Raw genomic sequence first — 1,153,433 nt, 5'->3', positions numbered from 1 at the left:
TTCACATCTGGGCACAAAACGGTGGTTTGAGTCTACTTTTCCCAACAGTCTGAGATGCTCCTGCACCAGTTCTAGAGGAAAACCTCCAAATGGCTAAGGATGTCCAGAACCTGCTATGCTCAGGAATAAAACGTGCTCTCCCCAAGGCTTCCCCAGAGTTAGTGCAATGTGGGAGGGAGGGCAGGCAAAGGTGGAGTTTCAAGTTCCCAGTCTCTTACGAGGTGGTCCCCTGGGGAGACTTACTTTAACTGGAGTCTGGACCTCTGTTTCCTTCTCTCTAAAATTGAATTTACCTCCTGGGTTGTTGTGATGATTAAGTTAATATCTGTGAGGCATTTATCAAGCATGTGGGCACATAGGAGGTGCTCAATACATGCTGATTTTATTCCTTTTTTCCTTCAGTTGAGTCAAAAACACACTCTGCAGCCACTGATCCAGAAAGAGTCAACAGTCAGTGGTGGCTGTGGGGTTGTAGCCATGAAACCAAGCAGGGCTATATGAAGAGGTTCAGAGCATGGACTCTGGCACCAGAAAGCCTGAGTTTTAATCCTGGCTCTACTACTTACTAGCTATGTGGCTTAGTGAAGGTCAGCTTACCTCTCTGAGCCTCAATTTTCTCATTTTAATGACAGGAATGACAATAGTATTTCAGAGTCAGGTGTGTCTTTGCTTGCTGTCTCTCTGATACTTACATATGAAGGTTCCAGCTTCCTGCTCATGATGACCGAGCCTTCCAATCTTTTGCCTTCCCCACCTCTGTGATGCGCTCTTTGCACTCCTCTCCTGAGATGACTGGACTGTGGCCAGGTTGAGATGGTGACCACGAGCTCCCTTCACTGTGGCACAGTTACCCATCCTGTACATTCTGTGGTGGTTGTCAGCATGGGATCTGGGTCAGTTACACCTCCAAGAAGTCTGGGCTATCATTTACAGCTGGTGACCTTGGTAAATGATATTATCTCTAAATCCTCATTTTCTCATCTATAAAAAGGGAATAATAATATGTAATACTTGCTTCATGGGCTTGTGGTGAGCTTTAATATTGGAAAATATTTATTGAGCATTTAATCTGTGCTTGGCATTATGTTATGTGCTTTACGGGAATTTCTTCATTGGATTCTCACACCAACTCTATGAGATTGATACTAATATTATGATTTTCATTATACAGATGAGGAAACTGATGCTCCAAAGTCACATAGTTATTATATGACACCCACATCTTTCTGGATCCAGAGGTAGCCTCTTAGCCCTGTAATGAGAAGATACATGCAAGCACTAAGAACAAAGTAAACACTCATGATAAGCTATTACCTATGATAAATATAATACATGGAGTGTGGTAGGATTGATACTTCTTCAGCTTTGGGGGATAACCAAATGCCCTGAGGATGGAAGCCAGAGACTGCCTCAGTCCTTCCCACTCTCTCTTGCTGAATATGCTCTCCTAGTGATCATCCTACACTCCTCGGATAGTCACCAAGGAAGAAGGCCACCCTGTAGCCATATAGCTGCTTTTTCGTAAGGAACATACCTGGCTAGCTCCCTGAGGGCTGAATAAAGGAAGCAAATGAGTAAAGCAAAATGGTCAGTTAATTGGGCTCTATTCAAGAGAGGTAATTGTATGAGAATGAACTGGAAGAGATAGAGATAGAGACCAGTTTATGGCCAATGTTGGATTTTCTACCCACTGACTGTCGAATGGGTTGAGCCTAATGAGTGTTTGCAAAGATTCTTTGAAATCCCTGAGACAAAAGGCTATGCTCTATTTCTTAAGGAGTTTTACTAGTTCTCATTGATCTGTTTGTCTGCTATTGGAGATGGAGGGCAATTAAATAATTTGTGCACATCAGACATGCAATACACCTCTTTGTATCCTCACTGCCTAATTCAGTGTTCCCTCTGTATAATGGAGCCCTATAAATGTCTGTTTTCATCAATGAAGGTGAGGAGGGCTCTGATCTGGTTTTCCTTATTGGCTCTGATGTTCTTCATTCAGACAATCCCTTCTTCTAACTACTGGATATGTAATTATGAAGTGCCATGCATGTTTACATGGGGAGTGGTGGGGGGATGGAGGTGGTGAAATGGAGAGGAATGAAGTACTCTTCTTTTACTTCTTTTGCATGTCAGTCAGAGTGTATAAGGGTCAATGCGTAGGAGCTCCTAGCATTAAGGATATGAGTGTATGTATTGGTGAAAGTGTAATGAATACCAAATGTAGAGCAACAACAAAATGTCCACCTCTAAGAAAATCAGAATTTATTGCTACAGTGAAAGTTATCCGGGAGGGCCAGTAAAGTTTAGCTAGGCGATTGGGCCAGTGTTTTATTCTCAAGAAACCACGTCTGGGAATGGTTACTGCACATCTGAGGCAATGCCTAGAGGCTTGTATGCGTCTCTCAGAAGTCATGGTGCTTGCTCACCCAAGACTTGCCTCAGGTTAGACCAATTATAATTTTTTTTTTCTGTTTCCACTGGCCGAGAAATGTCATTGTTGATAGAAAAACCCCTGTATGTTCCAGGCCATCATTTCTGGCAGTTCTCGGGTTTTCTTGGTGAAAGAGTCATGAACATGGTGAATCTCTCCATTGTCCTTAGTTTGCACATTGAGTTGCCAGACTGCCCCAGCATTTCCTCCTTGGAGCATTTCAGATAAGGGGCTATCTGTGTTCCCTCAGCTGAGGTGGCTAAGATGGTTTGATGTAATGATGTGGGGCTAAAGGTGATCTGTCTGCCTGCTTGGGGAGAGTATGAAATAGTTTCTGAATTTTTCCCAGAAGGTCTATAGCACAAGCCATTTTGATAAGCTAATTCATACAAGGTCAGCCCAGTGTAATGGGTAGAGCCTTGGATTTTGAATCGGAAGATTTGGATTTGACTGCTTGCTTATATGTGATTACATACAAAACTGTGAATCGACTGACAACCTCTCTGAGTCCTGCCTTTTTTGCTTAGTGACATGAGTACATTGATATCTCACTATTTCTACATGAGTTGTTTTGGGGATCAGTTGGATAATGAATGTGAATGGTAGGGGGCCATATGGAGGAAGGGATTTATAAAAAGTGCTGGCAGAGAGTTAGAGGTCTAACCAACATGCCAGGTAATGTCTGCATTTTAATTAAGCTTTCTGAAGACCATACTCTTCCTTTATTGTCATGCTCAGATGAAACTCCATTTCAGGTCACTCTCAAATAACATAGCTAAGAATTCAGGGCCTAAAATAACATGTGGCATAGAATAAGCACTCGAACATTGGTTGACTGGATGACAGAATGATTGGGTGTGTAATGGAATGTGATAAGTATATACCTACTGGATATTGTGGGGAGGATTTATTTACTGGGCATAAAAAGGATACTGATAGATACAGAATTTGGATGCCATAAAGAATAAACAAAGGAAGCTCTAGGTTGCTCAATAGAGAATTTTTTAAAATGCTGCATTGCTTATTACAGATTATAAACTCAGTATTGTCTCTAGTAATTTCAAAATAATTGAGTGTGTCAATTATTAAACTCTTGGTTCCCAGCTTCAATGATTAAACTCTTGGTTCCCAGCTTTCTTTCTTTCTTTCTTTTCTTTTTTTTTGAGACAGAGTCTCACTGTGTTGCTCAGGCTGGAGTGCAGTGGCGCAATCTCGGCTCACTGCAACCTCCGCCTCCTGGGTTCAAGCGATTCTCATGCCTCAGCCTCCCCAGTAGCTGGGACTACAGGCATGTGCCACCACACCTGGCTAATTTTTTGTATTTTTAGTAGAGACGGGGTTTCACTGTGTTAGCCAGGATGGTCTCGATTTCCTGATCTTGTGATCCACCCGCCTCGGCCTCCCAAAGTGCTGGGTTCTCAGCTTTCTATACTTGGGCTTTGGGGCTGGGACGCTGCAAATCACCTTTTTCCTTTACCAACTGCTCACTCGTTGACTCTGCCAGTAGAGGGTGTTAGAGGAAGGCTGGAGGAAGAGAAAGAAACATGGCTCTTCTCATTGGCTTATTGTGCCTCTCAGATACCCCAGCAATGCTTCTTCACCTTGGCAGGGCCAGTTTGTTTCAGTGGCATCAGCTGAATCCAGTTAGTGGTTTCCCCAACAATTGCAGAATCAGCCTCACAGCAATGTTGCTCTCTGCCTAACCTGGGCCACCAGCTCCAGTGGCCAGTGCCTCTTTTTCAGAGGTGCCCTTCCTCAGAAGGGTCCTAGGCCCCACAAAATCTCTCCTCTGAGGTTCTGGGTTTCAATAATTCCAGCCTCTTCCCTTTGTTTCCCCAGTCCTAGGGATGGGAACTACATCCTGCACTTGTTACCTTTGTAATAAATCTCAGTGTTCTCCTTTTGCTGTTTCAGTTCCTCCAAATCTACTAACCATTCTTTATATGAAATTCTCTCTGTTAAAATAGCTGGCGTGGAGACTTATGATTTCTGGTTTGGCATGTTAGAATCCTAGAAGTCACACTCCATCCTAACAAGTAAAAAGCTGAGCAAACTAAAAAAAAATTAACTCTTCTTAGATCCACAAGAGAAGTGAGGTCACTGGGAAAATTGTGCTTCCCAAACTGGAGACAGACAGGCAAATACACAGAATCACAACTTATAGGAGCAGAAACCCACTAGCAGAAACCTCTGTGGAACCACTGCCAATGTAGGAAAACTTGAATCATAATTGACCAATTGCTGGAGGCTTAGTGTGGACAAGCCTGATAGATAAAAACTCCAGGGACCAAGTTAGCAGGGTCCCTCATGCTTTTTTGAGTTTTGCTTCTTGGAGCTCTACCAGGTTCTCTCAGTGAATATGGGAGAAAAATCCCCTTTGGCTTCCAGCAGGGAGAGGAAAAAAAGAATCATTTGAAATATACCAGAGCCTTCCATTCTTCTTAACAAGGTCTGCTTTCAGGAGAAACTATTTAATCAGGTAAAATATTTACCTGCTGTTTTTGTTGTTGTTGTTTTTTGTTTTTTGTTTTTTCAGCACCTTACTGACCTAGGGGAAGGGAAACATCCAACTCTAACTGCTTCTGGCCTTCCACATGGGAGAAGGGAAATATCCAACTCCAGTTCACTCTAGCCATCCTGTTCCACATAAAGGGGAGAGAAGAATGCAGAAGCATGTGTGAAGTTCATAGTCCAGAGGCACAGGCTCACTAAATGACTGAACCTAGTCACAGAACTATAGCATGCTTCCCTTTCGCCCACACAATACTACCACATTGCTAAAGGCCTATTTACAGCAGTTCCTTTTACTTAGAACGTCATGTCTGCCTACCAAGAAAAAATTACAAGGCAAACAACACAGTTTAAAGAGACAGAGCAAGCATCAAAACCAGACTCGGATATGGCAGGGATGTCGGAATTATCAGACCAGAATTTAAAAACTATGGTTAGTATGCTAAAAGCTCTAATGGATAAAGTAGACACCATGCAAGAACAGATGGGCAATGTAAGCAGAGAGATGGAAATGTCAAGGCAGAACCAAAGAGAAATGCTAGAGATGAAAAACATTGTAACAGAAATGAAGAATGTTTTTGATAGGCGTATTAGTATACTGTACACAACTAAGGAAAGAATCTCTGAGCTTGAAGATCAAAGAGATCTAAACTCAAACTCAAACTAGAAATCAAAAGGAAAGAAGACAAAAAAATCCCCAGTATATCCAATAACTGTGGGAAAATTACAAAAGGTGTGACATACATGTAATGAAAATACCAGAAGGAAAATAGAGAAAGGAATAGAAAGAAATATTTGGAATGGTGATGATTGAGAATTTTTCCAAAATTAATGCCAGACACCAAACTACAGATCTAGGAAGCTTAGAGAACACAGAGCAGAATAAGTGCAAAACAAAACAAAAACAAAAATCCTCAAACAATTCAACAACAACAACAAAAACCCCCCAAAACTATGCCTAGGCATATCAAACTACAAAAAATCAAAGATAAAGAAAGAATCCTGAAAGAAGCCAGAGGCAAAAAAAAAAACAACTTACCTATAAAGGAACAAAGATAAGAATTACATACAACTTCTCCTCAGAAACCATGCAAGCAAGAAGAGAGTAAAGTGAAATATTTAAAGTTTTGAGAGAGAACTCCCCCCCAACCTGTAATTCTGTACTCTGTAAAATTATACTTCAAAGGTGAAGGAGAAATAAATAATTTTTCAGACAAAAAAAATTGAGGGCATTTGTTTCTAGTAGACTTGCCTTATAAGAAATGTTAAAGAAGTTCATTAGAGGGAAGGAAAACGATATGGGTCAAAAACTCAGATATACATAAAGAAAGGAGTCACATCAGAGAAAAAAACTAAAATAAAAGCTTTTTTTTAAATTCTTAGCGGTTCTAACAGATAATAGTTCATTCAAAGTAATAATAGCAACAATATATTCAATTATAAATACCTACTTATCTTTCTTTTTTTGAGACAGAGTGTCTGTCTGTCTCCCAGGCTGGAGTGCAGTGGTGCAATCTCAGCTTGCTACAACCTGTGCCTTCCAGGCTCAAGTGATTCTCGTGCCTCAGCCTCCTGAGTAGTTGAGATTACAGGCATGCACCACCACACCCAGCTAATTTTTGTATTTTTTGGTAAAAATGAGGTTTCACCATGTTGGCCAGGCTGGTCTTGAACTCCTGGCCTCAAGTGATCTACTCGTCTTGGCCTCCCAAAGTGCTGGGATTACAGGAGTGAGCCACTGTGCCCAGCCCCTATCTCTCATCTACAAAGAGAGTATATTCTTATGAAGGTTTATGTAAAAATGAAATGAATGACACCAATAATACTAAGCACAGGAGGAAGGAATTAGGATTACTTTGTTATTATAAGATATTCACATTACCCGTGAAGTAGTATTGTGTTATTTGAAAGTGGGACTTGTATTAGTTGAAAATGTATATTGTATTAGTTGAAGTGTATATTGTAAATTTAGGGCCACCACTAAAAAAAAATTATAACTGATATATTAGGAAAGGACATAAAATGGAATAATAAAATACCCAACTAAAACTACTGAAGGTTTGGACAAAAAGTCGTGGTTAAAAAAAATAAAAACAAAAACCATGGAAGGCAGAAAAAGCATGAAAGGAAAAAATAAGCACAAGAAACAAGGGCAACAACATGGAAAATAGTATAAATATGGTAGATATTAATTCAATGATATCAATAATCACTTTGAACATTAATGGTCCAAATGTACCAATTAAAGACAGAGGTTTTCAGAGTGGATCAAAAAGCGAGACTCAACTGTATTGTTGTATACAAAAAACCCCAAACCCACTTTGAATATAAAGAAACATATAGATTAAAAGTAAATGGCATGAAAGAAATATAGCATAAAAGATCATGCTAACACTAATCAAAAGAAAGTCGGAGTAAATATATTAATTTCAGACAGAGCAGACTTCAGAGCAGGAAAATTATCAAATATAAAGGGGGCACTGCATAATGATAAAGGAATCAATTCTCCAAGACAATTTAACAGTCTTTAAAATGTATGTACCTAACAACAGAATGTCAACATACATGAGGCAAAACTGATAGAACTGCAAGGAGAAACATGATTCCACTATTATAATTGAAGACTTTGACACTCCTCTATTAGAAATGAACAGATTGAGTAGGCAGCAAATCAGTGAATACATAGCTGACCTCAATGACATCATCAATCAACTGGATATAAATAAAATCTTCAGACTACTTCATCCAATAACAGCAGAATATACATTCTTTTCAAATTCACATGTAATATCACCAAAATAGACCACATTCTGGGCCATAAAACACACCTTGACAAATGTAAAAGTATATCAGTTGTACAATATTTGGTCTCAGAACACAATGGAATTAAACCAGAAATCAATAACAGAAAGATAGCTGGAAAAATCTCAAAATACTTGGAGATCAAACAACACACTTTTAAATAACACATAGGCCAGAGAAAAAAAATCTCAAGATAAATTTAAAAACATTTTGAACTAAATGAAAATGAAAATTCAACTTATCAAAATTTGTAAGATGCAGTCCTTAGAGGAAAATTTATAGTATTGAATACATATATTAGAAAATAAGAAAGATCTAAAATCAATCATTTAAGTTTCCACCATAGGAAAAGAGAAAAACAAGAGCAAATTAAATCCAAAAATTAAAAACAAAAGCAATAAAGAAAATAAATGAAACCAAAAGTTGGTTCTTTGAAAATATCAATAAAATTGATAAGCCTCTAGCTAGAATGAATGAGAGAGGTGAGTGAGAGAGAGAGACAGAGACACTAATTACTAATAACAGAAATGAAAGAGAGAAAATTGCTACAGATCCCATGAATGTTAAAAGACCCAAATGTCCAACAATGATAGACTGGATTAAGAAAATGTGGCACATATACACTGTGGAATACTATGCAGCCATAAAAAATGATAAGTTCATGTCCTTTGTGGGGACATGGATGAAGCTGGAAACCATCATTCTCAGCAAACTATCGCAAGGACAAAAAACCAAACACCGCATGTTCTCACTCATAGGTGGGAACTGAACAATGCGAACACATGGACACAGGAAGGGGAACATCACACACTGGGGCCTGTTGTGGGGTGGGTAGAGGGGAGAGGGATAGCATCAGGAGATATACCTAATGTAAATGATGAGTTAATGGGTGGAGCACACCAACATGGCACATGTATACACATGTAACAAACCTGCACGTTGTGCACATGTACCCTAGAACTTAAAGTATAATAAAAACATATAAACAAAAAAGAATAATCAGGCTGGGCACTGTGGCTCACACCTGTAATCCTCGCACTTTGGGAGGCCGAGACAGGCAGATCACTTGAGGCCAGGAGTTTGAAACCAGCCTGGCCAACATGGTGAAACTCCATCTCTACCAAAAATACAAAAATTAGCTGGGCATGGTGGTGCACACCTGTAATTGCATCTACTCAGGAGGCTGAAGCACGAGAATCACTTGAACCCAGGAGATGGAGGTTGCAGTGAGCCGATATTGCACCCCTGCACTCCACCCTGAGTGATAGAGGGAGACTCTGTCTCAAAAATATAAAAAAAAAATAATCAGTGAATCCTATCAACAGCTCTGTGGCCACAAATTTGATAACCTAGATGAAATGGACCAATTCCTTGAAAGATACAACCTGCCAAAACTGAAAAAGAAGAAACAGACAATTCAAACTGGTCTTTATCTATTAAAAAATTGAATAAATAATTAATAACCTTCTCAAACAGAAAGCACCAGGCCCAGATGGGTTCACTGGTGAATTCTACCAAAAATTTAAGTAAGAAATTATGCCAATTCTCTATCATCTCTTTCAGAAGATAGAAAAAGAGAAAATACTTCCTCACTCATTCTGTGAAGCTAGCATTTCTATGATATGAAAACAGTCAAGGATATTACAAGAACAGAAAACTACAGACCAATATCTCTCATAAGTCTGGATGCAAAAATCCTCAACATAATATTAGCAAATCAAATCCATCAATATATAAAAAGAGTTATATATCACCACCAAATGGGATTTATCCTACTTATGCAAGGCTGGTTCAAAATGTCAAAATTAATTGATATAATTTATCATATCAACAGGCTAAAGAAGGAGAATTCCATGATCATATCAATAGATGCAGAAGAAGTACTGGACAAAATCCAACACTCATTTATAATAAAAATTCTCAGTAAACTAGCAATTGAGGGGAACTTCCTCAACTTGATCAATAATATCTAAGAAAAACCCTACAGCTAATATCATCCTTAATGGTAACAACCTACTAAAAACTTTCCCACTAAGTTCAGGAGCAGGCAAACATATCCCCTCTCACTACTCCTTTTCAACATCATACTGGAAGTCCTAGCTAATGCAGTAAGACAAGAAAAGAAAATAAAAGTTACACTGAATAAGATGGAAGAAATAAAAGTATCTCTGTTTGCAAATGACAATCCTCTGTGTAAGTAATCATAAAGAACTGACATAACAAAAACAAAAAACAACTTCTGAAACTAGTAAATTATTATAGCATGGCTGCAAAATGCAAGGTTAACATATAAGAGTCAATTGGTTTCCTACATATAGCAAGGCTGCAGGATACATGATTAATATGCAAAGTCAATTGCTTTCATATATACTGGCAATGAAAAAGTAAAATTTGAAATTAAAAACACAATGCCTTTAAATTAGCTCACACACAAATGAAATACTTAGGCATAAATCTAACAAAATATGAATAATATCTATATAAGGACAACTACAAAATTATGATGAAAGATATCAAAGAAGAACTAAATAAATGGAGAGATATCCCAGTCCATGGATAGGAAGACCCAATTTTGACAAGATGTCAGTTCTTTCCAACTTGATCTATTATGATTTTTTTTCTTTTTCTTCTTTAATTTTTTTTTACTTTAATAGCTTTTGGGATACAAGTGTTTTTTTGTTACATGGATGAATTATATAGCAGTGAATTCTGAGATTTTAGTGCACCCATCAGCAAAGTGTGTGTTGTACCCAATATTTCGTTTTTTATTTTATATCCCCCTTCTGCTGTCCCCCTTCTGAGTCTCCAAAGTTATATCACTCTGTATGCCTCTGCATACTCATAGCTTAGCTCCCACTTATAAGTGAGAATATATGGTATCATTCCTGAATTACTTCACTTAGAATAATGGCCCCCAGCTCTATCGAGTTGCTGCAAAAGACATTAGTTTTTTGCTTTTTATGGTGAGTAGTATTCCACGTTGTATATATACCAAGTTTTCCTTATCCAGTCATTGGTCGATGGACACTTAGGTTGGTTTCATATTTTTTGTAATTGTGAATTGTGCTGCAATAAATTTACATGCATGTGTCTTTTTCATACAGTGACTGCTTTTCCTCTGAGTAGATATCCAGTTAGTAAGATTGCTAGATCAAATGGTAGACCTACTTTTAGTTCTTTAAGGAATCTCCATACTGTTTTTTTTTAGTAGAGGTTGTACTAATTTACATTCCCACCAGCAGTGTATAAACCTTTCCCTTTTACCACATTCATTTCAACATCTATTGTTCTTTGACTTCTGCAAGAATGGCCATTCTTGCAGGAGTAAGGTGATATCTCATTGTGATTTTAGTTTGCATTTTCCTGATGATTAGCAATGTTGAGCATTTTTTCACATGCTTGTGGGCCATTTGTATATCTTCTTTTGAGAAGTGTGTATTCATGTTACTTGCCTACTTTTTGATGGGGTTATTATTTTTTTTCTTGCTCATTTATTTGAGTTCCTTGTAGATTCTGGATAATAGTCATTTGTCACAAGCATAGTTTGCAAATGTTTTATCCTATTCTGTGGGTTGTTTGTTTACTCTGATGATTATTTCTTTTGCTCTGCAGAAGCGTTTTAGTTTTATTAGTTCCCATTTATTTTTGTTTTAGTTGCATTTGCTTTTGGGGTCCTAGTCATGAATTATTTGCCTAAGCCAATGTCCAGAAATGTTTTCCCAAGGTATTCTTCAGAATTTTTTATGGTTTCAAGCCTCAGATTTAAGTCTTTGATCCATCTTGATTTGATTTTTGTATAAGGTGAGAGATAGGGATCCAATTTCATTCTTCTGCATGTGGCTAGCTGGTTTTCCCAGCACCATTTATTAAGTAGGATGTCCTTTCCCCAATTTATGTTTTTGTATGCTTTGTTGAAGATCAGTTGGTTGTACATATCTGGCTTTATTTCTGTGTTTTATATTCTGTTCCATTGGTCTATGTGCCTGCTTTTATACCAGTACCATGTTGTTCTGGTAACTATAGCCTTGTGGCATAACTTGAGGTCCAGTAATGTGATGTCTCCAGATTTGTTCTTTTTGCTTAGGATTGCTTTGTCCATTCAGGCTCTTTTTTGTTTTGTATTAATTTTAGGAATTTTTTCCAATTCTGTGAAAAATGTTGTTGGTATTTTTATGTGAATTGCATTGAATCCGTAGAGTGCTTTGGGCAATTAGGTCATTTTTACAATATCGATTCTGCTAATCAATGAGCTTGGAGTGTGTTTCTATTTGTGTCATCTATGATTTCTTTCAGCACCAACTTTAGCCATTATAGATTCAATCACAACACAATTCTATTGCATCTATTGATGAAATCCTAATCAAAATGCCAGATTTTGTGGATATTGACAAACCAATTCTAAAGTTTATACGTAAATGCAAAAAAACCCCGAATAGCCAACTCAACACTGAAGGAGAGAAACAAATTTGGAAGATTGACAATATCTGACTTTAAGACTACTGTAAAGCTACAGTGGTCAAGACAGTGTGATACTGTCAAAAGAATAGACAAATAGTTCAGTGGAACAAAATAGAGAGCCCAGAAATAGATCCACATAAATACAGTAAGCTATAACTCTCTGACAAAGGAGCAAAGGCAATAAAATGGAGCAAAGATAGCTCATTCAACAAATGGGGCTGGAACAACATCCACATACAAAAAAGTAAATCTAGACACAGATCTTATACCCTTTATGGAAATTAACTAAAAACGGATCACAGACCTAGATGTAAAGTGCAAAATCATAAAACTCACAGAAAATGGCATAGGAGAAAATCTAGATGACATTGGTTATAGCAATGACCTTTAGATAAAACACCAAAGGCGGCCGGGCGCTGTGGCTCACACCTGTAATCCCAGCACTTTGGGAGGCCGAGGCGGACAGATCATGAGGTCAGGAGATCGAGACCATCTTGGCTAACACGGTGAAACCCCATCTGTACTAGAAATTAAAAAAAAAAAAATTAGCCAGGCGTGGTGGTGGGCGCCTGTAGTCCCAGCTACTCGGGAGGCTGAGGCAGGAGAATGGCATGAACCCAGGAGGTGGAGCTTGCAGTGAGCTGAGATCATGCCACTGCACTCCAGCCTGGGCGATGGAGCGAGACTCCGTCTCAAAAATTAAAATAAAAAATAAAAAAAATAAAAAAATAAAAAAAGACACCAAAGGCATGATCCTTGAAAGAAAGAATTGATAAGCTAGGCTTCATTAAAACTAAGAACTTCTGCTCTGTGAAAGACAATGTCAGAAGAATGAGAAGACAAGCTACAGGGCAGGAAAAAATATTTACAAAAGATATATCTGATAAAATACTGTTATTTAAAGTATACAAGAAATTCTTAAAGCTCAATAATAAGAAAACAACCAATTAAAAAATGGGCCAAAGATGTAACATATACCTCATCAAAGAAGAGGTATAGATAGCAATAAGCATATGAAAAGATGCTCCACATCATGTCATCAGAGAAATACAAGTTAAAAAACAATGAGATACCACCACACACCCTATTTAAGTGGCCAAAATCCAGAATACTTACAAGACCAAATGCAGGCAAGTACGTGGAGAAATAGGAATTCTCATTCATTGTTGTTGGGAATGCAAAATGGTACAGTCAATTTGGAAGATATGTTTGGCAGTTTTTTTACAGAACTAAATATATCCCTACCAAAGAATCCAGCAATTATACTCCTTGGGATTTACACAAAGAGTTAAAAACTATGTCCAAATAAAAACCTGCACATGGATGTTTATCATAGCTCTGTTAATAATTGCCCAAACTTGGAAGAAACCAAGATGTTTTTCAGTGTTAATGGATAAATAAACTGTGATATATCCAGATGGTGGAATATTTTTCAGTGCTAAAAAGGAATGAGCTGGGCTGGGCGCGGTGGCTCATGCCTGTAATCCCAGCACTTTGGGAGGCCGAGGCGGGCAGATCACGAGGTCAGGAGATCGAGACCATTCTGGCTAACACGATGAAACCTTGTCTCTACTAAAAATACAAAAAATTAGCCAGGTGAGGTGGCGGGCACCTGTAGTCCCAGCTACTCTGGAGGCTGAGGCAGGAGAATGGTGTGAACTCGGGAGGCAGAGCTTGCAGTGAGCCGAGATCGTGCCACTGCACTCCAGCCTGGGCGACAGAGTGAGACTCTGCCTCAAAAAAAAAAAGAAATGATCTACCAAACCACAAAAAGACATACAGGAAATGTAAATGCACATTAATAAATGAAGGAAGCCAATTTGAAAAGTCTACATACATACTGTATGATTCTCATTGTATGGCATTCTAGAAAAGGCAAAACTATGGAAACAGGAAAATAATCAGTGGTTGCAAGGGGTTTAATAGGTGGAGCACAGGGGACTTTCAGGGCAATGAAGCTATTCTGTGTGGTACTATAATGAATATATGTCCTAATGCATTTGTTTAAATTCATAGAATGTACAACACCAAGAGTGAACCCTAATGTAAACTATGGGCTTTGGATGATAATTATGTGTCATTAATTGTAACAAATGTGGCACTCTGGCAGGGGAAGTTGATAATAGGGGAGGCTGTATATATATAGGGGCAGGGGGCATATAGGAAATCTCTGTATCTTCTGCTTTATTTTGCTATGAATGTAAATGTGTATTAAGGATAATGTCTATTAAAAAAACTCTGATGTGGTAGTTGGTGTGGCATAGATGATTGCACTCTGACTGATACCCTGAGTCTTAGAAAATCCTGAGAGCTCTAATAACAAGTCACTCCCTTTTTAGAAGCTGGTGGCTCCTCTCTAGGTGTCCACATTTCTGGAAGGAAGGCACAGGTTGCATGGAGCAGATAGGTATTTGAAGAGGCACTGCTTGTTCTAGAATATTTGGAGAGATCTCATAGGTAAATTAGGGGGAGGAGCTTTCAGTGGAGGATGGAATTAGAAAATATCTCTTTTCTAATCTTTCAAATGGTTTCTCCAAGGTTTTTAGGATAAAAAACTGGAAGAAACTTCAAAGCCCATTTCATTCAATCTCTTCATTTTACAAGGGAAAAAACCAAAGTTCAGGGAGGTCAGTGTTTGCTTGAGTTCAAACAGTTAGTTGAAGTCATTATCTGGACTGGAACTCACATCCCTTGATGCTTGTTTCTGTGCATTTGTCACCTCAACACACTGTACTTTAGTTGTAAATTCACCTTGGCTCTGCATGGGTTGTTTTCAAATCAGATCTCAGACACAATCTTATCTTCAGGCGACACTGGCCATGAGGGGGTGGTTGTACTTTCTGGGCTTACTAAGCATAGGATATGGCTCTTCAGGGCTGGATTGTGATGTGTATCTTGTATTTTTTCCCAGAAACCTCACGTCTTAGACGCTGCTGAGAAATGATGTTATGACTCTGTGGAGAATATATAAATTTGCTTTGCTTGGCTTCTTGCCTTCTGATATGGTTTGGCTGTATCCCCACCCAAATCTCATCTTGAATTGTAGCTCCCACAGTTCCCACATGTTGTGGGAGAGACCCAGTGGGAGGTAATTGAATCATGGGAATGGGTCTTTCTCATGCTATTCTCATGATAGTGAGTAAGTCTCATGAGATCTGATGGTTTTATTAACAGGAGTTTCCCTGCACAAGTTCTTTTCTTGTCTCTGCTGCCATGTCAGATGTGCCTTTCACCTTCCACCATAATTGTGAGGCCTCCCCAGCCATGTGGAACTGTGAGTCCATTAAACCTCTTTCTTTTGTAAATTGCCCAGTCTCGGGTATGTCTTTATCAACAGCGTGAAAATGGACGAATACACCTTCTAAATGTTGAAGTCACCCAAGCCTTAGGCCTTGAACATTTTCTGTCCATTTACAGTCACTCACCAGGTGATCTCATCTAGTTCTGACTTTAAATTTATTCTATAATCCAGATTTACATTTCCAATCCCAACCTTTCCCCTACTTTCCAGAAACACATAACCAACTGCCTATGTATCATTTCTCCACAGATGCAATAGGATCTCAGACTTGACATTCCTGAAACCCAACTTTTCATCACTCTCCCAATCCCTAAGCCTGCTTCTCCTCCACAATCCTCCATCTCTTTAAATGATGCCACAATTCGTCTAGATGCCCATGTCAAAAAGCCTCAGAATCATCCTTGACCTTCACCTCTCACATCTAAATAATCTGTAAACCCTACGGGTTCTACCTTCAAAGTATATCCAGAACCTAACGTCTTCTCACCTCCTCCATTGCTCCACCCTACCTTACCTGGATTACTTTAGTAGTGTCCAACTGGTCTTGTGTTTCCACTCTTGGCATCCTTCATTCTATTCTCCACAGAACAGCCAGACTGGGCTTTTAAAACTATAAATCAGAGAAGTAGAAACAAACATAGTGAACCCTATGGTTACCCCGATTGCTGCCTGGGAGCACTTTCTGAACTATAGCATGGGAAGGGAGAATCCCAGGAGTTTTGCTGAACTGAGGAGAGATTGAAGTTTGAAGAGGCTGAAGCAGCTACAATTTGCAAGGCAGACTAATGAGGAGGAGAATTAAGCCACACAGAGCAAGAAATTGCATAGTGGTCTCCTTGAGTCTGTTGCTGAATACCAAACTATGCCCTCACAGAGTATAATTCCAAGAGGCCAGGCAAAGAATGACTGGAGTCCTGGAATTTGAATAATTTCCAGAGCTTACATAGGTCTAGAAGATGGTTGTGTTCTAATCAGCCAGGGGCAAGTACTATTGAATTCTTGGTGCATTCAGTGAAGACTTCAAAAGGGCAATGCCTTAGTTGTGGGGCTATCCCAGCCCTAGAGTATAAGTTCCTTTCAACCCCCCTAAAAAAACTTAACAACAAGACTCAAAAGGATCAGGCTGGACTTCACGTGACTTGCCTACCTGCCAGGAAAATAATGACTCTTTTTATAGAGCAAAATTCAACACTCAACAATCCAGCTTCCAGATGAAAATTACTAGATATGCCAAAAATAGGAAAACGTGAACCAGAGCTCTTTTAAGGCCTTTGTATTTGCTCTTCTCTCAGCTGAGAACTCTCTTCCCTCAGATGTTTGTCTGTACAACACCTCATTTCATTTAAGTATCTGTTCAAATATTTTCCTTAGAGAAGCCTTCTCTGATATATAAACTTATCACCATCTGTCAATCTTAATTCCCTCCTGGCATTTTTTCTTATTCATAGTATTTAGTCATTAGATTGTAAATCTTTTTGATATGTATTTGTTTGACATATACTGTATGTAATGTGCACTCAGAAACACTTATTGCATGATTGAATGAATATAAAACAATATTTAGTTTTCTTTGGGTAAGGCTAAACATTTACATTACCTAAATTTCGAGTAAATGCCACCAGAATTTTTTTTTTTTTTTTGTGTGTGTGTGTGTGTAGTAGCCTGGCTTTACCTAGTTATCACATTAAATTTATACAACCTTATGAAGTTGGTATTATTATCTTCACTTATAGATTCCATTTATTTATTCAGGAGACATTTATTGAACACCTACTATATGATATATATAAAGGTAGATATAAATAGTCTCTGTCAGCAAAATACGCACAGTGTGGCAAGCCAACCTTGCCTTTGTGTAAGTAAATGGCTTGTTTAACTGTGGTGTTGCAAGATATTATGAACCCAACATCCAGGCATTAGAACCAGTGATGGGATCTTATACAACTCTTAGCCTGGTCCTCAAATTGTATGAAAGGCAGAAAGCCCTCACTTCTGGGTTTTCTAGACCTGGCAAGTTCCTTCCTCCCTGCAGTCTGCTGAGACCCCTGAACTTTGGAACTTTGGGCATTCTCTGTGGGAACCAGGGAGGGCACTGTCCAATTGCATTATTATGTACCCTTGATTTTGTGTGTGTGTGTGTGTGTGTGTGTGTGTGTGTGTGTGTTTTAAAACTGAATTTATTTCCTTCTCCTAGACTTCTACTCTTTCCGGGTTACCTGTATTAGTAGCATCTCCAGCCAACTCCTTCTTTATCTTGCTTTCCAGTCAGCCATCACCCTTGCCAGTTCTGCTTCTGTAAGATCTCTCAATCTCTCCAAAACCAACCACTTTACTTCCCTACTTACAACTATTGCCTCTTCACAATGAAGTCTGACATCCTTAACATCACAAGCATAGGATGGCATGGCTTTGCATGTATTCTGTGTATTGCTAGCTGGCTGAGGTGATGGAAAAACAGAGTAAAGGCATCCCATCGACTGTGGGTTGTCATTTTCTCTTGTCCTTTGGCCTCACTCTTATGGTTAAACTGAACATTCTATAAAGGAAGAAATCCAGGCTAACAATGACAGTACAATGTACCAAGTGCCACCATAAAGTCAATACTGAATGTTCCACAGAAAGCAAAGAAAAAGATGCTTGACTATGATTGGCAGGGAGAGGTTGGAGGAAATGATGCTCAAGGCAAATCTTAAGGGATGAGCAGGAGCTTAGCAGGTGGTCAAGGTGAGAAACTGGCATTCTGGGCTGAACAAACAGCATAGTGCAGGTATACAGAGGTGTCAGATGACAAAGGGTATTATATACCCTGCAGGTGAATCTAGATATATTCTGAGGGCAGTGAGGAATCACTGCAGGATTTTGGAATCAGACTTATGTTCTTAAAGAATACTTTGGCAACAATTTTTTGGATGGCTTTGGTGGGGGGGACTGGAGGTAGAAAACCATTAGGAGACCACTGCAATAGTCCAGGCAAGAGACAAAGGGCAGAAATAATACCACTAGCTAACACTGATTTTGAGCTATGTGCCAGGCACATAGTAGGTTCTCATTTTGTTTAATTTCATTTTATCCTAACCTTCCTATGTGGTGGAGAAACTGAGCAGTTTGCCCACAGTCACACAGTGAGTGGTGAAGCTGAGTCAGAAATTCAGGTAATGACCCCAGAACTTGTGGTCCAAACAGCATAGAGGATGGATTTTAGAGTGTTTAGGGACATTAAGTAATTAAGGGATAAGATCTCATTTCCCTCCCAGAACAGTCCAGCTCAGAGTCCTTAGTTTGGCTTGTGGGAGATGCATTAGGGGCCAACCCACCTTCCCTGGGGATAGAGCACATGAGTCAGGCCATGAGGGCTGTGGCTGGGCTGGTTTGAGTTTCCTCTGAGCTCTGCTTGCTTTGCTCTGCCTTGTCACACAACGTGGCTGGATTTGAATTATGAGAGTGACTGGCAGGCTGATGCCAGCATGATGCGTGAAAAACTCTCCAAATTGGAAAGAATTTTCCTTCTGGGCTAAGCTGAGAGCACATGTTGCTCATTGGCAGATCCTGAAAATCCCAGCATTCAGAGATTTACCAGCGTTCTCTGTAAAGCAAAGCAGATGCCTCTGTGTCTGTCCTGTGAAGGGCTACATGAGAGGAAAATGAGTTCCCATGCCTTACCTGCTCACCAACAATGTAGGTTTTGAAAGCCAAAGGAACAAAAAGAGTTCAAGTTTGTATCTCCCAGATCATTTCTACCTAATAGAAATGTGAGTTAATTGTAAGCTTTAAACTCAGACACACTCACTGCCTATTAGGGGTGACTATTTTATTACACATTGTTTGTCAAAAGAGATGCATTTCTATTCCTTTTGCAGTCGAATGAGGCAGGAGCAAGGCAAGCAGGTAACCTTGCTCTTTGAGGATTCCTGCAACTGTATGAGAAAGCTTTGGCAGCTCTGGTGTGCACGCGACTGACATGCAGGTCTCTTGAGCGTGATGACATTCTTGGGACCTACCTTCTAGAACCTACTGGACTTGCTGTGTCTTGCAGCATAAATTCACTGCCTTTCTAACTAAATAAACAAACGTTAAATAAATAGTTAAAATTTAAAACTTGACAGGGTGCAGTGGCTCATGCTTGTAATCCCAGCACTTTGGGAGGCTGAGGCGGGAGGATTGCTTGAGCTTAGGAGTTTGAGACCAGCCTGGGCAACACAGAGAGACCCCATGTCTACAAAAAGTAAAAAGAAAAAAAATTAGCTGGGCATGATGGTGTGCACCTGTGGTCCCAGCTACTTGGGAAGCTGAGGTGGGAGAATCGCTTGAGATCGAGAGGTGGAGGTTGCAGTGAGCCAATATCGTGCCACTGCACTCTAGCCTGGGTGAGAGTGAGACCCTGTCTCAAAAAATAACAAATTAAAATTAAAATTAAAAAAATTAAAACTTACAAAAAGTTTCATTGATGGCATTTTTATCATGTTTAAACTTCCGGATCTCAAAGAACTTAGGTGTCTGATCAAAGCCACCTTATTTGAGAGGTCTTCCTGACCACTGAACACAAGCACCAATATTCCTTGGGCCTTCCCACACAAGTACTCTTTAACTCAGTTGTCCTGATTGATTTTTCTTCAGGACACTTATCAGTACCTGAAAAATATGTTGTTTGTCATCCAATTCTCCTTATAAATAAAAACTCCATGGGGGCAGGGACTTGATTTTGTTCACTGCTCTATGCTCAGTATCTAGAATGGTTCTTGGCACATAGTAGATGCTCAACAAATATTTATGGAATTATTGAATAAGTAAACTCCTAGCCTATTTCTAACAATAGTCTAATGTGTATTTAGAGTTCATGCTGATCCTCAAGTTGCATACTCAAAATCTTTGCATTTTACGCATCTCTTTCTCATATCTAGCTGACTGCTATACATTGCAGTTATAGCACTCCTCACATGTGGCAGAATTTTCTTTGATTTTGAGAATCAGTTGTATTGTCAAATGCCTCAGACATTAGGATGTATAGTATTTGTTCTTTCCTTATCACTTTCAACCTCATTTTTAATGGCTGCTTTTGTTTCCATTGTAAGGATGCTCTTCTTCTTAATTGTTGTAGTAGCATTTTGGGAGGCCGAGGCAGAGGATCACTTGAGCCCAGGAGTTCGAGACCAGCCTGGGCAACATAGTCAGACCTCATCTCTGCTAAAAATTAAAAAAATTAGCTGGTCATGGTGGTGCATTTCTGTAGTCCCAGTTACTAGGTGGCTGAGGCAGGAGGAGCGCTTGAGTCTGGGAGGTCAAGGCTACAGTGAGCCATGGTTGTGCCGCTGCACTCCAGCCTGGGTGACAGAGCAAGACCCTGTCTCAGGGAAAAAAAATTAGTTATGGTAAATCCTTACAACCATCCTAGCATAGGGAAAGTGCCCTTACAATATGGCAGAGGGCAAAAGGATGCTCATACCATGTTTGGGTCAAGGGCACTTTGGCACCAGGGTTCAGCTTCGCTTTGTGTGAGTGTCCATCCATTGAAATCCACAGGTAGAAGGGCTTCTCTACTCCCAGGTCTGCCTGTGTTATCCCACTGTCCCAGTCACTGGCCCCCTTAGGGTGCCTCTCAGAGGCCTTGCCAGCTCCTGCTTCCTCCCTTTGCCCCTGCTGTTCCTTCTTCCTGGACAACCTCTCTTTCCCACTTATCCAGCTCAAGTCCCTGTTGTCCAAAGCCCTCCACTTACTGCTCCAACCACATCACGGTACCCTCGAGTTCCTTTCTCTCTACTGGTCTTTCTCTCTTCATCTAGGTGATGAGGAGTGAAATTCCATAGAAGAAACCTTTGACTTGGAGTCAAAAGTTCAGATTTGAGCCTCATATCTGCCTCATATCAGACAGCCATCTCTGAGCCTCAATTTCCTCCTCAGTAAATTCTGATAACTATTTGTACTTGGAAGACATGACAAGGCTGTTTCAGGGTCAGGTATGATCATGTAGGAAATAAGCTTTGGAGATGATTCAGCATATGCAAATATCCCAGACATAATCATTATAGGATTTTTTATGCTTCATCTAGAACAGCGTGGCCCTTACTAAGAACATATAAATCCCAGTGATGCTGGCGGCAAGTGACAGAGTACATTTTAACTACAGTTGCAAAATGAAATCCTGCTCAGAACTGGCTTTGTTCCCTTTTGGGATTTCCACATTTGGGAAAGGGCGATCAAAGAGAGGAAGAGAAAAAGAAGGAAGCTGACGTTTTACGGAGCTGTGCACTCAGTTTGTGTAAGCTACTTTGGATAATCACATTTCCTGATTGCCTTTGCAGGTTTGGAACATTCAGTCATTTGTTCTTACGTTTAGTCATCCACTGAACATTTATTGAGAGCTTATTATGCCCTGGGTACTGTGGATACAGAGAAGAATAAGGCACATGCTTGCAACACAGCGAGGTTGAGGGAGCTGGCATGTGACCAGCAAGATGGATGCAGCAATTAAGATATGTCTAGGGAACAGAAGGGGCACCTAGCTCAAACCAGGGACCAGCAATTATTCTCAGGGCATTGTTTGCATGGAAGGTAAGACAGCATACGCTGGGCATATGACTGCATGTGGTAGGGTAAGAAAACATCCAATACAAAGGAATCCATTAGACGACATGGCTGTATTCCTGAACTCATGTTCTCAGTCACTCTACAGCCAAATGTTAGCCTGTCAGGGGTCCGATGGCGTGGTGTGTTTCCATGACATAACTTCTTTAGACCCACTCTCAGCATACTGCCTTGGAGGAAGGGGCCAAATCAGTGTCCCTCACATTAAGGGCCCTGTGTTTCTCCACTGTGTTTTGCTCACTCTAGCCATCTGTGGGTAGGGCCACTGCTCAGACAGTGATACTCAGACACAGGAAGACTTGGTTGAGTCTCTCTCTATTTTTGAATGATTTCAGGTTTCCTAGACTTCTGCTTGAGTAGACTGGGAAACTCAAAGCCTTAGTCAAGGAAACCCATTTTTTTCTTTTTCTTTTTTAATTAGCTTTTTATTTTAGAATTACAAAAATTTTGCAAAGATAGCACAGGGAGTTTCCATATACCCCTCACCCAGTTTTCCCTTACTGTGAGCATCGGACATTACCACTTATCACAGCTAAGAAATCAGTGTTGGGATATTTCTATTACCTGAACTCCACATTTTATTCACATTTCACCACTTTTCCCACTAATGTTCTTTCCTGTTCCAGGATCCCATCTAGGATATCACATTATGTTTAATTGTCATGTCTCCTTAGGGTCCTTTAGGCTATGACAGTTTCCTAGATTGTCCTTGTTTTTGATGACCTTGACAGTTTTGAGGAGTGCTGGTGAGATATTTTGTAGAATGTCCCTCCATTGGGTTTGTCTGATGTTTTTCTCATAGCTAGACTGGGGTTATGGGTTTTGGGAGGAAGACCACAGAGGTGAAGCTAACATAGCTGTATTCCATTCGTATCATTTCAGTGGTACATGCTATCAACATGGCATCGCTACTGATGTTAATCTTTATCACCTGGCCTAGTTTCTAGTTTTTGTCACTGTAAAATGACTTTCCTCCCACTTTCTGTACTCTCTTTCTTTAGAAGTAAGTCATTAGGTGCAGTCCATACTCAAAGGAATGGGGGGATTAAATTCTATTTCCTAGGAATCTACATAAATTATTTGGAATTCTTCTGTGAGGAAGATTAGCCTTCCAATTTATTTATTATTTATGTAATTATGTACTTATATCAGTATGCAGTTATAAATATTTATTTTATATTTATTTACACACAGCATTGCTTTATTTGTTTTGTTGCTCAAATGGTTTCTGCTTTGGCCATGGGGAGCTACTTTAGGTTGACCTCCGTTTCTTTGTCCTTTTGGCATGCCCCCACCCTTTTGGTTTTTGAGCACTTCCTTACTTTCAGGCACAAGATGCTTCAGGCTCATCTTGTATTTTTCATCCCCATCTACAAAGATCTGTTTTTCACTCCCATGACACTTCTGACACCAACTGTGTGTTTTTTTCTTCCCTACTCTAACCAGTTCTCTAACACTAGCAAAGGTGCCCTACAATTCAGTTCAGTTCTGACACTATCTACTTGGAGTTAGAGTCAGACTCTGAAGGTTCAAGGCTCAGTCCCACAAGGCTTCCTCCACTTCAAACACCAATTGCAAGTCCAGGCCTCCTGTACTTCTGACTAACCTGCTATAAATTGGGGGTTCCCACCACTCTCTCCTCTGAGCCACCTTTGTGGCTTGCCTCATCAAGCTTCTGAGGGCCTCCTGAGGAATCCAGCTGAATAGCGTTCAGCTTTTTGGTTATTATTTGCTACTTAGCAGTTTTTAAGATCAGAGATATGATCTAGTACCACCACAGGAGATTTGCTTTGGGAAACAGTCTATGAGATGTAGCTGTGGCTGGTGAAAAAGCACTGGCCAAGTCTAGAACTATATAAAAAGGGTTATATACCATAACCAAATGGAACTTATACCTGGACAGACCTCAGGGAAGACAGTTTACTCACTATTGTCAGTTTATTATAAAGGCTACAACTCAGGAAGAGCAGCATAGATGCAGAAGGCAAGGCATGAAGGTGGGAGTGCGAGGCTTCCATGCACTACCCGAGCTGCACCTTGATGTGTTCACCAGCCCAGGAGCTCTCTGAACCCAGTTGTTGAGGGTTTTTCGGCAGTCTCTATTTTGTAGGCATGATTTATTACATCATTGGTCACTGGTGATTAATCAATCTCCAGCCCTTCTTCCCGCCCTGGAGGTCAGAGGGTGGGGCTGAAAATTTCAACCATCTAATCACTGGCTGATCTTCTGGTAACCAGTTCCCATCCTGAAGCTATGTATGGGCCCACCAAGAGACACTTCATCAGCATAAACTCAAGTATGGTTAAAAGGGGCTTCTGAGGAAAAGTAAATGATGCTCCTCTCACTCCTGTCACTCATGAAATTCCAAGGGTTTTAGACTCCCTTGTGTCAGGAACCAGGAACAAATACCAAATATTATAACAAAAGGCACACTCCTCTCACTCCATCACTCAGGAAACTTTAAGGGTTTAGGAGCTCTGTGATAGGAACCTGGGATGAAGGCCAAATATGTATGTCTTATTATGTCACAATATTACACCATCCCTAGAATCAATATTGTATTCTTCAAGGAGTCCTGGTTGTTTTTGTTTTTGTTTGGAGAATGGCAGTAGAGTTCAAGATTTTGGCTCTGGGTATGCTCATTGCTACTGAGGTATAACTATTTCCAGTTTTTGCAGCAGACAGAGCTAGGAAATATAGGTATGTATGTATAATCATGCATACACACATATATACATATTTCTATATCTATCCATCTGTATCTATGTTAAGCTAAGTGTGAGTTTAGATTGATGTCTCTGACTCTTATCTATCACCACATGGACTCCTTCTAGCCTTCTCTCTGCTTATCTGTAACTTCTTCCTCTAACAGTGAGAACACTGGCTCTCACCATCCATCATTCAACCCTAGTATATGTGCATAGCAATTTCATAATTCTTAACTTATACCCCTGTGAGAAGCAACTTTAAAGTACAATGTTTATATACAATTTCTTTTGTTTCTAGCCTTACAGTTTCCAACATTTTCCAAATTTTCAAAGCCAAAACATAATTTTCCAAATTTTCTAAAGCTACTTATATTAGCTTTATTTTCCCCCCCACTCCCTACTGTGCATCTGCCTCTTTTAAAATTATTTTCTATCCATTTGGCTTGAAAGAAATATTGTATGTTGGTTTGTCAATGAGCCTTTGCACCATGATATTTCCCTCAAGTCAGTGTCAGGACTGTAAGAGCATTTCACCAGGCTTGGCAGACAGATGAATCTTTTAGATAATTTTAAGTAATTAGAAAAATCATTTTTTTCCACATATGTTTATAAAAGTCATTTTTGCTTGTTCTAGACAACATGGGAATTTTTATACTATGCACACAGTGTATAGGGTAAAATGGAAGATTTTTCAAATTCACTGATGAAAGATATATTCTTAACACTTCCAATAGCATGTGTATCACATTATATGCACATTGTTGTATCCTGATGGAACAATTGTTATAAACTTACAGAATGAGAGTTGGAAAACAGTATCATTCAACTCTTGTGTGGAAAACATGTGGTTTCTTTTGAGTGTTAAACTCAATTTGACCTGAGGATGTCTCCATACAGGAGTCTTCACATAACAAACTGCAGCCTAACTTAATACATAAACTAACTGGAAGACTAATTTAGGAATATACTTTTGTAACAGATAGCTGAGTCTCAGCCAATCATAGCGGCTGAGCTTCATTCAATCACAGGCAGCCAAATTGTTCAGACCAAGTTCAAATAAGGCAAACCCCAAGCAGTAACCAATCAGGCTGTCTCTATGCCTCACTTCCATTTCTGTACCTCATTTGTGTTTTCTGTTCATCAGTGCTGTCTGACCACATGGCTGGTTGGAGTCCTTTGAACTTTTTCTGGTTCTGAGAGCTGCCCAATTCTAGAATGATGAATTAAGATCTTTAAATTTTGTCTTTTTAATGAGAGTAAGGAATTTTAAAAGATGAGATATGCTTAAAGACACAGAGATTGAAGTGGAAATTCCACCTCCTCCATTTCTGCCTTATGTCTGGTGTTGTGTTCTGAGACTTTTCACTCCACTTAAACTCTTTTTTTTTTTATAACTGAGAGCCCCTTGATCCCTCCTTTCTCCAGACACTTTTGCTTTGCAAATAGTAGGAACTCAGGAAACAATTGTGTTGTTGTTTGTTTTTGTTGTTGTTGTTTGTTTTACTTTTTGTTTTTTCTTGAGACAGGATCTCACTCTGTCACCCAGACTGGAGTGCAGTGGTGCAATCACAGCTCGCTGTAGCCTCAACCTCTGGGGCTCAAGTGATCCTCTCGCCTCAGCCTCCTGAGTAGCTGGGACCACAGGCACAAGACACTTGCTAGGCTAATTTTTAAATTTTTCATGGAGATGGGGTCTCACTAGGTTGCCCAGGCTGGTCTCGAACTTTTCGCCTCTTGCCTCAGCCTCCAAAGTGCTGGGATTACAGGCGCGAGCCACTGCACGTGGCTAGGATATAATCGTTGAGTAGCTGAACAGAAGACCTAAGTCAGCCTTGAAAATCACCTGTTCCTGCTTATTTTCAGGGATCTCTTTTCTATTCGCCAATAAACACATTTTAGTGGACTAATCATGAATCGTTTTATGGTTGGCCTCACACTTAAAATGTTGGTAGTGCTCCTCCCGCCCTCCAAAGCCCTTTATGGAGCACATTAACAGAGCCCTGCCAGCGTTACAAGCTGGGCCCCGCCTGAGGTTGTCTCCATTGCCCCCTCCACCCGCTTTACTGGCCACAGAATATTTGTGCTTTGGTGTTTTCATCAGTTGAGTTCCTTTTGCTCACCAAAGAAACACCACAAGAGACACTTTTGCCAGAAAACCTTTCTCCTCCCTTGCTTCAAATCCATCACTTTACAAAGAGTGTTTTAATTAAAATAGCTTATAAAAGTTTATGCTTTGGATTTTTTTCCTCCCAGGGAAACAGTATTCAGGCTGCATAGAGTCATTCTACTTGGTGGGATGACTGTCCTAACGATGTCCTTTCCCTAAGCCCAATTTCCCCACCAGGGAGAAGAGCCCCCCAGGGTTGTTAGGGCCGAGAAGATGATCTCAGGTGCAGCAGCATGCTGGGCCCATTGCAGAGTGCTCAGTTCATCTTCTAGGTAGTCTGTGTCTGGTTTCATGCCAGAGGGAGAGCTAAAGGGAAGCTACAGAAGCATCCAGTGTTGGCAGGACTGTTGGGCATTTGCGGCTTCAGCAGGGTCACCCTGTTTGGTTGAGCAGGTTGTTTCTGTACAAGGCAGTGAGCATCCAGGGCCTGAGTCAGGGGCTGAGATCCAGACTGTGCCAGGCTTGACCTATGCCTGCCATGGGGCTGGGTATTAGTTTCCTGTGGCTACTGGGATGAACTGTCACCAACTGGGTGCCTTAAAACAACACATTTATTCTCTCACAGTTTTGGAGACCAGAAGTCTGAAATCAAGGTGTCATCTGGGTTCTGGAGGCTCAGAGGGAGAATCTGTTCTTAGCTTCTGGTGGCTACCAGAAATCTGTAGCATTCCTTGGTTGTGGCAGCATCACTTTAATCTCTGCCTTTGTTTTCACAGGACCTTCTTTTGTGCCTGTGTGTATTTCTTTTCCTCTTCTTATAACAATGCCAGTCATATTAGATTTGGGGCCATCCCTAATCCAGAATGATTTCATTTTAACTAATTACCTCCACAAAGATCTGATTTCCAAACAAGGTCACATTCCAAGGTTCTGTTTGAACAGAATTTTTAGGGGACACTCCTCAACCCGGTATGGGCTGCATCAGCCTGAAGGAAAAGGCACCTTTAAAAAGTTGCCGGTCGTTCTGTCTGCTTGCCAAGCTGTGTTCTCCACATTTATTTTCCTCCAATTTGAACAAAGGTGCTATTTTGGCTAGCAGAAGCCCTAGATTTTGCTTTGGAAGCAGTCAGCACTGCAAGATATATTAGTTTACAAGCTTCTTGAAGCAGGGACCTTGTCTGGTAACTCTTTAAGAACTGCCATAGCTTCTACCCATCCATTAAATTCTCAAAAATGTTTGTTGCAATCATGGCAAATAATTATGACAAAAATCTGGAAAGGCCTTTCTGATTCCAGCTATTACAGCAAAGCTTTTTTATTTTTTAACAAACATAGATGAGTAGCTTTAAACATGTTTTATCCCATGATTCTCTGCTTCTTTGGTGGTTTAAAAAAGCTTGTTAGATTCTTAAGGGTTAAATGCAGTAGGTTCTACCCCATTACTGTGAGTCATGCAATATTTCTCAAAGTGCGCCCATGGGATGTTAGCCCCATAAAAACTGTCCCAGGAGAACATGGTTTTTGTGGTTAAACAAGACTGGGGAATTGTGCATTTGCTTTTCTTTTCCTGGAGATTAGTAATGTATATGCTTTGTAAAAGTTCCCGAGTCTCACAGTAGAGAAACCTATAAACTTTGTTTTAATCCAGTGACCCCAAATTTATTTGGCTAAAGCCTCCCCTCCTTTTTTCTTTGATAAATGAGTAACATCTATTATTAGGTTTGTGCCCCAATCCCTGTGTTGTTCAAGGATCAGCTGCCATCCTAAACATGCCTTCCAGCTCTAAAGTGAGAGCTACATGAATTTGGGCCGCCACTCAGTCTCTCTGGGTTTTTCTTTTCTTGTTTGTCAAATGGGAGATACATTTCTAAAGTTCGTGGTGACATTTCCACAGGTTTCCTCTAGTAGTACCAGGTGGGAGAAAGAGCAGCAGCATGATAGGCCCAGTAGCATGATGGACTGCCGGGATAGGTAGGTGTCCCTGCTTTGTTTCCCAAGTAGACAAAAAATGGGGCACTAGAGCTGAGAAACCCTCTGTCTCGGTTGTATTTCAGTTCATCCTTGCTTCATAGGATGAATTGAAATACAATTCATAGAACTAGTGTCTAAGCAATAAACTTTGAGAACCACTGGAGAGTGGTCAAGAATATAAATGCCAGAATCAGGCTCAAGACTTAGATTTGTTGACTTTGGATAAGTAACTAAGCCTCTCTGAGCCTGAATTTCCTCATCTGTGAGATAGCAATATAATGCTACTTGCTTCAGAGGATTAACTGAAATACTATAGATAAAGTGTTTAGCACAGAGCGTGGGATATAGTAACAACTCAATAAATGTGAGTGTCTATCATTATCATCATCATAATTATTATTTTAATTATCATAAAGCCAATGACTTCTTATATCATTTTTAGAGATCATTTGGGGGGAATGATGATCTTGAGTCTAACAAAGAAGATGAAGTTTTCAAAGCTGTTGACCTTTATAAAAATCAGCCCTGGTAAGAAATTTGATTTTTTTCTCAGCTTCTAAGAACTCTGGGAATTGACATTTACTAAATCCAGTTATTCTGAACCATGGGAAACTGTTTTGCATCTGTCAATAAGTTGTGATTTCTTCAGGCTGGCCATAAGCTATTATGTTTACCCAATAAAGCCAAAAGTGGCCAGTGAAATTCTCCATTTCAAAAGACATTTCACAGTTACTGGCTTACCTCTGGGAGTGTGGAGTTAGGGCAGCAGAGAGACAGCAATGGATAGGTCAAGGGGAAATGATGGGAAATTCCCGAGAAGCACCAATGTGTCCTTTTTGGATGCATGTACCACAGAAGAGTCTGCAGTGGCTGCAGAGTCCACTGACAACTTGGCTAAGGCAAAGCACAGCTTCCACAGCACCAGTCCTCAGGAGGATGGAAAGTAAGACCGCGTTCCAGAGAACGATATGCACAGACTCTTGGTGATTGCCCAGGTGGGTTGGTTGAATAAATAGTTGTCCCTGCTAGTACAAGGGAGAAAATTCAGAACATGGAATAGGTTTTCAGGCCATATTTCATAGGGCTGTATATTAGAGAACTTCCAAATAGTTATTTGAAAATTCAAATATGATTTCAGGCCATATTTCATAGGGGTCTATTATTATTTGTTACTGTAACAAAGACAGTAAAGGGAGGGAGCTGCCATTTACAAGCATCAGAAAAGCACTAGTCTAGTACAGGGGGTTACAGATCTATGGGTCTTCATTGCTCTCACCTTCATAGAGACAGCAGACCTATTATATGTCCATCGGAGAGAGGGCTGAACAGACATCTTTCCCTCTAACAGCACAACATCTCAGCAAGGCATTGCAAATACAGACATAGCCACTCAACAGGGCATAGGAGGAGATAGAAAGGCATGTGATACAAGTGAGGTGTGGTAAAGAGCAATGACTGTGAAGTCCCACAGACCCAGGTCTTGATTCCAGCTCTCTCGCTAAGAAGTTCGATTAAATAGATAAGTTTCCTAAATGTTTCTGCACCTCAGATTCTTTACGCCTAAAATGGGGTTAAAACAGCATCAACGGCATAGAATGGTTGTGAGGATTAGGTAAGATAATAATTAGCACAGGGTCTGTCATGGAGTAGGCATCTATTTCAGTTATGTCATAATTATTAACATAGAATAAGGAAAGGTCTGAGAGGCCTAGAGTAGCTGGAGAAAGCTTCATGGGGAAAGGTGGGGTTCCCTGGCCTTGAAAGGGGCTGGCAGCAGAGAAACAGCGTGGAAGTAAAAACCCTAAGGGATGCAGAGTCAGAGTACACTAGTTGGACAAAGAGAATATGAAATAGGTTTTCAGGCCATATTTCATAGGCCTCTATATCTTTTGATATCTCTGTCTCTATCTCTACCTTCACTGCTGTCCATATCTGTACCTACTGAATTCCAAGTGAGATTGTAAGTTCCTTAAATTAAAGACTTCTGGGGCTCACCAGCACCTTTACATTTTACGAAAATCTCTTTGGCTATCTATGGCCAAAGGATTGAAGAGCAAAATGAGACTGAGATATTTGGAGGGCTGTTGTAGGGGCAGAGGCGAAGGGTGATGGACATTTAGAAGAAAGCGACAACAGACTGGGTGGGAGCAGTGGTCAGATTCAAGATGTATTGTGGAGGTAGAATCCACAGGGGATTGAACGTGGGAAGTGAGAAGAGAGAAGACTCAAAGATGACTCACAGGTTTTAGATGCCATCTAGAGAATGGACTGAAGGGATTTGGGGTGAACATCAAGGATTTGGGGCATATTCATATTGAAATGCTGTGAGACATTCAAGAGGAAACTTCAGAGAGGCAATTAGTTATTTGGCTCAGAAATGTAGAATAAATATCTGGGCTGGAGAGAGACACTTGAGGAATATTCATAGTTGTGATTATACATAAATGGATGGATGGCTCTGAAAGCCATGGGGATAATGAGATCTGCAAGGCAGAGAACATGAAATGACAAGAGAAGCAGAGTCTTTTTAAATCAACTGCTGCTGGGTTTCTTCCTGCACTCCTTTAGGAAAATAAATGTGTATCACAGGGTCCAGCCACTTCAGAATATTTGTGCAACCCCAAATTTAGTAGTTAAATCTCCCCAGTTAGATTGTGTGCTTCTTGCAAACAGGTAAAATTGTCTTATCCTTCTTTTGTACCCCTTCTCTTCCCACAGCACCTAGCCATGCCCTCGACACCTACTTGGTAGAGTTCATAAATTGGAGCTAATGAAGCCAAGGTATTGGGTTGAATACCTTGGGTGGACTGCTTAATCCATGGGCCCATGCAGTGCTGCTTCCTAGGCCAATCATCTCTCAGACATTGTTGATTTGGGAGAAAGTGGGGAGAGAGGAACAAGATAGGAGGTATGAATCGAAGTACCTGGCCCCATTACTGGACAGTCAATACCAAGAGAATATGCTCTTTGTGGTCATCAGCTGTATCCTCTTCAGATGTGAGACACTGCTCCAAGACTGTGAATGCTACTCACTCCAGAGTGTCCTTCCTGAAAGGGGATAGTTTCCACTGTCTGTGTCACAGAAGGGGCCACTGAGCAAACCCAGTGAAGAAATGGCCACACAGTACATGCCCCCATAGTGCCCTGTGTGTCCTAAAGTACATGGAACAGCATCAGAAATGGGAAAGAGCCAGAAATTCAGTGCAACAATGGTGAGGGAGGTGATGGGAACTTACCTTTTTAAAGATCCATCCACTGAGTTTTCTGGTAAATTAAAGAGGGCCCAAATCTTCTCTTCCAGGTGCTGGACTAGGTAGGTGTCCTTGTTTTGTTCCCTAAGTAGATAAAAATGGGGCACTAGAGCTGAGAAACCCTCTGTCCCAGTTGCAATTTGAAAGAATGAAATCATCTGCTACAAAATTGCGAGCAGGAAGTGAAACTTATCCATGGTTGGACTCCTGGGGCCTGTGAGCCACCTGGCACATAGAAGTAACTGTGCTGCCAGTCCCCTCATCCGCACTCACGATAGACATCAGTAATGGATTCCTGCACTCTTACCCATCAAGCCTGAACAAGGCCTCACAGTTCTCAAAACAGAGTGGCCAATCGGTTGGTACTGGAGCTCTAAATGAAGCCTATTTGCCATCCTGGCGGTGGGTGTTCAGTAAATGTTGTATGATTGGGTGAGTAAATGAATAATTACTTACCTTACTTACCTAATGCCTGAGTCAGTGACCAAAACAGGGCCTGTATAGTGTACAAACTCCATAAATACTTGCTGACTGGATGGGTGAGTATGACGGTGAGGCCACGGGAAGACCAGTGACCCTTCCTGCATATTAGTGCATTGCTGAAGTGGGGCAAAGCTGAAGGACGCGTTTGCTTCAAAGCATGAACTTTGATTCCTGACACATCCATGCTGTGTCTTTCTCACCACAGGGAGGGTTGGGGGAGCTGAATGGAATGACTCAGGCAGCTCCTTAGAGATGGCTCTAGGTGATGTGGAGTCTAAGGTCTCTGGGGAGGCTCTGATTAGGGGCTGCAAGGGTTGGGGCACAGAATCTTTGGAGCAGGATGATTTCTGACTATTTGAGTTTTTTCTGTTTTTTAAGGGAGGAAAAATGTGTATGAACAAAAACTGTCAGAATTGTGATCACAGACATGGGCGGTTTTATGTGCAGGAAAGAGCATGATGCTGGGAGTCAAGAGATCTAGACTGAGTCCCAGCCCTGCCAGCCACACCCTTATTCAGGGTGTCCTTATCATCTCTGGACCTCCCAGGCTCTCCACTGTTTGTCAGGATCTGTGGAGGGTCTGGGGGGTCCAGAGATGATAAGATTGTCCCCAGGCAAGGAGCGTTGTAATCTACCTGGGGATGAGTAAATGCAGTTGACCAACAAGGATTTGAAATGCGTGGGTCCACTTATATGTGAATTTTCTTCTGCCTCTGTCATCCTTGAGACAGCAAGACCAAACCCTCCTCTTCCTCCTCCCCCTCAGCCTACTTGATGTGAAGACAAGGATGAAGACCTTTATGATGATCTATGTCCACTTAATGAATAGTAAACATATTTCCTCTTCCTCATGATTCTTAATAGCATTTTCTTTCTCTAGTTTATTGTATGTTATGTGTGTTATACGCTGTATTCATACAATAAACTAGAGAAAACTAGTACAATAAACTAGTTTTCTCTAGTTTATTATATGATGTGTGTACTATATACTGTATTCTAATTGTACTTATACTGTATTCTTACAATAAGAATACAATATATAATACAACATACAAAATATGTGTTAATTGACGATATTTTTTATCGGTAACGCTTCTGGTCAACAGTAGGCTATTAGTAGTTAAATTTGGGGGGAGTCAAAAGTTACAGGCAAATTTCTGACTGTAGGGAGGGTAGGTGCCCCAATCCCTGTGTTGTTCAAGGGTCAGCTGTCATCCTAAACATGCCTTCCAGCTCTAAAATGAGAGCTATGTGAATTTGGGCAGCCACTCAGTCTCTCAGGGTTTTTCCTTTCTTGTTTGTCAAATGTGGGATACATTCATAGAGTTTGTGGTGACATTTCCACAGGTTTCCTCTAGCAGTACCAGGTAGGAGGAAGAGCAGTAGCATGATAGGGCCGTGGGCTGGAAATGAGAAATAAATACATCATGGACGAACCTTTTTTATTTTTCTCTTTGTTCTTCGTGGGCCCTTGAGAGGGACCATCTGTGAAAGTTTTTGACTGTACAATCTCCAATGTTCCTTCTTGCTGGAATACCAGTTTTATGATGTGTTATCTCACTGGTTACTGAGGAAATAAAGCCAAGGGAGGAGAAGGTTCTAGACGTCTCCACAGACAATAGAAGCACAAACAAACAACAAGACCTCAGCAGGCTGGCCTCCCAGCACTGATAGGTGTTTGGGTCCACTGCAATGACTCTCTTCGAAGCCTCCTTTCAGGCTCATTTTTCCTGGTGCCTTGTGGAGCAGTGCCTATCTCAGTTGGTTAGAACCCTGCATACACCCCTGTGCTTTAAAAGGAAGGAATTACAGGTACTAGGAGATGGTCAATAGTCTACCCCTCAAAACAGGGAAAGCCCACAGCCTAGGAAATAAAGCCTTTTGGGGTAGATCTTGGGAGTGGTTAACAATTCTGTAGACCCCACAGTACTTAGCGCACATCTGTGAAAACAGTAGCCCTCTCTACCTCCTCTCAAAAACATTAGGGAGGGCAACATTAATGTGGTCACGAAAATGCTCTCATAATGAAGGAGATGTGAGCTTTTTGGAGCAAAGTTTGTATTGTTTGTCTTCCTATTTAAAAATGTCTAATGGTTCCTCAGTGCTTATGGGATAAACTCAGGCCCTGGACATGGTACATGAGCCCTCGTGCCCTGGTCTTGCCCTGCTGTCAGAGTTTTACTTCTCCTTCATTGAGACCTCCTGACACACCAGCTTGTGGGCTCCCAGGATGGCCCAGGACTTTCCTGCCCCTGTGCCTTTGAATACGCTCTTCATCCTTTGCCATCAGGCAAACTGCTGTTCACTCTAAAAGGGCCCCATTGAGGGTGATAGTATCTCCTGTGATAGTTTGAAAAAACGCACTCTCCTCTAAAGATATAGTCATTTCCTAATCCTTGGAACTTGAGAATATTACTTTATAGGGCAAAAGGTAGGATTAGGTTAGAGATCTTGAGAGGAGTTGCTTGTCTTGGGTTTATCTGGATGGGTCCTAAATGCAATGACCTGTGTCCTTACGAGTGAGGCATAAGGAGTTGTGAGGGCAGATGGAGAATGTCATGGAAAGATGGAGGCAGAGACTGGAGTGATGTGGCCACAAGCCAAGAAATGCCAGCGGCCATGAGAAGCTGGAAAGGACGAGGAATGAATTTTCCCCAGAGCTCCAGAGGGAGTGTGGCCCTGCTGACACCTTGAGTTTGGACTGCTGGCCCCCAGAATCATGAGAGAATAAATTTCTGGTGTTTTAAGCCACCAGCTTTATGATAATTGGTTAGAGAAGCAATAGAAAACAAATGCAAGTCCTCTCTGTAGCTTTCAGTGACCCCTGCCAGGCAAAACAATTAGTTCCTTCCTTCAGGTTAACCTCAACTATTGCACTGAGCACATGACATTCGCCTTTGCTCAGGTGGGCTTTGAACTCTGTGGGCCAGCAGATTTTACCACAGTGCCTGACACAGAATCAGAAGCCAATGATGAGGTGATAACATTTGTGCTCACATTTCCACAGGTTTCTTCTAGCAGTGAGGTAGGAGAAAGAGCAGGACAATAGGGCCACAGGTGAGGAACAAGAAGTAACTACAATGGATGAATTGGCTTCATGAAAAAAATCACTTCCCCCGTGTGATGGTTGGTAAATGTGTTTGCCGATGTGAACATCTGGGAAACCCCCAGTTCTCATGATGGTGATGAAGACATATCCTTGGGCATGTATGATTGATGTGTGACTGGTGCTAAAGATGGCTGTTACCTACTCAGGTGTGTTATTCCACCTGATAGACATTGTGCCAAACAAACTTGGACCAACTCTTAGCTGGCTGGAGAGCCCTCCTAAGCACTCCACATGCTATTTTGCAGAGCTGTGGATGTGAAGCAGGGCCTCTGCTGGCATGAACTTCATGCATGCCATCTTTCCCTGTGTCTTATGTGAATGCATGGGTCAAATAGTGGAGAAATGGAGAGACCACAGGCTTCAGAGTCAGATGGGTGTCTGAGTCTCAGTTCTGTCCTGCACCAGCTGTGTGGCCATAGTCTAACGACTTAATCTGCCTGGGCCTCATTTCCACACCCATAAGATGGAGATAATGATACCCACTTCACCAAATTGTTGTGAGAAGGAAATAAATGATTTGTGTGCAAGATTTAATACAGTCCAAACCTTTGTGAAAAGGCCTGCTACAATTATTATTAAAGGGCAGTAACTGTGAATTCTGGTTTTATTCTGTCAATCCTTAAACCATGTTAAGCATAAAGCTGATGCTAAATAAATGGCTGTGCCTGTTTTTGTCTTCAGAGTGTCCCTTGTGGCTTTTGAGATCTTGTTCTAGCTTTCCTTATATTATAAAGGGCAGCTCAATCTCCTGCCCCTTCTTCCTCCATTCAGAGTTGAGCCGCTGGGGAGATTAGTGCTGTACCAGGCCCCTAGTGCCTCACCTCCATTCATTCCTCAGTCCTTTGCAATCTTGTTTCCAGCCACTCCCCCAGGACTGCTCCAGCCCAGATCCACTGGACACCTTGCTGTGCACTGGATGCTTTTCAGGGCCCAGCTTATGTTCCCCCTGTTGCAATTGACATTGCAGTTTCTCACTCCTTGAAACTTTCTCCTTCCTCAGCTTTCCTAATTTTCCTCTTTTCTGCTTTGCCTTTGACTTTCTGGTTATTTTTCAGTCTTCTTCACAGGCTTCTCTTCCTCTGTATACCTCAGTTTCTGGTGCTTCCTAAGGTTTTAACTTGAGTTCTTTTCTCCTCTCATTCTATGCACCAGCCCCAGACACACCTTCTGCTATGGAGTCTCCCGCATCACCTCTCTGCAGTGCCTCTTAATCTCATCTGTTTCCTGGTCTTCAGTCCCAGCCCAACCATCCTCTGATCCCTTGGTGTAGATATAAACTAGAGCAAATTAGGGTCCTCTGCCCTCCCTTCAAGCTCACCCCTGAGGTCCCTGCCTCGGAGAAAGCTACCATGATTTCCCCTAGCACCCAGGCCAGAATGCCAGAGCCAACCTGGACTGCTCCCCATCCCCACACCCCATACGTCTTCAAGTCCTGCCAATCTGATCTTTTAACATTGCTCAAATATACCCTCCCCTCTCCACCTCCGTGGCCACTGCCTTAGTTTGCTTTAGCTGGGTGCCTGTCAAGGTATAGAGTGTATACTAATGACTGAATGAACTAAGAAAGGAAGAAAAAAGAGAGAGAAGGAGGAAAAGAGAAAGAGAGACTGGCTTGGTTTGTTGGATTTTATGTTATTGAACTTCATGGCCTGGTTGGGTCCTATTTGCATTATTCCCATGTCACTCTCTGGGAGAGCTGGGGGAGGTTTTGCTGGAAAGCTGGAGTAAGAGCTGGACAAGCCAGTTGGTATTAAGGGATGCTGTGGAGACACAGTGTCTGGTCCATGAGTGAGCCAGGCTGTACTCTGCATCCCTCTGGACCACAGAATATTTTTCTATGGGTCACTCTTTTTTAGTAAACACTCTGGGATTCTGCTATTAGGAAACCTATGTGACTTCAAGCTGTTTGCACTGTATTTGTTCATTTGCATATTGAAAGAAGTTGGGTGGCGATGTTCCTGTAGATTCTCCAAATGATGAGAATGAGGCTTAGGAGGATTTGTGTAATTTGCTTGGCAGTGGAGCTGAGAAATGCAAATCTGTCCTTCAAAAATAGGGTGGATCAGAAGCAGGAGAGAGGTGCTTGGCTGGATCCCCAGAGGAGGTGGTAGAGCTGGTCATCTGGGCCAGGAAAGGGGACCGATGCATGTTTACTGGCTACTGTGTATGTACCAGGCACTTTATGTATGTTATTTCATTCAGTGTCCTCCACCTAGTTGTAAGATAGTTTGATTCTTTTTACTGAAGCACAGGGAAGTTGCAGAGCAGGCCAGATGCAGACTCATGATTTGAGCAGTGTCTGTTGGACTCCTAGGTCTGTGCTGCCTGTGAGGATGGGCTCTGAGCTGAGACACAGACAGTTTTTCCCGAAGTTTTGCTGATTTAGATGAACTCTTGCACAGGAAGCCCCAGCCTCTGCCATGTGGGGGAGGGGCTGGTGGTCACTGGATGCAACTCGCAACATCACTGTGCCTACTAGTATGAAGAAAAACCCAGAGGGGAGGTGGTCACCTTGTTTTTGAGAGAATTCCTTATGCCCCATCCATTTATTCACCCATTTGCTGAGCACTCAGTGCTTGGCACTGGGATTTCACACAAATAAATTGTCTTTTTGTAAGTGACCACTGGATACCTTGAAGAGGAGGAGCCAAATGAAAACAAAGGTAGAAAGGAAGGAAAACACCCCATGCCCGTCTCAGTGGGCAGCAAACTATGGGCTGTGGACCACCTCTGGCAGGTCGCCTGTTTTTATAACTAAAGCTTTGTTGGAACATAGTCATGCTCATCTGCTTATATATTTTCTGTGGCTGCTTTTGCCCTGCTATGGCAAAGTTGAGCAGTTAAAAAAACAGACCACATAGTCCACCAAAATCGATATATTTACTGTCTTACCTTTTACAGAAAAGATTTGCTAACCCCTTACTTATACCTAGGAAAGCCTTGATGGTAGCTACATAACTTTTTAAAGATGGTCATCTTTGATGAACCTGACAAATATCCTATTATTGTGCTTTTGATTAAAGTGTATCTTTCATGCAGTTAACAATTTATTTATTGAGCTCTAATCTAAGCCAGGCACTTTGCTAGGCAGGCACTTAGAGGGCAAAGGTGAAAGATACTTGGGCTCTGTTCTTATGGAGCTCACAGCCTAATGGGGGAGCACACAAATAAACAGATGCTTGCAATACAGTGTGCCAGGTGCCAGTGTGGAGTGTGTTTATTTATAGCATGTTGTGGGATACAGAGGAAGAGCAGCCGGCCATGCTCTGGGGGCACAGGTAAGGTGGCCCCCAGATGAGATTATTGCTTTGTGACTGGACAAGTCCTTAGGGACACACTTCATCTGAGGGAGGAGAAATAGATAAATCTCATTCTTACCAAGAGTCCAGCTCCAATAAAGCCATGGAAAACCCAGACCAAGTCTGTGTTTTGGAGACACAGCCTGTGGAGCTTGGCAGGCTCCAGCACCCGCCCACTGGGAAAGTATAGCAGGAGGTTGGCAATGATGGCTGCGGTAGCCAAGGCCAAGCTCAGTATGCCCACACACCTGGAGCCATTTTCAGAGCACATGCGAATCCTCCCTGGAAGAGAAAGAGAAAACAGCTGATACCAGGAAGCTGCCCCACTCCAGCCAATGCAGAATCAGGAGAGAGTGCTCCACCTCACACCTGCAAGAGCAATGCATCAAGCCCAGCTGTGCCACTGGTAGGCAGGATGACCTGGGAAGCCACTTTCCTCTCTGAGCCTCAGTTTCTTCTATCATGCAGAGAAAATATTGACCTCATAGACAGTGGTGCATGGACTAAAGAAGTCTAATAAATATGGAAGCACCTGGCTTATAGTAGCTATCTCTTTAAAAGATTATGGGGAATCTTTTAAAGGGAGTCTACTGAACATCTACTACAGGGGGAGCTGAGGTAACGTTTAGGAAATCACTGTTATTCTGGTTCTTTTTTTTTTTTTTTTTCTGAGCTGGAGTTTTGCTCTGTGAAGTGCAGTGCAACCTCTGCCTCCCAGGTTCAAGTGATTCTCATGCCTCAGCCACCCGAGTAGCTGGGATTACAGGTGCCCACCATCACGCCTGGCTAATTTTTGTATTTTTAGTAGAGATGGGGTTTCACCATGTTGGCCAGGCTGGTTTCAAACTCCTGACCTCAAATGATCCTCTAGCCTCGGCTTCCAAAAGCGCTGGAATTACAAGCGTGAGCCACTGCACCCAGCCTATTCTGGTTCTTTCCCAGAGCAATTCCCATAGTGATTATGAACTTGGCCCTGGATCACCCAAACCTGGGTGCAAACCCTGCCTCCATGCGTGAGCTTGGGCAAGTTATTTAACTTCTTTCACTTTAATTTCCTCATCTGCAAAATGGGGTTTACCATGGCACCCACCTATGGGATTGTTTAGAGGGGGAAAATAAGAGAATGTATTAAAAAGGCTCTCAATGCTTGGTAGCTGGAGAAATAAAGAACCAAGGGAATCTGAATCATCTTGTCCTCTCATCTTATTCATGTGGAAAATTTCCTTTCTCACCCTCTTCATCAATTGAGTGTACTGAGCCTGGAGATTTCAGAGAAGCCAGAACGGAGGCACTTGGAGAGAAGGGAAGATTTCATATCTCGCTTTCTTCTCTGTACTTGCTCTTTCTGAACTTAAGTCAAATTGGAGTAAACTCAGTACTGCATTTGCTGAATGGAGGCTGCCATGGGAGCATGAGGTGCTGGTGCTCCCTGCAAGGCCCCGGGGTCCCAGAACGTGCCTCTGAGACCCAGTAGGAGTTCCTGTTTCAGATTAGGTGGTGCTCGTGCTAACACCCCTTTGTGCCCATTCTCGATTCAGCTTCATGCCGGGTTGCTGATTGGCTCATGAATAGCTGCCCATTCATGACTCAGGTCCCTAGACATGGAGGCCTGGTGCAGTGAATGGCCCTTCCCACAGGGGAAACCTGCAGTCATTTGAAGAGCCAGGAACCTCTCTCTCTTTGGGAATAAAATGGAAAAATGTCCAGCATCAGCTTTTTACGCTCACAGAAGATTTAAAGTTTTTCATGAACAGTGGCTTAAGCAGGATGATAATGCCTGGGGTCTTATTTCTATCTAATATCCAAAGTCAGGGCTGCAGAAAGTGGATGCCTGAATGGAGTGCTGCCTGCCTCTGACTTCTTTGGATGAAGGAGGTTGAAACTAGTGACATCATTCCCCATTATGATCACTAACAGTAGTGACAAGGAAAATTTAACACTTAATGGGGCCCAGGCACAGTGACTCATGCCTGTAATCCCAGCACTTTGGGAGGCTGAGGCAGGTGGATCACTTGAGGTCAGGAATTCAAGACCAACCTGGCCAACATGGTGAAACCCCATCTCTACTAAAAATACAAAAAATTAGCTGGACGTGGCAGTGTGCACCTGTAATTCCAGCTACTCGGGAGGCTGAGGCAGGAGAATCACTTGAATCTGGGAGGCAGAGGTTGCAGTGAGACGAGATTACACCACTGCGCTCTAGCCTGGGGGACAGGGTGTGACTCCTTTTCAAACAAAACAAAACAAAACAAAACAAAAACAAAACAACAACACTTAATGGGGAATAACACTTTATGATGTGCAAAAACACATAAAATTATTGCTACTTGCTCCAGGCACATTATAACATTATTTCATTTAATCCTCAGAGCAACCCAATGAGGTGATAGCTCCATAGCTTTATGAGCAAACAAGTTTATAGAAATTAAATAAGATCCCAGGGTCTCCCAGCTGATTAATGACAGAACTGACACTCAAATGTAGGTCTGCTCATTTCCACCTCCAATTATGCCCAGTTAGGGCTTGTGATTAGAAACTGGAAGCACTGAGAATCCAGGGCTGTGGAACCTCCCAGTCTGTGAAAGGGGCTTTTCCCCCCATTCTCAGGGTTGTGCCTGGAGAGCACTTGCAAAACCAGCAGCCTTCTATTGCTTCCTAGATGTTCTGACTACTGCTGCAATGAATACAGCATGCTCACTTCACTACAGGAAAACTATAGATCTTTTCAAGAGGAAAGAGGGGATGGGTAGAGACTGGGGCCACTTTTGGAAAGGGGGACCATGCAGCCCTGAAATTTGGCGCTTAATAAAACTATGGGAAGGCAATTACTCTCATGGGTGATGGTCAAGAATGTTAAGAGCTGTGAAGGAATCTGGGAAATCTAATTCCTTCATTTTCTAGGAAACATAGCCCCAAAGAGTTGAAATTATTTGTTCAAGGTTCTCTGGCTAGATATTTAGAAATAACAGCAAAAATAGTAACAATCATGCTCGCGGGTATTATCTTCTTTGGTTCCTCAATAGTCTAGTGACAGAGACATCATTATTACACCTATTTTATGCATCTGCTGAGGAGCATTCTGAGGCTCAGAGAGTCTAAGGAACTTGCCTGAGGTCACATAGCTTGCAATGGGGCAGCTTTCTTTGGAGTCTGTCCAGGTCCCACATCTTTTGGCCTCAACATGCTCCACAGGCAGGATAATCACAAGCCCCTCAGTTCTTTAATTATAGACTTCCTTTCACATAATCTGCTCAGTGCTCCCCATAAAATCATCTTCATATTCATTAGGCTATTCTACTCTCAGTTTGAGTTTGGACAGCATGGTCACTACATTAAGGTTTTAGACCAGCTGGGAAAGTACCGGTACCCAGTACCCGGACAGTGGGGCCTGCAGGCACAGGCACACTGGGCAGCCTCCCTTGGGCAAAGTGCCCCAGGCAGATAGCCCAGAGGCCGTGGAGGGGACCCTGCAGGCTGGGGTGTAGTCCCAGAGAATGCATCAGCCATCTTGGGGGTTCTGGGCAGACTCTGGTTCCTCCTATCTTTCAGAAGGCAAGAGGCAACCACTTGAAAGACTAACAACAGTAAGTTCAACAACAGTAAGTTGCAGGCACCCACCTTACAGGACAGTTTAAGCAACTAACCACAGCTATTTAGTCTTCCCCAAAGCCCCCTTGGGGAGGAGGCCCCTTGTCTCTTTAGAGGCTGAAACCTGAGGTCTTTCCAGGTTCCTCTGTGGCCCCTCAGTGCAAAGATTTGCCTGGGTTCTGGAGCACGGGGTTCCCTCTTCCTCTCTGGCTCTGACCTCCCTCCTGTTCTTCCCAGTGTGGAAAAAGTGGCTCAGATTCCTTCAGCAAGAGCCAACACTGTCTCCTCTGCCAGGTGTCCCAGGGCAGGGGGTCCAGCCAACTCAGCTACAGAGGTGCTGTGTTTACTCTGGGTCACTGGGTCTCTGGGTCACTCCTGATAACCTCAGAGAAGTTCTCCCGGTGGATGAGTTTCCACTGTGTCTGCTCCAGATGTTGGCGGCCGGGTGGGTCCCCAGCTCTGTGCAAATGTCTGTGTAAACTGCCCACATGATTGGCTTGAGAGGGCTGGAGCATCACCTTGTCATCTTTCATCTTGTCATCTTGCAGTTCCCCTGCTCAGGGTCTGGGACTGTTGACGAGTGTACTTCACAACGCTGTGGGCAGTGGGGCCTCCTGGCTGGGCTTTGGTTTTCCTGTTGCATTTGGTCTCTCAACCAGCCAAGGAAGAAAAATAGACTGTCCACGGAACCTTCTCTCCCATATCACCTGTCCCGCTGCCCCCTGAAGCTGTGATACTAGTATTGAGTGATGGATAGAAAGCAGCCACAGTGAGCCCTTTGCCAGGAGTCTGGCCACCCAATCATCCAGGGGGATGAGCCTCCGTGACTCTGCTCCCTCCTCTATCTTGGTGGCTGTGAGACAATGCCTCCTTTGTCTTCGGTCTTGCAGCAATCCTTTCCTACCCCAGAGAACATATTTTCCTTTAATCTACCAAGTTGAATGTTTTCTATGCACTGACAATGAGTATATTGCTAAAACCTTTGAGAAAATGGAACCATGTGATTCTATAATCAGATATGTAGCTCCAGAGGCCTGGCTGTATCATATATATATAGATTTTTTTGAGATGGAGTTTAGCTCTTATTGTCCAGGCTGAGGTATGATGATGCGATCTCAGCTCACTGCAACCTTCGCCTCCCGGGTTCAAGCAATTCTTCTGCCTCAGCCTCCTGAGTAGCTGGGATTACAGGCATGCGTCACCATGCCTGGCTAATTTTTGTGGTTTTGGTAGAGATGGGATTTCTTCATGTTGGCCAGGCTAGTCTTGAACTCCTGACCTCAGGTAACCCACCCACCTCAGCCTCCCAAAGTGCTGGGATTACAGGCGTGAGCCACCGCACCTGGCCTTGTATCATAATTTTAAACTTCCTTTTTTACTGAAGTTGCTTTCCTCTGCAAGAGGTTAATGGTGTAAATCACTTCTTTACTTTTTCCATTTTGATGCCTATTCGTCAATGCAGCTCACCCAGGGTGAGCATATATTTTCTTCTTCATTCCTTTTCCTTCAGATTCCTTTATTTTTTAATTTTTTTTGAGATGGAGTCTTGTTCTGTGGCCCAGACTGGAGTGCAGTGGCACGATCTCAGTTCACTGCAGGCTCCGCGTCCTGGGTTCACGCCATTCTCCTGCCTCAGCCTCCTGAGTAGCTGGGACTACAGGTGCCCGCCACCACGCCTGGCTAATTTTTTTGTATTTTTAGTAGAGATGAGGTTTCACCATGTTAGCCAGGGTGGTCTCAATCTCCTGACCTTGTGATCCGCCCGCCTCGGTCTCCCAAAGTCCTGGGATTATAGGCGTGAACCACCGTTCCTGGCCCAAGATTCCTTTATTTTTGGCCATCCTTCCCCAACGTCCTCCCAGGGCCCTGTGCCTCTCAGTCAATGGTTCCATTCATTTTGTTCACTGATGAAGCCTTGGACCAGTGGCAGCAACCAAGTGGACAGGGTGGGCAGCGATGCTGATGATGAGAACAACTCTTAAGTCCTTTGATCTCTGTAGTTGAGATCGCTAATATTGGGCGCCTCTGCATGGTGTATCTGGGCATGATTTTGCCAACAGAATCTCAGACTGTCTTTTCAATCTTGCCAAAGACCCTTTCTCTCACAGTGTCATTTGTTGAGCTGTGATTATTTGCCAAAGAAATAATTGGCACACCTGCCAATGTAGAGGCCCTGTGCTAGGTGCTTTATCTGTGTGATTGAGGGTAAATTCTTGAACTTCTTCTGGTTGCAGTTTCTTTGTCTATAAAGTAGTAATAACAACACTTTATCTAATAGTGAACACATATTTTAGAGGACACTGGTTATTTGCTCCGTCAAGCCCTCAATGTGTCTATGTAGGTCCTTGGTTGGGAGGCATGTGCCCCTGAGCTGGTCTGTGCTCCCCACCTGTGCTAAGGGTTCTGGCCCTGCAGCCTCTCTTTCCCTGCAAGTGATTTTGAGTGGAGCTACAGAACCAGCTGTAATTTCGAGGCCTTTTCCCCCATCGTGGAACAGTAGACTGTGAACCCAGCAGATAAGTAGAACCACTGCCTGCACATCTTTGGTTGCTGGCCCTTTGAATGAGTTTATTTGGTGGCTTTAAAACCGGGTCCCCCAGCTGAGACTCTGGGATTTATTCTGTGGTGCCTGATGTGTCAAATATCTCTTTATACTGTTTGATGGTTCTCCTCAAGAGTGCACAGTTCCTCAGGATCAAAAATAGTGCAAGCCTTCTTCAAATAGTAGCATTAACATCATTCCCCAATGAATGTGCTTCTAGGAGCAGAAAAGGCATATTAGGCCATTTTTGCATTGCTTTAAATAAATACCTGAGGTTGATATTTATAAAGAAAAGAGGTTTTATTTTGGCTCACCAGTCTGCAGGCTGTACAGGAAGTGTGGTGCCATCATCTGCTTCTGGTGAAGGTCTCAGGAAGCATGCAATCGTGGCGGAAGGTGACGGGGAGCCAGCATGTCACATGGAGAGAGTGGGAGCAAGAGACTCGGAGAAAGAGGAGGTCCCAGACTTTTAAACAACCAAAGTTCTTGTGAACTAACTGAGCAAGAACTCACTTATCACCAAGGGGATCCTGCTAAACCATTCATGAGGGATCAGCCCCCATGATCAAATCACCTCCCACCAGGACCCACCTCCAACACTGAGGATTTCATTTATTTTTTAAAAAACTTTTATTTCAAGTTCAAAGGTATATGCATGCAGATTTGTTATATAGGTAAACTTGTGCCATGCGGGTTTGTTGAACAGATTATTTCATCACTAGATACTAAGCCTACTACCCAATAGTTATTTTTTGTGTTCCTCTCTCTCCTCTCATCCTCCACCCTCGAGTAGGCCCCAGTGTCTGCTGTTCCCCTCTTTGCGTCCATGTGTTCTTGTCATTTAGTTCCCACTTATAAGTGAGAACATGTGGCATTTCATTTTCTTTTCCTGCATTAGTTTGCTAAGGATAATGGGGGATTACATTTCAACATGAGATTTGAAAGGGACAAACATCCAAACCATATCACAAGGAGAGATAGAGAAGTCTTACTGGTGTTTGTAAAACCATGGACAGAAGTAACAAGATGAAATTTCAAGCAGGCCATTAAAGTAGGCATTTTAGCCAGGTGTGGTGGTTCACACTTACAATTCCAGCGCTTTGGGAAGCTGAGGCGGAGGATTGCTTGAGCCCAGGAGGTTGAGGTTGCAGTGATTGCACCACTGCACTCCAGCCTGGTGACAGAGCAAGACCCTGTCTCAAAAAAAGGATGGATTTTATACACGGATCCATACACATATAATAACATACATGCTTGAATCAAGTTTTTTGATTTATAGAGATTTTAGTTACATTTAATACAGCAATCTGGTAAGTTATTCTTTTATAGAGGGGAAACCTGAGCTTCAGATGGAATAATTTGCACTAGATCTTATAATTAATAGACGAAAGATGTGGAACTTTAACCCAGTTGTGGATATGTTTGTTTCACTCACATACAAGTGTTGTACACATAATTACACATTCATGTGTACTCATGATTATACATGTTGGCATATGAAACACAAAGAACACCCATAAACATCTGACTTGTTAAAACATCACTGGGGGTGATAGGCTTATCAGGTCTGCTTCTCTCTGACTTCAATGGTCCAGGTCCTCCCTCTCCAGACATTGATCCCAATATCAGGAGGCATTTTATAGACATAACAGAAAGATTTAGCTGGTATAATTATTTGCATAAACACAAAATATGTGCATAACTAGACCTGAGTTCCATATAGACTTCTATATTTCCAGTTCCATCTCACTCAAGAAGTAGCACAGGCCAGGTGTGGTGGCTCAGACCTGTAATCCCAGCACTTTAGGAAGCCAAGGCGGGTAGATTGCTTGAGCCTGGGGCCAATGTGGTGAAACCCTATCTCTTCAAAAAATACAAAAATTAGCCTGGTGTGGTGGTGCATGCCTGTAGTCCCAGCAACTCAGGAGACTGAGACGGGAGGATCACTTAAGCTGGGGAGGCAGAGGTTGCAGTGAGCTGACATTATGCCACTGCATTCCAGCCTGGGTGACAGAGCCAGACCCTGTCTCAAAACAAAATAAAACAAAACAACAACTGAAAAAACATAAACTCATAGCTAGGGACATTTCCCTGGGGTCCAGTCTGAGTTCCCCTTCTCCCAGGCCCCCTTGATCCTTTTCTACACTTTCCACACAGCTCATGTTTTTTGCTGCTGAACAGCAAGAAGTCTTTGGACAGGCCGGGCACAGTGGCTCACATCTGTAATCCCAACACTTGGGAGGCCGAAGCAGGTGGATCACCTGAGGTCAGGAGTTCGAGACCAGCCTGGCCAACATGATGAAGCCCTGTCTCTACTAAAAATACAAAATTTAGCTGGGCATGGTGGCGGGCGCCTGTAATCCCAGCCACTTGGGAGGCTGAGACAGGAGAATTGCTTGAACCCAGGAGGCGGAGGTTGCAGTGAGCTGAGATTGCACCATTTGCACTCCAGCCTTGGCAACAAGAGTGAAACTCTGTCTCAAAAAAAAAAAAAAAAGAAGTCTTTGGACATGAGTGGCCTTGCTCTGCCACTTACCAGCTGTATGTCTTTGGGTGAGTTACTTAACTTCTCGGTCCCCAGTGTCCTTATCTCTAAAGTAGGGACCATCATAATAGCAGGATTATTTCATAGCCCATAGGATTGTGGTGAGGATTAAAGGTTCCTGGTACATGCAAGTCATGTTTATCAACAGAAAGGTGCTAGTCACAAACTATCATGAAAAGGTCTCAGGTGGTTAAATGCTCAATAACTGCTACCCACTCATATCACGCTAAAAAGAGCTGACTCCTGAGCCCTTAATGTTGCTCTCAGAGCAAATGATTATGATTGCCTCTGCCCAGGGCATTGCCACGTGGCCGGCTTTCCTTCAGTGTGCCCTGAGCCATGCCAGAGCCTGAATACGGCCCCACAAACGTAGCTCTTTAGTCTGAGTGATTGGCATCATGGTTGCATTCGCTGCTGCTCTATTGTGGGAGAAGAACCTCCTGACCAAGGCCCAAGCTGAAAATGGTCTTGCACTGTAAGGAGCCATGAATACCAGGACAACTCCTGATCCTGACAGGCACATTAAACACCTGCTTTCAACTTGGGAAATTCCTATTGATCTTGTATAGAGTCAGTTTGGAGTAGAAGAATTTAGGTTAAAAGCGTGGACTCGAACTGGATTGGCTGATTTCTCGTCTCAGCTCTGCTGCTGAATTGTTAAGTGATCAGGGCCAGTTGTGCAGCCTCGATGGGCCTCAGTTTTCTCATCTGTAAAATGGGGATGAGGACAATAATATCTCCTTCACAGGGTTGTTGGGAGGATTAAATGAGTTTGTGTACATAGCGTACTTAAAACCATGCCTGGCACAGAGTAAACATTATACAATATTATTGTTCAGCACACAAAGCAACCTCTCAGAGGTATTATGGTTTATGACTCAGTATTCAGTGAGCACCCCATAACAGAGCACAGAGAAGATATAAGTGATATGAAAGTGGTATGTTCCTTGTTTGAACTTTATCATTTGCTCTAGCAATTATAATTAGCCTGTGGCAGAAACTGGTACATGATTACCAAAACCTATTTCCTTTTCGTTCTGGACACAGAGCTAGACCACCTTTCCCAGCTTCCCTTGGAGGTAAGTGTGGCCACGTGATTAAATTCTGGCCGGTAGAGTATAGGCTGATGTGATGTGTGCTACTTCTTGGCCCATAGCAATTTCTCATGTGTGATTCTACACCCTCTTTTTTTTGGTCTGCTGGCTGGATGCAGATGTCCTAGTCGATGCTGGAGTCACAAGATGTTTTCAGCTCTGTCCTTCACTCCCACCTTACAAATTAGTTCTAGTTCCTAAGCCTTTCCAGACTGTGTGTCTGGACTCCATGGAGTCACATTGGTGTCTGCAGGTGTTCAGAGCTCACCTTTCCCCTTCTAAGTTAGGTAGCAGACTTTCATTTACTTTTCATCTTCCCCAAATACGTTGACATCTTCCTACTCTGTGATCTCATTTTCCCTCCTCTTGCCTTTTTAAATTAATTTACTTTGTTTTTGGGGGAAACTTCCAGAAACAAGCAGAGACAAACACGTGGACAGTCTCTTATGTTTTAAACGGCAGTCCTGTTGGATCATTTTCAGGATTGACACTGAAGATGCAGTCTGGAAAGTAACTTCAGAAATAGTGATTTTGCTTTTATTAGTTACAGTTTTGCTGCATATGTGTAATTTGCTTGCCTTTAATAAATTAGATAACTAAATAGAAAATTAAGAATATATAAAATACTTTAAAAAGAGAAAGAATAGATAGAAATGACCTTCCTCTCCAGTTTTGCCCCAAGCACAGTTGGCTTGTTTGCTGTCTTCTTCGACTGGGGAGGTGGCATGCTCCCCGGTGGATGTGGTAGATGGAACAGAAGATGAAGTGGGCGGATGAATTAGATGGACTGTGGGTCCTCTCCCACCCCTGCTATCCCAAGGCTCTAGTGATCTGTCTCATGTTAAGTTATGATTTCATTGCTCTTCTGGATCAAGCATGAAAATCTCATCACCTCGACCTCTTGTTTAAAAGTTGTTTAAAAACAATTTTTTTTAAAGTTTCACGTTTTAAAAACTTTCACGTTTTTAAAATTTTTAAATTTTCACTCCTTTTCCAAAGATTCAAGAGGAATTTGGGTTGAGTTTTACCTTTTCAGGTTCTAGTTCCCTCTAATAAGAGGAGGCACCGCTCTGATAGACCACACCCTGTTCATGGCTACTAAATGCCCCACGAGGGGCAGATCAGATCCGATTTCTGGGTGAACTTGAGGAACTTCTTTGTAACCAAATATGACCCTTAGAGGGAGCCTAGACCTTGTAAGAACTTAAAACCCTGGCGAAGTAAGAACTGGATGAAAAGAGCAGCAAGACATAGATTTATGGTTTCTAATTTTATTACTTAAGACAACATTATGCCTGAGAAACAACATTTTGATTTCCTGAGGGCTCAGGGACACATGCATTAACTCTACAAGGATTGTTATGAAACAATCAAATTTACTACCATTAGTAATGACTACAATATAAGTATGATTTTGATAATATCAGTTACAACTAATAAAATATTTATTGATAATAACCTATTTACTATGAGTAGTAACATCAATCATCTATTTCTAGGAGAGCAGAGAGTCATGTAACAAGCTACCACTGGGGACACTAGAAGAATCAGGATATATCTTGCAGTAAAGACAAGAGGTGGCCCTGAGGAGCCAACCTCAGCACAGCTGCCCCGCTGGGGTCTGGTGTCAGGTCTGCGGTGGTGTGTGGCTGGGCTCCAGCACTCGGCACAGCTCTGCACAGACTGGGGATCTGCTTCTGTTTACGTAGTCAGCCCTGTCTTGAGTAATGAGGAGAGCATACCTGAGTTTGGATCTTTAGCATGAATGAATGGGCAAGGAACGGGCAGAATAAGGGAGTAGAGGGAGGGCATTGAGAAGCTGGGGATGTCAAAGGCTTTCAGGACCAGGCCAGCATGTAGAAACCACTGAGTTATGCTGCCAGGTGCCACCTGTTCTTGTTCTGGGAAAAGAGAGACTGGGGGCCCATTTCTTTTGCCATGTGGAGAATGTAGTTGCAGCTGATGACAGGAATTACTCTGTGTGATTTCTTTTCCTCTGGCCTGGAGTCCTGGTCATAGGCAGGTGAAGAGTATTCCTGCTTAGCAATCAAGCCGAGTTGCTGTCCCGACCCTCTGATTCCTGGCCTCCATCACGGGCACCAAGGGGTCTGGGAGTGCTGCACACTCCTTCCTTGGTGAAACCCAAGGCCACGTGGACTTTTGCTATCCTGGGTCATCTGGGTAGTTGGACAGCTCTATTGCCTAATTTAACTGGAGTTTCACCTGGAGTCCCTCTGTTGATTTGCAAGTAAGCCCTTGACCTGACATCGTGTCCCTTGTCATATCTAAGATGTAACTTTGTCGTGATAGAATTAGTTTGTGGGCAATGAAGTCACACACAAATGAAAATATTCTTAATAAGGAATACTGTTTTTAAACAAATGACCAAAAAAATGGAAAGACTGGCAGATTTTTTAGGTAATAGACATTCTCTTGATGCTACTGTCAAAAGTCAGAAAGAGAAAGATAGAAAAGGAAAGTGGAAAGAAAATATGGAGGAAATGGAGGAGGAGTGCTTTCCTTAACTTCAATTAGGCAAAAACAGTATTAGTGAAGGGAAGAGTCCTGGCCCAGGAGAAGCATCTGGGTGACCTCAGAAAAGTATTTTTAAATTGAGCCCAAGCCCTCCTTCCTTCTTGGAGTTCTTTTTTCTGCTACCCTCCCCTATATCTGCAGCCCCCTCCTTCTGCTCAGAGCTCTCTTTTGACTTCACAGGCACAATATCCATTCTCTAGTTAGGCTCCATTTATAGAGGTTACTTGCTCTGGGAGGTTTTCCAGGCCACCCCGTCCTGCTGCACTATTTCTCTCAGCTAGGTTGGCCTATGAGCCCATGGGAACAGGGACTGAGTGTCAAATCTGCAGCCTCTAACACCACACCCAGCGACTGTGGGTGCTCAGTGAAGAAACGTAGGTAGAAAAAGTGTCCGTTGAAGCCCTTGCTCACCTTACTTTCCCCTAGGATCTTATTACACTGACTGTTCTGTTTCTACCTCCCAGCATTAGTTTTCATCTTGTTCAATGTATGTATTTCTTGTGATCCAAGGAAATTGTAAGCTACTGACAAAATGGCCCTCATTCTACGCTCCTTCCTTGTATTCTCCCTGGCACCAGGCATGGAACTGAAAGCCTAAGAGAGGGCTTCGTAAATAATTTCTGATCAATTTAGTGAGTGAGTAAGACACAGTCCACAATTAACTAGGCCTTTCTTTCTCACTTCTCCGATCGTCACTCACTCTCTGGGACTTACTTCCCTTTTCCCATGGCTTCACCCTGGCCCCTGGATCATTCAACTAAAAGAAGGAGAAGATGAAGCCCATAGTTAAGCCGACTCACACACGTCTTCAGAAAGAATCATTTGCAGGGCTTAAAAAACCAGGTTAAGTCTTCCAGAATCCTTAAGGCTCAGCAGTTATCCCCTTAATTCTGAGTAATAGAACCAACCTACTAGATTGGTTATAAGAGCTCTTTGTCTCAGTTTTCCCATATGTATCATAGGGTTAATCGCACCTGTCTTCTACCTTCCCCACAGGAACAGAATGTCATGCCCTGCACTGTAGTCTTCAGATGAAAGGTACCATATAAATACCACATTTCATTAAAGGCCCTTGACCCATGGAAGATCATGGAAACATCAGTGCTTATGGGGTTCACAACAAGGTAGATAAAAAGGTGGTAGATAAAAAGAAGTCCTTGTGCCCAAGGACTTCTTGGTGTTGGGATCTGGAAGTTTCCCATGAGAACTGGAATCTGTACGTGAAACAAGGGCCAAAGGAAATGTGTCAGTGATCCCAGAGACAACTTAAAAATCCACTAAAATTAAAAAAAATAAATTTATAAAATAACTTATCCTGGTTAACAAGTCAAAATACTGTAGAACTTTTGTGATACAAAGCCACAGTTTCTTGCCTCACTCTTTCCTAACTCCTGTCCTTTTCCCTGGGGTAGTCACTTTTAATCTTTTTACTATTTATTTTGGTGTTAATTTCTATATCTCTGAATAAGATGTTTCCATTTCTGTTTTTTGATTGATCAATTTTAGATATTAGTTATTGAATTTCTGCCATTGATCTAAGATTTTACCATCCTACATCCCTCTTCCCTCAACCTTTTCATGCAGTTATATCATGCTTTCATTTTAAAAATCAGTATCATTTGAAACTCTAAGTCATAAACTTGCCACTTTATTTCTTGTTCAATAATAGTATTTTTTCACTCTCCCCCTTGCAAGATGGGAACATTTGCACTTCTGTCCTTCCTTTTAGCTCTCCTTCCTGCCTTCCACTTCCCAATTTCTATCATTTGAACTTTTATGTTGTTAAGATTGATAATATTTACATTCTGTTCTGAAACCATAACTCTCTTCTGTGCTTTGTCTATGGCAGGGGTCCCCAGTCCCTGGGCTGTGGACCAGTACAAGTCCATGGCCTGTTAGGAACCCAGCTGCACAGCAGGAGGTGAGTGGCTGTGAGCATTACCACCTGAGCTCCACCTCCTGTCAGATCAGTGGCAGCATTAGATTCTCATAGGAGCACAAACCCTATTGTTAACTGCTCATGTGAGAGATCTAGGTTGCATCCTCCTTATGAGACTTAAACTAATGCCACCCCCATCTTCCTGCCCTAGTTATGGAAAAATTGTCTTACATGAAACTGGTCCCTGGTGCCAAAAGGTTGGGAACCGCTGTTCTATGGGGTTAGTCTAAGAGCTGAAAATTATTTTAACTTGTAGGAGTTTGGTCAGGGTGGTGGGAAAAATTATAAAAATTGTAGAAAGAAGCAAACCTTCTTGGAAGGCCGGGAGGTCTTGCAAAAGCTTTGAAAGATAATTTGGCTGAAGGGCACCACCATGTTAATTACCCATAAGTAGTGTTGACTCAAAGCCTTTGTCATTAAATCTATACTAAATAAATACAAACATCACTGGCTTATTGGGGCTTCACTCTCGGCTGCTAGACTCTCATCTGCGGTGCTGAGTGGTGAAGTCCCCTAGTCACGCTGTCAGGCAAAGTACCTGTGTCAGCATACATTTTTTCATCCATCGTTTGGCCAGGGTCTGTGCAGTGGGATAATTTAGGAATCAGAGAGACTGAGGGGTTGAGGAGGATTTATTATTATTATGGTTATTTAGTGCGCCAGCCCAGTCAGATTAACATCCAAAAAGACTGAGCCTTGAACAAAGAGTCAGGTTACCTTTTAAGCATTTTGTGGGGTGGAGGGAGATCTGTGCAGGAGGAAGCATATTACAGAAGTGAGAAACAAAGACAGTTATTCAATTGAGATATGCATTACATCATTTCTTACTTTTCAAGGAAAAACATGTTTTATGACTTGAGTTTATCTGCCTAGTGACCTTGCAGCTGCACAGTTAGAGAAACAGGGTCTTCACAATGCCTGGGAAAGGGAGAGATAAGGCTCACTAGCCAGACAGAAAAACAGGCAGTTAATTTTTAAAGGACTCCACCTCTTTTTCCTCCTCAGGGGGAATTGGGTTTTCTTACTTACAACTGAGTTTTTGCTTACACATTCTTTTTTTTTTTTATTATTATACTTTAGGTTTTAGGGTACATGTGCACAATGTGCAGGTTTGTTACATATGTATCCATGTGCCATATTGTTTTGCTGCACCCATTAACTTGTCATTTAGCATTAGGTATATCTCCTAATGCTGTCCCTCCCCCCTCCCCCCACCCCACAACAGTCCCCGGAGTGTGATGTTCCCCTTCCTGTGTCCATGAGTTCTCATTGTTCAATTCCCACCTATGAGTGAGAACATGCGGTGTTTGGTTTTTTGTCCTTGCGATAGTTTACTGAGAATGATGTTTTCCAGTTTCATCCATGTCCCTACAAAGGACATGAACTCATCATTTTTTATGGCTGCATAGTATTCCATGGTGTATATGTGCCACATTTTCTTAATCCAGTCTATGGTTGTTGGACATTTGGGTTGGTTCCAAGTCTTTGCTATTGTGAATAGTGCCACAATAAACATACGTGTGCATGTGTCTTTACAGCAGCATGATTTATAGTCCTTTGGGTATATACCCAGTAATGGGATGGCTGGGTCAAATGGTATTTCTAGTTCGAGATCCCTGAGGAATCGCCACACTGACTTCCACAATGGTTGAACTAGTTTACAGTCCCACCGACAGTATAAAAGTGTTCCTATTTCTCCATATCCTCTCCAGCACCTGTTGTTTCCTGACATTTTAATGATGGCCATTCTAACTGGTGTGAGATGGTATCTCACTGTGGTTTTGATTTGCATTTCTCTGATGGCCAGTGATGATGAGCATTTTTTCATGTGTTTTTTGGCTGCTTAAATGTCTTCTTTTGAGAAGTGTCTGTTCATGTCCTTTGCCCACTTTTTGATGGGGTTGTTTGTTTTTTTCTTGTAAATTTGTTTGAGTTCATTGTAGATTCTGGATATTAGCCCTTTGTCAGATGAGTAGGTTGCAAAAATTTTCTCCCATTCTGTAGGTTGCCTGTTCACTCTGATGATAGTTTCTTTTGCTGTGCAGAAGCTCTTTAGTTTAATGAGTTCCCATTTGTCAATTTTGGCTTTTGTTGCCATTGCTTTTGGTGTTTTAGACATGAAGTCCTTGCCCACGCCTATGTCCTGAATGGTATTGCCTAGGTTACACATTCTTTAATTTCTTTTAATTCCTGTTTCATCTGTGGGTCAGACCCAGCATTAACTGTTTTGTGCAGAGCCTGATTTTATACTATGATTATATTTTCTCTCTTGTAAAACTTTTAAGTTTTTCTTTTGGTCTCAAATTCCTTTTTTATTCTGGTGGTGTTTGCTTTTATTACATCCTTAACTTTTTTTTCAAATACTTGGTTGAAATAGGCATTCTATTAAATACCCTCCCTCCATTTCCCTCAGATCCCTCTCTCCTGGAGCTGTGCATCCTCTGAACAACTGCTGTCCACAGGCTGCACAGTAATCATTCTGGGCCTTCCTCACTGCTTTCGATTTTTGGGAGCTGCATCTTCCTTGTTATTGCTTTACTCCTTTGATTTGCTAGGCACATCTTCAATTGCTTTCCCACCAAAAATGTTTATTAAAAATAAATTCTGGGCCAGTTGTGGTGGCTCATGCCTGTGATCCTAGCACTTTTGTAGGCCAAGGAAGGCAGATTGCTTGAGCTGAGGAGTTTAAGACCAGGCTGGGAAACATGGAGAAACTCTGTTTCTAGAAAAAATACAAAAATTACCTGGGCATGGTGGCACATGCCTGTGGTCCCAGCTACTCAGGAGGCTGAGGTGGGAGGATCACTTAAGCCTGGGGAGGTCAAGGCTGCAGTGAGTTGTGATCATACCACTGCACTCTTGCCTGGGCAACAGAGTGAGACCCTGTCTCAAAAATAAATTAATAAATAGATAAATAAATTCTGTGTTTTGAATGCCCAGAAATATTTTTAAACCATCCTCAATTTAAGTGGAAATTTGTCTAATTAGAGAATTTATAGTTCAAAATATCTTTTTTTCTGTTTCTAGAACTTTGAAGGCATTATTCCACTGTCTTCTAGCTTCCAGTGTTGCTGGTGAGAAGTCTGGTGTTAGTCTGATTATTATTTCTTGTGGGTAACATGGTTTTTCCACTTTAAATTGTTCAGGGTTTTCTTCTTTTTATTATTATTTTGAAACTTCATAATGGCGTGTCCAGATGAGGTTCTATTTTATTGTTTTACAGACTTGGTGGGACCTTTAAATTTAGAAATGTATATCTTTTGTCCCTGGTGAATACTTTCATATAGCTTCTTTGATTATTTTCTTCCGTTCGTTTTTCTGAGCTAAACTTTTAAATCTTACTGGTTATTATGGGATGAATGTGTCCTCTCTGGAACCCCAAATTCATTTGTTGAAGCCCTAACCTCGGTATGTGACTGTATTTGGAGACAGAGCCTTAAAAGAGGTGATTAAGTTAAAATGAGGCCATTAGGGTGAGACCTAATCCAATTTGATTGGTATCTTTATAAGAGGAAATTTGGACACACAAAGAGAGACACCAGGGGCGCGCGCACGCGCACACACACACACACGACCAGGAACACACACACACACCCACACAACCAAGGGCACACACACACAACCAGGGGCCCACACACACACACACACACACACACGGACACAAAGAAAAGCACTTGGTTGGCTCAAAGAAAAACATTTGTGTGATTATTTAAGCTTCAAGTCAAATGAGCTACTTTGGTTTATGAAATACTTTTTATTTAAAAGAATTATTGGCAAAGTATAATTATGCTGACTTGGAGACTTAGCAGGCATTTTTCTTAAAAATGAACAAAGTGAGCACTTCAAGGAAAATAACATTATTATTTTTGCCAATGATAAAATTAAGCTGTCAAGTGAAAATTAGAATTTTGGAAAATTGGTATTCACCATCATAAACTTGACAGCTTTTCAATAATTAAAGGCTTTTCTGGTGAGATGAATCATGGTATTAGCAAATGTATTTTTGATATTGTATTATGAAATATGTGAATATTTGGAATATCTTCACAACTGAGTGAACTGGTATTTTCCAAATGATTAATGTGATATTAGAAAATCATGCATAGGCAAAAGGTCCATCTAAAGTAAGAGGTAGATTAACGAATTTTAATATAACAGAGTATGAAAAGTTCACTAATATGGTTTCAGATTCCACATTGAAATTTACCTTTAAGAAACGTTTAAAATTCATATGGGACCAAAAAGAACCTGAATAGCCAAGGCAATCAAAAAGAGAAAGGCTGGAGGCATCACATTACCTGACTTCAAACTATACTACAAGGCTACAGAAACCAAAACAGCATGGTACTGGTACCAAAACAGACACATAGCCCAATGGAACAGAATAGAGAGCTCATAAATATGCCTGACACCTACAACCACCTGATCTTTGACAAAATTGACAAACGCAATGGGGAAAGCACTCTCTATTCAATAAATGGTGCTGGGATAACTGGCTAGCCACATGCAGAAAACTGAAACTGGATCCCCTCCTTACACCTTATATATAAATTAACTCAAGATGGATTAAAGACCTAAATGTAAGACCTAAAACCATAAAAGCCCTAGAAGAAAACCTAGGCAATACCATTCAAGACATAGGCATAGGCAAAGTCTTTGTGATTAAAACACCAAAAGCAATGGCAACAAAAGCCAAAATTGACATATAGGATCTAATTAAACTAAAGAGCTTCTGCACAGCAAAAGAAACTATCATTAGAGTGAACAGGCAACCTACAGAATGGGAGAAAATTTTTGCAATCTATCCATCTGACAAAGGACTAATATCCAGAATCTACATAGAACTTAAACAAATTTACAAGAAAAAAACAAACAACCCCATCAAAAAGTGGGTGAAGGATATGAACAAACACTTCTTAAAAGAAGACATATATGTGGCCAGCTCTCCAACTCTCCAGACACCAACTGAGTGTCCTGCATCCAATTCAACTGTGACACTAACTACCCAGCATTCATGTCAGACTTGGGTGGTGAGTGTCAGACTCCATAGGTTTGAGGGCTCAGTCCCACAAGACTGCCCTCACTTCAGATGCTAGTCATGAGGATTGGTGCCTGGGTTACTTACACTTTTGTCTGACTTGGCTAGAGATTTGGGTTCCCACAACCCCCACCTCAGGTTTGATAATTTGCTAGAATGGCTCATAAAACCCAAGAAAGAACTTGACATATTGTTACCAGTTTATTATGAAGTTTACACAACTTAGAAATAGCTGAGCGGAAGAGATGTATGGGACATGGTGGAGGAAAGGTCACACACAGCGTCTATGCCCTCTCCAGGCACACCACCCTCCTAGCAGTTTGATGTGTTCACCACCCCTGAGGCTGTCCAAACCCCTTCATTTAGGGGTTTTTATGAAGATTTCCTCACATAGATATGATTCAGTGAATGATTGGCCATTGGTGATTAACTCAATCTCCAGCCCCTGTCCCCTTTCCAGGGGTTGGAGTGTGGTAGTGAAAGTTCCAACCCTCTAATTATCCTTGGTCTTTCTGGTGATGAGCCCCCATCCTAAAACTCTTCAGGGTCCCCCAGCTACCAGTCATCTCATTAGCATATAAAAGGCACTTATCACTTCAGAGATTCCAAGAGTTTTAGGAGCTGTGTGCCAGGAACTGGGGGGACAAAGACCAAATATTTTTTTACTATTTTTTAAAATTTATTTTTATTTTATTTTATTATTTATTTATTTATTTATTTATTTATTTTACTGAGACTGAATCTTGTTCTGTTGCCCAGGCTGGAATGCAGTAGCACAATCTTGGCTCATTGCAAACTTTTCCTCCCAGGTTCAAGTGATTCTCCTGCCTCAGCCTCCTGAGTAGCTGAGATTACAGGTGTGTGCCAGCATACCTGGATGATTTTTGTATTTTTAGTAGAATTGGGGTTTCACCATGTTGGCCAGCCTGGTCTCGAACTCCTGACCACAAGTGATCTACCCACTTCAGTCTCCAAAGTGCTGGGATTACAGGCGTGAACCGCCATGCCTAGCCAAATATTTATTTACTATTGTTCCACACACAACAAATTGAATGTAGAAGCAGATATGAGAATCCACATATCATATATTTAAGCCAGACATTAAAAAGATTCATAAAAATACGAAATGCTAACCTTTTCACTAATTGTTTTGTTTGGAAATCATGGTTATTTTCTTAAACATGTGCTATCTATATTGACGTTTATGGATTTACTTATTTTTAAATGAATTAATAATATCTTCAAAAGTATCAGTTTTAATTTTTAATAGGTCAATATTAAAAATTATTAAATAGATTAAAACCACATAAAGAAGAGCCCTTTGGAGTCATCAATACTTTTTGAGTGTGAAGGGATCCTGAGACCAAAATGTTGAATGACTTTTGCTTTCTGGGATGGTTCTTGCATGTAGGGGTTTTTCTGATGGATGCCCTAGGTGGTGACAAAAGATTATTAAGGTCATCACTGGTATCACCAGAACACTGAGCATCCTACATACTCCAACTGCTTGCCTTTTCCTCTCTCTGTTTCATCCTTAGACTGGTAAAACTTCTCTCTGCTAAGCCTGGTGTAGTCTTGCTCTTCTCATGCCCAAGATGGGGCAGTTTGTAAAACAAAGTTTTTGCCATTCAAGGGGTTAAAAATCCTTTGAATAGAATTTAGAGGGGTTCTACCTTCATTCAACTTCTGGATCCTAGGGTTTGTTTTGTAGTGGGTCTTCAGGATGAGTATCATGATGTGTCCTGGGGTGTGAGGAAAATTTTCTTGCACTAAGCTGCCTGATACCAGGAAATAATCCAGTAACACCATGCTTGAGGTCCTGTGTCTTTGTTCATGAGGCCTCCTTACCACTTAGTATCCCTTATTTCCATTAACATTGTTCTTATCAAGCTGAGTTGTGATAAGAGCTGGTTCCTGCTCAATTTCTTTATTCTCCACTAGACTGAGGGCTCTGTGGGAAGAGAGGTCACATCAGTTTTCCTCCTTGCTGTATCATCTGTCACTAGAACAGAACCTGACACATTGATGAGACTCAATACCTCTTTCTTGAATAAATGAATAAAGAAGAATGCCTTTGAACTGCAATTTATAAGGATTTTTTCTTCTAACACCATATTAACCCAGTACTTCCATTAAAAAGCAAATTACAAAGAATAATTCCAATGGTAAAAACTAATAATTTTGGGAAATTGCTAATGCTATGTAGTAAAGGGTTGCTTTTGACATGGAGAAATGCTAAGTAATCTTTTAGACAGAATGCTAACAGCTCTGTCTGTACAAATGGCTTCTTCAAAACCAAGAGGACTTTATTGTAAAATGCTTTGGGCAAATGAACACTTTGATGAAGGTGTGTCCCTTCCACAAATGATGTGAAAGATGACATGCCAGATGAGATCTCAGACCACATGAAAAACATGTGTAGGAAGAAGTATCCACATGTGAAAACTCTGTTCTCTGTCTATATGCCTCTTTCATTAGGGTTTATTGTGGTATTGACAGTTTATTCACAGGCATTTATTAAGCACTGCAGAGGTGTTGCTGGGGGATATAAAACATTGAGCAGGCATGACACCTGTTCTGCAGGAGCCTGCTGGAGAGTTGGGGACACAAGTCCTGGGCACAGGGCAGCTCACACACAAATGATTGCACAGGAGTTGACACATTGACAAGAGCAATATTCTATGGAAAAAATTGAGGGCCAAGTAATTTGGGATCTGGAAAAAGGGAGGCAGAGCTGATATTATGGGAAATATTTGTAGAAGAGCTGGATTTAGATATATTCCTTGAAAAAGGTGGAAGATGCAGAGAAGAAAAATGATGGAATTTGAGGAAACTCTGTTGGGGAAAGGAACAGAAGTATAGAATACTAATATGGAACTGACAAAACATCTGTTTGCCTAGAACATAGGCAGCATGGTAGGAAATAGATATGAGATTACAGAGGTGTGGGCTGTGCAGAGGTATGGCCTGCATAGTTGGAGAGTCTTGACTACAAACTGAGAAGCTTAGATGGGTTACAACAGGTAACTGGGAGGCACTGTGTGGAAAACTGCCATGTGAAAAATAGAGGTCAAGAAGGATCTTCCTGGCACAGAAAGAAAAAAGAGCAAAGCTTCGGAATACTGGAGTTTGGAGACCAATTTGGAAGTTGTGATCATTTTAGAGCAGTGCTGTCCAGTAGAAATATAATGCAGGCTACATGTATAATTGTAGATTTTCTTATAGTAAAAGTTGAAATAGTCAAAGAGAAAAAATGAAGTTCATTTAAATAACATATTTGTTATCATATCCCAGTTTTATCCCAATGTTTAAAAATAAAAGTTAAACATGTAATCAATATACAAATTATTAATAAAATATTTAACATGATTTCATAGGAATTCTTTGAATTCCAGTGTGTATTTATACTTACAACACATCTCAACTTGGATTTTAAATTTTTGATGGAAATGCTTGATCTGTGTTTAGATAAAATTTATAAAATTTACAGTTGAAAAAGCAGATTCACATACTTAGGTTGTATCAAACATACCAGAACATTTCCCAATAACTGAATCGAGTATCAGTTATTAAATTTAAATTAATTAGAGATGAAAATTCAGCTTCTCCATTATACTAGCCATATTTTAAGAGCTCATCTAGCCTCATGTGGCCAGTGGTCACCATACTGAACACTCAGATTTAGAAGCTTGTTTTGGGGTGTTAGCCAGGAATAAGTGCTTAAGTGGAGGAAGTTTCCAATCAGAATTTTGCCTATCTTGATGCACTCAAGAGCAGAGGGAGTAAATTCAGTCAGAGAAAGAATAAAGACAGTGTCTTTGTGTCTTAAAAGGTTATATCGTAAGTTTCCTGAAGAGACCGACACAGAGTTCTGCTCACACTGTTTTAATCTTTACCCAGCACAGCACTTGAAATGCTTGTAAGATACTAACTAACCTAAGGAAACCATTTCAACTTAACTCTTGAATTCTTTTCAGCGTTCTCAGAACACAGTAGTTTGTTTATATGTGTCTGAATTTACAAATCCATGTTTATCTTCTAGTCATTGTCAGCATCTGATTGCAGAAAAGGTATGAAAGTATATTTGATTTCAGAGTTTCTGCCTGACTCTGAAGGGCCCTAAATTAGAGAACGTTGAGCAGAGTTTCAGAAAAGCAGGCCCAATGGAGCTTGAGTTGTATGTTCTCTCCTTTTTGCCTCTTCTAGTCCTTCTTACATTCCTACCCTGTGTCTTCCTCCTTTGTATTATAATTAATTTCTGCAATAAATGCATAAAATTGTCTCACAGCTTTATAGAAATCTGAGAACTTCTGATCTTATCCTATTATTTCTGCAGACAGCCTTGACCACTGCTCTATGAGAGGACAACAGTAAGATCCTGACCCTGCAGAAGGTCCCTCTAACTCCTTTCTCAGTGTATTTGTCGGGGTTCTTTTGAGGGACAGAGCTAATGATCTAGACTGTAAGTTCTGGAAAGTTCTAGTTGTCACCTCTCAGCACTTACCAAGGGGATTGGAACATAGTAGGTTTCTACTCTCTTCTGATTGATTTAAGATACAGTGTCCCCTCGGAAATGTTAGTAGTTATTTCCATAACCAGTTTTCTCCTGGAGTCCTAGAATCTCTTCTACCACTTTGCTGATGGGTCTTTATCCCTTATGTCTTGATTTTTTTTAATGAGTCTCTAACAAGAGGTGTGTAGTTTATATGTTCATAAATCATAATATTGTGGATCAAATAATTCCTTCATTTGTTCATACATTGTCCCTCCCTCCCTCTGACAGTTTCTTAGTATTGGCTTTTTGCTGTGTGCAGAGCTGGGTAGCAGAGAGGCAAAAAGCAGCCCCAGACTTTAGGGAGGTCAGAAATGAGTGTGAATACCAGACAGAATAAATAACAGCTGTAACACAATGTGGTAGGTGCTATAATAAGGCTCATGTACCAGGTAATAGAATCATAAATCCAAAATCATAAGGCTGTCAGTCATTTATTTAACAAGTATTAATATTTAGTAGGTACCTGTTGAATGCCAGGCACTATGCTGGGTGTTGGGAATATGATGGTGGGGCAAGATAGATCTTAAAGAGCTTTCAAGCCTAGCTTATATGTCTTGTAAATTATTTAGGAGGAATTTTTGAGGCTGTCTGTGGCAATTTTCTTATCTGTTGAAAAAATTCTTGCTACAATTCCCTTGGCAAGTGTCATTTACATTAATGTGGTCTGTGACCAGTGATATGAAACTCACGGATGAATTTATGTCTAATGTTGAACATTTGTAAATGTTGGTTATTTTGTTGTATTTTGAGTGAAACTGAAGTAAAAATTATGTATTTCAGGGTTGAAAAGTGCCTGAAAACTTCAGCTCATTTTTTTTTCATGTGACCAAAAGATACATTAACATTCACTAAAATATAAGCTTCAGGAGGATGAGATTTTGTCTTTTGTTCATGACTTTACTCACAATATCTACCCTAGACTAGAGCTAGGCACATATATTAGGATTAGTTTCTGAAATGAACATAGGAAGCTTTTTTTATATATATAGAGACAGGGTCTCATTGTGTTGCCTAGGCTGCCTCTGACTCCTGGGCTAAAGAAATCCTCCCACCCCAGCCTCCCAAAATGCTGGGATTACAGGTGTAAGCTACTGCACCTGGTTGAGGGCTTTAAAAAAAACATCTAGGCAAATCAGCAGAGAGCCAGATATTGTAGTTTATTATTTCTATTAATAAATAATGAAGTACATGCATGTGTGTGTGAATGAGTGAATAATAATAATCATCATATATTGTGTATAGAGTATGCATTAGATTCTTTACATAATTTATCTCATTTTCTTCTCACAATAATATGGGAGTATTTGTTAAGCCCCATTCTACTGGAGGGTTGACTGCTATTTAAATAACTTGCTGAGGCTAACATATTTGTCAAGTATTAAAGCTTAGGCTAAAGCATTCTTTGCACCTTCTTGTGGCCAATTATTTTTGCCTGTATGCTGGAGATTTTAGGGTGTATGGGCATTCCACAGGTTTGCTTCCATTGGCACAGGAGGGTAACTGGTCAAGCACAGACAAAGGTACACTGAGGAAATAGCCAAGCAAAAGTTGAACAATCTTTGTGGCACTATTGAGCCAGGTGTCAATCCAGGGGGCCAATTGTAAGCATGCCGCATATATTATTATAATAAGAATAGTAACACTGTTGTGGTAACAGGCTGTAGAGATGAATTCTTTGTTCACTTTACCATACTTTACCTTCCCCTTGCCCTTTTACGTATCATAGAGAACTACATTTCCCCAAATATCTTGTCAACTGGCTTCTGGGTGGCGAGCCCAGTAGGATGCATTGGCCAAGATATTTCTGCCTCTCCTGATTAGCTTTGGGTGGCACTCCTGGCAGTGGATGTCTCCTCTGGGCCCCAACTTCTGCAAGATTGCCTCTCACTTTGTGATCCCAACTCTGACTGGCAGCTCCCACTATGGTTGTAGCTCCAGCCAGACCATGCTAGTGTTTTAGTTCTGACAACATCACCTTCTCTTGTTGTCTATCAGGGTGTAGGGAGGGAACAGTATTCTGTTGCTAATCGCAGGGCTGCCTCAACCATCTCACGGTTGGTTTCCAAGCTCTTTCATCTTTTGTATAACCAATTCCTTGTATTAAATCCCTCTGTTGAAAGACTTAGAGTTGCTTCTCTTTCCTGGTTAGATTGACCTGACTAATATAAATTAAGTACCCAAGTTTCAAGGGCTTAGTACAATACAGGTTTGTTTTTTGTGTTCATTGGGCAGCCCTCTACATGGTTCAGGGCCCATGATCCTTGTTATTGTGACTCTGCTTCTCTTTAGGGCCTTGGAACTCTCTCTTTTGCTCTGATAACAGAGGAGAGAGTGTAACAATCTCACTAGGGAGGGTTTTATAGGCCAATCCTGGAAATGGTGATAATGATTCTGTTCAGATTCTGTTGGCCAGAGCTTTGAGGGAGGCTGATACATGTAATCTTGCTGTGGGTCCAGGAGGAGAAGGAGACAGGTAGGGTGTAAGGGACAGTGAGTTTGTATTTACTGCATTGGGATGCTGAGAAGACTGTCTGAGTATCTGGTCGAGTTGGCCTGTGGATGTGTAGATTGCTCTCTACTCCTTGTCCCTCCTTTTTCCTTTCTCATCTTGCTTTGTTCATACATAGCACAGTTGAAATACACTGATCGAAATCTAGTACAGAGTGATGCCTACTCTCTGGGGGTAGGGATAAGTGTATATGGGTATGTCCTAAACCAATAAGTCAGACCAAAACATGTCTCCCAAGGTCTAAGAAATTGGTACTTGATTAATAATATCTAGAATATCCTTTCATATGCTCCACCAACGAGTGTAAGAAATACTCCTCCATACCTTAGTGTGGTGTATGCTTTGCTACTCAGAGTGAATTCCATCAGTCAGCAACATCTGGAAGCTTTCTAGAAAGGCAGAATTTCAGGCTCCAGTCCAGCTTCCCTGAATCAGAACCTGCAATTTAACAAGATCCCTGTGTGATTTGCATGCATGTTAAAGTTTGAAAAGCATTAGCGTAATTCATAAAGTTAAGGCTTTGCTCAGCTAGTGTCACAAGCTTTACATGAGACACACTGTGCTATTTCCTGATTTAGGAAAATTTTGTCTGAGTTCCCATGGTATAAGCTCATCCTGCTCTCTCTCTTTCTCTCTCTCTCTCTCTCTCTCTGAGACAGGATCTTGCTCTGTCACTCAGGCTGGAGTACAGTGGCAAAATCATGGCTCACTGCAGCCTTGATCTCCCAGGCTCAAGTGATCCTCACACCTCAGCCTCCCAAGTAGCAGCTGGGATGACTAATTTTTAATTTTTTTGTAGAGAATAGTCTCACCATTTTCTCAGGCTGGTCTCAAACTCCTGGGCTCAAGCAATTTTCACGCCTCAGCCTCCCCAAAGTGCTGGGGTTACAGGCATGAGCCACTGTGACTGCCTGCTTTATCTCTTTAACAAGCTAAGAAATTGGACAACTGGAACATGCTTTTGGTATTTGTAATAACAGAAAGATGCAAGAAAGCAAAAGAAAAGGAGAGAGAGAGACAGACAAAAGAAAAAGAAAGAAAGAAGAGAAGGAAGCAGGCAGGCTTGCCAAGTTCATCTAGCCAGAGTGGGACCTAGGCCAGAAATTCCCAAACTGTCCAGAGATGGAACTCACTGGGCAGTTGCCCTGCTCTGAGGCCAACCGTTTGCATAAAGCTAGTGCAGATCTGGGCTCTATGCTTAACTAACTTCAAACTGCATATCTCTTGCTGCCAGATTTGGGCTGTGGGCAATGGGCCAATTCTTGCCCATCTCTGAAACTGTCAAAAATTCTGATTTTAATTTCTTCCTGCCTTCTATCCCTGCATGCAAAGTTCTATTTGTCTTTAAACTCAACCTAAAAGCCAACTCTCTTGTGAGTCCCTGAATCCAAACTCACCCCAGGCCTTCAGTACCCTTCTAAGCTGACTTTCCAGGGCATGAACTTCTGATCGGTCTTGCACTGCTAGTCTCCTCTGCTCCTTCTAATAATCCAGGCTGGCCTCTCATTCTCTCCCCTCTTTGCAGGGAGAAAGTTTCCAGCCAGAATTCACCAGATGAATACATCGCTGTTAGGTGCTGTGTAGACAGCATAAAAGAGGGTTTGAATAAGAATACAGGTGTTTTATTAGAGGCTTTTTGGAACTCTTAATGAAGTCCAGTAAGTACTTCAAGGAAGGCTTCTGTACAAGTAGAGAGAAGCAGTGGGCAACGAAGCAAATAATTCCATTCTTGTGCTGCTAGGCAGCCATATTCTCTGCCTGTGTGCAGTGCTTTGTTATATGTAAGATTAATTTGGCAAAGACAGGATTCTTTCCTAGCCTGGGTCTCCCGCAGGTGGCATGGGGCAATAATACATTTATCCTATGGCTGTGTACATGAAAGATAAGGAAGAACTCTAAAAATTGTAGCTGTCAATTCAGGGGATGGGGTGGGGGGTAAGGCAGCTGTGTGTGTGTGTGTGTGTGTGTGTGTGTCTGTGCATGTGCGCACGCGTGCATTATATTTCAAGAAAGATTCCTTTGTGTTTCTATTTCATTTGCCTGCTGATTACTGTCTTAAAATATAATAAAATCAGTTTCATTCATTCATTAAAACATTCATTTACACAGCAAATGTATTATGACATCCTGCACACATAGAGATTAATAAAACAGTTCCTATCCTGCTTATTGACCTCACAGTCCTGCTTGCTTCAGCCTTACTCATTTATGAATTTGTCCAATTCTTGTCTGTCCTGCCTCCATGCCACTCCTACCCTGTGAGGACTCTGCAGCCCCCTTTTTCCCTTAAATTAATAGACTTTATTTTTTATTTTTTGGAGAAGTTTTAGGTTCACAGAAAAATTGAGCAGAAAGAATAGAGAGTTCCCATATTCTCCTTCACTCTCTATTCAGCTTCTCCTATTATTAACATCTTGCATTAGTGGTGGCACATTTGTTGCAAGTGATGAGTCAATATTGATGCATTATTATTAACTAAAGTCCATAGTTCACATTTGCATTCTTTGTGTTGTACATTCTGAGGATTTTGACAAATATATAATGTATCCACCATTATAGTAGCATATAGAACTTCTCGCTGCCCTAAAAATTGGTCTGCAGCCCTTTTGTTGTCTTGCCCTGTCTCCATGCCTCCCCTGCCCACGCAATAATAAAGGAAGGTTACACTCACTTGGATTGAAATCAAAGTCTAGCATATATTTAGGTTACCTTGCCCCACCCCAGGACCCTGGCTGACTTATCACCCAGACACCACTACATCTTCACCAAACTTGACAGGAAATCTACTCTGCCTCTCCAGTAGAAAGACCCGGAAGGAGATGAGAAGCTATGTCTCTAGGTTCAGAAAGTTACAAAGAATTCAACTCACTAACAGGGCAATTTAATTTCCTGCTGAGCTGCCCCAGGGAATTCAGGATTTTAGAAATGGCCTTTCTTTAATCTTCATGACTCATTCCTCCTGAACAAACCTAAGTTCTTTAATGGAGCGTTTTGTGTACATAGTTTTAGTGGTGCTACAATATGTCTAATGAAGTGATAATTTGTGGATGTACAAGGTATATGAGGCAACAGCAGGGGCCAGTTTGGCAAGCACTGAAGCCAAGCCAGACATTGACCTGATTTAGAAACTGCACATTTCCCAGGCCTGGCTCAGCTAACTGCTGCACGCTGGGCACTGGGAAACCTGTGGTTGGTTGGGAAAAGCCCTAATGATACATTTTATTTCCTTTTTAAAAAATCTTTAAAATCATTGTTCCAGGAATGTCATAGTAATCATTCCAGCTTGCCAAATTGTATCTGAATTTGCTGACAACAGGTACTTCTGTGGTTAGGAGTGGTGAAGCCCTTCAGTAGAAGGGCATTGGTCTTTGGAAGAAAATGATAAAGCAAGATTCCCCATGGTCTGCAGGGCCGCCCCTGGTGACTGTCAAGGAGGCCAAGACTGTCCTTTGTTCTCATCCAAGAGCTCCTCTGATGAGAATCCCCATTCCAGATTCTAGTGAGCCACCATCTGATCCCTTCTCCGTGTCTCCCCTACATGCCCCTGGCAGTAGGTACTCCCCCCATCATGGAGCTTATTGTACTGATTGCAACTGTCTCCTCACTTGTTCATCATCCCCACTGCACTGTAAGTTCCTTACTTACTCACTGAGTTCTTGTCAGTCCCTACATCAAGACCAGGCAAAGTATACAGATTAATTGAATAAATGAATGGACTGAATGGTTGTGGTTGCTCTTTATCTCCATCAATGGCACCCCTTGTGAAACAGAAGTCTCAATGCTATTCTTACTTCTTCCCTCTTCTGCACGTGCTCATTCTAGTCACCAAGTCCTATCTATTCTAATCCTGAAACGTGTGGAATTCTCATTTTTTTTTTTTTGTCCCTTCCTATGTTGAGACTCTGGGCATCTCTTGTTAGGGTTGTCAAATAAAATACAAGATGCCTAGTTACATGTTAATTTCAGAAAAACAAATAATTTTTTAGTATATGTCCCAAATATTGTATGGGACATTCTTATGCCAAAAATTATTTGTTGCTTATTTGAATTTCAAATGTAATTGAATAGTTTTGTATTAAATTTTTTCATTATGATAAAATATTCATAAAATAAAAATTGACCATTTTAACCATCTTTAAGTATACAATTCAGAATTCAGTGGCATTAAATATATTCACAATATTGTACAACAATCACCAATATCCTTTTCCAGAACTTCTTTTTTATTATCCCAAATAGAAACCCTGTGCTCTTTAAAAATAATTCCTCACTCTTCCCTATACATATCCTCTAGTAACAGCTATTATCTTTTCTGTCTCTATGAATATGTCTATTCTGATACCAGTAAGGTATTCTTAATAGGAATCTTTGATGTCATTTAATTTGGCAAAAAGAAATCTCTTCTCAAGGGAACTTTAATAGTATTTTAATATTATTTTCCATGGATTTTATTTTCACAAATACCAAATTATAGAAATTTGCCAGCAAATAACTTTCATCACAGGAAATAACTTTCATTATATGAGAATATTGGCCTGGGAATATCAAAATCTATGCATGGCCACTATAAGAAAACTCTAAAATGAATTATATGTAAAATGACATTATATGAAATAAAATAAGCCGGCCACAGAAGGACAAATACTACATGAGCCCACTTACATAAGGTATCAAAATAGATTCATAGACACAGAGCAGAATCATGGTTGCCAGGGGCTGGGGGCAGGAGAAAATGGGAAGTTGCTATTCAGCAGGCAAAAGGTTTCAAACAGACAAGATTATTGAATAAGTTCTGGAGATCTGCTCTACAACATTATGCCTATGGTTAATAGTACTGCATTTTGTGCTTACAAACTTAAGAGAGTAGATCTCACGTTGTGTTATTATCACAATTTTTAAAAATGACCAAGAGGATTTTAGAAAGAATATATTCCTCCTCTGAGTAGACTATGGCTAGATGAGAGGCATGTAGGTAGAACTGTAGACAGTAACATAAAAATTGTATAAGGTGGGGAAAAAAGACAAAAGAGAGCTCCTCCCATCACTCCCACCCCATTTTGTGGATGGGAGAATAAGGAAAAGGGACTCCTGTTGTGCTGGGTTGGTCAAATGTTTAAGCAGAGGCCAAACAGCCATCTATCAGAGATACTGGAGCAGGTTTACTGCACGGGGTAAAATGATGAAAAGGTCCTATCAGCCTGGATGGATCCTGGCAGAGGGTTTGCATGCAGAGACTTTAATGAAAGGACTACTTAAAACAGCATGGCAAGATAAGGAACAAACTAGAGAAGTTGAGGCACCAAAGACTAGCAACGTGAGAAGCAGTTACCTCTGTCAGAGCCAAAGAGATGGTAGAAAAAAATAATTACTGGAGCCCAGGAAGAGCTGGGACTGAGTATGAAGAGTGGAGAATGAATTTGGCATGGGCAAGCAGAGAATAACAGCCTCAACTTCTAGGAGTCTAACTCTTACGTTTTAAGGACTCCACATTCCAAGGCAAATAATTTATCCTTAGCTTTCAAGCTTAAAATGGGGCCAGGAATATTTTGTGAACCATATTAGAGTGTGACAAAAGTTATAACCATAGATTTAGCGTTATTTTGTGGGTTAACCTCATTCCTGTCTGTAAGCATATGATAAAGTCACAATTTCAAATCTCAGAAGGAATGGAGGCTCTAAAACCACAAATGTCAGCCACGTATGTAAAAGTTTAGTAGTCACATTAAAAAAGTAAAAAGGAACAAAGTTAATTTTACTAGTATGTGTTCTTTAACATAATATAGCTAAAATATTATCATTTCAATATGTAACCAATGTAAAATTATCAAGATTTTTAAAAAATCATTTTTATTATTTTAAAAAATTTTCAGCACACCAGGGTTGCAAAGTAGATATTTTATATTCTTTTTTCATACTGAGCCTTTACATTTTATACTTACAGCACATCTCAGTTCAGACTAGGTACATTTCCAGTGCTCTAAACCACATGTGGCCAGTGGCTACCATACTGGACAGAGAAGCTCTAGATCCTGCCTTCTCTAGATTTCACAGAGAAGCTATGAGCAGGATTCTAGGAAGTTAGAGCTCAGACCTCAGACATTTGCTAGTGATTCTATTGATTTGTTTTAATAAAGTTTTTACTGACGTATAACATGCATGCAGAGAACAGCACAAACCATGAGTGTGCAACTTGAATTTTCACAAACACACCTGTGTAATCAGCTGTAAGATGAAGAAACAGAAAATTACCCACAGCCCAGAAGATTCCCTCATGTTTATTACTGGTCACTTCTCAGGTCACTTCTCACCCACTTCCACCAGGATAAGCACCACTCTGACTTCCGACACTATATATTTGTTTAGACTGTTTTTTCTATTCATGTGTAATGGAAACTGAACATTGTTTCTGGCTTTTTTGTACTCAACAATACACTTGTTGTTGTGTACGTTCTATTGCTGTGTCACGTTTCATTGTACAACTCTACCTCCATGTTTTTACCCATTGTATAAAGAGCATTTGGGTTGTTTCTGGTACTGCCATGAGCGTTCTTTCATATGACTTTTGGGAAACATAGGTAGATCCTGACTGCTTTCCTGTTACAAGAAATGGAGCCTTACCATTGTCCGCTCTTCTGTCTTTTCTCTTAGCGTTTAAAACTGCAGTTAGTATTTATTAAGGTAATGGCAGCAATACTTGTTTTTGAAGAAAGTGACTGTGTCTCTCATGTTGTATATATTTTCTTTCTTTTTTAGGTGGTAATTTTTTGGAATTTATTAATTTGTGTTTAAAAAGAACTGCTGAGGGAGTCAGAATAAGTTTTAGTATATTTTATAGGCAACTTTCAGAAAAATAAATAAATGAAATGAACTGCAGGAAAAGGTTCACAGTAATAATCTGAACAGGTGGGAAAATACAGTTGACACTACTGAAACACTACCAAAATAATTCCAGGACATATGTTTACTCCACAAAGCAAAACCTCTTAGATGCTGTCATTGATGTGAACACTTAACTATTCTTACTTTTCTAAACACGTGGTGTTATAATTAATGATATTTAATCACTTCTGTTCTTTCATATATATAAATATATATATAAGATACCATTAAAAACTAATATATCTTCTCCTTAAATGTTTCTCACAGATACAACTTTAATATTTTCATTCAATAGTAGTGTAGTTTAAGGGATTTTTTTCATTCACAAGTTAAATGACAATCCACCCAAAGGAAATGATAAGTGATAGACTCGTGGTGCAAGTAAAGCGTCTGGGAATGCAGCAATGGACATTTTTAAAACACAAAAAAATATAAAATTCTTAGGAGGTACAACAAAAGCTTTACGAAGCAGATAGACACAGAACTAGAATGTTTGATAATTTTACTGGTGATATCAATGGGACTCTAGATGTTTTCAAACTGAATTTGAACTTTCATTTTAGGCTTTGTATTCTGCTTTTTCTATTTCATTAATGACACAAACATGATTCAAATCCCTGAAATATTCATTATAGTGATAACCTACAGATCACACTTAAAACACTTCCAAATTTACTGCTGGGGAAGGTCTTATGATTCATGGCTTACATCCTGGCCCCAGGTAAAATATCTTATAATTTTCTCAAACTGTTGATGTACTAATTAATACATAACCTACTGACATGGAAAAGGACACTTACTTGTTTCTAAATCATGAAGTTTTACTGAGTGTAAACTTCATGATTCTATGTGAATGTCCTCCATTCCACATAGAACATTTTAGCCTATGTGTTGTCATCTGTAACCAATGAACGTAACCTCTGAATTATACCTTCCAATGAAAAAGGACAACTCTGATATGAGGAGACCCCTTCTCCTAAACTTTCTTATTAAAACATTTCAAGTTGTTGGGCTGGGTGCTGTGGCTCATGCCTGTAATGCCAGCATTTTGGAAGGCTGAGGCGGGCAGATAGCTTGAGGTCAGGAGTTCAAGACAAGACTGGCCAACATGGTGAAACCCCATCACCACTAAATACAAAAGTTAGCTGGGCATTAGCCAGGTGTGGTGGTGTGTACCTGTAATCCCAGCTACTCAGGAGGCTGAGGCACGAGAATTGCTTGAACCCGGGAGGTGAAGGTTGCAGTGAGCCAAGATCACACCACTGTACTCCAGCCTGGGTAACAGAGCAAGACCTCTTCCAAAAAAAAAAAAAAAAAAAAAAAAAAGCCAAGTTGTAACAGACTTCAGAGCGTCCTTAACTTTGTTGTTGTGACTTCCTGGGTTGATCTACACATTTGGCTTCCAATAAACCTTAATCATATTATTTCTGCCTTAACAGCCTGAATTTTGGTCAACAAAATGGTGTCATGGGCAGGATTTTGGAATGACCTCCCTGGACCACCCAGCCAATTTCCAACCTTTGTGCAGATAACAGAAATGAACTCATTGCATTTCCAAACTTGGATTCCCTTGCTGGATGCTACAGATGAGTTCTTCCCAAAATTAATGAATGTCCTGTCTTAGCCAAAGCCCTGGTTTATTGAAGCTAGTCTCCTGTTTGGCTAGGAAGTACAATGACTCTCCTGGAATGAGAGTTACTGCTACGAATTCAACCTAAGGGTTTTTGTTGAATTCTAAGACAGGCTAAAATAGTCTGCAAATTGTTTTCCAGGAGGCTTGGGGCAAGATACCTTTTCCTTAATGGTCATATGAGGATACTTTTGCTCCACTATATAGCTTGTCTCACTCAAAATAACCAAAATGGAAAATGGGTCATCTAAGACTGAGGATGCACCGGCTGGGTTTGCATAAAATATATACGGTCCTTCTACTTGAATAAGTGGACTAACCTAACCTGGGATGGTTATAAGCAATAATAGCCAGACTGGGGATCTTTTAGACATGCCTAAAACAACTTCTTTACATACAAAATTGAAAAAAAAAATTGGTTTTAGAACAACACAAATTAAATGCGAAACTTATTTCCAATAGCACCCAAAAGCCTCTAAACTTCCAACTGTTCCCCCTCCTTCTACCTATTAGCTAAACTCATTCCTTTCTGCTTATTCCCTTGGCTCCTATACACCTCTTAGGCAGAAACTTTGAAATTTCACAATGCACACATTTTCTTCTCTGAAAACGGCAAAGCACATTTAAATTTAAAACAAAATGAACAAAGAGAACAAAAAACTCTTGTCAAATTGTAACTGCTAGTGTTGGAAAAATGGCCTGGTGGGAGATGATTGGATCGTGGGGGTGGACTTTCTCCTTGCTGTTCTCATGATAGTGAGTGAGTTCTCACAATATCTGGTTGTTTAAAAGTGTGTAGTACCTCTTCCTTCTTTTTCTTCCTCCTGCTCCGGCTATGTAAGATGTGCCTCCCTCCTTTTCCCTGTTTGCGTGATTGTAAGTTTCCCGAGGTCTTCCCAGCCAAGCTTCCTGTAAAGCTTGTGAAACTGTGAGTCAATTAAACCTCTTTTCTTTATAAATTACCCAATCTCAAGTAGTTCTTTATAGCAATGCAAGAATGGACTAATACAATATGCATTATGTTATATGTCATGTCTATATGGTACCAAGTTGACTAGGTTCATATTATAATCCCAGCACTTTGGGAGGCCAAATGGGAGAATCACTTCAGCCCAAGAGTTTGACCCTAGCCTAGGCAAGATGGTGAGACCCTGTATCTACAAAATATTTAAAACTTAGGTGTGGGTGGTAGTGTGCAACTGTAGTGTCAGCTACTTAGGAGGCTAAGGTAGGTAGATCTCTTGAGCCCAGGAGCTCAAATCTGCATTGAGCTATGATCACACCACTGCATTCCAGCCTGGGTGACAAAGCAAGACCCTGCCTCTAAAAACAATAATACTAATTAAATGAATTAATGAATAAATAAATGCTCAGAAACTAGTAAGCCCAAATATTTTCCAGGTTCACATGACTTAAATCTTTACTAAACTAATTATAATACTTTTGGTAAAATAAAAATATCTTTAAAATTGTTAACCTATATTTTTGCCTGGATTTATTAGTCAGACAGTTTTATATTTGTCTCAATAGATATTTTAAGGTGTCAGGGTTTAACATAAAAGTTACAAAATCATAAACCCAGAAAAAAACAAAATAATCTTTGTGTAATTTTTTGGTAATAAGACTTATTTAGTATTGTTGGTTTAATAAAAACAGCTGTATTTTCTAAGTCATTGACAACATGCCTGCATATTTAAAGTTCTTACTTAAGTAAACACCTGATATTTACAGGCTATAAAATTGGTTAACAGAAAAACAAAATAATGACTAACTTTGTCTAATACTTCAGTTCTTGTAAGTAATCTAGTTAAATTATTAAATAAATTGGGTAAATATAAATGGAGCAAATGTTTATAAACTTTTAATGTAATTTTAAATCTTAGAGTTAAGTTAAATAAGATACTCATTAAATGTCTGGGTCATTTCCAATTAAAAATTATGTTATAAGGAAATGTGTTTCTAAAAATTACAAAATGGTTCTCATGTATAAATACCAGTATGTGATAGAGAAGTCAAGATTTCTTGCTTCCCAGGTTTTCATTAAAATTTAAATTCTAATTGATATATATATAATTTTTTATATAAAGTATACCAAAAATAGGATATGTTTTAAATTAAAAAGTATACAAAATACATAGAAATGTGCTTTTTATTAAAAATAATTTTATCTACTTCAGGGGTTATGTAAAAGTTATTTATAAAACAAGATAGAACTAAACCAGTAAGTAGGAGAGAGAGAGATATAGAAAAGTTACGGATATAAAGATACATTTTTAAATAAAAATAGTTTAAAAAAGAGAATAATATTGTATGAAAAATATTATATGGTAAGTTTTTGTTCTAAAATAAAACCACTGTTTATTTTAAAAAGTATAGGACAAAACAAAAAGTCCAAAAATGTGGTAAATAGTCTGTGTAAGCCACAACAATATGGCTCATAAAAAAGGAATTTAAGAAAGAAATTTTGTACATGATTAAGTTGACTATATAAAATAAATTACTTAACAGTCTTTCTAAATATCAAATAAACTTTGATATTAAAAATACACTAATACAAAGCTGAAAATCTTAGTCTTCTATGTTAGAACAACAAGATTTTCTCAAAGTTTTGATTTACTCTTAATAAAATTACAAAGAGTTTTTTTTTTTTTTTTTTTGGAGACGGAGTCTTGCTCTGTCACCCAGGCTGGAGTGCAGTGGCGCGATCTCGGCTCACTGCAAGCTCCACCTCCCGGGTTCCCGCCATTCTCCTGCCTCAGCTCTCTGAGTAGCTGGGACTACAGGTGCCCGCCACCACGCCCGGCTAATTTTTTGAATTTTTAGTAGAGACGGGGTTTCACCGTGGTCTCGATCTCCTGACCTCGTGATCCACCTGCCTTGGCCTCCCAAGATTTTTTTATTTTTTTAAGACAGGGTCTCGCTCTGTTACCCAGCCTGGAGTGCAGTGGTGCAATCTCAGCCCACTGCAACCTCCACTTCCTGGGCTCAAGCTATCCTCCCAACTCCTGAGTAGCTGAGACCACAGTTCTAACCCACCACATGTGGCTAATTTGTAAATTTTTTGTAGAGATGGGGTTTTACCATGTCACCACAGCTGGTCTCAAACTCCTGGTTCAAGTGATCTGCCTGCCTCAGCCTCCCAAATTGCTGGGATTATAGGTGTGAGCCCCCATGCCTGTCCATTCACTTTTTAATTCTACATATATCATTGCCTTCTGTTTCTTTTTCCTGTAAAAAGGTTTATCTTTTTATTGGATGAAATGATAACTCTCTTCTTCAAACGTTTTGTAAACTCCTGTAATGCTTTCTCTGGTTCTAACTTTACTATCATGGCCCGACACTAAATGTTTTATTTTAAAGCTCTAAAAAACAATGTTTTCCTTTAGCATAACTTGATTCTGTACCTTTGGCTTTTCTTGATATGTCTAAATAGTTCAATGTAATAAGGAAATCTCCTATGTTGTTACTAAGAGCCATGCATTTTCCTGCTCAAGGTACCAGGTTTGTTATTTTCATTCCTCTATAATACAGTGTTCACTCATAACCCTGGACATACTTTTTCTGTGTCTGATTAAATTCAAGTACCCTTTTCATCATATTTGACTTCCAGATTATCTAAATGCACTTCTCAGAAGGAAAAACAATCACAGTACAGGAAGTTTTTCTTTACCTTTTGGTAACTGGCCTAAAAAACAAAGATTTGGTGTTTTCTCAAGATAATTCCTGTGCTGTTTTTTTGAAAGATTTTTGAATCCTTAAGAAAACTGAGTCTTAAAAGAGTGAAAGTTTTTGCATACATGTAATTTTCTATATTACTTTTAAGGTCCGTTTGACTGTTACTCTCATCAAATCAGTAACTATCATTTTACAATGACCTGTGATTCTGTTTTAAACAAATGGTTTAAACATTTGAACATCTTTGACGGTTTTCCCCAGGATCCAAATCCTAAATTAAGTCTTCTTGGCCTAAAATTAACTTTGAGATTTTCTAGTTGGGCCCCTGGAAAGCCTCAAAAAATTTCTCATCTTGTAAAAATATTAAATGGTTAGATTTGGTTAAATTGTATGGGAGACATTGTCAAATGCTAAATGATACCAGAACGAATTTCAGTTACATTTATGGGTATGTTATTGATGTAAATATTCCAAAAATTATATAAGTTCATAAAAATATAATGTGTCATTAGTCATAATTTCAATTGTTATGTTAACTCTTTTCTAAAGTTATATTTATATGGATCTGTTACTAATGTGAATATTCTAAAGATAATATAAAATTTGTAAAAGTCTGGTGATTCTGATGTGACACTGTCAGTAATAATTCTGGTTATAATCTTAAAATGCTACATGTAATAAAAATAACTAAATTTTCTTGTCAGTTGGAAACTTTTATCATGTTTTATCATGACTCTTCTAAGTTTTTGTCATTTACAGTTATTGTTATAAATTTTTCTCTAAAAATTTATAATTAATTATAATCTAAAACTGCTTTCCATGGGAAAAACTCTAATAAATACTGTTAAACACAGATTTCTAATAATTTTAAGATAAATGGACTAAATAAATACTTCCATAACTCTAATAAAAACTGATACATAAAGATTACCAACACAGGCGAGGCACAGTGGCTCACACTTGTAATCCCAGCACTTCGGGAGGCCAAGGTGGGTAGATCACTTGAGGTTAGGAGTTTGAGACCATCCTGGCCACCATGGCAAAACCCTGTTTCTACTAAAAGTACAAAAATTAGCTGGGTGTGGTGGCACATGCCTGTAATCCCAGCTACTCAGGAGGCTAAGGCATGAGAATCACTTGAACCCGGGAGGCAGAGGTTGCAGAGAGCCGAGATCCTGCCACTGTACTACAGCCTGCGCAACAGAGTGAGACTCTGCCAAAAAAAAATTTAAAAATTCCAACACAGCATTAAGCAGAGCAAAAATTACATGGGACTCAATTAATGGAGAACTAAAATCATTTTTATTACTTTTGTTGAAAACATTGCTAATTATTTTTATATTCTGTTTTCCAAAGTAAAAAAAAATTCTTCTCCTTTATACTATTTATATCTTAGAACAATTGAGTGAAGTATACATTTATAAACAAAAATAACATTTACCGTTCTCTTAAGCTAACTAACTGTTTCAGAATTTAAAAACTTTTCTTCAGTGGCTAAGGCCAAAATAATGGTCACCCAATGTATTAGTCCATTCTCCCACTGCTATAAATATGCCACCCAAGACTGGGTAATTTATAAATAAAGGAGGTTTAATTGACTCACAGTTCTGGTTGGCTGGGGAGGCCTCAGGAAACTTACAATCATGGCAGAAGGGAAAGCAGGCACATCTTACATGGCAGCAGGTGAGAGTGAGCATGTGACCGAAGCAAAGGGGGAAGAGCCCCTTATAAAACCATCAGATCTTGTGGGAGCTCACTCACTATCATAAGAGCCGTATGGGGGAAACAACCTCCGTGATTTAATCACCTTCTGTCAGGCCTCTCCCTTGACACCTAAGGATTATAATTCAGGATGAGATTTGGGTGGGGACAGAAACCTAATCATATCACCCAGTGACTGGAGATGATTCATTATCCAGAAAAACAACATATTTTTCTCATATTATGACCTACCAAATGCTGCTAACAATGTGGTCCACCTATAATAATAAGTTCTCTTCCTTCACTGAGAGACATGACTTCCTGGAAATGAGCCTTTTCAGCACTGGGGGATAAAGAATGTCTATCACTCTAAATAGAGACTAATCTTCCATGTTTTCGTGTATCAAAAGGGGGAAATGATAACCTACAGATCACAAATTAACAGCCTGGGGAAGGTCTAACGCTTCATTGCTTACATCGTGTCCCTAAGTAAAAAAGTCTTATTGTGAGTCATTCAAATCTTATCACGAGTTCCTCAAACTGTCCATGTACTGACTAATATGTACAGGACTACTGATAATAAGGGGACACTGATTTGTTTCAAAATCATGAAGTTATATTGATTGACTTACACATAGAACATTTATTCCTTTATGTTGTAACGTGTAGCCAATGATTGAAACCTCTGTATTGTATCCTCCAGTCAAAAAAGACAATTCTAATGTGAGGAGTCCCCTTCCCTTCTCCTAAACTTTCTTACAGAAGCATTCTAACTTGTAAACAAACTTTGGAATATGCCCAACTTTTTCGGTGTATCTTCCCGGGTTGATCCTCACATTTGGCTTCCAATAAACCTTAATCAAATTATTTCTGCCTCGACAGCCTTAATTTTGGTTGACAATAGAAAAGGTTATATCCTGCAACAAGTTTATCTGGAATTTCAAATCCAACAAAGTCTGGCCTATTTCTAACACTCTGAGGGGTGCTTTCTCACTAGCAAGCTTGCAAACCTTGACCATTTTTAGATTATACTACTTGACCCAGAAGGTAAGGTTTGCATTGTTTTGCCAGTGTCAATTACATCTTCAAAAATCAAGACATTCTTTCTAGTTAAAGATCATTGCCACCAATTACCTTTATGTCCCCTGTTGACTGGTCATTACAGTAGCTCCGTGCTCTTTATTGGCTCTATCATAGGAATGGCTCTGTGACTATTTCTATTCAGGTACTTTGATATATCTAGTAGGTCAGCAAAAAACGTACAGCCCCCCTTGAACAAACAGAAGGCTACAATGTGAGAGGCTCCTATCTCCTTCATCACATCTCAGGCAAGTCGTTTGGTCCTGTTCACAATCAGTCCATGAGGAATAAAACCTTTTGCAAATCCTCAGTGTAATGATGAGGTATACGATATAAATCTAGGTTCATCATCACTAATCATGATGCTGGGGCTGTGGGTAACAATAATGGACTTTATTTCTTATTTTTGTCTAATATCTATTGACCGTTTTTATAATGCTTCATGTAATAGGACTGCTAATAATAGGTTAGTTCAATTCAGTATATTATAAATCTTAAAATGCTTTCTTCATTAAGTAAAATAAAGATTTCTCTATATATGTATTATTTATTTGACCCAAAACATTTTAGCAGCATTGCCTTAGGATATGAGGTAAATCTTGGCTTCCTGGGCATCATTTAAAATAGATATAGATGGATAGAGCTTAATATCTGTTGATAATTCTAGTGACCGGGCTCTACTTATAATTTAGAAAGCAGAGCATTTTTACAACTTAGATCCTCATTTGACAATGAGTTCTTCTATCTGAACAGAAGACATAGCTACTGGAGCCAGGAGGACTAAATACAGGTGAATATAGGGTGAGCAGGCATTATTTAACAAGTGTATTAGTTAATTAAGGCCAAGTTAAAGCAGAAACCAGTTTATCATGAGAACTGTCATGGCTAGCAATTCAATAGACTCTGTAACAGATCCTTGACCAATGACAAGGGACTGGCCACAAGAATTTGGGCAGGTGTTTGGGGTATGGCGACCTTGAGTGTGGGCCCTTTTAAAGTGGGACTTGAGGTCCTTATATGTACAGTTTGGCCCCTGAGCACTTGACATGCGTATATCCATATTCTTAACATTCTTTTTTTTTCTTTTTTTTTTTTTTTACAAAAAATCATTTTGAAAGTAGAGATGATGCTACTGGTGATAGTTATTCCAACAGATTTTAGCCAATATTTAGTGAGTCCCTGCTGTGTACTAGGCACTGTGCAATGGGTGAGAGTGAAAATATCACCAAGATCCATCCACTGCCTTCAGAGAACCCAAAGTTATCATTGTTCGGCAGGGGCGAGTAGAGAAAGACAGGAAATTTGTTGGAGTAAAACATTTCTCCCAGTGGGCAATGGTTATAGGTTAGCTCATGTAATCCTTTCAACAACCTGATGAGATATGATATTATTCCAATTTTACAACTAAGGAAGCATTAAGACACACTATGCCAGGGGTTGCAAGCTCAAATAAATCCAGGTATCAGGCAGGTAACCAAACTGAGATAAGCAGGCCAAGTGTAAGATCACAGAAATTGGTAGGGATTGTAGAAAGCTGCAGCAGGCATGTTTTACCCAAAGACATTCAAAGTCAAAGCAAACCAAAATAATAGCAGCTGTGTAGGACAAACAGAACAAGACTGTAAGCCAGATCGGGCAGCCAGCTTCTGATGTCTGCTCCGTACCATCACAGCCTTCCTAATTCTTAGGATGGGAAGGAAGATTAAAGTTCCCTAACTTCTCCAGATCTCAGTTCTCACTTCTTCACCCTTGAAGGATGAAATGGGGGAAATAAACATTGAAACTAAAACCATTTTAGATTAGTAGTAATGCCCCTTTCACTGTAAACAGACTGCAAAGCATGATAAAAAGTAACTGTGGTCAAAAATCAAATGGCTTGAAATTTAAAAGATTCATCAGTGCACTAGAACAGAAATGATGGAAATTCCAAATTGTGTAAGAACTTTATAACATTCTAGAAATAGCATCACAATAGGGAAAAGAATGACTGACTATTCAATCAGCATTTTGAAGAAATTGGGTATCACTAGGGAAAATAATGAACTTGGAGCTGTACACTAGAATAGATTCATGGTGAGTCAAGGGATGAACTACTTAAAAACAATCTGCCAAAAATAAGCTCGAAATACACAAATTAGCATAATCAGATACTACTGAGGACCGTCATATGGCAGCTTGAATGTCTGGGTTTCTGTGTTGCATGACTCCAAGGGTACTACTACTCATGAATAGAAATCAATGGGAGTAGAAAATGCTGTAAGATACATAGTAAAGAGAAAGGGGAAAGATTGGGGAAATTTTATATCTAAAGAAGTGTAAAGGCTTGATGGAAATATATAATGTTACTATTTGTTTTCCACTTTGAATGTAGTAAAAAATGAATGGGTGTCTTGTTGCTGATGGGAAAAAACAAAGTACCACATCACATGATAAAATGTCCACCCTTGCTACTAATTTAAAAAGGCAAATAACTCAGAAGTACCATTGTATCTCCATTAAGGTAACCAAATAGTGATAACATCCAATGATGACAAGTCTGTGAAGAAATAGGTTCATGAGAAATCGTGTATCAGCCTAGTCTCTTTGGAGGTCAATGTAATGATCTCTTTCAAGGTGTTTATATATTTTGACCAAACCATTCTTGCTGCCATAAGGAAACATTTTATGTGTGTATGTATGCATGTATTTGAGATGAAGTCTTGCTCTGTAGCCCAGGTTGGAGTGCAGTGGCGCAATCTCACCTCACTGCAACCTCCATCTCCCAGGTTCAAGCAATTCTCCTGCCTCAGCCTCCTGAGTAGCTAGGACTACAGGCACATGACACCACGCTTGGCTAATTTTTTGTATTTTTAGTAGAGATGGGGTTTCACCATGTTGGCCAGGCACGTCTTGAAGTCCTGACCTCAAGTGATCCACCTGCCTCAGCCTCCCAAAGGAAACATTTATTTATTAATGCCGAATATGTTTATAATACAACCAATTGTAAAAATATAAAGAAAAAATAAACATGTATATAGCTGCTAAAAATAACAAGTGTTGTTGATGTAAAGTAAAATCAAAATGTGGAATAGTGTTCTCTGGTGACTACTATGATATAAATCTATGCATGTACATTAATAGACAATAGAATTCTGAATGATATAAAGCATTAGTTCAGTTTACAGAGCTCTTGCTAGTAGCCAGGAGGTCTGGTAGTTTCTTAGAAACAGAAAAATGACATAGTCATATACTGTGATAAGAGCACAGGCATTTTCAATGTGGTAAGTGCTACCAAAATAAATATAAGAGCTAGAAATGTAGGGTGTGATTAATATATAACAAACACTATCCTAAGCACTTTGCATATATCTTGAGTAATTATCCTGATAACCTTGTGTAGCTGAGACTATTATTATTCCATTCTACAGATGAGGAAACTAAGATATGCAAGGTCAGGTTCTGCGCAGGGTCAAGTGGCTATGATAGAGATAAGCCAAAGGTCCTGTGGGAGCTCCAAGGTGGAACAGCTAATCCAAGCTCAGAAGGATTGGAGGTGTTTCCAGAGAAGGTGACACCTGCTCTGAGTCAGGCAGGATGGGAAGGAGTCAGATGAGCTAAGAGCATTCCCAGCAGGGAAATCAGATGAGTAAAGGCAAATAAATGAGAAACAGCATAAAACCATGTATCCAAGAACTACTGGCAGATTATATTGCTGCAGTGTAAAGTTTCACAGAGAGAGTTGCAGATTTCAGATGTGGGCAGGGATCAAATCTGCAGGGACTTGCTTGCCATGCTGAAAGCTCTAGGCTTAGTCTTGCTGAATTTATCTTTAATGGTAGAAGGAAGAAGGACAGCATTTATTGTTCACTACCATGAGACACATCCTGATTTAGGTGCTTGACATGGTTTATTTCAATATATTTTCTTCTTTCTGTAAAGTTTCCTCTACTAATAAAAAATAAGGATCACAGTCTATTTTAATCAGGCAAAGACCCTATGGACAACCTATCCTATTTTATATTGACACTACAAAGAAGATGCTGCCAGAATTAATGTTATAAAGAAGTACAATTTTTAGTGAGAAAGTGATGAGAATAATATTCATGCATTATTTATACCAGATAAAAGCTTTATAAATATTGTATTGTTAATCTTAAAATGACAGAACCAATGAACCACATACCAATTTATTAGAACCACAAATTATCTCAATCTTGTCCTATAATTCAATTTTTAAGAAAAATAAGAAAAAGATAAGAAAACAGTTGATATTAGAGATACAGTAGGAGAGAAATAACTTCTAGGTCAAGAACTGAGCTCAATGAACATTCATCCTAGTCCTCATCTCTACCCTACAGAGCATACTATAAGGCCTGGTCCTAGAATGAAACCATTCGTCCTTTAGGACGGTGATTATTGGTTAAGTTCATTATGTGAGGACAGTTAACAGACACCACAAATGATTTTTCTTTGTTCAAATGAGGGATTCATTTATTTACTTAAAAAATATTTATTGTGTGCTTAACTCTGTACCTGGCCTTTCTAGGAGTTGAGGTTTCCTTCAGAAGAAGAAAGTTTTTGTTTTGAGACAAAGTATGGAGTTTATCAGATAGACAAGTGGAAGGAAATGCATTCCAGGCTGGGGGATCTTCAACCCCCATGTTGAAAAGCCCCTAAGCCCCACTGTACATGGTGGGTTTGGAAACATACAAAGAGCGCTTCGTGGTGGAGGATAAAGTTGGAGAGGTGTGAGGCTGGTTAGGTCCTCAGGGGCTGGATTAGGAAGGGTCATTTATGGCACAAAGAAGGCTGAGGGAGGTGGATCATCACCAGATTTGTGTAAGAGAAAGATTACTCAGGAGCAGCATGGAGCCATGGTGGAGGGGACTGGAGGGGCCATGAGACCAGTAAAGACCTGGGGGCCATCTCCACACATGAGATAATGGCTGTCCTGATCAGCGGCTGTTGCAGTAAAGAGGAATGGGGGTAGAGCTGTCAAAGGAGCTAGCAACGGTGAATCTGGCAGAAATTAAGGGGAGGGCATGTAAGAGGAAGCCAGGTTTCCAGCCTAGGCTCCTGGCGGTGGTACCCATCACTAAGATGGACACAGGAGGAGCAGGTTTGGGAACTGAGATACTAATTTAGGTAACGTGAGCCTCAATGTCACTCTTTGATAACCCCAGTCCTAGTGTTACTCATGCCAGTCTTTGGTGGTGGAACAATTCAAGTCAGACCAATCCTTGATGCGATATGCAGGAGTCACATCTCAAGGCCCCACTTTCCAATTTTTTCTAATGAGTAAAAATGGTGCCCATTCACTTTTTTCTTTCTTAATTACACAACTTATACATGACTATATGCTTGTTGGAAAAATTCAAGTAATATAATTTATCCTTGCTTGGTTTATTAAATTAGAAATTCTCAAACTTTTGAACTCAGGACCTCTTTATACACTTAAAAATTACTGAAGACCCCAAAGAACTTTAGTTTATATACAGCTATTGATATTTACCACATTAGAAGTTAAAATTGAGAAATTTAAAAAATACTTATTAATTAATTTTAAAAGAAGAATAATGTTAACATAAAACCCATTAAATGTTAACATAACTAACATCTTTTATTTTATTTTTATTTTTTCCTTTTTTTTATTATACTTTAAATTCTGGGGTACATGTGCAGAACGTGCAGTTGTGTTACATATGTATACACGTGTGATGGTGGTTTGCTGTACCCATCAACTGATCACCTACATTAGATACTTTTCCTAATATTATCCCTCCCCTAGCCCTCCACCCCCCAACAGGCCCCAGTGTGTGATGTTTCCCTCCCTGTGTCCATGTGTTCTCATTGTTCAGTTCCCACTTATGAGTGAGAACATACAGTGTTTGGTTTTCTGTTCCTGTGATAGTTTGCTGAGAATGATGGTTTTCAGCTTCATCCATGTTCCTGCAAAGGACATGAACTCATCCTCTTTTATGGCTGTGTAGCATTCCATGGTGTATATGTGCCACATTTTCTTTATCCAGTCTATCATTGATGGGCATTTGGGTTGGTTCCAAGTCTTTGCTATTCTGAACAGTGCTGCAATAAACATATGTGTGCATGTGTCTTTACAGTAGAATGACTTATAATCCTTTGGGTATATACCCAGTAATGAGATTGCTGGGTCAAATGGTATTTCTGGTTCTAGATCCTTGAGAAATCACCACACTGTATTCCTCAATGGTTGAACTAATTTACACTCCCACCAACAGGGTAAAAGCATTCCTATTTGTCCACATCCTCTCCAGCATCTCTTTCCTGACTTTTTAATGATCGCCATTCTAACTGGTGTGAGATGGTATCTCATTGTAGTTGTGATTTGCATTTCTCTAATGACCAGTGATGATGAGCATTTTTTCATGTGTCTGTGGGCTGCATAAATGTCTTCTTTTGAGAAGTGTCTGTTCATATCCTTTGCCCACTTGTTGAAGGGGTTATTTTTTTTTTATTTTCTTGTAAATTTGTTGAAGTTCTTTATAGATTCTGGATATTAGCCCTTTGGAAGATGGATAGATTGCAAAAATTTTCTCCCATTCTGTAGGTTGCCTGTTCACTCTGATGCTAGTTTCTTTTGCTGTGCAGAAGATCTTTAGTTTAATTACATCCCATTTGTCAATTTTGGCTTGTGTTGCCATTGCTTTTTGTGTTTTAGACATGAAGTCTTTGCCCATGTCTATGTCCTGAACGGTATTGCCCAGGTTTTCTTCTAGGATTGTTATGGTCCTAGGTCTTATGTTTAAGTCTTTAATCCATCTTGAGTTAACTGTTGTATAAGGTGTTAGGAAGGGGTCTAGTGTCAGTTTTCTGCATATGGCTAGCCAGTTTTCCCAACACCATTTATTAAACAGGGAATCATTTCCCCATTGCTTGTTTGTGTCAGGTTTGTCAAAGATCAGATGGTTGTACATGTGTGGTGTTATTTCTGAGGCCTCTGTTCTGTTCTGTTCCATTGGTCTATATATCTGTTTTGGTACCAGTACCATGCTGTTTTGGTTACTGTAGCCTTGTAGTATAAATTGAAGTCAGGTAGTGTGATGCCTCCAGCTTTGTTCTTCTTGCCCAGGATTGTCTTGGATATGCGGGCTCTTTTTTGGTTCCATATGAAGTTTAAAGTAGTTTTTCCCAATACTGTGAAGAAAGTCAGTGGTAGCTTGATGGGGATAGCATTGAATCTATAAATTACTTTGGGCAGTATGGCCATTTTCACGATATTGATTCTTCCTATCCATGAGCATGGAATGTTTTTCCATTTGTTTGTGTCCTCTCTTATTTCCTTGAGCAGTGGTTTGTAGTTCTCTTTGAAGAGATCCTTTGAAGAGATACCCTTTTAAGCTGTATTCCCTGTTTGAAGAAGACATGATTGTATATTTAGATTGTATCTATAGTATATATATATATATATATATATATATATATATATATATACACACACACACACAAAATATATATACAATTTGACTTCCTCTCTTCCTATTTGAATACTCTTTATTTCTTTCTCTTGCCTGATTGCCCTGGCCAGAACTGCCAATACTATGTTGAATAGGAGTGGTGAGAGAGGGTATCCTTGTCTTGTGACAGTTTTCAAAGGGAATGCTTCCAGCTTTTGCCCATTCAGTATGATATGGCTGTGGGTTTGTTATAAATAGCCCTTATTATTCTGAGATACGTTCCGTCAATACCTAGTTCATTGAGAGTTTTTAGCATGAAGGGGTGTTGAATTTTGTTAAAGGCCTTTTCTGCATCTATGGAGATAATCATGTGGGTTTTGTTGGTTCTGTTTATGTGATGGATTACATTTATTGATTTGCATAAGTTGAACCAGCCTTGCATCCCAGGTATAAAGCCGACTTTATCATGGTGGATAAGCTTTTTGATGTGCTGCTGGATTCAGTTTGCCAGTATTTTATTAAGGATTTTCGCATCAATGTTCATCAGGGATATTGGTCTGAAATTTTCTTTTTTTTGTTGTGTCACTGACAGGCTTTGGTATCAGCATGATGCTGGCCTCATAAAATTAGTTAGGGAGGAGTCTTTCTTTTCCTAGTGTTTGGAAAAGTTTCAGAAGGAATGGTACCAGCTCCTCTTTGTACCTCTGGTAGAATTCGGCTGTGAATTTGTCTGGTTGTGGACTTTTTTTGTTGGTAGGCTATTAATTACTGCCTCAATTTCAGAACTTTTTATTTGTTTATTCAGGGATTCGACTTCTTCCTGGTTTAGACTTGGGAGGGTGTATGCGTACAGGAATTTATCCATTTCTTCTATATTTTCTAGTTTATTTATGTAGAGGTGTTTATTGTATTCTCTAATGGTAGTTTGTATTTCTGTGGGATCAGTGGTGATAGCCCCATATCATTTTTTATTATGTCTATTTGATTCTTCTTTCTTTTCTTCTTTATTAGTCTGGCTAGCAGTCTATCTGTTTTGTTGATCTTTTCAAAAAACCAGCTCCTGGATTCATTGATTTTTTTTTTGTAGTGATTTCACTGTAATTCTGTTCATGTACAGGAGGACACAAGAGTGAATGGGTGATGAGTGAGGAGATACAGAGACCAGCTGGCAAGCTGGATAGAAGAAGCTAGATTCATTGATTTTTTGAAGGGCTTCTCGTGTCTCTATCTCCTTCGGTTCCTCTCTGATCTTAGTAATTTCTTGTCTTCTGCTAGATTTTGAATTTGTTTGCTGCTGCTTCTCTAGTTCTTTTAATATTAGGGTGCCAATTTTAGATCTTTCCTTCTTTCTCTTGTGGGCATTTAGTGCTATAAATTTCCCTCTACACACTGCTTTAAATGTGTCCCAGAGATTTCTAGTATGTTGTGTCTTCATTCTCATTGGTTTCAAAGAACATCTTTGTTTCTGCCTTCATTTTGTTATTTACTCAGTAGTCATTCAGGAGCAGGTCAGACTAGAACATCTCCAAGCTCTCTTCCTGCTCTAAAATTCTGTGCACTTATGAGCCTGCTTGTAGTACCTGTTCAGCACATATTTTTTGAATGAATGTATGAATAAATAAAGAATACATAATGTTGTTGAAAGGGCTTTTGCATTTAATGGAAAACTGGACTAGAATGCAGAGGTCAACAACTCACATACCTGCAGGCCGGGTGCCCTGAACAAATGAAGCAGACTGATGTGAGACTGTGGACTGATAGGGTCTGCGATGAACTGGAGGGATCATAGTCTTATTAAGGAAATCAAATTCAGATTTTTTTAATTAGATACTACTTTAGATCAACAAAACAGGCTACAGTTGGCCTGTGGGGTGTAAATTGGAACTTCTGAACTAGGTGGTTGCTTGGATTCCCTCTGACTTGTAGCAGAGTCTTACTGGTACCTCTTCCTGGAAGACCAGGTGCCTCATGCTCCCTCTGTTCCTCCTTCCAATCTTCACCTATTCATGGGAAAACACCTAATAAACTCATCCACTGAAGGCAGCTGCAACCGATGAGACCGATGCCATGAGATACTTGCATTTTTACAGGGTTAGTCTTAAGCCAAAATTAGGAAGCTCTGACAGCAGAATTCAGGCATCAGGGATCAGGTCAGAGCAAGGAGCCTTGGCCATGCTCCAAAATCCATACTACATATGTACGTGCCCAAACCTGGGAGCTGAAGCCCTACCTATAAAGCTCTTCTCTGTAGCATGGCTGCGTGCTTTGATCGTCAGAAGCATTGCTTCTGGGAATCTATGTCCCAGGGAAGTCTCACCTAAGCAGCTCCCACCTGGATCCAGAGACCTCATTTCTAACAGGAATTCACCTCCTGCAGCTACCCACACCCAGAAATTTGCTACAGTTAATCAGCATCATTGATGCCATATAACAAGATTTCCCAAAGAGCTCTGCTCCTCAGGGTGGGATGTTTTAAAAAGTGCTGGTGAGCAACCTGGTACCTTCCCAGAAAACAGGTTGGGAGTCTGTAAACTCCTTCCTGGGTGCCCTGTCCAGCTCGTCTGCATCCTGCCAGCCTAGGTCACTGAGGTATACTAAGGACAGCCCTATTGAGCCATTAGTAAAAGAACCACAGAAGGGTGGGAGAAAGAAGAGGGGCTCTTTCATCTTCAAAGGAGGGATGATCTAGAGTTTGGATTGACCTTCAACCAACCAGTTCTAGAGAGTGCCCTGATTTGCCAAATGCCTCCACACAGACATCACGCTGAAACCTGCAGACCTCAAACAACTCACTTTGTCTTTAAGACTTTTTCTCTGGTCACTAATGATAAGCAGAAATGGAGATGTCTCTACTAGTACAAATGACTGTGATTACAACCAAGGTCAATACAAAACGAGCTTCAAGGATCAGGGAAGACCCACCTATTTTAATAGAGTATTGGATACACACAAAAAATTCTAGGTTCAACAAAAGAATTCTGAGAGTTCTAATGCAATGGAATTTGACTTGTACTGATCACCCACGTAGTTGTCAGCCCATTGCCATTGCCTTCTTTGTTTCTGATAGGAAGTCTTGGGAGCAGTTTTTTTTTTTTTTTTTTTTTTTTTTTTTTTAAATAGGGGTCTCCAACTCCTGGCCTCAAGTGGTTCCTGTCTCAGCATCCCAAAGTGCTGGGATGACAGGCATGAGCCACCACTCCTGGTCATCTCGAAAACTTTTGGTGACTGGACTTAGGAGAAGTTATGACCATATGTCATGTACCCAAGTAACAACACAGCTGGTTGTGAGGTTTGAGCACGGAGGGTAGCAGGGCATATTTAGGGTATGAGGGGGATTGTGAAGGGGATCCTTGTCCTGTGGATGAGTGAATGAATGCCTGACCCTTTAGTTATGGAAAGAGGCAGGTGTGAGTCTCTGGGATCTTTCCTGCTCTTTGCTCTGGTTTCTCTTTTTGAATGAGAAACACAGAGTGCCATCCTAAAGCGTCCCGAAGTGTCACCCATGAAATGCTATGGGAAAATCCTATGTCTCGACCGCAGTGGCCAGATTGTGCCCACTTCTCCTGTTTCTCCCCCAATAAAACCCCCAAACACTGGAGCCAAGAGGAGAGCTAGATGCCTGTACCCAGTATGGTCCTTAGACCCGGGCGATAGGGCCCCTGTGCCAAGCCACAGCCTTCAGACCGTCTTTTGTTTAAAGTGCTGCCCTGAAAGATGGTTTCCCTCTGGGCCCTGGGACTGTCTGGGCTCCTCTGGGCAGGTTACTGTGAGACCAGACAGCAACTTTCCTAGGCCTTTGAAGATCTCCAGTCCCATTTTCCCCCTTTGGGGTGCTCTCTAACCCTCTAGCTTGTGCATGGGGAGGTGGTCATCCAGATGTCCTAGGAGTTCTAGGACTTGAGTTATGGGGTTGTTCAAGGGCCCTTTGGCAGCCCCAGTTCCGGGATGGTGGCCTTGTTGGCATACTATCCTACTGGCAGGCATGATATTTCTTTTTAAGATTGGGCTACCAGAACTGTGCTCAGGTGGTTTATATTCACCTACCACTCCTAGAGGTGGCTCCAAGATCAAGATCCACAGATCAAAGAGCACTGGGGGTTTGAATCACCTCCTGGGCTGGGAAGGGAGGGGAAGACAGAGGAGCTTGAGGAGAGAGTGGAGGGAAGCCAATTTCCTCTGTTCTTCTTTTCACTGTATTCATGATTGAAGGCTGGCTTTTCTGAGTCTCTGACACCAGAGTTTGCCTCAGGCTTGTGGGAGGTGAGGCATCATCAGGTACTTTCCAAGTGGAGGAAAAAAATGAATGCCTGAGATTGGATGTACCCACTGGGCAGGGACGTGGCTTCTTAACTTTCCTCAGAGAACTCAACCAAAGTGTGTTTCAGGGCCACCCTGAGTTGTCCTGTTTTTTGTTGTTGCTGTTGATGATGTTGGGTGAAGTTTCTAGGGATGGGACTTCTATACGCTCTATTTCACCCTGTAAACTATAAGCATGCTTCAGAACAGGCTGCTGGGCCACCTCCCCAGACACCTCCTGGGTGCGGTCTTGAGGTTCTCCCCACACCATTCACCTTTGAACTTTGGTGCACTCATCACAACATTTAATTAATCTAGAAAACGTATTTGTGGTTTACAATTTATGTTCTTCACTAGATTATGAACTCTTCAAGGACAGGGACTGTCTGTCTCATTCCCAGTTGACTAGAACAGTGTTTGGCACAAGGCAGATGCTTGGTAAATATTCTCAAACAATTAAATAAATTATTTCATCATAGCACTTTTATTTGTTGGGGTGTTTGCCCATGTGCAGTCTCTATGCTATGCCTTTACAATTCTTAGGTCCTGGTTATGTTGGAGGAAACCTCTCGTATGATGCTAATGTTTCCATCCTGGAAAGGGTCTCCTGAGCTGGCATTGGCTTTCCGGTTAGCACAGTTCCACTAATACCCACAGAGTGTGGAGCTCTGGTTTGTAGACTTTGGAGTCAGAAAGACCTGGGTTTGAATCCTGGCCTGGCCATTTTCTAGCTGTGTGACTTCAGGCAAGTTATTAACCTTCCCAAACCTTAGTTTCCTCATCTGTAAAACAAGGGCAATAACATCTACCTCATAGGGTATTCTGGTTGCACAGAGTAAAAGTGATACTATGTGTAAAACATCATACTGGCTGACACACTGTAAATGCTACAGTTGTTAATATTATTTCCTCAGGGCCTGCTGAGCACCTGGTTCTATAATAACCACTACACAAAGAAGAACAAGATAATCCCCTGATCTAGATAAGAAATGGCTTAAGCACCAGACCTGGGTGTGAGGGTGAGGCAGCCTGGCCTTCAGACCTCAAATCTTGGAGCAGAGGCTCTTGGTAAGAGCAAAAGTCTAAAATCTGGGGATCCAGGCTACAGGCAGTGGAGGCTGGAGCAGCCCCTGAGCTGCAGATTTTTAAATAAATTCTTGAGACAGATATAGTTGGAGGGCGGTGTGGAGACCTGGTCAGATGCTATTCTCAAGGAGTTCAGGATCTTTCAAAGGAGACTAACATGTAAGCAAACAATAACGTAAACAGGGATAGGCGTGTGGGCAGAGTACAGAGGAAGCACAGAGAAGAGAATGATTAATTGCCAGGGGCTGGGTGGAGGGTGTGGTAGGTGTGGAGGAACCAAGGAAAGCTTTAGAGAGGAAAAGCCCAGGATGATTTGGGAGGATGAGAAGGAATTTAGTGGAGGTGGAGACTGGGAGACAGGTGAGGTGGGGGTGGAGGGTTGGGACATAAAATGAAGAAATGAAACAGAATGGTATGTTTGGGTGTCTTTAAGATTCTGTAATGATTAGGGTTTTATCTGGACTGTCTGGGGGATGGGCTAAGCTGGAAGGGCATTTTGGAATCCTCCCCCAGTGGACCAGTCCTTCAACAACCCTGGCCCATATTTCTTTGCAGAGCATTGGTCCCACTCTGCAGCATGAAGCAGGCGACCATGGTCTCTGGGCCCCCCACCACTCCCCATTCTCCTTGTCTGGATGGGCTTTGTAGGGATGCTGGTTTTGGAGTCTTCCAGACCTCCACTATTTGCCAGTTGTGGGGCACTGAGAAAATAATCTGAATTTTCTAAATCTCAGCTTCCTCATTTGTAAAGCAGGGGTAAAACTTGTGCACACCCTGAAAGGGCTGTTGTAATAAGGAAATTAAATAATTCATATAAAAGACCTAGTGCAGAGACTGCTACATAACATAGAGCCAGTGGACATTTGCAAGCATCTCTTATTCATTTGTTCATTCAGTCATTCATTCGCACATGCCTTAGTTCGCCATTTCTCCAGTGCCTATGATGTGTCAGACCTTGGGGACACAGGGGTGAACAAGACCCAGCCCCCATCCATGAGAAGCCTGTGTTGAGTGTGTAGGGGAGAGCAGATGAAGAGGTGGTCACTGTACTGTGTGACAGGCTATGGCAGAGGCATGCACAGCATTGGTGGGAGCTCAGAGGAAGGGCACAACCATGATGATGACTAAATGTTGAGGAGTGACCCCAGTTCCCAGAAGTCAAATCAGGACCAGCTCTAAAAGTCAAGTCAAGACCATTAGTCCTTACCCTAAAGGCCATAGAAAACTATTGAAAACTCTCAAGCAGTGGAGAGACCTGGTCCTGTCTGCAATCAGTAAGGTCATTCTAGCACCAGTCAGAGCAGTAGAGAAGCCACAGGGCTCCAGGTGGGGAATAACAAGGTACTATCAAGGGACTAGGGGCCCCATTGAGATTTGAGAGCCGTGATTTACTGTAGCAGGGCAGGGAGAGTCCTGGGCTGACGGAAGCTTGCAGTCACGGTTTGGGATATCAGAAGTCTTTTAAGAAGAATTCAATGTATCTCTCAAAAAAGGAAAAAGTTAAAGAATGGGAGAATCAATTTTGTCTCTCCCATTTTACTTATTTTTAAAAATGATACTTTAGCTAAGACTAGGTAGAATATTATTCATCTGAATTGACTTCTCCCAGATCTAGCTAAGATAATTTTTTATTTAAATAGCCTGTATATAAATAAATTGGGGAAATGACACCTATCCATTAAATGCTGCTGGGAAAACTGGTAAGCCACATGTAGAAAATGAAACTGGATCTTCATCTCTCACTTTATATAAAAATCAACTCAAGATGGATCAAAGACTTAAATCTAAGACCTGAAACCATAAAAATTCTAGAAGATAACATTGGAAAAACTCTTCTAGACATTGGCTTAGGCAAATAATTCATGAATAAGACCCCAAAAGCAAAAGCAACAAAACCAAAAATAAACAAATGGGACTTAATGAAACTAAAAAACTTCTGCACAAAAAAATAAATAATCAGCAGAATAAACACAACCCACAGAATGGGAGAAAATATTTTTAATCTATGCATCTGACAGAAGACTAATGTCTAGAATCTACAAGGAACTCAAACAAATCAGCAAGGTAAAACCAAATAATCCTATCAAAAAGAGGGCAAAGGACATGAATAGATAATTCTGAAAAGAAGATATACAGACAGCCAACAAACATATGAAAAAGTGTCCTACCTCACTAATTACCAGGGAAATGCAAATTAAAACCACAATGAGATACCACCTTACTCCTGCAAGAATGGCCATAATTAAAAAGTTAAAAAAAAAAGATACTGGTGTGAATGTGGTAAAAGAACATTTATACACCACTGATGGGAATGTAAATTAGTACAACCTCTATGGAAAATAGAAAGGAAATCCCTTAAAGAACAAAAAGCAGAGCTACCATTTGATCCAGCAATCTCACTACTGGGTATCTACTCAGAGGAAAAGAAATCATTATGTGAAAAAGACACAGGCATATGCATATTTATAGCAATGCAATTCACAATTGCAAAGATATGGAACCAACCTAAGTGTGCATCAACTGAGTGGATAAAGAAAGTGTGGTGTATATACACCATGGAATACAACTCAGCCATAAAAAGGAATGAAATAATGTCCTTTGCAACAACTTGAATGGAGCTGGAGGCCATTATTCCAAGTGAAGTAACTCAGGAATGGAAAACCAAATACAGTGTGTTCTCACTTATAAGTGGGAGCTAGGCGATGAGGATGCAAAAACATAAGAATGACATAATGGACTTAGGGAATTGGGGCCAGAAGTTTGGGAGGAAGGTAAGGAATAAAAGACTGCATATTCAGTACAGTGTGCACTGCTTGGGTGATGGGTGCGGTAAAATCTCAGAAATCACCACTAAAAACATATCCATATAACCAAAAAACACCTGTACCCCCAAAACTGTTGAAATAAAAATAGAAGTTAATTAAAAAATATAGCCCATACAGGCCCACCTTGTCCTATTGCCCTTCATGTCATTACGCTTCACAGATATTGTGTCTTTTGCAAATTGAAGGTTTGAGGCAACCCTGCGTCAAGTGTGAGCTGACAGAAGTTTGTAGTCAGAGTTGGGGATCTCTCAAAATGTATTTCTCAGTCTATTTGTGCCATATTTCCAAAAGCATGTGCTTACTTCATATCTCTGTGTTACATTTTGGTAATTCTCATAATATTTTAAACTTTTCATTACTATTATATCTGTTATGGTGATCTGTGATCAGTAATCTTTGATGTTACCACTGTAATTGTTTGGGGGCACCACAAGCCGTGCTCATATACAACAGCAAACTTAATCGATAAATGCGTGTGTGATGACTGCTCCACTATTGGGAACAGGCCCCCAAATCTGGCCATAAACTGGCCCCAAAACTGGCCATAAACAAAATCTTTGCAGCACTGTGACATGTTTGTGATGGCCATGATGCCCATGCTGGAAGGTTGTGGGTTTACCAGAATGAGGGCGAGGAACACCTGACCCACCCAGGGCAGAAAACTGCTTAAAGGCGTTCTTAAACCACAAACAATAGCATGAGCGATCTGTGCCTTAAGGACATGCTCCTGCTGCAGATAACTAGCCAGACCCATCCCTTTACTTCGGCCCATCCCTCTATTTCCCATAAGGAATACTTTTAGTTAATCTGTAATCTATAGAAACAATGCTTATCACTGGCTAGCTGTCAATAAATATGTGGGTAAATCTCTGTTCAAGGCTCTCAGCTCTGAAAGCTATGAGACTCCATGACCAAGCTGGTCTCGGCACTCCACTGACTGCCATTCTCCCATCACTCTCTCTCCTTGGGTGTCTCTATTCCCTGAGACACAACAATGTCGAAATTAGGCCAATTTAATAACTCTACAAAGGCCTCTACGTGTTCAAGTGAAAGAGTCACACATCTCTTACTTTAAATCAAAAGCTAGAAATGATTAAACATAGTGAGAAAGTCATGGTGAAAGTTGAGACAGGCTGAAAGCTAGGCCTCTTGTGCCCAACAGTTAGCAAAGTTGCAAATGCAAGAAATGTTCCTGAAGGAAATTAAAAGTGCTACTTCAGTGAACACATGAATGCTAAGAAAGTGAAATAGCCTTATTGGTGATATGGAGAAAGTTTTAGCGATCTGGGTAGAAGACCAAATCAGCCACAATATTCCTTTAAGCCAAAATCCAATTCAGAGTGAGGCCCTAACTCTTTTCAATTCTTTGAAGGCTGAGAGAGATGAAGAAGTAGTAGAAGAAAAGTCTGAAGCTAGCAGAGGTTGATTCATGAGGGTTAAGGAAAGAAGCCATCTCCATAACACAAAAGTGAAGATGAGGCAGTGAGTGCTGATGGAGAAGCTGCAGTAAGTTTTCTGGAAGGTCTAGCTAAGATAACTGATGAAGGTGGCTACACTAAACAATACAATTTTTTTTCTTTCTTTTCTTTTCTTTTTTTTTTTTTTTTTCTTTGAGACAGGGTCTCACTCTGCCTCCCAGGCTGGGTGCAGTGGCAGGATCTCAGCTTACTGCAATCTCAGCCTCCTGGGTTCAAGTGACTCTCCCAGCTCAGCCTCTGGAGTAGCTGAGATTATAAGCGTGTGCCACCATGCTTGGTGAATTTTTGTATTTTTTGGTAGAGATGGGTTTTACTATGTTGGCCAGGCTGGTCTCAAACTCCTGACTTCAAGTGATCTGCCCACCTTGGCTTCCCAAAGTGCTGGGATTACAGGCATTAGCCACCATACTAGGCCAATACATTTTCAATGTAGACCAAACATCCTTATAGTAGAAAAGGACAAGTCGATGCCTGGCGTTAAAACTTCAAAGGATAGGCTCACTCTCGTTTTTGTTTGTTTTTACAGGACGGGGTCTTGCTGTCTTACCCAGGCTGGTCTCAAACTCCTGCACTCAAGTGATCCTCCCACCTCAGCCTCCCAAGAAGCTGGGATTAGAGGCATAAGCCATTGTGCCTGGCCCAAGGATAGGCTAACTATCCTAGCAGGTGCTAATGCAGCTGGTGACTTTAAGTTGAAGCCAGTGCTCATTTACCATTCCAAAGATCCCAGGACCCTTAAGAATTATGCACAATATACTCTGTCTATACTCCCTAGATGGAATAATAATGTCTGGACAACAGTACATCTGTTTGCAGCATGGTTTACTGAATATTTTAAGCCCAGGGCTGAGACTTACTGCTATGAAAAAAAAAATCCTTTCAAAATATTACTGCTCATTAACAACGCACCTAGTGACCCAAGAGTTCTGATGGAAATGTATAATGAAATGAATGTTGTTTTCATGTCTGCTAACACAACATCCATTCTGTATCTCATAGATCAAGGAGTAATTTTGAATTTCAATCTTATTACTTAAGAAATACCTTTCTTAAGGCTATAGGTGCCATAGATAGTGATTCCTCTGATGAATCTGGGCAAAGTAAATTGAAAACCTTCTGGAAAGAACTCACCATTCTAAATGCTGTTAAGAATATTTGTGATTCATGAGAGAAGGTCAAAATATCAACATTAACAGGAGTTTGGAAGAAGTTGATTCAAACCCTCATGGATGACTTTGAGAGGTTCAGGACTTCAATGGAGGAAGTAACTGCAGATGTGGTGGAAATACCAAGTGAACTACAATTAGAAGTGGAGCCTGAAGATGTGACTGAATTGTTGCAATCTCATAATAAAATTTACCTGAATAAGGTGTTGCTTCTTATGGATGAACAAAGCAAGTGGTTTCTTGAAATGGAATTTACTGGTGAAGATGCTGTGAATATTGTAGAAATGACAACAAAGGATTCAGCCTATTACATAAACTTAGTTGATAAAGCAGGAGCAGGGTTGGGAAAATTTATTCCAATTTTGAAAGAAGTTCTTTTATTGGTAAAATACTATTAAACAGCATCATGGGTTATAGAGTAATCTTTCATGAAAGGAAACCAATTGATGTGTCACACTATTGTTCTTATTTTAAGAAATTGCCACAGCCACCTCAACCTTCAGTGACCACCATCGTGATTAGTCAGCAGCCATCCACATTGAGGCAAGACCCTCCACAGCAAAAAGATTGACTCACTGAAGACTCAGATGATTGTTAGCATTTTTAAACAATAAGGTATTTTTAAATTAAGGTGTGTACATTTTTTAGACATAATGCGATTGCACACACACTAGACTATAATACTGTGTAAACATAACTTTTTTTTTTTTTTAGATAGGGTCTCCATCTGTTGCTCAGGCTGGAATGCAGTGGCGTGATCTTGACATACTACAGCCTCGACCTCCTGGGCTCAAATGATCCCCCCACCTCAGCCTCCTGAGTAGCTGGGACTATAGGTGCACCCCACCATGCTTGGCTAATTTTTTTTTTTTTTTTTTTTTTTATTATACTTTAGGGTTTTAGGGTACATGTGCACAATGTGCAGGTTTGTTACATATGTATCTATGTGCCATGTTGATTTCCTGCACCCATTAACTCGTCATTTAGCATTAGGTGTATCTCCTAATGCTGTCCCTCCCCCCTCCCCCCACCCCACAACAGTCCCCGGAGTGTGATGTTCCCCTTCCTGTGTCCATGAGTTCTCATTGTTCAATTCCCACCTATGAGTGAGAACATGCGGTGTTTGGTTTTTTGTCCTTGCGATAGTTTACTGAGAATGATGTTTTCCAGTTTCATCCATGTCCCTACAAAGGACACGAACTCATCATTTTTTATGGCTGCATAGTATTCCATGGTGTATATGTGCCACATTTTCTTAATCCAGTCTATCGTTGTTGGACATTTGGGTTGGTTCCAACTCTTTGCTATTGTGAATAGTGCCGCAATAAACATACGTGTGCATGTGTCTTTATAGCAGCATGATTTATAGTCCTTTGGGTATATACCCAGTAATGGGATGGCTGGGTCAAATGGTATTTCTAGTTCGAGATCCCTGAGGAATCGCCACACTGACTTCCACAATGGTTGAACTAGTTTACAGTCCCACCAACAGTGTAAAAGTGTTCCTATTTCTCCACATCCTCTCCAGCACCTGTTGTTTCCTGATTTTTTAATGATGGCCATTCTAACTGGTGTGAGATGTTATCTCACTGTGGTTTTGATTTGCATTTCTCTGATGGCCAGTGATGATGAGCATTTCTTCATGTGTTTTCTGGCTGCATAAATGTCTTCTTTTGAGAAGTGTCTGTTCATGTCCTCTGCCCACTTTTTGATGGGGTTGTTTGTTTTTTTCTTGTAAATTTGTTTGAGTTCATTATAGATTCTGGATATTAGCCCTTTGTCAGATGAGTAGGTTGCAAAAATTTTCTCCCATTCTGTAGGTTGCCTGTTAATTCTGATGATAGTTTCTTTTGCTGTGCAGAAGCTCTTTAGTTTAATGAGATCCCATTTGTCGATTTTGGCTTTTGTTGCCATTGCTTTTGGTGTTTTAGACATGAAGTCCTTGCCCACGCCTATGTCCTGAATGGTATTGCCTAGGTTTTCTTGTAGGATTTTAATGGTTTTAGGTCTAACATATAAGTCTTTAATCCATCTTGAATTAATTTTTGTATAAGGTGTAAGGAAGGGATCCAGTTGCAGCTTTCTCCATATGGCTAGCCAGTTTTCCCAGCACCATTTATTAAATAGGGAATCCTTTCCCCATTTCTTGTTTTTGTCAGGTTTGTCAAAGATCAGATAGTTGTAGCTATGCAGCATCATTTCTGAGGGCTCTGTTCTGTTCCATTGATCTATGTCTCTGTTGTGGTACCAGTACCATGCTGTTTTGGTTACTGTAGCCTTGTAGTATAGTTTAAAGTCAGGTAGCGTGATGCCTCCAGCTTTGTTCTTTTGGCTTAGGATTGACTTGGCGATGCGGGCTCTTTTTTGGTTCCATATGAACTTTAAAGTAGTTTTTTCCAATTCTGTGAAGAAAGTCATTGGTAGCTTGATGGGGATGGCAATGAATCTATAAATTACCTTGGGCAGTATGGCCATTTTCACGATATTGATTCTTCCAACCCATGAGCATGGAATGTTCTTCCATTTGTTTGTATCCTCTTTTATTTCATTGAGCAGTGGTTTGTAGTTCTCCTTGAAGAGGTCCTTCACATCCCTTGTAAGTTGGATTCCTAGGTATTTTATTCTCTTTGAAGCAATTGTGAATGGGAGTTCACTCATGATTTGGCTCTCTGTTTGTCTGTGATTGGTGTACAAGAATGCTTGTGATTTTTGTACATTAATTTTGTATCCTGAGACTTCGCTGAAGTTGCTAATCAGCTTAAGGAGATTTTGGGCTGAGACAATGGGGTTTTCTAGATATACAGTCATGTCATCTGCAAACAGGGACAATTTGACTTCCTCTTTTCCTAATTGAATACCTTTTATTTCCTTCTCCTGCCTGATTGCTCTGGCCAGAACTTCCAGCACTATGTTGAACAGGAGCGGTGAGAGAGGGCATCCCTGTCTTGTGCCAGTTTTCAGAGGGAATGCTTCCAGTTTTTGCCCATTCAGTATGATATTGGCTGTGGGTTTGTCATAGATAGCTCTTATTATTTTGAGATACGTCCCATCAATACCTAATTTATTGAGAGTTTTTAGCATGAAGGGTTGTTGAATTTTGTCAAAGGCCTTTTCTGCATCTATTGAGATAATCATGTGGTTTTTGTCTTTGGTTCTGTTTATATGTTGGATTACATTTATTGATTTGCGTATGTTGAACCAGCCTTGCATCCCAGGGATGAAGCCCACTTGATCATGGTGGATAAGCTTTTTGATGTGCTGCTGGATTCGGTTTGCCAGTATTTTATTGAGGATTTTTGCATCAATGTTCATCAAGGATATTGGTCTGAAATTCTCTTTTTTGGTTATGTCTCTGCCAGGTTTTGGTATCAGGACGATGCTGGTTTCATAAAATGTGTTAGGGAGGATTCCCTCTTTTTCTATCGATTGGAATAGTTTCAGAAGGAATGGTACCAGTTCCTCCTTGTACCTCTGGTAGAATTCGGCTGTGAATCCATCAGGTCCTGGACTCTTTTTGGTTGGTAAGCTATTGATTATTGCCACAATTTCAGAACCTGTTATTGGTCTATTCAGAGATTCAACTTCTTCCTGGTTTAGTCTTGGGAGGGTGTATTTGTCGAGGAATTTATCCATTTCTTCTAGATTTTCTAGTTTATTTGCATAGAGGTGTTTGTAGTATTCTCTGATGGTAGATTGTATTTCTGTGGGATCGGTGGTGATATCCCCTTTTTCGTTTTTTATTGCATCTATTTGATTCTTCTCTCTTTTCTTCTTTATTAGTCTTGCTAGCGGTCCATCAATTTTGTTGATCTTTTCAAAAAACCAGCTCCTGGATTCATTAATTTTTTGAAGGGTTTTTTGTGTCTCTATTTCCTTCAGTTCTGCTCTGATTTTAGTTATTTCTAGCCTTCTGCTAGCTTTTGAATGTGTTTGCTCTTGCTTTTCTAGTTCTTTTAATTGTGATGTTAGGGAGTCAATTTTGGATCTTTCCTGCTTTCTCTTGTGGGCATTTAGTGCTATAAATTTCCCTCTACACACTGCTTTGAATGTGTCCCAGAGATTCTGGTATGTTGTGTCTTTGTTCTCGTTGGTTTCAAAGAACATCTTTATTTCTGCCTTCATTTCATTATGTACCCAATAGTCATTCAGGAGCAGGTTGTTCAGTTTCCATGTAGTTGAGCGGTTTTGAGTGAGTTTCTTAATCCTGAGTTCTAGTTTGATTGCACTGTGGTCTGAGAGACAGTTTGTTATAATTTCTGTTCTTTTACATTTGCTGAGGAGAGCTTTACTTCCAACTATGTGGTCAATTTTGGAATAGGTGTGGTGTGGTGCTGAAAAAAATGTATATTCTGTTGACTTGGGGTGGAGAGTTCTGTAGATGTCTATTAGGTCCACTTTATGTAGAGCTGAGTTCAATTCCTGGATATCCTTGTTAACTTTCTGTCTCGTTGATCTGTCTAATGCTGACAGTGGGGTGTTAAAATCTCCCATTATTATTGTGTGGGAGTTTAAGTCCCTTTGTAGGTCACTCAGGACTTGCTTTATGAATCTGGGTGCTCCTGTGTTGGGTGCATATATATTTAGGATAGTTAGCTCTTCTTGATGAATTGATCCCTTTACCATTATGTAATGGCCTTCTTTGTCTCTTTTGATCTTTGTTGGTTTAAAGTCTATTTTATCAGAGACTAGGATTGCAACCCCTGCCTTTTTTTGTTTTCCAGTTGCTTGATAGATCTTCCTCCATCCCTTTATTTTGAGTCTATGTGTGTCTCTGCACGTGAGATGGGTTTCCTGAATACAGCACACTGATGGGTCCTGACTCCTTATCCAGTTTGCCAGTCTGTGTCTTTTAATTGGAGCATTTAGCCCATTTACATTTAATGTTAATATTGTTATGTGTGAATCTGATCCTGTCATTATGATGTTAGTTGGTTATTTTGCTCGTTAGTTGCTATAGTTTCTTCCTAGTCTCGATGTTCTTTACAATTTGGCATGTTTTTGCAGTGGCTGGTACCGGTTGTTCCTTTCCATGTTTAGTGCTTCCTTCAGGAGCTCTTTTAGGGCAGGCCTGGTGGTGACAAAATCACTCAGCATTTGCTTGTCTGTAAAGTGTTTTATTTCTCCTTCACTTATGAAGCTTAGTTTGGCGGGATAGGAGATTCTGGGTTGAAAATTCTTTTCTTTAAGAATGTTGAATATCGGCCCCCACTCTCTTCTGGCTTGTAGAGTTTCTGCTGAGAGATCAGCTGTTAGTCTGATGGGCTTCCCTTTGTGGGTAACCCGACCTTTCTCTCTGGCTGCCCTTAACATTTTTTCTTTCATTTCAACTTTGGTGAATCTGACAATAATGTGTCTTGGAGTTGCCCTTCTCGAGGAGTATCTTTGTGGCGTTCTCTGTATTTCCTGAATCTGAATGCTGGCCTACCTTGCTAGATTGGGGAAGTTCTCCTGGATAATATCTTGCAGAGTGTTTTCCAACTTGGTTCCATTCTCCCCATCATTTTCAGGTACACCAATCAGACGTAGGTTTGGTCTTTTCACATAGTCCCAAATTTCTTGGAGGCTTTGTTCATTTCTTTTTATCCTTTTTTCTCTAAACTTCCCTTCTCTCTTCATTTCATTCATTTCATCTTCCATCAGCGATACCCTTTCTTCCCGTTGATCGCATCTGCTACTGAGGCTTCTGCAATCTTCGCGTAGTTCTCGAAACTTGGCTTTCAGTTCCATCGGCTCCTTGAAGCCCTTCTCTCCATTGGTTATTCTAGTTATCCATTCTTCTAATTTTTTTTCAAAGTTTTTAACTTCTTTGCTGTTGTTTTGAATTTCCTCTCGTAGCTCAGAGTAGTTTGATCGTCTGAAGCCTTCTTCTCTCAACTCATCAAAGTCATCCTCCATCCAGCTTTGTTCCGTTGCTGGTGAGGAACTGCGTTCCTTTGGAGGAGGAGAGGTGCTCTGTTTTTTAGAGTTTCCAGTTTTTTTGGTCTGTTTTTTCCCCATCTTTGTGGTTTTATCTACTTTTTGTCTTTGATGATGGTGATGTACAGATGGGTTTTTGGTGTGGATGTCCTTTCTGTTTGTTAGTTTTCCTTCTACCAGACAGGACCCTCAGCTGCAGGTCTGTTGGAGTTTACTAGAGGTGCACTCCAGAGCCTGTTTGGCTGGGTGTCAGCAGCGGTGGCTGCAGAACAGCGGATTTTCGTGAGACCACAAATTCAGCTGTCTGATAGTTCCTCTGAAAGTTTTGTCTCAGAGAAGTACCGGGTTGAATGAGGTGTCAGTCTGTCCCTACTGGGGGGGTGCCTCCCAGTTAGGCTGCTCAGGGGTGAGGGACCCACTTTAGGAGGCAGTCTGACCGTTCTCAGATCTCCAGCTGCGTGCTGGGAGAACCACTACTCTCTTCAAAGCTGTCAGTCAGACAGGGACATTTAAGTCTGTGGAAGTTCTTGCAGAGTTTTTGTTTGTCTGTGCCCTGCCCCCAGAGGTGGAGCCTACAGAGGCAGGTAAGCCTCCTTGAGCTGTGGTGGGCTCCACCCAGTTCGAGCTTCCTGGCTGCTTTGTTTACCTAAGCAAGCCTGGGCAATGGCGGGCGCCCCTCCCCCAGCCACGCTGCCGCCTCGCAGCTTGATCTCAGACTGCTGTGCTAGCAATTAGCGAGACTCCGTGGGCATAGGACCCTCTGAGCCAGGTGCGGGACACAATCTCCTAGTGTGCCGTTTTCCAGGCCCGTTGGAAAAGCGCAGTTAGGGTGGGACTGACCCGATATTCCAGGTGCCGTCTGCTTCCCCTTTCTTTGACTAGGAAAGGGAACTCCCTGACCCCTTGCGCTTCCCGAGTGAGTCAATGTCTCGCCCTGCTTCGGCTCGCGCACAGTGCGCTTCACCGACTGTCCTGCACCCACTGTTAGGCACTCCCTAGTGAGATGAAACCAGTACCTCAAGCAGAAATGCAGAAATCACCCGTCTTCTGTGTCGCTGGGGCTGGGAGCTGGAGACCGGAGCTGTTCCTATTCGGCCATCTTGGCTCCACCGCTTGGCTAATTTTTTTATAATTTTTATTGTGACAAGGTTTTGCCATGTTGCCCAGGCTGGTTTTAAACTTCTGGCCTGAAGTGATCCTCCCACCTCGGCCTCCCAAAATGCTGGGATTACAGGTGTGAGCCACTGTACATGGCCTAAGCATAAGTTTTATATGCACTGGAAAACTAAAAAATCCATGATTTGCTTTATTTTGATATTCACTTTATCGTGGTGGTCTGGAACCACACCTGCAATATCTTCAAGGTACACCTGTACCATAATTTCAATTAAATATGATTTAACCCAGGATTATCTTTCTCTGCTATTGATGCATGATGTCAAATTTACCATATCTGAAACCTGGTGAATGTTTTGAGGAATGGAGTGAATATTTAGAACTAGCCATCTCACATAATAAATGCTTGATAAATGGGTTTCTTGACTTTAAAAAAAATGTCTGACTAGTGTTCAATGGAGTTGGAAGTATTTGTTAACATTATTACTTACACAGGTTACTTAATCAAATTTTAGACATTGTCAAACATATATGTAACTGTGGGTTTTCAAAAATGACTGTTGATATTATAATTCACAGGTTTCCTAATAAAATTTAGACACTGTCAAACACATTGGGCATGGAACTGTGGATTTTCCGAAATGAGTGTTACAGGAACACTGCGCTGTCTCTTACCAGTTTCTTTTCTTTAGCTCCTATGGCATTCAAATGCTCTTTGAGTAACACCTTTATTGTCCTAGGATAAGGAAGATTTAAGAGAGCTTTCCAGAACCCTATTTCATTGTTTTTAACAAATTCTTTCCCGCTTTCGGCCCTCTATAAGCAAGTTCTCTGCTACAAACAGATTAAATGCGTTGACTTCATCTGCTATAGTGACTCAGATTTCTTGACCTGATCTATTCTGCAGATCTAGTTTTTGAATCAGAAGTTAGGTAATGCCTTCTCCTGGGTTTTAATTATATGCATTTGGTATCTTGGGTAGGAAAGTTAACTCTTTTGTCTTTTTGAGCTGTATCACTTACACCTTTTTTTTTCTCCTGTCCAAAAAAGGGGGAATATGTCCTAATAACGTTTTTGATAGGCCCAAAATAGCCAGCTTCTCTGGGATATAAGCAACAAGATATTTGGTTTGGGACATTTCCAAATTCCTCAAACTTATTTCCTTTTTTTTTTTTTTGTGAGACAGAGTCTCGTTCTGTCATCCAGGCTAGAGTGCAGTTGTGTGATCTTGGCTCACGGCAACCTTCGCCTCCGGGGTTCAAGAGATTCTCCTGCCTCAGCCTCCCTAGTAGCTGGGACTACAGGCGTGCACCAACACGTCCGGGTAATTTTTATATTTTTAGTGGAGACAGGGTTTCACCATGTTCGGCAGGCTGGTCTCGAACTCCTGACCTCAGGTGATCCACCCGCCTTGGCCTCCCAAAGTGCTGGGATTACAGGCATGAGCCACTGCAGCTGGCCAGATTCCCCAAACTTCGAACGCCCTACTTCTTCTGAGGCCAACCTCAGGCCTACCACATAAGTCCTTCTTTATAGTGTCCGTTGAAGTGCCAGACTCATACAGAGCTCCCAAACTCACGTTGAAGAGGAGATTTAAGCCAAATGGAAATGTGCTATGGCAATTGTTCTACCAGTGTCCTTGATACAACAAACAAATCAGTAAATCAAAGATGTTAAGAGCCTGGTTATGAAACAGGATACTTAGTATGTATTTTATCATTTATTTATTTATTTATTTATTTAGAGAAGGAATCTCGCTCTTGTCACCCAGGCTGGAGTGCAGTGGTACCTTCTTGGCTCACTGCAACCTCTACCTCTCAGATTCAAGCGATTCTTCTGCCTCAGCCTCCCATGTAACTGGGATTACAGGTGCCTGCCACTACATCCGGCTAATTTTTGTATTTTTAGTAGAGACAGGGTTTCACCATATTGGCCAGGCTGGTCTCGAACTCGTGATCACAGGTGATCTGACTGCCTTGGCCTCCCAAAGTGCTGGGATTAGAGGCCTGAGCCACCGTGCCTGGCCTATTAATAATTAAGATGAATGTTAATACAAACGGTGCTATGGGACATTTATAGGGTAGCTGCCATTTAAAGAAAAAGAATTCTCTTACTTGAGACTGGTGGAAGGCATGGCAGATAGGACTTTGGCAAAGAATAGTGGAAAGAAAGTCGAAGACTGCGGGGAAATGCAAGTCTGTGGATACACAGGTTGATACAGTCTCTCTTAGAGGGCATGAATGGGCAGGAAGGACTTTAACACTTACTTAGTACCTACCCTATGCTAGGAGCTGGGGTAGGCATTTTGCAGACATCATCTTTTAAAAAGTTCCTTAAGAATCCCTCAATCCTTCTTCTACAGTCTCCAGCTCAATGATGTTAAGTGATTCCTCCATGCCACTAAATTAGAAAGTGGTGGGAACTCACATTCAAACCCAGGTCTGACCAACTTCAAAGGCCAGGAGGCTGTTTCCTTCATTCCATGGCTGCTCCCTCAAGAGTAACTCTGCATGGGGATAAGAGTAACTCTCTTCTAAGGTTGATCAAGGTCTCTTTCAATACTGAGGTTCTGGGACACAGATTAGAAGACACAGAAGAATTGCCCAGCCTTTTCCGCCCAAAGACCTGTTACTGAATTTTGTCTCCATGTGTCTGAAGGGTACTCCCCCATCATCATTTTCATTCATCCTGAGAAAGTCATCTCCCTGTGTGGAGGTGGTGGCCTTTTGGCTGAACTCAGCAGTCAACCTTCTCATTTTTGCTGGAAGGATTTGAGAGAATATGGGGGAGATGGTACACGAGCCAGTGGAGGATTAGTGGGGTTTTATGTTGTTGTGATGAACTTTATGATGTTAGTTTGTGGTTTCATGTAGCCTCATAAAGCAAGCTGGATGGTGATTATGTCACTTCCTCTGCCCTCCCGACAGAGAGAAGGCCTTCTTTAGTGCCTGGAGTATTTCCTGATGCTCCACTCAGGCCAGCTCACTTTTCAGATTTTAATGTGTTAATGTAAGAGGTGTGGAGAAGAAAAGAGGAAGAAGGGGTGGGGGAAAGCCATCAGCCCAAGTTGTCACACTGTCATCCTGGCTGACAAATGACTGATGTAAGAGCATGGTACCGAAACGTATAGAAACAGGCCTGTTGGCTTGGGCAGTACATAAATAAGCCAGTCACACATTTCTCGGATGGCTGGCAAAAGTTTTGTTGTCAAAGCAATGCCCCAGTCGAGCTTGCTTTGCTTACGCAAGGCCTCAGCCTCTGCCTCTGCCTCTTCCCCAAACCCAAGCTACCTGAGGAGGAGGAGCTGAGTGAGGGGGAGGGACCAACAGATTTGTCCCCTGTGCAGGCTGCCTGCCTGCTTGAGTTACATCCACAAATGCCTCGGAAGCAGCCAGCTGGCTGCATCTTTCTCCTCACATTCCTGGGTCTGTCTGGACTGGTTGGCACAGTTACCAGAACATACTACATTGGGATTGTGGAAGAATACTGGAACTATGTACCCCAAGGGAAGAATGTTATTACTGGGAAAAGTTTCACAGAAGACAAGTGAGTGAACTTAGGGTCCTCATTGACTCCCAGGTTTGGCCTCTTTTTGACTTTGTGTGGGGAAAGTTGTATTTCTTGGGTACTTACAATGGGGGTGAGTTGATCTAGACCAAGAGAAGGTGTTTTGTTTTTTGCTTGAAGAGCCCTATGTATGGATGGGTGTGTAATCTGGAAGAGATATTCATAGCTCCATGTATTTGTTGAGCCACCTATTAACAGCCTTGCCTGTGAAGAGACATACACACAACCAGGTGTTTGACAGTTTTCACCAGGCACTACTAGTAACTTCTGGGGGATTCTGTTTGTTTGTTTTTAAATGACAACACTTGGGATGAAGATTTGAGAAATTTCAAGAATTCCTTATTGTTAAAACACAGTGTTTTCTTAGTTTGTATTTTTGGAATGAAACATCATAATGGGAGATAAATATGCTAAGTCATGTTTTTCAACGTTTAAAAGAGGAGGAAGTCACAGGAGATTTGCCTGCTATTTTCAGAGTTTCCTTGAGTCTACTTAGAAATAGCTCTTTAACTGGTAAAAAGTTTATTCCAGCTCCAAGTCATTCATGCTGAGGGCAATATCTTATCCCAGAACACATAGCATAGCTAGGTGAGATGGCGCCATGGTGTTCTATGTTCCTGATTTTTAATTTGGGACAGAAAATAACCCTTGCTCCCTGCCCCCTCCAGGGCCTAGTATCTTAACTATCTAATTTGTTTCATGGATCTCCCTCCGAAGTCACCTCCTGACACCAGAAGCTGTCATGCTATTTTCAACTTTGTGGTTATTAGAACATCTTTTCAGATGTTTTGGCAACCTCTGTTGGATATTTGAATGCTTGCTTCTTTTCTGACAGGCAGAACCAGTTGCATTCCGCATCCATGTTCCATTTCCTAAAGATGAGTTTAGTTGATAAAATTCAGGAACAGCACAGGGCCTACCAACAAGTCTTTAAGAGCCAGGGCCCCTTGTCTTTGAGGAAAGACCAAAGATCCAGTTGGCTTGGAAATACAGCTTCCAAGTTTTCTAACAAAACAAAGGTGGTATAGTCATGTTTTGTTTACCAAAGATGAAGCCTGTGCCAGACAAGCTGCCAAGGCAGACTTTTCCTTAAGCTTTGTACCTGGAAATATAATGTCTGTAGGGCTATTTCCAAAGGAAACTCTTGATTGCTTTCAATCCCACATCTGCTGATCATTGGTGGTGGTGTCTTTACTGTGATGAATAGCTATGGGATTGAAAGGGTACCCAAAATGCCAGATGCCTTCTCTACAAATAGAGCTCTGCTATTCTCAGAGAGGGCTCAGTAGGAAACAGTCAATGTGAGCAGCTACTGGGGATAAGAATGTTGAAAATGTGTACACTGAGTGTAATGAATATAGCGTTTAAGCTAAATGTGATACTGGATTGCCTTTCCATAAGATTAACACCCACAGAAATTCTGTCTTCTTCCTAAAATGCCCACATCACTATAGCTGTGTATGGGCATTTATTCTGACCCAAAAATTCTATGAGGGACTTTTCAATTCATTACTGCTTGCAGATATTATTATTCTCATTTTATGAACCAGGAACCAAGGCTCTGAGGTTAAATACTTGCCGGAGTTTGTAAGTAAATGGTAGCACCAAACTCACATTGCTTTGGTTCCACAGCCCATATTTCTTTTCACTACACAATCTGTTTCTTGGTAAAGGTGATCCCTCCCCAGTGAATTAAAGCAACTTTGAGGGAAGCCAGGGATCAGAGTAATAAGAACTTTCTAGAAAGTCCTAATTTTGCCAAAGGCACGTTTAGTCTCTTTTGTCACTCTTCCTAGAAGCATGTTGAAAGGGATCACTGGTGGTCAGTGACCAAACAAGTTATATGGGTTAATTCAAAACCCCAAAGAATCATAAATACTCAAATACTACCATGCTGTTTTCACAAAGTGGGGTGCTGGAAGAAGTTGGGGTCTCTTGATCATTTCGACCAGAAGATGGTGCTTTGATGAAAGTGCAATAAAACATATAAAAACTGCTATGGTGGAAAAGAAAATAGGCATGATGAAAACAGTTGGTTTGGCATCAGATTTGAGTGAGATGGTTTCAAAATGCATGGTCCCATATGATAGTGCATTTGTTCTTAGAAGCAGCTGGCATGCTAAGGTGTCATACCTAGAACGCCAAGGTCCCCAAATATTTCTTTCTGGTATGCAAAGGGACAGAGTTTGTGTCAGACTGACTGCTACTTCTTGGAAGGGAAATCCAGGTGAGTATGCAGTGGATATTGGCTTTTATCAGTGATCCCATCAGGATACTGGTTTTTATCAGTGATCCCATCAGTGTTAGTGGTTGTGGTAGGTGGCTCAGACAAGTTCCTAAAAAGGTAGGACTGTTGTAGGTGGCTGACATTGCTTGTGGACCACAAGATACGCATCCTGGGTGTATGTGAAGATGCTGTGACTGGGACATAAGTGGAGTTCAGTGTGTGTACTCTGTGTTGTGCCATTTCCCCAGGAGCAGGAAGGAGTCATCATGGATGATGTAATCATGCCCCTCACTCAGCCTCCTGGAGGGTGGATAGGCTGCCTTTCTGAGGTCAGTCTGTTGTTTTGGATATTCACACTTGGACAAATGTCTGATATTTAAAGGATCAGGAGAGCCACGTGCTCAGAATTCCACCATGAGTGGAAAGAACCTGAAATAGAAATCCAGACACCTAACTTCTAGTGCTTGTTCTGCCCAACTTGTTGTGTAATCTTGAACATGTCATATAATCTCTCTGAATATCACTTTCCTCAATTTGTGTAAGAAGGGAGTTGAAATGTAATCCCTAGAGTCACTTGAGAAGTGTAATGCCAAAGCATTAGAAATAATTTTGAAACTGAATGAAAAATATCTTACCTGACTTGCCAGTTCTAGGAAGATTTTTGCAATGGTGAATGAAAGGAGAGAGATGATTTGCAAATTTTCAGTCCTAGAAATTAGAGTTGGAGAAGACCTGGGACTGATCATGGACATATGTGACAACTTTTGAAGTAGTCTGTATTTTTCTTTCTCCATTTTTTCCCCTGTCCTTTAAGAATTATCTCCAATTCCTCACCTCATATGTGAAGCTTTCCCCCATGAGCCTGGCTTGTACTGATCTGTTTCCTTCCTAACCACTCATGGAGCTTGGGGTCTTTATCATGAACTTGGACACTGCATTTTCTTCCCTCTCCATTGCCCTCTAATTGCTTGATGTACATCAGTCATGTCTGCAACTGCAGTAAAACACCATGATGATAGATAAGAAGTTTTGGCATATATTTAATAATCCCCCTTCCCTACATGGAACTTTGTCATTGACAGTATCCCATGGAGGATACAGTACAGGGCAGGCATTCAAAATCGTTGAAGTAAAAGCTAATCACCTTATCAATTGAGTTGTTCTGGTTGTTTTATCTTTGAATAAGGGGAATGGGCAAAAATCTGGGGCACAAGATGGTGGGTGCCAAAGTTTCAGTAATGTGAAAACATTTGGAAACCAAAGTTAGGCACATCCTTATGCACAAGGATGAGATTGGAAATGAATTGAAATCATTTCGCTGAGACTCTATAGCCCTCAGATGGTGCGATTTAACTTTTCTGCTTGGTACCTATGCTTGATTATAGGGTTCAAAAATATAATTGAGTCTATAATCACTAATGTTTCCTAAAAAGTATAGGATTTAGGAGTTAGATTCTATTTAGAAATATTTTCTCCAGATAAATATACTTCTCCTCCTCCTTGGAGTAAATGGGGACACTGGGCTCCTTTGAGTTGCCTGGGGATGGTGTCAGTATTTTGATCTATTTATACCAGTCCTGCTCAGGCTCATAAAGTGCTTAATTAAGGTGTGCGTTTGGTGGTAAAGGCTGATCTTTAATGGAAGTAGAGTGTGGTCATCTTATTTAAAGCCACAGTTCTCACCATAGACCTCATTAGGCCATCAACACACATTCAGCCTTTTTCTTCCCAGTGAAATGCAGGGTTTTCATGGATGCTAACTCATGGGTGGAACTGCACTTGAACATAAGTGAGGCTAACCGCTGCTCAAACCCCATTTTTGTAGAGTCTGTTAGTTGACCCAGCTACATCACTGCATCAGCCCAATGTATGGCAAGGGGCTTTGAGTATTCTAAGAAGCAGGCCCTAGAACGGGTGTGAGAGAGAACTCACACATCTATCTGAAAGAAGGACCAACTGAGGGGAAGCAGGGAGGAGACAGAGGTTTTTGTGAGCTTTGAAATAAAGGAAAGAATATCATCTGGTTAGTGCATGGTCTAAACAAATGGTAATTTTCAAACCTCAACTTCTGTCTTATCAGCACCAAAAATATTTTGTTTGGACTGATGCCATGTGAATCTCTTGGAGCTGCTGTTATATGCTATATCAGTAAGTGATTGTTTCTGGCTGCCGCTAGAGACTGGAGTATAATGTCTTCCACAAATTAGGATTTTGTATTCATTTGTAGAAGAATCTGGAAGTGGGCAGTCCAAGGCTGGTGGGATAGATGTTATAACAGGATCTCAGGGGCTTTCTGTATTTCTGATCCACCATCCTTAGCCTATGTGCTTTAAACCCTTTGTGGTTTCCCTCCTCAAGCACATTCATGGTCACAAGATTGCTGCTGGATCTCCAGCCATCGTGTCTATATTCCAGGAAGAAAGAAAGAAAGGCAAAAGGTAGAAGCAGAACAATTTTTGCTGCATCAGCCTTTTAAAGGGTTCTCATTGAAACCCTACCCAACCGATTTTACTTATATCTCATTGGATACTCATAGCCACAAAGAGGACTTGAAAAAATATAACCTTTCAGCTGTGTGCTTTTCTGCCTGAATAAAGATAGAATTTGCCTCTGACACTAAGAAAGAAGGGGAGCATGAATATTGCAAGGCAGCTGGCAGTCCCTGCTACCCTCCCCTACCTCAGTTCTCCCCTGTTTTCCATGATTCACAGGCATCCTCTTAGTCCCTGTCTTCCTTTTCCCACCTCCATATGATGGGCCCCCAAGGCCTGGTTAGCAGGATCTGAAAGATAACTCATTGACAGTATAGTAAGTTAGCTAAGTGTCACTGAGTATTTACTATGCTCCAGGCATTGCTTTAAAGGTTAGCACACCATGAAGTGGGGTGACCAATCTTCTGTCCCTGGGAGGGAGATCAGGGGGCATAGGGAGGATATCCCCAGCCAAGTGTAGCCCAGCCTTGGTCTAAGGGAGATGCCAAGGCAGTCCAGTTTGCTGGCAAAGTATGGGGCTCTGGCATCAACTGTCACATTTAGAATTCTTGCCCCACTTTATGGGCGAGTAATTCAATCTCTCTTTGCCTCAGTTTTCTCATCAGTAAAATAGGGATAGTGATAGTACTTGCTTTGAGGGTGTTTTAGTTTCCTGTGGCTGCTGTAACAAATTACCACAAACTGGGTGGCTTCAAACAATGGCAATTTATTCTCCCCCAGTTTTGGAGGCCAGACGTCTGAACTGGCCTGAGTGTCTTGGCAGGGCCACACTTCCTCTGGAGGTTCTAAGGGTGGGGCCATTCCTCGACTCTTCCAGGTTCTGGTATCTGCCAGCATTCCTTGGCTGTGGCTGCATCACTCTGATCTCTGCGTCCATTTTCATATTGTCTTCTTCTCTGTGTGTGTCTGGCCTGTGTTTGCCTCTTATAAGGACACTTTTGATGGCATTTAGGGCCCACCCAGCTAATCCAGGATAATCTCCCCATCTTAAGATCCTTAACTTAATCACATCTGCAAAGACCCATTTTTCCAATAAGTTTCTGCAGATGAGGACTGCAGAGTTATCTTTGGGACTTAGGATCTGCACATACTCAGACACAGTGCCTGCCACTTGAGAGCACTTGATCAGCTCCCGTGGTAGCTCTGCTGTCTCACAGGGTTCTCTGGAGAGCAGGAGCCTTGGGGGAAAGACCTTGGCTGGTCACATTTTCCTCTTTTCTAACAAAGCTTTATGCTTTACCAGAAATAATCATAACCGTCATTGATTCAGCACCACTCTCCCAGTTGCTGCGTGTGGGGCTCCACACCTCTTCTCATTGAATCCTTATGATAGCTCTACCATGGTCACCAGTTTACAGCAGAGGAAACTGCGTTCAGAGAGGTTAAGTCTCTTCCCCATTTCACAACCAGCAAGTGAGAGAGTTGGGATTCAAGCTCATTTTCCTTCTCCCTCATCATGCCATTTGTTTTGAATACGCCTCGTGTATGAAGGGCTTCTGTGGAAATGAAGCGTGAAAAGGAAGGACCCAAGACATAGGTGGTGCCAGGGGACCCAGAGTGAAAGAATATGTATAGAAGCACATCATCCAGATGGTATTAAAAATTATTAATCTAATAGGGAGGGTGCAGCTTCACCAAATTGAATGTGCAATCTCTGTCTCCACCCTTTCTTTTGCCAAGTGGCACTTGTCTCAATCTCATCTTTTTTTCTCCTTGGTGAAGAATGTTCCTTCTCAAGCTCAAACAGTATTTCTTGTCCTTATCGTGACTCTTATGATCTCACATGTTGGCTCTGACCACACTCTCTGCTAATGTTATTTTGCAGTTTATCTTCATCCTATATTTCCCTGCCCTCTCCACAGACAGGTGGGGCTCTGGACAGTAGAGTTGGCAGTTAACATTGTAAAACTGTGTGTTTATTGTCAAATGCATATGTTTTGTTTCCCAACTAGATGGTAAAACTCTCGCATGCAGGGACTGAGATTAATACAGCTTGGCCCCAGCTTTTAGTTTTATGTCCCAGACATAGTAGATGATCAACAATTGCTCCAACGAAGCCATCAGAAAACATCCCTCTAAAAGATGCAGAGGTCATGGGATTGCTGGTGTGGTTTACACCCCTGCAAGCTACAAAATCCTGAGAATCTAACCTGGAAGTCCAACTCTGTACTGTGTAGAGGATTCCCAAGAGCAGGTTTGTTCTGATAATGGTTAATCTCCTCTGCTTTTGGAAGATATCTCCCTCCACAGGATTGGCCCCAGGCATTGGCAATGTAATGTTCCAAGTCCCCAACTTGTCTTTAAGGCAGTTGCTAATGTTAACCTTCCTGGCCCCACTGGATTCCTTTGCAGCAGGAAGTAGACACCTCCTTAGCTTGAGTCAAGATATTAGAATGCAGATTGAAAATGTTCTTGAGGGATAGTGATTGCTCAGCCCCTCGCCATGGCTACGCGATAAACAACAGACGGCTCACCAATGCGATATTCTAACAAATATACTCCATTTAAATTGGAGACTGCTTCATGGGGATGGCTCCCTTGAAGTTACTTCCTTACTTTGTTTCTTGGGCAAATTTGCATTTTATAGAACTCAAAGTAGCTGGAGTTTCTGTTCTACTATTACAAATGCATAATATGTTCTCAATGGGTGGTTTGCTGTGTAGACGCCAAAACAAATACTTTATCTTTCTCTTATTTCTATCCCTTCCCACTTCTTTTTTTTTTTTACTTTCAAGTTTTTTTTTCCTATTAGTTAAAAAAGTATAGGATCTCACTGTATTGCCCAGGCTGGTCTTAAACTCCTAGCCTCAAGTGATCCTCCTGCCTTGGCCTCCCAAAGTGCTGGGATTAGGCGTGAGCCACCACACCCAGCCTCAACAAATTTTTATCAAATAGTTACTATAGTTTTTGTTTTGTGTTAAGTATCTCCCTAGGGCACCCTGATGGGTCAACACTGTCCTACTCTTGATGTGGAGTCAGTGCAGGGGAAGAAGTCCTGAGACAAGGAGGAAGCTATGGGTTCTCTTCACTGTCTGAGCAGGAGGCTCCTCCTGCAGCAGAGGAGGAGAGGGTCTTGCAATAATAATTAAATGCCCCCACCCAGAAGTGACACATGGCATTTCCACTCACAGCCCATTTGCCAGAACACTATGGCCCATCTAACTTGCAAAAGCAGAATCACTGTGGTCTTCTTTGGTTAGGAGGAAAGAAAAATTAGAATAGGCAAGCCCTAAAAAGCTCTACTACAGGAATCATTTGGTGATCTTAGGAAAAATACAGATGCCATGGTCTTGCCAGTAGAAAGTCTGATTCCATCGCCCTGAAGTGGGGCCTGAGAATAAAAATTTGGCAAATGTTCCAAATGATTCTAATGCAAGTGGTACATGGGTGGACATTTGGGAACCACTGCTTTAGAAAACCCAATCCCCCCTTGGGGTGACTATTGGCTGTATAGGTGATAAGACTGATACATGTCCAGGAATATGAAAAACAGTCAATGTATAACTCAGTGCCAAAATATGAAGCATATATAAGTGCTGCAGTCCCTACAGGGACTCAGCAAACACTTCACTGCCCCTCCTGATACTTACTTTGCCTCTTATTTGGGTGCCTTTGCCAGACAACTCATGGTAAGACCTGGTCTTGTGGAGGTGATGGAGAAAGGTCTTGGGCAGAGGTGGGGTCAGGACCTTTTAGCAGATTAAAAGCAGCAGTACATATGTGAAGAAGTGAGCATGTGTGCTCCACATGCATTTGCATGTGTGTATACTTTTGTGTCTTCATGTGTGCGGTGGAAGAACAGGGTAGAGAAGTAGAGTCCAATGTCCATCCTTCCCTGCAGGGCCTGTTGGAATGATAAGGTCCTATGAATAATAGTTTTGTATTATAGATTTTTACCCGTCAGGCTGAACTCAGAGAGCACACCAGTGATTCTGAATCTAATCCTTGCTGTGTCACCTTACTGGGTGACCCATTGTCAGCTATAAAACTGGGCAACTCTGAGGCTTATTAGCAAGCTTGGGGATGACTCAGTTCTTCCTCTGCCTCTTCCTCTTCCTTCTCCTTTTGAGCAGCCTGTTCAATCAGGAGTTGTATTCAGCTACTCGTTAACTGAGTCCTGAAAAACAGAAGTGGTTTAAATCGATTAAAGATGTATTATTATTGCTTACATAAAAGAGAGCCAGAGATTGGCAATCATCTGGGTTCCAGGTTCCTTTTGGCTTTCACTTGACCATCTCTAGGGTGTGACCCTCTTCCTCATTATCTCAAGATGGCTGCTGGAGCGCCAGTCATCATGTCTACATTTCAGGCATGAATAAAGGGAAGAGAAGAGGATAAAAAGGGTGTCTTCCAGCTACACCTGGAGAAGTATCATTGAGTGACTTCCGCTTACATCTGATTGGCTAGAATTATGTCACATGACTACTCCAAGTTGCAAGCAAGGCTGAGAAATGTAACAGCCTCTATTATAAAGGTCCAGGGTCAGGCATCTCAACTTTTATATCCCATTCTCTTGCACAGGGAAATGTAAGTCTTTGCCTTATAGAGTGGGAGAGGCCTAACTCTTGCTCCTGGGTAGACACTTGCAGGCTTAGTGGATGCTTGGATACAAGAGACCCAGAATGTTCATAGACGGGCCCAAGACTTCAGCCTCAATGCCTGAGAGGAGAGTTGGCAAGCCAGAGGTTGAGCAGGGATAGTGAGCAGATGCCATGCTCTCTGCTCCAGAGGCCAATCCCCTTGCAGAGCAGAACTCAATTCAACAACACCCTTTGTTGTGGCAGCTTTGTTTTTAGAAATAGAAGGCATGCAAGAGAATTTTGGTCCCTTGGCGGCCAAACAGCCTGGGTCTTCTTTTTTTTTCAATAAAATGTGAGCTTGTTTTTAGTATTGAATTTGTAGGTACAGAGTAACCGCCCCATCCCCCTACAACAGTATAAAAGAGGATGAGTGAAAGTAAACTTCTCATCCATCCTCCCTCCCACCTGTGGCTTCAGTCTCATAGTCTGGAGGCTACACTTTGTTTCCCTGGTCACTTTCCAGATGTATTCTTTGCATATAGGTAAATGTGCATTGTTAAACACACACACACACACACACACACACACACACAAATGGGATAATATTTTACATACGGCTCTGCAATTGGCTTTTTTTTTTATTAGTATCTTGGTGATCATGCCATATCAGCACCTGTAGACCATCTTATTCTTTTCTTATGGGTGTGTGGCATGAATGCCATCATTTATTTACCCAGCTGCCAGGTGAAGAACATTTTGGTCTTTCCAGGCTTTTGCTATCAAAATCATTCTCTAATTTTTTAAACAGGATTCCTGTCTTGATCACATTGTTTGGATTGGAAGCTGAACCTAGTAATTGGGGGACAGAGAACATTGCTGCCTCTGGGAGGTCTTGCCCTGTGATTCCTGGGGTTCTTCTCTAGTCAGGCCCATCTCTGGCTTCTCCATCGGGGTCTAAATTCATGGGTTCCTTCTTGTCCCAGGACCTCCTCCCTACCACGGACTCCACATCAAGGGTGGGATAGGGTTAACCCTGGGAAGGTTAATAATAGGGTGCTCTGGGCAGATAAATAGCATGGATCTCCTTCATCTATAGGAGAGGCTGAGTACTGAGGAGAGGAGAAAGTGGTCTGGTGATGGCCGTTCTTACCTCTCTTTGGCTGCAAGCCAAAAGCAGTCCACTCTACAGTTCACTGGACCAATTCTCCTTGGAATAGATTTTTGTGGCCACCTGTTAGTATTCGAGCATAATCTTTGTGGTCTCTTCACCCACCTCCCAAACCCCATCTCAAACAGCTAATCAAAGCCTCTTTTCCAATGACATACAGTGCTTACCCCACAGAAGTTCCACAGGTTGCAATTTTCTCCACCTTCAATGTCATTTCCAGTGAATTTTATCCACGCTGAAATGCTTCCAGCTCCCCAGTGATGTTCCAGTGCCCTTTAGATCTGAGACCCAGCTGCTCTACCCCTTAATCTGGCTCAGCTGAAAACCCTGGAGGATTCTCCAGCCTCTGAGGCCAAGGTCTGCTTCACTAAAAGAGGCTTTGTTGCTGGTGGGTTTGACCTGGCTTATGATTTTATTATGTGGTCTGGGGCAGGCTGTATACCTCAGCTGGTTAGAGAGTGGGAGTGATAATCACTTTTTAGCTTGACTTTTAAATCTTGCTGTGCTCTCTTTATTTTCTTTTAAATTTTGCTATGCTGTAAGCTTCAGTTTACAAATTAGAAAATGTCAAGGTGGCTGTAAACCCCATTTGTTAGCAGGTCCCAACAGTCTTTGAGAGGCATACCCAGCAAACTGAAGCCTATAAGGTTGTTATATTAGGTAGCTAGTCAGGCATGAGCAGGGCAGGAGAGGGGTCCACCTGACCAAGAATGTCAGGTAACCATCAGGTGATGGTCAGGCAGTTGTTAACTGTCTCTCTAAAGTAATAATTGGTCACAGACAGTGCCAGGGAAAGGCAATCTCCCTATAGATAGAAAAAACCTGAAACTGGTGATCAGCCACTTCCTGATAAGATCTCAGGAGTTGGGCAAATGGGTTCAAGCAAGTGTATTGAGGGGCAAAATGGCGGAGTTTAACTGGTATATGACCTTCCAGGGACATTCCGCCACTAAGGGAAGAATGCCTCACGTGAGCATGCGTACAGCTCCAGTAAACACACTGCACATGCTCATCTCCCAGGCCACTGCACATATGGACAACCCGTGCCAAGGGAAGAATCAGGGGAGAAGGGACACAAGAGCCCAGAAGTATGCCAGTGTATAGAACCCCAAGTCAAAAGGTCAAACTGCGCACCTGTTTTTCAAGTCGCCTGCTTGGCCCTCTTCCAAGGGTACTTTCCTTCCTTTTGTTCCTACTCTAAAGCCTTTTAATAAACTTTCATTCCTGCTCTAAAACTTGCCTCAGTCTCTCCTTCTGCCTTATGCCCCTTAGTTGAATTGAATTCTTTCTTCTGAGGAGGCAGGAATTGAGGTTGCTGCAGGCCCATATGAATTTGCTGCTGGTAACAAGGTCATATGGTGAATTTCTGAGAGCAGCTGGGTCTCAGATCTAAACAACTCAGTGTGTTTTCTCCCAGTAGTAAGATGTGATGTCATCCAGGTGTAGAGAGGACCCGAAGACTCTGGAGTACTGTGTGGCCTGGCCATTTGTGTAGGGTAAGAAGAGCAACTATGTGCTTGGAGTGCCCCCACCCTCATGTCCACAGCGGACATCTAGTGTGGATCATGGCATTCTTCTCTCATTGAACTCAACCTCAACTTGTTTTCTAAGCAATTGCCACCAATCAGATTTGGTGCACAAGATAAAATCTATTGGCTATCCTGGACCTAGAGGGTATTCAAATATGGCAACCTATGCTTTTCAGCAAATAGAGTTTGCAACACCATCCCAGCTTTAGCTTGCCAAGATGGGGACAAACTCACATTTGTTTGTTTGTTTTTAAGTGCCAAAGCCATTAAACACCAACTCTGCCAGGCAAGTTGCTGGGGCTTAGGAATAAAAAGGATGTTTAAAGGGGTATTGTCTTCAATGAGCTCACAAACCAGAGATGTGCATATCTCATTGTAACACGCTTTGGTGAGTACCATTATTAGCACAAGAACAGAGCACTGTGTATGTAGAGAGGAGGAAAAGAAGAAGAGTGTGAACCTACCTCAAAGGGTGCTTGGCAGGTAGAGAATGAGGAAGACCATTGAGGCCCAGGAAAAAGAATGTGCAGAAGTCTTAAAATGCTGAAAGGACATGGTGTGTACCAAGAAGAGAGTGTCTGATCTGGCAGGAGCATGGGGACCTGGGAGTTGGGGCAAAGAGGGAGGAAATGAGGTTGGAGAGAAAAGCTGTTTCTTCAAAGAGGACTTTTTCTGCTTTGATTTGAACCTGTGGATCCTTCTCCCCAGCTTGACTCAGATGTCCTTTCCTCCATCTGCCTAAGTGATTCTTCTACCTTCTAGGGTGGTTCCCATCTTCTGCTCCATGCAGGGATGGATTCCAGGCTGCTCAATATGTTGATCTCTAGCTCCATCATCCTGAAAAGTCTTCGGGGTGGGCAAAGACACCATTTATTATTAAGACTGCTTAGGAGCTTTGAAGTAGGAGCTGCTTTGAAGTAGGAGTGCCTGAGTCACTGTATACTAACGTGATCATGTCTTTGAGGAAATGAAGATGAAGCCCTGAAAATATCTCTTTATCTTTTTGATCTATAGTGTTTTTCCCAACCTTAATGAAGCTAACAAAGATTCATTATTTAATACAAAGGCTATCAGACCTGGTGTGATTCCATCAACAAAGGAATGTGGCTGTAAACCCTATTTGTCAGCAAGTCTGCCCCTTGTCAGAAAGAAGGGAGAGCAATGCAGAAAAGATGACATTTAAGTAAAGAAAGATAATAAAACTTCACAAAGAAAGTCCCAGACTAGATAGGCAAGCAGATGCCACCCTGAGTCACTGGGAGTAGGAGGCCCAGCTGAATCAGATACCAAGGAATAACATCCCCCAAATCAGGCATGAAGTTAAATAGAGCCCTGGTGAACATACAGATGTAATGACTCAATGTTCAGAGGTGGAAGGTAAGGAAGGGGCTTGATCCAGTGAGCAGAAGCAGATGAGAAAAATCATGTGGGCAGGTATGATGAAGAGGAATCAGATACGGGATCCTTCCAAAATTGTCTTCCCAAGACACAGATCTGGTTAAATATATCTGTTTAAGAATCTTCAGTGGCTCTTATTTGAAGATATAATTACATCTAAATGCCTTAGCCAAGCACTCAAATTTCTCCACAGTTTCCCTCTTATCAAATTTTCTGGTCCTATGAAGCTGCCTGTGATTTCCTGAACTGACTTCTAATTCTCTCACCTGGACACCTTTCTCAAGCTCTTCCTTCTACTTGAGCAAGGTATTGAGGTATCTCTCCCTCTGTCCTAAATTCCCATAACATGTTCTTTTCCTACAATTCTTAGCAGTTTCCTTTGTGCAGGTAACAATGGCTTTGTTCCATCCTCTTGACTACAAACGTACTTATTTAGAGATTGTAACTTTTTCATTATTGTACTCAAAACAACATCTAGCCCAGTACTTTGCATGCTATAAATCCTTAATCTGTACTTGTTGAAAGTCAGCAGAATGGCTTTCAAGCTTACCCAAGACTGAAACAGAGGCGATGCCCATGGGATCTTCTGGGAGAGTTCCTTTTTTTTTAAATTTTTTATTATACTTTAAGTTCTAGGGTACATGTGCACAACGTGCAGGTTTGTTACATATGTATACATGTGCCATGTTGGTGTGCTGCACCCATTAACTCATCATTTACATTAGGTATATCCTGGGAGAGTTCTTAAAGGGGTCATGCGGGGTGATAGGGGCAGCCAGAGCCTATGACAAAGGCAGGCAGAGCATTCCTGTTGGTCCCCCTCCAGAGTGGTCATGAAAGTCTCTTTTAAATTTAATTTTATTTATTGCTTTTCTTTTATACCACCACTGAAATGCCTGAAGTTCATGGAAGCCCTTAAGGGCTTATTTCATTAGGGTGACACAGTCATACATGGGTATAAACTTTATATATTCTGGTCCAGGAAATATGTCCACCTCAGAAAGAGCACTGTCCCTGGGTCTGTCTCTGGACAGAATAGGAATTCAAATGAGGTACAGTTAAAGGCTGAACCCCAAGAGTCTATGAGTTTATAGCTCCACCTGCTGATATCTGAGGCTGGGGTTTGGGACTAGACAAGGGTGCCTGTCCAAGGTATCTGCCTAGGATTCTGACTTGGAGAAGGGAGAGAAGAATCAAAGAGGATCATTGTGCCCTATGCTGAGAGGGGTGAGGGATGGGAATAGTTGGTGCAGGACACTCTAGAGGAATTTGTGAGACTTGAGTCATCTCACAACTTTTCAGGCTCCAGTGCCATAGAACAGAGCTTCTAGAGTCTTCTAGATCCAACTGGTCTACCCATCTTAGAATTACCCTGACACTCACTGTGGACCTGGAATGAACAAAACTGCATGACTTGCTCATTCTGGCCCAGAGTGGGTGGACTAAATACTCTGTTAGACATTAATTCCTTTGGAAAAGGCTGGGATAGGTTTCCTTTGGAAACGATTGGGAAAGAAAAGAAAAACAGAAAAAAATTATTAGGGCCACAGAAAAGTAGAAAAGAGAAGTGCTCCATGATACATGATACATGCTTAATACATTTTTTTGAATAAATTATATGAATGATTGAATTCTTGGAACTGAGTAAAAGCATAGAAAGTACAATAAAATAAAAACAGAAAAAATGAAAAGAAATAGTCATACGATGATGAAAACAAGTAGGAGTTGATTAGAGGGGAAAAAGTCAATAGCCAAATTTAAGAGATTAGAGGAATAAACAACTCTCAGACAGACTTCCTCCTATGGTTACCTGAAGCTCCAGACTCATGTCCCAGTTCCAAGTACACAAGAAAGAGATCCTTCACAAGTCCCTAGATTTTCTCAGATTTAACCAATCAGACACTCTGTGACTGTCCCTGAGCTAATCATAGTGGCCCAAAGTAGGCTGGCTGGGGGATGAATGATATCAATTGGCCAGGTCTGGATCACAAGTCCTGCCCTAACAACAGCTTATTAGAGAAACTTGGCATGCTCATAGGCTAGGCTGAGGCACTTGCTCCATTAGTGGGGCTGGGGGATGGAGCCCCATCCGAAGCACAGAGAATGAGAGTGGGAAAGGTGTGCTCTCCCACTCTGGGCACACTCCTCACTCCTCAAAGAGTGGAGTGTGTGTGCCGAGTTGCCAAAACTTTAAAATGTCTTCTACATCAACTTTTTCTATTTTTTTTTTTCTTGAGTAACTCTTCATTGTTTGAGAGTATACTGAAGCATTACTTCCTTAAGGAAACTTCCCCTGACTTATCTTTGACTTCAGATTAGATGCCCCAAAACATAATCTGTGTTCTCACAACTCTCCCTTCCAGAATAGGGGCTTTGTCTTTTTTCCTCCATATCCCTGGTACTGAGGGCAGGGCTTGGTATAATTAATGTTTGTTGGATAACTGAGAGAGAATAAGTGCACGGACACTTGCAGGAGTGTGTCTCAGAGTAAGATGTGGCCTCTTGCCCCCAAAAGGGACACAGCTACATTGGGATGGCTGCACCCAGGAGTGGTGGAGCTTTTGCTCAAGCGGAAGCCAGTATTTATGGAGCTGGAGCTAGGACAGGAGCTCCATGCCAAGCAAATAGACTGAGAGTGGGGAAGGGGGCTTCACTTCTCCAAGAGAAGATTGTTGGGCAACTCCCAAGTGGTGCTGTTGTTTCAGGCTTCCAGACACCAGGGACTGAGTCTGCCCTACATCTAGGTCCCCAGGAGGGCATCTGGTCATCTCAAGTCTTAGGATTCTGTTTTTCTCATGTCCACCCCTTTTCTTCTATTGCACCACCCCATTCTGGTCTCATAACAGTCTCTCTGCCCCTCAACTTTGCTCTGCCTTTACCTCAACTCCTCTAAAACTTGCACACCACTGCCATAGAAAGGTCCTTGAACACATGATTATTATGTCACCCACTTTGTGAAAAACCTCAGTGAGTCTCAGTGCTTCCAAGATAAATTTTAAATTCTCCAACCCAGAATTAAACTTGTCAGTCCATCTCTGGAACGTACCTGCATCCTTATCTCTCACTCCTCACTTCCTAGACCTGTGCACCAGCCTATAACCTGCTCTTCCCATTCCATCTGCACTGCTTCCTCCTCACTGTACATCTGTTGTCCCACTGAGTGTCCTCACTTTTCTCTTTTGTTATCCAATCCTACTTCTCCGTAATTCTTGGAATTGTCTGACCTCTTGTACCCACAGCAATCTTTTCCTTCTCCAAACCATTTTTTTTTTTGAGACAGGATCTTGCTCTGTCATCCAGGCTAGAGTGCAGTGGTGCAATCTTGGCTCACCATAGCCTTAACTTCCCAGGCTCAAGTGATCCTCCCACCTTAGCCTCCCAAAGTGGGATTACAGGCATGAGCCACTGTGCCTGGCTGTTTTTTTTTTTTTTTTTAAGACGGAGTCTTGCTCTGTCACCCAGGCTGGCACGATCATGGCTCACTGCAGCCTTGATTTCCCAGGCTTGAGTGATCCTCCTGCCTCAGCATATCAGGTAGCTGGGACTACAGGCAGCCCACCACCATGCCCGGCTTTTTTGTTTGTTTGCAGAAACAGGGCCTCACTATGTTGCCCAGGCTGGTCTCGAACTCCTAGGCTCAAGACATCTGCCTGCCTTGGCCTCCCATTGCTGGGATTACAGGTGTGGACCACTATGCCTGGCCTCCCTGAACTATTACGTTCCTAGAAATGTTGAGCCTGTATCTGTTGTATCAATCATTCACTTGACACTTAATCATCTAAGCCCATTATTTGATTATAAACTTTTGTACACCATCTAGTCACAGGCTGGGAATGCAGTAAATGTGCAATGAGTGTTAGTTAAATGAAAAAGCAAAGGGGAACATGTTGAGTGGAAAGGGGCACATTTGTAGTGTGGCTTTAGAGTTCTTTGGATTTGTTTTAGTTTGATCGTGAATACTGCTTGTGCCCCTTGGCTTGCCACTTAATTGCTGAATCTCATTTCCACATTAGTAAATTGAGGATAATCTTCCCAGCCCTACAGAGGTCGTAGTTTATAGTGAACACCAAATGAGAGGTCATACATGCAATACTTTATAAACTCCTAATGGTAAGCTATTAGGGCTTCTCTTTTCATTTCGGTTAAAAATGTTTTTCTTCTTACTTTTAGACTTGCAACCTTATTTCTCGAAAGAGGGCCCAACAGGATAGGCAGTATTTACAAAAAGGCTGTTTACAGACACTTCACTGATGGAACCTACTCCATAGAGATCCCCAAACCTCCCTGGCTTGGATTCCTGGGCCCCATCTTGAGGGCTGAAGTGGGTGATGTGATTGTCATTCATTTAAAGAACTTTGCTTCTCGACCTTACTCTCTGCATCCACATGGCGTTTTCTACAACAAAGATTCAGAAGGTAAATATCAATCCTTTATTATTGGGGTCTTGTCTCTATTTCATAAGTAAGGTAACTGTCAGAGTTAAAGAGATTTTAGGAGCACAATGATTACATGGATATATTTATCTTCTCTCTGTCTCCTTCTCCATCCATCTCCATCTATCTATTCTGTCTCTCTCTTCCCTTTCTTGTTTTTTTGTTTGTTTGTTTGTGTGTTTTTGTTTTTTTGTTTTGTTTGTTTTGTTTTGTTGTCCAGGCTGGAGTGCAGTGGCATGATATCAGCTCACTGCAACCTCCATCTCCCTGGTTCAAGATATTCTCCTGCCTCAGCCTCTCTAGTAGCTGGGATTACAGATGTGCACCATCACGCCCTGCTAATTTTTTGTATTTTTAGTAGAGAAAATATGGCTTCACCACATTGGCCAAGCTGGTCTCAAACTCCTGACCTCAAATGATCCGCCCACCTAGGCCTCTCAAAGTGCTGGGATTACAGGTGTGAGCCACCATGCCTGGCTCCCCTTCATGCTTTTTCTTTCCCTTATTTCCTCCCTCTCCTCTTTCTTGCTCTTCTTTATGTTGACACAGAACTCCTCGGTACCTGCTCCACCACGCCCCAGGAGCACACTAGCTTTCTTCCTTGTCACTTAGTTGTGCCTGATTTGCATACTGGATAAAGGGCAACATGCTCCTATCTCCAGTAGCAGCCTTGGCTGTGGGTACATTTTTATCAACAGAAGCTGATCCCCACTCCTTGCTTCAGGCTGCTGTTTTTGGTGCTGCCTTTGTGAAGCAGCCCTGTCTTACTTCTTGTGTGTATGTTAGGAGTTTCATTAGGGCAGTTTCTGGATTCCTCCCTAATTGAAAAATATTAATCAACTTTCTTAGACTTTTGAGACAGAAGTATTTCTCCAACATCAAAAATAATTTTTTTGAATCCTGTATTTCATTCTTGCTCATGACCTGGTGGAATAGGTTGAAAGGTGCTGTACCTGCTAGGTGACTGCTTCTAGGAAATGTGCCAGCACAGTGCCATTAACTCTGATGCAACTCACATTATCATCAAGGAGGAGTTTCTGGGCATTAACAAATATCCCAAGGCAGCCTAACTTGTGAGGCAGCTGCCCCGGCCATGTCTCTATAAGCAGCCAGAGGAGAGAACTCTGATGGTGAACACACAACTAGGATTGCCCTTTGTTCTGGGCTCTTTTCCTCCACCTGGAGTGCAGCCAAGATTTGGTAGTTCTTAGTTGTTGAGGATGAGCACAAAAATTGTGCCAGGTAAATTTTAAGGTGTAACTATGAATGCATTTTCTTTAATATAGTTTTTTTAACTTTTATTTTAAGTTCAGGGATATAAGTGCAGGTTTGTTACATAGGTAAACTTGTGTCATGGGGATTTGTTGTAAAGATTATTTCATCACCCAGGAATTAAGCCTAGTACCCATTAGTTATTTTTCCTGATCCTCTCCCTCCTCCAACCCTCCATCCTCTGCTAGGCCCCAGTGTGTGTTGTTCCCCTCTATGTGTCCATGTGTTCTCATAATTTAGCTCCCACTTGTAAGTCAGAATATGTGATATTTGGTTTTCTCTTCCTGTGTTACTTTGCTAAGGATAATGGCCTCCAGCTTTATCCATGTCCCTGCAAAGGACATCATCTCATTCTTCTTATGGCTGCATAGTATTCCAAGGTGTATATGCATGTCATTTTCTTTATCAAGTTTATCACTGATGGGTGTTCAGTTTGACTCCATGTGTCTTATTTATGCTGCAGGTAGAAAGTAAAGATGTACCAAGATAGCTGTGCCTGCCTTTTCAAATGTGGAGAAAATAGGGGCATCTTTAAGTATAATTTTTGTCTTCATTCCTCCATGTGTTTCTGGAAAGCATGCCTTAATAGAGTTAATGGTGTCCTGAAAAATCATTTAGGCCAGTGATTCTAAAACTTTATAGGGCTACAAATTCTTTTTTCAAAAAAATTGTGGTAAAACATATGAACATAAAATTTACCATCTTAGCCATTTTCAAGTGTTCAATTTGGTGGCATTAATTACATCCACAAGGTTGTACAATCATCACCATTATCTATTTCCACAACCTTTTCATCATCCCAAACCGAAACTATATAGCCATTAATCAATACCTCTCCATTCCTCCCTTTTGCTGCCCCACTGGTAATTTCTACTCTACTTTCTATGTCTATGAATGTGCCTTTTGTGTCTGGCTTAGTTCACTTAGCATAATATTTTCAATGCTTACGCATATTGTAGTATGCATCATAATGTAATTCCTTTTAAGGCTGAATACTATTCAATTGCATGTATATACCACACTTTGTTTATCCATTCATCTGTTGATGAATGCTTTGGTTGTTTCCACATCTTGGCTATTGTGAATAATACTGCTATAAACATTGGTGCACCACAGATCCTTCTGAGCATCTGTGAGAGCCATGAGCCCTTGCACCAGAAAAATATGTATGTGCATAATTTTTTTTGAGATGGGGTCTCACTTTGTCACTCAGGATGGAGTGCAGTAGTGCAATCATGGTTCATTGCAGCCTTGAACTCCTGTGCTCAAGTGATCCTCCTGCCTCACCCTCCCAAGTAGCTGGGACTCTGCCACTACACCTGGCTAATTTTTAAAATTTTTTCATAGAGATAGGATCTTGCTGTGTTGTCCAGGCTGGCCTCAAATTCCTGGCCTCAAGCAGTCCTCCTACCTTGGCCTCTCAAAGTGCAGGGATAACAGTCATGAGCCACTGTGCGCAGCCTGTGGACAAAATTTTGAACCCACTTTTAAGAGGTTCTCAGAGTCCCTGAAAACATTCATAGGTCCTTAAATTAAGAACATTTCAAATGTTGCTTACCCAGGAAACCTTCTCTATCCCGTCTGCAGGACTGTCCCATTTCAGAAGTGTGTTGGTTTATCTCATAACACTTAATACTGGCTGGACATGGTGGCTCATGCCTGTAATCCCAGCACTTTGGGAGGCCGAGGTGGGTGGATCACCTGAGGTCGGGCATTTGAGACCAGCGTGGCCAACAGGCGAAACCCCATCTCTACTAAAAATACAAAAAATTAGCCAGGAGTCGTGGCACATGCCTATAACCCCAGCTACTTGGGAGGCTGAGGCAGGAGAGTCGCTTGAACCTGGGAGGTGGAGGCTGCAGTGAGCCGAGACCATGCCATTGCACTCCAGCCTGGGCAACAGAGGAAGACTCCATCTCAAAAGAAACAAAAAACAAAGCAAAACAAAAACAAAAACAAACCCCACTTAATACTGGTATAGTAGACATACAAATGGCCAATAGGTATATAAAAAGAATGCTCAACATCACTAATCATTGGGGAAATGCAATGAGATCAACATCACTAATCACTGGGGAAATGCAATGAGAACTACAATGAGATCTCATCTTACCCCAGCTAAAATGGCTAGTATCAAAAAGACAAAAAAATACCCCCCCCAAAACCCAAAAAACAAAAACAACCAGATACTGGCAAAGACACAAAGAAAAGACAATACTTATACACTGTGGGTGGCAATGTAAATTAGTACAGCCACTACGGAAAACAGTACGGAGATTCTTCAAAAAATGAAAAATAGAACTACCATATGACCCAGCAGTCCCACTACTGGGCATTTATCCAAAGGAATAAACCTTTCATTGAGCACCCATCAGGTGCCAGACACTGACTCCCAGGTGCCAGACACTGACTCTGGGTCCTGAGAATAAAAGATGAATGAATCGTAGGCTGTAGTAAAAAAAAAAAAAAAAAAATTCAGTGACCGTAACTATAAGGAGTTAATTTCAGTGCTCTTAATTCTGCTCCATTGATCTATATACTTATCCTTGGATCAATGCCACAGTGTCTTGATTACTGTGAAAGTCTAGTAAGTTTTCAAATGGAGTCGCATAAATCCTTCAACTTTGTTATTCTTTTCAAGGCTTTTTGGCTATTTAGGTTCTTTCCCTCCATATATATATTTGATCAGCGTATTAATTTTTACCAAAAAAAATCAGCTAGGATTTTGATAGCAGTTGCTTTGTGTTAATTTGGTTGATAAATGGTAGGGAAATTCCATGTGCATTTAAAAACAAATGGCCATCTTACCAATATTGAGTCTTTCAATCCATGAACATGAAATTTAGGTCTTTAATTTCTCTCAATAATGTTTTAGTTTTTAGTATACAAGATTTGCATTTCTTTTGTTAAATTTATTCCAAAGTGTTTTATTTTTTCTGTTGATGTTATGAATGGAATAGTTTTCTTAATTTCATTTTTGGATTCTTTGGTGCTAGTGCATAGGAATAGAATTAATTTTTGTATGTTGAAGTTATATTCTACTTCCTTGCTAAACTTGTTTGTTAGTAGATGTTTAGTGGATTTCTTGGAATTTTCTATGTACAGACTTAAGCCATTGTGAATGAAGAGAGTTTTAATTCTTCCTTACCAGTCTGTATACCTTTAAGTTTTTTCTTTTTACTTATTACACAGCTATAACCTTTAGGAAAATATGTAATATTAGTAGTGAGACCAGATACTCTTACCTTTTTCCCAATCTTAGGAAGAAAGCATTTTGTCTTCCTCCATTAGACATGAGGCTAGCTGTACATTTTTTCTTTCTTTTTTTTAATTTTGAATTTTTGTGGGAACATAGTATATGTTTATGGATTGCATGAGATATTTTGAGACAAGCATGCAATGCATAATAATAACATCATAGTACATGGAGTATCCATCACCTCAAGCATTTATCCTTTGTGTTTCGGACAATCCAATTATACTCTTTTCATTATTCTAAAATGCACAATTAAATTATTTTTGACTATCGTCACCCTGTTGTGCTAGCAAATAATAGGTCTTATTAATTCTTTCTAACTGTTTTTTGTATCCATTAACCATCCCCACTTCCTCCCACCTTTCCACTACCCTTCCCGGCTTCTGGTATCCATCCTTCTATTCTCTATGAGTTTAATTGTTTTAATTTTTAGTTCCTACAAACAAGTGAGAACATGTGAAGTTTGTCTTTCTGTGCCTGGCTTATTTCACTTAACATAATGACCTCTGATTCCATCCACATTGTTGCAAATTCTTTCTTGTGGCTGAATAGTACTCCATTGTGTATATGTACCACATCTTTATCCATTTGTCTGCTGATAGACACAGTTTTCTTCCAAATCTTGGCCACTGTAAATAGTGCTGCAATAAACATGGGAGTGCAGATATCTGATTTCCTTTTTTGGGGGTACATTAAAATGGGATGTGTACCCATACCAGTGGGATTGCTGGATCATATGATAGCTCTGTTTTTAGTTTTCTGTGGAAATTTCAAACTGCTCTCCATAGTGGTTGTACTAATTTACATTCCCACCAACAGTGTACAAGGGTTCCATTTTCTCCACATCCTCACTAGCATTTTTTATTGCCTGTCTTTTGAATAAAAGTCATTTTAACTGGGTTGGGAGAATATCTCATTGTAGTTCTGATTTACATTTCTCTGATGACCAATAATGTTATTTTTTATTTTTTATTATACTTTAGGGTTTTAGGGTACATGTGCACAATGTGCAGGTTTGTTACATATGTATCCATGTGCCATGTTGATTTCCTGCACCCATTAACTCGTCATTTAGCATTAGGTGTATCTCCTAATGCTGTCCCTCCCCCCTCACCCCACCCCACAACAGTCCCCGGAGTGTGATGATCCCCTTCCTGTGTCCATGAGTTCTCATTGTTCAATTCCCACCTATGAGTGAGAACATGCGGTGTTTGGTTTTTTGTCCTTGCGATAGTTTACTGAGAATGTTTTCCAGTTTCATCCATGTCCCTACAAAGGACATGAACTCATCATTTTTTATGGCTGCATAGTATTCCATGGTGTATATGTGCCACATTTTCTTAATCCAGTCTATCGTTGTTGGACATTTGGGTTGGTTCCAACTCTTTGCTATTGTGAATAGTGCCGCAATAAACATACGTGTGCATGTGTCTTTACAGCAGCATGATTTATAGTCCTTTGGGTATATACCCAGTAATGGGATGGCTGGGTCAAATGGTATTTCTAGTTCTAGATCCCTGAGGAATCGCCACACTGACTTCCACAATGGTTGAACTAGTTTACAGTCCCACCAACAGTGTAAAAGTGTTCCTATTTCTCCACATCCTCTCCAGCACCTGTTGTTTCCTGACTTTTTAATGATGGCCATTCTAACTTGTGTGAGATGGTATCTCACTGTGGTTTTGATTTGCATTTCTCTGATGGCCAGTGATGATGAGCATTTCTTCATGTGTTTTTTGGCTGCATAAATGTCTTCTTTTGAGAAGTGTCTGTTCATGTCCTCTGCCCACTTTTTGATGGGGTTGTTTGTTTTTTTCTTGTAAATTTGTTTGAGTTCATTGTAGATTCTGGATATTAGCCCTCTGTCAGATGAGTAGGTTGCAAAAATTTTCTCCCATTCTGTAGGTTGCCTGTTCACTCTGATGATAGTTTCTTTTGCTGTGCAGAAGCTCTTTAGTTTAATGAGATCCCATTTGTAGATTTTGGCTTTTGTTGCCATTGCTTTTGGTGTTTTAGACATGAAGTCCTTGCCCACGCCTATGTCCTGAATGGTATTGCCTAGGTTTTCTTGTAGGATTTTAATGGTTTTAGGTCTAACATTTAAGTCTTTAATCCATCTTGAATTAATTTTTGTATAAGGTGTAAGGAAGGGATCCAGTCTCAGCTTTCTACATATGGCTAGCCAGTTTTCCCAGCACCATTTATTAAATAGGGAATCCTTTCCCCATTTCTTGTTTTTGTCAGGTTTGTCAAAGATCAGATAGTTGTAGCTATGCGGCATCATTTCTGAGGGCTCTGTTCTGTTCCATTGATCTATATCTCTGTTGTGGTACCAGTACCATGCTGTTTTGGTTACTGTAGCCTTGTAGTATAGTTTAAAGTCAGGTAGCATGATGCCTCCAGCTTTGTTCTTTTGGCTTAGGATTGACTTGGCGATGCGGGCTCTTTTTTGGTTCCATATGAACTTTAAAGTAGTTTTTTCCAATTCTGTGAAGAAAGTCATTGGTAGCTTGATGGGGATGGCATTGAATCTATAAATTACCTTGGGCAGTATGGCCATTTTCACGATATTAATTCTTCCAACGCATGAGCATGGAATGTTCTTCCATTTGTTTGTATCCTCTTTTATTTCATTGAGCAGTGGTTTGTAGTTCTCCTTGAAGAGGTCCTTCACATCCCTTGTAAGTTGGATTCCTAGGTATTTTATTCTCTTTGAAGCAATTGTGAATGGGAGTTCACTCATGATTTGACTCTCTGTCTGTGATTGGTGTACAAGAATGCTTGTGATTTTTGTACATTAATTTTGTATCCTGAGACTTTGCTGAAGTTGCTAATCAGCTTAAGGAGATTTTGGGCTGAGACAATGGGGTTTTCTAGATATACAATCATGTCATCTGCAAACAGGGACAATTTGACTTCCTCTTTTCCTAATTGAATACCCTTTATTTCCTTCTCCTGCCTGATTGCTCTGGCCAGAACTTCCAGCACTATGTTGAATAGGAGCGGTGAGAGAGGGCATCCCTGTCTTGTGCCAGTTTTCAGAGGGAATGTTTCCAGTTTTTGCCCATTCAGTATGATATTGGCTGTGGGTTTGTCATAGATAGCTCTTATTATTTTGAGATACGTCCCATCAATACCTAATTTATTGAGAGTTTTTAGCATGAAGGGTTGTTGAATTTTGTCAAAGGCCTTTTCTGCATCTATTGAGATAATCATGTGGTTTTTGCCTTTGGTTCTGTTTATATGCTGGATTACATTTATTGATTTGCGTATGTTGAACCAGCCTTGCATCCCAGGGATGAAGCCCACTTGATCATCGTGGATAAGCTTTTTGATGCGCTGATGGATTCGGTTTGCCAGTATTTTATTGAGGATTTTTGCATCAATGTTCATCAAGGATATTGGTCTGAAATTCTCTTTTTTGGTTAAGTCTCTGCCAGGTTTTGGTATCAGGATGATGCTGGCTTCGTAAAATGTGTTAGGGAGGATTCCCTCTTTTTCTATCGATTGGAATAGTTTCAGAAGGAATGGTACCAGTTCCTCCTTGTACCTCTGGTAGAATTCAGCTGTGAATCCATCAGGTCCTGGACTCTTTTTGGTTGGTAAGCTATTGATTATTGCCACATTTTCAGAACCTGTTATTGGTCTATTCAGAGATTCAACTTCTTCCTGGTTTAGTCTTGGGAGGGTGTATTTGTCGAGGAATTTATCCATTTCTTCTAGATTTTCTAGTTTATTTGCATAGAGGTGTTTGTAGTATTCTCTGATGGTAGATTGTATTTCTGTGGGATCGGTGGTGATATCCCCTTTTTCGTTTTTTATTGCATCTATTTGAGGCCTTTGATTCTTCTCTCTTTTCTTCTTTATTAGTCTTGCTAGCGGTCCATCAATTTTGTTGATCTTTTCAAAAAACCAGCTCCTGGATTCATTAATTTTTTGAAGGGTTTTTTGTGTCTCTATTTCCTTCAGTTCTGCTTTGATTTTAGTTATTTCTAGCCTTCTGCTAGCTTTTGAATGTGTTTGCTCTTGCTTTTCTAGTTCTTTTAATTGTGATGTTAGGGTGTCAATTTTGGATCTTTCCTGCTTTCTCTTGTGGGCATTTAGTGCTATAAATTTCCCTCTACACACTGCTTTGAACGTGTCCCAGAGATTCTGGTACGTTGTGTCTTTGTTCTCGTTGGTTTCAAAGAACATCTTTATTTCTGCCTTCATTTCATTATGTACCCAATAGTCATTCAGGAGCAGGTTGTTCAGTTTCCATGTAGTTGAGCGGTTTGGAGTGAGTTTCTTAATCCTGAGTTCTAGTTTGATTGCACTGTGGTCTGAGAGACAGTTTGTTATAATTTCTGTTCTTTTACATTTGCTGAGGAGAGCTTTACTTCCAACTATGTGGTCAATTTTGGAATAGGTGTGGTGTGGTGCTGAAAAAAATGTATACTCTGTTGACTTGGGGTGGAGAGTTCTGTAGATGTCTATTAGGTCCACTTTATGTAGAGCTGAGTTCAATTCCTGAATATCCTTGTTAACTTTCTGTCTCGTTGATCTGTCTAATGCTGACAGTGGGGTGTTAAAATCTCCCATTATTATTGTGTGGGAGTTTAAGTCCCTTTGTAGGTCACTGAGGACTTGCTTTATGAATCTGGGTGCTCCTGTGTTGGGTGCATATATATTTAGGATAGTTAGCTCTTCTTGTTGAATTGATCCCTTTACCATTATGTAATGGCCTTCTTTGTCTCTTTTGATCTTTGTTGGTTTAAAGTCTATTTTATCAGAGACTAGGATTGCAACCCCTGCCTTTTTTTGATTTCCAGTTGCTTGATAGATCTTCCTCCATCCCTTTATTTTGAGTCTACGTGTGTCTCTGCACGCGAGATGGGTTTCCTGAATACAGCACACTGATGGGTCCTGACTCCTTATCCAGTTTGCCAGTCTGTGTCTTTTGGTTGGAGCATTTAGCCCATTTACATTTAACGTTAATATTGTTATGTGTGAATCTGATCCTGTCATTATGATGTTAGTTGGTTATTTTGCTCGTTAGTTGCTATAGTTTCTTCCTAGCCTTGATGGTCTTTACAGTTTGGCATGTTTTTGCAGTGGCTGGTGCCGGTCATTCCTTTCCATGTTTAGTGCTTCCTTCAGGAGCTCTTTTAGGGCAGGCCTGGTGGTGACAAAATCACTCAGTGTTTGCTTATCTGTAAAGTATTTTATTTCTCCTTCACTTATGAAGCTTAGTTTGGCGGGATAGGAAATTCTTGGTTGAAAATTCTTTTCTTTAAGAATGTTGAATATCGGCCCCCACTCTCTTCTGGCTTGTAGAGTTTCTGCTGAGAGATCAGCTGTTAGTCTGATGGGCTTCCCTTTGTGGGTAACCCGACCTTTCTCTCTGGCTGCCCTTAACATTTTTTCCTTCATTTCAACTTTGGTGAATCTGACAATTATGTGTCTTGGAGTTGCCCTTCTTGAGGAGTATCTTTGTGGCGTTCTCTGTATTTCCTGAATCTGAATGCTGGCCTGCCTTGCTAGATTGGGGAAGTTCTCCTGGATAATATCTTGCAGAGTGTTTTCCAACTTGGTTCCATTCTCCCCATCATTTTCAGGTACACCAATCAGACGTAGGTTTGGTCTTTTCACATAGTCCCAAATTTCTTGGAGGCTTTGTTCATTTCTTTTAATTCTTTTTTCTCTAAACTTCCCTTCTCTCTTCATTTCATTCCTTTCATCTTCCATCAGCGATACCCTTTCTTCCAGTTGATTGCATCTGCTACTGAGGCTTCTGCAATCTTCGCGTAGTTCTCGAAACTTGGCTTTCAGCTCCATCAGCTCCTTTAAGCCCTTCTCTCCATTGGTTATTCTAGTTATCCATTCTTCTAATTTTTTTTCAAAGTTTTTAACTTCTTTGCTATTGTTTTGAATTTCCTCTCGTAGCTCAGAGTAGTTTGATCGTCTGAAGCCTTCTTCTCTCAACTCATCAAAGTCATCCTCCATCCAGCTTTGTTCCGTTGCTGGTGAGGAACTGCGTTCCTTTGGAGGAGGAGAGGTGCTCTGTTTTTTAGAGTTTCCAGTTTTTGTGCTCTGTTTTTTCCCCATCTTTGTGGTTTTATCTACTTTTTGTTTTTGATGATGGTGATGTACAGATGGGTTTTTGGTGTGGATGTCCTTTCTGTTTGTTAGTTTTCCTTCTACCAGACAGGCCCCTCAGCTGCAGGTCTGTTGGATTTTACTAGAGGTCCACTCCAGACCCTGTTTGGCTGGGTGTCAGCAGCGGTGGCTGCAGAACAGCGGATTTTCGTGAGACCACAAATTCAGCTGTCTGATAGTTACTCTGAAAGTTTTGTCTCAGAGGAGTACCCGGTTGAATGAGGTGTCAGTCTGTCCCTACTGGGGGGGTGCCTCCCAGTTAGGCTGCTCAGGGGTGAGAGACCCACTTTAGGAGGCAGTCTGTCCGTTCTCAGATCTCCAGCTGCGTGCTGGGAGAACCACTACTCTCTTCAAAGCTGTCAGTCAGACAGGGACATTTAAGTCTGTGGAGGTTCTTGCTGAGTTTTTGTTTGTCTGTGCCCTGCCCCCAGAGGTGGAGCCTACAGAGGCAGGCAGGCCTCCTTGAGCTGTGGTGGGCTCCACCCAGTTCGAGCTTCCTGGCTGCTTTGTTTACCTAAGCAAGCCTGGGCAATGGCGGGCGCCCCTCCCCCAGCCTCGCTGCCGCCTTGCAGCTTGATCTCAGACTGCTGTGCTAGCAATCATCGAGACTCCGTGGGCATAGGACCCTCCGAGCCAGGTGCGGGACACAATCTCCTAGTGTGCCGTTTTCCAGGCCCGTTGGAAAAGCGCAGTATTAGGATGGGACTGACCCGATATTCCAGGTGCCGTCTGTTTCCCCTTTCTTTGACTACGAAAGGGAACTCCCTGACCCCTTGTGCTTCCCGAGTGAGGCAATGCCTCGCCCTGCTTCGGCTCGCGCACAGTGCGCTTCACCGACTGTCCTGCACCCACTGTTAGGCACTCCCTAGTGAGATGAAACCGGTACCTCAAGCAGAAATGCAGAAATCACCAGTCTTCTGTGTTGCTGGGGCTGGGAGCTGGAGACCGGAGCTGTTCCTATTCGGCCATCTTGGCTCCACCTCCCATGACCAATAATGTTGAGCACCTTTTCATACACCTGTTTACCATTTGTATGTCTTCTTTTGAGAAATAGCTGTTCAGATCTTTTGCCCATTTTTTAATCTGGTAATTAGATTTTTTCCTATAGCATTCCTTATATATTCTGGTTATTAATCCCAGATAGGTAGTTTGCAAATATTTTCTCCCATCCTATGGATTGTCTCTTCACTTTGTTGATTGTTTCCTTTGCTGTGTAGAAGCGTTTTAACTTAATGTGATCCCATTTGTCCACTTTTGCCTTGGTTGCCTGTGCTTGTGGGGTATTACTCAAGAAATCTGCCCAGACTAATGTCCTGGAGAGTGCCCAGTATTTTCTTGTAGCAGTTTTATAGTTTAAGGTCTTAAAGTTTTTAATCCATTTTGATTTGATTTGATTTTTGTCTATGGTGAGAGATAGGAGTCTAGTTTTATTCTTCTGCATATGGATATCCAGTTTTCCTAGTACCATCTATTGAAGAGACTGTCTTTTCCCCAGTGTGTGTTCTTGGCACCTTTGTCAAAAGTTAGTTCACTGTAGACGTATGGATTTATTTCCAGGTTCTCTATTCTGTTCCATTTGTCTATGTGTCTGTTTTTATGCCAGTACCTTGCCATTTGGGTTACTATAGCTCTGTAGTATAATTTGAAGTCAGGTAATGTGATTCCTCCGGTTTTGTCCTTTTTACTTAGGATGGCTTTGGCTATTCTGGTTTTTTTGTGGTTCCATATAAATTTTAGGAATGTTTTTTCAATTTCTGTGAAGACTGTCATTGGTATTTTGATAGGGATTGCTTTGGGCAGTATGAACATTTTAACAATATTGATTCTTCCAATCCATGAACATGAAATGTTTTTCCATTTTTTTGTCCTCTTCAGTTTCTTTAATCAGTGTTTTATAGTTTTCATTATAAAGATCCTTCATTTCCTTAGTTAAGTTAACTTCTAGGTATTTAATTTTATTTGTAGCTACTGTAAATGGGATTACTTTCTTGATTTCTTTTTCAGATTATTCACTGTTGGCATATCGAAATGCTACTGATTTTGTATGTTGATTTTCTATCCTGCAACTTTACTAAATTTATAAGTTATAATAGTTTTTGGTGGAGTCGTTAGGTTTTTCCAAATGTAAGATTATATATCATCTGCAAATAAGGATAATTTGACTTTTTCCTTTCCAATTTGGATGTCCTTATTTCTTCCTCTTGTCTGATTGCTTTAGCTGGGACTGGAGGAAATTCCTTTGTATTCCTAGTTTGTTGAGAGATTTTCACTAAGTAAGTACTGGATTTTGTTCAATACTTTTCTATATCCATTGAGATGGTCATGTGGCTTTTCTATATCTATTGAGATATATTGATATATTATTACATTAACTAATTTTTGGATGTTAAGCCAACCTGGCAATCATGGGATAAATCCCATTTGGCCATGGCGTACAATCCTTTTTATATGCTGATGGATGCGATTTGCTAATATTTTGTTAAGAATTTTTGTGTCTAAGTCATGAGGGATATTGGTCTGTAGTTTTCTTGTGATGTTTGTATCTGATTTTGTTGTCAAGGTAATACTTGCCTCAGAATGAATTGGAAAGTCTCCACCGTTCTATTTTCTGAAAGATTTTGTAAAGGATTAGCATGGATTTTTCTTAGTATTTGATGGAATTTTTATATAAAACCATCTGAACCTGAATTTACTTTCGGGGAGGATCTTTAGTTACTAATTCAATTTCTTGTTATAGGTATATTCCAATTTTTTATTTTTATGTTTTAGTCAGTTTTGGTAACTTGTGTCTTTCTAGAAATTTGCATGTTTCATCTCAGTTGTCTAATATTTTGGCCTATAATATTTCCTTATGATCCTTTTAATTTCTGTGTGGTCAGTGATGTTGCCTCTTTCATTCCTGACTTTGGCAATTAGTGTTCTCTTTCTCTCTTGGCCAGTCTAAATGAAGTTGTCTCAATCTTGTTGATCTTTTCTAAGTACCAACTTTTGGTTTCATATATTTTGTATTTTTTTTCTGTTTTCTCTTTCATTGATTTCTGTTCCAATCTTTATTTCTTCTTTCTGCTTGCTTTGGGTTTGTTTTTCTCTTCTTTTTCTAGTCTCTTAAGATGAAAGCTTAGGTTATTGATTTCAGAGTTTTTTTTTAATTCTGAGATAGATGATTTAAAATCTAAATTTCCTTTTTAAGCATGGTTTTACCTGTATCTCATAAATTTTGATATTTTTGTCTTCATTTTAATTCAGTTCAAAATATTTTACAATTTCCCTTGTGATTTCTTCTTTGACCTATGGGTTACTTAGAAGAGTATCATTTTATTTCCAAATATTTAGATGATTTCAAAGATTTCTTTCTGTAGATATTTAATTCCATTGTGATTGAAAAATATGCTTTGTATGATAGTAATCCTTTTCAATGTATTGAAACTTATTTTATGCCTAGTATATGCTCCATTCTGGAGAATCATCCACGTGCTCTGTAAAGAAGGTATATTCTACAGTCATTGGGTGAAATGTTCCAGAGACATCATTTAGGTATAATTGGTTCATAGTGTTGTTCAAGTCTCCTATATCCTTGCTGATTTTCTGTTTAGGTGTTCTATCAGTTATTGAGAGTTGAGTATTGAAATCTTCAACAATTAACTGTGGAGTTGTCTATTTGTTCTTTTTTTGGGGGGAAGGTCTGAGTGTCATTTATTAACAACAGTTTATACAGATCTGTTTTCAAAGCACAGGCACAGAGCCCTGGAGAAGAGCAGTCTCTGAACAAGGAAGCCAGGAACACAGGATGTACACATCTTTGGCAAGCATGTTTAGCCCCAGGAGGATTCAATACTTCAAGTTGGAATTCCATTGGATATTTGAGAGGGACCAAAGTTGAGGGTAGAAAGAAGTCTTCAACAGGACTCAGATCTCAGTCTAGGGCTCCTCTTGCACTATCTAAGTCCATCCAAGTATTAGGACCCTGGGGGGCAACAATCAGGCCTAACCATTTCAACAGAAGCAGATTCTTCAATCTGCACTCAATTAGTTCACACTTCTTTCCACTGGTCACACAGTTAAAGAGAATCAGCCTTATAGTAAGAGACAGACCACTTTCTCTCTGACCCTCTCCAGCACCTCTCTTCAGCTGCATCTGTGCAGGAACTGCTGGGAAAATTGAGGCCTACCTTTTCAATTCAGCTGCATGTGCCTTTACCCTCAAATCTTCAATCAATGACAGGATGGAGGCTACATGTGTACTCAGGCTGACAACTGTTCTCCCCAGTCCATCACACACATTGCCCTACCTTAGTTCTGCCAATTGCAGTACCTAGGCTGGAGCTACAGTAGACCTCAAATTGGGACCTAAAGCCAGTCTGCATAGGCACTTGGGAGTTTTCCGTAGGGGAGTGGATAAAAAAGTAGTTGAATGTGCGAAGAAAGAAAGAGCTTCATTTGATAATTAGACATCTGAAGTAATTTTACTTTTATTTTCTTCACTTTAAGCCAATCATGAAATTTCACAGTGATTTCTCAGGTAGGAGCAGAAGGAAGACACTGTTAAGAATCATTGGGGCTGTGGCCCAGTTGGCTTGAGGAAGTACAGGCAGGGTGGGTCCTTACTGGGGCAGTTGGAGGGGCACAGACTGCTCTGCCGGAAGGTAGGTGATGTTATGAGAGCATAAGAACTGGTATGCAATGTCATCTGCAGCTTCCAGCTTGTGTAGCTCAATCTGGCCATCACCTGTGGTGGCCAGTGAATTGGCACTCAGTTCAGCTGCCTTGGAGACTCCCTTGGCAGAGTGATGGCCGCCTTTTTCTGCTGCTCAGATTTTCCACCACGTATCTGGCCCTCTCTGATTCCTGCTGAGCCACCTGTTTCACTCCAAACTTCTGTGAATTCCTTCCCAAAGGTCAGATGTGTCAAGGACACATCATCCAAGATGAGCTCAAAGGTGGCTACTTAGTCTGCAAGGTCGTTGCTAACCTGCCTGGAGACCAGCTCTCTCTGGGTGATCAGTTCTCCAGCATCAAGGTAAGCTATCAGTAACATGAGGATCTTTTCACATCATCCAGGATGAGCTCAAAGGTGGCTGCTTGCTCCGTAAGGTTGTTGTTAACCTGCTTGGAGACCAGCTCTCTCTGGGTGATCAGTTCTCCAGTATCAAAGTAAGCAATCAGTAATGTGAGGATCTCTTAGTGATGTACAGCAGCACACGCTCATCATAGTCCTCTCCAATGCTGTTGAAGACGTGAGGAAGCTGGCTAGTGACAGGCTGGAAGACAATGCGCTCTGTGATCTTGACATTCTGTAAATCTTTGCTACCAGTGATGACTGGTGTGTTATGTGATCAAGAGTAGCAGTCAACGATAATTGGTTTCTGTACCCATAGGATGAGAAAATGAGTTCCTTTCCTTACTGCAATGTCCTGTACTCCATGGAATCTGCCAAAGATTTAGCTCTGTGCTCAGCATCCACATAATATAAGGCAGAGCCTATCATCCCTCCTGTAACAGCTAAGGCCAGGCCAAACTTGCCAATGGACTCTAATACTTTGGCGGCCATGTTTCCTTCTGCTGGACCCTTTCACAGCCAGCTTCCATTCTCCGTTCTTTAAATTAAGTCAGTTTTTCCTTCATGTATTTTGATGCATTTTTGTTAGATACGAATACATTTATAATTGTTATATTTTCCTGATATATTGACCCTTTTATCGCAACAGAATATCTTTGTCTGTAATAACATTTCTTGTCTTAAAATCTATTTTGTCTGTTATTGATATAGCCTTTTACTTTTGCTATTTGAATTATTTTGCTTTCAACCTATTTGTGCCATTGAATGTAAGACACAATACAAACAGCATATAGTTGAATTTTGCTTTTTTTCCCCCAGTGTGACAATCTCTACATTTTGATTGTGGTGTTAGACCATTCACACTTAATGTAATTATTTATTAGTTTGATTTATATTTGTCATTTTGCTAATTATTTTCTATATGTCTTCTGTATTTTTTTGTTCCTCTTGTCCTCTTTTACTGCCTTCTTTTGTGTTAAACAAATATTTCTTAGAATAATATTTTAATTTCTGTTTAGTTTTTAGCCTATATATCATTGAGTTATTTTCTTATTGGTTTGCCTCAGGATTGTAATATGCACCCTAGTTTATCACATTTACCAACTAAATTCTGGTAAAATGTAGAAGCTTTGCTCCATAAAGCTCCATGCTCTCCCCCTCCTTTGTGCTATTATTGATATCTATCTATCTATCTATCTATCTATCTATCTATCTATCTATCTATAATGCCCTTCTCTAAATAAACTCAGCAATACATTGTTATATACTTGGTGCTTTATATTACTTTATGACTTTTAAAAAATAAAGACAATAAAGGAAAATATATTTATAGAACCTTTTATATTAAGTCATATATTTCCCATTTCTGGTGCTTTTCATTTCTTCCTGTGAATTCAAGTTACTCTTTGGTGTCATTTCCATTTATTATGAAGGTTGGTTGTCCTTTAGTATTCCTTGTAAGGCAGTTCTGCTAGTAACAAACTCACTCAGTCTTTATTTATCTAGAATGTCTTGCCTTTAGTTTTGAGGGATAGTTTTGCCGGATATAGCATTCTTGGCTAATATTTCCTCTCTGGCACTTTAGGTATATCATCTCATTGTCTACTGGTTTCGACTGTTCAGATGAGAAGTCAACCATTAATCATGTTGATGCTCCCTTGTATGTGATGAGTTATTTTTCTCTATCTGGTTTCAATATTATCTTTTTGTCTTTCTTTCCTCTTTCCACAGTTTAGCAATGATATATCTATTTGTGGACCTCTTTGTATTTATCAAATTTTGGCTCATTAGGCTTCTTTGATGTGTAGGTTAATGTTTTTCATCAAATTTGGGAAATTTTTGGCCATTATTTCTTCAAATATTTATCCCATGCTTTTTTTGTTGTTGTTCTCACCTCTTTCTGTAGACAACTGTTATACACATGTTAGTAAATACATTGTCCCATTGGTCTCTGAGGTTCTATCCATTTTCTTCTATTTCCCCCACTTCTATTTTTCAGATAGGATAATTTCTATTGATCTATCTTCAAGTTCACTGACACTTTCTTTTGCCTTCCTGAATCTATTGTTGAGCTCCTCTAGTATTTTATTTAATTTACTGTACTTTTCAATGCCAAAATTCCAATTTGATTCTTTTTCATATTTCTATTTGCTTATTAAGATTCTCTATTTGTTGAGTTGTTTTTCCCACTTTTCTTCAACCCTTTACACATGATTCCTTTTAGTTGTTTGAACGTATTTATTATAGCTGCTTTGAAGTCTTTCTCTGCTAAATTCAACCTGTAAGGACATATAGAGAGATAGTTTCCACTGGCTGCCTTTTTTCTCTGACTATTAATCACACTTGCCTGTTTCTTTGTGTTTCTCATATTTTTGTTGTTCTTGAAAACTGGATATTTTTAAGAATGTAGCAACTCTGGATTCTCATTCCTTCATCAACTCTAGGTTATTTTTTTGCTTGCTTCTTTGTTTAGTAACCTGCGGGCTAAATCTGTGGATTATCTTTCCTATGGTGTGTGGCCACTGAGATTTCTGCTTTTTTTATTATTTATTTTTATTTTTAAGTCTGGCTTCTGAGAGGTCATTCCTACATCTGCTTAGCTCAGTGGTCAGCAAATAATTTGAAGAAGTTGTGCCTAAGCATCTTGAGCCAATAAATCTTATATTCTCTGCTAGTGGATCTGTGAGAGGTTAGAAAACCAGTGCTGTGGAATCCTACTCCTCTTAGCTGATGTTCAGCAGTTTCAAGCATAAACATTGCTACATGTTTTTATTCAATTTCTAGATACCAAAATGGTTTGTTATTTTTTAAATCAATTTTGTCTAACTTTATAGTTGCTTTTTTGGGAAGAGAATTTGCTGACTTCTTTGCTCTCCTTTAATAATGTTTTGTCTTTGCTATAGCTGTAAGCTTAAAAGTCTTGAAGTCTCTGCTTAATTCAACTTAGTGTTTGCTGTGAGCCAGACACAATGCTGGGTTGCAAAGAAGAGTAAATATACAGTTGCTGCTTCCAAGATATCATCCAGGGGAGGGGCAGAGAATGGAACTTAGAAGTGGGTTGAGTGGGTGGGGCTAACATTAATTGAGCAGCTATTATATGCTAATGCCTGAACCAGTGCTCTTATATACATTCCTTCATTTAATGATAGAATGAACTAGTGCTTTCTTGACCTATATCTGAAAGATGCTTAAGTATTACGACTATTTAAAAATAAATTTTATTGGTTTTTAAATTTTATTTTTTATTTTATTTGTTTTATTTCTATAGAGATGGGGTCTCGCTATGTTGTCTAGACTAGTCTCAAACTCCTGGCCTCAAGCAATCCTCACACCTTGGCATCTCAAAGTGCTCATATTACAAGTGTGAGCCACTGCCTCACCTGGCCTGGTTTTTGCTTTAATATGAAAAAGTGTAAAGAAGGGGAAAATTGCACACAATCTGATTCTTTACATACTCACTAAATTAGTTCAAAATAGAAAATTAAAGAGAAAGTACCATATGAACATGGTTAGATGTTCTTAAGAGTAAAGAGGTATAAGAAGAAAAGTTAAAGCCCTGCTCACTTGTCTTTCACTCCAAAGGCAATAATCTTAAACAATTTCTATAAATTTTTCACAGACTTTTTTCTATACATATATTAGCATGTATGTATGTGTATATCCTTGCTCATTTGTATAAAAGGGATTATGCTATAATGCTTTCTGTTTTTCACTTTTTACTTTGTCTTGGAGATTTTCTCATATTAGTAGATATAGTGAGACTTGCATTTAACAATTGTGCAATATCCCACCATATGAACATATCAGTTCAGTATTGATAATTATTTAGGTTGCTTCCAGTTCATGTAACTTGAAAAATAGTTTCAAGTATGTTTCTACAATACATTATTACAAATAAAATTGCTGGTTGTATATACTTTCTTTGAATAGGAATTGGCAAGCTGTCTTCTGAAAAATTGCAAATTTTACTCTCTGCCATTTGTTTATGAATGAGCTTAATTCTCCCATGACCCCATCAATCCTCAAAATTCTCAAATCTGATGGGTAAAAAAATTGTGTAAGTTTTAAAAGCTCACACAGCCTAGAACATATGTAAGCAAATAAATAGTGTTTTATACTTTCATATTGTTAATGATACCATTTATCAAAATCCTTAATAAATTCTTTTAAAAATGACTTTCAGAACAACTTAATAAGCTACCTATCTCCAAATCATGTCTTCCTTTATATTTATACCTTATTTTTGATTCTCAGTGATATTCAACTTGAGTGGTGGCACAAAGGCTCTGTTTGGGGATTCTCTCTCCTCATTTCAGTAATAGTCTTCAATAACTCCTAATAATAATAAAAACAAGGCCCATTAAGTAAATTGTGAACATAAGAATTTCAAGAACAATTGTTATTTGTATTGATTTGTATCATATAATCAATTCAAAATAAGTGATCTCAATCGAAACTTCAAGACAAGTCCACTGCTTACCCACTCTCATTCAACTCCTGAACCTCCGTATATAAATCTCTCCATATAGAAAAGAATCGTCCAGGCCACGCATTTTATTCATAGGGCTTTGGACAAAGGCAGTGTAAGGTAATGCCACTCAGTCATGTTTTATTATATATATATATATATATGCACTGGGGTAGATCTTGAAGATACAATCATGAGCAAAAAGAAGCCTGGTATTTGCTTTAATGCAGCTTACAGTCTAACATGAGAAAGAGACATTAATCAAGCAATCATACATACACGCACATGCACACATGATATATATAGTGTGTGTATATGTATACACATATATATACTATATATGTGTGTAAATACATATATATATAGTGTGTGTATATACACATACATATACACACATATAATTAAAAACTTAGGTAAATGCTATAAATAAATAAGATAGTTTACTGAAAGGCTACTATATACCAGGCATTGTGATAAGTGCTTTATAGATATTGTATCCTACAAGTCTCAACAACTCTTAAGAGGTAGGCATTTATGATTATCACCACCTAACAGATAAGAAGCTAAGAGTCATAGAAGAGAAGGAAATTGCCCAAGCTGCATACCTAACAAGTGATGGAGGTAGGATTCCTTTCCAGGCAGTCTAATTTCAGCGGCTGTGAGCTTAACCAGTGGCTCTCCTGCCCTTCTCTCAGTGTGAATGCATTTTAGATAACTGACCCAGTCCAGGGAGTTCAGGATTGCCCGAGCCAGACCATGCTGGACCTTCTAATCTACATTAAACACATTTGACCTTCATCCTAACACTGATGGGAAGCCATGAAATGATTTTAAACAGGGAACAATAGAATTATATTTAAGATTTGAAAAGATCACTCTTGTGGTAGCTTGGAAAATGGATTAGGAAGCCAACTAGGAGGTTACTACAAAGTCCTGGTGAGAGATGATAGTAGTTCCGACTAGGGATGTGATGTTGGAGATCAACATAAATAAATGGATGAATTTGAGAAGAAGTGGAGATAGGACCCTGTGGTATTTTGGAAATGGAAAGAGAGGAAAAGGAAGAAAAATGCTTCCTTTGTTTCTGGCTAGTGGCTGAATATTGGTAGTGCCTTTTACCGGGAGTAGTGGCAGTGTCTGAGGACCAAGCTTGGGAGAGGAGAGCTAATGATCCCTGGAAAAGCTTGCATTTGCAATCTTCTTGAGATTTACAAGTAGGGATGTCAAGCAGACAGTTGAATATCAGTGTAAAGTGCAGAGGTGAGGTCCTGGCTGGAGATAAACATGGGGGTCACTGGTGTGTGGCTGATTGGTGGCACTGTGGGGATGAGCGCTATCAGTTGAGGAGAAAGCACAAGGCATGGAAGGAAGAAGCCAGCATTATACTTTGAGGATTTCTGACAAAAAATGGCAGATACAAGAGAATGAACTGGAAAAGTGAACTGAAAAAGAGTGGTCAAAGAGTATGATGTGATGTCATATGAGTCAAGGAGGGAGGGAGCTGACAGTAGTATCAAATGCTGCTGAGATAAGATAGTTTTTTTTAAATGTCATTTGGATTTAATGGATGAGGGGAAGCTCTCTGGATTTTTTCCTATGTCCTGTTCCTCTATCACATTAGATAAGTATCAAGTGAGAAAGCAGCAAACTACATTAATTTAACTTTGAGTACAAATGGTTCTGTCAAAATACTATTCAGTATTTTATTCTCACTTCATATTGAGATAAAATGTAAGAAATTGTTTTAAAAAGAATGTTTTTGCATCTTTTGGAAAGCATTCTTGAAAACATTGAAGACATAATTCATTACATTACTGAATAATTTATATATAATAATTTTCTTGAAAATATTCTCTCAGAATCTAGTACTAGCAAAAAGTTCCTTTCTCTTAATGAACTAGTAAGTTTCCCTTTACTGGACAATGAAACAGTATAAGCTAATTATATTGACCTAATATATATTAACTCTATATCTAACAATATAACCTAAATATAATCAGGAAATTCAGAGCTACAGTTAATATGAATGGGCTGTAACTAATTATGTAGCATATGGGTTTAATTTGTAAAGTGGCTCATATTCTTTTTAGAATAAAAGTAATTAAAAGTATGTAAAAGAAAATTAAGTGAATAAATAAGTAAAAAATAGTTTGTATATTATATTGCCAGTAACTTTGATGGGAAGTCAGGTATAAATAGATTCAAATTTGACTCAAGAACATGCTAGGAGTGTTACCTTAACTTAATAAACAATGAATATTAATACTTTTCATATGAGATTGCTTTGAAAAGTAACTGTGATAATGTATACAAAGTATCCACTATACTTGGCACATAATAAGGGCTTAACTGTTGTTGCTTTCTCATGACATCTTTCTCCAAACATCAAACCACGCTTTCATGGTAGAATTTGTTAAATGGTAACATTAGATTTTTTAGTTTTATCTTTGCTTTGGTTTGTCTTGGCCACACTGGCTCTTGCTGTGTTATTTGAATTTGTATTCCTAATGCCTAGCACATTGGTAGCATGTGTTCAATATTCAATTCACATTCTTGAATGAGTGTGTAAACGAATGAATGGCAAATGGATGTGGAATGTGTCCACTTCCATCTCCTTCTCTGTCCCTTACCCTCCAGTTTTTTTTTTTTCAGTACCAGTCTAGCTCCTCCCATCCTTTAAGGCCCCTTAAATCTCACCTCTGTTATGAAGCTTCTGATAACTATAATGTGCACAGACTGGTCTCTGTCCTTTTAGCCAGGTGGTTTTTATCCTATTTTTAGCAGTCGGCTTTCCTTAATTGAAAAATCATGTGCCATCTTGGTTTACGAAACAGAGTAAGGGCGGTTCTGCCTCTGCTCACTCTGTGGTAGACTCTCTACCTTGTATAGCACAGGCATCCTCTGGGGTATGCCATATATTTTGACCCAAAAATGACATTCAACACATTCACTTTGCTTTATTCTCCAGTTGTTCCATGTGTTTAATACATATTCTAGTCTGCCCAACAGAACTATACGATCCCTGGAGGCAGGAAGAATGTCTTACACTTCCTTCCTATCTTTCATGAGACCTACACAGGTGGTGAATCTGTAATAAGTCCCCAAGAAGTGTTTATTCATTATTTCTTCTTATGCTTCTCCTTCCCTTCTTGAGTTGATGTCAACTGAGGGGAATTGAAATCTTCCTGGTTGATATGGTAGGCTCATCAGAAAGAGTCCTTATTATGAACATTTATTAAGTTCCTAGTTCTGTTCAAAACACTCTGTATACATTGCCTCATTTAGTTCTTATATCCCTGTAGGATAGATATCAACATTTCAGTTTTACTGATAGAGAACAGAGACATTGAGAATTTAAGTAACTTGCCTCAAGTCCCATAGCAAATTTTAATTCAGTTGTTTGATTCCAAAGCTCTGGCCCTCTCTACTATAGCATGTGATCTCTCTGTTTTAACTATGCTTTATCTTTTTTTATTATTTTTTGGAAGGAGCCCTATACCCAGATGGAACATCTGGAAGGAACAAAAATGATGACATGGTTCCTCCTGGGAAAAACTACACCTACGTCTGGCCGGTGAGAGAAGAATATGCACCTGCTCCAGCTGATGCCAACTGCCTGACCTGGGTGTACCATTCGCACATCGACGCCCCTAAGGACATCTGCTCTGGGCTAATTGGCCCCCTGCTGGTCTGCAAGGAAGGTAAGGAGCTTTGTTTCCAGGTAACTAGGGAGTTGAAATGTGAATAAGATTCAGGTCTTATTTTGCCTACCTCCTTTGCTCCACACAGAATGTGCCTCTTCTTCCAAATTTCTTTAGAAATTCTAGCATGGAAGATCAATCTGACACCATAGCAGAGGGCAATAATTCAGATTTTTGTCTAAGAATCATCACAGCATTCTGAGACTTTATTTTAAGAAAATGATATTTCATAACACAATGTTTAGAAAAGTGAGAAATTTAGCCAAATGACCAGGAATGCCTTTTGCTTCATTATTTCACCCAAATAATCATTTGCTATTTTATCCCTTATTAATTGACTTAGCATGTCTGTACTTTGTCAATAAAATGAACTCCCTTTACAGACAGCCAGCCTTCCAAGTATGTGATTATGAAGATTTCTGTTTTATGACTTTTCTCTTCTATGGCTCTGTCATTTCCATTAAAGCCTTTTGCTGATTTTATATTGTGGGTTATCCTTGTAGGTATAGGTCTTCACCAAACTTCACACTTACCTGACACTATTGGAAGGAAGCAAAGCTCATCTTGATATATTTCTTTCTCTCTACTCTTTTGAATGTGCCTGATAGGTATCCTGAATAGATATTCAGGGACACGGAATGATGTGGATCGAGAGTTTGTTATAATGTTTACTCTTGTGGATGAGAATCAAAGCTGGTACCTCAATGAAAATATCCAACATTTCTGCACCGACCCTGATTCAGTTGACAAGAAAGATGCTGTTTTCCAGAGGAGTAACAAAATGCATGGTGAGTACCTCCCATGTTCCCAAACATATACCAGGCCTTTTATACTATAAGGTACTACAAGGGATAAAAAATACGCAGAAATGTTGATCTGAGTTTGGCATGATTTATAACTCAGTGATAACCATGGTTAGAAAGTGATACAATACATGACACATGTTTGAAACTGAAACAATCTGTGGGGGCCAAAGCAGTGGATATATGCTAAATTGGGCATACAGTGTGGACAAAGCCACAGAGCTTTGGGAAAATGGAGGGATCAATGTTATATTGTAATTGGAAAAGAATTGGTGCCTGAGGTGAGCCCAGAGCATGGGTGGGCTTAGACTGACTGGAAGGAGAAAGGAGAATGAAATCATCATCCTATAATAATCCTGTGTTTTGCAACATTTTGCTTCATCCAGTAACCATTTTCTGAGCCGCTGCTAAATTTTAAGAACTGAGTTATGCATGGGGTTTAAATAAACACTTGTGAATTCATTATATTTCCCAGGCATTCTTTACATCAACAAAATTTACTGAGCATGCACTATACATCAGCCTCTGTATTTGTTCAAAACAGTGAACTTCTATAGTTACTTCATTAGTTGAGATAGGGCACTTACTCATGCCTGTTTTGCAAAGCAGTAGCTTAATGTAGCATTTTAGGATTTTCTTAGAGAGTTCTAGTGAACATAAAGGAAATAGTCAACCTACATATCCCACCTTATTCATTGACATATCTTCTTCTATTGCTTGTCTGTCTCTCAGAATTGTTCTAACCAAGGTATCCTCAATATAGTCATAAAATAATAAGAGAAATAGAAGAAGCTGAAGATCATCTAATGTCTCCATTTTACAGAAGAGAAACTGAGGTCAAGAGACTATCAATGACTTGCCTAAGGTCAAAGTGATAATTAATGCCAGAGAGTTTCCTGAGAGAAGTCCCATAGCAAATAAATGTAAATTTGGCCATGTTTGATTCCTAGGCACATCAAGGCATGATTGTCAGTATGTTGACTATTTCCATTGTATTGCATGCCTTTTCTTTTCCTTCTAGTGGTATTTTGGCAACCTTGTGTGTAGTGATTCTTGGAAAATATTTTAGGAGGAAAGGAAGTAAGGGAGAGAAAGAAAGGGGAAGGCAGGGAGGCAGAGAAAACAATGAAGGATGGAGTCAATGAAGACGTAAATTCAAATCATTGCTGTGACCAGTTGTAATGCATATCCTTTACAAAATAGGAGTGATGATCTCAAATATTGCAGAAAACTACTAATTGTGATTATTTAAGACTTACCTGCCCAAATAATTCCTCTTACTCTGTATTTATTCTTTTGAAGTGAAAATGTCCAACAAAATGAAATGAATTACATAAGCAAACATAGATTACATGTATCATAAAAAGAAGCCTGTTCAGGCACAATGGCTCATGCCTATAATTCCAGCACTTTGAGAAGCAGGTGTGGGAGGATTGCTTGAGGCCAGAAGTTCAAAACCAGCCTGGACAACATAGGGAGATCCGTTCTCTACAAAAAATTCAAACAAACAACAAAAAAAATCAGCTGGGCATAGTGGCACATGCCTGTGGTCCCAGCTACTTGTGATGCTGGGGTCAGAGGATTGCATTAGCCCGGGAGTTTGAGGCTGCAGTGAACTAAGTGCCACTGCACCCCAGCCTGGGTGACAGAGCAAGACCCTGTCTCAAAAAACAAAAACAAAAAACCCTAGCCTGTATGCTGAAGTAGATGTGTGTTTGCAAACAATCCTTCAAGACTGGAAAAGGGTGGGGTATTGTGGCACACACCTGTAATCCCAGCACTTTGGGAGGCCAAGGTGGGAGGATCACTTGAGGCCAGGAGTTCGAGACCAGCCTGGCCAACATGGCAAAACCTCTCTCTACTAAAAATACAAAAATTAGCTGGTCATGGTGGTGGGCACCTGTAATCTCAGCTACTGGGGAGGCTGAGGCATGAGAATCTTTTGAACCCAGGAGGCAGAGGTTGCAGTGAGCTGAGATTGTGCCACTGCACTTCAGCCTGGGTGTGACAGAGCGAGACTCCATCTCAAAAGAAAAAAAAAAGAAAGAGAGAGACTGGAAAAGGAGACCTAATCAAGTAAAGAAAAAAAATTTAATTAAAAAAATCTAGCCTATGGAAGATAATTAATATGTGCAAGATTTATTGATTAATTTATTTAAATTTACTAAAATAATTTAGAATTAATTGTGCTGCCTAAGTCATTAGGCATTTCAGCAACAATTGCTTTTAACTCAGTTTGAACTTAAGAAGGGATGTTGTGACTTTTTAAAGCCCTGAATCAAGTTCTTTTCTGAACTTGGTCAAGTCCCAGCTGCCATTTAGATGGTTTTAAAGTATTTGGTCCTGGACTTATGCCATAAACTTAATAAGATTCTGCCCCAGCAACATGTAGTAAAAACTGTTTTTCTCTTGGCTTTTTAAAGTAAACAAACAAACAGTTCTCATAAATCCCTTTTAATCAGTTCCTTTTCTTTCCATCTTACTACATGCTTTTGTCACTTCATTAAGTAGATACTATGTGCCAGTTTTTCTGCTAGCTCCTGACAACTGTTAAGATGAACAAGACAGGGTTTCTAGTTCCAAGGAGCACAGAATCTGGTGGAGACAGCAGATATGCCAGTGAAGGATTAGGACAGAAGGTGACTGAGCCTTCTGTAAATATGAGCAGCACTCTGTTTTCTCCTCATTATTGCGTTCCCACAGCAGCTCCGAGGCTGTTTTCAGTGTATGCTGATCTTCACTTTTATTGAGTGTTTTCTCTGGAAAAAGACTGACAAAAACATTTCATTTCTCTTTTGGACAATATATATTTCTAAGAGCCAGGTTTTTCTGCACCAAAACCTTACAACCAATGGTCTGCCCTGGTTTTCCAGCCACACTCAAGCCCGTATTACCAACATTTCTGGTCCCGGTCGCCTCTGCAGGGGAGTCTCTTCCACTAGTTTGTTTCTGTTTCCAGCCCTCAATGGATACCTCTTCGGAAACTTCCCTGAGCCTGATATGTGTGTTGGTGAATCTGTGTCCTGGCACCTATTTGGAATGGGGAATGAGATAGACATCCATTCCATCTACTTCTATGGTAACACCTTCATCAGCAGAGGGCATCGGACTGATGTTGTCAACCTGTTCCCAGCCACCTTCCTTACAACAGAAATGATAGCCGAGAATCCTGGGAAGTGGATGATAACCTGCCAGGTCAGCGACCACCTACAAGGTAAAAAGGATAAAGACCAGAGTTGATATGTTTAGAATGGTACAATAAAACCACACAGTCACCAGTGCTCATCCAGTGCCTACTGTTAGATAGAGTCTTGTATGTACTATATTTAATTAGGTAACAAATATACAGGAAAATACAATGCTCATCTCTTTGATATTCTATCAACAGATATTTATTGACCACTTCTGTCTGAAAAAAGTGGGGAAGTGATTAAAAATTGATGAGACCTTCAAGGAACCTATAATCTAGTCATTAGACATAGTTAGACATTCACAAAATGAATACAATTTAAGGCAGAATGAGATAAATGCTCTTTGGGTGTTGCAGTCACTACTCTGGAGCAATCAGAGAGGCTTCCTGAGGAGCTGGCTCCTAATATGAGCCTTGAAATATGAGTAGGAACTGAATAGATGAAGAAGGAAAGAAAGACTTTTGAGGAAGCAGTATGAACTGGGAAAAACACATGTTCTCTTTGAGCAACTGTAAGTAGAGTAATAAAGTTTTAGCACTGGAAAGGACTTTCTGGATAATAAGGACTAATCCCCCCTCGAATTATTTAATTTCGTTTTGAACATCTCTTGTGAGTAGTTATAGCAGCTCATCTGATCTCTGGACTGCTCTATTGGAATGTTCTTCCTCAAATTGAGACAAAACCCATTGACCTATAGCTTCCTTCATGGCCTATGATAGGTGGATGATAAACATTTGTTGGCTTAAATGCCTGATGAATGACTTGGTCCTGGTTTCTTCGGACATCACACACTATGTCCTTTCTTAGCTGGACCATAATGTTCCTTACAGAGAAGTGATGATAGAAGAGCCTGGGGAGGCTCATCAGACCCCTTAGCAAAGCTAAGGAGGTGGGGCTGTGTGATCCTTACCTCTTTAGGTACACTAGTGACATAATCAGTGCAGTTATTTAAGAAGATAAATGTGTGCATGCAAGAAGGACTTGATGGAGGAATTCTGACCACTGGATGCTAGTTAAGAAGCATTCGACAGTATTAGAGGTCTAACACCTAAAGGTCTGCCCTATGATGATGAAACCAAGACAGAAAAAAATATGTTAATGGAATAGACACAGAAGAAATAATGTCTGATATTTGGGCACTAACTTCCCATAGTCACTAATAGGTGCAAAGATCCAGCTGCTCGGGGCTGCCTTGGCAACACATTCTTTTTTCTGTCCACCTTCCACAGTGAATCATACCATTAGTCAACTGCAGTATCCCAATTACATTCAACTGAAAAATTAATCAGTTAATATGTACTAGATGCTCTTCTGGGAAAACAAAGATTAACAAGAGGTTTCTATTCTCAAAGAGTCTTAGTGCTGTTAAATCTGGGAAGAAACTGTAGATTTAAAATCAAGATATTAGCAGCGATTTGAGACTAGTAAGATTGCTAAATTAGCCCAATAGTTGTGGACATAAGCTGGCATTTATACATTCCCTGAAATACAATATTTCTAAATTGTCCATGCCTTCAGAAAAAAGTTATTGTAAAAAATTAGAAAATACATATAATTGGAGGTTTTTTAACAAATAGAGACAGGGTCTTGCCATGTTGCCCAGGCTGGTCTCAAACTCCTGGGCCCAAGCAATCCTCCCACCTTAGCCTTTCAAAGTGCTGGGATTATAGGCATGAGCCACTGGATCTGGCCCCTATAAATTGGTTTTAAAATCAGTAGTTCCATAATAGAAATATTTTATATTCACATTCTGGTGAATATCTTCCTTATTTTCTATTTCTTAATATGTAAATATATATGTATTTTATAAAATGAAATCAGTCTATTAATGCTGTACTGTAGCTAACTTTTCTCGTTTACAAATATATCGGAAACACATTTTCATGTCAGTGAATACAGAGCTTACTTCATCATGGTTAATACTTCCAGTGTCCATTATAAGGAGATTACAACTTGCTTAATCAATACTCTATTGCTTAATGCTTATGTTTCCCACCAATTTTTTTGCTATTATAAACAGTACTGATGACTATTATTTATAGATGTTTGCACTTTTGTCTGAACATTTTCTTAGAAAAACTCCTAGATTTAGAATTTCTGGGTCAAAGAGTTTGATTTTTTTTAAAAAGCTATGGACATACATTGCCACATTCTCTTTTGGAAATCGTTATTCTTCTACCCGAAGTGTATGAGTGTGGCTCTTTCCCCATTCATCTACCGACACTGAGAATTATTAGTCTTTCTAATCTTTACTAATCTGATCAATGAACAATAGTATCATTTGAATACTGTTAAGGTTTGAGTACTATTTGAGTACTGTTAAGGTTGAACCTTTTTTTCATTTGTTTATTGGCCAATATTATTTATTTTGTGAATAAACTATTTCTGTTACTTGCTCATTTTCTATTGGAGATTTACTTGTTTTCATCTTTATCTGTAAAAGTGACTTATGTATTAATCTTTTGTCATATGTGTCACAAATATCCCTCCTGTTGCCACTTATCCTTTTTAAAAAAACTTTATGGTCCAATTTTCTGTACAGAAGTCTAAATGTTCAAAAGTCAAATCTATCAGTCTTTTCCTGTATGATTCCTTCTGTGATCATTTATGCCTCAGCTTGTGGTTTTCCTCTGTTCTGCAGCTGGTATGCTGGGGCAATACAATGTTGATAACTGCAAAAGTGATATTTTCTACCCCAAGATGAAGGGTCAACAGAGGCGCTACTTTATAGCAGCTGAAAAAATTCTTTGGGATTATGCTCCTCAAGGCTATAACAAATTCAGTGGTCTTCCTCTAAATGCCTCTGGCAGGTAAGCACCCTTTGTTGGTGTTTCTAAGCCTCTCGTCAGAGAAGCATGTGTTAGGCATTCTTTGTGATCTAATTTGTATTCCAACCACTGCTCTGATGAGCTTGTACTGCATAGATGGCATAATGTTGCTGCTTAAGGTGTTCTTAATACTGCAAAAACACTGCTGAGAACTGGTAGAATATTTCTTGTTTTGTGACTTGCCAGCTAAATCAAAACACTAGATCATTCATTCATTGATCAAACATTTCCTGAGTAGGTACTATGTGCAAACTATAGTGCAAAGTACCATTAGAAATACTAAGCTGACAAAGAATAGAGTAAGGCCTTTACACATATGGAGCAGACAGTCTTGAAGAGGGAATGACAGGAGATGGAGATGACCTGGCCTAAGAGGGTTACCCTTTTTGGTTCAAGGATATCCTGATTTAAGTTATATCCCCTTTATGTCCTACAAATATTCTTCTCCTTTCTATTCAGTAAAATGCCATTTTTCTTTCAAAGCCTTACTCTAATGTCACCTCTGAAGTGAAACCTTTGACTCCTGATTTAAATGAATTATGTTCTCTCTGTGCTCCCATAGAATATACTACTTAAAAAATTGAATCCAGCAATTTATTAGGTGGATCTGGACTCCTGTGACTTGTTAGTATATAACCATATGCAAAGATGTCTGTGAAGTATTAAAAAATGTACAGCGTGATATCAAGAATACTTTTTTATATTTAAGGGAATGTTTTAAAAATTCTCTGTGATCAATAAAACATCATTTGTTTCTTTAATTGTACATTTTATTCATTCATTCATTTATTCATTCATACATTCACTCATTATTCCACCAAACTGATGCACTTGAACTCTGCCTAAAGAATTTGTGTGAACTATATATGAAAGACTCTGATATCAACATTCTCTATTGACTAGTATTTCTCCATAAACAGAATAATGAGAATTAGCATTCAAAATTGTCTTAGGGGCCTTCTAGAATTCTGAAGTGCCTCCTGAAATAGGAAAGATTAAACTGTATTCAATCAATATTTAATGTGACATATGAAAGCAAAACGTGCAAGATGACATGAGGGATGCAAGGATATCTAAAACAATAAAAAGCAGAGGAAGAAGCTGGGTTCACAAGAGTAGAGAAGTAACTGCAAGTTACAAATAAGAGTGAGGTGAGTTGTCCTGGTAGTGAGTTATCTGGATGTTCAGAGAGCGCTAAGCTAGCCAGGGAACACATTATAGAGGAAGTGAGACTTAAGCAAAATCTTAAGGAGTGATAGAATTTATTTAACTGAATAGGGAAGAGAGGAATTTTAGATGGAGGGGTTGATGCAAAGCACCTATGGCATGGGAGGAATGAACAGATGAGACTGCAGTAACAATTTGCATAGAAGAATGGACATTTGCATAGAGAAATAGAGAATTGGGGTAAACGGGATATCAATTGCAGAGGTCCTTTAATCTTTTTGAACGTTATTTGATTGGCAATTGGAAGCAATTGAAGATTTTGGAGTAGGTAAATAACAATAACAATTACCATTTTGGAGATTAATGTTGTATTAAGTGAAAAAATAAGCACAGTCTTGGCCATTGAAAGTAATTTGTAATCATGGTCTTGGCCATTATGACCATTATGGCTTACTTTTGCACCAATCTAATAGTTGTGTGTCTATGCTGAGAAGAAAAGTGAATGAGCCAGTATCAGACAGAGGATGCAGTTCAGAGATTCATACAATGGGCTCCACCCAGTGTGATTAGGGCATGAACTGGGGTCATGGTAGTGGGAAGAAAGGAAAAGAAAAGATGCACAAGGAGAGTAGAAAAGGAAGAGTGCCAAAAAATTTTACAAAGTAAGGATGAATGAGTTAAGGGAATGAAGCAGAAAAAGAAAATCTACGTGGCTGCAAGAGTGATGGTACCATTGATGGAAATAAGATAGTATACAGACAGTATTAGTCAGAATTTATATTATCATATTCGCGACTTGGAAATTTTGCATTTCATGCATATGGTTTATATGGTAGCTCTCCAATAATTACACTATTTGATTAACTAGACACTCCATTCCTTAATAATGCCAGATATCAAAGAGCTTACTAGATGCAGAGAATATTCATATTAATATCAGCAAGAGTGAGAGGGATGCTTATTCTGCAGAGAAACCAGTTAGCTCTTTGTTACTTTGTAGAACACCATTCTGGAACTCTAATATTGGTAAATAAGGAGTTTACTTGTGCCTGGTTCAGTGCTGGACCTCTCGGGAAGAAAGTACAATGGCTGAGAGAAATGAGCTTGAGTATCATCCAGGCTCTGAAGACTTTTAGGGCTGGTTAACTATTCCTGGGAACTCTGTCGAGGCCTGTGCTGTCTTTTCTGGGGAGATGGGTGGGTGAGTGGACTAAAAGTGATAGAATGAAGTACCGTAATTAAAGTATTTGGTGGATATGTTGAGAAGTGTCCTCAATCAGGTTCCTATGTCTTTTCAGTGACTCTGATCTCTACTTCACACAAGGGGACAACAGAATAGGAGGAAAATACTGGAAGGTTCGGTATACTGAATTTGTTGATGCAACTTTTACTAAAAGAAAGAGATTCTCTGCTGAAGAAGCCCACCTTGGAATTCTTGGTACAGTAAAACCATCCCCCATGCATTGAACCCAGGGAGATGTTTTAGCTGGGCATGTACATCTGCACAGAATGACTCTTCTGCTCTACTTCTTTCTCTCTCTTTTCATTCTCTTCTCTCTCTTCTTCTGGATATTTTTTCAGGCCCGGTCATCAAGGCAGAGGTGGGTGATACCCTGCTAGTGACCTTTGCCAACAAAGCTGACAAGGTCTATAGCATTTTGCCCCATGGCGTGATCTATGACAAGGCATCTGATGCAGCCCCAAACCTAGATGGTAAGTCTCACTCTGGGCTTAGGGAGGAAACAGGAGGGGTGAGCAAAGCACTTAGAAATAAACAGTCCTGGTTCAAATCCTGGTCCCTTCCATTACCTGTCCTGAGAGCTTGGGCAATCACTTAAACTTTCTGAACCTGATTCTCTCCTGTCAAATGCAGATAACAATACTTACCTCGCAGGGCTTTGGAAAGGGAGGGAGAGAATTTCGGACAAGGTCTGGCCCATGGTAGGTTCTTAGGAAATGTTCGTTTCTTTCTTTTTTTCTCAGTAATATGATAAATCTCAAAAGTAAGCTACTTTCACAATCACTTCTTTTTCTCTAAGATAGAGAGCTTTTCAGTTGCAGGTTGCATAGGATTCTGCAGGTGAAGGCTGAAGGGAAAATTTGATTTCTAATGGTTTGTTGACATCAAAATCTTACACATGGTCTTTGCTCTGTATCAAATCAACAAATATATTTATAAAAAACAGTAATATGTGCTCATCATCTGATATGGCCTCTCCCCATCACAGAGTACATGGCACAGGTTCTCTAAATGTAAGAAAGGTAGCTGTTGCCCAGTGGCTGTGGGAACTCTAATCTATTCATAATAGTGCTCTTGGGAAACTTCTAGTTCCTTGGTACTCATCCCTATTACTGTAGCAGACACCCTGGCTTCCTGGGATACTCTTTATACTCGAATGTGATGCCAGGCCCAGTTGAGAATAGGTTTTGTGGTGATGGTGAGGGGACAGAGGAGAAAGGAATGAAAGAGAATTCCCTCTCCCTGGACCCATCCTCACCCTCTCTTGCTGTGGTAACAATTCCTATAACTGTCCTCTCCTCTTTGGTCAAAATACTCAAAATGGCTGGGTGCAGTGGGTCATGACTGTAAGCCCAGCAATTTGGAAGGCTGAGGCAAGAGGATCTCTTGAGCCTGGGAATTCAAGACTGCAGTTATAATCATGCTACTGTACTCCAGCCTGGGTGACAGAGCAAGACCCAAAAAAATGCTCAGAATGACTGTGTGTTTGTGTGTGCAGAAAGAACACTAGAACAGACAAAATGTTTGTTAACTCAGCAAACATATTGGGTACCTTTTTGCAGAGCATTGGATAAAATGCAGAGTGAGCCTCTGGCCTTGTCTAGTAGGAAAGATTCAATGTGTTTTTTAGCAGTATGGTGTAAGGGTTAAGTGCACAGTCTTTGGAATCAGACAAAAACTGAGTTTGAATCCCAGATTTGCTATTTATCAGCTTTGTAACCTTGGGCATTCACTAAACTCCTCTATCTTGTAGTTATTTGGATGATTTCCGAGTTCGGTCTCCTATATTTCAAACTCTTTAAAGATAGATTTCTTGCTTAATTCTTTTGGGTATCTTCTTCAAGACCAAGTATAATATATTCTACATAGAAAGCATTCCAATGATATTTTACGAATTTTCACTTAATTGTTGAATGGGCCACTATCAGTCTTTTGATATTTGCTAAGGCTGGCATTTGAGTAAGAAATTATATGGGATTTATGAGGAAGATAATCCTTTGATTTAAACTTCTATCTCATAAGCCAGCAGATTGTGGCAGTGGCCTCCTCTGGTAGGATACATAAAAGAAAACCACTCTCCTGGAACAAAATTCTTCATCATCAGAGGGACGCACCCAGGGCTGGAAGACCCAGTCTGACCAATGCAATGTTCTTGCCTGTTGCTTTGAATAATTGTTTTGTTTATATCCTCAGGATTTGTGAAGCCAGGGGCGCATGTTAAACCAGGTGAAACCTTCACATACAAGTGGACAGTGCCTGAGAGCGTAAGCCCAACTGCTGATGATCCTCCCTGTCTGACCTATCTTTACTTCTCAGCAGTTGATCCAATTAAGGACACCAGCTCTGGCCTGGTAGGGCCTTTGCTAGTCTGTAAAAAGGGCGTCCTGAATGCTGATGGGACACAGGTAGGCCATTGAGTGTCACCAGTTCTTCTCAGGGTTGTATGTGGGAGAGATCCGCAACAGAGCCAGAGATGAGACAGGAATAGCCAGTTACAAAAAGCGATTTGTCTTTCTTCCTCTTGAAGTAGACTTCTACATAATGGAGATTTTATTTTATTTTCTGGTGAAAATGTAAGATCTAAATTTATAGTTACAAGTGCCCACTCAGGAACCTAGAATCTCTGCTTGTAGTGGTTAGGATTTGGCAGGCCTCTTTTTCTGTGTGCTGCTTTTATTACAGAATCTTTAGAGATCCACATGGAATGCTAATTGGAATTATTCTTCTTGGACAAGGTTTCTCAAATCAAAATTACTTGGGGACCATTTAAACATCCATTATTCAGATACTACAGACTAATTAAATAAGAATCTCCAGATGATTCCAATGTGCAGCCAAGGTTGAGAACCACTGTGACCCACAACTGTAAACTGAAAGTTAATCACTATGGCTGAAGGAACAAGAAAGCATTTAGATAACTTCTTGCAAGTCCCAACTTAGAGATTTGAATTGTTCAACTGATTAGTGTAGCGAAGCATAGCCTTTCAAGCTACGTCTACATGATATTAAACATATTAATTAAAAGAGAAAAATAGTCATTTAACCATCTATTTTACCAATCAGAAATAGCAAGGACATTTATTTAAATGGTATATTTTATAATTTTTGGCATTGTGTGGCTCCACTTCTGGACTCAAAGGAATTTCCAGATTTAGAAAACACAAAATATCTTGATCCTATTTGGATTTTCCTTTCTCTACATGAAGGAACAATCCTGGAAATGTCTATTGCATGTGTTATAAGACTGAATGTTTATGCTGTGCCTCAACAAGCACACAAGGCAAAGCAGAATGATTATCCATATTTTAAAGCTGAAGAAACTAAGGCTCAGAGACATTGAGTGGAATTCCAGGAAATACACCTAGTAAGTAGTGAAAGTTGGCAGTAAAACACAGGACCTTGAACATCCAACTTTGTCCTTTTTCCAATACATCCTCTTGCTTCCTCGCAGCTAAATACCTAAGCCAAGGAGATTAAGTGCCAGAAAATGTTTGAAAGGTAGTTCTAATTTTGCCCCCGCTGTGTCCATTTAATGGTAACTTTGAGGTTTGCTAGAAGCACCTCATAGTCTGTGGGAATTGTTGCCTAAGCCAAATATTATTCATGGTCGGTCCACTTACACAAAATTCATGAAAATAAGTACTCTGAAACATCCTATACCCATAACTTGGCTGAGAGAGAAAACCATTTGGCCAGATGGAAAGGTATGTTCAATTCAAGAGTTACTTATGAAATACCTACTATGTGCCAGGCCCTCTATAAGCAAAATGGTCAGTCCTCTTCTAGGCAGGTGGAGAGATGAAAATGGAAATAAGTGTTTGCATCTCTTTCCAGTAAATTGTCATAAATTCTCCCAGTGGTGAATGGTCAGGTACAGAATGTCATTTACTAACACCCCTGGTCCCCCACAATAACCATTCAGTCAAACTCCCTACTCCCATTCTGTTTCTTTCTTTGAATCCACCTCTCTATAGATCTCACACTTTTCTGGAAATAATCTGACTTATGAAAAAGTAGAAAAAATTTTCAAAGAATCCTCATATACCCTTCACCCAGATTCATCAACATTTGATCTCATTTGCTTTATTATTATCTCTCTTTGTTTTTGTGAGTTTTTTTTCTGAACTGTTTGAGAGTAGGTTGTAGACATAATGTCTTTCAGTGTGTGTTTCCTAAAAACAAGGACCCTCTCTGACATAAACAAAGTAAAATTATCTGAGTCAGAAAATTAACCTTGACATTATCAAATCTACATACATTTTAAAATTTTGCTGATTGTCTCATTGATGTTCTTTATAGCAAAAGAAAAACATGTTTTTCCTGCTCCTGGGTCTGATCTAGGATCAGGCATTGCATTGAGCTGTCTCCTGTTTCCCCCATGATTAATTTCTTTAAATTTTTTTTATTTTTAATTGTTGTGGGTACATAGAACGTGTATATATTTATGGAGTACACGAGATGTTTTGGTACAGGCAGGCAATGCATAATAACCACATCATGGAGAATGGGGTATTCATCCCCTCAAGCATTTATCCTTTGTGTTACAAACAATCCATTTATATTCTTTTAGTTATTTTCAAATGTACAATTAAGGTGATTGTAGTCACCCTCTCCATGATTAATTTTATCACAGGGCACCAGGCATGATTTTTCTAAAGTGCAAATGAGATCAAGTCACTTTCCTGTTCAACACTTCCAGTGGTTTCCTATCACACTTAAAACAAAAATCAACACTATTTAGACATGCCCCAGCCTCTTGTTCCCACAAGTGGGCACCACGCTCCCTCATGCCCACTTATGCTCCATCCGCATTCTGTTCCTCTCACAGGCCAAGCTTGTCTTTGGCTTTGGGCCTCTGTACTAGGCTCCTTATGCCTGGAATGCCATCCCCTGACCTTTGCATGGCTAGTTCTTCTTGTCACTCCTCAGGGAAGCCTTCTCTGATCACCAGACTAAAGTCAATCTCTTTTATATCACTTGATTTTACTATCACTTACCACCATAAGACAGTTTCCTTGTTTATTTATTTGCTTATGTGTATAGTATGTTTCCTCCTACAAGAAGATAAGTGCAATGGAGCAAGGACCTTGCCTATCTTATCTTCCTTTCCTAGAACAATGCATGGCACATTGTTGACATTCAGCAAATATTTCTGGTTGGATAAATGCAATACAGGGTAAGTACTCTTATCCCCAAGGTTAAGAAGTTTAGTTAGCAGAAAATGCCATATTACACAAATCTTAAACATTGTGTGGCCTGCAAACAAACACTGAAAATTCCAGTGCAACCTCATTTACAAAACTCATTTTCCTTATCCACATTTCAATACTCAGAGTTGTGTGATGGGTTATGGTTTAGACCTCTCACCTTTCTTCCCTGCTGCTGTGGGAGCCTACTATGTACTAACATATACTTTTCACAAAATAGCTGTGTGCTGCAGACACCAGCCACTACTCAGATGTTCCATATATATATATGGAGAAAGAGACACACAGAAAGATATTTATTATGAGGAATTGGCTCATATGATTATGGAGACTGGTAAGTCTCAGCACCTGCAGGCTGAGTCAACAGGCAGAAGACCTAGGAGAGCCAACGGGGTGGCTCCAGTTAGAAAGCTGACAGGCTTGAGAACCAGGAAGAGCCAACATTTTAGTTTAAGCATAAAGGCAAAAAGAAGCCAACGTCCTAGTTCAAGGACAGTCGGGTGGGAGAAATTCCCTCTTATTTAGAGGAAGGTGAGCCTTTTGGTTCTTTCTATTCAGGCCTTCAACCAATTGGATGGGGTACACTCATGTTGGGAAGTACAATCAGTTTTATTCAGTCTACTGATTCAGTTGCTAATCTCATCCAAAAACATCCTTCCAGAAACACCCAAGATAATGTGTGAGCAAAAATCTGGGCACACTGTGGCCCAGTTAAGTTATTCATAAATTCACCATCACTCAGGGTTCTGTCATCTTCCTTCTAATGTTTTCTTGGGCTAATTTCCCACCCTCTTTAAACCCAGTTACCCTCCAAATACCTGTCAAGCAATAAGGTTCTTCAATGCAACTCCTTTCAATTGTTCATTCTCGTACTATGGATGATTGCAGTCACACCTAATAATAACAGCACTGAGTACTTAATATTTGTCAGTTGTTGTGTTGAGTGCTTTAGCTAAGTCATCTCATTTAATCTTCACAAAAAAAATGATGTGGGGACTACTATTACCCTCATGTTGCAAATGAGGGAATTAGGGCTTAGAGAGGATAAATCACAGGCTTCACAGTGGGTGAACAGAAGAATAGCATTAGAACCTAGGTTTTTCTGTTCACATAGCCCACAATCTTTTAAAATATATTTTGATCCTTTATGTTCTTCCAATGTTTAATATTTTATTCTGAAAACGTTCAAGTCTTCATTGTTTTCTTCTGTAGCTCATGCTCTTATACCACTGCCTTCTAAAGCATCATGTAATTAAGGAAATAACTATATATAAGGGATAGTAGGAGCAAGGAGTACTCACATCATTGATGAGGAGTTAGGAAAGCATCACAGAAGTGGGCAGCTAAGCAGAACCATGAGGTTGCTTAGCAGTTTGCAAGAGAAAAGAGTGGCGGACTATCAAAGCTGAGGGAATACATGCACGAAGGACAGAGGGATGCAGAACACAGCAAGTGCAGAGGGTGACAAGGAGCTTGGCCTTGCTTCAAAGTGCCAGGAGGAAAGAGTCAAGAGATGAGGCTGAGCAGGTAGGCAGCAAACAGAATACCATGAGATGAGACTGTATTGTCCAACATAAGGAGAAAGATATGGTCAGATAACGTTGCTGAGGGTCCCTCCAGAGCATGCAGCAGGATGAAGGTGGCTTGGGTGGGGAGCATGTTAGAGACAGGAAAGCATTGAGGGATAGAAAGGATGGTCACCTCCATTCTTCACAGAATTAGAAACAACAACTTTAAAATTCATATGAAACCAAAAAGGAGCCCATATAGCCAAGGCAATCCTAAGCAAAAGGAACAAAGCTAGAAGCATCATACTACCTGACTTCAAACTATACAAGTCTACAGTAACCAAAACAGCATTGTACTGATACAAAGTCAGACACATAGAGCAATTGAACAAAATAGAGAACTCAGAAATAAGGCAGCACATCTACAACCATCTGATCTTTGACAAACCTGACAAAAACAAACAATGGGGAAAGGATTCCCTATTTAATAAGTGATGCTGGGAGAACTGGCTAGCCATATGCAGAAAATTGAAACTGGACCCCCTTCCTTACACCTTATACAAAAATTAACTCAAGATGGATTAAAGACATATATGTAAAACCCAAAACTATAAAAACTCTAGAAGAAAATCTGGGCAATACCATTCAGGCCATAGGCACAGGCAGAGATTTCATGATGAAAATGTCAAAAGCAATTGCACGTCTGGGAAGTGGGAGGGGCGTCTGGGAAGTGAGGAGCGCCTCTGCCCGGCCCCCACCGTCTGGGAAGTGAGGAGCGCCTCGCCCCCGTCTGGGAAGTGAGGAGCGCCTCTGCCCGGCCGCCCCGTCCAGGAAGAAGTGAGGAGCACCTCTGCCCGGCTGCCCTGTCCGGGAAGAAGGGAGGAGCCCCTCTGCCCGGCCGCCCCATCCGGGAAGAAGTGAGGGGCCCCTCTGCCCGGCCGCCCCGTCTGGGAAGTGAGGAGCGCCTCTGCCCAGGCACCCATCGTCTGGGAAGTGAGGAGCGCCTCTGCCCGGCCGCCCCGTCTGGGAAGTGAGGAGCGCCTCTGCCCGGCCACCCCGTCTGGGAAGAAGTGAGGAGCGCCTCTGCCCGGCCACCCCGTCTGGGAAGAAGTGAGGAGCGCCTCTGCCCGGCCGCCCTGTCTGGGAAGAAGTGAGGAGCGCCTCTGCCCGGCTGCCCCATCTGGGAAGTGAGGAGCGCCTCTGCCCGGGCGCCCCGTCCGGGAAGAAGTGAGGAGCGCCTCTGCCCGGCTGCCCCATCTGGGAAGTGAGGAGTGCCTCTGCCCGGGTGCCCCGTCCGGGAAGAAGTGAGGAGCACCTCTGCCCGGCCGCCCCGTCTGGGAAGAAGTGAGGAGCGCTTCTGCCTGGCCGCCCCGTCTGGGAAGAGGTGAGGGGTACCTCTGCCCGGCCGCCCCGTCTGGGAAGTGAGGAGCACCTCTGCCCGGCCACCCATCGTCTGGGAAGTGAGGAGCGCCTCTGCCCGGCCGCCCCGCCTGGGAAGTGAGGAGCGCCTCTGCCCGGCCACCCATCTCTGGGAAGTGAGGAGCGCCTCTGCCCGGCCGCCCCGTCTGGGAAGTGAGGAGCGCCTCTGCCCGGCCACCCATCGTCTGGGAAGTGAGGAGCGCCTCTGCCCGGCCGCCCCGTCTGGGAAGTGAGGAGCGCCTCTGCCCGGCCACCCCGTCTGGGAAGTGAGGAGCGCCTCTGCCCGGCCACCCACCGTCTGGGAAGTGAGGAGCGCCTCTGCCCGGCCACCCACCGTCTGGGAAGTGAGGAGCGCCTCTGCCCGGCCACCCACCGTCTGGGAAGTGAGGAGCGCCTCTGCCCGGCCACCCACCGTCTGGGAAGTGAGGAGCGCCTCTGCCCGGCCACCCACCGTCTGGGAAGTGAGGAGCGCCTCTGCCCGGCCACCCCGTCTGGGAAGTGAGGAGCGCCTCTGCCCGGCCGCCCCGTCTGGGAAGTGAGGAGCGCCTCTGCCCGGCCGCCCCGTCTGGGAAGTGAGGAGCGCCTCTGCCCGGCCGCCCCGTCTGGGAAGAAGTGAGGAGCGCCTCTGCCCGGCCGCCCCGTCCGGGAAGAAGTGAGGAGCGCCTCTGCCCGGCCGCCCCGTCTGGGAAGAAGTGAGGAGCGCCTCTGCCCGGCCGCCCCGTCTGGGAAGAAGTGAGGAGCGCCTCTGCCCGGCCGCCCCGTCTGGGAAGAAGTGAGGAGCGCCTCTGCCCGGCCGCCCCGTCCGGGAAGAAGTGAGGAGCGCCTCGCCCGGCCGCCCCGTCTGGGAAGTGAGGAGAGCCTCTGCCCGGCCACCCATTGTCTGGGAAGTGAGGAGCGCCTCTGCCCGGCCACCCATATTCTGGGAAGTGAGGAGCGCCTCTGCCCGGCCACCCATCGTCTGGGAAGTGAGGAGCGCCTCTGCCCGGCCGCCCCATCTGGGAAGTGAGGAGCGCCTCTGCCCGGCCACCCACCGTCTGGGAAGTGAGGACGCCTCTGCCCGGCCACCCACCGTCTGGGAAGTGAGGAACGCCTCTGCCCGCCACCCCGTCAGGGAAGTGAGGAACGCCTCTGCCCGGCCACCCACCGTCTGGGAAGTGAGGAGCGCCTCTGCTCGGCCACCCCGTCTGGGAAGTGAGGAGCGCCTCTGCCCGGCCGCCCCATCTGTGAAATGAGGAGCGCCTCTGCCCGGCCACCTATCGTCTGGGAAGTGAGGAGCGCCTCTGCCCGGCCGCCCCGTCCGGGAAGAAGTGAGGAGTGCCTCTGCCCGGCCGCCCCGTCCGGGAAGAAGTGAGGAGCGCCTCTGCCCGGCCGCCCCGTCCGGGAAGAAGTGAGGAGCGCCTCTGCCCGGCCGCCCGTCTGGGAAGTGAGGAGCGCCTCTGCCCGGCCGCCCCGTCGGGAAGTGAGGAGCGCCTCTGCCCGGCCGCCCCGTCTGGGAAGAAGTGAGGAGCGCCTCTGCCCGGCCGCCCCGTCCGGGAAGAAGTGAGGAGCGCCTCTGCCTGGCCGTCCCATCTGGGAAGTGAGGAGCGCCTCTGCCCGGCCGCCCCGTCCGGGAAGAAGTGAGGAGCGCCTCTGCCCGGCCGCCCCGTCCGGGAAGAAGTGAGGAGCGCCTCTGCCCGGCCGCCCCGTCTGGGAAGTGAGGAGCGCCTTGGCTCGGCCGCCCCGTCTGGGAAGTGAGTAGCGCCTCGGCCCGGCCGCCCTGTCTGGGAAGTGAGGAGCGCCTCTGCCCGGCCGCCCCGTCTGGGAAGTGAGGAGCGTCTCTGCCTGGCCGCCCCGTCTGGGAAGTGAGGAGCGCCTCTGCCCGGCCGCCCCGTGTCTGGGAAGAAGTGAGGAGCGCCTCTGCCCGGCCGCTCCGTCTGGGAGGTCTACCATGGAGGCCAGAAGCAATGTGGGGGCTGGACGTGGTGGCTCACGCCTGTGGTCCCGGCACTCTGGGGGGCGAGGCGGGTTGATCACTTCGGGCTAGGAGTTCAAGACCAGTCTGGCCAACTTGGCGAAACATGAAAAATACAACAGACAAACCAACCAACCAACTCAGTGACAACAAAACAGGTCTACCCTGGAGTCATACTCTAATTTTTTCTATTTTCCTCCCTTTCTGATCCTTTATCCCACTTTCTTTTTCTTCCTCTTCCTTCTCCCTCTTCTTTGTCAAATAGAGGATTGAGTTATTATCACTGATCCACATAAAGTCCCTCTCTACCTTATTTTAACTCCCACCCCCCATTTCTATTCCCCGACTTCCCATGTGTAACCTTCCTAATATGTTTGATACGCATCTTTTTGTTTGTATGTATTTTTAGAAAATGTTTATTGTTTTTGTGTGCAAAAAAAAATTAATTAAAAAAAAAAAGCAATTGCAACAAAAGCAAAGCATGACAAATGGGTTCTAATTAAACTAAAGAGCTTCTGCACAGCAAAATAAACTATCATCAGAGCGAACAGACGACCTGTAGAGTGGGAAGACATCTTTGCAATCTATCCATCTGACGAAGGTCTAATATCCAGAATCTACAAGGAACTTTTAAACAAATTTACAAGAAAAAAAAACCATTAAAAAGTGGGCAAAAGACGTGAACAGACACTTCTCAAAAGAAGACACCTATGCAACCAACAAACCTATGAAAAGAAGCTCAAAATAACTGATCATTAGAGAAATGCAAATGAAAACCACAATGAGATACCATCTCACGCTATTCAGAATGGCAATTATTAAAAAGTCGAGAAATGGCAGATGCTGGCAAGGCTGTGGAGAAATAGGAACTCTTTTACACTGTTGGTGGGAATGTAAATTAGTTTAACCATTGTGGAAGACAGTATTGTGATTCCTCAAAGACCTAGAACCAGAAATACCATTTGACCCAGCAGTTCCATTACTGGGCATACACCAAAAGGAATATAAATCATTCTATTACAAAGATACATGCACGTATGTGTTCATTGCAGCACTATTCACAATAGCAAAGACATGGAATCAACTGAAAAGCCCATGTCTTTTGACAGGCTGGATAAGCAAATTGTGGTATATGTACACCATGGAATACTATGCAGCCATAAAAAGGAATGAGATCTTGTCCCTTGCAGGGACATGGATGGCGCTTGAAGCCATTATCCCCGGCAAACTAATGCAGGAACAGAAAACCAAACAACGCATGTTCTCACTTATAAGTGGGAGCTGAACAATGAGAACACATGGACACAGGGAGAGGAACTACACACACTGGGGCTTGTGGTGGTAGGGGTGGAGGGAGGGAGAGCATCAGGATAAATAGCTAATGCATGCTGTGCTTAATACCTAGGCGATAGGTTGATAGGTGCAGCAAACCACCATGGCACATGTTTACCTATGTAACAAATCTGCACAGCCTGCACCTGTATCCCAAAATTTTAAATTAAATTAAAAAGAAAAGAAAACGTAGTCATCTCTTTGGGTCAGTTCTAAAGGAAAGCATATTGCAGCGATCTGTGATGCTGTGTGATCAGATAGGCTCAAATAGACTGATTAGGAATACATGCTGTGGGAAGTCATATCCACTGTCCCCTCACTGTCCACTCAAGTTAACATAATTTAGCTAAGTCTTGTCAGTTATATGAATTCATTATTTCACTCAAAAATGTATACTCAATGCCTGCTTTTCCAGGCATTTTTCTTGGTGATGCAGGTACAGAGAGGAATCCAAAGTGTTCCTACCCTCATGAAACTCACATTGCAGTAGGAAAAAGTTAAAAAAAAAAAACTTCATAAATAAAATAGTTTCATGTGGAGATAAGTGCTATGAAGAATAAAATAGGGTAAAGTGAGTGAGTTTCTGGGCAAAAGATGGTGATAAGTTTAGAAGGGTGGTTAGGGAAGACCACTCTGAGGAAACGACATGCAGAAAAGTGAATTGAGGAAGGGAGTTCTTCAATTCATGTTCCACAACGCATGGAAAGACCCTGAGGCAGGAATGAGGTTGGTGTGTCCATGGAAGGGCAAAAGGCCAGGGTGCCTGGAGCAAGCTAGGAGGTGAGTACAGGGAAATGAAATCAGAGAGAGAAGCTGGGCCAGAGCTTGGAGATCAGGGTAAGGAGAAAAAGTCCTTGAGGACCAGCCTGGCAACAGAGGCCAAAAGACTAGAAGCCTTCTAAGCAGGGGCTGATTTCCTTGGAGGATGGATGTAATGAGAAAGACAAATTTTCTGGGTGGGGAATAAATTCATCAGAGCAACATTCAGTATTCTTATTTAAAAATGACCTGGGAACTCTAGGGCTGATGTTGATCTGCCCTGACTTATTAATATTTTGTGTGAACTTTGAAAGGAAAGCAATTCTGCGAATTCCTCCAAGCTGTACTTTTTATGTATTCATTTCTTTCTCCTCTGTAGAAAGGAATAGACAAGGAGTTTTACCTACTGTTCACAGTCTTTGATGAGAATCTGAGCAGATATTTTGATGAAAACATTCAGAAGTTTATCTGGCATCCCTTCAGCATTGACAAAGAAGATAAAGAGTTTGTGAAATCCAACCGAATGCATGGTATGACAAATGACATTCCCGCCTGTAAATGAAAGGCTGACTTGCATTTGAAGTGAAAATGATCGGCGTGTTTGAATTATATTAATTTTGGTTTCTTGGATATTGTTCTTGGTCATGAGTAAGTTATTTCATGCCTTCAGCTTTAGATGGTATGGTGAAACCTCCCTATCTCTCAGAGATGTGAAATTTAATATTTCTAGAACACTTTATCAGCCTTAGATGAAGGAACACAAATTTTAAACTAGCGGCCGGGCACGGTGGCTAACACCTGTAATCCCAGCACTTTGGGAGGCCGAGGTGGGCAGATCACCAGGTCAGGAGACCAGCCTGGCCAATATGGTGAAACCCTGTCTCTACTAAAAATACAAAAATTAGCTGGGCATGGTGGTGCGCGCCTATATTCCCAGCTACTCAGGAGGCTGAGGCAGGAGAATTGCTTGAACCCAGAGGCAGAGGTTGCAGTGAGCCAAGATCGTGCCACTGCACAGCCTGGGCGACAGAGTGAGACTCCGTTTAAAAAAAAAAAAAAATTTAAACTAGCCAAGTTCACAGTATATCATAAATGTAGAAAATTACTGACAAACTACTCTCCCTTGGGTTCACAATAACATTAAGTCTGAAAACCAAAGTGACAATAGGAGATAATCATTACATAGCAAAGTGTCTATAATTAAGTAGTATGAATGATTTCATTAAGTAGTATGAGTGACTGGTGAGTGTTAATTTGTGAAACCCTAGCTGCTCCTGTCCCAGATCTTCATTTGAGAGGAATTACTTCTCTCTCCCTGTCTCTTTGTATCAAGTGTTACAATAGCAAACCACCTGCTAATTGCTTGTGAGTAACACAGGATGCTCATTACTCTCAGGCATATTACCTAAGGTAGCAGAGTAATGAGAGTCCAAACTCAATGCCTGCAAGAGTGTGCAGTCAATAAAAGTGCCTGAAGCAAGTAACATAAGACAACAGGTGCTAACCTGCTTGTTTTAGGACCCAGCATAAAATCTATTTACTGCCTTTTAAAGCATTATGGAAGAATAACAAAATAGCCCTTAACCTCCCTTCCTTGTGTGGAAGTAAAAAATAGTCCAAGGTTACAAGGGCCCCATGGCAACCAGATGCTCATTTCCAACAGAGTCCTCTCTTGTGCCAATGGAAAGCATGGAGTAGTGCATTTTCAGTGTCATCTTCTACAAAAGGTTTCACTGTAACTGAATATGAATATTGTTTCCAAACTTCTTAGTAGACAATATAAAGGGGAAATTAAGGTAGAAATAAGGAAATACAGCAGTTTCTTGGTGGAGAAACTCAATTGTAAAAGAAATTTATCATCAAAGAGGTCGGTCTTCATTTAAAAAGATAATAAACTGAATGAACTACATCAAATCCAGCCCCACCCTATTTTGGCAATGTGAAACTACTTTCATATTTAGAAATACAATACATAGTCCAGGCACAGTGGCTCGTGCCTGTAATCCCAGCACTTTGGGAGGTCAAGGTGGGAGGATCACTTGCGTCCAGGAGTTCAAGACCAGCCTGGGCAACATAATGAGACCTCATCTCTACAGAAAACACAAAATTAGCCAGGTGTGGTGGTGTGCACCTGTAGTCCCAGCTGCTACTCAAGAGGCTGAGGTAGGAGGTAGGAGGATCTCTTGAGCCTGGGAGGTTGAGGCTGAAGTAAGCACAATGGCTCCACTGCCGTCCAGCCTGGGCAACAGGGTAAGACCCTCTCTCTCTTTCAATGAATAAATAAATAAATAAATAAATAAATACAGGATATATCATTGTTAAAACAAAGTTCAAGGCAAATAATGCATCTTAATTCAAATGTCACATTAATTATAAACTAGTTCTAGCTTCAGTCTTGCTTGCAGGGAGTGGAAGGAAGAGAGCAACAAAGCCAAAAAGAAAGGGCCTGACATGGTACACAATGCTTTGTGTTGTGTTTATTATATAGTCTGTATTCAAAACATGTTTACTGGAAGAAAGAATGGATGAGTGAATGTTGTAGAAAGAGAGGCTTTAAACAAGCATTCCAAGGCAAGAGAAGATTCTCTACCAGCCAGCCAAGGACTGAATTTATTAGCACCTTGATTTATACTCAGATCTCATTAACATTTGATGGACAAGATTTAGATCATTTATTTGCAAAGACATTATCAAAGATTTTTTTTTCAAAAAATGTGGTGTCCTTCTCAGAAGTGCCAGAATTTCTTGGAATTTCTACTAATAATCCCAGATCTGAGTACAATTACCAAGCACCACTGGTTTTGCAGACACAGAAATATTAGGATAGTACAAAAGTAATTGCGGTTTTTGCAATTACTTTCAATGGCAAAAACTGCAATCACTTTTGCACCAACCTAATAAAAAGTAATTTTATTTGATAATGGGATTATAACAGAGGGTCACTCATGTGCATGATAGTAGTTCCTTCCTACTATAGGCTTCGTAGAGAGCAGGAGGGGGGTAGAAATATTTATTTCTCCAAGAGACATGAAGTATGAGACACAATTATGTGCATTCATCAGTCAGACATTGCTGTTATATCATGGCATTCATCCCCATGGGGTGAGAATGCGGTTTCTAAATTCTTCTCAAGGCACTTTTTCAGATAGCCACTATCAATGGATTGGGGTTGATGTCAAAGATAAAAACAATTTGCCACTCTGGAAGCACAGAGGGTCTTCATATCTAACGAATCATTATTTATTAATAAAGTCCCTCCAGTAATTGTATTAGGGTAAGGAAGTACAAGTTATCATAAAGCAAATTTATTTACTCAAAGACTAACCTCATATAAGCTTAAATACCCCCTAAAATAATTCCTCTCCACTGACTGCATATGCACATATACTGTCAATTGATTAAAAAATCTTTCAAATAATGCTGAATCCATGTAATCAGTAAAAGCATGTCTGATAACTTCTAGAATCAAATGCAAAGCCCACTGGCAAATTAGCGTCTTGTAGAATTCAATGAATTAATAACTAAGGAAGAGACATTTAACAAGGGAGATCATAGGAAAATAACCATAAAAGTAAAAGATTTTCATATTGAGAGCCTTAGAGAAGAGTATGGGGAAATTATTTCATAAACAATCTGATTTATCCCTTAGTCATTCTTAGAATTAGTGTCCTTGCATATGTGTTGTTAAAGATAACATTTAAATAATTTCCTTATATTTTCATTATTCATTGTTAATTTTGGTCTCCATTTTAAGTGGATTCAGCATGTGGCTTTTCCCTGGTACTGTTTATTCTCTGAAAACAAGGATCTTTTGTAAACAGTTTACATATTTGAAGCTCCCCTGCCCCATACACACTGATAATTTTTCACTATCTTTCTTCTTCCATTTAGCTGTTAATGGCTACATGTACGGCAACCAGCCAGGCTTAAACATGTGTAAAAGGGATAGAGTTTCCTGGCATCTGATTGGATTGGGCACTGACACCGACATGCATGGAATTGTTTTTCAAGGGAACACCATCCACCTACGAGGGACTCACCGAGACTCCCTGGCCCTGTTTCCCCACATGGCCACAACAGCATTCATGCAGCCGGACCACGCAGGTAAACTTGCTGGGTCCATCTCAGGTGACCAGATTTCTACCTTCAGGCTCATCCTCTTAGAGTCCTCCCACAGAAGAAATTGGTAGACTTTGTGCACTTCAAGTGGTGTAGAAATAGATACAGTCTTGATTAGAATCAGAGAATCCTGACTTATTAGTCCAAACACATAATGTAAGGGACAGAGGGGAAATATATAAAATAGCATCCACAAAACAGAAGTGGGAGCCCTCTAAAGTCTTTGGTACATAAATCCTAGAAGAATGTTTTTGATTCACAGTCCATAAAAATTCAGCCCTGATAAAGTGGATATGTTTTGCTCTCATTGAGCATGAACATAATTTCAGTTGCTTCTCTGAAGCATCTACCAGGCATGGACATCCCAGTGGATGCTTCCAGATTACAGATGTAGCCATAACTGCAGCCTGGTCTCTCTTCCATAGGTACTGATAACAGCCTTTTGATTGGGGGAATTCTCTGTTTTCATTCTGTTGGGCACCCTTGGTTTCCCAACAGGGCAAGCTGCATTGGATCTGGAATTTATGGAGACCCCTGTATAATGCCAGTACCTGGAACTTCTTCTCTTAGAGATTCCAAGCTAATGAGATAATTGGGGCATTTTCATAAAAGATCTAAAGCAACACATGGTAGCACATGCTAATCACTGCATGAAAAGTGAGGAAAACAAACCCTATAGACATTGAACATGTTTTTCCAAACCAATTTTTTCATCAGTCTTAACAAGAAACCAATATGCTACTTAAGATGAGTACTTGCTGTTTACTAATGGATGTTCTACTTCTTTGCTTTCCACTGGAACTGCAGTTTAGATGTCTCTGTGTCATCAATTAAGAACTTGAGGCTTGGGCTTCAAAATCTTTGCCTAAGGACTGCCTGAGACTAGGAGCTCCATAGTCTTTTCTATGTGAACTTTTCCTAGTGTCCAGTCTCTGTACATTAGTATAGTTGATCAATTATGAATTACTCAAATCAAGGGATGCCTTGGACACAACTTTTTTTTTTCAATACGCTCTTCAAGATCAAAGAGGGGAGGGGATTGGGAAATAGCCAAATCATTTTAATTCATAGAAATAGGGACTCAAATTTAGAGCTGCCCAGAATAATTTTAGAAATGGAGCTACTTATTCTAGTGCTTTGATCATTACTCCACGTGTCCTATACATTTCTAAAGAGCTTCACAACCGTATTTTCCAGTTTATGTTTGGTGAAAAGCATAAATCTGTGACTGCTTAAAAGCTTAGTCATTTCACCAATTCCTGTCCCTTACCTATAAGTCAAGAAGGAGGGTGCTCAAAAGTGGGTAGAGTAAACTATATGCTGCAACTCAAACATTTCCATGTTCTTCTATTATTATTATCATTATTGTTAATTTTTTTTCTCCTTCATGCTACCTTGTCTAAGATCCTCTTTGTTCTTAGAGGAGACAATTCCTCAACTACTGAAGTGCCATGATCAATACACAAACAATAGGCTGCCTGGAAAAAACAAATGCAGGGGACAGTCTTTCCAAGTCTGTCTTCAAAGGTGTCTTCTCTGTGGTTTCATAAAAAGACCCTTCCTCATGTGTCCTCATCAGTGCCTGGGTGTGCTTGGTACCCCTGAGTCAACCCATTGAGTTTTCGCTCATCTAAAAGGAGTAACTTGGTGATGTTTAGACAACAGAGTTACATGTATAGCAAGATAGAGGATACCTTTGTGCATCGTAGAAGGTTAATGAAAGGTACACTCATCCCTCACCTCTAAAAACAGAGGCTACTAGAGAAAGGGGAGGAAGATTTATTGATCCAATATTTTCATTGAGAGTTAATATCTTCAATAATTTTATTTGTCTTATGTGATTTTATGGTGAGTTGAGTTAAGAAATATCTATCTGATGCCAATGCATCTAGAAAATTCAATCTAAAAATTACATAATTTTTGACAGACATGATTGTCAGTATTATGTAGAAAAATCTAATTGATTGTTTTTCTGTTTTCTGTTTCCTTTTCATTTAGCATAATGTAGACCTATCATTGGAAATGAGAAACTTCTTTGCTCAAAGGCTTAATGAAGTAATACATTTGGCTTTAATAATAATAACACATATTTATTGCACTTTAGAATTTATGAAATCCTTTAGGGCAAAATACTCATCAGAAATGTGGCTTAATTTGAACCTTGTCTAGGATAATCATCTTACAGGTAATTAGTTCTTTTTAAACTGGGCTGGGCTAAGACAGTCATTGGTGGTTTTCCAGGAGATACTGTCTTCTAATAGGTGTGTATTATAGGGGAGACCCAGAAAAGTCATTTTTTGGTAGCAATATTGTAAGTTTCTTTTTTTATAACAAATGAATTTTGGACGGTATCTTTCTCTCCACAGAAGTAAATATATTCAAAGTAATCTATTCCCCCTGGGGTCTGATTTTAAACTACTAGACAACTGGTATTTTTAAAATCCACCTAACTGGTTATTTTTGAATAAAATATGCAGGTTTGCTAAAAACAGACCACCACCAACAAAAATACCGAGCACCACACTCAATGCCGAGCCATGTCTCTTGCAGGTATTTTTAGGGTGTTTTGTACCACCATGCACCACCTCCCGAGAGGCATGGGTCAGATCTATGAGGTCAACAGCTGTGACAACAGGGACCCTTCTGAGCAGCCGTACGGGATGATAAGAACTTTTTACATCGCCGCTGAAGAGGTAGAATGGGATTATGCCCCTAACAAAAACTGGGAGTTCGAAAAGCAGCACTTGGACGCAAGAGGGGAAAGGTACCACAGGCGCCGCCACCAGGGCTCCTCGGTGGGATCGCGCATGCTCCGTAGGTCTTTAGCAAGTGTGGCTCCCTGCAAATTCCCAGGTTGTGTCTGCACAGTTCCGGCCGACAGACACTTTTACTTATGTGCACAGAGTAGGGAAGCTGCCCACCTCGGCCTCCGGAAGGCAGCGTGCAGTGTCTTGCAGGCCCTCGGCGGGCTCTGCTGGGTGGCCATGGGATGCAGGGCGTGCCTGGGAGTGAGTGTGCAGGGTGAAAAGGCTCAGGGAAAGAGGCAGATCCCATGGTTATAGTGGGGCTGGGAAGACAAAAAGGGCCAGAGAAGGCAGAGAGGGTGTATGATGCGGGGTGAGAGGATGGGCTGCTGTGGATGCAGGACCTCAGGAAAGGTTGAGGCTGAGCCATTGGCAGAGCGCTTCTCCAAGTGGGGGACCACCAAGGAGGGACAGGGGGCCATTGCCTTGCAAGAGACCTCGGGATCGGGGTAGGAAGAACAGGTTTCTCTACTAGGCCCTGTGTCCAGAAAGTCTGCAAGACTGGCCCTCCCATAACAGTGCTGTTGGCCAGTGGTGCATGCCCAAGACTCAGCAGCTCTCAGGCCGCCAGCAGGCTTGTGAGCATTGCTCCTCCAGGGCGCTAAGCCCAGAGTCCAGGAACCAAGATCCCTAGGGTGCACTGGGATGGAGTTAAACAGGGAAGAAGGCAGGCGCAGACCACAGACCTCCTCCCCCAGGGATAATCCCCTCCCTCCACAGCAACCCACTGCCTGGTATTACTGTTCTGATATGCAGATGAGGAAACTTGGATGCAAAGAGTTAAGGCGCCCAACTAGACATTGGCAGAGTTAGAACTGAACATAGATCTTTTGAAAGACAAATCTGCATTCTCTCCGGCACACTACATTGTCCCTCCTGGCCCAGGTCTTCTTTGTTCTTTATTGCCACCTACCCTCGCCCCCTGCCGCCATACTCCCCTCCCCTCACCTCATAGACATCCTCCGTGGCTGCGAGACAAACACGACATGCTACTGTTCCTATCTTAACACAAGTATTTGTTTTCTTATTTATTGGCCTTTGTTTTGAGGGGCTGTACTTATGGAAAAGAGAGTATAATGGTTCTACCTTCTGGATACATTTTCTTTTTTTAAGATTTCCCTTAAGAACAGGAGAATTTTAAATCCATTCAATTACTCACTAACCTATTTGTTAGGCCAAACACCTCTATTCTGCAAAACTAGTGCTGCCAATACAAGCTGAAGACTGGTGCTGGTACAGTGGAAAATGAAATGAATTCTAATCTGGCCCTTTCTAAAATGATTATTTCATTAAAAGGCTACCATAACTAAAGAAATAATTGTATAATAATTTTGTCATGTGTACAATCTTAGCCCATGAATGTATAAAAATATAGCCTTTATGATGTTCTTACAACTAATATGAACTCCTACTTTAAGTCTCCATCCCACAGGGCTAGCAGAAGGTCTAGCTTCAGTCTTCTGGGACTCCCTCCCAAGTGACATAGAGAGATAAAATGTGCTGGTGGGGAAGGGGGTGCAATGCCATAATTACACCTTCCCCTGTCACTCTGATTCTTGCCCATAGAAAGATGAAAGCAAAGTGAGATAAGGAGAAGTTCACATGTTCAAAGTTTAACAAATGCTATAGATAACAATTCAGTATGGAATTGAAATGGCAGTTCTCTCAGGGCACATCTGAGGCATGTCTGTAGATAAGAGCCCAGTGACACATACCCCTTCTGCACCCTAGTTTCTATGTCTCTGCCCTTTGTCCCATGGCCATGGTAGGAGCCCATCTGGTTTTTGAACCATTTGTGGGTACAGGCTATCCCTGAGACATTTATTATCCTGGTCAGCACAGGCCCTCTGCCCCACCTTGGGACCTAGAAGTCTTTCTTTGGGGCTTCCTAAAACATGCTGGGAAGGCCTCAGCATCCCAGAAAGCCAACAAATGTGACCATCAGTACAATGTCCAGGGGAAGTTTATGCAGTGGGAGGAAATTTGAAAACAGAAGTTAAGTTGCTATGAAAAAATAAAGTTGTATTCCTAGTACTCCTGAGCTTGTAGACTGATACATGTGTGATTTAGTCATCCTGAGATTCTCCACAATAAACCACTGCCTATTGAGCAGCTACTGTGGACCAGGCATTCTGCTAGGGATTTTACAAACCTTATCTGACATAACCCTTACAACACACCTGACCTACTCCATCAGTTTGCTCAGCATCTCTTGCAACATTCTCACAAGACGATGAAAAAGCAAGTGCTTACACAGTGCTGAACATGGGCCTGACATGTGCTTTACAGATACTAACTCACATGACCCTCATATCAACTCCATGAGGTAGAGGAATTATTATCAGCCTGGTTTGCAGTGGAGAAAGCTGGGAAACAGTGGAATGTGGCTACAGGTTCTGCACTGGTCACTACCACATGTAACTGGGACTCCTGAAAAATGAAAGTAGAAAAAATGTTCTCTTCCCTTGGAAATCATACAGTCTAGCATGGAAGTATACATGCATTTATTAAATACCTACTATATGCGAGGCATTGTGCAATGTGCTGGTGAAACAGGATGGAGGATAGACAAGGTCCTTTCCCACACAGAATTCCTGGTCCATGGTAAGACTTTAGAACAAGTATGTTCTATGAGAGGGGAAGCGTAGAGTGCAGCAGGAGATATGGCAGAAGCACACAGCCCTGTCTTGAGGAAAGGTAGGGAGAAGGTTGGTAGTTGGCGAGGGCTTCTGGGAGGAAGTAGTCTTTGAGTTGGAACATGAAGAGTAGTCCACTTGAAGAGGAAGGAAGCATGTTCATGGCAGAGGGAACAACCCGTGTAAAGGCCTGGAGGTGAGGGAGAGCATATCATGTTCAAGAGAGTGAATGTTTAGAATGACCAGAGCATAGAGCCTAGGGGCTAGTGATGGGAAATGAGGCTCAGGAGGTGGCAAAGGCAGAGACTGAGGCTTGAGAGCCAAATTGAGGAGTTTAGCAGTGGGAAATCATAAAAAGGCTTAAAATCAACATGATTAAATGTACAGCTTAGGATCCCTCTGCCTGCAGTGTGTGAATAGAGTGCAAAGAGGAGTACAGGTGGCAGGGAAAATGGTTAGGAACAATTCCACCCAACATAGGTAAGTGATACAAGTGGCTGGGATGAGAATGAAAGCTCCCTCAGTGGAAGGAGATGGAAGGGGTGGGTCTCACTGTATTTTAGAGATAAAATTAATAGATTTAAAAAATCTGTCTTTTGTGATGATCTGCCTTGGTAATAGATGAAATGTACTATACGTGTATGGTACATATACAGTCTATCCTTGTTATTTGTAGATTCTGCTTTTGCAAATTTGCCTAGTTGCTAAAATGTATTTTTAACCCCAAAATCAATTCCTGTGACATTTTTGTGGTCATTTGCATGTACATGTAGAGTGGCAAAAAATTTACATTGCCTGATGCACACATTTTCAGCTGGGGTCAAACAAGGAGTCTCTCTGCCTTCTTGTTTCAGCTCTCATACTGTAAATAAATGTCCTTGTTTTCAGATTATTTAGTGCCATCGTTTTTGCACTTGTGTGCTTTATGTTGGTGCTTTCACTGTTTAAAATGCCCCCTTAAGCAGAGTGCTGAAGCAGTGTCCTGAGTGTAAGAAGCCTCTGATGTGCCTTATACATGTGAGAGGGGCTTTGTTCCCGCATGAGTTACAGTGCTGTTGGCTGTTGACCTCAGTGTTAATGAGCTCAACAGTGTTAATGCTGTTGAGCTCAGCAATATATATTAAATAAAGTGTGTTTAAAAAGAAACAGACATAAAACAAGGTTATATGTTGATCTGTTGATGAAAATATTGTGACCAGAGGTTTGCAGGAACCTAACCCTATATTTCCCCTAGGAACAATGGTTCAGTCTTTATTAGTCCAGTTATCACAATGACTTTCTAGAACATAACTAGGGTGAATAACAAGCATCAACTGTATCTATCTATATTTGTATATGGATGTATACACAATACATGACTATGGTCCTTCTTGAGATCTTTCAAAGTGGAAAAGCATTACCATGTACGGAAAGATACATATGAAATCTGGAGAAACTCAGGGTGGTAGAGGGTGGATGTGTATGTGCGTGTGTGTGTGTGATGATACACACATGCAGATGCAAGTGTGTAAGGTTAGATGGTCCCAGAAGAGAGGTGCAACCTCAAAGGATCCTTAGGAGTCTCTGAGGTTGGCCCTACTCAGTGCTTAGCAGAAGATTACAACAGTGATTTCCAAGGGTGGGCCATGGACTGGTGCTGGGCTGCCCATATCAGAACTCAAGGAGCTTTAAAGTGCAGATTCCTGGCCTCACTCCCAGAAAGTCTGGTGCAAAAGGCCTGCTCCCCAGGGAGCACTTGATCACAGCCAGGTGTGGGGCACACTTCTCCAGATTACCCCTGAATCACTTAGAAGCGCTCAAAGCTTTTCTGCTTTCTGACAACTTTAATTTCTGGTGCTTCTGATTTGCAGACATGGAGATATATTTATGAACCGCACTGAAAATTGGATTGGCTCTCAGTACAAGAAGGTGGTTTACAGGGAATACACGGATGGAGAATTTGTGGAGATCAAAGCCCGACCACCACAAGAGGAGCACTTAGAACTCCTGGGTATGGCACAGATTTCAGGCGTGCCCTGTCAGCCCCAAGCATGTGCATGCATACATACTCATGTGTTCTGTTAGACTCGTGGCTGAGAAAGGATAGAAGAAACAGAGTAGCTTGACTGCATTCCTCCAAGTGTAGTATCTTCCTGCTCTACCATTGTCAAGGAGCGTGCTGAGTGCTCAACTCATACAAAAAATAGTCATAATAAGACTACCAGATAATACACAAATAGGAATCCATGACATCAGGGCAGTCTAACTGGTGTATGATACCATAAAGCTTCTTTCCAACCCCTATACTGAGCCAGGAAATTTTTTTTTAACTCCTCCAGCAGATATATATATATATATATAATATTATATATATAAAATATATAATATATATAAATATATATAATATAATATATAAATATATATAATATATAATATATATATAAATATAGATAAAATACTTTAAGTTCTAGGGTACATGTGCACAATGTGCAGGTTTGTTACGTATGTATACATGTGCCATGTTGGTGCGCTGCACCCATTAACTCATCATTTACATTAGGTATATCTCCTAATGCTATCCCTCCCCCCTGCCCCTACCCCACGACAGGCCCTGGTGTGTGATGTTCTCCTTCCTGTGTCCAAGTGTTCTCATTGTTCAATTCCCGCCTATGAGTGAGAACATGCAGCGTTTGGTTTTTTGTTCTTGTGATACTTTGCTGAGAATGATGGTTTCCAGCTTCATCCATGTCCCTACAAAGGACATGAACTCATCATTTTTTATGGCTGCATAGTATTCCATGGTGTATATGTGCCATATTTTCTTAATCCAGTCTATCATTGATGGACATTTGGGTTGGTTCCAAGTCTTTGCTATTGTGAATAGTGCTGCAATAAACATACGTGTCCATGTGTCTTTATAGCAGCATGATTTATAATCCTTTGGGTATATACCCAGTAATGGGATGGCTGGGTCAAATGGTATTTCTAGTTCTAGATCCTTGAGGAATTGCCACACTGTCTTCCACAATGGTTGAACTAGTTTACAGTCCCACCAGCAGTGTAAAAGTGTTCCTATTTCTCCACATCCTCTCCAGCACCTGTTTCCTGAGTTTTTAATGATTGCCATTCTAACTGGTGTGAGATGGTATCTCATTGTGGTTTTGATTTGCATTTCTCTGATGGCCAGTGATGATGAGCATTTTTTCGTGTGTCTGTTGGCTGCATAAATGTCTTCTTTTGAGAAGTGGCTGTTCATATCTTTTGCCCACTTTTTGATGGGGTTGTTTGTTTTTTTCTTGTAAATTTGTTTGAGTTCTTTGTAGATTCTGGATATTAGCCCTTTGTCAGATGAGTAGATTGCAAAAATTTTCTCCCATTCTGTAGGTTGCCTGTTCACTCTGATGGTAGTTTCTTTTGCTGTGCAGGAGCTCTTTAGTTTAATTAGGTCCCATTTGTCAATTTTGGCTTTTGTTGCCATTGCTTTTGCTGTTTTAGGCATGAAGTCCTTTCCCATGCCTATGTCCTGAATGGTATTGCCTAGGTTTTCTTCTAGGGTTTTTATGGTTTTAGGTCTAACATGTAAGTCTTTAATTCATCTTGAATTAATTTTTGTATAAGGTATAAGGAAGGGATCCAGTTTCAGCTTTCTACATATGGCTAGCCAGTTTTCCCAACACCATTTGTTAGATAGGGAATCCTTTCCCCATTTCTTGTTTTTGTCAGGTTTGTCAAAGATCAGATAGTTGTAGATACGTGGTATTATTTCTGAGGTGAGCCAGGAAATTTTAATTTGAAATAGTTTGATGTGTCAGAACAGCAGGCAGAATGTTACCATAACTTCTTAAGGTTCTAGGTTATCCATGCACAGTGCGATTGCAACACACCATAAAAATATTTATGACAAAAGAGAAGCTCCTATGTGAGATGGGGCCAAGGGAGAAAGGTCTGGCTTTCTCCTTCCTGAAATGTCCCTCTCAGTTCAGGAGGCCCTTATTCATGGCCTTCTCAGAACCTGAGCTTCTGGACTGTCAATGAGATAAGCTCTTCCTGCTTTCCTTCTCCACTTTTCTTCACGGGAAGTCACCAGCTCTGACCCCATCTTGGGGATAAGACCTTAAAGCAGAGGGCAAATCTAAGGGACTTTTGGAAATCCTGCTCCACTTTTGAATGCACAAGGTAACTTATATAAACAGTATGGTCTTACACAGTGTTTTCCAATATTAGAATAAGGCCCTACAACTCCTAGCTTGATAAATTGTTAAATTAAATCCTCCATCCATGTAATAGATGTGGAGGTGTAGTAGACCCCACATTTCCACAGTCTACTAACATTCACAGATAAGCTTGTTTGTCTCATCAAATGAGTGAGTCAGCCCTGATCGAAACATTCATTCATTTGAGCTGTGATGTTGACAGAGCTTTAAAGACAAGGTGCTGGTTCTGCTGAGGGGCTGATTCTGCTGAGGTGCTGGTCCTGCTGAGGGCTTTGAGGTGTGGCTCTAAGGCTCTTTGGTTTGGTTCTTCTCAGCAAAATGACACAAATGCGGTGACTTTATGAGAGGGAAGCCCATCAGCACTTTAGCCAGAGGAATGTGAGGCCCATCTACTCATTTTCTGTGCCTCAGGGAGAAGCTTGGGCTCCTCAAACTGGGCACATGGCAGGCACACTTCAGTTCATTGCTATTCCCTGATAGCGACCTCCCACACTATAAATCAGTACCCAGTTGCTCTTACTCATCAGTAGTCATTTGCTCTTACCAACCAGTAGAGCAAGGCATGTGCAATTTAGGTGGTAATGAGTACAGAAATAGTGATTTTAACATATGCATACCTAGCTACTTGTTTGTAATGATACCCAAATGTAATATTTAAGAACATGCAAAGCATTTTCTTTCTTTTTTTTAGCCCAGCCCACTTGCCTTAGGGTTTTCTTTTCTAATTTTGCCATTAAGGGGGAAAAAAATGAGTGCTATTTAGAACTTCCTGATTCATGTTAAATATTTTAAGAAAATGTTATTTATTTATTTTAATTTAATGTATTTATGTTTTAAGAATTTTTTATTATACTTTAAGTTCTAGGGTATGTGTGCACAATGTACAGGTTTGTTACATATGTATACTTGTGCCATGTTGGTGTGCTGTACCCATTAATGCATCATTTACATTAGGTATATCTCCTAATGCTATCCCTCCCCCCTGCCCCTACCCCACGACGGGCCCTGGTGTGTGATGTTCCCCTTCCTGTGTCCATGTGTTCTCATTGTTCAATTCCCACCTGTGAGTGAGAACATGCGGGGTTTGGTTTTTTTGTCCTTGTGATACTTTGCTGAGAATGATGGTTTCCAGCTTCATCCATGTCCCTACAAAGGACATGAACTCATCTTTTTTATGGCTGCATAGTATTCCATGGTGTATATGTGCCACATTTTCTTAATCCAGTCTATCATTGTTGGACATTTGGGTTGGTTCCAAGTCTTTGCTATTGTGAATAGTGCCGCAATAAACATACGTGTGCATGTGTCTTTATAGCAGCATGATTTATAATCCTTTGGGTATATACCCAGTAATGGGATGGCTGGGTCAAATGGTATTTCTAGTTCTAGATCCTTGAGGAATTGCCACACTGTCTTCCACAATGGTTGAACTAGTTTACAGTCCCACCAACAGTGTAAAAGTGTTCCTATTTCTCCACATCCTCTCCAGCACCTGTTGTTTCCTGACTTTTTAATGATCGCCATTCTAACTGGTGTGAGATGGTATTTCATTGTGGTTTTGATTTGCATTTCTCTGATGGCCAGTGATGATGAGCATTTTTTCATGTGTCTGTTGGCTGCATAAATGTCTTCTTTTGAGAAGTGTCTGTTCATATCCTTTGCCCACTTGTTGATGGAGTTGTTTTTTTCTTGTAAATTTGTTTGAGTTCTTTGTAGATTCTGGATATTAGCCCTTTGTCAGATGAGTAGATTGCAAAAATTTTCTCCCATTCTGTAGGTTGCCTGTTCACTCTGATGGTAGTTTCTTTTGCTGTGCAGGAGCTCTTTAGTTTAATTAGGTCCCATTTGTCAATTTTGGCTTTTGTTGCCATTGCTTTTGGTGTTTTAGACATGAAGTCCTTTCCCATGCCTATGTCCTGAATGGTATTGCCTAGGTTTTCTTGTAGGATTTTAATGGTTTTAGGTCTAACATTTAAGTCTTTAATCCATCTTGAATTAATTTTTGAATAAGGTGTAAGGAAGGGATCCAGTTTCAGCTTTCTACATATGGCTAGCCAGTTTTCCCAGCACCATTTATTAAATAGGGAATCTTTCCTCATTTCTTGTTTTTGTCATGTTTGTCAAAGATCAGATCGTTGTAGATGTGTGATATTATTTCTGAGGGCTCTGTTCTGTTCCATTGGTCTATATCTTTGTTTTGGTACCAGTACTATACTATTTTGGTTACTGTAGCCTTTTAGTATAGTTTGAAGTCAGGTAGCATGATGCCTCCAGCTTTGCTCTTTTGGGTTAGGATTGGCTTGGCAATGCGGGCTCTTTTTTGGTTCCATATGAAGTTTAAAGTAGTTTTTTCCAATTCGGTGAAGAAAGGCATTGGTAGCTTGATGGGGATGGCATTGAATCTATAAATTACCTTGGGCAGTATGGCCATTTTCACAATATTGATTCTTCCTACCCATGAGCATGGAATGTTCTTCCATTTGTTTGTGTCCTCTTTTATTTCGTTGAGCAGTAGTTTGTAGTTCTCCTTGAAGAGGTCCTTCACATCCCTTCTAAGTTGGATTCCTAGGTATTTTATTGTCTTTGAAGCAATTGTGAATGGGAGTTCACTCATGATTTAGCTCTCTGTTTATCTGTTATTGGTGTATAAGAATGCTTGTGATTTTTGCACATTGATTTTGTATCCTGAGACTTTGCTGAAGTTGCTTATCAGCTTAAGGAGATTTTGGGCTAAGACGATGGGGTTTTCTAAATATACAATCATGTCATCTGCAAACAGGGACAATTTGACTTCCTCTTTTCCTAATTGAATACCCTTTATTTCTTTCTCCTGCCTAATTGCCCCGGCCAGAACTTCCAACACTACGTTGAACAGGAGTGGTGAGAGAGGGCATCCCTGTCTTGTGCCAGTTTTCAAAGGGAATGCTTCCAGTTTTTGCCCATTCAGTATGATATTGGCTGTGGGTTTGTCATGGATAGCTCTTATTATTTTGAGATACATCCCATCAATACCTAATTTATTGAGAGTTTTTAGCATGAAGGGCTGTTCAATTTTGTCTAAGGCCTTTTCTGCATCTATTGAGATAATCATGTGGTTTTTGTCTTTGGTTCCGTTTATGTGATGGATTACGTTTATTGATTTGCCTATGTTGAACCAGCCTTGCATCCCAGGGATGAAGCCCACTTGATCATGGTAGATAAGCTTTTTGATGTGCTGCTGGATTCGGTTTGCTAGTATTTTATTGAGGATTTTTGCATTGATGTTCATCAGGGATAGTGGTCTAAAATTCTCTTTTTTTTGTTGTGTCTGCCAGGCTTTGGTATCAGGATGATGCTGGCCTCATAAAATGAGTTAGGGAGGATTCCCTCTTTTTCTGTTGATTGGAATAGTTTCAGATGGAATGATACCAGCTCCTCCTTGTACCTCTGGTAGAATTGGGCTGTGAATCCGTCTGGTCCTGGACTTTTTTTGGTTGGTAGGCTATTAATTATTGCCTCAATTTCAGAGCCCATTATTGGTCTATTCAGTGATTCAACTTCTTCCTGGTTTAGTCTTGGGAAGGTGTATGTGTTGAGGAATTTATCCATTTCTTCTAGATTTTCTAGTTTATTTGCATAGAAGTGTTTATAGTATTCTCTGATGGTAGTTTTTATTTCTTTGGGATCAGTCATGATATCCCCTTTATCATTTTTTATTGTGTCTATTTGATTCTTCTCTCTTCTTTGTGAGTCTTGCTAGCAGTCTGTCAATTTTGTTGATCTTTTCAAAAAACGAGCTCCTGGATTCATTGATTTTTTTGAAGGGTTTTTTGTGTCTCTCTCTCTCCTTCAGTTCTGCTCTGATCTTAGTTATTTCTTGCCTTCTGCTAGCTTTTGAATATGTTTGCTCTTGCTTCTCTAGTTCTTTTTTTTTTATACCCACCACCATTCATTTAATAAACATACTTTTCAATGACATTTGGATGGAGATATATATATATACATATATATATTTTTTGAGTTTTACATTTAATGTGAGTTTTATTATTATTATTATACTTTAGGTTTTAGGGTACATAATTGTGATGTTAGGGTGTCAATTTTAGATCTTTCCTGCTTTCTCTTGTGGGCATTTAGTGCTATAAATTTCCCTCTACACACTGCTTTGAATGTGTCCCAGAGATTGTGGTATGTTGTGTCTTTGTTCTCATTGGTTTCAAAGAACATCTTTATTTCTGCCTTCATTTCGTTATGTACCCAGTAGTCATTCAGGAGCAGGTTGTTCAGTTTCCATGTAGTTGAGCGGTTTTGAGTGAGTTTCTTAATCCTGAGTTCTAGTTTGATTGCACTGTGGTCTGAGAGATAGTTTGTTATAATTTCTGTTCTTTTACATTTGCTCAGTACTGCTTTACTTCCAACTATGTGGTCAGCTTTGGAATAAGTGTGATGTGGTGTTGAGAAGAATGTTTATTCTGTTGATTTGGGGTAGAGAGTTCTGTGGATGTCTATTAGTCTGCTTGGTGCAGCGCTGAGTTCAATTCCTGGATATCCTTGTTAACTTTCTGTCTCATTGATCTGTCTAATGTTGACAGTGGGGTGTTAAAGTCTCCCATTATTATTGTGTGGGAGTCTAAATCTCTTTGTAGGTGTCTAAGGACTTGCCTTATGAATCTGGGTGCTCCTGTATTGGGTGTATATATATTTAGGATAGTTAGCTCTTCTTGTTGAATTGATCCCTTTACCATTATGTAATGGCCTTCCTTGTCTCTTCTGATCTTTGTTGGTTTAAAGTCTGTTTTATCAGAGACTAGGATTGCAACCCCTGCTGTTTTTGTTGTCCATTTGCTTAATAGATCTCCCTCCATCCCTGTATTTTGAGCCTGTGTGTGTCTCTGCATGAGATGGGTCTCCTGAATACAACACAGTGATGGGTCTTGACTCTTGATCCAATCTGCCAGTCTGTGTCTTTTAATTGGAGTATTTCACCCATTTACATTTGAGGTTAATATTGTTATGTGTGAATGTGATCCTATCATTATGATGTTCTCTGGTTATTTTGCTCGTTAGTTGATGGAGTTTCTTCCTAGCCTTGATGGTCTTTACAATTTGGCATGTTTTTGCAGTGGCTGGTACTGATTGTTCCTTTCCATGTTTAGTGCTTCCTTCAGGAGCTCTTGTAAGGCAGGCCTGGTGGTGACAAAATTTCTCAGCATTTGCTTGTCTGTAAAGGATTTTATTTCTCCACTTATGAAGGTTGGTTTTGCTAGATATGAAATTCTGGGTTGAAAATTCTTTTCTTTAAGTATGTTGAATATTGGCCCCCACTCTCTTCTGGCTTGTAGAGTTTCTGCTGAGGGATCAGCTGTTAGTCTGATGGGCTTCCCTTTGTGGGTAACCCGACCTTTCTCTCTGGCCACCCTTAACATTTCTTCCTTCATTTCAGCTTTGGTGAATCTGACAATTATGTGTCTTGGAGTTGCTCTTCTCGAGGATTATCTTTGTGGCATTCTCTGTATTTCCTGAATTTGAATGTTGGCCTGCCTTGCTAGGTTGGGGAAGTTCTCCTGGATAATATCCTGCAGAGTGTTTTCCAACTTGATTCCATTCTCCTTGTCACTTTTGGGTACACCAATCAGATGCAGATTTGGTCTTTTCACATAGTCCCATATTTCTTGGAGGCTTTGTTCATTTCTTTTTACTCTTTTTTCTCTAAACTTCTCTTCTCACTTCATTTCATTCATTTGATCTTCAATCACTGATACTCTTTCTTCCAGTTGATCGAATCGGCTACTGAAGCTTGTGCATTCGTCATGTAGTTCTCATGCCATGGTTTTCAGCTCTATCAGGTCATTTAAGGACTTCTCTACACTGATTATTCTAGTTAGCCATTCATCTAATCTTTTTTCAAGGTTTTTAGCTTCTTTGTGATGGGTTCGAACATCCTCCTTTAGCTTGGAGAAGTCTGATCGTCTGAAGCCTTCTTCTCTCAACTCGTCAAAGTCATTCTCCATCCAGCTTTGTTGTGTTGCTGGCTAGGAGCTGCATTCCTTTGGTGGGGGAGAGGTGCTCTGATTTTTAGAATTTTCAGCTTTTCAGAATTTTCAGCTTTTCTGCTCTGTTTTTTCCCCATCTTTTTGGTTTTATCTACCTTTGGTCTTTGATGATGGTGACGTACAGATGGGGTTTTGGTGTGGATGTGCTTTCCGTTTGTTAGTTTTCCTTCTAACAGTCAGGGCCTTCAGCTGCAGGTCTGTTGGAGTTTGCAAGAGGTCTACTCTGGACCCTGTTTGCCTGGGTATCAGCAGCGGAGGCTGCAGAACAGCGAATATTGCTGAACAGCAAATGTTGCTGCCTGATCGTTCTTCTGGAAGCTTCATCTCAGAGGGGTACCTGGCTGTGTGAGGTGTCAGTCTGCCCCTACTGGAGGGTGCCTCCCAGTTAGGCTACTCGGGGGTCAGTGACCCACTTGAGGAGGCAGTCTGACCATTATCAGATGTCAAACTCTGTACTGGGAGAACCACTACTCTCTTCAAAGCTGTCAGACAGGGACATTTACATCTGCAAAGGTTTCTTCTGCCTTTTGTTCGGCTATGCCCTGCCCCCAGGGGTGGAGTCTACAGAGGTTGGCAGGCCTCCTTGAGCTGCGGTGGGCTCCACCCAGTTCGAGCTTCCCAGCCGCTTTCTTTACCTACTCAAGCCTCAGCAACGGTGGGCGCCCCTCCCCCAGCCTTGCTGCCACCTTGCAGTTTGATCTCAGACTGCTGTGCTAGCAATGAGCGAGGCTCCTTGGGTGTGGGACCATCTGAGCCAGGCACAGGATATAATCTCCTGGTGTGTCATTTGCTAAGACCATTGGAAAAGTGCAGTATTAGGGTAGGAGTGACCCAATTTTCCAGGTGCCATCTGTCACAGCTTCCCTTGGCTAGGAAAGGGAATTCCCTGACCCCTTGTGCTTCCCAGGTAAGGCGATGCCTCTCTCTGCTTTGGCTCACGCTCGGTGGGCTGCACCCACTGTCCTGCACCCAGTGTCTGACAAGCCGCAGTGAGATGAACCCAGTACCTCAGTTGGAAATGCAGAAATCACCTGACTTCTGCATTGCTCACACTGGGAGCTGTAGACTGGAGCTGTTCCTATTCGGCCATCTTGGAACCACCCCCTAAGAAAATTTTAAGAAATTGAGAGAAAATTCAAAATAATAACAGTCCAACAAATTTTAGATTTATATATACCTTTCTCAGAAAAGCAATTAAATACATGGCTTGAATCAGCAAGGAATTGATATGTGTGGCCAGACCACCAACTGTCAGTGTATCTCCCTGTGAATGTAGAATGCACCAAATACCCAAGAGACAGCCATAGGGATCAGGCACTTCTGAAATGGGAGTCTACTCACTATGAAGCAGTGCACAAGTCATGCTGCCACAGGCCCTCTCAGCCAGGTGTGGGCTCATCTCCATTGGCACCCAGCCTGGTTGCTTCCAACAGAAGTGCACACACCAGAGGGGCTGAAGAGTGCTTGTCTCCTTGGGTAAACAAATATTGAGAAACAGAGTTAGATGTGCATTTGTGAAGTCACTATATTAATCATAAATTAATACATAAATGATTTTATTTCACTCTAATCTTTCAAATTCCTTTTACACACATTATTTCATTGGATCTTCATTATTATTGTCATCCATTTACCAGATAATGAATAATTTCAGACTTATCAAAGGTTATACACAGGGGGATTACAACTGAAAATCACCATATCATGTGGATATGGCTTTTCCTGGAGATGATTTCTCTGTAGTAAAAAAGCATTTAGCAAGTACTTATGGTGTATCAGTGCACTGAAGTAAACACTTTTAGATACACTATCTTATTCAACCCTTACTATAATCCCACATGAAAGTTATTACTAAACTGATGTTACAGATGAGGAAACTGAAACTCAGACAGATTACATCACTTACCCAAGGCCCCTCTAATAAATGAAGGAGGCAGAATTTAAACCCATTGCTAAAGACTACATGATATTTAATACTACACAATGTTGCTCTCTAAAGCGAAGTAGAGTTATATATGCCTTTCTCAGAAAAACAATTAAAGCCAAACTATTTTATTTGACTAACTACTGCCTATATTTAAATTACACTAATGTTGAAAGAGCAATAATAATGCACACAGGCCTGTGTTTTGCCTTTAGGCCCAATGATTCATGCTGAGGTGGGCGACACCATCCTGATCATATTTAAGAACAAAGCCAGTAGGCCCTACTCCATCTCAGCCCACGGTGTGGAGGAGATGGATAGTGGAAAGCAATTGCAAGTGCCCATGACAAAACCAGGTAAGTTGTGTCAGAGGTCTGCTCCATCTTGAAGAAGAACACTGGCGTCAACTCTTTTCTGGTCTCAGAGGTGTCTTAAAGAGCTCATCTTAATGTCAGTGTGTTTCGGCCATCATCTAGTCACTCTGGTATGAGATCATCATTCATCCAATGACCAAATGTTTAGGAATTTCTAGGGTTCCATTAGGAACCTCCATTAAGGACCCCATTATCAACATCCCCCACCAGAGTAGTACATTTGTTGTAATTGATGAACCTACATTGATACATCATTATCCCCTAAAGCTCATAATTTACATTAGGGTTCAGTATTGGTGTGTACACTCTAAGGGTTTTGACAAATGCACAACAACATGTATCCACCATTGTAGTCCTATAAAGAATAGTTTCGCTGCCCTAAAAATTCTCAGTGCTCTGGTGTTTATTTTTTCCTCTTCCTTAACCCCTGGCAACCACTGATCTTTTTACTGTCTCCATAGTTGTTCTTACAGTAGCTCCTCCTTATCATGGTTTTGCTTTCCTTGGTTTTAGTTACCTGAATCAATCTTGGTCTGAAAATATTAAGAAATTTTGAGATAACTTCAATTAGAGACAATAAAAAGATATTTTGAGAGTGAGAGAGAGTCTACATTCACATAGCTTTTATTATAGTGTACTGTTATAATTTTCATATTTTATTATTAGTAATTGTCAATCTCTTACTGTGCCTAATTTATAAATTAATTATTGGTATGTGTGTATAGGAAAACACGTAGTATATATAGGTATGGCACTGTCTGTGGTTTCAAGCATCCCCTGGGGGTCTTGGAATGTATCTCTCCTGGACAAAGGGGGACTACTGTAGTAAACATAAAAATTAACACATTAACTGCCTTCAAAATGAAGCATTATCCTGTGTATTTAATTACATTATTTCACTTAATCCTCACAACAATTAGAAAACTATGATGACCAACCCACTTTACAGATAAGGATACTAAAGGTTAGTGACGTTAGGTAGCTTGTCAAATGTGGGATAAATAGGAAGTCATAGGGTTGAGATTTGGAACTAGGTCTCTCTGATTCTGGTTCTCACCAGATCTCACCTGCCTACTTGAGAAGCTTTTAAAAAACACTGGCACCAGAGTCCTAGACCCCAGACTCTCTGATTTTGCTGGTCTGGGGTGAGGCCTGAGCAGCAAGGGCTTACAAAGCTCCCTGGTGACTCCCATAAGAGGCCAAGGCAGAGGTCCTTGATGACTAAGATGTGCTCAAGGACAGCTCTTGGGAAGGAGATACAACATTTAAGGAGGAAAAACAGTGAGGTATAAAATGTTTTTATTTCCTGAATACACACCAGTTGACAATAGAAAAATGCAAAGTAGAGGGAAGGCTGGAGCCTGAAATGAGAAATCTGCCATTTCATTTTGAAATAGTAGAAATCAAGATGGGAGTTTAATAAGAACATTTGTAATGAATAATTCTCTCCGGCAAGAAACATTAATGAAAATATATAAAGACCTGCTTATATTTCTTCAGATAAATCATCTGAAACACAGATAATTCTAATAATTTTTTTCCATTTCATTTATTACAGGAGAAGTAAAAACTTATAGATGGAATATCCCTAAAAGATCCGGTCCAGGGCCTTCTGATCCCAATTGTATTCCATGGGTTTACTATTCAACAGTAAACTTTGTGAAGGTAAGGTGGAGAAAGCAACCAAAAGGCTTAAAATAATCTGGATGAAAGTTGACTACTTGGGTCATCACAACTTGGGTTGGTATATGTGAAAGGGTATAATGATTTAGAGCAAGGGTCTCATACTATGGCCCATTTACAAAAGCTAGCCATGCTGGACGTTTACATTGTCAATGGCTGACTTGAGTAGCTGCAACAGAGACTATATGGCCCACAAAGTCAAAAATATTTACTATCTGGTGACTTTTTTTTCCAAAAAAAAAAAAAAAAAAAAAGTTTGGTGACCCTTGACTTAAAGTATGGGGAATAAAAACAAAATCCCAATGTTTCAATTACCAAATTTAGAACGTAAAAAGATAAAAGGGTTGAAGCAAAAGAGGATATGTAAATATACAACAATAAAATAAATATAACTTAGAATACAATTTATGTATGGTTTTGGATGTGTGAAATCTGTTTATTTTAAATGCATTATCAGGGCTACTAGGGCTCAGGAGAAGAAAGTTCACTCTAAACATAGTAACTGAAACTACAAAATTGTTTGAATGATTAATGATCTAACTTCGAAATAAAAGGCAAAGATTCAACATTGAATTTGAGCCAGGTATGTGTATGTAAAACAACCACAGACTTTAATTACATGCCATAAACCAAAGTCCAATCTAAAGTCGTTATTTGATGTAAAATGTAAGCATTGCCTATTAAAGAAAAAAAGGGAGGGATTATCTTAACCTTTCTCTTAGGTATTAGATGGCATGTCTTAATGTCCTTGAGTTGTACTGGACAGTTCTAGAGTTCAGGAGATAGATATACAAGGCACTTGAATAAATAAATTTAAATATGAGAATTATGGGAAAATCCAAGTTTATTTATTTTATGCATCACAACAAATATTTATTGAGCACTTGTGATGTGCAAATGACCCCACCAAATACTATGAGAGATGCAGATACTCTTGTCTTAAAGAAACTTATAACTTTGTGGGAAAATAATATGTCCACACTTGTAACTGTAATAGAGCTCTGAATCTGGTGAATTCTATCGGAGTGGCAGGCTAACTAAAGTACTATAGAAGGTTTTGGAAGGAGAGTCTAGGAAGAAAGAGCATTATGAGCACAGCTGAAAATAGGGAAGTAGAGGGAGTGTTTGGGACATGTTGGGAGTCCCATTTGGCTATCATATGGGGTCCAGTAGTAAATCAAGAGGTAGCCTAAGCCAGAAAAGTTCATTAGGGGAGCACATGGAGGGCTCACAGACCTGCAAGCGTTTGTATTTAATTCTGCAGTCCATGGAAAATCACTGAAGACTTCTAGATATGGGAGTATAAAGATTACTGTGATGGTGGTCAACAGGATGGGCTGGAGGTGGGGTGAATCAGAGCTGAGAGAAGAATCAATTTCTAGTCCAGGGTGAGGTATTATGACTCTACACTAGAATAGTGGCAGGTGGAATGAAATACCATTAAATTACTTAATGGCTCTTTTAACTCGGTTAATTTTTTCTTCCAGGATACGTATAGTGGTTTGATGGGTCCTCTTATTACATGCCGAAAAGGAGTCTTGAATGAAAAGGGAAGAAGAAGTGACGTTGATTATGAATTTGCTCTCTTGTTTTTGGTATTTAATGAGAATGAATCCTGGTATCTGGATGACAATATTAAGAAGTATCTCAACAAAGATCCACGAGATTTTAAGTGCACTGATGATTTTGAGGAAAGCAACAGAATGCATGGTATGTCCAAAGTTTAAAAAGAAGCCTATGTTGAGATAAGCTCATAGAATTCCTGTAAATGTAGGAGGCTCCCAGCATCCTTCTCTGAGCCTTTCCTCCTTCCCAGGGGCACCTGGACTGAAGAAAGTCCTCTAATGCTTTCCTTCAGACTGAATCAGCCTAGCCACTGATTGGCTGGCAACAAAGTCATTGAGGCTTTGAACCAACTTGTAGGGACATGTATTTCTGAATGCTAGGATCTCTAAGCTCTAAGACTGTGAAGTAATTCTTTAAAAACAAATCATCGTTTATTGTCATAATTTATAAGAATATGCCATAACTTCTATTTGTTTAAATTTAAGGGCCAGGTTTAATTGTCTCTGGGATATGAAACACTACTATCAAATTTCTGTTTTAATGTATCTGTGTTACTTCTATGTAATTTAAGGTAGTTTGTTGGTGGGAGTCATGTGTTCGCATTGACACATCCACAGATTCTCATCAACAGCTATTTTTGACCAAAAGTGCACAAAAAGGCCTTGCCCAAGGTCACAAAGCTACTTGTTGATATAGATTAGAATATAGTAGCCTGATTCCCCGTTCAGCTACTCTTTCCCCTACCAGTTTTGCTTTCTTCTCCTAAAGATTTCTTAGTATGCTCTCCATTTTTAATGAGTGCAGGTCATTTGGTTGCACCACAATGCACAGAATCAAAAGTCAGTAGACAGTGGAGGAGTGGGAGTCACCATCGTGTAAACTCAGTTTGCTTTGGTCATTGTTAGGTCATGAGCTCAGCCTGTGTGAAGCTCTCCTTTATTTTTGGAGATTCAGCCAGGCTTAAACTATTCTCAACAAGTGAAATATTAAGAAAATAGTTTCTAAGCCACTCAATTTTTATTTACATAAACTTGTTTATGCCTTGGTTTGTTCTCTGTAGAGTGGTATAAATCTGGCTACCTCTCCAATGAGCCTGTAATTCCCTTCATAAAGAGATTATGCTGAATAAACAAACAAAACACTGCCACCAAGATATGGCATTAAAACTGCTATTTCTTTGTTCTCGCTCTCTTTGTAGAAGGATTTCTCAGTTATCTGAATTTTGGGTCTAGAATGGTAGGACACTGCTAGGGGTGAGTGAGATTACATGTTTACTAGACAGATGAAAATATCAGTGACCTAAAGATCTTCTGGAAACATTTAAAAAATCAGCTTATCTTTTAACTAACCAAAGGTTATTTTCTTATCACCTTTTTAAAGCCATTAATGGAAAGATTTTTGGGAATCTCCATGGCCTCATAATGAACGAAGATACAATGACAAACTGGTATTTGTTAGGGATAGGAAGTGAAGTGGACATACATACCATCCATTATCATGCTGAGAGCTTTCTTTTCAAAGTAAGTATAAGGAAAGTGCTTTGGGAAAGACATTTTTGAACTAACAAATTCAATGTATTTCCAGTGGAAAATAAGAGTTACTTGGAAATAATGCTCGTGAGGGGAGATGAGAATGGAACAGAATAATGTGATTGTACCATTTCCCTGGTGGATATTTCTTTTTTTTTTTTTTTTTTTTTTTTTTTTTTTTTTTTTGAGATGGAGTCTCGCTCTGTTGCCCAGGGTGGAGTGCAGTGGCACAATCTCAGCTCACTGCAAGCTCCACCTCCCAGGTTCATGCCATTCTCCTGCCTCAGCCTCCCGAGTAGCTGGGACTACAGGTGTGTGCCACCACGCCTTGCTAATTTTTTTCTGTATTTTTTAGTAGAGACGGGGTTTCACCATGTTAGCCAGGATGGTCTCGATCTCCTGACCTTATGATCCGCCCGCCTCGGCCTCCCACAGTGCTGGGATTACAGGCGTGAGCCACTGCGCCCGGCCTGGATATTTCTTAATATGTATATGTATATTATTGTGCTTATAAAAATTTCTCCAAGCCACAGCTGAGAGTTTTCTCATTAGTGATCTGGGGATAACTCTGACCACCCTGGAATATGCTGTTAATATTGTATATGAAAGTACGGACACTGACAGCATTCGTCCCTTTTCCTCACCCTTCCTTTTTTCTTTCTCTTTCCTTCTCCCCACTCTTTTCTTTTTCTGTGTGATTAGCTAACAGAATAGCTCTATCCAGTAAAGGAGCTATTTTGGGCTCTGGCCTAAGCCCTCAAACTTTATGTTGACTTTTGCCCTAGTGAGCTGGGCTGGACCATGTGTGACCTTCTACCCTCTAGCATCAAGCTATACCATATGGGTGGTGCTCACTGTACAGCAGAGCCATCTGGGGAACTATGTAAAAACCCAACTGCCAGGCCCTGACCCAGTCCTGCTGAATCAGAATCGCCATGGATAAGGTCCAAATAGTCTGTCATCTGAAGTTCTCAGTGCTTTCTACAAGGAAGTGGAATAGAAAAGGACAATCACATCCAATGTGTGGAGAAAACTGGAATTGATCTTTTCTAGTTAGACAGGAATAAATGGTAACTTTAATAAAACATTTAATATCCTTTCTCCTCTGTATATTTCAACATTGTTTAGGACACCAAGTATTAGCCTGCTATGATTAGAGTGTCACATATTAAATGGCTATGCTGCTTTCCAGAATTTGGCTTTTTTAAACTCACATTTAAAAAATTATATTACAATGTATAAAATTTAATAAACAAAGTTATAAAAATTTACATATATACTTTAAAAATAAGATATAATTTACATTGAATACAATTCACCATATTTAGTGTACAGTTCTCTTTTGATAAGCACATACAGTAGTGTAACGAACAGCAATCAAAATATAGAATACTTTTATTTCCCCCGCAAATTTTCCCATTGCACCCTCTAGTGTCAACTACTTCCCCATACTTAACACTTGGCAACCACTGTCTCTATAGTTTTGCCTTTTTTGAAAGGTTATATGGAAATCATAGTTTGTAGCATCCTGAATCTGGCTTTTTTGATTTAACATAGGCATTCAAATTGCATCCATCTTGTTATGTGTATCAGTGGTTTGTTTCTTTTGACTGTTGAGTAGTATTCCATTGTAAGGATATAATGCAGTTTGTTCATCTATTCTCCTGTTGAGGAACATTGAGTTATTTCCAAGGTTGTTTATTACAAATCAAGTCATTACAAACATTTATGCACGTTTTTGTGTGAACATATGTTTTTATTTTCCTTGAGAAAATACCTAGAAGTAGGATTGCTAAGCCATGTGATAAGTGTATGTTTGATTTCATAAGAAACCGCCAAACTGTTTTCCAAAAAGGCAGTATCATTTTGCATTTCCAAAGAAATATATGAGAACTCCATATGTTGCACATCCACATATGCAGTTGGTATTTTTAGTTTTTATTTCATTTTTTTCCCTTAGGCATTCCCTCCTTGGGGAGGGGTTATAGTGGTATCTCATTGTTTTTCATTTGCATTTTCCCAGTGGCTAATGATATTGAGCATCTTTTCATGTGTTTGTTTACCATCTGTCATCTGTAAATCTTTGGTGAAGTGTCCAAATTGTAAGCCCATTTAAAAAAATTGGGTTACTTGTTTCCTTATTGCAGAGTTTGAGGGCTTTATATATTCTGGATACAAATCCTTTTTCAGCAATGTGACTCACAAATATTTGCTTCCAGTTTGTGGCTTATCTTTTCATTCTCTTAACAGCTTTCAAATAGAAGTTCTTAATTTTTGATGAAGTACAATGAAGTACAATTTTTCTTTTTTCTCTTTTATAGATCATACTTTTGGTGTCATGCATAAAAAATTTTGGCCTTACTGAAGGTCCCAAAAAAGGTCTTTGTTTTCTTTTAGAAGTGTTATAGTTTTAGATTTTATATTTAGGGCTACGATACATTTTAATTTTCATAAGTGGTTCAAGATATGAAATAAGGTTCATTTTTTTCATATGTATGTCCAAATGTTCCATCACCACTGATTGAAAAGATCATCTTTTTTTCACACAGAATTGACTCTTCACTTTTGTCAAAATCATATTGACCACATATATGTGGGTCTATGTCTGGGCTGTCTCTTCTGTTATACTGGTTTATAGTCTGCCCTTTCTTGAATGCCACAATGTTTTGATTACTTTAGTGTTATAGTAAGTCTCAAAATCAGATGGTGATTGTTTTAGCTATTCTAGATGTTTGCCTTCCCAGATAAACTTTAGAAATAACTTGTTGATTTTGATTTTTAAAATCCTGTTGGGATTTTGATTGGTATTGCATGGAATCTACACAATGGGTTGGACAGAACTGACATAACAATATTGAGGCTTCCAATCCATGAACATGGTATATCTATAATTTAGCTCTTCTTTGATTTCTTTCATCAGCATTTTGTAGTTTTCAGTATAGAGATCTTGCATATATTTTCTTTTATTTATTTATAACTAAGTATATAAAAGGCTTTGGTAATAGTGTAAACGATAGTGTTTTTATTTCAATTTATAGTTGTTTATTGCCAATATTTAGAAATATAATTGATTTTTGCATGTTGACCTTGCATCCTGCATCTTTGTTAAACTCACTTTAGTTCCAATAGTTTTCTTGTAGATTTTAGGGGGATTTTCTATGCAGACAATCATGTTGTCTGCGAATAGACATGGCTTCATTTATTTTCAATCTGTATGTCTTTTATTTCTTTTGTCTTACTGCACTGGCTAGGACTTGTAGTGCAATTTTGAATATGAGTGGTGAAAGTGGACATCCTCACTTTGTTCTTAATCTTACAAGGGGAGAATTTAGTCATTCACCTTTGAATATAAAGTTAGCTGCAGCTTTTTTGTGGATCCCGTTATGAGGTTGAGGAAGTTTCCTTCTAAATTTGCTCAGAGTTTTGATCATCAACAAATGTTAAATTCTATCAAATGGTTTTTCTGCATCTATTGAGATGATCAGATGCTTTTTCTTCTTTAATCCATTGCTGAATTACATTTATTGATTTTGGAGTTTTTAAACACTAAAATTTTCATTCCCAGGATAAACCTTACTTGGTCATGATGTATTATTCCTTTTTGAGGAATTGATTTGCTAGTATTTTGTTATGGATGATGGTATCTATGTTCATGAGGAGTATTGATTGTAGCTTTTTTTCCTCACAAAGCATTTGTTTAGTTTTGGTATCACAGTAATGCTGGCCTCATAAAATGAGTTGGAACTGTTCTTTCCTTTTCTATTTTCCAAAACAGTTTGTTTACAATTGGTATTATTTCTCCTTTAAATGTTTGGTAGAATTTGCCAGTGAAGCCATCTGGAGTTTAATTTGTTGGAATATCTTGAAGCAATTACAGTTTCTTTAATAGATATAGTGCTATTCAGGTTATCAACTTATTCTTGAGTAATCTTCAGGAGTTTGTGTCTTTTAAGGTATTTGTTCATACCATCTAAGTTGTACAATTTATGGATAAGAGGTGTTTGTGCAGTATTTCCTTTTTAATGTTTGTAAGATATCAGTGATGTCCTCACTTTCATTCTCGGTATTTCTAATGTGTCCTTTTCCCTTTTCCCTTCGTTAGTCTGTCCAGAGATTTGTATTAGTTATCTATTGCTGCATAATAAATTACTCTAAACTTAGAGTAATTCTTGGATCAAGAATCTGGGATTAGTTTAACTAGTTGGTTGATTCAGAATCTTTCATGAGGAGGCAATCAAGATGTCAACTGGAGCTGCAGTTTTCAAAGGTCTGACTGGAGCTGGAGGATCCACTTCCAAACTTACTGATATGGTTGTTAACTAGAGGCTTCAGCTCCTCATCATGTGGATAAGACATGAAAAATGGCTTCCTCCAGTGAGTAATCCAAGAGAAGAGGGTGAGAGAGTATCTAAGACAGAAGTAATGATAACCTAATCTTGGAATTGGAATGCCAGCACTTCTTCCACATGCTATTGATTGCACATACCAACCCTTATACAATGTAGGCAGGAACTACAAAGGTTATGAATACCAGGAGGTGGGGATCATTGTGGGCCATCATGGAAGCTGGCTACTACAGAATTTATTGATTTTATTGATCTGTTCTAAGAATCAGTTTTAGATTTCTTTGACTTATCTCTATTGTACTTCTGTTCTTGATTCCTGCTCTTATGTCCTTCCTTTTGCTTACTGTGGGTTTTATTTGTTTTTGCTCTTCTTTCTCTTCTTGCTGTTCTAAGCAAAGAAGGCTACTAGCTGTTGTTTTTTAAAACGTTTTTGCAGATAGATAAATCTTACCGAGAAGATGTGTATGATCTCTTTCCTGGGACATTCCAAACCATTGAACTGTTTGCAGATCACCCAGGGACATGGCTGCTACACTGTCATGTGTCTGACCACATCCATGCTGGCATGGAGACAACCTACACGGTCCTTCGTAACATAGGTACTGTTGTTTGTCAGTGATGCCAGATGATGGCACCAAGCTTCCTGTAGACCCCGAAAACAGGAGGCATGACAAAAACCCAGATATAGCCCTCAACAAGCTCAGAGTCAAGTAAGAGAGACATATATGTAAATATGTAACTATAATCAAGTATGCTATGTGTCATAGCAGAATGCAGAGTACAGGGCTTACTAGCAGCAGTAGGAGGGAATGGGTAACAGTTGGAGGATATGAGCCAAAGTTTCACAGAGGCCATGATGCTCCAGATAGACTCAGTGGGTGAGCAGAAGTGGGAAAGACAGCTGGGGCAGGAAAGCATGTACATGGGAATGAAGTAGCAGAGTAAGAATCCAGAAAAGATTGGCAGATACTGATGGGATAAGTAAGTCCTCTGAAATGAAACGACTTGTGTCATGAAAAGAATCCCCTTCTGTTGTTAATAAAACAATGAACTTGTTTTCTTTGTGCAGACAACAGGATTGCTTACTCCACCACATCTCCTGGAGTGGCATCTCACCCAGCCACAGTGCCATCTAACGGTAATGATACCCTCTCCCCATGTAAATGAGTGAACATTTCACTCCTCAAAAATGTCAGGGGCCTGACAAGTTTATCTTTTTCACAGAACGACCTGGCAAAGAGCAGCTGTATTTCTTTGGCAAGAATCTGGGTCCAACAGGAGCCAAAGCAGCCTTGGTCATCCTTTTCATCATTGGACTCCTCCTTCTAATCACCACGGTGATTCTCTCCCTCAGACTCTGCTCTGCAAAGAAGCAGACAGATTACCAGCAAGTCCAGTCCTGTGCTCTCCCCACGGATGCTCTGTGAACCATCTGGTCTCCCTCAACAGGAAAGGGTGATGTCCCATAGCTGGCCAGATGGCAGCCAACAGGGAAACTGGACCAAGGCATCACTTACCAAGAAGGTTGACACTGTATCCTGGATCAGCCTTTTGATCCTCTCAAACATCATCCAAAGCAATTTGCTTTTATTTATTTATTTTTAAATGGGCTGTGAATAATCCTCAGGTATAAAACACAGAAAAAGGAGAATGGGCATGGCTGAGAATGTCAACTCTTAGTCTATTCTTTGGATGGATTCACTGAATGGGAGACCCTCTGAAAGATATCTTTATATTCCATCTTTTATAATTCTTGGACAGTGCTTTCTTAGCTAACCACCAAAGTTTCTAGGTGAACAGCTTCTAGAAAAAGTTAGAGTGCCTCAGACATTTAACTGGAAGGGCACTACTTTTTCAACATTGTTGCAAAACATGCGTCCCTTGGTTTTTCTGTGGAAAAGATCTTTCTTAGGAGTTCTTGGAAATGTCTAAGTCAGTGTCTGCTGATAGAATTAGACCAAATAAATTTCTTGGAGGCTTTAACCAGCTCTCCTGGCCTTTTCCTCTTTGATATAAATAGCCTGTGCACTGCTTGTTTTAAAAAGCAAAGCTATAAGTTTTTTTTAAAAAATTGCTGCTCTTTTTATTCAAACCTGTAGAAATACTTGAATGTTTACAACTCACTTCATGTTACATATTTTTACAATATGTTTCTGTGGCAATGTTTGTACTTTCAAAAATCAAGCAGAGAAATTGTATTTCTACTTCAGACTGTGGGAGGGCTGAAATCTGTAAAAGAACGTGCTAGGCTCTCCCTTTATGAATCAGGTACTCCCTGAGAGTTTAGAGCAAGCTATCAGGGAGGGAAGCTTTGCAGGAGGCAAGTCTGGGCTTGAATTTGGAGTCTGATTTTTCATTCAGTTAGAGGGAATCTTTCTTTACAAGTCCCCATCTTCTATGAAATTAAATTGTAACATTCTCATTGTATGAGAAACACCAGGAGGAATTTATCAATGTAGGTGACTAGATAGGAGAAGGGACCTCTGAAGATCCTAGATTCCATGACTTTTAAAGACATACCCCTTTATGGAAGGAGAAAAAAAGGAAAAGGAAAGGTGAGAAAAATAATCTTGGTGGCAGATTCTCTTAAACCATTAAACCAGCTTTGAAAATTAATAAATAATTTCCAAGGTTCGAATGCAAAAAAATTATTGAACAACTAAACTCAACCCATTATGAGGCAATCTAAACTTGTCCATACCTATGCTTAGACAGTAGGTTTAAGATTGATAAAAGCAACATTGTTTATTACAAGACTGAGAAATTGCTTTTATCTCTGGGCGAGATGCCCTGAGATGCCAATGCCAATGCTAGATGAGTGATACTGGTATGCCTGCCTTAGCAGTGGGTCATTTGAATGTCAAAGTGAATGACTAGGACCTAAGAAATATTCTGGTGGAGGGACCTTTCATACTGTCTCATCTTCATCTTGATGAGGGGAAATGGGTAATTGGATAGAAGCTGTAGTCTTAACATAAAAGGGGATGCAAATGCTAATAGTTCTGTTCATAGTTTGCTTGAATGTCATATCAAACAGCATACACAAAAGATTTCGAATTTCAGTCTGCTAACCATTGACAGTGTGATTTCATAGTACATGTTCTACAGTTTTCATACATGTGTAGGCTGCATAATTTCATAATAATTATGGTAAATGCCTTATTAATTACCCACCTTAGTAAGACAAGTTATTCAGTTGTTTTTTTCTTTTCAGTTTATTTTTTTAATGAAAACAAAACCACAAAGTAGTTTGATTGCATCATTTATCGTTTTAATAAAGTTTCATATAAGGTGGCTATTTGCATGGTTATTTTCACTTAAAATTATCTATCACTGAACTAGGGGAGGTGGTTAAAGGGGAATTAATTTTTAGATATTTAGGGGCTGTGACTATGCCAATGATACTTGTTAGAGGAAATGAAACAAAATAACGTATCTCCACAAATAATATGACTTCTCAAACACTGTTTCCTCAAACATAACTACACTCCTTGTTCTCAGCCTCACTCTTGAGAAAATCAACTCTGCCTTCACTTACACACATATTTCCTCCTGTTACAATACAAGTGTCCCTGCTCCTAGCAGGACAGTCTCTTCATTTGACTTTGGGCCTCATTGCTTCTTGCTTTCTCAAGACTTCATTCCCTTGGGTATCCATTTTTCCTCCTGCATCTTTCCATAAAACCATCAGCAATGTCCACCGTTAAAAACAGAAAGCAATGAGCTGTCTTATTTACCTCTATAACCCACTCTGACCCAGTTTCTCTCTTCCTTTGATAGCAGAACATAGAGGTATTCACACTTGGTGCCTGTATCACCTCACCCCACGCATTCCTCAGCCCATTCTGATGGCTTTCAATCCAGCGTGCCCAGCCCCCACACCCCAATCTGCTGTGGTAGAGATCACCAATCATAATGCCATTTCCAGTGGCTTCTTCTCCATCTTTATCTTAACCTCTCAGCAACAAGTAACAGCTCCTTCCTTCTGAACACTTGGAGTCTCTAGTCCCTTGGCTCTGCAACATGACTCTCTGCCAGCCTTCCTTCTTCCTCAATGACTATTCCTTCTCAATCTCTTTTTCTAGTTCCTTCTCTTCTGTCTGACCTAAATGTTAGCATGCCTCAGAACTTGACACTGGGTCCTTTTTCTCTTTTCACCCTCTGTGATAGGCTGAATATGGCCCCAAAGATGTCATGTCCTAATCCCTGAACCTGTGAATGTCACCTTATGTGGCAAAAGGGACTTTGCAGGTATGATTACTTTAAGGATCTTGAAGATAGGAAATTTATACTGGATTATCCATATTGGCCCTATATGTAATCACGAGTTTCCTTATGAAAGAAAGGAAATGGGAGATTTGGCTACAGAAGAAGGCAATATGACAACCGAGGCAAGATGCCATGCTGCTGGCTTTGGAGATGGAGGAAGGGGCCATGGGCCAGGGAATGCAAGGAATGCATCTCCAGAAGCTGGGAAAGGTAAGGGAAAGGATTTTCCTCTAGAGCCTCCAGAGGGAGGTTGGCCTTGCAGATATCTTGAAACTGATTTTGGACTTCAGAGGTCCAGAACTGTAAGAGAAGAAATGTATGCCACCAAGTTTGTGGTAATGTGTTACCAGCCATTCCATGGTTTATTTTATCCATCCTTATGATCGGAAAACCATTTTTATACAAATAAATTCAAAATGTATTTCTCTAACCCTGACCTTGGGCTGCAGATTCACACAAATTCTGCTTGAGTAGGGTCACTGCAGCAGTCCCCAAACCAGCCTCTCAATCATCACTACTGCTCCTTTCAACCACTGTCCACACATTGCCTCGTGTTTTTCCAAATTTCATCACTTCCCTGGTTACTACCCTTTACTGTCTTCCCATTTCACTTTTAATAACAGCCAAACTCTTTACCTTGGTCTTTAAGACCCAGCTTGACTTGGCCCATGCCCACTCCTCCAACTTCTTGAACTCTGCTCCAGCTTTCATCCGTTCCTATACTCTGCTAGTTCTTTCTTGCCTCAGGGCCTTTGCACATGATGCTTTCTATGCCTTTAATGCTCTCCCTCCCTAGCTTCCTCATTCTCTCTCTATATTAGTCAGGGTTCTCTTAGAGGGACAGAATATATATATATATATATATGTAAGAGGATAATAATACAGGTCTTGTGCTTTAAGATGATTAATCTGCCAGTCATGTGTAGAATAGATCATTTTATATATATATAATATATAATGATATATAAACTCATTTTATATATATAATGATATAAAAACTCATATGTATGATATAAAACTCATGATTTAAAACTCATGATATAAAACTCATGATTTATATATGATATAAAAACTCATATATAATATATATATAATATATATATGTAAGTTCATTAAGTATTAACTTACATGATCACAGGGTCCCACAATAGGCTATCTGCAAGCTGAGGAGAAAGGAGAGCCAGTCCAAGTCCCAAATCTGGAGATCTTGGAATCTGATGTTTGAGGGCAGGGAGGATCCAGCATGGGAGAAAGATGTAGGCTGAGAGGCTAGGCCCATCTCTCCCTCTCACATTTTTCTGCCTGCTTTATATTCGCTGGCAGCTGATTAAATTGTGACCAATGGATTATGGGTGGATCTGCCTTCCTCAGCCCACTGACTCAAATGTTAATCTCTTTTGGCAACACCCACACAGACACACCCAGGATTAATATTTTGTATCCCTCAATCCAATCAAGTTGACACTCAGTATTCAATATCATACTCTCTTAGCTTTTCTAGTTCACATGTGGGTTCCCCTGACTTCCCTCTCTAAAGTGGGTCCTTTCCCCTGTTATTTACTATCTTCACTGTTTTCCTTTGCAGCACTTATTACAGGACATAATCACTTTATGTCTGTTGGCTTAAGTTTTGTCCGCCTCTTTGGCTGGCATGTAGCTCTGTGGAAGCAAGGACGCCTGACCCGTTTGGCTCACTGTTGCATCCCCAGCAGAGATCATAGTACAAATACATAATAGTTTATCAGCAAATATTTATTGAATGAATGAATGAATATATATATATATATATATATATATATATATAGATTAGGCAGTCTACTGAACTTCACTATTTTGACTTAGACTATTTTGGTTGCAAAACTCTCATATTCAAATATCAACGGTCTCAAACAAGTAAAACAGAGTTCTGAGAGACTGCCTATGAGGTTCACAAACTACCTTGGCTTCTTTTTTGTTTGTTTAAGACAGAGTCTTGCTCTGTTTCCCAGGCTGGAGTGCAATGGCACAATCTTGGCTCACTGCCATCTCCACCTCCTGGTTTCAAGCAATTCTCTTGCCTCGGCCTCCTGTGTAGCTGGGATTACAGGCATGTGCCACCACACCTGGCTAACACCCGGCTAGCTTTTGTATTTTTAGTAGAGACGTGGTCAGCCAGGCTGATCATGTTGGCCAGGCTGGTCTCGAACTCCTAGCTTCAAGTCATCCACTGGCCTTGGCCTCTCAAAGTTTTGGGATTGCAGGCATTAGCCACCACACCTGGCCTCCACCTTGGTTTCCTTCTGACAAATGACACTGGGACAAGGGGAGAGGCAGGTGGACATGGGAGGAGGATGTGTGATTTAATCCCTAAATGTATGTTATAATTATAAAAAAGTGATGTCATCAAAAACAAAGCATGAGAAACAGCCAGGAGCAGCTAAGAAGACATGCTGATGAAAGAAACATACTATGGTATCCTAGATGGGCTCCTGGAACAAAAGGATATTAGGGGGAAACTAAGGAAATCTGAATAAACTACAGACTTTAATTAATGTACTGATATTGTCTCATTTGTTGTAAGAAATACATCATACTAATGTAAGATAATAATAAAAGGGTTCTTGTGCTTTAAGATTATTAATCTGCCAGTCATGTGTAGAATGGATGCAGGAATGGGGTATATGGGAAGTCTCTGAGGGTGTGTGTGTGTGTGTTTGTGTGTGTGTCTGTGTGTGTGTGTACAGAGTCTGGCTCTGTCACTCAACCTGGAGTACAGTGGTGCAATCATAGCTCACTGCAGCCTCAAACTCCTAGGCTCAAGCAATCTTCCTGCCTTATCCTCCAGAGTAGCTAGAACTACAGGCACATACCACTACACCTGGCTATTTTTTAAATAAAACTTCTTGTAGAGATGGAGTCTCTCTATGTTGCCCAGGTTTGTCTTGAACTTCTGGCCTCAAGTGATAAAGTCTATGTTTTAAAAAAACAATGTTATCTACACTCTCATTTGACATCTTAAAGTCCTGTGGTTGGTAATGACAGGTATCAAATGCTAAATGTCACCAATGTGGCAGGCACTGTTACATACATTATCACATTTGATCCTCAGAACAACCCATGAGGTTGGAAGCATTATCCCTATTTGGAGAATAGGGAAATTGAGGCTTAGAGATCTCCAGTGACACAGCCTTAGTCATATATCAAGTAAGTGACAAACCCAGGAGTTGAACCCAGGGTCTTACCTTCTCATTACCCCCAAAGAATGTTGGCATATGTCAGATTGTCTGATTTGATTTTTACAGTAGGAAAAATGGCTCCCTTAGCTACCACACCCTTCTGTGCTACTCATTTCTATCCTCCAGACCACAGCACCAGTTTGGGCCCTTGTTACTTCTCCTTTGCAAAACATTGACAGCCTCTTACCCAGCCTTTCCATCTCCACTGTCTGCATTCCAGTCCACTGTACACATGGCTGGCAGATTAATCATCTTAAAGCACAACATCCTTTATATTCCTCCCCTCCAAAAACCCCCTAATGCCTACTGAAAAAAATCCGAACTACTCCTCTGCCCCAACCTTTCCATCTTTGACTTGGCCCTACACCAGTGTCTGGTTGCTCTACATTCTAATGAGAGGTGAAGCCACCTGGGCTTCTGGGGCAGGTGGGGACTTGGAGAACTTTTCTGTCTAGCTAGAGGATTGTAAACACACCAATCAGCACTCTGTGTCTAGCTAAAGGTTTGCAAATGCACCAATCAGTACTCTGTAAAAATGCACCAATCAGAGCTCTGTGTCTAGCTACAAGTTTGTAAATGCACCAATCAGCACTCTGTAAAAACGGACTAATCAGCACTCTGTAAAACAGGCCAGTCAGCACTCTGTAAAATGGACCAATCAGCAGGATGTGGGTGGGGCCAAATAAGGGAATAAAAGCTGGCCACCTGTCCCAGAAGTGGCAACCCACTCAGGTCCCCTTCCACACTGTGGAAGCTTTGTTCTTTCACTCTTCACAATAAATCTTGCTGCTGCTCACTCTTAGGGTCTGCACTACCTTTAAGAACTGTAACACTCACTGCAAGGGTTGGTGGCTTCATTCTTGAAGTCAGCAAGACCAAGAACCCACTGGAAGGAACCAATTCTGGACACATTTTGGTGACCACGAAGCAACTATTGCCTATTGCCAAGTGGTGAGTACCATCGGACCCCTTTCGCTTGCTATTCTGTCCTATTTTTCCTTAGAATTCAGGGGCTAAATACTGGGCACCTGTTGGCCAGTTAAAAGTGACTAGCAAGGCTGCCGAAATAAAGACACGGGTGTCAGGCTTTCTGGGAAAGGGCTCTCTAACAATCCCCGACTCTTTGGAGTTGGGAGCAGTGGTTTGCCTGGAACCAGCTTCCACTTTTCCTGTACATCTGGGCTGAGCCAAGGGTCAACAGAGAGGAAAGTCATTCAGCTCCGGGGTCCTGACAACAATTTGGTTGCAGCCATGAACAGAACTCTCAAAGTCATGTCACCCAAATGAGACTCGCCCATCTGTCCTATCTATCCTGATCCTTGCCTCCTGGGTCCTAATGCCTATCAGACAAACTTCCTCTTGCCTCTCTTCTCCAAGGCTAGTTCCGCTTCTAAAAACCACTCCCTATCTCTAGTGCTTTTCTAGTTTCTCCTATAAGAATGATTTCTAGTATAAACTTCAGGACTCTATTCCCTTCTTTAGGCACTCAGACTCACCAATCAGAAAGACATAATTTTTGCCCAAAGCCCCATCATAGGGGGGACTACCTGGAATTTTAGGATCCCTCCTCAGACAAGCAGACCTAACAAAAGCTATTCCTCAAGCTAGGATATGGGGAGCTTCAGAAATTGCATCCTTCCTATTCATATAAGTGAGAACAAAAGGCATCACTCTTCCAACTCTGGAGATCCCTTCCCTCCCTTAGGGTATGGCCCTCCACTTCATTTTTGGGGCATAACATCTTTATAGGACATGAGAAAAGTCCCAATACTAACAGGAGAATGCTTAGGACTCTAACAGGTTTTCGAGAATGTGTCAGTAAGGGCTGCTAAATCTGATTTTTCTCAGTCCTCTTTGTGGTCTAGGGGGGCAGACAAGGGTGCAGGTTTTCGAGAATGTGTCAGTAAGTGCCACTAAATCTCACCTTCCTTGGTCCTCCTTGTGGCTTAGGAGGAAAATTAGTGTTTCTGCTGCTGCATCAGTGAGTGCAACTATTCCGATCAGCAGGGTCCAGGGACCGTTGCAGGTTCTTGGGCAGGGGGAGAAACAAACCAACCAAACCCATGGGTGGTTTTTGTCTTTCAGATGGGAAACACTCAGACATCAACATGCTTACCCTTGAAATGCATCCTAAGCTATTGGGACCAATTTGACCTGCAAACCCTGAAAAAGAGGCGGCTCATTTTTTTCTGCACTACGGTCTGGCCCCAGTATTCTCTCTCTGGTGGGGAAAAATGGCCACCTGAGGGAAGTATAAATTATAATACTATTCTGCAGCTTGGCCTTCTGTGTAAGAGGGAAAGCAAATGGAGTAAAATACCTTATGTCCAAGCTTTCTTTTCATTGAAGGAGAATACACAACTATGCAAAGCTTGCAATTTACACCTCACAGGAGGACCTCTCAGCTTACCCCCGTATCCTATCCTCCCTATTGCTCCCCTTCCTATTAACGATAAGCCTCCTCTAATCTCCCCCACCCAGAAGGAAACAAGCAAAGAAATCTCCAAAGGACCACAAAAACCCCTGGGCTATCACTTATGTCCCCTTCAAGCTGTAGAGGGAGGGGAATTTGGCCCAACCCGGGTACATGTCCCCTTCTCTCTCTCTGATTTAAAGCAGATCAAGGCAGACCTGGGGAAGTTCTCAGATGATCCTGATAGGTACACAGACGTCCTACAGGGTTTAGGGCAAACCTTCAATCCCACTTGGAGAGATGTCGTCCTATTGTTAGATCAAACCCTGGCCTTTAATTAAAAGAATGTGGCTTTAGCTGCAGCCCAAGAGTTTGGAGATACCTGGTATCTTAGTCAAGTAAATGATAGAATGACAGCCGAAGAAAGGGACAAATTCTCTACCGGTCAGCAAGCCGTCTCCAGTATGGATCCCCACTGGGATCTTGACTCAGATCAGGGGGACTGGAGTCATAAACATCTGTTGACCTGTGTTCTAGAAGGACTAAGGAGAATTAGGAAAAAGCCCATGAATTATTCAATGATGTCCACCATAACTCAGGGAAAGGAAGAAAATCCTTCTGCCTTCCTCGAGTGGCTACAGGAGGCCTTAAGAAAATATACTCCCCTGTCACCTGACTCACTAGAGGGTCAATTGATCCTAAAAGTTTATTACCCAGTCAGCTGAAGATATCAGGAGAAAGCTCCAAAAGCGAGCCCTGGGCCCTGAACAAAATCTGGAGGCATTATTAAACCTGGCAACCTCAGTGTTCTATAATAGGAACCAAGAGGAACAGGCCCAAAAGGAAAAGCGAGACCAGAGAAAGGATGCAGCCTTAGTCATGGCCATCAGACAAATAAACCTTGGTGGTTCAGAGAGGACAGAAAATGGAGCAGGCCAATCACCCAGTAGGGCTTGTTATCAGTGTGGTTTACAAGAACACTTTTAAAAAGATTGTCCAACAAGAAACAAGCCACCCCCTCATCCATGTCCGCTATGTCGAGGCAATCACTGGAAGGTGCACTGCCCCAGGGTGCAATGGTTCTCTGGGCAAGAAGCCCCCAACCAGATGATCCAACAACAGGACTGACGGTGCCCGGGGCAAGCGCCAGCTCATGTCATCACCCTCACTGAGACCCGGGTATGTTTAACCATTGAGCACCAGGAAATTGACTTCCTCCTGGACACTGGTGCAGCTTTCTCAATGTTAATCTCCTGTCCTGGACGACTGTCTTCAAGGTCCGTTACCATCCGAGGAATCCTGGGACAGTCTATAACCAGGTATTTCTCCCACCACCTCAGTTGTAATTGGGAGACTTTGCTTTTTTCACGTGCCTTTCTTTTTACGCCTGAAAGTCCCACACCCTTATTAGGGAGGGATATATTAGCCAAAGCTGGAGCTATTATCTACATGAATATGGGGAACAAGTTACCCATTTGTTATCCTCTACTTGAGGAGGGAATCAAACCTGAAGTCTGGACATTGGAAGGACAATTTGGAAGGGCAAAAAATGCCTGCCCAGTCCAAATCAGGCTAAAAGATCCCACCACTTTTCCTAATCAAAGGCAATATCCCTTAAAGCCTGAAGCTCATAAAGGATTACAGGATATTGTTAAACATTGAAAAGTTCAAGGCTTAGTAAGGAAATGCAGCAGTCCCTGCAACACCCCAATTCTAGGAGTACAAAAACCGAATGGTCAGTGGAGACTAGTGCAAGATCTTAGACTCATCAATGAGGCAGTAATTCCTCTATACCCAGTTGTACCCAACCCCTATACCCTGCTCGCTCAAATACCAGAGGAAGCAGAATGGTTCACTGTTCTGGACCTCAAGGATGCCTTCTTCTGTATTCCCCTGCACTCTGACTCCCAGTTTCTCTTTGCCTTTGAGGATCCCACAGCCCACACATCCCAACTTACGTGGACTGTCTTGCCCCAAGGGTTTAGGGATAGCCCTCATCTGTTTGGTCAGGCACTGGCCCAAGATCCAGGCCACTTCTCAAGTCCAGGCACTCAGTCCTTCTGTATGTGGATGATTTACTTTTGCCTACCAGTTCAGAAGCCTCATGCCAGCAGGCTACTCTAGATCTCTTGAACTTTCTAGCTAACCAAGGGTAAGAGGCGTTTAGGTCGAAGGCCCAGCTTTGCCTATAGCAGGTCAAATATCTAGGCCTAATCTTAGCCAGAGGAACCCTCAGCAAGGAACGAATACAGCCTATACTGGCTTATCCTTGCCCTAAGACATTAAAAGAGTTGTGGGGGTTCCTTGGAATCACTGGCTTTTGCCGACTATGGATCCCCAGATACAGCGAGATAGCCAGTCCCCTCTATACTCTAATCAAGGAGACCCAGAGGGCAAATATTCATCTAGGAGAATGGGAAGCAGGGGCAGAAACAGACTTCAAAACCTTAAAGCAGGCCCTAGTACAAGCTCCAGCTTTAAGCCTTGCCACAGGACAAAACTTCTCTTTATACATCACAAAGAGAGCAGGGATAGCTCTTGGAGTCCTTACTCAGACTTGTGGGACAACCCCACAACCAGTGGCATACCTAAGTAAGGAAACTGATGTAGTAGCAAAAGACTGGCCTCATCGTTTACAGGTAGTTGTGGCAGTGGCCGTCTTAGTGCCAGAGGCTATCAAAATAATACAAGGAAAGGATCTCACTGTCTGGACTACTCATGATGTAAATGGCATACTAGGTGCCAAAGGAAGTTTATGGCTATCAGACAACCGCTTACTTAGATAACAGCTGCTACTCCTTGAGGGACTGGTGCTTCAAATACATACGTGCATGGCCCTCAACCCTGCCACTTTTCTCCCAGATGATGGGGAACCAATTGAGCATGACTGCCAACAAATTATAGTCCAGACTTATGCCACCCAAGATGATCCCTTAGAAGTCCCCTTAGCTAATCCTGACCTTAACCTATATACCGATGGAAGTTCATTTGTGGAGAATGGGATATGAAGGGCAGGTTATGCCATAGTTAGTGATGTAACCGTACTTCAAAGTAAGCCTCTTCCCCCAGGGACCAGCGCCCAGTTAGCAGAGCTAGTGGCACTTACCCGAGCCTTAGAACTGGGAAAGGGAAAAAGAATAAATGTGTATACAGATACCAAGTATGCTTATCTAATCCTACATGCTCATGCTGCAATATGGAAAGAAAGGGAGTTCCTAACCTCTGGGGGAACTCCCATTAAATACCACAAGGAAATTATGGAGTTATTGCACGCAGTGCAAACACCCAAGGAGGTGGCAGTCTTACATTGCCAAAGCCATCAGAAAGGTGAAGGAGAAAAGGCAGAAGGAAACTGTTGGGCAGATGCTGAGGCCAAAATTGCTGCCAGGCGGAACCTCCCATTCCTGCAAAAAATTGGGTCGTCACCAACTTAACCACCTACATTTTGAAGGAAAAGACCCTTTCCAACTTCTAAATATGCAATCATTAGCTGACTTCCCCATCTCTGATAGGACCAAGAATACCCTAACAGGACATGCAATCCAACTTTTACGTTCTTACATTTCCAACCTCACCTATTACATAAGCAATGAAAAGCCCATACACGGCCCTGTAACTACAAATACCATCTTAACTTTCCAAGCCCCTTTATGCATCCAACGCAACCTGTTATCAGGCCTGCCCCTGGGGCACCTACTACCCCATCAGTGTAATTACACCCTATAACTTCAAGCCCCAACTGATCATAGTAACTTCTGAGTCACTCAAACAGCTCCATTCAGATGGCTTGTCTACTTCTCAGGGCCCCAAAAAATCATCACCTCCTCCCTGCTTAACAAACAGTCCAGGTTTTGTAATGGCAAACATACTCCCTGCATGACCATTCACCCCTGGACCCCCTGCAGCAGCGCCCCCACCACTAGTGAATGCCTTCTCACCCCCTCTTTCAATCGCTCTCTCAAATGGTTCCTAGTAGACACAAAATGGTTTTTCCTCCAGTGGGAAAATAGAGCACAGGGAACCACTCAGTTGGCTCCCAACACCCCTTTCCAGCCACTCACCGAAGCTACCTTGGCAAGTATTCTAGGAGTATGGGAAAATGAAAACAATCAACTCACACACCTTTTTAACATACACAACCAGTTCTGTCTACCCAGCCAAGGTATATTCTTCTTATGTGGAATGTCGAACTATATCTGCCTCCCCACTAGCTGGAAGGCACCTGCACCTTAGTCTTTCTAAGTCCCAACATTAACATTTCCCCAGGAAATGAGACCCTATCAGTACCCCTCAAAGCTCAAGTCTGTTAGTGCAGAGCCATACAACTAATACCCCTACTTATAGGGTTAGGAATGGCTACTGCTACAGGAACCGGAATAGCCAGTTTATCTACTTCATTATCCGACTACCACACACTCTCAAAGGATTTCTCAGACAGTTTGCAAGAGATAACAAAACCTATCCTTACTCTACAATCCCAAATGGACTCTTTAGCAGCAGCGACTCTCCAAAACCGCCGAGGCCTAGACCTCCTCACTGCTGAGAAAGGAGGACTCTGCACCTTCTTAGGGGAAGAGTGTTGTTTTTACACTAACCAGTCAGGAATAGTATGAGATGACGCCCAGCGTTCACAGGAAAAGGCTTCTGAGATCAGACAATGCCTTTCAGACTCTTATACCAACCTCTAGAGTTGGGCAACATGGCTTCTCCCCTTTCTAGGTCCTGTGGCAGCCATCTTGCTATTACTCGCCTTCAGGCCCTGTATTTTTAACCTCCTTGTTAAATTTGTTTCCTCTAGGATTGAGGCCATCAAGCTACAGATGGTCTTACAAATGGAACCCCAAATGAGCTCAACTAACAACTTCTACCGAGGACCCCTGGACCAACCCGCTGGCCCTTTCACTGGCCTAAAGAGTTCCCCCCTGGAGGACACTACAACTGCAGGGCTCCTTCTTTGCCCCTATACAGCAGAAGTAGCTAGACCGGTCATTGACCGATTCCCAACAGCAGTTGGGGTGTCCTGTTTAGAGGGGCGATTGAGGGGTGAAGCCAGCTGGGCTTCTGGGTCAGGTGGGGACTTGGAGAACTTTTCTGTCTAGCTAGAGGATTGTAAACACAACAATCAGCGCTCTGTGTCTAGCTAAAGGTTTGTAAACGTACCAATCAGTACTCTGTAAAAATGCACCAATCAGCGCTCTGTGTCTCGCTAAAGGTTTGTAAATGCACCGATCAGCACTCTGTAAAAATGCACGAATCAGCACTCTGTGTCTAGCTAAAGGTTTGTAAATGCACCAATCAGCACTCTGTAAAAACGGGCCAATCAGCACTCTGTGAAATGGACCAATCAGCACTCTGTCAAATGGACCAATCAGCAAGATGTGGGTGGGGCCAAATAAGTGAATAAAAGCTGGCCACTTGAGCCAGCAGTGGCAATCCACTCAGCTTCCCTTCCACGCTGTGGAAGCTTTGTTCTTTTGTTTTTTACAATAAATCTTGCTGCTGCTCACTCTTTGGGTCCACACTACCTTTAAGAACAGTAACACTCACTACGAGGGCCTGTGGCTTCATTGTTGAAGTCAGCGAGACCAAGAACCCACCAGAAGGAATCAATTCCGGACACACTATTTTCCAACAAGTTCTCCATCTGGCTTCTATTTTAAATTCATTAAAAGTGGAATAACATCATACCGAATGTAAAAAATTGCCAAAACTGAGGGCAATTTCTGCAACTGCTGAGATTGAGTCCAGATCCTCAGAGGAACTTGCTATGTAATGAAAAAAGAGATACACAATCCACCATCCCATCACAGAACGCAAAATGAACTAACTGCTAGGCCAGAGGACAGAGTAACAAGGGAGGGAAGGATTCGTTACAACTGGAGGATCCTGGAAGGCTTCCTAAAAAGGGGCCATTTGAGCCTGTCAGATGATTAGATTTTGGCAAGGAAAGAAGGGAAATGGCACCCATGATTTCCTGACTCCCAGAAAGCCCGTCCCAGCTCTGAATGTCCCAACTGACGCATTCTCTCTGCACCTCCCTCGGTATACCCCACTTTTCACAATAATCACTCTTTCTACCTTGCATTATAGTTAATTGTGTGAATGCCTTATTTCTCTTGCTAAGCCATAAGGTCTTTGAGGAAATGGAATGCATTCACTTCATTTCTGCTTCCCCATCCACTGAGCCCAGAACTGGCCCATCACCAGCCTCTAATATATGCCTGGAATGTATGGATAAATGAGTGTGAACTGGGCCAGTTTTAAAAAGTGTTCAGATTCCTTCAGACATTTATTTAATAACATGAATTAAAACATCAACTCTGTGCGAGGCATTTGTGCTAAGTGTTGAGGATAAAAGTGGTACACATGGGCATGGGCTTACCCTCAAGAAGCTGATCATATAAAGTGGTGGCTAACACTAAATAAATGAATAAATATTTGTTGAGTTGTAATTGTGACTATTTTTAAGAAGGAAAAATAGAGAGCAACAATGACAGATGATATGTACCTAGATTCACAAAGTGCCAGGCACTGGCACTGGGCACTACCCACGTGTTAACTCATTTGGTCCTTACCGCAGTCCTAAGAGGTACAACCTTTTTACAGATGAGAAAACTGAGACACAGGAGAGTCAAAGAACTCCCAAGACTAACAGCTAGTAACTAGTGTGGCAGTATTATGGGAGAATTTCACAAAGGGACCTAATCTAGTCTGTCTACTTAGGGAAGGCTTTCCCAAGGCAGTGACATCAAGCTGAGGCCAGGAGGGTGAAAAAAGGTGGGCCAGGCAAAGAGGCCACTGTGGGGAGTGTTTTGGGTGGGAAGGCCTGGAGGAGGCCAGGGGCTTAGCTAACTTCAAGAACTGAAAGGAAAGCAGTGAAGCTGGTAGTGAGGTAGGCAGAGGCCATGCTAAGAAATTTGTATTTTATGCTAAAAACAAATGTACACTTTAAGTAGAAAAGATGATCCGACTGGAGTTTTGAAAAGCTCATCCTGGCAGCTGTAGAAGAGAATGGAGGGCGACCCTGTCTCATATATTTCCTATATGTGTTTAGGAGACAGGATGGTGAGTTGAATTGGGTATTGGCAGTGCAGGTGGAGGGGTGTCAGATTTGCTATATTTAGGAGAAAGAGGCAAGAGAATTTGAAAATTGGTTATGGCAGCTGTGAGAAATGGATTGTTGAAGATGGTGCTCCAGGATTCCGACTTGGGTGCACGGGTGGCTGGTGGTACATTTAGTAAGATGGGGAAGATGGAGTTCAGGTTTAAGGGGAAGATGAAGACTGAAGTCCTGGCCATTATGAGTTTGAAGCCCTATGAGCCGTCTACGCGGAGAGAGCTGTATAGGCTCTTTGATGTGTGTTTAGAGGCCAGGCTGGGGTGGAGAGGTACACGTGGGAGTTTAGGCTTGTATTTGTGGACCCACAGAGAAGGGAGCCAAGCCCCGCCCCAAGGAGCGAGCCCTCATGTTTGCAGGTCCTGCCTGCTTCAAATGTTGCTGGTGATAACCTACATGTCACATTTGACAGGGCTTCCAAACTAAGCCATCTAAGAAAGGGCTTAGATCCTGTCCCTGAGTAAAAAATCTTACTGTGAGTCCTTCAAATCTTTTTGTCAGTTTCTCGAACTGTTGATGTACTGATTAATATGTAAAATACTGACATTGGAAAGAACACTGACTTGTTTCTGAATCATATAAACTTTCATTTTCTTGTGCACAAAACATTTTAGCCTGTATGTTGTCATCTGCAGCCAGTGACTGTAACCTGTGTTCCGTACCCTCCGATGAAAAAAAACCCAACTCTGATGTGAGGGGTCCTCCTCCCTTTTCCTAAACTTTCTTCTGAAACCCTTCCAACGTGTAACAAATTTTGAAACATGCCCAACTTTGCTGGTAAGCCTTCTTGGGTGGATCCTCACATTTAGCTTCCAATAAATCAAATTATTTCTACTTAGCCTTAATTTCCGTGGACACTGGTCAGAGTATTTCCTCCTGTCTTTCCATCATCCACTTCCTGTGAGCTGTTCAGAAGCAACTCTCTGCAGCCCCAACACCCACCTACCTGCAGGCCCCCCTCTCTGCTGGCTCCCGGAACAGGGCTCTGATTGGGATGGCAGAGGAAAGAGAAATGGGACCAGCAGCGCTACTCAGGCCTCAGACGGGTCATACTCCACACTCACTACCGTTTCCTCGCCACCCTCTCACGCGGAGCTCCTGGAAGGGTCCAGCGCTCCCTCTGCAAGGCAACGTGGGTCTACACCGCTCGATTGGCCTTTTATGGCACTGACTGTTCTTTGAAGCTTTTGCAGCTCCTTCTAACCCGATTTCACCGTGTTGGAAATGTTGGGGGTGGGGCGTAAAGGGGGCCACCCGGTCCACAGAAAGAGTCGCTTGCAGAAATGATTTTAAAAATCCCGGGTGCCAGGACGTGAGGAGAATCCAGCAGGGAGGGACGGGAGAATTTTCAACGGTGCCGCTCAGTGGGAAAATCCCTTTGTCGGAGAGTGGCCCGAGGGGCGCGGGATGCAGCCGCGCCCACCCAGCCCCGCGTCACCGCGTCTTCCGGAAGCTCCACGCCCCTGGGTACTCGGTTTCCCCGGATGGTTCCGGAAGAGCGCGGCGCAGCTGGCTGAGAGCGCAAGGCTGGCCCGGAGGCCGATTCGGCAGCTAGGGCCGCGCGGAGGGGCAGGGGCCAGAGGGAAGCGCTTTGTTCCGCGCGTGGTTCCCTCGCCTAGGGGCGCGCGGGAGAGGCGCGAATCCGAGTGCCGCGCGCGGCCAGGGGACTTGCACGGGCGTGCGGGGTGGGACCGCAGGAACCCGAGCTCTCGGGTCCCCGCCCCTCCGGCGGCGGAGGCAGCGAGCGCGAGAGCCCAGCGGAGTCGCTGGGAGCAGGAGGCACCGAAACACAAAGGCAGGCGGGATGCGGGAGCAGCTAGGGAGCAGGCAAAGGGAAAGCGGAAGCCGCGCGCCCGGCCAGTGATACGGTGAAGGCGCGGCGCAGCTCTCCCGACGCCGGCGGTACCCGGACCTGCCTGGCAGAGCCTGGCGCGCCGCAGCCATGGCCATCGCTCACCTGGCCACGGAATACGTGTTCTCGGATTTCTTGCTGAAGGAGCCCACCGAGCCCAAGTTCAAGGGGCTGCGACTGGAGCTGGCCGTGGACAAGATGGTCACGTGCATTGCCGTGGGGCTGCCCCTGCTGCTCATCTCGCTGGCCTTCGCGCAGGAGATCTCGATTGGTAAGCCTCGCCCAGGACGGAGGGGAGTGGCCGCCCCGGTCTGGCCCGGTGAGCTGCGATTTTACGGCTCACAGGCCCGAGTCTGGGCACGCCCAGCTGTGATGGTCGTGAGCGTCAGGAAGGGCAGTGGCCCCAGTTTTATGGTCCAAAGCGTTCTTTGCCCAGGTGTTTCGTTGGTACCCTGGTCTACTTTGCTCGCATCCCTACTCAGTTCTTTTGTTCCTCATGCCCCTCTGATCGGACTGTGGCTTATAGTTTATGTTCCACCCTTAGAACTGGCACCTTGCCACCAGATTTGCCAAGAATAGCCGTGTCCCCGTTTTTCACCCCTGTCTCCTACATATTTGTCCAGCCGCCTAAAATTTTACACCAGAGAAGTTCCTGAGTGGCTACATGGAGGATGTGAAGACCGGTGCTCCATGAGAAGTGTGTTTTTTCAGTGTCTTACATATAATTGGTATTCGCTGAGATCTTAGCTCTCTAGGGTTGTGAATGATAGGAAATATCCGCACTTGGCAGGCATTAGAGGGATCCTCCACTTGGATGGTCTTACGAGTGTGAGATGAACAAGTCCCCTTCCTGTAAATTATCATTTGAGCTTCATAACAGTTGTGTGAGATTGGAAAGTCTGGTGGTTTGGGCAGGATCACGTGGCTACGTGCTTTATCTTCCTCATCAGCTGTTCTGACTTTCCACACAGGGGAGAGTGTTTATGGACCAACAGGAAGGTAGTGCAGGAGGGTTAAATACAGTTCTGTGGCAGGGGAAGAGAGAGGACCCAGTGCAGCTGGACTTTGGGAAAACTTTTGTCAGAGGGTGGGTGGGATTTAGATAATAAGGAGTAAGACCTTTGTTAAGGTTTTGAGATGGCAGAGAATGTTATATGTTCCTGGAAAGAGAGACACAGTGACTGTCCTAGCCAAGGCAGGAAGATAAGTCAGAGTTCCTGGAGTCTGAGAGTGAATATGGGCCTGGTTCAGCCTGGAACAGAAGAGTGTAGGCTGATGGTTTCAGAACTGTGAAGTTATTGTTTGAGCAGAGGACAGACTGGTTGAAAACAGCGCTAAGTAAATACTAGCCTGATGGTGGCATTTAGGGTCTGGGAAGAAGGTGAGAGGATGGGGCCTGGAGGGCTGGGTGCCAGAGAGCAAGGCATCAGTTGAGGTCTTGTGCACAGACGGTGTGAAGAGTGGAAGCAAATGGGTGGGTGATTGCTGTGAGATCAAGGAGTAATAAGCAGCACTTGAGTACCTAGTTTTTAATAGGCCATGAAGGGCAGTACTGGTCAAACGTGCTGCGGAGGTTGTATGTCTGGGTGAGTGCAGTGTGGTGTTGGTGGTGATGGGAATTGTGAAGTTGAGGGAAGAGCTGATTAGGAAAGAGTGACGATGAGTGTGATTTTGCAATCTGCAGCACTAAGTTGTTTAGTTTGGCAGGAAGTTGCCAAATTGTGGAAAATAAATTTTTAGTTTTCTTGCTCTTTGCATAGGCATAGTCATCGGGATGTTCTTTAACTTTCCATTTGACAGTGAATTGAGGCTTCCCAGCTGAAAGCAAAACCACCAAGTAGCATGAGTCCTGGAGATAATCTCTCCCTTCGGTCAGTTCCTCCTTTAGTACTAGCTGTGTGCTGAACTCGGTGCTGACCCGCCGAGTGGCAAGGAGACTCTTCTGAGTTGTGCCTGGGAGCATTTTGAAGGCTTTTGGACAGTGAGATACTAAGGATTGAATGTAAGAACTGAAATGTGCACCTGTCTGGTTAGGCCTGATAACTTCTACTCAGCCTTTCTAAAATACTGCAGATCTGCCTCCTCTGAGATTCAGCTGGGTAGGGGGAAAATAAATGACACACAGCAAAAGACAGTTTAAATTTAATTGTGAGTTTGGGCTAGAAAGGCTGTGTGGTGGGAGCCAGAGAAGGGAGAATCAGTGGTTTCACCAGCCCTCATTTTTCCTTCCTCTTGCCTTCCATCATGTCTTGCCCTTAACAAGTGCTCCATAGGAATTTAGTGAAGGAAGTGCCAGAGCACACTAGGGAACTCTCCCAGAGTGGCTGTGCTGAGGGAATGGACGGGGTGTTCTGGATAAGGGTCCCAGTTGCTTGGAAGTGCGCCCTCTGAGTGCCATTTAATGATAGAAGTGCTGTCCTGGGTCAGGCCTGTCCTGGCCACCTCCCAGACACCTGCCTGTGATGATAGCAGTAAAGGATGTATGTCATCATGATAGGTAAGTTGTCCCACTTGATTTATAAGCTTAGGTTATATTGCATATGCCTCAGATTCTTTCTTATGTTATTTTTGTGATGAGGAAGAATCTGTTCAGAGTGCAGAATGGCTGTACTGTGGAAGAAGGATGAGTGTGATCTGTGTGGCTTGGGTACCCTGTGGGTGTCACCTTGTGCAAGCTGCTGGGAGACAGTGCCTCGAGGCCCTTCATTTCTAACACATCTACTCTCAGGTGCCTCTAGAGGTGCTGCACATTTCATTGAGGGGGGAGAGGTTTAGGAAATGGCTGGGCGACAGCTTTGTGTAGAATATAAGCATGATTGCATGACGTGACCTTCAAGCTCTGAAATTCTAAGAGTATTTCTCTAAAGTTATGAATTCCCTTAGTGTGCTGCAGTTATGGACTGAATGTTTGTGTCTCCCAACCCCAAAATTCATATGTCGAAGCCCTGATTCCCAATGTGATGCTAATTGGAGATCCCTTTGGGAGGTAATTAGGTTTGGATGAGATTATTAGAGTGGGACCTTCATGATGGGATGCCCTTAGAAAAAGAAGAAATCCCTCTTTCTCTCCCCCCTCCATCTTCTCCCTCTCTCCCTCTTTCCCTCTCTCTCCCACTAGCCCCCTTCCTCTCTTCTTGCCTCTTCCTCTCTCCACAAGTGTGGCCACAAGGAAAGGTGTGTGAGCACACTGGGAGAAGGGGGCCATCTGCAAACGAGGAAAAGAGCTCTCACCAGACACCGAATCTGCTGGTACCTTGATATTGAACTTCCCAGACTGTGAGAAAATAACTGTTGTTTAAGCCACCCAGTCTGTGGGATTTTCTTACAGCAGCCTAGATGAAGACAAAACTGTCAACAGACCAGACTCTGAATGGGATTCATGTTCAAGGGGTTTTTTGACAGGGCCTCCTGTGCCCTGCGCTTAGGGCTGTACAAGGTCTGAGGCTTCAGGGGCTGCTTTGATTCCCTGGTGCCTCATGTGGCACATATCCCCTGGGAAGGAGAGCCCCTGTCTCCTGCCAGGATGTTTCTGGCTGGCTGGACCAGGTGGGGAGCTGGGGCAGCCAGTAGTCCACTAGGGAAAGGGTGTCTGGTCAGCCGGGGACCCTGCCTCCCTCCCCCACTGACCTCCCAGTGGGCAGCCACCATTCTGGGTAGAGAAGGACTTGGTCTTTCTGAGTTAGCACTGCTCTTTTGCTGTCATTACAGGGCAGGCATTGGGCCAGCCCCAGTGAGTCAAAGGATAGATATAACTGCAGCTGCTTCCAATATAGTTTGCTTGGAGTTCCCCTTTCATTTCCTGTAACTGAGTCAGCGGCTGGGTGGCTTAAGTTGTCTGCTCTGTTGTGGCTGAATTTAGACCTGTCTTTGGGAATATCTTCAGGCTGCTTTTTAGCATGTACCAGCTGGCAAAGCAGATCAGTTCTTTTCAGGGTTGCTTATCAGAATAGGCCAATATTTAGGGTCTCATGGCATAGGTCCTATAATAGAACATCTTCAACTCACACTAAACCAAAGAGCCAAGAGAGACTCCTAACCCCTCTAGAAGGATGCATGCTGTCCAGAGAGTCTACTGTTGGATACATGTTTTACTTTGTTAATATGTTTCTTGTACAAGTAGTACCTAAATACATTATCATAGTAAAGGATTCATAAATCTCTTTCACCATGTACCGAAGGTAGGTGGACACTTTGTGCAGCCTTATTGCTGTACTTTGTCTGCATTAACATAACGTGTACACCTTATTTTATTTTTTAAAACAAATGGTGGCAGGCACCTGTAGTCCTAGCTACTCTGAGAGGCTGAGGCAGGAGAATGGCATGAACCCGGGAGGCAGAGCTTGCAGTGAGCCAAGATTGCACCACTGCACTCCAGCCTGGGCGACGGAGCAAGACTCCGTATCAAAAAAAAAAAAAAAAAACTTGATACATAGAAGTATTAGGTGGCTCTCACGTTGCTATGAAGAAATACCAGAGACTGGGTTATTTATAAAGAAAGGTTTATGTGGCTCATGGTTTTGCAGGCTGTACAGGAAACCTAGTGGCTTCTGCTTGGCTTCTGGGGAGGCCTCAGGAAACACAGTCATGGTGGAAGGCAAACACAGAGCAAGCATGTCTTATATGGCAGGAGCAGGAGCAAGAGAGTGGGGGAGGTGCTACACATTTCTAGCGGTCACACCTGTAATCCCAGTACTTTGGGAGGCTGAGGCGGGCAGCTTATGAGGTCAAGAGATCGAGACCATCCTGGCCAACATGGTGAAACCCTGTCTCTATGAAAAATACAAAAAAATTAGCTGGGATTGGTGGCGCGTGCCTGTAGTCCCGGCTACTCGGGAGGCTGAGGCAGGAGAATCGCTTGAACCTGGGAGGCGGAGGTTGCAGTGAGCTGAGATCGTGCCACTGCACTCCAGCCTGGCGACAGGGTGAGACTCCGTCTCAAAAAATATATAGTAATAATAATAGACAAATATATAAAACCTGAAAATAGGTCTTAGGACCTTCATGGACTCTAGGTTTGGATTAGCAACATCCCTTTAAAAAACCATGCAAACACCTTTTTTCTGCAGCGGGTTGCTTCCTTGGATTGCTTCCTTGTCAAACCCCTAACTGAGGCAGTGAGAACTTGGTCCAAAGTGGAGAAAGGGAGGCAGTTTGGGGGCGTTTGCCCTGGCTGAGCTAGGAACTCTGGGCGAGGCAGGCCCCTGCATGCCATGGGGTTTCTGGGGGCAGCAGGGAGACATTAGTTACTTTGGGAGAAGGGGGCCTAAAGAGAATTTGCCATCTGCTTGGTACCAGGCACACCTAGTTCTGTGGGGGGTGAAAGGGATGGTGGGGAGGGGACTCTGTTGTTTTTTTAATAAATTCTCTATAAAGCTTACACTCCTTTTTAAAATATAAATATATATGTATATTATATGATTATAAAGATAAAACTTACTGTAGAAAATATGGAAAATACAGAAGAGAAAATAGCAGTAAATCTATAATACCACCAGGGATAACCACTATTCTATCTTGGTCTGTTTTCCCCCAGAATATATATATACATATATATACACGTATATATATATTCTGGGGGAAAACAGTAACTTTTAAAAAGTTTTGAAAAACCAAACACTAAGTCAAGGCCATATTACCATGTTCTTAAATTGTTGTACATGATTTTTTTGTTGGCAGTGACATGGAATGTTGTGCACATGTGTCAAAATTTAACTGTTTCACAATTTTTGTAATATAAATAGCATTGTGAAGAACACTCCTGTACATAATAAAACACCTCTCTAAACATCTCAGTATTTCAACAGATTGTATAATTCTAATTACAAGGTCAAAGTATGCATAGATTTTTTTTTTTTTTTTTTTTTTTTGAGACGGAGTCTCGCTCTGTCACCCAGGCTGGAGTGCAGTGGCGCAATCTTGGCTCACTGCAAGCTCCGCCTCCCGGGTTCACGCCATTCTCCTGCCTCAGCCTCTCCGAGTAGCTGGGACTACAGGCGCCCGCCACCACGCCCGGCTAATTTTTTTGTATTTTTAGTAGAGACGGGGTTTCACCGTGGTCTCGATCTCCTGACCTCGTGATCCGCCCGCCTCGGCCTCCCAAAATGCTGGGATTACAAGCTTGAGCCACCGCGCCCGGCCGCATAGATATTTTTAAGACTTGACTGGTGTGGTTGGGTTGCCCTCTGGATAGACCCCTAATGGACACTTCTTCCTGCAGCTGAGGGAGTGGCTTTCCCCACAGCTGGCAAAAGTTAGTGGATTATCATCCACAGTTTAATAGGTGAACAAAGGTGTGCCATTGTTTTAAGTTGCATTTATTTAGTTATGGCATTGAATGTTTTTTCATATGTATTTTTTCCATTTATGTAATTCTGTGAATTGTCTGTTCTCATCTTTTGCTTATTTTTCCAAGGGATGTTGGTTTCTCAATGGGTTTTATTAACTATTTCTATGTTTCAAATATTTTCTAGCTAGCCTTTATTGTATTTTCTTTTCCAGTTGTCAATCTTCTTTGAATTCTGTTTATGTTAAGCATTTTTATTTTTTAATTTTTAATTTCTGTGGGTACGTAAAGGTATATATTCATAGGGTATGTGAGATATTTTGACACAGGCATACAATGTGTAATAATCACATCAGGAGAAATTGGGTATCCATCACCTCAAGTATTTATCCTTTGTTACAAACAATCCAGTTATAGTCTTTTAGTTATCTTAAAATGTAAAATTAAATTATTATTGACTACAGTCACCCTGTTGTGCTATCAAATACTGGATCATATTCTTTCTGTTTTTATGCCCATTAACCATCCCCATTTCCCCTGACAGCCGTCCCTCAGTAACCTTTACAGAATAAGTTTTGATAAGCAGAAGTTATTTTAAGATATCAAAACTACCCATCTTTTAATTATTTCTTCAGTTCCGTTATGATTAGACTGTCATAGCCCATCCTTAGGTCTATCAGTTTTTTTAAATGATCTTTAATGATTTTATTTGAACATTTACCTCTACAGTCTGTTTTGTTCTTTTGGTGCTATAAGTCAAGACTCTAGCTGATAATCCCCCCATTGTCATTTATTGAGGAACCTATTCCTTATTCATTGATCTGTGATGATTTCCCAATCATATAGTCAACTCAAGTAAGTGAGCCTATTTTTGGGCTGTTTTTATTGTTCCACTGGTCTATTAATTTTCATGAAACTACCAGACCATCCATTTTGTCACTGCTTTCATACTGGCTTGTTTTTAGATGTGAGTAGATACCTAGGTAAATTAAAGTTATAAAATATTAGAACCATGACAGGGAAACTGAAGCTCAGCAATCTAAGTGAGTGACTTGCTTGGCACCAATTGTCACATCTCCTTGACAGATTAATTTCTCATAACATATCAAATATTTAAAAGGCTCTTGAATTACATGAAGAGCATCATTATCAGCAGGATCCTTGCTGGAAACTTGTCAGGCTATCTCACTATTGGACTTTTTAAAATATTGTAGTTATGAGGAACACTATTTTGATATATAATAAATATTTATTTGGTCTTTGGTTTCCCAGCACTCTGCTGATGAGGTCACTGATGGCAGTGGTCCCCTGGATAGCCCTGTGAGCCAGGCTTGTCGCCAGGGGAACCAACCATGTGATTAGAGGGTTGAGACTCTCAGCCCCAACCCCTGACCTCACGGGAGGGGAGAGGGGCTGAAGCTTGAGTTGATCACTGGTGGCTCATTATCTAATTAACCATGCCTCCATAGAAACCCAGGGAGAGGGTTCAGAGGGCATCCAGGTTACATCCATGCTGGGAGGGTTGTGCATCTCAACTCCACGGGGACAGAAGCTCCTTCACTCAGGACCCTTCTGAACCTCGGTCTGTGTATCTCTTTACCTGTCTGTTCATTTGTATCCTTTAAAAGATCCTTTTTCGTAAATTGCCATTAGTTAGTGAAGGGTTTGCCTTAGTTTGTGAGTCACTCTAGCAAATGAATGAACCCTAGGAAGGGGTTGTGGGAATCCTCAATTTATAACTGGTTGGTCAGAAGTTCTATTACTGCTGTTCTTGTAATTGTGGGAAGCTGTAATAAATAATGGATGGGCTAACTAGAGTAGAAATGCTTTGAAAAAGATTACAACTTCCAGATCGGTTCAGAAAGTGGTGAATATTTCAGTATGAAGGATAAATAGGCTATACATGGACTTGGTGCTTCAGCTAATGAGACAGGCCCATTCATGGGCACCCCATGGCTGTCCTGGGGTGCTCACTGCATCAGCCCCAGCAGGTCCCCTTGTGTCCGGAATTGGTGGGTTCTTGGTCTCACTGACTTCAAGAATGAAGCCGTGGACCCTCACGGTGAGTGTTAACAGCTCTTAAGATGGCGCGTCGGGAGTTTGTTCCTTCTGATGTTCGGATGTGTTTGGAGTTTCTTCCTTCTGGTGGGTTCGTGGTCTCGCTGGCTCAGGAGTGAAGCTGCAGACCTTCGCAGTGAGTGTTACAGCTCATAAAAGCAGTGTGGACCCAAAGAGTGAGCAGTAGCAAGATTTATTGCAAAGAGCGAAAGAACAAAGCTTCCACAGCGTGGAAGGGGACCCAAGCGGGTTGCCACTGCTGACTTGGGCAGCCTGCTTTTGTTCTCTTATCTGGCCCCACCCGTGTCCTGCTGAATGGTAGAGCCCAGTGGTCTGTTTTGACAGGGCGCTGATTGGTGCATTTACAATCCCTGAGCTAGACACAAAGGTTCTCCACGTCCCCACCAGATTAGTTAGATACAGAGTATGGACACAAAGGTTCTCCAAGGCCCCACCAGAGTAGGTAGATACAGAGTGTCGATTGGTGCATTCACAAACCCTGAGCTAGACACAGGGCGCTGATTGGTGTGTTTACAAACCTTGAGCTAGATACAGAGTGCCAATTGGTGTATTTACAATCCCTGAGCTAGACAAAGGTTCTCCACGTCCCACCAGAGTAGCTAGATACAGAGTGTTGATCGGTGCATTCACAAACCCTGAGCTAGACACAGGGTGCTGATTGGTGTGTTTACAAACCTTGAGCTAGATACAGAGTGCTGATTGGTGTATTTACAATCCCTGAGCTAGACATAAAGGTTCTCCAGGTCTCCACCAGACTCAGGAGCCCAGCTGGCTTCACCCAGTGGATCCCACAGCAGGCTGCAGGTGGAGCTGCCTGCCAGTCCTGCGCCGTGCGCTTGCACTCCTCAGCTCTTGGGTGGTCCATGGGACTAGGCACCATGGAGTGGGGGGCGGTGCTCATCCTGGAGGCTTGGGCTGCACAGGAGCCCATGGAGTGGGTGGGAGGCTCAGGCATGGCGGGCTGCAGGTCCCGAGCCCTGTACCGCGGGAAGGCAGCTAAGGCCCGGCGAGAAATCGAGCGCAGCGCCAGTGGGCTGGTACTGCTGGGGGACCCAGTACACCCTCCGCAGCTGCTGGCCCGGGTGCTAAGCCCCTCATTGCCCGGGGCGAGCCGGCTGGCTGCTCCGAGTGTGGGGCCCCCCATGCCCATGCCCACCCGGAACTCCAGCTGTCCCACAAACACCCCGTGCAGTCCCATTTCCCACTTGTGCCTCTCCCTCCACACCTCCCTGCAAGCTGAGGGAGCCGGCTCTGGTCTTGGCCAGCCCAGAAAGGGGCTCCCACGGTGCAGTGGTGGGCTGAAGGGCTCCTCAAGTGCCACCAAAGTGGGAGCCCAGGCAGAGGAGGCGCCGAGAGCAAGCGAGGGCTGTGAGAACTGCCAGCACGCTGTCACCTCTCACCCTCACCTTACTGCTGGTGTGGCAGTGGAGGGAATTTTCCAGGTTAATTTTAATTTGCCAAATGTCTATATATGTCAAAATTCAGACAGTAAGAGGAAAAATTAAAGTCCTGCCCTTTTTTATGGACACACCTCAGTCTCAGTTTCTTCCCCAGAGGTAACTACTGTTCCTGTTTAGTGCATATTCTTTTACAGTGCTCATTTTTTTGCAGTTTGCTCATTTATCTTTAATATGTCCCAGAGATATCTTCATGTTAGTGCATGCAGATCTGCCTCATCTTTTTAAATGTGCCACAATTTTCCATCATGTGACTATACCTCAATTCATTCAACCCTCTGTTTATGGGCTAGTATGTTCATTCCACTTTTTCCTACTACAAACAGTGGTTTAATGAACATCCTTGCATGTGCGTCTTCGTGCAGAATGTGTTTCTCCAGAGCTATGGTTCTCAAACATTTTGGTCTTAGGACCCCTTTACACTCTTAAAATTTCTTGAGAATTCCAAAGAGATTTTGTTGTCTATTGGTATTTATCGTATTAGAAATTAAAACTGACAGATTTAAAAATATTTATTAATTGATTTAAAGTAAACCCATTACATGTTCAGGTATAACATATTTTTATGAAAAATAATTATAAAACAAAAACTTAGTAATAAGAATAGCATTGTTTTCTATTTCTATTTTTGAAAATCTAATATTTCATTTCGTAGATGACTGGATTCTGGATTCTCATTCATTATGTTGTAATATCCCACATCAGTAGCCTCCAAAACTGCACTGCATACACTCATGAGAGAACGAGAGTAGAAAGGCAAGTAACAACGTAGTATCGTGAACATAGTTTTAATGTCATGAACCTCCTGAAAAGGTCTCAGGTTCCAGGGTTTCCAGACCACATTTTGAGAACCATTGTTCTAGTGGGGTTTGAAATCAGAGGGACAAAAGTTGTGCACATTTTAAATTTAAAAGGCACTTTCAACTGCCTTCCAGAATACCAGTTTACACTCCCATCACCAATATAGGCCAAACCCCCTGCCCCGCTCCTTTACCAATGCTTAATACTTTCAGAGTTTTAAATTTGCCAATCTTAATGGTTAAAATGCCATCTCATTGTTTTAGCTTGTAGTTCCCTATTTACACTAGGATTTCATGAGACACACATTTCTGGGCTCACTGTGACACTTGGCGGTGTCTGGTGACTGCTCCCTCCCTTCCCAGTGCCCACCTTTTTCTTTGGCCTGAGATGTTTGATCCTAGAGAGAGTGACAAGTCGCAGCTTGTTTTCCTTGGCTTATGAAATACTCCTTCCTTCTGAAATCCATCTTAACTACTTTTTAATTTTTTTAAGCTAAAATGTTTTTTAAAAAAAACCCTAGTTGTTTCACTTCTGAGCCCTCTGTTTCCTGTTTACATTTAGTCAACTAGCAAATATTATTTATTAGGAAATGTGAATAGTGATTAAGGCAGGAGTTATAAAGCCAGACTTCCTGGGTTCCAATTCTGGCACGGCACACATTGACTGTGAGACCTTGGACAAGTTAGAATTTCTCAGTGCCTAGCCTCCTTGTCAGTAAATGGGGCAGTAATAGAATTCTCACCTGTGTCACAGGGTGAGCATTAAATACATTAGCGCTCGAAGCGCTGGAACGGTGTCTGGTACGTAGGAAGCACTCAGCGCAGCTAAACATCCCCTAATCCTGTTTTGACCCTTTGACAGGTGAGGACCTGGGGCTGCTGGGGTTGGGGAATGTGTCTGGGGCACACAGAGTGGGGCTGGAGTGCATTGCTCTTTCCAGAGCCTGGGTTTTCAGGCACTGCTGTGTGCTCTCTGCCCCTTCCTATCGTGTGTCTGAGGGACACAGGACTGCGTGGGGCAAGCTCACAGCCCAGCTCAGAAGCTGCTGGTTTGTCCTGGGTCTCCGGCTTTGCCGCCCTGGGATTATCTTCCCCACCCCTTGGATTCCTGCTGGGGAGGGTGCCTAGTCTGTTAAGCACCACCACCAATGTCACCCTCAGTTCAGCACCGCAGCCTCAGCTGATCATTAGGAACATGGGTATATGGATTAGAGTACCACTGGGGACTTTAAAACACAAAACACAGCTCCCCACCCTCATCTGCCAAGCCCTCCTTGCCTTTACTCATCAATTTAAGTCTGGACTTCCCAGTCTGTCACACCAGGTTGTCCTTTATCTGACCCCAGCTCGACTGTGTGCTCCAGACACAGTGGTCTGCTTCCTGTCCTAAATGGGCTGTCATGTTTAAAGACTCAGCGTTTTCTTGTGCTGTTTTCCAAGTCTGGGTTCCCTCCTCTCCTCCTTTGAGTTTGAACATTCATCCTGGTTTAGTCATTACCCTTATGTGATTTGTTTTCATCTACAGTAATTGGTGGTTTATATCCTTGGCTGCCTCCACTGGACTGTAAGCCCTTGGAGGGCCGGGACCATGTCTTCTTTATCTTTGAATCCCTTGCATTGCATATGGTACCATGTACGTAATAGGTGCCCAGTGAATGCTTTTTGGGTTAAGCTCCACACAGTTGAGCTGAGTGCCTTAGGGAGAATATCTGTCCCCTGTTGCCCCGTGTAGAAACAGAAGAATGGAGCCCTGGGGAGGGCATGCTGCTGGCACAAAGGCCATGCGGCATTAAATACCCAGCTCTGATGAAAAAGTGTAGATGTCCCTTTTCTTTTTTGAGGTTCCTTGAAAAAGCATTTGCCACTCTAGCATCTGCGTCTGTCATGGGTTTTTGTCTCTTTAGAATGCCCTTGCTTGCAAAGAGGTCTCATGACCAGTTGTCTACATAATAGTAACAGTCATTGTAAGTCCTTTTCATGTTGCCAGTCACTAATCTTTGTTTCAGTACTGAATTTAAACACTCAAGGCCTTGTCCTACACAAAAGGGTTTCTTTGTTGCAAGAACTACAAAACCCAGCTTTTAAAAGGCATCTTTGAGGGAGAGATGATGCAGAAGGACTTAATGAAGTTGGATCTAGTTTCAGGCTGTGGGCCCTTTAAATCTAAGATCCCAGTTATCCAAGGAGGCCTGCTTTCATGATGTGTTTGCTCTAGTATTGTAGAGGATAAGACAGATGGGTAAACAAATAAATATGAAATTCATGATAAGTGCACGGAAGAAAGTAATAGAGAATGCGACAAGGGAGCCCTCCATTCTTCTATCTCCAGTGCTTACCATGTTGCCTGACAAAGAAATAAAAATACTAGTTCCCATTTACTGAATTCTTACTGTGTACTGGTACTATAGCAGAAATTTTATTTAATCCTCAAAGGAATTCTATGAGGTTTTACTAATGAGAAAACCTCAGAGAGGTTAAGTAAATTGCTGGGAAGTAAAAGAGAAAACCAAATGTCTGTTGAATATAATAGAATCTTTTTTAAAGCAACATTCAGGAATAAAGACTCCAGAGAACCTCTATTTATAGAAGACTTACCTAACTTTTCCCCTTTAAGCTAAAAGTCCCTCCTCCATATCTTTTTGAGACAGTCTCTCTATATTGCCCAGACTGGAGTGTAGTGGTGTGAACACGGCTCACTACAGCCTTGACCTCCGGGGCTCAAGTGATCCTCCTGCCTCAGACTCCCATGTAGCTAGGACCACAGGTGCACGCCACCATGCCTAGCTAATTTTTGAATTTTTTGTAGAGACGGGGTCTCACTTTATTGCCCAGACTGATCTCAAACTCCTGGCCTCAAGCAATCCTCCCAAAGTGCTGGGATTATAGGGTGACCCACGGTGCCCAGTCCTCCTCACCCATATCTAACTGGATTTCCACTTATTTCATGCACATTAGGGCTTTGTGTCAGTGAAGACCAGCTGAAGAGTAATTTTGTTCTAACCCTTCTTCTACTTGAAGAAGTCTATTAAAGCTGCCTCTTGGCCTTAAATAGTCTGTTCCTTTAACATTTTTCTGAAGTCAATCCCTCCCCCGTTTTTTTCCAACATTCATTTCTTACAATGCAAAAACCAAGACCAAGCACATTTCCTCTGGTGAATGTGTGAGCATTCTGAGGTTGCTGCAAGGATTCACTTCCCGGCTCTCACATGTCACATTTCTGTTGTGACATTTTTGATGATGTCATTTTTTTTGATCTGGCCCTTTCCTTCCATGGGTCCAGCTTCTGTCTCCACCAGGTGAACTCCGTGCTGCCAGTCCCCTCCACCCTGTCAGCAGTCTTTCTGACTCCACACAGAGTAGCCTTAGGTGCTCTGCGTAGGGTTCTCACACTCCAGCCATTGACTGCAGGTGGCTAGTCTTGTCAGCTCTGTGGTTTTTAATGAACCTGGGCCTAGAGCTCAGGACCATGTTTCTGGGGAGATTGGTGCTGGCCCTTTCTTGCTGCTGCTTGTGTTACAGGCTGGCCTGGCATTCCACAGTGCCCATCCTTCTCCACTCCTCCCAGTCCCCATGGCCTGTCTGCACCTTCTCTCCTCCCTGGCCATTCATCTTCAGGGTGTCATAGCTGTTGGGGAAAGAGTATGACCACACACTCAGGGCTGAATTGCAACTTGACCAAGTATTAGCTGTCTTACTTTACTTAACCTCTCTGAGCCTCTATTTCTCATCTGTAAAATGGGTATGATGATAGCTAGTTCACAGGTTTCTTTTACTAGGTTGAATGAGAGCATCTAATTCCTGTCTTACAGTAGTATTCAGTAAATACCATCTCCTCACCTGACTCTGTGATGGAAAGGAGCTCATATGTGTGATCAGTACATAGGGGAAATGACATCAACATAATATCATATCAGTGTAACTAATCACATTGGTTATATGTGATTTTTTCCAACATGTGAATGATTTGTGCCATCAAGTAACAACATCTAGATGAAGCAAGCTAAAGAGGACTATAGCGTGTACGTGATGCCCCGCTTTCCCCTTGGCTTTGTTTGACCATGTGCTCCATCTTAGAAATGCTATTATACAGTGCTCTCTGCTCTTTGTGCATTTAGTCCTTATGTGTGTAACTCGGCAGCCTCAGCTCTTTATGCATTTAGTCCTTATGTGTGTATCTTGGCAGCCTCAACCTTTCTTTATACACCCCTTAATTATGCAAGTGTGTTTTTATCAGGATTCTAGTGCTCTTGGTTAAAAAAAAAAATTTGCATAGATTTTTGAGTGATCTGCCCCAAACCTATATGCTCCATAAGCACTGTTATTTTCATGACTTTGAAGAACACGTTTGTGAACATATCAATAGTTGTATAGCAGAGATACTCTGTTTTCTTTTCTGCCTTCCATCTAGCTTTTTGCATTCATGTTCATTTCATGGAACCAAAATCTTTGGCCTGTACCAGGCTGGGACCTAGAGGTGATAGAAGAGATTTCTTACAGACATGTGCTGTGACTGTGTCTTCATACCATCTCCTGAGTTATTGCAATAGATTCCTGTCTGGTCTCTGCTTCTGTTCTTGACCCCAGATAGTTATTGACATAGTGTCCAGACTAAACCATTTAAAACAAAAATCAGAGACTACCTTTGCTTTAAGAATTCTGAAATTATTTTGCGTACAGTTCGGGATTGAGTAAATGAATAACTATAGATACTGTTGGGAGCCAGGATTCTCACTGTGAAAGAAGAAACAACAAACATGGGATGGGGGAAGATGAAGAAGAACCCAGTGGTAGTGGATTAGAAGTAAAAGTTTCCATCTCAATTTACAATTTTTTATAAAAGATTTCTTTTCTAGTTTCTGCTGAAGGGCCTAGGAACAATGGCATCTTAGTAACAAGGAGCACATCAAGCCCCCAAATAATGGTTTTAAAATTTCTTTACCCACCAAAAGGAACCCAGAGCTCTTTGCAGAAATGGCCAGTTGTGGAGTGGAAACAGAAAGTACACGACAAGCCCAGAACATTTTGTACCAGGATGCATGGGACTGCTCAGGAACTGAGGGGAACATGTTAAAGGACACAGGAGCTAGTTTAATAGGAACCATTTGAACATCAGAGTGAATAACAGTAATGGATTATAAAATATTGAATAACAAAGGATTACATGAGTCCATATTGATACTAAAAAATCAAGAGAAAGCTCCTCTTAATCCATTGCAATTAATACATGTAGAAGGAACGAATCAAGTTGGAAAAAAATATTTATTTTGCAACCACATTTAAAGTATTTGATTCACCACTGGGTGAAAGTGTGTTCTGGGACACAATATTGACCCTGTCTCTGAGGGTCCCTCCACAGACCATTTATTGCACAGAGGGAAAGGCACTTTTAACGGCAGAAGAGACCTAGCAGACAGCACCTTGACTGAGTGCCCACCATAGCTGACGTCACCCAGTTACGGGGGAAAGGTCATCCGATGCTCCCGGAGTGCTGTCCTGAGGACCTGCAGCCCTTCCGCGGGATTCCGACCAGCAATGCAGAACGTGGATTGGAGTGTGGAGAAACAATCAGACAAACCCAAACTGAGGAGCATTGCATTAAACAGGTGGTGCTCGCCACACACGTTAGGGTCGCAGATGACAGAGAAAGACTGTGGAACCGTTCCAGGATAAGGTGACTACAGAGATAGGGCAACTAATGCAGTGTGTAGGACAGGACTGGATCCTGGCTGGATAAAAACAGTTGCTATAAAGGCTCGTTTGGGAGATCTGACTATAGATAATCGCTTGTATCTGGTATTTTAAGAACTTAGTAATTGCACTAGAGTTTTTATTTTTTTATTTTTTATTTTTATTTTTTTTGAGACGGAGTCTCGCTCTGTCACCCAGGCTGGAGTGCAGTGGCGCAATCTCGGCTCACTGCAAGCTCCGCCTCCCGTGTTCACGCCATTCTCCTGCCTCAGCCTCTCCGAGTAGCTGGGACTACAGGTGCTCGCCACCACGCCCGGCTAATTTTTTTTTGTATTTTTAGTAGAGACGGGGTTTCACCGTGGTCTCGATCTCCTGACCTCGTGATCCGCCCGCCTCAGCCTCCCAAAGTGCTGGGATTACAAGCATGAGCCACCGCGCCCGGCCCTGCACTAGAGTTTTTAAAGAGAACGTCCTTGTTTTAGAAGATACACACTTTTGAGAGTAAAGGGTCATGATCTCTGCAACTAACTCGCAAGTGGTTCAGAAAAGTAAAGGATATATTATATATGCATAGAGAGAGAGGGTGTGTGTGGCAGAGTGTTAACACTGGTTGAATCTAAGTGCTGGGTATATCAGATTTCATTGTAATTGTAATCTTTTGGTAGGTCTGAAAAAATTTTCAAAATAATTTTAAAAAGATGAGGTAAATAGAGCAAAATGTCAGTATTGCTTTAAACTCTTAGGTGTCTGTTACATTATTTTCTGTATGTTTGAAAATCTGTATTTATCATCTGTAATCTGATGACAAAAGTAAAATATATCTATTTAAATACATCCAGTACATTCATCTTAATATACCATTGAGTTCTTCTGATGCCTTTTTTCCCTGGTACCCGGGTCATGAACTTTTTTTCCACCCAACAGTGGTGACATTTACATTGGAATTACATGGGTTTTTTGTGTGGTTTAGACCTTGTGGGTGTGCGAGGGACTGGACTTGCTAACACAGGGAGGAAGCCCCTCAAACTGCTACTTAGTTTTCTTGTCTGTCTATTCTTGTGGGTGTCATCCTGTCTTCGTGGTTGCTTGTGGCTGTCATCTCCAGCCCAGCCTCCTTCTCGTTTCTGTTCCTGCACTTAGCAGGCTGCGTTGTTCACACCATCATTCCTAATTCGATAAGCCTTAGGTTCCCTTCTGAGGCCCAGCAACGTGGTCGTTTGCTCTCTTTGGTTGTGGGGTTGAGTGATCGCACCATGGGCTATGCATTTGGCAGGTACAGACTATTCTTCCCTCCATCTGGTGAGGGCAGTGCTGTCTTGACAGTGCCATGTCTGATCTGTTAGACTCACAGGGGCAAACCATTCATTCTAAAATGCCCCAGAGTTATTTGTTGCTCTATTCAACAGGGATGGGGAGGGAAGTATCTGGGGCTTCTTGTTATTCATTTAAAAGGAAGCATTTGATGATGCCCAGCTTTAGCTAAGGAGTAGGTGTTAGCCCTGATGTGTTCTCTTTAAAAGCCAGGCTTAGCTGTGGGAAAGAAGGACCTGGTGAACCAACGTGGTTTAAAGGAAAAAAAAAGAAGTATTTCAATTCCATTTTTTAGTTTGGGCTGCAGAGGGTACTTATATTTTCTCACTGGTTTAAAACATGCATGTGCCTCAGAGTCAGTTCCCACAGGGGAAAAGTAAAGGCAGTAATGGACAGTTTGGGACATCTGGAATATATTTAATTTCATGTATTTGAGCTAAAGATGGGTTTGGATTGAAGTCTGCTAGAAAGGTGAAAGGAGAGGAATTTGGCTTGTTTTTAGTAAGAGAAGTTATTCTGAGATTCTTGTGACATTGTATTTTATGATAGTTGAGAACTATAAGTATTGGGCAAGAATACCCTTCAGGGCAAACGTCATTTGGTCTTAGTATGTTGGGGTCAGAGGTACTTTAAACAAATTCAGACCTGTTTCATCCTTCTGAGTGCTTGTTGCTGTTCTGTGTTTTCAGAGCTGACCACTGTCCATCTCTTCTCTATACCACACATTCAGGATCCTCTTTGTATGATTGTTCTCACTGAGAATTTATAATAGTTTTCAGATCTTTTGGCAACCTTAAAATAATAGCCAGACCTTTCAAGTTTGGTGCTTTATGAGTTGTAATATAATCTACTTGGATCCCGTATGTATGGGGTATGCGTGTCTATAATTTACATTAAGGTGAATTAAACCAATTTTTTGTTTTGTAAATTAAAATCATTTTGCAGACTTTTAAAATCATGTGCATATGCTAATGATTGTACTTGATATAATCATTATCATATTCTCTGTTTTCCCTTTGAGCCTCCAGAACAACCCCAGGATTTTCTCTCCTGGCTCCTTCCTTCTTATCCCTCCATTGCTGACCTGATTTTCTTTAATGATTTATGCCTTTCACCTCCTCTTTCTTGTGTTTAGAAGGTAGAGAGAGCTGAGTTGATATCCCAGCTTCACAACCCACTAGCCACAAGATCATTGTGCCTCACACTTCACTTTCCTCACCTTTAAAATAGGGGTGAAAGTACACAGCAAGGGTTAGTTCCCTTCTCCTGCCTAGGTGCAGGACCTAACCCTGTGTTAGTAATGCATGAGAATGAAAGAAAGCATATTAAGAGAGAGGAACAAAAAAAAAAAAAGGGGGGGGGCGGGGCGTAGATCACAGCAAAAGTAAGCCAAAGCCCTCCTGCTGAAGTGGAACAAGAATGGAGAGCCATCCCACTGTGGTGTCTTTGAGAAACCTCTGGCTTGCTCACCCCAGCCCCAGTCCTATTTTTCTTTAGGCTATGTTACTCTCTAATCATCTATAGGTACAGGTCTAGGCTACACCAAGAGCCACCTGTGCTGCTGCTCAGGCAGAAGGTGTGACCAGCACCCTATGCTCCAGGTCAAGGCACCTGGAGGAGGGTGGATGGGGAGATGTCTGTGGCATGGATTGCCACAGACTTTATTTAGTGGATGTTGTGGCTGCTTCCTCTGGGCCTTGTGAGCACACGTTTTCTCCTGGTGATCTTTATTTGGCCAGACGCACATAAATGTAAAGCCCACAGCTGCCTCTGCACTCTCAGCCAAGTGGAAATAGTATTCTTTGTTGTTCTTGGCATAAACCTGAAACTCCTTTCTTTATTTCCTGTACAGTAATAAAAGGCAGTGCATGTCTTGTAAAATCTGTTCCCTAGAAATTATAGCACACACTTGTTAAGCTGACACACAGTGGAGCAGAGCATGGGGCTGTGGCTGGGGATCTCATGGGACTCTGTTTTCTCAGCTATCAAGTTGGATGGTGATATCTTTGGGGGATACTTTAACATTAATTGAGATAGTATTTATGATAGTACTTTGAAACTTTCAAAGCACTAGACAGATGTTACTTGGTACACAGTGGTGCATGAAGTTCAGAGACAGAGTATGTCTTGCCTGTAAAACCTTGAGCTAGTACTAGAGGAGATAGGACATATGTGGGTGTCTATGTGACATGGTTCAAAGTGATTTTCTGCACATCTCTGATTTAAAGATGTGCAGAAAAGCACTGTGGGAAGTCAATGGGGAGGAAGCTTTGTGAAGAGGGTGATGCCTGAGCAGGGCTTTGAAAGATGAGCCATTGAGGAAGATGGTGTGTATGGGGCATTGACTTAACAAGCAGGTACTGGTGAGAGGGCCTCCGGGCAGAGGGGATCACGTAAGGCATAGATCTGAGTGCATGTCGGGCCTATACAAGCCACAGCCTTCATTGAGTTGGATTGGAGCATTGATTTGGATTTGTAACCCAGGCAGTAGGGAACCACTGAAAAATGTTGAGCCCCAGGAGTGGCAAGATAGAACTGAGCTCTAGGATGAATAACCTGGCAACAGTTTAAACAGGTGGGGAAGGGAGAGACTGGAAGCCTTCCTGACTCAGAGACTACTTGGAAAACACACAAAGATCTAATGTGTTTACCTCCCAATATTATCTCGAAGAGTAAATGAGATAGAGGATGTGGAAATACATTTGAAAAAATGAATCCGGATGGTCCCTGTCCCAAGCTTCCTGGCCCCCAGCCCCCTGGCAGCAGCTGACCACGCTGACCCCCTGCATTTAGGTGCCTTTAGGCAGCCTGGGTGAAGGTGTGGGCTCAGAGCCCAGCTGTGCTGGTCCCCTATACCCTCCTGCTTTGCCCCCCTCTTCACTCCTGCTCTTCACTCCCCATTTGTTGCCTGCCCCTCCCTGCCTGGCTCTTGACATCCTTGACTTGGTTTCCCATTTCTGGCCTGGGAATACCCAATACCTGGGGATTGATGTGTTTCTTTTTCTAGATATGCCCTTGACCCTTCCCAGGAAGCTCTCCCCTTCCCGGCCACTTGGAGGAACCACCTACTTAGACCACACCCATTCCAACAAAGCCCTGGTCCCCAGGAGCTCCTCCAGGGTGGCCTTGCAGGGGTGACTGGCTTAGAGAGGAGTGCTGAGAGAAACTGGGAGTTGGATACAGATTTAAATGAATGCTGCTACCATTCACTAGCTTGGGTAGGGGATTACTGAACACTTGGAGCTTTGGTTTACTCCAGGAGAAAAGGAAAATAATGATGTGTCTCTCCAATTGGTTGTGAGGCTTAAATGAGGTAATGATTTAAAGGGCTGGTTGGTGTCTAGTGAATATGAGTTGCCCACTGCCTTTTCTTCTGACTTTCCATTCCAGATGAAGACCATTTCTTAAGAGTTTCACGTTTCTGCCCTCCTCTCTTTGTTATATTTTCCTTCTTCCTCTTTTGCAAAAGCTTTGATATAAAAGGTGTAGTTATTTCTGCTCCAGGAGTTTCTACCCCTGCCTTGAGGGGGAGGTCCTCGAGATCCCAAGATAGAGCTTGAAGCACTCTTTCCTATAGAAAGAATGTTAATAAATGTTGGATACTTGCGCAATGAGGACTTTGCCTAAGGAACATTCTGGGCCAGGCAGGCTTTCGTGAAATCATAACAGCATTATTCATTTTCATGAGTAAGTACTTGGACAGATATTCCCAAGCAAGCAGCTTATCAACAACCTTGCCAGAAACCGTCTGATTATTACCTGAGGACTATCTGTGCCCTCGGGTATTTGCTGTTGCCCTCATAAGCCTTGGTAGGTGGTTGGCTTAGGAAGCATTTCACACCGATGCGGGAACCATGTGAGCTTAGCGCCAAGTTCTGTGCTGTTCCGACTACTCATCTTTTTATAAAATCTAAGAACTTAAGTTTAATGGGATAAGACAGAAGGGACCTTGAAATATCTTACCTGTCCCCCATTCATATTTAAGCCATTCTTGAATGGCAAGAACTACCCCATTATAGAACACTTGCTGATGTTTGTGACTTTTCATGATGATTTCCTGCAAAGCCTCTTGCTAAGAAGTCCTTTCTTGATGTCTGTGAGTGCACAGGCCCCTGATGGGGAAGAAGTGCTCAGGGCCTGGCCACATACCACTCCTACCACAAGAATATACTCTCCTGAGAACATGTCCATCACTTCTTTCTTATACCATAAGCATAAAGGCCACCCCCTCCCAAGGTGAAGATGAGTGTTGAAGGCTTTTGTGTGCCAGGGATTAGGGAAGTCCAGCTCGGTAACTTCCCACTGCCCCTATCACTGCTCCATAGGGTGGGAAGGGAGAATGGTAGGCACGTCCCAGTCTTTAAGGCAATACAAGAATCTGCTTGTTACTTCATCTAGGAAAATGTAACACTAATTCAGTAACTTCTGGGAACCAGACACCCTAGCACGTGCTGCAGCAAGTTTTTTTTGTTCTTTTTTTTTTTTAATTTTTGTATTCACCACAACAAATCTGTAATGTGGATACACTATTAATGTCATTCCTATTTTAGAGATCCTAGGCTTTGGGAAGTTAATGACTTACCAGCTGTGACTGCCACCAGAGTGGCAGAGTCAAATTTAAATATGACTCATGTCAGAGCCCAGTCACTGAGCACAGTCCCAGGCTGTGTTGGATGTGGAAGAGAGTGTGGTCATGGAGCCTTAGCTCTGACCCCTATGCCTGTGACACACACACCTTTGAATGTGCCAGGTGGAGACAGGGGATCAGGGCTGGGCCAGGCAAGGCTTAGCGCCAGCCTCTGTGCCACTGGTGGGAAGGGGAAGACACAGCCCTGCCTGAGCCTTACAATCCTATTGGTCAGTTTCACTCCATGGCCTGTGTGTGTCAGGAGCACAAAGAGTCTTCCAGATGGTAGGTTTTACAGACGCGACGGTAGCATCTGCAGAGAGATGTAATCTTCAGTTTGCAGAGGAGAAAACCAAGTCCCAGAGTCCCTTCCCAGAAGAGCGAGTGAATGGCAGAGCCCCAGCAGGACCCAGGTCTTCCCATTCCCTATCTAGCGCCCATCTGCTGTTGGGAGGTTTGCGGTCTTGAGCATTTCCCTTCCAAATGTAAACCACTTGGGCTGCAGTTTGGGCCTGTTTCTTCTTTAGTGTTACAGGAGGTAGAAGACCACTGATTTCCCATCCAGTGTTCTATTACCAATGTTCCCTTCAGCTTTCTCTTCCTCAGGCCAATAGTTCTTTGCTTCTTTGTTCTAAAAGAACTTGTTTTTTAGTCCAATTTTCTGCATTCAGGTGCCTCACTGACCCTCCCACATAACCTTTCCTTTTTCTCAATCCTTACTCCAAACTAAACCAGCTCTCCACGCTTGCCTCGTGCATTTTGGGCTCTGGTTCTTTTCCTGCTTCCTTTTTCTTTGTATGGTAGTTCTACTTCTTTTAAGAATTTTTCCCCAACTGAGGCCAAGCTGCTATCATGACCAGTGTTGGCCAAAACCACTCTGTGATCTTTTGTTTTAATATGAACTTGGGTGTTTGTTTTTAGTTCTGTCCTAATGTCTCCACCTCCTGCCCTGGTGCTCCCTAACTTAGACAAAACTAAAAACATGTGAGATGGGGACAAGGGTCCAGGTAGCTGTGTTTTCATTGGAAACTATCTGTTTTGCTTCTTAGGTACACAGATAAGCTGTTTTTCTCCAAGTTCTTTCTCCTGGCGTCAGGCTGCCTTCGTGGATTCATATTGCTGGGCGGCTGTTCAGCAGAAGAACTCACTGCAGAGCGATTCTGGAAACCTCCCACTGTGGCTGCATAAGGTAAAGGGAGACATTTCCAAACAGAACCTGTTTACTTTATAGATAAGGAAACTAAAGCCCAGGGAGGCTATGCCAAAGACCACACAGATATTATAGCCAACCAGTGCTGTATCTCAGATTATAAAGCTGTAGCACCTTATAGTCAAAAAGAACCTCAGAGATGACTTGGTGTAGGCACTGTCATTTAGCACAATGGGGCAATGGAAGTGTTCTTTGAGTTTTAGCTCTATAACAGCAGGCACCTTTTGTGTCTTGACACCTTTATATCATAATGCCCAGCAGGATGTCTGGCCCATAGTAGGTTCTTAGTACATTTTGAATGTCTGAATGAGCATAGCTAGACAGTGGCAGAGCTAGGATTCATGCATAGCTTCTCAGCTAGCACCTTTTCTCCCACACAGGGTTTCTTGCAGAAAGTAAGGACTGACCTAGAGTTCAGTTGCTTCTAGCTGATATGTTACTGGAGCATCAAAAAGCCTAGTGATGAGGCCCTCTGGGATGTTGGCTGTAGCACTGCTTTTGGAATGGATCCCTTTGCTTTTTGATAGATCCAGATACTGCAGGGAAAGGGAGATACTACACAAGAGACACCAATGTCTAGGTTCCACTTCCCATAGAGAAGAGGTACATTCTGTGGTCAGGGAAGTGGTGGTTTGTGCCTGCAGGTGGCAGGGGATGCAGTGAGGAACTTAGGCAGCAGTTGATAAGTTTGTGCAGAAGAATGTTCTCTGAGTTATGAAGTAACTGCATTAGGTCTTCTCTATGCTTATGAATGTAGGACTTCGTTTCAGTCTGTGATTAATTTCAACCACTGTTTCTTTTGTCCATTGTGAAAACAAATAGAATGTGTATCTTCTGGTATTCTTTTCTGCTGAAGAAAATATAGAATTTTAGCTTTCGAAAACCCAGAAGCCAAAGTTTGACTCTCTTCTGCTTTGACCTGCTTCCAGACACACCATCAGCATCCTTCTTCGTAAAAGGAATGATTTAAGGGAGCTATGACTCAGGTTTGTTTGTTTACAGTTGACCCTTGAACAATGTGGGCATCAGGGGCACTGGTCCTCTGCACAGTCAAAAATTTGTGTGTAACATTTGACTCCCCCAAAACTTAACTACTGATAGCCTACTGTTGACTGGAAGCCTTACCAATGACATAAACAGTCAACACATATTTTATATGTTATATGTATTATATACTGTATTCTTACAATAAGCTAGAGAACAGAAAATGTTATTAAGAATATTATAAGGAAAAGAAAATATATTTACTATTCGGTTTGTGCAAAAGTAATCGTGGGTTTTGCCATTAAAAGTAATTGCAAGGTGGGCGAGGTGGGTGGATCACCTGAAGTCAGGAGTTTGAGACCATCCTGGCCAACATGGTAAAACCCTGTCTCTACTAAAAATACAAAAATTAGCCAGACATGGCTGGGTGCAGTGGCTCATGCCTGTAATCCCAGCACTTTGGGAGGCCAAGGAGGGTGGACCACTTGAGGTCAGGAGTTCGAGACCAGCCTGGCCAACATGGTGAAACCCCGTCTCTACTAAAAATACAAAAATTAGCTGGGCGTGGTACAGGCGCCTGTAATCCCAGCTACTTGGGCGGCTGAGGCAGGAGAATCGCTTGAGCCCAGGAGGTGGAAGTTGCAGTGAGCCGACATTGTGCCATTGCACTCCAGCCTGGGCAACAAGAGTGAAACTCCATTTCAAAAAAACAACAAAAAAAGCAAGGCATGGTGGTGCATGCCTGTAGTCCCAGTTACTCGGGAGGCTGAGGCAGGAGAATCACTTGAATGCGGGAGGTAGAGGTAGAAGAGAGCAGAGATCACGCCACTGCACTCCAGCATGGGTGACAGAGTGAGACTCCAAAAAATAATAATAATAAAATAAATATATAAAAGTAATGGCAAAACCCACAATTACTTTGCTCCAACCTAATATTTATTAAGTGGAAGTAGATCATCATAAAGGTCTTCATCCTCATCGTCTTTATGTTGAGTAGCTGAGGAGGAGGAGGAAGAGGAGAGGTTGTTTATGCTGTATCAGGAGTGGTAGAGGCAGAAGAAAAGCCCCATAAAAGTGGGCCCATGTAGTTCAAATTCATGTTGTTCAAACGTCAACTGTATTGCTTGCCATTTTGCATAGTGGTGCCCTATAGTGACTCTTTTCTTCATTTAGGTTGGGCTTTTCTCTTTATTTTCCGCCATAGGTGGGTTCTCGTCAGCTTTGCATGGTTTAGTAGCCAAGGCAACAAATAATAGGACTTGCAGTGTGAATGGCCACAGTTCTAAAGTTTAACAGCTTGCTTTGTAAATCCAAATTTTTACTGTTGTAGTTTAAGTTCGTTTGTTATAGTGTTCTCATGAAAATGGAGAGTTTTAATGAGTCACTGGGCTGGCTTTGATGGATCCACAGGAGAATTGTCTAATATAAGAGTTGGCAGGGGTGTTAGTAATTATTTTAGAGCAAGAATAAACTAAAAGATTTTTTATCCAGATGTATTTTATATTTAAGGGTAAGGGAACTTTGTGGGATCTAGCCTAAAGGTCATAGGACCAGTTACTGACCAACACACCAGAGCTCAGATCTTCAGACTTCTAGCCCATTGCTCTTCTAGTCAAGGAAAGGGAAATCTGCAAACAGTATAGGTAGCCAAACCTAAGTTACCTGGTATTAATGAGAGATTAAGAATCCCTCTTTCTGGCAGTGGAAGACTGCTTGTTTGAATGGAGGTTCATCTGAGTTTCTCAGCAGAGGTCTTGCCAGATTCACAAGGCTGGGGACAGAAATTGAAGTCAGGACCTGCCGCGTTGGAAGGACCCTTATTAGCACTCCTTGGCATTTGGTTGGGACTCTGAAAGGCTGTTCCTTGAGAATAAGGGGCAATCCAGAATTAATCTAGCTCCCATAGGGACTAGAGTCCTGATTTAAATCATTGCAATATTAGTTGAATAACAGAGATCAGGGATTGCCAGTGTCTGGTCTACTTGCCTGCCAGAAGTAAAAATAAATCCTTTCTGGAGGATTTTCTGGGTGTGATTGTCATCCATCTTTTTTTTTAAAAAAATTATTTTTCTCTTGTTTTTTTAAATTATACTTTAAGTTTTAGGGTACATGTGCACAACGTGCAGGTTACTTACATATGTATACATGTGCCATGTTGGTGTGCTGCACCCATTAACTCATCATTTATTTAGGTTTCTCCTAATGCTATCCCTCCCTGCTGCCCCCACCCAAAAACTGGCCCCAGTGAGTGATGTTCCCCTTCCTGTGTCCATGTGTTCTCATTGTTCAATTCCCACCTATGAGTGAGAACATGCGGTGTCAGGTTTTTTGTCCTTGCAATAGTTTGCTGAGAATGATGGTTTCCAGCTTCATCCATGTCCCTACAAAGGACATGAACTCATCCTTTTTTATGGCTGCATGGTATTCCATGGTATATATGTGCCACATTTTCTTAATCCAGTCTATCATTGTTGGACATTTGGGTTGGTTCCAAGTCTTTGCTATTGTGAATAGTGCTGCAATAAACATATGTGTGGATGTGTCTTTATAGCAGCATGATTTATAATCCTTTGGGTATATACCCAGGAATAGGATGGCTGGGTCAAATGGTATTTCTAGTTCTAGATCCCTGAGGAATCGCCACACTGACTTCCACAGTGGTTGAACTAGTTTACAGTCCCACCAACAGTGTAAAAGTGTTCCTGTTTCTCCACATCCTCTCCAGCACCTGTTGTTTCCTGACTTTTTAATGATGGCCATTCTAACTGGTGTGAGATGGTATCTCATTGTGGTTTTGATTTGCATTTCTCTGATGGCCAGTGATGATGAGCATTTTTTCATGTGTCTTTTGGCTGCATAAATGTCTTCATTTGAGAAGTGTCTGTTCATATCTTTTGCCCACTTTTTGATGGGGTTGTTTGTTTTTTTCTTGTAAATTTGTTTGGGTTCTTTGTAGATTCTGGATATTAGCCCTTTGTCAGATGAGTAGATTGCAAAATTTTTCTCCCATTCTGTAGGTTGCCTATTCACTCTGATGGTAGTTTCTTTTGCTGTGCAGAAAGAAGCTCTTTAGTTTAATTAGATCCCATTTGTCAATTTTGGCTTTTGTAGCCATTGCTTTTGGCATTTTAGACATGAAGTCCTTGCCCATGCCTATGTCCTGAATGGTGATGCCTAGATTTTCTTCTAGGGTTTTTATGGTTTTAGGTCTAACATGTAAGTCTTTAATCCATCTTGAATTAATTTTTGTACAAGGTATAAGGAAGGGATCCAGTTTCAGCTTTCTACATATGGCTAGCCAGTTTTCCCAGCACCATTTATTAAATAGAGAATCCTTTCCCCATTTCTTGTTTCTGTCAGGTTTGTCAAAGATCAGATAGTTGTAGATATGCAGCATCATTTCTGAGGGCTCTGTTCTGTTCCATTGATCTATAGCTCTGTTTTGATAGCAGTACCATGCTGTTTTGGTTTCTGTAGCCTTGTAGTATAGTTTGAAGTCAGGTAGCATGATGCCTCCAGCTTTGTTCTTTTGGCTTAGGATTGACTTGGCAATGTGGGCTCTTTTTTGGTTCCATATGAACTTTAAAGTACATTTTTCCAATTCTGTGAAGAAAGTCATTGGTAGCTTGATGGGGATGGCATTGAATCTATAAATTACCTTGGGCAGTATGGCCATTTTCACGATATTGATTCTTCCTATCCATGAGCATGGAATGTTCTTCCATTTGTTTGTATCCTCTTTTATTTCATTGAGCAGTGGTTTGTAGTTCTCCTTGAAGAGGTCCTTCACATTCCCTTGTAAGTTGGATTCCTAGGTATTTTATTGTCTTTGAAGCAATTGTGAATGGGATTTCACTCATGATTTTGCTCTCTGTCTGTTATTGGTGTATAAGAATGCTTGTGATTTTTGCACATTGATTTTGTATCCTGAGACTTTGCGGAAGTTGCCTATCAGCTTAAGGAGGTTTTGGGCTGAGACAATGGGGTTTTCTAAATATACAATCATGTCATCTGCAAACAGGGACAATTTGACTTCCTCTTTTCCTGATTGAATACCCGTTATTTCCTTCTCCTGCCTGATTGCCCTGGCCAGAACTTCTAACATTATGTTGAATAGAAGTGGTGAGAGAGGGCATCCCTGTCTTGTGCCAGTTTTCAAAGGGAATGCTTCCAGTTTTTGCCCATTCAGTATGATATTGGCTGTGGGTTTGTCATAGATAGCTCTTATTATTTTGAGATACGTCCCATCAATACCTAATTTATTGAGAGATTTTAGCATGAAGCATTGTTGAATTTTGTCAAAGGCCTTTTCTGCATCTGTTGAGAGAATCATATGGTTTTTGTCATTGGTTCTGTTTATATGCTGGAATACATTTACTGATTTGCGTATGTTGAACCAGCCTTGCATCCCAGGGATGAAGCCCACTTGATCATGGTGGATAAGCTTTTTGATGTGCTGTTGGATTCGGTTTGCCAGTATTTTATTGAGGATTTTTGCATCGATGTTCATCAGGGATATTGGTCTAAATTTCTTTTTTTTGTTGTTGAGTCTCTGCCAGGCTTTGGTATCAGGATGATGCTGGCCTCATAAAATGAGTTAGGGAGGATTCCCTCTTTTTCTCTTGATTGGAATAGTTTCAGAAGGCATGGTACCAGCTCCTTCTTGTACCTCTGGTAGAATTCGGCTGTGAATCCATCTGGTCCTGGGCTTTTTTTGGTTGGTAAGCTATTAATTTTTGCCTCAATTTAAGAGCCTGTTATTGGTCTATTCAGAGATTCAACTTCTTCCTGGTTTAGTCTTGGGAGGGTGTATGTGTCGAGGAATTTATCCATTTCTTCGAGGTGTTTATAGTATTCTCTGATGGTAGTTTGTATATCTGTGGGATCAGTGGTGATATCCCGTTTATCGTTTTTTATTGCATCTATTTGATTCTTCTCTCTTTTCTTTATTAATCTTGCTAGCGATCTATCAATTTTGTTGATCTTTTCAAAAAACCAGCTCCTGGATTTATTGATTTTTTTGAAGGGTTTTTTGTGTCTCTTTCCTTCAGTTCTGCTCTGATCTTAGTTATTTCTTGCCTTCTGCTAGCTTTTGAATGTGTTTGCTCTTGCTTTTCTAGTTCTTTTAATTGTGATGTAGGGTTTCAGTTTTGGATCTTTCCTGCTTTCTCTTGTGGGCATTTACTGCTACAAATTTCCATGTACACACTGCTTTGAATGTGTCCCGGAGATTCTGGCATGTTGTGTCTTTGTTCTCATTGGTTTCAAAGAACATCTTATTTCTGCCTTCATTTCGTTATGTACCCAATAGTCATTCAGGAGCAGGTTGTTCAGTTTCCATGTAGTTGAGCGGTTTTGATTGAGTTTCTTAATCCTGAGTTCTAGTTTGATTGCACTGTGGTCCTAGAGACAGTTTGTTATAATATCTGTTCTTTTATATTTGCCGAGTAGTGCTTTACTTCCAACTATGTGGTCAATTTTGGAATAGGTGTGGTGTGGTGCTGAGAAGAATGTATATTCTGTTGATTTGGGGTGGAGAGTTCTACAGATGTCTATTAGGTCCACTTGGTGCAGAGCTGAGTTCAATTCCTGGATATCCTTGTTAACTTTCTGTCTCATTGATCTGTCTAATGTTGACAGTGTGGTGTTAAAGTCTCCCATTATTATTGTGTGGGAGTCTAAGTTTCTTTGTAGGTCTCTAAGGACTTGCTTTATGAATCTGGGTGCTCCTGTATTGGGTGCATATATATTTAGGATAGTTAGCTCTTCTTGTTGAATTGATCCCTTTACCATTATGTAATGGCCTTCTTTGTCTCTTTTGATCTTTGTTGGTTTAGAGTCTGTTTTATCAGAGACTAGGATTGCAACCACTGCCTTTTTTTGTTTTCCATTTTCTTGGTAGATCTTCCTCCATCCCTTTATTTTGAGCCTATGTATGTCTCTGCACGTGAGATGGGTTTCCTGAGTACAGCACTCTGATGGGTCTTGACTCTTGATCCAATTTGCCAGTCTGTGTCTTTTAATTGGAGCATTTAGTCCATTTACATTTAAGGTTAGTATTGTTACGTGTGAATGTGATCCTGTCATTATGATGTTAGCTGGTTATTCTGCTCGTTAGTTGATGCACTTTCTTCCTAGCCTTGATGATCTTTACAATTTGCCATGTTTTTGCAGTGGCTGGTACCAGTTGTTCCTCTCCATGTTTAGTGCTTCCTTCAGGAGCTCTTGTAGGGCAGGCCTGGTGGTGACAAAATCTCTCAGCATTTGCTTTGCTGTAAAGTATTTTATTTCTCCGTCACTTATGAAGCCTAGTTTGGCTGGATATGAAATTCTGGGTTGAAAATTCTTTTCTTTAAATATGTTGAATATCGGCCCCCACTGTCTTCTGGCTTGTAGAGTTTCTGCCGAGAGATCAGCTGTTAGTCTGATGGGCTTCCCTTTATGGGTAACCCGACCTTTCTCTCTGGCTGCCCCTAACATTTTTTCCTTCATTTCAACTTTGGTGAATCTGACAGTTATGTGTCTTGGAGTTGCTCTTCTCGAGGAGTATCTTTGTGGTGTTCTCTGTATTTCCTGAATCTGAATGTTGGCCTGACTTGCTAGATTGGGGAAGTTCTCCTGGATAATATCCTGCAGAGTGTTTTCCCTACTTGGTTCCATTCTCCCCATCACTTTCAGGTACACCAATCAGACGTAGATTTGGTCTTTTCACATAGTCCCATATTTCTTGGAGGTTTGTTCATTTCTTTGTACCCTTTTTTCTCTAAACTTCTCTTCTTCATTTCATTCATTTGATCTTCCATCACTGATACCCTTTCTTCCAGTTGATCGAATCGGCTACTGAGGCTTGTGCATTCATCACGTAGTTCTCGTACCTTGGTTTTCAGCTCTATCAGGTCCTTTAAGGACTTCTCTGCATTGGTTCTTCTAGTTAGCCATTCGTCTAATTTTTTTTCAAGGTTTTTAACTTCTTTGCCATGGGTTTGAACTTCCTCCTTTAGCTTGGAGTAGTTTGATCGTCTGACGCCTTCTTCTCTCAGTTCGTCAAAGTCATTCTCCGTCCAGCTTTGTTCTGTTGCTGGTGAGGAGCTGCGTTCCTTTGGAGGAGGAGAGGCGCTCTGATTTTTAGAATTTTCAGTTTTTCTGCTGTTTTTTCCCCATCTTTGTGGTTTTATCTACCTTTGGTCTTTGATGATGGTGACGTACAGATGGGGTTTTGGTGTGGATGTCCTTTCTGTTTGTTAGGTTTCTTTCTAACAGACAGGACCCTCGGTTGCAGGTCTGTTGGAGTTTGCTGGAGGTCCACTCCAGACCCTGTTTGCCTGGGTATCAGCAGCAGAGGCTGCAGAACAGCGGATACTGGTGAGCAGCAAATGTTGCTGCCTGATCGTTCCCCTGGAAGTTTTGTCTCAGAGGAGTACCCGGCCGTGTGAGGTATCAGTCTGCCCCTACTGGGGGGTGCCTCCCAGTTAGGCTACTCGGGGGTCAGGGACCCACTTTAGGAGGTAGTCTGTCCATCCTCAGATCTCCAACTGCGTGCTGGGAGAACCACTACTCTCTTCAAACCTGTCAGACGGGGACATTTAAGTCTGCAGAGGATTCTGCTGCCTTTTATTTGGCTATTCCCTGCCCCCAGAGGTGGAGTCTACAGAGGCAGGCAGCCCTCCTTGAGCTGCAGTGGGCTCCACCCATTTCGAGCTTCCCGGCCACTTTGTTTACCTACTCAAGCCTCAGCAATGGTGGGCGCTGCTGCCCCAGCCTTGCTGCCACCTTGCAGTTTGATCTCAGACTGCTGTGCTAGCAATGAGCGAGGCTCCGTTGGCGTAGGACCCTCTGAGTCAGGTGCTGGATATAATCTCCTGGTGTGCCATTTGCTAAGACCATTGGAAAAGCGCAGTATTAGGGTGGGAGGGACTCAATTTTCCAGGTGCCATCTGTCACCCCTTTTTTTGAGTAGGAAAGGGAATTCCCTGACCCCTTGTGCTTCCCGGGTGAGGCAATGCCTCGCCCTGCCTCGGCTCATGCTGGCTGCGCTGCACCCACTGTTCTGCACCCAGTTTCTGACACTCCCCGGTACCTCAGTTGGAAATGCAGAAATCACCCATCTTCTGCGTCACTCATGCTGGGAGCTCTAGACTGGAGTTGTTCGTATTCGGCCATCTTGGCTCCACCAATCTCTCTTTCTTTTTTTTTTTTTTTGAGACAGGGTCTCACTTTGTCACTGAGGCCAGAGTGTAGTGGCACAAACATGGCTCACTGCAGCCTCAACCTCCTGGGTATAAGGCAGTCCTCCTGCCACAGCCCTCCAAGTAGCTGGGACTACAGGCATGCACCACCGCACATGGCTAATTTTTGTATTTTTTGTAGAAATGGTCTCAAACTCCTGAGTTCAAGAGATCCACTCATCTTGGCCTTCCAGAGTGTTGGGATTACAGGCGTGAGCCACCACACCTGACTTATTTTTCTTATTTTTAATTTTAATTTTTAAGTTTTATGGTTACGTAATAGTTGTACATATTTGTGGAATACATGTGATATTTTGATATAAGCATACAATGTATAATGAGCAAATTGGGGAATGAAAGTGCTAGAAGTGGGCATCCTTGTTCCATATCTTAGAGGAAAGGCTTTCAGTTTTTCCCCATTCTTTGTGATACTAGCTGTGGGTTTGTTATAAATGGTCTTTGTTATATTGAGTTATGTTCCTTCTGTACTCAGTTTATTGAGGGTTTTTATCATGAAGGGATGTTGACTGTTACTGAATGCTTTTTTGGCATCTATGGAAATGATCATATGCTTTTTCTCCTTCATTCTGTTGATGTGATGTATCAAATTTATTGATTTGCATACGTTGAACTATCCTTGCATCCCTAAGATAAATCCCACTTGGTTGTGATGAATGATCTTTTTAATGTGTTATTGAATCAGTTTGCTAGGATATTATTGAGGATTTTTATATCTATGTTCGTTGGAGGTATTGGCTTATAATTTTACTTGTCTTTGTCTGATTTTGGTATCATGGTAAGACTGGCTTTATAAAATTATTCCCGCCTCTAAGGACGGTTTGGAATTATTCCCTCCTCAGTTTTTTTGAATACTTTTAAGTAGGATTGGTATTAGTTCTTTTTTAAAAGTTTGGTAGAATTTAGCAGTGAAGCCATCAGGTCCTGGGCTTTTCTTTGATGGGAGACTTATTATTACTGCCTCTCCCTTGTTACTTGCTATTGGTCTATTCAGGTTTTGTATTTCTTCATGATCCAATCTTGGTAGGTTTTATGTGTCTAGAAATTTATCAATTTTTTTTTAGGTTTTGCAATTTATTGGCATATAGTTACTCGTAATAGTCTTTAGTGATCCTTTGAATTTCTGTGGTATGAATGATAATGTCCCTTTTTTGTCTCTAATTTTATTTATTTGGTCTTTCTCTTTTTTTTAGTCTGGCTAAAGGTTTGTTGATTTTGTTTATCTTTTCAAAAAACCAACTTTTAAATTTTATTGATGTTTTGTATTTTTTTGTTTCAATTTTATTTATTTCTGCTCTTTAATAGTCTACTGAATTTGTGTTTGGTTTGCTCTTGCTTTTCTAGTTCTTTACGATTTATCATTAAGCTATTTATTTGAAGTCTTTCTACTTTTTTGATGTAGGTATTTATTGCTTTAAACATCCCTGTTAGTACTGCTTTTGCTATATCCAGTAGGTTTTGGTATGTTGTGTTCTCATTTTCATTTGTTTCAAGAAATTTTTAAACTTTATTCTTAATCTCTTCATTGACCCAGTGGTCATTCAGGAGCATATTAATTTCCATTGTTTGTTTAGTTTCCAAAGTTTCTCTTGTCATTGATTTCTGACCTTGTGGTCAGAAAAGATACTTTTATGATTTTAATTATTTTGAATTTTTCGAGACTTGTTTTGTGGGCTAACTTATGGTCTATCTGTGAGAATGTTCCATTTGCTAAAGAGCAGAATGTTCTGCAGCTATTGGATGAAATGTTCTGTAAATGTCTGTTAGGTCTATTTGGCCTACAGTGTAGCTTGAGACTGATTATTTCTTTATTTTCTGTCTAGATGATCTGCTCAATACTGAAAGTCGGGTGTGAAGTTCCCAAATATTATTATATTGGGCTTTATCCCTCTTTAGCTCTAATAATATTTTCCTTATATATCTGAGTGCTCCAGCATTGGGTGCTTACATATTTACAATTGTTAAACCATCTTAGTGAATTGATCCCGTTATCATTATATAATGACTTACTTTTTATCTTTTTACAGTTTCTGTATTGAGATTTATTTTATCTGATATATGCATAGCTATTCCTGCCCTTTTTTGGTTTCTGTTTGCATGGAATATATTTTTTCAGCCCTTCATTTTCAGCCTATATGTGTCTTATAGGTGAAGTGAGTTTCTTGTCAGCAGCGTATGGTTGGGTCTTGGGTTTTTTTTGTTTTTTGTTTTTTGTTTTTCTCATTTAGCAATCAGTATTATTTCTTTTTTTCTTTTCCTCTTTTTTTTTATTATTATACTTTAGGTTTTAGGGTGCAGGTTTGTTACATATGTATCCATGTGCCATGTTGTTTTGCTGCACCCATTAACATGTCATTTAGCATTAGGTATATCTCCTAATGCTGTCCCTCCCCCCTCCCCCCACCCCACAACAGTCCCCGGAGTGTGATGTTCCCCTTCCTGTGTCCATGAGTTCCCATTGTTCAATTCCCACCTATGAGTGAGAACATGGGGTGTTTGGTTTTTTGTCCTTGCAATAGTTTACTAAGAATGATGTTTTCCAGTTTCATCCATGTCCCTACAAAGGATATGAACTCATCATTTTTTATGGCTGCATAGTATTCCATGGTGTATAGGTGCCACATTTTCTTAATCCAGTCTATGGTTGTTGGACATTTGGGTTGGTTCCAAGTCTTTGCTGTTGTGAATAGTGCTGCAATAAACATACGTGTGCATGTGTCTTTATAGCAGCATGATTTATGGTCCTTTGGGTATATACCCAGTAATGGGATGGCTGGGTCAAATGGTATTTCTAGTTCGAGATCCCTGAGGAATCGCCACACTGACTTCCACAATGGTTGAACTAGTCTACAGTCCCACCAACAGTGTAAAAGTGTTCCTATTTCTCCACATCCTCTCCAGCACCTGTTGTTTCCTGACTTTTTAATGATGGCCATTCTAACTGGTGTGAGATGGTATCTCACTGTGGTTTTGATTTGCATTTCTCTGATGGCCAGTGATGATGAGCATTTTTTCATGTGTTTTTTGGCTGCATAAATGTCTTCATTTGAGAAGTGTCTGTTCATGTCCTTCGCCCACTTTTTGATGGGGTTGTTTGTTTGAGTTCATTGTAGATTCTGGATATTAGCCCTTTGTCAGATGAGTAGGTTGCAAAAATTTTCTCCCATTCTGTAGGTTGCCTGTTCACTCTGATGGTAGTTTCTTTTGCTGTCCAGAAGCTCTTTAGTTTAATGAGATCCCTTTTGTCAATTTTGGCTTTTGTTGCCATTGCTTTTGGTGTTTTAGACATGAAGTCCTTGCCCAGGCCTATGTCCTGAATGGTATTGCCTAGGTTTTCTTGTAGGATTTTAATGGTTTTAGGTCTAACATTTAAGTCTTTAATCCATCTTGAATTAATCTTTGTATAAGGTGTAAGGAAGGGGTCCAGTTTCGGCTTTCTACATATGGCTAGCCAGTTTTCCCAGCACCATGTATTAAATAGGGAATCCTTTCCCCATTGCTTGTTTTTGTCAGGTTTGTCAAAGATCAGATAGTTGTAGATATGCGGCATCATTTCTGAGGACTCTGTTCTGTTCCATTGATCTATGTCTCTGTTGTGGTACCAGTACCATGCTGTTTTGGTTACTGTAGCCTTGTAGTATAGCTTGAAGTCAGGTAGCGTGATGCCTCCAGCTTTGTTCTTTTGGCTTAGTATTGACATGGCGATGCGGGCTCTTTTTTGGTTCCATATGAACTTTAAAGTAGTTTTTTCCAATTCTGTGAAGAAAGTCATTGGTAGCTTGATGGGGATGGCAATGAATCTATAAATTACCTTGGGCAGTATGGCCATATTCACGATATTGATTCTTCCAACCCATGAGCATGGAATGTTCTTCCATTTGTTTGTATCCTCTTTTATTTCATTGAGCAGTGGTTTGTAGTTCTTGAAGAGGTCCTTCACATCCCTCGTAAGTTGGATTCCTAGGTATTTTATTCTCTTTGAAGCAATTGTGAATGGGAGTTCACTCATGATTTGGCTCTCTGTTTGTCTGTTATTGGTGTACAAGAATGCTTGTGATTTTTGTACATTGATTTTGTATCCTGAGACTTTGCTGAAGTTGCTAATCAGCTTAAGGAGATTTTGGGCTGAGACAATGGGGTTTTCTAGATATACAATCCTGTCATCTGCAAACAGGGACAATTTGACTTCCTCTTTTCCTAATTGAATACCCTTTATTTCCTTCTCCTGCCTGATTGCTCTGGCCAGAACTTCCAGCACTATGTTGAATAGGAGTGGTGAGAGAGGGCATCCCTGTCTTGTGCCAGTTTTCAAAGGGAATGCTTCCAGTTTTTGCCCATTCAGTATGATATTGGCTGTGGGTTTGTCATGGATAGCTCTTATTATTTTGAGATACGTCCCATCAATACCTAACTTATTGAGAGTTTTTAGCATGAAGGGTTGTTGAATTTTGTCAAAGGCCTTTTCTGCATCTATTGAGATAATCATGTGGTTTTTGTCTTTGGTTCTGTTTATATGCTGGATTACATTTATTGATTTGCGTATGTTGAACCAGCCTTGCATCCCAGGGATGAAGCCCACTTGATCATGGTGTATAAGCTTTTTGATGTGCTGCTGGATTCAGTTTGCCAGTATTTTGTTGAGGATTTTTGCATCAATGTTCATCAAGGATATTGGTCTGAAATTCTCTTTTTTGGTTATGTCTCTGCCAGGCTTTGGTATCAGGATGATGCTGGCTTCATAAAATGTGTTAGGGAGGATTCCCTCTTTTTCTATCAATTGGAATAGTTTCAGAAGGAATGGTACCAGTTCCTCCTTGTACCTCTGGTAGAATTCGGCTGTGAATCCATCAGGTCCTGGACTCTTTTTGGTTGGTAAGCTATTGATTATTGCCACAATTTCAGAACCTGTTATTGGTCTATTCAGAGATTCAACTTCTTCCTGGTTTAGTCTTGGGAGGGTGTATTTGTCGAGGAATTTATCCATTTCTTCTAGATTTTCTAGTTTATTTGCGTAGAGGTGTTTGTAGTATTCTCTGATGGTAGATTGTATTTCTGTGGGATCAGTGGGGATATCCCCTTTTTCATTTTTTATTGCATCTATTTGATTCTTCTCTCTTTTCTTCTTTATTAGTCTTGCTAGTGGTCTATCAATTTTGTTGATCTTTTCAAAAAACCAGCTCCTGGATTCATTAATTTTTTGAAGGGTTTTTTGTGTCTCTATTTCCTTCAGTTCTGCTCTGATTTTAGTTATTTCTAGCCTTCTGCTAGCTTTTGAATGTGTTTGCTCTTGTTTTCTAGTTCTTTTAATTGTGATGTTAGGGTGTCAATTTTGGATCTTTCCTGCTTTCTCTTATGGGCATTTAGTGCTATAAATTTCCCTCTACACACTGCTTTGAATGTGTCCCAGAGATTCTGGTATGTTGCGTCTTTGTTCTCATTGGTTTCAAAGAACATCTTTATTTCTGCCTTCATTTCATTATGTACCCAATAGTCATTCAGGAGCAGGTTGTTCAGTTTCCATGTAGTTGAGCGGTTTTGAGTGAGTTTCTTAATCCTGAGTTCTAGTTTGATTGCACTGTGATCTGAGAGACAGTTTGTTATAATTTCTGTTCTTTTACATTTGCTGAGGAGAGGTTTACTTCCAACCATGTGGTCAATTTTGGAATAGGTGTGGTGTGATGTGCTGAAAAAAATGTATATTCTGTTGATTTGGGGTGGAGAGTTCTGTAGATGTCTATTAGGTCCACTTTGTGCAGAGCTGAGTTCAATTCCTGGATATCCTTGTTAACTTTCTGTCTCGTTGATCTGTCTAATGCTGACAGTGGGGTGTTAAAATCTCCCATTATTACTGTGTGGGAGTTTAAGTCCCTTTGTAGGTCACTCAGGACTTGCTTTATGAATCTGGATGTTCCTGTGTTGGGTGCATATATATTTAGGATAGTTAGCTCTTCTTGTTGAATTGATCCCTTTACCATTATGTAATGGCCTTCTTTGTCTCTTTTGATCTTTGTTGGTTTAAAGTCTATTTTATCAGAGACTAGGATTGCAACCCCTGCCTTTTTTTGTTTTCCATTTGCTTGATAGATCTTCCTCCATCCCTTTATTTTGAGTCTATGTGTGTCTCTGCACGTGAGATGGGTTTCCTGAATACAGCACACTGATGGGTCCTGACTCCTTATCCAGTTTGCCAGTCTGTGTCTTTTAATTGGAGCATTTAGCCCATTTACATTTAAAGTTAATATTGTTATGTGTGAATCTGATCCTGTCATTATGATGTTAGTTGGTTATTTTGCTCGTTAGTTGATGCAGTTTCTTCCTAGCCTCGATGGTCTTTACAATTTGGCATGTTTTTGCAGGGGCTGGTACCGGTTGTTCCTTTCCATGTTTAGTGCTTCCTTCAGGAGCTCTTTTAGGGCAGGCCTGGTGGTGACAAAATCACTCAGCGTTTGCTTGTCTGTAAAGTATTTTATTTCTCTGTCACTTATGAAGCTTAGTTTGGCTGGATATGAAATTCTGGGTTGAAAATTCTTTTCTTTAAGAATGTTGTATATCAGCCCCCACTCTCTTCTGGCTTGTAGAGTTTCTGCTGAGAGATCAGCTGTTAGTCTGATGGGCTTCCCTTTGTGGGTAACCCGACCTTTCTCTCTGGCTGCCCTTAACATTTTTTCCTTCATTTCAACTTTGGTGAATCTGACAATTATGTGTCTTGGAGTTGCTCTTCTCGAGGAGTATCTTTGTGGCGTTCTCTGTATTTCCTGAATCTGAATGTTGGCCTGCCTTGCTAGATTGGGGAAGTTCTCCTGGATAATATCTTGCAGAGTGTTTCCAACTTGGTTCCATTCTCCCCGTCATTTTCAGGTACACCAATCAGACGTAGGTTTGGTCTTTTCACATAGTCCCAAATTTCTTGGAGGTTTTGTTCATTTCTTTTTATTCTTTTTTCTCTAAACTTCCCTTCTGGCTTCATTTTATTCATTTCATCTTCCATCAGCAATACCCTTTCTTCCAGTTGATCGCATCTGCTACCGAGGCTTCTGCAATCTTCACGTAGTTCTCGATACTTGGCTTTCAGCTCCATCAGCTCCTTTAAGTTCTTATCTCCATTGATTATTCTAGTTATCCATTCGTCTAATTTTTTTTTCAAAGTTTTTAACTTCTTTGCTATTGTTTTGAATTTCCTCCCGTAGCTCAGAGTAGTTTGATTGTCTGAAGCCTTCTTCTCTCAACTCGTCAAAGTCATCCTCCATCCAGCTTTGTTCCATTGCTGGTGAGGAACTGTGTTCCTTTGGAGGAGGAGAGGTGCTCTGCTTTTTCAAGTTTCCAGTTTTTCTGCTCTGTTTTTTCCCCATCTTTGTGGTTTTATCTACTTTTGGTCTTTGATGATGGTGATGTACAGATGGGTTTTTGGTGTGGATGTCCTTTCTGTTTGTTAGTTTTCCTTCTACCAGACAGGACCCTCAGCTGCAGGTCTGTTGGAGTTTACTAGAGGTCCACTCCAGACCCTGTTTGGCTGGGTGTCAGCAGCGGTGGCTGCAGAACAGTGGATTTTCGTGAGACCACAAATTCAGCTGTCTGATAGTTCCTCTGGAAGTTTTGTCTCAGAGGAGTACCCGGCCGAGTGAGGTGTCAGTCTGTCCCTTCTAGGGGGGTGCCTCCCAGTTAGGCTGCTCAGGGGTGAGGGACCCACTTTAGGAGAGAGTCTGTCCGTTCTCAGATCTCCAGCTGCGTGCTGGGAGAACCACTACTCTCTTCAAAGCTGTCAGACAGGGACATTTAAGTCTGTGGAGGTTCCTGCTGAGTTTTTGTTTGTCTGTGCCCTGCCCCCAGAGGTGGAGCCTACAGAGGCAGGCAGGCCTCCTTGAGCTATGGTGGGCTCCACCCAGTTCGAGCTTCCTGGCTGCTTTGTTTACCTAAGCAAGCCTGGGCAATGGCAGGCGCCCCTCCCCCAGCCTTGCTGCCGCCTTGCAGCTTGATCTCAGACTGTTGTGTTAGCAATCAGCGAGACTCTGTGGGCATAGGACCCTCCGAGCCAGGTGCGGGACACAATCTCCTAGTGTGCCGTTTTCCAGGCCCGTTGGAAAAGTGCAGTATTAGGGTGGGACTGACCCGATATTGCAGGTGCCATCTGTTACCCCTTTCTTTGACTAGGAAAGGGAACTCCCTGACCCCTTGTGCTTCCCGAGTGAGGCAATGCCTGGCCCTGCTTCGGCTGGCGCACAGCGCGCTTCACCGACTGTCCTGCACCCACTGTTTGGCACTCCCTAGTGAGATGAAACCGGTACCTCAAACAGAAATGCAGAAGTCACCCATCTTCTGTGTCGCTCAGGCTGGGAGCTGTAGACCGGAGCTGTTCCTATTCGGCCATCTTGGCTCCCTTCCCAGCAATCTGGGTCTTGGTTTTTTATCCAGTGAGCCATTCTTTCTCTTGATTGAAGAATTTAGTTCATTTACATTCAATGTTATTATTGATAGGTAAGGACTTACTACTGCAATTTTGTTATTTGTTTTCTGGTTGTTTTGTTAGTGTCTCTTTTTTTCCTTTTCCTCTGTCTTCCCTTGTGTATAAGTGATTTTTTTTGGTAGTATGTTTTAATTTCTTGCTTTTTATTTTTTGTATATCTATTATAGGCTTTTACTTTGTTTGCCATGAGGCTGCACATGAGGCTGTGATTGGAATTGAGTTATCTTCAGTTTAAAATAATTGGTTATGTGGCCAGGTGCAGTGGCTCACGCCTGTAATCCCAGCATTTTGGGAGGCCGAGGCAGGCAGATCATGTGAGGTCGGGAATTCAAGACTAGCCTGACCAACATGGAGAAACCCTGTCCTTACTACAAATACAAAATTAGCCAGGTGTGGTGGTGCATGCCTGTAATCCCAGCTACTGGGGAGGCTGAGGCAGAAGAATCGCTTGTACTTACCAGGAGGCAGAGGTTGTGGTGAGCTGAGATGGCACCATTGCACTCCAGCCTGGGCAACAAGAGTGAAACTCTGTTTCAAATAATATAATAATAATAATAACTATTATTATTATTATTATTGGTTATATTATTAACCAATTATTTTAAATTGGAGATAATTCCAATTACAATGAAAATAAAAAGACAAGCAAAGGGAAAACTTAAAAAATTCTGGACTTTAACCATCCCCCCCTCGCTTTCGACTTCTTGTCAGTTTATATCTTTTTATATTGTCTATCTTCTAACAAATTGTTGTAATTATAATTATTTTTGATAAGTTTACCTTAGGGTCTTCATTTTAAGGTATGAGTGGTTTGCATACCACAATTACAGTGTTAGAGTATTCTGTGTTTGTCTGTGTACTTACTTTTACCAGTGAGTCTGTATTTTTAGATGATTTCTTGTTGCTCATTAGCATCCTTTTCCTTCAGACTGAAGAACTCCCTTTACCATGTCTTGTAAGACAGTTCTAGTGTTGATGAAGTACCTCAGCTTTTGTTTGTCTGGGAAAGTCTTTATTTCACCTTTATGTTTGAAGGTTAACTTTGCTGGTGGTGATATTCTAGGTTGGAAGCTTTTTTCCTTTAGTGCTTCGAATATGTCATCCCACTCCCTCCTGGTCTGTAAGGTTTCCACTGAAAAGTCTGCTGGAACTCTTTTATATGTAATTTGCATCTTTTCACCTGGTGTTTTTGGGATCCTTTCTTTGTCCTTCACCTTTGAAAGTTGGATTATTATATTCCTTGAGGTAGTCTTATTTGGGTTGAGTCTTCTTCGTGTCCTTTAACCTTCTTGTACCTGCATATTATATCAGGCATCTATCTGGTGCTTTATTTTATTGTGACTGAGCCTGATATCTAAGTTGCAAGACACTATCCTCTGTACTCTTTCCTCTCCTTTCCCCGAGTTGAAAGATCACTCCCCAAGCTGCACTGCTTGGAGTTGGGAGAGAGGTGATGCAGGTGTTCCCCTGGCTGGTACAGTTAATGTCGTATTGGGTCACATCTCAAGCCCACTGCTTCTAAGACCAGTGCAGCACCAGGGCTTGTCCAAGGCCTACAGTTACTATGTCCTGATTGGCACTCAGATTTATTTGGGGCCCTAAGTCACTTTAGTCAGTTGGTGGTGAAGCCAGCGGGACTGACTTTTCTCCCACTGGGGCAGAAGATTCCCCTCTGGCCCAGGGCTGGTCTAAATGCTTCTTTTGTGGGACCTGGCAGAAGTCTGCCTGGTGTTGTGTGAGGCTTTGGCAAGGCAGCACTGAGTTCCAATACAAAGTCACATACTCACTTTGTTCTCCCTCCTTCAAGCACATGGATTCTTTCTCCAGACTGTACTGCCTGGGTTTAGGGGAGGGGTGGTGTAAGCAATGCAAGACCATACTTCCTACTCTCTTCAATGCCACTTTCCTTGTTATGTTAAAACCAGGTACAGTCATTGCTCATCTGATTTTTTAATTCTTAGGAGGGTGCTTTCTTGCATGGATACTTTATGTCTTTTTATATTGTCTATCTCCTAACAGGGGGGTCCATCATTGGAGGGTTCAATTCAGCCATCTTGCTCTGCCTCCTCTTATGTGCTGTCAAATTCTTGCTCAGGTTTTTCACATACGATATTCAGCACTCACTAGGAAATAACTAGATGTACAAGAAAACCAAGAGAAAAATCAGAAACAGAAACAAACCTGTTGGAGATCCAGATAGTAGATTGATCAACCATGCATTTTAACTAATCATTAATCATATATTCAAAGAATTATGGTTATATGGAGATTTTTACAGAGAACTGACTGAAAACTGCACCAAAAGAATCAAATAGAAATTCTTTTTTTTATAGGACTAGAAGGAATTTTATTAATTTTTTTTGCACACAAAACAATAAACATTTTCTAAAAATACAAACAAAGATGCATATCAAACATATTAGGAAGGTTGCACATGGGAAGACGGGGAATAGAAATGGGGGGTGGGAATTAAAGAAAGTAAATGAGAGAGGGACTTTGTATGGATCAATGATAATAACTCAATCCTCTATTTGACAAAGAAGAAGGAGAAGGAAGAGGAAGAAAAAGCAAGTGGGATAAAGGATCAGTAAGGGAGGAAAATAGAAAAAATTAGAGTATGACTCCAGGGTACACCTGTTTTATTGTCGCTTGGTTGGTTGGTTGGTTTGTCTGTTGTATTTTTCATATGTTTCGCCATGTTGGCCAGGCTGGTCTCGAACTCCTAGCCTCAAGTGATCAACCCGCCTCGGCCTCCCAGAGTGCTGGGACTATAGGCGTGAGCCACCACGTCCAGCCCCCACATTGCGTCTGGCTTCTGTGGTAGACCTCCCAGACGGGGCAGCCGGGCAGAGGCACTCCCCACATCCCAGACAGGGCGGCCGGGCAGAGGTGCTCCTCACTTCCCAGATGATGGGCGGCCGGGCTGAGGCGCTCCTCACATCCCAGACTATGGGCGGCCGGGCAGAGGCCTCCTCACTTCCCAGACTATGGGCGGCCGGGCAGAGGCGCTCCTCACTTCCCAGACGGGGCCGCCGGGCAGAGGTGCTCCTCACTTCCCAGACGGGGGGCCGGGCAGAAGCGCTCCTCACTTCCTAGATGGGTGGCAGCTGGGCAGAGGCGCTCCTCACTTCCCAGTCGAGGCGGCGGGCAGAGGCGCTCCTCACTTCCCAGACGGGGCGGCCGGGCAGAGGCGCTCCTCACATCCCAGACGATGGGCGGCCGGGCAGAGGCGCTCCTCACTTCCCAGACGGGGCGGCCGGGCAGAGGCACTCCTCACATCCCAGATGGGGCGGCGGGGCGGGGGGGGGCAGAGGCCTCCTCACTCCCAGAGGGGCGGCCGGGCAGAGGCACTCCTCACTTCTTCCCAGGCGGGGCGGCCGGGCAGAGGCGCTCCTCACATCCGACGGGGCGGCCGGGCAGAGGCGCTCCTCACTTCCCAGACGGGGCGGCCGGGCAGAGATGCTCCTCACTTCCTAGACGGGGTGGCGGCCGGGCAGAGGCGCTCCTCACATCCCAGACGATGGGCGGCCAGGCAGAGACGCTCCTCACTTCCTAGACGGGGTGGCGGCTGGGCAGAGGCGCTCCTCACCTCCCAAACGGGGCGGCCGGGCAGAGGCGCTCCTCACATCCCAGACGATGGGCGGCCAGGCAGAGACGCTCCCCACCTCCCAGACGGGGCGGCAGCCGGGCAGAGGCTGCAATCCCAGCACCCTGGGAGGCCAAGGCAGGTGGCTGGGAGGCGGAGGCTGCAGCGAGCCAAGACCACGCCACTGCACTCCAGCCTGGGCAACACCGAGCACCGAGTGAGCGAGACTCCGTCTGCCGTCCCAGCACCTCGGGAGGCCGAGGCGGGCAGACTACTCGAGGTCAGGAGCTGGAGACCAGCCTGGCCAACATGGCAAAACCGCGCCTCCAGCCAAAGAACAAAAACCAGGCAGGGGTGGTGGTGCGCGCCTGCAATCCCAGGCAGCCCGCAGGCCAAGGCAGGAGAATCACGGGAGCCGGAGGCAGGGAGTCTGCAGCGTGCCCACTCTACTCCAGCCCGGGCAACAGAGGGAAGAAAAGAAAGAAAGGAAGAAAAGGAAGGAAGGAAGCCAAATAGAAATTCTTGAGCTGAAAACATTTAGTCACAGTTGATTTCAGCTAACGTTGATTGAGGGCCTACCATATGCTAGAATGTATGTGCTGTGGCAGAAAGCCACAGATGACATGATCCCTTCATCAAGGAGCTTGTTGTTCAGTGGAAAAAATAAACATGGAAGAAGGCAGAGAGAGGGAATAATCAGCTAAATGGTAAAAGGAGAGTGTTTCAGACAGCAGTGAACTCTGTTAAATGCTGCTGCAGAGAAGCCAATGCAGTCTGGGAGAAATACAACTTACTGGATTTAATGAAAACGTTGGGGATCCAGCAGGAATGATTTTAGTGGAGAAGTGGGAGGCAGATGGCTGTGGTGAAGAGTGAATGGGAGGTAAGGAAATGAAGATGATTAGACAATTTCTTCACGATTTTTTTTCCCTTTTCATAAACTCTCTCTTCCTGATAACCAGAAGAGAGAGGAACAAGCTGGGTGACAACTGGAAGGAAAATACAGGCCCAACAAGCACAAAAAAACCACTGTCTGGGAGGGTGGGAAGCATTTTCTGGGAGAGGCATGGCCTGTTGGGGAGCAGTGGGGCCTTGATTAACTATGCAGGGTAGGCTAGGTTACAGGGGACTTTGAAAACTAACCAGATGGATGGGCTAAATGCTGGACAGCGGGAGCCATTGCAAGTATCGGAGCAGGGTGAACTTGGCGGTTCCAAGAGTTAAGCCTCAGTAACGGTGTACAGGAGGGAATAGAGGCAGGGAGAGCCACTTCGTAAGCACAGGCTGAGGGTTCTAATTAGGGAACAGAAAGGAAAGAAGCAGTTATGTCCAAGAAGGTAAAGAGCAAACAAAAAGCAATACTCTATGTCTTATTGCTGATTAGAAGATCACGCAAAAGGATAGTTGAAAGTGACATCAAGGGCCTAGACCAGGGTCAGCAAAATTTTCTGCAGAGGGGCCAGATCATAAAGTTTTTTGTCATTGCAGATCACATGGTCACTGTCGCAGCTACTCAGTTCTGCAGAGTAGACATGATTCCTTGTGGCTAGATTTGGCTCAGGGACAGCAGTTTGCTGATCTTTGGTCTAGAGTGACAGCAGTTGAGATCTAGGGTGACAGCAGCAGAGGTGGGAAGTGCATCTTTTCTAAGGCTCAGGGCATCTTTTCTAAGATACAGAAGTAACAAGATGTGCTGATGGGACATGGGAAGATGAGAGGAAGATCAGGATTAAGGACACGACCAAAGTTTCAGGCACCGGATGGAATGACACCTTCGTGACACTTGAAGAAGCCTGGTGAAGAAGCAGATTTTGGAGGAAAATCAAAGAGTTCTGCTTGAACATGTTGAATCAGGTGCCCCATGGTCCAGAGGATGTGTCAGGTGGGCGGTGAGATATGGTATCTGGAGATTGCAGGCTAGAGTAGAGCTATAAATAAGGCAGATTGTCAGAAAATAGATAGTGTTTAAAGCTATAGGTGTGGATGGGGTTTCTTAGGGGGTGATTATATGTAGACAGGGGAAAGGTCTGAGGGCTGCTCCAACATGAAGAGAGGGTGGGGTATGAGCAGTCAACAGAGGAGACACAGAGAGGTGGGGTGATGAGGAAAGTGTAAACAGTGTGCTGTATGCTTGAAAGGCAGGGTATCTTGTAAAGAAAGATGGTGTCAATGTGATAACCTGTGTCAAATGCTGCCAAGAGTGCAAGTAAGGTGAGGACTGAGACTTAGGCTAACTCTACATTTGGGTGGTATCATGGGTTGAATTGTGTCCCCCAAAAGATATGTCGAAGTTTTAACCCAGTGTGCCCTAAACCGTGACACCTTATTTGGAAATATAATTATTGCAGATGTAATTAGTTAAGATGGGGTCCTGCTGCAGTAGGGTGGGCCTTTAACTCAGTATAACTGCTGTCCTCATAAGAAGAGGGGAATTTGGACACAGACATGCTCAGAGGGAAGACAACATGAAGACACTGAGGGAGAAAACAGCCACATGCCCACAGGGGGCTGGATTGGAGTTATGCTGCCAAGCCAAGGAATGCTGGGGCGACTGGAAGCTGGAAGACGCTGGGAGGATCCGGCCATGGAGACTTGGGAGGGAGCATGGCCCTGCTACCACCTTGATTTTGAACTCCTCTAAAACCTCTAAAACCATGAAAGAAAAAATTTCTGTGGTTTTAAGCCATCAAATTTGTGGGATTTGGTTGGTAATACTGGGAGTTAGAGAGAAATGAAGATTCAGCCTAATTGGAGAAATAAAACCTATACCAGATAGGAATATTAGTTGCGTGGCTTTCTTAGGCCAGATTCAGTAATCGCAGCAGCTTTATTTCTACGTTGATCTCTTTTTCAAGTTTTTCTTTTTCTTTTTTGATAAAATATACATAACATAAAATTTACCTTTCTCTTTGTAGGTGTATAGCCCAGTGGCATTAAGTACATTTACGTTGTCGCGAAACCATCGCCATTATCCATCTCCTGAATTTTTCATCTTCCCAAACTGAGACCTGCACCCATTAAGCAGTAATTTTCCGTTTCCCCATCCCCCCAGCCCCTGGCAACCTCCATTCTGTTTTCTGTCTCTCTGCATTTGCCTATTCTAGATACCTCATATAAGTGAAACCATACAATATTTGTACTTTTGTGTCTGGCTTATCTCACTTAAGAAAATGTTTTCACAGTTCATTCACGTGGTAACATACATCAAAATCTCCTTCCTTTTTAAGACTGAATAACATCCCGTTGTAAATTTGTATAGATTTTGTTCATCCATTCGTCAGTGGATACTTGGGTTGGTTGCACTTCTTGGCTATTGTGAATATTGCTGCTGTGAACATCTGTTCGAGTCCTCACTTTGTTTCTTTTGGATACATACCCCACAGTGGAATTGCTGGATTCTCTTTCAAAGATAAAAAGGTTTTCTTGTGGCTTCTCCACACTGAGCAGACTTGGGACTGTTAAGCTGTTAGGGTCCTCTCATTCAGGCTCCGAGGGCCAGAGCGATCAGTGCCTTTTCTGAGGTCGCACAGCCAGATGGCAGGTGAGCCCACAGCCTCCTTCAGTTTTCAGACATGTTTCCCGTGTGAGAAGGTCCAGTTCTAACTTCTGTGGCTTCAGAATTCTGGACTGTAGCCTGTAGGTGACGGTCACCTGCTGATGAGCTGCAGTTCAACACAAGGAGAGTCTTTCTGGCAGAAGAGCTGTCCAGCAGGGGAGCCCACTGTTGACCCAGTAGGTCCTTAGTTCAGCATGCTCATGGACTTGTGTAGTTTCTTCACATGCCTGTATTCCTTACCTTGCTACTGTTTCTTCATAGAAAATTCAGTTCCTTAGCTGTTCTCGATACTGGCTATGCCTTCCCCGTGCCCTCCTCATTGCTCTCATTCTCCCAGTCACCCCTCATTCATTCAGGACTCAGTCATGCTCATCCTCCTTCATCACCCCAAGGTGACTTCTGTGTCCTCCCGGATGGCACATCTAGCCTCAGTCTCTGTCTCATCTGCAAGAACTTTTACCTCCTTTCCATTTCCAATTTGAGTTCCTGTGGCCACCTCATTCTGAACTTGCTGTCACTTGAAACTAACTTCAGGCATCCCACTCCCTATTTCTGCCTCCTGCCCTCCAAGGCCTTCCCCAATCACTTTCAAATAAAATGGAAGCTTGACATGAAAATGTCTTGCCATAATTCCGCTTAGTTAATTCTTTATCTCTTAAGATTGTAAGCTTTATGCAGGCAGAGACCATGACTATGTCTTGTTTATCCATGTACCCCTGAGACAATGTGTAGTCCATAGTGGGTGCTTGAAGAGTATATATGGAAGGGAGGAGGGCAGTGAGGTAGCTGTGTGTCCTGTTCAGAACCAGACTTGGTTCTCCAGGAGCATCCTGACAAAGGATGGGGGATTAGAGGCACAGGGTTTATTCAGCACTTCTCAATTTAATTCTGATGCTGAAGTTAGGAGAGCTCAATTCCCCCAAAGAAGTTATTCAGTGTAATATTTAAGTCAGCACTGGTATGACACTGGTATGATCAATGGTGTCATTTCTCCCCAACCGACTTTGATTTCTCCGTCTTCCTCCTCCCTTTCTCTCCCACTCCATGCACTACTGATGCTCTCTAAGGACAGACTGTGAGGCCTTTGCTGGAGATGTGGGTACAGTCAGGGGGGCCACCCAGTAGGTGGCGCTCTAACACTGCTTGAGAACTGGCTTTTTTTTTTTCTTTGAGTGTTCTGTTGCCTTTGTTCAAGTTTAGAATGTAGGAGGCAACTATTAGTAAGATTTCTCTCTAAAACAGGAGAGTCCGTTTTTTACTGAAAAAACCAATAAGAAAAACAAGAACAAAATTAAGAGAGTGGGCAAATCTTTATTTCTCTTAAGTAGACTCATAGAAACTTGGAGGAATCCTCTGAGGCTTCCAGACCAGAGGCTTCCAAACCTTAGCATTGCCAGAGTGGCCTTGTGAAAATTCAGGCTCCCAAGGCCATCCAGGCCATTAGGTTGGAGCTTCTGTGGTTAAGGTCAGGAATGTGGTTTTTATCAGCTTCCTAGGAGATTCTGATGTGAGCCCGTCTTGCCGTACAATGTGGGCACCACCCATCTAGACCATTTCTCAAATTCTCTGTGCATGCAGATCACCTGGGGATTTTGTTGAACTTTAGGCTCTGATTCAGCAGGTCTGACAGGGACCTGCAATTCTGCATTTACAACAGACTCCCAAGTGATAACTGAGGTTTGTGGTCTATGGACCACACCACTCTTTGAGAAGCAAGAATCCAGAGCCAGGGTTGGCAAACTAGGGCACACATGCTTGAGCCAAATCAGTCCATACCTGTTTTTGTAAATAAAACTTTATTGGAACACAACTGTGCCCCATTTGTTCACACATTATCTGTGGGCTTTTGCACTATAATGGCAGGGTTGAGCAGCTGCAACAGAGACCATGTGGCTCTCAAACCTGTAATATTTACTCTCTGGCCCTTTACAAGAAAACCCTATGGACCCTTAATCTGGAATACTCAAGCCCTCCCAGATGATCACAAATTGCACTGAAAGGGAGCTCCTTGCCTCATAGGACAATTCACTGCATTTCATAGATCCATGGAAAGGCTGCTCCTTGTCACTTGGTTCTACTTATCTTGGTAGGCATCTTTTCCTCCTTCTGTGAACAGACACTTTGCTCACTGTCTTCTCCAGGGCTCTCCCCATGATGGGTTCCCTCCAGCTGCACTCCAGAATGTCACCCAGTGCAAACCACAGCACCTTGGGTGCCGAATAGAAGCCATGCCATCTGTATTTTCTGCCTTCTGTAAACTTCTCAGGGAGTGCACATTAGCTTTTTGGGGTAGCCATTCACTCTTGACTCCCACTGTCTAGGATTGTCTGTAACCACGGTATTACCTGAACAGCATATAGCCAGAAGAGACATCCTTCATGCATCTTTTTACTCCACTTCCCCAGTGCAGGACGTTCTTGGTTTACCTACTTCCTACTTTCTGACCACTTTTCTCCATTTCTTCCAAGGTTCTCTTTTTGCCCGACTCTTAAGTGTTATAGGGTCTCAGGCCTGTCCATGGTCTTCTGGTCTTCTCCTTCTGCCCATTCTCCTTGGATGATCTTAACCATACGGTTGGCTTTGACCACATGTGTGTTGCCAAATCCTGAATTGTACAGCTAGATTCTTTTCCTTTATTTTCAGTTATCTACTACACACCAGGGCGTTTTGACTGCAGGTATCTCATGTTCAAAATTTCTCATCTTCTCAGGTCTGCCTCCCACCTCACTCCCGTCTGCTCTGAATCTGGGACTCTTCATTTATTTCACCTGATGGTTCCACCCCCCCCCCCGACCCCCATGCCCTTACATGAGCTACACACCCAGCGTGATCCTCAGTTCTTCTCCTTTTCTATCCCCCTCTTCTGTGTGGACACTGAAGTGTGTGTCTCACCGATCTGTTGCTCTCAGATCTGTCTTCTCTTCGTGCCCTCTCTGCCACAGTGACCTCCTGCCTGGTCCCTCTCCTTCCCATGTGTTTCTTCTTTGCCTCTATAGTGGTTTTCTGAAATATATCTGATTTTGCCCTCTACCAGTGGTACCCCATGGTGTATGGTGTGGGAATTTGTGGCCTTCTTAATTCAGTCTCTGCTTACACTTTTTGTGAATTTCCTAGATCTGCTATAACAAATTACAACAGAAATGTATTTCCTCCTAGTTTTGGAGGCCAAAAGTCCACAATCAAGGTGTTGCCAGAATTGGCTCCTTTTGGTGCTTTTGGGGAGAGTCTGTGATGTGCTTTCTTCTAGTTCCTGGTGGCTGCTGGCAGTCTCTGTTTCTAGATGTAGATGCATACTCAGTCTTACTTCTTATCAAGGCTTCTTTCTGTTTGTCTCTGTGTCTTCATTTGGCCTTCTGATAAGGACACAAGTCATTGGATCAGGGCCCACCCTAATTTATCATGACCTTATCTTAACTAATTATATTTGCAAAGACCTATTTCCAAACAGTATCACACTCTGAGGTTCCAGGTGGTCATCAATTAGGGTTGGGGGGCAGTATTCAACCGAGCACACACTTCCAGCCTCTGCTCTGTCTACTTCCTCACTCACAGGCTTGTTCATTTACCTTGGTGCTCTGGATGAGTGAGAATTCAACAGACAAACAGGGAGGAAAGGATTCCAAACAGAGGAAAGAGGATTCCAAAGGGCCACAGAGGTGACATTTGTGCTGTGTCTTAACATAAGGCTTTGTTTTATTTTATTGCCACACTGCACTTTAAGACATAGCTCAGGTGTTACCTCTTTTATGAAGCGTCCCTGACCACCTCCCTAGGGACTTTTCTGTTCCCTCAGTACTTAGTAACTACATGTTTTGATGATTTAATTATCAGCTTGTGTTCCCACCTGTCCTGTGTGATCTTGGGGCAGACTCTGTGCCTAGTCTGTGGGGGCCATGCATCCAGCCCACTGCCTGGCACATAGCGGGTCCCCAGGAGATGTTTTTGAGTGAATTTACCCATCTGCACTTAATCCCCTAAGATGAGGTCACATGCATTTTAGGCGAGGAGTTGTTCAGTCCGAATTGGATGGTTCTTTGCCTTCGATGAGGTAGAAAGGATTTGAATATGGAGGGAAGTTGTACTGCTCACCCTCTTGGTTCCTTCCATCTGGAGGTTTCTGTTGTTTTAACTATAACCCCTTCCAGAAACAGCACATATTTTTAAGGCAGATAGACTGAAAATTGTAGTTGGACAGCTGTTTGGTTCCACGATGATTTGAGAAGTTTCTCTATTCTTGGAAGAGCTCAATACCCACTCGAACATCATGCAAAATAGTGCCATCATGGCTTCAAGAGATGCTGAGCATCCCAGGCCTAATGTGGAGTTGACACAACTTATGAACAAAGCTGTTTCTATCTGCAGATGCACCCTCAAAGCCCTGCAGCTTTTCCATATTTCTTATTTGAAATTAAAGACTGTAATTTTATGTTTTTTTTTGGATTCTTATTTCCTGTTTTACTACATTTTTATAGACTCACTGAAAGTTGCCTTTTTATTTTTGGTGGGAAAAAAATAAAAAGAGGTTTTAGTGTGGAGAAAACCAAGAGATGGGGCATTAAATGATGTTATTATAGTGGTGATCAAGGTACAAGGGTAGTTTAGGGAAATTTACACCCAATATGTAATGTGTTTTTCTAATTACAATGAGCTGTGCTGAACTATTCATTGTACCACTTATTATACCAAATTATTGTACCACTTGGGCATGTTTTAAAATGCCACAGACTATAAATAGTCACTTTTCAATTCAAGGGAACAGTTCGAAGTGAAATGCCATTATTCAAATAGCTTTGAAACAAAAGTGACTTATACAGATGTTTCACAAGCCCATGTTAGAAAAAGTTTTCTCCCTGTGGTTCCCAGATAGAATGCCTGGCTTTCATGGTTATGGAAGCAGCAGAAACTCTGTGTCATGCAGTTATGTTTTTAAACTAATGGGCACCCTTCCGATTGGGCAAGAATTAAACGAACATTCCTTCTCCCCACAGCCAGCTATGAATTATGCAGCCAAAATTCAGCTAATCACAGCCTGCTATGTGTGTCATTGTGTAGCAGCCCTTTGCAAATTGGGTTAATACTTTTGAAACACCTCATCCCGTGCCAGAATGCCAAAGTAATCTAAAGTGTGTTAGATTGGAAAAAGATGTCTCTGGGGTCACAGAGGTTGGCAACATAGTCTGACTCTCACTTACCAGCTTTGTGATCTGGGGCCAGAAACTGCTTCCGGCTCTCTCTTCCCATTTGTGGAATGGAGCCATCTATAGAGTCCCTGCCAGGGTCACTGTGAGGACTGAACATAACGTGTCCACCTAGCTAACCTTTTTGTGGTTACCTGGAGTGTTTGAGTGCCTATTCCATGCCGTGCCCTTTGCTAAGCATTTTCCATCAATTATCTCCTTTAATCTTCATGACACCTCTATTCCATGACCATTTCATAGATAAGGAAACTGAGGGTCAGAGACTCGGTGACCTCACTGCCCAAGGCCACAACGCTGAGCTTCAATTCAGATCTGCACTGACTGCAGTTTACAGTCTTCCTAAGTCTTCTGCTGAGGCTAAGCCACTTCTGACCAACCAGTGGTCCTGGTTACTGGGGTGCTCCTCACCCTCTCTGACGTGCGAATCCCCTCTTGTTTGGTGTGTGTCTGCACCCTGATCTGGACGCTCTCCTCTTGATTACCTTGCCCGTTGTGGATGGCCTCTCTGAGCCCAAGTTTATCCAACTATACAATGAGGGTGTTGGACTGCCTTCAAAGTCTGTTCCACGTTCATTCTGCATTCTGTGAATTCAACTGCTTATTTCAGCTGTCTTATTGGGATGATTACTGAATCACCGAAGTCAAAGCTTTTCTAATTTGTTTTGGGGGAAGTTATATGTTTCTTTGGCATTTTCCCAGATTCCAAAGGAGGGCAAAAATGGAGCCATATGCCTTAGTTGCTTCTTAAAACCACAAAAATTAAACAACAAAAACCCAGCAGAGGCCTTCGTGATAGCTACAGGTTTCTTAACTGGGATTTTGTTCAGGGAATGGGAATAATTTTATTTTTTTATTTTCTTTCTGTGATTAGAACGCACACACCATGTGTCACCATGCAGTTGCTGATTACTTCAAATTAATACCTATGGAAGAAAAAAAATAGGTAGTTACCTGTGTCAGGTATTACCTGGACAGGGGAATTTAGCCATAAGAAGTACTTATTAGGTAATGAGCCCAATTTCCACACTGCACATTTGTCTCAAGATGTGAGAAAATGAGAGCATCACTTGGTGCCATTAGGTTACTGCATGGGGCGGGGGGGTCTGTTAAGCCCACGATTTGTTCTCTTGTTTTTCAGTTTTTCCCCTACATCCTGTTGCTCTTTGCGATCCTCCTGTACCTGCCCCCGCTGTTCTGGCGTTTCGCAGCTGCTCCTCATATTTGCTCAGACTTGAAGTTTATCATGGAAGAACTTGACAAAGTTTACAACCGTGCAATTAAGGCTGCAAAGAGTGCACGTGACCTTGACATGAGAAATGGAGCCTGCTCAGTTCCAGGTGTTACCGACAACTTAGGGCAAAGGTAACTTAGTGCCAGCAGGCAGCTCATCGGGTTTTGTAGGACAAATTCTCTGCCCTTCTACTGCCAGTCTGGGCCCAGAGTTCTCATTGCTAGGAGGCAGGGCAGGAGTGGAGTCGGGGACGTCATGCACCTAGTGACAGCCTGTAGGATCCAGGGATGTCCACTGTCCCCAAATCTCACCCTGACGCATCCCACCCGTTTGTTTGTCCTTCTGTCAAGACTCCTTCCCTTGATGAGTGAAACGTTACCATCTCATTTTAAAAATGCAGTTCTTGTAGGGGTAACAGATTGAGGTGCTATATGAAGCTTGCTTGCATTAATCTATTTAACTCCTTAATGGAGATGCACAGAGGATTTCAAGGTAGCTGAGCAAGGGATGAGAGAGAAATGGGGAACGAGTAGGTCCTGGCTTGCCTTTTCACAATCTTCTTTTGGTTCTTGTTATTGAATAATTGGAATAATAATAGCCATCATTTTTTGAATATTTAATATATCTCACACACCGTATTGAGTTATTTAAGTACATTATCTCCTTTAACCCTCAGAGCAACATTACTAAGTGCATTTGTTAACCTCCCCCTCCACTTTTATTCTGGATAAAAACACTCTTCTGTAGCTGTGAGAGTGCTGGGAACTGAACCATGCCCTTTAGACCCCATAGTTTGTGCCCATACCCGCTGAGTTGTCCCACCCCTCGCCTGTAAGAGGCGTATGTTTACACGTATTTAGGATTTACCAGATGCCAGGCATCATTCTAAAAATTTCCAAATATTAACTCATTTAATTAACTAGGCCTTTTGTTAAATATTAAGGGGAAAAGTATTTTATTCCTTTTCTTCCCTCTTTTAAACGGATTTTATTTTTGACTACTCTACTGAAGTTGTAGGTAAAGAAGTATGAGTGTTTGAAATTTTTAGTGTGACATTGTTGAATGTGTATCTGCCTTTAATATTTGATGGTCTTGATGAGTGCCTAAGTTATTTTTGTTTCCTTTATTTTTTAGTTTGTGGGAGATATCTGAAAGCCACTTCAAGTACCCAATCGTGGAGCAGTACTTGAAGACAAAGAAAAATTCTAATAATTTAATCATCAAGTACATTAGCTGCCGCCTGCTGACACTCATCATTATACTGTTAGCGTGTATCTACCTGGGCTATTACTTCAGCCTTTCCTCACTCTCAGACGAGTTTGTGTGCAGCATCAAATCAGGGATCCTGAGAAATGACAGCACCGTGCCCAATCAGTTTCAGTGCAAACTCATCGCCGTGGGCATCTTCCAGTTGCTCAGTGTCATTAACCTTGTGGTTTATGTCCTGCTGGCCCCCGTGGTTGTCTACACGCTGTTTGTTCCATTCCGACAGAAGACAGATGTTCTCAAAGTGTATGAAATCCTCCCCACTTTTGATGTTCCGCATTTCAGATCTGAAGGATACAACGATTTGAGCCTCTACAATCTCTTCTTGGAGGAAAATATAAGTGAGGTCAAGTCATACAAGTGTCTTAAGGTACTGGAGAATATTAAGAGCAGTGGTCAGGGGATCGACCCAATGCTACTCCTGACAAACCTTGGCATGATCAAGATGGATGTTGTTGATGGCAAAACTCCCGTGTCTGCAGAGACGAGAGAGGAGCCGGGGAACCAAACAGCAAAGCTCCAAGGTAGGGTTTGCTTTTGGCAGAGGCTACGGGAGCCCACCGAGAGCCTTTGTAGCAGCCTTGTGGGAATATTGACAGTCTTTACCCTGCCCATCATTTAAACCATTTCCAAGCATTAAAAACCTTAATACCAAGGTAGGGGGGGATGGGGGGTGGGAACCCCTCAGTATTAGGAGAGAGAGGAAAAGAATTGGTGCTGCTCTACATTTCCAAAGAAGGATAACTTCCGTGCTTTTTCTGGTATTTCCCTCTTCTCTCTCTGTCTCATACTCTCTCTTGCTCAGCACTCTTCCTTGTCTTTCTTGCTTATTTTTGTCTTACCTTACTGGCTTTCCTCTCTGTACCTCTGATCTCCTTCTCTGTTACTCTCTGACTTTCTCTTTCAAAGGGGACTGAAAGTTTATTGATTCATTTAGTTAGGCTAAGAAGCAAAACATGGTATAGACTGTGAGAGGAATTTTTGGCAGAAGAGAAATTGATTAGTATTGGTAATTCCTGCTATATTTCTGTCATAAATATTTGTTTTCAATTTTGACAGCTATGAACATAGACAGTGAAACTAAAGCAAATAATGGAGAGAAGAATGCCCGACAGAGACTTCTGGATTCTTCTTGCTGATGATTTTTTTCCTTGAGCTGTAAATCTGTGACTTATGTGACATGGGATTTAACTTGGCTAAAGCACCCCTGTTGGTTTCACAGCCGGTTTGCAATAAATGGTTCTTGGGGGAGATATTGAGCGTGTCTTATTGAGTCCCTAATGGAAATGGTGATCAACAAAAGGTTATGGAAGAATGGTTTATGAACCTCATAGGAAGCACCTGAGAGATAAGTAAACTGAAGCAAGTAACTATGTTTAAGTCCTCATCAAATGAAAAGCAGAAAGACAAGAATAATTAGTCAAGAACAGTAGCCCTGTCAGAGCCTCGGAGCAATACCTTTCTGTACCTGTGGTGAGACAAGACCCAGAGCTACTGGAAAACAAGCACTTTGGAAGATTTGTTTTGTTTTCATGGAATAATAATATGTCAGGATATAATTTAACGTGAGTTTCTTATGTGCCCTTAAAGACTGTTAGACAAGAAAAGCATGCACTGGCTAATGATCCATAGGTCGACCTATGTCCTAAGTTAGGTGTAAGGTCTGATGCCTTGGCCCACACTCAAGCTCTCTTTACATTGTTAGTTGTCAATCTTGGCTGATGGAAGTCCCATAACCACTATTTGTTGCACTGTGCCTTGAAGGGCCGCAGGCCCAAGTGCTGCTCTGACTGAAAACTGAGTTAACAAGATGAAATCTAAAGGATATTCACAGTGACTTCAAATCAGGAAGAATGCTTCCAAAAGAGCCCAGTGGGGAAATCTGACATCACAGAAGATGTTAATTCAGTCACTTTCAAAGAGTTTGTCTACAGGATGTTTCTCTGTTATCAAAGGCATTTGAAACAGGATTTTACTTAAACAATAATGGAACACAGGAATATTTAAAGTGAAGAACACTTTGCCTGAATGTGATCAGGGCACATAAGTGACATTGGTGTGCTTCATATGGCGTGCTTGGAGCCAGAAAAACTTAGCGGTTTATTTTGTTTATATTTAAGCACAGCTTTAAGAAATTCATTATCATTTATTCAGTGTCCGAATTGAGGCCATTTGGTAAGAAAATTCTAGCACTGGCGGAGAATTATAGAATAAAGATTACAAATGGTTGGATAAGACAAATGTAAGCTTATTTCATAAACATTTAAAGCTGATTCAGAACATGTTAAAAACTGTTCCCAATTCCAACTATGTAAATAGATCCTATGTTCACATTTTACACACACACAAAAAAAACCTTTAACATCTGTGGAACTTCCCAGTTCTAGTCTTAGAAAGTTAGCACGTTCCATAAGTGAGGAACCTCCAAGGTAACTTTTAGCTCTTACAGACAGTTGTTTACATAATCTAATTACTGTTTTCTGAAGAATGGAAGTTATATAAGCTGCTGCCTGCCTTTCAGAATATTCAGAAAAGCAGATTTTATTTGTACTTCTGTGATGTTTTCTGAAATGGAAAGCTGATTATAAATATCAAAGTAGCAATCAGTGCGTTAAATTATTCTGTTACATGATATTTATTACTGTTGAATTATACTGTGACTTAGAAATGGCAGTAACCTAAATAATGGAATTTGCAAAATTATTATATTGCCGTGTCTGAGATGTTCCATCACAAGTTTCTACACTGGTTTCTTTTGAAAATTTAAAAAGATTTATGAGACACATTTTCTAGGATATGATTTTTTTTTTTTACAAAAAGCTTTGTCTTCTGTAGACTATCCTTAATTTGTATTTTGAAATGGTAAAAATTGATAGGAGACCAGGAAGTCTCCAAGCCATTCCCACTCTCTGAACTCCAGTAGGGTCTGTGATGTTCCAGGCACCAGTACCAAGTTGGATGTGCAGATACGCTTAGGCAGGTCCCATCCTTGAGGACTTCAGAGTCCAGTAAAAGGCAGCAGAAACATGGGCTGGTGCCTGAGAGGATAAGGTGTAGCCACAGTAAAGGCTATGCCAGAAAACTCCTAGCAAATGCTCTGTGTTCTTGGGAGAGGCCACATTGTTTTTGTTTTCTCTCCTATGGTTTCTGTAACTGCTGGTTTTGAGGATATAGTTATCATTTTTCCCAGAGGCAGATGACCACCTTAAGGTTCTTTAGCTGCAAATCCTCTAGGTTGAAGTTTGCGTGAAATAGTCACAGTAATTTTGAATAGTAAGGGATCCAAGTTGCCTTTCGAACCTTCCCTCACAGAGATGAGAGAATAAGCGTGTGGAGGATGTGGAGCTACTGGTAAACAACTTTCAGGGCCCCAGAAGGCTGGTGTGGAGGCCTGGGGATACATTTCAGCTTGGAAAAAAAGTATTATTAGGACAGGTAAACTCATCCATCTACTGTGAGCTGCTGGCTTGGAGAACGACTTTTGAGGAGCCAGTTTCCTGAGGAGAAATGCTTTTATAAAGCACTCATTGCTTTGTAAAAGGAGACAAACAGATCCTAAATGACCACTCCAGGGTTGCTGATTTTGTTTCTGGCTCACGTCTGCCTAGTAAACCACCAGCAAGCTGCTGAACCAAGCTGGAAACAACATTCTTGCAGCTGGGAGGGACACAGAGTACTGTGAAGGCAGCGTTCTAACACATCTTCACTTTTACAAAGGGATGGGCAGAGACTTCCAACATAGAGGTTCTTAAACTTCGAGGGGTTACAACCCCCTTCCAAATATTTTTATAGCTATGGACCCTCTCCTCAGATCTACAGCCAACATTTTCAGTGCACCTTAGGAGGTCATTTTAGTCCATGCCTCTGAAAAAGCTGCGCTCCAACGGCTGAAGAGCAAGCCACACGGCAGAGAATGGGGCTCCCTTTGCCTTCATGAAAGCTACTTCCCCCAACACTAAGACTCAGCTGTACGTTGGCTTAGCTCAGTCACATTTACATTCTTCTGGGTGAACTGTACCTTTTGAGTACCTGCCTTCATTTTCTAGAGTCAGACTTAACAAGGTCAGTAGAAGCCTGGGCAGCAGCGGGCCTGGAAAGACCAGACAGCCCGCGTGAACTGCTGTTCTCTCCCTGACCACAAGGTGTTATCTTCCTCCAGGGTCAAGTAATTGTTCCTGTTCCGCCTCACAGGAATGTGGGGAGGAAGGACATATAACACTATAAAATGCTGCGTCCTACCTTACACTTGTACCGTGAGAAAGCTGGAAACTTCCACCTGTACAGTGGGTCTGGTTTGCATGTTTAGTTTCATTTGTGGGAACTGCCTGTCCAAGAGTGAGCTCAGGTCAGGGCAGTTTGTGCCTATGAGAATTAGCTCAGCTATCAGAGGCAGGTTTTTAGACACCTTTTTAAAATGTGTTCGTCTTTGGTTTGTTTTGCTTACTGTCAGTCCTGGGTCAATCAAAGGTTTGTAAGGGTGAGAATTTGTATGCACTGCTGTATCGCAAGTGCTTAAAACAGAGACTGGCCCAGATGAGGCATTTTGTAAAAGGCGAAAGATTTATACGATTTGAAGAGAAACCAGAGTATGCAGATGAGGCATTTTGTAAATGTTTGTTGAAATGAATGGACAAACTCTTAGGATAAATCCTAATTTGTTGGCAACTGTTATTTGATTTTAGAAGGCAAACGTGATTTTATTTTAGAAAGGAGAAGAGCGGGGGAGGCTCATTAGCCTCTTGGTAGAGAGAGGAATATTTCTGCAAATGAATAGGTTTCCACCTTAAGTAGTGATAGTCCTTAACTTCTTATTATGGAGTGAGTCTTGACCACTTTCCAAGTTCAATACAAGTTCAAGATAGCCTCTCAGCGATTAGGGAAATTGAAGCTTTTAAAGCTCCTGGTCTCAGTAATTCCCCAGAATAAACCTCTTTAAAAGGGATATTGATGGATATGTACAATTACCAGTAATTGAGGTTTTATCTGAGGGGATGGAGATGATGAAATGGTTCCTTCTTGGAAGTTGTTGGCATTTTGGCTTTATTTTTCACAAATAAAGTGAAACCATTTAAAACGATTGACAATGATGATATTGTGTCATGTGGAATACAATAGATATTAATTTGTGGTTGGTTTTTCTGCCTGCTTTAAATGAAATGTATTATGTTTCTGGGTTCTTCTTTCAGCTGTAAAAATACTTCATCACTAAAGCATGAAATTTAATCAGCAATTTATCTTCAAGTTCCTGAAAGCTATGGAGGTTTCTCATGAATTGGGTGGTTTTTTCCCTGCCCACCAGAGGAGAAAGCCCTTGCAGAATTCTGCAGTGTTACAAGTGTTCCCTACAAAAACTGAAACCATCAGCTCCTCTTTAACAAGGTGGCTTTTTAAAAGCACGTAATTACAATTTAATGGTATTCTGTAAAGTGGTGCTCTAGGCATAATTTAAATTCTTTTTAATGACTATATTTCTTCAAAACTTTGAAAGAAAAATATGTGTTCTTTTTGCTGCATCCTTTGTAAGAAGACTGCCAACAGATGAAAAAGGACTTTACAAATTAAGACCATCTTGGTTTCATTTCCACAAAGATGAGAACAAATAATGGTGTTAGGAAAGGATCCTTAGAAGAACACAAGAATTTGAAAGCCCTTGGTGGTTATCACTACTATATTTCATATTTCCACAGAAGTCACTTAGCCAAGCTCTGTATTTTGAGCCTGCTGACTTACATTTAAAGAGGAATGAAAGGCTGAAAATCCAGGCTGCTATGTCTGTAGATAAAGGTCAAACTATGTTTGAGTTCTTTACTGTTGTGTCCACCTAAATAAAACTGAGCAAGTAATGAAAAATGTCTTAATATTTCTTGCCTTCCCTTTAGGGAGAGTCATTTCGTGGACGACGTAATGGGAGATGCATTCCAAAATGTCTTGAGGCTCATTCCTCTCTGCTGGAAACATAAAATTCCATAGGCTTCATGCTGCTTGCCAAAATCCAGCTGGCAGTGACTAAAGAAAGAGAGTCCTTGATTAAGGCCCACAGATTCTGGAATTTCTAAGGCACAGATCACTTGCTTTCTGATTGAGGATTGTTTGCCTGGGCTTGGGAAAAAAAGATCAGCAACGATGTGCTGCTAAACATGGGTTCTTCTGCTCATCTCTCACAAAAGGAGGACTCCTTTGTACAATGGTTAATTAGTACAGCTTACTATTGTGGGTAATCAGAGCCATGTGAAATTTTAGTGCCATTCCTGGCATATCACAAATATAGTAAATTCTAAGTGCTAGCTTTGACTGTCTTGCTCACCAGCTGTTCCCAGGGTGGCAACCCCAGGACCCTTGGATGTTGTATTAGTTTTCTATTGCTCCATAACAAATTACTGCAAACTTAGCAGCTTAAAGCAATACACATATATCATCTTGCAGTTTCCTGGGTCAGGAATCTGGACACAGCTCAGCTAGGTCCTGTGCTCAGGGATTCACAGTGCTACAACCCAGTTGTGGAAGGTTGTATTCTCATCTGGAAGCTCAACTGGGGAAAGAGCTGTGTCAAAGCTGCCTCAGGTTGTTGGCAGAATTCATTTTGCCTAACTCAGAATCAACTGATTGGGACCTTAATGACATCTGCTAAAACCCTCCACCTTTGCCATATTATCTTGGCTAGAATCAAGTCACAGGTCCTGCCCACACTCTAAGTGGGAGTCATGGAGCCACATTACACTCTGTCAGCACAGATAACCTAAATCCTACCCTGTCTGTCTCAGAGACCTGTAGCTTTACCCCCTTAACAGTCTTCTGAGGCTGGCCTCTGTTCCCAGTGGTGTCATTCAGGCCCTTGTCTCTCCTGAATTCCTCTGATAGTCTTACTGTATCTAACCCAGCTAACACATTTCCTGTCTGTGGACTTCCTAGAATGCAGCTGTGATCATGAAAACCCTCCCTACCATTTTTAAATGGTTTACTCTTTTAAACCATTTAAAAGTGTACTTTTAAATGTTTAAGAGTAAACATTAAACCATCACCACTTTTAAATCCCTTGGGACTCTGTGGATTTCAGGACAAAGAACAACCTTGTTTCTTAGACCATACATGGCCCCACCTCTTCAAGATCATCACATACCCACTACTCTCCCTCTCATCTCACACAGCCTCGTGCACTGTTTCTTAAAAGCCTCTCTGCTTTCTCGGATGCTGTCTATCCTCATCCGCCTCATACATTCTATTCAGAAGTCACCTCCAGCCTCCCCAGCAGGAAGTATTCATGACCTGCCCCTCCCTTTGTCCTGACTTAGATGCCCTCTGTGCTCGTTATTGCTCCTTGCCTCAGTGCTTAGCACTCTGCACTACCTTGATGGCTTTGTCTGTCTCCCCCTGCCTTGGAGGCCCTTGAGGCTGGGTGGTGCCTTCCACATCCCCTGTGCTCCCAGCACCTGGCACACAGCCTGATGTCCATGTGCTGAGGGATTATTTAGACCCCCATCTGCCCCCATGAATGCCTTCTGAACATGTCCAGAGTGGGTGACAGCATCAGGTTAGAAGTGAATTCTTCCCCCAGGCCTTATCCATCTCTATCACGACTCCTCCTACCTTGCCCAATTTGAAGTGGCCAAGTACAGCTCATCCTGTATTCCCTTCTCCTATTTTAGTAATTGAGGGCTTAACTTGAAGGCTTTCTAAAGCACTTCTAAGAAACTTCTCTTGGTGGTGGTTTCTCCCATCTGCACCCATGCTAATTTATATCTGAGTGGCCTCACTTTCCTAAGAGTTCTAACATTCACCAGCTTATTTGAACTCCACAGTTGGGTGTGCTATTGATCTGAGATACTTAATGCCATTGTAGTAAGAATAGTGGTGGCTTTTCTGTTCATAATTTTTGTCCACCCAGGGAAGATGTTTATGAAGTTTTCCCCCACCCCACATCCCCCTTCTACCACCACCCAGTGCTGAGAGCAGAGGAGGAAGGCTGGAGGCTACCGACCTGTGTCCTTGATAAAACCAAATTACAGTAACTAAACTGCAGATGAGATAATTTGCTTATCAGATCCTACCTCTTCTCCCCTCATATAATGCCAGTGTTCTGAATTCCCCTCTTTGAAAGAGGAGTGGAAAGGAAAGGCCCAAATGCTCCTCTGTGTTACACCAGAGACTGTGGAGACCCCTCGGGAAGGAGAAGCACACCAAGCCCATGAATGAGGAAAAGTCAAAATGGATCTTCCCAAGAGCCCTGTTCCAGTATTGCAATGTACCTTTTCTCGGACACAAGGAAATGGAAACAACTAAAGTGTTACCAAAAAATCACTTCCAAATTCCTAGAAATGAAATTCACATTACCTCAGGAAGCAAAGAATCCAATAATAAAACCCAAGCTTTCATGGAAGATTGAGGAATGTAAAAGGCAATGTTCTCAAGGTAATTTCATAGCTAAAGAGGCTCAAAGAGATTTGTCTCATTTGTTCGTTTGGAATATCAGAACTGTTACAAAGGAAGCATTTTTTTTTTTTTGAATGTTAGAAATTTCCTTATTATTACTTATTAAGCGCCACCGTAATGCAGAAAATTTCAAATCACCCTTGATAACCCACTTTCTTTTCTCCCACCCAAATTCTTGACCAAGAGTTTTTCAAGTAAAGACATGCTCTTCTCTCTTCTGTGTAAAACTTTACGAAATAAAGGCAAAAGATTGTGTACATCTTGATGGAAAATGCTGCCCAGGGCTCTGGAGACGGTGGCTGCCTGGGCTCCCTTCACTGTCCAGGTCCGGAAAGACTCTTGTTCATGAGCTGTCTCTTCACAAAGCAAGTCCACCACTTGCTGGGTTTATCATTCTGAGGGTCGAAAACTTTCTCACAAAGTCTCAATCCAGTCTCTTGCCTTAGCCGTTGTAAATAGGCTGTCATCACTTCATCTTCCTGTTTGTTTGCAGGTTTGGCATAGATTGCGTTAAGTGGAAAACCAGGCTCTCCAGGAATGGGAAAATTAGTGATTCCCAGTGTATACATTTCTTTCTCACCTTGGCTTTTGGAATTGCACTTTTGGAGTTTCTTCAGACATTCAGAAATGTAGAGAGTTATATATATCAAGGTCCTATCAGCTTCATTCTTAATTTCATAGTTTTTGAAGAAGACATTGGCCTTGAAGTAATAGATGCTTCATCCACAATATCTGTATCTTTTATCTCTCTGGGGGCAGGTCCTTTGAATTGACTTCTGATAGTCAACAGTGCCATGTTTCCGATGAGTTTGGTGTCAGGATCCATGAGAGAAGAGTGGTAAGCCGGCATCTTGGCGGTGCCCGGGTCTCAACCCAGAGGAGCAGGATCGGAAGCATTGATAAGTACAGAGGCCTTTGGAGTTCCTTATCATCTTTGTAAGTAACCCATGAGATAAGGGAAGCTTCATTTAAAAGAAATTACCCAAAACTATGGCTGTGGCAAAGAGAGCAGAAAGAAAAAAAAGAGTAAACATTAAAAAAAGAATAAGGGGCCAGGTGCAGTGGCTCATGCCTGTAATCCCAGCACTTTGGGAGGCTGAGGCGGGTGGATCACGAGGTTAGGAGATCGAGACCATCCTGGGTAACAAGGTGAAACCCCGTCTCTACTAAAAATACAAAAAAAATTAGCCAGGCGTGGTGGCACGTGCCTGTAATCCCAGCTACTCAGGAGGCTGAGGCAGGAGAATCGCTTCAACCCAGGAGGCAGAGGTTGCAGTGAGCAGAGATCACACCACTGCACTCCAGCCTAGGAGACAGAGCAAGACTCCGTCTCAAAAAAATAAAAATAATAATACAAGGATGGTCTAGACACTCTGTCCAGTTGAATATGAGAGACGTGTATAAGTAACTTTAAGTTTTCTAATAGCCACATAAATGAGTGAAATTAATGGTTATTTTAACCTAATATATCCAAAAAACTTCAACGTGTAATCAATATAAAAATATTGAGTTTTTTTTATTATACTTTAAGTTCTAGGGTACATGTGCACAATGTGCAGGTTTGTTACATATGTATACATGTGCCATGTTGGTGTGTTGCACCCATTAACTTGTCATTTACATTAGGTATATTTCCTAATGCTATCCCTACCACCTACCCCCACCCCACAACAGGCCCTGGTGTGTGATGTTCCCCTTCCTGTGTCCAAGTGTTCTCATTGTTCAATTCCCACCTATGAGTGAGAACATACAGTGTTTGGTTTTTTGTTCTTGCAATAGTTTGCTGTGAATGATGGTTTCCAGCTTCATCCATGTCCCTACAAAGGACATGAACTCATCATTTTATATGGCTGCATAGTATTCTATGGTGTATATGTGCCACATTTTCTTAATCCAGTCTATCATTGATGGACATTTGGGTTGGTTCCAAGTCTTTGCTATTGTGAATAGTGCCGCAGTAAACATACGTGTTCATGTGTCTTTGTAGCAGCATGATTTCTAATCCTTTGGGCATATACCCAGTAATGGGATGGCTGGGTCAAATGGTATTTCTAGTTCTAGATCCTTGAGGAATCACCATACTGTCTTCCACAGTAGTTGAACTAGTTTACTGTCCCACCAACAATGTAAAAGTGTTCCTATTTCTCCACATCCTCTCCAGCACCTGTTGTTTCCTGACTTTTTAATGATGGCCATTCTAACTGGTATGAGATGGTATCTCATTGTGGTTTTGATTTGCATTTCTCTGATGGCCAGTGATGATGAGCATTTTTTCATGTGTTTTTTGGCTGCATAAATGTCTTCTTTTGAGAAGTGTCTGTTCATCTCCTTCACCCACTTTTTGATGGGGTTGTTTTTTTCTTGTAAATTTGTTTGAGTTCTTTGTAGATTCTGGATATTAGCCCTTCATAAGATGAATAGATTGCAAAAATTTTCTCCGATTCTGTAGGTTGCCTGTTCACTCTGATGGTAGTTTCTTTTGCTGTGCAGAAGCTCTTTAGTTTAATGAGATCCCATTTGTCAATTTTGGCTTTTGTTGCCATTGCTTTTGGTGTTTTAGACATGAAGTCCTTGTCCATGCCTATGTCCTGGGTAGTATTGCCTAAGTTTTCTTCTAGGGTTTTTATGGTTTTAGGTCTAACATTTAAGTCTTTAATCTATCTTGAATTAATTTTTGTATAAGGTGTAAGGAAGGGATCCAGTTTCAGCTTTCTACTTATGGCTAGCCAGTTTTCCCAGCACATTTATTAAATAGGGAATCCTTTCCCCATTGCTTGTTTTTGTCAGGTTTGTAAAAGATCAGATAGTTGTAGATGTGTGGTACTATTTCTGAGGGCTCTGTTCTGTTCCATTGGTCTGTATCTCTGGTACCAGTACCATGCTGTTTTGGTTACTGTAGCCTTGTAGTATAGTTTGAAGTCAGGTAGCGTGATGCCTCCAGCTTTGTTCTTTTGGCTTAGGATTGACTTGGCAATGTGGGCTCTTTTTTGGTTCCATATGAACTTTAAAGTAGTTTTTTCCAATTCTGTGAAGAAAGTCATTAGTAGCTTGATGGGGATGGCATCGAATCTATAAATTACCTTGGGCGGTATGGCCATTTTCATGATACTGATTCTTCCTATCCATGAGCAAGGAATGTTCTTCCATTTATTTGTGTCCTCTTTTATTTCGTTGAGCAGTGGTTTGTAGTTCTCCTTGAAGAGGTCCTTCACATCCCTTGTAAGTTGGATTCGTAGGTATTTTATTGTCTTTGAAGCAATTGTGAATGGGAGTTCACTCATGATTTGGCTGTTTGTCTGTTATTGGTGTATAAGAATGCTTGTGATTTTTAGACCAATAACAGGCTCTGAAATTGAGTCAATAATTAATAGCCTACCAACCAAAGAAAGTCCAAGACCAGAAGGATTCACAGCCATACCAGAGGCACAAGGAGGAACTGGTACCATTCCTTCTGAAACTATTCCAATCAATAGAAAAAGAGGGAATCCTCCCTAACTCATTTTATGAGGCCAGCATCGTCCTGATACCAAAGCCTGGGAGAGACACAACAAAAGAAGAGAATTTTAGACCAAGATCTCTGATGAACATCGATGCAAAAATCCTCAATAAAATACTGGCAAACTGAATCCAGCAGCACACCAAAAAGCTTATCCACCATGATCAAGTGGGCTCTTCATCCCTGGGATGTAAGGCTGGTTCAACATAACGCAAATCAATAAACGTAATCCAGCATATGAACAGAATCAACGACCAAAACCACATGATTATCTCAATAGATGCAGAAAAGGCCTTTGACAAAATTCAACAGCCCTTCATGCTAAAAACTCTCAATAAATTAGCTATTGATGGGACGTATCTCAAAATAATAAGAGCTATCTATGTCAGACCCACAGCCAATATCATACTGAATGGGCAAAAACTGGAAGCATTCCCTTTGAAAAGTGGCACAAGACAGGGATGCCCTGTCTCACCACTCCTATTCAACATAATGTTGGAAGTTCTGGCCAGGGCAATCAGGCAGGAGAAAGAAAGAAAGGGTATTCAATTAGGAAAAGGAAGTCAAAGTGTCCCTGTTTACAGATGACATGATTGTATCTTTAGAAAACCCCATCGTCTCAGCCCAGAATCTCCTTAAGCTGATAAGCAACTTCAGCAAAGTCTCAGGATACAAAGTATTGAGATATTTCACTTTTCATTCTAAGTTTTTTAATTTCAGTGTGTATATTTTACTTAGAGCACATCTCATTTCACACTGGCTTCACACTGGCCTCATTTAAACAGCTCAATAGTCCTATGTAGCTAGTGGCTACCATATTGGACAGAATATGTTGGCCAGACTGTTTTATGCACGTCTGTTCCCACATGATGAAGTGCTTCACTGTCCCTGTGTCCTTGTCAGTGTCTTTCTTTTGGCCTGGGATTCTCTTCCTTTGAGGTCTGTCTCCTTTCTGCAAGATTAAGTTGCCCTCTAAGCAGAATTGGTTAACTGGATGCATATTCTCACCTGCTCACAGTGATGCAAACTAACTACCTCCTCCCTTTGAGGCTTTTTTATCTGAAATAAACTGGTAAGAACTGGGCTGCTTCCCCAGTGCCCACACTATCTTGCCTTAATTGTCATTATTGACGTTTATTTTGTTTTGTTTTGTTGCTAGTCCTTGTTCTCATAAAGGCTACAAGTCTGTTAAATTCAGGCATCTTAGTGCCTTCTTAGTAGTCTTTGTTAAAGAAAAGTTGTTCGATGCACTTGTTAAAGCACGGGACAGCAAACTTTATTCAGGACCATCACAATGGGTATCAGGACCACTGCAATGGGATTTCACAGTGGAAGAGATTGGGCTCAACTTCGAATACAGCATGGGCATGTGGAAATTTATAACCAAGAAGCAGGATGGGGGTCATTGGATGGAAAATTACTAAGAGGAACCATCAGAAGTTAAGGAGATTCTGGCCAACTCAACCTAACAGTAGGAGCAAATAATCTGTCAACCTCCCCACCCCAAGCTCAGTCTAGCAACATGCTGAGCACACAGCAAGCTGAAGGGAGATGGATGGAAGCTGAAAGTCAGTGTGTGGGTGATGCAGTGTTTCACCCCTCTGAGAGCAAACTACGGGTGCTCATTCTTTAACCTGTGAAGTGGAGAAAGCAATTTAATTAAAGAGCACATGGTAGAGTCCCTCCAAAAGTTTTCCCATCAGATGAGCTTTCTAAGTCACACACTCCCACTGCCTAAGTGGAGAAAAATTAATATGCTATTTTCTCCCCGCCTAGTGCTCCCTTCACTATCCTGTGCCTTCCTCCAAGCCTGCAATCTGTGCCAGGTGATTCATCTCCCACTTGGCCCAAGGATGGTCTTTGTGCAGCACATCAACTGAGAAGCTGGGCTCGTATTCAAGCCAGTGAGTCATCCCTGAGCATTGATCAGGTTGGGGCAGGGAGCCAAGGGTTGTTGGCTTTTCTCTAGATAGGAAGCTCTCATGAGGAAATAGCCTTCATGACTTCAGACTCAGTTGCAGAGTGAAGTTGGTATTCATTCATTCATTCAACAAAGGATTTTTCAAACACGTGCTATCTGGTATTGGGCATATTAAGGTGAAAAATCCAGTAAGCCTCTGGGCTCATGGAGTTTGCTGGGAATTATGGTGGCAAAAAGGAAGAGGAAGACCAAGAAAGCCTAAAGCTTTGTTTCCATCTATAATTTCACCTCTCTGAGCCATTTGTCCAGTGAGGGGCTTGGACTGAACAACCTCTAAAATCTATTGGCCTGTGTCTCTGGGGTCTACGTCTTCTTTCATCGTGTCCCACACTAGATCCCTGGGAATCCAGATGGAAAGAAGGAAGGAAATTAGTATTTGTTGAGTGCCTACATGCCAGGCATTAAACAGTGAGTATTAGCTCATTAAATCTCCACAGTCCAGTGAGGATGTTCCTTTAGTTTTGGGGTGAGGGACATTAAGGGAATGGGTTCTCAAGACAAGCTGCCTGAGTTCTGGCCTGAGGTTGCCTGCTGACCTGTGTGACCTGAGTTCTTTACTCCTCTGGGCCTTAGTTCCCTCCTCTATGACAGAAAGTCAGGGGTTTTGATGAGGGCTGAAGTCGATTAAACAAAGGCAGTAAACATAATGCGGGCACATAATAAACACTCAGTCCCTCAATCTTTTTTAAATCTAGCAGCATTTTCTTTATTTACAGCGTAAGCCATGTTTGAAAAACGAGAAAATCCCCAACTATTGGAGCATTACAGAAAGGCGGGTTAGCATATTGAGGAAGCTCAATTTGAGTTTTGACATCAGAAAATCTGGTTTGGAGTCTTAGCTCTAATACTTCCAAGAGGTGACCCAGTGAGTCACTTGAAATGTTTTCTCTGTACCAGTGTCTATTTTCAGGGTTGTTGTGAGGATTCAATGAGAATAATGTACCTGGCACTCTACAAGAGCTCAACAATAGCTATTTATCTTACTTCAAATAGAAACCCATTTACAATAGTTAAGTGAAACGGACGTCATTTCGAGCTGCTGCTCAGAACCCAATGGAGGCGAATTCAGCTAGGAAAGGATACTGGAAAGGCCATTGCTAAGACAGAGAAACTCGACCTCATCCAAGAGCAACAAGACACCCTACCCGCAACCCCCAGGTTTTGTCGCTGGGCCCCGCGTGAGTGGCAGCAAAGATGGCAGAGTTGTGAAGGTGCCGTGGGCATTTTTGGAATGACTCAAGAACATCTTTGACTCAGCACAGGCAGCAGCCAGATGGACCTTGTGGGTGTGAACCTCCTGAGCATTTGGAGCGGAGGCTGGAGAAGCTACCTGGGGAACCCCAGCCCCCAGGCCCATTGTGCAAACCCACGTGGGCACTGCCGGAGACACACGCTCTGCCTGCTTCAGCGCTCCTGTCCCCGGGCCAGGGCTGCCAGCTCATCCTGCCCTGTCTGGCTGGGGTGGCAGAAGGTGAATCCCAAAACAGGCCACTGGCTCCTCCCATTTTCTACTCCTCCTTTCTCTTTTGCCATTTATTAGTTTTAGTTTTAACTTTAAAAGATGATGCAAGCTATTGATGAGTATACATTTATTGCAAAAGAAAATCAGATAATACAGAAATATAGTCATGCATCACTTAACAATGTAGATACTGTCTGAGAAATGCTTCTTTAGGTGATTCTGTCATGTGAACATCGTGGAGAACTTACCCAAACCTAGCTACTATAACCTAGATAGTATAACCATATGATGCAGCCTATTGCTCCTGGGCTACACACCTGTACAGCATGTTACTGTACTGAATTCTGTAACACAGCGTTAAGTATGTGTGTATCTATCAACTCTAAACATAGAAAAGGTATAGAAAAATAAGGTATGTTGTATGTGTAGTCTGTCCTCAACTGAAATGTTATCACTATGCAATGAGTTACTGTCTATGGAGTGAGGGTCCTCCATGCATTGCTGCCTTTCACAAGCCCAGTCTGGGCTGCCCAGCAGAGTCACAGTTATCACCAGAGTGTCCACCTCCTCGCTTGTCTTGAGATCTGATACTCTGCACCAAGCTGGCTTGCTCACCTGTCTAATGATTTTAGGACTGAATTGTTTCAGAAGGGAAAGAGCATCATAATTTTCTGCTACATATTTAAGCATATTTTTCTATCAACATGTAACATTTTGGTCAAGTGCCACTGGTTTGAGGAATTCTTTTTCAACTGGATTTAAAGAGGCTCTGAAGGCCAGCAGATGCAGTTTTGCAGCACAACTTAAAGAACTTCCTTGATCTTCTAACAACACAATATTCAACCAAGAAATAATGATAATATCACTTACTTCAGAAGACTCTTGTGAGGGTTAAAAGAGGGAACAGATGTCAGCAACTACAATGCCTGGCACAGGTGAAGCCTAATATTAGTTCTGGTTATTTTATTAGAATCTGTTGTTGGCCTTACAGTAGAACTCTCAGTAACTTTTTACTGTATTTTCATGTTTTATTTATTTATTTATTTTTTATTTTATTATTATACTTTAGGTTTTAGGGTACATGTGCACAATGTGCAGGTTTGTTACATATATATCCATGTGCCATGTTGTTTTGCTGCACCCATTAACTCGTCATTTAGCATTAGGTATATCTCTTAATGCTGTCCCTCCCCCCTCCCCCCACCCCACAACAGTCCCCGGAGTGTGATGTTCCCCTTCCTGTGTCCATGAGTTCTCATTGTTCAATTCCCACCTATGAGTGAGAACATACAGCGTTTGGTTTTTTGTCCTTGCGATAGTTTACTGAGAATGATGTTTTCCAGTTTCATCCATGTCACTACAAAGGACATGAACTCATCATTTTTTATGGCTGCATAGTATTCCATGGTGTATATGTGCCACATTTTCTTAATCCAGTCTATCGTTGTTGGACGTTTGGGGTGGTTCCAACTCTTTGCTATTGTGAATAGTGTCACAATAAACATACGTGTGCATGTGTCTTTATAGCAGCATGATTTATAGTCCTTTGGGTATATACCCAGTAATGGGATGGCTGGGTCAAATGGTATTTCTAGTTCTAGATCCCTGAGGAATCGCCACACTGACTTCCACAATGGTTGAACTAGTTTACAGTCCCACCAACAGTATAAAAGTGTTCCTATTTCTCCACATCCTCTCCAGCACCTGTTGTTTCCTGACTTTTTAATGATGGCCATTCTAACTGGTGTGAGATGGTATCTCACTGTGGTTTTGATTTGCATTTCTCTGATGGCCAGTGATGATGAGCATTTTTTCATGTGTTTTTTGGCTGCATAAATGTCTTCTTTTGAGAAGTGCCTGTTCATGTCCTTCGCCCACTTTTTGATGGGGTTGTTTGTTTTTTTCTTGTAAATTTGTTTGAGTTCATTATAGATTCTGGATATTAGCCCTTTGTCAGATGAGTAGGTTGCAAAAATTTTCTCCCATTCTGTAGGTTGCCTGTTCACTCTGATGGTAGTTTCTTTTGCTGTGCAGAAGCTCTTTAGTTTAATTAGATCCCATTTGTCAATTTTGGCTTTTGTTGCCATTGCTTTTGGTGTTTTAGACATGAAGTCCTTGCCCACGCCTATGTCCTGAATGGTATTGCCTAGGTTTTCTTGTAGGATTTAAATGGTTTTAGGTCTAACATTTAAGTCTTTAATCCATCTTGAATTAATTTTTGTATAAGGTGTAAGGAAGGGATCCAGTCTCAGCTTTCTACATATGGCTAGCCAGTTTTCCCAGCATCATTTATTAAATAGGGAATCCTTTCCCCATTTCTTGTTTTTGTCAGGTTTGTCAAAGATCAGATAGTTGTAGATATGCGGCATCATTTCTGAGGGCTCTGTTCTGTTCCATTGATCTATATCTCTGTTGTGGTACCAGTACCATGCTATTTTGGTTACTGTAGCCTTGTAGTATAGTTTGAAGTCAGGTAGCGTGATGCCTCCAGCTTTGTTCTTTTGGCTTAGGATTGACTTGGAAATGCGGGCTCTTTTTTGGTTCCATATGAACTTTAAAGTAGTTTTTTCCAATTCTGTAAAGATAGTCATTGGTAGCTTGATGGGGATGGCATTGAATCTATAAATTACCTTGGGCAGTATGGCCATTTTCATGATATATTGATTCTTCAACCCATGAGCATGGAACGTTCTTCCATTTGTTTGTATCCTCTTTTATTTCATTGAGCAGTGGTTTGTAGTTCTCCTTGAAGAGGTCCTTCACATCCCTTGTAAGTTGGATTCCTAGGTATTTTATTGTCTTTGAAGCAATTGTGAATGGGAGTTCACTCATGATTTGGCTCTCTGTTTGTCTGTGATTGGTGTACAAGAATGCTTGTGATTTTTGTACATTGATTTTGTATCCTGAGACTTCGCTGAAGTTGCTAATCAGCTTAAGGAGATTTTGGGCTGAGACAATGGGGTTTTCTAGATATACAATCATGTCATCTGCAAACAGGGACAATTCGACTTCTTCTTTTCCTAATTGAATATCCTTTATTTCCTTCTCCTGCCTGATTGCTCTGGCCAGAACTTCCAGCACTATGTTGAATAGGAGTGGTGAGAGAGGGCATCCCTGTCTTGTGCCAGGTTTCAAAGGGAATGCTTCCAGTTTTTGCCCATTCAGTATGATATTGGCTGTGGGTTTGTCATAGATAGCTCTTATTATTTTGAGATACGTCCCATCAATACCTAATTTATTGAGAGTTTTTAGCATGAAGGGTTGTTGAATTTTGTCAAAGGCCTTTTCTGCATCTATTGAGATAATCATGTGGTTTTTGTCTTTGGTTCTGTTTATATGCTGGATTACGTTTATTGATTTGCATATGTTGAACCAGCCTTGCATCCTAGGGATGAAGCCCACTTGATCATGGTGTATAAGCTTTTTGATGTGCTGCTGGATTCCGTTTGCCAGTATTTTGTTGAGGATTTTTGCATCAATGTTCATCAAGGATATTGGTCTGAAATTCTCTTTTTTGGTTATGTCTCTGCCAGACTTTGGTATCAGGACGATGCTGGCTTCATAAAATGTGTTAGGGAGGATTCCCTCTTTTTCTATCAATTGGAATAGTTTCAGAAGGAATGGTACCAGTTCCTCCTTGTACCTCTGGTAGAATTCAGCTCTGAATCCATCAGGTCCTGGACTCTTTTTGGTTTGTAAGCTATTGATTATTGCCACAATTTCAGAACCTGTTATTGGTCTATTCAGAGATTCAACTTCTTCCTGGTTCAGTCTTGGGCGGGTGTATTTGTCGAGGAATTTATCCATTTCTTCTAGATTTTCTAGTTTATTTGCATAGAGGTGTTTGTAGTATTCTCTGATGGTAGATTGTATTTCTGTGGGATCAGTGGTGATATCCCCTTTTTCATTTTTTATTGCATCTATTTGATTCTTCTCTCTTTTCTTCTTTATTAGTCTTGCTAGCGGTCTATCAATTTTGTTGATCTTTTCAAAAAACCAGCTCCTGGATTCATTAATTTTTTGAAGGGTTTTTTGTGTCTCTATTTCCTTCAGTTCTGCTCTGATTTTAGTTATTTCTAGCCTTCTGCTAGCTTTTGAATGTGTTTGCTCTTGCTTTTCTAGTTCTTTTAATTATGATGTCAGGGTGTCAATTTTAGATCTTTCCTGCTTTCTCTTGTGGGCATTTAGTGCTATAAATTTCCCTCTACACACTGCTTTGAATGTGTCCCAGAGATTCTGGTATGTTGTATCTTTGTTCTCATTGGTTTCAAAGAACATCTTTATTCCTGCCATCATTTCATTATGTACCCAATAGTCATTCAGGAGCAGGTTGTTCAGTTTCCATGTAGTTGAGTGGTTTTGAGTGAGTTTCTTAATCCTGAGTTCTAGTTCGATTGCACTGTGGTCTGAGAGACAGTTTGTTATAATTTCTGTTCTTTTACATTTGCTGTGGAGAGCTGTACTTCCAACTATGTGGTCAATTTTGGAATAGGTGTGGTGTGGTGCTGAAAAAAATGTATATTCTGTTGATTTGGGGTGGAGAGTTCTGTAGATGTCTATTAGGTCCACTTTGTGCAGAGCTGAGGTCAATTCCTGGATATCCTTGTTAACTTTCTGTCTCATTGATCTGTCTAATGTTGACAGTGGGGTGTTAAAATCTCCCATTATTATTGTGTGGGAGTTTAAGTCCCTTTGTAGGTCGCTCAGGACCTGCTTTATGAATCTGGGTGCTCCTGTGTTGGGTGCATATATATTTAGGATAGTTAGTTCTTCTTGTTGAATTGATCCCTTTACCATTATGTAATGGCCTTCTTTGTCTCTTTTGATCTTTGTTGGTTTAAAGTCTATTTTATCAGAGACTAGGATTGCAACCCCTGCCTTTTTTTGTTTTCCATTTGCTTGGTAGATCTTCCTCCATCCCTTTATTTTGAGTCTACGTGTGTCTCTGCACATGAGATGGGTTTCCTGAATACAGCACACTGATGGGTCCTGACTCCTTATCCAATTTGCCAGTCTGTGACTTTTAATTGGAGCATTTAGCCCATTTACATTTAAAGTTAATATTGTTATGTGTGAATCTGATCCTGTCATTATGATGTTAGTTGGTTATTTTGCTCGTTAGTTGATGCAGTTTCTTCCTATCTTCGATGGTCTTTACAATTTGGCATGTTTTTGCAGGGGCTGGTACTGGTTGCTCCTTTCCATGTTTAGTTCTTCCTTCAGGAGTTCTTTTAGGGCTCAGCATTTGCTTGTCTGTAAAGTATTTTATTTCTCCTTCACTTATGAAGCTTAGTTTGGCTGGATATGAGATTCTGGGTTGAAAATTCTTTTCTTTAAGAATGTTGAATATCGGCCCCCACTCTCTTCTGGCTTGTAGAGTTTCTGCCGAGAGGTCAGCTGTTAGTCTGATGGGCTTCCCTTTGTGGGTAACCTGACCTTTCTCTCTGGCTGCCCTTAACATTTTTTCCTTCATTTCAACTTTGGTGAATCTGACAATAATGTGTCTTGGAGTTGCCCTTCTCGAGGAGTATCTTTGTGGTGTTCTCTGTATTTCCTGAATCTAAATGTTGGCCTGCCTTGCTAGATTGGGGAAGTTCTCCTGGATAATATCTTGCAGAGTGTTTTCCAACTTGGTTCCATTCTCCCTGTCATTTTCAGGTACACCAATCAGATGTAGGTTTGGTCTTTTCACATAGTCCCAAATTTCTTGGAGGCTTTGTTCATTTCTTTTTATTCATTTTTCTCTAAACATCCCTTCTCACTTCATTTCATTCATTTCATCTTCCATCACTGATACCCTTTCTTCCAGTTGATCGCATCTGCTACTGAGGCTTCTGCAATCTTCACATAGTTCTCGAAACTTGGCTTTCAGCTCCATCAGCTCCTTTAAGTCCTTCTCTCCATTGGTTATTCTAGTTATCCATTTGTCTAATTTTTTTTTCAAAGTTTTTAACTTCTTTGCTATTGTTTTGAATTTCCTCCCGTAGCTCAGAGTGGTTTGATTGTCTGAAGCCTTCTTCTCTCAACTCGTCAAAGTCATTCTCCATCCAGCTTTGTTCCATTGCTGGTGAGGAACTGCGTTCCTTTGGAGGAGGAGAGGTGCTCTGCTTTTTAGAGTGTCCAGTTTTTCTGCTCTGTTTTTCCCCCATCTTTGTGGTTTTATCTACTTTTGGTCTTTGATGATGGTGATGTACAGATGGGTTTTTGGTGTGGATGTCCTTTCTGTTTGTTAGTTTTCCTTCTACCAGACAGGACCCTCAGCTGCAGGTCTGTTGGAGTTTACTAGAGGTCCACTCCAGACCCTGTTTGGCTGGGTGTCAGCAGCGGTGGCTGCAGAACAGCGGATTTTCGTGAGACCACAAATTCAGCTGTCTGGTAGTTCCTCTGGAAGTTTTGTCTCAGAGGAGTACCCGGCCGAGTGAGGTGTCAGTCTGTCCCTACTAGGGGGTGCCTCCCAGTTAGGCTGCTCGGGGGTCAGGGACCCATTTTGGGAGGCAGTCAGTCCATTCTCAGATCTCCAGCTGCGTGCTGGGAGAACCACTACTCTCTTCAAAGCTGTCAGTCAGACAGGGACATTTAAGTCTGTGGAGGTTCCTGCTGAGGTTTTGTTTGTCTGTGCCCTGCCCCCAGAGGTGGAGCCTACAGAGGCAGGCAGGCCTCCTTGAGCTGTGGTGGGCTCCACCCAGTTCGAGCTTCCTGGCTGCTTTGTTTACCTAAGCAAGCCTGGCCAATGGCGGGCGTCCCTCCCCCAGCCTCGCTGCCGCCTTGCAGTTTGATCTCAGACTGCTGTGCTAGCAATCAGCGAGACTCCGTGGGCATATGACCCTCCAAGCCAGGTGCGGGACACAATCTCCTAGTGTGCCGTTTTTCAGGCCTGTTGGAAAAGCGCAGTATAAGGTGAGACTGACCCGATTTTCCAGGTGCCGTCTGTTACCCCTTTCTTTGACTAAGAAAGGGAACTCCCTGACCCCTTGTGCTTCCGGAGTGAGGCAATGCCTCGCCCTGCCTCGGCTTGCGCACAGTGTGCTTCACCGAGTGTCCTGCACCCACTGTTTGGCACTCCCTAGTGAGATGAAACCGGTACCTCAAACAGAAATGCAGAAATCATCCGTCTTCTGTGTCGCTCAGGCTGGGAGCTGTAGACGGGAGCTGTTCCTAGTCGGCCATCTTGGCTCCACCCTCTATTTATTTATCTTTGAGATGGAGTTTCGCTCTTGTCGTCCAGGCTGAATTGCAGTGGCATGATCTCGGCTCACTGCAACCTCCACCTCACAAGTTCAAGTGATTCTCCCGCCTCAGCCTCCCGGGATTACAGGCGTGTGCCACCACACCATGCTAATTTTTGTATTTTTAGTAGAGTCGGGGTGTTACCATGTTGGCCAGGCTGATTTTGAACACCTGACTTCAGGTGATCCACCAGCCTCAGCCTCCCAAAGTGCTGGGATTACAGGCGTGAACCACCGCGCCTGGCCTGTTTTCATGTTTTTAGTGGTCACCTCACAATAGGAATCTATCCAGTTGACAGTCTCTGAAATGAGCCTGTTGAACTTAGGCTTGTGATAATCCAGAATCCAAGTCCATAGGAGTCAGTTCCAGTGCACAGGACTTAGCAACGGGTACATGCATTTTCCTGGTTAGACTGGTAGTATGCATTCATAGGGGAGAATTTGGAGAGTATACACAAATAATAAAAATCACCTGAAATCTGTATGGCTTGACCAGGCCATTTGACAGGAGTTATGGTGTTGGAATTTTATTAATTGTCAGACACTGTGCCGAATACTTTTTAGACATGGACTCAATTGATATCCATAACCACTGTGTGAAATAGATACTGTCAACCCCAGTTGTACAAACGTGGAAGATGAAATTTGTAGAGATTAATTCAGACCAAAGCAAGCAGCTTTTAAGGGAAGTAGAATTTGGATTCCGAAGCCTGTGCTCTTAACTGTTGTGCCAGGCTGATTCTCTTCTTTGAAATGTGAGGACTCTGAGGTTCTTGTAGCAGAATCAGCTTGGTAGCATCCATTCACTTATTTATTGAACAAACATGTTGTACTTTACCTTTGTAGCCAACACTGTAACAAACACTGGGGATGAATCAGACCCAGTTCCTGCCCTTGAGGGCTCACGGGCACTCTGAACTCTGGCCTGGGAGTAAGGGGATAAAGAGGGAAATCCAATGCAATTTGTTAAGTGCTGTCAAGAGGTATACAAAATATCACTGGAATACTTCTTAGGAACACAGGGGAAGCTTCACAAAAGTGGTTACCTTTGGGTTTAGCCTAGAAACATGGCTTCTAATTTACCAGATTAAGAAGACAAGACAGTGGTGGCATTCCAGGCAGGGGACAGCACAAGCTCAGGTGTGCAAGATGAGTGCATGTGGCCTGTGAGTCAGGGAAGAGTTAGAGGCCTCTTGGTGAAGAGCAGCGAGGGCCAAGGCTAGGTTAGGCCAACTCTATCTCTTCTTAGCTCACCTCCACCCTGGGGTCCCCTCTTTCTTCCTACAGCCCCCAGAACAAGCCGGCAACCAACCTGCCCTCAGATAACTCCCCATCATGTCATCAGAAGAGACATGCACTCAGATGGTGGTGCACAGGCTTAGGGGGCAGGCTGGAAGTCTCCTGGCCCTGGGAAGTTTTGTCCACTAAGCACCTGCTGTGGTAGGTGCTTTGCTAAAGCACACAGTCTAAATGAACTAGTTTACCCCTTACTACGTAATAATGAGTAGGTTGGCACCCTCCCCAGAAGAGTAAACAGAAGCCTAGGAGCCTCCATGACCTGCCCAAACCACACTGCCAGGATCTAATCCTGGGCCAGCCTGACTCGAAAACCCAAGTCACGTCAGTGCTAACTGTGGCCGGAGGGCTCCTCGCATCAGAATATGTGGACATGTTTGTTAAAAAGGCAGATTCCTGGGCCTCTCCACAGACCCAGTGAGTCAGGATCTCTGGGGCAGGGCCTGGGGATGTGCATTTATCACACCTTCCTGGTGACTCTGAAACATACCAACATCTGAGAATCCTTGCTATGTGCTGTACTGCCTGCCTGTGTACTGAACCAGGGGGATCCAGCAGAAGACAGCTGGGAGAAGGGGAAGTTGTTCCAGAAGGATCAGAATCTGTCAACACCTGTTTATTAGGAAGATCTAGTGGAGCTCTTGGGAACCAAAGGAACAGTGAGGGTCCCTGAGGACATCCCCACTATAGGCCATGCTAGAGGCCTGGTGCCCTGCACACATTCCTAGCTCCTTTCACCAATTCCAAGAAAAGACAGTGTTCTGAGAGGGCGCATACATTCACAGAAGCAATGAGGCAGCACCAGCTGTGGCCCACTGGACTATCTTGGCTGCCCACCCTGACTCAAGGGCTGGGCATCCCTGATGGCCCTGTGCACCCCACCCCCATGAGTGTAGCCCACCCTGAACTGGGGCTAAGTGCTGCCAATGTGGTTGGCCCTCTGATAGGGTTTGGCTGTGTCCCTACCCAAATCTCAACTTGAATTGTATCTCCCAGAATTCCCATGTGTTGTGAGAGGGACACAGCAGAGGTAATTGAATCATGGGGGCTGGTCTTTCCCATGCTATTCTCGTGATAGTGAGTAAGTCTCACGAGAACTGATGGGTTTATCAGGGCTTTTTGCTTTTGCTTCTTCCTCATCATCTCTTGCCACTGCCATGTAAGAAGTGCCTTTTGCCCTCTGCCATGATTGTGAGACCTCCCTAGCTATGATGGACTGTAAGTAAAATTAAACCTCCTTTTCTTCCCAGTCTTGGGTATGTATCAGCAGCGTGAAAACGGACTAATACACCATCCTTAGGTGTATTAGTCCCTCTGGAAGGGAGCCAGAGGGGTCAGAAACATCCTTTATGGTGGAGGGGGCACTTTATATTGGTTGTCTAAGTGAGTTTGGGCTGCTAGAACATGAACACCATAGACTGGGTGGCTTAAACAACAGAAATGTATTCCTCACAGTATGAAGGCTGGGAAGTCTAAGATCAAAGTGCTGGCTGATTTGGTTGTTGGTGAGGGCTCACTTCCTGGTTTGGAGGGATGCCTTCTCACAGTATCCTCACATGATTGAGGGAGAGCTAGCTCACTCCCTGGCTGCTTCTTAAAAGACACTCATCCCGGGGTGGAGCCAAGATGGCCGAATAGGAACAGCTCCGGTCTCCAGCTCCCAGCCCCAGCGACACAGAAGACGGGTGATTTCTGCATTTCTGCTTGAGGTACCGGTTTCATCTCACTAGGGAGTGCCTAACAGTGGGTGCAGGACAGTCGGTGAAGCGCACTGTGCGCGAGCCGAAGCAGGGCGAGGCATTGACTCACTCGGGAAGCGCAAGGGGTCAGGGAGTTCCCTTTCCTAGTCAAAGAAAGGGGAAGCAGACGGCACCTGGAATATCGGGTCAGTCCCACCCTAACTGCGCTTTTCCAACGGGCCTGGAAAACGGCACACTAGGAGATTGTGTCCCGCACCTGGCTCAGAGGGTCCTATGCCCACGGAGTCTCGCTAATTGCTAGCACAGCAGTCTGAGATCAAGCTGCGAGGCGGCAGCGAGGCTGGGGGAGGGGCGCCCGCCATTGCCCAGGCTTGCTTAGGTAAACAAAGCAGCCAGGAAGCTCGAACTGGGTGGAGCCCACCACAGCTCAAGGAAGCCTGCCTGCCTCTGTAGGCTCCACCTCTGGGGGCAGGGCACAGACAAACAAAAACTCTGCAAGAACTTCCACAGACTTAAATGTCCCTGTCTGACTGACAGCTTTGAAGAGAGTAGTGGTTCTCCCAGCATGCAGCTGGAGATCTGAGAACAGTCAGACTGCCTCCTAAAGTGGGTCCCTCACCCCTGAGCAGCCTAACTGGGAGGCACCCCCCCAGTAGGGACAGACTGACACCTCATTCAACCCGGTACTTCTCTGAGACAAAACTTTCAGAGGAACTATCAGACAGCTGAATTTGTGGTCTCACGAAAATCTGCTGTTCTGCAGCCACCGCTGCTGACACCCAGCCAAACAGGGTCTGGAGTGCACCTCTAGTAAACTCCAACAGACCTGCAGCTGAGGGTCCTGTCTGGTAGAAGGAAAACTAACAAACAGAAAGGACATCCACACCAAAAACCCATCTGTACATCACCATCATCAAAGACAAAAAGTAGATAAAACCACAAAGATGGGGAAAAAACAGACCAAAAAAACTGGAAACTCTAAAAAACAGAGCACCTCTCCTCCTCCAAAGGAACGCAGTTCCTCACCAGCAACGGAACAAAGCTGGATGGAGGATGACTTTGATGAGTTGAGAGAAGAAGGCTTCAGACGATCAAACTACTCTGAGCTACGAGAGGAAATTCAAAACAACAGCAAAGAGGTTAAAAACTTTGAAAAAAAATTAGAAGAATGGATAACTAGAATAACCAATGGAGAGAAGGGCTTCAAGGAGCCGATGGAGCTGAAAGCCAAGTTTCGAGAACTACGCGAAGATTGCAGAAGCCTCAGTAGCAGATGCGATCAACTGGAAGAAAGGGTATCGCTGATGGAAGATGAAATGAATGAAATGAAAAGAGAAGGGAAGTTTAGAGAAAAAAGGATAAAAAGAAATGAACAAAGCCTCCAAGAAATTTGGGACTATGTGAAAAGACCAAACCTACGTCTGATTGGTGTACCTGAAAATGATGGGGAGAATGGAACCAAGTTGGAAAACACTCTGCAAGATATTATCCAGGAGAACTTCCCCAATCTAGCAAGGCAGGCCAGCATTCAGATTCAGGAAATACAGAGAACGCCACAAAGATACTCCTCGAGAAGGGCAACTCCAAGACACATTATTGTCAGATTCACCAAAGTTGAAATGAAAGAAAAAATGTTAAGGGCAGCCAGAGAGAAAGGTCGGGTTACCCACAAAGGGAAGCCCATCAGACTAACAGCTGATCTCTCAGCAGAAACTCTACAAGCCAGAAGAGAGTGGGGGCCGATATTCAACATTCTTAAAGAAAAGAATTTTCAACCCAGAATCTCCTATCCCGCCAAACTAAGCTTCATAAGTGAAGGAGAAATAAAACACTTTACAGACAAGCAAACGCTGAGTGATTTTGTCACCACCAGGCCTGCCCTAAAAGAGCTCCTGAAGGAAGCACTAAACATGGAAAGGAACAACCGGTACCAGCCAATGCAAAAACATGCCAAATTGTAAAGACCATCGAGACTAGGAAGAAACTATAGCAACTAACGAGCAAAATAACCAACTAACATCATAATGACAGGATCAGATTCACACATAACAATATTAACGTTAAATGTAAATGGGCTAAATGCTCCAATCAAAAGACACAGACTGGCAAACTGGATAAGGAGTCAGGACCCATCAGTGTGCTGTATTCAGGAAACCCATCTCACATGCAGAGACACACATAGACTCAAAATAAAGGGATGGAGGAAGATCTATCAAGCAACTGGAAAACAAAAAAAGGCAGGGGTTGCAATCCTAGTCTCTGATAAAATAGACTTTAAACCAACAAAGATCAAAAGAGACAAAGAAGGCCATTACATAATGGTAAAGGGATCAATTCATCAAGAAGAGCTAACTATCCTAAATATATATGCACCCAACACAGGAGCACCCAGATTCATAAAGCAAGTCCTGAGTGACCTACTAAGGGACTTAAACTCCCACACAATAATAATGGGAGATTTTAACACCCCACTGTCAGCATTAGACAGATCAACGAGACAGAAAGTTAACAAGGATATCCAGGAATTGAACTCAGCTCTACATAAAGTGGACCTAATAGACATCTACAGAACTCTCCACCCCAAGTCAACAGAATATACATTTTTTTCAGCACCACACCACACCTATTCCAAAATTGACCACATAGTTGGAAGTAAAGCTCTCCTCAGCAAATGTAAAAGAACAGAAATTATAACAAACTGTCTCTCAGACCACAGTGCAATCAAACTAGAACTCAGGATTAAGAAACTCACTCAAAACCGCTCTACTACATGGAAACTGAACAACCTGCTCCTGAATGACTATTGGGTACATAATGAAATGAAGGCAGAAATAAAGATGTTCTTTGAAACCAACGAGAACAAAGACACAACATACCAGAATCTCTGGGACACATTCAAAGCAGTGTGTAGAGGGAAATTTATAGCACTAAATGCCCACAAGAGAAAGCAGGAAAGATCCAAAATTGACTCCCTAACATCACAATTAAAAGAACTAGAAAAGCAAGAACAAACACATTCAAAAGCTAGCAGAAGGCTAGAAATAACTAAAATCAGAGCAGAACTGAAGGAAATAGAGACACAAAAAACCCTTCAAAAAATTAATGAATCCAGGAGCTGGTTTTTTGAAAAGATCAACAAAATTGATGGACCGCTAGCAAGACTAATAAAGAAGAAAAGAGAGAAGAATCAAATAGATGCAATAAAAAACGAAAAAGGGGATATCACCACCGATCCCACAGAAATACAATCTACCATCAGAGAATACTACAAACACCTCTATGCAAATAAACTAGAAAATCTAGAAGAAATGGATAAATTCCTCGACAAATACACCCTCCCAAGACTAAACCAGGAAGAAGTTGAATCTCTGAATAGACCAATAACAGGTTCTGAAATTGTGGCAATAATCAATAGCTTACCAACCAAAAAGAGTCCAGGACCTGATGGATTCACAGCCGAATTCTACCAGAGGTACAAGGAGGAACTGGTACCATTCCTTCTGAAACTATTCCAATCGATAGAAAAAGAGGGAATCCTCCCTAACACATTTTATGAAGCCAGCATCGTCCTGATACCAAAACCTGGCAGAGACATAACCAAAAAAGAGAATTTCAGACCAATATCCTTGATGAACATTGATGCAAAAATCCTCAATAAAATACTGGCAAACCGAATCCAGCAGCACATCAAAAAGCTTATCCACCATGATCAAGTGGGCTTCATCCCTGGGATGCAAGGCTGGTTCAACATACGCAAATCAATAAATGTAATCCAACATATAAACAGAACCAAAGACAAAAACCACATGATTATCTCAATAGATGCAGAAAAGGCCTTTGACAAAATTCAACAACCCTTCATGCTAAAAACTCTCAATAAATTAGGTATTGATGGGACGTATCTCAAAATAATAAGAGCTATCTATGACAAACCCACAGCCAATATCATACTGAATGGGCAAAAACTGGAAGCATTCCCTCTGAAAACTGGCACAAGACAGGGATGCCCTCTCTCACCGCTCCTGTTCAACATAGTGCTGGAAGTTCTGGCCAGAGCAATCAGGCAGGAGAAGGAAATAAAAGGTATTCAATTAGGAAAAGAGGAAGTCAAATTGTCCCTGTTTGCAGATGACATGATTGTATATCTAGAAAACCCCATTGTCTCAGCCCAAAATCTCCTTAAGCTGATTAGCAACTTCAGCGAAGTCTCAGGATACAAAATTAATGTACAAATATCACAAGCATTCTTGTACACCAATAACAGACAAACAGAGAGCCAAATCATGAGTGAACTCCCATTCACAATTGCTTCAAAGAGAATAAAATACCTAGGAATCCAACTTACAAGGGATGTGAAGGACCTCTTCAAGGAGAACTACAAACCACTGCTCAATGAAATAAAAGAGGATACAAACAAATGGAAGAACATTCCATGCTCATGGGTTGGAAGAATCAATATCGTGAAAATGGCCATACTGCCCAAGGTAATTTATAGATTCAATGCCATCCCCATCAAGCTACCAATGACTTTCTTCACAGAATTGGAAAAAACTACTTTAAAGTTCATATGGAACCAAAAAAGAGCCCGCATCGCCAAGTCAATCCTAAGCCAAAAGAACAAAGCTGGAGGCATCACGCTACCTGACTTTAAACTATACTACAAGGCTACAGTAACCAAAACAGCATGGTACTGGTACCACAACAGAGACATAGATCAATGGAACAGAACAGAGCCCTCAGAAATGATGCCGCATAGCTACAACTATCTGATCTTTGACAAACCTGACAAAAACAAGAAATGGGGAAAGGATTCCCTATTTAATAAATGGTGCTGGGAAAACTGGCTAGCCATATGTAGAAAGCTGAAACTGGATCCCTTCCTTACACCTTATACAAAAATTAATTCAAGATGGATTAAAGACTTATATGTTAGACCTAAAACCATTAAAATCCTACAAGAAAACCTAGGCAATACCATTCAGGACATAGGCGTGGGCAAGGACTTCATGTCTAAAACACCAAAAGCAATGGCAACAAAAGCCAAAATCGACAAATGGGATCTCATTAAACTAAAGAGCTTCTGCACAGCAAAAGAAACTATCATCAGAATTAACAGGCAACCTACAGAATGGGAGAAAATTTTTGCAACCTACTCATCTGACAAAGGGCTAATATCCAGAATCTATAATGAACTCAAACAAATTTACAAGAAAAAAACAAACAACCCCATCAAAAAGTGGGCAGAGGACATGAACAGACACTTCTCAAAAGAAGACATTTATGCAGCCAGAAAACACATGAAGAAATGCTCATCATCACTGGCCATCAGAGAAATGCAAATCAAAACCACAGTGAGATACCATCTCACACCAGTTAGAATGGCCATCATTCAAAAATCAGGAAACAACAGGTGCTGGAGAGGATGTGGAGAAATAGGAACACTTTTACACTGTTGGTGGGACTGTAAACTAGTTCAACCATTGTGGAAGTCAGTGTGGCGATTCCTCAGGGATCTCGAACTAGAAATACCATTTGACCCAGCCATCCCATTACTGGGTATATACCCAAAGGACTATAAATCATGCTGCTATAAAGACACATGCACACGTATGTTTATTGCGGCACTATTCACAATAGCAAAGAGTTGGAACCAACCCAAATGTCCAACAACGATAGACTGGATTAAGAAAATGTGGCACATATACACCATGGAATACTATGCAGCCATAAAAAATGATGAGTTCATGTCCTTTGTAGGGACATGGATGAAACTGGAAAACATCATTCTCAGTAAACTATCGCAAGGACAAAAAACCAAACACCGCATGTTCTCACTCATAGGTGGGAATTGAACAATGAGAACTCATGGACACAGGAAGGGGAACATCACACTCCGGGGACTGTTGTGGGGTGGGGGGAAGGGGGAGGGACAGCATTAGGAGATACACCTAATGCTAAATGACGAGTTAATGGGTGCAGGAAATCAACATGGCACATGGATACATATGTAACAAACCTGCACATTGTGCACATGTACCCTAAAACCCTAAAGTATAATAAAAAAAAAAAAAAAAAAAAAAAAAAAAGACACTCATCCCATTCATGAGGGCTCTACCCTCATGATCTAATTATCCCCCAAAGGTCCCACCTTTAGACACTATCACATTGGGGATTACAGCTTCAAAACAGAAACTTTGGTGAGACACATACATTTGGTCCATAGCACTGACGTCATCTCATTTTGTACTCCAATAGCAGGAAAAAGAGGGTCAATTATCCCCACTTTATAGGTGAGGAAGATGAGTTCTGAGACAGGGTAGGGAGGTAGAGTAGAGGGGGAAAGAAGCTAGATGAAGGGCGTCATATCCTCTAATTTGTCCTGAGGTAGGGAGGGGGAGAGCTGGTAGCTGTCAACATGAGTGGTCACTGCATGGACAGATAGTGGGGCCCACTTCCAGGGCAGGACTCAGAAGCACCAGTGGAGGGTCCAGTCCAGAGAAGGGACTCCACAAATGATGCCACTGTAATTATTGTCTGTTCATCTATTCATCACACATTTTCTGAGTACATGCTCTGTGGTGAGCACTACTCATATGTTCTTTATCATCCTCACGGACATGACACCCCACGTGGCCTGCGGTGGCTAGAGACCTGGGGAGGAGTCATATCACAACTTTTAGACCCACTCTGACGTCGAGGTTAAATGCAACTTTAGGGCCAGCAAGTACAAGCCTTATTCTGCCACTTACTAGCTGCAGGACCTGGTGTGGCACTTGGCCTCCCAAGGGAAGGTGCGCTTTTCCCCATTTTACAATTGAGAGGACAAGATATGAAAGGTGAAGATACAGACTTCCCTGACTAGAATTCATTCTCCCAACCACCATGCACACTAGTGTTTCCCAGAGGTGGTCCCGCAGGCTTCAGAATCTTGTGGGATGTTTGGAGAGTGATTCCTGACCCCTCCTCTGACTCAGTAAATCTTGACAGTGAGGCCCCGAAATATGAATTCTTCACAAGCTCTGAAGGTGATTCCTGTGTGTGTTGGGGCTTGAGAATTGGCTCTCCTGCCGCCTCATTTCCAGTCTTTAAACAGGGATCTGCACAGCAGCAGGCAGCAGAAGTAGGCAGCGCTCTGGAAATACAGTTGGCAAAGGCTCTCTCCCTTAAAACTAACAAGGAGAGAGCTACCTCCATGACTGGCATGACATCTGTGAACAAAGGAAGTGACAGGGCCACCAAGAACTGCTGTGGGCCAGTGAGAGCAACAGAAGACCGGGTCCTAGCCTTCCCTGCTGAGAACTTTACCCATTGCCTAGTGAGAAGGAACTGGAGATGCCATCAGAGCTGCATCGTAGTTATGCTGGTAGATTTCAATTTTTACAATTTATATTTGTTATGAATGCATTAAATTCACCATTCCTTAGAGTATGTTTAATTATCCTCGGTCTTTGTTCTGCTTTTAAAATCCACATTGAAAAGGCAAAGTAACATGTGCTTAATAGGTCTTAAATAAATACTTTGGTCAAGAACAGGGAAGGGGTAGTTTAATTCCTCCTAATTAGACCCGCCCACCTCCCAGCCATCCGAAATTTAAGTAAAAGTCAGTATGCTTTCTAAATAAATGCAGTTTCACAACAAAACCTTTAGCCCACGCTCAAGCAACTATATGGCTGCCCCTAATTCCTCCTCTATTGACATTCAGGAGCTGCCAGGGTTTCTGTAAAAGTACCTGAACACAGTAGATCAACCAACAGTGGCTCTGGCGTTTAGAGTTTTGAGCAGCAGCTCAGAATGATATCCATCTGCCTTTCTGAATCACAGCCAACTTCTGGCCTCTCTGCACAGATTTGGTGCAGGAAACTAGCCATACCCACCCCCACACCCACAGCTCGCCCCATGCCTCTTCCATCTTCATAATTCTGCTCCCACCCTCTTGCCTCTTCCTTGCCCTTCAGTTGCAACACAGAACTGAGTTTACGGATGATGCTCAACAATTTATTGTTGATTAACTGATTGATTGATTCTGTTGCTATGGAAGCCATCAGATTCTAGTGCAACAGTGGGATTCCTTCCTGACTTTATGCTTGACAAAATGCTGACTCTCTCTGCTTGCTTCTCCCAGCTTGCCATCTCCATCTGGGTCAGGAGGAGCAACTGGAAGCAGAAGCTCCAAGAGAAAGGTGGGAATGTTGGTAAACCCAGGTGAAAAAAAGCAACAAGGAGGGTAAGTGGCCCTGAGATGTGGAAAATTCCATCAGAAGCAGCCTACACAGTGATTGTAAGTGTCAGGGCTTTAAGATCAAGCTATACCTGGGTTCAAATCTCACTTCCTCTACTTATTAGGCTTAAGCTTAATTAAGCCTTTCAGCCTTCATTTCCTCATTTGTTTTAACTGAGATAATACTGCACCTTTAGGTTGCCTGGAGAAATTATGAAATGATACAAGGAAGTTAGAAAGCAGAGTGCCTGGTACCTATGGGAGCCTTGCCCAGGCCAAGAGGGATGCAGACCTCCCATTTTTTAAGGCTTTTAGATAGAAAATAAATAGCATATTCCAGCACTTTGGGAGGCTAAGGTGAGTGCATCACCTGACATCAGGAGTTCGAGACCAGCCTGGCTAACATGGTGAAACCCCGTCTTTACTAAAAATACAAAAAAAATTAGCTGGGTGTGGTGGCGGGCACCTGTAATCCCAGCTACTCGGGAGGCTGAGGTAGGAGAATCACTTGAACCCGGGAGGCGGAAGTTGCAGTGAGCCAAAATCAAGCCATTGCACTCCAGCCTGGGCAACAAGAGCGAAACTCTGTCTAAAAGAAAAAAGAAGAAAAAAAGAAAAAACAGTAATTTTAAGCATCATCATCATGTCTCCAGTGAAGCTGAAACCACCACACATACTGCAGATACACTACACAATGATGAGGACCCCTGGGGCACCTCCAGACAGCACGAAGGTGACTGACCTCCCTGTAGACTGACCTCCTAGACCCTGTGCATCAGTGTGACTAGTGCATGCCTTTCATGACTCAGTTCAAATGGCAGCTCCTCTTTGAACGGGACCCCAGCTCACTCATAGTAATGTGCTTTTGTGTACTCCCAGTGCAGTTTGTTTATACATCTGTTTAATAATCACCAGATGCTTCCAGTGTTCCTTTTGCGCCCTTGGAGTTAAATTCCTCCCAGCCCTTTTGGAGTTAAATATGGCCACATGAATTTGATGAAGCAAACATGAGTGAAAGTGACATGCCCCTTATGAGCTAATGCACAGTGTGCTAGGGTTCCTTTCCCTCTGCCACAGCAACCAGCAACAGCTGCTATGTCAGCCTGAGCCCTAGAGTGAGAATTATATGAGTGGAGGCCATGAACATTTAGGACAAGTTTTGTTGATTAAAAACACTGAAAGTTGTGGATTGTTACTGTAATATTAACTGACCTATACTGATTGATACATTCTGTTTTAGACTGACTATATTGTAAAAATTCTGTTTATATGTTTGTCTGTCCTCATAACCAAGAATTTTTTAAGGGTACAAGCTGTGTCTTACTCATTTCTGATTCTGGAGCTCCCAGTGCCAACGTGCACTCATACATACATAATGGATGCTTATTAATATGTGTTGGCTGGACAAGTAAACTTTAAGTGCGGTCTGTTTGAGATATTGCTACATTCATTGATGGCTTCATGCCATTGCCACATCTATGCTTTTTTGGAATAAGGTCTTCATATTCCATTTCTTTTATTTTTTATTTTTTTTTTTTTTGAGATGGAGTCTCGCTCTGTCGCCCAGGCTGGAGTGCAGTGGCGCAATCTCGGCTCACTGCAAGCTCCGCCTCCCAGGTTCACGCCATTCTCCTGACTCAGCCTCTCCGAGTAGCTGGGACTACAGGCACCCGCCACCACGCCCAGCTAATTTTTTGTATTTTTTAGTAGAGACGGGGTTTCACCGTAGTCTCGATCTCCTGACCTCGTGATCTGCCCGCCTCGGCCTCCCAAAGTGCTGGGATTACAAGCGTGAGCCACCGCGCCCGGCCCATATTCCATTTCTTTATCACTTCTCTTCCTTTAGTATAAGAGGACGTCTACCACCACATCATGGGTTATTCCCACATCTTCAGCAACTCTCCTCATTGTTTCAGACATCCATCCATCCATCCATCCATTCATCCATCCATCCATCCACCCAGTCTTCCATCCATTCCTTTACTCATTTATATGTATATTCATTTATTCACCAAATATTGTCTGAATGTCCACTGTGTGCCAGGGACTGTGCAATAGGCTGGGAATATGGATATGCATAAAATGTATTTATCTCTCTCTCCTCTCCATCTTCCCTTCCCTGTGAAGGGATAGCAAGAAGCTCCAAAAGAAAGGTGGAAATGGTGGTAAATCTGGATGAAAAAAAAGCAATGGAGATGGGAGATGAGGGCACCTGTGATGTGGAAAATTCCATTAGAAGCAGCCAACACAGTGATTATGGGTATTGGTACTTTAGGCTCAATCTAGACCTGGGTTCAAACCTCAGTTATTTCACTTATTAGGCTTATCTTTAGTTAAGCCTTTTACTTTCTATGTCCTCAATTGTAAAACTGGAATAATATCTGTGCCTTTAGGTTGCTAGGAGAACTGAATGAAATGATACAAGTAAGGTAGAAAGCAGAGTGCTTTCTACAAGCCAAGAAGTGGCCCCCCAACAGATACCAAGCTCTGGACCTCCTGGTGCCTTGATTTTGGACTTCCCAGCTTTTTTCAGACTTGTGAGAAAGTAAGTAAGTTTGTTGCTTAAACCACCCAGTTTCTGATATTTTCATTATGGCAACATGAACAGACTAAAGGGAAAAAAAGACAAGCAAACAGATGTGAAAAATGCATTATATAACAAAAAATGTTTATGTCAATGCTAAGTCTAAGCTGTTTTTATGAACAAAACCTTTCAAGTTTGAAAAATGCTTCCCTAGTCTAATCATCTTGTTTTTCAGACAAAGAAACTGAGGATTTGCTGGGCCAGGGAAGCAACCTTTTGCTTAGAACTCTGCTAGGTGGCTTAGGGTGCTTGAGAATCATGAGGGTCTGACCTAACCCAAGAAAGACAAGCAGTTAGGACTAGCTGTCAGCCTAAGCTGGTCAGTCTGGCTTTCCAGAACCACTTCCATGATACACCACTGACAGTTTTTTGTGGAAATTAAAAGTCAGGGGCCAAATTGGTACCATTGAATATGCTAGAGCAACATCTATTAACAGACCACATGCAGGTCTAATGAAACACTCCCGGGGGGTTGTGTTCTCTCTGTGTGTGTATCAGCTAATAGGAGCCCTGACTGTCATAGGGCCAGAATGCATGTGGATGTACCAGCTGCACCTACGTGTGTTGGGGTGGGAGAGGTTTTTAGGGCTCGGTTAAGCTGCATAGGCCGTGACCTTCTTCCCTGTGAGGAAGCCAGAGTGTCCTAGTGGATAGAGTATGGCCCTTATCCTGGACAGATTTGGGTCCAAATGCTGAGTCAGCCACTTAAATATGAGCGTACTGAATTTCCCCATCTGTTAAATGCAGATAACAACGTAAATTTGTTGATAAGCTCCATTGAATAATTTACATAAAGCACAGAGGCTAGCCTATGAAAATCCACACTATATGGCACATGTTATTATTCCCAATGTCATAGTTAAATAAGATAATATATACAAAGTTATCAGGCCAGAGGGTGCTCAAAACAAATTATTATTTTTATTATCAATATTATATACAAAGCATGACATTCTTGATAAACCAGCTTTGGGATGTCAGCAAGTTGACAGAATGGAAGATTTCTACTGTTATTTGCAGAGGCATCAGTTTTGACAAGTACTCATGAATAGTGGGAGTCTGGGAGTCCAGTGGAGAAGTTTTTGTTTTTGTTGTTTTTGAGACGGAGTCTTGCTCTGTCACCCAGGCTGGAGTGTGGTGGCACGATTCCAGTGGATAAGTTCCAGCACACTGTTGGAGAAAAAAATCTGAGAATAGATGCATGAAAAGAGTAAGAAGAACAGTTTTGGCCAGATGCAGTGGCTCATGCCTATAATCCCAGCACTTTGGAAGGTCGAGGTGGGAGGAGCACTTGAGGTCTCAGGAGCTTAAGACCAGCCTTAGAAACACAGTGAAACTCTGTCTCTACAAAAAATGTTAAAAACAAAACAAAACTTAGCCAGGAATGGTGGCATGTGCCTACAGTCCCAGCTACTCAGGAGGCTAGAGCAGGAGGATCACTTGAGCCCAAGAGTTCCAGGTTACAGTGAGCTATGATCACACCACTGTACTCTGGCCTGGGAGACAGAGCAAGACCCTGTCTCTAAAACATAAAATATACAGAAAGAGTTTCACATTATGCACATCACCTCTCCTCTAAGGTGGCATAGCTTGGTGCCAAAAGACACCCCCACCCAGTCCAATTTCTCCCATAGGGGAAAGTAGGAACATAGTGAGTGATCATCCAGCTCTCCCAGTCATGCAAGGTGCTGCCAGCGAGGCCCACCTCTTTCTTACCTCACCTGTATTAGTGAGGTGATCAGCAAAGCTGACAGGTTGGAAGAGTCTGGGAGCAAGGAAGAGATGTTGTGTAGCCTACTAACTGCTCCATAGATTCCATCAGGAAGATTGCCCACGAGCTGTTTGGGACACCTCGTCTATGGACCCCCTCCACACCTGATCCACCAGCAACCCAAATGCTCTGTGTACCTCATCTTCCCTCCCCAGGCCAGCTCCTGCTCAAGCCTGCCCCTATGGATGGTAAGTTCATCCCATGCAGATAGCTGACTTGACTCTGCAGGATTAGGAGAAGGCATACAAAGTTGAGCGTTTCAGGGCACTACCCTGTGGAAAACAAATGAGAGGCTTTCAACACCTGATCTGGCTTGGTGGGATTGAGAGAGGCATACAATCTCAAGAATTCCCTGCCAAAAGGGAACAAGAAGTATGAAACAGGCACATTCATAAAAAGGTTTTGAGAGAGCCTCAGAATCCATAAGCAGGATAACTGGTATAGGCATTTCTTTCCTGAAGCCAGTCAGTAAAGACTGAAAAAAGTAATTGTTTTTTCAAATGTGCAGACAGCAATACAAGACCTCAAGGAACATGAAAAATTAAGGAAACATGACAATACCAAAATAACACAATAATATTTCAGTAACTGATGCCAAAAAACGGTCATCTACAGATTGCCTGACAAAGAATTCAAAGTAATTGTTTTAACCATTGTAGCTCAGAAAGCTACAAGAGAACACAAATAAAAAACTAAATGATATCAAGAAAACAATACATGAACTAAACTAAAAGTTCAGTAAAGAGATAGGAGTCACTTAAAAAGAACCAAACAAAATTCCAGAGATACAGAATATAAGGAATAAAATTTAAAAATGCAATAGAGAGAGTTAACAGCAGACTTGGTCAAACAGAAGAAAGAAACTATGAAATCAAAGACAGCTTACTTGAAAATGTTGAGTCAGAAGAGGAAAAGGGAAAAAAGAATTAAAAAAAGAAGATGAAAGCCTAGAAAATTTATGGGATACCACGGAATTCATTGTCCCTTAATGGATCAATAGATAAAGAAAATTATATATATATATATATACACACACACACAAAATGGAATACTACTGAGCCTTACAAAAATAAGGAAATCCTAACATTTGTTACAATATGGATGAATCTGAAAGACATTATGCTAAGTGAAATAAGCTAGGTACGGAAATATAAATACTATATGATCCCACTTATATGTGTAATTTTTAAAAGACATACTTAGAGAGGCAGAAAGTAGAATGGTGGGGCTAAGAGCAGGTGAGAGTTGGGGAGATGTTTATCAAAGGATGAAAAATTTCAGTTAGGAGGAATAAGTTCCAGAAATCTATTGTAAAATATGGTGACTGCAATTAATGACAGTGTATTACATTCTTGAAAATTGCTCAAGGAAATCAGAGAGGACACAAACAAATGGAAAAATGTTCCATGCTCATGGATAGGAAGAGTCAATATCGTGAAAATGGCCATACTATCAAAAGTAATTTATAGATTCAATGCTATTCCCATTAAACTGTCATTGACATTCTTCACAGAACTAGAATAAACTATTTTAAAATTCATACAGAACCAAGAAAGAGCCCATATAGCCAAGAAAATCCTAAGCAAAAAGAACAAAACTGGAGGCATCATGGTGCCCAACTTCAAACTATACTACAGGCTACAGTAACCAAAACATTATGTAATGGTACAAAAACAGACACATAGACCAGTGGAATAGAATGGAGAACTCAGAAATAAGACTGCGCACCTACAACCATCTGATCTTTGACAAACCTAACAAAAGCAAATGGGGAAAAGATTATTTAATAAATGGTGCTGGGAGAACTGGCTAGCCATATGCAGAAAATTGAAACTGGACCCCTTCCTTATATCTTATACAAAAATTAACTCAAGATGGATTAAAGACTTAAATGTAAAACCCCAAACAAAAGCCCTAGAAGAAAATGTAGGCAGTACCATTCAGGACATAGGCATGGGTAAAGGTTATATGATGAAATGTCAAAAGCAACTAGAACAAAAGCTAAAATTGACAAATGGGATCTATTTAAACTGAAGAGGTTCTGCACAGCAAAAGAAACTATCATCGGAGTGAATAGACAACCTACAGAATGGGAGAACATTTTTGCGATCTACCCATCTGTTGAAGATCTACTATCCAGAGTCTATAAGGAACTTAAACAAATTCATAAGAAAATAAAAAACCCATTAAAAAGTGGGCAAAGACATAAACAGACACTTCTCAAAAGAAGACATTCATGCAGCCAACAAACATATGAAAAGGAGCTCAACATCACTGATCATTAGAGAAATGCAAATCAAAACCATAATGAGATACCATCTCATGCCAGTCAGAATGGTGATAATTAGAAAGTCCAGAAACAACAGATGCTGGTGAGGCTGTGGAGGAAAAGGAATGCTTTTACACTGTTGGTGGGAGTGTAAATTAGTTCAACCATTGTGGAAGACAGTGTGGCAATTCCTTAAGAGATGTAGAGGCAGAAATACTATTTGACCCAGCAATCTCATTACTGGGTATATACCCAAAGGAATATAAATCATTCTGTTATAAAAAATACATGCACGTGATGTTCATTGCAGCACTATTCACAATAGCAAAAACATGGAATCAACCCAAATGCCCATCAATGATAGACTGGATAAAGAAAATGTGGTACATATACACCATGGAATACTATGCAGCCATAAAAAGGAATGAGATCATGTCCTTTGCAGGAACATGGATGGAGCTGGAAGCCATTATCCTCAGCAAACTAATGCAGGAACAGAAAACCAAACACTGTGTGTTCTTATTTATAAGTGGGAGCTGAATGATGAGAACACATGGACGCATGGCAGGGGAACAACACACATTGGGGCCTGTGGGGGATAGGGGTTGAGGGGAGGGAGAGTGTCAGGAAGAATAGCTAAGGGATGCTGGGCTTACTACCTATGTGATATGATGATCTGTGCAGTAAACCACCACGGCACATGTTTACCTATGTAACAAAACTGCACATCCTGCACATGTACCCCAGACCTTAAAATAAAAGTTGAAGGAAGAAAACCAGAAAATCACTAAGACTAGATTTTTAATGTTCTTTCTCACCACAAAAATTATAAGTAGGTGAGGTAATGCATATGTTAATTAGGTCAATGTGGCCATTTCACAATGTATGTATTTCAAAACATGTTGTTACATAATAAATGTATACTTTTTTGTTAGCTACACCTCAGTAAAGCTGAGGAAAACAAGAAACCAACTTTGGATTTGAGTGTGCCCAAACCAGTGGCCAAAACTAGATTTGTGTGTGTGTGGTTAGCTCTATGTACAATTTTTTCTATCCATACAGTTGAAACCACTAGGAAGACAGAGTATTTGCCTCGAAGCTCATTGCAGATTCTAGCAGTTTAATTTGGATGAACTGCTTGGCTTCAGAAAGAGGCATGTATTGCAGTCAGTCACCCCATGTGCACAGTTAAGAGAGCCCACTCAAACAGTGAAACATTAAAATCTAGTGTGAAGGTCCTCTGTGCTTCATCCAGAATTTTATAGGACTGTAAAGCCCAAACTGATCATAGGAATCACTTTTTGTGACCCAAATGTGATCCATCAAAAGGATGTGATGAAGAGAAAATTCAGGCATTTCTGAAACAGAGCCAGAGGAGACTGTGTCAGAAGCTATTTCTCAGCTTTGAAGACATATGTAGCCATAAAATGAACATAACATCCAGAAACAATCTGGCCAGAAGTTGTGAATTATTGGCAAAGGAAAATAACTGGGCATTGTTTGAACAAGCAAAGACATTTGAAATCTCCTGGTTCTCAAAATCACTGTGTTGCCCTAGGGCAGGTCCCAGGCTTCATCATGGCAGGAGCAGGGCAGGTGGAGACTGATGGTAGAGGGGAACTCTGTGTACTCTAGTGCCAACCTCAACCCAGAAGTGACTATCATTTGAAAGTTGAAGGAAAGCTAAGAATCTGCATGGGACATGTATAAGATAATGAGGAGGACCCAAGCTCTCCAAGCGCAGTCAGAATCAAGCATCCACACAAGATGACACAGGCAACTTCTCACATAGAGCCATTTTCCTAGAGCCATTATCTTTCTCTCAGTTCACAAAAACATGTGACTGCCCTCTCAAAATGTCCTGTTATGAATTGAGCACAGTCTCCATTTGTAGTATGAAAGGGCAGAGAGCCAGTGGGGTTAATTCTCATGATCTGAAAACCACTGAGTGCATAGCATTTAAAGCCACTGGGTTTGCTCCATTCTAAATCTTTTCAATAGATTTTAATTTGACACTTAAATTATGCATTCATGAATCCATTCACTTCTCAGCAAATATATATTGCCACTACATGCCTTCCATCTTGAAATGTCATAACCCCAGCTCCCATCCCATATGGGACAGCTTCCTCTTTCACTCTTTGTAATTCCTTCTCCTTTTGCCCAGAAAATTTTCTCATGGTAAGCATTGTGGTATAATTTATGCAATGTCCATAATCTGTGTGATGCACTATGTGTTTTCTTTAACATCTATATTTTCTTCTATGTGATGTATATATAATGAGTATTATATGGAGAAAAAGCCAGAGATTTAAATTTGAAAGTTTGGCGATGCTGCATGCAGAATATAATCAATAGCCTGTTCCCAGAGCCCAGACAATGGATCCTCATTACACCCTTTAAACCGATATTAGAAACATGCTGCTCCTTTGACTACCTCCTCCACCTCAGCCCTCTACCCATGTCTTAATGGGTATCACCTTTCTTGACTGTGTATGATCTTCAATCCATTTTTCACCTGGAGTTCCTGGTGTAAGCCTAACCCTTAACGTCTTTCTGGTGTCTTTCTAAGGGAAGAGGGGAGATGAATGCCTCTTGAATAATCTCTTAAATTTTAATTTAGGCCATCTGACTCACTCTTTTAAGATCATTCAGTAACTTCTTATTACTTTAGAATAAATATAGACATTTTTGCTTGACATTCCAGGAAAACTGGATTCTCCTTATCTCTCCAGCATCCTCTATTGCCCTGAACACACTGTTCATATTCTGTTTTTCTCATTCTGAAAATAGGAAATGCAAACAGTCAAACCAGTACTTCTCAAAGTGTAGTCTGTGGACCAGTAGCCACAGCATTACCTGGGTGCTTGTGAGAAGTGCAAACCCTTGGTCTTTATCCCCCATCTACTGAATTAGAAACTCTGGGGGTGAGGCCACTATCTTGACCAACTATTTTAATCATCCAGATGATCCTGAAGCTTGAGAACAATTAATTTTTATGTGTAATGGGGGCAGGGTCTTGCTCTGTCTCCCAAGCTGGCATGCACTGGTGTGATCACAACTCACTGCAGCCTCAACTCCTGGGCTTAAGCGATCCTCCCACCTAAGCCTCCCAAGTAGCTAGACCTACAGGCATGCACCACCATGCCTTGCTAACTTTTCTTGTGAAGGGAGAGTCTCATTATTTTGCCCAGGCTGGTCTCGAACTCCTGGGCTGAAGCAATCCTCTTGCCTTAGCTTCCCAAAGTGCTGGGATTATAGGCATGAGCCACCACACTGCACCAAGAACAACAGATTTAAACCATTTCACTTGATGGAAGGCACCAATTAAACACATATAAAATGTCTGCTTAGCCTAGTCTAAACTAACAAGGATTGGAAGACTTTAATTTCCTTGGGAGGTCTCCCAGCAGGTTACCGTGGCTTTTATCCTGCCTTCTCACTTTTTGGAAGCTCTCAGAACAGGGAAGTCCTTCAGAGGAGAGAATATCGGTCTCCTTGTCCATGTTCTCATCCCTCCCATTTTCCCATGCCTCTGATTGTGTGCCCTCTGTTCTACCTCCTTGGTGTTCCTACATCCCTGGGAAATAAAAAGTAGTTGCTTCCCATGAAAAGATGAGAATGTTCTTCAAAGTAAAAGTGAAGTCTTTTAAAAGCCTCATTTGAGGTATTGTATTATCATCCCATGGTATGTTAACTGAAGGCAATGGAGAGGAAAGAGGCACCTTCGTTCACAGAGTAAAGTAATTGAAAAGCTTAATATACACCTAACTGTGTCTTTACAGGGTCCACCGCATCTTGGAAGGAAACTTCAAAACTCATTTAAAGTCAGCCCCTCACATAGTCCTGCTGGTCTAACTTTCTTCTGAACGTGATTTCAGAAGTAAAACCAGGCCAGGGGCTGGGACTCAGGTGAGTCTCACTGACCGTGACCTCTGGAGAGTCAACTGAAATGGTAAGCCAGGAAGTCACGGAAATCTTACCTCCCCTGCAGTAACAACGTCTACTCTCAAAGAAATGCCAATGGCACAGAAACCACAGGGGTTGTTTATCTCTTTCTTTTTTCTTTTTAAACATTATAAAAATAACACAGCAATTTCTAAATGTCAGAAGAGAGAGAAATGAAGCTATCCATAATTTCAAAAGCCTCTCCTAGTAACTACTGTAGGTTTTTGCCTGAGCTTTTTAGGCTTGGGTCATTTGTGCCCTGTGCTGATGCGTGCATTGTGTTTTGAAGTTTATCTTTTTTTTAACCTTATCATTCATACATTTTCCCCAGATTGTTGCGACGTAAACCATGCAATCCAGAATTGTGGACTATCAGAGCTATAAGGGGTTTTGGAGATCATTTTCTGAAGCAATTCTTAATTGGCTCTTCAAAGATGAGCTTTTGACAGTTTGTGTCACCCCTGAAATTATTTGTGAAATTCTACACTGAGTATGTGAATCTTTCTACAGATAGTGTTATCCCTGTATTTCATTAGATCTTCTAAGTGGTTTACACGCCCTAAAGGTTGTCTATTCTTCTCATGCAGTTATTCTATGTGCAGTCATTCAAGCTGTGTTTTACTCAACTTGTTGTTGGAGGGAAGGGGGAATAGCACATAGGCTATAACATCCTCTAGAGTTGTGCAGTCACAATTGCACAGCCATGGATGGTGGGCTGACATTCTAATCCTTCCTTATTTTGTGGTTGGCACCACAGAGCTGAGGAGTAATTTGCCCTGTTTCCATAGCTCTCTGCACACATTTCTTTAAACACACTTGCATTATATTGAAATGATTTGAGAGGATCTGTTTAATTCTAGTACTTAGTATTAAGAAACCCACTGTTGCATACACTAATGCCATGTTTTCCAATATCAGCTTTATTACTAACAAAATTTACATTTTATTTTCCCTCTGCTTGACTTCTTTCTATTTTTCAATTGATTCCAAATAGATAGAAAAGAGAGATGCAATTCATTGTCCCTGAAACCTTAAATATGTACATGATGAGTCAATCAATTCATAAAAGAACAAAAAATAGCTGTATACGACAGTGAGGACTAAGAACAAATGAAAAATTAATCTCTTCTCTAGTCCTAACTGCTAGAAATGTTTCCCCTGAGGGTGTTTTTGTACTTCGTCATTTCTCTATTTAGAAACCTCAGCTCCCTCTTCTATTAAATTTTGTAAGAGCTTCTGATAATCTTAACAATTAATAGCTAGTGCTTACAGTTCTCAAAACACTTGCAATTACATTAGCTCATTTGAGTCTCAACAGGAACAGGTGTCATCTCCATTTTACACAAAAAGAAAAAATAACTCAGCAAGATTGAGCGATTTGTCCCTGCAAGTGGCAGGGCTGGGACTCGAACAGGGTATATCTGACCTAAATACATCACACCAAGGCCCAATGCCAATGTGGTAGACCCTGCCAATGGGTGCCAATGTGTGGTTCTTCTCTATGTCCAGATAAATAAGACTGTGCTTCCTTGCCCCCTTAAAGTTGGCTATGTTTGTGTTACCAGATATAGCCAATAAAATGAGAACAAAAGGGATGTGTGTCGCTTTTGGACCAAGTGCTTAAGTCTTAGTGGTCAACTCACCAGTTTTCCCTCTTCCTTTGCTACAGCTTTTAACACATGGAAGCACTTTAAAAAAATTCAACTTTTATTTTAGATTTGGTGGTACCTGTGCAGGTTTGCGTTGTGTGATGCTGAGGTTTGGGGTACAATTAATCCCATCACCCAAGTACTGAGCATAGTACCCAATAGTTAGTTTTTCAGTGGTTCCCTCTCCTTTCCCCTCTAGTTGTCCCCAGTGTCTGCTGTTTTCATCTTTTTGTCTATGAGTACCTAATATTTAGCTCCCACTTATAAGTGAGAACATGTGGTATTTGGTTTTCTGTTCCTGCATTAATTCACTTAGGATAATGGCCTCCAACTGCATCCATGTTGCAAAATACATTATTTCATTCTCTTTTATGGCTGTGTAGTATTCCTTGGTGTATATGTAGCACATTTTCTTTATCTAATCCACCATTGATGGGCACTGGGATTTATTCCATGTCTTTGCTATTGGGAATAGTGCTGCAATGCGTATACATTTGCATGTATCTTTTTGGTAGAATGTTTTGTTTTCCTTTCAGTATATACCCAGTATGGGATTGCAGGGTCAAATGGTAGTTCTGTTTTAAGTTCTTTGAGAAATCTCCAACCTGCTATCCACAGTGACTGAACTAATTTACATTCCCACCAACAATGTGTAGGCACTCCCTTTTCTCTGCAGCCTTGACAGAATCTGCTATGTTTTATGTTTAAAATAATAATCATTCTGACTGGTGTGAGATGGTATCTCATTGTGGTCTTGATTTGCATTTCTCTGATGATTAGTGATGATGAACTTTTTTGCATAGGTTTGTTGGCCACTTGTATATTTTGTTTGAGAAGTGTCTGGTCATGTGTTTTGCCCATTTTTTAATGGGGTAATTTGTTTTTTTTGCTTGTTCAATTGTTTAAGTCCCTTATACATTCTGGATATTAGACCTTTGTTGGATGCATAGATTGCAAATATTTTCTCCCATTCCATAGGTCACAGTTTACTCTGTTAATAGTTTCTTTTGGTGTGCAGAAGCTCTTTTGTTTAATTGGGTCTCACCTGTCAATTTTTTGTTGTTGCAATTGCTTTTGAGAACTTAGTCATAAATTATTTCTCAAGGCCAAAGTCTAGAGTGGTGTTTCATGGGTTTTCTTTTAGGATTCTTACAGTTTACAGCCTAACACTTAAATCTTTAATTCATCCTGAGTTAAAAAAAAAATTTTGTATAAGTGAAAGGTAAGTATCCAATTTCACTCTTCTGCATATAGCTAGACAGCTATCACAGAACCATTTATTAAATAGGGAGTCATTTCCCCACTGCCTATTTTTGTCAACTTTGTTGAAGATGGCTGTAAGTACACAGCTTTATTTCTGGGTTCTCTATTTTGTTCCAGTTGTTTATGTGTCTGTTTTGTACCAGTAGCCTTATAGTTAGTTTGAAGTTGGATAATGTGATGCCTAGGGCTTTGTTCTCTTTGCTTAGGATTGCTTTGGTTATTTGGGCACTATTTTGGGTCCTTATGAATTTTAGAATAGTTTTTTCTAGTTTTGTGAAAAGTGACATTTGTAGTTTGATAGGAATAACGTTAAATCTGTAGATTGCTTTGAGTGGTATGGCCACATTAATGATATTAATTCTTCCAATCCATGAGCATGGAATGTTTTTCCATTTGTTTGTGTCATCTATGATTTCTTTCAGCATTGTTTTATAGTTTTTTCTTGTAGAGATCTTTCACTTCCTTGGTTAGAGGTATTCCTGGGTATTTTATTTTTTGTGTGGCTATTGTAAATGGGATTGTGTTCTTGATTTGGCTCTCAGCTTAAATGTTATTGGCGTATAGAAATGTTCCTGAGTTTGAACATTGGTTTTGTATCCCGAAACTTTACTGAAGTCCTTTATGAGTTCCAAAAGCCTTTTGGCAGAGTCTTTAAGGTTTTCTAGGCATATAATCATATCATCAGTGAAGAGAGATAGTTTCCCTTCTTCTTTTGCTATTTGAATGCTTTTTATTTCTTTCTCTTGCCAGATTGCTCTGGCTAGAACTTCCAGAAGCACTTTTTGATATGGAGATGCTGTAAGATGAAAATAGCCTCGAATCATGAGTCAACATATGGAGGAAATTTTCTCTGGGAAGCTATCTGGTCCTGCAGAAGACTTTGCTTGAGCAAGAACTTAACTTTCACTGTGGTCAGCCAAGAAGATTTTGGGATTGTTTGTTGCCACAGCATAACCTAGCCTACCCTAAATAATACTGGCAGACTATATACATGACTGGGTCTCTCTCCCTTAGAGCCAGACTAGTGTTAAGACAGGCATATTTTGCCATGTACAACTGATCTTCCCTCACACAATTCAGCAATCTCCTTGGCTGTTTTTCCCTTGAATCTTTAGTAACCAAATTTTAAACTATTAATCTGCAGGAGATACGGTCCAGAGGAGGAGAGCTGGGGAGGGGCAGATTCCTGAGTGGCTGAGGGTAGAGAGAACCTCAGATGTGATGAATGTTACTGGCACAGTGGATATTTGGGCTGGGTCACATATGAATTTGCCATGATTGCTTGTAGTGGCCTAATGAGATGATGTCAACATCATTGTTCCAAGATCAGTAAAAATAGAAAAGATCAAAATAGCAGAAGTCAGGGCCAAGTAAGAGAGGAGATGGGCTCAACTTGCTGGGAGCTGATTCAGCCCCACAGACAGATCCCATGGGCCCTCTCCTCTAATGTTTTTTTTCTGGGCAGCTCAGTTTTCTCAGGTTAGCTTTGCTGTTGAAGAGTCCTTTTCAGCCTCCAAATGCCCAGTTCCTCCTAAGTGAGGACTAGTAGTGCTGTAGGCCGGGGAACTTATCTGTATTCATCCAGTACAGTGCTTCCCAACTTATTTTTCTCTATATTATGTTATGCATGAGAATATTTACCTGGCCTCCTGGGATAAATACTTGAAGCCACTTCTGGCTGGAGGTGACAAACCTGTGAGCTCCAGCTATCCTAGGCTCTGCCTGATGGGCTTAGGTAATCAATATACCACACATTTATAACTTGCTCATGAGAGGCTATGTTCCAGTCATCTCTTCCTTACCCTCTGCCCCAGTCAGACCATAAATGACCAGATCATATAGAAGTCAGACCATAGGTCTTATTGGGTGACTTGGAGGCAAAGCTGGGTCTAGGTCTTCCATAACTTGATTTTGGCTCCCTTGGATGCTCTTTCCAAATCTTATGCTGGAAGCCAGGCCAAGGGTGCAGAAGATGAAGGCAAAGCACCTGGGGATGCCCACTCCCTCCTACCACCTTTCATTTGACAAATATTGAGCACTTGCCATGGGCTAAACCTATCCTAGCCTCTGGGAATGCAGTAGGGAACAAGACAAATATGGACCCTGCCCTCATGGAACTGACAGTCCATCAAAGAAGCCCAACAATTAGCCAGCAAGTATTAAAAGGTCTGGTCAGTGTTATGTTGATGATGTACTGGGGTGCTATAGGATTACCTAGCTGGAGAAACTAATGTATTTGGCATGGGAAATGGGGGATGAGTTCAGGGAAGACTTTTGGTAGCTTTAATCCCCTTTTGAACATTCTCTTACTATATGTCTAACTATGTTTAACTGTGGGGAGTTAGGTATCAGGGGAACCAGCCCCCAATATTTCAATGTAGGTTCTTTTCTATTTTCCCTAAGTGTTGGCTGGTCTGAGAAATAAAGAGAAAGGGTACAAAAGAGAGAAATTTTACAGCTGGGTCTCCGGGGGTGACATCACATGTCAGCAGGTTCCGTGATGCCCCCTAAACTGCAAAACCAGCAAGTTTTTATTAGGGATTTTAAAAAGGGAGGGGGTACAAATAGGGAGTGGGTCACAGAGATCATATGCTTCAGAGGGCAATAAAAGGTCACAAGGGTAGAGAGGCAGAGTGAGATCACAAGGCCAGGGTGAAACTAGAATTACTGATGAAGGTCCATGTCTTGCTGGGCACACATTGTCATTGATAAACATCTTAACAGGAAACGGGGTTGGAGAGCAGACAACTGGTCTGACTAGAATTTGCCAGGCTGGAATTTCCTAATCCTAGCAAGCCTGAGGGTGCTGCAGGAGACTAGAGCGTATTTCATCCCTTATCTTCAACTGCATAAGACAGACACTCCCAGAGTGGCCATTTTAGAGACCTCCCCCTGGGAATACATTCTTTTCCTGGGGCTATTCCTTGCTGATAAAAAGAATTCGGTGATATTTCTCCTATTCGCTTTCTGTAAGAAGAGAAATGTGACTGTGTTCTGCCCGGCCCCGCAGGCAGTCAGACCTTATGATTATCTCCCTTGTTCCCTGAAAATCACCATTATCCTGTTCTTTTCAAGGTGCCCGGATTTCTTATTGTTCAAACACACATGCTTTACAAACAATTTGTGCAGATAACGCAATCATCACAGGATCCTGAGGCGACATACATCCTCAGCTTACAAAGATGACAGGATTAAGAGATTAAAGACAAGACAGGAATAGGAAATTATAAGAGTATTGATTGGGGAAGTGATAAATGTCCATGAAATCTTCACAATTTATGTTCAGAGATTGCAGTAAAGACAGGCATGAGAAATTATAAAAATATTAATTTGGGGAACTAATAAATGTCCATGAAATCTTCACAATTTATGTTCTTCTGCCATGGCTTCAGCCAGTCCCTCTGTTCAAGGTCCCTGACTTCCCGCAACAGTTAGGTTCTGACGTGTAGTATAGATTTTCCATGATTTTGAAATTCCACAAACATTTTCCACATACCATTTGGACATTTATCCTTGCATTACCTCCCAATGCCCTTGCAGCAACCCTGGAGTCAGGGTTTTATATTGTTTCATTTTCCTTGCAGGCTCAGAGAGGCCCCATATGCCCTTTGTCCTACCCCTGGGAGTATACCTCTCCAAATTCTCAAAGGCCCTGTTGCCCTCCAGTCTTTTATGTAGAAGCAGTATTAGATCCAGCTTAAATTTATTCAGGATGTTTAGTTGCTTCAAAGAACTGTTCCCTGCACATTTTGGCTGCAGCAGGACTGCCCTCACTGTCCCCTTTTGTCAGAGGGTAGTAAATGTCACTCCACCACATCACAGAGGACGTCTCATCCACCAGATAAAAGGATTCCATCAAACAGAACAGTGATCCTTCAATCCTTAGACCACTCCAGCTAGAGGCCCAGACAATGCCTGAGGCAGAGAAAAATCCCCAGAGACACAGTGCTGACACGTCCTGTTATGGTGAAGGTTTGGCTCTTCCTAATCATGAACACCGGAGAATAGTGAAATTTTGCTTCAGAGCTGGGTGAGTCTAGCTGAGTTGCCAGAGTTCCCAATCGTCCTCTATATTTAACAACTGAAATACCTGTTTACCTCTTTTTTTATATGTTAGTGCACAGCAGTGGTTCTCAAGATAAAGTCAGGGCCCAGCAGGGCCCAGGGGAGCATGCCTTGGTGAGCCTCAGCTAGTTTATTGCTTATACTGTAATGTGAAAAGGTCTGTGCTTTCCTTGTGGCCAGACCTTTCTCTCCTTATCTCAAACAAATCCTGTTTAAGGCCTCTGCTCCCATTGTTTCCTCTTTCAGTGATGGCTTTCTGCTTGCTGACTGCTTGGCCAGTATCCGCACATTTTCCAAATCTCAGCTTTTCTTCTATCCTGAGGCCCTTTCTGACCCTACTCCTCTGCAAGGTAGAATTGACCTGCTTTGTGCCTCTACTGTGCACTACATGCACCTGTTACAGCATTGATCATACACTACATCATATCTCTTGTGCCCCACAAGGTGCAGCATGACACTGCAAATCCTTGTTGAGTGAGCTCGTACATTTGCTATTATGGAAGGAGCACTGTGCTGAGGGCCAGGAGGCCTGGGCATTGGTACCAGCTCTGTCCGTGTGAGCTTGGCCAAGCCATTCCACCACTCTGAGCCTCATTTCTCTCGCCTCTAAACTGTGGAAGTTAGAGTTGATAAGGCCTAAGGTAACTTCCTGCTCTAAATTTATATTTAGAAAGCAAAGTGGGAAGAACTTTGTGATGGTTTTCTGATATGTTAACTTGGCTAGTCTACAGTCCCAGTTATTCCATCAAACACTCATCTAGGTGTTGCTGTGAAGGTATTGTATAGATGTGATTAAGATCCATAATCAGTTGATTATCCTAGATAACCTGGGTGAGCCTGATTCAGTTAAATATTCTTAAGAGCAGAGCTGAGGATTCCTTGAAGAAGAGGACATTCTGCCTGGGATAGCAGCATCGGCCTGTGCCCAAGAGTTCATTCCTGACCTACAGATTTCCAGCTTGTCTTACCAGTCCCCATAATTGCATAACCCAATTGCTTTCATTAACATCTCTCTATATATCTCCCTTTGGTTGAGCTCTGACTCACACAAGCTTTATACTTTGATTCAAGTATATGCTTTATACTTGGTTCAAGCCCTGGCTCTACTACTTATTAGCTGTGTGATCTTAGGAAAGCTGGTGAATGGCTCTGAGCCCCTGCTTTCTTATCTATAAAATTAGGGTAACAATAACTATTCCAGAGTTAATAATAAAAACTATTCTTATTTGTTTTAGAGCACTACTTTTTTGATGTTTTCTACGAACCAGCTTCTGTGCTTATTGCTTTACATCTCATTTACTCTTCTTTAAACCCTTGTAGTACTAAATGACATAATGCATGTGAGTAATGATAAACACCATCGTGCCTGGCATATTGAAGGTGCTTAGTAAGAGCTAATTCTGACTTTTCCTTTCCTTTGCCTCTATAATATTTCTGAATAAGCTATCTTAAGGCAAATTTATTGTAAATAATGGTTTAGACTGTGTATGTGACTTAAAGGAGCCAAGCTATGGGATTACAACACAATTAGTTTAGTTCACTCACTCTTGTCTCCAGGTTTGCATTAAACCAACACTAGATTGCCTTGGAATTCCATAGTACCTTCTGTATGAGGATTTATGGAAATAGTCCATATGAAGCAGAGAAGAACAAGGGCTACTCCTTACTCGATGGAAAAAGTGAAGCAACCAGAAATGTTTTGCCTTCAAGTTGGAAAACATAATTCTCTAAATGTACCAGAGATTTATTTCATACTATAAAAGTCAGATGTGAAAATATTATAGATGAAATATCAACTGAAAGTTTATAGCTTGGATAGGAACTGTGAGGGAATTTAGAAGTCTCTACTTACCAGTAAGTGGTTTACTGACTTCTAGAAACTCAACAGCATTTAAACACAACAAAGACCACTTGTTCATTCTTGAGCAGATATAGGCCTACCCACTGCCTCATGTCTCTGTACTCAAACATTGAGAAAGAGAAGGAAACAGAGTAGTGAATGGGGGATTGGTGAGTGCCACTAGAAGGTTATTGGGTACATAGCTTGGGAAGATAAAGCTTGGGAGTAAGGGTGGTTTGGCAAGTGGATGTGCAGGAAAAAATGTGTGAGCATAGGAGGAAAAGATTAGGCAAGTGACCCCAGGCTGCAAGTTCTATACTTGAGTCCCAACTCCCATGTCAGCCTGGCTCTTTCTCCAGGCTCACGACTTCTCATAGTTGACCTCACCAATGCCTACCCTCCTGCAGCCTCTGGTGTACCCTATTTTCCTAAGCCAATCCTGACTGTGGTGCGAATATAAGTTTTAACTGTTTATGACAAAAATTTAAAACATGTAGAGAAATAGAATGGTATGATGAACCCCTATGTAACCACCCCCCCAGATGCAACAATTCTCATCTCATGGCCAGTCTTGTTTCATTTATACTGCCTCCCACCCCATGGATTATTGTGAAGAAAATTTCAGACATAATTTCATCCATAGGTATTTCAGTATGTCTTTCTAAAAGAAATATAAAAAAGCTATCATGAATTTATTTTACCTAAATGTTAATCATAATTTTTAAATTTAAAATATTCTGTCCATGAATTTTTTTCTTTATATAGATGATAGATAAATGATAGAAGATAGATAGATAGATAGATAGATAGATAGATAGATAGATAGATAGGGCTTGTTTGAATCAGGTTCAATTAAGAGCCATTCATTGTTTTTCATTTCTATGAATAATATGTCTTTTTTACCTAGTAATACACCCTTCATCTGTTTTCCTCTCCTTGCAATTATTTGTTGAAGAAAACAAGTTGTTATTCCTATAGGATTTCCCACAGCCTTGATGTTGCTGACTCATCTTCACGATGCCATTTTTCATTTGTTGTGATGAACATGTTTCACTGTTCTCTATGTTTTTTGCAAATAGGTAGGTAAATCTAGAGACTTAGTCAGATTCACATTTGTGTGTGTGTGTGCGCGCGCGTTCACAGACTATTTCATAAGTGGTGGTGAGTATTTCCTTCAGGAAGCACGTAAGTTCCAACCGTTTCTCGTTCTGTGATGCCAGCAGTTGTTGCTGATCATGACTTAGGTCTGTTAATTCCTTAGGGGTTACAAATGTTGATGCTCTTATTCTATCATTCCTTCTTTGTTTTCATATAGAGAAGCTTCATTTCATTAACTATTTGTTACCCAGAAGAAAAAAGGAAATATGCTTATTTCCTTTTATTTGCCAGTTTTCAAATAATATGTAGGGTTTAAAGCACCCTCCAAAGATGATCAATGACCAATTCTGTATTATTATAAATCATGAATTTAAACATACTTAACATGTTTAAATTCATTTTAGTTTTTATCCTTATTGTTGTTCAAGCTGTTACATCTTTGGCCAGTGGGAGGCTCCTCAACTTAGTTCCTGAATTTTTTTGAAAAGGTCCTACTGGTCTTTGATAGATTCCTTGCTTTCTGGCATGACAAGATGTTTCAGACTCCATGTATTAATTTTATAGGACTGCCATATCAAAGTACCACAAATTGAGTGGCTTAAATTTATTCTATCACAGTTCTGGAGGCTTGAAGTCCAAAATCAAGGTACCAGGGAGGCCATGCTTCCTCTGAGGGCTCTAGAGAAGAATCCTGCTATGCCTCTTCCTAACTTCCGGTGGTCACTGGCAATCCCAGGCATTCCTTGGCTTGCGGCTGCATCATCCCAGTCTCTGCCTCTATTGTCATACAGCCTTATTTCCTGTATTTCTGTTTCTGTTTTTCTTCTTGTAAGAACACCAGCCATTGAATTAGAGCCCACTCTAATCAGGTATGACCTCTTCTTAGTTTAATTACATTTTGCAAAGACCCTATTTCTTAGTAAGGTCACATTCTGAGAATCTAAGTGGATGTGAATTTTGAAGGAAAGGCTACCAATTTTGGTGAGGAGAAGCACACATTGTAAAGTCCCACCATTGAGGTTTGTAGTGAGCAAATGATGACAGAAAAAGAATCAGCAAGAAGAATCAGACTGTCTTCAAAAGGAAACCAAACCAGTAGTTCAAGAGGAGAAACCTTGGTCTGACATTGAGGTCTAACAAGTGTTTCTCTGGATGGGTGGCTACACACACAAAAAATCACACATTTAGGAGCAGTCCATGTTTTCAGCAGTAGGTACAGCACCTTTACAGCTCAGATCTCTCTCTTCCTTATTGTCATAAGGAGGTTTCTTTTTCCATAAGAGTGGAGATTATTCCCCTCTTTGCACAGATGAAGAAGCACAGGAGAAAGAAATGAATAAACTGGCTATAAGTGTGGTGTAGCTTGTAAGAAGGAGGGGAAAAAGGAGGAGAAAGATAAGGAAGACAAACACCGAGAAAAGAGGCTTTCTTGGATAGGGAAATTGAAGAATGAGCCTTGAAAGGCAGAGTTCAAAGAGCATAAAAGTTGGCATCAGAAAGGGCTCTGCTACTCACAAAACCTGTGACTTTGAATATGTTTCATAATTTCTTTGAGATTCAGTTTTTTAACTGAAAATCAGGAATAATAGTATCCATAATAATATGCTTGCATTTATTCATGTTTCTATTGAGCATCTTCTACATGCCAGATACCATTGTAGGTACCAGGGATATTGCAGTGGAAAAACTAGACAGAAATATGTGCCTTATGGCTTCCATTCTAATTCAGGTAATTGTGAGGTATGAATAAAACTGCAGATGTGAACACTGGACAGATAGCAAGTATTCTTAAAGAGTTAGATTCTTTTCACCTGTCCTAATGCTGAGCCACAGATTCAGAGATTAGCAGAGCGCTTAACTTAACAGCAATGTATGTGAGTGAGGACTCTCCTCAAAGAAAGAAACTACGACTCAAAGATCCCATCATGTTCTCAGAGAGTAGGGCAAAAAAAGGCCCACTTGGGATAAATGTCAGTGTTTGTTCTCTGGGAGTAGTTGGGGAGATTTGTTTTAATCTTATGAATTTTTGTTTGTTCTTGTTTTACTGTTCTAGTATGGTTGCTAAGAAGGAGGGCCTTAGGAGGTTCCCTAGTAAGATGCTATTACATTTTTCTCTCTCAAAAATATATTGGCTCCCTATAAGGTGACTGGATATCGGTTATTATCTGGCCTCAAGATCCCCCCTACAAAAGCTGCTGAATCTCCCAGGCCTCTGCCTATGAAGCAGGTGTTTGGAATTGGAGGACAGATTTTGTATTAAGCCCCCACCAGGCAGATACTTGAGTGATCACTGGGGCTGAGGTGGGATTCTTATCTGCACAGCCTTGATGACTGGAAGGATCTTCCAAGAATCTCTTAGGGAAGCATTTATGCTCACTTGGACTGGTGGCACCTTTGCACTGTTTTTGGTGTTGGTTTCCCAAATACTGAGCCCTTTGGAAGGATGCTGGGATAAAACTATAGATCTTAACTTTTTGCTTCTAGTCGGAAATTCACATTTCAGGTACTGCACAGGGCGAAGGAAGGTTCTAATGGAATTTTTTATTTATTTATTTATTTTTATTTTTTGCTTCCCTGGAAGATTGGGTGATTACAGGAAGGTGTATTCACATGTGGAAAAGGTGATGAACTTGTAGCATCAGTACCCTGCAAACTTGAAACCCATCATAAAAAGCATTGATGATGTAGCAGAAGGCACTTTGGTTGACACCAGGAATAGCCTTTGACTCTTAGATCAGATAAAATTCCTAGCATAGCAGAGTTATAGTGGACAACTGCTTTTTTGTCTCTCTTTGAGAATGTTATATATTCTGTTTGATTGCAGCAAAAAACTTACATTTAAAATCAAGAAAGCAGAGTCAGAGACCCAGTTATAACCTCAGGAAACCCAAGAGTTTACTGAAGATACTATTTCTCTGGGAATTTTAAGCCATCTTATGGGAGAAAAAGTTTCTAGAATGGTAGCCCAGTCTACTGTTGGGAAAACCAATAACTGAAAAAACACAATTATTGGGATTCACACTGCTGATATATAGGCATATGCTGTGCTTTCAATCTTTTTCCCCACAGTCTTATCTCTCTGCTTCTGCCTTGAGGAAAGATCAAAGGGGTTGGCAGGACAACTAAGGCCTTTCCCTTGAGAACATTTAAGCAGACAACTCAAAGACTGTCTTTCCTACTAGAGCAAGAAAGAAAACCACAGGAAAGTGGAAAACAGGCTGTAGACAGACCTCTGAATGTGTTTCTAAATATTTCTAAAAATTTATTATTCTAATAAAAAGGCTCAGAGTAAGTTAGAAGAACATGTTCTGCTTGGCTTTGAAGAATAAGCAGTGATTACACTTAATTAATGAAAATTGTAGCAGATGATAATTATGGCATTTATATTTAATTCTTGCTCTAAATTTTGTATCACTTAAAAATATAGTAATTGGTCATGGTGGATACTCATTTACTCAGCACATATTTATTATGTATCTACTACGCTAGCTACTGAGATAACAGTGGTAAACACGCATGGTTCCTGCCCTCATGAGGCTTATAGTCTAGGGATAAAGAAAGTCTTAATAAAATCATCTCACTAAAATATGTAAATTTTCAGCTGAGACAAATGCTGTGAAGGTAGAGTAAGTATATGGTGTTTGAGAACCTGTAACAGTAAGATTGTACCTATCTGGAAGTCCCTGGGGAAGTGATGTTTTTGTAGAGAGCTAATAAATGAGTGGACGATAACAGGGCTTAGAGGAAGGAGAATGGTTCCAGCAGAGGAAACAGTGTCTGCAAAGTCCTGGGCAGGAGGTAGGGGACCCCCCTAGAGAAACTGAAACTACTGTGATGAAAACAGAGCAAAGAGGAGCTTGAATATTAAAAGATAGTAAGTTGGGGAGGAACAGAGACGATGATGCAAAGCACTCAATCTCTCCATGCCCCAATATCTTCATCTACATAATGGGAATAATAGTAATATCTATATTTAGGGCTACTATGAAAATGAGATATTAATATATTAATATGCATAAAGCACATAGTTCCTGTGTACTTTGTGCTAGCTGTTATCATCCTTTTCCATATCCCACTGACAGCATTCTAGCCATGTTATAATCGGAGATCTTGCTTTATTCCAAACAATATTATCAGTTGCTTGAGGTCAGGGATTTTGTCCTATTCATCTTTGGATTGCTTCGGTCTTGAACATAACAATGGCTAAATAAATATTTTCCAAATTATTTTTTTCTGAGACTTACCATATGCAAGGCTATCTAGGCACAGTGAAGCCTCAAGGTCTTTGAGACTTTTGTGGGTTGAGGATACTAATATTAAAAACAATTTCTTGGCCGGGCGCGGTGGCTCACGCCTGTAATCCCAGCACTTTGGGAGGCCAAGGCGGGCAGATCACGAGGTCAGGAGATCGAGACCATCCTGGCTAACACGGTGAAACCCCGTCTCTACTAAAAATACAAAAAATTAGCCGGGCGAGGTGGCAGGCACCTGTAGTCCCAGCTACGCAGGAGGCTGAGGCAGGAGAATGGCGTGAACCCCGGGGGGCAGAGCCTGCAGTGAGCCGAGATCGCGCCACTGCACTCCAGCCTGGGTGAAAGAGTGAGACTCCGTCTCAAAAAAAAAAAAAAAAAAAAAAGAAAAAAACAATTTCTTATCGAAATATACACACAGCAGAAGAAACATAAGTCAAAATTCTAACTTAATATATTTTCACAAACAAATACATTCTTGTAGCCAAGCCAACTGTCAGATGAGGAAACATTATCTGCACTCAGGAAAGCTCTTTTGTCCTATTTTGGCATTATTCACCTCCAAGGGGAGTCACTATTCTGACTCCAACTTGACTGTTTTGTAGTTTATATAGATAGAATAAAACAATATAGACACTTTCCTAACTTCTTTCACTCAGCATTATAGTTGTGAGGTCCATCCACATTGTTGTGTGTAGTCATAGTTTGTTCATTTTTATTGCTGCAGCCCATACTATAATTTATTTGTTCGTTATACTCTTGATGGGCTTTTGGGCAGTGACTAGTCTGTGACTATTATAAATAGTATTGCTTTCAACATTCCAGAACATGTCATTTGGTGAGTAGATTTATGCATTTTTATTGGCTACACACCTAGGAGTGAAACGCTGGGTCACAGGGTATACGTATGTTCAGCTTTAGGAGATATGGCTGAGCTGTTTCCAAAGAGGTTGTACCAATTTATACAGTCACCAGCAGTCGATGAAAGTTGCAGTTCCTTCACATACTCATCAACACTTGGCATTTACTTTTTCTATATTAATTATGCTTAAAATGTATATTTGATCAGCTTCTCACCAGGTTGGAATGTAGAGACTGTGGTACATCTTCATGGCAGGGAAGCCAGTGCTGTGTCATTAATTCAGATGATTCCCTGCCAGAAATCTTTTATTCAATATCAGTGATTAAGAGCCTACTCTGTTCTAGCTGCTGGAGATTCCAGGGGAAAAGAATATGGTCCCAGGTCACGAGCCATCATGGCTCAAGTCAAGAGAAGAGCGATGGAGTTGGATTCTTATATACAAACAAGGTGACACAACAATACAGAGAATGGGATTTTCTGACTACCTGGGGGCCACAGAGAAGGCTCACAAAGGAGAGGACATTTGCGTTCTGAGGTAAGAGGTTACCAAGGCTTAGATGGAGGAGGGTCCTGTACTCTCACGTAGAGGAAATGTACCAAGGCTCAGAAGTATGAAAGGGCATGGCACATAGAACCTCGTGCTTGGATAAGCAGGGGATCCTTCCTCCCACCTAAAGCAGAAATCCCTTCTACAGCACCTTGACTGCAGCTGCTCAATCCCTTCTTGGAACCCTCCAAGACCATCTACTTGCCATCTCTGAGCAGATCCTCTTATTTTCATGGAGAATAATGAATAAAGTTAATAACAACAATCACTCCTGCCCATTGAACACTCATTATATGCTAGGCATATCATGAACAGTTTTGTTTAGATTACTGTCTCTGCTCTTCCCAAGAATCCTATGATGTTGGTACCATTGTTATTTCCATTTGATAGCTGAGGAAACTGAGATAAAGAAATGTGCCCAAATCAGACTGTAGAGATTTCTAGAGCCAGGAACTGAATCTAGATTTTTCTGACCTTTGAACTCATACTCTTTTCCTTATTTTGTGCCAAAACCACATTTTTTCCTTTTGCCTCTTCATCATAATCTATAATCATTTTTCCCACATACAATCACTGTTAAAAAATAATTTAAAAAAATAAAACCATGACTTTATGTGTGAAAGATGTTATTCTATTCATGTTATAACTGGTTCAAATAATAATGTGAAGCACAGATACACTTATAGATCAAAGTAGTTAAATTAATATACAAAGGGAGGCAAACCTGGTTTTTCTACAGGGAGGAGGGAAGTCAACTTGACCTCCTCAGTACAGGCTAGAATTCACATGTATGTAAGAATCATTTTGCGTCATTCTTAGCTGCCTACAACTCATAGAGTTGTAAAATAGCTCAAAGATGATGACAGACTAGAATCAGATAATTTGGAAGGGGTATCTTCTAGACAATAAATAACTTCACCTGATGCACAGTTTTGTTCTACTCTACTCTTCACATATCTGAAGATGGTTATGTTCCTTGGTGTCTTTTCTTTGTAGCATACACAGTCTCAGTTCTCTCTGATGATCCTCGTATGCAAAATTGTCAAGTCTCCTCTCCACCCTGGTTTCTCATTATCTTAGTCTGTGTGGGCTGCTGCAAAAATACCATAAACTAGGTGATATAGTTTGGCTGTGTCCCCACCCAAATCTCATCTTCATCTGTAGTTCCCATAATCCCCACATCATGGGAGGGACCCATGGGAAGTAATTGAATCATGGGGGTGGTTACCTCCATGCTGTCACTGTGATAGTGAGTTCGCAAGAGATCTGATGGTTTTATCAGGGACTTTCCCCCCAATTCCCTCTGCATTTCTTGCTGCTGCCTTGTGAAGAAGGATGTCTTTGCTTCCCCTTCCACCATGACTGTAAGTTTCCTGACACTGCCCCAGTTATGCTGAACTGTCAGTCAAACCTCTTTCCTTTATAAATTACCCAGTCTTGGGTATGTCTTTATTGGCAGTGTGAGAACACACTAATATACTGGCTAATTTATAAACCACAGAAATTTATTTCTTACAGTTCTGGAGATTGGGAAGTCCAACATCAAGGCACTGGCAGATTTAGAGACTGGTGAGGAACTGTTAACTGGTTCATAGATGGTGCCTTATTTCTGTGTCTTCACATGGTGGAAGGGGTTAGCTAACTTTCTGGGGTCTGTTTAATAAGGACACTAATCCCATTGATAAAAGCTCTACTCTCATGATCTAATTACCTCCCAAGGGCTTCACCTCCAATATCATGTCATTAGGATTTAGATTTCAATATTTGAATTTTGGGGGGACACACTGTTCAGATTATGGCACTCATTTTTTGATGCACTCCAGTATTTCAATGTCTCTGTTCGTGTAGCATCTTGAATGGAACAAAATACTCAAGGGTTGTCTTTACCAGCTTGAAATAAATTGAGACAACAGCATTAAAATTCTGAATACTTAATTTATACTAATGCATTTGTATTTCAGTTAGCTTTATGTTTTGACTTGCCGCTTTGTCATATCCAGTCCATTTCCCTTTCCTCCTGGGCACACAACTAGACCTAGTCCACATTTTCCATGTCTCTTGCAATCAGTTGTGGCCATATGACGGAGCCCTGGCCAATGAAACATGGCCAGTAGTAGTAGGTATCATTTCTGGACGGAAGCAGGTGGGTGTATCTTTTTCTTTGTCTCTCTCCTCATTTACCAGTTGAATAGGAAAAACTCTGACCACCATAAGGAAGGCCGAGCCACAGTTGGAAAGAGACTGGGCACCTGAATGTTGATATTGAAGGCTGCTGGGCCATGCCACCACACCGGACTGTGTCCTAGGGAGAGGTACCCGTATTGTGCTAAGTCACAGAGACTGCAAGGTTTAGCATACAGCAGCTAGAGTCACTTTAACTAAAACAGGGTAACAGTGGTCTCCCTTGTCTTGACCTTCTCTTCCACTATTTCCCCTGAAGTACTAACAAGAGATCTGCAATTTCATCTGCAACTTCTCCCAGCACAGTGAGAATTATTCTATCAGGGGAGCCTCAAGGTCACTTAGATGAATTCTGAACTCTCTTATGGTCTTTTTTGCTCCTGGATCTCTATAGGGTCTAGCTAGTATGACCCTGCTTTTTCCAATCTGACAACTATTGATTCTTAACAGAAGAGACAAACTGAGGCAGGATTGGGGCAGTTCTGCATTCTCTCTCTATTGGCAACACTGCAACATCTGAGAGTTGTTATTTCCTTTGACGACAAAACAGAAAGCATGTGTCCTTCCTCCTGCTGAGTGGCAAAACAAGCTGCCCATCCCACACACTGTCCAGAACAGCAGGTCCTCACAGTCTTCTCAGAAAATCCAGGCAGAATGAAGAGAAAAAGGAGGGCCAATGCTAGCCAGTTGCATCTTTCATAGAATAAGTTAAGCATTGGCCTGGCATAAGGTACACAGGCAGGCTGACATGGCTGATGAGCTCCTGATGCCACATCATTAGTACTCTGAATGACTCAGATACTGTTATTTTCTGGCAGGTCATGTTGACTTGAGATCTAGAAGAAACACTGGTCCAGAAGTCATAATGCCTGGGTTTCAATGAATCCAATAATAGCTACCACTTATGGGGTCCTTGCTGTGTTTTAGATCTTCTTGGGCACTTTTTATGCATCATGTCAAGTATCTCTTTTGGAATAAGATATAAATTTCCGTGCCTATAAATTTTATAGATATCTCTATTTTACAGGCAATTTTACAGATATCTCCATTTTACAGATAAAGACATCGAGGCTGTGTCTGCTGTATGCTCAATAGTATGCTAGTCCCTCCTGGAAATAGATTAGGACTCTGACTTCGATGAGTTTAAAATCTCCTTAAGGAAGTGAGACTTTCCTGAAGCAATCTGGGAATCACACCTAATAGCATACAAAGTTAGATGGAGATGGAGTGTCCTGGCTGGAGGGAGTGGGAGTGAGAGTCACACCCAGCCCGAGAGGCCTGGATTTCCAGGTACCAGGCGTTGGGATGGACAGACACCAGGAGCTAAGTGGGAGTACAGCCAGCCTTGAGGTGTATATGGGGAGGCATAGTTGAAACCAGTCTGGGAAACGGGAGACAGGATATTTGGAGTAAGCTCAGGATGGCCTGTTTTTATTCTGTTTGGCAGCTGGACCAGGACTGTGCTTAGAGCAATAATTCTTAACCTTGGCAAGAAATAAAAGATGCTAAGGAAAATTTTTTTTTAATTATACTTTAAGTTTTAGGGTACATGTGCACAACGTGCAGGTTTGTTACATATGTATACATGTGCCATGTTGGTATGCTGCACCCATTAACTCATCATTTAACTTTAGATATATCTCCTAATGCTATCCCTCCCCCCTCCCCCCACAGCACAACAGGCCCTGGTGTGTGATGTTCCCCTTCCTGTGTCCATGTGTTCTCATTGTTCAGTTCCCACCTATGAGTGAGAACATGTGATGTTTAGTTTTTTGTCCTTGTGATAGTTTACTGAGAATGATGTTTTCCAGTTTCATCCATGTCCCTACAAAGGACACAAACCCATCATATTTTATGGCTGCATAGTATTCCATGGTGTATATGTGCCACATTTTCTTAATCCAGTCTATCGTTGTTGGACATTTGGGTTGGTTCCAACTCTTTGCTATTGTGAATAGTGCCACAATAAGCATACATGTGCATGTGTCTTTATAGCAGCATGATTTATAATCCTTTGGGTATATGCCCACTAATGGGATGGCTGGGTCAAATGGTATTTCTAGTTCTAGATCCCTGAGGAATCACCACACTGTCTTCCACAATGGTTGAACTAGTTTACAGCCCCACCAACAGTGTAAAAGTGTTCCTATTTCTCCACATCCTCTCCAGCACCTGTTGTTTCCTGACTTTTTAATAATCACCATTCTAACTGGTGTAAGATGGTATCTCATTGTGGTTTTGATTTGCATTTCTCTGATGGCCAGTGATGATGAGCATTTTTTCATGTGTCTGTTGGCTGCATAAATGTCTTCTTTTGAGAAGTGTCTGTTCATATCCTTTGCCCACTTGTTGATGGGGTTGTTTTTTTCTTGTAAATTTGTGAGTTCATTGTAGATTCTGGATGTTAGCCCTTAGATCAGTAGATTGCAAAAATTTTCTCCCATTCTGTAGGTTGCCTGTTCACTCTGATGGTAGTTTCTTTTGCTGTGCAGAAGCTCTTTAGTTTAATTAGATCCATTTGTCAATTTTGGCTTTTGTTGCCATTGCTTTTGGTGTTTTAGACATGAAGTCCTTGCCCATGCCTATGTCCTGAATGCTATTGCCTAGGTTTTCTTCTAGGGTTTTTATGGTTTTAGGTCTAACATGTAAGTCTTTAATCCATCTTGAATTAATTTTTGTATAAGGTGTAAGGAAGGGATCCAGTTTCAGCTTTCTACATATGGCTAGCCAGTTTTCCCAGCACCATTTATTAAATAGGGAATCCTTTCCCCATTGCTTGTTTTTGTCAGGTTTGTCAAAGATCATAGTTGTAGATATGTGGCATTATTTCTGAGGGCTCTGTTCTGTTCCATTGATCTGTATCTCTGTTTTGGTACCATTACCATGCTGTTTTGGTTACTGTAGCCTTGCAGTGTAGTTTGAAGTCAGGTAGTGTGATGCCTCCAGCTTTGTTCTTTTTGCTTAGGATTGACTTGGTAATGCGGGCTCTTTTTTTGGCCCCATATGAACTTTAAAGTAGTTTTTTCCAATTCTGTGAAGAAAGTCATTGGTAGCTTGATGGGGATGGCAATGAATCTATAAATTACCTTGGGCAGTATGGCCATTTTCATGATATTGATTCTTCTTACCCATGAGCATGGAATGTTCTTCCATTTGTTTGTGTCCTCTTTTATTTCATTGAGCAGTGGTTTGTAGTTCTCCTTGAAGAGGTCCTTCACATCCCTTGTAAGTTGGATTCCTAGGTATTTTATTGTCTTTGAAGCAATTGTGAATGGGAGTTCACTCATGATTTTGCTCTCTGTTTGTCTGTTATTGGTGTATAAGAATGCTTGTGATTTTTGCACATTGATTTTGTATCCTGAGACTTTGCTGAAGTTGTTTATCAGCTTAGGGATGTTTTGGGCTGAGACAATGGGGTTTTCTAAATATACAATCATGTCATCTGCAGACAGGAACAATTTGACTTCCTCTTTTCCTAATTGAATACCCTTTATTTCCTTCTCCTGCCTGATTGCCCTGGCTAGAACTTCCAACACTATGTTGAATAGGAGTGGTGAGAGAGGGCATCCCTGTCTTGTGCCAGTTTTCAAAGGGAATGCTTCCAGTTTTTGCTCATTCAGTATGATATTGGCTGTGGGTTTGTCATAGAAAGCTCTTATTATTTTGAGATACGTCCCATCAATACCTAATTTATTGAGAGTTTTTAGCATGAAGAGTTGTTGAATTTTGTCAAAGGCCTTTTCTGCATCTATTGAGATAATCATGTAGTTTTTGTCATTGGTTCTGTTTATATGCTGGATTATGTTTATTGATTTGCGTATGTTGAACCAGCCTTGCATCCCAGGGATGAAGCCCACTTGATCATGGTAGATAAGCTTTTTGATGTGCTGCTGGATTCAGTTTGCCAGTATTTTATTGAGGATTTTTGCATTGATGTTCATCAGGGATATTGGTCTAAAATTCTCTTTTTTTGTCGTGTCTCTGCCAGGCTTTGGTGTTAGGATGATGCTGGCCTCCTAAAATGAGTTAGGGAGGATTCCCTCTTTTTCTGTTGATTGGAATGGTTTCAGAAGGAATGGTACCAGTTCCTCCTTGTACCTCTGGTAGAATTCGACTGTGAATCCATCTGATCCTGGACTTTTTTTGGTTGGTAAGCTATTAATTATTGCCTCAATTTCAGAGCCTGTTATTGGTCTATTCAGAGATTCAACTTCTTCCTGGTTTAGTCTTGGGAGGGTGTATGTGTTGAGGAATTTATCCATTTCGTCTAGATTTTCTAGTTTATTTGCATAGGGGTGTTTATAGTATTATCTGATGGTAGTTTGTATTTCTGTGGGATCGGTGGTGATATCCCCTTTATCATTTATTGCGTCTATTTGATTCTTCTCTCTTCTTATTAGTCTTGCTAGTGGCCTCTCAATTTTATTGATCTTTTCAAAACACCAGCTCCTGGATTCATTGATTTTTTTGAAGGGTTTTTTGTGTCTCTATTTCCTTCAGTTCTGCTCTGATCTTAGTTATTTCTTGCCTTCTGCTAGCTTTTGAATGTGTTTGCTCTTGCTTCTCTAGTTCTTTTAATTGTGATGTTAGGGTGTCAATTTTAGGTTTTTCCTGCTTTTTTAAAAAAATATGAATGCCTGAGCCTCATCCCCCAAGATTCTGATTTAGTGTGCCTGATTTAATGGGGTTGGGTCTTGGCATTGGGATTTTTCAGAGCTGCCCAGAAGATTCCAAAATGAATTCAAGACTGAGCACCACTGCCTTAAAGGCACCACCAGACACTTACCTATCATTCCTGAGTCATCTCAAATGTGCTTCTCCACTCACTAGTTGTTGGTAACTCTTATAGGTGCGTTCTTGAGAAGGAAACTATCAAAGAACCCTGGAGTTAAGAAGGGCAGTCTCTCTTGAAAAGGTGGGACTGCAGGGAGCCCTTGAAGGACTGAAGTTTCTCTTAGGACGGGAGGGCTGTAAAGCAGTAGAGCCAAAGAGCTGGAGCCCTCACATCCTGTCTGCCAGACAAAATCCTGCTTCCCTGTAAGGGAGGAGGCATGATAAAACAGGAGGAGGCATGATAAAACATTTTGTTTTTCTCTTTCTCTCCCAAAATCTGCTTGTGTAAAAAATAAAAAAGAAACTGCTTTGGGAAAAAAAATTAGGCTTCTAAAGCAATCTATTGCTTGAGAAAATAGTAGCATCTCTATATTTTAAGTGGTGAGTTTATGAGACAAATTCTTTTTTGGAGGACCAATGAAAGAGATTGAAAATATAATTGAAATTCCAAGCAGATTTTGGGAGAGAAAAAGAAAAACAAAACAAAACAACCCTAAAGGCAGGCCTGAGCAAAGTGCTGGCAGACTGAGAAAACAAAGATTTAGATGAATCAGCCTAGAAAGATGGAAGTTCATTCCTTCTGTACTGCCTGAGGATGGTAGGACAAAGGCAGAATGTCCTCTTGTACCTTGTCAGAATTTTTCAAGTTTCTGTGGCATTTACACTCAGCAGAATGAGAAGTAGAACCAGAGGTCCTTCTCCCCACCATACCACACCTGCCTTAGAATCTTGAAAAGGCACATTTGACGTTCCTCCTGTTGAACTGCCATCTTCACTTTGGAATCCCTTCAGGGCAGCCTGTTCTCTCCAGGTCTTCATTTCTGTGACTTTCCTGAAAACAAACGGGAGGCCCAGTCTCCTACTTTCCCTTCTCAAGTCATCCTCAGGGACTTATCCTCAATGATCAGAATGGCTGTGCAAGCTGTGGACCATGGAAATCCAAGCTGGTCATAAGACTGCTACTGCTGGTGGGATTTTCAGGCCCAGTAGGAGCCTCCTTCCTAATCTCTCCAGACCAAGGCCTGGCCCCACCCCACCCCACTTTACCCAGGGTATTCCCATTAAATAAAGAAGGTAGATTTCAAGCTGGCCCTGAAGATTCATCTTTTAGTCTCTAAGTGCCTCAAAATGGCCAACTTTGATTCCAGGGCTTTTACTTCCAGGCCCTGGAAGTTTTTCCTTCAGCATTGGCCATGTTCCCTCTGTCCTGTTGGGTTCCCTGCAGCATGTTTGATGATTGTTAAAGTTGGTTTTACCAGTGAATACAGCTTCCATTCCTGCCTGCTGTTTCTCTCATGCTACTGAATTTTAAGTAGGACAGAGTTACCCAGGATCTTTTTCCTCATGTCTTTGAAAACAACCAAAAAGCTGAATATAAAAATGAAAACAACCAAAAAGCTGAATATAAATATGGACAATGGGCATTTTTAAGTGGATCAGTGTCCATCGCCAGACAAATGGTTAAAGAAAATGTAGTACATATAGACAATGGAGTACTATTCAGCCATAAAAAGAATGAGATCCTGTCATTTGCAACAACATGAATGGAACTGGAAGACATTAAGTGAAACAAGCCAGACGCAGAAAGACAAACTTTGCATGTTCTAATTTATTTGTGAGAGCTAAAATATTAAAACAATTGAACTCATGGAAATAGAGAGTAGAATGATGGATACCAGAGGCCTGGAAGGGTAGTCAGGGAGGTGAGAAGTGGGGATGGTTAATGAGTATAAAAATATAGTTAGAAAGAATGAATAAGATCTAGTATTTGATAGCACAACAGGGTGATTACAGTCCACAATAATTTATTGTATATTTAAAAATAACCAAAAGAGTATAATTGGATTGTTTGTCACATAAAGGATAAATGCTTGAGGTGATGGATATCCATTTACCCTGATGTAATTATTACTCATTGTATGCCTGTATCAAAATATGCCATGAATCCTATAAATATATATACCCACACAAAATATATGTACCCACACAAAAAAAATCAGATTGAAGGATTCCATTTATATAAAGTCCACAGACAGACACAACAGGTCTATGCTGGTGGAAATAAGAAAGTGGTTGGCTCTGTGATGGAGGGGAGGGGTGGTGGGGAGTGAGAAAGGAATGTGTTGAATTGACTGGAAAAGATCATCAGGAAGCTTTCCAGAGGGTCAGAAGTGTTCTAGATCTTATTGAGTGATGGGTACATGACACATACAGTTGTCAAAACTCATTGATCTGAATACCTAAGATCTGTGCATTTTATGATACGTAAATTACACCTTGTGGCAGGCAGCCTCTACGATGATCCCTGATTCCTGGTACTCACACGCTTGTGGAATTCCCTCTCCTGGATTGTGTGCTGAACCTAGTGACTCCCTTTCAACACATAGATACAGCAAAAGTGAGGCATTGTCACTTCTGAGATGAAGTTACAAAAAGGCTGTGGCTTTCAGGTGCTCTCTTGCCCTTCTTGCCTTGCTTGCTCCCTATTGTGAACTGCCGTATGTAGAGGCCCACATGGCAAGGAACTGATGACTCTGACCAACAGCCAGCAAGAACTTGAGACCTGACAGCAGCTACGTGAGTGAGTTTGAAAGCAGCTCTTCCCCCAGCTGAGCCTTGAGAGGAAACCACAGTCCCTCCTGGTATTTTGATTGTAGCCTTGAATGAGACCCTGAGCCAGAGCCACCCAGTTAGGCGATGCCTGGATTCTCAACCCACAGAGACTATGAGATAATAAATAGTTGTTGCTTTAAGCCACTGCATTTTAGGATAATTTACTCTAAGGCAATACATAACTAATGCACCAATGAAATCTAGTCTGTATGTAAAATTGGCAATGCTCATTAAAAAGGAAGTGAAGCACAGTGCCTAGTAGCATATGCTTCTGTTCTTTTCCTTGCCCAGAGGATCTTCTCTGACCATTTGCAACAACATGAGTGGAACTCAGTCGACCCACCCAATTCTTTCCCTGGAAAGCCTTCTTACAGAATAGCAGTTTTACAATATTACAGTGACTAGGACATACTCATAGAAGAGTATGTCTTCTCCAAGGCATGGGAAGAGAGATTCTCCACATTCTCTTATGGGAGCACTCCGAGCTCTGAGCTGCTAGTGGAATTCAAACATCCTGACACCTGGCATGGAGAGAGGTGGTAGGAAGCTCTGTTGGACGGATGGATGGGCTCACTCAGATGGTTGGTCTTTGCCCACAAGTCCTCCCTCATGTCTCCACCTCCCTCAGCTGGTGAAGGTAGAGAGAGATGCAGCCTCCTTGGCCAGCATCACCTTTGCTGGCAGGACAATGCACAGAGTGTGAACTGTGGAACCACATGGACCTGAGTTCAAATCTCAGGTTCACTTTTATGAGTTGGGTGACCTTCAGTGGGTCATGAATCCTCTCTGAGGCTCTTGGGGACCTCATCTATGAAATTAAGAGAACTCTTACCTTGTGGAGTTATTGTAAGAATTAGAGACATGCACCAACATGGATGAGTCTAAAATGCATTATACTAAGGGAAAGAAGCCAGATTCAAAAGGCTACATTGCATGACATTCTGGAAAAGGCAAAACTGTAGTAACAGAAAACAGATCAGTGGATGCCAGAGGTGAGAGGTGGGAAGAGGGGTGGACTACAATGGCCACAAAATAATTTTTAGGGCAATGGAACTGTTCTGTATCTTGATTACAGTGATGGCTACAGAAATGTATGTATTTGTCCAAAAATCACAGAACTATACACTAAAAAGGTTGAATTTTGCAGTTTGTAAATTATACCTCAATAAACCTGCTTTTAAAATTAATGGAAGAATGTAAAAGGTGCAGACTCAATAACTCTCTCAGTCTAGCTCACCAAGACAGCTGTAAAGGCTTAGTCACGGCTCGGAGCTTGCTGAGGTAGTCAAGGTCTTAGTCACACTCTGAGCTCCCTGAGTTAGTGAGGGTCTTATAAGCCAAGATTGTCTTTCCCATAACCCTCCCTCCTCAGCCTCTAAGACTGTCTGCCAACTCCTCCCTGCCTGGGGGGACTTGTTGCTTTAGGGTAAACAGACTCAGCCCTGGGGGCCAGGCTAGGTATATGACCAAGTATAGCATCCAGGCAGCTCAGAGCCACCATGACCATCTACACCTATTGAAACAAAGCTAATGTTCTGTCTATTCTTCAAGATCCCATCAGTTAACAAGGGAACCTTAGGAGTCAGTCATTTTCATCAGCCATCAGCATCTATGCAAATACTATGTTTTTTACTCCAAGCCAGCAAATATGATGTTTGCACAACTGCAGAGCAGTGGCCTGCGAATCAGACGTGAATGTCATATGTAACCTACTAACAAAAAAATTTGTATGTATATTTGTAACAAACATAAGAAAGTTATGTATTCCCCTCTCCCTTGCACCAGGGCGGCAAGGAGCTGGAATTGTGAGTTTTTAATCAAGCAACCAAATGAGAAATACATAGAATATGGCAATGGTGCCTATTAATGACCTTAAAGTTTCCACGGGAATGGGCCCAGCCAGAAGCTTTCATTTCTATGGGAACCACAAAGGCAGTTTGGACAAAAGAAAATGAAACCAGGGCAAGGAAGGGCTGGGTAAGACTGAATTGTAAGGTTGGTCTGATGGAAGGCTTAGGAGTTTTCAAAGCTTGGACAAAGCCTTGTGTCATCCAGCACTGGCAAAGGCATCTCAGCCTGGGCATGGGTGAGTAGCCTAGATGTCCCAACTTCTTTAGGCCTGAGGACTGCTAAGGAAACCCAGGGAGGCTTGTATGAGTAGTATACAGTGAAAGCACAGTAGGAGAAAAGAAAAAATGGCAGGGAAGAATGTGCACCCAATTATGGGTATCAGGAAGTAGTTTCTGATACCCATAATTGGGATGGCACCCCTCCTTTGCAGTCCCAAGGGTGCCCTGCACTTGTCTCCATGGTAACACAGACCACTTTATAGTAATAGCCTGCTTACTTGTCTCTACCACCAGATTCCTCATTAAGAATAGGGTGTACAGAATTCATTATTGTATTAACCAAACCTAGCTCAGGGCTCAGCCTCTATAACAACTACAGTCATGCTTAATGATGGGAACATGTTCTGAGAAATGCACTGTTGGGTGGCTTTGTCATTATGTGAACATCATAGCATGCACTTACCAAACCTAGATGGTATAGCCTACTATTAGGTTGATGCAAAAGTAATTTCGGTTTTTACCATTAAAAGTAATGTATTCCTAGGCTATATGCGATAGCCTATTGCTTCTAGGCTACAAATCTGTACAGCATGTCACTGTACTGAATACTGTAGGCAAGCGTAACACAATGGTAAATATTTGTGTATCTAAACGCATCTAAACATCATAAAAAATGCAGTATAAAAGTACAGTAAAAAATACAGTATAAAAGATTCAAAGTGGCATAGCTGTGTCTATAAAACACTTACCATGAATGAAGCTTGCATGACTAGGTGTTGCTCTGAGTGGGTCAGTGAGTGAGTGGTGACTGAATGTGAAGGCTGTCATTACTGTACACTACTGTAGATTTTATAAACATGGTACACTTAGGCTACACTAAATTTGTTTTTTAAAATTTCTTTCTTTAATAACATATTAACCTTAACTTACTGTAACTTTATTACAAACTTTTAAATTTAAGTTTTAAACATTTTGGCTTTTTTGTAATAACACTTAGCTTAAAACAAAACACACAGTGTAGCTGTACAAAAATATTTTCTTTCTGGCCGAGCACAGTGGCTCATGCCTGTAATCACAACATTTTGGGAGGCTGAGGTGTGTGGATCAATTTGAGGCAGGAGCTCAAGACCAGCCTGGCTAACATAGTAAAACCCCATCTCTATTAAAAATATAGAAAACTAGCCAGGTGTAGTGGCACACATGTGTAATCCCAGCTACTTGAGAGGCTAAGGCTCAAGAATTGCTTGATCCTGGGAGGTGGAGGTTGCAGTGAGCCAAGATTGAGCCACTGCATTCCAGCCTGGGCAACAGAGCAAGACTGTGTCTCAAAAATTTTTTTTTCTTTATTTCCTTATTCTATAAGCTGTTTTCTATTTCAAGTTTTGTGCTTGTTTTTATTTTTTAAACTCTTTTTGTTAAAAACTAGCCCACAGGTTGGGCACAGTGGCTCATGCCTGTAATCTCAACACTTTGGGAGGCCGAGGTGGGTGGATCACAAGGTCAGGAGATCGAGACCATCCTGGCTAACACAGTGAAACCCAGTCTCTACCAAAAAACAAAAAATTAGCCAGGCGTGGTGGTGGGCGCCTGTAATCTCAGCTACTCAGGAGGCTGAGGCAGGAGAATGGCATGAACCCAGGAGGCAGAGGTTGCAGTGAGCTGAGATCATGCCACTGCACTCCAGCCTGGGCAAAAGAGCAAGATTCAGTCCAAAAAAAAAAAAAAACAAACTAGCCCACAAACACACACATTAGCCTAGGCCTACATATCACTGTCATCCACCACCACATCTTGTCCCACTGGAAGTTCTTCAGAGGCAGTAACATGCATGGGTGTGTCATCTCTTATGATAACAATGCCTTCTTCTGGAACATTACCTGAAGGACCTGCCTGAGGTTGTTTTACAGTTAACTTTTTAAATATATATAAGTACAAGGAGTATACTCTAAAATCACAATTAAAAGTTAATACAGAAACCAGTAAGAGGAGGTTCCAAGATGGCTGAATAGGAACAGCTCCAATCTGCAGCTCCCAGCATGAGCGATGCAGATGATGGGTGATTTCTGCATTTCCAACTGAGGTAGCAGCTTCATCTCACTGGGGCTTGTCAGGCAGTGGGTGCAGCCCACAGAGCAGGGTGGGGCATCACCTCGCCTGGGAACCACAAGGGGTCGGGGAATTTGCTTTCCTAGCAAAGAGAAGCCGTGACAGACAGTACCTGGAAAATCAGGACACTCCCACCCTAATACTGTGCTTTTCCAGTGGTCTTAGCAAATGCACACCAGGAGATTATATCCCATGCTTGGCTCAGAGGGTCCCACACCCACGGAGCCTCGCTCACTGCTAGCACAGCAGTCTAAGATCAAACTGCAAGGTGGCAGCGAGGCTGGGGTAGGGGCATCCACCATTGCTGAGGCTTGAGTAGGTAAACGAAGTCGCCAGGAAGCTCGAACTGGGTGAAGCCCACTGCAGCTCAAGGAGGCCTGCCTGCCTACCTCTGTAGACTCCACCTATGGGGGCAGGGCATAGCTGAACAAAAGGCAGCAGAAACTTCTGCAGACTTAAACATCCCTGTCTGATGGCTCTGAAGAGAGTAGTGGTTCTCCCAGCATGGAGTTTGAGATCTGAGTACGGACAGACTGCCTCCTCAAGTGGGTCCCTGACCCCTGAGTAGCCTAGCTGGGAACAACCTCCCAGTAGGGGCTGACTGATACCTCATACAGCTGGGTTCCCCTCTGAGATGAAGCTTTCAGAGGAAGGATCAGGCAGCAACATTTGCTGTTCTGCAATATTTGCTGTTCTGCAGCCTCTGCTAGTGACACCCAGGCAAACAGCGTCTGGAGTGGACCTCCAGCAAACTCCAAGAGACCTGCAGCTGAGGGTCCTGACTGTTAGAAGGAAAACTAGCAAACGGAAAGGACATCCACACCAAAACCTCATCCCTTTGTCACCATCATCAAAGACCAAAGGTAGATAAAACCACAAAGACGGGGAGAAACCAGAGCAGAAAAGCTGAAAATTCTAAAAATTAGATCGCCTCTTCTCCTCCAATGCAACTCCTCACCAGCAACAGAACAAAGCTGGACGGAGAATGACGAGTTGAGAGAAGAAGGCTTGAGACGCTCAGTAATAACAAAGTTCTCCAAGCTAAAGGAGGATGTTCAAACCCATTGCAAAGAAGCTAAAAACCTTGAAAAAAAATTAGATGAACGGCTAACTAGAATAAACAATGTAGAGAAGTCCTTAAATGACCTGATGGAGCTGAAAACCATGGCAGGAGAACTACGTGATGCATGCAGAAGCTTCAGTAGCTGATTTGATCAACTGGAAGAAAGGGTATCAGTGATTGATGATCAAACGAATGAAATGAAGTGAGAAGAGAAGTTTAAGAGAAAAAAGAGTAAAAAGAAACGAACAAAGCCCCCAAGAAATATGGGACTATGTGAAAAGACCAAATCTACGTCTGATTGGTGTATATGAAAATGACGGGGAGAATGGAACCAAGCTAGAAAACACTCTTCAGGATATTATCCAGGAGAACTTCCCCAACCTAGCGAGGCAGGCCAACATTCAAATTCAGGAAATACAGAGAACGCCACAAAGATACTCCTCGAGAAGAGCAACTCCAAGACACATAATTGTCAGATTCACCAAAGTTGAAATGAGGAAAAAAAATGTTAAGGGCAGCCAGAGAGAAAGGTCGGATAACCCACAAAGGGAAGCCCATCAGACTAACAGCGGATCTCTCAGCAGAACCTCTACAAGCCAGAAGAGAGTGGGGGCCAATATTCAACATTCTTAAAGAAAAGAATTTTCAACCCAAAATTTCATATCCAGCCAAACTAAGCTTCATAAGTGAAGGAGAAATAAAATACAGACAAGCAAATGCTGAGAGACTCCCAGGCCTGCCCTACAAGAGCTCCTGAAGGAAGTGCTAAACATGGAAAGGAACAACTGGTACCAGCCAATGCAAAAACATGCCAAATTGTAAAGACCATCAAGGTTAGGAAGAAACTGCATCAACTAACATGCAAAATAACCAGCTAACATCATAATATCAGGATCAAATTCACACATAACAATATTAACCTTAAATGTAAATGGGCCAAACGCTCCAGTTAAAAGACACAGACTGGCAAATTGGATAAGGAGTCAAGACCCATCAGTGTGCTGTATTCAGGAAACCCATCTCACGTGCAGAGACACACATAGGCTCAAATTAAGGGGATGGAGGAAGATCTACCAAGCAAATAGAAAACAAAAAAAGGCAGGGGTTGCAATCCTAGCCTCTGATAAAACAGACTTTAAACCAACAAAGATCAAAAGAGACAAAGAAGGCTATTATATAATGGTAAAGGGATCAATTCAACAAGAAGAGGTAACTATCCTAAATATATATGCACCCAATACAGGAGCACCCAGATTCATTAAGCAAGTCCTTAGAGACCTACAAAGAGACTTAGACTCCCACACAATGATAATGGGAGATTTTAACACCCCACTGTCAACATTAGACAGATCAACGAGACAGAAAGTTAACAAGGATATCCAGGAATTGAACTCAGCTCTGCACCAAGCAGACCTAATAGACATCTACAGAACTCTCCACCCCAAATCAACGGAATATACATTCTTCTCAGCACCACATTGACACTTATTCCAAAACTGACCACATAGTTGGAAGTAAAGCACTCCTCAGCAAATGTAAAAGAACAGAAATTATAACAAACTATCTCTCAGACCATAGTGCAATCAAACTAGAACTCAGGATTAAGAAACTCACTCAAAACCACTCAACTACATGGAAACTGAACAACCTGCTCCTGAATGACTACTGGGTACATAATGAAATGAAGGCAGAAATAAAGATGTTCTTTGAAACCACTGAGAACAAAGACACAACATATCAGAATCTCTGGGACACATTTAAAGCAGTGTGTAGAGGAAAATTTATAGCACTAAATGCCAACAAGAGAAAGCAGAAAAGATCTAAAATTGACACCCTAACATCACAATTAAAAGAACTAGAGAAGCAAGAGCAAACACATTCAAAAGCTAGCAGAAGGCAAGAAATAACTAAGATCAGAGCAGAACTGAAGGAAATAGAGACACAAAAAACCCTTCAAAAAAATCAATGAATCCAGGAGCTGGTGTTTTGAAAAGATCAATAAAATTGAGAGGCCACTAGCAAGACTAATAAGAAGAGAGAAGAATCAAATAGACGCAATAAATGATAAAGGGGATATCACCACCGAGCCCACAGAAATACAAACTACCATCAGATAATACTATAAACACCGCTACACAAAAAAACTAGAAAATCTAGAAGAAATGGATAAATTCCTGGACACATACACCCTCCCAAGACTAAACCAGGAAGAAATTGAATCCCTGAATAGACCAATAACAGGTTCTGAAATTGAGGCAGTAATTAATAGCCTACCAACCAAAAAAAGTCTAGGACCAGATGGATTCACAGCCAAATTCTACCAGAGGTACAAAGAGGAGCTGGTACCATTCCTTCTGAAACTATTCCAATCAATAGAAAAAGAGGGAATCTTCCCTAACTCATTTTAGGAGGCCAACATTATCCTGACACCAAAGCCTGGCAGATACACAACCAAAAAAGAGGATTTTAGACCAATATCCTTGATGAACATTGATGCAAAAATCCTCAATAAAATACTGGCAAACCGAATCCAGCAGCACATCAAAATGCTTATCCACCACGATTAAGTTGGCTTCATTCCTGGGATGCAAGGCTTGTTCAACATACACAAATCAGTAAATGTAATCCATCATATAAACAGAACCAAAGACAAAAACTACATGATTATCTCAATAGATGCAGAAAAGGCCTTTGACAAAATTCAACATCCCTTCATGCTAAAAACTCAATAAACTAGGTATTGATGGGACGTATCTCAAAATAATAAGAGCTATTTATGAGAAACCCACAGCCAGTATCATACTGAATGGGCAAAAACTGGAAGCATTCCCTTTGAAAACTGGCACAAGACAGGGATGCCCTCTCTCGCCACTCCTATTCAACATAGTGTTGGAAGTTCTGACCAGGGCAATCAGGCAGGAGAAAGAAATAAAGGGTATTCAATTAGGAAAAGAGGAAGTCAAATTGTCCCTGTTTGCAGATGACATGATTGTATATCGAGAAAACCGCATCGTCTCAGCCCAAAATCTCCTTAAGCTGATAAGCAACTTCAGCAAATTCTCAGGATACAAAATCAATGTGCAAAAATCACAAGCATTCTTATACACCAATAACAGACAGAGAGCCAAATCGTGAGTGAAATTCCATTCACAATTGCTTCAAAGAGAATAAAATACCTAGGAATCCAACTTACACGGGATATGAAGGACTTCTTCAATGAAATAAAAGAGGACACAAACAAATGGAAGAATGTTCCATGCTCATGGATAGGAAGAATCAATATTGTGAAAATGGCCATACTGCCCAAGGTAATTTATAGATTCAATGCCATCCCCATCAAGCTACCAATGACTTTCTTCACAGAATTGGAAAAAAACTACTTTAAAGTTCATATGGGACCAAAAAAGAGCCCATATTGCCAAGACAATCCTAAGCAAAAAGAACAAAGCTGGAGGCATCATGCTACCTGACTTCAAACTATACTACAAGGCTACAGTAACCAAAACAGCATGGTACTGGTACCAAAACAGAGATATAGACCCATGGAACAGAATAGACACCTCGGAAATAATACTACACATCTACAACCATCTGATCTTTGACAAATCTAACACAAACAAGAAATGGGGAAAGGATTCCCTATTTAATAAATGGTGCTGTGAAAACTGGCTAGCCATAAGTAGAAAGCTGAAACTGGATCCCTTCCTTACACCTTATACAAAAGTTAATTCAAGATGGATTAAAGACTTAAATGTTAGGCCTAAAACCATAAAAACCCTAGAAGTAAAACTAGGCAATACCATTCGGGCTATAAGCATGGGCAAGGACTTCATGACTAAAACACCAAAAGCAATGGCAACAAAAGCCAAAATTGACAAATTGGATCTAATTAAACTAAAGAGCTTCTGCACAGCAAAAGAAACTACCATCAGAGTGAACAGGCAACCTAAAGAATGGGAGAAAATTTTTACAATCTACCCATCTGACAAAGGGCTAATATCCAGAGTCTACGAAGAACTTAAACAAATTTACAAGAAAAAATCAAACAACCCCATCAATATGTGGGCAAAGGATATGAACAGACACTTCTCAAAAGAAGACATTTATGCAGCCAAAAGACACATGAAAAAATGCTCATCATCACTGGTCATCAGAGAAATGCAAATCAAAACCACAATGAGATACCATCTCACACCAGTTAGAATGGTGATTATTAAAAAGTCAGGAAACAACAGGTGCTGGAGAGGATGTGGAGAAAAAGGAACACTTTTACACTATTGGTGGGACTGTAAGCTAGTTCAACCATTGTGGAAGACAGTGTGGTGATTCCTCAAGGATCTAGAACTAGAAATACCGTTTGACCCAGCCATCCCATTAGTGGGCATATACCCAAAGGATTATAAATCATGCTGCTATAAAGACACATGCACACGTATGTTTATTGTGGCACTATTCACAATAGCAAAGACTTGAAACCAACGCAAATGTCCATCAATGATAGACTGGATTAAGAAAATGTGGCATATATACACCATGGAATACTATGCAGCCATAAAAAAGGGTAAGTTCATGTCCTTTGTAGCAACATGGATGAAGCTGGAAACCATCATTCTGAGCAAACTATGGCAAGGACAGAAAACCAAACACTGCATGTTCTTACTCATAGGTAGGAATTGAACAATGAGAACACTTGGACACAGGGTGGGGGACATCACACACTGGGGCCTGTCGTAGAGTGGAGGAAGGGGGGAGGGATAGCGTTAGGAGGCATATCTAATGTAAATGACGTGTTAACAGGTGCAGCACACCAACATGGCACATGTATACATATGTAACAAACCTGCACATTTTGCACATGTACCCTAGAACTTAAAGTATAATTAAAAAAAGAAACCAGTAACATATAGTACATACATAAAGCAGTAACATAGTCATTTATCATTATCAAGTATTATGTGTGTACATAATTGTATGTGCTATACTTTTATATGACTGACAGCACAGATTTGTTTACACCAGGATCACCACAAACACGCAAGTAATGGGTTGCACTACAACATTAAGATGACTATGATGTCAATAGGCATCAGGAATTTTTCAGCCTCATTATAATCTTATGGGACTACTGTCATATATGCAGTCCATTACTGACCGAAACATCCTGTGTGACGTCATGACTGTACTACAACAGGAATAGCTAACCCTTACATAACAGAAACTAATGCATACTGTACCTATAGTGTGTCAGGGACATAAAATGTTTACATATATTACATTTCTAAATTCTCAATGTTAATATTATACATATTTTATAGATGAGGAAACTGAGGCGGAGAGAATTCAAGATGTTTGCCCAAGACCACATTACTAATAAGTGGCAGAGCTAAATATATAATTACTGTAATTTAATTACAGTGAATTACTCACCCTAGCAGTACCCTACTGCCCTATGTATATTCCCCCCACTCCCCGCCACACACAAGGTCCAGAAGTCCCTCCCCTACTGCCTTCTCCCCTGTAGGGTACAGTTGATCTGAAACAGTATGTCCAGCTCCCCACTCTCCTGTCTCTCCATCTCCTAAAAGGCCTCCTAAAACTTCTGCATTAAAAATGAAATCAGATATACAGAACAATTTCACAAGGAAGACAGATTAGCAAAGCCATGATTTTAATTTCCTCTGCCACATAGAACCTTTTCTTAGTTAATTCAAAACAATCCAGTCCTTATTGGCATCTTGTATTTTTAAAAATTGACTATTAGTGCCTCAGGACCCATCGGCTGAAATGATAAAAGCATTTCCAAATAAGATTCAAATTATTAATGCCTAATAGAAAGGTCCCCTGATGCCTAAGCATCAGTGTTAAGTATCACTTTTCTTGTTAGCCTCTCCCACCAGGAGAAAATACTTTTGAGAATAAATGTTAAAGAATCCAGATAAGTGACAGAAACATTCCACTCATCCATGCCTAACCATCGGCTTTTTCCCTAGCATTCCTTGACATAAAAATTTCTGGATTGGGCTCATCCATATTTTGTAAGTCATAAGCCCAAACTACATAAACTCAGAATAGTTTGTTGGTGACTGGCCTGTGTACTTTTCTGGAAGAAAAAAGGTGGCTTACATTTAATGCAGCAAGCTTTCATTGTGAGCCCAGTATAAGCCATGAACAGTACCAGGGGCAGGGGCAGAAAAAAGACAAATTAGCAAAGTTATGATTTTAATTTCCTCTGCCACATAGGACCTTGTCTTAATTCAGAACACCTCCCATGTGCTTTGTCCCATGTGCTTTCTATGTGCCTATGACTTAAAGAGATAGATACACCAAAAGAATAGTAAAACAATACGTGTTAACAGTAAGGACAAAGCAAAGAAATAATTCTGCTCTGGGAAGTACATGGAGACACAGGAGTTTGGGAAATGTTTGTAGCATTAAAATTCCCTGAATTGAGACCTCAAGAGTGAGGATCAGTCCCCTGCAATCATCAAACTGAAAACTTTTTACCAATTGGAGTGGTAAAAATATTATATGGTTGTTTTAAAGTATATTTCTCTGATTATGAACTACTGAAGGTCAACATCTTTTCATGTTTACATGGCCATTTGGTTTTCCTTTGTGAATTCCCCAATTTTCTATTCTATTGAATTTTTAAAAATTATTATTTATTTGAAAGAGTTTGTCAGTAAATGTATTGAAAACAATTACTAGGTTGGTTTTTGAATTTCCTTTTCTTTATAGCACTCTTTGCCACAGAGGTGTTTCAATTTTTTTTTTTTTCTGAGACAGAGTCTTGCTCTGTAGCCCAGGCTGGAGTGCAGTGGTGCGATCTCGACTCACTGCAACCTCTGCCTCTTGGGTTCAAGCGATTCTCCTGCCTCAGCCTCCCAAGCGCCTCCCACAGGCATGCTCCACCGTGCCCAGCTAATTTTTTGTATTTTTGGTAGAGACAGCTTTCACCATGTTAGCCGGGATGGTCTCGATCTCCTGACCTCATGATCCACCCACCTCAGCCTCCCAAAGTGCTGGGATTACAGGTGTGAGCCACCACGCCCAGCCCAGGTGTTTCAATTTTAATGTATCAGATTTAGCAGTTCTTTCTTTTATGGTGTATACTTCTGTGGCTTATCAAAACTCTACTCTGGTGTGATAAAGATGTTCTCCTATATGTTTTTTTGTTACTGCTTCTGAAATTCCATTTTTATTAAGTATAGCAAAACATTATTTGCATAGCTATAAGGTGGAAAATGTTGTCGATCCTACTACTATTCACTGTCCCTTGCACAAATCCTTAAACTTCTTACTTCTCACTGTCTCTTACTCCCTTAGCTAAATCGAAATCTGGTTAAATAAAAATTTTTGCTTCCATGATATCTTCACATGCAAAGTTGACCAATCATGATGACTGGTAACCTCTTAAACCTGAACACTGACTACACGGTTCCATAATATTGTCTTACAATTATACCATAGTCTCTTCCTCCATCCACTCATCTTCTAAAAGACCATTTCTTCTCTCTAATCAAACATTTAACATTGCCTTCCTGTACATCACTTTTTAAAATATGGTTAAGAAACCACGTAACATTAACTTATTATTAACCATTTTTAAATGCACAGCTCACTAGTGTTAAGTATAGTTCTATTGTTGGGCAACAAATCTATGGAAGCTCTTCATCTTGCAACACTAAAATTGCATACCCACTAAACTCTAATTCCTCCTCTCTCCATCCCTTGGTAACCACCTTTCTACTTTCTGGTTCTATGATTTCGACTACTCTATTTTTTAAACATTTTGTTTATAATTGGCATACAATAATTTTACAGGTTTATGGTGTACAGTGTGATGTTTCAATATATGTATATGTTATATAACGGTCAAATTAGGACAGTTAGCATGTCCATCACCTCAAACCTTTATCATTTCCTTGTGGTGATAATTTTCAAGATCCTTTTTCCTAGCTATCTTAAAATATACAATACATTGTTCTTAACTATAGTCATCCTGCTATGTAATGGAACACCAAAATTATTCTTCCTATCTGACTATAGTTTTGTACTCATTGGCTGAGTTTCCCTGTATTCCCCTTATCCCTCACCTCCTCAGTCTCTGATAACTACCATTCTGCTCTATACTTCTATGAGCTCAACTTTCCTAGATTCCACATATAAGTGAGATAATGCAGTATTTGTCTTTCTGCACCTGGCTTATTTTACTTAACATTGTGTCCTCCAGGTTCATTGATTTTGCTGTCATTTGAATGACAGGATTGCATTCCTTTTTATAGCTGAATAGTCTTCCATTGTGTACTTATACTACATTTTCTTTATCTGTTGATGTACACACAGGTTGACTTCATATCTTGGCTGTTGTGAACAGTGTTTAAATAAACATAGGAATGCAGATATCTTTTTAATATACTTATTTAATTCCTTTGGCTATATACGCAGTAGTTGAATTGGTGGGTCTTTTGGAAATTCTATTTCTAGTTTTTTGAGGAATCTTCATACTGTTTTTTTCTTTTCCTTTTTAATAGATAAACTAGTACCACCAGGCAAGAACATACTGTTTTTCATAATGGCTGAACTAATCTACACTACCACGAACAGTGTATGAGTTCCCTTTCTTTGCGTCCTTACCAGCATTTGTTAATTTTTGTCTTTTTGATTATAGCCATTCTAACTGGGGTGAGAGGTCAGATCTCATTGTGGTTTTAATTTGCATTTCTCTGATGATTAGTGATATTGAGAATCTTATTATATACCTGCATGTCTTTTTTTTGATAAATGTTTATTCAGGTCTTTTGCCCATTTAAAAAATTAGACTATGTGTTTTTGTTTTTGCTGTTGAGTTGAGTTCCTTATATATTGTGGATATTAATTTATTGTCTGGTGCATAGTTTGCAAATATTTTCTCCCATTTTCTAGGTGTCTCTTCACTCTGTTGATTGTTTCCTTTGCTGTGCAGAAGTTATGTGATCCCATCCATCCATTTTTGCCTTGGTTGCCTGTGCTTTTAGGGTATTATTCAAGAAACCTTTGTTCAGACCAATGTCCTGGAGAGTTTCCCAGATATTTTCTTATGGTAGTTTCATAATTTGGGGTCTAAGATTTAAGTCTTTTATTCATTTTTATTTTTGTATATGTGAGAGATGGGGTTCTAGTTTCATTCTACTGCATATGGATATCCAGTTTTCCCATCACCATTTATTGAAGATACTGTCCTTTCCCCCAGTGTATGTTCCTGGCACCTTTGTCAAAAATGAGTTCCTTGTAGATGTGTGGATTTATTTCTGGATTTTCTCTTATATTCCGTTGGTCTATGTGTCTGTGTTATGCCAATACCCTGCCATTGTAGTTGCTATAGCTTTGTAGTATAATCTGTTTCTGCCAACTTTGTTCTTTTGCTCAGGATAGCTTTAGCTGTTCTGGGTATTTTGTGGTTCAGTATAAATTTTAGAATTGTTTTTTCTACTTCTGTAAAGAATGTCATTGGAATTTTGATAGGGATTGCATTGAGTCTGCAGATTGCTTTGGATAGTATGGACATTTTAATGATATTAATTATTCCAATTCATGAACATGGGATGTATTTCCATTTTTGTGTGTCTCCTTCAATTTCTTTCATCAGTATTTTGTAGTTTCTATTGAAAATGTATTTCACCTCTTTTGTTAAACTTATTTCTAGGTATTTTTTGTAGCTATTGTAAATGGGATTGCTTTCTTGATTTATTTTTCCTCAAGTTTGTTATTGGCCAATAGAAAGACAGCTAATTATTATATGTTGATTTTGTATCCTGTAGCTTTACTGAATTCATTTATTAGTTCTAATAGTCTTCTGGTGAAGTCTTTGGGATTTTCTATATATATGATCATTTTCTCTGCAAAAAGAAACAATTTGATTTCCTCCTTCCCAATTTGGATGCCCTTTATTTCTTTCTCTTTTCTAATTGCTCTTGCAAAGACTTCTGGTACTATGTTGAATAACAGTGGTAAAACAGGGCATTCTTATTCCAGATCTTAGAGAAAAAGCTTTCAATTTTTCACCATTCAGTATGATGTTAGCTGTGGGTTTGTCATATATGACCTTTATTGTGTTGAGATATGTTATTTCTATACCTAATTTGTTAGAGTTTTTATCATGAAGCAATGTTGAACTCTTTTCTGCATCTATTGAAATGGCAATATAATTTTTGTCCTTCATTCTGTTGATATGATGTACCATGTTTATAGATTTGCATATGTTGAACCATCCTTGCATTCCTGGAATGAATCCCACTTGATTATGATGATCTTTTTAATGTGTCATTGGGTTTTGTTTGCTAGTATTTTGTTGAGAATATGTACATCTATGTTCATCAGGAATATTGGCCTGTTGTTTTCCTTTTTGTGGTGTCCTTGTCTGGTTTTGGTTTCAGGACAATGCTGGCCCTGTATAATGAGTTTGGAAGTATTTCTTCCTCTTCAATTTTTAGAAGAGTTTGAGAAGAATTGGTGTTAGTTCTTCTTTAAGACAGAGTCTCCCTCTGTCACCCAGGCTGGAGTGCAGTGGTGCGATCTCGGCTCACTGCAAGCTCCACCTCCCAGGTTCACGCCATTCTCCTGCCTCGGCCTCCCGAGTAGCTGGGACTACAGGTGCCTACCACTATGCCTGGCTAATTTTGTTTTTGTATTTTTAGTAGAGATGGGGTTTCACCATGTTAGCCAGGATGGTCTTGATCTCCTGACCTTGTGATCCACCCGCCTCAGCCTCCCAAAGTGCTGGTATTACAGGCGTGAGCCACTGCACCCAGCTAGTTCTTCTTTTAAAAGTTTGGTAGAATTCAGCCATGAAGTCATCAGGTCTTGGGCTTTTCTTTGATGAAGGAGTCTTTATTACTGCTCTAATCTTGTTACTCATTATTGGTCCACTCAGATTTTGTATTTCTTCATGGTTCAAACTTAGAGGTTGTATGTGTCCAGGAATATATCCATATCTTAGATTTTTTCAATTTGTTTGTGTATAGTTGTTTATCATAGTCTTATGATCCTTTGCATTTCTGTAGTTTTTGTTGTAATGCCTACTTTTTCATCTCTAATTTTGAGTCTTCTCTCTTTTTTTCTTAGTCTTCCTAAAGGTTTGTTGATTTTTTAATCTTTTCAAAAACCAACTCTTTGTCTTGTTAACCTTTTGTATTGTTCTTTAAATCTCTATTTTATTTCTGCTCTGATCTTTGTTATTTCTTTCTTTCTACTGATTGTTGATTTCATTTATTCATGTTTTTCTAATTCCTTGAAGTGTAGTGAGACATTTCTATTTTTTTGATGTAGGTGTTATTGCTATAAACCTCCCTCATAGCATTGCTTTTGCTGTGTCCCATAGGTTTTGGTATGTTGTGTATGTTTAATTGGAGAATTTAATCCATTTACATTCAAGGTTATTACTGAAAGGTAAGGGTTTACTACTGCCATTTTGTTACTTCTTTTCTGGTTGTTTTGTAGATCCTTTTTTTCTTTTCTCCTCTCTTATTGTCTTCTTTTGTGGTTAAGTGATTTTTCTTTAGTATTATGTTTTGATTTCATGCTATTTATTTTTACTCTATTACAGGGCTTTGATTTATGAGTACTACTAGGCTTATTTTAAAACATCTTATAGTTGTAACAGATTATTTTAAACTGATAACTTAACTTTGATCACAAAAAATTAACAAAAATAAACTATGCTTTAACACCATTCCCACCACACACAAATTTTGACTTTCTGATATTTTGATTTACATCTTTTTGTATTGCCTATCTCTTTACCAATTGTCATGATTATTATTATTGTTTTCTTTAATAGTTTTGTAGTCTTTATACTTAAGATATAAGTAGGTTACATATCACAGTTACAGTATTAGAGTATTCTGAATTTTTCTATATTCTTACTTTTACTGCTGAGTTTTTTATACCTTCAAATGTTTTCTTTTTGCACATTAGCATTATTTTCTTTCAGCTGCAAGCCATATTGGGGCTTCATTTAATATGATATGTTTCTTTTCTCCTGCTGCTTTCAGTTTTCTTTTTTGTCCCAGATTTTTGATAATTTGATTATGATGTGTCTTAAATAATTTCTTTTTGGATTGAATTTGATTGGTGACCTCTGAGATTCCAGTACTTGGATAATGTCTTTCTTCAAATTTGGGAAATTTTCAGCCATTATTTCTATAAATATACTGTCTAGGCCTTTTTCTCTATTGTCTCTTTCAGGAACTCCTGTTAAGCAAAAGTTGGTTCACTTGGTGGTGTCCCATAATTCTTATAGGGCTTCTTCACTCTTTTTTATTCATTTTCTCTTTGCCTCTCTGATTGGTAATTTCATGTTCTGTCTTCAGGCTCACTGATTCTTTCCTCAATATGAACCAGTTCGCTGTTAAAACTTTTTAATGTGTTTTAAAATTCAGTTATTGAATTATTTATTTATAGGATTTCTGTTTATAAAAAACAGAATTTTTGTCAATTTTCTTCCTGGATTGTTTTCCATATTTCATTTAGCTTTTCATTCTATTATCTTGTGAGTCCTTGAACTTCTTTAAGAACAATGTTCTGAATTCTTTGTTAGACACTTCATAGCTCTTCAGTTCTTTTTTGTCTATTACAAGAGCTTTGTTGGTTTCTTTTGGTGGTGTCAGATTTACTTGCGTTTTCACAGTTCTTGCATCTTTACACTGATGCCTATGCACTTGAGGAGACAGCCACCACTTCCAGCTTTTGCAGGTGTTCTCTGGTGGTGTTAGACCTTTACTACTTAATATTGGAACTTAATTGCTAGCCTGCTATTGCTCCTCATTTTAGGAAGGACTTATAATAAGCACTGGAACTAAAACACTGCATTGGAACTAACTCACTGCTTGCCTGGTCTGGGGAAGACTCCCAGTGAGCACCAGAACTTAAGCACCAGAACTACATCACTGCCCTCCCATTGTTTTCTAGTCTCAAGAAGACTTAAATAAGCACCAGAACTTAATTGTTTCCAGGTCAGAAGAAGGCTTCATGAAAGCACCTGGGCTTTGTGGGGAATCTGGCCAGGGATTTGGATCTTCCTGTGGATTGTTTCCCTTATAGTGCTCTGGCAGCAGTCAGTCTCCTCAGCATGGTGTCCCCTTTGATTTAAGCTCAGAGAAGCCACCAAGATTTGCATGCCAGTTGCTGTGATCAGTGCCCCTGCTTTTTGTCCCCAATTCACCCCAGGTGGTTCAGCCTTCCTGGTACTCTCAGTGTTTTCTGTAAGATGACACTGGAATTGGCTTCCCAAGAAGATTCCCAGACTGGTGGGGATATTAACGTCCACCTCCAATTTTCTCCTACCATCTCAGAAACCTTGGGTTTAGGAAAATTTTTCGTGAGTGGTGTTGTGCCAGCTTGGGGTAGGGGTTAGACCAGTCTAAAATGACTGTTCCCCTTACTAGTTGAAGCACTTCTTGATTCTGTGGGTCCAGGTGGCTTTTCCACTCCCCTCCCCAATATATGGTGAATTTAGGGTAGTATTCTTCTCTTTGAGTAGTTTTTAGTTGTACTTTGGTAGGAGAATGATGCTGAAGGATCTTCTACTCTGCCTTCTTGCTGGTGTCACTCTCTCATCTGATTTTTGTCTACTATACTTCATATAAGTGAAATCATACAGTGTTTATTATTTTGTAACTGGCTTCTTTCTCCTAGCATGCCCTAGATGTTCACTCATGTTGTAGTATGTGATAGAATTTCCTTCATTTTTTAGGCTGCATAATATTCCATTGGATATATATACCACATTTTCTTTATCTATGCATTCAGTAGTGGATATTTGGGTTCCTTGCACCTCTTGGCTATTGCAAATAATGCTACAATGAACATGGGTGTGCAAGTATCTCTTTGAGATCCTGCTTTGAATTATTATGGACATATACTAAAAAATGGGATTGCTGGATCATGTGATAATTCTATTTTCAATTTTTGAGGAACCCCCATCCTGTTTATCACAATAGCTGCACCATTTTTCATTCTCACCAACAGTTCACATGGGTTCCAGTCTCTCCACGTCTTCACCAAAAGTTGTCATTTTCTGTTCTTTTGATAGCAGCCATCTTGATGGGTTTGAAGTGATATCTTACTGTGGCTTTTATTTGCATTTTCCTAATTATTAGTGATGCTGAACATTTTTTATGTGCTTATTGGTCATTTGTATATCTTCTTTAGAGAAATGTCTATCCAAGTCCTTTGCCATATTTTAATTCACTTATTTGGCATTTTGTTATCATTATTAAGTTGTAGATGTTCCTTAAATATTTTGAATATTAACACCTTGTCAGCTATGTGATTTGCAATTATTTTCTTCCATTCTCTCATTTTCCCACTGGCATTTCACTCTGCTGATTGTTTCACACTGAGAAGTTTAAAGTTTTGCATAATCTCTTTTTAAAAATTTGTTGTCTATGCTTTTGATGTTACATCCAATAAATTATTGCCAAATCCAACATCCTGAAAATTTTTACCTTTTTTCTCCTAGGAATTTAATAATTCTAAGTATTAAATTTAAATACTTAATCCATTCTTAGTTACTTTTTGTTTATGATGTAAGGATTTGACTTCATTCTTTTGCATGTGAATATTCAGTTTTCCCAACAACATTTGTTGAAGAGATTGTTATTTATCTATTATGTAGTCTTGGCACACTGGTCAAAAATCATTTCGTCATATAACAGCGGTTTATTTATGAGCTACCTATTCTGCTCCATTTATTTATATATCTATCTTTATCCCAATACCACATTGTCTTAATTACTATTGGCTTTGAGGTATGTTTTGAAATAAGGAAGTTTGAAATTTTCAACTTTGTCCTACTTCTTTCAAGTTTATTTTGGCTATTCAGTATTCCTTGAAATTATGTATGAACAGTAGGATTTTTTTCCTATTTCTGAAAATGCCACTGGGATTTTGAAAGGGATTGCAATGACTCTGTAGATTGTTTTGGGTAGTATGGCAATTTTAACAATATTAAGTCTTCCAGTTCATGAACATAGGATTCTTTCCCATTTACTTATGTCTTCTTTAATTTCCTTCAGCAGCATTTTGTAGTTTTCAGTGCACACGTCCTCCATCCCCTCAGTTAAGTTCATTCCTAAGTATTTTTTTATTTTTGATTTATAGTAAATAGGATTGTTTTCTTGATTTCCTTTTCAGATTGATCATTATTCATGCATAAAAATGCAACTAATTTTTGAGTGCTGATTTTGTATTCTGCAACTTCACTAAATTAATTAGTTCTACTGTGTGTGTGTGTGCTCTTTAGGGTTTTTTATATATAAGATTATGTCTTCTTTTACAATTTGTATTCCTTTTATTTTTTTTCTTGTTGAGTTGCTCTACCAGAACATCCAGTACCATGTTGAATAGTAGTGGCAAGAGTAGACATCTTTGTTTTGTTCCTTAACTAGGAGGAAAGCTTTCTCTATTGAGTATCATGTTAGCTGTGGAATTTTTGTATATGACTTTTATTATGTTAAGGTCTTCTTTTTTCCTAAAGAGATAGGGTCCCCCTTTGTCATCCAGGCTGGAGTGCAGTGTCATAATAATAGCTCATTTCAGCCTTGAACTCCTGGGCTCAAGTTGTCCTCTTGCCTTAGCCTTCTTAGTAGCTGGGACTGCAGGCATGCACCCTGTGTCTGGCTACTTAAAAAATTTTTTTGGAGAGACAGTATCTCACTCTCTTACTTAGACTGGTCTTGAACTCCTGGCCTCAAGTGTTCCCCCCACCTTAGCCTCCCAAAGTGCTAGAATTACATGCATGAAACTCCATGACTGGTCCAGAGGTGGATTTTTTTCTATTCCTTGTTGGTTGAGTAGTGTTGTTGTTTTTTATCATGAAAGGGTTTTAGTTTTGTTAAATGCTTTCTCTGTACTGATTGAGATGACCATGTAGTTTTTGTCTTTTATTTTGTTAATGAGGTATAGTACATGTATTGATTTTTGTATACTAAATGATCCTTGCATTCCAGGTATAAATCCACTTAGTCATGGTGTATGATACTTTCAATGAGCTGTTGAATTCAGTTTGCTAATGTTAGGTTTAGCATTATTGCTTTAATATTCATCAGTAATACTGGCCTGTAGGGTTTTTCTTTTTTCTTGCTGTGTCTTTGTCTGGTTTTGGCTATTATGTGCTCTTTTAAAATCTTTAAAGTTTTGATTTTCATATTTAGGTTTTTTGTCTATCTAGTGTTTATTTTATGGGTATGAGATAGAGATTGATATTATCTTTAACTAAATGGTATTACTTATTAAATAATCAAGAAACTCACCTAACACATAAGAACTCACTAAGGTGAATGGATGAGAAAAGATATTTCATGCAAACGGAAACCAAAAGTGAGCAGGAGTAGCTATTCTTATATCAGACAAAACAGACTTTAAAGCAACAACAATTTTAAAAGACAAAGAGGGACAATATATAATGATGAAAAAAATCAGTCCAACAGGAAAATATCATAATTCTAAATATATATGCACCTAACACTGGAGGTCCCAAATTTATAAAACAATTACTGCTAGACCTAAGAGATGAGATAGACAGCAACATAATAATAGTGGGGACTTCAGTACTCCACTGACAGCACTAGATAGGTCATCAAGACAGAAAGTAAATAAGGAAAGAGTGGACTTAAATCATACCCTAGAACAAATGGACTTAACAGATATTTACAGTGCATTCTACCCAATAACTGCAGAATATAGGTTCTTTTCATCAGCACATGGAACATTCTCCAAGATAAACCATATGATAGGCCACAAAACAAGTCTTAATAAATTGAAGAAAATCTAAATTATATCAAGTACCCTCTCAGACCAGAGTGGAATGAAACTGGAAATTAACTCCAAAAGAAACCACCCAAGCTATACAAATGTATGGAAGTTAAATAATCTGCTCCTGAATAGTCTTTGGGTCAACAATGAAATCAAATGGAAATTTAAAAATACTTTGAACTAAATGATAATAGTGACACAACCTATCAAAACCTCTGGAATAAAGCAAAAGCAGTGCTAAGAAGAAAGTTCATAGCATCAATGCCTATATCAAAAAGTCTGAAAGAGCACAAATAGACAATCTAACGTCACACATCAAGGAACTAGAGAAACAAGAACAAACCAAACCCTAACCCACCAGAAGAAAAGAAATTACAAAGATCAGAACAGAATTATATGAAATTGAAATTTAAAAAAATACAACAGACAAATGAAACAAAAAGCCAGTTCTTTGAAAAGATAAACAAAATTGATAAACTATTAGTGAGATTAACCAAGAAAAGAAGAGAGAAGAACACCTAAATAAGCTCAATTAGAAATGAAATGGGAAATATTACAACTGATATGTCGGAAATACAAAAGATCATTCAAGGCTACTATGAACACCATTACACACACACGAACTAGAAAATCTAGAGGAAATGGATAAATTCCTGGAAATATACAACCCTCCTAGATTAAATCAAGAACCAATAGAAACTCTGGACAGACCAATAGCAAGTAGAGATATTGAAACAGTAATAAAATAATTGCCAATAAAAAAAGTCCAGGACCAGATGGATTCATAGCTGAATTCTATCAGGCATTGAAAGAAGAACTGGTACCAATCTTACTGAAACTATTTCAAAAGACAGAAAAAGAGGAAATCCTCCTTAAATCATTCTATGAAGCCAGTATCATCCTAATTTGAAAACCAGAAAAAGACATAACAAAAATAGAAAATTACAGACCAATATCAGTGATGAACACAGATGCTCAATATTTTTTGAGAACAAAATCCTCAACAAAACTCTAGCTAATGAAATCCAACAGCATATCAAAAAGAGAACACACCATGATCAAGTAATTTCATACCAGGGATGAAGGGATGGTTTAACATACCCAAGTGAATAAATGTGATACAGCACATAAACAGAATTAAAAACAAAAATCATATGATCTCAATAGATGCAGAAAAAGCATTTCACAAAATCCAGCATCCTTTTATGATCAAAACCTTCTGCAAAATTGGCATAGAAGGGACATACCTCAAGGTAATAAAACCCATCTATGACAAACCCACAGCCAACATTACACTGAATGGAAAAAAGTTGAAAGCATTCCTTCTGAGAACTGGAACAAGACAAGGATGCCCACTTTCACCACTGCTATTCCACATTATACTGGAAGTCCTAGCCATAACAATCAGACAAGAGAAAGAAATAAAACACATCCAGATCAGTAAAGAGGAAGTCAAACTCTCACTGTTTACCAATGACATGATCACATACCTAGAAAATGCTAAAGATTCATCCAAAAAGTTCACATCAGATAAGTGAATTTTGGTAACGTTTCAAGATACAAAACCAATGTACACAAATCAGTAGCAGTGCTATACACCAACAATGACCAAGCTGAGAATCAAATCAAAATCTCAACCCATTTTACAACAGCTCCATACACACACACACACACACACACACACAAAAAAAAAAAAAAAAAAAAAAAAAAAAAAAAAACACTTTAGGAATATACCTAACCAAGGAGGTGAAAGATCTCTACAAGGAAAACTACTAAACACTGCTTAAAGAAAGCATAGATTACACAAACAAATGGAAGCACATCCCATGCTGATGGATGGGTACAATCAATACTGTGAAAATGACCATACTGCCAAAAGCAATCTACAAATTCAGTGCAATTCCCATCAAAGTACCATCATCATTCTTCACAGAACTAGAAAAAACAATCCTAAAATGTATATGGAACCAAAAAAGAGGCCACATAACAGAAGCAAGACTAAGCAAAAAACAAATCTGGAGGCATTACATTACCTGACCTCAAACTATGCCACAAGGCATGGTAGTGGTATAAAACAGCACGGTACTGGTATAAAAATATACATGTAGCCCAGTGAAACAGAATAGAGAATCCAAAAATCAAGGCAAATGCTTACAACCAATTGATCTTCAACAAAGCAAACAAAAACATAAATTGGGGAAGGAAAATCCTCTTCAACAAATGGTACTGGGATAATTGGCAAGCCACATGTTGGAGAATGAAGCAAGATATTTATCTCTCACCCTATACAAAAATCAACTCAAGATGGATCGAAGACTTAAATCTAAGACCTAAAACCAAAAAATTCTAGAAGATAGCATTGGAAAAACTCTTCTAGACACTGGCTTAGGCAAAGAATTCCTGACCAAGAACCCAAAAGCAAATGCAAAAAATAATAAATAAATAAATAAATAAATAAATAAATAAATGGGACCTAATTAAACTAAAAGGCTTTTCTGCACAGTAAAGGAAACAATTACCAGAGTAAACAGACAATCCACAGAGTGGGAGAAAATTTTCACAAACTATGCATCCAACAAAGGACTAATACCCAGACTCTACAAAGAATGCAAACAAATCAACAAGAAAAAAACATAAACATAATTCTATCAAAAAAATGGGCAAAAGACATAAATAGACAGTTCTCAAAAGGAGATACACAAATGGCCAATAAACATATGAAAAACTGCTCAACATCACTAATTATCAGGCAAATGCAAATCGAAACCACAATGAGGTACCAACTTACTCCTGCAAGAATGGCCATAATTTAAAAATAAAAAATAAACTCTCAGGATACAAAATCAATGTGCAAAATCACACACATTCCTATACACCAATAATAGCCAAATCATGAGTGAACTCCCATTCACAATTGCTACAAAAATAATAAAATACCTAGGAATACAACTTACAAGGGATGTGAAGGACCACTTCAAGAACTACAAACCACTGCTCAAGGAAACAAGAGAAGACACAAACAAATGGAAAAACATTCCATGTTCATGGATAGGAAGAATCAATATTGTGAAAATGGCCATACTGCCCAAAGTAATTTATAAATGCAACGCTATCCCCATCAAGCTACCACTGACTTTCTTCACAGAATTAGAAGAAACTATTTTAAATTTCATATGGAACGAAAAAACAGCCCACATAGCCAAGACAATCCTAAGCAAAAAGAACAAATCTGGAGGCATCACGCTACCTGACTTCAAACTATGCTACAAGCCCACAGTAACCAAAACAGCATGGTACTGGTACCAAAACAGATATATAGACCAATGCAACAGAACAGAGGCTTTAGAAATAATGCCACACATCTACAACCATCTGATCTTTCACAAACCTGACAAAAACAAGCAACAGGGAAATAATTCCCCATTTAATAAATGGTGTTGGGAAAACTGGCTAGCCATATGCAGAAAACTGAAACTGGACCCCTTCCTTACACTTTATGCAAAAATTAACTCAAGATGGGTGTTAAACATAGGACCCAAAACCATAAAAATCCTAGAAGAAAACCTAGCCAATACCATTCAGGACATAGGCATGGGCAAAGGCTTCATGACTAAAACACCAAAAGCAATGGCAACAAAAGCCAAAATTGACAAATGAGATCTAATAAAACTAAAGAGCTTCTGCACAGCAAAAGAAACTATCATCAGAGTGAACAGGCAACCTTCAGAATGGGAGAAAATTTTTGCAATCTATCCATCTTACAAAGGGCTAACATCCAGAATCTACAAGGAGCTTAAACAAATGTACAAGAAAAAAACAAACAACCCCATCAAAAAGTACATGAAGGATATGAACAGACACTTCTCAAAAGAAGACATTTATGCAGCCAGCAAACATATGAAAAAAAGCTCATCATTACTGGTCATTAGAGACATGCAAATCAAAACCACAATGAGATACCATCTGATGCCAGTTAGAATGGCAATCATTAAAAAGTCAGGAAACAATAGATGCTGGAGAGGATGTGGAGAAATAGGAATGCTTTTACACTGTTGGTGGGAGTGTAAATTAGTTCAACCATTGTGGAAGACAGTGTGGCGATTTCTGAAGGATCTAGAACCAGAAATACCATTTGACCCAGCAACCCCATTGCTGGGTAGATACTCTAAGGATTATAAATCATTCTACTATAAAGACACATGCACACATATATTTATTGCAGTACTATTCACAATAGCAAAGACTTGGAACCAACCCAAATGCCCATCAATGATAGACTGGATAAAGAAAACTTGGCACATATACACCATAGAATACTATGTAGCCATAAAAAAGGATGAGTTTATGTCCTTTGCAGGGACATGGAAGAAGCTGGAAACCATCATTCTCAGCAAACTAACACAGGAACAGAAAACCAAACACCACATGTTCTCATTCATAGTAGGAGTTGAACAATAAGAACCCATGGACATGTGTGAGTGGAACATCACACACCATGGTCTGTCAGGGGGTGAGGGGCTGGGGAGGGATAGCATTAGGAGAAATACCTAATGTAGGTGAAGGGTTGATGGGTGCAGCAAACCACCATGGCATGTGTATAACTATGTAACAAACCTGCACATTCTGCACATGTATCCCAGAACTTAAAGTATAATTAAAAAAACTAAAACAAAAACAAACAACAAAAAAAAACAGATGTTGGCATGGATGTGGTGAAAAAGGGAACACTTACACTGCTGGTGGGAGTGTAAACTAGTACAACCACTATGGAAAACAGTATGGAGATTCTTTAAAGAACTAAAGGTAGAACTACCATTTGATCCAGCAATCCCACTACTGGGTATCTACCCCAAGGTAAAGAAGTCATTATATGAAGAAGACCCTTGCCCACGCATGTTTCACAACTGCAAAATTCATAACTGCAATTCACAACTGCAAAAATATGGAACCAACCTAAATGCCTGTCAATTAACAAGTAGATAATGAAAATGTGTATATCTATATACCCATACATACATACCATGGAATACTACTCAGTCGTAAAAAGTAATGAAATAATGGAATTCACAGCAACCTGGATGGAATTGGAGACCATTATTCTAAGTGAAGTAACTCAGGAATGGAAAAGCAAATATCGTCTGTTCTCATTTATAAGTAGGTACTAAGCTATGAGGACGCAAAGGCATAAGAATGATATAATGGAGACTTTGAGGACTTGGAGGGAAGGATGGGAGGGGGTGAGGGATAAAACACTACACGTTGGATACTCTGTACACCACTTAGGTGACAGATGCATCAAAATCTCAGAAATCACCACTAAAGAATTTTTCCATGCAACCAAACACCACCTGTTCCCCCAAAAACTATTGAAATAAAAAAAAATTAATTAGTATACAAGTTCATTGTCAGAGATATATGTATTGTAAATACTTTTTCTTAGTCTATAGGCTTACTTTATATATTTTCTAAATGGTACCTTTCAAAGAGTCAAAATTTTTATTTTGATAAAGTTTAACTTATCAACCTTTTCTTTTATGATCTGCCTACCACAAGGTTGCAAAGATTTTCTCCTATATTTTCCTGTCAGTTTTATAATATGAGCATTTATAGTCTGGTTTGATTCATTTCAAGGTAATTTTTGTGTATGTTGTGAGATAAAGTTCAAAGGTTTTTTTTCAATATGTATATCCAGTCATTTCAACATCATTTGTTGATAAGACTATCCTTTCTCCATTGTAGTACACATCTTTAACTCATCAATGTCTGTCTTCAAGTGATATTATTATGGTATAAGAACCTTCCAAGAGAATACTTCCCTTTTCCCCTTCCCAGCCCTGTGTTATTGTTGTCATATTTTACTTCATCATATGTTACAAACTCCCCAGTGCATTATTTTTGCATAGACAGTTAATGATCTTTTTAACAGTGTTTTTAAAATACATTTGTAGGTTTTTTGTGGAAGTTGATAAAGTCCCTCTCTGATGGCTTTCGATTTCCTCACAGTAGGAATAGAAGTGCTTTTGGGAAGGTGATGAAGCCACTGGTGGGGTTAATAGTTTAATCAGAATGGAACTGTGTGGTATAGCCACTGAAGCCACTAAAATTGTCAGGCCACGATAAGGGGGTCAGTTAATGTGAAATCTCCTGATATTTTTGTAGTAGTATCAGCCTGAATGTACAATTCTGCATCTCTATTTGTAACTTTAGCCTAGTGCTCTAGACTAGTATTATCCAATATAAATATAATGTGAGCCACAAAGGTGAACCACATATGTAATTTTAAATTTTCTAATAGCCACATTAAAAAAGTAAAAGAAACAGATAAAATTAATTTTATTTATTTATTTGTTTTAGAGACAGGGTCTTGCTCTTTTGCCCAAGCTGGAGTGCAGTGGTGTGATCATAGCTCACTGCAGCCTCAAACTCCTGGGCTCAAGTGATCCTCCTGTCTCAGCCTCCCAACTCACTGAGATTACAGGCAGGAGCCACCATGCACCACTGAAATTAATTCTAATATATTTCATTTAATCTAATATATCCAAATTATATCAACATATAATTAATATAAAAATTATTAAATATTTTATATCTTTTTCATACTAAATCTTTGAAATCAAGTGGGTATTTTACACTTACAGAGCATCTCAATTCAGAGGAGTCACATTTCACATTCTCAGTAGCTGCCTATAGATAGTGGCTATGGTTTTGAAAATGTATCTCTAGACAATACTTTCTTGTTTTTAAAAAACTGGGTCTTGCTATGTCATTCAGGTTGAAGTGCAGTCGTGCAATCATAGCTTACAAGCACGGGCAACCACGTGCAGCCTGACAATAATTTTTTACCCATCTAATGGTAATGAGGTTCAGGGAACATTTTCTTAGTTTCATGGTAAGGAGATTAGGTCAAACCAGAACTGGAAGTCAGGCTCTATCATGTGTATCTTTTTTCACTGAGGCATACTGCTGTATAATTAAACATGACTGATACGATGAGACATAATAAATACTTCAGGTTGCCAGGTGAACTGAAAGAATTATAGGAACTGAAAGATAGAATGTTAGTCAAATACAGCAAAATGTGAGTCACACACATAGAAGTTCAGTGAAAGATCTTGTAAATGGAGGCAGGTTAAGCCCCTTCCTCCTTTGAAAGTATTGTTTTGTTTTCATTTCTTTGCTTCTTTTAAAAATTCTTAATAATTCCCCTGGAAACTAAAGGATATGAACATTAATGAAACTGATACATATAATTTCATTTCCTACAAAATACGTATTTTTAGATGTTGGCACTTTGAAAGGGAACATCAGGATGCTAAACCATGACCTATAAATAACAGGCTATATTTTAAAATATAAAACAAACTGATCACAGCTTTTGAGAGGCTTCATCTTCCTGAATCTCCAGTTATCTTCTGGTTCTGTTTCTAAGAGAGTCTTCAAAAGGAAAAAATAATAGCCCCAGGCAAGCATGTATCTATGGAGATAAACAGGCTGATATACATATCAGTCAAGGTACATACTTGTTTTGGGTATTTATTGCTGTATCATGAACTCCAAAACTTAATGGCTTAAAAAATACCATCATTCTAGTTATCTGCTTGTGATTCTGAAATTTGAGCAGAGCTTAGTGGAGTGAACTCATCTCTGCCCTACATTGATTGCATCAACTGGCATGGCTCAACGGGGGCTGGAAGATCAAATCCCAGGACGTTCTCACTCACATGGCAGATAATTGTTGCTGTTTGTTGACTAGGAACACAGCTGCAGCTGTTGGCCAGCAGAACTAAGAATGATAGCAACTGAAAGATAGAATGTTAGTCTATCTTAATGTTAGGCTCTCTAAGGAGAGCCTTAGTTCTCTGTATGGCCTTTTCACGTGACTGGGTTGGACTTTTCACAGGATATTCAGATTTCTGGAATAACAGCTGGCTTCCCTCAGAGCCTGAGCACCGAAGTAGAGCTGCTGGCCTTTAAGGGTTAGTCCTAGACTTTCAGAGTATCACAGTCTCAGCATTTTATTGCTTAAAGCAGGTCACAGGGCCAGGCCAGGTGCAAAGGGAGAAACTTCACAAGAGCATAAATATTGGGAACTGTGGTTCACTGGGGCCCAATATAATAGCATCCACATTAATGAACTTATTAATACAGCCCAGTTCCCCTCTCAATAGATATTGTCAACCTTAAACCTGTTACCCCATTGGAATCAATAATTACCTATACTGATGACAACCATGTTAGGATTTCAGCCTATGGTTCCTGGCCAATACCCAAATTCTGATAACAAAGAGTTTCTTGGATACCCTTATCTGAATATCTTTCTGATACCACTAACTCAACATTTGCAGACTGAGCTCCTGAATTCTTTTCTTTTTTCTTTTGTTTGAAAAGGGTCTCATTCTATCACCCAAGCTGGAGGGCAATGGCACGATCATGGCTCACTGCAGCAGCCTCAACCTCCTGGGCTCAAGCCATCATCTCATCTCAGCTTCCCTAGTAGCTGGGACTACAGGCTCACATAACCATGCCCAGTAAATTTTTTTATTTTTTGTGAAGATGGGATCTTGCTATGTTGCTTAGGCTGGTCTCGAACTCCTGGCCTTAAGTGATCCTCCTGCCTCAGCCTCCCAAAGTGTTGGGATTACATATTAATTGCCTTCTGTCTGTAGTATAGAAGAAACATATGTCTGTTTTCCTTCTACCCTGAGCTTCCTTGGAGTCGATGTAGTGCAGCCTGGGCTTTCAAAACAGACTTAGGCTGGAATTCCAACCCCATCATTTTCTAGCTGTGCATCCTGGAAAGGTTACTTAATGTCCCTGTGGTTCAATTTTTTAAAAATTGACAACCCAAGAATATTAACACAACTGCCTTCCTGGGTTGTAGTAAACAATAAATAAGATACATAAAGTGTCCAATTCAACATTTGGCACATTGTACAGAAGCCTGTTCATTTTTGTTTTCCAGGGCGGTAGACATAGGGTTGAATGAATGTATCATTACCCTTCTTTGGAAAATGCCAGGAGTGCAAGATTCAGTTGTTTTCCATAACCATTAGGCAGACCCAAAGTGTCTTGCCCCTAGATATGCATCCTTGAGTATGTTTTTGAGGCAGATCCTCCCTTCTTTCTGCTTACATGATAAGCATGCTACAAGCGAGTGGCATTCCCTGGCTCCTGTTGCATCTTTTCTGAGTTGCCATGCTTCCTAACTCTGTGCAGGGCACATAGACACATGGCCAATGCCCACTAAGTCAGTATTAAGGCTGAGTCTCTATCTAGCTCCGTGGCTAGCTCTCCAGCATTGCTTCATATTTCCTCACCAAGCCAGCAAAGCCTGCACCCCAAAACCTCAATCCTAGTTGCTGACTCTCTGACCTCACCCCATGTGCGCACCCCCTGTCTCCTTCTGCTGCTAGAGGAACTTCCAAATGTGATACCATGTGGGCACCCCCTGTCTCCTTCTGCTGCTGGAGAAACTTCCAAATGTGATACCAAGTAAGTCTGCAGGACCATTCCAGCCTCTTCCTGGAGATCAGCATTCCAGATTCAAAAAGGCCCAAACTCCACAGCAAAGTCTGTGGGAACTTGCTTTTTCCTCTTTTTCCTCTGCCCTACAGTTTTCTATCTTTTAGAATTCACAGGGTTCAAAAACATACATTAGATTAACAATACTTATAGTTTAAACGCAGCATAGTGGTTGAGAAGATAGGCTTTAAATTTGGATAAAACTAGACTTGAATTTAATACCACAATTTACCACTCGTGTAATGTTGGGCTACTTACTTAAATCTATTTTTCTAGCTAAAAATGAGAATGATAGTATTCTATAACACAGAGTTTGCATCATTTGGTTCCAAGTAAAGCAATATGACTTCAGTGGCTTAAACAGAAAGAAGTATAGTTTCTCTCACTTAACAAGAGCTCTGCAAGTGGTGGCTAACTGTGTTGAATTAGTACCTCAATGCTATCTCCCAGGTCTTTTGGCGTTTGCCTCATTCTTATTGCCTCATGATTGCAAAATGGCTGATGTAGCTCCAGATATCACATTTATATTCAAAGAAACCATATCTTTCCTTTTATCAAGAAAATAGAAGGATTCTCTGTGGTCTCTGTACTAGACTTCCTGTTAGCCAGAAACAGGGCATATGACAATTCTTTAGAAAAGAGCTGGGAGATTGGGGAATTGTTATCATTATTGGTTTAGACCAACCAGAATTCATATCCTGGGTTGGGAACATTGCAGCTCAGAAAAAAAAATCAGGCTTTTGTTACCAAGTAAGAGGTAGGTTATGGCTAAATTGTGAGTAACCAATAGGGGTTTGGTTTGACACAGGGTTGTAGTATTAAATTTAATAATATTTGTAAAGTTCTTAGTACAGTGCTGGACTTGTACATAGTGTTTAATAAACTGTGGCCATTAGTATAAATAAAATTACCAAATTGGTTGGCCATGCTCTAGATGTAGTTATTTTTAAATACAGTATTTATAAAATTATAAAATTCATGAAACTCAGCTCTACTGATTTCTCAGAGAGTGCACTGCATCCTCATTAGCTCAGATTTTGCTTTCTTTTTTTCTTTCATGGCACAAATATTTATTCAGTACCAACTTTGTGCCAGGTGCAAGCACAGGTACGAGTCTAGCCTTCTCCCTGATACTATGGGATCCCCAGGCCTCAAAATTTAATTTCTATGCCATTTATGCCCATGTTTCTCATGCTGGAGCCTCAGGCCCAAGCCCCTGCAGATCCGTGGTGCTTCCTCTTTTTCCACAAAATCAGAAACCAAAAGGATGGTTTTTAACTTGGTTAAGCATAGCACGATAAACTATTGTCAAGCTCACAACTTCATTTTGAGGTTTTGAGATCACTTGAATGTAAATTCAAATGAAGCAGACATCAGCAAAGGTACTAGGGAACTCTTCACAAAGTTCACACTTCTCAGGGATACCAATTCAAAAGCTCTCCAGATTCTGCCATCTCATCATTACTCTCATTAGACATTTGCTGATTACGGGCTATGAGTCAGCTGACCTTCCTGTATTGAACCCAAGAACACTTTACATTTGTAGGGCTATTTCAAATCATGTCCTCATTTTCAGAAGCATTGAGGTCCTCAAGACAGGTTGCGTTATCCTGAATTTATTAATAAAGGTGCTAGGACCCATAAAGGGGTCTGTTCACAGTGCCAGGAAATTTGTACACATTCTCTCATTTAATCCTCACACACTGACAGTTAGGTAATACTATTGCTAATTTACAGATGAGAAGTCTGAGGCCCAGAGAGAGTAAATTACCTGAGGTCACACAGATAGTCAATGGCAAAGCCACAGCTGGAACCCAAGCCTTCAATTTTCAATCCCCCATACTTCCCCCTGTGCCATACAGTGCCTCACTACATGCATTCTTTGGAATAGATATCTATGAACCCTTTTATTTGGTCTGAGTAAAAGTTTTATAGAGAAAAATGTAATTCAAGCTATAGTTGTTTGTGGATTTAAATTGCCTTTATTTTCTATAATTGCACTTACAGAAATTACAAAATTCCATATCTACTATACCTATGCTACAATCCTATTTCCTTTTTTTCTTTCTTCCTGACAACTCACACCCTCACCACTGCCACCATCATCATTTTTTGCTTCTTTTTGCTACAGGAGAGGAAGTTATTAAAGGTAACATTAAAACAAGCTTAACAACCTTATTGCAAGGAATCACTAAAGCAATATTAGCATTAGTCCTAAGGGCTGATTACCTTATCTCAACTTTCTCCCCAAGGAGAGACAAATACCAAGGAGATATCAGGAAGAACATTGTCCCCAGTAAATACCAAGGACACATCAGGAAGAATATTGTGGAGAGAGAGGTAAAGAATCAGGATGGAAATAGAAAATAGGCTGAACAATGGCCAAGCATCAAAATCCTAAGTCAGGTAATTATTAGGGGGAAGTGAAACAAAACACATCCTGAAATGGAGATGAGACAGGCTCCTGCTTCCCTTCACCTTGTCTTTGATATAGAGATTGAAAAACAAGAGTGTGACCTCTCTTGGAACTCCAGAGGCCCTCTGCTTGGGATGTTCTAGAGGATCGCCCAGTGTAGGGTAGAGTGAGGGATGATAAATAATTGACCATTTACTAAAGTTCCAGGCACTTAATAACTGTTAATTTACAGAATCCTTAAATAATTCTTTAAGGCTAGTATAATTGACCAAATATTACAGATGAAGAAACTGAGGCTCATAGAGGTCTAATAGTTTGCTCAATACTATAAGTGGTGGAAGTGAGATTCAAATCCAGATTCGGCCTAAGACAGCTCTCCAAATAGCTGTAATTTGTTGCCTCATTTGTGCAATTGATCTTTGGATCTAAGGATAGGACTTTACATTGATCCCTCTTATGCTATGGGAGTCAGTGTGTCAAAGTAACTTTGACTGGGCTTGTCAGTCACGTAGGTAACCCTACATACTAGATTTTCATCATTTAAAAATTGTATAAATAAAAATAAATGCCATTAAATTAACACAACAGTGAAGCACTCAACAGTTGACATAGCACTTTGATATATAGTTATTGACAACTCCTCTTTTTTCACACCTTGTGCTAAGTTATCACTTCCTCTTTGGCAGCTGAAAGAAATAAGATACTTAAGTATAGCAATAGATTGTTACAACTGCTACAATTTGAATTCACTGTGTTCTATGCTCAGCTGCATTGTTACTGTCTACCTCGATCTGACCAAATTGCAAGCATTGCCCCTTTCCACTTCCAGCGCATTAGGAAAACTTAAAGGAAGCCCCTGTATCAGGTCACTCTGATAGATTTCTGAAATTATATCGTGTACACTGTCTCATCCCACTAGAAAATTGTGCATCATGTCACTGCCATGTTAGAAAAATGGGGCTTACCTTAGTTGAGTCAATACACAAGAGAAATATCCAGCGGATATGCTAACACTCTACAGCCTCACATGGAAATTCTCTCCCTTTTGAAACCTTAGTCCAAGGGTTCTTGCCAGAAAATTCAGGCCTGCTACCCATGAATATCCTAGTCTTCCTGTGACTATGAGTGTCCTCCAGTCTTTCTGAAAAGCAGAGCCACAGAGCCACAAGGCCCTGTGAGAAAACATTTTAAATGGTCCATTTTCAAGGCATGATAAATCTAAGTACTGGCAGCCAGCCTGCAGATGTAACAAACAGCATGCATGCATCTAGAAGGTCACGATATGTAAACAGAATGCAGAGGAGGGGTCAGCCCATAAAAGGGAAGAAAGTTTCATTATTGGGAAATCAAAGCTTAAGTGGGAAAGGGACCAGGGTACAACCTTATAAGGGAGATGATTAAACTTAGGCGACCTCCAGGAAGATTGTAACCCCATAGTACTCGACCAATGAGGAACTGGGGCAGGGATTTGCATGCTAGGAGGTAAATTACCTGCTGTAACTGCCCAGGGTGTACCTGTCTACCAGACACCCGATCTTGCAAGACCACCATCAAAAGTCTCACTTTGGCTACTCTTCGTGTCTCCGAGTCCATTCTTTGGGTTTGGATGGGTGAATATGTGTTTCTCACAGCACTGTCTTTGTTTCTTCCCAGGACAGTGCTAGGACTGCTTTTTTCTATATCAGACACGTGGGCTCCTGCTGTGCCTTCCTGGAAAGCAGAGGCCAAGGATGGAGCAGACCAAGAGGATGCCAGGAAAAATCACAAAGAAGCCCAGAAAGCACAGCTGGAAGCCAAGAACCCTATTTTTGGTTTGCGTGAGTGGAAGATGAGGGACAATATATAGTGACCAATGGGATTCTTCATTTGAAAAAGAATGGAGTACATCAGACCTGTGTATTTAGGTGAAGTATGATAAACATCATCATACTTCAAAGATTATGAACATCAAAGATTATGGAAAGGAACATGACTGCTTAGTTTATTCCATTACCAGTGATCTGCTTATTTGTTCATTTGCTTACCCATCCATTCATTTATTCATTCATTCCTCCATCCATTGTCTTTCACTTATTCTACAATCATGATTGTATGCCTACCATATCGCTAGAGAGAGGGCAGGAAAAGATCCAAGGATGTGAATACAATCTTCCTGCTTCATGATGAGAGCTAAAGGAATCTGTCAAGACTTTGTCTTTTTCATTTTTCTCTCTCCTACATAGACCCTGGCAAATGTTTTATTTCTTATAATTTACCTGAGGTTTACTCATCCACTACCAGAGCTCTGAAAACACTCTTCAGAACACTATTTTAAAATAATGATAATGACAATAATAGATAACATATATTCAGTGTTTTTTGTATGTGAAGCAATGTAATAACCATTTAAAATGATTATAACTATACTTTATAAGAGTATGACAAGACAAGCACTATTAAAATGCTAGTTTTTCACACAACTAATATGGGAGAGAGGTGGGATTTGGATGCAGGCAGTCTAGCTGCAGAGCCTCCATTCATAGCCATTATATGATCTGTCTAATGAATGAAATGTTTGGCCTTAGAGAAAACTTGAAATGCGTAGTTTTCTTTGCTGACTTGAATGATATTAGTTTAAAAATCCGATAGTGGTTGCTAGTTGAAAATTCCTATTCTTTGGGAAACTGTTGAAAGTCTATTTAGTACTAACCCCCGTCATTAATGGCCATTTGCAAAGCCAGGCCAAGTTTAATCTTCTACCAGCACTGAAGAAACACATTTTACCCAGAAGAAATGATGGTGAAATCCTCTGATAACTGGACGATGCTGGATGTTCTGGAAAGAAAAGTAATTTTTTTTTCAATCTCTGGAAATTGCTTTTTTTGTTTTAAGTAAGGGTGGCTCAGTAGATGCTAACGGAGAAGCTGGGATCAGCTAATCTGGAGAAGATTCTGAGAGACTGGTTGGGGAAGTTCAGACTGAGAAAATGAGAAGAAGATTGGTAGGAAGGGGCGGTTTCTTGCTGTGTCCAAGAACAGGAATTGACAAATGGTATTAAGCTGAAGGTGAGAGGGGAACAAAGAAGACTTTCGAAGTTGCATACAGGTTTGAAACAAAGTATACCACAAGGAATGGGAACATGCAGAGCTGTTTTAAAAATGTTTCTGTGTTTGTGTGAGTGTGTGTACTAGTTATATTTTTAAAATGACTTTTCTCAGAAGTACATCATACTTTGAAGATGAGCATAGGAAGTGAAGAAGGAACAAATATTCACTGAGAGCATTCATTAAGGGCCAGGAGCTCCCTGAATACCACATATACCACTGCTCTCTCTTGTGATCCTGAAGGTTTGTGAGGCAGTTATCACTATGTATGGTATATTTTCAAAGAAAGCAAATACAACCCAATGTGACTAAGAAAGATGCTAAAATCATACAGCTAATTAGCTGTGGGTCCAGGATTCAAACCAGTGCACCCAGCACATGGTCTTCAGTAAATATTTATTGAGCAATGAATACATGAATGAATAAATAAGATGAAGCAAGCAAGCAGGTAGGCTTGTCTAACCCAACTGTTCATGTTCTATCCTCTGTACTGGTGATTTGTAAATTGTGTGCCACCAAGGCCTTGGGTAACATGAGGAGGGTTAGTATGAGTGGCTGTCTAGCAGCATGGGGCCCCAGCCTCTCTATCCCTACTCCAACCAGGGCATCTCTGCTTCTGTTTGTGTTAAACATTGGGCTTTTGCCTGAGATTTCATTTAAAGAAGAGGGCCTTCTTCTAGAAAGTGTTTATTACTCCTGCCCCATGCCATGTTCCCTCCTAAGTATGCATTATGAACTGGTTAAGTTTAATAAAGACATATATTAATGTAAAGTTGGAATTTATACCACTGTCTGAATTCCAGTAGCAGCCCCCATATCTTGGTAATCGAAAGCCAACAGTTTCTAATATCCTGCATGCTGCTGAGGCCATTAACAATAGATGAGCCATTTAGGGCATTATGGCTAGCAGCCAGGACTACAACTTCAAGCTGTCTAGGTTCAACTGTGGCTCTGCCATAACCTGGGGAAATCTTAGGTAAATGATTTGACCTCTCCATGCTTTAGCTTCCTCATCTGTGAAATGTGGTAGCTACCTTATACAGCATGGAAACTTTGTGCTCCAGTAATATGAATGGGCTCACTGTAACCAAGTGCACTTAGTGTCCTTGATCTCACGTTTTTGTTTATGCTGGCTCCCAACTTAATGTGGTCTTCTCACTTTTCATCTGACTGTGAAAACTCCAACCAAAGGTACTTATGTTCCTCCCACTCAATAAATATGATGGCCTTGGTGTCAGTAAGGTGACATGTGAAGAGAGATACCAGTCTGGCTTGCCATACGTTACAAGAATTTGCAGGCTTACCCTGACAGTCCTAGTCCATGGGAGTGGGTGATGGGGTACTGTTGTGTCACTGTCCAGGGTCCTGAATAAAGCGCACAGTGGCTTTTACAAGAATACTAAGAATTAGGCTGGGCGCGGTGGCTCACGCTTGTAATCCCAGCACTTTGGGAGGCCGAGGCGGGCGGCTCACGAGGTCGGGAGATCAAGACCATGGTGAAACCCCGTCTCTACTAAAAATACAAAAAAATTAGCCGGGCGTGGTGGCGGGCGCCTGTAGTCCCAGCTACTCGGAGAGGCTGAGGCAGGAGAATGGCGTGAACCCGGGAGGCGGAGCTTGCAGTGAGCCCAGATTGCGCCACTGCACTCCAGCCTGGGCGACAGAGCGAGACTCCGTCTCAAAAAAAAAAAAAAAAAGAATACTAAGAATTATTTATTTGTTAAGGTAACACTATCTGCTGTAGTAGGTAACCCTCTCTACCCCCACATCTGAGTAGCTCACCATATTAGAAGTCTTTTCTTATTCTCATAGGGTTCCATTGGTGCTGGGGGTGAGGAGGGGAGATGGTAAAGGGGTTTGTTCCACACAACCATTCAGAGATTCATATTGATGAAGACTGCCATCTTCAACATATAGTTTCCAGAGTTGTTCTGGGCTCAGTATTTAGACTCCAGGTGGTATATCAGAAGAGAGAAGGAGAGTAGAGAACTGTGTGGCAGATTTTTATGAACCAGATCTAGAAGGGACATTCATCACTGTCACCGGTATGCTGTTAATTAAAACTCAGGCATACAACCATTCCTAAGAACAAAAGAGGCAGTGGGATGTTGCTTATTTGTGTGTTCATTGGAAAATGACTAGCTTGTTTTTGCCACAAAATATTTTTTATGTTGTTACCCAATACCCCCCTCGAGACACACACACACACCCTCAACACAAATACAACTAGAGCAAAAAATTCATTAAATAATCCTCTGTGTGTGGTATAGTATCATAGTTTCTATTCTATTTTATTGTTTTAAAGTGCTGTCATGACCCATTAAACTGTTATTATGGCTGAATGAGTTTTGACTTATGGTTTGGAAAACACTGCCCTAAGGTATAACTGTTTCTCCTAATCTTAGACAGTGAGATATTGCTAATAAGGAGGAAAACTTCTCTTTTAAAATCGTTTTCAAATAATTGCCATTTCTAATAAATAATTCATAATCATCCATGGCTAAAATATTAAAATAAGGGTGGTAATAAATGGAATATTAATTAATAGAAAACCAGGAAGACTTCAGTCCAATATGGACAAGGAAGATCTGCTGGCAAATGAGGAAAATTGTGTAGGGATTTGAGACAGGCCAAATAAATAGCATTACTTTTTTCCCATCTGAGTTTGGAACCACTGAGAAATAGAGAAGAAAAAGCAGATGGGCATTCAAATACTGGCTTTATTACTGATAAAGTTAGTAATGAAAAATATGGCTTCCTAATCCTAAACCTCAAACAGAGCTTACCTGCCCAGCCACAGGCAGTGCTAAGCAACTTTAGGCCTCCTGATTGCAGCCTGCCCCTGAAAAACTTACAGTATGAAGGAGCAAACCATAATGATGAGTAGACCCCCCAAAACAAGAGGCCAGTACTGACCACACTTTGCCAGCCCCTCATCCCATAATCACAATTTAGATCACTCCTCCTCCCCCTAAGGAGTTTGAATGCGAGGGTGGGGAAGTGTGATGGATGCCTCTCACAAGGAAAGGCCAAGAGAGAGAAAGCTCTCCCCCATAAACACCAGGCAGAGACAGCATGACAGCAATGTCATCATCAAATGAAGCCTATCAAAGTGCTATTCACTTTTCTCTGCTGCTGTTTTCTAGAAAGACAATACATTTGCAATGTTTAGACCATCTTAAGCAAATGGAACAATGATTTTTCAAAACTTACATATCTGATTCCATAGGCTTTTATGGTTCTATGCTATTTCCGAGAATGGGACATGTCATTCCTTAAGGAAGATAAGTAGCGTACATGCCACCTTCCCTCCCCTAGCCCAGGTGCTGTATTTATGCCTTTCTTTTTTAGTTAGGGTTTAGGGTTTTTAGTTTAGGGTTTCTCATAATCTACTGGCTTACAATGATATCTCACAACTTCTACTAACCCAAGCAATTCTTACGTTGGTATCTGTGGGCGTCGAGTTTCTTCTTACCTAACTCTCTGCCTCTTAATGTTCCCAGCGCAAGGTTTTGTACATAATAGATTCTGGAACAGTCTTCTCTCAGATTATCACAGAACAGGGTTCCTCTCATCATTAAGCTCAAATATCACCTCCCCAGAGAGGCCTTTCGTGACCACCCAAATGGAAGTAGCTGCAACCCCCAAAATTTTGGCATCAATACTTTTATATGCTCATAGCATATCATAATCTTTTTTCTTTTTACATATTTGCTTGTTTATTTTCTGGCTCTTCCCACTAGAATATACACGCAATGGGAGCAGGTACTTTGCCTGTTAATCCCCTCTTTTACTCTCAGTGCCTACAACAATACCTGGCTCATGGATAAAAATTTATACAATTTTAAAATGAATGAATAAATACATAATAAAATTGAAATTGGCATTTCCCCAACTTTTACTGCCTTCTGGATAGAGAGGGAATGTTAGATGAGGACTCATGAGAGGCTAGTTAGACAGAGGGAGACAAGAAAAACTTGGCAAATGCTGGGTGTTTGCCTCAAAAATCTCTGTTAGTTTTGGCAGCTACTCAAAGAAAGACACAGCACAGTGGCCCTGCAGCACTTGACTTTTCTGTAATAGCTCTTCAGTAATAAGAAGAAAACAACTTGCTTGTTATTTAGCAGGCAATTCTTTAGGTCAGAGAGAAACAACCCTACATCATTCTTATTCCAAAAAGACCTGGCTGGGCAGGAGGAGAGAGGCCCCAAGGTCTGTGGGTTTCTGACAAGCTGCCCTTTTCAAGCGATTTTGCCCGATTCACTATAGGGAGTCCAGTTTATAAAGCTGATGAACGAGGTTTGTTTAAAAAAAGAGTCATGCCCTTATCTATATAGCAGGGAGGCCCATTCCTAATAGACCTGAATTCAGCTTATAAGCTTTCCTGGGCTAGCTTATGTGGCAAGTGATGCAGAAAGAGCTTCAATGATGGAGTATTTGCCACCTCTCCCACACCTCCACCCACTGGGTAAAGTTTTGTTTTGCTGGTTGACCCTGGGACATTATTATTCAGATTAGGATGATGAATAGTGAGAATGACAAGAGAAACTGGATGGACATAATGTATTTACCTCTAAGCTTGCAGAGAGTTATAGGGAAAGGGATAAACAAACAACAATCACCACCAAAAAAAAAAAAAAAAAACCCTGCACAGGTTGTGTTTATGAGTTTGGGAGACTTCAGAATGAGGAAGGAGAGAAAAGAGAAGATGCCATACAGGTTAGAGAGAAAAGGCAAGTTTATAACTTGTTTTCTAAACATTTGTTTCATCAAGATATTGCATAAAGTTTAAACTATTTTAATTCATTTTGGGATTACAGACTCTTGTTTCCTTAAGTGTGACCCCAAGTCAAAAGGAAGCAGTTGAGATACAAAAAAAAAAAAAAAAAAAAATGCTGCAGAGTAAGAAGGATTGCTTATTGCCTGGGATTTTCTCCAGGACAGAGTTCATGATAGTATTCTCTCTCTCTTTTTTTTTTTTTTTTGAGACGGAGTCTCGCTCTGTCGTCCAGGCTGGAGTGCAGCGGTGCAATCTCTGCTCACTGCAAGCTCCGCCTCCCGGGTTCATGTCATTCTCCTGCCCCAGCCTCCTGAGTAGCTGGGACTACAGGCGCCTGCCACCGCACCCGGCTAATTTTTTATATTTTTAGTAGAGACGGGGTTTCACCGTGGGCTCTATCTCCTGACCTCGTGATCCGCCCGCCTCGGCTTCCCAAAGTGCTGGGATTACAGGCTTGAGCCACCGCGCCTGGCCCCGTGATACTATTCTTAATAAATTGTTGTTAAATGAAATCTTATTCTAGCTGGAAATTATATTTTGAGCACAGATGATCTCCATCTCTTTCTCTTCATTTGAAGTTTCTTGATGTCTTAGTTCTAGAGACAAAATGTTTTGGCCAATGGCAGTCTTGCTACTCAGAGATCTAAGTGACCTTCAAGCTGGGCCACTTAAGATAGAACTTAAAGCAATTTCTTATTTCATTCTTGCCAATGATACCTTGTACTCCAAATTTCATGAAAGGCAATGATAGAAATTTTTTTTTAAAGCAAAGGAAGTTCGTATGTTAAGAATTCTTTGAATGCAAATGGCAGAAATCCAGCTTGAAATAGAGTGGGTAAAAAAGACAATGTATTTGACCGTATTGAGTATCCCATGAAAGAGTAGGGAAAATCAAGGGTGCTTCTAGTTTTGGAAGGCTAAAACCAGGGAACAAAATGCTGTCAGCACCTCTTCTTCCTATCTTATATCAGTGCCTTTTTTCCTGCACATCAGCTCTGCTCTTTCTCATTTCATTCTCCCTCATTAGAAATTGAATTTCTGTACATGGCAGAAAATATGAGCATAGTTTTAGCTATGGCAGACAGACTGTCTCAGTCAGTTTGGGCTGCTATAAAAGAATACTATAAACGATGGGGATCCAACAACAGAAATTTATTCCTCCCAGTTCTAGAGGCTGGGAAGGCTAAGATCAGGGTGCCAGCATGGTCAGGTCCTGGTGAGGGCCTGATTTGCAGATGGCCATCTCCTCTTGTGATCACATTTCAAAGAAGAATAGAACAGAGAGAGCATGTTTTTTTTTTATGGAGTCTCACTCTATCACCCAGGCTGGAGTACGGTGGCACAATCTTGGCTCACTGCAACCTCTGCCTCCCAGGTTCAAGCAATTCTCCTGCCTCAGCCATGTCTTTTTTTTATAAGGGCACTACTCCTATTCATGAGGGCTCCATCCTCATGACCTAAATACTTTCTAAAGGCACCACATCCAAATACCATCACACTGGGGATTTAGGCTTCAACATATAAATTTGGGGGAACACGAAGGTTCATTCCATAGCAGAGACTAACGTGATATATTTAATCTCATGTTGAAAAATCCAGGGAAAGATCTCACTGGCCCAACCTTGGTCAGGCATTATCCCTATAAACCAAAAAATTATGCCAGTGGAAGGGTCCTGAAAGGATACAGCAGCCCCTCCATGTAAAGGAAGTTGAGAGAGAAACAGACCCCTGAATAAGGGGATTACCAACTCCCAAAGCAGGGGAACATGTGGACTACCAACTCCCAAAGCAGGGGAACATGTGGACAGGTAAAGCAACAGGCATTAATCACAGGGTGAGGATAGAGACTGAGAGTGAAAAAAAAGAAGGCCCACTGCTAGTCCATGCTCCTGCTTCACAGACTGAGAAACCAATGCCCGTGAAGATAGATTATTAAAAGAGAGGGGACTTCTGGATTTTCCAAGGGAGGATATAAGTATATAAATGAATCATACCAGAGTATTAAGAATTTCATTCAAACACAAACCAATAATAATAGCATGCATTAAGAGAGAATGGGGGAGAAAGTAAGCCCTCAAGAAGTCACCTTCTGTTATCTGAATGGCAAGATGAAGTGAAGTTCCTGCAAAAAAGTGGTCCTCTAAATGTTCATGAATCTAAGAATCACCTGGGGGAGCATGTTAAAAGATGAAGATTCTTGGGCTGATTTCTCATCAGAAACCATGGAGGCCAGAAGGCAATGGGATGACATATATAAAGTGCTGAAAGAAAGAATATTACTGGGCTCTGCCCCAGGTCTATTGAATCAGAATCTGAGGGATAGAGCACAGAAATCTTTATTTCAATAAATGTCTCGGGTGATTCTGCTGCAGGAGTTCTTTAAGTAAACTCTAGAGAAACTCTACTCCAGAAAGAAATCTCTCCTCTTCTGAGGGTTGGCTGGCTTTCTCTATTCAGTGCCAGAACTTGATACATTGATACCTTTGTGACCAAGTTGCATTAAAACAAAATAAAGGATCAAAAGATAGAAAGAACACTAGATGATAGATAGACATACAGATAGATAAATAAATAGGTAAAATAAAACCTGTGAAAGTCTAATTTTTAAAAATAAGTCACAGAAGTGAACAATTTACAAAGTAACAACAACAAAAATAAGAAGATCTCACTCTGTCACCCAGGCCCCATCTCAAAATGACAAAACAAAAAACAAGAGCTAATATAATGCTTATGATATGTCAGGTGCTATTCTGGACACTGTTTATAAACTGACTTTTCATCTCAAAGCAATATTATGAGGTAGGTCCAAGAAGAAACTACTAATTCAAGCATAAAAAATTATTTAAATTCTCTACATTTTCAATATTGTATCAGCAAAGATTTTTAAATGCTAGTGCTCACTGCCTGGAGAGTTTTGATATTGTCATTCTTAAACAATGCTGATAGGAATATAAATTATTTCCTAACACATAAAGAATTTTTAAAAAGTTAACTTGATAATATCACTTCTAGAAATCCTCGAAATCCAGACAAATCTATCTTGTAAGCAAATATTTGCATACAAGAATGGTTATCATGGTTTTACTTACAATAAAGAACTGGAAAGAACTAAATGGTCAACTCTAGGTAAATGATTGAATACATTATGGTATATTTATATGCAACATTAAAAATAACATTGAAAAATATGCATAATCAAAACAGGATGAAAATATGAACATGGCCTAAAATTAAGAGCTTCTTACAATGTACCCCAAGGTAATTCAGGAAACCATAGAATCTAGGTTCAAAAAGAATTTAGTGAAGAGACATCACTAAAAAATGGTGGAGTAAGGACAATCACCCCCAAGATGATTCATTAAATCTTCTTATGGACTCTAAGGACCTTTCCATGGACCCCCAAGGTGATTCATGAAATTATAGAATCCAAGTTCAAAAGCACTGGAGGATAGATGTCACCAAAAATGGTGGAATAGGGAGCCCTAAGGATCTGTTCCTCCACTGAAGCAAATGTTAAGCTAGTGAAAGCTGTTAAACTATTTTGGAATGTGAGAATCTAATAAGAAAAACCTTACAACAACCAGGAGAGTGCTTAATAAAGAGGAGACTTCTAAATTTCAGTAAGAAATTGTGTGACATTTTTGCTTATCCACCTGTCACCCCCTAAACCCTAGCTTGGTGGTGGCCATAGGAATGGTGGCCATGTTCCTGGTGGTTTAGTTGCTAGTGCCAGAAAGATCAATACAAACCTTGTTATCAATAAATTATGGTTGTGCATTTTAACCTTTTTGGCAGTTCCTTGAGAGGCTGGCTTAGAGAACTGCCTTTGTTTTACCCCACTTTGAATTCTCTCATGACTGGAGGCCTCCTGGGCAGCATTTGTCAAAAGCACATAAGGACGTTATACAATGGACAGCCACCTGGAAAAAGAGGTAGAGAATGGGACAAGCAGCAGACAGACCAAAAATCCTGGGAATGAGGAGCCTGAGGATCAAGATAAATGGGAAATAAGGACTTTGAAGGACTCCTGAATGTATCAGGGAATCCAGAGAACCATGTGCATGCTCTGAATAAATGTTCAGAAAGATCTGGGATGATTCAGTGCTTGCATGTCTGGCTGATCTTTGGGCCCTACAGAAGCAGGAGGATAAGGATTAAGACAGAGTTGTAGGTGGTTTGGCTAAGCATTGAATGCTCCAGCTCAAAAATAATCTGCAAAGACTGCAGATGCCACTAAGTATTTTTCATTTTATTTTTGGTTCCAAGCATTTAAGTAAGTATCTCTCAGGTGACTGGCTAACTGCTGAGACATAACAGTGACCATACATAACAAGAAATAAAATCTTTGCCAAATTCTTTGGAAAAGTTACTAAACAAATGGATGGCTGCAGCCCAAAGCAAACAACAGTAGCCAATTATTGGAAAGGGAGATAATCTGACTTCCAGAGTTACAAACATGCAAAAAATTATGAACATGCAAAGAAACAGAAAAGTATGACCCATTCACAGGAAGAACAAGAAAGAGACATTGACAGAAGCTTTGCCTGAGGAAGCTCAGACATTGAACTTAGCAGGTAAACACTTTAAGTCAACTGTCTTAAAGATGCTCAAATAACTAGGGGAAACTATGGAAAAGAACTAAAGAAAACGGGGAAAATGATGTCTCAACAGAGAATATCAATAGACAGAAAGTATAAGAAGAAACCAAATAGAAATTCTGGAGGTGAAAAATATAATAGCTACTTTTGTCAAATTCACTAGAGGAGTTCAACAGAAAATTTGAGCAGGCAGAACAAACACTCAGTAACTTGAGGAATGGTTCATTAAAATTACCCAGTCTGAGCAAGAGGGAAAGTTCAGAGACAGAGGAGAGAGAATCATGATTAAGTTTAGCTCGATGGGTCAACTGGCTTTATACAGGAAGATGGCCACTTTTCCATTGCATCAGAAAGTTAAGTGGGAAAATAATGTTAAGTGGAGATAGATGATAACACCATAATAAGCCTACAAATTAGGGAAGGGTGAAAAATAAAATAATTCGAAGACAAAAAAATTATCCAGTCTGAGCAAAGAAAAAATAATAAAGAAAAGTAGTCCTAGCCAAAGCAGTCAGACAATAAATAAAGGGCATCCAAATCAGTAAGAGGAAGTCAAACAGTTGCTGTTCACCAATGACGTGATTGTATACCTAGAAAACCCTAAAGACTCATCCGTAAAGCTCCTAGTTCTGATAAATGAATTCAGTAAAGTTTCAGGTTACAAAATCAATGTACACAAAACAGTAGCACTGCTGTACACCGACAATGACCAAGCTGAGAATTAAATCAAGAACTCAATCCCTTTTAAAACAGCTACCGAAAAAAAATAAATAAGAAAAGAAAGAAAGAAAGAAAGGAAAAACACCTAGGAATATATGTAACCAAGGAAGAAAAAGATCTCTACAAGGAAAACTACTAAACACTGCTGAAAGAAATTATCGATGACACAAATGGAAACACATCCCATGCTCATGGGTGGGTAGAATCAATATTGTGAAAATGGCCGTACTGCCAAAAGTAATCTACAAATTCAGTGCAATTCCCATCAAAGTATCATTATCATTCTTTGCAGAACTAGAAAAAACAATCCTAAAGTTCATATGGAACCAAAAAACAGCCTGCATAGCCAAAGCAAAACTAAGAAAAAGAACAAATCTGGAGGCATCACATTACCCGGCTTCAAATTATACTACAAGGCTATAGTTACCCAAACAGCATAATACTGGTATAAAAATCAGGACATAGACTGGTGGGACAGAATAGAGAACCCAGAAATAAAGCCAAATACTTAGAGCCAACGGATCTTTGACAAAGCAAACGAAAACAAAGTGGGGGAAAGACACTTTATTCAATAAATGGTGCTGAGATAATTGACAAGCCACATGTAGAAGAATGAAACTGGATCCTCATCACTCACCTTATACAAAAATCAACTCAAGATGGGTCAAAGAATTAAATCTAAGACCTAAAACCATATAAATTCTAGAACATAACATCAGAAAAACTCTTCTAGACATTAGCTTAGGCAAAGAGTTCATGGCCAAGAACTCAAAAGCAAATGCAACAAAAACAAAAATAAATAAATGGGACCTAATTAAGCTAAAAAACTTTTGGACAGCAAAAGAAATAATCAGCAGAGTAAACAGGCAACCCATGGACTGGGAGAAAAATCTTCACAAACTATGCATCAAACAAAGGACTAATATCTAGAATGTACAAGGAACTCAAATCCGCAAGAAAAAAAAACAAATAATCCCATCAAAAAGTGGGCAAAGACATGAATAAACAATTCTCAAAAGAAGACATACAAATGGCCAATAAAAATATGAAAAAATGGAGGTGGAGCCAAGATGGCCGAATAGGAACAGCTCCAGTCTCCAGCTCCCAGCCCCAGCGACACAGAAGACAGGTGATTTCTGCATTTCTGCTTGAGGTACCGGTTTCATCTCACTAGGGAGTGCCAAACAGTGGGTGCAGGACAGTCGGTGAAGCGCACTGTGCGCCAGCCGAAGCAGGGCCAGGCATTGCCTCACTTGGGAAGCGCAAGGGGTCAGGGAGTTCCCTTTCCTAGTCAAAGAAAAGAGTAACAGACGGCACCTGGAAAATCGGGTCAGTCCCATCCTAATACAGCGCTTCTCCAATGGGCGTGGAAAACGGCACACTAGGAGATTGTGTCCCGCACCTGGCTCGGAGGGTCCTATGCCCACAGAGTCTCGCTGATTGCTAGCACAGCAGTCTGAGATCAAGGCGCAAGGTGGCAGCGAGGCTGGGGGAGGGGCACCCGCCATTGCCCAGGCTTGCTTAGGTAAACAAAGCAGCCAGGAAGCTCGAACTAGGTGGAGCCCACCACAGCTCAAGGAGGCCTGCCTGCCTCTGTAGGCTCCACCTCTGGGGGCAGGGCACAGACAAACAAAAACTCAGCAGGAACCTCCACAGACTTAAATGTCCCTGTCTGACTGACAGCTTTGAAGAGAGTAGTGGTTCTCCCAGCACGCAGCTGGAGATCTGAGAACGGACAGACTGCCTCCTAAAGTGGGTCCCTCACCCCTAAGCAGCCTAACTGGGAGGCACCCCCCAGTAGGGACAGACTGACACCTCATTCAACCGGGTACTCCTCTGAGACAAAACTTCCAGAGGAAATATCAGACAGCTGAATTTGTGGTCTCACAAAAATCTGCTGTTCTGCAGCCACCGCTGCTGACACCCAGCCAAACAGGGTCTGGAGTGGACCTCTAGTAAATTCCAACAGACCTGCAGCTGAGGGTCCTGTCTGGTAGAAGGAAAACTAACAAACAGAAAGGACATCCACACCAAAAACCCATCTGTACATCACCATCATCAAAGACCAAAAGTAGATAAAACCACAAAGATGGGGAAAAAACAGAGCAGAAAAACTGGACACTCTAAAAAGCAGAGCACCTCTCCTCCTCCAAAGGAACGCAGTTCCTCACCAGCAATGGAACAAAGCTGGATGGAGGATGACTTTGACGAGTTGAGAGAAGAAGGCTTCAGATGATCAAACTACTCTGAGCTACGAGAGGAAATTCAAAACAATAGCAAAGAAGTTAAAAACTTTGAAAAAAAATTAGAAGAATGGATAACTAGAATAACCAATGGAGAGAAGGGCTTAAAGGAGCTGATGGAGCTGAAAGCCAAGTTTCGAGAACTACGCGAAGATTGCAGAAGCCTCAGTAGCAGATGCAATCAACTGGAAGAAAGGGTATCGCTGATGGAAGATGAAATGAATGAAATGAAGAGAGAAGGGAAGTTTAGAGAAAAAAGAATAAAAAGAAATGAACAAAGCCTCCAAGAAATTTGGGACTATGTGAAAAGACCAAACCTATGTCTGATTGGTGTACCTGAAAATGACAGGGAGAATGGAACCAAGTTGGAAAACACTCTGCAAGATATTACCCAGGAGAACCTCCCCAATCTAGCAAGGCAGGCCAACATTCAGATTCAGGAAATACAGAGAACACCACAAAGATACTCCTCGAGAAGAGCAACTCCAAGACACATAATTGTCAGATTCACCAAAGTTGAAATGAAGGAAAAAATGTTAAGGGCAGCCAGAGAGAAAGGTCGGGTTACCCACAAAGGGAAGCCCACCAGACTAACAGCTGATCTCTCGCAGAAACTCTACAAGCCAGAAGAGAGTGGGGGCCGATATTCAACATTCTTAAAGAAAAGAATTTTCAACCCAGAATTTCCTATCCAGCCAAACTAAGCTTCATAAGTGAAGGAGAAATAAAATACTTTACAGACAAGCAAACGCTGAGTGATTTTGTCACCACCAGGCCTGCCCTAAAAGAGCTCCTGAAGGAAGCACTAAACATGGAAAGGAACAACCGGTACCAGCCACTGCAAAAACACGCCAAACTGTAAAGACCATCGAGGCTAGGAAGAAACTGCATCAACTAATGAGCAAAATAACCAACTAACATCATAATGACAGGATCAGATTCACACATAACAATATTAATGTTAAATGTAAATGGGCTAAATGCTCCAATTAAAAGACACAGACTGGCAAACTGGATAAGGAGTCAGGACCCATCAGTGTGCTGTATTCAGGAAACCCATCTCACGTGCAGAGACACACATAGACTCAAAATAAAGGGATGGAGGAAGATCTATCAAGCAAATAGAAAACAAAAAAAAGGAACGGGTTGCAATCCTAGTCTCTGATAAAATAGACTTTAAACCAACAAAGATCAAAAGAGACAAAGAAAGCCATTACATAATGGTAAAGGGATCAATTCAACAAGAAGAGCTAACTATCCTAAATATATATGCACCCAACACAGGAGCACCCAGTTTCATAAAGCAAGTCCTGAGTGACTTACAAAGGGACTTAAACTCCCACACAATAATAATGGGAGATTTTAACACCCCACTGTCAACATTAGACAGATCAACGAGACAGAAAGTTAACAAGGATATCCAGGAATTGAACTCAGCTCTACATAAAGTGGACCTAATAGACATCTACAGAACTCTCCACCCCAAATCAACAGAATATACATATTTTTCAGCACCACACCACACCTATTCCAAAATTGACCACATAGTTGGAAGTAAAGCTCTCCTCAGCAAATGTAAAAGAACAGAAATTATAACAAACTGTCTCTCAGACCACAGTGCAATCAAACTAGAACTCAGGATTAAGAAACTCACTCAAAACCGCTCAACTACATGGAAACTGAACAACCTGCTCCTGAATGACTATTGGGTACATAATGAAATGAAGGCAGAAATAAAGATGTTCTTTGAAACCAACGAGAACAAAGACACAACATACCAGAATCTCTGGGACACGTTCAAAGCAGTGTGTAGAGGGAAATTTATAGCACTAAATGCCCACAAGAGAAAGCAGGAAAGATCCAAAATTGACACCCTAACATCACAATTAAAAGAACTAGAAAAGCAAGAGCAAACACATTCAAAAGCTAGCAGAAGGCTAGAAATAACTAAAATCAGAGCAGAACTGAAGGAAATAGAGACACAAAAAACCCTTCAAAAAATTAATGAATCCAGGAGCTGGTGTTTTGAAAAGATCAACAAAATTGATAGACCGCTAGCAAGACTAATAAAGAAGAAAAGAGAGAAGAATCAAATAGATGCAATAAAAAATGAAAAAGGGGATATCACCACCGATCCCACAGAAATACAATCTACCATCAGAGAATACTACAAACACCTCTATGCAAATAAACTAGAAAATCTAGAAGAAATGGATAAATTCCTTGACAAATACACCCTCCCAAGACTAAATCAGGAAGAAGTTGAATCTCTGAATAGACCAATAACAGGTTCTGAAATTGTGGCAATAATCAATAGCTTACCAACCAAAAAGAGTCCAGGACCTGATGGATTCACAGCTGAATTCTACCAGAGGTACAAGGAGGAACTGGTACCATCCTTCTGAAACTATTCCAATTGATAGAAAAAGAGGGAATCCTCCCTAACACATTTTATGAAGCTAGCATCATCCTGATACCAAAGCCTGGCAGAGACATAACCAAAGAAGAGAATTTCAGACCAATATCCTTGATGAACATTGATGCAAAAATCCTCAATAAAATACTGGCAAACCGAATCCAGCAGCACATCAAAAAGCTTATCCACCATAATCAAGTGGGCTTCATCCCTGGGACGCAAGGCTGGTTCAACATACGCAAATCAATAAATGTAATCCAGCATATAAACAGAACCAAAGACAAAAGCCACATGATTATCTCAATAGATGCAGAAAAGGCCTTTGACAAAATTCAACAACCCTTCATGCTAAAAACTCTCAATAAATTAGGTATTGATGGGACATATCTCAAAATAATAAGAGCTATCTACCACAAACCCACAGCCAATATCATACTGAATGGGCAAAAACTGGAAGCATTCCCTCTGAAAACTGGCACAAGACAGGGATGCCCTCTCTCACCGCTCCTATTCAACATAGTGCTGGAAGTTCTGGCCAGAGCAATCAGGCAGGAGAAGGAAATAAAGGGTATTCAATTAGGAAAAGAGGAAGTCAAATTGTCCCTGTTTGCAGATGACATGATTGTATATCTAGAAAACCCCATTGTCGCAGCCCAAAATCTCCTTAAGCTGATTAGCAACTTCAGCAAAGTCTCAGGATACAAAATCAATGTACAAAAATCACAAGCATTCTTGTACACCAATCACAGACAAACAGAGAGCCAAATCATGAGTGAACTCCCATTCACAATTGCTTCAAAGAAAATAAAATACCTAGGAATCCAACTTACAAGGGATGTGAGAACCTCTTCAAGGAGAACTACAAACCACTGCTCAATGAAATAAAAGAGGATACAAACAAATGGAAGAACATTCCATGCTCATGGGTTGGAAGAATCAATATCGTGAAAATGGCCATACTGCCCAAGGTAATTTATAGATTCAATGCCATCCCCATCAAGCTACCAATGACTTTCTTCACAGAATTGGAAAAAGCTACTTTAAAGTTCATATGGAACCAAAAAAGAGCCCGCATCGCCAAGTCAATACTAAGCCAAAAGAACAAAGCTGGAGGCATCACGCTACCTGACTTTAAACTATACTACAAGGCTACAGTAACCAAAACAGCATGGTACTGGTACCACAAGAGAGACATAGATCAATGGAACAGAACAGAGCCCTCAGAAATGACGCCGCATATCTACAACTATCTGATCTTTCACAAACCTGACAAAAACAAGAAATGGGGAAAGGATTCCCTATTTAATAAATGGTGCTTGGAAAACTGGCTAGCCATATGTAGAAAGCTGAAACTGGATCCCTTCCTTACACCTTATACAAAAATTAATTCAAGATGGATTAAAGACTTAAATGTTAGATCTAAAACCATTAAAATTCTACAATAAAACCTAGGCAATACCATTCAGGACATAGGCGTGGGCAAGGACTTCATGTCTAAAACACCAAAAGCAATGGCAACAAAAGCCAAAATTGACAAATGGGATCTAATTAAACTAAAGAGCTTCTGCACAGCAAAAGAAACTACCATCAGAGTGAACAGGCAACCTACAGAATGGGAGAAAATGTTTGCAACCTACTCATCTGACAAAGGGCTAATATCCAGAATCTACAATGAACTCAAACAAATTTACAAGAAAAAAGCAAACAACCCCACCAAAAAGTGGGCAAAGGACATGAACAGACACTTCTCAAAAGAAGACATTTATGCAGCCAAAAAACACATGAAGAAATGCTCATCATCACTGGCCATCAGAGAAATGCAAATCAAAACCACAGTGAGATACCATCTCACACCAGTTAGAATGGCCATCATTAAAAAATCAGGAAACAACAGGTGCTGGAGAGGATGTGGAGAAATAGGAACACTTTTACACTGTTGGTGGGACTGTAAACTAGTTCAACCATTGTGGAAGTCAGTGTGGCAATTCCTCAGGGATCTCAAACTAGAAATACCATTTGACCCAGCCATCCCATTACTGGGTATATACCCAAAGGACTATAAATCATGCTGCTATAAAGACACATGCACTCGTATGTTTATTGTGGCACTATTCACAATAGCAAAGAGTTGGAACCAACCCAAATGTCCAACAATAGACTGGATTAAGAAAATGTGGCACATATACACCATGGAATACTATGCAGCCATAAAAAATGTTGAGTTCCTGTCCTTTGTAGGGACATGGATGAAACTGGAAACCATCATTCTCAGTAAACTATTGCAAGGACAAAAAACCAAACACCACATGTTCTCACTCATAGGTGGGAATTGAACAATGAGAACTCATGGACACAGGAAGGGGAACATCACACTCCGGGGACTGTTGTGGGGTGGGGGGAGTGGGGAGGGACAGCATTAGGAGATATACCTAATGCTAAATGATGAGTTAATGGGTGCAGGAAATCAACATGGCACATGGATACATATGTAACAAACCTGCACATTGTGCACATGTACCCTAAAACCTAAAGTATAATAAAAATATATATATATATATGAAAAAATGTTCAACATCACTAATTATCAGGGAAATGCAAGTCAAAACCACAATGATGTTACTCCTGCAAGAATGGCCATAATTCATTCCTCCCTTCCTCTCTCTCTCTCTCCTCTTCCTCTCCCTCTCTCCCTCTTTTCTTTCTTCCTTTCTTCCTTTCTTTCTTTTGACAGTTTCCCTCTGTTGCCCATGCTGGACTGCAGCGGCATGATCTCGGCTCACTGCAACCTCCCTGCCTCAGGCTCCCCTGATTCTCCTGCCTCAGCCTGCCAAATACCTGGGATTGCAGGTGCACACCACCACGCCTGGCTGGTTTTTGTATTTTTGGTGGAGACGGGGTTTCGCCGTGTTGGCCAGGCTGGTCTCCAACTCCTGACCTCGAGTGATCAGCCCGCCTCGGCCTCCAGAAGTGCTGGGATTACAGATGGAGTCTCGCTCACTCAATGCTCAATGTTGCCCAGGCTGGAGTGCAGTGGCATCATGTTGGCTTGCTACAACCTCCACCTCCCAGCTGCCTGCCTTGGCCTCCTGAAGTACTAAGATTACAGTGTCTGCCCCGCCACCACCCCATCTAAGAAGTGAGGAGCGTCTCTGCCTGGCCGCCCATCATCTGAGATGTGAGGAGCGCCTGTGCCCGACCGCCCCGTCTGGGAAGTGAGGAGCACCTCTGCCTGGCCTCTGTGCAACCTTCCAAGTGTGAAGTGACAGCCTTTGTTGTAGAATGAATGAAGACACTGGCACTGATTATATAACACCATGGCAGCTATCTCAAGTCATTGATGGTGGAGGTATTGGAATTATAAAAGAAAGCAAACACACAAATTTGACTAAAGGTGATTTTGTGACTTCTTCCTATTGGCCCTGGCAAACCAAGGTTATTCTGGATGGAAATAGCCTTGAAAAGGTGATATATATATGAACATATCCGATTTTTTTTCCCCATATAATTCTTACTTTATGCATTTGATATTCAGTTGTGTTTGTAATCAGGGAAAAATAAAAGCATATATAAAAAAAAAGAATGGCCATAATTAAAATATCAAAAAATAACATATGTTGGCATGGATGTGGTGAAAAGAGAACACTTTTACACTGCTGGTGAGAATGTAAACTAGTACAACAACTATGGAAAATAGTATGGAGATTCCTTAAAGAACTAAAAGTAGAGCTACCATTTGATCCACAATCCCACTACTGGGTATCTACCCAGAGGAAAAGAAGTCATTATATGAAAAAGACACTTGCACATGCATGTTTATAATAGCACAATTCACAATTGCAAATATATGGAACCAGCCTAAATGCCCATCAACCAATGAGTGATGAGTGGATAAATAAAATGTCATATATATCATATACATACCATGGAATACTACTCAGTCATAAAAAAGAAATGAAATAATGGCATTCACAGCAACCTGGATGGAATTGGAGACCATTATTCTAAGTGAAGCAACTCAGGAATGGAAAAGCAAATATTGTATATCCTCACTTATAAATGGGAGCTAAGCTGTGAGGATGCAAAGGCATAAGAATGATATAAAGCACTTTGGGGACTCAGTGGGGGAGGATGGGAGGGTGGTGAGGGATAAAAGACTATATGTTGGGTACAGTGTACACTGCTTAGGTGATGGGTACACCAAAATCTCAGAAATCATCACTAAAGAACTTATCCATGCAATCAAAAACCACTTGTTTCCCAAAAACTACTGAAATAAAATTTAAAAATAAACTATATTTTTTTTAAAGAAAAAGGAACAGAGTCTAAGGGAACTGTGGGACACCATCAAGCATACCAAGAAGCATCCCAGGAGGAGAGAAGAGAGAGAAAGAGGCAAAAAACCTATTTGAAGAAATCATGGCTAAAATGGCTTGAATTTGATGAAATACATGAATCTATATATCCAAGAAATTCAACAAACTCTAAGTAGAATAAACTCAAAGACATCACACTGAGGCACAATGATAATTAAACTGTCAAGAAAAAAAAGACTAAGACAATTTTGAAAGTGGCAGGAGAGAAACATCTTGTCATATACAAGCAATCATCAGTTTAACAGCTCATTTCTCATCAGAAACCATGAAAGCCAAAAGGCAATGGGGTGACATAGTTTAAAGCCTGTAAATTAAGAATTATATGTTTATAAAAATATTCTTTAAAAACCAAAATGAAATTCAAAAAAAAAATAAAAAGGCCAGGTGCAGTGGCTCACGCCTGTAATCCCAGCACTTTGGGAGGCTGAGGAGGGTGGATCACCTGAGGTCAGGAGTTCAAGACCAACCTGACCAACATGGCAAAAACCCGTCTCTACTAAAAATACAAAAATTAGCTGGGTGCGGTGGTGGGCACCTGTAATCCCAGCTACTCGAGAGGCTGAGACATGAGAATAGCTTGAATCCAGGAGGCAGAGGTTGCAGTGAGCCGAGATTGCGCCATTGCACTCCAGCCTGGGCAACACAGCGAGACTCCGTCTCAAAAAAAAACAAAAAACAAACAAACAAAAAACTAAACTAAAATGAAATTAAGACATTCTCAGATAAAAACTGAGAAAGTTTATTGCTAGCAGTCCTGCCCTACAAGAAATGCTAAAAGCAGTCTTTCAAGATGAAATGAACAGACACTACACAGTAATTCAAAACGATATCAAGAAATAACACCAGTAAAGGTAAGAACATAGGTGAATATTAATATCAAAGCCACGGTTATTGTGTTTTTGGTTTGTAACTCATCTTTCTTTTCCTATATTATTTAAAATATAAGTGCAAAAAGCACTAATTATAAATTTCTGCTAATTGGCACACAATATATAAAGACGAAACTGTTAACAACAGCAATGTAAAGAGGGAGGGCAGCTGTACAGGAGCAGAGATTTCTATGCTGTTGAAGTTAGTTGCTATCAATTCAAAGAAATTTAGGATGTTAATTATAATCTCCAGGGTAACCACTAAGAAAATAACTAAGAAACATACAGAAAAGGAAATGAGGTGGGAATCAAAATGGCACACAAGAAAAAAATAAGAAAATAATCTAGAGGTCCTCTGGCTCATTTTGCCAACAGGTGCAAGAACTGGCTTTCGGTGGAATATGACACATAGCCTGTGGGCAAAATGAGACTCTTCTGAACAGAAATTCAGCCCACATAAGATTTTCAGCAAAAATATCATATAAATAAACATGAATTATTATCTAGGTAATAAGCATCACCTAGCAGTTCAACGTGGTCTGAGAACCTGCCTACAGTTGCTCCTGTGAAATTGAGGCCTGGTGCTACATAGCAAGCCAAAATTTTTCTAAGTCTGCTTGGCAGAAGTCTCATGCCATGATGTTAATGGGTATAACACACAAAAGGGCTGCTGTAGCCAAATATGTTTGAAATGCTGGGTTAAATGGAGTTTAAGAAAGGTCTTGGCTGGACGCGGTAACTGACGTCTGTAATACCAGAACTTTGGGAGGCCAAGGCGGGTGGATCACCTGAGGTCAGGAGTTCCAGACCAGCCTGGCCAACATAGTGAAACCCTGTCTCTACTAAAAATACAAAAATTATCCAGGCGTGGTGGCATGTGCCTGTAGTCCCAGCTACTCACTTGGGAGACTGAGGCAGGAGAAGCACTTGAACCCAGGAGGCGGAGATTGCATTGAGCCGAGATCACGCCGCTGTACTTCAGCCTGGCTGACAAAGCAAGACTCTGTCTTAAAAAAAAAAAAAAAAAAAAAAAAAAAAGTCTTTACTGCAGTACTTATTGGAATCTGTAACACGTTGTGCATGTACACTTTGAGTCCTCAGGAGGTAGTGATAACACGAATGTTTCCCAAACATTTTCATCGTGGAAAGAATCTGTTATTTTTGAGACTGGAACTTCAGGGAACATTCTTTAGAGAATGGTGCATAGCAAAGTTAGCAAAAAAATAGAGGTATTCTAAACTCCGGTTTCTTCATGACCATAGTTGGGATGATGGCATTTAGGGTTGCTGTATGATAACCTGAGTGACACACTTGGCCCAGTGGCTGCCACATGGCAGGTGTTTAAACTTTGCAGATTTTATTAGACTTAATTGCCAATGAAACACTCAATAGACTTTTATTTTCTGTTTAATGTAGAATAGGGGGAACACAGACTTGAAGCCAGATAGATTGGGCCTCAAATCCTTGTTCCGTTGCTCACCACTGATTACGGACTTTAACAAGAGATACAAAATACCTTTCTAGCAAAACCTAGATTACCATTTTGTTGAGAATAGGGGGCAATAGCCTAGATAATTTCATAGATAACGACCACATGAATCCACCCTTTGACAACCTGGCACCCATACACATCTTCTTAAGCCATATTTAATATCTAAATAAAGGCAACAAAGTGATACTTCCCCCTAACATGACACAAGTATCCTGTGTGCAAACAGAAACATGCTAATCCTTTCCCCAGAACAGAATGCAGATTCTTGGGTGATATTCACTCTTTGCCTATCTTGTAGCTTAAATACAAAGAGTGGACCACATATGACAGTGATGACAGTGGCCCCATAAGATCATAATACTGTATTTTTACTGTACCTTTTGTATGCTTAGATATGTTTAGATGTAAAAATGCTTATCACTGTGTTACAATTGCCTACAGTATTCAGTATAGTAACATGCTGTATAGGTTTGTAGCCTGGAAACAATAGGCTATACTACTATATTTAGCCTAGGTGTATGGTAGGCTATACCCTCTAGGTTTGTGTAAGTACAGTCTATGATGTTTGCATGATGTCAAAATTGCCTAACAACACATTTCTCAGAATTTATTCCTGTTATTAAGCAACACGTGACTGTACTGTGATATAAAGTTAACTATTGGCCAGGCATGGTGGCTCACACCTGTAACCCCAGCACTTTGGAAGGCTGAGGTGGGAGGATCACTTAAGCCTGGCAGTTTGAGACCAGTCTGGGCAAAATAGCAAGACTCATCTCTGCAAAAAAAAAAAAAAAAATTAGCCAAGTGTGGTGGTGCATGCCTGTAGTCCTAGCCACTTAGAAGGTTGAGGTGGGAGGATCACTTAAGCCCAGGAGTTAGACTGCAGTGAGCCGTGATCATGCCACTGCACTCCAGCTTGGGCAACAAAGTGAGACTCTGTCACAAACAAAATAAATAAATAAAGTTAACTATTACTAATATATCTTCTGTTCTATGAAAGAGATAAGACTGAACAACTTATTTAACTTCTCTGAGGTGATCTTTAAAATGGGTTTAAAACACCTACACAGGATTGTTTGCTCATTCCTTCATTCAGCAGTCATTCATACCAATCAATGTCAACTGTGTTGTATACACAAAGACATTCATATATGATACAATCTTTGCCCTTGATTAGCAGACAGGCAGTGAGATGACATGTCTCAAGAGTTTGATACGGGATCTGGAACAGAGCCAATGCTTGAGAAATCTTAGTTGCCTTCCCCTTATTCATGGAATGAGTAAGGCGCAGCTCTGTGAACAACCACCCTCATATCCTAGGTTTCTTCACTTCACCCAAAGAGACCATTTATCCTTCAGTAGAAATAACCCCAGAACACTTCTTCCAGATTCAAAGAAAACACCATGCCAAGGGATGTGGCAGATAAAGGAGGAGATAAAGTCTTTCCACATTTCTATGAATGAGTGCAATGCTTTGTCTTTAAGGAAAATATAGCAAGAGGCCTCAGTGTTTCCTCTTAAGCCCCAGTATGCATGGCAACCAGACATTCCACACACTTTGATCATAAAACGGAAGCATCAACTCAAATATGAAAAGACACTTAGGAACTTAAAATCTATTATAGTTTCATAAATTGGAGTCTTGAGTATTCCCAACTATTAACATTTTTCAGAGATTTAAGTCTTAAATAAACTTAAAGCAATTCAAGAGCTTCACATGTTACATCTCACTGGTCTGTAATAAAGGTCTCTGAAGAATCACAAAATTTACTTTTCTAGAAATGGCAACTGCTTAATGATTGTATTGCAAGGCAATTTACCCACAGCCTCCTGGAAAATTGATTTTCCTCTCTCTGTCTTTTCATTTGTAAGCACAAGGGCATAAACAGCCAAATATTTGCCACCTTAAAACTATTTACTTTCCATTATTTTCTGTCTATAAAAACTATAAAATACATTGTGGACCTTCCAACTCTTCTGTGAGATTTCTCAGATATTTTCGATGTAAGACAAAGACTAAAACAAATCCAAAAAGATGCATATTTGTTTTCTCTAGGCTATGAAGTATAACCCAACTGATTCCATTCTTCAAACTTGAAATTGTGTACTTGACTAAGAAAAAAAAACAAAAAACAATTCACCAACTGCATTTGCCAAGCCTCATGGTTTATAGAGCTGTGGGGAGTCAGGAAAATGAGCCCAGCAAGACACAGGACATCTAGTGATAGGAGAGGTGAATAAAGAGAAGAAAAACAATCATTTTCTACAAAGTAGAAATTGAAACGCCTGCAAATCACATATGCACATGGCATCTAAATATGACCATACACAGAAACTCAGATTTCCAAGAATTTTTCCTGGTATGCTTCTTGGCAAAAATGAATCATAGGAGAAATCTTTTTTTTTTTTAACCAATAAACAATCACTTTTTCATTTAACAAATACCTACTGGGTGCCTATCATGTACCCAAAACTGTGGTTATAGGTGTGAGACTGACAGACACAGTCTCTACTGGTCTAGGAGCTTATAGCCACCCAGTGGGGAACACATGAGTCAGCAGGCATTTCTGGAATAGTGTGGCAAGTGACATGATGGAGGTAACCCAAGAGCTATGAGAGAGTACCTGGAAGGACATCTAACCCAGATTTGGGCTTCCTTGGATGTAGATATCTTCAAATTGAGATCTAGAAAATAACAAGTTAGCTAAGGGAAGATACTACATGTTTTGAGGATGACATGGGAGGTCCCATGTGAAATGGAACAGCATGTACAAAAGCCTGGAGCAACAGTGATCATAGAGAGTTCAAAGTATTGAAGACAGTTCCATTTAGCTGGACTTTCCCACACTGGGAAGGATAGGATTGTGGATACAATTCTAATGCTGCCATCAACACTGGCTTATATCCTTGGAAAGTGAAGGGGAGAGATGGGGAGGACACAGCCACACTGAGAGTCATGCTTTGGGCAGCCTTGCCTGCAGGGGGCCACTGAAACATACGTATTATACCCATGTAAAATTGTCCCAGTCTAAAAGAACATATGAGAGGAGCTACTGATAAGTTTGCACCTATTCAAATACTTTTCATTTTAAGCATACTAGGTTGGCAGGAGGGGCATCCACTGAAAATTGGACTGTGAGGAAAGAGCATGGCCTGTGGAGTCAGAAACACTGAGTTCTAATCCAGGTTCAGGCCCTGTGGGTTGTCACACCTGACACATCCCATTCACTCACTCACTCATTCATGTATTCAAGTATTGAGAAGCCCTTCTATGTACCATAAACTGGCAGGAGCAGGTGACAGAAGGTGATATGGTTCGGCTGTGTCCCCACCCAAAATCTCATCTTGAATTATAATCCCCATAATCCCCATGTGTCAAAGGCAGGGCCAGGTGGAGGTAATTGGATCATGCGAGTGGTTTCCCCCATGCTGTTCTCACGGTAGTGAGTGAGTCTCACAAGACCTGCTTTTATAAGCGTCTGGCATTTCCCCTGCTTGCACTCACTTGGTTCTGCAACCCTATGAAGAAGATGCCTGCTTCTCCTTTGCTTTCCACCATGATTGTAAGTTTCCTGAGGCCTCCCCAGCCATGCGGAATGGTGAGTCAATTAAACCTCTTTCCTTTATAAATTACCCAGTCTCAGGTATTTCTTCATAGCAGTGTGAGAACAGGCTAATACAGAAGGATAAAGCAAAGTCCTCACCCTTAAGGAACTCAAGAGTCTAAGGAGGGAGGGGCAAGCAAATATGCAGAAGATTGCATCACCCTGTATTAAATACGATGCTGAAAAGAAGCATTGAATGTCATGAGCGTCCACAGAGGAAGGGGCAAAAGCAGGCTGTCTTGTGATGAAGGTGCCTGAGCAGAGCCTGAGATGATGAGCAGCCTGGTGGAGAAGCAGGGAAAGGTCATCCCCAGCAGATGGAGCTGCAGATGAAAAAGAACAGAGCAGTGGTGTCTCATTCAGAGAGCAGGGAGTAGCTCAGTGTGGCTGGCCTGAAGGGTGAGGATGGGATGGGGGGAGAGAAGTTTCTGTTGTAACCCACGTCAGATGATGAAGAGCCTTGAATGATCATGTTAAAGTATTTGAAAGAGGCAGCAGAGGAAGAGGGGTCCAGGATAGTTCCAGGCAGGGTGACTGGAGGGAAGGGTTGCCATTAGCCAGCATAGAAAAGCAGATTGAATGAGGAGCTAAAACAGGTAAGCGTAAGGTGCCTGTGAGAAATTCAAGTGCAATACCATTGGAAGTATGTGGATATGTAATTCTACAGGTCGGGACTGTATAGAGATTTAAGAGTACCCACATATAGATGATCACTGAAGCCACGCTGGGGGTGAGATTGCCCAGAGAGAGAGTGTGTACCATAAGAAGAGGAGAGGTCCAACCAAGAACAGAGGCCCAGAAAGCACTTAAAGGGCAGAAGGAGGAAATGGAACCTATCAAAGGGACCAACAAGGAAATAGTTGAGATGCAGGAGGAAAGCCCTGAGAATCAAAGAAGATGTGAGTTTCAAGAAGGCCAAGGGGATTGAGTACTTTGGTCAAAGGCAGCTGAGGGGTCAGGTAGGATACAGATGGACCTTACCCACTGCATTGGATAATTTAGAAGTTGCTGCTGAATATGGCCAGAGTGGATTCCAGGGAACGGTGGTGGAGCCAGGCAGCAGGGAGGGATAATGAACATGAGGAGACACAGAGGAGCCACCATGAACATACGCAGGTTTTATACAAAACATGGCTAGGAAGAAAAGACAGTTTGGTAGCTGACGTGGAACTTAAGGTCAAAGTACAATTCCAGGAAGGGACGTTGGGTGGATTGAAAATATATGAAGAGGCCGGGTGGCTCACACGTGTAATCCCAGCACTTTGGGAGGCCAAGGCAGGTGGATCACTTGAGGTGGGGAGTTCCAGGCCAGCCTGGCCAACATGGTGAAACCCCGTCTCTACTAAAAATACAAAAATTAGCCAGGCTTGGTGGCATGTGCCTGTAATCCCAGCTATTGGGGAGGCTGAGGCAGGAGAATTGCTGGAACCCGGGAGGCGGAGGTTGCAGTGAGCTGAGATTGCGCCATTGCACTCTAGCCTGGGCGACTAAGCAAGACTCCATCTCAAAAAAAAAAAGAAAAGAAAGAAAATGTATGGAGAACAGTTGCATATTGTAAAACTGCATGCAAACCTTAGTTACTAGTTAACAATGCTCTCTGATACACCCAGCAGCAGCCTGGTTTGAATGTGACAATGTGACATAAGTGTGGTGGTGAGCAAGGGAGCCATCAGCCCGAGAAGGAAAATATGGAGAGTAAAGACATTTGTTCTTTCTCCTCTGTAATTTTCAGTTAATTCCTTGTCCACAGAACATTGGTGTTTTGCTCTCTGTTCTCCCCTTACTTGGACTCTCTTCAACAGTTGATGAGCTTCACACTCATTTCCCTCGTGGTGATTAGACCTAAAAAGTGGCCTTATTCAAGTGGCAATGAGAGGCCCCAGCATTAACACTCTGAAATATCACAGAAATTATCAGAAACTGAAGAGGCTCTGGTTGGAAAATCTGGGAGTGAGGAAGAAAACTGAGAGAGGAAAGGCAGGGAGGGGAGGGTTGGGAGAAAAGGCTGAGAGGAGAGGTCACTATAAACTAGAAGGAGGAAGAATAGAGGAGGGAAGGAAAAGAAAGGGAATAGGAAGGGAGGAGAGGGCAGGGAGGGAGAGGAGAAAGAGAAAAGAGGGAAGAAGGATGGGGAGAGGGAGAAGGCAGAGGTCACCTTAAGTTGGAGAGAAAAGGATGGGTGAGCACATGATAAAGGAGAAGAAAGAGAGAGGAAAGGAAGGAAGGCAGGGGAAAGGGAGAGATGGGATAGGTCAGGTTAAACTAGGGAAGTGTCTGAATTAATATTCCAGGAAGAGATGCTGCGTGGATTGAAAATGTATCAAGAACAATTGCACATTGTAAAACTACATACAAACCTCACTTATGAGCTGTTACACTCAGCAGCAGGAAGGAAGAGAGGCAGAAAAGAGAGATGGGATACATCAGGTTAAACTAGAGAAAGGTCTGAGTTAAAACTATGTTTTTAAGAAATGCAGTTTGGGCCGGGCACGGTGGCTCACACCTGTAATCCCAGCACTTTGGGAAGCCGAGGCAGGTGGATCACTTGAGGTCAGGAGTTTGAGACCAGCCTGGCCAACATGGTGAAACCCCATCTCTACTAAAAATACAAAAAATTAGCCAGGCATGGTGGTGTGCACCTGTAATCCCAGCTACTCGGGAGGGAGGCTGAGGTGGGAAAATTGCTGGAACCTGGGAGGCGGAGTGTGCAGTGAGCCGAGATTGTGCTACTGCATTCCAGCCTAGGTGACAGAGCAAGAGTCTGTCTCAAAAAAAAAAAAAAAAAAGAAAAGAAAAGAAATGCAGTTTTATTCTACTCAGGTACTTCTCATTTACTCAATAAATTGCAGAGTATGCACTCTGGGCCAGGGACTGTGTTTGACCCTGTGACCATTACTGTCTTCTGGAGCTGCTTACAGAAGAGGCAAGGCTGAGCCTGTCTGCAGGCATTCATTTCCAAGGGCAGGAGGTATGTGCAATGACTGCAGCAGCATAAGCTCCAAAAGACATCTCACCAGCCCATGACGGCCATACAAGCTTCCCTGACAGGAAGCCTTCGGTTCTGAGAGCTGAGGGGTATGTATCCCTAGACACAGAGGCTGGGCTATGACAGAACAGCCCTGGAAGAGGGGCCCCTGCAAGTGGCAGGACAATGACAGACCATCAGGCCTCAGGAGTGCCCAGAGCATCAATGAGAGCAAGGACAACAGATTAAGATGGAAAAGTAAATAAAAACCACATTTAAAAGGGCTGGTGTGCCGTGTTAAGGACCTGGGACTTACCTTAAGGTCTAGAAAGGTTTTAAACATGGGAGTATCATAATTGTCTTTACATTTTTCAAAGATCATTCTGAAAAACAAAGACTGCAAACAAATGTTGAACCCTAGTTAATGATATGCATGGTTGAATTACTTAGGAAGACATCAGTTTACTGATATCTACAATTTACTTTGAAATGCATAAAAAATAGTAAGACTGATAGCTGAATAGAGAGAAGGATGGTTGGCTAAATATATAATAAAGAAAATATAATAAAATGGTAATGGTGAAATCTAAGTTGTGGGCATATGGGAGAGAGTTCACTATAAAATTATCTCAACTTTATGTTTGAAAACTTTCATAATTAAAATACTGATAAAAGAAACGAAATAATTATATGAAAAATATACCTACATTCTTATGTTTATTACAGCACTATTCACAATAGTAAAGATTTGGAATCAACCTAACTGTTCATTAACAGATGAATGGATAAAGTAAATGTGGTAAAATATATACAATGATACACTATTCATCCATATAAAAGAATGAAATCATATCTTTTGCAGTGACATGGATGGAACTGAAGCCACTATCTTAAGTAAAACAACTCAAACAAAAAGTCAAATACTGCATTTTCTCACTTAAAAGTGGAAGCTAAATAATGTGTACACATGGACAAAGAGCATGGAATAATAGATGTTGGAGACTTGGAAGGGCAGGAGGGGGTGAGGTATAAGAAATTACATAATGAGTACATAATGAGACTTCACCACTATGCAATATATCCATGTAACCAAACTGCACTTACACCCTTAAATTTATAAAAATTTAAAAAAAATTCTGAGAAATTAGGTCATTATGGCTGCTACATGATTAAAGCTCTGGAAAAGGGTGGGAGAGCTAGTTAGGAGGTTGTTGCAGTAACTGAGGCAAGAGCTGATCATGGTCCAGAGAATAAGTAAGGGATGTGAATTCAAGAGATATTTAGAAAGTTAAATCAACAGCTTCGGCGATTGGATAGACATAGAGGGAAGAATAAATTAATATCCCTATTTACCTGCCCTAGACAGAAACCAATTAAGATTTTAGATGAGGATGGTCAATCAGGTTTAGGGGCAAGAAGAATTCATGAGACCCACTAAGAACTCTGAATCACTGAAGTCCCCTTCGGCTGGCCTCTGACATCAGATTCTCACCAGGAGACTCCTGGCTCTAGCTCTTCACTTTCGTAGTCTGTTCTCGAACTCAGTGGGCTTCAGCCCTTTGGGTGACCTCCGGATGGGAGAGGGGAAGGAAGTCATCACTGCCCAGCATCTCCAGTGGCCCCAAACCAGAGCCAAGGCTGGGTTGCTTCACCTACTGTCCTGCCCTCCTTGTGCTCCCTCAGAGCTCTCTGAAGGATACTGTACCTCTTCTTTTGGAAACGGAAGTGTTCTGTTTTGGGGGTGTGTGTGTGTGTGTGTGTGTGTGTGTGTGTGTGTTTTAGAATAAAAATTGTTTTGAATCAGACACTTCAAATTGCTTCATCTACAGTCAGCTTTGATTTATCTGCTTTCAGTCAGAAAACAGATTGCTATGGAAGGCTCAGTCACAATAAGGCAAAAATGAGCTTTGCTCAAGGGTCTCAAGCTGCCTCTCCCGAGAGCAGATGCTGGCCGGCCTGATGGTTCTCTGAAAGGCAGCCTCACTCACTGGGTAATTCCTCCCTCCCTCCCTCCTTCCCTCCACCTGCATATGCGCTGGCTGCAATTTTAGCTCATTTCCTACAGCTTTGTCCTGGAGACTGTTAGCAAGCCGCCCTTCTTCCTTCTTCCCACTCTATGAAGGACGGTTGTCAGAGGACCTATTTCCATTTCAATAATTGCTCTTGTGATTCATGTCTGGATTCTCAGCTCTGGCAGCTCCACAGCCATTTTAAACTGAACCTTAAACCCCAAATCTCTTACCTTGTCAATGCTTGGAGCTTCCTGAATATTCGTGAGGAACTGAACAGAACATGAGAGCCTGCTTCTCTCTCTGTCACGCTATAGAGATGCTATTACCATTTGGTATCTGACCCTAAGGAGGAGACTCCAGGCTCTGCTTAAGGTGGAGACATGGGAGACTGGGTTGATAACTGTCACTGTTCTAGAATAAAGCCAAAACACACCTCCCAATACATGCACAACCTCATTATGGCATTTAACTTTTTTTAAAAAACAAAAGCGGACCTCACTTGAGACCCAGGCAGTATCTACTCTTTCAGTCCTGGAGGTTTCTCCCTCACCTGGTCCTTAAGCATTAGGTAGGGAGTCGAGTATACCTGAATTTATATCCCAGCTCTGCTACTCACCACTGAGCCTCAGTTTCCCCACAGCTAAAACAAGGAGGGTGTTCATATTGGAGGTCTTTTTGAGACATCAGATCCTGTAGACAACACCAGGCCAGGGCCTGGGTCCTTGTTTGTGCTCAGCATTCAGTGGCTGTGATTACCCAGGTGTGGAGAATGTCATTTTCCAACATTAGTATATGTTTTACACATCAATTGTGTAGCTGAACACCACAGAATGTATTTTATTCCATTAAAAAAATGCTTTTAGTGTTTTGTTTTCTTTTCCTTTGTATCAATAAAACTTCAGTGATTTCAGCTACTTCCCTTTCAGAGAAAGAGAGGACATATTATAAAAACAAAGAAATATGCTCCTTTTCCAGCATTTTTATCATCTTTGGGACTCTCCCAAGAATCCTATCCAAGTTTCCAGTCTCTCCCTAGCCAAAAATGATAGTCTTGCAAATATGATCACTGCTGAGAACACTTGTAGAATATTTCACAGGACAATGATTCCTGTATGCTAAGGGAAGCTGCTTGGTGGGTTATGGAGGGACTTTCTTTGTTTTGTTTGCTTTGACTTTGTTCGTATGTTTAAATTCTTGGATCCCCAAGGCCACACTTCATGTCTGCATCCTACGTCCTGGGTCTGCGCTCCAGCAGGGACCATAGCTCCTGTGGACTGTGCGAGGACACTGTCAGAAAAGCCACCAGGTGACTGAGCTGATGCTTGGCTAATAGTGAAGGGGCAGGTAGAGCTACAGAACAGAACATAGGAGGGGCTTGTGGAGAGAGGATAAAAGAATAAAATTTAAAACCATTAAGACTTCCTCTATCCCAGGCACAATGCCAAGGTTTTTGTTTGTGAACTTTCTCTTTATTTTTTCCCAATCCCATAATAAAAACTTCCTTTACAGAGAGAGAAACCGACAGAGAGTTTGAGTCATTTTCTCCAGGGCAGCCAGCTAGTAAGTAGCAGAGCTGAGAGCTGAACCCAGTAACTTACTGTAGAGCCCCGGATCTTGCCTACGATGGGGTCTGTTTCTCTGAGGAAGCAAACTTCCCCAGAACCCACAGGCCCACAGAGCTGGATGAGACAGATGCTGTTTAATGGGAGCCACGTGGAGTTCGCCTCCTGCACCTGGACCTAGTAAAAATCAGACTGGGTAATAAATGGGCAGGACATGGAACTCCCCTCAGCCTCACAGTCTCGGGGGAGGAGTGAGCAGGAGCACCTGGAGGCTCCTGCCTTGAAAGTGAGTATGAAGAGAGTGCAGGAAGGGGCAGCATCTTTCCTCCTTTTACCTAACAGAACTGATTCTTTAAAAATATTCAAGGCCATGGCTGAGCTTGAAACTGGTGATCTGGAGAGAGAACAGCCTTAGATTTGGACTTGAGGCTGGGCTCTGAAGAGGGGGGCTGGGCTCTTCTTCCCCAGGATATTTGAGGCTCTTAGCCCAGGGTAGGCTAGAAGTTTCCAATTTCACCATGATGGGTCCAGGTCAGGCTCCTGCCAGACCTGGGGACTGGGGGAGCCATGGGCTCCTGGGTTATGGAGCTGAGGGGCCCTGTGTCCTAAGAGGTTGGGTGCTTGAGACCTGGGGCCCCTCTGCCTTTTGTTTTGTCTCTCTTTCCACTACCTCTCATTACCACTACTACCCAGAACAGAGTTGGAAATAGGAAGGACCCTCCTCCTCATTCCTGTGATGGGGATCAGGCTTTGGATGTGGAAGGCTCCTCCTATCTGACTGATGCCTCGGCATGCTCCTGGCTCTGCAGGGCCAGCAAGGCCTCCAGGACTGTGTCAGGCCTCCAAGGATTATTCTACCTGCCCTGACATTCTATGATGGTGCCTCCAAAAGAAGGTCCTAGGAACAGCGAGAGTGTTGCAATCATTTGAGGGAGATTGAAGCCCATCCTCCTTTTTCAGTACCTGCTATGAAGGGGGTGGAGTGGGGTGTCCTTTCCATCGAATGTGCAGCATGGATCTCTCTGCAGCAGGCCATGGCATGGTGGTGGCCACTCCTGCTAGAGCTGTGGACAGTCATATCCACCTGGGCTGGGGACGAGCTGCTCAACATCTGCATGAATGCCAAACACCACAAGAGAGCGCCCAGCCCAGAAGACAAGCTCTATGAGGAGGTACAGAGGCCAGACCTGGGTATGGGACGGGGAAGATCAGGGAAGGGACACAAATGCCAAGATGGTCTCCAAACCTCGACAACACTGATCATTTGGTACCTGGGGTTGGGAGTTGAGTAAAGGCAACTACATGGAAAGAGACTATGCCTTTTTGAGACCATAAGAGCCGAGTGATTCAAAGTTCCTATTTCTGAGCTGCTCCAGCCACTGGGAAAGCAGGGGCAGATGGTGATCCCAGAGGTCCACTGTTGACTCGGCATAGATGAAAACAAGCCTTGCTACCAACAGGTCCTGGGGAAACATATGACTTTTGTGACCCCTCCCCAAGCTCCTAAAGGCAATTGCCAGGGATATAGGAGGAAGAACACAGCTGGCATTTGGCCTATGAGACCCTCTCACCCAGTGCAACCCCAGATTCCCCTGGGTCTCTCTGGGGCTCTTCTACCTGCTTTGCCCTAAAAGGCTTCCGCTGCCTCTCAGGAGCTGAGAGCCCAGAAGTTGTGTTCCTAGAGGACTGTAGCAGCCTGTGGCAGGTGGTCAGTGTGCAGGTGCCTCTGCCCTTTGGGTAAATAGAGAGATTATCAGGGTTCCTCTTATGTAGGGGCTTACTAGCTAAAGGCATCCCACTTGGCTCAGGCCTCCTAAGGGACATTTTCATTTCACCGCCTTTCTTCCCTAGACACTTGCCGATCCTTGCCCCTTATGCCTGGGCCTTTTGTTTCTTCCTCTGCCTTCAGTGCATCCCCTGGAAGGACAATGCCTGCTGCACACTCACGACAAGCTGGGAAGCCCATCTGGACGTGTCCCCACTCTACAACTTCAGCCTGTTTCACTGTGGACTGCTGATGCCTGGCTGTCGGAAGCACTTCATCCAGGCCATCTGCTTCTATGAGTGCTCCCCAAACCTGGGGCCCTGGATCCAGCCAGTGGGAAGCCTGGGGTGGGAGGTAGGAAGCAGATCTGTGCAATGCCCTGTTAGTATATTAACAGCCAGAGCTTTCATCCGATCTTATGCTGATGCTGCCAGGATGCTAGTAGAAACAGGTGGTGTTATCTCCCTACGGACAAGAGCAGAGCCAGAGGCCCCTGCTGGAGAACCACATGGGGGAGACTGTTCTGACAACAGTGGGATGAGGGGCTATCACCACAGGAGGCTTGGTGGAGTTAGACAGACCAGAGCTTCAGTCTCATGTTCTGTCCCTACCAGCCGTATAGCCCAGGACAAACTATTAAATCTCTTAGCCTTATTGGTATCATTTGTAAAATAATACTTAGAGACTTTATGGAAGATGATGTACATATGGTACCTGGTACAAATACCACTGTAGCTATTAGTAGTCTTCACATCTCTGCTATTAATGTTCTTATCTCTGGCTATGACTGCACCCAGGTGGCCCCGAGTGGGCAGGGAGAGCGAGTTGTGAATGCGCCGCTGTGCCAGGAGGACTGTGAGGAGTGGTGGGAAGACTGTCGCATGTCTTACACATGCAAATCCAACTGGCGTGGCGGCTGGGACTGGAGTCAGGGTGAGTGGTGCTGGCAAGGCCTTGGTCGGGAAGAGGCCCCTTGGTGGTCCCCACAAGGGTGCAGGTGCAAAGGCTAGGAATGAGGGAGTAGGAGGTAAGCTGTTCCTCCTCCATCCCCTGCAGGGAAGAACCGCTGCCCCAAAGGGGCCCAGTGCCTCCCTTTCTCCCATTACTTCCCCACCCCAGCTGACCTGTGTGAGAAGACTTGGAGCAACTCCTTCAAGGCCAGCCCTGAGCGACGGAACAGTGGGCGGTGTCTCCAGAAGTGGTTTGAGCCTGCTCAGGGCAACCCCAATGTGGCCGTGGCCCGCCTCTTTGCCAGCTCTGCCCCATCCTGGGAACTGTCCTACACCCTCATGGTCTGTTCCCTGTTCCTGCCTTTCCTTTCCTGAGAACCCTTCTTCTCCAACCCACATTCCTGCATATCCACCAACTGTGGGTCAGGCCAGGCCATGGCCTACCTCCTTTCTCAGGCCCTCCCCTAAAAGCAGTGGCATGGGCTGGTCCCTAGCCCATGCCACTGCTTTTAGGGGAGGGCCTGAGGAAGGAAGTGTCCACTGAGGCTTCAGCAACTAGTGCCTGAGACCTGCACATTTGGTCCGAGGCCCCCTCCACTGCTCTGCTCTGCCTTAGCTGGCCTGGGAGGCAGCTGGGGGCTTGGAGTGCCAAGGTGACTGGCCCCCTCCTGCCTTGAGGGATGGGAGCTTCCAGGGGGCTCGAGGACTTTCCCATCCAGTACATGCCTACCCCTTTTTGTGACAGAGCTGATGGTGGCAGACCTGGCCTCCCGTCCTCCGATGGTGTCTCCAATAAATCGGCACTCAACCTCTCCTCTGCTTGACTTCCTCTGTCTTAGCTTTATGTGCAGGGACCCAACATGCACACAGCGGGAGCCAGTTTGCCCACTGCACTGAAGCCTCAAAGTTAGGTTGTTACTTGCCTAACAATTACTAACTTCTTAATATCTGCCACACATCCTCACAACAACTCTCTGATGGGAGTACTTTCAATGCCCCTTTTTTTTTTTTTTTTCAGTAAGTGACACCCCACACAAAGGACCCAAAGCCAGGACGAGAGGGATGGGTCCACCCAGCGCATCAGCTCTATTTTGGCTGCCAAAATTGAAGCAGCTACCTCGACTTCCTTCAGAGTTCCCTCTTCCTTTTAACACATTCATTTTACCCCCAGAATCACAGCACACTGGTCTAAAATTTTGGAAACCCAAGTTCTAATCTGGCCTTTTGGCTTTCTATATGACTTTTGGCAACTCCTGTGATCTTCATTAAGACTGCCTTAGTTTCTCTGTCTGCTGAAAGGAATGAGTTAGTTGGATTTAACTTAGGAAAAAGAAGTAAGAAAAAGGAAAAAGCTAGCAATGTTGTTTGCCAGGAGATCGTGTGTGCTCCTCAGATAGTATGCCACAACCTCAAGAATGAAGTGTTAGAACTGAACTGGGGATGGGGCCCTGACCTCGCACCCCAGCTATAAGCGGACAAGCAACTGACCTGCCCACCCAGCACTTTCTGGAGCCTGGAGCCGGGCGGCTTCCCAGCAGTAGATGATGCTTTCCCCACAACCTTTTCTTTGACAAAGAGAAGGTTCTAGCATGGCTGCACTTGATTTGACTGTCTTTTCTAACAACTGTTCATTCTTGCCAGACACCAGCCAGCCCCCCTCATTGCTTAAACTCGGCCTCCATTCCTTCTGCACTGGCCTCACAGGCCCATCCACTGAGCAGATCTTGTCTCAGGGGAGGCACTGAAGTCACAAAACCAAAAAAGAGCGTCCTTCCAAGTGCGGCCCTCAGTGTCTAGAGTAGTAGACAGATGACAGCTGCAGTGGGGACAAAGCTGTTCATAGGAAGTCTGAAAGAAAGGGGCTGGGTGGGGGTCTCTGAGACGGCCTCACAAAGGGGTGAGGCTGGAGCCCCAAAAAAGGAGGGCAGCTTACTGAGAACAGAAGGGAAGTGCTAGTCAAAACCCAGTGGAGGCCCCAAGGTATGAGCCAGATGAAGCAGGACCTTCAATTTCTCTTAAATTAATAAATTATACCTTCAAAAATACACATGAATGTGTCAAAAATCTCTTAAAGAGCTTAAGAAATTTAAAATCTCTTGAAAACTGAGGTGTCTGTGGGTTTGTGGTTGATAATAAAGCTGAGAGGTTAATGCCCTTTTTAAAGTGTTTTTAAATATAAATAAAGAATTGCCAAAGGAAGGTTAAAATTGGAGTGGACAAAACAAGAGTAGTCTGGAAGCCCTAATAACTTGATACTTACTGATCACTTACCATGCACCCAGGATCTCTGGGAAGTACATAATACATGTTAGCTCATTTGATCCTCACAAAAGCCTTATCATCCTTGTTGTATTATAATATTATCCTCATTTTTTATTATTCTCACTTTTCAGCTTGGGACATAAATATAAGTAGGTTTGAAACCAGCTAAGTCTGAGCCCACAATTCCAGCTCACAGGCTTACACTGAACAGCCTGGTCCATAGTTGAGTGGAACTGACGTGGATTTGGGAGTAGTGGGAGAGAGGGAGGGATGGCTGGTGGCAAGTCACAGTCAGGAAAGAGACTGAGTTCTACCCCTTCATGTGATTAGGAGTCATAACCCACAGGTCACATTTGACAGTTTAAAAGTAAAAAGGCTTCCAAGTTAACCCACCTGGGGTAGGTCTTATGATTCATGGTGACATCCTTTCCCTGAAAAAGAATCTTATTATGAGTTCCCAAATTGTTGACATACTGATTAATGTGTAGCCTACCGACATTGAAAAGTGTGCTGATTTTTTTTCTTTTTTTTTTTTTTTTTTTTTTTTGAGACAGAGTCTCGCTCTGTCGCCCAGGCTGGAATGCAAAGGCACAATCTCAGCTCACTGCAACCTCCGCCCCCCGGGTTCTAGCGATTTTCCTGCCTCAGCCTCCTTAGCAGCTGGGGCTACAGGGACCCCCCACAACACCCGGCTAATTTTTGTATTTTTAGTAGAGATGGGGTTTCACCATATTGGCCAGGCTGGTCTCTAACTCCTCACCTTGTTATCCACCTGCCTTGGCCTCCCAAAGTGCTGGGATTACAGGTGTGAGCCACTGTGCCCGGCCAAGTGTGCTGATTTATATCTACATATTAAAGTTGTATTGACTGTCTTCCACACAGACATTTTAGCCTGTATGTTGCAATCTGTACCCAATAGTTGTAACCTCTATATTGTACCCTCCAGTGAAAAAGGACAACTTCAGTATGAGAAGTCCCCTCCCTTCTCCTAAACTTTCCTATAAGAAACCTTCCAACATGTAACAGACTCCGGAAGACTCCCAACTTTTTTAGTGTGTCTTCCTGGGTCAATATTCACATTTGGCTTCCAAATGTAAATAAACCTTTACAAATTATTTCTGCTTCCAATAAACCTTTACAAATTGTTACAAATAGCCTTAATTTTGGTCAACAGGAGCAGTGATGGGTTTTAAGCAATGGAGTAGAACTGTCAGATTTGCAGTTAGATTGTGTGTTTTAATCAGAGTGATCAATGCACATGGCTCACACACATCGGCCGAGGGATTTCTAATGCAAAGCAAGAGAGCAGCTGCTAGCTCACCCATCCATGAGGTTCCTACCCTGGGAGCACCTCTTCTAACCATTTCTGGGTTTAGCTATGATAAAGTGACAAAATGTGACTTTCCTGCCACACATTCAGACTATCTTTTTGCTCTCTGTTCTGTTTGAGTTTCTCAACTTAATCCTCCAATCTTTTTAATTCTGGCAGTCCACTTTTAATTTCCAGGAGACTTTTTTATTTTTTTTTTTTCACAGCCTGCTGTTTTTTGTTTCATGGGTGTAATATCTTCTCAAATGTCACCGAAGATCTAATTAGAATGTTCTTAAGCTTGTTTTGAGTCTCTGAATGACCTGTTTCCTCCAAGGTCGATCTGTTCTGTTTTCTTGATCTTCTCCTACATGCTGCTCGTTCTCTCGGAGTCTGGTGGCTTTGGCTGTCTATCTTTGGCTGTCATATTTAAGAATGAGGTGGAGTTAACTTTATAGCAAGCTAGTATAGGTTTCCTCCATGGTTTTATATAAGGATCTTCATTTCCCCTGAATAACAGCACTGCTGCTATTTGTAACAATTTGTAAAGGTTTATTGGTATGTGGGAAGAGCTTGTTGAGAGAAAGACCTTGCTTCAGAGTGTGAAAATTAATGAAGAGCACTAAAATAAGAACAAGCAAAGGCTATTTGTTCAGAGCTTCCAAGGGAGTCAGCCACCATCACTTGCATTTTGCCAGAGACTCAAGGCAGGGAGGAAAGTGGGAAAGTTTTAGACTGGATAAAAGGGAAGGCTTTGGCCAGTCGCGGTGGCTCACACCTGTAATCCCAGCACTTTGGGAGGCTGAGGTGAGCAAATCACAAGGTCAGGAGACTGAGACCATCCTGGCCAACATAGTGAAACCCTGTCTCTACTAAAAATACAAAAAAATTAGCTGCGCATGGTGGTGGGTGCCTATTATCCCAGCTACTTGGGAGGCTGAGGCAGGAGAATCGCTTGAACCTGGGAGGCAGAGGTTGCAGTGAACTGAGATGGCATCATTGCACTCCAGCTTGGGTGACAGTGCAAGACACCATCTCAAAAAAGAAAAAAAAAAAAAGGGGAAGGCTTTAGGTCTGCTAGGCTCAGAGGCTGTGGACAGGGGCAAGCTGTAGGCAGGCTAACTAGAAATGGGCGTCCTATGTGTTTGGTTCAGGGAACATACTTAGCTTTTTCTGATTGGTCCTAAGTTGAAAATGGAGCCAAAAATAAGAAAGCTGGCTATTATTAATAAATTCTTGGCCATGTTGGGTCAACTGTGATAGGGATTATTCTTTGGCTCCCTGGACTGGATCTTCCTGAAGGTAAGATCCCTTACCAAGTGCAGTTAGTAGGTTGGCTTCTTGGGCTACTTGTGGGTCAGAATCCTGTTTTATATACAGCTAGCCATTGTTCATTTGTAGATTCAGTCTTTCAATCCCAGGGATAAAAATTAGGGAACCTAACAGTTATTAATCAACTCCTGGCTGTTTGGGCTACTGCAGGGCTGATTGTTTGGCTTTCTGGGCTAATTGCTAGAGAGAGAGTTCTGACGTCCTACGAGTCTGACTTGCAAGACAGTAGGATGGCTTCTGGGCTGGTTACTATAGATAATGGGCTAGAGTTCTATAGTTTTATGTGGTCTGACCATTGTCCATCTGTATATTTAGTCTCTCGAGACCAAGTTAGCAGGAGCTGTATTGGGGTATGGAGCCTTTGCATGCCAGAATAGGGATGGTCCTCTCTGGGATGCTAACAACCATATGTGAAATTTCAGCACTATCCAATTAGCTGGGTGTGGTGCCATGCACGTGTAGTCCCAGCTACTTGCGGGGCTGAGGCAGGAGGACTGCTTGAACCCGGGAGGTTGGGGCTACAATGAGCCAAGATTGTACCACTGCACTCCAGCCTGGGTGACAGAGTGAGACTCTATCTTTAAAAACAAAAACAAAACCCAACTTCAGCACTATCCAGAATTTCATTTAATGTTTTAGAGAAGGTTCTTCTACCCCAGGGGCTAAAGTTGGGTTACCTGAGCACTAGATTTGGGCAGAGGACATGTGGGCCAGGGGCATGTAGAGACTTTCTTGCTCTGCCCCCAATGCCTGCCAACTCTGAGCCCAGATCCTCTCAGCGTTTCTGCCTGATCAATCAGCCCCTTTGTCCACTACAGCTGCCACCTCCAATTTCTCTGGCCTCCTGTTTCCTTTGATGTGCTCTCATGTGCTTCCTGTCTTCTAAATATTTGTTGAAATCTCTTGTTCACTGATGGTTTCCTTCACATGCTTTTGATAAAGGAACATGGAAATAATCATTTCAGTGGAATCCCAGGTATTCATTCCACTCTCTGTAACCAGAAGCTGTAGATTTATTAAAGACTCAACTGTTGTTTAAACAGTAGATTAAAAGAAAGCCAAATGGAAGACAAGGAGGATGAGGACAATATGTAGAATGAATGTGCAGGAAAGAAAGAAAATCAGAAGGCAGGTGCTAGAAACCTAATTGTGAGCAACTTTCTAAGAGGCATGAAGCCAAGCCACAGTACAGGCAGTGGACACAAGAGGGGCAGATTCGGGAACTATTAGAAGATAGAATCAATAGAAGCTTAGAGCATATTTTTGCATAAAGTGCCACAAAATAGGTATAAGACGTTAGTGATGGAGAACTATCACAAAGAAACCAACAGCCTTGGATAACTGTACTCTGATGCTTCCATTTATAAGAGGAACTTTCCCCACTTTGGATTGTACTAGGTCTTGGTAGCAGGGAGCTACTGGAGGGTGTTCCTTCTCCTGGAGGCAACCCAGTCATTCTTGATGATGTGAGAACATCAAACCCTATTCAAGTCCTTCCTCAGGGACAATGGGAAGTCCTGGGAGGCAAATGAAAAACAAAACAAAATGGCCCTCTTTTATGTTGCCCTTGCTTTAAGATTCTTTCTGAGTAACTTTCCTCAGTGAGATCCCTTACCAAGCACAGGAGTTGCTGCAGCCTGACAGTCATACACAGAGATCTTGTTCCTAGACCGCCTCTGCTGCCTGATGGAGGAGCGCTGAGCACCCCTGCCATTCCTCTCCCACCCCACCCCCACTGACCTCCTCCACAAAAAGGACTGCTTCCTTAGTTGCTTCCCAATGTCCTGTTGCTTTTGCTATTGGAAGACCCAGAAATGAAGATTATTTTGGTGTTCTAGGCTGGTGTTGGAAGCTAAGCTACAAGTGGGAGCTAAGCTACAAGGATGCAAAGGCATACGAATGATACAATGGACTTTGGAGACTAGGGGGTAAGGAGAAAAGGTCAGATCACTTTCCCCAGCTCCAGTCCTTGAGATAGCTTGAGTGTCCACTCCCTTCTTGCATCCCCAGGGGACATTTTCCTGCCAACAACACCAGTCGCCCATTTTTTGTATTCCCTCCTACTCCGTTTTCCTTACATCCATCCTCAGATTTACTCTCCCACAGAATCAGAAACCATGTTCAATAGTGCTTTTGCCACTAAACCAAATAGAAACATCTGGAGGGGCCAGGCGCAGTGGCTCATGCCTGTAATCCTAGCATTTTGGGAGGCCAAGGCAAGCGGATCACCTGAGGTTGGGAGTTCCAGACCAGCCTGACCAACATGGAGAAACCTCGTCTCTACTAAAAATACAAAATTAGCCGGGCATGGTGGCACATGCCTGTAATCCCAGCTACTAGGGAGGCTGAGGCAGGAGAATCGCTTGAACGTGGGAGGCAGAGGTTATGGTGAGCTGAGATTGCACCATTGCACTCCAGCCTGGGCAACAAGAGCGAAACTCCGTCTCAAAAAAAAAAAAAAAAAAAAATAAGAAACATCTGGAGGAGGAGAGAGGATTTCCCAGTGAGGAGGAGCTGATGACGGGCTCTGAGATGCTGGCAGGATGTCAGCGAGGAGTTGTCCATCAGACAATTGACCCACAGTGCAGGAGAGGGTGTGGGCTGCAGATAAGAATCCTGGATTCACTTTCCTAGAAGCGTGGAAGTAGATGAGTTCCACAGGAAAATAAAGAGAGAAAAAGGAAAAGCTTGTGGAGAGTCTCTTTGACTCACCTACAGCCAAGGGAATAGAGCTAGTAAAGACACAGGGATGCAGAAGCTGGGTAGAAAGAGGATGGAAGGGAGCTGCATCTCTGAGGGGCAATGTCAAATTTGAAGTTGCCTGCTACATATTAATTAACTCATAATTACTGCGTTCTTACTCTATGCTGGAAAATGCTGGTCCTGGGAATTGAAAGATTGAATATACAAATGAACAATGACCAGGCAATGTATAAAGCAGGACTCTGACCCACAACCTGTAACAGCCAGCCCAGGAAGCCAACTTACTGTCCACAGTATCCATTCCAGGAAGCCAAAGAATAACCCCTGTAACAATTGACCCAAAATGATCAGGAATTGATTAATAACTTCCAGCTTTCCTATTTCAGCTCCTGTTTTTAACTTAGGACCAACAGGGGAAAGCTAAATATGCCCCCTCACCAATCACATGGAATGCCCTGCTTCTAGTTAGCTGCTGATATAGTTTGGACATTTGTCTCCAGCCAAGTCTCATGCTGAACTGTAATCCCCAGTGCTGGAGGTGGGGCCTGGTGGGAGGTGTTTAGAGCATGGAGGCAGATCCCTCATGACTTGGTGCTGTCTTTATGATAATGAATTCTCATGAGATTTGGTCATTTGAAAGTGTGTGGCACCTCTACCCCTCCACCCCCAATTCTCTTGCTGCTATTTTTTCCACATAATATGCTTGTTCCCCCTTCATTTTCTGCCTTGACTGGAAGTTTCCTGAGACCTCCCCAGAAGTAGATGCTGCAATGCTTCCTGTACAGCCTGCAGAACTGTGACGCAATTAAACCTATTATATATTTTATATATAATCCAGTCTCAGGTATTTCTTTATAGCAATGCAAGAACAGGCTAATACAACTGCCTACAGCTTGCCCCTGCTCACAGCCTTTGATCTGAGCAGATCTGAAGCCTCCTCTTTTATTTACTCTAAAACTTTCCCACTCCCGTGCTTGCCTTGAATCTCTGGCAAAATGTAAGTGATGGTGGCTGACTCCCTTGCAAGCTCTGAATGAGTAGCCTTTGCTTGTTCTCATATGGGTGGTCTTCATTTATTTCCACAAGATAGAATAGCAAAGAAGACAAACATCATTCCTGGCCACAAGGAGCTTATACTATGATAAGAAATATATTAAAAATATAAGCAGATGGTTAAAATTAAAAGAACTACAAATAAGATGATTCTTAGGAAAGAAGCATACAAGGACCCAGAGAGAGTTGAAGAGCTGGTTAATTTAGATGAGGTGGATACATTAAAGGAATAGGAAGCCTGAGAAAACATTTTGAAGATTGGGGCGCATGTTTGTAGGATAAATGGAAAGTGCTAGTGAGATGAAGTTTAAAACAGGGCAGAACAGCGGAGGGCGTGATTTCAAAGGGGTTAGGAGACCCAGCATTGAACACAAAGATTGTTGGAGATGGGATACTTTTTCCACTGAAATGGGAGAAGAAAGAAAATGTTAAAAAGTGATTTCAGAATTAAAATGTTTCAAATGTAACCTTTGACTCAATTAACATTAAGCCTTGCCACCTGCTGTGAGTTTAGAAGCCCATATCTGTGGGACAGTGGGAACATTCTGGCTGCAGTGTGTCACATGGGCAGCTACTCCTCACGTCCAGCTTCCCAAATTCACAGCCTGGGCAGCTTGTCTATTCCCAGCCATATGGTAAATGTAAAATGTCCAAAGAATCAAAATCCATCCAAGGTTGATAATGCAGGATTTTTCTCAGCCCTTTGCTGGACTCACAGTTGGGGTGCCCCATCTACTCAGCCTGCTGAGCTCAGCCCTTTGCAGGAGGGAGCATGTGAGTGAGCAAGTGCGGGTTCTGGCTGCCCACTCTGAGCACTGACACAGGAGCAAGCTCCATGTGAGGCCCACGGCCAGACCAGGCATGTGGCCTCAAGGTGAATGTGGCATCACCCAGACAAGGGTATCTATGACCCCAAAGCCCCAGAGAGGGTGTCAGTGTGATAATTAGCTCTTTTAGCTCTGCTGTCCACAACCCTATGGATGGTGTCATGTTAGCAGCTCAGCTGGCCCCTGGCCCTGTCACGTGGGTGGGCTGCCCTCTACCGGCAAGGGCAAAGTGCCAGTGTGACAGCCTTTCTGGGTATCCACACCCAGTGGGTCCTGAGCTCTTGTCCAGTGTCCAAGAAGAACGAGGTCATGCTGACTATCGAAGGATGATGAGGGTGGAAAATGTTATTGAGCGTCGCAACAGCTCTCAGCGGAGAGAGGATGCAGTCAAGTGGTTTCTCTCTCTCCTTGTATGGCTGGGTCCAGGGCTTTTTATGGACTCAGAATGGGGAGTAGATGCTGATTGGTTTGTGAGTATGCAAAAAAGGTTAAAGTGAAGACACCACTCAAAGGTGGGCCTAACAGTGTAGAAGACAAATTAGGACAGGGTAGGTAAAGGTAAAACAGGCAAAGGGTGGGGATCAATCAGAGGAAAGTGCGCCAAATGGGAAGACAGGTTCTCAATCCAGTCCGTAGATTTGATTTGTAGCTTCCTTTCAGGCTTTAAACTGACTTTGGCTTGGAGGTGGGGTTTCACCGGGGACCTGCCCCTATCTGCCTAGGCATTTGGCTGCCTCCTGTTGCTATCAGTGAGATTTTAAAAACTGAGACAGGATTATTTTCAGAGTCAGGATATTTTATGAATAGAGATTAAAAATTGGCACCAGCAATGAAAAAGCAAAAAACAAATTCATTTCCACCTTTTCTGAGCTCTGCATCTGTCTATAGAGAGAGGGGCTGTGGTTCCAGATCCTAGAACAACCCCTGATTGTAAAGCTGATGGGGTTAGTCCTGCTGACTACTTCATGAAGGAAGAACTTAGCACTTACCAGGCTCTGATTACTTCAATTCAAATGAGATCTTTGGGAAGAAAGAACAATTTTCCCTGGAATGGAATTTGGAGCCTTAACAACAAGCCCCAGGAAGCCAGATCATAGACAAGAACAAAGAAAGGCAAGCAGAAGGGTCGCATTTCTCACCAATAGCTAAGTTGAGTTTATCCTCTGAGGATACAAGTCAAATGTGGTCTGTCCCCTTCCCCCTCCCTTACTCTAGGACTCCAAAATAGCCACAGCAAGGCATTAAATAATATGTGTTGCTATGGTTTTATTATTAAGCAAGAGGTATGACACCACCCAGTTCTTAACCCATTTCCTAGCCCAAGGAAGTTCAGAGGTAAGATAAAAATATTTGTCTTACACATGACTTAATAACTACACAAAAAAAAAACCTTAAAAATTGATGGTGTGTGAAAATAATGAGTAGGATAGTAATTTTGGTGAATATTTTCATAGTTTTGATGAGGTGAGCTTTCTAAAGGCAGTAGCTATAAAGTAAAAGATTAATACTTATATTTTTAAAAGGCAAGAAAGAAAAAGGAAAGGGTTTTTTTAAAACACTCTAAATAAAATTCAAAGACAGATAAAAATAGGAAGAAATATTTGCAACATATACACACAGATGTTAATATTTTTAGTACAATAAAAGTTTTTAAAATATAAGCAAAGGATTTGTATAGGTAATTCACATTTAGAATAAACGTTAAACTCCTGCCTAGAACTCTCTCCTTAGCTCCTAAGACTTTTGCTCCTACTTAGCACTCTCCAGTGACCTGGGATTTCTTCTTGTTCTCAAACAAACTAGGCTCATTTATACCTCAGAACATTTGTACTTGCTTGTTTTCTGTTCCTTTGATGCTTTTGCCCATATCATTGCATACCTAGCTCTTTCTCATAATTTGGGTTTTAGTTCAAATATCACATCTTCAGAGAAGCCTTCTGCAATTACTCAAGTCATCATTCCAAGTCATACTCCATGTCACCTTGTCTTATTTTTTATAGCTTATATCACCATCGAAAATTGTGTGTATGCGTATCTGCACTGTCTCCCTCACCTCACTCTTAGAAAGCAGGCTCTATGAGGGGAGAACCTCACCTGTCTTATTTATTGCTGTATCCCAAGTATATGGAACATTTCCTGGCACATAGCAGGGACTCAACAAATATTTGTTAAATGATTAAATGAATGAATAAAGAAAAATGAGAAAATATAATCAATAAACATTAACAAAAATTTTGTTTCATGGGTAGTTAAATAAATGCAAATTAAAATAACGAGAACCTTTTTAAAACTAATTAGATTGGCAATGATTTAAAAAATAGTTCTGTTTCTGGGGATGTAAATTGATGGATGCATTATAGAAGGAAAATTGTTCAAATGCATTAAAATATAAAATTGTCAAATCTTTTTAGCTCACAATTCTACTTCCATGAAAAATCCTAAGGAAATGTCACTTCTACTTCAGCCTGGAATGATAAATCCATAGATCCAAGAAGCTGAATGACTCTCCAGCACAAGAAACATGAAGATGACATCAAAATAAATCATAATCAAATTGCTCAAAATATGTGATAAACAGAAAACCTTTAAGCAAAGAGGGAAAAACATTTGATACATTCAGAGGAACAAAATTAAGAAGACAGTGGAGCAACATTGTTAAAGTGCTGAAAGAAGAAAACTGTCCACTTATAAATCTATGCCCAGAAAACATATATGTTTACAGGCTGCATTGTGTTCCCTCACCCCCCAAACTTCATATGCTGAAGTCCTAACCACCAGCTCCTCAGAATGTGACTATATTTTGACATAAGGCCTTTACGGAATTAATTAAGGTAAAATAAAGTGATATAGGTGGACCCTAATCCGATATGATTGGTGTCCTCATATGAAGAGAAGATTAGAACACCACACAGACTGAGGGGCAACCATCTGAGAACATGGTGAGATGATGGCCTTCTTCAAGCAACAGAGAGAGGCCTCAGAGGAAACCAAACTTGCCAAACCCTGATCTTTGACTTCTGGCCTCCAGAACTATGAAAAAATTAATTTCTGTTGTGTATACCATCTACTCTGTGGTATTTTATTATGGCAACCCTAGCAACCTAATACAATATATTTTTTAAATGAAGACAAAATAAAGACATTTTTAGACATACAAAGTCTAAAACATTTATCACCAGCAGACCCAGACAATAATAAGTGTTAAATAGGCAGAATAAAAATAATAGATTGAAATGTAGATCTATGCAAAGGAATGAGGAACATTGGAAAGATGAACTACGTGGGTAGATATCCAAGATTTTAAAAAATTACTTAAATTTTAAGCCCAGGAGTTTGAAATCAGCCTGTTCAACATAGGGAGACTTCATTTCTACAAAAAATAAAAAACATTGGTAGGGTATGGTGGTGTGTACCTATGGCCTCAGCTACTCAGGAGACTAAGGTGAGAAGATCTCTTGAGCCCAGGAGGTTGAGGCTGTAGTGAGCTATGATTGTGCCACTGCACTCCAGCCTGGGCAACAGAACAAAACCCTGTCTCACATTAAAAACAAAAAGTCAAAGAATGGAAATAGATATACCATGTTAACACTAACCAAAAGATAGTTATATCAGCTATATTAACATCAGACAAAGTACATTTCAGAGCAAAGAGTATTACAAGACAAGGTCATTTCATAATGAAAAACGGTTTTCATCAGGAGGGCATAACAATCCTTACCTCTTATATATCAAATAACAGAGCTTCAAAATATGTGAAGCAAAACCTGATAGAACTGAAAGAAATAAAAAATGTATAATTTTAGTCAGAGATGTTTATCTTCTATCTCCATAATTGGTATAACAGTTGGTACACAGAAAATCAGGATATATAAGATGAACAACATGGTCAACCAACTTAACCTAATTGACATTTCTATAATACTCCACTTAAGAGTGGAAGACTATATATTCAAGTCATACAGAATATTTACCAATACAGACCATATTCTGGGTCACAAGACAGGTCTCAATATATTTACAAAAATTCAAGTCATACCAGGTTTATTTTTAGACCATAATAGAATTAAATTAGAAATCAATAAAAAAAATCTGAAAAATTCCCAAGTATTTGGAAACTAAACAATGTACTTTTAATCAAAAAAGAAATAGAAAAATTAGATATTACTTTATACTGAATGAAAATAAAAACACAACATGTCAAAAATTCATGAGATACTATAAAAGCAGTATTTACTGGAAAATTCATAACACCAAATATCTATATTAGAAAAGAAGAGGCCAGGCGCAGTGGCGCACGCCTGTAATCCCAGCACTTTGGGAGGCTGAGCGAGGTGGATGGATCATGAGGTCAGGAGTTCAAGACCAGCCTGGCCAAGATGGTGAAACTCCATCTCTACTAAAAATACAAAAATTAGCCAGGCGTGGTGGTGCACACCTGTAGTCCCAGCTACTTGGGAGGCTGAGGCAGGAGAATCACTTGAACCTGGGAGGCGGAGGTTGAGGTAAACCAAGATCATGCCATTGCACTCTAGCCTGGGTGACAAGAATGAAACTCAAAAAAAAGAAAAGAAGAAAAGTTTCAAGCCAAATTGATTGTACAGCCAATGCCCCTGACAGGAATAACTTAAGCATACCCTGAGGTTGACCTTATGGTTTAAGAATGTGTGTTCAAAGTTCTCAGCTAATGAATCTGGGAGCAGCCAACCCACAGATTCACTCCCTATCTATGAAGGACATCGGAATCCCTGACCTGTTCTTGGAACACAGGATGTGCAAGGAACTGAGACCCATTGTTTTGGGTTAAATGGAGGTTCATGAAGTTTGCTAGGTGGAGGGTGCTAAGTGAAAATTGCTATATAAACTACTTGCCTCTCATGAACAGTAGCAATTCTCCTGTCCAGCCCACCACTTTTAGAACACCCTGTATGTAAATTCTCAATAAACTCATTTGCTGTCTTTGGGTCTCTTCTTCAGCCTCCTGGACATGAGTCTGGCATGACACCAATGACTTCAGCTTCTACTGTAAGAAATTATTTTTTTCAAACAAGAGCAAGTTAAAGTAAGAAAAGAAAGAAAATACTAAGGATTAGAGCAGAGATCAATGACATAGAAAACAGAAAAACAGAGCCACCTGGGCCAGGTGGCTCACGCCTGTAATCCCAGCACTTTGGGAGGCCGAGGTGGGCGGATCACCTGAGGTCGGGAGTTTGAGACCAGCCTGACCAACATGGAGAAACCCCCATCTCTACTAAAAATACAAAATTAGCCGGGCATGGTGGTGCGTGCCTGTAATTCCAGCTACTCAGGAGGCTAAGGCAGGAGAATCACTTGAACCCAAGAGGCGGAGGTTGTGGTGAGCCAAGATCGTGCCATTGCACTCCAGCCTAGGCAACAAGAGCGAAACTCCATCTCAAAAAAAAAAAAGAAAGAAAAGAAAAGAAAAAAGAAAAATACTGGAGAAAACCAATGATTCTTTCATTGCAAATAATGCAGACTTTTTTTTCAAGGCTAAGCCTTCCCTGACACTATGAAAGCAAATGCAAATCTTTTTTTATTGATATATATGTGTAAACCTGTATGTGTATATATGTGCATTTACTCATAATTATGCTTTGCATTCATTTCATTTAACAAAATGTATCATCTTTATTAAAGCAACACTTCAAATATATATATATATATATATTTTAAAACTGAGTCTTTCAGATGATTATAAAATTGATCCTTCTCTAGCCAGACTGATCAGAAAAAAAAGACACAAATTATTAATATTAGGAATGAGAGAGGTAGCATCACTCTAGATTCTACAGATATAAAAATGAACATAAAGGATTATTAGGCCGGGCGCAGTGGCTCACGCCTGTAATCCCAGCACTTTGGGAGGCTGAGGCGGGTGGATCAGGAGGTCAGGAGATTGAGACCATCCTGGCTAACACAGTGAAACTCCATCTCTACTAAAAATACAAAAAATTAGCCGGGCAAGGTGGCAGGCGCCTGTAGTCCCAGCTACTCGGGAGGCTGAGGCAGGAGAATGGTGTGAACCCGGGAGGTGGAGCTTGCAGTGAGCCGAGATCGCGCCACTGCACTCCAGCCTGGGCAACAGTGAGACTCTGTCTCCAAAAAAAAAAAAAAAAAAAAAAAAGGATTATTAAAAACAACCTTGTGTCAATAAATTGCACAATTTAGATGAAATGGATGAATTATTTGAAAGACATTAATTATCAAAGCTCACTCAAGAAATGATTATCTTGCTGGGCATTGTAGCTCATGCCTGTGATCCCAGCACTTTGGGAGGCTGAGGTGGGAGGTCACTTGAGGCCAGGAGTTTGAGACCAGCCTGAGCAGCATAGTAGGAACCCCTCTTTCCAAAAAAGTTTTTTAAAGAAATGGATTATTTGAATAGCCCTATACCTATTAAAGAAACTAAAGTTGTACTTAAAACTATTCCCACAAAGAAAATACAAGGTCCAAATGGATTCACTGGTGAATTACAACAAACATTTAAGGAAGAAATTATATCAACTCTACAAAAACTCTCCTAGAAATTTGAACAGGAAGGCATACATACCTCCCAACATATTTATTTTTAATTTAATAACTTCAATCAGCACCCTTTTACTGACACATCACACACAACATGAATTGTTGCCTAAGGAAAACAGCTCTAAAAGAACACAAGAAAAGTTGAATGTGGTGAAGTAGATAGAAGTAGATCCTAGGCAAAGGCCCCTGCCACATGGAAAGAGAGAGGAAGACTCTTGTAAGGGAGAGCCACTCTTCCTCCAGCTGCCCCCTACTTCTCATGGGCAAGAAACATTTTCTGTGTTTCATTGGTACTAATATTTCCAGAGCACTACACTATTGAAGAAAAGATTGTAGACAAGAGCAACTTTTCATCCCATATCACATTTTGGTTCCTAGATCCTGAGTGTGCTACAGTTTACTGAGGATCTCCCATGTGCTGAGTTCTGTGCTGGGAATTTCCAGGTATAACATTCCTTCTCATCCTTATAACCACCTCTGTTATAGGAAACACCATTCAGTACAATGCACCCTTGCCCAAGCCCCAAGTTTCTTTTGCAGGCCAGGAGAATCCAAGTAGTGAGATAAGAAAGGACAAACCGTCACAAGATTCAGGTGAGATTTACTCATTGACATAACCCATGTGGCAGGTGCCTCCTTTTTCTCTCTCACAAATTATGTTTCTAATCACCTACCAGGAAGGGAGAAACACGCAGAGGGGAGGCAAGGGGTCCATCGTACTACTTCCCCAACTGGGCCATCCTTCTAAGGATGTTTCCTCATCACTTTGTGGCCTGTAATTTGGTTGTTCCCTCAGCCTGGTGGATGAGCTCCTGTGTCACCTCATTCCTGTTTTCTTACCTTCCCTTCGTTGGATTTGGATAAAAATTTAAGCTGATCTTTAATGCCAAAAGCCAGAGTTGAAAAAAAAGTGATAGACTCATCCTTGATGTGCCTTTCAGTCTTTGCATAATAGAATAAAGCCTTATTGACTGAAGCTTCAAAGACATGCCACTTCCCAACTCTTTCTCTTTTTCTTCTCTTTTCTTCTCATAATCCCTCTCTTGAAGACCTCAAATACCCTGCCTGACCCTCCTTTCAGAAGAATCTATCCCTTATATCTTTGTTGGATATTAGTGTACCATGTTTGTTTGCATATTACTGTCCATGGCTTTATCTAACTTAGTAGAATTGATCTTACCATCCCCTGGTTCTGCTAGGAAGTGAGGGCATGGGGAGGGGAGACTTGGGACATGGAATGCTGGAAGGAGAGAAAGTGGGGGAATCATAAGTTTTCCACTCTGAGTTGCATTTTTACCCCCCAAGGTATCTGAAATGAAACATATTTTACCACCATGAAAATTCATTTATTTCTTCAGACTTTCCTATTCTCAATACAAGCAATTACAAAGTTCAAATTCCTTCTTTTGGCATATTTCTTAGAAAACTAATCCCCATTTGGATTAATTAAAGGCTCTAGTCAACAAGCAACTAGTCAAAAGACAACTCACAGTGAATGCTAGCATAACAGGTGGAGAAGGGAGAGGATGACTGGTCATTAGCCATCTGGGTTGCTGCTCCTGTTTCTATAGGAACATCCAGAGCAGTGTGGCCCCCAGCAAGGTTGGTCTTCCTCAGGTGGCCAGCAGGACGCAGCAGAACACATGGGAGCTGGGGAAGAGGGTGCTATAGAAATGAAGATCGCCTACATGAGAACAAGCAGAGGCTATTTATTCAGAGGTGGTTATAACAAGGGGGTCAGCCACCCTCACTTATCTTATGCCAGAGGCTCAAAACAGGCAAAAGAGAGTGGGAAAACTTTATAGTTAAAAAAAAAAAAGTCAGTGGAACAGCTTTAAGTATGCTCTGATTGTAATTTGTCAGTATGGGAAGCTATAGGCAGGATAATTAGAAGTGGAGCACCTTACGTGATTGATTTGGGGAGCATTCTATGTTTGGGCCTCAGGTGGAAGTGAGGGCAAAAAAAAAGGAAGCTGGCAGCAATTGACCAAGTCCTCCCACTTCTGTGAAAGTTGCTACAAAGGTTACGGTTTGGCTTCCCGGCCAGGTTGCTGCAGAGTTCTATTGTAATATACAGTCTGCCATTGTCCACTTATATATTCAGTCCCTTTGTATACTCTGTGCTTCAACATCATGCTTGGTCTGCCCTTTCTGCAGCTAACCACGGGTGATCAATAGGAGGCTGACTTTGTGTCCTCCCATAGAGGACTCCCATCATCAACTTTGTATTAGCTATCCATTGCTACGTGTCTTAGTACATTTTGTGCTATTATTACAGAATACATGAGACTAGGTAATTTATAACAAACAGAAATTTATTGGCTCACATTTTTGGAGGGTAGAAAATCCAATATCAATGTGCAGACATCTTGCAAGGGTCTTCTTGCTGTGTCATATGATGGCAGGAAGGGAGGAAGAATGAAAGAAAGAATGTGTGTAAAGGGGGCCAAGCTCTCCCTTTTATAACAAACCCACTTCCACAATAATGGCACTAATCCATTCACTTCACCTTCATGGCCTAATCACTTTTCATCAGGTTCCACCTCCCAACACTGTTGAATTGGGAATCAAGTTTCTAACACCTGCTTTTTGGGAGACACATCCAAACCAAAGCACTGTGTAATAAATTACCCCAAAAGTTAGTGTCTTAAAATATTTATTATCACACATTTTCTATGGGCCAGAAATTCAGGTATGGTTTAGCAGATCCTCTGGCTCGGATATCTAACAAGGACACAGTCAAAGTATCATCTGGTTGTGTAATCATCTTAAGGCTCAACTGGGGAAGGATCCATTTCTAAGCTCACTCACAACTCTGCTGTTCACATGGTTGTTGGCAGAATTTAGTTTTTTGTAGGCTATTGGACCAAGAGCCTCAGTTCCTCACTGGCTGTTGGCCAGAGGCCACTTTCAATTCCTTTTAACATGTGTTTCTCCACAGAACAACTCATAATATAGCAGCTCATTTCATAAGAGTCAGCAAACCAAGAAGAGCCAGGGAAAGAGAATCAAGACAGACTCTGCAATCAAAACAGAAATGATAGCCTTTTGGAACCTAGTCTCAGAAGAGACATTGAATTGCTTTGCCTCACATTCTATTCATTAGAAGCAAAGTATTAGGTCTATCCCAGAAAGATCAACTCCGGGTGCAGTGGGGGGGTGGGGCGGGGATTATAGAAGGGAATTAACACTAGGAATGGGGATCATTGGGGGCTGTCTTGAAGGTTGTTTAATCACAAAACTCTGTCAAATAGAGGCATAACCTGGAGATATTGTGGCTTTGGTTCCAGACCACCACAATAAAGTGAATATCACAATAAAGTGAGTCACACAAATTTGTTGGCTTACCAGAACATATTAAAGTTTACACTATATTGAGGTCTACTAAGTGAGTGATAGCATTCTGTCTAAAAAAGTGTACATACCTTAATTTTAAAATACTTTAAACTAAAAAATGCTGACAAATCATCTGAACCTTCAGCAAGATGTGATCTTTTTGCTGGTGGAGAGTTTTGCCTCGATGTTGAACACTTTGCTTTGGATTAGGCTTTGGCTTAAGGGAATGTTGTGGCTGGTTTGATTTTTTTATCCAAATTATTAACACTTTCTCCATATCAGCAAGAAGGCTGTTTGGCTTTCTTATCATTCACGTGTTCACTGGAGCAGCACTTTTAATTTTCCTCAAGGACTTTTCCTTTGCATTCACAATTTGGCTAACTGGTGCAAGAAGCCTAGGTTTCAGCCTATCTGAGCTTTCAACATGCCTTCCTTATTAAGCTATTCATTTCTAGCTTTTGATTTAAAGTGAGAGACATGTCCTTCTCACATATAAAATATTTTCATTCCATCCCAGTAGCCGCAAAAGCCTTAACCTGTTCAGTACCAACTCAAAAGTCTATAACCTAGAGTCTCATCTAAATATCACCTAAATCAATGTGGGTGAGATTCAGGGTATGATTCACTGTGAGGTAAATTGCTCTCCAACTGTGAACCTGTAAATTCGAATAATTTATGTACTTCCAAATACAATGATGGGATAGGCACAGGATAGACATTCCCACTTCAAAAGGGAGAAATAGTAAGGAAGAAAGGGGTAATGGGTTCCAAGTAAGTCTGAAACACTACAGGGCAAATAACATTTAATCTTAAGGCTCCAGAATAACCTTTAATTCAGTGTCCTACCTTCCAGACACACTGGGGTGAGGGTTAGGCCCTGAAGGCTCCAGGGTTTTGCTAAGCGCATCCCGTACAGCCAATGTCATGCACTGGAGTCACATGCTTGCAGCTCTCCCAGGTTGGAGCTGCATGTTGGTAGCTCTACCAGCCTGGGATTTAGGAAGTGGACCTGCCTTCATGACTACACTGAGCATTGCTCTAGTGGGGATTCTCTGCAGTGGCCCCATCCCTGTGGCACTTCTCAGCCTGGGCGCCAAGGCTCTTCAGGGCATTTTTTGAAATCTAGCTGGAGGTAGTCATGCTCCTACGATTTGTGCACTCTACACACCTGTGGAGATGGTACTGCATGGACACTGCCATGGTTTACCACTTGTGCCTTCCGTAAGAACAGCCACTGCTGCACCTGGGCATGCTTGAGCCACACTTTAGGTGGCTAAGGAGCACTGCACTGGAATGCAGGCAGCAGAGGCTGGAGGTGGCCTGATGCCAAAGTTCTGCAAGTGCCCAAAGCCCCTCTTTTGACATATTTCTGTCTTCCAGGCGTTGCACTGAGCCTGTGCTGGGAGAGGCAACCCTGACTATCTCTGAAATATGTTCAGGGTCATTCTTTTATTGTCTTAATGAACAGCATCTGGCTTCTGCCCACCCATATTAATCTCTTTGGTGGTTGCTTGGTCGCACCCTTGATGTTCTGTCTCTATTGTGCCATTTTATTCTTTACAACATGGCCATGCTTACTGAAGGGATGGGTTGCCCCTCCACACCTGTGGGCGTTTCTCGTTAGGTGGAAGGAGAGACTTGGAAAAGAAAGAAACACAGAGACAAAGTATAGAGAAAGAAAAATGGGCCCAGGGGACCAGCTTTCAGCATAGGGAGGATCCACGCCGGCACCGTCCTGTGTTCCCTTAGTATTTATTGATCATTATCGGCGTTTCCCAGAGAGGGGGATGTGGCAGGATAATAGTGGAAAGAAGATCAGCAGGTAAACACGTGAACAAATGTCTCTGCATCATAAACAAGGTAAAGAAAAAAGTGCTGTGCTTTTGCTGTGCATATACATAAACGTCTCAATGCCTTAAAGAGCAGTATTGCCGCCAGCATGTCTCACCTCCAGCCCTGAGGCAGTTTTCCCCTATCTCAGTAGATGGAATATACAATCAGGCTTTACACGGAGACATTCCATTGCCCAGGGACAAGCAGGAGACAGAAGTCTTCCTCTTATCTCAACTGCAAAAAGGTGTTCCTTCCTCTTTTACTAATCCTCCTCAGCACAGACCCTTTACGGGTGTCAGGCTGGGAGACGGTCAGGTCTGTCCCTTCCCACGAGGCCACATTTCAGACTATCACATGGGGAGAAACCTTGGACAATACCCGGCTTTCCTAGGCAGAGGTCCCTGCGGCCTTCCACAGTGTTTTGTGTCTCTGGGTACTTGAAATTAGGGAGTAGTGATGACTCTTAACAAGCATGCTGCCTTCAAGCATTTGTTTAACAAAGTACACCCTGCACAGCCCTTAATCCATTTAACCCTGAGTTGACACAGCACATATTTCAGGGAGCGCAGGGTTGGGGGTAGGGTTACAGATTAACAGCATCTCAAGGCAGAAGAATTTTTCTTAGTACAGAACAAAATGGAGTCTCCTATGTCTGCTTCTTTCTACACAGACACAGTAACAATCTGATCTCTCTTTCTTTTCCCCACACTTACAATTTTCCAAATATTTAAGTTCTGCTTCGCTTTTGGTTATAAATTCCATCTCTAATTTGCTTCTCTCTTCTCATATTTAGTATGAGCAGTCAAGAGAAGCCATGCTGCATCCTGAACTCTTTACTTGTAGATTTCTTCTGCCAAATCCAATTTCATTGTTCATTCATAAATTCCTCCTTTCATAAAACACTAGGACAAGAACATAATTCAGTCAAGTTCTTTGCCACTTTATAACAAGAAGAGTCTTGGCTCCAGTTTCCAATAATATACTCTTTGTTTCCATCTGAGATCTCATCAGAATTAACTGTACTGTCCATATTTCTATCAACATTCTGATCACAATCTCTTAATCTCTAAGAAGATTGAGGCTCTCTCTATAGCTTTCCTCTTTTTCTAACCCTCACCAGAACCACCCTTTATGGCTTATTCATGGCAATAGAGACTTTTTCTAGCCTGCTCCTCCAAACTCTTCCAGTCTCTGTCCATTACCCAGTTCCAGAACTGCTTCCACATTTTTAGGTGTTTGTTACAACAGCACCCCACTTCTCAGTATCAATTTCTGTCTTAGTCCATGAGGCTGCTATAACAAAATACCTTAGACTGGGTAATTTATAAATAATAGAAATTTATTTCTCACAATTCTGGAGGCTGAGGAGTTCAGGTTCAAAACATCAGCAGATTGGGCATCTGGTGATGGCTTGTCCTCCGCTTCAGATTGTGCCTCTTGCTGCATTCTCACATGGTGGAAGGGGCAAGGCAGCTTCCATCAATCTTGTTTACAAGAGCATCAGTCCCATGAGGGCTTTGCCCTCATGACTCAATCACTTCTGAAAAGGCCTCATCTCTTAAAATTCCAACATATGAATTTTGGGGAGACACCAGTTTTTAAACCATAGCACTATTACTTATAAATTATTTACAGACTGCGGGCTGAGTGACCCATACATTTTTGCCACTTCCTGGGTCTTCTGTCTTTTATCTGTAAAACCTGACAGTGAAGAAGTGAACATTGTGTTGGGTTAATAGAACCTGAAAAGATTTTCTCAGGTGGCCGAACAGAACTCGGGAGAAACAGGCCACACAAAGTCTCGAGTCTATCTCGGAAAAGGAAACTTTTACAAAAACTGTACAGATCAGGCTCTTTTCATTAGGATAATATCTTCTGCAACATTCTACCAATGCCACCCCTCCCCAGTCCCACCACTAATACACCTCACATCCTATAATAAAACAAATGGGCAAGCCGGGAGACTTCTGATATTTGGCTGTTTGAGGTGTTTCTTATCTCCTTTCCACAGTTTTCTAGAACTCCTTAACATTCCAATAACTTCCTTGCTTCTCTAATCATTTCTGAATTCTTGGCACCTACCATAATATTTTAAATTCAGTGAGAAATAATTTGCTGTCAGGAGAGCCATAAACCACTACAGATAAAAGGAAATACAGAATGTAGAAAAGGTAGGTAATTACATAAACAACATTAAGAGCTGTTTGGCCTTAGGGAAAATATGACTCACTTGCTCTGCAAAATCACTTGTTAAAACACAGAGCACAGAGTAGAGGGTAAGCACATTCTGAAAAATATTGGTTTTCAGGGCAGCACAAAGCTATTATGTTTGGAAATAGACTTCTGTAAAGATTAACCTTCAGCCTCCACCATTTCAGTAAATATGAACACACACATTATCTTTCTCAGTCCTCTCCATAGCCCTTGGGAGGTTAGTATCATCGTCATCCCCATTTTGTGAATGAGGTTACCAGGTCTGGGCTTTGCAGGAGCAAAGGCAGGGAGAGAAGGTGAGAGGTGAGTCTCCATAGGTAGGTAGGCAACAGGAGCCATGAAAGAGTTTTTTTGGTTTTCTTTGGTTTTTTTTTTTTTCCAGACAGAGTCTCGCGCTGTGGCCCAGGCTGGAGTGCAGTGGCACTACCTCGGCCTACTGCAAGCTCCACCTCCCAGGTTCACGCCATCCTCCTGCCTCAGCCTCCCGAGTAGCTGAGACTACAGGTGCACACCACCACGCCTGGCTAATTGTTTTGTATTTTTAGTAGAGACAGGGTTTCACCATGTTTGCGAGGATGGTCTCGATCTCCTGACCTTGTGATCTGCCCACCTCGGCCTCCCAAAGTGCTGGGATTACAGGCGTGAGCCACTGCGCCTGGCCAATGAAAGAGTTTTAAGCAAGGGGTGACAAGTTTGGTTTTGAGTCATTTTAATACATGGCATGAGGAGTGAATTGGAGGGGCAAGGCTGGCACATGGAGGCCAGTTTGGAGACCATTGTGTTTTCCAGAGGGAGGCATAGTGGGTACAAAATTTAGAGATGCTCTTTCTCAGGGTTGTGCAAGTGCCTGCTTAAATTTGTGTCCTTTCAGGGGGTGGGGGGCTAGGGCAGGGATAGCATTAGGAGAAATACCTGATGTAGATGACGAGTTGATGGGTGCAGCAAACCACCATGGTACGTGTATACCTATGTACCAAACCTGCACGTTCTGCACATGTATCCCAGAACTTAAAGTATAATAAAAAATAAATAAATGAATAAATAAAATAAAATAAAAATTTGTGTCCTTGCGCCTAACTTGCCTCACCCCAGTTCCAGCTCACTGAGAATATGAACTGCTGAATTTATAACTGATCGTTTACCTGTCAGCTGAGGTATTCACACTTATGAAAACCCTCTAGCTGAAGGGGTAATTACTAAAAATGAGACCCTGTAAAATGCTGCTATACCCAACATACAACAGCATACATAAACACACCTATGAGTATGACAAAAAGAGCTCATTCCTGTGATGAGCAAGATGGGGTAGACTGCTCAGGATGAGATGCTTGGGAAAGCGTAATGACAATGGAGGAAACAGAGATGCTTTTTCTTATGATGTGGGAACCAATTTATCAAGAGAGATGATGGCTCCTCAGTGTGGGAGGTAGCTCAGTTTTAAAAGCCAAGATCATGCGAAGGAGGACAGTGTTCATCCATGTGCAAGGCAGCCTTAGAAAAGAATGGAGTTGAAGCTTTTTGATATCCACTCGCATGCTTCATCAGTGGTCTTCAAACATATTTCCTCAGATATCCTCTAAACAAACAATTCGCCAACCATAACAAAAGCCTCGAGGATGAGAACAAACGGAGGTGAAGAACGGGAAAAATAAAGCCTCAAGGGCTGTTGTGAAAATTAAGTGAGAAAGTGAATGGAAAGTCCTGTTAGCACAGTGCCCACAGTTTTTGTTCCCTTGATGTTCATTTCATAATTTCATTTTGAGCTATTTAGGGAATCTGATAGGTAATAATAAGAGCTGTCATTTGTTGAACAATTACAAAAGTGTAAGCACTTTATCTGTATTATTTAATTCTTACTATAACCTATTTTACAGATAATAAATTGAGGCTCAGAGAAGTTAATTTAGTTGCCCAAGGGCATGTAGTTGTAAATGGCTTAGATGGATTTAAGGCCCAGTTAGTCTGACCCTAGCAGAGCCATGACATTAACCACTGCATCCTACTGCCTCTCCTGGCTTCAGAGCCACAGGATGAGACAAATACCTGGCAAAGGACCTCACACTGAGCCCTGTTTCCCAGACAAGCACCTCCAAGGAGAAATTTTTCAGCCTTCCTGAGGAAACAATTTCATGTCTTGAAGCCTCTCACTGGGACTACTCTGAGAACATCTCTTTGCTGTCAAAACCTAGTTGTTTCTTGCTTTTATTTCAACTAATTGCAGCTTATTTGGTTGAGCTGGAAAAGTTTGAAATAATATGAAATTAAAATGTTATTTCAAAATACTTATGTCACCATTCTTCATCACAAACAGCTCCATCCTTTGGACTCATGGACAACAGTGATTCATTTCTGACTTTCAAGATCATGCCCCAGTTGGTAAAAATAAAATGTATTTTGGGGGTAACAAAATTGTTCATTGCCAAAGGACTGAGGCTGAAAAATCATTTTTTCTTGAATAGAATTTATGAAAAAGAAACTAGCTTGCTTTCCTAACGACTGGACACCTCTTCTTTGTGCTTTGTTCCTATTGCTGTGCTTTTTATTCATGCTGAAGTTTGAGGGTGGCTTTACATCCTGCACTGCCTCAGATATGTCTATTTGTAGCACCATATGGAATGCCAAATATTCACCAAACAACATACACCCAACTTGCATTATTGTACCTTCAAAAGAAGAAAAAGCAAGCCGTTGTAAATGACTTAGCTGGATTTAAGGCCCAGTTAGTCTGACCCTAGCAGACTCACTGCTAGGGTCTCATTGACACAAGACAGCAGATCCTTGACATTTTCAAGAAGCATTCCCAAGACTCTGACAAATCCCTCAGAATGACGTATGTGAAAATGTTTATACTGGAACCTCATTGCCCTCCAAATTACATTTTTATCAAAAGTGACATGTTTCCTATATACAACCTTACGATATAATTAAGTAGTCATTTTTTTCACTGAAGGTTTAGCTTCCTCTTAATAAGCAAATTGCGGCTGTCTGGGCACTCACTCAAAGTACCATAAAGTCCTCTTTTCTCTTTTTAAGTGTATGGATTGGTCCTGTTCACATCAGACACCTGAGCCCTTTCTAACATTCCCCACTTTAAAGTAACTTGAAGTTTGAAACTCTGGCCAACCACAATGACTTCTTCTTAGAAGTAAGTGTAGGAAGCTACTTTGGTCATTTTTCATGGCGAGTAATCAAAGTAAGTTGTGTAAATGTGATAAAACAGAAATGGAAGTTTAAGAAAATTATTTGTAATAATACTTGTTATAGACTGAATTGTACCCCCCCCCAAAAAAAAAATCATGTGTTCAAGACTTAGCCTGTGGTGCGTCTGTATTTGGAGGTAGGGTCTTTGGGGAAGTAATTAAGACTAAATGAAATCATAAGGATGGGCCCTAACCTAATCGAACCAGTGTCCTCACAAAAAGAGGAAAAAATACCAGATTTCTCGCTCTTTCTTTCTCTCCCTCTGCATACACACAGAAGAAAACCCAGGTGAGGACACAGCAAGAAGACAGATATCTACAAGCCAGAAAGAGAGCCCTCACTACACATCAGCCCTTATGTCACCTTGATCTTGAACTTCCAGCCTCTAGAATGGTGAAAAAGTAAATTTCTATTGCCAGGGGTGTCCAATCTTTTGGCTTCCCTGGGCCATACTGAAAGGAAAAGAATTGTCTTTGACCACACATAAAATACACTAACACTAATGACAGCTGATATGCTTTTTAAAAATCTCATAATGCTTGAAGAAAGTTTACGAATTTGTGTTGGGCTGCATTCAAAGCCACCCTGGGCCGCATGCAGCCTGCGGCCCGTGGGTTGGACAAGCTTGGATAAAGCCCTCCAGCCTGTGTGGTTTTTTGTTTGTTTGTTTGTTTGTTTTGCTATGGCAGCTTTAACAGACCAATACAATACCACTGGATATAATTAAAAATGATTATTTAACCAACAAAAGTAGGAAGTGGTGAGGGTTTGGAAGCAAAGTCCGGGAGAAGTGAGGAAGTGCAGCATTGTTAAGTGAGGTAATTACTCATGGGTTTTGGCTGTTGTTTTTAAAAGGCTTCATTTTTTAAATAGCAGTTTTAGGTATAGATTTCTCATATATCCTCTGCCTGCGCACACGCACACGCACAGCCTCCCTCATGATCAACATCCCCCACCAGAGTGATACATTTGTTACAACTGATGAACCTAAAGATACATCATTGTCGTCCCAAGTCCACAGTTTACATTGAAGTTCTATCTTGGTGTTGTAAATTTGTGTAAACATTGGACATTGGATAAGTCATGTATCCACCATTGTAGTATTATACATAGTAGTTTTGCTGCTCTAAAAATTCTCTATGCTCATTAATTCATTAATTAATTCATTATTCCCTTCCCCCAGCCCCTGGAAACCACTGATCTTTTTAATGTCTTTATAGTTCTGCCTATCTCAGAATGTCATATGGTTGGAATCCTACAGTATGTATGTAGGCTTTTCAGACTGGCTTCTTTCATTTAGTAATCTGTACTTAAGTTTTCCATCATGCCTTTCATGGCTTGATAGCTCATTGATTTTAGCACTGATTAATATTACATCGTTTGGATGTACCACAGTTTGTCTATCCATTCACCTACTAAAGGACATTTTGTTTGCTTCTAGATTTTGGCAAGTATAAATAAAGCTTGCCAAAATAAACATTTACATGCAGGATTTTGTGTGAACATAAATTTTCAAAGTTTTTGAGTAAAAACCAAGATGTGCTGTTGCTGAAAAGTATGGTTAGAGTATGTTTAATTTTGTAAGAAACCACCAAACTCTCTTCCAAAGTGGCTGTACCACTTTTTGCATCCCCACCAACAATGAATGGGAGCTCCTGTTGCTCCACATCCTCATCAGCACTTGGTGCTGTCATTGTTCAGGATTTGGACCATTCTAGTAGGTGTGTAGTGGTCTCTCATCTTTTTTTTTTTTTTTTTTTGAGACAGAGTCTCACTCTGTCACCAGGCTGGAGTGCAGTGGTGCACTCTCAGCTCACTGCAGCCTCTGCCCCCCGGGTTCAAGCAATTCTCCTGCCTCAGCCTCCCAAGTAGCTGGGACTACAGTCGTACACCACCATGCCCGGCTAACTTTTTTGTATTTTTTTAGTAGAGACGGGGTTTCACCATGTTGGCTAGGATGGTCTTGATCTCCTGATCTCGTGATCCTCCCACCTCGGCCTCCCAAAGTGCTGGGATTACAGGCGTGAGCCACCATGCCCAGCCTGAATATGCTTTCATTTATTTAAATTGTAAATTCTCTTGAAATACACATCATGTCTGAAATGTGTGCATATTTTCTGCTTGATTTTCTGTTTATGGTGACACTTAAGTAAGCTTTTAAGTTGACTAAGTTGCACACCATGTCTTAAATAATTAATACGTAAGAGAAGGTGGATTTTAAAAACTTCTTCAAGGAATACTTATGCAAAGTAAATTATGGGACTTTTGTTAAAGATGCATGATGAGGCAGATGCAAGATGCTCTGTGACTACTATAAACAGATAGAAAAGTTCTTTAAAACTAAGAAATGGAAAGGTCCAGACGTCATCAACAAGAAGTAAACTAACATCTAAATGGGGAGTAGGAATTGATGTGATAACTGCTCATGGTGATATCAGGATTTAATACACATTTTAGATGCTGAATTTATATTGCCTTTGTGAATATGGAGGCTACATTCATGGGTGGGGAAGGGGAAGCTGGAACTCCCTGCCTAAAGGTAGAAGCCTATATATGTGCTATCAGAGTGAACGGTGGAAGGGGGACTACTGGCATGAGTAATGATATAGAAGCTTCTCATTCATCCTGCACCATGGATGGAAAAATAGAGTTACTCACAAGAAACTGGAAATCATGGCCTGGCGCGGTGGCTCACGCCTGTAATCCCAGCACTTTGGGAGGCCGAGGAGGGCGGATCACGAGGTCAGGAGATCGAGACCATCCTGGCTAACACAGTGAAACCCCGTCTCTACTAAAAATACAAAAAATTAGCTGGGCGAGGTGGCGGGTGCCTGTAGTCCCAGCTACGCGGGAGGCTGAGGCAGGAGAATGGCGTGAACCCCGGGGGACGGAGCCTGCAGTGAGCCGAGATCGCATGACTGCACTCCAGCCTGGGCAAAAGAGCGAGACTCCTTCTCAAAAAAAAAAAAGAAACTGGAAATCGAGGACAGCTCCATGTTTGGATGTAAGGCCAAATTCACAATAATCACAGGGTATGGAAAGCCTAAGCTGAGAAACAACTTTAAAACTCGTAAGAGTGGTAATGGCCAAATAGTTTGGTCAAATTCTGCAGTGACAACTAAAAATATGAAAAAAAAATATTAAAACAACTATATGAAGGCCCTGTAGAAATTGAATAGGGGTCCACCCTCAAAATACAGCAATTACAGTTGGTGTGATTTGGGAGTTTGAGACATTCCCCAATATACATGAAACTCAAGGGACAAATTTCAGGGCTTCCATAAAAAGGAACAAGATGGTGTCCTTTGCAGGGGTATGGATGGAGCTGGAAGCGGTTATTCTCAGCAAACTAACCCAGGAACAGAAAACCAAACACCGCATGTTCTCACTTATAAGTGGGAGCTGAATGATGAGAACACATGGACACATGGTGGGGAACAACACACACCTGGGGCCTGTCAGGAGCGGGGTTGGGGGAGGGGGAGCATCAGGAAGAATAGCTAATGGATGCTGGGCTTAATACCTAAGGTGATGGGATGATGTGTGCAGCAAACCACCAAGACACACATTTATCTATGTAACAAACCTGCACATCCTGCACATGTGCCTCAGAACTTAAAATAAAAGTTGAAGAGAAAAAAAAAAGCTCAGGGATTGTACAGTGGTAAGAAAGGGGGGAAATTGCAGAGGAGAGAGGTGCAGAAGGGATAAATCCTAAAATATGAATATACACTGAGTCCAAATCCTGTGCAGACAACTAAAGTGTGCATGTGTTGGAGGCCTCAGAGAGCCTAGCTAAAAAGCAGCAGGAGAAAGCTGAAGAAAGTGGGTATAGATTTCAGCTGCTGCCCACCACAAGGGACATCAAGGTTAACTTCTCACAAGACCAAAAAAAGAAAAACAGAACTCTTCAGGGAAATATAAAATCTCCCTCTAACATGCCACTAAAATGTCCAATAGGCAATCAATGAGAAATCACTAAACATACAAAGAAACAGATAAATATGACCCTCTACTCTACAGGAAAATCAGGCAATGGAAACCAGTCTGGAGATGACCTAGATGTTGCAATTTGCAGACAAGAAAATTTAAAGCACAACTATTATAATATTATAATATTTTAAAGGAAAATATATTCAAAATGAACAGATGGAAAATCTCTGCAGAGAAATAGATGTTATTTAAAAAATCACACAAGGAATAGATGGGACTTCTGTAATGATGACATAAGAAGGTCACACAATTCCTCTTAAAGATAACAATTATAAAAACTGGACAAAATTATTAAAAACATTTGAAGGTACTACAAAAAGTTCGAGTGACAGGCAGGCACTTGTGAAGAGTTTGCTCTTGAATGACCAACAATGTATCAGGTAAGAAATGTGAGTTTATGGCTCTTTCTTCTTGGAGCTCCCCAACTTGCCAAGCTCTGCTGAGGAACTAACTATGGCAGCCTTGCCATCAGGGAGGGCCTCACAGGTTTCAGAGAGGTAGAACAGCTGAAAATTTAAGAGGGAAATTCTGGACATTAGAACACTACAGAAAGACTGAGATTTAAAATCTGAATATAAATTTTGCCAAAATCCTTAGCTTACCACTAAAATATGCAAACACAAGGGAGCCTCCAGGGAGCCCGGCTTAACAAAGCAGAACCTGGGACCAAAAGAACTGAGCACAGAGGTCTAACCACCAAGGCTGCTAAAGCCCGCGACAGCCTCACTCTCCCACTGATCACAACTAAAAACTCAAAACGAAATGCTCAAAGCAACGATTTAAGGACTCTCAAAAGAGAAAAAAAAAAGGCCAATTGTGGAGGTGAGTCAAAACTTGGAGAAGTGATACTCTAAGGGGTAGCACTCCCGGGTTTGGGGGTGCTTTTTCCTTTTTTCTCCAGGTTTTGCCCCAGTTGCCAAGCTGCATGGTAGAGCAGTGGTGTAGATAGCTAAAATTTTAATAAAAATTCCATAATTCTGGCCAGAGAAACCTGATAAGGGGCCTCTGTGAGCTGGAGTAGTAGTGTGTGTGTGTGTGTGTGTGTGTGTGTGTGTGTGTGTGTGTGTGTGTGTGTGGTTGGGGGGTGCCCTGAGGAGGAGAGTCTGGAAAGGGGACTTCATTTTTTTTTGAGACGGAGTCTCGCTCTGTTGCCCAGGCTGGAGTGCAGTGGCACAATCTCGGCTCACTGCAACCTCTGCCTCCCGGGTTCAGGCCATTCTCCTGCCTCGGCCTCCGAGTAGCTGGGACTACAGGCGCCCGCCACCACGCCCAGCTAAATTTTTTTTGTATTTTTAGTAGAGATGGGGTTTCACTGTGTTAGCCATGATGGTCTCAATCTCCTGACCTCATGATCTCCCTGCCTCGGCCTCCCAAAGTGCTGGGATTACAGGCGTGAGCCACCGCGCCTGGCCAAAGGGGACTTCTTAATTCTGTGTGTGAACCTGATATTGGTGGGCTGGGGAAGGTTCCCAAATGCCGGTAGGACCTCAACCCCAGCCGGTGTCCAGACCCTTGACAGCATGGCAGGAAGGAATTCAAGGATGAGTCAGAAAATAATGAAAGTGTGGAGATTTACTGTGAAGTAAAAAGTACAGGGGAGTGTGGGTGTACTCGAGAGAGATGCACAATTGGGTTTGAGGTTTCTACCTTTATGGATTTCTTTAAGGAGTGGAATATTCATGAAGATTCCTGGACAAAGGTGAAGATTTCTCGAACTGTGGTGTCACCCATTTTTATACCAAATGTGAGTGTTCCTGGAACTGTCATGATGCTGGTGGTTATGTGATTTAGTTTGTTAATGAGCATATAATGAGGTCCTAGGAGAAACCTAGGTCAATTCAGTACCATATTGGGCCCAGTTGGTCTTAGCCGGCTTGGCCCACACCCTGATTTTCAGGATCCTATTGGCCCCTACCTTAGGCAGCTATTTCAACAGTTCCCTTTTTGTTAGTCATCCAAAACTGCTGCCTGGAATTTTCTGTTCTCCTGCGACCACCCTGTATTATTCCTATCTCAAATCAGCATAGGTCCTGTGCTTACCCCAAGCTTCACATGCATGGGACAGACTCATAGAAACACAGCAAAGTCATTGAGAACTAAATTAAAAATCTAAACCACTCAGTGGCCAGTCTGAGTGGTGCATACATGAGATAAACCTGAAACAGCAGAGCAAAGATTTGAAAACTGAACTGAGATTGAAATCACTGGTCAAAATAGAAGAGACAGAACTTGTGGGCTAAACTGAAGTGGATCGATTTCCTGCTAAAATGAAAAATCAACATTCTTTACAGAATTATAAGGGGGTTCAAGTCTAAGCAACACAATATTCAAAATGGCTAGGATACAATCCAAAATTATACGACAAACAAGGAACCAAGAAAATGTGACAATTTTCAAGGAAAAATGACAGTCAGGAGATGCCAACCCAAGGAGGGCCCAGATATTAAAATTATCAGACATTCAGTAAGCTATTACCACTTTGCTTCATGAGATAAACGTGGTCTCACTTGAAGTAAATGGAAAAGTAGAAGTGCTCATCAAATAAAAACTATGAAAAAAAGGAAAATTTCAAAAATGGAAAATAAATCATGTGAAATAGGATATTCATTGGGTAGGCTAAATAGAATGTTTATGACAGAGTACAAGTTAGTAAACTTAAAAATAGATTTTTAAAAAAATTATTAGAAGAGCAAAAAGAAAAACCTTGACAAAAAAAATAGAGATATAGGAACTTACAGGACAACATCAAAAGGTCTAATATACATCTCGTTGGAGTCTAAAAAGTACAGAAGAAAGAACATGACAGAAAAGATATTTGAAGAAAAAAATATACCTGAAAACTTCTCAAATTTGGTAAAAAACATCAACATTCAGATTAAAGAAGTTCAGTGAAATTCAGACAGAATATATTCAAAGAAAAAAAGAGCCTGGGCATATCATAATGAAATTGCTGAAAACTAAATATTTGAAAAAAAATCTTGAAGTAGCTAGAGAAAAACAATTCAAATGAATGAAGATTTCTCTTAGAAATCATGGAGGTCAGAACACAGTAGAATAATTTTTTTTTTTTTTTTTTTAAGACAGAGCCTTGCTTGCCCTGTTGCCCAGGCTAGAGTGCAGTGGTGCAATCTCTGCCCACTGCAACCTCCACCTCCCAGGTTCCAGCGATTCTCCTGCCTCAGCCTCCCAAGTAGCTGGGGCTATAGGGACATGCCACCACGCCCAGCTAATTTTTGTATTTTTAGTAGAGACAGGGTTTCACTATGTTGGCCAGGATGCTCTCTATCTTTTGACCTTGTGATCCTCCCGCCTCGGCCTCCCAAAGTCCTGCGATTACAGGCGTGAGCCACTGTGCCCAGCCCTTTTTTTTTTTTTTTTTAAGAGACAGAGTCTTCTTATGCCACCCAAGATGTGGGGCAGTGGTGTAATCATGACTCATCAAAGCCTCGAACTCCTGAGCACAAGTTATCCTCCCACCTCAGCCTCCCAAGTAACTGGGAATACAGCCATGTGCCACCACACCCAACTAATTTTTTAATTTTTTGTAGAGATGGGGTTTTGTCATGTTGCCAGGCTGGTCTCAAACTCCTGGCCTCAAGTGATCCTCCCACATCAGCTCCCAAAATGCTGAGATTACAGGTATGAAGCCACCATGCCCAGAAAAACTTTTTTTTTTTTTTTTAAACAGGATCTCATTCTGTCATGTAATCATGACTCCCTGCAGGCTTGACCTCCTGGGCCCAAGTGATCCTTCCACCTCAGCCTACCAGGCAGCTGGGACCAAAAGCATGCGCCACCACGCCTGGCTAATTTTTTTATTTTTGCAGAGATGAGGTCTCCCTATGTTGCTCAGGCAGGTCTCCAACTCTTGGGCTCAAGCAAACCTCCCGCCTTGGCCTCCCAAAGTGCTGGGATTACAGGCATGAGCCGCCATGCCCAGCCTAGGATAACATTTTTAAAATTCGAAAAGACTATCAACCAAGAATTATGTGCATTCTTCTAAAGTGAATTACTGAATTTAGTATGGTTGCAGGATAAGAATTATGTGTACACACAGAATGACCAGACAAGATTTGTCTCAAGAATGCAAGGTTGTTTTACCTTTTAAAAATTAATTAATGTAATTTACCATACTTGTAGAATAAAGAATAAAGGAAACCCACGTTATCATCTCAATATATAAGAAAAAATCATTTGATAAAATTCAGCCACCTATTCATTAATACTCTAAGCACTCTAAGAATAGAAAGAAACATGTATCTACAGAAAACCTATGACAGACATCATACTTGATAGTGAAAGTCTGAATGCTTTCTACTTAACATCCTAAACAAGGCAAGCAGATCCATGTTCACCACTTCTTTACTATTGTACACAAAAACATAATTAGCGCACTAAAACAAGGAAAACATATAAAAGTCGCATACATTAGAAAGAAGTAAAACCATTTTTATTTGCAGATGACATAGTGATGTACATAGAAAATCCTAAAGAATCTACAAAAGAAATCTACTAAAATGAATTACTGAATTTAGCATGGTTACCAGATAAGAGTCCAATATTTTTTTAAGAAGTTTTCTATATCTTGGATTTACAAGAAGTAATGAGAAGTACCAGAAGCAATAACCTAGCAAATGCCCTTAGGGACTGACAGAGGAAAGGAACTTTAATCAGACAGTAATTAAAGTGAGAAAAGGAGAGTCAGCAAAACTTTGCATAAAAAGGGAGAGAAGAGATTCCAGCTTCCCCTAGAAAGAAAATCAAACATCTGGCTAATAAAATTGATTTGCATGTATAAGATCTAAAAATGCATACAGCATTTCTGAGAGACAGAGCTAGATAGCTCTTCCTTTGAAGTGACTATGTCTAGGTTTATTACCTGTTTTCTACTAAGAGCTAGGTAGCTCTTCCTTTGAAGTGGCTATGTCTGGGTTAACTACCTGTTTCTCTGCCTGAAAGCCTCTGATCCCTAGGATCTGGGAGTGCTACTTACCTAAGAGGGAAATTGGACTCTAGTTTCAGTTTCACCGAGGGACCAATTCTATGGCTATCAGAGTAACATCAAAGTATGAGACAGACTTCAAACCATGTCTTCTTTTCCTGAATTCCTCAGCTAAATCAAGGATATAAAAAGGGCTCAGATTTGGAGGAGAAAATTTTTTGAAAAAAAAAATTTGTAGAGAGCTGTTGCCTATTTATCTCCCACCCCCCTGAGAGATGAGATATGTGAGTTTCTATTTTCTTAATTTCAAGTAATAAAGGAGTTTCCTTGAGATTCTCTGTCCCCTGGAGTCCAGGGACACTGTGGACATGTGTCTGGTCCAGGTGCTCGTAGGAGGTAGGATAAGGACCGAATCACTGCTTTGGTGGCATAGCAAAGAGAAGGTTGCCATGCCAGAATTGCCTGAATTGCTTTAGTATGCCTGAGCGTTCTCTGTGAACAAGATGTCAATCACATGGAGACAGAGAGTAGAACTGGAGTTCCTGGGGGAGAGAATAGACTCTAGCATGCAAACCACAGTGGAATGGATCAGTAGTAAACAAGAGGCTGAAGGCAGGGTGTTCCCTGGAACACTGATCAAATGTATCCCCTTTGTTTTGAGGATTATGGCAAGAGGTCCTTGGAGAGCCTCTGCAGAGCCATTGAAAACACCCATAGGGCCGGGCGCGGTGGCTCACGCCTGTAATCCCAGCACTTTGGGAGGCCGAGGTGCGCGGATCTCCTGAGGTCAGGAGTTTGAGACCAGCCTCAACATGGAGAAACCCCGTCTCTACTAAAAATACAAAATTAGCCGCGCGTGGTGGTGCATGCCTGTAATCCCAGCTACTCGGGAGGCTGAGGTAGGAGAATTGCTTGAACCTGGGAGGCGGAGGTTGCGGTGAGCCGAGATCGCGCCATTGCACTCCAGCCTGGGCAACAAGAGCAAAACTCCGTCGTCGCCAAAAAAAAAAAAGAAAAAGAAAACACCCATAAAACAAAGTTAGCTTTAACCATCTGCCCAAGCCAGAAAGGATGAAGTCACCCCAGCAAGTTAAGAACTCTTAACTCTCTTCACTCTCTTTGACTCGCTTCTCATTGAAGATCCAAACAGGAGCTAAAGAGTTAAAGTTGTGATGAGAGATGTCAGAGTAGACGCCAGTCATACTCCTAATTCCGAGAGTAGGAAACTGCCACAAATGTTAGGGAAGTGGGGGAAGATTTCACTTTAGATAGAGATTGAAGTACTGACTCTTGTACCTGACATTTTAATTTTTAAAACAAAAATTTGAAACAGTTTTTGATGTAAAGTTCTATTTATTTAAAAGTAAGCAAAAAAAATTGTCGTAGACCTTACAACATGAAAAACATGATACATGAAAGAAAAAATTAACAAATTTGACTTTATTAAAAGTAAAAACTGGCCAGGCACAGTGGCTCAAGCCTGTAATCCTAGCACTTTGGGAGACTGAGGTGGGCGGATCACGAGGTCAGGAGTTCGAGACCATCCTGGCCAACATAGTGAAACCCTGTCTCTACTAAAAATACAAAAAAATTAGCAGGGCGTAGTGGCAGGCGCCTGTAGTCCCAGCTACTCAGGAGGCTGAGGCAGGAGAATGGCGTGAACCTGGGAGGCGGAGCTTGCAGTGAGCTGAGATGGTGCCACTGCACTCCTGCCTGGGGGACAGAGCCAGACTCTGCCTCAAAAAAAAAAAAGTAAAAACTTCTGCTTTGCCAAAGACACTGCTAAGAGAATAAAAACACAAGTCACAAATTGGGAAAAGGTATTTGCAAAACAGACAACTGATAAAGAAGTTTTGTCCAAAGTATACAAAGAACTCTTACAACTCAACAATAAGAAAACAAACAATCCAACTAAAAAGTGGGCAAAAGATCTGAACAGCTCATAAGAAAAAATATGCAGATGGAAAATAAGCATATGAAAAGATGCTCAGCACCATCATTAGGAAAATGTAAATTAAAATAACAATGGACTATATTACATACCTATTGTATTGTATTATATTGGGATGGCTGAATTCAAAATATTGACCATGCCAATAGATGGTGAGGATGTAGAGTAACAGGAACACTCATTCATTGCTTGTAGGAATGCAAAAATGTAACACCCATTTTGGAAGACAGTTTGACAGTTTCTTAGAAAGCTGAACATAGTCTTACCACATGATTCAGCACTTATGCCCCTAGGTATCTACCAAACAGATTTGAAAATTTATATTCACACAAAAAATAGCAAGTGAATATTTATAGAAGATTTATTTATAAATGTCAAAAACTGGCAACAATCACTATGTCCCTGAATAAAGGTAAATGGCTAAACAAACTTTGGTACATTTATACAATAGAATACTGTCAGGCCTCTGAGCCCAAGCTAAGCCATCATATGCCCTGTGACCTGCACGTACACATCCAGATGGCCAGTTCCTGCCTTAACTGATGACATTCCATCACAAAAGAAATGAAAATGGCCTGTTCCTGCCTTAACTGATGGAATTATCTTGTAAAATTCCTTCTCCTGGTTCATCCTGGCTCAAAAGCTCCCCTACTGAGCACCTTGTGACCCCCATTCCTGCCTGCCAGAGAACCCCTCTTTTTCCTTTACCTACCCAAATCCTATAAAACAGCCCCACCCCTATCTCCCTTCACTGACTCTCTTTTTGGATTCAGCCCACCTGCACCCAGGTGATTAAAAGCTTTATTGCTCACACAAAGCCTGTTTGGTGGTCTCTTCACATGGACGTGAGAAATTTGGTGCCATGACTCGGATCGGGGGACCTCCCTTGGGAGGTCAATCCCCTGTCCTCCTGCTCTTCACTCCATGAGAAAGATCCACTTACGACCTCAGGTCCTCAGACCGACCAGCCCAAGAAACATCTCACCAATTTCAAATCCAGTAAGCAGCCTCTTTTTACTTTCTTTTCCAACCTCCCTCACTACCTCTCAACCTCTTTCTCCTTTCAATCTTGGCGCCATGCTTCAATCTCTCCCTTCTCTGAATTTCAATTCCTTTCATTTTCTGGTAGAGACAAAGGAGACACGTTTTATCCGTGGACCCAAAACTCTGGCGCCGGTCATGGACTAGAGAAGGCACCCTTTCCTTGGTGTTTAATCATTGCAGGGATGCCTCTCTGATTATTCACCCAGGTTTCAGAGGTGTCAGACCATGCAGGGACACCTGCCTTGGTCCTTCACCCTTAGCAGCAAGTCCCGCTTTTCTGGGGGAAAGGCAAGTATCCCAGCCCCTTCTCTCTGTGTCTCTACCCCTTCTCCGCTTTTCTGGGGGAAGGGCAAGAAACCCCCAACCCCTTCTCCTTCACCCTTAGTGGCAAGTACCGCTTTTCTAGAGGAGGGGCAAGTACCTCAACCTCATATCTCTGTACCCCAACTTCTTATATCTCTGCACCCCGATCCCTTATTTCCATGCCCCAACCTCTTATATCTCTGCGCCCTGATCCCTTATTTCCATGCCCCAACCTCTTAAATCTCTGCACCCTGATCCCTTATTTCCACACCCTGACCTTGTATCTCTGTGCCCTGACCCCTTTCCTGCTTTTCTGGATGGTAAGAACCCCTGAACCCATTCCCTCCATGTCTCTACTCTCTCTTTTCTCTAGGCTTGCTTCCTTCACTATAGACAACCTTCCACCCTCCATTCCTCCTTCTTCTCCCTTATCCTGTGTCCTCAAAAACTTAAAACCTCTTCAACTCACACCTGACCTAAAACCTAAACACCTTATTTTCTTCTGCAACACCGCTTGGCCCCAGTACAAACATGGCAATGCTCTAAATGGCCAGAAAATGGCACTTTCGATTACTCCATCCTACAAGACCTAAGTAATTTTTGTTGAAAAATAGGCAAATGGTCTGAAGTGCCTTATGTCCAGGCATTTTTCACACTTCGTTCCCTCCCTAGTCTCTTCCCAACGTGATTCCTCCCAAATCCTCCTTCTTTCGCCCCCCCCCCCCAGTCCCAACCCCAAGCATCACTAAGTCTTTCTAATCTTACTTTTCTGCAGACCCATCTGACCTCTCCCCTCCTCCCCAGGCTGCTCCTCGCCAGGCCGAGCTAGGTCCCAATCCTTCCTCAGCCTCTGCTCCTCCACCCTATAATCTTTTTAACATCTCTCCTCCTCACACCCAGTCCAGTTTACAGTTTCATTCCGTGAGTAGCCCTCCCCCACCTGCCCAGAAATTTCCTCTTAAAAAGGTGGCTGAAGCTAAAGGCATAGTCAAGGTTGATGCTCCTTTTTCTTTATCAGACCTCTCCCAAATCAGTGAGTGTTTAGGCTCTTTCATCAAATATGAAAAACCCAGCCCAGTTCATGGCTTGTTTGGCATCAACCCTGAGATGCTTTATAGCCCTAGACCCTAAAAGGTCAAGAGGCTGTCTTATTCTCAGTATACATTTTATTACCCAATCTGCTCCTGACATTAAACAAAACTCCAAAAATTAAATTCCAGCCCTCAAACCCCACAACAGGACTTAATTAACCTTACCTTCAAGGTTTACAATAATAAAGTAGAGGCAGCCAAGTAGCAGCATATTTCTGAGTTGCGATTCTTTGCCTCCACTGTGAGACAAACCCCAGCCACATCTCCAGCACACAAGAACTCCCAAACACCTGAACCACAGCTGCCAGGTGTTCCTCCAGAACCTCCTCCCCCAGGAGCTTGCTACAAGTGCCAGAAATCTGGCCACTGGGCCAAGCAATGCCCACAGCCCAGGATTCCTCCTAAGCCATCTCCCATCTGTGCAGGAACCCACTGAAAATTAGACTGTTCAACTCACCTGGCAGCCACTTCCAAAGCCCCTGGAACTCTGGCCCAAGGCTCTCTGACGCCTTCCCAGATCTTCTTGGCTTAGCAGCTGAAGACTGACACTGTCCGATCACCTCAGAAGCCTACAGGACCATCACAGATGCTCTAAGTAACTCTCACAGTAGAAAGTAAGTCCGTCCCCTTCTTAATCAATACGGAGGCTACTCACTCCATATTACCTTATTTTCAAGGGCGTTTCCCTTGCTTCCATAACTGTTGTGTGTATTGACGGCCAGGCTTCTAAAGCTCTTAAAACTCCCCAACTCTGGTGCCAACTTAGACAATACTCTTTTAAGCACTCCTTTTTAGTTATCCCCACCTGCCCAATTCCCTTATTAGGCCAAGACACTTTGACTAAATTATCTGCTTCCCTGACTATTCCTAGGCTACAGCCACACCTCATTGCCACCTTTTCCCCCAGTTCAAAGCCTCCTTCACATCCTCCCCTTTATCTCCCCACCTTAACCCACAAGTATAAGATACCTCTACTCCCTCCTTAGCGACCGATCATGCACCCCTTACCATCCCATTAAAATCTAATCATGCTTACCTCACTCAATGCCAATATCCAATCCCATAGCACATTTTTAAAAGATTAAAGCCTGTTATTACTCGCCTGTTATAGCATGGTCTTTTAAAGCCTATAAACTCTCCGTCTTATTCTCAGTATACATTTTATTACCCAATCTGCTCCTGACATTAAATAAAACTCCAAAAATTAAATTCTGGCCCTCAAACCCCACAACAGGACTTAATTAACCTTGCCGTCAAGGTGTACAATAATAGAGGCAGCCAAGTAGCAACATATTTTGGAGTTGCAATTCCTTGCCTCCACTGTGAGACAAACCCCCGCCACATCTCCAGCACACAAGAACTTCCAAACACCTAAACTGCAGTGGCCAGGCATTCCTCCAGAACTGCCTCTCCCAGGAGCTTGCTACAAGTGCCAGAAATCTGGCCACCAGGCCAAGGAATGCCCACAGCCCAGGATTCCTCCGGTGTCCCACCTGTGCAGGACCCCACTGGAAATCAGACTGTTCAACTCACCTGGCAGCCACTCCCAGAGCCCCTGGAACTCTGGCCTGAGGCTCTCTGACTGACTCCTTCCCAGATCTTCTCAGCTTAGCAGCTGAAGACTGACACTGCCCAACACTTGCCTGCTACAGCATGGCCTTTTAAAGCCTATAAACTCCACTTACAATTCCCCCATTTTACCTGTCCTAAAACCAGACAAGCCTTACAGGTTTGTTCAGGATCTCAGCCTTATCAACCAAATTGTTTTGCCTATCCACCCCATGGTGCCAAACCCATATACTCTCCTATCCTCAGTACCTCCCTCCACAACCCATTATTCTGTTCTAGATCTCAAACATGCTTTCTTTACTATTCCTTTGCACCCTTCATCCCAGCATCTTTTTGCTTTCACTTAGACTGACCCTGACACCCATTAGGCTCAGCAAATTACCTAGGCTGTACTGCTACAAGGCTTCACAGACAGCCCCCATTACTTCAGTCAAACCCAAATTTCATCCTCATCTGTTACCTATCTCAGCATAATTCGCATAAAAACACACGTGCTCTCCCTGCTGATCGTGTCCGACTAATCTCCCAAACCTCAATCCCTTATACAAAACAACAACTCCTTTCCTTCCTGGGCATGGTTAGATACTTTCACCTTTAGATACCTGGTTTTGCCATCCTAACAAAACCATTATATAAACTCACAAAAGGAAACCTAGCTGACCCCATAGATCCTAAATCCTTTCCCCACTCCTCTTTCCATTCCTTGAAGACAGCTTTAAAGACTGCCCCCACCCTAGCTCTCCCTGACTCATCCCAACCCTTTTCATTACACACAGCCGAAGTGCAGGGCTGTGCAGTCAGAATTCTTACACAAGGACTGGGATCGCGTCCTGTAGCCTTTTTGTCCAAACAACTTGACTTTACTGTTTTAGGCTGGCCATCATATCTCCCTGCAGCAGCTGCTGCCGCTCTAATACTTTCAGAGGCCCTTACAATCACAAACTATGCTCAACTCACTCTCTACAGCTCTCATAATTTCCAAAATCTATTTTCTTCTCACACCTGATGCATATACCTTCTGCTCCCTGGCTCCTTCAGTTGTAGTCACTCTTTGTTGAGTCTCCCACAATTACCATTGTTCCTGGCCCGGACTGCAATCCGGCCTCCCACATTATTCCTGATACCACACCTGACCCTCATGACTGCATCTCTCTGATCCACCTGATGTTCATCCCATTTCCCCACATTTCCTTCTTCCCTGTTTCTCACCCTGATCACACTTGGTTTATTGATGGCAGTTCCACCAGGCCTAATCGCCACACACCAGCAAAGGCAGGCTATGCTATAGTACAAGCCACTAGCCCGCCTCTTAGAACCTCTCATTTCCTCTCCATCATGGAAATCTATCCTCAAGGAAATAACTTCTCAGTGTTCCATCTGCTATTCTACTACTCCTCAGGGATTATTCAGGCCCCCTCCCTTCCCTACACATCAAGCTCGAGGATTTGCCCCCACCCAGGACTGGCAAATTAGCTTTACTCAACATGCTCCGAGTCAGATAACTAAAATACCTCTTAGTCTGGGTAGACACTTTCACTGGATAGGTAGAGGCCTTTCCTACAGAGTCGGAGAAGGCCACCACAGTCATTTCTTCCCTTCTGTCAGACATAATTCCTCAGTTTAGCCTTCCCACCTCTATATAGTCTGATAACAGACCAGCCTTTATTAGTCAAATCAGCCAAGCAGTTTTTCAGACTCTTGGTATTCAGCGAAACCTTTATATCCCTTACAGTCCTCAGTCTTCAGGAAAGGTAGAACGGACTAATGATCTTTTAAAAACACACCTCACCAAGCTCAGCCAACTTAAAAAGGACTGGACAATACTTTTACTTCTTTCTTTTCTCAGAATTCAGGCCTGTCCTCAGAATGCTACAGGGTATAGCCCATTTGAGCTCCTGTATGGACACTCCTTTTTATTAAGCCCCAGTCTCATTCCAGACACCAGACCAACTTAGACTATACCCCAAAAAACTTGTCATCCCTACTGTCTTCTGTCTCATCATACTCCTATTCACCATTCTCAACTACTCATACATGCCCTGCTCTTGTTTACACTGCTGGTTTACACTGTTTCTCAAAGCCATCACAGCTCATATCTCCTGGTGCTATCCCCAAACTGCCACCCTTTTTTTTTTTTTTTTTTTTGCATAACAAGTTTATTTTTTTAAAAGGCATATAGACAATAAACAAAGTAAATAGTCAGATCTTAACTTCTGTCCTAGAATTTTTCCTTTAAGTTCTAGTCTGTGAGCACTTGCAGCTCAATAATCGTCATCTTCATCAGAGTCCATTACTTTTCTTCTGTTGAATTTCACTGTTGTCTTTTCTGTTTGTTGGCTTACTTTTTTAAGGATTTCTATTAAACCTTGTTCTGATACCTTCTCACTTAGTTGTCCATATCTTGCCATCTGTATAAGGTAATTCTCTACTGCTTTAGTTTTTTCAGGCTTTACAAGTGCTAAATTACTTAACCTGGCCCAGGCCGACTGATCCAGAACTTGGGCTAAGATACTGTTTCTCATTTCTGCTTCCCTGTGCTTTGCTTCCTGTTGGGCTGCATCGCCAGGATCCCCATGTTTGGCCTGCAACTCGGCTAGCCTCTGTCTCCTCAGCGCCTCAAGCTCCTCGTCTGCCATGGCGCGGCCTCAGCAGTGGAGCAGCCGCGGTCACTCTCCACCACTCTTAACTCTTGAAGTAAATAAATAATCTTTGCTGGCAAGACTATGCTGAATCTCCTTAGGCAGGCACTCTGTAATTAGATGTCCTAGGTCCTCCCAATTCTTAGACCTTTAATACCTGTTTTTCTCCTTCTCTTATTCCGTTTAGTTTTTCAATTCATACAAAACCATATCCAGGTCATCACCAATAATTCTACATGACAAATGTTTCTTCTAACAATCCCACAATATCACCCCTTACCACAAAATCTTCCTTCAGCTTAATCTCTCCCACTCTAGGTTCCCATGCCCCCCCAATCCCACTTGAAGCAGCCCTGAGAAACATCACCCATTATCTCTCCATACCATCCCCCAAAATTTTCACCATCCCAACACTTTACCACTATTTCATTTTATTTTTCTTATTAATATAAGAAGACAGAATGTCAGGCCTCTGGGCCCAAGCTAAGCCATCATATGCCCTGTGACCTGCAGGTACACATCCAGATGGCCGGTTCCTGCCTTAACTGATGACATTCCACTACAAAAGAAATGAAAATGGCCTGTTCCTGCCTTAACTGATGGTGAAATTCCTTCTCCTGGCTCATCCTGGCTCAAAAGCTCCCCTACTGAGCACTTTGTGACCCCCATTCCTGCCCGCCAGAGAACAACCCCCCTTTTTCCTTTACCTACCCAAATCTTATAAAACGGCCCCACCCTTATCTCCCTTCGCTGACTCTCTTTTCAGACTCAGCCCGCCTGCAACCAGGTGATTAAAACCTTTATTGCTCACACAAAGCCTGTTTGGTGGTCTCTTCACACAGACGCACATGAAAAATACTATTCAATAAAAAGAAAAAAAAAGAATGAGACATCAACCCACAATGGCAGATGAATCTCAAATGCATATTGTTAAGTGAAGGAAGACAGTTTAAAAAAGCTATATACTATATTATTGCAACTATATAACATTCTGGAAAAGACAAAACTATAGTGATAGTAAATAGATCAGCAGTTGCTAGGGGTTCAGAGTAGAGGAGTAAGGTGAGTGTCGAATAGATAAAGCGCAGGAATATCTATACTATAATTGTGAATATAAGACACTATGCATTTGTCAAAGCCCATGAAGCTTTACAAAACAAACCTTAATGTATACAAATTTAAAACATCATTTTAGGAGGTCAAGAGATCCCTGGATGGATCTCGGGATAGAATGTAGATAGAACAAAAGAATCTAACTGTATTATAATTATTTAAGACAATATCACTGAAGGGGATAGATGATAAAGTTGCTGAATTTGGAAATTATAACTTTCCAAAAGTAATTTTGGAAATGGAACTCTGTAAGACAAAAGGCAAAAAGAACTGCACATATGCATAGTAATCTAGTTAATAAAGTTGTTTCTCACAGGAGTATGCATTAGTAATTCTGCTATTGCTGTAGATGTATATTGGAAGTGAACGACTAAGTAAATGGGTGGCAGATGATGTAAGCCAGGTTTCTCACTGTCAGAGTGGGAGTTTAGAGGAGGTTAGAATGATCCATTGCCAATGGTGTAGAGTTGAAGACGTCAATATGAGCTCATAATTAACTTAATATATATATTGATGGTTACATATGCATACACAGAATATATACACATATATTTCCTTGCTCTGCCAGCTGAGAGGTCCTAGAAATAATGACACCCCAGTAGCAATGAACACATTCAGCATGTAGATCTTGATTTCTTTTTTTTTTTTTGAGATGGAGTCTAGCTGTGTTGCCCAGGCTGGAGTGCAGTGGTGCGATCTCAGCTCACTGCAAGCTCCACCTCCCAGGTTCATGCCATTCTCCTGCCTCAGCCTCCCGAGTAGCTGGGACTACAGGCGCCCACCACCGCACCCAGCTAATTTTTTGTATTTTTAGTAGAGATGGGGTTTCACCGTGTTAGCTAGGATGGTCTCGATCTCCTGACCTCGTGATCCACCTGTCTCGGCCTCCCAAAGTGCTGGGATTACAGGCCTGAGCCACCACGCCCAGCCTCAGATCTTGATTTCTAAAGTCATTTTCCAACAAAAGAAACCAGTCTTCTTGGGGAAATAGCTGATTTTAAGACAAGAGCAGGAAATATACAAGATAAGCCTGGAGCATCCCATAGCTCAAGAAAGTACTGAAAAACTCCCCAAAACAAAAAACAAAACCCACATTCATGGAAGCATGTCAACAGATACAGGAGCTAACTGAAGGAGCTCCTCACAGCCAAAACTGGAACAAAATTAGCAAAATTAGGTAGTATTGAATTATAACCCACAGATAAAATAAATATCCATGAGTCTATACTGATAGAAAAAATGATTGAATAAATAAATGGGAGAAGAGACAAATCTGCTGTGTAGTAGAATTCCAAATAATTTATGTAGCTACTTCACCTTCAAGAAGGTGGAGCATAACTCCACTCCTTAAGGGTAGGCTGCACATAGTGACTTCCTTCCAAAGAGTACAGTATGAAAACTGGAGTTGGTGGGGAGAGTAACTATCCAATGTGTGATGGTTAATATTAGGTGTCAGTTTGACTGAGGGGAGGCTAGATGGCTGGTAAAGTATTGTCTCAGGTATGCTTGTGAGAGTGTTTCCAGGGGAGACTGACATTTTAGTCAGTGGACTGGGAGAGGAAGACCCACCCTCAATGAGGGTGGGAACCATCCAATCAGCTGCAAGCACAGCTAGAACAAAGCAGGTGGAAGAAGGTGGGATAAGTTTGCTTCCTGAGGCTTCTGGCTCTCTTTCTTCTTCTCGAGCTGGATGGACACTTGCCTCTGCTCTTCTTGGACATCAGACTCCAGGTTTTTCAGCCTTTGGACTCTGGGACTTGCACCAGTGGCTTCCTGGGGGCTCTCTAGCTTTTGGCCATAGACTGAAGGCTGCACTGTCAGCTTTCCTGGTTTTGAGTTTTTCAAACTTGGACTGAGCCACTACTGGCTTCTTTCTTTCCCCATGCAGATGGCCTATCGTGGGATTTCACCTTGTAACTGTGTGAGCCAATTCTCCCTAATAAACTCCCTTTTATATATGCATATATCCTATAGGTTCTGTCCCTCTGGAGAACTCTAATACATGGTGGAAAAACCTGAGAAACAGTAACTTGGCCAGATTTTAACATCAATAGTGACAATTCATATTTTGATATAAGGTGATAAAAATAGCATTTTACTTCTGTGGTCTTTCTCCCCCAAAAATCCATAACCCCATCTAATCATGAGAAAAAATTCACACAAATCTCAGTTGAGGGACAGTCTTCAAAATACCTGACCAGTACACCTTCAGACTGTTGAGGTCGTCAAAAGCAAGGAGTGGTGGAGAAACTATCACAGCTCAGAGGAGCTTAAGGACACATGAAGATTGAAATATAATGAAATGAAATGAAATCAAATAAGATGAAATGAAATGTGATGGACTGGAGGGAATCCTGAAACAGGAAAAGTACCTTAGGTAAAACCTAAGGAAATTTGAATAAAGCATGGACTTTAGTTAATAGTAATGTATCGGTATTGGTTCAATATTTTGACAAATATGTCATACCAATGTTAGATATTTATAATAAGAAAAATTAGATATGGGATATAGGGAACTCTCTGTACTGGCTTTGCAAATATTCTGTATGTCTAAAACTATTTTAAAAGATAGAAGTTTATTTTTAAATGTCATATAGTCTGTCCACCTTCATCTATGTATGGGAAAAGATTACAGAATGAACAAATTTTTAAATTATGATGCAGTCAAAAAATAAAGTTTGATAAAATCACAAAACAATTCATCTAAAATTCAGGGGCCCTGACAGAGGCAAATGTCAACTTATTCATTATAATACCTGTGCATACATAGCACTTCCACAGTACTTCTATAAAAAACAATTCTTGCCAAATATGAGCTCATAGGCAAAAATTACAAAACACACATGGAAATTCACCCTTATAAAAGGGAGTTAACAGTTACAACAAACTGGAAAATTTGTAGTCAAGAAATCATAGAAAATAGCTCAATCTCTGAAGGACTTAGAAAATGACTTACCTGTTCAAAGACATAAAAAGAAGGAATAGTGTTCATAATACAAGGAGAGGATATTAAGAGAAAAAAGAAGACATATTTCAAAAAGGAATATGCAGTCACACTAGGAATATAAGAAAATAGTCATTTGGGCCAGGAACAGTAGCTCACGCCTGTAATCCCAGCACTTTAGGAAGCTGGAGCAGGTGGTGAGTCACTTCAGCCCAGGAGTTAGAGACCAGCCTGGGCAAAATGGCAAGACCTCATCTTTACAAAAAAATGCAAAAGTTAGGATTCCCTCCAAGATCGCCAAATAGGAACAGCTCCAGTCTATACCTCCCAGCGTGAGCAACGCAGAAGATGGGTGAATTCTGCATTTCCAACTGAGGTACGGGGTTCATCTCACTGGGACTTGTTGGACAGTGGGTGCAGCCCACAGAGTGGGAGCCGAAGAAGGGAAGGGCATCACCTCACCCGGGAAGCACAAGGGGTTGGGGAATTCCCTTTCCTAGCCAAGGGAAGCCATGACAGACATTACCCAGAAAATCGGGACACTCCCACCCTAATACTGTGCTTTTCCAATGGTCTTAGCAAACAGCACACCAGGAGATTATATCCCGCACCTGTCTCGGAGAGTCCCATGCCCACGGACCCTTGCCCACTGCTAGCACAGCAGTCCGAGATTGAACTGCAAGGTGACAAGGAGGCTGGGGGAGGGGCATCCGCCATTGCTGAGGCTTGACTAGGTAAACAAAGTGACGGGAAGCTCCAACTGGGTGCAGCCCACCGCAGCTCAAGGACGCCTGCCTGCCTCTGTAGACTCCACCTCTAGGGGCAGAGCATAGCTGAACAAAAGGCAGCAGAAAATTCTGCAGACTTAAACATCTCTGTCTGACAGCTTTGAAGAGAGTAGTGATTCTCCCAGCATGGAGTTTGAGATCTGAGAACGGAGAGACTGACTCCTCAAGTGGGTCCCAGACGCCCAAGTAGCCTAACTGGGAGACATCTCCCAGTAGGGGCTGACTGACACCTCATACAGCTGGGTGCCCCTCTGAGATGAAGTTTCCAGAGGAAGGATCAGACAGCAACATTTGCTGTTCTGCAGTATTCACTGTTCTGCAGCCTCTGCTGGTGATACCTAGGCAAATAGGATCTGGAGTGGACCTCTAGCAAACTCCAAGAGACCTGTAGCTCAGGGTCCTGACTGTTAGAAGGAAAACTAACAGAAAGGAATAACATCAACATCAACCAAAAGGACATCCACACCAAAACCCGATCTGTAGGTTACCATCATCAAAGACGAAAGTTAGATAAAACCACAAAGATAGGGAGAAAGCAGAGCAGAAAAGCTGAAAATTCTAAAAGTCAGAGTGCCTCTTCTCCTCCAAAGGAACACAGCTCCTTGCCAGCAATGGAACAAAGCTGGACGGAGAATAACTTTGATGAGCTGACAGAAGTAGGCTTCAGAAGATTGGTAATAACAAACTTCTCTGAGCTAAAGGAGAATGTTCAAACCCATTGCAAAGAAGCTAAAAACCTTGAAAAAAGATTAGACAAATGGTTAACTAGAATAAACAGCATAGAGGAGACCTTAAATGACCTGATGGAGCTGAAAACCATGGCAGGAGAACTACATGACATATGTACAAGCTTCAGTAGCCGATTCAATCAAGTGAAAGAAAGGGTATCAACAATTGAAGATCAAATGAATGAAATGAAGTGAGAGGAGAAGCTTAGAGAAAAAAGAGCAAAAAGAAACAAAGCCTCCAAGAAACATGAGTCTATGTGAAAAGACCAAATCTACATCTGATTGGTGTACCTGAAAGTGACAGGGGGAATGGAACCAAGCTAGAAAACACTCTTCAGGATATTATCCAGGAGAACTTCGCAACCTAGTGAGGCAGGCCAACATTCAAATTCAGGAAATACAGAGAATGCCACAAAGATACTCCTCAAGAAGAGCAACTCCAAAACACATAATTGTCAGATTCACCAAGGTTGAAATGAAGGAAAAAATGTTAAGGGCAGCCAGAGAGAAAGGTTGGGTTACCCACAAAGTGAAGCCCATCAGACTAATAGCGGATCTCTCGGCAGAAACTCTACAAGCCAGAAGAGAGTGGGGGCCAATATTCAACAAACTTAAAGAAAAGAATTTGCAACCCAGAATTTCATATCCAGCCAAATTAACCTTCATAAGTGAAGGAGAAATAAAATCCTTCACAGAAAAGCAAATGCTGAGAGACTCTGTAACCACCAGGCCTGACTTACAAGAGCTCCTAAAGAAAGCACTAAATGTAGAAAGGAACAACTGGTACCAGCTACTGCAAAAACATGCCAAATTGTAAAGACCATCGATGCTAGGAAGAAACTGCATCAACTAACGAGCAAAATAAACAGCTAACATCATAATGATAGGATCAAATTCACACATAATAATATTAACCTTAAATATAAATGGGCTAAATTGTCCAATTAAAAGACACAGGCTGGCAAATTGGATAAAGAGTCAAGTGCCATCAGTGTGCTGTATTCAGGAGACCATCTCACATGCAGAGACACACACAGGCCCAAAATAAAGGGATGGAGGAATATCTGCCAAGCAAATGGAAAACAAAAAAAGGCAGGGGTTGCAGTCTTAGTCTCGGATAAAACAGACTTTAAACCAACAAAGATCAAAAGAGACAAAGAAGGCCATTACATAATGGTAAAAGGATCAATTCAACGAGAAGAGCTAACTATCCTAAATATATATACACCCAATACAGGAGCACCCAGATTCATAAAGCAAGTCCTTAGAGACCTACAAAGAGACTTAGACTCCAACACAATAATAATGGGAGACTTTAACATCCCCCTGTCAACATTAGACAGATCAATGAGACAGAAAGTTAACAAGGATATCCAGGAATGGAACTCAGCTCTGCATCAAGCAGACCTAATAGACATCTACAGAATTCTCCACCCCAAATCAACAGAATATACATTCTTCTCAGCACCACATCACACTTATTCCAAAATTGACCACCTAGTTGGAAGTAAAGCACTCCTCAGCAAATGTAAAAGAACAGAAATTATAACAAACTGGCTCTCAGATCACAATGCAATCAAATTAGAACTCAGGATTAAGAAACTCACTCAAAAACCACAAAACTACATGGAAACTGAATAATCTGCTCCTGAATGATTACTAGATAAATAACGAAATGAAGGCAGAAATAAAGATATTCTTTGAAACCAATGAGAACAAAGACACAACATACCAGAATCTCTGGGACACATTTAAAGCAGTGTGTAGAGGGAAATTTATAGCACTAAATGCCCACAAGAGAAAGGAGGAAAGATCTAAAATTGACACCCTAACATCACAATTAAAAGAACTGGAGAAGCAAGAGCAAACACATTTAAAAGCTAGCAGAAGGCAAGAAATAACTAAGATCATAGCAGAACTTTAGGAGTTAGAGACACACAAAACCCTTCAAAAAATCAGTGAATCCAGAAGGTGGTTTTTTGAAAAGATCAACAAAACTGATAGACCTCTAGCAAGACTAATAAAGAAGAAAAGAGGGAAGAATCAAATAGACGCAATAAAAAGTGATAAAAGGGATATCACCACTGATCCCACAGAAATACGAACTACCGTCAGAGAATACTATAAATACCTCTACGCAAATAAACTAGAAAATCTAGAAGAAATGGATAAATTCCTTGACACATACACCCTCCCAAGACTAAAGCAGGAAGAAGTTGAATCTCTGAATAGACCAATAACAGGCTCTGAAATTGAGGCAATAACTAATAGCCTGCCAACCAAAAAAAGTCTAGGACCAGATGGATTCACAGCCAATTTCTACCAGAGGTACAAAGAGGAGCTGGGACCATTCCTTCTGAAACTATTCTAATCAATAGAAAAAGAGGGAATCCTCCCTTACTCATTTTATAAGGCCAACATCATCCTGATACCAAAGCCTGGCAGAGAAACAAAAAAAAAAAGAGAATTTTAGACCAATGTCCCTGATGAACATCGATGCAAAAATCCTCAATAAAATACTGGCAAACTGAATCCAGCAGCACATCAAAAAGCTTATCCACCATGATCAAGTTGGCTTCATCCCTGGGATGCAAGGCTGGTTCAACATAGGCATATCAACAAACGAGCTATATACGACAAATCCACAGCCAATATCATACTGAATGGGCAAAAACTGGAAGCATTCCCTCTGAAAACTGGCACAAGACAGGGATGCCCTCTCTCACCGCTTCTATTCAACATAGTGCTGGAAGTTCTGGCCAGAGCAATCAGGCAGGAGAAGGAAATAAAGGGTATTCAATTAGGAAAAGAGGAAGTCAAATTGTCCCTGTTTGCAGATGACATGATTGTATATTAGAAACCCCATTGTCTCAGCCCAAAATCTCCTTAAGCTGATTAGCAACTTCAGCAAAGTCTCAGGATACAAAATCAATGTACAAAAATCACAAGCATTCTTGTACACCAATCACAGACAAACAGAGAGCCAAATCATGAGTGAACTCCCATTCACAATTGCTTCAAAGAGAATAAAATACCTAGGAATCCAACTTACAAGGGATGTGAAGGACCTCTTCAAGGAGAACTACAAACCACTGCTCAATGAAATAAAAGAGGATACAAACAAATGGAAGAACATTCCATGCTCATGGGTTGGAAGAATCAATATCGTGAAAATGGCCGTACTGCCCAAGGTAATTTATAGATTCAATGCCATCCCCATCAAGCTACCAATGACTTTCTTCACAGAATTGGAAAAAACTAATTTAAAGTTCATATGGAACCAAAAAAGAGCCCGCATCGCCATGTCAATCCTAAGCCAAAAGAACAAAGCTGGAGGCATCACGCTACCTGACTTCAAACTATACTACAGGGCTACAGTAACCAAAACAGCATGGTACTGGTACCACAACAGAGATATAGATCAATGGAACAGAACAGAGACCTCAGAAATGATGCCACATATCTACAACTATCTGATCTTTGACAAACCTGACAAAAACAAGAAATGGGGAAAGGATTCCCTATTTAATAAATGGTGCTGGGAAAACTGGCTAGCCATATGTAGAAAGCTGAAACTGGATCCCTTCCTTACATCTTATACAAAAATTAATTCAAAATGGATTAAAGACTTAAATGTTAGACCTAAAACCATTAAAATCCTACAAGAAAACCTAGGCAATACCATTCAGGACATAGGCGTGGGCAAGGACTTCATGTCTAAAACACCAAAAGCAATGGCAACAAAAGCCAAAATTGACAAATGGGATCTAATTAAACTAAAGAGCTTCTGCACAGCAAAAGAAACTACCATCAGAGTGAACAGGCAACCTACAGAATGGGAGAAAATGTTTGCAACCTACTCATCTGACAAAGGGCTAATATCCAGAATCTACAATGAACTCAAACAAATTTACAAGAAAAAAACAAACAACCCCATCAAAAAGTGGGCAAAGGACATGAACAGACACTTCTCAAAAGAAGACATTTATGCAGCCAAAAAACACATGAAGAAGTGCTCATCATCACTGGCCATCAGAGAAATGCAAATCAAAACCACAGTGAGATACCATCTCACACCAATTAGAATGGCCATCATTAAAAAAACAGGAAACAACAGGTGCTGGAGAGGATGTGGAGAAATAGGAACACTTTTACACTGTTGGTGGGACTGTAAACTAGTTCAACCATTGTGGAAGTCAGTGTGGCGATTCCTCAGGGATCTCGAACTAGAAATACCATTTGACCCAGCCATCCCATTACTGGGTATATACCCAAAGGACTATAAATCATGCTGCTATAAAGACACATGCACACGTATGTTTATTGCGGCACTATTCACAATAGCAAAGAGTTGGAACCAACCCAAATGTCCAACAATGATAGACTGGATTAAGAAAATGTGGCACATATACACCATGGAATACTATGCAGCCATAAAAAATGATGAGTTCGTGTCCTTTGTAGGGACATGGATGAAACTGGAAAACATCATTCTCAGTAAACTATCACAAGGACAAAAAACCAAATACTGCATGTTCTCACTCATAGGTGGGAATTGAACAATGAGAACTCATGGACACAGGAAGGGGAACATCACATTCCAGGGACTGTTGTGGGGAGGCGGGAGGGGGGAGGGACAGCATTAGGAGACATACGTAATGCTAAATGACGAGTTAATGGGTGCAGGAAATCAACATGGCACATGGATACATATGTAACAAACCTGCACATTGTGCACATGTACTCTGAAACCTAAAGTATAATAATAAAAAATAATAATAAAATAATAAAAAAAAACATAATCCATCATATAAACAGAACCAAAGACAAAAACCACATGATTATCTCAATAGATGCAGAAAAGCCTTTGACAAAATTCAACAGCCCTTCATGCTAAAAACTCTCAATAAATTAGGTATTGATGGGACGTATCTCAAAATAATAAGAGCTATTTGTGACAAACCCACAGCCAATATCATACTGAATGGACAAAAACTGGAAGCATTCCCTTTGAAAACTGGCATAAGACAGGGATGCCCTCTCTCACCGCTCTTATTCAACATAGTGTTGGAAATTCTGGCCAGGGCAATCAGGCAAGAGAAAGAAATAAATGGTATTCAATTAGGAAAAGAGGAAGTCAAATTGTCCCTGTTTGCAGATGACATGATTGTATATGTAGAAAACCCTGTCATCTCAGCCCAAAATCTCCTTAAGCTGATAAGCAACCTCAGCAAAGTCTCAGGATACAAAATCAATGTGCAAAAATCACAAGCATTCCTATGCACCAATAATAGACAAACAGCCAAATCATGAATGAACTCACATTCACAATTCCTTCAAAGAGAATAAAATACCTAGGAATCCAACTTATAGGGATGTGAAGGACCTCTTCAAGGAGAGCTACATACCACTGCTCAACAAAATCAAAGAGGACACAAACAAATGGAAGAACATTCCATGCTCATGGGTTGGAAGAATCAATATCGTGAAAATGGCCATACTGCCCAAGGTAATTTATAGATTCAATGCCTTCCCCATCAAGCTACAAATGACTTTCTTCACAGAATTCAAAAAACCACTTTAAATTCATATAGAACCAAAAATGATCCCACATTGCCAAGACAATCCTAAGTGAAAAGAACAAAGTTGGAGGCATCATGCTACCTGACTTCAAACTATACTACAAGGCTACAGTAAGCAAAACAGCATGGTACTGGTACCAAAACAGAGATATAGACCAATGGAACAGAACAGAGCCCTCAGAAATAATACCACACATCTACAACCATCTGATCTTTGACAAACCTGACAAAAACAAGAAATGGGGAAAGGATTTCCTATCTAATAAATGGTGCTGGGGAAATTGGCTAGCCACATGTAGAAAACTGAAACTGGATCCCTTCCTTACACCTTATACAAAAATTAATTCAAGATGGATTAAAGACTTAAACGTTAGACCTAAAACCACTAAAACCCTAGAAGAAAACCTAGGCAATACCATTCAGGACACAGGCATGTGCAAGGACTTCATGTCTAAAACACCAAAAGCAATGGCAACAGAAGCCAAAATTGACAAATGGGATCTAATTAAACTAAAGAGCTTCTGCACAGCAAAAGAAACTACCATCAGAGTGAACAGGCAACCTACAGAATGGGAGAAAATGGGAGATGAGTAGATTTGCAATCTACTCATCTGACAAAGGGCTAATATCCAGAATCTACAAAGAACTCTAACAAATTTACAAGAAAAAAACAACCCCATCAACAAGTGGGCAAAGGATATGAACAGACACTTCTCAAAAGAAGACATTTATGCAGCCAGCAGACACATGAAAAAATGCTCATCATCACTGGCCATCAGAGAAATGCAAATCAAAACCACAATGTGATACCATCTCACACCAGTTAGAATGGCCATCATTAAAAAGTCAGGAAACAACAGGTGCTGGAGAGGATGTGGAGAAATAGGAACACTTTTACACTGTTGATGGGACTGTAAACTAGTTCAACCATTGTGGAAGTCAGTATGGCGATTCCTCAGGGATCTAGAAATAGAAATACCATTTGACCCAGCCATCCTATTCCTGGGTATATACCCAAAGGATTATAAGTCATGCTGCTGTAAAGACACATGCAGACATATGTTTATTGCAGCACTATTCACAATAGCAAAGACTTGGAACCAACTCACATGTCCAACAATGATAGACTGGATTAAGAAAATGTGGCACATATACACCATGGAATACTATGCAGCCATAAAAAAAGATGAGTTCATGTCTTTGTAGGGACATGGATGAAGCTGGAAACCATCATTCTGAGCAAACTATCGCAAGGACAGAAAACCAAACACTGCATGTTCTCACTCATAGGTGGTAATTGAACACTGAGAACACTTGGACACAAAGCGGGGAACATTATACACTGGGGCCTGTTGTGGGGTGGGGGGAGGGGGGAGGGAGAGCTTTAGGAGAAATACCTAATGTAAATGATGCATTAATGGGTGCAGCACACCAGCATGGCACATGTATACATATGTAACAAACCTGCACGTTGTGCACATGTACCCTAGAACTTAAAGTATAATAATCAAAAAAAAAAAAACAGTAAGAAGATATTAAAAAGTGTGTGGTGGCACATGCCTGTAGTCCCAGCTAACTCTGGAGGCTGAGGCAAGGAGGATCGCTTGAACACAGGAGGTTGGGGCTATGGCGAGCCATGATTCCACCACTGCAGTCCAGCCTGGGTGACAGAGTGAGACTCTGTCTCAAAAAAAAAGTCATTTGAATTTCTTAAAAGGCAGTAAGTAGTAGACTTGATTCAGCTGAAGAGAGAAAGAATAGAATAAAATATCTCCAGAAATTATATGGATGTAACACAGAGACATAAAGAGATGAAAAATACGAAAGAGAAATTAAGAGTCAAAGGAGATCTAATAGGAAGCTCCCAAAAAATGACAGTACTCCAGAGTGAGGAACAGAGAAAATGGGGATAGGTAATCTATATGGTTTGGATGTTTGTCCCCTCCAAATCCCATGTTGAAATGTGATTCCCGATGTTGGAGGTGGGGTGTGGTGGGAGGTGATTGGATCATGGGGATGAATCCCTCATGAATGGTTTAGCAACATCCCCTTGGTGGTAAGTGAGTTCTCTGTCCATTAGTTCATGCACGATCTGGTTGTTTAAAAAAAAATCTGGGACCTCCCCGCCGCTCCCTTGCTCCCACTCTTGCCATGTGACATGCCTGCTGCCTGATCCCACTTCGTCTTCTACCATGAGTAAAAGCTCCCTGAGGCCCTCACCAGAAGTCAGGCAGATACCAGTGCCAAGTTTCTTGTAAAGCCTGCAGAACCATGAGCTAATTAGACCTCTTTTCTTAATAAATTACCCAGCCTCAGATACTTCTGTAGAGAAACACAAAAATGGACTAATGCAGTGATATTCAATATGATAATGTCATTTTATTTTTCAGAACTGTAAAAACTATAATCTTTAGAGTGAGGATCATAGAGTTCTAAACAGAATAAATAAGAACAAATATGCACCCAAATAATAGTAAAAATTCAAAATGTCAAAGATAAAATCTTAAAAGCTACCTACAAATGAACCTGAAGAACTTTATGTCAAGTGAAATGAGCCAGGCACAGAAATACAAATACTGCATGATTTCATTTATATGCGAAATCTGAAAAGTTGAACTCATAGAAGTAGACAGTAGAATGGTGGTTACCAGGGACTGGGTCATGCCAGGAGGGAGGTGAGAGAAATGGGGAGATGTTGGTCAAAGGGCACAAAGCTTCAGTTAGCTAGACAGGATGAATAAATGCTGGAATCACAGCACAATGACTACAGTTAGTAATATTGTAGGATATACTTGGAAACTGCTAAGAGTAGATCTTAAATGTTCTCCCCACTAGTAAAATGATTATTATATGAGATAATGGGTGTGTTGATTATCTTGATTTAATCATTTCACAATGGATATTTATATCAAAATGTTACACTGTACACCATAAATCTATATAATTTTTATTTGTCAATTATGCCCTAATAACGCTAGAAAATAAAAAATCAGATAAAATAAAAAGGAAATATTTTTCCTACCAAGGAAAGATATTCCAACAGCAGATTCTGCAGCATTAATAACAGATGCCAGAAACAATAAAATAAAGTTCTAAAAGTGTTAAGGGAAAATGACAGTCAACCTGCTACTCATCACACAGCTAAACTAATATTCCAGAGTGAGTGCATAGTAAAGTGACTTTTAGACTTTCAAAGTCTGAGAGTGATTACTTCCCATAATCTTTGCTATAACTAATACATCAGACTGGTTCCTTTTTGATATCCATTCCAATGGCTTTCTTACATTGTAGAGGCTGGAATGCTTTTTAAAAATGACATATCCTGAACCCTTTTGTAGTTAGTGATCTGCATGTGACCCAGATTCTGGTAGGGGACAAACTCACAGGGACTTGGAAAGCAAAAGAGCTAGTAGAGGCTGTGAGAAGGTCAAAGAGCTCTTCTAGTGAATACTAAGTTGGGGGCATTTTGTTCATTTGTGGCATCTGCAGCAGAGATTCTACTATCTTAAGTGTTCATTGATAACCAATTGCAGCAATAGATTTTCTTCCAGTGCAGTCCCATAGAATAATTGGGCATTTCTCTTGGCTGACTACTTCTGATTGTTAAACTTCCAAACCCCTCTAGTGTTCCTGACAATCTTGTAATCTCTCTGATATTATGTAAAATTGCTTTTACATTTAAGCTAGCTAGAATGATTTTTGTTTTCTACAACAAAGAACAGTGATCAATAAAGAATTCATTCCAGAAATGGTGGCAGACTACAGATTTGAAGGACATGGGAATCTGGAATTTATTCTTATTTCATAGGGTTTGAAGGCAATGAGGATTGGGTAGCACTACAGGATGAGGCACAGGTGTCCCAGAGCCTACAGTGGCCAAGCAGTCACCATTCACATTCCCACCAAACGTGAATTTGTGAGGGGTCAAATGATAGAGGGAATTTCGACTTATGTCCTGCTCATGAGTTGGGGGCATGCATCTAGCCTGTAGTTAGTCCCTGACTTCCTAAGTGTAGAGTTGGAATACTTAAAACTGGCAGAATCTACACATGAGAACAATTATAGCAGTGTCACATGCAGGCCCCTGAAGCTTCTCCTCCCAGTGAAGACAGTAAACCGAAAGCAATATCGCGTCCTTGGAGGAACCACAAAGGCTTGTGCTAACTTCAAATATTTGAAAGGTATGGAGATGGGGATTCCTATTAAAGCCTATTCAAGTCACTTGCTTGGTGTCTACCTAAGACAGATGGGTCTTAGTTCTCATACATAGAACTGGGAATAAGCAAAGTATCCAGTTTCTCAACCGAAGTGCTGGAAAATAGAAAAGAGAAATGCTGATTGGCAGCATAATGGCCTCCCAATGATGTTCATCCCAACCCCTAGAAGCCGTGAATATGTTCAGGCAAAGGAAAAGTACGTTTGCAGATGGATTTAAGGTTACTAATTAGTTGACTTTAAGACAGTAATAGATTATCCTGGATTACTAGGTAGATCCAATGTAATCACAAAAGTCCTGAAAAGTAGAAGGCAGGGGCAGAAGAAGCAAGTCAGGGAAATATGACTATAAAAGAAGTTCAGAAAGGTACAAAGTAGATGGCTTTGAAGCTGGAGGAAGGGACCAAGGGCCATGGGATATGGACAGTCACAAGAAGCTGAAAAAGGCAAGGAGACGGATGCTTTCCAGAGACAGTAGAAAGGAGTGCAGCACTGCTGACGCCTTAATTTTAGCTCCAGGACACCTGTGTCAGACTTCTGATGTACCTACAGAACTGTAAGAGAATCCATTTGTGTTGTTTAAGCAACTTAGACTGTGGTAACTTGTTAAGGCAGAAATATAAAACTAATACAAATGTCTTCAAAATTCTAAGAGAAAATGCTTTTCAACCTATTATCCTGTATTTAGACATACTACTAATTAAATGTGAGTTTAAATTAAAGACATTTTCAGGCGTGCAAGGTCTCAAAAAAATGAGGTCCTATGCACCTAAGCAGTCTTGGGAAACTCCTGAAAGATATGGACTTCCAAAATAAAGGAGTAAACTAAATAAGAGGAAGACAGGAACCTTGGAAATTTGACTATAGCTAACACTGGAGAAAGTAGAAGGAAAGTCCTGGGAGGACAGGTATTCTGCAGATGTGGAGAGCAACTAGCCCAGAGCAAAGCAGCATAGATAGTTTAGGAGGTCGAAGGGAACCAATTCTGGTGGTGGCTGGCAGAGCACTCGATGTGTGTGGCCATGTCACAAAGGGGTTTTAACTTGGCAGTGAACTGTATTTGCATGTTTTAATAATGCAAATATAGATTTAACTTGATTGGAAGGCTCTAGGGAAGAAAAGTGAAGGCCTAGACCTCTAGGCCTCCATTTTCATTGGCTTACTGTTTGTTTGTTTGTTTATTTATACACCACAGGGTTACAGAATTGGACTGATCATACTCCAAATCTGGCAATCTTTTAATGTTGGTCCATGTATGACCTACTTTTAGCCATTGGTTATTTTAAATAATGTAATAAGAACACATGAACTCACTGCCCAAAACAAAATCTAGAACCTAGACAATTATCTAACCTTGTCCCAACCCCATACTAACCCATAACCCTTCTCCCCCATCTGAGGTCACAAACATCCTGAATTTGGTGTTCAAGATTCCTTTGGCTTCCTCATATTTCAGCTGAAGATCTTAAATTCACGACTAGTCTGAAGACAGCATCCCCAGTGGACTAGACGCAGAAATAAAGAAGGAGTTATTAAAATCAACCACTTGTCCCGATGAAGTAGCAGATAGCTTCTTCTCTGCAAGAGAGTTTATAAAACCTCAGAAAGGAGACTAAGCTCGAGAGTTTTCTCACATTAAACACATCATTGTTGTTGTTTTATTATTTCAAAAATGCATCTAGCATTGCATGTATTTCATTTCTTCCTTCCCTAACTACTCCTTGAAATGAAAGAGAATTGGGGGGTGCACAGAGATGCAGAAGATGATGAAGTAAGATGCTAATGATCAGCACTGGGAGACTGGCAGCATCCACCTGCCATCCTTAGGCTACACTCTATGCCAGGCATGTTTCACCAGTGGAAGCTTCAAGACCCCCAGTCTTCTCAGATTTCTCCCTGAATCCAGACAGCTCAGAAGGACTCTTATCACCATAGAGGTCTCTGTAGCACATCACAGCAAGCTTAGTAGCAGTGAGGGTTTAGTGGCGTTCTACCTGTGCTACCTGAGGACCTTTAGGCCCAGGCTGGCTATGGAATGGCTGTTTTCCTTGACAACCTGCCATCATCAGTGATGCAGTTTAGATATTTGTCCCCTCCAAATCTCATGTTGAAATTTGATACCCAGTGTTGGTGCCATCCTTGTGGTAATGCATGAGTTCTCACTCTATTTGTTCCCGGAGGAATTGACTATTAAAAAGAACCAGGCACCTCCCTCCTCTCTCTTGCTTCCTTCCTCTCATCATGTGATGCCTGGTCCCTTCGCCTTCTGTCATGAATGGAGCTTCCTGAGCTCCCTCAGCAGTGGCAGATGCTGATGCCATGCTTCCTGTACAGCCTTCAGAACCGTGAGCCAAATAAATCTCTTTTCTTTATAAATTACCCAGTCTCAAGTATTCCTTTACAGCAACTCAAAACGGACTAAGACAATTAAGCAGGATTCAGCAACTTGGGAGTCACTTAGAAGCTTTTTTGGAAGATAATTCTAATCAGAATTGACCTCACAAAGCAGTCATAGATCTTGCCTGTACTACAATGATGGATTCCTTGACCACTGAGCTGCAAGAGACTTTGGAGCTCATCTAGTTAAGCAATTCCCAAAGTATGGAACTCAAGCACTAGTTTTTTAGGATGGTTGATAGATTTTACCAAAAAAGATGTCTCTTAATCAGGGAAATTTGGAGAATGTTAGATTTTTTAAAAATTAAGATTCTATTCTACACACCTTCTCAGAACCTAATCTCCAAGAGGATAGCCTTTTCCCAGTTGAGCTGTGCATGATCTTTAGCAGGCTGTCTAAGTTAGCTGAGCCTCTGTTTCCTCATCTGCAGTAATAATGCCCACCTTGGAGGACTGCTGTGAAGGTGAGTGAGATAATGGGCTCTGAGGCATTTAGCACAATACTGCACATAGGCAGTGGTAACAAATTCTTAGTTCCCTCTCCTTCTCCCACACCTTTCATTTTTCTTTCAAATTTTTCTCTAGGCTTAGCAAATTACCCCTATTTACAACCTTCTGTGAAATTGTTTGAAACTAATTTCCTGAACACTGAATGGCATCAGGTAATTACATATGTAATGAAGGCTTACCCAGCTTACCTGGTAGGATAGTAGGACCCCAGGCTACAGTGGCAGAATGGTAAACACAGGGAATGTGGTGTGCACTGCACACTGCCAAGTAGGAGAATTGCTCTCAAGGCTTGAGTGGCAGCTTTATCGCCTCATGAGTCACTGAGGAATAGATGGAGTCCCAGGTTAAAACATGCAGCACAGATTTATAACTACAAAAGAGGGAACTTGGGCAGCTGATCAGTGGAAGAAACACTAGACAAAGAGGCAGAGGATCCTCAACTTGCTATTTAATTTCTCAGGGCTTGAATCTCAGCATCTGTAAAATGCGGGGTTGAGTAGATACTCTTCATGCTCCCTTCCTCTAATCCCTGCTGACCCCATTTTAAAGGTTACCAGTTGTGACATAATTGTAAGTCCAAGAGGCACAGTCCACACACCTGAAGTAAATTTTATTGAGATGAGCAATTTACAATAAAACACTTTACAGCACATTGGAAAAACTCAAGTTTCACAAATTTTACCTTCACAAACACAAGTCACTTTTTGCTCAAAGGCACACAGGGACCTCGGGGAAGGGACAGATCTAATGAGCCATCAGTGGGTGCTCCCCAGAGAAAAAAGGTTTTCTTTGGGACTTGGCAGTACTGAAGGTCCCTAACAATGGTTCAACTTAGGATTTTTAAAAATTTTATGATGATGTGAATGCAATACACATTCAGTAGAAACCATACTTCGCATATCCATACAACCACTCTGGTTTTCACTTTGAGTACAGGATTCAATAAATTACATGAGATATTCAATACTTCATTACAAGATAGGCTTTGTGTTGAATGATTTTTCCCAACTGTAGGCTAATGTAAGTGTTCTCAGAACATTTAAGGTAGGCTTGGCTAAGCTACAATGTTCAGTAGGTTGGGTTTATTCAATGCATTTTCGACTTCCAATATTTTGGACTTACAATGGGTTATTGAGATGTAAGTCAAGGAGCTTCTGTATTCCTAGACACCCTCAGAGAGGAGTGAAGTGCAACATCCTCCATGCTTCCCAGAGCAGGATAAACCTTCTGTGTGCCTGCTGCCTTGTCTCATTCTGGTTCATAGAATTTCTATGGCAGCTTTCAGATGAAACCATTAGCTACTTCTTGACACACCACAGAGATAATAAGTACAGGCACATGAGCCATTTGTGCCGAAAAATCCATCTGGGGATCCCTGTGGGCTTAGAAGACTCTGTCTGCCCAATGAAAGTCACGGTTTTGCCCATAATTCAGTAAGTGAGTTTTCAAAATCTTGTCTTGAAAATTTTCAACCATCTTCATAAATAGAAACTAGGATAAAGAACCCTCATAGTTCATTACAGGGAAGCAGATGACGTGACCAAGTTCAGTTTCAGTTAACAGCCAAGAGGTCTAAGTGACAAACTCTCCCTCAAACCTTAGTTTCCTACTGAGCTCATATCCATGCTTTGCTTTCAGAGTTTATCTGGTGCTAGAAGAAAATCTAAAAGCAGTGTGTCAGTAGCAATTGTTTAGAGCAGGTGAATTAAGCTTGATTCTGCCTGACAGGTCTCTTTTCTGGGTGACACAGTGAGTCACTCAGGACCAGACGGAAGGTGATTAAAAACAATCAGTCCCTGGAATGAGATTTCTGTGGCACGTTAGACCCTTAAAAATTGAGGTTTCTTAAGGAGGCATAAGTTTCTGTAAGTGAAATTGACACCTGAACCACTAAAATGATGTTGACAGCGAATCTCCTTTTGAGAAATGGTGTGACAAAACCCTCATTATTCAGACAACACAGCGAAATGGCCTTTCTAGACAGCTTGGGAGGATGAGGTGTCTAAGCACAATTACTTCCAGCATATTGGAAAGCCTGCTCCTTCATCTCTTGTGAAAACAGAACAATGTTTCATGACCACTTGTTTTTGTGGAATTGCAGGAGAGAAGCAATCATGCCTCCTGGTTGAGTTTGATTCCCTGGTTCATCTTGAGGCTGCCTCTAAGGAGGGGCATGTGAGCCAGGCCCTTCCCACCACCGTCTACAATAGGGGGCAGTTCTCTCTGCGTGGTGACAGGCTTCACCTTGGGTTCTTCTCACCTCTTCTTCAACTCTTCTGGTGGACATCCTTGGGAAAGGTACCCCTGTTTCTGTTAATCATTAGAACCTAAATGAAAAAGTATAAATGAAAAAAAGGGCCGGGCGCAGTGGCTCATGCCTGTAATCCCAACATTTTGGGAGGCCTAGGCAGGCGGATCATGAGGTCAGGAGATCAAGACCATCCTGGCTAACACGGTGAAACCCCGTCTCTATTAAAAGTACAAAAGATTAGCCAGGCATGGTGGTGGGTGCCTGTAGTCCCAGCTACTTGGGAGGCTGAGGCAGGAGAATGGCGTGAACCTGGGAGGCAGAGCTTGCAGTGAGCCGAGATCATGCCACTGAACTCCAACCTGGGTGATAGAGTGAGACTCCATCTCAAAAAAAAAAAAAAGAAAAAAAAAGGTCATGCACACATGCACACAGTCACACACACAAAGGAAAACATTGCAAATAGAGCCACAGCATGTTCACAGATGTTATCACAAATGGATGGGATAAGACAGTGATTTTGTTTGTGTGTATGTGTGTGTGTGTGTGTTTTCTGAATTTTGCTAAGTGGCAATAATAATTTCCCTTTGTTTTAAGGAACCAAAGTTTGTCCTTTCTTGCCTGGATATTGCTAGGCCACTGAAGACTTACGATTCATCATGGCCCAGTGACTCCAGAAAGTGAGGCATAAAAATCTCCATGCCCTCTCTGGCTTGCTGGCATTTCCCTGGCCCGTGTACCTGTTTCAAGCAGAGCTCTGTGCATCTGGGTCACCACACCCAAAGTATGATTTAGGTCTCCCTTCGGGATGCTCAGCAGTAGGAAGGGCTGTAAGGCAGCAGCTGCCCCATAGATGGAGGCAGTTGAATGATTCAGCCCCCATCTGGGCCAAAGTTATCCTCGCTCCTCTTCCTCAGAGATCTAGGCTGCTGTGCCTCCCAGTGTTTCTTAGATGGGAATTTATGAACACATGTCTAGTTGGTGGTGCCTTTTAGTTTTCACATCACATGGGGCTAGGAGGCTGGATAGTTTCCAAGGAATTCAAGAGTCCTACAGCTTCTGCAGGAGTGTGTTTCCAGCACTCTGAAGATCATGTGTGAGAATAGGCTCTCTTTCCCTGCCTCAGGTAGAGACAGACCCCTCCCACTCCCTCTTCCCAACCTCCTCTAACTCATAGTCACAATGGGTTCCACAGATGACAGGTCTGTCTTCCCAGACTGGAGTTGGGAGGTGGGCAGGAGGTTATTGGCAAGGGGAGCCCTCTGGCCATCATTCTTCTCTGTCCAGGCCACCCTGAAGGAAGGAACCGGGGAGGGTGGCCTGTCCTCCTGAGTCTTGGGAGGTCTTTGACACATGCTCAGTAATGCCTTTAGCTCAATCCTGAAGTTCTCGTTCAGCCAGCAGTATATGAAGGGGTTATAGCAGGTGCTGCTCATGGCAAACCAGTGGAAGGCAAAGTAGAGGGCATTGTTGGTGCGGATGACCTTGCTGGACAGGAGGAGGACGTAGCAGTTGAGGGGGAACCAGCAGAGGGCAAAAAGGACCACCACCAGCATCAACATCTTGATGGTCTTCTTCTTTTTGCGCCGCAGGGCAAGGTACTGCTCCGTGGTCACATCGCCAATCATGTTACACAGCCACAGTTTCCTGGCCACACGAGCGTAGGCCACAGAGATGATGAGGAGGGGCAGGATGTAGAGCAGGATGAAGGTGGCCAAGTCCAGGTACTTCCAGAAGAGGTCAGCTGGCTCAGGGAAATCTGGCAGGCAGAGGGAGCGCACAATGTCCTCACTGGGGGCAGGAAGTGGGGAGGGAGAAAGAGGTAACAGAAAGCAGATATTAGTGTGGAAAGGCTTCATCCCAAGAAGCACTGGCCTCTCCTTCCACTGGGCTCCTGGTACATCCATCTAATATAGCACTTTTGATGCTGTAGCCTAATTATCTGATTACATTTCTGCCTCCCCCACTAGGCTGGTAATTGCATAGAGGTAAATAATACACCTGAATTTCTCTGTGTTCTCTTAATCTTGTGCAATTCCTAGCCCAATAAATATTTGTTGAATGAAGGAATGAAATGCTCGTGTTCCCAGGTTGAAAACTAACTCATCCTTGAGGAAATCCTAGAATTTCCCATTGTTCTACTTCTCCATTTTAAAGGGAAAACTAAGGCATAAAGAAAAGAAATGATGGATCTTGAGCATATGAGTGGTAAAGCCTGAACTAACATCCCTTCAGCCACTCATAGAACAAGTATTTATTTTATATGGAATGTACCCCTGTCCTCTTCAGCCTTTTTAGGAATATCCATGTGGCTTGGTGCTCTAGTTCTATGTCCCAGTGGTCATCACTAACAAAAGAGAGAGGAAACTTCCTTTGCTTTTGTTAGGGGGAAAAAAAAAAGTCCTCCATGTAGAAAGGTAGAAGGGCAGCCTGGATGTTGGGAGGCCTGGGTGTGTGATTCATTTCAATGTCCTAGAATTCCTGGAGGGGGCCTTTATAAATTAGTTGAAATCCGCCTTCCGGAAATGTTTCTCTTGACCCTGCTTTTGTCACAGGAGTGAGAGTGTGTGTGTGTGTGTGTGTGCTTGTTGCAGGTGGGGTGGCACATGGCTCCTGTGGCAGACACTCCCTGGATCCCTGCAGAGCCCCTTTGCCAGTCTGGAGAACCAACTCCCTAGCAAGAAACAGCTGGCACCTGTGATCTTCTAGGTGCCTAGGACTCCCCTAAGGCCACTCAAGGCCCTTCCCACGATTCACTACAGCCATAATTGGCCGGGAGTTTCCAATTTTCCTAGGAAAGACCTGTAACAAAAGACTGAGAGACAGAGAAATAGGAAAGCCCAGTTACCTGGCCTCAAGGTGAGACAAACTCCGCATTTTCAGTTCTGCCCCAGAGCCTCTTGTGGGGCAGGGGCAGCTTCCTCTGAAATCATACCCTTCCTTAGTCTCTCCCTGGTCCTGGTCCAGCCTCTGCCACTCTCTTTCCCATTGCTCCTGGGAGCACTGCCTCAATTAGCCACTTGCAGGTGCACCTGCCTTTATCGCAAAAAATATCCAGAATCTACAATGAACTCAAACAAATTTACAAGAATAAAACAAACAACCCCATCAAAAAGTGGGTGAAGGATACGAACAGACACTTCTCAAAAGAAGACATTTATGCAGCCAAAAAACACATGAAAAAATGCTCATCACCACTGGCCATCAGAGAAATGCAAATCAAAACCACAATGAGACACCATCTCACACCAGTTAGAATGGCCATCATTAAAAAGTCAGGAAACAACAGGTGCTGGAGAGGATGTGGAGAAATAGGAACACTTTTACACTGTTGGTGGGACTGTAAACTAGTTCAATCATTGTGGAAGTCGGTGTGGCGATTCCTCGGGGATCTAGAACTAGAAATACCATTTGACCCAGCCATCCCATTACTGGGTATATACCCAAAGGATTATAAATCATGCTGCTATAAAGACACATGCATATGTATGTGTATTGTGGCACTATTCACAATAGCAAAGACTTGGAACCAACCCAAATGTCCATCAATGACAGACTAGATTAAGAAAATGTGGCACATATACACCATGGAATACTATGCAGCCATAAAAAACGATGAGTTCATGTCCTTTGTAGGGACATGGACGAAGCTGGAAACCATCATTCTCAGCAAACTACTGCAAGGACAAAAAACCAAACACCACATGTTCTCACTCATAGGTGGGAACTGAACAATGAGAACACATGGACACAGGAAGGGGAACATCACACACTGGGGACTGTTGTGGGGTGGGGGGAGGGGGGAGGGACAGCATTAGAAGATATACCTAATGTTAAATAATGAGTTAATGGGTGCAGCACACCAACATGCACATGTATACATATGTAACAAACCTGCACGTTGTGCACATGTACCCTAAAACTTAAAGTATATAAAAAAAAATCTGTCTCTAAGGAAGCTCATCTAACACAACAAATGAAGCCTGGCATGGTGGCTCATGCCTGTAATCCCAGCACTTTGTGAGGCCGAGATGGGCCGATCACCTGAGGTCAGGAGTTCGAGACCAGCCTGACCAACATGGAGAAACCCTGTTTCTACTAAAAATACAAAATTAGCTGGGCATGGTGATGCATGCCTATAATCCCAGCTACTCAGGAGGCTGAGGCAGGAGAACCCAGGAGGCAGAGTTTGCGTTGAGCCAAGATTGCACCATTGCACTCCAGCGTGGGCAACAAGAGTGAAACTCCATCTCAAAAAAAAAAAAAAAAAAAAAAGCAGGAGTTACAATCCTAATCTCTGATAAAACAGACTTTAAGCCAACAAATATCAAAGGAGACAAAGAAGGGCATTACATAATGGTAAAGGGATCAATGCAGCAAGAAAAGCTAACTATCCTAAATATATATGCACCCAATACAGGAGCACCCAGATTCATAAAGTAAGTTCTTAGAGACCTACAAAGAGACTCAGACTCTCACACAATAATAGTGGGAGACTTTAACACCCCACTGTCAATATTACACAGATCATTGAGACAGAAAATTAACAAGGATATTCAGCACTTGAACTCAGCTCTGGACCAAATGGACCTAATAGACATCTATAGAACTCTCCACCCCAAATCAACAGAATACACATTCTTCTCAGTACCTCATCACACTTATTCTAAAATTGACCACATAATTGGAAATAAAACACTCCTCAGCAAATGCAAAAGAACAGAAATCATAACAGTCTCTCAAAGCACAGTGCAATCAAACTAGAACTCAGGATTAAGGAACTCACTCAAGGCCCGGCACGGTGGCTCACACCTGTAATCCTAGCACATTGGGAGGCTGAGGCAGGCGGATCACGAGGTCAGGAAATCGAGGCCATGCTGGCTAACATGGTGAAACCCTGTCTCTACTAAAAATACAAAAAAAATTAGCCGGGCTTGGTAGTGGGCGCCTGTAGTCCCAGTACTCGGGAGGCTGAGGGAGGAGAGGCAGAGCTTGCAGTGAGCTGAGATCATGCCGCTGCACTCCAGCCTGGGTGACAGAGTGAGACTCCGTCTCAAAAAAAAAAAAAAGAAACTCACTCAAAATCACACAGCTACATGGAAACTAAACAACCAGCTACGAAATGACTACTGAGTAAATAACGAAATGAAGGTAGAAATAAAGATGCTCTTTGAAACCAAGGAGAATGAAGACACAACATACCATAATCTCTGGGACACATTTAAAGCAGTGTGCAGAGGGAAATTTATAGCACTAAGTGCCCACAAGAGAAAGCCGGAAAGATCTAACATTGACACCTTAACATCAAAATTAAAAGAACTCAAGAAGCAACAGCAAACAAATTCAAAAGCTAGCAGAAGGCAAGAAATAACAAAGGTCAGAGCAGAACTGATGGAGATAGAGACAAAAAACTCTTCAAAAAAATCAATGAAAACAGGAGCTGGTTTTTTGAAAAGATCAACAAACCTGATAGACCACTAGCAAGATTAATAAAGAAGAAAAGAGAGAAGAATAAAATAGATGCAATAAAAAATGATAAAGGGGATATCACCACTGATCCCACAGAAATACAAACTCCCATCACAGAATACTATAAACACCTTTACACAAATAAACTAGAAAATCTAGAAGAAATGGATAATTCCTGGACACATACACCCTCCCAAGTCTAAACCAGGAAGAAGTCAAATCCCTGAATAAACCACTAACAAGTTCTGAAATTGAGGCAGTAATTAATAGCCTACCAACCAAAAAAAGTCCAGGACCAGACGGATTCACAGCCAGATTCTACCAGAGGTACAAACAGGAGCTGGTACCATTCCTTCTGAAACTATTCCAAACAATAGAAAAAGAAGGAATCCTCCTTAACTCATTTTATTAGGCCAGCATCATGCTGATACCAAAACCTGGCATAGACACAACAAAAAAAAGAAAATTTCAGGCCAATATCCCTGAGGAACATGAATGCAAAAATCCTCAATAAAATACTGGCAAACCGAATCCAGCAGCACATCAAAAAGCTTATCCACCATGATCAAGTCGGCTTCATCCCTGGGATGCAAGGCTGGTTCAACATATGCAAATCAATAAATATGATGCATCACACAAACAGAACAAATGACAAAAACCACAATTAACTCAATGATGCAGAAAAGGCCTTCAACAAAATTCAGCACCCTTTCATGCTAAAAACTCTCAATAAACTGGGTATCGATGGAATGTATCTCAAAGTAATAAGAACTATTTATGGGGTGGTTCCAAGATGGCCAAATAGAAACAGCTCCAGTCTACAGCTCCCAGCGTGAGCGATGCAGAAGACAAATGATTTCTGCATTTCCAACAGAGGTACTGGGTTCACCTCATGGGGGATTGTTGGACAGTGGGTGCAGCACACCTAGCATGAGCCAAAGCAGGGTGAGGCATTGCCTCACCTGGGAAGTGCAAGGGTCAGGGAATTCCCCTTCCTAGCCAAGGAAAGGGGTGACAGATGGCACCTGGAAAATCAGGTCACTCCCACCCTAATACTGCGCTTTTCCGACAGTCTTAGCAAACGGCACACCAGGAGATTATATCCCGCGCCCAGCTCAGAGGGTCCTATGCCCACGGAGTCTCACTCATTGCTAGCACAGCAGTCTGAGATCAAACTGCAAGGCGGCAGCGAGGCTAGGGGAGGGGCGCCCACCATTGCTGAGGCTTGAGTAGGTAAGCAAAGCAGCCAGGAAGCTTGAACTGGGTGAAGCCCACTGCAGCTCAAGGAGGCCTGCCTGCGTCTGTACACTCCACCTCTGGGGGCAAGGCATAGCCAAACAAAAGTCAGCAGAAACCTCTGCAGACTTAAATGTCCCTGTCTCACAGCTTGGAAGACATTGGTGCTTCTCCCAGCATGCAGCTTGAGATCTGAGAACAGACAGACTGCCTCCTCAAGTGGGTCCTTGACCCCGAGTAGCCTAACTGGGAGGCACCACCCAGTAGGGGCAGAATGACATCTCACATGGCCGGGTACTCCTCTGAGACAAAACTTCCAGAGGAACGATCAGGCAGCAACCTTTGCTGTTCACCAATATTTGCTGTTCTGCAGCCTCTGCTGCTGATACCCAGGAAAACAGGGTCTGGAGTGGACCTCCGGCAAACTCCAACAGACCTGCAGCTGAGGGTCCTGACTGTTAGAAGGAAAACTAACAAACAGAAAGGACATCCATACCAAAATCCCATCTGTATGTCGCCATCATCAAAGACCAAAGGTAGATAAAACCACAAAGATGGGGAAAAAACAGAGCAGAAAAACTGAAAATTCTAAAAATCAGAGTGCGTCTCCTCCTCCAAAGGAACGCAGCTCCTCACCAGCAATGGAAAAAAGCCGGATGGAGAATGACTTTGATGAGCTGAGAGAAGAAAGCTTCAAACAATCAAACTTCTCTGAGCTAAAGTAGGAAGTTCAAACCCATGGCAAAGAAGTTAAAACCTTGAAAAAAAGATTAGACTAATGGCTAACTAGAATAATTAATGCTGAGCAGTCCTTAAAGGACCTGATGGAGTTGAAAACCATGGCACAAGAACTATGTGATGAATGCACAAGCTTCAGTAGCCGATTCGATCAACTGGAAGAAAGGGTATCAGTGATAGAAGATCAAATGAATGAAATGAAGCAAGAAGAGAAGTTTAGAGAAAAAAGAATAAAAAGAAATGAACAAAGCCTCCAAGAAATATGGGACTATGTGAACGGACCAAATCTACCTCTGATTGGTGCACCTGAAAGTGATGGGGAGCATAGAATCAAGTTGGAAAACACTCTGCAGGATATTATCCAGGAGAACTTCCCCAATCTAGCAAGGCAGGCCAACATTCAAATTCAGGAAATACAGAGAATGCCACAAAGATACTCTTTGAGAAGAGCAACTCCAAGACACATAATTGTCAGATTCACCAAAGTTGAAACGAAGGAAAAAATGTTAAGGGCAGCCAGAGAGAAAGGTCAGGTTACCCACAAAGGAAAGCCCATCAGACTAACAGCGGATCTATCAGCAGAAACTCTACAAGCCAGAAGAGAGTGGGGGCCAATATTCAACAAACTTAAAGAAAAATTTTCAACCCAAAATTTCATATCCAGCCAAACTAAGCTTCATAACTGAAGGAGAAATAAAATACTTTACAGACAAGCAAATGCTGAGAGACTCTGTAACCACCAGGCCTGCCCTAAAAGAGCTCCTGAAGGAAGCACTAAACATGGAAAGGAACAACTTGTGCCAGCCACTGCAAAACCATGCCAAATTGTAAAGACCATCGAGGCTAGGAAGAAACTGCATCAACTAACAAGCAAAATAACCAGCTAACATCATAATGACAGGATCAAATTCACACATAACAATATTAACCTTAAATGTAAATGGGCTAAATTCTCCAATTAAAAGACACAGGCTGGCAAATTGGATAAAGAGTCAAGACCCATCAGTGCGCTGTATTCAGGAAACCCATCTCACGTGCAGAGACACACATGGGCTCAAAATAAAGGGATAGAGGAAGATCTACCAAGCAAACAGAAAACAAAAAAAGGCAGGGGTTGCAATCTTAGTCTTGGATAAAACAGACTTTAAACCAACAAAGATCAAAAGAGACAAAGAAGGCCATTACATAATGGTAAAGGGATCAATCCAACAAGAAGAGCTAACTAACCTAAATATATATACACCCAATACAGGAGCACCCAGATTCATTAAGCAAGTCCTTAGAGACTGACAAAGAGACTTAGACTCTCACACAATAATAATGGGAGAATTTAACACCCCCATGTCAACATTAGACAGATCAACGAGACAGAAACTTAACAAGGATATCCAGGAATTGAACTCAGCTCTGCACTAAGCAGACCCAATAGACATCTACAGAACTCTCCACCCCAAATCAACAAAATATACATTCTTCTCAGCACCACACTGCACTTATTCCAAAACTGACCACATAGTTGGAAGTAAAGCTCTCCTCAGCAAATGTAAAAGAACAGAAATTATAACAAACTGTCTCTGAGACCACAGTGCAATCAAACTAGATCTCAGGATTAGGAAGCTCACTCAGAAACTGCAAAACTACATGGAAACTGAACAACCTGCTCCTGAATGACTACTGGATACATAACGAAATGAAGGCAGAAATAAAGATGTTCTCTGAAACCACCGAGAACAAAGACACAACATGCTAGAATCTCTGGGACACATTTAAAACAATGTGTAGAGGGAAATTTATAGCATTAAATGCCCACAAGAGAAAGCAGAAAAGATCTAAAATTGACACCCTAACATCACAATTAAAAGAACTAGAGAAGCAAGAGCAAACACATTCAAAAGCTAGCAGAAGGCAAAAAATAACTAAGATCAGAGCAGAACTGAAGGAGATAGAGACACAAAAAAACCTTCAAAAAAATCAATGAATCCAGGAGCTGGTTTTTTTAAAACATCAACAAAATTGATAAACCACTAGCAAGACTAATAAAGAAGAAAAGAGAAAAGAATCAAATAGATGCAATAAAAAATGATAAAGCAGATATCACCACTGATCCCACAGAAATACAAACTACCATCAGAGAATACTATAAACACCTCTACGCAAATAAACTAGAAAATCTAGAAGAAATGGATAAATTCCTTGACACATACACCCTCCCAAGACTAAACCAGGAAGAAGCTGAATCTCAGAATAGACCAATAACAGGCTCTGAAATTGAGGCAATAATTAATACCCTACCAACCAAAAAAAGTCCAGGACCAGAAGAATTCACAGCCGAATTCTACCAGAGGTACAAGGAGGAGCTGGTACCATTCCTTCTGAAACTATTCCAATTAAAAGAAAAAGAGGGAATACTCCCTAACTCATTTCATGAGGCCAGCATCATCCTGATACCACAGCCTGGCAGAGACACACACAAAAAAGAGAATTTTAGACCAATATCACTGATGAATATCAATGCAAAAATCCTCAATAAAATACTGGCAAACCGAATCCAGCAGCACATCAAAAAGCTTATACACCATGATCAAGTGGGCTTCATCCCTGGAATGCAAGGCTGGTTCAACATACGCAAATCAATAAACATAATCCAGCATATAAACAGAACCAATGACAAAAACCACATGATTATCTCAATAGATGCCAAAAAGGCCTCTGACAAAATTCAACAACACTTCATGCTAAAAACTCTCAATAAATTAGGTATTGATGGGACGTATCTCAAAATAATAAGAGTTATCTATGACAAACCCACAGCCGATATCATTCTGAATGGGCAAAAGCTGGAAGTATTCCCTTTGAAAACTGCCACAAGACAGGGATGCCCTCTCTCACCAGTCCTATTCAACATAGTGTTGGAAGTTCTGGCCAGGGCAATCAGGCAGGAGAAGGAAATAAAGGGTATTCAATTAGGAAAAGAGGAAGTCAAATTGTCCCTGTTTGCAGATGACATGATTGTATATTTAGAAAACCCCATCATCTCAGCCCAAAATCTCCTGAAGCTGATAAGCAACTTCAGCAAATTCTCAGGATACAAAATCAATGTGCAAAAATCACAAGCATTCTTATACACCAATAACAGACAGCCAAATCATGAGTGAACTCCCATTCACTATTGCTTCAAAGACAATAAAATACCTAGGAATCCAACTTACAAGGGATGTGAAGGACCTCTTCAAGGAGAACTACAAACTACTGCTCAACGAAATAAAAGAGGATACAAACAAATGGAGGAACATTCCATGCTCATGGGTAGGAAGAATCAATATTGTGAAAATGGCCATACTGCCCAAGGTAATTTATAGATTCAATGCCTTCCCCATCAAGCTACCAATGACTTTCTTCACAGAATTGGAAAAACTATTTTAAAGTTCATATGGAACCAAAAAAGAGCCCACATTGCCAAGTCAATTCTAAGCAAAAAAGAACAAAGCTGGAGGCATCACGCTACCTGACTTCAAACTATACTACAAGGCTACAGTAACCAAAACAGCATGGTACTGGTACGAAAACAGAGATATAGATCAATGGAACAGAACAGAGCCCTCAGAAATAATGCCACATATCTACAACTATCTGACCCTTGGCAAACCTCACAAAAACAAGAAATGGGGAAAGGATTCCCTATTTAATAAATGGTGCTGGGAAAATTGGCTAGCCACATGTAGAAAGCTGAAACTGGATCCCTTCCTTACACCTTATACAAAAATTAATTCAAGATGGATTAAAGACTTAAATGTTAGACCTAAAACCATAAAAACCCTAGAAGAAAACCTAGGCAATACCATTCAGGACACAGGCATGTGCAAGGACTTCATGTTTAAAACACCAAAAGCAATGGCAACAAAAGCCAAAATTGACAAATGGGATCTAATTAAACTAAAGAGCTTCTGCACAGCAAAAGAAACTACCATCAGAGTGAACAGGCAACCTACAGAATGGGAGAAAATGGGAGATGAGTAGATTTGCAATCTACTCATCTGACAAAGGGCTAATATCCAGAATCTACAAAGAACTCAAACAAATTTACAAGAAAAAAACAACCCCATCAACAAGTGGGCAAAGGATATGAACAGACACTTCTCAAAAGAAGACATTTATGCAGCCAGCAGACACATGAAAAAATGCTCATCATCACTGGCCATCAGAGAAATGCAAATCAAAACCACAATGAGATACCATCTCACACCAGTTAGAATGGCCATCATTAAAAAGTCAGGAAACAACAGGTGCTGGAGAGGATGTGGAGAAATAGGAACACTTTTACACTGTTGGTGGGACTGTAAACTAGTTCAACAATTGTGGACATCAGTGTGGCAATCCCTCAGGGATCTAGAAATAGAAATACCATTTGACCCAGCCATCCTGTTACTGGGTATACACCCAAAGGATTATAAATCATGCTGCTATAAAGACACATGCAGACATATGTTTATTGTGGCACTATTCACAATAGCAAAGACTTGGAACCAACCCAAATGTCCAACAACGATAGAATGGATTAAGAAAATGTGGCACATATACACCATGGAATACTATGCAGCCATAAAAAATGATGAGTTCATGTCCTTTGTGGGGACATGGATGAAGCTGGAAACCATCATTCTCAGCAAACTATCACAAGGACAAAAAACCAAACACCACATGTTCTCACTCATAGTTGGGAATTGAACAATGAGAACACATGGACACAAGAAGGGGAACCTCACACAGTGGGGCCTGTTGTGGGATAGGGGGAAGGGGGAGGGATAGCGTTAGGAGATATACCTAATGTAAATGATGAGTTAATGGGTGCAGCACACCAACATGGCACATGTATACATATGTAACAAACCTGCACGTTGTGCACACCTACCCTAAAACTTAAAGCATAAAAAAAAAGAACGATTTATGACAAACCCACAGCCAATATCATACTGAGTGGACAAAAGCTGGAAGCATTCCCTTGGAAAACCAGCATAAAAAATGATGCCGTATCTCACCACTCCTACTCAACATAGTATTGGAAGTTCTGGCCAGGGCAGTCAGGCAGGAGAAAGAAAGAAAGGATATTCAAATGGGAAGACAGGAAGTCAAATTGTCTCTGTTTGCAGATGACATGATTGTATATTTAGAAAACCCCATCGTCTCAGCCCAAAATCTCCTTAAGCTGATAAGCAACTTCAGCAAAATCTCAGAATACAAAATAATGTGCAAAAATCACAAGCATTCCTATACACCAATAACAGACAAACAGAGAGCCAAATCATGAGCAAACTCCCATTCACAATTGCTACTAAGGGAATAAAATACCTAGGAATACAACTTACAAGAGACGTGAAGGACCTCTTCAAGGAGAACTACAAACCATGCTCAACAGAAGAAAAGACAAACAAATGGAAAAACATTCCATGCTCATGGATAGGAAGAATCAATATCATGAAAATGGGCATACTGCTCAAAGTAATTTATAGATTCAATGCTATCCCCATCAAGCTACCACGGAGTTTCTTCACAGAATTGGAAAAAACTACTTTAAAATTCATATGGAACCAAAAAAGAGCCTGCATTGCCAAGACATTCCTGGGCAAGAAGAACAAAGCTGGAGGCATCACGCTACGCTACCTGACTTCAAACTATACTAGAAGGCTACAGTAACCAAAACAGCATGTTGCTGGTACCAAAACAGAGATATAGATCAATGGAATGGAACAGAGCCCTCAGAAATAACACCACACATCTACAACCATGTGATCTTTGACAAACCTGACACAAACACACAATGGGGGAAAGATTCCCTATTTAATAAATGTTGTTGGAAAAACTGGCTAGCCATATGTAGAAAACTGAAACTGGACCCCTTCTTCACACCTTATACAAAAATCAACTCAAGATGGATCAAAGACTTAAACTAAGACCTAGGATCATAAAAATCCTAGAAGAAAGCCTGGATACCATTCAGGACATAGGCATGGGCAAAGACTTCATGTCTAAAACACCTAAAGCAATGGCAACAAAAGCCTAAATAGACAAATGGGATCTAATTAAACTAAAGAGCTTCTACACAGCAAAAGAAATTAGCAATCAGAGTGAACAGGCAACCTACAGAATGGGACAAAATTTTTGCAATCTATCCATCTAACAAAGGGCTAATCTCCAGGATCTACAAAGAACTTAAACAAATTTGCAAGAAAACAAACAACCCCATCAACAAGTGGGCAAAGGATATGAACAGACACTTCTCAAAAGAAGACATTTATGCAGCCAAGAGACATTTGAAAAAATGCTTGTCATCACTCGTCATCAGAGAAATGCAAATCAAAACTACAATGAGATACCATCTCATGCCAGTTAGAATGGCAATCATTAAAAAGTCAGGAAACAATTGATGCTGGAGAGGATGTGGAGAAATAGGAATGCTTTTACACTGTTGGTGGGAGTGTAAATTAGTTCAACCACTGTGGAAGACAGTGTGATGATTCCTCAAGGATCTAGAACTAGAAATACCATTTGACTGAGCAATCCCATTATTGGGTATATAACGAAAGGATTATAAATCATTCTACTATAAAGACACATGCATACATATGTTTACTGCGGCACTATTAACAATAGCAAAGACTTGGAACCAACCCAAATGTCCATCAATGATAGACTGGATAAAGAAAATGTGGCACACATACATCATGGCATACTATGCAGCCATAAAAAAGGATGAGTTCATGTCCTTTGTGGGGACATGGATGAAGCTGGAAACAATCATTCTCAGCAAACTATCACAAGAACAGAAAACCAAACACCACATATTCTCACTCATAAGTGAGAGTTTAACAATGAGAACACATGGACCTAGGGAGGGGAACACCACACAGTGGGTCCTGTCGGGAGGTGGGGGGCTAGCGGAGGGACAACATTAGGAGAAATACCTAATGTAGGTGACGGTTTGATGGGTGCAGCAAACCCCCATGGCACAGTTTGATGGGTGCAGCAAACCCCCATGGTAACAAAACTGCACATTGTGTACATGTACCCCAGAATTTAAAGTATAATAAAAAATATTTTTTAAAAAAGACACACCAGTGACCAACACCACCACCATCAATAAATGACAAAAATCACTCTATGGGGCCGGGCGTGGTGGCTCATGCCTGTAATCTCAGCACTTTGGGAGCCCAAGATGGGCGGATAACCTGAGATCAGAAGCTCGAGACCAGCCTGCCCAACACAAACCCCGTCTCTACTAAAAATACAAAAAATTAGCTAGGCATGATGGTGCATGCCTGTAATCCCAGCTACTTGGGAAGCTGAGGCAGGAGAATTGCTTGAACCCAGGTGGCGGAGGTTACAGTGATCTGAGATCCTGCCATTGCACTCCAGCCTGGGCAATAGAACGAGACTCTGTCTCAAAAAAAAAAAAAAAAATCACTCTAAGATGATTCATTCATTCAGTAAATATGTACCAAGAGCTTGTTATGTGGAGGTGGTAAGCTAAGTGTTGAGATCACTGACATAACAAAGAAACAGGGCCAGTTCTTCCCAAACTGACAGTCCAGCAGGGAGATCACCTAATGAACCAGTTGAAGTTTTAAAAAACTGAGTGTTGAAAGAAAGACGTTCTCATTCAGTGAGAGCATATGATAAACATGCACGGTAGGTGGGGGAGGTAGAGAAGCCTGTCTCAGGCTCAGGTGCATGCAGATTTTGTTTGTAGATAGTGTGAGAGGTTTACACCTTGCTCCTTTTCAACAAGGCCTTGGTGACTCGGATCTCAGGCTGTGTAAGTACGGCACCCTGGTGACAGATGCTGATAATTATTGCTTTGTCCTTGCAGAGAACCCGGAAAGAGAATAAGGGAGAAGCTAAAGAAGAGAGAAAGCAGACAAAATGTAGAGGACAGGCATGGACCAGGAGGTAACAGAATGGGAGCGAGCCAGAGAAAGACTCAGTAAGGCAGGTACTAGTTACTCAGAGAGTTGTGAGCTCCTGGGGGCCTCAAGTATCCCTTGGTCGAGCCTGATTCGGGAGAAGACACAAGTCCCCAGGTGGATACCTACGAATTCACCTCACCTGTATTTGAAGGTAAATAATTTCTGGCAGATAGCATGTGGGAGTGAAAAGAACGTAGCCATGGTCCAGATGACAGCGATGTAGATGACACCCTTTGTGATTGAGATCCGGGGTTTCAAGGGGTGCATAATGACCTGGAAAACAAGCAAACCACATCACTAACTGAAGACGTTTTGGGGCAAATCAGAAATCTGGGTCAGGCGCAGATGCTCGTGCCTGTAATCCCAGCACTTTGGGAGGCTGAGGCAGAAGGATCACTTGAGCCCGGGAGTTCTAGACCAGACTGGGCAACACAGTGAGACCCTGTCTCTATATATTTAAAAAAATGAAAATACATAAATAAATAAAAAGAAATCTGGATGGCACAGCTCACTTGTCACATAAGGCAGGCCCTATTGATAAAGTCAAGCACCGCTTATGTTCATTATTGAGCCCCTGAGCTACACCAGGTAGCTGCTGGGGGAGAGGAGGCCCAGCCATGCCCCATCCAACAGCCCACCTCCAGAGGAGGAAAGAAAGGGTCATCTGGATTCAGAGACCCGGGGCAGGTCATCTGCCCCGCTGGTCATACTCAGGCTGAACCAGGGTCCAGTGAGAGGACTGGGGAGGGGTCCAGGAGTAAAGCTGCTTGCATGGCACCACAGCAAGGCTGGGAGAGGAGCAAGCCCATGGTCAGCCCCCACCTCCTCGGGACCTGAGCTCATCTTCCCATGATTCTGGACCCCTTAAGTTATGATGGACTCTAAGAGGGTCTGAGCTGACAGACAGGAAGAGGCCATTCTCATCACTCATCCTGGGAAGCTGCACGGACACTTATGTGGGAACCCCCAACATGTTTATGAAAGTCATTACTAAAACCGCACCAGGGCCCAGCTCTCACACAACTATAATAAAGTCAGTGTTACAGGCTTCGGGCTGAAATGCATCATGGAGTTGCTACTGTATATCAATCAGTTATCCTAAAATGTTTAAATAAAGACTTAGGGATTTAAAACCATCCTCATTTTCAGATGAGAAACATTATTTTTTGAAAAAGGCATTTGGGATAGGTTAGTCCAGGGTTGGGGGAAGAGGTCAGGAAGAGCTGGCACCACCTCTAGATGCCATCCCAGAACACACTGGACATCCTGGCTGTGTCCTGAGCTTTTTTTATTCCTCCCAATGTTTTCAAGGTTTTATGGGAGGAAGCAATGAGGCTTCAGAAGTTGACAGCACATCTCCGTTCTGGATTCAGCCATCTCTGCCCCTCATACTCTTGTGTTCAGATTGCTGAAGGGAGTGGCAGCCTGGGGCAGAGGCTCCAAGCACTTCTCAAGGACTCTGTTGGCCTCGGGACAGAGCCCCTTGTTGGGGTATATGTTGCAGTAACATGGTCAACATGAGCAAGGCTTTGCCCCCATTCCCCAGACCCACCCTTAGCCCATGGTCAATGCTCGGTTGCGTTAATCTGGGGTAAGCATAGGCCAGGTAAAATAATCAGAAGTCCTTCTAGTTAAATTAAGGGAGACGGTTAAGAAAAGGCAGGAAATATTTGTGTGCAAACTTTTCACACTTTACACTAAAGCACCTGCAACATAAATTAAGAGTTGATTCTAACAAAATTATGGCATTTCAGAGATAAAGAGATCTCAAATTTTGACTAGTCCCATTCCTTATCAGATGCAGGAATCTCCTCGAATACCTCCCCATCAAGTTGTCATCCTCACTTTGCTCTAATATGGCTGGTGAAGTGAAACTCATTGCCTCCCAGGCAGGTTTGACCACCTTTAGACACTTCTGTGAGAGAATTCTTCCCACATTGGACTGTATCTTTGAATTTGCTTCTTTGAAGCCTCCTATCCTGTGGTCCTTGCTGCATCTCATGGTGCTACTCAGAAGAAATCTCATCTTTCTGTGTCTGGTGGCCCTTATAATATGGCCTTGTAGATTCCTTTGAGTCTTCTCAGAGCAGCATGGTCTAGTGACTGGAACATGGGCTTGGAGCCAGACAGACCTCAGTCCTAATCCTAGTGTCACCATTCACAGGCACATGATCTCAGAAAAGCTACATATGCACTTTCCTGAGCCTCCATTCTATAATTCAGCATAGGTCTAAGCATACAACGTGAGTTCATTGAGTAAGCATGGAAAAGGCGCCTGTCACGAAGCTGTCCTACTTAGATGTCCTGGTCAGTTCCTTTTCACCATATATACCCATGAGCTTCCCATGGGGGCAGAACTGTTAGAATACCTTCCTGACCCAGGGCCGCCATGCTCCACTGCAATGCCTGCTCCTGCCACCTGGACATCCTGGCTTGTTTTCTGCCTGAACAGCCTGAATTGGTGAACATTCATCTCTCACTCATCTCTGGCCTGCAATTACTCCTCTCTCCTTTCATCTGTGATTTTTCAGGTTTGCTTTTCCTATCCTCAAAACAAGCTCACTAATTTCTGAGACAGAAAATGCCAGCAATGGCCGGACATGATGGCTCACGCCTGTAATTCCAGCACTTTGGGAGGCTGAGGGGGGGGTGGATCACCTGAGGTCAGGAGTTCGAGACCAGCCTGGCCAACATGGCGAAACCCCATCTCTACTAAAAGTGCAAAAATTAGCCAGGCGTGGTGGTGGGCGCCTGTAATCCCAGCTACTCAGGAGGCTGAGACAGGAGATTTGCTTGAACCCAGGAGGCAGAGGTTGCAGTGAGTCGAGATGGTGCCACTGCACTCCTGCCTGAGCGACAAGAGTGAGACTCTGTCTCAAAAAAAAAAAAAAGAAAAACAAAAAAGAAAATGCCAGCAATGAGTATTCATTGGATCAACAGACTAATAACTTCTGTGACAATTAAGACAAAGGGTTTAATATCCCTAATCTATGTGTTCATGTGGATCAATGAGAAGAGAAACACACTCATTGAAAACTGGGCTAAAACACTGTCTTCAGAGCCCCTGCAACTTCCAGGAGAGGGAAGCAAGAGAGGGAAGAGCAGAGCATTAGGGGTAGGTGCCCTCACCTGGTGGCGATCCACCGCAATGGCTGTTAGCGTCAGTGCTGAGACGTGCAGTGAGCAGTACTGGGCAAAGCGGCTGACATGGCACATGCCCTTCCCAAATATCCATGTGCTGTTCACAAAGCGAACCTGGAGATGAGCCCAAAGATGTTAGGAGAGAGACAGGTCTTGACTTTGACACCCATCCCTAGAGGTCTCTGAGGAGCATGCCCTCAGGAGGATTCCTCCAGCTCCTCCCTTCTTTCTGTCTATGTTACTGAATTGTGGAGTAAACGTGATTTTCTCCAGCACAACTCATTTTCATTCATTCAATTCAACAAACCCTGATCATGCTTCTGGGCCAGGCTCCATTAGGTGCCAGGAGAGCCTGGGAAGGATGTGTGCTTTGTAGTTGGACTTCCCACCTCTAATAGTTTCTTACTGTGAGGGCTTGGGCAAGATAGGTAACCTCTCTGAATCTGTTTCCTCATTTGCAAAAAAAAAAAAAAAAAAAAAAAAAAAAGCCCTCAGAAATCTCTTCCTTATAGGCTTAGTGTAAGGTTTAAATTTTTTAAATGTCTGTAAAGGGCAAAACACAAGGTCTGGCAGATTGTTCGGATATTATTAGAAGTAAATAGTAGCTATCTTTATGTGAAATAACAAAATTCATTCTTAGTCCACACAAGTTCACTCTAGTAGAGGAGACACATCTGAATTGTCACAACATAGCATGTGGGCTGTGCTGGCAAATCTTGGCTAAACTGGCCTTGCAAGTCATCATCTGGGGAGGAGACCCAGGGACCTGGAGAGGTGTGGACAGGTGTGGGGAGAGAAGACAAGCTCCCAAAACCATGTAGGGCCCTAGAAGCAGGCCCGGTCCTTATCCCCCATCACCCAGCACTATTTACTCATTCAATTAGTACTTGAGCAGCTCCTGTGAGTAACATCCCATGCCTGAGAGAGATTGAGCATTGACTCTGATTAAGGAGTTTGCAGCCAGGGCAGAGGAGGGCTCAACTCAAGTGCAAGACAGAAAGTAATCAGTGCTCTGTAGAGACTGATTAAAGGGTAATGGGGCCACCAGGTAGGGATGGGAGTGGGCAGAGGCACAGAGGCATAGAAATAGGGCAAGTCGGCCCAAGAGAAGGAGTATAATGTAGTGACTTACAGCAGAGTGTTTGCCACTGATCACTGTGACCTTGGGCAAGGCATTGGGCCCTCTGAGCCCCATTTTCCTCATCTGTAAAATGGGCTAACCCTTTTCACATGGTTGTTACATCAATCAAGATTGATAACACATGTAAAGTAGGTACAACAGTGCCTAGTACATAGCAAGTACTTAACGCTATCAACTGCCATTATTACAACATATGAGACATTTGAACTGAGGAGGGATTTGCACACGTGGAGATGAGGACAAAAGGCATTGGCACTGGATCAGAAATCCCAGGACCTGTTTGGGGAATAAGGAGTGGATTGGTTTGTCTGGAGTGTGTGAACGAGAGTCATGACAAGTCTGGCCAGATCTTGAAACTAGGACAACAGACCAGGGATGTTACTTTCTTTGTGGAGGGCAGGGAGGAGCCATTGAGGCTTTTGAGCAGTTCAGTAACATTATAGAGCTAGAAATCTTCAGCTATTCCTACTTCTTACCTCTCACATTGGAATTACCAAATCCAACCAGTTCTGCCTCTCACTGGTTTTCAAAACTGTTCCCTCTTCTTCAGTCCCAAGGCCATGGGCCTTGTGGGGTACCTCGTTATCTCTCCCTCAGACTATTATAGCCTCTGAACAGCTTTCCCAGTTCTCCAGGTTTGTCACCTTGGAATTCAGCCTTCACACTCCTGACAGCATCTCTGCTAACCACAATCATATTGTTGTCACCCTCCTGCTTGAAATCATCCTGGCTCTCAGGACAGAGTATCCAGGCCCCTTCACAACCTGGGACCCGCCTTTCTTTCTGGCCATCTCCGCTTCTCCCTCCCCTGCCCACTCCTGCACTGCACTTCTTGATGCTTCAGCTTCATTGAGCCACTCAACGTTCCCTCAACACACCATGAACTTTGATGCTTCGATGCCTTTGTTCTCCCTGATCCCTCTGTCTGCACTAAGTGTTCATCTCGACCTGGGAAATTCCTATTCAGCCAGGTCCCATTGAAATGTCACATTCTTTGCAGTCTCCTTTGACCCTCTCATGGGACTCTGATGGGTCAGAATGAAAGACTCCCTCCTCCAGGCTCCACTACATTCTGTGTGCATCTATCTCTGTCTACCATGGGAACTGTAAGTAATTGCTTTTCTCTCCATCATCAGAGCTAGGCTTCATGCTGACTGCAGTAGATGAAGCGGATAGGAAGGGAGACCAGGGAAGAAGGATATTGTTGCCAATCAGGCAAAGGCAGTGATGCCTTTCCCAGTGGGGGAGCCTGTGCTGAGTAGGCTGAGGGGTTGGAAGCCCCTCCCCACAACCTTCTTCCTTTCCTACCTGCCAGCGCCTTATAAGCTGTAATCCGAGTTTGGATTGGGGCAGCTTGATGCGTCAGGTTCAAGGCTAAGCTGCTTTGGCTCATACTGGAGGGGGTGCTGGGTTCTGAGGACCTTGACATCCTGTCTCTTGCAGGAGATCTCTGGGGCAGGTATTGCCAGCTCTCAGGTGTAGCCTGTCCTCACGTCCATGGCCTCCCTACCCTTCTTGTGTCTGCTGCAGATCCAGCCCTGTATCCTGGCTCTGGGCAGCAGCAAAAAAGCCCATGTTCTGTGGCTTCCCAGTTCCCAACCTGGGTAGCGCAGCCCAACCGCACCATTGTAGGTTCTCAGGTCAGAAACCAAGGGAGGTGCCAACGGGTGGCAGGGATGCTGTTGTCTTGTGCTTTGAGATACCCAGGGAGGAGGGGAGTATTTGAAAGCCCACTCATCCTTGGGTAATGCCCAGGGGATACCGAGTGGCCATCAATATGTTAGACGTAGGCTGAAAGGAGATCAGAACAAGTCCAGGGTTTGGAGTAGCAGAAGCTAAACATTGTCCAAGAGTGTCCTTCACTCCCAGCTAGCTGGTTAGTGGACCAACCTCTGGATTTGAGTTAGGGGATGGAATTCTCATCCTGGCTCTGCCAACTACTGGCCAGGTGGCTTTGGACAAGGGATTGAACCTCTCTGTGCCCTAGTTTTCTCATCTGCAAAATGTGAGTAATATTCTAATAAGTGAGGATGAGAAAGAGAATGTGAGCGTACTTTTTCAATATAAGATTTGGAAGGATGTTCACACAGGTGATGGACTTGTGGGGGTTCATCCTGTGTTTTTTGCTTGTCTGTTATATCTGGTTGTGTATGAGAGATAGCGGGGAGAGAGACAAAGAGGGATTAATAGATATTGCTTTAGTAATCACTCAAATAACAAAGTTATTCCATAAAGTGAAAAAATATAACACACTAGAGAAACATGCAGTATAACTGTCACCATGGTTGCTCAGTCATCGCCCTCACAGTCCCAAATCATCCATGAGAGCCACACTCCCGGGTCACAGCAGGACACCACCAGTGCTAAGTAGCCAGGGCTTGGGGAAGAATCCCATCAGCTGCCAATGTGCGAATGCCCCCAGCCTGCCCAATCTCTGGGGCCCAAGCCCACCTCCCCTCATTTCTTCCTCAATGCAGACCTCAAACACAGCCTCATTATCAACCCACAGAAGGGAAATGCACTTTAAATAAGTGGTCTGGGAAAATGCACTTAATGTTCCATTAACAATTAGCAATTGTTTGATATTTCAGTTGTAGCACAAAGCAGCATCCCATGGGTACGGGTGGGCACTGAATAGGCTGCAATTCAGAGGGAGGGGGACCTGATCATCTCTGCTGACATTTCAGGGTCATTGATTTACTGCTCAATTATCAAGCAAGCCCAGACCCAGTGAGATTAAACAGGAAATGGTCATTCATTTCCAGCTGGCTGCAGACACTCAAACCATTTACCCAATGCCACCTCCGCAGAAGCTCTGGCTGATAAGGTGATGAGACAGAAAGAAGTGGAGAGGAATCAGAGAGTGAGGCAGGAGAGAGAGAGGAAGAGAGGAGAGGTAGGGAGAGGAGAGGAGAGAGAATAGAAAAATAAAATCACAGGGACTGACAAGAAAAAGAGATAAGAGGTGAGGAGACAGAGACAGACCAATAGGGAGGCCGAAAGACAGAAAAAAAAGATAAGGACACTGAGAGATAGAGACAGAGAAGAGAGACAGAAAGACTTCAGAGAGAGAGACAGAGACTGAAAGAAAGACTAAGAAAAACAGGAGAGAGACAAGAACCGAGATGACAGAGGAGAGAAAAAAAGAGACTAGGACAGGAAGACAGAGGCAGAGGAGACGAGAAATGAGGAGGAAGAGAGACGTGGAGAGAGAAGTGGGGACCCACAGAGAGACACAGAATGGCAGAGGGAAGCCAGAGAATTGAGAGAGGAAAGGGAGACGAAGACAGAAGGTGGGGCGGCAGGCAGCGGGCCCCTTACCAAGGTGAAGGGGGTGTTGAGCAGCGTGATCATTATGTCGGCAACTGCCAGGTTGACGATGAAGAGGCTGGTGGCCGAGTGCATTCGCTGGTTCTTGAAGATGACATGACAGACCAGGACGTTGCCAAAGAGTGAGAAGACAATGATGAAGGAGTAAGCCACGATGAGCAGGGCTTTCACCGTGGGGTTCTGGGACTCCGCACCGTAGCGCCTCCTGCCCACAAAGTTCTGCCAGTCGGACAAGGTGTAGTTGTTCCAGGAGAAGAAGTGCGAGGCATTGGGCACGGCCAGGGCCGCCTCCAGGCTCTGCTCGTCGGCCCGGCCCTCGTGGGGCTCGGTGGCTCGCACCAAGGGGAGGAGACAGAGCAGCAAGAGGTGAGGGACCATTTTGCAGGAGCCACCCCTCCCCTGGGAGCCTGCGGGCCGGGCGTCCCCTCCCGCTGGGCTAGGAGCGCGCAGCAGGGATGCGGGGCGCAGAGCATGCAAGGCCGTCCCGAGGAGCCAGGGAGCCCGGACTCCTGGAGCACCGCGCCGTCCGCCACCAGCCCGCGGTCGGCACGCCAGCTCCGGGTTTGTTGGAGCACTTTTATATCTCTGCTCCCACCAGGCTGCTAGGGAGCGCCTCTGCCAATTGGGCAGCGCGGCGTCTCTTGCGGCGACGGTGACGCGCTCTGGCTCTGACAAGCCTGGCTCCCCCCACCCTGCCGGGTGGCGCTGTTGCTGACCCCACGCCCAGCCGTTCCCACTCCCGCCCGAAACTCCTCCGACAGGGCTTCGCTTCGGTGGCTCCGTCCCCAGCGCATACACACTCGCGTGGTGTCGGCTTAGCCTCTCGTAAAGGAAGCAGGCAGGCAGGTGGGAGGAAGCCCACAGGGGCACTTGGGATGATGAGGGGGCATGCCGGCAAAGCCGGGTCAGTGACAAGGATATATTCCATTTGTTTCCACCTAAGCCTTAGCCTTGGCACAGTTTCAATATCGAAGTGGATCGCTGCGTCCCGGCGGTCCCAAGAAACAGGCAAACCAAAAAACAGAGAAGTAAGGATTCTCCAAGTCCCCCGAGTATCCAGATACCAGAGGTGCTGGAGGGCTTATTAAAGGCTTACAGTTTCTTTGACAGCCCCCAGGAATGCAATCTGGGGAGCTTTGTTTTTCAAGGAAACTCTTCAAAGCAGTTCTGATACCATCAAAGAAGCGAAGGAAAAGAGTTTAGCTATGTGCTCACCTCTTGGGTAACTGAGTTTTTCTGCCATGGAAGTCCTTGAAGCTGTATCTTTAAGGGGTATTATGACCCATGCTGTTTTTCACTCCCCACCTACTTCTCCAGGAAACCTTGCTATCCTGCTCACCTGTTTTCACTTCCACTGTGAAAACTCTCCCAGTCATTGGGTCCTCTCCCATCCACATGCCTGTGGTAAAGACCATGGGCTCTGTAATTAGGGCTTAATCCCAGCTTTGTCACTTCCTAGCTGTGAAATCTTGAGCAAGCCATTTAACATTTTTGGCCTTGGTTAGAAGGCTTTCTTTTCCTAAATGTGAGGTTTTCAGAGACCCCTGTACACATCTCTCACTGCATTGCCCTCTGGTGCAACAGATGCAATATCTGGTTGACTACTTGTAACCACCCCTGACCCCCAACAGGAAACACCATGTAGATTCTTTACATTGTGTCAACGTGCCCTGGGGAGCAGTGTCCTTGGGCTGGGACCCAAACAATGATTCAAACCTAGGTATCACTCTTGTCTCCAGTTTTCCACTTCACGTGTACTCTTCAAGCAACTGTGTCTGGAGGAAAGGATGGCTAGCAGATATCCCTCAATTATACTGAAGGACCTGGCAGGTCTCACAGGATTAAATGGCTGAAATAGGGGATTATGTGACAGATCCTAGAAGGGACAAGGTACTAGTCTGATGAAATAATACATCTTTAGCTCCAGGAAATAAACCAAGAGACTGCCTGTAAACACTTAACTCAAAGCTTGGTAGACTTGCTGCTCCATCAAGATGACTTGGCATCATCTTGAGAGGCAAGGCTGGAATATGATGGTCATTTAGAAAACAATCCTAGTCAATCGAACTGTACCCAGTGTCAAGAAAGAGTGTATGGATAGAAGAGGAATAGTCAGCGTCAAGTTCAGAGAAAGAAATCAAAGGTAGCCAGTGCCCTTTCAAGCACTCTCTTCCAAGTACCCCAGCAGGTGCTTGCTAACAGGCATATTTGTAATCTGGGCCACCTAACTGATGTCTTCACTTTGATTCCCTCCTCATCATGCCCACCTTGTAAGCGTGAGGGCATTTACACCAGAAGCCTGAAAGTTTCTTTCTGAAAGAAGTGAGGTGTTTTAGTTCTTAGCTTTTCCCAAAAGCATCTCCTGAGACAAATACTCTAGTGAGAGGGTTCTTTTGGGAGATGAAGGCAAACACCAATAGGGAAGTGGAGAAGTACGACAAGAAAGGGAAAGCAACCAATAAAGAGTGTTGTCAAGCCAGCTACCACTGTGAGTGACAAGCTGAAGCCTGCTGGGAAGCCAGTGTAAGATGTACACATCAGCTATCCAAGCCAAGGGGTGACAGAGCTGTGGTATCTGTACTCCACCTCCTGTTAGTCACTGGTTGAAGGCTTCTCCCAGGGGTCTGCTCCTTCTCCCAGGATGCTCCTGAACTTCTGGCCTGCCATGTGGATAGCCATAATGGGCTCCAGAGGCCAAAGAAGGGCTCAGGCAAATAAATGCTACTGCTAGCAGTTACAAGTTGCACTGGTGTGCTCTGAAGGGGGAGGCGGTCCTGACAAAATCCAAGGGTAGGCATGAGGTCTGGAATCACTTCCTCTTCCTCTTCCCCAGGCATTCAGCTCTCCACTCAGCCAGGCCTGGGCCTCCTGAGCCCTGCCAAGCCCTCCTCTTAGCCCAGCACCACTGCCCCAAACTTATCCTGAACTTCTGAAGTCACAGTCTTTTTTTGAGACGGGGTCTCGCTCTGTCACCCAGGCTGGAGTGCAGTGGTGCGATGTCGGCTCACTGCAAGCTCCACTTCCTGGGTTCACGCCATTCTCCTGCCTCAGCCTCCTGAGTAGCTGGGACTACAGGCGCCCGCCACCTATGCCTGGCTAATTTTTTCTATTTTTTCGTAGAGACGGGGTTTCACCGTGTTAGCCAGGATGGTCTCGATCCCCTGACCTCATGATCCACCTGCCTCGGCCTCCCAAAGTGCTGGGATTACAGGCGTGAGCCACTGTGCCTGGCCGAAGTCACAGTCTTTAATGAAACAAGAATATCCCCTCACCTTACCCCACACGAAGGCTGAGTTATTAAAAGAAGTTCTTTTCTCAGAGGCGTTATGGGTCCTGTAAATCACTGTTGCTCTTACTAAGTGGTTACGGGAAGATACAAGCAGCTCTTACAGTGAACCAGCCTCTTGTTTTGTACATTACAAACAAAACCAAGGACATTGAATAGTCAGCTTGTGCCAAATAGTAAGTATATTCCTAGATCTCTAGTAATAGTCACACACAGTAAACACAGAAAAGAGCAGAGGGTTTCACTCTCTCAAATATACTTGAAACAAACAAAACCAATAAACCACTTAACACTATTTTAGTAAAAATGAGACCAAGAATTATAGAATATAGTAGTCCCCCCTTATTCATGGGGTAAACATTCCAAGATTCCCAGTGGATGCCCAAAACTGTGGATAGTACCAAACCCTATACAGGCTATACATGAATTTCTTTTTCCCTCTTCACAATTTCATGGATAGAAGATTTGTTCTTATTACAGATCTTAGCAGCCTCAGCTTACGATTTTTCCCTTCTTCCTTATTAAATCAAGAACTTTCACCTTTTCACGTAAAGGGAGTATTTTATAACTTCTAGCTGGCATATGCTAATTGCCAGCATTGCTCCTCTTGCAGCTTTGGGGCTACTATAAGTAAAATAAAGGTTAGTTGAACACAAGCACTGCAACACCTTGACGGGAGCTCTGACAACTGAGGTGGCTACCGAGTGACTGAGGAGAAGGTACTGCATGGATATGCTGAACAAAGGGAGGATTCACATCCTGAATGGACAGAGTAGAGTGGTGCAAGATTTCAACAGCAACTGCAAAAAACGAAACCTTGGATAAAGTGAGACTACTGTAACATCACATACAAGCCCACGAAAGAGGTTTTGAGAGCCTCACATCAGTATTCCTGACACTGCAAACAATGCCTTTTTAACACCAATATTATTCTCTGAAAAGGCCCTACTTGAGTTAAAAACTCACCACACTCACAGTTCCTTATGGTACTAATCACAGTGGCAGAAGGGAACAAACAGCAATTCAACACAGTGCCAGGCACATGACAGTCACTCCTAGTTTAATTGTACCAGTTGTATGTCATCATACTTGAATTACAAATGAACCAAGTAAGCCTGAAATACCAAGTACAGCTGAAGATATGCTCAAATGCAATAAAAATGCGAAGTGTGTAGGCAGGCTAAGCTAGGAATTGCTTCCCAAGTTCCAGCACACTGAGCCATAGAGTAAAAATGTATATTTAGGATATGTAAAAAGAAGTACAACCAAGCTCCAACTTCAGTTTGTGGCCCCAAATTAAATTCTAAGTTGCTTGAACTTACTCTGCACTTCTACATAGAAACTTTTCTAAATGGTGGCTAGGGTCTTAAGCCAACTCCAACAACTCATTTAACCCATATGTGGATAAATGGTAGCATTTATTGTAGGATTGCTAGCTAAAGTTCAGGGCTCCAAGGTGTTATGCTGCATTATCTGCTCCTCTTGAATTAAATGTCTCCCTGGGTGATCTCAGCCACCTTCACTGGTTTAACCATCCATTACTCACCAATGACTCCAAGATCCGTACCTCACCACCTGTTAAAAGCTCCAAATCTGTATTATGTAACATCTCACTGTTGATTGGACATTTTGACCTGGAATACCCACCCACTTCAACAAGCTCCAAACTCAATTCATTATATCCTGCTCTTCCCTCACTTTCTTGTACTTGCTCCTTTTTCTATTCACTTGTCCACCGTGGTTAGAATCTTGTGGTCATCTCATACGTCACCAATTACATGACACTGTGTATTTGAGGATGCTGTTTCTCTGCCTACAGTCATCCTCTCTACCACCTTAGAGCCAGAGAAACTCTTTATTCAAGACCCAGCTCAAATGTTATCTTCCCTCTGAAGACTGTCTGACCCCCTTGACTGCCACAATCCCAGAACAAGCAAAGTCAGTGTTCCCAAATCTGCTCTTTTAAAAGTGCTCCCATAACATATGATTCATTCTCTGATACTATACTTTCCTTCTTGGGGTCTCATGATTTGCTACATGTGTATTTCCTATGAAACTGTCAGCATTACCAGGCCAGGAACTACTGTCTTCCTAATGTTGTCTCCTACCGCCTAGTACTAAGACAGGGAAAACAGGCAGTACTGAGGTCGAGATACTGGCTCTGGAATCAGACAACCCAGGATGCAGGTCTTTCTCTCTCTAAATACTCTTTTGTCTGTCTAGTAAGTTCCTGGGACATATCTAATTTTATTTTATTTTATTTTTCCATAAGCTATTGGGGTACAGGTGGTATTTGGTTACATGAGTAAATTCTTTAGTGGTGATATGTGAGATTTTGGTGCACCCATCACCCGAGCAGTATACGCTCCACTGTATTTGTAGTCTTTTATCCCTCATCCCCCTCCCACTCTTCCCCCCAAGTTCCCAAAGTCCATTGTATCATTCTTATGCCTTTGCATCCTCATAGCTTAGCTCCCACATATCAGTGAGAACATACGATGTTTGGTTTTCCATTCCTGAGTTACTTCACTTAGAATAATAGTCTCCAATCTCATCCAGGTCACTGCAAATGCTGTTAATTCATTCCTTTTTATGGCTGAGTGGTATTCCATGGCATGCATATATATATATATATATATATATATCTCACAGCTTCTTTATCCACTTGTTGATTGATGGGCATTTGGGTTGGTTCCACGACTTTGCAATTGTGAATTGCACTACTATAAACATGCATGTGCAAGTATCTTTTTAGAATAATGACTTCTTTTCCTCTGGGTAGATACCCAGTAGTGGAATTGCTGGATCAAACGGTAGTTCTATTTTTAGTTCTTTAAGGAATCTCCACACTGTTTTCCATAGTGGCTGTATTAGTTTACATTCCCACCAGCAGTGTAGAAGTGTTCCCTGATCACTGCATCTATACCAACATCTACTGCTTTTTGATTATGGCCATTCTCCCAGGAGTAACGTGGTATTGCATTGCGGTTTTGATGCATTTCCCTGATGATTAGTGATGGTGAACATTTTTTTCATATGTTTGTTGGCCATTTGTATATCTTCTTTTGAGAACAGTCCATTCAGGTCCTTAGCCCACTTTTTGATGGGATTGTATTTTTTCTTACTGACATGAGTTGGTTGTAGATTCTGGATATTAGTCCTTTGTCAGATGTATAGATTGTGAAGATTTTCTCCCACTCTGTGGGTTGTCTGTTTACTCTGCTGACTGTTCCTTTTGCCATGCAAAAGCTCTTTAATTAGGTCCCAGCTATTTATCTTTGTTTTTATTGCATTTGTTTTTGGGTTCTTGGTCATGAAACCCTTGCCTAAGCCAATGTCTAGAAGGGTTTTTCCAATGTTATCTTCTATAATTAGTCCTTTCCCCACTTTATGTTTTTGTTTGCTTTGTTGAAGACCAATTGGCTGTTTAAGTATTTGGGTTTATTTCTGGGTTCTCTATTCTGTTCCATTGGTCTACATGCCTATTTTTATACCAGTACCACGCTGTTTTGGTGACTATGGCCTTATGCTATAGTTTGAAGTGAGGTAGTGTGATGCCTCCAGATTTTTTTTTTTTTTTTTTTTTTGCTTAGTCTTGCTTTGGCTATGCGGGCTCTTTTTTGGTTCTATATGAATTTTAGAATTTTTTTTTCTAACTGTGAAGAATGACAGTGGTACTTTGATGGTGATTGCATTGAATTTCTAGATTGCTTTTGGCAGTATGGTCATTTTCACAATATTGATTCCACCCATCCATGAGCATGGGATGTGTTTCCATTTGTTTGTGTCGTCTATGATTTCTTTCAGCAGTGTTTTGTAGTTTTCCTTGTACAGGACTTTCAACTCCTTTGTTAGGTACATTCCTAAGTATTTTACTTTATTTTTTTTGCAGCTGTTTTAAAAGGGGTTGAGGTCTTGATTTGATTCTCCGCTTGGTCGCTGTTGATGCATAGAAGAGCTACCGATTTGTGTACATTCATCCTGTATCTTGAAACTTTGCTGAATTATTTTATCAGTTCTAGTAGCTTTCTGGGGGAACCCTTAGGGTTTGGAAATTAAATAACCTGCTCCTGAATGTGCTATGGGTCAAAAACAAAAACAAGATGGAAATTAAAAAATTCTTTGAACTGAAAGACAATAATGACCCAACCTATCAAAACCTCTGGGATACAGCTAAGGTGGTGCTAAGAGGATAGTTCATTGCCCTAAATGCCTACATCAAAAATTCTGAAAGAGCACAAACAGACAATCTAAGGTCACAACTCAAGGAACTAGAGAACTAGAACAAACCAAACCCAAAGCCAGCAGAAGAAAGGAAATAACCAAGATCAGAGCAGAACTAGATGAAATTGAAACAAACAAAAAATACAAAAGATAAATGAAACAAAAAGCTGGTTCTTTCAAAAGATAAATAAAATTGATAGGCCATTAGCAAAATTAACCAAGAAAAGAAGAGGGAAAATCTAAATAACCTCACTAAGAAACAAAACAGGAGATCTTACAACTGACACCACCAAAATACAAAAGATCACTCAAGACTACAGTGAACACCTTTATGCACATAAACTAGAAAACCTAGAAGAGATGGATACATTCCTGGAAAAATACAACCCTCCTAGCTTAAATCAGGAAGAATTAGATACCCTGAACAGAAGGAGCGAGATTGAAATGGTAATTTAAAAATCACCAACACAAAAAAGTCCAGAACCAGACGGATTCACAGCAGAATTCTACCAGGCATTCAAAGAAGGATCGGTACCAATTCTTTTGACACTATTCCACAAGATAGAGAAAGAAGGAACCCTCTCTAATTCATCCTATGAAGCCAGCATCATCCTAATACTAAAATCAGGAAAGGATACAACCAAAAAAGAAAACTACAGATAAATATCCTTGATGAACATAGATGCTAAAATCCTTAACAAAACACTAGCTAAGTGAATCCAACAACATATCAAAAAGATAATCCACCATGATCAAGTGGGTTTCATACCAGGGATGCAGGGATGGTTTAACATATGCAAGTCAATAAATGTGATATACCAGATAAACAGAACTAAAAACAAAAATCACATGACCATCTCAATAGATGCAGAAAAAGCATTCGACAAAATCCAGCTTCCCTTTATGATTAAAACATTCAGCAAAATCGGCATCCAAGGGACATACGTTAATGTAATAAAAGCCATCTATGACAAATGCACAGCCAACATAATACTGAATGGGGAAAAGTTGGAAGCATTCTGAGAATGGGAACAAGACAGGGATGCCCACTCTCACCACTCCTCTTCAACATAGTGCCAGAAGTCCTAGACAGAGCAATCAGACAAAAGAGAAAGAGCATCCAAATCAGTAAAGAGGAAGTCAAACTGTCCTTGTTTGCTGATAAGATCGTTTACCTTGGACATATCTAATTTAAAATATCAATATCCATCTTGTATATGCAATAAAACTTACCTTCTGTAAAAGTAACAATTTTCTTTTTCTGTTGCTGGATAAACACTTAAAAATGAGAATTTTTTTTTTTTTAATTATACTTTAAGTTCTAGGGTACATGTGCACAACATGCAGGTTCGTTACATAGGTATACACGTACCATGTTGGTTTGCTGCACCCATTAACTCGTCGTTTACATTAGGTATTTCTCCTAATGCTATCCCTTCCCCTCCACCCCACGACAGGCCTCGGGGTGTGATGTTCCCCGCCCTGTGTCCAAGTGTTCTCATAAAATGAGAATTTCTTCATTAGCTCTCAGAGGGGGCAAAAGAAGATACAGTTCCTCTAATGAGTAGAGCTGTGCAATTAATGTTGCAAGGGGATTTTCTGTAATTCTATAGGTTGAGTCACATTTCCTAACATCAGCTCTCATTCTATGCTCTTAATTGCCATTGGGCTATTTTTTACTACTTCTTTTTCATTTCTGTTGTGTGCTTTGTTTTGAATCAGATCTTCAGAACGAGAAAGAGGATAATTAGCCATATTTAAGCTATTTTATTAATATTGCATCTTACAGAGGGAGAATGATGATTAAAGTGTTTTTTAAAAAATAGCAATACCAAGTAAAAAAATTGTTAAGGATATTTCTAGAAAGCATCACAGGATCAGCACCTCATTTTCACAGGATGTAAGCAACAGCTATCATTGATCTTAGGCTCTTTTGAAAATGCTTTAATAGGATTTTTTTTATTTCTTTGAATTACCACTTGAGGCCATTAATTTTGAGCATCAGAAAAAGAAGTCTTTTTTCATATTAATTTTACACTGACTTCTATTTCATAAAGTTCATGCTATGATAAAAGAAATTCTAGCAATTACAGTTGAAGATGCTACTTGCAGCCTGCTAATCACATCATAAGCATCATTGCATCTAATCACAAAACACACAAGGTAGGCATTTTTATCTACTGAATGGGGAAGCAGATATTCCGAGACTGACTTGTGTAAGTTACACAGCTAAAAGGATTGGAAGATTGAAGCCCAGGTCTGACTGATGAACAATCTTATCATTAGCTTCTGGGTGAAGAGTACTGTTAAAGCCTAACACCAAATGGAGGAAACCTTTTACTGTGAAGTTCACAAAATCAAATAAATGACTAGGTATTGGGTAGGGTGCAGTGAAGAAGGTGCTCTCATGTTGCTGGTGGGAGTATAAATGGATATATCCTTTCTGCAATGGAATCTGGTAAAACTGTCATAAGCCTTAAAATATTTTCATCTCCTTTACCTGAAATTCTATTTTTTACTCTATCCTAGCCTACGGATATAATTTTTAAAATGTGGTCAAAGATTTATGTACAACTGACAGTATATTTTATTTAAAAAGAGTCCTTGTTGTTTATTGTATACACGCATGTGCATATATATATGCAGATTAAATAACACAATGTCTGGAATTTGCTTCAAAATCATCTGGACCAGAGGAAGAGAAATGGATCGAAGCAGGATGATGGATACATGTAGGTTTCTCACACCCTATCTCCACATAAAAAGTATAAAAATATTATGTAAAAAGATGACTCCATCAAGCATTATTTATTATAGTGAAAAATATATTATGCTGTGGTATTCCATGACTCAAAACATTATGCAACCATTAAAAGAAATGTTTTTGAGAAAAATTTAGTAACTCAGAAAATGCTTTCGGAATTACACAAGCAGGACACAAACTGATACAATTTCACTTCAATTATGTGAAGAGTTAAAGGGCGCACAGTGAAATGTTAATAGCAGGATTATGGTATCCTTTTTCTTCATATTCTTTTGCATTCTTCACAAGTACTATTTATACTCGGAAAAAACTCAGCAGTTTACAGAGGATAACAGTCCATCTTTATCTGTAATAGGTTCCTAATTATTGCCACTGTCACAGATGGGTCACTGGTCTGATCAGCCAACTGAACCAATCTGACTAGGGTGGCAATTTTGGGTAAGGAGGTGTTTGGAAATCAAGTCGTTGGCTTCATAACTTAAGACTCTTAATGCCTCTACTGCGTAACACAGTCATTTGTGTTTACGAGAGGTATTTCCATTGTCAAGGAGTGAGGGCGAAATTAACAGCTCTGCTTTATTTCTGTGAGTGCTTTGGAATTTTTTTCTTTTAACAAAATCTATTTATGTCTTCACATAGTCATGTATTCAGTATTTACTAAGAGCCTGCTCTGTGCCAGGCACCATGCTAGGCTTGGTTTAGAGACAAAAACAGCAAGGGGCCTTCCCTTAAGGAAACTCAATTCAATGGGAAAGGCAGTGTCGAGAGTTATGGCATCACATAATAAAAGGTTGTGGAAGAGGTGAATTCAGGATGAACCCACGCTGGGAGTCCACAGCCTGCCAGAAGGCACTTGCGGTTAAGAATCGTTATTTACGGGCCGGGCGCGGTGGCTCAAGCCTGTAATCCCAGCACTTTCGGAGGCTGGGGCAGGCGGATCACGAGGTCAGGAAATCGAGACCATCCTGGCTAACACGGTGAAACCCCATCTCTACTAAAAATACAAAAATTAGCCAGGCGTAGTGGCGGGCGCCTGTAGTCCCAGCTGCTGGGGAGGCTGAGGCAGGAGAATGGCGTGAACCCGGGAGGCGGAGCTTGCAGTGAGCCGAAATTGCGCCACTGCACTCCAGCCTGGGCGACAGGGCCAGACTTCGTCTCACAAAAAAAAAAAAAAAATTTAAGGAATTAAACTTGTAAGTATAGCATAAATGGCATGGTCTGAGCATGGTGGCTCATGCCTGTAATCCCAGCACTTTGAGAGGTCGAGGTGGGCGGACCTCCCACCTGAGGTTGGGAGTTCGAGACCAGCCTGGCCAACACAGTGAAAACCCGTCTCTACTAAAAATAGAAAAAAAATAGCTGGGTGTGATGGCTCATGCCTGTAATCCCAGCTACTTGGGAGGCTGAGGCAGGAGAATCACTTGAATCTGGGAGAGATGGAGATTGCAGTGAGCCAAGATCACATCACTGCACTCCAGCCTGGACAACAAAGCAAGACTCTCTCGAATTTCAAAAAAAAAAGGGCATGGTAATTTTCTTCACATAATTTCGATTTTTATCACTCTGCCCTTAATTCCAGCCTTTTATAATATTGTATGATTTTGTTGAATAGTCTAACTGGTGGGTCAAGAACGGACTTTCACCTTCAGATCCTACATGTTCCTTCACTGTGTACAGACTTTTTCCCTGAGATGTATGATCATCACAACCTTCCCTGTTCCACTGCCTGCAAGCTGCGTCTTCAACTGTAATTGCTAGAATTTGTCTTTATCATAGCATGAACCTTATGAAACACAAGGCAGTTAGGGCCAGTATGAAAAAAACACAACTTTTCTTTCTCTGGTGCTCAAAAATAATGGCCTCAAATAGCAATTAAAAAAATCTTATTAGAAGGATTTTTTAAAAGCATGTGAGATCAATGATAGCTATTGCTCGCATCCTGTGAAAATGAGTTGCTGATCTGGTGATGTTTTCTAGAAATATCCTTAAAGACATTTTTACATGGTATTGCTGTTAAAACAAAAACAATCCACTTTAAAAATTATTTCCCCCTCTGTAAGACGCAATATTAATCAATGGCTTAAATTAACAGATAATTATTTTCTTTCATGTTGTGAGGATCTGATTTGAAACAAAGCACACAGCAGAAACAAAATAGAAAAAAACAGCCAAATAGCAATTAAGAGCATAGAAATCAATTCCCAGCTGGACTGTGGAGCTGAATTGGAAAGGCAAAACATAAAGTTCTGAAGATAACACAGAAGAAGTTACACGACCTTAGGGTAAGCAATGGTTTTCTTGAACAGAACACAAAAACGTTACACCTTAATCAATGTAAGTTGGACTTCATAAAGTCCAATTATGCAATTATAAAAATAAAAAAGTTATGTTCCTTAAAAGACCCTCTGTTCAATTAGACGCCATTTATACAAAAAAAACCAAGTCCAGATGCAAAACCAGATAAATCTGACTACATTAAGAACAAACTGCTGCACTGCAAAAAAATCACCATAAGCAAAATTAAAATACAAATAAGAAGTTGGGAAAACATTTTACAGCATATTCTAGACAAAGGGTTAATATCTAATATTTAAAAAATATTTTTTATATTGAGTGAAGAAAAAGGGGACCAGACATTCTAGAAAAATGAGTAAGATACACAAACAAGCAATTCACCAAAAATGGATGTAAAAATGTACCTTAAGCATATTTTTACAAATCCAACTTAATTCATAAGAGAAATGCAAATTATAATTACACTAAGATGCCATTTCTTGTCCATCAGTTTGGGAAATAATCAAAAATTTGACAATACATTCTTCTGATGGTGAGGCTATAGAGAAATAGGTAGTCCACACATTGTTGGTGGGAATACAACTTTTATAAAAGGAACTTGGCAACACCTAACAAAACTACATGTACATTTACTCTTTTACCGAATAATCACACTTCCAGGAATTTACTCTGAAGATAACACTTCTAAAAATTTTAAAATACTAGTATTAGTATTACAGTATTAAAAACACTAGTATTAGCACTGCAGTATTATTTGTAATTGTAAATATCAGAACTACCAAAAGGCACAAGTATAGGAGGACAGAATAAACTACAGCATTTAAACTCAATGGAGTACCATGAGGCTATAAAAAAGGAAGATCTCCATAAAATGACATGGAGTAGTTTGTAGGACAAAAAACTCCATTTGTTCAGACAAAGAGTATATATAGCACAAAACCTTTTATGTAAGAAAATAGGCGACATGAAAAAATGTATAAATCTGCATTATTTTGGTGAAAAGAATAAACAAAAATGAAATTGGTTACCTACAATGGGTGGGGCAAAAAGGGATGAAAGGAATAGGGAAGGGAGTAAGACTTGAGTGTACATTTGAATGATTTAGACTTCAGGAAGCACGTTGATACTCTACATATTCACAAAATAAAACTAAATCCTAGACTAGAGGGAAAAACATGCTATATAAGGAAAGTATTGGAACAAATAACAAAACTGGAAAATGGACTGTAGATTAACAGTATGGTGGTTATAAAAGAGGATATTCTTGTTCCTAGGGAACATACAATGAAGTATTAAAGAGTAAAGGAACATGACATTCCAACCTAGTGTCAAAAGATTGAGAAATTGTATGTGTGTGTTCACATTTGATATGAAAATATATGTATATAACATATACATATATGCATATATAGAATTTTTTAATGACAAAATGTCAAAAATTGGTTAATCTGAATAAACGATAAAAAGTTCTCCATTATTCTTGCAACTTTCTGTAAAGTTGATACTATTTCCAGTTTTAAAAATATTACCTGGACTTAAAACTACTAAAAACCTCAGAAATCAGTACTGGAATGACAAACCACTAGAAACTTTCAGGATACCTATGATGGGTTTACTTATTTATCTCATTGTTTATGGTAAAACACTTTAATGAGTGTAAAATGGATGCCTTCATTTCCAGAGTACCCAAGAACCAATGGAAATGCAGTTGGGCCTCTCAGCCTATTAAGCAATGGCCTTTTGCCTCTGGCAAAATGTACTCAAAGTCAGATATACCATGCAATCAGTTCAAATGCACTAACAGGTAGACTGCAGTTATAAGCTTCTATGTAGAAAATTCTGATTTTTACATAAAATATAAACATAAAACACTTGGTATTGTTATTAAACAGGCACTGTGATCAAGGGTACTTATGCCCTAGTTTTGGGTATTTGTACATGAACCATCTTGACTACACAGTGGCTCAGAGGCAGAACAAAGTTTGCATGGGCCAACCAGCCTAATATCCATTAAACCTCTTTTGTTAATCAGCCATAATGTGCAACAGCCAGCCAAGAGCCCTTTAAAAATCACTTTACCACTTTTAATGTCAAGGCACCACAGATTAAATATCCTTTTATTTGACTCAAACTGAACAATAACATTTAAAACACACAATGGGAAGCAGTGCAGTTATCTCTCAAAATTGACAATGATGGTTTAATTAAGAGGTTGATAAAGCATATGTGGAAAAATCAGAATGTCAGAATAAGTACCAAAGAGAACATATACTTTGAAAAGGGGGCTAAAACATGTAGCTATACAACCTGGGGTTCCTACTGATTGATGGATTGATTGATTGATTGAGACAGAGTCTTGCTCTGTTGCCCAGGCTGGAGTGCAACGGCACGATATCGGCTGACCGCAACCTCCAACTCCCATGTTCAAGCAATTCTCCTGCCTCAGTCTCCTGAGTAGTTGGGATTACAGGTGCCCACCCCGTGCCTGGCTAATTTTTGTATTTTTAGTAGAGTCGGGGTTTTGCCATGTTGGCCCTGCTGGTCTTGAACTCCTGACCTCAGGTGATCTGCCTGCTTCAGCCTCCCAAAGTGCTAGGATCACAGGCGTGAGCCACCGTGCCTGGCGCTGGGGTTCTAATTCAACAATTTTTCTTGGTAGTCTTGCCAACAGTAGTTGGAGAAACATGTTCCTAATTGTTGATGGGGAGAGGATTAAAGGTAAGCATACACATTTTAATACGTATTCAATGTCTGAATTTGAAGAATAAAAATGCATTGCTTTTACCACTTAAAAAGAGCTAAAATCAGATCCAGTTATTTGACACAGCAAAGACGCACAAATGTACATGGCAATAGAAAGTTATATAAGCTGGTTCTTTAGATCAAACTAAAATTCTAGTATTTTCTAACCAAACTAAGTTCAAAAGTACTAAAAGAAAATGAAACAGGCAAATGATGAAATGTGGATCTTTTTCATTCAAGAATATGGAAACTCATTGGACTGAAAAACCCAACTCTTTATTATACCAAACTTCTATAATGATCTTAATGGTAGTTAGCTTTAAAAAAACACAAAATAGGCTGAGCGCGGTGGCTCAGGCCTGTAATCCCAGCACTTTGGGAGGCCGAGGCGGGTGGATCACAAGGTCAGGAGATCGAGACCATCCTGGCTAACACGCTGAAACCCCGTCTCTACTAAAAATACAAAAAAAAAAAAAAAAAAATTAGCCAGGCGCCTGTAGTCCCAGCTAACTGGGAGGCTGAGGCAGGAGAATGGCGTGAGGGAGGCGGAGCTTGCAGTGAGCCGAGATCACGCCACTGCACTCCAGCCTGGGCAAGAGTGCGAGACTCCATCTCAAAAAAAAAAAAAAAAAAAGAAAACACACATACACACACAAAATACTAAGAATTAAATATATGACAGATACAAAAAGGACATCGATTACTTTGGGTGAAAGTTGCTTTTAAATTCTATATTTCCAAAGAAGATATTTTACATTGAGATACTTTTTTTTTTTTTGAGACTGAGTTTCACTCTTGTTGCCCAGGCTGCAGTGCAATGGCACAATCTCGGCTCACTGCAACCTCCGCCTCCCGGGTTCAAGCGATTCTCCAGCTTCGGCCTCCTGAGTAGCTATGATTACAGGCACACGCCACCATGCCCAGTTAATTTTTTGTATTTTTAGTAGAGATGAGGTTTCACCATGTTGGTCAGGCTGGTCTCGAACTCCTGACCTCAGGTGATCCCCCTCCTGAGCCTCCCAAAGTGCTGGGATTAAAGGCATGAGCCACTGCGCCCAGCCCATTGAGATACTTTTTTACTCAGTTTTTTTCTAAGAATGGATTTTTCTCTTTATGAAAACAAAATATTGGGGGCGCGGTGGTCGTTGTATCCAGCACTTTGGGGGGGGGGGGATCAGGTCAGGAGATCGAGACATAGTGAACCGTTCTACTAAAAAAAAAAAATTAGCCGGGGGGGGGGGCCTGTAGTCCAGTATCGGAGGTGAGGCAGGAGATGGGTGAACGGGAGGCGGAGCTGCAGTGAGCCGAGATCGGCACTGACTCCAGCTGGTAAAGCAAGATCCGTCTAAAAAAAAAAAAAAAAAAAAAAAAAAAAAAAAAAAAAAAAAAAAAAATATTCCTTTTCTTTATAAACCTTTATATGCCAAATTTATCAAGCTGGTAAATTCCATAACAGGCTGAACCAAATGAAATACCTAATAAAGCAATTTACATGATTAAAAGGCTAATTATGGTATTACTGCATAGGTTTAGTATTAATGCATAATTCTAAGTTTATTGCAACTACACTAACTTCCTAATTTTAGATTTGCAGCTGCAGCCTCCTAACTGCATCTCATGGCAGAAGCACCACCTTGTGGCAAAAGTAGGAGCTTTTGAATTACAGAAGTCAGGGCTGGTTACCCAGAAAGGAGAAAACAATATAATGGGCGTCCAAGACATTGCGCTATTTCTTGACCTGTAGAGGGATTCCATCAGTGCTCAATTTATAATTATTTATTCAACCATATGACTTTCCTGTATTTATTGTTATTTCCTACTTTTAAAAGTTTGGGAAAAAAAGTCTTTTACGTACCTGAATTAAAGGTCACATTCCTAAATGCTTGAATTTTCTAAGCACCACTTACATTTTCTAGAATTTCCTAGAACTTCGAGGAATCTTTAACCTTGTAAATGCACTGTTGTATTTTTATGATAGGAAATAAAACACCAGAAAGATACTTATTCTTTGGTAAGTGACTGAAGAATTCCCTACAGATGTTTTCCTCTGAGTGTTTTCATTCCTGCTCTCCCAAAGCCTCCAAGAGCAAATGCAGCTGCTTTCAAACCATCTGAAAGACCTCTACATTCCTATACCAACAGGTCTGAAAATTGTTAGAAACAAAAAACAAAACTCCCCTAAAACCAACAGATTTTGCAGGATCAATATAAAATATTAAGGATATACAGCACATTTAACTATGTAACACTATTCAATAAAAAAAAGGTTTCCCTATCACGTTTTATTTACCACATTTTCAGGGCTTGATACATACTATTCACAAAATGACCTGAATTAGCTGGAGAGATTTTTCACCCTCTGTAACTGCTATGGCATCACTTTCCTTAGCGATGAACTGAATCGCATTTAGTACCTCTTTTCACAGCCAGAGCAATTTTTTTTTTAAGGAAAAAAGCCTTATTCCTTTTTTCCTAGGAACTTGTCAGGATACTTTAGTGACCATTCCCTCACTATTACTCTCACCCAGACCCACCTAACTGATGCATGAGAAGAGCCACTAGCTGATGTGGCCCACAGCTCAGTCTGAGCCAGCATGGTTTGTGCAGGGGTAGGTAGCATGGCATCATCCAGACACTGCCTCCCCTGGTAGCTTCCATTCCATCATGGACAGCACTGCTCTTCCCTGACTTAACCCTCTGCTTTGTTCAAATACTAGAAATATTAGATTTCAAGTTCAATAAAGATGTGGGCAGATCTGCCTAAGAATATTTCACAGGACAATGCCTTCCACTGAGTTAATGTTACTTGCTCAAATAACCCTTATGCTCAAGTTAGGTACAGAAAAAATATTTTTAAGAAAGTGAATAGAATGTTATATTGCAAGTTTTGACTTAGGCCTCTTCAAAAGTGCTATATGAGGCAGCCACTAACCAAGTGTCTGTGTCTTATAATTTGACACATTCCAGGTATGATTATTCTAATGGTCATGAGTATCACTGAGTCAAGTATTTGTTTCTACCTCTGAAGAAATGTCAGGCCGTTGTACTCTCAAGATCTATAACTTCCTTAGAGAATTTTAAAGTAAAGCTGTCGCATAAGACTAAAAGAAGGAATAATCTCAGGGATCTTTTTACAGAGGATTATAGAGAAGAATGGCATTATTTAATTTAAATCTGAAGATGTCTAATTCTTATTTCTCCCTGAAAACAAGTAAAAAATAGAAACTTAACATGGGCTACTAAGATTTCTGGAATTGCCCATTCAGAAATGTTTCACAGGAACCAAAGTTGAGATAAAGTATTGTTAATGAGAAATCCTGGCATTGACATTCTACATTAAATATATTTCTATACTTTACTGTAAGGTTCAACTGACCACTCTACCTAAAACAAATTCTCCAATATTTTCAAGAAGATGTAGTTTAAAACAAATTTTAACCCTTTTCCTCCTAGAAATAGGCACAAACATATGTGTGAAAGAGAAGAAAAAGGGAGAAAGGGAGAGGGGAGAACGGGGCGGGGGGAGAGAGACAACACCATTAAGGATACAGAATAATAAAGGAAATTACTACCACTTAATGGGAACATAATCTTTTGAAATCTTTGCTACAACTGGAATAAAAAACTCAGTAATTCTGACAGGTTATTCTACTCTTTTAAATAAAAACATATCTGTTCAAACGATTAGGTACTTCTAATCATTTAGTCTTATAAGAAGCATTAGAGCCTTCCTGCCTGCCTTCCTCCCTTCCTCCTTCCTTCCTTCCTTCCTTCCTTCCTTCCTTCCTTCCTTCCTTCCTTCCTTCCTTCCTTTCCCTCTGTGGCCCACGCTGCAATCTACTCAGCTCGGGACTGCCTGGGACTGCCGCCGCGCGCCACCGCTGCCTGCTTTTTCTCGTTTGGCTGCAGGCGCGCGGTCGCCATGTTGGCCACGCTGCTCACCAGCTCCTGACGCCGAGTGCTCTGCCCGCCTCAGCCTCCCGAGCCCCTGCCCGGCCACCGCCCCGTCTGGGAGGTGGGGAGCGCCTCTGCCCGGCCGCCCCGTCCAGGAAGAAGTGACGAGCGCCTCTCCCCGGCCGCCCCGTCCAGGAAGAAGTGAGGAGCGCCTCTGCCCGGCCACCCCGTCCGGGAAGAAGTGAGGAGTGCCTCTGCCCGGCCGCCCGTCTGGGAAGTGAGGAGCGCCTCTGCCCGGCCGCCCCATCTGGGAAGAAGTGAGGAGCGCCTCTGCCAGGCCGCCCCGTCTGGGAAGTGAGGAGCGCCTCTGCCCGGCCACCCACCGTCTGGGAAGTGAGGAGCGCCTCTGCCCGGCCACCCACCGTCTGGGAAGTGAGGAGCGCCTCTGCCCGGCCACCCACCGTCTGGGAAGTGAGGAGCGCCTCTGCCGGCCGCCCCGTCTGGGAAGAACTGAGGAGCGCCTCTGCCCGGCCGCCCCGTCTGGGAAGTGAGGAGCGCCTCTGCCCGGCCACCCCGTCTGGGAAGTGAGGAGCGCCTCTGCCCGGCCGCCCCGTCCAGGAAGAAGTGAGGAGCACCTCTGCCCAGGCACCCATCGTCTGGGAAGTGAAGAGCACCTCTGCCTGGCCGCCCGTCTGGGAAGTGAGGAGCGCCTCTGCCGGCCCCCCGTCTGGGAAGAAGTGAGGAGCGCCTCTGCCCGGCTGCCCCATCTGGGAAGTGAGGAGCACCTCTGCCCGGCGCCCCGTCGGGAAATGAGGAGCCCTCTGCCCGGCCGCCCCGTCCGGGAAGAAGTGAGGAGCGCCTCTGCCCGGCCGCCCCGTCTGGGAAGAGGTGAGGGGTACCTCTGCCCGGCGCCCTGTCTGGGAAGTGAGGAGCACCTCTGCCCGGCCACCCATCGTCTGGGAAGTGAGGAGCGCCTCTGCCCGGCCGCCCCGCCTGGGAAGTGAGGAGCGCCTCTGCCCGGCCACCCATCGTCTGGGAAGTGAGGAGCGCCTCTGCCTGGCCACTATCGTCTGGGAGGTGAGGAGCGCCTCTGCCCGGCCGCCCCATCCGGGAGGAAGTGAGGAGCGCCTCTGCCCGGGTGACCCGTCCGGGAGGAAGTGAGGAGCGCCTCTGCCGGCCGCCCGTCCGGGAGGAAGTGAGGAGCGCCTCTGCCCGGCCGCCCCGTCCGGGAAGTGAGGAGCGCCTCTGCCCAGCCGCCCCGCCTGGGAAGTGAGGAGCGCCTCTGCCCAGCCGCCCGTCTGGGAAGAAGTGAGGAGCGCCTCTGCCCGGCCGCCCCATCCGGGAAGAAGTGAGGAGCCCTCTGCCGGCCGCCCCGTCCGGGAAGAAGGAGGAGCCCTCTGCCCGCCCCCGTCGGGAAGTGAGGAGCGCCTCTGCCCGGCCACCCACCGTCTGGGAAGTGAGGAGCGCCTCGCCGGCCACCCATCTGGGAAGTGAGGAGCGCCTCTGCCGGCCGCCCCATCTGTGAATGAGGAGCGCCTCTGCCCGGCCCCGTCTGGGAGGTGAGGAGCGCCTCTGCCCGGCCACCTATCGTCTGGGAGGTGAGGAGCGCCTCTGCCGGCCGCCCGTCCGGGAGAAGTGAGGAGGCCTCTGCCGGCCGCCCGTCCGGGAAGAAGTGAGGAGCGCCTCTGCCCGGCCGCCCCGTCTGGGAAGTGAGGAGCGCCTCTGCCCAGCCGCCTCATCCGGAAGAAGTGAGGAGCGCCTCTGCCCGCTGCCCCATCCGGGAAGAAGTGAGGAGCGCCTCTGCCCGGCCGCCCCGTCCGGGAAGAAGTGAGAAGCGCCTCTGCCCGCCCGCCCCGTCTGGGAAGTGAGGAGCGCCTCTGCCCGGCCGCCCCGTCTGGGAAGTGAGGAGCGTCTCTGCCCGGCCACCCACCGTCTGGGAAGTGAGGAGCGCCTCTGCCCGGCCACCCACCGTCTGGGAAGTGAGGAGCGCCTCTGCCCGGCCACCCACCGTCTGGGAAGTGAGGAGCGCCTCTGCCCGGCCACCCACGTCTGGGAAGTGAGGAGCGCCTCTGCCGGCCGCCCGTTGGGAGTGAGGAGCGCTCTGCCCGGCACCCACCGTCTGGGAAGTGAGGAGCGCCTCTGCCCGGCCACCCACCGTCTGGGAAGTGAGGAGCGCCTCTGCCCGGCCACCCACCGTCTGGGAAGTGAGGAGCGCCTCTGCCCGGCCACCCACCGTCTGGGAAGTGAGGAGCGCCTCTGCCGGCCCCACCGTCTGGGAAGTGAGGAGCGCCTCTGCCCGGCCACCCACCGTCTGGGAGGTGAGGAGCGCCTCTGCCCGGCCACCCCCGCTGGAGTGAGGAGCGCCTCGCCCGGCCCCCACCGTCGGAGGTGAGGAGCGCCTCTGCCCGGCCCCGTCTGAGAGCGCCTCTGCCCCCCCCGTCCGGGAAGAAGTGAGGAGCGCCTCTGCCCGGCCCCCCGCCGTCGCCCGCCCCCCCCCGCCCCCCCCCCCCCGTCCGGGAAGTGAGGAGCGCCTCTGCCCGGCCGCCCCGTCCGGGAAGAAGTGAGGAGCGCCTCTGCCCGGCCGCCCCGTCTGGGAAGTGAGGAGCGCCTCTGCCCGGCCGCCCCGTCCGGGAAGAAGTGAGGCGCGCCTCTGCCCGGCTGCCCCGTCTGGGAAGTGAGGAGCACCTCTGCCCGGCCACCCATCGTCTGGGAAGTGAGGAGCCCTCTGCCTGGCCACCCATTGTCTGGGAAGTGAGGGGCGCCTCTGCCCGGCCACCTATCGTCTGGGAAGAAGTGAGGAGCGTCTCTGCCTGGCCGCCCCGTCTGGAGTGAGGAGCGCCTCTGCCCGGCCGCCCCGTGTCTGGGAAGAAGTGAGGAGCGCCTCTGCCCGGCCGCTCCGTCTGGGAGGTCTACTATGGAGGCCAGAAGCAATGTGGGGGCTGGACGTGGTGGCTCACACCTGTGGTCCCGGCACTCTGGGGGGCGAGGCGGGTTGATCACTTCGGGCTAGGAGTTCGAGACCAGTCTGGCCAACTTGGCGAAACATGAAAAATACAACAGACAAACCAACCAACCAACTCAGTGACAACAAAACAGGTCTACCCTGGAGTCATACTCTAATTTTTTCTATTTTCCTCCCTTTCTGATCCTTTATCCCACTTTCTTTTTCTTCCTCTTCCTTCTCCCTCTTCTTTGTCAAATAGAGGATTGAGTTATTATCACTGATCCACATAAAGTCCCTCTCTACCTTATTTTAACTCCCACCCCCCATTTCTATTCCCCGACTTCCCATGTGTAACCTTCCTAATATGTTTGATACGCATCTTTTTGTTTGTATGTATTTTTAGAAAATGTTTATTGTTTTTGTGTGCAAAAAAAATTAATTAGAAAATGTGGTACATATACACCGTGGAATACTATGCAGCCATAAAAAAGAACAAGCTCATGTCCTTTGCAGGGACATGGATGGAGCTGGAAGCCATTATCCTCAGCAAATTAATACAGGAACAGAAAACCAAACACTGTATGTTCTCACTTACAAGTGGGAGCCGAACAATGAAAACACATGGACACAGGGAGAGAAACAAAACACACTGGGGCCTTTTGAGGCGAGGGGGAGGGAGGGCACCAGGAAAAATAGCTAATACATGTGGGGCTTAACATCTAGGTGATGGGTCGATAGGTGCAGCAAACCACCATGGCACACATTTACCTATGTTAACAAACCTGTACGACCTGCACATGTATCCTATAACTGAAAATAAAACAAAATTTAAAAATAAAAAAATAAAAAAAATAAAAAAAATAAAAAAAAAAGAAGCATTAGAAAAAAACATACATAGTAACAAACAGTGAATTTAGGCACAGGTTCACATAAATTGTTTTACTTTCAGGAAACCCAGAACCTCTAGGAAATTACTAAAATTATGAAGAAGTTAAATTTTATAAGCTCTTTCCCTCAACTTTGGCTAAATGTAACCATATTAAAATACTGATATAGTTTTTGATCATGAAGTAGAAATGTAAAATGGTAGCTTTATTTTAATCTTTACTCAAGAATGATATTGAAACAAAGCTCTTACTGTTAACAACCAGGTTAAAAAAACAAGGTGAATCAATGCTACTGTACATGTCTGTGAGCTAGAAATTTCCTACTTATGGAGTCATGCTCAGGAAATAATACTTAAAATCTTAAACTCTGAGCTTGTAACGCTTTCATTTTTCCTGTATCTTGCATGTTTCTTAGTGCCATTAAATATATTATCTTCTATTTCTTCTTAAAGAACTAGTGTTCATAAAAGGATCATCATCGTCATCCTGAAATGAGATACAAATATTGTATTAGTGATTGTTCCATGCTTCACTGAAAAAAGACAGAAGTTCTTACGGGCAAAACAATACCAGTGAGAGTCATTTCACATGGGGTAGACTTTATTTTTCTATTTCCTTTATAACTGCGAAATATATAAGTACAATTAAATTTTTAATGAGCATTAAAATGAAAATTTATCCTGCTGTGTGTGCATGTATCTACAATATAAACCACACACATTTGCCTCACTAACCTTAATAAAGACAAATGAAGTATAGGTAAGCCAGAAAAATAATTCCTCAAGTCATTTTATATTTGGTTTTTGAATATATTTCCTCATTTACATTTTATTACAGTTGTATCTACTCTTCTGGAAATTCACAGCGAAAAAATAACGAAGCCACATGGAGATCTAACTCAGAAACAGCTGTAATTTTTCTTTCCCATTACCCATTTAATGCTAGAAATAGCTAGCTACTCTCACACTCATGCAAAAAACAACCTAGCAAAGCAAGCTTTTAAATAGTTTTTTGGATAAAAAAAGAAATACATGCAGTATTTCAAGAGTTCCCATGCTGGCCGGGCGTGGTGGCTCATGCCTGTAATCCCAGCACTTTGGGAGGCCGAGGCGGGCGGATCATGAAGTCAGGAGATCGAGACCATCGTGGCTAGCCCGGTGAAACCCCGTCTCTACTAGAAATATGAAAAATTGGCCGGGCATGGTGGCGGGCACCTGTAGTCCCAGCTACTCAGGAGGATGAGGCAGGAGAATGGTGTGAACCCGGGAGGCAGAGCTTACAGTGAGCTGAGATCGCGCCACTGCACTCCAGCTTGGGAAACAGAGCGAGACTCCGTCTCAAAAAAAAAAAAAAAAAAAGTTCCCATGCTATTGGGCTATAGATTGTATGCATGGTAAGAATAAATAGGAATATCAGATATTAACTAATAATTCAATTAAAGAGAATGAAAACAAACCTCAGATAAGCCCAATTATACAATTTTACGAAGATAACATAAACCAATTCTTATGTATTCTGTAAATATTCAGAAAATAAAGGAAATTCGTTTGTAAATCTTTTGTGTTTAAGACATTAAAAGAAATTATTTGATGCTAGGCTTTGTTGGTGGTATCAGCACTTCCAAATGTTAGCTAAATTAACTATCTCTGATGAGAAATGGATGCCTTAAGAAATATAAATTCATTTTCATTTATTGATTCATTTTCTGCTACTATCAAAGACAAAACTTAAATAAACCAGAGACAAATCCAAATGAAGTCTAATAGATAATCTGCTAATAGTTTGTCTTTGCAGTTAACACGAACTAGTATACAAATTTTTAACTGTAACATATAACCGCATATATATCCAGATGTTTTGGAATAAACAAACAATAATTGCTCACTTCCCTCCTGGAAGCAACATGTTAGTATTTAATAGGTAGAATGAGCTCTTGCTGCCATTTTTCTTGGCAGCCTGAGTTGAGTTCTTTCAAGCTGTTTTAAACCACAGCTGAAATATAGGGAACATGGCAGCAGCAGCCAAAGCTAAAAATGAAAGGTGTAAGTCACAGGCTACAACGTAGATAAACCTTCAGGAACTTATGCTATGTGAAATAAGCCAGTCACAAAAAGGCAAATACTATATGATTCTACTTATATGAAGTACCTAGAGTAGTTGAATTCATAGAAAGTGAAAGAGGAATGGTGGTTACCAGGGGATGAAGAAGGGGAAACGGAGACTTGTTATTTCAGGGATATGGATTTTCAGTTTTGCAAAATGAAAAAGTGCTGAAGATCTGTTTAATATGGATCTATTTACCACTACTGAACTGTACACTTAATAATGGTTAGTTTTATGTTATGCTTTTGCTACAATTAACAATTTTTTTAAAAAAAAAAAATGAAAGGGGTGATGAGCCTAAAAGAAATACCTTCAAGAAATTCAACAAAAACTAGCAAAGGCCCTTCAAATGGCAGCCATGAAGGAAAGGGGAAGGGCAGTATCCTTCAGTCATGTAGTTTTATTTAAACTTAATTGAAACAGCAAATTAATAAAGGCAAGAGGCAAGTCCTGACTTATAACTCTTCCTCTTCCTCCTCCTCCTCATTCACGGTGGAGATTTCATGGTCGCAGACATGATCTGGAATTGGAGTTTTTTCCAGACATCCTCCCAGAGAACATTTCGGACAATGCCTGAATACCTCATGTCATGAAATCACCACCATGTGCCACCCTCTACATGACACATGTAAAGCATATAGTGAGTACTTGATAAATATTCATTAAAGTAATATTAAAAGCTCTTGGGTTATCATCATCATTTCTCCAAATATAAATAAATGGTAGAAGCTAAAATAAATTCTGATCCCACTGTTAACTGGGCAAATAAGAACTGAGTGAATATCGTATTTTAAAAATCTACAGGACTTTTATATCTGAGGTAATTACACTAATGGGCACTCAACATATGTTACTTGTTAACTTTTAACATTAACTATAGTTCAAAGGAAGGTTATCAATGAAACTTTTTTTTTTTTTTTTTGAGATGGAGTTTGGCTCTTGTTGCCCAAGCTGGAGTGCAATGGTGCAATCTTGACTCACCGCAACCTCCACCTCCCAGGTTCAAGCGATTCTCCTGCCTCAGCCTCCTGAGTAGCTGGGACTACAGGCATGTGCCACCATGCCCGGCTAATTTTGTATTTTTAGTAGAGACGGTGTTTCACCATGTTGGTCAGGCTGGTCTTGAACTCCCGACCTCAGGTGATCCGCCTGCCTCAGCCTCCCAAAGTGCTGGGATTACAGGCATGAGCTACCACACTCGGCCTGAAACTATTTTTAAAAATAAATTTTAGTGGAAGAAGGACAAGATGGTCAACTAGACAGGGCCAAGAAGCACCACTGCCACTGATAAAAGACCAAAATATCGAGTAAGCCAACATATTTCGAGCAGATCTTTGGAGAAAAAACACCAAGAGTTGATAGAGAGGTGATACAAACTGGAAGCTGAAGAGGGAGGAAGCTGGGAACCTTGTGGGGGTTGCCCAATGCCAGGGCTGGTTCTTGGCCTTGAAAGGCTCCTAGAAAGGGGTGAGTGAATGGATGATGGGGCAGCACACTCTCACTATGGACCTCAGGGATCCTAGCTACAAGATTCCATGCCCCCTGGAGACATTTCAACTGGCAGGGGGATCGGCCCAAACATGAGGCAGAGACAGAGCTCCAGAATACATGGAGCCCAGGGGTTTTCATACGTAAGGCAGCTGCAGCAGAAGGTGGCCATAGGCGCCCATCCCCCAAGACTTCTTATTTCCCTTGGAGTAGGACTAGCCCCACCTGAATGCTGGGGCAGGACAGAGTGGGGCCAGCTTCCCTGTGGGACAGAGGAACATCTTTTCTGCAGGCCCTCCTCCCCTACAGCCCCTTCAGGGCCCCTGCCAAGCTGCCCTGCAGGAATGTGTGCACAGGGCAGCCTCTGCTGCCCAGCCTTGTTTTTTGCTGGTGGTTCCACCTGAGTACCTTCCTGGCAGCCTGGGAGCATTTCAGATTCCCCAGCACAGCTGGTGCCTGACCCTGAGGGTCCAGACGATGGAGCCACAGGCTGGTCCCAGTGCTACAGGGCTACAGCACACAGCTGGGGCTGGCACTCAAGTGGGGGAGAAATCCCACTTTCAGAACACTGAGAGAAGGGAGACACGTGGGTTTGTGGGCTGATGCAGGAATGGGACATGCCTTCCTCCACAGTGCTGGTCTGGGAAGGCTGTGGCCTGTCTGGCAGCCGTGGCCTCTTTCTGAGGGAGCCCTGCAACCCAAGACACCAAACAACAGTAATGCAGGTGCAGTACCAGTGATAGGAGGGACCTCACCCATGGCCCAGGAGTGGCCCTTGTGAGTGGTCATCTCTCTCCCCAACCCCACCACAGAGCACGGCTGCAAACACGCAGAAATACAAAAGAACTATGCAGCTGAGTAAGAGCCTATCCGCTGGACACTAATGTTAAATGCCAGCTACTGGATCACAGCCAAAACTACAACACCAAAATAATTCTGCCAATATACATCTGTGACACCCAGGGCAAGAATCTAGCCACAGTAAAGATCTATATAGAGCTGTGGCCCTCTGAAAGCACCCAGAAGCAAGGCCAATTGACTATACTCAACTTACACTGCAGTTAAAGGAACAACAGCCCTCTAACATTAGAAGGAATCAGTGCAAGAATTCTGGCAATTCAAAAAGCTAGAATGTCCCCTTACCTCCAAATGAGCCTGCTAGCTCACCAACAATAGCTCTTAACCAGATTGAAATTACTGAAATGACAGACATAGAATTTAGCATCTGGATGGCAGGGAAGCTCATCAAGATTCAGGAGAAAGTTAAAACTCAACCCAATGAATCCAGTAAAACAATCCAAGAGCTGAAAGATAAAATAGCAATTTTAAGAAAGAACCATACTGAACTTCTGGAATTGAAAAATTCACTACAAGGATTTCATAATACAACTGAAAGTATTAACAACATAACAGACCAAGCTGAGGAAAGAATCTCAGAGCTTAAAAACCAGTTCTTCAAATCTACTTGGTCAGAGAAAAATAAAGAAAAAAGAATGAAGAAGAATGGAAAAAAAAACCTCTGAGAAATATGAGATTATGGAAAGAGGCAAAACCTATGACTCATTGGCATTCCTGAGAGAGGAGAGAGAATAAGCAATATGGAAAACATATTTGAGGATACAGTCCAGAAAAGTTTCTCCAATCTTGCTAGAAAGGTTGACATGCAAATTAAGAAATACAGAGAATTCCTATCAGACATAATATAAGATGACCATCCCCAAGGCACACAGTCATGAGATTCACCAAGGTCAACACGAAAGAAAAGATCTTAAAGGCAGCTAGACAGAAAGGTCATGTCACTTACAAAGGGAACCCCATCAGGCTACCAGCGGACGTCTAGGCAGAAACCTTACAAGCCAGAAGAGATTGGGGACCTATTTTCTGCATCCTTAAAGAAAAAAGAAATTCTAACCAAGAATTTCATATCCCACCAAACTAAGCTTCATAAGCAAAGGAGAAATAAAATCCTTCTCAGGCAAGCAAATGCTGAGGAATTCATTACAACTAGATCAGCCTTATAAGAGGTCCTTAAGAGAGTGCTAAACATGGAAACAAAAAAACACCACCTACTACCACAAAAACACACTTAAGCACATAGCTTAGAGACACTATAAAGCAACTACATAATCAAGTCTACAAAACCACCAGTTAACAATACAATGGCAGGATCAAAATCCCATATATCAATACTGACTCTGAATATAAATTGTCTAAATGTCCCTACTTAAAAGGAATACAGTGGCAAGTTGGATAAAAGGACAAGACCTGACTGCTGTCATCAAGAGACCCATTTCACATGTAATGACACACACAGGCTCATAGTAAAGGGATGGAGAAATATCTAACATGCAAAGGAGAAACAAAAAAGAGCAGGAGTCACAACTCTTTTATCAGATATAGCCGACTTTAAACCAACCAACAGTAAAAAGGGACAAAGAAGGGCATTACATAATGATAAATGGTTTGATTCAACAGGAAGACCTAACTACGCCAAATATATACACGCCCAGATTCATAAATCAAGTTCTTCTTAACCTAAAAAAAGACTCAGACAGCAACACAGTAATAGTGGGAGGCTTCAACACCCCACTGATAGTGTTAGAAAGAACATCCAGGCAGAAAACTAACAAATTCAGGACTTAAACTTGACATTTGACCAATTAGACCTAATTAACAGCTACAAAATACTTCATCATCCAATAACTGCAGGATACAAATTCTTCCCAACTACACACCGAACATATTCTAAGATAGATCACGTGTTCAGTCATAAAGTCAGTCTAAATAAATTCAAAAAAATCAAAATCATACCAAGTATACTCTTGGACCACAGTGCAATAAAAAAAGATATCAATATTAAGAAGATCTCTCAAAACTACACAAATACATGGAACTTAAACAATTTACTCCTGGATAACTCCTGGATCAATAATGAAACTAAGGCAGAAATAAAAAAATTCTTTGAAATTAATAAAAATTCATTCATTAATTAATGAAATTAATTTCATTAATGAAAATAAAAATTGAATCACAACTTACAAAATCTTAGGGATGCAGCTAAAACTGTTAAAAGGAAAGCTTGCAGAACTAAACGCCTTCATTAAGGGAATCAAATTAACAATTTAATTTGTTAATTTAAATCAAATTAACAATTTAACATTGTACCTAGAGGAACTAGAAATAAAGAACAAAACAGCCCCCAAATTAGCAGAAGAAAAGAAATAAATTAGAGAAGAACTGAACAAAACTGAGATGCAAAAATCCATACCAAAGATCAATGAAATCAAGAATTGGTTCTTTAAAACAATAAACAAAATTGATAGGCTGCTAGCTAGATTAACAAAGGAAAAAAAGAGAAGATCCAAATAAGTACAATCAGAAATGACAAAGATGACATTACAATTGACCCCACAGAAATACAAAAGATCTTTAGAGACTACTATGAATAACTATTCACACACAGCAGAAAATCTACAGGAAATGGATAAATCCCTCAAAACACACAACCTCCCAAGACTGAACCAGGAAGAAAGTGAAAACCTGAACAGACCAATAATAAATTCTGAAATTAATCAGTAATAAAAAACTGACCAACCAAAAAAGCCCTAGACTACATGGATTCACAGCCATATTCTATCAGACATACAAAGAACTGGTACCGATCCTACAGAAATTATTCCAAAAAAATCGAGGGGGGCTCCTCCCTAAAACATTCTACAAAGCCAGCATCAGCCTGATACCAAAATCTGGCAGAGACACAACAAAAAAAGAAAACTTCAGTCCAATATCCCTGATGAACACAGATGCAAAAATCCTCAAGAAACTAGCAAACCGAATCTCACAGCACATCAAAAAGTTAATATACCATGATCAAGTACGCTTTATTCTTGGGATACAAGGTTGATTCAACATATGCAAATGCATAAATGTGACTCACCACAAAAGCAGAATTAAAATCAAAAATGATATGATCACTTCAACAGACACAGAAAAAGCTTTTGATAAAATCCAACATCCCTTCATGATGAAAACCCTCAACAGACTAGGCACTGAAGGAACATACCTCAAAATAATAAGAGCCATCTATGAAAATCCACAGCCAACATCATGCTGAACAAGTAAAAGCTAGAACCATTCTCCCTGAGAACTGGAAAAAGACAAGAATGCCCACTCTCACCACTCCTATTCAACATAGTACTGGAGGTCCTAGCCAGAGCAATCAGGCAAGAGAAAGAAAGAAAAGGCATCCAAAGAGGAAAATAAGTCAAACTATCTCGTTTTGCTGACGATATGATTCTATACCTGGAAAACCCTAAAGACTCTGCCAAAAGGCTCCTAGAACTGATAAACGACTTCAGCAAAGTTTCAGAATTGAAAAAAAAAAGTGTACAAAAGTCAGTAGCATTTCTATACACCAGTAACGTTCAAACTGAGAGTCAAATCAAGAACACAATCCCATTTACAATAGCTACAGCAAAATTAAATACATAGCTATATAGCTAACCAAGGAGGTGAAAGATCTCTACAAGGAGAACTATGAAACACTGCTGAAAGAAATCACAGATAACACAAATGCAAAAACATTCCATGCTTAGGAACTGGAAGAATCAGTATCATTAAAATGACTATACTGCCCAGGGCTACCTACAGATTCAATGCTATCCCTATCAAACTACCAATGTCATTTTTCACAGAAATTAGAAAAAAACTATTCTAAAATTCACATGGAACCAAAGAAGAACCCAGATAGACAAAGCAACCCTAAGCAAAAAGAACAAAGCCAGAAGTATAACACTACCCAACTTTGAACTATATTATAAGGCTATAGTAACCAAAACAATACGGTACTGGTACAAGAACAGACACACAAACCAATGGAACAGAACAGAGAACTCAGAAATAAAGCTGCGCATCTATAGCCATCTGATCTTTGACAATGCTGACAAAAACAAGCAATGGGGAAAGGACTCCCTATTCAATAAATGGTGCTAGATAACTGGCTAGCAATGTGCAGAAGAAAATGGATCCCTACCTTTCACCATATACAAAAATTAACTCAAGATGAATTAAAGATTTTATAGTAAGACCTCAAACTATAATAATCCTAGAAGAAAACCAAGAAAATACCCTTCTCAACATTGGTGTTGGCAAATAATTTTTGGCTAAGTCCCCAAAAGCAACTGCAACAAAAACACAAATGGACAAGTAGGACCTCATTAAACTAAAGAGCTTCTGCACAGTAAAATAAACTACCAGGCTGGGCACAGTGGCTCACGTCCGTAATCCTAGCACTTTGGGAGGCTGAGGCAGGCAGATCATAAGGTCAGGAGTTTGAGACCAGCCTGGCCAACATGGTGAAACCCTGTCTGTACTAAAGATTCAAAAAATTAGCCAGGCGTGGTGATGCGCACCTGTAATCCCAGCTACTTGGGAGGCTGAGGCAGGAGAATTGCTTGAACCCAGGAGGCGGAGATTGCAGCGAGCCAAGGTCGCACCATTGCACTCCAGCCCAGGCAACAAGAGTGAAACTCCATCTCAGAAAAAAAAAAAGAGAAAAGAAACTATCAGCAGAGTAAACAAAAAGCCTACAGAATGGGAGAAAATATTCACAAAATATGCATCCAACAAAGGTGTAATATCAAGAATCTAAAAGGAATGTAAATAAATCAGTAAGGAAAAATCAAATAACTTCATAAGAAAATGGGCAAAGGACATGAACAGGCACATTACAAAGAAGAAGACATACAAAGCAGCCAACAAACAACAAAATGTGCTTATCATCGCTAATCATCAGAGAAATGTAAATCAAAACCACAATGACACCATTTCACACCAGTCAGAATGGCTATTACTAAAAAGTCAAAAAACAACAGATGCTAGTGAGGTTGTCAAGAAAAGGGAATGCTTATACACTGTTGGAATGTAAATTCGTTCAGCCATTATAAGCCATTTGGAAATTTCTCAAAGAACTTAAAACACAGCTACCATTTGACCCAGCAATCCCATTACTGGCTATATAACCAAAGGAAAAGAAATCATTCTACCATAAAGACACATGCACTCATATGTTTACTGCAGCACTTACAGTAGCAAAGACATGGAATCAACTTAAGTGCCCATCAATATGGATTGGATAAAGAAAATGGTGGTACATATGTAACATGGAACACTATGCAGCCATAAAAAGAACAAAATTATGTCCTTTGCAGCTGGAGGCCACTATCCTAAGCAAATTAACAGGAACAGAAAACCAAATACCACATGTCCTCACTTATAAGTGGGAGCTAAACACTGAGTTCACGTGGACATGAAGATGGGAACAACAGACACTGGGGACTACTAGAGAGGGGAGGCTGAGAGTAGGATGTGTGTTGGAAAACTGCCTACTGCTCACTACCTGGGTGATGGGATCTGTACCAAACCTCAGCATCACGCAATTCCCATGTAACAAACCTGCACACGTACTCCCTGAACGTAAAAGATGAAGTTATTTATCAAAGAAATAAAAGTTCAGCAACTAGCTGGCAGTCTCTATTTAAATTTTATAAAGTTGAAAATTAATTAAAATTTAACAATATTACTTATTTACCTCACTTGATTCAAAATCAACTCCTTTCGATACTTGACTCTGGGACATGATTTTGCTGGATGATGTGCTGGACCACCTGAGGCAAAACAAAAGCAAAAACAAACACAGTGAACTACATAATTCATCAAGTGTGCCTTTCTGGCTAAGTTTTTCAATCCAGCAGCTGCCATGAATATAAATAACACACAATTCCCTTAAAATCTACATTAGAGGCAAAAAAACTTAACTGTAAGGAAAAGGACTCTGGGGCCGAGGTTTGAATTCTGGTTTTGCCCTTTACTACCTATGTGGCTTTGAGCAAGTTACTTAACTTCTCTGTGCTTCAATTTCCTCATTGTAAAATGGGGATATTTGTTTTATAAAGACTAAATGTTTTAATATGCTTAAACACTTAGAACAGTGCCTGACACATATTAAGTACTACAACGATACTTACTTATATTATTATAGTACTTATCATATACCAAAATGTATCCATTACCATCTTCCACTTCTGAAAACCATAGGAACATTGAAATATTTTCTATTCAAATCTCAGTTAATAAGAAAATCATAATTCCTACTCTTTTTACTCTTTTTTTTGAGATCGAGTCTCGCTCTGTCGCCAGGCTGGAGTGCAGTGGCACCATCTCGGCTCACTGCAACCTCCACCTCCCAGTTCAAGTGATTCTCCTGCATCAGCCCCCTCAGCATGCCACCATGCCCGGCTAATTTTTGTATTTTTAGTAGAGACGAGGTTTCACCATGTTGGCCAGGATGGTCTCTATCTCCTCTATCTCTTGACCTCATGATCCGCCTACCTCAGCCTCCCAAAGGGCTAGGATTACAGGCGTGAGTCACCACGCCCAGCGGATTCCTACTCTTACAAAGCTTAACTTGTAGTAAATTCCTATGTCTTTTAATTAATAAGAAATTTAAGTCATTTTAGATCGGGGCCAGTAAGCAAATCTAGCCCACCACCAGGTTTTGTTTTTTTTATGGCCTATAAGCTAAGAATGGTTTTCACATTTTGAAATGGTTACATTTTAAATGGTTATACAAGTGTCTACCTATATAATATCCCTGGTTTTGCCTCTTGACCTGCCAAGCCTAAAATACTCCCTATCTGGCCCATTAAGAAAAAGTCTGCTGATTCCTGTCTTCAATAAAAGTAGTGTTTATAAATTCTTAGTCTACAATTTTATTAACATGCTTTGGGATGTCATTATAGCAAAAGAAATATGTCCAAAAGTTTTATCTGGAAAAAAGAATGAGAATCACGAGATCTTATGTCAGAAGTAAACAGAAAAATTCACAGGTCCTTTGCACAAAAGGAAAGGACAGAAGGATTTATCAGCCAAACTTGAAGAGCAACTAAAGTTCAGAGGTAGCAGATCAGCACATTTATCAAGGTCCACTCTAGTAAGTGGCAGAGCTTAAATAGTTTAAATTATAAATAAAACACCATGCATAACCTGCAATTACTAAAAAATTCTGCAAAAACAGTCTAAATTATCATTTAGATGCTGTAATTAGAAACACCAATCTGCCAAAGCTGATTTCTGATGTGTTTCCAAAATGTCAATTTTGGAAATTGCCTCCAAAATTTTAAACAGCCTCTCAAAACTTAAGTGATTCTTATTGCTTGCACAATGGCCAGAGAAGTTAGTTACTGTACCAAGAAGCAACAACAGAGATGAGTTTGGGGTCACAATGCCTGGCTTGTATGACTAGTTGGGTGACCTTAGGTAAGTTACTTAGCCAGTGTGCTTCACACTTCATCTGTAAAATGGGGATGATAAAGTTATAACTATGATCTATCTCCTGGGGAAGTTGTGAGCACTACATAAGCTAATTCATGTGTAAAATGCTCAGAGAAGTGCCTGGCACATAGGAAGTGCCAAACAACTGTGAGTTATATTACTATTTCATGTCTAAAGAAATCAGCAGACATTTATACAGCTGAAAAGTAAACAATCTACTGTGATATCAAAAGCAAACTATTTTTTCTTTAATATCCTTAAGAATATATAAAAAATATCAAAATAGCATTTTGATCCATTTCTGGAAAAAAAAAAAACTTAGAAAGCTAGATCTGATTTGTGTGTGCTTCAATTTACAAAGACAAGAACAACCAAACAAGGACTCAGAAAGGGGCCCTTACTTCCTTCCAAAACCTGAGGTATCCTGATAATCTTCCAATAAATCTCCTTCTCTGTAAGAGAATCTGGTTGGTTTCTATCAGCTAGAACCAAAGGAGTCCTGTTAAATACACAGAAATGAGCTTGAGAAATTCAAGTAAACCTTCGTGAGCTAAAATAAGTCCCTCCACTACTTACCATAAACATATAAAATGACTTGCATCTGTGCCCATCTTGGTATTTTTTTACTCCTATAAAGGCCAGTACAGCCTTCTGCAACTCTATACTCTCCTGGATTTTTCTTATGTCTTTATTGTTTTTTTCTACTCTACCCAAAGGTTGAGTAAGGTTAAAACTGCAGACTAGGAAAACAAACCCTCTTCTGCTCTGCCTTCTTTTATGAGGTGATCCTATCCATCCCAATGGTTTTAAGTACCATCTGCATGCTGTCCAGAGGTAAATCTAAGTATCATTTCAAACCCCTTATCTGGGCTGGGCACGGTGGCTCATGGCTGTAATCCCAGCACTTTGGGAGGCTGAGGCGGGCGGATCACGAGGTCAGGAGATCGAGACCATCCTGGCTAACACGGTGAAACCCCGTCTCTACTAAAAATACAAAAAATTAGCCGGGCATGGTAGCAGGGCCTGTAGTCCCAGCTACTCGGGAGGCTGAGGCAGGAGAATCGTGTGAATCCAGGAGGCAGAGCTTGCAGTGAGCTGAGATCTTGCCACTGCACTCCGGCCTGGGAGACAGAGCGAGACTCCGTCTCAAAAAAACAAAACAAAACAAAACCCTTATCTGAGTTCTGAATTCACACATTCAATTGCCTATAACCTCCCTTCATGTAAGTTTGTAGGCATCTCGAACTTTTCATATCTAAAGTGGAACTTTTAATTATATGCCTATCATTCCCTACAACACATCTGTCCTTCCTTCTTTTATGACCTTCTCAATATATGGCACAATGTAAATGCTCAAGCAAGAAACCAGAAAATCAATCTTGATTCCTTATTCTCCCTCACTCCAAATATTTAATCCATCCTCAAGTTTTCTCATGTCTATCTTCAAAACATATCCTGAAACCATCTGTTTTCTCCACTTCACCTACCACCAGCCTGTGCAAGCCTCCATCATCTCTTAGCTCGGGCTATCGGGAGCACCCTCCTTTCAGGTAAGCTTGTTTACACTTGTTCTGCAACCACAGTGATCCTTTGTAAATGTAAATCAGAAGGTGCCACTCCTCTCTTAAAATCCTTCTGTGGATTCCCACTGCATTTATAATAACATCCAAAACCTTTGTAGTGCTCACCTGTTCCTGCAGCATGATTTACCCTGCCTCTCTTTTCTATTCTCATCTCAAACCACCTCCTTTTCCACCACACTTTAGTCACTGGCTCCTAAATAACATTATTAAACTTGCTTCTTCAATAGACTGTGATATGGTTTGGCTGTGTCCCTACCCAAATCTCATCTTGAATTGTAGCTCTCATAACTCCTAAGTATTCTGGGAGGGACCTGGTGGGAGATAATTGAATCACAGGGGCAGTTCCCCCATACTATTCTCGTGGTAGTGAATAAGTCTCACAAGATCTTTCACTTGGCTCTTTTTCTCTTCTTTTGTCTGCTGCCATGTGAGACATGCCTTTCACCTTCTGCCATGATTGTGAGGCCTCCCCAGCTATGTAGAAATTTGAGTCCACTAAACCTCTTTGTTTTGTAATTGCCCAGTCTCCGGTATGTCTTTATCAGCAGTGAGAAAATGGACTAATACAGGCTGCAGGCACTTGCCCCTCTGCTTTTCTCAAGGCCACGTTTCCCTTATTAAAATTTCAGCTTAAATGTAGCCTCCTCAGAGGCTTTCCCTGACCATCCTTCAAAGTAGATGCCCGTGTCCTATGCCACTGTTTCTTCTCTGTACACCAGATCGTTTCCTTTAATGCGTGCTAACTGATCGGCTGATCACCAGCTCAAATGCCACCTATCTTCTTTGTAAAACCTTCAATGACCTTTCCCAAGAAGATACTGGCACATCCCTTAGATTTCATTACACCTGAATAAAACATTTATCTTGGTGGATTAGCAGTGCCCTGTAATTAGCATACCACTAAAGTGTAAATTCCTTGAAGGAAGAAACATTTATCTTTCTATCCCCAGAACCTAGCATGATGTTTAAAGGATCTAATAAGTGAACATGGAACTATACTTACACTTGTTCTAACATTAACCTTTAAGTCACATGCAGCTTATATTCTCAGTGGGGTCAATATCACAAAGAATAAAAACTGGCTCCAGGGGATAGAGTGGGATGAAAAACCATAGCTATTACAATAGTTTTTGGCCCTCTCAAACTCAACCGTACCCAAAAAAATTTCATTCTTTAAGTATTTAATTTCTAATGTTAGGGAGAAATTGACTTACATCTAAGTTACTTAATTCTTCTCCTTGGATAATCAAGAAATGGCTGAGATCATGAAAAAAAAGCTTGAGAAACACTGATATAAGGCTTTTTCCTCAATCACCCTTCTTTCTGGAGTTCCTGCTCATGCCCTTACTCTCAGCTGGGACCATCATTCTCCACCCTACTAAGCCAAATCTTATCTTTGAAACCTCAGGTCAATTTTACTCCCTCCATGAAGCTGCTTCTTCTAGCCCATATTTCTTGTTCCTCTTTTCACCAGCCCATAAGCACTCACACTTACAGGTCTGTAATATAAAATTCTACACCTAATTATGTACTAATTCATTCTCTGATGAATTCAAATATGTTCATTTCTCTTTTTCACTACAATTGAAGTTACCCGAAGGCAGAGGCCATATTAAAACATTCATTATGCCCTTCCCTCATCAGACCTAATATAATGCTCAAACAGAAAATAAGTATAAAATAAGGAAGTTGATTAATTTATTAAGTAGAAATTCTCATTAATCGAGCTTTTGTTAAGCAGTATTCAACCAAAATGTTAATGTACAAAAGCAAATGGTAATAGTGAATCAAGTCAGGCTTAACAGCAATGGGCAAAAAATCCCAAAACACACAGGAAGAGCATGCAAGTCCTCTGAGGGCAGACTGAGTCTGTGTGATCCCCTTTTTAGTGTTTAATACAGCACCATGTGTAGTTGAGAATATAAAAATAAGACAATGACAAAAAGCTGAAATCAAATGTTAGCAAAATACAAAATTATTTTCTGTTACTTGGAGAGAACATAGTCTTCCATTAAGAAAAGCACTGAGGCCAAGCGCGGTGGCTCACATCTGTAATCCAAGCACTTTGGGAGGTTGAGGTGGATGGATCACCTGACCTCAGGAGTTCAAGACCAGCTTGGGCAACATGACAAAACCCTGTGTCTACCAAAAATACAAAAAATTAGCCAGGTGTGGTGGTGCATGGCTGTAATCCCAACTATTCAGGAGGCTGAGGTGGGAGAATTGCTGGAGCCCAGGAGGTGGAGGTTGCAGTGAGCCAAGATCGCACTACTGCACTCCAGTCTAGGCAACAGAGTGAGGCACTGTCTCAAAAAATAAATAAATAAATAAAAAGAAAGAAAAGCACTAATAAAGCCAGAAGGAAAAAAATTACAGGCTATTTCAATTTTCACTGAAAATCCTTGTACTAATGCCGCATCAACTCTATAAACTAGCCCTTGGTCTGTTTTCATTTCTCTACATACTTTGCTAGTTGAAAATAAGTCTGTTAAACTTATATGGCATAGAAAAATGTGTAACTTTGGAATTCTAGATAATTTTAAATTTTTTTCAGATGTTTCTTTTTGCAGAAAATCACTGCACCTACCTTTGATCTGTCTTTGAAGTGGTAGGAAAAATGTCTTCTTCCGTATCTGATTCATCTACCTCAATCACCTGGCAAGGAAACAAAGCAACAAACAGTTTTTGTGAGAATAGACTCTCCGAATAAAAATGAAAATGAAGAAATGAATTACACGATTAAATTTGAGTTATATATGAGCCACAAAAAAGGAGACAGAAAGCCATAACCATTAAAACTAACACTCAGTCTGACCTCCCTCCAATGTCCCTCTTCATTCACAAATGTTACTGTCTGCTCACCTCTCTCCTGGCCATCCCAGGAGCCTGAGCACCTAAGGGAACACAGTTACATTGGTGAATGACTTGCATTGCCTCGTATGCAGACCTTGTGACTTTCCTCTTAGTTTCTTATGAGAGGTGAGACCATCAGTGTTTCATCTCCAACTTTAAATGAGGTATCAGACCACGTGGGAAATACTAGATCTCTTTCTGTTAAATTTGTCCCTCTTAAATACCATTTGTTAGTGTTAAGACCCAATAAAGGTATTTCTGACTGTTGACTCTACCACCCAAAATACTATTTCTCTATATTTTCTGTTATCTTGACATTTGATACAAACATTTGCCATAACTTCATCTAACTTAAGTACAGATGAGGATGAAGCCAAAGACCAAATACTGAACGAACAGCCCCTGAAGCTAAGGATGCTGTTAAATATCCTACAATGCATAGGACAATCCTTCACAACGAAGAATTATCTGGTCCAAAATGTCAACAGTGCCACTATGGAGAAACCCTGATGTATTGGCTCATGAGTTAAGACACACAGTTTTGAAAGTGAAATAATAAGAGAATCAAGCCCATATTGGACTCTTCTGGGAATCGAAAGGAAGAGCAGAAGGCCCAGACTAAACCTAGGGCAAACCACATGGATCGCTGGACTCCAGCCTTTTCGTTCATCTTAAGTCTAGCATCAGCTGTTAAGGCACAGCTAGTATTTTGGGAAGATAAGTAACAAAAGGAAACCCAGTATAGAAAAAACCTCTATATCCATTGAACTCACCTTCAATATTAGTATTCCATGTATGAGCTCTTTGGGTTCAACACTGTTATCCTTGAAAACATTACTGTATACATAACATTTATGGATTTCTATGATAACCATTATTTAAAAACAGAGAGCAACCAAGAAAAAAATCAAATCCTGGAAGCCCTAGAGATAATTGGTAAAGCTCCTTCCAGCTTTAATATTCCATAATTTTTCTTCTTTTATTTACTTTGTAAATCAGAGAGCTGACAATTCATAATGCAGAAAACATAAATTATTAATACACAACTATAAAACTTCTTTTCTTACCTCTGAATAATTCTTAGTAGTGACATTTCGGGAAGGCTGCTGTCTTGTAGATTTAAAGGCTAGAATGAAAAAGATGAAACATGCATTATGTTATTCTTAGAATAACTTATAAAACTTGCATCTTTCTTTAGCTAAAGATTTTCTGAGTCCTATCTGCAAAACTGCATGATGCCTAATTATAAAACTATTTGATATTTTTAAAAATCTAAAGGGAAACAGAACTATAGGTACACATAACTCAATGCCCAACTGTCAGTCTCATTATTTCCCAGCTTATTGAGATACTGTAGTGTTTATAAATACACACACACACTAAAAATATTTCATAGAAAAATACCTGAAGGATAAAATCTAATCACCTAACCAAATGAACTACAAATGTATTGAAGGCAAGCCTCCTAATCCCTTCTTTGTTGTTGACGATACCTTTATCCCTGTTGCTACATTAGGAGCCATGGGGTTCCAGTAGTTTCTCATTTTCCTCTACCTTAGTAGCCATATTCAATATCTAAGAAATATTCCAGAGGAGAATTCTAGGAAACAGCATTCTATGATAAAAATTCCTTTGTATCCATACCTTTTTTCCTTTTAAACTTGGTTAGATACTTGAAGTTTAGCTAGCTCTTTATCTTTCCCTTTCTTTTTCCTTGACATCAAAACCTACAATAAGGCCAGGCACAGTGGCTCACGCCTGTAATCCCAGTGCTTTGGGAGGCTGAGGCGGGTGGATCACTTGAGGTCCAGGAGTTCAAGACCAGCCTGGCCAACATGGTGAAACCCCAACTCTACTAAAAAATATATAAAAATTAGCCAGGCATGGTGGCGGGTGCCTGTAATCCCAGCTACTTGGGAGGCTGAGGCAGGAGAATCGCTTGAACCCAGGAGGCAGAGGTTGCAGTGAGCCGAGATAGTGCCACTGTGCTCCAGCCTGGGCAACAGAGCGAAACTCCATCTCAAAAAACAAAACAAAATAAAACCTACAATAAATTTCAAACATCTAATTTAGGTTTATTTTCTCCTACACCTTACCAGTTTGCTAATATCAAAAATATCTTCCCCAAGATAACTCACAAACTAAATGGGGCACAGAAAAACAAAGAAATACTCAAAAAATCCTGCAAAGTCCTTCCTAGTCAGAAAACTAACAAATCTTTCTATCTAACCTAAATTTATTGTGTTTGCACATGTTTCCTATTCTAGGTTCTATCCCCAAACTTGTAATATCTAAGAGGAGAAATGAGAGGCAGAAACAGTGTTCTTATCTGCTTTACTCAGTTACTGGTTTCACATCCTACTCTACTCAAAAGGCTAGACAGAGCAACTGAACAAAAAAGGCAGTGATCATGATGATTTCAAAGAATATTTCTGTTCAATATTTATTCATTGACTCCTCTAACTCTGAGATCCTAGAAAACAAGATACCTTTCTTTTTATCCCTGTGGAAGGCAAAAGATGAGTGAATGTTTGTGAAATAATTTTATCAGAAAACTAAGCACTATGTTCTGTTAGGAAGACAATACAGTGTGGTGGTTAAAAGCTCTGGTTTTGGAGTTAGACTCATTTTGACTTACTAGCTTGACTATGGCCAAGCTCCTTGGCTTCTTTAAAACTCAATTTCCTCACCTGTAAAACAGTGTTAATACTTCTTGCAGAAAACTGCTGAGAGGGTAAGAGGAAGTGTCTAGCAGATAGAAAGCATTCAAATACATGTAGCTATTTGTGGTAGCAAACATAGTAGCAGCAGTGGTACCCACAGTGGTATAAATGAAATGCAAAGGCAGTGGCTTCAGAGGTACTTTTATTCACTTAGCCACTATCCTCTGCTGACTAACTTCAATGGAAAAATCTGGGCTGTCAACTCTCATTTACAACTCCTGTGGCTACAAGTGTAATTTCCATCTTTTCCAATAAAATTGCAGCACAATAACAAATTTCCATACTCCATGGACCTTGTTATAAGAGAATTTGACCTTTATCTCTTTGCTCCTCCATTTAAAACAGAAATCTAGAAGTTACAGTCTTAATTTGTTGCTTCTGTCCCAAAGTGATGACAAGTATAGTTACTACTCCACAGGTATTCTGTCAGAGACTTAAAAAAAAACCCACCAAATCCAAACTGATAAAAATGTTTCACAAATTTATACTTAAAAAATCAGTTCACTTTTCAAAAAAAGGCCTAGTACTGGAGGTAATCAGTTAAGTTAGCAAAACGATTGTATCAAATCAATTAGATAAAAGACAAATTTAGACCAATGATTCACATAATATTCATCTTCATAATCTTATTGCAAAACACTACCACTAATAACAGCTATCATCAATCGCATTTTTACAAGGTGCTGTGATCAGTACTGTAAATACTTAGCTCATTTAATATCATTACTCTGAAGTCAGTACAACATTGTCAGTTTTATAGCTAAGGGATCTGATGCTTGTAGAATAACACCAGTTTGCACTTACTGAGGGCTTAATATGCATAGACACTGCCTGATACTTCACAAGCATTTTCTCATTAATCCTCAAAATAACGCAATGAGGTGGACACAATCATTGTCCCATCCTACAGATGAGAACACTCATTCCTAAAGATGAAAAACTTAACGTATTTGCTGGAGGACACACAACTGGTAAAACTGAGAAGTCACGATCCAAACCAAGATCTTCCTGACTTTAGAACCATGGTCTTAACCCTTATGCTACACAATCTCTAAGTTATTTTTACTCAGTCACTGTCAAGTATTTAACAAGCATCTACTATGTTATATGCCAAATATAGTGGATACAGTGATGAGGAGGAATGATGCAGACCCCTTTCTCACAGCACTTACAGTGCAAGGGTGCTGAGCCAGCAGTAAAGAGCTGGCTGTGACTGACCCAATGGGCCTGACTCCAGAGCCTGCATTCTTAACCATCATGCTCTGCTGCAAAAGGTACCATAATAAGATTTTTGCTTACAACATAATTCAGGAAATCTGACGTTTCATATTTAGTTTATTTACATAGCCTCTTTTCATAGATGAATACTGTTTCCTTAAAAAAATTAGTCAAGCCATTCTGTAAAACTTTTAAGGCATCATAACTGGTCTCCAGTCTTTCTACACAAATAGAAGCTTTATTCTATGTTGTCAATGGGTAACAGTCATTGCAGGCTAGGTTATTCAGACAAAATGATCTCTCATTGTCTTCAAACTCACTTCTGCTGACAACAATCCAAATTAGTACCTCAAACATTAAAAAAAAAAAAAAATTCTCAATGGCATTGAAGAACTGATCACATAGCAAGGAATTACCAGGCCAAAACTGAAGAAAAGCTAGAACTCAGAGAGGTAAGCAGAGTCCTTTCCCTGATTTCACTTTTCAATTGGGAAAATGTTAACATTGGTTTTGAGAATCCTGAAGAAAAAGAGAGAGGGCTACCATAGCCCATGGCTGCCCAAAGTGAAAACCCTGATGCATTTCCCTTCCTAAGGTGGAGCCCCAGTGGTTAAAGAGAGAAGCAGAGGTAAACAGGATTTCATAAGCATGTAACTGAGTACCCTCATTTTTCTTTATTTTATTCTATTTTATTTTATTATTATACCTTAGGTTTTAGGGTACATGTGCACAATGTGCAGGTTTGTTACATATGTATCCATGTGCCATGTTGGCTTGCTGTACCCATTAACTCGTCATTTAGCATTAGGTATATCTCCTAATGCTGTCCCTCCCCCCTCCCCCCACCCCACAACAGTCCCCGGAGTGTGATGTTCCCCTTCCTGTGTCCATGAGTTCTCATTGTTTAATTCCCACCTATGAGTGAGAACATGCGGCGTTTGGTTTTCTATCCTTGCGATAGTTTACTGAGAATGATGTTTTCCAGTTTCATCCATGTCCCTACAAAGGACATGAACTCATCATTTTTTATGGCTGCATAGTATTCCATGGTGTATATGTGCCACATTTTCTTAATCCAATCTATCGTTGTCGGACATTTGGGTTGGTTCCAAGTCTTTGCTATTGTGAATAGTGCTACAATAAACATACGTGTGCATGTGTCTTTAGAGCAGCATGATTTATAGTCCTTTGGGTATATACCCAGTAATGGGATGGCTGGGTCAAATGGTATTTCTAGTTCGAGATCCCTGAGGAATCGCCACACTGACTTCCACAATGGTTGAACTAGTTTACAGTCCCACCAACAGTGTAAAAGTGTTCCTATTTCTCCACATCCTCTCCAGCACCTGTTGTTTCCTGACTTTTTAATGATGGCCATTCTAACTGGTGTGAGATGGTATTTCATTGTGGTTTTGATTTGCATTGCTCTGATGGCCAGTGATGATGAGCATTTCTTCATGTGTTTTTTAGCTGCATAAATGTCTTCTTTTCAGAAGTGTCTGTTCATGTCCTTCGCCCACTTTTTGATGGGGTTGTTTTTTTCTTGTAAATTTGTTTGAGTTCATTGTAGATTCTGGATATTATCCCTTTGTCAGATGAGTAGGTTGCAAAAATTTTCTCCCATTCTGTAGGTTGCCTGTTCACTCTGATGGTAGTTTCTTTTGCTGTGCAGAAGCTCTTTAGTTTAATTAGATCCCATTTGTCAATTTTGGCTTTTGTTGCCACTGCTTTTGGTGTTTTAAACATGAAGTCCTTGCCCATGCTTATGTCCTGAATGGTACTGCCTAGGTTTTCTTCTAGGGTTTTTATGGTTTTAGGTCTAACATTTAAGTCTTTAATCCATCTTGAATTAATTTTTGTATAAGGTGTAAGGAAGGGATCCAGTTTCAGCTTTCTACATATGGCTAGCCAGTTTTCCCAGCACCATTTATTAAATAGGGAATCCTTTCCCCATTGCTTGTTTTTGTCAGGTTTGTCAAAGATCAGATAGTTGTAGATATGCGGCATCATTTCTGAGGGTTCTGTTCTGTTCCATTGATCTATGACTCTGTTGTGGTACCAGTACCATGCTGTTTTCGTTACTGTAGCCTTGTAGGATAGTTTGAAGTCAGGTAGCATGATGCCTCCAGCTTTGTTCTTTTGGCTTAGGATTGACTTGGCGATGCCAGCTCTTTTTTGGTTCCATATGAACTTTAAAGTAGTTTTTTCCAATTCTGTGAAGACAGTCATTGGTAGCTTGATGGGGATGGCATTGAATCTATAAATTACCTTGGGCAGTATGGCCATTTTCACGATATTGATTCTTCCAACCTATGAGCATGGAATGTTCTTCCATTTGTTTGTATCCTCTTTTATTTCATTGAGCAGTGGTTTGTAGTTCTCCTTGAAGAGGTCCTTCACATCCCTTGTAAGTTGGATTCCTAGGTATTTTATTGTCTTTGAAGCAATTGTGAATGGGAGTTCACTCATGATTTGGCTCTCTGTCTGTGATTGGTGTACAAGAATGCTTGTGATTTTTGTACATTGATTTTGTATCCTGAGACTTTGCTGAAGTTGCTAACCAGCTTAAGGAGATTTTGGGCTGAGACAATGGGGTTTTCTAGATATACAATCATGTCATCTGCAAACAGGGACAATTTGACTTCCTCTTTTCCTAATTGAATACCCTTTATTTCCTTCTCCTGCCTGATTACCCTCATTTTTCTAAGAGATAGTTCATTACTTTTTCTCTCTCTTCTTTTCTCCTTTCCCCCACTTTCTACTTAGTTCTTTAGAAATGCAACTATAGTCTTTTATTTCCTCTTCATCAGAGACTCCCTAAAAGGGGAATTCATCTAACTATGTGTTTGGAAGCTCCAGAGTAGGAACTATCACCCACCAGGGGTTTACCTCTAGAGATAACAGTCGATTTACAACCCAAAGTCCTGCTATGAAACTCTCGCCAATCTAGAGAGTTTTCGGCCACCTTTATAGCCTATTTCTACCCATGAAGATGCCAATTCAGCTGCCTGGTAGATAAGACACCAAACTAGCATGCAGACCCCCCACTTGCTCGCTTCCTCCCCTGCATGCCATTCCTGATAGGCCCCCTTTAAAAGCGTCCACTTTCTGCTGCAAAGGGGGAAGCAGTACCCTTAAGGTAGGAAGCCTGTATTTCTTCCCCTAAGTTCGCTTTGGAATAAAAAGTCACTTTCTTTATACCACACCTTGCTTTTGTTAATTGGACTTTGCAAGCAGCAAGTGACTGAACCTGCATTTTAGTTAGAAGTACGTATCACCTGACTGGTCCAAGAAACCCTCAAATTTAGCTTAACGTGGTCTAAGACCTGTGGTGCCCTACAAACCTAGAGAAACAAACGTGAATATTCTCTGAAGGAAGATGGCTTCATCCAAGGTCTCAAATTATTCCTGTTGATAATTTTCTAGGGACAGTAAATAACAAGGCGTGGAAGGAAATAAGTCACCATAAATGAGAACCAACAGAAACAGACAACAGAAAGAGGCCAAAGACATTCAGACACTAGGTTATCAGATACAAAATAACAAAAAAAATCCCTACTGTATACACACGAAAAATTAAAAACAGGCCTAAAAATATCTTCAGAAAACTTCTAAAAACTATTTAAAGTGACAGAGCATATTTTAAAAGAACCAAATAGGCTGGGTAAGGTGGCTCATGCCTGTAATCCCAGCACTTTGGGAGGCCGAGGCAGGAGGATCACATGAAGCCAGGAGTTTAAGACCAGACTAGCCAACACAGTAAAACCTTGTCTCTACTAAAAATACAAAAATTAGCCAGGTGTGGTAGTGCACACCTGTAATCCCAGCGACTCGGGAGGCTAAGGCAGGAAAATTGTTTGAACCCCAGGAGGCAGAGGTTGCAGTGAGCCAAGATGATGCCACCACATTCCAGCCTAGGCGACAGAGAGAGACTCTGTCTCAAAAAAAAAAAAAAAAAAAAAAAAAAAAGTGATCAGAAATAATTATTCAGAAGGTAGCACAGAAAGAGAAAACAAAATACAAGAGTCATGCGAGGAGAGAGTAAAAAGGTCTTATAATTATTTAACTGAAGACTTGTAAGGAGAATAAGAATAGCATAGAGGTAATATCTGAAGGGATAATAGCTAAGGATTTTCTAGAAGTGATGGAAGATACCAGTTCAGAGATTCATGAAGCCCAGTAATTGCTAAGCAGGATAAACAAGAATACCATCTTTAGATTCATCACAGTGAAACTGCAGAACACCAAAAACAGCAAGCTGAGAGAAAAACAGATTATTTTTTTAAAAACACAAACCAACAAGCTTAACTGATATCTGATTTCTTAATTACAGTGGAAACTCAAAGACTCACTTTAAGTGATGAATTCTACCCACTGGAGTCAAGGAAAGCTTCACATAAAACAAGCCAGGACACTGGATTCCACAGGACACAAAAAACAAAAACAAAAACGAAAAGAAAACAAGACAGGACAAAAAAAAGACAATTTGGGCTAAGGTAAAGGTGGGTAATCTACATCTATGACTCTGTCGATTGCATGCTAACCAATTTTGGTGGTTTAACATGGAAGTGTTCATTATTTTATTCACTCTTTTTCTATGTTCCTGTTTTCTCATTTTTAAAATAGCACTTGATAAATGCCTACCATGTGCCAGGCTTTTTGATCATTTAATCTTCAGAATAACCCAATACAGTAGAGATTATTATTCCCAGTCATATCTAAACAAACTAGGAGAGTGACTGATTTGTCTCAAGTCACAAAGCTGTCATTTGCTGAACCCAAGGTTGAACTCAGCATGAATCCTTTACAATTTTCCAGGCTGCCTTTTCTCTCTTTCTTCCTCTCTGCTTTTATATTAAACCTACCAAGAATGGAACAGCATCTTTCCAGATACTACTTCCTGAATGGCAATAAAGACAACATGTTTGTGAAGCAAAAAGCTAAGGATCTTAGCTAGCTCTTCTGAAGTACTAAATAATACTTGAGTAAAAATATAGCAATGGAATTTTTTGTAAGGTTTAAGAGTCATTTAATCAACCTGATTTTGTATCTTTTCTTCAATGTCAGCTGTCATTTGATAAATGTTGAAAATTCCTTTAATGGAGTGATACTTACTTCCAAGGCAAATTAGTCCATCTTTATATTAATTACATAGGTTATTCTGTATAATGCAAAAATTATTCTATGGAGAACCAGTAGCTAGGTCTCTAATCTTATCTTGCTCTGGAAACTAGTACAGTGGTCAGCTACTGGTTGTGGAGTGCAGAGAATGTGAGATCATTCCCAGATCTGGTACTGACAAGTTATGAGATCTAGGGTAAGCTACCTATCTTTTTAAAGCCTCAGTTTCCTTTTCTGTAAAACATAAATAATACAGTAAGTACCTACCCCACAGACCTGTTAAGAGGCACGCAGTTTCATAAATATTAGCTATTATCGTTACTATTAGTGGTTTTATCAACTCAGGGCAAAACTGCTTGGCTTAGTTCCCTCACATATAAAACAGGGGAACAAAGCTGTTCTTAAATCTTCCAGGTCCATTCTATCAGATGAGAAACTTAAATCAGTATGTTTCTAGCTATTCCCATCCATCCCCATTGGGCCAGGAGTTCTTAAGCTGGAGAACACGAATGCGCTTCATGGGAGTGGCTGAACCCTTTGAAATTGGGTGCAATTGCATGTGAGTACTTATTTAAGGAGAGAAGACATAGCTTTCATCAGATTTTTAGAGAATCCATAAGCCAAAATAGATTAAAAAGCATTGCCTTTGGGACTAAACAGATCAAATCTATTCATTCCACATTTTACACGATAGAACATAATCTACATAAAGATTTGAATGTTTCCCAGGTTAGATATCCTAAGTTCCTTCAACCATTTTTTTTTTTTTTTTTTTTTTGGAGACGCTCTGTCACTCAGTTCAGTGGCATGATCTCGGCTCACTGCAACCTTCACCTCCCTGGTTCAATTATTCTCCTGCCCCAGCCTCCCAAGTAGCTGGGACTACAGGTGCACGCCGCCATGCCCGGATAATTTTTTGTATTTTCAGTAGGGGACAGGGTTTCACCTTGTTGCCCAGGCTGGTTTCGAACTCTTGAGCTCAGGCAATCCGCCCGCCTCGTCCTCCCAAAGTGGTAGGATTATAGGCATGAGCCACTGTGCCTGGCCAACCATTTTTTATATTATTTGGTACCTCTTCTGAATGATCATATATAGTTGACAGTCTCCTTGAAATACAATTCCAAAGAGGAGTACAGAATCTTTGGCACGTTATGTCCAATTTAGTACACGGGGAGAACTTCCTTGCTGTGCAAGCTTGTCCAACCCGCCTCATTTTGTTGTTGTTTTTGTTCTGTTTTCTTTTGTTTTAGGCTTTTAGCAGCCTGAAGCCATGGTTTTTAGTTTCTGTAGCTAGTGATATGAGGAAAAAAGGGATGAGAAAAGGGCTTTACTGGCCCAACCAGAAACAGAAACTAAGAATCCATGACGGTATTCTCTCCCTTGGACACCTCTGCAAGACTCATTAAATACTGTTTAAGACATCAATAGATTTGGACAGTTGGGTCTGCCTGCATAACTCTTACTGACCTAAGTCTTTTTCACCTGGGTTGCTGTTAAACTCACATACCTCTCCCAATTCTACCTGTGCAGCTGTCCTTTTGGACATAAATGCGGTTTATTTTACCCTTGATAAACTTCATCTTCTGAGAATTAGTTCAGCTCCCCAGTGTGTCAACAATTAATCCTAGCTATAAGATTATAAATATTATAATTATGATATTTAATAAATATTTATAAGTATTATAAAAGTGAAACAATAACCTCAAATAACTGATAATATAAATAATATACATATGAATATATTCTAAATGCTAGGTAGAAAAAAGTATCACCACCTATCTTAATGCATACTTTCTGTAAATATGACTAACATTTTAGGCTGATCTCATCATCTATAATATTAAAAATAGTTAAACAGATCCCCTTAAGTTGAGGCCAATTTTTAGACCATAGGATATGCACAAATTAATTCCAAGGGCCTAGCTATAATTTCTCTTAAATATAGGTCACATGACTTCTCTATATGGAAAGCAGAGACTGACAGGGCAGTATGGGGGAAGCAAGGAAACAGCAGAGACAGTTCCTCTCTCTTTCGACCACTGTCCATATAGTGACCAACTATTTCACCTTCCTATGTTTCCAGGGTCTCTCTGCCAAACAGAAACAACATTTGTCTGAAAGTAAGAAATTATAAAACATAATTTTTTTGTTTTGTTTTGTTTTTGAGACGGAGTATCCCTCCGTCGCTAGGGTGGAGTCCAATGGCACAATCTTGGCTCACTGCAACCTCCACCTCCTGGGTTCAAGTGATTCTCCTGCCTCAGCCTCCCAAGTAGCTGAGACAACAGGCATGCGCCACCATGCCTGGCTGATTTTTGCATTTTTAGTAGAGACGGGGTTTTACCATGTTGGCCAGGTTGGTCTCAATCTCCTGACCTCGTGATCTGCCTGCCTCGGCCTCCCAAAGTGCTGGGATTACAGGTGTGAGCCACCGTGCCTGGCCTATAAAACATAATTTTAAAAGCTTACCCTCTTCAGTAACTCTAATGCATAGCAAAGATCTTTTAAAAAATAATTTATCCAATGATCCTAATTGCCCTTTTAACTTCCCAATGATGGCAACACAAATAAGGGCTCCTAATGGTGATTACGTTAGTCTTCCTAATGTTGGAATTTATAAATAATCACTTGCAGTCTATACTCACCATCTATAATAGACATATTTCTAGATGCTGACACAGCAGTCTTTGAGTTCCTGCTACGAGTAGAAGTCTCCAGACCAGTGTCTCCTGTTAGAAAAATGAACAGTCAATGTACAAGCCTATCAGCAGCTAAGGTTTATTTCATACAACACCAAAAAATGAAAGCTAAATAAACTTATGTCAAATAGTTTGTCTGTAAAAAGCCAGACATATACGTAAGAACAAACATATAGAGTCTGACCAATTTTCAGAGACTATTCTTTTATGCCACACTTTAGTTTATCCAATTTAATTTATCCAATTAAAATGTAAGGAAATAGGCTGGGCGTGGTAGCTCACGCCTGTAATCCCAGCACTTTGGGAAGCAGAGGCGGGAGATCACTTGAGGTCAAGAGTTCAAGACAAGCCTGGCCCACATGGTGAAACCCCATCTCTACTAAAAATACAAAAATTAACCGGACATGATGATGGGCCCCTGTAATCCCAGCTACCTGGGAGGCTGAGGCAGGAGAATTGCCTGAACCTGGGAGGCAGAAGTTGCAGTGAGCTGAAATCGCACCACTGCACTCCAGCCTGGGCAACAGAGCAAAGACAAGACTCCACCTCAAAAAAAAATTAAAAGGCCGGGCGCGGTGGCTCATGCCTGTAATCCCAGCACTTTAGGAGGCCAAGACAGGCGGATCACGAGGTCAGGAGATCGAGATCATCCTGGCTAACACAGTGAAACCCCATCTCTACTAAAAATACAAAAAATTAGCCGGCCTGGTGGCAGGCGCCTGTAGTCCCAGCTACTCAGATGGCTGAGGCAGGAGAATGGCGTGAACCCAGGAGGCGGAGCTTGCAGTGAGCCAAGATTGCGCCACTGCACTCCATTCTGGGCAACAGAGCGAGACTCTGTCTCAAAAAAAAAAAAAAATTAAAAAACAAAAATAAAAATTTTTAAGGAAAAATTTTGTAAATGTAAGAATAGTGAAAATAATCATCACTAAAAGATGAGGATTTCTCTCCCTGGAGATTTTAAACCAAATTAATATTCATTTCACCAGCTTAAAATTCCTATGGATACATATTTAATAAAAACAGTTTTAAAAAATCTTTAGAGATGAACTGACATGTGTGAGAAAGTCACTGAATGACCAATTTCTATTGGCGTGAACTATTCAATGACAATAGTCTCACAGTAAACACAATGCTGACTATGTTAATGACTAGTTTTAGAAATCAAATTGGGGGCAGTTTTCCTTCTTAAACTGACTTTATAAAGACTACTTGATAAGCGTGTGGGTATTTGTATCTTATGACAGTAACAAAAATAATAATTGTATGATCTGGAGTTTTCCTCCTGTTGCCAAAGGCTTTTAGCTATTTTCTTTAACAACTCATATTTGCCTATTACTTTGTACATGTGAAAATACATATGACATTAAATGTATCCAAAAGGTACTGTGTGACAAACACAGTGAAGCTTTTATATGGTATGAGCTAAGAACAATTAAAACCCTAAGTGCATGTGGCCATTCAAAATTTATTTAAGTAAAAGGCACATGTCAGAACTGCCTTAAAGACCGTCTTTATATATTATAAAAATAGATTTTTAAAGAACCATGTTTTAGAAATAAAACTTATAATTCAACTCTGACAAGATCTAATTCTGTATTTTCCACTCAACTGCCAAGTGTGAATGTGCACAGGACTGAACTCAGTGCTCACCTCTTCCTCTTTGAGACCCGCCTCTCAATGCTGAATTCTGCCCTCTTCCGCCTCTTCGACCTCTTCCTCGGCCTCTTCCTTTGTTGGTTGCTGCTGAGATGCTATCATCAGAGTCATTAGCCATCTGTTCTGCTAAATCTATACTCATAAGGTCATCAGCACTGAAGGCAGAAGCAGACTCCTCTGACTGAGATCTGAGTGCTCTGGCCCTGGTCATAGCCTAAGAGGGAGAAGAAGGAGAAAGTACACACAAGGAGATAATGTACCATCCTAAAAATCATTAATTTAGGCATTGACATGAACTAATCATCCTATAAAAACATAAAGGAGGCTGACACAGTGGCTCACGCCTGTAATCTCAGCACTTTGGGAGGCCGAGGCGGGAGGATTGCTTGCACCCAAGAGTTTGAGACAAGCCTGAGCAACACGGAGAAACCCCGTCTCTACAAAAAAACAAAAAAAAAAAAAACCCAAAAAACAAAATTAGTCAGGCATGGTGGCATGCACCTGTAGTCCCAGCTACACAGGAGGCTGAGGCAGGAGGATCATTTGAGCCTAGGAGATACAGGCTGCAGTGAGCTATGATCACACCATTGCACTCCAGCCTGGGTGACAAAGAGAGACCCTGTCTCAAAAATAAAAATAAAAACAAAAAATATTTATATACGTGTAAAAGAGAACCTCCCCACCAATCAAATTTAATACTTATTATCTGTCAGATCAATCTACCATACTACCTATAAAAAGAGACCCTTTGAAAAGGTTTACCAAGAAAAATAAAATTTCACAGAATCCAAATTTTCAGAACTAGAAGGAATACTGGCAATCATCCCTAACTCAATACCACATTTGACAGTAACAGACTGTCACCATTTGAGCTACTTTTTAGAATAGGCTTCTAGGAAATAATAAGAAAAAAACTTACAAAAAATAGCTGTTATCTCTGGGCAGTAATATTTTAGGGTGCTTTTGTTTTTTATTCTTGAATATTACATATTTTCTATATTACACTTTTTCTAAAAAATTAGTTTTATAATCAGAAAAAAACATGAGTAACAATCTCTCACAAATATATAGTAAAGAGAATTAAGGGCTGAGCATGGTGGCTCACACCTGTAATCCCAGCACTTTGGGAGGCCTAGGTGGATGGATTGCTTGAGATCAGGAGTTAGGGACCAGCCTGGGCAACATGGTGAGATCCTGCCTCTACAAAAAATACAAAAAAACCCAAAAGAACAAATTAGCCAGGTGTGATGGCATGCGCCTGTAGTCTCAGCTACCTGAGAGGCTGAGGTAGGAGGATCGCTCAAGCCTGAGCGAAGCAGTGGGGAGGGCAGTTGTTGCAGTGAGCTGAGGCACCACTGCACTTCAGCCTAGATGACAGAGTGAGAACTTGTCTAAAAAAAAAAAAAAAATGAAAAGAAATGGAAGAATTAAGGAGAATATATCAATTGAAAGCCTAAGAAGGAATAAACACCTTAGGACCAAGAACATGCCACACATTTTTAATTTGATAAGAATCCATTTAGAAAAGACATTGTGCCACTGCACTCCAGCCTGGCGACAGAGTGAGACTCTGTCTCCAAAAAATAAAATAAAATACAAATAAAAGCAATTTTGCCTTGATCTTCCCTTAAACGAATCAAAAGGTAATAACAGAACAAAAACAAAATACATTTTCCATAAAATTAGAAAATAGTTCCAAACTCCCGAACACACAAACTATAAAGAAGAGTTAATGAATATGATAAATATTTGACCTGGCTAAGGGAGAAAGGTGAGAAGAGTTTCAGGTATTGTAGAGCTCTCCAAACTTGATGTATAAATCCCAAAAAGACATGACAGCAGTCTCTCTTGCTTGGAATGGCAGTTCTGGGTCTAAGAATAGCTGACCAGAACATTTCTAAGCTCTGTGATACCATAAAGTAAGGAGACCCAGGGCTAAATGAGGAGATGTGAACAAGGCAGGCAGCATAAAGTGAGACTGAAGTGGCAATTTCATGATGAGATGATCTCAGCTGAGGTGAAATCACAGCTAACTCACTGCATGCAGGGTTCAATACAGCATTACAACGCAAAAAGAAAACACTTCAAGAAATACAACAAAAAATATAAGAAACAACAGTGATTTCAATTCATCTTTCCTGTCCCACATGAAATACAGTTAATCCTCATTATTCATTAATCCTATATTTGCAAATTCACTTACTTGCCAAAATTTCTCTGTAACCCTAAAAATCAACACTCACAATACTTTTGGCATCATTTATGAAGACGCCAAGCGGCAAATATTTTGAATTGCCTGACACACACATTCCCAGCTGAGGCTGAACAATGAGCCACTCTGCCTTCTTGTTTCCACTTGTGTATTTTAAATTAAAGTGTCCTTTCTGTGATAGTCATGCATTGCTTAATGATGGATGCCTCATGAGAAATGTGTCATCAGGTGATTTCATCATTGTGCAAACATCATAGTGTGTACTTACACAAAGCTAAATGGTACAGTCCACTACAAACCTAGACTATAGGACATGGCCTATTGCTCCTTGGCTACAAACCTGTACAACATGTTACTGTACTGAATACTGCAGGCAATTATAACACCATAGCTATGTATTTGTGTATCTAAGCATATCTTAATAGAAAAGATATAGTAAAAATATGGTATTATAATCTCATGGGAACACCGCTGGATATGCAGTCTGACATCGACCAAAATGTTGTATGTGGCACATGACTACATATTTATTGCATTTTTTGCATTTTTGCACTTTTGCTTTGGTAATGTGGTGTTTAAAATGACCCCCTCAACGTGTTTAGTGTTCATTCCTACATGCAAAAAGGCTGCAATATGACTTTTGGAGAAAAAATGTACATTAGATAAACTTCACTCAAGTATAAGTTAAAGGGCTACTGGCTATGAGTTCAATGTTAACGAATCATATGTTAAATACAGTATCTTTAAACAGAAACACATTAAAAAGATTATGTATTGATCAGCTGACAAAAACGTTATCAGTGGCTCATAGAAAGCTAATTTTGTATTTCCCCTAGGAGCAATGATTCACTATTTGCTAATTCTGTGCTGGAAGTGATTTTATACAACATAACTACCACAAATAACAAGAACCAGCTGTATGTTTTTAGAAAGTAGACTTAAGAGAAAAAAGATGACCTAAATCACATAATTAATAAGATAGATCTAACTGATAAATGTTGAATTCTATACACTGAAAATTAATAATATACTTCAAGACCCCATGAAACTTTTTAGCTGATATATAACAGGGTGCAAAGAAAAATCTCAATACATTTTTGATAGGAGAAATAAATTTATCATACTGTCTAATCATCATGCAATAAAATAAAAAATTAATAATAATAAAGCAAAAACCTGCCTCCTGAAAACAAACCAGAGTCAAAACTATAAAACACCAAAGTTGCAGAACATCTAGAAAATCATAACAAGAATACTGCACATCACAACATATGAGAGAGCTAAAGCAATGCTTATAAGAAAGCCTACAGCTTGCTAAGTAAGAATAAATGTAAATAAGTTAATTCTGTATTCAAAAAGTTAGGAGAAACAAAATAAAGCTTATCCAAGTATTAGAATGAAGATAAAACCATATATAAATAGACTTTAAACAAAAACACATTAGAATGAATAAATATAAGCACTGGTCCTTTGGGACAAAACAGTAACATTAATAAAAATCACAAAGCTGTAAAGAAAGGAAGAAAACACAAATATACATCATTAGAAATAAGAGGGACGGGCGTAGAGGCTCACATCTCTAATCCTAGCACTACAGGTATAGAAGCTCACATCTCTAATCCCCGTACTTTGGGAGGCCAAGTCAGGAAGATCACTTGAGCCCTGGAGTTAGAGACCAGCCTGGGCAACATAACGAGACTCCGTCTATATAAAAAAAATTTAAAAATTTCCTGGAAGTGGTAGCACACTACAGAGCAAGACCCCATCTCGAAAAAAAGAAAGAAATAAGAATGGGAGGGAAGACCCAAGACTTATGAGAGAATGCTCAATTCTAAATAATCTGGAAAATGAATAACTTAATCTGATCCAAGGGGGGAAAAAAACAGGTTCAACAAACCAATTATCAAAGAAAATTTTGAGAAAATTATTAAAAGAAAAATACTCCCAAAAAAGGACCACAGTCAGAAAGTGTCATAGGTAAATTCTACCAAACTTTCAAAAAACAGATAAGCCCACTGCTATTTCAACAGTGTCAGAGCATACAGAAAGACAGCTTCCAAACTGTTTTCACAACAATGCCAGCATGACACAGTACTGACAAAGAACTGCATGCACAAAAAGAAAATTACAGAATCTTATTTATGATTATGAAAGCAAATAGAGACTCCAGAAGCATATGGAAAGACCAATATATCCATTACCAGGGGGTTTACAAAGTGATACTAAGATGGGTTGATAACAAGCTATGTACATAATAATATAATTCACTATATTAACGGAACAAAGAAAGAAAAAACCCAAATGTATATCTTCATAAAATCAGAACCATGTAATCACCAATCATTCCTGATTTAAACAAATAAGCTGACGAATAAGTGGATGCTTTCTTTATGTGTCAAAAAACCCTGAATATGCTATATTACTATGTGTATGTATCCAGAGAGAGAAAGAGAGGGCATACACACACAAATGTGTTCAAGTGAGTGTTCTTACAAATCAATTAGAGAAAGACCAATACTCGGCCGGGCGCGGTTGCTCACGCCTGTAATCTCAGCACTTTGGGAGGCCGAGACGGGTGGATCACCTAAGGTAAGGAGTTTGAGACCAGCCTGACCAACATGGTGAAACCCTGTCTCTACTAAAAATACAAAAATTAGGCTGGGCGCGGTGGCTCACGCTTGTAATCCCAGCACTTTGGGAGGCCGAGGCGGGCAGATCACGAGGTCAGGAGATCGAGACCATGGTGAAACCCTGTCTCTACTAAAAATACAAAAAAATTAGCCAGGCGTGGTGGCGGGCGCCTGTAGTCCCAGCTACTCGGAGAGGCTGAGGCAGGAGAATGGTGTGAACCCGGGAGGCGGAGCTTGCAGTGAGCCGAGATTGCGCCACTGCACTCCAGCCCGGGCGACAGAGCAAGACTCCGTCTCAAAAAAAAATTAGCTGGGCATGGTGGTGCGCGCTAGCTACTCGGGAGGCTGAGGCACGAGAATCACCTGAACCCAGGAGGCAGAGGTTGCAGTGAGCTGAGATCACATGACTGCACTCCAGCCTGGGTGACAGAGTGAGACTTTGCCTCAAAAAAAAAAAAAAGAGAAAGACCAATACCCTACTCAAAAGAGAAAATGTGGCCAAATAAAATGACCATGTGTCTCATATAAATACAAATGATTTATAAACATAAAAATCAGGCAGACTCATTAGTAAAAAAAAGTAGTATGAATTGAAAACAACAGTAGGAAATAATTTCTTACCCCTTAGACTTGTAAAGATCAAAAGATACAGTAATACATCATGATGGTAAAGATGTGAGGAAACAAGCACTCCCAAATACTACTGGTGAGAATATAAACTAGTTAAGACATCTTTGGACTATTGTGGCAGTATGTAGCAAAATTTAAAATAAATATGCCCTATTATGATTACTTCTTGGAATCAATTACTAACCATCATTTCTAAATTTTGTATTTTCCCTTTGTCTAAATACTGTATCTTCATTTTTATCATCTGAAATAGTATATTCAAATTGTATTTTAACTCTACCTTTCCTATGAAAAACAGAGTTTACTGTTATCTTTGGAACATATTACTTCTAAGAGCTTAACTCATGAGTGAGGTCTAGAGCCAATGGCAAAAATGTTTCCATACACATTTTGTGAGATTTGAAAATATACTATCCTACTGTGTACACTTTTTTTTGTGTGGTGAAATATACATAACATAAACTTACTCTTTTTACCACTTTTAGGTATAGTAGAGTGACATTATGTACATTCACATGGCTATGCAATCATCCCCCATCCATCTATAGAACTTTCTCATCATCCCAAACTGAAACTCCACAGCTATTCAACAGTAACTTCGCATTCCTCCCTCTCCCCGGTAACCACTATTCTACCTTCTGTTTCTATGAATCTGATTACTCTAGGTACCTCATATAAGTAGAGTCATATACTATTTGTCCTTTTGCATCTGTTTTTTTTTTCACTCATCATGTTTTCAGAGTTTCATCCATATTGTAGCATGTATCAGAATGTCATTCCTTTTTAAGACTGAATAATACTCCATTACATGCACATACCACATTTTGTTTATCCATCTATCTGTTGATGACCAACTGGGTTGTTTCTACTTTTTGGCTATTGTGAATCATGCTGCTACAAACACTGGTGTACAAATAAGTTCCTGCTTTCAATTCTTTGGGTTATATACCTAGGAGTGAATTTGCTATATTACATGATAATTCTATGTTTAATTACTTTAGGAACTGCTATCCTGTTTTCCTCAGTACCTGACCCATTTTTCATCCCCATCACCAATGTATATGGTTCCAATTTCTCCACATTCTTGCCGAAACTTGTTATTTTATGGTGTTTTAATAATAGCCATCCTAATGGGTGTTAAGTGGTATGTCATTGTGGTTTTGATTTGCATTTCTCTAATGTCTAGTGATCTTGAGTGTCTTTTCATGGGCTATAATTTGTAAAGCTTCTTCGGAGAAATGTCTATTCAAGTCCTTTGCCCATTTTAAAAATTGGGTTTTTTTGTTATTGTTACTGTTGAGCTTTAGAAGTTTTAAAAATATATTCTGGTTGTTAATCCCTTATCAGATGTACGATTTGCAAATATTTTCTCCCATTCTGTGGGTCACTTCTTCACTACTGATAGTGCCTGGTATTGTATTTTGAAAGAGGGTATCAACCCACCTCAAACTGAGGTAGAACATAAGAAATCAGAGGCCAGGTAAACTAAGGACTGTGGGTAACACTAAGAATAGTTTTTATATTTGTAAAGGGCCATTAATAAAAAAAAAAAAAAAAAAAAAAAAAAAACACAAGAATGTGATAGAGACCATACACGGCCTGCAAAGCCTAATAGTTACTGTTTGCTCTTTTATTCAAATATGAATTTATCATTAAAGAAAAGATTTGAGAGTTTTTCTACGTGAACAAAAGGTTTTTTTTTTTTTTGAGACAGGGTCTCGCTCTGTCACCCAGGTTGGAGTGCAGTGGCATCATCTCGGCTCACTGCAACCTCTGCCTCCTGGGCTCAAGCAGTCCTCCCAGTTAAGTCTCCTGAGTAGCTGGGACTACAGGTGGGAGCCACCATGCCTGGCTAATTTTTGTATTTTTTGTAGAGATGGGGTTTTGCCATGTTGCCCAGGCTGGTCTCAAACTTCCGAGCTCAAGAGATCCACCTGCCTCGGCCTCCCAAAGTGCTGAAATTACAGGTGAGTCATAATGCCCAGCCTAAAAGACTTTAAAGCATAATGTTTTTTCTCCAAATAGAAGAGCTAATAGTCTTGTTTGTCAGTATAAGTAATTTAAGCATGGCGCTGGGATTCATATTCTAAGCCAAATGATTCTGCAAAGCTGTGTATTACAGCTTGGCAGAGTGTCAGACTCCATTACCTAAGTTCTAAATAGTATGCTGAAAATGAAAAAATATATAGTATCTTATGATATGCTGAAAAATTACCTAGGAAGCCCCAATTACATTTTAGTCTTAAAATATAGCTGAATATCTGAACTCGTAAGTTGTTTCTTCTGTAAAACTCCCATATGAAATTTGTCACAGCCTTTCCCACCTTCCTTGTATAAGACGTTCACTCTTACTCTTTTAAAAGCTTAATGAAAAATTGAGGTTTGTGGCTTCAAACATGAAGAACTCATTCAAACGTAAAGAAATATTTCTGTACCCTGTTAAATTGAAAGGGTTAATAAAATTTAAGCTAGATATTTAAGAATCAGGAATCATTTCTTCCTAGCATTATTCTTGCAATTTGGCAAACTATTTCTGTTTTAAGTGCACCTTATAAGATGAATACAAATATAATAAACGTGTTAAGCCATTTCTAATCTATAGCTTCTTTTCCTTAGCTTCCAAAAAACAACCTGTAAAAGATACAGTGGTTGCAACTATGCGTATTTCAACAGTGATTCTGATGTGTTGCATGACACTTTTAGAAGTTTTTCATTTTTAGAAAACCATCCATTTGCAATGCACCGAATTAATATTATAATAATCTAAAATTTTGATAGGACACTGGATGATAGAAAAGTCTACACTTGGAGTCAGAAATATGTTCAAATTCTAGTCCCACTCTGTGACCTTGAGTCTGGTCTGTCTCCTCATTTATAAAATGGGCACCTAGGAAAAATAATTCAATAAATATCTTCCTTACACAAATGTCTCTTATCTACTAAATTGAGAAAATCTTGTGGATACAGACCTTAGCTTTTTTATATGTACAGTCCTAATATAAAGCAGAATATCTAACCCATAACAGGGACAATATAAAATGTTTGCTGAATGAAAGCAATCAAGACAAAACTAACAGTACATAGTTTATAACTTTTAAATACTAGATAGCAATCATAAAACACTAAGGGCAATCAGAAAATAAGAAAATACATTTCAATCATAAATTCAACAAGTACCAGGTAGAGGCCCCAAATTTAAGTAATGGTTGCTAACTTGTAGATTCAAACCTGCAATGAGACTGAGAAGACAGTGATGATGGTGCTTAAGCGAATTTTAATATTTTAGAATAGATAATAGAAATTGTCTATTTACCCATGCTTGCTTACTTATGGTTAACATTGCTAACCCAAATCCTTTAAGTTTCTTTTTTGCCCAAAATAATATCAGCTCAGTAAGATAAGATTTTATCTATAAGATGCTCTGCTAACAAACAGATATTATTTTGAGTAATAGGGGCTTTTGTTGTGTATATCCCCACACACATACAATTAAATAGGTTTTATTTATTTTTATTTATTTATTTTAGAGACAGGGTCTCGCTCTGTTGCCCAGGCTAGAGTGTGGTGGTGCAATCATAGCTCACTGCAGCCTTGAACTCCTGGGCTCATGCAATCCCCTCCAACCTTAGCCTCTCAAGTAGCCAAGACTACGGGTGTGAGCTACTGCACTTGCTAAACAGGTTTTAGACAAGAACAAAAGGGGAAAAAAGAGCAATGAGCAGAATATTTGTAGGCTGAACTGAAATCAACCAAAGGCAGCCATCCTAAGCCAAACCCAGCTCACTCCTATCCCCTAGACCTAGGGACTGACTATTCTAACTAAACCTACTGGTTATTCTACTTTAAGAAAATGATACATAAACACAAGAATTTGCAGCAGAATAATTACCTCACGGACTTCATCATCTTCTTCATTAGTATTTTTTTGTCTGGTTTCTCTGAAACGACGTACCTAGATCATAACAGAGTAAATCACAAACATGTTGCCTATTCCAGTTATGTAAATATAAAACAAGCAGCTACAATTAAGAAATGCTTTAAGTTATAAAACTTGCAAATTTAACAATCTGTCTCACAAAAGTAAATAAATCATATTTTTCCAATTATTAACGTTAAAATTGCACAATGTATTCTTTAAAAAAAACTCATATTGACCCGAAGCAAAATTATATTACCTGCTGCCAAAGTGTTTCACATCACTGAAAAAGTCTTTCAGACTGTAGAGGAAAAATTCTAATACCCCATGGGTGTTACACGTCAGTAAACTAGTTAAAAACAAAAATACCTCCTTGACAAGGCTTGAAATATTTATTACATTGCAAATCACTCTCGTGCACCTTGCTGCAAGACATCCAGGAGGCTCTCTGAAATGGGATCTGAAGTGGGTGGCCCCTGAAGATCCATTTTTATTAAGAGTCAACTCATGAAGGTTTGCTGAGCATGGTCCTGGTATCAAGAAGGAGACTACAGGTTTCTTTTTTAATGGTTTCTGCTCACAAGGCTCTTATTATACAGCTATGTATACGTTCTTGACGCCCACTTATCTAATAATCTACTCAGCACATATTTACTGAGCACCTTCAATGTGCCATATACTATCGCAGAAACGGAGAATACAGTTGTTAACAAAACAGACAAAAAGCTGCTCTCATGGAATCTATAATCAATTGATGATATGGGAGAGGGAACAGCAAATAAGACTCCAATGTAAGAGGCTGAAGCAATAGAGGAATCTTTTGTTGATATATGAAAATATGCAGCTAGTGAGGCAGGAAGATAGTAAGAGTGTGGTATCTTGAAATACAATAAAAAACACGTTTCAAAGAAGGTCAAGTGAGATGTAAGATAGAAAACTGACAGTGGATTTAGCAATGGCAGTCACTGGTGATCTTGACAAGTGCAGCTTCACTAGAATGATGGGATCAGGAGCCTGAGTGGATAGATTTAACAGAAAATGGAGAGAGAAGAATGAGTCAGCAAATACAGAAAACTCTTTGAAGCAATTCTGCTCTAGAAGAGGAACAGAGAGCAGTAGCTAAAGGAAAATGAGATCGAGAGTTTTGTTTCTTAAGCTGAAAGAAATAACAGCATGTTTGTTATGATTCAGTAGAGGAAAAATACAAGAATAACAATATTTTAAAAGATGACACAGTATGTAATAGTGCCCTATGTGATATGTAGCATACCAAAGGTGCTAAGCCATTCATAGAAGAGAAATGAGAGTCAGAGTGGGAACACTGAACAGGCACTATGTGTCAGACAGTATTCTAAGGATTTTACATGGATTAATTCTTCCAATCCTTACAACAACCTTGAAGGAGGGCCTATTATCCTCACCATTTTATCGTCAGATGAGGATATTGAGGGATAGGTGGGTTTAGATAACTCAGTGATGGGTACACAGCTAATAAGGGTTTTGATTTTGAACACAGATGTCTGGTCAGAGCCACCATGACTCACACACACTCCTTCTCTCTCTCTCTCTCTCTCACACACACACACAAACACACACACATACCCCACACAGACTTTGCTGCTCAGGAGTCATGATGTCACTCCAGGTGGGGATGGTCATGCTTTATTTCTGGTATGTACCTGAGAAATCTATTTATGCTATAAATTAGCAAACCCAACACAACCAGAGTCATAGACAGAATGGTTTTAGAGTGTGAACTGCCTGTCCTACCTCTGGAAGTACTTGGTATTAAATAATATTAGCTGCACATTGACACCATAAGGCTTTAAGAGAACCATGTTAACCAAAAGCACTAAAATAAGGGAATGAGTTTTTTTTTTTTTTTTTAATGTTGTTTTGTTCTTCTGCTTAGGGAGAATTTGGGAAATAGAGAAAGTGATCCCCTGTAATATAACTACCTTGACATAACTGTTGATAATATATCTGGGATATTTTATTTACATAAACATACACAATTACATATAAAAATAATTGAGATTATACTATGCAGTTTTTCATCTTTGAAATTCTTTTCCCATTAACATTAGATTAGAAATATCTTCTCATGTTCTTCTTCCAAAATGTCATTTTTCAGCTGTGTAAAATTTTATATGGTATATGTACCAACATTTATTGTATCAAAACATTTCCAATTATTCCGCACTATGAACAACACTAAGATGAATCACTCCATACACAAATCTCTATCTCGCTATTTTCGTAGGGAAAATTCCCAGGCTGAGTTAAAGGGTAAATCTTAAGCCTCTTAATATACACTGCCAAACTGCTTCTCAGTGAAGCTATTCAAATGTAATACTACTACCAGCAGTGTGCTAGATACTATTTTTCTCAAATTGCTGCCAATTTGACAAACAAAAAATGTATTTGAGTTTCTTTGATTATCCTAGGCTAAACACCATTTTCATATGCTTATTAGCCATTTATATTTCTTTTATGAACCACCTATTCATATCCTTTGTTCATTATTCTATCAAATGTTTCATTATTTTTAAGATTTCTAAGAGCTCATTACTATTATATTAAGAATATTAACCTTTTTTCTGCCCACATACAAATATTTTCATGTCAATATCTTTTAATTGTTTTTTGACAATGTGATATGCAAACATTTAAAATTTCTATGTACAAGTCTAGACAGCTTTTCCTGTAATTTTTTCACTGCTTCTTGCTTAGCAGAAATTTTCTAAATGAAATTCAAGATCTCAATCAAAACTTACCAAAAAAATTAAAAGGAACAAAAATTACCATCCTACAAGGTTCATTTTAAAGCCTTTTCAAAGGATCTTTAAGAGAAGATACTATCCATGGGGAACAAAACACTTATTTAGTACCAACCATATGCAAGACTCTGTTCTAGGCATTTTCTACATTTTCTAATTTAACCTTCATTTTACCATTTCAATTTTATAGATGAGAAAAACTAAACAAATCGGAGAGGTTAAATGGCGATTTACCAGAAAAAAATCTCAGAGCTAGTCTTAAAGACAGACTATTTAAATAGACCTAGACACTCAAATTAGTTACTTACCTCCTCATCGATTTTGTCTTCTAGGGCATCAATATGACGTTCTTTAAGAAATTGCTGTGTTTTTTCCAACTGGTATTTCACCAATTCCTCAATGGCATCTTTCTCCTCCTTGTCCACAAATTCTTGTACTGCTTCACCCATCCCTCTTTCTGTTAGCAGTGAGAGCTGCACATTCTGTAAGATACAAATCACTGGATGCAGAAATAGTATTTATTCCTTACAAAATAATTATAGATGAGCAAGGAAAATTACCAAATATGTTACCAGGGAAAAAATATAGTGAACAGTTGTAGTTAAGCCTACTAATATCAGCAACCAGAAAAAGCAAAGTCGAAACCAGAAATGGGGGAGGAGTACAGGACACGTGAAATGTAGAGGCCTGATGGCTAGGATATGGAGTCCAAAAATGGCAGCTATGATTAATAGAGATGAAATTAACCAGTGTGGTAGGCAAAATAAGAGCCCCCTAAAGATGTCCACGTTTTAAACTCTGGGACCTGTGAATACATGGCAAAGAGGAACAAAGGTTGCTAATCAGCTGTCTATAAAATAGGGAGCGTATCAGAGACTATCCAGGTGGGCCCAGTGTAATCATAAGGGTCCTGAAAAGCAGAAGAGGGAGGCAGATGGGAGCTGGAAGGAAAAATAACTCTGGGGAAATGGTTAGAGAGATACAACATTGCAGGATTTGAAGATAAAAGGAGAGCAAGAGCCAAGGAACATAGTAGGCACCTCTAGAAAATGGAAAAGGTAAGGAAATGGATTCTCCCTTAGAGCCTCCAAAAAGGAAGACAGCCATGCCAAAACCTTGATTTCAGTCCTGTGTAAGATTTCTGACCTACAAGACTGTAAGATAATAAATCTGTGTTGTTTTAAACCACTAAGTTTGTGGAAATTTGTTTCAGCACCAATAGGAAACTAATACAACTGGAGGATCCTAGAGTGGCATATACTCATGACAGTAAGTTTCAGTGGCCTCACCATCATGTGGCTGTCTTTGTTTGTAGAATAATTCTGAAATTACATCCAAATGTGAGAAAACTAAATCTGGATTGAGATCTTTGCAATAGAGATACAAACAAAGTAAGAGAATAACAACAACAGTTATGTTAATAATGGTATTCATAATTAACATTAATTAAACACTAATTTTCTTTGATGTGCAGCAACTACAAAAGAATGTAAATGTCACCCTACTTACTTCTAAGTTTCACTTAAGAATGTCCCTGATTTAAGTTAAAATTATTCATTTAGTTTAGTAATTGCAACAGAGATACAAAGAAAGAGAACAACATCAACAATAACAGCTATATTAATAACAGTACTAATAACTAACATTAATTAAACACTAATTTTCCCTGCTGTGCAGCAACTGCAAATGAATGTAATTAATTGTCACCCTACTTACTTCATAGAAACATTCTGAGGATTCATTTTGTTTAAACTATCAACTAAACATATCCTAAATTAAAATCTGTTACTATAAGGTAGCCATTATTCGAAACGTGAATTGTAAGAAATTACCTTCTCTGCGGTTTGAAAATACTGTTTTACAAGATCTTCTACCCTTAAAGTTGTTCCTTCTGAAGGCTTTGTGATAAGTTTCCCAAAGTTGATCTCTTCTCCTAGAAAAAAAGAAGTACATCAAAAAATAGCTTCTATCATAATGTTAAAATGTGCATACTCATTGCAAGTTGTCAGTGGAGAAGGTAAGGCCAAACTTTATCAACTGCCAGCTTGCTCAACATGGTAAATTTTGGGGCAAAACAAGCCATTTTTGTTAATAGCCACGGTCTTTTCCCCACAGTCAGTATTTCTCGTCCATAACCTCCAGGATAGGTGTCTTGTAGCTGTTCTCACTGGGTGAAGCACAGACTTCTGGAGGTCCTCAAGACCCATTCAGGGAGTAATAACGTCAAAAATCCTTTCATAATAATCCTACGATGTTATTTGCCATTTTGCCATCTGCCATCATTGCTACATTGACGATGCAAAAGCAATCACGGGTACTGCTGGTGCCTTGTGATGTCAAGGTAGTAGCATAAAACTCTACTATGAATGGTAGTCACAACCATGTGCTCATAGCTCAATACACAACACGACACTTTCACTTAAGAATGTCTCTGATTTAATGGTTAAATTATTAATTTAATTAAATCTCAGCCCTTGAGCACATATCTTTTTAACATCCTGTAAGACAAAGGGGAAGTATGTTTAATGCACTTCTGCTGCATTATTAAGCAAGATGATTGTCTCAAAAACAGGAGGCACAGACTAGAAAGAGCACTCAGTACGAAGTCAGGAAGCACAGAGTCCAGTATTTGCTCTGTCAATAACCCTTGTCAGGTAAATGCATGTTAAGTGTCTACATATAAAAAGATAGGATCCCTGCCCATAAGAAAAATTACTATAATACAAAGTGGTAAGTGCTCCCAAGAATATAACACAGAGAGAAGAAAGCAATTAATTCTTCTCCAAGAAGGCAGAAAGTCACGTATAGGTATCAAACACAGCTGTCATTTGAATCAACACTTGCAGAATGAACAAGATTCACTGAGCAAAATAGGGGGAAAAAATTTCAGGCAGAAAAGGCCTAGAAGGGAAAGAGAAATAATGTTCAGTGTTTTTCTTGCCAAATGCTGGGACAGGTGAACAAAAATCTTTTTTGAATTTCAAGGCAGGAGAGTTAATATTACTAAATAAATATGATTACTACATTTTACTATGCCACACACTATGTTAAGACCATTTATATACATTGTTATCATCTAATCCTCACAACAATCCTATGAGACCAGTACGCTCCTTAGCCTGATTTTAGAGATGAGAAAACTTAGCAAGGGTTTAGTAATTTGCGTGGTGCAGTTAAGTGGCAGAGCTGGCAATGCAACAGAAAATGCTTTCAATAAAACACACCAAAATGCCATTGTTTCCATTGAGCAACTTAGGTTTAAACAAATTTTTTAGAAATCACTAAAACAAAACTCACTATAGACGAAATTCTTGAAAGATATTTGTATATTCTAGTTGTAGATTCTGTTTCTCTTCTAAATGTTACACTAATAAAATTTCAAGCAATTGATATAGATGCATAATCTACTGCATAATGGAAGTAAACTATTATCAAGAAACAACTAATTAAAATTTATAACATAAAAATATAATTCTCTGATACGGATTTCCCCCTCCTAAAGCAGTATTATACGACGTCTACTTAAATATCTGAATGCTTGTTTCAGGTTGAATTCATAGCATACCCAATATCTGATCACAATTTGACAGCAAAAATGGAAGCCCATTAAATCTAGGCTCATAAAAATCTAGGTAGCTTACTTGTAAACAGTCAAACATTTCTATGAAAATTCTCTGACTCAATAACTCTAAGAGTCTCTATATTTTATATGTCCAATACTTCTTGTGAAAAAGCACTATTTCAGTCAGATGACCCTGTTTTATAAATGCTACAAAAAGGGGAATTAGTTTTTGTGAAATTTAATTGGAAATTAATTACCTGGATCATCAGAAATACCAAACTATGAAACAACTCTTATTCCCAAAGTCTGAAGTTGTCCTAAATCACTGTATACTTTAAGGTCAAAATGCTTAATAAGGCAAAAATTGAGAGTACATTCTCTGAACATTAATAACATACACTAAGTAATACATATGTATTTTGAGCAGTAAATCTCTAAAGTTTGTGTATACTATTACTTAGCAGGACTGTTTAAAAAAAAAAAAGTTTTCAGAGAAAGTCTTCCATTTCTTTATTGATATTCACAGATTTAAAAATGATTGCTATCTAGCCCTTTGCTAGCCAAGGGAAGCAGTGACAGACGGTACCTGGAAAATCAGGACACTACCACCCTAACACTGCGCTTTTCCAACCGTCTTAGCAAACGGCACACCAGGAGATAATATTCCGTGCCTGGCTCTGCAGGTCCCATGTCCACAGAGGCTAATGCAGTGGGCTGGGGGAGGGGTGTCCGCCATTGCTGAGGCTTCAGTAAGTAAACAAAGCACAATGGAAACTCAAACTGGGGGGAGCCCACTGCAGCACAAGGAGGCCTGCCTGCCTCTGTAGACTCCACCTCTGGGGGCAGGGCATAGCTGAACAAAAGGCAGCAGAAACTTCTGCAGACTTAAACATCCCTGTCTGACAGCTCTGAAGAGAGCAGTGGTTCTCCCAGCACAGAGCTCTGAGAACGGAGAGACTGCCTCCTCAAGTGGGTCCCTGACCCCCATGCAGCCTAACTGGGAGACACCTGCTAGTAGGGGCCGACTGATACCTCATACAGCTGGGTGTCCCTCTGAGACGAAGCTTCCAGAGGAAGGATCAGGCAGCAATATTTGTTGTTCTGCAGCCTCTGCTGGGGATACCAGGTAAACAGGGTCTGGAGTGAACCTCCAGCAAACTCCAAGAGACCTGCAGCTAAGGGTCCTAACTGTTAGAAGAAAAACTAACAAACAGAATGGAACAGCATCAACATCAACAAAAAGGACATCCACACCAAAACCCCATCTGTAGGTTACCATCATCAAAAATCAAAGGTAGATAAAACCACAAACATGGGGAGAAACCAGAGGAGAAAAGGTGAAAATTCTAAAAACCAGAGCACCTCTTCTCCTCCAAAGGATCACAGCTCCTCACCAGCAACAGAACAAAGCAAGACAGAGAATGATTTTGATGAGTTGACAGAAGTAGGCTTCAGGAGGTCGGTAATAACAAACTTCTCCAAGCTGAAGGAGGATGTTCGAACCCACAGCAAGGAAGCTAAAAACTTTGAAAAATGATTAGACGAATGGCTAACTAGAATAAAGAGCATAGAGAAGACCTTAAATGACCTGATGGAGCTGAAAACCATGGCACGAGAACTACATGACACATGCACAAGCTTCAGCAGCCAATTCGATCAAGTGGGAGAAAGGGTATCAGTGATATATATCCACCCAATACAGGAGCACCTAGATTCATAAGGCAAGTCTTCAGAGACGTACAAAGAGACTTAGACTACCACACAATAATAATGGGAGACTTTAACACCCCACTGTCAACATTAGACAGATCAACAAGACAGAAGGTTAACAAGGATATCCAGGACTTCAATTCAGCTCTGCACCAGGTGGACCTAATAGACATCTACAGAACTCTCCACCCCAAATCAACAGAATATACATTCTTCTCAGCACCACATCACACTTATTCCAAAATTGCCCACATAATTGGAAGTAAAGCACTCCTCAGCAAATGTAAGAGAATAGAAATCACAACAAACTGTCTCTGAAACCACAGTGCAATCAAACTAGAACTCAGGATTAAGAAACTCACTCAAAACCACTCAACTACATGGAAACTGAACAACCTGCTTCTGAATGACCATGGGTAAATAACGAAATGAAGGCAGAAACAAAAATGTTCTTTGAAACCAATGAGAAAAAAGACACAACATATCAGAATCTCTGGGACACATTTAAAGCAGTGTGTAGAGGGAAATTTATAGCACTAAATGCCCATAAGAGAAAGCAGGAAAGATCTAAAATAGACACCCTAACATCACAATTAAAAGAACTAGAGAAGCAAGAGCAAACGCATTCAAAAGCTGGCAGAAGGCAAGAAATAACCAAGATCAGAACAGAACTGAAGGAAATAGAGACACAAAAAAACCCTTCAAAAAATCAATGAATCCAGGAGCTGTTTTTTTTTGAAAAGATCAACAAACTTGATAGACCGCTAGCAAGACTAATAAAGAAGAAAAAAGAGAAGAATCAAATAGATGCAGTAAAAAATGATAAAGGGGATATCACCACTGATTCCACAGAAAAACAAACCACCATCAGAGAATACTATAAACACCTCTATGCAAATAAACTAGAAAATCTAAAAGAAATGGATAAATTCCTCGACACATACACCCTCCCAAGACTAAACCAGGAAGAAGTTGAATCTCTGAATAGACCAATAACAGGCTCTGAAATCGAGGCAATAAATAATAGCCTACCAACCAAAAAAAGTCCAGTACCGGATGGATTCACAGCCAAAGTCTACCACAGGTACAAAGAGGAGCTGCTACCATTCCCTGAAACTATTCCAATCAACAGAAAAAGAGGGAATCCTCCCTAATTCATTTTATGAGGCCAGCATCATCCTGATAGCCAAGCCTGGCAGACACACAACAAAAAAAGAGAAGTTTAGACCAATATCCTTGATGAACATTGATGCAAAAATCCTCAATAAAATACTGGCAAACCGAATCCAGCAGCACATCAAAAAGCTTATCCACCACGATCAAGTTGGCTTCATCCCTGGGATGCAAGGCTGGTTCAACATATGCAAATCAATAAACGTAATCCAGCATATAAACAGAACCAAAGACAAAAACCACATGATTATCTCAATAGATGCAGAAAAGGCCTTCAACAAAATTCAAAAGCCCTTCATGATAAAAACTCTCAATAAACTAGGTATTGATGGGGCGTATCTCAAAATAATAAGAGCTATTTATGACAAACCCACAGCCAATATCATACTGAATGGGCAAAAACTGGAAGCATGCCCTTTGAAAACTGGCACAAGGCAGGGATGCCCTCTCTCACCACTCCTATTCAACACAGTGTTGGAAGTTCTGGCCAGGGCAATCAGGCAGGAGAAAGAAATAAAGGGTATTCAATTAGGAAAAGAGGAAGTCAAATTGTCCCTGTTTACAGATGACATAATTGTATATTTAGAAAACCCCATCGTCTCAGCCCAAAATCTCCTTAAGCTGATAAGCAACTTCAGCAAAGTCTCAGGATACAAAATCAATGTGCAGACCAGGCGCGGTGGCTCACGCCTGTAATCCCAGCACTTTGGGAGGCTGAGGCGGGCGGATCACAAGGTCAGGAGATTGAGACCATCTTGGATAACACGGTGAAACCCTGTCTCTACTAAAAATACAAAAAATTAGCCAGGCGTGGTGGTGGGCGCCTGTAGTCCCAGCCACTTGGGAGGCGGAGGCAGGAGAATGGCATGAACCTGGGAGATGGAGCTTGCAGTGAGCCGAGATCGCGCCACTGCACTCCAGCCTGGGAGACAGAGCATGACTCTGTCTCAAAAAAATAAAAACAAAAACAAAATCAATATGCAAAAATCACAGCATTCTTACAACAATAACAGAGAGCCAAATCATGAGTGAACTCCCATTCACAATTGCTTCAAAGACAATAAAATACCTAGGAATCCAACTTACAAGGATGTGAAGGACCACTTCAAGAACTACAAACCACTGCTCAATGAAATAAAAGAGGATACAAACAAATGGAAGAATGTTCCATGCTCATGGATAGGAAGAATCAATATCGTGAAAATGGCCATACTGCCCAAGGTAATTTATAGATTCAATGCCATCCCCATCAAGCTACCAATGACTTTCTTCACAGAATTGGAAAAAACTACTTTAAAGTTCACATGGAACCAAAAAAGAGCCCACATTGCCAAGACAATCCTAAGCAAAAAGATCAAAGCTCAAGGCATTACCCTATCTGACTTCAAACTGCACAAGAAGGCTACAGTAACCGAAACAGCATGGTACCGGTACCAAAATAAGAGATATAGACCAACGGAACAGAACAGAGGCCTCAGAAATAACAACACACATCTACAACCATCTGATCTTTGACAAACATGACAAAAACAAGTAATGGGGAAAGGATTCCCTATTTAATAAATGGTGCTGGGAAAATTGGCTAGCTATATGTAGAAAGCTGGAACTGGATCCCTTCCTTACACCTCACACAAAAATTAATTCGAGGATTAAAGACTTAAATGTTAGACCTAAAACCATAAAAACCCTAGAAGAAAACCTAGGCAATACCATTCAGGACATAGGCATGAGCAAGGACTTCATGACTAAAACACCAAAAGCAATGGCAACAAAAGCCAAAACTGACAAATGGGATCTAATTAAACTAAAGAGCTTCTGCACAGCAAAAGAAACTACCATCAGAGTGAACACGCAACCTACTGAATGGGAGAAAATTTTTGCAATCTACCCATCTGACAAAGGGCTAATATCCAGAATCTACAAAGAACTTAAACAAATTTACAAGAAAAAAATCAAACAACCCCTTCAAAAAGTGGGTGAAGGATATGAACAGACACTTCTCAAAAGAAGACATTTATGCAGCCAACAGACACATGAAAAAATGCTCATCATCACTGGCCATCAGAGAAATACAAATCAAAACCACAATGAGATACCATCTCACACCAGTTAGAACGGCCATCATTAAAAAGTCAGGAAACAACAGGTGCTGGAGAGGATGTGGAGAAATAGAAACACTTTTACACTGTTGGTGGGACTGTAAACTAGTTCAACTATTGTGGAAGACAGTGTCGTGATTCCTCAAGGATCTAGAACTAGAAATACCATTTGACCCAGCCATCCCATTCCTGTGTATATATCCAAAGGATTATAAAATCATGCTGCTCTAAAGACACATGCACACCTATGTTTATTGCGGCACTATTCTCAATAGCAAAGACTTGGAACCAACCCAAATGTCCATCAGTGACAGACTGGATTAAGAAAATGTGGCACATATACACTGTGGAATACTATGCAGCCATAAAAAATGATGAGTTCATGTCCTTTGTAGGGACATGAAGGTGGAAACCATCATTCTGAGCAAACTATGGCAAGGACAGAAAACCAAACACTGCATGTTCTCACTCATAGGTGGGAACTGAACAATAAGAACACTTGGACACAGGGTGGGGAACATCACACACCGGGGCCTGTGGTGGGGTTTGGGGAGGGGGAGGGATAGCATTAAGAGAAATACCTAATGTAAATGACGAGTTAATGGGTGGAGCACACCAACATGGCACATGTATACATATGTAACAAACCTGCACGTTGTGCACATGTACCCTAGAACTTAAAGTATAATAATAATAAAAAAGGTTGCTATCTAATTTTTAGAAGACAAGAGAATTATCCCAACTCTCAATTTGTTTAAGACATTACAATCATATTAAAATATCTTCCATTATTAAGTTACAGTTTTTACTAAAGATTCCTTCACAAATCATATGAGAACTTTTTTTAACTTGTAAAAGTAACTAGCTTACCTGTTTTTTCCTTTTGTTCTCTATGCCTGAAAAAATGGATAATGTCTTTTGGATTTGCTACCCGATCCACAAATTTCTGGCTAAAGCGAAGAACACTGAAAGGTTCAAAACCTCCACTATAGTCCACCTGAAAACACAGAATAATCTATGAAGGCTAGGAAACAACAATTTGCCAATTTTTAAAACACACACTAATCCTTCAGTATTCACAGGGTTTATGCTTGATACTTTCAAATTTATGAATTAATTTTCTACAGTAGATCATGATGGAGCTATATCATTTATCCTATTGATAAACTAATGTTTGAAAAGTTTATAAGCATAAGCAAATTACTTTGTTCAACAGAACCAAGGTATCGCAATAATTTCCACAATGCAGAATGATTACATCTCCCCCAATAACACTAATAGTCTAGGTACCTACCAGGCAAACCATCTGAAAAGGAGACAGAATTTCTAAACAATTTTCTGAACTTTTAAAACAAACAAACAAACAAACACACACCAAAATAACATACTAGCCCTAAATGCATTAGTAAATTGGTCTATCATCTTAGAGATGTGCCTCACGAGAAAGATGAATGCTAGGAAGATTCAGGTAATAAAGAATCAAATCTGTGAGCCTTGAGAAACGATTACCTCCAAAACATGGTATCTCACGAGGTATCTCACTGAAACTGAGAACTTCTCTCAAGGTAGATTCTTTCTACAGAAGTCTGTAGTGGTAAACAGACCTTTAAAAAGACAAATACCACCTTCCTTTCTCAGAGATATGTTCTCCTAAACGAGCTCTTCCCAAAGTATGCTATGGGGACCAGCACTGCACCACCTCACAGCTTATCCAGAATGCTTCCTAACTAAAGCACTCCCACTTTCACTCATCATCACTATCTGCTAAGGTTTTTTGTTCACTTATTTGATATTTGTGTATTATGTCTCTCTTCGCACCTCCACCTCCTGTAAGCTCCACGGATTCAAAACGTCATCTGTTTTATCATCCCTGTATCCTGCGGCATCCATAATAGCAGGTACTCAATAAAATTTAGTCAATGAGTTAATGAATGTCTTTTAGTCAGTACAATGTAGTTTTGTAATATTACTTGTATGACAATATGTGCTGTTTTGTGAATGAATTCATAATTTACTGTGCCTAGGAAAAGAAATGCCAATTTTCTATTAAAGTCTGGTTAGTTTTAATGCTGTCAGGCAGATACAGATGAGAAAATTGGGATCTTTTGCCATAATGAAGAGAACTATATGATTCCCTTAATTATTTTTGTATTACCCAGACCATCTCTTTTTTTTTTTTTGAGATGGAGTCTCACTCTGTCACCCAGGCGGGAATGCAGTGGCACAATCTCAGCTCAATGCAACCTCTGCCTCCTGGGTTCAGGCAATTCTCATGCTTCAGCCTCCCAAGTAGTTGGGATTACAGGCACGCACCACCATACCTGGCTAATTTCTTTATTTTTAGTAGAGACAGGGTTTCGCCATGTTGCCCAGACTGGTCTCGAACTCCTGACGTCAGATGATTCAGCCACCTCGGCCTCCCGAAGTGCTGGGATTACAGGTGCGAGCCACCATGCCCAGCCTTACCCAGATCATCTCTACAGCTACCATGTTATAAAAGACAAAATACTAAATGCTAAAGCTATTAGGTCTCCCCTTCAAACTTCTCATTTATAAATGTTTGGTCATTAAAAAATTGTATTGGATGTCCTCAATGTTCTAGGTATGCTGTTCAGGGCCAGGGATACAACCATAAATAAATACAATCTTGGCTGTCAAGAAATTCACAAACTGACTGGGAACACAAACATGTAAACAGATCATTGGAAGCAGACTGTGAGTGGTGCTATAAGAGATATGTACAAAGTTGAATGAGGACACAAAGGAAGAAGCATGTTCTCTGCAGGGAGGTCAAGAAAGGCTTCTTTGAAGGGGGAGGCTTTAGGTGGGTGCTGAAGAAGACATACAGAAAGGAGGAGAGAAGTGTGTCCCACGCAACAGGATCAACATGGACAAAGGTTTCAGTGAAATAAACTCCACCGCACCCAGGGAACGGCAGCTTTTTTGGTTTAGACCAGATCATGTAGACTTCTGAATGCTAACCTAAAAAAGTTTAGACTTTTTCCTGTTAGTGCTGGGGAACAATTAAGTTATTTTTAGCAGAAAAGACATGCAAAACTGTGTTTTACAAAGATCATTTTGGCATTAGTGTGGAGAGAGAAGGAAACTGGAGGCAGAGTCCTGGTAGGAGGCTGCAGCAATAGGCCAGGAAGTATTAATAAGGGCTTCACTATGCCAGTGACAGTGGGATAAAGAAACAGGACCAGATTACCTACTGTGCACCAGACACTATTTAATCCATTTAGATTTCATAAATCTATGAAGCATTAGGTTGATGCACAAGTAACTGCAGTTTTTGCCATTACTTTCTATGACAAAACCCACAAATACTTTTGCACCAACCCAATACAAACCAAGGGATAAGAGATGCAGTTGCTCAAGGTCATACAACTAGTGGTTGGGCCAGAATGAAGCTCAGAAGTCTGGCTGTACACTGTACTCTTTACCTCCACAGTCTACATCCCAGGACTTCTCAAATTTTCATGAACATATATGTTTCTTGGAGATTTTTGTTAAAATACAGTGGGTTCTGATGCAGGTTCTGAGACTGCATTTTTAACAATTTCCCAGGTGACAACAACACTGCTGGTTTAAAGACTACACTCCTCAGTACCAGGCCTCAGGGGACTCCTGGAGATACAGAACAACAAGGAGGACTACATAAAGATTTCGAAGTCATTACTCTATTGGTGGTCATTAAAGCTGTATGCCTACGCTGAAAAGAGGGCTAACTATGAGACGGGACGGATACAAATAACTCAGAGAATGCCCAAGAGTAATTCAGCAAGATGAGACACGATCTATTGGATTTAACAATTAAAGGTCATCTTTTCCACTGGATATGGTGAAGTCAGAGCCTTGGTTATAGTGAACTGAAGAAGAGAAAGTTAGATGAGAGATACAGGTTATATACTTTTAGGGGCTTTGAAAGAGAGTAAGCAACATGGGGTAGGAGTTAGAAAAAGGGAAAAGCATAGTGATAAAGAAGAGGTCTGTTGTTGTTTCTTTGTTTATAACATGATAGAAAGGATAAGCAGACTTATAGGCACAGGAAACAATCCTAATAATAACCAAAACAAATAAACTGCACATAGATTAGAAGGATGTGTTATGGGAAAAAATAAGAAGAGGAAGCAGAAGAAGGTAAGTGAAATCATGAGCACTGGAGACAAGGTAGGCGCTGATTCTTGATGGTAGGGCCTCAGTGAGGTGACATGGGAGCAGACTAAAGGGAGATAAGAGCACATCCCACATGCCCAAGAAACTTCGAGAAGGCCAAGGTGCCTAGAATGAAGTGAGCAGAGGAGGTAGTTAAAGACGAAGTCAGAGAGCTCAGCCAATCTATTAAATGTAACAACAAATTATTTAGAAAATGAGAAAAATAAGTTACCAAACCTATCACTTAAACTGTGATTAACTCAAATCCTTATATCTTTGTTTTGGCCTCCAATGGTGATTGCTCTTCTTATTACTATGAGCACTCTCCTCACTACTTTTCAAAGAAACCATGTAAACTGTGCATTACTATGCTTTGAAAATTAATAATATTCAATCTATATAAATAGGACTTACTCGCAGTCGTATAAGAGGCTTCTCTGGCTGGCGAGAATTACCCAGACGTTCCCGTTCAGCATTTTCAAGCATTTCTTCAATCTCAAAATTTTTAAAAAGATTAAAAAACAAAGTAGTAAACTGAGTTTAACTTGGCTGAATAGCAGCTTATTACCACAGGAATTTTCCTTAACTACATAATCATCCTTATTTCCTAGGTCATTTATGACACCTTTTCAAATATACCTTCTTGTAATGCTCCTTTAATACTATTCCTTAATGTTTTACTTTCATGAAAGTTCTTTATAATTTTTCAATCTCTAAAGTAATTCTTTTAGAATAAAATTTAAAATATTACTACTCATGTTTCAATAAGGCTTTCCTCAGCTTACCAACTTAAAACCAAGTAAGTCTAGTTTTTGCAGTCATATGATCCATGGGAGACTCACCAGAAGATTTAGGGATCTATAAGCAAGGACTTTGGATTATTTATCTTGGAAGAGTTCAAGGTAAAAGAAAATAAGACTGATGTTTTCAAATATCTGGAGTTGTCTCATACTCTGAGAGGACAAGATTATAATATATTAGACTTGAAAGAGATCTGAAGACAAAAGCACTTGTTCTATATTGTTCTTAAGGGGAAAACCAAGTTACAAGGAGACAGCATTCATAAATGGCTGTGTGCACGGTGATTAGATATCTTCAGATGGCCAACTTCATAGCTGAACAATTCTAGTTCTTAAAGTTCTTGTGTTGGAACAAAAACTGCCTTCTTATAACTTGGTTCTGATCTCAAGAACAATACAGAACAAGTGTTTTTGTCCTCAGATTTCTTTCACATCTAAGATTTTATAATCTTGTCCTTTAAACTGTCTGTAACAATGAAGTCCAACAGAACTTTCTGCAATAATTTTTTATATGTGCATTCAATATGGTTGCCAAAACCATATGTGGATATAGAGCACTTGAAATGTGGCTAGTACAAGTAAGAAACTGAATTTTAAATTTAAATGTTAATTAATTATATGTGAACAGCCACATGTGCTAGTGACTACCATATCAGACAGCACAGAGAAAATCTATAAGAACATGATCTCCTAGGCCAATTATTTCAGTCCAACAAGCATTTATAGAGCATCTTTTTGCCACGTACTAGGTCAAGTGCTGAGACAGAAAAGTAAGATATGGGTCCTGTCCTCAAAGAGTTCAGAAGAGACTCACATGCTTATAAATAATAATATAACCTAAGTACAATAATAGAAATGTACATAAAATACAGAGATAACAGAAAGTTATATGCACACCTGGTGTTTAAAATAAACCTCTATTACTTTTGTGTCACCAGCATTCACTTTCCTCTCTGCATTCATGTCACCAAAGCCCATAGGATTGAGGTGAAGTTCATACAGTAGACCTCAACCAGAGGTGATTTTGCTTCTCTAAGGACATTTGGCAAGGTCTGTAAACATTTTTGATTGTCACGACCAGTTAGAAGGGGTACTACTGGCATCTAGTGGGTACAAACCAGGGAGAATACTGCGAAACATCCCAGAGTGCACAGAACTGCCTCCCACAACAAAGAATTATTAGTACAAAATGTCAACTAAGCCAAGGTTGAAAAACCCAGGGCTGACTCCATGGAAGGGTACATGACTCAGGCCTGGATCAATCAATGCAAAAGCAATTAATGCATTTTCTATCTCTTTGGCTTGAGAGATTGGATTTAGGGATGGCAGAATCTTAACCTACGTTTGAGTTTCTAGAGCCAATCATCTTGAAACAAACATACACTTTCGGTTACCTGAGCTACACATTGCTCAAAAAGCCGTGACACTGAATGAGTCACTTTATCTAAGGTTCAGTTCCTCTAAACTATAGGTGGTAGAAGCTACTCACATATAGCATTGTTGGCTAGATTAAATGCTGTCAACAGTGCACATCACATACAGTAAATCAGTAAGTATCACTGGTCATAATTATTATCATTGTTACTATATTACATGATTTTTCATGAAAATAAAACATAGTAGGACAGCTGACACAGAATAAGAACTGAGTGTCAGCAAGTGATGCTAATTAAGCTGTCAACCCACATATTATTAAATGCATTAATCCACCCAACCTTAGTAGTGGCTGAAATTTTCTACAGAGATTTAGGGGTGGCAATGTGCATAGAGAGGGAGGTTTGGGACTTACGTTGCAGCAATAGGGTGGACAGCAAACACATTTTTCACATTTCATTTGGGGTAGCTTTCAGGGTGAAAGGGACACCTAATACAGATTATTAGAAGCTAAGGCTTTTCCCACACACCATAGTCTCTCATTCCTCAATCAAAGTCACTGCCTGCTTTCATAAATAAAATGAACAAATCATCAAATCAGGATTAAAAAGGAGAAAAGATTATGTATTATGTTTTTGAAAAGGAAGAAAGAGACTAGAAGAGAGATTAAATTTTTTTTAACATCCAGTATTCCTCTCTCTCAATGACTTAAAAAAAAAAATCTTGGACACAATTAAACACATTCACTGAAGAACAGTGTCCTTACAGACTTCATGAGAATGTAATCAACATAAAGACTTCCCTCTACTCTATTAAATTACTTAATTGAAGGTGAATAATTCTTCAACTAAAGTAAATCTCATTGACTTTATCAAAAAGAATTACCTTCTCCAAACAGAAGCTTTGTATGGCTTGGGTTACTTTAGGATTATCTGGGTTAAAAATGTCTGGATGATTAGCCAGAACAATATCCTCCATGAAAAACTGCCGCACTGTGTGAAGAGGAATTTTCTGCATATTCATCTTCCTCCCTTTAATACGCAGCAAACCAACATGTCTGAAATGGAGAGAAATGGACACCAAGTCACAGTGTAAATTTCCTCAGGATGATGTGCACATGAAAGCTTTCATATTTCTTAGTTTCTACAAAATGTTTCTTTATAAAATCATACTCTTAAAAATAAATGTTTCTGCTAATATAACCTTAATGTTATCATCACAGGAAAAGATGGTAGACATTTTCCTTCCCCAGAGTAAAATCAACTCATCCATTCTTATTCCTGTCTGATCAGTCTTGTAAGGAAAGACAGACATAATAAGCATAATAAAATGTTATCAGGACTATGATGGGAGCATATGTAGACTATAGTATTACATCTATATACCTATGTATATGTACATACATGTACACATATAGACAAAATGATTTTGCAGTGGACTCATGAAGAAAAAAAACCAACGAACATAGATTCTACTACCATATTCTTTAACCCTATTATCATTATAACAATCAGAACTCGTGATTCAAAGGATAAAGCCCATGATAAAAATTGAGTTTAATCACTGTTAACTACTTCTTACAATCACATCATTCCCCCAAAAATGTTTTAAAAATGAGATATACTATATTGCACTTATAATCAGAAAATTTTCAATTAAATGGTTTTAGGAGAATTTTTTATAAATGAACTTTGTGAAATTAGTAATCATCAACCTAAAGCATCTAACTTGAAATATAATAAAAATGTGCATCTTGAATTTGCCTAATGAGCAGCAAAACAACAACAATTGGATGCTCTCTTTTTGAAAATGGCTTAAAATCTGGAAAAACAATAAGACTATATAGAATGATCAATTTTCAAAAATAAAGCTATCATATAAATTACAATACTGCCAGTTAGCGGTAACCTTAACATAGGCCTTAAACCTATGAGATGATTAGTTCTTAAAAATTGGCTCAAAATATATAACACTCACTTCTTTACAGCCTCTCCTGGGGAAAGAGAAGTAACCACTGAGCTTCCAGGTTGTGAGATATAAAACAGCTGTTGTTCATTTTTGGTTGGAGCTATTTTACACTCATGTTCATGGCCCCAGATAACAAGATCAATGAAGTCATCCAAAAATTGTTCTGGAATGAAGTTAGTACTTCCATGTTTACTCCTGTGTCAAGATTTTGAAAAATATGAATTTGGTGATTAGAAAAATTTCATATTATTGAAGTCTATACAGATCTTTCTTTGTCCATTCACTAAAGATTTTATTGCATCCTTCTATGTATCAGAAAGTATGCATAGGATTGGGAATGTAAAGATCATCAATACTAATTCCTGACCTTGAGAGCTTTACAAACTTACAGGACACAGACAAGTGGAAACTGTAAAAGAGAAAGCAGTCAATTCTATATTTGGAAGAAGATCATGAAAGGTTTTACATAGGAAGGATTTCCCCTTTGGTCAATCAGAAAAGCATGAATTCTATCAACAGTAGAAATCTATAAATCAGTCTAACTATATACTAGAGAAAACACACAGGAAATGAAAGTAAGTATAAATATGTCCAGTAACTTCTTAACATTATCTTTTTACTAATAAATATAATGGGAGTAAAAACGTCAATCTCACGTAAGTGCTAAGAGTTTTCAATATCAAATATTAAATAAACAAGTGATTTGCAGACTACGGTCTTATACCTATATCAGTTATTATTTAAAGATACATGAAATGCAAGGTGAGAGAAGACACTAAGGAATAGTTTTCCCTAATATTAACTTACATCATTGGAGATTCAAGTAAAAGTGTTCACATATTTTAACCGAGCATTCATTTAATCCAAACCAATATTCTTCCATTCACCCAACAAATACTGTCACCCAAACACTGTCTACTTTATGTCAGATATCCCAGGCTTCTTCTAGATATGGAAGACACAGCAGTGAACAAAGTCCTTGTTCCAGTGTGGGAAACAAGCAATGCAGGTTGAGTCCCTAATCTGAAAATCCAAAATCCAAAATATTTTAAGTGCCAACACGGCACCACAAGTGGTAAATTCCACACATAAATACTTAACACAAACTTTGTTTCATGCACTAAATTATTTTAAAATATGTATAAAATTAACTTAAGGCCATGTGTATAAGGTATATATAAAATGTAAACAAATGTCATGTTTAGACTTCGGTTATATCCCCAACATATGTGCAAATATTCCAAAATCCGAAAAATCCAAAATCTTAAACACTTCTGGTCCCAAGCATTTCAGATAAGGGATACTCAATCTCTAATACAATATGTATATGCATGTGTGTATGTATGCACATGTATAACTTGTCAGTTAGTGATAGGTGCTGTAAAGAAAAATAAAGGGAAAAGTGACATAGAAGTGGCATACTCCTCTCTACATACACAGGGTAGTCAGGAAAGACCTCTCTGACTAGCATCAAACGAGCAGAGAACTGAGATGAAGCATCAGTATGCAGAGAGAGAAAGTCCTAAGCAGTAGAAGAGCAGATGGTGCTAAAGTGGGAATGTGTTCCGTGAATTCAAGGAACAGCAAGGAGAACAGAAGGGCTAAGCAGAATAAATGCAGGGAAGACAGAATATACAGGCCTGTGTATCCAGGAATGTTTTTACGTAAAAAACATACATCTAAGATATGAGATTATCACAACTACTAAAGAAAAGCAGAATAATTCCCAAATACAACATGATGCCATTGTGCCTTCATTGAGTGCTGGTTCTTTCCTGGAAGAAGAAGGGAGGAGGATGCTGTTAGGCTGACTGTAATTTGTGACCTAGGAGTGATCACAATATCCTTGTTGAAAGATTTTGCATGACCAAGTCACCTGCAGATTCAGATTCTTTCTTCTTTGAAACGAGAAAAAAACAGTTGATGTAGAGAAACAAATGGGAAATAAAGCAAAATGCAGAAGGCTCAAGATTCTCATCCAATCTGTGAAAACCTTCTTTGTTTTAAATATGAGAGCAGAAGTATCTTAAGAATGCACAGGGTGACAAATGAATCTAACAGCATTACCAAAGAATCACATAACCACGTGAAGGGGGTGGGGAGAAAAGGAGCTAAGTAAGTTTGAAAAATTATGTTTCAACTAGATACAGAAAGTCTAAAGACTAAAATAACTTACATAAACATTGTAACCTAGTTGGGAAAGTTGTTTTGTGCAGGGGTATGAGTTAGCAATTTTGAAATTACTTTATAATTTCAAATTATACCAAGATTGGAAATATCATTAAACCAGGATTGAAAAAATAAGTAAATATATATATTTATAATATGATCCAGGCTTCTGTTAGACAAAGAAGTCACAAGTAAGGAAAGGGAGAAGACAAAAATGGACCCTATAGGGCTGGATTAGAATCAGTCTGAACTTATCATTGGTTTTTTAAGCACATATATAGACACGTATGTATGCATGGGTTACTATATACACATATATCTATTTCCATAACTCTGTTCATTCAGAGTGCTGAGCAAGCCCTGGTAGCAGTAAGCACACCTAGTACCCATTTGTGGATTTCTGAATACCACTCTCCAATAAAAAGAATCAGAGCACCTTGGAGAAATGGTTGATTCCAGGGCTAGGTAGGAAAATATCAGGTTGGTGCAAAGGTAATTGTGATTTTTGCCATTACAAGAGCCAAGAGCCTAGAGCATCTTGAGGTGCCAAAAAGCTAAGATCATGACCCCAAAACAGGTGGGGAGACACTGAAAGGACACAGAAGCCAACATAAAAGAGAATGCAATGGTCAAAGCTGGAACAATCTGAGGAACAGTAGCAACTAAAAAACTGAGAGTACTGGATCTTCAAGTCTATAAGGACATAAATAAATAAGTAAATAGAGAAGGAACAAATTTTCCTTACAGAAGAATTCCATTAATAAATATAGAAAGAATGAAGGAAATCAAAACTTACAATTAAAATACCACAATATTAATTACTGGAAATAAGCTCACCCATGGATGCTAAAATTAGTGAGTAAAAGTTTAAGGTGAAACAGGATATTTGCAGTCTCAAAGTATTTTCCCAAAAATATTTATTAATTGTAAAGTAGAAAATGGGAACTTTACAGCAGAGAAACCTGTTATACATTCTCTTAATCAAATGATGAGGGGGGCAATGAGAAAAATCAACATCATATGGTGACTACCCATTCCCCTTACCAATGCTGCCATTCTACCTTTCATTCTGGCTTAAATTCTTAGAATTACTTATGAGTTTTCCTTTTAACTCATCATCCCTACTTTGGCATAGTACAAAAAAGTGGTAGACCTGGGAAGCTCTATGGAAGAGAAGGAATAAATCCCAGTGGTGCAAAGTTATATGAAGACCACACATATCTAAACTCTGGCCTGCTCCTCCTTTGAAACTCACAGTTTATTCAAGAACTCACACAAAAGGTAACACAAGTCAGCCTCTTAAACCCTTTCTTTTACCGAGTATTTAACATAAGTCTGCATTCACTGAATGCACAAAGTAGTCTGCATTCAATAAATGTGTTCAATAAATATAGTTGGCCCTCTGTATTGGCAGATTCGTGGATTCAACCAACTAAAGATTGAAATATTCAGGAAAAAAACAATCAAAAATAAAAATGAAAAATATAAATTTTTAAAGCAATACAGTTTAACAACTATTTAAACAGCATTTACATTGTATCAGGTATTACAAGTAATCTAGAGATGATTTAAAGTACACGGGAGGATATACGTAGGTTATACGCAAATGCTATACTATTTTATTCAAGGGATTTCAGCATCCCAGGATTTTAGGTCCTGGACCCAACACCCCCCATAGATACCAAGGGACAACTATAATAAACTATATAATCAGGCCCTAAATCCTTTGAGTTCTTCCCTGACAACTTCTCAGGTGTGACCCTCCCATTTCTGTTTCATTGCCATCACTGCCACCACCTCACATTTTTACTGCAGTGATCAGATAATAAATCTTGCTTCTTCAAGTCTGTCTTCTTTTCAATCAATCCTATACCCTGCCAACAGATTAAACTTCTTAAAACTACTAACAAAAGAAAGGTAATCTAGCTATATTTGTATATCATGGAAGAATACTTGCATATATGCAGCAGGAAACATGTCTAAGAATGTTCATAACAGCAAGGTTTATAAAAGCAAAAAACTCCTGTTCACTGACAGGAGTTAAAGCATAACTGTACACATCGGTAAAAATAAATTACATTTCTAAGCATCAAAATGGATGAATCTCAGTAATGTAATGCTGAAAATAAGTTGGCTGTAAAATATATAGCATGAGTATACATGTGATTAAACAGCAAAGAAAAGCAATGAAATAATTCAAAATTAATAATGCTTCCCTTTGGGATGGGGGGAGCAGGTGGGATCAGGGAAAAGAAATGGGATAAAGGAATGGATAATCCAGCAAAAAGATTCTACCTTTTTGCTGAATTGAGGAGTATTCATGTGTATGCCTTATCCATATGTTACAAATATTCTTGTAGGTATTAATATATACTAAAAACAATTTCAAAATGAAATCACACAAAGCAAATCTATGTTTTGTCTGATCTTGCATTGACAACCTTGAAAGATTAAGGGCATTTCACTGAAATAGGTAAGCTCAGAAACAGATTTGGAAAACCTCAGCACTCAGCTCAAACTTTTTCAGAGAAGAGTTTTACCTGTTCTGATGAATCACAAATAAGTTAAACCAAGAGTTCTCATCCTCCTTTGGTCTCAACATTGTTACTTTTTTATTGACAAACATTCGATAGAGCCTTTCATCTGGAATGGATCCTGAAATGGACATTACATTATTTTTAAATTGTTTTCTTACTTTGGCTTAAAAAATGAATCTATTTTGCTTCCAAATTATGTCCTTCTCAAAGTATTTCACTTTACTGTTGGGAGATATATTTGAATTCTGGAATCATTTATAAGTGGGTATGTTGCAGGTTCTTTTTTTTATCTTTTTTTTAACTGAGACAGGGTCTTGCTATATTGTCCAGGCTGGTCTCAAACTCCTGGGCTCAAGCAATCCTCTAGCCTCAGCCTCCCAAAGTGCTGGGATTACAAGCATAAGCCACCATGCCTAGCTGTTTCAGGGTTTTTTTAATTTCATTTTCTAAACAGAGTCTCGCTCCATTGCCCAGCCTGGAGTGCAGTGGTGTGATCTCAGTTCACTGCAACCTTTGCCTCCTGGGTTCAAGGGATTCTTGTGCCTCAGCCTCTTGAGTTGCTGGGATTACAGCATGAACCACCACGTCTGGCTAATTTTTGCACTTTTAGTAGAGATGGCATTTCACCACGTTGGACAGGCTGGTCTTGAACTCCTGACCTCAAGTGATCTACCTGCCTTGGCCTCCCAAAATGCTGAAATTACAGGCGTGTGCCACCGCGCCTGGCCTGTTCCAGGTTCTTGATAACAATAGTTAGTTGCATTTGAAAAACATTTTCCATTTCAGGCATACATATGTTCAAAACCAGCAAAATGTAGAATAAAAATGTGAGTTTTCTATGCTAAAATTCTTATTAAAACTTCTAGTAATACTATTTTTCACCATCCCTTTGTTATAAATTATATATACTTTTGATCTAATATATACATTATAACATGTGCAGAAATAAATATTAAAAGGGATGATAAAAGTGTATTTAAAAACAATATTCTTACATTGCTTTAAATAAAATATATTATGCTTTTTAAATAATTCAATGACTTTCAAACAATTCTCATACTCCATAGGTTCACCTAGATCTAGTGAAAGAAACTAACAAAAACCAGTCAACAAAATGTTACAAATATTAAATATTATAAAAGGAGAAAAAGCCAGGATGCTAAGATGGCGAATTAACACTATGGAATTAAAAGGGTGGACAACACTGCTACTTTATATACGGATTAGAGAGGGTCTCAGAAGAAAAGCCAACAATGTAGAAGTCTAGAAGTTAACAGTGGCCTAGCTCCCAAGGAGAATGCTACAGGAGTGGCCAATGGAATAAATGGCTGAGGTGGAATGCAGAACATGTAACTGGAGACAAAAAAGTCAAGGCACACAAAGCCCAAGGCATTAGAAGATTTATCTACTTCAGTGTTGAAGCACTGAAAACACTGGCAAAATTGAAGGTAGGTAAGTAGGTAAAAAGTCTGAGAGAAAAAGCAATGCAGTTTAGCCAGATGGCAGAAGCTTAAAGGGAACAGGGTGTTTGCAGGCAGAAAAGGAAGCGGTGGGTGGAGCAAGGAGAACAGTGATCCCCGCTTCAGTCCAAAAGCCCAGGGGTAAGAGAACTGCATGGGACACAGGAACCTCAGGGGCCAGCTGGGCTTCACTGAAGGTTAGAAAGTGGAGGTAACATTCAGAGAAGAGACTGATAATAATGAGGAATCTGATAATTATAAAAAGAATTCTAGAGTTTATAATGAAGGGCTGGGGGACAGGGAGGGGTGCAGGGTGGAGACAGTCCAGTTAAGGAAGGTATAATAGAACAGGATAAGACAAGAGTTTGGGAGAAAATGGATGACTGGAGAGATGTGCTTCTGGTGGTGACTGAGGCATAATGGAATCTGTCCTTAGTCTGAATGGAGGAGGAAAGGCAATTTTCTGGAGATATGATCCCTAATAACACTGCAGTGATTAAAACAACTGCTAATAGCTTTTTTAAGAAAAGTATATTTCACTTCCTGCTCTATCACTTGCAGAATCAGATACAACATCCAGATTTCATTTTCCTTATCTCTAAAATAGAAATAACTATGATGCTTTTCTACTTGCCAGAGGTATTATGAAAGCTGGACAAAATTTTAAGCTAGTGGCATTGTACAGTGAAGCATTAGACCTTTCAAAGACTTCTAAGATATCAAAGTGCAGTTTTGCTAATTATTCTATAATTCTAACATTCAGGATTCTACACCTGAGTCTAAAAAACACCCAAAATAATAAATAGTAATGAAAAGACATTTTTTCACCAAAAATTTTTACCAAAACCATCCATCATTTTTTATAGTCACCAATAAAGAATAATAAGGTTTGCCCCATTTTTTCCAAACAGATATAAACTTATCTCCAAAATTTCACTTCTCAATTGTTTAAAGAATCACGCATGGACATAAATAGTAAAATAAAACTGTCTTACCTAAACCATATAGCGCAATCTTTGTGCTTCCTTTTTGAAGCAAAACCGGACTAATGTCTATTTTCTCCACGGACATTGAACGTCCAAAGTGATTTACAAATCCAGCACAACTTAAAATGTCCAAGGCACAAAGTGCATCTGCCTATGCAAAATAATTTCAAAGAATGTTAATGTGTATGTAAAAGTAAGTACCTGCATGAATATCATATCACCTGGTTAAAAGCATACTCCATATACTACTTACAAAAACATAGATGAGGACAGTGTCTTCTCAAAACAAAATTACAATAATAAAAGTATTTTCTACATTTTTTGTACTACAAACCACCTACAGCAACTGGAATCACATGCCAAATGCAAGGCTAATTATCTCATCAAAACTTATGATGTCTTGGCCACAAAAAAATAAAAATCAGCCATGAGATAAATGCTTTGTAATATTAAGCAACCCTCTTAAAGCCTGGGGAAAAAAGACCATAGATAGGGCCGGGTGCGGTGGCTCACGCCTGTAATCCCAGCACTTTGGGAGGCCGAGGCGGGTGGATCACGAGGTCAGGAGATCAAGACCATCCTGGCTAACACAGTGAAACCCAGTCTCTACTAAAAATACAAAAAAAAAAAAAAATTAGCCGGGCGTGGTGGTGGGCGCCTGTAGTCCCAGCTACTAGGGAGGCTGAGGCAGGAGAATGGCGTGAACCTGGGAGGCAGAGCTTGCAGTGAGCCGAGATTGCGCCACTGCACTCCAGACTGGGCGACAGAGCGAGACTCCGTCTCAAAAAAAAAAAAAAAAAAAAAAAAAGACCATAGATAATCAGCGATTCATAATATTAATGACCAGATAAAACGAAAAAATACTTTGAATGTAGGATCTCTAGTCTTACTTCCATACCAAACAGGTAATAAGATAATCTAATTTAGATTTAAAGATGTTCATGAACAATCATTTCCTAAAAGTGAGATTTTATAAGATAGTTATAAAAACACTGGCAAACTGTAAAGCACTATACAGATGTTAGGTGTTCACTCCTACTCATGGCTTCTTATTGTTAACATAAGCATTAATCAAATAAAAGCATAGCTCATACACCAATTCTTATTCCAGATTTTTAAAAAATCTAAAAAGCAGTATAAAAGCTCGTATGAATGTGAAAAGTCAATTTGACTTTTTGACTCAATTTGACTACACACTGAGAAAAAGGGAAGGCATGCTTTCCACAAACTAAACCGATCATTTCCAAAATTCCAACAAACTGTAAGAACACAATAATTACCCCCGTGGGATCGTCATGATTGCCATGAATACTAAACACTGGAATTGAAATGTTGAGGTTGCCATCTTGATAGTTCACCCATGGAAACCTTAAAAAAAAAAAAAAAGTTACTTAAAATTTCTACAAGGGACAAAAGCTGTTTTCCCTAAGATTCTCCTCCAAAATATTAATGTGATCATAGGCAAACTGCATAATCTACATTGGCATATGACCACTAGTTTAGAGCTTTAAAAAATAAAATCATAGGCCACAATTCATTTCAATTAGTTTGAAAATATCTCTTGAGAAGTGTCTGTTCATCTCCTTCGCCCACTTTTTGATGGGGTTGTTTTTTTCTTGTAAATTTGTTTGAGTTCATTGTAGATTCTGGATATTAGCCCTTTGTCAGATGAGTAGGTTGCGAAAATTTTCTACCATTTTGTAGGTTGCCTGTTCACTCTGATAGTAGTTTCTTTTGCTGTGCAGAAGCTCTTTAGTTTAATTAGATCCCATTTGTCAATTTTGGCTTTTGTTGCCATTGCTTTTGGTGTTTTAGTCATGAAGTCCTTGCCCATGCCTATGTCCTGAATGGTAATTAGCCTAGGTTTTCTTCTAGGGTTTTTATGGTTTTAGGACAAACCTGACAAAAATAAGCAATGGGAAAAGGATTCCCTATTTAATAAATGGTGCTGGGAAAACTGGCTAGCCATATGCAGAAAGCTGAAACTGGATCCCTTCCTTACACCTTATACAAAAATTAATTCAAGATGAATCTTTGCCTATTTTCTACATGAACTGTAAACTGGAAGATTAAATTATCCAAAATGTAACACAAAGAGGTAAAGTTATGGGCAATATTTTTTTAATAGTATGCTATATAAATGATATTCAGAAAGAGAAGGGAAACAATATTTGAAAACATAATGAATAGGAATTTCCCCAAGTTGCTGAAAAACAATAATATTACATTAAAATACATGATAAGGCCCACGCAGGACAAAAAGAATTAAATCCACAGCTAAATAAGACTGCAACATGTTAAGAACGAGAAAATCTTAATAGTTACCCAAGTATTGTCTTTATGCTAGTCACTACTCTAGGCATTTTTCTTATCATCTCAATCTTCTCAACTCTGTAAGATTGGCACATTTCTTTCCCATGTTATGAAGGACAGAACTAAGGTAGAGTGGTTAAGTGACTAACATAGTTTTACAACTACTAAATGACAGAACCAGGATTTGAACTCAGACTGTTTTATACCAGAACCCATGCTCTTAATCACCATGCTAAACTTTCCAGCAACTCAACTAACAGTAGACTCCTCAACAGCAACAAAAAAGAACAGTTTACCACTCACTGACACTCCATGAAAAAACTACTGAAAACTGTACTTTAGAAAGAAGGAAACTGAATCTACACAAAAGAAATGAAATATAAGAAATAACAGTGAGCAAAGAAATAGGTAAACATGTATATAGGGTGGGGAAACAGTTTTCAAAACAGAATGCAGTTTGAAAATAAGATGAAAGAAAGAAAACACTACAGTTAAAAAATGTCCCAGCTGGGTGTGGTGGCTCATGCCTATAATCTCAGCACTTTGGGAGGCCGAGGCAGGAGGATCACTTGAGGTCAGGAGCTCAAGACTAGCCTCACCAACCTGGTGAAACCCTGTCTCTACTAAAAACACATAAAAAAATTAGCTGGGCATGGTGGTGCACACTTGTAGTCCCAGCTACTCAGGAGGCTGAGGCAGGAGAACTGCTTGAACCTGGGAAGTAGAAGTTGCAGTGAGCCAAGATCATGCCTCTGCACTCCAGCTTAGGTGAGAGAGTGAGACTCCTTCTCAAAAATAAAAAATAAAAAATAAAAATGTCCCAAGTTTTAGATTTGAATAGAAGGAAGGGAGAGACACTGATCACAATTTTGAAAAACAAGGACGAAGTTAAGTATTATACAAATCTTTTAAAACTCAATTATATATGCAGCCAAATCATCAATCAAGGGGAACGTGAACATAAACATTTTCATGTGGACAAAATCTCAAAAAAAAATTTACCTCCCAATACATAAAGTCACACTTTAAAAACTAAAGAAATAAATATGGGCTGGGCATGGTGGCTCACAACTGTAATCACAGCACTTTGAGAAGCTAAGGTAGGAGGATTGTTTGGGCCCAGGACCAGCTGGGCAACACAGTGAGACCCCATCTCTACCAAAAATAATTTCTTAAAAATTAGCTGGGTGTGGTGGCTGATATGCTTTGGCTCTGTGTCCCCACCCAAATCTCATTTTGTAGCTCCCATAATTCCCACATGTTATGGGAGGGACCTCATGGGAGATAATTGAATCATGGGGGTGGGCCTTTCCTGTGCTGTTCTTGTGATAGTGAATAAGTCTAAAGAGATCTGATGGCTTTAAAAATGGGAGTTTCCCAGCACAACCGCTCTCTTTGCCTGCCATCATCCATGTAAGACGTGACTTGCTCCTCCTGCCTTCAGCCATGATTGTGAGGCCGCCCCAGCCATGTGGAACTGAAAGTCCATTAAACCTCTTTCTTTTGTGAATTGCCCAGTCTCAGCGGGTGTGTCTTTATCAGCAGCATGAAAACAGACTAATACAGTGGCACATGCCTATAGTCCCAGCTACTTGGGAGGCTGAGACAGGAAGATAGCTTGAATCCAGGAGGTTGGGGCTGCAGTGAGCTATGATCATGCCACTGCACTACAGCCTAGGCAAGAGAGCCAGACCCTGTCTCAAAAGCAAAAATTAAATAAATAAATAAATATATCAATAAATAAATAAACATGAGTATGTCTATTCTCATGGGTTAGCATATACACATATTTTTCTTAGCTCTGTCCACTGAGAGCCTAGAAGCAACAATACAATAGTAATGTGCACATGTAACATCCAGATCTTAGTTTCCAAATACCATTCTCCAAAAGGAACCAGGGCTCCTTGAAGAAATGGTTGAGTCTGAAGCTAAGAAAGACAAAGTAAAAAATCAGAACAAAAGGTGGGATATATCAAAAGGATACAGGAGCCAATCTCAAAAAGAGCCCAATGGCTAAAGCTGGAACAATTTAAGCCACAAGTAAATTATGATAGTATTAAATTATAACCCAAAGAAAAAAATGAGTTTCTACTGATATACACAATTGAATAAACAAATGTGGGATAAGGGACAAATCTTCCTTACAAAAGAATCCCAATTAATACATGTAGAAAGAATATAGGAAATAGAAAATCACAATTAGAATATCACAGTTATAACTGTTGTAGGTAAGATCCACTGATGAATCGAAAATTAATGAACAAATTTAAGGAGGAACAGAAAAGTCGCACAACCTCAAAATATCTACCCTAAAATATTTATTAATTACTTTGGTGGTTTTAACTTATGTCCATCAGAAGTGGAAACTTAACTCCCCTCCCTTTGAGAGTAAGCTGGACTCAGAGACTCAATTCTAACCAACAGCATATGGAAAGGAAAAAATAATGACTTTACACTGGAGAAACCTGGCAGAGACCAGCTGAACCAAGTGATCAAGGTTAAAATCACCAGTGATAAATCAGGTTGATCTCATGCACCTCCTGATGTGATGCGACTGAAAGGGTATTTCACTTCTTGAATATTCTCCCGAAACCCGTAATCCCAATCTAATCATAGAAAGCAAGAGAAAAACCCAAATTGAGGGACATTCTACAAAATACCTGACCTCTTTATAAGTATCAGAGTCATGAAAGACAAGGAAAGACAGAAAACCTGACACGGGCTGAAGAAATTAAGGAAACTTTTCTACTAAATGCAAAGTGAGATCCTGTACAATGTTTAAGACATAATGGGCCGGAAGCGGTAGCTCACGTCTATAATCCCAGCACTTTGGGAGGCCAAGGCAGGTGGATTACCTGAGGTCTGGAGTTCAAGACCAGCCTGGCCAACATGGCAAAACCCTGTCTCTACTAAAAATACAAAAAATTTGCCGGGCGTGGTGATGGGCGCCTGTAATCCCAGCTACTCAGGAGGCTAAGGCAGGGAGAACTGCTTGAACCCAGGAGGCAGAGGTTGCAGTGAGCCAAGCTCATGCCACTGCACTCCAGCCTGGGCAACAGAGCGAGACTCCATCAAAAAAAAAAGAAAAGAAAAAACACATGATGGTATTTTTATAATATAGGGATTGACAAATATCATAAATAGTCCCAAAGGCACAAATGGAAAAAAAGAAAAACCAATAGATCAATAGATTTAACTACATAAAAATTAAGTATTTCTGTCAACAAGAGTCCATAAACAAAGTCAAAAGACAAGCCATTGATTGGGAAAAAATGTATGTAACACAAAGGTTTACTAATTAGAATATATAAGTAACTTCTGCAATTCAGGTAGAAAAACAAACAAAAAAATCTCAATTTTTAAAATAGGCAGAAGATATGAACAGGAGAGGACACCAAAATGTACAATATAAACCTGAGAAGATATTCAGTCCCACCATATTTTTTTTTTTTTTTTGAGATGGAGTCTTGCTCTATCACCCAGGCTGGAGTGCAATGGCACAATCTCGGCTCACTGCAACCTCTGCTTCTGGGGCTCAAGTAATCCTCCCACCTCAGCTTCCCGAGTAGCTGGGTCAGTCCCACTATTAATTAGGAAAATATAAATTAATACGATGATGCACATAAAATTCAAAGAATGATATTTACTAAGAAAATAGCTTATATGGAAGGCAAAACAGTTGTGTGTTTACATGTCTTATACAGCAAATACCATACACAAGTAATCACTCACTCAAGTAAATAAATATACTTACTTACTAAAACCAAAGTTGACTGACTGATCACTGAGAATTTCAAACTGGACAGGCCGATCACCCATACAATATTTTCTTAATAACTCGAGGCAGGTATGTAATGTTTTCCTTGAGGGCTTATTTTCATGAAAAAGATCACCACCTAACAAAATAAAATCCACCTGACCAACAGAAAAAGGTGTTAAAATTAGTATGTTTTACAGGTAAAATTTTTGTAAACTACAGATGAAAGAGATAAAAAAAAAAACTCACAAGACACTATTATGTATGGCAACTTAAAAATTTACATTTTATTTATTCAAAGGGACTTTCAATCTGGTAATTAATCTGACTCTAATTTAGCTGACTAAGCTATCTTCAAAGAAGCCACCTTCCAATTACACCAAGTCTCTGATTCAGGTTATACAAGGTGACCATATTTTTTCTATTATTTGAATCAAACATAAACTTAGCACTTTAACAGAACGTATGGGAAGAGATACCAAATTCAATCCAAATCATTCATTTAATTCATTCAGCATTTATTTACAGAATTCCTACAGGTTCTAGAAGCTCAAAAAATAGCAATCTACAAAATAGATTATATCCCCGCCCTCATTAAATACTGACTCTATGCAAGACCCTCTACTGAGTCCTGAGGATACAATGATGAATAAAATATGATCCCTATCCTAAATATGTTCAGACTCTAATGGAACAGGCAAACTGTTATACATCTAAACATAAGTCAAACTCTTGGGTGCACTAGAATGGACATGTAAGCAACCAGCAGCAGAGATGACACTACGATGAATCTGAACTCAAGGGAGGACAATTCACCTGAGGACACAAAGTCTAGAAGGGATGAACTAACATGGTGGCATATTAGTTGCACTAGGAAGATAAAATGATTGTGAGGAAGAGAATTCTAGGAATAACTTCAGTGAAGGAGGGAAATCATACAGAAAAAGTCTAACACAGGCTTTCAAGACGTATATGATGCACCTTAAGAAACTTAAGTTCTTAATCACACAAAAGAACATAAGGTATAGATCACTGTGCGTATGGTAGTTAGGGTAACTTTAATAAAAATGTGAGGTTTAAGCTAGGCCTTCCAGAATGAACACTATTTGAGTAAAAGGAAGAAAATGATCACAATCAAAGGCATGGAAGAAACAAAACAAAAACAACAAACCAAATGAAAAACATACTGGGGTGAAAAGAAGTTGTTGCTTAATGGGTGTCATTTTTGCAAGATGAGAGTAATTCTGGAGATTGATGGCACAGCAATATGAACATATTTAACACTACTGTACTATACACTTAAAAATGGTTAACAAGGGAAATTTTATGTTATGTATTTAATATATTTTGCCATCATTCAAACATTTAAAAAAAATTTTTTAAACTGGCTGGCAGTGACTCCAGGAAATATTGAAAAGAACACGACTCACTTTTGTGGTATTCTTGCCAAAAGTGCAGAATCTGAACCTAATCATGAGGAAATACCACATATAGCCAATTTGAGGAAGATTCTATAAAATAACTGGCCTGTGTACTCTTCAGAATATTAGGGTCAAGAAAAACAAAGGTAAGGCAGATTCAGGGAAATGTACCAGATTAAAGGAGACAAAGAGACATGGCAACTAAATGCAATATGTAAACCTGGACTGGATCCTGGACACCACCAACCAGCCTCCAAAGTGCTATAACAGACATTACAGGGACAATTGGCAACATCTTAACATTATATAATAGCACTGAATCAATACTAATTTTCTGGTTTTCTATGATTATACATGCGGTTTACTCTCAAATGGTTCAGGAAAAAAATCGTGTGTATTTGTAAAGAGAGGATAAAGCAAATGTGACAAAATGTTAGAAAACCTGGGTGACGGGTAAGGAATTCCATGCACTATTCTTGCCAACTTTTCTGTGAGACTGATGTTGTTTCAAAATAAAAAGTTTTTTTAAAAAAAGACTCCAAGAAACTAGGGAACAGAACTAAGACTGGCTAGTGGGCATGGGCCCACATAATAAGGGACTTAAAAGTCAGGAAGAATTTAGACTTCAATAATAAGAAATACTAAATACAAATCAAGAGAACGAGTAAATATAATACACATCTAGAATTCCCTACCTGGGGTTATGGGGGGTGGAACAGTTACAATTAAGGAACACAGGGAAGGAAAATAGTGGAAGCAGAAGTGAAGGAAAGGGCAAAGTAGAAGTAAGTAGCTTACACTCAGGAGAAGATTGTTTTAGGGGCTCAAGAGTTAAAAAAGAAAGAGCACATGCAGGATTCTCTGACAGGAAACAGACCTCCTTTGGCCACAAGTTTTTTTGCCTTCAAGGAAGGAAAAATGCACCTTACATTCTATTATTGAAAAGTCAAAAAAGAACAGATGCTGGTGAAATTACAGAGAAAAGGGAATACTTATACACTGTTGGTGGGGGTGTAAACTGGTTCAACCATTGTGGAAAGCAGTGTGACGATTCTTCAAAGACCTAAAAATGCAACTACCATTTGACCCAGCAATTCCATTACTCGGTATATACCCAAAGGAATATAAATCCTTCTACCATAAAGACACAGCACACATATGTTCACTGCAGTACTATTCACAATAGCAAAGACATGGAATCAACCTAAATGCCCATCACTGGTAGACTAGATAAAGAAAATGTGATACATATAAACCATGGAATACTATGCAGCCATTAAAAAGAACCAGATAATGCCCTTTGCAGGGACACGGATGGAGCTGGAGGCCGTCATTCTTAGAAAACTAATGGAGGAACAGAAAAATCAAATACTACTTCTCCCTTATAAGTGGGAGCTAAATGATGAGAAGACATGGACACAAAGAGGGGAACAACAGACACTGGGACCTACCAGAGGGCAGATGATAGGAGGAGGGAGAGGATCAGGAAAAATAACGAATGGGTACTAGGATTAATACCTGGGTGCCAAAATAATCTGTACAACAAATCCCTGTCAGATGAGTTTACCTATATAACAAACCTGCACATGTACCCCTGAACCTAAAATAAAAGAAAGAATCCAGCCATTGCCTCGCTTAAATAAGAAATTTAAAATATGTATACCCACTGCTTTCTGATTCTTTCTAAGCACTAAGATATAGCATGAACAAACAAAAGATTTTCACTCTCATGGAGTTTTCCTTCCAGTGAAAACAGACAATAAACAAGTAAATAATTCAATAAATTATTTCAGATAGTGCTATTAAAAATATGCTATGAAAAAAATAAAGCAGAGTAATGTGATAAAACAGTGCTTGGAAGTATCAGGGAAGACGTCTCCAAAAAGGTAAGACTTGAACTCTCAGAAGTCGGCCCCACCAAGATCAATGTGCTCCAAGCAGAAAGAACTAGCTGTGCAAGGGCCTCAGAGTAGAACATGCCAGTGTGGATGTAGCATTGTAAATCAGGCAGAGAGTAGTAGGAGATGAAGTTTCATGGCAGGGGTCAAGATCAAGTCAAACCTTGTAGTTTGAATTTTATACTAGATTCAATGGAAGGACACTTGGAAAATTTTAGGCAACAGAGTGCCATGATCTGATTTATTATTTTAAAAGTTCACTTTGGCTGCTATGCTGAGTAGATGTAGCAGAAAAGAATGGAAGCAGAAAGATGGAAGGGGACCTCCTGCAGGCCATGTGAAATGTGATCAAGTTTTGGACTAAGTTTATTAGTGTGAAAAGAGTAGTAGAGAGAAACCATATATATTTGGGAGGAAGAACTAAGGACCTAGCAGATAAACTGAAGAGAACTCTCCAGAAAAGTCAAGGCTGGAGGTGTTCATTTGCAAGTCAATTTTTACATTTATTCTCCAACTCTCTCCTGGGCTGACATGTTAACTGCCTGCTGAAATTTTTCCCTGAATGTCCCATTGCAGTCTCCAACTCTAAGTTTGTCGAAATCAGAATTTGTCACCTTCCCACATGAAGAAGTACCTCTTCCTTATCTACTTATTTCTATTTTTGGTACAACTATTCACCCAAACTCCACACACTTCAGAGTCACTGTCATCCCTTTGCCCTCATCCCCACCCCGCTACAACTAACCAAAGTACACAAATCTTCTTTTTGCAGTATCCCTTGTGTTCATTTCCTCTTTTCCATCCCTAAGGTCAACACTTCAAAAAAGCCTCAAACTGGTCTCCAATTCATGGTATTATACTCTGCTGCCAGAAGACTTTCTATTGAACTGGATACAAATTTCTCAGTCTGATATTTGAAGTCCTGATTAATGCAGCTCAAACCCTTCCTTCTAGTCTCTCAGCATGCTTGCTAACTATGACCTGCTGGTGAGCCAAATTGACTACAGGGCCCCTAACATACCTTATACTGTCTCACCTGTTTCCTCACTCCTGCTTCACACGGATGTACATTCTCTATGCTCCCCGCTGGCCAAAAGTCTACCCTTCCTCCAAAGCCCAAGTTAAACACAACCTTCTTCATTAAACTTATCTTGCTATAATCTAAATGTGATCTTTTCTGCCTCTAAACTCACAGGAAATGCTATTTAGAATTTTCTTAGGGCTCCTAACACATACAACCTTGCAACTGTGGATTGTGGATATTTGTGTTTCACACTAGTTTTATTCTATGTTATCTGAAAGCAGAAGCTTTGACAGTCACCTTACATTTCAAATAGACACTGCCACAGGATCCTGCATTCAGTAAACACCCCAAAAACATTTGTAAATTTTAACAGACTATTTACAAAAGTAGCTCCTACTTGAATTTAAGACACAAAGCATACAAAATCAGCTTTGAGCTTTCAGTATATCGATATTCAAGCAGGCTAGGTAAGCACCTGAGCTTATAAAACAAATCTCTAACTTCAGAAATAAAAGTAACTTGTTGACCAAGGGAATACGGTAGAAAGTGCACAAATACAAACCACACTCACTTCATTTTCCTGGGCAAGTCTTAAAATCTCATCGAGTGTTACAAACGTATCATTTCCTCTGACTGCATCTTTCTCCATAAATCCAAGATGAATATCTGTTGCAACTAATATTTTAAATGTGTTTTCATCATCACTATATTAAGAAAGAAGAAACATTTCAATGTTAATAATTCATTAAAAGGATATTCAAACAAATTGAGATTTAAACATAAAATAAATAATAACAGTTATGGAGTAAAATCATTTTTTTAGCCTTAGAGTTCATCTGAAAATCTGAAGTATTTAACATATCATTAACATTACAGTTTTCCTAACCACTAGTTCAATATAGAACAAATGTACATTAATCTTTACAAGGTTCTATAACTGCTTCAAAAATTTATAATCTTGTCACAACCAGTTTTATAAACTCGTGCAACCAAGGCCCGAAAGTTTGCTTGTTTTCCTCAGATAAATAAACTTGCTACTTATCTGACTTCGTACTCTTCCAGGAAAATCGAAGTTAATTTAAAAAGCCTTCCTCTAAGTTTATAAGTCAATTTTATACTAATATGCTAATAACTTACATTCAGGCCCTTGAAGACACTTGCTTGACTCTACTCTCTACAGTTAGATTTCATTAATAAAGCTGGCCAACATAGAATCGTTCCAATTTGAATTTGGTAATATTCGAAGGTACTTTAACGTGAAGTAGCAATGTAATAGTTATTAATACTCTCTTACAGTAAATTTAATTGTATAAAATACTTTTATTTCTATGATCTCATCTCAACCCTCACAGATAAAGAGTCAGGCATTATTATCTCTGACAAATGAGAAGGCTAAACCTAGAGAAATTAACTGCTTTATCACATAACTAGTGACAGAAACGAGACTAAAACCCATGATGAAAACTCAGGCTATTTTCAATAAACCACAATGAATTTTTTAAAAATCTCTGTATATATCTCCAAAATTTAAATCTTTACAAACAAAAGATATTTCCACAAACGATTGCTCTTCAAAAACTTCAAAAATGATATGCATACAGTTCTCACTGATATATCCAAGAAGGTAGGTCAGAATACTTTTCAAATCATAATACTACATGTTTATGAAGTAACTTATGAAGTAATTTATGAAGTATTTTCACATGAATTCTCTCATTTAAGCCTCAAAATTAATCTGAAAAAGGTATAATTATTCCAATTATACAAATGGCAAAATTGAGGGAAGGCTCAGAGAACTGCTGACTTGCCCAAGGTCACACGTGAGCTAGTAGCATCCAAGGACTTGAAACTAGGGTAAAAGACTCCAAGTCTAAAGTCTTTCCCACATAACTTTTTTTTACGATCTGGGCTCACTGCAACCTCCGCCTCTTGGGTACAAGTGATTCTCCTGCCTCAGCCTCCTGAGTAGCTGGGATTACAGGCATGCGCCACCACGCCTGGCTAATTTTGTATTTTTAGTAGAGACGGGGTTTCACCATGTTGGTCAGGCTGGTCTCGAAATCCTGACCTCAGATGATCCCGCCAGCCTCGGCCTCCCAAAGTGCACATAACTTTTACAGTCCTTTTATTTATTCCCATATCATTCAAATTCATTTCCAGCTTATTTAAAACTAAAGGAATTTACTCTAAAAATCTTAAACAGAACTGCATTGACTAATAAGAATTTGTCAGGAAAATTCAAGAATATTTATCATTTCAATAATTTAAGATGAAGCCTAAGAACATAAACTTAATACTATATCAATATATCAAATTACTGCAAGACTCCAATCTATAGCTGCATATTAGCTTCCAGTTAACAGATAAATATTTAAAACATTCCAAATATCCTTTTTGATGACTAATATTTCTGTTCATAAGCAGGTTCCTTATTTACTGCTTATTAAATAAGTTTTCTTTTACTGTGATCACAGTTGACGAGCTTTAGAAACTCCAAGTAACAAGGGATTCCAGAAGTCAGGTGCTTACAGTGCATCTGCAGTACTCATTTTTATGGTCAGTCAAGCTCCTCTGGGACCAGATTCTTCTCCAAGAACCCCTAGGTACTGTAGTCAAGTGTCAGAAAATGCACTCGATTCCAAATTCTAGAAATTCTAAAAACAAAATTACATCATAAAACACATTTTTAAAAAGACTGCACGTATTTAACCAACATGATTTACGCTGCACAAGGTACAGACGTCTTAAGCAGACTGGCAAATCTAAAAGTCTCATTTTCATCTAAACACCCACTATACTTTTATTTTTTTAATGAACTAAGCATAGAAAATAATGCATCTTCAGTGTACATCCTGTTTCCTAGTTTCACCAAGATGATTAAACTCCTATTCTCCTTTCCCGTGCTCTTATGGGAAATTAATGTATGCTAAATAAATGGGCAAAAAGGGTCACATACGGTTCTGGTTCAACACACAAACAACTCTAGATGTGCAGATATTTTTAAGTTGCACGCATTGGTTACTCGGGAGAACAGAGGCAATCCTGTATTTCCTGTTCAAACACACGATTTTTTTTAAAGGACCTGGCTAGTTTGGAAAAGGCAACGGGCCCGCGTTTAAAGCGAGTGTAAATAAACAAACACGTGGTCTGCGGAGGAATACCTTTAGGCACCAGCAGGATGAATGAAAATAGATTTGGGGAAGAGTGGCTGCCACCGCGAGACAACCCCCACCACATCTGGAGCTCCAGATTCTGTCCAGATTCCAAGCCTCAACACGCCCTCACCGCGGGGAACCTCGGAATTAGAACGCGGAGCCCGCCAGGACCCCTCCCTGGCCCACTCAGCCCGCTCTTCCCGAGGTTCCAGTTAACTCTGGGCTTCCGCCTGGGAACCTGCAGAAACAGGAGACGAATGCGATTCCTAAATTACCCCACTCCTGGACTCTTCAAAGCCCCACAATCGGGACCCAAGGCTGTCTTCTTTCCGGGAAGAAAGGGCAGGATCCGTGAAAAGAAAACAAGTTCTGAACTTGCCTCTGAGAACCCGCAGGGCCGTAAACCTGAATTCCGCGGGAGAGAACGGCATCCGTTTCTCTCGCGACACTTCATGGATAACGTAGACGCTTCAAGTCCAGTTCGGCTCTCATTGGCTACCGCCCGCCGTGAGGGGGCGGGGAAAGTAGCGGCGAGGCCCCGCCCTCAAGCAGGAGCCAATCCTGAGCAGCCTAGGAGACGAACCCGGAAGTGAGATGCAAGGCGGCGATTTTCCCTTCTGTCAGGTGGGTAGTTATTCCCTGTCCCGGACCTCGCTTTCTGGTGGATCGGCGCCAACTAAGAACTCTTGAGCCCGTGGGGGTGAGTAGCCTGTGGACACAGGCCGAGCCCTGCAGGTCAGGCTGCGTCGTGGTCCCCAGGTAGGGCTGAAGCCGCTTCTCCGCTCTTGGCTGTTTGGAAGGCCGCAGGCGGAGCTCGCGGGCCTGTGAGCTCCCGGCCGGTGGCAGAGTGCCGGAGCTGGATCCCCTCTCCCTCCCTCCCAGTCGCCAGACCCTCTACAGGTGTCATCCCTAGGTCCTTGAGTTCAGCACATCTGCATTGCTTTGTGCTGAGAGCAGTAAGATGTATAGTGCAGCGAAAAATAATGTGGAACTTTTGAATTAGAACGCCTGCCCTTTCAGTTCCATTGAGGGGTCCTTGATCTAGGGCAAGTTGTGTTAATCTATCTGAACCTCCTTTACCTGTAAGGTTTATAGCCCCGCCTATCACTGAGTTGTTTGTAAGGAGTTGACATAGTTCGGATCTCTCGCAAAATAGGATATGCCCTTTAAGTTAGGAAACATACCCTGATATTCCTGATGGAATATCAGGAATATCATCATCAAGTAATCAGTTTTGTTTCTTAACTGTGAATCGGGTAGATGCGCCTAGGTTTGGCTTTTTAAACTAAATATACCAGTAAAGTTTTATACATAATTTGTTGTATCTGGATGTGTAAACTCAAAATTTATATAAAGGGAGTTTTTATTGAAAGGAAAAGCATGTTGGGGGAGAAGGTAAGATCTGTGGTATAAGATTACTATATTTGATATAATTACAAGTGAACTTTTATTTATTAGCATCTGTTAAGTGTTTAATGAATTGATGTATGGTCATTTTTGTGTTGCAAGGTTCAGGAATTAGTTTGAGAATCAAAAAGTGGAATCTCCAGGAGAATTAATAAAACACAAGCAATTGTGATTGGATATCTCTTGATTCCATGGGTGTCTCTGATTGGGTGACTGAAAAGCCGGATTGGCCTTAGGAATACTTCAGTAAAATGCTTACATTTTACAATAAAGTAACAGGTCCAGAAAAGTTACTGGACATGAATAATACATTTAAACTTGAGTTTAGTGCTATTGCCACTAGTAATAAAGTTTAATACCACATTAAGATTGTATACTGTTAAACTTGTGAGATTAGATACCAAGAAATCAGTATCTTGGGGGTATGCCTAACTCTGGAACTTCTCAGAATCCATTCCAGGCAAAATCAAGTGACAAGACTTTAATTAAATGTAATGCTACACATACTTCTTAATGCCTTCTATAGACAAGTAGGAGATAAATATAAGTTAAATGTGGTCCTTATCTTTAAGCTTATAATCTTTTAAGGGACTAAAACAAGAACAAAGTTAGTGGTGAAATAAAATGTAGCACCAAAAAAAGTAGAAAGCAGAAAGCGATCTAAATGAGAGGATCAAGAAAGAATGAAAGAGATAACATCAGAGAAGAGCCTTGAAAGACTGATTGTATTTCAACAAATAGAGTTGGGAGGCTGGGAATTGGTATTTTTAAATTATCTATTGGTTATTCTCCTTTTCTTTAGTTGATTAGGGTTTATATGTTCTGTAACCCTTTAAGCTGATATTGGTTTAAAATTAATATGGTAGCTTAGCAGAATAAACATCAGTTCTTTCAGGAAGCCTTCTTTAATCCCTTAGGACTAGGGGAATTATGAACCTCCTGTATACTCATGGTTTCTAGACAAGGTCTTGTAGTAGTACTTATCATGTTGTCTTTGCCGGACACATGATGTCTTTGCCAGTCACCTACACTAGAGTAAGCTTCCTGTGGTGAAGACATGGATCTTGCTCATTATTGAATCCCAGCACCCAGAAATTGGCACATACCAGACATTCTATTCATATTAGTTGAATGAAGGAATGAATGACAGCCAAAATTCAGTTGAAAACAAGGACTCAACTAAGAACTATAGTTGCCTATCAATAAACACGACTACTTTTTAAAGCAGTGAATTTTCCTAGGCCTGAAATTATCAAAGTAGAAATAGGATAATTAGTGTAGATGTTGTGATAAAGATATATGCACCGATGAGAGATTGGGACAGATGTCCTTTTGGGGGCTATTCCATCTTCAAGAATCCCTGATTCTTCAAAGTAGTTTTTTTAGGAATTAGAAGTTTTTATTTCTGCTCTATATTATCTGTGTGTCTAGTTTATAAAAATCTTGAATGCATCTGTCTTCACTGTATTAGTTATACTTCAAAACCTTTAAGCATTCATCACTGTTAGCATAATACCATCATACCTAAACCAGTAGATTAAAAATAATAGTTATAATAATATAGTTGACTTAGAAGAAAACAACAAAAGAAGCATTAGACCACTATTAGATCGTAGTTTGTTGTTTTCTGTCAGCATCAGTATTTAGTGTATGTAAGGGATATCATGAGAAAAACAAGGGTTTGGACAGGGTTTAATTGTATATGTTTGCAAGACTTATCTATGCAGTTGATAAAGCCTGAATTATTGTTTTACTAATAACTTTTGTATTTGTGTTTTCAGATCTTGATGAACAAAGCAGTCATAATTCATCTCTAGAAAGATTTATATCCTGGCATTTGAAATGCTTTTCATTTAGAATAGTAGTAAAAATGGAAAAAGAAAAAGGAAATGATGACGGAATACCAGACCAAGAGAATTCCTTGGATTTTTCTGAACACTTTAACCAACTTGAATTGTTGGAAACACATGGACACCTTATTCCTACTGGTACTCAAAGTCTTTGGGTAGGCAATTCTGATGAAGATGAGGAGCAAGATGACAAAAATGAAGAGTGGTATCGATTGCAAGAAAAAAAAATGGAAAAAGACCCAAGCAGATTGCTTCTTTGGGCTGCTGAAAAAAATCGGGTAAAAAAAAAAAAAATTACAGAGGGAAGTGTGACAGTAGGAAAAGCATTGGGTTCCAGCCAGAAGACCTGCCTTTACTGTTATGGCCATCATACCTATCTCTTGATTGTGAGGACCAAATGAGACAATGTACATGAAAGCACATATTAAGCTGCAAAGTGTCATGCTAGGTATTATTTGGGGGTTTAAGGATAATTATCTATAAAGATAGCAAGCAATCATCTATATTTTAAAATCATTTATATAAAGTCATTAGGATCATTTAGGAAAGAGAGGATGGAAACTAACATTTATTAAATACTAACTATACCAGGTACCTTATTACATTATTTTATTTAATCATCATGTATCCCTATAAGTAATGTTCTTCTCTTTTATAGAGTAAGAAATTGAGATTCAGGAATATTAATTTGCCCAGGATCAGCCAAGTGGAATGAACATCAAAAGCTTATTCCCTCTGCTTGGCCACTTCCACCTCATTTTACTAAGTTTCCCCATGTCTGTGTTAGTAAACTAATAACTAAAAGGGTCTTGTATTTTAAATAGCTTTTTAACCCAAGAGCATGCCACATTTAACCAGAGGCCCATAGAACAAACTAAAAATTACAACCTAAAAGGATGTTTCTAAGGTTGTATTGAGAAGGAATTGAGCTCTTGAATCCCTAGAATTCCTTATTAATACTTTATTCTTCTGTTAAAAGTTTTATTTTTAAAAGTTTCATACAGTGTGTATATTGGTGTGATAATCCTACAGAAAAATCAAGCAGTTACGTTTTCTTCACAGATAACATATAAAATATTAAACACAATTAAAGCCTATGTTATTCACTGGACTGAAGCTTTTATGCAATAAACCTTAGTTGGACCAGGAGTAAATTTATGGTTTGATATTCAGAGAATCTCATTCTTAGAAGCAATAAAGTGTAGTTAACACTAACTTGTTCATTCTTAAATCAGTAGTCCTCTCCTCCCAAAAAAGAGATCTTAAATTATTTTCATTTTAAAGTTATCTACTAACGAGGAAGTTTTTATTCAACTTAATTAGATCTAACACCACAAGACAATTTTGTTTTAGTTATTGTTTTGGTTTGAGTTGAGTTGAAAGATTTCTTTTTTTCTTCTCAGCTTACCACAGTGCAGAGACTACTTTCTGAAAAGGCCACTCATGTGAACACTAGGGATGAAGATGAGTATACCCCTCTTCATCGAGCAGCCTACAGTGGACACTTAGATATTGTCCGGGAGCTCATTGCACAGGGGGCAGATGTTCATGCAGTGACTGTGGATGGCTGGACGCCCCTGCACAGTGCTTGTAAGTGGAATAATACCAGAGTGGCTTCTTTCTTACTACAGCATGATGCAGATATCAATGCCCAAACAAAAGGCCTCTTGACCCCCTTGCATCTTGCTGCTGGGAACAGAGACAGCAAGGATACCCTAGAACTCCTCCTGATGAACCGTTATGTCAAACCAGGGCTGAAAAACAACTTGGAAGAAACTGCATTTGATATTGCCAGGAGGACAAGTATCTATCACTACCTCTTTGAAATTGTGGAAGGATGTACAAATTCTTCACCTCAGTCTTAACAATTCTAGTAATTTTCCTAAGTTTCTAAATACCAGTGCCTCCTTTGTGTGAGATGTATTCCCATAATCAAAATTGACGTCAAACATCTTACTACAAAAATTCAGTGATATTCATTATAACATTCTTCCAAGTGAATTGCCTGACTTTGATGTCAAAATGTATTTGAAAGTAATTTGCATATATCTTTAATGATTTCTGTGGAGTTTGTGATTTTTTATCAGAAATAATTTTAATGTGTGTATACTTAAAAACACGGGTTGTACAGAAACTGGTATTTTTGGTGCTGATACAAGAGAAATGTATTTTTAAATATCCCACATCCTGGATCTTTGTTGGGTACTTAGTATATTGACATATATTTTTATAAGGTGAGGTAACTCAGAACTTAAAAGTCTTAAATATTCTGATACAATTCAGCTGTCTTCTCTACCTTACCATAGCCAGTTGCTTTCATTTTAAACCAGAGCAAGTAACATATTAGTGACTTGAATCTTCATAAGTTAAAGAAAAAAACAGCAAAAAAACCTAGATCTTTGTCTTTTAGAACACAGACTATTTTCAGGAAAGCAGTTAGCTAGGTGTTTAATTCATGAATATTGTATACTGCCTCCCCTACCACAATTTACACAATCCTGTGGATAGTCCTACCTCACCCTGGTCAACCTACATGATCCTTAAGCTAATGGCGAATCACGATGACCTTGTAGACATGCACACAACTATACCTTTGTCCAACAGATCATAACATATCTGCTATCCAACTGGTTTTACCTGCCTAATCCTACTGATTTGGGCATTGGTTGTATAGTCTCTCAAGTTCACAGGAAATGTTCATTTTCTAAGGTCCTCATTTTTACAGACTATACAGGCAAAGTGACAGGGGAAAAGGAATTAGTCTAAGAGTAAGGGGATGATTATTATATTGAAGCTAAAACCACAAAGTGGCTCAGGCTTAAAAAAAAAAAACACTGTGGATAATGACAAAAAGCATAAGTAAAAATATTTGAGAAAAATAAAGTACAAGTTTTGAACAACACAAAAGGCATGAATTCATTTTTTACCTGTGTATGTCTTTCTTGGATCCAGAACATTATTCATCCAGCACACACTTAGTTATTTAATATCTACTCTCTCAGTCTCTCCAGCAGCAATTCTGCATTGTCTATCTAGCCCCTCTGTGATTGTTCCCAAAGTTTTGTCTTCTCAACACCACAACACTCTAGGGGAAGGGAACTAAACCAATTGCTCTTTACTTCAGTTAAATTTTTAAAATGTCCACCAAGGCTTATCTCTTTCAAGCCATCCTATGTAACCCAGTCACCCTAGACTAAGTAATAATGTTATTTAATCAAAGATTAAATATTTATTTTTGCTTGGAACTTATTAGATCATCTCAGAAAAGTCAGAGATAATATATGAACTGAATCATCGTGACAACAGGATCTTGAGAGTTAGTGCTTTAGTTTATGTTGTGATCTCTGCCTAGGAAGATGCTTTGTGGCAGAGGTTGCTTTCTGTTTGATCTGGCCTAAGTTAGTGACACTAAATGACAGATACAGCTGACAGGCAGTGATGATAGAATAAGACCTTATTTATCCAAGCAGACTGCTGAATGAGGCTGCTTAGCCTGAAAGTCACAGAGCTGATGGCTCCTTTCTCACTTGAGAATGGATTGTACCCATGATTCCATGTAAACTTTCCATTTAAGTATGGAGCCAAAGAAGTCTTGTTTCCAATAAGGACCTGAGATATGTCTACTCCCTTGTTTTCAGACCTCAACACTCACTGATGCTAGACAGCAAACTCTACATATAAGACAAATCCCACCCCTGAGGGCAGAATTTGTATTGTCTGCTTCCTTTATACTTTCCAGAGCATTTACTAGACTGCTCTGTGCACAGAAGGCAGTCACTAATTGTGCTTTGAAAGGATTACTTCTACTTTCCAGTTTAGGCAGGCTAAATCACTCAGAATTTTCTCTAACAGAAATTAAAGTTAAAATTAAAAATCCTGCAAAATTTAAAATCCTGCAAAAATTAAAATCCTGCAAGATTAGAGAAAACAGAATTTTCTCTAATCTTGGAAAGTCTATACAAAGACTTATTAAAAAATAAAATCTGAGTTTTTCATAACTAAGGGTTTAATTTTGATTAACATATGCTTGAGGAAGAGGTAATTTTTGTGAATGTTCAAGGTTCATATCGTAATTCTTAGGCCTAAAGTGGAACTAGTTGCCTTTGCTTTTATGAATCTTAAATATATTTTTCCAGGGAGCCTTCCAACCCACAGCCTACCACAGTGGTGAGATTTAGAGTCTTTATACTACAATATGAAGACATTTATTTGTATTATTTGACATCTATTATGTTATCTAACACTATGCTGGAAACTCATGATCAAAAGAAGCCCAGAGACTATACTGAGATTTATGTCCCATACCAAAATGAAATCTCTGGATCAACTCTTGATTCCTGATCAACACATATACCATCGTCACTGTACCTGCAATGGCTCTAGGAATTTATGCAACTGCCTACAAAATAAGATCACCAAATCATTATGTCTTTGCTATAGTTAGTTCATCATAAGATGCTCCAGTCCATCTGTAGGATTACTAGATGACCACTCAATTTGTTCAATATGAAATGCTTTCTCTAAAGGATATTCAAGGTCTATCTTTATTAAGTTCAGAAGAGAGTAAACCAAGAAGGATTAAGTGTGGCTGATTGATGTTTTAAATTCCTGGAAATTTCCCTTTGAAACTCCAAAATTTTACTTCTCAGAACCTAAGTGGAAATGATCTAAATCAGTGCCAACACATAGAAACGTCGGCCACATGTAATTTTATGTTTTTAGCATGACCATTTTAGATACCTCATATAAGAAGATTCATGCAATAAGGAGAGAATTGCATTTTATGGCACACAAATATAGATAAGCAAAAATCCTAGTAGTTGAAAATCATAAGAGCCATATTAAAAGCAGGTGAAATTAATTTTATATATATACAGGACAACACATCCAAAATATGAGATATATATTTAAAATTTTTTGAGATGTTTTAATTTTTTTGCAGTAAGTCTTCAAAATACAGGGTGTATTTTACAGCACATCTGAATTTAGTCACATTTCAAGTTCTCAGCTGTGTTTTGTCTAATGGCTACTCCATTGAAAGCACAGATCTACATGCCCGAAATCATTCCCTGGAGGCACAGAAGGATGGTTCCACAGAGCATTAAACTTTGAGTGAGACAAACTGAGTTCAAATCCTCAGTGCCACCTGTGGGTGACTTTGGGCAAAAAACCCCTCGGTTTTCTCATATGTAAATCAGGGATAATATCTATCTTGCCGTAGGCTAGTTTGTTATTTAAATGTAAAAATCATATGGTGTTATTTATTTTGTCAATTTCTTTAATACTTGAAAAATAAATTTCAATATGAAATACATCGAAATCATATTGTTTTAAAAAAAAAAGCTACATGTGTTTATCAATGTCCTCCAGTCATCTTTTATGAATGAAATAGTCTCATCTGATCTTCTTTATGAAAGTTTTTATATATATAAGATGTGGTACACCAAACCTCTGTGACAATATTAATAGCTAACAACTGAGTGCTCACTGTGGGCCAACTATGCTGTATGTGCTTCACGTGTGTGATATCATGTGAGCCTCACAACAACCCTCTGAGATAGATATCATTGTACAAAAGGAAATAAGGCTTATAGAACTTACACGGATTGCCCATTGTCATGCCATGTGCGCATGATGGAGGTTTGTCTATCTGATTCTACCACCTTTCCTCTTCACTACACACTAGTATTTGATACGTATTTGTAAAGTTGATTAAAGAATGCATCATTTGGTGCATGTTTAGTGTATCTTCTTAAGTTCCCAGAAAGCTCATGTTCAAATGTCACAGCTTTTTACCTGTGGTGTTTTTGAATATTATCTGTATACCACCAGTTAGTCTGTCTATCATAATAACCAAAATTCCATTTTCTTTAATATCATTTTTATGTAGTTTATTTACGGTAGGGTTTGAGGACATAAAAATTACTATCAGGAGCAAAAGCAACTGCATTTGCTTTTAAAGGTGCAGTTTATATTTTTTGAATTTGGTTACTTATATCTGCTTTTAAATATGCTTGCCATTTATCCGCATATAAAGTATATGTTGTACATAGGCTATAACTAAATTTATTTATTTTTTAATTTTTGTTTTTTTTCTTTTTGAGACAGACTCTCACTGTTGTCCAGGCTAGAGTGCACTAGCATGATCTCGGCTCACTGCAACCTCTGCCTCCCAGGTTCCAGTGATTCTCATGCCTCAGCCTCCCAAGTAGTTGGGATTACAGGCGTGCGCTACCATGCCCAGCTAATTTTTTATGTTTTTAGTAGAGACTGGGTTTCTCTGTGTTGGCCAGACTGGTCTCGAACTCCTGGCCTCAAGTAATCTGCTGGTCTCGACCTCCCAAAGTGCTGGGATTACAGACTTGAGCCACCACGCTTGGCCACTAAATCTATTAATTTTATTCCCCTTCCATGTAAGATTCCATACTTACGTGCAAATTTCTTGTTACTGTGTGAAGAACACTTAACATGAGATCTGCCCTCTTAAAATTTTAGTTCATAGTATTTTTTTTAATCTATAAGCACCATGCTTGTAGATCTCTAGAATTGCAGAGATTCTAGATTGTACAGCAGATCTCTAGAAATTATTCATCTCGTATAACTAAAACTTCATACTCATTGAATAACTACTTCCCGTTTTCCTGGCAGCCACCATTCTACTCTCTGTTTCTAGAAGCATGACTATTTTAGACACCTCATATAAGAGGACTCATGCAATAAGGAGAGAATTGCATTTTATGGCACACAAACATAGATAAGCAAAAATCCTAGTAGTTGAAAATCATAAGAGCCAAAGCAATATTTAAAAAGAAAACACGGTGGCTCACACCATCCAACATTTTGGGAGGCCAAGGTGGGCAGATCACGAGATCAAGAGATCAAGACCATCCTGGCCAACATGGTGAAACCCCCGTCTCTACTAAAAATACAAAAAAATTAGCTGGGCATGGTGGCACACCCCTGTAGTCCCAGCTGCTCGGGAGGCTGAGGCAGGAGAATTGCTTTTGCTTGAACCCAGGAGGCGGAGGCTGCAGTGAGCCAAGATCGCGCCATTGCACTCCAGCTCCGTGTCAAAAAAAAAAAAAAAAAGATAAAGAAAACGTTAAAATCAGGATTTTTACAACCTAATTTTAAGACTAGCTATAAAACAACAGTATTGAGACAGTGTAGTATTGGTGGATGGACATGTGGATCCATAGAACAGAGTCTAGAAATAAATCCAGATATAGATAATTAATTTTTGACAAAGGTGCCAAGGAATTCAGTGGGACATTCTCTTAAACAAATGGTGCTGGAACAACTGAATATCTTCTTGGAAAAAACACGAACTCATTTATAGGCAGAAAGCAGTTCAGTGGTTTCTTGCTCACGGGGACAGAGGTTGGACTACAAAAGGGCAGGGAGAACCTTTTGGAGGTGTTGGAAATATGCCGTAGCTTGATCGTGGTAATGATTTTGCAGGTGTACACAACTGTCAAAAGTCACTGGGTTTTAAAGAGTAATGCAGGGTTTTTGTACATAAGTTATATTTTTATGAAGTCGATTTTTAAAAATAGATATCCAGATATGACTAATTTTATTCTTTTATTATTTTCCATGGCAAGCATAAGATGACCTCATCCTCAAATTCTAGGGATATATCTTCAGGGGGGCCTGTTATTTAAAAAAATACATTTCACCAATTCACTGGAATTTTAAAATTCCAAATAATACAACATTTATAATCAGAAGGACCAATTTCTCCATTAAATGACAGAATGGGAAACAAAATAATTGCTTTAAAATAATTAGTCCATTTGGCAGGATTCAAGAAATTTGAAAAGATGGCTAGTTACTATATAAGAAGGATTTGGTTGGCTTTTAATTTAAATCAGGACTGTTAGAACCTAGAAGAGGATACCAAAGTGGTTTTAGCATCTACTTTTCCGAAGAAAAACGATAGCATTCAACATCCCATTGTTTATTCGTTTGTGCTATAAGACAAACTGAGATGATTTCTTGAGACCTGTTTTAGATCTGTAGAATTAAACACAAGTAATATGAAGTAGCCTATTTACCCTGGTAATATATTAAAACTTTTTATTTCTTTGATAAAGACTTCATTTTTTACATGAATGTGTAACTTTTTATAAGAAAACTTTAGTCTTGGGTTTTGCCTCCATCTAGTGGTCATGTTGGTCTTTTCCATTTACAGTCAGGCTTGGGTAAATGATGTATCCGCCTATACTGACAATGATCTCATAAGATTATAATGGAGCTAAAATTTCCTATCACCTAGTGATGTTGTAGCTGTCATAATGTCATAGCACAACACATTACTCACATGTTCAAGGTGATGCTAAATGTAAACAAACCTACTGCACTGCCAGTCATGTTTACATACAACTATGTACAGTGCATAACACTGGATAATGATAATAAACAACTATGTTACTGGTTTATGTATTTACTATAATATACTTCCTGTCATTATTTTAGGGTGTTCTTCTATTTATTAAAAAAAGTGAACCATAAAACAGTTTCAGGCAGGTCCTTCAGGGAGTATTCCAGAAGAAGGCATTATTATCATAGGAGATGACATAGGACTAACTCCATGAGTGTTATTGCCCCTGAACACCTCCCAGCAGGACAAGATGTGGAGGGGGAAGACAGTGATCATGATGACCCTGTGTTGGCCTAGACTAAGTATGTGTTTATGTCTTTGTTTTTAACAAAAAAGTTTAAAAAGTAAAAAATATATAAATAATGCGTATTGAAAATACAAAAAAGCTCATAGAATGAGGCTATAAAAAATACTTTTGCATAGCTGTACAAGGTGTTTGCATTTTAAGCTAAGTGTTATTACAAGAGTTAAAATGTTTTTAAAAATTAAAAGTTTATAATGTAAAAAAAGGACAGTAAGCTAAAGGTAATTTATTATTGAAGAAAGAAAAATATGTTTGCATAAATTTAGTGCAGCCTAAGTGAACAGTGTTGATAAAGTCTATAGTAGTGTTCAGTAATGTCTTAGGCCGTCACATTTGCCCACCACTCACTCACTGACTCACTCAGAGCAACACCAAGTCCTTCAAGCTCCATTCATGAAGTACACACTCTACAGGTGTACCTTTTAAAGTCAACTATACCATATTTTTACTGTACCTTCTTTATGTTTAAATTTCTTAAGATACACAGATATTTCCCTTGTGTTACAACTGCCTACAGTACGCAGTATAGTAACATGTTCTACAGGTTTGTAGCCTAGGAGCAATAGGCTATACCAAGTAGCCTAAGTGTGTAGTAGGCTGTGCCACCTAGCCACCTAGGTTTGTGTAAGTGCATTCTGATATTTGAACAACGATGAAATTGCCTAACAACACATTTCTCAAAACATACCCCCATCATTAAGCGACGCATGACTGTAATTGAAATTTTAAAAGGATAAGCCAACCATCCTGGATTTTTTTCATTCTGTTTTTGTTGTTCATTTTTAGGGTTTTTTTGGTAAGGATTGAAAAACTTTTGAGTAATATGCTTATTACCTGGGTGATGAAATAATTTGTACACCAAACTCCTGCAACATGCAATTTTCCTATATAGCAAATGTACCCCTGAACCTAAAAAAAGCTAAAAAGAGAAAAATGGAAACCACGGTTCATACCTAAAACAGTACCTTTTATACTTATTTGTGTCAGTAACTTCTTTCAAGAGAATATGCATTGGTATATAATTGAAGACACACATGTAACAATTGGAAAAAAAATCAAAAGTCATTTAGAAGGAGAAAGAAGGAAATAAACCATCTAAGTCAATATAGTTATTAAAATTGATAGATTATCTTTAAGGTTTTTGGTAATGAAGAAAAAAGAGGAAGATAGTAATTGCTATTTTTTTTTTTTTTTTTGAGACAGGGTCTTGCTCTGTCACCAAGGCTAGAGTGCAGTGGTGTGATCATAACTCACTGCAGCCTCGAACTCCTGGACTCAACTGATCCTCCAGCCTCTGCCTCCTGCACAGATAAGACTACAGTGCAAGCCACCACACCCAGCTAATTTTTTAATTTTTCTTTTATAGAGACAGAGTCTTGCTATGTTGACCAGGCTGGTTTTAAAGTCCTGGCCTCAAGCGATCCTCCTGCCTTGGCCTCCAAAAGTGCTGGGATTATAGGTGCGAGCCACAGTGCACAGCCTTTTTTTATGTTTGTTTTGTGCATACTTTTTAATTTGATCAAATAAACCACATTTTTATGAGTAAAAATATTTTTAGATATTTTTTCTAAATAAAATATTCTTAATTTTTGTATAATTTTAAATTTAGAACTATAGCACACACAAAGTAAAATTCAGAAATCTTGGCGAATTCTTCAAAGTCAATAGGGTTATGTAACTATCACCCAGCTCAAGATCTAGAACATAATTAGCACCTCCGACAGCTACTTTGTGCTTCCACTCAGTGTTCCCTCAAAGGTAACTATAATCTAACTTTTATTTCCATCGTTTAGTTTTGTCTACATAAATGTAATAACTTATTATGTATATTTTTGCATTTGGTTTATCTCACTCAACATTACATCTATGAGATTTCTCCATTTCTGCATGTAGCAGAGTTTTATTCTTTTTATTGATGTATTATGTTATTTTTTTTTTTTTTTTTTTTTTTTTTTTTTTTTTATATAATATGTAAATAAATTAATTGAATAAGTGGGAGTTAAAATAAGGTAGAGAGGGACTTTATGTGGATCAGTGATAATAACTCAATCCTCTATTTGACAAAGAAGAGGGAGAAGGAAGAGGAAGAAAAAGAAAGTGGGATAAAGGATCAGAAAGGGAGGAAAATAGAAAAAATTAGAGTATGACTCCAGGGTAGACCTGTTTTGTTGTCACTGAGTTGGTTGGTTGGTTTGTCTGTTGTATTTTTCATGTTTTGCCAAGTTGGCCAGACTGGTCTCGAACTCCTAGCCCGAAGTGATCAACCCCCCTCGCCCCCCAGAGTGCCGGGACCACAGGCGTGAGCCACCACGTCCAGCCCCCACATTGCTTCTGGCCTCCATGGTAGACCTCCCAGACGGAGCGGCCGGGCAGAGGCGCTCCTCACTTCTTCCCAGACACGGGGCGGCCGGGCAGAGGCGCTCCTCACTTCCCAGACGGGGCGGCCAGGCAGAGACGCTCCTCACTTCTTCCCAGACGATAGGTGGCCGGGCAGAGGCGCCCCTCACTTCCCAGACAATGGGTGGCCGGGCAGAGGCGCTCCTCACTTCCCAGACGATGGGTGGCCGGGCAGAGGTGCTCCTCACTTCCCAGACGGGGCGGCCAGGCAGAGGCGCTCCTCACTTCCCGGATGGGGCGGCCGGGCCGAGGCGCTCCTCACTTCCCAGACGGGGCGGCCGGGCCGAGGCGCTCCTCACTTCCCAGACGGGGCGGCCGGGCAGAGGCGCTCCTCACTTCTTCCCGGACGGGGCGGCCGGGCAGAGGCGCTCCTCACTTCTTCCCGGACGGGGCGGCCGGGCAGAGGCGCTCCTCACTTCTTCCCGGACGGGGCGGCCGGGCAGAGGCGCTCCTCACTTCCCAGACGGGGCGGCCGGGCAGAGGCGCTCCTCACTTCTTCCCGGACGGGGCGGCCGGGCAGAGGCGCTCCTCACTTCTTCCCGGACGGGGCGGCCGGGCAGAGGCGCTCCTCACTTCTTCCCGGACGGGGCGGCCGGGCAGAGGCGCTCCTCACTTCTTCCCGGACGGGGCGGCCGGGCCGAGGCGCTCCTCACTTCCCAGACGGGGCGGCCGGGCAGAGGCGCTCCTCACTTCTTCCCGGACAGGGCGGCCGGGCAGAGGCGCTCCTCACCTCCCAGACGATAGGTGGCCGGGCAGAGGCACTCCTCATTTCAGAGATGGGGCAGCCGGGCAGAGGCGCTCCTCACTTCCCAGACGGGGTGGCCGGGCAGAGGCGCTCCTCACTTCCCAGACGGTGGGTGGCCGGGCAGAGGCGCTCCTCACTTCCCAGACGGTGGGTGGCCGGGCAGAGGCGCTCCTCACTTCCCAGACGGTGGGTGGCCGGGCAGAGGCGCTCCTCACTTCCCTGACGGGGCAGCCGGGCAGAGGCGCTCCTCACTTCCCAGACGGCAGGTGGCGGGCAGAGGCGCTCCTCACTTCCCAGACGGCGGTGGCCGGGCAGAGGCGCTCCTCACTTCCCAGACGGCGGGTGGCCGGGCAGAGGCGCTCCTCACTTCCCAGACGGCGGGTGGGGGCGGCGCTCCCCCCAGACGGCGGGTGGCCGGGCAGAGGCGCTCCTCACTTCCCAGACGGCGGGTGGCCGGGCAGAGGCGCTCCTCACTTCCCAGACGATGGGTGGCCGGGCAGAGGCGCTCCTCACTTCCCAGACGATGGGTGGCCGGGCAGAGGCGCTCCTCACTTCCCAGACGGGACGGCCGGGCAGAGGCGCTCCTCACTTCCCAGACGGGGTGGCCGGGCAGAGGCGCTCCTCACTTCCCAGACAGTGGGTGGCCGGGCAGAGGCGCTCCTCACTTCCCAGACGGTGGGTGGCCGGGCAGAGGCGCTCCTCACTTCCCAGACGGTGGGTGGCCGGGCAGAGGCGCTCCTCACTTCCCTGACGGGGCGGCCGGGCAGAGGCGCTCCTCACTTCCCAGACGGTGGGTGGCCGGGCAGAGGCGCTCCTCACTTCCCAGACGGTGGGTGGCCGGGCAGAGGCGCTCCTCACTTCCCAGACGGTGGGTGGCCGGGCAGAGGCGCTCCTCACTTCCCAGACGGTGGGTGGCCGGGCAGAGGCGCTCCTCACTTCCCAGACGGGGCGGCCGGGCAGAGGGGCTCCTCACTTCCCAGACGATGGGTGGCCGGGCAGAGGCGCTCCTCACTTCCCAGACGATGGGTGGCCGGGCAGAGGCGCTCCTCACCGCCCAGATGGTGGGTGGCCGGGCAGAGGCGCTCCTCACCTCCCAGACGGTGGGTGGCCGGGCAGAGGCGCTCCTCACTTCCCAGACGGGGCGGCCGGGCAGAGGCGCTCCTCACTTCCCAGACGGGGCGGCCGGGCAGAGGCGCTCCTCACTTCCCAGACGGGGCGGCCGGGCAGAGGCGCTCCTCACTTCCTCCCGGACGGGGCGGCCGGGCAGAGGCGCTCCTCACTTCCTCCCGGACGGGGCGGCCGGGCAGAGGCGCTCCTCACCTCCCAGACGATAGGTGGCTGGGCAGAGGCGCTCCTCACCGCCCAGATGGTGGGTGGCCGGGCAGAGGCGCTCCTCACCTCCCAGACGGTGGGTGGCCGGGCAGAGGCGCTCCTCACTTCCCAGACGGGGCGGCCGGGCAGAGGCGCTCCTCACTTCCCAGACCGGGCGGCCGGGCAGAGGCGCTCCTCACTTCCCAGACGGGGCGGCCGGGCAGAGGCGCTCCTCACTTCCTCCCGGACGGGGCGGCCGGGCAGAGGCGCTCCTCACTTCCTCCCGGACGGGGCGGCCGGGCAGAGGCGCTCCTCACCTCCCAGACGATAGGTGGCTGGGCAGAGGCGCTCCTCACTTCCCAGACGGGGCGGCCAGGCAGAGGCGCTCCTCACTTCCCAGACGATGGGTGGCCGGGCAGAGGCGCTCCTCACTTCCCAGGCAGGGCGGCCGGGCAGAGGCGCTCCTCACTTCCCAGACGATGGGTGGCTGGGCAGAGGTGCTCCTCACTTCCCAGACGGGGCGGCCGGGCAGAGGTACCCCTCACCTCTTCCCAGACGGGGCGGCCGGGCAGAGGCGCTCCTCACTTCTTCCCGGACGGGGCAGCCGGGCAGAGGCGCTCCTCACTTCTTCCCGGACGGGGCGCCCGGGCAGAGGCGCTCCTCACTTCCCAGATGGGGCAGCCGGGCAGAGGCGCTCCTCACTTCTTCCCAGACGGGGTGGCCGGGCAGAGGCGCTCCTCACTTTCCAGACGGGGCGGCCGGGCAGAGGCGCTCCTCACTTCCCAGACGATGGGTGCCTGGGCAGAGGCGCTCCTCACTTCCCAGACGGGGCGGCCGGGCAGAGGGGCCCCTCACTTCTTCCCAGACGGGGCGGCCGGGCAGAGGGGCTCCTCCCTTCTTCCCAGACAGGGCAGCTGGGCAGAGGTGCTCCTCACTTCTTCCTGGACGGGGCGGCCGGGCAGAGGCGCTGCTCACTTCCCAGATGGGGCGGCCGGGCAGAGGCGCTCCTCACTTCCCAGACGGGGCGGCCGGGCAGAGGGGCTCCTCACTTCTTCCCAGACGGGGCGGCCAGGCAGAGGCGCTCCTCACTTCCCAGACGGTGGGTGGCCGGGCAGAGGCGCTCCTCACTTCCCAGACGGTGGGTGGCCGGGCAGAGGTGCTCCTCACTTCCCAGACGGTGGGTGGCCGGGCAGAGGCGCTCCTCACTTCCCAGACAGGACGGCCGGGCAGAGGCGCTCCTCACTTCCCAGACGATGGGTGGCCGGGCAGAGGCGCTCCTCACTTCCCAGACGGGGCGGCCGGGCAGAGGCGCTCCTCACTTCTTCCCGGATGGGGCGGCCGGGCAGAGGCGCTCCTCACTTCTTCCCGGACGGGGCGGCCGGGCAGAGGCGCTCCTCGCTTCCCAGACGGGGCGGCCGGGCAGAGGCGCTCCTCACTTCTTCCCGGACGGGGCGGCCGGGCAGAGGCGCTCCTCACTTCTTCCCGGACGGGGCGGCCGGGCAGAGGCGCTCCTCACTTCTTCCCGGACGGGGCGGCCGGGCAAAGGCGCTCCCCAGCTCCCAGACGGGGCAGTGGCCGGGCAGGGGCTCGGGAGGCTGAGGCGGGCAGAGCACTCGGCGTCAGGAGCTGGTGAGCAGCGTGGCCAACATGGCGACCGCGTGCCTGCAGCCAAACGAGAAAAAGCCAATAATTTATATATACATGATATTGTTAACTTTTGGGGGGATTTTGCATTGTTTCCAGTTTGGGGATTTTATGAATAGTGCTGCCATTAACATTCTAGTACATGGTTTTGGTGTACATACTATACATTTCAGTGCATATCTAGCAAAGCCTGCTGAGCCACAGGATATACTTATATTCCACTTTAGTAAAAACTGCCAGAACAGTTCTCCAAAGTAGTTCTACCAATTTACACTCTTAGCAGCAGGAAATGAGCGTTCCGATTGCTCCACATGCCCATGGCTCTTGTTACTGCCAGGTTTGTTGATTTTCATTTCATTTTTTTTAATAGCCATTCTAGTGGGCATGTAGTAATAGCTCATTGTAGTTTTAATTTGCATATTCCTGGTGACTAATGATGTGAAGCAATGTTTTTATGTGTGATGACTGACCACTTGGATCTCCTCTTTCATGAAGTGCTTCATCTTTCTCCATTTTCTTTCTGGGATGTGTGCACATGTTTCTTATTTTTAGAAGTTCTTTATATATTCTGGATACTAGTTATTTTTTGGATATATGCTCTCTCGGTCTGTGGCTTGCCTTTTCACACTCTTACTGGTGATTTTAATGAAGAGAATATCTTAATTTTATTTATTTATTTACTTTATAGAAACAGGGTCTTGTGCTGTTGCCCAGGCTGGAGTGCACTGGTGTGATCGTAGCTCAGTGCAGCCTCAAATTCTGCGGCTCAAGCAATTCCCCTGCCTCAGCCTCCCAAGTAGCTGGGACTACTAATTCATGTATTTGTTTTTGTAGAGAATCTTGCTATATTGCCCTAGGCTGCTCTCAGACTCCTGGGCTCAAGCCATCCTCCCGCCTTGGCCTCCTAAAGTGCTGGGATTACAGGCATGAGCTACAGCATCTGGCCTGAGAATATCTTAATTTTAATGACCTCTAATTTATCTATTGCCTTCTTTTGATTAGTGCTTTTGGTTTCCTGTTTAAAAAATAGTTGTCTACCCCAAAGGGTAGACATGAGGTAGACATCATGAAGGTTTTTTCATTGTTATACTCTAGAAGCTTTTGTGTTTTACCTTTAGTGCTATTTTGAGTTGATATTTGCATTTGACATGCAGTAGGAGTCAAAGTTCTTTTTCCCATATTAATATCCAATTTATCAATACCACTTATTAAAAGGAACAGCCCCTCACACACACACACACACACAAACACACACACACTACATTGCAGTGACACTTTTGTTATTTATCTGGTGATCATATTTAGTTGGGTCTGTTTCTAGATTCTATTTTGTTTCATTGAGCTATCTTTGCCCCAATACCACAGTTTTCATATTTTGGCTTTATCATAAGTCTTATTATGTGGTAGTGTAGATATTCCAACTTCGTTCTTATTTTTCAAGGTTGTTTTGACCAGTCTTGGCCCACTACATTTACCTTTTTTTTTTTTTTTTTTTTTTTTTTTTTTTGTGAGACGGAGTCTTGCTCTTTCACCCAGGCTGGAGCGCAGTGGCACGATCTTGGCTCACTGCAACCTCTGCCTCCTGGGTTCAAGCCATTCTCCTGCCTCAGCCTCCCCAGTAGGCGGGATTACAGGCACGCACCACCACACCCAGTTAATTTTTGTGTTTTTAGTAGAGATGGGGTTTCACCATGTTGACCAGGTTGGTCTCAAACTCTTGACCTCGTGATTCGCCCTCCTCAGCCTGCCAAAGTGCTACATTTACTTTCTAATTTTAGAATCCCCTCGCCAACATCTATTTTAAACAACCCTGCTGAGATTCATATTGGGATTACATGAAATTTCTAGATCTAGTTGAGGAAAATTAACATCACTGTAATATTCAGTGTTACAGTTCTTGAATATACTGTAATAGATTTCTGCATTTATTTAGGTATTACTTTTTCTTGATAATGTTTTAGAGTATTCTATTGGAGTTCTCTCTTTTTAAAGATTTATTCTTAATGTATTTTTTGGCTCTCGATGCTGTTATAAATGTTATTGTCTTTTACATTCCATTTTTAATTTTTTTATTATATAAAAGTAACATTTATGTTTCTCTATTGACCATGCGTCCAATGGCCTTGATAAATTTATTAATTCCAATAGCTTACCTGTACATTCATTTGAATTTTCTTTTTTTTTTTTTGAGATGGAGTCTCGCTCTGTTGCCAGGATGGAGTGCAGTGATGCGATCTCGGCTCACTGCAACCTCTACCTCCCGGGTTCAAGCAATTCTCCTGCCTCAGCCTCCCGAGTAGCTGGGACTACAGGCACGTGCCACCACGCCCAGCTAATTTTTGTATTTTTAGTAGAGACGGGTTTTCACCATGTTGGCCAGATGGTCTCGATCCCTGGACCTCGTGATCCACCCGCCTCGGCCTCCCAAAGTGCTGGATTACAGGTGTGACCCACAGCGCCTGTCCTGAATTTTCTATGTATACAGCCATGTTGACAGCTAATAACAGTTTGATTTCTTCCTTTGTTATTTTTTTAATGTGGTAAGTTAAACAGTATTGATTTTAAACAACCTTGCATTCCTGCAATGATCAAAACTTGATCGTGATGTATTATCCATTTTTTAACATGCTACATTTGGGTTACATTTGCTAATATTTTATTTAATATCTGAATTGATCTTCTTGAGAGACATTGACCTATAATTTTCCCTTTTAGTAATGTTCTTTCAGATTTTGGTATAAAGATGAGTTGGGAAGTGTTAACATTTTTTTTTTTAATTCCTGCAAGAGGTTAGATAGAATTGGTGTTATTTCATTCTTAAATATTTGGAAGAATGTACCAGTGAGGCTTTTTCTTTGTGGAATGTGTTTTAATTTTAAATTCCATATTTTTAGTAGTTATATTTTTATAACTACTTCTATTAAAGTTATATTTCTTCTTGTGTCTATTTTGGAAAGCTTTTAAGTAATTTCTCTATTTTATCTAAATTGTCAAATTTACTAGCATCAAATTATTCAAAATATCTTCCTATCTTTTTAATGCCTGTAAGATCTTTAGGTATAGATTTACCATTTCTGATATTGGTGAAACTAATCTTAAAGAAGTTTATTCTGTGAGAACTAACAAATGATAGTTGACAGAATGAACAGCATCTTTAAAAATAGTTTCACTTAAAATTCAGAAATGTTTCTTATTTGACTTTTTTCCCACTGCTTCTTGATAAAAACTAAGAACATAATGTTAAAATAGCATCATGAGTCAATGAAATGAAATCTAGGTGTTTTTGCTTTCAAATTATATAAACCCATATTAGGTAAGGATATAGTGAATATAAATCATTTAGAATAACTTTTTGGAAATTATTTCTGCCATTTGGACTTCTGATAGGTGAGTTGCCATAATTCACCTATCAGAACTCATGGTGAGTTGCCATAACTCACCCATCAAATTATTTCAGCCATACGGACTTTTGATAGGCGAAGGGCTTAGCAAAAGCCAAGGCATGTTGGCAGTAACATAGCTGGGTGAGAATGGCGATGAATTCACTCCAAACGTGTTAGGTAAAAGTTATACACACACATACACACATGTCAACAACTCTGTTCAAATCAAATCTTAGGCAGAATGTGAGCTCAACTACATAAGGGCAGGGATTTTTGTATGTTTTGTTCATGGCTGCATCCTTAGCACATATAATAGCTCCTGACACAAAGCCGTCATTCAATAAATACGTATTAAATGAATGAGGAGTGCATGAACTGCCTGGAGAAACACTGTGGGTACTGGGGAGCAGTTTGAAATTCAAACTCATGTTAAGAAAAATCTCTCAGAAAATAGTGCAAAAATACAGAGATATAAAAATGGAACACAACCTTTCCACACAACCTTTTAATTGCCTCTCTCCATATATATATATAGATATAGATAGATATCTATATCTGATATAGATAGATATCTATATCTATATATATATAGATATAGATATAGATAGATAGATATCTCTCTACAGGGAGAGAGAGAAAGAGAGAGCGATCTCCTGCTTTTGCTATGTGAGCTGCCTGTTCCTCTTTCGCCTTCCACCATGATTGTAAGTTTCCGGAGGCTTCACCAGAAGCCAAGTAGATGCCAGCATCATGCTTCCTGTAAAGCCTGAAGAACTGTGAGCCAACTAAACCTTTTTTCTTTATAAATTACCCAGTTTCAGGTATATAGCAATGCAAGACTAGCCTAATACAATTGTCATAGTAATGTAAACATTAAATATTACTCTAGCCAAAATTTCAATTTATCTATAATGGGAGTATAAAGGAGCAATAAGTATATGTAACACAGGGAGTATGAAAGAGAGAGAAATCTCGTCTTTCATCGTAGGAAATCAACATGATATCTAAAATTGAAAAACATAAAAAGCAGCAATATAAAGATTTGGTATTAAAAGTGTTTGGCTCTGGGGTACAGTGGAGACAGAAGAGGTCTCTTGTATTTGGTTGCAAGCCTTGTAGAACGATTTAATACTATAAAACAATGCACATTCAACTTCCATAAAATTAACACCATAACATAATCCATTTTTTAAGGATTGCAAAACCAAACTAAGACAAAAGCAACCTTATGCTCCAAATAAAATCCTGAATTTTTCCACTTGCTCTTCAAATTAAAATTTGCTGAATTTGATTTCATCTGTAAAGTTAGTTATTAGTTTGATATTTTGTGAATACAAAAGAGCTTGGAAACTACAATGTGCTTAATAATAGTAATAATTTACAACGTGAAAGTTGGGAATCCTCAGTATTTACTTATTCAATCACGTTGCGTGTGTGTAGCAGGGAGCAGGACGCGACAGGCACAAGGTTGCGTGAAACCAGCGACGGTGCCTTGCACTCACCTGCACACCGGTTCCACTTCTAACTTTTCTGTTCTGGGCAGTGATCTATTCTGTAGGCTTTGGGACCAGACTTCTGAGTCCACATTCCAACGGTGCCGCTTCCTAGCTATAAGGCCTCATGCAGTTTCCTTCGCTTTTTCTGAATCTCGGATTCTCTGGGAATAGTAAAGCCTCTCTTGCCGAGCTCGTGTGAGAAATTAACAAGAAATTAACGAGAAATTAATGGAAAGTCCCTTGCTTTGGTCAATGATAATAATAACCCCAGCCCCATAACTTCAGCACCTTCTTTGGCGCGCCGGATACCTAGGGCCTCGGAAGGCCGGCTGGGGGCGGGGAGAATCGGCAGTCACTATGGCAACCCGAGACGCCTCGCATGCTGGGCTGCCTGCGACTGAGCTGAAAAGGAAACCGTGCCCGGGGCGCTCAGAAGACCGCGGCGGCATGACAGGCGAAGAGGCGGTGGTGGTGACCGCGGCGGCATGACAGGCGAAGAGGCGGTGGTGGTGACGGCAGTGGTGGTGCCCAAGGCGGGTCGCGAAGAGGAGCAGCCTCCGCCGCCAGCAGGGCTGGGGTGCGGGGCGCGTGGGGAGCCCGGCCGCGGCCCCCTAGAGCACGGCCAGCAGTGTGAGTTCAGCTCCCGCCGCGGACGCTACGGGCAGGAGGGGCGTGGAGAACGAGTGACAGAGCAATTGGGGGAAACCGCAGTGGGACTGGCTGAGAAGATTTGGGGCAGGGGAGGTGGAGCTGCTGCTTTTGGCAAAGCCAGAGATGATGGCACTGTGGCAGAAAGCATAGGTTCATCTTTCCAAGCCCTCCTTCCCGATAGCCTGCCTGAATTCAGGGTCTGGGCATCAGCTCCAATTTAGTCGGTAGTGGCGTTATTCTGAAAGGAATTAACACACACACACATTTATATGTATACCATTTTATACACACATTTGTATACGTATATGTGTATGTATGTATGTATGCATATACACCCTTGGACACACAGCTCATTTTGCCAGTTATTTCATTTTACAGATGAGGAAATTGAGATCTAGACCAGAGGAAAGAGATTTGCCACAGCCAGTCAGTGCAGGCGAAATACTAAAATCACTTTTAACTTCCATCTCTTGGACTCTCAGCCTACAATTACCCAATCCTTTTAGAATCTCATAATTATAGACCACATTTTAAGGCACTGTTCTTTGCTCTCTGCCCTGCCAAACACACAATATTCAAATAGGTAAAGACAGTTCTGGCCCACAGCCACAATGGAAGTGGTTGTAATTTGAGTCCTAGCCAGGTTGTTACTCACCCATACTGTTTCATGAATTAACAGACATTTCACAGCCTCTTGCACCCCCAGGTCTTCAGTAGGTGCTAAGGAATGATGGTGAGAATAATAAGCCAGAGGCACAGAGTAGTTTCCAGCCCTCCTGCTGCACCTCCTTGATTGCATCTCTGGAGAGCAGACTGGGGTTCTCCAAGGTTCGTCTGCGCTGGGGGGCCCCAGGAGGGAGGGTTGGGCTGAAGTACCTCCGTACTTGTGCTTGGTGGATCACACACTCTCCTCCCCAGAGACCTCATCAAAAAGTTACAGAACCACTGCCTCCTGGTGAAAGGGGCCTCTTCCCTGGGCATCAGCTCCAGTATGACTATGAAATGTCATTCCTTTTGTTATTATTATCAGCAGCATGCCGAGGCCTTGCTTAGAGCACATAAATTCAGTATACTTGGGTAATGGAGATTCTTTACTCCTACTTAAAATTATTTTGATTATTATTATTTTTAGACAGCTCTGTTGCCAGCGTGGAGTGCAGTGGCATGATCTGGGCTCACTGCAACTCAACCTCCTGGGTTCAAGCAATTCTCATGCATCAACCTCCTGAGTAGCTGAGATTACAGGCACACACCACCATGCCCAGCTAATGTTTTCACATTTTTAGTAGAGACAGGGTTGCGCCATGTTGGTTAGGCTGGTCTTCAACTCCTGGCCTCGAGTGATCCGCTCGCCTCAGCCTCCCAAAGTGCTGGGATTACAGGCATGAGCCACCACGCCCGGCCTCCTACTTCAAATTCTATCAGGAAACTTCCCCATTAAAGATGCTAGTATCTAAGTTTCTTTAGTCCTGTGGCTCTAGGAGTAAAAGGTGGGATTAACATTCACTCATCAATTTAACATATATTGAGTCTTTACTACATGCCAGGCATTGCACAAGTTTCAGGGAAAGAACTAATGACTTAAGGCAGGTGTCCAAACTTTCACAAGCTCACAAAGTTGGGGTGGGAAAATGAAAGAGTTCCTGCCTCAGCCTCCCTCAGAACCTCCTTTTAGGGCCTCAGCCTAAGTAGAGACAGGCTGTTCGCACAAGCGCAAAGTACTGTCAATTTTTCAAATGTCTCTAATTATTGGAAAAGTCTTCAGTCTCTTTACAGCTTCTATTGCCTAATCACAGGCCTGCTCTCAAACACGAAGTGTGGTTGTTTCCCATGTATACATCCTTGAATTATATAAAGGCGGCTCTTTGAGCACCAACCAAATCTTTCATAGACTTAATGTCGCCTTTATTTTTTTATTTATTTTATTTTTGCCTTTTTTTTTTTTTTTTTGAGACAGTCTCACTCTGTTGCCCAGGCTAGAGTACGGTGGCGTGATCTCAGCTCACCGCAACCTCCCCTTCCCGGGTTCAAGCAATTCTTTGGCCTCAGCCTTCCAGGTAGCTGAGACCACAGGCACCCACCATCACGCCTGGCTAATTTTTGTATTTTTAGTAGAGATGGGGTTTCACCATGTTGGCCAGGCCGGTCTTGGACTCCTGACCTCAAGTAATCTGCCCACCTCAGCCTCCCAAAATGTTGGGATTACAGGCGTGAGCCACCGCGGCTGGCCAATGTCACCTTTAAGATCACTTGTAGTGCTCTAACCTGGCTGGCTGGCCACTTCTTCCAACAATCTCCAGTGTATCATATCACTGAAACCTGTATTCTAGGTATGAACTGATTAGTAGAGTGTGGTGGATCTATAACTATGGGTTGTAATAAACTATAAATAATTTTTAATAACCCTAGGAGCTTGGGAGACTCAGGTAGGTGTGGCTTCTCATTTTTATGATTTTAGTTTTATGACTTAAGGAAGCTACTTTCTCAACTATAAAACAGGAATAATTATACTTGCCCATAGGTCATTGTGAGAAAGAGAAATAATAATATATATAAGATGCAATTGTTACTAGCTCTCAGCAAAAAAAAATAAAAAATAACAACAAAAAAACCCCAAAAAAACCTGGAATAATATTGTTTCAAAAGAAATTCTGGAATAATACTGTTCTTAGTCATCCTTCTCAGTGATCACAGCTTCTCATCATCTATATACACGAGACATCTATCGACCAGTCCACTCAAAATGCTGGTAAAGATCAACATCAAACTGCTATGGTAGAGTTTGTAGAATTTTCTTTCTCTCTCTCTTTCCCTTCCTTCCTTCTTTCTTTTTTTAATTTGCTTTCCCTTCCTTTCTTTTCCCTTTCTCCTTTTCTTTCCTTTGTCCTTTCCTCTTTCCTTTCCCCTTTCCTTTCTTTTGTCCTTTCTCCTTTCCTTCCCTTTTTCCTTTCCTCTCCTCTCCTTTCCTTCCTAGCCAAGTTTGTGAAACCTTTTTCTGCCTGAAAGTTCTGCCTCCTCTCCCCTCCCCTCCTCTCCCCTCCTTTCCTTTCTTCTCCTGAGCAGGAGATATTTGCCCGTACTAGCTCCTTAGTATTCTCCCAATTATCACAATTCTTCAAATGCCTTTAGCAACTTCTTCTGTACATTTGCCTAGCACCAGGGCTAAAATTTGTTGGGAGACCTGAACTGAGAGCAGGTGGTCTTTTCCTTTCTGTTGTTCTGTTATAGACTTAGTTTTTTTCCTAGCCAAGTTTGTGAACCCTTTTTCTGCCTGAAGATCATGATTTAACAGATTAAACCAAAGTTAGGCTTCAGTAATGCTGATCCCATATTTTATTCATATGACTTCCAACTTTGGGGAAACAAGAATGAGACCCTGAAAGTAGGTAATTCTAACTTTTTCATGTCTGAGGGTGTGTCTGGGTCTTCATGACCAGGAATGACCTGGGATCACTGCTGGAAGCAGCAGGTCTCTTGCCTCATTTGTGCCAGTCTGCATCCCCGTCAAATTGACTCACTTGTGTTGTTTATTGATTAGTCTGGAAAAGATGAGATACCTGCCCATATATATGTGAGTTTAAAATCAAATCATAAACAACTAAAGTATTTGGTTGTTTAGGTTTTCATTGGTTCCTTGAATTGAGTTTTTGGGTACTGAGATTAGAACTATCAGTTCACTGACATTCACAGTGACCGTATAACTGCATTGACAGACATGTACACAGTCTTTAGTTAGAGCTCCAATTTATCAGTGCTTAGTTCTAACTGAACACACATTTGTTAAGCATTTCTTATTATGCCAAGCTCTGTTCTAAGACTCTGATGAACTGAAGAGACAACATCCCTGCCCTCATGGGGTTTGTGATCTGGTAAAGAAGATATATATTAAATGAATAGCTACACAAATAATTGTGTATAAAAAATGAAGCTGTATCCACACTGCAATAAGTAAAATGAAAGAATAAAGGAGGGTGCCATGATAAAAAGTCATTTCCAGATTGTGGAGTAAGGGAAAGTTTTCCTAAATAACTAATGTTTAAGCCAAGACATAAAATTTGAGAAGTTATATAGGCAAAACCAGGAGAAAGGCAGCTCAGGTAGCAAAAACAGCATGTGCAAAGGTAGGAATGAACAGAAGGGCCATGTGGCTGAAGCTCAGAGAGCAAGAGAGAGAGGCTGACAGGAGAGATTGGGGATATGGGTAGGCCCAATAGCACAGAGCTCTTTTGTTTCTCTGGGGTTCTGACATCTGGGCTGAGCTACTTCTGAGGAGAAATGTAGCTACGGTGTTTAAAACAAACAATGCAGTCCTTGACTGTAGTAGTCATGTGCTATAGGTCCAGATTTAGAGGCCAGGGAAAAGTCCTATGTCCATAAGTGGTTCACTACTACAATTCAGTTTCAATCTTTTAAAATGACAATTTTAAAATACTGAGATTTTGTTCTCTCTTCTGTACCTGGATTGCAAGCTCTATACACACATCTGTCTTATTCATTGCTCTGTCTTCAGCCCCTAGCCAAATGCCTGTCACAGACTAGGTCTTTAATAAGAGTTCATTGAATAAACGAGTGCAAGTTTTCTTGAAGCTAATGAGAAAACTTTATCTATTTCTTTATAACACCTAAAAGAGGTACTTGAAACGTACCCTGCAAGTTCAGGAATTACATGAAAACGTGAAGTCCCAAAAGAACCTAAAGTTCCCATGGAAGAGATCTTTCCAAGATAGAGCCTTCAGGGCAGATTGTCTGATATTTGTATGGAATAACATGTCTTCTTTTAAAAAAATTGTTATCATGTAGTTTTAATGGCTAGAAGATTGGGCAGAATTTATACTAAGTAATTGATTTTCTTAATGCCTTTATAGGGAAGAAATTTTTATATTGTGAGCCACATAAGAGAATTAAGGAAGTACTGGAAGAAGAACTTTATGTTAAGAGAGATGAATGCCACATTAAAAATCCAGCTGCAGGTAATCTCAGTGACAAATGAAGTATATTTGTGAAATGAATATGAAATTGCCTACTTGATGACAGAGTATTTTATTATAAAACCGTACTATTGAAATAAAAATAAGTTTTTGGAAAGTTCTTGAACTAGTTTATAATTAATTTGCTTATGTCCAAATAAACCTTCATATCTAGAAAAATAAAAATGGGCTGGGCACGGTGGCTTACGCCTGTAATCCCAGCACTTTGGGAGGCTGAGGTGGATGGATCATGAGGTCAGGAGATTGAGACCATCCTGGCTAACACGGTGAAAACCCGTCTCTACTAAAAACACAAAAAATTAGCCGGGCATTGGTGGCAGGCACCTGTAGTCCCAGCTACTCGGGAGGCTGAGGCAGGAGAATGGCATGAACCGGGAGGCGGAGCTTGCAGTAAGCCAAGATTGCGCCACTGTACTCCAGCCTGGGTGACAGAGCAAGACTCCATATCAGAAAAAAAAAAAAAAAAAAAGAGGTAGCTATCAATATGTACTTATGTACTTTGCTGTCCCACTTTTTTGGTGGAGTTATTTCTATTTAATGACATGTACAATTTTTTCCAAGTGCCCGAAAAACACAATATTATCTTTAATCTTTATCAATATAGGTATGACAAGTAACAGTGGTTTCCAAATTTTAGATTTGCATCAGAATTACCTGGGAGCTTGTTAAAAGCAGATTGCTGAGCCCCACCCCTAGCATATCTGGCACAGTACGTCTGCAGTGGAGCCCAAGAATTTGGATTTCTACAAAGTTCCCAGGTGATATTGATGCTGCTGGTCCAGTACCCGACTTCGCAAATCACTGACTCAGCAGAACCTAAGTCATTTACATGGTCAGATCATCCAAGGATTTCATCCCATAGAGGATCTGAGCATTGATAGCTCTTATTGATGGTTCATGTGTGAAAGAGATGCTCTAGGATCCCCAGAATCCCAGATGTTAATTTGAAACTGCTGGCGCCCTTCATTTTAATGGTTCCTTCTCAACGATTACTAGATGCATATTTCATGCTCTCCAAATCATCAGGTTTTTATTGTGACACTCTTGGGTATCAGCAGTTGCTAGAAGAAATAACAAAACTATTACATAAACTCCTTCATTTGTGGAGAATTGTTGGTCAACCTGCAAGTGAGGTCCAAATTCACTAAGGATTCTTAAGAGAGAGGCTGCAGGCCCAGAAGTCCATAATTTCAGATTACATGATGTATGTTGTGCCCACTTTACATTTTTTTTTTTTTTTGGACGGAGTCTCGCTCTGTCACCCAGGCTGGAGTGCAGTGACACGATCTCTGCTCACTGCAACCTCTGCCTCCTGGGTTCAAGCGATTCTTCTGCCTTGGCCTCCTGAGTAGCTGGGATTACAGGCACACGCCACCACAGCCCAGCTAACTTTTGTATTTTTAGTAGAGATGGGGTTTCACCATGTTGGTCAGGTTGGTCTTGAACTCCTGACCTCGTAATCTGCCCACCTCAGCCTCCCAGTGTGCTGGGATTACAGGCATGAGCCACCACGCCCGGCCCCACTTTACATTTCTGAAGCAGACATAGAAACTCCTTTGGGTCTTCTCATATGACCCATTCTTATAAAAGGAGAGACCAATAAAATGGTGAAATTTGCTCCCATAATATCTTCAAGGGAAGTTTTAAAGTCTATTTTGAACTTAATGAATGGATGCGGAATGACCTACTGCATTTCAGCTGGGAAACCCCGCCTACATGTACTATTTTCCTGGTGTTTAACATTTTTTTCTAAGTCTATACTGTTATATTCTGGATTTATCTTCATTGTTTTAAAAATCTACATAAAAGCTAGTTTATACACTAGCTGTATGTTGTATTATTCTTATTGGATACATTAGGTTGTGAGACAGTCTGAGTGAATAAGATGTATCATTTGGTTTATAAAAATTCATTTTCCTAAGCAATCTTTTCAAATATCCTTTATATAAAATGAAGACTGTCTGGGCTGCTTTTTAAAATAACATCCACTAGAGGTCGCACAGAGGCACTATTTTAGCCTAGAAAAATCTTTCAATGCTGAGAATAGATTCTACACATTTGGGTTTTAAAATGACCTACTTATGGGAAATCCTGCTCTTTTTAAAATATATATCATGGCTAGAAGCCACATACCATTGGCCAGAACAGGGAATTAGCATCTAGAGAGGGTGCCACACTCTTCCAGCCCAGCCTCAGAGCCTAGAGGCCAGCCATTGGACCTTTGCTTCTAATTCAGTTTGCAGTGACCCCTCCTTTATATATCTGAAGACAGCCGTGGCTTCTTTTCCTGGAAGACACAGCTTGTCACATACATGCAGAATTCTGCATAAAACTTTTAGAGAGCCGGGCGCAGTGGCTCACGCTTGTAATCCCAGCACTTTGGGAGGCCGAGGCGGGCGGATCACGAGGTCAGGAAATCGAGACCACGGTGAAACCCTGTCTCTACTAAAAATACAAAAAAAATTAGCCGGGCGTGGTGGCGGGCGCCTGTAGTCCCAGCTACTCGGAGAGGCTGAAGCAGGAGAATGGCGTGAACCTGGGAGGCGGAGCTTGCAGTGAGCCGAGATTGCGCCACTGCACTCCAGCCTGGGCGACAGAGTGAGACTCCGTCTCAAAAAAAAAAAAAAAAAACCTTTTAGAGAATTGTGTGGTTCCTATAGCTGCTATTTTTAAAGATAAGTACATGTTAACCATTTTCTCCTCCCCTTTACTTCTCCTTTGTTAATTCACCTATTCTAATTAGGCGTTTGTTCCCATGAGTCCAGGGAAACTGTTCTTTCCAAGATTGCAAATAGCCTTCCTTTTGAAAGTCAAATCCAATGATCCCTCCAACATACTCAACCTCTCTGTAACATCTGATGTAGTTGTTTCCTCTTTCCCTCTAAAAACACTTTCTTAGCTTGGCCTGTAGGTCACAATGCTCCAATTTCCTGGTTTTGCTCCTACCTCTTTAGCTATTCTTTCTCCATGTTCTTTGCTGGCTCTCCGTCCTCCTAGCCTGTATAATTTAGAGGGCTCAGTCACAGGCTCTTTTCTCTACCTACCCTCACACCGTGGGAGATCTACCCCTATTGGGCTAATGACTCCAGCATTTTTTATTTCTACCCTATACTTTTCCCCTTAAATCCTAAAACCTACTTGATTCTCCACTTGGATGTCGAATAGGCCTCTCAACCTTAAGATGTCCAGAACCGAAGTCTTATTCTCTATTCCCAGGCTTTTAAAAAACCCATAGATCTTTCCCATATCATGAGATGGTACCACCAAACACCTAGAAGTCGAGTCCTCAAACTCCACATCCAGTCTATCAGCCAATCCTGTTTAATTCAGTATATATCCTAAATCCCCCACCAGCACCGTTGCCAAGCCCCTGTCACCTTTTGCAGGCCTGGCAATAGCATCCTACAACAGCCTCTGCTACTGCCCCTGCTACTGTTAATTCTCTGCACTGAAACCAGAGGGATCATTTACAAACATAAATCGTTACATGTCACCTCCATGCTTAAAACTGTCTGATGGCTTTTTATTATTCTGAGACTAGATTTCATGCTCCTATGGCCAGCTCACCTCTCCGATCTCATCTCCTACACTTTCCCACTCCACTTTAACCACACAGGCTTTCTTGACATCCTGGAACGTGCCAAATCCATTTTCACCCCTCAGGACATTTAAAGGTCACCCAGACATTCAGATATCTTCCTCTCTCTTCATTCAGGCTTCAACTGCATATGCCATCTTCTCAGAGAGGCCTTTCCGCTCTGCCAGGTCAAAATAGAAATTGTCCTCCAGGTCACCTTCTAATCCCTATACTGCTTTCTTCTTTCTCCTGTTTTCTATTGCTAACTGAAATTTTATGCAGACAGTCCCCAACTTATCGTGGTTCAACTTACGATTTTTCAATGTGATGGTGTGAAAGTGATACATGTCAGTAGGAATCCTACTTCAAATTTTGAATGTTGCTGTTTTCCTGGGCTAGCGATATGCCTTATGATTCTCCTTTGCAATGCTGGGCAGTGGCCATGAGCCGCAGCTTCTAGTTAGCCATTCTAATGTAAGTGTTCTGAGCACGTTTAAGGTAGGCTAGGCCAAGCTGTGATGTTTGGCAGGTTAGGTGTATGAAATGCATTTACTACTTAGAATTTTTTTTCAACTTATGATAGGTTTTTCAGGATGTAACTCCATCGAAAGTCAAGGAGCATCCATATTTCTTTACATACTTCTTTATTGGCTATCTCTCCCACTAGAACACAAGCTATCTGAGGATAGGGGCTTAATTTTGCTTACCCCAAATCCTCACAAAGCTATATGATATTGATATTCTGATTCCCGTATTAGGATGAGTAAACTGAGATTCTAAGAGGTTTTTAACTTGCCCAAGGTTATGCATTAAGTAGCAGAACCAGATCCAAATTCAGATCTGACCCCCAATCCCATTGACTTTCTACTCACTATGGTGTCTCTGGTGACACGTTATGGCTAAATGCAGTGGATACTGTTCTGCCTCTAGGTGGCTTGAGCTTTCTGCAACATTTGACACAGTCGATGGCTCTCTCCTTCAACTTTGTTCCTTTCTCAAATTCCATGATACTTAACTGTCCTGGTTCTCCCTCTACTTCTTTCTCATCCTCTGTTAAGCACTCTTTTTATTCACTACATTCTCCGAATCTTGATGTTTATCGGAGTGTTTCCCACAGTCTTTGTAATCTTGTTCCATTAGCTTTCCTGAGATTTTCTCATACTTTTCACTATGGCCTCTCTAGGATACCTCTGAAATGTGTCTCTGCAGGCTAAACTTCTTTTCCTGGATGTCCCATAAGTCATAAGATAACTCAGGCCCAACACGTCCAAAACAAAACTCACACCTCTGGGCTGGGCATGGTGGCTCACGCCTGTAATCCCAGCACTTTGGGAGGCTGAGATGGGCGTATCATGAGGTCAGGAGATCGAGACCATCCTGGCTGACATGGTGAAACCTCGTCTCTACTAAACATACAAAAAAAATTAGCCGGGCGTGGTGGCGGGTGCCTGTAGTGCCAACTACTCGGGAGACTGAGGCAGGAGAATGGCGTGAACCCGGGAGGTGGAGCTTGCAGTGAGCCGAGATCCGCCATTGCACTCCAGCCTGGGCAACAGAGTGAGACTCCGTCTCAAAACAAACAAACAAACAAACAAACAAAACAATTCACACCTCTCCCCGACTTGCTGCTTCCTCTATATCACCCATCTCAATGAATGGCATGGCCTAAGGTCCAAATGCAAAACCAGAGAGCCATCCTCTGTCTCCACACCAGACCACCATGTTCCACATCTAATTAGACTGTGAGGGATACCTTAGTTTGGCTCAAGATCCCAAAATGTTGACCCATATACCAGGTTCACCTTGCAGACATATTTATTTGCCCTGCAGTATATTTTTTAAATATCTGAACCGGTTGTCAATATTTTAAAATTAGAAATTTTATATACAAATCTAGATGTCTAGATTTTCTTGAGCGGGGATGGAGCAGGGAGGATAAAGGTTGATTTGACACCACCAAGGCACCATTTGCATTAGCAACAGTGGCTGGGGTTGGGTTACAATGCCCCGTGCTGACCTGCCCACTCCACTGTTCAGCATCCTACACCAAGTTCCCCACTCCAGTGGGAAACATCACAAGTTATGTATGTTCACGTGCCCACTGCAGGTTTTTTCTTCTCATTGTAGAAATACAAAAAATTGTTTCTCTTGTATGATGCCTCCATCAAAAGTAGTAAAAAAGAGAAAGACTGGGAGAACCAATTATTTCTTACCCCTAGCCAGCTTTACCTGTATTACCTGCCTGACCTCTTCCTATATATATTTGAATTTGTGACTTTGGATGAACGCTACATACTGTTTTGTAGATACTCCCAAGCCTGTCTAAATTCTAGGGACCCCAACATATATGCATGGATCTAAGCATATTTGTAGCTATGTATGAATTAGCTGGGTTTGTTTGAATTTTAAGACAATCAACTCCACATACTCTCACAACAAAGTAATTGATTATTGAAGGTGAGATTTCAGTAAGAGTCCAGACTGGATTTTCCCTAACCATAGATAAAATCCTGCAATACTGGGCTATGTAGCAAAGCATAGGTGAACTTATTGAAGAGTCTATTAAGAGGGCGATCTGTCCTGGAGGTAAAAAACTTAAATTATAGCACGTTTTATTTTTGAATGAGTTGACAGTGACAATTATGGAAGTACCCAGAAGCTGTGGGGTCATTTCTGTGCTTTTTCTCTTCTCCTTTGGTTGAATGAAATTGGTAAAAAATCAAAAGATTCAGAAGTTGAGTTTTATGGATGTTGAATAGAATGAACATTATATTTCTTTTGGGATACCGTTGGTTGCATAGCTAGCGGGACTCAGGAGAAAGAGTTGTTCAGACTGGGGCTCTTATCTGAATGAGCTGTCCTACTTGTTTTTGTGGTCATATTGTGACCACAGTTAATAAGGGCTGTGAAGACACTGAAATGGACAAGGTGTCTCATGTGGTTGTTACTTTGCACTCTATACTTGGGTCTAGGGAATGCCATCAGTGACAATAGAAATAATGGGCCGACAGGCCTCTTGTCCTCCCTTCTGTGGACTTTTGATTCCTTGTAGGCTCCTGATGTGTTGATACATGGGCTGAGTTAGAAGCACTGGATGCTGGGTTGAGAGGCAGAGATGTCTTTTTATATGATTATGTTGATGTTGGGAATTATGGTGATAATAGTAGTAATAATGGTTATCATTTACAGAGTTTCTTCTGCACGTGATAAATTTTTTGCAAATAATCTCTTTTAGTTCTTGCAATAACCCAGTGAGATATATGCTCTTTTAATTCACATTTTGAAGAACTTGAAGCTGAGGCTCAGGGGGATGCAGTGACTTGTCCAATGTCACACTGATACCTGGATGCAGGTTTGTCAGAAGCTGATGTTGTTGCTCTTAGCCATTGGGTTCTTCTATCTCTCTTTAAAACATAAGATTATGCCTTCGGAGAGGAACAGAGATTTGAAATTGATTTAGTAGCAAATAGTGTTCTGTTCAGTTAAAAAAAAGAAATGTTGCTAGTTTTCTGTAGGTTCAGTTTCAGTTTAGCCTCCAGGTTCAAATTTGAGGTAAAAACAGGTTTCAGAGGCTTTCCACATTCCTATCAGATAAGGGCAAAGAACCTGTGTCTACTTGAAAAGGTTAACCTCATCCTGAAAAAAAAAAAAAAAAAGGAGTGTTGTTTTCTCATCAGATCTTTTAATCAGATAAAATGGAATGTGGGCAACTTATAGAACTTTCTGGATAAGGAAGAATTTAGCTAATGTCCATCATTCATGTATTCTCAGTGATTTCCTGAAGATTTTCCTTTCTTTACAACTTTTCCAAAAGAAAAATGTAGAATCAGCTGAGCTCAGTAGCTCATGCCTGTAATCCCAACACTTTGGGAGGACAAGGCGGGCCGATCACATGAGGTCAGGAGTTCAAAACCAGCCCAGGCAACATGGTGAAACCTCGTCTCTATTAAAAATACAAAAATTAGCCAGGCATGGTAGTGTGCGCCTGTAGCCCCAGCTACTCTCGAGGCTGAGGCAGGAGAATTGCTTGAACCCAGGAGGCGAATGTTGCAGTGAGCCGAGATCTCACCACTGCACTTCAGCTTGGACGACGGAGCAAGACTCTGTCTCAAGAAAAAAAGAAAAAAAAAAGAAAGAAAAGAAAAATACAGGCTTATGAGACATTCATTATGGAACTAGTGCATTTATTGTATTGTTTATTTTAAAACTATTTCTGCATTTCTATTCTATAAAGGACTTTGCAGAAATAAAGTGATGTATTAATTTAATGTTTTCAAGTTGCAAGGGCTTTTGTATTTTTCTGGCTAAAACCTACAGAGGTTATAGTAGTCATGAAAAATTTGATTACTAAACTTATTAATTTCCCCCTTACACAACACTTCCTTTTCCAGTGAATTTCGGAAGTGTATTGCCAGATACATTAATGAGTGTCTACATGTGCGTTAATACATGGAAACTTAATTTTAAATCCAGTTTATTTACTACTTAAGTACAAGCTTAGAAAGTGCAAAATGTTGCCAAGCAAATGTGGATATATTTCATTATTTCATTCAATTAAAATGTTTTCTGTACCTACAATATAGGAGGAATTTACTAGACACCAGTTATTCATTATTTCATTCAATTAAAATGTTTTCTGCACCCAAAATATAGGAGGAATTTACTAGACACCAAAGGCATGTCAAGACAATTACAGAGCCTAGGAGTCAACAGACATAAATTAAAATTACTTATATTTTTCTTTCTCTAGTCAAACTCTGACCTTGCTTGCACAAGAGAAGTACAGACGATATGGCTCTAAACTGGCTTTTCAAGCTCCAATGTTCATTATTTACAATCCAAAGAGAGCTGAAAGGAACTAAAATATTTTTAAGGTGTGAGCTTACCTTCCCTATAAGACTAGGGAAGAGCTTACCTTCCCTATAAGACTAGGCCAAATTTCTTACTGGCTAAAATTTTGGGCATAAAGGTATGGTTTAGTCATTTTAAAATTCAGTATAAAAATACACGTATAAAGGTTTCTGAGTAGAAGGTGTTGGAGGCATGAGAAGGGAAGAGAGAAGGGGAATCTCTAGAAGATTCTGAGCCTCAAGAACAGATTTGATTCTTTTCTTCTAGCTTCTCCCCTTGTGCCTGCTGCCCTTTTCTTTTTCAGTTGAGAGGAGTCAACACTTGTCTTTCTGGCTCCGTGCCCACTTTGTCTGCCTTCCTCCTTCTGGAATGCACATGCCCTGAGCTGAGGGAGTTAAGTTTCTCTTAAAAGAAGCAGCTGCCTCAGAGAGCATCCATGCTTTTTTCTAGATCCCCTTTTACCCAGTCAAATATATCACCTTCTGTAACTTCTTCACCCAAACATCACTTCACATATATGGAGGGCTATTTTTTTTTCCCACAACCATTATCCCTGAATATAGTAAATATTTATGCATAACCATATTTTGCTTTGAGAGTTTCTAATGCATTTCTGGGCATCTGCATTCATATTTCAGGTGTCTTTCTCTATGACATTCTTGTGATTGCATCTGAAAGAGCACACTTCATTTAGTACAATTCTTCCATCTAATTTGATGTGATTTTTCTGCACGGTTCTGCTTCCTGATTTTATACTGCTTTCCACATACTGGATCTTCACAAAGTGCCAACCACAAGTTCAAATCGACTTCCCTGGTCTCTCACAGGGTACCATGCACTGGGGGTATTGAATAAATGTCATAGGCTCCTAAATTTGAGAGTTTATTATCCAGAGGATGGGGAGCAGCCCTTTTCTATCTCTGAACAGGATAGAAGAGGAAACTGGCTTGAATGGCAGGGGAAGATTTAGGTTAGATAGAAGGAACAGCTTAAATTTTGTAAGGTCTTAAACAGAAGGAGATTGTGCAATCTTCCTTGAAGGTCTTTGAAGAAGAGAGAAACTAATCTTGACAGATAGCTTCAGCTACTCCACTCAGGAGTGGGAAAGGAGAGGCAAGTATTGACATTCAGCTTGGCAAGTCAGCTCAATGACTGTACCTCCGGTCACGGAATCTTAGTCCATGCTTGGATAGTAAAATCATTCTCCCTGTACAAAAATAGCTATCATTTATTGAGTACAAAGCACTTTACAGCCATCTCACCTAAATCCTACAATAATCCTTCAAGTAGATATTATTATCCCTATTTCAAAAATGAGGAAATTAAGACATAGTGGGTTAAATAACTTGGTCAAAATCATGTAACTGATATACGGTAGAACTAAGATCAAAACCCAGATCTCCTCTGAACCCAGAGACTATGCTGCTAGTAATTACTTGCTATGGAATCCTTTAGAGAGGGATCAAATATCAGTGAGGATGCCAGTGGGCAGCCTTGGATCTGTGGAGAATATTTGGTATTAATATTTGCAGCATTAGAAATGGGAAAAACAACTTATGGCAACTCACCCAAATTCACCAACTTACTAGACTTGAGTTGGAGTTTTCTACACAATAGACATTCACCACAATCTTGTTTGCTGAGTCTCAAAACCTAACCAGGTGATTTTAGGATATGGAGGATAACCAAGTGCAAATCTTTGCTAAACCTTATTGAAAGGTATCAGGACCCAAGACCTATAATTATCAATGGGCAAACATCACTTTCCAGGTATTTTGCAATGATTTTTAAAATGTAGGATCCAATGAGTTTATTGCTGCTCTTTTTCAAGGGGAGATTAAACAGCATCTAGTCTGTGGCTTTTAGAGGATTCTTGGATCTACTGGATGAATTAACTATTGGATGAATTAATGTAGTGATTTTTGGCCCTATTATCTTTGGAAATATTTTCTCTTACTGTAGGAATTAAATCAGAATCAGATAAAGTTGACTAAATGAATTCTATTTATTAGCTGTTATTTATTCCTGATCCTTCTCTGTTTTGTTATGTATGTTTCTATTCATCTATTTATTTAGGGGCAAGTTAAATTATCTAAGAGCACTGTAGAGGTTTAATTGCATAGAGAATAGTTGAATAAATGAAATGGAATAAAAGATTAAACATATGATAAAGATTTGGGTGGTTGATTAGTCAAACCAAACAAACCCCCACCCAAATAAACAAAAAAAATCAGCAATTAAATACTTTTAAAACACTGTGCTAAAAAGAGAACATGCTAATAATTATTTTCTTGCTTTAAAAAATATTGACAGTGACCCTGGAAGGGATTTGGAGCATTAAAAGGAATCTGCCCGTGGGAGGCTTGAAGCCAGGACTGCCGAGCAGAAACAGTTTATTGTCACAAGCCAAGTACTACTCCAGGCACGGAGGACTCAGAAGTAAGTCCCTGATGCCCTTGACTTCCACTGAAGCCCCTGAGGGGCTTTACAGTTTATAAACCAGTGGTATAAGCTCTGTTTAAAAGTCTCAATCAAAATTCAACCTTCCTTTGACTTGTTTCTCTTGGGTTGATTTAGTTTGGCCATATTATGTCATTATAGAACTCAAACCTTAACAATTCATCTAACCAATTTACCCCCATGGATACAACAGAAGTTCATCCTCTGAGTTGCACTAATGACTTTTTTATTTACTTTCTATCTACACAAGACTTTCTAGCACACAGTCAGCCTCTGTGAAGAGGAATCCTGCACTGTCTTTTCTTCTAGATAGAGGATCTTTGTTTCCCAGTGGAAATGAGGAAAGGGAAATAAGGGAATGAAGGAAGAACACGGCAGCCACTTTGCTTGGCTCTCTTAGTTTCACCCTATTCCAGGAATGAGGCCACCAGACTGGGCCCAGGATACTGTTGTTCCTTAGCAGACATAAACTTTGGAACAAAATATTACTCATTCCTCACTGTCATAGCCAGTGTCTGCCAGGAACATTTGTAGCAGGATGTGGGGAAGACAGAGGTCTTCATATGGAAGCACAGTGTCCAGATAATCTAGGGACATGCAGCTGGGTACATAAGTCCTCAAAATAGACCTACAATTGGGAGATTACCCTGGGTAAAAAGGGAGAAGTAGATAAAATTCAAGCTTGGGTACTCAACCAAGATAAGAATCATAATAGCAATGCTATATAGCATTGCTTATCCTAGATTATTAATATATACAATAATAGGCTGGGAGCAGTGGCTTACACCTGTAATCCCAGTACTTTTGGAGGCCAAGATGGGCAGAAACTCAGGCACAGGGAGGTGAAATAATTTACCCCGGGTCTCTCAGCTAGCAAGTGGAAGAGTAGAAATGCTGGGATTTGAACCAAAGCAGCCTCTCTTCAAAGTCCATGCTTTCAACCACTAGACACTATTGCATCTCTGAGCCAAGTGCCCACAAGCTAGGATGTCTATTGAACCTGAAGTGAGATGAGAGCTCAATAAAAGTGTCACATAGGAGTAGGGTCCCCAGGAGGCCAGGGATGCAGCCTCTGGGACACGGACTCAGTAAGGGAAAAAATACAGCCACTAAGAAACTGAAACAAGAGGTTAAAAAAACAAACACAAAACGTGTTACTAAAGGGGATTCATGTAGCAAACAGGAACCAGTTAGGAAGACTTCGGTTTAATGATAATAAAGTAGTAGTAGCCACCATTTATCATGTGCCAGGCATGGCAGCAAGTGTTTTATATAGTTATGTAATCCACATGATCATATGAGTTGAGGATTATAATCTCCATTTTCCAGGTAAGAAAACTGAGGCATAGAGACACTTTACTACCTACAATCCCATGTCTAGCAGGTAGTGGAGCCAGAACTACAAACCCATGTCCATCTGGCTTCCAAGACTATGCCCTCAGTTCCAAGACTATGGCCCAAGACTACTGGGCCATCATGGCAGAGAATCTAATCACTGTGCAACAAGCAACAGTTGTAGTGTTGTGGTTAAATAGGTACAAATGCTAGGGATATGGAAACATAGGGTTTTAGGAATCTGGGAGGCAGCTACCTTCATAATCCACAAAGATATTAGTGTCCTGAAGTAATGGTTGATTCAACCAAAGTCTGGGCCACTTGCCTATTGGAAGCTGTTTATCTCAACTTTCCACTCAATTTCTTAGGTTCCACTTATCGTAGGTAATTCCATCATTCCAAGAAAACTCACTAAATAATTTGTTTTAAAGATGAATGGTTTTCTGCGTGCATATTATGAGACTGATTGAATAACAAATTTCCTTTATTTAAAGACATACAAGTCCAATAAATTATCCAATTTATCGATTGGGGACATATGATAAAAAAATGCATGTTTCATTTTGACCATAGTTGCATTCCTTTCATCCATACAATTTAAGAGACATTTCATGGCTCCCGCTCATTTTTACTCATCCACACTACATTCCTAGTAGCCCTCGGCCCTCCATTTATTTCCAGCTTGTGCCAAGCCCTTACAGTGGTCATGTTAAAATATGTAACTGTTATTGACACATAGCTTCATCTCTTTAGGTTGCCAGCTGCATTTTTGTCATATCATATGATCTGCCACTATCTGCTGTATAATCACAATTGATCAATCTGTATGTCAGACTGGTAACCAAGAATTAAACCTTTCTCATTATCAGTGAAAAAAGGAAGATGCTAGGCACAGAAATATCATAGACGAACAAAATCCACAGATAATTTTCAAAAATTGTCAGTAGTAATTAATACACTATCACAAGCTCCATGAAGGCAGGGACTGTGTTTTACTCACCACTGTGTATCTGGCACTTAGCACAGTGCCTGGCACAGTAGGTGCTCAATTGCTATTAGTCATGAGAATGACCAATGAATGAATGAACCAGTAAGTATATGTTAAATGCCTCTTTATGTTTAGAATCTTCTTGCTGCTAACTCACATACATCCCCTGCTCCCTCAAAAGTATATCGTTTTCTCTACTTGAGACCACTAAACCAAATGCAAACAATAGAGGGAAAAGCAATACAACCTACTCTCTTCAGTGTGTGAGTCTTGAAACGTTGCATATATTTTAAATACGTCTTGGAACTAACACTTTCAAAGAGAGGTCTTCTGTGGCTTACAGTGAGTTTTCCAGGAACTTCTCCCATAAAATATACTTCAGTTAGATACTTCAGTCAAATCTCGCTGTCAGTTTAAACAATTCACTTGTGCTTTTCTTCTCTCTTTCTCATGAACAATGTGATCATGGTAGTTGGGACTCTTCCAACATATAATACACATCATTTAAAGTTTAAATTTAGAATTATCATCATCCAACTATAGTTCTAAAGCATGTTTCCATGAGAGACTGTGAAGCATCTACTGCTTTCATCACACTAAGAGGTTTTATTCATTTACTTTTATCAATCCCAGCACTCTGGGAGGCCGAGGCAGGCAGATCACTTGAGGCCAGGAGTTCAAGACCAGCCTGGTCAACATGGCGAAACCCCGTCTCTACTAAAAATACAAAAATTAGCAGGCGGGGTGACGCACGCTTCTAGTCCCAACTACTCAGGAGGCTGAAGAACGAGAATCGCTTGAACCTGGGAGGCAGGGGTTGCAGCGACCCAAGATTGCGCCACTTCACTCTAGCCTGGGTGACAGAGCAAGACTGTGTTTCAAACAAACAAACAAACAAACAAATGGTAATGGTTGATGACAAAAAACCTTTTATCGTTTCCTTCTTATTCTGTGCCACAAAACAAGCCAAAAAAAAAGCATTGTCTAGTCTGGTGCTAAGCTTGAATGTGCCTACAAATCACATAGTATCTCAATAAAATTCAGACTCTGATACCATAGGTCTGGGGTGGGGTCTGAGATTCTGCATTTCCATCCAGGTCCCAGGTGATGCTGATGCTGCTTGTCTGGAAACTATGCTTCAGTCGTGAGGGTTTGGAAGACTGAGTAGTGGCTTTTCTGGTTACTGGAATGACATGGGTGTGGCTCTTACATTGTGCTCAACCAAATGGGAACATTAAATCAAATTTAGATTAAAATGGGTGAGATTAAAGAGCATCTCCCCAAAGTAAAACACTTATTTTTTCACTTTTTTTTTAACTCTAGGATAAGATGAATTAGATTTTCCATTAAGAAGGAACCTCTTTCTGCTGATGTCTGAAGAACAGAAAAGAAACTCAAGCTTGTTTCAGGATTTAAGATGTGTGCAAAAAAATGATAGCCTATAATTGCTATTATTGGTATTAATATCTATCTATAAATTAATCCAAAGTAATGAAAGACTATTGGTAATGTTCACTACGTACCTGAAAGCAATAAACGAAAATATTATACTTATTTTTAGTTGTCACAGTTATAATTCATTTGGCTTCTAATTCAAGTTATTTTATTAAATATGTGAAACAATGATGAAGCAAAGGCATATTTACCAAGTATTTACTTCAAGGCAAACATTATAAACCTTAACTCTTTACTACAGCATAATGTGTTAGCCCATTTTTAAAAAACAGAACTAAATCCAGATACAGATAATGGTGAGTAAATGAATGACAGAAGAAAAGTCTTTGACCCAGAGACAAACATTTTTATGCTAACCTTGGTAGAGCTAATCATTTCTCTAGAACTTGTTCACTAAATAGTAAGGAGCCAGGAAATTTATGGTAAGATCTAAAAAAAAAAAAAGTATTTAGGCTGGGCACAGTGGCTCACACCTGTAATCCCAGCACTTTGGAATGCCAAGGCGGGCCGATCACTTGAGGTCAGGAGTTCAAGACCAGCCTGGCCAAAATGGTGAAACCCTATCTCTACTAAAAATACAAAACTTAGCCAGGCATGGTGGCACACTCTTGTAATCCCAGCTACTTGGGAGGCTGAGGCAGGAGAATCACTTGAACCCAGCAGGCGGAGGTTGCAGTGAGCCAAGATCACACCACTGCACTCCAGCCTGAGTGAAAGAGTGAGACATTGTCTCAAAAAGAAAAAAAAAAGTATTTAAATAATACTGCCAAGTTAAAAAGAAGAAAAAAAACTCCTTCCCTTTCCACCATTTGTCAAAGTAATATATGTGCAATATAGAAAAATTGGAAAATGAAGATATGTAAAGGAAAAAAACTCATCTGTAATTCCATTTCCAGAAAGAACTATTGAATTACGTAATGTCCCATTCATTAAAATATCATGTTAAATAATTACATAAATTATTTATATATTTGTTCTGAACTTATTTACTTATTACTCTTTTTTTTAATATTTGGGTTTTTCGTATTTTTCATTTTATACATAACTGCTGTGATTTGTTTACATTCCCAGCCCCTACCCCTTACAAAGTTATTTTTTTCTAGTATTCTGGTTATATACTTTTCATTCTCTTTCCTCTCTAGACTCAGCTCATAAAATTTCCTTCAGTTCCCTGTTCCCAAGTTCATAATTGTTTCTAATGTAACAAATCTAGTCAACAGATTTGTTGACTGAGTATGTCCCTTCCCTACTTAAAAATATTTGCACTATGAAACAGTCAATAATCTTGAGTCAAGATCCAAACCTTTCCAGATTTAATATAAAATTTTCCATTTAGTTACTGCCTGCTAGATGAGATCCTACATGTAAGCCAATTCCAGCCACCACCTTGTTTATGGAACTTTTTCATCACTGGCTACTTCAAAACAGTGTTACAGGGCAATGCCTGAAACTGAAGGATTACATCTGAAATTGGTCAAGAAATACAACACCCAAAACTGCCTAGTTAGGGCAAAGCATTTACTATTTTTAGAAATCTAAAATTTTAAGCTTCTAAAAATTCTTACCCCCAACCTCATTGCATGTATGTTAGGATGTCACACAGAAAGTGCAATGGGTGGGAGACTTTTGTTAATCCATTGGAAATGATATCCTGTTAAGTGTTACTTGAGTTCCCAGTATGACTTTACAAATGTGCTCAAGGATTTCCTTTCTCACTTCCACTATATTCCTGCCAATAAACAAGCTCCTTGTCATTTATTTTCAGATTTGCTCCCTGGGCTGGGTGCTCTGAATCTCTCCTTTTCTGACCATCCTCTACTACTAAGAGTTGTTCTCATGGCACTGTTTCTGTGTTAAAGTTTCATTCTTATTCCACTCTGGGGACCTGGTTCCTTTTGTAGTTGAATTCTGTTCTTCATTGCCCCATTGCGTATTTTCCCAACTAGATTCATGTACAGGCATTACTTATAATAGTGAATAACTGAAGCCACCTAAAATGCCCAAGATAGAATATGATTTTTTAAAGTTACTATATAATATGATGCAACTGTTTTGTTTTGCTTTTTAACTCAATAAGTATTTTTCTTAATAAAGCAGGATAACAAGGAGGTTTCTTTAAAATTATAAAAATATACAGCAATCTTAAGCCAACAGTCATTTTCATACTTAATGATGTAATACCCTAGAAACACTCCTACTGTGATCTGGAATAAAACAAAAATGCTGTTTTTTCCAAACATGTTTGCAACTTGCTCACTTTCCCTTTTCATTTTATCTGCCTCCTGGCTCCAGGGTCTTTGAGTTTCGGGGCCCTTAGTTTCTATTTCTATCTCAGTTTCTGTTTGTCTTAGGGTCCTCAGTTTCCGTTTCCTCAGAGTTTCCTCAATTCATGCCAGAAATAGTCACTGCAGATACTGGATAACTTGGTGTCATAAGGGCTTACAGCCTACTTTTTTTTTCCTCTTACCTTGTCGCCTTGGCTGGAGTACACTGGCGCAATCACAGCTCACTGCAGCCTTGGCTTCTTGGGCTCAAAGGATCCTCCTGCCTCAGTCCCACAAGTAGTTGGGATTACAGGCATGCACCACCATGCCCAGCTAATTTTTGTATTTTTAGTAGAGATGAGATTTTACCATGTTGCACAGGCTGGTCTCAAACTCCTGGGCTTCAGCAATCCACCCGCGTTGGCCTCCCAAAGTGCTGGGATTACAGGCGTGAGCCACCACGCCCAGCCTTTGATCTTATTTTTAAAGAGCTCTATCCCATGGTTTATCTTATTAACACATCCTTTATCTTACAACTGAAATATTTACAGAGATAGAAATTATAAAATGAAGAGGTTTTTGGTTTTAATAAACGTGGTATCATATTATATGCATTTTATGGCCCTCATTTTTTCACTTAGCCATACATTATGATCATTTTCCTATGTAAAATATTTGTCTAAATTATGATTTTATAGGTTATATGTCATGATATGGCTGTACCAAAATTTACTTAACCTCGGCCTTATTGATGAGCATTCATTCTGTATCCAATTTTTCTACACTTGGCATTTTAAGGAGTTTTCCACCTCCTCCCATACAACACATATGAAACCCCTTATGTGTTCTTCATAGCCTAGATTACTCTCTCCCTAATCCTGACAGAAATCTGCAAGTTTACACTCTGGAAGGAAGAAATCAGTAGGACTTTGGATGAAAATAGGGTGATCAATTTTGTAGTCAACATGGTCCATTTTAAGAACTACGCCTCCTTAGTTTCCAGAATGTTTCAGCTCCTATCAAAACACACACACACAGAGAGACGGGGGATTGGAGGTTAACATGGATGAACCTGGAGAACATTACGCTGAATGTAATAAGTCAGTTCCAGAAGGACAAATACTGCACGATTCCACTTATATGTGGAATCTACAGCAGTCAAATACATGGAATAAAAGAGCAGTTGCCAGGGGCGGGGGTGGGGGACTGCTAGGGAGAATGGGGGAATTGCTAGTCAAAAAGCATAAAATTTCAGTTGTGCAAGGTGAATAAGTTATAGAGATCTGGCTGGGCGCGGTGGCTCACGCTTGTAATCCCAGCACTCTGGGAGGCCGAGGCGGGCGGATCACGAGGTCAGGAGATCGAGACCACGGTGAAACCCCGTCTCTACTAAAAATACAAAAAATTAGCCGGGCGTGGTGGCGGGCGCCTGTAGTCCCAGCTACTCGGAGAGGCTGAGGCAGGAGAATGGCGTGAACCTGGGAGGCGGAGCTTGCAGTGAGCCGAGATCGCGCCACTGCACTCCAACCTGGGTGACAAGAGCGAGACTCCGTCTCAAAAAAAAAAAAAAAAGTTATAGAGATCTGCTGAACATTGTGTCTAGACAGCAGGGCTTGTGATGGGTGGTTTTCCCTATACGTGCTGTTTGTAACCAAAAAAATCCTAATTAATACAGCTACCTTTAGTTTTATCTGGCTTAATTACAGTTCTGGCTTGGAGCACATGTTTGTGGGCTAAATAGCTTCCTTCTAATTTATAATTCCACATCACGTCTCCATAACTAAAGGAGAGAGGGTGGAAAGTATTGGGTGGAGGGACTCATGTCTACCTCCTTCCCCCAAAGGAAACTTGCTTCCTTTTAACTTGAAATTTTTTTTTTGACATTCTGAAAAGCCTTGCCTAACAAATGTTAAATGGGGATGAGAAAGTTGCAAAGACAAGTGTCTAATTTTTTACTCTGACAATGACACTTGATCAATACAGAAGTCATAAAGGATGAATTGATAAGGCAATCAAAGAAATATGGTTTCAAAAGGCATCTGGTCAGGGTTACTGAAAGTCTAATACATTCACAGCTTCTGACATCAACCTTTGGACTCAGGTGTGGAATTGCTTTGAAGCTATAATTAAAATCGGTGGGTTGAGTATGATAGCCAGCATGTCCCACAAGGGCAGATATTTTTTGTTTGTTCAGTTACACCTCATATGCCTGGCAAATAATTGGCATTCAATAAATGTTACTGAATGGAAGTTATAGCTTTTGCAGATTTGTAAGCCCAAATAAGATCTGACCCTAATGTACCCCTACAAATATCAATACAGAACAATTCTCAGTCCTGTATTGCTTGGAAACACTTTGAAAATAGCACCACAAGCCTGATAATGATAAAGGAGTCATGCCATATTATATAAAAGTAAATAAAACCTGAAGTGTTTTATCTTTTTAAGTAACTCAGCAAATACTGGGGTCATCGTATCAAAATCTCTACTAGCAATCTTCATCAGTATTTATCAAACTGTGAATCGGGAAATGGGGGAGCTTCAAAGGAGCCAAGGAAGCTAAACAGCTATTCAGTGGTGGAAGATGAAGAGTGGGCTCAGTGAATGGGTGGTCAGAATGCATCTATGTTTTTCATTGAAGACTTGCCGCTATTTCCCTGCTGCCTTGGATGATCCAGGAAACTAAGTGTTTGAACAGTGAGCTCACTCAAGAAAGAGGCTATCTTTTCATGCAGTGCCCAACGGTGCTGCCAGAACGGTTGTTCCTGCAATGCAGTTATGTCTCTCTGTCTCTTTCTCTCTCTCTCTCTCCCTCCCTCCCTCCCCCTGCCCATGACCAAAAGTTTATTGACTTGCACTAAACATTACTAAGATTAAATACAGACCAAACATTTTCTCTGAAGTGGTTAAAAATAATATTATTATAGCCAGCATTATTAATGTGATTTCACCCTTATACATTGTGCAAGACTTCTGGGCTGTGGTTTATTTGGCCACAGAAAGCATGATCTGGAACTATAAAATTGGCTGTCCGACTTCAGGAATGTTTTCTTCCTTGTAACATAAGCAAACACGCATTTACCCTTTCATTTTCTATACTTGTCAAAAATCTACTATATGTCCCTAATTTTGTCCACTTCAATCCAACAAGCATTTCTTAATATTGCAAGTGCCCCAGGCCCTTTTAGAGGAAGAATCATAGGAAGGAATGTGACCGAACCCAGTTAGAACCACTGTTCTGTGCTAATTGGCTGTTGGTGTGGTCAAAGAAGAATTACCCTACCTGTAAGGAAAAGACATCATTTCTCTATTTTCTTCCATGAAGCATGTCTTGGGTCTGTGTAAGAAATGAGGCCAGAAAAGGGGAGGAAGAGGGTACTCAAGATCCTTCCTCCATCTGGAGAGAGTTGGTCTACCTCTCTGAGTTAGACTCTGGCTACCTTGAGTTAGGGTGCTGCCACATAGAAGTACTGAGAGCAGGTACCACAGTAAGCCCAGACCACACATATTTGAGTTTCTGAAACTGTACAGGATTTGTGCTAACTCATTTGAGGATTCAAGTAGACTTCGGATGGTGGCAAGGAACAGTGTTAGTGAATCTGGATTAGATCTGGGAAGGACAATGTGATAGTTACCGCTTTTACCCTATACTTGGGTACCATAATATTTATCTTAATCATTATTTTATAGTCCAAATTCTTTCATATAAATTTTCATAAGTGCAGGAATTAAATTGTTTCATTAGTGCCTCAAGAAATGTAAAATAAATAGTGATGTTCATTCATTCATTAATTTATTTAATAAATATGTATTAAATATTTGTCAGGCATGTGCCAGGCACTGCACTGTATGATGTTAACATGTTTATCTCAATGTCAAAATAATTTTATTTTGTGTAAGCCTTGTATGCTATAATTTTTTCCACGTGACTGAAAATAAATTCTATTTTAGGAAAAGGTAGTTTAATGAGAATGTAGAGGTAAACCCTTGAAATATTTAAAATATCATGAAAATATAGTCAGCCTCCATATCTGTGTGTTTCATATCCTTGGATTCAACCAAACTTGGATTGAAAACACTTGGAAAAAAAAAGGATGGTTCCATCTGTACTGAACATGTACACATCTTTTTTTTTTTTTTTTGGTCATTATTCCTTAAACAATAGAGTATAACAACTATTTACATAGCATTTACATTTTTTTCTTTTTTTTATTAATTTTTTTTGCACACAAAAACAATAAACATTTTCTAAAAATACATACAAACAAAAAGATGCGTATCAAACATATTAGGAAGGTTACACATGGGAAGTCGGGGAATAGAAATGGGGGGTGGGAGTTAAAATAAGGTAGAGAGGGACTTTATGTGGATCAGTGATAATAACTCAATCCTCTATTTGACAAAGAAGAGGGAGAAGGAAGAGGAAGAAAAAGAAAGTGGGATAAAGGATCAGAAAGGGAGGAAAATAGAAAAAATTAGAGTATGACTCCAGGGTAGACCTGTTTTGTTGTCACTGAGTTGGTTGGTTGGTTTGTCTGTTGTATTTTTCATGTTTCGCCAAGTTGGCCAGACTGGTCTCGAACTCCTAGCCCGAAGTGATCAACCCCCCTCACCCCCCAGAGTGCCGGGACCACAGGCGTGAGCCACCACGTCCAGCCCCCACATTGCTTCTGGCCTCCATGGTAGACCTCCCAGACGGAGCGGCCGGGCAGAGGCGCTCCTCACTTCTTCCCGGACGGGGCGGCCGGGCAGAGGCGCTCCTCACTTCCCAGACGGGGCGGCCAGGCAGAGACGCTCCTCACTTCTTCCCAGACGATAGGTGGCCGGGCAGAGGCGCCCCTCACTTCCCAGACAATGGGTGGCCGGGCAGAGGTGCTCCTCACTTCCCAGACGGGGCGGCCAGGCAGAGGCGCTCCTCACTTCCCGGACGGGGCGGCCGGGCCGAGGCGCTCCTCACTTCCCAGACGGGCGGCCGGGCAGAGGCGCTCCTCACTTCTTCCCGGACGGGGCGGCCGGGCAGAGGCGCTCCTCACTTCTTCCCGGACGGGGCGGCCGGGCAGAGGCGCTCCTCACTTCTTCCCGGACGGGCGGCCGGGCAGAGGCGCTCCTCACTTCCCAGACGGGGCGGCCGGGCAGAGGCGCTCCTCACTTCTTCCCGGATGGGCGGCCGGGCAGAGGTGCTCCTCACTTCTTCCCAGACGGGGCGGCCGGGCAGAGGCGCTCCTCACTTCTTCCCGGACGGGGCGGCCGGGCAGAGGCGCTCCTCACCTCCCAGACGATAGGTGGCCGGGCAGAGGCGCTCCTCATTTCAGAGATGGGGCGGCCGGGCAGAGGCGCTCCTCACTTCCCAGACGGGGTGGCCGGGCAGAGGCGCTCCTCACTTCCCAGACGGTGGGTGGCCGGGCAGAGGCGCTCCTCACTTCCCAGACGGTGGGTGGCCGGGCAGAGGCGCTCCTCACTTCCCAGACGGTGGGTGGCCGGGCAGAGGTGCTCCTCACTTCCCAGACGGGGCGGCTGGGCAGAGGTGCCCCTCACTTCCCAGACGATGGGTGGCCGGGCAGAGGCTCTCCTCACTTCCCAGACGGGGCGGCCGGGCAGAGGGGCCCCTCACTTCTTCCCAGACGGGGCGGCCGGGCAGAGGGGCTCCTCCCTTCTTCCCGGACAGGGCAGCTGGGCAGAGGTGCTCCTCACTTCTTCCTGGACGGGGCGGCCGGGCAGAGGCGCTCCTCGCTTCCCAGACGGGGCGGCCGGGCAGAGGGGCTCCTCACTTCTTCCCAGACGGGGCGGCCAGGCAGAGGCGCTCCTCACTTCCCAGACGGTGGGTGGCCGGGCAGAGGCACTCCTCACTTCCCAGACGGTGGGTGGCCGGGCAGAGGCACTCCTCACTTCCCAGACGGTGGGTGGCCGGGCAGAGGCGCTCCTCACTTCCCAGACGGGACGGCCGGGCAGAGGCGCTCCTCACTTCCCAGACGGGGCGGCCGGGCAGAGGCGCTCCTCACTTCCCAGACGGGGCGGCCGGGCAGAGGCGCTCCTCACTTCCCAGACGGGGCGGGCGGGCAGAGGCGCTCCTCACTTCTTCCCGGATGGGGCAGCCGGGCAGAGGCGCTCCTCACTTCTTCCCGGACGGGGCGGCCGGGCAGAGGCGCTCCCCACCTCCCAGACGGGGCGGTGGCCGGGCAGGGGCTCGGGAGGCTGAGGCGGGCAGAGCACTCGGCGTCAGGAGCTGGTGAGCAGCGTGGCCAACATGGCGACCGCGCGCCTGCAGCCAAACGAGAAAAAGCAGGCAGCGGTGGCGCGCGGCGGCAGTCCCAGGCAGTCCGCGGCGCGGGCAGCAGCGAGCTGAGTAGTTTGCAGCCTGGGCCACAGAGGGAAAGAAGAAAGAAAGGACGGCAGGCAGGCAGGCAGGCAGGCGGGCGGGCGGGCATTTACATTTTATTAGATATTATAAAGTAATCTAGAGATTAAAGTACACTGGATGATTGTGCAGGTTATATACAAATACTATACCATTTTATATAGGGGACTTAAGCATCTATAGATTTTGATATCCATGCAGGTTCTTCTACACTACTTTTGCAACCCTTAGAGTCCAAAAACCCTTCTCCATGCCTGATCTCATCTTCATGCTTGCAACTGAAAGCTAGTTCTTTCTGTGCAAATGGATATGGAGGGACGACTGCATTTCCGATTTTAACCAAAACTTCACTATGTCCATTTTTCTGAGCATCCACAATTCTTGTATTTCCTATTCTGTCAAGTAAGTGTACAGGAAGAACTTGAGTGCATAAAAAGTGTAACTCTAAAGTAAATATAATAAATTCCCATATTGACTATCTATAACAATTTCTTTTAGGGCTAGTACATTTTCACACTTAGATAAAAAGAAAAGCACTTATAAATTTGTGTTAGGTTTACTTTTCCTTTTTTTTCTTGACAGAGTCAGGCTGGAGTGCAGTGGCATGATCTCAGCTCACTGCAACCTCCGCCTCCTAGGTTCTAGTGATTCTCATGCTTCAGCCTCCTGAGTAGCTGGAACTGCAGGCACCATGCCCAGCTAATTTTTTTGTGTGTGTATTTTTAGAAGAGATGGGTTTTTACCATGTTGGCCAGGCTGGTCTCGTACTCCTGACCTTATGTGATCTGCCCACCTCAGCCTCTCAAAGTGCTGGGATTACAGCAGCAGTTTTATTTTTCTATAAAAGATTTAGCAGAGCAATGAACAATAGATTGTGGGTGTCGTTGATTGTACGCAATTTTTGATTTTTTAACCAACAGTCCATTCCATACTTATCTGTCCAACTATGCAAGGTTAAAAAATTGTTCCTGACAAAGGAAACTGTTTCCACCTATTTGCACACAGATTAGCCATTCCAACTGCACCTGCTCACTGACGCCCTCAGCATTTCCTGGTAAGTACACAATGTAAGAAGGGACTCAACTGCCTTTTTCTCTCTTCAAGGAAAAAAAATTAAAACATACTTAGCAGGCCAATGTTCAGATACAGAAATCTCAGATCCAACCAAGGGTAACAACCCATTTGAGGGTAGCCTGAACCTCAGGGAGTTTATGCTGACAGAGCTTGGCTCCACGTAGAAAGCTAGGCAGTCAGAACCTATTCTGGGGCTTCCATAGGAAACATCAAATCTGTCTCTGGTGAGTTAACACTAGGAGAGGCTTTAAAATGAACTAGGATAGTTTATAAAGAATAAGGAATGAGTTCGAATTTTAGGAACCACAGTTGGCTTGGTTCTTGCAAAGAATACTGTCCAATATAAAATTTTGGAACCGAATAGGTCACTTTTGGCATGCTGTGAGTTCATTGCTCATTCAGTGTCATAAATTGAGTCTTGAATTATGGAGCTTTCTTCTACACTACTTTTGCAACCCTCAGGGTCCAAAGACCCTTCTCCATGACTGATCTCATCTTCATGCTGGCAACTGAAAGCCAGTTCTTTCTGTGCAATATTTTGTGGAAACTGAGAGGCCTTTAAATGCACAAAGAATCATTCATCACCAAATGTAAAAGAATCATGGACTGTTCTTCCATGTTCTAAATCTAAGATGATTTAGAGTTCATTTAGTCCAGCCTCTTCATTGTAAGAATAGTAGTATCTCCTTCCACATGGGTAGCAGACATGTTTCTGCCCACCTAGCATCCTTTCCCTCTTTTCAGGTAACACCACCTCATTTTTTCTTTTGGGTAACTTCTCTCCCCGCACTGTTATTCAATAACAACAGATTATTCCACATCTGTTATTCAGATGGGACTGATTCTAGCTCCAGAAGAGGGTCTAAAGAGAGTACCCATTCCCTGACCACAGTGATTGCTTCAAGGATGAGCACTCATCCCAGGTTTGGCCAATGAGAGAAGTCTAATTTGATATCATTTCAACACATGTACAATATTTTCCACTGAAAGCTTAAGGGACATTTCAAGGTCATAGCACATCATTCACATAGCCAAGATCTCCGATGTCTTCCCATTTTGTAGTGGGAAAAGAGATACCAACGGATAATTTCGGTAATACATTAAGGGCATACATTCATTCAACAAATATTCACTACTAGATACCTGGTTCCATGGTGGGTGTTCAGGATGGAGTTATGAATGAAACAGTCATGATCTCTGGATGTCCCATGATGTTCTGAAAGGTGCAGCATGTGTGAGAGCGCGCAGGAGGGCCCTGTAAACTACCCTGGATATATGTTTGTGGGTATCCAGAAAGGCTTCCCAAAGAAAGGAACCAGCCTCCTAAATCTCTCTGAATCTATCCTCCTTTAATTTTCTTCCTCATCCTCACAGCTACTGTCTCAGTTCAGGCCCTCTTTATTTCACATCTGAATTACAGCAATAACTTTCCAACCGAACACCACCACACCCCTACTCTTACCCTATTTTTACCCAACGCACTCTTTACTAATGACAGAATGATTTTTTCTTAGAAACTTTTTTCTAAAGTATAATATCCACCCACAAAAGTACATATGTAAGCATACAGTTTGATGAATTTCCTTAACCAAACACACCCATTAACCAGAGCCTACATTAACAAACAGTCAGCATTCTGCAGCCCCCCCATGTCCCCATCCATATACTCACCCTCTTCATACATAATAAAAATAAGAATTCGTTTTAAAAATGAATATCGCTTCCTTCCTTTGTTAAAGCCTTCCAAGGACTTTCTCGACAGCCTGAAGGATAAACCCCATCTCCTTCGCCAAACTATACCCTAATAATTCCTCGCCTACTGCCCCAGTATTCCCTCCCTGGCCTCTGCAGTGCTGCTCCCTCTGTGGAAACTAACATCTCAGCCCTCTTCCTCTGCATTGTCATGATTCCTAATTATTCCAGGAGCCACCTTCTCAAATCCTTCCATGATCCCTTCCCTCCCCACTATCTGTTTCTCTTGTAGATTTTTGAAGGTAGAAACGGTGTTTTGCATTTGTTTCCCAATTTGTTAAATGAACAAGTGAGTAAATTTATTAATTTCCCATAACTCCTTTCCTCCCTTTCCTTCCCCTCTACCCTACCAATGGCTCTTTTAAAATAAGAACAATCCAGTCCCCTGTGAATGTTTGTGCATGTATGAGATGCACAATGATCACGTATGACCTTTAACCAGCAATTTGCGAAGTCATGACTGGTTTCCATTGATCCAGACACACCTTACTGCCTAGTATCCCCTCCTCCCACACCAAGTAAGGGTACAGTAGGGGCATTTTGTGGTCTCAACCCTACCGAGGTAAGAGGGCACAAAGAAAATTGATATACATGAGACCTCGGGCATTCTTCAGGTAAAAAGATGGCTTAATTGGAACATTCGGAGGCTTAAGAGAAAATCGGGAGTGGTGGAAGGAAGCAATCAAGCAGGGTAATATTTCCCAAATGCCTGCCAGCCATGTGCCAGACACAATGTTAGGCTCTATCTGTGATGTCTTATTTAACTGAAGTGGGAGAAGAATGTAAATAAATGGCTGGATTCTTGAATTGCACAAAAAGAGAAGCCAATACACTTTTTCCTTTATTTGGTTGAAACCAAATTCCTTTATTTGGTTGAAACCAAATAAAGTTATTTGTGCATTTATAGCTTTTTCTTTTAATTAAGAGTGGAAAAGTCACTGAAATGTCTAATTTCAAATAAAATATTTGGTTTCTAATTTCTGTTTTTCAAACAAACAAAAAAATCCCAGAAGCATTATGAAAGGTTTTACTGTGCGGGAGGAAATGTCACTAGGTTGATGGGCCTAGCCAGAACACCTAACACCCTCCATCTAGTCTCCAAACTGAGGCCGTGGCCCTGCAGAGAGCGCCACCGGAAGCCACTTTTATAGAAGCTTTTACGCTCTATGCTTGATTTTTTGTTTGTTTGTTTGTTTTTGTTTTTTTCGAGACGGAGTCTCGCTTTGTCGCCCAGGCTGGAGTGCAGTGGCGCGATCTCGGCTCACTGCAAGCTCCGCCTCCTGGGTTGACGCCATTCTCCTGCCTCAGCTTCCCGAGTAGCTGGGACTACAGGCGCCCGCCACCACGCCTGGCTAATTTTTTTGATTTTTAGTAGAGACGGGGTTTCACCATGTTAGCCAGGATGGTCTCGATCTCCTGACCTCAGGATCCGCCCGCCTCGGCCTCCCAAAGTGCTGGGATTATAGGCGTGAGCCACCGTGCCTGGCCTATACTTGATTTTTAATGAAAACATTCTTAGCAATAAATTCATATGGTTAACCCAAATTTATTTTCTGTAGGCATAACATCAAAAACACCTGGCAGGATTGCCCCACTCCCAGCACTGTCTATTTCTCCCCTAATATCAGTGGGACTCCACTGATGCACAGTTGTGATCTACTAAAACTTCTCTCAAAACTTCCTCCTCTCCTTAGGTCAGTAGCCCCGCCCCTGATCTATTTGGAAATCCCCTGAATAAAAGTTGAATATCATAAACCAAAGCCAACACCCAGAAATTCAAATTCAACCCGTAGGTAAAAAATTTCTGAAGTGACTGTAGACGTAGATGTCTCCAGTGTCGCCTCACTAATAAAGTAGAAGAGGCCAGTGCGATACTGTCTTTATACCCTTAACTTGGGTGCTAGAATATTTATCTTCGTCATCATTTTATCATCCAAACTATTTTGCATAACTTTCATGGGTGCAGAAATTGTTTCTTAAGTGCTTGGTAAAATTAATAGTGATATTCATTCATTTATCTCACTGAACAGGCAATAAATTCCTTGATGACAAGGGCCTTGGGGGGGCCACATCTTCATCTTTGGTTTATGAGTCCTGTGCGTCTTCGTACAAGCAATACTAGTATGAGCCGGCAAGTCAGACTTATTCGGTAGGGGACCAAAGGAAAGAACATGTTTTGATTGCTAAGAAAACATTTTGTTCTCTATCCTTTACTGGGCTGGCAGGCAGGCAAAGGGAATGTTCTTATGAGCACTCACACTGAAACCAAGTTTTTCATCAAATGCAGAAACTCTGAAGGCCACGCCGCTGCGGGCTGCCTCCACAATCCGACCGTCTCGGCGGGCCACGAGATCCTGGCCACGGACGCGGTGGCTGCGCCTCTGCTCGCACGTTCCCCCGGCCTCTGGACTCCCTCCCTCCCTCAATCCCTCCCTCCGGCGGGCGTCGCTGGCGGGTGGCTAGGCCCAACGGCAGGAAGCCGCCGCTATCCTCCGTTCTGCGGCGCCGGGTCCGCCTTCCGTCTGTTCTAGCGCCTGCTCCTGCGCGGCAGCTGCTTTGGAAGGTCTCAAGCCTCCTGTACCTTCCCAGGGATGAACCGGGCCTTCCCTCTGGAAGGCGAGGGTTCGGGCCACAGTGAGCGAGGGCCAGGGCGGTGGGCGCGCGCTGAGGGAAACCGGATCAGTTCAGAGAGAATCAAAGTAGCGGATGAGGCGCTTGTGGGGCGCGGCCCGGAAGCCCTCGGGCGCAGGCTGGGAGAAGGAGTGGGCGGAGGCGCCGCAGGAGGCTCCCGGGGCCTGGTCGGGCCGGTTCGGCCCCGGGCTCAGTGGAAGGAAGGGACGGGCGGTGCCCAGTTGGGCGTCCTGGCCAGCTCACCTTGCCCTGGCGGCTCGCCCCGCCCGGCACTTGGGAGGAGCAGGGCAGGGCCCGCGGGCTTTGGATTCCGGCACCGCCCCCTTCCATTCCCCGGCCAGCGACGAGCGGCAGCGACGGCTGGAGCCGCAGCTGCAGCATGAGAGCCGGTGCCGCTCCTCCACGCCTGCGGACGCGTGGCGAGCGGAAGCAGCTCTGCCTGTTCGCGCCATGGGGGCGCCGTGGGGCTCGCCGACGGCGGCGGCGGCGGGCTGGCGGCGCGGGTGGCGCAGAGGCCGGGGGCTGCCAAGGACCATCTGGCTGCTGGCGGCCGCCGGCTTGACGTGTACAGCGCTGATCACCTATGCTTGCTGGGGGCAGCTGCCGCCGCTGCCCTGGGCGTCGCCAACCCCGCCGGGACCGGTGGGCGTGCTGCTGTGGTGGGAGCCCTTCGGGGGGCGCGGCAGCGCCCCGAGGCCGCCCCCCGACTGCCGGCTGCGCTTCAACATCAGTGGCTGCCGCCTGCTCACCGACCGCGCGTCCTACGGAGAGGCTCAGGCCGTGCTTTTCCACCACCGCGACCTCGTGAAGGGACCCCCCGACTGGCCCCCGCCCCGGGGCGTCCAGGCGCTCACTGCCGAGGAGGTGGACCTGCGCGTGTTGGACTACGAGGAGGCAGCGGCGGCGGCAGAAGCCCTGGCGACCTCCAGCCCCAGGCCCCCGGGCCAGCGATGGGTTTGGATGAACTTCGAGTCGCCCTCGCACTCCCCGGGGCTGCGAAGCCTGGCAAGTAACCTCTTCAACTGGACGCTCTCCTACCGGGCGGACTCGGACGTCTTTGTGCCTTATGGCTACCTCTACCCCAGAAGCCACCCCGGCGACCCGCCGTCAGGCCTGGCCCCGCCACTGTCCAGGAAACAGGGGCTGGTGGCATGGGTGGTGAGCCACTGGGACGAGCGCCAGGCCCGGGTCCGCTACTACCATCAGCTGAGCCAACATGTGACTGTGGACGTGTTCGGCCGGGGCGGGCCCGGGCAGCCGGTGCCCGAAATTGGGCTCCTGCACACAGTGGCCCGCTACAAGTTCTACCTGGCTTTCGAGAACTCACAGCACCTGGATTATATCACCGAGAAGCTCTGGCGCAACGCGTTGCTCGCTGGGGCGGTGCCGGTGGTGCTAGGCCCAGACCGTGCCAACTACGAGCGCTTCGTGCCCCGTAGCGCCTTCATCCACGTGGACGACTTCCCAAATGCCTCCTCCCTGGCCTCGTACCTGCTTTTCCTCGACCGCAACCCCGCGGTCTATCGCCGCTACTTCCACTGGCGCCGGAGCTACGCTGTCCACATCACCTCCTTCTGGGACGAGCCTTGGTGCCGGGTGTGCCAGGCCGTACAGAGGGCTGGGGACCGGCCCAAGAGCATACGGAACTTGGCCAGCTGGTTTGAGCGGTGAAGCCGCCCTCCCCTGGAAGCGACCCAGGGGAGGCCAAGTTGTCAGCTTTTGGATCCTCTGCTGTGCATCTCCTTGACTGCCGAATCATGGGAGTAAGTTCTTCAAACACCCATTTTTGCTCTACGGGAAAAAAACGATTTACCAATTAATATTACTCAGCACAGAGATGGGGGCCCGGTTTCCATATTTTTTGCACAGCTAGCAATTGGGCTCCCTTTGCTGTTGATGGGCATCATTGTTTAGGGGTGAGGGAGGGGGCTCTTCCTCACCTTGTAACCAGTGCAGAAATGAAATAGCTTAGCTGCAAGAAGCCGTTGAGGCGGTTTCTCTGAATTTCCCCATCTGCCACAGGCCATATTTGTGGCCCGTGCAGCCTCCAAATCTCATACACAACTGTTGCCGATTCACGTTTTTCTGGACCAAGGTGAAGCAAATTTCTGGTTGTAGAAGGAGCCTTGTTGGTGGAGAGTGGAAGGACTGTGGCTGCAGGTGGGACTTTGTTGTTTGGATTCCTCACAGCCTTGGCTCCCTCACAGCCTTGGCTCCTGCGAAAAGGTGAGGAGGGCAGTCCAAGAGGGGCCGCTGACTTCTTTCACAAGTACTATCTGTTCCCCTGTCCTGTGAATGGAAGCAAAATGCTGGATTGTCCTTGGAGGAAAGTTAAGATGAATACATGGGTGTACCTCACTTTACATAAGAAATATATTCCTGAAAAGCTGCATTTAAATCAAGTCCCAAATTCATTGACTTAGGGGAGTTCAGTATTTAATGAAACCCTATGGAGAATTTATCCCTTTACAATGTGAATAGTCATCTCCTAATTTGTTTCTTCTGTCTTTATGTTTTTCTATAACCTGGATTTTTTTAAAGCATATTAAAATTACAGATGTGAAAATAAAGCAGAAGCAAACTTCTTCCCTCTTCGCAGAAAACCAGTCTGTGTTTACAGACAGAAGAGAAGGAAGCCATAGTGTCACTTCCACACAATTATTTATTTCATGTCTTTACTGGACCTGAAATTTAAACTGCAATGCCAGTCCTGCAGGAGTGCTGGCATTACCCTCCGCAGAACAGTGAAAGGTATTGCACTACATTATGGAATCACGTAAAAGGAAAAAAGTTTCATGATATCTGTTAGTGGCAGTTTTTGTTTATCTCTGTCAGTTTTTAGTTAAATGTTTAGATCCTCGGAACTACATTAGTGCCTACTATTAACTTACTCTGTCTCTTGTTAAAGGCTAAATCTGCACTTCTCCCTGGTGCTAGCAGGTTCCCCTCACAGTCAATGTAGTGGTATAGCATATCCTCACATTTCCAGTGCCCTTGAGACTGTGCTATGGAACCAATCTTGAACATACATGCATTGACTTGACAAGTTACTGAGTAAGCAGCATATTCAGCAGGTGCCACTACGTGCCTACTCTGCCAAACACTGAGCTTGGGGCCCTAGGGAAGATAGAGAATTATACAAGGCAAAGTCCTTCTCTTTAGGGCTCTTACAATCTGTCACTTCCTAAAAGTAAATGGTGACTGATAAAACAGTTGGCAGAACCTGTTTGATTACTGTGACAGTCTTAATGATACCATAAATCAATATTAGAAAGCTAGTTGACTTAAAGCCTGAAATAATGGGAGTTTTCTCCACTTATTAGAATAAGGAACCTCAGTGACTAATTATTGTGGGTAGGGTCAAGATTAACTAGTTTTATACAGAGTTCTGCTGTAAATAGTCATTTTGCATTTGATTAGTGCAATTCTCTGAATCATCAAGCAAGTTTTACCTCTCTGTATGTGTTTTTGCAGACATGCTTGAAAAGCTCACTTAAATCTAGGTGCTTCAATTCACTTTCTTGAGAGGAGAAATGAAAAGCTGTGGAGAAAATGTCCTCATTAAAGTATTAAAGTGCGGGCAGAATTACAATTACAAAGTGCCAGCCACCAAATAAAGAAGATAAAAGTTCAGTTCTTAAAATGAGTTTTGATGAGATAACAGTCAGTGATCTTGGTGTTACTGGGATTCCACATGGGGCAGTGGGAAAGAGTTCAGGTTTTGAAGGTAACCTAGTTTAGATTTGAATTCCAGCTATGTGACATTGGGTAAATTAGTAGTAGTCCTGAGCCTCAGCTTCCTTATCTATAAAATGACTGGTGAAAATACTTCACAAGCTCATTTTGAGCACTTCAGGAAGTAAGTGAAAGTACCTAAAATAGCAGGCACCCAATTGATGATTTTATATCTTCCTTCTTTGCTTGCAGTGATTTCAGGATGTCCTCATATCTATTTATAGGTCTAAAATTATATCTCAAGGTATGTTGTAGAATAAATCTAAAATAAAAAGGATGGTGCCTTATATCGTGTATTTTAAATGAGTGCCTAAGGCTAAGCCATATTTTAAGAAACATGGTCAACCATTTAGATTAAGCTTGGCTTGCAAACTAGGAAGAAGCACCTAGGCTTTCCTTGAAAATATTTTTTTGGTTCATTTTAGTAAAGCTGTATAGTTAAATTGGTATCTATTATTTTACCAATTTTTTTTTAGTATTAAGTCCATTTAGAACTAACCATATTATTTATGGAATATTTAGCATGAGGAAGGTATAATTGCTTTTTTTTTTTTTGAGACAGAGTCTCACACTGTCGCCCTGGCTGGACTGCAGTGGCGTGATCTTGGCTCACTGCAACCTCCGCCTCCCAGGTTAAAGCGATTCTCCTGCCTCAGCCTCCCGAGCAGCTGAGACTACAGGTGCCTGCCACCACGCCTGGCCGATTTTTTGTATTTTTAGTAGAGACTGCGTTTCACCATGTTGGGCAGGCTGGTCTTGAACTCCCGACCTGTGATGCACCTGCCTCGGCCTCTCAGAGTGCTGGGATTACAGGTCTGAGCTACTGTGCCCAGCCATTGCATTTTTATTCACATATACATTGTTCATATGGAACAATTTGTTAACACTAATCTCATCAGAGAGCAAGATAAATGTGGCAATTGCTCATTTTATTTTGCATATATTAAATTGAGTAGGTTCAGCTCTAACATACCTTAAGAAAAATGCATATCAGTGCACTGTATGTATTTCAAAATGCCTTTCCTATGACTGTCATGTCCTCCTTTAAGGCTTTTCCCTCAAATTTATTACAAATTTAGTATCTTTAGTACTTGATGACTCTAATTACATGAATGCACCTGGAATGACATTTGTAACAGAAGACAGTCTGACTTGCTTTCAGTATTCACAAGTTCTTTACAGTTTGCAAGTCTTTTCCTAGCAGTAATTTAAGAGTTTCATGTAAAGAGGAGTTTCATGTAAAGAGCATGCAGTTTGGAGTCAGAACCTGGGTATGTGACTCTGTGGCCTTGATGAAGCAAGTTACTTAAACTCTTGAGTTTTAGCTTTCTTCTTTACAATGCGTGAATGCCTATCCCCCTACAAAACAAAGATTAAATGTGGTGATGTATGCCAAGGTGCTTTGTATATTGTAAAGTGCTATATAATTATAAGATGTTCTAAATTTTCAAGGATCTAAACCAGGGATTAGCAAACGTTTTTCCAGAGAGTAAATATTTCACACTTTGCATATATAATTTAAGGAGGTGTTGAGAGGATAGATTAGACACTTGAAGTACTTAGGATACTGCCTGGCATGTAGGAAGCACCTGGAAAATATTCGCTGTAATTACCATCAGTCCATTTTACCGAGGAAGGAGCCAAGGTCCAGGCCCACTGAAGGACTTGCATAAGATTACAGTAGCAGTGGCAGAACCAGCCATGCTTGTGCAAATCACAACCCCTTTGAGCCTCTGTCACCTGAACTGCAAAATGAATGGGTTACACAAAATCATCTCTTAGGACCTCCTAGTTCCACTTGCTATCATTCTACTAACTGGCACCCTAAGGTTGAAAGTGCTTATCTGCTTTCCAATGTGGCTTCCTTACAGTCTGGAACTGACAATATGCAGGAGCAGTAAACTGGCAGAAAACCAGGAATCAGAGAAAGAAAATATAATGTAGCTTTAAAGATGTAAAATATATAGTATATTATATATATTTTTAAAGCTTTATATGCCTCAAATATCAGGGAAAGGAGCCAAGTCCTTGGTATTTAGTTTGGTGAATACTTGCATTGAATACATGTCAGGATGTCAAGTCATTTTTGAATGCGTCTCAGGGATTTCTATGCTACACATTCTTTTAACAAATCAAGTATTTATGTACACATGTTCAGATTTTTTGACAAAATGATTAAAATAATGAGATGGAAAATGACTCCTTGTTTATAATGTGTATCCTCCATGCACTAATGTGTTCAGTCGTCACCTTGGGGCAGTTTCTATAAGTTCGCTAATTCTAGATTGGTAATTGGAATCTGATGGCTTTGCCTTTTCTGTGTTGCACCAAGTCCAATTCAGCCTGTCCTCTTGTTCTTTCTTGCCTGTCTTTTCCACTTTATTCTGAGGAATCATCTCCAAGGGCATAAGCAGTATACTCCTTTCTCTCAGTCCAGTTTATTTTACTGAGTGCTCTGATGTGATGCCCTTCATGTATTGTCTCTAGCTACTGTTCACTAAATTAAATGCCATTTTAAAAAGAGTGGGATCAGAACTGGGAACATGATGATGGGTAGAGAGAAGGGGAGGCAAGCTTTCTTCTTAACAGCCGATGCTCAAATTATTGAAATAGGAAAATATGAAGTGGTAATAAACACTAACTATTGTCTCTTCTTTCCTACCTGCCCTCCAACACCACACACACGTACGCACACACACATGCATGCACACACACACACTCTGATGTTCATTTAAGCACAGACTTTGAAAAATGATGATGGCCAGCTGAAGACAGGAGCAGGATTGGCGAGAAAAAAGGATTCAATAATGAATGAGTAAAAAGAAAAGTGCATTTTAAAATAGAGCAGGTGGTGAATATAGATGGGGAGTGAAAAGAAAATGAAAGATGGGGGTGGGGGTAAAAGTACAAAGTGAAGAGAAGATCAGATAGAAGAAAGGCAGAGGCTAGGAAACATGAGAAAAGTAGAGGAAAGATAAGGGTTAAACGGTAAGAGTGGCAGGACAAAGGAGGAACATATGCGGCAAGAATGAGGAAATCGGTTAAAATCTACCATTCTCTGCCACAATGCTGAAAAGAAACCTTTGCTCCAACTTGAAACGCAGCATCTGTCAGCAAATGGGGAGTCAAATCAAGAAGTCTGAATTCACTGACAGGGAAAGTCAGAAACTTAACAAGAAATCACCTAACATTTTAGCAGAAATATAGAACTGTCCCTTGATTCATGACAACAGATTCTTGAACTTGAATGAATGGTCCTTTTTTTCATTTTGGAAAATTCGCATTCATGGCCATTTTTTTCATTTCTAGTCAGCATATTTCATCGGTACTCAATATTCACTTTTAAAGAAATCTATTTTGTTATATTGTCATAATCACCAGTTTACTGTTTTAAAGAATAGAAGGCCAGGCGCGGTAGCTCACACCTGTAGTCCCAGCACTTCCAAGGTGAGGGGATCATGAGGTCAGGAGATTGAGACCATCCTGGCTAACACGGTGAAACCCCGTTTCTACTAAAAATACAAAAAATTAGCCGGATGTGGTGGTGGGCGTCTGTAGTCCCAGCTACTTGTGAGGCTGAGGCAGGAGAATTCGCTTGAACCAGGGATTCGGAGGTTGCAGTGAGCTGAGATCGCGCCACAGCACTCCAGCCTGGCGACAGAGCAAGACTCCATCCCCCCGCTGCCAAAAAGGAAAAAAAAAAGCTATTTCAAGTAAGTTTTAAAGAATTGGATTTTTATGACGGATTTATTTTCAGATCTTCAAATGAATGCTTTAAAAACTACTGAAGCTGAGTGCGGTGGCTCATGCCTGTAATCGCAGCACTTTGGGACGCCAAAGTGGGTGGGTCCCTTGAGCTCAGGAGTTCAAGACCAGCCTGGGCAACATGGAGAAACCCTGTTACTACAGAAAATATAAAAATTAGCTGGGCATGGTAGCACACACCTGTAGTCCCAACGACTGAAGGGGCCGAGGCAGGAGGATCGCTTGAACTTAGAAGGTCAAGGCTACAGTAGGCCAAGATCGCGCCACTGCACTCCAGCCTGGAGACAAAGTGAGATCCTATCTCAAAAAAAAAAAAAAGAAAAAATTACTGAATCTCACCTAATATACTAAAAAAAATGCTCTATGAGACCATGAGTGCTAAGCATCTTAATCTGAATTATTTTTAAAAGGGGAAGAAATGGGACTAATATCAGCAACTTTTAACCAACATTTCTCAAGTGGCTTCTATGTGCAGGCACTGTGCTAGGACTTGGGGATGTAAATAAAACTAAAGCAGGGACCTGCACTTAAAATAGTCTGTTGGACAAGCGTGTGCCTTGTCAGGGAAACAGTCGTGTTGAGAAATAATCCCAACACATGATATATATGTTAGATCAAATGTAGAACCAAATAATTTAAATAACTCTTACTAGGAGCCTCAGAGTTGTCAGAGGATTGTATTTCAGGAATGAATGTCCTTCGTCAAAAACTAAGTCTTCTTAATATTATTTCTGAGAAATATAAGTGCTGCAGGCTCCTGTCTCAGCACTTTAGGCACCTGATGGTTTTCACTAATACTGCAGTTAAAAATAAGTGTTGTTATTAAGCATCGCCTTCAAAATGATTAATTTCTATAGGGATTTTGTTCTCCTAGCAACTAGGAACACCTTCCCTTACCCTATGATTTTTCTGGTTCTCATATGTTAAGTACACGTTTTAAAAATCTCTGTTCCATTAGCTGAAACTTACTCTGAAATATAATTAAGCACATCCATCTTGGTGATCAAACAGTAACACCTTTAAATAACTTTAGATATCTTAGGGTTTATCAAGCCTTCTTGGGGAGGTACAAATTTGTGGCTTTGAAGTTAGGATTCTTTACCGGATGTTTTAATTCACTAATACTTGTTATTTATTAAGCTCCTACTATACACAGGATGCTTTACCTAAGTATTGTTCTATTTTTTAACTCTTTAGTTAAAGGCATTGTGGTACACAGCCACGATGACTGACATTGGTCCTTGCCTCCTGTTATCCATGCCCTCCTGTAATCTTTCCCTTCAAGTTTGGTTTGGATTTAGTGACTCACTTCGAATGAATAGGATATGAGAGAAATGCAAGGCGGAAGCTTCTGAGATTAGGTTATACAAAGACCGGCTTGCTTTCTTGGGAGCCCTTTCTCACCCTGTAGCTTGGTTGCTCTGAAAGAAGCCAACTGCTGTGGCGTGAACTGCCCTGTGGTGGGAAACAGAGAAAGGCCTCTGAGATCCTCAGTCCAACAGCTGGCTAAGAACTGAGTCCAGGCTGGGCATGGCGGCTCACGTCTATAATCCCAGCACTTTGGGAGGCCGAGGCGGGCAGACCACGAGGTCAGGATATCGAGACCATCCTGGCTAACATGGTGAAACCCAGTCTGTACTAAAAAAAACACACAAAAAATTAGCTGGGCATGGTGGCGCGTGCCTGTAGTCCCAGCTACTTGGGAGGCTGAGGCAGGAAAATCGCTTGAACCTGGGAGGCAGAGGTTGCAGTGAGCCAAGATCACGCCATAGCAGTCCAGCCTGAGTGATAGAGCAAGACTCTCTCAAAAATAAATAAATAAAACAAAACACCAAAAAAACCTGAGTCCTGCCAACCACAACCACACAAGTGAGTTTGGAAATGATTCTCCCCAAGGTGAGCCTTCAGATGAGGCTGACATCCTAACTGCAATCTTATGAGAGCCCCCAGTTAGGCCACACTGGGATTCTCGAACCGCAGAATTTATGAGATAATAGATGTTTGTTGTTTTAGTGTTTGTTTGTTATGCAGCAATAGATAATGCAGACACTATCCCAATTTTTGAGATAAGAAAACTGAGAATCAAACATATTAATCATGGACAATTATGCAGATAGTAACTGAGCCAGGATTCTAGGATTCTGACAGGTCTATTTGACTCCAAAGTCTGTGTTCTTTCATTATCGTACTCTTATCATTAAGTCTAAGTTTTTTTTTGTTTTTTGTTTTTTTTTTTGAGACGGAGTCTCACTCTGTCGTTTAGGCTGGAGTGCAGTGGCGCTATCTCAGCTCACTGCAAGCTCCGCCTCCCGGGTTCACGCCATTCTCCTGCCTCAGCTTCCTTAGTAGCTGGGACTACAGGCGCCCGCCACCGCACCCGGCTTATTTTTTGTGTGTATATATATATAAGTTTATATTATATATATATATGTTTCTTATATATGGGGCACATCTCTAGCACTGGCTTACCAGGAAGCTTGTGGGATCTCAGTGTCTGGATATTTGGAATGAAGCAGGAGACAGGACTGGGAAGGGCTTCTTGGACAAGGTGGGCTGACTCAAACTAGAGGCAATGCCTTGGGTGGTTGCCAGCAGTTCTTATGGTGTTTACAAGAGCCTACAAACCTTATGGTGAGGGCCAGTATCAGGTTAACAGCAGTTGTGATCTTGTGGGATAAGTATAATACTCTCCAGGTGGACATGATGTTGGGCCACATGGGTAGCAGCCTTGCTGTTTGAGGGGTCCAGTCCGTGTGATTTGGAGTATAATCACCATCACTGGCCAGCATTACAGGAATCAGGGTCCGGGGTCGCTCTGGTACTGGGTTCCTCATCATTCTATGAGCTTTCTAATTTTCTGCATTCCCAGTGATGAACAGACAGGGAACACTGGTAATATAAAGAAATAGTACTGGCTCTAGAGTGATATAGAGTCAAGCCCATTGATTCCAGGTCCCGACTTATTGCAGGTCCTGGATTTCCTCAGGTACTTTTAATTTATAATATTTTGTAATATGTGCCTATTCCTCCATATTTCCCAATTTTGGGTTTGGAAATGTGGTACTGTAATTTTGGAGGACAGCCTCCCTGTTCACGGATTGGTGATTGCAGGTTTAGCCATCTATAGTGGATGCCCCAATCCAATCTTAACAAAATCTTTTTGCCTGTGAGTGAAGGGGGAGGGGAGGCGTGTGTGTACTGGGATGGGGGCATGGGGGTGAGCAGGGTGATGCTGCTGAGCTGTCCACTGGGACTTCTGAACCCCAAATTTTTAACCTGAAAAACTTGAAGAACACTTGGCAAAGGAATTTGGTAGCTGTCCGCAACATTTTGGCCTAAGTACTGTTGAGGTAGTGTGGATTTGTGGATTGTTCCTTATGTGGATTTTTCTACAACTGGAACACTAGAATGTACCTATCTCCTCTTAAATATCAGCTATGTCCTGTCTTGTTATCATGTCATTATGCTGGAACTATGATCATATGTAAGACATCTTTGTTGAGAATTATGTTTCTATTATTAATAGGTTTATATTACTTAAACTTTAAGCTACAGGCAAACAGAAATCACTAGAAGCTGTAATAAAATTTGGGCAATAGTCATTCCAATTATCAGAGCTCAAATTTTTTTACTCTGATTTTCGGTATTATTATTATTATTTATTTTTTTATTTTTTATTTTTTATTTTTTTTGAGACGGAGTCTCGCTCTGTCGCCCAGGCTGGAGTGCAGTGGCGCAATCTCGGCTCACTGCAAGCTCCGCCTCCCGGGTTCACGCCATTCTCCTGCCTCAGCCTCTCCGAGTAGCTGGGACTACAGGCGCCCGCCACCACGCCCGGCTAATTTTTTGTATTTTTAGTAGAGATGGGGTTTCACTGTGGTCTCGATCTCCTGACCTCGTGATCCGCCCACCTTGGCCTCCCAGAGTGCTGGGATTACAAGCGTGAGCCACCGCGCCCGGCGATTTTCGGTATTATTTTAATAATAACAGCCTGCCTAGCTGGCAGAGGTTGCAGTGAACTGAGATCACACAACTGCACTCCAGGCTGGGCAAGAGAGAACCTGTCCCAAAAAATGGAAGAAAAAAAAAAAGACTAATTCGTTGCTTTTCTTTTCATAACTCATTATGCACATATTTATAGTTATTTGTATTACTTGGATTATATACTATACCAATTTATTAAACTTAGAAGAAGAAACCATTGTGATGCCAAAAGTACATGTTCAAAAGTACTTTTAATTTTCAGATTGCTCCTTCATGTGTAGCTACTTATTCATTTTTTTTTCATTTGTCTAAGCCTAGCTGTGTCTCCAAACAATAATCAAAATGTCTCCTCCTCCTCCCTCTCTTCCCACTCCCATACTTCTCCTTTTTCCTCAATGTAGACTGGGCAGAATTCTAGTTATATTTCAGTTATTTGAACTTATACTTGAGATTAAATCTGCACCTATAGAATCATGATGTAATTGGAACAGTAGGTAATAGCTTTGACTTGTCTGATTTGCCTGATCATCTTGATATTCTGCAAGTGATAAGACTAGTATTTCCAGAAAGATGCTGCCATAAAGGTTATCTGTGGCCAATGAATGTCCAAATATGTGTGTCTCCTACAACCTGGCATGTATTATCTTCTACCATGATTACAGTCTAGCTTAATCTGTATAAACTCCATATCTGAAAACAGAGTAGTGGTGGGATAACTAGAAATCCAAAATCAGTCAGTCAATCAGATTTATTAATGCACAAGGATCACAGAGACAGAGCTGGGATTACAGGCGTGTGCCACCATGCCTGGCTAATTTTTTTGTATTTTTAGTAGAAACAGTGTTTCACCATGTTAGCCAGGCTGGTCTTGAACACCTGACCTCAGGTGATCCACCCACCTCGGCCTCCCAAAGTGCTGAGATTACAGGTGTGAGCCGCCGCGCCCGGCCCTGTTCTGTTTAATAATAGCCATTGTGACTGGTGTGAGATGTTATCTCCTTGTGGTTTTGATTTGCATTTCTCTAATGATTGGTGATGTTGAATTTTTTTTCATATGCCTGTTGGCCACATGTATGTCTTCTTTTGAAAAGTCTGTTCATGAAAGTCTGTTCATGTCCTTTGCCCACTTTTTAATGGGTTTTTTTTTTCTTGTAAATGTGGTTAAGTTTCTTATAGACTGTGGATATTAGACCTTTGTCAGATGCATAGTTTACAAATACTTTCTCCCATTCTGTAAACTGTTTACTCTGTTGATCGTTTCTTTTGCTATGCAGAAGCTCTTTTGTTCAATTAGATCCCATTTATCAATTTTTGTTTTTGTTGCAATTGCTTTTGGCATCTCCATCAAGAAATCTTTGCCCATTCCTATGTCTAGAATGGTATTGCCTAGGTTGTCTTCCAGGGTTTTTATAGTTTGGGATTTTACATTTAAGTCTTCAATCCATCTTGAGTTAATTTTTGCATAGGGTGTAAACAAGGGGTCCAGTTTCAATTTTATGCATATGGCCTGCAGTTATTCCAGCACCATTTATTGAATAGGGAGTCCTTTCTCTATTGCTTGTTTTTGTCAGCTTTGTCAAAGATCAGATAGTTGCAGGAGTGTGTCCCTATTTCTGGGCTTTCTATTCTGCTCCATTGGTCTGTGTGTCTGTTTTTGTAGCAGTACCATGCTTTTTTGTTTACTATAGCCCTGTAGTATAGTTTGAAATTGGGTAGTGTGATGCCTCCAGCTTTGTTCTTTTTGCTTAGGATTGCCTTGGCTATTTGGGCTCTTTTTGGTTCCATATGAATTTTAAAGTAGTTTTTCCTGTTCTGTGAAGAATGTCATTGCTAGTTTAATAGGAATAGATTCAATGCTATTCCTGTTTGGGATACTCTTCATCAGGAGACTGAACTGGCCAATGTGCCAATAGCTTTGTGTGGCGCTGTCCTAGATGTCAAGCCAGCACATTAGGAAGGTTAGGAAGGTTAGAATAGATTACCCCACACAAATGACAGGCGGAAATCTTGGCATGAAATAATATTATTCATTTATTGAAAAGGACTGGTGTGATGTAAAGGTGATTAACTCATAGTAGCACAGACAGCTTTACTCTCTGATTCTCAGTCTGTAAAGCAAATCAGAGAGATTAACTACAAAGTTCCCCTGTATTTCCACTGGGCTATGTATCTATTTGAGTTTTCAAAGCACTATAAACACTTGGCTGGCAGTATTTTCTGAAGTTTTAAGTGAGTATCTATTTATCATGCCCCATACATAATTAAACATAAAGTTCTTAGTAATTCAAATGCCATTTTAAATGTTTCTTCTTTTTATACTTTTCTACATTATATTTGTGCTTCCCATGAATCTTAACAAATTCCTTTTGAAGCCAAAAGAAATGAATGTCTTACTCATTACATCTTCCTTGCTCTGTTTGAAAGCACTTTATTTTGCCAGCATTCATCTAGCATGACTAATAAAGTTTTAAACTTATTTTTCATTGTTTCGTACTAAAATAATCTAAAGTATTATATAGCATTTTGGAAAATTAGATGTACTCTCCTAGGTGTCTTCTTTAAATATTTGTTAATGTCCTTTATTAACCAGTAATTCTATAAGCATGTAGCATATACCATTAACCACAATTATTTAGACATCAACATTGGCAACCCTGCCATTTTGCTTAAAATTCCACTTGCATTCTCTTGATATTATGAATATAATATCTCACTTTATTTATTAAGTATAACAGTCTGGTGCCTAGACCCTAGACAGTAAGCAAGTTGAATTAAAGAAGAAAGATTAAACTTATTTCTGTATATCATAATGTGTGAGAGTAAACAATTTCATCCTACTTTAACTAGTATTCTGCTTTCTTAATTGCCAAAGTTTTTGAGTCATTTGAGAAACATGATTAAGGAGTTGGAATAAAGGTTCTTTATGGAAACATGTGAAGTGATGAGACAATATAAACCAGAGAAGAAAAAGCTATGGGGGAATTTTCTCATGGTCTTCAAGCATCTTTAATCATTCAACAAATATTTTGCCAAGTTGCTTGGCACTGTTCTAATTGCTGGGGGTAAAGCAGTGAACACTCAGGCAAGGCTCAAGTGCTTGTGGTGGAACCTTCTGGAGGAAAGAGAAAATAAACAAGTAACTAAAGAAGTAATTTTCTATAGCATATGAGGGCTCATTGTTCAGAATGATATCCAGCATTGTCAGAGGCGTTTGAACTAGAGCAACAACATCTTGAATAGGGGCTGGGTAAAATAAGCCTGAGACCTGCTGGGCTGCTTTCCCAATAAGTTAGGTATTCTAAGTCACAGGATAAGATAGGAGGTTGGCACAAGATACAGGTCATAAAGACCTTGCTGATAAAACAAGTTGCAGTAAAGAAGCAGGCTAAAACCCACCAAGACCAAGATGGTGATGAGAGTGACCTCTGGTTGTCCTCACTGCTCCACTCCCATCAGCACTATGACAGTTTACAAATGCTGTGGCAACGTCAGGAAGTTACCCTTACGGGCTAAAAAGGGGAAGCATGAATAATCTACCCCTTTTTAGCAAATAATCAAGAAAAAGCCACAAAAATGGGCAACCAGCAGCCCATGCTGCTGCTCTGCCTATGGAGTGGCCATTTTTTGATAAACTTGCTTTCACTTTACTCTATGGACTTGCCTCAAATTCTTTCTTGTGCGAGATCCAAGAACGCTCTCTGGGGGTCTGGATTGGGACCTCTTTCTGGTAACAGCATCTTTTATCTTTGCTGGGACCCACATAAAAGAAAATGAGTTTTGTACCATGGGGTAGCAAAGAAGTTCCTTTAACAGGGAGAGTACATGAGGTTGACCTAAGTGGGAAGAGGGCAGCTCAGAGAAGGTGAACTCTATTGAAGCTGCACTATGGCTATCTAAGCTGAGTACTTCCCTACATACATTATCCCATTTTACACTCACAACACCCCCTGTTGAGCTAAGTTTTATAATCCTCTTGTTACAGATAACTGAGAGGTGGAGCTACTCACTTTAGATCACACAGCTCCTCACTGCACAGCAAAGGCTGATTCTACATGTCTTGGACTCCAAGTCTACTGGTTTTCCCTGTGAACCACCTTGAGATTAGGTGGATGAAAGATCAACATTCTAAATATTTAAGCTTCTGTTTAGGATTGCTTAGGTAGTTTCTGGAATAAAAGTAAGAAAAAAGACTATATTGGTGGCTTTCAAGCTTCTTTTTTAAAAGAGCAGAATCTAATTTTCAAACAAAAGTTTATGTAGAATCCCAATATATGAAACAGAATAGAGCAGTCCTGTTGGAGCTGAGTCACTCATGACTCCCCTCACCCACCCCCTCAGGAAGTTCCCCCTCAAAGACTAAGCCCCAATGTCCCAACAACCTTCTCTTTGCCTAGTGAATATTACCATAGTATTAGGCCAGAACAGGGTCTGAACCAATTAGGATGTTACCAAATTTGAATTTTATTACCTCAGGAAATCTCAGCTTTCATACTCCATGTGGGAAGACTTGACTGGCCATGAAGTCTGACAGTAGTGTGGATTGGGGTCATTGTTATTTGAAGCATGAGTTCAGTAAGGGAATTACTGGGGCTGAGTTCAGTGGTTAACAGAAGGCTTACTGTTCCCAATTTTTCAGACTGAGGTCAACAACTCTGAACTTTGTAGATCTTAGGCTTGTTTGTTACTCTTGGTAATGCTCCCTTATTTACAGAGTTGCTAATGAAAGATATCCCTCCATTCCAATCACCCAGCTCTGAGAAAATCAAAAGTTTTAACTGAGTCCTTACTATAGTCATAAATTGGGAGCCCTTTCTTAGGGTAACAAAACAAGAAGCCAAGGTTGAGAGAATCTAACTTCCTTGTTTATCCTGGTAGGCCCCAAGCTGGAGCTGGAAAGACACCGAATATAACTCCACACAATAAGGGCGGAAGTACTGACTTGGGGGAAAGAGGGAAGAGCTTTGCTAATTGAGGAAATATTTCCTTTCCCAGTATGAGCGTAGGCGGTCCTGCTCTCTACCCTCTTCTATATGCTACCTGTCCTTGGAAGAGATGCATGCACTGCTCTAACACATTCCATAATTAAACAGAGTAAGTGGACATGCCTGCAGCTCACACAGAAGGGACTACTGCAAAGGACCCAGGTCTACCCTGGCCACTGACATTAGCGGGCCAGGGATCCTCCCTCACCCCACCTTCTGCATGCTTCTGTAGGGCCTGGGAGCCAGTGGCCATCCCTGACCTGATTGCTGCATTCACTGAGTGTGCTTCTACATCTAATCACTCAGTTTGCAGAATGCATATGGGGGTGATGGCAAGACCAGTGTTATCTGTTGGGCACCATAAGCACAGTGCATAGGGCCCACAGTGCTTTTGGGGGCCCATGAAAATGTTTTAATTTCTTTTAAAATCAAAAGAGAAAAAATTTGGCCAGGCACGCTGGCTCATGCCTGTAATCCCAGCACTTTGGGATGCCAAGGCGGGCGGATTACCTGAGGTCAGGAGTTTGAGACCATCCTGGCAAACATGGTGAAACCTCATCTCTACTAAAGATAAAAAAATTAGCTTGGCATGGTGGCACACGCCTGTAGTCCCAGCTACTTGGGAAGCTGAGGCAGGGGAATCGCTTGAACTCAGGAGGCAGAGGTTGCAGTGAGCCAAGATGGTGCCACTGCACTCCAGCCTGGGCGGCAAGAGTGAGACTCCATCTGTTAAAAAAAAAAAAAAAAAGAAAGAAAGAGACAGAGAGAGAATTTTTTCTTGTAATGGAAGAAAGAGCTCACAAACGAAAGTGCTTAGGGCTGAGGAAGGTCAAAATGACACCACTGGGTCATTGGAATGGGACTTCCTGTTGGAGGTGGATGGATTTTCTTAGGGAAAGAGAGTGCTTATGTGAGGAAGTGCAAACCTAATGGAGAGGAAACTAGGGGAAGAACTAGGGAATAGAAAAGCTCTCTCTTATAACCATTTCCTCCTATTTTATCTTGTACATATAGAAATAATCTTAAATCCTTTCTGGAGCACAATGGGACAAGCAAGCAGATGATGCATTTTGGAAAGATTTCCATTACAATGTTTAAGCAGTTTAACATCTAATGCTTAATGTGAATTTTTCTTTCTCTGAACATATCAATAATATATTTCTCATAATTTGTTTTAAAAAAGAAAGCAAGACTGTTCATGTTACAGATTCAAGAAGAGTAAAAAAGCATAACAACTAAATGCAATGCATTATTCTGACCTAACCATATTCCGGGCCAGAAAAAAAAATTGCTTTTTTGAGGACACTTAGCAAAATTTAACTATGGACTATAGTTTAATCAGTAGTATTTACCCATTTTAAATCTCCCGATCTAGATAATTGTACTGTGGTTGTATAAGGGAATGAAAAAATATTCTTACCCTTAACAAATACAGTAAGTCCTCAATGTTGTCAGTAGATTCTTGGAAACTTCGACTTTAAGCCAAATAATGTATTACGAAACCAATTTTACCATAGGCTAATTGATGTAAACAAGAGTTAAGTTCCTACGGCTTACTTCTGTCACAAAGATATCACCAAACTTCTAAATACAGACTCAAAACACTTCTAATATTAAACATTGAAATGTAAGCTATACATACATTTAAGAAAGATTAATAAAAACAAGTAAGATAATTATTTACCCACATTTTCCAGTTTAGGGTCATGGGTGGCTGGAGCCTATCCCAGCAGCTCAGGGTGCAAGGCAGGAACCCTTCCTGAACAGGACTCCATTCCATTGCAGGGAACACTCACGTCCACACCAACATTCACTTAGACTTGGACCTTGTAGACATGCCAACGAACATAACACGCAGAGCTTTGGGATGTGGGAGGCAATTGGAGTACCCAGATAAAACTCATGTAGACATGGGAAGAATATGCACACTCCAGGGGCCATGGCTGAAAATAGATTTTTTTCTCATCAACATTATAAGGAAATGATGTTGAATGAAGCAACATTATTCAAAGACCTGCTGTGCACACTAAACTAAGAGTCAAAGGTCATGATGTCAACCTCTTTGCAAAATGGACCAGAAAAAAAAAAAAAAATATATATATATATATATATGCACACACACACACACAAAGAAAAAATAATAAGGCAAATATAGCAAAATGTTAATTGGTGAATCTTGGTAAAAGGTTTATGGGCATTCTTTGCGTTATCCTTGCAACTTTTATGTAAATTTGATATATTGCAAACTAAAAAGTTAAAACAATGAGACAGTTCAAAATTAATCCAGTATTATTAAAAGAAGGCCCAATGAAGGTAACACATTGATGCACTAATTCTACAGATGTTGAACCACCTACACCTGTGCCTGAGGAATTAATTTTGTGTTAGCAGGAACCATGGGTATTGTCAAATAAATTAGCTGATGTGAACTGGCCTACACTTGTACATGATCAGGGTCTACCTAATAAAAAATCATTTAAAAAATTAAGTTACAGCCACAGACGAGACTGAATAACTGAAAAACTAATTTTTACAGCTGACCTGCAGGATGAGTTTAGGCAAATCTTTGGACTGTGGCTTCTCATTGATAAAATTTAGACACTAATGCTTGGACATTTAGATACTAATGCTTGGAACCATTACCATTTACAGTATTTCACAGCAGGCATGGAATCTGTTTTAGAATGAATACTATATTTTCCTACTGAACTATGTTAGCTTAAGTTTCCTCCCAAATAAACCTGAGATAAGGGCTTGCAAGTGGGTGGTTTATTTTGGTGACAGCAAGGAACAGGAGAGAGGGCCTGGGAAGAGTGAAATAAGGGAGGATGAAATTCAACTCAAGAATGCATTATCAAGCTCATCACTTCTGTGGCATCTGGTACTTGACCCCACTAGGGACCCTCTGTGAGGCTAAAGAATGCACTGCAGAATTGTCTGCCCAGTGGATGGAAGAGGGAGGATTTATCCACATTCTCCCACCCCTTTTGGCCAAAGGTTGCCCCATGAAGGTGTTAACTTGAGGTTTGCTTCTGTGTCAGTATGGCTGAGTGGGTGTCCTGCTATAGCAGAGAAGCCCTGGACAGAACTGAGAGATATGGGATTCAGTTGAGGTGCGATGCTATCAGGTTACACTGTGTGCAGTTATTGCCATAGCAATGGCTGGAGTTGAAAAGTGGACTGAGAAAAATGTGAAGGAAGGGTGGCATGAGACAAGAGACACCTATGACTAGCAGTATCCTGAGCCAACATGTGCACATGGAGTGATCTGACGCAAGTTCAAAATTATGACACACTGCAAAAAATGTACTGAATTCATTTTTATAAAATTTGTTCACCACACACGATAATAATAATAATAAAAAATTACTCAATTTTTATTGTATGGCAAACGCCATACAAACATCATTATTATTATTTCATTTAATCCTCAAAAGAATCCTTGGGGTAGACATATCTCAGTGATTCTCAACCAGGAGTGACTTGCCCTCCAGGGTACAGTGAGTCATGTCTAGAGATATTTTTGGCTGTTACAATTAGAGGGAATGCTATTACCATCTAGTGAGTAGAGGCGAGAGATACTGCTAAACATTCTGCAAGGCATAGGACAGCCTTCCATAACAGAGAATTTTCCAGTCTAAAATGTGAATACTGCTGAGGCTGAGAAATCCTAGTGTCACTATCCCCACTTTATAGTCAAAGAAACTCAGGCTAAATGAGATTACGTAAATTTCCTTGGGTGAGAAAGCTAGTCAACAATGGAGTTGGGATACAAATTCTGGTCTGCCTGACTTTAAAGCCATGCATACCTGTAACCTTACCGTACTGCCTCCCTACTGATGGAGAACTTTGCTCCTTATTTCAGCTAAAACCAAGTTCTTGTCACATGACCAGGAAAAGTTAGGCATGCAGACACAGTGAAGGGTGAGGAAGCAGAATTTATTGGGCGAGACGGAAAAAAAACTTTCAGCAAAGCGAGAGGCCCCCACCTCACAGATTCATTCCAGGCCACACATAGGAACTGAAGAGCCCAGGCTCCTCCCCACTGCAAGCAGTTGGTTCCAACTTGCTGTGGCTCCAACCCCATTCTCCCAGTGTGCAGGCCAGTCAGAGGTTCTCCAGGGACCCCCCCTTATCTTCCTCCTGCATCTATCACTACCACAGGGAAAGTACACGTGCATTAAAAAAAGCCTATGTGGAAGGCACAGTGTGACTGATTTGTATGTCGGTTATTATAGTAATCATAGAAGAGAGTTGAAAAATGCAGATAATGATTAGAAATCATCAATATTTCTGATTTTATAACACATTAGTATTTGGAAAATCGAAGGGATCTGACTGTTCAAAGGTCTCATGTATTCTTAGCCTTTCTTGTCACTCTGTCATGTTACCACATCAATGCAGGTCACATGAAAAGGAATGTGGTATCAGGAGGTGGTAAATTTGGAAAACATGGGCTGGAGACTATTCTCACATTCAGAAAAAAAGCACAGATTTTCAGAAGTAGATTCCTTGTCCACATTGTGTTTTCTATCTGCCCCTCCTTTGTAACACAGCAGTTTATGATCACTCACAACTTTCAGACTCTTTCATTTTCAAAGAAATCTATTATTATTCATTAGAGTAGCTTCACTGAACCAAGTCCAAGGCTGGCCATCTCTGCCCAAGGCTGGCCATCTCTGCCCAAGGCCATCATTGTCTCTTGCACTTGCCAGCAGTCAGGGTTAATATGTTCCAAGAGAACCTGATGAAAGGGTATTCTGATGGAGAATAAATAGAATGGCAGAGCAGAGCATAACACACAGGCTTTGGGCTTTTTCCTCTAGTAACAGCTGCATCAAAAGTAAGGCAGATCACCTTCTTGGAGGGAGGAGAGTAGAAGAGTGGATACAGTGTGAGCTTTACAGGTTGACAGACTTGAATTGGGATCCCAGCTATATTACATAATGTAGGGCCTTGGGCAAGTCACTTAGTTTGCCTAAGCTTTAATTTCCTAATCTATAAAACTGGGGCAATAATGCCTAGCATACTGTAGGTATTCAATAAACATTAGCTATTATATTTGTTAAATTTTCAGCCCCCAAGTACAGAAAATTGAATTAATCATATTCTTTGATTCTTTTTATATGATTCTCACAGGTCTGTGCAAGTTCTATATTATATTATACTGTCTTTTGCTTTCTCTTTCTCTGCCCCATTCACATTCCTGTTTTATTCCCTTACATAAGTACATAATCTATTGTGTCTGTTCTTGGATATATATGTTTACTTAAAAAATTAGTACATATCCCATATACAGGTGTCCTTAATGTTTTAAAAATTAATGTAATATTTTATCATTGTATAGATCTCAATCTTTTTTTAAGCTTTTCCTTTATTCAGTACAATGTGTTTAAGATCTATCCATGTTGCTAAATATATTTTTAGGTCATTATTCCTGAATGTTAGCCTAGTAACCCACTCCATGTGTCTACCACATTTTACCTACCTGTTGCCCCTTCTGATGGGCACATAAGCTGCCTGCAACTACCTGCCACTCCAAATAATACTCTGATGAACAGCCTGTACATGTGCCCTTATAACTTCAGCACAAGCTTTTCAACAAATCCAGGGCAGTATTTAATAAAATTCTACACACATTTATAATTAAAATAATCTTTGAAAAGTAGGAATAGAAGAAAGCTTTCTTAAGATGATAAGGACTACAAAATAGATATTTATAGCAAATATCAAACAAAATGGAGACCTTTCAGTCTCTTTAAAATCAGAAAGAAAACAAGAATTCCAACTACCATAGTAACCTTCAACATTGCACTGAAAAATCTGAGCAATGTAAGACAAGAAAAACAAATAAAAAGAAAAAGAATGGATGAGACAAAATTATCGTTATTTGTAGATGATATGATTGTATACATACAAATTCAATGAAATCAAAAGACAAGCTCTAAGAACTGAGGAATTCAGCAAGCTTGATAAACAATATCAACTTTACAAAAACCAGTATCATGTGGCTAGACTAATAATTACCAAGTATGGAACATGACAAGAAGATATATTTCACAATAGTAACAAAAACTATGAAATTTTCAAAAGTTAACTCAGTACATGAGACTTTTATGAAAAAAATTAAACTCTATTAAAAGATAAAAAGAAAGACTTGAATAAATGGAGAAATCTAACATTGTAAAGATGTAAGTTCTTCCTAAATTGATCTATATATTGGATACAATGCTACTGAAATTCAAGCAAGATATTTAAAGAAACTTGACGAACTTATTTTTAAATTTATATGGAAGAATAAAGTTTGTGAATAAATAAATCAGTTGGAAAAAATATCAAAAAGCAAAGACTTATCCCACCAGATTCTATGAATAACACAAAGAAATAATGATACAAAGTGTTAAAGTCTTGGTGCAGAAATGGAAGGCACAGACTAGATCTATTTATACATGGGAATCTGTCATTTGCTGGAGGTGGCTTCACAAAGTATTAGAGAAAGTACATGCTATTTAACAGATGATGTCAAGGAAGAATGGCTCACTATATGGAGATAAAGTTGGACTTCTATCTCACTCACATTGTATGTATACTTACATATGTGTGAGTGTAAATTCCTGAAGGATAGAAGATACTTGCTGTGAACAGTAAACTTACGAAGTTAATAAAAAGAAAATATTATATAATATCCTTGTCCTTGTAAACTTAGGACAGGTGGAATTTTCTTTTAAAAAGACCCAAAAAGCACAAATTTAAAAATGGCTGAATTTGACAACATCGAAATTTAGGATTTTGGTTAAAGCATTTCATAGTAAAAATTAACAAGTGATAGATTGGAAGTAGATATTTGCGGATTTGCAATTTTTTAAAAAAAGTTTTCTTCCAAATCACAAAGATGAGACAGTCTACTTTAAAAATGGGCAATGGATGCGACACGCAATTTGCAGAATGGAAAACTCCAAAACTATCACAAGTATGAAGAGGTACTTACCCTCATTGGTGAGCAGAAAATACAAACAAAAAAAAATTATTGTTTGATGCCACCCAATACACATAAGATTGGCAAAAATGAAAAAGCTGGATAATGCCAAATTTGGGGGTGGGGGTGGAAGTAATGGGAAGAAAAAGGAAGTCCTGCACAGACCCACGTGCTCGCGCCAACCCCTACGCCCCAGCGCGCCTTCTCCACCCACGCACGGCCCTCGGACGCATTTCCAGCCCCTGCGTAGGTCGGGGATGCTGGACATCCACCGCCTCCAGGCAGTTTCGCCGTCACAGCCTCGCCATCTGTAGCCAAAGCAAAACATATCCTAACTGAGACTTTGCAGTTCTTGTGGCCACTCTGGGCTCACCGGGAACATGAGTGGAAGGGCCCGAGTGAAGGCCAGAGGCATCGCCCGCAGCCCCAGTGCCACAGAAGTGGGGCGCACCCAAGCCTCGCCGTTGGTGTGTAGAATGCTTATTGCGCATGGTTGCGTTTTCTCCTACCTCTCTCTTTAGCCTGAACAATGCCTTCCTCTGCATGTATCTCCTCCTTTCTGTTATGAAGTAGTGCGTTATCTTTTCTCTCAAGTTTGAGTCTTTCCAAGGTTTCTTCTAACAGTTTTTTCCTTCTAGGGACCTTGTCTGAGTAAGATATTAATGTAGGTGTATTAGCCAGTAAAGAGGACTGAAGACTGGGGACAAATATGTCATTCTCTTCTACTTTCTGAGTTTTAATTTCATGATTTCGTTTTAAATTGCCTTGTAAAAAGTGATGTGCTTTCATAACATGACACGGCATATAATCTAATGCAGTTTTTCTGGCTAATTAGTATATAAAAATAAGTACTCTCACACATGTGGTTTAGATTAAACTACTGTTTCTTGAGCAACCACTATAGAGAAAGCTTGCTGGATTTAGGCAACTAGATTGACCTGCCAATAAGCAACTTTGGAGTGATGTTATTAATACAACTACATATTCTTAGCATTTGGAGCAAATATTCAAATGAATAGTTTGTGGTCCTTATGCCTTTATTCTCATGAAGTGGTCTTCTCTGGACTTTGTTCATTTTTTAGCAGGCCAAGATAGAGTAACTTCTTGAACAAAGAGAAGTAGTTACTATGAAAAGAGTAAATACTAATGGTTCCCTTGGCCTATTTTGTGAACCTGTTTTGGCCCAGTTTATTCATGCAGAGTCATGATCTGAGCTGCTGACCCGGGGCCTCTGTTCATTTTATGTCCGTGGGCCATGGAAGCATGAGGTCCATGTGCATCTGTGCCACATGCCCTCTGGTGAGCTCCCTGGGCACAGGGATCTCATCTCTGCTTCTTTACACCTCCAGCTGTATCTGGCGACAGTTGGTACTAAAATCAAAGTTTGATGAGTGAGGAAAACTATAGCGTGTCCTTATCCTCTTTTCTAGAATGGGCACTCTCTTATCATCCCTGAAGGGTTTTACCTGTTAACATTTTCTTTGCCTAGTTCATGGTAATCTAAAGACCTGACACTGTTCTTAGGATAATCTTTTGGTTTGTGACTTACCATTGTAAATCTGAACAAAACTTTTTTTTTTTTGCCATTTTAGCCTAGATCTGTTGATCTTAGTAACAATGAAGCATCCTCTAGCAATGGCTTCTTGGGAACAAGCAGGATTTCAACCAACGGTAAGTGCAGCTCAGCCTGTTCATTTAGTACCATTCAACCTGAATGGAGCAAGAGGAGCCCTGCCAAGCCTTACAGCAGTAGGCCCACCTCTTGCACATCCCGATTTCCTTCCTTGAAGGATTGCCTTTGTCATGTTCCTTTGGGACCCTTTAACATAGAAGTGTGTGCTGAATTTCCTGACAGTGTTTGGTAGATGGGACTTCACAGATAATAGGAAGCCAGTTTCTGTTTCTTTCTATTCACTGAAGAATTTTGAAAAAATATTTTTAAAATCTTTATGGTGCTATATACGAATACCATTTGATCCAGCAACCCCACTGCTGGGTATCTACCCAAAGGAAAATAGATCATTATATCCAAAATTTATCTGCATTTGTATGTTTATTGCAGCACTATTCACAATGGCAAAGATATAAAATCAACTTAAGCATCCATCGATGGATAATTAGATAAAGAAAATGTGGTATGCATATATAAGAGAATACTACTCAGCCATAAAAAGAATGAAAGCATGTCTTGTAGCAACATGGATGGAATTGGAGGCCATTATCTTTTTTTTTTTTTCTGAGATGGAGTTTCGCTCTTGTTGCCCAGGCTGGAGTGCAATGGCGCAATCTCGGCTCACCGCAACCTCCACCTCCCGGGTTCAAGTGATTCTCCTGCCTCAGCCTCCCAAGTAGCTGGGATTACAGGCATGTGCCACCACACCCAGCTAATTTTGTATTTTTAGTAGAGATGGGGTTTCTCCATGCTGGTCAGGCTGGTCTTGAACTCCCGACCTCAGGTGATCTGCCCACCTCAGCTTCCCAAAGTGCTGGGATTACAGGTATGAGCCACCGCCCCCGGGTGGCGGCCATTATCTTAACTGAAATAACTCAGAAACAGAAAGTCAAATACTGTATGTTCTTACTTGTAAGTGGAAGCTAAATAATATGTACAAATGGACATGGAGTGTAGAATAATAGACATTGGAGACTCGGAAGGTTGGGAGTGTGGGAGGGGAGTGAGAAATTGCTTAATGGCTGCAATGTACATTATTCAGATGATGGTTACACTAAAAGCTCAGACTTCACACTATGCAATATATCCATGTAACAATATGCTCTTATGCCTTAAATGTATATGCATTTTTAAAAAAGCAAAAAAAAAAAAATCTGAATGGCATATAAATGCCAATGCTATTGCTTGGAAGGATGGTAGAAACCTGGTATGCATGTAGCCACTGCTCTCTTTCTTCCCCTCCTGTGGTAAACATCACCATTCAATGGTAGCTCTCTTCACAGCAAAGCCAGATTTGGTCTCAGGATACTTGTCAACATGCAACTCCAAGTCACCACAGTCACACACTGTGAGTTGGCATGCCCCATGTGTTAGTCTGCTAGGGCTGCCCTGACAAAGTAGTACCAACTAGGAGGCTTAATCAGCAGAAATTTATTTTCTCACAAATCTGGATGCTTAAAGTCTGAGACAAGGTGGGGACAGGGCTGGTTTCTTCTGAGGACCCTCTCCTTGGTTTATACATGGCCGTCTTCTCCTTGTGTTCACATGATCTTTCCTTTGCACTTATATGACCTAATTCCTCTTTATTATGACAACAGTCATACTGAATTAGGAACCACCGTAATGACCTCACTTTAACTTAATCACCTATTTAAAGACCCTGTCACCAAATATGATCACATTCTGAGGCACTGAGGATTAAGACATCAGCATATGAATTTTGGGGGAACACAGTGTAGCCCGTGACCCTGAATAAAACCAGTTAGCCAGGCTGGGCGTGATGGCTCACGCCTGTAATCCCAGCACTTTGAGAGGCCAAGGCGGACGGATCACCTGAGGTCAGGAGTTCGAGACCAGCCTGGCTAACATGGTGAAACCCCGCTCCTACTAAAAATACAAAAAATTAGCCAGGCGTGGTGGCGCACACCTGTAATCCCAGCTGCTCAGGAGGCTGAGGCAGAAGAATCACTTGAACCCGGGAGGTGGAGGTTGCAGTAAGCCGAGATTGCGCCATTGCACTCCAGCTTGGGCAACAAGAGCAACATTCCATCTCAAAAAAAAAACAAAAACAAACAAACAAAAAAAACAGTTTAGCCAGGGTCTCTTTTGTTCTGACCCTAGTGTTTTTTATTTTCACAAGCAATTGATTTCTAATAAATGTGGAAGCTCTAAGCATTAGGTTCTCCCAGACTCTGAGGGTCTGGTCCCCCCACCCATCTCATGTCTGACTCTGCTGTTCCTCACTAGGAGTGTTCCAGTCCTGTGTATTTACCCCTGTGATCCAAACACACAAATGAATGTGCAGCCTGTGAGCACAGAAGCCCTACACTGACAGGCCCAGTGCCCTCCATTATTTTCAAACATTATTCTATCCTTGCAAATGTTTTTTCACATCCGCCACACATTTTTTTGTTACTAGTTTTTTTTTTTGATTTAAAAAAATTTTTTTATTTTTTATTTTTTATTATACTTTAAGTTCAAGGGTACGTGTGCACAACGTGCAGGTTTGTTACATATGTATACATGTGCCATGTTGGTGTGCTGCACCCATTAACTCGTCATTTACATTAGGTATATATCCTAATGCTATCCCTCCCCACCTCCCCCCACCCCACAGCAGGCTCTGGTGTGTGATGTTCCCCACCCTGTGTCCAAGTGTTCTCATTGTTTAATTCCCACCTATGAGTGAGAACATGCGGTGTTTGGTTTTCTGTCCTTGGGACAGTTTGCTCAGAATGACAGTTTCTAGCTTCATCCATGTCTCCACAAAGGACATGAACTCATCCTTTTTCATGGCTGCATAGTATTCCATGGTGTATATGTGCCACATTTTCTTAATCCAGTCTATCATTGATGGACATTTGGGTTGGTTCCAAGTCTTTGCTATTGTGAATAGTGCCACAATAAACATATATGTGCATGTGTCTTTATAGTAGCATGATTCATAATCCTTTGGGTATATATCCAGTAATGGGATGGCTGGGTCAAATGGTATTTCTAGTTCTACATCCTTGACGAATTGCCACACTATCTTGCACAATGGTTGAACCAGTATACAGTCCCATCAACAGTGTAAAAGTGTTCCTATATTTCTCCACATCCTCTCCAGCACCTGTTGTTTCCTGACTTTTTAATGATCACCATTCTAACTGGTGTGAGATGGTATCTTACAGTGGTTTTGATTTGCATTTCTCTGATGGCCAGTGATGATGAGCATTTTTTCATGTGTCTGTTGGCTGCATAAATGTCTTCTTTTGAGAATTGTCTGTTCATATCCTTTGCCCACTTGTTGATGGGGTTGATTTTTTCTTGTAAATTTATCTAAGTTCTTTGTAGATTCTGGATATTAGCCCTTTGTCAGATGGGTAGATTGCAAAAATTTTCTCCCATTCTGTAGGTTGCCTGTTCACTCTGCTGGTAGTTTCTTTTGCTGTGCAGAAGCTCTTTAGTTTAATTAGATCCCATTTGTCAGTTTTGGCTTTTGTTGCCATTGCTTTTGGTGTTTTAGACGTGAAGTCCTTGCCCATGCTTATGTCCTGAATGGTATTGCCTAGGTTTTCTTCTAGGGTTTTTATGGTTTTAGGTCTAATATTTAAGGCTTTAATCCATCTTGAATTAATTTTTGTATAAGGTGTAAGGAAGGGATCCAGTTTCAGCTTTCTACATATGGCTAGCCAGTTTTCCCAGCACCATTTATTAAATAGGGAATCCTTTCCCCATTTCTTGTTTTTGTCAGGTTTGTCAAATATCAGATGGTAGTAGATGTGTGGTGTTATTTCTGAGGGCTCTGTTCTGTTCCATTGGTCTATATCTCTGTTTTGGTACCAATACCATGCTGTTTTGGTTACCGTAGCCTTGTAGTATAGTTTGAAGTCAGGTAGCGTGATGCCTCCAGCTTTGTTCTTTTGACTTAGGATTGTCTTGGCAATGTGGGTGCTTTTTTGGTTCCATATGAACTATAAAGTAGTTTTTTCCAATTCTGTGAAGAAAGGCATTGTTAGCTTGATGGGGATGGCATTGAATCTATAAATTACCTTGGGCAGTATGGCCGTTTTCAGGATATTGAGTCTTCCTATCCATGAGCATGGAATGTTCTTCCATTTATTTGTGTCCTCTTTTATTTCGTTGAGCAGTGGTTTGTAGTTCTCCTTGAAGAGGTCATTCACATCCCTGTAAGTTGGATTCCTAGGTATTTTATTGTCTTTGAAGCAATTGTGAGTGGGAGTTCACTCATGATTTGGCTCTCTGTTCATCTGTTATTGGTGTATAGGAATGCTTGTGATTTTTGCACATTGATTTTGTGTCCAGAGACTTCGCTGAAGTTGCTTATCAGCTTAAGGAGATTTTGGGCTGAGACAGTGGGGTTTTCTAAATATACGATCATGTCATCTGCAAACAGAGACAATCTGACTTCCTCTTTTCCTAATTGAATACCCTTTATGTCTTTCTCCTGCCTGATAGCCCTGCCCAGAGCTTCCAACACTATGTTGAATAGGAGTGGTGAGAGAGGGCATCCCTGTCTTGTGCCAGTTTTCAAAGGGAATGCTTCCAGTTTTTGCCCCTTCAGTATGATATTGGCTGTGGGTTTGTCATAGATAGCTCTTATTATTTTGAGATACGTCCCATCAATACCTAGTTTATTGAGGGTTTTTACCAAGAAGGGCTGTTGAATTTTGTTGAAGGCCTTTTCTGCATCTATTGAGATAATCATGTGGTTTTTGCCTTTGGTTCTGTTTACATGATGGATTACGTTTATTGATTTGTGTATGTTGAACCAGCCTTGCATCCCAGGGATGAAGCCAGCTTGATCGTGGTGGATAAGCTTTTTGATGTGCACACATTGTTATGAACAGTGAATGATGAAAATCCTTCATCCTTGGAGGGAAAATTGGAGTTTTATTTATTTATTTTAAAATATATATAACATGAAACTTACGATTTTAATTACTTTTAAATGTGCAGTCTTGGGAGATGAACTTTGTTTATATTGTTGTGCAATCATCACCACCATCCAACTTTAGATCTTTTTTCACCGTGCAAAATGGAAACTCTGTACTCATTAAATAATCCCATTCCCCCCTCCCTCCAGCTCCTGGTAACTGCCATACTATGATAGCTTGAATTTTCAGAAACCATCTAACATCTTTTGAAACCACAAGCAATGGCTTATATGGACAATCTAGTGAGGGTAATAGAATTAAAGATTAAATACATTTTGTGATTTTCCTGGGAAACTTAGACTCCCCTCAGCAGGGGCTGGACAGCATTTGAGCCAGGAGCAGTTCCATGTAGGGTGGTTTCATACAGTGACTACGTAAAAGGCAGTGGTCATGTAGAGTTCTAGAAATTCATGTTACTTTGCAGTAACATTTTGAATTTTTATAAAGTTATTTTCACATGCCAGAAAGTCAGCATCTCCCATACTAATTTAAACAGAAAATACTCATTTGGAAACAGATTTTAATTTCATGTTTTCTAGAAGCTGTCAGTAAGTGATACGCCCTAAGGTGAAACACTGGCTTTTATTCTTATGGGGAATGACCTAGAATAAAAACTGATGGCAGTGTTCCGGGCAATTTCTCTTCTTTTCATTGGGAAATGTCAGATTCATCTTCTTTCTGGGCAGAAGTTGCTGAGGACAGAAGTTAGTCTGTAATCCTTCAGGGTGTTACACAAGAGCTAAGGGCGGGAGAGCTGCCCTCCCTAAATAGGTATGGAGAAGGTAATGGGGAGGGAGGGCTTTCTCCTTAGCCAAGAAGTGGAAGTCTACAATATTACAAGGGCAAGAACTAACTCAAGATCTGTTTTTGTTTTCGTGAGACAGGGTCTCGCCCTGTCGCCCAGGCTGGAGTGCAGGCATGACCATGGCTCACTGCTACCCCCACCTTCTGGGCTTAAGTGATCCTCCCACCTCAGCCCAGGCACATGTCACCACGCCCAGCTGATTTTTTGTGTTTTTGCTAGAGACAGGGTTTCAACACATTGCCCAGGCTGGTCTCTAACTCCTGAGCTCAAGCGATCCGCCCGCCATGACCTCCTAAAGTGCTGGGACTACAGGCATGAGTCACGACATCTGGCCAAGATCTGTTATTTTTAACAAAACGTTCTGTGTTTTCTTCACAATTTTCCGTTTTTAGGCTGAAGACTTCTGTTTCGTCATGAATGGTTTCAGCCATATAGGCAAACTGTATTCAAAACCACAAGTTTGGATTGCAATGCATTCTTGACATAGTAGTTGTAAACAGTATCACTAGAATGAAATATGAGCTGTTACCACATTCTCTTCATGTTTTAGATAAATATGGGATATCTTCTGGTGATGCTGGAAGTACCTTCATGGAAAGAGGTGTGAAAAACAAACAGGACTTTATGGATTTGAGTATCTGTACCAGAGAAAAATTGGCACATGTGAGAAATTGTAAAACAGGTACCCAGTTTTACGTTACTTACTTTTTTAATGTTACCAAATCTTGCTTAAGGAATTTCAAATTCTAGGTCTAAAATAAATAAGTTCATATGTTTGCTTAACAGATATTTACTGATCATCTTCTGTGTTCAAGGCACAGTTAGACGCTTTAATTTTCTAGCCTTAATTTTCTCTTTTATTAATAGAAATAATATCTTCCCCCAAATAACATCTCACTTTTGGAAAAGATTTTCTTCATATACTGGGGTGGGAGTTAAAAAGATGTTTCTTCTCTTTCCCAACATGGGAAGTAATAATCTTTCTGGACTTCAGCTGTAAAAAGAAAGACATAACCTATTTGGGGGATTCTTTACCCAGATTCCAGGCTCACCCATAAAATTGCATGCAAATTGTCAGTATATGTATTTTCTGGGAAGTAGGTCTATTGTTTTCGTTGGATTCTCAAAAGTCTTTGTGGCCACCTCATGAAAGTTAAAACTCACTGATGCGGATCAGTGTTTTCCAAACTTTTTAAACCAAAATAAGAAATACATTATTATCCAGCATACACACGCTGTCCACACACAATTGAAGCAAAAGTTTCATGAAACAATGCATCTCTTCCTTTCTGTTTTATTCTGGACTTTTCATTAAACATGCGATTCACCTCACCTGATTTCGTAACTGCAGCACTAATGGGACCCAGCTGCCATTTGTAAACTATCATATATAGACGATCTTGAAGGGTCTTTCCAGCTCTGACAGTCTAGGTTGACTACTCTTTATTTATATGAGCAGCTAAAATATGTTGCTTTGCCATTTCCTCAGGATCTGGGAGAACAAAAGAGATCTGTTATTTAATTAAAATAGCACAGAGATGTCTTGCTCCTACCAGATATATACCCCAGGTTGAAGCTGAGGAAATACTGAAGCACAGCTGATACCTTGTAGTCCTCACCACCTTGGAGTCTCTGGGTTGCTTTCCTCCATGAGAAAAGCGAAATAGCATCTATTCTATATCATTCTTTGCTTTTCTTTTTTTGGAGACAGCGTCTCACTCTGTTGCCCAGGCTGGAGTGTAATGGTGCGATCTTGGTTCACTGCAGCCTCTGCCTTCCAGGTTCAAGCGATTCTCGTGCCTTAGCCTCCCGAGTAGCTGTAATTATAGGTGTGGGCCACCATGCCCAGTTAATTTTTGTATTTTTTGTAGAGACAGGGTCTTGCCAGGTTGGCCAAGCTGGTCTCGAACTCCTGGTCTCAAGCAATCCACCTGCCTCAGCCTCCCAAAGTGCTAGGATTACAGGTGTGAGCCACCATGCCCAGCCCCTATATCATTCTTTTTTGTAAGACCAAAACCGGATGATTCTCTGTTAGGGGAAGTGAGAAGAACCTCCTTTATACCCTCCTGGATTCTACCCTGGAAGGAGCTTACACCATCCTGATCACTAACTGACTATATCGTGGCCATCTCTGATTTTGTCCTATAGACTTTTAAGATGTGAATAAAAATGTCTGTAGGGGGCTGGAAGTCCCAGAAGCACACATGGCCTCCATGTGTCTGCAGAAAACAGAAGTGCAGAAACGCTGTCTGTTTTCACGTCGGAAAAATGACAGTTCCTTCCTCTCTCCCCAGCCTTTCCCTTAATCTCTGAGCGTCTTCTCTGAGATTGTTTGGTCTAACCACTGATATAACTTTTTCAGAATTTTCAGAAATATGATTAACTTTTGATTACCTAGATTTCCCAGAGGTTGGGGGTTGTATATTCATAGTAAGAACCAGATTGTTTCTTTATAATATGAGAGCAGTATAATTTCAGAGCAGCATCTGAAAATATTACTTGAGCCGATATGAATTGTAGAGAATGAGAGCGGGAAGGCAAGCTTTGAAAGGTGTCCTGGAATGGTTGAGTTCAGATGCTTCTTGTCTCACAAGGACAGGAATGTCAGTGTCTGCTCGTATGTTCTTAAGAGGCCTGCTTCATGCACGATCCCATTTTAGCTCCCAAAGGTGTTATTAGGCTGCAAGTTTTAGGATTTATCCTGTGTCACTGTGCAAAAATCCTTGCTTTAAAGCAACTACTATGCATAGGCAAATACATTTTTAAATGGTGTGATTAATATTAACGTGATGTGATTTCCTGATTAAAAAATTATTTTTTGTTTGTCTTCTTCAGGTTCCAGTGGAATACCTGTGAAACTGGTTACAAACCTCTTTAACTTAGATTTTCCCCAAGATTGGCAGCTATACCAGTACCATGTGACATATGTTCCAGATTTAGCATCTAGAAGGCTGAGAATTGCTTTACTTTATAGTCATAGTGAACTTTCCAACAAAGCAAAAGCATTCGACGGTGCCATCCTTTTTCTGTCACAAAAGCTAGAAGAAAAGGTATAGTATGATTAGTTTTTTCACTGTATATGCGGGTGTGTGTTTATTATATGTGTATACACACACATACACACACACACAGATATATATATGCATATGCAAGGAGATTCCAAAAGGTTTGTGGAAAAATAGAATTAAAAGGTAAGAATTTAAAAAACTACCTTTATTTCTTACCAAGAGTTTTACCAAGGTCAAGACACTTTTATAAGCAATGATATCAGCCATTTAGTCCATCCCTAGAGAACTAAGCGTCCTGGGAATTTAACCATGTCAGTGCAGTCTTTTTTAGCTTATTAACGAAAGAAAAATGGGTGCCCTTTACAGATATTTTAAGATTATAAAACAAAAAAGTCAGAAGGAGCCAAATCAGCAGTAAAGTGGATGCCTAATGATTTCCCATTGAAACTTTTGCAAACTTACCCTTGTTTGTTGAGAAGAATGAGCAGAAGCATTGTTGTGGTGCTCTCCAGGGAAGCTTTCCTGGCCATTTTTCTGCTCAAGCTTTGGCAAAATTTCTCAAAACACTTTCATAATAAGCGGATGTTACCATTCTTTGGCCATCCCGAAAGTCAACAAGCAGAATGCCTTGAGCATCTCAAGAAACTATTGCCATGACCTTTGCTCTTGATGGGTTGGCTTTTGCTTTGACTGGACCACTTCCACCTCTCAGTAGCAATTGCTCTGATTGTGCTTTGTCTTCAGGATCGTACTGGTAAAGGCAGGTTGCATCCCCTCTTACAATATTTTGAAGAAATGCTTCAGGATCTTAATACCATTTATTTAAAATTTTTATTGACGGTTCTGCTCTTATCTGCAGCTGATCTGAATGCAATGAATTTGACAAGTGTCGAATGGAAAGTTTGCTCAACCTTAATTTTTTAGTCAGAATTGTATAAGCTAAACAAATTGAGATGTCTGTGGTGTTGGCTATTGTTTCTGCTGTTCATCTTTGGTCTTCTCAATTAGGGCATGAACAAGATGAATTTTTTTTCCTTGCAAATCTGTATAGATGGTCTGCAGCAGGCTTCATCTTCAACATTGTCTCATCCCTTCTTAAGATGAGTTATCCATTTGTAAACTGCTGATTTCTTTGGGGCATTGTTCCCATAAACTTTTCATTATACATCAATGATTTTGCCATTCTTCTACCCAAGTATCGCCAAAAATTTAATGTCTGTTCTGGCTTCGATCTTAGCAGAATTCATATTGCTCTGACAGGGGCTCTTTTCAAATTGAGGTCTTATTCTTAGTGTCTCACACTGGATCCTGTTAGTATGAGTTTATTTTGGTGCAAAATTTTTGAAATCCATGCATAGTTTTTTTCGTAATACATATTTTCCGTGAACTTTTTGAGGTCCTCTCATATATACTTATATATTTAAGAGATTAGTTGATTTTCATGACAATTGGAATGAGTGACTCACTCCTTTTCCTTTTTCCTGTTCCCTTGCCTGAGAGCTAAAAAAAGCCTTCCTAATTAAGATTTCACGAGTAATTGATTTCTTAATTATGAAGCTGGTGGTCTGGTATTTTAAAAATAAGAGCTGTAAGTGTCCTTGAAATAGGCACCTTAAAAAATAATTCCCAAAGTAGGCAAGACTAAGAAACACCATTTGGCCTATGGCTTCATAACTTTAAATTAATTCTACCTTTTTTTGCTCCTGCACCCTTGTGCCTGTATGTCCAAATAATTTTACATCAATTTTTGATTCTAGAATTGCCATTTATTTAACTACTTTCTCTATCATATGAAACTATGAGTTATTTATATCAATTTTTAAAGTTTTTTTAATGCAACCATTGGAAATAGCTATTGTGTATTTCATATTCCTTTATCCACTTTTTTACACATTTGACATCTTCAGTCCTAAAATAAAGATGGTATGGATGTTTTTAACATACATTTTGTTCTAAAACAATGTTACAATTACTACAAGAAAAAAAGAACCAATTTCTGTGTGAAAAATTAAAACAGAGCATTGGATTAAAATTTTGTGCTTCTGTCCCTTAGAAATCTTAGTCCCTTAGTTCAGCTGTTTGCAGAGTATGGTACCAATAGCTTAGATTTAAATTTTTAGACTTTAGGTAAGTCTTTGTGAATTTCCTCAAGAAATGTGTTTCTTAGCACTCTTGGGCCTTTTGCCTCTTATAAGACCCTGAGATCTATAGGAGCTGCTTGAGTGATTGTTGCATTGGATATGGAACATTAAAATTATACCATGTGGTTAAGTTAATGGCTTAGAAAATCTGGATCTGTAAATTAAGAAACATTTTTATTCATCATGTTTTTTATTGATCCTTCAATTCTTTGTCCTATGACCAGATGCTGATAGCATGCTAATATGGCTTCTCATACTTAAATGATATATTTCAAGTCTGTTGTTACCATTAAAAATGATCTTGTTCTTGTAGATACATTTCTAGCACTAGTTTAGAAATTTAGATATGTTGAAATTATTAAATACTACCCTTGAAGTGTCCAGCTTACTTCCATTGTACCTAAACAGAATGGAGAACATATACTCTACAAATGCTAAGAATATGTCACTGCTACTCATTTCTCATTCAAAATGAGCATGTAGTATGTGTCAAACACCTTTCTGTTGCTGGGGATGGAGCCTAATATGGAGGCAAGTGAGAAAATACACCATAAAAACATGGTGTGACAAATCAGGCCTGTTTATTTTATTTCCCAGATATAGGGGATACTAGGTTTAAACAGAATAGCGTTGTCTTATTTCTTATAAACATATGACCTGTCACCCAGTTACAGTGCAAAAGAAAGTGTCCCAGTGAAGATACTGCTACTCTCACCTTTTTATTTTGATCTTGGTATTGACTGAGGCTTAATTCTGCATCCTCATCATCCCCTACACATGTCCTAGGATGCTTATTTAAGTTGAAACATCTCGGCCACTAGTTGACGCATTGAACTCCTAGGAGTTCCAGGATTCCTGTTCAGCTGCCTCCTAGCCTTCCACTGTCTAGGCCCCATCTGTGCACCTGCAGCCAGACTGGTGTTGCTATTCATGTCCACATCTATTTGCCACTCTCATATACTTATAAAGAGCCTACTCTGAACCTGGCAGCGTGTTGCGACCATGGAGCAAACAAAGATAAATAAAACAGAGTACTTGTTCTCCAAAATTTCAATTTCGAATCAGAGTTCTTTACAAATAAATACTACGTAAGGTAGAATGAAATAAGTGTTATAATAATTAGTATCTTTATTATGCTAACATTTATTGAGCACTGTGTTAAGTACTGTCCTTCTTTGTTCTCCAGGTTATCCCCAACATCTCTCTCTTGAGCAGATCTATACTTTGTGTCCCACGAGTAGCTGCTACCACCACTGCTACTACCAGTTACACCTATCAGATTACATGTGTTGATCACTTACTCTGCCAGGCTCTTTTTTTTTTTTTTTTTTTTTTGAGATGGAGTTTTGCTCTTGTCACCCAGGCTGGAGTGCAATGGTATGGTCTTGGTTCACTGCAACCTCCGCCTCCTGGGTTTCAAGCAGTTCTCCTGCCTCAGCCTCCTGAGTAGCTGGGATTATAGGCACCTGCCACCACACCCGGCTAATTTTTGTATTTTTAGTAGAGATGGGGTTTCACCACGTTGGCCAGGCTGGTCTCAAACTTCTGACCTCAGGTGATCCACCTGCCTCAGCCTCCCAAAGTGCTGGGATTACAGGCGTGAGCCACCACGCCCGGCCTGCCAGCCTCTTTATAGCATGATCTGATTTAATCCTGTCATCACCCTTGGGGCCTAGTGAGGATAAACATCTTGCCCAAGGTTGTCAGAGCTTGATGAAAGGCAAGATTATTTCTAGCAGGACACTTCAGTGAGAGTGATAGTTCCTTGTTTAGGATTTTGATCAGTGAGGTGGACAGTGGGAAATATGGGATTCCTAGACAGAAGAGGCAAACATGCAATGATGGGAAGTGAGGGCCATATTTTAGAAACTTTCACTCATTCAGGTCTAGCCAGGAAGGTGTGGAAGTTGTGATTTCAAAGGTAAAGAGAACTTTAAATGTCCTGTCAAGGAACAGAAACTCTTCCATGGATCACTGAAGACTTTGAGAGAGCATTTCTATGGCAGCTGTGTTAAATTACAGTTACTCTGATCACATCCTATTGAATGGTTTACAGAAGGAGATGGGAATAGTAAACTGACACTGAAATAGTGTAGGCAGGGTGTCAAAAGGGCTTGAAAAGAGATACAAAGTGCTGCTATTTATTTGAATTCCTGAGTGCCTGTGCAATGGATGGAAATAAAATCAATGCATTATTTCATTTAATCGTCACAACCCTGTGACTTTAGTTAGACTCAGTACCAGAAAGGTGTTCCACATCACACCAGCTGTAAGAGGCAGAAGACCAGGGTCCATCCAATTCCACATCATGTGCTCTTAAGCACTGTGGTAAGTAATGGTATTGGAACAGCTGAGATAGATCAGAGACATTCCTGGTGTAGATACAGTAAGACTTGCCATCTGATTAGATTGTGAATTGAGGAGGAGATGTGAAAGTTTACTCTGAGATTAGCAGCCTGGGGACTGGAGGGTCTGAGGTCCAATAAGAGATGTAGGAAGTGAAGGAGGAGTGGGTGTTTGGTGGGAGAGGTACAAGGGGGGCTGAAGAGTTTGATCTTAGGTGGTTGTTGAAAATGCAGTTCCTAAGACCATCTGCTGCCACCTCCCCTCAACCACTCATCCCAGTGGATTAAGACATCCTTTGTTGTCTTAATCCTTTGTTCCAAAGCCCCTGCAGCAGTTTGAGAGGTGGGCATCCCTTCCGTCTGCCAGAGCTCTCCCCATGTTGATGAGCTCTTTCTATAGCTGTCCACCTCTGATTTCTGTACAATTTTATGTGAAGCAAGAAATTATCTCGATGAAATCTTGCATCCCTGTGAAAAGATCAGTTTCTCTTTGTTTCTATGCAGTGACTGGTTCCTGCCTTACATTCTTGATGCAACCTAAAAGTGGTTAAAACCATACTGTAGCTGTAGAGAGTAGAGGCAGAATACATAAATGCTTGCTACTTAGCTGACTTTATCTAATTGCTTATCCCTTTGAAAAATCCATGATCATTGATTGATATTTATTGACTGATTTGTATATTCCTTTATTTCAAGAACCTATTCTGAGTCCTTTCTGGTTCAAGAAGCTTTAAATTTAGTGGAAGCTGTTATAGAATCATATTCATGCGTTCATTATGTTGCTAGAACATTGTTCCAGGTTATAAGGACTCTAGGATTTCTCTAGACCTTTCAGCAATTTATAAAATCAGATTTCTGATCTGTTCTAATTTCCACCACTTATTCCTCTCTCTCCCCATGTTTACTTTCCCTCTCATTTATCCTCTCTCCTTTCTTTCCTTCTCTTTTGTTCTCTGCTCTTCTACATTATAAACAGACTTTAGGAGGCTGTCCTCTGGAATCCATGAACTTGGGATGGGCAGGACAGTCCACTAGTGGGCTTCTGAGTATCAATGAATACCCTGAAAATGGGTACAATTATGTACACTGTTGTGGTGTGTGTATATATATATATATGTATATAGGTGTATATATATATGTATATATATATGTGTGTGTGTGTGTGTGTGAAATTTTATTGAGAAATATCTGTAACTTTTATCAGACTCTCAAAATAATTTGTGACCCATCTCCCTCCCGCTCCCTAGAAAGATCAACAACCACTGCTCTGGAACTCTCTTTGGACCAAACTTTGAACCATGAGTCTGGCTCTAATTCTCCCTTAAGAAGTTAGAGAGTAGAGAGATGTGTTATTTTTTTAGGATTGGCAAGATACAGAGAAAAAAAGCCCTCTGAACATAATGTGATGATTAGGTTATTACTCACATACTAACTACCTGCAGTTTTGTTTTTGTTAATGCATATTACATTGTGATGGCTTTATTATCTGCATTCTGCACACTTGGGGATAATTTGTAGGGTGCATATTAAGTACCTCTCTTTCCCAGGTCACAGAATTGTCAAGTGAAACTCAAAGAGGCGAGACTATAAAGATGACTATCACCCTAAAGAGGGAGCTGCCATCAAGTTCTCCCGTGTGCATCCAGGTCTTCAATATCATCTTCAGAAAGTAAGGCACTGGAAATGTGAATTTAATTTGGGCTAATTATACCTTTCAGCATAGAGCCTGGGTATTAAAATAATCGACCATTTTGTAGGCAGTGTGCCAGCAGTGATGCCACCGTTAGGGCAATTTCTCAAGTACCTTCTCATACATGAACAATAACGTGCAATGCAGCCCATTACAGCCACTCAGTGGCACAAACTGTTAATATCCAGTATTATCCTAAGTTGAGACAAATAATATGGGGAGTATTGCTGTCTCACTGGTAGCAGGGAGGGTACCTTTTTCCTTTTCTTCTTTTTCTGTGTCTTTTCCCAGACTTAAAAGTTCATTTAGCAAACTTAGCAAGTTTGGCTTAATAAACTGAAGAATTTGTTTTTCTCCTAGCCGATTGATTTAGGAAAGATCACTGTCTGCTTTCTGCCCTGGCTCCACCCTCAGCCCACTTCTTTCCCCCACAGCTACATGGGTTGTAGCTCAGCTCTTCAGTGTTCTGCAGACTGGTCTAAGGATCACATACTCCAGCGTCTTCTTAGGGGTGGAGTGGAGCTCCATAAAAGGCATATTCCCTGGACCTTCACTGAATCTAGTTAGTAAACAGAAGTTCACAGACAGGCCTGAAAATTCACATTTTTAGGATACACTGAAGCTTGAGAACCACTGTTTTACATGCTGCTAGTGTGGATGATTAAGATGATCTGTTAGAAACCTTACAGGCAAGTCCATTGTTCAACGGTGACCTCTGGAAGGCATGAAGATGGGGAAGTTTGGGGATTTCCTGAGTCGTAAGGGCACATCAAGGAACTTCCCCCACTCAGATGTCCTGATTCCTAATTCTAGTCAGATGTCTTGTCCAGCACCTTTTGGTCATATTTGAACCTCAGCTTATTGCATATCAGCTCTTCAGAAGCCAGTCTTGCATGCTGACATTTGGAAGATGCTTCTCAGTGAGGAAGTTCTTTCACTTGTCTTTTATCTTACTTTACCCTCACTAGAGCACCCTGAGGCAAGTGCTATTAAAATCCTTATTTTTAAGAGAAGGGGGCTTAGGTGTAGTGACAATTTGGCAGCCAAAATCACAGTTGGAACCATTGTTTCCTGACTTGAAACCCCCATGTAGGTCAAATTCCTAAGGTGACGAGGATTACTTGCTGAAGACACAGTCTTGGTCATTTGGCAGCACCTGGGGAGCCTGAGCAGCCTCATTAGAAATACGATCCTTGGCCGGGCCAGTGGCTCACACCTGTAATACCAGCACTTTGGGAGGCAGAGGCAGGCAGATCACCTGAGGTCAGAAGTTCGAGACCAGCCTGACCAACATGGAGAAACCTCGTCTCTACCAAAAATACAAAATTAGCCGGGCGTGGTGGCACTCTCGCCTGTAATCCCAGCTACTGCAGAGGCTGAGGCAGAAGAATCGCTTAACCCGGGAGGCGGAGGTTGCAGTGAGCTGAGATCATGCCATTGCACTCCAGCCTGGACAACGAGAGCAAAACTCCATTTCAAAAAAAAAAAAAAAAGAAAGAAGGTCCTCATCCCCAAGTAGGGAAGAGGTCAAAAAGGCCTGCAGGCATGGCTTATCTCACCCCATCCAAGCTAACCAGAATGTTACTACTGCAGCCATAATGGCTAATTGACCACATATTTGTCACTGCAGCTAAACCCAGACAGATAAAAATAATTTCAGTTGTAGTATTCTCAAATATGAAGAAGTGGTAGTTCTTTATAGACATTCATATGTATATTTAGTATCTAAACCTTGCAGTGCTGTGAGAATGAGAGGTCTGTATTTCCTATATATTTTTAACATTATGTTCAGTAAGGGTATGAACTTAGACTTACAGTGTTACTGACTAATATTTACCAAAAATTAAAAAAATATACTTGCAGGATCCTCAAAAAGTTGTCCATGTACCAAATTGGACGGAACTTCTATAATCCTTCAGAGCCAATGGAAATTCCCCAGCACAAGTAGGTTTACTTATATTTTCTGTTACTCCGAAATTATTATAATGTGAGCAACATAATTTATGGTGCAATATTATACCATTATGCCTCCTGTGAGAGACTCTGTAATATGAGGTGTAATGAATTTTTTTAATTTTCAAGTTTTTTAAATAAAATGGTACATGTGAACGTGAAGCTAGCAGCTTTGTTTTCTTATATTATTGTGATAGATAATTATCACAAATCCTAGAAGGAGTTCAGAAACTGAATTTTCTGTGTGTAATAAGTAATAATGAAAGCAGGATGAGCTGTATTTTGTTGTTGAAAGGTTGTTAGCACAACCAGAGTGGTTGACATGAAATCGTCAGGGCAGTGCGTGTCAGAAAGAGAAGCCAACCAAATAACTCTGGTAAGGGATAGAATTCTTATGAACACCTGCAGAATTTCTACCTAAACTGGGAATTCAAGGCTTCAGGGAAAGTGGTCAGCTATGTCTTGAACTGGTTGTTACTTAGCTCTCAAAAATACTGTGGTCAAACCATAGACAGAGAGGCAACTGGTAGCCCAAACGTAGATACGTAAAGGGAGAAGTGCATAAAAGATAGAAAATGGGAGTGGGGCGTTTGGCCTTCTGGCTGGTGAAGGAAAAATGATGGAGTTTGCATATGTTCATTCAGAGTGTCAGCATGCTCTCTATAAAGCACCCAATTCGTCCTTGTCACTAGTCTGTCCACCCGGATTAGGAAATCTCATAGGTGCTGATTGTACTAAACTGCCCTAGGTGCTCAGCACATATGCCTGTCCTGGAGGCTGGCTTAGTATCACAGTGACTACTTATAGTCCACAAAATATAAACTGGAATTATTTTTAAAAATAGTAGTCTATTATTTCATGCCATTTCTGTAACTTCTTATTCAAGATTTTTAAGTTTATGTGAGAAGAAACTGTAGGCTGTGTTCTGGTTTCTCTTGTATATCTGTTTGTGATATCACTTCTGTATTTCTTAATCTCATCATTAAATCTACCCACTGCCCTCACCTTTGAATTGGGGTGCTTTTCTGAACCTAGATGTTTTCATGCGGGGACAGATCACTCCATAAATGTATTATTCCTATAGTTATTGTTCTCAGGCAGGGACATTTCCCCTCCTCTTCAGGGAACATTTTGTGTTGTCTGGAGACGTTTTTGGTTGTCACAGCTGGGAGGCTGCTACTGGCATCTAGTGGGTAGAGGCCAGGGAGATGCTGCTAAACATCCTACAGTACACAGAATGGTCCCTAACAAAGAATTATCCAGTTCAAAATGTCAGTGGCGCCAAGGCTGAGAAACTGCTTTACAGTAAGGTATTTTATCCTAAATGTATGCTTAAAGACACTGCAGCTGAAAAAAAGTTTTCAGTCAACAACTGGAAGAAATCAGACTAAAGAAAAAAATTATCTTGTTAAGATCTCGAGAATTAGAACAGAAAATCACCATTTAAAAATCTTTATTGTGTTTCCGGTATAACATTGACAATATTCCTTTTTTTCTTTTTTGTTTTTAAAGATTATCCCTTTGGCCTGGGTTTGCCATTTCTGTATCATATTTTGAAAGCAAGCTCCTGTTTAGCGCTGATGTGAGTTACAAAGTCCTCCGGAATGAGACGGTTCTGGAATTCATGACTGCTCTCTGTCAAAGAACTGGCTTGTCCTGTTTCACCCAGGCGTGTGAGAAGCAGCTAATAGGGCTCATTGTCCTTACAAGGTACAAGCCCACGTCTAAATAAACTTTTCTTCAGAAATCAATCATTGATGGTATTTGGAAATAGGAATAGTGTTGGAGTATTGGCCCGATATCACAGATCTAATCTGTTTACTCATCTGTTTAGAAGACCTGGTTATTTTGTTGTCTGGAGTTCACACATCCTTGTGTGGCATTCCATACTGTCCACAAGCTCCAAATTCTCGCTTACTGTACCCTCGTTTCCCCCAATGCCACTCTCTATTCTAACCCCCAACGGTCTGACTTTTCATGTGCTTCAGTTCAGTTCAATTCACTTCACTTCAGTTGCCTGGATTCCCTACCCCAAATTCTGCCTTTAAACTTCAGTTTTCACAAAGCCCAATTCCAATGTCCCGGCTTTTCTGACACCTCCATTTGCCTACTCAGTCGGAATTATTCAGTTTCTTCCCCTGGGCTGCGCCCATAGCCCTTTGCTTATGGCTACCTTGTTGTGGCCATTTGATTTCATTTTACAGGACAGAAGGTTAGTTCCATGTCTCACCTTCTTTATTAGATTCAGGAATCTTTTAAGTTGAGACCACATTTTACTTCTTTGCAACCTCTAGGTTTATGTTTATAAAATTTGTCCTCATTGCACCTTGAACTGAGTTAAACACGAAAAAGTTAGATGACTTCCTGAGTACTAAAAAGCTCACCATATACTGCTGCTAGTCCAAGAATACTTTTTAAAATTTTTTTATTTTAAGTTTTGGGATATATGTGCAGAATGTGCAGGTTTGTTACACAGGTAAAAGTGTGCCATGGTGGTTTGCTGCACCTATCAACCCATCACCTAGGTATTAAATCCAGCGTGCATTAGCTATTTTTCAGAATGCTCTCCCTCTCCCCGACCCTATCCCCTGAGAGGCCCCAGTGTGTGTTGTTCCCCTCCTCGTGTCCATGTGTTCTCATTGTTCAGCTCCCACTTATAAGTGAGAACATGCGGTGTTTGGTTTTCTGTTCCTGCCTTGGTTTGCTGAGGATAATGGCTTCCAGCTCCATCCGTGTCCCTGCAAAGGACATGATCCTGTTCCTTTTTATGGCTGCAAGAATACTTCTTTCAGGGGACTTGTTAGCCTTCTGTTCTGGCTTAGAATTTCCACTTAAACTTGTTTTTCTGGGATATATAGCAGAGGGGTGGGACTGGCTGGATTCCACACTACTTGGTATGAGAAGGCTACCCTCTTATCCTCCTGTCATGATCTTGATGGATTAGCTTATCACATTTCGAAGTCATCTTGCAAAGAATCAAGAGCTCTAGAGAAACCTGCTGTGGTAGTTTCTGCCCCTAGGCTGGGTCAGAGGACAGTCCAGGCTACAAAGTGCTGAAGGGGAGGAGGAGCTTAGAGTAATCTTAGCTAACGTGTTTTGTAGTTTTGCCAAGGGCCAGCCCTAGCGGGGAGGTTAAGCAAGACGCCAGCACTGTGGGTTGATTGGCCTTCTTTTGGTGCTTTTTTGTCAGAAAAACTACCTGGGAGGTCAGAAACTGAGTAACACCAGAAGATAATGGGAAAGTTTTGAGCAATGCTTCAGCCTCTGAACATTTAGGAATGATTTACCTGAAGTTAGAGTATCTATCAGTGAGGAAAATAGACTGTGGTCTAAGGACTTTCCCATAGGTTTTGTTGGAATGTGGACAGAAGTCTTCCTGTAAGGAATGCCCTTTTCAGATAAGAGCTGAGTATTTTTTAAAAAGTGAATATTCTTGTTTCATTGTTTTCATAATTTCTGACATTCTGTAGTCTATCTTATGTGTTGAATTAAAAGTGTGGTGAAGTAGCTGCTTATGTCAGATGATTAAAAAAAATTTAAAGACTTTTTATATTTGGCAGATACAATAACAGAACCTACTCCATTGATGACATTGACTGGTCAGTGAAGCCCACACACACCTTTCAGAAGCGGGATGGCACCGAGATCACCTATGTGGATTACTACAAGCAGGTAGGACTTTTCTTCATTCATCTCTATCTCCTTTCCTTTTACCTTAGAGAAGTTTCCTTATTCCAAGTCTCAGAGGTCCCCCAGATTGTAGGCTGAGTCTGCCTCCGACCTGATTCTCTGACTTGTCTCTCCTTTGTCCCCACCCTCCCGGTCTCCTGTTGACCCTCATCCTATCTCCTGTTTTCTTCTTCCTGTAGCCTGAGTAATCTCCCTTTAAAGCCTATCTGATCACACTACTCCCAATGTTAATACATTTCCATGTCTCCTTATTGCCTTAGGACCACACGTAAGCCCCTTAGCAGAGTGTCCAAGGCTCCTTATGATGTGGCCAGATCCTGCCTTTAAAGCCTCATCTCTTCCCATTCGCCTGCTCCCTTCCCTGGCTCTGATGTAATTGCCTCTTGTGATTCTGTGACTCAGTTTCTCCCCTGTGCATTTTCACACATGTTGCTTCCTTTTCCTGGATACGCCTTCATAGCCAGACGAACACTAGACACGCTTGCGTACTCAGCTCAGCCATCAAGTCTCAAGGGAGCCCCACAGCATTCCTCCCAGGATCCCCTCCCTGTCTCAGGTCATCACAGGCACCACACGAATGGTCTGAGCCCCATCCTAGACATTGAGCTCTGGGGAGGGGGCTCCTTATTTTTGGATTCCCAGGACTAGCTCAGTGCTTTGCGCATATTAGATACTCAAGAAACTATTGATGGAATCTCTTGCTGCCTCTGGAAGCTCTAGTCCCATTTGCAACGGTTATCCCTACCCTTCGTCTTCCATGTTCAATTCCTTTTGAAAGCGCCTTCTCTTTAATATATAGTAATATTCAGGTTAAAACAAACAAACAAAAACAAAAACCCTTTCTTGATCATTGTACACTTTCAGGAAAAGCTCTCTTTTTCTCCTTAGCTAACTTTAGAAAGCCATTTACACTAGCTCCAAGCACCTTTTCCGTTCTTCGTTCCTGAAACCTCAGCAGTCTGGTATCCAGTTATGCTGCTTTAGAAGTAGTTCTAGAAAGGTCAAGTTCGGTTACTGTTCTTATCCTAAAGGGCTTTCAGTGCATTTGATACCTGTGACCTCTCTCACCGGCTGGAACTGATCTCTTCCCTCCTTGACTCCTGGGGCACATCCCTGCGGTTCTCTGCTACTTTCAGGTTGTTCTGTCTTAGTCTCCTTTGACATTTTCCTCCTTCCTTCCTCACAAAGGAACCATTATTCACCATGGTTCCCTCATATAGAACCTTTTCATTGTATTTTGAGATGGCTCAAATATAGTGTTTTTGCCTTGCCCTCATTCCCAAATTAGATATTCATCTCCATTTCCAGAACATATTTGCATGAATACCCTGCAGGCATCTCAAACTAATATAATTCAGACTGAATTCATTGTCTTTCCCATTCCTGTTTCTCCTTGGAAATTCTGTAGCTCAGACAGGAATGATTTTGCTTTCTTCCTCTTCTTCACTGTTAGTAACCTCCTCATTCACTTGTCACCAAGACGAGTTCTGTATCCTTTATCCGTGAATTTTCTCTTTTCTAGCCCTGTTCCTACTGTATTAATGCAGGCCATCTCGTGGATCCCCCTCCCCCTACCATCACTCTTTATGCCCTAGCTCTCTCCTCACTGTGATCCCTCATCCTCACAGCCATCAGAGAGATCTTTCTGAAGTGCTGCCCAGAAATCTGATTACAAGCATAAGCTCTGGAGTAAGATGGTCCTGGCTCCAGCTGTGTAACCCTGGGTAAATCACCTAAACCCAGAGTGTCAGGTGTAAAGGAAATTTATCTGTCTACCTTCAGGGTGTAGTGTAAGAACCGAACAAGATAATTATGCATACAGAGCATTGAAGTGTGCCTGCACTATGTGAGCACTGGGAGGACAGTGGAGACCATGCTCCTCCTTTTCTATCCTCTGCTTCTTCCTCTCTAGCACTGCATAGTTTGGCCCCCTCTTTCTTTCTTATATTTCTCAGCATCCCTCCTATGCACCCCATGCCTTTATCACCCCATCCACTCACTGGCCTACACCTTCCTCAGCCTTTGTGTGTGTTCACTAGGCATCTGCAGAAAGCCATGCTGTACCTTTCTCCTTTACCCCTAGGTCAAATCCTAGCTTCAAGGCCAAGTGTGAAGTCCTGTCTGACTTTGCTTTCTGTCACACACGTAGAAGAGCAAGCTGTTCTCCTTTCTAAGTACCTGTGCATTCATCACATTGCTTCTTGAACACGTGTTCCTTGGAGAGCAAGGATGGTGTTTGGCTAATCCTTGATGCATAGTATCTAGCAAAGCATCTTGTGCATAAAATGTGTTCTGTGTTTATTAAACCCACAGTTTGTTAAACATTCGGGTTTCTTTCTTGCATGATTAAATTTGTTCATATTTAAACAGAAGTATTTTAGGACCTGTGACATTCTGAAACGGGAATCATGGTAAAAATCCCAGTCACTGTTTTTTGAAATGAGTTATGCTTCACTGCATGTATATTGTAATTAGGGAGGAAAAGAAAGAAAACTGTGACAACTTCTAGTATGCCCTCCTCCCTGTCCCAGGAAAGAAAGACTGATTATTATGTAGTCAGTTTTCAAAGTGGAAGACATCCTGATATTGACCTTTATATTTCTCTATTTTATCTTATCATACCAAGTATTTTCAAATGCTAAGAAAATTGGGGCAAGGGAGACGGTCAAATTTACCTTGTGGGAGCAGCTTAGGAGCTAGAGTTCTTTTATTTATTTATTTTTTTTTGAGACGGAGTCTTGCTCTGTCACCCAGGCTGGAGTGCAGTGGCGCAATCTCGGCTCACTGCAAGCTCCGCCTCCCGGGTTCACGCCATTCTCCTGCCTCAGCCTCTCCAGATAGCTGGGACTACAGGCGCCCGCCACCACGCCCAGCTAATTTTTTGTATTTTTAGTAGAGACGGGGTTTCATCGTGGTCTCAATCTCCTGACCTCGTGATTCGCCCGCCTCAGCCTCCCAAAGTGCTGGGATTACAAGCGTGAGCCACCGCGCCCGGCCGGGGCTAGAGTTCTTGACCATGCTCCAGCTAGAGTCCTTCTTCCTGGAAGATGCCTTCATTTTGTTGGAGCTGTTACCTGAGACTCTCCATACTCCCATGTTTTCTTCAAGGTCCTCTCTTGGTCTCCACCTGCATGGAGGCTTCCCTGATTTGCCAGCCATAATTGTGTCACTACCACCATCTCCTCTTCCTCCCCGCCCCTCCCACTCTAGCCCAGGGATCCAGTACTGAGTGGTATAATAAGCAGAGTCTTAACACATCAATCCTAGCTGTGCTAATTTCCAGCTATGGAGCCTTGGGAAGATTGCTTAATGTTTCACAGTGTTTTTTCATCTGTGAAGGGGACAATAATAGTATCTCTTTCATCGGTTTGTTGTGCTTTGTTGTGCTTTGTTAAGCATTCTTTGTGCTTCTTGTGGACCTCGCTTTGTAGATAATGTATTGATGCAGAAAGGCAGGGACTGCGCCTCTTTTGTCTTCTTATCCACTGCCATTCCTGGAACACAGTAAGCACGCCATGTGTTCTAAATTAATGGAGTCATGCATACAAACTCACTTGATAAAGGCTTCTCCAAACTTTTTAGCCATAGCATCAGTTGCACCTGCTACTTTCAAATGAGATTCTTGACTTGTTTTTTATTTTAATGACAAAGTTTTTCTTGAAATACAGAAATGCTCACATTTGACTTCTTTGTGATTGTTGATCTCAGCGTCACAATACCCAGGCATTTTATAAATTATAATTCCAGTTGTTCTGTCACTAATGTGGATTAAATTATAATGGAAACGAGTGTTCATTGTAACCTTTGTCGTTGGAGGGTAAATGAGCTTTTGCCAAGGTGAGACTGCTGAAATTGAAGTTTAGGATGGCAAAGGGAGAGGAATATGAACTAACAGTTGCTGGGGATTCATTATAAACCGGACCCCATGCTAGTGGTTTACATAGGATACCTTTGAGCTACTGTTTCACCTGTGAGCATCCTTATTTCATAGATGAGGAAACTTAAGTCACTTCCCCAGTGTCACAGCCCAAGCAAATAGAGGAGCTGGGGATCAAATTCACATTTGTCAGACTTCAGGGCTGCTTCCCTGTAACATGCTACTATTCTAGAAGGTAAGGACAGCCATGCTCTTTTGGGAAATCTGAGATTGTCTCAATATAACTCGCCTCCAGCTTGTGTATAGATATTTTCAAAATGAATATAGATGTTTAGAGCCAGATAGTTAAGCATGGGGCAGTCCGCCTCAGTCATCAGTAGTGGAAATGCTGGCTCTGAGTCAGTCCCAGTCATGTCATTGAACTATGTGTAGAACCAGCTGGATTCTATTCTGAATCTGGCTGAAACTGAGAGACAGCAGGGAAATGATATTTTTAATGGTGTTGCGTTAGAAAAGATAATTAAAATAATAAAACTGGCCCTCAGATATACAAGATAGGTCCTGGAAAGAAAGTAGCAGTAAGTAGGTAACTATGGGATTGGTTAGATTTTTTTATATATTAACGTTAAGATCACCTTGTTGAATGTAAGTATGCTCACCTGGCGGTGCTTCCATGTTAACTTTTCTCTTATTAATCTTGCATTTTATAGCAGTATGATATTACTGTATCTGACCTAAATCAGCCCATGCTTGTTAGTCTGTTAAAGAGGAAGAGAAATGACAACAGTGAGGCTCGGCTCGCCCACCTGATACCTGAGCTCTGCTTTCTAACAGGTACTGTTTGTGTTTTATACCCTGTCAGGCTCCTGGATACAGGCCCCTGATGCTTGGCAGTGGGCAGACCCTCTTTAAGTTACCTGAATGCCAGGACATCGATTCAACCCATGGAGGATGGGCCTTTTAAGTAATTTATTCAATAATAGAGACATGTTGGGGGAATCGAGTGCCCTTTGGAATCTATTTCCTTTATCTCATATATTCCATGTATTACTTTGATGTAAAATAGATCCCCTGATATCATCCTAAAACCAAGTTTCTCTTTGCCATTATTTGAATTTACTAGTATAGGAAGGAATGTGACTTAGATTTTCTTCAGGTGAGGCCGGGCGCAGTGGCTCAAGCCTGTAATCCCAGCACTTTGGGAGGCCGAGGCGGGTGGATCACGAGGTCAGGAGATCAAGACCATCCTGGCTAACACGGTGAAACCCCGTCTCTACTAAAAAATATAAAAAAATTAGCCGGGCGTGCTGGCGGGTGCCTGTGGTCCCAGCTACTCGGGAGGCTGAGGCAGGAGAATGGCGTGAACCCAGGAGGTAGAGGTTGCGGTGAGCCGAGATCGCGCCACCGCACTCCAGCCTGGGGGACAGAGAAAGACTCCGTCTCAAAAAAAAAAAAAAAAGATTTTCTTCAGGTGTATCAGTAGAGTGGTGCCAGAATGATCTGTACTTTTTGCATGAATTTTCAGAATATAATCCTCATTATACAGTAAAATCTGAATAACTGCCTCGAGTACTTTTAACAATGTTCTTTTGACTAACAGGTAGGCCTAGGAAGGGAAGACTTTCTACAATTTGCATTTGTGTGTTCCTTGAGTCAGTTATGATGCATATATATCTATTTTGCTATTAGAAAAATTAATAAGAAGGGCCGGCGTGGTGGCTTACGCCTGTAATCCTAGCACTTTGGGAGGCCAAGGCAGGTGGATCACCTGAGGTCAGGAGTTCGAGACCAGCCTGGCCAACATGGTGAAACCCCATCTCTATTAAAAATAAAAAACTAGCTGGGCATGGTGACACGTGTCTGTAATCCCAGCTACTCAGGAGGTTGAGGCAAAAGAATCACTTGAACCCGAGAGGCGGAGGTTGCAGTGGGCCGCAATCATGCCATTGCACTCCAGCCTGAGTGACAGAGCAAGACTCTGTCTCAAAAAAAAAAAAAAAAAAGAAAGGAAGAAAAATTAATGAGGATATAATCCTTGAAGGAGGGGTGTGTTCATTCTTTTTATTTTTTTTTTGAGATAGAGTTTCACTCTTGTTGCCCAGGCTGGAGTGCAATGGTGCGATCTTGGCTCACTGCAACCTCTGCCTCCCGGGTTCAAGCGATTCTCCTGCCTCCACCTCCTGAGTAGCTGGGATTACAGGCAAGCACCACCATGCCCGGCTAATTTTGTATTTTTAGTAGAGAGGGGGTTTCTCCATGTTGGTCAGGCTGGTCTCAAACTCCCGACCTCAGGTGATCCACCCGCCTTGGCCTCCCAAAGTGCTGGGATTACAGGCATGAGCCACAGCGCCCGGCCTAAGGGGTGCTCATTCTTAATGACGTTCTGATATTGTAGGTCTGCAGGACCCAATACAGTAGCCAGTAGCACATGAGTTTTTGAATACTTGAAATGGGACTAGCTCTACTAAAAGACTAAGAGGAGGTGTGCTTTAGGTGTAAAACACAGCCCAGATTTGAAAGGCTTAGTATGAAACAAAAGAAGGAAACTACCTCATCAATAAATGTTTTCTGTTGATTACATGTTGGAACAATAATATGTTGGATATACTGGGCTAAATAATATACACTATTCAAAGTAATTTCATCTGTTTCTTTTTTGCCTTTTCTTAATGTGGCTGCCAGGAAACTTAAAATGACATACGTGGTTTTCATTTCTATTGGATGTGCTATACAGATGGTGAATGCATTCAAGTGGAAAAGTTTAAACTGGGCCTTTGATGGGCTGAGTTGCTTATGTTCATTTTCTCACTTTGTCTTCATTTGCATTTAATAGGGCTGACTGACCAGGCAACCTCTGATTTCCAGCTGATGAAGGCTTTGGCTGAAAAGACACGTCTCAGTCCTTCAGGCCGGCAGCAGCGCCTGGCCAGGCTTGTGGACAACATCCAGAGGTACTGGATCACTGCATGCATCCTGCCTGGGGCTGAGTTTTTAGTATTAGATGGCCTATGTAACACTGATATATTCCTTGAAGGAAATATCTCATTCATATTGATTCAGAGCAAGGAGCTTTTGAATTGTGCTGTCCACAGCCCTTCATCTGAGATGTCTCAGGACTAAGGGGTTGAAAGGAGTTGGAGGCCATGCTGATAGGAATAACACTTGCTTTACCTCCATGCCCTGCTTTCACCTGTTTTATACATTGAGGTCTGGATAAAATGTTGAATAAAGAAAAAGGTTATAATCTAAACAACAACAATAACCTTCAAGCAAACAAAGCAACCAGAAAAACACCAGGCCCCCGGTATTCAGGGTCAGGAATGCTCAGCTCTTAATACAGTGGCCTCAGCAGACTGAACTTTAGGAAAACCCCACTGTGTGCCTTTTAAATTTGAGATATACCTTTGTGCTATCTGGCTCTGCCCATCTGATTATCCGACTATGTTTCAGTTCTTATTTATGACAGTTTGCTATAACATGTGATTGGAAAATTGAGCTTCTCCTTGGTTTTCCTTTCTGACCCTCTAAAACTGAACTATCTAGTGTGGCTGCTGGGCACTCGAAATGTGGCTAGTGACACATCTAGAAATGACAGTTTTTTAATCTATTGGGTTAAATAACATATATTTAAAACATAATTTCACTTGTCACTTTTTTACTTTCTTAAGGTGGTTACTGGAAAATTTTAAATTACATATGTAGCTTGCTTTATATTCTTATTGGGCTATGTTGTTGATCAACAGTCTTTTTTTTTTTTTAATCTTTTTTAAAGTAGTACTAGCTCGTGGAGGATTTGGAAACTTACATAGCACAAAGGAGAGAGAAAAGAGTGTGTATGTGTGTTTACTCAGTAAATATTTAACAAATGAGTGAATCACAATTGAATTAATAATTAATTCAATTAATATTATTAGTAATATTCTTTCAGACTTTGCAAATGCATATAATCCTATTTTTTTAAAGAGAAATGGTATAATACTGTACATCATGTTTTGTAGCTTGCTCTTTTCACTTCAGGGTTTTTCTCAAACATTTCCATATGATAAACGTGATCTCTATTAGCATGCTAGTGGTTTCATAGTTTTTCAATTCCATGGATATACCTTACGTCATTTACCCTGGACATCCCTCAGACTTATGCCGAATGGAGAAGGGATTCCTGGTTCGTTTCCCTTGTAGTGACTGTGGATTAATCTTCCTGATGCATCTGTCTGCCACCTTTCAGTAATACCACCCACCTCACCCCATTTCCTGACCAATGATGGCCTCACTCATCTCATCTTGGGCAGTTAGTATCTGAAGCAAAATAAGTAACTCAAAAGAATTAGTGTGACCAGAGAAGACATAATCTGAATAGGTGGAAATAGTGAGCTATTGTAGACAGACAGTGGTGAAGAGGTTTGAGTTCCCCTAAAAAAAGAGGTGGAGCTTTAATAGGGAAACAAAAGCGTGGGGATCTCCTCTATGTCCTGCAAATGCATGGCTTACTGTGTGCTGAGTCCTATATATGGTCGCCGCTCTCAAGGAGCTTATGGCTCAGTGGAAGTTATCATATATCATACTCCCATGAGCTAAAACATTAACTATGATTAAAGCTTATTAAGTTAGAAATGGAAAGTACTACACAATAGAAAGTAGTGTTATTATTGCTGATATTAATATTCTCCTCATAGGATAGACAGGGTAATAGGAAGATCCTGAATCTTCTGAAGCTTAAATTCTTATATTCCCTTCTTTTATCATCCTTCTTCGACTCAACCCAACAAATTCAGATATTCACAAAAGACATCTCCACATCCACTGGCTCCAAAATATCTCCTTATTAACAAGTGTGTCATCAAGAATGATAATATCTCATAGGTTTTGAGCACATGCCATGTGCCAAGGACTGTGGTAAGCACTTTCTGTGCATTATCATATTTCATCTTTATATCAATCCAACGAAGTAGGTACTTTTATTATCCTTACATTTTGCCAGTAAGGAAACCAAGGCCTTAAAGATTGATAGTTTGCTCAAGGTCATATATTATTAAATGTTAGAGCTAGGAGTTAAACCCAGGTCTGTCTGGCTCGAAAGCTTGTTTTTCTAACCACTGTACTCCCACTGGAATCCTTTTCCCATTCCTGAACATTCCAAATGAGCACAATTGTCCCATAATTCTTTTAAGCAGGGAAAAAATATGCTGAGTAGAATTAGAAGCCAGGAATCCTGAAGACACAGAAAATCAGCCCCTGACTAATTCAGTAAGTTATAATTCTATCTCCCTTTAATGATTTAAAACAACTTTATCAACAGGAATACCAATGCTCGTTTTGAACTGGAGACCTGGGGACTGCATTTTGGAAGCCAGATATCTCTGACTGGCCGGATTGTGCCTTCAGAAAAAATATTAATGCAAGACCACATAGTAAGTGCTGTGATTTTATTTTCATTTAAAAGTATTTACTTGAATATGTGTAAGTTTGTGCATTGGCCAGAGTGGCTTGTGTGCTTATAATATTTGGTTTGGCCACGTACTTCCATCTCTTTATTCTAAGACTTCAGATCCCCTGTGGTTTCCTTTTCAATCTGAATTTACTTGCACGGACTTAGCGGCACCCAGTGGACATGATTTAGGTTAGTCGGAAGACAGTATTTCAAATCATTGCAATTAAAACATACCCATCTTCTGTTGGGTGGGGCATTGCTCTTAAAAAAAAAGCCATAGTCATCTGAGGAAATTCTATTAACTCGTGAACATTAGTTCTAATAGATTGTTTTCTGATACCAAAACCGGACTTTTAGTTGTCATGTCAGTTATGTATGTTAATCTTTCAAAATAAAACACTGCTCATTGGACATAAAAATCAAGAAATATGCACAGAACCCAGCCCCAGACATAGTACTTGGGGAGAGAGACATTCTGAAACCTGAAGAGACAAATCATCGCCACTTCCAGACTTCGGCTGAAGAAATGAACCTATTAATATTTTACGAAAAAATTATACATTATCTTTCTCCCCTCCCCCTCAGTTTTGCCCACTTCAAAACACCAGTCACATTTCATGTTTAAAGGCTCTCTTCTTGCCTTTATTGGGTATAATAAACCACTATGTCTAACTGATATAACTGAACAATGAATGTATCACGTTGGTAGAATGGGGGGAATTTTTTTCGTCTTTTGTTTTTTTGAGACAGGTCTCATTCTGTTGCCCAGGCTGGAACACAGTGGCATGATCACAGCTCATTGCAGCCTTAACCTCCTGGGCTCAATTGATCCTGCCATCTCAGCCTCCCAAGAAGCTGGGACTCGAGGCATGCGCCACCATGCTCAGCTAATTTTTGCATTTTTTGTGGAAACCAGGTCTCCCTATGTTGCTCAGGGTGGTCTTGAACTCCTGGGCTCATGCCATCCTCCCACCTCGGCCTCTCAAAGTGCTGAGATTACAGACACGAGCCACCATGCCTGGCCTTGTCATTTCTTTACAATAATTCTATCCAAGTTACAAAAACTCTCATTGGAGAAGCTAAGGAAGTACTATTTTTCAACACAAAACAAAACAAAACTTTATTGTAAAGTACTAAAATGTAGACTCCCATGAGGATCTCAGCGAGAGGTCAGTAAAGAGAAGCTCAGTTTCAGATCCACATGTGAAGAAGGACTTATGTACTTAAAATGATCCATTTCATAATCTCTATAAGTAAAATCATATTTCCCAGAGCTTTTCATTTTTATGTATTTGTTTGCATTTTTTTGGTGTAGAAACTGGTGTCCATAGGAGAAAGGGCATTAAAACAGGAGAACTCATGCACTGGAGGTAGCAGGTGTCTATGATGACAATGTCATCAACTTCTTGGCCCATTCTGCTTTTCTGAAATTAGGTCCTAGGAACTGAATGAACTAAAAGTTCACAGGTCTCAGGGTACATTGTCCTGGGTCTCCTCCCAGCCCCATAAGACAACAGCAGGAAGAAGTGTTGTGGGCAGAAGGACTATAGCTCTCCTCATGCTCTAAGGGACAGGAATGAACCTTGGCTCCAGAGAGAGCCATTGATGGAAAGCTAGCCCTTCTCCTTTGCTCTCAGGCTGAGGTAGGTGGACTCCTGGGGCTGAATCCAGCCCAGCCAGTGGAAGGCATCATGAGGATGGCTGATGGTTGGAAGACAGAGAAGTCAGAGTGCTTGGTCGCAAGTGCCCTGACTGCCATGTCAGGAGACCAGCATTCTAAACCTGTTACTGCTTCCAAGTGGTTTCATAACCTCTCAGTCACAGCTTTCTAGTCTGTAAAACAAGAGGGTTGGGATGTTTCTTAAATATTAATGTACATGTGAATCACTTGGGGGACATGTTAACATGAAGATTCTGATTCAGTGGGTCTGGGGTGGTGCACAGGACTCTGCATTTCTAACTGGCTTCTAGGCGATGCTGAAGCTGCTGGTCAAGGAATGCATGACAGCACTTCAGGTAGCAGGAGATTAGCATACAATGTGGTCCCTTTTAGTTCTAACACTGGATCTTCCCCACTTGCTATGCCAAAGGCATCATTCAATTACAGTCTGAGGATATAAGCAGAGGTCTGGGAAGCAGGCTAACATTCCTCCTCTTCAGCGCAGGAAACCTGTTTTTCCTGGTCACATGAGAGACCTTTTGAGAGTAAGAAAGGAGCTCCATCCTGGCTTCATCTTTGCTTCTAGGCATACCTACTCCTAGGCGTACCTACTCCTAGCTTAATATATAATCTTAACTATCGGGGAACCTGCCCCGATAGTCACGTAGGTTATTTTCTATTTTCCTTAAGCGTCGGCTGGTTTGAGAAATAAAGGGACAGGGTACAAAAGAGAGAAATTTTAAAGCTGGGTGTCCAGGGGAGACATTACATGTCGGTAGGTTCCGTGATGCCCCACAAGCTGTAAAACCAGCAAGTTTTTATTAGGGATTTTCAAAAAGGGAGGGCTTGTACAAATAGGGTGCCAGTCACAAAGATCACGTACTTTACAAGGGAATAGCATATCACAAGGCAAATGGAGGCGGGGTGAGATCACAGGACCACAGGACCGGGGCGAAATTAAAATTGCTAAAGAAGTTTCTGGCACCATTGTCACTGATAACATCTTATCAGGAGACAAGGTTTTGAGAGCAACCGGTCTGACCAAAATTTATTAGGCAGGAATTTCCTCTTCCTAATAAGCCTAGGAGCGCTATAGGAGACTGGGTCTATTTCACCTCTATAGTCTACAGACCATAAAAGATGGCCACGCCCAAGGGGGCCAGTTCAGAGACCTACCCCCAGGCGCGCATTCTCTTTCTCAGGGATGTTCCTTGCTGAGAAAAAGAATTCAGCGATATTTCTCCTATTTGCTTTTTTTTTTTTTTTTTTTTTGTCTTGAGACGGAGTCTTGCTCTGTCTCCCAGGCTGGAGTGCAGTGGCGCAATCTCGGCTCACTGCAAGCTCCGCCTCCTGGGTTCACGCCATTCTCCTGCCTCAGCCTCTCCGAGTAGCTGGGACTACAGGCGCCCGCCACCACGCCCGGCTAATTTTTTGTATTTTTAGTAGAGACGGGGTTTCACCGTGGTCTCGATCTCCTGACCTCGTGATCCGCCCGCCTCAGCCTCCCAAAGTGCTGGGATTACAAGCGTGAGCCACCGCGCCCGGCCCTCCTATTTGCTTTTGAAAGAAGAGAAATATGGCTCTGTTCTGCCCAGCTCACCAGCGGTCAGAGTTTAAGGTTATCTCTCTTGTTCCTTAAACATTGCTGTTATCCTGTTCTTTTTTCAAGGTGCCCAGATTTCATATTGTTCAAACACACATGCTCTACAATTTGTGCAGTTAATGCAATTATCACAAGGTCCTGAGGCGACATACATCCTCCTCGGCTTATGAGATGACAGGATTAAGAGATTAAAGTAAAGACAGGCATAAGAAATTACAAAGGTATTGATTGAGGAAGTGATAAGTGTCCATGAAATCTTCACAATTTATGTTTACAGATTGCAGTAAAGACAGGCATAAGAAATTATAAAAGTATTAATTTGAGGAACTAATAAATGTCCACGAAATCTTCACAATCCACGTTCTTCTGCCATGGCTTCAGCCAGTCCCTCCGTTTGGGGTCCCTGACTTCCTGCAACACTTAACTGTTCTGTAGAGTGTGTTAGTTTTATTATGATGACCTAGAGTATTGATAATCAGCATTCTGAGTTATTTAGATGCTTAAAGTAAAAGATAAAACGATACAGGCTGTTTGCCTGAATCATTCATAAGAAAGGCATAGATACTCAGAGCTGGAAGGGAACCTCAGAGATCTTTGAATCAGACACCATTCTCTGTGCACCGCAGAGAATCATGAGGTTAAAGGGACCTCCAAGGTTCTGCCACCAGTGCCTGGAAGACCTGGGATGATGCCCAGATGCTTCCACTCCCAGAAAGCACATGTATTCTGTTCAGATGTGCAGTGCCTGCATCTGTGTTTTAAGACTGAATAGCAAACTGGGTTAAACAGTTACAACAAATGTTGGCCATCTTCACACTGTCTTTATTTAGCTGCTCTCTGAATAAATTTGTTCAATCCTTTCATGATCATTATTTTTCTCAGTGTCAACCTGTGTCTGCTGCTGACTGGTCCAAGGATATTCGAACTTGCAAGATTTTAAATGCACAGTCTTTGAATACCTGGTTGATTTTATGTAGTAATAGAATTGAATATGTTGCCGAGAGCTTTCTGAACTGCTTGAGAAGAGTTGCAGGTTCCATGGGATTTACTGTGGACTACCCCAAAATGTGAGAATACATTGAATTTTGTTCATATATTAATTTGGTTTGGTTAGAAGGTAGAGAATAATAGCAGATGTATCAACAAAAGCTTCTTTATCCCAGTACAGTTTCCTAACATAAAGTGCCAAGAAAGTAGTCATAAGTAGATAGATTTTGTAATGACTAAACTTTTATAAAGTTAGAATATATTTTATGTTGGTCTTTGTAAAACTTGTACACAGTTCTTAAGCAGTAGTGTCATTATCTGAAAATCTTTCCAGTACCAGTTGGGATATAAATCTTTAATAAGTCCATATATTGTCTTCTCAACTGTTTTTCCTTCTTTCAGATCAGTTTTTCATATCAGTTATTTACTTAATAGCAAGTGGATATTAAAAAATAAAAGTTGCATGTCCTAACTTTTACTTGATAGATTTTATGCTTTAAAATTTAATATGAAAATAGATCTCAAATAAGCTTTTCTGATTCTGTTACTGTAGCATACTATTAGTCATTCAGAGAGTTTTCTGATAAGACTAAGGTCAACCATTTATTCTTAGAACATTTATTGAGTACTAATATGTGTAGATACTATGCCAGTTGCTGGGAATGAGAAAGATAAATAAACTGTTTTTCATTGAGTAAGAGATACATATACAATCACACTGAAAATAAATACTGTTTTGCTTTAGAAAAGCCATAAAGTTGGTCATGCCTCACTTTACTGAAACTGATATGCTTAGAAAAGAGGAACAGATACTTATTTTTCCTTGTTATAGTGGAGTTATTCTTTAAACACATAGTTACTAATTAATTGCATCAGTAGCACAAGTATTAATCCCAAAGTCTCATTTAACACCATTGTTTAGAACTCTCCTGTTATCAAATCTGTTAATAAATAGCCTGGATTGAGTTTCACCCGCTCTACTTTCTCTAAACCCATGAGCTAATAAAGCAGGAAATGATTATGAAAGAAGCCACAGTCCGCAGACCCTGGGCGAACATCACAGGCTCTTTCTCATGTAAATTCTGGAACAAGCCCATTGCTGTGTTCTGTCCTTGGCCTGTTTTATTTGAAAGCTCATATTTTATTTCAACCTTCTTTTTTCCATAAAGTATCCATTTACCTGTTAGATTTATATGCATAGCTTCTGTCTTCTAAAACATTCACCTGATGATTTTAGAAGGAATGGACTATAAGTGCACAGAGTCAGGGTGCAAGAGTTTGAATTGGAGTCAGGACCATCTAGTTGCTGAGACGGTTCTGCCAGCCAGTCACATAGGTTTGTTAGAATCTGCAGTCATGGGGTTGATGGTCCTGCCACCTGCTGGGCGAGTTTTAAAAGGCCACTGGGCATTGGGACAGTTCCCTTATATACACATAAAAGAGGCTAATTCTACATAAAGAAACTAGTTTTACAAATTCCTATGTGTGTGAGAATTACTTCTGGAGCTGCTGGCCCCTAACATAATGTAAGCACAGAACAGATAATTGTTAAGTACTTGTGCACTGATTAACTGATTAAGGCTAGACATTCCAGGCTCCAGACAAGCAACCACTAAGGAAAATAAATATATTTTTGTCTGAATCATGCAAATTAGCTGAATATCTTGGTCTCATTAACCTGATGTTTTCTGAAACATTCATTTTTAGATTCTTGTAGCGATTCACCCTTATAGAAATCTTAATCCTGGTTGAGCTTGAACACTCAGACATTTGATACTATGAGACTTGGGATTTCAAAAGTTCACTTTCAACCCTATTTTGAACAACAGAATTATTGATTGTGGGGATTCTGGACGATTGAGAAGATCTTATTTTCTACCAAACCATTTTTTACACTGTAAAAACTATTGCTAAATGTTTTTGTCATATTTTGTAGTGAAAGAATTTTAGACTCAAAACGTTTTTATTTTTCTCTAATTTTTCCTCAAACTACTAGTCTGTTATGAAAGTTTATTTGTATTATTTCTAATGCCATATGATTATGTGCTACTAAGAAGGAAATTACATAGCTTCAAAATTAATCTTTTTATGTAGCATAAAAGTACAGGAAAATCCAGCTGCATTCGTTAGAGCTATACAGCAATATGTTGATCCTGATGTTCAGTTGGTAAGTATAGGATACTTTTTGAACTCCTTTAATCTATAATTTTAGTTCTGCTTTATATCTACAGTCTGAACATACCCTCCCATGATATATTTGCAAATTGCCATGCATTTCTCCAAAGCGCCCAATAAAGTATTAATCTTAGTATTTTAATCAATATTTTATTTCCTTTCCACATTTCTAATATTAATTTTAAAATACAGTACTTCTTGTTACCCCTATAACAGCCACTTGGATGTCTCCATATTTTGCAACTCATTGTGGTCATCTTTTCCTTAAGATTTAAGATAAACTGACTCCCACTTCATTCCATAAATGTTGGTATCCAGTGTTCCCTATATTTCAGGGGATTCTTGGAGGGTTAGGTTTTTCCAAGTGACCTATGGCCCCAAATTCCTGCTTCCTCTGAATTCTTGCCACCTTCTGTGCGTTTCAGAGAGGACCACTTCCTCCTGTGCTGCATCACCTGGTGGGACATCCACAGTTGCCTCATTTCCCAAAGGGCATGTGTGTGTAGCTGACTTTGCAGACTGTTAGGGGCCAAGGCATGATTACATCACATCCCAACATTCCAGACAAATTAGAATTGACATCCCTGTTCTTAAAAATCTTTCAACGAGTCCTATTTCCCAGGAATGTTTACTCTTCTACCAGACCTCAGCACCTCCGGGCTATTGTAGGGCTTTTCCTGTCCATTCCATCTACCCTTCTTACCTCCCTTGCTCACTCAGCTCAACTTCCAACATTCTTGTTCTTATGTCATGCAAACTAACTGGACTAACTAGCTAAGTGCTAATCTCTCTGCTTTTCTTTTAGTGAGTTTCTCTTTTACTCTAAAGGATCTTATATGAAACAGAGAATTCTCACCCTGAGAGCATTTATTTTTTACTTAAATCAAATCAAACTTACAGAAAAGGGACAAGAACAGTACAAACAACTCTCTCATGTACCCTTCACCCAGAATCCCAAATTATTGACCTTTTACCATATTTGCTTTATTATTTTCTCTTTTTTGCTGAACCATTTGAGTGTAAGTTACAGGCATGATGCCCCAGTGCCCTTGACTATTTCAGTGCACATTTTCTATAAACAAGGTGTCTATCTTACAGAAGCACATGACAATCATCAAAATTAAGAAAGTTTTTTTCATTTGTCTCAATTGTCACCTCCGTAGGAAAAGGCTCTACTGTCCTGCACTTAGTTGTCCAGTTTCTATAGTCTCTCCTTCAATCTGGAACAGCTCTTTAATTTTCCTTGACTCTGATGACTTTCCAATTTTGAAGAGTACAGACTAGTTATTTTGTATAACGTCCCTCAGTTTGGGTTTGTCTGATGTCTCCTCATGATTAAATTCACGTTATGCACTTTTGGCAAGAGTAGTACAGCAATGATCCTATATTCTGAGTGCATCCTACCAGGTGGCACTCCACTGATTATGGTGATATCTGCCTGATTTCTCCACTGTAAAGTTAAGCTTTATCAGTCGCATGTTTGCATATGTAGATATTTTGAGACTGTATAAATAATCCTGTTCTTCATCACACTTTTACCCATTTGTCTTAGCATCTATTGTAATTCTTGCCTGAATCCATCATTATTATGATGGTTAACAAATGATGGTCTTCCATCCCATCAGTCCTTCTACAGTTATTAGGTGGCATAGGAAGAACTTTCTCTTCTCCCCATTTATTTGTTTGTTTCTTTATATCTGCATAGACTCATAGATTCCTATTTTGTTATAGTCCATTACTCTTATTATTTTGTTGCTCATAATATCGTACCTGATTTTGCCAGTGGGATTCCCCTTCAAGCTGGCTTCTGTGTCTTTTTCATGTGTCTCCATCTTTCTTGGAGCACTTTCTTATTTTCTGGCAAAATAAGATATTCCAGGCTTATCTTACAGTGTTGCTTCCCAGCCCTGGAATCAGATATCCTTCCCGGGAGTCCTAATTCCTTTTAGCAGAGAACAGTATTTAGATACAAAGATTTGGGGCACTTGGTGTGCTTCATTGCTACTGGGGTGTTGCTATCCCCAGGCTTTCTCAATGGGCATAGCTAGGAAATGTATGTTGCATGGCTCCTGTTTTTCCCCACATACCTGCTTACTTGTCCAGCCCCAGGCGTGGAAACAGTCTCACTCGGCTCCCATCTTCTCTCAGCCCATTGGGCCACTGCCTTGTTCTACCACTTTTCTTGCTTGGAGCCAAACTCATGAATTGGAAGGAAGGAAGGCCTCTAAGAGCCTTTTGCTGATAATTTAAAAATATTTTTCTTTACTTTATATAATTAAATGTAAATAATTTTAGCTTTTGACATTGTGACTTTAAATAATTCTATAGGTGGAAAAATTACTTTGTTTTCTTCTGCTAATCATGACAGCACTGTCTTTTCTACAATTTGGGGGCTTTTGAAAGTGGAGAATAAAATACGGGAAGGAGGTGGAGGTAGGCCCTTCAGTGCGGAAAGCATCTGATAAGAAGTAGGAGTAGGCCAGGGGCGGTGGCTCACACCTGTAATCCCAGCACTTTGGGAGGCCGGGGCGAGTGGATCACAAGGTCAGGCATTTGAGTCCAGCCTGGCCAACATAGTGAAACCCCATCTCTACTAAAAATAGAAAAAAATTAGCTGGGCATGGTGGCAGGCGCCTGTAATCCCAGCTACTCGGGAGGCTGAGGCACAAGAATCGCTTGAACCCAGGAAGTGGAGGTTGCAGTGATCCAAGATCGCGCCACTGCACTCCAGCCTGGGTGACAGTGTGAGACTCTGTCTCAAAAAAAGAAAAGCCAGGGGACTTGAAACTTCTCTATCCCCCGCCCCCCCCACCCCATATCCATACTCTCAACTTCAGTTTTTTTTTTAAAAGTGTATTTTTGTTTCCTTTATTTTGGTTATCTTGTACCTAATGGGAAAAGCACCATAGTTTAAGCTAATTCTTGACTTTGCTTATCTTTGGGTGGGGTCAGGGAGGGACCAATGGGAATGAGAACTCAAAAACCACAGGAAAGGACCACTGCAAAGCTGGGGGTGAGGGAGTGGAGATAGCTGGAGAAGGAACTCTGTGAGAAGGGAATTTGAGGGAATTGACAGAATCAAATCAGGAGAGAAATGAGGAGAAAGGAAAAGCCAAGGGAGATGGGTAGGAGTGGGTTGGGGCTTTGCAGAGTGAATGGCTAATGAGAAGGCATTTCAAATGGATTAATTCACCAGTGGTTTAATGGCCATTTAAGAGAACTGTAGGCATGTTAGTGTTGCTTCTTGGGAACTTAGGGGTAAAAGATGTTTGGAGAATAATTCATGAATTCATTTCTTTAAAAAGCAACTTCTTAGCAGAAGTAAAATTAACTTCCAAAATCTTTTGCTGTTTTTGCTTTTAGGTAATGTGCATTCTGCCTTCTAATCAGAAGACCTATTATGATTCCATTAAAAAATATTTGAGCTCCGACTGCCCAGTCCCAAGCCAATGTGTGCTTGCTCGGACCTTGAATAAACAGGGCATGATGATGAGTATCGCCACCAAGATCGCCATGCAGATGACTTGCAAGCTCGGAGGCGAACTGTGGGCTGTGGAAATACCTGTAAGGACCCTGTCACATTTTTTCTATCAGTAATTAATAAATTCATTTTAAAGATTAAAGTAGGAGATGTTATCACATGATCTCAGAATTATTTGGTTTGCTTGTTTCTTGAGCCTCTGCCCTGTGTTCTGGCATTCCACAAGCCATTGTGAATCTCCAAAAGAGGCTCCTTGCTTCTCAGGGAGCTTCAATTAAGCTGCTAACTCAGCATAGGGACCTGATTTGAATCATCTCGGCTGCTATTTGAAAATCTGTGTTCCATTGCCTCCACATTTACCTGCTTTCAGCAGGGTGCTAACTCTGAGAATAGCCTTGCACCCTGGATGGGGCCTCCCTAGAGCTTGGGGAGCTGGCATAGCCTATGATCTGAACCTCCGAACTGTGGTAGGTACTGAGAAAATCCTCTTCTCTTCCCTGAACTGTAGCCACCACGGGAGTAAGTGAGGAGAATGAGAAGCGAGGGAGTGTTGCCCATTTCCTTACATGTCCATAACCAGGATGAACACAGTTACCCTCAGCCTCCCTCTCTCCCACTCCCCGCAAAGGTGCATAGCCAAGTGAGGATTCCTTAGAGATCTGAAGAATGAAGAATGGAATTCCTCTTCAGATTCCTCCAGACCAGAGGCAAGCGATAAATGCACTGACCACACTCCCAGAATCTCTTTAGCCACTGGTGCCCCTTCCCCACCCCCACAAAGGATGATGGCTATCTTGGACGATAGTGTTTCTCTTAAGATAAGTGTGTACCATATTATTCCTGCCATCTTTAAGTCTCTCTCATTTCTGGTTTAATAATCTGGCTCTTGGATCTCAGTCTCCCTTACACGTAGCTTAACTTTAAGAATTCAGTAACCGGAGTCTATTTTTAAAAACTTTCCTATTAAACCATTGGTAGGGGAAATGATACCTCATCCCATTAAATCATGACAAATTTAATTTTATAGTTAAAGTCCCTGATGGTGGTTGGTATTGATGTCTGTAAAGATGCACTCAGCAAGGACGTGATGGTTGTTGGATGCGTGGCCAGTGTTAACCCCGGAATCACCAGGTACTGCTAAAACTACCTGAACATACTCTTCATTTAGTTAGACTATTAATTGTGGTTTCACTAAAGGAATATTTTGTATTATTCACTCATTTTAAACACTAACACTTATGTTCATAAATTACACTTACATATAAAAATGTGATTGATAATATTGGGGTACTATGTAGCCTCATTAAAAAACCTTTTATATATTCATCAGGGTGAGCTATTGCTCATCTTCCCCAAATGATAGATGTGTACAAATTCTTGTGCATTTATTTATTTTCTGAGTGTCTGCACCATACTGGTAACTGAACTAGGTACTTTACATATATCATGTCCAGCAGTTGAACTTTGAAATCAGATTGCCTGGATTTATACCCTGGTCTGCCACTTACTTATTCTGTGACTGAGGTCTAGTTATTTAACTTTGCTGTGCCTCACTATGGTAATCTGTAAAATAGAAATAATAATGATGTCTATTTCATAAGGCATTTATGGGAATTATCTAAAATAAGGTGCCTTGAACATCTCCACCCATGGTAAATACTCAATACATACTTCTTGTTATGATTATTAATATTCGCAGACATTTGATGTGGCTGTTATTCACACAGCTATTAAAAACAGGCAAAATCAGGGATAATGACTTAAACATTGGCTAATAGTACTCATTAAATTATGGTTCTTAGAATTGTTTCCACCTTTGTGATTGAACAATGTGTTTTGAGGCTATAGCAGCCCTTTGCAAAATGTTTTCTTCCTGGTTTAAGCTATTTTATTTACTCCATTAAATTCATGGTCAGGTATGTATTTTGGATTGTGGGAAACAGAAAAAGGAACACCATAATAACACCATACTTGCATGCCTACAACTTCATTCCAGGTTTTATGAGATGCTTCTTATATATGCCACATCATTAATCAACTTGATAAAGGACTTTCATTTTTTTCTTTGTATATCTAAAATTTATTTTTATATAGGGAGTGAGGTAGGGATCCACTTTAGTTTTTTTCCTCAAATGGTCACCATTTATCAGAAAATTATAATTTTTATCAGCTTTTTTGGTAATTGATGCATACATTATATATATTTTGAATGTACAGTGTGACATTTTGATACATGTATACATTGTGAAATAATTACCACAGTCAAGGTAACTAACATATCCATTACCTCATATAGTTACCATTTGTGTGTGTGTGTGGTGAGACTACTTAAGATCTACTCTCTTAGCAAATTTCAACTATACAATAGTACATGATAATTAACTATACTCAACATGCTGTACATTAAGTGTCCAAAACATATTCATCTTATAACTGAAAGTTTGTACCCTTTGAACAACATCAAATATTCCTACCCTCTGCCCCCGATAACTGTCTTCTACTCTCTGTTTCTATGAGTTTGACATTCTTAGATTCCACATATAAGTAATCGTACAGTATTTGTCTTTTTGTGTCTGGCTTATTTTACTTAATATAATGTCCTGTAGGTTCATTCATGTTGTTGCAAATGGCAGGATTTTCTTCTTAAGGCTGAATAATATTCTATTGTTTGTGTGTGTGTGTGTATGCGTGAGTGTGTGTGTGTATCTCACAATTTCTTTATCTAATCATTCATCAGTGGTCACAGGTTGATTCTATATCTTGGCCATTGAACATGGAAGTGTAGATATCTGAGATACTGATTTCTTTTCCTTTGGATATATAGCCAGAGTGGGATTTCTGGATCATATAGTAGTTCTATTTGAAATTTTTTGAGGAACTTCTTTGCTGGTTTCCATAATGGCTATGCTAATTTACATTCCCACCAACAATGTATAAAGGTTCCCATTTTTCCACATTCTCCCTAATACTTATCTTCTGACTTTTTAGTCATAGCCATCCTACAGGTGTAAGGTGATATCTCATTGTGGTTTTGATTTGCATTTCCTTGATGATTAGTGATGTTGAGCACCTTTTCATGTATCTGTTGGCCATTTATATGTCATCTTTGGAAAAATATCTATTTAATTGGATTTTTTTTTCTATTGAATTGTATGGGTTCTTCATATATTTTGGATATCATCCCCGTATCAGATATGTGATTGCAAATGTTTTCTCCTGTTATGTAAGTTGCTTTCCATTTTGTTAATTATTTCCTTTGCTATGCAGAAACTTTTATTATTTTGTTGTATTTTTGGTGTCATATTCAGAAAATCATTGCCAAGATCAGTGTCATGGAGCTTTATGTTTTCTTCTAGAAGTTTTGCAGTGTCAGATCTTTTGTTTAAGTCTTTAATCCATTTAGAGTTAATATTTGTGTATGGTATAAGGGTCCAATTTCATTTTTTTACATGTGAATATCTAGTTATTTCAACACCATTTATTGAAGAGACTTTCTTTATCCCATTGTGTATTGTTGGTTTTTTTTTTTTTTTTTTTTTTGAGACAGAGTCTTGCTCTGTTGTCCAGGCTGGAGTGCAGTGGCACAATCTCGGCTCACTGCAAGCTCCGCCTCCTGGGTTCATGCCATTCTCCTGCCTCAGCCTCCCTAGTAGCTGGGACTACAGGCGCCCACCAGCACGCCTGGCTAATTTTTTGTATTTTTAGTAGAGACGGGGTTTCACTGTGTTAGCCAGGATTGTCTCGATCTCCTGACCTCGTGATCCACCCGCCTTGGCCTCCCAAAGTGCTGGGATTACAGGCGTGAGCCACCGCGCCTGGCCTATTTTTGGTGTTTTTGTCAAAGATTAGTTGACTGTATACGTGTGGATTTATTTCTGGGCTTTTTATCCTCTTCCATTTGCATATGTGTCTGTTTTTATGGCAGTATCAGGCTGTTTTGATTATTATTGCTTTGTAATATAATTTGAAATCAGGAAGTGTGATGCATCTAGCTATTGATTTGCATACGTTGAACCATCCATTCTTACATCCCAGGTATAAATCCCATTTTCTCATCATTTGTGAAACTTTTAATATACTGTTGAATTAGGTTTTAGTATTTTGTTGAGGATTTTTACATTTATGTTCATCAGGGCTTTCCTTTTTTTTTCACATAGGCATTTATTGCCATAAACTTCCATCTTAAACTACTTTTGCTGCATCCCATAAGGTTTAGTATGTTGTGTTTCTATATTTTGATTTTGCAGTTTTCCTCCATTATTAATTCTAGTGTCATACTATGATGGTCAGACAATAGTAAGCTTGATTGATATAGTTTGTCCAAATATTGATATAGTTTGTCCCCTCCAAAAAATGTGTCCCCAGTGTTGAAGGTAGGGCCTGGTGGGAGGTGTTTTGGTCATGGGGATAGATTGCCCTCCCCATGGTAATGAGTGAGTTCTTGTTCTGTTAGTTCATGCAACAGCTGGCAGTTTAAAAGAGCCTGGCATGTCTCTTGATCTCTCTCTTTTGCTCCCTCTTTCACCATGTGACACCCTGGCCCCCCTTTGCCTTTCATGATGATTATAAGCTTCCTGATGCCCTTGCCAGAAGCATATGCTGGCACTATGCTTTATATACAGCTTGTAAGACCATGCGTCAAGTAAACCTTTTTTTTAAAATAAATTGCCCAGTCTAAAGTGTTTCTTTATAGCAATACAAAACTAACAGATTGATATAATTTCAGTCTTCTTAAAGTTGTTAATACTGGCTATGAATTGTGTTGGAGAATGTTCCATGTGTGCTTGAGCAGAATATGTATTCTGCGGCTGTTGGCTGAAATGTTTTATATATTAGATTCATTTGGTCTAAAGTATAATTCAAGTCCAATGTTTCCTTATTAATTTTTTCAGGATGATCTATCTATTGTTAAAAGTGGAGTATTGAAGCTGCCTAATATTATTGTATTGCTATTTTTCTCTTCAGATGTTAATATTTGATTTATATATTTAGATGCTCAACTATTAGGTGCATAGATACGTAAAATTGATGTATTCTATTAATGAATTGATTCCTTTATCATTATCCAATGACTTTGATTTTTGTGAGTTTTTTTTTTTTTTTTTTTTTTTGACAAAAGTCTATTTTGCCTAAGTTTAGCTACCCCTGCTCTCTTTTGGTTTCCATTTGCATGGAATATTTTCTCCATCCTTTTACTTTCAATCTATGTGTGTCCTTACAGCTGAAGTGAATCCCTTTGTAGGTGGCATTTAGTTAGGTCTTCTTTTTTATCCATTCAGCCACACTGTGTCATTTGATTGAAGAATTTAATCCATTTACATTTAAAATATTGATAAGTAATGACTCATTATTGTGATTGTATTCATTGTTTTCTGGCTTTTTTGTAGATTATTTGTTTCTTTATTCCTCTCTCACTGTCTTCCTTTGTGATTTGATGATTTTCTGCAATAGTATGCTTTATTCCTTTCTCTTTTCTTTTTGTTTGGAGTATCTACTATGGATTTTTGCTTCATAATTACCATGAGGCTTACATAAAACATCTTATGGTTATAACAGTATATTTTAAGCTGATAACTTTATCACATACAAAAACTCCTCACTTTTACTTTCTGCCCTACATTTTATGTTTTTGATGTCATGATTTGCATCTTCTTATATTGCGTATGTATGTATTAATTATATTGTGTAGCTATTTTTATTAATTATATTGTTATTTTCTTATATTATGTAGCTATATTTTAAAATACTTTGATCTTTTATCCCTACAACTAGAGTTATAAGTAGCTTATAAGCAACTATTACAGTATTAAAGTATTTTGAATTTGATGATATACTTACCTATATTAGTGAGTTTTATGCTTTTATATGTTTTTATGTTACTTATTACATCCTTTCATTTCAGCTTGAAGAAGTCCCTTTGTTATTTCTTATGTGGCAGGTCTAATGGTGATGAACTTCCTCAGTTTGTTGTTTGAAACATTCTTTATCTCTTTTTCATTTCTGAAGGACAGCTTTTCAAGGAAAAGTATTCTTGATTGATCAGTAGTTTTTTCTTTCAAAACTTCGAATATATCATCTCACCCTCCTGGCCCGTAAGGTTTCTGCTGAGAAATCTGCTGATAGCCTGTGAGGGTTCCTTTGCATGTAATAAGCCTCTCTTCTTGCCCCTTTCAACATTCTCCATCTTTGATTTTTGACAGTTTGATTGTAATATGCCTTGGTGAATTCTTCTTTGGGTTGAACCTGCTTCAGAACTTTGAGCTACATGTACCTGGATGTCCCTATCTCTTTCCAGATTCAAGAACATTTTAGCCATTATTTCTTGAAATAAGCTTTCCACCTATCTCTGTTCTCCTTTTGAAACTTTTATAATGCAAATGTTAGCCCTCTTTATGGTATCCCAAAAACTCCATAGGCTTTCTTCAGTCCTTTTGTTTTTTCTCCTTTGTGTATTTTCAAATGACCTATCTTCAAATTCACAGATTCTTCTGCCTGATCAAGTCTGCTATTGATACTTTCTATTGCTTTTATTTAATTCATTGTATTCTTCAGCTCCAGAATTTCTGCTTGGTTCTTTGAGATGGAGTCTCACACTGTCGCCCAGGGCTGGAGTGCAGTGGCACGATCTTGGCTCACTGCAACCTCCGCCTCCTGGGCTCAAGTGATTCTCCTGCCTCAGCCTCCCAAGTAGCTGAGATTACAGGCACCTGCCACAATGCCCAGCTAATTTTTTGTATTTTTAGTAGAGATGGGGTTTCACTATGTTGGTCAGGCTAGTCTCAAACTCCTAACCTCCTGATCCACCTGACTCAGCCTCCCAAAGTGCTGGGATTAAAGGCGTGAACCACCGGGCCCAGCTTGCTTGGTTCTTTTTAAATGATTTCTATCTCTATATTGAAGTTATTGTTTTGTTTCTGTATTTTTTTAAATATCATTGAGTGGTCTGTCTGCATTCCCTTGTAGCTTGCTGAGCTTCCTTAAACAATTATTTTGAATTCTTTCTCAGGCAATTCACAAATCTCCATTTCTTTGAGGTCAGTTACTGGAATATTATTGTGTTCCTTTGGTTGTGTCATAGTTCCCGATTTTTATTTTTTCGTTTTTTTTTTTTTTTTTTTCCCTTTTTGAGATGGAGTTTCGCTCTTGTCACGTAGGCTGGAGTGTGGTGGCGTGATCTCAGCTCACTGCAACCTCTGCCTCCCAGGTTCAAGTGATTCTCCTGCCTCAGCCTCCCTAGTAGCTGGCATCACAGGTGCCTGCCACCATGCCTAGCTAATTTTGCGTATTTTTAGTAGAGTCAGGGTTTCGCCATGTTGGGCAGGCTGGTCTTGAACTCCTGACTTCAGGTGATCCTCCCTCCTTGGCCTCCCAAAGTGCTGGGGTTTCAGGCATGAGCCACTGCACCCGGTCAGTTCCTGATTTTTCATGTTTCTTGAAGTTTTGCATTGCTGTCTTTGCATTTGAAGAATCAGTCACTTCTTCCAGTCTTTATTGGCTGTCTTTGGGAGAGAAACACCTTTAACAGTCAGCCCAGCTAGGGATTCTGAGGCTCTGTTACACGTTTTCTATTCATGTGCCCACTCCACACTTCTGGTTCTCACTTGGTGGGGGGATCCTTAAAACTGCATGCACTTTCTCAATCCCACAAAGCCAGGCCAGCTGTCAAGAGGCTGTCATCTGTTTTCCCTAGGGTGGTGCCCTGAAATGCTCATTTGTGTACCTTCTCCAAATCCTGAGGAGTCAAGCTACCTGTTTGTGTGAAATGCTTGCACTCAACATCTGAACAAATGTGGTTGGGGAGCCAGCCTGGTCAGGGGTGGTGGTGAGATACAGGTAGCATTTGGGGTGCCTGTGAGTCAGTTGAGGTGGTCCATAGGCAAGGTATCCTAAGAAACCTACAGGAGGGCCTCTTGATGAAGCTCATAGAGCAGTCAGTAGGGTTTGCAGCCACTCTTTTCTGCCCCCAGACTCTCCTAACCTCCTAGCTGTGCTGATAATCTTGTTGTTCTGGTTGAGGCAAGAAAAAAGTGGGCATCTTAGGTAGTATCCTGAATGGGTGAGGGAGCTGGGTACTCACTCACTACACTCTAATTTTCACCCTGTAAGAGAAATCATGGGCTGATGTAGTCTCTCATGGAACTGAGCTGTCCCTCCCTAGGGGAGGAGCAATGCAGGTAAAGTGAATCTCTTTGTGTTACCCTCTTTAATGCATCCATTCTCTGATGTTTTACTCCAGTGATGTGCTGGAACGTCACCATTGGAGTTAGTCTCATCCATGGGTAATTGTCAAAATTGATGCTTCTGGAAGGGAAATGATGGTAGAAAGCTCCTATTCTTCCACCTTGCTGATATCACTCAGGACTTCTAGTTTGTTGGCAGCATTCCTAATTGTGTTTTTTTTATTTGTTTTTTGTTGTTGTTTTTTACAAAGAAGCCAAAATGTTTAGAGATGGGGTCTTGCTTTGTTGCCCAGGCTGGAGTGCAGTGGCTATTCACAGGCACAATGATAGCACAATACAGCCTTGAACTCATGGGCTCAAGCAATCCTCCTACCTCAGCCTCCCAAGTAGCTGTGACTATAGGCACGTGCCACCACACGTAGCTGTATTACTGTTGTTGCATATATTTAGAGAGGTATAATAATACTGGAACATACCTAACACGAAGTCATGATCTTCATTTCCAAGTGCTTTAAGTTAATTAATGGTGGTAGTAAGAGAACTTGTTCTGAATCTACACAAGTTAATAATGTTAAGATTTCTAATCCAAAAGGATCACCTATAGGAATGAAAGTTTATGCTTCAGAAATCTTTGAATATTTTGACAGTAGAAGCTCAATTGCTAAATTAATTCATTCATTTATAACAATAATAGTGGCCTCGATTTATTACTCTTTACTATATGCAAAGTACTGTGCTAAGTATTTTACATATATTATGTGATTTAATTTTTACCACAACCCTATGAGGTAGTAACTAATGTACTGACCTTGTAAATCTCCTTGGTACAGATGAGGAAACTGAGACTTAGGTTCACATAGCAAAGTTACACAGCTGGTGAGTATATTGACTAGGATTTGAAGCTAGATATGGCTGATGCCAACACTATGTTTAGCTCCTCTTCTCAATAAATTCTTTTTGGGTAAAGGGACTCCTTGATATAATTGTGAACACATAACACATACAAAATTGTGAACATTGATTTTTACTCATAATATCTGTTTCTTAATATTAATGAATATTTATGGTAGAAAAATTGAAGTTGAATTTTACTTTTTTTTTTTTTTTTAACTTTAGGTGGTTTTCTCGCTGTATCCTTCAGAGAACAATGACTGATGTTGCAGATTGCTTGAAAGTTTTCATGACTGGTACTAAAAATATATCAATGTGGGTGGGCTCCAAGGACTGTTCCTTCAGACCTCAAATCCACATGCTTATAGAAGACCACATAGGTCAAAGCAAACTCTCTACACCTGTCTTTGTCAACTGTCACCCAGTTGAAGATCTCTGAAGCTGCATGCTGATTTAGGCCAACAATCAGACTATATAGCATTTACATTTACATTTGTCTGTGTGTGATAACATGAAGCCAGAAGGAAGGAAAATTTGTGGCTGCTGGTTTCCCTGACAAGCAGTTTGAAGGTCAAAAGAAACCAGCCCTGGAGGAACTCGAGTTATGACAGAGCAATGTTAAGTGTAGACCTAGGAGTAGGATAGGGGTGCTAACAGATAAAGTGGCAAAGCAGGAGAAGAAGGGAAAGACAGCAGATGAGGAAAGGTGCCCTATCCATAGCAGGATGCAATGCAAAAACAAATCTAGGGTTTCTATTTCTTTACCAGTCGTGGCCTAGGTCTGGCTTTGCTATTTCCTAGCAGTGTGACTTGTGCAAACGCTTCCCTCTCCTGATCTGCATTTTCCCATCTGTAAATTTACAATACGTATTTTTTCTTAAAAAATGAATTTGCTTATACATGTTGGTAATGGACTTACATATATGATTACGTTCTATCAAACTAAAATGAATTTCCTAAACAATAAACTCTTAAAATAACTATGCGATACATACATGAAAATAATTATTGCATTCTATTATATTTCCCTCGCATTGAAACTTGGTAAATTTTGTTAGCAGGTAATTATTTTAGCAGTTTTTAAAGGTTTTCATTGGGTAGCAGCTACTCTATGGTCTCTGTTCTTTAGGAAATTCACAGTTACAGTGAGTAGAAATGTTTTCAGAGTTCATTTCCTCAGTGAGAATTGGAATCAATTGGGTGGGTCAGTGTGAAGATATGTTTTCAGAGGAACAGCAAAGCTATTTCCTTAGATTTTCATATTTATTCTCATTAGGAAAGAAAATGACATAAAATTAGTTTATATCTAATTAGAGGATTTAAAGACTTGAAGACACTAATATTAATTTGATTTTAGGCATTTGTCTATTGCATTAATTAAATTTTAATTTATTGCTTAAATATTAAAATTTTATTTAAAGAGATAGGCCAAGTTTAAGAATATATCATGCCATAGAAACCATTATGATTCCTCGAATAGCAGAGGCAGAGGAATGCTCCCTAAAGTTATCCATTGTTAAATTATTGCAAATATAACCCAAATTATGTATTGCCCTATTTTACAGTGGTCTGAAATAGCAAACCCATTTAAACATTGCAATATATGGGAATGTTATTTTTTGTTGACATTAGAAAAGTAATTCTTTTCTTACTGACACCAAATTCTGCAGGAGCACTCAACAAATGGTACAAGTACAATCATGATTTGCCAGCACGGATAATTGTGTACCGTGCTGGTGTAGGGGATGGTCAGCTGAAAACACTTATTGAATACGAAGTCCCACAGCTGCTGAGCAGTGTGGCAGAATCCAGCTCAAATACCAGGTATTCAATTACTGTTCTTTCCTCCATACTCCCAATTATAGCATATTCAGCTGTAGCTGTTACACACAAGGTATTCAAGCATAAGTTTTGTTTTTTATGCAATTAAGTTTTGCTGTGTTTCTGTATCATGCCAGTAGAGCTCTATCATTTCCTTCAGATTGGAGGGTAGTTGGGATGGTTTAACATAAATAGCTTGGGTGGTGTAAGCTTTGGGGGCCCTGGGAGGGGAAACCTAGACAAAGAAAGGTACCCTCAGAGCAGCTGACACAGATTCAGCATGAAGCCTGCAGGGCTGCTGGCAGTGAAAATGCTTCATACATATTAATATCACATAGAAGAAAACTGTGATTTCAAATTCAAGGCCCTAATACACACAGAACGAAAGCCTCTGAATTGCAGGCACTGATGTGCACTTAAGGTCTATGGAAGGTTCTCAAAGGGTTTGAGTGCCATGAAAGCTAAGCTGCAGATGGAAATCAGACCATCCTGAACACCAGGCATCTTGCTCCACTGTTACATTTCTAGATTCTGTGTTTCAGTACAAAATTTTCTGCAGTGATTATGTGAAATGGCAAGTTCAAGAAAATGTTGGAAATGGAAAATAGGAGAGGACAATAATCTTAAGTCAGCTTCTTAAAATATTTGGAAAGCATCTTATTCCAAGCAGGACACATAGCCCTATCTGTAGGGTTACATCATCATCATCACCATCAACCAAAGGGTCACAGCCACAAGTCACAAAGGAGCTGAGTCTTGACCTCAGTCAGTTATTGTTAGAGTGGAGGGGAAGCCTGAAAGTTTGGTGGCAGTATCACCTGCAGCTTTATCCCAACTGTTAGGGCCAAAATACCTCGCTCTCCACTGATCTCAGGTGCATGTGTTTATTAAGAATCACAGGGATGCAACTGAGGGATGCAGGAGTAAATTTAGCAGCTGACAGTACTAAGGAGTTACTTTTCTTGCACTATAACATCAACTTTTGATAGTTTCAATATTGAAAACATTCGTGATAAAATTTAAAAATAATTATAATGCTTACAATGAAACTCCCATCCTCCCAGAGGATGTAAGGATGCCTTTTGTAATGGCAAATATTAGGATTTCGCCTTGGCTTTACCAAATACATTAACACTTCACCATTCAGCATTTGGCCAGAACGTATATTTGGTCCATCCATCCATCCATCCACCCAGGCATGAGTTTTGTGTAATACAGAAGGGATGACTAGAGGAATAGGAAGAACTTGTGGTTCTTCCTTTGCTACTTGGAAATAAAATTGAGAGGAAGAGTGAAGGGGAAAATAGGTTGAGTCACTAATCACTCACACACACACACACACACACACACACACACACATCTTGTCTCCATGGATAATTCTGGAAAGTCTTTCGCAAAAGTGCCAGTTGAAGTTCAGCATTCCTTCCTGCCCCCTTTGAGGGGGCAAATGACTTGGGATATAAACTAAGCAAATGACTTGGGAATAGCATCCTTTTGCAACAAATATGGACAATCCCTAATTTAAAAAATTGTATGTATCTCTAGGGAAGGAGGGATTGTGGGTAATTTTTATTTTCTGCTTTGCAGTGTTTTTCAAATGGAATTTTTATTTATTTCATTTTTTAAATTACACAAAAATAGAAAGCTGTATAGATTGGATTGAGTTCTTTTCATATTTTGCCTCTCTAATTTTTAGCTCAAGACTGTCGGTGATTGTGGTCAGGAAGAAGTGCATGCCACGATTCTTTACCGAAATGAACCGCACTGTACAGAACCCCCCACTTGGCACTGTTGTGGATTCAGAAGCAACACGTAATGAATGGCAAGTGCCATTGGAAAATCAATTTTTAACAAAACATTTTTTGCGTCCAGTTTATGTTTGACCTTACTCTGTTTGCTTTCTTTCCTATATTCATTCCATTTTCCCCCTCAGGTATGACTTTTATCTGATCAGCCAGGTGGCCTGCCGGGGAACTGTTAGTCCTACCTACTATAATGTCATCTATGATGACAACGGCTTGAAGCCCGACCATATGCAGAGACTTACATTCAAATTGTGTCACCTGTACTACAACTGGCCTGTGAGTGAAAGCTGTTTATTTAATGTAAATACGATACTCAAGAGTCCCACCTAGAAATTGTCATACACTTCATCTTTGTATCCCTAGATACAGCACAATAACTGATATTTCCCAAAGAAGGAATGAATGAATCAATCAATGAATGAATCACTTCTTGAGTCCACAGTGGGAGGAAACCACTCTATCACAGAAACAAAATAACAATAACTATTATAATACATTAATAGTTATAGCTTCTAGAGGACTTTGTTATATACATTATCTTATGCAAACCTGGGAGGAAATCAGGGTATTGTTATTTACATGTTACAGATGAAGAAGTTGAAGCCAACTCAGATGTGCCTGGTGGAGAACTGTTAACAGGCATGGGTCTGCCCTTTGTTCCTGTGCATTAGGCCAAGAGCTGTTCCCAAAAGCCAAGCCCAAGGTTTGCACGGAGCTCCTCCAAGGAGTTCCAAACATGAGATCACAGGACAAAGATTGGTCCGAAGTGTGATGGCTCCCTACTCCCAGTATCATGAAGCCAGAGTGACTTTTCACTCCATCCTCTCCAGTGAGCTTAAGTTCCCAGTAAGTTAGGTTACCTTTTGTTGGTTGAGGTTAGATATTGTTTACCCAGAAACCCATTCTATTATCTGTGTAACCAGCAGACAAAATAAAATCAGAAAAAATCACTTTGAAGAACAAGGTAATCTCTTAATTATTATCAATACTTTTTTCTCCTCAGGGCATAGTCAGTGTGCCAGCACCATGTCAGTATGCTCACAAGCTGACCTTTCTGGTGGCACAAAGCATTCATAAAGAACCCAGTCTGGAATTAGCCCATCTCTTCTACCTGTGATGGCATGAACCACTGGCATCACTAGATGAAGAATCCAAGAAGAAATTGGTATACTTTGTGCAAATCTGCCGTAAGCGCACGGCTGTGACTGGGGAAAAAGATTGAGCTTAGTTTTCATGTCTGGGGAAAAAAAGCAAAACAACTTAATCTGAAAGTTTTTAAAAATGTGTGTTATTTTGTTTTAAAGAGTTGTATGCTTGGGGTAAATTTTCATTGTCATATATGGAATTTAAATATACCATCATCTATAAAGAATTCCACAGAGTTAAATATCTTAAGTTAAACACTTAAAATAAGTGTTTGTATGATATTTTGATGATAGATAAACAGAGTCTAATTCCCACCCCAAATTTTGCTGAGGTTTTCTTAATGTTGTAGAGCATTTTGTAGAGTGGTTTAAATAGTTAGTAAAAATAAAGTTCAGAACATCATGTGTTTATTGTTATTTGAAATTTACATTGATATTACATGTGAACCTCATAATTTAAGTATTTTCAGCAAAACTCTTACCCACTAGAGCACATCACCATTAATCTTTGAGTTCTATTTCAGAAACTGAGCTGATCACTTGCTTTCTTGATGGGACTTTATTTCACTTAATAGAAGCTTCTCCCAGTGATGACCTTGCTTCCTATTTACTGATAAAATAGAAGCTATCAGAAGAGAACTTTTGCAAGCCTCTCATTATCTCTACCTTCACCTAACGGCATCTGTACCCATAGACTCTGCCTGCCCTTCCCTTTATTATGAGTGCAGCGTGTCTGTTCCTATAAGGCTCTCCACCTCTCTACTAAATCTCATTCCCTCTGACCTATGAAGGATGCTGCTCTAGCAGTTCTCCCTTCTCCTTTCTGCATCATCAGTTTTCTCTCTCACTACTGGATCATTCTCATTGGCATTATAAATATGCTGTTATTTCTCTCATCTTAAAAAGCCATTTCCTCTAGCTTCCACCCCATTGCTTGGCACTTCTTTACAGGAAAAACATCACAAAAGAAGAGTCTGTGCTTGATGTATCCAATTCTGCACTCCAATCACAATTTCACCACAACCACTACAGCAAAATTGCCTTAGTCAACACAACCAATAACTTCCACTTTGCTAAATCCAATGGTCACCTCTTGGTCCTTGTCTTGCTTGACCCAGCCAATCATTTCCTCCCTCTGAGACACTATTTGGCCTGTAGAATAACACTCTCCTGGTTTCTCTCCTACTGCATTGTTCACTCATGCTGTCTCCTTTTGTGGCTTTTCCTTATCTTCTCACCCTTTTCATGTTGGAATGCCCCAGGAATGAGAATACAGCTACATGCAAACGATATTTTGATGAGGGATAGATCAGAGTTAAAATTCTGCTTACTACGGCAAGGTCTGTGGAAGGTCTGCTTACCACAAAGGGTGGCGGGAGAGTGGCAAGTGCTCTCTGGGGACAAGGGAAGCAGGCCACAGGAGGGATGCCAACGCACAGGTTACGTCACATTGCACTGAAAATATTCTTTTCCTATTTGAGAGTTTTGTCCAGACATAGTAGAAGTGCACCCAACATGGGTCTATCCAATAATAGGATAACCATTTTGTGAGGCATGAGGTTGGAGGGGACTTAATAAGTTCCAGGGCCAGTGCCACGCCTGCATACACACATTTAATCTCCACAAGAACTGTATAAATTAGGTTATAATGACCATTTCAGATGGTAAAGCTGGGGATTAAAGATACCACGTGACTCACTGAAGTTTATGAGATTAATAAATTGTGGAGCTAGAATTTTTCCTCAGGTTTGTTTGCAAAACCTGTGAGATGAACCAAAAGAGCCTACGCCCTTGATAAAAGATACTTTAAGATTTAAAAAATTTCTCCCAGAGTGCTAATGTGAGGGAGTGCCTTATGTGATTTAAAGGTGGCATTATATGGCAGGCACCTGTAGTCCCAGCTACTCAGGAGGCTGAGGCAGGAAAATGGCATCAACCCGGGAGGCAGAGCTTGCAGTGAGCCGAGACTGCGCCACTGCACTCTAGCCTGGGTGACAGAGCGAAACTCTGTCTCAAAAAAAAAAAAAAAAAAAAAAAAATGATGGCATTATATAGCAAGTCTTTGGAGACAAGGCACTGAACCAATTCAGGGTGGTGGGTTTTGTTTTTGTGGTTATCTTGTTGCTTCTTCCTTCAGAGTAGAACAGTGATATAAATCCCCACTACCTAACCAGCCAGCTTGTATAAATCCACATGAGGCATTTTGATTAGGCAATACACCTTCTGCAGAGCGCCCACCCACCCTTGTAAGTACTGCCCCAGGAAATGACTTCTTACCCCTTTAACCCACCAGAGGGCACACAAGGACTGCTGTGTGAATAGAGTCCTTCACCATGGCAGTGTCATAGGCTTCAACAAACAATTTCAGGTAAACTAGAGGGCAACATGAGACTAAGAAATCTTCGTATGAGCTCTGGTTCCAGCATGTTGTCAGATGTGATAACTTCACTTTCTGGGACTCAGTTACTCAATCTGTAATATGAGAAGGGCTTGGACAAGAGCAGTGGTGCCTAATCTTGAGAAGATTAGAAGTTCCCATGTTTAAAAGCTTTAGAACAAAAAAATAGAGGTGCCTGTGTCTACCTCTCAAAATAGTGATTTGACTGGTCTGAGATGGGGCCTGATCATCTGAATATTTTAAAAGTTCTCGAAATGGTTCTGATGTTCAGCCAGGGCTGAGGAATACTGGTTTAGATAATATATGAGACCTATTTCAGCTTCACGTTATGTGATTGCCACCTCTCACATGCATTAATTAGTTTTCCTTAGGCTACCAAGGACAAAGAGGAAAGGGAGCCTGTGCCAGGCTTCAGAGCAGCACTGGATTTGAATCCTAGAACCATCACTTCTAGTTGTGTGACATTGGGCAAGTTACTTAACCTTTCTGAGCCTCAGTGTATCTACTTGTAAAAATGTCTAACAATGTCTGCAGTGTAGAGTTACTGTAAGGATTAGAAATGTCAAATCTAAAGTATCTGGCCTTAATAAAGAGTATCATATTATTAGACCTGAGGAGAGGAAATGAATCAAATGGCACAATTTAGTTCACAAATAGTTATGGGTTTCTATTATGTGCCAGGCACTGTACTAGATTCTGAGTTCTACAATTCTACTTAAGGGAAAGCTTAATATTGTCTCTAGAAATAAACAATCTACCAGTTCCTATTTTATAGAAAAGATTTTGTAGTTTTTCTTTTATTTTGAGGACTGAGGAGAGACTCTGGAAGAAAGTATACTTTAGATACATTTCTGTGGCCACCATGGAGTGGCCCATCAGATTATCCTTTAAAAGAACCTTCTGCAAGGAGCATAGTTGGCTGATAGCCTCTAAATGCTACAGCTTCAGGATCCACAACAGGGGTGATGTTGAGACCATACCCTCCCCAGACTGCTTCTAGCCCATTACTGAGCACAGGAGAGGTAATAGATCTGGGTTGTTTCCGCCCAACATGGGACTCCACTATTAGTCTCTGATAGGTGATATGCTGTGTTTAGCTCTGTGTCCCCACCCAAAGCTTATGTTGAATTGTAATCCCCATGCGTTGGAGGAGTGGCCTGGTGAGAGGTGATTAAACCATGAGGGTGGATTGCCCCCTTGCTGTTTTCATGATAGTGAGTGAGTTCTTACGATATCTGGTTGTTTGAAAATGTGTAGCACTTCCCCCTTCTCTCTCTCTCTCTCTCCTGCTGCCATGTGAAGATGTGCTTGCTTCCTTTTTGGCCTTCTGCCATGATTGTAAGTTTTTTGAGGCCTCCCCAGCCATGCCTCCTGCACAGCCTGTGGAACTGTGAGTCAATTAAATCTCTTTTCTTTTTCTTCATAAATTACCCAGTCTCAGGTAGTTCCTTATAGCAGTGTGAGAATAGACTAATACAGTAGGGGAATCCACTTTGTCTTGACCAAGGTTTTCTAAGAACTGCACTAAAGTTTTGAGCTTTTCTACTAATCCTCTTTCCTTCCCACTCTCCTTTCATGTATTTCAGATTAGCACTGAGGTCTTAAGGCCCTCCCTAGTCACTCCTACTTCCTCTCACCAGTATTCTTCACAGGTGTTTCTCCCAGTAAATCTTCTGAATGCTTAATTCTGTCTTGGTGTGTGCTTCTTAAGGGACCCAAACTGACACAACTTTCTTCCCTGTTAAATGACTCTTTACCTTTTAATAAAAATAAGTCTATTTTTAATCTTAAGAGCTTTATCAACCACAACATAAAAATTTTTAAAAAACCTTTTACCTAGAGATATCATAACTTTTTAAATACTGGGTGTATTAGTCCATTTTCACACTGCTGATAAAGACATACCTGAGACTGGGCAATTTACAGAAGAAAGAGATTTAATTGGACTTACAGTTCCACGTGGCTAGGGAAGCCTCACAATCATGGTGGAAGGCAAGGAGAAGCAGGTCACCTTACATGGATGGCAGCAGGCAAAGACAGAGCTTGTGCAGGGGAACTCCTCTTTTTAAAACCATCAGATCTCATGAAACTTTTTCACTGTCACAAGAACAGCATGGGAAAGACTTGCCCCCATGATTCAATTACCTTCTATTGGGTACCTCCCACAACATGTGGGAATTCAAGATAAGATTTGAGTGGGAACACAGCCAAACCATAGCATTCCGCCCCTGGCCCCTCCCAAATTTGACATCTTCACACTTCAAAACCAATCATGCCCTCCCAACAGTTCCCCAAAGTCTCAACTCATTTCAGCATTAACTCAAAAGTCCACAGTCCAAAGTGTCATACAAGACAAGGCAAGTCCCTTCCGCCTATGACCCAGTAAAATCAAAGGCAAGTTAGTTACTTCCTAGATACAATGGGGATACAGGCATTAGATAAATACAGCCTTTCCAAATGGGAGAAATTGGCCAAAACAAAGGGGCTACAGGCCCCATGCCAGTCCAAAAATCCAGTGGGGCAGTCAGATCCTAAAGCTCCAAAATGATCTCCTTTGACTCCATGTCTCACATCCAGGTCACGTTGATGCAAGAGGTAGGTTCCCACAGTCTTGCGCAGCTCCACCCCTGTGGCTTTGCAGGGTAAAGCCCCGCTTCCTGGTTGCTTGCACAGGCTGGCATTGTCTGCAGCTTTTCCGGGTGCACAGTGCAAGCTGTGGTGGATCTACAATTCTGGGGTCTGGAGGATAGTGGCCCTCTTCTCACAGCTCCACTAGGCAGTGCCCCAGTAGGGACTCTGTGTCAGGGCTCTGATCCCACATTTTCCTTCTGCCCTGCCCTAGCAGAGGTTCTCTGAGAGCCTTAGCCCTGCATAAAACTTCTGCCTGGGCATCCAGGCATTTCAATACAACTTGTGAAATCTAGGCAGAGGTTCTCAAACCTCAATTTTTGACTTCTATGCACTCGCAGGCTCAATACCACATGAAAGCTGCCAAGGCTTGAGGCTTGCACTCCCTGAAGCCATGGCCTGAGCTCTACGTTGGCCCCTTTCAGCCACATCTGGAGTGACTGGGACACAGGGCACCAAGTCCTTAGGCTGCAGACAGCACAGGGACCCTGGGCCTCGCCCACAAAATCACTTTTTCCTTCTAGGCCTCCAGGACCGTGATAGGAGGGGCTGTGGCAAAGGTCTCTGACGTGTCCTGGAGACATTTTCCCTGTTGTCTTGGTGATTAACATTCAGCTTCTCATTACACAAATTTCTGTAGCCGGCTTGAATTTTTCTTCAGGAAATGGGATTTTCTTTTCTATTGCATTGTCAAGCTGCAAATTTTTCAAATGTTTATTCTCTGTTTCCCTTTCAAAACTGAATGCCTTTAGCAGCACCCAACTCACCTCTTGAATGCTTTGCTGCTTAGAAATTTCTTCCACCAGATACCCTAAATCATCTCTCTCAACTTCAAAGTTCCACAAATCTCTAGGGCAGGGGCAAAATGCTGCCGGTCTCTTTGCTAAAACATAACAAGAGTCACCTTTGTTCTAGTTCCCAACGAATTCCTTATCTCCATCTGAGACCACCTCAGCCTGGACCTTATTGTCCATATCACTATAAGCATTTTGGGCAGAGCCACTCAACAAGTCTCTAGGGGGTTACAAACCTTCTCACCTTCTTATGTTTTCTGGTCTTCTTCTGACCCTTCCAAACTGTTCCAACCTCTGCCTGTTACGCAGTTCCAAAGTTGCTTCCACATTTTTGGGTATCTTTTCATCAGCACACCACTTCTGATACCAATTTACTGTATTAGTCCATTTTCACACTGCTGATAAAGACATACTTGAGACTGGGCAATTTACAAAAGAAAGAGGTTTAATTGGACTTACAGTTTCCATGTGGCTGGGGAAGCCTCACGATCATGGTGGAGGGCAAGGAGAAGTAAGTCACGTCTTACATGGATGGCAGCAGGCAAAGAGAGAGAGCCTGTACAGGGGAACTTCTCTTTTTATAACTGTCAGATCTCATGAGACTCATTCACTGTCACAAGAACAGCATGGGAAAGACTTGCACCCATGATTCAATTACCTCCCACCAGGTCCCTCTCACAACACGTGGGAATTCAAGATAAGATTTGGGTGGGGACAAAGCCAAACCATATTACTGGGTTTTGAGTTAACAATTTCCTTTGGGAAAATTTACTCTTAAATCTAACACACTTCAAGATCTCAGGCATGAAATGTAGACAACTTTTGAGAGCTGTTGTCAAAAGCTGTATGTTGCACTGTTAATCTGTATGTTTCACTTTCATCTGACCCAGGACCCACTGGCCAAGAATAATCCAACAGCTCCTACTGGAAGATAAGGAAAGGACTTATTTTGAAGGGACAGAGGATGAGAAGGACTAAAGAATTTATCAATATCCTTCCAATTTATTGGGAAAGCTTTTTTCAAAAAATCATTGACTTTAAAATTATAAAAATAATAGATGTATAGTATGGAATATTTGAAAAGCACAGAAAAGTATAAAGAGATATAGAAAAATATCAACAACACAGCTGCTACATAGAAGTATATATTGTCAACACTTCAATATGTATTTTTCTACTAGTCTTTTACAGTTGTACGATAGACAGTTTTATATACTTTATTTTTCACATAAGATTATGGCATGAGTATTTTACCAAAAAATTTTATAAGCATAAATTTTAATGACCACATAATATTTTACTGCACAGATGTAACAAGTTACTTTCTCCCCTCTTTACTGTGTCCCCAGGCCATTCCCAAATTTCTTTTTTTTTTTTTTGGCTATAAAAACATGGCACAAAGTTTTTTTATCCAAGTATTTGGTATTGGGTCCTTGGTTTAGATTCTTAAAGGTAAAATTACGGAGTCAAAAAGTTAGAATTCTTTTAAGGTGCTTGGTGTATGTTGCCTTGTTTTCTTTTTATTTTTTTAAGTCTCATCTTAGGTTCTCGCAGTGGCACCCTAGCAAGTTTTGCATATTCCCATTAAAGTAAATAATCTTTGCTAATATAGTAGATGCTAGTTTTATGTTTTTACAATAATATATTAGTTAGGGAAACTAATTTCAAAATGTATATTAGCCATTAGCATTTTTTTGTTTGTATTTTTAAAATAAGCTTCTATGAGGCCTTTTTATTTTTAAAATAGTAACTTTGTTATCCTTTTCTAGCTATGTTTCCCAATTTACTGTACTTTCAAATTTTGTTTATGTTGCTTTGTAAGCTACAGACATTTAAAGTTTCTATATTCAAATTATTACTATTTCCTTCAAAATTATAAAAGCAGAGCTAGAATTTGAAACCTAGAAAATCTATCTCGATGTAGGGATTTGAGAAATATTAACTATTTATGGTTTTAATTGCCTTTCATTTAACTCTGTAAATCTATCTATATTACATTTTAGTGTAAAGTGAGAATCTGAACTATTTTTTCCAAGTAATTTTGGAAAAAAATTGGTGGACTAAAAAAGAAAGTAGAAATTCTAAAAATGAAAAAAATATTTGAAGTAAAAATTTCAAGAGATTTGTTAAGCAGTAGACTAAAAACAGATGAACAGAAAATTAGTAAAATTGGGAGGCAGACTTTAGGAACTCACTTAGAATGCAGTAGATAGACACTGAGTGTAAAAGTAGACACCCACCACAGATTTGGTAGGTGTTCCTGATAGAGAAAATATCAAGAATGAGATAGGAATCAATTCTTAAATAGACAATGCTTGAAAGTGTTCCAACATTGAAATATACATTCTTAGAATGAAAAAAAATCACAAGTAGAATAAATAAGAATTTTCATACCTAATACATTGTAATAACGTTGCATAACATCAGCTGTAAAGGGAAAAGCTTAAGATTTCAAGGAAGAAACGCAGACTTGCAGACTGCCTGCAAAGAAGAAATTATGCTGTGTAGGCTTAATGTTACAAGAAAAGAAAAGAAAAAATGAAATAATATCTTTAAAGTCCTGAGGGGAAAGAATAATGAAGCTAGAACTTAATGTGAAGCTAAATGATGTTTGAAGAGTGAGTGATAAATTTTTTTTTTTTTTTTGAGATGGAGTCTCACTCTGTTACCCAGGCTGGAGTGCAGTAGTGCAATCTCGGCTCACTGCAAGCTCTGCCTCCTGGGTTCATGCCATTCTCCTGCCTCAGCCTCCCGAGTAGCTGGGATTACAGGCATCTGCCAGCATGCCCGGCTAATTTTTTTTTTGTATTTTTAGTAGAGATGGAGTTTCACCGTGTTAGCCAGGATGGTCTCAATTTCCTGACCTCGTGATCCACTCACCTTGGCCTGGCCAAGTGAGTGATACATTTAAAAATTCAAATATAATAAGAGTTTACTGCCCACAGCCCTTGCTGAAAGAACTACTAAAGAATGTACCTCAGCAGAACAAAAAATAAACCCATTGAATAAAGGATGGGTGAGCAAAGAAACCATTAAATATGTTGCAAATGTAAATCGTGTTGGCTGTTTAAAAAATATTTTTTCAGGTCCGGCATGGTGGCTCATGCCTGATCCCAGCACTTTGGGAGGCCGAGGCAGGTGGATCATGAGATCAGGAGATCAAGACCATCCTGGCTAACATGGTGAAACACTGTCTCTACTAAAAATACAAAAAATTAGCCAGGCGTGGTGGCGGGTGCCTGTAGTCCCAGCTACTCCGGAGGCTGAGGCAGGAGAATGGCGTGAACCTGGGAGGCGGAGGCTGCAGTGAGCTGAGATCGCGCCACTGCACTCCAGCCTGGGTGACAGAGTGAGACTCCATCACAAAAAAAAAAAAAAATTTTTTTTTCATGTTAATAAAATTTAGAAATCAGCATGGGCAATACAAGCACGTAACACAAGCAAGATGATAGCATTTAGAGGGAAGCTAAAGTGAGCTCAAGTCTTTATGTTGTTAGAAAGGAGATTAGAGATTCTAACTTTACATTTGATTAGAATATAATAAAGTTAAATATGTATTTGATTATTTTCTAAAAGAATAAAGGCACCATCTATAACTTTGAATTCAGTGGAAGGAAAATAAAGAGGATAAGCATTGTTGAAAGAATAACTTTAGACAAATTAAATTTAACAAAGTTTGTTTGAACAAAATGTATCTGGCAGCACTCAGAACCAGAAGAGATTCACAGAGCTCCACCCAGCAGTGTGAGTGGCCAGCTTTTATAGGCCAAATATGAAGCAAAGTTGAGAAATCACCTGATCAGATAGGCTTTTGCCTTATCTGGCATGAACTGACTCATGATTAGCTGTGATTGGCTGAAGCTCAGCTGCTTATGATTGGCTGAAACTCCGCCATATTTATTACAAAAATATATCGTTGACCCTTGAAAAATGTGGGGTTTGGAGCTTCAGCCTCTCACACAACTGAAAGTTCCCATATAAATTTTGACTCCCCCAAGTTAACTAACAGCCTACTCTTGACCAGAAGCCTTATGAATAACAAAGTCTGTTAACACGTATGTTGTTTGCTATATGTACTATATACTGTATTCTTACAATAAACTAGAGAAGAGAAAATGTTATTAAGAAAATCATAAGGAAGAGAAAAATACGGTTACTGTTCATAAAGTGGACGTGGGTCATTATAAGTTCTTTATCTTGTCATCTTCGTGCTGAGTAGGCTGAGAAGGAAGGAAGAGGAGGGGTTGGTGGTGTTTTTTCAGGGGTGGCGGAAGTGGAAGAAAATCCATGTTTAAGTGGACCCACTCAGTTCAAACCCTTGCTGCTCAAGAGTCAACTGTAGTTAGGTTGTGGTTTCTTACACAGGAACTCGAAGTACACAGACAGCCTCAGGCTAATGGACTGCTTATTTGATTTACCGGGATACTATCAATTCAATAGAGGAAAAGAGAAGAGGAGGAGCAAAGAAAAAAGAATATGATAAATAGAAAATACCAAATAAGATGATATATATACACTTACAAATATAATCAATGTTAATAAATGTAAAATATTAATTTTACTTATTGGAGACTATGAGAGTGGATCTATATATATACTATATATAGTATATAAGATTGTATATAATATTGTATATATTGTATATATATTGTATATATACAATCTATAGATTGTATATAAGAGACTCATCTAAAATGAAAAATATAGAAAGTTTATAAGTAAAAAAATAGGAAAAGTTATACAGTTGAGCATGAAACAACTCTTTTGAGCTGTACGGATCCACTTATATGCAAATTTTTTCAAACAAACGCAGACTGAAGATACAGTATTCTCAGGATGTGAAACCTATGTATACAGAGGGCCAACTTTTTGTATTCACAGATTCTGCAGGGCCAACTGTGAAACTTGAGTATGCTTGGATTTCAGAATATGTGGGGGTCCTGGAACCAATTCCCCACATATTCCAGGGATGACTGTACTTTGAATTAATAGCTAAAATAAGGCTGGGATAGCAATATCAAATGAAATTGAATTTAAGGGTGAAAGTAAGGACATTATATATTTATAAAAGTAGCAAAAACAAAGCCCCAGAATATATAGCAATCATGAATTATTGCACATGTTTTTACTATAGCTTTGAAGCACAAAAGTAAAACTGCAAGAATTACAAAGAGAAACTTACCAACTTTTTAAATCCACAAGTAAACAGGGAGACTTTAATATGTATCTCTTAAAAATTGGCCAAAAAGACATGATTATTAGAAATTATATAGATTTGAAAAAGCTGTTAGTAAACATGATTTAAGAGGCACAAAGCAATTCTCCACAAATTCCAAATAATTGATACTATATAGACACATTGAGGGAAACAGTTTATGGCTTAAAATAAATCACACTGAAAATTTTTGAAATAAGAAAAGAAGACTAAATAATAAAAAACTTGTAGGGTAAAGTTAAACTGATATTTACAAGGAAATTTGCAGTGTTCAGTGTGCATACTAGAAAACAAAAGAAGACTGAAAATTATTTAACCAAGCAACTAACCGAAAGATGCTACAGCGCAATAGGGGAAAACCCAATGGGAAAAAAAGGAAATAACAATAATATAATATATCAATGAAAAATAACATGAATTTTAAAACCCAATAGAAATTATGGGAAAAAGAACAAAATCTGATTTTTTTTGTTTAATTTTTATTGTGGAAATTTTCAAATACAGATAAAAGTAGAGAATAGTACAATGAACCCAATTTACACTGTTTCAGAAATTACCATACTATGGACAATCTTCCTTCATATATACTCCCAGCACTCTTCTTACTTTATTATTTTATAGCAAATCCTAGGCATCTTATAACTAAAATCTAGTTTTCTGAGGGTAAAAACTCAGAAGGGTTTTTAGCAAGATTCATGAATTGAAAAAGAGAAGGAACAAATAAAACAATGTTAGGAATAAAAAAAGGTGTAGTGAAGACTTCAAAATATCATGTGAATACTACGACACCCTTATGCCAATAATTTTAAAAATTTTAAATGAAGGTATAATTTTCTAGGAATATGTAAATTAACAAGATTTGCCCAAGAAAAAGTAGAAAAACTTACTATAGTGTGGTAGTTAATAGAATAGATTCTACAACCAGAACTCTTACTGCCTGGGTTCAGTTTTGGCTCTGCTTCTTTGCCTCAGTTTCCACAGATGTAAAATAGTAATAATAATTTTACCTAGCTTATAAGACTGTTGTATTGATTAGATTAGTAGTAATTGTAGAAATGCTTAATCAGAAGGAAGCCTGACATGGTATAGGTGTATCCTATTGCAAATATGGTAATAACAAAATAAAAAGAGATTACATCAGTAGTCAACAATGACCTCCCTCAAAAGAAAACAGAGCCACAGAGATTTGCAGCTGTTTTACTATAGTCAAAGAACAGATAATTCCCATCTTATAAAAGCTGTTCCAGATAATAGACAAAGACAAAGCCATTCAACTTATTTTGTGAGACAATATAATTTAATCCCAAAACCAGTGAAGACAGCATAAAAAAGAAAACTACATGCTGAGTCACTTGTAAACATTGATATAAAAAAAATCTAAGTAAAACATTAGGAAATTCCATTTAGCAGCATAGAAAAATAGGTTTTAAATAAGACTAAGTATGGTTTATTCCAGGAATGCACAGATTTAACTTTAGAAAATGTATCAATGTAATTTACCACATAGCAGATTAAGAGGTAATCCGTATAATTACTGTAACAGGTACAGACCAAGAATTCAGAAAAGTTTAGTGCTCATTTGTGATGTAAAAAGACAGTTTCTAACAAAGTATAAATGATAGGAAACTTGATTATTTTTGGCATAAAAAAAGACGTCTCACAAAAACCTACATTATATAATAAATTTTATTATATATCATCAACTAAGTGTTTAAAATATTTTCCCAGAAAGTCAGAAACAAGTCAAAGATATCCTTTATCACAGCTATTATCAATACTATGCTAGAGGTCCTAGCCAATAAAGTAATGGAGATATAGCAATAAAAAAGAGCGAAAATTATCATTATGTCTTCATGGTATGGTGTCTATAAAATCTAAGAGATCCTTCAGAACTAATAAAATTATTCAACAGTTAAATCATATAAAACTACCTTCAAGGACTTCATGTCTAAAACACCAAAAGCAATGGCAACAAAAGCCAAAATTGACAAATGGGATCTCATTAAACTAAAGAGCTTCTGCACAGCAAAAGAAACTACCAGCAGAGTGAACAGGCAACCCACAAAATGGGAGAAAATTTTCGCAACCTACTCATCTGACAAAGGGCTAATATCCAGAATCTACAATGAACTCCAACAAATTTACAAGAAAAAAACAAACAACCCCATCAAAAAGTGGGCAAAGGACATGAACAGACACTTCTCAAAAGAAGACATTTATGCAGCCAACAGACACATGAAAAAATGCTCATCATCACTGGCCATCAGAGAAATGCAAATCAAAACCATAATGAGATACCATCTCACACCAGTTAGAATGGCCATCATTAAAATGTCAGGAAACAACAGGTGCTGGAGAGGATGTGGAGAAATAGGAACACTTTTACACTGTTGGTGGGACTGTAAACTAGTTCAATCATTGTGGAAGTCAGTGTGGCAATTCCTCAGGGACCTAGAACTAGAAATACCATTTGACCCAGTCATCCCGTTACTGGGTATATACCCAAAGGATTATAAATCATGCTGCTATAAAGACACATGCACACGTATGTTTATTGTGGCACTATTCACAATAGCAAAGACTTGGAACCAACCCAAATGTCCAAAAACGATAGACTGGATTAAGAAAATGTGGCACCTATACACCATGGAATACTATGCAGCCATAAAAAATGATGAGTTCATGTCCTTTGTAGGGACATGGATGAAACTGGAAACCATCATTCTCAGCAAACTATCACAAGGACAAAAAACCAAACACCGCATGTTATCACTCATAGATGGGACTTGAACAATGAGAACACATGGACACAGGAAGGGGAACATCACACACCAGGGATGGTTGTGGGGTGGGGGGAGGGGGGAGGGATAGCATTAGGAGATATACCTAATGCTAAATGACGAGTTAATGGGTGCAGCACACCAATATGGCACATGTATACATATGTAACAAACCTGCACATTATGCACATGTACCCTAAAACTTAAAGTATAATAATAATAATAATAAAAACTACCTTCAAAAATCAATAGCATTCCTAACAACCCACTATTTACACAAAACTTGAAAAAAAATCTAATTTAGCAATAGAAGTAATTGGAAGCCTAAGCATAAATAACACAAAACATTCATAAAACTTTTTTTGCTGAGAAAATTTCAAAACTTGATTGAAGAACACATAAGAAGGTCTTAATAAGTGGACAGGTAAACTGCTCATAAATAGGAAGACTCAATATGGTAAAGATGGCAATCCTCCCCCAAATGCACCTATAATTTCAATGCAATTCCAATATAAATCCTAACATGGTTTCCCATAAAACTTTATAAACACTTTAAAATTTATATGGCACAACAAAAGTCCAAAAATATCTGATACATCTCTGAAAAAGAATAACAAGAAAGGGTTGCTTATTCTACCGGGTATCAGAGTTTATTATGAAGCTAATTAAGTAAAACTGTGGTTTTGGCTGAGTCATAGATAAAAGCTCAGGTGCACAGATGAAAATCCCAGAAACAAATTGCTGCATATAAGAATCTGTCATTCAGTAGAAATGGCGTTACAGTTGAAAGGATGAACTACTTAATAAAAGATACTGGGATAGCTAGGCTTCATATAGAAAGAAAATTAGACCCCTAGCTCACATGAAAAACAAAAAGAGACTTCATGTAGCTTAAAGACTTAAACATGAAAAAAAAATTGCAACAACTAGAAGAAAATATAGGGAATATCTTTAAGTTACTAAAGTAGGGGAAAATTTCTTAAGCAATATGGAAAAAAGTATAAATTATACAGGAAAAGACTGATGACTTTGTCAAAATGTAAACTTCTGAATGACAAATGAGACAGTAGTAATGCTAAAAGACAAACTGTAGGCTAAAACAGTATATGTGTAATATACACAACAGGAAACGGATGATTAACCAAAATATGAAAAAACAAAAACCAAAAAAAGTTTAAGTTAGTAAGAAAAACAGACAAAAACACCCAGTAGAAAAAAGGGCCCAAGAGCAATTCACTAACAATATCTAAGATGATATTCAACTTCACCAGTAGTAATAAGGAAAATTAAAGATAAAATATCGATGAGATTTAATTTCACTCTTATACATTTGGAAAAAATTAAACTATCTGTCAGTAATAACTGTAGTTGAGAATGCAGAGAAACAAACTCTTAAACATTGCTGCTAGGAGCATGAACAGGTTCAGTCATATCTGGAAGCCCATATTCTACAAACCAGCAATTCTACCTTGAGGTTTTACTTTAGAGAATTTCTTGCACCTGTCTATACGAAGAAAATGGATAAACTATACTGTAGGCATACTATAGAATACCATATAGCAATGAAAAGAAATGAACTGGCTCAGACTATGTAGATCTACATGAATAGTTATAAAAAAAAAGTTAAGTGAAAAAAATCAAGTTAAAGAATGGTGGGTACACGATGCTGTCACTGAAACCCAACGGGGTCCGTTTGCCCACATGCAGTGGAAAGCCAACACCAAAGCACTGGGTTTTTGCTGTGAGAAAGGTTTATCGCAAGTCCACTGGCCACATGAGAGGAGGAAATGCTCAAATCTGTCTCCCTGAGCTGGGGGTGGGTCAGATTTTAAAATGGGTAATAAGGCATGATCTGATTGGATCTGGCAGTGAGGTGAAGCCAGGACGCATGCTCTGGCTGGATCCTGCCATGCTGTGTCTGCTGCTTCTTAATTCAGTCCTGCTCCTCCATCCCAGCACTTAGGTTCCCCTTGTGGTTGCCAATTTGGCTCATCTGGGCATGCTCAGATTATGTGCCCTTTAACCTGGGGGTCCATGGCAACTGAAAAACAACTCACAACTTTGTCACATAAAAGTTGAACCAGTTGGTCTGATGTGATTACAATGTCCTTCGCGGAAAAAAATTAAAATACATGTAAATACCACATATTTCCTTGGTTTTATAGGTGTGTGTGTACATACATATAAGTGGAAATGGAAGATTGCACACTAAATTCATGACAGTGGTTGCATCTATGAGGCAGGGAGGGTTGTGAATTATAGGTAAGGATGCTTAATAAAGGGAATTTGACTATAATTCTATTAGTTTTTTTAAAAAATGAATCAAATACAAAAATGATAACTGTCAATTCTGGGTTGATGATATTTGCATCTTTGTCTTATTATTATTTTTTTCTGTAATTTAAAATTTTACCAGACTTAAAATTATGATTGAAACAAAAACAGACAACTCCAGTCTAACCATGAGAAAAATATCAGAAAAATATCAGTTTAAGGAAAGTCTACAAAACACCTGTCGAGGTCAAGAAAAACAAGAAAAGACTGAGAAACTGTCACAGCCAAGATAGGCCTAAGGAGACATGATAATTAAATATAATATATCTTGGATCCGATCTTGGAATAGAAAAATGGATAATAATTAAGGAAATCTGAATGAGATATGGAATTTTGATAACAATAACATATAAATATTAGTACATTAACTATTACAAAGGCACTGTACTAATGCCAGACAGTAATAGGAAAAACTGGGTGTAGGGTATACGCGAACTCTTTGTCCTATCTTTGCAACTTTTCTTTAAATCTAAAATTATTGTAAGATAAAAAAGTGTATGTAAAAAACGGAGTAGGTATAGTATTCTTCCAGTTTTGTGTGAGTGTGTGTGAGTGTACACAAAACGACAAGCAGAATATTTATCAAAAATGTCAATGATTAGGTCTACATGGTGGAAGTATGGGTAGCTTTCGTTTCTCTTTCATTTTTTTATTTTTCAAATTCCTGCCTTCTAACATATGACAAATGTGATATACTGATATGTTTTAGCTATCAGAAACATTATCAAGGTTATCAAGACCTTGGCACTGTTTTTATCAGCATATGGGAATTATGGGCCCCATTCTCCTAACACTCACTTCCTATATTTCCCTGGGATGCTTGCTAAAACTGAGTTCTATACTAAGAATTTCCAGGGAAGAAACTTGAGAATTTATTTTTTAACAAGCCCTTAGGTGATTTTTTTACGTGTCTGGTGGCTGTTCAGATAAGTTTAGGAAACTGACTCAGCTAATTCTCACTTAAATCTCAGCTCAGTGTCAGCTCTGCTGTCAAGCCTTCTCTGTCCATCTCAGGCACTTAGAATCTCCCTTCCCTGTATCCTCCCTGTACCACACACACAACTCCATTCCTGCTCTTCTAACAATGCAGCATAGTTTTTTGTACATTTTTCTCTCTGGCTGTTTTGCATATTTTTGTGATCTCATTGAACAATAGCACCTGGTAGGCCCTCAATATCCATTATTTAGATAAATGCATGGAAGCTTAGATAGTCAGATGGGCTGCTTTTAAATAAATGGGGTGATTCTAAGAATTTCATCAGCATCTATCTTCAAGTCCCTCAATAATGGCATCCCTGGTTGCTTTACAACAGGTGGGATCAGCCTCTTTTATTATCTCTTTAGAATGAAGCATGGGAATATTCAATTTATTCCAAAATATATTGCTTTAGGCTTGGATAATGGTCAGAAAAACTGGAAGTGTGAATATATATTTGAACCATCTGGGAATCTATTGAAACCCAAACTTGCATTTGATGAGTAGTGCTTACCCTGGGCCAGGCCTCTCAGTGCTTGAGCTGCGCTATCTAAGATGGAGCTCTAAGCACATGTGGCCTTTGAAGGCTACATTTAAAGTAATTGAAATAAATCCAGTTCCTCAGTAATACATTTCAAGTACTCAAAGGCCACAAGTAGCGGCCACTGTATTGGAAAGTGCAGACGTATAACATTTCCATCATCACAGAAAGTTCTATAGGAGAGTGCTGACCTAGATGATTCCTCTTTATCCTTCGAATCAGATAGTTCTCTTATTTAAGGCTTCCCTCAACCCTCCAAGCCATATTCTGTTTGGTTCACAGTGACAGAAATGTTCTGGGCACCAGGGATTCAGAGATGAAGAAAATGTCATTGCTGCCCTGGAACAGCTTAAAGCAGGGACTCTCTACTGGGGTGATTTTGCTGCCTAGGGGACATTTGGCAGACACTTTGTATTGCCATTAATAGCATGGGGTGTGTGTGTGTGTGTGTGTGTGTGTGTGTCTGTGTCCATGTGTGTGTTGTGTGTGTCTGTGTGGTGTGTATGTGTGCGTGTGTACTACTGGCACACTGAGGGCACGGATCCTGGGTAGAGGGCAGGGATGATGCTAAACATTCTACAATGGACAAGACGGCTCCCCCTCCCTATCATCAAAAATTTGGCCCAAAATGTCAATAATGTCAAAGCTGAGAAACCCTGGCTTGAAGCATTGTTGGGGAGAGAGACACAGGAACACAAAGTACCAATGTCATGTGGAAAGTGAGCAGAGAGCAGGAGAGCACAGCCGTCGGACTGGGAGGATTCCCAAGCTGAGTCTGGAAGGAGCTGCATGGCTAGTCACTCCTTCTATGATCTAATAACGCTTTGCCCATTCCTCTCTACAACACCTAACACTGTGATGTATTTTAACCATCAGTTTACACATACTTCTCTCCTGTGAGACTGTGAATTCTTCAAGAGCAGGTACTGTGTTTAATGAAGTGTGCCCAGGACTTTGCTCAGTGACTGGATGACACAGTAGGAGTACAAGAAAGTTTGCATGGGTGAATCGTGATAGGTGGACATCGTCTCTCTCACCTCTTCCCAAATCAAGGATGAAGTGCATCTTCATAAATCCTCATGTGAATTATTTTGCTACCTCTAGAAGCATTTTCTAAAACAAGGTGCAGCAATCTGTTGAGTGAATTTGTCGCCAGAGCTTATACTTTCTGAAAGAACCCTATCCTCAGGCAGTTGTTCCTAAGAGGTGAGTTGTGGATTTAGTTCACATACCTTCGTGGCTTAAAATGCTCCGCATGCCTGTCTCCCCAACAGCATTAATTCACCATGCAGTACAGTATCAAGTCAGAACAGCTAATGCTGAAAAGAGTGACAGTTTCCTTTCATGATGCAATGCACTTGGAGCCAGGGGACAGGGAGACAATAACCGCAAGGAGAAGTGATGACAACCCTAATTTAATATAGTAGTTCCTTTTGAATTTTATAGACTTACCCGTTAATCTCTAGAATTTTGAAAAAATTCCTTAAGTGACGTGAGCAAATAACACTTTGCCTTGGGTTGGCCTTTTCCCTCCCTTGAAGATTACACAAATATGTCAGCGTTGGAAATGACCCTTTGGCTTTGAACTATGCAAAGACTGCAGAAGGACTGGTTGGTAGGCACCCACATCCTGGGGTGAGAATCACATCCAGTTTATACCTCCCTGTACACACTTGTATAAAACAACTATAAGACACACGAGGGATCTGGAAGCCAGTTCCTCATAAGTAAGAATTGGTAAGAGCTCTTAAGCAGCATGTCTGAGGTTTAATAGCTCGCCCTGTCTGCAGCCTTTTGTGTGTCTCACTTTCTTCTTAGCAAAACATGAGCATTACAGTCTGTGCTGGAACATTCCCTTCCTTCTTCCGGGCTTTTGATTACCCAGTCCTTCTTTACTTTCACTTCTTGCTCAAAGCAGCTCTTTCTCAGCCATTTCTAAAAAAGGTTTGTGAGATGCTGCAGGGCTGTGTCTCTAAATTGGGCCCTGTGTGCCTATATCCTCATTCTCTGCAGCTGCTGAATTCTTTCTGTGGGATCAGCCTTCTTCTAAGTGCTGGGGTGATGGGAACATAGTTGTAAACTGATTTTGACAGGAAGCATCACTTCTGGTTGGAAACAAGTCCCTGGTTTATGCAGCACATGGTACTAACTGTGGAACACTATTAAACATGTCTCATTCCATCCCCCTCCACTAGCAAAAGGCCTTTTTGCTCATTTGTGCACCAGATGATGTGGCATATGCACGTACTGGCCACTAATGACAAAGCCTGACACCATGCAGTGGACACCTCTTGGGACCTCAGCCTCTTTCTCCTGGAACTGACCCCATCCTCCGTTCTCTACATGATCACCATGGGTGGATTCCCGCAGCCATGCTTGTAACATGCATCCTGTCCTCTCTCACCACAGACAACTACAATACAGATGAGCAGCCCACCCAAGATTCCTTCTCTGAGAATTTAGAACTGGGAATGGAGGAGAGAAAGAGAGATAGAGATACTGATTCTACCAGAGACAATGGGATGAGATAGCATGGTTGTTGGAACCATGGCTGGAACTGTAAAGCATAAATTGGAGGACAGATAAAGTTGGTTCACAGAGAGAGAGAATGATGAAGCCATAGGGATGCAAGTTTCCCTACGGCTTTCCTCACCCTAACTCCTGTCCTTCCACAGGTCAGGCTGCATTTGTATCCTGGGTCCACAAGACATCGTTTCCTTAAAACCAATCCCCCTGATTTTGTTAAGATGAGTCGGAACGAGTTGATTTCTGTTACACACGCACACCCACTCTCCCCAACATGAGACAGCCAGGTAGGAAGTGCTCCCTGGCAGAACCTCCGACTGACCAGCACACTGGGAGGAATGCATGCTGGGGTGGAGCCTTGGGAAATTCAGGTGGTTTGCAGTGGGGAGGAGCCTGCCGCCCTCTTCCTAGGTGGAACCTGGGATTCAATTCGCCAGGCAGGAAGTGCACTAGCAGGACTCTGGCTTTCCAGAGAGTCTCTGTTTTTCCTTTTTTTTCCTTTTTGCCCAATAAATACCATTTTTCTCACCCTTCAAAGTGTCTGCAAGCCTAATATTTCATGGATGTTTGACAAGGACCCCGTCTTTAGCTGAACTAAGGAGAAAGTCCTGCAACACATACATGGAGCTCAGCAAACGGAGGATGTAGTAGGTAGAATTTTTAAATGGCCTCTATGATTTCTTTGCCTGGTATCCACATCTTTGTGTCATCCTCTCCCCTTCAGTTGTGGGAGGGATGTATAACTTGCTTCTGAAAAGTAGAATATAGTAAAGGTGAAGAAATCCTGCAGTTGACATGAAGTTAATGAAAAGGGAGATAATCCTGGGTGGGCTTGACCTAATCAGGTGAGTTCTCGGAGAATGTCAAGTATGTAAGAAGTAAGCCTAGAGTCAGAGACTCGCTCTTTCCTGTTAGCCTTCAAGAGGCAAGATGCTTGAGTTCTACAGCTGCAAGGAAAACAGTTCTGACAACAACCACGTGTGCTTGGAAGAACACCCCCCCCCCCTCCGCCCCCCCCCCGCCCCTCTGAGCCTCAGATGGGACGCTAGACCCTCCCTGATTACAGTCTGTGAGACACTGAACCTGGACTCCTGGTCTACCGGAGCTGTTTTAAGTTTTAAGATGTTAATTTTTGGTAATTTGTTATGCAGCAAATGGCTTTGTTATTCCAATCCCCCTCTTCCCACCTCTCTCCTTTAAATAACAACATTTCAGGTCTGAGCTGTCATGACTCCAATCTGCTTGTCAAGATGGACTCTAAGTAGGGTCAGGTTAAGAGGCCAGGTTAGCTATATTCCTTCTTATTTTCCATCCTTCAGTCATGGCCTGAGCCTTTTCCTTCCCTGAAATCTAATGAGAATCACTCCTCAGCTGATTATCATGGACTCGATGGCTCGTCATTAAGAATGCCTCAGCCACAGGCACCAGTGAGAAGAGAAGTGGAGAAGGAGGGATGTTTAGGAAATGCCTGGTCCTGAGGGCAGAAACAGTTTTGAAGTTGTACCTGCTCTGACACAAAACTCGAGTGTAAGACTTACTGATGTCATTCTCCTCAGTTCTTCAAGGACGTAGGGCTGTCATGGGGAAATTAGGCAAAGATTCTGCGTTGGCAGGAAGAACTACGGCTCCCTCCCCCACTGGCCAGAATACACCAAGTTGTCAGCACCAGCCGGCCCATGGCTATTCAGAATGTCTCTGGAAACCATGAAGGCTAGGAGGCATGAGATCTGGGTGCTGGGGCTGGTGAGTTCTCTAGTAACCAACCTAACTGTAAAGAAGTAATAATATATGGCATCTGCATAATGGTCTACAGCTTCCAACTTGCTTTAAGCTCTATTTATCCTTTGGGTCTCTCATCAGCCCTGGAAGAAAAGCAGTTATCATTGTCAGGCCTCTGAGCCCAAGCTGAGCCATCATGTCCCCTGTGACCTGCACATACACATCCAGATTGCCGGTTCCTGCCTTAACTGATGACATTCCACCACAAAAGAAGTGAAAATGGCCTGTTCCTGCCTTAACTGATAACATTGTCTTGTGAAATTCCTTCTCCTGGCTCATCCTGGCTCAAAAGCTCCCCCACTGAGTACCTTGTGACCCCCACTCCTGCCCGCCAGAGAACAACCCCCTTTGACTGTAATTTTCCTTTACCTACCCAAATCTTATAAAATGGCCCCACCCCTATCTCCCTTGGCTGACTCTTTTCGGACTCAGCCTGAGTGCACCCAGGTGATTAAAAGCTTTATTGCTCACACAAAGCCTGTTTGGTGGTCTCTTTACATGGACGCTCATGAAATTTGGTGCCGTGACTCGGATTGGGGGACCTCCCTTGGGAGATCAATCCCCTGTCCTCCTGTTCTTTGCTCCATGAGAAAGATCCACCTACAACCTCAGGTCCTCAGACTGACCAGCCCAAGGAACATCTCACCAATTTTAAATCGGGTAAGCGGCCTCTTCTTACTCTCTTCTCCAACCTCTTTCACTGTCCCTCAACCACTTTCTCCTTTCCATTCTTCAATATCTCCCTTCTCTTAATTTCAATTCCTTTCATTTTCTGGTAGAGACAAAGGAGACACATTTTATCCATGGACCCAAAACTCCGGCGCCTGTCACGGACTAGGGAAGGCAGCCTTCCCTTGGTGTTTAATCATTGCAGGGACACCTGATTATTCATCCAGGTTTCAGAAGTTTCAGACCACGCAGGAACGCCTGTCTTGGTCCTTCACCCTTAGCGGCAAGTCCCGCTTTTCTAGGGAAGGGGCAAGTACCCTAACCCCTTCTCTCCATGTCTCTACCCCTTCTTCACCTTTCTGGGGGGCAAGAAACCCCCAACCCCTTCTCCTTCACCCTTAGCGGCAAGTCCCGCTTTTCTAGGGGAGAGGTAAGTACCCCAACCCCTTATATCTCTGCACCCCGATCCCTTATTTCTGCACCCCAACCCCTTATATCTCTGTGCCCTGATCCCTTATTTCCATGCCCCAACCTCATATCTCTGTGCCCCAATCCCTTATTTCCACACCCCAACCTCTTATATCTCTGCACCCAGATCCCTTATTTCCACGCCTTGACCTCGTATCTCTGCAACCCCACCCCTTCTCTGCTTTTCTGGAGGGCAAGAACCCCCCCCACCCCTTCTCCGTGTCTCTACTCTTTTCTCTGGGCTTCCCTCCTTTACTGTGGGCAAGCTTCCACCTTCCATTCCTCCTTCTCCCTTAGCCTGTGTTCTTAAGAACCTAAAACCTCTTCAACTCTCACTTGATCTAAAATCTAAGCATCTTATTTTCTTCTGCAATGCCGCTTGACCCGAATACAAACTCAACAGTAGTTCCAAATAGCGGGAAAATGGCACTTTCAATTTTTCCACCCTACAAGACCTAAATAATTCGTGTCGTAAAATGGGCAAATGGTCTGAGGTGCCTGACGTCCAGGCATTCTTTTATACATCGGTCCGTCTCTAGTCTCTGTTCCCAATGCAACTCATCCCAAATCTTCCTTCTTTCCCTCCCACCTGTCCCCTCAGTCCCAACCCCAAGCGTCGCTGAGTCTTTCTAATCTTCCTTTTCTGCAGACCCATCTGACCTTTCCCCTCCTCCCCAGGCTGCTCCTCGCCAGGCCGAGCTAGGTCCCAATCCTTCCTCAGCCTCCGCTCCTCCACCCTATAATCCTTTTATCACCTCCCCTCCTCACACCCAGTCCCACTTACAGTTCCGTTCCGTGACTAGCCCTCCCCCACCTGCCCAGCAATTTACTCTTAAAAAGGTGGCTGGAGCTAAAGGCATAGTCAAGGTTAATGCTCCTTTTTCTTTATCTCAAATCAGATAGCGTTTAGGCTCTTTTTCATCAAATACAAAAAACCCAGCCCAGTTCACAGCTCGTTCGGCAGCAACCCTGAGACACTTTACAGCCCTAGACCCTAAAAGGTCAAAAGGCTGTCTTATTCTCAAGATACATTTTATTACCCAATCTGCTCCTGACATTAAATAAAACTCCAAAAATTAAATTCCGGCCCTCAAACCCCACAACAGGATTTAATTAACCTCGCCTTCAAGGTGTACAATAATAGAAAAAAGTTGCAATTCCTTTTCTCCACTGTGAGACAAACCCCAGCCACAACTCCAGCACATAAGAACTTCCAAACACCTGAACCGCAGCGGCCAGGCATTCCTCCAGAACCTCCTCCCCCAGGAGCTTGCTACAAGTGCCAGAAGTCTGACCACCAAGCCAAGGAATGCCTGCAGCCCAGGATTCCTCCTAAGCCGTGTTCCATCTGTGCGGGACCCCACTGGAAATCGGACTGTTCAACTCACCTGGCAGCCACTCCCAGAGCCCCTGGAACTCTGGCCCAAGGCTCTCTGACGGACTCCTCGGCTTAGCGGCTAAAGACTGACGCTGCCTGATCACCTCGGAAGCCCTGTAGAACATCACAGAAGCCGAGCTTTAGGTAACTCTCACAGTGGAGGGTAAGTCTGTCCCCTTCTTAATCAATATGGAGGTTACCCACTCTGCATTACCTTCTTTTCAAGGGCCTGTTTCCCTTGCCTCCATAACTGTTGTGGGTATTGACAGCCAGGCTTCTAAACCTCTTAAAACTTCCCAACTCTGGTGCCAACTTAGACAATACTCTTTTAAGCGCTCCTTTTAGTTATCCCCACCTGCCCAGTTCCCGTATTAGGCCGAGACACTTTAAATTATCTGCTTCCCTGACTATTCCTGGATTACAGCTACATCTCATTGCTGCCCTTCTTCCCAATCCAAAGCCTCCTTTGTGTCCTCCTCTTGTATTCCCCCACCTTAACCCACAAGTATAAGATACCTCTACTACCTCCTTGGCGACCGATCATGCACCCCTTACCATCTCATTAAAACCTAATCACCCTTACCCTGCTCAATGCCAATATCCCACCCAACAGCATGCTTTGAAAGGATTAAAGCCTGCTCTCACTCACCTGTTATAGCATGGCCTTTTAAAGCCTATAAACTCTCCTTACAATTCCCCCATTTTACCTAACCTAAAACCAGACAAGCCTTACAAGTTAGTTCAGGATCTGAGCCTTATCAACCAAATTGTTTTGCCTATCCACCCCATGGTGCCAAACCCATATACTCTCCTATCCTCAATACCTCCCATTATCCTGTTCTGGATCTCAAACACGCTTTCTTTACTATTCCTTTGCACCCGTCATCCCAGCCTCTCTTCGCTTTCACGTGGACTGACCCTGACACCCACTAGGCTCAGCAAATTACCTGGGCTGTACTGCCTCAAGGCTTCACGGACAGCCCCCATTACTTCAGTCAAGCCCAAATCTCTTCCTCATCTGTTACCTATCTCGGCATAATTCTCATAAAAACACACGTACTTTCCCTCCTGATCGTGTCCGATTAATCTCCCAAACTTCAATCCCTTACAAAACAACAACTCCTTCCCTTCCTAGGCATGGTTAATGTGGTCAGAATTCTTACACAAGAGCCAGGACCGCACCCTGTAGCCTTTCTGTGCAAACAACTTGACCTTACTATTTTAGCCTAGCCATCATGTCTCCGTGCAGTGGCTGCTGCTGCCCTAATACTTTTAGAGGCCCTCAAAATCACAAACTATGCTCAACTTACTCTCTACATTTCTCATAACTTCCAAAATCTATTTTCTTCCTCATACCTGACACATATACTTTCTGCTCCCTGGATCCTTCAGCTGTACTCACTCTTTGTTAAGTCCCACAATTACCATTGTTCCTGGCCCAGACTTGAATCCGGCCTCCCACATTATTCCTGATACCACACCTGACCCCCATGACTGTATCTCTCTGATCCACCTGACATTCACCCCATTTCCTCATATTTCCTTCTTTCCTGTTTCTCACCCTGATCACACTTGGTTTATTGATGGCAGTTCCACCAGGCCTAATCGCCACACACCAGCAAAGGCAGGCTATGCTATAGTACAAGCCACTAGCCCGCCTCTTAGAACCTCTCATTTCCTTTCCATCGTGGAAGTCTATCCTCAAGGAAATAACTTCTCAGTGTTCCACCTGCTATTCTACTACTCCTCAGGGATTATTCAGGCCCCCTCCCTTCCCTACACATCAAGCTCAAGGATTTGCCCCCACCCAGGACTGGCAAATTAGCTTTACTCAACATGCCCCGAGTCAGATAACTAAAATACCTCTTAGTCTAGGTAGACACTTTCACTGGATAGGTAGGGGCCTTTCCTACAGGGTCTGAGAAGGCCACCGCAGTCATTTCTTCCTTTCTGTCAGACATAATTCCTCAGTTTAGCCTTCCCACCTCTATATAGTCTGATAACAGACCAGCATTTATTAGTCAAATCAGCCAAGCAGTTTTTCAGGCTCTTAGTATTCAGTGAAACCTTTATATCCCTTACGGTCCTCAGTCTTCAGGAAAAGTAGAACGGACTAAAGGTCTTTTAAAAACACACCTCACCAAGCTCAGCCACCAACTTAAAAAGGACTGGACAATACTTTTACCACTTTGCCTTCTCAGAAGTCAGACCTGTCCTCAGAATGCTACAGGGTACAGCCCATTGGAGCTCCTGTATAGATGCTCCTTTTTATTAGGCCCCAGTCTCATTCCAGACACCAGACCAACTTAGACTGTGCCCCCAAAAAACTTGTCATCCCTAGTATCTTCTGTCTAGTCACACTCCTATTCACCATTCTCAACTACTCATACATGCCCTGCTCTTGTTTACACTGCCAGTTTACACTGTTTCTCCAAGCCATCACAGCTGATATCTCCTGGTGCTATCCCCAAACCACCACTCTTAACTCTTTTTTTTTTTTTTTTTTTTGAGACGGAGTCTCGTTCTGTCGCCCAGGCTGGAGTGCAGTGGTGCAATCTCGGCTCACTGCAAGCTCCGCCTCCTGGGTTCACGCCATTCTCCTGCCTCAGCCTCTCTGAGTAGCTGGGACTACAGGCGCCCGCCACCACGCCCGGCTAATTTTTTTTGTATTTTTAGTAGAGACGGGGTTTCACCGTGGTCTCGATCTCCTGACCTCGTGATCCACCCGCCTCGGCCTCCCAAAGTGCTGGGATTACAAGCGTGAGCCACTGCACCCGGCCCACTCTTAACTCTTAAAGTAAATAAATAATCTTTACTGGCAAGGCTATGCTGAACCTCCTTAGGCACTCTCTAATTAGATGTCCTAGGTCCTCCCAATTCTTAGTCCTTTAATACCTGTTTTTCTCCTTCTCTTATTCCATTTAGTTTTTCAATTCATACAAAACTGTATCCAGGCCATCACTAATAACTCTAAATGACAAATGTTTCTTCTAACAACCCCACAGTATCACTCCTTACCACAGAATCTTCCTTCAGCTTAATCTCTTCCACTCTAGGTTCCCACGGCACCCCAATCCCACTCAAAGCAGCCCTGAGAAACATCGCCTATTATCTCTCCATACCATCCCCCAAAATTTTCGCCGTCCCAACACTTTACCACTATTTCATTTTATTTTTCTTATTAATATAAGAAGACAGGAATGTCAGGCCTCTGAGCCCAAGCTGAGCCATCATGTCCCCTGTGACCTGCAGGTACACATCCAGATGGCTGGTTACTGCCTTAACTGATGACATTCCACCATAAAAGAAGTGAAAATGGCCTGTTCCTGCCTTAACTGATGACATTGTCTTATGAAATTCCTTCTCCTGGTTCATCTTGGCTCAAAAGCTCCCCCACTGAGTACCTTGTGACCCCCAGTCCTGCCCGCCAGAGAACAACCCCCTTTGACTGTAATTTTCCTTAACCTACCCAAATCTAATAAAATGGCCCCACCCCTATCTTCCTTTGCTGACTCTCTTTTCAGACTCAGCCTGCCTGCACCCAGGTGATTAAAAGCTTTATTGCTCACATAAAGCCTGTTTGGTGGTCTCTTTACACGGACACGCATGAAAGTCATCATTCCTGTTTTACAGATGAAGAAATTGAGCTCTAGAGAAGTTAAATGACCTTCCTAAGATTACACAGCTTAGTAAGTGGCAGAACCACAGCTGGAAGCCAGGTCCTTCCTCACAGCAAGTCCTGGCTCATTCATTTCTTTTCCAAAGACTTGCTGAGCACCTTCTAGGTGCCAGATGAGGTGCTGGCTCCTGGGGACATGGGAGTGAACAGGCCAGGCGTGGCCCTGAACCATCAAATAGACAACCACAGAAATAACAAAGTGAGTTACAATGAGATTATGAAGGAGAGACACAGGTTTCTACAATGGTTTAGTAGAGGGATCTCTAACCAAGTTTGGAGAGTTGAGAAAGTCTCTATGAGGCAGTCACATCCATGTAAGCTAAGATCTGAAAGACAAAAGTTGTTATCCAGCAGAGTGGCAGCAGGGAGAGCATTCCAGATGCAGGGAATAGCTTGGCATGTTTGTGGAAGAGAAAAATTTGTTAACGTGATTGTAGGGTAGGGTGGAAAAAAGAAGAAATGGAGCAAGATAAGGCTAGGGAGGCAGGCAGGGGCCAGACCACGAACTGCCTTAAAAGCTCTGCTTAAAAATGTTTGCCACGATTTGAAAAGTAATGGGAAGCCTTGAAGGTTTTTAACCAGAAGAGTCTTATATTTAGATTTGTATTTTTTAAATATCACACTGGCTGCTGTTTAGGAAAGATGCTGGAGGCAGAGGAAGATAAGGGTGGAAAGTGGGCAATAAATCAGGAGCTGCTGCAACAGTTCCAGCAAAGGATAACGGTGAATGTAATGGCAATGGGGATTTGGGGAAGCAAGGGGGCCTCATGGCTGATTGGATATCATGTTGGTGAGGGAGGAGGGGTCACAGATTTCCATCCTCCCATGGGTGTTTGTTATCCCCCAGGCTAGGCTTCTTATGTTTGCTTTCCTTCTTGCAGAACAAAGACAAAACCGGGCCCTTCTACACAGTAGCTGGAACAGAAAGGAAGATCAGCCAAGCCTCAACATGATTTCATAAAAATTCTTCAAATATCCCCTTGTTATGGATTCATACATCAGGAAAGCAGGTAAAATATTTCACCTTGATGCTCACCTTGATGGTCAGACTCTATGAGGAAGACATCAAACTTTTCCCCAGAAAGAAAAATAAATAACTTTTTAGACTACACAAAAGGGTCAATGTCATGTTACATAAGATGCTCAAACTCCTGTCTTGATGTTAAATCCACTGGTCTTACCATAGCTTCTGAACACCAAGACTGCTGCTGTGACAGTGACAAGAGAATTATTTAGAATTAAAAAACAATTGTCCTTACATTTTCTCCTCAAAATTCTAGGGGAGAAAGAGCCTCCAAGTAAGCAGAGCCAAGGCACTATTGAGAGTGACAGACGGGAAAGAAAGGAATTAAGTGGCATTTAGCTCCTGTCTGTTGAAGAGTGGTATAGTAGAAAATACTCAGGCTTTGGAATCTGAGCTGGGTTCAGATCCTGCTCCTCTCATTTATTAGCTGCATGTAGATAAGTATCTTAAATTGCTTTTTCTGTATAACAAATGACAATTTAAAAAACCTCCATCTCACAGGTTATCATAAAAAGTAAGACATGCATTCAAGGGTAGCATAGTACTTAGCACAGAGGAAAAACATTACACAGGTGTGAGACAATGTTGTCAATATGCTATATACAAGGAAAAATGTTTTTAGGTATTTTTTGACTCTTTGATGCTGAATGGAAAATTCTTCACTGTCATTAGCAATAATGGAGAAGATAATTTCAGTTTGCAATTGGAGGCTCATAAAACAAGTAACTGGATTTTCAGAAAGGTTAAATATTTGTTGAATCTACAATGCACTAATCGTTTTGTAAGGTGATGTGAGAGACTTAAAGAGGCATTAAGATACAAACATACAGACTAGTGGGTGAGACATAAAAGCAAAGACCTAGGAAGGAAGCTCATCTAGGAAGGAAGCTCCTTAGATCTAGCTTGGCTGAGTTGCAAGCGAGACTGGAGAAGGTAAGTGTTCTCAGAAACAAGAACTGCTGTCTGGCAGGGCCTGAATGATAAGATCTACTCTTCTCTGTCCAAATGCAACCCCTAAAAGCCAGTTCAGAATAAATAAGAATATTTTTTTCAGAGCAATTAAGAATCGTTATGAAGTAGGTCAGAATAAAATATGGCAGCTTCAGGTTGTGTGTGATTACTGCTCTGATATTTATCTGCAAAGCAGGAGTCATTTGTCCTATTCTGAAATAAATAACTCGGCCGGGCATGGTGGCTCACGCCTGTAATCCCAGCACTTTTGGAGGCCAAGGCGGGTGGATCACCTGAGGTCAGAAGTTCGAAACCAGCCTAGCCAACATGGTGAAACCCTGTCTCTACTAAAAATACAAAAATTAGCCAGGCGTGGTGGTGGGGATCTGTAATTCCAGCTACTCAGGAGGCTGAGGCAGGAGAATCTCTTAAACCCAGGAGGTGGAGGTTGCAATGAGCCAAGATTGCGCCACTGCACTCCAGCCTGGGTGATGGAGCAAGACTGTGTCTCAAAAAATAAATATATAAATAAATAAAATAAATAACTCAATGAGTTTTCAACAACAGCCAAAAAAATCAGCTTGAGAAATAGCTTCCAGACAAACTTAGCCTGAGTAGACCCACCCTGAGAGATCTGAGGGCTCTACTGAGGCAGGAGAATAGGGCCTGGAGGCAGGGAACATAAAGCCAATCCACACTGACTTTACTAAATCAAATGAAAGCACCTTAGCAATGACAGGAATGTGAATGGTTTTGTAAATTCCCTTCATCCTCTCCATTCATACCATTTCCACTTTGTAACTTCACTTTCATCCTCTCCATTTACATAGATCACACACCAAGTAACATCCTCTCCATTTACAGTAGGGCACATTCTGAGTAAATGGCTCTGTGACTTCACTTTATTCGCTTCATTTACATAGAATATTCGCCAAGTGACCAACGGGAAACCTCTAGAGCATTGAAACACCAGAAAATTCGGTAAGCGGGGCTCTTGAGCCTCTATGATTGGGCCGCTCCCACACTGTGGCGTGTACTTTTATTCTCAATAAATCCCTGATTTTGCTTTCCTCGCCTCATTTGTGCATTTTGTCAAGTTCTTCGTTTGAGATGCCAAGAACCTGAACACCTTCTACTGGTAACATATATTTTGGCGAGCCAGCCCGGAGACAAGGTAGGCCCAAAGTTTGGGATTTAGTCTTCTTTCCCTTTTACATACAGGGAAACCTTTTTTTCTCTCTTTTTCCTTTCCAACTTGGGACTCTTCATGGTCAGCGCCTAAACATGGAGACAACTGCAAGTTTCCGGCCAGGGCCACTCTCTGGTGAAACTGAAAGGTTTCCATGTGACGCGTCTGACCACCACCGCCCGGGTTAGGTGGGGGACCTGAGTCCTTTTCCTTGGTTTTGTTTTTCGGAGTCCTATTCCTTTCTCCCTTTTACTGAGTTATTTTCCCTTTTCCTGTTTAGGTCTTTCAGCTACTCTTAGTAGCTCCCGGGTAATTGAGGACAGCTAGCTGGGGCCACTCTCCGGTGCCTTCTGAAGGCCAAGAAACAAAAAGGGATGGCTGCCCTGCCCAGAAGGGGGAAGGACTCTTTTCTATCTCTCCAGTTAGAGTTCCTCATCCCAACATGTGACGCAATTGCTGTGGCAGCTCATCCAGGGTGAACTCACACATGTTTCAGACAACTTAAACCTTCTTTCCTCAGGCCAAATTCTTCCCTTCCTCCATTCAGCTGTCTAAGGACAAGATAGATGGTTCAGATATGTCGTAAATTGTCCGTGAGAATTAGGGAAATTAACAAAGGGGATTTATGCAGGAACTGATGTGTAGGTTTACTGCCCAAATTTAGAGAGTTAAAGGGTTGCTTTAAGTGGGATAGAAAATCCTCAAGGAAAAGTTAACAGTAGGTCCTCCGTGGAGGCGGGAACCATTCCAAAGTGGTGCTGGCACCCATCTAAGGTTGGAGACGTGCAACAGACTAAGCCAGGCCCTTAAAAGGGGGAAGCCCTCAGGGACCCCAGGCTGGGCCCAGAATTTTTCCAGGGGAATGCCCCGGGTAAAATTTGGGTCACCTAATAAACCCTCCACTTTTCAAAGTCCTCTTCTCTTTTCCAGACCACTGTGGGGAACTTCCCATCTATTCTACCTGGTGTTACTGTGGACAATTTCCTGTCTATTCCACCTGATTCACCGCTTGGCTACATCCTCCACCATTGGTATGAATTTGACCCTGACAACCTAAAGAAAAGGCGTATGATTTTTTACTGCAATACTGTTTGACCCAATTATGAGCTGCCCAATCCAGAACAATGGGCAGTCAATGGTAGCCTTAATTACGATACCATCCTGTATCTAGACCTATTTTGCAAGAGGCAGGGCAAATGGTCAGAAGTCCCATATGTACAGGCCTTCATGACCCTATACGAAGTCCTAAGAATCTAGGAAACTCCCAGAACCCATCCCCCGAAGGAAAGTTCTGGGGCAGAACTAGATATTATAGATGAACCCCCTTTTACAAGGGATACCTGTTTCTCAGAGTGAGCAGCGACCATCCCCAGATAACCCCTCGCCAAGTGCTCCTGAGGCTGAAACCCAGGGGCAAACATGGGGAACCCTCCTAAGTCCCCCTCACACTTGGAGGGGAACACCATATTCAACTCTCTGTCCAGCCCTGCTACTCTCAGGGAAATAGCAGGGGCTGAGGGGCCACTCCTAGTGCAGATCCCCTTCTCTATAACTGATACACAACAATGTAAGGAAAAGCTAGGAAGCTATTCTGAGGATTCCGGGAAGTTTGCAGATGGGTTCCAGACTTTGACCTTAGCCTTTGATCTCTCATAGAGAGACATTCAACTCATTTTAGCAACCTGTTGCACCTCCTTGGAAAAGGACCAAATCTTTCAGGTTGCCCTCCGAGAAGTGGATGAATTATTCACCCAAAACCCTCAGGGCAGTAACCCAGGCCCAGCTACAGTTTCCACTATGGATCCTAATTGAGACTATGACACCCCTGCAGAAAGGAACAACTGGGCTAAATTTCTTGAGGCTCCTGGAGGAATGAAAAAGGGAATAACTAAGGCAGTAAATTACGATAAAGTAAGGCAGATTACACAAGGCAGGGAGGAAAACCCAGCTGTGTTTCATGGCAGGCTGGGGGAAGCCTTTAAAAAATATACTAATCTGGACCCTTCCTTTCCTGAAGGCAAGATATTAATGGCACAACTTTTCATTAGCCAATCCACACCAGACATTAGATGTAAACTCCAAAAGCTACACATGGGGCCACAAACTAACCAAAATCAGCTTCTTGATACTGCCTTCATGGTGTATAACAATTGTGACCTGGAGGAAGAAGGGAAACAGAGTAAAGAAAAACGGCAAGCCAAAATTATGTTAGCCATCACTGGTGATGCCCTAAATGCACAAAGATTGTCCAAAGGAAACTCAAAGGGCCATAAGGATAACGCCAGCGAAGGCTCTTGCTTCAAATGCAAGAAAAGTGAGATTGGGCACAGGAATACACTAAGCCCCCGCCAGTCCCCTGCCATCAATGCGAAAGCATCAGTTGTGACCTCTGGCACTGGAGAATTGACTGCCCCTGCTCCCACCAAGGGGCTCAGTCAGTCAAAACTCTGGCAGTGCACAAGGAGGAATCAGATGAAGACTGAAGGGGCCCGGGGCCTTCCTCACTGCCCTGTCTAGGAACATCGTAATTACTGAGGAACCCTGGGTAACTCTGGAAATCATGGGCACCCAAATTCAGTTTTTATGTGATACCGAGGTGAATTATTCTGTACAACTGCTTATGCAGGAAAACTTTCCTCCCAGTCCATGAGTGATATGGGATGGAAGGGAAGCCACAAACAAGATTCTTACTCCTCTTTTGGTTTGTCAATTTGAGAAACAAATCTTCCAATAGGAATTTTTAATAGTACCAAGCTGCCCGATCTCCGCGGTGAAGAGATATTATGGTGAAAATAGTGACACCACTACAATTTAAGCATCACCCGGTGAAACTGCTAATAGTGAGAAATAAGGCAATGTCCCAGACCGTGTGAATAAACAGGTTAACCCACTGGTATGGTATACTGGAAAACCAGGGAAGGCGAAAACAGCAGTGCCGGTCAAAATACAGCTTAAAGACCCCAGCTATTTTCCCAATAGAAAACAATACCCAGTTGAGCAGGAAGCAAGCAAACATCTAGCACCCATAGTTGAGATATTACTTACCCATGGGCTCTTAAAACCCTGCAATTCTCCAAGCAACACCCCCATCTTACCTGTTCTAAAGCCTGGGGGAGAATACCAGCTAGTACAGAACCTCAGAATGATGAATGAGGCTGTTATCCCCATCCACCCATTGGTGGCAGATCCATATGCCCTCCTGGCTCAGGTGCCAGGGCATGCAAAATGGTTCTCAGTCCTAGACCTTTCTTCTCCATTCCTCTGGCCCCAAGCCCCAGTACCTTTTTGCTTTCGAATGGGAAAATCCTAATACCAGAGAAAAACAATACACTTGGACAATGCTTCCTCAGGGCTTTCAGGATAGCCCCCACTTCTTTGCCTGAGCGTTACAGACGGATCTGAGGGATTTCCAGTTAGAAAATGGAGGTATTCTTCAGTATGGGGATAACCTTCTTGTGTGTAGCCCAACCTAGGAGGTTTCTGACCAAAATACTATAAAAACTTTGAATTTCCTGGCAGACAGAGGATACAAAGTGTCCAAAAAGAAGGCTCAGATTACCCTCCAATGGCTCCACTATTTAGGATATGTCTTAACACCCGGAACCCGGCAAATATCCCCAGAAGGAGTGCAAGCTATATGTGGTTTGGCCGCACCCACCACCCGCCGCCCCCACCCCAACCCACCTCCAAGCAGCAGCTTCGTTCTTTTTGGGGGATGGCCAGGCTTTGGAGAATATGAGTACCAAATTTTGGACTCATAGCAAAGCCCCTATATGAAGCAACAAGGGGGCCTGAAAATGAGCTAATGGAATGGACCCTGGAAATGAGGAAAGCCTTCGCCAAGTTAAAACAGGTTCTCACCCAGGCTCCCACTCTTCGTATCCGAGACCTAATTAAGGCCTTCTCCTTGTATGTAGCAGAGAAGAGGGGCATAGCTGTGGGAGTGCTAGCCCAGAAATTAGGATCAGAACCAAGACCAACTGCCTACTTTTCAAAAAAGTTGGACAGAGTGGCCTCAGGATGGCCAAGTTGCCTGCGGGCAATAGCAGCCACTGCTGTTAGTGGAGGAAGCCACTAAAATCACCCTAAGGCAACCACTGGAAGTTCTAACGCTCCATCAGGTAAAGTTAGTCTTAGAAATAGAGGGACACATCTGGATGACAGGGGAAAGGTTAACTAAATACCAGCCCATGCTCCTAGACAATCCAGATATAACTCTTAAAACCTGCAACACTTTAAATCCAGCTTCATTGCTGCCCACAGGACCAATAATTGATCATTCCTGTGAGCAGGTCATTGTACATACATATGTTAGCCAGCCTGATTTAAAAGATGAGGCGCTCCCAGATTCTGAGGATGACTGGCTCACAGACGGCAGCAGTTCTTTGTCGAATGGGGAGCACAGAGCTGGATATGCAGCAGTAAATCATGACACAATTATTGAAGCCCAGCCAGTGCCCCCTGGCACATCAGCACAAAAGGCTAAAATCATTGCTCTTACGCAAGCATTAATGTTGGGACAAGGGAAAAAACTTAACGTCTATACAGATTCTAAATATGCATTCTTTGTGGTTCATGCTCATACTGCCATCTGGAAAGAAAGGGGATTACTTACTAGCAAGCACTCCCCTATACAGCATGAGCCTGAAATTCTGCAGCTATTGAAGGCAATACACCTGCCAAAGGCCATAGCTATCATTCATTGTAGGGGGCATCAAAGGGACTTAACCCCTACAGCGCAAGGGAATGGAAAGGCTGACGGAAGCCAAAGCAAAAGCCCTCAGCGTGCAATCCCAACAGATCCTAGCACTGCTTCCTTTCTACAATTCCCCAATAGAACCCAAATACACACCACAGGAAGAACAGCTAATAAAAAAGCAAGGGAGACAAAAACAAGGATCCTGGTGGCATATGGGGCCAAAAATATACCTCCCTCAGGCAGCCCAGTGGAGAGTTATAAAAGCCCTGCATGACTCTTTCCATGTGGGGAGGGATGCAGCTCTGGCCATGGTAAACAAATTCTTTACTGGGTTTAACTCAGCTTCAATGGCTAAGCAGGTCTGTCAAGCCTGCTCACTGTGTGCATTTAACAATCCAGGAAACAAAATGCCCCCTCTAATGAAACCAGTCCAAAGGAGGGGAACTTATCCAGAGGAAGACTGGCAGTTAGACGTCATCCATATGCCAGCTTGCAGAGGATACAAGCTTTTGTTAATACTAATAGATACTTTTAGGTTGGGTCAAAGGTTACCCCAGAAAAGGCTAATGAGGTTCTAAGGTCCTCTTAAAAGAAATAATTCCCCAGTCTGGGTTACCTCAGAGTCTCCAAAGTGATAATGGCCCATCCTTTATCTCCCAAATAACTCAAGGGGTTGCTAAGGCTCTTGGAATAAAATACTATTTACACTCAGCCTGGAGGTCCGAATCCTCTGGAAAAGTGGAAAGGGCTAACCAAACTCTAAAATAAGCACTAGCTAAACGATGTCAGGAAACATCAGAAACTTGGGTTAGCTTATTGCTCACAGCCCTTTTAAGAATTTGTAATACCCCCAGCTCAAAAATTAACAGAAGCCCATACAAAATGTTATACAGAAGGCCATTCTTAACTAATGATTTAATTATTGACCCAGAAAGAGTTTGTGTAATTAAATACCTAGTCAACCCAGAACAATTCCAGCAGGCTTTACGAGAGTTTGGAATTCAAAGGCTCCTCACACTTGGAACTAAGCGGCAACCCAAAATCAGGCCAGGAGATAGGGTACTTGTTAAAACATGGAAGGAGGGATCACCTGCCCAACAATTACAACCCCAATAGAAGGGACCGTTTTCAGTAATACTGGCCACGCCTTCTGTGGTCAAAGTACTAGGATTAGATAGCTGGATACATCTTTCAAGGATCAGGCCACCAATACCAGAAGCTCCAGACCAGGAACCTGAAGTTCCCATCAGCCAGTACACCTGTGAACCAGTGGAGGACCTGAAGTGCCTGTTTAAAAGATAGCCAAAAGATAAGTAAATGCCTACCAACTTTCTTTGGTGTCTTTGTTGCATAGTTACTGTGGGCTGGAAAATAGTAGCCATTTTTATCTTTGAAGTTTAATTGCCTTCTTCCAAATAGATAAAAATCACGTCCTTTGTAATAGTTAAACAGAATTTTAAAGACACATTTCTATGACAAATATTCCTGATGGCATAGGGTGTCCACCCCAAGGTTCCCATTAAATCTTTTAACCTAAAGTATTTCCTCTCACACAGAGATCATCGAGCTGTGTGACAAAGGTGCCAGCCACTCCAGGTGAAGACACCACCCCAGGCCATCAAGGATCTTCCCTACCTTCACTAAACAGAGCAGGGCAAAAGTTGTGTAATCCCCAATAGGTAGGGACTACACCCCAAGTCAGCAGGAAGCAGTTACAGAAGAAAGACCATTGGTCCCTCTGCTTCCCATAAAGATTTATGGGGATCACAGCTTTCAGCAGGGAGATGAGGCAGGAGAATAGGGCATGGAGGCAGGGTACATAAGGCCAATCCACACTGACTTCCTAGAACTGAATTAAATGAAAGCACCTCAGCAATGACAGGAATGTGAATGGCTTTGTAACTTCATCCTCTCCATTAATGCCATTTCCACTTTGTAACTTCACTTTCATCCTCTCCATTTACATAGCTCACACACCAAGTAACATCCTCTTGATTTACAGTAGGGCGCATTCCCAGTCAATGACTCTGACTGCACTTCATTCTCCTCATTTACATAGAATATTCACCAAGTAACCAATGGGAAACCTCTAGAGTATTGAAACTCCAGAAAATTCTGTAAGCGGGGCTCTTGAGCCTCTACACTTGGGTCGCTCCCACACTGTGGCATGTACTTTTGTTCTCAATAAATTCCTGCTTTTGCTTTCCTCGTTTCATTTGTGTGTTGTGTCCAATTCTTTGTTTGAGACACCAAGAACCTGGACACCTTCTACCAGTACCACTACCAATTTTCGATTCCATTAAAGGTCACAGGTATTTTCTGAACATTTACCCTGTACCAGTCTTGCAGGGTCCAAACTCCTGTTAAAGATCTTGTGGGCTAATGGAGGGAACAGGCATATGAACAAGCAAATTATGAAATAGCGTGCAGAGTACAGCAGTAGAGACGTATTCTAGGATCAGAGGTCACACAGAGGAGGGGTGACTGATTAACTGCACGGAGACAGGGAGGAAAATGTCTGAGGTGGGTCTGAAGTGAGAACAGTAGGGTTCAACAGAAGGATGAGGGAAGTGTGAAACAGTGTTCAGGGAATCATAAGCGGTTGGAACTCTAAACAGTCCTCACCTTACCTGGCTCACAGCAGGAGAGAGCCACAGGCAACTTTTCATGATTTATTTTTGATTTGCAGTGCATGGGACACACTGTCCCAAATTCCCCCTTGCCATTATTCAGTGAGTCTACTTTTAGCTAGTTTTGATCCTTGTTCAAAAACAGATACATCTTTTAGGTTGTTGCTCTTTGTTTATACTTGAATGGGGATAAATTCTATGTGCTTTATCAGGAGCTTTAGATATTTAAAGAGCAAGACAGTCTGAGTGACCAGCGAGAAAGCCTGGTTACGTTCAGCTCCTCGGTCTCCCTCACTCTGGTTAGCGTCAAACCCTTGGCTCAGTAAGGCCAGCTACTAATCACATACTTGAAAATTTACAAATATCCTGTTTTTAATGATGTTAACTTTGCTGTATTTGTTGTCAACTACATCTTATTTTTCTAGGATACTTAGTAAGAACTTAAGGCAAATATCAAGATGAATTGGCTAGTCTTAATATTAGCCAGAAGTTGGTCTTTATCCATAACCTTTTTCTTTATTTTCAGATACAGTATTCTGAGAAAGACAAAGAAAAAAACTTTGTCTTATTCCCTCCTCTAAAAAAAAAAAAAAACGTACCTGGAAATGCACTAATTGTGTGGCAGTTCCTCCTTGGCTCAGCCCCAGATCCCCAGAGAAGACTGTGTGCCTGTCTCTATTAATTGCTTATGTCGTATGCAGGTTCCCAGGCCATTCTCAGCCATGCGCATACACGTTTTGTGCCTTGCCAGGCATTGTGTGCTACTGTTCTTGGAAAAATACTTTGTGCCTTTATTGTCCTGCCCAGAGGCAGAAAAGACAGAAGGACTGCTAGAAGTCAGTTTGGCGATTCTATTACTCCATGTAACTGTGGAAGGTTCTGGGAAATGGAAAAGTACATAATCAAGGTAGCACTTCCATAAGATATTCAAAGGAAACCAAATATTGAAATTCTTGGGAGAAAGGAGTCTTGAGAAGCTTGAAATCTCACCAAGTTTGAGCGTGTGAGAAGTGGCTACTAACAATGTTGCCAGCTTCTGAGAGGCCTCTGGGAGGAGACTGTAAACAGGCTGGGGGGGTCTCTGGAGAAGATCGTGCATTTGGCTAATTACAAGTGAACTAGAACATGCATGAGATTTTATAGAAAGAATGCTGGGGTGTGAATGAAGCGAGCTGACTTTCAATAGAAGGTCGAGAGACTCAAGTTATTTATTAGGCCAAGGATAGTGAATGTTTGCTCTCAGCAACTCTGTGCTGAGGAAGAGGCAGCAGGAGCAGGTGGGGAGAAGCAGCTTTGCCTCTCAAGAACCGAAAGAAGGTGCCAGAAAGTAGGGCAGACCTCTGAGCCGGCACACAAACTCCAAAGTGGCTGCTGTTTACATCACAGAAGCTCATTTTAGGAGGAATTATCTCAAAATGATTATACTCTGAATCCCAAGGAGAGTCCTTTTGAGGGTCTTGGTTATACCAGAGGGAAAATCAAGGTCCCCCAAAAGGACACTTCTTGGGGTTCAGAGTATGAGCAAGGCTTAATTGGAAGATCTTTAATCTAGTACTCAGCTCATATGGCCTGTGCTCACCCAGGGATCCCCAGTGATAGGCAGAAGATGGGGGCTGGTAGAGGGGAGGTATCCATCATGGCATCTACTACTCCAGATTGGAGTTGCTGAGTTTGGAGAAGCTGCAACCATTATTTAGAACTCTTGGAGATATCACTGGAATACTAATGAAGAAGGCAAAGGAAATCCCTTAGGATGATTTCAGGGGTGTCTGTGAAGAACATAAACAATATCATAGAGAATAGAGTGATAACATTTGAACTGAGAATTTTTTAAAGTATACAGTAGAAGAATATTTGCATAATATCTCTGGAGATTGGAGAGAAATGAAATGTGTCAAACAGAAGGAACTGGAAATGATGTCAGCAGCCTTTTGTCCCACTGTTCTCTCCTCTCTAGACTGTCTTCCATTTGGCTGTCCAAGCAATAGCACTAAAATACAAACCCGGCCATGCCACTTCCTACATAAAGCCATTCAGAGACTGTAGTCACTTCCATTCAGGAAAATATTCACCCGCTTAGCGCAACCCATGGGACCTCACTGATGTGATCCCTGCCTTCTCCAGCCTCAACTCTGTGCTTATTACCCACTCCCTGACTCCCTCCCCTGACCCTATGACCCTTGACTCTGGTCCCACTGAACTGTTTACCTATAAAGAACATGTTCTTTAAAGACTGTACATTTGCACATACTGTTCCCTTGACCTGGAATACTTTTTTTAGTTTTATTTTTCTTTCTTAAGTCATCAAGGCTAAATCTAAGGGTCTTCTGGGAAGACCCACTCAAGCAGAATTAATTACTACACCCCTCCTTTCCCTACCTGCTCCTTCATGCACTCACTATAACCAACATAGTTGGCCCTTATTAGCATTTGCAGGTTTACATTCCAAATATTATCAAGCAGATGGAACATCCATTACATATAAAGATTTGCTAATTTTGTAGGACTCCAGTTTGGATTACATCTGCTGGAAGGTAGGTTTCTAGGAAGTGGTCAATAGCTGTTGAGGGAACCTAGTCAACCATCCAGCATCTGCCTCTCAGTGTGATTTGTCCTCTGTGCTTGTGGTCATGTGGGCAGTAATCTCATGGAGGGATGAAACACTTGGTTTACCCGTACAATGTCACCTAATTAACGCTGCACAAATATCTTCTCATTTAACCCCCACAAGATTGCTATGAGCTTATTACAATTCCCATTTTTAGAGGTAAGGAAATTGACACTTAAGAGATGAAATTTTCCCACATTTATACAGCTAGCAAGTGAAGTTAGGAATCAAACACAGATTCTAACCTAACAGAATGAAATAGAGAATAAGAGAACTCAAGTAGCACTGGTGATTTCGGAAGTTGGTGAAAAGGGATAAAGACTATGAAGACATTTTTAAAACATGATTACTCTTAGCTTTTAAAAGGTTTTGAATAAATTAAACTGTGGGGAAAATTGTTAGAGAAGAATTTGCAAATTCAGGAATTCTTGATGGTCTCATGACAAATTTTCTGGACACAGATCTTTAGGCACAGCCCTAAATGTTGAAAACCTATTCTACTATGGCCTCCCATCACTAAATTTGAAAAGCAATCCACAGACTCCACGTCTTTGGGCAGAGTGGATCCCGTTTCTTCCTTTTGTGTTTCTGGGCCACCATGGTTGACTAGTTCTCCTCCCACCTCACTGGAGTATCTTTCTCAGTCCGCTTTGCTGGTTCTTCCTTATCTCTCCAGCCTCTACATGCATGTCAGAGTACTTAGGGCCTCCCTTGGTCTGCTCTCTGTCTCTATACTCTTCTTTGATGATGTCTTATCCCAGTCTCCAGGCTTAATTTTCCCCTATATGCTGACAATGTCCGTGAACTCCAAACAGCGATATCCACGTAGATGATCTAATAGACGTCTCAAATGTGAAATGTCTCCAAAGTTCTACCTTCTCCTTCAAACCTCATTTTCAGCTTTGCACAGCTTAGTTGATGACAACTCTATCGTTCCAGTTGCTTAGAGAAAAATCCTGGAGTCTTCCTTAACTCCTTTCTTTCCCTTATGTCTCACATCCAATCTACCAGGAAATTCTGTTAGCTCTAACTTCAACATCTCCATAGAATACAGCCACTTTTCACCATTGCTACCCTGGATCAAACAAACCTCATGTCTCTCCTGGACTATACAAGCACATCCTAATTCATTTTCTTTTTTTCAACACTTGCCACAAACCCACAAACCCTACTGTCTATTCTCAAAACAGCAGTCAAAGTGGTGCTTTCAAAACATAGATCATGTCACTTCTTTGTTCAAAAACCTCTTAAGACTGCCATTGTTAAAAATCGCCATATTTCTCAGAGTAGAAGCCAAAGTCCTTACGTCGACTTATAAGGTCCTATGTGATTTTTGCACCCCACGTCCTTGCCTACTGATATATCATATATTATTTATTTAGTAGGCTTATCATCTCTCTTCTCTTCTACAAGAGAGCAAGGATTTTGCTCTGTTTTATTTACTGTGTGTCTCCCACCTAGCAGACATTGGATACTCAAAAAGTATTTGCCTAACATTACAGCGGGATGTCGTGAAGTCTGGTCCTTAGAGCGTGTATATGATTCTGGGCTTCTATCATATGTGTTATGAATACCTTCACTGAAGTGAGTAAGGTGCAAGAAAATGTGAGAAATAAATTAAGAACAGCATCATTGTCACAGGCTCTTTTGTGATACTGGTTTCCCAAATGTAAAAGTTCATTCTTAATGAAATTTTTTTTCAAATGTAACATCTTTCCAAATTAGTCAGAGAAAACAAACTGACCTAATGCCAATTTTACTTTCGAATGTCAATAGAAAATCACCAGTCTGCTGCTTTAAATAGTGGGAGGAGTCAGTAATTGCCTGGGGACCCAAGGGACCAGCATTAGGTGGTGGTGACAACAGATGTTGTCTGTCACCAAGACTATTGATGGAAAACTAAATTCATCAAGATCTGAGTAAAAATTTCTAAGTCCTTTTCTCTTTTCTTCAAAATAATCCAATTTTTCTTTATAGTGCTTTAGAGTTGGCCACAAGCAGAGGTAAGTTTTGTTTCACACAGTAAATATGTTCCCAAAAAAGCTGCAGATCAACATTCCCTAAATTCACGAATGGAGAATGCATGAGGAGAGCTTACTCCTCAAAGGACCCTGAGAGGGGGGCAAAGAGAGCTCCTGCTGTGTGCTGGACTGTGCAGAGCCCCAGTTCTCCCATTTCTAAGGAGCCTCCTCACCCCTTCCGTAAAATGGGTTCATGGTATCTAACTCATAGGGTTATTGAGAAGATTATCTGGATATATATGAAAATGATGTATAAAGTATAAAGTGGTGTCTAAATATTGGTCTATGACTAAGTAGAAAAACATTTTCATAAATCAGAGTACTCTTCTGTAATAATGGGAGTAAATATGTAAATATGGGAAATAATCCTCCTATAATTTTTCCACCTTGGAAGTTTGGATTTTTCACATACCAAGCTGGGTCAGATTTCTGTTATCGTTGTTGCATTCTTGTTCTTTAACCATTCTTGCAAAAAACCACTTGTACCGCCAAAGCTATTGAAATAATTTTTTAAGAGAACTTTTAAAAAGTAAATAAATAAAAATAATCACCCTATCAGCTATGAAAACTGAAAATGTGCCTAGTCAGTTCATCATCTTGCTTCATTGGTCAATTCAAAGATCAGGTATTTCAGTCAACAACTCCTTTGATGATTTTCTGAACTGCCCAAGGCCTTCACCAAATTGCTTAAGTAGGATGGAGTTATGAATTGAGGTATGCCCTCCAAAAAGATATGTTGAAACCTAGCCCTCAGTACCTATAAGTGTGACCATATTGGAAATAAGGTCTTTGCAGATGTAATTAAGTTAAGATGAGGTCATTAGGATGGGTCCTAATCCAATACGACTGGTGTCCGTATAAGAAGAGAAGAGACACAAACTCCGATATACACAGAAGGAAGACAATGTGAAGACACATAGGGGAAACACCATGTGGTGACAGAGGCAGAGATAGGAGTGATGTGTCCACAAGCCAAGGGATGCTGAGCATCGCTGGCTACACTGGAAGCTAAGAGAAAGCATGGAACTGATCCTCCACTAGAGTCATTCTAGAGAGCACAGCCTTGCTTTCAGATTTGCTTTTAGACCTTGATTCTAGACTTCTGCCTCCAGAAGCAAGAGAGAACAAATTCTGTGTTTAACCACTCAGTTTGTGGGACTTTGTTACAGCAGCCCTAGTAAACTAATATAACCAGTTAGCTATCAATGTGCACATTTGAGGCAGGCCTGGTTACTGTGATGGAGACTACGGCTTATGTCTCTACATTTGATCAATGAACTGCCGAGTCCCTGGTCCTGGTGGAAGACCTATGTAACCTTGAAATGAGCAGTTTGGGGTGAATGTTCCTGAGTGAGCAGGTTCCCATCTTCTTTTTATATAATAACTGACTAGCAGTTTACTTCCATATAGAAACAACATTTCTATCTTTCTCTTCCAATCCTTCTGTTGTTGTTTTCTTCTTCTACCACTCTCACATTAATTGTAAATGGCTTAAAGAAATCAATTTGTTATTTTTGGTTTATTTTATAATAAATAATTTAAATAATTTAGCATTATTTTATAATGATAAATTTGCATTAGTGAAAAAGTTAAAGATGTTTATCTCAACCTCAAAACATGCTGTCAGAGGAACAGTCAGAAAGCAACTTAGCAAACTTCTAGTCCAGTGATCCACAATTCTGGCTGTACATTATAACTACATGGAGCCCTTTAAAAATACCATCACCCAGATCCCACCCCTAGTGCTTCTGATTTGATTGATACAAGGTGGGGCTTGGGCTTTGGTGTGTTTTTTTTTTTTCAATGCCCCAGATCACTGTAACTTGTAATCAGGACTGAGAACCACAGAACTGGTCCAACTCTTTCATTTTACAGAAGAGAGTGCTGAGGCCAAGGGAGGTTAGTGACTTGTCCAGATCAAACAGCCAAGCTCCCCGCCACCGCATGTGCCATGCTGACCCCACAGTAACCTGCCCCTTCTTCACCAGGATAACTCCTGGTCATGAATCACGGCTTGGCTTAATTGTCTATGCCTCTGTGGGGCCTTTTCTAACCTATCAGCCCCTAGCCTCCCAGGCCAGGTGGCAGCCTTTCCTCTGTCCCTGTAGCTTTCACAATGACTCCCTTTATCACACAGATTGATTTTTCAGGCTTTCTCTCCTCTAGACTGTGGACTCCTTTGGGGCAAGAAATAGCCATGCGGAGGGAAACTAATGGGAACTTGTTCCAAAATTCAACAAAGGAGGATTCCAAATCACTTCCAGTTTCCTAATTCATACATAATTCACACTGTCAGATTCACCTCTGCCTGTTACTAGTGTCTCTTGTTTTTTTGCTTGCATTTATTTAATAATGCTTATTGAACTTCTGATTATAAAAGTAATTCACACTCATGGTGGGGAATTTAGAAAACATTCACAATTACACAAGTAAAATAAAATTCCCACAGAATCACCACCTGAGGGCCTGTTATTGCTGTGCTTCCTCAATTGATCAAGCATTTATTGAGGACCTATCATATGCCACTTGGTGTCAGAACACTATGTTCAAGCCAGCCCTCAACCTCAGTGGCTTCACTCTCTTTATTTGTAACATAAGCTCCATGTTTGAAATTTTGTCCTCACAACAACCCCATATAGTAAGTATTATTCCCACATAAGCAAAAAGAGATTGCCTAGGTTTCTTAGCCTAGTTCCGGGATTAGCACCTAGGTCAGGCTGATGCAAAGCCTCTGCCTGCTCTATTAAAGCTGTTGAATTACCAGGCTCTAAAGGCTTGGTCAGTTCAACAGGTCAGATTCTGAGCTATGATAGTCACCATAAAAACACATGGTTAAGAAAGAGTGAGCACTGCTGTCATGGACAGCTGCACAGGTTGTGCATTGTCAACCCTGTGAGGCATCACTCATATTAAAGTCTACATGAACAGCTTCCCAGGAGCTGTGTAGTGCTATGGACTCAGGGATGAGGGTCTGCACTGAGCCGAGGACTGTGTCTCTGGGCTGAGCCTGGAACACCTGCAGGTTATGGAGCAACATGGAGGGTTAAATTGCCTCAGGTAGGCTGTCAAACCACACTGTGCACTGAGCCACGGAACTGAAATGCCACATGAACACGGGCCTTCTGAAAAGCTCTCTGAAATGCCAGGAGAGAAACAGAACAAGAGGGAGAGAGATGAAGGGTGAGCACTTCAAGGCCATTTACCTATCTCTTGGAAAACACTTCATTTGAGAGGAATTGCTAGCTGCAGGATGAGGAAGACTCTGCGGAGTGGTGGAGGATTGCTCCTTGGGCCGGCCAGCCTGCAGCAATGGCTTCAAGGCCAAGTTGAGAACTGCTTGGGAAACATCCACGCTAGTTCCTGGGCATCCTGGGGGAAGTGAATAAAGCCAAAATAGCTTTCTTCCCAGCGGTGGGGCAGGGTGACCATATCCCCATACAACTTTGGAGCAAGGAACAAAGAGCTCTTCTCATAACTCAGAAAAATCATCAGGAGAGAATTGTGAGGATGTAAAATGAGAAAACAACAAAATAAACTTGTAGGAGAGGCAGGACGCTGTTTTAATAATCAACATTGTCACCTTAACAAACCCTGGCATTTCTGTGGTGTTTGCAAAGCATTTTCATACACATTTGATCTTCCCAACCACTCTGAGATTGTTACTACTGCCACTTTACTGATGAGGAAACTCAGGGTCAGCAAGACCTGCGATATGGCCCATACCTATCAAGTGTGGCAGCCAGGGCTCCTGATAACACTTCTGAGCTCCCTTTGTAGGGGGAAACTTCAAAACTCACAGTGGGAAGATGTCCTAGGGCAGTCTTGGAAAGAATGGTTGGGAAGAAGACCTGGAAAAGGGCTGGTGACTCTCAGCTGGCTGCTCCATCTTTAATGGAGGGAATGGCCTCTTGAGCTTTCAAGATCTGACGCCTGCCTGCCCTCCAGAGTCATTACCATCTGTTACCTCTTCTTTCTGACACTCTGGACTCCTCCAAGCTTAGCCATTATGAGCTGCTACTACTCTGCTTGCCTGAAAGATTATCCTTCCAGGTTGTTCCCCTGGTTATTTCCTATTCAGCAGTTGCCTCCTCCAGGGAGCCTGTCATAATCCCCCTAAGCTGGGTACCCCTTCTCTAAGTTCCTATAGCTTCCTTTTGCATACTTCCCTCAAAGCAATCATCAATTGGCTATTTGCTTAGCTGTCTTGGTAATCTTGTCAGTGCCACCTCCAACATAGATTTACAATTAAATCATTCCACTTCTACTAGTAAAACCCTAGGCTGAGCCATCATCATCTCTCACCTGGCCACAGCCTCGCCTCAGCTCTTACCCCCTTTAGTCCGTCCTCCACATGGCTGTCAGAAAGGGCTCTCCGGGTCTAAATGACAGCATATCACTCTGCTGCTTCAAACCCTCCATTGCAGGCAGGAAAACTACAATTGGTGCACTGAATCTGGCCTGCCATGTGTTTTCATAAATAAAGTTTTATTGCAACACAGCCACGCTCATTTGTTTAAGTATGGTCTGTGGCTGCTTTTGACTATAATGGCAAATTGAATCATTGCCACAGAGACCATTTGACCTGCAGAACCCAAAATATACCTGGCCCTTTACAGAAAAATTTGCTGACTCTTACTCTATTGGCTTCCCATCTGTTTCGGTGATCCACTGTTATGTAAAAAACCAACCCAAAGCGCTCTCCCTTTTTACTTCTTCCTACCTATCTCTCATGATTGATTCTGAGGCTGTCCTGAGGATGTGGGTGCTATAAACTGAATGTTTATATCCCTCCAAAATGTATATGTTGAAATTCTAACCCCTCCTAGTGATGGTATTAGGGGGTGGAGCTTTTTGGAGGTGATACCCCATGAACAGGATAAGTATCCAGGAGGCCCCAGAGGGCATCCTTCCCCTTTTACAGTGTTGGGACACAGCCAGAAGACAGACGTCTATGAACCAGGAAGCAAGCCCTCTCCAGACACTAAATCAGCCAGTGCCTTGATCTTAGACTTCCTGCCCCCAGAACTGAAAAAAACAAAGTTCTGTTGTTTACAAAGCACCCAGTCTATGGTATTCTGTTATAGCAGCTTGTGCAGACTAGGTCGGTGGACCTAACTGAGAGCCTGCCTACGGTGTTGGGGGATCCACAGGGTTTTGATGGTACTCTGTGGTTGGGGTCTCCACACACTTCAGATACCTCTGTTAGTTCTAAGACTTCCCCAAGTGTTTGAATTTGTCCCAAGATGAGCTTGGCATGTAGCGTGGGGGCCCTTAAGGCTTATAAGGGGAGAGTTCCAGGTCCTAACAGTGAGTAGCTCTGCCCACCAATGTTTGTTGAGTGAAGAATGAACATGAGGGTCAATCCCAGCCTCACCCTGGTCAGAGATTCTCTATCCTGACCCCTGGTATGAGATCCCAGCCTTTTGGCTGCTCCCACTCCTGCTGGGCCCTTCCTTTCCTGCCCTTGCCGGATGTACCTGTCTGCCTCCTCTCTGTACGGCCCCTTGCACGGGGGATCAGTGAACTCTGCTGCTGGAAACCTTGGAAAAGGACAGCATACACACATGTACATTGTAGAAAAAGAGAATAAAATGGGTCAGAATATCACCCCAGGCCCTTGCTCCAAAAGACGAACAGTTTCTTTCTCCTTCGAAAAATCTACTCAGTAAGGCATAAAGCAGAAGAAACCTGGCAATTCTATTCGAAATAGAATCCTCTTCCTAAATTACCATATTTCCAATTAGAACCACATCTTCCCCCTGGCCTCTGCCCCCTTGCTCTCTCTTCTGTGCAAAGCTGTAGTGGGGAAATGTGGATTCCACTGATTAAAAGGAGCCTGTGATGGGCCTGCCACCAGCGAGTTCTGAAGAGACACATCCAATTAAAACAGACAACATTTTCAAAGACCCTAGTCAGCATTTCGTCTCCTCAGCACTTTCTCCAACATGTCAGTGTTACCTGTGGCAGTTCTTCTTCCCCTCCCCGCCAATATGAAATTTAGGTCAGTAACTGCATAATCCACAAAAACAACCCTGGTTGCCTCCTCTCCCTCCTCCCACCTTGGGAGTTGTATGTTTGGAAATACATAACTGGCCCAGTCATTTCCCCCCAGCAGACTTCAGGGTCTAGGGTGGGAACTCAAGCCTGGCAATGCTGGGAGGCTGATGGCACCTGTCATGAGACAGAGACTGAAACTGATGATGTGATTCAAGAATGAAATAAAGCCCAGCTCCCACCCAGGGGGCCAGCTGAGCTGTCTCGTTGTAACATTAAACTCTATACTCTACCTTGCAAATCAAGTGTGTGACCTGAGAGAGCCACTAACCCACTCAGGGCCCAGGTTTTCATCCATGAGATGGGGTGAGCTGGCTGAACCTCTACACCTCCCCTGCTGCTCTAATGCCAATACTTCTCTGCTTCCACAGAGCCTTTTGGAGGCAAATACTCTTTCTCGGGGGTAATGGGGGTGCAGTCACCCCACTAATCAGCTGAGTGTAAATCTGTGTCCACTCATTTCTGGAGTTGCCTTTGTGAGACCTGGGCAACCCCATTTCCCAGACAGAGAAATGCCACTTAGCCAAACTAGCAGAGGGAATTGGCTTCCTCCCTAAGCATCGCGCTTGCCATTGACACAGCACTGTTTTCTCAAACAGGAAAGTAAATTCTGTGCTGGGAAAAGTGAGAGACAGAGTAGGCAGGCTGGAGCCAGCCCAGGGGAAGAGGACATAGAAAATGTCTCCTCATACTCCTCCTCCCTTAAGCAGGCCTCTCCAGTGCAGAATTCCTGGCATTTATCAGAGAAAAGCTTTTCACTCTACATTTTTGTACAGTAAAAAATAAGAGAGATAGACCTAGGAACAGCCACCCTAGTTTTGTCTAAAAGACAATCTGATCGCAACTGCAGCCTGGAGAGGGCACACGGGGACACACTGGGTTAGGCTACGGCCATTCATCATCTGTTGGGTCACACTTAGCTACAGGGACACAGAGCTGGAAGGTATCTTAGGTATTATCCAGTCCAACCTCCCCAGTCTCCAGGTGAGAAAATGGGCCCAGACAGGGAAGGTGACTTGCCCTGTTCACACAAGTTACTGGGAAGAAGGCAGACCAGGTATTCCTGACTGGCAACTAAGGTACTATCCATTATCTTACAGCCTTCATACTATCCTTGTTTTCTTCTTCCCTGTTTGAGAATGAATGCAATTCAACAGGTATTTATGGAGCCCTTGCTTTGTTCCAGGCACCATGTTGGGCATTGGGAATGGAGAAATGAATGACCCAGACTATGACCTCAAGAAATTCACTGTGTCCTAGGGGAGATATTTATGTAGAGAAAGAAGTCTAGGTGAGCATGATAAACCCAGGCCAGGCCCCTCACCCGAGCTCCTGAGCAACTGCCCCTTCCTCAGTAGTTGCACTGACTGCACTGAATTATGAGTTGATTCCACTCAACCCTGAGACCCTGGAAGACAAGGGCTGGCTTATTAATTTGTGCATCCACAATGCCCACAGCAGTGTTTAATACATGGATGGTGCTTAGTAAATATTTTTGAATAAATATGTAAATGTTTCACTTAAAACATAGTAACTAGGGAAGTGATTTAACATTCCTATGATTCCGTTTCTTTATATATAAAATAAAAATAAGTATTTTCTTTTCCAACTCTCGTGGACTAGCTTGAATTAGAACTGAGGACTATAAAAGTATGTGTGTGTATATATATATATATATATAAAATATGCACACACATATAATATATATGCCTTTAAAATAATATATACATATTATTTGTATGTATATATGTTTTAAAATTAAATATACATACCTTTAAAATAATACATAGATAAACATTATTTTTAAGTGTATTGGCAGGAAGGCAGTGATGACCTGAATTGTCAAAATCCCAAAGAGAAAGAAAATGTTACCCCAACATTTGGAACCAGTTTTCCCCCTTGATATGGTTTGGCTCTGTCCCCAACCCAAATCTCATGTTGAATTGACATCCTCAATCTTGGGGAGGGGGCTGGTGGGAGATGATTGGATCATGGGGGTGGATTTCCCCCTTGCTCTTCTTGTGATTATGAGTGAGTTCTGATGAGATCTGGTTATTTTAAAGTGTGTAGCACTTCCCACTTCGCTCCCTCTCTCCTGCTCTGCCATTGAAGACGTGCTTGCTTCCCCTTCACCTTCCAACATGATTGTAAGTTTCCTGAGGCCTCCCCAGAAGCAGAAGCCTGTACAGCCCACAGAACTGTGAGCCACTTAAACATCTTTTTTAAAAAAGTAAATTACCCAGTCTCAGGTAGTTCTTTATAGCAGTGCAAGAACAGACTGATACACCCCTCAAGGTATTTTCTGACTTCTAAGAGGCAGCTAAGAGACCCAGAAACTGGGCAGAAAATGGTGGCTAAGGAGCTAAGAAGCTAAGCAGAGCTTCCAGTGGTCATTTTTTGGAAGTTAAAAATTGGGATTAAGAGCCCACCAAGGTGGAGGGACACTGGTAAACACATGGAAGGTCAACACTCCAGGAGCAATGATGAATTGGAAACAGGCTGGACATCACAAAGACTAAAGCACAGATTCAAATCAGTTCAATTCTGGAGTTGATTAACTGACTTGTCTCAATCTGGATTGCCTTCAGAAGCAGAAGCAAATCCTCTCTGGAAAAACGTAACATCATCCAGAGCCTTGAAAGGTCTCCACCATTTTCATGCAAAATTACTGGCATTCAACCTCAAATCATCAGATATACTAGATATCAAGAAGAAAGGCTGAAAACAAGAGAAAAATAGACAAGAGAAACAGACCAATAGAGGAGCCAGTTATTGGAATTATTAGACATAAATGTTAATATACAAAACAGGTATAACAATAATGGATACTGATGGCAGTGGTGGCCCATCTGGAGTGGCTGCTGTGAAGACGCTGGCTGCAGCAGGGAAGGCACAGCAGGGGCTACATGCTCTATAGAGCCCATGGGAGCCAGGAACAAGTGGGAGCCCTGTCCCCCTTTGGAATTGGCTGGGTGGGAGCCCCACCCTGCTGGGTGCAGCTACAGCCACCCAACCACGGCTGCAGACCTGGGCATCTCTGTGCTCTCAGGGGCCTGGGAACCCCCCTCAACCCCCACAGGCTTGGAAGTGCCTGCTCCTGCTGCCTGGCCTCTCCCTGCTCCCAGTGCCTGCTCTGATTTCAGAGCAAAGTTGTGGCTGAGCCCAGGTGCTATTGCGACTCAGCTGGGTGTGCACGTGCTCAGGGCAGCACTGACATGCCAGCCCCCTGCTGCCTTGGCCCCCTCCAGACTTTGGGCACCAATGAGCATGGAAGGGAGGCCAAAGGCAGGGCTTAGGGTGGCTCGGAGCAGGCCTGCAGGAACCCCTCAGCACAAACAGCCTGCATGCTGTGGACAACATGTTGTTGGCAACTTGAGGCAGACAGGCTCCTGGGCAGAAAGGGGCATGCCCCACATGATGTCCCACCTTCAAGCAAAGGATGACCTGAAACATGAGGGCTGGGCTGCCAGTTCCGGGTGGAGTCTGTGGCTGGGAGTGAGAACTTATGATGCTTTATCTGGGCCCACTCATGGCTGCCCATGGATCAGTTAGCATGTACTTACTCCCTTCTGAAGCCCACAAAAACCCCAGACTCAGCCAGACTCACAGAGATGTTGGGATGACCTGCCTGCAGATAGGAGCTAACCACTGCAGGTCTCTTTTCGGCTGAGAGCTGGATACTAGTCAGGACGACTTGCAGAAAGGAGCTACCCACTGCATGTCTCCTGAGAGCTGCTCTGTTACTCAGTGAAGCTTCCCTTTGCCTTGCTCACCCTCCAATTGTATGTATACCTCATTCTTCCTGGATGTGGGACTAGAACTCAGGACCTGCCAAATGGCAGGACTGAAGGAGCTATAACACAAACAGGGCTGAAACACTTCCCCCCGGCTCACCACATTGCAGGCAATGGAAAGAAGAAAAGAGTTGCAGCCCTTCATGGAGCTCAGACCTCGGGGGTCCCTGAGCCAGGGCTATGACACCCTCTTTGGGGCTTTGCAGTCCCTGGTGTCTCCAAGATTCCAGGCACCACTGTGTTCCCCTCATTCAGAAATGGGTGCCTGCAGTGGAAGCTGCATGTGGTACATCTGGTCCAGCTGGAGCCTCACATGGAGCCAGCACCTGTGCCAGCACCTGGAGCTGCCTTCTCTGCCACAGCAGTCAGCACGCCTGGATGTGCACAGTGGCCGGACCCCACACTCACTCGCCCACACACCGCTTGCCACTCTGCACCTGGCTTGCCCTTGGCAGGTGTGGGATCAGGGCCGATAGCGTGAGCCAAGCACAGCCTGCCAGGCTGAGTGGGTGGAACGAACCCAGTGGGTGCAAGCAATACTCAGGCAGAAGGCGCCACCAGCCACAGAGGTTTCCAGCTGGCAAAGCAACACCCCAAGGATCCCATGACACTACTAAATGTGTTAATATGTGTTTAATGCTAAGAATAATGCCTGGTGCATAGTAAATTGATATATGTGCTTGTTAAATATAAAAAATTATTTTGGAGTCATGTTCTGTTGGTGGAACATTCAATGGACACTTATTGGGTCAGGTAGGTACTATGCTAGGGTCTATGAACAAAAATAAGGGGAGGGTCCTGACTTCAAGATGCTCACAGTGGAATGAAGATAGAAATTTCTCAGCAAGGGAAGATCTTAAAGGGTTGTTCTAAAGAACAGAGAGAGAGTAATAATCAGAGGAGAAGAATATTGGGAAAATAGATATAGTTATACAGAATAGACAGGTAAATAATATGGCAGATACTGTGGCCAAAGATATGGCCAGCTGGAGTCTGACATCTCATCAAAGCCTTTGGGCATTGGTTGGGATCATCTCCCATTCCTGGGGCAGCTAGGACAGTACCCCATTTTACATGGCAGAAAACAGAGGCCCAGAAAGGTTAAGGGATTTTTCCTGGGCCAAAGAGATTTGGCATTGAGGCCAGGACAGCCTTCTGACTGCCAGCCAGTGCTCTTTCTCTTTCCTCATTACAGCACTACTTCAGAATATGTGACTCCAGGCCAAGGTGAAGGAAGACACACATAGCAAGAATCTCTCCAGTGGTTTTCTTTAATCCTCCTTGGCAGTGTGAGTCTATATTGCCTTTTCTAAGACTCAGCTTTTAAAAGGCTAAAGATTCTGATTACTTCCCAGCTGATGGTCTGCAGGTGTGAGAAACCCTGGCTGAGTCCCTGTCCAGGTAGGAACCCCTCCAGGACATTGGTGGGCAGCATGGCTTCATTCCAGGAGGCCAGATGTTAGAGCCACTGACCATCTGCAGCTCGCTCAAGTTTTGTAGAATGTGCCCACTGTCAGAAGGCCATGGGAATCACAGGCCCAGGCCCCTTGAGGTTTCCCCACTAGCTTGCTGCTTGGAGAAACGGCCAGATCATAACTGAAGATTTATGGCTCCTTTGGTTGGAAGGCTCCCATCTCTCCTGGCCCATGTGACCTTTCCTGTAGTTGTCTCCATTTGCTTTTGGCTTCTTTGCATGGAAAAAAAAAGGCTGTGCTCAGGAAGCTGTACTCCAAGGGAATAGATAGGACAGCTCAGAACAGCATCATGGCCCCACTTAACAGGATAAGAGCAGCATACCCCAGAATGACATTCGTGGAACGGTAAGCCTATTTTGAGTAGATGCCTGCTGTCTCTGTGAATGCATGAGACAGTCTCCTTGCATGGGACCAATGCCAAGTCCTTTCAGGTAGTGAAATGTCAAGCACAGGCTGTGCTGGAGGAAGCTCTCCTGGGAGGGCAGTTGGAGGCGACTCCAGAGTGGGTGGCTGGAAAGGAAAAGTCATCCTGTCTCTATTTAAGACATGACAGCAATATGAGATGGAGGAACATGAAGAATACCACAGGAGGTCACACGCATGACACACTTATGCCCCACACTCTGACATTTGTTGCTAGGGCCATGCTGGCCATGAAGTCATTACTCAAGTCAGTCTCGTTTTCTTCCTAAGCCATTGATGAAAGAGAAGAATAAAGGGCTGGAGAGCACTCCTGGCTTCAAATCTCAGCCTCCCTGGTCACCAGTGGGGTGATGTGAACCTTAACCTCTGTGAGTTTCAGTATCCAACCTGTAAAATGAGGATTATGATACCTGCCCTGACAAGTTCAGGGGATTTTTTTTGAGGGACAAAAGAGCTTGAACTTGTGTGAAAAGCACGTGGTTAACTATAAAGCAGTGATGTAGTCTCCAGATCTGCTGCCTGTTCACAAACAATGTTTCCAACTCACAGAAGGGCCTGGGCCAGAATGCAAATCAATAGTCACAAACACACTTTAGTTCAGGGGACAGTGTTTTTATAGTAAGACTTTCTCATTTAAGGATGTAATGCTAGGGCAAATTCCTCATCTCATTGTGGATCTGGACTTTGAATAGCACTGCTGTAAACACAATACGCATGGACATCTCTTGCCTTAAATTCCCTTATCCCAGGTCCCCTGCTCTCTCCTAACCCTGTCAGCCTATCCAACTGTTGAACACTTACTCATTTTTTAAGATATAGCTCAAGCATCTCCCAAGCAAGATCCCTGGAGCAGAACCAATTCCCTCTCCCTTGGGCCTCCACTGTGTGGCAATTATGAATGCAATATCTGTCCCCCAATTAGGCTGTAATGTTCTTGAGGTCATCTATGTGTTCAGAGACTGGCATAGAGGAGCTTCTCAATGCGTACTTGTCTAGTGAATGAAAGTTAAATTATACAAAGTGTTGTGTCCGCTCTGCCTATTTCTCAGGTGGGTGCCATTAAGTCTGTTGGAGCCTGAACAGCTGCCAGGTGTGGTGATTAGGATACAATCCTGCCTGAAGGCTGAGAAAGGAGCCAATAACCCTTTGAAATTTAAAGACTTTATGGAACTTGATTCATTTACCACACAATTATTAGTTACAACCATGTGGCAGGCTTGCCGTAAGGCACTGGGGATACAACTATGAATTAAATACAGTGTCTGCTCTTCAGAACATGCAATACCCAGCCTACCTGCATAGGCATATGCTTATAGAAGGTGGAGGAAGGCCTGTCTCTGGTACCTGGAAGTCCAGCATCATGTGTCCACCCCTTGAAGTTGGGTTAGGCAAGCTCTTTGTAGGCTGAGGCGTTAATAATATGGAGTGGGTCAAAGTCTTGATTTCTGAAGAATCCCTCAGAGCCTCACTTGCAGGTGGGAAAAAGGATTGCTATTTAGATGATAGGACAGAGAGGTTAGGATCAAGGAAGCGCAATCAAAAGACAGGGGTCCAGCAAGAGAGGGCTCAGCCTAGTTCTCAGGCCACAGTACCTTTCCCCCGATCTTCCTGGTTACCCCTTGTCCTATCTCTAGATGCAGCTCTTGCGTTTGGTCCCTCCTTCCTTTGGACTGCCACCATTGGTTTAGTTTACATCATTCTGGCACTTACTCAGCTCCTTTGTAACTATTGGTTTGTATGCCTGCTTCTCCTCCTTAGCTGTGCACTCCAGGAGACACAGACCGTATTTCCTTCCTTTTATCTTTGGCCCCAAAAGTGTATTTCTTGAATAAATGAATAATTATCTCCATTTATACAAATGAAGACCTAGGCTCAGAAATACTGTGCCCTCCAGACATTACAGGCTGGGTCAAGATGTGAGCTGGATCTTCTGACTCCTGCCTGGGGCTCTTTCCCTGAGGCCCAGCCACACCTGCAGGATGGCCGCAGGACCATCATTGGAACACTACTACTCTAGATCATCTTTCCTATCCTGAGAAGTAGAAACTGAGGCCTAAAAGCAGCTTATGGTCTGAAAGTTTGAAAATAATGGCAAAGTGAGGGCCTGAATTAAGTTTTCTAGTCTCTTAAGTCAGCAAATCTGGAAGTCATTCTTGACATCTCCTTCACAAGTCATCTCCTATTCAAATTGTTACAGAACCCAGCTAGGGTCCACTTGCCCAGTGCAGTAAGGCTAAACATCCACACAGAGGTTTGCAGCAGGAGAAAGGAAGGCATTTATTTTCAGGGCACCAAGCAAGGAGAACTGGGCAGCTCATGCTTAAGACTCATCCTCCCTAATGGCTTGCAAGTAAGGGCTTTTAAAGATGGGGAGGAAGAGATTACAGGCAGTCATATATCAATACACAGAGGCTATCCATTGGTTTAACCTGAAAAGTTGGAACATCTCAAAGCAGGGGCTTATAGGTCATAGGCAGATTCAAAGATTTTCTAATTTGCAATTGGCTCAGGAGACAAAGCTTTGTCTAAAAATGTGAGGTCAGAAAAGAATGCTGGTTCTTGCTCAGGGGCATAGCCTTACCTCCAGGTCCCTCAGGAAGAAATTTAGAGCAAAGAACAGAGGTCAGAGTTCAGTTCTCAGCCCTCCCTTATCTGAGACCTATGTGGCAGTGGGTCTATTTGATGGGGGCCTGGGGTTCTGCAAAACAGCTCAGGGACATAAGTTGAGTTATCTTTAGTTTTTAGAGGGAACATCTTGTGACTCTAACTTCCTTGGCTCTTGTTTTAAGCTATTATTACCTTCTTGCTTATCAAGTTGCTCATTTACTTCTCAGGGCTACATGGGTGCCTGGAATTTCCCCTGAATGAACCCAAGACTTTCCTTTATTTCCATGCTTAGAGCTGGGGACAGCAGGCCTTTAAAGGAGTCCCTACACTGTCTCAAAATTATTACTAAATCCAGTGGATTCTGCCTCTTTCATGTCTCTCATTTCTCTGTCTCCACTGTCACTGAATGAGGCCTTCAGCAGCCTCCTTCAGCCTTCTCCTGCCCCTTTGACCCCATCATTATCCTCCATACTGCAGCCAGAGTGGTCTTTCTAAAAGGAAAACCCAGGCATGCCCTTTCTTTTTTTGTCTGACTTCTCACTTCTCCAGCCTTCTTTTCAGCATTCAACCCCTAACTTAGGGGGTTTCCCCAGACTGCCTCCCCCTTGCCAGCTCCAGCCTTTAAAACCCTCTCACCCTGCTCTGGGGTCCCCAGTGTCAGTCCCAAGGCCTTGAAACCACATTTTCCTCTGACCAGTCCCTTTGGGTTAATAAACTGGTTGCTCATCTGCCTGGCTTTGATTATTATCTCAGACTCAGGCTGATGCCTCTGACAATCTCTGTGGGTTGGTCCAACAGCAGCCTCATCCCTATCTTATCCTTATCTCACTCTCTGAGTGACTCTAGCCCCTGAGTTATCAGTCTGGGTCTGATCATTTTAGCTCTCACTTGTCTGGAAGGGCTCCCAGAATGAAGGAATAAATGGCTCTCTCCACTTTCTCTCCTACTTCTTACTCAGGCCCCAGGATCCTCATCCTAGGCTGTGGTTCTTAGACAGTCCTCCTGAAGCTCCCTCACTCTATACTTATCCTATCTGAAGTGACCCATTCTCCAGAGTAATATCACCCTTCCTTTCTCTATCCCCAGACCAAAACTTCCCTCTCCAACAGGGTGGCTGATACAGAGAAAGAGTGCAGGCATGGGCCTCAGGAGGCATGGGGTGTAGTCCCAGGTCCTGTCCCTTAGTTCCTGTATTCCTGTGTAGCTCCTGTCAGTGAAAGGTTCCTCCTCCTAGAACTGAGGTGAAGCTCAGCAAGACCATAAATGTGACAGCTCTTTATATAAAAGCTCATGGCTGAGAGCAAAGCTGAAACAGTGGGAGATGGATTTCCAAGCAAGGCTTTCCTCTATCGTGATGCCCTGGGCCTGCCAGTCTTCCTGAATTGAGGACCACCAATCCACTGCTTCATTTCTGTCTTTCCAACGCCTATGCCAAAACCAGGGCTGGTGTTGCAGCCCTCCTGTTAAGAACTACTGATAGAGAAAGTCCCAGCCACAAGGCTGTACTAGGCTTACAATAAGGCATTTAGCCTTGTTTTATCTTACATGATCTTGGCAACATTTTTATGAGTCAGGCAGGGAAGGTATTAATATCTCCATTCTATACCCAAGGAAACCAAACTAAAAAATGTGGAAATACTTGTTTACAATCACAGAACTAAACTCAATGCCAGGTTTCTTGAACCTAAAGCTATATTGCTACTCCTTGTAGACCAAAGTGATATAATTGATGAGGGGGCCCCACTCCTTCAGTTTTTCCTTTCCTTCCTGCCTTCTTTCCATTTAGTGGAATACCGGGAATAAAAAGAGACAGGCTCAGGGGCATGGGACTTAATCCAAGGTAATGAAAGCTATCTTTAATAGAGACAAAGATCCCACAAAGAGCTTTGGGGCCCAGGGTAGGGAGCTGGGAGATAGGAACATGCATCTTTCAAAAGGACATATAAGCTCTATACAAACAAATGTGCATAAGGAAGAGAGCAATCACTACCTGGGAAGAATGTACTTCAATTTGCCCACTTCCTTTAGGCTGTATTCTAACTCCATGTGAAAAGCTCCTAAGGGTGACAGCGACAGGGAGGTACCCATTTTCAGCCCCCTCCTTGGAGACTGTATTGAAAAGTGGCCTTTCAGCATGGTACTGAAGGATGACTAACACCCCTCTTTTAGGCTAAATTGGAGGAATCTAGACCTGTCCCAACAGCTATGATTTAATATCCTTGGCCCTCTGTCATGCAGAAAAGATTGGGGTAGGCATGTGCAGACAGATTCAGGCAGCCCCCAGGTAGCTCTTTACATGAGCCCTAGGCACCAAAAGAAAGGAAAAGGCTCAGAATTTCTCCCTTTCCAATGAATCCCCCATAGTCTGGGCCTCTCAGCCCAGCTCCCTCCCACACACTCAGCTCCCCGCTCCTCTCTGAGAATCACCCCACCCACTGGCCCCTGGGCTTGGAACCCCATAGCCTGCCTGAGTCAGTATGCCCTACCTTCATTCATGCTTGGTTCTGAAGGGGTCCAGCGATATCAGTAGTAACCCTGAGGCAGCCACTAGCCAGCTTCACTTCATAGCTTTATCTTCAGTTTCCTCTGCCATAAAACAAGGGAAATGATTATAACTCCCCTGCTCTTCTCACAGGCCTGTTGTGAAGATAAAATGAGATAATTCAGGTGAAAGTGTCTTGCAAATTCTGAACTATAATTATGCTCACAATTATTAATATAGTAGTATGTCCACTGCCTTATTTGGGCCTTGAGATTCAGGGAATGAATCCAGGTGGGGTCTGCAGACCATTTGCAGGAAGTAACCCACAAGGGTCACGGGGATGTGCTGATGAAAATGCACTGACTGACATTTTAGGGATAGAGAGTGAAGGGGGCTGCTTTACTCTCAGAGAGGTATGTAAGGTAGCATTTCTATGTCTTCTCTTTAGAGAAAGAAAGATATAATGGAAGCTCCACTGTAATTAGTTCCCTGACCACTTCTGACAATAGCCAAACAGAAAATTCAAATCAGAACTCTCCCACCCTGGATGGTGCAGTTTGCTTTCCCAGAAACACCTGAAATCCCAGAAGGCACCAATTGTTTCTTCAATGCAAGTCTGGCTGCTCAGCAGAAGCACTAAATGGCTGGGAAGAGCCCGTGTTTCTCAGCCTCCCAGAATGGGGCCAAGAAGGAAGAGGAGGCTAAGAAATGGCCATGCCCCTGGAGTTTCATTCACAGAGCTGGGCTGATCTTAACCACTGGAACAGATTCTGTCCATACAGAATCTAAGGCTGTCAGTGTAAACGGACCTAGAAATATCCATTAGTTCCACAGCTTATGGGGCCATCTTTATGAGCCACACCAATTGGGTAGATTTAAGAACTGATTCAAAGGAGACTTAAGTTCAAATCCAAGCACTGTCACCTAGAAAAGCCTAATAAGATTCCAGGATCTAAGGTAAGATACACTGAACTCAAATTCTAACTCACGCATTTGCAAGTTATGGTATTTGGTGTAGTTTTAGATAAGAAGCCAAGTGAAAAAAGTAACAGTATTCACTTCTTTGTGGTGTTGTAAAGAATGAATGAGATAATAAATGCCTGACATGTAGAAAGTATTCAATAAATTCTTGCAGTTCTGAATTGCTTCACCTAAGAAGCTTACACCTGGGAAGGTAGATAGACAAGGCACAAGACTATAATTATTTGTCATAAGAAAATTAGTTCAATTGCCCAAGCTAGAAGCCCAGGAGTCATACTTAACTCCTCTCTGTCTCACATTCATCAAGGCCAGTAAGACAGGTCTAATGCCCAAATATCTCTCATATCTGTCCCCTTTTCAAGTTCTCTTCACCAATCAAGCCATTATAATATGCAATATATATTGCAATACTAGCCTCTTTATTCAACAAAGACATGCATGCCTGACAATTAGAGTTCATCATGTGAGATAACCAGTGATTCCAGAAGGAACCAAACAATGAGGTTCTGAGCACCATTGTCCTTGGTAAATGTATCATTTCAAATAGATGATTAAAGCTACTGAGCATGGCTTGGAGATCCCTTTAACTAGTGATATAAGAAACCCTTCATGATCTGGTCCTTGTCACTCTGTGTGGTAATTTACACATTTATCAAACAGAAGTATTTGCTGTTTCTTAGACAATCCATGCTCTCTGTTTCTCTCTTTGCATATGCTATTTCCTCTGCCTGATACCTTTCATCTTTTCCTTTGGGAAAACACTAATAGCCCTTTGGGCTCAGCTGAAGTGTCCCTTCCTCTGGGAAGTTCACTTTGGCTTCACCTACCCCCAAATCAAGAAGAGATTAGGTGCGCCTCTGCTAAGCTCCTGGGACATCCTTTTAATTCTTTCACAGCACTTGTCACACTCAGTTGCCATCAGCTCTCTACTTGTCAGTCTCTCCCACTGCAGATGATGAGTGTTTTGAGGACAAAGACATCTTAACAACCCTTTGTGTACCTGCACTCAAAGCCATGCCAAACACATGAACAGGTGATGTCAACATGTCTCATTAAATGACTGAACTTTGGGGAGAGCATATCAGGTCTTCTAGAGTTCCTGCAAAGGGCTGTCTTTGTGAACTGTGTTGCAGCCTCTGCCGATTTTTTTTTTTTTTTTTTTTTGAGATAGAGTCTCACCCTGTCACCCAGGCTGGAGGGCAGTGGTGCGATCTTGGCTCACTGCAACTTCTGCCTCCCGGGTTCAAGTGATTCTCCTGCCTCAGCCTCCGGAGTTGCTGGGATTACAGGTGCATGCTGCCATGCCTGGTTAATTTTTTGTATCTTTAGTAAAGACGGGGTTTCACCATGTTGGCCAGGCTGGTCTCAAACTCCTGACCTCATGATCCACCCACCTTGGCTTCCCAAAGTGCTGCAATTACAGGCATGAGCCACTGCGCCCGGTCACCTCTGCTGATTTTTATAAACAGGGTTCAGTGGGCAACAGCAACCAAGTGTGAGTTTACAGCCAAATCAGGGGTTGAACTGACTCAAGGCTGCAGTTCAGTATTTGTAAAATTAGGTCTATTTCTGATTTGTCCCTATGATTGGGAATAGCTCTTGATTTGGCAAGTGAAAGCCTAGGTGCTTTCTAGATTACCTCCTGCTCAGCATGGTGAGACTGCTGAAGCTCTGCTTAAGCCAGCTTCTTATCAAATGCTTTCTGCTTGGTTTAGCAGCATGACTACGTGCTACTTATGCATAGACAAATGTTTTGAGAAGAAAAATATCTCCTATTATTATACTCACTTCTTTGTGCTGCCTTCTCTCTTAATCCCTCTCTCCTTTGGTAACTCTGAGCTCCAATTATGCCCAAACCTCTGCTTAGCCACCACTTTCTGCTTGGCAGCTTAATGTCTCATCCTAAACTGATTATAAGCCAGCAAATTCTTCGAGAAGGAAAGGAGCATAGAATGTCAGGCTAGGCTCACCTCAATGAGTTTCCTTTTCTCTCAGACACCTTACTTGGCCCCTCAAGTCCTGGCTTCCACTGGTAACACTCTAATGCCTTCGACCATTTTTAAAATCCAGCTTTTCTGTTGTTTGTTTGTTAATAGGAGGTTTGGTCTGTTGTAAATTAGTCTGATGCAACTGACACAGCTGAAAGTAAAGTCAGTTGTTTCTCTTAAAAAATCCACATAATGGCCGGGCGCGGTGGCTCACGCCTGTAATCCCAGCACTTTGGGAGGCTGAGGCAGGCGGATCACGAACAGATCGAGACCATCCTGGCTAACACGGTGAACCTCCGTCTCCACTAAAAACAAAAATTTAGCCGGGCGTGGTGGCGGGCGCCTGTAGTCCCAGCGACTCCGGAGGCTGGGACAGAAGAATGGCGTGAACCCGGGAGGCGGAGCTTGCAGTGAGCCGAGATCACGCCACTGCACTCCAGCCTGGGCGTCAGAGCCAGAGTCCGTCTCAAAAAAAAAAAAAAAAAAAAAAATCCACATAAAGGTTTTTACCTGAAGAGAAATTCTAGTTAGGTCTTAAGATGATAAAAATGCAGCTGAATCACATAGTAAAGGTTCAGTATGAAGCAAATTCAGTCATATACACCTAGGGTTAGAGAGGGAGAACAACCATTTAAATATTGTGGGAAAATCTTCTAACCACTCTATTTAATGAAGATATGCTTCTGATTATCAGATAGGAGACATAAATCTTTTGTTCCCTCAGTCAAGTGCAAACTACTTGCCATGCTGAATGTGATTCTAGAATAAAAAAAGACAGAACAATGTTTACACAACATGACCCCCACAAGCCAGTTTTTTCATCTTGTGTTTTACTTCTGTACAGTTTGTAAGTGTTGGCTTGGACTTAATGAAAATGGTATTTCAATTTCCAACATGATACCTTTATAAAAGAGTTTCAATGCTATTTTGAATTCTATGCAATTTTCACCTTGCACGCTAACTCTCAAGGTCTACCTGTGTGTCCATGTAACTCTACCCATGGGGCACCCATTTTTCTGCTCTAATTACCTTGCAGTCCCTCTGCTGAAGCAAAGAACTTTTATGGGAGAAGGGTCATCATGCCCTTCTATGAAGAGTATGAGATGAGAGCCACCCTCAGGAATAAAAGGAGAGGACAAAAATCCAAAGGCATTTTCTGTTTCCATGTCAACATGGAGCCAGAGGCTGAGAAAAACAACTGAAAGACACCTTAATTTTTGTTAATCTCTCACATTTATCTTTTTGATGTTTTCTGCCTGCTTTCATTGGGTGATTAAAATTTTTAAAGGCCTCTTTGGATGAAAGGAGAAACTCAAGGTTTGGGTAGTAGCAGTTCTGAAGAGCATCAGTAGCTAACTGAGTGTCTGGGGCCTGTAAGGAGGAGGGAAAAGAAGGAAACCTCAGCAGTAAGCCTGGGCTTCATCAGGTGGTACCTTGATACCTGTGCATTTATATTATAATCCTATAAATATGTACTTAAAAAAAATTTGATAAGCTGTTTCAGATGGGAGCAACAACTTTATGCATGTTATAAGAGAAATTTTGCTTTTCTCTTGAGAGGGAGGCAGGAGAAAAATGAGAGAATCATGGAGGGGATGGGTAGGGCAGATGGTGAGAAAGCCAGCAAGATGGAGAGAGGATAGGACAACATAACTGGAAGGACCTCTGCTACTCCATGCGAAGGTTTGCTGAAGATCATGTTTGGTAGTATTCCCTTTAAAGCTCTTGTATTAGTTTGCTAAATCTGCCATAACAAAGTGCCACAAACTGGGTGGTTTAAACAACAGAACTTTATTTTATTGTCAGGACGTGACATCAGTAAGATGGCAAAATAGGAGTTCACCCACTCATATTCCTCAATAACAGACTTGCTTATGCAGAAGAAAGAAACTCGGCCAGGCACAGTGGCTCACGCCTGTAATCCCAGCACTTTGGGAGGCCGAGGCAGGTGGATCATGAGGTCAGGAGATCGAGACCATCCTGGCTAACATGGTGAAACCCCATCACTATTAAAAAATACAAAAAAATAGCTGGGTGTGGTGACAGGCGCCTGCAGCCCCAGCTACTCAGGAGGCTGAGGCAGGAGAATGGTGTGAACGCAGGAGGCAGAGCTTGCAGTGAGCCAAGATCGAGCCACTGCACTCCAGCCTGGGTGACAGGGCAAGACTCTATCTCAAAAAAAAAAAAAAAAAAGAAGAATTAGTGAACTCAAGTACAGGTCAATTGGAATTAACCCATTAGAGGAACAAAAAGCAAAGGAAAACACTGAAAAAGAGTGAAGAAAGCATAAGGGATCTACCCAACACCATCAAACATTTGCGTATATAAATTATGCGATTACTCAAAGAAGAAGAGTGAGGAAAAGGGACAGAAAACTTATTTAAAGAAATACTGCCTGAGAGGCCAGGTGTGACGGCTCATGCCTGTAATCCCAGGAATTTGGGATGCTCAGGTGGGAAGATTGCTTGAGGCTAGGAGTTCAAGACCAGCACAGGAAACATAGCAAAAAATTACAAACAAATAATGAAAGAATATTTAAATAATAATGATAATAAAAGAAATCCTATTGGAAAAGCTTCAAAATCTTGGGAGGGACATATACATACAGATTCAGTAAGCTCAAAGGACCCCAAGCAAGATAAATTAAGAAAATAACACTCTGAGATACATTATAATCAAATTGTCAAAAGTCAAAGACAATCTTGAAAGTAGCAAAGGAGAAGAAATTCATTACACATAAAATATCCACCATAAAGCTATCCAGATTTTTCAACAGAAACCTTGCAAGCCAGAGGGAGTGGAATGACATATTCAAAGTGCTAAAAGAAAAACAATGCCAACCAAGAATTCTATACTTAGCAAATCTATCCCTCAGAAGTGAAGGAGAGACAAAGAAATTCTAAGACAAACAAAAGTGGAAGGAGTTTATCACCATGAGTGCCCTTAAAAGAAATGCTAAAGAAAGTTTTTTGAGTTAAAGCAAAAGAATAGGTAGCAATATGAAAATATATGAAAGCATAAAATTCACTAGTAAAGGTAAATACATATAAAATTTAGAATACTCCAATACTGTGAAGGTGTTGTGTAAATCCCTCTTAACTCTAGGATAAGATTTAAAGAGACAAATGCATGAAAAACAGTGATAAACTTCTGATTAATAGATACACAATAAAATAGAGATAAATGGCATCAATAGTATAAAATGTAAGGGAGAGAAGTAAAAGTTTAGAGTCTTTGCATGTGATTGAAGCTAAGGTACTATCAGCTTAAATTAGGATATTATAATTACAAGATATTTTGTATAATCCTCATGATAACAATAAAGAAAAAACCTCTTGGCTCATGCCTGTAATCCCAGCACTTTGGAAAGCCTAGGTGGGTGGATCACTAGAGGCCAGGAGTTCAAGACCAGCCTGGCCAACATGGCGAAATCCTGTCTCCACTAAAAATACAAAAATTAGGCCAGGTGCAGTGGCTCATGCCTGTAATCTCAGCACTTTGGGAGGCCAAGGCAGGCAGATAACGAGGTCAGAAGTTCGAGACTAGCCTGGCCAACATGGTGAAACCCTAATCTCTACTAAAAATACAAAAATTAGCCAAACGTGGAGGTGGGCGCCTGTAATCCCAGTTACTCAGGAGGCCGAGGCAGGAGAATGGCTTGAACCTGGGAGGTGGAGGTTGCAGTGAGCTGAGATCGTGCCACTGCACTTCAGTCTGAGCAACAGAGCAAGACTCCATCTCAAAAAAACACAAACAGCAACAACCCTCCCCCACTCCCAAATTAGCTGGGCATAGTGGTACATGTCTGTAATCCCAGCTACTTTGATGGCTGAGGCATGAGAATCACTTGAACCTGGGAGGTGGAGGTTGCAGTGAGCCAAGGTCACACCACTGCACTCTAGCCTGGGTGACGGAGTGAGACTCTGTCTCAAAAAAACAAAAAACAAAGAAGAAAGAAGGAAGAAAGAAAGAAAAAGAAAGAAAGAAAGAAAGAAAGAAAGAAAGAAAGAAAGAAAGAAAGAAAAGAACGAACCTCTGATGGACACACTAAAGATAAAGAAATCAAAGCATGCCACTACAAAAAAATACAAGAAGTTACAAAGAAAGACAACAAAATTGGAAGAGAAGAACAAAAGAACTATATAACAGTCAGTAAAATATTAACAAAATACCAGAAGTCCTTACTTATCAATAATTACTTTAAATGTAATGGATTAAATTCTCCAATAAAAAGACACGGAGTGGATGAATGGATAAAATAAAAACCAAGATCTAACAATATGATACCTAGAAGAGACCCACTGTAGCCTGAAAAACATACTAAGACTGAGAGTAAGTATTGTAAAAAGATATTCCAGGCAAATGGTATCTAAAATAGAGCAGGGGTGGCTATGCTTCTATCAGAAAAAGTTGACTTTAAGTAAAACACTGTATAAAGAGATAAAGGTCTTTATATTATGATAGAGGTCAATATATCAAGAGGATATAACAATTTTAAATATATATGCATCCAACATCAAAACACCTAAATACAAGAAGGAAGTATTCATAGATCTGAAGGGCGAGATAGACTGCAACAAAATAATAGTAGCAGACTTCCATAATCCACTTTCAACAATGTACAGGTCATCAACACAGAAAATCAATAAGAAAACAGAGTACCTGAACAATACCTTAGACCAAATAGACCTAACATACATGTATATAAAATATTCTATCCCAGAGCAACAAAATACACATTCTTCTCAAGCACAGAACATTCTCCAGAATAGATGATATGTTAGTGAGCAAAACAAGTCTTAACAAATTTAAGAATATTAAAATCATATCAAGTATATTACCTAGCCATAATTGAGTAAAACTAGAAACCAGTTACAAAAGAACTTTTAGAAAACTCACAAATACACAGGAATTAAGCAATATGCTCCTGAATAACCAATGGGTTAAAGAAGAAATTCAAAGAGAAATTAAAAAGTATTTTGAGACAAATGAAAATAGAAGCACAATGTATCAAAACTTATGGGATGCAGCAAAAGCAGTTCTAAGAAGAAAGTTTACAGCAATAAATGCCTACATTGAAAAAGAAGGAAGATCTCAAATAAACAACTTACTTCCTTACACCTGAAGGAACTAGAAAAAGAAGAACAAACTAAACCTAAAATCAGTAGAAGGAAAGAAATAATAAAAATCAGAGCAGAAATAAATGAAACTGAGAGAAGAAAGACAATAGAAAATATCAATGAAACTAAGAGATGATTCTTTGAAAAGTTAAACAAAATCAACAAACCTTTAACTAGACTAAGAAAAAACGAGAGAAAACTCAGTATCAGAACTTGAAAAAGGAGACATTACAACTGATACCACAAAAATACAAATGATTATAAGAAACTACCATGAACAATTAATTATATGCCAACAAATTGGATAACCTAGAAGAAATGGATACATTCCTAAAAACATACAATCTACCAATACTAAATCAAGAAGAAATAGAAAATTGGAATCGATTAATAAGTGAGATGATTGAATCAATAATTTAAAAAAAACTCCCATCAAACAAAAGCCCAGAACCAGATGGTTTCACAGCAGAATTCTACCACCAAATATTTAAAGAAATAATACCAATCCTTCCAAAAAATAGAAGAAAAAATACTTCCCAACTAATTATCTGAGGCCAGTATCCCCTGATGCCAAAGCCAGACAAGGACACTACAAGGTAAGAAAATTACAGGCCAATGTCTATGATGAACATAGATGCAAAAATCCTCAAACTAGCAAACCAAATTCAGCAGCACATTAAAAGGTTAGTATACTATACTCAAGTGGGATTTATCCCTGGGATGCAAAAATAGTTCAACGTATGCAAATCAATAAATGTGACACATTATATTAACAGAATGAAGGACAAAAACATATGATCATCTTGAGAAGTGCAGAAAGTGAATATGACAAAATTCAACATCTTTTGATGATAAAAACTCTCAGCAAATTAGGTATAGAAGGAATATATCTCAGTACAATAAGGGATATATATGAAAAGCCTACAGTTAACATGGTATTCAATCATAAAAAGTTGAAAGCTTGGCTGGGTGCGGTGGCTCATGCCTTTAATCCCAGCACTTTGGGAAGCCAAGGTGGGTGGATCACCTGAGGTCCGGAGTTTGAGACCAGCCTGACCAACATGGTGAAACCCTGTCTCTACTAAAAACACAAAAATTAGCCGGGCGTGGTGGCGCATGCCTGTAATCCCAGCTACTTGGGAGGCTGAGGCAGGAGAATCACTTGAACCTGGGAGGTGGATGTTGTGGTGAGCTAAGATCGCACCATTGCATTCCAGCCTGGGCAACAAGAGCCAAACTCCGTCTCAAAAAAAAAAAAAAAAAAAAAAGTTGAAAGCTTTCCCTGTAAGATCAGGAACAAAACAAGGGTGCTCACTCTCACCACTTCCATTCAACATAGTACTGGAAGTTCTAGCCAGAAAAATTGGACAAGAAAAAGAAATTTAAAAAAGAGAAGCAAAATTGTTTGTTTGCTGATGACATCATCATATATAGAGAAAATTCTAAAGGCTCCACCAAAACATTGTTAGAACTGATAAACTAATTTCATAAAGTTGCAGGGCACAAAATTAACACAAAAAATCATAGTGTTTCTTTACTTTAACAAAAAATTATCTATAAAAAAATTAAGAAATCAATTTCATTCACAATAGCATGAAAAAATACATAGGAATAAATTTATCCAAGGAGTTGAAAGATCTGTTTGTTGAGAACTATAAAATATTTATGAAAGAATTTGAGGACAAATAAGTTTTGTCTGTTCATGGTTTGGAATAATTAGTATTGTTAATATGTCTACACTACCCAAAGTGATCTACAGATACAAGGTATTCCCTATTAAAATTTCAATGTCGTTCTTCACAAAAATTTAAAAAAAACTAAAATTTGTATGGAATTGCAAAAGACCTTCAATAGCCAAAGCAATCTTGAACAACAACAACAATGACAACAAAAAAACAAAAGAAAGCTGGAGGCATCACACTGCCTCACGTCACAAAATCTATTCCAAAGCTATTGTAATGAAAATAGAATGGCACTGGCATTAAAAACAGAAACATTGACCAATGGAACAGGATAGGAAGCCTAGAAATAAACTCACATATTTATGGTTAATTGATTTTCATCAAAGTTACCAAGAATACACAATGGAGAAATAACAATTTATTCAATAAATGCTGTTAAGAAACAGGACATCCACCACAGAATAAAATTGAACCTTTTTTTCACGCTATATTAAAAATCAACTCGAAATGTATTAAGTATTTAGATATAATATCTGACACTATAAAACTACCAAAAGAAAGCATCGGGGAAATGCTCCACGACATTGGTCTGGGCAAAGATTTCTTTCATATGACTCCAAAACTACAGGTAGCAAAAGAAAAAGTACACAAATGAGATTGCATCAAACTAAAAAGATCTGGCACAACAAAAGATACAACTGATGGAGTGAAGAGACAACCCGCAGATTAGGAGAAAATATTTGCAAACCATATATCTGATAAGATGCTAATATTCAGAATATATAAGGAACTCAAGCAACTCAATATCAAGAAAGCAAATAATTCAATCAAAAATGAGCAAAGAAGCTAAATAGGCTCTCTTGAAAGAAGATATACCAATGGTTAACACATATATGAAAAAACTCTCCTTATAACTAATCATCAGAGAAATGCAAATTAAAACCACAATGAGATCTCACCTTGCACCTGTTAGAATGGCTATTAATGAAAAAGACAAAAGATAACAAGTGTTGGTGAGGGTATTATATATACCACATTGGCCAAAGGAACCCTTGGCATTGTTAGTGGGAATGTAAACTAATACAACCATTATGGAAAAACAGTATGGAAGTTCCTCAGAAAACCAAACATAGATTTACCATATGATCCAGTAATCTCACTTCTGGGTATATATCCAAAGGTATTGAAATCAGTGTGCTGAAGAAATATCTGCACTCTCATGTACATTGCAGCATTATTTATAATAGCGAAGACATGGAAGCAACCTAGATGTCTATCATCAAGTGAATGGATAAAGAAAATGTAAGTATATACACACGATGAATATGGAATATTATTCAGCCTTAAAAAAGGGAGAAATCCTATTATTTGCAACAACATGGGTGAACCTGGAAAACATTATGCTAACTGAAATAAGCCAGGCAGAGAAAGACAAATACTACATGATATCACTTATATGTGGAATCTAAAAATACTGAATTCATAGAAGTGGAGAGTAGAATGATGGTTACCAGAGGCTGGGGGAGAGGGGTGGCTGGGAAAAGGGGAAATGTTGATTAAAGTGTAGAAAGTTTCAGTTAGACATAAGAAATAAGCTTTAGTAATCAATTGCATGGAATGCTGCCTCTAATAAATAATAATGTATTGTGGATTTCAAAACTGCTGAAAGAGTAGATTTTAAATATTTTCACCACAAAAAAATGATAAGTATGTGAGGAATAGAATTAGCCGGTTTTAATTATTTTATACTAAACATACATCAGAACATCATGTTTTGCCCCATATATCTATACGCAATTATTATGTATCAATAAAAAATAAAACTAAAAAAAGAAATTTATTATCTCTTGGTTCTGGAGGTTAGAAGTCAAAGACCAAGGTGTCATCAGGGCTGGTTCCTTCTGAGGTCTGTGAGAAAGAATCTCTTCCCCTCACTTCTGGTGGTTTGCTGGAAATCACACATTCTCTGTGTTGTGGAAGCATCCCTCTGATCTCAGCCTGCATCTTCACATGGTATTCTCCCTGTGTGCGTGTCTGCCTCCACATTTCCCCTTTTGACAAGGACACTAGTCATATTGGATTAGGGCCCACCCTAGTCACCTCCTTTTAACTTCTCTGCCTCTGTAAAGACCCTATTTCTACATAAAGTCATATTCTGAGGTGCTGAGACTTAGGATTCCAGCACTTCTTTTTGTGGGGGGCACAAGTCAACACATAATAGCCCTACTCTCACTCCTTGCCAAAGAGCAAGGGTTTTGGGGGCTGGATTTTAGTGGAACTCCCATGGCTAGGGCCATATGTTGCAGCTAGAGAGAGCACGTGCACAAGCAGGAGCTCAGAGGACAATGGGCCCACGGACTAAGAAAACTTGAGGAAGTCCTCACATGTCCACTAGCCATTGACCAAATGGTGTTATAGAAAACATTTCAGAAAGTCAATTTCAAAGCACATGTCAAAGTTTCATTATAGTCTTACTGCAAGTGAAAAGGCCACTAAAAGCCCAATTCAAAGATTCAATTTTGTCGGGGACATTTTATAGGACAAGAGAATGATGGATTATTATTAAGCTAAGATGCAAAAAGAAATGATTTTTTTTTCCCCGTGAACAATTGCCTAAACACTGAGACAATTGACTGACAGAGCAGGTAGGTGGGTGGATGATTAGATTCCCAGAACAAATCTTAATCTCATTAAACTTAATTAGAAAATTGATTGTTTTATCAGGAAAGCTCATTTCTTCTCAGAAGTAGATTTTGAACTACGTCAACTAAAAAGGTACTGTCCCAGACTAGATTTCGAATGTCTTTTCTCTTACAGGGGTTCAAACCTTTTTTCCCCCTGCTGACATCTGGGCTCCATTCTAAGGATCTTATGTCCCAGTGGCATCTATTCCATAGAAGCACCACAGAAGCACCTCCATAGGAGGAGCTCCTGTCCATCCTGTCCTCACTCTTCAAGAAATGGGAACTGTTCTTCCTTTGCAAAATCCAGACTCCTTCTTTGGGCCCAGTATGATCACCCTCACCTTGTCTCAGAGAGATCTCTTCTTGACTCACTCCCTCCATCCACATTGACCCCCTTTCTATTCTTCAGAACTGTCAAGCTCTTTTGTGTTTTGGGCTTTTGCACTTTCTTGTCCCTCTGCCTGCAGTGTTATTCCACAGAGTTGGCTCCTTCTCACATTTGAGATTCAGTTCAATGACACCTACTCACAGAGGCTTTCTCCAGCCAAATTACCTGTCTCGTTTTATCCTGCTTACTTCCTTCATGGCACTAAGCAGCACCCACCCATATATTGTCACTTATTCATGCCTTTTTCTCTTGTCTGCATTTCCTACCAGATTGTTAGATGCATACAGGCAAGACATCTGTCTGCATTGTTCATTCCATTGGCCAAATGGTCTGCAATATATAGTAGACTCTCAATAAATTGTTGGTGAATCTTGAAATGTTGAATTCATATATATTGGTGAACACTATAAATGTATGAGGGACTATGGCTCAGAGAGTTGGGTAATTGACATAAGATCAAACAACTTTAAGTGGTGGAATGAAGAAACTAATTTGACTCACTCCAAACCCTCTACTCTTCTCACTCTTCCACTTTGTCTTATTTATCTCTTAATCCTAGGAGTGCTCAATCCTTCTTTGTTGTTAGCTATCCTCACTCTGTGGGCCTGACCATGCGAGAGCTAGTTTACCTTGACCTAGAGGACACAAATCCCTTCTGATGCTTTGGGTCCCATGGATAGCCCAGTTGGCTCTAAGCTGATTGCCCTTCCTTCCAAAGCACAAGATGCTCACTGGGCAGCCCCAAAGCATCTCTTCTTCCCTACCTTAGAAGCCCTTCATTCCACACTTGTGAAACAATCATCAAACACCTCCTCTGGGCCAGGTCTGTCCTAGGAGTTACGATGCTGTCCTTGCTTCTCCTAGTGAGGCTTTCTGTCTCTGCACTGCTCCATCCCATTTCCTTTTTAATTTCTCTAAACACAAATAAGTCAATAACATTTTCTATCTTTTCTCTTATCAGCCCTTTTCCTGCTGAATCTCAGATCCTGCTCACACCTGCCTGTTCCTGTCCCTGGGTTAGGCAGAAAACAGTCTATCCTAGCTCAGTACAAGCATTAGCGTATCAAAACCTCCAGGTTACATTGTAGTTACTCCCACTCAGTACAGCACCTGAGACTCAAATCCCAACAGATGTTGAGGCAAATGGTTGCATATATTAAATTTCCATATAAGGAGCCTGGTGTGATACAGACACACAAGCCCTATAACAAAATCTCCCCAACCTTTCTCTGCAAACTCCAACCCAAAGGTACTGAGGAGGCAGGTTGGACTTGCCTGGCCTTGCCTTGTCTCAGATGCTAGTCCAGGACAAGTCTAAAATTAGCCACACCCCCTCCCGCTGCTAAAACTCAGCTGGAGCAGCAGCAGCATGGGGCCCAGCTACTTTTAGAAACCATCTCTTTGTGGCTTAGTGCTGAGCAACAGAAACAGGTGATGGAAACTGGGCCCGGAAAGAAGAGCTGGATCAAGTTTAGAAGCTGGAATCAGGATGCCAGATCCAGGGACCAGGGATGCAAATCCAGGCTGATGTGGTCATGGTCAGTCAAGGAGAAACAGCTCAGAAACAAGCCAGAACTGTCCATAGCTCTTATTACAATGCTGAGGTCAGGGGGAGGAGGGCAGAGACAGAAGGGAGCAGATATCTATTGGTACACACTGCGTGCCAGTTGACTTATATATGGCACCACATTGAGCCCATTAGTAGGTACTATTATTTTGCCTCTTGTACCATTAACTAAATGGAGTGTCAGAGATGGTCAGCAACGTAGCTAATGTCATACAGCTAGTCAACGGCAAAACAGGGATTCAGACCTTAGCCTATTTAGCATAAAGCCTGACATTTTTTTCTACGTTGTCTCCGGGAGTAGCAGGGAAGGGGATTTCAAATGCACCTACAACCCAGGAGAATGGCCCACCAATTCACATCATCAATATTTCTCACCTTGGGTCAAATCCTAATCACCTGAGGAGCCTGGAAAAAGATACCAGTTTCTGGACCTCATCACCCAGAGGTTCTGAGTTAATTATTCTGGGGTGGGGCCTTGGAATAGCTATTTCACAATATTCACAGAGATTCTTTTGTGTGACTCAGGTCAAGAATCACTCTGTATGCTTTGTTGTTGCCCAGCTCTCTTGGGCAAGCCGGAGAAGTAGGGAGGCCATATTTATTTATTTATTTATTTATTTATTTTTATTTATTTATTTTTTGAGACAGAGTCTTGCTCTGTGGCCCAGGCTAGAGTGCAGTAGCGCAATCTCGGCTCACTGCAAGCTCTGCCTCCTAGGTTCACGCCATTCTCCTGCCTTAGCGTCCCAAGTAGTTGTGACTACAAGTGCCCACCACCACACCTGGCTAATTTTTTGTATTTTTTTAGTAGAGACGGGGTTTCACCATGTTAGCCAGGATGGTCTCGATCTCCTGACCTCATGATCTGCCCGCCTCGGCCTCCCAAAGTGCTGGGATTACAGGCGTGAACCACCATGTCGGCTAGATATTTATACTTAACTCACCTGGATTCCACAGCAGACAGACAGAACAACTGGCCAGTGACGGCACATTTCCACAGAGGCTTCTCTAGTTGAAGGTGGTCTCAAATTCTGAAATCAGGTAAGGAATTAAAACAGCATTCCCACAAGGAAAGATCAGAGGCCGGCTGGGCGGGGTGGCTCAAGCCTGTAATCCCAGCACTTTGGGAGGCCCAGGCGGGCGGATCACGAGGTCAGGGGATCGAGACCATCCTGGCTAACATGGTGAAATCCCGTCTCTATTAAAAATACAAAAAATTAGCCGGGCGAGGTGGCGAGCACCTGTAGTCCCAGCTACGCGGGAGGCTGAGGCAGGAGAATGGCGTGAACCCGGGGGGCGGAGCCTGCAGTGAGCCAAGATCGCGCCACTGCACTCCAGCCTGGGTGAAAGAGCGAGCCTCCTTCTCAAAAAAAAACAAAAACAAAAACAAAAAAGATCAGAGGCCAGGAACCTGGGATCTTGGGATTTTATAAAGAAGAAATGTTTAAAGAAGACAGGAATAGAATCAGTGCCACCTGTCATTCTAATGTGTCGCTGTACTCCTTTCTCCAACCTGCTGCTATAAACCTCTAAGGAAGAAAAGAGTCCCTCAGCGTGGTACGTGGGGCTCCACCAAGATGAGCCCACCTCTGATTGCACTCAACTGTGTCTGCCCTCAGAGGCTTAGCTCACAGCTTCCATACACACTGGCACCTAATTTTGTATATTTGCTGTCCTTTTGTTTCTAATTGTTTCATGTTTAATTGCTTCAAGTACTGTCCTGTCTGAACTCTTTTGGAGGACAGGATCTGCGCCATGCAGGAGATAGAAACCGACATCTGAAAAAGCTCTGCTATCCTGGCTATCACATCTTTAGGTCCTCTTGAATGCATACCGGTGTCATCTTGGGAACTTTAAAAAACACAAATGTCTGTGTCCCAATCCCTGAGAATGTGATTTAATTAGTATGGGTTGTAGCATGAGCATGAGGACTTTTCAAAGCTCCTCAGGTAGTTCTAATGTATACCTAAGGTTGAGAATGAAAATTTGAAGAATAACAAGGCACTATGTGGAAAAGATAACAATGGTATGTCTGAGAGGGAAAAAATGGGTTGGCTTGATCTATTTTTGCTAATTTGTATTCTCCATGTATCTATATTGATTATTTAATTTTTAATAGGAAAACTAAAAGAAAAATTGGGCTGAATGAGGTATTCCTAAGCTGTCTACTTTTTCTGGAATAGATCACTGATGATAAACTATACTAAATTGGGATGGGTCCTGGTTAGACACTACTCTCACTCATTCACTATTTATTGAGTGACTACTATGTTCCACATGAGAGACACTGGGCATATAAGAGTGAATTTCACAAGCACAATCCCTTCATTTAGTGGGGAATATTAGCCATCAAACAAGCAAATAATGTACTCTGACTTCAAGGATACGTTCTAGTAGGTACAAACTTCTGAGTATTATACATTGTTTTGTAAGTAACTGTAACAAAAATTGCAACTCTCTGGTCCTGTGCCCAAGGCAGGCAATACTTACTGATTATGTCACTCTTTTCTGCAGAAGCTCCATATCCTTTTCAGCACTACTAGGAAAAGGGGGAGATGCAAGATAATTCCTAGCAAAGAGCTATAAATTATTTTGTAGAAGATAAACTAAGTGACTCAAAATGTAACTGGAGCTTTTGGTATGTCCACATAGCTCTTTTGAACCAAATCTCTTATAGATAACAACTATAAACTCTGGACAAAATATGAGACCAACTGGATGAAGACACTGGAGAGAGAACAAAAGCAAGCAGAAACTAGAGGAGAAATAACAATTGGGAGAAGAGTAAGTTTTATGAGGTGAGTTTTCTGATTTATAGCTTTTAGTCTAAGAACAGGGCCCTGTGTGCAATATACAAGGCAGAGAAGAAGACTTACATTTCATGAATGAGCTCTGCTCAGATATCTGACTGACCCTTGAGGCACATATGTAAGGAACAGACTTTAAGAAGCCCAGGTAGGGCTTAAAAAAACCGAACTGAAATTTCAGTTGCTACCAGGGGAGAGAGAGTTTTGGAGTTTGTGTTCAGCCACTTTAAAGTCCTAATTAAAGAAAAGTCAATACTCCTTAGGACAGCATGATAGAATTCAGGCTTTCTACAACATGTCATTCATTATAACAAGGATACGCTCCAAAATTATTCAACATAAAACAAAACAGGAAAACATGACTTGTTTAAGGAGAAAGAACAATTGACAGGGACCAACTCCAAGATGACTTAGATACTGGAATTAGCAGACGAGAATTTTTAAAAAGTCATTGTAACCATGCTCAAGTACATAAAAGAAAATATGTTCACAATGAATATAGAAATATAGAATATAGAAAATCTTAGCAGAGATATAGAAACCATAAAAAAGAACCAATGAGAATATGAGAATTAAAAAAGACAATATCTAAAATAATAAGTCAGTGGATGCTCTTGACAGCACAAGGGAGATGAAAGAATAAAGAGTCAGTGGACTAGAAGATAGATTTAGAAATGATCTGAATAGATCAGCAGAAATGATCCAGATTGAGAAACAGAGATTTAATGTTAATAAATGTGCAAAAACTTAGGGATCTTTGCAGCAATACCAAAAGGTCTAATATGCATATAATTGAAGTCCCAAAAGGAGAGGAGAGAGAATGATCCAGAAACTAATTTAAGTAAATAATGGGTGAAAAGTTCACACATTTGATAAAAGACATATATGTGCAGATTCTGAAACCTCAAGAAACATCAAGAAAGATTAGTATCAAAAACACAACAAAAATAAAAACATCTAGGCATATCATAGTCAAACTGCTGCAAATAAATCACAAAAAGAAAATGAAAACAGTCAGAGAAAATGACATTGCCTGAATCATTTCAAAATCCACTAACAATTATTTCATAACCACTGATATCTCATCAGAAACAATGGAGCCCAAAAGGCAGTGGATCAACATCTTTAAAGTGCTGAAAGAAAAATAACCTATCAACCAAAATTTTATGTCCAGTGAAAATGTCTTTGATGAATAAAGATTAAATAAGACACCTTTAGAAAAATTTTTCACTTGCATGGCATGGAATGTAGGGTAAAGTAAAACAAAACCCAGTAGAGACTCGATTACTCAGGAAAGAGTAAAATACATTCGATGGTAAATATGTATAACTGTAAAGTACCATTATTCTGCTTAATTAACTTAAAATATGATTATTTCAAGAACAAATATGACATTGTATTGTGTAGTTTTCAGCACATATATAAAAAGCCAAAGAAGCAAGCAGAAAACAAATAGTAAAGTTGGATTTAAGTCCAACCATATCTTGGACCTCAATCCAACCATGTCAGTAATCACATTAAATGATAATTAATTAAACATACCAAATGAAAATAAAATATTATTAAAATGAAATTTTTAAAAAACACACCGACTCAATTATATGCTGTCTTCAAGAAATCCATTTTGAACCTAAAACCACCAATTGTTTGAAAGTAAATGGATGAAAAAATAATACTGCATTTATAGTAAGTATAAGAGAGCTGATTGGCTAAGCCAGGCATGGTGGCGAGCACCTGTGATCCCACCCTCAGGAGGCTGAGGCAGGAGAATCGCTTGAACCTGTGAGGTGGAGGCTGCAGTGAGCTAAGATTGCACCACTGCACACTCCAGCCTGGGCAACAGAGGAGACTCCACCTCAAAAAAAAAAAAAAAAAAAAAAAACTGATTGGCAAAATTAATATCAGATAAAGTAGACTTTAAAATAGAGTGTATTAACAAAAATAGAGGGACATTTCATAATGATAAAAAGGTCAATACATCAGCAAGAAATAACAAAAATAAATGTGTATTATCCAAAAACAGAGGTTCAAAATAAATGAATCAAAACTTCACAGAATTAAAAGGAAAAATAGAAAATGCCACAATCACAGATGGAGAATTTAACATCCTACTCTCAGCAACTGATAGAACAATTGAACAAATGCACTGTGATGACACAGATCTGAGCAACACTATTATTGTGGGTTAAATTACGTCCTCCTAAGAAGATATATTGAAGTCTTAACCCTCCAGTCCTTCAGGGTGTGACATTATTTGAAGGGCCTTTACAGAGGTAACAAAGTTAAAATGAGGTATTAGAGTGGGACCATAATTAATTCTTATAAAGAGGGGAAATTTGGACACAGGCACAGGCTGTGGGAAGGAAGATGATGTGGGAGGGAAGATACTGTGAAGACACACTGGGAGAAAGCCATGTGAAGGTGAAGTCAGAGATTGGACTGATGAAGCTGCAAGCCAAAGAATGCCAAGGATTGCCAGCCATACCCAGAAGCTAAGATGGGTAAGGAAGGACTTTACCCAAAATCTCAGAGGGGCATGGCTATGTTGATACCTGATTTTGTTGCCAGAAAAGGGATTCCAGAATCCAAGAAAGGGTTCTTGGATCTCAGGAAGGAAGGAATTCAGGGCAAGTTGCAGAGTGCAGTGAAAAGAGGTGGTTTATTGAAAGCTACTCAGTTACTGAGTAGGGTGTCCTCAGAAAGCAAGCAGAGGAATGCACCATCTTACCATCTTTGTTTTAAGTTTTTCTTTAACTTTTTAAAAAGTTATATAGGGGTTTTGTCTATGTAAAGACTAAACTAAGTTATGCCTACATGTAGGTGGGCTGACAGCATGACAAAATTTATTATTCTATTGATTTAAAGAAAACTATCCTTGAAATTTTAGTGTGTTAAGTACACCAAAGCATAACTATAATTATCTTGAAAGCATATATTTTTATGGGTATTGGGACATCTGGACCTTTTGTTGTTGTAGGAGTTTGTCCTTGCAGGCATTACCAAGCTGCTTCCTTAGCTGTAAACATCTTGGGACCATCGGTCATGACTGACAAGGAATGTGTCTTGCTAGTTTTAAGACGGAGTTGATTTTAAAATGGCATTACTTTGGCTCTCCCAGGCTCCTGCTTCCCTAACAATTTCAGACTTCTAGCGTGTAGAATAGTGACACAATAAATTTCTGTTGATTAAGCCACTCAGTTTGTGGCAATTATATGGCAGCCCTAGATAGCTAATACAAATATAAATCACTTTGATTTAATTGATATTTATAGAATACGGCACCCAACAAATGCAGGATACATATTCTTTTAAGCACACATGATATGTTCATCAAGATAGATCATGATCTGGGCCATAAACTTAAAAGAACTGACGTCATACAGAGTAGTATGTCCTCTGGCCACATGGAATTAAATTAGAGATGAATAAGAGATTAAGAAAAATCCTAAGTTAAACAACATACTTCTAAATAATCCATGGATTAAAAATAAATCACAAGGAAAGCTAGGAAATATTTAGAACTGAAAGATAATAAAATACATTTCAAAATTGTGGAATGCAGCTAAAGCAGTGCTTAGGGGAAAATTTTAGCTTTAAATCAGATAATATATTAGAAAAGAAGAACGTCTAAAGCCAAGGACCCAAGACTTTACCTTAAGAATCTAGAAAAAGAGCCGGCCGGGTGCGGTGGCTCAAGCCTGTAATCCCAGCACTTTGGGAGGCCGAGGCGGGCGGATCACAACGTCAGGAGATCGAGACCACGGTGAAACCCCGTCTCTACTAAAAATACAAAAAAATTAGCCGGGCGTGGTGGCAGGCACCTGTAGTCCCAGCTACTCGGAGAGGCTGAGGCAGGAGAATGGCGTGAACCCGGGAGGCGGAGCTTGCAGTGAGCCGAGATCGCGCCACCGCACTCCAGCCTGGGGGACAGAGAAAGACTCCGTCTCAAAAAAAAAAAAAAAAAAAAAAAAAAAAAAAAAGAATCTAGAAAAAGAAAAGCGAAATAAACCCAAAGTCAGTACAAGAAGAAAAACAGAAAAAAATTAACAAAGCTGGATGGTGTATCTTGGAAAAGTTAACAAAGTTGACAAATCCTTAGGTAGATTGATCAAGAAATAAGCAGAGAGAACACAAGTTACCAACATCATAAATGAGAGGGGGGTTTAACATTCAGAAATGTGTGCTATTAACACTAAAGAATAATGAAGGAAAATCATATAGTCACTTCAGTAAATGCAGAAAAAACATTTAATAAATTCAATGCCTATTTATGATTAAAACACAGGATATTTGAAATAGAAGGTAACCTCCTTGTTTTGATAGAGAGCACTTACAAAAGGCCCTCAGCTAACATCATACTTAATTGCAAAATATTGAACACTGTTTCCCTAAAGTTGGGAGCAAGTCAAGAATGCCCAGTCTCACCACTGTGTTTAACAATGGACAGGAGGACTTAAGCATATTTAAAAAATTAAAACCTGCTGGGTGCCGTGGCTCACGCCTGTAATCCCAGTGCTTTGGGGGGCCGACGCGGGTGGGTCATGAAGTCAAGAGATTGAGACCACCCTGGCCAACATGGTGAAACCCTGTCTCTACTAACAATACAAAAATTAGCTGGACATGGTGGCGTGTGCCTGTAGTCCCAGCTACTTGGGAGGCTGAGGCAGGAGAACCACTTGAAACCGAAAGGTGAAGGTTGCAGTGAGCTGAGATTGCGCCACTGCACTCCAGCCTGGTGACGGAGCGAGACTCTGTCTCAAAAAAACAAACAAACAAACAAACAAAATTAAATCCAAAAGGCATACAGAATGGAATTCAGAATTCAGAATGGAAAAAGTAAATGTAAAACTATCTCTATGTTAGATGACATGAGTGTTCTTACAGAAACTCCTATTGTATTTACATAACAACTACTTACCTATTAAGTGAATTTAGCAAAGTCATAGGATATCAGATTAATATACAAAGGTCAATTGCATTTTTATATATTAGCAGCAAAGAATTGGATAGTTAAATTTAAAAAATGATTTTATATTAGTGTCAAAAACAAAATATCTGGGAATAAATTTAGTGAAAGACATGCAAAACCTCTATACTAAAACAACAAAATATTGCTGAATAAAATTGAAGGTATAAATCAGTGGGGAGATAATCATGTTAATGGATTGAAAAACTCAGTTTTCTTAAGATGGCTATAATTACCAAATTGATCTAAAGATTCAATAAAATCATAATCTGAATTCTACTATTCCTTTTGGTCGAAATTGACAAGATGATTCTAATTCTAAGAACCTAGAATATTCAAAGAAGTCTTGAAAAGAGAAATTTAAGTTGGATGATATATTAATCTGTTCTCATGCCACTATAAATAACTACCTGAGACTGGGTAATTTATAAAGAAAAGTGGTTTAATTGAGTCACAGTTCCACAGGCTGTACAGAAGCATGGCTGTGAGGCCTCAGGAAACTTACAATCATGGCAGGAGGTGAAGGAGAAGCAGGCACATCTTACCATGGTGGAGCAGGAAAGAGACAAAAGGGGAGGTGCCACACACTTTTAAGCAATCAGATCTTGTGAGAACTAACTCACTATCATGAGAACAGCAAGGGGAAGATAAGAGGGAAATCTGTCCCCTTGAGCCAATCACCTTCCACCAGGACCCTCCTCCAATTTGATATGAGATCACATGACTCACATTGTTGGACGTCAAGACTTACCCTAAAGCCATAGTAATCAAGAGAGTCTGCAACAAACAGGTTGATGGAAAGAATAAGGAACCCAGAAATAGAAATAGACACATACTTATACATTTATTTTATTTTCAACAAAGGTGCCAAAGTGACCTAATTGGGAAAGGAAGTCTTTTCAACAAATGGTGTTGAAATAACTACATTTTATACGGAAACAAATTAACCTTGCTTTAACTTATGCCATCCACAAAAATTAATTTGTGATGGACCATAGACCTGAATATAAAAGCTAAAATTTAAAAAACTTCCAGAAGAAAATGTAGGAAAATATCTTTATGACTTTGAGGGAGGTAAAAATCAAAAAAGCAAAAATATTATAAATTAGATAATCAAAATTTAAATAAATGAAAAGAAGCACAGAAACATCATTAAGAAAATGTATAGACAAACCACAGGACAGAAGAAAATATTTGCAAAACTTACCTTAAAAAGTATTGATATCTGGCTGGGCATGGTGGCTCATGCTTATAATCCCCACACTTTGGGAGGCCAAGGTAGCTGGATTGCTTGAGCTCAGGAACTCAAGATTAACCTGGGCAATATAGCAAAACCCTGCCTCTACTAAAAATACAAAAACTAGCTGGGTGTGGTTGCATGCACCTGTACTCCTAGCTACTCAGGAGGCTGAGGTGAGAGGATCACTTGAGCCTGGGAGGTCAAGGCTGCAGTAAGCCATGATCACGCCACTTCACTCCTACTTGGGCAACAGAGTGAGACCCTGTCTCAAAAAAATAAAAAAGGATTGGTATCCATGATATACTAAGAACATCTAAAACAATAATAAAGCAATTTAAAAATTTTTTAAATGGTCAAAAATTTTGGACACTTCACAAAAGGTAATAAGTGAATGGTCAATAAACACATGAAATATCTTTAGTCATCAAGGAAATGCAAATTAGAACCACAATGAGATACCATTCCACATCTACCAGTGTGGCTAAAATTAAAGGCTGACAACACTAAATGTTGGTGAGGACATGAAGCAATTAAAGCTTTTATGCATTGGTGGTGGGAGAGGAAAATTACATGAGAATGTTGGAAAAGATCTTGCAATTTTGTATAAAATTGCATATAGCTACACTAAGAACCAACAATTTCACTCTTACGTATTTACTCAAAGGATCTGAAAACAAATGTTCACAGGGACATGTGCAAAAATGTTCACATTAACTTTATTCCTAATAGCCCTAAGCTGGAAGCCCAGGTATCCATTACTAGAATACTGGCATATTCATAGAGTAAAATACTATTCAGCAATGAAAAGAAACCAACTTCTGATACAAGCAACAACACGGATGAATGAACCCCCAAAACATGCTGAGTGCACACAAATTTGCATGAAAGAATACAATTTGTATGGTTCAATTTATATAAAATACTAAAACAGGCAAAACTAGTCTATGGTGAAAATCATCAGAAGATTGGTTATCTCTTGGGATGTTGAGATAGGGGTTTGCTAGGAAGGGACATAAGGAAACTTTCCAGAGAGATGGTTATGTTCTGTATCCTGGTAGGAGTTTGGATTGCACAGGTGTATGTGTCTAGACGAACTTGGGAATGATACACTTAAGATCTGTGCACTGCACTGTGTACAGATTTTATCTGAATAGAAACAAAGAAATTGTAAATAAATATTGAACTCTGGCTAATAATACTGAAGTATTTGGGGGGAATATACTAATGTCTGAAACTTATTTTGAAAGACAATAACAAAAATAATTAAATGAGTTGCTGGATGGATAGAGAAATGAGCAGAGAATCAACATGGGATAAAACTAATGTGGTAAAATATTAATTGAAGAAACCCGGTGGTAAGTATATAGGTGTTCACTGTACAGTTCTTCTGACTTTTCTCTAAGTTTGAAAATTTTAATAGACTTTTGAGAACAAAAAAAAAAAATTGAAGACAATTGGCAGATTACCTATTGGGTTGAGTCCTGGCCTTAGGAAAAGACATAAGAGTCTAGCTCATAGGCAAAGAAAGCTCCTGGGAGCAAAGGAGGCTCCCGGGTCCAGCAATTGGCCTTCTTTGCTCCATTCTAACTTTGGCAATGAACCTAGAGGCTGAGACAAAGCAAATAACCAAGTTCTTTTTCATTCTGCAAGACCCACTGGCTCATGCTCTCTCCAAATGCCTCACCAACAAGATGGTGACTTTAAGCATTATCAGTAGATCTATTCTAGAGACCTGGAATGGAAAAGGACTGACACCATTCACTCTCCTTCTGCTGAGCACCTACTGTATGGTACTCTCTGTGCTAGGTTTCAAGGACATTATGATGAACCAAATAAAAATGACTCCTGCCTTCATTGTCCTTACCACTGATGAAACACTGCCCGTCTTTTACTCCTATCATTATTCACACCCCAAACAAAAGATTTGCAAGTTCCCTTTGTAAGCCACTTTGACATGTCTTAAATCTGTGATTTCAAAAATCTCGAATGTTGGATCTGAATACCTCTATCTAAATAAAAAGGGCATTTTTTTCTTGTTTTAACCTCTTTGGAGTGAAACTTGACACAAGAAAATCTCAAAGCCTCAAAATAGCTGAGCAAGAAATTAGATACAAGCCTAATGACCCAGAGTCACCTTATACTCTCCTGAAATAGAAGCCTGGGAGAAAGGGCAGCTGGCTGCTGAGCTCAACCCTCTGCCCCACTTTCAACAGAGATCACACTCATTACCATTCCTTTCCCTAGCACCCCAGCCAGAACTCTTGTCCAGAGTTTAGACCAAGGACTTGGCATCAAGAGTAGGTGATTGGCCCACTGGGTAGCTTGAAATGACCTTGAATCCCATGTTACAAATCTAATTCCTCCAGCCTCACCTTTAACCTACAGAAGAAAAAAATCCTGTCTCTTTCTCCAAAGCCTTCTGTTTAGAATGCAGGCATGTTTTGAACTGATGTGTTAATATTACAAGTGACCCCATATTGAATGAGTGGCATTATATTCAACAAAAAGAAAACAAAAATTGGTTGCATTTTTGAGAAAGGATGTCACACTTTTTCCTATAGCAACTAACCTCCTTTTCTTAACTGAGTATTTTTCCCTCTGCAAAGTCCAGTCACCTGTTTGTCACCTTTGCTTACAAATTCATAGCTCTGAAAATTTCTTAGCAATTTGGTCATTTCCAGCTTCTTACAGCCCCTCCTCCTGGCTGAAATACCTTCGCTTCTTCTTCCTCCCTGCCTGCACTTCCCCAATAATTTTCACCTCTCAGAAAGTCTAAATATCTATTTTCCTTCCCTAGAGTGCTGTTTTTCGGAGTTGGATTTGGGGTAGATAATGACATGACTCAAGGAAATAAGTGCATAATTTTTCTTTCCCTGGTGCCAGTTAAGGCAATTGGTGCCTTAGGATTTCCTGAAGCTCTTTGAAAACAACAGGGTTAGTCAGATTCCAGCGATTTACCTTCTGAAGGCTGAGCATGTCTGGGCAATGGCTGCATAATTTGGATGGAGTCATCACTGATGAAGCAGAGTTGGCTCAGCCAGGCGGCACTCGTTGCTCTTTTTAAACTCCACGGCACCAGGGATGAAGTCACCTTTCTTCTTTTAAAACGAACACATTTGCTCTGTGAGTCCCTGTCACTTCTGTTAGAACTTAGTATTTTTTCCACTGCCGGTCACCAGGACTTCTCACAGGTAAGAAAATTCTTATTTAGTGGGTTTCACTCTAGGGAACCTTAACATGAGGGGGGGACTTTGGAAGGCATCTATGGGCAGAGTTGGAGTTAGATCAAGAAATACTCCATTGGGTGGGGAGGGTGGCTGCTTCCATGGCAGCTGGTCCCCACCTGGTGGGGTGGCAGACCATGGCTAGGTGAAGTCAGCTTTGAGCTGCAGTGGTGGGCTCTCACAGTGGGCATGGGAATCTAATTGGGGCTTGGTGTTAGGTGCCTATTCTAAGAGTTGTATAATGAACATATTAGTGAGGCAACTGTAAGTGGACTCCTTTGGGCTAGGGCCATCCATACCTCCTTTGCCTTCCTACTGACTGGGTAGACCCTTAGAGGGTTGATTCTTATAAAAGATGTGCAGAAAAGCAGCTCTCTGGAGAGCCTTGATTTGCTGTTTAGCTGGTGTGAATGCTTCCCTTCTTTCTCAGGAGTGTAGTAGGAAAAAAAGGGGCCCAGGATCCCTGTTCTGACATGCAGGTACCTTGTTCAAACAATGGCTGTGCTGTCGCATGTAGGGCAAAAGTGTACAAACACATCTTAATGCCTGACCCTATGAGTTCTTCCAAGAAAATGTACATGAGATCTCTCTCTCGCTCTCTCTCTCTCTCTGTGTGTGTGTGTGTGTGTGTGTGTGTGTGTGTGTGTGTGTGTGTGTGTGTGTGTGAAGGCAGACTCTGTGCTCCTAGAGACCACTGAGATCTCCCTGCAACACTTTCTATGAGTTATGTGAGTCTCTGTCACTGATTGAATCATACAGCTCTTATTAGCTTTGGAAGGCTCAATAGAGACATCTTGTTTATGACAGAAGTACCTACAGAATGATAAACAGCTTTTGGAAAGAAAGTTGAACCACTGTCAAATGAAAACGTTGAGAATTGCAGAGCCGTTTATTTCTTGGCACAGAACGCTGCCACATATAGTATTTGGCGCAATCATCTATAACCTATACAGGGAGCAAAGACTCATTTAGATAAGAGATATTTGCTTTGTTTTAAATGCAATTGCATACTGGCTGCCAGTGCCTGGTTATACATTCACCTCAGACTAGACCATATCCAGAATTCATCCTCACCTGAAATCTGCTCCCTCTTCTGTGTCCCCTAGGTCTGTGAAAAGTTCCTGGTGGTAGATTTCTGGATTTCACCCTAAACACCCCTCCAAACTTCCTCACATTTTCACATCTGATTTGGGAACACATTCAGCAGATTCGAACTCCATATTATCTCTCAAATCCATCCATTTCTCCCCACCTCCACAGATATTACCCTAGTTTAAAGCCCTTATCATTTTTTTCTAGGAATACAGAAACCTCACATCTGGGCCTCCTCTCTCCATTCTTACCTCCCAGCAGCAGCCAGAATGATGGTTCTAAAATAATTGATCAGCACCTGCACAATCCAATCAATCACCAGTCTGTTGAGTCAGTCTTCTTAATATCTCTCCAAATTGTTTACATCTCTCTACCCCACCACTACTACCTTGGTCTAACCCATCAACACACTTTGCCTGAGTTATTTCAGTATCCCCTTAGCTGGACCTCCCTGCTACAAGGCTAACTCCATTCCTAGTATAAGACACTCTAAGCTTCTTGTTTTACTAAGCTTTCTAAAGAGATTTTTACCAGAGAAGAACTTGAAATGCCTATTACTCTATTTGGAGTTAGAAGCATTAGCATTTTTATGACTCTTGGAGGTGCTTTAAGGAGAGAGGCCAGAATGTGAGAGGATGGGGAATGTAGAGAGCAGTGGGAAGGCAGCCTGAAGAATGCGTAAGCCTCAGACCTTGGAACCATGTGGGTCTTTATTTGAATCCCAGCTTCTCTACCTCCCAGTATGGCTTGGACCAAATGTCTAAACCTTCTTGAGGCTCATTTTCCTTAACTGTGAAATGGAAATAATACCTGCTTCATTAGGTAAATAGAAGAGTTAAATGATAACATTTATGGAAGGCTCTGAAACATAGCAATTAAAAAAATTTAGTGCCTCTCCTTCTTTCCTTCACTTTTAAGGGTTATGATCTCTAACCACCATCTATCTTGTAAGTATTCATGTGTATGTGTTTAAAACTATCTGTAGTTGGCACGGTAGGAAGGAGGAGTGGCAAAGAAATACATGAGAACTTTCTTAAGAAACTTGCAGTTTACTTAAGGAAATAAAGCCAACCTAAACAGCACATCTATAAACGTCTATAAAACAAGCAATCTGTGATTGTAATGTGTGTAGTAGTACCAATTGAGTACATAACCAGGAAAGGCCTGAGTAAACAGGTCTGCAAATACCTGCGGACACAGTGTAAATAGATCTGTATCAAGCAGTTTTAGAGTTAGGCTACTCAGAGATTTAAAAATTGTTGGTTGAAGTAAAACTTTCAAAAAGTACTTGTGCATTTGGAGTGGCTTAAGGATGTGCAGATCAGTGTTTAAAATGACTACACACTCATTCATTAATCAAGCATTTATTGAGTGCCTACCCTGTGCCGGCTGCTAGACTATACAAATTCTTTGCTACTCTTCCCACAGGAGATTAATGCTAATTCCCCACCTCTTAAATATAGGCTAGCCTTAGGGACTTGGTTGACCAGTAGAATGAGAAGAAGGCAACATTCTGCGACAACCATAGCTAGGTTCTATGGAGGTTTACATCTTCCTTCTGGGTTTCTCGTCTCAGTCACTCTGGGGGAAGCCAACTACCATGTAGAGTCATGTGCTAGTAAACTGGCTCTCTGCAGAAAAAAAAAAGTTCCCTGATTTGCAGTGTTTGCCAATTTTCATGGTGTAAATACTCCCACTATGGCTTCCAAAATGATAGCACTGAACACAGGTTTGGGAGGAGATATGCAGAATCAGCTCTTATAAGCCAATACAAGCTGGCCCAAGTCCATGACTGCCAATTACTCTGAGACCAGCATACTGTGAGAAAGTCCAAGCTGGCCACATGGAGAGGCTACAAGGCTTGAATCCCAACCAGTCCTCAGATTTTCCAGCCATTCAAACTTAGGCTTCAGACATGTAAGGAAAGAAACTTTTAAATAACTCCAGCCCCCACCACTATCTGACTGCAACTATATGAGAGACCCTGAATGAGAACCACTCAGCTCAGCCCACTCAGCCCATAGAACATTGAGAGATAATAACAATTTGTATTAACTAAGTTTGGGGATGGTTTTTATGTAGCATTAGATAATGGGAACAAGGTGGTAACCTTGTTTACTCTGAAGCCAGCTGAGATCAAGCCCCTGAGGTGGTGTCAGAAATAGAAGAATCCAACCAGGTAGTTCTTTGTCCTTGCATATTTCCTGGCCTTATACCACTAACTCAAATGTTTCAGTTAAAAAGGCTCGAAAAAGAGACTCATTTACTAACTCTTTTTATCATTATAATAAACTCAGGGAAAAAACATCTCTCACACTCACACATACACTCTTCTCTCATCATCTGCCTCCATACCTACCCACCCAGCTCTCCTCATACAAGGCTCTGCTGAAGATCTGCCTTGCCTGCCGTATTGGCTGTGCCCCATCCTCCACATGGAAGTTGTTAGGGGAAGGAGGTAGAGCAGAGACAATATGAAGTCAGGGAACTGCCCAGAGGTACCACCTGAGGCCTGGTGGAAAGCACCTGAAGCCATGAGAAAAGAGTAGCAAAGAGAAGGATTTTAAACAGGTGAAGACACATAGACTATTGGTTAAAAGTATGAATTTTGAAGTCAGATGACCGGGGTTCCTATCAGGACTCTGACATTTTCTAGTTGCTGACCTTGGGAAAGTATCTAGACATGTCTTCTCAGTTTCTTCTTCTTTAAAATCTGGATAGTAATGCCATCTCACAAAGTTCGTGTGATGATTATATTTGTAGATGACATTTGTGGAGTGCTTAGCACAGTGCCTAATACATCTGTGTTATGTAAATGAACAACAGCTAACAGTGGCAGTAGTGACAGCGTTGGAGCGGTACTAATGATGCTGTTGTTGCAAGTCCCAAAGCCACAGGCTCCCTGGCAAACCCAGAGCTTCAGTCGGTCAGTCACACTACAGGTGCCCAAGATAAGCGTTCAATAAATACTTTTCACACTGAATATTTACATTCTGAATATCTCTTCTACTGCCATTTTTTTTCTCTTTTTGCTCCTAAATGCATTTCCAAAGGCTTAAAAACAACCTCTGCATCCCATCCTCTGTATCTAAAATAATATGAACTGGGACCATGTTTTCTCATTTCTTGTGAGTCCTCTTCTTATCTTCCACTCTGTAGCAGGTAGTTGAATAGTTCAGTGCTCAATATATTATAACTATTTATTACTATTTTTAAAGTTGTGTTTAAGGAGAAACTGAAGTTAGATGACTTCTACGGGGATCCAAAGCCCAAGGTACTCCAAAAATTTTAGGTTTACCAGTATACAGATAGATGCTACCACTTTGGTAGGTCAGGGTGAAGGATAAAATCACTCTTGAGAGCAAAATGTGAATATTAAGTTTTCTTGCGTTATTCATACCTTGTGAATACAAAATTTTAATCTGTGTAATTTTAATATATGAATTGATGTTTGACAGATCGGTCTCATTAAATTTATGGTTGGTCTAGTTGTGGATTTTGTAAACAAAGAATCATGCAAACAATCTGGCTGTTAAAGAATAGCTTGCTTGTATATTTTTTAAAAACATTATGAAATATTTATACATTCATGAGTCTATGAGTGCCCCCTTCACCCAGCCTTCCCCACTGTTAACATTTACATACCTATAGTACAATATCAAAACCAGGTAATTGACATTGGTACAATCCACAAACCTTATCAGATTTTATCAGCTATGCATGTACTCATTGTGCGTGTGTGTGTGTGTGTGTGTGTGTGTGTGTGATTGTATACAGTTGTTGTCACATTAGCTTCATGTAACTATTGCCACAATCAAAATATCACTAACTATATCATCACTGCAAGGCTTCTTTATACTACCCTTTTAAAGCCATGGTCCCATCCCTAACCCTTTAAGACTATCAATCTGTTGTCCATTTATATAATTTTATTTCAAGAATGTTATATAATCATGCATTATGTAACCTTACGATATTGGCCTCTTCCATTCAGCATAATAATCTTGAGATCTATCCAGTTGTTATGTTTATCAATAATTGGTTCCTTTTTGTTACTGTGTTGTATGAATAGTATGGATGTACTACAGTTTGCTTAAGCTAGTTTGCTTAAGCATTCACTCATTTATCCATTGGAGGACATTTGGGTAGTTTCTAGTATTTGGCTGTTACAAATAAAGATGCTATGAACATTCATGTACAAGTTTTTGCATGAACATATATTTTCATTTATTTGGGATAAATACCTAAAAATGTGATATCTGGGTTTTATGTTAAGTTTTTAGTTTAAAAGAAACTTCAAACTATTAATATTTATACAGAATGGCCATAATATTTTATGTTACCACCAGCAATATATGAGTAATAGAGTTTCTGCATCCTTGCCAGAATTTGGTGGTATTACTATTTTTTATTTTAGTCATTCTGATAGATGGATAGTGATATGTCACTGTGGTTTTAATTTGTGTTTGCATAATGGGCAATGATGCTGACCATCTTTTCATGTTCTCATCTGTATTTCCTCTTCAGTAAAATGTCTATTTATGCCTTTTGCCCCAATAAGTGGGACAGCTGGCTAGCTATATGCAGAAGAATGAAACTGGACCCCTGCCTTTTACCATATACAAACATTCACTCAAGATGAATTAAAGATTTAAATGTAAGACCTCAAACTATAAAAATCCTAGAAAATCAGCCTTGGTAAAGAATTTTTAGTTAAGTCTCCAAAAGCAATTATAACAAAAAGAAAAATTGACAAGTTGGACCCAATTAAACTAAAGAGATTCTGTGCAACAAAAGAAACTAGCAACATAGTAGACAGACAACCTATAGAATGGGAGAAAATATTTTCAAATTATGCATCTGACAAAGGTCTAATATCCAGAATCTCTAAGGAACTTAAACAAGCCAAAACACAAATAACCCCACTATCTTCTAATTGGATTGTTTTGTTGTTGTTGTTGTTTTTCACTGTTGAGTGTTGTGAGTTCTTTATATATTCTAGATATAAGTCCTTTATTAGATGTATGGTTTGCAGATATTCTCTCCCACTCTGTAATTTTTTTATTCTATCCTCTTGAAAGGGTCTTTCACAGGGCAGAAGTGTTTAATTTTCATAAAGTCCAATTTATCAATTTTTCCTTTAATGGATTGTGCTTTCAGTGCAAAGCATAAGAATATTTTGCCTAGCCCCAGTTCCCAAATATTTTCTATTTTTTCCTAAAAGATTTATAGTTGTATACTTCACATTTAGGTCTTTAATCTATTTTGAATTAATTTGTATATAATATGTCAAGTTTAGTCAAATTTAGTTTAGTTTTTTTTTTTTTTGCCTCTGTATGTCCAATTTCTCAAGCACCATTTTTTCAAAAGGCTCTCTTTCTTTCTTTGGATTGGTTTTTCAGCTTTGTCAAGAAATCAACTGGGCATATTTGTGTGACTTTATCTCTGGGTTCTCCATTCTCCTCTATTGATGTGCTTATCTCTCTGACAATATCACCCTCTTTAGAGTATTTGACTAATATTATATAGTAAGTTGCATGGTAGCTTTATAATAAGCAATACACTAGGTAGAGTTCTTCCTCCCACTTCAGGGTTATTTGTCAAAAGTTTTAGAGATCCTTGGGACTTTTACTTTCCATATAAACTTTAGAATGAACTTGTCTCTATCTACAGAACCTTGCTAGGATTTTGATAGGATTCCTGTTAGACATGTAGTTTAATTTGGGGAGAAATGACATTTTTACTATGTTGAGTCTTCCAATCCTTTAACATGGAAAATTTCTGCACTTATGTGGGTCTTCTTTGTTTTTTTTTTTATGAACATTTTATAATTTTCAATATACAGATTCTGTAGGTATTTTGTTAAATTTATATGAAGTACTTAACTTTCTTTGAAGCAATTGAAAATGATATTGCATTGTTATACTTCAGTTTCCACATATACATTGTTAATATAGAGAAATGCAATTAATTTTTATGCTAATTAATATTAGCATATTAATTAATATTCTGCAACTGTGTTGAACTCATTAATTCTAGGTTTCTTCTTTTTCTTCTTCTTCTTCTTTTTTCTTTGGTAAATTCCTTGGGATTTTCTACACAGACCATTATGTAATCTGAAAATAGAGCATTTTATTTTTCCCTTTCCATTCTGTATGATCTTTCTGGTTTCTTGCCTTATTGCACTGGCTAAACCTCTCAGTACTATGTTAAGTAAGAGAGATAAGAACAGAAATCCTTTCCAATCTCAAAGGAAAAGCATTCAGTCTTTCACGATTAAATATGATGTTAGTTGCAGATGTTTTGTAGAGGTTCTTGAACAAGCTAAGGAAGGAAGCTTCCCTTTATTCCTACTTTGCTGAGGGCTTTTATCTTGAATGAGTGCTTGCTTGTTATATGCTTTTTGTGCAATGATCAGTATGATTATGTGATTTTTTTGTATTAGTCTGTCGATATAGTGAATTACATTGAATGATTTTCAAATATTGAACCAGCCTTACATAGCTGAAATAAATCTCATTTGGTCACGGCTTATTATTCTTTTTTATACATTGCTGGATTCAATTTAATGAAATTTATTAAGGATTTTTGCATCCCAGTTCATAAGAATTATTGATTTGTATTTTTTCTTCTTTTGTACTGTCTTTGTCTGGTTTCATATCAAGGTAGTACTGGCCTCATAAAATGAGTTAGAAAGTGATTCTTTCTTTTCTATTTTGAAAAAGAGATAGTGTGAAATTGGTGTTAATTCTTTAAATGCTTGGCAAAAATCTCCAGTGAAATCATCTGGACCTGGAAATTTCTTTTTGGAGAGATTTGTAATTATAAATCCAATTTTTTTAATAGTTGTAGAACTGTTTAGATTTTCTACTTCGTCTTGGCTGAGTTTTCATTGCGATTTTTGGGAATTAGTCCATTTCTTTGAAATTGTTGAATTTATGAGTGTAAAGTTGTTCATATATTTCATATTATTCTTTTAATGACTGTAAAATCTGTGGCAATATCTCCTGTTTGATATTGGTAATTTGTGTCTTCTTACTTTTGATCTTTACCAGTCTAGCTAGAGAGTTATCAATTATATTAATTTTTTTCACTAATAACCAGCTTTTTGTTTCATGAATTCTTTCTATTGCTTTTCCTATTTCAGATTCATTTATTTCTGTCATTATCTTAATTTTTTTCCTTCTGCTTGACTTCGGTATGTTTTGCTCTTCCTTTTGTTGTTTCTTTTTTTTTTGAGACGGAGTCTTGCTCTGTTACCCAGGCTGGAGTGCAGTGGCGGAATCTCGGCTCACTGCAAGCTCTGCCTCCCGGGTTCACGCCATTCTCCTGGGTCATCCTCTCCGAGTAGCTGGGACTACAGGCGCCCGCCACCACGCCTGGCTAATTTTTTTTTTGTATTTTTAGTAGAGACAGAGTTTCACCATGGTCTCGATCTCCTGACCTCGTGATCCGCCCGCCTCGGCCCCCCAAAGTGCTGGGATTACAAGCGTGAGCCACCGCGCCCGGCCACCTTTTGTTGTTTCTTGAGCTAGTGGCTTGAATTATTGACTTGTGATTATTTCTCTTTTCTAATGTAAGCCTTTGGTGCTATAAATTTTTCTCTTGCCACTTTAGCTGCATCTAACAAATTCTGATGTTGTTTCTTCATTTTTGTTAAGTTGTATTTAGTCTGTAAAAATGCCCTTTGAGACTTTCTCATTTACCTATGGCTTATTTAAAAGTGTGTCATTTAACTTCCATGTGCCTAAAGGTTTTTCTGTTTTTGTTTTGCTACTGATTTCTAGTCTTACTCCATAAGGTTAGAAAACATACTCTATTTGATTTCAATTTCTTAACATTTGTTAATAGCTGTTTTATGACCCAGCATATAGTCTATTATGATGAATATTCCATGGATGCCACCACTCCCAGCTAATGCTATTATTTTTCTTTTGTAGAACTGGGGTCTTGCTATATTGCCCAGGCTAGTCTCAAATTCCTGGCCTCAAGCGTTCCTCCCACCCTCGCCTCCCAAAGTGCTGGGATTATAGGTGTGACTCACTGCACCCAGCCCCAGCCTTCCTTTGTTATCACCTTCTTTCTGTTTGAGAGCTTCCTTTAGCCATTGTTTAATGGTAGGTCTGTTGGTGACAAATTATCTTAGTTTTCCTTTGCCTGATAATGTCTTTATTTCCCCCTTCATTCCTGAAGGATAGTTTTGCTAGATACAGGATTCATGGTTTTAGATTTTCTTCTTTCAGGAATTGAAATATATTGTGCCAGGTCCTTCTGGCCTTCATAGTTTCAAAAGAGAAATCCTCTGTCACTCAAATTGGTGTTTGTCTATAGGTAATGCATCATTTCTCTTTGGCTGTTTTTAAGATTTTGTTTTGTTTTGTTTTAGTTTTCAGAAGTTTAATTATAATGTGTCTTAGTGTGGATTTCCTTGGATTTATCTTATTTAGGTTCACTTGGCTTCTTGAATCTGGGCATTTATGCATTTCACCAAATTTGAAAGTTTTCAGCCAGTATGTTTTTTGAATACTTTTTCAGCAACACAGTCTTTTTCTTCTCTGAGATGCTAATGATACAAATATTATAACTTTGTTTTGATCCTACAGAGCCCCTGAGGCTCTGTTAAATTTTTTGTCTATTTTTTCTTTTTTGTACAAGTAAATTCTATTGATTTGTCCTTAAGTTCACTGATTGTCTTATCATCATCACTCTACTACTAAGCTCATCTGGTGACTTTTTATTTGTTATTGTCTATTTAAATTCTATTTTCTGCATTTGGTTCTTTTTTATGACTTCTATTTCTTTGTTGGAATTGTGTATTTTTCATGTGTTTCAAGAAAATCTGTAACTGTTTGTTGAAACATTTTTATAATGATTGCCTTAAAATCCTTTTCAGATAATTCCAACATCTGAGTCTCTTCAAAGTTGGCATCAGTTGATTGTCATTTCTCATAAAAGTTGTATGTTTCCTTGTTCTTGGTAAGATGAATGACTTCCACTTGTACCCTGGACATTTTGGGTATTATTTTAGAACATGCTTCATACTACTTAGATCTTTTATTTTTAGTAAGCAGTCACCCTTTTGGGGCTTAGCGTACAAGTTCTGGTCTACTTTTGTGAGTTATAGTTCCATGACAATTTGTTTTCAGACTTCTTGCAATGCTAATAGTCTACCATGTTCTGCTGCTGCTATTTGGGCTCCTGCTTTATTACTGCAGGTGCCTCGTGGGCTGTTTGATGGGTATGGGGGAAGGGATAGGTCCTGTTCAGGTTTGCTAATGCTTCCCCTGAGGATGGATTGGCCTACCTGTTGTCTTGGATATGGGATAGGTACCCTAGTGATGTTGATGCAGATGGAACCCACCACCATTCTATTATTGGATGGGGTTTGCTGCTGTTGACACTGAAGAGAGTGTGGCTTGCCAGCATGTGCGGGGTGGGGAATGATTCAGTCTGCTGTGCTACTATTGCTGCTGCAGGCAGATTAGTCTCTTGGTCCTGCCACAGCTCAGCATGAGGACCAGAGGATTATTTCTCTGGTAGGACTCTTCTGGGCTCACCCTTTCCCTACCTCTGGCCAGAGCTAGCAGGCTTTTAGTGTTTGTTTTTCAGTGCTATGCCTGTTGGTGGTTTGGGGTTGTAAGCCTCCCTGGTGCTCAGCATGGGATATATGAGAGATAAAAAGAAAACCCAGGGAAATCACTATCGTGTCTCACATCCTGAAATCCCTAGCCAGTCAACTTTTCTTTTTTCCATCTTTCAGAGTCCTTTTAAAATCATCTGTTATTTCCAGAGTATTTAGTTATATTTAGAGGAGAGGAAGAGGTAAAAGTGAGTCTGTAACATCTTATCTCACAATAAACTTTTACAACTGAAAAATGGGAAGAGACAATTTCTGGCAGGAAAAGCAATATGCGAGAGGAAGTCTAGTCACACTAGAGAATCTAAGCATGTCACAAAATATAATTATTAAAGTACGGGTACAAAACTGTAGAGATCAGTGGGAAAAAATAAAGAGTCCAGAAAGAGCCAACAAAAGTGGCAATGTGGTGTTTCAACCCAGTGGTATTGAAGGAAGTGACGTTTGGAAAGGAAAGTTAAAGCTGGATTCCTGTCTCCAAATAAATTCCAGAATAATAACAACATATATTAAATATTAAGCAATAAAAAGAATTTTTAAATTGTTAAGTTATTTAATAATCTTGAAGTAGAAAATAACTTTTTAAGCATGGCTCCAAACTCAGACACTATACAAAGAAAAGACTGATACATTTAATTATCTAAAATATAAATAAAACATATGTGATGAAAGTAGTATAAATGAAATCAAAATACAACGATGAATAGAAAAAAGATCATTTGCAACATTTATGCAATGGAGCAAAATATACTTTAAAAATTTTAAATATTACATTCAATACAGAGAAAGAAATTGAATAAAAATGGGCAAAGTACATGAACAGGCTGTTCAGAAGAAAAGAAATAAAGATGGCCAATAAACATATGAAAGAAAGATAAACTCAGAATTTATAAAGCACAAATTAAAACAGTGAGAAAACTTTCTTCCTCTCATTATTTAAAAAATTACAAATTTAATAAATATGCCTTATAAAAATATATGGTGTTAATAAAGTTTCTTTCTATGCTTCATACTCTCAAGCTTGAAATCTCACTTCCTTCCCTAGAAGTATCGCTATTAAAAGTCTGCTATTCCTTGAAGGCCTTTCTCTATGTGATTAAAAGTGTGCATGTATCTTTCTTGGAAAAAAATTGGATCCTCTTTGTAAATTGTTTTGCACCTGGCTTTTTACAATTTACAGGAAATTTGTCAATTTCCTGACTTTTCATATCAGTTCTTATAGAGTCATTTTATTTGTTTTAATGGCTATGTGAGATTTAAAATATAACTATACCTTACTTCAACTATTTATCGACAGTCATTAAAATTTTTTATTACAAAAAATGTCATATTACATATAACTTTGTGTGCACTTATTTTGTAATTGCTTTCTGTAGAATAGATACTTAGAAGTGAAATTGCTAAATCAAATGACATATGAATCTGTATATTAGAGGATGTGGGGATGTGCCAAATTGCCATTTAAAAACTGTTTTTAGCATATTTTTCTACCAAAGTAAGAGAATATCTGTTTCTTCAAATAGTCATCATTTCTTGATATTAATCTTTTAAAACATTTTGCCAATGTGATAAGTGAAAAAAAAGATATCAAGATTGTTTTGACTCTTTGAGTGTTGCATTGAATATCTTTTTATACTTTTATAATTAATATTTGTTTATCTATTGATTATCAGTTGATAGCCTTGTCTAGCTTTCTGTTGATTGTCAGTTTATTGATATAGAGAAACATTTTTAATATGGATATTAATCTTTTGTATACATGTTATAAATTTTACCTTTCATTTTCTTATTTTTATTTTACTTTTCTTTGTCTTTCTTTTTAGAGAAAATTTAAATTTGATGTAGCCTAATCTGTCTATAGTTATTTTGTGACTTCTAGATTTTATGTATTATTTAGTAAGATTTTCCCACACCAGAATTGTAAAATTATGTCCTCTAGCATGCTTAGTTTTATTGTGAAGACTTTAATTCATCTTTAATTAATTTTTATATGCTATGAGTAGGAATCCACTTAAAAAAATGAATAGACAATTGTCCCAATAATTATCTCAATACTATTTATTGAAGAGTGTATCCTTTATTTCCCCACTAATTTGAAATGCCAATTTTTTTCATACACTACATCAATTCTATTGATTATTTCTTGGACTTCCTATTCTATGCTACCAAATTATTTATTTATTCCAGTAATAAGATCACACTGTTTTAACTACTTTGGTTTTACTTTTGTTTCATTATTTGGAAAAATAAGTACTCAAACCCTGACACTGTTTTCCTTTATCAAAAATGTCTAGGCCAGGGTAGGATGTGGGGTGTATGATAAAAAATTATTAAATAAGTATAATGTACATTATATGAGTGATGGCTACCCTAAAAGCCCTGACTGCATACAATCTATGTACATATTATACAATCTATGCATGTTACAAAATTAGACTTGTGCCTCAAAGATTTATACAAAAAGAAATTCTAGGCTAATAATCAAGATACTTTAGTAAGACAAAAAGCCAGAAGGAAAATGTGTGTGTGTGTGTGTGTGTGAGAGAGAGAGACAGAGAGAGAGAGATTTAAATATTGGAAGAAACATAGGCAATATTTGGAGGACACATAAAAAACTGCAAAAGTTACCTCTAGGGAGTGGAACCATTGGGAATACTACTGATGAGTGAGCCTTCTCACTTCGGATAATTCCTCACTACGTATTCTTTAAAAAAAAAAAATAAGTATGCGTTTCTTTTATCATTAAAAACAGAATCTGGTTTTCTGTGATGGAAACCCAAGTCTATGTGAGGGCACATCCTGTGTATCACACAGTATTTCTCAACTGTGGCTCCACATTAGAATTACTTCGGAGGTTTTTAAGAAACACGGGCACCCAAGGACCTGCCCCCAGAGATTCTGATTTCAGAGTCTGAGGGAGGGTCTGGAACATCAGCATATTTTAGAAGTTCCCCAGACAGTTTGAATGTGCAGCCTCGGCTGAGAACCACTGCTGTAGATGATGTGAGACTTAAAAGAGTTCCCAGAAGGCCACTGTGCTGAGGTATTTTCAGAATATAATTACTTGGGGATGCGATCCAAAGTAATCCATCACTTCTCTGTCAGGCTAAATCCTGGCATGAGATTGAGAGCAAACAAGTCCAAGGGAAGATGTGGAAAAGAACTTTGCTCAAATATATATGAAAATATCCCTCTCTGCGGAAGGCAATTGTATTGAAAGGTGGAGTCACTTAGGCTCCCTCAGCATATAAAGGATTCTTGAAAACTAGTCATGACCGTGAGAGGTACAGGAATCGCATGGAAAACCAGAAACAGCGAAACAGCTGCACCTCAGAAGCCCAGACTGTGGCTGGTACCGGAAGGTTCTACCAGAGCTCCAGGAATCACAGTTATTTTGAGATCTTTCACAGGAGCCTTTCAAACGTCTTTCATCTGGAGAATCACTTTGTTAAAATGAAATGGCTTTTGGAAACCTGATGTGGAAAAATGATTGAGGAGGAGCTATTCCAAGCCACAAACCTCCCTCACCTAAAACCCTTGAAGAAATCTGAGAAGTGGCTGGAAACCCAATATTTGTAGCTCTCTCTTTTCCTCTCTGTTTTCTTTTGTGTGTGTCTTCTGTTGTTTCTCCCTATCTGCTGATTCTGCCTCTATATTCCTGACAGGGCATCTGATTGGCCTGTCAATTGTCTGCCCTGATTGAGCGAGACTTTCCACACGAGGTGACTACACAGGTGGAGTCATGTGTCCACTCTTGATCAGCTGGGCTGGAGAGGTGGTGAGGAGCAGAAGAAGAAATGGGGTGCCTAGGGATTGAAGGAGGAGAGTGTGGGTAAGTTAGTTTCCCTTAGAAGAGAGAGTGGACGGAACATAAACCATGATTAACCTGTCCAGGCCAAGCATTAAGTCAGCCTTCAGTGAATATTGAATTAGAGGGTAGATTTCAACAGGTGTAAAATTGCTTAAATTAAAGTAAACATGCTAAGGGAAACCTGTTGAGAATATGTAGAGATCTCTGAACACAACAATTCCAAAAGCCTTTTCTGGCTCTAAGAATCTAGGCTTTTAAAAGATCTTAAGAGCCCAGGAGGTCAGGAGAATAAAATTCATTTTCCTTTGGGATGGGGTCTGTACCATGTGTAGCTATTGAGCATTTGAAATGTAGATAGTCCAAGTGGACATGTGGCATAAGTGAAAATAGACACTGATTTCACCGATTTTGAAGCTTGGGATGGAAAAAGATCTAACATTTTCAACAATAATGTTTTATTCTGATTGTGTGTTAAAATAGTATAGTGACTAAAGTGGATTAAATAAAATATATTATTAAAATTAATTTCACCTGTACTACTTTTTTTTTAAAAAATGTGGTGTTATGGATTGAATGTTTGTGCTATCACAAATTCATATGTTGAAGCCCTAACCCTTGAGGAGATGGTATTTGGAGGTGGGGCCTTTGGGAGGTGAATAAATTTAGGTGAGTTTTCAAGGTGGGCCCCCATGATGGAATTGGCATCCTTATAAGAACTAGGAGAGTCTAGAGTGCTCTGTCTTTCCACTACATGAGGACACAGGGAGAAGGTGGTCATCAGCAACCTAGGAAGAGAGTCCTTGCCATGGAACAGAATTGACCAGGACCTTAATCTAGAATTTCCCAACCTTCAGAACTGTGAGAAATAAATAATTGTTATTGAAACCACCCAGACTGTGGTATTTTGTTATAGCAGCTGGAGCTGACTAACACATGTGGCTATTCGAATATTTAAAATTATATATGCAGCTCACATTCTCTTTCTAATGGACAGTGCTGGATTGGTTGGCAACTGTGATGTTTTCCCCTGTTCGGGTATGGCTGTAAAGATCTATATATTAACAATAGCCGTTTGCTGTGGGGCCCATGTCAATATCCTATTCTTGGCTCATAATCAGAGAGCTGTGGCCGTTTGTCTTATTCTGGCTTTTTGTCTCTTTGCCTCATAGACTTCAGCCTAGCTCCTTCTCTCGCAAAGCAACACTTAATCCTCTCCTGGGATTTCCCAACCTCCCACACCCAGGTGGTGTTGTTTATGGCTCCATCTCAGCAAGTCCTTACAGAGCATTCCTCTGCCTCTTCACCTCTGTTGCTCTTTCCTGACTAGTTTTTCCCCTCCCTTTCTAGAACTAGCACATATCAATGGATTTTTGTTTGCACTCTCACCAATTTTTTACACATCTTTTTTTCAGAGAAGTGTCTTCTAGCCAGCAGCTTATCCTTTGAGATAAATGACTCCTCACATTTTATTCTGTTTCTCCATGGAACGCAGGCTGCAGATGGGACAATGTCACTTCCAGAAGTGTATCTACTTCACATGTTAATAATGATAATAACAGAAACAACTACTCTTGTCATTTACTTAGTTTTTATTTCTGGCCAGGATCTGTACTAGGTAAATTACAGACATTTCTCACTTAATCCTTACCATAGCCCTACAAAGCATGTGCTACGATACCCTGTTACAGATGGAAAAAATTAGGATGAGTAATGTTATATATCTTGCTCACAGATCACTGCTAATAAATGGTAGATCTAAAATTTAAATCCAGATTTGTCTCCAAAGTCCTTGCTCTTATCCATTACATATATACTGCTTCCCACATTCTGTATCACTTCCCAGGTTAAGGAAGCAAGTTGGAATTCAGTGCTGCATAGCAAGTGAGCTCTATAAGCAAATTTGCTGAAATGATAACCGTACTATGTATTTGTGCACTGCTTTGATGATTCTCCAGTTGGCATCTGATTTTCACAAAACTCAAAGATGGAAGAATAAACTTTATGAGTTCTATTTCATACCCAAGGAAAACTAAACTCTGGGGAGATAACGTGATTTGTCCTGAGTCATTAAGTTAAAAAGCCACAAACCAGATGAGAGCCCAGTTCTTTTGAAATATTTATTTTCCTTTTTCTTTGCTCATCAGTGTCCTTGGGCATTGTGCTGCCTACTGGCAGAAGTTAATGACAAATCTTTTGTTATGATTTCCGATTTAACCCTGCTTTATGTGAGGAGTTTGCAGGTATAGACTTACTTGAGTTTCTCAGCTGTAGGTATGTCAGTCTCCTTCATCCAACAAGAATTACCTGAGCCTGAGTATGGCCATGCACTGTGCTAACAGTGGGAACGGAAGGGTGAACAAGATGTGATTTTGTCCTGAGGAGACACCTTCTAATGGAAGAGTATTATCCTGCAATGGAAAAATCATTGTCCTAATGGAATATAAAAAGCTGTGAGAAGCACAAAGGAAGAAAGAAATAAGTCTGCCTGGTAGGGTTTCATGGTAGAGGAGATTTCTGAGTGTGGTCTCAATGAACCAACTTCAGAGATGAAAAGCCTGAGTCGCTGGGAGTTCTGCAAAGGACCTCATAATTTTGAAACTTCATTAGTTTCCTAAAAATATGCTTGTTGCCACATCTCCTTAGAGAGAAGATAGCATAAATTATTTATTGGAATATTTAAAATATTAACATCAATAAATTCCCCAGCAGCTTCACAAATACTCTGCCCAGTTAGATAAACCAATCTGAAATAATGGTTTCCAAGTGACTCAAACTATTCAATTCTACAAAGCCAGTAAGAATTCTTGGATACAAACAAGAAGCCTAGAATAACTATCTCAACTCTCTAAACATCAGCCATTTTAGACAGAGGAGGAGTCTATCCCTCTAGCATTTCATGTACTTTTATTCATGTAAAAAGGTATTTTTTCTCACAGTGACTATCTAGAATGTTTTTCTCTTCCAAACAAGTGTAAGATTATTGTAGGTGCCACTGAATTTTATCACTTGAATATTAAGAGTGAAGATAGATTCTGATATGTTTGGAACTATTTGGAGCTAGAAGGAAAATAACTTTTCAAGCTTAGAAATGGAAACTCGTCAGAACCAAACCCTTGGAGCAGCCTAAGAGGAGACTTCCCTCCATTCTACTGTGGTCCACAGGCCACTGATGATTGGGATTTTTGGATAGCTGACAGAAACTAGACCTAGATCCTAGATGACAGAGAGCTTAAGTATTTCTGGTGGAGAAGGAAGATCCCATTGTGTGACCTCGTCCCTCTTGTGCTTCAGTGGGTTGTTTGGTTTGTCTTCTGGGTGTGACTAGAAAGATTTACACCCTCTACTTGTAACCAAGATGGACTATTCCTTCTGATTCCTGACTCACTGAAGAAGGAGGTCTAGATCTGCAAGGCTGGAGAGCATCTGTCCTTCAAGCAGCCTTTGAAGGACAGAACAAGGGGCAGGAGTTCTGGGAACAGCTCAGCAGCATGGAGGATTGCTGTTGAATATTAATATTTTGTTGAGACTCTAAAAGTGAATTGTTTCACAGAAGTGTTCAAAAATATAATGGGCTATCTGGGGAGGGAGTGAGCTCCTTATCACTGGTAGTATTTAAGTACTGGCTGAATAAGCATATACTGGAAAGTCATGCATAAGGCAAGAGTTGGACTAAAGGCCCTGAGATCCATTCCAACTTCCAGATTTCATTATTTGCAGATCCCTGGTTTACCCTGTGCATGCATCTATGCTTGTACTTGGTATGTTGTTCTGTAATGATACATTCATATACGTGCCTCCTCCTCAAGTTTGAAAGCTACTTGAAGAAAGATACAATATTTGTTGTTTTTCTATTCCATGTGTTTAGTGCAGTGACTGGTACCTAGGAGATACCAAGTTAGTATTTATCAAATGAATGAATGAATTCATTTTTGTATGTCAGTATGTATACATTTATGTATATCCTGATTTATAGTATAAGTTACCAGCAAGTACACTTGTTTGCTGTGATGGTGTTCATATGCGTTAGAACTAGGGGTTGCTTGAATATCTGAATGATGGAATATGCTACCTGATTCCCCAGACATGGGAATTAATTAATTAATTATGGGATATAATTAATTAATGGGAATAATGGGAGTTAATTAATTCCCTCTCTACAGATGGGGCCATATAGAGGCAGTTAAGGCATAGTCAATGTACGACCAGGGTTTTTCTGAATTTGTATTTCTAGATCAAGTCTTCAGTGCCAGAAATGGCCCTAGAAGTGGTGGTTAGAAGTTCCAGTGTGACTTGGCTGCATTAGGTGGCAGGTGTCTCCTGTGGATAATCAAGCATACGGATTAATCCCAAGCTTGGGGAAGGAGGCAGGAGTGTGAGTGGCAGGGATTCCAGTGGCATGCTGGGTAGAAGGGCAGGTATGTAAGCTGAATTGTGAGAAGAGGTGGGGGAATCTAGGCAAGTTAGACTGGATGAGGAGGCCAGAATGGAGCCAGGAAGCACAGGCAGATAGGGGGTGGTTTTGAGATGGAGAAATTTCCAGAGAAGCTGAGGCAATGGGTGAGGTTGCAAACAGAATACTTTTCAAAAAGACATGTTAAGCTGAAATACACTTGTGCCAAACAGCACTATTCATTCACATATTCATTCATTCAGCAAATCTATATTAGGTGCCTGCCTTATGATGACACTGTGCAAATGTTAGGGTCAAATAAAAATAAGGTAGGATCTTTGCTTTCAAGTGCATAACTATGAACTAAACTAAACTATAGATATATTAACAGAAAATTGCAATGCAGTGTGATAAATTCTATAATGAAGTAAGCACAGGGAGCCTATGGGAGCCTCTGAAGAACACATAACCAAGTCTAAGATGAGATGTGGAAGATAAGTTGTAGTTAGCAAGGTGAAGAGGGTGGGCAGGAAGAACAGTCTTGCTAGAGCTCTAGGAATGGCTGAATATACAAAAGACTGAAGAAGGGAGCTTATTCAGGGACTGCAAATGCCTTGTAATAATTAGGCATTATATACCATGTTAAATAGTCCAGACTTTCTCCTGGGAACAATAAATTACTGGAGTATTTTAATCCAGAAGTGACATGATCAGATGTGTGCTTTAAAAATACTACTACACCTAAATTGTGGAGAATGGGTTGGAGGAAATGAAGACCAGGGACTCACTGAAGTTGTCGTAGTGCTTAGTGAGAGATGATGGCAGTTCAACAAAGGCTGAGGCAATGAAAACAGAAGCAGATGGATTATTGAGACATTTGAAAGAATGAACAAAGCATAGTGATCAGTTGGATGTGAAATGTAGTAAGTCAAGGATGGCCAAGTTTCTGGCTTGGGCAGCTGGGTAGATGGCTCTAGAGGCAGACCCATAAAAGAGGAGGCTGTGTCAGTTTCAGGAGAGTTCTGGTCTATGGGTTTTAACAGGAGAGTTAAACCTTCTTAAATCCAAAGGTCCATTCTGCTGGTCTGTCTCACACCACTCTATCAGTGTAGACAAATCTCCTTTGAGAGCTTTACGAGATCTAATACCTAGGTAGAGTCCTCACCCACACCGGGCATTTATTCATCCATTCAATCAATGAATATTTATGAAGTGCCAATTATGTATTCATAGTATTCCTGTATTCCATAGACCCCAAATGTCCATCTATGCAGGTAGCTTAGTTCTAAAAAAGTGATTCTCAAAGCCAGAATTACATCTGTAAGTTTTTGATAGTCTTTCCCACTCACCCACCCCAACTTATCAGGCATATTAGTATTTGTGCTGTCATTAGCTGCTTCAGTGGAAAGTATTTCTTCACTTCCTGTTTCCATGGTTGCATTATGTTTTTTCATTAAATTCTCAAGGTTGCATTACATTTTAGTTGCTTCTTCATGGACTTTGTCTATGGCAAGGTTTTGACTTGGATGGAGGTTTAATACCCAATAGAAATTCTTTAGTGAGTTATTTTATATGGCCCGAGGCCTGAAAACTTTTCTAGGCTCTAGAGTCTCCTGAGCAACTCTGGGGCCTCCTGTGGCTCAAGGGAGGTGTTGGAATTTTAGTAACAGGTGTGATGGATCAAAGCCTTCCTCAAAATACTTGTGTTTGATGCCATTTCATTTTACATTTAGTGCTTGGTTTCCCCAAGCTGAAGTGTGAAATTCAAGCATTAGAGAAACCAGCAGGGGTTGCAGGTTGAAGTTAATAAAACACTCGCCATGGGCCTATGTAGTTCAGATTAATAAAATAAAATCATGGATGTGAGAGCCTAACCTCACACATCCATATCATCTCGCAAATCTGTTTCCTGGAAGCCAGAGGGTACCTAGGCCACTGGGCCAAGAGAGATGGGGAATCTACTTTGAAAACCACTCTGCGGTTAATCGCTAAAGCCTATTTTTGTCAAACAAAGCTCTTGGAGTCTCTATTTCACTTCCCAAAGATACTGCAAAGATTAATGAAGTGATTTTGAATTACCTGTTGTAAATAAGTGTTGCCTTTTAAGGATGTAGTATTATTGTTAATATTATTTCATAATCAGCAAAGATATAAAATGTTGGATATTTACTTCAGTTGATTAAATGATACCAGTGTGATAATGGCCCAAGATTGGATTTCTACTCCAGACATGTTTTTAGTTTTGCACAGAGAACATGTCTTGTTCAATGGCTGACAACTTCTAGCCTCAATCAGCCACCTCTTGTGTGCTGATGTCTCAGTGGGCTAATGGATAAATAATGCAGCTTCCTCAATCCACTGACATGGTTGGATAGGTAGCCTTTGTATTCAAAAGCATATTATTATAGACTGCAAGTCTGGGAAGCCTGCACAGGTCTTTGCAAGAGGAAATTAAGCCCAGAGAAAGTATCTAGTTTGCCCAAACTCATCCAGTTAGTGCAGAGTCAGGGCTAAAATCGGGATTTATTGATAAGTCCAACGTTCTCACTATTACACTGTGCCATATTCACTCTGGTCTAGAACTCCCTTCCAAAATTTTTGGGTACTTGGATTCAACACAAATTGCTAGAGAAGCAGTATCCAATAAAGTGCACTACATTCTTTGGTACTTCCTAGTATTTTATTAGATATTGTTATTTGTTTGGTGCATCTCCCATAAGTATCGTATTTCTCTAGGCAGATAGCCAAAAAGCAACAAGTCAATCTACCGTGTCTGCAGTCTGGCAGGCAGTGCAGGAACCTGCAGGGCAACTCTGAACAGCATTCTAGAGACCAAATCAAGCCAGCTGGGCTGACTACGGCAAATGATGATTGGTGCCTATCCTAATTAGGCTGACAGGACTTCTGCTATGTGGATGTCCCACTTGCTGCATTCACAGATGTGGGGAATCAGTCATGTTCAATTATTCAATCACTTTCATTTGAGAACCTGCTACATGCAGAGCGTTATCAAGATCTCTTTGTAACATGGGCAAGAGTTTGGCCATGAGTTGTAATCAGCCCAGGTACAGTTTGCATATAGAGAGATTCGTCAGGCTGGCCTTCTCAGTGGTGGCCAATGGAGTGGAAATGATCTTTTTATGAAAGCCAAGGGCCCTCATGACTGTGCCTTTCTATCACAGTTTTTAAAAGGAAAAGGAAAACTGGTCTCCACGGTCCCTCTTGGCTCTGAAGTGTTCTTTTAAAATAATATTTATTGCATACCTTTTTGAGATTACAAAAGCAATACATTTTCATTGTTGAAAATGCAGAAAATTACAAAGAAGATAAAAAGTAGTCATAATTCTAATGCAATGAAAACTGCTTCTAACTTATTAGTTCAAATTTTTTCAGTCTGTTTTTTAGGCAAATAGAAGAGTGTATATCTTTTAAATTGAGATCCCACTATATCCTGCCCTGAAATTCTAGGAGTCTATAAAGTATGCGGAACTAAATAGTAAATTTCTTGCTCAAAGCCTGGCATACAGTAGTCATTCCACAAACATTTGTTAACTGAATGGTGAGGAAAACCTGGTTTGTGGGCTTGAGCAACTTCACACTCAGGCCATACCCAAATCTAGACAACAAGCTTTGTGTGCCAAAGGAATAAAATGAGCTAGAAACTGACCACTTTCCTTCAAAGAAAGCTTCTCTTCGCAAAGAGAACATCAGTGGTAATTCAAATCCCTTTTTTGTATTCATTATTTATTTCAGGAGATTGCTTCCATTTGATCTGAAAGCTACACATATAAGGGACTAGAAGCATGGACCTCAGTGAGAAATGGACTTTGGAGGAAGGAGCCTGGTTATCCCATGCTGGAATTCATCATTTTGCCAACACCAGAGGGGGTATGGCCGTTTTTGATGTCCCTGATAGCATGGTACTCTTCAGCTTCTGCACCTCATTATGTCAATCCACTATACTCAGTATGTGCCCGCGCTGTTTGTCTTTTCAAAAGCAGCTGAGTGGAGAGGAGAGGGAATGGACTTTGAAGTCAGACAGACCTGGGTTCAGATCCTGAATTCACTATTTATAAGTTTTATGGCCTTGAGAAAATCTGTCATTCCCTGGGCTCTAACATGAGAGTAAGAATGCCCACTTTGCAGTGTTATGATGAGGACCATCAGCTGTCATTTAATGAGCTCTTGCCCTGGCCAGGTGGGAAGCTGGTTAGACATCTTTGAGCACCTAACATGTGTTAGGCACTCTGTTCCTGTTTTGCTCATCTTTCCTCTCAGCAGCCTGTAAACATTCAAGTTGAGGATAAAGCAACCAGTATAAACAGAGTAGGTCAGCTCTTTCCCTTCTTTATGATGATCCAATTAATGTGACTCAGCATTAAATGATGGAGATATTGTTACTTTCCTGGAGCAGAGCATACAAATGTAAGAACCATACCCTGACACAGAGCTGTGGTCCTCTGTCAGGTCTAAGAGTCCACTCCCTCCTCCATCCCTCCAATCTGATAGAGACCTACTTTGATGGTAGGAGCCATTCTATAGATGGACGATGAAAGGTTGCTGAGGTTAATGCACTCACAGATGTTTTCACAAGGATATGTCTCCCATTTGTTTGTTGTTTATTCATTTATTCAACAAATATTATTATCTATTTTATGCCAAGCACTAGTAATACAAGAACGAGAGCAAAATAGACATAGAGAACAGCAGACTATACTCTCCGATGTGCCCACCTCTAAAACAGGGTAACTTATATGGCAACAAACATTTGCAGACCTTCTGCACTACACCAGGGTATGTCTTCCAACCAAGACTGCTGCACACAATGAGATAGTCTCCAAAGGGAAGACAAGAAGCTTTGAGAGAGGAAATTTGGATGCATTCCACCCAAAAACCAACTGTCATTTGTTCCTGTGCACTGTCATACTGTCGTTCTAGCCACTTTTTAGAAGTTCTTAAGCCAGCATCTCTTCACATCCCATGGAAAAAAACTAAACCTCCCTAGTTCAACACACAGCCCTTTCAGATCTGACCTCTGCCTGCCCCTCTAGATTCATCTCCTGCTGCCCAACACTAATAGCAACCCCCTCCTTCTCACTATATCAGCCTCTTCCTGGATCCCTGAATACATCCTGCCCTCACATGCCTGTGAACCTTTGCAAAGGCTGCTATTATCATCTCTCTTCCACTTGGCCAGTTCCTACTCATCTTTGAAGCTTCTGCTTAAGTTGTCTGTTCTGGGATCTCTTCCTGCCACCACCTCCTACCAACCCCCATCCTGGTCTGAAGGAGAGTCTCTCCTCCCTCCTCAGTGCTGCCATAGCCTCTGCAGATTCCCATGTCACAGCACGTATCATCACACTGTATTGTGCTTGCCTGCATCCTGAACAGCCTGTGTGCTTCTTGAGACAGATGCCTTGTTTTATTCATCTTTGTACCCCTTTCACTGTAGCATGGCAAATTCATGGTGGATATTTGATGGCTGGCTGGCTGTGTGGCTGGATGAATGAATGAAGAATGACAGTTGGGACCACATCCTCTGAATATCTCTGCCTTCACTGAAAACCTTTTTTGGCTGTGGGAACCTATCTGATTATACAACTGCTTCTGGCACCACCACATCACTTCACCTTGCTTTCAGCACACCTATAGCATTTGATTCAATGACCCTAGGCTTGTTACCAAAGCCTAAAGGAAAAGGAGAGAAAGAAAGTGTGGTTTTCCCACTGGTGCTTGGTGCTTTTGTAATCTAGGCAATAGAATCATCCACCAGAGAATTTTAGCACTGAAAGAAGCCTTAGGGATCACTGTAACAAAGGGGTGGCTAAAAACTCTATACTGTGACCATCTCTAAGCTCTGCCTTATCCCTCTGTGAATTTACCATGTCATCTATCTGCAATCTTTGGGGCAAGGCTGGAACATAGGAAGGCAAACCAGACTGGTGTCTAGGTTTGCCTAAAGAGGAGGCACTGCTTTTGGGTAAGTGATGAGCTTCTGGGGCTGAGGGAAAAGCTTAGTTCTGGTAGGCAACAGATACCATAATGTCTGGTTCCAGTTCAGATAATCAGTCTATATCCTGCAAAGATGAAGGCATCCAAGACAAAGTAGGGCAGTGTTGCGGTAGGTGGGTGAAGCACAGACACAAGGAATCAGTGTGGCTGAAATCTGTAAATCTTTGTGGGCGGCTAATATTAGGGTGGTTCTCAGAGGCCTGGGATGAGATCCAAGAAAGGTGCAGGTCCTCAGAGGACAGAGTCAGGTGCCAAAATGAGAACCTAGTGAGGTCTTGAAGTAGGATGAGGATACTGGCACTCAGAGATGAAGTGTAATGTGCCACAGCTAAGTCAGAAATGGATGAATTATAGAAAAATATTTTAACCATTTATTAGGTATATAATATTGCCAGATGTTACACTAAGACTTTTTGTATAGATATAGACTATCTCAATTAATTCTCACAACAGCTTTATTCTGAGTTTATGAATGAAAAAACTGAGCCTGAAGAGGCTGAGAAACTTGTACAACATCATTCAGCTCACAAACGGCAGAGCTGGAATTTAAACCGAGATCAGTCCAATCCTAGCCACCATAGGCTTCTGTCCCTCCAATTCCCTCTCCAACTCTCCCTACTCTGCCTTCACAGCTTAAGGCTCTGGTGGTCCAGTTACAAACTTGTATTGCTGGTTATTTGCTTGTCACAGTTAAAATGAGAACTAGCCCTGAGCAGGGCCAGAAAATAAACAGTGCTGTTGTAACATGTGAATTCTCATCCAAGCCCACAGCAGGGCTCTCCCCTACAGCCATCTCAGCTCATGCATAGCCAAGGCCTTGACCCACCTGCTTCAAAGCATCTTTCCTCAACACTCCATTTCCCCACCTCACCTCTCCCCACCACTAGCTAGTGCCAGCTATTCTATCTCTGAAACTCAATATGGGCTGGTGGGGTTTGCATTTCCAGTGAAGTACCAGGGAAAGCCCTGGAGTGTCCAAACCTCGGGGTTTTGTTGTTGGCTTCCTGCAGTCCTCAGAGAATTGCATTATCTTCCAGGGAGTCTCTGTCATCCTGTTGAGTCATAGGCCTTGAGGCGGATCCACACAACATCTGCCCTTGTATTATCCTCAGAGCATCTCGGGCTGCAATTGGGTAGGAGAGCTTCGAGGAAGCTGGCTGTGAACCCAGGATGTTTGGGGGTGATAAGGAGTTTCTGGAGGAAAGTCCCTCTTCCACTCCTGCTTCTGACACCCCCAAAAATATTCCCAATGATCTGGGCCAGTGGGTTTTCAAACTCATTTTAAAGGTCTGGAGCACATTTTCCAAAAGAAATCACATGCAGTCCCTGACATATGAAACAAAAGAGAGACCGTGTTTGGCCACTGTCGCGCTTCTGACTGTTGCATTACAAGTTGATTGAGCTGTTCAGCCACCAGCCATATCAAGTATTTGGGGATTTGTTACAGAAGGGGAGTTCCTTCTCAGCAAATCTATAAAATATTTCTTCTTCCTCTTATAGATGTGCTCACTCAGCTGTTTGGGAATCCTGCTGTCATCCACGCTTCCCAGGGAACTCAACCTGCTTAAGCTCCTCTTTAGGGGAGAGGCAGGAAGTCTGGGAAACACGGCCTGGCAGCGTGGGCCAGGTGCGTCATAGAAATTCAGTGCTACTGTTCCCGTTATGGTTATATAAACAGGAAGGAGCAGATTTCCTTTCTGAAGCCTCTCAGGGTCAGGGAGAGTTTTAACACTGATCAAGGAGGAAGGAGGCAACTTTTCCTGACAGCAGTCTGTGTGCCAAACGTTGCCATGTACATGATTTCATTGCATTCAAACCCTTATTGAAATCTTGTGAAGTAGTTAGTCTTATCCCCATTTTGCAGATGAGAAAACTGAGTCTTGCAAAGGCAAACTAAGCCCAGCTCAGGCAGCAGAGCTCACATTCACACTCAGGTCTTCATACTCCAGAGCTGCATTCTATCTATTTTACTCCTGTCTGTCGGTTTCTAAGGGCAACATTACTCTGCATCTCCACCTTTCTGAGAAGTTTGATCCTTTTTGTCTATTTTTCTTGCATACTCTGTAGTAAACAGATGCATATAATGGAATCCATTATCCGTGATCTCCTACTGGCACTTGTTTCAATTAGTTTCTTAAAGTCCATCATCTGTTTCAACTGTCATTTTACAGAGGAGAGCACAGTCTAAGCAGATTAGGACACTTATTAAAGATTAGTGGCAAAAATAGGGCTACAGCCAGGTCTCCTGCTTCTCCTTCCACCACCCACACTATGCTGACTGCTAAGGCAATAGTGTCTTGGGAAAACCACTTTTCTGTGAAAGAAGAGAAGCCTCTGTGTGGTCCAAGAAGACTCTATTTGCAGCTCTGAAAGAAGCAATTCCCCCTCAGCCCTCTGCCTTAGATGCTGGGGTGGAAATATAAGATCATGGTCTCTGCATTTCAGCAGAAACTCACATTTATCCTACAGATTTTGTTTTTTAATAGTTTAGTCATAGATTCCAATTGCAGCAAATGTTTTCGTCCTTAATCTTACCACTGGGTATTTTGTCTGATTTCACTCAATAGATCTGAGTGTAAGTCGGAAGTGTATGATTTTCCTCTGCAGGGACCTTTTCTTGCATGTATTTTTGGAATGGTTCTTTATTCTGACTCATGTCCAAGTACACCTTCTAGTAGCTTTTTGGCTCAGCCAAATTTTATTTCCTTTGATATGATATTGAGTGAAGATTCTTTTAAATCTTCCTCTCTGGACTATACTTGGTAACAGGAATCTGGTGGGGAAGGCAGTGCAGGAGCAGGACAAATTTAATTTATTTATATATTTCCCAAAACACCTTGCTTTTGTTGACAGCATCTCCTGCATTGATATTTGGAATTTTTAGAGGACACATTTGGCATTTTTACCAAAATGAACCCTTGGCTTCCTGTCAGAGTTAATTTCACTTCATCTCTTGGTCGTAGGCCTTGAGGCAGATCCATACAACATCTGTATTGTTTCTGCTTAGGATAATGATTTTTTTAAGTGAGATATGGTTAATTATTCTTCCTATGGAGCCCACTCCTTTCTTCTGGAAATTATGAAACGAAGTAGTTACCTGAGGCCTGATTTTCATTTAAGGGAAATAAAACAACTGTGTTTTCTTTTTCCTTTTCATCAAGTCTTATAAAGAAGTGGAGTTGTGCTAAAAGGAAAGGCTATTAAATCCTGGAGAACAAGAAATGCCCACTGGGCCAATTCAGCCTGGGAGCTAATGCTTCAACCAATCAATTGCAAATTTCATTTTGATGAAACCTTACTGATGGGCATGTGTTTGTCCTTAGTTTCACCTGTTGGCTTGTCCTAGGAGGTGCAGATAAGAGACAAGGATAACAGAAGAGAGTCATGCTGAGCTCAGGCAGCCTTAGCCCCTCTTCCCTCTAAATCAGTCCTGCCCATGTTCCCCTGGGAGAGGAGGGGAGGAGGAGCGGATATTGCTTCCCTGCTCTGCTCTGCTGTTAACTAGCAGAGGGCCTCCAGGAGACAGAAGGCTACCTGCAGAGAAGATGATCAAAGGGCAATACCAGGAAAGAGAGGAAGGCAGAGAGATGACTCAGCTCAGCTCACTTCTTTCTGTCTTTCATGCGTGAAATTGGTGATTTCCTTGGGGGCTGGGGATGGGAAGGCCATACACACATCCTAGTGGGCCCTGGCTACTGTCTTAACTTGTTATTATGGCATTTGTGCGGCTCTTTCTTGCAAAGAGAATTAATAGCATACTTTGGCTGGATAAAGTTTCTCCCCATGTGGCACTTAGCCCCTCACCCATCTCTTGGAGGAGGAAGCATATCTGTGTGAGACTCCGTCTCTTCCTCTTCTGAACATGATCAAGTAGCTATGTAACCCCTGGGGGCCCCTTGAGTGAGAACAGCCTGTAAAGGCCCTCCTGTTGGCTGCTCCTCCAAGTAGAGCCTGCAGTCAAAGCAGACCCTGCCACCTCTGCAGCAGAGGCTGGGCAGGGGCTTGATGGCATTCCCAGACTGCTACAGGGCAGGTTCCTGGCTCACAGCTGGAGTCCCTGCACACTAAGCAGAATATCTGTGATGGGCATTGTACCCCAAAAAAGTATGTAGAGTGTGCTCTCAGCTCTAGAAATGCAGCTAAGATTTCCTTTGATTCTGGCATTACGTCCAGTGTTGCTATACAACCATACCTCATTTACTGAGGAACGAGGGAGCTGATTGAGTTTTCCAGATAACTGAAGTGTTATGTGTTACCCTTTAAACACTTAAATTTTGTTTAAGATTTTACTGTTTTCTAATGGTTGATAAGACTTTTCTTCTATGACTTTTTAGTATACTTTCTTGCCTTCCTAAACAGAAAATAGTCATACCCCAGCTTATGTTTGGGAGTGGAGTAAAATTTCATTTAGAAATTTTTGCCTTTAATTTGGGATCCATAATAATAATATCCAACTTGTTTAAACAATTCGCATACACATTTGAATATGCCTTAAAAAATTCCTACTAGGACACATAAGAAGTTGTGGATGGTTTTTAGTTTGCGGATGGAGATTAGGAGAGGACAGGAGAGGAGACTTTTATTTTTCAGTTTATACTCATCTATACCAAATGTTTTTTCCTTTACAGCAAACGCATTTTATTTGTTTATATTATAAAAATAAATTTAAAATATTTTCAATAATATAAGGAAAGAAAGAACATTAGAGTTAGGAGTTGGGTTCCCAGGCCAGCTCCCAAAAGCCCATTCAATTCATGATATATCATGGCAATAGTAACAGTGACCATTAGACACCAGTCCCCTGTATAATCTGTTTCTATGGTAAACTTCCTCTTGAGCTCCAGAAATATTTCCACCTTGTCATTTCCTCCCCACACGTCCCACCTCTAATAAATATGCTTCCCTAGAAACAGGGGCAGGGACTCCCTCTTGCTGTCTGCTGGGGCCATGGCAGCAGGAGGCCCACCTGCCACCTGGGATGAAAAGGAGAGCAGTCTGGCATGCTCTAGCCCTCTATGTGGGAAGAAAATGAATATTTATGTATGTATGTATGTATTTTGAGACGAAATCTCACTCTGTCACCCAGGCTAGAGTGCAGTGGCACAATCTTGGCTCACTGCAACCTCTGCCTCCCGGGTTCAAGCGATTCTCCTGCTTCAGCTTCCTGAGTAGCTGGGATTACAGGCACCTGACTCCACACACAGCTAATTTTTGTATTTTTAGTAGACATGGAGTTTCACCATGTTGGCCAGGCTGCTCTTGAACTCCTGACCTCAGGTGATCCACCTTCCTCTGCCTCCCAAAGTGTTGTGATTACAGGCATGAGCCACCGTTCCCAGCCAGAAAGTGAGTATTTATTATGTACCCATGTGTGCTAGACACTGTGCCTGGTCTGTCTCATACCTTACCTATTTTACTGCTCCTAACAATCCAGTGAGGTATGTATTATTGTTAGGAAACTGAAAATGCCCCCTACCCAACAATTCACAGAGCTAAGATGCGAATCTGTAAACTTGTGCACTGTTTATTATAACTCAGTGACACTCCAGCAGAACTATTTCTTTGTAGAGACCTATAAAAGTCAAGTGTGGGTAGGCACTTTGGACATTGTCCTGAAATTCAATAAGATCTGTCATGGAATCCCTTATTAGAAGGGCACTGATCACCTCTGTGTCTGCAGTGCCTTGCACAGCGCTGGAAGCATGGTAAATTCCCAATAAACGTTTGTTTGATTAATATGAAACATTATTGTTGGCTCTGTTCTACTTCCTAAGATAGAAAATTGGAATCATTGACTTTAGAGAATTTTCACCAGCAAATACTGAAACAAGAGAAATGTTTTCTTATTAACCCTCAGTTGATTAGGAAATTCAAATAACTAAAATGTTGTAAGGATAGTTCCTAGTTTACAAGTCATCCATTTATATGAACAAATTGAAGGCAAGTCCATTGTGAGAACAGTTTGGCAGGCTCCAGAACCTAATCACCCTGTGAAGCACTGGCAACGCTCTTCACAGGGGTAAACCTGTTGCCAGCTCCAAGTAACCAACTTTCAAGCCAACTCTTGGAACGCAAACTAAAAGTTGGAGACAGTGAGCATTCCTCTAATGTAAACATACTCTGTGGTTAGTATCTTCTTTTAGTAACTCAAAATTGTTAAGGGATAAAAAGACTCCGTTTGTGTCAGCTGTAAAGGAGCATGGCATCCAATAATAACTAATGTTCATTTGACTTTTACAGTGTGACACTCTCTCTCCTAGGGGCTCCAAGTGCATTAGTTTATTGCACTCTCACCACATTGGTATACTAGGTATGATTATTATCTCCATGTTTACACAAAGCTAAGGCTGAAAGAAATTAAGTTACTAGCTAGTACTGGAACTGGTATCAGAACCCAGGTCTGGCTGATCCCAAGGCCCTCTATAGGCCACCTCTCTTGAGACACAAATGTTATTTGCTTCTTGATTCTATGGGAAACCAGAGTAGACTGATTCTGCAGACAGCCCATCTGAGCCCATCCACTCATAAGATCAGCAGGTCAAAACCTGCTGTTAGGATCTAGGACTGATAATTGGAATTGGCAATGGCAAAGCCATTCTTGACCTTGACAAGAGCTACTCTGGCAGAGTGGGGTAGAAACCTGTTTAGGCTGCTTGTAAGAGCAAAATGAAGAATGGGTGCTATCAGTGTAGACAATTATTTTAATGAATTTTGTTGTAAAGGGGAGCTGAGAATTGGAGTAATGGCTGGAGATACGTAGAGTCAAGAAAGGATTTTTAAAAAGACAGGATCATAGTAGTATGTTTGTATACTGACGGGAGTGATCAAGGACAGAAGAAAATATTAATCCAGGTGGGAAGAGGGAAAAGCCACATGAATGGGATCTGATCCATACTGGAGGCCATAATGGCCTTAGATGATTCATCCATAGCAACAGAAGAGCGGGAGAGTAAATAAACAGGCAAATGCAGAGTGATTGCTGGGCTGCACTAGCTCCATTTGATTTTAGTGGTCATGAATTGAAAATAAGACCAGACAGCATAATTTTGTGCTTTTTCCTTTTTTTTTTTTTTGAGATGGAGTCTTGCTCTGTCACCCAGGCTGGACTGCAATGACATGATCTCTGCTCACTACAACCTTCACCTCCTGGGATCAAGTGATTCTCCTGCCTTAGCCTCCTGAGTAGCTGGGATTACAGGCATGTGCCACCACACTTGGCTAATTTTTGTATTTTTAGTAGAGATGGGTTTCAACATGTTGGCCAGGCTGGTCTCAAATTCAGGACCTCAGGTGATCCACCCACCTCAGCCTCCAAGAGTGCTGGAAATATAGACGTGAGCCACCACGCCCAGCCAATTTTGTGCTTCTTCAATCATGTTTAGCTGGGTGTAGATAGAAAGAAGGTGGAGAGTTATATTTTACTAGGGTTGTGTTTTTACCAGGTAAATAGCATGGAAAGAGAGCAGAACATGGATTTGAAGGTATAAGTAAGAGAGAAATAATTACGAAACTGGAAACTAAAGTCCATAAGGAAGGAAGGAGGGTCATGAGGAGAGTGAGGGGCAGAGAAAAGCTCATGGATAAGTAAATTATAGGTGTTGGTGGGGTCAAGGACACATTGGATTAAAATAACAGAGGGGATAAGCTGGAAAGGTAGGAGAGTGGATTGCTTCACATTGATATTATGCATGGTGTCGCTATGACAGCAGGGGGCTGGTGTGGTTGGAGCAGGTCAAGAAAGGGATAAGATGCAGAAGAGTTGAGAGATCAGAGTGTGACTATGCAGATGGAGAAAAATAAGAATCATCACAGGAATGATACTGGGAAAACTGACAGTAAATCAGATGCCATTATCTTCAAGAAATGAGGTGGAACAACCAGAGGATCCACAGATGGCTGAAATAAGTAGAGGAGGCAAGTAATGCAGCCTGTTGTTTTCAAGGAAAGCCAGGTATGGGTCAGAGCACTACACTGAAAGAAATATTCAGGGAGGAGGCTGAGGATATATAGATTTTGCTAGTGATGAACCATGAGTTCCAGAGGACAAATGGGAGGATTCTAGGAGTTGGGAGGGGATGGAGTGATGAGTGCAAACCTTCACCCAAACAGATTTAATTCCTGGATTTGGGAGCTCAGATCATAAGAAGCAGGAAAAAGAAGAGGTCGGAGAGATAGGTTCAGCAGCTCAAGAATGCTGCCTTACTTGGGGAGGACAGCCCCACCCCTGCTTCCCTGGGCTCCGTAAGCAATGCTGGCTGAAGGGGCTTTCTGTCCTTCATGGTGATTTGTAAACCAAAAACTGACAGTGGAAAAACCAGAGATGGCTGAGTGTTTACAGGATGAGAGTACACTGGCTCAGATCGGGGCCTTTAGACTGCTGCAGCTAGTGCTCTGATCACTTTGAGACAATAGAAGGCCCCCAGGAGGCTGCCCAGACTGTTGACCCTCCAATAGTCCTCCAAGGACTTGCTCCTTCCTTCCCACTGACCCCGTTATGGGCCATCAGCTGCGGGGCTCTCTCTGGAGCACATCCCAAGTCCAGCACCCTCGCCTCCTTAATGCAGAGCAGTCACAGTCAGTCCTGGGGGCTGGGGGGAGATAATAGCACATCTGTCCAAGTTATCAGGCCACTGACTTAGAGAGGGAGGTTCTCACAGCATTACATTAATTATTTTAGAATTTACAGCTCTCAGAGCATAACCATTGCTTCTACATTCTGTATTTGAAAGCAGTCAATCTTTTATAGAGTAGGAGCACAGCTCTTCTCTCCTCCCCCCCTTCTCCCTCACATACCCCTATCATAATGATGTCACGCATAAATTAACAACTTCTCAGCCTCGGTTTCCCTACCTGTGCAATGCAGCTCATATTACTTTGCCCACTTGAGCCAGGTGATCTCTTGAAGAGTAGGAAATAATGTTGGACTGGAGTTGAAATTCTGGTTCCAAAAGGAGGGGATTGGGGGGCATTTGGGGCTCCTCCTACCTTTCTGCAAGCTCTGAAAATCCTCCATCTCCTCAGGAGAAGCCCACAGAACAAACGATTTCCCAAGCATCAGAGGAGGGCAGACATAACATAACAGAGCAGGGAATCGGGTTAGAACGGGTTATGCTCTGATTTTTTGGAAAATGGGCAAACGGGGCGGGGACTAGGGAGGATTCCGCCAGCCGGGAGTTGGGAGGCCGTGCGCGCCTCTGCGGAGCGTGACGGCCACGGTCGCCTAGCAACGAGCGGGGATGCGCCGGGAGCCTAGGTGGGCGCGGGGTGCTCGCCGCCGCCGCCGCGCGCCCTCAGGCCCCCAGGACCGCGGGAAAACTTCGCGGCTCCTAGGCGGTGGGGCGTCGGCGCCAGGCCCGGCAGACAGAGTAATGCGCCCCGCGGGCTGAGGGCAGAGGATGCGGCCGCGGCCCAGCGCCCGGCCGGGGGAGCCGCGGGGTGGCACGCGGGGAAAGTTGGCGCGCGCCTGACCGCGCCTGGAAGCCGCTTGGTGCCCGGGCCGAGTTGCCCCCCAAGTTTGTGCGGCGATTTCTCACTCCCTGGGGATCTGGCGGTCCGAATCTCGCGGGGCCTCCGGCTCACGGATTCTGAGCGCTAGGAGAGAGAAGCCCGCGCTTTTCCCGGGGACCTGCGCTTGAGCTGATGCTTGGTGGGTTCTCCCTGGATGGTAGCGATTCGAGTTGTTTTCTGCTTTTCTTCTCCCCCAGACAGTGAGTTTGTGGAAGCCTCGCCCGCATCCTACAGCCCAGACGAGTTAGGTAAGTCTGCTCATTTTGTCTTTTATTTCTTGGTCGCAATTCTACCCGAGAACTGCGAGTTTGGGGGGCGTCCAGATGAACTCAGCTAGGGATGGGGTTGGGGTTGGGGTTGGGGGGCGGAGGGAAAGGGTCAGGGGACACCTGCTGCTTTCGCGGCGGGAACCGGCCTTTTCTCGGCGCTGTGCTTTCAGGGGTGGCGGGGCAAATGTCCAATGAGCCATGCGTGTGTGTGTGTGTGTGCGCGCGCGCGTGCGTGTGCGCGCGTGTGTGTGTGCGTGCGTGAGTGTGCGTATTCTACTGGGTCAGAGGTGCTGCTCCGAGGAGCCTGGCACAGCAAACTTCCAGACCTGGGGCTTCTGTAATCTGCGCTCATCTTGCCGGAAGGACACAGCGGCGGCTGGTTCTGTCTTGCCAAGTACCTGGCACGAGAAGGACGTCGTGTGGGTCGTCCTTACCCTGAATTTACTGAAGTCAGGGGCCGTTTTAATGAAAACGGCGGTGTAATCATTAAACTGTAAGACCTAGGAGCTGCTTCCCTCCCTGATTTCTATTCCTCAGTTAGCCTGTAGGTGTCTCGAGATAGGACATTCCATCCTCATGCCTGTCGTGGTAAGTGGAGATTTGTGATGGGTGAACCGGGACACTCTTGTCAAGAGACAGGCTGAAGAGAGAGTGAAGAGAAAGAAATGCGAATGGGCAGGATCTCTCTAACTCTTCCTGCCACCCATTCTCACTCGGGGGCTTAGTGGTTGGGTCCTTCTTTTTTTTTTTTTCCTTCTGCTTTCAAGGTTAGTTTAGCTGCTACTGGTCTGGGCTATGAAGTCTCTGCTTACTGCTCTTTCATCACTAGCCTGAATATCTTGCTTTCCTAAGATGAAATGAAAGGATTTATTTTATGATATATGTTGGCAGTAAAGGAGGAGGGGAACTGTCCACAAACAGCAGTTTAAATATGTTTATCCTCAGTAACACGCTCAGCTGTGGCACCCTGTCCCTGGTCAGCCTCTTGTGCTGGGAAGAATGTCCTCAAGTCCCACAGGACCTGAAGCAAAATTCCACCTCAACAACGACTTTCATTCATTTCTAGGAGCCAAGCGCCCAAAATAGATCTGGATCAAGGTTGGCATTCTGTGGCAGGGAGGAGTACCATGTTTTATTCAGAGGATGTGTTTCTGACAAGTTGCGAGGCAATCACATCTCTATCAATGGAATCGTAGACTAAATGCATGAGCAAAACTAGCTTTTAAGACAAACTGTGGTGAATCATTCTATGAAATGAAAGTGACATCTAAACCATAGATTTGCATGATGTGATTTATTAAGAGGGCAGGTACTTGATGATCTGCTCCACGCATGTATAATTGTATGTTAACGGCACCAGCATTGATACTCCACAGTGCGACGAAGCCATTTGGTCCTCTTAAATCGTACATAAACATAAGCAATGGTAGGATGAGCATTGCTTGCTCTGAGAAATCAGACTGCATAACTACTAAATTGTTTGCCTGCACGGAATGATTTGTGTTGCAGGAATACCCAGGTATTTGACCCTTTTTCATCTCCATATCTCCCTCTGGGACTTATAGACTGGACTGCCCCCATGAGGCACTGATAAATATGGGTATCCTTTCAAATTAGCAGTAGAAAATAAAAAACAATGTTTTTTTTTCTCTTCAGCTCCCCTATGGTAAAAGCCCAGTTTCTCATGAGGAGATTAGAGTGTGTGTCTTAGTCCATTTGGGTTGTTATATCAAAAATAGATTGGGTAGTTTGTAAACAGCAGAAATTTATTTCTCACAAGTTCTGGAGGCTGGGAATTCCAAGATCAAGAAACTGGCAGGTTCAGTGTCTGGTGAGGGCCTGCTTCCTCGTTCATAGGTGGCTATCTTCTCACTGTGTCCTCAACATGGCAGAAGAGGGCCAGGGAGCTCTTGTGGTCTCTTTTCTAAGGGCACTAATCCCTCTGGTGAGAGCTCCACTCTTATGACCTAATCACTTCCCAAAGCCCTCACCTCCAAATACCATCACATTGAGGATTAGGTTTCAACACATGAATTTTGAGGGGATATAAATATTCAGTCTATTAGCAGCTTGATGGGAACCATGGGGTTCCCTTCTGGGTTCTGGGCTTGCAGGGTGATAGAGAAAATAAAACAGAAGTCTGAGAGTTTGAGATCAAGGTTCTAGCTTTCACTCTGCGCCAGCTTCTTTAATAGACATGTTAACTAGCCTCGGTTTCCTTATCTGCAAAAAGCGGGGGTTGTGCCCGGTGATCCGTTAGGTGTCTTCCAGTTCTATTCTCACCTCTTAAAGTGCTGTGAGGGGCTGTAAGCCAAAGGAGGCCTATAGCCATTGGGTATTCATTGTTTATATTCATGTGCCATGCTGTTTGGGTACATGGTGTCCCCAAGGGTTATTCTCTCCATGACAGAGCAGCTCTCTGGATCAGACTGCCTTGTTTTCATGCTATTCAGGTCAAAGACAGAGCTGTCATTTCTCCCTTGGAAAGAGTCATGATGGTTTTTTGGTGCTTTTCTTAGACACACAGCAGGAAAAATGCCTCTTACAGCAGTTGATGAGCTTGTCAAGCAGCCATTCTTTCTGGAGCACAGATGAGCACAGGTTCACTCCTGGCCAGAATATAAGAAGAAGCAGAGCAAAGTTAAAAGAAAATTGTTTCTCTACTCACAATACTTCTCTTTTTTTTTTTTTTTTTTTGGTGACGGTTCTCTCCCTGTCGCCCAGGTGGGAGTGCAGTGGCATGATCTCGGCTTACTGCAACCTCTGTCTCCTGGGCCCAACCAACCTATTCTCCTGCCTTAGCCTCCCGAGTAGCTGGGATTACAGATGCCCGCCACCATGCCCAGCTAATCTTTGGAAATTTAGTAGAGACAGGGTTTTGCCATGTTAGCCAGGCTGGTCTCGAACTCCTGACCTCTGGTGATCTGCCCCCCTCTGTCGGCCTCCCAAAATGCTAGGATTACAGGCATGAGCCACTGTGCCTGGCCTGTACTCACAATACTTCTGACACCCAATGTGTGGGTTTTCCACACCAAGTAATTCTTCAATATTTTGCAGCCACCAACCAGATGTCCTACAATTTAATTAAATTTACCACTACCCAGATTTAGCACAGGCCCTATAGGTTAAGGGCTGAGTCCTGCAAGACTACCTACCACTTCAGATATCAACAGCAAGTGGTGGGTCCACATATTACCCACACTTGTGTCTAACTTGGCTACAAATCAGGGCTTCCTACAACCTTCTTTTGGTTTCTATAATTTATTTTAATAGCTTAGAGAACTCAGGGAAGCACTATACTTATGTTTACCAGCTTATTATAAAGGATGTAAATGAACAGCTAGATGAGGAGATGCAAAGGGTGAAGTCTGGAAGGGTTCAAAGCACAGGAGCTTCTGTCCTTTTAGAGTTGGTGTGCACCACCCTCCTGGCACTGGATAGGTTCACTAAGTCAGAAACTCTCCATACCCCCTCATTTAGGGTTTTTATGGATGTTCCATTAGGCATGATTGATTGAATCATTGGCCATGGGTGATTAACTCAATCCCCAGTCCCTTTCCCCTCCCCAGAGGTCAGGTGTGTGTGTGGCAGGGTCGGTGGGGGAGTGGGTGGGGAAGTGGGGAGAGTAGGTTGGTGGGGCTGGAAATTCCAACTTTTTTTTCCCTCAATGTAATTTTTATTAATGCATTATCTGTAAGCACTATTTATTTCTGCACCTACAATGGTTCCTGGATTCTAAACAGTCATGGAGTTTAAGTTTGTAACATTGGTTTAATAACAACTTTTCAGAGAACAAAAGATGAAATTTTTCACTCCATGAAATATCCCATATTCTATGAGTCAGCACATGTAAAGCACACATAACAGAACCTGGTACAAAGTAAGTGCAAGATGAATGTTAGCTATTATATCTATGACATTAAAATGTGAAAAGATGACACCTTAGCATTGAAGAAATATGGTTTTTTAAATCAATATTATAAAGTTACTTTTAGTGTCGATTTGTTGAAATTTATTATCTTTATCCCAGGGAATGCCTTCCTTGGCTCTTGATCTTTATTTTCCTTGACCTGCTAACAAACTTTTTTTTTAATACTTTAAGTTCTAGGGTACATGTGCACAACGTGCAGGTTTGTAACATAGGTATACATGTACCATGTTGGTTTGCTGCACCCATTAACTAGTCATTTACATTATGACATAATGCTATCCCTCCCCCATCCCCCATACATTATGACATTATGACATAATGCTATCCCTCCCCCATCCCCCCACCCCACGACAGGACCCGGTGTGTGATGTTCCCCGCCCTGTGTCCAAGTGTTCTAATTGAATTCCAACCTTTTTATAATAATGTTGGTTCTTCCCACAACCAGCCCCCATCCTGAAGCTGTCTAAGGACTTTCAGCCACCAGTTATCTCATTAGCATAAATTCAGGTATGGTTAAAAGGTACTTGTTATGAATAAAAAAAAGATGCTCCTGTCACCTCTATCACTCAGGAAATTTCAAGGGTTTTAGGAGCTCTGTGCTGAGAACCAGGGATGAAAACCAAATATATGTATATTTTCTATTATATTGTATCATCACAGAAGTCCTAAAAATTTAGTTTGAATTCTCTTGCAGTGTCTTGTAACCTTGAGCAGGTGATTAAACTGCTTTAAGCCTCAGTTATTTAATCAACTCAATTGGGACCTTGCATGGATATGGTAAATGGTGTATGTAAAGTCCATGTATTGAATGTGCTTGGAATTCAGGAAGTGCTTTTATTTTATTGTTTTATTATTATTATTATTCATTTAAAACATACTTATTTCCCAAGATTGAAGGATAAAATAGCTTTTATCAGTTATCCCACCTACTAATCAAACCGTTTTTATTTCTGGAAACTTCTCTACAACTTACCTAGTCTCCAAAAGGAGGTAGTCAGGAATGGTCATTAGGTCAGTGGAATTATTTAGTGATTTGCCCCTGGAGCCACATGTGGAATGGTTTTCCATCTGAGGTTTTGGTGATAGTTCCACTACTTTTTTGCCTCATGATTGGTAGTCCGTTCCACCTTTGAATTTTTATATCAGTCTGCAAGTGAACAACTATTGGCTCCTTGGGGGATTGATTCTCAGTGTTGCAGCAAGATCATATAATAAAATTAAGTCACCAAAAAGGGGATTTTTTAAAAGGCAGTAGAGAAAGGGGTGTATCTCTGGATGAATGCTGTATCAAAGGTGGCCAAGATGGAGTATCAAGAAATATGCTTGCTTTCTTGAGATGGTGGTACCATTTTCTGAGGAGGCAAAGCCCACACCTTTCCATAGCCTTTCTGTGGTTCCATGCATAGCTAGAAGTTACAGCCATCTGAGAGGGTTAGAAAGGATGTGTGGAGAGTTGGGATGAACCCAGATGTGACCACGTCTGCCCTGTGAATAACCTTGACTGACTCTCCTCTACCTGGGGGATAGATATTTGGTTTGATGTAGGAGGAACGCCATAACCTGCATCACTCATACCCACTATGACATTCTAGTTGTATGGAACTATGGGGCAATCCTCTACATTCAGCTTGATTTCCTCCACCTGCATGCTTCTCTTCCCCCTTCTCCCTTTCTCCCCTGGCTTGCTCCTATCCAGCCTTCAACACTAATCCCACGTGTCATGTCCTCCTGGTGGTTTTCAATCTTGGCTGCACATTAGAATCAGGAGGAGCTTTTAGAAGTCCTGAGACCAGTTCCCAATCCTGAATGATTACATCCAAATCTCTGGGATGTGGACCCAAGCATCAATGTTACTGTGTTTTTTTGTATGTTTGCTTGGGTTTAATCACATCTCAAGTGATTTCAACGTGCAGCTAATATTGCGCTACACTGTGGCCACCTTATTCTTCTTTGTAAATCTAGCAGCCAGCACAGTGCCCGGCACAAGTTAATCTTCAGTAAATATTTGTTGAATGACGGAGTGAGGGTGTCATCCTGAGACACTTTATCTTTTCAGTTGTATATCTCTAAGACTGGCCTTTCTGCTTGTTGTAACAGTGCCTTGAGGACTGGATCCTTTCTTCTGTGACCTATATCTCCTATGTTTATTCCTGGGGCTTATCCAGCTTATTTTTTATCTTTCTTAAAAATTGAAGTTTTAAAAGTCAAATTTCTAAACTTTGGTTTTTTATATAAAAGTAATATATGCTTATTTTAGAAAATCTGGACATTAGAAAGAAGAGGTGGGGGAGCCCACTCTCACCACCCACAAGCAAACTGGTTCCTTGTTTTCTTAACCTTTCATAATTTGTTGGCCTTTGGGGTTGCTTGACCCTCTGGCATGCCTCAAGGAGCTCAATTGCTGCTGTCTCTGCTCACCTGGTGAACTGGCCTATGAGTGCCAGGAGAGGAGTGTGTCATGAGAATAGCATTCTTGGGAGCCACCAGGGCTAACTCCCCTGAGGGCCAATATGCAAGGAGAAAGTGTTTTCTTGTGCTAATCTGGCCTTCCTCATTCAGGCAGGATGTATGCTGGGTCTTATTAGGACAAATGATGACATTTGTATAACTTCTTTAAAATAATAACTTAAATATTTCCCAGTCTGCTCTTACCCCCTTGTCCTCCAAAAATATGGGATGAGATTGCAGCTCTGGATCACAGTGTTTATGCCTTAGTCAGGATAGGCTAAACCCCAGTGTCAGTGGCTTAACACAAGGAAGACTGCGTTTCTTGCTTGTGCAATGGTCAAGTGTGGAGTTGTCAGAGGGCTGTGCTTCATGTGTCATTGAGGACCCCGGCTTCTTCCATTTCCTGGCTTCACCATCTTCTAGGGGCTCAGATCCTTTCAGTGATGCTTTGCATCCGTTTGTCAGGTAAGTGAATCAGGTGAGCAAGAATGTTCACCCTTGATTGCCTCAGCCTGGAGGCAAAATACTCACTTCCCCTCATTTTCCAAGGGTAAGAACTAGTCCCACAGCCTCACCCAGATGGAATGGGGTGGGGTGGAAAATGTAGTCTAGTTATATGCCAGGAAAAAGAGGAGAAGACACACATTGGTGATCACTAGCTGACTATACCAGTCATATTTCTCTTATTGCTCAAACCATTATGACTGAGCCTCATTTGGGCCATATGGGTGCTTGGTCTTGGTATTATTTAGGATATAGGTTGGGCTGCTATAACAAAGGCCAAAATGACAGTTACTTAAACAATATGTAAGTTTATTTCTTTTTCACTTAGAGCATGAGCAGTCCAGTGCTGATCTGGTGGCTTCAGGGTGCACTATATCCTCAAAAGTAATTTCCATGCAGTGGTTCTAGGTGACTGTTTCAGCTTCTACTATCATATCCATATTCTAGTCCATAGACGAGGGAGAAGGAAAGTGGTGGGCACAACCTGAAAGCTGCACACATCTAATGGTGTTCACTTATATTACATTGGCCTGAACTTTAGTCACATGGCTACCCGCAGTTCCAAGAAGATTCGGAAAACTGGGTGGGGATATGGTGGAGTCTATTATCAGAATAGCTGGGTAGGGTACAGGGAGAAAGAGATGCTAGATGACTAGCAATCTTCCTAACAAGTTATAGGAAGCACATCTTAGTGGTTAAGAGCATGGGTATCAAGCCATACTGAGTGGTGAATTTTAGCTCCACCTCTTACTTGCTTTATGACCATAGACAAGTTACTTAATCTGTATCTTCTTTTTCTAAACTTTAAAATTGTGTACTATTTTCTGATGCTTTTCCAGACCCACTTACATCCTTTATCACTCTTCTCTGTGCCCTGAAACACTTACCTTTTGGAATGCATCACCTGGATTCCCGTTGGATTTGACCAATAAGAGGCACTGGCAGGATACAGGAGGGTGGTAAGAAAGAGAACCCAGTGTACCTACTTCCTTCCCATCAAGCTGTGGGATAATATGGCTGTGTGATTCTACTGAAGGCCACAGATACCATAGAATGGCCCTCTCTTACAGCATCCTGTCTTGCTGGATTCTGATAACTTCCCCTTCCAGCTTATGGGTGTATTAGGGTTCTCCAGAGAGACAGAACCAATAGGATATATATAGGTATCGTTGAATGAGAGGGAATTTATTAGGGGAATCTGCTCTTGTGATTATGGAGGGTGAGAAGTCCTCTGACAGGCTGTCTGCAAGCTGGGGAACCATGGAAGCCATGGTGAGGCTCAGTCCAAGTCTGAAATCCTCAGAACCATGGAACATGATGATGTAACTTTCAGCCCAAGGCCAAAGGCCTGAGAACCTGGGTAACCAGTGATGCGAGTACTGGAGTTCAAAAGCCAAACAACCTGGAGTTCTGATGTCCAAGGGCAGAAGAAGAGTGTCCCAGCTCTTGAAGAGACAGCAAGGATTTGCCTTTCCTCAGCCCTTTTGGTTCCATCCAGGCCCCCAGCCAATTGGATGGTGCCAATCCACATTGAAGGCAGATCTTCCCCACTCAGTCTACCTACTCAAATGCCAGCCTCTTCTGGAAACACCCTCACAGACACACCCAGAAATAATGCATCATCATCTCTGTAGGTATCCCTGAATTCAGTCAAGTCAACACCTAAAACTAACTATCACAGGGATGGTAGCAGCTCCTCATGGTGACTAGCCCCAGGGTGCTTCATCATCATTTGCTGTTTTCCTTCAACCCTTTTGTAAATAGTTGCTTCATTAGACTGTCTTCAGTCACTCCTTTTGCACCTACCATCTGTTTCCTGATAGGACCCTGACTGATACAATGGGGATAATAATAGTATTGACCGCAGCCCATGGTGGTGAGGATTAAATGCATTATGTGAGAAATGCCTGATTGTAGTAACCACCATTAAATGTCTTTCTGTCTGATACCTTCAAGTATGGTCAAAGCTTTCTGAAAGATTTGGCATATAAGTTAAATAATACTGTCACTTATCTCCTCTACCCTACCCTGTTTCAGAAGGATGGGTTGAGATTCAAGACTTTTGAACAAATCTGTTCTAAGATAAATGTAAAGTTTCCTCCCTCTCATTTATATGGGGATGAAAAAAGGAGAAAGGAACCAGGCTGGATTCACCTACTGTGTCAGGCACTTTATATTTTATACATATAACCTTTGTACCCAGCTTATGGCTTGGGTCATGTCACCCACAGTTGTACCCCCAAATATAACAATTTCCAAGCATTTGCCTGCCCATCTTATGAGAAATGAAGTCTTTTTAAAGGCCACCCTCCAGTTTTATGTCCAGGAATCCTTAGGTGGTGCTTATTTGCATGCACAGAGTCAGTTCTGGCTGCTCTAGTGTCTTGTCAGGGGAGCTGGGATTCAGAAACACGATATTGAGGCCCGTGAACACCATGATAACTGCTCCATGCCCTCTCTTTTCCACTTGACACTAGCCGTTGCTGCTGCTGCCCCTACTCACACCAGAACTTGGAGGCTTGGCCTTTGCTTACTTGAGAGCCTGACTGGTTTCCCAGGGTCCTACTCTCTCCTGGCTGCAGGGATGAGGATGCTACTCTCCTGTGCACTCTCTGAGTGGGCCCAGGTCCTTCTGATTGTGACACAAGCCTACACCTGTCCTAGGTTTTGAGATTGGGTTGGCTATGTGTGCGTAGCCTTGAGCTGGCCTCCAACTGACAGGGGCATCCCTATCCCCTGCCTTGCACCCGTGATGTACCCTAGATCTCTCCACCCCTTAGAAGCCTATGTATCCTGCCATCCTTCTCCTCAAGCTCTGAACACAGCTGCTGAGAGCTAACTTTTTCTCAGGATGATTGACAGTGGAAAATTCAATTCCCTTCACAGGAAACCTCACCCTACCACGGGTGTGTGGTTTGGCCTCCTGTTCCAACAAAACAATCACAGAATAGTTCAGCGTTGTTACACTTCCCCAAATCTGAGTAACTCAGTCTTTCCCATGATTAATCTTGTTGGGCACATTAGTTTATTTCATTCTCAGAACAACTTAGTGAAGCAGATGAAATTATTTTCATTTTCTGAAGGAGGAAACAGAGGCTCAGAAAGGTTAAAGGATCTGCCCAGAGTCATTTGGCTAGAGGCAAAGATTAGATTCAACATATAGTCTCTGGCTCCAGAGCCAGTTTCGGTTTTCTAGGAAGGAGAATGCACAAGTTGGTCTCCTCCTAGGGAGACTGTATTGGGAATTGAATAAATATGTTAAAGTATCCAGCACAGGGACAGGCAATACAATACATGGATATTCAGTACATATTTCTTGAACAAAAAATGACTGGTAGGCACTCAAAACTATATATATATAATATATTATATATATATAAAATATATATATTATATTATATATATATAAAATATATATATTATATATTATGTATATATATTATATATAAAATATATATATTATATATTATGTATATATATTATATATAAAATATATATATTATATATTATATATATTATATAAAATATATATATTATATATTATGTATATATAAAATATATATATTATATATTATGTATATATATAAAATATATATATATTTTATTTTTTTAGACCACCAAATAATGATCAATATTATCTGAATATTGATCTGAAACAACAACCATAAAAACTTCTTTTCGCTTCTTTCATTTATTTCCTGCCCTTTCTGCCCTTTCCATCCATTCATTCCTATGTATTGCAGCACAGAGTCCCCGGGACACGAAATCTCTCCTGGTTTCCCAATAGTGCTGATACTATTTCTAAAGGAAACAAAACCTTTGCAGCAGCACAATTTGGGGCAAGGCGGTAGAAGCCTAAGGAGAATACAAAAGCACAATTCAGGGCAGGTGGACTCAAACTTGGATGTAAAATTTATCACCACTCCCCTAATATTGGTTTGCAAAGTGATATTACACATTGCTCAGGAAGTGAGTTTTATTTCAGGGTATTCTAGTTGGGAGAGAGAATGGAGTAGGAAGGGGGAAAATGACAATGAATTCTGAAGATAAATGGTTATCTGCTTTGGCTAAAAAAAAAAAAGATCAAGGAAAGAGATCTGGAGTAATGGGATAAAACAGATATATGCTCACATGCATTTGCACAGCACACACACACACACAGGAAAATGGGAAGGGCATTTTCCCTGCCAAAAAGATGTTTCTGCTAGAAATAAATGGAACTGTGGCCATTCATTCCTGAAAATTAAACACAAGCGTGACTCCCCAGAAATGATATTTCATCAGTTGTTAAGCACTAAGGGAGTCAAAAGAGTGTATAAATTACTAGTGTGATTTGCTCAAGGATACTATGATTATGGTTTCTGGGGCACATTCTTGCTGGATGATCACTGTGGAATTTATCCTGTTTGTTTTTTATTACTCTCACACTCCTCAAATCAGTTTTGTCCAGTGTGGACACATTAAATTAATTTGATATTCGTGGTTTTCTCTCTCTCCTGCTCACCCCCTCTCCTTTCCAGTTTCTCTCCTTTTCTCACTCTCTTCTTTCCCTCCTCCATCTCTGCCTCTGTTTCCCTAAGTCAGTTGCACCCTCCTCAACCCCCGCTTTCCTCCTCTTGCTCCCTCCTCCTTTTTCCATCTTATATTGGAATATGGACAGAAAAGGCAGTGCTTGCCTTCCTAGGGCTCTCTGCCAGAAAATGGAACAGGTCAGATTATAAAAGGGGATAAAAAAAGAATGTTCCTTGGCAAAATGGGGGAAACGTGTTCAGGGATGGTTTGCTGTCTCTTGCTGTCTGCTGCCTGTTGAAATACACTCCTTACAGGACCGCTGCATATGAACATTTATCCCCATGGCACATATGTGTGGTTATGTTAATGTCAAATATGTATAAACATTTATTTCTGCTTAATTCTCTTCCCCCTGTGACCTTTGTACCCCCAAATCTAGAGTGGACAAGATTACTGATCCCCTGATGGTAAGGTTTATTAACCTTTTCTCAGGGATTTTTTAAAAGATTACTGGGAAGAGTGGACACTGAGACTGCTTTCAGGTTACTGTCTAACAGTAAATAGCTTTTGGAAACTTTAGGTTCTTAAGAAAACACAGAAGGGACATGTGGGTACAAAACCTGGTCTGGAATGAATCCTGTGGAAAATACAGGGTTTGGGGCTGGTGGGGTGGGGTACGATAGTCTACTGCTGGGCTCTGTAAACCCGCCAGGGCTCCTTTGTTTGTCTCTCAAGAGTTTGCTGTTTACTGTCTGTTGACCATGAATAAATGTCCATTATTGTTGCTCTTGTGGTTGGTCAGCCAGAGAGTTAGACTTTAGGCTCCTTTTATAAAAATATTTACCTGTTAGCTCTAAAAGTCATTTTCCCTCAAATTCAAACGGGGACTCCAGACTGAATATTTGCTGTGAACTAAGGAGTGTGGCAGGCAGTTTTATGTCGCTGTCTGGCTGTGGTGGGGGTTAACTTCAGTTGAACAACGGATACCTCCCCCTCCATTGGTTCCCCTCCCATCTTGTAGGCGGGTGATTAGGATCAAAAGAATTAGCACATTTAAAGCATTTAGAATAGCGCCTGAAAATGACTAGCATTTAATAAATATTATTCTCATTCTACTGCTTTCCTAGTTTTTTTTTTTTTTTCCTGTCTTCCACTCCTTGCCTTGTCACTCTCAAGTATGGCTCCTTACCCTGAAGTCCATTTTGTTTCTCCTGTCTTAATTCATTTGCTGACATTGAAAAAAGATAGAAAAAGGAATTAAATTACAAATGGCTTTATTAAATGCATTATAATAAAAAGAGCTAATATTTATTGAGTGCTTTTCATGTGTTAGATTATAACATTATGTCAGTCATCTTAAAACAATCCTGTAAGACAGGTACTATTACTTCCCTCATCTTACAGATGGGGAACTGAAGCTAAGACAAGTTAAATAACTTGCCAAATCATACCTGGTAAGTGGTAGGGCCAGGGCTTAAACCCAGCCCTGTTCTTCTCTATTGCTAGGATTCCTAACCACCATCTTCAGTTCCAGAGCAAGTCACTAGAACCCAAACTCCTGATTCTCAATTACAGATTCTTGGCAGAACCCTAATTTGTGACTAAGTATGTTTGACTACAAAACCTTAGCTTGACCCACTCACAATACTGCCTACAACTTGCCACACACTGCAAGCTAGGCTCAGGCATGCGAGGGTGAGTGAGACACAATCCTTCCCTCAAAGGACTGGTAACTTAATTGGGAAGAAAGATCTATTAACAGGAGCATTTACAACGTGGAGTTCTAGCTCCTTCAGGCCAGTGGGCACTGATGGGCTGCGTGACCTTGGGCAAGTGATCTAACCCCTGTGGACTTCAGTTTCCTCATCTGTGATATGGGAAAGCAAATATCTACTTCATAGGATTATTGGAAGGGGTTAAGTGAGATAATATATGTAGAGTGCCTAGCACATATTCGGCACTCTATGAGCAATTTCAGTTATTGCTGTTATTATATGGTGACTGCAAGGGGGACATGGGACCCCAGAGAATAGGAACCTGACTCAGTCATGGAGGTCAAGGAGAGGCCAGGCTGTCTTTCTGGATGAAATCCATCCATCACAGTGTGACCCGAATGGCATCATGTATGTCTCAGAACAGCTGGCGGCAGCCATTGTGAGCTCTTCCTCTGGGGTCCCTGTGACCAAATGCTGAATAATAAAGTGCAGAAGAGTGAAGCTGAATCTTCTCTCCCATACAAACCCAGATTTAGCATGGGAACGCTACAAAGTGGGACTGTAACCTTGTTATCTCCTTCCTCAAATGCTGTCCACACCCTCATGCCTCACAGTGTCTGTTTTGCTTACTCTTAAGAAGTCCTTAAATTTGGCTCAGTAGTATTCAGCGGGACAAAGCTGTTACACCGTGCCCACTTACATTTCACTCCTTTTTCCATCCTTATCAGTATTGCTTTTTACTATCAGCTTCTTATAGCTGACATTCCACACTGTTTACCAAATGAGAGACTAAGGGCTCCACTAAAGGAATTTTAGGGATATAACCTAGTGTAGGTAGGTTGGTATTTGCCAGACTTAGGAAATAAAACACAGGAGACTCAGTCAAATTTGAATTTCAGATAAACAGTGAATAATTTTTTTAGTATAAGTATGTCCACTACAATATTTTGGACACAAAATACTAAAATATTTTGTTGTTTATCTTCAGATAAACAGATAATTTCAACTCAGATCCAACTGGTGTTTCAGCTGGCAGCCCTAGGTGTAGGAGCAACATCTGGGAATGCTCTGCTCTTTGCATTGGATTTTGGCTTGCTCTTAGTAGGTGTGATAAATGGTGACTCAGTTCCATGTCACCAGGTATTCAGTTGCCACTGGACTCCATTTAGGTGCTTACATCACTGAGGCTTGATTGCTGCTATGCATATTATTTTATCACCTCAGTTAAAAAATGGATGCTTGAAATTAACCCTTCCTACAGTAGAAATCCTAAACAACTTCAGGGATTTGATGCATGCTCCACTGTGTGCAATATATAAACACAGCAGACTGCCTACTCCTGGACTGGTTATATGGCTTCTGGGGTCTGAATGTTAAGGTTTTGATTTCTTCCATTCTTTCTTTTAGCAGAAGCTCATGTCTGATGGACTCCATTGTGGAGAGTCAGAGCATCTTAGTGTCCTCATAGGAGGGAATACCCAATGCCGTCCTCCTTAATGCACCATCACTCAGCCTCTGCTAGAACATCTGAGCAGGTGTTGTGTGAATGGGGGAGGAGCTCCTGTTTCCTGAGAAAACCTGGTCTATTGTTACACAGTGATCATTATTATAACGATTTCTTTATAGAGAGCTGAAACCTGACTTACTGTTTCTTACACACAGTTGTCCATGTTTTGCCTTCTAGAGCTTTCCAACATTTATTTTACTGAAATGGGAGGAGTTCCCGTATCCCCATCACAGGGCCTGTGACAAGGGCGTGGCTCGCTTCTTCAGTGCCCCGCTGCTCAAATTCCTAGAGGGAGCATGCAGACAGGCAGGTTGTGGGGAACGTTTTTGGGCTCCAATCCCACGGCAGCATCCAGGGTTGAGTGTTTACAGCTCCCGAAGCCCCAGTGGGTGTGTGTTACAGTGTGCTCTTCCAGTTTTGCTGTCTGCAGGCCGCTTGTGTTAATCAGCTCAGTTAGACCCTCTGCCTTATCGCAAGGACAGAGGGCTTTCTGTATCCTGCGTTCTTGCCCTAGTGTACCAGAAAAATCGGATCACACGTGGGCTTGGAGGATGGGTGCAAGGTTTTATTGAGTGGTGGAGGTAGCTTTGAATAAGGTGGACGGGAAGCCAGAAGGGGGATGGAGTTGGAAGGTGGCCTTCCGCTGGAGTCAGGCTGCCCCCAACCAAATTCCGCTGTCGATGGCCTGCAGTGTCAGGTGGTGTCTGGTGGTGTGCTCTTCTGCTCCTCTCGACGTCCAGCCATGTCAGGTGGTGTCTGGTGGTGTGCTCTTCTGCTCCTCTCGACGTCCAGCCGCTTGTGTCTGTGCCCGCTAGGGTCTCGGGTTTTTATGGGCACAGGATGGGGGGTGTGGCAGGCCAAAAGCAACTTTTCGGGTGCAAAAACAGAAATGCCTGTCCTCATTTAGGTTTGTGGGCACAGGCCCGAGGATGGAGCCCTTGCCAGGGACCCCACCCTTCTCTACCCAGCACTTCCCTGCCCTCCTCCCGTATCATTACTATGACCCAACATAAGGATATATTTTATGTTTAGACCCACAAACACAAATGCAAATATAAATATAACTAAACAGAATTTCATGGAATAGCAATTACTCTTATTTGGCTGCATCTGGTATTTCCTATTATATTCTGTTTCATTGATTTAAAATGCGGGTCAGGACCCTGTTAAATTGATTTCATGACCCACAATTAGGTAACCAACTACTGTTTGAAAAACATTATTGCTCTATAGTGTTACAGAGCAAATACAGAATAAGTGTATTCCTCATTTCGTTCTAAAAGATTTTGAAATATTTGAAGGTTGTCATTATATTATGTCTTAATCTTCTTTTTTCTACACTAGATATGGCCGTTTCCCCATGCATTCCCATCCTGCTCAACACCTTCTGAGTGCTTTCTAGCTGAGAAACATTTCACTTAAAATTTGGCACTGAGACATGAGCACATCACCTGACATATAGCTTGGCCAATATGTGGCATTGTGGGACCATTAGACCCCTTGATTTCAACTCCCCTGCCTGAGTTTATATCAATCAGTTAATTAATATTCATTTGGGTATAGTTATAATTACTAATTTACCTAAAATACCTAACCTAGCCCATTTTTTTTTTCTGTTTTGTCTATTATGGTATCTTGAAATATTTTTCCTATTTGTTGGGGTGGGGAGATGGGGAGCTCAAATCAAGTTGACAATTATTCATGTTTCCTGGATCTGCCCAAAACTCAGGAAATATAAACAAAAAGAAACTATGTGTCTAGCACAGTCTAGCACAGCAATAATTAAAACTCCATGAAAATGACCATATTTGGTAAGAAAATGGCTAACAGGTTAATAATAGTTAATATTTCTAGAACACCTGCTGCAAGTTAAGCTGGACTAAGAGCTTTACATGTAATTTACTCATGAATTTCTCACAGTCCTTTGAGGTAGATACTATTGTAACCACTGCTTACGAAATGAGGAAAAATGGCTTTACAGAAGTTAAGTCGTTCAGCCAATATTATAGGACTAATAAGTGGCAGAGGAGGGGTGATTCCAGGCCCATCTGACTGCTAAGTCTGTGTTTTAAAATCTGTAACTGCCTCCCACAGAGAGGAAACTGCCTCTGGTGGTTTAAAAAGAGAGAGTGACTATAACATGCCTAGCATAATGCTTACATGGAGGCTTAATAAATAGATCTTACTGTCTCCTATAAGGAAAGGGAACAGCTTAGTAGCAAATTCAGGCCACTAAGAGTCCCCAGGAGTCTGTGAAAACTGTCTAGATTCATCACTAACCACAATGGGGCAGGCCTCAGAGTGCTTTCCAGTTGGGAAGTAAGCTCTGGAGTCAGGAAACATCTTTCTTGTACCCATGAGATGGGAGGCAACGTAAAATAGTGGTTAAGAGCAAGAGCTGCTCACACCTGTAATCCCAGCACTTTGGTAGGCTGAGGCAGATGGATCACCTGAGGTCAGGAGTTCAAGACCAGCCTGACCAACATGGTGAAACCCCGTCTCTACCAAAAATACAAAAATTAGCAGAGCATGATGGCACATGCCTGCAATCCCAGCTACTTGGAAGGATGAGACAGGAGAATAACTTGAACCAGGGAGGCAGAAGTTGCAGTGAGCCAAGACTGTGCCATTGCACTCCAGCCTGGGCAATAGAATGAGACTCCATCTCAAAAAAGCAAAAAAGGCAAGAGTTCTGCAAAAACGGACTTGAATCTTGGCCCTGTTAATTTCATTAAATTAATTTCAGGGTTTTTTGAGGCTTTTGACACAGTTATTAGCTAAAAAATCAAATGTTCAAAGATATGGAGCAGTGCCTAATATCTGGAGAGCAGCACTACCATTTATTCTTTCATTTATAATTGAGAAAGTTTTTGATGGTACTAACAGAACAAAGTGGTGGCAGGAGGTTTTGGAACGGCTGGTTTAAATGGCTTCAGGAGACTTCAGTTTTTTGTTTAGCTACATGATTGAATGCATAATAAATGCTTTGTGCTTTTGACTATCAATACCTAGAGAAAGTGCATCAGTGAAGAGATGCAGGACGTTCAACTGATTGGCAAAAAGCAAGCTTTAGCTTGTCTTACAGGATGCTTAGTTTGCCAGTACACTTCAGACCAATGGGACAGTCATAGATGGTATGACAGTGTTTAAAGGCAACAAAAGGCTACATCTCCATGTGGCCAGCCCTGTCATGAGCCTCACTAAGCTATTTTGAATATTTTTAAGCAATGATAAATTTTAAAAAAATTAGACCCCACCTAAAGTAGTACATAAAGTATAGCAGGATTTCTGTATACTCTGCAATCAGTTCTTTGAAAGAAAAGTCAAAAAGTAGAAAATACAAGAAAAGTTTTTGGGATATAATTTGAATGACTGTGAAAACATGACCTTTGATACCAAACTCATTTGCTCACTCCTTAACTTGACGGCAAAGCCCAGTATGTACAACTGCGTTGAGTGTGGGTGGTCTCCAAGGCCACACTGCTCTCTGAATTGATTTTGAGTTTTGTTTGTAAGATGATCACAGTCATGTTACACTGACCTGAAGGGCATATATATACATAACACTAAAAAAAACACTCTGCCTCATTCTTATTTCAAGATGAATTTCTATACAGACTAGATATGTTTTTTTCTGAAGATCATATCAATTAGGCATTTTGAAAATGACTTAAAATGTTTTCCTTAATGTTCTCAGAAAACAAGTTTCTTTTGTGGTTTTAACCAAAAAAGTGCCCTTTTTGTCACTGGATTCACCTAGCATTCATAATTTTTTTTTCATACAATGAATTAAAATTTGCTAAAATCATGGACTAGCTTTCTGGTTGGATTTCAGGTGAGATGTATTTTAAGGCCAGAGCTTTTCTCAATATTTGATTTTTTCCTCAATATTTGATTTTTAAAAAATATACACATAAGTGCTGCATTTATATCTGCTGTTTAAATTCTGTCATATTTCACTTCTAGACATTTAGTATGGCAAATCATATTTTACTTAAGCATTCGTAGTTTGGAGTATCTGGTACTAGCTAAGAAATAATTCTATAATTGAGTTTTCTACTCACCATATATGGATCATTCCTCATCTATAATGTGCCCCAAATGCAGCTTCATTTTCCAGATACCTTGACACAGAGTAAAGTTTTTCATCATTTAGGTGCAAAAAAAAAAAAAAAAAAAAAAAAGGCAAGAGCTCTGCAAAAACCAGACTTGAATCTTGAATCTTGGCTCTGTCACTTATTAGCCATGTGATCTCAGGTAATTCACAGGACCTCGCCTAGCCTCCAGTCCACATGGGTAACACATGGGTAATAATATCTACCATATTGATGGAATGAGATAATGAATGAAATCATCTGGTTCAGAGGAGACACTCCATATGTGCCAGTTCAACATGGAAAACTCGATTATGATCTTTCTTCTCGTATAATATCATGTGCCTGTTTCCTTACTTAGGTTGAGATTCTGAGTGCATAGAAATATAGGCCCTCGAATATTCTAAACCAGTGGATCTCAAAGTGTGGTCCATGGACAAGCAGCATCAGCACCATCAGAGAATTTGTTGCAAATGCAAATTCTTGGGCCCCATCCAGGCTTACCAAATCAGAAACTCTGGAGCGGGGCCCTGCAATCTGTTTTACCAAGCCCTTCAGGTGATACTGATACAGCTAAAGTTTAAGAACTACTGCCCTAATGGCACTGAAGATTCTGAGTCTTCTCTTGTTTTCAACAGGACTCAGTCAAAGCTCTAAAGAGGCTGCATCTTTTGGGTAGATATTGTAATCAAATACATAGAATGTGCAGTTTACTTTCAGGTTGTTTCCATTTAATCTTTTTACTGTTGTTTATCCCAAACTGGCCATTTTCTGATGTTCTCTTTCTTTCCTCTATTTAATTTGAAACCCCTGTTGTATATACCTTACATCATATAGGTTGAATAGAAAGGAGCCATTCCCAGACCCTCAGGTAAAGGAGACAAGTAACATTCCTAAAGAGCTTTCCTGGGCCATCCCTGCATCCTCAGCACACGGTACCTGCAGGGACTATACTTCCTTTGCCTCCTTTAAGTTCCTGGAACTTTCTGAGAATTTTTCTGCCACAAGATCTTTGCACATGATATTTGCTTGACCTGGAATGCTCTTCCTGCCTCCTTTATGTGGCCAAACCTTGTCTTTTAGGTCTTTACTTACATATCTCCTTGGAGAAGGCTTCCCTTTTCATCCTCTCTAAATGGCCACTTTCTCCCTAATTGTTAACCCCTCTGTTACTGCAGTCCTAGTCTGCTCCTTTTTTTCATTGCACATAGGCCAGTTTGTAATTGTAGACTTGTTTATATGTTTTAGTAAGACAAAGCCCATACCAGGGTATTTGAGCATCTAGCAGAGTACGTGGATTATCAATGTAATCAATAATTTTTTTTTTGATGGCGTTGGGGGAACAGGGTGTCATTCTGTCACCCAGGCTGGAGTGCAGTGGTGCCATCCTAGCTCACTGTAACCTCAAACTCCATCACACCTGGTCAATTTTTTATTTTTATTTTTATTTTTTGTAGGGACAGGGTCTGACTATGTTGCTCAGGCTGGTCTTGAACTCCTGGAGTCAAGTGATCTTCCTGCCTTGGCCTCCCAAAGTGCTGGGATTACAGGAATAAGTCAATGTGCTCGGCCAATATTTCTGAATGAATGAATGAACCATTATAGTTCTCATATACTTTGCCTTCTTTCAAACTTTATTGTGTTTTCAGTTAATCCTCTATTTAGGACTTAATTTTTTTATTTTTTATTTTTTTTTTAGACAGAGTCTTGCTCTGTTGCCCAGGCTGGAGTGCAGTGGCGTGATCTCGGCTCACTGCAACCTCTGCCTCCCAGATTTAAGCGATTCTCCTGTCTCTGTCTCCTGAGTAGCTTGGATTACAGGCACCTACCACCATGCCTGGCTAATTTTTGTATTTTTAGTAGAGACAGGGTTTCACCATGTTGGCCAGGCTGGTCTCCAACTCATGACCTCAAGTGATCCATCCGCCCTGGCGTCCCAAAGTGCTGGGATTATAGGCATGAGCCACTGCGCCTGGCCAGGACTTAATTTTTTCTAGTTATTTCTAATTTTTTCTAGTTATTTTTAATTATTCCCCTCTCTCTCCCAATCCATACTTTGGACTTTTCTGAAGACTTGTACCTAGCATGATACTGGCTCTATGGCTGAGATGCAATAAATGCTTTCTGATTTCTTGATCAATAACTTATAGAACATTTAAGACATGAATTTTAACTTCTTCCCTCACTTTGAGTTTATGCTGTAAAACAAATTTTTCTCCTGAATGGAACCATCTAGACTGTCTGGAACCATTAGGAATGGTGAGAATTTCCCCACTTCTCTGTCTTTCCTTGGCTTTTAAAAAGGTGTAAGACCTGTTGGTCTGTAGTGCATATTCTGGAGAGAGAAGAACTAAAATTGCTATACAGGTTGTGGAGGGGTCATTTCTCTCACTGTTCTTTCTATCTATGAACTGAAAATATATGTTTTCAGTATAAACATCCAATAATTACTTTCATAATGGGGATTACAAGGGTTCTTTAGGGTGAACATTCTGATCTTCAGCTATTGTGAAACTCCTTATTTTTAATAGTGGCTTTATGTCGTTGTTTTAGAAACTCAGTATGATTCCAGTTTTAGAAACAAAAATGTGTCCATATCATCACTGGAAATCAGAGAGGAAAACATGATTAGTTTTTTTTGCTCATGAAAAGAGGAAAGGGAAGCAATCATAATAGAATGATATATTGTAGGGCGGATGGAACTGAAGCTGCTATTAGTATGCAATTACATTCACCCAGTATCTCAATGGAATGATCAATATGATTAGAAGCTTGGGAGCTTCTTTTAAAGTGGGCAACATCAATTAATCAACTAACTCAGTGGTTCTCAATCAGAGGCAATTTTGCCCCCTAGGGGACATTTGGCAATGTCTGGAGACAGTTTTTGTTTTCATAAATGAAGGTAGAGGGGGTGGTTGCCGCTGGCATCTAGTGGGTAGAGGCCATCCCTACAATGCACTGGGCAGTCTCTCACAACAAAGAATCATCAGCCCCAAATGTCAGAGGGCCGGGGTTGAGAAACCCTGCAATAACATCAGTCAAAAAAGTATTACGAGTTTTCAATACTCCCAAGGTTTCTGTAGTAGTAGTAGCAAATAATGTTTAGAATAAGTATCATGTATTGAATATGTACTCCATGCCAGGATCTTCATATTTACAGCTGGTCTGTCTCAGTCCGGGTCTGACACCAGTTTGTTTGGGGCCAAAGTCTCTACTCTTCTTCCTTACCCCATTTGGTACAGGTGCATTTTCTCTGGACATCAACATGTCTATCCTCAGTTTCTTGTGTTTATATAGATAAAATTATGTGTTTAGTGCATATTAGGTAATATGCTTACAGAAGAAAGCAGTCAAGCAAGAAGAGACTGGTGTGTCACTATGGGTGTGAAACTAAAAACATCCCGGCAAACAGGCCTCAGATCTCTAACTTAATAATCCAGCCAAACTACCTACGTAGCATGGTAGCACAGAGCCTGGTCCTCAGTAGGTACTTAATAAATATTTGTTGGAAAACTTTTTTCATAATCCACACAGAGTCCTTGGTAAGCTTCAAATGGAGCAGGTTGTTCAAATGGTCTCTTCTGTTGCATAACATTTTATTTGTTCCAGGAGCAGTTTCTTCATCCACAGGCACCTGATATTTCCAGAACTACACAGGTGTCGTACCTTGTGTATCTTCCCACTTGCCCTCCACATTGTCCTCCTTTTTGTTTTTCATTCTTTCACTCTGAGACCATCTGGTCCTGATAAAGCCTCATCCCCTTGCCCTTTCCTCTCCTTATGACAATGTACACTCAGTATCCTCTGCTTTAGACACTGCCAGTATTCCCTGAATTATGCTCCTGCCAACAGTTTGCAGGGCAGGGCATGTGTCAGAATCTTCATAGGAGGCATGTGCTATGTGAAAAAGCTTATTTGAGAATATGATTTTATATTTAGAAAAAGGCAGGAAAAAACACACTAGAGTTGACCCTTGAACAATGCAGGAGTCACGGGCGCCGACCCCCGCACACAGTTGAAAATCCAAATATAACTTTTGACTCCCCAAAAACTTAACTGCTAATAGCCTACTGTTGACTGGAAGCCTTACCGATAATATAAACAGTTGATTAACACATATTTCGTATGTTATATATATTAATACTGTGTTCTTACAATAAAGAATAAGCTATAGGAAAGAAAATGTTATTAAGAAAATCACAAGGAAGAGATGATCATCATAAAAGTCTTCATCCTTGTCATCTTCACATTGAGTAGGCTGAGGAGGAGGAAGAAGGGGGTGGGTTGGGCTTGCTGGCTCAGGGTGGCAGAGGTGGAGGAAGATCTGTGTGTAAGTTGACCTGCACTGTTCAAACCTGTGTTGCGCAAGGGTCTGCTGTATTGCCATTGTAAAACAGAGAACTGAAAGAAAAGCTTGGAAAAAAAACTTCTCACCTGGTGATCATATAGGGGTTTATTAACTCTGGGGTTGATGTGACCATTTGATGTTTATAAAAAGAAGAGATTAAAAGCAAAGGTGTTTAGAAGCATGGCAGCATATGCTTTCCTTCCTTGTGTCCATGCTTTTGCTCGAAATATCCTCCTTCTCTCAGCACCTGGATTTCTTGGAACCTGCCCTTTTTTTCCTGTGCGTCATTCCTCTACGCTCCCATAATGCTTTGTGTCTAATCTCTAGTGTGTTCACCATCATTTTTTATCTTTAGCATACTACACTCTGATGTAGTAAATACTTCTGAAAGTGAATTGCAGGAGCACTGTGACTAACCCCAGTGAGCCAGCTGGAAACCTCAATGTGCTAGGAGTCATTTCGAGTGGATTCTAGGACTGCACCTTTAGAGATTCAGAAACTTGGAGGTGGAACATGAGGAGTTTAAATTTTTACATGCTTTGGTTTCATAAGTTACACTTCAGAAAGTGCTTGAAATGGAACTTAAAAACTATCCTTACTTGTTCTAGGAGCAAAACAAGAATTTTGATCAAAGCAGCCTGGGTGCATTCAATCATTGGTTTGTTCATTCAACAGTCATTAATGGAGAGCTACCAATTGTAGTGATGGTCCCAGGTGAGGCTGTGTGTAGTAGCTGTTCCTTATGTAGTCATGTTCATCCACTCTCCTTTTGCTGTTTGGCTTCTTTGTCTTTGCAAGCCCAAGCCCATTCTTAGGGCCCATTCAGTCAAAGTATTAACTGGTAAGGACTTTAAATGTTTGTCAAGAAGGGGTGCTGAGAAGAGTGAGAGGGGAAAGAGATTTGCATTTTAATAAGAGTATTTAAATTCCTTGGTATTTCAAATTACTGGAGAAGAGGAGGGTTTCTAACTTTTACTGTGCCCAGCACTTGACCTGTATTATCTCATTTAACCCTTGCAATAAGTTTATTAGGCAAGTGTTATTATTTTATAGAGGAGGAAGCTGAGGCTGTCCGTGTCTAGAAATAGATAGAACATGGACTAGAGGCAGGTCTTACTGTAAAGGCCCTGCTCATTCTCCTCTATCCAGATGCCTCTGTTACCTCAACATTCTTCTCGCCTCTATGCTTGTTGGGAACAGCTTGGTATCACTGGACCATCCTGGTACTCGTCCTGTTTTGAGTGAAAGACTGCTCTCTGGGCTCCCCCAAAGAGCACTAAAATTGGCCCATCATCTTCTTAACTTTCTTAGGAATGAGTAAATGACAACTTGGGTCACTTTAGAAAGGATGCTGACCTTTAGGATGAGTGCATAGATCTAAAGAAAGCGCAGATGTGGACTGGTTCACTACGTTGCTGTTAGTGAAGGTGTGTTCAATTTTTATTGTAAACATACTGTTTCCATTAGACATAAACCAGACATCAGAATCTCCAGCCAAGTGTACTTACTGAAAGATGTTATTGATAACTTCTTGCTAGTCAAATTCAAAGTCTTTTTTTGCAGGCCTTAGTTCCTGAACAGTAGATTCAGGAACTAAGTTAAGGCCTGAAAAGATTATTTGTTTTCTGCATTTGATGTAGAACTTATTCACAGATGAGGAAATTAAAGGCACAGGAGAGAAACATTGGTCTCCAGCAGTGCTTTCTGCCTGTGCTTCCATGTATCTGATTTACTGGGTATTAATTTGAGGAGTCTAGGCTAGGTCCACCTGATTGAATCAGAAGATTCTTGAACCCACAAGCTGTGCCTAGCACTTCATTGCGGGTCTAAGAACCTGTAACATTTGATAGAAGGACCCACTTCTTAAAACTTCCTCTGGCTTCCATGCCTTTACATTTTCCCAGCTCTTCTACTTCTCCAGATTCTTCCTCTTCTCCCTCCTTCTTTCCCTATTTTCCAGTTGTGGACATTCTCCAAATGAACTGATCTTCAAAGCTTCATCTCTCTTTTTCTCTACACCTCTGTCCTCAACTTCTCACCTAGTCCCTTGCTCCTTGTTTCCTTTTGCCCAGAGGACAGTAAGTCACTCAGCATCTTTCTCAAACCGTTTCCTCTTCTCAACTGTGCTTCATCTGTCATTGGTCTAATGATCCATTCTTCTAAGACTGCAAGATCTGTTCTTCCTATGATTGGACTCAAAGCCTAGGTTAACTTGATTACTTTGTCCTTTTCCCCAGGATAAACAACGAGTCAATGAGAAGAATAAAATCTTGCTTCAAAGAGTTGATATCTTTCTTTATGACATTGGATATCTCCAAAGATATGGTATCTCTCATTTCCTTTTTATCACCTCTGTCAACCTCACCTATCATTGCTTCCTGCAACTATCCTAGATAGTCTCTTGAAATAATAATAGCAAATGTATATTGAATACTACATGCATTGTGCTGAGTATTTTACATTTGTTATTTTCTTCAGTCTTCACAACCACTCTGTGAGATGCTATTTTCTTCATCTTGCCAAAAAGGATACTGAGATTTAGAGAAGTTAGGCAACTTGCTCGACGTCACACAGATACTGAATGGTGGAGCTACGACTCAGCTCATGCCTGTTTTGTTCTAAACTTGATGGTTGTAACTTGGAAATTTTGCTGCCTCCTAGACTATAGGATGGCATCTAGGAATGGGCAATTAGTAAAGATTAGTTTCCTTTCTTCTTTTTCTATCCATTACTTCTTCCCCAATTTGTATTAAATTCGCTCAAATGCTAGGTGAATCAGTGGTCCCTTCACTGTCCATAAGATAACCACTTCAGCTCCTAATTTGTGATTCAGGGTTCACAATGTGTAATACAAGGCACATTGAGGCAGAAGTTGTTTCTATCCCTGGCTTTGCTACTAAACTTGTTCTGTAACATTGGACAAGTCATTCAACAGCTATGCCTGAGCTTCTTCATCCAGCAAGTGAAAGGTTTAGTTGACACTTTCTTCGATTCTTTCCAGGCCTACATTTTTGTGACGTTGTTATTCTGCCTTCCCTTGTTTTCTCCTCGTTTCTGGTAAAAACCCTTTCCTCTATGCCTTCTTCCCAAGCACCCAGACCTTGTCATCTCCCTCTTGGCTGTTGCCTGTGCTTGCCCAGTGCTGCCTTTTCCTCTTCCTGCTGTGTCTGAACTCCACCACCCTTCCAGGCTCTTCCTTCTGTTTAAAGTTAGTGCCTCTCTCCGCCCTTCCCAGGCATCTGCAGTACTTGGATCTCCTGCTTTGTTGCTTGCCTGTTTTCTGTTCATACATCTTGTCTTCTCAGACAGATAACAGATCCTTGAAGGGCTGGTCAGCTGCTCTAAGTTTCTTTTGTGTGTACCAGGGTAGATGACTTTAAATGGAGTAGGTATTTCATAAATAATTGTTAAATGATTACATTTGGGCTTCATCTTGAGAGCAGAGTTTACTCAGTAGGAGAGCCCATCAGGGGAATCAGAATCAGGACACGCAACCCACCAGAATTGATGAGAGGTAAAACTGCTGGCAGTCTAATTAGGGAACTGCCACAATCCAGGGAGGAGTCCCTGAAGGCTGGACCTAGATAGCAGGTAAACAGAGGCAGGGAGCACCAGATAAGAGAGGCTTGGTGTGCGCTGACTCTGCCACTAACATCCTGGGCAGCAACTGCACAGTTACCTAGCTTTCTCTTCTCCAAGCAGTAGAGCTGCCCGGATGCCCAGAAAAAGCCAGGCAGAGGTGCTATGGGGCAGGCTCGGGCACCCCAGATCAGGGCTCCAGAGAGCAGCCAGTATAAACCAATATAATGAGGTGGATGAGTAGTTCTCAGCACAGCCTGATTTTAAGAGGTGGGGCAACATTTTCCCAGAGTCGCTTACTTTCTTTACCTCTACTCAGGCAGATAACATCCTGGGGATTTGTGGCCAGAGGATGTGTGGTTCTGCGAACACATTTAATATCCAAGGCTGTCAGGTCTGTTTTGGCCCTTCTGTTTGTCAACGGAGCACATAGTAGCAGCTTATCCCCCATGTCAAGTGCGTGATGGAAGCACTGGGGCCTGGGGAATGCTGAGAAAAGTATGGCCACTTTCCACCTAGAAATTCCACTTAAGAAGAAAAAAAACCAACCTAAGCAGATCTAGACTTTTGGGCAGATCCGGAAACAGAATTTTGGCCGGTGTTGGGCTGCTGGGGAAGGAAGACAAAGTGGAGGGAGAACTGGTGAGTCTGAAATTAATCAAAACCCGGCAGGGGACAAAGCAAGGGAGGCTGTCGCCCTCCTAAGTCTCAGGGAGACACGTCAGCTTGAGCTCCGGGCAATTTTGGCCTGGCAGTCTCCCGGCCCGGGCAGGAACGGCGGGTGTCTGAAGACGGGCTCTAGGGCCCAGCGGCCGGGCGCCACGGCGGGGGTGGAGTGTAGGGTTATAGTGACGAGCCCGGGCGACCCTCCCCGGCCCGCGCGCGGGGAGCGGGGAGCGCGGACGGCGGCGGGAGCGCGCGAGAAGCTTTAGGACCCAGCAGCGGTTGTCGGGTTTGGGGCTGGAGGTGAAGCCCTGTGTGAATGGGGTTGATTGTCCGGCGCCACTTCCCCGCGCTGCCCCAGGCCATGTCCAGCGCGCTGCCCGGCGGCCGCCTTCCCCAGCCGAGGGACTGAACTAGCCATGATCGCCTCATGTGGAGGGCAAAGTTGCGCCGGGGAACTTGTGAGCCTACGGTGAAAGGTAACCAGCCCCCACTCGAGGTGCCGGGAGGGCGTCTCCGAGTCTCCCACGCGAAGAACCCAGTCGCCCCGGGCTCCCCCGGCCCCTGCTGCTCACGGAAGGGGGCAGCTTCTGGGGGCCCGGGGCTGAGATCCCAGATTGATGTTTTTAAACGGGTTCCCTTGCCCGCTCCAGGTCCAGTTGCCTGCGGGCCGGGCCTCAGCGCCTTGCCGCCCAGCGACCCACGTTGACTGAAGTTGTGGCCCCGGGGTTTGGGCCCCGGGGTGCTCCGCGCCCGACGCGGGGCTGGCCTTTCTGGAGGGGCGCAGCCATATGGCCAGACACTCCGAGGCGCGCCCGCGCCCGCGCGCGGGTCTCGCGGCAAGGGAGGGGACGGAAGGGGGTGTCTGGTGCCGCTTTCCCCGGCGCGAGACAAAGGCGCGCGCACTGGCCCGCCCGACGGGCTCTGGCGCTCTGGACTGGACCCTTTCTGCCCGCCGGCCAGACCCGGCTCTGGCGGGTGGGGGCGACGAAAGGGTCGCACCCCAGCCCCAGACGCTCGGATCGCGTTAGCCGCTGCTCCTTCTTTGTTCTCTCCCCAGACAAGTTTCTTTGACGAACTGGAGAGTTACATCCAGCACCCGCTTGCCTGTTAGGGCTGCCTTTACAATAATCTGCTTTCAGGAGGAAAAAAATTTAAACTTTCCAAATGGAACTGTTTTTTCTTGGAATGTGACATTTGTGGCAAGAGGGAGAGTGGTACGTCGGCCGATGACAGCCGAGCGGAGCGGGGGCCCAGTGCCGGGACAGGGACCGAGCGTGCCCCATAGGCGGCCGGGCTGGAGGACGCGGCGGCAGAGCAGACGAGCCCTGGCGCGCACCTCTAGGGCCTCCGCCACCTGGACTACGCTTGCGGCGACGTGTCCAAGTTTCCCCCCTCAGAGCCCCAGGCCGAGAATTCCGGGTATCTGCGCAGAGCTCCCGCGCCTCGCCCACCCTACTCTTCCTATCTTTATTGATGACTAGGAAGACTTTCCTTTTCCATTTTTGTTCGAAGATTTTTGCCTTTTTGGCTTCGGTGTTGATTTCCTGTCTCCGCGTGGCAAATACCTTTTGGCCGGGCTAGCCTGTGGATCACCTGTACTGGGGTTTCAGAGGTGGGCCCTGAGCGTGCGGCCTCTTGAGACGATGCGGTTTGGACCCAACATTTTGTCCCCGTGGTCCCTCAGCTCCCTTTCTCTGTGAGGCCTTGGTTGCCCATTTTCTTCTCCTGAGGCATGTTATGAGAATTGAGTTTTTGTACTGCTTATAGAAGGCCTTGGTGGTGGTAGGGTACGTGGTCTCGAGAGCCATTTGTGATACCTCGAAGATGCTTTCGGCTAACCAAAACAGTAACGTGCTAACCTGCTCACCATAAACGAATTAAACCAGAATAGAGGGATATTAATAGCTACAGTTCCAGAAAATTTCATTCCTTTTCGGGAAGCAAAAAGTCAGGGCTTGAAATATTAAACAATCATGGCTCCCTGCTTCCAAAACTGGCCTATGGGTCACTGCCAAACTGGCTAAGATTTCCCCTGGCTGCCTACCACTCCTGGGCCCGGGCAGCTGTGGAAGTCAGACCCAGGTTAACGATTAAGGAGCTCTCTAGATTGCAAGATCTTAAAGAATCTAGAGCAACTGACATTTACTTCCTAGTAAGGTGCTCTGAGCCTTATAGTGTATTTACTTTGAAGGCTGTTTATGAGAATAATGTGGGAACAGTAGTTTAATATACTTTGAACTGTTAGTAAAGGGTGGAAAAGCACTGATTTGACTAGAATGAAGGAAAACACCGATTCGACCAGAATGAAAAGGGTAGGATATACAGTAGAAGGCTTTATACAGGCTCTACTTTTCCTTATGATGGTGGTGGGGGTTGGGGGGAGGGATGAGAATGCTTAGTTCTTGGAGTGCACTTTTGTTTTTCTGTGATGCATTTTTCAAGATAAATAAGGAAATCTTTGTAAACCTGTAGGTGGATAGGAGAGAAGGTGCTGTACCTGTAACTCCCCTTTCCCTCCCCCTTCTTTTTAAAATGCAGGGAAGTCTTGGTCTTTCAGGTTCTTTGCAGATGATGGAGGATGTAGCATAGGAATGTTCCAAAGGGCATGTGGAGATCAAAGCATTTAAAAATACATGTTTTCACAGAGGCTAATGGAGGATTTTCAGTTTAAATGAGATTTTAAAGTGCTGTCGTTAAGAAAAACACATGAATGCAGAAATGTGAGTGATTTTATGGGAAGGCACTCTGCTGATCAGACTTGAGAGTGTCTGCCCTGGTCCAGTTAGTCTAGAGGCTGTTGTGGGTAGAGCTCAGCTTTTCTGATGTCTACCCCTGTGGAAAAGTGTGGACCCAGGGCCTAGGGAAAAGATGGCTGAACTAATTGAAATGAGCAGTCTGCCTGGTGGGAGTTCTGTTGAAAGGTAGAGCCTCTAGGTATCAGTGCTGCATTTCTTCATCATAATTTGTGAAAATGTTTTGAAAATGGTAAAACAAAGATTTTTGAAAAAAATAATGACATGAAATGGGAATTGCTAGTGAAAATTGTAAAAGTTTGATTTTTCAGGCCAATAAATTAAAAAGAAATAACTTTGTAAGATCTGCTAATATTTCTGATGTATAAAATTCCCCCAAAGTAACCTTTTTTCTTTTCTTTTCTTTTTGGTGGGGGAGGGGTCGGTGTGTGGCTATCTGCATTTAAAATGCATAAGGAAGCTCAGGTCAGAAAATTCTGCAGTGTTTTGAATAATTTTTCTCCTATTTTTCATTAATTTTGGCAGGTTCTTATGACTCAGAATTTAGTAGGTAATAAAATCCTCGAAAAGCAAGGGGTAGCGTGGAGGTCAAGTAAAGGGAGATATTTGATTACAAGGTTTGTTGGAAATAGTCTGAGGTTGTTGTGGTTTTATGTTTTGTTTTGTTTTTTTTTGTTTGCCTAGTGATTTTTTTAAAGTTAATTTTGTTGGCTTGGCTTTGTTTTGTCTTGGAGGAGAGGTACAATGTAAATCTTGGCCATTGTGGGTAGGGCAGTCCTCTACTTTTGCTGGAAGGAAGCCACTCCTGCTCTTGGTTTATGTGTTGGCCCCAAGCTGAGTTCTCCTTTAACTTGTGAGGCCCTTGGCTCTGCCCTCATGGCCAGGCCTTGTGTAACCTTAGGGTATATTCATTTTGGACACTCAGGACAGGACTCCTGGACTCCTAAAGGGGCTCACACATCAGGCATTTTCCCCCCATCTTTTAGGAGAGAGTAGGATAGTAGCTCTTAAGGTGTTGGAAATGTATCCCTGTTAAGATACTGAAGAATTAGATTTAAGTTTTCAAAAACTGTCGTCCTACAGTGTGTGTTTAAACCTGTGTTTGAGACCTCACTGGCCACTATTGCAGCTATATACCTCTATTTTTTCATTTTGTTTTTAAGTAAAATGTCTGCTGTTTACTTTTTTTTAACTTTTCGTTTTGAAATGATCATAGCTTCATAGGAAGTTGCAAAAATAGTAGGGAGGTCCTGTGTACCCTTCACCCAGTTTCCCCCATTGGTAACATCTTACATAACCATAGTACAATAGCAGAACCAGGAAATTGACATTGGTACAATCCACAGAGCATATTCAGATTTCACCAGTTTTACATGCACATGTAAAATTTGTATTTCTATGTGTATACTTCTATGCATTTTTTCATGTGTAGATTCATGTAACCACTACCACAATCAAGGTACAGACTATTTTATTACCCCAATGATCTCCCTTATGCTACACCTCTATAGTTGCACTGGCCCTCTTCTCCCCATCCTCACCCTGTTGCTAAATGCTTAGCAACCACTACTCCTGTTCACCATGTCTGTAATTTTATCATTTTGAGAATGTTACATAAATACAATCATGTAGTATGTGAGCTTTTGAGATTGGCTTTTCACTCAGCATAATGCCATGGAGATCCATCCAAATTTTTGCGTCTTTCAATAGTTTGTTTCTTTTCATTGCTGAGTAGTATTCCATGATATGGATGTACTATGGTTTGTTTAACCATTCACCTATGGGTTTTTTCCAGTTCATGACTATTACACATAAAGTTTTTATGAACATTTATATATAGGTGTTTTTGTGAACATAAGTTTTCATTTCTCTGGTGTAAATGCCCATGATTGTGATGGCTGGATTGTATGGTGTGTGTTTAGTTTTTTAAGAAATTGCCAAACTTTTCCAGAGTGGCTGCACCATTCCTATTAGCAGTGTATGAGAGATCCAGTTTCTCTGCATCCTCACTAGCATTTGATGTTGTCACTATTTTTTATTTTAGTTGTCCTAATAGGTGTTCTAATAGGTGTTCTAATCTTATCATGGTTTTAATTTGCATTACCCTAATGGCTGATTATGTTGAATGTCTGTCTTTTTTATGTGCTTATTTGCTATCCGTATATCCTCTTTGGTGAAATAACTGTTCATGCTTTTTGCCCATTCCATAACTGGATTATTTATTTTACTGTAGAGCTTTAAGGGTTCTTTACATATTCTAGATACAAGTCCTTAGTCAGATTTGTGGCTTGCACATATATTTTCCCAAGTATGTATGTAGCATGTCTTTTTATGTCCTTACCAAGGTCTTTTGCAGATAAAAAGTTTTTGATTTTGATTAAGTCCAGTTCATAGATTCCTTTTTTCTTTAAGGATGGTGCATTTGGTGTCACATCTAAGAACATTTTGCCTAGACCCATGTCTCAGACATTTTCTGCTGTGTTCTCTTCTAAAAGTTTTATAGTTTTACATTTTATTTTTAAGTTATAGTTCACTTTTGTCTGTCTTAAGAGTCTGTATGTCTTGCTGGTGATCTTATAAACCATCTATTAGGTCTCAAATATGCACAGATGGACTATCAGGTGTAGTTCCCACTCTGAAGTGCTCACAGATTAGGGGTGTGGCATGTGGACATTACCATGTGTTACTACTATGATGGGGACACATGTGATGTACTGTGGGAGCTCTGAGCAGAGAGGAGAGAGGGCTCGCTTTGGTCCAGGCGGTCAGGGAGGGCTTCCCTGGGCATGCTGCCCAACCATGGTGGGAATAAAATTGGTCTGCTTTTGATCCAGTTTTTAGATTTTTATTGCCATGAATTCTTTAGAGTGTGTTACTCTGATTCTTGAGCACATGCTGATTGAGTTGGCATAAACTGAGTGGTTGAGGACCTTTTTGAACAGTACATGGCATGATAGCTTAAAAGAAGGTGAAAACACAGTACTTAAAACTCAGTAACATAAACAGTATGAATGAAGTTGAATAGATGAAGAGTTATGTATATGTTAAAATGAAAAAGGAGAGGTAGTATTTTGGATTGAGAACAGGTGTATCCTGGCCCTGCCGCCTCTTTGCTGTGTGACCTTGGAATTGTACATGCTGAAGCCTCATGAGTAAAATGGGAAAAATAATAGTTCTTCCCTCATGGAGCTGCATGAGGGCAAAGTGAAGCAATGCGCACAATGCTGGGCACGTTGAAAGCATTCAATAAATGCCTGCTACCATTATTATTATTAAAACAGCAGAGAGGCAAAACACTTTATAATGATATGTAAATTCGCATGTATCCCTCTTCTTTGAGAACTTGGAACCCCGGTTCTTACTCATGGAAATGTTCCTTTTCACGGTTGGGAGCGCTGTGTCATGTACCAAATACTACTTAGTGAATGAGACAGAAGCTAGGATGCTCTATTCACAATCTATTACTATCTATAAAATAAACCTTTCTTTGCATCTATAAAAGTATGATTTCTGATGAAAGAATGATTTCCTCTGTGCCCTTGAGCACAGGAGGTGGGAGGAGGTGGGTCTGCGTTCAGGAGGCTAGTTCAGAGTTTACGGTGCTTGGTACTGTAGGTGCAGTAAGTCAGGGCTGATGTCACCAGGCCGTGTGTCAAATTTCATAACTGGCAGCTCTGTTTCCTTCTTGATGACCGAGTTGTTTACTTCTCAGAGGAAATTAATTGGGTCTTAGATGTACAATTCCAGGACAGTTGTTCTCAAATGTGATTGAGCATCAGAATACCCCAGAGGGCTTATTGAAACACGGATTGCTGGGCCGCACTCCTAGAGTTTCTGTTTCCTTGGTTGATTGAAGATAGGGCCTAAGACTTTGCATTTCTAACACATTTCCAAGCAATGCTGATGCTGCTGGTCCTGGAAACACATGTTAAGAATGACCATTTTAAAACATAGCCCCTTTAAATTGGGCCTGGGCTGAGATGCTTACCCTTTGGAATGGAGTTTGTTCATCTATAAGTAATTGAGTTTGAAATAGATCGATTTCTAAGGTTATTAGTTGATATAGCTATATTTCTTCCTCTAACCACTCTTCTTTTGTGCCTCACTTTCCTGACCATGATTTTTTCTTCTATCATTTGTCTCTCACTCCTTGGAAGACATGCCACGACTGGGTATATGGCTACCATATTGCCTTGGTAAATCACTTAGGCTGTATAAAATAAGTGTATTTACTAAATATTTATCTTCTAAGGTTATTGTGTGGCTTAAATGACATAGTGAATGTGAAAGAGCTTCATAAGAAGTGAAATTTTGTGTAAAATAGTTTTCTTAAAATTATTTTCTGCATCATCAGTATCTTTATGGAGCAGTGTCTCTGACTGATGGTAAGTTTCATTGCTACTTAGGGGACTTGGTAACGATTGCATAGACATATGCAGGGACGAAGGACGTACTCAGGGACGTCATGAAGAAGGTTCCTGCAGTGGATGGATGGTTAAGCTAGGGTCTCTGAGGGCCTTCCAAATGGAAATGTTTTGGAGGCTCATTGATAAATAGTTGTAGTAAGGACCAAAGGAGAGCCCAGTGCTGGAAAATTGCTTGAGCACATGTTGAAATATTAGAGATTCAGCTTCCTCAGAGTAGAGAAATGTAACTCTGTGACTTTTTTTTCTAGCAGTTTAGGACAGATGTGATCTGGCCTACATCTATTTGTTTAAAGTTCTAGACGTACACTGTCCATAGTAACCACTAGTCACTTGTAGCTATTTGAATTAATGAAAATTGAACGAAATGAAAAATTCAGGACCTCAATCACACTAGCCACAGTTCAAGTGCTTAATAGCCATTTCCATCATTGCAGCAATTTCTGTTGAGGAGTGTTGTTCTATAGTGAGATTGGCTCTGTTGTCTGATGGCAACACCACTGGGCTTCAGATGATAAGACAGGGACACATTTTTGAATGAAATGTACCACATCTCCCGTGGAGGGCTGGTATGAACTGATTGGGAGTGCTCTATTCACTTGAACCCCATTTTACCACTTCTGTTTTTGGAGGCTCATTCCATTTGAAAGCTGGGTCAGTGTGGCAACTGAGTTATGCTGGCGGCAAAGCTTACCAGGCCATTATCAGGAGATGTCTGCTGTTTCTAGGGATGTTCCATTCATGGGCTTCTTCCAGGGATCTGGTCCTTGAGAGAAGCAAATAGAAATGCTTGGGTGGAATTAGCACGGAAAGGTCCTCCTGAAGAGGACCATCAAAGGTCATCCTGAACATCTCTACCTTGGATTTGTTCCACTGTTGAACCAACCTTTGTCAATGAGAGGCAGGCAGCTGGCCCTAGTTCATCTCTCCAGTGTTTGGACATGCTCAGATACCATTCCACACTTCGTCATCCTAACTATTGTCTCCTTTGAAAGTGTTCTGTAAACTGTAATAAGGTTCATTTCCTTGCCCACCCTACGTCCAGTCAGTCTTCAGGTCCTGCAGTTGACCTCCAAAATACTTCTTTCATACTTTCCCTTCCTTTGCATGTCTCTACAGCTAAACCAGTTTAAGGGCTAATTACCTGTTTCCTGGACTATTGTGATAGCCACTCACATAACAGGTCTTCCTACTTCTGTTTTCTTGCACCTATTCTGACCTACTCTGTCCTTCCTTCTTTCCCTGCTTCCTCCCACCTTTCCTCCATCCTTCTCAGAATAGGCCCAGCAAGACAGGGATGATAGATATCTTGTCTTCCAAGCTTGCTTTGCTTTCTCTTTGTGAGGTAGGGCTCTGCACATGCCCTGTGGCCACGTGCCAGGGAGGAAGGAGGCATCTCGCATTCAGCTGCTGCTTCTCAGCTGTGAGGGCTGCTCTGGGTGGTATGACCCAGGAATGTGACCCCTGAAAGCAGGTGTGAAGCAGGCCTTTTCCTTTCTGACACGGGCTGTGTTCTGGAGGGCTTTGAGAACCACGTGTTTTGTGAGCAAGCCTCCTCTATCTACGGGTCTTAGGAAAAGTAGAGAATATGAAATCCTCTGGTAAGGCCCTGTTTCCTGAGGGACTGGCTCCTAAATATCACTGCAGTTATAGGTTGAGTGCTCATCCTGGTGATGTGGGAAAGGTTGGAAGATAGAAGAAGGGCAGACAAAGAGATTAGGAAATGTGCTTTTTATGGAAATTAGTGGATGCAGCACTCAGTGCATATCATTAAATTCATTGCAGAAAAACACATGTAAAACCAATCTAGCTTCTTGAAAAGAGAAATGGTCTAATGGTCTTTTTATCTAAAAGAGTCTAAGAAAATGCCTTCTGAAATCACAGTAAGCTTCAATTAGGACACCTGGGAAAGTAATTTTAAAAGCATCACAAAACCATTTATACAAACATTGAAGATAATGGCGGTGTCAGGTTTGTTTAAACTAGTAGGTTTATTAAAGGACATAATCCTGTCAGGCTTATCTTCCCGTGGTATTGACTGGCCTGGCAGATCAAAAATGAGTGGTAAGTGGCATAAAAATGGTGAATAAATTTACCTTAGCTGACTTTTAGAGTTGATCCTGTATGATATTCATCAAAAAACTTAATAATAGAGTCTAAAAAGTCTACTTTGAGATACATATTAGCTTAACCCTGAGTTTGAGGCATTACATTTCCCCAAATTCTAACATTTCTTAGTTTCAAATTTCTCCAAAATAAATTCCAGGAGTTTGGGGAAAAAATTGAAATAAAGACAAATATTTATATTTTAATGACATTTATTAAGTGACTAAAATCACTTTATTAGTTTAGGAACAAAAAATGGGTTATGTGTAATTGTTTGTTCATAAAATAAAATACTGAATTTCTTGTATTAAACTTGGTAATTTATTTAGGCAGTAGTCACGATTATGCTAATTGAATTTACTTTGAATATTTTCAGTTTCTCTTATAGAAGAGACATTAGGGAGCATGACATTTCTTATTTTGGACAGAATATAAATTAGGCAGAAATTTGGATACAGAATCACTCACTCCTCCTTAAATATCTGTTGAGTGAATAACTCTGGTTTGTACAAATCAATACTGAGGTGGAGAATTTGATGGGGTTACAATAAAAGGATATATAGTTCATCCATCTGATATTTGAGGGTCTGTCATGTGCCAGGAACTGGGCTAGGTATGGGGTATATATCCTTTGCTCCCCATAGAATTCATATTCTATAAAAGGAATATAATGTATTAAGATGTTAGAATACAAAAGACAAATGAACTGGGTTCATTCTGCTCTAAGAAGAGAAGAGAGGATTCATAACTGTCTTTCAAGTATTTATTTTATTTTCACTTTGAAATGAGCTTAAATTGCAGATATCATGACTTCTAGAAGCTTAGAAGAGTTCTCTGCTGGGGAGGGTGGCTAAATACAGATTGGGAGGATATGGAAGGCAAAGAGGCAACCAAGGAATTAATAGAAGTGTGGGGTATCTTACTAGAAATCCGTTTAAATTGAGAAAGTATGATGTAATGTCCTGCCCGATGGTGGGAAGAGGACCCTAATAGGCTAATTGTGATGTGCCCTTTGGATATCTTTTTTTGATTTCAGTAATTATCTATGGAACTTAATGGTTAAGACTCCAGAGCTGGAAACCTGTATTCACACCCAAACTGTGCCACTCACTAGCTTTATAATCTTGGCTAAATTACTTAACCTCTCTGTCAAGTAGAATTTCCTCATGTGATATGTAGGGATCTTAATTACACCTACCTCAAAAAATTGTTAGGAGAATTATATGCTAGGTATAAGAACAATATCTGACACATTGGAAGAGTTAAGTGTTAGTTATCATGGTTGTTACAGTTACTATTGCAACATTTTATTATGCTTATAGATTCTGTGGGTCTGGACTTCAGGTAAGGCACTGTAGGATGCCCTGTCTCTGCTCCATCATTCCTGGGACTCCTGGGGCAAGAAGGCTGAGAGCGCATGAGTGGTTTGTGACTGGATTCACATGTCTGGCACCTGGGCTGGGATGACTTGAAGGCTAGGCCTGCAGACCAGAGTGTCAACAAGTTGCCTTTCCACATGGCTTGGCTTCTTTATAGGATCGGGCTAGTTAGAATCTTATATGGTGGCTTAGGGCTCCAGGTGTGAGTATTCCAGGAAATTGGATGGAAACTGCATTGCCTTTTATGATTTAATTTTGGAAGTCACATAGGGTTACTCCTCTATTTTCTCTTGGCCAAGTGGACTTATAAGCCTGCCTAAATTCAAGGATGTGGACCCACCTTTCTACAGGTGTGTCAAAGAATTTGCAGACATGTCTTAAACTGCTACAGTCATCATCATTATCATGTTATCATTAGATAAAATATGAAAAACGTAGCCCACAGTAAGCCTTTAACTATTTGGATTACCTGGAAACTGCATTATTCTGAAGATGTGAATTTCTGTATAGCTGAAGGCAAATATTTTTGGTGGTGGTTTTTCTGTAAGATTGATCCCCTCCCCACTACTTCACCTCCTGCCTTATGTAACATTTTCTTGATGGTTCAGATAATTATTATGAACATCAGTAATATGATGTGTTGTTTGAATCAGGAGTGGGGAGACATATAGATAATACAAATATGCAAGATAGCTTTCTTCCTAGAAGATGCTTTGCTTTCCATAGTCAAGATTATGATTCCAAAATAGACAGTAACTGAAGGTACAAAATGATGATAGAATTAGTATAAAATGCATTTATGTGCTCTATAAGCAAGAGGTAATGGGTAATACACTTGAAAGCCCTATTTTCATGACTTTTTTTTCCCTTTAAGACATTGTACTGTGAGACCCCTGGGCACTTGTCAGGTAGAACTTGATCAACACCCACAGAATAAGACAGAATCTCCAGGAATGTTATATTATGTTCTGGCCACATTGATATAGACATTTTTTCCAAATAATTATTGTAAATCTATTTTGAGACCCTTGACTTGGAAAAATTATCCAGTTATCTGTTGCATAGGGTACTAAAGAAAATGTTACACATTATATACCTTGAAGTGAGGTTGGCCTTTTTTTAAAAAAAATTTATCGTTTAATTGGCTAGGCCATTAAAAGACTCGCCATTTTGAGGATGAAAATAGGCTTTAAATTGCCACATATGTTATGATCCTGAAGGAATAGACTTTTCTGCATTTTTGGTAGTAAAGAGTTTTTTCTATGTTGTCAGTGAAAGGAACAGCACTGCAAAGAAGAGACTTGAAGTTCATGTTTTGATCTCTGTCCTATTATATCAGAGATGAAATGAAAGAAAAATTATGGAACAAAGGTGCTAGGGAGAGGAAAATTCTTTTCCTCTTATTTGTAATGCTCAGTACAGAGGACAAATCCGTCACCCCCTTCCTCAGTAACTACCCTATTGTCACTGTCTCTGAAGATGAAGCCTCTTAGGCAGCTGACAGGTATTCAGGCTAGTCTGGTTTCTGATACCTTCTCCAGGGCCACTTAGCCCTTGACTTGCATGCCAGGGTGGCCAGGTAAGGAGACTTTGAAGAACCTTTTGACGATACCATGTAGCCTTTTATTTTGTTCTTTGATGGAACTGGACATTTTAAGCTTATTTTCTGAGTAATGGTGTATTTTAGGTCTTCCCTCATCCCAAATTCTTGGAAAGTTGAAAATGTAATTTTAGCATAGTTTGTTAGCTGAGTAGTCTGACCTAAACAAAACTCTAAAAGCTTTCATCTCTTATCTGCCTGAGCATCTTGCTGCTGTTCTATTTTAAAGAGCTCACTGATTTAATCATCTCTTGAAAGTGAACTTTACGGGGGTGATTCCTGTTATCTTTTCCCGTCTTCATTAACAGAAACTAAAATTTACTGAGCACTTCCTATGTGCTTGGAACACTGTTAATAGCCCTTTCTGTTGTCTCAATTAATCTTCATAACAGCCCTATGTAGTAGGCCCTATTATTATTATCACTTAATAAGGCAATGGGTACCAAGAAATTAAACCATTTGCTCACGTTCACATAGCTCATCAACAGCAGAGCCAGGATTCTTAAATTGTTTAGAAAGCAGATTTGCCAAACAAAAACAGAAAGTATGGCATGTCCTTTCTTTCTGCTTAGTGGATATTTTCTTCTCTATCTTTTTTTGTTCTTTAAATCTTTCTAATAGTGTGGTCTTTTGGCTTGACAACATCATTCTCTTTCCCCTTCAGTCATCATGTCTTAACATCCTTCCCTTTGTCCAGGATCAACTGACTCCCTGTTGGGCAAGTTATTGCAATTTCTTTTCTCCTCACCTAAAACTAATCTCATGGAGCCTTTTTTTTTCCTTAGTGAAATAATCATTGTTGACTTATATTCCCCTCTATAAGAATTCCTCAAGGACCCGAAGGTGCATTCTTGTGCAGGTGTTTTCTGGGTGGGCATCTAGCTCTCTCCAGGTGCATTTTCTTTAACCAACAGGGGTCCATTCGCTTGACTAATAGAGTTCAAGCAGTGCTTTATATCAAAGGGCCTCTGTATGTCTTCAGGTTTCACTGACTTCCAGGGGCCATGGCCATCTTCCTTTGCCTGGGCAGGGAGATAACTCATTCTCAGTTACAATTGATTGTCAGCATTTTCATCTTAAAATTATCCATGACTTTTACATCTTTTGGACTTTCCCCATGGGGGAGGCTGTGTCATTTAGAACAATGTTTCTCAAAGTGTGTTCTGTGGAACCCTATGGGAGGAGGTCTCTGAGACCTAAAAACTGTCTTCATAATAAGCCGGGCACGGTGGCTCACGCCTGTAATCCCAGCACTTTGGGAGGCCGAGATGGTGGATCACGAGGTCAGGAGATTGAGACCATCCTGGCCAACATGGTGAAACCCCGTCTCTACTAAAAATACAAAAATTAGCTGGGTGTGGTGGTGCATGCCTGTAATCCCAGCTACTCGGGAGACTGAGGCAGGAGAATTGCTTGAACCTGGGAGGCAGAGGTTGCAGTGAGCCGAGATTGTGCCACTGCACTCCAGCCTAGTGACATAGCGAGACTCCATCTCAAAAAGAAAAAAAAAAAAAAAAGAAAAAAACTATCTTCATAATAATACTAAGACATACCCTCACCATGAATCAAGACAGTGGTAGTAGTCAGTCAATTAGTCACATACTCAGAAATACAAAAAAGCCCATTTCCACTTAGGAACGTTCTAGTTGAGGCAGTACAGATGATTATATTAAATCTCAAACCTTGAGTGTGTCTTTTTAACATCCTGTGTGATGAAATGGGAAGATACATAAAGTGCTTCTGCTGCAAACTGAAAATACTCCTTGTGTGATGGAATTGTGATGTAAATATGAAACTAGATGCTTTTCTTATGGAATCCATATTTACTTGAAAGAACAACTGACAAACTGTGGTTATTCTGGCTTGGGCATTTAGTAGATATTTTCTCCAAAATAAATAAAGGGAACTTGTCACTTCAAGAAAAACTACTATTTGCTGATTTGATAAAACTCAAGGTTTCAAGTGAAAATTGAATTTTGGAATTTTTGGAAACTTGTATCTGCCACTGTGAACTGGACAACTTCCCAAAATGTAAGACTTTTCTGATGATTGAGATCCATGGTATATTAACAAATGGGATTTTGTTGATATTATATACTTGAAATGTTTCAATGTATGGAAGATCTCTGTAATTCATTGAACCATTGTTTTCCAGATGACCACATATGATGTTATACGCATATGTAAAAAATAACAACTCCCTTCAAAGTGAAAGACAGGCCAATAGATTTTAATGTAATACAGTACAGAGGAGTATCCGTGAAAAGACCACTGTCAGGGTTTCATATTTTATGTTGCAATTGCCTTTAAGAAAATGCCAGTTGTTGAGTTTTGGTGTGGTTTCACAGAATAGTCACAATTATCTGAAGAGGCTATTAAAATACGCTTTCTTTTGCCAACTATGTATTTGTATGAGGACAAATATTCTTCATTTACTTCAATCAAAAATTATATAACAACAGATTCAAAGCAGAAGCAGATACAAGAATCCAGCTGTCTTATATTAAGCTAGATACTAAAGCAATTTGCAAAATTATAAAAAAAATTCTCACTTTGTTTTAAAACTTTTTTTTCGTAAAACTATTTATGTAACATATCATGGGTTTATTATTGATATTTTTACATGAATTAACATATGCTTTCTAAGCATTAGTTTCAAATGCATTAAATATTGATTTAGCTCACATTAACAATAATTCATTGGGTCTTCAATAATTTTTAGAGTGTGAAAGGATCCTAAAACCAAAAAGTTTGAACACTGTTGCTACAGTGGCAAAAGCCATAGACTGTAGAGCCAGGCTAGTTGGGCTTGAATCATGGTTTTATTCTTTACTGATGGTATGGCACTAGTCAAGTTACTCTCAGTGCTTTAGTGTCCTCATCTGAGCAGTGGGGATAATCATCATATAGTTGTTATGGGGATTGAGTGAGTTAATACGAATTGTTCACAACAGAACAATGCCCTCCACATAGAAAATTCCCAGCAGTATTTGGTTACGTCCATTTGCCTGTCGTTGATTTGTCCCCAGAAAATTTTATTTTCCAGCATGTTTCCCTCTTAGTCTCCCTATCAGCATGATGGCTGATGATAAATTAGGGGTTACTACACTGGGCTTTGTAGTGAACTCCATGAAATTGTACACGAAATTTATGTGTGTACAACCTTCTAGACCTAGGGAGAAGCTCTGTTGCTTTGGACAGATTTTTTAAGGGGTATCATAAGCCAAAACAAAAAGGTCAGAGAGGAGAAAGAGGTAGGTATAGCCCCAAGCACAGTTCTAGATCCTGTGTGTGTGCTTTGAGATGAACGTGGGCACTGGTATCCCAGCTCACCACTCCACACTTCCTTGAGCCTGTTATTTCTGCACTGTTAGGCAGTTTTCTGCTTTATGGGTTTGTCTCTCTTGATAGACTTTCAGATTTGGGTCTTATATCTAGCACTGTCTTGCCCATGGCAGATGCTCAATGTCATATATCTTTGTGGAATGAATGACTGAATGGACAAATGAATGAGTGAATAATTCTGCCTTTTGCTGCCAACGACCCATGATCCTTTGTAACTCCTACTATCACATGTATCTGGTTTTTTTTTTTTTTTTTTCCTGTAAATGCTTTGGAGCAGTCAAAATTGAGTTTGCCTCTTAGCCTTATGGCTATGAGCCCTGTCACTCAGGGCCTGTCATTCCTGTTTTTGTGTAGTGCAAAGGAGAAAAAGAAACCTAATTCTCAGGAATATGGGGATTATCTGAGATAATGCTTGTAGCATGTCATGCTCAGTAATGTTTCTTTCTGTGTCTTCCTTCCCTATAACTAGATAGCTGCTTGTATTACTGGGGCTTTTTGGCTGCAGTTGGCCACTACAACCAACTAGTGTGTAGTTGGTTCACATTAACTCACTTAAATCCTCATAACAACTTTATGAGGATTATCCCCACATTCTTAGCAGAGGATTTTTGAGTTTCAGATTTACCAAGCATTTATGTATGGTATGCTAGGCATTTTCACAGCTTTATCTCATCGTGTTGTTGAGATGAGTGTATATTTTTTGTTATTAATATAATCACCTTTTTTCTGTTTAACAGTATTTTAGATGTGACTGAAATAGCCATATTCTCATATCTAGTCATTCAGGTTTGCACATATAAAATATAGGACACTAAAACTACTGACTTTAAATCTGAATTTATTGAAAAGTAATAAATTGTAGGAAGTATTCTTCACATTACTAAAGGAATTATTGCAGGTTGGTTGGTTTTAGAAAGAGTTTAATCTCCTTTACTTATCCATTATTTTTTGGATTTGTTAAATCCAACACATTTTGTACTTAAAATGTGATTGATTTACAAAATTTCAGTTTACCACAACTTTTCAGGAGTGTATATGTTTGTTGTGTAAGAGCTTATACTGGCAGAGAAGTGCAAACTTCCCAAACCTGACTGCATTCAAATTGTCTGTAAAAGATGGTCCAAAAACGTCATTTCTGGTCTATACTTGTGGTGAAGCCAGTGTTGCAGGTCTGATGTGGGGACTTGGAAGTGATGTTTTTAACAAGCTCCATGAGTGTTTCTGACACACTGTAAGTTTGGGATTCTTTGTTAAAGTGGCAACACAACCATGAAAATAATGTGCAAAAAAAAAAAAAAGAAAAAGAAAATAATATGCAGCCAGATGGAAGTGATGAGGAAGGGTGGTTTCATCAATTGTCTTGGTGTTCTGGTGTTTGGCAGGGAGTGCCCTGTTATTCCTTGAAGCTTTTATAAAAAATAACACAAAGAGAATGGTTCTGGATCTTTCTCTGCCTCATACATGGAGAGAAATAAACTTTCCCAGGACCTTTCCCCTTTATCCACAAGTTAAGAACATTTCATTAAAATTCTCCTAATTTTAATCTAAGAAATTTGGTGGGAAAAAAAGACTTAGAATTAGTTTGCTTTTATTGAGGGGTCTTTGGAGGACAGAATGGTATAGTCAAAAGAGCTTTTCTGTTGGAGGGGCTGTGTTGCTGGCTGGTTTTGTAACTCTGGACATTATGTAACCTCTGTGAGCTCAGTATCACTATCAACAAAATGGGAGTGAGTGGTGATAAATAATATGATTTTTATAACATCCTGGCACTAATAAGCACTCAGTAAATGGTAGCTCCTGTTCTTATTGGTTATACTCTTTATTACTTAAGGGATGTTTGGTTTCTTGGAGATATTGGTTGTTTTAAATTATGTAATTCATTCATGAACGCATATTGATTTAGGAGCTGGGTAAGTGTGGTTAGAAGCAATGTGCTTGCCCCTTGAGAGAATCCCAGTCCCTGTGGGATGCTGCTGCCTGACAGACATCCCAGTGTCACTCATCTGCAACAATACACACTAATAGGATCCAGAAAGCTGGAGGAATCCGTGGCAGACAGGAATTATCTGAACTGCTCCTTTCTCTTAGTGGGAGTGAGAGAGGGAGCTTTACAGAGCATAATTATACAGACATATTGTCATTTCATGTCCGGGGGGTTATTTTAAAGCTTTCTATCCTGTTTGTTTTCCTTTGTTCAAAAAATATTAAGTACTTACTCTGCAGTGAGTATTACACGCTGGTAATACTTGTTCGCTCTCAGTGGGACCACAGTGTGTGCCAGAGCCACCCAAAAGAATACTACTGTGGTCCTGAGATACTTACTTCTAGATAGGTATAAACAAACAGGTTATGATGAAAGATTATTTAAATTTCAGTAACTTAATTAAATATAGGGTTTATTTATTAAAACTTACCTGAGGAAAAGAATCTCTGGAGTTGAGGTACTTTCAGTCTTTTTGTTTTAGATAAGTTAAGCAACAAATATGTCAACATAAAATATATATTATAATGTTACTATATACAATTTGAGTCAAGATATTTAAGGACCTTTGGATTTTATGTTAAAGGCTAAATTTTAAAAATTATTTTTGTAGAGAAAGCCTTTTTATTATGGATACTGTCACTGCATTCTCACGGTGACTCTGTGAGAGGTGGGACTGGGAATATTCCTTTTTTTATTTTTTATTTTATTTTATTTATTTATTTTTTTTGAGACGGAGTCTCGCTCTGTCGCCCAAGCTGGAGTGCAGTGGCGCGATCTCGGCTCACTGCAAGCTCCGCCTCCCAGGTTCGCGCCATTCTCCTGCCTCAGCCTCTCTGAGTAGCTGGGACTACAGGCGCCCGCCACCACGCCCGGCTAGTTTTTTGTATTGTTAGTAGAGACGGGGTTTCACCGTGGTCTCGATCTCCTGACCTCGTGATCCGCCCGCCTCGGCCTCCCAAAGTGCTGGGATTACATGCGTGAGCCACCGCGCCCGGCCCCTTTTTTTATTTACGGCAAGTGAGAGGGAGGACTGCTGCCTCTGCCCCGGTGCCCAGACCTGCGGAGGAAGCCCAAGCAAGGGCCGCATTTAGGGCAGTCCTGTGGTCTCAGGACCTGCATGTGGGGCTGAGGAGGAGGGGAGCGCGCCTTTCTCTGAAGTGTGAGTTTGTGCTCAAGCTACAGAATCCCTGTGTGGTTGTTACTTCTAACATTATGTACAAAGCCTTTATGCAATTGGATCACAGCACACGTGTAATTAACCTGTTTCAGCATTAGGTGGCTTTCTCTTTTTTCCCCCCCAATAGCTTTTACCTTGGTTTCCTGAGTAGTTTGAGGGGCCTTAAAAAAGGCAAACTTAACTTTGAGCTAAGCTCTGTAGTAAGAACATGCTTTTAACTAGTTATTTTAAAATGTATCTGAATATATCTATTAAGCTGATGTATTTGTTGAGTCCCCATGATGTGTCAGAAATTCTTAGGTACTAGGAACATATGCAGACGATTCATTGGTAAAATAAATATGTGTTGAGTACTTGCTGTGATCTTATTTCTGCTAGTAACTGGAGATACAAAGGTGAGTAAGACACAGTCTCTGTTGTTATAAACTTATGAGTTAAAGGGGGAGGGGTGGGAAAGAAACTAAATACATAGGCGATTTAATACATTATGATATCAGTATGCATAGAATGCTTGGGGAGCACTGAGTAGCATATAGAAATTGGTAGGAGGAGGGAAAGATGACTCCCTGGAGGAAGTGGCACTAGAATAGAGCTTCAAAAGACTTTCTCATAATTAGTATATATTTTAACATTTAGTATGTGCCAAAGTAAAAGTTTCATAGATTTGTAAGGGTAGACGGGCCCTCTATATGAAGAAGCCATCGGGGAACTACAAGTCTTTTTCACAGGTATTTGCACAAGGTTGGTGCCAAGGATAGGTAGGGCAATGTACATGAGTTACTATAATTCCAGGCAGATAGTGCTAAGTCATGTAGTACTTAAGATACAAAACAAAATGCTGTACTAGAATGAGAATCAGAACAATTGCTTAAAAAAATAAGTCTGTCAGAGATTCTTGATTGTAAGAAGCACAAAGTGACATTGGGTAACTTAAGCAAAAGAGAAATTTATTGGAAATATATTGGGCAGCTCACAAATTAATTGGAAGGCTCAGAAAATAGGCAGGAATCTAGGCAGATAGACACTGGGAACCCAGCCAGAGATACGCTACTTGTCTTGTTAGGATGAGGTCACTATAGAGACTGCTGCTGCTCCTGGACTCCAGGGGATAGTGCTATCGCAGGTAGTTTATCAACACCTTTTTGTCCTTGCATCATTTCCTCAAGATTCAGTGCACATACCGTTGACTGAGCCTAGGTCGTTCTAACTGCTGGAACAGGGAGGGGACCTTTTGGCTTCTGTAATGGATGGTAGATAGAACCTGCCCCTAGACTTAGACAGTGAGTTCAGTGTTCCCTAACACTGAAAGGATTTACTTAGGTGACTATCAGGAAGGGAATATGGTAGGTAATAGCTGGAAGTTGAACTACCTAATCTGTAGTTTATTTTCCAGCTCTAACATGTTAGGAAAATAATGTACTAATGCTTTTAACCCCCTCCTCCTGCCAGTAAATACTCTGGGTCTACAGGTATAGCTTCATCCTTCTCCTTACCCATAACCAAGCTACGCTGAACTCTCTATTCCTTAAAGAGACAACACTTTCATAACCCAGTCCTATGCTTTTGTTTTTCCCATGTTGGGCTGATCTTCCCTCACTACCACCTTCTCGGCACCCCACAGCGGATTAACATCCTCCTCATTTTCCCTCCTGTTCAATTTCAGCCCACATATCTCTTTCTCCTTGTCACTGAAGCTCTATGTCCCTTCCATCAGTCAACAGGTAGTAATGATTACTCATGGAACTCCAAAGCAGTATGTTCCTTTAACATACTTTGAAATCAAAATGGGTAGTTGTGTGCATGTTGGTCTCTGGAACCAAATCGTAAAATCCTAAGGGCCAAGGACAGTCTTACTCATTTCTTGCTATTTATAGCTCCACTCACAGTGATCTCTTGGACTCAATTGTTACTTTAAAGACTAAGCATGTGCCCTGCATTTTGGTTTATATTGATAATATCCGAAATATATTTTTAAGTAAGCATTGCAAAGTTAAACTTCAGACAAATTTAAAGTTATTCAACACACATTCCACTTTCAGTGAGAGACTCTAAGTTAAATAGGTGTCGGGGTCTTGATTTCACTTGTTTTCTGGAACATATGGATTGGTCCAGGGTTTAGAATTCAAGTTTGATGCCCGTTCAAAAGACCTGCCATGTAGGGGTTGGGAATCTTGTAAACCCCAGCCCTCAACCCCTAACTCCAAACCTTGGGTTTCAGGTAATGGTTGGTTGGGGGAAAAGAGAGTGAGAAAGCATATTCCAGGGAGTGCTTTTAGTTTAGTGGTGGAGCTTACTGTTTCCTTTCTATTTATTTTTGTATTTTTATTTTCTGAGACAGAGTCTAGCTCTGTCACCCAGGCTGGAGTGCAGTGGCACAATCTTGGCTCACTGCAACCTTTGCCTCCTGGGTTCAAGCGATTCTCCTGCCTCAGCCTCCCGAGTAGCTGAGACTACAGGCGCCCGCCACCATGCCTGGCTAATTTTTGTATTTTTAGTAGAGACGGGGTTTCACCATGTTGGCCAGGCTGGTCTCGAACTCCTGACCTCAAGTAATCCACCCTCCTCGGCCTCCCGAAGTGCTGGGATTACAAGCGTGAGCCACCGTGCCCGGCACTGTTTCCTTTTTAAAAACGTGGGGTGCATGCAGGGTTTGGAGGAGGCACTTCCGCCTGTCAGTGCTGCCCTTAAGATTGTGAATCAGCTAATCCAGATGAGCTGGCTTGGTTTCACATGAGGACTCCTAAACAGGCTGGCCCTTATTTTTCAGGTACTGGTCATAGGTTCTCCAGCCCTTTTGAAAACATTGTTTCCAGGGTATCCTTCTCCTTGAGCGGAGTATTCAGCTCCCTAGAAAAACCTCAAGTTCTGCCAGAATCAGAAGGCTTGATGGCTTACATATAACTTTGAGGCCACTGGCACACTCAGCAAATTCCTTAGCTCTTTGAAAGGTAAGATAGAAGCCACAGAATTGTTTGTTGCTGTGGTTAAAATCTCTGTTATAAAGTTATAGGAGGTTATTGTAATCTAGACAGTGAAATTGTTTTTAAATCATTAGGAGGTTTCAGATTACATGTAGCTGGCGGAAAGCTTTGCCCGTTGGTGACATAACACCTGGGAGTTGTTTTGCAGTTAGTGGTCTCTGAGGATTGGGTCGCTGGCCTGTAGAGTTGAAAGCACTAGTATTTGCTGCATAGGGGAGAGTAAGGGCCCCCTCATCTTACGGAGCCGAAAGGTACAAGGATTTATCTGGAATTCTCGTAGAGACTGGCTTTGGAGGGATCTTTGACTTTTCTTTAACTCTTACTTGGTACTGAGACCATTCCAGAGAATACCGCCATGTTCTTGCCATCAGTCAGCACATAGTAAGAAGCATATGTCTTACATGCTACATGCTTGCAGAAATTAGCAAGTACACGGTACACTGCCTGTCTTCAAAGGGCTAATGACTTCACCAGGGCCCTAACACCAGCCTATTAAATGACTACTGCAAAATACTAGGCAGGTGAAATTTAAGTACCACAAGTTTTGTGTGCCTCAGATCATAAGTGTGGTGACAGTTGAGGGAAGGGAGACCAGTCAGGGCATGGGGGGTGGTGTTGAGAAGCGTTCTAGAGGAGGTAAACTGAAGAGGTGCATTTACTAGGATGAACTTTAGGGTAGTTAGGGGTGCATGTGAAGCCAGAAGATGGCATTTGGAGAATGAGGATGACATGTTCACAGGATGCTGGGATGCTGAGGGGACCAGCAGGACTATGCACAGCTAAAGGGGGGCCCTGTTTAGAGACAGCCTTGAAAACCACAAAATTTCCACCCTGAAGTTATAGCCCAAATCATTATGTGTAAGGGAGTGGCATGCCAGAAGTGGAATTTAAGGACAAGTGATTTCCCAGTTGTGTGTATTGTATGATAGTGGAGTGACAGTTTCACGTCCTCCAGGGTTTAAACCTCATGGAGACTTTGAGCCTGTTGTATTATTGGCCTGTGGACAGATTTAGGAACTGACCCTTGGGAATTAGTAGTTCCAGTGGCAGGTGAAGCAGAGGAGTGGCTCACCACGGTTTCTGTTTCTCCTCTTGCCTCCCCCAGACAACTCACTTCATTCACCTTAATTCATTTTTTTTCCCTTCAACAATGAAGCAGTTGTTATTGCCACTCTTGAGTAGGGAAAACAGTCTTGCTCAGAGTCACATTACCTAAAGGCCTCTGTTACAAAGAAAGTAATGCATAAAACCATATGGGAAGGAAGTTTTCAGTGCTTCAGAAAAGCAAGCCAAAAAAGCAGTCACGCTCAGAGAGAGAGAAGCAAAGGAGTTTTCATGTTGACAAATGACGTGCAGATTTTGTTAAGGAAAAGGAGCCATTCTTGATGAAATGGATCATAGGCAATATAAGGCAGAAATGTTGTACCCTTAAACTAGAATGTTAGAATTTCATCCTTTGTGGAGTGCAGCAAAAGCAGATCTTTAGGTTTTCTTCAGGTTAAGGGCCCTAGGCGCTGTACTTTCTCCTCCCCAGTGGGAGACTCCCCAGAGAGCTGACTCCTTTACTCAGACCTTAGCTTGTTTTCCATTGCTTTTGCCACTTTCCCTATGCATACTAAAGCTGTGAGTGGTGATTCTTAGATAAGGTTCTGGTTTGAAAGAAATATCTAAAAGTTACCTACAAAGTCCAGAAGTGCTTGTATGGGAATGGTCTTTATGAAGACCCTACAGGCAGCTACACTGTACACAGAACACACTGTAAAGCCAGTGGGGTCCTTGGCAGGCTGTGGGCACCCCTAAAAACTGGCACAGTTGCTCAGCCCCCGGGACCGAGCCAGGCTCTGCAGGGGCTTTCTGGGTGGTAATGGTATCTGGGAGGCTTCTGTGGTTTCTCCCAGCTCTCGCTCCTGGTCATGAACTTTTGACATAGAAAACAGCAGTCCCTCTCATGCCATAGGTTTCTTTCCAATTCCTCATTTCAGATATCCTTGACCTTGTCGCTTAGATCATGCGCCCTGCATTTTGCCTAAGAAAATAGACTCAATTTGTGTTGCAGGAGTTCCCAGTGAAGACAGTGAACTAAAATAGGCAGCGAAGGATTAGGTACATGTAGAATGGAACTGCGACCTCTGTTAGATTTTTGTTGTGTGGCCCCGGAATCTGGGGTAAACTCTGTGACTCACATTATTGTCATGTTTCCTTGTCTTTCAAGTGAGAAAGCTAGCAGTTAAAGTGACTCCTAGTAGAAGTCCATCAGTGATAGACTGGATTAAGAAAATGTGGCACATATACACCATGGAATACTATGCAGCCATAAAAAAGGATGAGTTCATGTCCTTTGTAGGGATATGGATGAAGCTAGAAACCATTATTCTGAGCAAACTATCACAAGGACAAAAAACCAAACACCACATGTTCCCACTCGTAGGTGGGAATTGAACAATGAGAACACTTGGACACAGGATGGGGAACATCACACACCAGGGCCTGTTGTGGGGTAGGGGACTGGGAAAGGGATAGCATTAGGAGATATACCTAATGTAAATGAAGAGTTAATGGGTACAGCACACCAACATGGCACATGTATACCTATGTAACAAACCTACACTTTGTGCACATGTACCCTAGAACTTAAAGTATAATAAATAAATAAATAAAGTGACTCCTTCAGGCTGTGTCAGTGCTGGGATAGCTCAGCCGGTTGTCTCTTAGCTTTAGACGAGTGGATGGTACCTGGGCATGTCCGTCTGCCGGATCTGTTGTCATCTGCTCTGCTCTCCAGCCTTTCTTCAGCACTGAGGAGTGGTCGGCAGCAGTGGGAGTGTAACTCAGTGGACGTGCGGACCCTGGGTGTGTGTGAAGAAGTCCTAAGTGATCTTTGACATGTCTTAATAGTTAGGCATCCTGTCCTTCAGTGTGAATTCAGGTGTGTGTGGGGGTATGTGAAATGCTTTAGTTCTTTCATAACATTGAGGAAACAATGGTGAAGGGCGAAGGCATATCTTTGGTGTCCTCTGTGCTCCGGCCCTGCTTTAAGGATTGCCCTCTTTGTAGTCTTCTGTGGTTTGGAGTTTTTTTTTTTTTTTGAGACGGAGTCTCGCTCTATCGCACAGGCTGGAGTGCAGTGGTGCAATCTCGGCTCACTGCAAGCTCCGCCTCCCGGGTTCATGCCATTCTCCTGCCTCAGCCTCTCCGAGTAGCTGGGACTACAGGCGCCCGCCACCACGCCCGGCTAATTTTTTGTATTTTTAGTAGAGACGGGGTTTCACTGTGGTCTCGATCTCCTGACCTCGTGATCCGCCCGCCTCGGCCTCCCAAAGTGCTGGGATTACAAGCGTGAGCCACTGCGCCCGGCCTGTGGTTTGGGGTTCTTAAACCCACTCTTAGTTGGCAGGCCATGAGATAAAGTGTGGAAAACTAACTCATACCGACATTGTAGTGACAGTGAATGGCTTAGTGCTGGGATCCATACTGAGCTCCACATTGAAAGCACACACACACACACACACACACACCCCTACACTCTTCTTTATATACATATTCATATATATATACACATATATATATTTTAGTTGGACCTCAGTTTTATTATCAGCTTGCTCTGTTTTCATTTAACATTCTTAGTCATGTGACTAGATAGAATCACCGAAGTTGTAATGTGCTGGCACATGGCATTCCTGACTCAGTGTCTATTTTAAGAAAACATCACATTTTCTTTGATTGAAGCATATGGGCTCTCAACTCCTCTCTTACTCTGATTTGGTAGGAGGGATGGGGATGAAGGCACAGAAAGGTGTTTTGGGGTTTGGTTTTTTTTGTTGTTGTTCTCCCTCTTGCTTAGAGCTTCCCCAGTTTCACTTCACATTGGAATTGTTGGAAGAGCTGTATAAAATACGGGTGCCTAGGCCCTATCCTTAGAGCTTCTGATTGAATAGATCTGGGTGGTTCCTGGGTACAGAGATTTTAAAAGTTTCTTGGGTGATTTTAATGTGCAGCCAGAATTGCACCTTGTACCTTTTTCATTTTCCACTGTTTTCCACCTTCCTGAAAGAGGAAGCCAGATTAGGACTTGCCTTTGCATCCAGGTCATCCATGATTCCTAATTTTAGCCCTAGACTTCTAGATTTAATAGATGTAGCGGATGATGCCCGGAAAGGGGCTGAGTTTCTTTTCAGGTTAGTCTTTGCAGGTTGGCTTAAAAGGAGAAGGCTGACAGATACTGTCATGCATTGGAACTGTAGTTTTAGACTGATCTTCGTATAGTATCATCCATACTCGGTTTATGTTCATCTTTAAAGTGGGCATTACAACGACATTATTTTAAATTTATAAGAAAAAAATTCTTGTCAGAATTCCTTTTCTTTGTAGTCCAAAATGTGCCTGTAATACACGTGAGAACACAAGCAAATACTGTTTCATATGTTGAGGCAAAGAAACTCAGGAAGGCAATGAGGACATTCCCATCTTATGGTCGTTTGGTATCAATAATTAGCCACTTACTACTAGCTATGGCCTTGTGGGAAATGGGTAGATAACAAACCTAGTGAGAAATTTCAAATTACCAGTTGGAAACCATTGCTGAAAAACAGGATTTTTCTTTTAATGGAATTTTCTTTTGGGCAAGGATGTTAATTTTTGAAAAAGTACTATGATTCTTTCCCCAGAGTAAAATAAGTTACTTTAGCTGAAAAGAGCCTTAAACTTGGTGTCCATGCAGAGGAATCAGTGCAGAGAGGGAAAACAGCCTGGGCCCATCCTGCTGAATGTTCCCACGGATGTTGTGTGTGCGGTATCAGTGTTACTGTAGTACTATCTCATGTTCAGTGACTGAAGGACTGAACACAGTGTCACGTTAAATTGGAACAGGAAGCACACTCCAGTTTGTGTGTGAAGCAGATAAACTGGAGCTGCAAGGCCAGTGCTTGGCAGAAAACCAGACCCCATAGCCCCAGCTCCACGCTGTAACATGAGACTCCAGAAGTCTTTGAGAGGGCAGAGAGCACATTCTCTTGCTAACACATGGTATGGCAGAATGACCACTCCTCTCTGTATCTTTTATGTATTTTGAAAGACAGCTGCTCTTCCCATTTTGCTTTCCTTCAGTGGCCTCCCCGCTTCCCTCCTTTCTGTCCCCAACCTTGATCATTCAGAACTTTGTGACACATTCAGTCTCGCAGAGGACTTGATTTTCGCTGGTGCTGCTGCAACCCTTGGAACCGGGTTGTGTGAGAACATTAGAGCATCCGTGCCTTCACTCAGTGTGTCTTGAGGACTGTTATGTTGACCTCACGGGTCATTTTGGTGGGTGGCTGGACTTGTGATAATTCTGAATAGTAACTTTGGAATTTTATGAATCAAAAAGACAGAGCTCCCTCTGCCAAGTTGAAACGCTGTGGGAGAATGCCTGGTGTGTTCTTGTGAGTCATGCAGGAAGGAAGGAGGACTTGATTGGCACTCATATTCACTTCGCTTTCTTTCCCCCAGGGTCCCCTCCTGCTTGTTATAGCCCCAGTAGTCCTGTCCAGGTTCTAGAAGACTCCACCTACTTTTCCCCAGACTTTCAGCTCTATTCTGGGAGGCATGAAACATCTGCTTTGACGGTGGAGGCAACCAGTAGCATCAGGGAAAAAGTTGGTAAGTCCTTTTACTGGCACTTGTGTTGGAAAAGCAAAACGATCTTACGTTTCTCATCTTTAGCTCTTTCGCATAATTCAGATGTTTATTCTCTAACCTTGTTTTTTAAATCATCATATTGGATTATTGATTGTCTGTTCATAGATGCCTTATTTTTAATCATGTTTTGCTATGGTGTTAATAGACTGCTTTACTCTAATATGTGACTCTCTCTGAGAACATCATACCTAAACATGTAGGAACTTCAGAATTATACCACTTATTTTCAGTTTTTCTCTGATTCCTAAATACTTTTTTCTCCCCTTTCTCAGAATCTCATTTCTTTTTTCCTTCTCTGCTTTCGTTTTTATCTCTTTTTGCAAATAATTTAGAAGTTAAAAGAAGTAATTCAGAACCATAGCAAGGAAGGAGCTGTCTCCTTTGTAAAAACTTCCTATCCTTTTTGAGGGCTTTTGAGACTGGTTAAACTGTGAGGGAATCTTTAAACCACTTTAGGGAAGGATGTCATGGTTCTTGCTAAATGTGCTTATAACTCATCTCTCTTACGTCAGTGAAAGGGGAATTCAATAGTTTTCATGCTTGTTGAGATCTATTCCTTTATTATTCATCCAAATACATCATTTTCCTTTGGAAATATATTTTGATTTGAAGTTGTATTCATTTTATTTTAAAATACTTGTTCCATTAAGTCTTTCAGGTCAGTTACCCTGAGGGGAAGACTGTGTCCTCTTTACTCTCGTAACCCCAGCACCTGTCCCAATGCCTGAACTATAACACGTTTTCAGTAAATATGGTAGAGTGAAAGAGCAGACCAGTCTAACCCACACTGGTCTGTCTTTCCTTGGGTAGTTAATGGTTTATTACAAATATTTGGCAATTCATCTTGTGTAGAGTTTTAATAGTTTGTTTTTATTGTTTAAAATTTTTTTGCTGTTGAACTTTGGGTTTATATCTCAGTTATGGTTTGACGGTAAGGGATAAATTTCAGTTTATTTCACATACATTCCTATGAGGCAGATATGAAAGTTTCTCCGTTTTTCAGAGGAGAAAGGTTCAGAGAAGCCACAGAGGTGAGATTTTGGGAGTAAGGGTGACAGGGAGAGCCTTATGATCAAAGTTGAGCTTCAGGAACCAGTGTGTAAACTCCCTTCATTTCCTCAACAATCATTTCCTGAACGCCTTTTATGTATCAGGGCAGGGTTCAAGGCACTGGGGAGGCAACACATAAATATAACAGACAGAACTCTCTGCTCCCTGGAGCTTGAATCTGGCAGAGGAAGACAGGTCATAATACAATATGGATTGAAAGGAGAAGGAGCCAGGGGCAAGAGATACTGAGAGGCTGGCCATTCAGGATGTCTAAATGGCTAGTAAGGAGAGTTGGAACCCGGAGAGTGGCTGAGGGCATGGAATGAGGGATTGGATGGAGGAGCTTGTTGGTGTAGAAACTAGGGCTTGGTTGTGATTTGTAACTGTTAAAAATGTGAAATTTCTTAATGAAAATTAGGGGGCCGTCACGGAGTTACAATATTTTGCTATTGCAAGGACAGTAACAATGTCATCTGCTGTCACCTTTTTTCATATTTTAATACCAATAAAGTAGGAGGGATGTGATCCTTGACAGTCCTTGCCCCAAAAAGGGCAGTTATGAACCTTCTAATGGCATATATCTATTTACATACACATATAGATGTATTAATGTACGTATATATGTATATATCTTGTATATAAGCATATCACACCACCTTTGTTTTTTTCTCATTTCACTGTAGACTGAGAAAAACGAGCTTGGCAGTTGATTAAATGTGGACAGCAAAGGATAAAAAGGTCAAAAGTAAATATGACACTTCTATCTGGATGACTCATATTTGAGAATGCCATTTATAGGAAGAAAAGATGAACTTGGGGAAGAAAGACTGTTTTGGGAAAATGATGTGCCGTATGTACACATAAAACATAGAGCCATCATTACATGAATTTGTAGGAGTGAAGGCTGCCTAGATATGATCTAGTTCAGCTCTCTCGGTTTACAGAGGAGGATATTGAGGCTCAGGGAGGGAAAGCGATTTGTTTAAGGTCATGCCAGTGGTTAGTGGTAGAATTTCTACTTTCATAATGCTATAATAATATCCTTAATGCACTACTTAATAGTCCTGTTGTGAAATGGGCTAAATTTTTTATTTCATGGAGCTCATGTAGGTATTCTTTTATTGGTTAAATATCTGAGCGCCTATGACATCCAGGCATTGGGTTTTGTTTTGAGGAGACCCAGATGAGAAGACATGATCTTTGTCTTTAAGGAGTTTAGAGTCTTGTATAAGTAAATAATTGCCATCTACTGTGAGAATTGCTGCAATGGAGATATATACAAATGGAGTGGGGACATTGGAGAAAAAGGCTCAGGCTTGCAGGGCTGCAACAGGAAAGGTTTTACTCGGAAGGTCGTTTTGGAGCTATCACTTGTCCAATAATTTTCCCAAGAGACATGGTGAGATGCATTTTTCTAGGCAGAGGGAAGGCAAGCAAAGATCTAGAGGCTGGAGAGAGCTAGCATGTCTTGGAAACTATATGTACATAAGTATTGCTGGAGCTTAAACTCCAAAGGATTGCCAGTGGGAGATGGGAGCAGCATGAAATGTTGTTGGATAGGTAGGTAGTACCTGCTACACCATATGACAGAATGTCAGTTTCATCCTGTAATTGATTATTGAGGAATTTTGGTGCAGAGGAGTGACACGATTAGATTTCTCTATTGGAACAATCTTTCAAGGTAGTGTGCCAGATAGACTGGGGTCAGAGTGGTGGGTTTGGAAGTGGGAATAAGATGAGTGTCAGGGAAATAGATAAGGAGGCTGTTGGAATGACCTGGGTATGTGATGCTGAGAGCTGTAATGCGGAATGAACACAGATTTGGTGTCATATCCCGGTTCTGCCTTTTCCTGCCTGGTGGCCTCAGTGATTTACCTTCTGTGAACCTCTCTCCTCATCTGTAAGTTGAGGGAATTGCTATCTATCTCTTAGTGTTATATGTGGAATGAATGAAATAACACATGGAGAGAATTTAGTACAATACGTGGCAAATCATATACATATTTAAAGTAGTTCTTGTGCTTGTATTGAAGTTATTAATGATGAACTTGGAGATTGGCACAGGAATAAGAAAGAGGGTTGGCAGAGATGTTGAGAAGGTTGAATTGACAGGCAGTGGCTGTCTGGATGTTGGGGTTAAGGGAGAGGAAGGAATTTTGGAAAACCTTCAGTTTTCTGGCTTGTCAGAAAGTAGATGAGGCAGAGAATACAGGGGTTGGGATGGGTGGGTAAGCATTTAGGGTGAGGAAGACATGTTGAGTTAGAAGGACTCAGGGCCATCGTCTGGCAGTTGTAGATGTATGGGTCATGAGTCAGTAGTTGATGACGAGGGGTAGGTGTGGTGTCACTGAGAGATGCATAAAGGTGGAAGAGCACTCAGGACAGAGCTGTGGGAAACACCAGAATTTAAGGGACAGGTGGAGAGAAGGGAGCCAGAGATGGTGCATAGAGAGAGGCAGGAGCCAGGACCAAGAGGAGGGGTGACCTGGAGGCCGATTTAGGAGAGCATTGCAGGAAGAGGGTAACCAACCATGACAAATGCTTCAGAAAAGTTAGGTGTGTAATATGAGGGCTGGAAAATTCTCATTGGATTTACTTACTGGTCAGAGCAGTGGGGAGGTTAGTGGATGAAGCATTTGGGAAGGGGAGACAGCAAGTGTAGGGTACTTAGCAAAGACAACTACCAGAGAAGGAAAAGTGAGATACAGAGTGGTAGTTAGGGGTATATGGGAGGGCCAAGAAAAGGTGGTTTCTTTTGGTTTGATTTTGGTTTTCCCTTGTATTTTTTTTTAAATGGGAAAGACTTGGGTATATTTATGTGATGAAGAGAGAGGGCCAGTGGGGAGATTAGAGAAAAGGGAGGGGTTGAAGGATGGAACAATGTTTAAGAGGAAGCAGAGGAGAGGGAGTGCGGAATAGTAGACTCACTTTGAATTGGAGGAGAAAATTCCATGAGACATTGCCAGGTAAATGGAGGTGATGATGCATTTGAAATCTTATTTTTAAATGTTGCTGTAGTTAGAATGTTAATTATGTACCACATAGTCACAGACATATATCTCCTGTGGAACTGCCTGATATATGTTTTCCTATGTTTATCTTTTAGTTGAAGATCCTCTTTGTAACTTCCACTCCCCAAACTTCCTGAGGATCTCAGAGGTGGAAATGAGAGGTTCCGAGGATGCGGCAGCTGGAACAGTATTGCAGCGGCTGATCCAGGAACAACTGCGGTATGGCACCCCAACCGAGAACATGAACTTGCTGGCCATTCAGCACCAGGCCACAGGGAGTGCAGGACCAGCCCATCCTACAAACAACTTTTCTTCCACGGAAAACCTCACTCAAGAAGACCCACAAATGGTCTACCAGTCAGCACGCCAAGAACCGCAGGGTCAAGAACACCAGGTGGACAATACGGTGATGGAGAAACAGGTCCGGTCCACGCAGCCTCAGCAGAACAACGAGGAACTTCCCACTTATGAGGAGGCCAAAGCACAGTCGCAGTTCTTCAGGGGGCAGCAGCAGCAGCAGCAACAGCAGCAGGGGGCGGTGGGCCATGGTTACTACATGGCAGGGGGCACCAGTCAGAAGTCCCGAACTGAGGGGAGGCCCACTGTGAACCGTGCCAACAGTGGACAGGCGCATAAGGATGAGGCGCTGAAGGAACTGAAGCAGGGCCACGTCCGCTCGCTCAGCGAGAGAATCATGCAGCTGTCCCTGGAGAGGAATGGGGCCAAGCAACACCTTCCCGGCTCAGGGAATGGAAAGGGCTTCAAAGCGGGAGGGGGGCACTCCCCTGCCCAGCCTGCAGGTAAAGTGCTGGACCCTCGGGGTCCTCCGCCTGAGTACCCCTTCAAGACCAAACAAATGATGTCCCCAGTCAGCAAGACCCAGGAGCACGGACTTTTCTATGGTGACCAGCACCCCGGGATGCTCCACGAGGTGGTCAAGCCCTACCCTGCTCCTCAGCCTGTGAGAACAGACGTGGCTGTCCTGCGGTACCAGCCACCCCCTGAGTATGGGGTAACGAGGTGATTATCAACTGTAGAGGTCTCGTGTGGCTTTTCAAAATTCAATAGTCGTGTTATTAGCATTTATTCTTTTCAGAGCAGATTAGGTTTTTGTCATCAGGCTTTTTTCCTTGTGCATGATATTTAATAAACCACTTTGTGGCCAGAATATATAGGGTGAAATAGAGTAGAGGGCAACTGGGGGATTTTCTCCAAACATAGCAGCAGGCAGTTGGGGATTTATGAGTTTAGGGGAGGGACCTCACTTGTTAGCTGTCCATGGGAGCTCTGCCTAGTGGCCTGGCAAAGTAGCAGTTTTCCAATGGCTTTGTGGAGACCGTCCAAACTCCTGGAACATATTATTACCAGAGGGTTTTATAGTCTTTTTTCATTGTAGGTTTTAAAGGAAAATGTAGTCTGAATGCTGGAATGGAGGAGTTAAAGGGACTGTAGAAATCACATAGTCCCATCCCTCACTCAACAGATGAGAAACTAAAGCCTGGAGAGATTAATGAATTTCATAGACACAACTCTGAGGCAGCTGGGGGCTACACTCAAGTATCCTGACCGCCAAAATCTATTCACTCCCTTGCCCTAATTCTTCCTACAGCCTTCACTTGTATTCTTCCAGTTGATTGATGGATTCAGCAGCACCTACTGAGTGTATACTGTTCTCTGCAGCCCTGTTCCTGGTTCAGAGATGGGGTCCCTGCCCTTCAGGACCCTATAGCATTGTCTTGGAAGAAACCAGCATCTGAACAGATCATTGCCATTCAATGTGCTGTTCTAGGAGAGAAATGGGCCGAGAATGCTAGGATGACAGTGAGGATAGTATAACTCACAACTGGAGGGGCTGGAGAGAGCTTCCCAGAGGAGGTGACATTTGAGTTGGAACTTGAAGGATAAATCAGAGTTGTAGGGTAAAGATGAAGTAGCAGTATGTGCTGTGTGAGGGAGTGCTGTGTCTTCAGACAAAGAGGTCATGAGGATTTTTGTCTGGAATGAGTGGCAATAATGCAGAGCACTGGTGGGCAAGGGTGTGGTAAGAAGTGACAGGAGATATGTTTGGACAGGGAAGTTGGGACCCGTTTGGTTGAGGTATATTTGGACAGGGAAGTTGATGATGACGGTCTCTGGGTGTCATATCAAGGAGTTTAGAATTTATCCATAAGCAACCGGGAAAAGTGGTGTTCTTAGGTAGGGATGGTATGTGGATGTCTAACAGCTGATTTTGGTGGCAGTGCATGAATTAGAGGAAAGGGAGACCGATGCCACAAGGAGCTCCAGGGTTGCTTTCAGTAGTCCAGATCAGAATTGGTGAGGGTGGCCAAAGCTTGGGCAGGGAGAATAGAGGAACATTATATGCTAAAAGAGGTAGGGAAGTAGAATTGACAGGGTTTAGGGATTGGTTAGATACAGAAATTCTGGAATAGGGAAGATGGAAATAAGGGAATTACGAATCAAGCTCTCAGGAGAGAAATTGGGTCTGAAGATCACACTTTGGGAGTCAGAAATGTTTAGATGTTGCTGACATTAAAGAAGGCGCAGGGAACGTGAACAGAAAAGACATGTGGCCACTGCCTATTATTGCATATGTCATTTTCATGAAGGGCTTTATTTATCTGTTTCTAAATTGAACAAGCCAGGGTTTCCCCAAGCGACCGCAGTGGCTATGTGCAGGACATACCTTGGCTGTACATCTTCTGAAAAAGGAGAGGCTGGAAGTTGGCAGAGGGAGAGTGGCCTGATCTGCCACTGGCTTCCCAGCGCTGACACATTTCCCCACATTAGGCTGAGAATGCCAGCTCGGAGGCAGCATAACCAACTGTGAGATCTTGGCCAGGCAGGAGAACGCATTCTCCCTAAGTGGGCATAACCCGACTCCTCCCAGGAATCCAAGATGGGATCCAGGAGGCTCTTCTTCCCCCTTTATAGCTCCTTGATCAAATCCCTGGTATTTGCATCACAGTGATTTACCACAGTTGTTTAAAATAAGCCATGATGTTATTCCACCATCATACTAGAGTTTGGCTTATTATATTTCACCCTTTTCCCCCGATAATTTAACTCAGCCTCTAGAGCTTGATAGAGGGGAAACTATCCTGAAATGAAATCCCCTTCCTCTTCTTTGCTTTACTATTTGTAAAGTAATGTATACATACCATGCAATGCATACAGTGGATCACTTTGCCTTTTGTCATTTGGTAATAGGTGTGACGTGAGGTGGGAGAAATGGTCAGGGGAGGAGGGGAACACTTTTGGAGGTCATTTGTCTCAAAGTTATGACGTTAGAAAGAAGAAGAAATGTGTGAGAGATTTGAGCTGACTGCCAGGCTTGGCAGCTCGTTAATATGACGCATCAAATGTCTCAGGAGACGTAACAGACAGGCCATTGAGGCTGGGCCCCAGAGCCACAAGGCCCCTTTGTGAACAGGGCCATGGCTAGCCAGCATGGCTCCAGCGGTGCAGCCCTTGGCTGACTGGGTAAACAATGTTGCATCCACACCAGCCCTGCTTCAGACACATTTAACATGGCCTGAACTCCAAGGACTGGACCTGAAACTCAGCAGTGTGTCATGTTCAACTTGCCTGTAACCCAGAAGACAAGTAGGGCCCCTTTCATTTCACTGACACATTATCTTGTGCTTAAAGGGTTATCTGTTTGTCACTGATCGTGATGGTTTAGGAAACTGCAGGCCACTGTGTACATACGTACAACCACATAGACTCTTGGACTAGAAAGAGACGCCTCTGATGGAGATCATGGAGTCCATCTCCCTGGCTGGTGCTGCAAACGTGGGCTCAGTGTGTAATGAATATTCAGTAGTTTGGTCCAACCCATTACATTGTTGAGACTTCACTCCTTTTTGCCTAGAGGTAGAAAGCTCCAAAGAAACAAGCGATAGAACTTATGAGAAGAATAAGAATTTGAATTTTTTGTGATCACTCTTGACTCACCATAGCTTACAAATTCTCTCACCTGCTCTGATGCCCTAAAGATGGAGATGTCTGGTAGGTGATTATAAGGCCCTTTAGGCTCCTTTTATGGGAACCCTCTGGGAGATGAGGCCTTGACCTCGTTGACTTGACCCACCTTGGCCGATGTGGGTGAGCTACTGTGGCTGGTGGGGATGGGAGTGCTAAGGCAGCAGGGGCCTGCAGGGAACATGTGCTGGCTAGGGATGAAGGCTCTGGTTTTCCTCTTGTTCCACTATACTTTTTCCTCAGCCTGAAAGTGTAAATGGATAAGAATGAGGACAAGATGGGAATTAAACAGGTTGTTACTGTGGAGAATTGTGACCACTCCCAACCCCCAAAGCAAAGGCAAGCATTTGGATATTAATTCTGACTCTTTGTGGAAACAGACCACTTCTAGAAGTGGTGACTTGGCTTATGCAGTCTGCACTGTTAATGGAAATGAATGCATGAATGAATACCAAGGGATGATCTGATTTTTATCAAAGCAGTTTGGAGTATATTAGTCAACATGCATATTTGTTCTCCAAAGAAATCCATATTTCAAAAAATTTGGGAACTAGAGATGCTAAAAAAATTACTTACAATATCCTACTTTCCTAATACACCCACTAACATTTTTCCTGTACAAATTAATTTTTTCACATTATAATGATATATTGTTTAGTATCCTAGCTTTTGAAAGATAGCATTGTATCACAAGCTTTTTTCCACAATCCTTTATTTTTTCAAAACCAACATTTTTATTGCTGTATAATATTTCATAAAGTATACCATTTACACCATTTTCTCCATGATAGAGCGAACATCATCATGCATATCAAATTATGTATGTTTTGGCTTTCTTAAGAATCATTATTTAGAAATGAAATTATTGGGTAAATTATAATAAACATTTAAAAGCTTCTGATGCCAGAAAACTTTGTAAAAATATTACAGTGCCTGTTTTACTGCACTTTGACCAACGTTAGTTATTACATCATTGTAATTGCAAAATCTTTGCTAATTTAATAGGCAAATAGTGTTTTGTTGTTGTTGTTGTCTTGAGATGCCTGTCGCTCAGGCTGGAGTGCAGCAGTGCAGTCACAGCTCACTGCAACCTCTACCTCCCAAGCTCAAGTGATCCTCCCATCGTAGTCTCCCCAGTAGCTGCGATTACAGGCATGTGCCACTGTGCCCAACTATTTTTGTAATTCTTTTTTGGTAGAGTTGGGGTTTCACCATGTTGGCAAGGCTGGTCCTGAACTCCTGGGCTCAAGCAATCTACTCACCTTGGCCTCCCAAAGTGTTAAGATTACAGGTGTGAGCCACTGCACCCTGCCTGCAAATAGTCTTAACTTCCTATTTGAATTTGTTATAACTGGCTAGGTTAATTTTGTGGGGAGGGGAGTATGTTTTGCTATTTAGACTTAGTTGATCTCAAAAATAGGCTTTTTGTGTTTCTTGTTCATAAGACTTATATATCATAATGGACTCAGCATAATCTAAAATCTGTTTTTTCTAGCACTTGCTCTGCTTGTCCATTTTCTAGAACTCCGTCTTCACCCTTAGCGGGTGAGAATGGAGTGGTTGTGGTGGTGGTAGTCACAACAGGAGGATGAAACCTTCACTGAATGCTTACTGTGTGCCAGGCACTTTGTGTGGGTTACTTATCTTCCTTAATCTTTACAACTCTAAAGGATGGGTACTATTAATATCACAAGTTTTACATACAATAAAAACTTAGTCTTAGAGAGGGAGGTTAACTAACTTCATCACAGCCAGCAGCTTAGAAGTGCAGGAGCCAGGTGCAAACCTGGAAAGCTTTGCTGCACACTGCATCTCCCACGAGTGTAAATACTTGGCCACTGTACTTTGCAGTGGAGCCACAGATTTAAGCTTTCACCTGGGGTCACTAAATCTGGTGAATTTCTAATCAGATTTATAGAATATATCACATGTGATGTCCAGCCTGTGCTCTGCCCACCTTCTGTTTTTTTCAACAGTACCAGAATTCTGGTGAAGTATTCTAGACTCTAGGAGGAAAGCTATCTGGATACCTCTTTTTCTTCAGATACCTGGGAAGACTGTCACAGACCAGACTTAATGGGGCTGACAGCTCTGGGTGTGGGCTTTTGTCTGTCTTTTGGTTTGCTTTCATTTGAAGGTGCTTTCATTCCTAGGGGGAGGGTTGTGGGTTTTCTTCAGACATTTTTATTAGAATGTTTCCATTATGGAAGATGATAAATACTAATTTAAGACTAATTTGTATGTTTTAGGCAGTATCAGTTTGGAAAAAGACTAAGAACGACTCCTGTCAATGAAAAGAACACTTAAGGCTCTGTTTCCACTCTCTCAGCCTGTGCATTGCCTTTTTGGCCTTTATCTTGGCTCAATCTTGTCTGTTCAGCATAGGGGATTTGATTTACTAGCTTCTGGGAAGTGGAGAGAAGAGTGGTAACTGTTTATTAATATTTTGTTCATCTATGAGTACATTAATTTGATTTTTTGGTATGTAGATAGATATTTTATAAAAGCATGACACGGTAGTGTTTGGCCCAGCCCTCCTATCCTAGGTTGATGAAAATATAAGATGATGTCAAAGCCAGAGGAGCTGTGGATTTCCTATCATAGAGCAGACTTCTTGCCTTGTCCCAGGACAGCCATCACTACTACCTTCTTTCTCATCAGGGCAGGGGGCTTGCAGTATCATACATTAAGTGAGGGAACCTGTGGTATGACCTATTCCCCGAATCACTATTTTCCTTTAAAGAAATGCATTATGCATTTTCCCCCAGAAAACCTGATTTGTTTTCATTGAGGATAGAGTCAGAGGCACTGACATTCTCTGGGTACATGCCCACTGACAGTGCAGGGAGGAGGGACAACTAAAGTGGGGGCAGCCCAAGAGTATATTTGGCAAATTAAAGATAACGCCTATCCTCAGGGAACTCTGTCAGCCCAGCAGTGTAGCGAGTCCAGTCTAAACAAGAACAAGCATGAAGATATTTGCTAAATCATGGGCCTTACTCCTAGTAGGCTCTGTGTTTGGAATGTGCCATATTGCAAGAAAGAAGGTTTGGTGGTCCTGTCTTACTTTGTGTTGGACATGGCTGGAGGAGGGAGGAGAATTTTGGGAGTAAGTATATGTTTCCAAAATGGAGAATTATGATTTGCAGTTTATGCAATCATGAAAATGAATTGCTTTGTGGGATGAAAAGGTAAGCCAGACCCATGGCTGTTGAATTAAAAATGATTCATTGCCCTTAACGAAAATGAGGCCATGGAGCCTTATTTAAATTCCACCAGCTAAACATGTGTTTTGAATACCAGCATGGGAACTCAGGAGTTTCTCCGGTATTTAGGCCGAATTATGGCTGGATGAACGAAATAAAATGCCCTGTGTGTCCTGACAAACGGCTCTGCAGCATGGGTATTTCAAGAAGCTAGGATCAAGTTCAGGTTACTTTCTCAGGAAACCTAACAATTCCAGCTGTAATGTATTAAATGAGTGACTTCTCTAAACAGGAGGGTTATCTGTAGCCACCCTGGATAGCAGTGATTTCGATCTTAGTTTACCCAAGAGTAGAGTCTTCATTTGAACAGTTATGAGATTTAAGGTGTCTACATGACCAAAGGGGTCCAGGTGGGGAGTTCCATGAGTTTGGAAAAAAATTTCAGGGGGTTTAGGTTCTGGCTCTTCCTTCCAGTAGCAAATTACATTAAGTTCTCAGAGCCTCAGTTTCCTTACCTGTGAAATGTTACAGCTGATTTTTTTCCCTAAAACTATTAGGTTGGTGCAAAAGTAATTGCGGTTTTTGCCATAATAACTGATTTTCTTCGTTTGATACATAAAACATAGTCATTGCACAAAATTTAGAAATACAGATAACTCCCATTCCGCCCCCCAAAAGAAAGAAAATAGAAATTGCCTCAGTCTTATTATCCAGAGATACCATTGTTAAACCCTCTGTTCACTATGTTGCTTCAAGAACTAGAAAATTATAAGAAAATACTGTAAGTTGCAAAGCTCTATATAAATAAGAGGTATTTTTATTGAGTCAACAGAATTCAAATTTGAACCTCTTCACAGCCAAGAAGCCCTATATTATTTAACCTCATTTTAAATTTCATTTTGTTTACATTTTTTCTGAATATTAAAATAACAATGCTGATTTTTTGGTTTATCCATGTTTTCTAATTTTTCTATAATGTACAGGTATTATTTAGATAATAAGATTTTTTTAAGTAGTCATACATGTTCATTGTAGAAAATGTGTAAAGAACAATAAAGTATCAAGAGTAGAAGAAAAATCCATAGTCCCATCACTTGCAGTAATAGCTCCTTCCGGTCTTTTTTTCCTTTTGTAATAGTTCCTTCCAGTCTTTTTTCTCTGCATTATTTTTTACAAAGGCAAAAGCCTAATATGTATTATATCTTGAGAAATTTGTTAATATTGATAAACTGAGAAATTTTTTGATTTTAATTTCTCTATTAATTTTGCATAGGAAAATGTGTATTTAGCCCCCTGCATTTTCTCTTTATGAATTACTTCACTACATCCTTTGTCTGTTTACCCATTGATTTTTTTCTTTTCCTGTCATGTTTTGCAAAATTTTTGTCAAACAAGCCATTTTTTATTACATATTAGCCTGATAGCCTAATTATAGAGGAACATAGAGTTTAATATATTGAGTGTGGCTTGCTGATCACCATTCACGCTTGAGGATCTGGGGACCACAGAGTGGGAAGAGCTAGTCTGTTGCATGAGTTGCTCTGATGCTCACTGAAATCTGGAACTGGCTCTCCAGAACCAGGCCTTCTAGGGTACATGCACAATGGTCTAGAGCAGCACTCACTGTTCAATAGAAATGTAACATGCGCCACATATCTCATTAAACATTTTCTAGCAGTGACATCTTAAGAAGTTTGAAAGAGACAAATGAAATTAATTTTAAAGCATAGTTTAGTTAACTCATTTAGAAACATTAAAAAAAATTTAGTTAACCCATTATATCCAAAATATTGTCATTTTAACAGGTAATCAATATTAAAAACTCTCAGTGAGGTATTTTCCTTTTCTACCAAGTCTCTAAATTCTTTTTTTTTTTTCCTTTTTGAGATGGAGTCTCACTTTGTTGCCCAGGCTGGAGTGCAGTGGCTCGATCTCAGCTCACTGCAACCTCCACCTCCTGGGTTCAAGTGATTCTCCTGCCTCAGCCTCCCAAGTAGCTGGGACTACAGGTGTGTGCCACCACGCCTGGCTAATTTTTGTATTTTTAGTAGAGATAGGGTTTTACCATGTTGGCCAGGCTGGTCTCGAACTCCTGACCTCAAATGATCCACCCACCTCGGCCTCCCAAAGTGTTGGGATTACAGGCATGAGCCACTGCGCCTGGCCCTAAGTCTTCAAGTTCTGATGTCTGTTTTACCCTTAGAGCACATCTCAGTTCAGACTAGCCACATTTCAAGTACCCAATAGCCTAGTGGCTAGTGGCCACTGTCTGGACAGTGTAGGACTAGAAGGAATGAGAATCTGTGTCTGAGAGCATGTACTGACATGCACCGACATCAGTCCAGAACCATGCTCTGGTTGTGCATGGCATTGCATTCTGTGGTGCCGGATCATGCCGTGATTCCTCACACAGGCTGTAGAGACAGGGACTGTGATTCTTAGCTCATGGTCCCCAAAGAGGAAGGGCAATCCAAGGTTGGTGCTTCTTGCTTTTCTTCTATCATCCATTAGCAGTGTGTGATGATACCAGAGGCTAACCATTCATAACTTTATAGCCCTCATGCCAAATTTTTACATCTAGCAGAGATAAATATTAAGCCACTTTACCAATGAATCTAAACAATAATGTATGTTGACAATTCTGAAGCCATTTGTAATTACATTTCACGAATACTTTTAAAACTAGCTTATTTATTAAAAATTTACTTAAGTCACATAAACTTGAAAAAGCATTTGGCTCAAAGTCTGTTTTTTTCTGATAAAGTGTTTGATTTAAGCACTTTTTCCTTTAAGCCAATTAATTAGAGCTTTTATGTATTTTTAGTAGTGAAACATATACGTGACACAAATACCTGGATATACTAGACACATAGATAGAAATAGATCTTATAGATTCATAACACCTCTTTTTTTACTCCTATTTTAGACTTCCAATTTCTTGATAACCTGTTTTATTACTCCAGGCAGATGTCAGCTACATAGCCCTAAATTTGCATATTAAAGGACCAACTCATGAAAAATCAGATAGTGAAATTTATATCTCAAGGTACAGAGAGAAAAAGTCTGGTGGTGCTACAGGGAGATTAAAAATGGATGCCAAGTCAAACATAAAATTACAGAAATCTATGATAGAATTGTATAAGGAAACCAATTTTATTTAGATAGGTAGTTCTAAATTTAGTCTCTGTCTTTTAACTGGATCTGTGAACTCCGGGCAGAGCCCACGCTGAATCCTGGGTCTCCAAAAAGAGAACTAGTATGGGGCTAGACCATGTGACGCTTTCGTAGTGCACATTTTTTCAAACAAAGACGTTTCTCTAAGTGTCTAAACTACACTCTTTCTTACTTTAAACACCCCAGAGTAATCTCTGCTACAATAACTATTTTAGTCCAAAAAAAGAAAAAAAGAAATGAGGTAATACACTACTAAGGCAAGCAGTTTAAGATCTGAGACAAACTTATCTGTTTACACTCTTGGGGTTCCATAAGGAAAAACAGAGGTTTCTCCCCAAAAGGGAGTCTGGTGCCTTCTTTGTTTTCTTTAAGGAATCCTGGGCTATAGAAACTATTTCAGGTCCCTTATGCAGCAGAGTGTGGCAAGAGAAAGGAGAGAGAGCAGAAGTGAATGGAGAAAACAGAATTCAGTCAACTGAGAAGAGAAAAAAACTTTTTCTCAAAAAAAAAGATCGATCCTAAGAGAGAAAAAATAAATAAAAGATACACACACACACACACACACACACACACACACACACGCATACACACACATATCTTGGATATTAGCTTTTAATTGACTGCTAACCATTGGGCTACTTAAGAAAAAAAAACTTTTAAGTCTCATTACCATATTTTAGCGAAAACAAATTGCTGATATTTCAAAACTAATACAAATGTCAAAACAGAAGGAGCTTGATTTAGGAACCAATCCCAGGCTATCATGGTGACAAAAAATTGGGGCAGAACCTTAGCTACCTTTAGCTACTGAACTGCAGCGTGTGGCAACAGCCATTGCTACTTCAGTTTGGCTTGACTTGTTATGTAAATAAAGGTGCCCTTGTTATGTAAATAAAGCCCCTCAAGTGGTCAAAATCAAAAATCTTTCAGGCCTGCTGAAAGTGCTGTAATCCCAGCACTTTGGGAGGCCGAGGCAGGTGGAATGTCTGAGGTCAGGGGTTCGAGACCACTCTGGCTAACATGGTGAAACCCCGTTTCTACTAAAAATACAAAAAAATTAGCCGGGCGTGGTGGTGCACGCCTGTAGTCCCAGCTACTTGGGAGGCTGAGGCAGGAGAATCCCTTGAACCCAAGAGGTAGAGGTTGCAGTAAGCCAAGATTAACGCCACTGCACTCCAGCGTGGGCGACAGAGCAAGACTCCGTCTCCGAGAAAAAAAAAAATTCTTTTTTTTTTACCTTTTGCTGGCTGTCATTTTCATTTTCCCATTTTTTTTTTTTCCAGTTGTGGGAATTTAGCCAATTCAGAGGCCTTGTTCCCCATAATTTGAAACTTTCCTTTGGATTTGATCAAGTCAGATAGAGCTGGTCAAACCCAATAGGAAACAGATGGAAACAACAGGAGAAACAAACAAGCAACAACAACAACAACAAAACAGTTACGCAAAACAAACAATCTCACAATTTATACAATTACTGAGCACTTTAAAGGTAAGGAGAAATTAAGACCAGCCGGTTGTTAAGTTTAGCCAAGACAAGACCCCAATTCAGCTACTTACCTAGGAGTGGGGCTCAGGCTAATGACTGCTCTCTACCATCCTAGAAACAGGAAAAAAACTCTAACTTGCCCTCCCTGTTGGAAGCAAGCCAAAACTCCAGAAAGGAGTTACCTGCACTCCATCATGCAGAAAAACTTGCCTTCCTTGTTGGAAGAAAGCAAAACTCCAGAAAAGGAGCTGTACAGCAAAATAAACTTTAGATCTCGATTACATTTGGGGAGATCAGGGATTCTCCAGAGGGGAATTTGCCAGGCCTCAGCAAATTGTCCTATTGATCCGAGCCATAAAGGTATCTTAAGCTGCTACCAAGCACCCATAGGAGATTTGTCAAAGGACAGGGGAACCACCATTCAGAATCCCTTCAGGTTTCCAATTTGTGAACCCAAAAGTGTCTGAGACAGATCTCAGGAAGTTTATTTTGTCAAGCTTAAGAATGCACCCATGACACAGCCAATGAACATAAGATGCATATTGGTTTGGTCCAGAAGGGCAGGACAACTTGAAGTGGGGGAGGGGGCTTCCATGTTACAGGTAGATAAGAGACAATCTGTTGCATTATTTTGAGCCTCTGATTAGCTTTCAACTGAATACACAATTTACATGTGAGAGGAGGGTAAAAGAATTGTCACTTATGCCTTAGTCTTGCTTAGTGAAACAGTAGGGCAGGGGAAACAATCACATGCATTTCTCAATTAAGCAGAGGGATGATTTTGAGTTGTGTCTGTCCTTTGTCCATAAGGAATTTCCTTGTGGGCAAATTGTGAGGAAAGTATATAGTTTTTTGTTTTGTTTTGTTTTATCTTTGTAGCTATCTTATTTAAGAATAAAATAGGAGGCAGATTTGCCTGATACAGTTTCCAGCTCGACTTTTCCCTTTGGCTTAGTGATTTTGGGGTCCCAAGATTTATTTGCCATTCACAAAAGCAGACAAAGTCTTGATGTGTAGTTCTCCAACCACAGCTGTGTCTCTTCTGCAAAGACTTGGGAAACTCATTTTTCTGTTGATCTCAACCACTGGGTCGCAATCTGGGAACTGCAGGTTAGATACTAAGCATTAGCATGAAATCCCAAATCATCCACATTCCGTTATCAAAGGGCTGAGTCAGTCCTCTGAAGAGCCAGCTGCTTCTAATCAGTAACAGTGACATGTGCAACCTTCCATAACTTGTAGCCATCCATAGCCAAAGCTCTCAGAGCTACCCTCATTCTCCCCAGGAGGTCACCTAGCCTTATACTTTCCTTTTAAGTATATTTGCTGAAATGTTTGTGAGCCTGTCAGCCTCTGTAGCTCTCATTTTGTAAGTATTTCTCATAGCCAGGTTTCCTCTGAATGCCAACTCCTAACAGCTGAATGTCAAACTCTAGAAGACAATTTGACAAGGATCACTTCAGCCCTCCCTACATGGATACGCAGACCTTCATAGAGATGGCCTCAGAATAAGTCCAACAGATCCTAACAGAATAATTAGCCTCAGGCCTTGCTTGGTAACTAAACTCAAGACACTCCATCTGGGCTCAGGATGTATTTCCCAGCTGGATTTCCTTAGGCCTTCAATTTAGCAGCCCTCCGATTTCATGTTGAAATAACTGGGATCAACGTTCCCCAGGCAAGGTAAAGAACTGGAGAGCTCAATGCAATTCTTTATTCCGTAAGTGACTTCACCTTGCAACCATCCGCAGTTTTCAGAAAGGAATGTTATCAGTGGGCACACCTAAACCATCCCTCCCCTCTCTCGCTACACACCCACTGCATAACCTGCCATCTCTTTAGACACAAAGCGTTTCTGCATCTTGGTGAATTTGTGCCCCTTCCACGCTGAAGTGTGTGTGAATATACATGTCATCCCGTGTGTACAAGGAGGTCCAACTCCACCACAAGAGTGAAATTCACAATGCCCTGCTTTCACCCCAGGTCACAGGAGCTTCGATCAGGAATGGACCCAAAACACTACACATCTGTCACTGAGTCAGTGCTTCCTGCAGGCTGGCTAAATCCTACAATAATACATTTTTCAGAGAAAAGAGGTTCTCTTGGTAAGAGCCAAAATGCCATGAATTACACCACTGCTTTTGAATGAAAGGGCAGAAACCCATTTCCACCTCCTGAGTATTCCCCTTCACACTTCACTTAATGTGAAGAAGAAATGCAGCTGTCTCCTGCAGGCTGAGAGGCACAGATGCATCTACAACTCCCTCCCCTCCTACTCAGGTAGCTTCGGGTGGGGCTTCCATCTTTTAACATTTATTTAACTCTGGGATTTGGAAGTCACTTATGGTCAACGGAAGCTTATCTTCTCCATCATATTTTTATGTCATGTAGCAATTACAAGGAAAACCAAGGAAAGAGGCCGAAATCAGGTGATAGTGCTTTCTTGATGCCAGCGTACGTCGTCAGTGATGGTGACTAGTTACCTGAATGACAGTGCAGAAAAGGCAGGTTTGCCAAGCTTAAGGGACACAAAAGAATGGGCTTTTTCAAAATGGGAAGTTTTCTATCAAACAGAGAGCACTGGCCTCACAAATAACTCAGTTACGCATACCACATTACGATGGATGACGTGCAGGCAGGAGAGAAACTTCTATTCCTTGGCTCCACTGCTCAGCCAGGGGGGGTGAGTGAGCTCAAAGGTCTGCACAAGCAGATCTGAGCTTAGTGTAAATGAGGGAGAAGGAGTGTCAGGAGGGAACAGGACAATATCACAGAAAATCATACCAGTGCTATGAAACAGCCTATCCTCGGCTTGCAAAGATAATGTTATTGATGGGCCCCTATTAGGATAAACACGTGCTAGTAATGGGGACACAAAGAAAAGGGGAAAAGAAAGGATGGGAGCCCACACTTATTGATAAACTACTTGTGACTAGAACTCCATGCTCTAATTGTCTATTTGTGAGCCTGTTTCCCTATTAGATTGTGAAATCAGAGAGGAAGCTTACTAGACGTCCTGTATCTCCGTTTCATGGGACTATAATGCCACTTATACAGTTGTCAGAGTCTGATACATAGTAAGCACTGCAAAAATGTTAGATATTCTCACCATGATTATAATTATTATCATTGTATCCCATACCCCCTAATACAGAGCCTAGCACTGGGCATTCATGAGAAGCCTGGTAAATTTTTTCTATTATGGCAAACATTTATTGAACACTTTTTACAATCCAGCCACCAGAAAAAAAGTAGACTTTGAGCCAAATGCTTTTTCAAGTTTATGTGACTTAAGTAAATTTTTAATAAATGAGCTAGTTTTAAAAGTATTCATGAAATGGAATTAGAAATGGCTTCAGAATTGTCAACATACATTATTGTTTAGATTCATTGGTAAAGTGGCTTAATATTTATCTCTGCTAGATGTAAAAATTTGGCATGAGGGCTATAAAGTTATGAATGTAGCACAAAGGAAAATTATCTTTTTTTATGTAAACTTTGATAAATAAGGAATTCAATATTGTTCAGTTAATGAAAACAGCTAAATCCTGAGTTATTGGCAAAAAAAAAACAAAAAAAAAAACATTTATCTAATGTTAAGGTTCTTAGGAAAACCTGAACTCCACAGGTTATAAAATGGTTAACATTTTTAATGATAACTATCACAATTTTAATAAGTAATCTTGGTGAAAAAACAATTAATTAGATAAATGTAGTGGAATAAATGCCTATAAATAAACTTATCATATAATTTAAAATCTAAAGTTACACAATACGTATTCATTGAATGTCTGGGTCATTTCCAATTTTTAAATAAATTATAGAAACATGTTTTTCTAAAAAAGAAATGTGTTCTTATTTAAAGGAAAATAATATTTGTCAAATTCAAAGTTTAATTAAAAGTTATTTATAAAACAAGGTAATGGTAACCAGTATATAAAAAGCATTGGAAAGAAAGTTATAAATATAAAAAGGTATTTTTGGCAAGAAAGGTTAAAAAGGAAAATAATTTTATATGAGAAAGAATCTTGTATGGTAAATTTTTGTCCTAGAATAAAATGACTGGTTAGGAAAGAGGGAATTCAGGACAAACCAGAAAGTCCACATATGCCATGAATGGTCTGTGTAAGTCATAATAAGGTTTGTAAAAATAAAGTTTTATGGGGGAAGAAAAACTTTATATGATCAAGTTGTCTGTAATGAAAGAGAAATTATTTATAATGGTCTTTCTAGAGATTGTGTTTTGATATTTTAAAAAAACACTATGCACTAAAGTATTGGGTAGTACAATGAAACTTTTTTTAAGGTATTGATTTACCCTTAACAAAATTACAAGACATTTTAATTTTTTTAACCCAAAGTTTAACTTTTATTGTATCTTGCTGTTTCAGCTTCCTGTCCCCTTTTAAAAGCCCTGAAATAGTAAATATCTCCTTCAACTCTTTTTTTTTTTTTTGAGACAGAGTCTTGCTCTGTCGCCCAGGCTGGAGTGCAGTGGCGCAATCTCGGCTCACTGCAAGCTCCGCCTCCCGGGTTCACGCCATTCTCCTGCCTCAGCCTCTCCGAGTAGCTGGGACTACAGGCACCCGCCACCACACCCGGCTAATTTTTTTGTATTTTTAGTAGAGATGGGGTTTCACCGTGGTCTTGATCTCCTGACCTCGTGATCCGCCTGCCTCAGCCTCCCAAAGTGCTGGGATTACAAGCGTGAGCCATCGTGCCCGGCCCTCAACTCACTTTTGGCTCCCATAAGTTTTATTCCTCGGGTGCTGTTTGTTTGTTGTGGCCTTACGCTAAAAATGTTTTATCCTAAAGGCCTAAAGGAAATGTCTTCTCCAGCATAACATTCTGTGCTCTTGGCTTTAGATGGTTGTATGAATCTAAAAATTTTTACTTGTTACCTAAGAAACACTCTTCCTATGTCTAATCGAAGTACCCTTTTTATTAGTTTGACTTTCAGGTTATTGATAATAAATGGATACCCCACAGGGAATAGCAGTGGCACTGCAGAAGATCTTTTGCCTTTTGGTAACTGGCCTAACAAACACGTTTTATATTTTATTGAAATAATTCATATGCCATTGTTATTAAGTTTTGGTTTGCTTAGAAAAAACTGAGATTAAAATTTTTTTTTTAATTAAAGTTATCACATCCATGTAACTTTCTATATTTTGCTTTTAAAGTCCTTGTGTCATTAAGTTATAGAGCTTTGACTTCTGGGTCTAAACAGGACACCAAGTCCTCTTCAGTCTTAAACCCTGACAGCAGTTAAAACCTCATCTTCAGATCCGGTAGAAGATGCCAACCAAAATAAACTGTGTTTGTGAGACACAGGCCCAGAAATTAAAACTATCCAACTCCTCAAGACCCAGAGACTATTGTGGAAGAGGTGGGTGTGAGATTGTAAGGGCCAATGTTGAGAGATAAAATTAGTTCAGTTTCTCTAAATTAACCATTAGTACCAAATGCACATTGATGCAAGACCAGCATGTGAGCCCCTGTGTCAGATGAACACAATTGTTTTGGAGCATTAACTCACTCCTTAATAAAAGGTTACTAAGGTTATAAAAAGGTTTATGGAAATTATATCTTATGGTCAAGATAATTAAAATTTAATAAATTTACTTACAGAATTTTAAAAGACACATTTAATTGGCCTCATGCTGTCTTTATTAGGGCTTGTTGTTTGGGAAGTTAAATTGCTCTCAAAGAATAAAGGTTTTTGCTTTTTTTTGGAAATCTTTATCATTTTGGCTAAATGATTGACTTATTTTATAACAACTTGTGATCCTATTTTGTGATATGAAGTGTTTTAAACTTTTTATATTTGACAGACTTTCTGAAATCAAATTTTAACTTCAGTCCTCATTAATCTTTTGATATTCGGTCCCTCGCAGTCCAAAAGAGACATATTCAGCTTATTTGATGTAATAAAATCATACAGGAAGTAGTGTCAAATATGAAATGGGGTTTAACCTTCTTCGGATTATATTTATATAAATGTGTTATTAGTATGTGTTCCAGAATTGTATGAGATTCCTGTGAGCCTAATATGTCTTAGTAAATGTTATCAGTAGTAATGGTGATTCTGATATAAAATTGTATGCCATAGAAGTAACCCAATTTCCTTGTCATTTGTGTCTTTAACCATGACTTTTGTCATCTAGTTGTTTCACTTTTATTCTTTTCAAAAGGTGTTTTTTATAATCAGCTATAGGACTCTAATAGCTGTTCTTGGATGCAGGTTTCTGATAACTTTGGAGACTGTGACACTAGAATAGAGGAAAAACTTGCAAGACTCCCATAGAAAGCTAATGTGTTCATAAACATCGAGCAGAACATGAGTTAATTACATAGACTAATGAAAGATTGAACTAATCTTTTTTATGACTTTGTTTGAAATGTTGCTAATTCTTTTGTTTCTGCGTCTAGAAAACCCTTTTTCTTTGAGCTATTTACAGCTTTTAATAATTGGGTCAGCTACACTCCTGTGAGCAAAATCTGAAGCATATATCTTTCTACCTGATTTCTCCAGAATTTGAAAACTATTTGCAAGTATATTTAATTTATAGCAGTATAGTTATTTGCATAAGTTCAATAAGAATCTTTTTCTTTGTAATAGGACACAATTGGAGACACTGGTTATTTTACCAAGGCTTTCATTGGAATGGCATACTTTTAGATAGAACCAGATTGCTTTAAGGAATCGAGGTTGACTTGTAGAGCCAAATAAAACCCTTTGGGAAAGCTGGCCTTATACCATGTCTACACAGTCCCTGTACAGGTTCCTGACCTGCAGTAAGTAAAGAATGTCACTTTCTGACAGGCCCGGGAGCCCTAAGTTTTCTTGGGCCCTTGAGGTGAGGAATTCACCCAATTAATACAGGTATTTGCAGGCACAGGCTGAGCTCAAAGCATTGAAGTCTAATCTGAATTTCCTTGTGGAATAAAGTTCCAGTAAAGCCAATTAAAAAGAAAAGAGCCTATATGGCAAATAATTTTTTTTTGCTGACTTTATGCAAATACTCAGGCCAAGTATAGTAAGACCAACAGTTATTTTACACATAAATTTGTCTTGTGATTTGTCTTTAGTGAAAATGGGGACTGGAGAGAGAAAAATTATGTTTCAAAGTAAGCTGGACTATACTTGTTATTAGATTCTAGTCTTGTCTAATGTTTTTCAATGTTTATTATTTTCTATAGTTTGGACTGAATTCTAAAGTTTTTCCTGCTACACGTCTCCAAAGTAATGTTTTTAATTGTTTTTTTCTTTCCTGTCCTATTTTCCCTCCATTTTTTTCTTGATTTAAAATTCCTAAAAATGAAGCTGTGCTTTCTTAAAGCCCTGCAAACTGAAGCTAGACAACTTAAGCTACAGAAGAAAATAACAGCAACTTATTTACATATATAAACCACTTTCATACCTGCCTATTGTTGTATGGACTTAAGATAATATGGCCTATATCAATTTTCCAGGATTGTTCTTCATCTTTTTTGTTTGTTTTTTTCTCTTCCTCCTCCTATTTTCTCTTCATAGGATATGAGATTTCACAACCTACTAAAAATGATCTTCCCTAATAACCTGACACCTACCTTTCTAGGAGTAAACTGTCCTAACCATGAGAGATCAGACAAAACCTGAGACCAGAGGCTCATTCTTTTTCTTATAAAATGCTTTTTCGGAAAGATGTGAAAGCAAAATAAATCTCAGAACCCGAAATCAGTAAGCCAAAGGGAAAAGTCAAGCTGGGAACTGCATCAGACAAACCTGCCTCACATTTTATTCTTAAATAAGATAGCTACAAAGATAAAAAAAAAAAAAAAGCCACATACCTGCCTCACAATTTGCCCACAAGGAAATTCCTTGTGGACATAGGACAGACACAACGCAAAGTCATCCCTCTGCTCACCTGAGACAAATGCATATGTGATTAGTTCTTCTGCCCTATTGTTTTACTAAGCCAGACTAAGGTGTAAGTGACTATTCTTTTACCCTCCTCTCACATGTAAATTGTGTATTCAGTGAAAAGCTAATCAGAGACTCAAAATAATGCAACCAATTGTCTCTTTATCTATGTATGACCTAGAAGCCCCTTCCCCCACTTGGAGTTGTCCAGCCTTTCTAGACCAAACCAATGTTTATCTTACATGCTGATTGACGTCTCATGTCTCTCATGTCTCCCTAACGTGTATGAAACCAAGCTGTACCCAGACCACCTTGGGCAGATGTGGTCATGACCTCCTGAGGCTGTGTCATGGGCACATTCTTAACCTTGCAAAATAAACTTTCTAAATTGATTGAGATCTGTCCCAGATACTTTTTGGTTCATACCCTTTATATTTCTAAATGTTGTTAGGAGCCCTTGGCTTAGGTTGAAAGAAAATACAGTGATTCTTAGGAAACAGGTTAACTGAATAGTTAGGATGGACTTGTTAGGAATGGGGATGGGGATGGGAATTCATGATCTCAAAGATAGGAGCTCATACCAGCTATCTGAGCCATGAAGGGACACCCTTATGTGTTCTTTTTGACATGGCTAAAATTAGACTCGAGCTCTAGACCTCCCTTTACTTCAGCAAAACAAATCAGTTTCTCCCCAAGACTTCCCATTTCATTAAATGGTGCCCCTATCAATTTGTGTAGAGCCCAAAATCTAGGAGTAATTTTTAATTTTCCTGACTTCTCTTCTCCCCATCCATGATATATACAAAACGAATCCCAATCTGTGAGTGTTTCTTTTCTGCCACTACTCTGAGCTCTCCTCAGTTCTCACTTAGACCACACCTGGGCCTCACTGGACTCCACACGAGTGTTCCTGCCACCATGCACTGCATTCTGTGCACACCACAGGAGAGGCAGCTCCTCCCCTGGCCTCTGTACACTCCATGGTAAAGTCTGGCCGTGGCACCTGCCCATCACTCTAGTCTTATCTTGCACTGCTACTTGCTGGCAGTGCTTCATAATACTTGCTTGTGCCAGTGCTAATTCCTGCCTCAGGCCCTGTGCGCTAGCTCAGCATCTCCAACCTTCTTGGCACCAGGGATCCGTTTTGTGGAAGACAATTTTTCCGCAGACAATTGCAGGGTTGGAGTAGTTTTAAGATGATTCAAATGCATCACATTTATTGTGCGCTTTGTTTCTATTATTATTACATTGTAATATATAATGAAATAATTATGCAACTCACCATAATGTACAATCAGTAGGAGACCTGAGCTTGTTTTCTTGCAACTAGATCATCCCATCTGGGGTTGATGGGAAACAGTGACAGGTTATCAGGCATTAGATTATCATAAGGAACAAACATCCTAGATCCCCTGCATGCACAGTTTGCAATAGGGTTCACACTCCTATGAGAATCTAATGCCACTGCTGATCTGACAGAAGGTAGAGCTTAGGCAGTAATGTGAACCATGGGGAGTGGCTGTAAATATAGATGAAACTTTGCTCACTTACCTACTGCTGTGTGGCCCAGTCCCTAATAGGCCACAGATGTGTACTGGTCCATGGCCCAGTGGTTGGGGACCACTGTGCTAGCTGACATCTCCTACCTGGAATACTTCTTTCCCCCACTTCTTCACCCGCTCTGTCCAAACCACTGGTTCTTGTCTGTCAGTGTGACTTTAGCTCAAACCACCCCTCTCAGAGACTCCTTCTCTGCTCTCTCAGTAGGAAGTAGCCATGAGGTCATTCCCTGTCACATCACTCCACCTTATTCTTTGGAGAGTACTTGTTACGTTTTGATACTTGGCTTTATTGTTGGGTGGCTTGCCTGTCTCTCTCCCTAGCATGTAAACATCTGAGAGCAGGGACCTGGTCTGCCTTGGTCGCTGTTTCCCCAGTAGCCGGAATGGTGCCAATTGAGATGGGAGCACAGTGAATACCTCCCACTGGGAAGTGCATTGATGGCCTCTGACTGTGGAAGCCATCAACAGTGCCAGTATTGTTGGGGCTTCCTTCCTGCTCCCACCATTTCCCCGGGCTCTAACTGCTGCCTTCCATTGCCTTGCAGCCGCCCATGCCAACTTCCGTTCCCGTCAACCATGCAGCAGCACAGCCCCATGTCCTCCCAGACCTCTTCCGCCAGCGGGCCACTGCACTCTGTCTCCCTGCCGCTTCCACTCCCGATGGCCCTGGGTGCTCCACAGCCCCCACCCGCCGCCTCCCCTAGCCAGCAGCTTGGTCCAGATGCCTTTGCGATTGTGGAGCGAGCCCAGCAAATGGTGGAGATATTAACAGAGGAGAACCGGGTGCTTCACCAGGAACTTCAGGGTTACTACGACAATGCCGACAAGCTCCACAAGGTGCGTGACTTCCCTGGGGAATGGGAGGGAGACAAAATTCTTTACCTGGTCATGGGGAGTTGATGCACTGACTGACTTGCCAACATTGCACTAGACCCCTTTTTATACTAGGCCCTGTTCAAGGCTTTAGGGAGACGAAAATAAATATGACCAGTTCCTGCCTTGGAGGAGCTGCCATTCCAAAAAGGGGAGAGAGTTGCATATGCCAACACCTTCAGTAAGAGTGTGAAGGGTCTACTGTAGGAACAGCAGAGGTGGCTCTTGATCAGAGACTCAGAGGCTAAGTAGGATTACTCCACCTGGAGGAATGTAGAAGAGGGAACACGGAGAGTAAATAACACAGAGGAGGCCAGGCCTGGTGGTCCATGCCTATAATCCCAGCACTTTGTGAGGCTGAGGCAGGTGGATCGCTTGAGCCCGGGAGTTTGAGACCAGCCTGGGCAACATGCCAAGACCCTGTCTTTACCAAAATTAGCCAGTCATGGTGACCCATGCCTTGTAGTCCCAGCTACTTGGGAGGATCACATGAGCTGGGGAGGCATAGGTTGCAGTGAGTCAAGATCACTCCACTGCACTCCAGCGTGGGTGACAGAGTGAGATCCTGTCTCAAAAATAAAAAATAAATAAAACCACAAAGAAACGAAGTGAGAGATACCAAATTTTCCTTTAAATTTAGGAATCTCAGACAGGAACCTTATGTTGTCATGTTCATTTCATTAGCCGGTCTCTGCAAAAAGCAGCCTTGCCTCAACATGAGAGGGTCAAGAGTACGAGTTATTGTGTGCTTTCTGCGTGTTTGTGACTGCATGTTTCTGCATGTTGTGACTTATTAGGTGGGGAGATGCTGAGTAATTCCAGCCCGTGTAGTTACTATTGGAATATTTAAATGTATAGCAGCCATTATTCTTAGAGATTTATGCTGAGAGCCAAAGTAAATAGGGGAACGTCCAGCAAGAATGAGCTGTTGCTGGGCAGTGATTTCATGATGCCCCTCAAGTCAGCATCTCATGTGCTGCAGGTAGGATGCAAGGGGGTTGGGCAAAAGTAATAGGATGTTTTAGGGCAAGACAGCCATAGAGCACTTGAGTTTCCTTTCTGGGGGTGAGGAGGCATGTGTAGTAGTAATGATCCTCTAAGAGTAAGTGCAGGCTCTTCCCTTGGCAATAAAGGGCTTCTGTAAAGTTAAAGTATAGGAGTATAAACCCCACCTGACTACAAGAACATTGTCACTTTGGTTCTGTGTGACAATTAATGCTCCGGCTGGCCCATTTAGTGTCAGTGTTCATGAGTTAGTGCTGATTTCACAGGTCAAGCTGGTCATTTTGCTGGTCAAGGGTTTTAGAGTAGTAGGCTCTACTTGCTTCCTGAGGGCTGTCAGGGAGCAGTGGATTTGATGGTGCATATGTTTACAGACAATTTGTCCCAGCACGTTTGTGCAGAGCTTCCACTGAAAAGGTCTGGAGCTCCCTGGAGTCAAGACCAGACTTGGCTGAGGGAGCTCTGGCTGCCTTTATTGGAGGCGAAAAATGAGAGCCAGAAACAGACAGGGGCCGCCTAAAGATTGTGGCCCCACTCCCACCCCCTCTTGCACCCTTAGAAGTTGGGAAATAGGCATGTTGTTTCACAGCCCTCAGCCTATAAGACACTGCACAGGCCCAAGCTTGCCTCTGACATTTTTGGGCAGCTTCTTTTTGGTATGGTCTGAAAATTGGGAAGTGCAGACTCAGCACTTCTTGGGAAACAAGGATCTCTTTCTTCTCTCCTAATGAAGCTTCAAGGCAGACATGTCCAGAAGCTATACAGACCCGCTTGAAGGCAGAGTTTGGTGCTGGGGTTTTTCCCATGGCTGTTTCTGAAGTTATACAAATGGTGCAGAAATTGGAGGTCTTGTTATTTTTCATTGCCTTTTTATTAACATGTACTTTTTTTTTTTTTTTTTGAGACAGAGTCTTACTCTGTCGTCAGGCTGGAATGCAGTGGCGCGATCTCGGCTCACTGCAATCTCCACCTCCTGGGTTCAAGCAATTCTCCTGCCTCAGCCTCCTGAGTAGCTGAGACTACAGGTGCGCACCACCACACCTGGCTAATTTTTTTTTTTTGTATTTTAGTAGAGACGGGGTTTCACCATGTTGGTCAGGATGGTCGTGATCTCCTGACCTCATGATCCGCCCACCTTGGCCTCCCAAAGTGCTAGGATTAAACATGTACTTTTTATTGACCTATAACATACATCTCTTTCTTGATTTTGATGCCCATTTCCATTTTGAAAACTAAAGTGGCTTAATCTCCCAGTGTCTCAGTATTCCTGCACAGAGGATGGTTCTTAAAAGTTGTGGCCTAAAGGATTTTGATGGCTTCTGGAAGAGGAGACAAATCAAAAGCTGTGTCCCTTCTTGAACCCAAAACTTTTTCAGTCCCTTGAATGTTATAAATTGTTCTACAAGTACAGTAAGTCCTCACTTAATATCATCAATAGGTTCTTGGAAGCTACAATTTTAAGCAAAGCCAATTTTTTCCTCATCAACATCACAATGAAATGATGTTGAAAGAAATGATGTTATTTGGGGGCCTGCTATGTGTCATTTTACTTAAAGTTGCAGTTTCCAAGAACCTATCAGTGATGTTACATGAGGACTTACTGTACTACATTAATCAGTCGTATGTAAAACCAGAATTATTGATTCAAAACCTCAGATTTTGATGGATACTTGCATACTCATCACAAGTTGGATAGCCGTTCTCAACAACTAGGACCAAGAGACACAAGAGTTGCATGAACTTCATGACATAACATTTTGTGCCTTGCATTCCTAAGGTCACCCTATTCCCAGATCTTCCCTCATCCCCAGCCTTGCCACTCAGTGTAGCTGCCTGAGCCTTAGGTCTGGGGAGAGGGTGGTCAGATGGGGTGAAAACTTTGCTTCTCAGGGATGATAGCTGCCAGTTCCCCTGGCATGGATGTGACCCCTGTTTTGCTGCACGATGTTGTAGGATATGACCCTGCTATGCCCACAGTTTCATCCCATCTGAGTTCCTCGCAGCATTGGGAACGTTTTGGCCCTTGCAGAGATGCATTGTAAGGGCAAAACTAAAAATAGATGAATTTTTAATTGCAGAATTTAGCCTATGCATACTGTGCCAGGAACACAGCAGAAGAGAACGATTAAATTCGGAGACTATCAAATCCCAGCCTAGATATGAAGACCCTGTTTCCAAAGAGGCTCAAGGTAGTGATTATCACTGTTAATGTTGGAATGATGGTCGAGGACCCCCAGAAAGAGATGTTGTTTTCAATTTTTCCTTTTGGTTATGTTTTTTGCATCTTTTTCCTCCCAGTTTCCCTGAAATGTAATTAACGATGGAGTTTCTACTAGGGCCAGACTGTGGGCTGTTGAGCGGGTTGGCCTTGAAAGCCATCAGAGAATAGACAGGCACTTGATGGGAGAGGGCCAAGCATTAACAGTTACCCCAGGCTTGCTTTAGTGAAGACCCTCTTTTGTGAGTGAAACAAAGGTGGCTTTGATTGGGCAGTCTGTGGCTTGCACAGCAGGCCTTTCTTTGGTCCTGTGCATCCCTGAGTGTTGCACATGAAGGTGCTCGGGAAAAAGCCAGTATCTGGAGCTTGGAATGGCTGAGATTTTCTCAGGGCCTTCTCTGTCCATTTGCTTATTACAACAGTGCCAGTGAAAGTCATGCAGGGCTTTCTGCTCTGCTTGTAGTTCTGTCTCTGGGACATTGAGTGTATTTCTGTGATTGCAGGAATTCTTATGGCCTGGCCTAAGAGCTCCCTGACACCTAGGCCGAAAAGGAGAATGAGAGCTGGGAAGGTAAACTGGGATTCCCCCCCTGCACTGTACTCAGAGTCTGAGCCGGTCTGGATAGTTTTTGTGTCAAACCAGCCTGTCTAACCCTCCCTGTGTCTTTAACAAATATCAGAGGGTGCTTAAGATGTTCTGAACATGGAGGAATAGAAAGAAGAAGGTGTGGTTTTACTCTGAAGGAGTGTATAGTTAGAAATAAAAAGCTTTAGTTTAAAAATTCTTAAAATGAGTCTACTTCAACTTCCCATTCCTTAGTAATCCTTGTGTCATTCTCTGAAAGGAGGTATTCATCTTTTACTTGAATGCTTCCAGAGAAGAGAAGCTCACTAGTGGGTATACTACACTTCTGGAAAATGTAGTTAGGAAATGTTTCTTTATGTTAAGTCAAAATCTACATCTTGGCCGGGTGCGGTGGCTCACGCCTGTAATCCCAGCACTTTGGGAGTCCAAGGCAGGCAGATCACTTGAGATCAGGTGTTCGGGACCAGCCTGGCTAACATGGTGAAACCCCATTTCTACTAAAAAAAAAAAATACAATAATCACCCAGCCATGGTGATGCACCCCTGTAATTCCTGCTGCCCTGGAGGCTGAGGCATGAGAATCACTTGAACCCAGGAGGTGGAGTTTGCAGTGAGCTGAGATTGTGTCACTGCACTCCAGCCTAGATGATGGAGTGAGACTGTCAAAAAAACAAAAACAAAAAAACCCTGCATCTATTTAACTTCCTACATTTACTCATAACTCTGTCCTCTGTAATCATACTTTTTTATTCCCTTTTGTGTTGTTATAACTGAATATCTGAGACTGGGTAATTTATAAAGAGAAGTGATTTATTTAGCTCATGATTCTGCAGGCTGGGAAGTTTGAGAAGCATGATGCTGGTATCTTCTTGGCTTCCAGTGAGGGCTTTTATGCTGTGTCACAACATGGCAGAAGGTCAAAGGGGAAGCGGACATGTATAAAGAGGCAAAACATGAAGAGCACATCTTTCTTCATAACAACCTGCTGTCATGGGAACTAATCTATTCCTGCAAAATCCAGTCTAGTCTCACTACTGCGAGAAAGGCACCAAGCCATTCACAAGGGACCCACCGCCATGACCCAAACACTTCCCACTAGGCCCCACCTCCCAATGTCACCACACTGGGAATCAAATTTCAACATGAGTTTTGGTGGGGACAAACCATATCCATAGCATGCACTGAAGGGGATTAGTCTTTCTCTACCATTACAGCTATCAGTTCTCATAGGAATTACCTTGTTCTGAACTAAGACCCTTGTTTTTTTTTCTAGGTCCCTTCTAAGCACATAACCTTATGTCAGGTCTTGATTGTTTTAGGATTTGAGATAGTAAACTATATTGTGGTAGGGATCCTGAAGTTTCCTTTGACAGTATGCAGAAGGAAGTTCTTTGAGTAAAAGGAAAGAATGCATGATTCAGTGTCCAAGTCTGTCTTTAGAAGTTATACATTTAAAGATTAACTAATCAGTCGATATTTTGTCATGGGCAAGGCGTAGTTCTAGGACAGTAAGAGCTATTCTACCCTCAAGGAGTTAGTAGTCAAATCAGAGCCACAAAGTGCAGATGCAGATTAGAATTCCAATGAGGGAAATACAACAGATAAAAAATACTATAAAATCAGACCAAGGGAAGGGTCCCTGTGGGTGTAGTTAAGGAAGCCTCGCTAGTTGTCCTGGACTGGAAGCCTGAGCACCACTCTCATGGTGGATGCCTCAGAGTGTGTGGTACTCTCAGCTTCCCTGGTGACTTGATGATGCTCTTTGGTCTTGATGGGGACTGTTCCTATGACATGCCCAGCTGTCTGAAAACAAAGGCCACCTTTTATAGATAAAATCAGCAAAGAAGTGTTAGTGTGTCTGGGAGCCATCTCTTTTGTAAATAAAATTTAAAGACAGGATCATATTTCATGATAAGGCTATGAACAGGATTTAGGACATACTGTCCTCTGTGCTGCTGCATTACCAGTGGTTCATGATATCTGTGGATGAATCAGAAAGGCCTTGTTGGAATGAGGGGACCATGGAAGAACCAACTCTGGTGTAAGGAGGCCTTTGGGAACATAAGGTGGTACCGAAAGGAACCTTGGTTATCTCAGCTCGGCTCCAGTTGGCTGCCGCTAAGCAGAAGCCCCCGTGCTCTCCAGCCTGTTCATCAGCCTCTTCTCAGCCGTATCCTGGCTACTCTGTAACCTCTGAGGGCGCTGACCACAGTATCTCTCATTCCTTTAAGTTTTTGGCTTCTAGGCTCCTACGGCTCCACTGGCTTCGGTCTTTTTCCCTGGTGCCCTGCCCCTCCTTTGGCGTGAATGCTTTTTTGGCCTTCTAATCTTCTGTTTACCTCCCTGAGTGGTCTCTGCTTTCTGATGTCATCTGTCATCTGTACATTAAGGACACCCCAGCCACTCTCCTGGCTTTTAGACTTGTATGTTCATCTGCTAACTGGAAATCTTCGCCAATATTTGCAGCGGGTTCCTCAAACATGGAATCTCCAAACCCAGACTGGTTTTCTTTCTTTAGTGAGCTTGTTTCTCTTATAATCATTTATCTTGGTTAAGTCTCCTTACCCCATCTTCTGAGCTGTGAATGTTTATGTTATATTTGCTTGCTTTCTTCCTTACTCTCTGCACCCAGTCACCAAAACCTGTTGATTCTACTCATTAGTGTCTTTGGTATTTGCCCTTTTAGTGTCATAGTTCAGGCCCTTGTCATCTGTCATTGAGCTATTTACATTAGCTTTTTACCTGGATATCTCTTCTACATCCTCTCCGATAAACCCCCACCCTCCAACCCCATCTGTTAGTTTTGTCTCTATAAAAACTTGGATGAGATCAGAGTTATTATCTTCCTTCCCCAGTATCTCTCACCCCCACTAAGCCTCCCCTGCCCATAATTTAACGTCCTTCCTTTTGGCCCTACCTCCTGCCACTTCTACCTTGCCCTCATTCCTGGACTACCATTTCTTTGTAATATTTACAGGCCAACTTAAGACTCCTAGCTCCTAAAGGCCAGGAATTGCTGTCCTTATTTCTGTATCCTTGGCATGTGGAAAAACACCTGACATGTAAGCAAACAATGAATATCTGTTCAGATACGTATTATTTGTAGGAGTCTTGCATCCGTGTTTGCAGGTACCCTCACCTGGTCTTTACCCTTTCTCTTGCATTTATGCTACATAACAGTACAATGGGATTTATTGATATCTACATCAAAATCACACTATTATATCAAACTCCTGTTAGAATAGAGCTACTTGTTATCAGTTTATATGTGCCATAGATTAAAGGCTTCCCCAGCTAGTTTTTGATTTAGTGAAATATTTTTTAAATGGTTTTAATTTCTTGGCTATTAATTCCTGAATATAAAGAGATCGTCTGTGATATATTTGTTTATGATTAGGTACATGTCCATTAAACCTCTTTTTTTTTTTTTTTTTTTTTTTTTTTGGTGAGATGGAATCTCACTGTGTTGCCCCAGGCTGGAGTGCAGTGACGTGATCTTGCTCACTGCAACCTTCGCCTCCCAGGCTCAAGCGATCCTCCCACCTCAGCCTCCCAAGTAGCTGGGGTTACAGGTACCCATCACCATGCCTGGCTAATATTTGTATTTTTAGTAGAGGCAGGGTTTCACCATGTTGGCCAGACTGCTCAAACTCCTGACCTCAAGTGATCCACCCACCTCAGCCTCCCAAAGTGCTGGGATTACAGACGTGAGCCACTGCACCATATAGATAATTTTATAGACAAAAGAATAAAAATACTAGGTAATGAAGCCTTTCCTCCAGTAGATTTTATGTTCCTTTGGGGACAGATAGGAGTGTCTCTGTAAAGTGCACTGTATTTGGAGTCTGGAAACTTGGGTTCTAATTATAGTCCTTTCTTTTTTTGTACTTTAATATTTTCCTGATGTTAACTGGGAATAATCATAATAGCTATAAATTGCCATTAAAAGTGTAAGAGGTTTAAGTTATGTTTAGATTTACCCCTTTCTAATATTGGTACAGAGGGACTTTTACAAGGTGACATCAGACAGTTTGGCCAGACTTGTGAGCCTGTAATTTACAAGATCCTAATGTAGTCTTTAGAGAGCAAGTGGGGGAGTGAAATCGATTATACAATTTGGTACACATGAAACTTGAGATGCAGAAAGACTGCATTGAAGATACAGCCTTCACACTGGCAATGTCGAAGAATCCGTTTTACCAAGACACCAGCATGAATGTCAAAGGTACCACTTTAATGCCAGTTCTTTCTTTTAGTTTGAAAAAGAACTTCAGAGAATTTCGGAAGCCTATGAAAGTCTGGTCAAGTCTACCACCAAGCGAGAGTCACTGGACAAGGCAATGAGAAACAAATTGGAAGGCGAGATTAGAAGACTTCATGATTTCAACAGAGACCTCCGAGGCATGTTTATTCATGTTCTCTCTACCTAAACTACCTGTGTAGCTAAAAGCACGACTTCAGGGCCAGAGTGCTTTGCCACAAGTGCTAGTCTACTTGTGTTGGATAATCTTGTATATTTCAACCATCTGGGGAAGGAGGAGGTGCTCAAAAAGCAGAATTGTTCTTTTCTGCCTTGTGGGTTGTATATTGCAGCATCGAGCTTTGGAAGTGACAGCCTGTATGGATGAGTCTGTCAAAGGAAGGGATTCTGTTTGTGGCTCCTTCTTGCTTTAAAAGTGCTCAACCGCGATTCATGGCTATGAGAATCCAAATGTTTGAAAAGATCAATGTTAGACCCACAACCACATGGGGCTGTCATTTGGTAGCACACTTTGAAAAGCAGCACTTAACTATTGCTAGGTGAACAATAGAAGACAGAGCTAGACATATTTTCCCTCAGGGGGAAAAAATCCCCACAGTTGTGAAATAAGTAGACAATAAACTCGCTGAAAGATAGGAGCCACCTGCTGCTGGATTTTGGCAATCTCCGATATGCACAATGAGTTAACCTATAAATGTTACTTCACCTTCAGCCAAGCCATTTTCAGTTGCTTCATATGTCAAAACACTCAATGTCCTGGTAGTACCCAGTAGCTAGATCCCACCTTTTTTGTTGCTACAAACTCTTTTGGGTTGGGTGTCATCTGCATCCAGTGAATACTTGTTGAGTTGGATTATTTATTGAATAATTAAAGATTTACCAAGTGGTTTGAGCAAACATAGAACTTGCTGTGTAGAGTCTTCATACATTAGGTCATTTTGACTTTTTGGTATTCTTTTTTTTTTTTTTTCTTTGATTCTGAGATACAGAGAGCTATCACTGGCTAAAATTTACAGCTGATGATCAAGATTAGACTAGGGCTGGGTTTGAGGCCAAGGAGACTGTCTTTGTGAACACTTCAAATCAGATTTGCTGGCCTTGGAGGCAGTGAGGTGGTTCTTCTCAGTACCTGTCCCTAGCTGCCTGCTGCTCGTGCATATTATTTGGCATTAGGTCGCATAAAGACACAGTGTGGCATCTGAAGCCTTTTCTTTTGATATTTTGGGACATAGTTACTGTCTGTCCCCAAGTTGTTCAGTTTTGGGCTCCTGCCTGAGCATCTCTTCCTCCCCAGCTCTTGGCACTTATTTCATTTCTTGGTTAGATGATGACTTCAATCCATATACATTTCTTTGTAATCATTTCCTCTTTGTTCATAGATCGACTAGAGACTGCCAACAGGCAACTATCCAGCAGGGAATATGAAGGGCATGAAGACAAAGCTGCAGAGGGGCATTATGCTTCCCAGAGTGAGTCTCCACTTATTTATTTATCCCAAAGTTTGTTTGTTTAAAAACGGGGTCCTGAGGGAAGAATCATATTAGTTTCAAGTGGGTTTTGTGCTGTTTGCTTTTTGTTTGTTAATTTAGCATACAACCTATTGACCTCAGATGAGGCCCTCCTAGGTCTGCCCGAGACAAAGCTGAGGTCACTATGTGTTGCTTTAGTGATGTTTATTCTGTCCCTCTGACCTACAGTTTCTCTCTCTCTCTCTATAATACCCTTCAAGCAATAGCAACATCACAGCATGTCCTGGCACTCACTACTTCAGATAAGTTACAACCCTTTTTCTTCAGGAAACAGAAGGCGGCCTAGTGGTGGGGTTTGGTTCTCTCTAGGGAGGTTTTGTCCTCGTGTAGGTTGTGGAGTTCTAGACTGGCTGCCCCTTGCCAGTGTGCAAGCCATCTAAGTGATCGCATTATGTATCTCTATGCGTGACACTCATTTCCAGAAGCCACTGAGCCCATTTCAGCCAGGAATAATGAACAGTGGCTTTGTAAGCCTTGATTTATTGAGAGAATATTTTATTAATTTTAGCAGAGGCAAATGATAGAATCAAATGGATTTTGAGAAACCATTGGTCAAGGTTTGAATTTCTGCAGATTCATTGCACTAGCCAGAAATTCAAAAATCCAACTTTTTTTAAAGCTGTTTTGAAAATTAAATTCATATCTATATCATAATTCTCAGTAAGATTATGAGTAAGTGCTCACAAAGTTAAGACAATTCAGAACAACAAAAAGTAATGTATTCAGGCACTAGCCATCTGTCTTATGATAGTGGTCTTCTGATGTGTGCGTTCCTCGATGCAGCCCTACATTTTAAAGACTGGAAAATAATTGGTTAAATTTTCTAATTTCCAATACTGTTTGGTTAGGTTTAACCTCTTGTGTGTCCCCCAGATTGATTTCATGATTGCATTCCAGCTATTAATACTAGCTCTATTTTTTAAATTCCGTTTTTGCAAATGGACACTAATACTATCTAGGGCTTTTGCCTGGGATTCCTTTGTGGTCTCAGTTGATTGGCCCATGTTCCAGATTCACATAAAAGGCTATATCAGCACTTTGAATTACTTGCTTTTGTAACAAAATTTATCTTATATATCTCTTCCTATGTGTGCAAGAGATCTCACCTCAGTCTCATTTGAAAGGTGAGTTCTCTTTACTACTTGCATTTAAGATCGTGACACGTTACTTCTGGATGACCGCATGCCTAGGTATAGTTAGTGTCTTTGGCAGGTATGTCAGCAATGCCAGTGTTGTACACGCTGTGGATACTTTGCCTTCTTGCCAAGGGACATAATTTGATCACTTAGTTCAGGTCAAAATGGAAAAGCCAGTCAGTTTCACCTGATGGGCATTGTTCTGGCCTCCCAGCCAAGGCTGGTATGGAATAATGGAGTAATAGGGTTTAGTGCTGTGTGAACTCAGAAATGTTCTTTAGAAAGACTTTAACCTTCTGGCTCAAAGCTGAAACATCAGTTATCAAGCAAAGAAGCCCTTCTAGCTTGACAGGGAATTATTTGTTCTGTGCAAATATGCTCTACTTGCGTTCTGAAGGCAAACACAAGAGACCACAGGCATTTTTCAACTGCTTAAAGGATCTCAGTGTCGATATGTAATGTAATTGAATCTAGGCAGAGCATTTGAAGCGGGTTTGGTAATGGTGATACCTAACCAATTTTCTTACACCTAATCTTTGCAGGACACTTTGTGCCTTCACAGCTTTATAATTATTTACATTAGTTTTCCTCTCCTAGTGTGGCCAAGGGATGGACTCAAGATGTTATTTCAAATTTATAGTTAGTTTGTTTTCTTAGTGAGTTGTAAGAATTCTTTTATTAAGTAAATTAGCATTTCCCCCACATATATATGTCACAGACATTTTCTCCAGTTGTTTTTAATCTTTGTTCTTTATCTTATAGAAGACATTTTTAAGTGACCATATTTACGCCTTCTAGGTTTTCTGTCCTGCTTAGAAATACTTTTTACCCTCCTAGGTTATAATAATATTCACCAATATTTTCTTCAAATTATGAGTATGATTTCATTGTTTCCAAGGCACATATTTAGGCAGCTAACTTGGGAGGCAGAGCAGAGGAGAAATTCATGAGGGACTATCCTAGAGGCAAGGAGACTAGTTAGCAGGTATTTCAGTACAGTATCTGGGGAGGAGATGGAGAGGTCATGAACTAGGCCAGTGGAAATAGCAAGAAGAGTAGGGGACAGATAAACAAATGACAGGTTAGTAGGACTTGGTTGACCAATTGAATAATGGCAGTGAGAGAAAGGGATGTGACTGGAGCAGCTGGATGGATGATCACCCTTTACCAATAAAATGCAGGAGGAGGAGGTTGGGATTAGATAATGACTTAAGGTTTGAACATGTTCGTCATCTCACCTTGCAACCCACAGCTCAATGAGCAGGTATAACAATAGGTGCAAAGATACTCAGAAGGTTGGATGGTGCTCTCTGTCAGGCTTTCATTTTAGCATGTGGGTACAGAATGGCAGGCATGAATTACTGCCTCTCTTCCTAGTTATTAATGTGTTCCATTATCTGTATATTTTTTCAGAAACCCTATTGTTAGAGTAAATTTCAAACACCTAGTGATTATAATTATAAATATTGCCCACTTAAGGGAAGCCATCCTTTTCAAGTGAGTTTTTTTTGGGATTCTAGCACTTGGTTAAAAGAAAGGCAAGACTGCAATAAAAATTATGTCTCAGGCGGGGCGCAGTGGCTCACGCCTGTAATCCCAGCACTTTGGGAGGCCGAGGCAGGCGGATCATGAGGTCAGGAGATCGAGACCATCCTGAATAACATGGTGAAACCCTGTCTCTACTAAAAATACAAAAAATTAGCTGGGCGTGGTGGCAGGCGCCTGTAGTCCCAGCTACTCGGGGTGGGGCGCTGAGGCAGAAGAATGGCGTGAACCTGGGAGGCGGGGCTTGCAGTGAGCTGAGATCGCGCCACTGCACTCCAGTCTGGGTGACAGAGCAAGACTCCGTCTCAAAAAAAAAAGTTATATCTTGGGGTAATACATACCAAGAAGCCCACGTTAGGTTGTGAAGCTTCTGCCAGCCACCTTGGCAATGGGAGAGTCAGAGGGAAGGGGGAAGTAGAGAATAACAGGCTCAGCTTTTTTGCTAGGTGTTCGCACGGAAACTAGCCATCCAAGTCTACGAACACCCAAACAACTCTTGCAGTTCAAGCAGCAGGTGGGACTTGAAAGATCTCCCAGTTAATGGAGGGAGGAGCTCCTTCCTGGCCAGATTTAAACATTTCCCTCTGCTCAGGGTAGTTTTCTTCTAAAAACTGAACTCTGCTCTTCAGTTAGATTTTTATGAAGGCCTTGGTGGACTGCCTGGGTAATTACTACTTAATTCTAAAGACTGAAGTGGACATGAAACAGGCTCATTGTACTCCCCCTGGTCATGAGATTTGTCTATACAAAAAATCTTGAAGAATTAAGTGCTTAGGAGCTTGATGCCCTTGAGGTATTTTTTTCCCCTGTCACCTCATGGTATTGTAACATTCTCTTTGGAGGAATTCAGCTTTTTGTTTGTCTGTGAATTTTCTGGTCTTGCTTGTTTGTTTTTCCAAATGTTTTTATAGCTTATAGGATGGTGATGTCAAAGCCAAATTGCTCCTGAAAACCAGGGCCTCTAGCCAACTCCTGATTGGTCTGGCTGTGAGAAACTCGGGCTTCTTTGTCCCTCAACTTAACTAAGGTTCTCATTTTTCCCATTTGTTTGTCGCATACACACATGCATACCAGAGGCAGGTTACTGTCTGCTAAAGGCAGAACCCCTGGAAATACCTCTTACCATTCTTAGCTGTGTCTTCTCGTCACGGAAACTTTTTAAAACTGTTTATTTCGAAAATGGATAGCGCTGCAGAATTCCCATCAGCTCTAGGCCAGAAAGCCAAAAATAAAATATTAGATGTGAAGAAACTGAACTGGTAGAAATGAAATTTCATTTTATTGGGGTTTTTAAATAGATATGTTGGAGCTTTGTTGTGTTCTTGAATTGAGTGGGACCTGATCGGCTCTGGCATGTTTGTGTTATTCTGGGATAAACCCAAGTCATGTTTAAAGGTTGCACAAGAGCCTATCTCCACCGCTTTGGTATTTGCTGGGCACTGCAGGTTCAACATATCTGGTTAAACTCAAGTTTGTGTTAAGATTCTGGCTGTTAAATGATGTGCCTCTCTAAAAACAGAAGATTTCTTGGACATTCAATGATTTGTTTAAAACAACATATTGATGAGTCATGGGTGTAAATGAGTCAGAACTATATGCATTTGATTTCCCTTAAAATTCTTGCGGGTCTAAAAATTAACAGAAAAAAATGTGTTGGACCATATTGTTTTAAAAATAATAATTTACTGTTTTCAATGTAGCTGGCTGGCAATCATCATCTTACCCTTGAATCTTATTTTAGTTGTTTTTGTTTTCTGTCTCTTATAGTTAGGTTCTAGAGACTAAAATCATTTCCTAAAAGAAAATCCCTCCTGGTTTTTGTATTTCTATAAGGTCTTTTGTGAACCACACATCAGAAATTAAGATGACATAAACATTTATTCTGTTGACCCACATAGAGCATAAGGAGATTATTTTGAATTATTAGGTTTCATTACATCAGATGCTGTGGGTTTCTATCAAGCATCATTAGGAAGGAAGGCTAGATGTTGTCACATGTGAACACACTGATTTACCGCCTCTCATGGGCCAACCAGCACTAGTGCTTGCAGCTGCTCCTGACTCTGGGCTCCTTGGGGTGAAGCTCCTGTTACAGCATTTATTCTGCATCCTGTAAGGTCATGATTTATTTGGGTGACACTCCACTAAGTGGGAGAACTATAGACGTTCTTCACCAGTATTCATCCCCCACCAAAACCCCTTGCATCTTCATGTACCTGGCATTCAATAAATGTTTATTGAGAGAATGAATAAAAGTGGAAAGTCCTGGTGACAATAGGCTTGAAATTATCTTTATGCAGCATCAGTGTCAAAATATTCTTTTAAACTCAATGTTCCAGTCATGTTGAGAGAAACTCCAGGTAATCCTATGTTATTTCAAGACATTAGGGCAAAATTATTAAACTACTATCAGAATAAAAGCAATTTAAAAATAGCTGAATTTCTTTTTTTGCATTCTTTCTTCCTTCCTTTTTTTTTTTTTTTTAGAATAGAAGAATATCCAGATAATAGGAGTCTTTCATTATTAAGAACAATAGTATTTCTCAAGAAAGGTGATGTTAGTATAGTCCATTTTTGGCTCCTTTAACTCCTTCCCATTTACCCTGCTGTGGATATGTTGGAGGTGAGAATTGGCCTGGTGTATAAAGGTTTTGGTAAAAACTGGCCAGGTGCTCACACCAACCAATCCATAGGCCATGCTGGACACTGCAGATCTGCACCATGAGCAAAGAGGAAGGATTGTCCAAGAAGCCTGCCAGGGTGACATTATTTTGATCAAGAAAATTGTCTTAACTGATTCTCCTGAAAATGACCCTTACATGTAGTAGGACTATGCAGTTCTAAAAATCAAAGTTTTGTGGGTCCAGGCTCCAGCAAATTGTCTTGGATCAGCTGCCACATCTCCTGAGTCCTGGTGTCTTACTAACAGGCTCAGAGACCTGAAGTTAGATGCTTAATCTACCTGCAGCTCTATTTCCTTTAAAGTAATAGAAGAATGAATCTCCCAATTTAGCCGCCAGAGCTCTGAGGGCTAACCAGTGATAGGAAATGTGAAGCAGAGTCTATAAAATACATGTATTCTGCAACACTTCTCCCTGCCTTCTTGCATCTATTTTGGCATGCACCTTCTCCAGAAGGACCTGCCAACTTTCAGGGTAGGAGAGTGGGCCGTGTTCCCAAAGAATGCCTGCGTGGTTTACTGAGCCTCACTGACTTTGGAAAGCAAAGCATGTGAGTGCTTAAGCCCACTTGATCAACCTTGACAGGCAGCACTGAGAAACTTCAGACCTACATGACAACCAGAAGTGCGCACAGCCTGCAGGGCATCTGTTTATGTTCAATCAAATCTCCTCCCCAAGTGTGAAAATTAATGTTACTCAATTTAGGCTCAAATTAGGCTCTGATTTGCCATGCTTAAAGAATGGAGCTGATTGAAGAAGTGCCTCTTGGTCATGTGTTGATGTCTGGCCTTTAGCAACTAAACGTGGGTTATGATTTTCACGTTGTTGGTTTTAAAATTATTTATTTGCTTGGCTTTCCTGTTATATATAAGGCTGAAAAATCAAGCATCTTGAACTTTTTAACATTCTTTGCACTACATAGCCAGATAGATGGATGGAGTAAGCACAAACTGGAAAACATACTGAAATCCATTTGCATTTCTTCTGGCATCAGGGAACCCTTGCTTTCCCTAATAATTCAGAACCAGGAAATCCACGTTCAGGCCTGAGCTTAAATTAAATGGCAGTTGCTTAGGGAGGAGTTCCTGAGATATGGTTAGATCTTCCTTTTATATACTCCCCCAGCACTGTGTACTTTTTTCCACTGTAAACACTCATCACAACGGTAAATAAGTAATTGTTTGGATAATCCTTTTCTATCTTCCCCCACTAAACTGTACACACCATAAGGGGAGGGGCCCTGTCTGTCATCTTCACATTGGAGTCCCAACTCATTGTATGTTCAGAACCTGGCATAGTGCCGGGCACTTAGAGGCATTTAATAAATATTTGCTGGACATTGAATGAAATGATCATTATCATTTATTCAAGCAAACAGTCATATAGGCTATCTACTATCAACTCACTGTGTTTTAGGCCACAAGTCAGCAAACTCTTTCTGTTAAGGGCCAGCTGGTAAATATTTCAGGCTTTGAGAGCCACAGCTACTCAACTCTGTCCCTGTAGCCCCAAAGCCACCATACATGATCCATAAACAAATGGGTGTAGCCGTGTTCTAATAAAAACCTTATTTACCAAAACAGGCTGTGGTCTGGGTTTGGCCTGCTGGTCATACTTTGCTGACCTCAGTTCCAGGAACCTAGTCATGGAAAAGGAAGAAGAAAGAACCCTAACAAAAGGAGAAAATATTGAAGGAAGAGGCAAAATAAAGAACTTCAAAAGTATTCCCTAGATCTTACTTCGTAAATTGCCTTAATGTATAAATCAAGATATAATTGTTATTTTCTCTCTTAATCCCACATCAGGGGAACATAATTATTATCATTTTAGAAAAACAGAGAAAACTGAGACACAGAAATGCAGTCAAAAATTTTAGTTTCCCAGTAAGGATTCAAAATTATCTAATGATGGAGAAAGGTCTGAGCAGGACTAGCCCTGTGGTTATCCATGATAGTTAATTGGCTGGATAGTAAAGTCTTAGGGGTGCCTCTCCCAGTGGTGCCATAAATTCTCACCATAAGGATCCTACTGTGAAATGAGGTCTGCAGATCTGGATATCAGATTTGGAGAGTACCTTAAAGGTTACAAGTATGGTTACCAGCAGTGCATGTGTCTTCAGAACCAGAGCCCAGTAACCAGCCATCTGATGGACGCCACAAGTGTCAGTGTTTTTGGAGGCTGTGGAGCTGCTGGTTACAAGTGTATCCTCAGGTGGAGTTGCAGGTTTGCTCCCCAGTTTCCATCCTTCAGGTCCCGCCTGGTTCACGCCAGACCGGCTGTGGTAATTTAACAACGGTAACAGCTGCCAACACTAATTGAACACTGATTGAGCACTTACTGTGAGCCAAGCACTCTGCTAGCCCTCACAGGTACATTGTCTCTTTTACTGTTCCAAACAAACCTTTGAGGTAAATATTGCAGGTATTTTACAGATGGAGAAATTGAGGCACAGGAAGATTAAGTAACTTGTCCATGGTCATACAGGCTGATAACTGAAGCAGACAGATTTTGAACCTAGGTCATTCGATTCTGGAGCCCAAACTTATACTGAACTGCCATGGGGAAGCCACCTCCTACAGACCAGGTGAGTGGAGAGATGTTAGAATGTGAGAGGTGGCAATGTTGAACTCCCGGTGATTTTAGAGCTCATTAGTGTAGGGTTCACATTTTACAAAGAAGAAACTGCAACCGGAGTGATCAAGTGTTTAATGGCTAAACCACAACTAGAATTAGGACCTCCTTTTTCTTATTTTTTGCTTCCCCTTTTCCAAAAGGTCAATTCTTTTGGCTCTGGGATTGACTGAGGATTTCATGTTTTTACACTGCGAAGGATCTTGGATGGTAAATGAACAAATTTTTATACTAGAAAATTTTTATACTAGAAGTCTTAATTGGTTGCAAATTATTTAGCCCAGTGCTGTGACTTAATACTAATGTATTCAGATCTTCTCAAGTGAGTTCCAACTACTGGAATTAACATTCTGTGCCTTTGGCTTTTACATCTATCTTTGAACTAGAGCCAATTATAATAAAAGGCCTTGTTGGATAATCCAGTATATCCTCTTCAGATACCGCCTGCCCCAAATTTATTTTCTTGAGATCAGAATAGAGCTTAGAGTTAGAAAGAAAGAAAGAAAGAGGAAAGAAAGAAAACTTTCAAAATGTTTGTGAAATCAAACTTTACTCTCTGGATGAGAAAAATTAAAAAATAAGCAGAATACAACGAGTAACTCCATGGTGTGGTTTCTTACAATTAGTTTTCAAAACTATTTTTAGTTCATGAATTATAGTGAGAGCCTACAGCTGTATCTTAATGGATTCAGAGAACTTTTGAGGGGACAAAGTGTTTGTTTTAAGTCCAGAAAATTTGGTCGTAGACCATTAAAAATAAGCTTGCATCTGTTACTAATTTTCTTTTTGCTTACAAAGACTGGTTTGGTAGAAAGAAGGGGAAAAAAAGGAATCTATTCAAAGCAAGTTGCAAAAATGACAGTGGGAGGGGTTACAGAAGTTAAAAGAAGGGAGAGAATATAATTGTAGACAACCATTTCTTTATCCCTAATCAGTCCTAGCATAAACGACTTTTTCCGCCGGATGTGATGATTTCCCTAGCATAACTTCTATCTTTGGGGCAAGGTTTGGTTAAGCCATATCTGCCATTCAGAGGGGCCACTGAAAACACACACACACACACACACATATTGTAATAATGCCCTAATTAATGCCTTAGTTAAAACAAATATAAGTATATACATGTTATATACATATTATATATACCTATGTTTGTTTTATACCTATATTGATTTCAATTAAGACATTATTTACATCCAATAAAATTTACACACTTAAATGTCCTATTTCCTGAAATGTAACAATGAGCACAATCAAGGTACAGAACTTATACAGCTAGTTTGGCTTCTCCTCACCTCTGTAAGTGAGCTGCTACTCCTCATCAGAAACTGTCTGCTTCTGTTCACACTTTAACACCTTCAGATCATTATTCTTTGTATTATGGCCAGGTTTTGTGGTTGTTCTCTGCACAGGAGCCAAATCGTCCAGGAGGGTCTTACTTTGTCATATCTGCAACTAGAAATGTCAGTTTTTTATATTAAGAAAAGAGAAGGCAAGGCCAGACCCTGTGGCTCACACCTGTAATCCCAGCACTTTGGGAGGCTGAGGCGGGCTGATTACTTGAGGTCAGGAATTCAAGACCAGCCTGGCCAACACCAGGAAACCCCATCTCTACTAAAAATACAAAAATTAGCTGGGTGTGGTGGCACGCACCTGTAATCCCAGCTATTTTGGAGGCTGGGGCAGGAGAATCGCTTGAGCCCAGAAAGCAGAGCTTGCAGTGAGCCGAGATGGCACCACTGCACTCCAGCCTGGGCCACAGAGCCAGACTCTGTCTCAAAAAAAGAAAGAAAGAAAAAAGAATACAAAAAAGCACTTTTCTTCAGTGGTGGTTACAAAAAGTTTAAGTCTTCAGGTTTGATTTAAAATGGAATCACTAGTATGTATATAGTCAAAACCAAGAGCCCTGTGCATCCTGTATTTATGTGACATTATTAATTCATTGTCTAGTTTATTATGCTGTCAGCAGTGATGTCGAAGTAGCAGTACATTTTTATTTCAAGTAAAACAAAATAAAGTGAAAGGTTCAACAGTACATTTGGAAGCTGAGCTGGATGAATGGGTGTCTCCTCAGTCAAGCAATTTTGTAAAGTGCATATGTAATAAACTTGGATGGGTAAAAAAACCAATGAATTATACCTAAATGTGTAAGCACAATTTCCAGAAGTAAAATGCAATGCGAAGAATAACTAGATCAGAGAAAATTGTATTTAAGAGAACTTTTACAGGTAGAGAGTCAAATAAATATTATACCAAATCCTACCTGAGATATTTTACTTTTGGTGCTTTAAACTCACTGTGGGTTCTGGATAAGAGCAATAGATAAATTATATAAAATAACAAAAATATTATAACTATGTTAAGACAAAAATGTGTTGCTTTCTTATATTAGACCAATAGAAGATTTTGTGGTTAGGCTTTATTGCTTTTCAGTAACAAGTATTTGAAAACTGTTTTAAAGACTCAGTTAGAATTTGATTATATACCAATAGCATCCTCTTATTCAATAAGCTGTTGCCTAAACTTAATTTCTTCACATATAAGACACGTCAGTTATCTTAGATCTTTAGAGTCCTACGAAGATAGAAGGGTTTCGACGCACTGTGAAGAAAGCTTAGTCACTATGAAGAGGTCCAGTAGGAAAAGTGAGACAGACACACATCAGCCACTGGAACTGGAGTGCAAGGCAGAATGTGGCAAGGACCTGTTAGAGAACCACACTCAAAAGAACCCCCACCTCAAAAAAAAAGTGGGTTCGGGGAGAAGCCTGTAGCCTTTAGGGTGGGCCTTGAAAAGTAATTAACAGTTTAGAAGAATTTTGCTGCACAGCACTGTGTCAACAGGGACACTCCTATTCTTTTACATTTAGGCAACAGAGTTTGAATAAATCCATTGCACTTTAGGCTTTAACTCATTTTCCCATATTATCCATCTCTCCAGAAGATTTCGTCTCCACATTTTAACAGCAGCCATTTCCACAAATCTTTGTCTCTTCTGTAATGACTAAACTAGTAGCTTTCAAACTCAGAACTCTTGTTCAGATAGTGTGGAAGCGTAATACATAAAATGAAGGACAGCTGAAGAAATTTCTGGCTGAGCTGGGTTCATCTTCAGAACTCCTCTCCTTCCCACTTCCCAACATCCCTTCTCTCCCTTCCCTCTCTTCCCTGTCTCTCTCCCAGGGCTCTGCAGAACAGTTTGGTTTGAATTCCCCTTCTTAATTTTCCTTATTACAGAACTCATTTAAAAACACTCCACTCTCTCCGCCATTTAAAACCAGCCCTCGCTGGAGTGTTCCTGTTTGTGAATAGACCCACCTTAACCACCCACTTGCAGCCTATGTATCCAGCCGCCTGGCAGAACCCTGGTAATCTGCACCAGAGCTCAGGGACAGCAGAAAGCTGAAGACCCTTTCCCCAAATAACAAGCCTCCTTACCCAAGAAACCATCAGCAAATTTTAAAAAGACAACAAAAAATCAAACCAGCATCTTCTAAGGTCAGCGTTGTATCATATTACTTTTCTGTTTGTGAATTAACGTGTGGCTTTAAAAGGTAGATCGTATTTCCTTTTGTTTTGCATCAAGCCTCATGTGAATAGATCACTCGTATGTGTTGTAAACAGTGCTTTTTTTGGATTCTATTTTTTTGAGTCTTTTTTCTAGGTTCATCAGTTTGACTCAAACTGTGGTGAGGATGTGGGGGCAGATGTTAAGAAGGGGCCTCTGAGTGTGGAATATCTTTGAGGCAGAAGGAACCTAAATAGTTTTGTAGACAGTAAAGTAAATGAAATATCTTCCTATTGTCTTTCCACTCCCACAACCTCAGAAAAAAAGAAATTACCTTTGGTATCAACAAGGACTTTCTAATAAATCTGACCCTTCAATTACCCTATAAATTGTGGCTGTCCCTTGGAATAGAATCCTCTCCAACATCTGTTTAGTATTATCAGATGTGGTGCCAGCGATCTTGGAGCTGAGGGATCATTGAGGAAGAAGAAATGGAGGAGAAACTAGGGACAGATATTGTGGCAGATAATTATTTGGACATCTTTTCATAAGAGGAGTTCATTTCAGCAGCATTGTGGAGAAGTTTCTAGTTAACAGAATTGATGCCATTGGTGTTGATCAGCACCGGACTACCTGGGCAGATAGCATGAAAGTTGTCTATTTCATAGAGCATTCCAGGTTAGGAGGCACTGGCCTCTTCACACAGAGGTTCATTCTCTGAGTGAACCTCCAGTGCTGGACTTGGGGCTCTAGCACAGTACATAGGGGCCTGGACACTGCTGTACATGGCTCCCCTCAGTCTCCCTACTCAGCCTCTCCTTTGTCTGTGGCCTCTTCTCTGGTAATGCCCTTTAAGCTGTCTTCACTCAGAGAGTCCCAGAGACTGTACCTCTAAAATCAGTCATTAGCATTTCCGAGGTTCATTGTTGTGCCTGCCTCCTCCTCCTTTAACTCTGCCACCACCACCCCCTTTTCCCACATCCAAGAACCTTCCTTGAGAAGTGCCAGAGAGATACCTGACTCTCCAGAAGCAGGTGCCAAAATGGGCTAGTTATGTATCACTATGGGAGCATTTGGAATTTGGAGCTTGAACAGAATTAGCTTGGCCTATTTTTATGCCTTCATACCTCTCTCTCTCTGTCTCTCTGTCTCTCTTTCTCTCTTTCTTCTCTCTCTCTCTGAGAGACCTAAACCCCCCAAATCCAGTTGGTTAAGGATCAAACCTTGATTCCAGCTGAAAAAGGAAAAGAATACTGTCTTAGTTCATCTTCTGCTGCTGTAACAGAATACCACAGACTAATTTACAAACAATAGAAGTTTATTTGGTCCATAGTTCGGGAGGCTGGGAAGTCCAAGAGCATGGTGCTGGCACCTGGTGAGGGCCTTGTGCTCTGTTATTGCATGGCCAAAGGGCAGAAGGCAGAAATGATCCCATGAGACAGAATCAAGCAGTACTCATTTTTTAAATCAGTAGCCTATTCCCACAATAACTAACCTACTCATACAGTAACAGTATTAATTCATTCATGAGGGCTGAACCCTCATGGCCTAATCACCTCTAAAAGGCCCCACCTCTTAATACTGTTACAATGAGCATTAAGTTTCTAACACATGAAATTTGGGGGACCATATTCAAACCATAGCAAACACCTATGTTTTACCTACCAAGCACTCCAGTGACTTAGACACTCCTTGATCAAGCAGGCAGTAGCTAGGCTCCTCTCTCTCTTCAGCTACATGGGGTAGGGAAAAACTTCTCAAAAATCCCTTATATCAGAAAGCCCTAGAAATGAATTCCTACATAGGAAGTGCTGGCTTGCAGGTTTGCTGTCCTCAGAAGCCCCAGCCATGAGTGGGAGCACTGAATATGAAGCTGTAGCACAGCACATAGAGCCCTGACCTTATACCCACATCCACCCTCAGTGTTTCTTAACTGAAGTAGCTAACACGGTAGAACAGGCTCTTATGTCCCATGGATCAGCTGGCAGTTAGGCTTAGGGCTCAGATAGTAATCACAGAAACAGTTTCAGCAGGGTGTCCACTTGGAACCTTACCCAGAACTGACAAAGGAGAAGGTTAAGACAGAAAGGGGACATCTTTGAATTATTGGGCCTATTTCTACTTTCTACCACTTGTGTTCTTTCCTCAAGCAAGGGAGACTAACATACGGGTTGAGACACAAATGGGACCACCATTCGACATTGTACGTGTGTCATAGCTTGTTTTGCTTCAGTTTTCTATTTGTCAAATGGGGCTTGTGTGAGGATTATATGTTGTAAAGCTCTTGGAACAGTAGCTGGGACATGGTAAGTCCCCAGGAATATATGTTAGTTCTTGTTATTTATCAAGTATTAGTATTATGTGCCAAGTCCTGTGGTAGGCATTTTACTGATACTCTTTTAATCCTCACCTGCAGTTCTGCAAAATAGATCTTGTGACTTTCATTTGAGGAGATGGAGTCTCAGAGAGGTAAAGTCATGTGTCCAAGTTGAGCTGCTATGTGAAGATGTCAAAATCAAACCAGGTCGGCCTGGCCACACAGCCTGTGCCATCACTGTGGTTTCAAGAGTAAACAGTGTATGAGCAGACATCCTTCCATGTAAATGGGACCAGAGCCATCAAGCTAAACAGCTCCCTACGCCACACAGTTCAGGGTAGTTCATATCCACTGAGTAAACAGACCATTCTGGGCAAGAATTCCCTTGTCAACTTGCCTGTTCTAGGAATTCTCAGTATATATACCGGATATATTCTCTGGATATATACTGGATATATATACTGGATATACTCTCTATATTTGGTATATATTCTCAGTATATATACCAAAAATTCATCATGAGGCTTGTCTTTCTTGAGATCCATTCTAAGATGCTTAGCTAATAAACTGAAGGACCTTCTTATGAGGTGGTTTCACCATGGGACTGTCCCTTGTTGTCTCCCGAAGGATAACTTCTTTGAGTGAGTCTGATACACTTCATGGTCCCCATGTCTCCAAGAGTTGGGGAGCATAGCTAGCCCACCTTGTAGGCTCACTGCCTTGATACCCCATCTTCCTCACTCCCTGCCCTGAATTAGCTGTCCTTCCTGTGTTCTCATAGCACCCTGTGCATGCATCTGTTAGAGCACCTTGTCACATTCCCTTTGCCCATGTCCTTACACCTTTTCCCACCAGATCAAGTGCAGAATGCTACATCCTACTCACCTCATAGCCCTAGAATTTATCATACTTCCTGTAACAACAATAATAGCCAGTGTTATCGAAGTTGACATTCATCAGGAACTTACTATATGCCTTTTGAAATAAGTACTATTGTGGTGCTTACTTTAAAAGCAAAGAAGCTGAAGCACAGAGAGGTTTGTTTACTACCTGAGTCACAGAACCGTAAGTGGAAGAGCTGGGTATGAACCCAGGCAGTACTCTGATGCCTCTGTGTAGTAGATGCTTCATTAGTTAATATTTGTAAATGGATACATATGTGAATGTAATTGCTATGTTTTCAGAGATATATGACCTGTGACATAACTTAAATCTGTGCAATAATAAGCTATGTTATAATGGGGCTCTTCTATCCCTATGTGTGCTTGGAGAGGAGGGGCAGTACAGGGCTGTGTTTGGGAACACGCATTAGATATAAATGCAACTTCTGTTTCTGCCATTGATGATCATCACTTCTGTGGGCAAGTTACTTACCCTTTTTTTAGTGGCATTTTCCTCAGCTGGAAAATAAGAATTATGGTGCCTACCTCATACAGTAAACTTAGAATAAAGAGACTACTATAAGTAACCATTCCTGGAACACAATACTTATTCAACAAACATGGGAAGATATTGTTACTACTATTGTCATGAGCATTGTTTTTAAAACTTTATAATTGACAACACTGCTTCCTATCAGTGGACAAGGAGTTCTGAACCAGTGTGAGTGATACTAAATGATACTGCTGGAGCTTGAAGTCTAAAGTCACCAAATTCAGGACAGAGATATTTGACCCATGAATTTCAGAGGTCTACAAAACACTCCAGAAACGAATGTAGCTTTTGTCCAATCTCCACATCTTTGTCTGTAGTGTACACTGTGGGGTTTAGGGGGCCAGGGCAGAGGAAGGAACCAGAGGTTTCCATGATCAGTACCAGCCATCTGTGGTGTCGCGGCTTTGTAAGTGAGCAGTGGGTTCAAAGATCGAGTGGACAGCTGCATAACAAAGGCTGTTAGGAGATCACGAGGACGCTGAATACCTAATAGCTAACAGGAACTATCATTTATTGTTCAGTGGACACTGAACTTGGCACATAATAGAGACTCACTCATTCATTCAACAATATTTTTGAGCCAGGTGCTCTTATTGGCCCAGGGAATCAATAATAACCAAACAAAGTCCTTTATACTTTATAAGCATCGTCTTCATCAACAGCATCATCATAATAACACTGTGATGTAGATGTTACCATTGCCATTTGATAGATGAGGGAGCTGAGGCACAGAGAGGTTGAATACCTCACCTGAGGCCTCATAATTGTAAAGTAGTGAGCCTAGGAATTGAATCCAGGTCTTTCTCATGCTAAAAATCCTTTCTTTAGCTACAATATGATACTACTTATCAAGCAAATAGCAAATGCTGAAATCATGTATGTATGTGGTGGGGGGGTGTTGGAGGGGTAGGGTGTTTGTTGACTCAGGACTATCTAAATAGCTATCATTGTGACGTAGCAATCAATAATAGTGATCACTGATTTGCAGAACATGAGAGGCTTTGGTTGTGGCTTCTATTCTTGAGCTCAGACTATCATTTTATTACTTCTGGTCAACATCAGTGTATACTTGGTGGCCCTCAACAAAGAGAAGAACTTTTATGCTTAGGTTGATAACCAGGTAGAAACTCTGAGATCCTGTGGTTCATTTCCAGGATGTCTGCTTAGTAATAGTGCCCTCCAGAGCTTGCACAAGGCCAGCAGGCACTATGCCATTGAGGTGTTGTCCAAACCTAGGGTTAGGTGGTCAAATATCAGTGACTTTGCACAGAAAGAGTGAGGTGCTTTGGTTCCTTCAGGGCTGTGGATGGGGGCGGGAAGCGCTAGTGGGCTGCTACCGACCCCTTTGTTTAGGTCTCTCACATTCCTGTTGTTGTTGAGGTCTCACATGCCCATGGATTGGGAAGGAAGTTTCAGAGGCACCATTTCAAATGCTGCAGAAAGGAAGAAGGGGCAGTGCAGTGGGTCACTGCAGTGGGGCATAAAGAGCCCAGAAGTAGTGCTCTGCTCTGAGTCAGGATCTTGGTGGCCTCACCTTGTTTTCAGGGGATGCCATTGTTTCTAGGAAGCACAGCCGTCACTTAGCTTTACAAGTCAGCTCCTTCAGTCTGTCGATTCAGAAGCTATTCCATTGCCCTCTGATCCTATCGACATAATTTGATAATGCAAGAGTTGTGCAGTCAAGAAGGAAGGACATTGTACTGGGACATCAGAAAAACCAAATTCTGGCCCTGGCGCTGTCCCCACTGGCTGGGAGACCCTGGACAAGTGCCTTTGCTCCTCAGGGCTTTCTCTTCTCAGCAATGAAGCAAAAGAGGGAGAACTGGATGTTGATGTTTCCCGTGATCTTTTCTGGCTCTAAAGTTGTGAGTTTATTTGATATTTGCAGCCTTACAGTGTCATTTTAATTTCCATGTCCTGTATTTAAAACCACATTTTTCTGCCCTGTTAGTGTGCTGCATTCTTTCTATTGCTTCAGAACACATAGTGCTGGTCCTTAATGTCTGGTAACTGTTCATTAAATTAACGAATGAATATAGATGGAAATATGAATGAATGCAAACACTGTTAACCACTGGTTAACCACTGATGTCGCTTCCAGACTTGGGTTCTCTGTGGTTCAGTGTGGGTTGCTAGGAGGATTGAGATAGCCAGTATGGAACACTGAAATGGCGTGGGCACATAGAAATCCATTTCTAACTACCATTGTTGCTGCTACTATTGTAATTCTATGCCTCATTTTCTATAAATACAGAATAGTATGCGTACGGTTTTGTAACTACCTGTTTTCATTAAGGAGAATTTTTTTCATGTCACTAGTATTCTCTTATTTAATTTTAATGGCTGCATCCTATCAGAGAGTTTCTAGAAGTTTATTTGGCCAATCTCTTACGTATTGTTTGTTCAAGTTTTTCCATATTATAAGCAACGTATCTAAATAGTCTTACTTTTTAAAAACAACATATTGCTTTTGCAACATGAAAAGTATTTTCAATAATGGTGGGGGGCGCCTGTAGTCCCAGCTACTCAGAGAGGCTGAGGCAGGAGAATGGCGTGAACCTGGGAGGCGGAGCTTGCAGTGAGCCGAGATTGCGCCACTGCACTCCAGCCTGGGCGACAGAGCGAGACTCCGTCTCAAAAAAAATAAATAAATAAATAAATAAAAGAAATGCTCATCCCATGACACTATCGACGCTGCTTGCTTAAGCTAAAACAGTAGAGAAGTCAGTATAGGACGATGGGTAACTAACAGCACACCAGCCTTGGCTTCCCACATGCAAAGAGAGGCAGTGATCGCCATCATTACATTATCATTGAATGAGAGAAAAGCAGTTTTCCTAAATCTAAAGCCTTGTCCCTTTCCCCTTTTTAGCAGGAAAAGGAGAAATTGTGGGGCCAGGTCATATGGGAAGAGTTTCTACCCGGAGATTGGAGGCCTGAGCTTGATGCTCCCCTCTGCTGTCTAGCCTCAGGCAAAGAGTTTACCTCTCTGGACCTTGGTTTATTTTTCTATGAATGAGAATATTAATATTATTATTAATATTACCCACCCTTTCATCACAGATTTGGAAAATGGAAGCAGGGAAGGTTGTAAGCATAAAATGTAATAGTAGATACAAGATTAATTTGAAGTATGAAAGTCAGTGTTGTAGAGAAGTGAGTTATCGAGAATATGGGGTCACTGTTTCTTTGTGTACTGTTCACAAGTATGGCCTGGAATGTATCTACCGTTGACAGTGGTTTTTGAGAAAACCATTACCTTCCATACCACCACTATTAAAAGGGAGCAGAAACAGCAATTCAGTCCTCCACTATTTGCATGCTTTTTTATTTCTAATCCTTGCCAGATGTAGACTGGCCGTGAGCCCAGAGGGTGAGCAATTTCTGATAGAGGTAGTTTTGTTCTTGTTTCCCTTCTAGACAAAGAATTCTTGAAGGAAAAGGAGAAATTAGAAATGGAGTTAGCAGCAGTGCGGACTGCAAGTGAGGACCATCGGAGACACATCGAGATCCTGGACCAGGCTTTGAGCAATGCCCAGGCCAGGGTCATCAAGCTGGAAGAGGAGGTGAGACCAGGCTGTGGGGATTTGGTGGGGAAGCAGAGCCCAAAGGGCTTCCACTTTCTTTTCCTAACCCAACTACTTTAACCAGAGCCAATTCCAAGGAGTTGAGACAGGGGAGGGATATGGGAAACTTCTCAAATAAAAGGGAATAAAAACAGAGTCTATGCATTCTAGAGCCAGGCAAAGTATGGAAAGCACACGGGAATCCCATCAGCAAAGCACTCACACTCGATGTAAAGCCCAGCCTACAGCCCATTGGTTGACACGTGTCCTACCCAGGCATCATGCATTGCATTTAGTAGTTTCTGATGAAATCAACCCTTCAGCTTAAGCGTTATGAGGTAGCCTTTTCCTTGAAGCCTGACTGAGGAATTAAAACGACCATTTCCAAGGTCCAAGCTAAGGAATCCAGGCTATAGATGAAGAAGAAGAAAAGGAGCAGAGGCCTAGCCAGGCAGCCAGGGGCCTGCTGCCCCGCACCCTCCAGCGCCCTGCGGTGGTGGCAGCAGGTGCTTCTGTGTTACACAGGCTTACCTGAGCAGGATCCGTTCCAGGAAGTAGAAACCCAAAGTCTGTAAGAGTCTTAACTGAGAAAGTCTGCCTGAAGTGCTTAGCTTGTTGCTGGGTACAAAGGAAACAGTATTGTTACTAACCCAACTGTTGTTGAATAAAAAAAACTGTCTCTTCAGAAAACCTCCCCGGATGCTAAGTAACAGGGATGTTTCATCAAATTTCAAACACAAGGATAAAGCAGCTGAAGAGGAAGATGATGGAGTAAACGAGGGTCTTGCCCATTGGAAGCCTTTAAAACCCCATAAGTCTTGCACAGAAACTACCATTTTAATACTAGCATAAGGATCCGGGGCAGCAGCCCCCATGGTATCTTCCATGTTGCCACTAAGGAACATATTAAATATGAAAACACTTGCCACAGAAAGTGACCTCAACCCCTTAAAGACAGGAGATCTGTTATGCTTAAGGGAGGCTGGGGCTTCTCATTATTGTCATCACTGAAATGACATCTCCATCTCCATGAGTGGAGCTAAGGAAAATCATGGTTTTTAAAATCTTTTAGTTTTAATATTTCTATTAAAGTAAAAATTAGTTGTGAGCTTCTTGAAGACAAGTTATAACAACCAATATGGGTCTTTTTTTAAATCATTATATTTATGTGAAATCTTTGGTTGGTTGAATGCAGCCTCTCCAGAATGTCTCATAGGTCTGCTTCCAGCATCACTCCTTTCTAATTAGAGTTTCCTTTAAGGGTCTTAATTCAGTTCAGATACTGACAGCCTACTGTAATTTACCATGATGGGCGAGAGTGAACTCTAGAGCAGACAGCTGTAAATGGGAATCCTGGTTCTATGGCCTGTCAGCTGTGTGACCTTAAGCAAGTCATATAACCTTGAAGACTTTTCTCATCTCTAATGGCAATAATAAAGGACTTTACCTCCTCTTCCTATTGTTATTTGGAGGATTAAATGAGATACTACATATAAAGCACAATGCTTGGCATGGTAGTGTTCCGACAATGTTGGCTGATGTAATTACTGTTATTAATCATCCTAATCAGGATATATGCCTTGCTAGAATTAAGGTTGATACAAAGGTAAAGGAGACAGATTCCTGCCTTCAAGTTTTTTGCAATTGCTTCAGGATAATATTTATTCATTTAACAAATACTTATTGGGTGCCTACTAAATGCTGAGCGCCCTTCCAGGCATTGGGTACGCCCTGTTCACTCTGCCCAGTGGAGACCAAAATAGGCGAATCTCTTGGTGCTTATATTCTAGTAGCTACACATTCAGAAAAGTATATACAGTGGAAGATATGGTAAGTGGTGTATGAATCACACACACAAAATATTTTGTCAGATGAGGCTGCAGGAACCTTCACTTGCTAGGTCTTCAGAAGCCAGTGGAATTGAGCAATCAAAATCACAAGGAATGAAAGGGCCAGATGAAAATCGATCCCAAGAACAGGTGTAAAAAAGTCTGTAAAGTTGCTCTCTCCTCCTTTAAAGGTCAAAGCATCTCCATTTTATTCTAGTGGCTTCAGCTAGGACAGGATATAGGTATAACTCACAGCGGTGCTGCCTGCTGAGTCAGAAAGCTCACCTAGCAGCTAAAACACTAGCATGTTCCAACTTGCCAGTGTCATCACTGAACTCAAGATTGAATACACCCAGGTGCAGAATGACAGGAAATAGCATCTGGTGTCTTCTCACCCAGGACCAAATCAAGTCGATGCCTAAGCCTGATTTTTGGCACTAGCCAGTTCTCAGAATGCTGTCAGTATGCCCAGGATTTATGAACATGGGCCAAACTCCTAATTGGAAGAAAACAAAGTGTGAGAGTAAGAGTTGGAAGTTGTTGGTCATAATTCTAAATTCATACCTGATGTGATATTTCCATAAATTATTTTAACCTTAACTTCCATCTCCTCAGTTATTGTGTTGTTGAATATTCACTATGCACTTCCCATCTCTTCAAAGCTGCCAACTACCTATCTATAAAGGACTCTGAAATCTTTAGGACAAAGTTACTCCATAGATATCTGTAATAAGAAAATTTTTTTATTTATTCACACATACATAAATGAGTACACATGCATATATACATACATACCTAATTTCTCTATTATAAATGTAATTTATGCTTATAGAAAACTTGAAAAATATAGAAAAGAATAAAGAAGTAATTGCCATTCTGTCATATAGATAAGCATGCTTAATGCTCTAAGTATTTCATTCCTGCCTTTTTTTCACAGATAGATAGACATCGTTATGATAATGTTGTATATAATTTTTGATTCTGGATTTTTTACTTGACGTTATAGAATAAGCATTTTTTCATGATGTCAAAAATTCTTTTTTTAATTCTATTTATTTTATGTTATTTTTAATTTTACTTTAATTTCCGGAATGCAAGCGCAGAACGTGTAGATTTGTTACATAGGTATACATGTGCCATGGTGGTTTGCTGCACCTATCAACCCATCATCCAGGTTTTAAGCCCCACATGCATTAGCTATTTGTCCTAATCCTCTCCCTCCCCTCACCCCCAACCCCCAACTTGCCCCAGTATGTTTCGTTTACCTCCCTGTGCTTATGTGTTCTCATTGTTCAGCTCCCACTTACGAGTGAGAACACGTGGTGTTTGGTTTTCTGTTCCTGTGTTAGTTTGCTGAGAATGATGGTTTCCAACTTCATCCATGTCCCTACAAAGGACACGAACTCATTCCTTTTTATGGCTGCATAGTATTCCATGGTGTCATCCAGTCTATCATGGATGGACATTTGGGTTGCTTCCATGTCTCTGCTATTGTAAATAGTCCTGCAATAAAAATATGTGCAAAAACTCTTTATTTACCTCACTTCCAATGCCTGAAAATGTAGAAATTACTAAGCAATAAACAAGTATTGAGCTCAAGGCTGCACAAATTACCAAAAGCAGGTACCCCAGTAGGGTCTTCAATTTCTTACATCCTAGCCATTATAGGTATAACTGGCAGGCTATGTGTAAATCTTTTCTGTTCCAGTGCACTTGAAGGATAGGAGTAGGGAGGTGGGAGGTACGTGCACCTGTGGTTTAAATAGGATCTCCACGTAATCTGACCCTACCTCCTCCACCCAGCTTTGAGAATCAGTGGTCTAAATTCTGTGCTCTTTTTTACTCTTCTCCACTCAGTTACGAGAGAAGCAAGCATATGTTGAGAAAGTCGAGAAGCTGCAGCAGGCCCTGACGCAGTTGCAGTCTGCATGTGAGAAGCGAGAGCAGATGGAGCGGAGACTGCGGACTTGGCTGGAGAGAGAGCTGGATGCACTGAGAACCCAGCAGGTAAGGAACTGGGCATGGACTGGTGGAAGAATTAGATATGTTCATTCAGCAAATGTGTGGATGTTCTACCATGGGCCAGATGCTGCACCTTGCTCCCAGGATTCAGAGGGAAACGAACTCCCTGTCCTCAGTGAACCCATACAAAAACCAGGAGAGAAGATGAGCAGTCCACTCACTGGAGTGACAGATGTCCTCACAGAGAGAAAGTGGTCACCAGCTTGGGGCTGGGGAGAGCGGAATGCAGCATTAGATGACTTCAAGAGGAGTACATTTGAGCTGGACATTGAAAGATGAGTTTTTGGGCATTCAAGGGCAAGAACATCATAGGTAGAGGGAGAATATGGTAAAGACAGGGCCATGAAACGACATGGCAGATCCAGGGCAGCAGGGTGCAGGTAGCTAGGGGAGAATGCCCAGTGCAGTGGCTGGTGAGGAGACTAAGGCCACTTGTGGAGGGCATTTGGCGAAGCTGAGAGACTGGGCTTTTTCCTATAGTCACCTATAGTCAACAGAGTACCAACAACTGGGAGGTTTTTAAGCTGGAGAGAAACATGGTGCAAGAGATCAGGGAGAGAGCCCTCTGATGTCAGAGGACCATCCAGAGGGTGGATGTTAAAGTCGCAGAGGCCAGCCTGAAGGTTGTTGGTGCAGCCTAGGGTGTAGTGACAGTGAGAACCCATGGAGGAGTTCAAGGGAAGAGCCAATAAGGGGGTGACATTAGTAGCACATGATGATCAGTGAGTTTTCAGAAGTAAAGGAGAGGAAGGGATGTAGGACCATCCCTAGAAAATAATATTGGCCATAATCCCCTATTCCTGCTGCCTGTCCTCTGCTGGTAACAGCTGAGCATGTAACTCAGCTATGAGTAAGCACAGAGTGAAAAGTCCAGCCTGGGGTTCACCTGCACCACGGCAAGCAGGAAGAAGACTGGTCAAAGGCTCCTGGCCCCAGATGAGCCTGTCCACCATCACCCAGCATGATGAGCAGAGGCCTTTATGCAGCTGGTGAAGGGTGTGCTCAAAATCAGGATACCAGGGAAATGCAAGGCGGGGCCCCATGGAATTATCTACTGGATAGGGCATAGTGGTTGTGGTTGAAACACTTGAAAACACTTGAGCACATGCACTCAGGCCAGCTCAGCCCTCTCGCAGGGCAGGCCCATGCAGTTCCCTCTGGGTATGTGCATTTGGCTGGAGAAGGAGGTATTAGTGAGATTGCCCAGAAAACTAAGAAACCCACCTCCGCCTCCCACTGTCTTGGCTTGGTGGACAGCTCGTAAGAAAAGGCAGGTCTGTCTGTGGACTTCTAATACTGATAAACTGTGCCACATACTTTGGCACAGAGTTACACTGTTCAGCTGTTTTCTGTCACTCAGTTGCTGAGATCTTCGCTTCCCCAACTGAGGACAGGGGTTCTCCCTGGTTCCAGGTACGGCACTGGCCCACAGCAGACACTGATGAGTCTTTCTTTGGCTGGCCAAATGGGCACATCTTGGTATCTCGGTTCTTAGAGCACAAAAAGAATGTTCCTTCCTGGTTAATATGCCGTCCACACCCTATAGTTAGATTACTTCTCCTTGGCTCTTCTGAGTGCTGTGAAACCAGACTCACCTCCGTTATCCTTGTTGTTTATCAAGAAGAAACATAATGTTAGAATTATTTGAAAAATATCTTAATTGCCACAGAGGATAGTTGGCTGTATGCACACTCAGACCCATGCACGCTCACCCACACAGTTTCCTCAGGCAGGCAAAAACAACATTCCTGCCCTGCATGAAGGCTGCTGACAGGCTGAGGAGCGCCAGTGGGGGACAGAAATTTCAGAATTGAGGCTCTCCCGGGAAATTACTCTGCTTTCATTTTAGATTTGTGTTCGGGAGTTGATGGCAGACCCCCAGCTGTGTATGGCTGACATGAGACCGAAGAGGAGGAGACAGTCTCTAAACAGAATTGTGATGCTCAGCATCTCTTTAAAAATAACGTTACAGTTTGTTGTTGTTGTTGTTTTAATGAAAGCGTTAATCTGCCTCCTATGATATGAAATACATTCAGGAATTATGTCCCTGTTGCTCTTGATACTCATTAAAAAGATAAATAGAGGTTGAGTATCCCTTATCTGAAATGCTTGGGACCAGAAGTGTTTTGGATTTTGCATTTTCAGGTTTAGGATGCTCAACCTTATTATTTTTTTTTCCTGTAATATTTCTTTATTTTCTAATTTTCCCAGTAAGCATACATTATCTTATAACCAAAAAAAGGTTAAAATGCTATTACAAAAAAATCCACTGGAAACATCTTGAGTTTTTTACCAGTTCTATGTGGCAGATACTGTAAAAAGGGCAAAGTGTGTTTAAACTCATTTTTGGGGCCTGTGGGCTGGTCTAGGGGGCAGCTCTGCTGGCCTCACCAGGGATGACTCGGAGTCCACTTGAGAACATGGGGTCATCTGAGGAACTCAGCCTGTCCGGGAAAGGGGATCCAGGGCCTCTCTGATCCCCTCCTCCTCATTCACCCTCACGCAACTCATGAATGTGCCTGCCAGTTCTTGGGCAGCGGCCTCGGGCAGCCTGGGGAAAGACTTCCGCCTTCCACGCCACACCCTGTTCCTTCATCCCTGTGTCCAAGGCAGTTATCTGACAGCTTTAGAAAGCATGCTGGGGTCACACTGTCACAAAGCTCCTGGTCATCTCCACCCTCAACAGAACAATAGACCAACCGCATGGACTCACCACTTCCCATAGGGCATGATTCTGAAGAGACTTTTGAGAGTGCAGCTTAGAGTTCTTGTTGAATCAATAGCCCAGACAAGAGCTCTGCCCTTTGACTTATGCCAGGACACAGCTGAGCCCATCTACTTGGCCCCCTCTAACGACACAGAGCCCTCAAGTCAGCTCCAATTATTTCTTCTGGACCTTTCCAGAAGGGCTGGTATGCTGAGGATGAGCAGAGAGGCATGGAATCATGTGTTGATTCCGAGCATGGGCCCCAGGGTTAAACCAGCCACAATTGAATCCTGCTTCCCACCAGAAAAGTAGCCTAGAGTAAGTCATCTTTCTGAGCCTCAACTTCCTTGTCTATAAAGTGAGGCAAATAAATTATACTTACCTCACACTTGCAACTACAAATAAAATCTGAACAAAGTACTTTTTGGAATGCCTTGCACGTAGCAACTGATTAAAAACAAATCACTCTCACTGTTCTCATTGCCATCATTACCTTCAGAATCATTTGAAGTTTTAGGGCATTCGTAGGTACCCTCTCCCAAATTCCACCCTTACCCCGATTTTCCAGCCTCATTGAAAACAAGGTCAACAGAAGTGTGGCTTATTGAAGGAGGGTGGAGAGAGAAAGATAGGTTGGGACAATAGGACTAGCAGGAAGAAAAGCTCTTAATCAACAGTTCTTGTTTTATAAGTAATTGCCCCTCTACCATGGAAGGTCAAATAGTACTTCAGCATCATTAGAAACCGGGAGGGAAGTGAAAGAGAAAAAAGATAAAAGAGAGAGGGGAATTTACATTTTTAAGAACTCACAATTTTATCTCTTTTACAAAGAGCTCAAATTAATTTTCACATATTACTTCCACAGTAGTCCTATGAGAAAGAAGAGAGAAGGTTCTTGAAGAATGTTCTTTGAAAGGAAAATGAGGCACAGGGAAGTTAAAGGTCATGTAGCTAATGAAGACATTCCTCCCATGTGAACACATTGAGGGTGAAGACTTAATCTGTAGTGTTCACTGTTGCATCCCTGGCACATGGTACATGCTCAGTCAATACTTGCTGTCTAGATGACTGAATGGGTGGCAGAAGCTGGCACACCTGACCATCAATCTGTTTTTCTCAGTAGCACACTTACCCATTAGACCATGCTAGCTCTGTACCCTTGAATGTTGACATTCATAAATTTATGTAAATAACTCTTAATGACCTGAATTAGGGAGGGCTATGAAGAGTTGTCATGATCTCATGTGAGGTTAAGAGGATTCTGCAAAAATAAGCCAGCTGAGATGGTAACAGAAGGGATTTAGATAGAAACTGACAAGCATAGATGGCAGCTTAGTGAGGCCATGGGAGATTTTTCTTGGAAAGTTTCTAAAAATAAGGGAGCATCTCATGTCGCTGGACTGGTTCATTTGTTCGCCTGCCTAAGGCTAGGTGCCTGGCCAGATGGAGTCAGTGCCCTTTCCGCACAGGTCAGGTGAGGATAGGTATGCCCTTCTGCTCTGTTCCTACTTAAAATGTTGGTCACTGGCAAGATACCACTTCCTAGAATAATTTATATTTGTAGCTTTAAAAAAACTGAATAAAAACAAAATTTGGTTTACAAAAAACCCATACACCCATTTCTTTTTTCCTCTCTGATAGGATTAGATTCTGGCAATACAGCTTGAATGCCCAGCTGTTGCTCTGGGTAATTCCCCAGTCCTTTTCTTAATCTAGGGGATTATGTGGTTCTGGGTAAAGCATTCACATGCCTCTCACCTTGCACCCAGCTCTGCATTTAAAATTTGCAATCACTGGAAAACAGGAGGGGAATGTGTACCCCAGAACATAGACTAGCTGGGATGCAATCATTCTCCCTGGAGCACTAAGGAGCCTGGTCCACACTCTGACTGGGCCCCTAACCCTGAGACCTCAAGATGACCTATCTCTGCTGCTGCTCTGAAGGCAGAACTTTCTCAGAGCGCCATCTTCTTCTGTGTCATGCTCTTTAGAGGAAATAGTGTACCTAATTAAAGGAAAAAGATTCTGAAGTATGAACATCCTCAGTTTGTGAGCAATCCAGAAAATGGCTTTATTTTATCTTATTGACACCGATGAAAAGGCTGAAAAATGAGCTTGCCTTATGCTAGAAGTCTTCTTCTTCTTCATATGCATTATCTAGTATGATTCTCATTCTCAGGCCTCTGAGTGGGGCAGGTGTGAATACCTCCTTTCCCAGCATTGTAGCTAGGGAGCATGCAAGTTAGGGCATCTCCCACTTCCTTTGCCTTCCATTTCCCCCACCAGCCTTAGGGGAAACAAACAACCGGAATCACTTTGTGGAATTCTGGAGAAAGTACCCTAGACCGGGAGGCCAAGACTTAATTCCTATTCTTGCTTTTGGTGTAATTAACTGCATGCCATTAGACAAGCCACTTCTTGTCATGCAAAGGCCTTGACCTGTGGAGATAGACCCAGGTTTGAATCCTGACCCTACTAGTGATTAGCTGAGAGACATTGAATCATTAATTTAATCCCTCAGAAACTTCATTTCTCATCTGTAAAACTGGGATAATATTGTCTGTTTTGCAGAGCGCCATGAGAATTAACTACAATAGAGGAATTTGGAGGTGAAGTAGCGTGGTGTGTGAATTGCTGCAGGATCTGGGGAACCTCATGTGTTCTGTATGGGCAGTTGTGTAGACAGCATTGATGTGGTTTCGAGCATCAAGATGTTTTTTTCTACTCCTTCAGAAACATGGAAACGGCCAGCCAGCCAACATGCCGGAATACAATGCCCCAGCCCTCCTGGAACTTGTGCGGGAGAAGGAGGAGCGGATCCTAGCCCTGGAGGCCGACATGACAAAGTGGGAGCAGAAGTACCTGGAGGAGAGCACCATCCGACACTTTGCCATGAATGCCGCAGCCACCGCAGCAGCTGAGAGGTGAGACCAGTGGAACTCTGGTGGTCGTAAAAGCACAGTTAAAAAAATCAAAACAAAACAAACAGGCTATCCAGAGAGGTCCAAGGCCCATCCTAGGGAGTGAGGTCAGCTAAAAATTATTTTTAAGTAGTTACAGTGCTAGTTGGAGAGCAAAGTGGTATAACATTTCTAGAGGATGATTTGGCAATATATATCTTTTCTTTGAGTACACAATTCTAGTTCTAGATATTTATCTTAAAAAAACATAGACATGCCAGAAGATGAATGTCTAAAGAGTTAATCTCAGTGTTGTTGAAAATATCAATACATTTATCACAGCCTAGATTTCAATAAGAGGATGTTCATTTAATAATTTAAAGTACATCACACAGTGGAATACTGTGCAATCACCAAGAATGATGTTGTGAAAGTATATTTAAGGCACTTTTTAATGCTGGGTTTATATCACGGGCCAAACTAGAAGAATAGATAATCCTCATAGCAGCCCTGAGAGCAGGTATATTATTATCATCTTCATTTTACAAGCAAAGAAAATGAGGCTTAGAGAGGTACAGTGGTTGATTCCTAATCACACTGCTAGTGAGTGGTGGGGCCGTGTGTCAAATGGAGATCTGCCTGGCTTGAAAACTGATTTCATTTAGTTTGAAATTCTTTTCTGCTGCTGTCAGTTTTTACCTCTGTTGCCTTACCTTTTTGTAGGTGCATGGCTCATTCTGTCTTTATAAACTAGCTCAAAGTGTGCAGTAATTCACAAAAAAAGCTCCCAAATGTTCTGTTAAAACATACTGTTGTCAGAGTGAGCAAGGCACTGTTGACGTTTGGCCACTGGATCTCAGCTGCATGCATAGTCGCTGCACACACGTGGGTGGCTGTGCAGGGGACCCATCCAGCCCCTCACTGCCTCCCACCCAGTTTGCTTTCTGCCTATAAGTTATATTGGGCATTTAACTTAAACTTGTTTGGAATTCACCACAATTCAGGATCAATTTATGTGGAAAGGATCCTCAAATTTCAAAGGAGCATCCAGAAAACAGGACTTCTTAATAAATAAGGGCTATGGTACTATTTGGATGACAGGACATGAACCAAGAGAGGAGTAAAAGCCACATTGCCTTGGGATGGGTTACTATATTTTTAATGACTATGAGAAGGCCTGTTGGGGTGCAGAGGGGATACTCTTGAAGTTATTCACAGACTCTCAGGCTCATTATCGAAGTAGGCGAGAATCCCCAGTAGTATGCTCAGATGTTAGCTCCAGGAATTGGAGAAAGCAGTGCCACCATTCGGGCGTTGGTGTCTGCAGTGGGCGCCACAGCACACTTGCACCGAGAAAGACCTACAGACCCATGTGGAAAATGACCATTTGGGAATCATTTTTCTGTGCTTCCACATTGTTCATGTGTTTATGTGTTTACACTTTGATGGGAAGCAGCCCGCAGTATCCATGAGAGTGAGGCTTTGGGAGTGGGGATAGACACTTTAGATGGTGTGGTGAAGCCCTGGGGTCCTGGGTCGAGAGTTGGAGGAAAGTCGCAGCCTCCAGTTCAGTCCCTGCAGTATATGGATGGGCACAGGGAAGCCTTTTGAAACATTGGTTGATTTTTACATAATTGAAATTTTTTTTTTCAGCTTTTTGTTTTCTAAGCTAATAACTAAATTTCCTCTCTATTCCGAGGAAGAGAACAGGTCATCATAAAGTCACAGAGAGACCTGGTCTTCTTGGACATATGTGGTCTAGTGCATTGCTGTCCACGGTTGCCCTGGGAGTTTCCTTCCTCCCTGCAATTTTAATGGAAAGAATGCTTTAATGGAAAAAACGCTGCACAGGGAGGCAGGACACCTGCGCTCAGGGCTTCTCCCTCCCTTCCTGACTGTGCGTGTGTGATCTGGGATAAGCCCTTCTGAGTGTCACTTACATCACATGTGGAAATATAAATGATGAGAGCAGTGAAGCTGACCACATTGCTTTGGCTGAGGACACTAAAGCCCCAGTAGCAGTGTAAATGTGTGACCTTGGAGGAATGACACAGGGGCTTCCATGTGTCATTGTTGTTTCAGCGTCCGTGGGTTTATCACGTTAGATGTCTGTTTGGGATCCTGGGCCCTGAGGGTGTGAATGGGACTAGAAAGTAAAATTCAGAAGTCGGGGAATGAATGGGTCCAAAACATAAACCCTGTAGTGGGCAGAGGAGGGAGGGTAGGGGGCGAGTAGAACCACAGATCCAATCACAATCACCTACTCACAGGATTCTAGGCCCAGCCTTGTTCTTATCCTTCGTACAAGGGGAAATGACTCTTACCCCAGAGAACAGGAGTTCTGTGGGATTTACCCAGTCCCACTGTTCCCCTTCTCTGCCTTATTTGGATGGGTAGAGGGAGCCCCTTTCCATCCCTGTCACCCCGTCTTCTTTGCTTTTACACATACTTATTGAGCATCTAATAATTCTGTGAGCAACTACCCTCCCCATTACAGTCTTCCCCTTCTGGGTGGGGGAATAGGTTCAGAGAACCTCAGATAGCTCCAATCTTAACGTTCTTTTCAAAGAAAACCTCTGTCATTTCAGAATTGCTTTTTTCTTTTCAGTAAGAGAAAAAAGGAAAATGAAGTGTTTTTGAGAAAGGTACACATTTTGAGCTCTTATTGACTAGGTGCTGAATGGCCACAGACAAATTGGTAAAAATTACTATTTCCAGCCATTAGTTTTGTGACTTTTCAACTGCAGATGCATGCTTTATATCTATAATCAATGATTTTTAAGCAAAGAAAATAACTTCTGTACACCAACTGGTTTTCCCCTCTTTATGCATCTTGATGGTGTTGGTCAGAATTTTTAGAGTCAGCTTATCTTTTATGTGTGCAGGAGGTTTTGAAAATTTTTAAAAATTTCAAAGCAATTAATATTTCTTTTTTTTTTCTTTTTATTTATTTATTTATTTATTTTTTCTCTTTTTTTTATTATACTTTAGGGTTTTAGGGTACATGTGCACAATGTGCAGGTTTGTTACATATGTATCCATGTGCCATGTTGATTTCCTGCACCCATTAACTCGTCATTTAGCATTAGGTGTATCTCCTAATGCTGTCCCTCCCCCCTCCCCCCACCCCACAACAGTCCCCGGAGTGTGATGTTCCCCTTCCTGTGTCCATGAGTTCTCATTGTTCAATTCCCACCTATGAGTGAGAACATGCGGTGTTTGGTTTTTTGTCCTTGCGATAGTTTACTGAGAATGATGTTTTCCAGTTTCATCCATGTCCCTACAAAGGACACGAACTCATCATTTTTTATGGCTGCATAGTATTCCATGGTGTATATGTGCCACATTTTCTTAATCCAGTCTATCGTTGTTGGACATTTGGGTTGGTTCCAACTCTTTGCTATTGTGAATAGTGCCGCAATAAACATACGTGTGCATGTGTCTTTAGAGCAGCATGATTTATAGTCCTTTGGGTATATACCCAGTAATGGGATGGCTGGGTCAAATGGTATTTCTAGTTCGAGATCCCTGAGGAATCGCCACACTGACTTCCACAATGGTTGAACTAGTTTACAGTCCCACCAACAGTGTAAAAGTGTTCCTATTTCTCCACATCCTCTCCAGCACCTGTTGTTTCCTGATTTTTTAATGATGGCCATTCTAACTGGTGTGAGATGGTATCTCACTGTGGTTTTGATTTGCATTTCTCTGATGGCCAGTGATGATGAGCATTTCTTCATGTGTTTTTTGGCTGCATAAATGTCTTCTTTTGAGAAGTGTCTGTTCATGTCCTCTGCCCACTTTTTGATGGGGTTGTTTGTTTTTTTCTTGTAAATTTGTTTGAGTTCATTGTAGATTCTGGATATTAGCCCTTTGTCAGATGAGTAGGTTGCAAAAATTTTCTCCCATTCTGTAGGTTGCCTGTTCACTCTGATGGTAGTTTCTTTTGCTGTGCAGAAGCTCTTTAGTTTAATGAGATCCCATTTGTCAATTTTGGCTTTTGTTGCCATTGCTTTTGGTGTTTTAGACATGAAGTCCTTGCCCACGCCTATGTCCTGAATGGTATTGCCTAGGTTTTCTTGTAGGATTTTAATGGTTTTAGGTCTAACATATAAGTCTTTAATCCATCTTGAATTAATTTTTGTATAAGGTGTAAGGAAGGGATCCAGTTTCAGCTTTCTACATATGGCTAGCCAGTTTTCCCAGCACCATTTATTAAATAGGGAATCCTTTCCCCATTTCTTGTTTTTGTCAGGTTTGTCAAAGATCAGATAGTTGTAGATATGCGGCATCATTTCTGAGGGCTCTGTTCTGTTCCATTGATCTATGTCTCTGTTGTGGTACCAGTACCATGCTGTTTTGGTTACTGTAGCCTTGTAGTATAGTTTAAAGTCAGGTAGCATGATGCCTCCAGCTTTGTTCTTTTGGCTTAGGATTGACTTGGCGATGCGGGCTCTTTTTTGGTTCCATATGAACTTTAAAGTAGTTTTTTCCAATTCTGTGAAGAAAGTCATTGGTAGCTTGATGGGGATGGCATTGAATCTATAAATTACCTTGGGCAGTATGGCCATTTTCACGATATTGATTCTTCCAACCCATGAGCATGGAATGTTCTTCCATTTGTTTGTATCCTCTTTTATTTCATTGAGCAGTGGTTTGTAGTTCTCCTTGAAGAGGTCCTTCACATCCCTTGTAAGTTGGATTCCTAGGTATTTTATTCTCTTTGAAGCAATTGTGAATGGGAGTTCACTCATGATTTGGCTCTCTGTTTGTCTGTGATTGGTGTACAAGAATGCTTGTGATTTTTGTACATTAATTTTGTATCCTGAGACTTTGCTGAAGTTGCTAATCAGCTTAAGGAGGTTTTGGGCTGAGACAATGGGGTTTTCTAGATATACAATCATGTCATCTGCAAACAGGGACAATTTGACTTCCTCTTTTCCTAATTGAATACCCTTTATTTCCTTCTCCTGCCTGATTGCTCTGGCCAGAACTTCCAGCACTATGTTGAATAGGAGCGGTGAGAGAGGGCATCCCTGTCTTGTGCCAGTTTTCAGAGGGAATGCTTCCAGTTTTTGCCCATTCAGTATGATATTGGCTGTGGGTTTGTCGTAGATAGCTCTTATTATTTTGAGATACGTCCCATCAATACCTAATTTATTGAGAGTTTTTAGCATGAAGGGTTGTTGAATTTTGTCAAAGGCCTTTTCTGCATCTATTGAGATAATCATGTGGTTTTTGTCTTTGGTTCTGTTTATATGCTGGATTACATTTATTGATTTGCGTATGTTGAACCAGCCTTGCATCCCAGGGATGAAGCCCACTTGATTATGGTGGATAAGCTTTTTGATGTGCTGCTGGATTCGGTTTGCCAGTATTTTATTGAGGATTTTTGCATCAATGTTCATCAAGGATATTGGTCTGAAATTCTCTTTTTTGGTTATGTCTCTGCCAGGCTTTGGTATCAGGACGATGCTGGCTTCGTAAAATGTGTTAGGGAGGATTCCCTCTTTTTCTATCGATTGGAATAGTTTCAGAAGGAATGGTACCAGTTCCTCCTTGTACCTCTGGTAGAATTCAGCTGTGAATCCATCAGGTCCTGGACTCTTTTTGGTTGGTAAGCTATTGATTGTTGCCACAATTTCAGAACCTGTTATTGGTCTATTCAGAGATTCAACTTCTTCCTGGTTTAGTCTTGGGAGGGTGTATTTGTCGAGGAATTTATCCATTTCTTCTAGATTTTCTAGTTTATTTGCATAGAGGTGTTTGTAGTATTCTCTGATGGTAGATTGTATTTCTGTGGGATCGGTGGTGATATCCCCTTTTTCGTTTTTTATTGCATCTATTTGATTCTTCTCTCTTTTCTTCTTTATTAGTCTTGCTAGCGGTCCATCAATTTTGTTGATCTTCTCAAAAAACCAGCTCCTGGATTCATTAATTTTTTGAAGGGTTTTTTGTGTCTCTATTTCCTTCAGTTCTGCTCTGATTTTAGTTATTTCTAGCCTTCTGCTAGCTTTTGAATGTGTTTGCTCTTGCTTTTCTAGTTCTTTTAATTGTGATGTTAGGGTGTCAATTTTGGATCTTTCCTGCTTTCTCTTGTGGGCATTTAGTGCTATAAATTTCCCTCTACACACTGCTTTGAACGTGTCCCAGAGATTCTGGTATGTTGTGTCTTTGTTCTCGTTGGTTTCAAAGAACATCTTTATTTCTGCCTTCATTTCATTATGTACCCAATAGTCATTCAGGAGCAGGTTGTTCAGTTTCCATGTAGTTGAGCGGTTTTGAGTGAGTTTCTTAATCCTGAGTTCTAGTTTGATTGCACTGTGGTCTGAGAGACAGTTTGTTATAATTTCTGTTCTTTTACATTTGCTGAGGAGAGCTTTACTTCCAACTATGTGGTCAGTTTTGGAATAGGTGTGGTGTGGTGCTGAAAAAAATGTATATTCTGTTGACTTGGGGTGGAGAGTTCTGTAGATGTCTATTAGGTCCACTTTATGTAGAGCTGAGTTCAATTCCTGGATATCCTTGTTAACTTTCTGTCTCGTTGATCTGTCTAATGTTGACAGTGGGGTGTTAAAATCTCCCATTATTGTTGTGTGGGAGTTTAAGTCCCTTTGTAGGTCACTGAGGACTTGCTTTATGAATCTGGGTGCTCCTGTGTTGGGTGCATATATATTTAGGATAGTTAGCTCTTCTTGTTGAATTGATCCCTTTACCATTATGTAATGGCCTTCTTTGTCTCTTTTGATCTTTGTTGGTTTAAAGTCTATTTTATCAGAGACTAGGATTGCAACCCCTGCCTTTTTTTGTTTTCCAGTTGCTTGATAGATCTTCCTCCATCCCTTTATTTTGAGTCTATGTGTGTCTCTGCACGTGAGATGGGTTTCCTGAATACAGCACACTGATGGGTCCTGACTCCTTATCCAGTTTGCCAGTCTGTGTCTTTTGATTGGAGCATTTAGCCCATTTACATTAAACGTTAATATTGTTATGTGTGAATCTGATCCTGTCATTATGATGTTAGTTGGTTATTTTGCTCGTTAGTTGCTATAGTTTCTTCCTAGCCTCGATGGTCTTTACAATTTGGCGTGTTTTTGCAGTGGCTGGTACCGGTTGTTCCTTTCCATGTTTAGTGCTTCCTTCAGGAGCTCTTTTAGGGCAGGCCTGGTGGTGACAAAATCACTCAGCGTTTGCTTGTCTGTAAAGTATTTTATTTCTCCTTCACTTATGAAGCTTAGTTTGGCGGGATAGGAAATTCTGGGTTGAAAATTCTTTTCTTTAAGAATGTTGAATATCGGCCCCCACTCTCTTCTGGCTTGTAGAGTTTCTGCTGAGAGATCAGCTGTTAGTCTGATGGGCTTCCCTTTGTGGGTAACCCGACATTTCTCTCTGGCTGCCCTTAACATTTTTTCTTTCATTTCAACTTTGGTGAATCTGACAATTATGTGTCTTGGAGTTGCTCTTCTCGAGGAGTATCTTTGTGGCGTTCTCTGTATTTCCTGAATCGGAATGCTGGCCTGCTTTGCTAGATTGGGGAAGTTCTCCTGGATAATATCTTGCAGAGTGTTTTCCAACTTGGTTCCATTCTCCCCATCATTTTCAGGTACACCAATCAGACGTAGGTTTGGTCTTTTCACATAGTCCCAAATTTCTTGGAGGCTTTGTTCATTTCTTTTTATTCTTTTTTCTCTAAACTTCCCTTCTCTCTTCATTTCATTCATTTCATCTTCCATCAGCGATACCCTTTCTTCCAGTTGATCGCATCTGCTACTGAGGCTTCTGCAATCTTCGCGAAGTTCTCGAAACTTGGCTTTCAGCTCCATCAGCTCCTTTAAGCCCTTCTCTCCATTGGTTATTCTAGTTATCCATTCTTCTAATTTTTTTTCAAAGTTTTTAACTTCTTTGCTATTGTTTTGAATTTCCTCCCGTAGCTCAGAGTAGTTTGATCGTCTGAAGCCTTCTTCTCTCAACTCGTCAAAGTCATCCTCCATCCAGCTTTGTTCCGTTGCTGGTGAGGAACTGCGTTCCTTTGGAGGAGGAGAGGTGCTCTGTTTTTTAGAGTTTCCAGTTTTTGTGTTCTGTTTTTTCCCCATCTTTGTGGTTTTATCTACTTTTTGTCTTTGATGATGGTGATGTACAGATGGGTTTTTGGTGTGGATGTCCTTTCTGTTTGTTAGTTTTCCTTCTACCAGACAGGACCCTCAGCTGCAGGTCTGTTGGAGTTTACTAGAGGTCCACTCCAGACCCTGTTTGGCTGGGTGTCAGCAGCGGTGGCTGCAGAACAGCGGATTTTCGTGAGACCACAAATTCAGCTCTCTGATAGTTCCTCTGAAAGTTTTGTCTCAGAGGAGTACCCGGCTGAATGAGGTGTCAGTCTGTCCCTACTGGGGCGGTGCCTCCCAGTTAGGCTGCTCAGGGGTGAGGGACCCACTTTAGGAGGCAGTCTGTCCGTTCTCAGATCTCCAGCTGCGTGCTGGGAGAACCACTACTCTCTTCAAAGCTGTCAGTCAGACAGGGACATTTAAGTCTGTGGAGTTTCTTGCTGAGTTTTTGTTTGTCTGTGCCCTGCCCCCAGAGGTGGAGCCTACAGAGGCAGGCAGGCCTCCTTGAGCTGTGGTGGGCTCCACCAGTTCGAGCTTCCTGGCTGCTTTGTTTACCTAAGCAAGCCTGGGCAATGGTGGGCGCCCCTCCCCCAGCCTCGCTGCCGCCTTGCAGCTTGATCTCAGACTGCTGTGCTAGCAATCAGCGAGACTCCGTGGGCATAGGACCCTCCGAGCCAGGTGCGGGACACAATCTCCTAGTGTGCCGTTTTCCAGGCCCATTGGAAAAGCGCAGTATTAGGATGGGACTGACCTGATATTCCAGGTGCCGTCTGTTTCCCCTTTCTTTGACTAGGAAAGGGAACTCCCTGACCCCTTGCGCTTCCCGAGTGAGGCAATGCCTCGCCCTGCTTCGGCTCACGCACAGTGCGCTTCACCGACTGTCCTGTACCCACTGTTAGGCACTCCCTAGTGAGATGAAACCGGTACCTCAAGCAGAAATGCAGAAATCATCCGTCTTCTGTGTCGCTGGGGCTGGGAGCTGGAGACCGGAGCTGTTCCTATTCGGCCATCTTGCAATTAATATTTCTTTCAGAGTTTTATATATTTACTGTCTAAGTTGCTTTCCTCTAATTGTGTTTGCTCTCCTTACTTGGCAATGTAAACATGAATTTTCAGATTTGTTTCCAGCTCCATGTAAAGTCTCCAAAAGTAAATTTGTTGAAAATGTTTCTAGCCACTAATTTCTATATTGATGATTTTGTGCACCATAGTGTGAATTTATAATTTTGCAAATATGTTTAAAGCATTTTGTTTGCTTTCTACATCATTTGGCCTTTAGTATATTTTCAATGACACTTTGCACTTTTCTGAGCCACATTCTCACATATGCCCTCTGGTTTGTTTTTATCTTTACTCATCTTTGCTGAGACCTTCTTCTTAAAGACATATGAAACTTGCAGGAGTATAGAGTGATGGTTAGGGGTATGGACTTTGGAGTCATAAATACCTGAGTTAGAATCCATTTTCCCTATTCACTAACTATTCTTGGAAATGTCACCTAACCCTGGTTTCTTCATCTAGAAATTGAGGATAATAATACCTTGTGCACAAGTTGTGAGAACTAAATGAGAGACCATGTGTACCATGCCCTACCCAGTCCATGTATGAAGTAAATGCTCATTAATGTTGACAGCTGTCATTAAAGGGGCCTCTATTTTTCTGTTTTGGGCTATTCTGTGAAAAAAAAAAAAAAAAAAAAAGCTTTAAAGTTTTCAGGCAGGGCGTGGTGGCTCACCACATCTGTAATCCCAGCACTCTGGGAGGCCGAGGTGGGTGAATCACCTGAGGTCAGGAGTTCGAGACCAGCCTGACCAACATGGTGAAACCCCGTTTCTACTAAAAATACAAAATTAGCCAGATGTGGTGATGCATGTCTATAATCCCAGCTACTTGGAAGGCTGAGACAGGAGAATCGCTTGAACTCAGGAGGTGGAGGTTGCAGTGAGCTAAGATCACGCCACTGCACTCTAGTCTGGGCAACAAGAATGAAACTCCATCTCAAAAAAAAAAAAGTTTTTCAGTGTGATTGTACATTGGAATATGAAGTTAAAAAGATGTGAAATACTTGGCTACATCATGTCTTACTAATTAAGTACTCATGTAGTCAGAGCCATTATTGTGCCTTTCATCTTGAGATACATCACTTAGATGACGCAGTGATCTTATTTTTACTAATCATTGTCAGTTAGCAGTAATTAAATTGTCAAAACCAGTGGCAGGAATAGTTATCTGTAACTGGTTGTTTATAGTCAGACAGATGCTTGCAGTGAAACTGCTTCTCAATCTTCTTGTGTCTGCCCTTGCCCTCACTGCACCCACCTCACCTGAACTTGTCAAGACAGTGTCTGCCTTCATCTTTCTGTCCTGGACCCTGGCATGCCAATTACATTGTCCTGACCTGCATCCCAGGCAGGGCCCATAAAACAAGAAGTGAGACAGAATACAACATGAAGGAAGACTTCAGCTTGGAGCCTCACTCTCTGAGAGGACCAGTCTCAGTTTTAAGAATTTACTGAGCCCCCATTTTACTGTAAAATACTGAAGTAGGCATTCTATGCTATATGGATGATAAACAGAAATAAAACCTAAACTCTGATTGGAAAAGTGAGGTATAGGGCAAGCATGAAAAAGTACAAGCATGGAAACACCAAGAAATACAATAATAATAATAGTGTCCATATGTCAGTAGATTAAATCTCTAGGTGCCCATTTTACATATTCATAACATGCCGTGTAGCTACATACATAATGTAGTCAGAAGGGGGAAGGGACTTGATTTTTGAATTTTATTTTGTTTTCCTTAGATACTACTTAATTCTATCTAGCTAAGGAAGAGAATTGGACAGAATTCAGGAGAGGAAAAGTGGGTGAAGGAGTTTGTGGAGTTTTAGTACAGCACCCTGTGGTCACCTCTCCGCAAGCACTTACACCTTTCTCTGTATGGGCATCAGATGAGATTGATAACTGAGCTGGGGAAATTGGGAGGGAAAGCCTTCATGAGCCAATGGGAGATGCAGATCTGATCTCTGTTCCAGCATGAACACCAGCCTCTCCGTTCTGTGTCTGTTTGCATTGAGACAAAGCAAGAAGGTTTCCTGTGATCAAACGCATATCCTTGTGTTGCCAGGGACACCACCATCATCAACCACTCACGGAATGGCAGCTATGGAGATAGCTCGCTGGAGGCCCACATCTGGCAAGAGGAGGAGGAGGTGGTGCAGGCCAACAGAAGGTGTCAGGACATGGAATACACGTAAGGGACGGCTATGTGTGACGCGTGGGGTCCGCTGCATTCACACTCCAGGCCGTCCAGAACAGATTGCTTCTCTGTCCTGTTCTGAAAGGCTATGAGCATGAGGTCTCCAAAAACTCTCCTCCCCCATGCTGTGCCCTGGAGAGAAGGAAAAGGTTCCAACCTAAGCACATGGTTCCACTCAGCAATGGATCTGGTGCTGGGGTTCTCTGGGGGAAATTGCGTGTCACCTGCAGGTTTTAAGATGCAGGCTGAGTCTAGTGACAGAAGAATTTAGATGTCTATGTTATTTCTTGGTGTCTATCTCTATGACGTTATGAGCTGAAAGGGGGAAACATTATATCCCAAAGATTCAGAGTTTTTGAGCCAGAATTTATATATTCCAGTCCAAAATAAAGAACATATTTAGCTAATGCACTCTTCTGATGGGCTACACAAAATTTCCAGCAGACTTTTTGACATAGTAAAACTAGCCTGCCCCCTTCATTCCCTGAGGGCTTGTGGAACCCTGGGAGCCCTAGCCCTCTTATTTTGCAGATGTGAAAATAGGGCTGAGTAGCTGAGCCATTGATAGATAGGCTCAGTGAGTTACTATCAAAGTTGTGAAAATAACTCAGCATTCTTCCAGAAAAATCATCTTCTACCAGAGAACCTGTTCATCTTGGTTCTTTTTTCTTAGAAAATAGAGAAATTGACTTTAGTTGAAAGCTCACCTTGTTTGAGGCTTTAGAGTTTTTATGCTTCCCTATCCCCTCCCTACCCCTGGCCCCCGCCGCCAATGCTAGACCCTCTAAATATAGTCCCCAGCCCACTTCAGTCCAGGAATGTGGCCGCAGTCATTCTAACTGTACCTCCCTGAAGTCCCAGTCTCCCAAGGTGCCAGGGAAGGTGTACTCTTTTGACATATGATAAAAGACCTGTCTTAACAATTTGGAGATTATCAACGTTTGAAGATTCGTACTGTTCTTCATCCTGTATCCCTAAATTACAGTTAAAGTCCTTGGGACAGCCTGAGATAAATGTTTCAAGTTTTTCTAGCCAAGTGGCTTTTTATGGAGACTGTTTTGTTTTGTTTTACAGTATTAAAAATCTCCATGCCAAAATCATAGAGAAAGATGCTATGATTAAGGTCCTGCAGCAGCGATCTCGTAAAGATGCCGGGAAGACAGACTCCTCCAGCCTACGTCCTGCCCGCTCCGTTCCATCCATAGCAGCAGCTACTGGGACACACTCTCGCCAGACCTCTCTTACCAGCAGCCAGCTGGCCGAGGAAAAGAAGGAAGAGAAGACCTGGAAGGGGAGCATAGGTGAGCCCCACACCTCTGTCAGACCATGATTGGAAAAGCAAGACCAGACAGCTTCTCTGCCACTCATGGGACATGGAAATGTCCCTGAATAGTTCCTGGTCTCAGTTTACTCATCTTTGAAGTGGGGAGGGAAATCAATCATACTTCAGTTATAGATATGTGGAAGCATTGTGTAAATTCTAAAGACTGCACCACTGGAGTAGCTCTTAGCCATGGGTTGACTCAGATGATAATTATCTATTATTGTTGTAAGTTGAGGTGACCCTTATAACACAAAAGGCTCTCATGGAAAAGCCTAGAGACGTCACACCTCTGAACTTGGCTCTGCTCTAGACCAGTTGTATGAAGGCTCCACCTCTGCTTCCATGTCTAGAAAGGGAGGGCAGTGTCTGCCTGCTTTACCCCATGGGGCATGGGAGGGAAGAATGGGATAATGGGGAGAGCACATTGGAAGAAGTGCTCTCTCGCATAAGGTAGGGGTGGTAAGTTTTTGCTGTATTGTTGTTGCATGGGCAGAATTTTGAGGAACGTTCCCTAAGTGTGGTCTTAGCCAGGAGTAGGTTTCCTGGGGGCAGGCGGGCTTGTTGGCTGGCTGGTCTAGCCAAGCTGGAGGGGAAGCAGGCAGCATGCCCACACACAGGTCCTCCACACCCTTCCCCTGCACTCTGGCCTCTCCAGGGGTCTGGCCCTTCTTTGATGCATTTCCCCTCATCAGATCGTGTTTTTGTTTCTCTGTGCAGCTGAGAGCCAGTTGTCCTCAGCATAAGACCCCAGAGGAGACTGGCTGCTCTGGGCCAGAGGGGATAAGAGCTTCCATATGAACCCGACAGAGTTGGGGGGATCAAAGGCTCCCAGCCAGGATCTCTGTTTGAAGTCCCTCCACTGGTGGCTTCAGCAGCCCCTGCCCCCAAAGGAAATGCACTTCAAAGAAGACGTGTGTGGACGGTAGCTGAGAGCATCAAAGACCGTCCCAAGGACATGTAGCTCCCAGCCCAGCTAGAGAGCCAGGAGGCAATGCTGAGACAGGCCTGGTCAAGGAGTTTGAAAATTTGCTCAGCTCTGGTGGAAACCTCCCTGGGAGTCCCCTGTTTGTGACATGCAGCCAGGCAGGCATCTCTGGTGTCTGTGCCCGTATGCCCCAGGACCTGGCATGTCTAAACCAGGCCTGGGAGCCAGAGGACTTGTCTGAAGGAAGAGCTGCTGTGTTCCCTGCACTGATATTCCTCCTCGTTGTTGTCATTGGTGTCCACGTGTCACACACAAAGGGAGGGACTTTCCGAGGGGCTGAGGCAGGTTCATGGGTGACTGCGCAGTTCCCCACATGTTGTCACCATTGCTTGTCCGATAGGCTCTGGAAGGAGGTGGAGGTGACAGCATATACCTTCCCAATTGCCCAGGGGCTCCCAGGAGCTATGGCTGGCTAGCGACTTATTTAGCCTGTCACTCCCTACGAGGACATCCTGCAGACTCTGGAGTTTCCATAGGCCGGGCGATGAAGTGGAAAGAACATAGGTTGGACTCCAAGTCAGGCACAGCTGGGTTTGAGTCCCATTTCTGCTGCTTCTTAGCTGTGAGATGTTAGTTTTTCTGAGCTTCCATTTCCTTCTCTGTAAGACAGGATAAGGCCTGTCTTGCAGGAATGACGTGCAGTATGAAGTGAGATGATGTGGGAAGCGCAGGTGAAGGCCTTTGCTGCTCAGCGTGGTCTGTGGGCCAGCGGCACCAGCACCATCCGGGAGGTTCTTAGAAATACAGAATCCCAGGCCCTGCCTGCTAGATCAGGTCTTCCTTTTAACGATATAGCCAAGTAATTGTTATGCACATTGCATTTTGAGAAGCACTGCTCTTGACAAACTGAACTGCTCTGAGTTCTAAATAGGCACCTTAAAACAGCCCTGGCGAGGATACTTTATGAATTGCTGGCTATCTAACCAGATAAGAGAACAAATACTTGGTTGCGCTTACTGCATTTTCTATAGGCTGGCATTCTAGGGTACTGGCACTTTCCTGCGTGTGTGCTGTATTTAAAAATAAAAAGTTATCCTCCTGCCCAGCTTTCCAGGAAGGCTCTGAGGAAAATGGACACCTCTGCACACCACGTCTCCCATTTCCATAGCCAGCATCCCCTCTTCCCCACCCCAGCCTCACTACTCTTGAGGAAGGGGGTAAGGAGAGGGCTAAGTGGCCTTTCCTAGGAGGCTGGCTGGCTTTCTGCTTCTGGCAGGCTACAGTTCCACCGCAGAAATGTGCAGGTAGCATGTTTATCTTTGAACCCAAGCCTATGGGGGACCATCATCCATTACAAGGAGTAGGGTGGAATTGTGAACTATTCAGAAGAGCAGCAAGCCAATGGGAACATGTCTAGGACTGGGGAAGCCTTGTAGTTTTTCTTAAGCACACTGCCACACTTCAGGCCAGCCCTTCTGGGCCACAATGGGGACAGCAAGCATGGTCTCTAGAAAGCCTTGCAGGAACCTCCCTACCCCTCCTGCTGGCAGTTAGGCACTTCTCTGTTCGTCCATACCACCCTGTGAATAATTGTACCCTACAGTTTATATATTAAGTTATAATCAGTTTACTTGACAACTACTTCTCTACTCCAAAAAAAAAAAAACCTACAATTTTTTAGGAAGGGGACTACGTCTTCCATTTTTTATTCTCTCAGTGTTTGTTATTTTATCAGGCTTGTAATAAGTGTTTATTAAATGCTTGGGGAATGAATCAATGAATGAATGAAGCAATCATCAGTCAACAAGGAACAGATCTCCAAGACTAGATTTAAAAAAAAAAAAAAAGGAAAAAAAAGAATGTCATTGAAAAATCTGTTCTCTGCCCTCAGGATTGCTGCTGGGGAAGGAGCACCACGAGCATGCCTCTGCCCCACTGCTGCCACCCCCACCCACCTCAGCATTGTCCTCCACAGCCTCCACTACGGCAGCCAGTAGTGCCCACGCCAAGACAGGCAGCAAGGACAGCAGCACACAGACCGACAAGAGTGCCGAGCTCTTCTGGCCCAGCATGGCGTCCCTCCCCAGCCGCGGCCGGCTGAGCACGACCCCTGCTCACAGCCCTGTCCTGAAACACCCAGCGGCCAAAGGGACCGCAGAGAAACTGGGTATGTGGGCTACCCCACCTTGACGCCCCTGAAAACTGTGGAACTGTCTGGCCTAAGAGAATCTTTTGTTGAGCTAGAGAGGAAGCAGGGGCACCCATCAGCTCTTCCTCTATGGGGATGCTATCCTAATGCACTTAGGATATGTGTGCCCTTTCTTATTATGGGAATAAAGTTCCCATATAGACACATCTAATTTATTACTATTTGAAATGAGTGCACAGCTTGAGACTACCCTGGCAATGCATGCTTTTTAACTAACCCTTACCCGGATGGAATGACAACAGACCCTCTGAGGGACTGAATGCCCTCTGGTATGTTTGGGAGCCAGAATTAGGCACCAGGTACATACATCAAAGACACAAGTTCACTGTTGCCTTCAGGGCTCTGACTTGCCAGGGATTCTGGCCTCAGTGGAGGACATTATGATGGAAGGAGAATGTAGATTGACCTGCAGAGTCGGTTAACTTGTGGCACAGCACTTGGGCCAGGACTAACGAGCTGTTTAAAGTATTTAAGGGAAGACAACTTGGGAGAGGTGATCTTTGCAGTGAGTCCCGAAGTGTCCTGGGTAAGAATAGAGCTGGCCTCTTAAGGCACTCCTCTTAAGCAAAGGAGTACCGTGGCCGTGGCCATGGTCAGTGGGATCCCACAGATGTTCTTAAATGGGTAAGGCTTTAAGTAGCCAGAGAGTATCCAGCCTACCATTAGCTTCTCCACATCCTAAAACCTGAGACTAATCATGGTCACGGGGACCTCCCTTTTCAGGAATTCTTTTGAGGAGATGCAGGCTCTGTGGGGCTTAAGTTAACTGTTTCCTCCAAGGGGGTTGTTTATTTCACTTTTCAAAGTAGACAAGTAAATACAATGTTGTCACTTTTTAAAGATGTAATTCTTTTCCAAGTAAGCCAGAGAACATGTAAAAAGTGCCTGGCTCAGAATGTGCACCTGATAGTTTTGAGCAGAGGGTGTGAGGGGCTCCTGTACAGAGTCCCACTGTCATCCTCACCCTCTGAATCCTCTCCCATCACCATCCTGGTTTGTATTTTTGTCTGAATCCTGGCCCAGTCATTCTGCGTGTTCCCACTGTGGGCTGGATCATCTCACATGGCCTGTGGTAAGAATCCTGGGTGTGCAATGGTATCGGACGTGGGTCCATTTTAGAGAATCTGGAAAGCCTGTGCCCCTCCTGAGGAATGGGCAGCTGATGTTTCCCCTCTATTTGGCAGAGAACTCTCCTGGCCATGGGAAGTCGCCTGACCACAGAGGCCGGGTCAGCAGCTTGCTGCACAAGCCCGAGTTCCCTGATGGAGAGATGATGGAGGTCCTCATCTAACTGCCATCCCTGTGGAGTTTGAGTACAGAACACTGACAAACAAGGAAAGCGGCAGAGAAAGAAGAAAGACCTAGAAGGTTGTAGATGGGAAATCAGGAATGATTTGAACTGATAAAGATTTCAGACTCATAAGAACACATTTTATTAATGTTAAACACAAAAACAGGAGACCTACAAGACTGAAGACAGAAGAGAATGCGATGGATTTTATTACACATGGTGGAAGAGAGAAGAGGCGTGTAGGTTTGCAAACAAAGTTAAGAAATAGGAAACTGAATTTTTCATTGTACAGAAAATGTATCTCTTGGGAGGGCCTGTGTACCCCCATTCTCTGATTATAAACAGATAAACCCAAATGTGGATCATCCTTCGAATACCCCCATTCTCCTTGCCTCTTAGCATGTTTGGTTTAAGAAAAGCCTCCAAGAAATCTTGAGAGCCTGTCTTGGCATAATGCAGTGCCACCTGTTCCAACCATGGGGCGTCCCGTGTGTGTGAGTGTGGCAGTGAGAAGAAGCATCGAGGGCGAGAGGGATATGAAAGCTGGTCTTCACCTAATTACCTGTTTGGTTTGGATTTTCAAGAGATGATTGGGCTTCTTAGCTTTTCTGAATTCTGCAGTATTTTCTCAACAGGATAGATTATGATCTCGGTCCCCATCCATCCTAACTTCTGAGTTCATCTCTGTCTCTGCTTTACGGTCTTTAATTTTTTGTTGTTCCTTCATTTTTTTCTTTTTAATAAGACATAGCAGAATTCCTTAGGTATGGGATTTATGAGAGCAGTACCTGAACTGTCATAATTCCTGCTGTGTTTGATAGTGACCAGTAGGACAAAGCCACGTGCCGACTTCCTGGCTGCTTCACCTTTGCATAGCTGGGTTGCAGCTGCGAGCCTCATTCTAACTGTGAACTAAGCAATCTTTGAGGAGGCAGGAGATTCCGTGGGTCCCTGTGACATCTTGCATTAAGATCATGGCACTTGCTTTTTTGTCTCTCACATCGGATCTCTTGCAAGGAGCTTGACGTTTCCACATTCCATTGCTCTGTTGGGGAAGACTTAGGACAGCACTCCAGGAAACAGATGACAATTTACAGACAGTTGTCTCAGTGGTTTCCAGAATCTCACCAGCCTCCCATATAGCTTCTTGTATTGAGGCTCATGAGCGTATTCACACTCTTTCCTCCCCCGCGCACGCCTCTCCTTGCTCTCGATCAGCATCCAGACCTCTGTAGCACCAGGTTGCCTCTGTTGTGAACGTCTCTTGTAACCTACCAGGCCAGTGTATATACAGTGTTGTCAGGTTTTTCAGGATTTCAGTTTTGAGGCAGTTTATTCAAAGTGAGACAGAAGTGCCATGGAAAAGAGGCAGGAGTGTGTTAGGTGGTGGGTCCGTTAGACCTCTGCTGTGACATATTCAGCTCTGCGGACACTGGCTTCCTTTACAAATCTAAGAGATGCTGGATTAGAAAAGAGGAGAAGCTCATCGGGGCGTCAGAGAGACGGTCCTACAGGGTCCTGATGTTTCTGTCTCCAGGTCAGCTGGATCGGTGTTTCCCCAGTTCCCTTTGCTCACGCTTGCTTAGAGGAAGAAAGGGGAGTACCTTTTCCAGGTACCTTCTAAATGAAACACTCAAGAGAGTGCTACTCAGGAAACTTTGCTTGGGTCCTCAAATGGACTGGTCTTGGGTGTGTAACCCTGGTGAAGTTATAGCCTCCCCAAATTGAGGTGATAGAAGGAAGACAAGAGGTGTAGGCTGGAGAGGGGAGGGAAGAAATCAGTGGCTTTGGCCAGCCTCTGTGCCACCCAGTATGACAGAGGAGTGGGAACTGGCCCTCTGGGGCTCTGCTTGGCCGTAGGCACCGCACATTGTGCCACCTGCTCACCACCTCCTCTAGTCTCACACTGAGCATCAGAGTACCTGTTGTGCAGACAGGAAAACTGAGGAGCTCAGAGAGGCTGAGCAGGGCGCTCGCCCCATGCCATAGGGTGTGGGAAGAGGGCACAGGAGGCCTCATCAATGGGGGGAAGGGTTGAGAATGGACATGGGTGGGGAGAGGGCATAGAGATCCATTCTTAATCTCTGTTCCCACCACATTTCATAGGAGATGAGGTTAGGAGATGGCAGCTAACTCTCTTAAGGACATTGTGACCCCAGTTTATGTTGGGGATGGACCAGAAAGGAAAATGTCTAGAGATAGGAAGGTAAGTCAACTCTGCCAGCCCCTACCATCAGGTCTGGGCCACCCTAAACTTGGGCTGCCTCCCTTAGACATAGGTTAGAGTGAGAGACCCAGCCGTTTCTCCCAAAGCCTGGTCTTCATGCCCCAGACACCTCATTGCCCCAATCAGGTGTCAGACTTGCTTGCTCTTCGAGGTCCGCCTGAGCTGCCAAGTATTTTCATTGTAAACAGACACATCGCCATGTTTCAGGGCTTCAACGGCATTGTATTTTGGACTTTGACCGTATTTTTTTTCTCTTAACCTACTAAGACTCTTCCTTAAGAATGGGATCTATAGCTTTAAAATGCCTTCTTCTATGGGAAATTTCCTGCCAAGCCAGGCCACTAAATACTTTCATCATTAGAGCTTTCCTGAAGTCCGGCCATATACTGAGCACCTGCTCTGTGTTCTGGGCAGCTTACAATATCTTAAACAGATTTTCAGAAAAATAATGCAACTATATTTTCTAGTGCCAACTGTATGCAAACAGTGTGGTAAGTACCTTTTAATTAGTCCTCCACCCACCTGGAGTACAGGGGGTGAGTTTATTATTCTGATTTCACTGATGAGGAAATGGGCTCAGAAAGGTTAAGTCCCTTCCTGAAATCTCACAGCCAGGAGAAGCTAGGATGATTTAAAACAAAGTTTGGAGAGGCATTGGGCATAGACCCTGGCTGTACAGCCTCTGACATGCGGCACTGCATCTTGGCAGTCTCTATCCCTGTCTGTGATGTGTGTGTGCACGTGTAACTACACACACACACAGCTATCACACATCTCAGAGCCTAAGAAATAGGACTAAGCCCAGAACTCCTGGAATCACCTATAAATGCCAGGCATAGATGGAAATTATTGTGTTCCACCAAAGCACAGCTCCAAACTATACCTAAAAAATATTTCTGCACTTCCCAGAGACCTGGACTTCAAACTTTCCCAGTGGAACTTGATTATAGAATTTGAGGGTCCTGCTTCAGGGTAAAGGGGAGAGGCCCTGGCTTCACGGGAAGGTATTCCAGCATTGTTCTCCTTCACCCTGGACTGCATTGTCTGGCAGTTTCTGTGTGCTGCCAGGATATTATATGGAATTGGAGAAGTTGGAGTGAGGTCTCTGACGCTAGAGTTTCACTAATTAGATGCCTGTGTACATAAGAACTATTACTGTCTGCAGGTCCATATAGCTAAGCTGCCAGGAAAAACACATTATCTTCCAAAACTTTCAGAGCGTGTGCAGAACCCTTTCTTAGTGTTTTCTTCTCAGCATTTTCTCTGCCTCCCAGAGGCTGGCAGCCAATGGCACTGCGGAGTTCAGCATGTTCTAACCATGCACGCAGGGCAGGGGCTGCCTTGGCCCTCCTCAGGCTTTGGTTGGGAGAGCAGGCAGTGGTGGAGCCCTTCTGAGTGCAGTCCTCTGGGGTTGCTCTTTGGAACTCACATATGAGTTTGACTCCACAAGGCTTGGCATGGATACCAAAACAGTTGCACCAAATTAGTTCTGAACCTGGAACAGAGAATTCAGTGCTTCTGTTACTCGGGAAGGAGGTACTCAGAATGCCCCATGCAGAGCAGCCAGTCATTACTCTTGTTTGTTCTCACCTGGGTGCACACTCTCATGATGCAGTGGCTGTAGCACCTTCATGCCAGGTGCTGAGAGAGTGGGAAATTCCTTCCTCCTCATTGACCTGAGTCCCAGAGACTTAGGGACACAGACTTCAGGTGAGGCTGGGGACCTCAGAAGCAGTGGATAATAGATTGGGGCATTAAAAGCTTTTGAGGCAGGGGGCTCATGTTTTGACTGCAGGGAGTTATGCTGAGCAAAGAGATGTGTTTTTCAAAACCAGAGTATTGCCCCGCGTCCACACTGGAGTAAGTGGAGCATGCTTCTCTGTGTTCTCCGAATGATCTTGCACTCCTCTTAGCAAAGGAGTACCGTGGCCATAGTCACTGGAATCCCACAAATGTTCTTAAATGGGTAAGGCTTTAAGTAGCCAGAGAGTATCCAGCCTACCATTAGCTTCTCCACATCCTGAAATCTGAGACAGCCTTGGTATATGCTTATAAATGTTTCTTTTCTTGTTGTTTAAGTAATTAAAGTGTTTAAAATGTCTTCATTAGATGTGACGATTGTTTAATGAGTTTGCCTCTGATGTGTGGCTCCATGGGAGATAGGCAAAGTAATTAAGAAGTTACCAGAAATTGGTAGGCTGGGGAAATGCAAAAGTTAGCATTTCTGTAAGTGAATTTCTCCTGAAACAAACGAGCAATTTTTCCTCTTTCTCTTAAGTAGTATACCCTTTTCTCACTTAGTAATTTAATGGTATATAAAGACATGTGTATAAGTGAGTGCATACATATGAGGTATGACTATAGGGTTGTTTGTGGGAATTTCTTTTCTTAACATACAGAAGATCAAAGTGTTCATCTCACCCCGCCCTCCTTAAAAGGTGTCTTTTGGGACACTATGTGCTGATGGACTATAGTGCTGCCAAGTAAAAATGTCTTGGGAACTCTTCTACTAGAATGGCCTTCGGGGCTTGGCATGTTCCTTTGGTTTCCCCTTAGAGATGAGAAATCCTCCTCCTTTGAGGATGGATTTAAGTTCTGGAAATAATCTCAAGTGCTTGATAGCACAGTTGGATGAACAAAGATGGTAATTAAGGTAAGTTACACCATTTTTGTTCCTAAAAAATCCCTAAGAAATTTCTTGGAGTCAGTCTTTGGCCTCAGAGCCTCTCAAAGTGTCCGCTTCAAGGGAGGACCGTCCTCATTAGCACACAGATTTTTAAAAATCAATTCTCTTGCCATGCCTCCTATGTGTTCACATCTCTGCATACACTACAGACAAAAGTGCATAATCATTCATATAAACATCTGGTAGGTATTCTGTAAAACCGTGTTTACTTTAGTGCATGTTATTGTCATGTTATGATGTGACTGGGGTGTTTCTTTGTCATGAAACTTTGCTTCTTCACAGAATTAGAATACTGCTCTCTCTATATTGAAGTACATATACAGCATTTTCTTGTATCAGCTCCCAAAGTCTGGATGCCTGGTGTTGTGTTTACAAGTGATTGTGCCTAGGAGTCTGTTCACATAGAGACACCTGTAAGTATTTATTACAAAACAGAATGTAAGCAAATATATCCACATTGGTTTTATTTGAATCAAGGTGTTTTGTTTTGTTTTTTTTTTCCTTTTGAGGAGGAACAGGGAGCCTCCTCCTCCATGAGCACTTACAGAATTGTGTAAAATTCTGTGAAACAAGGGTAAGCATGGGCACCCGATTTCAGCTGTCCTGGTGCCGCTGCCCTCCAACCTGCTCTGTGTGTGTGTGTCGCTGTGCTTGGTGGCAGTGTGCCGTGCTCGTGCCGGCTCTTCCCAGCAGACTCTGGTATCTGGCTGTAACATTTAGTGTCTTCATATTTCCAGTCTGTATTGAGGGGTGATGTACATGGCTGTACAGCCAGATGGGTCTGTGTACCAGTGTGGGGAGTCCAAGAACACTGCCTGTCCCCCACAGCAAATATTGATGCTGTTGGTCAGCCAAAGATTTTCCTCTTCTTTGCTGCTTAAACTTGTGCCTTAATATTGTACATAATAAATGGATAAAATGGCAAAATGGCTCTTCCCTCTCGCTTGCTCTTTTCTTCCTTAAAGGACTTATAAACTGATGCTCAATAAATGTTTCATTTCATTGTACCCCACTTAATGTTTTGCTTCAGAGGCCCTCGGCTCCCCCCTTGTGGGCCTCACGCTGACACCAACACGCAGCTCTTGACTCTGAGGAGGAAATGAATCATCCAGACCACCGCAGCTTGCAGCCCGCCCACTCCTGGCTCCTCCAGACAAGGAGAAAGGAAAGGCAGGGAGACTGTGTGCCTGGGTGTCCACTTTGATCACATGTGAGTGTCCACTTTTGGGGTTCCTTAGTTCAGAGCCTGCAAATGATCACTGTAAACCGGCTCTGTCTCAGGAATTCACCCAGGCAGCCTGGAGTCAGCCATGCCTCTCTGAGCCCGAGGATGGAAATGGGAGATGGGAGCTGTTTTGTTAGTGTCTTGGGGTCACAGGAGAAAAAAGCAGGACTTTGGGGGGAAGGAGTCACATGGTAAATGGGTGAAATCCAGGCCAGGAGCCTCAGGGACTGAAGCAGAACAGAGTAAGACTCATGAGAGTCTCCACATGAAGGCCCCTCCCCTGGTATCACTGTGTTTAAGAGAGAGTGGTGCCTGCTGTTTATTCTCTGCTCATGCCTTTTCAGCGAAAGCCTCTCTCCTCACCCACCCCCAGCCCTAGTAGCATAGGAAAAGCTTCCTTGATGTGAGCTCTGGGGAAGTATGAAGGATGCATCTCTAGCCCCCCAATAATCATCGGTGTGATTTATATGCATTATCTTCTTCAGTCACAACAACCTCGTCATCATCCCCACTTTAAACCCCAGGAGACTGAAACTCAAACAACCTTGGGCAAGTAATGTGCAAAAGATGGCAGGGCGGGAATTTGAACCCGGGTCTACCTGATGCAGAGCCAAGGCACTTGCATGTGTGAGGTAGGTGGATGCTGGGAGGCAGGAGAGCTCATGCTCTTGTTGGCCTGGCTTCTTGTTTGTCCTGCTTCTACCCCGAGAAATCCTCTCCAGGAAGCACCATCTGTGTGTGTGTGTGCAAATATGACTCAGTTCACATAAAGATGCACCCTTGTGGCTCCCCAGCCTCTACCTGTCAGGATGATTCCAGGAAGACAGCTGGAGGACTGCGTTTGTGTTTAGGGTTTGTATGACCCTTCCGAGTTGTCACCTTCCCACGCTGATCCCACATGTGTACATCATACGAGCTACCCCCTGAGCTCTGACCTTTCTCTTGGCCCCTTGTACACCCCAGGAGAGAAGTTGTCAATCCCAGCAGTTCTGTGTAGTCATTCCAAGTGGTACACGTCTGTGCACTGAAGGAACACTGGCCTCCATTCTGACATCTGGGCTGGGGCCTCAGGAACCACAAGAGATAGCAATGCATTTTAAGTTGTGCAGGCTCATCGTGATAAGGAATTAGGTCACAAATGGGAAATAAATCAGAAGCAATGAAATTCCTTTCTTAAAGTTCTGTGTTGTCAAAATAAAAGAAGCTTTCTGTCATTAAAAAAATGTCGTTATGGTTTACTGTTTCTGTTGCCTTTTTATCAAGCATGACAGTGTGTCTTTGATGTGCTTCCTTTATCTGCCTCTGTTCCTGGCAGGCAGACATCCCGAAACCATTCCAAGTGAGCCAGGACTCCCTCTCTTGGTGAGTCTATCATCCTCAAAGTTCCTCTCTTTTTAGAATATTGGGAGATATATAGGTGATTTTTTAAATTGAACCTGGAGTTTATGGGAACCTGGGAAGCCCTCTGTATCTGATGTGGAGTTCTATCAAAGGGTAACTCTCCCCAAGTTTTTGGAGACTCATAATGTGTATACAGATAATATAAGGATCATAGACTACATCGTTGAGTGCTTTGGAGTATAGTAATATGAATTATAGTCCTATTGTTAGAAACTAACAGTGCCTAACTTTATGTCCTGATGGGTTTTGCCTCTCTGAATGTGCAAGGGAGGCAGGATCTAAGTTTTATTGAATTGGCTTTGGAATAATATTTTATCTTAAGAACCCCAGAGGTAGGTATTAATGGGATATTATTACCCCTGCATGTCAAATGAGGAAACAGACTCAAGAGAAGTGAGGTGTGCACTTGGGCTCTGCAGTAGAAGCCAGGCCTGCTCATTTCTAAAGCCTTTGTTCTCCCTCTGCACTGAATTGTTGCCTTTGACTTTAGTTGTGTGTGTGTGTGTGTGTGTGTTTTTATGGTTTGCTTGTGTTTGTGTTTAATCACTCTAAAGAGAATTGGTAAGCAGATGGCTAACTGAAAAAACATTATTGAGGCCCTTGTTGGAAATGTGACTTTTTTTTTGGCCAAAGTCATACTGGACAGACAGGCTGGATCAGTGGCTCTGGTCTGTGAGATGTATACTTAATCTTTATCTACTAGACTTTGTTTATTAACATTCACCTGGTAGGCAGCATGGTGGAGAAGGGACCAACAGGCAGAAGCTGTGTCAGGTCCGCACAGGGGCTGGAGACCTGCTCTTGGTTTTCCCCAGGTGCATTGTGAAGCCACAGAACTTGTGGTCCAGGAATGCTAAGTGTAAAATGGAAGTGTCTGTTAGTCTAATGAAATTCTTGATTGTACCTGACAGGCATCTATGCCTGGTTTCCTGATCACCTGAACCTTAGTGTCTTCCCTTCCATATTCATGGCTCTGCTTCTTCCCCATCTACTCAGTCATCTCTGCTAGGGTCCCCAGTCACCTTGGGCTCCTCCCCGACTCTCTCCTTTAGCTAGTTGGTCACCTGTTCCTGCCCACTTCACCCTCCCATGTTGCTTCTGTACTTTTATTTTCTCCATCCTCATGGCCTTAGTTCAAGACTTCATCTCTCGCACGGACAATTACAGTAGCCTTCTGCCTACCGTCTCATCCTACTCTATTCTTAACAAGGACTCCAGAGAAACAAGAGTAATAATGACATTGATTCATTGTCATTATGCACCCAACCTCCCGTGAGCCTTTCCCATATTAGCACATTGAATTCTTACAATCACTGTTATTATAGCTCCATTGTACTGACGGAGAAACTAAGAAGTAGGGAATTTAAGCTTCTTGCCCAAAGTCCTAGAGATTTTGAGTGCAGGGCTGGGATCCAAGCCCAGAGAGACTGGCTCCAGAGCCTCTAGACCACACTATTCTTCCCCAACCCAAGTTTCTAGAGGGATGTCTGATAATGTCACTCTTTTGAGGGAAATTGCCACAGCACTATTAGCCCCCTGTGGCCTTCAGAATAAAGCTGTGGCATTCATGCCCTGCACAGTCTGACCCCTGCCCACTTCCCTGACTAGTTTCTCTCCACTTCCCTTTCCACCCCTACCTTCAAGTTGCTCTAGGAACCACACTGTGTCCATAATCTGCTTTGTGTGTTTCCATTTCTGCACCTATCCGTGGGGTCCCTGGAATTGGGATGCCTCTGGGATTGGGATGTCCATGTGTCCAATCTAACTCATTCTTCAAGGTGAGGCTCAAATGTCACTTCTTTTCTCAGGAAAGTATTTCCGGTCACCAGGGTCAAAATTAATTGCTCCTCTTCCATTATTAGCTGAGCCACCTGGAGAAAGTTGTTGAACTTCTGAAAACTACTTCTTTGCAAGTTTTGGCCTGAATGAGTCCATGTAATTCAGTCCATGACTGAATGAGTCAACCCTTGAGTGTTGACTGAATGAGTCAAGGATTTAATGAGAGAAGAGTTGTAATGTATCCAAAATGACAGTGCCGTGCATCATAGCATCCATCCAGCCCTTGCCCCAAGCCGTCTCCTGTTATAGTGAACTACGTACACAAGTGTCTGTCAGCTCATCTGTTTGGGGTAGGAACCCTGACTTGTACCTAGAGTAGATGCTCATTAAAAGTTAAACTGACTGTGAATTCTCCCAAGCTTCTTATTGCATATGTTCAGTGACTGTTGTCAGGGAAACTGAAAGCAGAGATCCTTAAGTAAAATTGTATTTAAAAATTACTGTGCAAGTAATGCATATTTGTTTTTAAAAACAATCAAATGAGAATACAGAGGAGAATACAAAGAAGCCACTACCTCCTCTAAATTGCTGCATGTAGCCATTAATTCTGTTAAGTTTGGAAGATTTCTTTCTAGGCTCCTCTATGGATACGTACAGCCAAATAGATAGATATGAGTGAATGAATATAAGACCATGCCACTCATACAACTAGGTTGTTTTCATTCAACCTAGGTCATAGGCAGGTTTCTTAGGCAGCACGTGTAGATCTCTCTTATTGTGGTTTATGGCGGTATGTGTTCCTATGTGTAGAGGAAGGGGAGCTTACTGAAACCTGAGGGTGCTCCTGCACCACCACCCAGCTCCGCACAGCATTTCCCCAGCAATAAGGGAGAGCTAAGAGCATGGGGAAGCTGGGGAGATGTTTTCTCTCCTAAGAAAGAGGCCAAAACTTGCAATATATAAGTCAGGCCTGGCCAAATGCTGAATCTGTGTTCCTCCAGTGCATCAAAACGTTTCCATTTGCCTGTCCAGGCACTAAAAAAATTGATGATTTTCATGATGACATTGGGATCCCAAGGACTCAACAGTACCATGGCCCCAGCTGATGGCTCAGCCCAGTCTGGCCTGGAATGCCCTGTTTCCTTCCAGAAACCCTCTGTCAGCTCTCTGAGGGGCTGATTTTTCCATCCAGTGCCCTACCCTTTGGCCTAGAGAACACATTTTCCTGGCATAATTTGACTCAGCCCTAGTCCAGTCTGACTTTGTTCAGTGAGTTGATGACATTGATCCTTCCCTTGTCCCTGGCACTTTCATTTCGCAGAGCATCTATCAGAGTTTTACAAATATTTAGCTTTAGGAATAGCCTATAAAAAGAAGCCCAGTTTATGATTCACTCATCAGGTTACTACTGAAAATTAATTATGTGCCCAGTATGCTTCAGATCTTGGGGGGAAGCCAGATAATACAGAATGCCATGGTGATCTTGCCCTGAAGGTAGACGAGGGGCAGGGAAGTGGACTGATTTCCTACTGTGCGCCAAGCATTTTATGTCAACCATGGCATTTGGTCCTCATAACAGCAAGGACAGTGAGATTCAGAGAGGCTAAGAAGATTACTAAGGTCTACACTTACTCAAGTAAGCAGCAGGCTGGCATCTGAGCCCAGGCCTGGATGACTTTGAAAGTCAGGCATTTCCACAGCATCATGTAACCTCCATATTCAAGTCTAACTGAGGTCACAAGTATGATAAACAATTTGATCTTTGTCCTTGCTGGAGGATGTACGCCAGGATCTCTGGACATATCTATCAAGCCCCCACCACCCTCGGCATTTGGAGGGAAATTGGCTGATGGTACCCTGCCATGTACTGCAGGCCCCAGCTCTGAGACAGCACTGTAGACAACCTGCCTGGATAGAGCAGACAGAGGCCCCACCGAAGTTTGCATGTGGAAGTCTCACATTTGGATACATTTAGAGAACCCAGTCTGAATCTTCCCCCACTTCTATCTCTGAGCGCTCCATTGCCACCAGCAGGGGCCATCTACTGCCTTGTCCAAGCCTTTCCAGAAAAGACACTGAGAGAGGCTCCTCAAAGGAGCTAGTGGTGTCCCCTGTGCTCCTCTCTTGCCAGTCTATGTAATTTCTCAATCTAATTTTACCTGGAAGAGGGTTAGTTGGAGGTGGTAACCATACTTCGTACCTTTAAAAAAAATTAGGTGTCAGGACTTTATATATTGATTAATAACAAATATGTTTTGTTGCATCACTGCTGCTCATCACCACTAAATTCACAGGCTCGGGCTTGGGTACGTGATATAACTTGCCAAGCATGTACAACTTATGTTGGACATCAGTCATAAACAAGTAATGAGCAGAAACTGCAAAGCCAGCCACTTTAAGTCTTACATGCCTCTCAGTCAAGACTATCACAGTGTTCTGGAGGAGAAGATGAAAGCCAACTAAATTAGGGCTTCTGGTAACAAGCAAACAAAAAAAACAGACTCCTGTTTCCTGTTTTCTGTAGAGTAACACTGGGCATTCAATGAGTGTCCAATGAATGTGAAATCTCTGCTTAGTAACATCCCCAGCCTGTGCATAATGCCCTTCTTCTAAAGAGCACAGGTATGTGTTTTATGCTATTCACACTGCCGAGAGAAACAGCTAGGGATGGCTGTCATGATTCCTTTTAACATAACTGGGAGAAAGGCAAACAGAGAGCTTGGGTGCTTTCCGAAGGTCATGGTGAAAGGCCAGCAGAGCCAATTAGAGGCGGGCCCTCTTGCAGCCCTGTTGGTGCTTTCTGGGCAAAGTGGGCCATCTATGCTGGAGTTTTGTGGGCATTGGGTCGTTTCTGAGCCCTGCACCTTACCCTGTCTGTGGATCAGTAAACTGAGAAGTGATGGGCTTGGCCTGGATTGGCCAGGAAGTCACCTCAGAAGAGCTTCATGTTCTTACTCGTATGTCTAATAAGCCAACTGCTTCCACAAAGCCATTGGTCAGGACTGAGGAGTTGGGATTTCCCCCAATGGCAGAGCCAGGAGGGGTGGGCCCAGTATTGTGAGATCACAGCAGAAAATGCTTTGGGACTCTTTCTTTGACAACCTTGAAACCCTTGACCTTACATCAGGGCTGAGATCTGAATGGTCATGGCAGCAAGGTGGCAGATTAAAACTAAAGGGGATCTTTCCCAGGGATAAAAGGGCTGATGGCAAATGCAGTTCCCTTTTACTTTTGAAATATAGGGTTGGAGAGATGCTACCTGTCACAGTCTGATCAATCCAGGTCACTTGGGACAAGTAGCACCTGGTTCCTTAGGAATCTCAGCATTTGAAAAATGTACACGGCATCACAAATAATTCATGATGTAAATAATTCATACTGAGAAACACACTTAAAAGTAACAGACACGCAGACACACACATTAGTTTAACATTCTCATTATGTTGGATGAAGGGTGCAAAGATGAATAAGATGCTGTGTCTGACCCCCCAGAAGCTCACAGTCTTGGCAAAAAGACAAGAAAGGTCCACAATATGGTGTTTACTGTCAAACTCATGAAATGTACAGACTGTTCTATTGGTCTAAAGGAGTGGGGAAATAGAAAAGCAGGTGACATTTGAGTTGAACTTGGAAGAATGAGAAGGGAAATGGGGCTGAAGCTAGGGGGCAGAGGGAACAGCATGCACAGATGCATTTATTTTGCTTATAACTGCAATTTGAGCAGGGCTCGATGGGGGTAGTTCATCTCTGCTGGGCCCCACTGGGGTGGCTCAAAGACCAGGGGCTAGAACAGTGGGGGGTCCTGGGGCATCTTCATTTCACTGTGGTCTCTTCTCAGGGTCCCTCTGGCGTAGTCCAGGGAAGCTGGACTTGCTACATGATAGCTCAGGATGTCAAAGGGACATGTTGAGAACACAAGGCAGGAGCTTTCTCCTTTCATGACCTAGCCTCAGAAGTCACTCAGCCTCACTTCTGCCACATCTGCTGCCAAGATAGTTAAAAACGCCTGCCTGGATTTGAGAGGTGAGGGTGAGGGGATAAACTTCATCTCTTTACATGAAAATGGCAAGGTTCTAGAAAAGCACACAGGACCAGAAACACTGCTGTGCCCACTTTGGAAGACAAAGTCTGCCACAGTGGTATCAACTGGGCCAGATGCAGCATCAGAAGTTTTACATACATTTTCTCATTTTCCTCTCCCTTCTGCCTGTGAGGCAGGCGTCATTCTCCTCATCTCATCTATCAGGAAGTCGAGGCTTGCAGATGGGAAGTGGCCTGCCTGAAGCCACACAGCGAAGAAGCAGAGAAACCAGCCCCAAGTGCAACCCTGAGGGCCCCAAAGCCTCTTACCCTCTCACTGCTGCTGCCTCAGCCTTAGGAAGGAAAGCACGGAGACAAGACAGTCCCAGAATGTTGCTACTACTAAATAGGGAAGATTTATGAGCTATACAGGCGGTTGAATCAACCGATCTTGCTGACCAATTGAATTCATACCGTATCTGCATCAGATATGCTATAGGGCAGACTTTGTATTGTGTTAGCCATTGTAAAGCACTGCAAATCCACTCCCCATATTCACACCAGGGACTCAGAGCTGACAATTACAGATCACTTACCAAGGGCTGGGCTTGTGCTAAGCCCTTTACAGGCATCATCTAATTTAATATTCACAGTAACCGTTGAGATGGATATTATTATTGTTATTACTGTTAGGCTTAAAGACATTAATAGATGTGACATGAGAGGACATCACCCCAAGGGATCCATCCACCCACATGAATTCCTTTCCACATCCAGCAGTGTGATAGCCTGAACGGATGCACTCTCGGCCATGGAGTGGTTAGGAAAGCCTCTCTCTCTGGAGTCAGACTGGGAGAGTTGGAAACCAACTCCACTAGCTGTGTAACCTTGGCCCAGTCACTTAACCTTTCAGTGCATCAGTGTCCTCATCTATCAATGGGAATAACAGTCCCCTTCTTACAGAGGTTCCCATGAGGAGCATGAGACAAGCCTGAACAGTACTCAGTGCAACCTTGGCACAGAAAGAGCTCTCCATCTGTTCAGCTATCATTATTAGCATGGAGCTGATGCCCATGGCTGCTTGGGCTTGACTCACAGACCACGAGTTTTCATGGTTCAGTGATCAGCACTGTTTTCTACAGAGGCCCAGGAAGCAACTTGTTTACACTCTCCTTGTTGGGGTGGAGGCGGGGGTAAATCTTCCTAGGCACACACAAAGGATCAACCAACCAGTGAAATGGGGAATGAGGTCAGGGTGTGAAGGGAGGAATTTGCAGATGCACTGCAGCTTCTTGGATGCTGGAACGTGCAGAGAGCTGGCCCCAACCCCAGGGGTGCAATTGATGCACTGAGTCAGGGCCTGCACCCTTGTGCCTGGTGAGGGCAGGAGGCCCTGGATTTAGGCTTATGTGGTCTTGCTTAGCAAAGGAGCTATGAATAAGGACCTTCATTTTTAGCCAAACTCACTTCTGCTTTGAGGAGAAAAGAAGGGAGGTATCTTGGTTATACACAGGGAGGCACAATGGAGCAAGGACCTGCTTCAAACTTTGAATTAGGTCCAATTTTTTTTACCAGCTGGGACTCTATCCAGAGTCTTCTGTCACATGGGAAAATCGTCCTGGCTGGGGTATCATCCTACTGTTAATAAAGCTGCACAGAGAGGTCCAGTACAGTGGCTCCTGCCTGTAATCCCAGCACTTTGGGAGGCCAAAGTGGGAGGATCACTGAGGCCAGGAGTTTGAGACCAGCCCGGGCAACATAGTGAAATCCCATCTGTACAAAACATTTAAAAATTAGCTGTGTGGGGGGATTCATGCCTGTAATCCCAGCACTTTGGGAGGTCAAGGCGAGAGGATCACTTGAGCCCAGGAGTTTGAGGCTATAGTGAGCCATGATTGTGCCACTGCACTTCAGCCTAAGCAACAAAGAGAGACATGGTCTTAAATAAATAAATAGAACTACAATGGAGAGGCTTCTATTAAGATCAGCAGGCAAGTGCCTCCAAGGAATCAGCCCACAGCCAGACTGAAGGGAGCTGGGCAGGGAGCTCCTCAGAAGAGCTTTGCAGTCTTCATAAAAGCTTTTATGGGTACTTTCAGAAGAGTGAATAGAGAACCAAGACCCAGAGCTTCAGAATGTCCCTATTTTTTGGCTTACCTACCCTGGGGGACATCCACTGTTGCATTGTGTGAGTGCCCAGCACCTTTCCCCCTTTGTCTGGGCCTCTAACCTGGTGGCTGGACTAGGGGCTGCTGTCCTCTTACAGACCACACTTCCTGTCTGTTACTGGCAGGCTCAGGCTACTTCCTTCACCATTCACCTCCTCTTTACTGCAGGTGATGCAGGTATCTATGCTGGACCTGTTAGGCAGAAAGTCCTCTGCTGGCATTCTGCATCCCCTCCATACAGAATTGTTCAGCTTGAACCAGGTTCCAATCCTCTCTAGTAGAAGAGCTGGAATCAGCTGGTAGACAGGTACCCAGCACTATGGAAGCAGGTCTGAGAGAGAATATAGCAGACAGAAATGGAGAGGAGAAGCTAGGAGCATCCTGACTGTGTTCCTGCCCATAGTTCCCATCATCCTCAGCCTAGGTGCACTCTGTCCTGGTTGATTTGGTTATGTGAACCAATACATCGCTCCTTTAGCCTTAGCTAGCATGTTGGGTTACTCTCCTTTGGTGCCAGAAAAGGCCCAAGTACGACAAGCACACAGAGGGCTGTATTAGTCTGTTCTCACACTGCTAATAAAGACATATCAAGACTGGGTAATTTGTAAGTAAAAAGAGGTTTAATGGACTCTCAGTTCCACATGGCTAGGGAGGCCTCACAGTCATGCCGGAAGGCAAATGAGGAGCAAAGTCATGTCTTACATGGTGGCAGGCAAGGCAAGAGAGCTTGTTCAGGGAAACTCCCTTTATAAAACCATCAGCTCTCGTGAGACTATCATGAGAACAGCACAGGAAAGACCCGCCTCCATGATTCAATTACCTCCCACCAGGTCCCTCCCATGACATATGGGAATTGTGAGAGCTATAATTCAAGATGAGATTTGGGTGGGGACACAGTCAAACCATATCAATGGCTCACAATAAAGGGTAATTAGATGATACATTATATGTCCTTGCCCCTCAGGCTTCCATAAAACCTCCCTTCCAAACACTTCAACACCAGTCCATCATGTGTAATCACAGTGGACTTCCTGTTGGAAGACCTGCTGAAGTAGCACTCCAATGGCTCCAAAGATGGGATACCCATCCCCTCCTTATGTATCAGCAACTCCTTAGGCTTTCTGTTCAGCTACATCTACTTTTTGTTCCTTCCCTTTCTTCTCCTATTCCTGTCCCTTCCCTTCCTTTCTGTAAAGAAAAAAAAACAAAAACAGAACAACAATAAAGAATATTGACATGCCTGGCTTAAAAACCCAGCCTTCCTTACAGATGGCCACGTGCTTCCTGAGATCTGGTGACAAGGAATGATCCTTTATTTCCTACAGTGCATTTCAAGTAGGAGTTTTACAAAACTCTGTTTACCCAAAACTTTCAAAGAGCTCATCAATTTTGTGTTCTGAAAATCTGTCGCTTCTTTTTCTTATCTCCTTTGAACTTCACTAGCATTTTGCTCAGTATATCCGAATATGGGCATTTTTGCCTCTCTGACATTTGATTGCCTGCTCATGTTTTCTTTCCTTTTATTTTTAGTTGACATGTAGTAATTGCAAATATTTATGGAAGAGATATATTTTGATTCTTGTATACAACATGTAATGATCAAAACAGTAATTAGTACATCCATCACTTCAGACACATCTCATTTGTGTTGGGAACAATCAAAATCCTCTTTTCTAGCTTTTTGAAAATATACAATAAATTATTGATAACTACATTCACCATACAGTGCTATAGAACACTAGAATTTATTCCTGTGATTTTGTATTCATTTACCAACCTCTTTCTAGCCTTCCTTTTCCCCTTCCCCTTCCTAGCCTCGAATAACTGCAGTTCTGTTCTCTACTACAATGAGCTTGACCTTTTTTAGCCCCTACATGAGTGAGAACATACTATATTTATCTTTCTGTGCCTGACTTATTTCACTTAATTATAATTCACTTAACTATGAACTCTAGGCTTATCCATGTTGCTGCAAATGACAAGATTTCATTTTTTATGACTGAATAGTATTCCACTGTGTATATGTGCCACGTTTTCTTTACCCATTCATCTGCTCATGAACATTTAGGTTAATTCCATGTCTTGGCTCTCGTGAATACTGCCATGATAAACATGGGTTGCAGGTATTCCTTTAGTATATCTATTTCTTTTCCTTTGGATAAATATCAGTGGTGAGATTGCTAGATCATATGGTAGTTCTATATATTTTTTTGAGAAAACTTCATACTGTTTTCCGTAATGTCTGTAATGAATTTACACTTCCACCAACAATGTAGATGTCCCTTTTCTCCATATCTTCACCAGCATTTTTTTTTTGTCTTTTTGATAAAAGCCATTCTAACTGCATTAAGATAATATCTCATTGTGGATTTGATTCATATTTCCCTGAAGATATGTTTAGAAGTTTTTTTTGTATACTTGGCCATTTGTATGTCTTTTTTAGAGAAATGTTTATTGAGATCCTTTGCCCATTTTTCAATTTGAATTTTATTTGCAATTGAGTTGTTTGATTTTCATATATATTTTGAATATTAGTCCCTTGTCAGATGTCTACTTCGCAAATACTTTTTTCCATTCTACAGATTGTCTCTTTACTCTGTTGATTCCTTTACTGTGCAGAAGCTTGCTAGTTTGATATGGTCCCATTTATCTATTTTAGTTTTTGTTGTCTGTGCTTTTGAAGTCTTACACATAAAATATTTGCCTAGATAAATGCTGTGACACATTTTCCCTATGTTTTCTTCTAGTAGTTTTATAGTGTTAAGCCTTACATTTAAGTCTTTAATCCATTTTGGGTTGATTTTTGTATGTGGTGGGACATATTCTTCTGCATAAGAATATCCAGTTTTCCTAGCACCAACAACTGAAGAGGGTATCCTTTCCCCAGTGTATGTTCTTGGCATCTTGGTCAAAAATCAGTTGGCTGTAAACACACGGATTTATTTCTAGGTTCTCTATTCTGTTCCATTGGTCTGTGTGTCTGTTTTTATACCAATACCATATTGTTTTGGTTACTATACTAGTTTTGTAGTATATTTTGAAGTCAGGTAGTGTTAGGCTTCTAGCTTTGCTATTTTTGCTCAGTATTGCTTTGGCAATTTCAGTTTTTATGGGTTCCATACAAATATTAAGATTGCTTTTCTATTTCTGTAAAGAATGTCATTGGCGGCCAGGCGCAGTGACTCACGCCTGTAATCCCAGCAGTTTGGGAAGCCGAGGCAGGCGGATCATGAAGTCAGGAGATGGAGACCATCCTGGCTAACATGGTGAAATCCTGTCTCGACTAAAAAAAAATACAAAAAAAATTAGCGGGGCGTGGTGGTGGGTGCCTGTAGTCCCAGCTACTCGGGAGGCTGAGGCAGGAGAATGGCATAAACCTGGGAGGTGGAGCTTGCAGTGAGCCAAGATAGTGCCACTGCACTCCAGACTGGGTGACAGAGTGAGACTCTGTCAAAAAAAAAAAAAAAAAAAAAGAATGTCATTGGTATTTTGATAGGGAATGCATTGAACCTGTAGATTTGGGCAGCATGGTCATTTTAGCAATATTAATTCTTCTAATCCATGAGCATGGAGTGGCTTTTTATTTCTTGATATCCTCTTTAATTTTTTAAAATTATTTATTTTTATTTTACTTTAAGTTCCAGGATACATGTGCAGAACGTGCAGGTTTATTACATAGGTATATATGTGCCATGATGGTCTGCTGCACCTATTAACCTGTCATCTAGGTTCTGTCCCCTCACCCTCCGACCCCCCAACAGGCCCTGGTGTGTGTTATTCCCCTCGCTGTGTCCATGTGTTCTCATTGTTCAACTCCCACTTATGAGTGAGAACATGTGGTATTTGGTTTTCTGTTCCTGTATTAGTTTGTTGCATGCTCTTTAATTCATCAGTGATTTGTAATTTTCATTATAGAGATCTTTCACTTCCTTGGTTAAATTTATTCCTAAGTCTTTTTTTGGTAATTATTATAAATGAGATTGCTTTCTTGAAATCTTTTTTAGGTAATTTGTTATTAGTATATAGAAATACTATTTTTGTATGTTGATTTTGTATCCCGCAATTTTTCTCAATTCATTTATCAGTTCTGAAAGGTGTTTTGTTTTTTTTTTTGTAGAGTCTTTAGGTATTTTTATATGTAAGATTATGTTGTCTGCAAAGAGGAACCGTTTGACTTATTCTTTTCCAATTTGGATGCCCTTTATTTTATTATCTTGCCTATTTGCTCTGGCTAGGACTTTCAGTACTATGTTGAATAAAAGTGGTGGAAATGGGCATTTATGTCTTGTTCAGGTTTTACCTTTTCTTTGTTCAGTATGATGTCAGCTGTGGGCTTGTCATATATGGCTTTTATTGTGCTGACATATGTTCCTAATATGCCTAATTTTCTGAGAATTTTTTTATAATGAAAGAATGTCGGATTTTATCAAATGCTTTTTCTGCATCTATTGAGATTATCATATGATTTTGATCCTTCATTCTGTTGATGCATCACATTTATTGATTTGTGTAGGTTGAACCACCCTTGTTTCCTTGGGATAAATCCCACTTGATCATGTTGTATTATCTTTCTGATGTGCTGCTGGGTTTAGTTTGCTAGTATTTTACTGAAGATTTTTGTGTTTATTTTCATCAGGGTATTGGCCTGTAATTTTCTTTTTTATTGTGTCTTTGTCTAGTTTTGGTATTAGGGTAATGCTGGCCTTGTAGAATAAAAAAAAAATTCCTATCTCTTCATTTTTTGGGAATAGCTTGAGAGGAAGTGGCGTTACTTCTTATTTAAATGTTTGATAGAATTCATCAGTAAAGCCGTCCACTCCTGGGCATTTATTGGGAGACTGTTTATTACTGATTGAATCTTGTTACTTATTATTGGTCTGTTCACATATTCTATTTATTCATGGTTCAATCTTGGTAGGTTATATGTGCCCAAGAATTTATCCATTTCTAGGTTTTCCAATTTGTTGGCATACAGTTGTTCATAATAGTCTCAGATGAACCTTTGTATTTCCATGGTATCAGTTACAAGGTCCCCTTTTTTTCTGAGGTTTTTTATTTAGGTCTTCTCTCATTTCTTCATCTAGTTAGTGGTTTTTCAATTTTGTTTATTTTTTCAGCAAACCAACTTTTCATTTTATGTATCTTTTTGCATTTTTTCCTATTTCTCTATTTTGATTAGTTCTTCTCTGATCTTTATAATTCCTTTCTTTCTAATTTGGGGTTTGGTTTGTTCTTTTATTTCTACTTCCCTGAGGTGCATTGTTAGCTTGTTTATTTGACATCTTTCTAATTTTCTGATGTAGGCATTTTCTGTAAACTTCCCTCTTAGTACTGATTTTGATGTATCTCATAGGTTTGGGTATGTTGTGTTTCTAGTTTCACTTGTTTTAAGAAATGTTTTGATATCTTTCTCAATTTCATCATAGACCCATTGGTTGTTCAGGAGCATGTTGTTTAACTTTTAATTATTTGTACAACTTCCAAAGTTCTTATTATTGATTTTCAGTTTTGGTACATTGCAGTCTGAAAAGATACTTGATATAATTTCAGTTTTTAAAAATTTGTTGAGACTTGTTTTGTAGCCTAACGTATGGTCTATCCTAGAGAATGTTCATGTGCTGATGAAAAGAGTGTATTCTGCAGCTGTTGGATGAAATGTTCTAAATGTCTGTTAGGTTCATTTTGTTGATAGTACAGTTTAAGTTTGATGTTTCTGTTGATTTTGTCTAGATGAGCTAACCAATTCGGAAAGTGGGGTGCTGAAGTCCCCAACTATTATTGTATTGAGGTATCTCTAACTCTAATAACATTTGCTTTATATATCTGGGTGCTCTGATGTTGGGTGCATATAATTTACAATTGCTATCTTCTCTTGCTGAGTTTATCTCTTTATCATTATATGGTGGCCTTCTCTGCCTCTTTTTATGTTTTTGACTTAAAGTCTACTTTGTCTGATATAAGCGTAACTACTCCTGCACACTTTTTTCTGCTTGCATGGAATTTCTTTTTTCATCCCTTCACATTCAGTGTGTGTGTCTTTACAGGTGAAGTGAATTTCTTGCAGTCAGCATATAGTTGAGTCTTGCTTTTTGAAAATTCATTCAGCCAGTCTGTATCTTTTAGCTGAGGGCTTTAAACAATTTACATGTAAGGTTGCTATTGACAGATGAGGACTTACTGCTGTATTTAGTAAATTATTTTCTGATAGTTTTGCATATCATTTTCTTTTTCTTCCTCTTATTGTTTATCTTTTGGGCTTGGTAGTTTTTTATAATAATAACATTTGATTCTTTTTTTCTCACTTGTATATCTGTTCTACCAGTGAGTTTTATAATTTTGTGTGTTTTCATGATGATGCTGTCTGTGGCATTCTTGGCTGGCAGGGTTTTTTTAAAAAACAAAACAAAACAAAAACCACTTTGACTTTATTATCTCCTGGCCTATAAGGTTTCTTCTTAGAAATATGCTGTTAGTTTTGTGGAAATTCTCTTACATGTGACTTGATTATTTTCTTTTGCTGTTATTAGAATCCTCTTTGTCTTTGACTTTTCATAGTTTAAGTGTAATATGCCTCTGAGAGGACCTTTTTGGGTTGAATCTATTTGGGAATCTCTTAAGCTTCTTGTATTTAGATGTATCTCTCCGAAGACTTGGGAACTGTTCAGGTATTATTTTATTATATAGGTTTTCTATGCACTTTCCTGTCTCTTCTCCCTCTGGAACTCCCAAAATGTGAATATTTGTTCCATAAGGGTGTTCTATATGTCATGTAGGCTTTCTTTATTCTTTTTTTCTTTGTCAAATTGAGTTATTTCAAAAGAACTGTGAGTTCAGAAATTTTTTTTCTGCTTGATGTGGTATATTGTTGAAGCTATCCATTGTATTTTTCATTTTATTCATGGAATTCTTCAGCTCCAAATTTCTGCTTGGATTTTTAAAAATTATATACATCTCGATTGGATTTCTCATTCAGATCATGAGCTGTTTTTGTGATTTTTTTTGTATTATCTACCTGTGTTCTCTTATATCTCACTAAGTTTCCTTAGGATTATTATTTTGAATTCCTTTCTAGGCATTTCATAGATTTTATTTTCTTTGGGGTCTGTTACTGGAGAATTATGCTCCTTTGGAGGTGTCATATTCCTTGAATTTTCATTTTTTGTGTGTCCTTATGTTGATATCTGCACATATAGTGTAACAGTCACTTCTTCCAATTTGATGGAGTAGCTTTTGTAGGAAAAGATGTTTTCCCATAGATGTATCTATAGTGTTGGTTGGTTGGGGCACTTTGGTTTTGGTTCTGGGTGAACACAGTAGTATAGTCTTTGTATGATTTCTTTGGCTGTATCCAACATCAATGGTGTCTGCGAGCTCCTCAGTGGCTTAGTCTGTGTTTGTGGAAGCCATCAGGTAATTTATCTGGGGTTGGGGCCCCTGGGCAGGCTTATCCTTTGGTCCTGGGTGGGGCACACATGGGCATATAGTAGCCCTGACACTGCAGGGGGCAGGATCACTGCTAGCAGTGGTAGCCCCAGGCAAGTGGCTCTCGGGTTCTGAGGAGCCCATGCTTTGCCTTCCTATATCCTGGGGGCAGCTTCCCCAATGTGCTGGACCACCTGTTACCCAGGATGTAGGGCACTGAATGGGCTTAGATGCCAGCGGCACAAATTCACCACTGGGTCCAGCTAGTGTCATAATCCTGCAGCCCTTTGGATGAGTGATAGGGTGGATATCATTGGTGTCCCAGTGGTGTGGAGAGGCAGGGGGCTACTGGGGCTCAGGGCAAGATGAAGTTTGGTGGTGGCTCAGCTCTTAAAATTGTATCATACTGCAGCAGCCTGGGTCCCAAAGGGTGAGGGGCACCTGATGTAGATTCCCACTCTGGGGCAATGCAGTCATGTGGAGTCCAGGAAGCTCCCTGTGTCAGGCTCAGGGCCTGTGAGGGCTGTGGGGCTCTCCTGTAGTCAGGATTTCAGGTGTCTGTGGTGGGAATGTGGACTGCTGGGGATCTTCTGCCTACCTTTTTCCTGCAATGAGGGGACAGGGGGCTCTCAGCTCCAAGCCAATTCTGGCTGGCTGCTTCACTTCCCATCCTATACATCTCAAGTTTCCATGCCTCAGAGTGTCTTTATCTCTTCTTTGCTGAATTCTTAGATGCTGTATTTAATATGTGGTTATCTATTTGTCGTTTGATCCTTCTTTGTAGAGAAGGCAAGTGTTGGGTGATCCATCAGCCATCTTGATCTTGCTTGCTTGTTTTTTATCTTTTATCTTTTCCACAAGGAATTGAGGGGGCTACCAGCAAAGTATACACACAACATGGCTAATAAAATAGAAACAGAAGACCCTTGTTATTTGTGACTTACAATCCCCAATTTCAGCTCTTCTTTAATAATACTAAAGATCAGTAACTTAATTTTGAAATCTCTTAAAATTTGAGCCACTCAGCCTCAGCCCTCTATTCCCAGGAGGTAGGAGAGACCGTATACTCTATCATTAATAAACTGTTGCAGCCCACCCCTCAAGCCAAAGCCACCCTGTAGGATAGAGCTGGTAGCCTGGCCAGGGGTACAGCTCCTGATCCAACTCCCCTGCCTGCCTGCACTCATAAAGTCCCATCCAAGGCTATGTTAATGTCAAAGGGGACTTTTAGGGAGAGGGGCAGGTATTTTAGTAGATTTCAATAAATTCTTTTTCTTTTACCGCACTCCTCATGTGTTTGATAGTCAAATGAAACTTCAAAGTTAAAAGTTTTTAAATGACAAGTTTCTATAGTCCCTCCTCTGAACCAGAAGATTCTGAAAGTCTCCCATCAGGGTCTGGAATTTTACCCTACTTCCAAAGTAATAAGCAAGTTTGTTAATGTGTTATGAATGTTTTTAGAAGACATGATATTCCTAGGTCTCTTTGTTATTCACAACATAGCCAGCAGCATGAGCACCATGTTGGCATCAGTTTTCCATTCCCCCAAGTCATACAGGGCAATGCAGGGGGCCCCAGGTAGATGCTATACGTGCAGTGAGTTTGCATTATTGCTGAGGGACACTGAGCTTAAGAAATCTACTGCTTTCGTAATGAGTGGTAAGCAAGCCTGCTTGTTGTCCAAAGGAGGACATTACCTCATCCCTCAAGATTGCTGGCTGCAAACACAACTCTGAGAAATGATCTGGGTAAAGAGCACTCAGGGACTTTTGTTCTTGGCATATCTAGTGGAAACTTGCAGGGATGCTCAGCACCCATATCAGATCATTTCTTCCCAAACCCTCCTGTTAATAATTGAGGGTGGGATGCCTGGATGGCCAGTTTTCCCCCAGCTGCCTAGTCTCTTTGGGCTACAACCAGGAATGCAGAGGGTTTCTTGGCTCTACGTCTGTGACTTCTCTATCCCCAGCCCAGCCCTCCAGGTTGACATCTCTGACTGCTGACCTGACATCAAATAGCAATACAGTGGCTGAATTTTAAAAAACCCTGACCATGCCTGGTACCATGTCAAATGGTATCTTTTGTAAATTAGACAATGAGTATTCCTCCCTCAAGTCAGTTGATTGCCATTTGCTGGAAAATAGCGAATATGCATACATATATATATGGAGATACCTATGTACATGTCACTTCCTGCTACTAGATAGAGAATAACCTGCACAACCGTGCATTGTCAGGCTAAGTCACATAGACCCGGCTGTAAATCTGGTTCTCTTATTTACTAGCTCAGTGGTCTTGGGCAGGTCATCAGGCAATCCGAGGCTCAGTTTCTGATAGAATGCAAGCAGTGTTGCCTCCCTGTCTACCTTGTTTATAATTTTGAACAGGAAAATAGGCAAGAAGTGTTGCTTAAGTCCTGGGGGAGAGTGTCTCCTCTTGGGATAAGATGGAAGTATCAAAAATCAGAGACTGTGGCCTTCTCCCAGGGGGACATGCAGTCCTCCCCATCCAGCCACAGGTAAGATAATTGGAGTCCCTTTAAGTTCTTATGTGTTTTTCTTGTTACAGTGAAAGAGGAGTTGAACTAATAATAAGACTTATCTTCATTTTCCTCTTCTCCTTTTTCAAGGACCGAATTTTTCCATAAATTTTACCTCTTCACAACTCTGTTCCTCTTACCATTACTCACTTGTTCTTTTTTCCTCCTATTCAAGCCTGCTTTCAGAAAATGGCTGGTAAGTCTTAATGATTTTTTGGAAATTTGCCTCTAAATAACTTTAGGCCAAAAAACTGAACTTAATCAGTACATTTGGACCTCAAGAAAAGGTATTTTTGAGCCAACATCTGCAAATGACATAGAAATATTGCCAAGAAGTTAACCATCTGTTCCACCTTGAAAAGATGTGCTGCAAAGTCTTGGCACCCTGAACTGTAAAGGTAATAACTAAAAAGAAATAACCCTGTGTTAGAGCAGCAAGCCCCCTCTAGTGGCCCATCGTGGGAATGACCACCATTCTCCCTAGGATCTAGACTTGGAAATTCTGCTACTCCAATGCTAGCTCCAGGCATCTGCCCAATCCTTTATACACTCATAGCAATGAGGCAAGACATTATTTGGGCCTTATAGTCATCCTCTGATGGCTGGAGGACAAGAACACCAGTCTCCTTAATTGTTCAGGATCCCAGGACTCCAGGCCCAGATCAGTCTTTAGCTGGGAACCTCTCTGGGCCTCAGATTCCTTATCTGTAAAATGAGATGAATGGTGCCTGGTATACATCTCTCACAGGACTGTTGTGAGGATCAAGTGACAATAAGGGATAAGAGAGGTAAAGCTCTTTGAAAAGTGCATTCATAATGCACTTTTAGTAGCAACAGTGTTTCTGCTGTTCTATTCAACACGGTAGCCACTAGTCACATCTGACTGCTTGAATTGAAATTAATTAAAATTAAATGAAATTTAAAACTGAGTGACTCAGTCACACTAGCCACATTTCAAGCACTCAGTAGCTACTTGTGGCTAGTGACTATCATGTAAGAGATCACAAGTCTAGAATGTTTCTGTCATCACAAAAATTTCTACTGGACAGCCCTGCAGTTTAGATAACTGATTTGAAGAACAAGCTCTATATTCGCTAATTCATCTCTGCTCTTGAAAAAGAAAAATCTCTATCAGTGGTTTGCAAATCTAGGAAGACACCTAGATTACAATGAACTGGGGTGGGTGCACGGTTCAGTTTACCGTGGATTCATTATGTATGTATGTGTGTATACACACGCGCACAAACACACACATACACGGAACACCTGTTCTGTGTCTGCCAAGCACTGTGTTAAACTCACTGTGGGCAGTTCTATCAAAAGGTGGACCTGGGTTTTGAAATTCATTGCTCCATCAGGGTTCCTAGATAAAGAACTGAATGTTGCAGGGTAGTTTCACCCCCACATCAAACCTCTACCTCACAAATACACAATTGAAGTTCTTCTGTAGCTCCCGTTGCCTCTGGGAAGACTTTCTGCCCTCTCCCCACTGGGTGGTGAGCCCTCCTTTTTGCTCCCATAGGCCCCTGTTCTTCCCTTTTCATTGTAGCTATCATACTGTGTGGAAATTTGCCTGTTTGGTTGTTTTCTGTTAAAATGTAAGCTTTCAGAGGGCAGAGACCAGGTCTGTCTTACATTCATTTGAATTTTCAGCCTCCCTCACACAGGGCCTGGCCCATATGCAGTAGATGCTCAAAAACTATTAGTTAATGAGTGAATGAAGTATATGGATGGATGGATGGATGGATTTCTTTGTTCCTTTATTTAGGGTCCTATATTCCCCTGCATAAAGCCCTCAGGTATGAAACTGCTAGAGATTCTCTTTATGCTAGGCCACCACATCCTTTGACCATATTCCTTGCTCCGATTAGGCAGTACAAGCTCAGTGAGAAAAACAAAATTTGACTTATGTTTCTGGCAATTCAGCTGATGAAAACAACTAAAGTGCTAGATAAAAATCTGCAAATATCATTTTAAAAACAAAACATTGCTAATCCACACAAAAACTTTTACACAAATGTTCATAGCAGGATTATTTATCATAGGCAAATGTGAGAACAACCCAAATGTCTCTCAACAGACAATAAACAAAATGTGGTATATTCATACAGTGGAATATTATTCAGCAGCTAAAATGAATGAAGTAGTGACACACGGATTGATGAACCTTGAAAACAGTCTGCTAAGTGAAAGAAACTGGTCATAAAGTGCTGCATATTATATGATTTAACTTACATAAAATGTCTAGGATAGGCAAATCTACAAAGAGAGAAAATAAAGTAGTGGTTGCCTGAGGCTGAGGGAAGTGAGGTATTACTGCTAGTGACTACAGGGTTTCTCTTGGGAGTGACAGAAATGCTCTAAAATTAAATTCTAGTGAGTTTTGCACAACTCTGTGAATATACTAAAAACTTGATGGCTTCTCTGATGAATTCTACCCAACATTTAAAAAAGAATTAATACCAATCCTTCACAAACTCTTCCAAAAAATGAATAAGGTGGGAACATTTCCAAACTCATCCCATGAGGCTAGTATTACCCTGATGCCAAAACCAGACCAAGACATCACAAGAAAAAAAAAACTGCAGAACAATATCGCTTTTGAATATGGAGGCAAAAATCCTCAACAAAATACTAGGAAACTAAATTCAGCAACCTATAAGCAGGATTATATACCATGACTAAGTGAGGTTTATTCTAGGAATGCGAGGTTGTTCAAAATTCAAAAGCAACCAATGTAATAAACCATATCAGTAGAACAAAAGACAAAAACAGCATGATCATCTAAATACATGCAGAAAAAGCATTTGACAAAATCTAGCACCCTTTCATGAAAAATACACTAAACAAAATCAGAATAAAAGGAAAAATTTCTTCAACCTGATAAGAACTACAAAAAAAAAAAAATCCACAGCTAACATTGAACTTATGATGAAAGAATAAATGCTTTCTCCCTAAGATTATGGACAAGACAAGAATGATAGATCTTGCAATATGTCCTCAATATTGTATTCTAGCCAGGGCAATCAGGCAAGAATGAGAAATGAAAGACATCCAGACTGGAAAGGAAGTAAAATTATTTTTGTTCACAGATGACATGATCATGTATATAGAATATTCTAAGTAATTCACCATCACAAAAACAAATATTAAAATTAACAAATGAGTTTAGCTAGGTGCAGGATAGAAGATAAATATACAAAGATTGATAGTATTTCTATATATCAGCAATGAATAAGCTGAAAATGAAATTAAGAATATGATTCTATCTATATACAATAGCATCAAGAAGAATCAACTACTTAGGAATAAATATAACAAAATAATTGCAAGATTTTTATACTGAAAACTACAAAACATTGTTGAAAGAAATTAAATAAGGCCTAAATAAATAGGAAAATGTACTGTGTTTATAGATCCAAAGACTTAAAATTGTTAAGACGGCAATACAAGGAGATATTGTGGGTTTGGTTCCAGACCACCACAATAAAGCAAATATTGCCATAAATCAAGTCACACAAATTTTTGTTTTCTCAGTGCATATAAAAGTTATGTTTGCACTCTAACCTACTAAGTGTGTAATAACATGTCTAAAAACACAATATACATGCCCTAATTAAAAATGCTTTGCTAGAAAATGTTAATTAACAGCATGCAGCAAGCTGTATTTTTTTGTTGGCTGAGGGTCTTGCCTTGATGTTGATGGCTGGTGACGGATCAGGGTGGTAGTTGCTCAAGATTGGAGTGTCTGTGGCATTTTCTTAAAGTAAGACAACAATGAGCTTTGCTGCATTGATTGACTCTTCGTTTCGTGAAAGATTTCTCTGTAGCATGCGATGCTGTTTGACAGCATTTTACCCACAGAAGAACTTCTTTAAAAATCAAAGTCAACCCTCTCATATCCTGCCACTGCTTTATCAACTAAGTTTATATAATATTCTAAATATTTTGTTGGCATTTCATCAATTTCACAGCATTTTCACCAACAGATTCCATCTCAAGGAACCACTTTCTTTGCTTATGCATAAGAAGCAACTCATTTATCCAAGTTTTATTATGACATTGCAACAATTCAGTCAGATCTTCAGGCTCCACTTCTAATTCCAATTCTAGTTCTCTTGCTACTTCCACTATATCTTCAGTGACTTCCTCCACCAAAGTCTTTTACTTTTTTTAGTTTCAACTTTTATTTTAGATATGAGGCTACATGTACAGTGAGTGTAGTACCCAATAGGTAGCTTTTCAACCCACACCCCCATCTCTGCCTCTCTATTCTAGTAGTCTGCAGTGTCTATTGTTCCCATGTTTATGTCCATGTGTGCTCAATGTTTACCTCTCACTTATAAGTAATCACATGCAGTATTTTATTTTCTCCTTTTACATTAATTCACTTAGGTTTGTGGCCTTCAGCTCCACCCATGTTGCTGTGAAGGACATGATTTCATTCTTTTATGGCTGTATAGTATTCCATGATGTACATGTACTACGTTTTTTAATCCAATCCACTATTGATGGGCACTTAGGTTGAGTCCAGGCCTTTGCTACTGTGAACAGTGTGGTGATGAACGTATGAGTGCATATATCTTTTTGATAGAATGATCTATTTCCCTTTAGGTATATATTCAGTAATGGGATTGCTGGGTTGAATGGTAGCTCTATTTTAAGTTATTTGAGAAATCTCCAAGTGGCTTTTCAGTGACTGAGCTAATTTATATTCCCACCAACAGTGTATAAGCATTACTTTTTCTCTGCATCTTCACTAGTATGTGTTTTGACTTTTTAATGACAGCCATTCTGACTGGTGTGAGATGGTATCTCATTGGGGTGTTGGTTTGCATTTCTCTGATGATTAGCAATGATGAGCATTTTTCCACGTTTTGTTGGCGGCTTGAATGTGGTCTTTTGAGAACTGTCTATTCATGTCCTTTGCCCATTTTCTAATGGGATGATTTGGTTTTTGTTTGTTCAATTGTTTAAGTTCCTTAAAGGTTCTGTGTATTAGGCCTTTGTTATATGCATAGTTTGCAAATATTTTTTCCCATTCTATAGGTTGATAGAACAATAGCTTATTGTTAGTTATTACTCTATTGATAGTTTATTTTGCTGTGTAGAAGCTCTTTAGTTAAATTAGTTCCCACTTGTCAATATATGTTTTTGTTGCAATTGCTTTTGAGGAAAACCAAAAATTGTTTGCCAAGGCCAGTGTTGAGAAGGGTATTTCCCAGGTTATCTTCTAGGATTTTTATGTTTGAGGTCTTACATTTAAATTGCTAATCCATCTTGAGTTAATTTTTGTATATGGTGAAAGGCAAGGATCCAGTTTTATTCTTCTGCTAGCTAGTTATCCCAGCACCATTTACTGAATAGGGAAGTCCTTTCCCCATTGCTTGTTTCTGTCAGCTTTGTAGAAGATCAGATCCTACTGAAACTATTCCATAAAACTTGAGGAGGAGGGGCTCTTCCCCAACTCCTGCCTAATCAGCCTGATACCAAAATCTGGCAGAGACAAAATGAAAATAGAAAACTTCAGACCAATATCTCTGATTAACATAGATGCAAAAATCCTCAACAAAATACCAGCACACAGAATTCAGCAGCACCATCCAGCACTAAAAAGTTAATACACCACGATAAAGTACACTTTATTCCAGAGATGCAAGACTGATTCAACATATGCAAATCAATAAATGTGGTTCCTCACATAAACAGAATTAAAAGCAATAACCATATGATCATCTCAATTGATACAGAAAAAGGTTTTGATAAAATTGAAAATCTTTTCGTGATAAAAACCCTTGACAGACTAGGCACTGAAGGAACATACCACAAAATAATAGGAGCCATTTATGACAAACCCACAGCCAACATCATACTGAATGGGCAAAAGCTGGAACCATTCCCCTTGAGAACTAGAACAAGACAAGGATGCCCACTCTCACCACTCCTATTCAACGTAGTGCTGGAAGTCTTGGTCAGAGCAATCAGGCAAGAGAAATAAATAAAAAGCATCCAAATAAGAAAAGAAGAAGTCCAACTATCTCTCTTCACTGATGATATGATTTTATATCTAGAAACCCTAAAGACTGCCAAAAGGCTACTAGAACTGATAATTTTAGTAAGGTTTTGGGATACAAAATCAATGTACAAAAATCAGTAGCATTTCTACATACCAATAATGTCCAGGCAAAGATTCAAATCAAGATAACAATCCCACTTATAATAGCCACAAAGAATATGAAATACCTAGAAATACAGCTAACCAAGGAGGTGAAAGATCTCTATAAGGAGAGTACAAAACACTGCTGAAAGAAATCAGAGATGACACAAGTAAATGGAAAATCGTTTTATGCTCATGGATTGGAAAAATCATATGAAAATGGCCATACTGCCCAAAGCAATTTACAGATTCAATGCTATTTCTATCAAACTACTAATGATATTTTTCACAGAATTAGGAAAAAACTATTCTAAAATTCATATGGAACCAAAAACAGCCCAAACAGCCAAAGCAATCCTAAGCAAAAAGAACAAAGCTGGAATCATACTACCTGACTTCAAACTATACTGTAAGACTATAGTAATCAAAATAGCATGGTACTGGTACAAAAACAGACACATACACCAACGAAACAGAATAGAAAACTCAGAAATAAAGCTGCACACTTACATCTACTGAAGTCTTGAGCCCCTCATAGTTATTTATGAGGATTGAATGGAACCAACTTATTCCAACTCCTGTTAATTTTGATATTTTGAACTCCCTCCATGAATCATGAATGTTCTTAGTGGCACCTAGAATGGTGAATTCTTTCCAAAAGATTTTCAATTTACTTTGCTCAGAACAATCAAAATAATCACTACCTATGGCAGTGATAGGCTTACAAAATGAATTTCTTAAATAATAAGACTTGAAAGTTGAAATTAGAACTTGGTCCATGGGCAGCAGAATGGATGTTGTGTCAGCAGGCATGAGAACAACATTCCTCTCCTTGTATGTTTCCAACAGAGCTCTTGGGTGGCCAGGTGCATTGTCAATGAGCAGTAATATTTTCAAAGAAATTTCCTTTTCTGAGCAGTAAGTCTCAACAGTAGGCTTGAAATATTCAGTAAGCTATGCTGTAAACAGATGTGCTGTCATTGAGACTTTGTTGTTCCATTGAGAGAGCACAGATAGTCAATTTAACATAATTCTTAAGGGTCTTAGGAGTTTTAGAATGGCAAATGAGAACTGGCTTCAACTTAAAGTCACCAGCCGTGTTAGCCCCTAATAAGAGAGTCAGTCTATCCTTTGAATCTGTGAAGCCAGGCATTGACTTCTCCTCTCTAGCTATGAACGTCCTAGATGGCATCTTCCTCTTATAGAAGGCTGTTTTGTTTACATTGAAAATATGTTGTTTAGTATAGCTGCCTTCATCAGTTATCTTAGATCTCCTGGAAAACATCTGCAGCTTCTACATCAGCACTTGCTGCTTTGCCTTGCACTTTCATGTTAGGAAGGTGGCTTCTTTCCTTAAACTTCATGAACCAGCATCTGCTTCCTTCAAATTTTTCTCCTTCAGCTTCTTCACCTATTTCAGCCTTCACAGAATTGAAGAAAGTTACAGCATTGCTCTGGATTAGGCTTTGGCTTAAGGTAATGCTGTGGCTGATTTGATCTTCTATCCAGACCACTAACTTTCTCCAATCAGCAATAAGGCTGTTTTGCTTTCTTATCATTTGTGTTCACTGGAATAACACTTTTCATTTTCTTCAAGAACTTTTCCTTTGCATTCACAATTTGGTTAACTATTTGGCACAAGAGGCCTAGCTTTCAGCCTGTCTGGGCTTTTGACGTGCCTTCCTCACTAACTAAGCTTAATCATTTCTAGCTTTTGATTTAAAGTAAGAGATGTGTGACTCTCCCTTTCACTTGAACACTTAGAGGCCATTGTGGGCTTATTAGTTGGCCTAATTTCAATATTCTTGGAGAATATTGAAGGGAGATTGAGAGAAACAGGAGAATGGCTGGTCAGTGGAGCAGTCAGAACACACATAACATTTATTTATTGGAACCAGTTTTAACATTTAATAGATGTTATTTACACATAACATTTATTAAAGTTTGTAGCCTTTAATGGACATGGTTCATGGCATCCCAAAACAATCACAATAGTAACATCAAAGATCACTGATTATAGATCACCATAACACATATAATAATGATTTAAAAATTAAAATGTTGTGAGAATTACCAATATGTGACAAAGACAGGAAGTCGGCACATGTTGGAAAAATGGCACCAATAGACTTGCTTGAAACAGGGTTGTTGCAAACCTTCAATTTGTGGCAAAAAACTGCATTCAAAAATGTAGTCTTTGCAAAGTGCAATAAAATGAAACACAAAAAAATGAGGTATGTCTGTACCCCCATAATTATTTACAGATTCAATATTATTCTTATCAAAACTCCAGTTACCTTTTTCTTTTGCAGAAATTGACAGGCTGACCATAAAATTCATATGAAAATGCCAGAGACCTAGAGCAGTTCAAACAACCTTGAAAAAGAAAAAAAAAGTAGGACTCACACTTCTCATTTCAAAAGTTACTACAAGGGTATAGTAATCAAAACAGTGTGTTACAGGCCTAAATACAGACATGTAGGTCAGTGCAATAGAATTGCAAGTCTAAAAATAAACTCTTGTATTTATGGTCAATTAATTTTTGACAAGAGTTAAAGACAATTCAGTAGGGGAAGACAAGTCTTCTCAACAAATGATACTGGGACAACTGGATATCATATGCAAAAGAATGAAGTTAAATCCATATACAAAAATTAACCAAAAATGGATCAAAAACCCAATGTAAGAGCCAAAACTCATAAACTCTTGGAAGAAATGACAGAAGCAAATTTTTGTGACCTTGGTTTAGGCCATAGTGTTTTAGATATGACACAAAAAGCAAAAGTAGTAAAAGAAAAAAATAAATTGGATTTCATCAAAATGTAAAACTGTTGTGCTTCAGACACTATCAAGAAAGTGAAAAGACAACCAATAAAATGGGAGAAGATATTTGCAAAAAATATATCTGATATATCTGATTAATAACCGAATTAAAAATAGGCAAATGATTTGAATAGACATTTTCCCCAAGAAGATATACAAATGGCCAGTAAACATAGAAAAGATGCTCAGCGTCAGTAGTCATTAAGGAATCAAAATCACAATGAAATGCCCCTTCACACCCACTAGGATGTCTAATATAAAAAGACTGACAATAACGAATATGGTAAGGATATAGAAAAACTGGAATGCTCGTACATTGCTAGTGGGACTGGAAAATGGTGTAGTCACTTTGGAAATCAGTATGGCAGTTCCTCAAACGGATGAACATAGAGTTAGCATATGACCCAGCATTTCCACTCTTAAATATCCATCCAAGAGAAATAAGAGCATATGTTTGCAGAAAACTTGTACAAAAATGGTCATTGTGGCATGATTTATAATAGCTAACAAGTGGAAACAAAACAAAGGTCTAACAACTGATAAATGGATAAACAACATGTGGTATGTTCATACAATGGGATATTATATGGCAATAAAAAGGAATGAAGTACCAATACCTGCTACATCAATAACACTTGAAAATATTATGCTAGGTGAAAGAAGCCAGTGACAAAAGACTATATATATTGTATGATTCCATTTACAGGAAATATCCAGAATAGGCAAATCTGTTGAGACTGAAGGAAGCTTAGTGGTTGCCAGGGACTGAGGGCAGAGGGGAATAGGAAATGACTGGTCACGAATACAGAGTTTATTTTTAGGGTGATGAAAATGTTCTTAAATTTGATACTCCTGATAGCTGCATAACCATGTGAATATACTAAAAACCACTAAAATGTATACTTTGAGTGTACAATTTTATGGTATGTGCATTATATTTCATTAAAGCTGTTATTTTTAAAAACTATATACCACTATTAAAAAATAACAGTGAACAATAAATATGCTAAATATTGTATACATCCAAACATTGCTTGTACTAAAAAACACTGATAATAAAGAATAATGACATCTAATTTGTATTGTGGAAAAAAAGGGATACAACTTAAATATTAGACAAAAATAGCGGTGCGTTGGGAGAGGGTGACTATAGTTGATTAACTCTACAATTCTGTAATAGTTTGGGAAGAAGGTAATGAATGATATTGATTATCATTAGGGTCTACTAAATATGCATGAAAAAAGGGCCAGGCTAACTACTTGAAGGACAGACATAGGCATAAAACTTCAAAACTAGTAAAGGGAAAAAATAAGGGGTGATAATAGTATATTCCTGTCTCTTTCCCACAGTCCCCAAGAGGTCCATCCTCATCCAAGTCTTCATTGCTTTGTCACTGCTGAGATTTCCCTGGGGCTTCAGAGGGTATACTATGCAGAGGAAAAGGGAATCTACATTTATGATTCATTTGACATGCATTACCTCAGTGATTTAAACCTCTCCATCCCTTGTGTTATGTACAAAACCATCCTCCATTTACAGAGAAGACGAGGCAAGGCCAGAGTGCTTAAGTCACTTGTCCAAGGACACACAGCCAGGAATTGGCTGGACTGGGATTTGAACTAGGTCTAATGCCAGAATCTGTGTTCTTTTCCATTGTATTGTGCCAGTTGTCTTGGCTGCTCTCAGTCAATTGCTCTTACTCCATCTGCATCTAAAGATGCAGTTGGCATGCTTCAGAAAGCATAGAAGCACACTCCCTGGGACCTTGTCAACAGGGCCTCTCCTGACACCACAGAACACACACCTGTGAAGTGGCTGCATTGTTGCCCCACATCTCTTTCTCCTGCCCTTGAGAGCAGCCTCAGTCAGTGGATATAGGCGCCTTGTTTGTAAGGTGACATTGTTTTGGCCTAGAGGACGGGCTATGGGGTCAGAGAGACCTGGATTCAAACCTCGGTTCTGATGTTCCTATAAGCTTTCAGCAACTTAATCTGCGTTTCAGCTTCCTCATTTGTTTGGAGACATTTGTTTCCCAGGGCTGTTGTGAGATTTACACAGATAGCCAACGTCAAGTTCCCAGAACAGCCCTGGCATGAATTGAAGATGCAGTAAATGTCAGTTTGTTTGTTTGTTTGTTTTGAGATGGAGTCTCACTCTGTTGCCCAGGCTGGAGTGCAGTGGTGCCATCTTGGCTCACTGCAACTTCCGCCTCCTGGGTTCAAGCAATTCTCCTGCCTCAGCCTCCTTAGTAGCTGGGACTACAGGCACACACCACCACGGCCAGCTAATTTTTGTATTTTTAGTAGAGATGGGGTTTCGCTGTGGTGGCCAGGATGGTCTTGAAATCCTGGCTTCAGGTGATCCACCCGCCTCAGCCTCCCAAAGTGCTGGGATTACAGGCGTGAGCCACCACGCCTGGCCCAGATATTCTTATTACTTTTGCTCTACAGAGATTTGGCAAATCTGCTAGATGGAGGGATAGCATAGGAAAGAGAGAAGAAAGCAAAGCGAGATGGATAAGGTGCTTTTTTCTCTCTGTGCTCTGATTATGCTGCAGCTACTAATGAAGGGAATCCAGATGGTCTCTTCCTGGCTGCAGATTACTTATACAAAATGGGCCTAAAATGATCTCAGGTAGGCCCTTGGCTATTACAGGAAGTAAGTGCCCAAAAGTCCACTATATGTGTATGTGTGTGTATATATATATATACATACACACACACACACTATATATATATATATATAGTATATATATGTTTAATATATATATTAGTCTAATATATATGTCTAATATATATATATTAGTCTAATATATATATATATATACACACACACATATTATTCTCAGTCCCTCCATATCCCGGGGAATACCAGTTTCCACTTAGTGTTCAGAATTTGAGTATTTTTAAAACCTTTTTGAACATATCTGTAGGAAAGTATCCCTAAAGGTCTTGACTATTCCAAAACGGCTTCACCCATAGAATAACTCATTGTAGCATGTTTCTCTTAATGATCCACCTATTTAAAAATGGTGCTTCTTCTTTAAAATATTTTGTGGCTCTGAAATGTTGCTGCTTTCATTCATAAACAATGGCTTTTCAGGCCAAACCTTGGGAAATCTCTAGAAAGGGGCCCTCATTCATTCATTCATTTATGAATACTGTCAGTGGTGGGATTCCGATATTGATTTCCAATTCCCTGCCCACTTAAGATTTCTATTCATTGATTGAATGTCAATTACATCCCAAGAATTGTGCTCTACCCTGAGCATACCAAGATGAGCAAGATATGCCCACATCCTGCACTGTGGAGTCCAGGTGGGGGATACAGACTCCCACATAGACAGTTACAATGCAGGGTGATGATGACATGGTAGGGTGGGAAAAGAAGGCATGTTATCAGATTAGCCAGAAGAAGCATTTACCCAGAATGGGGCAGAAGGAGGTGTGAGATGGGAATGTACTGCAGATGGAAGTCTCAGGAAAAAGTTGCTGAGACAGAGTCTAGGGTACAAGATGTTTAGTAGGGATCAACCCCCGTGAAAGGAACAGGATGAAGCCCAATCAGACAGAGGAAGAAACTGAACTGCAGTACAATCCTGAAGAAGCCGTGGCCAACCAGGCAGGGGTTCCGGAGAGAAGATTGCCTGCAAGAGGGTCATGAGTCAGGCTAAAACTGTGGGCTTCCCTGTCCCAACTACCAGTCGCTGGATGTGGAGCTGACAGCCACATGCTGCCTCCTGACACTTTCCTCATGACTGGGCAGCAAGTCCTTCCTTAATATGGGATCTGGGTCATCCAGTGTCATGTCTTCCTCAGAGAGAGGCTTCCTAGAGTAGGGAGCATCTAAACCAAGATTTGAGAGACAAACCACCAGGTAATAAGGTGGGATGGGTGGGGAGTGGGAAGTGGCAGAGGCGATAGCCTATGTGACAGCTTGGAGGAGCCAGACAGGTTGCATGGAAGGGACTGAAACAGAGCTCAGGCAAGTGGTGGGGTGCAGTGTGCAGAGATGATACTGGAAAGGTAGGAAGAGGAAGAACCTTGCAGGGTCTTGTGGGCCATATTTATGAGTTTGGACTTGATTCGATAGTAGCTTGTAAGATACACTTAGGGATGAGTTTTCTCTGTGGGCTCTATGAGGGAGGATAGGTTGGGAGGTGAGAAGGGCAGGGCTTGGAGGGAAGGCAGGAGGCCCTGTTGGAACAGTGTGGGTCTCCAAGGACTGCCTCAGTGGCAGGTGCCTCCTGAGAACAGTGCCTCCCTCCACACTGAGGGAGGACTGGCCTGTGACTCCCTTTGACCATGAGGAAGAGGAAGAGGCAGAGGCCCCCTAAACCTTTGGAAGGCCTGGCAAGCTTTCGCTCTTGCACTCTAGGAAGAAGTCCGGCTACTCCACAATTAACAACTCACAGCTAATCTCACTTCGTCGGTATCCTCATCAGTTTCCCCTTCCTGCATTGTTCTGAAGCAAATCCCAGACATGATGTCATTTAACCCATAAATATTTCAAGATATATCCCTAAAAGATAAGGACATACTTTAAAAAATATAACCACAATTGTACTGTCACTTGAGGAAACTACACTGTTTCTTGATGTAAATAAATGGTCAGTGTTCAAGATTCCAGTTGTGTCAGAGTGTAATAAATGTTTATTTTTTACATTTGGTTTGAATCTGGATCCAAGCAGGGTTCGCTCACTGTAATTAGTTGGTATATCTTTTAATCTATAGATTCTGCTTCCATCTTCTACCATTCTCTTCCCTTCCCTCAACCCCTGCAATTTATTTTTTGAAGAGACTGGGTCATTTATTTTATGTCATTTCCTCAAAGTCTGGATTTTGCTGATTGCATGCCCAAGGTATGTGTTTAACATGTTCTCTGTATTTTCTCTGAATCATCAGTTGGATGAGGAAAGTTTTAAATCAGATGAGATGGAGTTTTCCACAGGACTAGGCTGGACTGGACTTTGAATGCCTCAAATTCGCAGCTACACCACGGAATCTGCCTAGCATGCTGTTAACAGATGGGCAAGTTGGATTTCATGGTGCACCAGTGAAGGCAGAGATGAGGATAATTAAAGCTAAAACATTTTATGTTCTGTACAACTGTTCGAGCCGCTCATAAAAATAACTATGAATACCATAACATTGTGGTATTGATTTCCAACTCAATTCCAACTGATTTCTTGGACAGGCTCTATGGATTCTTTCCTCTGAGTTCTGCCCTGTTGCCCCCACTGGCATGCCCTGGGCAGCTGTTTCCCTGTAACAGAGCCCATGTTACTAAATGGTGAAGTTTTGCATCTATTATTAATCAAAATTCATTTTATGTAGCAAATATTATTATCTTATTGCTCAGGAGGTTTGCTACTCCCTGATACCCTTTTCATAAAGCTCCTATTGTGCTCATGGCAAGATCGTGGCTCTCCCTGAGCCTGCACTCTAGTTTTGTGATGACTTTGTTCTGCTCGCTTTTGATCAGGAAGCGTAATTGTCTAGACCAAATGTGAACTTAAAATGAACGAAGGCCGGATGCGGTGGCTCATGCCTGTAATCCTAGCACTTTGGGGGGCCAAGGCAGGCAGATTGGTTGAGCTCAGGAGTTCGAGACTAGCCTGGGCAACACAGTGAAACCCTGTCTCTACTAAAATACAAAAAATTAGCCAGGTGTGGTGGCGGGTGCCTGTAGTCCCAGCTACTCGGGAGGCTGAGGCAGCAGAATTCCTTGAACCTGGGAGGAAGAGGTTGCAGTGAGCCGAGATCATGTCACTGCACTCCAGCCTGGGCGACAGAGCGAGACTCCATCTCAAAAATAATAAAATAAAATAAAATAAAATAAAATAAAATAAAATAAAGTGAATGAATCCAATTCTTATCATGAATGGAGCTTGCAGGACTAGAAGTTGTTCTGGGTGAATCAGTGTGTAGTGAGTAAATATGAAGGCCCAGGACATTACTGTATACTACTGTAGACTTTATAAACAATGTACACTAAATTTATAGAAAAAGGCTTTTTTCTTCAATAATAAATTAAACTTAGCTTGCTATAGTTTTATTTTATAAACATCAATTTTTTAAAACTTTGACTTTTTTGTAGTAACACTTAGAACACAAACATATTGTATAGTTGTACAAATGTATTTTCTTTATATACTTATTCTATAATTTTTTCTACTTGAAAATGCTTTATTTTTATTTTTTACTTTTTAAACTGTTTTGTTAAAACCTAAGACAAAAACACCCACAGTATCCTAGGCCTGTGCAGGTCAATATCACTCTCTTCCACCTCCATATCATGTCCCATTGGAAGGTCTTCAGGGGCAGTACCATGCATGGAGCTGTCATCTCCTATGATAACAACGCTGTCTTCTGGAATACCCCCTGAAAGACCTTCCTGAGGCTGTTTTACAGTTAACTTTTTTTTGATAAGGAGAAGGAGTACACTCTAAAATAACAATGAAAAGTATAGTATAGTAAATATATAAACCAGTAACATAGTCATTTGTTATCATTATCAAGTATTATGTGCTATGCCTAATTGCATGTGCTATAGTTTTTAATGTGACTGGCCATGAAGTAGATGTCTTTACAACAGCGTCATCACAAACATGTGAGTAATAGGTTGTGCTGTGCCCTTAAGAAAGTTACAACATCAGCAGGCATTTTGGCAATAGGGTATTTTACCACTCTGTCATAATCTTATGGGACCACCTTCATATGTGTAGTTGGTCCTTGAACAAAACGTCATCATGCAGGGCATGACTGTACTGATGTACTTCAGCCACAGAAAACAAGTAGCCTGAGCCTGTGTTAAGGCTTCTGGCTTGCTGTTAACTTATTTAACTGATGTCTGTTGCCTGCAGTAGTAAGAGACCCCCAGCAATCAAACTGCTGTTTAGTGAATCAGTCAAAAGAAGACTTGATCTTGTGTTTTTCTTTCTTTGTATCTCTCAAACACAATTTTGCAATCCCAAACCCCTTTAAAAATAGTTAGAGCTAGCTGCCCCCTTCTGTGCAGTCACGCTGAGCCAGCGCCTGCGACTGGAACCAGGCCGCAGCCCCTCAGCTTCACCCACCACCTCCCCACCATGGACCTCTGCAAAGTGAACGAGCTTCGGGCCTTTGTGAAAATGTGTAAGTAGGATCCGAGCGTTCTGCACACTGAGGAAATGCACTTCCTGAGGGAGTGGGTGGAGAGCATGGGGGGTAAAGTACCATCTGCTACTCAGAAAGCTAAATCAGAAGAAAATACCAAGGAATAAAAACCTGATAGCAAGAAGGTGGAGGAAGACTTAAAGGCAGATGAAACATCAAGTGAGGAAAGTGATCTAGAAATTGATAATGAAAGTGTGATTGAACCAGACAATGATGCCCCTCAAGAAATGGGAGATGAAATGCAGAGATAACAGAGGAGATGATGGATCAGGCAAATGATAAGAAAGTGGCTGCTGTTGAAGCCGTAAATGATGGTGAACTGCAGAAAGCCATTGACTTATTCACAGATGCCATCAAGCTGAATCTTCACTTGGCCATTTTGTATGCCAAGAGGGCCAGTGTCTTTGTCAAACTGTGGAAGCCAAATGCTGCCATCTGAGACTGTGACAGAGCCATTGAAATAAATCCTGATTCAGCTCAGCCTTGCAAATGGCAAGGGAAAGCACACAGACTTCTAGGCCACTGGGAAGAAGCAGCCCATGATCTAGCCCTTGCCTGTAAATTGGATTATGATGAAGATGCTAGTGCAATCCTGAAAGAAGTTCAACCTAGGGCACAGAAAATTGCAGAACATCGGAGAAAGTATGAGCAAAAACATGAAGAACGAGAGATCAAAGAAAGAATAGAATGAGTTAAGAAGGCTGGAGAAGAGCATGAGACAGCCCAGAGCAAGGAATAAGCCAGAGACAGTCAGGAGCTCAGTATGGGACTTTTCCTGGGGGAACCCTGGTAATTTTCCTGGAAGAATGCCTGGAATGGGAGGGGGCATACCTGGAATGGCCGGAATGCCTGGACTCAATAAAATTCTTAGTGATCCAGAGGTTTTTGCAGCCATGTAGGGTCCAGAAGTTATGCAGGCCTTCTAGGATGTGGCTCAGAACCCAGCAAATATGTCAAAATACCAGGGCAACCCAAAGGTTATGAATCTTATCAGTAAATTGTCAGCCAAATTTGGAGGTCAAGTGTAATGCCCTTCTGATAAGTAAAGCCCTTGCTGAAGGAGAAGCAACCTAGATCACCTTACGGATGTCACAATAATACCAACCAGTGACCTCATCAAGAGAGCTGGGGTGCTTTGAAGATAATCCCTACCCCTCTCCCCCAAATGCAGCTGAAGCATTTTACAGTGGTTTGCCATTAGAGCATTCATTCAGATAATGTTTTCCTACTAGGAATTACAAACTTTAAACACTTTCTAAACCTTAAAAATATTTTAAACAAATTTAAAGGGTCTGTTAATTCTTATGTTTTTCTTTACTAATCATTTTGGATTTTTTTAATTTGAATTATTGGGCAGGGAAGATACTTATGTATCGAAGATTATTGGTCTAATTTGAGTGAAAAAAGTTTATTACTGCAAGGCAAATGTAACTCATTTGAGGATAAAGTTTGTGTTGGATATGTGGTTCCTGAAGCATTTTGACTTGTCTTTTTAAATGCTTTATCTTTTTCTTTAAAGATTTATTTCAATAAAACTAATTGGGACCACCAGTATTTCAGTAGGACCTGGGTAGGGACTGGAAGTACTTGGCAGGGCAGCAGCAATCTTGCTGTGTTTTATATAATATGCATCTTTGGGCAGGTTGCCCTTAAATCTTACATTGTGGTGAAGGGATGGTTTTTCTGTAATGCTGCAGTAGAGTTGGAGTACTTAGTTCTGTTCTTGTCCAGTATATCTAATAAATGTTCCATATTATCTCCACATAGGGAAAATAAGGGAGTACTTTTCTTTTTATACTTCTATGCTTAAAATTCTCTTTCCTAGTCAAAAAATGCCCAACTCTGTGTTTACTTTCTGCTTGTTACATTTTTCTCCCTTACTTTTCTTGGGCTAAAGATGGGCTTTTTCCACCAGCATCATCACTGCTATCATAATTATACAAGTATATTTAATGCTGATTTTCGTATGTAATATGTATGGTAATTGTAGGGTAGTACCCACAACAACTGTAGTTTCTTACTTGGCCACGAGAATGCTTACTTAAGTGCTAGACTTCCACTCTGGCAAAATCTTGTCATATCAAAAGACATTGGAAACAGGGATTCCCTTTGGTGTTTGGTCTTCTACTTAGAAAATACCTATTGCAATTAGTCTATCTTGTAGTATTCATCTTTGTATTTTGAAGATAATATGGTTTGAATTAAATTGATATACACAGAGGGGAACCAATTTTGTTTTATCCAACGTGAATTATAAATGAGATAATCCGCAGTTATTCACTGTGGAGTTGTTGAGACTGTGGAAGACTCATTGTTTTTGTATTCAGCTCTTCCTTAAATAGTGTAACCATACCCCCACCTCTGCTTGCTTTCCTTCTCACCCCTCCAATGATAAAGAAAATGATAAGTTAAAAAAATAGTTATAGCTACTGAAAATTAGGACTAGAGAGTAATTCCAGGCTCTTTTTGCTTTAAACTTCTCCTAGCTTAACTCACATATAACAATAGTATTATGCTTTTATATTATAGCTCTTCCCAGTTTTCAAACTACATTTGAAATCCTCATGGCATGAAAATGAAACGATTAAACTAAAAAAATTTGAACGATTAAACTAAAAAATTATTCACATTTTATTGAAAGGACACAATTTTTTAGCTCCAGTTGCTGCATTTAAGGAGAACATTTGATGCTCAGCAAAGAAAAAGGCTCCTGAGAAATGGGGCAGCGCCCAGAAGTCTGGACTTCTTCCACTGTGGCTGCAGCCAACACTTGTGGTGAGGTTATTTGTAAGCATTTTGTAGGAGGCATTTTTCAATAACATTATTCATTCATTCAGTAAATACCCATGAAGCACTTCTTTTAATCCAGGTGTTCACTGGGCAAAACACTAAAGACATCTCCAACATTCTCTTTTAATGCATGATGTTCTCTGTGCAATTGCAAACAGAAACTGAACTAGCCAGAGCAACTGAAATTTTTGCAGTTGAAAGTATCATCATGGCTAAGACAAGAAGTCTTTGAGCAATCCAGAGACTGAAACTATCTGTAGAAGCAGATCTACCATGATTCAGAGAAGTCCTCTGTGCTGTAGACTGATATGTACCAAAATGGGATCTGGCCTGGAGAAGGTGACCCAGAAATGGGATATTGAGAGGCAAGAGTTCCCACCTGGACATGCACAACCCTAGCCACTTGCATAATCAATTACAGGGGAGCCTTATTTCTAAGGCTTGGTACTAGGTATGTTTGTGCACTGTATGTAGATAGTTGTATGTTTCAATAATGATAGCTAGTGTTGAATCAGCTAAGCACTATGGAAATACCATCATATTTAATATTCACAAAAACCCTATGAAATATTTACTATTATTATTTCCATTTTAGAGAACAGGAAACTGTGACTTAAGTAGGTAAATAACTGGCCCAAGGAGGTACAATTGCAGAGCTGACACTCAGCCCAGACCTCAGTGCCTCCCAGGATTATGCTCTGCACCACCGTGCAGATTGCCAACTCAGACTTAACAAACCAACCGAAATTGATTTCTTAATATGTGTTTTTTTCCAGCCCAATTAATCCTTTTGCATTTCTCATAATATCCTGAATTAAAAGAGCCCTTTTAGACATTATTCAGGAAAATTTACTGACAGGATGGACCAACAACTATAAAAATCAACAGACAGCTAGAGTTACCATCCCAGGGTTAAGATGGACAGCAGACAATGTAAACAGTGCCCCTTTCAGAACAATTCTGAACAAATGTGTTTCATCACTTTCACGTGTATTTAGTCCTCCCAAGACTTTATGAGGTTGATGTTACTGTTGCCAATGTGACAGCCAAGTAGGCTGAGGCTCAGAAAATAAATTCCACTGCTGGTAAATGGTGGCACTGGGTTGATAACTCAAGTCTTTACCTCTAGAGTGGCTCCCTTTGCACATAGTGAATAACAGATGCCTGCCATTTACATGTGTTACATGTGGAGAGAAAGTCCCCAAACACATAAATGTGCAGCAAGCCAGGTGGGCTTTCTTTTTGTTTCCTTTAAAACTTGGAGATGAATATTGGGGCGTGTCTCCTGAATCTGAGCATGAATGAAGCTTTGGAAGAGATAAGTTTGGGGCTAAATTGGGGCACAGCTGGGTTAGTGCTCACTGAGACTTGGATATTTGTGCTTGGGCTGGTTATATAATCTTGGTAAACGCTGTACCATACTGGGTATGGGTATTGGAGCCTAAGAATTATAGGTGTCTTATTTTTCACAATTCAAAAATACACGTCTTGGGGCGGCTAACTGTTCACCTGGGGGCTTTTCCTGCAGTGTGTTTGTCCATGGCTCTGTGCAGTCTGGAGCTTGTCCTGAGGCCTCACTTGACAGATTTACTTATTCAGTCAACCAATTTGTCACCACATATTGGCTGAACACCTACTTCAAGCAGTGTAAGTAGACACCAGACCCCATTTGCCTAAGCTAGAGTCCTGGCTTGGCTACTTCCTGTGCAAATTGGGTAAGTGTCTTAAACTCTCTGTGCCTCAGTCTCCACATTTGTAAAATGGAGATAATAATAGATTCTACCTTGTGAACTGGTTTGAAGACTACATGAGTTATTGGGGAAGTGTTCAGAATTAAAAGAGCGCATTTAGACATTATTCAGAACACTATTTGTGTTGTGGGAGCTGTTTGAGTGCTTGCTATCTCTGCTGCTGCGTGACAGGCTTTGTGTAACACAGGGAAGTACAACACAGTGTACCTGCCTCCAGGGAGCTGAGCTGCGGAGCTAACACAATGTAAATACTATCATACAAGTGTCAAATCGATGCATATCCTAAGACAGGAACAACAGAGTATTGTAGAGGGGATACTGAATTCGATGGGTTCTTTTTGTATATGTGTGTAAGAGAGACAAGATCTTGCTCTGTCACCCAGGCTGAAGTGCAGTGGCTCAATCATAGCTCACTGCAACTTCAAACTCCTGGGCTCAAGAAATCCTCCCACCTCAGCCTCCCAAGTAAGCAGGAATACAGGCATGTGCCACCATGCCTGGCTTTTGTTGTTTTTTCTAGAGACAGGGTCTTACTCTGTTGCCCAGGCTGGTCTCAAACTCCTGGGCTCAAGTGATCCTCCCACCTCGGCCTCCCAAAGTGCTGGAATTACAGGCATGAGCCACTGCACCAGGCCATCTGTTTCTTTCTCAATAATGTATTTTTCATAACTGTTCTGCTATTCTCTTGCAGCTTCCATGATGCCATTTTCTGAAACACAGCTTTGTAGATGTTTAGAAAAAGCCAGTGATCTCCCAGTCCAAGTCCCTTAATTTATAACTAAGGTAGTTGAGGCCCAGAGAGGTAGAGTGAATTGTCCAAGGTCATAGAGCTTCCGATGGTAGAACTGACTCTCAGACTACTGCCCCTTTCCACTATTCTAAACAGCTTTTTAACATGCAGAATTTCTAATGTGTAGAGCCTCAGAGTTCACCTTAATAGCCATCTTCAGCTGGGATATGATGTTAAAGGGAGACAGACACTTAAAATCTGTGGAACTTCCACAGTCCTCATTTTGATTCAGAGGTTTACTCAGCACCCTAGGGGAAGCCATTTTCAAGACTTCTAAGGACAGAATAGACCCTGGAAAAGAAGAAGCCATCATGTATAGGAACCCCAGCCTAGAAGGCATGTAGAACAACCTAGTGGTTACAAAGGCCTGGTGTAAAGGAAAGAACAAACTTTTTTCTTCTACTATATTCTCACTCACAGCACTCAATACTTCATTTCTGACCTACTAGAAGTGTGGGTTTTTTCCCCCCATACGTCAAGTTTCTGCCCAACACCAGCTGGATGTCCTACAACTTAATTTAATTCTGACACTACCTGGAGTTAGCATCAGATCCCACAGCTTAAGGGCTCAGTCCCCCAAGACTGAATTGCCCCCAATTTACATGCTGATCACAAGTCCAGACCTCCAGTACTTGTGACCAAGCAGTTGTAAATTGGAGGTTCCCACAACCCCTTCCCCAGGTTCAACCATTTGCTAAAATGGCTCACAGAACTCAGGAAAGTGCTTGACCTACATCTACTGATTCATTATAAAGGATATTGCAAAGGACACAGATAAAGAGCCAGATGGAAGAGATGCATAGGGCAAGTATAGGGGAAGGGGCGTGGAGTTTTCAAGTCCTCTTGGGGCACAGCGTCCTCTGTGTGTTCAGCAACCCAGATGCTCTCCAAACTCCATAGTTGAGGAATTTTTATGGAGGCTTCATCACATAGACAAGATATATTATTAACTTAATCTCCAGCTCCCCTCACCTCCCCAGAGGATGGGGGATGGGGGCTGAAATTTCCAGGCTTCTGATCGTGACTTGGTCTTTCAGGTGACCAGCCCCCCCATCCAGAAACCTACCAAGAGTTGCCTCATTAGAACCAAAGATGCTCCCAGCCAGGTGTAGTGGCTCACGCCTGTAATTTCAGTGCTTTGGGAGGCCAAGGGAGGATCATTTGAGCCCAGGAATTCGAGACCAGCCTGGGCAACATAGCAAGACCCCATCTCTACAAAAAGAAAATAACTAAAGATGCTCCTATCACCCAGGAAATTCCAAGGGATAGAAGCTCTGTGTCAGGAGCCAGGGTCAAAGGCCAAATATGAGGAAAAAAAGGTATACCTGGCACCCCTATCTCTCAGGAAATTATAAACACTTTGGGAGCTCTGTGTCAGGAACCAGGGTTAGAGCCCGAATATATATTTCTTATTACATTACAATGTCACAACTGGGCACCCATGAGTTCTAATTGCTCAATTAGTTATTAGTACCCACTATGGCTCAAGTACTTGGCTAGGCATTGGGAATACCAAAGTAAATGAGGTAGTCATAGCTCTGTTGCAGAGAAGTGGTTCTCAACATGGAGCAGTTTTGGCTCCCGAGGGCCATTTGGCAATATCTGGATACATTTTTGATTGTCTTGACTTGGGATGAGGTTGCTACAGGGATGTTGCTGAACATCCTATAACACATAGGACAGCCCTGACAACAAAGAACTATCTGGCCTTAAATGTCAACAGTGTTGAGGTTGAGAAACCTTATTATTGAGCATGAGGTCTATGACAATTAAACACATAGTTAAAATGAAGTCTGAACAGTGTTATGGTGGAGGAAGTTCAAGACACTCTCTGAATCTATAATAAGAGAACTCAGTCTAGGAATTAGGGCAGGTCTCAGAGTAGAGGATGTTTGAACTGAATCCTCAAGGATGAGTGGGTGTTAGTAACACAAGGAAATCAGGGCTAAAGATCAAGACAACAGGAATGTACAAATGCTTGAAGGACAAACAGAACTCTTGCAAGGAATCAAGAGATTTTTAGTATGTCTGGAGCAGAAGTGGTGGACACAAAAGATAAGACATAGAAGTTTTTGTAAGATGTTTAGTTAGTATGCAAAGGTGTCTACCAGGCACATGCCCTGTTCTCATGCTGGTGAGTCTTCTGAACCAACAAATATCACTGTCCTTGAGGAGGTGCTAGCCTAGACAAGTGAAGGATCTTGGCTTTAAGGGAAATGAGAAGCCGGGGAAAGGCTTTTATCTAGGAGATGACAGAGTAACATCAACATTTTGGAAAGCATGCAGAGGATGCATTTGAGGGTAGCAAGAGCAAAGGCAGGAGGACGAGTTGGAGTTGTTACCGCAATCCAGGTAACAGATGAAGATGGCTGAATTAGGAGAGACATATGGATGTGAAGGAAAGACAGCTTCCAGAGACATGCAGTATACACATGTGTATGTGCATAATAAGTAGTTGTTATTACATTAAAATTCAAGAATGTAACTATTCGTTTCCAGACTTTATGGCCACCCCACATTTAGAAAGTAGATCATTGACAAGATTTGTTAATGAGCACTGACAATATTGACATCCCTTCTTCGTTCTATTTTCCGGCCCCAACTGTTTGCATGGGCTGGGAAAGCTGCTTGAGACCTCTGACCATGGCTGAGGTTCTAAAAGACCTGAAGTTCATGTTCCCCTTTCCCATCCCCCTCACCCCTGCCCTGGATATTCCATGGAAAAGAGGAGAAGGCTCTGTGTTCCTGAATGCTGCACGCTTCCCCCTGAAGTCTGGGCTCTTCCTCTCCTCCAGGCATCTCTTCTGCCATGATCCAGCACAGGCATACTCATTTAAAGGGGCCTTTCCTGCTGTCAGGGGCCAGGCACATAGAGGTTTGGAGAATATGATCACTCACTGGCAGATTATTGTTTTCTGGTCCCTTTATTTCAACAATGATGACTGATGGCATTATAGAAATCAGTCCTGGTGTGAGTTTCCTATTGCTGCCACATCAAATGACCACAAACTTAGTAGCTTAAAATACCATGCATTTATTCCCTTGCAGTTCTGGAGGTCAGAAGTATAAAATCAAGGTGTCAGCAGGGCTGCCTTCCTTCTGGATGCTCTAGGGGAGAGCCCATTGCATTGACTTTTTCAACTTCTCGAGGCTATGGCCTCTGCCTCCACCGTGACATCTCTGTTTTCCTCGGCTTCCGTTGGCACATCACCTTCTCTGGCTCTGATCCTCCTGCCTCCTTCTTGTAATGATCCTTGTGATTATGTTGAGCCATGGGCATAACCTAGCATAAGCTCCCCATCTCAAGGTTCTCAATTACATCTGCAAAGTTCCCTTTGCCATATAAAGTAACATATTCACAGATTCCAGGGATTAGGACATAGATATCATGATTTAGCCTATCACAGGTCCCACACAGCTTGCTATATTGTTGTCCGTTGTGGTGAGCACCACCCCCAACCCTTGCAGGTGGGCGAGCCCTATTGGTTCTTCTGGAAAGGCCAATCCCACCTCTCCACAGTCGCTCCCTGCATGGGCTCTCAGGAATGGATCTTTTGGTTCCCACTAGCCTGACCAAGTGTTTTCAAAAGGATGCTCTGAATCAGGGTGACGAAATGACGGACTTCTTGGCTCAGATCCACATTTGCCCCCAAGATTCTTTACCTGTGTGTTGAGTTGGGGTGTACACTCCACCTTCCACTCATCTATTCCAGATTATGGAAGAGGCTGGGATCTAGTATGTCTTCATATGTTTTTTAAAAAAAGCCTCTGACTTAAAATGATCAGTTATCCTTTTTTTTAAAAAAAGGTGCCATTGTTGCCATGGTGACCAGAGGCTAGCGAAAGAGATCTCACCTCTTTCCCATTTCCCACCCCTCTGTGAATTTTCTTTGCAAATTACATTGCATTCATTTATGCATATCTCAGGGGTACTCTCCTACCTCAGGAAAATCCTCTTTCTACTTTCTATTTGTAGATATCTGTATGGCCAGCAAATCTAGCTCCCAGGAGTGGCAGGGCACAGGTCGGCACATCTTGACCTGCCTCCTCCAGGCAAATAGAGAAGGAATCAGCTGATGTGCTCTCAATGAATAAATAAGCATCTTGCAGCCCTGTATCTGCATGCTGTGGGTGTTAACGCCTGTATAGAGGAGGGACAGAGGGAGAAAGCAAGGGAGGACAGAACTGATGCAGAGCCCAGAGAAACAGGAGCCACAGAATCTGCTTGTCAGACTGTCTCTTCTGCACTCCTCCTTTCAAGAAGACACACCAAGTTCCCATGATCACATATTCCCTTCCCCTGACCACACATGGCCCAGGCCCACTGAAGGCCCAGGAGGCTGGATGCAAGGCAGTGAGGTGGAATACAAGATCTAGGAAGGAATGATCTGATTTTGTGTACTAGCTGTGTGACCTCAAGCAGAGCAATCTTCCAATCACAGCTGCCCCATCTGCCAACTGGGAGCAAGATCTCCACCCCACCTGCTTAGTGAGACTGTGGTGAGGGTCCTATCAGATCCTCAGTGTGAAGGTGCTTTCTGAATTCTGTGGGGGCGGTAAACAAGCTGTGGCTGCTGCTACTGGAGACAGTGGCAATACTAAGAGTCACCTGCATATGTGGAGTTCTCTCCATGTGCCAGGCACTGGTGCTTTACATGCATTGTCTCATTTAACCTATTTGAAGCAGGTACAATTGGAGCCCCCCACTTTTATTAGCTGAAGCAACCATGGCCAAGGTCATGGGGTTAGTAAATGGCAGAGCCAGAAGCCATGCTCCAAACTTGGTCTGCAGAGACCCCTGAAATGTGGAGGGCAAACAAACCTAAGACATTGCCCAAAGAATATTTCCACATAGACCAAAATAGAAGCTGAAACTAATGACTCTGGTAAGACTGAACTGGGGGAGGGATACACTCTAGTTCCAGGCAGACATGGGGGTTAATACAGCAAAGGCCATGCAATGCAGGAATTCAGGGTTCTGGACTCAGCCTATTGACTAGAGTTGGAGGGCAGCCTAGCAGGAAAAGGGTCACCACGTATCAGAGGGTGTTGCTGGACTAAGGGCTGGGCCATGGTGGAGGACAGGTGTTCAAGCCTAGGGCAAGGATGCAAGGTCTGGATCCTGCTTAGCCCTGACAATGGTGCGCATTCCACTGCCAGCTGCCCTCTGGCTGAAAGAGTTGGTGGAGGTAGAGGCATGCTGCAAACTTTGCGTGTATCTGTATTTTCTTCTGGACCTCTGGAATGGGCTGAGGACTAACACTCCCAGAGACTAGCCTGAACCACTGTTAGAAGAATTGACATGTGTGACTTGGGCCAGGTTGCCTGGAAGCAGAGCCCAGTGCAGGGATTTGGGCCCATGTCATTTAATGAGGGAGTCTTCTCGGGTGAAACCCATAAGGGAGAGAGGCTAGGGAGAGGGACTAGGGTGGGGAATGGGAAAGGGCTGGGCAAAGATGTGATGTCAGGTGAAGTCTGTCCTCAGCCTGATGCAAAGGTTGGTTCTGGAGCATCAGCTGCACCACAGAATTGTCCTTCCCCAACCCCAGGGCAAGAGTGCTGCCTTTGGTTTCCCACTTTAGTCAATTGTTGGCTGTCAGCCCCAAGTTGGGGGACTTCCTGAGCCTGGGCTTCTGCTGGACAGGGCAACGTTTTGTAGAATGAGGCAGGTGCAAGCTGTTAGCAGCCAGCACTCGCTGCAGGAGGGTGGGTGAATGGGATCTGGGACAGACATGACAGCGTGCATGACAGAGATGGTGAAGAGAGTTGATGTAATTATGCCTGACAGGCTATAACAATCTAAAGTTTCTTAACATCCTCGAATCATGCACAGCCTGTTGCATCTTAAACATATTCACCTGTCACACACCCCCTGCAAAGGCCACACCCTCTCACATGCATGTGGGCTTTAGCACCTGCATTTAACCCATTTCCCATTTGCCCTGAGAATACTCTTGTCTCTAATCTTAATGTAACATTGTATACATTTCTGTTACATTAGGATTAGAGACAAGTTCTGTTTAGAAATAACTCCAAGAACAGTTTTTATATTTCATTTTCACATTGAAAAATTAGTCAGATTTGCTTCAACCTCAAAGAGCCTGTTTATGTAAAATTAAATTAGCACTGGCAGCGAGGTGCATTTTTTTTTCTAAACAGGAAATGGGTTAAATAAGACCGTTTGGGGCCTATAAACATCCCGGGTGGCCCTGTGCAGGCAGAACAGAGGGTGACTCTGCAGCTACGCAGCTTTGTTCTTTGCGGTGTTATTATTCTCTTTCTTCATTCCCCCTCCTTTCTTTTCCTCGCACTTTTCACTACTCATATGGATTTTGTTACCTTGCTTTATCCCACCATGGTGCCTAGGTGCCTTCAAGCTGAGACATCAGTCTTCTTCTGCCTTTGGACTTGGACTGCGACCCACATCATCAACTCTCCTGATTCTCAAGCCTTCACTCTCAGACCAGAACTATACCATTGGCCCTCCTGGCTCTCCAGCTTGCCAACTGCAGGTCTTGAACTTCTCAACTCCCTGCCATATTACCCTGTTTTATCATCTCCATGGTACCTATTACCAGAAATTACCTGCTTTGTTTACTTCGTTATTGTCTCTCTCCTCTATCAAAGACAAAAAATAAACAAGTAAAGAAATCAACTTCATTTAAGATATTGCAACAGGGAGAATACCCCGGAACCGAGGCCAGAGCACTGCTGTAGCAGTCTGTTTTCACACTGCTATAAATAATTACCAGGGACTGGGTAATTTATAAAGGAAAGAGGTTTAATTGACTCACAGTTCCATGTGGCTGGGGTGTGGCCTCAGGAAACTTATGATTATGGAGGAAGGTGAGAGGGAGACAGGCACCTTCTTCACAAGGCAGGAGGAGACAGAAGAGCGAAAGAGGAACTTTCAAACACTTATAAAACCATCAGATCTCGTGAGAACTCAGTCACTATCACGAGAACAGCATAAGGAAACCACACCCATGATCCAATCACCTCCCTCCCTCGATACATGGGGATTACAATTCGAGATGAGATTTGGGTGGGGACACAGAGCAAAACCATATCAATTGCAGAAGGTGGCTTTGCCTTAGGTTTTTATAGGGAGGAGTAGGTGGGTTACAGGTGGGGTGGTTTACAGATGAGATGATTTTGCCATCGAGGGAGCCTCTGTGAGCTGAACAGGAAATGCTTATCTCTGTGCCTAATTAGTTCCAGGGAGACAAACTCCTAGTCTCAGTTAATCATTCGTGAGACAAAAAACAGGGAGTTGGAGGGTCTGTGTCTGGCCTTTCAGTAGATTTCATCTCACTGAGAGTCTTAAGGGAGTCATGAGAAAGAGTGGACAGCAAGTCTTAGCTAAGTGTGGGGAAGGTAGGGGGGAATTTCTTAACCTTTGCTGTTTTCAGGGCTCCGGCTAAGTTAAATTGAAGACTGCTGTGCCCCAGCACTTAGTGAATGATTACAGAGGACAGTTGAATGACACAAGTGTACAGGATGTCAGCATGACAGGCGGCTAACACAATTTGAGGAGGAGACCAGATGAGATAGAGTCAATACTAAAATGATTCCTGGAGGAGGTGAGCCCTATACAAGGCTGAAGAAGGTGGGTGTGTGCAGGGTGGGTTTGAGTCCTTACAAATAGCTAAAGCCCTGCTGAGCTTGGTGGAGAGCATGCTTTTGTGTTCAGTGTTTAGCAGCAAAGGGGGTGTGAGGCGCCACATGCAGAGCTGGACTTGCAGATCCCTCAAATGAACACACAGAGAGACCCTCAGGGGAAGCAGGATGCCATGACTGTGCAGTCACCTAGAACTATGTACTAAATCCAGCCCCAGCACTTTGTGGCTGTATGTTAGTTCTCACATTGCATCTGGCCCAGCCCTGAGCCTCAGTTTTCTCATTTCTGAAATGGAAATAAAGTTATCTTCCTCGTAGGGCTCATGCATATACTATATAATATAAAATATATGAAGTACTCAGCCCAGGGCCTAATACAACAGAAGATCAGAAAATGAGAGTGTTCTCCCCAACACACATACACACACATACACAACCCTTCTCCTGCTTTCCCCATAGGCAGGGCCACTGCTACACACAGACTCTCCTTCACCTTCTTCCCCACCCCCAACTCAAGATCCAGAGGCCAGAGGAGGGCACTGCCCTTGCAGGAGGAAGTGGGACGTCAGTGTGGGAACGGCCCCAGGGTGGAAAGGATTTCCTGAGTCTGGAGATGAGAAGCTGGTGACAGAGGAGATTTGGGCCAGCTTCCTGACCCCTTAACCCCACTCCCCATGGGAGCTCCAGTTTCTCCACCCCGGCTATTTCTGGGAACCATGCCTCCAAATATTTCTCCGTGCTTTCAAAGCCTCTGAATTAAAGTGTGCTAAACTACTGTGAACTAAGAACCCAGCTGGCTCCTTGTTTAAAGGTCATCTTAAAACCTTTAAAAGCAAAGAAATTTGACTTTCCTCTGAACACTGCGTCACTACTAATAATAACACTCCTGGACAATTGTCTTGATGCCGTGCTTTTAAAAATGGCTTCACTGACCTAATCTCATGTGATTCTCACATAGCTCCACAAAGTAGCTGGGGCCTGTGTCACCAGCCACCATTTACAGATGAAAAACCAAAGCTCAGAAAGTTTGTGTCTTGCAGAGGTGCTCAGTGGCAGAAATGAAATCATTCCAGGGCTCATTCCCTCTGCACAGGACAGGACCCAGGCCCACACAGCCATGTGGCAGTGAGAGCCAAACACCTTTCTGGGCAGCTGCACTGCAAAGGGAGCCCAAACCTTGGAGGCAGACAGTGCAGGGATATTCAAGTCTCAGTATGATCTGTGCGACCCTAAACAAGACGCTGTGTAAGGCTCAGTGTTCTCTTTATAAAATGGGAACGATGGATGCCCCGTGCCTATCTCTAAAAATCAAACAAGAAGATGCCAACGTGAGTGCTTTCAGAATGTGGCACACCAGCTCTATCACGGGATGAGGATGGTTTGGGTTGTTGTTGAAGCCCTTATGAGTAACAGCTGCTTTGCTGGCTAGTTGGAGGATTGAATATATGCAGAGAGCCTGGTACAGAACCTGGCACATAGCAGGTACCCAGTAAGTGGCAGTTATTTTCATTATATGCTGCAACGTGGTAACTGCCCATTTGGCTTCTAGTTTTATGTCCCCCAGGGCCGATTGGAGATCCTGATTATCAGCTGGAGACAGCCTGGTGTGGCCCTCACAGCCTACATTGACGGAAATATTGACAATTTAGCAGCCAGTTGAGCAGTGATCCACACCCCTGATCCTTCAGAGAGACCAGCTGACCTGAGACCATGTCTGCTGGGCTAAGGGGAGTTTTCTTAGCCTCGAAATCCATAGAGTGAAAGAATAATGTCCTCTAGGTACTCTGGATTTGTGGAAAATCTGCCCTTGGCGGTGCTTCATCCTCCTCCCAGGTTGCAGGTCTCATGGTGGCTCCTTGGCCTCTGTGATTTGGTTTACAGAGACAGGGGAAGTATCTATCTGAAAGATAAATCTATCCCTCTGACGTGAATGGCTTTACTATTTTGGGAGGCTTTGAAATTCTGGGCTTACATGAGGCTCTGGATGTCTCTGGAATTTTCCCTATTCGTGCCCCAATTAGCAGGAACAATCAAGAACTGTTTCTCTTTGCTGTTCCTCATAGCCATGCTGGAGGCATTCATAGGCACACCCTGGTGGAGGGTGATTTGGGTGGGTAGGAATGGACTTGTTCTGCTGACATTGGCATGAAAGGACTAGAGTGCATCCATCATTCTATGGGTATTTATTGGGCCCTATGTTGGAGCTGTGTTCTGGTAATACATTAGTAAAAATAGAGACCCTGGCCCTATTCAGAGTTTACTGTGGAATGCCAATAACTAGGCAAGCAAGTATAATACAGTAGGATAGGTGCTCTAGAAACAGCAAAGTGGTGTTTTACTCAACTTTGGGGTGTGTGTCAGGAAAGGCCTGGGTGAAGAGTGAGAATAAAAGTAGCTAAAAATAGAATCCAATGGCATATTCAAGAGACAAGCAGAGCTCAGAAAGCCACAAAGGAAACTGAAGAGTAGCAGGAAAACCAGGGGGCAATAAGATGTATAAGCAAGGAAGAACGAAAATCAAAGGGCAAAATGGCTCATAGGAAGCTACAACCCGAGAAGTGCCTCCTAGATGTGGCCATCAGATCAATGGAGCTACCTGAGTGCACTTTCACTAAGGCAGTGAGGGGAAACCCACATCTCAGGGTTAAAGATGGAGTAGAATTTACATATCAGAAGCTCTTTCAAGAACTCTGGCTGGAAATGTGGCAAAATATTGAATCTGGGTGAATCAGGTACATGGGTGTATATTATACTCTTCTATTTTGGTTTGAAAAATTTTATAATACGAATGTTATTGTATTGGCTGAAGGAAAGGATGGCAGTAGAGCAGTGGCTAAGTTAAATATAAGTTTGGGCAGAGGGTTGTTTGTTTTAATGAAAGAGACTCAAACATGTTTAAATCCTGGTGAAAAGATGTGGCTAGAAAGGGAAAGGAATGAGGATGATTGAGGTAGGAGGGGATGGAGTCACAAAGACATTGGGAGGAGGATTTGTCTTAATGAGAAGAGACTCTTGAGAATGGGGGACAATCTGTTCTCAAATGGGGGACAATCCGTTCTCAAATGGGGGCAATCTGTTCTCAAATGGGGATGTAGATACAGGTTAGTTTTTAAAGGTTGGGAACCAGAAATTTGTGGAGCTCACCCTTGATTATCTTTGTTTTATCTGTCAAGTAGAGGCAAGATTGCCAGTAGAAATGATGGCCAGAGGAAATTTCTAGAACAGTTATTGAAGGGAACCAGAAAGGCAAAAGACATTCTTCCAAAGCACTTGCAGCCCTGCACTAAGCCCTGAGTTCTGCACAGACCAGGAGAAGGGGCCCTTTGTCATTTGCACCAGGGTTTTGGTGTGATAGCTGTGACCCTGGCACCAGGCTGCTGACCAGGGTCCTCTGAAAGGCTTGGCAGAGAGCACTGAGGCCCTTCTAAATGTGAAAACCTTGTGCCCACTTGTGATGACCTCAATCTGCACATGCATGTGACAGTCTCTTGCCATGTTTAGAAGTCTGAGTATAAGAAGGAAGAAAGCAGATAGGTTAAAATCATCCATAGTTGAAGATTTACCAGGTCAGTGCAAATCTTGTCAATGGCATAAAGGAGTTGGAAGTGTTAAGACAAAAGCTGGCTGGGCCCAGTGGCTCACGCCTGTAGTCCCAGCGCTTTGGGAGGCTGAGGCGGGCTGATCACCTGAGGTCAGGAGTTCGAGACCATCCTGGTCAACATGGCGAAACCCTGTCTCTACTCAAAAAAAAAATACAAAAATTAGCTGGGCATGTTGGCGGGTGCCTGTACTCCCAGCTACTCGGGAGGCTGAGGCAGGAAAATCACTTGAACTCGGGAGGCGGAGGTTGCAGTGAGCTGAGATCATGCCACTGCACTCCAGCCTGGGTGACAGAGCGAGACTCTGTCTCAAAAAAAAAAAAAGACGAAAATTAGCAATAGAGCTGAGTGAGGTGGCTGTGCTTGTTATCCCAGCTACTCAGGAGGCTGAAGCAGGAGAATTGCTTAAGCCCAGGAGTTTTAGACTAGCCTGGGCAATATAGTGAGATCTCGTCTCTAAAAAGAAATGCTAGTGATGGGCCACAGGATCAACACTGCAAAATGGGGAATGGGCAGACAGGCTGATAGATGGGGAGGTGGGAGAGTGAAGGAGTGGTGGAAGGTGAGATTTTGGTGAGGTCAAAGAAAAGGTGAGGGTGTGCAGTCAAGTGAAGGTTCAGGAAGGATGCAAGATTAGGATGAGAGATTGTAATTATTTAACAAGTAGGAGCTGTGATATTCCTTTCATAGGAGAGTTCCAGGTATGGCAAGGTCTAGGTGTGGCAATGGAGTAAAGGGGCTAAAGTGAGCTAAAGAGGTGAACAGTGATGAGATTGTTAGTGTTGTGAGCTGGGCATTGGATGGCCTGTCTACAGTGACATCAAGCTTCCCTGGTGATGGTGGGAAAGGAGCGATGAGTAAGACCTGGGATTAGATGCAAAGTCGTGTGTGTGTGTGCACGCGCATGCACGCATGTGTGTGTGTAGACCATATAAAGGTTGAAGATGTTTCTTGACCTTTCCATGGAAAAAGTATTTGTCACACAGGTGGGAGAGCTGGAAGACAAATCCAGGTATGTGTGATCCCTAAAATTGAGCTGTTATTTCAGAAAACTGCAAAGTAGAAAATACTTGTGTTTGCAGTACTTTGCTGTTCTTTTAAAACATGATTAGTTTTGAGTATAGTCCTATAACTATGACCTTTATCCAAGGGTTAGGACATATCTCTTGGGGGGCCAACATTCAACACAATACAGGAGGCTAAGGCAGAAATTCAAGCACAGGGTGGGATGAGCTTGATGTGAGCAGCCAGCGAGCAGCGAGCAAGCCTACCGAAGAAGAAGACAGCCTCTGAGAAAACCTTCAGCCAGACTCCTAGAACTTATCATCTTCCGCCATAGCTTGCTATTCATCAGTCTCTGCAATAATTGATGCTTGCTATTCATCAGGCTCTGTTGGCACCCAAGAAAGGATTCACCAGGCAAGCCCCTAAGGTCTTTTCCAATTCTGAGATTCTGTAAGACTTCTGATATTGATAAATGTTTTGAACAGGTAATGAATTCAGGGGATAGGGAACTGAGAGAAAGCTGGCAAACAATTGTCTAAAAAGATGAAAACCCCTGTGTTTGCCGTCTAGCTTAGGTGAGACTCCTGAATAAGGAAGCTCACTTCTGGGAGGGACGTTGAGGACAGGTGGGCCTTTCAGCAGCCAGTGAAGGCACCAGGTGGGGTTTCTTGGCTGGCCAGCATGGCCAGCTCCAGTGCTTCTTGGCAGTATGGGTGGTGGTATGCCACAGCTCGCTGGTTTTCCACTGTGTCTTCTGGGGCCAGCAGCAGCAGCAGCAGCAGCACCATTACCTGGGGACTTGTTAGAAATACACATTCCCAGGGCCACCCAAGACCAGCTGAATCAAATACTGTGGGTGCAGGGCCCAGAAATTGTTGGTGTAGCAAGCTTGCAGGTGATTGTAATGGCTGGGACAGGCTGGGGACCACTGGCACACTGGCTAACAGCTCAGTCTTAGGATCACACATACCTGGATTTGATTTCCAGTTCCCTCACCTGTATGACTCTGGGCATATTACCGCCCAGAATCAGTCTAAACTCTAGTTTCTTTTTTTTTTTCATAAGTAAAATAGCAATAGCTACTTTATAGGCTTTTCAGAGAATCAAAAGAGGTAATAATATTTGTAAAGAACTTTCCACAATGCCTGGCATGTAATAAGCAGTCAACAAGCAATTCTAATAACAACAAAGTATTATTGCAACAACAATGACTATTATGATTAGGCCATTAGTAGTCACCAGTTTCTTCTACACTGTGTCCTTAGAATGACTCCCTTTAAATCTGTGGCTCCACTATTCACAACAGTGAAGACATGGAATCAACTTAAGTGTCCATCAACAATGGATTGGATAAAGAAGATGTGGTACATATATACCATGGAATATTATGCAGCCATAAAAAGAATGAAATCAACTGGATAAAAAAAATGTGGTACATATACACCATGGAATACTATGCAGCCATAAAAAGGAACAAGATCATGTCCTTTGCAGGGACATGGGTGGAGCTTGAAGCCATTATCCTCAGCAAACTAATGGAGGGACAGAAAATCAAACAACAAATGTTCTCACTTACAAGTGGGAGCTGAACAATGAGAACACACGGACAAAGGGAGGAGAACACACACTGGGGCCTGTCAGGGGATGGAGAGTGGGGAGGAAGAGCATTAGGAAAAATAGCTTATTACCTAGGTGATGGGTTGATAGATGCAGCAAACCACCATGGCACACGTTTACCTATGTAACAAATCTGCACATCCTGCACATGTATCCTGGAACTTAAAATAAAATAAAATAAAATTTTAAAAAAAGAATGGAATCATGTCCCTTGCAGCAGCATGGATGCAGCTGGAGGCCATAATCCTAAGCAAATTAACTCAGGAACAGAAACCCAAATACCACATGTTTTTACTTATAAGTGGGAGCTAAACAAGGAGTACTCACAGACATACAGATGGCAACAATAGACACTGGGGACTACTAGAGTGGGGAGGGAGGTGGGGCAAGGGCTGAAAAACTAACTATTGTGTACTATGCTCACTTTCTGAGTGATAGGATCAATCAATCCCAAACCTCAGCATCATGCAGGGTACCCAGGTAACAAACCTGCACATATACCCCCAGCATCTAAAATAAAAGTTGAAATTATTTTAAAAATTAAAAAAGAACGGTAACAAATAAAAAAAACTTTTAAGCTTCTGTGGCTCCAGCTACCAGGTTCCAGGCTTTTCTATGCCACTGGGACTGTTTCAGACAAGGCTTCTTGGCTGATACTCGACCTGCCAGTTCAATTCTGCCTAAAATTCAACTTGACTTTGTCCATAGGTGGAAAGCAGTTGGCCTGAACTATCTCGATAAATTATTAAGTTGTTGCAGAAGTAATTGCCATTACTTTCAATGGCAAAAGCCACAATTACATCTGCACCAACCTCATAGTTGTGAAGGGGCTGCTTCTCCTAGGTCCTACACAGAATTATAAGCCCGTGTTGTGGGTTGAGAATTGGTAGCCAGCACCAAGCAGAACAGCAAGGCCAGACTGTGACTAGGCGACCACACTGCTACTGCTCAGAGTGGCTTTTGCTTCCTGCTACCAGATTTGTTATCGTCTGTTTTTAATAACACATTGTCTTTGAGTGATTCAAAGCGCTTGAAAAATCTGTTTTGTTTGTAACAGACGTCCACAAAGAACTTCAGTGCACATTTTTTTCTTGTTTGATCATCATCTTGACCACTTCGTTAAACAGGCAAAACAAGACATATTTTCTCCATTTCATAGATGAGGAAACTGAGTCCTTGGGAGGTTCAGTCGCTTATCTAATCTAAAGTCGCGCAGCTAGCAGGTGATAGAACCAGATCTAGAACCCACTTTTCCTGACTTCTGGTCTAATTCTCCTTCAAGTATTGCACGTGTCTTCCTAAAACAGAAATGAAAGCTCCCCAGACCAGGTGAACTGAGCCCTAGAAAGTCCTCATTTTTTTGGTCTGAAATTCCCTTTTCTCTAATGGAAATCACTTCTTGCTGCTATTTGACCTAATTTCCTCTGGCTTGGGTCTCAGTGGGGTAGAGGAAGCCCTTTGGGACAAGAAAACAAGAAATTCCTTCCTGCCACGTCAGATCTGGGTCACCATCTGCTCCCCTCGCCCCATGACCTTTGACTCCCTGGAGAGCTTAGGAAGGGTCAGGCCAGCCACAGGAGATGAGGTAAAAAATGAGAAACTTCTTCTGGAAGTCTGTTTGCTTTGCAAAGAGCCCCTGGGGCAAGGGGGCCCTATGATCTTACTTTGCGTGAATTCAACATCTCATGGATGAGATTTTTTTTTTAACTGGATCCATATAATCCTCTTCTCTGTAACAACCTTTCTGAACTGACTTGAATCCCTGCAGTGATGTGGGGCCTGGTGGGGTGAAAGGGCTGAGGAGCAGAGCTCAGCCTGTGCTGACAGAGAGACACTGTCTATTCCTTGGAACAGACATTGGCATCCAGGAACATGCCAAGCCCATATTCAAGGTTATCAGCCTCCCTAGAACCCACTGGAAATGCAGGAACTGAAAGTTGCTGATTTTGTGTGCAACGTCTTCAATCTCCCACTTCTCCCAAACGTACACTATCAGCTGCTTGGCTCAAAAAGCCAGAGAGAGCCTGGCTCTAGGCTGTTCTGTAGCAAGATATCTGAGGATGGGTTGCAGGCCTGAAGACCTCCCAGGGTTCGGGCTGGCACATGACCATCCCAGTTAGCAGGCGGTGGGTGAGTCTCGGCTCAGGCCTGAGCCTGAGCCTGCAGTGTCGTTGCCATAGCAACTACTACTTCCAGCTGCTGAGAAAACCCAGGCCTAGGTCTACACAGGCCAGGAGGAAGGTGGTTTCAGAGCTGAGTGCTGGGTCTTACCCTCTCAATTTCATTCCCGTCTTTGTCCTCGATTGCCCTAATCCTTCCTTCCAGGCTAGGGGGTAACGTGTGGGTCAGGAGACTTGTTCTCTATCATCCAAATTTGATAATTGCTGATAATTTATTAGGAACATTTTAGTAAATGTTAAAAATGCCAACTTTAAAAATTAAACCCAATCGTAGTCATTTATTCATTTTTAAAGGCATAGCAAAGTTCTTAATATATATCCAGATGAAAGAGAAAATGTTTCCTGTCCTGCGGTCAGACACACATCCTTCCTGCAGAAGGAAACTCTTTCACAGGATGTGAAAGGATAAAAGGAAACAGCTCACTTGATCAAATTAATTGAATGCAGTTGATTTCCGCCTCAATCCCCTTCCTTCCTTCTAAGAGTCCTGGCAGTGAGAGTCAGGTTAAATTACACATGAGGTAAAACAACTGGGCAGAAAACTCCAAGGCCAACAGCAAACTTGTAGCTACTGAGATTTGATATTCTGAGTCTAGGGCAGTGAACTTGGGGCTGGTTTAGTCACATTTTTCCTTACCCAGGAAGTTGTATTACCAACTGGATGCTGCCCCATCCTGGGCTCTGGGAATCTGTGACTCCAGCAGCTCCCTGGTAGGAGGGGAAGAAAATCAGGAACCTGCTGTGCATGTGCCCCTCCCCCAGCAGGGCCAGGCCCTGTTCTGCCCCAGTTGTAAAGGGTGACATCAAGCTGAGCTGCCACTCTGAGCCCTGGTAACCATACCACTATGGTTTGGATGTTTGTCCCCACAAACCTCATGTTGAAATTTGATCCCAATGTTGGAGGAAAGGCCTAATGAGAGATGTTTGGATCATGGGGGCAGATCTGTCATCAATAGATTAGTGCCTTCCCTGAGCAGGAGTGAGTGAGTTCTTCATCTCCTAGTTCTCAAGAGTGCCGGCTGTTCAAAAGAGCCTGGCTCCTTCCTCCTCCCCTAACTCTCTTCCTTGCCATGTGATTTCTGCACTTGCAGACTCCCGTCTGCCTTTCACCTTTCCCCAGGAGGGGAAGCAGCCTGAGGCCCTCACCAGATGGCCAACCTTCCAGCCAGCAGAATTGTGGGCTAAATAAACCTGTTTTCTGTATAAATTATCCAGCCTCAGGTATTCTTTTATAGCAACACATATGAACTAAGACATGGACTGACCTCCACTGCCTGCTGGGCTCATGCAGGTAAGATACCTCCCGCCCCATGCCAATGACTGACTCCCGTCATTTAACAAGCATTTCTTCAACACTATGAACATCTGTTAAGAGCTCATAGTCTAGAGAAGGAGACAAATCCATAAACAATTTGATACAGTGCAGGAATGCATGCAATAGGAACAAAGGGAAGAGCCAACCAACCCAGGAGGAGGTGACACCTGACATGAATATTCTAGAAGGAGGGAAAGGCCTTCCAGAAAAAGCAGAGGTAGACGGGTAACATCATGGTGTGTTACCATGGTACATCTTATAACAAGATGGCTTCTTGAGGATGACTGAACTCTCTAAGGAATAAAAAGCATAATTAGTTGTAAATATACACACACACGCACACACACCCTACACACATACCTATCATAAACTGTAACGTGTTCCCAAGGTGCCCTCCATAATGGAAAGCCATCCAGAGGAAGTCATCCAAGCTGACCAAGTGCCACATTCATTCTGGCGCCTTGTCTCCTTGTCAGCTCTTGCCTCCTGGGGTCTAAATTTGCCCAAGGTCTCTGTCCTCCATTCGCCCCTCACACCTTTGCATTTCAGCCAGTTTAGGCTAGCCTAGTCCTCGATCTTGCTCCTGCTCCCACTGGGCATGGCTTGCTACACTGACTAGGTTGCTGTATAGTCTGTGTTAATGGTGCCCCTGATCCCACCTTGGCCGCCCTGCTATTTTATTAGCATTCTCCCATCCCTCACTGGCAGCTTTAAGTGGTCTTGCCCTGGCATAGGGCTAAAACATGACCTGCAGCTCTGTTAATCCACTTTATAGAATCACAGCTACAATGAAGTTAAGTATATGGTTTCTCTGACTCAGGGGCCACTGCAGTGGGGTCAGGGCACCCCAGCCCCTCAGTCAGAGCTGTTCTGTGTTCCCTCATTGTATATGACTCCATGTAAAATTTCATTCAAAAATCATTGCTCTATCCAATGATCATTTGTTAGTATACAATTTATAAAAAGAAAAAGAAAAGCACAATTCTGCTGTAGTGTTGGAGTCTTTTATAGACCTACCCAACCAGCTAGAAGAAAACCTGTCAGAGCTGAGGGCTGCTTGGAAGGTGATTTCTGACCCTGCTTTTCCACCTCTTTCCTTCTCATTCTACTGCTCATGCTGTCCCTGCCCCTGCCAATTCATTATTGTTTATAAACCCTTTATCTTAGGGATATCAAATAGCTTCAGATCCTCACTACAATGGTTCAAGTTGAATACTTTTCATTCACCATTTTTATGTAACTATTTAATTATATACAGTTTATATCCATGTTCTCAAACATGAGTGAGCGTCAGAATCACCTGCAGAACTTGTTAGAACCCTGAGCACTGGGCTGCACTCAGGTCGGAGGTGAGGCGTGGGTTTGCAATTCTAAGTTTCCAGTTGACTCTGATGGTGCTAGTCCAGGGAGCACACTTTAAGAACCACGAGTTTTCATGAATACAATCTAAAGTTAGCACAAATCATTCTTAAGGCACCAAGAACACAGATGAACTTAAGAACACAAGGAAAGGATGACCCTGAGCAGTAGATAGTAATTTTGCTCAGCTTGGGGTGGACCTGCAAGGGTGAGATTGTGAGAAAAGGGTTAATAGAGACAGGTTGCAGTGGGGTGGGGTTGGGGAAGGGGATAGGAGGTAAGGTGAAAGGTTAAATGTAATATTCTAGAGAAAGTGCTTGCACAGCACCCTTTACATCGTAGACACTCAACTTGTGCTAGGTCATATCCTTGTCATAAAATTATATACAGCTAAAGATGATTTAAAAATATTATTGGGCATGTTCATTCATTCCTTATTCCACAAAATATTTGTGTCTACTACTACTTTCAGAGCTTAGTGAGCAGCACTGTGGATACAGAGATACAAAGTCACTTTCCCTGCCTTTGAGTTGTGCTTCCTGCAGTAGGTGAGCCAAGTACATGAATGGATGAATGCCATGTGGGATGGCACAGGAGGTGGTGGTGCAGGTGGAAGTGGTGATAAAGATGAAAATAGTGGTAGAGGTAGTATGGGTGGTGGTGTTGGTGGAGGTTGTGTTGTTTTTATTTGCAAGTGGTGTTGATGGTAGTAATAATTTTCTCTACCAGGCTCTACCTATGTGCCAGGTATTGGGATAACACTTTCTGTATCTTATGTACCCACCCTCCCACCAACATACCAAGAGACAGGCATTCTTATCCATGTTTGATAGATGTGGGGACCCAACTTATCTATAGTCAGTTAGCTCATAATTAAGTGGCACATCAGGATTCACAGACAGTTCTGTCCAACTTCAAGGTGCCAGCCCTTAACCCTCTTGCCTGCCACATTGGTCTGTGCTACACTGTTTGCTATGGGCAGAAGACCTTGAACTGTGTCTGGAGAAGGTTGTGTTAGGTCACGTCTCCCAAAGAATGTACTGCTTCTGCTGTGGCTCTGATGGACAAAGTGGAGGAAGGCACTCCAACAAAAATGCAGCACTTAGTTTGAGACTTAAGTCTACATTATAAAAATAAAAGTAACTTTTCACTCACTAAAAAATAATGCAAATATGACTTGGCTAAATAAAGAATGCAAATATGACTTGGCTAGTCAGGACAGACTTATTTATAGAGACAGTTGGGAGTTGGCTTCGGTGCGTGACGAGAGAGGTCCCTGGGAAACCAGAGAGGAGCTGAAGGTGGCCCAGAGCCAGCCGTGCTCACATGAAGAACAATCAGAGCATCCATCAAAGTGAACGTGGCAGTCCTGGAGAGGCCCGGAACTCAGAGCCACAGGAGACTCAGTAAGGACGCCAGCCAAAGAAAATAGTAATCTAAAATGATCCCAGAGAGAAAAGATCTTTCTAAAAGATGTGTTCCACAGATGAATTTGCTGAAGCACTTCCATATTTGTGAATGGAAATTCAGTTACTGTGACTGCCTAACAAATCACTTTAACCTAATAGCAAAAAGCAGCCATTATTATGCTCTCAGTCTGCAGGTCAAGAATTTGGACAAGGCATGGCAGGAACAGCTTTTCTCTGCTCCATGATGTCTGAGGTCTTAGTTGCAAGGCTCAAAGGTTCAGGGCTTAGAATCATTTGAAGGTTCTTCCCCATACATGTTTGGGGGATGATGCTGTTTGGGGGGCCTCAGTTCCTCTCCACTTAAATATTTCCCTGTGATCTCTGCATGGGTTAGTTTGGGCTTCCTTCCAGCCTGGGGTCTGGGTTCCAAGGGTGAGCGTCCTGAGTGAGAAAGAATTAGGTAGAAACCGTATCACTATGTGGACCTGATCTTAGAAGTTGTGCAGCACCACATTGGCCACATTCTATTGGTCAAGGTAGTTAGAAAGGCTTCCCAGGTTCCCGATTTACTTGATGTGAATGTCAAGATTTTAAAAAAATATGTGGGACTGGAAATATCGCTTTGGTCGTCTTTGGAAAATACAATTTGTTGAAATGATAGAAGCAGTTTTAAAGGGGACACTATACTGAAATTAATCCATAAACGTACATTAGTCTTCCCTCTGACTTGACACAGGTTAGGTCTTCTAACCATATGCAGGCTGCTGCTTATATATTTTGGTTAGCCTGTATGAAAGGCAAGATTTTGGATTATCTTGAACAATCAGAAATTCTAGCAATGCTGAGCTGAAATTCTTGCATATCAATAATTTGCTGAAGCAGAGTAATAGCTGCTCTTTTTAAAGCATGTGTACTCTCGCCTTTACCTTTTTACTGTAGACCTGATTACTTGGTGGTTTTCCATGCATTTCAGGCCCTTTCATTGTATGCCTGGTCCCCACAGATTTTGAATTTAGATCCTTGCCTAGGGGACTTGGCTGTCCCTATCCAACCACCTATGATGGTGAGAAAAAAAAATCAGGTCTGAAGTCGGGCTAAGAAGGTATAATATAAGTGAAACTGTTACATTTACTACATTTTAGAATGGTTTATGGGTCTACTGGTGTTTGTTCTAAGTTTGCCTCCCTGAGAGCTGGTAGTGAGAACATTATTTGCTCCTAGCTCTAATTGTCTTCAATTTGAACAATGATCTGAGGAGGCTTTTTGGCATGGGCCTGACAAACTGGGGCTTCAAAACCTGAGTTGCTAGAGGTGAAGGAAATTAATTTGGTGAACTTAGAGCAAGGCTTTGTTAACCTGGGACCGGGGATTAGGGAGTCCATGAATCCCTGACATTATATACATAATATTATGTATATATATTTATAAGTGTATGTATATACATTTATGTATAATTTTATGTATGTGGATAAAGAGCGCATATTTATACAGATTTCTCAAAGGGTCCTTGACCCCAAATGGTTAAGAATGTCTGTAATATCTAGAGGCAGAAGATCAAGGCAGTGACAAAAGACTTCAAAGATATTTGTTGCCTGGAGAAGCTGAATGAGACCTAGGAGAAGAAAGCAGAGGTCAGGGTAGGCAAAGGGCTGGAATCCAGGAGGTTAGCACACCAGAAATGTAGGCCCAGGAGCCAGAGAAAACTTACCTGAAATTGCTCTTTTCAAGGTCACCAATAACTTCCATGTTGCTAAATCCAATAGTCAATTCTCAGCCCCTGCCTCACTTGACCTATCAGCCAGTTGATCATTCTTCCTGCTGGAAATGATGGCTTCTTTTGGCTTCCAGGACTCCAAGTTCTCCTTGATTTTCTCTGTTTCACTGGCCACTCGTTAATCTTCTCTAACTGGGTACTCTTCTATTCCCTGACTTTAGAAGGTCCTGGGGCTTTTCTTCTCTATAAATATTCGTGTCCTTATCCAGCCCCATGGATTTAAGTAAGACTTATATCCTAAAGGTTTCCAAATTTCTCTTTCTCTAAATATTAGGTACAATAACTTTAACCTTTTTCATAACTTCATATTTAGATACCTAACTGCCTATTCTTTACCTCTGTTTGGGATGATTTAAAAGGATCCCAATCTTTTCCATACTGAATTCTTCTTCCCCCTGCTCATCCCACCATGAGCTCCCCATCTCAGTGAAAGGGACCTCCAGACAGCATTGCCAAGAGTTCAGTGTCCACACTTGCCTCACAGAACACTTCAGGCTTCCCTGCATTTTCCTTTGACTGAGTCAGGACTGTCACAATCAAATCTGGGAGCCTAAATGAGATCCCCTGGCCAGTTCGATGTCTCCCACAGTTATTAATGGTGGACAGAAAAAACCCTGAGTTTCCTGCCCTTCCACAAAAGGGACCCCAAATAGGGGCAATTAAAATGTGGTCAGTGGCTGGCCCATGGTGCTGGAAATGTCAACTACAGCAGTCACCAAGAGGAGACTTTGAGGAACAGACACAAGTGATGCGAGCCCCGGGATTGCATTTATTTCAGAAGAAGCCTAGTGGGGGAGGAGTGTGAGGTGGAGGCTGTGAAGGCAGAATATGAACAAATCAAAAGAGTGTAACAGAATTTGAGGCAAATTCAGGCTGCGCAGGAGGCAGGCACCATTCCCCTGAGGGATGGTGTCAACATCCTTAATTGGACACTGGCACCTCCTACAATTATTCTGCTAGTGATCTGCAACAAAAGAAAAGAAAGGGCCCTGATGCACTTCTCCATGTGTCCCAGAAAAGCAGCCTTTCAGAGGTGAACATTGCTTATAGAATGCTTAAAGGAACAGATGACAGGCTTGAAGCAATCATTGTTATTATTTCTGATTCTCTGTGTAATTCTACCATTTATATTTATAATGCCATTTGAGAGGTTGCTATAAAGCAACACCTTCCTGTAACACATATAATATTCCTCTAGTCCAGGGTACAGCAAATGATAAATGTGATGTTTTCCCCTTTCAGAAGGGCTCCTTACCTGCCCTTGTCCAGGCCCTGTGGGTTTAGAGCTTGGCATTTAAAAACCAGGTGGAAGCAATTTCTCTCTCTACCCTCTTAGCATGTTATCTAGCCCTCTACTAAATTCTCATGACTTTGCACTCTTTATTATAGTTACTTTTTTTTTTTTTTGCTATTGCTCCTGTACCTTCTCTCCTCTTACAGTTTGGACTTGTGGAGAGCAAGGACCATGTCTGATTTATCTTTGATTCTCTGGTATTTACCACAGTGCCTGAAACCCACAGATGCTTGATAAATATTTGCTGTGTAAATGAAAGAACGAAAAAGAATAAGTGAAGGCAGAGACTAAGTTTTAACAGTAAACATAATAGAAATAGCTGCCATTTTCAAGTTCTTTTTACATGTTAGGGGTTATGCTAACAATTATATGTTGGACTCCAAAGCTAGGCAGAATAATCACTAGCCTGCATGAAATGTTCGGAAGAGTTCCTGAAAGCCCTTGGCCAGTCTGTCTGAAATGCATACTCTAAGTCTGCAAATGTGATACTCAAGTTGAAAGGCAAAATTGCAAAGGCAAAAGTGTTAACAGGAGATATGTCATATTAACATTGACTGAGAACATATTATTATCAAAGCTCTATACTAAGTGCTTCTGTGCTTTTTTTTTTTTTTTTTTTTTTTTGAGGTGTAGCCTCGCTTTGTCCCCCAGGCTGGAGTGCAGTGGCATGATCTCGGCTCACTGCAACCTCTGCCTCCTGGGTTCAAGTGATTCTCCTGCCTCGGCCTCCCCAGTAGCTGTGATTACAAGGACGCACCACCACACCTGGATAATTTTTTTTTATTTTTAGTAGAGACAGGGTTTTGCCATGTTGGCCAGGCTGGTCTTGAACTCCTGACCTCAAATGATCCACCGCCTTGGGCTCCCAAACTGTTAGGACTACAGGCATGAGCCACCATGCCCAGCCAACTTTATAAATTAGGAAATTGAGACACAAAGTTCAGTACTTTACCCATGTTCCCACAGCTAGTGGGTGGTAAAGTCCAGGCTATGAACCCAGGCAGTCTGGCTCCAGACTCCTAACCACTGTCTTGGGGCAGTCATTTCCTGGAGAAGGCATCAATTTACCCAGAAAATGGTACGCCAGTGGTATCCAACCTCTCTGGCACCAGGGACCAGTTTCATAGAAGACGATTTTTCCACAGATGGTGGGTGGGATGGTTTTGGGATGAAACAGTTCCATCTCAGATTATCAGATATTAGATTCTCATCAGGATAGTGCAACCTAGATCCCTCACATGCACAGTTCACACTAGGGTTCACACTCCTATAAGAATCCAATGCCACCACCAATTTGACAGGAGGCGGGGCTCAGGCATTAATGCTCACTCACCCTCTGCTCACCTCCTGGGTGCGGCCAGGTTCCTAACAGGCCACAGACTAGTAGCCCAGGAATTGGGGACCCCTATGGTACACAATATCTTAAAAGAACTGTGTACAAAACAACTCGGTCTTGATGCTAAGGGGAAATGGAAAGGTGGGACGCTCGGGCATTGCTTGAAGTGACTTCAGAGTTGGAGTGTGTTGAGTTAGGAGGCTCTGTGTGGGTGGCAGCCACTGTGGTGTGCAGCTCAGATCTCCTCAAGAGGACCTGCCATGGGGAGGTCGCTGGTCAACGGCCTTCAGCCGTACGCATTTAGGTCCATCCAAGCCTTCATGCTGCAGCCATGCTCTCCCAGGCTGCTCCCAGTCAGTGACGTAGGCATGGCAGGGGGACTGTGACCTGGCCATCCCTGTTCAGTGCAGATTTCTCTGGTGAGAAGGGGCTCCTTTCACCTGGTGTTGCCTCCTTCCTTCCCTCTCTCCTTTCATAGGTGTCAGACCTGTACCAGGGACTGAGGCCTTCCCCACCTTCTCCTGCTCCTCTCCCCATGTCCTTTACAGTGCTTCCCAAATAAACCTCCTGTACATCTCATTCTCTCTTGACATTGGCTTCTCAGAGAACCTGAACTGACACATGAGAGACATAAAAGAAGTGAAAAATATATATATATATGGCTCCCTTCTTATTTTAGTGATAATCTATTTAAGAAGATTAAATGTACATATTTAATGTAAGAAACCATTAGTGGCTGGGCATGGTGGCTCATGCCTGTAATCCCAGCACTTTGGGAGGCCAAGGTGGGTAGACTGCTTGAGGCCATGAGTTAGAGACCAGCCTGGGCAACATGGCAAAGCCCCGTCTCTACTAAAAATACAAAAATTAGCCAGGCATGGTGGCGCACAACTGTAGTCCCAGCTACTGGGGAGGCTGAGGTGGGAGAACCACTTGAACCCAGAAGGCAGAGGTTGCAGTGAGCCGAGATCACACCACTGCATTCCAACCTGGGCGACAGAGCCAGACTCTGTCTCAAAAAGAAAAAGAAAAAAAAGAAAGACAGAAACTATTAGAAACCATTCAAGGCATCCTCTAATTTCTGAAATGTAGCATTTATTCTTTTTACCATAAAGGTTGTATGCTACTTACAAAAATACATACGACTTAAAAGACAAAAATAGTGGAGGGAATCCAGGCAAACGGAAAATAAGGCTGGAGGGTGACTAGCAAAGGAAGACTGGGATGAGTGGGTGAGGCGTGAGGATCCACTTGGAACACCAGAGCTGGTATGAAGATTATTTTAAGCTGAAGATGTTTGAAATTCAACAGATGCAGAAATAAGTTTTCTTGGAGCTTCCTTTATCTGATTAAAATCAGCAACTTCTGGGAAATGAGGCTGCCATAAATTCCCTCTTCAGGAGGGTCTACTTTCAGGAGGAAGAACTGAAATATACCTACCATAAATCCCCTGGAACTTTATGGCCCTGAGAAAGACCACTTGTAAGTACCTACAGAAACAAACATTGTCACAAACTTTCTTTTTCTTGTTCTCCTAAAAACCCAATTTGTCTTTCTTAAAAAAACTATTTGTTCTTCCCATAGGAAGAACTTCTCCCCACTTCCTCCCCACCCCAACTTTAATGAGCTAGTTACTTTGGTTACTTCGTTAGCTCATATGCATGTGAATAAACCTTTTTTCTCCCGTTAATCTGTATTTTATCATTTTAGTTTGCAGACCCCAGCTCCTGAATCTAAGAGTTGTAGATTTTGCAAAAATCTTTGCATAAGAAAAAATAAAAAAATAAATTAAATAAATAAAAGAGTAGTAGAAGAAGTTTTCTATCTCATGACAAAAAGGATCCGTAGAGATTTGAGACCTTCTTAGCGACTCAGCAAAGAGGAGTATCTAGCCTTTATAGGACTCATTGAGTCTGTGGAGTAAAACCAATCCGGTTTCTCTAGAAGACGCACTGCTTTTCCTGTTGGAAAGACCTGGTGCCATGGGAAATACTCCCATGACTCCTCATCAGAAAGACCTTGTTATATGCAGTGTGGAAGGTGGTCCTAAACAATACCCCATAAAAGCTACCATAGGATTTTGCCCAGGGCTGCTTTTCATGATATTCCACAGTGGAGAACAATTGCCTACACTTGGGCAACTGTTCAGCAAAAGTGAATCTGTGGGCATCCAACTTATTGGTCTAAGAGCACAGCTATTTCATGACCTAGTTGCATCCAGTGATAAAATTCATAATACGTAGATGAATGAAGAAATAAGATATTTTTATTCATTGCTCCATTAACTTGAGTTTTCATAAATCAGGCTCTTAAAATGACTAAAATGTGGAAAAGCTCATGGTGGTAGCCTTTGGCAGGACCTTGAGGTATGACTACTACAAGTGGCTACAAGGGGTAAATTCTTGTGCTTTGCCAATTCTTGTGCTGCCTGGAGAGGGCAGGGTTAAATTTATCCTTTGAACATTAAGAGATTGAATTAAGACATGTGTCTGGAAGGGCCTTATGTGCCTGGAAGGACACATAAGCACTAAATCTGCATTTACAGGAGATATGAAGTCAAAGAAGGGGGAAGGGAACAAACCTTAGCCAACCTTACTACTGAAGATCTGTTTGGGGTTACAGTGAACCTAAGGGTAAACATGATATTTGGGGACCTAACACTATGAATTAAGCATTGTCCCACTGTCGTTCATAATGTAGAAAATGGTTGCATTGCTCTCTTTCTCATGCACCCAAAATATGAAGAAGCCAAACAGAAACTGGTGCAAATTGATTTTGCTTGTGTCTTAGTCTGTTCCGTGCTGCTATAAAAGAATATTACAGACTGGGTAATTTATAAAAGAATATAGATTTATTTCTCACAGTTCTTGAGGCTGAGAAGTCCCAGATCAAGGTACCAACATCTGATGAGCTGCTCCTTGCTTTCAAAATGGTGCTTTGAATGCCATGTTCTCTTGTGGGGAATGCTGTGTCCTCACACGGCAGAAGATGGAAGGGTAAGAAGAGGGATCAGCTCCCTCTGTCAAGGCCTTTTTTAAGGGCATCTAATTCCGTTCATGAGGGCAGAGCCCTTAAGACTCAATCACCTCCCAAAGGTCACATCTGTCAGTACATTGCTTTGAGGATTAAATTTCAACATGAATTTTGAAGGGAGACAAAAACATTCAAACCATAGCAGCTTGCTTGTTTTTTGTTTGTTTTGAAAGGGGAAGAGAGTATGTAATCACTTGCCATATTCAAGCAATTAATCAAATATTGAGGACCCTCTATTTTTCTTAGGGGTGGGAGGAGATGAGAATAAATAACACTAGGACTCTGTGAGAGGTCAAGAGCTCATAATGTAGTATGGAAGAGTTAGACCCTCGAGATCCCTGATACACCAAAAAAGAAAATACTGTGGAAATATGAAAGGAAAGGTGCTGATTGTATAATTGGCATCCAGGAAAGTTCCTGAGAAGATAATAGATTTAAGCTGGATCATGGAGGAATGAGCATAACTTGGAAAGACAGTGTGGGATGAGTGAGATGGCAATCAAAGGAGAAGAAATAGTTTGAGTGAGGTCAAGAAGCAGGGAGAGTGACAGAATACCTGAGAAACTACAAGCAGACCACCATAGGGCCTGAGTTAAATGGTGGTATTATTATCTTGAACAACATTATTTAGGAAGCAGGGAATAGAGAGGCTTGGAATAAGCCACAAGTGGCAAACACTGGCCTCCCTAGACAACTGTTCGTAATGTAGCAGGATTCTCAAAATCAAAGCCTTTAGGGTTGAAAGGCTCCCCAGCACGCTACACTTGAGCTCCCTCTCCCGGAAACCCCACCTGAAACCATTTAGCCCACATTCTCACTCCTTGCCAGCACACAACACTGCCTCCCTGCACCTTGACAGCCCTGCCCTCGGATGGTGCTTTCTTCCCCCAGGCTGAAATCTGTCTTTAAGTCCAGACTTATCAAGCCTCATTGCCCATCCACACAACAGTCTTCCAGACAGATGAGTACAGGTATCAGTTCCCTTCTAGCCAACCCCTGAATGTTCTATTTTCTGGATTAAATATGGGATTTCTTCAACAGTCCCCTAAGTGGTAAAATTTTAAATCCATTCTCCATTCTTCTTGTACTTTCTAATTTACTTATTTATTTTTAAACTTTTATTCAGGCCAGGTGCAGTGGCTCATGCCTGTAATCTCAGCACTTTGGGAGGGGAAGGTGGGAAGATCTGTTGAGACCAGGAGTTCAAGAGTAGCCTGGGCCACATAGTGAGACCCCAACTCCACAAAAAATAAAAAATGAAAAATCAGCCAGATATGGTGGCATGGGCCTGAAGTCCCTCCCAGCTACTCAGGAGGCTGAGGCGGGAGGATTGATTGAGCCCAGTAGTTCGAGGCCACAGTGAGCTGCAATCACACCACTGTACTCCATCCTGGGAGACAGAAAGACCCAGTCTCTTAAAAAATTTTTTTTCCTATATTTTACTTATTTGTGTATTAGAGACCTGGTTTTGCTATGTAGCCCAAGCTTGAGTGCAGGTGCTATTCGCAGGCTCAATTATAGCTCACTGCAGTCTTGAACTCCTGGTCTCAAGCGATCCTCCCACTTTAGCCTCCTATGTAGCTGGGACTATAGGCGAGTGTCATCGCACCCAGCTTCTTGTACATTCTTGTCCTCCTCTGAATATGTTCATTTATTTCTCCTAAAGCAAAGCTTTACTATTTGACACTCTGCCTTCCTCCTGCATGCTACTTTGCACTCCTTTAAGCACTGGGAATACAGCAGTGAAGAAAATAGATAGGGCTATTGTTAATATGAGGGGTGGGAGTAGGTGGGGTGGAGGCAGGAGTGAACTAAGATTTGCTGATCATTTACCAAATACCAGACAGTATACAGTATGCAAATAGCTGTATATCTGTTATGTCTTATTCTTACAAAGATGGGATAATTATACCCATTTTGCAGATCAGTAAACTGAGGTTGAGGGTGACAAAATGGCTGGGCCAGTAAGTGGTGGAGCTGTGGCTTGAACCCATCTCTGTTTGATCCAAGACAGGCTGACAGTCATGTCAGAAGACAGCATTATGTCTTAAATATATTTCCCCGCATTTAGCATGGTGTCTTGCATATAGCAGGTGTTCAGTTTTAGAGCACATTTTTAGGCCTGCCCTCGAAAGAGAGTGGTGACTCACTGTTATAAGCAAAGCCCCATTCCAACTGCATTTCCTCTCTCTTTCTTCTGCTCTCTTCCTCTTTCTCCCTCCGTCTGCCTCCCTCCCTCTGCTTCAAAACCACAAACTTTTCCACATGAATGATCTTTCACTTTTCTTGGTATGCTGCTGGGCCTTGATGCTCTCAGCCTTCCGACAACCTATTAAATTATTATGTTCTGCCTTCACATGTTTTATGAGCTTTTTTCCAATGACCCAGCTCAAGAGATAATGGGAGGATGGATGTAGTTATGTTCATCCAGGGCTGATGGTTGGGTCTGCTAGTCTTCAGTAATTTTCAAGTGTAAGAAAAACAGAAACTCAACAGAATCTTTTTTTTTTTTTTCTCCGATTTAGATGGCCTCAAACAACTCTATTTCCCTCAGCCAGGCTAGAGTCCTAAGCTGCATAATTGCCTCCAGGCTGCTCTGACCTGGAGCCCCTTGTTGCTGGTGGCAAGAGAGTCAAGAAGAGCCCAGTCTGCTTCTCACTACACATCCACCTCATAGCGAGCCTCATCTTGCCTCTCACTTGAGTCTTGGTCAATGACAAAGTGGTAAAAGGTATCAATTCTGAGTGTCACTTTCCTCTCAAGGCTCTCACACTTGGTTTATTTCTAAAGAGCATTTTTTTACCTTAAGTGCCAGCACATTCTCTTTAACAATTCTATGAACTTTTCTCCTAAATTGAGGGTTTTCTTACTTTAGAAAGGAGAGAAGAAGGAAGGAAAGGAAGGGAGAGGGAAGAAGGGCAAGAGAACTAACATTTGCTGAACACCTAAGCTTCTTACATGCATAAGATCATTTAAATCCCCACAAAAATTCACGTTCCCAGGATAAATACAAATGAAGAAATGGCAGTGCTGCCCAAAGTCATCATACTGGATGGAGAGATGAGGGGTTATATTTTGGAGATGTTTATTGATTTTCAGGGCTTTTGGGCCATAAGTGGAGATGCTCATTAGAGAATTGGAAATAAAGAATAGGAGTTTGGAATATAGATCTGGACTGGAGACATAGAGATCAGCGGCATAAAGCTTGTGTCATTGTCTTCTGAAACAGCTTAAACCAAGTGGAGAAAACTTCTTCCCATTTCCACTCAACCTCCCTATCACTCACAATTCCCTAAGTTGCTGAATTTTCTTTTTCTTTTTCCTTTTTTTTTTTTTTCTGAAACGGAGTTTCACTCTTGTTGCCCAGGCTGGAGTGCAATGGCGCGATCCTTGCTCACTGCAACCTCTGCCTCCCAGGTTCAAGCGATTCTCCTGCCTCAGCCTCCTGAGTAGCTGGCATTACAAGCATGGGCCACCATGCCCGGCTAAATTTTTTGTATTTTTAGTAGAGACGGGGTTTCTCCATGTTGGTCAGGCTGGTCTTGAACTCCCAACCTCAGGTGATCTGCCTGCCTTGGCCTCCCAAAATGTTGGGTTTACAGGCGTGAGCCACCACGCCCGGCCGGTTGCTGAATTTTCAAAACCCAGGGGACTGTGACCTGGCTATTCTATGTGGATCTTGCTCACAATGTTAAGGGTAGGGGAGGCAGCCTAGGGAAACAGGCAGGAAGAGCTTAAGTAGAAGATGCAATGAAATGAAAGGTCAACATCATGGAAAACCCTCACTGGAAGTGTCCATGCAAGGCATTCTCAAAACCTGAGGCAGCAAGTCCGCTTGTTTGTAGCATGCAAGGGAACAAGAAGGTTGTCACAGCTGGGGGTGATACCTGGCATTCCTTTGTTCTCCTGTCCAGCCAGTACTCAGTATGACTTTGTGGTGACTGCCCAAACCTCTTCAGTACAGCACTGCTCAAATCCTCTTTGAGTTTATTACCACATTGTTCATATAATGGGGAAACAGAAAAGAAATAGAAAAAAGAAATGAAATGAGCACTTAATAACAGGTGATTGCTTGCATAAATTATTGTAAACTTGCACCAGTGATATATTGGTTCCCTGAAAAAACTGAAGACCCTGATTTATAGTGTTTTCATTATATAAAAACTGAAAAGCAAAAAGAAGGTGAAGGATCTAAAGCTGAAGAATATAATGCCAGGAAAGGATGGTTTGATAATTTTAGAAAGACATTTGGCTTTAAAATGCCAAGATAACAGGAGAAGCAGCTTCTGCCTGCCAAGAGGCAGCAGACGAGTTCCCAGACTCCGTTAAGAACATCACTGAGGGCCGGGCGCAGTGGCTCACGCCTGAAATCCCAGCACTTTGGGAGGCCAAGGAGGGAGGATCACCTGAGGTCAGGAGTTTGAGACCAGCATGGCCAGCATGGTAAAACCCTGCCTCTACTAAAAATACAAAAATTAGCCAGGCATGGTGGCAGGCGCCTATAATCCCAGCTACTTGGAAGGCTGAGGCAGGAGAATTGCTTGACCCCAGGAGGTGGAGGTTGCAGTGAGCCAAGATGGTGCCACTGGACTCTAGCCTGGGCAACAGAGCAAGACTCCATCACAAAAAACCAAAAACAACCCCCCCACACACTTTTAAATGGACTGTAACATTATTAAAAATACATTTGTAGATATGGGGCTGGGCACGATGGCTCATGCCTGTAATTCAGCACTTTGGGAGGCCGAGGCAGGTGGATCACTTGAGGTCAGGAGCCGGAGACCAGCCTGGCCAACATGGCGAAACCCCATCTCTACTAAAAATACAAAACTTAGCTGGGCGTGGTGGTAGATGCCTGTAGTCCCAGCTACTTGGAAGGCTGAGGCAGGAGAATCACTTGAATGGTGGGGCGGAGGTTGCAGTGAGGCGAAGTCGTGCCACTTCACTCCAACCTGGGCGAAAGAGTGAAATGCCATCTCAAAAAAAAAGAAGAATCCATAAATATGAAAAATCAATCTGCATAGTCACAACATCACTAAATTCCAGAACTGAATTTTTGAGAACAAATCAGTTAGTTACTTTAGGTACAACATTAGTGAGAGAATGCAGCAGCAATAAAATTTTTCCCCTGACCTTAGAACATTATCTCAGGGTCAGAAACATAGATCTCCTAAGGCCTTTGGGCTTCTCTGTGGATCCAGAATTCCCACACAAAATGTAGTTAGTGTACCTCTGGACGAGCTATACTTGGGGTTTAACCAGTGAATTAACTTTGAAGAATGCCTCAATGTGAGTTAAAAATACATTCAGGACCTATATGTTTTTCTAACATGATAGAGCACCTTATCCTTGCTGTTCTAAAAAATATAAATACCAAAAGTGCATGAATTGCTGGAGGGAAAGGCAGAGTTGAGTTTGGTTTTCCGCCTTGCCAACTCTAACCTCACCATCCTCCCTGGGGTCTGGGGAGTCCTTTCCCTCTGTCCTTTCTCAGGTAGTAGTTAGTGCAGCCGTGACATCATGCTACCTCCCAGATCGTGGAGAAACAACTGGGATGGTAAGATCTTCATGCACTGTGGCAATTTGGGGTAGGTTGAGGAAAACAGATTGCGTATGTATGTGCAGGTATGTGCAGGTGTGTGTGTGTGTGTGTGTGTGTGTAGAGAGAGACAGGAAACAAGTGGATATGTGCACATGGGTGTGTGTGCCTGACTGTGAAAGTATTTTATGATGTCTACTTTGAACCCAGACTAGCCTGTGTATACTTGTCCTGATATATAGATAGAAACATGCAGAATTCAATTTTTTTTTAAATGACTTATGGGTAAGATATAGTGCTGGGAACTTTAGAAGGATGACATGCTATTTCTTCTTTCGAGAGGGAAAAATACAGTCTAAATATGACAAAGGCACAAATAAACTTTTATGAAAGACAGAATATATGTATTAATATGTCTATCATATCTGAACCAATGACACCCCATTTCTGGACTCCATAAAGAAAGTTAAAATGAAAACCAAAATGTTGACGACCTCACTTCAAAATGAATAATTTATTCAATAGACGTCTTGGTTTAAAAATAATGACCAAGCACACTTATCTCCTCTTTCTAATAAGTAATGTGAGAAAGATTTTTTAAAATTACGTGTCTAAACCCAGAACTGAAATAAGTTTGAATTGACTAAGACTGCATTTCTTATTTTGGAGAATAGGGGTAGGAAACACAAATTAAATTGAATTATGGTAAAACAAAGTAAATATATTTTTGCATGCCTGAGTGTGTGGCCTGAGAATTATTTACTATATAGAGGGTGGGAATTGTGTTTAAATAGATATTAATTTTATATATGTATAGTATATACATACACATACACACACAATACTGAAGAAAAAGATTTTGGTGGTCTGAAATATAGGCAGAATTATGCAAGTTTTCAAACTAGGAAATGATGCAGTGGTTTTCAAACTAGGATAAGTATTGGTATTAACTGGAGAGCTTTATAAAATATTGATGCCTGGGTCTTATCCCCAAAGATTCTGATTTACAATTGACCCCCTCCCTCCCCTGTGCAGTTTGAAATCTGCATATAACTTTAACTCTTCTAAAACTTAACTACTAATAAGCCTACTGTTGACTGGAAGCCTTATTAATAATGTAAATAGTTGATAAACATATTTTGTATGTTATATATATTATATACTGTATTCTTAAAATAAAGCAAGCTAGAGAAAAGAAAATCATAAGAAAGAGAAAATATATTTACTGTTAAGTGGAAGTGGACTGCTATAAAGGTCCTCATCCTTGTCATCTTCATGTAAAGTAGGATGAGGAGGAGGAAGAGGAGAGGTTGGTCTTGCTGTCTCAGGGATGGCAGAGGCAAAAGAGGTGGAGGAAGTGGAAAGGGAGGCAGGAAAGGTAGGCACATTAGGTGTAACTTTGTGGAAATACAGTGTAATTTCTGTCTGACTTTTTGCTTTTATGTGTCTTTAAAAATGTTTCTATGCCATACCGATCTTTTCACTGTTTGCTTTAGTTTTGGTACCCATATCATAGAAGGGTCCATGTTGTAAAAGAAGTCAAAAGCAGTCTTGAATAGTGAGAACTCTTCTGACAGGTTGCTTAATGTCAATTTATTTTTGGCTCTGCTTCTCCTACATCTTTCTCATCATCTGGCACTAGTACAAAAGCTCTCATCTCCATCAAATTGTCTCCTGTTGATTCCTCTGGTGTCTATTAGTTCTTGAATTGTCCCAAGATCCACATCTTGAAACCCTACCCCCCACCACCCCCAAACGTTCTTGCTATATCCACAATCTCTTTCATGATTTCCTTGATTGGCTTTGTCATAAATCCTGTCATGCACAACATCTGGACACTTCTTTTTCCAGCAGGAATTTATTGTTTTGGGCTTAATGGCTTTCATGCTTTTTTTTCTATAAGAATAACATCTCCAGTGGTATAATCTTTCCAGATTTTCATGATGTTCTCGATCAGGGTTTTCTTCCATAGCATTGACCGTCCTTTCCATAGTGTACCATGTGAAATGAACCTTAAAGGTCCTGATGACCCCCAATTTAAAGGCTGAATGAGAGACGTTGTGTTTGGAGGCAAGTAGACCACTTCTGGTGTTGAACTCATGGAGTTCTGGGTGGCCAGGGGCATTGTCTAATATCAAAAGAATTTTAAAAGATTGCCCCTTACTGGCAAGGCACTTCCTGACTTTAGAGACACAGCATCGATGGAATCAATTCAGAAAACGGGCTCTGGTTGTCCAGGCCTTGCAGTCCAAAAGACTGGAAGCTGGTGTTCATCTTTTCCCTTCAAGGCTGGGGGGTTAGCAGCTTTATAGATAAGGACAGTCCTGATCATAAACCCAACTGCATTTGCACAAAACAGTAGAGTTAGCCTACCCCTTCCTGCCTTAAATCCTGTTGCTGGCTTATTTTCCTTACTAATAAATGTCCTTTGTGACTTTTTTTTTTCTCCAGAATAGGGCACTTTTGTCTGCATTAAAAACCTGTTCAGGCAGATATCCTTTCTCCTCAGTGAATTTTTTTTTTTTTTTTTTTGTTTTTTGAGATGGAGGCTTGCTCTGTCACTCAGGCTGGATTGCAGTGGTGCCGTCTCAGCTTACTACAACCTCCGCCTCCTGGGTTCAAGCAGTCCTCCTGCCTCAGCCTTCAAGTAGATGGGATTATAGATGCCTGCCAACACGCTCAGCTAATTTTTTTACTTTTAGTAGAGAGAGACAGGGTTTCACCATGTTGGCCAGGCTGGTCTCAAAATCCTGACCTGAGGTGATCTGCCTCCCAAAGTGCTGGGATTACAGGTGTGAGCCACCACGCCCAGCCCTCAGTGATGTTCTTAATGGGTCTGGGAACTCATCTGCTGCCTCTTGGCAGGCAGAAGCTGCTTTTGCTGTTATCCTGACATTTTAAAGCCAAATCTCCTTCTAAAATTATCAAACCATCCTTTCCTGGCATTACACTCTCCAGCTTTAGATCTTTCACCATCCTTTTGCTTTTAGGTTATCATATAATGACTTTGTTTTTTTTCAAATCATATTAGAGTCTATATGTATGCCTTTCTTATAGCAACCCTGTACCCACATAAAAGCAGCATTTTCAGTACAAGATGAAGGAGTACTTCACAAAAAGTTCAACGCTATTGCACTTGGTGTCATAGCAGCAGCCATGACTTCACAAATCGCTCTTTCTTTTTATGGTACCTACGCTGTATTCATTCATCTTGAAATGGCTGGTAAGTGCAGCTGCAGACCTCAATCTACAATACATATCAAGAAATTCAACTTTTTCTTGTAATGTCATCACTTTGCTTCTTGAGAACACTTCCAGCACTGTTAGTGGCACTTTGTATGGGTCATATATTCAACCTTTATGGTACTACACTAAACATGATGAAAAATATTGAAGAACTAAGAGATTACTTTTTATTGCAACCTGCAATTTACAGGAGAGATGAATTGCTCAAGAGGAGATGATCAGCATCATACAGCACTTTAGGTGGATACTAGCAACACTTGAGCTCACTGCAGTAGCAGCAGGAGGTGACTAAAAAATTATTACAGTAGTTCAATATATACTACAGCTAATTTTATGCAGCTGTAATCTAATACTATGTCATTATGTTTGTTTACATTTCTCTTAACTGTGAATGGCATAATGTATGGTCTGTTTGTGTGCATAAGTTTTGATCAATTTTAACTTTTTGAAATAGATTCGTGTGCAATTTTTGGTAGTAATTTATAAAATAGACTAGTTTTTATCTCTATTTTATGCATTTATGACACACATAACATTTTCTTATTTTTTGGTATTTCTAGACTACACAGTTCATCTGTGAGTTTTTTCAGGTTGTTACATATCTCTACAATTTTTTCCAATACATTTATTAGAAAAACCTGTGTATATATGGACCTGGGCAGTTCAAACCTGTGTTGTAATCAGTTGACCTGGGGTGTGGCCTGAGCATCAGAATTTTTTAAAGTTCCCAGGTAGTTTAGATATGCAGCCAATGTTGAGAATCACTGGAATAATAGGAGAGGTTGAAAGAATAAGAAAGAAATCTTGACAATTTTAAATCTGAGTACAAAACTTAATTGAAATAATTAATGAGGTGAAATAATTGGAATAATTAGAAAATACCCTAGAAAGTAGAACAAAATGATAGAGACCAAAACACGAGAAAAAAAAGAAAGACAGATGTTAATCTACAAACCAACTGAAGTTCTGAAAGAGAGAACAGAGGAAATGGAGGAGATATTATCAAAAAAATGAGAATTTTTCCCAGAACTGAAGCCTATGAATCCTTGAAGAGCCCACTGGGAACCAAACATACTAAGTGGTAAAAGACTCACGACTAAAAAAAAGAGATGATCCCAACAGATTACAGATTCAAAACAAAACTAGAATATATATATATATTTTCTAGGAGAGCATTAAAGGCAGTCACATAAATGACACTCATCCCTAGGCCACAGCTTAGACTGGATGGTTCTGGAAAAGAGAGGAATATATACAGAATATACAAAGAAATATAAAGGAGGTTGACATCAGCTTTCAAGAGCAATCCTGAAATTTAGAAGAAAACATAGCAAAAGCTTTCAATAATAGGATAAATTTATTTTTAACCTACAGTCAGGAAAACTTTCGTGTGTGTGTGCACATGTGTGTGTGTGTGTGTGTGTGTGATGGAGGAGGGGTAGCAGAATAAAGTTAGATGTACACATACAAGGGCTCAATATGTTAAGTCTCCTTCATTCTTTCTTAGAAAGTTATTTTAGGATGTACTCCATGGAAAGAAAGGAGCGAATCAAGAAGGAAGAAAACATGGAACACTGGAAATTTAGGGGATTCTACAGGAGAGCATTAAAGGCAGTTGTATAAATGACACTCATCTCCAGGCCACTGCTCAGACTGGATGGCTCTGGAAAAGAGAGGACTTGATTGTGTATCTGATATAATGAAATAATCTTTTAAAATAAAGATAAATATATGAAGAAATTACAAGAAGAAAGCCAATCAAACATTCTAAGAAAGAAATCTGAAAAGGAAATTTAATCATAATACTGGCATTTTAAATTCTTTGATCTACAAAATCTTTCTGTGTAATCAATTTACCTGTTTTGTTTTTCTCTTATGATTTCTGCTTTTGATATCATACTTAGAAAGGCCATCTCAGCTAAATATTAACACATATTTACCTATTTTTTCTCCAGTACAGTTTTTTTCCTTCAAATTTTTTAGACCACATGCAACTTATCCTAGAGAACTTGTGAGGTAGCAGTAGGGGAATAGCCCTGTGCTGACACTCATGACTTCATAGCCATCTCTACAGGCTGCATAGGCAAGATGTGACCTACAGCTAGCCTGAATCTTGGCAGAACACTTTGTATCTCTCCTGGACCCTAAGAACAGAGGATGCTTAGGAGGAGCTGCTGCAAGGGGCATTTCTTACTTGCTTCTCATCTCCTGGTTCTGGCGAGGTAGAAGGTGTTCTTCCTCATCACCCTTAGGGTACGCCTGGAAGCTATAAAACATTAGCTGCAGTGTCACACTAGGGTGTCCAATCATTAGAGTCACTGTCACTTGGTCTGTTTTGTTTCTGTGTTGCCCTACACCAGGGTCACAGGGACTAGCACCTTTGGCTACTTTCTTCTGAGTCTGACAGTACCCAATGATCTAAATTTAAAAGGGTTTTGTTGTTTCCTTATTCACTGAATCTATCAGCCTTGCTTGGCCTTGTGCTTGACAGTAGTAACCTATTTTCTAGCAAATTGTTGGTAAATTTTCCTGACACCATTTACTAAATAGTTCATTCTCTTTTCCATTGTTTTTCTCATTTCTTCTCCTTTTAGAATTTTTTTCCTATATACTAAATTATTTTGTAGCTGTGCTAGTATCTGACCACTTATTACGGTCCATTTTTCCTTTATCTCTCTATTCTAGGGACAGAACCACACTAATTTTTGTACGTTTATAATGCATTTAAAAATTGGTATGGAAAACCCCTCTCATCATTCTTGCTTGCAAGATTTTTTTTTCTGGATGTTCTTACAAATTTATTCTAATGAAAAATTCTAAAAGAATTTGGTCAAAACACCAATTATATGGGTTAAAAAATATCCCAACCCATTTCATAATTTCTTTTGGATAGAGAACTGGTATCTTTATACCACCGAGTCTTCTCATCCAGACATACGTATTCCTCCACATTTATTAAAGTCCTATTTAATGCCCCACCAGAGAGTATTGACATTTTCTTCAAAGAGGTCCTGTACATTTCTTCTTCAGTTTATGACTATGCATTTTACATTCTCTGTAGCTATCATGAATGGGATTGTCTGTCCATTATATTTCCTAAATGGTTATTGTTTATTGAAGGGTCTACAGGGATGGTGGGGTCAGGGTGGCCTAGCAGGAGGCACAAAGCCAGCTCAGGAACTGGGGCATCTGTGGGGCCTGCTGCCACAGGGAACATGCTTGGATGCTCTGCAAGCTTTGCCATGTCTGCTATCCCAGTTTTCTTCTCGTTAGCAGCTTTTTCCTCCCTTGTGACTTGTTTGAAGTAAACTCTTCAAGAGAGTGACTCACCTCCCAGTTCTTACTGAAAATACTCTCTGGAAATAGACCTCTGAGACCAAGAGTTAGACTTTGAAGGTGTTGGTGCTGAGGAAATCTCAAGATGCATTAGAATCCTCTTCTCTGGAAAATGTCAAAATATTATTTAAGCCCCCACCCCTCTTTCCCCCTTTCTTGGGCTCCAGCACATACAGAGATGGCTGAGCTCCCAGGAAGCTGCTTCCAATTAGTCTAGGACTTTCAGGAACCATTTCCCTGCCTCTTTCTGAAAAGGGAGGCTGTTTGAGACCACCCCGGAGAGGAAACCTGGCAGACGCCTCTCTCAGGAGTGTGAACACAACAGGTTTCTTCCTTCTCCTCTTCTCACCTCCTAAAGTGCCTCTGAGAGCTAGGTCAGGTGAGAGAGAACAGGACATTTTTTAAAATACAAAACTCCTAAAAGGGCCCTGTATAAAGATTTCAGGAACATAGATGTATGTGGAGGCTCCGTGGGAGTGTAATTTAGGAAAGATGCTAGTGACACATCTATAACATCACCACAAATAACAACAGCACCACAAATAAAATGACACCAAGCATTTACTAACAGATGACTCCAAGGCGGATCCCATTTCTTCCATGCTTGACCTTGGCCAATATCCCACCCTTCCAAAGCTCTACCTGTCTCCTCTCCCAACATGAGTGGCTCAATTTAATTAGTCCTATTTCTTTTCTTTTTTTCTTTTCTTTTTTTTTGTACTTTTAGTAGAGACAGGGTTTCACCATGTTGACCAGGCTGATCTCGAACTCCTGACCGCATGATCTGCCCACCTCAGCCTCCCAAAGTGCTGGGATTACAGGCATGAGCCACCGCGTCCGGCCTAATTGCCCTATTTCTAAGAAAGTGCCCTAAAGACAGGACAAGCACTCCCCTGCCCACTGGTGCCTGTGCTTCTGGTATCCAGCAGGAAAATGACTCAACAGGGCCTGATCCTGGCAGGACTCCCCAGGCCTCTGATCTTTAGGCTGCAGCTTTTCCACCCTGCCTGTGTGGGTACCTGCCCCTCCCCAAGCCTGTGCCCAGGCCTGCACCAGAAGTAGGCAGCAGAGAACCTGTCCTGGGGAGTCCAGGATGCAGGGACCTCATGTGACCCAAGCCTCCAAGCCCTGACACATGCTTCACTGTTCCATAACATTTTATTACAAAACACACATTCCAAGATAAAATTATGAACAATTTTAAGACAGCAACGGCTGAGCATTATACCCTGAAGGTGGACTCCTCCTGAGTGTGGGGCCTGAGCAACTGCACTGGAGCCAGGATGCTGATTTGGATCCTCAGTTAATACTTTTCCTCTGTGTTTTAGATGATTGGAAATTTGGGTGAGGAAGACAAGGGAATAATCACCCCCCACCCTCCAAGAGCGCCCAACAATTCTACAAACTAGGTATTTATATCACCTCTAATCTTCAGCTTTTTGGGGGAAGTGTTGTTATTGTCACTGTACAAAGGAGGAAACAGGCTCAGAGATTTAAATAATTTGTTAAGGCCATAAGGCTGTCAAGTGGCAGAACTAAAATTTAATCTAGTTTCTTCAGGCTCTTGTGCTGTTTCTACTCTATAATGTTTCCTCCAAAATAGCAAACATTTGAAGCCACCCAGTTTTTAGACAGGCCTTGCTGTGTGCCCAGCATGGTGAAGAAGATGCAGGCACTGCCCCTTACGAGTCCAGATTTACAGCTGCAGTATCTTTGGTTTCCAGGTTTTATGTAACATGTGTACAGCTGAGTATGTCAAGAGATTGTACTGTCAACGTCTTCCTGTTCGTGCCCACATTTGTTCTAGGTAACCGGGTTCCTGCCTACTGCTCACAGGACCAGCCTTGTCTCAGGACACAGAGGCTCTATTGGCCAGTGGAGCTATAAAGACATGAAGTCCTTCTATCAACGAAGCTAGGGGCATGAATGAGTGACCTCCATTTCTGTGGTACAGAAACCAAGTCTTGCAGAAAAAGTGGAACAGACAAATAGAGGGAGACCAAGGAAGAGCTGAACAGAGGAAATGCCTTTTAAGTTTTCTAAAGATAAGCCTCCATTTTACTTGAGTTGCTATGACTGAGTTTCCAATCCTAGTGACCAGGCAATGCCTGTCTGGGCCATACCTACGGCCCAGCCAAAGTTCTGAGGGGTCAGGGAGTCTCTTAATTCAGAATCAAACTTTATGACAGAACAAAACAATAGGCTTTTGAACTTTTACACAGCCTCTGCTAAATGCTACTAGAGATAGGTGAATAGACATGCATGAAGTTTACTATGTGCCTGCCAGATATTTAAACCTTGTTATTTAATCCTCACAAAACTCCCTCATGATTGTCCTGTTACTATTGTTCCATAGGAGAGAAAACAGTCAAAAGGGCTCATTAACAGAGAAGCAGTCAAGCAAAGCAATAAAGTGGATGGGCTTAGAATAGAGTTCCAGGTTTCAATCTTGGCCCACCTCCCTTACATTTACGACTTTGCTTGTTTTTAAACTTCTTACAAATGTCAGTTTCCTTATCTATAAAATGGGGAAAATATATCAGCTACCTAACAGGGAGTGGTGTCAATTAGATGAGTAAAGTACAAATGCAGTTGGTGATCATTCAATAAATCTTAGTTTTTTGTTTTTGTTTTTGAGACGGAGTCTCTGTCACGCAGGCTGGAGTGCAGTGGCACCATCTTGGCTCACTGCAACCTCCGCCTCCTGTGTTCAAGCAATTCTCTTGCCTCAGCCTCAGTAGCTGGGATTACAGGCACCAGTCACCACGCGTGGCTAATTTTTTTCGTATTTTTAGTAGAGATGGGGTTTTGCTATGTTGGCCAGATCAAGTGATCTGCCCGCCTTGATCTCCCAAAGTGCTGGGATTACAGACATGAGCCACCACACCTGGCCAATAAATGTTAGTTCTAATAAAGCTTGAAGTGGCACAGATGGCTTCACACCAGGTCCTCCTGGCTTCAAAGACCTCTTTCCAATTGGCATCAGCTTTTGAAGGGATAAGACAGATTCCACAACCACTCCAACAAGAAGTATTTTACAAGGAGGGTGCAAGGCAATTTAGCTAAGTATGTTGTTACTTGCACTGTAAATCTGAAAGCTAACAACACATTTATGTACCTCCTGGGTCTGACTCAGGTTATAGGATGTTTTACATTGAGAAACCACAGGGAAAGGAAGAAAGAAATCAATGAAATCAGCTTTACTCTAATTCTTTCTAAACCTTTCAGGCTCAAATAGGGAATCTGAAACAAGTGGACCCTGGAGAAATAGTGCACCCTAAGTCAGACCCCTGGCCCTTGAGATACTAAAAAGAGCAATTCCAAGAACTACAGTTTTAGAAGTCTGATAATGCCCATTACATCTATAAGCATATTTTTATGTAATTGTAAGGTGCTCATACATGATCCATCATGTATTAATCCTAAACAAGTTACTTGGTTTGAGCTTCATTTTCCTCAACTTTGAATAACACAGCACTTCCTAAGGTTGCTATGAAGATAACTAAAAATGAATGTAAATTCATTTTTTTTAATTTTTATTATTTTTGAGATGGAGTTTCACTCTTGTCGTCCAGGCTGGAGTGCAACGGCACGATCTCAGCTCACTGCAACCTCCGCCTCCTGGGTTCAAGCAATTCTCCTGCCTTAGCCTCCCGAGTAGCTGGGATTATAGGTGACTGCCACCACGCCTGGCTAATTTTTGTATTTTTAGTAGAGACAGGGTTTCACCATGTGTAAATTCATTTTCTAAGTTGTAAAGTTGGAGATAAAAAGGTTTTAATATTAAAAGCTTCTTAAAAACACTAGCTGAAGTATCCAAAATTTTGTTGAGGAGCTCAGTTTGAAAAAATGTAGAACATAAATGTGGAATCCAGACCTGGGCTCCATTTCCAGCTCTACTCCGGACTCAGGATAGATAAAACCAATGTCCAAGCTTCCACTGGGAAAATGGAACTTTCCATTTAATTAGGAAGTAAGGTATTAAAGGACTTAAATAGTAACACATTATTTTGCTTTAAAACTTCTATCTTTAACCTTAGGAACCTCAGTATCTTTCATGGCTGAGGAAGCCTATGAATGAGTCTCATCTATAAAAGGCTCAACTTCTGGTCTCAAATTTTCTATCAAAAGCGGCCTTCTTAAATCACAGCCTAGCTTCACAAAAACTTAATTTTCCAGAACTACTGCTTTTAGTATAGTCTAGCTCTTCCTCTCACTTCCCAAAGATATATCCTCCAAGATAACAAAACATTATTTCCAAAGGTTTTATTTTATATACTGTTTGAAGCTTTCTCAGGCTTTGCACTAAATGCATGTCAGAGTGCATATTCAATTTCTTTCAAAAGAAACATGGCAGTTGAGTATCCAGAACAGAAGTGAGTACCGTATACTTTAAAAGAATGCTTATAGAGCTCTCCTCTTGGGCCATGAGAAAAAAAAAACAAGTGCCTGCAGAAGTGAGCGATACCCAATGCTCTCCCGCTTACTGTCGATGACACTACTCCACACCAACATGTGGTCCAAAATAGAATCCCTCTCATCTTTCATTATACTATTTTAAAAAATGCAGAGAAAATATTATGAATTAACTCATCTTAAATAAATGTGAGAGAAATGGGGGAAAGGGCAAGTTAATGCATAAGCACATTGTAATACACAATGGTAATTTTTCTTTTCAAAAGAAATTATGGAATGTATTACTAGCAGCATAAATTTCAACAAAAAATTGGGCACCCAGATTTGGTTATTTAGATTAAAAATATTTATTACAGGCAGATTTGCTTTTCCCAGGAAAACGTATCACCGGAAACATTCAGAGAATGCAAACTGGGTTAAACCTATTCCCAAGTCCATTATCAAGTAAGGTATCACTAAAGAAAAAGATAGGAGTTTAAAACTGGGGAAGCCCACACCCAGTTTAGACAGGGGAAAAGAAAAAAAAACTCATAAAAAAAGTCAGAATGATGCTTTATGTTTTACAGTCTTTAATTAAGCACATAAAACTGTACTACTTAATATATTTTTCCATGAACTTTTTGTGAAATTCAGATCGCAGTGTGTCATTTACAAATCTTTTGTCTTTCTTCTGGTCATCTACACCTTTTGCACAGTTCTTGAAGACAACATCATCATCCCACCTGAGGAAGAAAAAGCAAACAGCATGTCTGAAAATGTTTGTATCAGGAGACAAGACTACTACATGCACTGCAAGGCTTAGTCAGTTACACAGAAAGACGCTCAACATGTGTATCATCTGATGCAGCAATTACACTCAAAATAATAATGTTATCCTTAATACATAATCTTGCTTTCTTATAGCAAGAATGGCAATTCCTACTTAGAACATGTAAAACATTCTTATTACTTCTCCAGTAAAATAAACTTTTGAGTTAAAAAATAGAAATACATACATTTTAATTGCATAAATATTTAATGTTTTTAGGTCTAACAGAAAGAAGCAGCACCTAGGACTACCCTAATATTAGTACAGGCATCTGTAGATGATAGTAGCCAATCAATTTAATGTAGTTTAGATTATGTGGTTTTGAGGATTGTAGACATTCCTCTTTTATCAGTTACTGTTTAGTAATCATCTACTGTAATATTCACATTATAGGCCAACAAAAGGAGAAGGTATCATTGGGGTATAATAATTAAGGCTCAGATATGGCCCACATGTACATTAACCAAGGAGAAGTACCAGCTGAAGAGCTCAGGGCAGAACTCTGGTTGGATTCCATAATGCATAAGCATGAAAAAAAAACACCCATAAGCAACTTATAAAATACATGTGTTATAGAAAATAAAGAGCATGATTTCAGAATATCACCTAGCATATAAAACACAGGCCCATATACATAATATAGATACCCTTACAAATATATATAAAACACAAGCCCATATAATGTGAGTGTTTATGTGTGCATGCGCTTACATGTCAGGAGAAACTGCACATGGGAACAAATGTGGGAAAGTGCACAATGAGCAACAAACGTGGGCACCTTTGGAAAACAGTAAAGTCATCACTGATGCAGTACACAGAAGCATAACAAGCTGAGCTGATCAATATGACTGGGATATAAGACACGTTTCTATCTCCAATTCCATTTGCATTCAAAAAAGGAAAAGAACAAACTATATAGCTTTATCTCTGTATATAATCAGTACAGTTTTTTCTGTATCCAGTCTTTCCTCGGCTCCAAACAGGCTTTTTGTCCCTCCTTCCCAACACCAAAATGCTCTTTCCTGACATTAGTATTTGTCCTCGATGATCGACTCCTTTCCTCCTGAAACACTTTGTTTCACTTCTTTCAGTTCTCCTCCTATCACTCCTAGGTGATATTCTCTAGCCAGTTCTTCCCAACTGGCTGCTCCTTGTTAGCCTAGACTTTTTCATTCAAAATTACTTCAATCAATATTTATCAGGCACCTGTATAATGTTTAGAGGTTGGGCAGATGATTAGAACAGGTACTGATAACTAATAATCTACCTAACCTCTAAACATACCACACTCAGTTCTGACTTCTCCTCTCTAGCTATACCCTTCCCTAGGTGATTTCATCCTGTCTTAAGACTTTAAAAAGTTTATCTGAGCTGATAACTTCCAAATCTACTATCTCCAGCTTGGACTAATTCCAGAACTGTATCAGCAGTACTGCACCACTCCAGAGGGGAGAGCAGCCAGCAGTACTGCATCACTCCAGAGGGGAGGGCAGGTAGTGGTTCTGTATCACTCCAGAGGGGAGGGCAGGTAGCGGTACTGCATCACTCCAGAGGGGAAAGCGGTCAGCAGTACTGCATCACTCCAGATGGCAGATAATAGCAGTAGAGGTGGTGAAAAATAACGAATATGGTTTAAAAGTTAAGCACTGTGGTTCCTTGACGAATGCATATAAAATAACAACCAATCTTCCTCCCTCAGCATTTCCTGTAAAGTTTTTCTGTTTTATTTTACGTATCACCATCTGAAGGATTTACAGTATTTACAATTTATATTTTCTCCCTTTTCAGCCCTCCTTTTTTACCCCTCCAAACACACACACACTGTACAGAAAGAATTTAAAAAGCAGGCCTAGGACTACAATCCTTAGACATGCCTGCTTGCAAGGTTGGCCCCTGGCTGGCCTTTGAAAACTTGGATCTAAGAAATCTTCTCACTGTCACTGTGCCTACAATTTACAAATAATGTGGTTTATGCCGAACACCTACTATCCTTTTAGAAGTCTGGATTTGGTATGTGCTAAGCAAAAGCTGCGTACATGACTAGCCACCCCCAGTAAAAACGGTGGGCACGGGATCTTTAATGGGCTTCCCTGGGCAGAAGCACTGCACACGTTGCTGCACTGTCATTGCTGGGGGAAACAATGTACTGTGTGACCACTCACGGAAGGGACAGAGCATAGTGAAACCTGCACATGGATTCCTCTATTCTGTGTGTGTGTCTTTTCCCTTTATAATCTAGCTGTGTGTCTTTATTACCTTAGCCAAGCATATAACTATACAACAAGTCTCCTGAGTTCTTCTAGTGAGTGTCTGAACTTGAGAGGCCGTCTTGAGGACCCTTGATATGCACACCTAAAATGTAAGGGCCTCAGTTTATTACTCTGTCCCTAGTGCTTACATCATCATCTAGTACACAGCTGGTTAATGCAACTATCTATTGAAAATAAGTTTATTTTCTTTCATTTAGCTTCTTCCACTATTCCTAATTGAACAGAGAAGAGTATCAGTGAACAGACAGTGGACTTTTAGAAGCTTTATATAATGCACCTTGCTATCCAACTTATAATCTGCATGCCTGTGTGTATACACATACACACACACACACACACACACACACACACACACACACACTCTCCATTACTCCGTTACTGTATAGTACCTTCTTTTAACTTTGAAGTTGGCCTGAGGCTGGGATGGGCCTGTGAGATTAAGGAGAGGGTTTCCGCTTAGAATGTTTTCCATACGAATCCTCTCTTCTTCAGCTTTTTGTTCTTGTTCCTGTGAATGATAAAGGAAGATTAACATTTACTTATTTTAACTCTGGGTTCAATTTTTTTTATATTAGCTTACTAAAAAAAAAAACTGATCATTAGGATTTTACAGCAAGAAAAGCATCAACGCAGGCTTTTCTTTTTTTTTTTTTTTTTTTTGGTTTTCGAGGCATACTAGAAGTCTCCCTCATCAAAATAAAATAATTTGGCATTTTTATTTTAAATTATTTCATGGTTGGTATCATACAGTAATTAGTCTCTTCCAACTGCGAAATGCTACAGATTCATATTTAAATCTATTTTCTTTAAGTATATGTAAAATTAATTGCTTTAAATTTTAAACGTATATCAATAAGCATATTCTAATAATTTAAGAACATATTGAATATCAAAAAGACACATTTAGCAAAACTATTACTTCAACTTTAAAGGGTCATACCTAACTGTGATTAAATTTAATCTTATTTTGAATTACTAATAATGTAAACTTGCATCTCTAGGTTTGGTGACAAGTTATTAATGAAGAAGTAACTCCTAAAATAGGACAAACTACCATGTACCAGTTAACATGAATTTCTACTAATTTACCGGAGGTTGATCTATTTTGTTTTTATTGACTTATTGAGTTTCTTTTTTTTTTTTTTGAGATGGAGTCTCACTCTGTTGCCCAGGCTGGAGTGCAACGGCATGATCTCAGCTCACTGCAACTTTCACCTCCCAGGTTCAAGGGATTCTCCTGCCTCAGCCTCCAGCATGCACCATCATGCCTGGCTAATTTTTGTATTTTTAGTAGAGACGTCATTTCACCAAGTTGGCCAGGCTGGTCTCGAACTCCTGACCTTGTGATCCGTTCACCTCAGCCTCCCAAAGTGCTGAGATTACAGGCGTGAGCCACCGTGCCCAGCCTCAGTTTCTATTTTTATACCTCCCATCCTTTATCAGTTATAACACAGTCTTTCTTCACTTTTATTTTAGCATCAACTTCTTCAAAGTCAAATCACCCTAAGTTGCCTTCTCAGAATGTGGAATATAAAATGTGTAAAATCCTTAGCTATCACTTCTACATCTACCTGTTAACATGTTATCTTAAGCCAAATATAAATCCCATTTTGCTGTGTTTTGGGGATGACAGAAATGGATGACTTAAGAGATCAAGGAAAAACAGATGGTGTGGAAGTCATTTAAAAAAAAGTCATTATTTTAATAACCTAATTTTTCATATATAGGTTACTGATACTTCATTTCAATATTCAAATGTAAACAATGAATTTCATTTTTATGAAGAAAAATAAAAATGAAAATGGGAGGTGAGAAGATCTAACTTGTAAGGAAATACGAAAATTCCTTTACATCACTGGTCAGAACTTAAATAAAATCAGGAACTATCCATCACAGAACAGGTGGCTTTCTAAAAGCTATATATTTATCTGTAACAAATTATACTGATGCTTAAAGGGAAAAGATATTTCTCTGAAATACTAGAAAAATAGGAGCTTAAATATACAACATATCCAAACTTATAATATAATGTATATGACATATAAAGGTTATGGACATTTTATGTTTGGAATATTATTTCCTTGGAGTTACTGAATGATTGCACACACAGCACTGGAAAAAAAGGCATAAACTCTTTCTATATTCAAACAGCAGGTATACTATGTTTCATAATATAGACTAGTCATCAGATGGCATGTAGGTCAAATCCTAACTACCTGTTTTTGTAAATATTTTATTGGAACATTGCCACACTCGTTCATTTATGTACTCTGTGGGTGTTTTTATGCTATAACAGTGGAGGTGAGTAGGTGCGATAGAGGCTCCACGACCAGCCAGCCTAAAATATTTACTACCTGGCCCTTTACAGAAAGAGTGCTGACCCCTGACAAGGGCTAAATGGTTTGAAAATCTTAAATTTGGGACATGGCAAAAACCAGCCAATAGAAAGGGAAACAGGGATAAAAGAAACAAAACTATCATTCAACTGCAAGAAATATCAACACATTTTAATACAGATATTAGATGAAACTCACAAAACTGCAAGGCCTTCTGTCTAAAATGTTTATCCTCCCTCAAGGTCAACCAAAAGCATTTGAATTGCTCATCTCTTTATGTGTCCAGAACTATCAGGCAAGCTAAAAAAATTTGGAACAATTGCCCTCTAGTGGTATGCAAGTGGGATTGGGAATGTTTTTATAATTCTTTGACTTAAAAACTAGATGTAAAAACTATAAGCTATTACAGGAATTATGTTCTCTTATACAAAACTTTGATGAGAATTGTATTTTGAAATGCTTTTCTTCTTCCAATCTGAATTCTAAATCTTCAAAGTCTATCCCAAACTCTACCTCTTTTCTGAATTCTTCCCTGGCCCTCCTGATTCACATGAAGTCTACTTCCCCAGATTCCTGGTATTGACCATGTAGTATATTTTGTTACTTTCTTTTTTAAAAACAGAACAATTCTTGCCTCAAATAAAATTTTACACAGAAATCTATAAAAAAGCTGTGCTGCTCTGGTTGAAAACAGGGGCAGACATCCCTACCTGAATGTCTCACAATGTGTCAAATTTAACATGTTCAAAACAGGACTCATCAACTACCTCTTCTCTCTGCCTAAATATGGCAATTCTTTTGCATTCCTTGTATTGATGGCACCAACATTTACCTAGAAAGTGAGGGTCCTCTCTGCTGCTACAATCAATCAGTCACTTTATCTGTCAACTCAACCTCCTTTTTTATTTTTTCCTGCTCCCCTTCCCACTTTGACCTCCTTGATAATCAGCTTTATCGGCATCTAATTACTTACCTCAATTCCAACTCTTATCATACAAGCTAAGAGTCTCTTAACTGGGAGGATTACTGGAACAGCCTCCTAACTCAGTTTTTTTCCAATCCATCCTCCATATTTTGCCAGAGTAATCTTTCTAAGATGCATATCCAATTTTATCAATCTCCTGCTGAAATCAACCAGCTCCTCATGTCCTTTAGAAAAAATCTAGACTGCTTCAGCATTGTTTTGCAAACCTCTAATGCTCTGACTTGCACTTGCCTCCTCAGTTTCACCTCTTATTATCACTCTGGGTAATTTATTCAGAATTTTAACTGTCTTTGAGTTTTATATTTTTTCCTCATATTGTGTAAACAGAGAGACTGTGGGGGCTCAGAGAAGTTAGGTAGCTTGACCTAGGTTATATAATATCTACTGACTGATTGCCTTAATAGTACCTAGGCAGTAGACAAGCAGAGAGATAATCTTTGTAGACCATAACTATATTTTGATCATCTTTGATTCTCCTGTCAATTAACAGATATCGACTAAATGTTGAACAAATGAATAAACAAGTAAATGACTAGCAAGCTTGTGAATATTACTCAGTGTATCTGAACTATTTGAAAAGAATTTCCTACATAACCAGGATACCTAGGATGTCATAAAAATAATCAGATTTATAGATCTACAAGTGCTATATTTAGACATGGTAAGGGAGATTTCTAATGTAAGAAGATATTACTTATATTCAAAAAAATTTCTACCTTAGTATATGTGAGAAGATACATGTAAATATTTAATATTTTGGTTTTACCTTCCTGGCCTGCTCTTCAGCTCTTTCTTTTTTAATTTTTTCCAGTTCTGCAAGAAGAGCTGCAGTATCATCATCATCACTTTCTTCTTCAAAATCTTCATCTTCCTCCTAAAAGAACAGTGACAGCCCAGAAAATTGAAGGTAAAATATACACTACCAAAACGCAGTACATATGTACAATTTATCACCCTAAGAAAATCAAAACAATTTTATGTAGCTCAGAACTTTAAGCTAGCAGCAAAGATAATCAAAAGTGCAAAAAAGTGTGCTAAATTCTCAGAAGAAAATAATTTCAAATGAATAATCATTAAATTTCAGTTGAAATTAGGTTTCCTGTTTTAACTATTATGAGTAACTCCATCAATTAACTCTAGAATTAACTGCTGATATGTATACATAGTTAGATATTACTCATTGGATGCCACTCAGGTTTTTCACTGTCCTGTATGTAGAAAACTGCAAATTGATTATAGGCTCTAGGGTCCCACAGAATTTTAACATTAACTGATGTGCTAATCCTTAAAAACCGTCTGCTTAGATTACTTCCCTCCCCAAGCACAGAGGGAACCATTAAGTGTATTGCACTTATAGAAGGGGACATATCTAATATGGAAAGGCCTCCAGGTACAACTCTAGAGGGCACTGCTTCTAGGAAGCCCAGTATGAAGAGTGCCCTGTAGAAGTGTGTAACACAGCAGTAGTGCAGTAGTTTAGTACAGGACATTATTTTGGGGGAAAGCATATCCTTTAATAGATTCCTTCCATATTTGATTCTCTAGAGATCAAACTTGTTCTTAAAGTCCCACAAAATAATACTTTTGGCTTAAAAATCAACTATAAAGTTTAGCAATGAGGTCAGGGTTATATTTGAATAACGGTAAGTAAACATAAATATATGTCACTTCTTAAAGCAAAGACATAACAAATATTTTAGAAAAACATGGTAAATCAATTATTAGAGATGAAAGGAGGAAACAAAACATACATCTGTTAGAGGGTCATCTGCATCAAGGTTGGCGGCAGGAATCTGGTCTAACCGTGGCTTTTTTGACACTGAAGAGGAGGTTGTATGTTCTGGGGGGAAACAAAAATCATTTAACTTAATAAAACAAATACTTCCTTTCTTAAAATGTTTTAGGGACCTGTGGGCACAAGGAGCCCACATTAAAAGCATTATCCACAGTGAACTCACATCCACAGTGCCTGGGCAAATAAGCCTTTGGTAAATATTTGTTATTATTATCTCTAATGATCTAAGAAAGTATTACAGTTCACATCAATCTGTAAAAGTAAACAACTGGTTAACATTTTCCAATTGCTACATAAAGAAAAACTATCAACAACATAATTTTATGAGACAAATGTCTTGGATAGTGTTGGTACCTCGGGTTGGACGATCCCTATTTTTCTCTCTTGCGGCAGCTCTCTCTCTTTCTTCCAACTCTCTCCTGAAGTCACGGTTACGAACCTCTTCAGGGGCATCCTGAGTAGTCTGTCTAAAGTAGAAACAAACGAGGGCAAAAATGTTACACACACACACACACACACACACACATACACTGTAGTAATGGAAGACAATTCAGGAATGAAACTTTGTCCTTCGAGCAGAAAAAAGGGAAGTAGACAAGATCATAATCTAATCTGAAGGTTACTAATAGCCACTCTTGTGATGTTCCCAATATTTCAAGTCCAAATTCAATCACATATTTTCCTATAATAAGGCTTTACAGTGATTAAAATGTCTTTAATTTTTATTAGTATTATATCAACTCAGAACTTAACAGTAATACTTTTAATATATTGACTGGTGCTGATAGTGCATAATCTCTCTGAGGCATTATTATTTCTATTATTTATTGTTCTATCTACATATGAAAATTCCTGGTTAGTAGGAATTTTGCATTTTAAAATCACAGCAGAATTTTAGTGTTAAACATCCTATTGCATTCTATTCCTATGAAAATAGGTAAGTGACATAACTCAAACAGACTACTGTATCATGACCATGCCATTTAACAGACTTGGTCTTTTGTGAACAACAAAAAAAGAAAGTCTTAACTACCTGTATTTTATCTTTGTATGAGAGGGTAGGTCTCTGCTTGAATACTGCTTTGAAAGTTGGCTCAAATCACCTTCTCCTTTTCCCCTTCCACCTCTTGCAGGTTCAAAGGTTGGCCTGGCTGCTGTTGTCATCTTTTATGCTTTGAAGAAAAATATAATCAAGTTATTTCCAACATTACAAACATTTTATAGAGTATTAATATCCATACTGGTAAAATAAGTTCCAAAATTCATTCCCCAAAACCTGCTTAATCTTCTTTTTTTTTTTTTTTTTTTGAGACGGAGTCTGGCTCTGTCACCCAGGCTGGAGTGCAGTGGCGCGATCTCGGCTCACTGCAAGCTCCGCCTCCCGGGGTTCACGCCATTCTCCTGCCTCAGCCTCTCCGAGTAGCTGGGACTACAGGCGCCCGCCACCACGCCCGGCTAATTTTTTTTTTTTTTTGTATTTTTAGTAGAGACGGGGTTTCACCGTGGTCTCGATCTCCTGACCTCGTGATCCGCCTGCCTCGGCCTCCCAAAGTGCTGGGATTACAAGCGTGAGCCACCGCGCCCGGCCTGCTTAATCTTCTTAAACAAAAGTTTTCAAGAACACAAATTATGAGGCTTAGGCTGTACAAGGAATATGGCTTCTCAGGCTTGTCTTAGTACAAAAAATTCTGTCATGAAGCTCTGAATTTGCATCCCTAATTCTCCTTCTGACTATATGGACTTGAGCAAGTCACCTGGCTTAACTTCCTGTCATCTGTGGAATGGAGATATTCCTCATAGATTAGAAGAATTATGACACTTGACATGTCAAAATCCTTGTAAAATACAGTACTGCCATGACTGAGTTTTAAAAATTTCCAACTCAACCTTACTCTACCAGACCCTGTAAAGTTTGCATTTTATCTAAACTTCACACAATAGCAAATAGGCTAGTAGAAACAAAAGCTAAAAACAAACAAAAAATATCACTGACAAAGTTACTAAATGTCCCAGAGAAAAGTGTGTTAAACTTCAATGACAGTTACATAGAAAAAAATTCTTAAACAACCCTTTGTTGAGCTAATTTTCTCCTACAACAGGCATCACACTATAAATCAGATCGTTTGTGGGTTATAATTTAAGGACTGTTCAAAAAAAAAAAAAACAAGAACCTCACCCCCAGAGGATTCTGATGCCAAAAATCAGGGACCCATTCCTTAAGTTACTTTCTGCTTGGAGCAGTCAAAAGAATACTGTGTAGCAGATGCAGTCACAAAAACCCTGTTAGTGTCGGAAAAGCAAGTGTGTGGGGAGGGTGGGCGAATTGGGAGGATTTTTGGGGGGGTGCTAATTGTCTCAATTTTCAAAAAGGGTAGAGACATGTATACAAAGAAGAAAACAGGGTTATCTGGCGCTGGCGGGGGGCCGCCCCTTCCCACACACCAACGGAATTATCACTCCGGCCTCCCGTGAGCTAGTCTTTGGCTATAACCAGAAACTCGCTGCCTCTTCACCCGTGTCCAGCACTGCAGCGGTGCGAGGGGTAGTGAAGGGAGGACCTGGGGTTCGCTTTACGCAGTAGGCGAGCTGCCTTTACGCTGCGATCTCCTCGGCGGGCCCGAGAACTCCGGACGCGCCTGACAGGCACTCGGTTCCGCCCCTAGCCCGCTGCTCCAGGGCCTCCACCGCCCGCGCTCTACACTCTGCCGCCGACTCCGACCCCAACTGCCCTTTCCCGTCCCACCGCAATAAGAAAGATAATCTCCTATCCTCCTGCCGCTCACACTGGCCGAGGTCCGATGCAGCAGGCTCCGAAGATCATACAGAAGCCATTACGACTCTTGGCTCCCAGAAACCTCTGCGCCCAGGGCTAGAGCCTACGACCCGGAAGCAAAATCCAAGCGCTTCGGGGGCGGAAGCAACGACCAATCCGCAGTGGCCGAAGTGGAAGTCGGCGTAACGGCACTAAGGGGCGGGGCCGAAACGGCCCAGGGGGCGGGCGTTTGAAATCAGTTCGTTAGAGTAGACCCTAAACCTCATTTTATACCTTCAAGAACCAATTACTTAATGTCTCTTCCGTCTTTTCCGTCCCCGACCCCCTCCCAGACTCCTTCATTCCGGTACTGCGTGGACGGAAAGCCCCGGGTAGCCGACACCACGTCCCTGGCTAGCGGGAGAGAGCGTGGAAAAGGATTACACCAAACTGTTTAAATCCAACGACTCCTGCTTCCATCCTTTCTCCTGAGCTAGAACCAACAAACCTAGAGAGTTGGGCTTCGGAAAAACTAGTGTTTTCATTTAATTGGATATGAAGAAAGAACAAATATGTACGGGGCAACCACGATCTTTACAAAGGTACCATTCCTGCAAAAATATTAACACTTCAAAGCAAAGGTTGTATTCGTAATGTTTGCTAAAATTTCTTATTTAAAAAACGTTAGTTTTAGTGGGAGGGGAGATGTCAGTATTTACGAGAGCGTTTAGAACGGTGGGCCCAACTACCAGGAGCACAAGATGTAATTATTAAGATGGCTACTTAAGTGTTAAGTTTTAATAAGACAACGAAAAGTAGAAAACCCAAAAACCCACCAGTCGTCTCTTCTCCCTTCCATAAAAAAAAATTCTGAGAATAGAGATCTTGGTTGTTTAGCTCATCTTAGTATCTCATCACATAGACCTTGACATATAGTAGCTGCTCAATTAATATTTGTTAAACAAATGAAAATTCAACTTCCCCAACTTAGTTTAAAATGTAAGGAACTCACAAAATTGAATATTTAAATGCTTTCTTACCCCTAAATTCTTTGCAACTTTTTAATGAAGAAATAAAAGCAGAAAAAGTCCTTTCAGTCATAGAGTTCAAGATGAAAATCTTGATTTTTCTTACCGAACGTATCCCTCCTCCAGTCTTAACACCCCTCACTAAAATACTCGATCATCATGCTAGTTACTCAAACCAAAATCCCGGAGTGCCTACTTAAATTCCTTTTCTTTCACTCTTCACATATGGTTCATTTACAGGTCTTAACAATTCTACTTTTAAAACTTACCCGAAATTTTATTCTACTGCCACTACCCTTGTCTTTGCCAACACCATCTCCTACCTGGATTGTAATTGCTTCCTATTATATCTTCCTGCGCCATCTTTTATCCTACAGTCAGTGTTGCATATAGCCAAGAGAGTGATCTTTTAAAATTAATCAAATGGTATTACTATCCTGTGTACAATTTCACTGCACTTAGAATAAAAATCACATTTCTTAATGTGACCTGAGACCCCACGGAGTCTGGCTCCTGCCTACCTTCCAGACTTCACTTCCAATCAGTCACTCGCTTACGCACTAAGCTCTAGACACAGCCAAGTGGGCATTTCTGTTTTAGAAAGCAGGGCAAGATTCCTTCTATTTTAGGGCCTTTGCACTAGCTTTTCTCTGTTGCCTGTGCCCCAAGATAACTGTATCACCATCCTTCATGTCTCAGGTATCACAGTGAGGTTTTCCTACCCCCACCCCTCCAACACTTGTGTTTGTACACCATCACATCACCCTGTTTCATTTTTCATACCACTAAACATTACCAGAATCTATTCTATTCATTTTTTATTTCCATGTCTCTCAGGAGACAGCACAGGAAGGTCATTAAGAGAAAAGGATCTTCAGCCTGCCCATTTTTGTTTTAAATTCCAGTTCTGCCGTTTCCTAGCTCTGTAACCTTAGGCAAGTCATTTTCCCTTTCTGTGCCCTCAGTTTCCTCATGTGTAAAATGGGCATAATTCTAGTCCCTAAGTTATAATACTACTCTAAGGATTAAGTGAATTAATACTTGTAAAGTGCTTAGAACTGTCTCAGCAAATAGTACTTGCTAAATAAATGTTAGCTATTATTATTATTATTAATATTATTTTTATTATTATTGTCTATCTTCCTATATTAGAACATAAGTTCCAGGAAAGCAGGAACCTTGTCTCTCTTGTTCACTGGGTGTATCCTCTGCATATAGAACAGTGCCTGGCACATAATAGGTGCTGAGTAAGTATTTGTTGAATGAATGAATGAATGAATGAATGGATGATGCACTATGAAGTAGAGGAATGAAGTAACAATGGCAACATGGTAACACAATTATAGGAGATACCCACAGTTTTTATGTTCCAACTGTCCTCATTAGCCCGGAGTGAATCACTTCATTGATTTAACTCCCAGCCCACTAACCCAATCTTTTGGTTGCCAGTGGTGATAAATAACCACCCTATAATTTCATTAACACCAATATTCAATATAGTCAATCCACAAAATTAAAAGCTTTTGACTTAAATGGTCTGAAAGTGCTAATAAGAAAATGAAACTAAAGCTTTTGACTTAAATGGTTTGAAAGTATTAAGAAAAAGAAACTTAAGTTTACTAAAATCTTGAAATTCATCCAATCAGTTAACCTGGCTGGCAAAAATCATATAACCTCCCAAGAATTCTTATGTTAAACCTGTTACCACAAAATCTAGTTTGGCCCTTAATTCTGCCTGCCAGTCCTCTTATGCTCTCCTAATTGTTTATTTTCCCCCTCTGCAATAATATAATTTCCCACATTCCCCTTTCTTCAAGTCCACATGCCTCTTTCACCTCCTTTTCCCTCCGCATTCTCTTTCCTGGCAGTAGATCTTCCCAGTTCTCTGAGAAAACAGAAGCTCTTAAACAAGGACTTCTCATCTCCTCTTTTCCGCAGAGCTGTCGAGCTGCCTTTGGCTATTCCTGTATCCTCAGATTCCCACGTATTACTGGAGATGAGGTGACCCACACTCTCCCTTGTGCTCTGGGTCCTAATTCCTCCAGGTTTCTTAGTGACTGGCATTTTGCTATATATTTTCTCTTTCTTATGATCTATGAGGCCATCCCTTTCAGATCATTTTTATCAGCTTTTCGACATGGTATAGTATATCTTAACCTTAAAAAAGCTCTTTCATTTTAATATGCCAAAGGTAGCATTTAATTAAATGTGAAAGGGATGTAGTTTGGCCCTTGATTGCAAAACTTACTATTCTTATGGCAGGAGTAACATAGGAATTCCAGTTTAAAGTTTAAACAAAATCAACACCTAAAAGGGAAAATAGAAACTATAAAAACCTAAGAAGAAAATTTAAGAACCTAGAATTTGGAAAGACCTTTCAATCAAAGCAGAACACCTTAAGAGCTTTAAAAGAAATACTTTTAAAAATTCATCTATCCAACAATTAATTTTATAGCAGAAGATGCCAAAAACAAGTCAATAAATGCTAGATTAGCAAATAAATTTTGTAATGCCTGTAACATATAAAGGATTACTGCTACTGCTAATGATACACATAATATAAAAATCACAAATTACCCAATTAAAAAATGGACAAAAGATATAAGCAGGCCATTCAGAAAAAGCAATTTCAAATAGACAATAGTCAATAAATATGAAAGACACTCAACCTTCTAATGAGGAAAATGAAAGTAAACTAAAAATGGATTATCACATTACAGCATCAGATTGGCAACAATTAAAAAAATTAATAACATAGTTGGATGGGATTGAGAGAAAAGGGGATCCAGTCAGACGGCAGGGGGCATTGGTCCCCCATTACCCTCACAGTAAAAGCCAGGGTGTTCACAATGGTTTCCAGAGTTTTCTATGGTCTACCCTTTCCCCTACCTCTTTGACCTCATCACTTGCTCATGCTTTTCATGGCTACCTCCTTCCTATTGTTGCTTGGACACGCACACAGCTGCTCCTGCTTCAGGGCCCTCACACTAGCTATTTTCTCTGCCAAGGCTGTTCTTCCCTGTCTTATTCAAGTCTTTGTTCAAATGGAGGCCAACGAACTTTGGGCATCTCTACTTAAAATTGCAACTGTTCTCTCTCTCTGTCCCCTAACATTCTGTACTCCATATCTCCCTTCCCCTGCTTTCTTCTTTTTATCTTTTAAAATTATATTATATGTAATTACATGGCATGTATCATCTTCCATGACCCTATATAATTTAGTTATGTTACATTTATTGTCTCTATCTCTACTTCTCCAATGTAGAATATAAGTTCTAAAAGGGCAGAGATCTGTGTTTTGCTCAGTAATATAGGCCAAGCATTAAAACAATGCCTGGCACCAATAGCTACCCAATAAACAGTTTCCATATGAGTGAATAAAAGAAAGAATGAATGGATGAATGAATGGATGAATTAGTTTTAAGAGGAAAAAATTGTGTTCTGTTGTAAAAAGTTATTGCCTTAATCTATTTTATATTTTAAAGGAAAAAAAGTAACTTACATTATATTAGTCTGAAATCCCAATTTCAAATGAAGATATGATAAGACCCAGAAATAAGACTTTCTTTCGGGAGAGAATCTGTAAATGAAAAAATCATATGAGATCAGGCTTTATGTGTACCATCAAAATCCTAATTAAATCAGCCCTAATCCAATCAGAACTCTAATCCAACTCTCTCCATCTCTTCCAATTGAATCACTCTCTCCAATTCTACTGAACTCTCATTTACCAAGTTATTAGCCCACAAAATGTGAACATTTTGCTTAAAAATGTTTCTTGGTGGCCTTTAAATAGGAATATGAAAAAAACCAATGTCCACATGTCAGAAATTACATTTTAAAATAAAGTAACATAAATAATGAAATCTACTTTAAATTTTTAACCTGAAAATGACACATTTTCTAATATAAAAAACTAGTGCTTTCTTTGATGTTTTGATGAGTGAGAATATAAAAACAAAATCTTGATTTTAAATGAAGACATTCTAGGGCTTAGAGAGATTATTTCCTGGAGACAGCCTCCAAATGAAATATCATTTGCTGACGGTCCAGGCTGGGTTACTGGATAATATCATAAGTTAATCACCTCTCATCTAATCTAATCACATAAATACCTCACCAGCTGACCAGTGTACTACTGGGAAGACAATTAAAATCAAACATATTAAAAATAGTTAAAACTAAAAAACTAAAATGTAGAAAATAAAGAGATAGAAAAAGACATGCCAGGCAAATTCTAATTTAAAAACCTTGATGTAGCAGTGTTAGCAAAAGTATTCTTAGGTTGAATAACATTAATAGGGACAAAGAAGTGCATGTATTACATTACGAAGAAAAATCCACTAGGAAAATTACTATCAGGGACATGTATGCAGCTAATGACATAACTTGAGAAAATATGAAGCAAAAGTAAAAAAAAGTGACAAATCTAAAATCATGGTGGGAATTTTTTTAAGATAAATTTCTCTCAGACTAGCAGATCAAGCAAACAGCAACATTGATCTACTATATAAGTTATATGTGTGTACATATATATGTGCATTATATATGTATGCTTATTGTATTTCTATGTGCACGTAAAAAGTTCACTGTAATCAGAGCAGAATATATATTCTTTTCAATAAACATTGAATATTTACAAAAAGTAATCAAGTATAAAGCCCCCCCAAAATTTCAACAAATGCCAATATATGCATTTATTTATTTATTTATTTTTGAGACAGAGTCTCACTCTCACCCAGGCTGGAGTGCAGTGGCACAATCTCAGCTCACTGCAACCTCCTTCTCTCAGGCTCAACGGATTCTCCTGCCTCAGCCTCCTGAGTAGCTAGGATTACAGGTGCGTGCCACCACCATGCCTGGCTAATTTTTGTATTTTTAGTAGAGATGGAGTTTCACCATATTGGCCAGGCTGGCCTCGAACTCCTGACCTCAAGTGATCCACCTGCCTCAGCCTTCCAAAGTGCTGGGATTACAGGTGTGAGCCACCGCACCTGGCCCAATGTGTGCATTTCTAAATGATAATAGTCTTGCCAATTTTTTAATCTTATATAAACGTTCAAAATGTTTATGTAAATGAATATGTATTCCTTTGTGTTTTTGCTTTATTCCTCCCACTTAATGTGTGCTATCTGTAGCTCTGATATACTATTTAGAGTTTCATTGTATAAAAATACACACTGTAACTTGTTAATTCTAGTAATTATCTTTTCATTGTAGTGATAATTGCAAATAATGCCACAATGAACATTTTTGTAAATGTGCAGAGGTGCATGTGTGTGCATTTTTCATATATATATATTTCATCAACAGGATGAGAGTTCTTGTTCTATAATCTCACCACACTTGATATTGTCCAGCTTTTCAGTTTTAGCTCATTTGGTGTGTGTATAGTGATATATCATTGAGGTGTCAGTTTGCATTTCCCTGATTATTAATTCACATGTTAATTGTCCATTTGGATTTCTTCTTCTGTGAGGTATCTGTTTAAATCTTTCTATTGAATCATCTTTTCTTTATGGATTTCTATGATTTCTTAAATTTAGGCATAGTTCTCTGTCACTTATTTGTGCTGCATATACAATTTGCCACCTCTCTGCTTCTCTTTTTGGTGTATTTTGATATACAACAATCTTTAATTTTAGAGTGGTTCAGATTATCATTCTTTTCCTTTTTGCTTAATGCATGGTATTTCTTGATTACGAATGTCCCTACTTGGGAAGTCATAATGATATTCTCAGGTATTATCTTCTAAAGCTTTCATAGCTGCACGTGAAATTCATTTTTGTGTGTGGCATGCTGGGAGAAGGGGCCTTGAAATCCGATGGAGCAGATATTCTTACCTTGTTCCACTTTTATAAGAGTGGCTTTGCTATTCTTGGCCCTTTGGACTTTACTATAAAATTCAGGAGCCAATTGTCAAGTTCCACAAAAATACTTTTGGAATTTTAATTGTGATAACATTTAATTTACAGATTAAGAAAACATTCTTAAAAATGTAATGGCATTTTTACAATACTAAGTCTTCAAATCTATTAACAGGTTATATTTTTCCATTTGTTTAGGATGTCTTTAGTTTATATTAATATGCTTCTCTAAGTACATTCATATTGTTGTCTTCATAGAAATTTTGCAAATTTTTGTTAGCATTAGTCTTGTTACTTAATGCTTAATGCTATTATAAATGGCGTCTTCCTTAAATTTTGGTTGTCTCATTGTTGCTGGTGTGTAGAAATATCATTGATTTTTATATGTAGCTATTTTAAATTCAGAGAACTTGCTAAGCTGTGTTATTAATTCAAAGGGTCTATTCAGAGATCTTTCGGATTTTGTCACATGTACAATCATGTCATCTGCCAATAGTGACAGCTTTGTTTCTTCCTTTTCTGTTTCCCTTCTTATGTTGGTTAGGACTTCCAAGATAATGTTGAATAAAAATGCTGATAGCAAGCATCCTTGTCTTTTTCCTGATCTGCAAGGGAAAACTTATAACTTTCATTATTAAGTATGATTTGGCTGAAGGTTTTGGATAGATGCACTTTATTAAGATTTTTGCCTACTATTTTTAATTTGCTGAAAGAATGATGAATTGATTAATTTTACCAAATACTTTCTCTGCATCTAATGAGATTCTGTTTAGTTTGTTAATATGTGCTATTACACTATTATTTTTTAAAGTTTCATCCTTTCATTGCTGGAATAAACCCATCTAGGTCATAATGTATATATTGCTGGAATCAATTTGCTCAGATTTTAGTTAGGATTTTTTCATCTATATTCATAAGCGAGATTGACCTATTTTCTTTTCTCATAGTATCCTTGTTGGGGATTTGTACCATAAAATGAATTGGGAAGTATTCTTTCTTTTTCTATTCTCTGAGAAAATTTATCTAAGATTGGAAGTATATCTTTCTTGAATGTCGACTAAACTTTCTTGGTGTAGCCATCTGGGCCTAGAGTATATTTTCTGGGAAGAGTTTTACCTACTGCTGCAGTGCCCTTGAGGGTTATGGATATATTTATTGTTCTGTTTATTCTTTTGTCAGTATCACTGTTATATTTTTCTAAAAATGTATTTACTTCATTGAAATGTTAAACTGTATTGGCATAAAGTTGTTCATACTTCTTTGTTGTCTCTTTTATGTCTGCAGCATCTGTAGTGATGACTTCTTTATCTTTGTTGATATTGGTTATTTGTGCCTTCTATTTTTGTTCTTCCTCATTTTCACCAGTCTTTTAAATTTTATTAGACTTTTTTAAAAAAGCCCAACTTTTGGTTTTGTTCATCATATTTTATATTGCCTTTTTATTTAATCAGTTTCCGGTCTTTTATTATTTCTCTTCTTTTTCTTTCTTTGCTGTTACTTTTTTCTGACTTCCTCAGATGGATGCTTAGCTCATTTAGTTTTTTTTAACCTTTTTCCTTTTCTTAAATATGTATTTAAATTTATAAATTTCCCTTTTAATGCTATTTACCTGCATCCTACAAGATTTGAAATGTAGTATTTTCATTTAGTTCAAAGTATTTTCTAATTTCCATTTTTTATTTTCTCATTAAAAATTTATTTAGAAATACACTTTTTATTTTATAAATTTGGGAATTTTTAAGTTATCTTTGATATTACTAACTTCATTGTTTGTGGTCAAATAACATATTCTGACTGTTCTCAACTGTTTGACATTTGTTAAAGCTTGTTTTATGGCCACAGTTATGGTCAATTTTCTAAATTTTTTATAGAACTTGGAAAAATATATATTGTGCAGCTTGGCAGAACTGAGTTTTATATGTCTATTGCTTTTTAACTGCTTGATCAGTAGGGTCCAGCTTTATGCCTGTCATCCTTGGGTTTCTTTTATTCTCAAAAGTGTCATCAAAAGCTTAGATGGTAAATGATAGGATATAATTAATGTCAAAGTTTAGAGCCACTCTTATTAAAATCTTAGATGAGTATAGAATTTGTACCAACTCAGTCAATGTTCAACATTTTGCTAGAGATCATATCTAGTTACTTAAGACTTTCCTATTTCTAAAAAAAAAAAAAAGAGTAAGAGACATGACTATTAAAAAAAGAAGACATAATTTTTATGAATTTTTTCCTAGAAAATATTATCTACACAGAGAACTCTAGAATTAATGGCCAAGCTAATAGAACTAATAGGAAATAAGAGGTACAAGGTTTGAAAAGGGATGTAAGATCAATAAATAATAAGAAAACTTAATAGAAAAAAATTTCCATTTACAGTACACTCAAAAAATTATAAAGTTCCTAAGATTTTATCTAAGAAGACAGATTCACTATCTTTTTGATGCAAATCTGAAGCTTCATTGATATACATGCAACAAGATCTGAATAAATGTATAAATATACCAGTTAATTGGTGGGAATGATCAATGCAGGAGCTATGAAAATACACCTCTAATTTTCCTTTAATTTCAATGCATTCCCAATTTAAATTAACAGTATTTGACAGAATCTGACAGATTTATTCTAAAATGAATACTGAAGTTTTACTCTGTAAATATACCCAAGATAATATTGAAAAAAGTTGAATAAGTACATGGAGACTTGCCTTACCAATTATCCGAAGTATAAAGCTTTAGTAATTAAAACAATCTAACATTGGCATAGCAATGTACAAATAAATAAATGGACCAGATGAAGAGTTTAGAAAGACAGCTATCCTTACATTGTAACTTAGCATATGTGAGAAAAGGATTCTAACTGAATGGGGAAAATGGTGGCAAACAACTGGATTTCTTAAAAAAAAAAAAAAAATTCTCTTTCTTACAATAACAACACAGTATTCTAAATGGGCAAAACAAAAGTGAAAAGCAAAGAAAACAATGACAAGAAAATGTGATCTTTTTGACCCCAAAGAATACATGGATTACTTAAACAGTACATAAAGGCACAAATCATAATGGAAAAGATCAATAAATTTGACTACATTTAATTTTTTCAAATATCAGAAAAATCATAAACAGTAAATGGAGGTGGTGTGCTGAGATAAGTTATTTGCATTTGCAACAATACCAATAGACATAAAATTATCCCAAACATTTAAAGAACTTTTAAAAATCACTAGAAAAAGAAAGCAATCTAACTGAAAAAGTGGGCAAAAGGTATAACTGGTAATTCAGAAAACCGAAACCCACAAAAGAAATAAATCAGTGAAAAAGTACTTGACTTCACCAGTAAACAAGTCACACAATAATAACAATAACAACAACTACAATAATAAAATAAAAGGAGATAAATCATTTTATCAAATGCCCTTGAAACAGAAACTCCTATTAGTACATAGGTTAATTAGGATAGCCACTAGGTAGAGCAATTTGACATTGCCTAGTAAAATAAAAATGTTGTTTCTTTATCATTTAGAAATGATAATTCAAAGTATCTACCCTAGATAAATTGTCACATATAAGAAAGAGAACACACACAGTACTGAAAGTAATAGGAAACACTGGAAATAATGTAAATACCCACCAACAGGAAAGTGCATTAATAAAATATATTTTTATAATAGACCATATATAGTGTATGTATGTGTGTGTATGTATATATACATATGTGTATCTATGCATATGTGCGTGTATGTATATATGAATATATCTTGAAACTGTTAATGTTGAATTTAAAAATTGCAGAAAATGAGGCCAGGCACGGTGGCTTATGCCTGTAATCCCAGCACTTTGGGAGTCTGAAGCTGGCAGATTGCTTGAGCTCAGGAGTTTGAGACCAGTCTGGGCAACATGGCAAATCCCTGTCTCTATAAAAAATAGAAAAATTAACTGGGCATGGTAGCCTGCGCCTATGTTCCAAACTACTCAAGAGGCTGAGGTGGGAGGATGGCTTGAGCCTTGGAGAGGGAGGTTGCAGTGAGCCAAGACTGCACCACTGCACTCCACCCTGGGCAACAGAGCCAGTCCCTTTCTCATAATAAATGAATTAAAATAAAAATTGTAGAAAATGAGCATATTTAGCCTAAAATTATTTATATAAAATAAAAATAGCAGGCCGGGCATGGTGGCTCACACCTCTCATCCCAGCACTTTGGGAAGCCGAGGTGGGCAGATCACCTGAGGTCTGGAGTTCAAGACCACCCTGACCAGCATGGTAAAACCCCATCTCTACTAAAAAAAAAAAAAAAAAAAAATTAGCCAGGCTTGGTGGCAGGCACCTGTAATCCCACCTACTTGGGAGGCTGAGGCAGGAGAATCGCTTAAACCCAGGAGGCGGAAGTTGCAGTGATCCAAGATTGTGCCATTGCACTCCAGCCTGGGCAACACAGCAAGACTCCGTCTCAAAAAAATAATAGCAGATACACAAAACAGTATTACTGGTGGATACCCAACACATATACACACAAAAAGATACTCAAACATCGACGTTGTAGCCTATTCATGACAGTAGTTGCTATAGGCAGGGGGAGAGAGAACAGGATTTAAGATTCAGATCAGAGAAAGAATCCCATTTCATCTGAAATATTTATTTATTTCTACTTAAAAATACTTGTAGCAGGAGCAAGATTTTTAAGGGATATCTGTTTTTACTACTTTATTCAGCATTACACTGCCAGGGTAATTAGGCATGAAAAAGAAGTTCAGACTGAACAGGAAGAACTAAAACTATCTTTATTGACAGATTGCATGATCTTATACGTAGAAAGTCCTAGGTAGCTTGCTAAAAACCACTAAAACTAAAAAAGAAGTCCAGCAAGGTTGCAGGATACAAGATTGATTTCTGTGCATTAGTAGTGAACAATGTGAAAACGAAATTTAGAAAACAGTTCCATTCACAATAGTGTCAAAAAGATTAAAATGCTTAGGAATAAATTTAACAAAAGAAGTGCAAGACATATACTGGGAACTAGAAAATATTGTTAAGCTAAATGGAAAGACATTCAATGTCAATGGATCAGAAAACTTAATATTATTAAGATGGTAATGCTCTACAAATTGATCTCCAGATTGATGCAATCCTACCATCATTCTTACTGGCTTTTTTCCCCCCAGAAATTAAAAATCGGTGCTAAAATTCATATAGAAATATAAAGGAACCAGTATAGCCAAAACAATCTTGAAAAAAAAAAAAGAATTTGGAGGGCTCACACTTTTCTATTTCAGATCTTAGTACAGAGCTCTAATAGACATTGCTAATTGCTATAAGGATAGACATGGTTCAATGGAGTAGAATTGAAAGTCCAAAATAAACCCTTAGGTTTATGGTTAATTGATTTTCAACAAAAGTTTCAAGACAGTTCAGTGGAGAAAGAATAACAAATGGTGCTGGAACAACTCGATATCCACATACAAAAGAATGAACTTGGATTCCTACCTCACAGCATACACAAAAATTAAGATTGACTGTGAGCCTGAATGTGAGCTAAAACTATAAAACACCTAGAAGAAAACAGGAAAAATCTTTGTGATATTGAGCTGGGCAATAACTTCTCAGACACAAAGCCAAAAGCACAAGCAACAACAAAAATTGATAAGACGGGCTTCATCAAAATTCAATACTTGTGCACTTTGAAAGACATAGTCAAGAAAGTGAAAAGAAAACCTACAGACCTGGAGACCACATTTTCAAATCATATATCCAGTAAAGGACTTGTAACCAGAACACATAATGAACTCTTGCAACACAGTAATAAGAAAACAAAGAATAAACAAAGGATTTGAATAGAAATTTCTCCAAATATATATATATGAATGGCCAATAAGCTTATGAAAAGATGTGCAATATCATGAGTCATTAAGGAAAGGCAAATGAAAACCACAATGAGGCCAGCCATGGTGGCTCACACCTGTAATCCCAACACTTTGGGAGGCCAAAGTGAGAGGATTGCTTGAGCCCAGGAGTTCAAGACCAGCCTGGGCAACATAGTGAGACCCTGTCTCTACAAAAAATAAAAAAAAAATTAGCCAGGCATGGTGATGTGTGCCTGTTAGTTCCAGCTACTTGGGAGGCTGAGGCAGGGGGATTACCTGAGCCTGGGAGGTCGAGGCTGCAGTGAGCTGTGATCATGCCACTGCACTCCAACCTGGGCAACACAGTGAGACCCTGTCTTAAAAAACAAAAAATTAAAAACCACAAACACTATGACTTTTTACCTGCTAGAATTGCTGTAATGAAAAAGACAATAACAAGTACTGATGTGGATGTTGAGAAATTGGAACCCTCATATATTGCTGGTTATAAATGTTACATTTACTTTGAAAAACTGTAGCAATTTCTTAAAACGTTAGACATGGAGTTATCACATGGCTCAGCAATTATACTCCTAGGTATCTACCCAAGATAAATAAAAACATGTTCACACATAAACTTGTACATGAATGTTCATAACAGTATTATTCATAATAGTCCCAAAATGAAAACAACCCAATTGTCCATCAAATGATGAATGGATAAGTAAAATGCAGTATATCCATACCATAGATTATGATTTGGTCATAAGAAACAAAATACTGATATATACTACAACATGATTGAACCTCAAAAACGTGGAGTAAAAGAAGCCGGACACAAAATATTACATATTATTCCATTTATATTAAATGTCCAGAGTGGGCAAATCTATAGAGATAGAAAGTAGATTAGTGGTTGCCTGGAGTTGGGGGTGGAAATGAGCTGTGACTGCAAATGGAACAAGGTTTGATTTTGAAGTGATAGAAGTATTCTAAAATTAGGTTTTGGTGATGGTCACACAGCGCTGCAAATATATGAAAAATCTTTGAAGTGTACATTTAAAATTGATGAATTTTGTGTTGTGTAAATTATATCTCAATAAAGTTGTTTAAAAACTACTTGAAGCAAATTTGATAAAATATCTTTAAGGTTTCAGTTCTGGCTGGTTGGAATGCAGGTTTTTGTTTCTCAAAACAAAAACTCGGACACCACAAATTCGGGCTCCAATATCAAAGGAGATAAACATATAAATGTAGAGTCTTTTCATTATAGTCTTACCTTCAACTACTGACAGGTGCCCCCATCTTCAAAGGAAATGAATAGGTTCCTGTAGGAGCACTCGCAGTGATGCCTACCAGTCATACGTAGCAAACGCAACTCTTTAGTGCCTGACTCAAATACAAGCCAAGAATAACTAGACATACGAGGAAAACGTTTAACATGAAAGACAGAAACCAAGACATTGTGGAAGGGCAAACTCAGAGGAAACAGACACAATGTAGAGAGCAAACAAAACTTAAAAATTCTTATAATACTGTAAGAAGAGAAGAGAAAATCTGCAGCCATGGAAAATTTCAGAAATATATAATGAAAGGAATATTCAGAGAACAAAAAAAATTCCTGGAAATTAAAAATAACTGCCAGAAGGTTTGGAAAATAATAACCAAAGAAAAAGCATTAGGAAATGGAGAGTAAAGAAAATTAGAGGATCAATCAAGAGGTTGCTGTCTAACGGTATTTGCTGTCTGATGGTATTTCCAGAGAAGGAGAAAACTGAAAATATAGAAAGGAATGTCAAAGGAATAATGTAAGGCAATTTCACAGCAAGGAACAACATGAGTTTCTATATTGAAAATTCTAGCACGATAATTGACAAAGAAGACTTACCAATTATATCTTAATGAAATCTCAGAAAACAAGGAACAGAAGAATAACCTAATACTGTTTAGAGGGTAAAGACAGATTACAAAAAGGAACAAAAAACAGGTTTTGGATTTTTGGAAGGTAGAATTCAGCAGAACAATGTCTTGAAAATCCTGAAAGAAAAGCACGAGGATAGAACAAAGACATTTTGAGACTCAGACATGCATACTTTGGGAGAGAGTTGTGATATTTGTGTCCATCCAGTAACTTTAAAATTCCCTTTTTATTTTTCGGTAAACCTCCAACTTTATGATCCCTGCCTCACCAAGGTCAGAGCCGGAACTCAATTATCCAGCATCTATTGCAGTGAAGACATAGAGATATGACTTAGACTCTTCCAATCAGACATTCCCATGGAGGACTATAATGTAAAGAAATATGAGGAAGTAGATTTCATGAAGGCTCTGTTCCTTGAGAAGGGTAGTGAGAGACAGTGACCTTTCAGAGGCAGCAGTAGCTTAGACTCTAACTGGAAATGTCCCTTGCCCAGAGTCTTTGGTGCCTTTGACCAGAGGATGTATAGGAATACCTAACTATTGTTTGGTAATCTGGATATTGTTCCTGGATACACAGGCTCCAATCCCTAGTCTCTGGTCCTGCTGAGATTCTGTGAGCTACTTAATAATCTCTAATGAAGCTTCTAAGGATGCTCCTGGTAGATATGCTTTACCAACACAAGGAAGTAAACCAAGAAGGAGACTTGAGATGGAGGGAATCAGGATCTAACATAATCGAGAGGGGAAGGGAACCCCCAGGATTACAATGACTAGAAACCTCAAGATGCACGTCATGCAACAACCTAAAGACTAATCAGTCTAGATTTAAGTAAGCATCTGAGGGCTCCAGTAAGAATATTTCTGAGAAAAGAAATCTGATTCAGTACCAGATATGTTTTATGCATTTAGAAGAGATTTACCTTTCTGGAAATGAGTCTGGGAATAAATTAATATAAAGTGTAAAGCCAAGCAAATGAAAGAATGAGACAATTATTAACTGCAGAATAAATAAAAATTTATGCATGTATATAGAATTCACTTTAAGCCAAAGGGGATTTTTTTAAAAAGTTAAAAAAGTTATTGAGTAGTTTACAGAATCTCTGGGAGAGTCCATGTAAGTCCAAACTTACATGCTACTGAAGACATGTATTTAAAATGTATTAACAGTCCAAAGAAGCATATATTAGATAATTCCTTAAAACTCAATGGAGTGGTGTGTCCTTGTAGATGGATTCAGCAGGAAGACTTCTGGCTCCTGCCTCTCTCTGCTGCCAGATAACCACTGTTACTGCTGCAGTATCCGTGCAACAGATGAAAATAAAGATGATTTGAATGAGGTTAATAATCCCATGTTCAATTTATTATATGTCACAATGAAATAATAATGATGCACTTAAGATGCTGGATTTAAAGGCCAAGTCCCAAACTTTGGGTTTTATGTCACAATTTAATCTATGCTGTCCATGCCTGATACTTGCTGCCATGTGTCTTTCTCCTTTATATCCACACTTCTCTAGATGTTCATAAAAAGAAGTCCACACCAAATATTGGCATTTGTAGGCACAAAAAATACAGGAAAAGTTGCCCTTTAACCTTCTTTCTCTCTCTCTCTTTCTTTCTTTTTTCTTTTTTTTTTTTTTTTTTTTAACAGAGTTTCACTCTTCTTGCCCAGGCTAGAGTGCAATGGCATGATCTCAGCTCACTGCAACCTCCGCCTCCCAGGTTCAAGTGATTCTTCTGCCTCAGCCTCCCAAAAGTAGCTGGGATTACAGGCCACCACCACATCCAGCTAATTTTTGTATTTTAAGTAGAGACAGGGTTTCACCATGTTGGCCAGACTGGTCTTGAACTCCTCACCTCAGGTGTCCCGCTCAGCCTTACCTTCCTTTTTTCATGCAGCTTATCAGAAAGGGTCTATCAAAGCTTTTGGGTCAGAGACATGCAGATATTTTGGAGAGAGAAGCAAGCACATCTCATGGAAGAGACTTATTCCCTTAAGACAAGTGCCCATTAGAGATGAAAGCTGCTTGTCAAGTAAGACACATTCTGGAGAGCTGCCACCTCAACAGCTTGTATTAAGCACCAAATAAATGTAGCACTCATGGAGTATAGAAGATAGAATTCTCACCAAGGTCTGAGGTTGGTATAGAAGGATCCGTGATGTAGGAGAGCCTCAGATTGGTCTGTAAGGCGGAGTTTATAACTTATAAAAGAGAAGGAAGAGATAAGTGAAGCAAGGGAAGAAAAGCATAGAGTCAAGGACAATGATTAGGAGTATTTGACTGGAACTAAGTTTGTATAAGAAAATTGAGAGATAAATTTGGGAAACAAGCAATAAAGATGTGGTTTAAACACAATCATTTACTTTGTTCCCTTTCCAAACCTCCCTAAAGTGACAGTAACAGGATTTTTGTTTTAAGAAATGAACTTACAAAGACAGAAAATGGTAAAGGAAAACAGATAGTGGCCAGTTTTGGAAATTGGAAAGCAGATGGACAAGTATAAACTGATTTATCAAACACTGGAAAGTTGAGTCCTAAATTGGTAATGAGGAAAGCCAAGAAGCAACACAGTTGTCTCTACAGAACCCAAAAGGCTTAGGATGTCATGGCATTAGGTACCTCTGGGAATGACAGTTAAAATGAGGCTAAGGAGAATTTGTTGAAATCTGTCTAACAAAACAGAGCCCTAGGTTCCCACCCTCCTCTAAGCAGCTGGATAAACTGCCCCTCTTACACCCTGGCAGAAGATTGAACTTCATGTTCTAGAGTAGGGAAAAAGGTGGCCTCTGGACTGGGAATTTCCAGATACTTTTGAGAGTGTGATTGTCATAGGGAAAATAAGTTGATAAAGTGAACTGTACAAGTAGGGTACTTTTAGAAATGTGTAGCCTCTTTTGCCATTTGGGAGGAAAGTCAGACCTGTACCCTCCAGGAGGAAAGACTGAAGCATCTTTTGCATTGAATATGACCAGCTCTAGAAATACCAGTGTTAGGAGTTCACCTAGGAAACAGCCCAGTTAGAATATCATGCAGGGAAGCATAATCACTAAAACAATTCATGTACCCTGAGCTTCTAATCTGCCTTTTTTGTGCTGTACTTTTATATATAAGGCAATTACTAAAGGCTACCAGACATTTGAGGAAAGCCTTAAATATGAAAGAGACCAAAGCAAAAAAATGAAAGATAAAATGGACAAAAGGCAATTTCAAAGAAACAGACCATGCAGGGAGAAAAACAAAACAGAATTTCAAAAACCATTGAGATTTTAGTATTTCTAGAGAGATAAAAGAAGAAATGCTCCCATGAAGCAAGAATAAGACAATAAGAAAGAAATCAAATCAATGTACATACGTGCAGGAACTCTCAGGTAACAGAAATGATCACTGGAAATTAAAAATTTGATTGGAGAAATGAAAAAGACAGAGGAAGTTTAGAGATAAAGATGAAGAAATTTTTTAGAAGATAAAATGTAATGATAAAGGAATAGAAAATTTTGGGGAGGGGAAAACAAAGAGGTAAAAATTAGAGGTCTAATCCATGAGAGGTCCAATATCCAAATAAGAGGAGTTAATATACAGATGAAAAGGAGTAGAGGAAATCCAAGAACTAAAAAAAAAAAAATCCTAAAATTAAAGAACTTCATTTTTGAGATGGATAAAATTTAAGAATATGGGTTCAAAAAAAGCTTCTATAAATGTTGATAGACGAACAACCTAAAATAAACAACACATACAATGAACAGGTCATCTGTAAAGAACCGAGAATCATATTCATATCCTCTTCATACTCATGCTCACACCAATACCCACACAATAATTTCAAAAGTTAATAACCCTCCTCTCCAAAATACAGAATTAAAGGTATAATTAAAATCAGAATTAAAGGTACAATTAGCATATACGAAGGAAAAAACTATAGAATAATATTTATCTCCATCTAGATGAAGAAGTATTATAACTTTCTAAACATGAAAAGCATGAAAAATATTACAAAGGAAAATAAAACATTGTATGTCAAAAACATTTTTGTTAAATAAATTTAAAGAAATACAAGTTAAATGACAAACTGGCAAAAAAACTGTTAACATATCTAACAAAAGGGTTTAATATGTAAAATATTCATGTAATTAATATGTAAAATGTTTATATAACTAGGTAAGAAAACACCCTGGGACCCTATTAGAAAAAAACAGGCAAAGGATATGAACCAATACATAAGATGAAATCCAAAAGACTAATATTTACGAAAAAAATCAAAATCAACCTTAGTGGTAGTCCAAGAAATGTAAATTAAAACTTGATCTAACTTTTTAACTTACCAAAATTAGTGAAATATATATTTTTTCAAAGTAAAGTTGGTCAGTGTTCAGGATGTAAAATATGTTTTTTCTTTAAAGTTTTGGCAACATGTATTAAAGATCTTAAAATATTTAAATTCTATAATGTAATTTCATTTGTAAGTATCTAATCTAAGAAGTTTCATTCAACCAATATTTTACAGTCTTAGATACTGAAATACGGACTACATATTTAAGTAAAAGTGATTAGTAATAATCGTGGAAAAGTGAAAACAAAATAGCTGTCCAATAATACAGGAAAAGTTTAATCACTTGTCTACATAGAGTAGAATTTTTTCAGTTATCAAATATATTATGCTTATAAATTATTTTAAATAAGTCATAGATTTTCTAACTGAGAAAAAAATTTGATTAAACATAGCATTTAGATATTGACTGTCAGAAGAAACAAGGGCTGATGTCTGAGGCATTTTGTCAACAATCCCCCACTTGAAGTAATAGATTTGAAATACATATGCAGCAAGAAAGACAAACAGTTTGGGCAAGGGCTGCAGTGAAAGGGACTGTTAAACTTACTCAACTTCCCCAGTTTAACACCCCCCAACATACATACACACAGCAAGAAGCTTAGGAGACGTTATTTCTAAAAGACCCGAAGAAAGACTTTCATATTTCCAGAAATCCATTAATTTTAAGGGATCAAGTATTATTTTTAAATTATTCTGATAAGAAGAAAATACTTTTCTTTGGTTGTCAGAACTGTCAAGTTTTCTTAGATGACGAATTCTGCCTTATTGTGATTACTGTGGGTAAGGGTAAGATGGAAGAGTATCAAGTGACAGTGTAATTATTCTCTACTGGTAGCTATGGTTCCAGTTGAAAGAAGCAAGAAGTAGTCTCACAACAAAAGCAACCATTGAAGACATAGAGAAGTGACACATTTGGCTAGAACACTGAAGGATCACTCCGTCATTGTACCTGGCAAATTCTAAGCAGTTTTTTTTTTTTTTTTTTTTTTTTTGGAGCGCAGTCACACTGTGAATTGTAGTATTTTCTTTTGATATGCAACATCTGAAGACTATATGTATAAGGAGACATTGCATCATTCTTCCTAGAATCCTTAGAAATGTAGAAAAGAAATAACGCAGTTTATAAAACAGATACAAAGTGCTCAACCCAAAGCTTATTTTACTTGTATATTCAAAAAGAAATATGGATTTGTGTGATTTTCATAGCATTTTGTTATTTCTTGAGGGAAAGACCCTCAGCATGATGTTTAAGTTTCTGATATTTAATTATCCTTCTAAATTGTCTCACTTTTCTCTTTTCATTTCTTTAGAGCAAATTTTCTAATAGAAATAATGAAATATTTTATATTCCAAAAATGTAAAGAATTCGTAATAAAATCATTGTAGAATAATTTTTAAGATTAAAAAATTGGGATGAGATTGGGAGACTATCATATGATACAGGTAATCTTGTCACTTGTACGTCCTCAATGTCTCGCTTGAGTAGTGACAGCTTTAAGTAGGAGAGGAAGACAAGCTGGATCCTTGGGTTCTTCTATTAGGAAGATAAAGAGAGTACACCCTGGGGTGTCTAGATGTCTTTGAGGCCTCACGGTAGACTATCATTGGATCCTCTGACAGGCACTGACCATATGTCTGGGAAAAGGGAGATGTAATAGTCAGTGGTGACTACAATAACACAATACTGCCCTTGGTAGAAATAAAAGACACATAAAGGAGTAACTTAGTTTCAGGAGAAAGATCATCAATTTGTATTAAACCAGTTGACTTTCAGGGACTCACTGGGCCATCCAAGTTGGAGAAGGAAAGCAGAAGCTTAGGAGAGAGTCAGTTATTGGAGAAAGTTATGACAATAAATAACATGTTTAAAAGGAAACAGCATAGTACTAACAGAAGCCCTGATTATAAATAGGAAATTTTAAGAGAGAAAGAAAGTTAAGAGGGATAAAAATTGAACTTTGAGATGTCTGCATGTGTGTGGTAGAAGAGGAGGTAGAACCCAGAAGAAAGAAAAGAACCAGTGTTAAAAGAAGTATCAGTGCCCTAGAGGTTGCAGGAGTTTTAGGAGGAAGGAGGAGGTGTTCTGTGAACCAGTGATGTGGAGAGGTGAAGTGTAACCCCTGGAGCAGAATTTGGGAGTCAGTCTGATGATTTACGGAGAACAATGTCAGTAGAAAGGTGGGGGCAGAACCTGGGGTTGGGTGGGAGAGAGAGAGAGAGGAGCCTGAGAGGAGGGAGAGAGGGAGTAAGGACAGTAGCTAAAATTAGGAAAGAGATTGATGACTGATAATTTAATAAAGAGAAAAATAACTGATTATTTAATTCAACATAGTCCTGGAGCAAGTGGGATATGTTGATTTAAGGAGTTCAAATGGAGAAATTAGCCCTAGAACGCAGTGTTTTTTCTTCTCCTGAGAGGAGGGAGAACAGTAAGAAAGATGGGGTGTAATCAATAGGAGACAGAGGGAAGTGTGTGCCAACTCATTTAATTATTTAATAAAAATGTTTTGAGTGCCTACAATATATAAGATACCAATATTCTTGGAAAACACAATAGTGAACAAGACACAGATCATGTTCTCAGTACTTTTTATGTGGAAGATAAGTCAAGGATAGACATAATTGTAGAGACTGAAAACACAAGCTATTGAGTTAGTTATAAATTTCTCTATACCTTGGTTTCTTCCTCCATAAAATGGGGATAATGATAGTCCAACTTCATAGATTAGTTGTGAGTTTTGAATAGGATACTATAAAGTGCTTAATAAGGTGCCTGGCTAAATGAAGTGCTAAATAAAAGTGACACTGTTCACATTATATAAGGTAGAAGTGATAAGTGCCAAGAGAACTACAGGATATGAAAGAAGATGTGCTGTTTTATTGGGACAGTAAAAGAAGATGAACGGTCAAGTTCATCTACTTGGGAAGGAGTGGAACTTAAGAACTGACAAAGAAAGGAAAGTTTGGGAGAGAGAATGTGGGAGGCGAGAAACAGTTTGAAGTTGAATAATAGCATAAAGTCAAAACTCAGGAAGATGTCAAGACATCAGTAAAATAGGCACTCAGTTAAAAACTGCCCCTAGTTTAAAAAATCTGTTTCGAGCATCCCAGTCTCTTTTGAGCTTCCCTTTCCTAGTGTCCTAACAGAATTATTTGACCAAATAGAGACATCCAGCCCACGAACCTCCTTCAAGTTCTTATTTCCTTTTTTATCCAGGATAGATATAATGGTTCATTCTCCATTCAACCCATCAACAACCTTATCCCCTTCTCACTGAGGTATACTTGCCTGGAAAAATCCTAACCCTGATGGAACCTTACTATCTGGTTTCATCATCTCTTTTGAATGGCCCTTCTCTATGGGGAAAATTCCTGTCATGCTAGATTGGTCCGTGTAGGGCTGATACCAGTTGTGCAAGGGATAGGAGACACTGCAAGGTCACACAGTATGAGTTAAGGAAACACATCATCTTTATTCTTTGTTATTTCTGTACCATTCCTCTTTCTTTCCCTTAACTGTAATTTGCTGCCTTTATCATTTGAATGTATAGTTTATTTTCAGTCATTCTTTCTTTTCCTTTTAATACAATGAAATATGCCTCTTAGTTGTCTTCAATGCTTTTCCTCCTAAACCCTATTTTTAAATGAACATACAGAAATTTGTGAAAATCATCATGCCTTGATGAATTAACACAATGAGTTATTCTGATGGGTATGAAACCAGCACCCAGGTTCTGAACAGATTAACTTTACTCAAGAGATCCCCTTAAGCCCCCCTACACAACAACCCCTCTTTCCCCAAGGTAGCCACTACTCTGACTTCAAACATAGATAACTACACTTGATCTTAGCCAAAAGGCCAAGAAACAATTCAAACATAGATTACTTTGCCTCCTTTTCATCTTTATATAAATGCAATTATGTAATAGGTATTCTTTTGAGTCTTGATAATGTTAATATTGATCTTTATAAAACTGCATTTTCATGTGGCTTTTGTTTATCTTCATTGCTATATGGTATTCTGTTGTGTGAATATACTGCAGTGTACTTATTTATTCTATTGCTGATGGACATTTGGGTTGTTTACAGTGTTTGGCTACCAGAAACAATGTTGTTATGAACATTATTGGATGTGACTTTCAGCTCACAACCATACACATTTCCTAGGCATGTGGAACAGTTGGATCACAGAACATGTGTATGTTCAGTTTTAGAAGATACTGTCCAAATAGTTTTCCAAAGTGATTATAGTGCTTCATATTCTCTGTAGTAGGGTATGAAAATTCCCACTATTCCACATCCACACCTCCACTTGAATTATCAATCTTATAAAATTTTAGCCTCTCTTTGTAATATTAGTATTCTATTCTGGTATTTAATTTCTGGATGCCTAATACTTTTTTCCAAATATTAATTTTCAATCTCTGTGTATTCTGTCTTTTAGATTTTGTTCTAAACACTGAGGACATACTCTGCTACATTTGGGTCATACCCCCAGGTCTGAGTAATTCAATAGACTTTAAGAAGACAGAGCCCAGCAGCAACTGAAACATAACAGAGTTGCAGGGTCAGCGAACATCAATGCCTGGGCAAAGCTGCTGCCCAGAGTGGAATCTCACTAGTGAATAAACAAGCCCAAGAAAGATTATCATCTCATTTGCAAAAAAAAAAGTACGCCGGTAGATCCTGCTACCTCATAGATACACCAACCCAATTTTTTTTTTAAGTAGCATTTTCCTATATTGTCCACTATCTAGAACATACCTAAACACTAAAGTTTACTGCTTATTAAACGGAAACTATGAAGTCTAAGGCCAACTGTGCCCAGAATCCAAATTGTAACATAATGATATTTCATCCAACCAAAGAAGAGTTTAATGATTTTGATAAATATATTGCTTACATGGAATCCCAAGGTGCACACAGAGCTGGTTTAGCTAAGATAATTCCACCCAAAGAATGGAAAGCCAGAGAGACCTATGATAATATCAGTGAAATCTTAATAGCCACTCCCCTCCAGCAGGTGGCCTCTGGGCGGGCAGGGGTGTTTACTCAATACCATAAAAAAAAGAAAGCCATGACGGTGGGGGAGTATCGCCATTTGGCAAACAGTAAAAAATATCAGACTCCACCACACCAGAATTTCGAAGATTTGGAGCGAAAATACTGGAAGAACCGCATCTATAATTCACCGATTTATGGTGCTGACATCAGTGGCTCCTTGTTTGATGAAAACACTAAACAATGGAATCTTGGGCACCTGGGAACAATTCAGGACCTGCTGGAAAAGGAATGTGGGGTTGTCATAGAAGGCGTCAACACACCCTACTTGTACTTTGGCATGTGGAAGACCACGTTTGCTTGGCACACGGAGGACATGGACCTTTACAGCATCAACTACCTGCACCTTGGGGAGCCCAAAACTTGGTATGTGGTGCCCCCAGAACATGGCCAGCGCCTGGAACGCCTGGCCAGGGAGCTCTTCCCAGGCAGTTCCCGGGGCTGTGGGGCCTTCTTGCGGCACAAGGTGGCCCTCATCTCGCCTACAGTTCTCAAGGAAAATGGGATTCCCTTCAATCGCATAACTCAGGAGGCTGGAGAATTCATGGTGACCTTTCCCTATGGCTACCATGCTGGCTTCAACCATGGTTTCAACTGCGCAGAGGCCATCAATTTTGCCACTCCACGATGGATTGATTATGGCAAAATGGCCTCTCAGTGTAGCTGTGGGGAGGCAAGGGTGACCTTTTCCATGGACGCCTTCGTGCGCATCCTGCAACCTGAGCGCTATGAGCTGTGGAAACGTGGGCAAGACCGGGCAGTTGTGGACCACGTGGAGCCCAGGGTACCAGCCAGCCAAGAGCTGAACACCCAGAAGGAGGTCCATTTACCCAGAAGAGCAGCGCTGGGCCTGAGACAACTCCCTTCCCACTGGGCCCGGCATTCCCCTTGGCCTATGGCTGCCCGCAGTGGGACACGGTGCCACACCCTTGTGTGCTCTTCACTCCCACGCCGATCTGCAGTTAGTGGCACTGCTACGCAGCCCCAGGCTGCTGCTGTCCACAGCTCTAGGAAGCCCAGCTCAACTCTATCATCCACCCCTGGTCCATCTGCACAGATTATCCACCCGTCAAATGGCAGACGTGGTCGTGGTCGCCCTCCTCAGAAACTGAGAGCTCAGGAGCTGACCCTCCAGACTCCAGCCAAGAGGCCCCTCTTGGCAGGCACAACATGCACAGCTTCGGGCTCAGAACCTGAGCCCCTGCCTGAGGATGGGGCTTTGATGGACAAGCCTGTACCACTGAACCCCGGGCTCCAGCATCCTGTCAAGGCTTCTGGGTGCAGCTGGGCCCCTGTGCCCTAAGTCCACAGGCTGTCTTTATATCCCACTGCCCTGCTGTGTGACAGTTTGATGAAACTGGTTACATTTACATCCCAAAACTTTGGTTGAGTTTGCAGGACTCTCATTATGCATGAAAGAGCCCCCGTGGTGATGCTCTTGGATGCTGCCAAGTCCATGGTGGTTTTCAATTTTGCCATACTTTTGTTCTTCCTACCGGACCCTGGAATGTCTTTGGATATTGCTAAAATCTATTTCTGCAGCTGAGGTTTTATCCACTGGACACATTTGTGTCTGAGAACTACGTCTTGTTGAGGTTAGTGTAACCTGGTATATGCAACTACCATCCTCTGGGCCAACTGTGGAAGCTGCTGCACTTGTGAAGAATCCTGAGCTTTGATTCCTCTTCAGTCTACCCATTTCTTTCTTCCCCTCCCTCACCCCCTTTTTCTTATAAAACTAGGTTCTTTTTACAGATAAGGTCAGTAGAGTTCCAGAATAAAAGATACGACTTTTCTGAGTTATTTATGTACTTAAAATATGTTGTCACCAGTATTTGTTCCCAAATATATTAAAGGTAACCAAAATGTTAAAATTTGATTTTATTGCAATTATTGTGTTTTCAACCTGTGTGTGTATGTGTGTGTGTGTAGATTATTCTTTATTACTTCATAATTATTTGAAAACATTTATGGCATTGTGTGGTGGTGAATGAGCTCAGCGGATGGTTGTCACATGGCTGTCCAGCTGGGTAGGGGGGCTGGGTTGCAGTCATGCTTCGAGGATGGTGGATTAGTCCATCCTTGCATTGCTATAAAGACATACCTGAAACTGGGTAATTTGTAAATAAAACAGGCTTAATTGCCTCACAGTTTCACAGGCTATATGAGAAGCATGATGCTGGCATTTGCTCAGCTTCTGGGGAAGCCTCAGGAAACTTAGAATAATGGCAGAAGGCGGCCGGGCGCGGTGGCTGAGGCCTGTAATCCCAGCACTTCGGGAGGCCGAGGTGGGCGGATCACGAGGTCAGGAGATTGAGACCATACTGGCTAACACCATGAAACCCTGTCTCTACTAAAAATACAAAAAAATTAGCCAGGTGTGGTAGCAGGCGCCTGTAGTCCCAGCTACTCAGGAGGCTGAGGCAGGAGAATGGCGTGAACCCGGGAGGCGGAGCTTGCAGTGAGCCGAGCGTGCCACTGGACTCCAGCCTGGGCGACTGAGCGAGACTGTCTAAAAAAAAAAAAAAAAATCATGGCAGAAGGTGAAGCGGAAGCAGGCACCTCATGTGGTTGGAGCAGGAGAAAGAGAGAGAGGGGGTTGGTGCCACACACTTAAATGACCAGGTGTCATGAGAACTCTACTATTGCAAGGACAGTACCAAGGAGGGATGATGCTAAACCATTCATGAGAAACCCAATCCCATGATCCAAGTACCTCCCACCAGGCCCCACTTCCAACACAAAGCTGGAGGCATCACAGTACCTTATTGCAAATCTACTGCAAATCTGTAGTATCAAAACAGCATGGCAGTGGCATAAAAACAGACACATAGACAAATGGAACAGCATAATGAGCCAAGAAGTAAACCCATGCATTTATGGTCACTTGATCTTTGTTAAAGGTGCCAAGAACACACAATGGGGAAAGGACAATCTCTTCAGTAAATGGTTTTAGGAAAACTGGATAATCCACATGGGGAAGAATGAAATTAAATCCTCATCTCACACCATATACAAATATCAACTCTAAATAGTTAAAAGAGTTAAAACATAATACCAGAAACTGTAAAACTACTAGAAGAAAACAGGGGAAACTCTTTTTTTGGTGTGGTGCAGATTTTTTGTTTGATTTATTTATATTTTTAAACTTTTTATTTCCATAGGTAATTGGGCAACAGGTGGTGTTTGGATACATGAGTAAGTTTTTTAGTGGTGATTTGTGAGATTTTGGTGCACCAGTCACTCAAGCAGTATACACTACACCCAATTTGTAGTCTTTTATCCCTCACCCCTTTCCTACCCTTTGCCCTTACGTCCCCAACATCCATTGTGTCATTCTTATGCCTTTGCATCATCATAGCTTAGCTCTCACTTAGGAGTGAGAACATATGATGTTTGGTTTCCCATTCCTGAGTTACTTCACTTAGGATAATAGTCTCTAATCCCATCCAGGTTGTTGTGAATGCTGTTAACTCATTCCTTTTTATCGGTGAGTAGTATTCCATTGTGTATATATATATATATATATATATATATATATATATATATACACCACAGTTTGTTTATCCACTGGTTGATTGATGGGTATTTGCATTGGTTCCACATTTTTGCAATTGCAATTTGCGCTGCTGTAAGTGTGCACATGTAAGACCTGAATAGATGTTTGTCCAAAGGAAACATTAAAATAGCCAACAAGTATATTAAAAGGTGCCCAGCATCATTAATCAGGGAAATGCAAATCAAACCACTTTGAGATACCACTTCACACCTGTTAGGATGGCTATTATCAAAAAGTCAAAAAAGACAGCAAATGTTGACAATGGTACGGAGAAAAGGGAACTCATACACTATTGGTGGGAATATAGATTGGTACAGCCATTACAGAAAACAGTATGAAGGTTTCCAAAAGAAATTAAAAATAAACCTATCATATGACCCATGGCATATACCCAAAGGAAATGAGATCATCACCTTGTAAAGATATCTGCATTTCTATGTTCATTGCAGCACTATTCACAGTAGCCAAGATACGGAAACAGCCTGGCTATTGACTGACGAATGGATAAAGTTTTTTGTTTTTTTTTTTAGATGGAATCTCGCTCTGTCACCCTGGCTGGAGTGCAGTGTCACCATCTCAGCTCATTGCAACCTCTGCTTCCCATGCCCAAGGGATCATCCAGCCTCAGCCTCCTGAGTAGCTGGGATTATAGGCATGCGCTACCATGCCCAGCTAATTTTTCTGTTTTTAGTAGAGATGGGGTTTCATCATGTTTGCCAGGCTGGTCTTGAACTTCTGACCTCAAGTGATCGGCCCACCTCAGCCTACCAAAGTGCTGGGGTTACAGGTGTCAGCCACCATGCTCAGCCAAGAATTCCTGATACATAGACACTATGGAATATTTTTCAGTCCTAAAAATGAATAAAATCTTGCCATTTGCCACAATGTGGATGAGCCTGGAGGATGTTATGTTAAGTGACATAAGCCAGACACAGAATGAAAAATATCGCATTATCTCATTTGTGGAATGTTAAGAAAAAAAGAAAAATTCAAATATACAGAGATAGAGAATAAAATAGTGGTTACCAACAGCAGGAGTGTGGGTTGGAGGAAAAATGAGGAAATGGTCAGAGGATAAAAGGTAGCATATATATAGGATGAACAAGTTGAGAGATTTCATGTATCACATGAAGACTATAGATAATAAAATTGTCTTGCCAGATGTGGTTGCAGATGCCTGTAATCCCAGCGCTTTGGGAGGTCAAGGCAGAAGGATCTTTTGAGCCCAGGAGTTCAAGACCTGCTTGGGTAACAATGAGATCCCCTCTCTGCAAAATAAATAAATAAATAAATAAATAAATAAATAGTGCTAGATTCATGCTAAATGAGTAGATTTCAACTACTCTAGCCACAAAAACACAAAACAATGAAACAATGGGCATGTGAGATGATGGATATGTTGATTGCTTCACTGTAGTAACCTTTTTACTGCCTATATATGTTGTGTAAAAGCATGTTGTGTATCTTAAATATAAATAAAAAATTTTAATAAATAGAACTACCAGCAATCCCACTACCAGGTGTTAAAAGGAAAAAGCCTTAGACTTTTACATTTAACATAGTTTATTTGAACAAAGCAAAAAACAACCCTTGAGTCAGGCAGTCCCCAGAGCCAAAACAGGTTCAGGGTACTCCAGCCAACAAGGTGATCTGGCAGCATTTAGAAAAAATGTTACTGAGGTCTAGGGACAACTTAGGTGGTCACAGCTTCATTGGTTTATTAGTTACAGAACCTCCTGCAATTAATTGAAGTACAGCTACTATGATTAAACTCTATATTGGTTTGGACTGTTGAGCTGAGTGCAGGAGCCAAGTCTAAATCAATGGCCTTTTACAGTTTTGCTTAACAATTCCCCTCTTTTGGTCATGCTCTTAGCAGCTAAAGTGTGACCAAAATTGGGGGAATTGGTGCTACTCTCAGTCACCGTTGTCTTGGGTTTCTGGTCTCAACATGTCATTCATAGGTATGAGTTATGTCCCCATAATCATATATTTATTTAAGTTTTTGTCATTGCAGGCTGAAGGGAAACCATTTGGCATTCATCAGATGGCTGCGTGTAGATATTTGAGACTTTTTGAGAAAATATAGTTCGTGAGGGAGACTGTTATGACTTTTAGGAGAATAATACCAAGAATTTGAAGTATGTTCCTTAGCCAGGGTCCTCATCAACCAAGCCAATCAAAATTGATTACCCAAAGAATGAGCCAGATTAGTCTATTCATTTTAGCCTAATAGCCTGTCCATTAATATTTTTGGTAAATGAGTCCCTACAATGCTCAAAGTATTTATTCACATGCAACAAAATTAGCAACTAGATAAACTCCTCTTTGTTCAGCTAGTATGTATTCTAGCATCCCATGACTTGGTTAAATTAAAACAGAGTGAGAACAAGTGAGTCTAGAAGTCTGATTACAGTATTATCCTACCAAGGAAAAGAGGTAGCCATAACAAAGAAAAACTTAAGAAAAGTAAGAGTCTCGTTATGATTAGTCTTGTTCTTGCATTTTGGGAAAGGCTGTTCACATCTAAGATGCTGTCTACTTCTGGGGAAGCTCGTCCCTAGTCAGCTTTACCTTAAAGTCTCCAACAAGTATACAGTTCAAAAAGTCTGGAAGGATTCTCCTGAGTTGTGAGATGAAGACCAAAGGCTTGAGGCAAACAAACATCCACAGTAGCGTGGGCGATGAGAAGAATCTGGCATAATTCTTCCAATGTGGTTTAAGAGAAGTCCTTTTCTGATACCATTTCCAGAAGACCCAGTATTCAGGTTTCTAGATAGTGAAAGATCTAGTTATCTACAGTTGATAAGTCATGAAGAGCTTCCTTTACCTGGTGAAAATATTATTTGGGACAATGCATTAAAACCTTGCAGTATTTACTCATATGAGAGTTTAAGAGAACTGAAGATATATGAAGTGAAGTTTCATCACCAGTGCATAGGCTCTCCAGCAACCATTCCACAAAGGACCAATCCATGCTTTCCAGTGGAGTGGGTCTGATCATTATCAAAGCCAATAAGAGTTCCCTTGGCCAAGGTAATCCAATTGATTCAGTCAATTGATTCAGTTAACTTCAGTTGATTCAGTTAACTTCATCATTTGGTTCTCTTAACTGCCATTATGTTTGTAATACCTTATTTAACTGTCCTACAAATTTTGTCCAGTAAAACAAACACCTCCATCACTGGAGACCCCCCAGGAATGCCACATAAAGGAGACACTTTTTTTTTTTTTTTTTGAGACAGAGTCTTGCTCCGTCACCCAGGCTGGAGTGCAGTGGCATGATCTCAGCTTACTGCAACCTCCACCTCCTGGGTTCAAGCAGTTCTCCTCTCTCAGGCTCCCAAGTAGCTGGGACTATAGGCGCGTGCCACCATGCCCGGCTAATTTTCTGTATTTTTAGTAGAGACAGGGTTTCACTGTGTTAGCCAAGATGGTCTCGATCTCCCGACCTCGTGATCTGCCCGCCTGGGTCTCCTAAATTGCTGGGATTATAGGCATGAGCCACTGCACCCAGCCGGGAAACACATTTTTAAATCACCTTTCAGCTACTGCCCTAGTATTCGCCCTTCTGCATACGGAAACTTCTACAAAACTGGAACACAGACTACCACAAAAACATATTCATATTTCATGGAAAATAGTAATCAAAATTTCTCTGTAAATGTTCAAGTGGTTCATCAGATAACAGGAGTATGCCACCTGAAGTTTTGATTGTCTCCCTAGGATTATGGGCTTGACAAACCAAACACTGCTTATAAACAATTTTAGCACTTTTAGAAGAGTCACCATGCCAATACTTTTTAAAATTTGTATGATTTTGTCTACTCCATGATGAGTTATGGAGGGCAGAACTTTCATCAGTGAATGATTCCTCCTGTGTCAGCCTCCCCAAATTCAGGGATTACAGGCATGAGCCATCATGTCCAGCCAGAGTGAGCAATTTTGAACTGTTTTATATCAGCATTTTGTAGATGAGGCCCATTTCATAATTTTAGAAAAATGTTTCCTCATAATACAATCCATTTCATGTTTATTAATACCCAGATACACCTAGCTTCTTTACATCATATAAAAAGATGTGTCACTAGCAGAATTTATCCATTTTCAAAACATTAACCTGTGATATTAGCACTATGTCTAATAAATGACATAGTGTCATAGCACTGTGTCTAATAAATGACACTATGACAGATAAATGACAATAAAAATGGCTGACATGAGTTCAATTCAACCATTCATCTATTTGCAGATACTAACACAGAACACAGGGAGTGAATAATACTTTTTCTTCATAGCACTTAAAAAATTATTAATTTTTTGACTTACACTGCGTACATGTGTACATCTAGTTCTTCTGTGACACTGCATGATGGAAGAAACTACATCTACCTTGTTTACCATTACTTCCCTGGCCCTTGTAGGATGTTACACATACTAAATTGTCAAATATCAGTTAAAGAAACGAATATGGCCATGCATTGATTATCAGCCTCAACCAGCTCGTCATTTCATTACTCAGTGTTTTCAAACTAGTCAAGACACATTCCATATTTTCTGAATGAAAGCAGTGAACAGCTATTTTCTCTTCTTTACAATTTCTAGTAGCGTACTCCAATCATTAAAGTTAATTGAGAAATTCCCCACTAGTCAGTATCACATTTATCCTCTCTTCATCAGAGACCCTTCTTCCAAAACACAAAATCAGAATGGTTGAGCGGCACATTTTGGCATTTTAATTTACTTTAAAAGGGCTCAGAAACCATGTCAAGTTCATCCACAAACTTCCATCCCATTTATACTCCTCCTAATTTACTCATTCTTAACAATTATGCTTAAATTGCTCATTAAACAAAGCTACCATTGAAGAAATTTAGGTAATGCCACCCTAAAAATATATTGCTTTATTATGGTGATTATTTTGAGCTGCAGGAACTTGAAAAACACAAGATGCAAGGCTTTCTGAGGGTCCCTCCGTCTGCCTTAAGACAGCTTTTACAAAACGAACTCAATTGTCATTAATCCTCTGAAAATTAACTCATTGAGGAAGAGGAGACTTCACCACACCCAGACAGACCTTGTTACAAACCATCATCTATCCTTCTAAAAGTCTATTCATCTTTCTCAAAACCCATTTATCTGAGGATATTTTCTTCAACCTCTGACCATTTTATTCATTTCAGCAAGAGTTGAGTTACAGGGTCCTTGTAATTTCCTTAACTGACCAGCCTAATTATTGTTGGTTAGGTTGTCATTGCATCAGATTTCAGGCCTAAACACCATTACCTCTTGAGACAAAGAAAAGCATATAGGAAGCCTAGTTAGGACAAAATGGTCAAAGGTGAGACTCCTTACACAGACCTAAGTCTTTGCCTTCTCCATTCTAAAAAGTTTCCAGTGATTTAATCTTCCTTCTCCTCCAGGTGCAGAGAAGGAGACTCCCTTACAAATGGAGATATACTTTTAAAATATTTCTTACAACCAAGAAACAGTTTGGAGGTGCAGAGCAAAGATCATTACAACAATAAAGAGATGGTTCGTTGGCAGTGCATATAGTCAGCAGGGGACTGAGAAGAGAGATTTTAGTCGACTAAGAGGTTCCCATGGGAGAAGCAGGATCAACTAGAGAAAAGGTTCCTATGGGAGAAGCAGGAGCAAATAGAGAAAGAAAAGCAGAGAGGACTAATTAAATAAGTTGATTATTGCCCCAGCAGCAAAATCTTTAGGAGTTTCCTTTAGAGGGGAAATCCAGGCCAAGATGAGTGGATAAAGTAGACACTTTCTTTTCCAGTGGCATGACTGTTTACAATAAAGTCACACATACCAGGGCACAGAGTTTTTTTTAGTTTAGAAATCCTTGGTTTTGGTTCAAAATATGTACAAGAACCCTCTTGGACACTGTAGCTATTGAAGCTGTAAAAACATGCACCTCTTTGCCTTTTGTAAGGAGGCAACTTTTGATACATTTAATCTTTTAGATACCAATGAAATAAATAAAAATGCCCAATAGTTTGCAAATCTTTTCTCCCATTCTGTAGGATTAATTTCAAAAGATACAGAAAAGCACTCAAATAAATTCAACAGGGTGTCTCTTCAGTTTGTTAGTTGTCCCCTTTCCTATGCAGGAGCTTTTTAATTTGATATAACCTCATTTGTCTACTTTTGCTTTAGTTGCTTGTGCTTTTAAGATCTTACTCAGGAAACTTTTGCCCAGACCAATGTTCCAAAGTATTTCCCCAATTTTTTTCTAGTAGTTTTATAGTTGCAGGTCACACATTTAAGTCTTTAATCCATTTTGATTTGATTTTTGTGTATGGTGAGAGATAGGGGCATAATTTCAATCTTCTACTTTTGGATATCCAGTTTCCCCAGCACCATTTATTGAAGAGTGTGTTCTTTCTCCAGTGCACATTCTTATTGCCTTTGTTGAAAATGAGCTGGCTGTAAATGCATAAATTTATTTCTGCATTCTCTATTGTGTTCTATTCGTCTGTATGTCTGTTTTTATACCAGTAACATGCTGTTTTGGTTACTATCCCTTTGTAGTATATTTTGAAGTCAAGTAATGTGATGCCTCCAGCTTTGTTCTTTTTTGCTCAGAATTGCTTTGACTATTTGGTGTCTTTTGTGGCTCCATATAAATTTTAGGATTTTTTTTTCTATTTCTGTGAAGAATATCACTGGTATTTTGAAAGGGATTGCAGTAAAGCTGTAGATCCCTATGGACATTTTAGTAATATTAATTATTCTAATCCATGAACATGAAATATCTTTCCATTTTTTGTGTCCTGTATTTTTTTTTATCAGTGTTTTATAGTTTTAATTGTAGAGATCTGTCACTTCTTTGGTTAAATTTATCCCTAGGTATTTTATTTTATTTTTTGCAGCTATTGTAAATGGAACTGTTTTCTTGATTTCTTCTTCAGATTGTTTGAAGTTAGTGTATAGAAATGCTACTGATTTTTGCACGTTGATTTTGTATCCTGGAACTTTATTGAATTCATTTGTCAATTCAAACAGTTTTTTGGTGGTCTTTAGTTTCTTCTAAATAAAAGAGTATATAATCTGGAAACAAGGACTATTTGACTTCTTCCTCTCCAATACAAATGCCCTTTATTTCTTATTCTTGTCTAATAGCTGTAACTAGGATTTCTAGTACTATAAAGAATAAAATTGGTGAAAGTGGGCATCCTTGTCTTGTTCCAGTCTTAGAGAAAAGGCTTTTAGCTTTTTCCCATTAAGTATGATGCTATCTGTGGCTTTGTCATATATGGCCTTGGGATGTTGAATTTTATTTAATGCTTTTTCTGTATCTTTTGAAATTAACCTTTGCTTTTCTAATGTGCCTCAAAATTGAAAAACTTTATCTGAATTAAAACTTCACCACTGTGGCCACAGTAACCCTAACTTACCTTTGGTAAGGTTCACCCATTTATCTATAAAAGCATTCTTGTACTGTATATAAAATTAACTGGAGTTACAGATGGAAGAGTTCTAGTCTTTTTAGATTCATATGAACTCATGATTCCCGGTCTGCTAGGACAGAGAGTTCTAGACTCCTTAATACAAATGAACTCCCTATCTTGTAGTCCAGTTTCTGTCTGATCTAGACACTGCAAACCCCAAAGGTTATATGCCTTCTTACAGCACAAGATAATCCTTGGTACCCAGCTCAAGTTCATGTGCTCTCTCATAGCACAAATTAACCTCGGTTTTGGGCTCAAGGCAAAAAGAAAGATCCTTTATTCATGATTCTAGAATCAACTTCCAAATCTAGTCCGGATCAAAACTTTGCTCAAAATAGCTCCAAGCACAAATCTGTGGAGCTTTGGAATCCAAGAGAGAACTTACTCATGAGCCCCAGATGCAGCAAGGAAAAAATAAGCACAATGCAGGTAACTATACCTGGTTACCCGGTGCCCCTGGCAATCACTGGAGTTCTGCTTCAGATCCTGCTGACCACGCCAATCTGTTAAAAGGAAAAAACCCTTAAACTTAAATTTACCAGAGTTTATTTAAGTAAAACAAAATAAAACAATACAAAAAACAGTTCTCAAATTGGACAGCCCCCCAAAACCAAAACAGGTTCAGAGGACTCTGGCCAAAAAAGTGATCTGGCAGCATTTATAGTAAACAGAAGTGAGGTATAGAGACAACTTAATTAGTTATAACTTAGTTGGTTAATTGGTTACAGAACCTTCTGTGATTAACTGAAGCTAAGCTATCATGATTAAACTCTATATTGGTTTGGTCTGTTGAGTCTTGAGCAGGAGCATAGTCCAAATCGATGGCCTCTTAAAATTTTATGTGACAGGTATATATCCAAAGGAAATGAAAGCAGCACTTGAGGGTGGGAGTTTGAGACCAGCCCGATCAACATGGTGAAACCCCATCTCCACTAAAAATACAAAAATTAGCTGGGTGTCATGGTGCACGCTTGTAGTCCCAGCTACTTGGGAGGCTGAGGCAGAAGAATTGCTTGAACCTAGGAGGCAGAGGTTGCAGTGAGCTGAGATCACACCACTGCACTCCAGCCTGGGTGACAGAGTACGACTCTGTCTCAGGAAAAAAAAAAAAAAAGAAAGAAAGAAAATGCACAGAAATGGACAAACTCACAAATATTTTGTAAATTAAAATTATAGCAAGCCACCCCTCCCCTTAATACTAGCCTTCCTTAATTGCCCCTACAGAATTTTAGTAAGGCTCTCAATTTTGAAGCACCTGTAAATTTGAAGGCCAAAGTAATAAAAATTGGTGCTTGTCTACAGTTTTGAATAAAGAACAGAAAAACTCACATCTTCCTGCCTCTCGTTCAGTTAGGTGGCTTTGTCATTCCTAGTGTAACAAGAGATGGAAGTTTATTCTTATGAAAATTGAAGCTGAGAGCCTGAACTCAGGGACTCCAGGCACAAATGAGGATGAGAGTGAGCTGCCTGGCTGAAAAGGGGCATAAGACTCAGCTAATACTGAGATGGTGGAAACACAAGATGAGGGCACACTGCCTTCACTGGAAGGGAGTAGCCCTAGAGAGCTGCTTGACCCACAGCACATCTTGCATGACCAAGGAATAAACTTTTATGTGATTAGGTAAAAGCTTCATTGGCCCTGGACTGCAGTAGGCAGACAGCCTACAGCTGCAGAGAGCTGCCTCACACAAGGCCATGTCTCTTCCCAGTTTGGCCCACATCCAGTGACTGCTCAGCACTGGAGCATAAAGCTTGGCCATCTCTGCTGAACTCAGGACACCCCTGAAGGGCCATTTGAGCTCCAGAGCTGTCTGCAGGCTCCACTGAGACTAACTTTGGCCCTGAGCCACAGATAAACTTTTCCCCGCGCTCAAAACTCCTTCCTTCCTCTTTCTTTCTCAGATATGGATCCCAAGGGCGCTCTTTAAGAAAGATCTTTGTGCTGAAGTCTTAGAGTATGCTCTGTAGTGAACCTGACTGCAACTGTACTTTAGGTTTGTTTGTGTTTCAAAGAGCCTAATTTCTATGAGAGAATAAAGATCAATGCCTCCTGCTGAAATTATAGTTCTTCTTTGCATGGTTATTCAGTGATGTGAAGAGATAGAAATGGCCACATGAGAATCTCAACTTCCAATTTACGGAATTATTGCTGTGATTCCCCCAGTGAAAACATATCCCTTTGAACACTAAAAGTCACAAGGACAAAAAGCAAACATTTTGCCTTTGGCATGATGGACCATTCCCAGTTTTTCACCCAGATTTACTGGAACCATGCTCTCTGGCTCTGAGACGAACAGTCCTATGTCCAGAGCAATGGGCTCTCACATGCATTGCGACTGGAAATGTGACATCATTCAGCTGCTTTGAAAATTGTGTCAGTCTTCTATAAACCTAAGCAGTCATCTATGCCTAGAAGTTCTTCCCCTAATTATCTACCCAATTCATAAGAATCAAGAACTATGAAAAATGCATATGTCTTTGAACAGATAAGTAGAAAAACTATAACGTATTAAAATACTATTCAGCAGTAAAAAGTAACAAATTGCTGGCACATGCAACAGGATAGATGGATCTTACAAACATCTGATTTGGGAAAAAGAAAAACCAGATCCAATGGAAAACATACTGTATGATTGCATTTATATTCATTTCAAAAATAAGCCAAGCTAAGCTGCGGTCATAGAATTTAGAACAGGATTACCTACGGTGGGAATTGACTGGAAAGTTCCAGGCATGAGAGAAATGTATGGAGCTGTGGGAATGTCCTGCATGTTGTTTTGGGTGATGATTACATGGGTTTATATAATTGTTAAAACTCACCGATGTGGAGACCTAAGATCTGTAAGTTTTATTGCATGTGTTTTAAACTGGAGAAAACTGAATAGGAGACAACATAGGGGAGCTGGAAAAGTGGGAACCATCTTAAGAAACCCTGGAAAGCTAAATTCTAGGTTGGCAGGGAAAAAAGCTGGAGAGCAACACAATCCCCAGTGCAGAACCAAAAGGAATCAAGATTTTGTGACACTAGTTACTCCTGGAGTTGGGAATAAATGTAAGGCTAAACAGAGGTTGTGTTGAAAATCTGTTGGAGAAGTGTTAGTTCCTTGGGTCAGCTCCATCAAGTTAGCATCTGGATGCCTGCTTCCACCCACCCCAGTGGAAGGTGAGACTTTCTCACTCATATATTTGAGGCGATTAATTGGCAATTAAAATTAGGTGATAATGTTGGATTGTGGCTAAGGAAATGGAGAGAAATAAATAAAGAAGTTCTGAAAATCTCAGATGATTGATAGCTTAGCTCACATTCTAATTTGGAACGTTAGAATTGAACATCTGCTTGTTATCCTTCAGCAACATCTCAGTCTCTTTCCAGGTAGATGGATGCCCCAGGACACCTAAAATTAAAAAAATACATATTGAGTTGTGAAGACAAGAAACATAAGCACATAGAGAATTTTTAGAAAATATTGCTCCTATTGCACTCCTGTTTCTACTCAGCTACATTGTCAACATTTTGCATTCTCTTACCAAACAAGAGCAAGCAATGGTACAGCTAAAGTAGTTTCTAAATTAGCCTTTAGATAATTCAGGAAGTTGCTTGTGGTTGTGGAGGGCTACTTCAAGCAATTGTAGTTAGAATACTATGTTACCTTATTTTGACACACTCAATTTGGACTGCTCTTCTTGACAGATGGTGCCCATATTAAGCTGTTTGCCCATGTTCAATATTAACCTTTTGCCATGCTGTATTCTATTTTGGAAAATCAAGAAACATTGATAATAAAAACTAAAGGCAAGTGTAGAGCCATCTTTGTCCTCTCCCATGACCTCTGTTTCTAGGCTTCCCTTCATTTCTGAGAAATAATAATCACGTGTTCTCTGCAGATACCTCACGTTTATACACATAATTTTACACAGCCAAGATAATATGTCAGGTGTGGCTTTACCAACTTCTCCTGCTCTCCCTCCACCATTTAAAAACTTAATGTTACAAGTTCTGAATACGTTGCTATATATATAGATCCTAGTGACTCCAGCAGAGTCAATCTGTGTAATTTTTCATTTTATTTATTTCCCTGCTGATGGATAAGTAGATTATTTCCACGTCTTTCTTACCTTAAACAACGCTTTATTGAGCAGCTGTGTACCTAGAACTAGAGTTCCTTGGTTATATTTCTACTCATTTTCAATTTTTCTAGGAATAGCTATGTTGGTCTACAATTTCTATCTCCATTAGCAGTGTGACTGTTCTGGTTTTCCCATATGTTGGCCCATTTTTATATTGTCAGATCTTTTCACCTTTTTCTTATCTAAATTGATTTTTTTTTAAGTATCACTGCATTTTCTCAATTACTAGTGATCTTGTACATCTCCTCATATTTACTGGCCATTTGGATTTCCTTTGTTCATGTTGCCTTTTCTAAGCCTTTGCCCACTTCTTTTGGGTTGACTCTTATTTTGTTTATTGATCTCTAGAAGTTTTCAGGAAACTCATTTATTGTCTATTTTATGTATGATAAAACTATTCTATGCTGTGTCTTGTCTCAATTTTTTTATGTCATCATTACACCGGAATTGGTTAAATATATCAGGCATTTCCATCATTGTTTGTGCTTTTGGTTCTTCTTCAGGGCATATTATCCTACCTTGAATGGAAAAACACATTCTTCAATATATTCTCAAATAGTCTTGAAGTTTTCCTTTGTACAGCAGGTACAAAGCAGGTACAAAGCAGGTGTTTAATCTATCAGTAATTTACTTATCTAAGTAGTGTCAGGTAGAGCTATTCTCTCTCCCCAAAAAGGCCAATATCATATCACCTATTGAATAATTAATTCCTCTTCACAGGATTGGTATGCCACTTTCATTATATACAGATTCCCACATGTACAGTTGAGCCTTGAATAACATAGGTTTGAATTGCACGTGTCCACTCACACGTGGATTTTTTTCAGTAACTATATTGGTAAATATCTTGGACATTCAGAACAATTTGAAAAATCTATGAGACAAATCTTATGGTTTAGAAATATTGAAAAAATGAAAGTAATTATGTATGTTATGAATGCATTAAATACATGTATATAACATGTATGTTATCATTTATTACTGTAAAACATACACAAATCTGTTTTTACAAGTTAAAATTTATCAGAACTTACACACAGATCATACATGGTGCCAATTTCAGGTGAGATAAATGTAAACAAATGTAAAGATGTAGTATTAAATCATAACTGCTTAAAATTAACCGTAGTACCCCTTGTACTACTGTAAGAATTTTGAAACCACATCGTATTGCTATTGAGGAGAGCTCCGGTATTGGGCATACCCTCTTAAAACGCTGTGGGACACTAATCATCCACACATGAGCAAATATGTTCAGTAAATTGCAGGTTCTTGAGTATTTTTCATGTTTAGTATAATATCTTAAAGTTTGAATAACACCATAGAACCCATACGAAGTGCCACTAGTGATGCTGAAAGTGTTCCCAAGAAGCAGAGAAAAGTCATGACTTTACAAAAAAGTTGAATTGCGTGATAAATAGTGTAGACTGAGATCTGCAGTGACGTTGCCAGCCATTTCAGACAGACTGTTCATCTTCTAAACAGATGAAGTAAATTGAAGGTATCCAGAAATACAGTACAATACTTTAAGTGCATTTTCTCTTCCTTATGATTTTCTTAAAAACATTTTCTTTTCTCTAGCTTACTTATGTAAAAATACAGTATATAATGCATGTAACATAAAAAATATGTGTCAATCAACTGTTTATATTATCAGTAAGGCTTACAGTCTTACTGTAGGGAAGTCAAAAGTTACTGAAGGAGTTTCAACTACACGGAGGTTCAATGTCCCTAACCCTCTCCTTGTTCAAGGGTCAACTGTACATGCACATATATCCAGCCTCTGTGCTCTGTACTTAGATGTATTGTTCATTTCAGCTCAAATATCACAGTTTGATAAGGGAGAAGTCATTTGTCTTTTTTTTAAGGTAGCGTTTTGGAGATTCTTGTTTAAATCTCTGACTCTAACACTTGCTAGCTCTATCACCTTGAACAAATTGCTTAATATCTCCATTACTGGGTTTTGTCATCTGAAAAACAGAGATAACGTTTTTCTTATAGGTTATTATGAAGATTAAATGAGTTATTCTATGCAAAGTAAATTGAACAATGTTTGGCATTTTATAGTCACCATGTATGTTAGCTATTTTAAATAACGGTTTTGTTATTAGAGATTAAGAGGGATTTCTGTTCATGAAAAGATATGGAGAAGGAGAGAAAAGACAAACCAAGGAGTGTGAACAGATATTGTATTACTCATCTCTAATAAAGAGCTAATATCCAGTATACATAAAGAGCTAGCACAGAGACAGCAAACTCAGTAGAGAAATGGACAAAGTACATAATAGTCACTTCATGAGTGAGAATATCACATTGGCCAATAAACATACGAAAAAATTGCTCACTCTCATTTGTAATCAGGGAAATTAATTAATTCTTTCTTTCTTTCCCTTCCTTCCTTCCCTCCCTACTTCTTTCTTCCTTCCTTCCTTCCTTCCTTCCTTTTCTTTCTTCTTTCTCTTTCCTTCCTTCCTTCCCTCCCTCCTTTTCTCCTTCCCTCTTTCTATTTCCTTCCTTCCTTCCTTCCTTCCTTCCTTCCTTCCTTCCTTCCTTCCTTCCTTCCCTTCTTCTCTCCTTCCCTCTTCTTCTTTCTTTCTTTCTTTCTTTCTTTCTTTCTTTCTTTCTTTCTTTCTTTCTTTCAGGGTCTCAGCCCAGGTTGGGCTGTAGTATCAGGATCACAGCTCACTGTAGCTTCGACCTCCTAGACTCAGATGATCCTCTCACCTCAGCCTCCCAAGTAGCTGGGACTACAGGCGTGCACTACCACACCCAGCTGACTTTTCTATTTTTTATAGAGATGAGGTTTCACATGTTGCCTAGGTTGGTCTCCAACTACTGGGCTCAAGCAATCTGGCCACCATGACCTCCCAAAAAGTTGGGATTACAGTTGTGAGTCACCATTTTTTTAAAAAAGTTACAGTGTCTTACTCTGTCTCCCAGGCTGGAATTCAGGGGTACAATGATAGGAAATACAAATTTAATGAGACATCACCACAATCTAACCTGATTGGGTAGAAATAAAAAGTCTGATATTCACCAAAGATTTGTAAAAGTGAAGATCAATGAGTACCCTCATACATGGCTAGCAAGTGTGTAAATTGGTAACAACTGTTGAAAAACAATTTGGCATTGTAAAGTTTGAATTCACATACAGTTGCCCCTTGATGTTCTAGGGGGTGAAGGGGATGAATTTTAGATCCTCCTAAGCGTTCTGAGGATGTACAAGTCCCTCATATAAAATGGCTTAGTATGTGCATGTAACCTATGCATGTCCTCCCATATACTTTAAATCATCTCTAGATTACTCATAATTCCTATTACAATGCAAATGCTATGTAGTTTTTTACTGAAATGTTTTTTATTTGTTATTTTTATTGGTTTTTTCCTCATTTTGTGAATATTTTCAACCCACAGTTGGTTGAATTCACTAATGCTGAACACAGAGGTTACAGAGGGCTGACTATATTGTACAACAAGGGATCCATTTGTAGATAAGAGGACACATGAGCTCCAGTATACATGTCCAAGCATGTTCTGAGCAACATTGTTTTTAAAAGGCCCAAGTGAAAACAACCCAAATGTCCATCAACAGCAGAAACATTTATACCATTGAACACCTTACAGCAAGGCAGCAGGATCAAGTACAGCGACATGGAACAACATAGATGAGGGAAATAACACATGAAAATACATTAAAATACAAAAAAGCATTATTCTATTTATATAAGTTTATATAACATTTTCAAAATGGGAAACATTTTAATTAATTTATTTAGAATTCTGCAGAGGAATTTTGTCTCTTCTCCCCAGTGTGTTAATTTATTCAATCATTTATCTATAACAGCACGAACTTATATTTATTTTATACTTTGGATTATAATTCAATTCTACTTGTTATTTTGTTGCTCAATTTCTTTGATATTTGGCCATTGGGAGCTGTTTTCATTGGTTTCTGTGCCCCTCTAACATAATCCCATCAATGCTATTATTTGTTTTGTATTTACCACATCCTTATTTTCCAGCACTCCAAGATGCTCTAGGCTCCTTCTCTATATTTCCTGCACAGGTCTAGAAACTGTATTTATTCATCAGTATTGCCAGTCCTTTATTTATTATTATTATTATTAGAGATAGAGTCTCACTCTGTCTCCCAGGCTGGAGTACAGTGGTGCGATCTCAGCTCACTGCAACCTCCACCTCCCAGGTTCAAGTGATTCTCCTACCTCAGCCTCCCGAGTAGCTGGGATTACAGGTGTGTGCCACCACACCCAGCTAATTTTTGTATTTTTAGTAGGGACAGGGTTTCGCCATGTTAGCCAGGCTGGTCTCTAACTCCTGACCTCAGGTGATCTACCCACCTTGGCCTCCCAAATTGCTGAGATTACAGGCATGAGTGACCACACCTGGCCCACTCCTTAATTTGTTTTAAAGTGTCAGATTTCAGTTTTATTAATCTTTATTTTTTAACATATTTCCCTTTTATTTATAATTCTATCCTTACTTTAATGTTTTTTTTCTTTTTGTTTTTATTTTGTTTTACTAACTACTTGATTTCAACATGAAGATCAATAGGCTTTTAGAAATGCAGATATTAATTTTCAAATAAAGATAATCAAATTCAGTTTTTTTTATTTTTGACCTGGTTTATTTCAGCTAGGTCAAGATCGTGTCAATTTATTGACCTATGGAATTTTATTTTATTTTATTTTATTTTTTTGTTATTATACTTTAGGTTTTAGGGTACATGTGCACAATGTGCAGGTTTGTTACATATGTATCCATTTTGTAGTCCTGCTTTGGCAAATTTTTGTAAATGTTTTGAATATATTGAAAAGGGTTTTTTCATTCGGTTTTTGTTCGTTGCAGGTTATATGATCAAAGCTGTTAAGTTTGTTGTGCAAATTATTATAACATTACTAACTTTGTTCTCTGCTTTATTGGTTTCTGAGTAAATGGTGTCACAGAAAAAAAAATTTCCATCAAGATTGCAGATTTTTCAGTTTTACCTTATGGTTCTGAATCTTGGCTTTCTATGTGTCACTGTTGTGTGGTTAGGTGAATAAAGTTCATTCCTGTAATATTTGTAATATTTTCCTATGAATTTTCATTAACTATAAAATGTGCCGCTTTGATCCTATAAATACATTGGATTTTTCTTTTTTTTTTGACATAGAGTCTCACTGTGTTGCCCAGGCTGGAGTGCAGTGGTGTGATCTCAGCTCACTGCAACCTCTGCCTCCCGGGTTCAAGTGATTCTTGTGCCTCAGCCTCCTGAGTAGCTGGGGTTACAGGCACACCACCAAGCCCGGCTAATTTTTTTTAGTAGAGACAGGATTTCACCATGTTGGCCAGACTGGTCTCAAACTCCTGACCTCAGGTAATCCGCCTTTCCCGGTCGCCCAGAGTTCTGGGATTGCAGGTGTGAGCCACCATGCCTGGTCAAATACATTAGATAATAATATTGTTACCCTAGGTTTCTTTTGTTTCATATTTGTCTGGATTGCCCCTTCCCATAAATTGACTTTTAATCACTTAGCTTTGTGCTAGGATTGATTTAAAATGTAAAATGAAAGGGAGGGGCATGGGCATGGGTGGGTGGGATGCCTAATCTGGACCCAGCCCAGTGATTACATTTGCTGGGCACTGATTGGGTTAGGATGTTGCCCAGATATAAAAAAGCCAGGATCTTTGGGACCTGGGCTTCATTTAGAGTTCAGCTACCAACAGGAAACTTTCTCTCTGGGTCCTGCAGAACATTCATCTGGAATTGTGAGTTTTTGATGGAAGGTAGGTTGCTTTATTTCTTCGTTGGAGTGCTTTTGGATATTTGCCCCACTGAGAAAATTATTATCAACCAAGTTTTTCATAAGATTCAGTTAAAATTTTCAAAACATCTCCACAAAAATTTTAGCTATGCCACCTAAGTTACCTTGACGTGTTTCATTTGTACTTTCTTTTCTCTTCATGCTTATGGCTTTTTACTTCTCACCATCTTTTTGAAAAGTCAGTTTTAGTTTTTTATCATCATTACTGTTGGAGGTTCTGTTTCCTTTTGCAATGCTTTCTGCTTGTGTCTTTATTTTCATTGTTTCCTTGATGTTAATGCATCCAGTTTCTTGAGTGGATTGCTTAATTCATTCCTTTGCAAACTTGATCATTTTTCTTTTTAGTTTGATTAGATGATGCTTTTTTTATATTTTATAATTTGACCTTAAAACTTGATGTTAACACAGCATACCCTTTAGTATAGCTTAATACTAGCTGAGTATTTCTTTTGCTTGGTCATACATGAATTTTCAAATATTCTCTATTTGTTGTTGTTCTTTAGGAGCATTGTTTTGGCTTCCTAGAAGAGATGCCCAGGTTCAGTGGAGTTACCAGCTACTCATGCATCCAAGCCTGAGAATCAAGAGAAGCCTCACAGTGACACCCCCGACTGAGGAAACTCACAGAGCTGCCAGTGGAGCTGGGACTCCAGCTGGCACGCCTGCCCCACTAGGATATATTCTATTATCTTTGGACAAAAAAAAAATACTAACTAGAGTGGCGTCCCCCTGGGAAATCAGAAAGCCTGTGAAATACCTCACTTGTTTAAAAGTTCAATTCTGAATTACTGCCTCACAGATAAACCAAAGTATTTTGAAAAACAAAGGGGAGAAAAGAAATTCCTCCCCAGCACTCTCAGGCATCTACAGGACACCCAAGAACTTGGGAGTCGGCTGCTTCTTGTGTGCAGCCATGAAGTCTGTGCACTCCAGTCCCCAGAACACGAGTCATACCATCATGACTTTTTACCCAACCATGGAAGAATTTACAGATTTCAACAAATATGTTGCTCACATGGAGTCCCAAGGCGCACACCGAGCTGGCCTCGCCAAGGTAATTCCACCCAAGGAATGGAAAGCCAGAAAGACTTACGATGATATCGAAGACATCTTAGTAGCCACTCCCCTCCAGCAGGTGACCTCTGGGCAGGGAGGTGTGTTTACTCAATACCATAAAAAGAAGAAAGCCATGACCGTGAGGGAGTATCGCCACTTGGCAAACAGTAAAAAATATCAGACTCCACCACACCAGAATTTTAGAGATTTGGAGCAACAATACTGGAAGAGCCACCCTGGTAATCCACCAATTTATGGTGCTGATATCAGCGGCTCCTTATTTGAAGAAAGCACTAAACAATGGAACCTAGGATACCTGGGAACAATTCTGGACCTGTTGGAGCAGGAATGTGGGGTTGTCATCGAGGGTGTCAACACACCCTACCTGTACTTTGGCATGTGGAAGACCACGTTCGCTTGGCACACGGAGGACATGGACCTTTACAGCATCAACTACCTGCACTTTGGGGAACCCAAAACTTGGTACGTGGTGCCCCCAGAACACGGCCAGAGCCTGGAATGCCTGGCCAGGGAGCACCTCCCAGGCAATTCCCAGGGCTGTGAGGGCTTCCTGTGGCACAAGGTGGCCCTCATCTCGCCTACAGTTATCAAAAAGAATGGGATCCCCTTCAATCGCATGACTCAGGAGGCTGGGGAGTTCATAGTAACCTTTCCCTATGGCTACCATGCTGGCTTCAATCACGGCTTCAACTGTGCAGAGGCCATCAATTTTGCCACTCCACGATGGATTGATTATGGCAAAGTGGCTTCACAGTGTAGCTGTGGGGAGGTGAGAGTGACCTTTTCCATGGACGCCTTCGTGCGCATCCTGCAACCAGAGAGCTACGAGCTCTGGAAACACAGGCAAGACTTGACCATTGTGGATCACATGGAGCCCAAGGTTGCAGAAAGCCAAGAGGTGAACACCTGGAGGGAGGACATAGCACTTAGGAGAGCTGCTCTGGTCCTGAGGCATCCCTGGAACCACATAACTAGCTGTCCCACACGGACTATGTCCCCAGGGCTCTGTTACAACCCAAAGGGCCATGGCACCGATGCTGTGTGTGGATCTGCATTCCAAACCCTAGAGACGTCAGCCTGGGTTCTTCCTCCTTCCACTGGAAGGTGGGGTTCTTGTGGTTGTGGTCGTCGTCATCGAGAACTGGGGACTGAGGAGACAACTGTCCAGTCTGCGGCCAAGAGTCACCTCTCAGTGGGGACAGGGAACAGAGCTCCAGGCCGCAAACCTTGGCTCCAGTTCGCCGATGAAGCTTTGACAGACAAACCCGCACCTTCGAGCGGTGGCCTTCAGCATCTTGCCAAGGCTTCTGGCTGCTGCTGTGCTCCTGATCTTCAACCCCTGGGGCCCCCACTGGATCCTGATGAACCCACACACCCTGGTCCGTGCTTGCTGTCTCTCGACAGCACCGCTAGTAATCTCCCTGATGTTGTCCCCATGACTCCTCCCAATGTCACTGTGCCTTTGATTAAGTTTTCCAGGGACACTGGTGGGGACTGGAAATCCCCAGTGAACCTGGCCAAGGTTATAGCAATGGACCATTCTTATGCCTCTAGGGTTCTGGTCCCAACTAAGTTTTCCAGGAACTCCTGGGCCCCTGACTCATCTGCTGGGGCTAAAGCCACACAGAGATACGCCAATGAATTTGGAGATATTTTCCTCCAATGCATGATCAATCCTCTGGACCCATGGCTATTGAATATGATGCCAAATGTCAAGTGATACCTACTTCTTATCCCAACCCCAGGAATCAGAGAAGATTCCTGCCAAGCACAATTGTAGCCTGGGCCTCTCCCCAGTGAAGATTATTTACCTCCAATAACTGATACATTTCCGAGGCCCCCAGATGCTGTCTCCAACTGTGACAACCAGGGCTCCTGGAGGCCACTGAAGTCCCCTCCCCAGAGGTTGCCATAGGATGTTGTAGTACCTCTCAGGGACTCTCTGTCTACTCCACATATTGCTTGTGGCCTTCACCATGGCCAGATGCCATGGACAGCACTTGTTTCTGATGTCCCCCTTAGGATACCATCCTTACAGTGCTATGGGTGCAGATCCCATGGTAATTTCGGCTCACAATGGATGATGCTGAGAATCTGACTGAACCCTTTACTTAATTCTTAAGTTGCATCTCGTCCACTGTTTCTCTGACCCCGGATTCCACTGGACATTGCTGCAGCCCCAGTGAGGTTCGGGGCTTCTCACAATCCTTCAACTGCAACATGCCTTTTACCCCAGGCCACCATCCACTGCTCATGCACAAACTAGACCTTTTGACTGACTGAGTCTGTTAGCCAGTCATGGCCTCAGATATTTTGTAACATTGTTGATGTTCATTAAATTTGCTATCTAGTGTATATCTGTAAAGAAAAGAAAATTCTTACTA

General features: G+C 41.2%; 13 protein-coding genes and 4 pseudogenes across 23 annotated transcripts; 11 read left to right on the top strand and 6 right to left on the bottom strand.

The window, feature by feature from the left end:
- Positions 1 to 108,983: 108,983 nt before the first annotated feature.
- Positions 108,984 to 206,746, top strand: HEPHL1 (hephaestin like 1). The gene is made up of 20 exons (XM_030828934.1): positions 108,984 to 109,162; positions 126,688 to 126,932; positions 150,629 to 150,841; positions 151,450 to 151,629; positions 154,604 to 154,858; positions 157,477 to 157,645; positions 160,129 to 160,268; positions 160,412 to 160,543; positions 162,264 to 162,475; positions 172,626 to 172,776; positions 176,138 to 176,350; positions 178,916 to 179,129; positions 183,656 to 183,795; positions 194,170 to 194,310; positions 195,887 to 195,993; positions 197,499 to 197,721; positions 198,958 to 199,097; positions 203,889 to 204,051; positions 204,522 to 204,590; positions 204,677 to 206,746. The coding sequence occupies exons 1-20, from the start codon at positions 108,993 to 108,995 to the stop codon at positions 204,877 to 204,879; spliced, it is 3,480 nt and encodes a 1,159-aa protein (XP_030684794.1). The 5' UTR covers positions 108,984 to 108,992; the 3' UTR covers positions 204,880 to 206,746.
- Positions 142,218 to 143,164, bottom strand: LOC105737611 (annotated as a pseudogene).
- A 15,187-nt stretch (positions 206,747 to 221,933) lies between the features above and the next one.
- On the top strand, positions 221,934 to 280,539 carry PANX1 (pannexin 1). Its single transcript, XM_003253002.4, has 5 exons — positions 221,934 to 222,589; positions 245,613 to 245,752; positions 276,940 to 277,163; positions 278,167 to 278,822; positions 279,358 to 280,539. Exons 1-5 carry the CDS (start codon positions 222,409 to 222,411, stop codon positions 279,435 to 279,437), a joined length of 1,281 nt encoding a protein of 426 aa, XP_003253050.2. The 5' UTR covers positions 221,934 to 222,408; the 3' UTR covers positions 279,438 to 280,539.
- Positions 280,540 to 287,012: 6,473 nt separating this feature from the next.
- LOC100593698 lies at positions 287,013 to 287,601 on the bottom strand (annotated as a pseudogene). Its single transcript, XR_004033600.1, has one exon. The product of XR_004033600.1 is annotated as an actin-related protein 2/3 complex subunit 3 pseudogene (transcript).
- A 129,998-nt stretch (positions 287,602 to 417,599) lies between these two features.
- On the top strand, positions 417,600 to 419,655 carry IZUMO1R (IZUMO1 receptor, JUNO). Its single transcript, XM_003253004.1, has 4 exons — positions 417,600 to 417,737; positions 418,475 to 418,684; positions 419,128 to 419,263; positions 419,387 to 419,655. Exons 1-4 carry the CDS (start codon positions 417,600 to 417,602, stop codon positions 419,653 to 419,655), a joined length of 753 nt encoding a protein of 250 aa, XP_003253052.1.
- A 43,272-nt stretch (positions 419,656 to 462,927) lies between these two features.
- Positions 462,928 to 463,462, bottom strand: LOC100585289 (annotated as a pseudogene). Its single transcript, XR_004033646.1, has one exon. The product of XR_004033646.1 is annotated as a programmed cell death protein 5 pseudogene (transcript).
- An 18,507-nt stretch (positions 463,463 to 481,969) lies between these two features.
- GPR83 (G protein-coupled receptor 83) lies at positions 481,970 to 507,686 on the bottom strand. Of its 3 annotated transcripts, none has more exons than XR_004033688.1 (5): positions 506,958 to 507,686; positions 502,484 to 502,609; positions 499,494 to 499,627; positions 484,602 to 485,741; positions 481,970 to 482,022 (listed from the first exon to the last, which is right to left on the bottom strand). XR_004033688.1 is itself a non-coding variant. In XM_003253005.3 (4 exons), the coding sequence occupies exons 1-4, from the start codon at positions 507,342 to 507,344 to the stop codon at positions 485,117 to 485,119; spliced, it is 1,272 nt and encodes a 423-aa protein (XP_003253053.1). In that variant the 5' UTR covers positions 507,345 to 507,686; the 3' UTR covers positions 482,287 to 485,116. The 3 variants fall into 3 exon arrangements, 1 of the variants encoding a protein (XP_003253053.1); XR_004033687.1 differs by lacking the exon at positions 481,970 to 482,022 and adding an exon at positions 482,287 to 484,029; XM_003253005.3 differs by lacking the exon at positions 481,970 to 482,022 and having other exon boundaries at positions 482,287 to 485,741.
- Positions 507,687 to 530,043: 22,357 nt separating this feature from the next.
- Positions 530,044 to 866,386, bottom strand: MRE11 (MRE11 homolog, double strand break repair nuclease). 4 transcript variants are annotated; one of them, XM_030794530.1, is made up of 22 exons: positions 866,249 to 866,386; positions 805,679 to 805,829; positions 801,880 to 802,076; positions 608,887 to 609,011; positions 606,929 to 607,061; positions 602,012 to 602,172; positions 597,225 to 597,312; positions 595,954 to 596,095; positions 593,502 to 593,616; positions 588,802 to 588,987; positions 587,710 to 587,881; positions 585,065 to 585,145; positions 581,363 to 581,489; positions 573,781 to 573,881; positions 572,257 to 572,430; positions 569,142 to 569,204; positions 559,775 to 559,994; positions 558,068 to 558,151; positions 547,428 to 547,486; positions 546,095 to 546,162; positions 540,183 to 540,258; positions 530,044 to 530,488 (listed from the first exon to the last, which is right to left on the bottom strand). In XM_030794530.1, exons 4-22 carry the CDS (start codon positions 608,904 to 608,906, stop codon positions 530,432 to 530,434), a joined length of 2,127 nt encoding a protein of 708 aa, XP_030650390.1. In that variant the 5' UTR covers positions 608,907 to 609,011; positions 801,880 to 802,076; positions 805,679 to 805,829; positions 866,249 to 866,386; the 3' UTR covers positions 530,044 to 530,431. The 4 variants fall into 4 exon arrangements, with proteins under 4 accessions (XP_030650390.1, XP_003253055.2, XP_012351340.2 ...); XM_003253007.4 differs by lacking the exons at positions 801,880 to 802,076; positions 805,679 to 805,829; positions 866,249 to 866,386 and adding an exon at positions 609,892 to 610,009; XM_012495886.2 differs by lacking the exons at positions 801,880 to 802,076; positions 805,679 to 805,829; positions 866,249 to 866,386 and adding an exon at positions 609,788 to 609,975.
- On the top strand, positions 610,036 to 615,671 carry ANKRD49 (ankyrin repeat domain 49). The gene is made up of 3 exons (XM_003253008.4): positions 610,036 to 610,136; positions 612,701 to 613,047; positions 614,173 to 615,671. Exons 2-3 carry the CDS (start codon positions 612,790 to 612,792, stop codon positions 614,632 to 614,634), a joined length of 720 nt encoding a protein of 239 aa, XP_003253056.1. The 5' UTR covers positions 610,036 to 610,136; positions 612,701 to 612,789; the 3' UTR covers positions 614,635 to 615,671.
- On the top strand, positions 632,845 to 652,836 carry C15H11orf97 (chromosome 15 C11orf97 homolog). Its single transcript, XM_003253009.2, has 4 exons — positions 632,845 to 633,062; positions 637,949 to 638,053; positions 648,813 to 648,938; positions 652,606 to 652,836. Exons 1-4 carry the CDS (start codon positions 632,918 to 632,920, stop codon positions 652,608 to 652,610), a joined length of 381 nt encoding a protein of 126 aa, XP_003253057.2. The 5' UTR covers positions 632,845 to 632,917; the 3' UTR covers positions 652,611 to 652,836.
- FUT4 (fucosyltransferase 4) lies at positions 665,669 to 669,447 on the top strand. The gene has a single exon (XM_030794532.1). The coding sequence runs from the start codon at positions 666,889 to 666,891 to the stop codon at positions 668,482 to 668,484; it is 1,596 nt and encodes a 531-aa protein (XP_030650392.1). The 5' UTR covers positions 665,669 to 666,888; the 3' UTR covers positions 668,485 to 669,447.
- PIWIL4 (piwi like RNA-mediated gene silencing 4) lies at positions 690,425 to 745,955 on the top strand. Its single transcript, XM_030794529.1, has 20 exons — positions 690,425 to 690,722; positions 691,848 to 691,926; positions 698,223 to 698,354; positions 700,508 to 700,722; positions 706,714 to 706,835; positions 708,720 to 708,800; positions 710,322 to 710,519; positions 712,370 to 712,481; positions 717,087 to 717,210; positions 719,210 to 719,327; positions 721,673 to 721,784; positions 725,950 to 726,134; positions 728,149 to 728,221; positions 731,593 to 731,793; positions 732,738 to 732,841; positions 741,007 to 741,077; positions 742,452 to 742,605; positions 744,299 to 744,424; positions 744,536 to 744,683; positions 745,411 to 745,955. The coding sequence occupies exons 1-20, from the start codon at positions 690,636 to 690,638 to the stop codon at positions 745,522 to 745,524; spliced, it is 2,556 nt and encodes an 851-aa protein (XP_030650389.1). The 5' UTR covers positions 690,425 to 690,635; the 3' UTR covers positions 745,525 to 745,955.
- A 124-nt stretch (positions 866,387 to 866,510) lies between the features above and the next one.
- AMOTL1 (angiomotin like 1) lies at positions 866,511 to 1,008,840 on the top strand. 4 transcript variants are annotated; one of them, XM_030794526.1, is made up of 13 exons: positions 866,511 to 867,018; positions 921,577 to 921,726; positions 925,922 to 926,846; positions 947,690 to 947,981; positions 956,080 to 956,224; positions 957,464 to 957,553; positions 976,285 to 976,430; positions 980,117 to 980,266; positions 985,722 to 985,912; positions 997,118 to 997,243; positions 998,324 to 998,550; positions 1,001,474 to 1,001,665; positions 1,002,892 to 1,008,840. In XM_030794526.1, the coding sequence occupies exons 1-13, from the start codon at positions 866,925 to 866,927 to the stop codon at positions 1,002,996 to 1,002,998; spliced, it is 2,835 nt and encodes a 944-aa protein (XP_030650386.1). In that variant the 5' UTR covers positions 866,511 to 866,924; the 3' UTR covers positions 1,002,999 to 1,008,840. The 4 variants fall into 4 exon arrangements, with proteins under 4 accessions (XP_030650386.1, XP_030650384.1, XP_030650385.1 ...); XM_030794524.1 differs by having other exon boundaries at positions 1,001,390 to 1,001,665; XM_030794525.1 differs by lacking the exon at positions 866,511 to 867,018 and adding an exon at positions 894,519 to 894,819 and having other exon boundaries at positions 1,001,390 to 1,001,665.
- A 35,696-nt stretch (positions 1,008,841 to 1,044,536) lies between these two features.
- On the top strand, positions 1,044,537 to 1,045,299 carry LOC100585974 (annotated as a pseudogene).
- Positions 1,045,300 to 1,094,335: 49,036 nt separating this feature from the next.
- Positions 1,094,336 to 1,105,104, bottom strand: CWC15 (CWC15 spliceosome associated protein homolog). The gene is made up of 7 exons (XM_003253013.3): positions 1,104,990 to 1,105,104; positions 1,103,240 to 1,103,378; positions 1,102,561 to 1,102,673; positions 1,102,163 to 1,102,251; positions 1,101,178 to 1,101,285; positions 1,097,480 to 1,097,598; positions 1,094,336 to 1,094,734 (listed from the first exon to the last, which is right to left on the bottom strand). The coding sequence occupies exons 2-7, from the start codon at positions 1,103,368 to 1,103,370 to the stop codon at positions 1,094,605 to 1,094,607; spliced, it is 690 nt and encodes a 229-aa protein (XP_003253061.1). The 5' UTR covers positions 1,103,371 to 1,103,378; positions 1,104,990 to 1,105,104; the 3' UTR covers positions 1,094,336 to 1,094,604.
- Positions 1,105,105 to 1,105,139: 35 nt separating this feature from the next.
- On the top strand, positions 1,105,140 to 1,130,868 carry KDM4D (lysine demethylase 4D). The gene is made up of 3 exons (XM_003253015.4): positions 1,105,140 to 1,105,560; positions 1,107,139 to 1,107,233; positions 1,128,378 to 1,130,868. The coding sequence occupies exon 3, from the start codon at positions 1,128,735 to 1,128,737 to the stop codon at positions 1,130,295 to 1,130,297; it is 1,563 nt and encodes a 520-aa protein (XP_003253063.2). The 5' UTR covers positions 1,105,140 to 1,105,560; positions 1,107,139 to 1,107,233; positions 1,128,378 to 1,128,734; the 3' UTR covers positions 1,130,298 to 1,130,868.
- Positions 1,130,869 to 1,150,885: 20,017 nt separating this feature from the next.
- Positions 1,150,886 to 1,152,769, top strand: LOC100586305 (lysine-specific demethylase 4E-like). Its single transcript, XM_003253461.2, has one exon. The coding sequence runs from the start codon at positions 1,150,886 to 1,150,888 to the stop codon at positions 1,152,767 to 1,152,769; it is 1,884 nt and encodes a 627-aa protein (XP_003253509.2).
- Positions 1,152,770 to 1,153,433: the final 664 nt, after the last annotated feature.

The sequence above is a fragment of the Nomascus leucogenys genome, chromosome 15 (assembly GCF_006542625.1).
Source record: "Nomascus leucogenys isolate Asia chromosome 15, Asia_NLE_v1, whole genome shotgun sequence".
NCBI classification, from domain to species: Eukaryota; Metazoa; Chordata; class Mammalia; order Primates; family Hylobatidae; genus Nomascus; species Nomascus leucogenys.
The sequence above is the reverse complement of the archived record's forward strand: the minus strand, read 5'-3'. Positions and strand labels throughout refer to the sequence as shown.

Excerpts from the sequence above, each read along its gene's own strand:
- KDM4D (XM_003253015.4), top strand. The coding sequence starts at position 1,128,735 with ATGAAGTCTAAGGCCAACTGTGCCCAGAATCCAAATTGTAACATAATG.
- HEPHL1 (XM_030828934.1), top strand. The coding sequence starts at position 108,993 with ATGCCTCGGAAGCAGCCAGCTGGCTGCATCTTTCTCCTCACATTCCTG. Across the intron at positions 154,859-157,476 it reads GGTCAGCGACCACCTACAAG|CTGGTATGCTGGGGCAATAC; the intron begins GTAAAAAGGATA and ends TCTGTTCTGCAG. Across the intron at positions 183,796-194,169 it reads GGAGCACTTAGAACTCCTGG|GCCCAATGATTCATGCTGAG; the intron begins GTATGGCACAGA and ends TTTTGCCTTTAG.
- MRE11 (XM_030794530.1), bottom strand. The coding sequence starts at position 608,906 with ATGAGTACTGCAGATGCACT. Across the intron at positions 607,062-608,886 it reads ATGAGTACTGCAGATGCACT|TGATGATGAAAACACATTTA; the intron begins GTAAGCACCTGA and ends TTCTTAATATAG. Across the intron at positions 559,995-569,141 it reads AAGATGATGAAGTCCGTGAG|GCTATGACCAGGGCCAGAGC; the intron begins GTAATTATTCTG and ends TCTCCCTCTTAG.
- GPR83 (XM_003253005.3), bottom strand. The coding sequence starts at position 507,344 with ATGGTCCCTCACCTCTTGCTGCTCTGTCTCCTCCCCTTGGTGCGAGCC. Across the intron at positions 502,610-506,957 it reads TCAACACCCCCTTCACCTTG|GTTCGCTTTGTGAACAGCAC; the intron begins GTAAGGGGCCCG and ends GCTCATCTCCAG. Across the intron at positions 499,628-502,483 it reads TTGCGGTGGATCGCCACCAG|GTCATTATGCACCCCTTGAA; the intron begins GTGAGGGCACCT and ends CTTGTTTTCCAG.
- LOC100586305 (XM_003253461.2), top strand. The coding sequence starts at position 1,150,886 with ATGAAGTCTGTGCACTCCAGTCCCCAGAACACGAGTCATACCATCATG.
- C15H11orf97 (XM_003253009.2), top strand. The coding sequence starts at position 632,918 with ATGACAGGCGAAGAGGCGGTGGTGGTGACGGCAGTGGTGGTGCCCAAG. Across the intron at positions 633,063-637,948 it reads CCTAGAGCACGGCCAGCAGT|GGAAGAAATTTTTATATTGT; the intron begins GTGAGTTCAGCT and ends ATGCCTTTATAG. Across the intron at positions 638,054-648,812 it reads CATTAAAAATCCAGCTGCAG|TGACCCTGGAAGGGATTTGG; the intron begins GTAATCTCAGTG and ends AAATATTGACAG.
- PIWIL4 (XM_030794529.1), top strand. The coding sequence starts at position 690,636 with ATGAGTGGAAGGGCCCGAGTGAAGGCCAGAGGCATCGCCCGCAGCCCC. Across the intron at positions 698,355-700,507 it reads TGTGAGAAATTGTAAAACAG|GTTCCAGTGGAATACCTGTG; the intron begins GTACCCAGTTTT and ends TGTCTTCTTCAG. Across the intron at positions 719,328-721,672 it reads CTTGTGGACAACATCCAGAG|GAATACCAATGCTCGTTTTG; the intron begins GTACTGGATCAC and ends CTTTATCAACAG.
- AMOTL1 (XM_030794524.1), top strand. The coding sequence starts at position 866,925 with ATGGTAGCGATTCGAGTTGTTTTCTGCTTTTCTTCTCCCCCAGACAGT. Across the intron at positions 926,847-947,689 it reads CCTGAGTATGGGGTAACGAG|CCGCCCATGCCAACTTCCGT; the intron begins GTGATTATCAAC and ends ATTGCCTTGCAG. Across the intron at positions 997,244-998,323 it reads TGTCAGGACATGGAATACAC|TATTAAAAATCTCCATGCCA; the intron begins GTAAGGGACGGC and ends TTTGTTTTACAG.
- PANX1 (XM_003253002.4), top strand. The coding sequence starts at position 222,409 with ATGGCCATCGCTCACCTGGCCACGGAATACGTGTTCTCGGATTTCTTG. Across the intron at positions 222,590-245,612 it reads CGCGCAGGAGATCTCGATTG|GTACACAGATAAGCTGTTTT; the intron begins GTAAGCCTCGCC and ends TTTGCTTCTTAG. Across the intron at positions 245,753-276,939 it reads TCCCACTGTGGCTGCATAAG|TTTTTCCCCTACATCCTGTT; the intron begins GTAAAGGGAGAC and ends CTTGTTTTTCAG.
- ANKRD49 (XM_003253008.4), top strand. The coding sequence starts at position 612,790 with ATGGAAAAAGAAAAAGGAAATGATGACGGAATACCAGACCAAGAGAAT. Across the intron at positions 613,048-614,172 it reads GGGCTGCTGAAAAAAATCGG|CTTACCACAGTGCAGAGACT; the intron begins GTAAAAAAAAAA and ends TTTTCTTCTCAG.
- FUT4 (XM_030794532.1), top strand. The coding sequence starts at position 666,889 with ATGAGGCGCTTGTGGGGCGCGGCCCGGAAGCCCTCGGGCGCAGGCTGG.
- CWC15 (XM_003253013.3), bottom strand. The coding sequence starts at position 1,103,370 with ATGACAACAGCAGCCAGGCCAACCTTTGAACCTGCAAGAGGTGGAAGG. Across the intron at positions 1,101,286-1,102,162 it reads CAGATGACCCTCTAACAGAT|GAGGAAGATGAAGATTTTGA; the intron begins GTATGTTTTGTT and ends CTGTTCTTTTAG. Across the intron at positions 1,094,735-1,097,479 it reads AACTTCAAAGTTAAAAGAAG|GTGGGATGATGATGTTGTCT; the intron begins GTACTATACAGT and ends TTTCTTCCTCAG.
- IZUMO1R (XM_003253004.1), top strand. The coding sequence starts at position 417,600 with ATGGCATGGTGGTGGCCACTCCTGCTAGAGCTGTGGACAGTCATATCC. Across the intron at positions 417,738-418,474 it reads AAGACAAGCTCTATGAGGAG|TGCATCCCCTGGAAGGACAA; the intron begins GTACAGAGGCCA and ends CTCTGCCTTCAG. Across the intron at positions 419,264-419,386 it reads CGGCTGGGACTGGAGTCAGG|GGAAGAACCGCTGCCCCAAA; the intron begins GTGAGTGGTGCT and ends CATCCCCTGCAG.